Below are 1,153,433 nucleotides of genomic sequence, written 5' to 3' on the forward strand. Positions count from 1 at the left end.
ATTCCAGGAGAACACACGATCAGAGTAGATAAAAGTATGACACCGGTCATACATCCATGCAGAAAAGTTCCGTTTGCTCTTCAAAAGCAACTGAAGGCAGAGTTGGACAGGATGGAAAGCCTGAACGTGATTCAGAAGATAGATGAGCCAACTGAATGGGTGAGTTCCCTCGTCGTTGTGGACAAAAAGAATGGAAAGCTCAGAATTTGCCTGGATCCAAGAGATCTAAACAGAGCAATAAAGAGAGAGCACTTCAAGCTTCCTACACATGAGGAAATCATGGCACAGTTTGCAAATGCAAAATATTTCAGCAAGTTAGATGCATCATCAGGATTTTGGCAGATGAAGCTGGACGAAGCAAGTTCAAGACTGTGCATGTTCAAAAGTCCATTTGGCAGATACAGATTCCTAAGGTTACCATTTGGCATTGCCTCAGCTCCTGAAGTGTATCACAAGACTATCCATATGATCTATGAGCACCTGGAGGGAGTTGATACATCAATGGATGACATCATAGTATGGGGAACCACGAGAACTGAGCATGACGAGAGACTGAAAAAAGTGCTGGAAGCAACAAGGAAAACAAACCTGAAGCTGAATAGAGAGAAATGCCAGCTCGGGGTGACAGAACTGACATTCGTGGGAGATATCCTTAGCGGTGAGGGCATCAGACCAGATCCCAGAAAGGTGTCCGCCATTGAGAATATGCCAAAGCCACAATGCAAAAAGGACGTGCAGAGGTTTAATGGAATGATCAACTACATGGGGAAATTCATATCCAACCTCTCAGAAAAGATGGCGCCACTGAGAAGACTAACTGAAAAGAACATAGAATGGGAATGGAATCATGAGCATGAGAAGTCATGGAGCGATCTAAAGAAACTGCTCACAGAGAAACCAGTTCTGAGGTTTTATGACCCAGCGAGACCCATCAAGATATCATCAGATGCATCACAGAGTGGGCTCGGTGCCGTTCTTCTGCAAAAATATGACTACTGGCAACCTATTGTATATGCATCGCGCTCAATGACAGATGCGGAGACGCGATATGCTCAAATTGAAAAGGAGCTGCTCAGCATCACATACACCTGTGAAAGATTTCACCAGTTTGTGGCAGGACAAGCAATCAGTGTAGAGACTGACCATAAGCCCTTGATTACATTGTTCCAAAAGCCACTAAATAGCTGTCCGCTTAGAATACAAAGAATGATGATCAGGCTGCAACGCTATACACTGAATGTTGCGTACACACCGGGTAAACTGATGTATACAGCAGACACGTTGTCCAGAGCTGTTGACCCAAGTGAGCCCGCAAACACCACAATGGATGAAAAAGTGAACGCCTACGTGGACATGATCACAAGTGCACTGCCCATAGCAGATGCAAAAATGGAGCTCATAAAGACTGAGACAAACAACGATGAAACAATGAGATGGCTGAGGAAAAGCATCTTGGATGGATGGCCCAACATGAAGCAAGACTGCTCACCTGACATGGCAGAGTACTGGAACTGCAGGGCGGAACTATCAGTGGTCGAAGACATCATCTACAAAGGAAGTAAAATAGTTATCCCAAAGAGTCTGAGAAAAGAGATGTTAAAAAAGATCCATGGAGGACATCTGGGAATCGAAAAGTGTAAGAAAAGAGCACGAGAGGTGATGTACTGGCCACGAATCAACCAAGATGTGACAAATGAGGTGTCAAACTGCACAATATGCCTGAAATATCGAGCAAGCAATCCGGTAGAACCACTAAAGCCACACCCAGCGCCAGACAGACCTTACCAGAAGGTAGGCGCTGACCTATTCGTATGTCAAGGGAAGGACTATCTTGTCGTCACAAACTATTACTCCCTGTATCCAGAGGTTTGTAGACTGTACACCACCACTGCAGATGCTGTGATAACATGTATGAAAGCCATATTCTCCAGACATGGCGTGGCAAGCGAGGTCTTCACAGACAATGGACCCCAGTTTTACAATGCAAGTTTCCGACACTTTGCCAAAGAGTGGGACTTTGTCCACACAACGTCAAGTCCTCACTTTCCACAGTCCAATGGTCTAGTGGAAAAATCGGTCCAGACAGTGAAAAGACTGATGTACAAGGCAAAAGACAGTGGAACTGACTTCTACCAGAGCATGCTTGTATACCGCACAACGCCGCTCGAGTGTGGTATGTCACCAGCCCAACTCCTGATGGGACGTCGGCTAAGGTCAAACCTACCCATCCCGGAGAACCTCCTGAAAACAAAAGAGGGGGAGAAAGTGAGGAAGTTCAAAGAACAACAGAAAGAAAAGCAAAAGTACTACTATGACAGAGGAACACAAAACCTACCTGAACTCCACACTGGTGACCAAGTAAGGTTCAAAGGCAAAAGAAACACATGGACTCAGAAGGGAACTGTCCTGAGTGAAGTTCAACCAAGATCATACACCATTCAGACAGATGAGGGTGCTGTTCTGAGAAGAAATCGTCGAGATCTTCTCATGGGACCAGCCATAGCAGGTCAAGAGACTGATACTGTTGAACAACCTGATCACACAGCTGAGAACCAATCATCTGAGGCAACAACTCAGATTCAAGGACAATCAATCAGAAAATCCTCAAGACACGTGAAGCCTTCTGAGAGACGCATTGAGCAAATTTAAGGACTATTGTTATAGAAGGAAGTAATGTTATCTTATTCTTTCTTCAAGTTCTAGTGTATTGACATATTTCATGTGAACACACAAAGCAAGGTTAAAAAACCTTGATCATGATAATGATAATGTAAGTTCATTAAGTGTTACAGTTAAAATGCAGATTAATACAAAGAAAACATGTTGTTAGTTAAAAGTAAAATACTTTTGTTTTAAGAAAAGGAGATGTAATGATATCAGCAAATAGAGATGGTATTTGCCTGTTCGATTATGATGCCTTAATAGCATGTTTGCATGTATTGATTGCTTGTGCCTGACCAGCAGAGGGCATGTGACTGAGAGAAGCAAGGCAGTTGGTTTAGTTTCAGTTTCGTTCTAGATGCATCACTAGCATCGTGTCTCCTGTAAATGCTGTATAAAGAGTTGAACAAGCTTTAGATTAAAAGTCATTCTCTTTCATAAATGTCTCGTCATTGAACCCACAAAGAAATCAATACAGTGGTCACTGCCGGTACTGCAGTCTGAGACCTGTTATTCCCTTAAAGGTACATACACAACAAAAACCATAGTGGTTCTTTGTCAGGGCCACCTGAAAAATGTGTAAGATTGGGGCCACACGGGAGAGGGAAAAAGAGGAGTTAGTGGAACAGTTAAAAAAGGTAGGTGCCAAGTGTGCCGCTGTAATGAAGACAAGGTCGGTGCATAGTGGAAGGAATGATAGTGAGGAGATTGATTGGGATGGTTCAGAAAGAGAAACCTAAAGTTTTACCGACATGGAAGTTATTAACGTCTGTGCTGAAACAAATAAAACACGATTGCCGAGTGAAAGGAACCTTAAAAAATGCTGGGATCTCAGGTTTGTGTGAAAGTGTGTGATTAAAGTGTGAAAGTTTTCCTGACTATGGATGTTTAAGAAGTTACAGTATTCCGTTTGTCTGAAAGCCTGTCCTTAAAAAAAAGTCTGTTGTGTGTTTTAGCTCCACCCACTCTTTTGTACAGAGAGCGAAAAGCTGTTTAACCCTTTGAAGACTTGTCTTGAAGGATGGACCAGCGTGTGTTGTTTTAAGTTTGTTAATTGTTTTACAAAATATAAGCTTCAGTCTTGAAGTCACAGTTGCCAATGTGCCTGGAAGAAAATGAATTTGAATGTTTACAAGGCATGGGTAATTGTTTCTTTGTTAATGTGGCTACGGTTTCTTTCTTTTCCAAGTAATACTGGTTAGTTTAAAAAAATTGATCTGGATTGGATTGGAGTTATGAGGTTAATTAAACTATTAGAACCAGACTTTCACTGTGGCCACGGTGAAATTCTGGTTGGTGTAAATTTGTGTAGACCGTATGGAATAAGATATTTAATGGTCTGAAACCAGACTTTAAAATATTTACAGTCTTGGATATAGTGAACAGGTTCTGGTCCATACCATTGGCAGAGGAATCACAAGGGAAATTCGCCTTTACTGTCAGGGATAGATAGTATACATGGACCAGGGTCCCACAGGGGTTCCACAATAGTCCAAATATATTCCACCGTGTACCGAGTCAAGCCTTAGACCTATCAAAGTACCAGAGTGCCCTACTCCAATATGTCGATGACATAATGATTGGCATCAGAGGATGCCAAAGGACACATGGGAGCATTACTAGCCACCCTCCAGACACTTAAGAAAGCTGGCTTTAAATTGAACCCAAAAAGGCACAGGTTGGACTGTCCAAAGTATCTTGGACACAAAATTAGCCAGGGGTATAAGGCACTCCCGCAGGAACAAAAGGCAGCCATAAAAGACATGTCAAGGCCAGTGACCGTCCAGGGAGTGAGGAAAGTGTTGGGACTATTTAAATACTGCAGGAATTTTATATCAGACTTTGCAAGGAAAGCAGAGCCGATTCAACGGTTATTTAAAGGGGGGAGACCAGCTACTGATAAGATAGAATGGGAGACGGAGCAGGAGGAAGCATATAGGGCCCTTAAACAGGAATTAATAACAGCCGCTGCCCTAGGATTATCAGATCCCACTCGACCCTTCCACCTATATTGTGATTTAGATCATGAGAGTGATTCAGCCGTGATAATGCAAGATCACGGAGGGGAACAGAGACCCGTTGCCTATTACTCTGCAATAAAAGACCCAGTAGCAAAGGCGATGCCACGATATGTGGCTGCAATAGATTGCGCCACCGCGAGTAAGCGAACCAATAGTGATGATGGGAACAGTAATTTTGCATACTTAACATACATTAGTGGAACTACTCAACACAGGAAAATTGTGGACTATATCGGATAGCAGGAAGGCTAAATGGGAAGCTATTATTACTCCCCAGGGATGTCACTATGATAATACAAAAACATACCGGGGTTAATCCAGCCACGGGCATATTAACAGAAGGAGAAGAGCACAGTTGTCAGATGAAAATGGAGGAAGAAATAGGTCGTGGAATAAAGGAAGACCCACTAGAAAATCCCGATATGATAATCTATGTACAGGAAACTTTCTGGTATCCAGCACGGACGGGACCAACGTGGTGCCGGTTCAGCAACAATTCCGGATAACCGAACGCAATAGTAAAAGATACGGACCTTGGAGCTCCGTATAAAGCAACAAACCCTGTTGCTTAGCAACAGCTTCAGAACAACGTCCACAAGTTGCAAGCGTCTCTGTAGCTTAGCAACAGCTGCAGCCAAACCCTTGCCTTCCTCCATTTGTTGCTGTGCAAGTAATAAAAGTTATAAAAGTTACCTGAAACCGACTCCCGAATTTTGCCGGTAAACCGACATTTCCGGTTATTTAGGGGCCAGTTAATCGAAAGTTTCCTGTAGATGGATCCCGAAAGTATATCAACGGAGAACCCAGAACAGAGTGGGCAGTAGTAAATCAAAAAGGAAAGACCCTGTTAAAAGGAGCCCTTTATGGGGATAAGTCAGCAGAGGTAGAAGAACTAGTGGCTTTAATAAAAGCGTTGGAAATAGCAAAAAACAAATGGATAAATATTTATACCGACAGCCATTATGCCTTCGGAGTGGTGCATGATTATATGACACGATGGGCCAGAAGGGGGTACATGACCTCTACGGGAGAGGTAGTAAAACATGAAAAACTAATAGAAAGGTTAGTTAAGACTGCACAGGCACCTTTAGAGGCAACGGTAATTAAAATAAAAGCCCACACAAAGATAGAGGATATGGACTCACAGGAACCCCAGGACCAGGCCCCTATAGGGAATAGGTATGCAGATCTAGCCGCAAAACTAGCTGTGGAAGAAATGCAACCAGAGGACGTGTTCAAAAATGAAATAAATATGGTCATGACAGTCAGTGGGGTACAGGAAGTGAATATACTGGAGGTACCAGAAAATACTAGTAAAGAGGAAGAGAGATGGAGACAAGCGGGCGCTGGACTACAGGATGGAATTTGGAAATGGGGCCCCCGTAACCAGGTTGTGGCACCGGAATGTTGCAGACAACAACTGATGGCGCTATACCATGGTGTAACACATACTGGCAGAAGTAACATGTTGCGCCTACTGACACAGTACTGGTGGTGGCCAAAGATGGGTCGGGAAGTAGCGAAATATTGCCACTGCTGCATAATATGCGCTAAGAATAATGTAGGACAGAGATGTAGAGTTAGAGTAGCAAACCAACCCAGACCCTGGGAAAACTTACAAATTTACTTTACCGGCCCCTTAGCGCAGGAAGAAATATTGCCTGGTAATAATTGACCAATTTACCAGGTGGGTGGAAGCCATTGCCACCCGAGAGTGCTCTGCAAAAACAGTTGCACTAATATTGGCTATTGAGGTTATACCCCGTTGGGGAGTAAGAACATAAGAACATAAGAAATAGGAGCAGGAGTAGGCCAATCAGCCCCTCGAGCCTGCTCCACCATTCAATAAGATCATGGCTGATCTGATCCTAACCTCAAATCTTCTATCACTCTCCATCCCACCCGAACCCATGTGATCTCCCAGGAGAGGCGAAAAACCAGATTAAAAACCCAATGGCCAATTTGGGAGAAAAAAATCTGGGAAATTCCTCTCCGACCCATCTAGACGATCGAAACTCTTCCAGGAGATCACTCTGTCCCTATATTTTCCACAGTACAGTACCTCTGCAAATTGACTCAGACAACGGCACTCATTTCACCGGCAAAATAATGAGAGAAACTTGTAAGCTGTTAAACGTAACACAAAAATACCACATACCATATCACCCCCAGAGCTTGGTGATGGTAGAAAGAATGAATGGGACACTGAAAAATGCGCTTATTCTTTTTGCAAACCCTTGCACCTCCATTGATCACGTGTATATATAAGTGCATGTTGAAAGAGTTAAAAGGGCTAAAATAAGGGAATTTAGGAACCGAGCATATGTCCAATGTACATGTCCCATAGGGAAGTATGGTGGAATGTGGCCAAATGGTCATACTGTCAGCTGCTACCTGAATAATGTGCACAAACCGTCAGCTAATAATTGAATAATATGGTCAAACTGTCAGTTGCTACTTGAATAATGTGCATAAACCATTAGCTATGAATTGAGGAATGTGGTAAAGATAACATATGGGGCCACAGGACTATGTAACGGTCAAAATGTGCACACGGGTCGCAAGAATTTGCACCCGAAATCAACTGTATGATGTAAGCCATGACTTAGAACAAAAAACTGTATAAAAGGCAGGGGATCTTAGTGATCGGAGAGCATTCATCCCAGCATGAGTGTCTCCCCTGTCGACTTGTAAATAAAGTTGCTTTACTGAACAAAGCTCCGGACTTCGAGTGATTGATTGGGAATAAGGTGGCCGTCGAACCTTTATATCAGAGGGTCCATCTCGGGGAGAAGAAGCTCTCCCGGTTTACCCTTACAACTTGGCGTAGTCGGCAGGATCTACCGGACAGGCTGAGTAGAGACATTGGGCTAGATTTTTGTGGAGCCGTCAGGTCGGGTTTCAGGCGTGTGTAGGGGGGGGGGGGGGGGAAATCCCGAATTTGGGGGTCCCGACACCATCCTGCCCAAAACCCCACCCCACGTAAGTTTCAGGGGTGGCGGGTACCCGCCCTGCACTGGGACCTGCCGAAACCAGGCGGGAAGGGATTAGTGCCAATTAACTGCCTGTAGTTAACAGGCAGTTTTTAGCCGAATCCCTATTTTGAGGGGTTTTGTGTGGGTTGCCCGACGGCTCCAAACCACGCCAGGTTAGAGCAGACGGGCCGTCGGGTTGAAGGAGTTGGAGGGGTCACGATGTCGGTGCTCAGGTGAGTGATGGGTGCATGAGTGTAAAGGTAAGTGTGTTTGGTGTGTCTAAAGTGTGTAAAGAACTTTGACTTACCTTCACAGCCTTTCTTCCTGTAGCCGTCGGGAGCCCATCACTCACACGGAACTCAAAGCTGAATGGCTGCAATCTGTCAAAAGTGACAGCCTGCAGCTTTGAGTGCTGGTAAGAGTTCTAACTGAGTCTGTGCAGAATGACTCATGGTAGAACTCAGACTGTCAGTGTTTCACAGCTTCAAACATCTGTGAAACGCTGATATTTCATCTGTCAGAAACTCTTGACAGATGAAATTGCAGTCTGTGACATCACCTGTTGCCAGGTGGCCCTTAATTGGCCTGCTGGGCAGGCTCAACAAGGTCAATCAAGGGAAAATCGCGCGGATTGGCCGGACGTCGAAGTAGGCGGGTCAAAAACCCGAAAGTTGTAGTCCCGCCTTCTTCCCGACAGGTTCGGGAAAATCTACCCAATTGTCTCCTCGTATCGAAGCCCAGGACCAGAGAGCCAACGAATCTAGGCGGTGTCCAGATACGTAAGTAAAGCAACTTGGGTGCATGCTAGGACATTGTAGAAATGAAAATGTCTGAATAAGTTGAGGAGCTCGAGTTACATAGGATTGGATATAGGGAAAATCCAATCTAGGCGGAGTTAAAACCGCGTAAGCAGGGAAAGGTCCCTGAAGGTCTGGGGGCATCCTGGAGGTAACAGGTCCAGGGGAGTCCCGGAGGTAACAGGTCCGGGGAGTCCCGGGTGTCCGGGGGAGTCCCGGAGGTAACAAACGAGGGGGGAACTAGCAAATCCACCCTAAAAGGATGGCGAACAAAAAGGACGGCAAAAGATCTAAACGCCCGGAGTAGTTTGTATGCGATAGTATCGGATAACGGAAATTCCGATAGGGACGGGGTAAAAAGACCCCGGGGAAGTGAGGAAACCTCACAGAAATTCCCGAGCGGCTACAAAATGACCGGGAAAAAATCGATGGACAGACAGGACAGTGTAACGTAACTTGCCGTAAGAATTTGTGCGTGATAAGTATGAGAAAGTTAAGGAAAAGATAGTAAAAAAAAAAAGGGATATGATGACAAGTTAATAAAAAGAATGGGAAAGGAAGGTGGGATCCTGAATGGGTTCCCGACCGACAGAAAGAATGGTGGAGTAAGGAGAGCAAGAATGAGGAGAAAACCGTAGTGGTTCGTTGTCAGGGCCACCTGAAAAATGTGTAAGATTGGGGCCACACGGGAGAGGGAAAAAGAGGAGTTAGTGGAACAGTTAAAAAGGTAGGCGCCAAGTGTGCCGCTGTATTGAAGACAAGGTCAATGCATAGTGGAAGGAATGATAGTGAGGAGATTGATTGGGATGGTTCAGAAAGAGAAGCCTAAAGTTTTACCGACATGGAAGTTATTAACGTCTGTGCTGAAACAAATGAAACATGATTGCTGAGTGAAGGGAACCTTAAAAAATGCTGGGATCTCAGTTAGTGTGAAAGTGTGTGTTAGAGTGTGAAAGTTTTCCTGACTATGGATGTTTAAGATGTTACAGTATTCCGTTTGTCTGAAAGTCATTCCTTAAAAAAAAATGCCTGTTGGGTGTTTTAGCTCCACCCACTCTTTTGTACAGAGAGCTAAAAGCTGTTTAACCCTTTGAAGACTTGTCTTGAAGGATGGACAAGCATGTGTTGTTTTAAGTTTGTTAATTGTTTTACAAAAGATAAGCTTCAGCCTTGAAGTCAGTTGCCAATATGCCTGGAAGAAAATGAATTTGAATGTTTACAAGGCATGGGTAATTGTTTCTTTGTTAATGTGGCTATAGTTTCTTTCTTTTCCAAGTGATACTGGTCAGTTTAAAAAAAAAAATTTTTTGATCTGGATTGAATGGGAGTTATTGAGGTTAATTAACCTATTAAAACCAGACTTTCATTGTGGCCATGGTGAAATTCTGTTTGGTGTAAATTTGTGTAGACCGTATTGAATAAGATGTTTAATGGTCTGAAACCAGACTTTAAAATATTTACAGTCTTGGATATAGCGAACAGGTTCTGGTCCATACCATTGGCAGAGGAATCACAAGGGAAATTCACCTTTACTGTCAGGGATAGACAGTATACATGGACCAGGGTCCCGCAGGGGTTCCATAATATTCCAAATATATTCCACCATGTACTGAGTCAAGCCTTAGATGAGTTAGACCTATTAAAGTACCAGAGCGCCCTATGTTGATGACATAATGGCCCAGAACTTGGTGTCGGGGGCTTGCCGTGCGTGCAAGCCCCCGATCTGCACTCACCCTGCGCGCTGACATCGGAAGCCCGGGCCTGCTTGCATTTCCTGTCACAGGCCCGGTTCAGATGTCAGCGCGCAGTGCTTACCTGATCCAACGGCGTAGTTAGTGCGATGTGCCGGCTGGGATCAGGTGAGCACTGTACAACCAATCAGGGGAGGGGAAGGTTCATTCATGAGTTTGAGAGTAAGAACTGTCAAACTCATGAAAACTACGGGGGCCCAAAACACTATTTAAACTTTAAATAAAAATTTAAAAAACATCCCAATCATTAAATTAAGTATAAATAAGTTTTAAAAAATTTAAACAATAATTTTTTTTTTGAAAAAAATAAATTTTTAATAAAAAGGGTCTAAAACGAAACTTACCTTATTGTAGATTCTTTAAAATAATAAACCTATGGAAAAAAAATTCTAAATTACACTAAATCACCACTTACCTGTAAAAATAAATAATTACGTGTGCTTTTTACAAGCGTAAAGACCGGAGGCCTTTAGACATGCGCAAATCCCCCAAAACAGAGGAAATCCAAGACGCACGTGCTGCCCCCTACAGCGCACGTGCTAGCCTCTTCACCTCTTGGGTTAGAGGAGAGGAAATGCCGGTTTTCAGCGCATGCGCTGTGCATGCTGAAAACCGGCATTTCCTCCAGCCAGACGCTTGAGTACCCCTTCTGTACTCACGCGTTTGGGGAGGAATTTCTGCCCCATTGATTGCATCAAAGGATGCCAAAGGACACATGGGAGCATTACTAGCCACCCTCCAGACACTTAAGAAAGCTGGCTTTAAATTGAACCCAAAAAGGCACAGGTTGGACTGTCCGAAGTAAAGTATCTATGGCACGAAATTAACCAGGGGTATAAGGCATTCCCACAGGAACATAAAAGACATGCCAAGGCCAGTGACCGTCTGGGGAGTGAGGAAAGTGTTGGGACTATTTAATTACTGCAGGAATTTTATATCAGACTTTGCAGGGAAAGCAGAGCCGATTCAACGGTTAGTTAAAGCGGGGAGACCCACCACTGATAAGATAGAATGGGAGACGGAGCAGGAGGAAGCATATAGGGCCCTTAAACAGGAATTAATAACAGCCCCTGCCCTAGGATTATCAGATCCCACTCGACCCTTCCACCTATATTGTGATTTAGATCATGAGAGTGATTCAGCCGCGGTCATGCAAGATCATGGAGGGGAATAGAGACCCGTTGCGTATTATTCTGCAAAAAAAAGACCCAGTAGCGAAGGCGATGCCACAATGTGTGACTGCAATAGATTGCGCCACCTGGGCGGTGCGAGTAAGCGAACCAATAGTGATGATGGGAAAGGTAATTTTGCATACGCAACATACATTAGTGGAACTACTCAATGCAGGAAAATTGCAGACTATATCGGTGTGGTAAACCACTTGTCGTTCACTATCGTTACACTATGTTTTCCACTGTTATATCGTTACACTATGGTTATCACTGTTACACTGTTGTATCACTACATGAGGTCGCCTCTTGTCACGCTGTTATACCTGGGCTGACCACTGCTGACTCCGCCCATGGCTCCACCTACCTGCCCAGGTATAAAGGTGGTCGACTGGCTGGTATTCCTCCTTGTTGGATCCGATCACCCACGAGGGTGGGCTCTGTTATTTAGCCAATAAAAACCTATAGTTACTTTCTTAACTCGTCGCTTTTCATTGGATGAATTGATAGGTATATCAATTTTATTGGCTAAATTTTAAAATGTCTACCGAACCGTCAGACCAGTCAGACGCCCAGCTACAACAGCCACAGCAGCCGGCCTGGCTGCAAGCCCTCCGACCGCCGTACCTGGATCTAAACCCACAGGCAGCAAACTCAGCCCTCGACTTCAAACACTGGCTGAGCTGCTTCGAATCCTACCTGGAAGAATCCGGCGTACCTCAGAGATCCAAACTAAGAGTTCTGACCGCCCAAGCGAGCCCTAAAGTATTCGCACTCATCCAGGACATTACTACATACGATGCCGCCATCAACCTGCTGAAACAGCAGTACCGGAGCCCGGTAAATTCCATGTATGCCAGACATCTCCTAAGATCCCGCCAGCAACAGCCAGGAGAGTCTGTAGATGAATTTTTACGGGCGCTACAAACACTCGGCAGGGACTGTGACTTTAAAGCGGTAACGGCTGCAGAAAATACCGAAGATAATATCCGCGATTCCTTCGTGAAAGGCCTGCGGTCTGACTACTCACGGCAAAGACTGCTTGAATCTAAGGACCTCGACCTGAACACAGCTGCAGCCCTCGCTCGCTCCCTGGAAGTGGCCCATTCAAGGTACTGTACTGCGCGACCCTGGGACTCGGGCCCGACCCCGGCCGCAATACCCCTCGCAACGCCGCCCCTGGGACCTACCTCAGCGTCGGCGTCCCGGACCCGATCGGGACCGCCACCCCCGGTACCGGCCGCGACATCGGAGCCCCGCGATCGGGCCGCCGGCTGCTTCTTCTGTGGCCAGGCGAAACACCCGAGGTCGCGCTGCCCGGCAAGAAACGTGACTTGTTCCAGCTGCCAGAAGAAAGGCCACTTCGCTAAGGCCTGCAGAGGGAGAGCCACAGACCCTAGCAGTGCCTCATGCGAGTTGTGGGGGCGGCCATCTTTAATCAAGGCGGCCACAGATGCCAGCATCCCCTCGTGTGAATCGTGCAGGCGGCCACCTTTGATCAAGGCCACCGACACCAGCAGTGCCTCATGTGAGTTGTGGGGGCAGCCATCTTCTCCGCCATTTTATCCAACCTCGTGGGGGCCGTCATTTTGCCCACCACACTCAATCGCCACCTCGCCTCCAGACCCGACCACCGCTTCGCCCGCAGACTACAGCAGCTCGCTCAGCCATATACTAGCCTCCGTCACACTGGACCAAGCTCGCCCGCATCACCTGTCCAAGTCCATGATGGACATCGGAGTAAACGGCCACGCCACGACCTGCCTGTTCGACAGCGGAAGCACGGAGAGTTTCATCCACCCAGACACGGTGAGCCACTACTCCCTCACTGTCCGGCCAACGCGCAACCGGATCTCGATGGCATCGAGGTCCCATTCTACAGACATCAGCGGCTACTGTGTTGTGACCCTGTCGGTTAGGGGCACGGAGTATAAACATTTTAAACTCCTCGTCCTGCCCCAGCTCTGCGCTGCTGTCCTACTAGGGCTGGACTTCCAATCCCACCTTCAAAGTGTCACTTTGGCATACGGTGGACCCCTCCCCCCACTCACAGTCGACAACCAGCAGCTTTGAAACTGCCCACCGCGTAACACCTGCGGCCTTTCCACCCTCAAGTTCCCGCCCCCTTCCCTGTTCGCTAACCTCACCCCCGACTGTAAACCCATCGCTACCAAGAGCAGGCGGTACAGCGCCGGAGACAGAGCTTTCATTAGCTCTGAGGTACAGCGTCTCCTGAAGGAGGGCATCATTGAGGGGAGCTCCAGCCCCTGGCATGCCCAGGTCGTAGTCGTTAAGACCGGCAATAAAAACCGCCTGGTCATCGACTACAGCCAAACCATAAACCGGTACACCCAGCTGGACGCATACCCACTTCCTCGCATATCTGATATGGTCAATCAGATTGCACATTACCGAGTATTCTCTACCATCGACCTTAAGTCGGCCTACCACCAACTCCCTATCTGCCTCGAGGACCGCCAGTGTACCGCCTTCGAGGCGAATGGCCGCCTCTACCACTTCCTTAGGGTTCCCTTCGGCGTCACCAACGGGGTTTCGGTCTTCCAAAGGGAGATGGACCGGATGGTTGACCAGAACGGGCTGCACGCCACGTTCCCCTATCTAGATAACGTCACCATCTGCGGCCGCGACCGGCAGGACCATGATGTCAATCTGGAAAGATTCCTCCGTACGGCCCAACGGCTGAACCTCACCTACAATAAGGAGAAATGCATGTTTAACACCTCGCGCCTTGCCATCCTCGGCTGCGTAGTAGAGAACGGAGTCATCGGCCCCGACCCCGAAAGAATGCGCCCCCTCATGGAGTTACCCCTCCCCCACTGTCCAAAGGCGCTGAAGAGAACCCTGGGGCTCTTCGCCTACTATGCCCAATGGGTGCCCAATTACGCGGACAAAGCCAGACCCCTCATGAAGTCCACCTCCTTCCCCCTTACGGCGGAAGCGTGCGCAGCCTTCTCCCTCATTAAGGGAGACATTGCTAAGGCCACAATGCACGCGGTGGATGAGTCCATCCCGTTCCAAGTGGAGAGCGATGCATCCGACTTCGCCCTAGCCGCAACCCTTAACCAGGAGGGGAGACCGGTGGCCTTCTTCTCAAGGACCCTCCAGGGCCCTGAGATCCGACACTCTTCGGTCGAGAAGGAGGCCCAGGCGATTGTGGAGGCTGTACGACGCTGGAGGCACTACCTGGCAGGCAAACGATTTACCCTCCTCACCGACCAGCGTTCGGTCGCTTTTATGTTTAATAACAAGCTGAGGGGCAAAATCAAGAACAAGAAGATCTTGAGGTGGAGAATCGAGCTTTCCACCTATGATTATGACATCTTGTACCGGCCTGGTAAACTGAATGAACCCCCAGATGCCCTATCACGAAGTACATGCGCCAACACGCAAATTGATAGACTGCAGACCCTCCACAACGACCTCTGCCACCCCGGGGTCACCAGACTTTACCACTTCATTAAGGCCCGCAACCTGCCATACTCCATCGAGGAGGTCAGGACCATGACCAGGAACTGCCAAACCTGTGCCGAATGCAAACCGCATTTCTTTAGGCCGGACAGAGCAAGCCTGAACAAGGCCACCCGCCCCTTCGAGCGCTTGAGCATCGATTTTAAGGGGCCCCTCCCGTCCTCTGACCGTAATGTGTACTTCCTCAACATTATTGATGAGTACTCCCGTTTCCCCTTTGCCTTCCCCTGCCCAGACATGACCAGTACCACGGTCATCAAATGCCTGAACGACCTCTTCGCCTTGTTCGGGTTCCCAAACTATATACATAGCGACCGGGGCTCCTCCTTCATGAGCGAGGAACTTCGCCAGTTCCTACTAGCGAGAGGTATTGCTGCAAGCAGGACCACCAGCTACAACCCCCGAGGGAACGGCCAGGTGGAAAGAGAGAACGCGACTGTATGGAAGGCCGTCCTCTTAGCCTTAAAGTCTAAGGGTCTCCCAACCTCTCGCTGGCAGGAAGTCCTCCCGGCAGCGCTGCACTCCATCCGGTCACTGCTTTGCACTGCCATTAACGCCACCCCCCATGAATGAATGTTTGTTTTCCGCAGGAAGTCGACTACGGGAACCACGCTATCAACCTGGCTGACCTCTCCGGGGCCCGTCTTGCTGCGAAAGCACGTGAGGGCCCATAAAACGGACCCCCGGGTCGAGAGGGTGGACCTCCTGCACGCCAACCCCCAGTACGCCTATGTGGCGTACCCAGACGGGCGGGAGGACACAGTCTCTTTACGAGACCTCCCACCCTCGGGCATTCCTGAGACACCACCGCTACCCCCCCCCAAACCACCCCCCCTAATCCAGCCCAGGTAGACGGCATGCCGGAACCCCACGAGCCTTCGCCGACCACGCAGACACCAGCAACAACACCGAATACTGCAACACCGCCGCCGCTGCTGCAACGATCGGAAAGGCTTACGAGGCCTCCGGACAGACTGACATACCCGAACTAGTAATACACTTCACCCCGCCGGACTCAAATCTAAACAAGGGGTGAATGTGGTAAACCACTTTTATCGTTCACTATCGTTACACTATGTTTTCCACTGTTATATCGTTACACTATGGTTATCACTGTTACACTGTTGTATCACTACATGAGGTCGCCTCTTGTCACGCTGTTATACCTGGGCTGACCACTGCTGACTCCGCCCATGGCTCCACCTACCTGCCCAGGTATAAAGGTGGTCGACTGGCTGGTATTCCTCCTTGTTGGATCCGATCACCCACGAGGGTGGGCTCTGTTATTTAGCCAATAAAAACCTATAGTTACTTTCTTAACTCGTCGCTTTTCATTGGATGAATTGATAGGTATATCAATCGGATAGCAGGAAAGCTAAATGGGAAGCTATATTACTCCCCAGGGATGGAACTGTGATAATACAAAAACATACTGGGGTTAATCCAGCCACAGGCATATTAACAGGAGAAGAGCACAGTTGTCAGATGAAAATGGAGGAAGAAATAGGTAGTGGAGTAAAGGAAGACCCACGAGAAAATCCCGATATGATAATCTAGGTAGATGGATCCTGAAAGTATATCAACGGAGAACCCAGAACAGGGTGGGCAGCAGTAAATCAAGAAGGAAAGACCCTGTTAAAAGGAGCCCTTTATGGGGATAAGTCAGTACAGATAGCGGAACTTGTGGCTTTAATAAAAGCATTGGAAATAGCAAGAAACAAACGGATAAATGTTTATACTGACAGCCGTTATGCCTTCGGAGTGGTGCATGATTTTATGACACTATGGGCCAGAAGGGGGTACATGACCTCTACGGGAGAGGTAGTAAAACAAGGAAAACTAATAGCAAGGTTAGTTAAGGCTGCACAAGCACCTTTAGAGGCAGCGGTAATTAAAATAAAAGCCCACACAAAGATAGAGGATATGGACTCACAGGAACCCCAGGACCAGGCCCCTATAGGGAATAGGTATGTAGATCTAGCCGCCAAACTAGCTGCGGAAGAAATGCAACCAGAGGACGCGTTCAAAAGAAAATAAATATAGTCATGACAGTCAGTGGGGTACAGGAATATACTGGAGGTACAAGAAAAAGTAGTAAAGAGGAAAAGGAGAGATGGAAACAAGCTGGCGCCCGACCGCAAGATGGAATTTGGAAATGGGGACCACGAAACCAGCTGGTGGCACCGGAATGTTGTAGGCAACAACTGATGGCGCTGTACCATGGTCTAAAACATACTGGCAGAAGTAACATGTTGCACCTACTGACACAGTACTGGTGGTGGCCAAAGATGGGTTGGGAAGTAGCGAAATATTGCCACCGCTGTATAATATGTGCTAAGAATAATGTAGGACAGAGATGTAGAGTTAGAGTAGCAAACCAACCCAGGCCCCAAGGAAAACCTACAAATTGACTTTACCGGCCACTTAGCGCAGGACTGGGGGAAGAAATATTGCCTGGTAATAATTGACCAATTTACCAGGTGGGAGGAAGCCTTTGCCACCCGAGATTGCTCTGCAAAAACAGTTGCACTAATATTGGCTACTGAGGTTATACCCCATTGGTGAGTGCCTCTGCAAATTGACTCAAATAATGAGAGACACTTGTAAGCTGTTACACGTAACACAAAAATACCACATACCATATCACCCCAGAGCTCAGCGATGGTAGAAAGAATGAATAGGACACTGAAAAACGCGCTGACAAAAGCCATCCAAGAAACAGGGAAGGGATGGTCGGAATTATTACCCAGCATACTAATGAGGCTGCGAGCCATCCCAGGACGAACGACCGGACTGACCCCCTATGAATTAATGACAGGACGAGCTATGAGACTACCATAGGATTTGGCTGAAGGGGTGGTAGAACCAGGACCAGTACAAGATAGATTAAGGCGATACTTAGTACAACTAAATCAGGAGGTACAAGCACTAAATAAAGAAGTAAGGAATCAACAACAGATTAAAGATCTTTAAAGGCAGAATGCTGGACTTAAACCAGACGAGTTGGCCAGAATATGTCAACAAGTAATGACACAAGTTATCGGAAGAAAGGGAATGGAACCCCGTTGGATGGGGCCATATACTGTATTAATGACAAGTGATATGTGTGTTTGTCTACAGGAACTGACGGGTATGCGATGGAAGCACTGGACCCAGGTGAAACCATTTAACACTAAAGACCCCCATTCTACCCTCTCCTCTAGGGGAAAGAGCTCGGAAGACAACCAAACCTCTGTTTAAATTACAGATAAACATGGATCCAGTGAGATGGATTATCATAACTACTCTGATGACAACACTTATAAGCCTAAATAATGGGCTGAAAGAAATGGACTGCAAGTTAAGATCCCCTAGTGGAGACTCCACGAGAAACTTCATTATATCACAAAGTTACAAGTGTGACAAACAAGGAAAAGGATGTTGCAGGTGTAACGGTATCTGGGTGAACTTGGATCAACCATGCGGACCCTGTAGAATGACAGATACCAGCAATATGGTAAGATGTAATAGACACTGGCAGGTGTTGGGTCAAGTAGGGGGAGGATATGTCCTGAGCTGCATGGACGATATCATAAGATGGACTATTGTACATGCCGTTACAACACCTCAGCCAACAACAACAAGGATCACACCACAAGGAGTAACCCTAGAACCAACAACACCCCCAATCACAACAACACCTGAAGAACGAAGGTGTCCGAAATTGACGCCTGGGCCTGAAAATGGACTGGTGTTATTTACCGAGGGAGAACAATTGTATGATAATGTGAGACACAAAATTGTACCGGTACTAATGAACTTAACCATACTACAATGGCCGGGATATTGTGAAAGATTTACTAAAACTAGAGAGTTGTATGCATATATGATAAGGAATGTAATTAACCAAGCTGCTGATGCAACAGGGGCTACTAGTTTCAGGGGACGTGCTGCATTCCACCAAAGAATTAAGAGGGGCTTAGGAAATGATGCACTCACGGGAATAAATATGGGGACGTCATTCATTAATGCCCTAGATATACAAGGAGTCCAGAGTAGTGTGGAACAATTACAAAGGGTAATACAACAGATTTTAGAGAAAGAAACTGGTTTGGTTCAACAAGAATCAAAGTTGGGAGAACATACGACAAGAAAATTACTCGAGGGAATCAAAGTTATAGAAGACAATGCTAGCACTATCAACAAACTAAACCATAGAGATGAGGAACAGGCAAAAGATGGGGTAGGGAGAGGCTTGTGTCATGCCTATGGCCAATGGACCACCGGACAGTTAAAACATAATCTGGCACAGATACAATGAGGTGAGGTACCAGACTGGATTAACAGCACACAGCTCTGTGACCTGAGCCAGAATCCAGGCCCTCTGAGTGCTTGTACTCTCAAGGGGATGACCAGAGTATATCCAGTGATACAAAAATGCAAAGCAGAAATGACAGCAATGATAGGCATGGTACTCATGATACCAGTGGTGAGACGAGACACGACTCCATACCCACAGTACCAGGTAACAAACATAGGCATAGTGAGGGGTGAGACATACCTCCGATACTATCCAATTGATACCTATGCCATCAGGAAGAATGGTACTATAAGAGGAGTCTCCCTAAACAGATGCCATGGGAAAGGTACGCTTACGATATGCCCACATCCGATAGGAGAAGGCCCTAAGGATGAGTGCGGCTATAATAAGACAGAGGGGTGCATGTTGGAATGATCACAACTTGATCACCATCACACCCGCTCGGGATATAGAGGCAGAAGGGAGTATTGTATAGCCACCACAGAGACCGAGTGCCAATATAGTAACCTTGTATGTGTAATCACAATGCCTAATTTCAGCTTCACACCAAAGATCCCTGTGACAATTGGACACACCAGATTGGTGTATGTACACTCAAGGGAGGAAATGAAACTAAATGTGCCAGATAGTTTAAGGGGCAAATTGGTCAATTATGAAGATCCGGTGGGGGCGCCGATACCCCGCCTGCAAGAGATAAAAGAGGGCTTAAGTAAAATGGTGAAACAATACGTAATGTTGCAAAGGAACCTTGGGGAACTAGAAAGGGACACAGAAGTAGAACTACAGGAAGTCCCATGGTATGAGAAGCTATGGGATTGGGGGATGAATGTCAACATCCATCCATGGATCCGCATCACTTCTCATATACTAGTTATAGTACAATTGGATTTGGGAATAGGAATGGGAATAGCAGCAGGTGCCGCCTGTAAAAAACGTAGAAAACAAAAAAAGAAATGGAAGAAATGTACATGACCTTGATAAAGTAGTGATGTATGCTGTTCGGTGGTAATTGTTACAGAAACCTCCTGGGCAGATTCCCATCGAGCAGACGGACTATTACTACGAACGAGCGAAGGCTTGGGAGAAAGACCTGCTTAACGGATGTATAGTACGAATAACATTAATTCTTATAACCTATGTATTTGGGTGGGTAACATGTTGATGGAAAGGATGTAGGGGGCATAGAAAACAGGACAATATGATTATATAAACTAGGTGACCCAATGGGTTGGATTTGATCACCACCCCGGCAGGACACCATAATAGGAAAAAAAATTAATTGGGTTGGTCAATGATTAAAAGGGGTTAATCAGGACCAAAAGGGGGGACTGAAAGGGTTAAAAGAGCTAAGATGAGGGGATTAAGGAACAGAGCATATATCCAACCATATAAGGAATTGGTATGAACAATGTCCAGAAGGAAAGTCTGGTGTAGTCGTGGCCAAAGTGCACAAACCGTGGATCACTAACTGAGGAATGTATTGAGAGATAACGTATGGGGTCACAAGACCAATGCACACAGGTCACAAGAATTTGCACCCGAAGCCAACTGTATGATGAAAGAAATGTATATGTGTAATGTACCTAATTGCAAACAGTAACCATGACTCAGAACAAAACCTGTATATAAGGCAGGAGATGTTCAACGATCGGGGAGCATTCATCCCAGGATGAGTGTCTTCCCCTGTCGGCTTGTAAATAAAGTTGCTTTACTGAACGAACCTCCGGACTCCGAGTGATTGATTGGGAATAAGGCGGACATCGACCCTTTATATCAGAGGGTCCGAATCGGGGAGAAGCTCTCCCAGTTTACCCTTACAGATGCAAAACTAAATAGTAAGGGAGATAGAAATGGAAACATTTCCCGTGGCAAATTGTGGTGATTTTATGGTGCGGGCTGTTTCAGAAATCAAGCCCATCTGCAAAAAAATCCCAAAGTGATGCCTCAAGCCCTATTAAGCGCTTTGGGACGTCCTGAGGTTGTTAAGATGCCATTTTTTTCTCCTTTCATTAAATTAAAAAATGTCAAACACAATGTGCTGCAAAAATCAGCCAGTAGTAGCTTTATCTGTAAGCAATCATGCTAAAATGGAGTTACGTGCATGTAGAAAATAAGGCTTATGTGGTGGGGTAACGTTGAAAAATGAAACCATTTTAATTTTGACAATATTTTCTATAGGCTGACAGGTTATCTCTGAACTGATATCAAGGCCACAGGGTTAAGATGAGTTTCATACTTGCACCCTCAAGAATTTCTTTAAATAATTCATTATACAATGAATAGACAAAGTTGAAAAGTTTCAAAATGTCTGAAATCATGTTTAATGAAATGCGCATGTTTACTGGGTGAACACTTCTCTGTCAGTACCTTTGATGTTACTTCACCAGGCTTCTCGTTGAAGAGTAGCGTTAGCATGCAATAAATTTAAGGAGTATCTGCTGAGCCAGAACATTTGCCTTCTCAGCAAAAGTGTATGGGTTTGAGTCCCAGACTCGGCCTTCACTTGAATTTTAAACTCATTTGGGTGAGCGTCAGGTTTTCTTAGCAATAGAACTAGACAGAAACAAGTCTCCCCGTGTGAGTATACTTCCGATGCTGGCCAATCATGGAGCATCACTGATAGTACCACACGGAAATCCGTGGCTCCGACCATTCCATGTTTCTGGCCAAAGGAGGATCTGCAATTACATATGGTCTGCCAGAACATGAAAATAGGAAACCGCTGCCATAACTTTTTTTTATAATAGCTCTTACAAGGCAAGAACTCATGAAATTTAGGGATGTAATTTTGTCACGTAGGTCAAAGGCTCTGTGCACTGCTATGAAACTCACTCAATAAATTTTTATTTAATTTACAGGTAGCATCCTGAACTTTCCTTTTGCCACCACAAATTTACTCAGAGCTGTACAAGGCCAGGTCAATCCCAGGCCCAATTTTCTACAAGCGCTTCCCTCCCCCCACAAATCTGGATCGTGTTCCATACTTGTTACAGCTGCAGAGGAATCTCGTGTCATCTTCTAACATGAAGTTCCTCCAACCTCTGCCTTTGCTCGATTCTTTGGCTGATTTGCAGGGTAATTCCAGCTCAACTTTTGTAATGGGCTGCCTATTTGAGGAGGCTTACTCACCATTGTACATTCTGTCATTGCCATTTGTTCAGCTGCCTCCCGAGATGAAATCTCTCAAAGGCATAATTTCCTTCTGGCGTTTGGAACTAAATTGTACACATCTTTCCTGTTGGTGCTTTTAAACAGAAGGACACACATAATGCATAATATATTGGACAATGGGCCTTGGAGACAGAGAGCTGCAGCAGGCTGGTGAAAAGTCATATTTCTCCCTTGCAATTCTGAGAATACTAGCCCAAGGCAAAATTACATCCCCATTACTGACTCAGCCTTTAAGTAGAAAAAAAAGAGTGGAATATAACAGCAACACCGCAACCAAAAAAAGTTCCTAAAAAAAAATTGCACAGATAAGGCTGAGAATCATCAGCACAGTTGTTTGCCTTGGGGAATAAGTACTGTCAGCGAAAGAGTTAAACATCACTCAGACAACATCTGTGGTAGGAAGTAGACCAGTTTCGGGCATAATTAGAATATGAATTGAATATTTCCATCAACAAAAGGGCATGTCTGGCCTAGTGGCCTGAAAACAAAAGCAGCAGCAATGTAGGGGAAAAGGGGTCAGTCAGAAACAATGGGACCGTTCAGGATGACTACAAGATGAAGATTTGTTCTGATAGACTGAGACAACTTGTTTTCACAGTACTAGAATTCACTTGTAATTTTAAAAAGAACTCTGAATTGAGAAGAAAGCAGGTGTTGTACATGTACTGGAAATACTATAAGTGACAACAATCCCAATAATATCAATTTTATTTTAAACTTTAAAGGCATTGTGCTGATATACATTCTATTTTCTTTTATATAAGTAACTCTGTTAAGTATTTGCAAATTCATTTACAACACACCTTTTTTTTTTACTATATATTTTAATGGATTTTGGACGCCATTCACTATTTGTAATTATTATGCTCCAGTGAAGATATCTGCTAACATATAAACTGGTTGCTGTACTAAGTTTTAAGTGAGTATTTAATTGGTCTGATCATTTAAACACACATCTCAACTACTGTTGCGATATGCTTATAATACTTTTTAAAAACTGTTTAAATAGAATGCATTTTAATATGCAATTTTCAAAATCTTAATTTCTATAAAACAAGTATGGGTGTTCTCGTTTTGTTATTGCACAATGTGGATGTGAACAAACTCCCACTGCAGGAAAGCTAACTGTGCAATAACTACATGATATTAAAACAACCCATACTGAATCAATGTATTTTGTATGTGACTTAAGAAATCACATTTAATACAGTCTTACTACTTAACAGATGTCAGTCTTTTGTTATAGGCAGCGACAAAATAAGAATGCTGTATTCATTTTTTTTCCTGAAAATATGCATATAAAGTACATACAAGTGCATAATTAGAAAATATTTTTGCTCAAGAAAAATACTTCTTTTAGGGCAAAATGTAAAAGTAAAATAAATCCTCCCAAAAGAAAAGAGAGAGAAAAGAAGGACTATTTTGCCACAGTTGATATACTGGGTGTGTTCAGCCTTTGGTTTTTTCGGTAACATTCCATGGCCTCAAAGCAGAGTTATTTTGAGTTTACTTGTGTAAAGCACACACACTAACTTACAAACAGAAAACAGAAAAGAATCAGAAGAGTAACATGCCAAATTGGGATCCCAAGCTTTCTTTCTCTTTTTTTTTGCAAAACAAATACAAAATTTGTTGAAATAAATTTCGCAACACCGTGGACAAAGTCCATCTACTTGCAATTCTAGGTCAGTTAGTGGGAATATAAAAGTTAAGAGTTTCTTAAGGGTCAGCAGAGTGTTCAACTCTGTACAGTCTCAGACACAACGTTTTCATGATTCCTTTGGATCTCCTCTTCCCAGCCCTTACAGATCATTGTCTGCCCTACAGTTTCGAGCTGCTCCGATACCCAAGGGCTGGTGGAAAAATAATCTTCAAACTTCAGTTCTTTGGCACCCTGGGATCATGCAAATGTCACATTTCCATTGTGACGGGAACGTGACCTCTCCAAAGTAACACGCATGTTTTCTGTGACAGGAGAAATAAAAGGTTTTGATTTAGTTGGCAAGTCTTTCAAAGAAAGCGGCAAAATACAAAAGTAAACAACATGAAACATAAAATTAATATGTAAATAGAAATAGCAAGAATAGCATATACAAATCACATTGAAGCTGAAATGCATTTGAGTGTCTGTAATAAATTGCTTTTCAGATCATATGAGCAAGGTGATAAAAGCAGAAGAATGCACAGACACATTCCCTTGGACGTTTATGAAGCAGAAATCCCGACTAAAATTGTCTACACATTGAGAATCTATCTAGGTGAACGTGAAGTGCACTTCAGATACCTTTGGGGATTGAATCACAGAGTGGTAAAAATGCACAGTGACTGTTAAAAGCAAAAGAAGCTGAGCAAATAAGATTGAAATGGTAAAAATGCAAGGCAAGGTCTGCTGGCTCTCTTTCATGGAGAATGTGTGTGATAGACAACATCATGTCATCAGTGACCCATTAAAATGAACTCTTTCACTGCCAGCGCTACTGGGGATTTAATATTATACAGTGGTTTCTATTGAGGGCATCCTTCCAGGCTGCAAAAGTGATTGATACTGTCTTGCCTGCCTGAAGCCAAGAAGTAAAAGCATTATTGTAACAAACATATCATTTCTGTAACCTAAGGCTAAGTATTTTAGAGCTAATTCACCAAGATTGTAGTAGTTCTATTAGACTCCATTGAGTTATGGTCATGTAACTATATAAGAATACAAGATATAGTAGCCCCTCACTGGAATAATCTGATGTACGACTACTGATATAAAGTGCATTGTTTATGACGGTGTCATTAATAAAGGAAGCACATAAAATAACCTCTCTAAAAGATGCCCCTTGTTATCCTTTCTGGAAGACTGATGCATGGTCAGCAAGTACCATGTGTAAATCAGAAGGCCTTTTGTTCTGCAGTCGCTGGATATTTCTCACTCAGGAACTCGGATAGCACTGCTCCTCAGTGAGTTTGTGCAGTGAAAAAAAAGCTTGTTGGAAATAGTGAAACGAATTTTAGGACCACAGCCATTTCCAGCAATTATGCATTAGGAATGATGTGACTATTATAGTACAGGCTTGACAGATAGCCCTGAAACAAGATCCTATAAATCTGTATAACCATACAACCAAAAACACAACTGATTTATCGTAAATTAATAAAAGAAACTCTGGATAAAATAGCACCCAGATTTGACAACTTCAAGGAAAATTAACCAAATAAAAATTGATGCAATGCAACGCTGTGAAAATAAACAAATTCTTAGCACAATTTTCATGCCCGAGACCTTAGCTTGGAAGATTAATACAGAATGTATGTTAAAAAGGTACACAATATAGCTATCTATAGTAACTTGCCTAATTACATTTCTATTTGGTACTGACCACAAACAACCCCATTTTGTAAACTGTAGAGCACATGAGGATGCAGGGAGTGGTGTCGTGGATCACTATATGTGCAATAGTGTGGTAGAATGCAGGTTTGTTGCCCTGCCCTTCTGAATTTCCAAACTCAGCTGTAAAAAGGTACCAAATAGAAGCCAGTCCCATGAAAGATGGGCAACTGCATCAGAACCTTTTACTGCATGCTCATTCTAGGGTGCAGGTGTGTGTCCCAAGGAGGGGAAGAAAGAGGATACAAGCCCTCATGACAATGGGCAACAATGTTGTATACATAAAAACTACAGATTACATGCAATTATATATATGCAACAAAATACTTAATAAAATGATTAGAAATGGAGTTATTAAACAGTTTACAATTTGTTCTGCACCAGTATTTTAGAGGATAGAAGTAACAACTAGAAGTGTTTATGCAGTAGATTTGTGGACAAGAGATTTTGCCATATTACCTTTTTAGCACAGGATCGAAACACACTTAGAGAACTGATGTTTAGTCAAATTTACAAATAACTTACTTACAATACTGAAGTAAGGTGGTTACAAAGCAAAGAAAATGGATGTTAAGCAGTAGGGAACTGTGGAATTCATGAGCAGGTAAGAGCCGACAACTCAAGTGTTAAAACATGAGAGAGTTATGAGCTTTCTTCAGGAGTGGAATAGATTCCACGCTCAGTAATTTCACTGTATAGTATCCTATTTATACAACATATATTATATGTAATATCAAAAATTTAAAGACTGAAGTATGCTGGAACATGTAATTATTTTTTCTTACACCACAGTTCTATATGATAATGACACTTCAACACACGGTTGAAGTGTTGCGTAAGATCCGTAAAAGGGCAGACTGAGCAAAACTACAGCATCATCAAATGATGAACTACCCAGGAATCTGACATTGACTCCAGCTTTTCAGTGAATCAAGAGACTTGCATGTAACCTGTAGAGTGAAAAACAGATTAGTCTTGGGTACTGATAAGCTGGGAGTGGCAGAGTGCTGGGGACTCTGTTAGTGATTCTGGGACCATTTCAGACTGTGGTTCTATCAGACTGAGGCAAGCTTTCTCGCTAGTCTACAGAAATTGTATTCAAAATGTATTTTTTTTAAAAATAGACTTTTCCTCAGGGAACCAGCAATAAGGGATCACCTCATTTAACTGTTCAACAGATTACTGTGTTGATGCAATATTAATTATTTTAAGGCTAATTTCAAGATTTAATTTTTACCTAGTTTTACTGTAAATTTATTGATTTTTTCTCTCTCAAGTGCTCAATGTATTCGCATGTTTTTGGTGGTTAAGACTTTAAAATAAAACTCTTTTCAAGTTATTGTTCTTCCTCTCCCTTTTCTCCCGCAGATGTTCTGAGGCCAGTGGCTAGGCGAGTGAAAGCAGCTCAGGCAGTTCATCCTTCCGTCTTCCAGGGAAGCACCTGGAAACCACTCGACCAATGTTCCCCCTAATTTTTTTTTGGGGTGCATGGTCCCGTTATTGGGCTGCGCAGTTCATTCAAAGTTGCAAGTGTGCGTGAAATTTCACATTTGAAAAGCTGGTCCTGGGCTGCGCGAGACCGGCAGACAGCTGCGCGGCCATGTGGCTTAGAGGGAGCGTTACACTCAACATGGCTGAGATCAGGAATTCAGTGTGTGTGGGATTACACTAAAAGCCTATGTGCCAACAGTTCATAGAGAAGCAAACTAATTGTCTGCATTATAACTTGTTGCATTTTATTCTTAAGAGAAAAAAATACTTCAGTATACTTATATACACATGCACAACATTAGATACGTAGGGGAAAAAAGTCTAGTCATCCCATGCAACTCACTCTGTCATCTAGGCCTTTTTTACTTAATCTTTCTGCCCCAAAGCCATATTCCTCTACTTTCTGCAGAATGAGGAATTGATTCAATTCCCTCTTTAATGCTTCAATTCAGTCAACATCCACTGCACTGGCTGACCATCTATTTCACAAATTAATGACTCAAAACATAGAAAGGTTATTTCTTATGCTAAGCTTAGTTTACATAACCAAACAAAGGGCCCATTCACAAACCCTTTTGTATAAACATCAACATCTTGTGCAAGTAAAAATAAACCCCCATAAATAATGTTTTCATCAGCAATACACAATGGCCCATAAGTTGTGGTCAGCGGCAAAGCAAAGGCGTTCGCTGCTGGCCTCACAGTAAGCTTCCCACAAAGATCTCGCGATGTCTATGGCGAGAAGTTCGGCTTTTCCGACGTACAGTTGAAATCAGCATAGTTTAGTGGGAATCCCTGCTGCGATGTCAACAAGCTGTCAATGCAGAATTCTCACAGACCGAGAACCAGGAAGTCAGTAAGCTCGATAGCAAAATACTGCAGATGTTGGAAATCCGAAATAACAACAGAAAATGCTGGAAAAACTCAGCAAGTCAGGCAACATCCGTGGAGAGAAATTTGAGTTGACGTTTCGGGTTTGACCCTTCTTCAAAACTGGAGAGAAAAGGAACTAGATCGAAGGCAGGGCTGCGATCGGACAAAAGAATAAAAGAACCAAAAGAAGTAAAAGAGATTAGAAGCTAGACGAGATGGTAATAGGCTGTGATTAGGTGTAAAGTGTACTGGCAGGGCAAAAGATAGCTGCCAGGTGTGAGAGAGAGTCAGTAAGCTCCTTTGATTCTAACTTTTAAAAAAATGTTATAGAGCAAAACAAAGATTGGGGCTCTCACATGGAGAAAAAGGTAAACCTAAACTAAAGATGAACAAACTTTTTATAAAAATACATTTAAAAAAGTTTGTTAAAAATTTTAATTTTTATTAAAATTGATAAATTTGACACTGTGCAAAATCAAAATTCGTTTTTCAGAGCCATAATGTTTGTTTAGCAGTCAATATGCTGTTAAAACCCCAGTTACACCTAATCCAAAATGGTCTATCATTTTTAAAGGGGTATTTAAGAGCGATATTACTGCAGAAAAACCCAAGTTTTCATCAGATTCCCTGACTGTACAAATTACACTGATTGACAGCTTGGGGGTGGGGGGGGGCACATTGCAGCCAGTGTCGCAGCAGTGAATGACTGACTGCAACTTCAGGATTTTCGCGCTAGGATGTGCATGCGCTACATCCTGAAGTTGCGGTCAGTTTCAAAGGGGTAATAACAGCAAATGCTGTTCGTTCGCTGTCATTACCCACCCCAAATTCCGGGCCAACGTGAACGTGGCAAACATTTAACATTGCATGCCCAAATATTTGACCAGGGCCTCTACTATAAATGGCGAAAACAGAACCTCTCTTCAGGTGACTCTGGGCACAAGGTTAATTCTTCAACTAGTTCCAGACGTATAATCATTGTATCTGTTGTCTTAGATACAGCGCCCTCAGCCATATTAAAATGCTAAAAATTAGAAAAAGGAAAGCAGGAGAAAGGGCAATAGTCTTCAAGTCTGCTACAATCTAGTTAATAATCACATTACTCAGTTTTGCTCGAAGCCCAGGAACACTAACATGGATGACAGCAAAATTCAGGAGCTGTTTGAATTAAAGTGCTGTGTCACATCTTTGTTAAACATAGTTAACACATGCAAAGATTTCACTTTTAAATGTGCTCTACCAGCTTTAAATGAATTGAGCCATTACTTAAAGACTTAGGTTCCTCAATGTGGATTTTATAGCACACTTACAGGGCTCCCACATTATTGCTATATGAAAGATTTATGAAAGGCTGTCACACCCGAAGGTTGTCAGGCACTACTGAAATGTTCATGACATTGGGCATCAAGAAGGAGAGAATATTTATTGTCTTCTTAAAATTGTAATCTGATTTTACCAGATTTTCAGTACATTTCACAACAGCTTTCACAGTGATGTGACTTTCTATCATTTAGTAGTGAATTCCTGCAAGCTTCGCCGATGCATGTATGATTCAGATTTGACTCTGCTTTTTGCAAGGGCGTCAAAACAGAACTACTTGGGATATTTAAAAGGACCATCAAAAAGCTGCTTCAACTACTTTTTGTATTAAAGGGAGTCATACCCGAATGAATTTGTACCGCCTTGTATCAGAAGGCTCCAATATGCCGTAATTGATTATATGCTTTTAACAAGATCAAGATGCAGCTTTGTAAGGTCAAACCACCTATATTCTCAGCGAGTATGGATGTTCTCAGAGAATCTAACAGCTCCTGACACATGCTTCTGTTTGTTAATTTATCAGTACTGTGGCCCTGCGGCCTTTGTGTAAAAATCACGGCTCTTAATACTGAGACAGCATCATAATCCTTTGCTTTATAGGGGTAACTTTGAGTCCACACCACAGATGGAAAGCCATGCCCATGGCTGTGTACATTGGAAGTTTGGGTGCCCACTCTCCATGCTTTTCTTACCACTAACGTAGCGGCATGGAATTGTAAAGTTATTCAATAGATGTCTGTTTCCCCAATCATTTTCTTGGGAAACAAAACTTTTTTACTTATGTAACCAAACCAGCCACCAAGTTTAGTACCATGTCTTATCTGTAAAAGACCGTCAATGTGTAATTGTTTTCTTTCAAGTGTTTAAATGGGGATTATTTTGTGTTTTTGAAAGTTTTTTTTCTCCTTTCATCTATACCACTCCGTATCCTTCCTTAAACAGAATTCCAGGCTTGTCCGGGATGTAGATGTTCCCATAACCACTGTCAGAGCCAGTCTCCAAAAAGTAAATATGATGTGTGTCTCAAGCACGGCAAGACACTTAATACCAACTTTTATCTCCAACTGAAATGGAATACCTCGTTCCTGTGAACTCCTCCACCTAATGGCCTGGGTGACAGCTGGCTAAATTCACCCAACTGAGGCAAGTCTACTTGAGTGGCAGATTCACTCGCAACCTTCTTGTTGGGAAATGATAAAGACTGCCAAGCTAAATTATTTTTTATTTACTGTTGCATCCTGAAGTCATAGTGTTTGACAAGATCCAAAAACAAATGTTGACAGTTTGGGCCTGTTTTCATTATAACAGAGATACCAAAAAGTCACATTACTGGTGTAAGTTTGTTTTTTGTAACCCTGATTCTCTTAATAGACATCTCATTTAGTAGGATTCAACGCTAGTGGATGCCCATATACCCAAGATGCTTGGAATGCTTAGATGCACTTGCTTGATTGATAGACATGCATTGGGTGGCCTGGAATACAGCTTTTCTTTAACCCAGTGAGCACAAGAGAACTTTGGATTGCTGATGGGAGTAGTATGATTCTAGTCTCTATTGCAGTCTCGTAGTTATGGTGCATTATTCCTATAGATAATAGACCAGTTTCAGAGACAGAAAGGTTGAGGGTAAGTCATATCAACTGACAGTATTCCCCAAATATCCCAATTATGATATGGACATGGGAGTAATTGTAACCTAACTCGCCCGGTGAGGAAGCGATGGGATGGGACCGGTTAAAATTAACCCCATATATTCAATCGCTGGGAAATGGATAAGATTGCATGAAAGGCACCAGGGGCATGATAGAAATGTAAAGAGGAGATTTGGAAATAGAATCACTGAGTGAAGAGAAGGTACAGTAGCATGAAGTGGACAGGAAAAGAAAGTAACAAGATAATTCTACTGTCTCTTATTGTTCCTATTGAATTAAATTTCAAGGCTAAAACAGTGTCATTGTGCAACTTAGGGTACATACCATAACCCCAATGTTGCTGTGAAATGAAACTGATTTTTAACTCCAAGATGTAAATAGGAAAAAATGCAGTTAGATAATGATGTCTCTGATTATGAATTTTGGCATGCAAGGCAGATATTAAGAGCTGTAAAACTTATTGTGTCTCAGCCTGAAAGGCATGGGCTAGTTCGCATTGACATTGAGCCCAACTTTTCGCATCTTGGGCTTAATCTGATTCCAGCAATTAAAAACAACAGAATTTGCCAATCAGTTCCTCTAATACCACACAGTTGTTCACCTTCACTCCTTACTTCAACCAGTTATGTATTTAGTGTTGTTTCATAATATGTTCCTGAGACTACATATTTATTCTAACCATTATTCAAACCCTTTTAGAAGCATGTTTTTAAATTTCAACGCTGGCCACCTCAAAGCAAGAATTATAGATCTCAGTGCCACTCAAATAGTGATTTAGATGCCAGGGAAGCATGCTCGAGATAGCCAGAATCGCTTCTCATTTTGCCTGGACAAAAGGGATCACCAGTGCTACACAGAAGCGGCACTGACTTATAGCCAGAAAAATTCCTGTCAAAGCTCTAAACAGCGCAGATGGAATTTGGTGTCCATTTGAGAAGTTCCTCCATGAACATGATCATTTAAGCCTAAAGATGCTCTCTTTATAATGGCAACAGATGCAAAATTAAAGATCCCAGTGAAAATGCAGTGACAGTGATTCTGGCTTTTTTCCCCCCAGTCATTCAAACAAACTTTTGTTGAATTCATCACCACATCCCTAAGAAGTGCAAGGGCACGAGCATCTTGGTTGCACACTGTGTAGCAGTTTACTTCGATCTTCTTACTCGAGAAGAAATCACTGCTTTCAGATAAAAAGGGAGTTTATATTTCAAACAAAATTCTCTCCTCCCAGGCTGACAACTTTACCGTTGAATCAAAGGTGTTGCAAGAATAGCACTCTCAAAAATAGGGGTCAACATCCTCATGGCCACAAAGAAGCTTTCTGTCGACATTGAAGAGCTGCCTTGGTATTATTATATAACATCATGTGATGAAATATATTCCATTCATCACTGCCTGTTTTCTGTGTCTTCTAACTGCCTGCTTTCTGTGTCTTTTCCCTTCCCCCAGTCCTCATGTATTATGCATTGGAATGTGCTGGAACTGGTTGTGTGCAGGGCTCCGCCCATACCTGGCTCCTTTGTAATCTAACTTCAGTCCGGCATCAGCCTCCTGAAGGTAGACATCTCTCTATTTTACGTGTTATGTTCTGAGTTAATAAAAGCCTTACTTTTGTTCTGCTAACTTCGAGTCTCGGAATAATTGAGGCACATCAATTTTATTAACTCAATTTTCAACACTATGGATCAACTCCTGAAACCCGAACGTTTGGATTTGGATCAACATGCTCCGGACGCATCAGCACGCTTCGGACACTGGTTTGACTGTATGGAATTCTTCCTGGACAATTCCGCAGCCGTCAAAGACGCTACGGACACTGCGAAGATGAGACTCGGAATGCTACGGAATTGGGTAAGCCACCGGGTTTACCCCCTCATCCAAGACGCCGATACGTACCTGGCCGCCTGCAACACCTTAAAGGCGCATTACCAGCAGCCTACGAATGAGGTGTATGCTAGGCATCTACTCGCTACTCGCGCACAGCGACCTGGGGAATCGGTGGAGGAGTTCCTAAGCATCCTGAAAAAGCTTGGCAAGGACTGTAAGTGCCGAGATGTAAAAGCCGCAGTGTACACCGACGAGCTTGTTCGCGATGCCTTTATCACAGGCCTCAGCTCCTCTCACATCCGGCAAAGACTGCTGGAAAAAACGGGGTTGGACCTGAAACAGGCTGCGGACACCGCGCGGTCCCTGGAGATGGCCCAGAGAAACTCGGACGCCTACTCTTCAGCCCACGCCGCCACGTGTGCGCCGAGGGCGCCGCCATCTTGGAAGGCATCTTCCCCGCCCGGCAGCCCGACACCGGCGGGGCCCAGCTCTCCCCCCAGAAGCCCTACGACAGCCGCGACGCGTCAAGGACCCAACTGCTACTTCTGCGGGCAGCCAAAGCACACCAGAAACCTGTGCCCGGCGAAAGGCACCACCTGCTTTAAGTGCGGTAAGAAGGGGCACTTCGGGAAGGTGTGCAGAGGGAACCCCGCCGGAAAACCAACCGCCGGAAAACCCGCCACCGCCGCGTGTGCGCCGTGGGAGCGGCCATCTTGGACGCCATCTTGCCCGACCTCGTGGGGTCCGCCATCTTATGAGCAGACAGCGTGGACGCCATCTTGTCTCGATCAGGGCCCTACAGTGGCATCGGTCACAGTGGACCAGACCAGGCCGCATCCGCTATCCAAATCAATGGTGGACATCGAGGTAAACGGGTGCCGGGTTAAATGCTTAATTGACAGTGGAAGCACGGAGAGTTTTATCCACCCTGAACTGGCACAACAACTCTCCCTAAAGGTGGTCCCTGCTCAGGGTACCATCTCTATGGCCGATAAAACCCAGACATCGACCAGTCTGGGTTACTGCACGGTACAATTGTGCGTTAACGGAACTGTGTATGATAATTTTAAAGTATTAATCATGAAGAATCTATGTGCGAGCGTGATCTTGGGTTTGGATTTCCAGTGCAACCACCAAAGCATCACGCTCAAGTACGGTGGGTCCCAGCCGCCCCTCACAGTGTGCGGTCTGGCTACCCTGAAGGTAAAGCCGCCTTCGCTATTCGCGAACCTTACCCCTAACTGCCGACCAATAGCGACCAAAAGCAGGAGGTACAGCTGGGAGGACAGGCGGTTTATCGCGACCGAGGTAGACAGGCTCCTGAAAGAGCGCATTATTGAACACAGCAACAGCCCGTGGCGCGCCCAAGTGGTAGTGGTAAGGGGTAGCGAGAAGAAACGGATGGTGATCGACTATAGTCAAACGATCAACAGGTACACCCTACTAGACGCCTACCCGCTACCCCGCATATCAGAAATGGTGAACCAAATCGCCCAATACCGGGTGTTCTCCACCATCGACCTCAAGTCAGCGTACCACCAGCTCCCTATCAGACCAGAGGACCGCCCGTACACCGCCTTCGAGGCGAACGGACGCCTCTACCAATTCCTCAGAGTCCCCTTTGGGGTGACGAACGGGGTCTCGGTCTTTCAGAGGGAGATGGATCGCATGGTCGATGACCACCACTTGCAGGCAACCTTCCCCTACCTCGACAACGTCACCATCTGCGGTCACAACCAGCAGGATCACGACTCGAACCTCGAGAGGTTCCTGAAAACCGCACAAAAACTCAACCTCACCTATAACGAGGACAAGTGCGTTTTCAACACCACGCGCCTCTGCATACTGGGCAGCGTGGTGGAGAATGGGGAAATCGGACCAGACCCCGACCGATTGCGCCCCCTACGGGAGCTGCCCCTGCCCAACACTCCCAAAGCCCTGAAAAGGTGCCTGGGGTTATTTTCTTACTATTCCCAATGGGTCCCCAACTACTCCGACAAAGCCCGCCCCCTCTTGAAAGCATCCTCTTTTCCGCTCTCTGCTGAGGCCCACGCCGCCTTCAAAAGCATTAAGCAGGATATTGAGCAGGCCACGCTACAGGCAGTGGACGAGAACACTCCATTTCAAGTGGAAAGTGATGCGTCCGACTTCGCCTTGGCGGCCACCCTCAACCAGGCGGGGCGGCCCGTAGCTTTCTTCTCGAGGACCCTCCAAGGCCCCGAGATCAGACACTCCTCCGTGGAAAAGGAGGCCCAAGCCATCGTGGAGGCAGTGCGCCACTGGCGCCACTACCTAGCCGGCAAACGCTTCACCCTACTTACCGACCAGCGATCGGTAGCGTTTATGTTCAACAATAAACAGAGGGGGAAGATTAAAAATGATAAGATTCTTAGGTGGCGGATCGAGCTCTCCACTTTCGAGTACGACATCATTTACCGGCCAGGGGCCCTTAACGAATCCCCTGACGCCCTCTCACGAGGGATGTGTGCCAGCGCCACCGAGGATCGGCTACAGACCCTCCACAACGACCTCTGCCACCCAGGGGTCACGCGGCTGTTCCACTTCATAAAGTCCCGTAACTTACCCTACTCGATTGAGGAAGTTCGGTCTCTGACCAGGAACTGCCGCACTTGCGCTGAGTGCAAGCCTCGGTTCTACCGCCCAGATAGAGCCCACTTAATCAAAGCTACACGGCCCTTCGAGCGGCTCAGCTTAGATTTCAAGGGCCCCCTCCCGTCCGTCGACCGCAATGTTTACTTCCTGAACATTGTGGACGAATACTCCCGTTTCCCATTCGCCTTCCCCTGCCCAGACATGACCAGCGCCACGGTCATTAAATGCCTCAACAGCCTGTTCTGCCTGTTCGGTATGCCGAGCTATATCCACACGGATAGGGGGGCGTCCTTCATGAGTGAAGAGCTACGCCAGTACATGCTGTCCAAGGGGATCGCCACGAGCCGTACCACCAGCTACAACCCCCGGGGTAACGGCCAGGTGGAGCGAGAGAACGGGACAGTGTGGAAAGCAGTCACTCTAGCTCTAAGGACCAAGGGCCTCCCTATCTCCCGCTGGCAGGAAGTCCTCTCGGATGTGCTCCATTCGATACGGTCGCTATTGTGTACGGCCACTAATACCACGCCTCATGAACGAATGTTTGTCTTTCCCCGGAAATCCACCTCGGGCGTATCCATGCCGTCATGGCTCTCCACCCCAGGTCCGGTACTCGTGCGAAGGCATGTGAGGGGCCACAAGACGGACCCTCTCGTGGAGCCAGTACACCTACTCCACGCCAACCCCCAATACGCATATGTCCGGCACGCCGACGGAAGGGAGGACACCGTGTCCATAAAAGACGTCGCCCCAGCCGGCATCAACAACAACCACGGCAATAGCAGCGACGACGATCACAGCAACCCTTACCCACCCACTATTCTTTCATCACCCCCGGAAGAACATCGACCAACGGCACCCCCACCAACTACCCCTTCAACAACCCCGGCGGCACCCCCGGCAGAGACCCAGGAGGCTACCGGGGACACCCAGCCGACACCCGCGGCACCACAACAGCCACGTCGGTCGCAGAGGACTATCAAACCCCCGAACAGACTAAATCTATAGAAGGGGTGAATGTGATGAAATATATTCCATTCATCACTGCCTGTTTTCTGTGTCTTCTAACTGCCTGCTTTCTGTGTCTTTTCCCTTCCCCCAGTCCTCATGTATTATGCATTGGAATGTGCTGGAACTGGTTGTGTGCAGGGCTCCGCCCATACCTGGCTCCTTTGTAATCTAACTTCAGTCCGGCATCAGCCTCCTGAAGGTAGACATCTCTCTATTTTACGTGTTATGTTCTGAGTTAATAAAAGCCTTACTTTTGTTCTGCTAACTTCGAGTCTCGGAATAATTGAGGCACATCACATCAAGATGCTGCTTTCAGAAGATTTAGTTGAATAGAAGAACATGTCTGCAGCTAATCTCGGAGTACAATGAAATGGAGGAGCTGTTGTCAATGAAAGATGCAAAACGGAGTCAGTGTTTTAATGATTAGGGTTACAAACAGCACAGGGGGATGTGGTAGATAGAATGGAATAAGAGCGTCCAATCCACCTCAACCATCCAGTTTGCACCCTTTTCTTTCTGTTCCTCTCAAGTTCGAGACTCAAGCAAAGTGGTCAACCTTCTTGTGAGAGTCCAAAAGCTTTTTGACTATCGAGACATTATAAACAAATCAAGACCGATCCTTTTGTAAAATCAAATTTAAATGCATTAACACCTGACATGGTGTTGCAAGAAAAGTGACCTAAAAGTGCTTTGTAAACCACACTGCTGAATACTGGGAAAACCAAAAGGGTTCATACTATAATTCTGGGAAAACGGACCAAAGATTTTTAGAAAGACAAAACAAAAGACTTGTTGACCTGGCAAGTAGTGGCTGTTGTCAGGTGAATCCAGACTTATCAGGGTTATCAATATGAACAGCTCATGTTGTCTGAGTAGATAAGAAATACTTACAAGTGTCCCTAACATGGCCATTTTTAGCATCCAACAATCAGCATCTTCTTCATACTGCTAATTACAATCTGATCATTAATAGTTCTGATAAAAGGCTCCAAGAGACCAGGTAGGCCTCACAGCATCGGCGGGAATTTCAGCGGCAGCAGCGGGGCTATAAAAGGCTCCAAGAGACCAGGTAGGCCTCACAGCGTCGGCGGGAATTTTCAGCGGCTGCAGCGGGGCTATAAAAGGCTCCAAGAGACCAGGTAGGCCTCACAGCGTCAGCGGGAAACTCAGCGGCTGCAGTGGGGCTATAAAAGGCTCCAAGAGACCAGGTAGGCCTCACAGCGTCGGCGGGAAACTCAGCGGCTGCAGTGGGGCTATAAAAGGCTCCAAGAGACCAGGTAGGCCTCACAGCGTCGGCGGGAAACTCAGCAGCAGCAGCGGGGCTATAAAAGGCTCCAGAGACCAGGTAGGTTTACTAATCTCCAATCTCACAGAGAGGGAGAGAAGCAAAAAGTAATCGAAGTGTGACGTCACCAGAAAGCAGGTAAGTGATTGGTTGGTGTTGTGTATTTTGAATGTGTATTAGAATTGTTCCACATGGGATACCGTGAAGAAGCACATTGTAAATAAAATGGCCGTTAACTAAACTCTCCAGCCCGGAGTCCTTCTTAATTGTTATATAGGCAAGGGTATAAAACCCCTTGAGACACAACAAAACTGGCGACGAGGACGACGGACTTGTGCATCACTTTGCACTGGAATCGGCGATGTTTAAAGTAAGAAGTTCCTGTCTTTTCTTAATGGCGCGCCCGCAGTTTAGTGCTGAGGCAATCACCTCATAAAGGTGGCGGTTCGTGTGTTACACAAATAAGAAGGGGGAGAGTAACGATACAGTGAAACGAAGTGGAGGAAAAGGACTGTAAAAATAAAGAGAGGAAAAGGACAGTAAAGAAAAAAAAAATAACAAAATGGCTATGCTAACCGGAGCGTTTGGACCATTTGATGAAACGGCGGAGCAACGCTTATATAGAGCGTTTCGGATTTTTCGTGACTGCAAATGGCATTAAAGATGACATGAAAGTGGCGACGTTCTTCAGTGTGATCGGAGCAAAAACATTTGGCTTGTTACGGAGTTTGATGCACCCGGATAAGCCCGGCGCTAAGACATATGATCAGATTGTGGAAGTTTTGGAAACACATTTCGCACCCAAGCCGCTGCTGATTGCCGAGAGGTTCAGGTTTCACAAACGAAACAAAGGGGAGGGCGAGTCCATAGCCGAATATGTTGCAGTGCTAAAGAAGCTAACTGAGCATTGTGAGTTTGGTGAAACTCTAAATGACACTGTCCCTGATAGGTTTGTGTGTGGATTAAGATGTGAAGCAACACAGAAGCACTTGCTCACGACTGACAAACTGACGCTTAAATCAGCAGTGGAGCTCGCTGTGTCTATGGAGTTAGCAGCTAAAGATGCACAGCTGTTGGGGGCTGCAACAAGAGTGCACAGGGTAGCAGCTACACCGGATAAGCATGCAAGGGGTGCCAGAGAGTGTTACAGATGTGGAAGGTCAGGTCATCAGCCATCTGACTGCTGGTGTAAAGACCTGACCTGTCGGAAATGTGAAAAGAAAGGACACATTGAACGTGTGTGTAAAGGACAAAGCAAACAATCCTACACAGAGACACACAAAAACAAACAAGGAAACACATCCAACTGGCATTCTAAAAAGAAAAACCTACACATGGTGAAACAAGAACAGGAAGACAGTGACACAGACTCTGATGGGGAGCTGAATCTCCATGTGTTAACGGTGAATGGAGGCTCATCAGGCTATGGAGTCACTCCACTACTAGAGGGAATACCGGTCAAAATGGAGCTGGATACGGGGGCCGCTGTCTCCTTGATTTCAGAGAAGCTATTCAAAGAAAAACTGAACCACCTATCACTGACGCCGGCCAAGCTCATCTTAAAAACCTACACTGGGGAAACAGTCCCAATGCTGGGTAAGACGGAGGTCAAGGTGGAGCTTAATGGACAAACCGTGATGCTGCCAGTTTACGTGGTCAAGGGTGACTATCCATCCCTGATGGGCAGGCCATGGTTGGAGAAAATTCATCTGGATTGGAAAAAAGTGAATGCGGTGTCAGTCGAAGAGGCGGGGCTAGTGGCAGTGTTGACGAAGCATGCGGCTGTCTTTGACGGAGATTGGGGAGCATGAAGGGGATTACGGTCAAACTCAAGGTGAAGCCTGACAGCCAGCCACGATGCCTGAAGGCCAGGAACGTTCCCTACGCCCTCAAACCAAAGGTGGAGGATGACCTGGAGCGTCTGGTCAAGATAGGGGTCCTGGTGCCGGTTTCGCACAGTGAGTGGGCCACGCCTGTGGTACCAGTGATGAAGAGCGACGGCGCGGTTCGCTTATGTGGAGATTTCAAAGTAACAGTGAATCCTGTGCTCTCAGCTGAACAGTACCCCCTCCCCATCAGACGATCTTTTCGCGGGTCCAGCAGGCGGTCAGAAGTTTAGCAAGATTGATCTATGCCAAGCCTACTTGCAGATACATGTAGAAGAGGACTCACAGAAGTACCTCACCATCACCACCCACAAGGGCCTCTACAGGTACTGCCGCCTACCCTTTGGTATAACGTCAACACCAGCATTGTTTCAGCGGGCTATGGACCAGATCTTAAGCGGCATTCCAGGGGTACAATGTTATCTCGACGATATCCTTGTCACAGGAAAGGACGACAACGAGCATCTGCAGAACCTGACGAAGACACTGGGAAAACTTGAAGAATATGGCTTACGCGTTCGCAAGGACAAATGCGAATTTTTCAAGCCATCAGTGGAGTACCTAGGCCATGTCATCGACGTGGACGACCTACACACAGCACCGTCGAAAGTGAAAGCCATTGCCGATGCTCCTGCACCTACAAATGTCGGCCAGCTGCGGTCATTCTTAGGTCTCCTGAACTATTACGGAAAGTTTATTCCACAGCTGGCATCACTGTTGAAGCCATTACATGAGTTGCTGTGTCAGGGCAAGGCCTGGGCGTGGACGAAGGAGTGCGAAGCAGCATTCAAGAAAGCCAAAGCAGCTTTGACTGACCCCAGAGTGTTGACGCACTTTGACCTGTCGTTGCAGATTCAGCTGGCCTGTGACGCGTCGCCTTATGGCGTCGGCGCGGTCGTGTCTCACATCTTTCCCTCAGGCGAAGAGAAGCCGATTGCATTCGCGTCAAGGTCCCTGAGCAAGGCGGAGGTGAAATACCCACAGATCGAAAAAGAGGCTTTGGGCATCATCTTTGGAATCAAAAAGTTCCATCACTACTTGTTCGGAGGAAATTCACCTTGCTGACGGATCATCGTCCTCCGACATCGATCTTTGGTCCACACACAGGAATACCCTCCCTGGCAGCGTGCAGGATGCAGCGCTGGGCGCTGATGTTAAGCGCTCACAATTACAACATCAAATACTGGAGGTCAGCAGCACATGGCAATGCGGACGGATTGTCAAGACTTCTGCTGCCTGTGCCCTCTGAAGGCTGCGAGCAGAAGATTTTCTACTTTGACATGGTGAGCAATACTCCTGTCATGGCCCGGCAGGTCAAGAAAGAGACCAGAGTGGACCCTACGCTATCCAAGGTGCTGGATTGGGTGATGCGAGGAGATGGATCACGGGTGTCAGACGCACCAACTGAGCTCCTACCTTACCTGTCAAGAGGGAAGGAGTTGTCTGTCACGTCAGGATGCCTCCTTTGGAGCATGCGAGTGATCATACCACCAAAGCTGCGGAAAGATGTCCTCAACGAGCTGCACTCAGGACATTGTGGTATTGTCCGGATGAAGGAGCTGGCACGAAGCTACTTCTGGTGGCCCGGTCTGAATCATGAAATTGAAGTTGAAGTGAAATCATGCCCATCATGCGAGACAACCAGGGATACGCCAAGAGCAGCGCCACTGCATCCATGGGAATGGCCGGCGACGCCGTGGCAACGGATCCATCTGGACTTCGCGGGACCAGTGGAAGGAGCGATGTTCCTGGTCACGGTGGACTCCCATTCCAAATGGCCGGAGGTTGCAGTAATGTCCACTACCACTACTGAGAAAACCATCGAGACTCAGAGAGATGTTCGGGCGATTTGGTCTGCCGGAGCAGATCGTTACCGACAATGGAACACAGTTCACATCCCAGGAGATGGATGAGTTCCTCAAGAGCAATGGAATCCAGCACACGTTCTCCGCACCTTATCATCCATCCACAAATGGATTGGCGGAGAGATTTGTCAGAACGCTGAAACGCGCGTTGAAAGCGGCAAGAAGTGATGCTCCTCTAAAGCAGCGCCTGAATGCTTTCTTGCCGAAATACCGAAACACGCCTCATGCTACGACTGGAGCATCTCCTGCTTACCTACTCATGGGAAGGCAGCTACGGACATGCCTTGACCTGCTGAGGCCAACGTCCACAGAAGCAGTGGTGCATGCCAATCAGCAGGATCAAGTCAGCAGACAAATTCAGAGGTCCAAAAAACGACACTTTGTGGCGGGGGGCAAAGTCCTCGCACGTAACTACACCACCCCGGAGCGGTGAGTCCCGGCTACGGTCATTCAAAAGACGGGCCCCGTTTCATACCGAGTCCGCACCGGAGACGACCAAACATGGAGACGGCATGTAGACCAGTTACTGCCAAGACAGTCGCCACAGGTAACCCAAGAAACAGAGGATCAAGGACCTGCTGGGGGCTCCAGCAGGGACTGGTCGTCCGACCCTGAGACAGTGGCACCATCCACTCTTGTGCCATCAAGGGAGGAAGCCATGCCTGCAGGGTCACGGGAGAGCCAGCCAGGGCCTGCTCGAGACTAGGCGTTACCCGCAAAGAGAAAGGCAGCCTCCAGAACGCCTTAGTTACAGTTAGTGCTAACCTGTGTGCATGGGGCAGAATAATCCCCAGGGTTAGCGGAATGTAGAGGCAGTCTACTCTCTCTTCCAAAGTTATAGTCATTTTCAGTTATTCTGTTTTGTGGACATTCTATTTTAAGGGGGAGGAAATATGTTGTGTATTTTGAATGTGTATTAGAATTGTCCCACATGGGATACCGTCGTGGTGATTTGCAATGCACTATGGGAAATGTAGTGCATCGAGTGAAGAAGCACATTGTAAATAAAATGGCCATTAACTAAACTCTCCACCCCAGAGTCCTTCTTAATTGTTGTATAGGTAAGGGTATAAAACCCCTTGAGACACAACAGTTGGTGAGTATTTCTCTCTTTTTAAACTTTAACTCTGTGGTTTATAGTTTCTATAAGCTATCTGTGGTGTAGCGGGGACTGTTTGTAAACCAGGATCCTTAAATATATCATTTAACTGTTGTGAAATTGGTGGGATTGATTTGATTTAATTTAATTGCAATTATCTAAAGGGAAAGTCATGGCAGGACAGCCCGGTGCCGTGATATGCTCCTCCTGCGCTGTGGGAACTCAGGGACACAGGAAGTGTCCCTGACAACCATGTGTGCAGGAAGTGTGTCCAGCTGCAGCTACTGGCAGACCGCATTGCGGCGCTGGAGCTGCGATTGGATTCATACTGGACCATTCGCACTGCTGAGGACGTCGTGAATAGCACGTTTGATCAGTTGGTCACACCGCAGGCAAAGGTTGGACAGGCAGAAAGGGAATGGGTGACCAACAGACAGAGTACTAGGCACAGGCAGGTAGTGCAGGGGTCCCCTGTGGACATCCCCCTCTCAAACAGATACACAACTTTGAGTACTGTTGGGGAGGATGGCTTATCAGCAGCAGCAGCCAACTTCCTGGCACCAGGGGTGGTTCTGCTGCACAGGACGGGAGGAAAAAGAGGGGCAGAGCTATAGTAATAGGGGATTCTATTGTAAGGGGAATAGATAGGCGTTTCTGCGGCCGCAAATGAGACTCCAGGATGGTGTGTTGCCTCCCTGGTGCAAGGGTCAAGGATGTCTCAGAGCGGCTGCAGAACATTTTGGAAGGGGAGGGTGAACAACCAGTTGTCGTGGCGCATATAGGTACCAACGATATAGGTAAAAAACGGGATGAGGTCCTAAAAGCTGAATACAGGGAGTTAGGAGGTAAATTAAAAAATAGGACCTCAAAGGCAGTAATCTCAGGATTGCTACCAGTGCCACGTGCTAGTCAGAGTAGAAATAGAAGGATATTTCAGATGAATACGTGGCTAGAGGAATGGGTGAGGGGGAGGGATTCAAATTCCTGGGACATTGGAACCGGTTCTGGGGGAGGTGGGACCAGTTCAAACCAGACGGTTGGTTTGCACCTGGGCAGGGTCAGGGCCGATGTCCTAGGGGAAGGGTTTGCTAGTGCTCTGGGGGAGGGTTTAAACTAAAATGGCAGGGGGTTGGGAACCTGAGCAGAGGGACAGAGGAAAGGGTAACAAAGATAAAAGAAAAAGATAGGAAGGAGAAAAACAAAAGTGGCAGTCAGAGAAATCAACAGTTTAAATCAAACATGGCCACAGTAAATAATAATTCTAATAGGTCTAAGAGTGTTAAAAAAACAAGCCTGAAGGCTTTGTGTCTTAATGCGAGGAGCATTCGTAATAAGATGGATGAATTAGCTGCACAAATAGAGGTAAACGATTATGATTTGATTGGGATTACGGAAACATGGCTCCAGGGTGGCCAAGGCTGGGAACTCAACATCCAGGGGTATTCAATATTCAGGATAGGCAAAAAGGAAAGGGAGGTGGGGTAGCATTACTGGTTAAAGAAGGGATTAACACAATTGTAAAGAAGGATATTAGCTCTGATGATGTGGAATCTGTATGGGTAGAACTGGGAAATACCATGGGGCAGAAAACATTAGTGGGAGTGGTATGTAGACCTCCAAACAGTAATGCGGAGGTTGGGGATGGCATTAAAAGGGAAGTTAGAGAAGCGTGCAATAAGGGCACAGCAGTCATCATGGGTGACTTTAATCTACATAATAAATTGGGCTAACCAAATTAGTAACAATATTGTGGAGGAGGAATTCCTGGAGTGTTTACGGGATGGTTTCCTGGACCAATATGTCGAGGAACCAACCAGAGATCAGGCCATCTTAGACTGGGTATTATGTAACGAGAAAGGATTAATTAACAATCTTGTTGTACGAGGCCCCTTGGGTCAGACCGATCATAATATGATAGAATTCTTCATTAAGATGGAGAATGAAGTTGTTGACTCAGAGACTAGGGTCCTGAATTTAAATAAAGGAAACTACAATGGTCTGAGGCGCGCGTTGGGTAGGATTGATTGGGGAATGTCACTCAAAGGGTTGACGGTGGATAGGCAATGGCAAACATTCAAAGATGGCATGGATGAACTACAGAATTTGTTCATCCCAGTTTGGCATAAAAATAAAACAAAAAAGGTGACTCAACCGTGGCTAACAAGGGAAATTAGGGATAGCATAAGATCCAAGGAGAGGACATATAAATTGGCCAGAAAAAGCAATAATCCTGAGGATTGAGAGCAGTTTAGGATTCAACAAAGGAGGACAAAGGAATTAATTAAGAAGGGGAAAATAGAATATGAGAGTAAGCTTGCAGGGAACATAAAAACTGACTGTAAAAGCTTTTATAGATATGTGGAGAAAAAGATTGGTGAAGTCAAGCGTAGGTCCCTTGCAGTCAGAATCAAGGGAATTCATAATGGGGAACAAAGAAATGGCTGACCAATTAAATATATATTTTGGTTCTGTCTTCACAAAGGAGAACACAAATAACCTCCCAGAGATGTCGGGGAACATAGGGTCTGATGAAAGGGAGGAACTGAAAGAAATCAGTTTTTGTAGGGAAATGGTGTTAAGGAAATTGATGGGATTGAAGGCCGATAAATCCCCAGGGCCTGATAATCTACATCCTAGGGTACTTAAGGAAGTGGCCCTAGAAATAGTAGATGCATTGCTGATCATCTTCCAACATTCGATGGAATCTGGAACAGTACCCATGGATTGGAGGGTAGCTAATGTTACCACACTATTCAAAAAAGGTGGTAGAGAGAAAACGGGGAATTACAGACCGGTAAGCCTGACATCGGTAGTGGGGAAAATCCTAGAGTCCATTATAAAAGATGTAATAGCAGAGCACTTGGAAAACAGTGACCGGATCGGACAAAGTCAACATGGATTTACAAAGGGTAAATCATGCTTGACTAATCTACTGGAATTTTTGAGGATGTAACTGGTAAAATAGATAAGGGAGAACCAGTGGATGTGGTGTATTTGGACTTTCAGAAGGCTTTCGATAAGGTCCCGCATAAGAGATTAGCGTGTAAAATTAAGGCACATGGGATTGGGGGCAAGGTACTGACTTGGATAGAGAACTGGTTGGCAGACAGAAAGCAAAGAGTTGGAATAAACGGGTCTTTTTCCGAGTGGCAGGCAGTGACTAGTGGGGTACCGCAAGGATCGGTCCTTGGACCCCAGCTATTCCCAATATATATTAATGATGATCCAGACAAGGGAACTAGATGTAATATCTCCAAAGTTGCAGACGACACAAAGCTGGGTGGGCGTGTGTGCTGTGAGGAGGATGCCGTGAAACTCCAGGATGATTTGGACAGGTTGGGTGATTGGGCAGAAGCATGGCAGATGCAATATAACGTGGATTAATGTGAGGTTATCCACTTTGGTAGCAAAAACAGGAAGGCAGGTTATTATCTGAAAGGCAATAGATTGGGAGAAGGGGAAGTGCAACGAGACCTGGGTGTCCTTGTGCACCAGTCGCTGAAAGTAAGCGTGCAGGTGCAGCAGGTGGTTAAGGCGGCAAATGGTATGTTGGCCTTCGTAGTGAGAGGGTTTGAGTACAGGAACAAGGATGTCTTGCTGCAGTTGTACAGGGCCTTGGTGAGACCACACCTTGAGTATTGTGTGCAGTTTTGGTCGCCTTATCTGAGGAAGGATGTTCTTGCCATGGAAGGAGTTCAGCGAAGATTCACCAGGCTGATGGCAGGAATGGCGTATGAGGAGAGATTGGATTGATTGGGCTTGTACTCGCTGGAGTTTAGAAGAATGAGAGTGGATCTCATCGAAACTTATAAAATTCTAACAGGACTCGACAGACTAGATGCTGGAAGGATGTTGCCGATGGTCGGGGAGTCCAGAACCAGGGGTCACAGTCTAAGGATAAGGGGTAGGCCATTTAGGACAGAAATTAGGAGGAATTTCTTCACCCAGAGAGTGGTGAACCTGTGGAATTCTCTACCACAGAAGGCAGTAGAGGCCAATTCATTAAATATATTCAAGAAGGAGTTGGATATATTTCTCAAGGCTAAAGGGATCAAGGGGTATGGGAAGAAAGCAGGGACCGGGTACTGAATTTGGATGATCAGCCATGATCGCATTGAATGGCGGAGCAGGCTTGAGGGGCCGAATGGCCTACTCCTGCTCCTATCTTCTATGTTTCTATATGCATTTATTTGAAGCAAATGGCACCTCAAAGCGAATCTATGCGATAAGAGTAGATCACCTTGGTTGGTTAAGTAATGATATTGGTGGAAAATGGATTTTATTTCATTAAATTAAAAGGTATACTCAAACCAGAAGATTTTGAAAGGGGGCAGGTGGCTTCAGAAGTTGTAAGAGTTGAAGAAGTACGTCTTCTAAGCCAAAAAAGAGGCAAAAGAGAAAGTTGAAAGGTTAAGATTAAGTGTTTAATCTGACAAAAGTAACTTTTAAACGGTATTAAACTGTTAGGTAACAGTTCCACTATGAGAAGAAAATTACCACCAAAGAAAGAAGGCAATGATCACAGGTGATGATTCACCTCAGGTGGAAATGAGGGATTAACAAACAAGTACAAGGTTGTCCATTGTACAGTAATGGTTTAAACTCTCGTTAGTCAATAATGATATCTACTCAAATCCCTATTATCATTCTTAATGCTCACTATTGTGGTGATGTTAACTGTTGCATCAGAGATAGATTAATAAATTACAGCGGTATTACTTCTTGAACTTGTGTCTGACTTCATCTTTGACGGCTCTAGCAACTGGTCTGGTCTGTGTAACTGTTAATATACTTCAGACTGGGTAATGTAAGGCTGTTCAAAAGCAACATGTTATGCATCTGTAGAGCCTAGATGCATATCTGATCTAGTCTGTATACATAACAAAAAGGAAAAAGTTGGGGACAATACCTCTTAACATAGTTAGATATTGTAAGAAATAGCTGTTAGATTCAAAGATGAGTTTTAATTCTTAGAACAGGGACTGACAACAGGCAAGCAGAAAAAGATAGCATAAATGCCAGCAAGGTCGAATATCAAGCATTAAAAGACAAACAGAAATGATAAGGGAATGGTGAAGTGCAAGGAAACAGGGAGGATAGCACCTGCAAGATAACAAGGAGCCACGAAGCCATAAAATGCCCTTGAAGAAACTTGACAAAACATTCCTCAGAAAGATAAGAGGGAGGCCTTGTACAATAGGATGGGGATCAAATTGTGTGTTTCTGTTGATTAAATGTGCTTGCCACCAGGCGGCTGCTGCCCCGCGGGCAAGATGCCTTGCAGGTCGCCGCAGACCATTTGTACATCTTAAAGGGGCATGTTATATTTAGCTGCTAGATCGGTTTGTACCTTCTCTACTTTTTATAATTTTTCTACCTTTTTTACCTGAATGTATTTTTCTGAGGGGAGCTCCTCCCCCTTTTAAGATGCACTAATTCATTTAAGATCATGAAATCAACTAACCTGTTGAAACCAGGCTTTTACTGTGACCACAGTAAAATCCTGGTTGGTGTAAATTTGTGCAGAGCCACTGATCCGGACAGTGGCAAAACACAGCAATGATTGATTATATTTTTAAGCTGACTTTATTTTTATGATTCAATTTTTGAAAGAATCAAAGGGGGGAGTGTTAGGGAATATATATATATATATTTTAATAACATAGATTTTAATATGATTAAACTAATGACTGAAAGTGCTGATTATGCTTAAACTGAGAACAAGACCACGTGTAAGACTGCTTGCTGGAGAGAACAAAGGGATGGTGTGATGTATCAGATCCAATCACAGCGTGGTAACGTCACATCAGCTGATTTAGCTTAACTTTAGAACAAAGGAATGAGTGATGTACCAGAAATCCAATCAGTGTGATGTCAGGTCGGCAGATTTAGCTGAACCAACCATAGCTCTGCATGCATGCTGCTGAGCCAATGGTAATAAAGGGGGCGGGTACATTTGCTGTGATCTGATGCTGTATAAGAACCAGCCATTTTGAACATGCTTGTTAGTAGAACAAAGGAAAGTCAAACATGCAAGTCAGTGCTGCAATAAATCGACTATTTAAAATCTACCACAGGACTCAAAATCTTTTATTTTAGTGCGTTGACCTCAGATTAGTGTGGTCCACTGAAATTAACAGATCTAACAATTATGTTCTGAGATATTCCATACGGATGAGATTTATTCTACCATCTACACGGCGATCTTTTCAAATAATCACCAACAGTAATACCCAGCCCATTACCTGGGTAACCTGGGCAACTGAATTACATTAAATCAGGGTATTAACTAAACCAAAAGTTGCCCCTAACTGGCAAGTGGAAAAAGTTCCTTTATCTAGTTCCTGCTACTTTTTTTAGTTAATGAGTGGAAAAAAACACAGAAGACTGAACAGACACAGAATTATAATTTTATTTCCCTGGGATGTAGTATAGCAACACTTTTAGTCCCTTTCTTCAATTTATACTTGTAGCTAACAAAATCAGAAGCGTGTTCAGGTGCTTGTACAATCAAGTCTTAATTCCGAAATAAGTGAAAAAAGAATATTAAAAATTGGACATGCACGTCACAGACTGCCCAAAATCCTGATCAGATACTCGAATCAGTAATTAATGAGGTGCTTAGAACAGACAATAGAACTGCATCAGAAATCCAAATACTCTACTAAAGCTGAAGGACAATGAACAGAATTGTTTATCGGCACAACAGTATGTCAAAGATAAATCTTTATTTCTATGCCATTTAGAATAGTAGACTGGGCTCTTGGATAATGGCCCAGAAATTCGGTTCTCCACGGATGAGTACGCACGGGGTACTTACCTGTAGGCCGAATGGAAGTGCCGGTTTTCTGCATGCACTGCGCATGCGCGGGAAACCGGCACTTCCGATCCTCTGAACGAAGAGGTTCAGAGGTCGAACGAGTGCACGGGAGAGGCTACACGTGCGCTTTGAACTTAGTTTTTTTTGCAGGTTTTCCCGGGATCGTAAGCCTGCAGTATTTAGAAATGTAAAAAGCAGGCGTAAGGCCTGCTTTTTACAAGGTAAGTGGTCAATTAATTAAAATTAAAACATTTTTTCCACAGGTTTATTATTTTTAAATACTTTAAAGCAAGGTAAGTTTATTTTTAGCCCCGTTAGAATATAAAATTATTTTTTTCAAAAATTTAAATTATTGTTTAAAGTAGTTATTTAATGAATTTCTGGGCCAATGACTATACAGGAAACAGCTGGAGATGCCATTGGTCACTTGTCAGGAACGTACAGATTTAGATTTTTTTTTAGGCAAATCTTTTCAAACCCGAGTAGACCAAACTACAGGAAATCACAAGTTGATTACACAGGAGCACCACTTAAAAATATTGCTAGATACCTCACTGTGCAGGTGTAATCTGTAACACACGGGCTGCGATTTCGCTGACTGGGGTCAGTGTCGCGGTCCCAGCCCGCTGCCGACTGCAGCCCGCACTCGCCAAGTGATTTTACGTTAATAAGGCTTGTTAAGCCCGCCCTGCAAGGTTCCCGGCCAATTAAAATGAAGCATGTCTGATGACGTCATTTGATGATGAGTCATCAGCTGGTTTCCTTAAAGGGGCAATGTCCAAATTGATTTTGACAGTTCTGCTGTCAGTGTTCTACAGCATTGAGGTGCTGCAAACACTGACAAGCATGGCACAAAGGTACTTGGCTGCACTCATGCTCTCCCATGACACCCTCCATATGATTATGGAGGGAGTCACAGCACACAGGGAGATTCTCTTCCCTTCCCATTGGTGGAAGAGACCTCCCCAGGAGATCAACGCAGCCTGGTTGCACATTGCAAAGAGGGCACAAGCAGGGATGTGGTCAGGAGGATCAGGTAGCAGTGGCGCAAACCTTTCAATGATTTGAGTAGATCACAAAACGTTACTGCCTAACCACACTCAACCTCATCCTGCTGTGCCACTCATAACATCCACATCACACTGCCTTCCCTACCCTACTCCTGCACATCCTTACTCACACCAACTTACCTTGCACCTCCACCCATCCCTCTCAATCTACATTATCACTTCCCCATTTCACTAGCCACCCCTCACACTCATCCAATGAACAACACACAAAGATAGGCACTTGGGTGTTTTAGCCAATATTCATGTGAAGTTTCTGTTAATGTGCTGTCAAGCATTGAAATATATATTTTCAACAATTTACCTTATTGGACAGATCTGTGCTCACCTTTGGAAGTGTCTTAGTGAGTTCCAGTGAATGTTGAGACACAAATTCCACCCATCACTGCCCAAATCATGACGAGTGTGAAAGGAATGGCTTGGACATTGTAGGGATGCTTTATGATGCTGGTGTGGGGTGGTGTCAACCTGGCGCATCATGTGGCAGCCAGGGTGTACAGCGTCAAGTGAAGTAAATCTGGCCATGGTGAGGTCATCCCTAGCAGCAATGCGGTCGGGTGCTGATGCCCGCTGTCTTGTGCAGCATCAGATGCTTGCGGAGAAGGTTGGTGGTGTTGTTGTTGGTGGTGCTGCTGGTGTGGGGGCTGATCGTGGTGGGATTCTAAGGACCAAGGTGAAAGAGTATAAAGGGCACCCATGCTGATGGAATAGATGGCAGGTTAAGTAGAGATAAGAGAAGTGATCTGTCAATGCCGCTTTGGATACTGTTGAGGGGGATGACTCACCAGGGGAAGGCAACAGCAGCCAACTTCCTGGCACTGGGGGTGCTCCTGCTGCCCAGGAAGGGGGGAAAAAGAGTGGGAGAGCAATAGTGGTAGGGGATTCTATAGTAAGGGGAACAGATAGGCGTTTCTGTGGCCGTAGACGTGAATCCAGGATGGTTTGTTGCCTCCCTGATGCCAGGGTCAAGGATATCACTGAGCAGCTGCAGGGCATTCTGGAGGGGGAGGGTGAACAGCCAGAGGTCGTGGTCCACATTGGTACCAACGACATAGGTAAAAAGAGGGATGAGGTCCTGCAGCAAGAATTTAGGGAGCTAGGTGAAGGATTAAAGAGCAGGACCTCAAAGGTTGTAATCTCTGGATTACTCCCAGTGCCACGTGCTAGTGAGTATAGGAATGGGAAGATAGAACAGATGAATGCGTGGCTAAAGGGATGGTGCAGGAGGGAGGGCTTTAGTTTCCTGGATCACTGGGTCTGCTTCTGGGAAAGGTGGGACTTGTACAAGTCGGACGGTTTACACCTGAACCAGAGGGGAACCAATATCCTTGCGGGGAGGTTTGCTAGCACTGCTGGGGGGGGTTTAAACTAACTTGGCAGGGGGATGGGGTACAGAGTGGAGCTATAGCAGGGGGTGATTTACAGCCAAATACAGAGAAAAAAACAAGGCAGAGCAAATATGCGAAGGCAAAAGGGAATATGGCAGGGCTAAAAGGCATTTATTTTAATGCAAGGAGTCTTGCAAATAAGGTGGACGAACTGAAGTTGTTGTTGAACACATGGGAGTACGATATTGTTGCTATCACGGAGACATGGTTGAGGGAGGGTCAGGACTGGCAGCTCAATATTCCGGGGTATAGAATCTTCAGGCGAGACAGAGGGGGGTGTAAAAGGGGAGGGGGTGTTGCAATATTAATTAAGGAGTCAACTACTGCTGTAAGGAGGGATGATATATTAGCGGGTTCCTCTAATGAGGCCATATGGGTAGAACTTAAAAACAAAAAGGGGGCAAGCACTTTGCTGGGAGTGTACTATAGGCCCCCAAACAGTCAGGGGGAGATAGAGGAACAGATATGTAGGCAAATCTCAGAAAAGTGCGAAAATAATAGGGTAATAATAGTGGGGGATTTCAACTTCCCCAATATAAATTGGGATAGTTAGAGTGTGAAAGGCTTAGAGGGTGCAGAATTCTTAAAGTGCATCCAGGAGAGCTTTTTGAGCCAACATGTAGAAAGTTCTACAAGAGAGGGGGCGATACTGGACCTAATTCTGGGGAATGTAGCCGGGCAAGTGGTGGAAGTGTCAGTAGGAGAGCATTTTGGCGACAGTGACTATAATTCGGTGAGATTTAAGGTGGTCATGGAAAAAGACAAAGACGGCCCGGAAATAAGAGTTCTAAATTGTGGGAAGGCCGATTTTAATATGATAAGGCAGGATCTGGCCAAAGTGGACTGGGAGCAGCTACTTATAGGAAAATCCACATCAAGACAGTGGGAGACTTTCAGAAGGAAAATAGAGAGAGTACAACGCCAACATGTTCCTGTAAAGGTCAAGGGTGGGACCAACAAGCAAAGGGAACCTTGGATGACAAGGGATATACAAAAATGCATTAGAAATAAAAGGGGGGCTTTTGGCAGTTACAAAAGACTAAAGACGGAAGAAGCCCTAGAGGAGTATAAAAAGTGCAGGGGCATACTTAAAAAAGAAATTAGGAGGGCGAGGAGGGGCCATGAAATAACACTGGCGAGCAAAATAAAGGAAAATCCTAAGATGTTTTATAAGTATATTAAGGGCAAGAGGATAACCAGGGAAAGGGTAGGGCCCATTAGGGACCAAAGTGGCAATCTGTGTGTAGAGCCAGATGATGTAGGCTGGGTTTTAAATGAATTTTTTGCATCTGTGTTCACTATGGAGAGAGACGATGCAGACATAGAAATCGGGCAAGGGGACTGTGACATACTTGAACATATTAGCATCGAGAGGGAGGAGGTGCTAGCGGTTTTAGCAGGCCAAAAAGTGGATAAATCCCCAGGCCCGGACGAGATGTATCCCAGGCTGCTGTGGGAGGCAAAGGAGGAGATTGCAGGGGCTCTGACACAAATTTTCAGAACCTCTCTGGCCACAGGGGATGTACCAGAGGACTGGAGAACAGCTAATGTAGTACCATTATACAAGAAGGGTAGCAGGGATAAACCAGGGAATTACAGGCCAGTGAGCCCAACATCTGTGGTAGGGAAATTATTGGAAAAAATTCTGAGGGACAAAATTAGTCTCCACTTGGAGAGGCAAGGATTAATCGGGGATAGTCAGCATGGCTTTGTCAAGGGTAAATCATGTCTGACAAATCTGATTGAATTTTTCGAGGGGGTGACTAGGGGGGTGGATGAGGGAAATGCTGTGGATGTGGTTTACATGGACTTCAGTAAAGCTTTTGACAAAGTCCCGCATAGGAGACTGGTCAAGAAGGTAAGAGCCCATGGGATCCAGGGTGCCTTGGCGCGTTGGATCCTAAACTGGCTGAGTGGCAGGAGGCAGAGGGTGATGGTCGAAGGATGCTTTTGTGACTGGAAGCCTGTGTCCAGTGGGGTACCTCAGGGATCGGTGCTGGGTCCCTTGTTGTTTGTGATCTACATAAATGATTTGGATGAGAATGTAAAAGGTATGATCAGTAAGTTCGCAGATGACACGAAAATTGGTGGGGTGGTAAATTGCGAGGAGGAAAGCCTCAGGCTACAGGACGATATAAACGGGTTGGTCAGATGGGCGGAAAAGTGGCAAATGGAATTTAACCCTGAAAAGTGCGAGGTGATGCATTTTGGACGGACAAATAAGGCAAGGGAATACACAATGAGTGGTAGGACCCTAGGAAGTACAGAGGGTCAGAGGGACCTTGGTGTACATGTACATAGATCCCTGAAGGCAGCGGAACAGGTAGATAAGGTGGTTAAAAAGGCATATGGGATACTTGCCTTCATTAGCCGAGGCATAGAATATAAGAGCAGGGAGGTTATGATGGAGCTGTACAAAACGCTGGTGAGGCCACAGCTGGAGTACTGTGTGCAGTTCTGGTCGCCTCACTATAGGAAGGATGTGATTGCTTTGGAGAGGGTGCAGAGAAGATTCACCAGGATGTTACCTGGGATGGAGTGCCTCAGCTATGAAGAAAGATTAACAGGCTGGGGTTGTTTTCCTTGGAGCAAAGAAGGCTGGGGGGGGACCTGATTGAGGTGTACAAAATGATGAGGGGCATAGATAGGGTAGATAAAGAGGAACTTTTCCCCTTAGTAGGGGGGTCAATAACAAGGGGGCATAGATTCAGGGTAAGGGGCAGGAGATTTAGAGGGGATTTGAGGAGGAACTTTTTCACCCAGAGGGTGGTTGGAATCTGGAACTCACTGCCTGAAAGGGGGGTAGAGGCAGGAACCCTCACAACATTCAAGAAGCATTTGGATGAGCACTTGAAATGCCATTGCATACAAGGCTATGGACCAAATGCTGGAAAATGGGATTAGACAGGACAGGGATGGATGGGTGGCGCGGACACGATGGGCCGAAGGGCCTCTTTCTGTGCTGTAAAACTCTATGACTCTATGGTGAGAGAGTAATGATGTCAGAGACTTGTGTAAAGACTTGCAGCATGGTGAATCTGCAGCATCAGGTGATTGTGGAGAAGGTTGGTATTGCTGTTAGTGTGCCTGGTGATGTAGCTATTGGGGCTGATCATGGAGGGATTCAGAGGGCCAGGTGAGATTTTTTCAAGGGCACTGATGTTGCTGGAATAGATGGCAGGTGAGGTTGAGATGACAGAAGCGATCTGTCAATGGTGAGAGAGCTTGCTCCAAGGACGTGACAGTGGATAGAGAGTTTACTCCAAACACTTCCAAACTGCATACAGCTCAAAAGTGTCTTCCAAGTCCTGAAGGCTCAAGCTTCTGATGCTGGCAAGTGAACAGCTGTGAAATGGTAGCTTTCAGACCACTTTTGCAGCTGTCACCTATTCACAGCAAAGGGGAGACATAGAGAACCCGACCCACTTACCTGACGTGATCTCTGAACGATGTGAACCTTGTTAAAAAAGTGGGAAAATCGAAATAGGCTGGCAAAATAGTTAACAAGCGTTTAACAAGCAGTTAACTATCTTAAATGCCGCCCCCGACACTTTGGAAACTTACATGGAGGCAGGTTTGGCGCGGGCTCCCAAACCGCTGTCAATCATTTCGATTTTGACAGTGGACCTGCCTCCGAACCCGCCCTCTGAGCACCAGCAAAATCGCAGCCATGTTTGCATATACATGCTGCTCTACATTTTTTGAGTACAAATATTTTAGTAAAGCATATTGTTCTCACTAGGTTATGATTGAGACATTCTCTGAGCTCAGAGGCAGAATTGAATTTTTATGCTGTATAACTATTCTCTTGGCCTGAAACATTAAATACAGTTCCATTGTGCTCATGGAGGAAACTCTACCCGATTATGTTTTTGAAATAAATGCGATCCAAGGGTACAGCAAGACAAACACTGATTCCGATTTTCAGGCTGTAGTGATAAGTTACTGTCCCTTGGGGTATGAAAGTAACCATGAGAGTAAAATTTTAATAGCTTTAGGCATGGTAACATTTGCTTAAGTCAACAGTTTACTACTAAAGTCCTTGGCACAGTCAATATTTGAATACCACTGTGCACAATAGAGAAAATCTCCCAGAGTCATTCAGTTCTTAACAGAGTCTTATTCACCTCGCAATAAGTTTTGGCTTGCTGTCATCTACCAAGTTCAAACAAGGTTTCAAATTATTTTAAAAACAGAAATTGATGATCAACAACAACAACTTGTATTGTATCATCAAATTTGATTTATTTTTAGAAAGACATCCCAAATGGAGGAGGAGGCTCCATTAATATCCCCATCCTCAATGATGGTGGAGCCCAGCACGTGAGTGCAAAAGACAAGGCTGAAGTGTTTGCAACCATCTTCAGCCAGAGGTCCCCACCATCACAGGAGCCAGTCTTCAGCCAATTCGATTCACCCCACGTGATATCAAGAAACGGCTGAGCGCACTGGATGCAGCAAAGGCTATGGGCCCCGACAACATCCCGGCTGTCGTGCTGAAGACTTGTGCTCCAGAACTAGCTGCGCCTCTAGCCAAGCTGTTCCAGTACAGCTACAACATTGGCATCTATCCGACAATGTGGAAAACTGCCCAGGTATGTCCTGTCCACAAAAAGCAGGACAAATCCAATCTGGCCAATTACCGCCCATCAGTCTACTCTCAATCATCAGCAAAGTGATGGAAGGTGTCATCATCAGTGCTATCAAGTGGCACTTACTCACCAATAACCTGCTCACTGATGCCCAATTTGGGTTGTGCCAAGACCACGGATCCCAACCTCATTGCAGCCTTGGTCCAAACATGAACAAAGGAGCTGAATTCCAGAGGTGAAGTGAGAGTGACTGCCCTTGACATCAAGGCAGCATTTGACCGAGTCTGGCATCAAGGAGCCCTAGTAAAACTGAAGTCAATGGGAATCGGAGGGAAAACGCTCCACTGGCTGGAGTCATACCTAGCACAAAGGAAGATGGTTGTGGTGGTTGAAGGTCAATCATCACAGCCCCAGGACATCGCTGCAGAAGTTCTTCAGGGCAGTGTCCTCGGCCCAACCATCTTCAACTGTTTCATTAATGAACCTTCCCTCCAACATAAGGTCAGAAATGGGGATGTTCGCTGGTGACTGGACAGTGTTCAGCGCCATTCACAACTCCTCAGATAATGAGGCAGTCCATGCCCGCATGCAACAAAACATGGACGATGTTCAGGCTTGGGCTGATAAGTGGCAGGTAACATTCGCGCCACACAAGTGCCAGGCAATGACTATCTCCAACAAGTGAGAGTCTAACCACCACCCCTTGACATTCAATGGCATTACCATCGCCGAATCCCCCACCATCAACATCCTGGGGGGTCACCATTGACCAGAAACTTAACTGGACCAGCCACATAAATACTGTGGCAACAAGAGCAGGTCAGAGGCTAGGTAATCTGCTGCGAGTGTCTCACCTCCTGACTCCCAAAAGCTTTTCCACCATCTACAAGGGACAATTAAGGAGTGTGATGGAATACTCTCCACTTGCCTGGATGAGTGCAGCTCCAGCAATACTCAAGAAGCTCGACACCATCCAGGACAAAGCAGCCCGCTTGATTGGCAACCCATCCACCACCTTAAACATTCACTCCCTCCACCACCGGCGTACTGTGGCTGCAGTGTGTACCATCTACAAAATGTAGTGCAGCAACTCACCAAGGCTTCTTCGGGCGGCACCTCCCAAACCCGCGACCTCTTCCACCTAGAAGGACAAGGCCAGCAGGCGCATGGGAACATCACCACCTGCAAGTTCCCCTCCAAGTCACACACCATCCTGACTTAGAAGTATATCGCTGATCCTTCATCGTCGCTGGGTAAAAATCCTGGAACTCCCTACCCAACAGCACTGTGGGAGTACCTTCACCACACGAACTGCAACGGTTCAAGACCACCTTCTCGAGGGCAATTAGGGATGGGCAATAAATGCTGTCCTTGCCAGCGACGCCCACATCCCATAATTTTTTTTTAAACTTCCCTTCCCATCATATTAGGTACACTGACTGCCACCTTGTTTGAGTCTTGGTCAATGGCATTCACTAATAATGTCAACTTCAGAATCTGATGCTAATTTTATGACTTCTTTTTTGAATCTAAATTTCCACTGTTGTTGCAATGGAAATTTATATTTATGAGTGAGTTACTTTTACAGAGTTAAATTGGAAAATGAAAAAGAAAATGCCCCAAATGTATGCTCCTGCAATATGAAATTTTAGAAATTAATTATGCTTTGGGGAAAGGTAGAAAAAAAACAACCAGAAACAGAATACATTCCAGAACCCTTTTGGGCCTATACACAGATGTTCAAATTCATAGCATATGCACTCTGCATGGGTTGGTGGATAAAATTGAAAGTACCAACTTGTGTGTTACTGGTTTAATTATGGCAGTGAATTAAATGCCCCAACATTTTTTAATATGTTATTCTATTACTGAATATTGCAAGTCACTTCTTTATTAATTTTTTTTTAAGTCTGCTAAACAATGTGGCTTAAGTACCAGTCAAACTTTTAGTGCTTTTACCAGACATGCAACAGTGAGAGCAGCAGAACATCTAATAAGCCAGTGGTTTACAATCAGATGTCACGTGCCGAATATTAATCCTTTGGCTCCAAGCTTCTCAAAAACTTCTTCAGTGCGAAGAGCATTGGAACTTCTTAATTAATTCAAGTAGAATTTTGCTTCCTACTTGGTCAGTATGTAACACTGGCCGAGAATGCTCGAGTTTATTTAATTTGGGGAGAATTAATGCTTTAATGTGAAGGATCCAGTCCCACTAAGAACCAACAAAACTTAACAGCAGATAGATCTCAATTTCTGGCTGATAGATCTGAATGTCAAGCAATACTGAACATAAATCAGTAACCATCAGGCTGTGAAGCTAGTAGCTTAATGGCTATATTCTTGGAGTCACCATTAATTTCTGCTTTTAAGGTAGATTATACCAATCAGTACTGATCACCCAAAATTCCAGGAACATCTGGTTTTCCCAGGTTGTCCTTCTAAAGGGGAGGCATGATTCGGTTTGGTGCTATTTAAAATTGAATCATCAATTTTGGTGAAGTTACGGCAAATAATTTGCCAGATAGAAGGATTTATGAAAAATCTTTAAAAAAATACCATAGTTGAAAGTAAATCATTTTTAATTTGGACAGGTTGAGGTACTGTGGATGCATGCTAGCCCCTGACCCATTTAGTGAACTTAACCTAGAAAATACTTTTATATTAATAGCACAACACTTAACAAGTTTGTATAACATTCCTGTCTGCTGTTTTAACAGGGGTATCAACTTACTTATTTTAAATGGGATAATGCCTCTCTTAATATTGCAGACAGAGGAATGTCATTTAAAATGTCACAGCAACACTACTAATTCCTAGGTTTATAGTTCTCATATATGGTATAGAAACAGACACAGCAACCTCACTATGTCTGTTATTGGAGCGGACAATTGATTTCGGGTTGCACAAGTACAACCATTTAGAAATTTTTAAATAGAAAATGGTATCATGAGATACTGATAAGATAAGGTTACACTTCAAACAGAGTCACATCTGAAACAATAATCCTTGTATCATTGCTTTTGCCAATATCTTAAAGCAAGTATAGCAAGAAATTATTACTTTGGATTTTTCTTTATCGCATTTTTAAAAAAATCAGTCAGAATGGTTATTGCAATTTGCAAGTTTTTAGTTTTGTGGTGGAGCCATCATTATGGGAGCCATGTCACGCCATATGCTGCTTGCATTGGGCAATCTTACAACAGTAAAACCACAAATGGAATTTTAGATCTGTAGTTATTGTTCACAGATTCTGTTACAATACAATTCAATGGGGACCTGGTGGTTGCCACTGGCGAGTGATACTTATATCCAATTGGTTGCTAACATGGGTTTTACGGCAACAATGTAGGTATACAGAATTTTAAAAAAGTTTCTTTCTCATTTTGCTACCTTTTCTGCCCTTCATTTGTGTTTTTTATTTAAGCTAGCTTACATTTGTTCACACTATCAAACCATTCCACAGCAGACCAGCAGGTTTCAAAAGTAATTATGCATATCTGTTGGCAGCTTGCATCAACTTGAAACCCTAAAATACCTTGACAACACTCCTTCTCTTAACTGATTACCTGAAAGTGTGTTTCCACTCAGGGCTATAAAATGAATTGTGATTGTGAAATTCTACAAGGAGTATGGGAATGCTAAATACCTGTGCGAAAGCAAAGTTAGCAAGATGACCGTTTTTTCAAAGGAATGAAGCTGACATTGCAGAGGTCCCCTTGCCCCATGCATCTTTTCACTAATGATATGTAACGGCCGTGAGCCTGCAATAAGCATGTATGTGTCCAGTCAGATTCCCATCATTTTGCAAAGCTGGGCTGAGTTCCTCAAAAACAGAGTCACAGGAGACCAGAACCTGCTGAGGCTTGAAGGCATTGTTTGACATCAGCCTTCACTTCACACTTAAAATGAAAATACTGGATTTGACACAACATACACCAAGTCATAAGAGAAACCTTTTCGCTCACCTCTCAAAAAAAAATCCCTGACAGGAGTCAATACCAATCCTAAGATGCAGCCACAAAATCATCAAAAACTTGAAATGTAAGTCTGATGGGTTTTTTTTAGATATTCTTTAAAATATTTTATTAAACAGCGTGGAGAGTGCATTCTACAGAGGGAAATTTATTTATATTTCTGTACAACCCATGTTAGCACATGCCGTTTTAAATAAGAGAGATTTAAAAGCAGTCCAGGTGGACTCATCCTGCATACAACACAAAGGAGTTAATTCAAAATGAGAAAAGGCACCAGTATATTGTTTCAAGGAATCATTTTACTTCACTGCTGTTAGAGTGCTGGTTCCTTTATGTATTTCTGCTAAGTGCAAGTGTGTTTAATTTATTCAATCAAAAATTCAGATTCAGTTTCCTGCTTTCTGTTGGTAGGATAGTTTAAATCCAAAATACTACTTCAAGAAATAAAGGTAAAGTTGAACTGAAACAAGTGAAGAAAACGCTTTGTTCGCAGAAAAAAAACAGAACCACTGTCTCTGTTCCTCGTGTCCTATTGGTACAAACTAGTCAACAAAACAAAAATTGACTTGACTCTTGCATAAAAGGACATTGCTTGATCTCAAACAGCTTTTTGCTTTTTAATCAGGTCATGTCAATGCCAACAGACGTATACAATAGCAAATAATGCGTCACTAGCTTAATGTCCAAAAGCCCCTTGAGGAGTGAATGATTAGTAGAGAATTGCAAACTTTAAAGTACACTGGTTGCTCACTGTGGTGTATGTAACCTGTGCCACCTTAAGAGACTACCTTAAGAGATGGACTACTTTCTCTTGGCTACAGTAAATTGTAGTACCGGTGGTGACCACACCGGTATATAAACTCTGTGTAGTAATTTGCTAAGCAGTTCAGCCCTGACCTTCGATTAGTAAAGACCTGTTTAAGTTATTCTTGTTGTCTGTGTCCAGTGATTTAGAATAAGCATATCTGGGACACTCAGACTCAACAGTGGCGACGAGTCCGATCTTACCCTGTGGCAGTTTTGCATCCAAGGCAGCTTCGTCCTCAGAACGGGCGTCGAGAAGAGGCATCCGCCCTCATCAGCCTGCTGAGCACCGCATCGCACGGGAGGCATCGAGAACCCGGGTTGAAATTACTGACCACGAAGTCCTCCATCAGCGACAGGCAGTGATCATCCTTCTACCACGGTGGTGGGTAAGCCGATCTAGCGACACGGGCAGAAAGTCGGCCGCGTTGTCAGTGGAGAAGGGGAGGGAAGCCGGAGGAAAAAGGGCGGAGAACTCGACCGCAGCCGGTGTAAAGGGCCGGGCTGCAATCGGGGCCGAGAGGCGCAGCGACAAGGGCAGCGTTAATGCCACGAGAACCGCGGAGAACTCGACTGCAGCCGGTGTAAAGGGCCGGGCTGCAATCGGGGCTGAGAGGCGCAGCAACAAGGGAAGCGTTAATGCCCACGAGAACCGCGGGGGAACAAAAGCAGCGTCGGGGAAATTAAGAACCGCTGGGAGGCGAGAACGGCAACAGCGCGGTAATCGCCATTGTAGCCAGCGGGGGAAGAAGACCAGCGCGGGAAGCCGCCATTGTAGTCGGCGGGGGAAGAAGACAAGCGCGGGAAAAGCCGCCAAGCGCGGGAAGCCGCCATTTTGGGAAAATAAAATATTTAAAGAAACTCTCAAGGATGCCTAAACACGGTAACATCACTGCTTTTGATAGCGATGTTGAAGATTGGGCCACGTATGTAGAACGCATTGGAGTTTGTTGTACAGCAAATGAGGTACCAGATGATAAGAAAGCAATAGCCTTATTAAACTCAATGGGTGCGAAGACGTACGGGTTATTGAGGCACCTTGTAACACCAGATAAACCGGCGGATCAGACTTTCGCGAATATTGTTACTATCCTGCAAGAACATTTAAACCCCACGCCGCTGCTGATAGCGGAACGATTTAAATTTTACAGAAGAACGCAGCTGAAAGAGGAAAGCAACGCTGAATTCTTAATTGAACTGCGCAAGCTATCAAAGTACTGTCAGTTTGGTACAGGACTAGCAGACGCTCTGAGAGATAAATTCGTGTGTGGATTACTAAAAGAAGGAACTCAAAAGCGACTGCTAGAGGAAAAGGACCTTACGCTTGATAAAGCTGTCACCATTGCAGCATCGCACGAGGCCGCAGCAAGAGGCACCGCGGAAATGCAGCTAAGGTCATCGGAACTCAGCACCAATCGAATGGCATTGGGTGCAGTAAAGTGTTATCGTTGCGGAAGGACAACGCACGATCAGAACCAGTGCTGGTTCAAAAATCAGGAATGCAGAAAATGTGGCAGGCTAGGTCACATAGCTAAAGTATGCCGGTCAGGAAAGAAGACCAGCAACAAAAAGTCACCGCAGGAAAAGTGCAAAAAGGTACACAAGGTGACAGAGAACAGTTCGGATGAACAGAAGACGGATTCAGACTCCAGCAGTAAGGAACTGGGTTGTCTAAGAATACATAATGTGGGTAACACAGCAGACCACCAAAATTTCTGGGTCACACTTCAGATAGCAGGAGTCCAAGTGAAGATGGAATTGGACACTGGATCGGCATTGACGGTCATGAATAAGCAAGATTACAAAAGGTTATTTCCACACATTCCCCTAAGGGATACGGAGATTGTATTGAAAACATACACGGGGCAAAGAGTATACCCCATCGGAAAGATAAAGGTAAAGGTGGTCCACAAGGGTAAAGAAAGCCGAGGAATGGACTTATATGTGTTACCTGAGGGAGGTCCACCACTACTGGGACGGGAATGGATCAGGAGAATAAATATGGACTGGCATTCCTTAAAAGCACTAACTGTAGATTCCGGTAAAAAGGACGATGTCAAACCTAAACGACTGTCCAGAATATTGGACGATGCTAAAGAGGTGTTCCAGCAGGGACTGGGAACACTGAAAGGAATTACGGCAAACATCAAGGTTGAAGAACATGCAAACCCGAAATTTTTCAAAGCTAGACCGGTACCTTATGCGATACGACCTGCTGTGGAAGCTGAGCTGGAGGGACTAGAACGTTCCGGAGTACTGTCAAAGGTGGACTGCAGTGAATGGGCTATGCCCATTGTTCCAGTCATGAAGCGTTCATCGAGTAACAAGCCGGGGGAACCGGGGAAGGTTCGCATCTGTGGCGATTTCAAGATCACTGTTAATCTGGTACTTCACACGGTGCAATATCCGCTTCCACGGATTGAGGATATCTTCGCTTCGTTGTCTGGCGGGAAACACTTCACCAAGATAGACCTGGCGCAGGCGTACTTACAGATGGAAGTTGATGAAGCATCACGCCAGTATCTCACGATCAACATGCATAAGGGCTTATATCGGTATAATAGACTGGTTTTTGGAGTGGCATCGGCTCCAGCGATTTGGCAAAGGGCCATGGAGCAGGTATTACAGGGAATTCCAGGCACACAATGCTACCTGGACGACATTCTGATTACAGGAGATGATGATGAGGAACACCTTACAAATTTGGAACAGGTGCTCACCAGATTGAAAGAATATGGACTTCGAGTTAATCGCCAGAAATGTGAGTTCTTTCAGAAGCAAATCTCGTACTGTGGTCACGTCATTGACCAGGAGGGGCTTCACAAGTCACCTGACAAGATCAAAGCTGTTGTGAAGGCTCCCGCTCCGGAAAATGTATCCCAGTTGAGGTCGTTCCTAGGGTTGATTAACTATTACCATAAGTTTCTGCCAAATTTATCCACGGTGCTACACCCGCTGAACGCTCTTTTGCAGAAGGGAGTGCCATGGAAGTGGAGCGAGGACTGTAAGCGGGCCTTTCACAAAAGCAAGGCATTGATCACCTCTAAGGAAGTGTTGGCTCACTTTAACCCAACGCTGCCTATTCGTTTAGCTTGTGATGCTTCTCCATATGGTATTGGGGCAGTGCTCTCACATAAGTTGCCAAATGGCTTGGAAAGACCAGTCGCGTTCGCATCCAGATCATTGACCTCCGCTGAGCGCAACTATGCTCAGATAGATAGGGAGGCTCTCAGCCTTGTGTGGGGAGTAAAAATTTTTAATCATTACCTGCAAGGGCAAAAGTTTACGCTGCTGACAGATCACCAGCCGTTGGTTTCCATTTTTAACCCTAAGAAGGGTGTTTCGGTGATGACAGCGCAGAGGCTCCAGAGATGGTCCCTTTTCCTAGGGGCACATCAATATCAGATCGAATTCAAATGTACAAAGCAACATGGTAATGCTGATGGGCTGTCGCGCCTGCCACTACCGACAGCGGAAGAGGCACCGACAGTTGACCCTGTTGAGTTATTTCACTCGACCATCATCGAATGTTTACCAGTCACCAATGCAAGTATTGAGAGAGAAACCAGGAACGACCAGACACTGTCTCAGGTCTACGAATTGACAGTGAAGGGATGGCCAGCTCATGGTGAACCACTGTTACCGGCATTCTCAGCCAGACGAGAACAGCTGTCCGTCTGTCAAGGAACATTGATGTATGGAACAAGGGTGATTATTCCTCCTAAATTAAGGGAGAGAGTTCTAAAGGAACTGCATGAAGGTCATCTGGGGGCAGTCCAGATGAAAAGCCTTGCTAGGGCTTATGTGTGGTGGCCAGGTATCGACCAACAAATAGAGGATCTGACTAAAAGCTACTCAGGGTGCCAAAAAGTTCAAAATGCACCTCCAATTGCACCGCTGCATCCATGGGAATGGCCTTCAACCCCATGGCAACGTGTACATATTGACTTCGCAGGTCCATTCATGGACTCCATGTTTTTAATTGCGGTAGACGCACATTCTAAATGGCCAGAAGTGATTAAGATGGCGACCACTACCTCGGAAAAGACGATCGCAGTTCTAAGAACGATATTCGCAAGAAATGGATTGCCAGAACAAATATGTTCAGACAACGGACCGCAGTTCGTGTCAGAAGAATTCCAGAAATTCATGAAGAAGAATGGGGTGAAACATTATACCTCTGCCCCATATCATCCGGCTACAAATGGGTTGGCCGAGAGATTTGTACAAACGTTCAAAAAGGCGATAAAGGCCATGAGCGAAGACCAGATTCCACTACAACACAAGGTGGACAATTTCCTAATGGCATATCGAAACGCCACTCATGCAGTGACAAATCAAAGCCCTGCCATGATGTTCCATAACAGGAGGTTGCGGTCCAGGTTGGACTTGTTGAAACCAAATGTGCGGAGGGAAGTCGAAAACAAACAGTTCCAGCATATAAATAACAAGACCACTCGGAGTTTCGAAATAGGACAACCAGTGTTAGCCCGGGACTATAAGAATGAGAAATGGCAATCTGGAACAATTCGTGCCAGACAAGGACCCCTGATGTACACGGTGGATATTGGTGAAAACGTAATACGACGTCATGCTGACCAACTTGTAGAATCGAGAACAAGGGTCGAACCCATGACTACGACAGAGACACCAGTGGAAGAAGTTAGTGAACCTGAAGCATCTACCTCAGACGCCAATGTACCTGATGATGTCCAATCCATAAGAGATCAACTAGATGAGTCACCCCAGCAACGAGAATCAGAGACCCCTGAAAGGCGTTATCCAACTCGGATCAGGAGGCCTCCTCAGAGACTGAATCTTTGAACAGTTTTGCATGAAGTTGTATATATGTTATCCATGTTATGTTTAAATTGGGATGTACACTGTTAAGCTAAAAAGGGAGGAATTGTGGTGTATGTAACCTGTACCACCTTAAGAGACTACCTTAAGAGATGGACTACTTTCTCTTGGCTACTGTAAATTGTAGTACTGGTGGTGACCACACCGGTATATAAACTCTGTGTAGTAATTTGCTAAGCAGTTCAGCCCTGACCTTCGATTAGTAAAGACCTGTTTAAGTTATTCTTGTTGTCTGTGTCCAGTGATTTAGAATAAGCATATCTGGGACACTCAGACTCAACACTCACAACATGGAATATGTAGCTTCCACCTCATCCATCAGAAATACACAGAACCCAAGGGGACACTTGCTGTTCATAAAGGATTGAAGAGTAAATGAAAAATCTCTACATTATTTATAATTACATAAGGATTTCTGTTCTCATGCCCTCAAAAATCTAGATTTCAATGTTGAAGTTGAAGCCAAATAACCGACTGTGATCACCAGTATGTAACTTCCTCAACAAATCCCCTGATCATAGATAGTACAATTGAGCATGATGCACCCTCATCTGTACACTGCCAAGCATCGGACAGATCAGCAGATCTTTACATTTTTTGTCTAAAATGAAACTGAACCTGAACTGGGTCATTTCTATTTTATGGTATCAATATATTGGGTGATAGGTCAGTATAAAATGGTGATGTACTTCAAAAAAAAAAAAAAATCCTCACTTGCATACTTATAAGATTGTAATTATGAAATTTGAATATGATAAAATCTCATGCCATCTTTGCACAGGCATATTGTCAATGTAATGGTGGTGGAGTAATAGTAATAGAGGACAGGCAATCCACACAACTTAATATACAACAAAATTCAGGACAGAGTGCAATGTATCCAAGTTTGCTGACGATACAGAGCTAGGTGGGAAAGTAAGGCAAGGTGGATGCAAAGAGGTTGCAAAGGGATATAGACAGGTTAACTGATTGAGTAAGAAGGGAACGATAGCGTAGTGGTAATGTCACTGGGCTAGTAATCCAGAGGTGAGGTAAGAGTGACTGCCCTTGACATCAAGGCAGCATTTGACCGAGTGTGGCATGAAGGAGCCCTAGCAAAACTGAAGTCAATGGGAATCGGGGGGGGCGGTGGTGCAAACTGTCCACTGCTGGAGTCATAACTAGTACAAAGGAAGATGGTTGTGGCGATTGAAGGTCAATCATCACAGCCCCAGGACATCGCTGCAGAAGTTCCTCAGGGCAGTGTCCTAGGCCCAACCATCTTCAGCTGCTTCATCAATGACCTTCCCTCCAACATAAGGTCAGAAATGGGGATGTTCGCTGATGACTGCACAGTGTTCAGTGCCATTCACAACTCCTCAGATAATGAAGCAGTCCATGCCCGCATGCAACAAAACCTGGACAACGTTCAGGCCTGGGCTGATAAGTGGCAGATAACATTCGCACCACACAAGTGCCAGGCAATGACTATCTCCAACAAGCGTGAGTCTAACCACCACCCCTTGACATTCACTGGCATTACCATTGCCAAATCACCCACCATCAACATCCTGGGGCGTCACCATTGACCAGAAACTTAACTGGACCAGCCACATAAATACTGTGGCAACAAGAGCAGGTCAGAGGCTAGGTATTCTGTGGCGAGTGTCTCACCTCCTGACTCCCCAAAGCCTTTCTACCATCTACAAGGCATAAATAAGGAGTGTGATGGAATACTCTCCACTTGCCTGGATGAGTGCAGCTCCAACAACAGTCAAGAAGCTCGGCACCATACAGGGCAAAGCAGCCCGCTTGATTGGCACCCCATCTACCACCTTAAACATTCACTCCCTCCACCACCGGCGTACCGTGGCTGCAGTGTATACCATTTACAAGATGCACTGCAGCAACTCACCAAGGCTTCTTCGGCAGCACCTCTCAAACCCGCGACCTCTTCCACCTAGAAGGACAAGGGCAGCAGGCACATGGAACAACACCATCTCTAAGTGACACACCATTCTGACTCAGGAGTATATTGACGATCCTTCATCGTCGCTGGGTCAAAATCTTTGAACTCCCTACCCAACAGCACTGTGGGAGTACCTTCACCATACGCACTGCAGCGGTTCAAGAAGGTGGCTCACCACCACCTTCTTAAGGGCAATTAGGGATGGGCAATAAATGCTGGCCTTGCCAGCGACGCCCACATCCCATGAACAAATAAAAAAGGTGGCAGATGGAGTATAATGTGGGGAAATGTGAAATTATCCACTTTGTTAGCAAGAATGGAAAAGAAAAAAATATTTTTCAGAAGGTGAAAAGACTAGTAAATGTTATGCAGAGGGATTTGGGGATCTTTATACATGAGTTACAGAAAGTTAGCATGCAGGTACAGCAAGCAAGCATGCAGGTACAGCAAGCAATTAGGAAGGCAAATGGTATGTTAGTCTTTATTGCAAAGAGATTGGAGTACAAGAGTAAGGAAGTCTTACTACAATTATATAGGGCTGTGGTGAGACCATACTGTGCAAAGTTTTGGTCTCCTTATCTGAGGAAGGATATACTTGCCTTAGAGGTGGTACAACAAAGGTTCACTAGATTGATTCCTGGGATGAGAGGGTTGTCCTATGAGGAGAGATTGAGTAGATTGGGCCTATACTCTGGAGTTTAGAAGAATGAGAGGTGATCTCATTGAAACATACAAGATTCTGAAGGGGATCGACAGGGTCGATGCTGAGAGGTTGTTTCTCCTGGCTGGAGTGTGTAGAACTAGAAGGCATAGTCTCAGGATAAGGTGTCATGCATTTAAGACTGAAATGAGGAGGAATTTCTTCACTCAGAGGGTTGTGAATCTTTGGAATTCTCTACTCCAAAGGGCTGTGGATGCTGAACCGTTGAGGATATTCAAAGCGGAGATAGATTTTTGGACTCTAGGGGAATTAAGGGATATGGAGTTCGGGGGGGGGGGAGGTGGCGAAAATTTAAGTTGAGGTCAAAGATCAGCCATGATCTTATTGAATGGCAGAGCAGGCTTGAGGGGCCTTTTGGCCTACTCCTGCTCCCATTCTTAAAGTCTCTGAAATTATGTAACTCTTTTCTGACATTGATAAATCATCTTTCATTCAACAGCCTCTTATGTTAGTGTTAAATATTATATAATGCAACTTAAAAAAAACACTGCAGGATAACGTTTGCAAAGTTTGAAAAGTTAGGAAAGAGAAGTCCATTGACTTGTGCATCTCTTAATAGACAGGACATTTGTCCCCAGAGGGGAATATGTAATCATATTTATGCATGATAAAATGCATAATAATTATCTCTCTTGATAATCAATTTTGTCAATTCTTTCCCATAATATGCTTTGCACATTTTCTCTAACAACTTTGCAACACCCAATGCATAGCCTTTAGCTCATTTAGTGTCATTATAGATGCCTTCCTGGCTTCCCCCACAGCATTTTTCTGCCTCTCATATTTGACTCTCCACCTTGTCTTTAGTTTTTGATGACGTTATAAGGCTTCAATGCTTGGTATATTCTGAGTTAGCTCTCAAGTAGGGCAGCAGGAGAGGTATTGGCTTCAGTGTCAGTTGAGGGGGTGAGGGAGGGGGCGGAGTGAGAGAGTAAACAAAATATAAAATTCAATTACTGTTCTCACTCTAGATCACTATCCAGTGATCCCAGTTGAAAAATGCATACGAGAGTGTGCTGGTAAGGACAGGAGATTGCATTCAGCTGTGACTCCTCCACAGTAGAATAGTTTGCCAAAACATACTATCTGGGCTCATATGTGAAGAGGTACTGGATGGCTACTGATACCTGTAGCACTGCACTTAAGCAATAATCGTTATTTTGAGGGAGGAAGGAAACTTTAAAAAGAGTTAAAGATGTTTCCAATCTCAATTACTCTGCAGCACAATCAGCAGTCTCTTGTGGCACCATCTGGCAGAGGGAAAATGTGGAATATGAGCAGATGAATTCTAGACAATGGACTGGAGAAAAGTACTTTATTTTTCTTTTTGGTGTTAATTTTACTTTTCTCACTCATTAACCCCAGCAGGCTTCATTCTTTGACTCAGGAACAGGTAGCTGCTATCTACCCTTTGCTACTCTTTAAATGGCCACAAGGCGTGTAAAAGTGCTCAGGGCTAATCTTGACTTCCAAATTTCTTTCGAGCTTAGAAGAACCTCCCTCTTGTTGACATTTTGGACACAAATTGCTATTTCAACATGTGTGAACTGCCATAACAATGGTTTCCAAGGCACAGCACATTAGACACTAACCATCTCAATTTATCCCAATGTTACTGGTTCTCATGGCAAAACTGACAAAAACGGCTGATATTACACACAATACAGTCGAGCTTTAAGCTACAGAGATAGTGGAAGTTTAGTTATAGATACAGCTATCTTAAATAGGTCAATACATGCAAGAGAGATAGGACATCGGAGGTGTCTTACAGGAAGAGAAAGGGAACAGAACTTCGATTTAATGAATCTTGAGCTACAAAAATCCAGGTAGTTCATCCGATTAGGAGACCAGAACAGAAAATAAAGCACTAGGTTATGCCTACAGTCATAAATTATTTCATGCAGAGAAGATGGAGATGATCAAATACGCCACAGAAAACAACGTGCCTGTGCTAGTTTTGAGCTGTATCTCATTGAGCTAACCTACACTTATATAGAATGAATACTGCATAGAATGAATGCTGTACTCTAACACTATTCATTTCTTCAAATAACTGCTGCATCACGAGTTGCCAATGGCCTCTGCTCCAAAACACCAATAGCCTTATACATGTACAGTCTCTAGAATCACAGCTCCAAAATGAGAGAGAGATTCTGATTGATTGCCACGCAAAAATAGTCACACTTGCATGAGTGGTGTACTTTTCTCCTGTAAGATCCTTGTTGCAGGAAAGGCTGAGAAAAAGTCCAGCAACACATACATCAAAGAACTCAATGCAGATTCCAAACATTAGACCTTTTAATCTGAGCGACATATTCCTAAACTGCTATATTTTTCCTTTTTAAGGATAGAAAAAGTTGCATTTCAATTTATTACGTTAAGTATCAAAAAGCTTCAGGGAATGACACTGATTCGATTATTAGAGGGAAAATAATTTGAATGTAATACAAAAGATTAAAAATTCAATTTGCCCTTCTCCTTCATATGAAGTACATACATTTTTTGGCAACCAATTTAAAAAGGTATACATAATAGTTTATTGCAATGTCCTTCTGCAACTTAAATCCATTTAGAATGGTAGATTAATAATTCCTTTTGACAGAAAATCAACATTTAATGAACAACTGCCACCCTTGAGGAATAACTAGTTATATATAGTATCATTTCCCTGAAATTCTAAAAGCTCCTGTCCAGACAACTCCTGGAAGATTACAGGAGACATCAACACTACCCACCAATGGTACCACATTTCACAAAATGCAAAACAAATAGTTTGTAAGCTTCCCTAAATACAGATTAAAATATGATAAAATACATATGATATTGGTGCTTCCATCTGTTACAGTGTAATGCCATTTGGCGGTCAAATCAAAACTGAAAATACACCTCGTCATTACTGTCACATATAAATTGGCCTATCATGAATCATTTTCAACATTTATAAAAGGCCTTAACAATCTGTATGCATTGAGGGTGCAGTTATTCTGCAACTTCAGCATTGGTGTGAAGTGATTTTGGCTTTGTATGGACTCTAAACTTGTGCAGTGTAAATCTGGCATTAAGGCCTGACCTGCCTCTGGAACAAAGCGAAGTACGAAGCCCTCCACCAGGGAGGCTCATCCCGCTTCACTCTGATGTCAAGTCAGGCCCCAAACATGGATTCATAACTGAGATATCAAGTCAATGCTCTCAGCAATTGAATATGAGCAAAACAATAGACAAAGTGAAACAGAGCTGCTTGTGTGCAAACCAAAGATATGAGTGAATTAAAAAATTAAACAAGTGCAAGAACTTAGTTTTAAAAGCACTTTGAACAAGGTCAGAAAAATAAGTGAATATGGAAAATACTCATTGTGCCATAAAAATATCTGCCAACACTAATATTTCCTGAGTTTTATATATTCTTTAAAAGCTTGAGCAATCATCAAACTCATAAAATGTTGTGTTTTGAGGGAATTATTCAGTTATAAGTCCACATATTTACATATATAGAACCATACAATGATACAACACAAAGAGGCCATTCTGCGTATCGTGTCTGTGCTGGCTCTTTGAAAAAGCAATCCAATTATAGGAAACTTTCGATTTACCGGCACCTAAATAACCGGAAATCTCAGTTAACCGGCAAAATTCAGGAGTAGGTTCAGGTAAGTTTTACTTCATATTGTACTTGCCTTCCTAGATCTGTTGCTGTGCAAGGGTGCGGCTGCAGCTGTTGCTAAGCTACAGAGACGCTTGGAACTTGTGGCTATTGTTCTGCACTTGTTGCTAAGCAACAGGGTTTGTTGCTTTATACGGAGCTGTCAGCTCTCCGTATCTTTTACTATAGCTTTCGGTTATCCGGAATTTTTGATGAACCGGCACCATGTCGGTCCAGTCGGTGCCGGATAAAAAAAAGTTTCCTGTAGTCCCACTCCCCTGCTGTATCCCCATGGCCCTGCAATTTTTTCCACTTGTATTTATCCAATTCCCTTTTGAAAATTATTGAATCTGCATCCTCCACCCTTTCAGGCAGTGCATTCCAGATCATAACTTGCTGCGTGATTTTTTTCCCCTTCATGTTGCCTCTGGTTATTTTGCCAGTTACCTTTAATCTGTGTCCTCTGATTACCCCACCACCAATGTGGCCTGTAGTTGCCGGGTTTATCCCTCTCCCTTTTTTTTTAAACAGGGGTGTAACATTTGTAATCCTCCAGTCCTCTGGCACTATTCCCATATCCAAGGAGGATTGGAAGATTGTGGCCAGAGCTTCCATAATTTCCACCCTTACTTCCCTCAGTAACCTAGGTGGCATCCCAACCGGACTGGGTGGCTTTTCTACTTTGAGCACTGCTAACCTTTAAAGTACCTCCTCTTTATCTATTTTTATCCTATCCAATTTCTCTACTACCCCCTCCTTTACTGTGACATTGGTAGCAACCTCCTCTTTAATGAAGACAGCTGCAAAGTACTCATTTAGAAATTCAGCCATGTCCTATGCCTCAACAAGATCCTCTCCTTTTTGGCCTCACCTTTCCTTTGACTCCCCTTTACCAATTAGGTGTTTATCTAACATGACAATTACTTTTTCTAGTTGATCCATTAGGTTATTTTTATCATTGAAGGATTACAGATACCGAAAATGGATAGTATTCTAAAAAAGGGACCACAGGGGGAGGTCACCTGATCTGATCACTGAACACATCACCAATCACTTCTTCGTCCATGTAACATATCTCAATAAAATTGTCAATTTAAGCTCTCTAAGGGTGCACTGGTGCAAAGCACTTGCATTTTGCATTGGTATTGACTTGGATAGAGAACTGGTTGGCAGACAGAAAGCAAAGAGTTGGAATAAATGGGTCGTTTTCCAAGTGGCAGGCAGTGACTAGTGGGGTACCGCAAGGACCGGTCCTAGGACCCCAGCTGTTCACAATATATATTAATGATCTGGACGAGGGAATTGGATGTAGTATCTCCAAATTTGCAGACGACACAAAGCTGGGTGGGCGTGTGTGCTGTGAGGAGGATGTCGTGAAACTCCAGTACGATTTGGACAGTTTGAGTGATTGGGCAGAAACATGGCAAATGCACGATAATGTGGATAAATGTGAGGTTATCCACTTTGGTGGCAAAAACAGGAAGGCAGATTATTATTTGAATGGCAATAGATTGGGAGAAGGGGAAGTGCAAAGAGACCTGGGTGTTCTTGTGCACCAGTCGCTGAAGGTAAGCATGCAGGTGCAGCAGGCGGCTAAGCAGGCAAATGGTATGTTGGCCTTCATAGCAAGAGGGTTCGAGTACAGGAACAAGGATGTCTTGCTGCAGTTGTACAGGGCCTTGGTGGGGCTGCACCTTGAGTATTGTGTGCAGTTTTGGTCGCCTTATCTGAGGAAGGATGTTCTTGCCATGGAAGGAGTGCAGAGAAGATTCACCAGACTGATACCTGGGATGGCAGGAATGACGTATGAGGAGAGATTGGGTCGATTGGGCTTGTACTCACTGGAGTTTAGAAGATTGAGAGGGGATCTCATCGAAACCTATAACATTCTGTCAGGCCTGGACAGACTAGATGCAGGAAGGATGTTCCCGATGGCCGGGGAGTCCAGAACTAGGGGTCATCGTCTAAGGATAAGGGGTAAGCCATTTAGGACTGAGATGAGGAGGAATTTCTTCACCCAGAGAATGGTGAACCTGTGGCATTCTCTGCCACAGAAGGCAGTGGAGGCTAATTCATTAAATATATTCAAGAAGGAGCTGGATATATTTCTTAAGGCTAAAGGGATATGGGGAGAAGGCAGGGACAGGGTACTGAATTTGGATGATCAGCCATGATCTCATTGAATGGCGGAGCAGGCTCGAGGGGCCGAATGGCCTACTCCTGCTCCTATCTTCTATGTTTCTATGGTGGCTACAGTTAAGAATCTAGAGTCAGAGTCTGACTTGACATCAGAGTGAATCAGAGTGAGACTCCACTGAAGAGGGTGTCTTGCCAAAGACAGGTAATGCCTTAATGCCAGACTTACAGTACACAAGTTTAGCATTCGTGCAAAGCCAAAATAATTTCACACCAATGCAGAATGCATATAGACTCTATCAATCTGAAATAGAGCAGTTTCACTCAGTCTTCAATATCATTTCAGCTCTACTTCAACTTTCACTAGCACTGTTTTTATTTTATTGATATAGTAAGATATTTGTCCATATGAGTGACACAAATATGCACATTTCCTGTCCATCACATTTCCTAGTCTCGCTTTTCTGATACAAAATAAATGGGTTATCATCGGCTGTAAAGTAATGCCAATTGGACAATTTAGCCGCCTGCAGCAGCGGCAATGTGGACCTGGGAGCCGCGGCAAGGCGGCGGCGGTATAAAGTGAGCCCGTGGCGCAGGTAGGCCACACAGCACCAGCAGCAGCGTCAGCAGTGCGGACCAGGGAGGAGGCGAGGTGGCGTTGGTATAAAGTGAGCCCGAGGCGCAGGTAGGCCCCACAGCAGCAGCAGCAGTACCAACTCAGCACCGTCAGAATTTTCAAAGAGTGACGTCAGAAGTCAAAAGTGACGTCGGCACAAGGGGAGGGAGCTGACTGAGGCCAGTGTCGGGAGTGGAACGAGCGGCGGTACAAGACTTACCAATCTCACATTCCAGCGGCGGCGTTCTGGAGCCACATCACGATGCAAAAAGTGACGCGGGCAAGAGGAAGCAGCTGATTGGGTGAGTACGGCCGGGTGAGTATTTATGCTACTCTATAGTTTGACAGTTAAGATTAATAGTTTATAAAATTTAGAAGGTCTTAATTTTTGTGGTTATAGTTTCCAAGGTCTGTGTTGTGTATCTGGGAGTGCTAGTAACCAAGGGCCCTTGAGTATATCATTTAATTGTAGTGTAATTAGTGGTATTGATTTGATTTAAATTAATTAAAGGGTAAGTCATGGCAGGACAGCTCGGCCCCGTGGCATGCTCCTCCTGCGCAATGTGGAAAATCAGGGACACTTCGGGGTCGATTTTCCCGAAGCTGTCGGGAAGAAGGCGGGACTACAACTTTCGGGTTTTAGACCCGCCTACATCAACGTCCGGCCAATCCGCGCGATTTTCCCTTGATTGACCTTGTTGAGCCCACCCAGCGGGCTCAGCAGGCCAATTAAGGGCCACCCGGCAACAGGTGACGTCACAGACTGCAATTTCATCCGTCAAGAGTTCTTGACAGATGAAATATCAGTGTTTCACAGCTGTTTGAAGCTGCCAAACACTGACAGTCTGAGTTCTAACATGAGTCCTTCTGCACAGACTCAGTTAGAACTCACAGCAGCACTCAAAGCTGAAGGCTGTCACTTTTCACAGATCGCAGCCATTCAGCTTTAAGTGCCGGCTGAGTGATGCGCTCCCGATGCCTACAGGAAGAAAGGCTGTTAAGGTAAGTACAGGTAAGTAAAAGTTCTTTACACACTTTAGACACACCAAACACACTTAACTTTGCACTCAAGCACCCATCACTCACCTGAACACCAACATCGCGACCCCTCCAATTCCATCAACCCGATGGCCCGCCTGCTCTAACCTGGCGTGGTTTGGAGCCGTCGGGAATCCCACACGACACCCCTCAAAATAGGGATTAGGTGAAAAACTGCCCGTTAACTACCTGTTAACAGGCAGTTAATTGGCACTAATCCCTTCCTGCCTAGGGTCGGCAGGTCCCAGTGTGGGGCGGGAACCCGCCGCCTATGAAACTTGCGTGGAGCGGGCTTTTGGGTGGGATGGTGTCGGGACCCCCAAATTTGGGATTTCCCCCCACACACACACATCTGAAACCCCGCCTGACGGCGCCAGAAAAGTCAACCCCTTCCTGTGTCCCTGATGACCATGTGTGCGGGAAGTGTAACCAGCTGCAGCTACTGACAGACCGCATTGTGGCGCTGGATGTGCGAATGGATACATACTGGAGTACTTGCAATGCTGAGGACATCGTGGATAGCACGTTTAGGGAGTTGGTCACACCGCAGGTAAAGGCTGCAAAGGCAGGAAGGGACTGGGTGACCACCAGGCAGAGTAGTAGGCGCAGGCAGGTAGTGCAGGGGTCCCCTGTGGCCATCCCCCTCTCAAACAGATATATACCGCTTTGGATATTGTTGGGGAGGATGGCTTATCGGGGGAAGGCAGCAGCAACCAACTTCCTGGCACCATGGGTGGTTCTGCTCCACAGGACAGGAGGAAAAAGTCTGGGAGAGCTATAGCTTTAAGGGATTCTATTGTAAGGGGAATAGATAGGCGTTTCTGCGGTCGCAGACGAGACTCCAGGATGGTATGTTGCCTCCCTGGTGCAAGGGTCAAGGATGTCTTGGGGCGGTTGCAGGGCATTCTGGAGGGGGAGGGTGAACAACCAGTTGTCGTGGTGCATATAGGTACCAACGATATAGGTAAAAAATGGGATGAGGTTCTAAAAGCTGAATATAGGGAGTTAGGAGGTAAATTAAAAAATAGGACCTCAAAAGGTGGTAATCTCAGGATTGCTACCAGTGCCATGTGCTAGTCAGAGTAGAAATAGAAGGATATTTCAGATGAATACATGGCTAGAGGGCTACAGCAAATAATAATTCTAAAAGGACTATGAGTGTTAAAAATACAAGCCTGAAGGCTTTGTGTCTTAATGCGAGGAGCATTCGTAATAAGGTGGATGAATTAGCTGCACAAATAGATGTAAACGGATATGATGTAATTGGAATTACGGAGACATGGCTCCAGGGTGACCAAGGCTGGGAATTCAACATCCAGGGGTATTCAATATTCAGGAAGGACAGGCAAAAGGGAAAAGACGGTCTGGTAGCATTGCTGGTTAAAGAGGAGATTAACACAATAGTAAGGAAGGATATTAGCTCTGATGATGTGGAATCTGTATGGGTAGAGCTGAAAAATACCAAGGGGCAGAAAACGTTAGTGGGAGTTGTATACAGACCCCCAAACAGTAATGCTGAGGTTGGGATGGCATTAAACAGGAAATTAGAGACGCGTGCAATAAGGACACAGCAGTTATCATGGGCGACTTTAATCTACATATAGATTGGGCTAACCAAATTAGTAACAATGCTGTGGAGGAGGAATTCCTAGAGTGTATACGGGATGGTTTCCCGGACCAATATGTCGAGGAACCAACTAGAGATCAGGCCATCTTAGACTGGGTATTATGTAATGAAAAAGGATAAATTAGCAATGTTGTTGTGCGAGGTCCCTTGGGGAGGAGCGATCATAATATGATCGAATTCTTCATTGAGATGGAGAGTGAAGTACTTAACTCAGAGACTAGGGTCCTGAATTTAAATAAAGGAAACTACGATGGTATGAGGCGCAAGTTGGCTAGGATGGATTGGGGAACGTGACTTCAAGGGTTGATGGTGGATAGGCAATGGCAAACATTTAAAGATCGCATGGATGAACTACAGAAGTTGTTCATCCCTATTTGGCATAAAAATAAAACAAAAAAGGTGACTCAACTGTGGCTAACAGGGAAATTAGGGATAGCATAAGATCCAAGGAGAGGACATATAAATTGGCCAGAAAAAGCAGCAAAACTGAGGACTGGGAGCAGTTTAGGATTCAGCAAAGGAGGACAAAGGGATTAATTAAGAGGGGGAAAATAGAATATGAGAGTAAGCTTTCAGGGAACAAAAACTGACTGTAAAAGCTTCTATAGATATGTGAAGAGAAAAAGATTGGTGAAGTCAAGCGTAGGTCCCTTGCAGTCAGAATCAGGGGAATTTATAATGGGGAACAAAGAAATGGCTGACCAATTAAATACATACTTTGGTTCTGTCTTCATAAAGGAGGACACAAATAAACTCCCAGAGATTTCGGGGAACATAGGGTCTAATGAGAGGGAGGAACTAAAAGAAATCAGTATTTGTAGGGAAATGGTGTTAGGGAAATTGACGGGATTGAAGGCCGATAAATCCCCAGGGCCTGATAATCTACATCCTAGGGTACTAAAGGAAGTGGCCCTAGAAATAGTAGATGCATTGCTGGTCATCTTCCAATCCAAAATTCTATAGACTCTGGAATAGTTCCCATGGATTGGAGGGTAGCTAATGTAACCCCACTATTTAAAAAAGGTGGTAGAGAGAAAACGGGGAATTATAGACTGGTAAGCCTGACATCGGTAGTGGGGAAAATGCTAGAGTCCATTATAAAAGATGTAATAGCAGAGCACTTGGAAAACAGTGACAGGATCGGACAAAGTCAACATGGATTTACAAAAGGTAAATCATGCTTGACTAATCTACTGGAATTTTTTGAGGATGTAACTGGTAGAATAGATAAGGGAGAACCAGTGGATGTGGCATATTTGGACTTTCATAAGTCTTTCGATAAGGTCCCGCATAAGAGATTGGCGTGCAAAGTTAAAGCACATGGGATTGGGGGTGAGGTACTGACTTGGATAGAGAACTGGTTGGCAGACAGGAAGCAAAGAGTTGGAATAAACAGGTCTTTTTCCGAGTGGCAGGCAGTGACTAGTGGGGTACCGCAGGGATCGGTGCTAGGACCCCAGCTATTCACAATATATATAAATGATATAGACGAGGGAACTAGATGTAATATCTCCAAGTTTGCAGATGACACAAACCTGGGTGGGCGTGTGTGCTGTGAGGAGGATGCTGAGAAACTCCAGTATGATTTGGACAGGTTGGGTGATTGGGCAGATACAGTATAATGTGGATAAATGCGAGGTTTGGTGGCAAAAACAGGAAGGCAGATTATTATCTGAATGGCAATAGGTTGGGAAAAGCGGAAGTGCGACGAGACCTGGGTGTCCTTGTGCACCAGTCGCTGAAGGTAAAACCGCATGCAGGTGCAGCAGGCGGTTAAGAAGGCAAATGGTATGTTGGCCTTCATAGCGAGAAGATTCGAGTACAGGAGTAAGGATGTCTTGCTGCAGTTGTACAGGGCCTTAGTGAGACCACACCTGGAGTATTGTGTGCAGTTTTGGTCGCCTTATCTGAGGAAGGATGTTCTTGCCATGGAGGGAGTGCAGCGAAGATTCACCAGACTGATACCTGGGATGGCAGGAATGACGTATGAAGAGAGATTGAGTCGATTAGGCTTATATTCGCTAGAGTTTAGAAGAATGAGGGGGGATCTCATTGAAACTTATAAAATTCTAACAGGACTAGACAGACTAGATGCAGAAAAGATGTTCCCAATGGCGGGGGAGTCCAGAACCAGGGGTCACAGTCTAAGGATAAGCCATTTAGGACAGAGATGAGGAGGAATTTCTTCACCCAGAGAGTGGTGAACCTGTGGAATTCTCTACCAAGAAGGAGTTAGATATATTTCTTAAGGTTAAAGGGATCAAGGGATATGGGGAGAAAGCAAGGATAGGGTACTGAATTTGGATGATCAGCCATGATCTCATTAAATGGCGGAACAGGCTCAAGGGGCCGAATGGCCTACTCCTGCTCCTATCGTCTATGTTTCCCGACATTAATGTTTTTAATTGAAACCCAGACTTGACTTGATATTTTTGCTGAGAGCACCGACTCTGTAGCTGAAGGTAGTTCCTGCTGTGATCTGAACTTGTGCACAATTTCCCTGCAGGCATCAGTTGCATTTTATCAGCTGAAATGAAAGAATTATTCCCTGTAACCGCTTTTGCTGATTGCAAATAAAAATAAATCTTATTGAAGAAGCCATAAAACTGGGCAGAACATGAGTTAAAATCCAAGTGGTACACTAACCGCTCATTCCCCACTCTGTGGCTATTTTTACGCTGCTGTTTCCTTGAGCGGTTGAGGCACCTCCCTGACTCAGGCGGGAGCCTCATAAATATATCCAAATTGGACTCCTTTCAAAATTACGCAATTTTAACTGCTTATCAGAGCATCCGCCACAGGATTGCTCCTTCAGGCCCCATAGAGAATGTTCAGACTGCCCGCCTGGTGGTTTTTGAGCCACCTGGTCTTCATAGGTCCAAAGCCCGTGAGCTGCCTCATGAGCCTATTTCGGGTGGGCAGCTGGCCAGTGAAACGTCAGTGAGGGCTGGCCACTACAGCTCTCGGGCAAGCAACCCACGCATCCCGCCAGCTTCCCACCCTGGAGTTAAAATTCCCCCTATAGAATGGAATCCGCATAGTTATTTACAGAGCCGTGATATTTATTTATTTAAGAAAAGCAGCATTTTTCCCAGAGCCAATATAATCTATTTGCAAACTGGCAGACCCCAAGACCCTCCTAACACAATCAGATCCTTGCTTTTGCCCTCTCACGCAAATGACTGACTCCAAGTGTCCATTGTGAGCCAATCACATATTCTGCCTCCATGTTCTGCCAAACCGCTGGTTCCCCTTCCAGATTGATACCAAGCCATGGAGCATTCCCCACCTCCCCTTTTTGCTGTCAAAACACAGCACCCCTGCCAAACTTCAGGACCCCAACCTGGTGTTGTCAAATCCTAGGATAATGTTCCCACTACCATAAACCTCATGACACACTACCATCAATCCTGTACATCTTGCAGACCATCATACATTGTATACAATAGCAAAATACTGCAGATGCTGGAAATCTGAAATAAAAACAGAAAATGATGGCAATACTCAGCAGGTCAGGCAGCATCTGTAGAGAGAGAAACAGAGTTAACGTTTCAGGTCAATGACCTTTCGTCCAAAGGGCATTGACCTGAAACATTAACGCTGTTTCTCTCTCCACAGATGCTGCCTGATCTGCTGAGTATTTCTAGCATCTTCTGTTTTTCTATCATACATTGTGTCTTCAGCTCCAAAAAAGGTACGAGATAAAAATTCATTACTGCATATAGATAAATGAATATATAAAATAAGTACCACTCATTTATGAATACCAGAAAACCAAAGGCTGCTAATTTATAGGTTTCACAGAAAAATGAAGAGTTGAGGAATTCAATCTTCAAATCACCAATAAAAATCTCAGATGACCACGTAATAAAAACAGAATTTGTCTGCCAGTCAACGTAAATCAGTGGTTGTGTTATATGGCAAAACACCTCTATATATATCTATATATATATATCTATCTCTATCTATATATATCTATATATATATATAAAAATATATATATATATATATATATATATATATATATATATATATATATAAACGGATACTTCTGTCTGTCTGTCCTTCTGTCTGTCCTCGGGTGTGCGTCTGTCCGGCTATGCGCTCGAAAGTTATACCGCGTACCTACGCGCGCGTTACCTCCAAAGAAAGCTTATGGTTCCGGGACGGTCGTAAGCGTATTTACTTTTCGGTCGGACGAAAATTGTTCGCGCCTTATGCAAAAAACCTTCAAAATTAAACTCATTATCTGCTAGCATTGATTGATGTCAAGGTTCCACCAATCCTGTGCCGTCACGATTGACCAATCCTACAGTACGGTCCCCTGATGGTTGGCCAATCTGTGTGTGTGTGTGTGTGTGGGCGGGACTAATCGTTTTCATCTCGGGGATCTGGCAGCCATTGTTTCAGTGCCATGATGACTTCAGCTTCCAGCTCAAACTACTTTGAAAGTTAGTATCTCTTTTTAAAAATAACATAAGATTTACCAAAAACGTTTTATAAGTACTTTCACTTTCATCTTTCAAGGTATTAAGTGTGTGTGTGTGGGCGGGACTAGTCGTTTTCATCTCAGGGATCTGCCAGCCATTCTTTCACTGCTTGCAGCTCAAACTACTCTCCTTATCCAGCTTTGAAAAAGTTAGTTTCTCTTTTAAAAATAACATAAGATTTCCCAAAAACGTTTTATAAGTACTTTCACTTTCATCTTTCAAGGTATTAAAAGGTAGAAATCTTGCCCGGCAGCAGATTCACAAAGGGACACAGACAGGGCCCCAAAGCCTGGCACTCGATTTAAACCACCCGCCCCAAAACAGCCCTGGCAAAGCCGGGCTCCCCCCAGCTAGTATAATTATAAAACAGTACTTCTTCTGACTCTCCGTGAGCGAGACCATAGGACATCTGCTACTATAAAAATAGAAGTTTTCAGATATGTCTGTCAGAAATGCAAATTACAATTTTCATTTTATTGATATATATAAATCACACATAGACGCATGTTTCCTGTTCATCAGATTTCCACAACACAGCACCCCACCACGCTGCTGCCAAAATCCAGGACTCAGTTAACTCACAGTTAAAAATTAAGCATTAAAAAAATAAGCATGTCTGACCTCTAATCGACTTAGGAATTTTCCAAAAACAATCAGCCTCTAACTGACCTTAGGACGTCACCAATATTTGATTTTTTGATCTTAATGGTGCACACCAGGTGACGTACAACTAAACCTGGCAACAGGGTAATATTACCCGCTACACATATAATGTTCCTGTCCTTACAAAATAGCATATCTTCCAACTTAATGTGAGCAACACCATGGGCTCACATCCATCCATACACCATCTACTAGAATATTGCAAGTTATTTAGGGTTTTTGGCTTTTGGATTAACTGATAAAACCCCACTAAATGCAAAATTCTGACATCAGTGTATACGTTGTTGAAAATGATAAAATACTGAACATTATAGAAAAAAAAATTAACAGCATATTTTCGCCAAGAGTGCCCCAGAAGTCCGCCATTCCATTAAAAATAATCTTGCTGGTACAAAAATATTGCAGAAAGCTGTAAGTTAATTTTGGAGTACAGGTAATATCCATAAACCACTCAGACTTCGTTCTCGTGGGCTACGAGATCAAATGAACTCCTGCAGCAAAGCACATTCTTATTGATCATCCCCAACCATCTCATACTCTAGGCAGACACTGAGGTAAATTGCATAAAAAAAACATGCTGAAATGCTCTGTATCTGAAGGTAACAGCCAAATTAGGAGCACTTAATGCTAAAACAATAGTCATTAGGGGGTACGGTAGCATAATGGTTAGGTTACGGGACTAGTAACTTGAGCCTATACCAGAGAATGAGAGTTCAAATCCCATCATAGCATTTGAGTTCAGTTTTTTATTTAAATCTGGAAATTAAAAATAAAGCTGGTACCAGTAAAAACCAATCAGTTCACTGATGTCCTTTAGTGAAGGAAACCTCCCATTCTTACCCGGTCTGAACTATATGTGACTCCTGTCCCACTACGAATGTGGTCAACTCTTAACTGCCCTCTGAAGTGGCCTAGCAGGCATCTAAAAAGAAAAAGAATCAAACTCGACGAACCACTCGTCTGCGACCTAGGCATCAAATCAGGACATGACGAAGGTACACCCATCATAGTCGACTGGCAAGGTCCTCTTCACTAACATCTAGGGATTGGTACCAAATTTGAGAGAGCTGTCCCACAAACCAGACAAGCAACAGCCTAACACAGTTATACTCTCAGAATCGTACATATCAGCCAATATTCCAGAGTCCTCCATCACCATCCCTGGATATATCCTGTCCCACTGGCAAGACAGACTCACCAGAGGTGGGAGAACAGTGGCAGACAGTTGAATTGGCAGGCGGGAGGGAGTGTAGGGTGAAAATGGCCCTGGGAGTTCTCAACATTGCATCAGGACCTAGGAAGATAAATGGCTTCAGGTCAAATAAGTGCAAGGAAACCACCTGCTGATTACTACCTACTGCCCTTCCTGAGCTGATGTATCAGTACACCTCCATGTTGAACACCAGTTGGAGGAAGCATTGGGGGTAGCAAGGCCATAGAACTTTGCCTAGTGAACATTAGAGGGCAGAAGACAGAGGAGCTTCATGTGAGGCTCCTGCTGCAAGATGCACAGCAAGGAGAAAAGAGATAGATTATAAGGATATAGAGACAGAGGTCGAGCTGAGAGGTAACATCCTATCAGGGGCAATGTCTGAAACCACCGAGTAGAGGTAACTAAACGAGTCACGAGTCTCCCATGTCCATAAGTTGCAGAGCAAAGAGGAAGAAGTTCTCAGGCCTCAGGGTAAATGTCAAGATAAAGTTACCCAGAATGTGCCTACTCAAACTATATGGCTATTGGATGCATGGTACAATAAGTTTATTCTCAACCCAGTGCAGCCTTACTAACACAGCGTGCAGTGCACTTAGGCTACCATTCAGCTCTTTTATATGTGCACATGCATGCCAATATTGCCACAGGGCAGGCATTGCGGTGCAGAAATATGGTTCTAATGCTGCACATAAATCTTACAATTTGTGCCCCATAAACATGCTGCCAATACAAGCTGTTTATGTGCTACATTTTGTTGGACCCACACAAGATGGCACTTTGATTTGGTGGATACAGTCTCTGCTCTTCCAATTTCAAATATGTGCAGTTTTATATCTGCTTACAGGAAAAGGCTACATATAATAAGACACGTGTGAAGGCATATCGGAGAGAGGCCTCTAAACTACCAGCTCCTGTCTTGATTAGAGAATATTGGCCTTCAAATCAAAAGGCTGAAGGCAATTGGAGTGGGACATGGAGCTCAAAGGCTTTCCCAAAGCTCAGGACTAATATTCTTTTCTTATTTATCTTCCTTCGTCTACTCACTCAATCAGTAATATACAAGCACACAGTGAACAGTAGCAGCACAGCACACAATATATTGGCATGTCATCTCTGCTTGAAGGGATTCTTTGCTGTTACCATTCTAACATACTTTCCCCTTTGGTTTCTAGAGATCTCCGAAGCTGACAGCAAACAAGCCAGCATCTCACAACAGCCCATCACTCACTTCACCTGACATAGGCACCAGCTTAAGTCCAACAACAGCAACAACAACAACAACTGTCATTTAAATTGTGTCTTTAACACAGAAAAAACATTTCAAAATGCTTCACAGAGGTGTGATCAGACAAGAATGGACACTGGGCCAAGGAGATATTAGATGGGGTGCTCAAAAACTTAGTAAAAGAGGTGGATTTTAAGGAAGGTCTTGAAAGAGGGGAGGGAAGGGAAGTGGCGAGGCAGAGGGATTTAAGGAGAGAATTCCACAGCATGGCACCTAGATGATTAAAATCACGTCTGCCAATGGTGGGCCGAAGGGTCAGGTGCAAAAAAGGCCAGTTGAAGAAACGGAGTTTGGGGGAGGTTGTATGGCTGGAGAAACTTGGGCCACGGCTTGGGAGAGTGGTACAGAATGAGCATTTTAAAAGCGAGGCGAGAGGTGGAACAAGGTAAGGTGCTCTCACCCGTATTCACCGACGCTGCTTGTCCGGTCAACTCCTATGGTACCTCCACACCTAACTGGAAGACTTGCCCTTATATTCTTGTGGTTTTCTCTGCTCTCCTCCATGAAAGTAACATCATTACCATTTTTTCTTTTGTTTTTAAAAACATTTGCCACTTGGGGAAATACACATTTAGTTGTGTACAGTATTTACTATTAAAAGGAACCATTTTGTTAGCTACAGACAAACCTGAACCAGTAGGTGATAATACATGATCCAAATTTGGTCATTTTTTGTTTGTATGGAGTTATGCAGCTGGACAATAATAACTCCATGATGTAATCACTGGTATGGGGAATACCATGCAAATACTTTCCATATTTTTATGAATGCGTCATCAGGAAGAGCGAGAAAGACTACTCATCTCTCTTTCACTGATCCCAGCAAAAAAAGTTATTTATTTGCTAAGCAACTAGTTTAAATTTCTACGTCTAACTCATTAGTTCAAAGTTAAAAAAAATTCTGATCACTTCAACGCCATGCGTTATTTTTATCTTCCTATCATGAGTTATCAAGGTTGCTTACCATGAATCATCATTGATCTCACCTTTCCATGCACTATCCTCCATTAATATCATTGGTCTAGAGATAGAATGAGATAAACTGATTATTTGCTCCAGTAGGGTAGAAAATTTATCATAGAGTATTTATACCACAACTAGAACCACTTCCCTCAATTACAACTGTCACAAGTTCACTTTTTGGTGGGGCGGGGTGTGGTTAGCATATGGCCACATTTATGATAAACTTAATGGAATTGAAGGGACAAGAATACAATTTTTTTCTGTATAGACACAACAAATTTGAAAACATATTCAAATTCCTTTGTCTTGCATGAAGCCATTGGACTAAATATGCTCACTAGATGGATGACTTGTCCTTGAAACAGCCCCTCGGAACTAACACATTACCCTTGCTAAGGGATATTTCAAGATGCTACCTGGGGAAAGGTGAGACACATTATGCAAAGGGAATAATTAGAGCAATCCCTGTGCTTGAATTCTCCTAATGTTTGAAAGGAATATTTTTATTTTGAACAGAACTGCCCCCATAACTACTGTGGAATCAGAATATACAAGTAGGAACAAAGGTATTTATGGAATAAACTGGGTCATGTAACATTTCATCAATGGATAACCTCTACTCATAAAATTTGGGTGGAAAAACACCAATCGCAGTAAAAATAGTTTTTTCTACTGGTACATGAGAAGTTACACTATTTTTCCTGGATTGCGATATGGAAAGCTCCTTTATAAGGCTTTACAATAGATCAGCAAGTTTCTTGAGCAGTAGCTGAGTTATACAAATCTACAAGTTCCACATTTGCTCCCAGGTCTGTACCGAGTTTGCTAATTTCAGTATGGGTAATGGCAGTGGCACTATAACTTGCCTTAGTGTTAGAGAGTGGGCAATCAATCAGTCACGATTCTCACTTCTGATCATTATCCAGCAACTCTTGCTGGTAGTACAGTGTGTGGACATTGTAGGAGGGTGGTTTTGGACACAGTTGTGATACTTTCCTTGCTCAAAAAGCTTGTCAACACTCATAGTTAGACCATTATTCTATTTATAACTTATCTAGCCACTCTAAATTGTGAAGTTATATCACACGGCAGTAATACATTCGCTGTAGATACATATACAGTACTTTTAAAATGTGGAGTATTAGTCATGAACACATAATTCATTCTACTCCTGAAGAAGATGCCCATCTTTCTTGTGTGTCAAATAAAGTAGCTATGGCACTGCATCCTCCATATCACATGGTTATAGTGCTCGACCATTGCTGCATGCTAAAGTAGGCACTGAAAATATAGTACGGAATTACAAAGCAAAACAATCAGGCACATATTTGTTTTGTAAATATTTGTTTTCAGAAACATCTGCTACTAATTCAGTTTGAAGTGTCATCAAACTTATCACACAAACTGTTTCTCTTCAGAAGAGAATGCACCGAAGAGCCATATCGTCAAACAAAAGTTAAAAATCAATTATACATTTGTTATGCATTTTAGCAAAATGTGCTACAACAGCTCCAAATATTATTACTGCAGAAAAAGGTTTTAAAATAGTTTTTCTTGAGACACATATTTCATTACTGACAACAGACATGTGAAAATGATTAGATGAGTAAGAGAGAGTCAGGTTTTCAATGAACATTTTGAGGACCGAAGTAGTATTTCAGTGCAGAAAGAAATGAGCGTTTTTCTGTTTATTACCAAAAATATCATGCAACAGAAAATGTGACTGCTGCCTTGTATAAACATATAAAGAATAAAAGGGTAGTCAAAGGAAGGGTGGGGCTGATTAGGGGGCAAAAAGGAGATCTTCTTGGGTAGGCAGAGGGCATGGCTGAGGTACTAAATGAGTACTTTGCATCTGTCTTCACAAAAGAAAAGGGTGCGACCAATGTAATAACAAAGGAGGTAGTTGTGGAGAAATTGGACAGGATAAAAATAGATAAAGTGCAGGTAGTTACAAGGTTGGCAGCCATCAAAGTAGAAAAGTCAGCTGGTCCAGATGGGATGCATCCTAGGTTGCTGAGGGAAGTAAGGGTGAAAAATGCAGAGGCTCTGGCCACAATCTGCCAATCCTCCTTAGATATATGAGTGTGGTGCCAGTGGACTGGAAAATTACAAATGTTACACCCCTGTTCAGAAAGCGATAAACCCGGCAACTACAGACCAGTCAGCTCGATAGCGGACGTGGGAAACTTTTATACAATAATCCAGGACAAAACTAATTATCACTTGACAAAATATGGGCGGATAAATGAAAGCCAGCACAGATTTGTTAAAGGCAAATTGTGTTTGACTAACTTGATTGAGTTCTTTGATGAAGTAACAGAGAGGATTGATGAAGGTAGTGCAGTTGATATGTATATGGACTTTCAAAAGGCGTTTGATAAAGTACTTGTTAAAGGGGCAGCGGCTGCAAGGATACAAAACTGGCTAAGGGACAGAAAGCAGAAAAGTTTTTCAGACTGGAGGGAAGTACACAGTGGTGTCCCTTAGGGGTCGGTATTATGACCCCCTGCTCTTTTTTATACACATTGGTGACCTGGACTTTGGTATACAGGGCATAATTTCAAAGTTTGAAGATGTTATGAAACTCAGAAATGTAGTAAACAGTGAGGAGGAGAGTAACAGACGTCAGGACGACACAGACAGATTGGTAAAATGGGAAGTTGCCTGGCAGATGAAATTTAATGCAGGGAAGTGTAAGTGATTCATTTTAGTAGGAATAATGAGGAGAGGTAATATAAACTAAATGGTACAATTTTAAAAGGGGTGCAGGAACAGAGAAAATCTTTGAAGGTGGCAGGACAATTTGAGAAGACTGTTAAAAAGGGATCCATGGCTTTATAAATAGAGGCATAGAGTACAAAAACAAGGAAGTTATGCTAACCTTAATAAAACACTGGTTAGGTCCCAGCTGGAGTACTGTGGCCAATTCTGGTCACCACAATTTAGGAAGGATGTCAAGGCCTTAGAGAGGGTGCAGAGGAGATTTACTAAAATGGTATCAAAGATGCGGGACTTTAGTTATGTGGAGAGGCTGGCGAAGCTGGGTTTGTTCTCCTTGGAGCAGAGACGGTTAAGGGGAGATTTGATAGAGGTGTTCAAAATCACAAAGGGATTTGACAGAGTAAACGTTTCCAGTGGCAGAAGGGTCGATAAATGCTTGAAGTGGAAAAATTTGCAGGGCTATGGGGAAACAGCAGGAGAGAGGGACTAATTGGATAGCTCCTTCAAAGAGCTGGCATAGGCATGATGGGCCGAATGGCCTCCTGTGCTGTATCATTCTATGTATGTAGGCATAGGTTCAGATGTATACAGCCACTCAAAGAATGGAGCCTTATGCTTCAATCTGAATCAATTCCCATCAAATGTTCTTATAAGTCTTCATAAAAAGTCATTTTTTTTCTTGCATGTCCTCGAGCCCAATTTAAATACAGTAATGTACCCTTTTGAGCAACAACAAAGTTACAAACCTTTGTTGACTGGTGCTTTGACAACTCAAAAAGGCAATCAATAGCCAGAGTCAAAATCACGATAAAAAGATCTTGTTGTAAGTATCTTCTTTAAAAAGTACTTCATTAACTAGCTGATGAACTTTTCTTTGATCAGTACTGGGAGGACAGTACTAGATCTTTTTGCTCCTGTAAGATTTCAAATGTAAGATACAAACAAATGCCAGGAGTTTCCTTGGGGTTTCTCCCATGCTGTTAACGTAACTTTGGTGGCCGTTTGGCAGAAACTTTGGATATACAGGAAACTCTTTGGTATCCGGCACCGACGTGTTGCCAGTTGATCAAAAATTCCGGATGACAGAGAGAGTTATCTACTGAGGCTATTTTTAACAAAGAAAAATTTTAAAAAATCAATAAACGTGCAGTATACAGTAACTGGGTACTCACCTACAGAATGTTGTGTTAAATGGATAGTGGAAGATGCTTGATTAAGTACAGTACTGTCAGTTGAGGGTAATGCAATGCAATGACTACTAGCAGCATGGGAGACACACAGTACCCCTGTAAAGTCGTGGATCAGAAGAGACTACCGGCAGCGCAGGAGAGTCAGACTCCTGTTACAGGGGTATTGAGGTGTTCCAACTTCAGACAGCACCAAGAAGCCGAGAAGTGGCAGTTTGGACTAACTCGGCCACCGCGGGAGACTCAGACTCGGCAACATTGCTGGTTATTGAGGTGTTGTTTTCGGAGTGAGAATTTTGCCGGTTAATAGAGAATTCCAGATATTTAGGTGCTGTTTAAATGAGAGTTTCCTGTACATACAAACAGGCTTTCTGCTAATCTTTCACCAATGTTAGTGGCAGCTTGGGAGAACTCCGGAGAAAATTCCCGGTAAAACAAATTTTGGTGCAGTAAAATGCTCTTATCTATTAGTTTTATTTACTGTGCATATTGCAAAACTTCATTCCGGATATGGCGTCGTTAATCTGGTGGGTTAGTTATATGTTACTTGCACCCTAAAAGCTTCAAATTATAATTTTGGCACGTTAATGTTCAAAAGTCGTGAAAACAGCAATGGCTGCTGGGTGGTTAAGAAAATGTCTGCACGTATGTGAATGCGTGACTGAGTGCATTCAGATTCCTCTTCCTCTCACTACTCAGCTTCTCTCTGTCCTCAGGTTGGGTCCTGGTTACAGATTCAGGCTGCATTTGGGCAGCAACTGCAGAAGCTACGCTACAAGTGGAGTGTGAATGCGTGCTAAGTGCGCAGCAAAGAGCTGCTAATTTGGGTGTGTGTTCCATACCAAAGAGTAGTGCAGTTATAACTAATAATGTAAGAGTCTGGCTCTCAGTACTTCACAAACTTTTCTGTAGGTATTTTCTAGAGAAGCAACCATAAAAGAAAAAAAGACTTGCCTTTATATAGCGCCTTCCATGACCACCAGACGTCCCAAAGCACTTTACAGCCAATGAAGTACTTTTTGAAGTGTAATCACTGTTGTAATGTAGGAAACGCGGCAGCCAATTTGTGCACAGCAAGCTCCCACAAACATCAATGTGATAATGACCAGGTAATCTGTTTTAGTGATGTTGATTGTGGGATAAATATAACTCACCTGTTCTTCTTCAAAATAGTAGCAGCCACAGGATCTTTTACGTCCACCTAAGAGAACGGTTTAACATCTCATCCGAAAGACGGCACCTCCGACTGTGCAGCACTCCCTCAGCACTGCACTGGAGTGTCAGCCTAGATTTTTGTGCTCAGGTCTCTGGAGTGGAACTTGAACCCACAACCTTCTGACTCAGAGGCGAGTGTGCAACCCACTGAGCCACCGCTGAAACTAAATTGCGTTAGTGTTCGATAATGTACAAACAGATTTACACATCATAGTCCAGGTTTAATCAAATAGCAAAATATTCCAAACTACATGGACATGAAAGAAAAAAAATCTGTTTTCTTTTCCACAATTATTATTTTGACTATATAGAAAATGTTCATATTTTCATGACATGAGCTGGAGGGCCATAATTCATTTGATGTTCTTTGTACTTTAAAATATTCAAAAACTTCTTTAAAATATCTTTCAGTATTCCTGCAGACAGATAAGTTATAAAAAAGCTACCTAATTTGCCGCATTATGCTTCAATGATCAGAATGGTTGCTCTGACCTTTTTTATTAAGTGATGCAGATGCACTTTCCCTACTATAAAAGCCAAGTGGCTGTAATAAATCCCATAAAACTTTACAAGATTAAACTCTTCAACATGGGCAAGGAAGAATGCGGATTCTCACTGCCTACCCCCACCCCCCCCCCCAATACTTACTTGTGCAATTGAAATACCGTAATACAAAGCATATCTTTTAAATCCTCTTAGGTATACAACACAACTTGGGATTATATTAAGAACTATGAAGTGGTTTGCATTTTCTAGTTTACTATGAGAGGACTATTTATAAATCCCCCCAACCCCCACATTGTTCTATGATAATTGCTGTTAATAATATTCATGATGATTAATTATAAAGGACAGTTTTGAAAATCACAATCTGAACAACTGCAGTTATGATGCAGCTTAAAAACATAATTAGTTCTCCCAGGGTTTATCAATACACTCCAGTATTGTACAGAACTGGCCCAATGTCCCTTTGCAACCTTATTTGTTTCTAAGGTGCTTTTTTTGTTTAACAAGCCTAATATACTTAATTTTACACATAATTACTGACCATGAAAAACATACCACCTTGAGCTTAAGATTTTAAAATGTAGGCTCATATTTACCAAGAAAAAAATCTCAGGCTCTAAAATGCTACAGAAAAGTACTTGGTGTTTTGAAACCTTTTAAAAACAAGATAAATAAAAAAGTATCACTCGTTTTACAATACTCCAGCTGAGGCAGGTAAACCTATCTTTTGTGTACGCAACATGGTTCCTCAAATCATACTCTTTCCTTGGCTGTATAAGGACCGCACCATGGGGACAAGCAAGATAATGACGCAATTTTATTAATGGCACAAACCTTCAATTTAGTTTTCAAAGTCCTGGTGAGGACTAAGAACATTCATAGATCAGTTATACCTGATTCCACTTGTCCCCCCGCACCCTCACCCCGCCCACAATCTATCTGTATCATCGATCATACACCCAAAGATCAACCTCTAGAAAGCTCACATAATGAAAAAAATTCTGAAAAGATATAAAGATGGTGTGCCCAAGTTATCATCTGAGGTGACAGTTTGCTTCAACTTGGCCACTAGCTCATTTAGATTTCTGTAAAAGAGAGTAAGCAATTAAACAGAGACAAATGTTGTGTACTTAAGAGTACGGTGGTTGACCAAAAGGTGAGTATACCTGTATAAATTATACGTTGATATGTTTACAATTCAAACATTATCCAGTGACAGAAGATGGTCCACAGAGGACATAACTGAATATTTTAGGTTTTCTGTCAAAACACAGGACATCAGTACAATAACAATTTACAAGACAAGATCAGCAAACGTGACAGCTGCGATGAAGAGGTCACATGTTTCTGAACTTCCTCTTTATCTCTTCAATGAACCTACACTAGACCCGTTGAGTTATTCATATAAGCAGGAAACATTGAGGTGAATATGAGCATGCAGTCAGAATAGGGGGTGGGGTGTTATAGAGAAGGTTCTTTATTGTACTGTGGTATCTGACACACATCTTACAAGGAAGCTCTAGTCTGTCAGACAATATATTGCCTTTCACTATAATTTATTGTTTTTTGAAACATCAATTCAACTTTCAAAGGCTAAAAAAAATTCAAAGCCTCTTTAAAAGCAGGCACTTTTGTTCACTAACAAAGAACTTGCAAAAGGTACTCCACTGGATAGAGTCCGTTAAGAATCAGATTAATTCCACAGCATACTTCTTTTATACACCTGCCAGTTCAAAATGTACCCTGCATTATGTCCCTGTGAATACCCATTTTTCTCTGGCTGCCGCTTTATGGTCAGTCTTGTAGTTCATCCGGCAACTAAAAAGCATGTTTTCTGGAAGAAACTGGGCCACATGCCTCGGAGGAGAAGGCTTGCATTATTTCATTCCCACCTTTTCTTCTTTTTTGGCATCTCGGAGGCTTTCTATGCCCAGAAGTGCTTCAGTCAGACTGGACCATCAAATCAATTATCACAGCAGTCTGCTTTCCAAATATGAATAGCAATGAATGACAAAGGCTAGGGTAACTTTCAGCTTAGATTTATCAGCAGTCGGGCATCTTTTGTTTCATCGGAGTTTGTCGGAGCCCAGCAATTCATCTGAAACTCGCACTCCCTGCTGCATCTGCTGTGTTAGAACCCCAAGTAAAATAGTTTAAAAGAGAGCTTTACCTTGCTAAGTCGATATGAATGCACAAAAAAGCATTAGTGCTATAAAAGCTTTTAGGCTACTGATTTTTGAAAGCTTCTGGCAAAGCATATTTATTAACCATGTCTTTAACCGAGCTTTGAGTAGCTATTATCAGGGATAATTTAAAAGAACAATAACATAGAAAAGGACAAAAGATGACTCTGAAAATAATACCCTTTGACTTAATAAGAAAACTGCTAACATACTCAGGATCAGAGCTGCACACTGAAGCTTCTACATAGTAGCATAGTGATCAATGAAAGGTGTCAGTCATCAATTCCCTATTTATTATTGGTATTTATACTAAATTCACCAATTGCGACAGCATTTTAAAGCTGTAGCATTTTTTCTTGGTTGCCTAACTAGGCTGACTTTTAGAACCATCAAATCAGTACTAACAAACATATCTCATTATAATACGCCCTGTATGTGGTTAGCACATTTATATATATAATAAAAATGTCAAGATGCGAGACAAGAGACTTCTGGCATAATTTTAAAATGCAACTGTCATCTCTTAAAGAAATGCAAAGGAAAACACTTGCACCATTAAAAGGAAGATCAGATGACATTCAGCCACACTAATAAAAAGGAAAAACACATTCCGCATGGAAATGAAACTCATCTGCAAAGCTAACAAAACAGGGTAGTCAGTTTATCAAGTAAATTTTGTCTCCATCTGTATTTGACAGATATATTCTGCTACCGAGGCCTGCAAGAAGGGTCTACGTCTTTGGGTCGCCCAATCTTGTTTCATTTAATTTCATAGAACTAAGTGATTCCCCCTGCGAAATAGAAGACAAGGAGATGACACGTGTGGAAAATGGCTGCCATACTAGACAACAATTAGATTAGAATACACACGCAGCCACTTTACCTCTGAAATGCACAGTCTATTATCGGAGTAAAACATTTTCTTCCCGTCAATGGACACCCATTACACTTCTGTAATAGTCCTTCCTGTTACACGAATGAAACTAGATGGGACAAATCTTGTAGCCATAGCATAACAGTCACAAATGTAAAATATGAATTCCAGTGGGAAGAAAATGTCAATACTATACTATACATATTGAAATGTGTGTTAGATTGTGTTTAACAACATGTCATAGCTCTGTACCATCCTGTCTCAGCCATCACTTAGTCTCTGTACATCATAAAATGACTCAAGGTCTATCAGAACTACATGAATTACAGCAAGTCTATTATCCAAAATAATACATACAGGGAGTTTTATAACCTGATAAAACAGTACATTACTTTTCAGCAAAACCTCTCACGGTCATTTGGTAAGATTACAATCATGGTTGATCATAATCTTGTAACCCCCCAATTCTCTTTTTATGATCCTGTAATGAATATCGCAGCACAACTCAATGAGCTAAGATGTTAAATTATCAATTGTAGGCATGGTTTGTCTCATTTCTAGAAAGAATCTCAAGCTTCACATACAAATAGGATGGAGACTAAATGCAGCTTTGCCAGTGTCACCCACATCCCCAAAACACATAAATAATAGGAGAAGTTTCAAAGAAAAGGACGGAGGTGGCTTAAAGCTCTGGTACCAATGGTGGGGTGAAGGGAGGGTGGGGTGCACATAGGCTAGGGAAGCAGCCTGGACATTGAAAATGGGGAGACTTCATTTTAATTTTTTCGATCAGCCCCCAGGGGACAAAGGATGGTGGAAAATGCCAGATGGTAGCCTGGTGCTGGAGTTTTCAGCAGTGTGGGGCAGGTGGGCACCCGAGATGCAGCTATAGTATGTGTGGTGTGGGAACCTGCCAGCCCTATGCAAATGAAGTGGCTTCCCACTGACTGAACTCTGGTGGGCTGATACTGGCGAGCACCAATGGGTGCATCTCTCTGGTGTTACTGCCGGGATCGTGGTCTGCACACTTTCAGGAATCAGATTTATAATAATGTTCCCTTATCTTCTCTTGGTGTGATTGGGTGGGGGGGGGGGGGTCAAAGAGAGAAGGAAGGGGAAGAGACTAGAGGCAGGAAGAGAGAAAGAAGGGGGCAAGAGAGGATAAAGGGAAAGGAGGGAGAAAGACGGGCAAGAAAAATGAGAGAGAAATTCTTGACTGCTGGCACAAACAAATGACTATGGAGACTGATGAGACACAGGCTATGGTAGATTTTTCATTTCTAATTAAAGGACTCATTAGTTACTAAGACAGCTGCTTCATCAAAACAAAAACTTGCAGTAAAATACTGCCTTTACAGTACAAAAATGTCTCAAGGCACTTTACAAAAGGGGTATCAGAAACAGAAGTTAGGAGGAGGTAACTGAAGGCGCCGAATAGGTAGATTTTGATGAGGCTTTTGAAATTGAGAGACATGTGATAGGGCACAGACGAATGGAAAAAATGAATTCCATAGAGTAGGGGTATAGTGACTGTGGAGCAGAGAGACAGACATTCATCAGAGTTAGAAGAGCAGAGCATATGAGCTGGAACATAGCATTGAAAGGTTGCATCGGTAGGATGGAGTAAAGCCATGTAAAAGGATAAGAATTTCAAAATTAATGCATTGAGTGACAGGGTGTCAGTCGACGATGGCAAGATCAGGGGTGATAGGTGAGTGGATCTTAGTTGGGGGCACAATTCCAAATGAGGTGGATTTTGTGCAAAGGACTTGCATTTATATAGTGCCTCAGAATGAATGAATTGCTTGACGTACACACACTGTGTTTCTGCAATTTTGGCCAATTAGGCCACAGAAAGGTCATGCAAACAGCAAATGAATGACCAGTCAATTTGTGGTTGTTGTTTTTTTTTTTTTTTTTTTTTTTTTGAGGGTGTTGATTGAGGGATGAATGTTAGCCAGAGGTCTAGGAGGACTCCCTGCTCTTCTCAAATAGTGCCATGGGACTTTTATCTCCACCTCAACGTTTAGATAGAGCTTCGGTTTAACATCTCATTTGAAAGTACTGCATTCAAGTGTCACCCTCGATTATATACTCAAGTGCTGGAGTGGGCTTTGAATCCACAACCTTCGGACTCAGGGGCAACAATGTTGCTAATTGAGTCAAACTGACACAATAAGAAAAAAAGACTTGCATTTATATAGTGCCTTTCACGACCACCGGATGTTTCAAAGCGCTTTTTTTTGACGTGTAGTCACTGTTGTAATGCAGGAAACACGGCAGCTAATTTGCACACAGCAAGCTCCCACAATCAGCAATGTGATAATGACCAGAGAATCTGTTTTTGTTATGTTCATTGAGGGATAAATATTGGCCAGGGCACCGGGGATAACTCCCCTCCTCTTCTTCGAAATAGTGCCATGGGATCTTTTACGTCCACCTGAGGGAGCAGACGGGGCCTCGGTTTAACGTCTCATCTGAAAGACGGCATCTTCGACAGTGCAGCACTGGACTGTCGGCCTAGATTTTTGTGCTCAATCTTCTGACTCAGAGGCAAGAGTGTTACCCACTGAGCCACAGCTGACACTAATGTACTATGATGTAGGAAGAAACTTGGGAGGTGAGCACTATGACAGTTCCAGCAGAGCAGGGGCTAAGGATACAGGCAGGCCACATTATGGAGGTGCAAATAGATGTACTTAATGATGTGCTGGATGTAGTGTTTGAAGGTGTGCATCATCAGGGTCAGCTTGAATAAGCAGCCAAGAAGAGGGATGAACTTGGGAGCTAAGGTGCAACATTTCTGGTAGAGTGTGAACAGCATGGCTTTAATCTTTGTAATGTTGAGCTGGAGAATGTTATGTCTCAGCTACGATTTCAGACAGGCAATTATAGAACACTGCAACAGTTCAGGAGTAAAGGATGATGGTTTTGCTATCGTAAAGGATGATGGTTGATGGGCAAAGCTTGGTGTTGTTGCCCACATATGAAAGCTGACCCCATGCTTATGGATAATGTTGCCAAGTGACAACATTGAGGTAACAAATAGGAGAGGCCCAGCATGGAACCTTGGTACACATAGAAGGGATGACTGTGGGGGCGTGAAAAGACAAGTCATTGTAGGAGATGCACTGACAATATTATGGAGGGTAGGAATGAAAGAGCGATGTCATGCAGTTGGGCCAAAATAAACCCATAGAAGAGACCCAATAGAGGGAGATGGAGTATCTGACCATATCAAAGAGAGGTTCAGAAGAGATAACATGCCATGGTTCAAGTTGCACTGAATGGCATTGGTGGCTTTGGCCAAGGAAGTCTCCGTGCTGTGGGTAGGATGGAAACTGGTCAGCAGGGATTCAAACATGGGTGGCAGGAGTAGGGTGACGATAACATATTTGAGTATCTAGAGAGAATAGAGAGGTTGGAGACTTAGAAGGTACAGATAGTTTTAAAAAGGGCTGTTAAGGAAAGGAATGGTGACAATAGTTTTGACAGAGGGGGTAAAACAATGCCAGAGGAGATAAAGCAGTTGAAAATTAGAGTGAGCATTGGACCAAGGAAGCATAGTTGAATGATCAGGTGTTGAGTCAAAACAGTCGTCAATGCAGTAGCCTCACTTTTAGAGCTTAAGAAAAGTACAAGCTCTTCACATTTGATTTCAGGGGTGAGGATGGAAGACATAATTTCTCTGCATCTACCCTATCAAATTATATTATTTTAAACACCTTGAATAGATCATCCCTCAAACTTCTATGTCGTACCCCTTGCAAAGCCAATATAGCTTTCCCAAGGCTTGGTGTCTAAAACTGAATGCAGTACTCCAGATGTGGTCTGACCAAGGCTCTATACAACTGAAGCATCACTTCCTCACTTTCGAATTCCAACCCCCTTGAGATAAAGGCCAACATTCCATTAGCACTTTTGGCCAGGCTGTTTCTCGAAGAGCTGAATTGTGTTCAGCACCCATACAACCAGGTGTGGGGGTAGGAGCATGCTTTTGGGTGGAGTCAACAGTTGGCGGAACAAAGAATAATTGCAGAAACTGAGCAGTGTCTTAGCCTGGGAGGCACAGATGAGCGCAATGGCAATGGAGCCGTCGCTTCAGAAGGAAGTTAGACTTGGAAGAATCGGGAAGTTGATGCTGAGGCAGTATGAAGGAAATATATTTGGGGGAAGGAAGGGGTTAAGCTAATATAGTTTGCCTTTGTTGATGCAGCGGAGAGGGGATGGTAGCTCACTAACTACAAATGCAGTTTGTGGAAAAAGAACTCTAGTAGGGTGCCATTTTGAAACTTGCTTCAACAGCAGCTACAGTGCTGGTGTTATTTGCCATGTAATTTACAAAGTGAAGCTTCTTTCTCTTTGCTGCCGGATAGAGTGTCTCACCCATTCATCCACATCAGTTCTGTCTCACTAGGAAAAAAGGTTGCAACCACGATGACTATTCGCACATCTCAAACCATACAAATGTTAAGTGAGAGTAAAGCGAGTTATTTTTAAGAATAAATGGCTTCGAAAGTGTATGATACAAACAAAAAAAACCCCACTGAATTTATCAATAGAAGCAGCATAACCAACTGGGCGAAAAGAGCATTCTGCTCAATTAAATCTTATTATTCCAACTTTGAGCTTGAAAAGATAACGTAAAACACTTAAGATACACCTCGGGTAATAAAAATACTTGATCATCTTTTCCCTCTTCATACACCAAACAGAAAAAAGTAAAAGGACAAGACAGAATCCTAAGCAGCAAGATGACTGACGATTTCGGTAACAATCCAAAAACAGTCCCCTGCCTGAGGTGATCAGCCTTTGCACGATAATACTTATACTACACCAAGCACAGCCATTACACTTTGCAACTATTGTTCAGCAACCTGCCCCTAGAAATCACTGATCATTGAAATGTTCTCCAAACTCCATTATGTGAGAGCCTCATTAGATTTCCACTTGCTTTATAGCAATTGATTCCCTCACCTTGACAGCTAACTCCACAAATTCATGCACTCTATTTGGTACGGTTACGTGACTAACCTCCCCTAGAACCACATCTCAATCGGGAGCAATCTGATAGCCATATATATTTGAATGGGGAGGAGAATGGAACTAAGTGTACAGCTTTTTCAGAAAGCCAACAAAGGCATAATGTGCTACATAGCCTCATTCTGCCCTGTAATATTCTGAATCAGTTACCATTTCCTATCAACAATGTTCCACAAGAGAGCAAGACCACACTATATGAATCAAACATCCACAAGTGCATTTCCAAACCTATCTGATACAGCATTAATGGATAAGTGGTCTTTTGCTGAAGCAATCCCAGATTTGTGCCACGACGTGCCATCGCACCAATGTCATATATGCTAAATTAGTTTATTGTTAGCTCTACAGAAAAGGCTCCTTAAGGAAACACCCCTGGAAGTATAGTCATAAGGATAGTAGGTTTGCCAGATGTTTCAACTACACTCTGGTGCATGGGTACGATCACTTGATGATTATGGTACTGGACCAACAACCCAATGGTCATGAGCTCAAATCCCACCCAAACTTAAACTTAAATCGTAATCGAAGGGTGGGATTCACAAGGATATTCCTGTGGAGGTATGCACTGGGCATGGTTGAGGTACTAAATGAGTAACTTTGCATCTGTCTTCATTAAAAAAAAAAAGAGGATGCTGCCAATGTCACAGTAAAGGAGGTGGTAGTAGAGAAATTAGATAGGATAAAAATAAAGAGGAGGCACTTAAAAGGTTGGCAGCACTCAAGTCAAAAAGTCTCTCGGTTCGGGTGGGATACATCCTAGATTGCTGAGGGAATTAAGGGTGGAAATTGATTCAGTTCTTTGAGGAAGTAACGGAGAGGATTGATGAGGGTAGTGCGGTTGATATTGTATATATGGACTTTCAAAAGGCATTTGATTAAATAAACTTGTTGGCAAAATTGAAGCCCATGGGATTAAAGAGGCAGTGGTTGCGTGGATGTGAAATTGGCTACGGGACAGAAAGCAGAGAGTATTGGTGGATGGTTGTTCTTCAGACTGGAGGGAAGTATACAGTGGTGTCCCCCAGAGGTCGGTATTGGAACCACTGCACCTTTTGATATATATTAATGACCTGGACTTGTGTATGCACAGTATAATTTCAAAGTTTGCAGATGACACGAAACTTGGAAATGTAGTAAACAATGAGGAAGATAGTAACAAACTTCAGCAGGACATAGACAGACTGGTGAAATGGGCAGACACATGGAAGATGACATTTAATGCAGAGAAGTGTGAAGGGATTCATTTTGATAGGAAGAATGAGAAGAGGCAATACAAACTAAATGGTACAATTTGAAAGGGGGTGCAAGTACACAAATCTTTGAAGGTGGCAGGACGAGTTGAGAAGGCTGTTAAAAAGGCATATGGGGCCTTGGCTTTATAAATAAAGGCATAGAGTACAAAAGCAAGGAAGTTATGCTAAACATTTATAAAACACTGGTTTGGCTCCCGCTGAAGTATTGTGACCAATTCTTGGCACCACACGGTTAGCAAGGACGTTAAGGCCTTGGAGAGGGTGCAGAAGAGATTTACTAGAATAGTACCAGAGATGCGAGACTTCAGTTATGTGGAGAGACTAGAGAAGCTGGGCTTGTTCTCCTTAGAGCAGAGAAGGTTAAGGGGAGATCTGATAGGGATGTTCAAAATCACAAAGGGCTTTGATAGAGTAAATAAAGAGAAACTGTTTCCAGTGGCAGAAGAGATGGTAACCAGAGGACACAGATTTAAGGTAATTGACAAAAGAACCAGAGGCGACATGTGGAAACATATTTTTATGCAACGAGTTATGATGATCTGGAATGCACTGCCTGAAAGGGTGAAGGAAGCAGATTCATTAATAACTTTCAAAAGGGAATTGGATAAAAACTTGAAGGGGAAAATTCTGCAGGGCTATAGGGAACGAGCAGGGGAGTGGAACTAATTGGATAGCTCTACCAAAGAGCCAGCACAGGCACGATGGGCCAAACAAGCTCCTTCTGTGCTGTATGATTCTATGATCCCTGTGAATAAGACAAACAAGTGAGATTACAGGAGAGTAAAGAACAAGGAACTCAGTATGTTTAAAAAAGAAAATAGTATAATTCAGATATTGTTGCCGATATTAGTGTACAACTACTGAACAAATTCTTGCAGCATTACCGTGTCTCTATTTTAATGGAAACATTAAAATAATGGTCAGAGAAATGTCTTAAGAATGCACCAAGTACTCAGTTACTTCCAGGAATATATGCAAGAAACAACTGCTTGCTTCAGTTGTATATTACATGTTTATAGCACAATCTTAGATTAAAAGCAGTTTGAGATTCACTACTATAACATCTTGGATGCATTGCAGAGAAAATAATATTTGGGAATGCTTACAAGGCCAAAGGGTTCAGATGACATTGGGAACTGCAAGCACAACAATGGAGTCATTTATAATTGGCATCTGAACCCTGAGGTGAGATAACAGTATTGATATAGTTTCAGGATATCTTTTTTCAATACATGCCCAGCAATATTATTGGTTGGTTTTATTTTGTTTTTAGTTAGGTTTTCTTTGTTACAGTAGCTTTCAGTGGAGGTTACAACAGCCAGTGAATTCTGTACTGCTGATGCATGATGATAACTGTACTGCAGCATTAATAGCTTTGACGTAATCACTCGTAATGAAAATGATTTCCAATGATGTTCAGCAAACAGATGTTCACCCACTGCACATAAAATTTAATTGTTTCTGTAATGCAGATGTAAACTGGGAAATGAATCTGTATTTAGTTTGTGCTAGAAAAACAGAAGAAATGTTTCTAATGACTTAACAGCATGCTGCTTTCTGATGAAACGATTCTTTCTAAAATACTTCACTTCAGGTTAAAGACCAATGTTGTCGGATCCTGGTCAGTTGCATAATATAAACTCTTAAATCTCAGAGCTCTAGAAGTAGAGCACCGTGTTCAGGGCTGGAATTTTATGTCTGCCACCGGTATTTGATTTTATTTGATGACACCCCATAAAACAAATGTAAGAAGTCACACAACACCAGGTTATAGTCCAACAGCTTTATTTGACGTCACAAGCTTTCGGAGCGCTGCTCCTTCGTCAGGTGAAGTGGAGAGATGCATAAAGACACAGCTTATATAGTCAGAGAATAATGTCAGATCTTTACAGGTAATCTTTCTAGCTGCCATTTATCACACCTCAGCAGAGAGATAATCACAGCAATCAAAGGTGTGAATGGTGTCCAAACAGGTCAGTCAGGAAAACATTACATCAAAGAACAATGAGGTGGGGTCACAAGGGGTCAAATGTTGCAGATGCTGGGGTCTGTGTGAAGAACAAAAAACAGACAAAAAACATTTTTTTTGCTGGAAATCACAGCCAAGGACATTCAGCCTCCGATCTTCGGGTAAGCATTCTCCAAGGCGGCCTTCGAGACACACGACAACGCAAAATCATCGAGCAGAAACTGATAGCCAAGTTCCGCACCCATGAGGACGGCCTGAACCGGGATCTTGGGTTCATGTCACGCTACATGTAACCCCACCTGACGTAGGGTCATCCAGACTCGAGTCGTTGTTGGCTTGTTCTCTCTACACAGATGCGGCCGGACCTGCTGTGATTTCCAGCAAAAAAAATGTTTTTTGTCTGTTTTTTTGTTCTTCACACAGACCCCAGCATCTGCAACATTTGACCCCTTGTGACCCCACCTCATTGTTCTTTGATGTAATGTTTTCCTGACTGACCTGTTTGGACACCATTCACACCTTTGATTGCTGTGATTATCTCTCTGCCGAGGTGTGATAAATGGCAGTTAGAAAGATTACCTGTAAAGATCTGACATTATTCTCTGACTATATAAGCTGTGTCTTTATGCATCTCTCCACTTCACCTGACGAAGGAGCAGCGCTCCGAAAGCTTGTGACTTCAAATAAAGCTGTTGGACTATAACCTGGTGTTGTGTGACTTCTTACATTTGTCCACCCCAGTCCAACTCCGGCATCTCCACACCACCCCATAAAACAGTTTGACTGGTTCCTGCCAATGTCGCTGGCTGGAGTGTTTTTCAACTGTGAAACACCCTCCTTGAAGATGGGAAACAATTTCCTCACACACACAAAGCATGTCTCATAATAGCCAACATGGAGTGGCACTAATAGTGCTCAAGAAGGAGTTCTCAGCTAGACCATCTAAACAGTTCAGATGAACAATTTAGAGGCAAGGCTAGAGAAGGGGAGGAGACTATGAAGTGTTTTAAATAAAATATGCATATATACGGCATATATGGTAGAAATCAACTAGACAGTAATTCAGTAGAATAGTTCTTAAGTCATAAAGCATGAGAGATGCTCAAAGTGTTACAATGAAAAATACTACCTGCAATTATATTGGGTAAATATGTTTCAAGTACTTCATGCAATGAATTACTTTTTGAAATGCAGTGACTGCTGTTATGTAGACAAACTTAGAAATGTCAGCAAAGCTGTGAAGCTGATTTACTCCCTTAGATATGTTATTCTTGATATTGTATACTATATATTCTTTTGTACTTTTCTTACAATTATTCACTGAGCACAGCAAATGAGGCATAACAAAGCTGAAAAGATATTAGACAAGAGTAATATAGGACCTGAAGGTAAATGGCACTACACAACTGAATGACTGCTATGACAGCAGCACCAGTTCTATTTTCAAAACAGATCAGGAAGTGTACTACACACTGTGTAACATTACTTTTTCAGAGCAATGCAAAGCTCTCTCATATCTCTACAGTGATAACACAACAAACATGATTTCCCAGCATTCAACAATATGCAACATATAAATTCAAGGCTTGCACTGATTGTACCTCAATCCTCCTTCTGTTGCTCTAATGCAGCATTGCTGGGGAACCAAGTAGTGTTAGTGAAAGGTTAATGCAGTCGGGTCCCAGTGTGGGACCATTTTCCTCCACCTTTTTTAGTGAATGGAGTCCCTCACTGTTTCCTCCGACTGACAGTGCACAGATGCTGACCTAATGAACCTTTCAAGCTTAGAGCTGATGCACCTCCCCAGATAAGCGATGAGCTGAAGTCTAACCCTCTGTACCCTCTCTCGGATCCCTTGTGTGCTGACTACTATGCCAAGGTCTGAGAAACCACTGTAAACATTTTATGAAGAACTGTCTCTGCAGAAATGTTGTCAAATTGATTTCTTTTCCATCAATTTGCTTCCTTTAAAGAAGTTCACATAGAATTTTTTTCCTGTTCCAACCACAGATACGAACTTTAGTAGGTAGGTGGGGCATAGAAACATAGAAGATAGGATTCTATTCTTACTTTTCTTCCCCCCTCCCCAATATTTTCTCTTTTCTATGTACGGCTCCGGTCCACCGCAATATCAGGCGGGCATAGCCGGACCCTGGTCCGGTGGGTCCGTGGGCAGGGGGGTCCTAACGGGAAGCTTCTCCTGACTCCATAAAGATACAGTACAACTTACCTTTGCAGTACTGCTCCAAAATGGGAAACAAAGTTCTGTGCATTGCAAAGGACCCTGATTTGCATATTAAAAGGGTCTCCCGCTTAACTGAGGCGGGCGCTCTGGCTACCCAATGGTAGGCCTGGGGAAGATTGTGGCGGCCACGGCGATGGTGGGAACAGGGTGGTAAGTCATTCCCCACCATTTTGTGGTGCACTGTTGTCCACCATGCAGGAGGCCTCAAAATCTTCCCCATAGACTGATTTGCCTTCTGAACAATTCACCACTTTTTAGGAAGCACTTACCTACCACACTGTGGCCAAGATCAAGAATTTGTCACATGGGAAATCACATCTTCCCGTTTGATAATAATACATGTGCCACCTGACTAACCTGCTTCATTTTATATCCCGGTTTGATTTCACATTGCTAAACTTGAATGGTTTCTCAAAATCTTTTTATTTAAGTTCCTGACAATCAATAAAATGACTCAATGCCTTTCAAGTACATTTAACTGTTTCATAACTGAACTAGCTTTGCAACCAAGAATTTTCCCCATCCTGCAGAGAACAATCTGTGGAACAGTTTCAATCTTTTCCCCATCTATTTTTCATTTCTATCACGTGTAATACTTTGTCACGTCTATGACACATTTAGAAGCCAATTCCGATTGAATCACTCCAGCAGTAACCCAAACTGAATTTCAGTGGAATACTGTGTCTGTTTGCTGGTTACCATAAAATGCTTTACAAAGAGTGATATGCCTTGCTGCATTTTATTTTAAATGATGGTATACCACATCCTCAACTGCACATCTAACCCGACTGGCCCCACCTCCGTCTAGATGAAGGGGAATGACAGACATGACAGAGAGTTTATTGCTTCTATCATTGTCCCATGACAGCCTGTGAAACAGGTCAGACTCACAGGCAGGCAGCACCATGCAGCTGATGTCTGTTCAGTTCACTTTCAATTAAAACAGTAACCCGGACAGGAGAGCAGCTCTGTTACTGTTTGAAAACAATTCAAATAATAACCACAGCAATATATACTATTTTTAAATTACTGAATTTAAATTAGCACGTCAGGGGTGGTGCAATCGCAATACAGGCAATCCACACAAAAGATTACTGATCAAGATAAGAAATCACGGGATTGGGGGTAATATACTGGCATGGGTGGAAAATTGGCTATCTAACAGAAAACAAAGAGTTGGGATAAATGGTTCGTTCTCGGGCTGGCAATCAGTAACTAGTGGTGTTCCGCAGGGGTCAGTGCTGGGACCCCAACTCTTTACAATCTATATTAACGGTTTGGAGGAAGGGACCGAGTGCAACATATCCAAGTTTGCCGACGATACAAAGATGGGAGGGAAAGTAGTGAGTGAGGAGGACATAAAAAACCTGCAAAAGGACATAGACAGGCTAAGTGGGTGGGCAGAGATTTGGCAGATGGAATATAATATTGGAAAGTGTGAGGTTATGCACTTTGGCAGAAAAATCAAAGAGCAAGTTATTATCTAAATGGAGAGAAACTGCAAAGTGCTACAGTACAAAGGGATCTGGGGGTCCTGGTGCATGAAACACAAAAAGTTAGTACGCAGGTGATCAGGAAGGCCAATGGAATCTTGGCTTTTATTGCAAGGGGGATGGAGTATAAAAACAGGGAAGTCTTGCTGCAGTTATACAGGGTATTGGTGAGGCCACACCTGGAATACTGTGTGCAGTTTTGGTTTCCATATTTAAGAAAAGATATACTTGCTCTCGAGGCGGTTCAGAGAAGGTTCACTCGGTTGATTCCGGAGATGAGGGGATTGACGTATGAGGAAAGGTTGAGTAGGTTGGGCCTCTACTCATTGGAGTTCAGAAGAATGAGAGGCGATCTTATCGAAACATAAGATTGTGAGGGGGCTTGATCGGGTGGATGCGGTGAGGATGTTTCCACTGATGGGTGAGAATAGAACTAGGGGGCATAATCTTAGAATAAGGGGCTGCCCTTTCAAAACTGAGATGAGGAGAAACTTCTTCACTCAGAGGGTAGTAAATCTATGGAATTTGCTACCCCAGAGAGCTGTGGAAGCTGCAACATTAAATAAATTTAAAACGGAGATAGACAGTTTCCTAGCAGATAAGGGAATTAGGGGTTACGGGGAGAGGGCAGGGAAGTGGACGCGAGTCTAGATTCGGATCAGCCATGATCCTATTGAATGGCGGAGCAGGCCCGAGGGGCCGTATGGCCTACTCCTGCTCCTCCTACTTATGTTCTTATGACGATAAGACAACAGCAATGAGTAAAGACCATTTGACCCATCACGACTGTTCCTTCTAGACTTCTATTAGCAATGAAGAAATATTGCGTTTTGTACCTGTGCATGAGATTTTCCAAATTAAAACCGGTTTGTTTTTTAAAAATTCTAATTGAACATTATAAAGATGTATTTTCTCTCACGCACACACAAAAGGAAAGAAAAATGAATTGCTGGAGGTCCTATGAAAGATATTTTCTAAACGGAGCTTCATTTCCCATTCAGCAGCACAGCTACATTCACTGCTGGCAATCTGACAGGAAGTGGAACAATTTTCACATTTATTAATATAACACATTTCATTTTATCCCATAATTTCCTATCAACTGACATAAGGATTAAAGGATAAAACTTTCAAACAAAACAGGAGGAGGAAAATGTTTAGAAAACTAATCTGTTTAATTCTTACAATGAAAGAGTAAAACTTAAATTGGATAATCCTTAACATTTCCCCATTGCTTACATCTTCTAAGCAAATTCACAAGATTGCTTTTGGAAATGGCAAGTATTTTCCTCTTCAACATTATGCAAAATTTACTTGGATAACAGAAAGATTGGAGGAGAAGGTGAAAATGCACAATCTTTGCCTCTATGTGCACATGTTGTACGTGGTGTTTGCTCCATTTTCTTGCAGAATTAATCAGTAAATCTATTTTCAAGGTGGGTTCATCGCTGTCACAAAGCTCTGTACATTAGCTCCATAGTTTTCTCCTCCTCTGCATTGTGTGTTCTCTGAACATTTGCACAGCATTTGTTTTAATGGGGAAAAACATCTGAGGCTGCTTGAAGGCTCTGCTTGGAACATTTGGGTAGGTTTCAAGCAGCAACAGGCTCAGTATGGGAATCTGTGCTTAAAGACTGAGTGGAACTGTGCCGTTTACACAGCTGCTTCTCAGTGGAGGCCCCCTTCATGGGATTTGTTTTTATTGTTTCTGTTTGTGCATGTTTACATTCATCTGAGTATGTGCAAACAAAATATTTTTATTCTATGTGGTAGATGGAACAAAGCAGCGATGGCTGAACAAAGCAGAAAAAGTCATAGATGTGGTGACTGTTTATACTGCATTGCTTCAGTTGGCCCAGTGTCACATTCCGGGAAGGAAGGAACTTGGTCTGATTTATAGTAAAACTGTTACATTCAAGTTAAATCCAGCTCTCGGGCTGAAATTACCACAGCAACCAGAGGATTGGTGGGTGAGGGAGGGGTGACGGCATTAAAGCTAGATGGACCAGCTTGTGGAATGCTGCTACTCACGCACCACTTCAAACTAAGACAATGCAGTAGATTTTAACTTGGGTCACCCGGTAGTGGACAAAAATGGCTCAGCACTCAGTTTAATTAAAAATGTCCCAGTAAAGGATCCCCTTGGAATGAGTGACCATAACATGGTTGAATTCCATATTCAATTAGAGGGTGAGAAGGTTGGATCTCAAACAAGCGTGCTGAGCTTGAATAAAGGAGACTATGAAGGTATGAGAGCGGAATTGATTAGAGTGGACTGGGAAAATAGATTAAAGGGTAAGACGGTACATGATCAGTGGTGTACATTTAATGAGTTGTTTTACAACTTCCAAAAAATATATATTCCACTGAGGAAAAAAGGGTGTAAAAGAAAAGATAGCCATCCGTGGCTAAGTAAAGTAATTAAGGATAGTATCCGACTAAAAACAAGGGCATATAAGGTAGCCAAATCTAATGGGAGGATAGAAGATTGGGAAGTCTTTAAAAGAACGCAAAAAATAACTAAAAGATTGATTAAGAAAGGGAAGATAGATTATGAAAGTAAATTAGCAAAAAATATAAAAACAGATAGCAAAAGTTTCTATAGTTATATAAAAAGAAAAAGGGTGGCTAAAGTAAATGTTGGTCCCTTAGAGGATGAGACCGGGAAATTAATGGTGGGAAACATGGAGATGGCAAAAACGCTGAACAATTATTTTGTATCAGTCTTTACGGTAGAGGACACTAAGAATATCCCAACACTGGACAAACAGGGGGCTCTGGGGGGGGGGGGGAAGGAGCTAAATACGATTAAAATCACTAAGGAAGTGGTACTTGGTAAAATAATGGGACTCAAGGCGGATAAATCCCCTGGACCTGATGGCTTGCATCCTAGGGTCTTGAGGGAAGTGGCAGTAGGGATTGTGGATGCATTGGTAATAATTTTCCAAAACTCCCTGGACTCGGCAAAGGTCCCGGCAGATTGGAAAACTGCTAATGTAACACCCTTATTTAAAAAGTGTAGTAGGCAGAAGGCTGGAAACTATAGACCTGTTAGCCTAACATCTGTGGTTGGTAAAATGTTAGAGTCCATTGTTAAGGAGACAGTAACGGGACATTTGGATAAACATAATTTAATAGGACAAACTCAGCATGGTTTCATGAAGGGGAAGTCATGTTTGACAAATTTGCTTGAGTTCTTTGAGGAAATAACATACAGGGTGGATAAAGGGGAACCAGTGGACATAGTGTATTTAGACTTCCAAAAGGCATTTGACAAGGTGCCACACAAAAGATTATTGCTCAAGATAAAAAATCACGGGATTGGGGGTAATATTCTGGCGTGGGTGGAGGATTGGCTCTCTAACAGAAAGCAGAGAGTTGGGATAAATGGTTCATTCTCAGACTAGCAACCAGTAACTAGTGGTGTTCCGCAGGGGTCAGTGCTGGGTCCCCAACTCTTTACAATCTATATTAACGATTTGGAGGAGGGGACCGAGTGTAACATATCAAAGTTTGCAGATGATACAAAGATGGGATGGAAAGTAGTGAGTGAGGAGGGCATAAAAAACCTGCAAAGGGACATAGACAGGCTAAGTAAGTGGGCAGAGATTTGGCAGATGGAATACAATACTGGAAAGTGTGAGGTTATGCACTTTGGCAGGAAAAATCATAGAGCAAGTTATTATCTTAATGGCAAGAAACTGGAAAGTACTGTAGTACAAAGGGATCTGGGGGTCCTGGTGCACAAAACTCAAAAAGTTAGTATGCAGGTGCAGCAAGTGATCAAGAAGGCCAATGGAATGTTGGCTTTTATTGCTAGGGGGATAGAATATAAAAACAGGGAGGTATTGCTGCAGTTGTACAAGGTATTGGTGAGACCGCACCTGGAATACTGCATACAGTTTTGGCGTCCATACTTAAAAGACATACTTGCTCTTGAGTCAGTACAAAGAAGGTTCACTCGGTTAATCCCGGGGATGAGGGGGTGGTCATATGAGGAGAGGTTGAGTAGATTGGACTCTATTGGAGTTCAGAAGAATGAGAGGCGATCTTATTGAAACATATAAGATTGTGAAGGGGCTTGATCGGGTGGATGCGGTGAGGATGTTCCCAACGATGAGTGAAACTAGAACTAGGGGGCATAATCTTAGAATAAGGGGCTGCTCTTTCAAAACTGAGATGAGGAGAAACTTCTTCACTCAGAGGGTGGTAGGTTTGTGGAATTTGCTGCCCCAGAAAGCTGTGGAAGCTACATCATTAAATAAATTTAAAACAGAAATAGATAGTTTCCTAGAAGTAAAGGGAATTAAGGGTTACGGGGAGCGGGCAGGAAATTGGACATGAGTCTAGGTTCGGAATGGTCATGGCCCTGTGGGTAGTGGAGTGGGCCCAGGGGCCGTGTAGCCTGGTTCTGCTCCTACTGTGTTCTAATTCTGTGTTAGATTTCAGGAGATGGTTTTATTCCTGTTCCTGGCTGGGGTGGAGATCGCCTTTACAGAAGGTAAGTACTGTAGAAAATATAGGGACAGAGTGATCTCCTGGATGAGTTTCGATCGCCTAGATGGGTCGGAGAGGAATTTCCCAGATTTTTTTCTCCCAAATTGGCCATTGGGTTTTTTATCTGGTTTTTCGCCTCTCCCGGGAGATCACATGGGTTCGGGTGGATGGAGAGTGATAGAAGATTTGAGGTTAGGATCAGATCAGCCATGATCTTATTGAATGGTGGAGCAGGCTCGAGGGGTCGATTGGCCTACTCCTACTTCTTATGTTCTTATGTTTACACCAGTGCGCTGGCCTCTGCCATCATCAAAGAAACATTCCACTGGACAGCCAGAGCTCCCGCCAATCTCAGGCGGTAGGCCCTTTCAACGTGTAACTCAATGTCCTATGTGACGCACACAGGTTCTCAACTGCAACTTTGACAGACAACTGGGTGGAGCAGTTTTACGAAGCCGTAGAGTAGCAGAGGTACCAAAAAGTCAAATTTCAAATTATTTTTGTGGGGCCAGGTGGTGGTGGTGGTCTCCACAGGAATAATGCGGGCCGCTGACACCTCGCATCCCACCCCTCGGACCTACCTTGCTGCTATAGCTGGGTTAGCCTCTGGGCCACTCAAAATTGTGTCAGGCTGGTACCATTGAGCTTCAGCATAGCAATGGGGCCTTGACTTCAAAATGCACTGGGCCTCGCGCCGGTAGGATAAGCTGGCTGATGCCCCTGTCGGTGGGTTGCCTGATAATTGAAATCTACCCCAAGAAAGAGTCAATCGATTCATCCCAGACTCGCTGGGGAAGATTTTCGTCTTTAGCACTCAGGCACCGAAGCAGAATGCAGAAAGAAAAATCTGGATGGGAGGATCGCACACTCTTTACAGTATCTGCCTGACTCCTTCCTTGTGTTTCAATGGATGGAAAATTGGGTGGGTTTCTCCCTGCCAGATTTTCCTGCTGAGGCAATGGTTGGCATCCTGGCGATGAAGACTAAAATCTACCCCATTATATCAAGATGGTCTCATTTATTTTGAGAATAGGGAGCCCATTACCTGGGGTGGGGAGGGAAAAGAGAGAGTGGTAGTGAGTTGAATTTGGCAGCCATTCTGGTCAATCTCTGGACAGGGAGAGGGTCAGAGGTCAGCTGTTAATTTACTATCCAGGACGAAGGACAGAACAAAGACCAACTGGGTCAATCAATTGGGATGGTCTGCTTAGAGAAAAGTAAGAAAGGCCTCAGCAGTTTATTGTTAGGTTAGCACTGACTGACCTCCTGATAGTCTTGGTTTGTTTCAAAGCCAAGATAAACTAAAAGCAATATTTAGCCCATTAATTGGAACAGGGCTACGTGGTTTCTTTCTTTTCTTCTTCACAAGGTGGGATTTGAGGTTAAGTGAAGTAAATGAGTTTTGATTAGAACAGCTACTCTGTACGTTCAACTTGTGGTTTGTAAGATAAAGTAGTTTTGATGAATAGCACCTGGCCTATTCTCATTAAAATATCGTCAGTCCACCTATTGAAAAGGATGGAGATGCACATGTGAGGACGCCACAATATCTGCCCGTAATTTCCAATGCCTACGGGTGTGCTGAAAACCGGCATTTCCGATCGGTTAAGAATGCTCGACAGATCGGATGCCTGCCCTGGAGAAGAGCCTCTGCGGGTGGAGAGTTCCGCTTTCTGCAGAAACTCCACCCGCTGAAAACCCTTAAAAATCTTACGCCTGGTAAAAGCAAACGTAAGGCCTGCTTTTACCAGCATATAAGAGTTCAAAAAAAAGTTTTTAAAAAAATTTCCCCGCTCATTTATAATTTTAAAACACTTCTAAAAAAAAAAGGTAAGTTTATTTTTAGCCCTGTAAAAAAAACGTTATTTTTTCAAAAAATTAAATTGTTTAAAATATTTAATTTAATGTAATTTTAACTCATTTTAAAAACGAGATGTTTTTAAAAAGTTATTTAATGCTGTAGTGTCTTTTTTCAGTGATCCCCATTCATACTTTCGACAGGTCTACCTGTCAAAAGAATGAAGGGGGGTTCCCTTCTCCCATTGGCTCACCTGGCCCACGTGATCCCAGGGACGCTTGTGAACCGCCTGCGCCCCTGGGATACCTGGGCCTCTGCGCGCATGTGCACCAGGAGGCGCCCAGGAGCGGAAGAGTCCAGACCTCGGGAGCCCTCAGGTAAGGGCGTAGATTTCTTTCCCGATAGGAGGCATCTGCACGCAGGAAGCCTCCTATCAGAAATTACGGGCCATCCAGTTCAGATCACAAGGGGATTACACTATTGCATGATTAGACACTCTCACATGCCTGAACAAATGATGCAGGGACTGCATACAGGAGTGACTGGCGCTGCCCGCTCAACCTGAGAGAATATCCTAAGGCAGATGTGGAATCTTTAACACCCAGCATGGATATCCCTACCCCATCCTCCAGAGGTAGCTTTACAGTTTGAACAATTTGAAGCACAAAAGTCAGTGCTGTTACAGGAGAAATAAAAGGCTAGATTTGGCTGCACATCGAGTCTGTTCTTATGTGGGGAAGGGGAAGCCTTTCAGAGAGTCGATGAAGATGTCTCAACTTTAATTGGTTTGTTTTTGGATATGAACAAAGGTGCAGTGTAATCCCATAAAAAATGACTTCTATGGTAAAACTTAATTTAGCAAAATATAGGAAAAAATGAATTGCAGAGGTCTTTTCATGATTAGAGTATCTTCTCTCAGTTTTTCTAATTTCTTTTGTCCTCTCCCATTAACTTGGGGCTAGGAATGAGCATCTTTGTTGGGGGAGGGGAGAGAAGGGGAATAATCACTGAAACATTATTTGCAATGTAGGAAATGAAGCTCAATTTCAGATATTTTCCTCATATGTCATGCAAAAGCCACTGCTTTGAAAACACATTTTGAATGTTACAGATTTCTGGCAAGATTTGTATCTTAACATGAAAGCAGGAGATGACTTGTGCTGGCAAATGTGCTGAAGCAGCCACTGTATCGTTCAGCCACTGAAACTGTCAGAACCAGCGGGGGCCTGAAGCATCCATTAGTGGTCGGCATCATCTGAAAGAAGCAGCCAGCGTTGTCTGGATTCCAAATGATCTAACAGCCAAAAAGGACAGAGACCTCAGGCTCTGAAGCATCAATTATTGGTTCTCAATATCCACAGAAGGAATCAACCAGAAATAACCACCACACAAAATGACCAGGATTACTTCAGGCCTAAGTATCTATTAGAAGGCAGTGGCATCTTGAATGCTCATTGAGGGGAAATGATCAGTACTGCCTAAAAGATTGCAAAATTTATGCCCTGGAGCCAATACCTGGGAATCTGCTAATATTTTTCAGGGACTGGAACATACAAAAAAAAGAGAAGCTACACACACGTCCTGGGCTCTAGAATCTTAGTTACACCTGGAATGCCATCCTGGGATTGTGGACTTGGATTAAACTGAATTTTTGGCAGACTGCGCCATGCCTTAAATGGAAGCTTTCACTTTGAATGTCAGACCAAAACAATGTACCAGACCCACAGGCCCAAGCCATTTCATTCCCGTTTGGTAGTCAGGTCTTCTTCGCCAACAAAAACAAGCTTACTTATCACTCAAATAGTATACAACAGTACAAAATACATTGAAAACATTCCAGGATTCTCTCGCTGGGACAGGATGAAATTGTATTACAAAGCATTAAGTTATCATATTAGATTTGTTTCACCATTGAACTGAGTTGGGCGAGAATAAAACTGAATTTTTAGATTTGGAATCTAAAATGATTTGTGATAGTAATAGATGAGATCTTATCTGGTTCTGACTATAATTCATACATATGAAAAACCTTTTTAATGTTATTTTACACTCTATGTTTCTTAAACTGAATAATTTAAGTCTATTGAAGCAAGAGTTTTTAATATCATATTTAAAACATACAAATAAAAATGTATCCAATATTGTCTAAACCCTGTGGCATTTAAATAAACAGTAGATGAAAGAATAATTTGACTGCATTAAGGATCACCATAGGGACATAATTTAATATAGAAGTCTGAATATAAGCAATTTTAAAGCCACTTTGGCGGGTGTACAGCCAACAACAGGATTAGGAAAGTAAGTTTCTGCTTATTTATCACTTAGATATGTAACTGTTGTTATAAAACTTCTGTCCTTATATTAGAATGTGGGTATTTGCACCTCCATTTTAAAGCGACATGAAATTGGCAAATCATATCATAGCATTTCAAAACACTGTAAACTGACACCTGAAAGCTTTCCCTATGTATAGGAGTGTTATTAACATGTTTCAAAATCTAGACAGCTACCAGCACGAACATCATTCCCCTGTGTGCACATGAATTGTCACACAAAACCATGCATGTATATGAAAACAAATAGGCTCAATTAATATTTTCTGCAATTACGATATGTCCGTGTTGAACTTAAATGCAATTGGTGTTCTTATACGATTACAATAATTTATACCAATGCTGTAATATGAAATATTCTATCTAATGCTTCAGTGCCAACTTGGCTCAGTTGGTTAGCACACTCATGTGAGTCAGAAGACCATGGATTCATGCCCTAATCTAAAGGGGGGATTTTAACTCTCTTCACCTGGCGGAAAACCAGGCAGAACGGGTGTTAAAAATCGAGCGGCTTTTTTTCCCGCTCAGTTACAATCCTGAAGGCTCCGATGGAAAATATTCTTCGACGTATTTGACAGAGAAAATACATGTAGATAAGTTTAATAGTTTTCTTGTAAATGTCATAATTTGTGTTTTAATTATGCTACAAACCTGATTTCCAGTACAACACATTGGAGCTGGTGAAAGTGCAAGGTGGCAACCAAAAGATTTCCATAAAATAGTGTGTGCAACATGACTGGTTGGTCTTTTCCTTCTCTTATTGGTAGATCACCAATTTAAGAATGATGAAATTTTGTCTAAACCATTTTCGTGACTATGAAGGCAGTTGTCAGAAACACATAATAATTTCTATTGTGTTTTTGAGTAACTTTTAAAAATAATTATAAAGTAGATGTCTTTGCCACTTGCCGTGTGTAAAAGTGTATGATATGCATTAAGAACTTATAAGTCACCCATTGTTCCTCTTTAAAATTTCTTTGAAAACTATTTTGATGTAGCAATTTTTGGGATCAGCAGTTTATAATTTTTAACCTACAAATAAATATAAGGTGTACTTTGCTGGAAGCATGATTTTTCCAGTCATGTGGCTCTGTATTGGTTCCCAGTCCAAAGACATGGCATGTTTTAAAATAAATTGAGCCACTTCAGAATGTAGGCAGCACCTCCACACCAATGACATCATCACATTCGCCTCGAGGGAAGAAGAGTCAACATGGTAGATCTTTTTCTTGCGAGAAAATTGTTGTTTTTAAAAAATATATATATTTCTAGTACTTTTCATAAGCACATTGGGGAAGTACCTTGAACAAAAAGTTCTACTCTCCTCTCAACCAACCTGCCTATTTAAAAAAAATGTTTTCTTCCTCAAATTATACATGACTATATTATTCAGTCATATTGTATTGTAGACGTATATACAGGGCAATGGTCTATAATGTCAGATCACTACACATACATTCTAGTAGTCAGCTGTGGCTCAGTGGGTAGCACTCTCAACTCTGAGTCAGAAGGTTGCGGGTTCAAGTTCCACTCCAGAGATTTGAGGACAAAATTTAGGGGGACACTTCTGTGCAGTACTGAGGGAGTGCTGCACTGCCGGAGGTGCCGTCTTTTGGACGAGACGTTAAACCGAAGCCCCGAATGCCCCCTCAGGTGGATGTAACAGGTCCCACGGTATTATTTTGAAGATGAGCAGGGGAGTTCTCCCAGTGTCCTGCTCCAATATTTATCCTTCAACCAACACCACTTAAAAACAGATTATCTAGTCATTATCACATTGCTGTTTGTGGGAGCTTGCTGTGCGCAAATTGGCTGCTGCATTTCCTACATTACAACAGTGACTACACTTAAAAATACTTGATTGGCTGCAACGCGCTTTAGGATGTCCCGAGGTCGTGGAAGGTGCTATATAAATGTGAGTCTTTCTTTTCAATAATTGTTATATATTATACACAAAATTATTGCTGATGTCATTTGAAGGCAAGAGGAATTTCCTCATGGTGCTTAAATTATAAATGTTTAAATAACTGAGAATCACCAATTATTACCAATAAACTGCATGTACAGAACCCTTCTTATTGATGTGCCACTTAGAGAAACTCCTCACAGAGTGCAACTACACCAAGGCCTGTACCAACTTTGGCAATTCTTAATTTCCACAGCAAACTGGTCTGCTTTGCAGTTTGATTCATTTTGAAATAAAATGTCCTCCTTCAGTTCAGTCTTTTAAGAATTCCTTGTCTTTTAACCCAATGGGGTAAAACAATTATGTTTTCTTTTTCAATGGAACAGTTGCTGTCACTGCAAATGAGAATGCTATGACTATGGTAGAATGATCCCTGATGCTTGATGGATAACATGTACTAGCTAGAGAATATTGTAAGGGTACACAACAGCCCTACTTCAACTTGTTTATAGGAGATGAACAACTGAGCTAAAGATTTTGAGGACTTGGTGACGTAAGAAAACTACTGGGCACTTGGTCTGAGTATTAAACAAGGCTTTAATCAACTGTTTCACAACATGGAGGTCTAGTTGTCCTTCACTAATTCCTGTTTACAAAATGTCCTGAGCAAGCTGGGCCCGTGCCCGAGTATTTGTACTCTCCCTGGACAGCGCCACCAGCAGGCCGCTCAGTATTATTCCATAAGTCATTTCTACATGAATGGCAAGATTCAAGTCACTTGCTAAGAGTCAGCGCTTTCAAGAAATGAGGAGAGAAAATTGGAAGAAAAAAACTAAAACCGATCTTTCTGAACAGTAAGCAACTTCAAGAAGTTGATATAATACTCCCATTTCTGTCAGGATCAAATGGTGTTGAGCGACTTGGCGATTCAGATACTTTCAGTGTACTTCGAGACGTGAATCTGACCAATTTTAAGTGTAAAACCTAATGATGAAGGAAGATCCTGATGAAACATAGGTATGGCTTGTCTAAGGTTCTAAGCAAATAATAGAAATAACAGCACTTCATATAGCACCTTATTGCACTCAAACAATTAAAAAATGCTTCATACACAATTAGTTACTTTTTAACTGCAGCATCTATTGTATGAACAAGTACAGCAGCCGTTTTTTATTTAAACACAGCAACATCCCACAAACAGCCATGGGTCTATGACAAGTTAAGATGTTACTTTGTAGCATTGATTGAAGGATACCAGAGGAACCATCTTTGAACATGATCTTTAATGCACCTCTGAATCAACAAAACAGGCAGATGGTTTAGCATCTCATCCAGGTACTGCTGGAATCTCATTCAATACCCACTTGTGAAACAAGAATGAAGATTAGTGCAACCAGAGGGGCTTCATAAGAACATGAGTATTTCTGATCACAAAAAATTGCTGGTAAGCTAACGTTGCAAAGGATGATATATATCTGAAAACAAGTCTGCAGCAGTGATCACCTTCGGGCGATGATCTTCAAAACTGTTGAAAATGGGCTAAAACAAAACCAAGTCCTCAAGTCAGGAATAGATGGAGTTTCAGTAAATTAGATGAGAAAACCAAACATCTAATGGAAAACAAAGAAATCTGGTGATGAAATTCTTAGAAGACATATAAATAAGAGCATCTCCTCCCACTAGAGTTACTGACAAACTAAAGGGAAGTCATTTGAATTGTGAGTGTTTTCCATTGATTAAATTTGACAAATAGTCTGCAAGCTTTTTCTGATCAGATTTGAAACATGTATAAAAGATGTAATAGCAGAGCACTTGGTAAGCAGTGACAGGATCGGACAAAGTCAACATGGATTTACAAAAGGTAAATCATGCTTGACTAATCTACTGGAATTTTTTGAGGATGTAACTGGTAAAATAGATAAGGGAGAACCAGTGGATGTGGTGTATTTGGACTTTCAGAAGGCTTTCGATAAGGTCCTGCATAAGAGATTAGCGTGCAAAATTAAGGCACATGGGATTGGGGGCAAGGTATTGACTTGGATAGAGAACTGGTTGGCAGACAGAAAGCAAAGAGTTGGAATAAACGGGTCGTTTTCCGAGTGGCAGGCAGTGACTAGTGGGGTACCGCAAGGATCGGTCCTAGGACCCCAGCTGTTCACAATATATTAAATGATCTGGACGAGGGAATTGGATGTATTATCTCCAAATTTGCAGACAACGCAAAGCTGGGTGGGAGGGAGGGTAAGCTGTGAGGAGGATGTCGTGAAACTCCAGTACGATTTGGACAGATTGGGTGATTGGGCAGAAACATGGCAAATGCACTATAATGTGGATAAATCTGAGGTTATCCACTTTGGTGGCAAAAACAGGAAGGCAGATTATTTGAATGGCAATAGATTGGGAGAAGGGGAAGTGCAAAGAGACCTAGGTGTTCTTGTGCACCAGTCGCTGAAGGTAAGCATGCAGGTGCAGCAGGCGGTTAAGAAGGCAAATGGTATGTTGGCCTTCGTAGCAAGAGGGTTCGAGTACAAGAACAAGGGTGTCTTGCTACAGTTGTACAGGGCCTTGGTGAGACTGCTCCTTGAGTATTGTGTGCAGTTTTGGTAGCCTTACCTGAGGAAGGACGTTCTTGCCATGGAAGGAGTGCAGCGAAGATTCACCAGGCTGATACCTGGGATGGCAGGAATGACGTATGAGGAGAGATTGTGTCGATTGGGCTTATACTCACTGGAGTTTAGAAGATTGAGAGGGGATCTCATTGAAACCTATAAAATTCTGTCAGGCCTGGACAGACTAGATGCAGGAAGGATGTTTATGATGGCCGGGGAGTCCAGAACCAGGGGTCATAGTCTAAGGATAAGGGGTAAGCCATTTAGGACTGAAATGAGGAGGAATTTCTTCACCCAGAGAGTGGTGAACCTGTGGAATTCTCTGCCACAGAGGGTGGTGGAGGCCAGTTCATTAAATATATTCAAAAAAGAGTTGGATATATTTCTTAAGGCTAAAGGGATCCAGGGATATGGGGAGAAGGCAGGGACAGGGTACTGAATTTGGATGATCAGCCATGATCTCATTGAATGGCGGAGCAGGCTCGAAGGGCCGAATGGCCTACTCCTGCTCCTATCTTCTATATTTCTATGTAACCTCAGACATGAATACCCTTAATTTTAATGACCTTTATGATGAAATCAAATGGATCATCTTGAATTTATCAACGTGATCCTTGACTCTATCTATATCAGCCGTGAATACACTCAATGACACAGCATCCACAACTCTGAGTGAAGAAATTCCTCATCTCGGTCTTAAATGGCTGACCCCTTATCCTGAGACTATGCCCCCTAGTTCTGGACACTTCAGCCAGGGGAAAGAACCACTCAGCATCTACCCTGTCAATCCCCTTCAGAATCTTGTATGTTTGAATGAGATCACCTCTCATTCTTCGAAACTCGAGAGTACAGGCCCATTCAACACAATCTCTCATCATAGGACAGCCCTCTCATCCAAGGAATCAATCTAGTGAACCTTCGTTACACCGCCTCCAAGGCAAGTATATCCTTCCTTAGTTAAGGAGACCAAAACTGTGCGCAGTACTCCAGGTATGGTCTCACCAAGGCCTTGTACAATTGTAGCAAGACTTCCTTACTCTTATACTCCAATCCCCTTGCAATAAAGGCCATTGCTTGCTAGCTTTCTGTGTTTCTTGCACGAGGACACCCAAATCTCTCTGAACACCAACATTTGAAAGTTTCTCAGCATTTAAAAAATATTCTGTTTTTCTATTCTTCCTACCAAAGTGAATAACCTCACATTTCCCGACATTATATTCCATCTGCCACCTTACTGACCACTCACTTAGTCTATCTATATCCTTTTGCAGACTCTTTGGCCAGAATTTTGCCGGCGCTTAGGGGGCGGGACATCCAGCAAAATTGCAAAGATTGACAGTGGGTCGGAAACCCGCTGTCAACCCGCCTCCAATCAATCTTCCCAAGTGTCGGGTCCCCGATTTGCACATGGACCCGACACCTAGCGGTGGAAAGAGGATTATAGCTACTTAACTGCTTGTTAACAGGTTTTTTCCAATTTGGACACTTCTACTGCGGGTTCCCCGACATCCGGACACCACGCCAGGTGAGTGTGGCGTGCTGTGGGTCTACTGTAATGTTTGTGCATTGATGACAGCTGCAGAAGTGGTGTGAAGGAGCCAATGGTGCACTGGTGAGTTTCAGAGGAAGACAATGTTGGGAAATTTATTTTTAATGCATTTAGACTTTTCTGTAGGTAACAAGTTTTGAATTGTATGTGTAGGCCCACCTCATTGGGAGAACCTCTCTCACCAGTGACAGATCACTTCTGTAACCTCACCTGCAGCTGCCATCTGTTCTAGCCTAAGGAGGGAGTCACTGGAGAGCCTGGGTGTAAGGGCTCACCTGTGAACAGTGATTGTCAGTGTTTGAAGCATCTCAATGCTGTCAAACACTGAAAAAACTGTCAAAAAAAATTGTGCATGGTCCCTTTAAGAAAACCGGCAGATGACGCGTCATCAAATGACATCATCTGACACTGGCTTCCTCTTAATTGGCCGGCAAGCCCGCAGGGCGGGCTTAACAAGGCCAATTCACGTAAAATCACGTCAGTGGGCTGGATGTACTTGGGGGCGGGACTGGAACCTGGAAGGCAGCTGACCTGCTCCCAAGCTGCCTCGAAGCATAAAATCGCAGCCTTTGTGTTCTCCTCACAGCTTATTGTCCCACCTGGCTTTGTATCGTCAGCAAACTTGAATACATTACACTTGGTCCCTTCATCTAGGTCATTAATATAGATTGTAAATTGCTGAGGCCCCAACACTGATCCTTGCGGCACCCCACTAGTTACAGCCTGCCAACCTGAAAAAGATCCGTTTATACCTACTCTCCGTTTTCTGTCCGTTAACCAATCCTCTATCCAAGCTACTATATTACCCCCAACCCCATGAGCCCTAATCTTGCGTGACAAACTTTTATGTGGCACCTTATCGAATGCCTTTTGGAAATCCATTGGTTCCCCTTTATCTACCCTGCTAATTTCATCCTCAAAAGACTCTAATAAATTTGTCAAACATGATTTCCCTTTCATAAAACCATGTTGATTCGGCCTAATCATATCATGATTTTCTAAGTGCCCTGAAACCACTTCCTTAACAATGGATTCCAGCATTTTCCCCGACAGGATTGGGCGGTGGTGGGAGAGAGGCAAGCAGCCAACCCACTACCAGGAGGCGGACCATCCATTTAAATATTATGATGAGGCTGGCATGCCTCATGGACATCCATCATTACACATTGAACTCTGGCTGGTCGGGTTTCCCCGAGACTCGGAATCTGCCAGTTAAAGGGAAGCGAGGACTGCTGGATCCAGGAGGTAAGTGCCTTTCCACATACCTCCTGGATCCAGCATCCCTGCCTCACCTACCGCCGCCCCCCCCCACCCCCGCGATCGGACACCCACCCACACAAAGCGACCCCCCAGGCTTCCTATCGCCCCCCCCTCCCCCCAGGCCTCCGATCACCCCACCCCCTTCCAGGCCTCAGATTCCACTCCCCCCACCACCTTCCAGGACTCAGATTCCACTCCCCCCACCACCTTCCAGGACTCAGATTCCACCCCCCCCACCCCCTTCCAGGCCTCAGATTCCACCCCACCCCCCACCCCCTTCCAGGCCTCAGATTCCACCCCACCCCCCACCCCCTTCCAGGCCTCAGATTCCACCCCACCCCCCACCCCCTTCCAGGCCTCAGATTCCACCCCACCCCCCACCCCCTTCCAGGCCTCAGATTCCACCCCACCCCCCACCCCCTTCCAGGCCTCAGATTCCACCCCCCTCCCACCCCCTTCCAGGCCTCAGATTCCACCCCTCCCCCCAACCCCCATCCAGGCCGCCGACACCACCCCCACCCACACCTCCGATCCCCCTCCCCCACCCCTCAGGCCTGATGAAGGTTTTGAAATCAATGTGCTAAACAAGCATTGAAGGTTGATAAGGGCAGGGATGATTGGAGAGACATTTTGTGCAGGATGGGATGCATATGGCAGAATTCTGGATGAGGTAGAGATCAGGAGACGGGAAGAAGGGCATGGAAAATGAGTCTGGAGGTGACTAAGACTACGGCCACGATTTTACGAACCCCGGTGGGTCTGTGGTGCGTGATGACGGTGGCAGGTGCCGACCCCGCTGCTGGCTCCAGCCCGGCTTCGGAAATTAATTTCCTTTGATTGGGCTTGTTAAGCCCGCCCAGTGTTTTTCCTGGCCAATAAGAGGAAGTGACGTAATTTGATGTTATGTCATTAGCCAGTTTCCTTAAAGTTACCAAGACCAACTTTCTTTTGACATTGGTGCTGTCAGTGTTCTACAGCAGTGAGGTGCTGCAAACACTGACCAGCACTGCACAGAGGCAGAGGACAGCGCCCAGGCTCTCCCATGACTCACTCTGTTGTGTCTGTGTATAATAAGACACAGACTGCAGGAGAAACGGTACAACAGGTGTTTACTCAACGTGGCTCACAGTGGAACTGCCTGTACAGATTACTACTCGGTGCTATATACATTTGTGGTCACTGCCGGTACTACAGTATACATGAGCTGTAAAAAGTAGTTCCCCCCTTAAAGGTATATACATTACAATTCCTCCCCTTTTAGATTAACAGTACCATAACACTCATTTAACAATTAAATATCAAACTAATTACAATTAACACTTTAAACATGCAACATTAGCTGAAAATAGTCTATTTATATATTCGGTCTTTGGGGAGGCTTCCTGATCCTTTCTGGATAGCGTCTTTCCCGAGTGTCTTGCTCTTGGTGCGGAGGCGATTCTGGCCCCCTGTCGTCGGTTGGTTCATCAGCTTCCGATGCTACTGTTTCTGGGGTAGATGCGACCTGTACGTCGGGTTCATCACCAGGTACATATGGGCGAGGCATGGGGTTGACTTGTTCCTGTGACTCTAGGATCTGGTCAGCATGGCGTCTCACGATGCTCTCCCCAACATCCACTGTGTACATTAGTGGGCCCTGCCGTGTGCATATCGTTCCTGGCTGCCATTTTTCTGTTCGGTAGTCGCGGGCCAAGGCTGGTTGCCCTACATTGAAGCTCCTTGTTGGCTTCTCATGGATGTGCTGGAATTGCTTACTCTCAACATCTCTTCGTGCGTTTGGTCTGAGCAAATCCAGGCGAGATGTTAACCTTCAGTTAAAGAACATCATGGCCGGGGCCTGGTTGGTGACTGCATGTGTCGCATTCCGGTAGGCGAACAGGAAATTGTCCACCTTGTGCTGCAGTGGAATGTTGTCATTGTACATAGCCTTTATTGCCTTCTTAAAGGTTTGTACGAACCTCTCAGCCAATCCATTTGTGGCTGGATGATACGGGGCGGATGTGTAATGCCTTACCCCATTCTTTTTCAAGAACCTCCGGAACTTTTCGGACACAAACTGTGGTCCGTTGTCGGAGCAAATCTGTTCTGGCAAGCCATTCCTGGCAAAAATGGTCCGTAGGACTGCAATAGTTTTCTCCGTGGTGGTGGAGGACATTTTGATGACCTCAGGCCATTTCGAGTGCGCATCCACGGCTATTAAGAACATTGAGTCCATGAATGGACCAGCAAAATCAATATGCACCCGTTGCCATGGAGATGAGGGCCACTCCCATGGGTGTAGAGGGGCCTGTGGTGGTGCATTTTGGACTCTCTGGCATCCTGAGCAGCTCTTGGTCAGGTCCTCGATTTGTTTATCGATTCCCGGCCACCACACATAAGCCCTGGCTAGGCTTTTCATTTTTACCCCTCCCAGATGACCCTCATGAAGCTCATTGAGCACTCTATCCCTTAACTTGGGTGGAATCACCACTCGGGGTCCACACATCACTGTCCCCTGGCATACTGACAGCTGTTCTCTTCTGGATGAGAATGCTGGCAACAGTGAGTCGCCATGTGCTGGCCATCCCTTCACCGTCAAATCATATACCCGAGACAGTGTCGGGTCATTTCGGGTTTCCTTTTCGATACAAGCGTTAGTTACCGGTAGGTATTCAACTATAGTCGAATGGAATATTTCGACAGGATCCACTGCTGGTGCTTCCTCCGCAGTAGGCAGTGGCAGGTGTGATAGCCCATCAGCATTTCCATGCTGTTTCGTGCCCTTATATTCAATCTCATAGTGGTGCGCCCCTAGAAAAAGTGACCATCTTTGTAGTCGTTGCGCAGTCATCACCGGAACACCCTTCTTCGGATTAAAAATGGAGACAAGAGGCTGGTGATCAGTCAGCAAGGTGAATTTCTGCCCGTGCAGATAGTGATTGAACTTTTTCACTCCCCACACTAGGCTGAGGGCCTCCCTGTCAATCTGGGCGCAGTTACGCTCGGCTGAGGTTAGTGATCGTGACGCAAAGGCTATTGGCCTCTCTGAGCCGTCCGAGAATTTGTGCGACAGCACCGCTCCAATGCCGTAGGGTGATGCATCACATGCCAACCGAATTGGTAATGCCGGTTTGTAATGGGCCAATACCTCTTTCGATGTGATTAGTGTTTTGCTCTTCTGGAAAGCTCGTCTACATTCGTCACTCCACTTCCATGGCACCCCAGTTTGCAGTAGGGTGTTCAGTGGGTGTAGTATTGTAGACAAATTTGGCAAGAACTTATGGTAGTAGTTTACCAGCCCGAAGAACGACCTCAGTTGTGACACATTTTCCGGTGCTGGAGCCTTGACTACTGCCTCAATCTTCTCTGGGGACTTATGTAACCCCTCTTTATCGATAACGTGGCCACAATACGAGATCTGTTTTCTAAAAAACTCGCATTTGGGGCGGTTAGCTCGGAGCCCATATTCCTGCAATCTAGTGAGCACCTGCTCCAGGTTGGCAAGGTGATCATTGTCATTTTCGCCCGTGACCAGGATGTCGTCCAAATAACACTGGGTCCCTGGGATCCCTTGCAGGACTTGTTCCATTGCCCTCTGCCAAATAGACGGAGCTGATGCTGCCCCGAATACCATCCGGTTGTATTGGTAGAGACCTTTATGGGTGTTGATTGTGAGTTATTTTTTTGATGCTTCTTCTACCTCCATTTGCAGATACGCCTGGGCCAGATCAATGTTAGTTAAGCGTTTCCCTCCAGATAGCGAGGCAGAAATATCTTCAATCCACGGAAGTGGATATTGTACGGTGTGAAGGACCGGGTTCACTGTTACCTTAAAGTCCCCACAGATGCGAACCTTCCTTGGTTCCCCAGGCGTGCTGCTCAATGACTTTTTCATCACAGGGACGATGGGTGTAGCCCACTCGCTCCAGTCTACCTTGGACAGTACACCTGAACGTTCCAGACTCTTCAGCTCTGCTTCGATGGCTGGGCGGATCGCATAAGGTACCGGTCTGGCCTTAAAAAATTTTGGGCTTGCGTTTTCTTCAATTTTAATCATCGCTGTCATGCCTTTTAGTGTTCCGAGTCCTTGCTGGAACACTTCTTTCGCATCAGTTAGGATCTTTGACAGTCGCCCAGGTGTGATGTCGTCATCCTTTTTGTCAGCCACAGTCAGTGCCTGTATGGAATGCCAATCCAGTTGTATTTTCCGGATCCATTCACGTCCCAGTAATGGTGGTCCTCCATCTTGCAATACATACAGGTCTAGTTTTGGTGTTTCCTTACCGTTATATATAACGGTCACCCTTATTTTTCCTTTGGGGTAGACTTTTTGCCCCGTGTACGTCTTCAAAATAATTTTTGTCTCTCTCAAGGGTATGTGAGAGAATAGCCGCTCGTAGTCCAGTCGGTTTATGACTGTTAGGGCTGATCCTGTGTCCAAATCCATCTTTACCTGGACTCCTGCTATCTTGAGAGTGACCCAAATGGTTCGGTGATCCTCCGTTGTGATCACATTATGTAGTTTCAGAAAACTCAGTTCCCTGCTTTCGGAGTCGTTATCACTCTTTTGTTCGTCTGAACTATTCTCCGTCATCTTATGTACCTTCTTGTACTTTTCTTTGGTAGGTTTCTTATTGCTGGTTTTCTTTCCCGACCTGCAGACTCGTGCTGTGTGTCCTACTTTTCCACACTGTCTGCACACTTTGTCTTTGAACCAGGAATCATTCTGGTCGTGTGTTGTTCTGCCGCAGCGATAGCACTTCTCTGTTCCATATGACATTTCGTTTGTGCCATATTCTTGCGGTCTCTGTTGTATCTCTGCAGCGCCCCGTGCTGCTGCTTCATATGATACCGCAATGCTGAAAGCCTTTTCCAGCGTAAGGTCCTTTTCAGATAAAAGCAGTTTCTGGGTTCCTTCACTTTGAAGCCCACACACAAACTTGTCCCTTAAGGTATCTGCCAGTCCCGCTCCAAACTGGCAGTGTTTCGATAGTTTGCGCAGTTCTGTTAAATAATCAGCATTGCTGTCATCCTTATGCTGGTTCCGTTTGTGAAACTTGAATCTTTCTGCTATCAGCAGCGGTGTGGGATTTAAATGTTCCTGTAGTATCGTTACTATGTCTTCAAAACTCTTTTCCATTGGCTTCATTGGGGTTACTAGATTTTGTAATAAACCATACGTCTTTTGCACCCATTAAATTTAACAATACCGACGCTTTCTTGTCATCTGACACCTCATTTGCCTTGCAGTACACCTCTATTCGTTCGACATATGTAGTCCAATCTTCGACTTCATTGTCAAATGCGGTGATACTGCCACTCTTCGGCATTTTGGGTGTGGTTTAAAATGGTGTCTCCCAATGGCTTAAAATGGCGTCTCCCGCGCTTTCCTTCCTCCCCCGCTGCTGCCAACGCCGCTCTCGGCGGCAATGGTGGCGCCTCGCGGGTTTCTGCGCGTCTCTCTCTCCCTCTCTTCGACGCTGCTCGGCCCCTGAACACCGGCTGCTCTCTGCTCTCCGCTCTCTCTCCACCCACCCACCCCCCCCCCCCCCCCCCGTCGACGCTGCTCGGCCCTTTGCTGTGCCGCTCGGTCGGGCTCTAGCCCGCCGCTGTCCGGGAAGGGTCTGCGCACTACCTGTTGCCAGCCCGTTTCACTGGACCGCCTCGACTGGAAAGCCAAGCCTGGCTCTCGACAGCCTCCCCCGCAATTCTCGAGTCTCTGCTGGATGACTGGGCGGTTGCCCGTGGTCGACGCCCGAGTCTCTGGCCTTGACCTCCAATCCACTGATCTCCAGGAACGAATCCCCGGGAGGTGATGCAGAGTTGCAGGTAGGTTCGAACTTGCCTTGTCGCCAATGTTGTGTCTGTGTATAATAAGACACAGACTGCAGGAGAAACGGTACAACAGGTGTTTACTCAACGTGGCTCACAGTGGAACTGCCTGTATAGATTACTACTCAGTGCTATATACAGGTGTGGTCACTGCCGGTACTACAGTATACATGAGCTGTAAAAAGTAGTTCCCCCCTTAAAGGTATATACATTACACACTCCACATGCTTATGGAGGGAGTCACAGCACGCAGGGAGGTCCTCTTCCCTTCCCATGGGCGGGAGAGACCTCCCCAGGAGATCAGCACAGCCTGGTAGCACGTTGCGGAGGAGGGCACAAGCAGGAATGTGGTTAGGACGACCTGGGTGCAGTACCGCAAACCTTTCAATGATCTCAGTAGACCACAAAATGTTAGTACAAAGCCACACTCAACCTCATCCTGCTGTGCCTCTCATCACATCACATAAGAATATAAGAAATAGGAGCAGGAGTAGGCCATTCGAGCCTGCTTCGCCATTCAATGAGATCATGGCTGATCTTCTGCCTCAACTCCATTCACCAGCCCTATCGCCATATCCCTTGATGCCCTTACTAGTCAGAAATCTATCGACTCCTGTTTTGAATATACCCAATGACCAAGGCTCCACAGCCCTCTGAGGTACAGAATTCCAAAGATTCACCACCTTCTGTGTGAAGAAATTTCTTCTCATCTCAGTCCTGAATGGCCTACCCTTTATCTGGAGGCTGTGGCCCCTGGTTCCAGACTCCCTAGCTGAGGGAAACATTCTCCCAGCATTCATCCCATCAAGCCCTGTAATAATTTTGTATGCTTCAATGAGATACCCTCTCATTCTTCTGAATTCAAGAGAATACAGGCCTAATTTACTCAATCTCTCCTCATACGACAGTCCCGGCATCCTAGGAATCAATCTCGTGAACCTTTGTTGCACTCCCTCTATGGCAACTATATCCTTCCTTAGGTAAGGAGACTAAAACTGCACACAGTACTCCAGGTGTGGCCTCACCAAGGCCCTATTAAATTGGAGTAAGACATCTTTACTCCTGTACTCAAATCCTCTTGTAATGAAGGCCAGCATACCATTTGCCTTCCTAATGGCTTGCTGCACCTGCACATTCACTTTCAGTGACTCATGTAGAAGGACACCCAGGTCACTTTGAGCATCTGCATTCCCCAATCTTTCACCATTTAGGAAATACTCTGCCTTTCTGTTTTTTCTACCAAAGTGGATAACTTCACAATTATCTACATTATATTCCATTTCCATGTTCTCGCCCACTCACTGAGCGTGCCGAGATCCCCTTGAAGCCTCTTCACATCCTCTTCGCAGCTGACACTGCCACCTAGCTTTGTATCATCAGCAAATTTAGAAATGTTGCATTTAGTCCCCTCATCCAAATCATTGATATAGATTGTGAATAGTTGGGGCCCAAGCACCGATCCTTGCGGTACCCCTCTAGTCACAGCCTGCCATCCTGAAAAAGACCTGTTTATCCCTACTCTTTGTTTTCTGTCTGTTAACCAATTCTCAATCCATGCTAGTATATTACCCTCAATTCCATGTGCCCTAATTTTGTTCACCAACCTCTTGTGTGGGACCTTATTGAAGGCCTTCTGAAAATCCAGATACACCACATCTACCGGTTCCCTTTGTCTACTCCACTAGTTACACCCTCAAAGAACTCCAAAAGGTTTGTCAAACAGGATTTCCCTTTCATAAATCCATGTTGACTCTGCTCAATCTTACTATTAGTTTCTAAGTACCCAGTTATTGCATCCTTTATAATAGATTCCAGCATTTTCCCAACTACTGATGTGAGGCTAACAGGTTACTGTAGTTCCCCGTTTTCTCTCTCCCTCCTTTCTTAAATAGCAGGGTTACATTTGCTATCCTCCAATCTGCAGGAACTATTCCAGAATCTATAGAGTTTTGGAAAATGACAACCAATGCGTCCACTATTCCAATGGCCACCTCTTTCAAAACCTTAGGGTGTAGGTCATCCGGTCCTTGGGATTTATCGACTTTTAGTCCCATTAATGTTGCTGGTACTGTTTTTTTTACTAATAATAATTTCTTTAAGTTCCTCATTCTCGTCACACCCTTGGTTTTCTCCTATTTCTGGAAGGCTTTTTGGGTCTTCCTCCGTGAAGGCAGAAACAAGTATTTATTTAATTCCTCTGCCATTTCCTCATTCCCCATTATAAATTCTCCCATCTCTGACTGTAAAGGTCCTACATTTACCTTCACCAGTCTTGTCCTTTTCACATACCTATAGAAGCTTTTACAATCCGTTTTTATATTTTTCGCTAGTTTGTGCTCATATTCCATTTTCCCTTTCTTTATCAATTTCTTGGTCCCGCTTTGCTGATTTCTAAAAAGATCCCAATCCTCAGGCTGACTGCTTTTTCTGGCAACTTTATAAGCTTCCTCCTTTGACTTAATACTAGCTTTAATTTCTTTTGTTATCCATGGTTGGATCACTTTTCCTTTTGGGTTTTTATACCCTAGAGGAATATATGTTTGTTGCAAATTATGCATTATTTCCTTGAATGTTAGCCATTGTATGTCCACCTTTTACCTTTTATTGTAGTCTCCCAATCTACCATGGCCAACTTGTCCCTCATACCCTTGTAGTTTCCTCGGTTTAGATTGAAGACCTTAGTTTCAGATTGGACTACATCACTCTCAAACTTAATGTAAAGTTCAATCATATTATGGTCACTTGTCCCTAAAGGCCCCTTTACCACAAGATTATTGATTAGCCCTTTCTCATTACACAGTACCAGATCCAGAATAGCCTGTTCCCTGGTTGGTTCCTCCACATACTGATCCAGGAAACCATCTTGCATGTATTCCAAGAATTCGTCCTCCACACCATTAGTGGTAATTTGATTTGCCCAGTCAATATGTAGATTAAAGTCCCCTATGATTACCATTTTGCCCTTGTTACATGCACTTCTAATCTCTTGATTAATACTGTGCCCTACATTACCATTACTGTTTGGTGGCCTATACACAACTCCCACCAATGTTTTCCACCCTTTGCTGTTTCTTAGCTCCACCCAAACTGATTCCAGTTCTACATCACGATCTGCCAAGATCTTTTATCTCTACCGTACCGATCTCATCCCTTATTAACAGCGCTACGCCACCTCCTTTTCCTTTTTGTCTGTCCTTCCAAAATGTTGAGTACCCTGGAACATTCAGTTCCCAGCTTTGGTTACCCAGCAACCATGTCTCTGTAATGGCAATTACATCATACCCATTTACTTCTATTAGTGCCATTAATTCATCCACCTTGTTGCGAATGCTACGTGCATTTAGATAAAGTGCCTTCAACTTTGCCTGTTTAATATTTTTCTGCACTTTGACGCTCTTTACTGTTGGCCTTGGTTTCTGCTCCCTACTAGTTTTCCTGACTACTTTTCTAACTTGCACTTCCAGCTTTGTTTCTCTCCGTTCTGGGCCCACACTTAGGTTCCCAGCCCCCTGACAAACTAATTTAAATCCTTCCCAACAGCACTAGCAAACCCCCGTGAGGATGTTGGTCCCGTGTCTGCCGAGGTGTAACCCGTCCAGCTTGTACAAGTCCCACCTTCCCCAGAATCGGTCCCAATGCCTCAGGAATTTAAATCACTCTGCTTTCCTTATGCTACTCCTGCACATCCTTACTCACACCAACTTACCTTGCACCTCCACCCATCCCTCTCTATCTACATTACCACATCTCCATCTCACTAGCCATCCCTCACCCTCATCCTACCAACTAACAACACACAAGGGAAGGCACTTGGGTTTTTTATGCAATGTTCATGTAAAGTTTCTGTTTATGTGCTGTCAAACACTGAAACCTTTATTTTCAACACTTTGTGTTCTTGGACAGATTTGTGTGCACCTTTGGAAGTGGCTTAGTGAGTTGCAGTGAATGGTGAGACATAACGGTACTCCCCACAATATGGTGAGTGTGAAAGGAATGGCTTGGACATGGTAGAGATGCTTTATGATGTTGGTGAGGGGTGGTGCCAACCTGGCGCATCATGTGGCAGCCAGGGTGTACAGCATCAAGTGAAGTAAATCTGGCCATGGTAAGGACATCCCTGGCAGCAATGTGGTCAGGTGCTGATGCCCTCTGTCTTGTGCAGCATCAGATGATTGCGGAGAAAGTTGGTGGTGCTGCCGGTGTGCCTGGTGCTGCTGGTGTTGGGGCTGATCGTGGTGGGATTCTGAGGACCAAGGTGAAAGAGTATAAAGGGCACCCATGCTGATGGAATAGATGGCAGGTGAAGTAGAGATGACAGAAGTGATCTGTCAATGGTGGGAGAGGTAATGAGGTCAGACTGGATGGAGACTTGAGTAAAGACTTGCAGCATTGTGAATCTGTTGCAGAAATGCAGTGAGGAAGAGTTTGTGGCTGAGGGAAGATATCTTTGTAAGGTGGGAGCTTTTACTGTACATTTGAAGTGGTCAACTCAAATGCAGAAGGTAAGCTGAAAATCATTCTGAAGTGGCTCTAAACAAGCCACTAATTACCTGAATTGGGTCCCCCACTGTGAACCCGCCGCTGCCTGTCGGGTCTGCCCAGTGCTGACAGACCCGACATTTGGTAAAGCTGCGTGGTGGCGGGTTCACAGCAGGGTCCCTACTCACCGGGGGGGGAAAAAACACTTGCCCACCTGACCAGTCACCGATTGTGCCCGCTAACCCTCAGCAAAATCCAGCCGATAGTTTCAGTGGTATTGGGGATACGGTAAAGGCAGAAACAGATAATAATTTGGGAGGTTTGGTAGGCAGTTTTAGTTATGCACCAGATGTGGCAATTGAAGCTCAGCCTGGGATCTAGCATGACATTGAGTTTGTGCACCCTTGGGTTTCATTTCAGCAGCCATACATGCAAGGAAATGGAATCGGGTCTAGGGTGCAATGTTTTTGGTGATCAAACAGGGTGACTTCTGTCTTGCCAATGCTGAGCTGTGTAAAGTTCCGGTTCATTCGTAATAGGCAATTGGCAAATACAATTGTGGAATCAACAGTTGGGGTGAGAGCCAGGTTCGATTTGTGTACATATGAAAGCTGACCCCATACTTGCAGATAATGTTTCTGGGGGGAGGGAGTAAGTACTGTATATAGATGAGGAATTGGAAAATGCCAACAACGGCACTTTGAGACACACCAAAGGTGACCGTGCTAGCACTTTTACTTTCCAACAGCATTACAAAGACATCAGGCTATGTCTTCTTGGAAGTCAACTTAATATAAAAATGACAGATTGCAAATCATCTCAGATATGTACACTTTGAAGATTTTTAAAATCTTCCCAGAACAACATACTTATTTTCATTATCTATGGACACCTCACTACAGCCCATCACAGTCATCTTCTGCTAATCACTTATTTCAACATATACAAATTTGTGATTCACTAACAGACTGTAGTGGTGACAGCAGGCTCAAAAGCTGTAGCATTAGCTCTTAAAATGACTCATAAATTAGGAGTAAGGTATTCCCTTTGGCACTGGGTGACATTGGGATGGAGGCATGCAGAGTCCAGATTTGAAAAGCCGGTCTTTTAAAAGTCTTCCAAAATCCAGCCCAAAGCATTACAACAAATAAACAATTTTTTCCCTTTTAAAATTCAAATAAGCAGTATAAGCAGCAGTATTACTTTAGTTTACAAGGGAGTCTATTTCTTGAAACTGTTAATTGTTAATATCTCTGGATTTCAATCTCCTGATATATTGGCCCAGAAATTCGGGTTGGGGGCTTCCCGTGGGTGCAAGCCCCCGACCTGCACTTACCTAGCTCGCCGGCCATTGAGCTGTGGGCCCGCGGGGACTTCCGATCCGGGGCCTGGTCCAGCTGCCGGCGCGCAGTGCTTGCGTATCACAGGGGCGCAGTTAGTTCGATGCGTCCCCATGGATCACGTGGGCCATGGAGAGCCAATCGGAGCAGGGAATGCTCCATTCATAAGTCTGACAGGAAGTGCTGTCAAACTTAGAAATACTACGGGCCCCTTCTTCTTACAAAACACCACTAAATCTTCAAATAAATTTTTTTTAAATCACATTTTTTCTAAACTATAAATTACATGAAATAACTATTTTAAACAATAATTTAAATTTTGAAAAAATAATTTTATTTTCTAACAGGGCTAAAAATAAACTTACCTTGCTTTAAAGTATTTAAAAATAATAAACCTGTGGAAAAAATGTTTTAATTTTAATTAATTCACCACATACCTTGTAAAAAGCAGGCCTTACGCCTGCTTTTTAAATGTCTAAATTCTGCAGACTTACCTTCCCGGGAAAACCTGCAAAAAAAAACGAAGCTTGATGTGCACGCGCTGCCACCCCCGCGCACGCGTTCGACCTCTGAACCCCTGCTTTCAGGGGAATGGAAGTGCCGGTTTCCCGCGCATGCGCAGTGCATGCAGGAAACCAGCACTTCCATTGGGCTTACGGGTGAGTACCCCGTGCGTACTCACCCGTGGAGTCCCGAATTTCTGGGCCAATAGATAAATGTTGCTTAGAACATGAATTTGGCTATCTACTTAAACTCTTGTTTTCCATCCATCAACAATGTTTTGTTTACTTTGCGGTTATGTTGAAGTTATTAATGAAAATAAGACTTTTTAAAAAATTCATGCAATGCTGTTTTAGGAAGAATAAAACGCTTTTTTATTCCATTTGTGCACACGCACACAAACATACATATTACATCTGCACGCACTTCCTTATTCCCTAACTTCTGATATTATAAATTCCTATGTCAACAATATAATGGAAACTGCCTATGTAAACTTGTTGGGCTGTAATTACATGCTCCTCCCAGTGCAGACTCTCCAGTGCCACCAGTGGTCGTGTCAACATTTGCCTGCACTACCTGTTATACCTGCAGGGGTTGCTGTGATGAACATATATAATGTTAAAATACCCATCACACAACGTAAGCTCCCAACCCAGCACTGGAACTGTGCAGGAATGCATTTGCCCTTAGAAAAGAGTATTCAGGTAAGTGAAATGTATTGACTCTTTGAAATGATCTAATTGCAATTTGATTTATCGTATTTAAATTATTTTCTTAACTGTAGCATTAATGTTAAAGCTACTCTTCAGCCTATTGGAGTCCTCACACATTCCGGCCTCACGGCAAACCCTCCCTCCAGCTCCCACACTCACCCATTCTATGGTTTCCTCCCCCTCCCAACACCTGCAAAAAATTTTTTTCCCTCACCTCTTCCACGGCAACAGTAGAGCACTATGTCAAAGTGGCAAGTTTCCTTGCTGCACTCATTAGTGCCACAGCTATTTCACTGCTTGTGTCTCATCCTAACCTGTACTGACCCCTGGTCCCCTCCACCCACACAGAAAATCATATACTACCCATTTCCCCTTCCGGCTATCCATTGAACCCACTATCATTCTCCGCCGCTGCAAATTTCCTCCTTAGAAGGACTAGGGTTGCGAAGGGGTGGAAAGTTTCCGGTTAGTTTCCGGAAATTTTCCACGGGAAGTTTAGCAAGGGAATTTTGCCCAAAAAAGCACATGCTAGCACAATATTGTTTTTTTTTTTTATATTTCTTTCATTTTTTTCCCCCCACAGGTCCTTTCTTAAAATTACTAACAGAGATGGAATCTTAATTATTAAGGAATTTCTTAATCAATATATGTTTATCTTCTTACTTGGCTTGTTTTAATAATTACAAGTTTTGTGTGTGACTGTGAACAAATGTGTCCTAATTGGTTGGATGAGAGATTAGCTCCCTCTATTAGTGATGTAGCATCGTGCGTGCACAGGTCATGCTTCCATCACATGGAGCAGCAGGAAAAATTTACTCACTCTGTTGCAATCGTGCTGATCGACCGCAGTTCGACACAGAGACAAATGTCCTTTATTTCTCTGCATAGAACAATGCCACGTTTACCATCGGATGTGTGGAAGCATTTTACCCCAGGCATTAAAGATGGAAAGACTGTACAAAGCCATATGTAAAGAATGCCACAAAGATGCAGCAGCATTTATCCAAATGCAACAACTTCACTCAAAGCTCACAGCAGTCCGCCCAGAGTTCCTCTGCTTCCATTCAAGAAGATGATGGTTCACATTCAGCATCAGGCTCCTTATCATCAGCAACTCCTGGCCCACTTGGAAGGTTCTTTGATACAATGGATAACCATAGCCAGAAGAATGCAGATGAATGTTTTGCTCAAGCTGTATATGCAACAGGCTCGCCCCTCATGCTCACAGCCAATGTGTACTGGAAGAGATTTTTCAATGTTATTCGCCCTGCATACTGTCCTCCCACCAGATATGCTTTGTCTACTTATTTGCTGGAGGCTGAGTATAACAGAGTCCAAGGAAAGCTCAAAGAAACGATAACGATGGCAGACTGTGTTGCAGTGATCTCAGATGGGTGGTCAAATGTACGAGGGGAGGGCATCATAAACTACATCGTATCCACTCCTCTCCCAGTGTTCTTCAAGAGCACAGATACGAAGGACAACAGACATGCAGGCACATACATTGCTGATGAGCTGAAAGCGGTCATCAACGATCTTGGATCACAAAAGGTCTTTGCAGTAGTTACTAACAATGCTGCGAATATGAAGGCTGCTTGGGCTCAAGTGGAGGAGGCTTACCCTCATATTACGTCTATTGGGTGCGCAGCTCATGGGCTCAACCTGCTCCTCAAGGACATCATGGGTTTGAGAGCCATGGAAACACTGTACAAGAGAGCCAAGCAAGTTGTTAAGTATGTCAGGGGAAAACAGGTAGTTGCAGCAACCTACAACTCCAAGCAAACGACAAAGAACAAGAACACCACACTGAAGCTGCCCAGCAACACTAGATGGGGTGGTGTTGTCATAATGTACAACAGCCTTCTGGAGGATAAGGAGTCGCTGCAAGAAATGGCAATATCCCAGTCTGGGGATATGGAAACCACCATCAAGAAAATACTGCTGGATGATGTGTTTTGGGGGAGAGTGGTTAGCAGCCTTAACATAGAAACATAGAAGATAGGAGCAGGAGTAGGCCATTCGGCCCTTCGAGCCTGCTCCGCCATTCAACGAGATCATGGCTGATCATCCAAACCCTAGCACCCGGTCCCTACACCGACAGCCATCCCACCCAAGCCCTATCCCCGTAACCCCATGTATTTAATCCCCCCCGAACACTAAGGGCCAATTAAAAAAAAAATTTTTTTTTATCATGGCCAATCAACCTAACCCGCACATCTTTGGACTGTGGGAGGAAACCGGAGCACCCGGAGGAAACCCACGCAAACACGGGGAGAATGTGCAAACTCCACACAGACAGTCACCCGAGGCCAGATTTGAACCCGGGTCCCTGGCGCTGTGAGGCAACAGTGCTAACCACTATGCCACCGTGTCTACTCTCACCAGTAGCATCTGCAATTGCTCAGATTGAAGATGACGCTGTCTTGTCAGATGTTCTCAGGCTTTTTGCTGATTTAAAAGAACAAATCAGCATTGCCCTACCCATATCCCTGCTGCTCAAAGCAGAGGAGAAGGCAATTGTTCAATTCATACAGACGCATCAAGAATTTTGTGTCAAGTCGATTCATGCTACAGCATACATGCTGGATCCAAAGCATGTTGGGAGACCAATACTTTCCGGAGAACAGATCAACAGTGCTTACAGTGTGATTTCTACCCTCTCATGCCACCTCAATCTGGACATGGGCAAAGTTCTGGGAAGTCTGGCAAAGTTCTCTACCAAGCAAGGTCTTTGGAATGGGGACGGGATATGGGAATCATGCAAGCATATCAGTGCACATACCTTGTGGAAGGGACTTTGTGCATCTGAGGCCCTGTCACCCATTGCATCGGTGATACTCCAAATCCCACCTTCATCAGCGGCCTCTGAACGAAACTGGTCACTTTTTGGGAATGCGCATGCAAAGGTGCGCAACAGGCTGACTAACAAGAGAGTGGAGAAACTGGTGGCTATCCAGGCGAACCTACAACTTATTGAGCCAGATACAGAAGCGTTCACCACACAGCTAGACAGTGACTCAAAGGAGGAAATGGACACATCAGAGCCAGAGAATCAGGAGGAGCAATGATGAGTAGAAGACTCAAAGGGACAAAATAAGGACAAATTACAGGCTAAATAAGCTGACGCTCTTTTTATTTTATTTTAGATGGGTCTTTTTTGTGGGGGTTCAATAAAGTTCAAAATTATAACCTAAATAAAGTATTGAAAGCCTGTTTTTATTTGTATGGAACAGTATGTCTATTTTGACGACAAAGATAATATAAGGGTCAGAGACAAAAACCATCAGTGTGCAAAAAAACTCAAAATTCCCATGGAAAGTTTCCTCTTTTAAAAATTCCCAGAATTTTGCAACCCTATAGAGGACCAACCTAGATCACCACCATCACCTCTGCATAATATGAGTAACATTAGTTTCAACACTGCTTACATTCAAGCAACCTCCACCCCTTTACTGAGGGACTTCCAGGGCTTCACACACCACTGCCAACTCCTATGTTCAGTTCCTCACAAACAATCCCTCTACATGTGAGATTTTCAGGGTCTCCTATTTTCCCCCTCCCCCACCAAGAGATTTTCAAGGCCTTGCAACACCCCCACTGAGACACTCTCAGGGTCCCAATGACCCCATCATCCCCTCAAGAGAATTTTTCCCCTCACATCCTCCATTCCTTTCTCTGTCTCCCCCATTTACATCCAGCTCCACCTGCCTCCCTTTGACTATCCGCTCCTCACACCCCTCTCATCTCCCCTTCCCTTCTCTACCTCTCTCTTCCCTCTAGGTGCAAGATGTTTAATAAATATATATATATATTTTTTTTTTATTTGTTTATGGGATCAAGGCGTCGCTGGCAATGCCAACATTTATTGCCCACCCCTAGTTGCCCTTGAGAAGGTGGTGGTGAGCCGTCTGCTTGAACCGCTGCAGTCCGTGTGGTGGTGGTACTCCAACAGTGCTGTTAGGTAGGGAGTTCCAGGATTTTGACCCAGCGACGATGAAGGATCGGCGATATACTTCTAAGTCAGGATGGTGTGTGACTTGGAGGGGAACTTGGAGGCGGTGGTGTTCCCATGCGCCTGCTGCCCTTCTAGGTGGAAGAGGTCATGGGTTTGGGAGGTGCTGCCGAAGAAGCCTTGGCGAGTTGCTGCAGTGCAGCTTGTAGATGGTACACACTGCAGCCACGGTACGCCGGTGGTGGAGGGAGTGAATGTTTAAGGTGGTGGATGGGGTGCCAAACAAGCGGGCTGCTTTGTCCTGGATGGTGTCGAGCTTCTTGAGTGTTGTTGGAGCTGCACTCATCCAGGCAAGTGGAGAGTATTCCATCACACTCCTTACTTGTGCCTTGTAGATGGTGGAAAGGCTTTGGGGAGTCAGGAGGTGAGGCACTCGCCGCAGAATACCTAGCCTCTGACCTGCTCTTGTTGCCACAGTATTTATGTGGCTGGTCCAGTTCAGTTTCTGGTTAATGGTGACCCCCAGGATGTTGATAGTGGGGGATTCGGCGATGGTAATGTCATTGAATGTCAAGGGGAGGTGGTTAGACTCTCGCTTGTTGGAGATAGTCATTGCCTGGCACTTCTGTGGTGCGAATGTTACCTGCCACTTATCAGCCCAAGCCTAAAGGTCATCCTTACTTAGAAGTATATCGCTGATCCTTCATCGTCGCTGGGTCAAAATCCTGGAACTCCCTACCTAACAGCACTGTTGGAGTACCACCACCACACGGACTGCAGCGATTCAAGCAGACGGCTCACCACCACCTTCTCAAGGGCAACTAGGGGTGGACAATAAATGCTGGCATTGCCAGCGACGCCTTGATTCCATAAACAAATAAAAAACATATATATATATATTAAACATCTTTCATGCGGGCATGGACTGCTTCATTATCTGTGGAGTTGTGAATGGCGCTGAACACTGTGCAGTCAATATATACTTATTACAGAACAAGTACTGGCTTTTCTTCCCAACTACAAGTGCAACAGGTATGTTTGGAATATTCTTTGAGTCATAATTTAAACATCAACAAATCTGATATATTCTATATATATATATCTTAGTTTTTAAATCTTGCTTTAAAAAAATTCCCACGGAGATCCACTTAGAATGCTCTTCTACTCTAATGCATTACATGTGTATAAACATAATTAGCCCAAGCTTGTTTCTCCCAAAATGCTTTTGTTAATATAAAAAGTAGAACATCCTTTAAAGCATGTCTTTGTAGACAGAAAAGTAGAATATATTATTCAGAATTCCCTATGTTGTCTCATGTTACTGCATTGGAATAGCCCATCAGCTACAGCTGAAGCACCCATTAATGATGTTCTCATTATCTACCCTGCATACATGCATTTTTTTAACCCATAAATAGAAGCAGAAAATATTTTATGCATGGGTTCAGTAGCGTTGTGAATTGGACACAGAAAATAAAGCAAACATATAGTACTAGTAACTCATTAGTGTTCCTATCTCCATGATAACTTCAACCACCTCACCTTCAGTAAATTGAGATACAGAGAATGGTGTTTTTTTGGTCCATGCACTTTGCAGAATCTTGATATATTGCAAGGCAATGTCATAATACTGGAGCTCTGGTCAGTCACACTTTGCTTACTGCCAGCAAAATTGGTTTTACAATGCCCAGTTTTTCCAGCCACAAGGGATATCAATCGCTGTGAATTAGGACTATGTCCAATACCCACCAATACATTTTACACTCATGAAGTCAAATGAATTGTGGCAGATTTCAAGACAGCTGCACAAAGAATTCAAATTAAGAAAGTGGAACTTTCAAAAAAGCTGAAGCTTGTTTTACAATACTAGGGTTTTTTTCTTACAAAATATCTGCAAGGGTGGCACACTGTTAATGATATTGTAACTAGCTCTAGCAACTTAATCAAGAAACACAAATGAATTTAATTGGTTCATGAAAATTATGCCTGGGGTCTCAGGGCACTATGGTGCAACTTGATGCTACACACATCCTGATACCTGGGAAATTAGTCCAAAAAATGAAATTGAAAGCGGAGTTAATATTCCGTTACAGCATTCCAGAGATGAACCTATTAAAAGCAATAATAACATACACATCCTCAAAGCTGCTGTGCCCCTACGGCAAAAAAAGCAGATAAGACATAATACCAAAGATGTATTTCTGAAGCACGAAGGAAAGGAAAAGCCCAGACTCCATTAGGAAAGTTTGGACTAGGTACAATGCTTGACATTTTGAGCTTAATGCCAAGGCACTGGTAGAGGTAGCAGCTGGGTGTGAAATTAATACAGCAGCGCGGAGAGACCTAAAAGAGATTTCCTAAGAACTAGCATTAAAGGAAAATTGCCACCATCAAATTGTCCTCCACTAGCCTTCTGCCTCAGGCCCAAAATAAAAGTTATAGCCAATTATCTGTCTAGAGCATCTTAAGGAGCTTTAAACTGGACTAAAAAGTGAGATAAAAGAGGGAAGGAAAGTAGAAGCACTTGAATTTTTTTTCCTTTACCCTTGTCAACAGGCCATCGGGATGTTTGACTAGCTGGACCTTGTTCACCTGCAACAATCAGGAAGCAAGCTATCAAAAACCGACTTTAATTGAATGACAGATGAATTTACATTGAAGGAACCCTTTGTAGTGTGAAAACTGCCAGTGCATAAATTAACAGATGAGTCATAATGATCTGTTCAGCAACTGGGAATATCTAGGTTGACTCAATAATACCCAATTTAAATGATTGAACTTTTTAAAAAGATAAACATAGGCAAGCGCATCTGAATAGGTTAGATCAGCATTATCTAACCAGTAAAAAAACACATTTACTTTCCTAGCATTCTCAATGGCATAATTTTAAATGCTTTTTGTACTCCCAAGTATATTGAAAGGTGATTAATAACAAACATTTATGTGTTATTTATAAAACATATGTAAAAAAGAAGTCTGTACTCATTATTGCTTAAACTATTAAAAACTTGCATTACATTTAATTGAGGTTTTGTCAACAAATACATTTTCATTTGCAGGATAGATGTAATTGCATTGGATTATCCAAATAATACTTGAAATGCTAATAGATCATTAATATCTATGTAGAATATCTGCATACATTTTTAAATAAGTCTAGACTTATGTACCCACAAGTTTTAAAGATTATATGCAGAAGTAATAACATTAATAATGCAATTAAAGAATGTTATCAGGAATATTTTTGTAGAATTTAAAACTTGGCTTTTTTTGTCAAATTTTTCTTTGTCGAATTCAATTATTAAAGAAGGGTGCGATGCTGTTGATTTTATACATTGACCTTCCAGTGACTTTCATTAAGTCTGTGTTAGAATCAAAGTGGTTCACCTGATGTATGTTTGTCATGAGGAAAAGCCACTTTAATTTTTCTTCTTTGACCATTCTTAGGGTCTGCCACTTAAATGACTACTGGCACAGGCCGTCTATATTTTTCCTTTACTGGCAAATGCATATAATTCTTTTAAGTAATCCTGAAATGTGTCCCTTAGGCTAGTGAGAACACACCTGGGGAAATGAGCAATGCACGCTTTGCCTTACTTTCTGTAGCTGCACATCACTTAGAGTTTGTGACTTACCAAGATTTCTTGGTGTGCGCTTCCTGCGATCCCTGAATGCAGCACCTGACTGCAAGGCCTCCAGCAGGCTATCCATCACTCCTGTTTCATTACCCTCTACAGAAGTGAAACAAGAAAATTACTTCAGTTTTGCATTATAAAATTACATTATTTGTCAAGAATATTTCAGTCTATATACTCCCAAAATCAAAGAGTTAATAATGGTAGTTTAAGACCAAGACTGTTACATCATACGTCAGATCGCAAGATGGGATGTGCAAATTTGAAACATAAAGCAAGAGTCAAAAATATTATTCCATGACAGCTGCTATAACACTAAGGGGTGAAATTGGGTGCCTTTGCGCCTCTCGTTAGTGCCCCCAGGGCGCAAATGGTGGGAGTTTTGCGGTGGCGCTAAGACATGGCACCTCGATCTCTTTCTCCGGGAAATTGTGACGTCATCGCCATGCGCATCGCCCTGGATCCAAAATTGACTTCCGCCCCCTGCAGAAGCGCTGGTTGAAAACACCGACAGCTGCAAGAGGCGTGCATCGGGCAGCCGGCCGCTTCGGGGGCGATGACTAAAGGCAAGGTGGCTGAGGTAAATGGAAAAAAAAACGTAGCTTTCCTGTTCTAGTTTTTTCCGCAGGTTCCTGCCTGCGATCGATCAGCCCGGCACTCTGCTCGAGTGCCAGGCTGATCGCGTGGGATCGTGGCTGCCTTGATGGCCCAGGTAGGTACTTTTTATATTGCAGAACCTGCAGCGATGGCCCTTCCCTTTAAAGGAGTGAAGGAGCCTTTGAACCTGGCAGCACTGCACGGCCCAGTGGGCAGCGCGGCTGAAGTCGCCGCACCGCTCTCCGATGTTAGCGCCCTAAGAAGGAAGTGGAGCACTTGATTTAGCGCTTCACTTCCCTCTTGGGGCGCTAGAATTAGCTCCCCAAAATGGTCGATACAGAATTATCCCCCCTAAGTTTAACATAAATCCAAGATTCACTTCAATGTGTATGGCTATGAAAAAAAATCAAACCACAATTTTAGATGTCAACAAATCAGCACTTCAACAAACTCAATGAAGAAAAACATTATCAATCAGAAAAATCAAATGTTACTGGTACCAAATGCTCAGATGTGTACACTTTTTTCATATAAAGTGTATGAAACATTCCATTTATACTCTGTTCTTCCATTTACTTTGACTCTCTTCCTATCATAATAGAAATCCATGCACAAATATTGTTCAGTTTGTAAAATAGACAAATTGTGAACAGACTTAAATGTCATAGGAAGGCTTGAAATGTTATTCCGATAGCAAAATACTGCAGATGTTGGAAATCCGAAACAACAACAGAAAATGCTGGAAAAACTCAGCAGGTCAGGCAACATCCGTGGAGAGAAATTTGAGTTGATGTTTCGGGTCGAACCCTTCTTCCAAACAGTTTTACATTATAAAAAAACGAAAAGATTTTACCTTCCCAAGCCACCATAAAAATAGACTGCCACTTATCTACAAAAATATCAACTTTACTTGATATGTAAAGTAATACTGTACATGTTCATTTAAAATATAAAGAAAAAAGCTAACAGGACACATGATATTCTGGTCACCTAGAAATAAAGGAGACATTTAAGCAGGTCATGAGGAAACAGGTTTAAACCAGTAAAAGGTAAATTTAAGACTGATGTCAGGAAGTACTTCTTCAAACAAAGAGTAATCAACATTTGTGAGAAAAAGTAGTGGAGGCAAAAACCCTAGAATCATTTAAGAAACTATTTTGATGCTAAAATGGGCAGATTTGTAGGGTCTTCCTGGATGGATGAATTAAGATGGGCTGAATGGCCATCTTCATCTGTAATTATTGTGTGTAAAAGGGTTCCTTCTCATTTATAAAGAACTAGGCTGTGATGGTAAATAATCTTACTTCAATCTCTTCTACAGAAGTGTGGATCTTTTCTTATTTCTGAAGTAGCACTTAGAATGAGATTGGAAAGATGATTTTATTCCCCTCACAGTCCATTCCCTGATTGATTTTGGAAGTAGGTTTCCTTTAGGTAAAATGTCTTCCAATATTTCATCTCTCTGCATCAGAGGAGGTGGCCACTTGAAGAACACTCCAGTTCCAAAAGCAAATCCACATCACCTGAATAAACCTAAACAATAATGTTTGGCCAAAAAATGACTTCAGGTAGCAGTTTTATGGCTTGATTGTAATGAGAGAGAAAATATTCACTCCAGATTTGGCCATACTGAAGGTGCCAATTTAAGCACTTTTCCTTCCAAAGGATCCATGGCCCAGAAATTTGGGTCGGAGGCTTCCCGCGGGTGCAAGCCTCCGACCTGCACTTACCTAGCGTGCCGGCCGTTGAGCTGTGGGCCCGCGTGGGATTCCGATCCTGGGCCTCCTCCAACTGCCGGCGCGCAGTACTTGCGTATCCCAGGGGCGCAGTTAGTTCGAAGCGTCCCCTGGGATCACGTGGGCCATGGAGAGCCAATGGTAGCAGGGAAATGCCCATTCATAAAATTGACAGGAAGAGCTGTCAAAACTATAAATACTATAAGCCCCAAAACATAACTAAAACTTCAAATAAATATAAGAAAAATCACATTTTTTAAATAACTATAAATTACCTAATAACTTTTTTAAACAACAATTTAAATTTTTTTTAAAATTAATTACATTTACTAACGGGGCTAAAAATAAACTTACCTTTCTTTAAAGTATTTAAAAATAATAAACCTGTGGAAAAATTGTTTTAATTTTAATTAATTCACCACTTACCTTGTTAAAAGCAGGCCTTGCGCCTGCTTTTTAAAAGTGTAACTGCTGGAGACTTACCCTCCCGGAGAAACCTGGAAAAAAACCGTAAGTTCCAGGCACACGCGCTGCCTCTCCGGCGTACGCATTCGACCTCTGAACCCCTTCCTTTAAGGGAACGGAAGTTCCGGTTTCCTGCGCATACACAGTGCATGCACGAAACCGGCACTTTCGTTGGGCCTACGGGTAAGTACCCAGCGCGTACTCACCCGTGGAGACCCGAACTTCTGGGCCATTTCATCCAAGTGAAAATACACTTCTTGGAACGTTGCTGATCCAGTACAACTTTGCAATATAAAAGCAGCTTGCCTGAAGCATGGTGTTACTTGGTCTGATCAGAATAAATAAATAATGATGAAAACACAAATAAAAAATGTCTCATCATCTGATTTATGCAATACGTGGCGGGGCTGGGGTTGTTGTGGAAATGCTTTAAGTATCAACATGTTCTTAATGGGGACAACTCAAAAGCAGCCAGGATGACCATCTTCTAAACTAAAAAGCATTCTCATGTCTGATTGAGAACCAGACATAGCAGAATTGAAGGTGCTCAATACCTTTGTGACATTACAATACTACTATTTTACTTCAGTTACGTGGATAGGCTAGAGAAGCTGGGGTTGTTCTCCTTAGAGCAGAGAAGGTTGAGAGGAGATTTGATAGAGGTATTCAAAATCATGAGGGGTCTAAACAGAGTAGATAGAGAGAAACTGTTCCCATTGGCAGGAGTCGAGAATCAGAGGACATAAATTTAAGGTGATTGGCAAAAGAACCAAAGGCGACAAAAGAAAAAACTTTTTTATGCAGCGAGTGGTTAGGATCTGGAACACACTGCCTGAAAGGGTGGTGGAAAAAAAAATTGAAGGGCTATGGGGAAAGGGTGGGGGAGTGAGACTAGCTGCAGTGCTCTTTCAGAGAGCCGCATGGGCTCGACAGGCCGAATGGCCTTCTTCTGTGCTGTAACCATTCTATGATTCTACTAAAGCATGAAAGGGAATTGAATGCCTGATTGTCTTCAGACTGAAAATGTGGCCAAAAGTGATAGATCCCAGTGCCATTTGAGGAAAATCCATTTCTTTGTACCAATTGCTACATGAATACCACTTTTATTATAGATAGAAGATTGAAGTACACTACAGAAATGAAGACAACTTCATTTACTCCTGAATCTAAATCTTGATACCCAGGCACTTTCATAAAATACTCATGCTTTCAACTGGTAAGGATCTGATTGATTCAATTAAAGAGATCTGGCATTGGAAAACCTAGTAATTAGCTTCTAGGACAGCAGCAGGTCCAGTTATCAAAGTTTGAGGAAGAAGTGCTAGGAGGACTTTGATTACTTTATGATCAAAGTCTTGATTCCCATAAATTTTCATTAAGTAATTATGCTTTGAACGGCTTTCATATATCCTTCTGGATAAGACAATCTGCAGAACAAGATTCCCCAACTCCCCAAAATTCCTAAATAAACTCAATGACCTGCTAATAGAGGTGGCCAACATTACTACGATACCGTATTTCTAATGGATAATCCCAATCAATGATGGTTCGTATTCATGCTCCTCGCGCTGCTTTATCAACTAGCAAAAATTGTCCACATTTGTTGCCAAATCTACCAGCAGCTTCTGGGCTACCTTCGGACAGAAAGGTGTCAGTCCATAAAGCAGGTGCAGAAATGATCAAAGCGCTGCTTTTGATCTTGAAAAATATACAGCTGCTTTGCCTGTATTCGGGCATTCACTCATGCAGAACAGCCTCCAATATGGGAAATAAGTGAACATTCTGGTGTGTATGATGCATCCTTGGCATCTCTTTCATCTTCCGTAACTTGTGCCCCTTTATTGTAATGCAAAATACAAGCCCAGCTGCCAAGCTGTTGTTTTTCTCTGCATATTCCACAACTTAGTTTAAATTCAAGATTGTATAAAGAACACCTTATGCGCTTACCCTCCCCAATTAAAGCTGTTACTACTTATCACTTACCACTTACATGAGTCCAATATAGAATAGCAGTCTTAGTTTGAACCCTTAAAAATTGATGTAAATTTCTGATCTTATACACAATAGTTCAAGGGATCCCAATAGAGGATTTCTTTGATGCAAAGCAACAAGAGATCTTCCATTAAGTTCAGAGATTACCTTCTAAGAAAAAAACGGCAGGACCAATGGACATGGTTAAGAAAACTATGGAGGGGTATGGATTACAGTATAATCTCCTTTGTATCTTTCAATACAAATGGAAGTATGGCTCTGAAAGTATATTTTTCAATTGACTGTACCAAAGAAAATGCCACATGTTCGAACACAATTGTTTCTTGGGAATTGGACTATCTGAGCAGTTGCATTTAAATTACCAGTCAACAGACAGTTCTGTCTCCTTTGAATTTGATGACTGTTCATCTATATTCACATTTTGTATTCTCACTCTGTGGTATGTGTGTTTGCTTATCCTCCACTTGAACACCCAAAGGAAAGTGATCTCCCACTGCATAGCAAAAGACCATCTATCTCCATCCACATAAAAATGATGAATCAGTAGTGATGTTATCAGGACTAACATAACTTGAATTAAGAACCAGTTCCAGGAAGCGTTTATGAAATTAGGTTGTTTGTTGCACCATCTAACTTGCATATAGGTATGCTGCCTCGAATAACAGGGAAGCAATGAAGGTGACACTAGTCGAGGAAACCTCGCAACTCCAGAGGTATGATGCAACATACCTGGTACCCATCAGTTTGGTGGGATTGTGCGGCAAAAGGTGCTAAAAACAGAAGCACCAAGTGCTATTAAGATGGAAGCTAAATGACGATGTTTGACTTGCTTTGGCATGAGATCAATGCTGAACAGGCCAATAATCTCAGAAGCTCATCAGGTCAGTAGGCATGTTCGCACACCTTAAAGCATTTGACACAAACAACCTATTACATTTGACCCATTGTTAAAAAAACAATGAATGATCAACGGACAAAAAAGATTCTTGTTTTGAGCTTAATCTATGTAGAAATGAAGCAGAAACCAATTATGCAAAGAAGTTATTCAAAAAGATAATAAGAATGAATCAACCTTGACTGAAAATAATTGCAAGAAATGGTTGAACTGCAAAGTGGGATAAGTGAAATGCATAACAGAAAATGCTGGCAATACTCAGCAGGCCAGGCAGCATCCGTGGAGAGAGAAACAGAGTTAACGTTTCAGGTCTGGGACCCTTGAAACATTAACTCTGTTTCTCTCTTCACGGATGCTGCCTGGCCTGCTGAGTATTTCCAGCATTTTCTGTTGTTATTTCAGATTTCCAGTATCTGCAGTATTTTGCTATTGTATAAGTGAAATGCATGTAGTGTGAACAGGTATCCATTGTAAAAAACAACAAAGTCTCAATGATCATATGGGTGTTCACAATGGAACCTTAAACTGCCACTTGTTATCTACAAGTTTTCACTCACATTCTGTGACAGTGAAACAAACACTAGTGTTGCAGTATCAATGTCAAAAGTAGCTTTATTAGTTTACCAACTCTAAGCTACCAAAATAAAGACTTAGAATCCATCATTTAAAATAAACCATTGTGAACACCTTAATTCTGTTCACCGTGTTATCCCTTTCCCTCCCATATTCTCGTTTCCCATCGTTAATTTTTTAATTGAATTTTACTTGATCATTTCCATATTTTATTTCTCTAAAACACTAACTGCCAAACCCTTTAGTTACCCTTTTCTTTTTCTTTTCATCTGGCTCCTACCTTACAATTTAAAGATGAGAGGAACTTTTTCCAAAACATTCTGACAGTCCAAAAATTGACTGTACATGTTTTTTTTAAGCAACCTGAAAGCCAGAAGAATGCAGATTAAGATGGCTGCATCTGTCAATCTCTGATGCATTTTTCTGCATCAAAACTAGAAGGGTTTGTTGACAAATGAATGTACTCATCAAAAATTAAAACAGAAAATGCTGGGAATACTCAGCAGGTCAGGCAGCATCTGTGGAGAGAGAAACAGAGTTAACGTTTCAGGTCGATGACCCTTCGTCAGAACTAGAAAAAGCTGGAAATGGAACAGCAAGTGTCGGGGTAGGGAAAGGGGGGAGGGGAGGAAAGTACAAAAGGGAAGGCCTGTGATAGAATGGAAGGCAGAAGGTGGAATTTAAATTCAATTCAATTTAATTTTGGAATTAAATGTTAGTCTTAGTAATGGCGACCATTGTCGATTGTTGCAAAAACCCATCTGGCTCACTAATGTCCTTTAGGGAAGGAAATCTGCCATCCTTACCTGGTCTGGCCTACATGTGACTCCAGACCCACAGCAAAATGTGGTTGACTCTTAATGCCCTCTGAAATGGCCTAGCAAGCCACTCAGTTGTAAACAACCGCTACGAAAAACAATAAGAATAAAACCGGACGGACCACCCGGCATCGACCTCGGCACCGGAAACGACAACGACAAACCCAGCCCTGTCGACCCTGCAAAGTCCTCCTTACCAACATCTGGGGGCTTGTGCCAAAATTGGGAGAGCTGTCCCACAGACTAGTCAAGCAACAGCCTGACATAGTCATAATTACCGAATCATACCCGAATCATACCTTACAACCAATGTCCCAGACACCACCATCACCATCCCTGGGTATGTCCTGTCCCACCGGCAGGACAGACCCACCAGAGGTGGTGGTACCGTGGTATACAGTCAGGAGGGAGTAGCCCTGGGAGTCCTCAACATTGACTCAGGACCCCATGAGGTCTCATGGCATCAAGTCAAACATGGTCAAGGAAACCTCCTGCTAATTACCACCTACCGCCCTCCCTCAGCTGATGAATCAGTACTCCTTCATGTTGAACACCACTTGGAAGAAGCACTGAGAGTAGCAAGGGCACAAAATGTCCTCTGGGTGGGGGACTTCAATGTCCATCACCAAGAGTGGCTCGGTAGCACCACAACTGACTGAGCTGGCCGAGTCCTAAAGGACATAGCTGCCAGGCTGGGTCTGCGACAGGTGGTGAGGGAACCAACAAGAGGAAAAAACCTACTTGATCTTGTCCTCACCAATCTACCTGTTGCAGATGCATCTGTCCATGACAGCATTGGTGGAAGTGACCACCGCACAGTCCTTGTGGAGACGAAGTCCCGTCTTCATGTTGAGGATACCCTCCACCGTGTTGTGTGGCACTACCACCGTGCTAAATGGGACAGATTTCGAAAAGATCTGGCAACTCAAAACTGGGCATCCATGAGGCGCTGTGGGCCATCAGCAGCAGCAGAATTGTATTCAACCACAATCTGTAACCTCATGGCCCGGCATATCCCTCACTCTACCATTACCATCAAGCTGGGAGATCAACCCTGGTTTAACGAAGAGTGCAGGGGAGCATGCCGGGAACAGCACCAGGCATACCGAAAAATGAGGTGTCAACCTGGTGAGGCTACAACACAGGACTACTTGCATGCCAAACAACGGAAGCAACATGCGATAGACAGAGCTAAGCGATCTCACAACCATCGGATCAAATCAAAGCTCTGCAGTCCTGCCACATCCAGTCGTGAGTGGTGGTGGACAATTAAACAGTTAACAGGAGGAGGAGGCTCCAAAAATATCCCCATCCTCAATGATAGTGGAGCCCAGCACGTGAGTGCAAAAGACAAGGCTGAAGCATTTGCAACTATCTTCAGCCAGAAGTGCCGAGTGGATGATCCATCTCGGCCTCCTCCCGAGGTCCCCAGCATCACAGATGCCAGTCTTCAGCCCATTCAATTCACTCCACGTGATGTCAAGAAACGGCTGAAGACACTGGATACTGCAAAGGCTATGGGCCCTGACAACATTCCGGCAACAGTACTGAAGACTTGTGCTCCAGAACTAGCTGCGCCCCTAGCCAAGCTGTTCCAGTACAGCTACAACACTGGCATCTACCCGGCAATGTGGAAAATTGCCCAAGTATGTCCTGTCTACAAAAAGCAGGACAAATCCAACCCGGCCAATTACCGTCCCATCAGTCTACTCTCAATCATCAGCAAAGTGATGGAAGGTGTCGTCGACAGTGCTATCAAGCAGCACTTACTCAGCAATAACCTGCTAACTGACGCCCAGTTTGGGTTCCGCCAGGGCCACTCAGCTCCTGACCTCATTACAGCCTTGGTCCAAACATGGACAAAAGAGTTGAACTCAAGAAGTGAGGTGAGAGTGGCTGCCCTTGACATCAAGGCAGCATTTGATCGAGTGTGGCATCAAGGAGCCCTAGCAAAACTGAAGTCAATGGGAATCAAAGGGAAAACTCTCCATTGGTTGGAATCATACCTAGCACAAAGGAAGTTGGCTGTGGTTGTTGGAGGTCATTCATCTCAATCACATGACATCACTGCAGGAGTTCCTCAGGGCAGTGTCCTAGGCCCAACCATCTTCAGCTGTTTCATCAATGACCTTCCCTCCATCATAAGGTCAGAAGTGGGGATGTTCGCTGATGATTGCACACTGTTCAGCACCATTCGAGACTCGTCAGATACTGACGCAGTCCGTGTCCATATACAGCAAGACCTGGACAACATTCAGACTTGGGCTGACAAGTGGCAAGTAACATTCGCACCACACAAGTGCCAGGCAATGACTATCTCCAACAAGCGAGACTCTAACCATCTCCCCTTGACATTCAATGGCATTACCATCGCTGAATCCCCCACTATCAACATCCTGGGGGTTACCATTGATCAGAAACTGAACTGGACCAGCCATATAAATACTGTGGCTACAAGAGCAGGCCAGAGGCTGGGAATTCTGTGGCGAGTGTCTCACCTCCCGACTCCCCAAAGCCTTTCCACCATCTACAAGGCACAAGTCAGGAGTGTGATGGAATACTCTCCACTTGCCTGGATGAGTGCAGCTCCAACAACACTCAAGAAGCTCGACACCATTCAGGATAAAGCAGCCCGCTTGATTGGCACTCCATCCACCACCTTCAACATTCACTCCCTCCACCACCGGCGCACTGTGGCTGCAGTGTGTACCATCTACAAGATGCACTGCAGCAACTTGCCAAAGCTCCTTCAACAGCACCTTCCAAACCCGCGACCTCTACCACTTAGAAGGACAAGGGCAGCAGACGCATGGGAACATCACCACCTACAAGTTCCCCTCCAAGCCACACACCATCCTGACTTGGACCTGTATCGCCGTTCCTTCACTGTTGCTGGGCCAAAATCCTGGAACTCCCTTCCTAACAGCATTGTGGGTGTACCTACACCATATGGACTGCAGCGGTTCAAGAAGGCGGCTCACCACCATCTTCTCAAGGGCAATTAGGGATGGGCACTAAATGCAGGCCTAGCCAGTGACGCCCACATCCCATCAATGAATAAAAAAAAAGACAAAAGGGATGATGGTGCAAGGCAAAAGGAGATGCTAATGGGACAAGTTTTAAAAAAGGTGGCTCTAGATGAAGTGTAAACGGCGATGGCAGAAAAACAGACAGTTGCCATGCGAGAGAGAAAAAAAAATGAAAAAAGATAGGGGCAGAGGTTATGGTCTGAAATTGTTGAACTCAATGTTGAGTCCGGAAGGCTGTAAAGTGCCTAATCGAAAGATACTCATCAGCTGGCTAGTGAGGAGCATACGGAGATGAGGAGACTTGTCCTTGGCTTGCCAAGGGTTAAAGCTGCTGCACTTCATTTTCTCCCTCCTCGGGGAAGAGCAGAGAGCACGGAGAGAAATCCTTTAAAAAGATGACAGCATATATTCTGCAAATGGGAAGATGTACGCAGGATGATTTTTTAATGGAAGGAAGCCAGGGACAATTGTGTGTCTAGGTTATGCATACCAGCAAAATTATTAGGACAAATATTGAGAGTGGGCTTTCTATTCATGACAAATGGCAAGATGCAAAATCTGCAAAAAAAAAAAAAATAACCTGTTAGTTCAGGTGCGTTGACACAGCAAATTTAATGCTAAAATTGGTGTGTAAACATGGAGTCAGAGCAACCACCTGGCTATTAATGGCACCAGGAACGTCAAGGTGAAATTTCTAATAGCTAGGAGTTTCAAAGAGGAATCCCTCACTGAATTGTAAATGTGGTTTTCACAAATACAAGGAACTTCACAGTGATTTTCAATGTGTGCTGTCACCGGTTGTTAGCTGCTAATTCAGTCATGTAAACTTCAACAAGTTTGAACAATTTTTCTATTAAAAAGTTGTGCACCTTAGTTTGAAAGCTTTTCGCAATAGCTATTATAAAATACAATAATTTGCTTCCCAGTAGCTGATACTTTTTCAGTTTAAATTTACAAAACCTTTTTGTGCCCAATTTCAACCCACAAAATAGCACTGTGCGTCAGTACTTATCAAATACAATCCACTGTTATTAACCTAAGAACTGCAAATGATGTTCAAACGATTCATTTTATACTGCTAAATTATCATGGATGAAAACATTAAAAAGATAAGGCAATTTTGTCTACTCAATGCAGACAGTAGATAAGCAGACTTGAGACCGTTGCTTGTAAACTGCATTTTTTTATTTGAAATTTTACTAATTTAAAAACATACTATTGAATACAGTTGCAAAAAGATAAAGAAAATATGTGAATCTTCACCTCTAATTGTTATTCTGCCCTCTCTCTGTTTTGCTGTCAGTTCTGATCAAGGGTTCCACCTGAAATGCTCACTTACTTTTTCTATTTCCGATGATGACTAACCTGCTGTATATTTCCAACATTTAATATTTTATACCTAAACAATGCAAATGTTCGATACATTATGCAGTAAAGTTATTGGCAATGAGCAATTTAGTAGCTAGCTTTAAGAACATAAGAATTAGGAGGAGTAGTAGGGCATACGGCCCCTTGAGCCTGCCACTCAACCTCTCCGGCCCAGAAAGGGAACTGAAACTGTGGAGTCTCATTCCTACAGATAGTAAATTGTTAGATTTTGAAAATTTACATTTTTTAATTTATTTTTTCTTATTTTTCATTTCAGTCTTTTCTCTCTTAATTCAATCTTTATTCCCCTTTCTTTATTCCCATTTCTGTACCTGATTTGACTCTAGTTCACCCTATTTCCTTCTCCGTCATTCCTGTTTCTTTCTCAACCCTTAAATCTCATAGGATAAGGAGATAGACTGTTGGCCCCGTCGTTCAATAAGGTTCCAGATGCCCTGTTAACCTTGCACTTCTGCGCCATTATCGGCTCGTATTTCCAGGAGCTTGCAGGGCAAAAACATTGAGCTGAAGGGCGAGAGAAAAAGTCTAACTAACGGCATACCACGAAATACCCCGCTCCAGCAAAATCTGGGCCATTATTTCGTAGTTTTTCTTTTTGTACTGCAATGAGGATTGTGACCAAGTTGAAATCAACTGTCAGGTACAAATGTAAGAAGCACATGTCTGCTATAAGAACACAAGAATTAGGAACAGCAGTAGGCAATTCAGCCCCTCGAGCCTGCTCCGCCATTCAATACAATCATTGTTGATCTTAAACCTCAACTCCACTTTCCCGCCGATCCCCATAATCCCTTGATTCCCCTAGAGTCCGAAACTCTATCTATCTCAGCCATGAATACACTCAACGACACAGCACCCGCAACCCTGAGTGAAGAAATTCCTCCTCATCTCAGTCTTAAATGGCTGACCCCTTATCCTGAGACTATGTCCCCTAGTTCTAGGCTCTCCAGTCAGGGGAAACAACCTCTCAGCATCTACCCTGTCAATCCCCTTCAGAATCTTGTATGTTTCAATGAGATCATCTCTCATTCTTCTAAACTCCAGAGCATATAGGCCCAATCTCTCCCCACGGGACAAACATCTCATCCCAGGGATCAATCTAGAGAATCTTCATTGCACCGCCTCTAGGGCAAGTATATCCTTCCTTAAATAAGGAGACCAAAACTGTGCGCAGTACTCCAGGTGTGGTCTCACCAAGACCCTGTACAATTGTAATAAGACTTCCTTGCTCTTGTACTCCAACCCCCTTGCAATAAAGGCCAACATGCCATTTGCCTTCTTAATTGTTTGATGTACGTGGATGCTAATTCTCTGGGTTTCCTGTAAGAGGACACCTATATCGCTCTGAACACCAACATTTAATGCATTATCGGGTCCTGTTCTCATCTGCCAAAATTGCTCACTATTCCAGAATAATTCTGGAATGCAAAGATAAACTCTGGCTTCTATTCTTCACTGCTAACCATCTTCTTAAATCCCTCTCCCCTGTCTCCTCCACCCTCACCTCCAACAACAAATGTGAGGAGCTCATGGACAACTTTATTTCTAAGATTGAAATCATCCGTTCTGTTGCCTCTGCCACTTCCCTTCCTTCCCTATGTCCACCAGGCCAAACTTCCTCTAAAGTTCCCCCCTGCCCTAGCCCTGAACTCACATTTTTCTCCAGTTTCTCTCTGATCTCCCCTCATGACCTCTCCGTGCTCATCTTGTCCATGAGACCCACTTTCTGCTCCCTCGACCCTATTCCCACCAAACTGCTGGCCACCCAGCTCCCTTTTCTGGCTCCAATGTTAGCTGACACTGTTAACGGTTCTCTCTCCTCTGGTACTGCCCCCCTTTCCCTCAAATCTGCCGTCCTCACATCTCTCCTCAAAAAAACAACCCTTGACCCATCCGTCCTTGCAAACTACCGTCCCATCTCCAACTTCCCTTTCCTCGCCAAAGTTCTTGAACATGCTGTCGCCTCCCAAATCTGTGACCATCTTTCCTGCAACTCCATGTTTGAATCCCTCCAATCAGGTTTCCGCGCCAGTACTGAAATGGCTCTCATCAAAGTCACAAATGATATCCTTTGTGACTGTGACAAAGGTAAACTATCCCTCCTTGTCCTTCTTGACTTGTCTACAGCCTTTGACATGGTTGACCCACTCCATCCTTCCCCAACGCCTCTCCACCGTCGTCCAGCTGGGTGGGACTGCACTTACCTGGTTCCATTCTTATCTATCTAATCTAAGCCAGAGAATCACTTGCAATGGCTTCTCTTTCCGCTCCCGCATCGTTACCTCTGGCGTCCCCCAAGGATCGATCCTTGACCCCCTCCTATTTCTTATCTACATGCTGCCACTTGGCGACACCATCCAAAACACGTCAGTTTCCATATGTACGCTGACGACACCCAGCTCTTCCTCACCACCACTTCTCTTGACCCCTCCATTATCTCTAAATTGTCAGACTGCTTGTCCCGACATCCAGTTCTGGATGAGCAGAAATTTTCTCCATTTAAATATTGGGAAGCCCGAAGCTATTGTTTTCGGTCCCCGCCACAAACGCCGTTCCCTAGCCACTGACTCCATCTCTCTCCCTAACACTGTTCGCAATCTTGGTGTCATATTTGACCCCGAAAGGGGATTCCGGCCACCTATCCGTGGCATAACTAAGATCACCTATTTCCATCTCCGTAATGTCACTCGTCTCCGCCCTTGCCTCAGCTGAAACCCTCATCCATGCCTTTGTTACCTCTAGACTTGACTATTCCAACGCACACCTGGCTGGCCTCCCACATTCTACCCTACGGAAACTTGAGGTCATCCAAAACTCGGTTACCCGTGTCCTAACTCGCACCAAGTCCCGCTCATCTATCACCCCTGCGCTCGCTAACCCACATTGGCTCCTGGTTAAGCAACGTCTCGATTTCAAAATTCTCATCCTTGTTTTCAAATCCCTGCATGGCCTCGCCCCACCCTATCTCTGTAATCTCCTCCAGCCCCACAACCATCCCCCATGCACCCCGCCCACCACCCCCCCCCCCCCCCCCGCCCGAGATATCTGCGCGCCTCTAATTCTGCCCTCTTGAGCATCCCTGATTATAATCGCTCAACCATTGGTGGCCGTGCCTTATGTTGCCTAGGCCCTAAGCTCTGGAATACCCTGCCTAAACCTCTCTGCCTCTCTCCCTCCTTTAAGACACTCCTTAAAACCTCTCTTTGATCAAGCTTTTGGTCATCTGCCCTACTTTCTCCTTATTATGTGGCTCGGTGTCAAATTTTGTATCTTATAATACGCCTTGGGACGTTTTACTATGTTAAAGTGCTATATAAATACAAGTTGTTGTTGTGTTTCCTGTACGAGGACACCTAAATCTCTGAACAACATTTAATATTTTCTCATCATTTAAAAAATATTCTGTTTTTCTATTTTTCCTACCAAAGTGAATAACCTCACAGTTCCTCACATTATATTCCATCTGCCACCTTACTGCCCACTCACTTACCCTATCTATATGTCTTTGCAGGCTCTTTGTGTCCTTCTCGCAGTTTACTTTCCGACCTAGCTTTGTATCGTCAGCAAACTTGGATACATTACACTCGGTCCCTTCATCTAAGTCATTGGCCCAGTAATTCCTGTCACAACGCGTGAGTACGGACAGGGTACTCACGCGTGTGCCAGGAGGAATTGCCGGTTTTCAGCATGCACAGCGCATGCGCCGAAAACCGGCATTTCCTGTCCTCTGACCCAAGGGGTTAAGAGGCTGAACGCATGCGCGGTATTGGGCAGCGCGTGCGACTTGGATTTCCTGTATTTTTACAGATTTGCGCATGTGTAAAGGCCTCCGGTTTTTACGCATTGAAAAACCACACGTAAGTACTTAGTTTTACAGGTAAGTGGTCTTATAGTACAATTTAGAATTATTTTTTTCCACAGGTTTATTATTTTTAAAGAATCTACTGTAAGGTAAGTTTAGTTTTAGACCCTATTTTTAAAAAAATTATTTTTTTCAAAAATTTGATTGTTTAAAATAGTTTTTTAAAGTTATTCATAGTTAATTTAATTATTGGGATGCTTTTTAAAATTTTATTTAAAGTTTAAGTAGTGTTTTGGGGTGCCGTACTTTTCATGAGTTTGACAGTCTTTACTATCAAACTTATGAATGAAGTTTCCCCTCCCCTGATTGGCTGAACAGTGCTCACCTGATCCCAGCCGGCACATCGCACTAACTACGCCGCTGGGTCAGGTTAGCACAGCGCGCCGACATCAGAACCGGGCCACTGACAGGAAATCCACTACGGGCCAGGTTTCAGATGTCGGCGCGCCGGGTAAGTGCACATCGGGGGCTTGCACGCGCGGCAAGCCCCCGACACCAAGTTCTGGGCCAATAATGTAGATTGTAAATAGCTGAGGCGCAAGCACTGATCCTTGCAGCACACCACTAGTTACACAGCCTGTCAACCTGAAAATGACCCGTTCATTCCTACTCTCTGTTTTCTATCTGTTAGCCAATCCTCTATCCATGCAAATAGATCATCCCCAACCCCGTGAGTCCTTATCTTGCGTAACAACCTTTTATGTGGCACCTTAACGAATGCCTATTGGAAATCCAAATATACTACATCCACTGGTTCCCCTTTAACTACCCTGCTAGTTACATCCTCAAAAAACTTCAATAAATTTGTTAAAGATGATTTCCCTTTCATAAAACCATGCTGACTCTGCCTAATCATATTAGGATTTTCTAAGTGCCCTGTTACCATTTCCTTAATAATAGATTGCAGCATTTTCCTGACGACTGATGTCAGGCTAACTGGTCTGTATTTCCCTGTTTTCTCTCTCCCTCCTTTCTTGAATAGCGGGGTTACATTTGCTACCTTCCAATCCGCTGGGACCATTCTAGAATCTAGGGAATTTTGGAAGATCACAACCAATGCATCCACTAAGTCTGCAGCCACCTCTTTTAGAACTCGAGGATGTAGGCCATCAGGTCCAGGGGATGTGTCTGCTTTTAGTCCTATTAGTTTCTCAAGTACTTTTTCTCCACTGATATTAATTACTTTAAGTTCCTCACTCTCATTAGCCTCTTGGTTCCCCACTATTTTTGGTATGCTTTTTGTATCTTCTACTGTGAAGACAGATACAAAATATTTGTTTAAAGTCTCTGCCATTTTCTTATTTGCCATTATAATGTCTCCTGTCTCAGCCTCGAAGGGACCAATGCTTACTTTTTCTACTCTCTTCCTTTTTACATACTTGTAGAAGCTCTTACAATCTGTTTTTATATTTCTTGCTAGTTTACTCTCACATTCTATTTTTTCCCTTTTTATCATTTTTTGGTCATCCTTTGCTGGTTTCTAAAGCTCTCCTAATCCTCAGGCTTACGAGTATACTTCGCAACATTATAAGCCTCTTCTTTTCACCTAATATTATCCTTAACTTCTTTAGTCAGCCACGGATGGATCACTTTTCCATGGAGTTTTTATGCCTCAAGGGAATGTATATTCGCTGAGAATTATGATTTTTTTAAATGTTTGCCATTGCCTATCTACTGCCATATCTTTTAATTTAATTTCCCAATCTACCCCAACCAACTTGCCCCTCATATCTCCGCAATTGGCTTTGTTTAAATTTAAGATAATAGTTTTGGACTTAACCACATCACTCTCAAACTTAATATAAAATGCTGTCATATTATGATCACTCTTTCCCAGAGGATCCTTTACTATAAGATTACTAATTAACCCTGCCTCGTTACACAATACCAGATCTAAAATAGCCTGTTTCTGGTTGGTTCCATGACGTATTGTTCTAGGAAACTGTCTCGAATGCATTCTGTGAACTCATCCTCCAGACTACCTTTGCCAATTTGATTTGCCCAGTCTATATGAAGATTAAAGTCCCCCACAATTATTGCATTACCTTTGTTACAAGCTCCTATTATTTCTTGATTAATACTCTGTCAAATGGTATAGCTACTGTTAGGGGGCCTATAAACTACTCCCACCTTGGTATTTCTACTGCCCCTTGTTATTTCTTATCTCCACCCATAGTGATTCTACATCCTGATCTTCTGAGCCTCTCTCACTACTGTCCTTATGTCATCCTTTATCAGGGCTAAACCCCGCCACCCCAACCCACCTTTTCCATTCCGCCCGTCTGCATGTTCAAAATGTTTGTGGTGGGGGGAAGGGTACAAAATCATATCAAAGTATTGTTTTCCTAAATGGCCCGGAATTTGGCAGCGTTCGCCGTCGTTACACCTCTGAAACTGATCACATCTTGAGGATTTAACACATGTGCATTTAAACGCAGAAATCCTGAAGTTGCGGCCAGTCATTCACTGCTCCAATAAAGGCTGCGCTGTGGTAGCACACCCCCTCCCCCCACCCACCCCCAACATAGCAGGCAATCAGTGAAATGGACGAAAATTTAGACTTTTCCATAGTAATATCACTGTTAAATATCCCATCAAAAGTTAGTCTCTATTTTCTCTCCACGGATGTTGCCTGGCCTGCTGAGTTTTTCCAGCATTTTCTGTTGTTATTTCGGATTTCCAGTATCTGCAGTATTTTGCTATCGTACCATTAAAAGTTAAGTCTTGTTGGAATAGGTGTAACTGGGGTCTTAACAGCATATTGATGGGTAAACAAACATCTGGCCCTGAAAAACTAATTTTATATTTGTGCAACGTCAAATATCTCCTTTATGATAAAAGCTACAATTTTTTTTAAACTTAAAAACATTTAAAAAAAATTTGTTCATGATATTTCAGCTGGTTGATGTCACTGCAGCATCGCCATAGGAATCCCCATGACAGAATGCTGCAGTCAATTGAACGTCGAAAAAAGCAAACTTTTCGCCACAAAGATCGCAAAATCTCAGTGGGCAGCGGCAACACTTTTGCATTGCCACCGACCGCAAATTACGGGCACCTTTTGCACCTTTATCTTGTTTTTCAATGCTGCTGACAATTGATAAATATGTCATTAAAATCCACATATGGCTAAACAGAGGAAGCACAACTATTTATCAAAAATTTATTTCTGCTACTGTGAGCAGCAGAATGGATAGAAATAAATTGTTTTACAGTTCTGACTGACTGATAAGGCAGGATTGTATATGTTAGATAATTGAGGTGACAGGACAAAATTAAAGTGGATTGCAAAATAGAAAATACAAATTAACTTGCAGTAGCAAGTTAGATAAGATTACTGAATAGAAATTGTACCATGTAACTCCCTGCTATTGAAAAGTATTTAAAAAATACTTTAAATTAGAAACGTATACTCAAAAGACACCATTAACGTAATCCAACATAAAATGCTGTTGTGTTTCATTCCATTTTTAAAAGAGTTTTTTTTTTTTTTTAAAAAGGAGATTGTCAGTATAATTTTTTTTAATGAGATTTGCAACTATAACATACAATTGATATTCAGAATTAATGCTCCTGAGAGTCTGCTTTCTTTTTGTTTTACTGTATAATACATCTGAGATTGTTTAATTAACTAATAATGAATGAGAAGATGCGCATAACTGGTGATGATCACAGTAAGAACTAGTTTGGACAAAGTACATACACTCCAAAGTCTCCAACTCAGAATGGTTGAAAACAAAGTTGTTGTTTGTTAACTGGAACTCTTCCAAAACTGCTTCTTTTTATAAAACAGTACATAAGACTATGGAAACTAGCCACACCTGACTTGAAAAGCGTAACAGCGATACGCAATAATTAAAAATGAACGTTTTCTGAGCTTTCATTTATGATCCCTCAGCAATTATGTTTAGCTCATACCAATTTTTTTTTTAAACCATGGAAGCCATATTAGAATAGCCCTGTGCCGAATAGGCCACGTTTCCAATGTAAATTCTATATAACTTTATAATATTTGTTGAGGGAGTTCTTAATTTTCGAGTCCATATAGCTGAGACTCCATCAGATGCTGTTCAACTGCAAGGCATTAGTTGAGCAGCCCTTTGTGTACGAAAGAGTTGACAACTCCCTGAACAAATGTTAACATTTTTATAAATTGGCTCATTTACAAAAAAAATCCTTTCCTTCAAAGCACAGCAATTTAAGAATGTATAAATTATCCTTACCACCAACTCCATCTGTAACCTAACCCAGTGAAATGCAAAAAAAAGACAACCATTTTGAACCTATAGTTGATGTGACATCATCTGTAAGTTGATTATTAACGTAAAATGTGCAACCAATGACAATCAAGCTGCGTGTTCCCTTTGTTTTGGCTCTCAGACATGCTTCGCACACTGGCAACTGCTGCTATTTGACCAAGAAAGTAAAATGCTGATTTGAAGGAAGAAAAAGTGCACAACAATATCAGTCAGCTTCTGTAGGGAGAAAAATGGATTAACATTGAGTGTAGACCCTTGATCGGAACATGTAACTTCGGTTTCAAATGCTGGTGGGTCTACTGTGAATTCCCAGGATTTTCAGTTTTGCAGCACGCGCAGTTTTATTTTCTTTTTAATTTGCACTGGATTTGAAATGAGCACAAATCTGTTGCTATATTATGACATCTTAGACTGTGAAAAAATCATGCAAAGCATTATCTGCAATACAAACCACCAAAATCATAACTTTATTAACATATACTAGCAGGGGAGCCCCGCGTTGCGAGGGCTTTTTTTGGGGCTGGTCGATGTGTGGGTCGGGAGCCTGGGACTGGATTTGGGTTGCCAGCAGTTTCCAGGGCTTTTTTGGGCCTGGTGGATGTGTGGGCCAGAAGCCTGGGACTGGATTTGGGCTGTTGGCAGTTGGAGAAGCCTAGGCCCGTTTTGCACTGTTTTTTAAGCTAAACATTTCTAGCTTTTAATACCTTGAAAGATGAAAGTTAAAGTACTTATAAAACATTTTTGGTAAATCTTTTTTTTAAAAAAAAGAAACTGACCTGGATTACGAAAGTTTTGAGCTGCCCTGGCTGCTGTATAATGGCTCACAGATCCCTGAGATGAAAACGATTAGTCCCGCCCACACACACACCGATTGGTCAACCATCAGGTGACTGAACTGTAGGATTGGTGAATCATCACGGCACAGGATTGGTCGACCTTGATGTCAGTCAATGCTAATGAGTGGAATTTTGAAGGTTTTTTGTATAATGTGCGAACAATTTTTGTCCGACCGAAAAGTAAATATGCTTATGACCGTTCTGGAATCGTAAGCTTTCTTTGGATGTAACGCACGTGTAGGTACGCTCTATAATTTTAGAGTGTATAGCCGGACAGACAGACAGACGGAAGGACAGACAGAGAGATCGATCCTATAGAGATAGATAGATAGATAGATAGATAGATTACTTAGTATTAGGTATGGTGTGGAGATGCCGGAGTTGGACTGGGGTGGACAAATGTAAGAAGTCACACAACACCAGGTTATAGTCCAACAGCTTTATTTGAAATCACAAGCTTTCGGAGCGCTGCTCCTTCGTCAGGTGAAGTATTAGGTAGGAAAGGATCATAACATATAGCCCTCAAAAGAACTGCCTGGCATACACTTCAGAGCCTTTAAAAAAGTTACATTATTATAGGATATATATTATGTTCAGAGTAACAGCAGTCAAGTCTTAAAATTTTTAGTAACCCTTAGTTAGCCTGCCAAGCTGAACCAACTAGCAATCAATAAGGGGTCTGTCAAAATGTAATTACAATCACATAAGTATCTTGACAGACTAAGAGAGGGGAACCCTCCACCATGCACAATTACAGTCAAAATTCACTTAAGTATGTCACATGGAACAATAACACTACCAGAATTCAAGCCTAGAACTAACATTTACTAAATGTTACTTCAGAAATGTCTGTTAAAATTCATTTTCCACCAAGCATATTATGGCAGAGCAGGTGGTTGAGTCCTTAAACCACTGGCCTTTAGGTTTGACATTCACTGAGGCAGATGGGACGAAATCTCCAATGCCTGCTAGCTCTAAAGCTCATATATTCAATGAGTTTTGCTGGTCGCAAACCAATTTCTCAAGAGCCTAAGGTGCAAAATCTCCTCAATTTGGCAATAACTTGCATTTGTACAATGCCTCTTACATCCCAAGGCACTTCACATATGAGAGAACAAACAGAGTGGTAGCAACATTAGGATAGCTGACTGAATGTGGCTTTTAAAGGCAGGGTGAGAAGTGTCGAGATAAGGAGGTTTAAGAGAGAAATTCCATAGAGTTGGACCTAGGCAGCTAAAAGTTCTTCCATCAAGTGAGAAACGTCAGTGGGAAAAGGGGTTGCACAAGGTAGGTCAGAGTTGGAGGATTGAGGGTCATGGGCTGTCATGCAGAGTTGATAGAGGCTGCAGAGGTAAGGTGACTCAAGGCCATGAAGGGTTGTGAATTCATTGGGGTCAATTTTCATACAGCTGTCGGGAAGGAGGCGGGACTACAACTTTCAGGTTTTAGTCCCGCCTACATTGATGTCCGGCCAATACACGCGATTTTTCCTTGATTAACCTTGTTGAGCCTACCCAGCGGACTCAGCAGGCCAATTAAGGGCCACCCGTCAACAGGTGACATCACAGACTGAAATTTCATCTGTCAAGACCGTGGCTAACAAGGGAAATTAGGAATAGCATAAGATCCAAGGAGACGACATATAAATTGGCCAGAAAAAGCAATAATCCTGAGGATTGGGAGCAGTTTAGGATTCAACAAAGGAGGACAAAGGGATTAATTAAGAAAGGGAAAATAGAATATGAGAGTAAGCTATCAGGGAACATAAAAACTGACTGTAAAAGCTTTTATAGATATGTGAAGAGAAAAAGATTGGTGAAGTCAAGCGTAAGTCCATTACAGTCAGAATCAGGGGAATTTATAATGGGAAATAAAGAAATGGCAGACCAACTAAATTCATACTTTGGTTCTGTCTTCACAAAGGAGGACACAAATAACCTCCCAGAGATGCCGGGGAACATAGGGCCTGATGAAAGGGTGGAACTGAAAGAAATCAGTATTTGTAGGGAAATGGTGTTAGGAAAATTGATGGGACTAAAGGCCGATAAATCCCCAGGGCCTGATAATCTACATCCTAGGGTACTTAAGGAAGTGGCCCTACAAATAGTAGATGCATTGCTGGTCATCTTCCAGAACTCGATAGACTCTGGAACAGTACCCATGGATTGGAGGGTAGCTAATGTTACCCCACTATTCAAAAAAGGTGGTCGAGAAAAAGCGGGGAATTATAGACCGGTAAGCCTGACATCGGTAGTGGGGAAAATGCTAGAATCTATTATAAAAGATGTAATAGCAGAGCACTTGGTAAGCAGTGACAGGATCGGACAGTCAACATGGATTTACAAAAGGTAAATCATGCTTGACTAATCTACTGGAATTTTTTGAGGATGTAACTGGTAAAATAGATAAGGGAGAACCAGTGGATGTGGTGTATTTGGACTTTCAGAAGGCTTTCGATAAGGTCCCACATAAGAGATTAGCGTGCAAAATTAAGGCACATGGGATTGGGGGCAAGGTATTGACTTGGATAGAGAACTGGTTGGCGGACAGAAAGCAAAGAGTTGGAATAAACGGGTCGTTTTCCGAGTGGCAGGCAGTGACTAGTGGGGTACCGCAAGGATCGGTCCTAGGACCCCAGCTGTTCACAATATATATTAATGATCTGTACGAGGGAATTGGATGTATTATCTCCAAATTTGCAGACGACATAAAGCTGGGTGGGAGGGTAAGCTGTGAGGAGAATGTCGTGAAACTCCAGTACGATTTGGACAGATTGGGTGATTGGGCAGAAACATGGCAAATGCACTATAATGTGGATAAATGTGAGGTTATCCACTTTGGTGGCAAAAACAGGAAGGCAGATTATTATTTGAATGGCAATATATTGGGAGAAGGGGAAGTGCAGAGAGACCTGGGTGTTCTTGTGCACCAGTCGTTGAAGGTAAGCATGCAGGTGCAGCAGGCGGTTAAGAAGGCAAATGGTATGTTGGCCTTCGTAGCAAGAGGGTTCGAGTACAGGAACAAGGATGTCTTGCTACAGTTGTACAGGGCCTTGGTGAGATCGCACCTTGAGTATTGTGTGCAGTTTTGGTCGCCTTACCTGAGGAAGGACGTTCTTGCCATGGAAGGAGTGCAGCGAAGATTCACCAGGCTGATACCTGGGATGGCAGGAATGACGTATGAGGAGAGATTGTGTCGATTGGGCTTATACTCACTGGAGTTTAGAAGATTGAGAGGGGATCTCATCGAGCTTATAAAATTCTGTCAGGCCTGGACAGACTAGATGCAGGAAGGATGTTTCTGATGGCCGGGGAGTCCAGAACCAGGGGTCATAGTCTAAGGATAAGGGGTAAGCCATTTAGGACTGAAATGAGGAGGAATTTCTTCACCCAGAGAGTGGTGAACCTGTGGAATTCTCTGCCACAGAGGGCGGTGGAGGCCAGTTCATTAAATATATTCAAAAAAGAGTTGGATATATTTCTTAAGGCTAAAGGGATCAAGGGATATGGGGAGAAGGCAGGGACAGGGTACTAAATTTGGATGATCAGCCATGATCTCATTGAATGGCGGAGCAGGCTCGAAGGGCCGAATGGCCTACTCCTGCTCCTATCTTCTATGTTTCTATGACAGATGAAATATCAGTGTTTCACAGCTGTTTGAAGCTGTCAAACACTGACGGTCTGACTTCTAACCCGAGTCCTTCTATGCAGATCAGTTAGAACTCTCACCGGCACTAAAAGCTGAAGGCTGTTACTTTTGACAGATTGCAGCCATTCAGCTTTCAGTGCCGGCTGAGTGATGGACTCCTGACGCCTACAGGAAGAAAGGCTGTTAAAGGTAAGTACAGGTAATTTAAACTTCTTTACAAACTTTAAACACACCAAACACACTTACCTTTGCACTCATGCACCCATCACTCACCTGAACACCAACATCGCGACCCCTCCAAGTCCTTCAACCTGATGGCCTGCCTGCTCTAACCTGGCGTGGTTTGGAGCCGTCAGGAATCCCACACGACACCCCTCAAAATAGGGATTAGGCTAAAAACTGCCTGTTAACTACCTCTTAACAGGCAGTTAATTGGCACTAATCCCTTCCCGCCTCGGGTCGGCGGGTTCCAGTGCGGGGCGGGTACCCGCCTCCTCTGAAACTTACGTGGAGGCGGGTTTTGGGCAGGATGGTGTCGGGACCCCCGAATTCAGGATTTTTGCCCCCCCGCCCGCCTAAAAGCCCACTTCACGGCACACTGAAAATCTAGGCCATTGTGTTAACAGCCAGGGAGCCAATGGAGGTCAATGAGGATAGGGTGAGTGGGATTTAGTGCGGCAGTTTAGGACACGTGTTTGTACAGAGAGGAGCTTGGGGGACTGCTGAAGAGAACGTAAGAGAAGTCAAGTGTTTAGATAACTAAAATGTAGGTAAGGATTTCAACGATGATAGAGGTGATGGAGGCGGATGATGATTTGGAGGTGGAATCATTCAATCTTAGAGTGCACGGGTATGAAGTTTTAGACAGAGATTAATAAAATAGCTTTGGTTTTCCAATATTTAACTGGAGAAAGTTATGGCTCATCCATGACTATGTCAAATAGGCAATCTGAAATAACAGAGCTGGTCATAAAACATTTAGGATTGATGTTGGTAAGGTAAAGCTAAATGTCTTCAGCATGCAAATGCCCATAAAGAAAGACTTGCATTTATATAGCGCCTTTCACGGCCACCGGATGTCCCCAAGTGCTTTACAGCCAAGGAAATACTTTTTGAAGTGTAGTCACTTATCCATGTTTGTGGATAATGTGGTAAACCACTGTTTGTATTCCTGTTTGTCCTGTTTGTATTCCACTGTGTACATGCCTGGACATGCCTCGGCTGACTCCTCCCACAGGTCCTAGTATAAAGGTGACTGCTCCCCAGCCCTTAGTATCATGGACCGGTCGACCACGCGAGGCAGACCTCCATTCTGTTGTTAATAAAAGCCTTTAGTTACTCTTCTAACTCTCAGTCTTTTATGAGTAATTGATAGCGCATCAATTTTATTAACAACATTTTTATAATGGAGAAGATCCTCACACCAGCATGCCTGGACTTAGATCATCGGGAGGCGGACTCATCCACCAAGTTTACTCACTGGCTTAAGTGTTTCGAAAAATTCCTGACCGCCTCCGAAGCAATCAAATCGGACGAGGACAAACTGGATGTCCTGACCTCCAAAGTGAACCACCGAGTGTACTCGGTCATCCAAGACGCGACCTCGTACGCGGACGCTATCAAGCTCCTCAAGGACCAGTACACGCGCCCAGTGAACGAAGTGTACGCCAGGCACCTCCTGGGGAGTCGTAAACAACAACCTGGGGAATCGACCGTGGAATACCTTCAGGCACTGTCTGTGCTTGGCCGGGCCTGTGGTTGTAAGGATGTAAAGGCCGCCGTGTACACAGAGGAACTTATCCGGGACGCCTTTGTAGCGGGCCACAGATCCAATTACACCCGACAGCGACTGTTGGAGCAGAGTAACCTCGACCTCAACAAGGCCTCTGAACTCGCACTATCGTTGGATGCAGCCTACCAGGGCATGGATGCCTACTCCTCTGCACCGTGGACGCCGCGGGGAATGACAGCCTGGGACACGGTAGGACCGCCTCATAGCGCCGTGCCACCCCAGCCACACCCCAACAACGGCCCAACTACCGCAGCAGTGTCCCAAGGCCAGACAGCAGTGCCCCAAGGCCAGAAATGCTACTTCTGTGGCCAGGCAAAACACCCCAGAGCGCGCTGCCCGGCGAAAAACGCGATCTGCTCGGGCTGCGGGAAGAAGGGACACTACGCTAGCGTCTGCAGGGCCAAAGCCACCCCGAACCCCAGCAGCGCCGCGTGTGGGCCATGCGGGCCGCCATCTTGGACCTCCCCGGCCATGTGCGAATCACCGGTACAGCAGCCATTTTGGACGCCTCCAGCCACATGGGGATCATGGACGCCGCCATCTTGGACGACAGCCGGGACGCAGCAGGCCCCCGACACCGCCTCATCTGATACCCGCAGCGACACACCGACCCCTACGCTGGCATCCGTTACACTGGACCAAGCGAGACCGCACCAACTGGCCAGTTCCACAATGGACATTAAGGTAAATGGTCACGATACAATCTGCCTTTTTGACTCTGGGAGCACGGAGAGCTTCATCCACCCCGACACGGTGCGGCGTTGCTCTCTCCCAGTCCTGCCTGCGCAACAGCGGATTTCTATGGCCTCCGAGTCCCAGTCGGCGGACATCGGCGGCTACTGCGTGGTGACACTCGTAGTAGACGGGACCGTGTACGATCATTTTAAACTTCTGGTCCTGCCTGACCTCTGCGCTGCCGTCCTGCTGGGGTTAGATTTTCAGTGCCACCTTAAAAGTGTTACGATGGCGTACGGTGGACCCCTACCCCCACTCACAGTCCGCAGCCAGCAGCTTCCAAATTGCCCGCCGCGCACCAGGTGCAACCTCTCCACACTCAGAGTCACCCCCCCCCAACTGTTTGCTAACCTCACCCCCGACTGTAAGCCCATCGCCACAAAGAGCAGGCGATACAGTGCCGGGGACAGGGTTTTCATTAAAACCGAAGTGGAGCGGCTCCTGAAAGAAGGGATTATTGAGGGCAGCACCAGCCCCTGGCGAGCCCAGGTTGTGGTCGTTAAGACCGGCGAGAAGCAGCGCCTGGTCATCGACTACAGCCAGACAATAAATCGCTACACCCTGCTGGACGCCTACCCACTCCCCCGTATAGCTGATATGGTCAACCAGATCGCGCAGTACCGCGTCTTCTCGACCATTGACCTGAAATCAGCGTACCACCAGCTCCCCATCTGCCCTGAGGACCGCCAGTACACTGCCTTTGAGGCAAACGGCCGCCTCTATCACTTCCTTAGGGTTCCCTTTGGCGTCACCAACGGGGTCTCCGTCTTCCAAAGGGAGATGGACCGGATGGTAGATCAAAATGCGTTGCAGGCCACTTTCCCATATCTGGACAATGTGACCATCTGCGGCCGTGACTTGCAGGACCATGACGCAAACCTCGAAAAATTCCTCCGCACCGCCCAACTCCTAAACCTGACATATAACAAGGAGAAGTGCATATTCCGCACAAACCGCCTCGCCATCCTTGGCTGTGTTGTGGAACACGGAGTCATCGGCCCCGACCCCGACCGGATGCGTCCCCTTATGGAACTTCCACTGCCCCACTGCCTCAAGGCCCTGAAGAGGTGCCTAGGGTTTTTCTCCTATTACGCCCAGTGGGTCCCCTACTATGCGGACAAGGCCCGTCCGCTGATCAAGTCCACCTCTTTTCCCTTGACGGCAGAGGCCCGCTTAGCCTTCCACCGTATCAAGGAGGACATTGCCAAAGCCACCATGCACGCAGTGGACGAATCCATCCCCTTCCAGGTGGAAAGCGACGCGTCTGACTTTGCCCTGGCCGCTACCCTCAATCAGGCGGGGAGACCCGTGGCCTTCTTTTCACGAACCCTCCAAGGCCCGGAGACCAGACACTCCGCTGTTGAGAAGGAGGCCCAGGCGATTGTGGAGGCTGTGCGTCATTGGAGGCACTACCTGGCCGGAAAACGATTTACCCTGCTCACTGACCAGCGTTCAGTTGCTTTTATGTTTAACAACAAGCAGAGGGGCAAAATCAAAAATGACAAGATCTTGAGGTGGAGAATCGAACTTTCCACCTACAACTACGAGATCTTGTACCGGCCCGGGAAGCTAAATGAACCCCCGGATGCGCTATCGCGTGGCACCTGCGCCAGCGCGCAGATCGATAGACTGCGGGCCCTCCACAATGACCTCTGCCACCCGGGGGTCACCAGGTTCTTCCACTTCATCAAGGCCCGCAACCTGCCTTACTCTATTGAGGAGGTCAGGACCATGACCAGGAACTGCCAAGTCTGCGCTGAGTGCAAACCGCACTTTTATAGACCAGACAGGGCCCACCTGATAAAAGCCACTCGCCCCTTCGAGCGCCTGAGCGTCGATTTTAAAGGGCCTCTCCCCTCCTCCGACCGCAATGTGTACTTCCTCAATATTATTGATGAGTACTCCCGTTTCCCGTTCGCCTTCCCCTGCCCGGACATGACCAGTGCCACGGTCATTAAATGTCTGAACAACCTCTTCACCCTGTTCGGCTTCCCCAGCTATATCCATAGCGACCGGGGCTCATCGTTTATGAGTGACGAACTCCGTCAGTACCTGCTAACTAGGGGTATTGCCACAAGCAGGACCACCAGTTACAACCCCCGGGGGAACGGACAGGTGGAAAGAGAAAATGCGACAGTTTGGAAGGCCGTCCTGCTAGCCTTAAAGTCTAGGGGCCTTCCAACCTCCCGCTGGCAGGATGTGCTCCCCGATGCGCTCCACTCTATTCGGTCACTGCTCTGCACTGCCACTAACGCCACCCCTCATGAGAAAATGTTTGTCTTCCCAAGGAAGTCCACATCGGGGACATCGCTACCGCCATGGCTGACGTCCCCAGGGCCGGTCCTACTGAGAAGACACGTGAGGACCCATAAAACGGACCCCCTGGTCGAGAGGGTCGACCTCCTCCACGCCAACCCCCAGTATGCTTACATCGCATACCCGGACGGGCGGGAGGACACAGTCTCCATAAGAGACCTTGCACCCTCGGGGGCCGCAGTAACCCACTACCCACTACCACCCCACCCCACGATCCGATATCCAGCCCCAGCAGACGGCAGGCCTGGGCCCCGCGACCCGCTCGACATCTACGAGGACGACACGCCTGTGCCACAGCCTACGCTGGACTCGACGCCGGAAACTTCACTACCCCTGCCGTCGCCACGCAGATCACAGCGGCAGACAAGACCTCCGGAGAGACTCCAATACACTAACTTTTAATACACTTCACCCCGCCGGACTCAATTTTAAACAAGGGGTGAATGTGGTAAACCACTGTTTGTATTCCTGTTTGTCCTGTTTGTATTCCACTGTGTACATGCCTGGACATGCCTCGGCTGACTCCTCCCACAGGTCCTAGTATAAAGGTGACTGCTCCCCAGCCCTTAGTATCATGGACCGGTCGACCACGCGAGGCAGACCTCCATTCTGTTGTTAATAAAAGCCTTTAGTTACTCTTCTAACTCTCAGTCTTTTATGAGTAATTGATAGCGCATCAGATAATATCTCCCCAGAGGCAGCATGCAGCAGAATAGGATGGAACTTTGGGGTACTCTGAAGGTATGGGACAAGGAAGAAAAGCCATTGCTAGAGATGTGCTGAGTGACAACAATGCACTCAAGGATCTTGAAGAGAAAAAGGTTAGGGATGCGATTTTAGTTGGAATCGATGGAGGGTGGGCTTCTTTTAGAGGTTTTCAAAACGAGGTGATGCCAGAGCAAATGTAGCCATGTATGATATTAACAGGTACTGAGGTAAGGAGAAGATTCAGGTATATTCAGCATTCAAGTATCATATATTCAATCATGGTAAGTGCTCCAGGAAAGTGCTCTTTTGAAATTAGGGTAAAGGAACATTGGTGCACAGCTGAGGGAACTTGATTTTGGTTCTAATCAACCTGAACAGTTGGTAGCACGCACACCCGAGTCAGAAGGTTGTTGATTCAAGTCCGATTCCAGAGATGAACACAAAATCTAGGTTGACACTTCAGTGCAGTACTGAAGGAGTGCTGCACTATTGGAGGTGCCATCTCTCGAATGAGACTGAGGCTCTGTCTGCCCTCTCAGGTGGACGTAAAAGATCCCATAGCACTATTTTGAAGAGGAGCAGGGGCGCTCTCCCTGGTGTCCTGGCCAATGTTCAGCCCTCAACCAACATCACAAACAGATTATCTGGTCATAAGTACATTCGCTGTTTGTGGGGCATTGCTGTGCACAAATTGGCTGCTGCGTTTCCTACATTACAACAGAGCCTAAACTTCCACCCCTCCCCACCTCCACCATCACTCACCTACCAACAACCTGGACCAAACACGAGGCACACCTCCCATTCCTAGATTCACCTTACCCTTTTGGAGGAGACAGTGTTGGCCATTCTTGGCAGAGACATGGTTGAGCCCTTGGCCAGTGGCGGGGCTGAAAGAATACTAGATGCTGGTATCCTCATACATTATCCTCCTTCTCACATCCCACTTCCCCCTTATCCCACAGTATCTTCTGATTTATAGGGTGCGCATGGTGTAAGCATGCACCTCTTGCTTACCTGCCCTCCCCTCATTACAACTCTACCCTTGTGCCTTCCTCATTTCACACACCCAAGAAATCCAGTCTGCCCAACCAGTGGTTGAGCAAGAAGAGGGAGAGGAGAGTGAAAGAAGAAGAAGAAGAAGAAACAGTCACTCGATTTGACATTTCCAGCCACCAGAACCTCGAGGTCATCTTGCAAGGCCATCTGCAGTCTCCCCCACTGAAAGTCAGCAGCCTTCCACCAGCCATGCGGCAGCCACTGGGGTAGCACTGCGTGACATCAGTCAGATAGGTAAAGGCACACACAAGATACTCACTAAGGGAATGCATAAGGGTGATGAGTTGATTTCTTGATGTTATATTGGAGGGATAGATGTATAAAGTTGGACTGGAAAGTTTGCTTTGTGGTGACCTTTACTTCAGCATTGTGGCCAAGAGGACACTGTGATGGTCAGTAACAGAGGGAAGGTAAGGTGTGGGACAAATGTTGACTGGGAAATTGGGGTTATGGTCACTGGTATCATAGGCGGATCATTCCATCCCGGCCAGAAAGGGGCTGTCTGGGTTGCATCCTTCCTCCTCCCTCTGCGAGCAGATGCTGGAAATCTGAAATAAAAGCAGAAAATGCTGGAAAGACTCAGCAGGTCAGGCAGCATCTCGACCTGAGACGTGAACTCTGTTTCTCTTTCCACGGATGCTGCCTGACCTACTGAGCATTTCAAGCATTTTCTGTCTGCTCAGATGCCTTCCTTTGCCATCCGAAGCCTTGCAAGTGTCCAGCAGCACTCCATGCACACTTTAAAATTTTTTAACATCTACTGCACTAAGCCACTACAACAATAGAAAAAAAAATTCCAAAAGCTTAATCCAAACTTACCTGAAAGAGGCAAGTGTCCCTTTAAGAAGCGCTGACAGTGTCTCTGCAGGGCTGCTTCATGCATGCTTTTCTGAGCGTGCTTAGGACCCGGTGGTAAATACAGCAAAAAGGCTGAAGTTTGCAGATGTGGCGTCAAGTCGGTGTGTGACATCACGCTCTGCTCATTTACATTTTTGGGGCCAGCACTGCCAATGGCAGCGCTATGGCCCTTACCAAAATGGTGGCATCCGTGTCCCGCACTGGAGGCGGGCAGAAGTGAGGCGGCCACCACTTTTTTCTCCAGAACGGGCCTTAACGGCCAACGAAAACTGCAAATTTCTAGGCCATGGAGTTTGAAACAGATGGTATTACTTTCCACAATAGTGCATCACAGCTTAATTTACTCTATTATTAAATTTTATGTATTTATAGTCAATTAGTCCACCTATATATATTTTTTTACAAATATGTTTCCTTTCACCAACGACTCAGAATGTAATCTTCTGCCAAAATAGCTTTTATAACTGCACACAAGGAAGTGTCTGGAGATAGAGGTAAGAGCGACTCTCCTTCCTCTTTATCCCTTAAAATATCATCTGATTTCTTTAGATACCCCCGTAATGGCAAATCAGATTGGGAGTTGCTGTATGGGAAACTGCAGGTGTGGATGCATTCCAGGGCAAAACACGACAAGCACCAAACTGACACAGCTGTTCCAGAGAAGCAGGCTGAGACAGAAACATGATCAAAATAATTGCGATGTGAATAATATTAACAAGTAATAACAGACATTGGAACCGCATCTGAATAAACAGCCTACAGATTTTTCATAATGTCGATAGTCAGTGTCATTTTGCACTTATAGCAACTACCCAATTGGATCATTTTTTTTTTTAAAGTAATCAAAAATGGTTGCTTGCACAGCACAACATTAAACCAGTTATAAGAAAACCAATAAACCCAACTACTACAAGGACTCCAGGAGTTTGAAATCAATTTGCTTTTCTTCGGTTGGTACTATTTCCTCTACTATTAGCAAAATGTAATGAGGATGCAAAAGCAATTAAAGTTTAAATATAATCTAAATTGTCTTTTTTTTAAAATATGCTGTCCAATACAGTTTCCTGTGGAACTGCACTCTGAATAATCGACCCTGTCAACTCTGATACTCAACTTTACGCCATGAAATAAATAACATGGCGACTTGAAGACTTATCTTTAACCAGGTTTACACTCCTGCTGTAAATTGTGATTTGCTCCAACCTCACAGGCGTTTCAATTCAAAATGCGGCACTTAAAGAACACAAATAAATTTACTGCAATATTGGAGTTCAGTAACAACTTCCATCTTCTGGTGCCAGTTTGAATTCAACTATGAAACAAATGGCTTTGAATCAGACCAAAAGAGCCAAGATTCAAATCCCCACTGGTCTCCTGTTTCACTGGATGTGCAACGACACAAGTTAGACAGGTAATCTCATACTATCCAGCACATTGTTGTGCAGAGCAGATGTGGCTTTAAATGCTCATTTTTAATTATATGCAATGCGATTAGTGATAATTACTTTCTGACACAAAAGAACAAGTTGATTGTGAAGCAAACCTATTACTGTACTACTTTTCCCCCCCAGAAAATAAGCAGGCACAATTGCAAAGTTAAATGAAAGAGAAGGCACTTCTGCGGAAGTATAACAGTAAAACATTGGCCCAGAAATTCGGGTCTCCACGGGTGAGTACGCACGGGGTACTCACCCGTAGGCCCAATGGAAGTGCCGGTTTCCTGCATGCACTGCGCATGCGCGGGAAACCGGCACTTCCGTTCCCCTGAAAGAAGGGGTTCAGAGTTCGAACGCGTGCGCGGGAGAGGCTGCGCGTGTGCATCGAACTTACATTTTTTTTTGCAGGTTTTCCCGGGAGGGTAAGTCTCCAGAAGTTACACATTTAAAAAGCAGGCGTAAGGCCTGCTTTTTACAAGGTAAGTGGTGAATTAATTAAAATTTAAAAAAAACTTCCACAGGTTTATTATTTTTAAATACTTTAAAGCAAGGTAAGTTTATTTTTAGCCCAGTTAGAAAATTTTTAAAAAATTTCAAAAATTTAAATTGTTTAAAATAGTTATTTCATGTAATTTATAGTTTATTTAAAAAATGTGATTTAAAAAAAAATATTTGAAGATTTAGTGATGTTTTGGGGCCGTAGTATTTATAAGTTTTGACAGCTCTTCCCGTCAAACTTATGAATGGAGCATTCCCCGCATCGAACTAACTGCGCCCCTGGGATGCGCAAGCACTGCGCGCCGGCAGCTGGACCAGGTCCCGGATCGGAATTCCATGGGGGCCCACAGCTCAACGGCCGGCGTGCAAGCTAAGAGCAGGTCGGGGGCTTACACCCATGGGAAGCCCCCGACCCGAATTTCTGGGCCATTGTTTAAAGGGCAGTTATACATTAGATCACCATCATTCTAGTTTAATCTGCAAGAAGATAAATGGTCTTGTTCTGAAAGGAAAAGGCTGGACTATATGTTCTGACAGGCCATCATCACCACCATGCTAGCAGAAAGCACAAATTAGTGAGACTCTGTCTCCTATACATTTTAAATGGAACTGGAGCTTGTTTTAAATGACATTAATGGTTATTTGTAGCTTGGTTTTTGCTACATAGACTCCAGTCGCTTTATACATCAATAATGTCTGGAGCAAAACTTTAATAAGAAACATGAGTAATGATCAGAAACATACCTCTTTGAAGAGCGCCGTGACAGACTACGCTTTAGAAACTAGGACTCATACACAAGGACATGGAGACATCATTGCACACCGGGAAAAGTACTCAAACAGCTCTGAAAAGACTTTTAAGTAAACCTTTCAGAGTACTTTAACAGCAAAATTCTTGTTTTGCTACTAAGATTTACTACTGTGAAAATAAAAACTGGTAAAAACGGCCAGTATTAAAGAAAAGGAAGCTCACTGATTAATACGAGTCCAACCAAGTGAATCTGGAATTGGAAGAAAATACAATATTTTTGTTTCACCATGGCTACAACTAAATGTTTGGATTAATTTGAACTTCAAGTTAGTAGTGCCTCAAATATGTGCATCTTAAGTTTGACAGCTGTGGCATTTGAAACAAAATTGGTAACTGTTTAACCAATGGCTCAAAGGAGAATTGATTCCAAAAATTACAAAATAACTTCAACTTGACTAAAGCAGGTGGGTGTTGCCACCGTTTTGAATTCTGTGCTGAATGGATGCATCACCACATGAAATCACCTTTCCACTAGAATACTACTAAAGCAATGGGTGCCATCATCACAAGGTTAGAACCCTCCTCTCCCCGCACGTTTACTCAGAATCACCAACAACAGGGCACTTAACACCTTCCCACTAGAATAACTGAGATCAGACCAGTGTCTTTTTATCATTAAACTGTACAGCTCCTCCTCCTCCTATCATACTACTATTCAAATATACGGTCATGTCATTGCTGATGTATTCTTATTTGAACATATCTGTTTTACTAACTTAAAACTCAAAAGTAAAGGCCAAGGATCCTTTTCTGGCTAGTTGACGAAGCAAGTTGCTGATCTGCAAATACCAGTAATGGCTGACGTATGATTCTTGGCCGATTCTGAGTTAGCCAATCTCATCTAGGGCCTGGACTACACTTCCTCCCACCCCACTTCCTGTAAGGACTCTATTCCATTCTCCCAGTTTCTCCATCTCTGCCGCATCTGTTCTGACTATGCCACCTTCCATACAAGTGCTTCCGCTATGTCTTCCTTTTTCCTCAACCGAGGATTCCCCTCTACCGTGGTCGACATGGCCTCGACCGTGTCCGTTCCATTTCCCACAATTCTGCTCTCACCCCTTCCCCATCCTCCCAGAATCATGATAGGGTTCCCCTTGTCCTCACCTTTCACCCCACCAGCCTCTGCATTCAACAGATCATCCTCCGCCATTTCCGCCACCTCCAGCGTGATCCCACCACCAAGCACATCTTTCCCTCCCCTCCCCTTTCAGCATTCTGAAGGGGCTACTCCGTCCGCGACACCCTGGTACACTCCTCAATCACCTCCAACAGTCCCTCCCCTTCCCACGGCACCTTCCCGGGCAAGCGCAAGAGATGCAACACCTGCCCTTTTACCTCTTCCTTTCCCACTGTCCAGGGCCCCAAACACTTCTTCCAGGTGAAACAGCGATTTACTTGTACTTCTTGCAATTTAGCATACTGTATTCGCTGCTCACAATGTGGTCTCCTCCACATTGGGTAGACCAAACACAGATTGGGTGCTCGCTTTGGGAGCACCTCCATTTAGTCCGGGTGACCCCGAGCTTCCGGTCGCCTGTCACTTTAATTCTCCACTCCACTCCCACTCTGACCTCTGTCTCTTACACTGTTCCACTGAAGCTCAACGTAAGCTCGAAGAACAGCACCTCATCTTTCGATTAGGCACTTTACAGCCTTCTGGACCCAACATAGAGTTCAACAATTTCAGACTATAACCTCTGCCCCTACTTTTTCAGGCGGCAGCTGTTGATGATTCTGCCATCCCCATTTGCAACATTTAACCACTCCTGCCTTCCACCCTATCACAGACCGTCCCTTTCGTTCTTTCCTCCCCTCCCCCTTTCCCTGCCTCTGCACCTGCTTAAAACCTGTTCCATCTCTAACTGTTTCCAGTTCTGACAAAGGGTCAGACCTGAAACGTTAACTCTGTTTCTCTCTCCACAGATGCTGCCTGACCTGCTGAGTATTTCCAGCATTTTCTGTTTTTATGTCATCTAGGGCAGGCTGAGGGCGGTAGTAAAACTGGCATAAGCACCCCTCAGTTAAAGCTAACTTGTTTCTGCCCCTGATTTCTATCCTGTGGCTTCTCCTGTTGAAGCAAACACTAGGCTTGGTTGGAATACACCCTGCAGTGAAATAGGCTCATGACAGCAACAACTAATATTTATATAGTGCTGTTAATGTAAAGAATGTTCCACGTTTCAAGTCTTGGCAACTAAGGGTGGATTAAGGAGAGGGGATGCACAGAAAGCCAGAGACAGAAGAACCAAGTGTTCTGGAGGCTAGAGGTGATTGCAAGGCCATGGGGAGATTTATGGCTGAGAATTGAATGCTTTTGGGGATGGGGATCCAATGTAGATCAATGAGAATGGGGATGATGGGCAAGGGGACTCAATGTGGGGCAGCAGGATGAGTAGGAATAAATTACTATAGTCACATTTACAAACAGATGTAATTTGTGACTCTGGCTAGGACACTCACTATTGATACTCATACATGAATAATAATGGCCTCCTGGGTAAAATATCAACCAGTGCCTACTGCCTGTAGATCCTTATTCAAGCACGCAGTCAACATCCTCAGGCGAGGGGAAAGGGGAGAAACTATTGGAGAAAACTGACAAGGAAAAAAGTTCTTCTGTAGTTACAATAGTTTAAAATGTATTAAAGGATGAATCTCATATTCTTTAAGCTTCAAAATGGAAACAAACTCAAAATTCAAATTTCAACCACTCTTGGTCATTATGATTAAACTGTTTGAACAGAAGATTAATATCTCACAAAAATGTTTACAAATGACTATGACCTCAATCGTGCCAGATTGCAAGTTCCATGACCGAGAGGGATTAGTATTCCAAGACCATAGCCAATTTTTTGTAACAACAGAACTGTGTGTGTAAGAGAGATGAAGTTAACTTAAAAGAGGGAGAAAGGAAAAGGATTAGTTGTTATTCTTTGAGCTCTGCCTTGTCTGTATATATGGATCTACCATGAGGCAATCTGCATTAAAACAGCTTCTAGACCTTTCACGTGATAGAGTTTTTCTTGCACTGTAAACCCACGCAGCGCTACACCTCCTTACTCTTGTTTCAAACAGTGATATGCTAATTACATATTCAGTCTTGCTGTTATACTTGAAATAACATTCCAGTGCAAGCAACAACAAATTACATTTCAATAGCACCTTCAATATAGAAAAAACAAGCAAGGTGCTTTACAGGGGCATAAGCAGAAGACAAACGTTAATCCAAGGAAGAGGTGTTAGGAGGGATGATCAAAAGTTTGGTCGAAGAAGTGGAATGGTTTTAAAGAAGGTCTTAAAGGAGGAGAGAGGTGGGAGGGAAGTCCAGAGCATAGGACCTAGGCACCTGAAGGTGTGGCTGCCAATGATGGGTCAAATGGAACGGGGGATGCACAAGAGGCCAGAGTTGAAGGAATGCAGAGTTCTCAGAGGGTTACAGAGATAGGAAGGGGCAAGGCTAGTAAAGGCTTGAGGTGCTGGGGTACAGGGAGCCAATGTAGGTCATCAATGACAAGGGTGAAGGACGAGTGGGACATGATGCGGGATTGGGGTTGCCAACCCTCCCGGGTTGTCCGGGAGTCTCCAGGTAGTCATGTTTGCTCTCCCGGGAGAAATGGACTTTGTGGCACATGCCTTCTTCGCTGGTGTAAACACAGCAAGAACACCTGCCATATAAACACCCTTAATGAAATCTCCCCCTTCTCTCCATTTTGGTTCTGTGTACACCTTTGGCTTAAAAGTTGTGGGCCATTGCTCAGTGCCTCGTGTACCCAGACTCTCCATTCTCACCTTATAGTAAGATGAATCTTCATCCCACTCCCGATGTGCCCCCTCTAACTGTTCATTATTTAGTTACTGATGTGAAAATGCACTAAACAACAACAGAGAAGATTGATCCAAACTGGAAATTACCGAAAACCGGCAGTGTTCAGGTTCTGTGCATATTGACAGTCATCAGCTCCTTCTCAGCAACTTAGAGCCTAAAGCCCTGGAACAATTTTAAGAGGTGGTTAGATTGTGTGAGGGGGATGGAAAGTGGCTTTGGGAGGGTGAGCTAGACAGGGCGAATGTGCTCCTTCAGCTTTGTGTATTGGAAAAGAGATTAGTTCCCAATGAGTTAATTCAATGAACACAGAACTGGACTGTGTACCATTATAGAGAGCTGTGACTGGGGCTTTATTCCCACCCATTACAACAGTTTGACAGAATGGAGGAAGCCCGATTTAAAGCTAACTATAAAACAGCGCTGGGAATTTCTTAAGGGAAATACAGAATAATCGGGACAATAAGGGGAGAGACGAGTATTTTTCTTGGTCATAAACAAACTCTGTTAGTGAAAGAAAGGCAAGGCATGCAATTTATTTCTGGCTGGAAAAGAGGCCCCGTAAAGTATTCACCATGGACAATTTTTCAGGTTTTCTTATTCTTCCGTATAAAGGTATCCACGGTGGGCTGTGGGAGTCAGCGAATTGAATTAGGTTTGGTTTTATTTATTATTTTTATAACTTGCTGTATATTGAACAAAGTCATAAAATTGCACAAAAACTTTGGATAGATGTTACTTATATTTGAGGAAGCTTTTGTCGAATCAGTGGAAGTTACTTGGTGTTTCTAATTGTGGTCGATACTGTAGAAACATCACGGGAGTAATTTTTATTTATACATTAATTATCCTTCAATCTTTCTATTCTTTTGTGTTCTTGCTTTGATTTATAAATTATGCTGCAATTCATTTCACTGAAATCTCTGTATTCTAAAAAGCAAAAAGATTGAAATATTGTATTTGGCCCTTGGTAAAAGGAAGACAGACAGAAAGACTTGCATTTATATAGCGCCTTTCGCAACCACCGGACGTCTCAAAGCGCTTTACAGCCTATGAAGTACTTTTTGAAGTGGAGTCACTGTTGTAATGTGGGAAATGCAGCAGCCAATTTGCACATAGCAAGCTCCCACAAACAGCAATGTGATGATGACCAGATAATCTGTTTTTTTTGTTATGTAGGTTGAGGGATAAATATTGGCCAGGACACCAGGGAGAACTCCCCTGCTCTTCTTCGAAATAATGCCATGGGATCTTTTACATCCAACTGAGAGCAGACGGGGCCTCGGTTTAACGTCTCAATCGAAAGACAATCAACTACGGTAAATTCATTAGCATTTTCAAACAGTGGGCAGATGTCACATGATCAAACCTCCAAGATATGTCTAATCAGAGTTGGCAACCCTGTGCGGGTTAGGATACAGGTAGCAGAGCTTTGAATGAACTGAAGTTCAAGGAGGATGCAAGATGGGAGGCCGGCCAGGAGAGCATTGGAATAGTCGAGTCTGGAGGTGACAAGCGCATGGATGAGGATTTCAGCAGCAGATCGGCTTAGGATGAGGCAGGTTGGCGACAATATATATAACCTCAGCAACAGCTTGGTTGCAGTTTCTTAGTTTCCTCCGAAACTTTAAGTACCACTGCACATGTGCAGGCAGGCATCTGTGATGAGGCAGAGTGGCTACCAGTTGTGAAGGATTCTGAAGTGTTCAGTGTGACCACTCCATTGCACCAAGTAACACACTGAAATTCTACTCAGCACCATGAGTCTATTGGCCTAAGCAGGCTTGGACTTTGCCAGTAAGTAGACTGGCTGGAGTTAATTCCTCTTGCATTGCATCCAGTTGTTGCACTGCACTCAGCACATCAGATCTTGACCTGAAGCGTTAAAGCATTATCAGGAAACTATCATACGAGTTGTCATGCCAAGCTGTTACGCTACCAGTTTGGTGCCAGATCTATACTTTTACAGACATAACCATTATCAAGTCGATGGTAAATTCACCGACTAGCTTAAATGAAAGTCCTATTTTTCAGGTGTCCTATAAATGCTACCAGATTAACCAGGCGGCCTATTTACTGATAGAACAATGGATATAAACTGTTGAGATTCTCTCACGGATTACGTTGAGCGCTTTATTTTTCAAATTAGTCAGCTCTCGCAGCCATGTAGTGGAGGACAGTCAAAAACCAAACTTTATCATAGCTAAATAAAGAATTAGCATTCAATATGAATTGCAGCAGAAACTACGAGAAGCCATTGAAATTTAATACAGAGATAACTTAGTTATTAATAACAAGGATGGATTTATCATTATTGATGTCTGGCTACCTCTAATTGGAATTAGGCAATACCTTGAGGGTTTTTATTATTAACTTGTAACACATTATACCCATTACTGTTTCAGTAGCCTTGCATTTGCTGATATTATACAGCTTACCTCAGTAAAACGTAATCACTTCCAAAGCTGTGGGGGTGGGCTAACAGAGTTTTACTTTTTATCCTTATTTTACCATTTTGTCTTTTATTCCCTTTATCAATAATATATGCAACCAGTGCATAACCTGTTTTATTGCGTCTATCAAACAATAATTTCGACTGAGAAATCATTGAAAATAAAATAAAAAATTATCCGCATCTGTAAATTCAGTCCGTAAGGGTGACCCTGAGCTTCCGGTCGCCTGTCACTTTAATTCTCCGCTCCGCTCCCACTCTGACCTCTCCGTCCTCGGCCTCTTACACTGTTCAAATGAAGCTCAATGTAAGCTCGAGGAACAGAATCTCATCTTTTGATTAGGCACTTTACAGCCTTCTGGACTAAACATAGAGTTCAACAATTTCAGACCATAACCTTTGCCCCTATCATTTTTTTCTCTCTCTCACATAGCAGCTGTTGATGATTCTGCCATTGCAATTTACACTTCATCTAGGAGTCATCTTTTGTTTCTTAACTTGTCCCATTACCATTTCCTTTTGTCTTGCACCATCATCCCTTTTGTCTCTTAATCTCTCCTGCTTTCCATCCCATCACAGACCTTCCCTTTTGTTCTTTCCTCCCCTCCCCCCTTTCCCTGCCCCGACACTTGCTTAAAAACCGGTTACATCTCCAACTTTTTCCAGTTCTGATGAAGGGTCATCGACCTGAAACGTTAACTCTGTTTCTCTCTCGACAGATGCTGCCTGACCTGCTGAGTATTTCCAGCATTTTCTGTTATTTGTGTAAATTCCTTTGCCTGCCTCGCCCCTCCCTATCTTTGCAACCTTCTCCTGCCATGCAACCCTCTGAGAATCCAACATTCCTCCAACCCTGACAGCTTGTGCACCCCTCCATTCCCTTCACTGCACTGCACCATCGATGTCAGTGCCTTCAGCCATCCAGGCCTTAAGTTCTGAATTCCCTCCTTAAACCTCTGACTCTTCACCTCCCTCACCCCCTTTAACATTTCCCTTAAAACCCACTTCTTTCATCTATTAGTCACCCCTCGTATTATCTCCTTTGGCTTGGCATCAATTTTTTGTCTGATTGCACTTCTGCGGCGTGCCTGAGGATATTTTTTATGTTAAAGATGCTCTATAAATGTAAGTAGTTGTTGTTATCTTTGAGGGACACAGAATGAATAAAGGGAGCATGCCAGGGTGTTGGCAAGGCTGTGGGCAGAAACAGTCCTGTGAAGAATGCATTATTGTCATCAGACTGAATGACAATTCTACCCCAACTAATAATAGTGGTAAAGCAAGGAAATTAGCCAGGCCTTAATGAGGTAGGTTCTAGACTTTCAGCAACATTTTCTTAAATGCAGCATTACTGTAACAAATGTCCAGCACATTATTATATAGCACTGTGTAAATTACATGATATTACTGAAGAACAGTAAGTACCAAGGTCAGGGATCTATGTCAGCAAAAAATGAAAACTTCATTTGAACCTTTTATTGGGACACAACAGAATTGTTGCAATAGATACTGCAGAATTTATTTTCTAAGAACTTAACTCTAAATAGTACTAAACAAAGAATATATGTCCTAGTTTGTAATCTTGTAACGGATTCTCGTATCATTTTCATAAGAACACAAGAACGTATGAAATAGGAGCAGGAGTCGGCCATTTGGCCCTTCGAGCCTGCTCCGCCATTCAATACAATCATGGCTGATCTTCTACCTCATCTCCACTTTCCTCAAATCCCCATATCTCTTGATTCCCCCCTTAATATTCAAAAATCTATCGTTCTCTGTCTTGAATATAGTCAACGCCCAAGCCTCCACAGCCCTCTGGGGTAGAGAATTCCAAAGATTCACCACCCTCTGAGTGAAGAAATTTCTCCTCATCTCAGTCCTAAATGGCCGACCCCTTATCCTGAGACTGTGACCCCTGGTTCCACCTGGTGAAACCCTTTGTTGTGGGGTGATAGGATATGGGTTCTTCACAATGAGACAGGCATTAATCACAGATGGGATTACCCAATAAAGAAAGTGCTGAAGCAGAAAAGAAGGTCGTTTGTTGAAAATAAAAAAGGAATAGGGCAACAGTTACTGCGCATAACATTTAAAGACTTGCTATTTGGTATAGGTAGCTATAAAAATAAGTATTTTTACGCCTTAATTTATAAATAAGGCTGTTTTATTCCAGATCCTCCCTTTATTCCAATTTTGCTTGAAAGCCTTTTAAGATTTTCTACCTCTGGAAAAACGAATGTGCTTGCTGCAATAATACGACCAATTTGGCCAACATTAATAGTTTCGTGAGGGAGGAATCGTATAGCTATCAAGGATATGAAGTGACTGGTCACCTCTCACTAGGTGCTTATTCAATAACACGCTTCATTTAAAAATCCTACTGGATTTCAATGCACCACAGTAAAGTATATTTTTATACCATTAGCAATGTATTTTGAACTATAAGGCCTGAATTAACAAACTGTTTTCAATTTTAGTTATCTGACATCTTCATCTTATTCTGCATTGATTACAGAAGACTACTGCTTTATTGTTTTCATAGTGTTTATGCCTGTAAACCTTTTCCAATTGGTAAAATTGTGGTATCGATCATTCTACGATGGACTGCAGTAAAACAAGTTTTTAAAAAAGTTTTTCTGCTCTCATTACGCTGATGAAATTGCACAGAGATATTTTTGGGGGGAAATATTTTTCATCTCTCAAATGTGCTACCGCAGAAATTTGAATATATTTCTTACAAAACTTGAACAAGTGTTTTAATTGTATTGAACAAAAATAAAATTCTCTGGAGGAGCTGCCAGTATGGATCTGAAGTTCTCCCGTCATATACAGACAACTACTTCCTCAAAGCAAGCTTTAATTAGAACACTTAATAGTGAAGGGAAATCGGAATGCAAAATGAGAAATAAAATTAGCTTAACAATACAATATATGAATGATAGTATTAACTGCTATGCCAGACTAAAGTGATTTCTGGTTTTTTATGTGGCAAGTAGTTTTTAATTAAACATCCCACAACTCCTCTCCTTGCGCCATTAATCCCGTGCTCAATACTGCAGCCTCACTCCCTTATTTACTGCTTGGCCATGATCCATTTTGCGGTAGGAAATGCCGTTATTAAAACAAGACCAACAACAGTATAAAGCACTGAAACGGCAAGGTCTGGACAAAGCATAGTTTCAAATCTGTTGCTGACTATGCTTTTATGCTGGAAACATGCCATGATGGCAAGGTGCACCAAGAAACAGCAAAACGTACTCGCCCAATGGTTCTATGGATACGTCCACCACACTACATTGAGTCATCCTAAGGCAAAAAGGTCCTATTCCGCACTAAATTAACTGATCTCAGCCCACGCTGTGGTGAAGGTATTCAAATAGGAATCGGCATCCCTGGGGAAAAGTCAAATTCAGCCATAGTTCTAGCTTCTGATAATTCTCCAGTGAAAAGTGGGCATGTGGTACACAAGCAGATTTAAATAATTACCTATATACGGCAAAATAGCGGAACCAACACTGGGGCTTACACATGAAGAATCCCCAATTGGGAAAGGTACCAGAGGGCTACCAGGATTTGTAGAATTCCTGCAGCAGTGAGTCAAGGAGAAACACCAGCACAAATTCAAGTAAAAAAGGAAAGGAATTTGTTGCAACTAAAGTCGAGAGAAACCACAAATCAATTAAATTGAACTGCACGGGATTGTGTGTGAACTGCACGGGATTGTGTGTGAACTGCATGGGATTATGCGAGAATGACACTAGCTTTATTAAAATGATGTAGAATATAATCTCTGCACGCTCAGACTTTGTTATGCTGAAATTTCTTTGATCAGTGTATTTAGTAGTTACTTGCACTCCAGTTGCAGTGCACAATTTCATTAGAATTTGTCATGGTTCATGCTGCTTTTATTTACAAATACAGATGGAATTTAAAAGATCAAAATGTCCAAGTACAGAATGCATTTGAGTATTTGAGTAGAAGAGAAATATCTTTGGGGCATTTGGCACAAACTATGTCTGATTAATAACTATACATTATTTAAATAACCTCCTCAATATTTTGCTTGAAGCAATATTGCCAGTTTTGTGCAGTGGATAGAAGACACATGGAGTCTGGTACTCATTTCTTCATGGTTTGTGATTCCTGCCGACTGGTGTTAGGAAAACAATAAGTCAAGTAGAATTTCACAATGAGAAACAATGATTGGGTATGCTGTTTTCACAATTTTCTGTCAATGATTTGTTGCAGCAAGACATTCTGTGACAAACCCCACAAACTTCTACATTTACTATGTATAGCGTGATTTGATGCCCAAATAGTCCAATTTTTTCAGGAAAAAGACCGAAAAAAATGCCCATTTCTGGTGAGTGGTTCCCAATCCATCTGCTGCTGCTCCCCACTGACCTCTGCACCATATTGTAACAGAAAATTTGCGCAGGGCCAGTAAGTGCACACATCTCAGGAGTCCGAGTTGCAGTAACAATGCCACAGGGCTGGGAAGAGAGAATGAGCACAGCACTGGCATGCTTAATGCACACGGTTAGCGGCTGAGTTGGTAGGAACAGCAGGGGAGGGAAATTCCAGCATTTAGAGTGAATCAGATATACGGAGATCTGGCCTAAGTGACACCTGCAACTTCTGGTAGTTTCTGCCTCAACTAATCACTTGCACTAATCATAATTTTTATTATTAATGCCAAAGGCTTACCTTTGTTCATATCAATCAAATGTTTCTTCTTCTGCTGCCGTTCCAACTTCTCGCGCTCTGCTTTCTCTTTAGCCAGCTTTGCTCTCTTTATCTTTTCTTCTGTCTCCCTCTTCTTAATGTTTTCCTTCAGTGCTTCCTTTTTTTCCAGAAACAGATAACAGAAATTTGTGTCACTAATACATTTGAAACAGACAACAGCACGATCATATCACCATCATTTTAAGATATATGGATGGCCAGTAGTAACCATGTGCTGACAGTGGTGATGGTAACAATGCAGCGTCTCTGGGAGGGGCATAGATGTCAGGGATACCCTGGGAGGTGGCTGTACCATCTCGCGGTTGTGAATTCCTAGTTATGGATGGAACAATTGCACCACAACTGCGCCATTTAACCACACTGGCTCTTGATTTTCCCAATAAAAGACTTATAGATATCATCGAGAAGCACGCTGCAGAAGACTAACTGGGACATTTTCTACCTAATCTAAACTTACAGCTCTAAAGCACCAACATTTACCCAAACTGAATGACATCTCACCCTGCCCTGAAATTTATACTTCAGACATCAGATATTTAAATGAATTCAGTATGAACCTTCTGCTTTGCTGCTTCAGCCAATTCAAAGGTCAATTGGTAGGAGGTATTACATCAAACTGCAATCAAAGTAATAACTATCACTGTTTTATATCTGAACACTTCATATGTGTGATGTGTAGATTTGCAACAAATGAAAACTGGCACCTATAGTATAAATAGGTCTTCAAATCAGCTGCAGAAAAACAGTAACAAACACCCCCACCCAAATTTTAAAGCATTGTGAACATGGATCTTGCACTCCAAAGTAATTACAGGCAACTACTTAAAATGTATTGAGAAGATGCATCATATCTAGATGAGGTGTTACCTCCCCATGCTATTCAGTGCAAAAAGTTGTCAGAACAGAGGGGGAGGGTTAATAAACAACTGGTGGAACTGGAAGGTGCTGGAATATAGAAGACACACTGCAGAACAGTGAATACCAAGAGATGACTGAAAAATATTCCAGTAATTAAAGTTAGGTTTATGTAATTCAGCAATGTTTAACAATTAAATAATTATATAATTTCCATATAGAAACTACTCAATCCTTGTTCAAAACTCCAGTGTAGTCAATGTAAAATATGAAAGCTAAAACATATCTAAGTGACTTTTAAAGAAAAAAATCCAAAACAAAGTGACTGTAGAATTTCTAAAAAAATGAGTTAGGTGACAACCTTGGGTATAAAATAGCAACATGATAGTTTGACAACTGTAGAGTAGCAATGGGCATGAGAGTGGTTACTTTCACTCAATGCTGCACTTACCTTTAAGTGTTGGTACTGAGAGGTAGACAAAGTAAGGCTGTTCCCTCCAAAGGTTCCAGACCCACTTGGAGAGGCAATGCCTCCAGTGGAAACAGGACCCCTGACATCACTACTGGAGACAGAGACCAACATCTTTTCTGGCCAATTAGCTCAGTTAATATGTTTAGGCCAGTGGTGCGCCTTTTATCTTACCCACTGGGGCAGGTGTGGTAGCCAGAAGTAAAGTCCTGAACTGTGACTTGAAAATTTCATGTGCACAAGCTTATCTCTACATAGTTGTTGTTCTGTTGAGATAGGTTCTGTTTTCCCATAATAAACAGGGAAAACTCCACAGCACAGATCAGGGATTATACCTGGAACCTTTCTGCTCTATATGGCTCAAGAACCACAACGAACTTTACATCAGGGGTTGATTTCTTTCTGGTATTGAGAAAGCCATCTCCCTACACTGCTCTCTCCTCCTTTATTATTTACAGATTGCTGCTGCTCTCCATGAGGGAGGTGTGGGAGTGAGGGCCAGGAATGAACAAAGTTAAAGCTGTGGGATCCATAAGGACCTTCTAACGTACAATTGGCCAAATTCATCAGATGTGTTAGAGCAAGAGGCTCTAGTAAGGACTTTTTTTTGCGTCAAACAGTATCAAAAATTATGTGTCGCACAGACACTGCAAAGGCTGTAGGTACCATGACAGAAATTAGAACAAAGTGTCAATTAGCTACATGTCAATGAAAATACTTATATAACAAAATTGAGAAAAACAGTATACAAGGCCCAAACTTACCCTTCATTTCCACCCCCCCCCCCCCAACAAAGTGCACAGATGGAACACACTTGTACTCTCTAAAATGGAGTTTACAGTTGTTTTCAACTCTGAGCTGACCAGTGCATTTACTGAAGTAGGAGTGGAGATACAAGATTACCAAATCCAGCATAATAGAGGTTTATGCTGTTGGAGATTATTGTATTATTTATAGAGATTTATTATTAATGTAGAGTCATATGGCTCTGGGGTGCCCGCAGCTCGCCAGTACTATCCAAATGGGGCAAGGCGGCCCACTGCTCTGGTCCTGCTGCTGCCCTCATTATGTGTTTGCATCGAGTGCTGCATCAGGATTGCACCCCAATTCAGGCGTGATCTAATTTCTAGGCCCTTGTGTCTGATCTGGGATATAAACTGCATCAATCATGGTTTGTAGTGTCAGCCATGGCTCAGTTGGTAGCACCCTCGCCTGTATGTCAGAAAGTTGAGAGTTCAAGTCCCACTCCAGAGACTTGAGCACAAAAATCTAGGCCGACACTCCAGTGCAGTACTGAGGGAGTGCTGCGCTGTTGGAGGTGCTGTCTTTCAGATGAGACATTAAACCGAGGCCCCTTCTGCCCTCTCAGGTGGACAGAAAAGATCCCACAGCATTATTTCGAAGGAGGGCAGGGAAGTTTTCTCCAGTGTCCTGGCCAGTATTTATCCCTCAATTAACATAACACAAAATAGATTATCTGGTCATCATCATATTGCTGTTTGTGGGACCTTGCTGTGCGCAAATTGTCTGTGACGTTTCCTACATTACAACAGTGACTACACTTCAAAAGTACTTCATTGGCTGTAAAACGCTATGGAACGTCCCAAGATTGCGAAAGGCGCTATATAAACACAAGTCTTTCTTTTTCTTTATTAATATTCAACTTTTCTTGGGATATAATTGAAATTTATGAATATTTTGTCTTTTCTCTTACCATGAACAGGTAAAGCTTTATTTAGTAGATTTTATACACTAATTAATCGTTTGCATATACCACAGTAACATGGGAACAAAAGATCTTTAAAGAACAAAAAGAATCCATTAGGCCCAACAGGCCTCATTCTTTTTGCTTGATCAATCCCATCTTCTCACAGTATCCATCATTCCTTTCACCTTGCAGAAAGGTAGCTAATTGACTACTGAAACAATTGGTCCTGTTGTCTTCAATGGGCTTTCTTTGTATCTTATTGGGTGAAAGATTCTTGCCAACTTCATTACTCCTAGTTTTTAAACTTCTCTCTCTTGGCATTTGAACAATTTACAAGTTGCCTCGACCAATTTTGTCAATTCTCTTCAGAAGCTTGAGAACTTCAAAACTGTTCTATTGAAATAACCTTTTATCCAAAGAAACAAGCTATACTTTCCTTAACCTTCCTTGTATGACTGAATAATCTTTGTTTTTCACCTTTGTAGCCCATCAAACCTTCCTCTGATCAGGTGACCAGCACTTCAAACAGCACGGCAGCTGGGGTCTCAATAGTACATCATGTAATAGAAACTTTGTTGAGGCTAGAAATGACTGTTGGTGACATTAATGGATGAACCCTTGACGTGTTCGTATGACATTTCTCTGTCGGCTGTTTTTATAGAAATATGAATCCTTTTATTTCAATTTTAGTTTTTATTCTATTTTCTACCAATTAAACTTAATTCCTTTTATTAACTGCAGTAAAGGACTGGGCTAATTATTTCAGAGGTTAGCCTACTATAACCCTATAATGCCTTGGTGATCAATGTACTCTAGGAATTTTCCAGTTAATATTTAATTCCCTCAGTTTGGTTTTCTTATTCAAACTCCTTCGACACCTATATTTCCATTTCTGGACACCTGCTCCGTATGCTCCAATATTGATATAGGAAAGACTAAATTTTCTCTCTCATTATTTCTCCACATTCCCTCCTAAGCGCCTTTCCTTGCAGATTATGGGGAAAACAATTTGAATCTAGGTTTAAAAGTTTAAGAGTTATTCGAGTCTTCAGACAAACTGAAAACCCGTAGGCCTCTCAAACACGGAGGGTTCAAATAATGGTAGAAAACACAGGTGAGTTTGACATTGTTGAGATGCTGGGTTCAGTCACTGGGGTGTACTGGAAGCATAGAGAGGTATAATACGACTGGTTGCCATCAGTTCTGTAAAAGCTGCAAATCACTAGTTCAGAATCAAGTAGGTTTTTTTTGAGATACTGTCGCTATTCAAGTGGAAACTCAGGACACATCAGAGCTTTGTCCTACATATGGAAATAAAATGGGGCTACATTAGATATGTTATAAAGTAGCGTTTGGGAGCTAAGCAAAGAAAATGAAGCAGTATTATGACAAGGGCTGACCTGCAGCTTTCATTAAATTAAGACAATAATGCAAATACCATAAATATTAGTAACCTAATGCTTTAATTAATATCTACACATTTCCACATAATGTGCTAAAATGTTTCAATTGTAGACAGTTCAATTGTCAACAATGGCATTTAAAGTATTTTAAGAACAAAAACCATGCAAGTGTAATGTCTGAGACTTTTATATATGGAAGAGCAATTACTAATGTAGAATGGGGAGAAGGAGGAGAGCTGTATGTGGTGGTTCAGCTGAAAAATACTAGTTTTATAAACATAAGGCTCCCAGGTAAAACGACCTCTTAAAATTAGCCGTGTAGGCGTAAAGGACAGTCTTTTTCAATTACGGTTTCTTTGCTGTTCTCTCATAATAAGCAGATGCTTATTCCCAAGCATGACCAACCTGCTTGACACGTATCAGCAGCAGGTCAGCTGTGCGGTTAATTTAAAGAGCTGAGGCAAACGGTCTTGGTGAGCAACAAAATCATTGCTAGCCCATGAAGGAAACTAGTTATTGTTCTAAAAATCTTGGTTGTAAATGATAATCAAATTAATTGATTTAAATGCTAAGCAACTTTAGGGTTTAAGTGGTAAACTACAGCTGAGATTTAAATACCATACTCCTCATGCTAACCTTTAGTCCACTGATCAAATGGACTCAAACAATTAAAATGGTGCAAGGATTGACCATCTGAAAGTTGCAATGGCACTTCTGCATTAAAAATGTAACATGGTTCCTATGCCAGATCCACCAATCAGTTCACACTATAATTATGGATGAGGAAGGTTATTTGGCCCATCTTAGTCATCCATCCAGAATTACCTTAAAATCCCACCACTGCAGTATCCAATTAATTCTTCAATAATTCAAAGGTTTTCTACTCCACTACCCTATCCAGGAGTCCATTCCATATATTGATCACTCTTTGTATGAAGAAGAATTTACCAATATCAGTTCTAAATTTGTCTTTTTAAAAAATTTTCTTGAGATGTGGGCAACACTGGTAAAGCAGCATTTATTGTCCATTTCTAGTCACCCTAAAAGCACCTTTCAAGGTTATTTTCTGATGTTAGTCCAAAAATTACCAGTTTTATCGAATGATGGAATTTGAATTTATGACCTCTGGGTTGCCACTTGCCAGTCCAATACCAGAACCATTAGACTACCATACCCTTTCAGTAGTTGAAAGCTGTGGCCTTACTGTCCTACTCTTGCAGTTCAATTTAAAGTAATTTTCTAGATTTATCTTTTCCATTTGATTTTAAGATCATCTCTCCAATATCTCCTTTCAAGACAGAAAAGTCCAAAATACTCCATTCTTTCCCCATAAATCATATTGGCTGATCATTGCACTATATGGTTGATCATAACTTCCTATGACTTATATTCTGCTGTTTTGGCAATATGGTTCAACATCCAATTGGCTTTGTGGATTGCTGCTCTGCACTGGTTGAAAATGTTGAGCATAGCATTTATTAAGACTCCTAGGCCTAGAAATTGGGGTGAGGCGCCAAACTGGCGGCAATTTTGCCTGAGCGCAGATTTTTGCGCAGCGTTCGGAGCAGTAGCGATCGTCAGATATTCAGCCTTAGTGCCCCTAGAGGGAGACGGGGCGCGGCTCGAGGCGCTCCGCGTCCCTCTTAGGGCGCTGAAAGTGAATTTCGCAGCGCAACGTGCCGCAGCGCCACACGCTGCGGTACTGCAGGCCTTCCTCCCATTGTTAAGGGGGAAGGGCCTGCAGCAGCGCGAACCTCGATCACGAGTGCCGGCAAAAGAGCCCGGCGCCGTGGAAAAGTGCCGGGCTCTTGGGAAACAGCCGGCAATGCCGCGGGGGGGGGGGGGGGGGGGGGGGGATCTGGAGGCCGGGGACGGAGGTGCTGGCAGGCAGCCGCCAAAAAAAACGGCCGCCCCACATCTCCACCTTAACTTGCGCCTCTGCCGGCGCAGCACAACAGGCTAACACCGCCATTAGCGCCCCTGCTGAATATCGCGGGAGGCGCAGCCAGTGGCGCTACAGCCACTGGCTGCCTCTTTAGGCACTAACAGGTGGCGCTACTCACCCAATTTCTCCCCCTGGTTCATTTTCGACTTCATTCTTAACTATTTCACTACCATTCATGGAGTACAACCGCTACCTATTTTCCTTCCCATATGCAGTACATAACATTTGCCTGTTTTAACTTCCATCTGCGATTGTTCTGCCCACTTACATATTTTATCCAGGTCATTCTGTAATTTCTGAGCTGCCTGCACAGATTCTGCTGATCCTCCTAGTTTGGTATCATCGGCACACTTCACCAGTTTGCATTTGTTTTGAGTCCAAGTCACTGATGTAAGTTAGAAACTGTTGTGGTCCCAATTCTGAACCCTGGGGCAAAGAAGCTGCTTGAACAAATACCTGATGCTTTCTAGCATTCAACCAATTTGTTGTCCATATCCATATTTTTACCCTTAATCTCCAGTTTAGAGCTTTGCAAATGTCCTTGGAAGTCTAATGCAAAACATTACAGGGTTTACCATAGTTCTCTTAGGATGTCATGCCCTCAAAGAAGTCAAAACAGATTGGCAGGTGGGATTTTTCCCGAATGAATTCATGTTGATTGCTAATTGCTAAATTAATGTGCAGATACTCTTCAAATTTACAACTGATAATTCCACATGGGCTTGAAATTAGACTGATGGTTCTGTAGATGCCTATGTATGATTTGTCACCCTTTTTGAATATTGTGAGCAGGTTGGTCTGGTTACAAACTACTGATATCGCCTCAGTGTCCAATAACTTCTTCATAATGATTGCCAATGCATCACAAATTTCCTTCCTAGTCTCCACTTACACTCAGAAATACCATTAATACTCGTTTTTGAGTCCTTTTAGCCGAAGACTTCCATCTCATTTATTACATTTTGCCTGGGTCAACTGTTTGGGAGGGCATTATGATCACTTCTTTACTTATGACTACTTGAAGAGGAGGTAATCCTTCATAATGCTTAATGTCTTGTGCTTATCCTCTGTTACAAGCCTGTTTCACCCACCCGTGTTTGCTGACCACATTGGCTCCCAGTCCAGCAATGCCTCAAATTTAAAATTATCCTCGTGTTCAAATCCCTCCATGGCCTCACCTCTCCCTAACGCTGTAACCTCCTCCACAGCTCTACAAACTGCGTTCGTTCAATTCTGGCCTCTTATGCATCCCTGATTTCCTTCGCCTCTCCATTGGCGGCTATGCCTTCAGCTGCCTCGACCCTAAGCTTTAAAATTTGCTTTCTATACCTCAACTTCTTCACCTCTCTCTCCTCCTTCAAGATGCTTCTTAAAACCTACCTCTTTGAATAAGCTTTTGGTCACCTGTCCTAATATCTCTGTGGCTCGGTGTCAAATTTTGTTTGATAACACTCCTGTGAAGCGCTTTGGGAAGTTTTACTACGTTATAGGTGCTATATAAGTGCAAGTTGTTGTTTTATGGTCTCACCTCTTCCCTTGCACTTTTACTGCTGAAGTACTGAAAAAACTTCCTGTTATGCTTTGTATCTACAGCTATGCTTTCTCTCAGTCTCAGTTTGCTGCTCTTAATATCCTGCAACATGATTTTGCATGTTCTTATATTCATCCCAATGTACCCCTTTCCGCTGTAGGATTTTGTGAGGTAATTTTATTCTTCATTTTAAATTTGGGGTCAAGCCTGTTTTGTTTGAGCTTGCTGGTATTAGGTGTGCATCATGCATGCTCAACATTATGCTATTAAAGATGTCCTTCTTGTTCTCTACTGATGTGTTGTTGAAAGTCTTTCCCAATCAAATTGCTTAAAATGAGCCCTTTTAAAGATGTACACATGGATCCTAGTTTTTGGTATTTTTGAGTCCCAGGTCATGTTGAACTTAATCATTATGTGGTTACTGTCCCTCAACAGTGTCACAAATTCCATTGTCTGCGTCATTTACAAATACCAGGCTAAAATGAGCATTACCTTTCATGGCTTCTTCCGATTCACGGTCCTACATTACATTTACCAACTCTAGTTCTAAACCACTTGGGTTTTCCCAATGTGTATTAGAGTGATTGAAGTCATCCATTAAGAAAGCGTTCTAGTTTACACAAACCCTATCTCTTCATAGAGCAAACTGTCATTGGGATAATGCTGGAATCCAATATTAAGGAAGTAATAGCAGGACATTTAGAAAATCATAATAAAACCATGTTGACTCTGCTTGATTGTATGAAAGGGAAATCGTGTTTGACAAATTTACTAGAGCTCTTTGAGGATGTAACAAGCAGGGTGGTTAAAATGGAACCAGCAGATGTAGGAAAATCAACGCTGGAGCAATGAAAGACCCTGCTAAGAAAGCCCTATTCAGCCTGTGCCTCAACCAACCTGACGACTCCCAGTGATTCAGAGACACAGAGTGTCCACAGCGCCTGGTCTGCACTCAAGGCCTCCATAGTCAGCACCTGCGAAGAGACACTCGGTCACTCGACCAGGAAACACCAAGACTTGTTTGACGAGAACGACCAGGAGATCCAGGAGCTAATAAGCCGCAAGCGCAAGGCATTCCTGAACTGGAAACAGCAACAGAATGCGAGAGCAAGAAAGCAGCTCTACAGACACCTGAAGGCCGAGGTCCAACAAAAAACTTGTGACCTAAAGAACAGATGGTGGGTGGAGAAAGCGCAGGAGATCCAGCAGCTAGCTGACAACCACGACGTGTGTGGATTCTTTAATGCGGTCAAGACCACCTACGGCCCAAGCACCCAAGGTCCTACCCCACTGCGGGCCAAGAACAGAGAGGTACTCATCAAGGACAGAGAGGCAGTCAGTACCTGCTGGAAGGAGCACTTCGAAGATCTCCTTAACCGAGACTCTGTCTTTGATGCGTGTGTCCTCAACGCCATCACGCAGCATGCTATCCCGCCACCACCTCAGCACAACCCCAGCCCGGCAGGAGGTCGAAAAGGCCATCCGACAACTGAAGAACAAGGCCTCAGGAGCAGATGGAATCCCCGCCGAGACGCTAAAACATGGCAGAGAAGCACTATTAACACGAATACTTGAACTCATTTCTCTTATTTGGAAGGAGGAGAGCATTCCAGAGGATCTCAGAGACGCCGTAATCGTGACCATCTTCAAGAAAGGTGACAAGTCCGATTGCGGTAATTACAGAGGAATCTCCCTGCTGTCTGCCACAGGGAAAGTCATCGCAAGAATCCTCCTCAGTCGCCTTCTCCCAGTGGCTGAAGAGCTCCTCCCAGAGTCACAATGCGGATTCCACCCACTAAGGGGCACAATGGACATGATCTTCACTGCGCGTCAACTACAAGAGAAATGCAAGGAACAGCACATGGCCTTCTTTGACCTCACAAAGGCCTTTGACACTGTCAACCATGAGGGATTATGGAGTAACCTCCTCAAATTCAGCTGCCTCAAAAGTTTGTCACCATCCACCGCCTGCTTCACGATGACATGCAAGCCGTGATCCTGACCAACGGATCCACCCCAGACCCAATTCACATACGGACTGGGGTCAAGCAAGGCTGCGTCATCGCACCAACGCTCTTCTCGATCTTCCTGGCTGCAATGCTCCATCTCACCCTCAGTAAGCTCTCCGCTGGAATGGAGCTAATCTACAGAACAAACGGTAAACTGTTCAACCTCCGTCGCCTCCAGTCCAGATCCAAGGTCATTCCATCCTCTGTCATTGAATTACAGTATGCAGACGACGCTTGCGTCTGCACACACTCTGAGGTTGAACTCCAAATCATCATCAACACCTTCACCGAAGCGTACGAGAGCATGGGCCTTACACTAAACATCCGTAAGACAAAGGTCCTCTACCAACCTGCCCCTGCCACATAGTACTGCTCCCCGATTATCAAAATTCATGGCGAGGCCTTGGACAACGTGGACCACTTTCCATACCTCGGGAGCCTAATGTCAACAAGGGCAGACGTCGATGACAAAGTCCAACACCGCCTTCAGTGTGCCAGTGCAGCCTTTGATCGTCTGAGGAAGAGAGTGTTTGAAGACCAGGACCTCAAACCCAGCACGAAGCTCATGGTCTACAGAGCAGCAGTGATACCTGCCCTCCTGTAAGCTTCAGAGACATGGGCCATGTACAGCAGGCACCTCAAAGCACTGGAGAGGTACCACCAACGCTGCCTCCGCAAGATCCTGCAAATCCAAAGTCAGTGTTCTTGCTCAGGCCAACATCCCCAGCATCGAAGCTTTGACCACGCTCGATCAGCTCTGATGGATGACCCACATCGCCCGCATGTCCGATAAGAGACTCCCAAAACAAGTGCTCTACTCGGAGCTCCGACATGGCAAGGGAGCCCCGGGTGGGCAGAGGAAACGCATCAAGGACACCCTCAAAGCCTCCTTGAAAAAGGGCAACATCCCCCACCGACACCTGGGAATCCCTGGCCCAAGACCGCACAAAGTGGAGAAGCGGCGTCCAGGAAGGTGTCGAACACCTCAAGTGGGAGCAAGCGGAAGCCAAGTGCAAACAGCGGAAGGAGTGCACGTCAACCCAAGCACGCCACCCACCCGCCCCATCAACCACCGTCTGCCCCACCTGTGACAGAGACTGTAGGTCCCACATTGGACTCATCAGTCACCTGAGAACTCATTTTTAGTGTGGAAGTAAGTCATCCTCGGTTCCAAGGGATTGCCTAAGAAGGAGGAGATGTGGTGTATTTGGATTTCCAGAAGGCATTCGATAAGGTGCCACATAAAAGGTTACTGCACAAGATAAGAGCTCATGGGGTTGGGGGTAATATATTAGCATGGATAGAGGATTGGCTAACTGACAGAAAACAGAGAGTCGGGATAAATGGGTCATTTTCAGGTTGGCAAACTGTAACTAGTGGGGTGCCACAGGGATCAGTGCTGGGGCCTGAACTATTTATAATTTATATTAATGACTTGGATGAAGGGACCGAGTGTACTGTAGCCAAATTTGCTGATGATACAAAGATAGGTGGGAAAGCAAGTTGTGAGGAGTACACAAAGAGTCTGCAAAGGGATAGAGGTTAAGTGAGTGGGCAAAAATTTGGCAGATGGAGTATAATGTGGGACAATGTGATGTTATCTACTTTGGTAGGAAGAATAAAAAAAACAAAATATTATTTAAATGGAGAGACACTACAGAATGCTGTGGTACAAAGGGATCTGGGTGTCCACGTACATGAAACACAAAAAGTTAGCATGCTGATACAGCAACTAATTAGGAAGGCAAATGGAATTTTGACCTTTATTGCAAGGAGGATGAAGTAGGTAAGTCTTGCTGCAACTGGTCTTCTTATTTAAGGAAGGATATACTTGCATTGGAGGCAGTTCAGAGAACTGGGTTGATTCGTGAGTTGAAGGGATTGTCTTATGAGGAAAGGTTGAGCAAATACTCAATGGAGTTTAGAAGAATGAGAGGTGATCTTATTGAAACATAGGATTCTGAGAGGGCTTGACAGGGTAGATGCAGGGAGGATGTTTCCCCTCGTGGGGGAATCTAGAACTAGGGCGCATAGTTTCAGAATAAGGGGTCGCCCATTTAAAACGGAGATGAGGAGGAATTTCTTCTCTCAAGAGGGTCATGAATCTTTGGAATTCTCTACCCCAGAGAGCTGTGGAGGCGGAGTCATTGAATATATTCAAGGCAGAGATAGACAGATTTTTGAAAAACAGGGGATTCAAGGGGTATGGGGAGCGGGCAGGAAAGTGGAGGCCAAGATCAGATCAGCCATGATCTTATTGAACGGCAGAGCAGGCTCGAGGGGCCGAATGGCCTACTCCTGCTCCTATTTCTTATGTTCTTATGTCTTCCAAGTGTTAGCTTGGATTGTTTCACATTAGAGATATCTAATTCATTGTGGAGCTTTCTACAGCTTCATTTACCTCCTAAGGTGTTCTTCACATGTCTGTCTACACCACCCCTTTTCCTAATCTCCAGTTCATGTAGGTTTTTAAAAAAAAATTTAAATTCATTCATGGGATGTGAGCATCGCTGGCAAGGCTGGCATTTATTGCCCATCCCTGAATTGCCCTCGAGAAGGTGATGGTGAACCACCTTCTTGAACTGCAGAGGGCAGTTAAGAGTCAACCACATTGCTTTGGGTCTGGAGTCACATATAGGCCAGACTGGGTAAGGATGGCAGATTTCCTTCCCTGAAGGACATTAGTGAACCAGATGGGTTTTTACGACAATCCGGTACTTTCATGGTCACCATTACTGATACTAGTTTTTAATTCCAGATTAATTTAATTAATTGAATTTAAATTCCCCAGCTGACTGTGGTGGCATTTGAACTCACATCTCCGGATCAGTAACATAACCACTATGCTGTCGGACCCTGCAACAGTGACTACACTTCACTTTAAAAGCATTTGATTGGCTGCAAAACACTTTGGGGCATCCTGAGGTAATGAGAGGTACTACATGAATGGAACTTCTCTTTAATTTCTATGTATGTTCAACCATGTCTGGAACTATGGACAGTTGTTTTATTCAGCCTCCAAGCATCAAGGAAGGGATAAGGGGATAGATCATGAATAAATCATCTGCACAGTGTTTTTTAATGTTAGTTAAAGGTACAAAAAAGTATTAGCCCTCCTATGAAGAGGTAAAGCATTTTTTTAAAATGATTACAGGAAGATACACTTAGGATAGGGCTGGCTGGCATTAAGAACAGCAGTGACTTCTGTGTTCAGAAGGAGGAGGAAGGAAGGAGGTGTGATGCAATCAACTGGAATGACAACAACAACTTGTATTTATATATCGCCTTTAGAAGACAGACAGACTTGCATCTATATAGCACCTTTCACGAGCACCGGACGTCTCAAAGCGCTTTACAGCCAATGAAGTACTTTTTGAAGTGGAGTCACTGTTGTAATGTGGGAAAAGTAGTAAAACGTCCCAAGGCGCTTCACAGGAGTATCATATGACAAAAAATTGACGCTGAGCCACAAGGAGAAATTAGGGCAGGCGACAAAAAGCTTGGTAAAAGAGGTAGATTTTAAGGAGCGTCTTGTGGTAAACCACTGTTATTGCATATTGTTACCTCTGGTTGGCGCTGTGTACCAATGCATGCCTCAGCTGGCTCCGCCCACATGACCAGGTATAAAGGTGGGTGTTTCGGTTACCCACTTCCTTCTTGGAACCAGTCGTCCACGAGAGGCATGCTCTGTTCTTTAGTTAATAAAAGCCTTTTCATTACCTTCCTAATTCATCGCCTTTTATGGAGTAATTGATAAGCGTATCAATTTTATTAACTAAAAGTAAAATGGCGACACCGGAGCAGCAACAACAACAACAGCAGGCGTTGCTGCGAGCCCTCAGACCAGCATGCCTGGACCTCGACCCTCAAGCAGCGGGTTCATTGACCAATTTCGAACACTGGCTGAGCTGTTTTGAATCCTTCCTAGAAGCCTCCGCTGTGACATCGGAGGAGAACAAACTAAAAGTTTTGACCGCCCAGGTGAGCCCTCAAGTATATACACTCATCCGGGACGCTGCTACGTACACGGCGGCCCTCGAACTACTAAAAGGGCAATACACGCGCCCAGTGAACACGATTTACGCCAGACACCTCTTGGGATCCCGCAGGCAGCAACCGGGGGAATCGGTAGAGGCATTTTTACGGGCGTTACAGACACTCTGCAGGGACTGCGACTGTAAGGAGGTAACGGCTGCGAGGCACGCGGAGGGACTTACCTGTGATGCCTTCGTTAGGGGCCTCCAGTCCGACTACTCCCGGCAGAGACTGCTCGAAAGCAAGGAGCTCGACCTGAAGACGGCCGTAGCCCTTGCGCTCTCGTTAGATGCGGCCCACCGAAACCTCGAAGCATACTCACGTAACGGCGCCGCGCCATGGCCATCGCCGCGCCATGGCCATCGCGACCTTGGGACATGGGACCGCCGCCCCCGGTACCAACTGCTGCAGCGATGTCCCGAAATCAACTGGGACCGCCGCCCCCGGTACCAACTGCAGCGATGCCCCGTAACCAGGCCCAAAAATGCTATTTCTGTGGCCAGTTAAAACACCCTAGAGCGCACTGCCCGGCTAAGACCGCTACCTGCTCGGGCTGCGGGAAGAAAGGCCATTACGCCAATGCCTGCAGGGGGAAACCCGCGAACGCCAGCAGCGCCGCGTGTGAACCGTGGGGGCAGCCATCTTATCCACCATTTTGTGCACCTCCGGCCGCATGGCCGCCGCCATTTTGTCCGCCGCAGTCAACCGCCATTTCGTCTCCGGACTCGACCACCGTCTCGTCGGACGACCATATCGACTCACTAAGCCATACACTGGCCTCCGTTACGCTGGATCAAGCCCTGCCTCATCATCTGCCCAGGTCCATGATGGACATCACGGTAAACGGCCGCGCCACCACTTGCCTATTTGACAGCGGGAGCACAGAGAGTTTTATTCACCCCGACACGGTACGTAGCCACTCCCTCACGGTCCTGCCAACGCGCCATCGGATTTCTATGGCGTCTAAGTCCCATTCAATGGACGTCGGCGGCTACTGTGTGGTGACCCTTTCGGTTAGGGGCACAGAATATAAAAATTTTAAACTTCTAGTCCTGCCCCGTCTTTGCGCTGCCGTGCTGCTAGGGTTGGATTTTCAGTGCCACCTTAAAAGTGTCACATTAGCATACGGTGGACCCCTCCCCCCACTCAGTGTCTGCAACCAACACCTTTTAAATCGCCCACCGCACACCACTTGCAGCCTTTCCACACTCAAAGTCCCCCCCCCCCCCCCCTTGTTCGCTAACCTCACCCACGACTGTAAACCCATCGCTACCAAGAGCAGGCGGTACAGCGCCGGGGACAGAGCTTTTATTAGCTCTGAGGTGGAGCGGCTCTTGAAGGAGGGCATTATCGAAGGGAGCACCAGCCCCTGGCGAGCCCAGGTTGTAGTCGTTAAAACCACCGATAAACGCCGCCTGGTCATTGACTACAGCCAAACCATAAACCGGTACACTCAGCTGGACGCATACCCCCTTCCTCGCATATCTGATATGGTCAATCAGATTGCGCAATACAAAGTATTCTCCACCATTGACCTTAAGTCAGCATACCACCAACTCCCCATCCGCCATGAGGACCGCCAGTATACTGCCTTCGAGGCGAACGGCCGCCTCTACCACTTCCTTAGGGTTCCCTTCGGCGTCACCAACGGGGTTTCGGTCTTCCAAAGGGAGATGGACCGGATGGTTGACCAGAACGCGCTGCAGGCCACCTTTCCCTACCTGGATAACGTCACCACCTGTGGCCACGACCAGCAGGACCATGACGTTAATCTAGAAAAATTCCTCCGTACGGCCCAACGGCTGAACCTAACGTACAATAAGGAGAAATGTATGTTTCGCACCAAGCGCCTTGCCATTCTCGGCTACGTAGTGGAGAACGGAGTCATCGGGCCCGACCCCGACAGAATGCGCCCCCTTATGGAGCTCCCCCTCCCCCACTGCCAAAAAGCACTGAAGAGATGCCTGGGGTTTTTCTCTTACTATGCCCAGTGGGTGCCCCACTATGCGGACAAAGCCAGACCCCTCATCAAATCCACCTCCTTCCCCCTGACACCAGAGGCGTGTGCAGCCTTCACTCTTATCAAGAGCGATATTGCGAAGGCCACAATGCACGCAGTGGATGAGTCCATCCCCTTCCAAGTGGAGAGCGATGCATCCGACTTCGCCCTAGCTGCAACCCTTAACCAGGCGGGGAGACCCGTGGCCTTTTTCTCAAGGACCCTCCAGGGCCCCGAGACTCGACACTCCTCTGTCGAAAAGGAGGCCCAAGCTATTGTGGAAGCGGTGCGTCACTGGAGGCATTACCTGGCCGGAAAACGGTTTACCCTTCTCACTGACCAGCGTTCAGTTGCTTTTATGTTTAATAATAAGCAGAGGGGCAAAATCAAGAACGACAAGATCTTGAGGTGGAGAATCGAACACTCCACCTACAATTACGATATCTTGTACCGGCCCGGGAAACTCAATGAGCCCCCAGATGCCCTATCATGTGGTACATGCGCCAACGCGCAGGTTGATAGACTGCAGTCCCTCCACAATGACCTCTGCCACCCGGGGGTCACCAGGTTCTTCCATTTTATCAAATCCCGTAACCTGCCCTACTCCATCGAGGAGGTCAGGACCATGACCAGGAACTGCCAAATCTGTGCCGAGTGCAAACCGCATTTTTATAGGCCAGACAGAGCAAGCCTGATCAAGGCCACTCGCCCCTTCGAGTCGATTTTAAAGGGCCCCTCCTCTCCTCTGACCGCAACGTGTACTTCCTCAACATAATTGAGGAGTACTCCCGTTTCCCGTTTGCCATCCCTTGCCCAGACATGACCAGTACCACGGTCATCAAATGTCTGAATGACCTCTTCGCCTTGTTCGGGTTCCCTAGCTATATACATAGCGACAGGGGCTCATCTTTCATGAGCGACGAACTCCGGCAGTACCTGCTCGCGAGAGGCATTGCTACGAGTAGGACCACCAGCTACAACCCCCGGGGGAACGGCCAGGTGGAGAGAGAGAACGCGACGGTTTGGAAGGCCGTCCTCTTAGCCTTAAAATCTAAGGGCCTTCCGACCTCTCGCTGGCAGGAGGTCCTCCCTGCGGCGCTCCACTCCATCCGGTCACTGCTTTGTACTGCCACTAATGCCACCCCTCATGAGCAAATGTTCGTTTTCCCCAGGAAGTCCACATCGGGAACCTCGCTACCGACATGGCTGACTTCTCCTGGGCCCGTCCTACTGCGGAGGCACGTGAGGACCCATAAAACGGACCCCCTGGTCGAGAGGGTGAACCTCCTACACGCCAACCCCCAGTATGCCTACGTGGCATACCCAGACGGGCGGGAGGACACGGTCTCCATACGAGACCTCGCACCCTCGGGTGCCCCTGAACTACCACCGTTATCCCCCACCACCCCTCCCAACCCAACCCCTGTAGACGGCATGCCGGAGCCCCAGGACCCTTCGTTGACCACCCAGACACCAGATTCGACGTTGGATACTGCACCACCGCCGCCGCCACCACGACAATCAGGACGTCAGACAAGGCCTCCTGATAGACTTACCTACACGAACTTGTAGTACACTTCACCCCGCCGGACTCAATTTTAAACAAGGGGTGAATTTGGTAAACCACTGTTATTGCATATTGTTACCTCTGGTTGGCGCTGTGTACCAATGCATGCCTCAGCTGGCTCCGCCCACATGACCAGGTATAAAGGTGGGTGTTTCGGTTACCCACTTCCTTCTTGGAACCAGTCGTCCACGAGAGGCATGCTCTGTTCTTTAGTTAATAAAAGCCTTTTCATTAGCTTCCTAATTCATCGCCTTTTATGGAGTAATTGATAAGCATATCACGTCTTAAAGGAGGAAAGCGAGGTAGAGAGGCGGAGGGGTTTAGGCAGGGAATTCCAAAGTTTAGGGCCTAGGCAAATGGTTGAGCGATTATAATCATGGATGCTCAAGAGGGCAGAATTAGAGGAGCGCAGTTATCTCGGGATGGGGGGGTTGTGGGGCTGGAGGAGATTACAGAGAAAGGGAGGGGCGAGGCCATGGAGGGATTTGAAAACAAGGATGAGAATTTTGAAATCAAGGCATTGCTTAACCGGGAGCCAATGTAGGTCAGCGAGCACAGGGGTGATGGGTGAACGGGACTTGGTGCGAGTAGGACAAGGGCAGCCGAGTTTTGGATGACCTCAAGTTTCCGTAGAGTAGAATGTGGAAGGCCAGCCAGGAGTGCATTGGAATCGTCAAGTCTACAGGTAACAAAGGCATGGATGAGGGTTTCAGCAGTGGATGAGCTGAGGCAAGGGAGGAGACGGGCAATGTTACGGAGGTGGAAATAGGCGGATATGTGGTTGGAAGCTCAACTATCACACCAAGGTTGCGAACAGAAATAACAACAGAAAATGCTGGAAAAACTCAGGTCAGGCAACATCCGTGGAGAGAAATTTGAGTTGACGTTTCGGGTCAAAACCCTTCTTCAAAACTGGAAAGAAAAGAAAATAGATCGAAGGCAAGGCTGCGATCGAACAAGAGACAATAAAAGGTATTCGAAGCCAGATGAGATGGTAATAGGCCCGTGGAGACAAAAGGCAGCTGAGATTAGGTGTGAAGTGTACTGGCAGGTAAGAGACAGCTGCCAGGTGAGAGAGAGAAACAAAAGGAAAGGAGGGGGGGGTGGTGGAAAAGGAGGACCCAAAACAAAGGGGTGGAAAAAATAAGTAAAATAGTAATAGGGGCCGAGGTTATGATCTGAAATTGTTGAACTCGACATTGAGTCCGGAAGGCTGCAAAGTGCCTAGTCGGAAGATGAGTTGCTGTCCCTCGAGTTTACGTTGAGCTTCCGTGGAACAATACAAGAGGCCAAGGACGGTGAGGTCCGAGTGGGAATGGAGCGGTGAATTAAAATGACAGGCAACCGGAAGCTCGGGGTCACCCTTACGGACTGAACGGAGGTGTTCCACAAAGCGGTCACCCAATCTGCGTTGCGAACAGTGTGGTTCAGCCTCAGACAGGTGTTGGGGAGAGAGTTGGAGTTAGTGGCTTGGGAATGGAGTTTGTGGCGTGGACCAAAAACAATGGCTTTGGTCATCTCAATATTTAATTGGAGAAAATTCTGCTCATCCAGAATTGGATGTCAGACTAGCAGCCTGACAATTTAGAGACCATGGAGGGGTCGCGAGAAGTGGTGGTGAGGTAGAACTGGGTGTCGTCAGCTTACATGTGGAAACTGATGCTGTGTTTTTGGATGATGTCGCCCGAGAAATAGCAGGGGGGCCAAGGATAGATCTTTGGGCGCACCAGAGGTAACGATGCGGGAGCGAGAAGAGAAGCCATTGCAGGTGATTCTCTGGCTACGATTAGATAGAATGGAACTCGGCGAGTGCAGTCCCACCCAGCTGGACGACAGTGGAGAGGTGTTGGCGAAGGATGGTTGGGTCAACCGTGTCAAAGGCTGTAGACAAGTCAAGGACGTCAAGGAAGGATAGTTTACCTTTGTCACGGTCACAAAGGATGTCATTTGCGACTTTGATGAGAGCCATTTCGGTACTGTAGCAGGGGTGGAAACCTGATTGGAGGGATTCAAACATGGAGTTGCGGGAAAGATGGGCATGGATTTGGGAGGCAACAACACGTTCAAGGACTCTGAAGAGGGAAGGGAAGTTGGAGATGGGGCGGTAGTTTGCAAGGACGGAGGGGGTCAAGGATCAGGTAGTCCTCAGAGCGGCGGCTGACCTGTGAGGAGCGAGGCGGCGGAGTGAGGTTAAAAGCGGCGGCGAGGCACAGGTAGGCTTACCAATCTCAGAGCTCCGAGGGAGAGAAGTAAAAAGTAATCAGAGTGTGATGTCACCAGAAAGCAGGTAAGTGATTGGTTGGTGAGTATGTGTCTCTTTTTTAAACTTAAACTCTGTGGTTTATAGTTTCTAAGCTCTCTGTGGTGTAGCGGGGACTGTTGGTAAACCAGGGCCCTTAAGTATATCATTTAACTGTAGTGTAATTGGTGGGATTGATTTGATTTAATTTAATTTGAATTAATTAAAGGGTAAGTCAGGGCAGGAGAGCTCGGCCCCGTGGTATGCTCCTCCAGCACTATGTGGGAACTCAGGGACACCTCTTGTGTCCCGGACGACCATGTGTGCAGGAAGTATATCCAGCTGCAGCTACTGGCAGACCGCATAGCGGCGCTGGAGCTGCGATTGGATACATACAGGACCATTCGCGATGCTGAGGACGTCGTGGATATCACGTTTAATCAGTTGGTCACACCGCAGGTAAAGGTTGCACAGGCAGAAAGGGAATGGGTGACCAACAGGCAGAGTAGTAGGCGCAGGCAGGTAGTGCAGGAGTCCCCTGTGGACATCCCCCTCTCAAACAGATATACCACTTTGAATACTGTTGAGGGGGGTGGCTCATCAGGGGAAAGCAGCAGCAGCCAACTTCCTGGCACCAGGGGAGGTTCTGCTGCACAGGACAGGAGGAAAAAGATGGGTAGAGCTATAGTAATAGGGGATTCTATTGTAAGGGGAATAGATAGGCGTTTCTGCGGCCGCAAACAAGACTCCAGGATGGTGTGTTGCCTCCCTGGTGCAAGGGTCAAGGATGTCTCAGAGCGGCTGCAGAACATTTTGGAAGGGGAGGGTGAACAGCCAGTTGTCGTGGTGCATATAGGTCCAACGATATAGGTAAAAAACAGGATGAGGTCCCAAAAGCTGAATATAGGGAGTTAGGAGGTAAATTAAAAAATAGGACCTCAAAAGGTAGTAATCTCAGGATTGCTACCAGTGCCACGTGCTAGTCAGAGTAGAAATAGAAGGATATTTCAGATGAATACGTGGCTAGAGGAATGGTACAAGGGAGAGGGATTCAAATTCCTGGGACATTGGAACCGGTTCTGGGGGAGGTGGGACCAGTACAAACCGGACGGTTTGCACCTGGGCAGGGCCGGGACCGATGTCTTAGGGGGAGTGTTTGCTAGTGCTCTGGGGGAGGGTTTAAACTAAAATGGCAGGGGGTTGGGAACCTGAGCAGGGAGACAGAGGAAAGGGAAACCAGGATAAAAGCAAAAGATAGGAAGGAGAAAAACAAAAGTGGCAGTCAGAGAAATCAACGGTTTAAATCAAACATGGCCACAGTAAATAATAATTCTAAAAGGTCCAAGAGAGTTTAAAAAAACAAGCCTGAAGGCTTTGTGTCTTAATGCGAGGAGCATTCGTAATAAGGTGGATGAATTAGCTGCGCAAAGAGGTAAACGAATATGATTTGACTGGGATTATGGAAACATGGCTCTAGGGTGGCCAAGGCTGGGAACTCAACATCCAGGGGTATTCAATATTCAGGAAAGATACGCAAAAAGGAAAAGGCGGTGGGGTAGCATTACTGGTTAAAGAGGGGATTAACACAATTGTAAGGAAGGATATTAGCTCTGATGATGTGGAATCTGTATGGGTAGAACTGAGAAATACCAAGGGGCAGAAAACGTTAGTGGGAGTGGTATATAGACCGCCAAACAGTAATGCGGAGGTTGGGGATGGCATTAAAAGGGAAATTAGAGAAGCGTGCAATAAGGGCACAGCAGTCATCATGGGTGACTTTAATCTACATATACATTGGGCTAACCAAATTAGTAACAATACTGTGGAGGAGGAATTCCTGGAGTGTATACGGGATGGTTTCCTGGACCAATATGTCGAGGAACCAACTAGAGATCAGGCTATCTTAGACTGGGTATTATGTAATGAGAAAGGATTAATTAGCAATCTTGTTGTACGAGGCCCCTTGGGTCGGAGCGATCATAATATGATCGAATTGTTCATTAAGATGGAGAGTGAAGTAATTGACTCAGAGACTAGGGTACTGAATTTAAATAAAGGAAACTACGATGGTATGAGGCGCGAGTTGGGTAGGATTGATTGGGGAATGTCACTCAAAGGGTTGACGGTGGATAGACAATGGCAAACATTCAAAGACCGCATGGATGAACTACAGAATTTGTTCATCCCAGTTTGGCATAAGAATAAAACAAAAAAGGTGACTCAACCGTGACTAACAAGGGAAATTAGATATAGCATAAGATCAAAGGAGAGGGCATATAAATTGGCCTGAAACAGCAGTAAACCTGACGATTGGGAGCAGTTTAGGATTCAAAAAGGACAAAGGGATTAATTAAGAAGGGGAAAATAGAGTATGAGAGTAAGCTTGCAGGGAACATAAAAACTGACTGTAAAAGCTTTTATAGATGTGTGAACAGAAAAAGGATTGGCGAAGTCAAGCATAGGTCCCTTGCAGTCAGAATCAGGGGAAATAATAATGGGGAACAAAGAAATGGCAACCAATTAAATACATATTTTGGTTCTGTCTTCACAAAGGAGGACACAAATAACCTCCTGGAGTTGTCGGGAACATAGGGTCTGATGAAAGGGAGGAACTGAAAGAAATCAGTATTTGTAGCGAAATGGCGTTAGGGAAATTGACGGGCTTGAAGGCCGATAAATCCCCAGGGCCTGATAATCTACATCCTAGGGTACTTAAGGAAGTGGCCCTAGAAATAGTAGATGCATTGCTGATCATCTTCCAACATTCAATAGAATCTGGAACTTTACCCATGGATTGGAGGGTAGCTAATGTTACCCCAATATTCAAAAAAGGTGGTAGAGAGAAAACGGGGAATTACAGACCGGTAAGCCTGACATCGGTAGTGGGGAAAATCCTAGAGTCCATTATAAAAGATGTAATAGTAGAGCACTTGGAAAACAGTGACAGGATCGGACAAAGTCAACATGGATTTACAAAAGGTAAATCGTGCTTGACTAATCTACTGGAATTTTTTGAGGATGTAACTGGTAAAATAGATAAGGGAGAACCAGTGAATGTGGTGTATTTGGACTTTCAAAAGGCTTTCGATAAAGTCCCGCATAAGAGATTAGCGTGTAAAGTTAAGGCACATGGGATTGGGGGCAAGGTATTGACTTGGATAGAGAACTGGTTGGCAGACAGAACGCAAAGAGTTGGAATAAACAGGTCTTTTTCCGAGTGGCAGGCAGTGACTTGGAGCCCAGCTATTCACAATATATATTAATGATGATCTAGACGAGGGAACTAGATGTTGTATCTCCAAGTTTGCAGACGACACAAAGCTGGGTGGGCGTGTGTGCTGTGAGGAGGATGCCGAGAAACTCCAGTATGATTTGGACAGGTTGGGTGATTGGGCAGAAGCATGGCAGATGCAAAATAACGTGGATAAATGCGAGGTTATCCACTTTGGCGTCAAAAACAGGAAGGCAGATTATTATCTGAATGGCAATAGATTGAGAGAAGGGGAAGTGCAACGAGACCTGGGTGTCCTTGTGCACCAATCGCTGAAGGTAAGCATGCAGGTGCAGCAGGCGGTTAAGAAGGCAAATGGTATGTTGGCCTTCGTAGTGAGAGGGTTTGAGTACAGGAACAAGGATGTCTTGCTGCAGTTGTACAAGGCCTTGGTGAGACCACACCTTGAGTATTGTGTGCAGTTTTCATCGCCTTATCTTAGGATGGATGTTCTTGCCATGGAGGGAGTGCAGCGAAGATTCACCAGGCTGATACCTGGGATGGCAGGAATGACGTATGAGGAGAGATTGTGTCGATTGGGCTTATACTCGCTGGAGTTTAGAAGAATGAGAGGGGATCTTATTGAAACTTATAAAATTCTGACAGGACTGGACAGACTAGATGCAGGAAGGATGTTCCCGATGGTCGGGGAGTTCAAAACCAGGGGGCACAGTCTAAGGATAAGGGGTAAGCCATTTAGGACAGAGATGAGTTATTTCTTCACCCACAGAGTGGTGAACCTGTGGAATTCTCTACCACAGAAGGCAGTAGAGGCCAATTCATTAAATATATTCAAGAAGGAGTTGGATATATTTCTTAAGGCTAAAGGGATCAAGGGATATGGGGAGAAAGCAGGGACAGGGTACTGAATTTGGATGATCAGCCATGATCTCATTGAATGGCGGAGCAGGCTCGAGAGGTCGAATGGCCTACTGCTGCTCCTATCTTCTATGTTTCTATGGGTTTTTTTTTTTTTTTTTTTTTTTTTTTTTTTTTTTTTTGAGGAGAGGGATGATGGCGACAGATTTGAGGGAGAGGGGAGAGTACCTGAGGAGAGAGAACTGTTAACAGTGTCAGCTAACATGGGGGCCAGAAAAGGATGTTGGGTTGTCAGCAGTTTGGTGGGAATAGGTTCGAGGGAGCAGGAAGTGGGTCTCATGTACAAGATGAGCGCGGAGAGGTTATGAGGGGAGACTGGAGAGAAACTGGAGAAAGATGTGAGTTCAGGGCAAGGTGGAACCTTAGAGGAAGGGCAAGGGGAAGGAAGGGAAGTGGCAGAGGCAGCTGAACGGATCATCTCAATCTTAGAGACAAAGAAGTCCATGAGCTCCTCACACTTTGTGTCGGAGGTGAGGATGTAGGAGACAGGGGAGAGGGGTTTAAGAAGACGGTTAGCAGTGGAGAATAGAAGCTGGGGTTTATCTTTGCATTCCAGAATGATTCTGGAATAGTGAGAAATTTTGGAAGACAAGAGTAGGACCCAATAATGCATAGAAGCAAAAGAGAATGAATAAAAGCAAATTCCGTATTTTGAAATAAATGAAAAACAAAATTAGAAAATCTGAAGTCCCGCAAGATTAAAATAAAGGAAAATGAGTACACTTCCTGCAGAGGGTGCTTAAATTAAATGAAAATGTGTGTATTTGTAAAGTTTAAAATCTTTCAGTACTTTAGGAGTTATTTTGGGATGAACAAAAACAAAGCTTAAATACCAAAGCAGTTTGAAAAATAAATTTACCCACAATTAATATTAACCCCGCAGGGTTTGGGGAAGAGAGAGAGAGAGAAAAAAGGGGACTGCATTCATTTGTAGCACAGTTGTTAGGAATGCACTTTGGTTGTACTCAGTCTGATATTCATCTTTGGTTACCTTGCTCTATTTCACGAGGTAGCCTTTTCAATGAGCAATGTTCGCTCTTCCACCACCACTTCCAGCTGTCCTTTCCCTAACACCTACCCTCACAGGATCGCAAACTCTCTTTTCATGTGAGGTAGTGATTTACATGTACTTCCTCTACTTTAGAATACTGTTTGCTGCTTGGTATATCTTTGCTCATAGAAAAGGCTACACTGGCTCACGGTTAAGCAACACCTCTATTTTAAAATTCTCATCCTTGTTTTCAGATTGCTCCATGGCCTTGCCCCTCCCTATCTCTGTAATCTCCTCCGAGCTATCTGGGTTCCTCCAATTCTGATCTCTTGCACATCCTCGCTTTTAATTGCTCCACCATTGGTGGCTGTGCCTTCAGCTGCCAAGGCCCTAAGCTCTGGAATTCCCTCCCTAAACCTTTCTGCCACTCTACCTCTCTTTCCTCCTTTAAGATGCTTCTTAAAATCTACCTCTTTGACCAAGCTTTTGGTCACCTGCCCTAATATCTCCTTATGTGGCTCAGTGTCAACTTTTGTTTGATAATGCTCCTGTGAAGCGCCTTGGGATGTTTTACTACCTTAAAGGCGCTATATAAATACAAGCTGTTGTTGCTGCCGCCTCTACACTGGAGACTGAACGCAGATTTGTTGGCTGTTTTGCTCAGCACCTTCATTGTGTTTGCAGGTGTGACCCTGAGCTTATTCAGTTTTCATAAGGAGGCCTTGTTTTCATGAACAAGGCCAGTTGGCCCATCAAGCGTAAAAGTAAAAGCAACAAATAGGATTGGTTAATGGCATAATTGCATGCACCAAAATGAAATATTTGGACATGGTGACTGAAAGTAAATCGAACATATCTTTAATTCCAAACTGCACAAACCTTTACATTAATATTATTCCATCACTAGTCCTAACCCATAACTGAAATGTTAGTAACAGTCAAAATAAGGTATTTAGTAGTGATGCATTCTAGGGAGTGTATCTGTGGATAACTAATCAGAAGATTCACATTGTTTCTTTTTTGTCCTCAGTTTTATGTATCATGTATAATTGGTTTTGTTTTTAAAAGCACACCTGTTTAATTAAATTGAAACATCCACTCCAAATGCAAAATTGTCTCTGAATCGTGATGAAAAGCAAAGCAGAACTAACAATTCTCAGCCAATCTCTTTAGATTGATTCTTCAGTTCTGAATCACACCTCTTCCACTGTACTGACTTGGACCACTCTCAAAAATATTTGCTCTTTTCAACTCCCCTCTGTTCTTGTCTTGACTAAATGATTTAGTTACATTCACAGACTGTGACTGCAAAGCATTACTCTCTTACCCCACCCAATTAGTCTCCACCCGCCGCCCCCCAGAAACAGGATGTTAATTGAGCATTTGAAAAAACATTCAGGGCTTCTTTATGTTGAATCAGAAAATTCTGGCATTTGAAAAATGCACAGTATTCTTGTATTGGCAATCTTGGAACCAGTAAATAAAGTATGCAAGCAGAAAGTTTTATTTCAACACTTCCTGCATACAAATTACTGGTACACATGCTATTAAATTACAACCAGTAAGTTTTTGCAGGCAAAAAATAGTAAACGCAGCAGCAACAACTGGGATTGGTTAATGGCGTAATTGCTTGCACCAAAATGAAATATTTGGATGTGGTAACTGTGAAAGTAAATCTAACATATATCTTTAATTCTGAACTGCACAAACATTAATGTTATTCCATCACTAGTCCTAACGCATCACTCGTCCTAACCCATTAAGTGAAATGTTAGGAGCAGTCAAAATAACATTCAGCAGTGATGCATTCTAGGGAATAACATCTTATCGCATATCTTGAAGCACAAGGTTCAGGGACAAAAGCAGCAAATGCTGGAAATACACAAGTCAGGTGAGCAACTGTGGAGAAAAAAAAAGACAGTTTAACATTTCAGGCAGGGCCCTTCTTCAGAACTGAAAACCGAAAGCCTCTTCCCAGTGCTTGCATTGAGCTTGGTCAATGTTCAGACCAGAAGGTTGCAGAGTGACCACGAGAAAGACAGAACTAGACAAACAGAGGGGGAGAAAGAGAAAAACACCAGATACTTCAAGCACAGGGAGGAAGCTAATGGATTGAACGACCCCCAGCCGGCTTAAACGAAAAGCGGGGGATTGTTAGAGAATATAAAATATCAGCTCAATCACAAAAGAGAAAGAGTCTTTCAAGAAATTAAAGGTATAAAAAATGTGCAAGAGAGAATGAGGCTTACCGACAGAAAAAAGACAAGAAAATGAGGGAATTGAATAGGTCTGTAGCTACGAGTCTGAAATTAAAACAGAAAATGCTGGCAAATCAGTGGTTCTGCCAGTCCTGAAAAGACAAAATGCAGGCCAAAAATCAAGGGCGCAGACTTCTCTGCCACCATTGTGTTCTGACGAAGTGCAAATATCAACCCACCTCCTCCCCCTGGACATAAACAGATGCATCTCACATCATCAGCTCCTCCTGTAAAGAAAACAGAGGATATAATAAAGGTATTAGCGTAACAGTGTCTTGGGTGTTCTAGAGGTGTCAGAGTGAGAAAGAGACGAGGAATTGAAGTGGTGAACCACAGGGAACTCGAGACAGAATTGGAGGCGCTTGGCAAAGCAAAAGACTAATCTGCATTTTTGTAGAGGAAAGCACACCATGAACAGCAAACTAGATTAGAGGATGCATATATAAATCACTACCTCACATGGAAAGAATGTTTGGGACCCGGCTCAGAAGGTGCTAGGGAAAGGGCAGCTTAAGTTAGGGTGGCAGGAAGAGTGAATAAAGTTCTATCCCACAACATCAGACCTTAGCTATAGCTTCCATTTTCTTTACATGAGGAGATGCTGGTGATGTGGTGTAGGTCTGTTGGTGTATGGGAGAAGGGGAAGTAGGTTGAGGTTTGGGGTGGAGACAGCTGATTAAAAAATAGTGCAGGTGGGGGAAGTCTATATCTTTGCTGTTGGCCTTTTCACTAACCTTCAGAATTAATGGCTTACTGTGTTGTGCCATCAGGGGGTACCAGTAGCATAGTGGTTATGTTACTAGGCTGGTAATCCAGAGGCCTGCACTAATGATCCGGAGACATAAGTTCAAATCCCACCACGGCAGCTGGGGAATTTAAATTCAATTAAATAAACCTGCAACATCAGTAATGGCGACCACAAAACTACCGGATTGTCGTAAAAACCCATCTGGTTCACTAATATCCTTCAGGGAAGGAAATCTGCCATCCTTACCTGGTCTGGCCTATATGTGACTCCAGACCCACAGCAAAGTGGTTGACTCTTAACTGCCCTCTGAAATGGCCTGGCAAGCCACTCAGTTGTATGAGGTGGTTTACCATCACCTTCTCGAGGGCAATTAGGGATGGGCAATAAATGCTGGTCTTGAATAAATGGAAAAAAAAATTCTGCTTTAATTTCAGACTTTGTTTCAATTTCCCCCAAATTCTCACCTTTTCCTGTGGAGGTCTCACTTCCTTAAATTGAACATTTATTTGATTCTTCAATGACTAACTTCTTCCGTGCTTCTTTCTGTTGCCTAACTGGAGACGATATTTTACCTCATCTGACAATCTCTTGCTTCTCTTTTACGTAGCATGCAAGTCATTCAACCCATTACCTTCATCCCTGTGCTAGAGTACAGGAAACTCTCGATTTACCGGCACCTAAATAACCAGAAATCTGTTAACCTGCAAAATTCAGGAGTAAATTCTGGATCTGTGGCCCTGTAACCGGGATTCCTGCACCTGTTGCATAGCAATAGGGACGCCTGGATCTTGTGGCCGGGGTTCCTGCACCTGTTGCATAGCAACAGGGACGCCTGGATCTGTGGCTCTCGTACCTTTTACAATACCTCTCTCTAATCCGGACTTTTTGATAAACCGGCACCACGCCGGTCCCGTCGGTGCTGGATAAAAAAGAGTTTCCTGTATCTTGTTTTTTTTCCTACTTTTCACTTTCCATCCATCATTTTTGTTCTGCCTTATCCCTGGGCACTTCGAAATCCTATGGTCTGAACAGTGACCAAGCTTAACGTAACCTTCAGATAGTGGTTTTCAGTTTTCACTACTTAAGGCCCAGGCAGCTGAAGGCACGGGCACCAAGGGTGGGGCAAAGTGAGTGGGGGCTGTGTGATGGGACTGATACAGCATTGGTAGGCGGGTGTAAAGACAGTGTGACATGTTTACATAGGCAGTTTCCATTATAAATATGGATGTCAGAAAAGCTGACAACCAGATGTAAGATTTTGTAAACAGGAAGTGCAGATATAAGATTTTTAATATAAATATACACATTAAAGGACACTCATTTTACTATTTTCACAGAATGTTGGAATTCAAAATGCACCAAAAGAAAATCCCAGAATATAATTTAATAAAAATGGAATGCTCATTTGGTCACTGTAAAACAGTGGCACTGATTTTATTATGGCATAAACACCCCTATTATTATAGAGCAGTGCATCATCTAACTCACCGTGACCAATACCAGGAGGGAATGTGCTAAAATACAGAGATATTAAAAAAGATCTTCTGTAGCTTTGCTCACACCAACACACATCAATTTTCAGCTTCAGTATTTGAAAAGGTGCAGCCTTCCCTAGAGAAGGCCTATTTCATGGAGAAAAGCAAACCCAAAGATATAGAAAGGTTGTGATTTATGTGTATACGACTAAGTACTAGGATTGTAGATGCAGGACAAGTCCACTCAGTAAACTCATCACAACTGGGATTTGTGCCCCAGTGACTGCTTTTAATAAGTTAAATAGGGGAGATCAAATCGGATAATAGGAGTCATTTTGCTAAATGCACTTTGAGTAGTAGTCGTTGATCAAACAGAATCTGAAACCATTCCACCAATCAGGGGCAGAGGTATATTTTCAATTTAAAAGTTGCACTTCAAAGCTATAAACAGCAGCATTTCAAGCAATCTCTAAACATCACAGATAGTTTCCATCTCAAGTTTAGGTCCCAAAAGAGACAGTAGAGGGATTTGGGAAATTTTTATATTTATGATTTGAGAGCTTATGCTGTGATACTCAAATCCAAATCTGGAGATCCAAGATATATCCAAAATGTGAGTGAAAAGGGTGCTCTGAATCTCTCATATTCAAGCACATAGATGAGTTTTATTCATGGCACATGGGGAGCAATAAAATCAATGGAATCATTTGCATTCTATTCCTCTACTTTTAGTATAGGATACACAAGTAGGCTAGTAGTCGTGTTTCTTCCCGGTTCTACTACCCAGAGTAGTTTGAAATCTGCAGTTTCACAAGGACAAACAAAACTTTGGGTTTGGATTGGGGACATATAGAAGAGTTTCTTTGGATGTTGAAATAGTAACAGATATCTTGCCAAATTATACAGGCTTGGTTCCAAACCCTGGACGGTTTAGAACTGGAAACTGGAACAACAGCAGACGGTGACATTATTGGGATTTAATCTGAAGCCAAGAGGCAGAAATATCAAGATCAAGGGGCCCAAGTGTTACATACTGTAACTAGGCATCCTAGTAATAAAAACAGAAATCAAATATGCTTGCTGAATTGCAGTTTCCACAATCTTATGCAAAGTTTTTTTGTTCCACATAAATTATATTGGCCTCATCAAAATCTCCTGGATAGATACATCAAATCATTTCGAAGAGGTATGGGAGGTGGCAGAATGTTCATTTTAATTACACTTAACTTCCATACTAATAAAATATGAAGAGAAGATGAAACAATGTTTTCTCAGAATTTAGGCCAGTGAATGTTGAAGCCACACAAATAATTAAAGGGTAAGGAAAGCTGAGGGGAATACTTCTTGATCAAAGTATCACCCCTATATATAAATAAATAATACTTTTTTTCCCAGAAGTTTCAGTAGAAACATTAAATCCTGAGCAGCATGGAGACCCTAGAGCAAGGTTTTCCCCTCCCTGATAGGCTGCTCTGGTTATGACACTGGAGTATTGAATTCAGCAATAAAACTGGTGTTTTAATCAAATGTCAAACACATTTGTGTTATACATGTTATTTTATTCTATGGAACGAGTTGAGTGCTTTAAACGAGAAGTGATACAACTAGAATTTTCTTCCCCTTTATGTATTTAGTGCCTTTAGGGACCATTTAAGTGGGCACAGTAATGGATTTTCTTGAAGGGATAAAGACAAGTGTAAATTTTCACAGTCCAAGCTTGTGTCTGCCTTTCCTGTGACTCTGCTCCCAAAGTGGCTATTAATGTTCACTATAGTGAATCCATATATATTTACAATATATTCCACAAATCTGTAAGTCTCGGTGCTAATTGCTGGCATTTGTTTCACAATTTCAACTGTTTTATTGAGTTTTTGGGCCAGATTAGCTGAGAGAAAGCTTGATACTAGCATGAAAGAGGATGCACCTTTGAGAAGTAGGAAAAGGTTAATAAGCTTTTGACAAACCTTTAATATTTCAAGTTAGAATATTAAATAAGAAATGATTTAACAGTCATGTAAAGGGTTAGATTTAGTTGACCTCTCCCTTAGGCTCTCATAACTCACTCATGTCTGCAACATTCATGAATTATAGGTCCTCAACACTGATCCATAATGGGCTTTTACTAGCATTATACGCTATTTCTTTTAACTCAGTTGTAATGGGGCATACAAAGGGCTATAATTGCAACACAGTACAGCTTAGAGTTTTAAAGCATCAAAGCTAAACTGTTCCACTAGTTCTGTTATTTGTGCACTTGACTGCAGCGTAAAGAATAAAAAAAAGTTTTTTAAAAATGCCGTGTCAGCATGGCTCCTTTCCTGGTTATTTCATTTTTCCTGTTAGTTAACTGCCAGAAGAAAAAAAAAACTGCTGGCAATTTTTTAATGCAGATTTCTTCAGCGTTGAAGCAAATTTCAAATGCTGTTTAAAAAGCTTTGTTGTTTGCAGTGATTCTTTTTCTTCTTATAAATACATTTTACTGGCTACACTAAAGAAATGTATTATAAAGAAAACATTTTTGTCCTGAGGGGACTTGCATATGAAATACAATGCATTCAGAATCCATTAGGTTGAATGACAAGGACTTCAACTTTTTACAAAAAATAATCAATGTCATAAGCAAGACAAACTTTTGTTATGCGAAAATCAAAAGTTTTTGGAGAATTTCTGAAATAGCATTAGTCCCTATTGGTTTCGTGTTATCAATCATAAATGATTTTAACACAAAATGCACCTTTACAGTAGTCCATATAAATAAATTATTGCAAGAAGAAAGAAATGTCAAATGCAACTGAAAGGCTGATCCTCCACAACTGAGCTTTGCAGCCAATGCTTTGAGTGGATAGATGTCAACTGGTAGCGCAGAAGCAGAGGCCTGAGTTTCTGCTCGATTGTGCTGATTTTATCGTCACAATTGCCCCGATATCGGCGTAACTGGCGCAAAAGATCGTGGAATTTTGAGTGCAAATTGCGTTCAGTGCAACTCAAGTATGTGATCTTTTGCGCTAGTTTAAAAAAAAAATTGCGCTGGAAGCCAGCCCCGCCCACAAAACTGGCCACGGCCCCAGGGTGAATTAATTACCATTGGGAGTTTCTGCTAATTGCGCTCATTTGCAGGCCTTCAAGGAGGCTCCAATAATTAAGCTGGATCTTTTGGACGCAAGGACACTAATAGGTACGTTTTGAAAGGATTTGAATGAAATTTTCAAAATTTTTTTACTAGGGAACTGATTACTGTACCCCAATCTAACTAGAAAATAGTTTTGTATATTCTTTTACAAAGTCATTTTCAGTAATTTAAAATTGGATTACTGAGGTGGCGGATTGACACTGACTTAAAATGTTTATTTTTTGTGAAAAACCCACTGTCAGCTGTATTAATGAAACTTTACCAAGTTACCGCTCAAATACATCAAGTAATATTTTTAAAGCAAAATTTAAAAAATACATTTTCAAAAGCTGCCCAATTGCGCTGGTTCATGGCAGACTTTGCGTTTGCCAATATGCAAATACAGAAAATCAGGAAAAAAATGATGTTCAAAACGGGCGCAATTTGTGCCGTAATCACCGATGGCATCCAAAGTGGAAACTCTACCCTAGTACGTACAATGAGTTTAAAGTAGTGGACAGGGGAATGTCTATAGATGTTATTTATATGGACTTGCAGAAGGCATTCAATAAAGTCCCTCAGAAGAAACTTAGCTAAAGTTGAAGCTCATGGAATTGAGGGCAAATTATTGACCTGGTTAGAAAATTGGCTCCGTGGCAGGAGACAGAGAGTAGGGATAATGGGCAGGTACTCTAATTGGCAGGATATGACTAGCGGCATCGCACAGGGATCTGTGTTGGGGCCACAACTATTCACTGCATTTATTAATGACTTAGATGATGGGATAGAGAGCCACATATACAAGTTTGCCGGTGACACAATGATAGGCGGCATTGTAAGCAGTGTAGATGGAAGCATAAAATTACAAAGGGGGGGGAGGAGCTAAACACGATCAAAATCACTAAGGAAGTGGTACTCGGTAAAATAATGGGACTCAAGGCGGATAAATCACCTGGACCTGATGGCTTACATCCTAGGGTCTTGAGGGAAGTGGCGGTAGGGATAGTGGATGCATTGGTAATAATTTTCCAAAACTCCCTGGACTCAGCAAAGGTCCCGGCAGACTGGAAAACTGCTAATGTATTGCCCTTATTTAAAAAGGGCAGTAGACAGAAGGCTGGAAACTATAGACCGGTTAGCCTAACATCTGTGGTAGGTAAAATTTTGGAGTCCATTATTAAGGAGACAGTAACAGGACATTTGGATAATCATAATTTAATAGGACAAAGTCAGCGTGGTTTTATGAAGGGGAAGTCATGTTTGACAAATTTGCTGGAGTTCTTTGAGGAAGTAACGTATAGGGTGGATAAAGGGGAACCAGTGGACGTAGTGTATTTAGACTTCCAAAAGGCATTTGACAAGGTGCCACACAAAAGATTATTGCTCAAGATAAAAAATCACGGGATTGGGGGTAATATTCTGGCATGGATAGAGGATTGGCTATCTAACAGAAGGCAGAGAGTTGGGATAAATGGTTCATTCTCAGACTGGCAATCAGTAACTAGTGGTGTTCCGCAGGGGTCAGTGCTGGGTCCCCAACTCTTTACAATCTATATTAACGATTTGGAGGAGGGGACCGAGTATAACATATCAAAGTTTGCAGATGATACTAAATGGGAGGGAAAGTAGTGAGTGAGGAGGACATAAAAAACCTGCAAGGGGACATCGACAGGCTAAGTAAGTGGGCAGAGATTTGGCAGATGGAATACAATACTGGAAAGTGTGAAGTTATGCACTTTGGCAGGAAAAATCGTAGAGCAAGTTATTATCTTAATGGCAAGAAACTGGAAAGTACTGAAGTACAAAGGGATCTGGGGGTCCTGGTGCACGAAACTCAAAAGGTTAGTATGCAGGTGCAGCAAGTGATTAAGAAGGCCAATGGAATGTTGGCTTTCATTGCTAGGGGGATAGAATATAAAAATAGGGAGGTATTGCTTCAGTTGTACAAGGTATTGGTGAGACCGCACCTGGAATACTGCGTACAGTTTTGGTGTCCATACTTAAGAAAGGACATACTTGCTCTCGAGTCAGTACAAAGAAGGTTCACTCGGTTAATCCCGGGGATGAGGGGATGGACATATGAGGAGAGGTTGAGTAGATTGGGACTCTACTCATTGGAGTTCAGAAGAATGAGAGGCGATCTTATTGAAACATATAAGATTGTGAAGGGGTTGGATCGGGTGGATGCGGGGAAGATGTTCCCGATGATGGGTGAAACTAGAACTAGGGGGCATAGTCTTAGAATAAGGGGCTGCTCTTTCAAAACTGAGATGAGGAGGAACTACTTCACTCAGAGGGTGGTAGGTCCATGGAATATGCTGCCCCAAAAAGCTGTAGAAGCTACATCATTACATAAATTTAAAACAGAAATAGACAGTTTCCTAGAAGTAAAGGGAATTAAGGGTTACGGGGAGCGGGCAGGAATTTGGACATGAGTCTGGGTTCGGATCGGTCATGGCCCTGTGGGTAGCGGAGCGGGCCCAGGGGCTGTGTAGCCTGATCCTGCTCCTATTTTGTGTGTCTAATTCTGTTAGATTCAGGAGATGGTTCTGTGATAGTGGATTGGCGGTTAGGATCAGATCAGCCATGATCTTATTGAATGGCGGAGCAGGCTCGAGGGGCCGATTGGCCTAATCCTGCTCCTATTTCTTATGTTCTTATGTAATAGATTAAGTGAATAGGCATAACTGTGGCAAATGGATTTAAATATAGGCAAGTGTAAGGTCGTCCACTTTGAAGCTAAAAAGGATAGCTCAGAATACTTTCTAAATGGTGAAAAGCTAGAAGCAGTAAAGGTGCAAAGAGTCTCAGGGGTCCATGTATATAGATCATTAAAATGACATGGACAGGTACAAAAAATAATCAAAAAGGCCAATGGAATGCCGGCCTTTATATCTAGAGGACTAGAATACAAGGGGTAGAAGTCATGCTACAGATATACAAAGCCCTGGTTAGACCACACCTGGAGTACTGTGTTCAGTTCTGGGCATCACACTGTAGGAAGGATATACAGTACTGGCTTTGGAGGGAGTGCAGCGCAGATTTACTAGAATGATACCTGGACTTCAAGGGTTAAATTACACAAACTAGAGTTGTATTCCCTGTAATTTAGAAGATTTAGGGGCGGTTTGATTGAGGTTTTCAAGATATTAAGAGGAACGGATAGGGTAGATAGAGAGAAACTATTTCCACTGGTTGGGGAATCTCGGACTAGGGGACATAGCCTAAAAATTAGAGCCAGGCCTTTTAGGAGTGAAGTTAGGAAACGCTTCTACATGCAAAGGGTGGTAGAAGTTTGGAACTCTCTTCCGCAAACAGCAGTTGATGCTGGGTCAATTGTTAATTTTCAATCAGAGATTGATAGATTTCTGTTAACCAAAGGTATTAAGGGATATGGGGCAAAGTAGGGTATATGGAGTTAGGTCGCAGATCAGGCATGATCTCATTGAATGGCGGAATAGGCTCGAGGGGCTAAATGGCCTACTCCTGTTCCTATGTTCCTTTGCAGCTAATTGATTATGTACACAAACTAGTGATACTATTTTGTATTTTAAAGTCATTGAAAGTACAAGATGATTGTAACACCTGATCACAATGTATTCTGCAATAAAAACCTTTGACATCAGAAATTATTTCTGCTTAATAAATTTCCATCAACTTAGATGGGTTCTTTTTTCATTGCTCATGAGCTTCTGTGAAGAGTAATTTCTGTCCATTAACAGTATTATTCAGTATGAACAAATGTATCTAACATGTTGGTAACGACTCCAACCAATATTACCAGAGATAACGCTGCCAAAATGGGCGAGCTAAACAAAATTAAAAAAGCAACTACAATCCAGCTGTTCAGAGGCCCCACATACCATGAGCCAGAATATTCCACAAGGAAAGCTTTTGGGATATTAATACCTTTTATGCTGTGCCTTTGAACGGCACTTGTCAGTGCAACACCTCCGGCATTTGTGTAGTAGTGTAAGAACAGCATAATTATACTTCCAGAAAGAGTAAGGGAAAGAAGATTGGCAGAGTTTTGCACATGTGCACTCAAAACCCTTCAATCTGCATCAGTTTTCTATTGACTGAGAAGAGCTCAATACTATGACCTCTTTTCAATCCCTAGCAAACTGACCAGCAGTGCAAGATGAAGAGCAAATTAAAAAAAGGAATTTTACAAAAAGTCAATAAAAAGTTGGCTGCACACCAGCTGCAGGGTGCAAATCAACAATGCAAGATCATTGCTTGGACGTAGTCCTGCTTACATTAATGTGGGTTGGCACTAGCAGCATTATACTAGGTCAACAGTGCAACAAAAGTCTCAGCGTGGCACCATCACAAAACTATAGTGAAATTGTATATTAAGAGTGTATAATAATGACTCCCTTCAGTCAAATCAATGACTTCCCTCCACTTCAAGAGTAAAGGAGGCAGCAACCTCCAATTCATAATGCTAACAAATTTAAATTTACTGATCATTTTCGTTAAACTTCTTGGTTTTTGGTTTACAGCTGGGGTCTGTAGCAATCTAGTACATGGAAACTAAACTTGCTCCTCCCCTCTCTCTTCCCATTTTCTCCAGAAGAGAGTGAATAATGTAGGACATGGCTTCATAGGCACTAGCAGCTCACTGGTATCTTCCCAAGTAGCCATTCTTCATCTGCCACCTAGATAATGAGTGATGTGGACTACCTGAAGTTGTGGGTGAGGAATCACAACTAACACTTAGAGATGTGATCTTTCAAGCCAGGATGGGAAAAGGGTGGGTGGGGGGTGGGGAAATCAAGTTAATGTAATATGAGCAGGAGACACCGAGTACATTTGTAGCACCCCTATAGCTGTGTTGGGCTGTCCTAGACTGTGTGGCTCAGTACCACACTATGTGGTGCACTCATCCAGAGTAAACTGGGTTTCTTCAAAATAACCACCAAACAGACAATCCACACAATCACTTCAACATAAAACATAATACTCAATTAAAATGTGATGGCTTCATGGTATTTTTTCTTCTTATTTCCCAAATTGAACAATGCAACTGTAAGTAATATAGAAGCCATGGAAGTACATCCAATATGAATATCTGGAATTCCTATAAACCTGGATCAATTGAGGCCAATTTTTGTTTGTCGGTGTATAACCAGGGGGCGTAGCAGAATTAGTGGCTGCCCACTTGAAGTAGAGTGTACCCGGTCGGATTTCTGGGTTTAGTCGATCAATGTGGGCAAATTGCAGGCACAAATAGTGCAGAGGTTGGGCAGGTCGCTCAACTTTTAAAACAAGGTTGGTTTGTCAGCATGCAAGATTGCTGGATACACTGGATAGTGTGCTTAAGAACTTTCAGCACATTTGGCGAGTGTGGAGAATTCCCCAATCCCCACAAGTTAGGGTTCTGATGCATGTTAATCAATCTGATGCATGGTAATCAAATTCTGCAGCCCACCATCGAGCACATGGTTATACCAGGATCATCTACAACAGAGCTGCCTAGGACAGTCTATAACAGCAGTAATTCTCTCTCAGGAATAAATAGATTTATGTTTTTCAAGGACTTAACCATACTGCTTATTGGCCTTTTCTCTTTTAATTATGTACAGTAGAATTTAATTAAAATGTAACTTTTTGAAGACATTATACTATGTATTGTTTTCAACCCAGCTCATTAAGTACTTCATTACAACAAATGCAGATGACACGAAAATTGGTGGGGTGGTAAATTGCGAGGAGGAAAGCCTCAGGCTACAGGACGATATAAACGGGTTGGTCAGATGGGCGGAAAAGTGGCAAATGGAATTTAACCCTGAAAAGTGCGAGGTGATGCATTTTGGACGGACAAATAAGGCAAGGGAATACACAATGAGTGGTAGGACCCTAGGAAGTACAGAGGGTCAGAGGGACCTTGGTGTACATGTACATAGATCCCTGAAGGCAGCGGAACAGGTAGATAAGGTGGTTAAAAAGGCATATGGGATACTTGCCTTCATTAGCCGAGGCATAGAATATAAGAGCAGGGAGGTTATGATGGAGCTGTACAAAACGCTGGTGAGGCCACAGCTGGAGTACTGTGTGCAGTTCTGGTCACCTCACTATAGGAAGGATGTGATTGCTTTGGAGAGGGTGCAGAGAAGATTCACCAGGATGTTACCTGGGATGGAGCGCCTCAGCTATGAAGACTAAACAGGCTGGGGTTGTTTTCCTTGGAGCAAAGAAGGCTGAGGGGGGACCTGATTGAGGTGTACAAAATGATGAGGGGCATAGATAGGGTAGACAAAGAGGAACTTTTCCCCTTAGTAGGGGGGTCAATAACAAGGGGGCATAGATTCAGGGTAAGGGGCAGGAGATTTAGAGGGGATTTGAGGAGGAACTTTTTCACCCAGAGGGTGGTTGGAATGTGGAACTCAATGCCTAAAAGGGTAGTAGAGGCAGGAACCCTCACAACATTCAAGAAGCATTTGGATGAGCACTTGAAATGCCATTGCATACAAGGCTATGGACCAAATGCTGGAAAATGGGATTAGACTGGACAGGGATGGATGGGCGGCGCAGACACGATGGGCCGAAGGGCCTCTTTCTGTGCTGTAAAACACTATGACTCTATGACTCTAATTGTATTGAATAATCTTTCATTGTCACTGCAGTGGAATGTTATCAGTAATCAATAGGACCAACAAGCATGGAAATATTGCTTTCTCAAGACCATGTCAATACAGAATGTTAAAGTCTCGCGTAGTGTTACTTTCACATTTTGAATCACCTTTGCATTTTGCTGAACATGAACATGTTTTGTCACATCTAAAAGTATTTGTAAGATTTTAACTGTGAATAATTTAAACAATTATGAAAATAAAGTGCACAATTAAATTAGTCAGAGGTTCAAATTAATCTCTGTTCCTCATGGAGACCGTGGGATAATGTTATCTTTTAATCGCTGGGCGAAAAACAAGCGATAGTGAATCCGCAGCCAGTTTTATACTTCGCCTGATTTTCTTATCTATCATGTAAATGAGGACCAAGGTGATTAATAATACTTACGTTTAAATAGCATCTTATTACATGTAAACATAAAGTACTTTGCACAATAAATTACTTTTGAAGTGGAACGACTGTATAAAAAAGAAAAAGTAGGCCCTAAATGTAAAACTGACTTTAAGGTGGGCTTTGAATCTTTGCAGAGCAGAACTACATTTTTTTTCCAGTTTGCCTGTGCCAATCCTCTTTAGGTCTTTTCAAAAACCCTTTGAGATAAGTTAAAAAAGACAAAGCCTCCATTCAGGATAATAAAAGTTAACGTTTTATAGTCCTATATATTCAGTTTCATACATATATTAAAAAGGTGTGAAATAAATTCCATCTTTGAAGTGGTGCAAGATGCTCTCTTGGATTGTAGTACTCACCAGGAACATGGACCTGAAATTTTTGAGATCAGTGAAGAAGTCATCTATGCTGACAGCTTTGGGATCAAAGACAAAATATTCCCCCAGTCCTTTGTACAACTTCATCATATTTCCGTGCATGTTGGAAAGTTTTTCATACTGTTCTCTCGCGTGCTTGGCAAAGCTGTGAAGTCTGGTTAAGGAATTTATTACTTAAATACATATAACTGTCCATTCTAAACTAAAAAGACAACTTTAGTTGATTATCACCTTCTCATGAATCATGCTATTTTGACAATTCCCAGAGGAACAAAAATATCCTCCCAATTTGATCTTTTCGATCAGCAGAAAATGATTTCCTATTAAAACAAATCGCCATTTGCTCTGTTATTTCATTCATAGCAGCACAGTGACACTGCAACTTTTTACCAGCCATGTTTCTTCTGGTTGCTGTGAATTCTGGGTTATCTGTGCTCATCTCATTTTTCAAATAATATTTTATTTATTTTATTCAAACAATGTTAGGAAACGAACATGAAGTTACAGAAAGGATGATTAGAAAGGGGGTGCAGCGCAGATTCACCAGAATTATATCAGGGTGAAAAGATTAAATTAACATGGCTTATATTCCCTTGATTAGAAGAGGGAGTATGAAAGAAAACTGGCAAAAAAAACCACAAAAGGCAATAAAAAGATTTTCTATAAGCATATTAGTAGTAAAAGCATAATCAGATACGTGTCGGGCCACTAAGATGAAAAAACAACAGTGAGGCATTGACAGAAACATTAAATAAGCACACTGCCTCAACTTTCACAGAGGAAGTGGATATTGCAATTGTAGAAGCACCAGTGGTGGGTATAAAATAAATGGTGGAGGTTTTATTCAGAGAGATGACCCTAAAGAGGATACTCAAATGTAAAGATAGTTAGAAAGCAGAGGTTTCACCCTCAGGGCAGATTCTACATCTAAATTGTATAAAAAGTGACCAGCTTCCAAATTCTTGTTTTTTCTCTCTATTTCTGTATAAGTAACAAGTGGTGGTTTAGAGAAGTCTCTGATTATTATAGAGTTTCTTGAATGAACCAGTTGCAATAACAAGTTGGCTTGCAAATATTCTGACACTTAATATGATCCCCAAAATAGTGTTTTCAAGTTCACCTTTTGTGGAGATTTCCTGATTATGAGGTTAACTACCTTATAGCCTTCATGTTGCCATCACCAATTCACGTGCAGTGTGACCACTGCGTAATGATATCCTCGTGAGAAGGTATCGTGAATGTTTATTTTGGGAGAGGGGTAATGGAAGGCAAGTCACTTGAGACACAGATTTTGGCTAACAATAAATCAACAGTTTGTACTGCACTACCCCAAATTGTTTCTAACATAACATCTACTCAACTATGTGGTGTTCTTTTGCAACAGGCCCAATTCCGGCTTAGCAACATTACATCTCAAAAATGTCTCAAAGCACTTCACATACAATAAATTATTTGGAAATGCTGGTACTGTTGTTTTGCAGGCATTTTGTGCACAGCAAAGTCCTGCAAACAACGAAGAGATGGATGAACAGTTCATCTTTTTATTTTGGCGATGCTGGTTGAGGAAGGAATGTTGGCTAGGACAGCAGGAGAAATTCTTGATCTTCAACACATGAACACCTGAACCTATTGAAACAGGCTGACAAAGCTGTAGTTTAATGTCTTATCTGAAAGATGGTGCCTCTGACATTCCAACTCTCCACCACTACTGCACTAGGGTGTCAGGCTAAATTACACAAGTCCTGGAGTCTTGAACTCACCACTTTCTGACTCAGAGATGAGTGATACCAACTGAGTCAAACTGACACATCAGTGAGCTTACAAGGTGGTAAAGCAGAGGTTGGTGCAGGTCCCTAAACGTTTTTTAAAATTCATTCTCTAAATGCAGGTGTTGCTGGAAAGGCCAGCATTTATTGTCCATCCCAATTGCTCAGGAGGTGGTGATGGTGAGCTTTCTTCTTGAACTCTGCAGTCCAAACGGCAAAGGTACTCCCACAATGCTGTTAAGTAGGGAGTTCCAGAATTTTTACACAACAATGAAAGAACAGCGATATACAGTATATCCAAGTCAGGATGGTGAGAGACTTGGAGGGGAACCTAAAGGTGATGATGTTCCAATGCACCTGCTGTCTGTCCTTCTAGGCAGTGGAGGTCACAGGTTTGGAAGTGCTATTAATAATTCCTATGTCAATTCATCACTATCTACATCCCTCACACCTGCATGAACAATAACTTCTCCCACCTAGTTCCCTTGGACATAAACAGGGATGGGGATGGGTTAGAGAGGATTTGATAATTAATTTCTTTTAAATTGAAGACATACACCTCACATCGATCATCCAATCCATGTAAAGTGGCTGTTTTAAGCTAGAGTATTTACACAAGCATGCAAGTGTTTGGTTGACATTGGCACCCAGGACAATATATAACTTGAAATATATAGTCATTCTGAATGCATAATTACAAACAAGGTTCCACAGAAGCAAATACCACTTTGTTACCTCATTTATCTCTGTGTGCATTGTCTCTACATTTTTTCATGAGTATAATAAAATGGATACAAAACATAGAAACGTGACAAAATCTGTTTTTTTTTTTTATTTTTTAAAAACAGTAAAAGGTTATGATTGTCTTCCATCAAATAATAGAATTTGCAGAGTTTAAATTAACTTCTACAAGAGGTACAATACAGTATAGAAAACATAAAAGTGAGATTTATCATATTGTTGTTGGCTTGTTTTTTTCATTGTTTGCATAATGATCCCTTTAGAGAACTGCTTCAGATAGAAGCTGGTTTGTAATATGGTGGGGTTTCTAGGGATCTGGACTTTGATACATGTACATTGTTAGGTGGGACTCCACAACACCAGCACCATCACCAACACAGAAATAACTCTATGCATTTGTAATTGCTGGAAAGTTGCATTCAGAGACTGCAGTGGGCCTGCATGGGCAGTTGAACGCTCAGACCTCATCTGGGCAGAAACAATGGTGGCATGCACTACCTCGTGCAACCTTTTACGTTTTCAACCAATGACACTGGTGTCCCTGGGGAGCACACTTTTAAAGATGATCTGCTACTCTTCCAGCAGCAATAGCTGTGCCACATAGTTTGCATTTACAGTAATTGGGATTGCCATCATAATAGAACAGGTGTTTAACAGGGGAGGGAAGGGACACAACTATCAAAAGTTGAAGGGTATAACATATATATGCAGAACTTTTGAAAGTTGGGCTATTAAAATATAAGAAAAGCTAGTGTGCAAACAGTGGAATTCAGTCCGATATGGTCGTTGTTCATGTTCGGCGGTGAGTACTTGCAGTGGCATTTTATTGTGCTCTAGAATGCTGTGGATCAATAGTCATCACAATGCACATGAAGTCATCAGTTGGATATTAGTTGTAGGAGACAATGCACTGATGGACTGTGGCCTTGGTGCCAAGGTCTGTTTAGCTGGATTTTATTTTAGCTGGTGATTAGATCCCAATAGGCATGGTAATCAGTGGCTCACATTCTTGGTTGCAGAGAGAGCGCGTGTGGGTGTCCGCGCTTTGTTTTATGAACCAGCTGTGCAGTTTGAACAATTTTTTTTGTTATATGTGCTGCTGACAGTTGAGAACATTTAGTGGCAATTGTCCAAAGGCAGTTACTATAGTTACAGCCCGTAGGCATTTTTTTTCCATGTTTTAATTGACAGCAGATTGAAGGAAAGTAGTGTTGGTCAGGTTGTTCCCACGTGTAGAAAAAAGACTTGCATTTATATACGTAGCGCCTTTCACGACCACCGGACGTCTCAAAGCGCTTTACAGCTAATGAAGTACATTTTGAAGTGTAGGCACTGTTGTAATGTAGGAAACACGGCAGCCAATTTGCACACAGCAAGCTCCCACAAACAGCAATGTGATAATGACCAGATAATCTGTTTTTGTTATGTTGATTGAGGGATAAATATTGGCCAGGACACCGGGAATAACTCCTCTGCTCGTCTTCGAAATAGTGCCATGGGATCTTTCACATCCACCTGCGAGAGCAGATGGGGCCTCGGTTTAACATCTCATCTGAAGGACGGCACCTCCAACAGTGCAGCACTCCCTCAGCACTACACTGGAGTGTCAGCCTAGCTTTATGTGTGCAAGTCCCTGGAGTGGGACTATAACCCACAACCTGCTAACTCAGAGGCAAGAGTGCTACCCACTGAGCCACAGCTGACATTTGTAAATTATTTTTCAAACAACCAAGTATCACATATTCTGTGGGCTGCAAACCACGCATAAAATATATCAATTGTGCTAATGTAACCAAATGATATACAAACTTGTTTAGGTACAAAATTGTTTTGTTTTTTTTTACAAAAAAAGTGAAGGATTTTAAGACTGATTAAATTATAGAACCACTTCAAGCATTTCTGTAATTCCCAAGGCTGCTGTTTCAGTGGTATCCACCCTGTTTATATTGTGGGGCGCCTTCTATAACACTGGAGCAACAGGCACGAGGAGGCTTCAGACAGCAAGTGGCTTTCTATTTTGGCAGCTGACTTTCCCCGATAGTTGGGTAAAATCTATACAGGCTAGCAATTGGAAGAAATACATTAATGGCTTCCGTGGGCCAACTAAGTGCTTCATCATCTGACAAAAGATGGTGGCTTGCACCTCTACAGATACTGGAGCTTCTAGAGGCAGCAATGCTGCCAATAAAATTGGTCTGTTGTATTCAGCAGCACAAATTATGTAAATGTAGATATTAGTGACATTTATATAGTGTCAGGCAAGTTTCTCCAGTAGTCAACTGAATTCAAAACAATTACAGGTGCCACTATATCCCTTAATGGCTGAGGATGGTCCAAACAGGCTCAGCAATAGCAAAACCGCTTTACTGACTTTTCCCAAGTGGCTGGGAGCATTTTAGCCATGTTTTTTTGGCTGTCTTAGGTGGCACATGACTTAATGTTTATGCTGCTATCAGAAGTACTACGTTGTTTATATTTGCAGCTTGCCACCTGCTTTAGAAGTTGCAAACTGCAAGAAAGCGAGTCTTGTATTTATATAGCACCTCATCACATCTCTCAGGAAATCTCAAAGTGCTGCAAATACAATGAATTATTTTGAAATGTAGTAACTATTAGGTTAAACAGCAAGATTCAACAAACAGCAATAAGATGAATCACCAGTGGCAGCATACTTACTACAGGGAATTGAGCACATAATCCAGGCTGACACTCCAGTGCAGTACTGAGGAAGATCCCACAACACTATTCTGATGAAGTGCAGGGGAGTTCTCTCCAGTGTCCTGGCTAATATTTATCCCTCAACCAACATCACTAAAACAGAGTATCTGGTCATTATCACATTGCTGTTTGTGGGACCATGCTGTGAGCAAATTGGTTGCCACGTTTCCTACATTACAATACACTTCAAAGTACTTTATTGGCTGTAAAGCGCTTTGAGATGTCCCGAGGTTGTGAAATGTGTTCTTTAAATGCAAGTACTTCTTTCTTTTTTTTTGGTGGCGTTGGCTGAGGTAGAACTATTAGCCCGAACACTAAGAGAACATCACTGAATAGTGCCATGGGATTTTCAATGTCCACCTGCACCATCAGAACAGAGAGATTTGGTCTCAGCATAATAGCTCTTCTGAAGGCAGGCACCTCCCTTACCAGCACACACTCAGCAAATACATGCTCTAGTCCGGTGTTAGGCTTGAACCCATAACCTTTTGACACAGATGAGAGTGCCATCAACTGGTCATTCATTTAAAAATAGATAAATATAAATGGGCTGCTAGTTTTACTGGAGTGGATATAGAGGGCTGGAAATTGGTATGCGTTGGACCCATTTTTCGGGTGTAAAATGGTTGCAACATTGACAAATTTAGCAGTTGGACAGCCCACCTCAAAATTATGTGCATTTGGGTCACTGCTAAATTTGTCAGACCCGATTTATAGGCAGCCACCTAAAACAGGTATTAGGCCCCATGCGTATATTAATTAGGGGCCTAATGCCTTTGAGGAACCACTCTGGAAAATGTATTTATCATAGAACAGCACAGCACAGAAGGCGGCCATTCGGCCCACTGACTGTGCCGGCTCTTTTGAAGAGCAATTCAGTTAGTCCCACTCGCCTGCTCTTTCACCATATTCTTGCAACTTGCAATTTTTTCTCCAAGTATTAATCCAATTCTCTTTTGAAGGCTACTACTGAATCTGTATCCAGTACCCTATCAGGCAGTGCATTCCAAATCCTAACCACTCGTGTAAAAAAGTTTTTCCTCATGCCGCCTCTGGTTCTTTTGCCAATTACCTTAAATCTGTGCTCTCTCGTTATTATCCCTTCAGTCATTGAAAACAGTTTCTCTTTATTTACTCTATCTAAATCCTTCATGATTTTAAATACCTCTATCAAATCTCTTCATCTTCTCTGCTCCAAGGAGAACAACCTCAGCTTCTCTAGTCTATCCACGTAACTGTAATCCCTCATTCCTGGAACCATTCTAGTAAATGTCTTCTGTACCCTCTCCAAAGCCATCACGTTCTTCCTAAAGTGTGGTGCCCAGAATTGGACACAATACTCCAGCTGGGGCCAGAGTAGTGTTTATGATGAGCCGAGCAAATACCGTGGCCTGCCCCAGTCAGAATTCTTCAGCGGCCTCTGCGGCTGCCAATGAAAGGCAAGTGTCTTTTTATTTTAAATTTTAAAAGTAACTTTCCTGTGGAGCCATCCTCGACTTCAGTGTTTGCGATCGCCCCCCCTCCCATTGCCCAGTCTAAACCCCTCCCAAGACTTATCTTCAGGCCACTGTCAGTGAGGCAAGCGGCCCAACATTTGGCATCTTTGAATCGCAAATCGCCAGTGGAGGTGCGACAGGCGCCGGCCGCTCGCGCATAAAATGTTAACGAGGCCAGAGGCTCAATTTCGGGCCGGCCACGGGCCCCTCGGTTGGGGCGTGCGCTGACTGCGCAGCAATGTCTGGGGCCCAAAACCAACCTAGAAAAATTTGTCCCTCAAGCGTGTTTAATGGAATTTGCAATCTTTGCAAAACTGATGCCCCAGTGGTTCACCTTTCCGGATAAGCAATAATGTATGCATAGAAGGACATGGCCCTGATAAGAAGGAACAAAGATTGAACAAAGTTTGTTAAAATGTTCATTACAAAATCTTTTAATTGCTAATTACATTGGTTAGTACTTCTTTACCCTATTCACCCCTGTTCGTTCCATTTAATTATAAAAATTATTTCAGCTAATCAAGTGAAGTAAGTAATCGGAGCATGCAGAACTCTCCTTTTCTTCCACAAAAGCAAAATACTGCGGATGCTGGAAATCTGAAATAAAAACAGAAAATGCTGGGAATACTCAGCAGGTCAGGCAGCATCTGTGGAGAGAGAAACAGAGTTAACGTTTCAGGTCGCTGACCCTTCGTCAGAACTGGAAAAAGCTGGAGATGGAACAGGATTTTAAGCAAGTGCAGGGGCAGGGAAAGGGAGGAAAGAACAAAAGGGAAGGCCTGTGATAGGATGGAAGGCAGGAGAGATTAAGAGACAAAAGGGGTGATGGTGCAAGGCAAAAGGAGCCATCTTTTGTTTCTTAACTTGTCCCATTACTATCTCCTTTTGCCTTGCACCATCACCACCACTAGGGAGCTGCAGACCTGTTCAAAAGCCTCTGCTAATGCTGCAACTGGCTGCAAGATGATGCATCAGCATGGGTCGGAGCCACATGCTAGCTAATTTTACTTCCAGTAAGGAAACATTTTGATTAACTTAGTATCCATTTAGATTGCAAGCTCCAAGACCATAACGTGCCCTAAAAGGAAACCACACAATCAAACCTGGGCCTTGCCACATAATGGAGCAAAATACTTGTGTGCCAAGATCTTGTATGAATCTGCTGTCCTGAAAGAGTTGAAGAAGTTATGCCCGAATTGTTAACCTATTTTCCCTTTCAGATGCTGATTGATTTGCTGTGCATTTCCAGCACTTTGCATTTTTACTTAACGTTCCCAACATTTGTGTTTTGTTTTAAACCAACACTCTGTGTGAATTTTATAAGTATCAGAATCAGTGCAACTTCTAGCTTATTTGTGATTAGAGTTCAAATATCACTGCCAAGGAATGATATTCGATGCTATAAGGGGAGAAGGCTACGCATAAGCAAAAGCTTGAACTGGTTTCTCATGATTGTATTAGATCATACAGAATTCTGAATATTTAAACCTTTCATTGAACCCAATCTGAACAATGTCTTTTCTTTGGTTAAACTGGGTGTCTGACACGCATGGAAACTCAACACCCAGCTTAAGAGTATCTAAACCGAATGATTGCGCAATACATGCAAAGAAAGAATTTGCACTTATATTGCACCTTTCATGATCTCATGATGTCCCTAAGCACTTCATAGCCGATGAAGTACTTCTGAAGTGCTGTTGTAATGTAGGGTAATGCGGCAGCCAATTTGCGCACAGCAAGAAGTCCCACAAACAATGAGATAAATAACCAGATAATCTGTTTGTGATGTTGGTTGAGGGGCAGATGTAGGTCAGGTCACTGGTAAAACTCCCATGCTCTTCTTGGAGTAGTGTCATGGGATCTTTTGCATTCACCAAGAGGGCAGATAGGGTCGCAGTTTAATATCTCATCTGAAAGACGGCACTCCCTACGAATTGTGTTGAAATGTCAATCTGAAAACTTAAGTTTCCATTTGTTCAGTATGGTGTGTGCACACTCTCCTTTACTGACACATCCCACTTATATAACCCAAAGAACAAAGTGCAGGTTGTCAACAGCCAAGGGGTAAGGATCCCCACCAACATGTAGGGATACTATTAGGTAGTACTACTTGTTCAAACCGCGCATACGATCTGTATAGACTTCTTGCGGTTTGTCCATCTTGGACATCAGCTTGCACCCTAACCTGGGGCTGAATAGGTAGAATCTCATCCCCCAGTGACAGACATACCCTTTCAGGTTCCATCAATGAACCAGGCTGGGTGGTCAACAATCAACTGTACCTTGGTTTACAGTTGACTAGCCCAGCTATCAACTACTGAGTTTGCCACAGAGGATTCACTCAGTTCAAATCTTCCATCACCAAACAGGACATTTTGGAACATAGGAAGATAAGAACAGGAATAGGCCATTCATCCTCTTGAACCTGTTGTTCCATTCAATTAGACCATGACTAATTTATATCAACTCTATTTACCCACCTTTGTCCCGTCTCGAGTGATAGCCTTACCTAACAAAATCTATCGATCTCAGTCTATAAAATGTCAACTGACCCAGCATCCAGAACCTATTGGGGGAGTGTATTTCAGATTTCCATTATGCTTTGTGTGGAAAAGGTGCTTCTTGATTTTACTCCTAAATAGCTTAAGCTTTTTAAATTTTATGCCCCCTTGTTCTGAATTTCCCCACCAGAGGAAATCGTTTTTCTGAATCTAACCTATCGAATCCTTAATTATTTTCAATACCTCAATCATATCACCCCTCAACATTCTTAACTCAAGGATATACAAACTAAGTTAAAACAATCTGTCTTCATAATTTATCCCTTTAAGCCCTGGTATCGTTCTGGTCAATCTGTGCTGCATCCCTTCCAAGGCCAATATATCTTTCCCGAGGTTTGCTGCCCAAAACTGAACACAATACACCAGATGGGGTCTGACCAAGTCTCCGCACAATGGAAGTATCACTTGCTCACTTTTGAATTAAAACCTCCTTGAGGTAATGGCCAACACACCATTAACCTTTTTGATTACTTTTTGTACCTGTGCACTTGCTTTTAGTGATGCGTACATAGATACCTAATTCCCATTTGCACCTCCAGTACTCCTCGTCTGTCACCATTAAGGAAATATTTGGATCTGAGTAAGACAAATCAGAAGTGGATGACCTCACACTTCTCCACACTGAACTCCAACTGTCATAGCTTTGCCTACTCGTGTAATTTGCGCATGTCCCTTTGTAACTTCCTGCTCCCATCCATACAACTTACGGTGCCTCCTAATTTAGCGTAATCTGAAAACTTGGATATACAACTCTACATTCCTTCATCCAAGTAGATTTCTGGGGAACAGCATTTGTCACTTCCTACCAATCAGAGAATGATACTCTGTCTCCTGCCTCCCAACCAATTACTGACACATGTCACAAGGCTACCTCCAATTCCATGCACTCTCATTTTTGCTACTCTCTTGTGCAGAATGTTATCAAAATGCCTTCTGGAAGTCAACTTGACCCAGTTCAAATAAATTCACAAATCAGGAGAGCCAAGTTCAGTTGGTTTCTCAAACTCACCTGAACTACAAAATTAAGTTACATCATCTTGCTCACTTTCTAACACTTGATGTGAGATCATCATAATTAAATGAAAACATTGACAGCTAACAATGAGCTGAAATTACACCAAAGACTGTGAAAAACTACTCTGACGTTTGTCACTACAGAATATTACTGTCACAAGGTTCATAAGAGGGTATAATCAGGGAATTATTTTACAGATCTAAAGCAAAATTACGTGGGAATTAAAAGCTTTATACAGATTATAAGAGAGTTACTTTGCTATTGGGAAGTAAAATTAGAGTGTCATTTGAGACTACAGTACTTATTATATAAACATTATTTTGACATAAAATGGAAAATTGCTCCAATTACAGTGTAATTAAAATATTTTAAGGTTGTATTGTGTAATGCTGAAGACTTGTTTGAGCAACAGAAAGTCTACATACAGATCTGTATTTGTAAAATATATTATCAGCACTTCAATTTAAAAATAACTGAATTCTAGCTTCTTGTCAACACAGTCTAATCGCTTACAATTTAGAAGAAACTTGCATTCATATAGTGCCTTATCACGTGTTCTGGACATCCCAATCCAATACAATCGGGAGGATCCAATCCAATAGTCAGCTTGGGATGTCCAGAACATGTGATAAGGCACTATGGGCAAGAAATTTGGTATCGATCGTTTGGGGTGCGAAATTTTGAAAGCTGGAAAAATTAGCGCCAGGTGCTAATCATTTTCAGCTTTCAGTAAATTCAGTGTTAGCGCTCCAGGAAGGAAGTGGAGCGCAAAACGAAGCAGGGGGGGCCGGTAGAGGTGTAGCGCTGCACAATGACCACTGCTGCGCTGCCGGGATCCGAGGGCTCCTTCCCTCCTTTAAAGGGAAGGGCCATTGTTGCAGGCTCTGCATCTGAACGATCGCCCTCGTCGCTGACAGCAGCTGGAATCCTCGATGATCAGCCCCAAGTACTCTAACAGAGTGCAGGGCTGATCAAATGCACCATTTAAAAATTTTCAAAATGCACCCTAAAGCAAACACGTTTCTACTGAAGACCAGCGGCCTTACCTTTAATTAGTGCTCCCGAAGCGCCTGGCCTCCCGAACAACGCCTCCTGCAACTGTCAGTGTTATTGCCCGGCGATGCTGCAGGGGGCGGAACCGAATTTCGGGTCCGGGGCACTATGCAGCCGGATGACGTCACGATCTCCGGGCGCAGGAAAGCGTGGTGCTAGGGGTTACCGCTGCCGCAAACCACCAGGTGAATTTCGCGGGCGGCAGCAACATTGCCACGCTCAGGTTGTAAGTTGTTAGCGCCTCGTTATCGCCCCCCCCCCGGAGGCGTTAACCAACCGAATTTCTCCCCCACATGAATGCAAGTTTCTTTTAAATTGTAGGCGATTGGAGGCTAGATAAGCATATGAGGGAGAAGGAAATAGAGGGTTATGCTGATAGATTTAGATGAGGAAAGACGGGAGAAGGCTCAAGTGGAGCATAAATGTTGGCATAGACTGGTTGGGCCGAATAGCCTGTTTCTGTGCTGTATATCCTATGTAAATCTGTTTCTGGTGTATTAATTGAGGGACAAATGTTGGCCAAGACACCGGGAGAATTTCCCATCTATTCTTCAAATAGCTGCAATGGGACTTTTTATTTCTGTCTTAACACACAGACGGGAACTCGGTTTAATATCTCATTCAAAAGATGGCATCTCTGACAATGCAGTAGTCCCTCAACAGTGCACTGAAGTGTCAGCCTAGATTATGTGATCAAGACTTGGAACAGGACTTAAACCCCAAGAAGGCCAATGGAATGTTGGCTTTTATTGCTAGGGGGATAGAATATAAAAACAGGGAGGTATTGCTGCAGTTATACAAGGTATTGGTGAGACCGCACCTGGAATACTGCATACAGTTTTGGTGTCCATACTTAAGAAAAGACATACTTGCTCTCGAGTCAGTACAAAGAAGGTTCACTCGGTTAATCCCGGGGATGAGGGGGTGGTCATATGAGGCGAGGTTGAGTAGATTGGGACTCTACTCATTGGCGTTCAGAAGAATGAGAGGCGATCTTATTGAAACATAAAAGATTGTGAAGGGGCTTGATCGGGTGGATGCGGTGAGGATGTTCCCAATGATGGGTGAAACTAGAACTAGGGGGCATAATCTTAAAATAAGGGGCTGCTCTTTCAAAACTGAGATGAGGAGAAACTTCTTCACTCAGAGGGTGGTAGGTTTGTGGAATTTGCTGCCCCAGAAAGCTGTGGAAACTACATCATTAAATAAATTTAAAACCGAAATAGATAGTTTCCTAGAAGTAAAGGGAATTAAGGGTTACGGGGAGCGGGCAGGAAATTGGACATGAGTCTAGGTTCGAATGGTCATGGCCCTGTGGGTAGTGGAGTGGGCCCAGGGGCCGTGTAGCCTTGCTCTGCTCCTACTGTGTTCTAATTCTGTGTTAGATTTCAGGAGATGGTTTTATTCCTGTTCCTGGCTGGGGTGGAGATCGCCTTTACAGAAGGTAAGTACTGTAGAAAATATAGGGACAGAGTGATCTCCTGGAAGAGTTTCAATCGCCTAGATGGGTCGGAGAGGAATTTCCCAGATTTTCTCTCCCAAAATTGGCCATTGGGTTTTTTGCCTGTCCTGGGAGATCACATGGGTTTGGGTGGGATGGAGACTGATAGAAGATTTGAGGTTAGGATCAGATCAGCCATGATCTTATTGAATGGTGGAGCAGGCTCGAGGGGCCGATTGGCCTACTCCTGCTCCTATTTCTTATGTTATGTTCTGAGTCAGAGGCAAACCGACACTTACACATTACAAATAGCAAACAAAAACTTTTAATTGTCTCTATTTCAATTCCACTCTCATGTCAAAGTGTAGTGTTCTATCCAGCTGTGGTAATTATTCAAAAACACTGTATATATTAAATAATTGTGACCAAAAGGGAGACACAGTAATGGATTTCAAATTTGATGTAAACTTAGAAAGAAATTCTGCAAAAACAGTTGGCACATAGTTTGTATCCAAGTGTCTTGGCATTTCCTTGGACAGTAAGTTTGGTACGAGGAATGTACTTAATTCAAACTCCGTCCCCTAGGCTACTGTTAAATTATTAATTTTGCATCATGAAAAGTGGTTTTTAAATGCACATCAATGTAAAAGTAGTTGTACAACTTGGGAGTCAGGATGACAGTGTGACTCAAACATACTAAAACTGAAGTCCCCCTAGTGGTGAATCCCATATTACTTAGGCTTTGTACAGGTAGACTACCCTTTATCCGGACTTCCGAAAACCGAAACCCTCTAAAAACCGAAGGTTTTTTCGGTCAGCGTAAGTCGTGCGCACGACATGACCAGAGTGGCGCACGACTTACAGGCCTAGCTGGATAAGGGATAGTGTAGCATTTTTCCGCACTTCTGAAAACCGAAATCGCTCAGCGTAAGTGTACCAGCCTTTATCCGCACATCCGAAACCAGAAAACCTCTGAAAGCCGAAAGTGGCGCAAAGCATGACCCGACGCTGCCGGATAAGGGATAGTGTATCCTTTATCCGCACTCCCGAAAACCGAATTACCTCTGAAAACCGAAGTGTTTTCGCGCACCTTCCGAAATCCGAAATTTTCCTAAAACCGAAACACGGCTGGTCCCGAGGTTTTCGGATAAAGGATAGTCTACCTGTATAACTCAATTTCATACCTCCTGAAGGCTTTTAAAATATGCTTTAGAATCTTTTTACTGTGAGGAGAAAGTTGACACTCCGAGCATAATATTAAAAATGACTTGTTAATATTCATATATAAAGCACTCTCCTGGCTGGAGAGATTGCAATGCAGAGTAATGTATATCTGGCCACAAAACTGGTGTCACATTTCAAGATTCTGACTACTTCACTGTTAAGCGATCTTGGTATGATCTAAATTAACGTGTAACTCTCAAGTTAAACTTTGCTCTCAAGAGGTAATGTTCAAAGGAGAGTCACATGATAGGAATGCAGATTAGAATTCAGATGAAACATCTTTTCAGAATGCTTGAAACAATTCAGGGTCATTAAAAAAAATCCCAGTAAACGTTCACACATTAGGGATGTAATGTCCTATTAATTTGCTAACAGCAGAAAATAGTTTTTAGAGCCCCACCTACAAAGGATATACGGCACAGAAACAGGCCATTCGGCCCAACCAGTCCATGCCGGCATTTATGCTCCACACGAGCCTCCTCCTGTCTTTCCCCATCTACATCTATCATAATGCTCTATTCCCTTTTCTCTCATATGCTTGTCTAGCCTCCCCTTAAATGCATCCATACTATTCGCTTCAACCACTCCCTGTGGTAGCGAGTTCCACATTCTCACCACTCTTTGGGTAAAGAAGTTTATTCTGAATTCCCCACTGGGTTTCTTGGTGACTATCTTATATTGATGGCCTCTAGTTATGCTCTTCCCCACAAGTGGAAACATTCTCTCTGTATCCACCCTATCAAAATTTCTCATAATTTTAAAGACCTCTATTAGGTCAGCTACTAGATACCTAGTAGTATATGGTTTAACTGGCATCCCGACTGGCCAACCCCTCAACAGGGAGAGGGGCAGAGGTCATGGTTCTTGTCCAAATAGAAAAAAAGAACAGGGTAACAATATGGTATGGGGACCTGGCAAGGGAGCGCTTTCACATCTTGAAATAGAGCTGCCTTAACCCAGAGGAAGCCTTGGTTAGACAAAGTATGTATTGGCACAATAAGTGATACTGAAATTAAGTCAAAGAGTTGCTGTAATTGTTAATCCATTTGTTCACACAATTGTAAAATAAACAAGTTGGTTGATTCACATTTGACTTTTCCTCAATAAAGTGTTAATCAGTCCATCTTTCGAAAGATTGGAGACGTGCACGTGGAGGCACATGCGAGATAATGGTATCCAGCTTGTACAAGGGATTTCATTATTATAAGCATCCTGGGTCACATGGTACGATTAGATCTTGGGCAGCAAAGATGAACTCCTGATCGTAAGGGACATGGGATCCACTTATGGGGGAGATCCTTTACACTGAATCCGACTGAATATCTAGAGCAGACCGGAATTTTTTTTTAACACTTGTCTCTCCCAGTTGTGCATCATACTATATACTGTACTGTTCTCCTATAAGTATTTGAATCCATCAACAGCCCAGACTGTCTGTCAGCAAGTCAAGTTTTTTTCAAAATAATTTTGCCTCAATTCTAATGGGCACATGATCAATTCTAAACAATAAAACAATTTAGAATTGTATAGCAATCTAACAACTACATTTCGTTGCTAGGGGTCAGACCTGAGCAAATGTGAATATTCAAGGCGGCGGCTAAAAGTGCTTTTGAGAAGGTAATTTTTAAGGAGGCTTTTGAAGGTGGGATGAGAAGTCTCAAGGTAGTAGATGCCTGAAGGCTCTTCCAATGACAGTATAGCAGGCTGGCGGGGGGGGGGGGGGGGGGGGGGAGGAGGAGGAGGAGAAGAAGAGAAAGAGAGATGCACAGTAGACAAGAGTTAGAAATGTAAAACTGCAGGGCAGAGGTAGGATGGGGAAAGTCAGTGCAGGAAATTATAGACAAGAATGTTGACATTTATTCACAGAGGTAGACAAAGCTAATAGAGGTCAACAAGGATGTGGGTGGCAGGTAAGTGGAACAGGAAGTAGGCAGCAGAGGTTTGGATAAATTGAAATTTACATATAGTGCTGTTCAGGAGGCTGGGATGGAGGATACATGGAACAAATTGAATCTGGACATGACAAAGGAATGGATGAGCATTCAGCAATGAAGGGAGGGGGGGGGAAGGGATGATGTAGTAGCAAAAACAGGTAATATATCAGGGACATGCAGATTAAAGCTCAGTTCAGGGTCGAAGATAGTGATGTGGCAGAACAATTTTAGCTTGAGGGGTATCCAGGAAGGGGATGGGACATGGACTAACGAGCAGTTTCTGGTAAGAGATTATGCAGTATTACTTAAAACTGCAACCGACTCAGTAGATGCTAACTTCTTTCAGTTTAAATTGGATTGTTAATGGCATTAGGTATGTAAAAGGTTGAAAGGACCAATAATTATGTTTTCATCTTTTCTCTCCCCCAATTTTACTAATTAACATTTAAAGTCCTAATTAGAATAACATTGGAAGGCCCACAAACAATTGTAATTATTACTTAATTATAGATTAATATGCAATGTGCATATCATGATTAACTTTGTATATGTCAACTAAAAGATCCCAAGAATAATGAGATTGGAAGTTATGATCCTTTGAGGGTAATTAAGCAAGATTCTAGTTAGATGAAAAAACAAACATCAAAAAACAATGGCGTCTAGGTAAATCAAATATTTATAGGCTGGGAACTTATCACTGCTCATTGCATACAGTTTTTTTTCTTCTAAATTATGCAGGAAAGAGCTGAAAGTGATTTTAATGGAGCCAGTCAACTTCCAATACATTATAATTCAATTGAAAAAAAATCTGCTATTCAAATTCTAAACTCATTGCAGGCCAGTTTGTAAGCAGAGATCCACTGTCAGTCATACTGACTGGAGGAACATGTGACCGAGACGACATCTTACAATTTGAACTAGACCATTTAGGAGTGAAATCAGGAATCACTTTTTCATACGAAGAGTAATAGAAATCTGGAACACTTCCCCCCCACCCCCCCCAAAAAGGCTGTAGATGCTGGGTCAATTGATATTTTCAAGTCTGAGATTAACAGATTTTTCTATTAGGTACTTTACAGCTGTCCAGACTCAACATGGAGTTCAACAATTTCAGATCATAACCGCTGCCCCAATTTTTTCGGATGGCAGTTGTTACTGATATTCCCATTTACACCTGCTCTAGACTTGTCCCATTACCATCTCTTTTCGCCTTGCACCATCATCCCTTTTGTCATTTAATCTCTTCTACCTTCCACACTATCGCAGACCTTCCCTTTTGTTCTTTCGTTCCCTCCCCTTTTCCTGCCTCTGTACTTGCTTAAAACCCATTACATCTCTAAACTTTGAGTTCTGACCTGAAATGTTAACTCGGTTTCCCTCTCCAAAGATGCTGCCTGACCGGCTGAGTATTTCCAGCATTTTCTGTTTTCATTTCAGATTTGCAGCATCCGCAGTATTTGGCTTTTCAATAGATTTTGTTAGCTAAGGCGATCAAGGGATTACGGAGCAAAGGTAGGAAAATGGAGTTGAGGTACAGAGCAGCCACAATTTAATTTAATGGCAGAACCGGTGCGAGGGGTTGAATGGCCTACTCCTGTTCCTATAAGTTATCCTGGTGATTGAATCTCATGTGCAAAACAGCACATAAGAACATAAGAAATAGGAGCAGGAGTAGGCCCTTCGAGCCTGCTCTGCCATTCAATGAGATCATGGCTGATCTTCTGCCTCAACTCCATTCACCGGCCCTATCGCCATATCCCTTGATGCCCTTACCAGTCAGAAATCTATCGGCTTCTGTTTTGAATATACCCAATGACCAAGCCTCCACAGCCCTCTGGGGTACAGAATTCCAAAGATTCACCACCCTCTGTGTAAAGAAATTTCTCTTCATCTCAGTCCTGAATGGCCTACACTTTATCTTGAGGCTGTGGCCCCTGGTTCTAGACTCCCCAGCTAAGGGAAACATTCTCCCAGCATCCATCCCATCAAGCCCTGTAATAATTTTGTATGCTTCAATGAGATTCCCCTCTCATTCTTCTGAATTCAAGAGAATATAGGCCTAGTTTACTCAATCTCTTCTCATACGGCAGTCCCACCATCCCAGGAATCGATTTCATGAACCTTCGTTGCACTCCCTCTATGGCAAGTATATCATTCCTTAGGTAAGGAGACCAAAATTGTACACAGTACTCCAGGTGTGGTCTCACCAAGGCCCTATATAATTGGAGTAAGACTTCTTTACTCCTGTACTCAAATCCTCTTGTAATGAAGGCCAGCATACTATTTGACTTCCTAATGGCTTGCTGCACCTGCACATTCACTTTGTGACTCATGTACAAGGACGCCCAGGTCCCTTTGAGCATCTGCATTCCCCAATCTTTCACCATTTAGGAAATACTCTGCCTTTCTGTTTTTTCTACCAAAGTGGATAACTTCACATTTATTCACATTATATTCCATCTGCCATGTTCTCGCCCACTCACTGAGCCTGTCGAGATCCCCTTGAAGCCTCTTCACATTCTCTTCGCAGCCGACACTGCCACCTAGCTTTGTATCATTAGCAAATTTGGACGTTACATTTAGTCCCCTCATCCAAATCATTGATACAGATTGTGAATAGCTGGGGCCCAAGCACCGATTCTTACGGTACCCCACTAGTCACAGCCTGCCATCCTGAAAAAGACCCGTTTATCCCTACTCTTTGTTTTCTGTCTGTTAACCAATTCTCAATCTATGCTAGTATATTACCACCAATTCCATGTGCCCTAATTTTGTTCACCAACCTCGTGTGTGAGACCTTATCGAAGGCCTTCTGAAAATCCAGATACACATCTACTGGCTCCCCTTTGTCTACTCCACTAGTTACATCCTCAAAGAACTCCAATAGGTTTGTCAAACAGGATTTCCCTTTCATAAATCCATGCTGACTCTGCCCAATCTTACTATTACTTTCTAAGTGCCCAGTTATTGCATCCTTTATAATAGATTCCAGCATTTTCCCAGCTACTGATGTGAGGCTAATAGGTTTGTAGTTCCCCGTTTTCTCTCTTCCCTCCTTTCTTAAATAGCGGGGTTACTTTTGCTATCCTCCAATCTGCAGAAACCGTTCCAGAATCTATAGAATTTTGGAAGATGACAACCAATGCGTCCACTATTCCAATGGCCACCTCTTTCAAAACCTTAGGATGTAGGTCATCCGGTCTTTGGGATTTGTCGACTTTTAATCCCATTAATTTTGCTAGTACTGTTTTTTTTACTAATAATTTGTTTAAGTTCCTCATTCTCGTCACATCCTTGGTTTTCTTGTATTTCTGCGAGGTTTTTTATGTCTTCCTCCGGGAAGATAGAAACAAAGGGGGAGAAATTGGGTGAGTAGCGCCACCTGTTAGCGCCTAAAGAGGCAGGCAGTGGCTGTAGCGCCACTGGCTGCGCCTCCCGCGATAGTCAGGAGGGGCGCTAATGGTGGCGTTAGCCTGTTGCGCTGCGCCGCCACCGATGATGTCATCGGTGTGCGCAGTGCCCCATTCGCGATATTTGGTAGCGAACGCCGCAGTTGCGCCGTTCGCTACCCGCGCCTGGTTCACGGGGCCTTACTGTGCCGGCAGCGGCGCAAGTTAAGGTGGAGGTGCGGGGCGGCCACTTTTTCGGCGGCCGCCTGCCAGCACCTCCGTCCCCGGCCTCCTAACCACCGCCCCCCGCGGCATTGCCGGCTGTTTCCCCGAGAGCCCGGCACTTCTCCTTGGTGCTGGGCTCATTTGCCGGCACTCACGAGCGGGGATCGCGCTGTTGCAGGCACCTCCCCCTCAACAGTGGGAGGAAGGCCTGCAGCGTGCCGTGCGGCGCTGCGGCACGTTGCGCTGCGATAATCAGTTTCAGCGCCCTAAGAGGGACGCGGAGTGCCTCGAGCCTCGCCCCGTGTCCCTCGAGGGGCACTGAAACTGAATTTCTGGCGATCGGTATTACTCAGATCGCTGCGCTAAATCCTGCGCTCAGGCGACTTTTGCACCCCAACCCAATTTCTAGGCCATAGTATTTATTTAATTTCTCTGCCATTTCCTCATTCCCCATTATAAATTCTCCCGTGTCTGACTGTAAAGGACCTACATTTACCTTTGCCAGTCTTTTCCTTTTCACATACCTATAGAAGCTTTTACAATCTGTTTTCATATTTTTCGCCAGTTTGTGCTCATATTCCATGTTCCCTTTCTTTATCAATTTCTTGGTCCCCCTTTGCTGATTTGTAAAAAGATCCCAATCCTCAGGCTGACCGCTTTTTCTGGCAAACAAGATCCGGATAAGAAACCTACTATTTTTGGAGAGTATGGGGTCCAGAAGATTTAGAAAGTGAACTTTGTTCCAACAATATAATTTTTCTCAGATAAAAAAAAAAGACTTGCATTTATATAGTGCCTTTCACAACCACTGGACGTCTCAAAGCGCTTTACAGCCAATGAAGTACTTTTGGAGTGTAGTCACTGTTGTAACGTGGGAAACACGGCAGCCAATTTGTGCACAGCAAGCTCCCACAAACAGCAATGTGAAAATGACCAGATAACCTGTTTTTGCTTTGTTGGCGGAGGGAGAAATATTGGCCAGGGCACCAGGAATAACTCCCCATCTCTTCTTCGAAATACTGCCATGGGATCTTTTACGTCCACATGAGAAAGCAGACAGGGCCTCGGTTTTACGTCTCATCTGAAAGATGGCACCTCCAACAGTAACAGCACTCCCTCCGCACTGCACTGGAATGTCAGCCTGGCTTTATATGCTCAAGTCCCTGGAGTGGGACTTGAACCCACAACCTCTGACTCAGAGGCGAGTGTGCTACCAACTGAGCTGCAGCTGACTCTGTTATATTAGAGGATATTGTCAGATTTTGTCCACTGATATCTGTTATATCAGTGGATATCACAGATATTATCAGTGGACAAAACTGTAGGCTGCTGGATGGTGAAAATGCACACATACTATCCATATAGCGTAACCCTCAAGTGGGGGCCAGGAAACTGGGATGCAAACTGCTTGATACAGCTTTCAAACAATTAGGTCCCAACATCGCCCCCCCCCCCTCCACCCCGCTATATTCCTGCATGTCAGTCATCTTTCCTAACTAGCCTGAATCCCCTTTCATATCCTTAGTTACCTCCCAGTACTCTCAGCTGATTCATGTGTTTTTGTTCCTGCCTTAAACCATTTCATGATTATTTTTCTGCTTCTCGAAATTAATGGACAGACAGTCATGGGCTGGGAATGTGCAATTTTCCACTATCTGTTCCCTACCTGCGCAAGGGGTACAGCAGCAGAAAATATATCCTTAATGCACCATTAGTAATATGTTTGCTGAACTAAACAGTCCTTAATACACATGCATTTCCATAACCAAACAAGAATCACCTCACAAAACATTAAAGATTCAGTTTATGAAGCTTACAGATTGTGAAAAAAATCTTCTAGCCTCAAAAGTGGTTGAGCAAAGATATTTTAAAAACTGAATATAAAACCTAAATAAGGAAGCAAATTACTTAAAAATTGAATGCACTTGATAAACATTCTCTGTTCTTTTCTAGCCCATCAAAGACAAACATTCTGCTCATTACAGGCGTTGTGTAAGCTGTTGAGGATAGAAAATGGCTTTTGTTGATAAATTATCACTTGCTTGAATTAAAGCTCAAGAACTCAATCTCCAGTTTCTTTCGAAGTTTTTTGGAAAAAGCAAAAAAACTCTACTTCTCAAAGGATAAGGGCACACATCTTTTTACTCTTGCAATCTGTACATCAGCAGGAGTTGGATGTCGAGAAATTCTGCAAACTGCACATGCTTAGATATGATTGGAAGCTTTCCCTAACTGTTGAGGGTTTGAAACATTCATTCAAAACCAGACAAGCTTTCATTTAAAATGAAATGTTGATGCATGCCTATGCGGTTTTAACATGATAAATGTTGGCATTTATCATCTATTATAATCCTTGGCCCAACCATCTTCAGCTGCTTCATCAATGACCTTCCCGACATCATAAGGTCAGAAGTGGAGATATTCACTGATGATCGCAGTGTTCAGTTCCATTTGCAATTATTCAGATAATGAAAAAGTCTGTGCCCACAAGCAGCAAGGCGTGGACAACATTCAGGCTTGGGCTGATAAGTGACAGGTAACATTCGCACCACACAAGTGCCGGGCAATGACTATCTCCAACAAGCGAGAGTCTAGCCACCGATGGTGCCGCCATTCAACGGCATTACTATCACCAAATCCCCCACCATCAACATCCTGGGGTCACCATTGACCAGAAACTTAACTGGACCAGCCACATAAATACTGTGGCAACAAGAGCAGGTCAGAGGCTAGGTATCCTGCGGCGAGTGTCTCACCTCCCGACTCCCCAAAGCCTTTCCATCATCTACAAAGGCACAAGTAAGGAGTGTGATGAAATACTCTCCACTCGCCTGGATGAGTGCAGCTCCAACAACACTCAAGAAGTTCGACACCATCCAGGACAAGGCAGCTCGCTTGATTGACACTCCATCCACCACTTTAAGCATTCACTTCCTCCACCACCAGCGCACCGTGGTTGCAGTGTGTACCATCTACAAGATGCACTACAGCAACTCGCCAATGCTTCTTTGACAGCACCTCCCAAACCCGCAACTTCTACCACCTAGAAAGACAAAGGCAGCAGGCGCATGGGGGACACCAGCACCTTCAAGATCCCCTCCAAGTTGCACACCATCCTGACTTGGAAATATATCGCTGTCCCTTCATCATTGCTGGGTCAAAATCCTGGAACTCCCTCCCTAACAGCACTGTGGGAGTACCTTCACCACACGGACTGCAGGGGTTCAAGAAAGCATCTCACCACCACCTTTTCAAGAGGCGGGCAATAAATAAATTGCCAGTGACGCCCACATCCCGTGAATGAATATAAAAAATTGTTCCTAAATGGTTTTCCATTACAAATGTGACTCAAAATTAGGACATAAGAAATAAGGTATGTGCACAGGAAGTGTGCATCATATGCAAAACTTTTACAAACATATGTCTATTATTTTCTGCTCATGGACTATTAATGGACAGAAAATCAAACTTTTAATATAATGAGGTGGTAGATCATTACAAGTATAACCATTCTTCTCCTCTTGATCCTTTGGTCCTTAGGTAGACTGGAATCAAAAATTGGTAGGCAAAACTATAATTGAACAATTAAAGTTGAGATGGTTCGGGTACAGACACACATTTCCCATGAGGGGGAAAGGAAGGGCATCCAAAGCTTGAACTCCCTGGATGACTAAAGATAGAGAGATTAAAATGAAACAGAAAAAAGATTATGTATGGTTCATAATACAGTAGAGAACCAAGCGGAATACAGAAAGTACAGAGCAGATCTAAAAAAGGGAGTAAGAGGGGCAAAGAAAAGTATATGAAAATAGATTAGCAGCTAACATAAAAGGGAACCCAAAAACCTTTATAAACATAACTTGTCAAAGGGTAGTCAAGGGAAGGGTGGAGCCTATTAGAGACCAAAAAGGAAATATTCTTGTGGAGGTAGAGTGCATGGTTGAGGTACTAAATGATCTGGCTTCACTAGAGAAGAGGATGCTGCCAATGTAGCAGTAAAGTAGGAGGTTGTAGCGATATTGGAGAGGATAAAAATAGCCAACTTAACGTCTGTGGTGGGGAAACTTTGAGACAATAATCTGGGACAAAATTAATAGGCTCTTGGAAAAGTATGGGCTAATAAATGAAAGTTAGCATGAATTTGTTAAAGTTTTCAGATGATACAAAAATTGGCCGTGTGATTGATAGTGAGGAAGAAACTGTAGACTGCAGGAAGATATCAATGGACTGGTCAGGTAGGCAGAAAAGTGGCAAATGGAATTCAATCCGGAGAAGTGTGAGGTAATGCATTTTGGGAGGGCTAACAAGGCAAGGGAATACACAATAAATGGTAGGACACTGAGAAGTGTAGAGAAACAGAGGGACCTTGGAGTGCATGTCCACAGATCCCTGAAGGTAGCAGGACAGGTAGATAAGGTGGTTAAGAAGGCATACGAGATACTTTCCTTTATTAGCTGAGGCATAGAATATAACAGCAGGGAGGTTATGCTAGAACTGTATAAAACACTAGTTAGGCCACAGCTAGAGTACTGCGTACAGTTTCTGGTCACCACATTCCAGGAAAGATGTGATTGCACTAGAGAGGGCACAGAAGAGATTTATAAGGATGCTGCCATGTCTGGAGAATTTTGGCTATGAGGAAAGATTGGATCAACTGGGGTTGTTTTCTTTGGATCAGAGGAGGCTGAGGGGAGATTTAATTGAGGTGTATAAAATTATGAGGGGCCTAGATAGAGTGGATAGGAAGGATCTATTTCCCTTAGCAGAGAGATCAATAACCTAGGGCATAGATTTAAAGTAGTTTGTGGAAGGATTAGAGGGGCGTTGAGGAGAAATCTTTTCACCCAGAGGATGGTGGGGTCTGGAACTCACTGCCTGAAAGGGTGGTAGAGGCAGACACCCTAATCATATTTAAGTAGTACTTGGATATGCACTTGAAATATCATGGCCTACAGGGCTACGGACCGAGAGCTGAAAAGTGGGATTAGGCTGGATAGCTTTTTTTCAGCCAATATAGACATGGGCCGAATGGCCTCCTTCTGTGCCATAAATTTTTATGATTATAAGATTGCATGGCCCTCAATTTTCCTGATATGTACATAAATTTTTTTGCCAAAGATCTAACATCTTTGAAGTGTAACATAATAGCTAAGAAACTATATTTCTTCATTGAACATTAAATATAAGAGCACTGCACATAAGAGTACTGTCAATTAGTTAATCTCTCAGTGATGATTTTTGGATAGTTGCAGGATTTGAAATCTGTGGTTTAATTATATTATTCCTACAATGTCTGTTATTTATATTTTTAAAGCAGCAAAACGTTCTAAATATATCAAAAAGTGTTGATTTGGATGCTGTGCTCTGAAAAGTAATGGCAAGGGTTGATGTCTCCCTAAAGGATTAAAAGGTGAAAAGCATCAAACAGATGGCAATCCTATGCAACATTTATTGCAGTGATTTAGTGGAAATCCAAGTGTTTTGTCCAATTAGAATCCCTAAATAGCATTTTTATTTGGACTGGAAATCATTTGTAGCAGATTTGTGTGCAATGAATGCATCTTAAATGGTAAAAAAAAATGCTATAGACAATAAAAATTGTTACCTGGGTTCCCCAATGGCTCAGTGGGTAAAAGTCATCTATTGTGTGGTACTGAGCCATAAACTCTCAGGTTCCATGCTGTTTTGTGTATTGCATTTCTGGCATAACAAATGATCTAAAAGGACTTGAAATAGGTCATTGCCACTTATCACTATACAGTGGCCCCACTGGAAAGCATATGTATGTTAACACTGATATTGTCATGGTCCATCCCCCCTCAACGTGGTAGAATAGCCGGTCAAAATTCTCACTAACTTGGCTCACAGAAGATGATTGACTCCTTGACTGTGGAACTGGATGGCTGTCAGTGCTCATTTAACTATGCTTGATCATTATTCACCATTAGTTTGGATCTTTTTTCCCTGCTTGCAATATACTTTGTAGTATTTTGTAGATTTATGTTTTTCATACAGCTTATTAGGAACTTGACATGAGATTGCACCCCTTGTATGGTCCCAGGACATCCCAATGCACTGAACAGCCAATAAAAAAAGAACTTTTGCAGCATAGTCACTGTTGTAATGTAGGCAAATACATCAGCCAATCTGAGCATGGCAAGGTCCCACAAACAGAAATGAGACAAATGACTAGATAATCTGGTTCCGTAATGTTGGTCGAGGGAGAAATGTTGGCCAGGACACTTGGAGAACTCCCCTGCTCCTCTTTGAAAAGTATCATGGGATCTTTTGGATTCACTTGAACGGGCAGACGGGGCCTCGGTTTAATATCGCATCCAAAATACGATACCTTTACCAGTGCAGTAGTCCCTCAGTACTGCACTGAAATATTAACCTAGATTACATGCTCAAGTCTCTGGAATGAGGATTGAACCGATAAACTTCTAACTCAGAAGCAAGAATGCTACGACTAAGCTAAGGCTGACATTTTATCTTATATTATCATATATACCTCACTCTACGGCTTCTCCTTTCAAGACTGGAAAGTTCAAGCTTCATTATGTAATTAATTCTAGAATTTAGATAGGGCATCTGTCTCATGTCCTTCCTTACGGATACTTGGGAGGAAAATTAAAAAGTGCTTGTGAATTTCAGGCCCCAGGTCAATGACTGGCTCTTGCAGTTTGTTTTTAAAAAAAGGTAGTTTGCTGCTGAATCCTCTGCATGTTGCTCATGATAAGTCAGAGGATGTAAGGACAGGGATGTTACACCATGGGAAATATCATATTCTTCTGCTAAAGTATAGCTTAAGAGTTTCTCTTTAGCGGTCAAATTCTACCTTTATTTCCTCCTTCTTCCATCCTCAAGTGTGACACAGAAGTTTCTATTAAACAATGTGTGCCAGAGATCTGAAATGTGCTGAGCAGGAGGTGCATGCATATGTAAATGTTTTATAATATTAGTGGTGGGTATTCCGTAACATTGCTCATAGTGAATCGGCAGATATGCTATTTTATTAAATATAACATACAATATATTAGCAGGGTCACTGATTTAGACTGACTGAATAAGTAAGATTGCATTTTTATTAAGATTATATTTTTATTAAGAGTATTAGAAGAATGTTAGTGACATTTTACTAGGGAAAGTGGGAGTTATTCCATTGGATGGACTCCACTTAAATCGGGCTGGGAACAGTGTCCTGGCGAATCGAATAACTAGGGCAGTAGATAAGGCTTTAAACTAATAAGAAGGGAGAGAGAGTTCAGATAAAGGTAAATTTATAAGTCTGAAAAGAAAAATCAAAGCTGTAGAGCAGAGTAGCAATTTGAGTAAAATCAAGCAGATTGTGTCAGGAGGGGACAGAGTTTAACAACGGTAATAGGGCATTAGCAACTAAGGCCACATTAAGGAAAAATGGTAAAAAGTTAAAATTAAAGACGTTATATCTAAATGCACAAAGCATTTGTAACAAGATAAATGAATTAATGGCACAAATAGAGATAAATGGATTTGATCTAGTAGCCATTATTGAGACGTGGTTGCAGGGTGACCAAGGTTGGGAACTAAATATTCTAGGGTACTTGACTTTTAGAAAAGATAGTTAAAATGGAAAAGGAGATAGGGTAGCCCTGATAATAAAGGATGGGATAAAGGCAGTCTGTACAGTAGAAGACACAAAGAACATACTGACAATTGTCAGGAACCAAGGGTCTAATGAGAGTGAGGAACTTAAAGTAATTAATATTAGTAAAGAAAAAGTACTGGAGAAATGAATGGGACTAAAAGACAATAGATCCCCTGGACCCGATGGCCGACATCTTAGGGTTTTAAAAGAGGTAGCTACAGAGATAGTGGACACATTGGTTTTGATCTTCCAGAATTTTCTAGATTCTAGAATGGTCCCCGTAAATTGCAAGATAGAAAATGTAACACCGCTGTTCAAGAAATGAGGGAGAGACAAAACAGAAACTATAGGCTAGTTAGCCTGACATCAGGAGGAGGGAAAATGCTAGAATCTATTATTAAGGACGTGGTAACAGGGCACTTGGAAAATCACAATATGATTAGGCAGAGTCAACATGGTTTTATGAAAAGGAAATTTTGTTTGACAAATCTATTAAGAGTTTTTTGAGGGTGTAACTGGCAGGGTAGATAAGGGGGGAAACCAGTGGATGTACTATATTTGGATTTTCAGAAGGCATTTGATAAGGTGCCACACAAGAGGTTGTTACACAAAATTAGGGCTCAAAGAATTGGGGTAATATATTAGAATGGATTGAGCATTGGTTAACGGACAGAAAACAGATTTGGAATGAACAGGTCATTTTTGGGATGGCACGGTGTAACTAGTGGGGTGCCACAAGGATCAGTGCTTGGGCCTCAGCTATTCACAATCTGAATCAATGACTCAGATGAGGGGATGGAGTGTAATGCATCCAAGTTTGCAGATGCTACAAAGCTAGGTTGGAAAGTAAATGGTGAGGAGGAGGCAGAGAGGTTGCAGAGGGATATAGACCGGTTAAGTGATTGGGCAAGAAAGTGGCAGATGGAGTATAATGTGGAGAAGTGTGAAGTTATCCACTTTGGTAGGAAGAATGGAAAAGCAGAATTTTTATTTTTTTTAATTTTTTTTAAAAAAGGTGAGACTAGCAAATGTTGGTATTCAGAGTGATTTGGGAGTCCTTGTACACGAATTACAGAACGTTAACATGCAGGTAACAGCAAGCAATTAGGAAGGAAAATAGTATTTTAGCCTTTATTGCAAGGGGGTTGGAGTATAAGAGTAAAGAAGTCTTGCTGCAATTATATAGGGCTTTGGTGAGACCACACTTAGGAGACCAAAACTGTACACAGTACTCCAAGGAAGGATAAACAGTACTTGCCTTAGAGGGGGTACAACAAAGGTTCACTGGATTGATTCCTGGGAATGAGAGGGCTGTCCTATGAGGATAGATTAAATAGAATGGGCCTATATTCTCTGGCGTTTAGAAGAATGAGCGGTGATCTCATTGAAACATAAGATTCCTACAGGGCTCGACAGGGTAGATACTGAGAGGTTGTTTTCCCCTGGCTGGAGAGTCTAGAACTAGAGGTCATAGTCTCAGGATAAGAGGTCAGCCATGTATGATTGAGATGAGGAGAAATTTCTTCATTCAGAGGGTTGTGAATCTTTGGAATTCTCTACCCCAGAGGGCTGTGGATGCTCAGTCGTTGAGTATCTTTAAGACTGAGATCAAGAGAGTTTTGGGCACTAAGGGAATCACGGGATATGGGGATAGGGCGGGAAAGTGGAGTTGTAAATATATATCATTTATCTGTAGTGTAATTGGTGGGATTGATTTGTTTAATTTAATTTCAATTAATTAAAGGGTAAGTCATGGCAGGACAGCCCAGTGCCGTGGTATGCTCCCCCTGCGCTATGTGGGAACTCAGGGACACTTCCTCTGTCCCTGACAACCATGTGTGCAGGAAGTGTGTCCAGCTGCAGCTACTGGCAGACCGCATTGCGGTGCTGGAGCAGCGATTGGATACATACTGGACCATTCGTGATGCTGAGGACGTCGTGAATAGCACGTTTAATCAGTTGGTCACACCGCAGATAAAGGTGGCACAGGCAGAAAGGGAACGGGTGACCAACAGGCAGAGTAGTATGCGCAGGCAGGTAGTGCAGGGGTCCCCTGTGGCCATCCCCCTCAAACAGATATACCGCTTTGGATACTGATGGGGAGGATGGCTTACCAGGGGAAGGCAGCAGCAGCCAACTTCCTGGTACCAGGGGTGGCTCTGCTGCACAGGACGGGAGGAAAAAGAGGGGGAGAGCTAAAGTAATAGGGGATTCTATTGTAAGGGGAATAGATAGGCGTTTCTGCGGCCGCAAACGAGACTCCAGGATGGTGTGTTGCCTCCCTGGTGCAAGGGTCAAGGATGTCTCGGAGCGGCTGCAGGGCATTCTGGAGGGGGAGGGTGTACAGCCAGTTGTCGTGGTGCATATAGGTACCAATGATATAGGTAAAAACCGGGATGAGGTCCTAAAAGCTGAATATAGGGAGTTAGGAGGTAAATTTAAAAATAGGACCTCAAAGGTAGTAATCTCAGGATTGCTACCAGTGCCACGTGCTAGTCAGAGTAGAAATAGAAGGTTTTTTCAGATGAATACGTGGCTAGAGGAATGGGTGAGGGGGAAGGATTCAAATTCCTGGCACATTGGAACCGGTTCTGGGGGAGGTGGGATCGGTTCTGGGGGAGGTGGGACCAGTACAAAACGGACGGTTTGCACCTGGGCAGGGCCGGGACCGATGTCCTAGGGGGAGTGTTTGCTAATGCTCTGGGGGAGGGTTTAAACTAAAATGGCAGGGGGTTGGGAACCTGAGCAGGGAAACAGAGGAAAGGAAACAAGGATAAAAAGCAAAAGATAGGAGGGAGAAAAACAAAAGTGGCAGTCAGAGAAATCAACGGTTTAAATCAAACGTGGCCACAGTAAATAATAATTCTAATAGGTCTAAGAGCGTTAAAAAAACAAACCTGAAGGCTTTGTGTCTTAATACAAGGAGCATTTGTAATAAGGTGGATGAATTGGCTGCGCAAATGGAGGTAAGCGAATATGATTTGGTTGGGATTACGGAAACATGGCTCAAGGATGGCCAAGGCTGGGAACTCAACATCCAGGGGTATTCGATATTCAGCAAAGATAGGCACAAAGGAAAGGGAGGTGGGGTAGCATTACTGGTTAAAGAAGGGATTAACACAATTGTAAGGAAGGATATTAGCTCTGATGATGTGGAATCTGAATGGGTAGAATTGAGAAATACCAAGGGGCAGAAAACGTTAGTGGGAGTGGTATATAGACCTCCAAACAGTAAGGCGGAGGTCGGGGATAGCTTTAAAAGGGAAATGAAAGCGTGCAATAAGGGCACAGCAGTCATCATGGGTGACTTTAATCTACATATAGATTGGGCTAACCAAATTAGTAACAATACTGTGGAAGAGGAATTCCTGGAGTGTTTACGGGATGGTTTCCTGGACCAATATGTCGAGGAACCAACCATAGATCAGGCCATCTTAGACAGGGTATTATGCAACGAGAAAGGATTAATTAGCAATCTTGTTGTACGAGGCCCCTTGGGTTGGAGCGATCATAATATGATCGAATTCTTCATTAAGATGGAGAATGAAGTAGTTGACTCAGAGACTAGGGTCCTCAATTTAAATAAAGGAAACTACGATGGTCTGAGGCGCAAGTTGGGTAGGATTGATTGGGGAATGTTACTCAAAGGGTTGACGGTGGCTAGGCAATGGCAAACATTCAAAGACCGCATGGATGAACTACAGAATTTGTTCATCCCAGTTTGGCATAAAAATAAAACAAAAAAGGTGACTCAACCGTGGCTAACAAGGGAAATTAGGGATAGCATAAGATCCAAGGAGAGGACATATAAATTGGCCAGAAAAAGCAATAATCCTGAGGATTGAAAGCAGTTTAGGATTCAACAAAGGAGGACAAAGGGATTAATTAAGGGGAAAATAGAATATGTGAGTAAGCTTGCAGGGAACATAAAAACTGACTGTAAAATCTTTTATAGATATGTGAAGAGAAAAAGATTGGTGAAGTCAAGCGTAGGTCCCTTGCAGACAGAATCAGGGGACTTTATAATGGGGAACAAAGAAATGGCAGACCAACTAAACATATATTTTGGTTCCATCTTCACAAAGGAGGACACAAATAACCTCCCAGAGATGCCGGGGAACATAGGGTCTGATGAAAGGGAGGAACTGAAAAAAGTCAGTATTTGTAGGGAAATGGTGTTCGGGAAATTGATGGGATTGAAGGCCGATAAATCCCCAGGGCCTGATAATCTACATCCTAGGGTACTTAAGGAAGTGGCCGTCAAAATTGTAGATGCATTGCTGATCATCTTCCAACATTCGATGGAATCTGGAACAGTACCCATGGATTGGAGGGTAGCTAATGTTACCCCACTATTCAAAAAAGGTGGTAGAGAGAAAATGGGGAATTACAGACCGGTAAGCCTGACATCGGTAGTGGGGAAAATGCTAGAGTCCATTATTAAAGATGTAATAGCAGAGCACTTGGAAAACAGTGACAGGATCGGACAAAGTCAACATGGATTCACAAAAGGTAAATCGTGCTTGACTAATCTACTGGAATTTTTTGAGGATGTAACTGGTAAAATAGATAAGGGAGAACCAGCGGATGTGGTGTATCTGGACTTTCAGAAGGCCTTCGATAAGGTACCGCATAAGAGATTAGCGTGTAAAGTTAAGGCACATGGGATTGGGGGCAAGGTATTGACTTGGATAGACAACTGGTTGGCAGACAGAAAACAAAGAGTTGGAATAAACGGGTCTTTTTCCGAGTGACAGGCAGTGACTAGTGGGGTACCGCAGGGATCGGTCCTTGGACCCCAGCTATTCACAATATATATTAATGATCTGGACAAGGGAACTAGATGTAATATCTCCAAGTTTGCAGACGACACAAAGCTGGGTGGGCGTGTGTGCTGTGAGGAGGATGCAGAGAAACTCCAGTATGATTGGGACAGGTTGGGTGATTGGGCAGAAGCATGGCAGATGCAATATAACGTGGATAAATGTGAGGTTATCCACTTTGGTGTCAAAAACAGGAAGGCAGATTATCTGAATGGCAATAGATTGGGAGAAGGGGAAGTGCAACGAGACCTGGGCGTCCTTGTGCACCAGTCACTGAAAGTAAGCAAGCAGGTGCAGCAGGCGGTTAAGGCGGCAAATGGTATGTTGGCCTTCATAGCGAGAGGGTTTGAGTACAGGAAGAAGGATGTCTTGCTGCAGTTGTACAGGGCCTTGGTGAGACCACATCTTGAGTATTGTGTGCAGTTTTGGTCACCTTATCTGAGGAAGGATGTTCTTGCCATAGAAGGAGTTCAGCGAAGATTCACCAGGCTGATGCCTGGGATGGCAGGAATGACGTATGAGGAGAGATTGGGTCGATTGGGCTTGTACTCACTGGAGTTTAGAAGAATGAGAGTGGATCTCATCGAAACTTATAAAATTCTAACAGGACTAGACAGACTAGATGCTGGAAGGATGTTCCCGATGGTCGGGGAGTCCAGAACCAGGGGTCACAGTCTAAGGATAAGGGGTAAGCCATTTAGGACAGAGATGAGGAGGAATTTCTTCAGCCAGAGAGTGGTGAACCTGTGGAATTCTCTGCCAAAGAAGGCAGTAGAGGCCAATTCATTAAATATATTCAAGAAGGAGTTGGATATATTTCTTAAGGCTAAAGGGATCAAGGGATATGGAGAGAAGACAGGAACAGGGTACTGAATTTGGATGATCAGCCATGATCTTATTGAATGGTGGAGCAGGCTCGAGGGGCCGAATGGCCTACTTCTGCTCCTATCTTCTATGTTTCTATGTAAAAGTTCAGCTATGATCTGTGGGCCATATGGCCTACTCTTGTTCCTATTTCTTAAGTTCTTATTTGCTGGTTTAACATATGATTATGCACATATTTGCAAAGAAACTGTAAGTCAATGGTGGCAGGGTGGACATCCACTGTGGGAGGCTTTGCTGGGTGGGGGATTACTAGAAGGAAAATACCAGGGTATTAACAGTGGGTGAGGGGTTGTGGGACACCACTGATAAAAGTATGGCAAGGGAGGTTACCTTGGGCAATTTGGCAATAGAAAGTAGGGGGTAGGGAAAATGCGCGGGTGTTTGCTGAGGGTTGTTGCGGGAGTAGTGAGAGGAGACAGGAGGGAGTGTTGAGAAGCCATAGAAGGGATTGGAAAAATATAGGAGTGCTTGTGATAGGCGAGAGTGTTGGTCGTGGGGATGAGAGCATGAGCAAGAGTACGGGAGAGAAGGGGTGAAGGAGAATTAATTCCAGTCACTCCCAGAAGTATGAAAAGGATTTCCCCAGCAATGGCTTACAGAAAGCTATACGAGTTAAAATAGGTACTGCTGAGTATGCATTTTAAATAATACAGGTTCCCCTACCAATGAGCTAGGTACACCTCTTTTAATTAAAACACAGTCATTGAATGATTAAAAAGCTCTGCTGCTCACTATTATGAATCTCTCTTGGGTAATCTTGACCCCACCAGGAACTGGCTTCAAGTTTTTGAGGTGCTTTTAAAATTGCAGTAAGGAATTTAAAAGCCCAGTTCTTAAAGAACTTCAAGCTGGTTCCTGGTAGCAGCCAGGATACTAAATGTCCCTTCCCACTGATACTGGCCCCAATCTTACAGTTTTGAAAATGGAGCTGGAAGGTCTGAGGGGTGAATATACAACAGGGTCACCGACCACAGAGATCAAGCTTGGAGGATTCAATTATAAGTGAGTAAAATAAATGTAGTTAAGTTTAATTGTGACAGAAAAATGTGAAAAGCAGTTGTGATGGAAATGGGCATGACAGGAAAGCATTACAGGAATTAAAAGTGTTACATTTCCAAGCAGTGCATGCTATACTCAAGACTTAATATATTGTAATAAATAAATATTGCAATGCATTATAGATAGATAAATATACAGATTATAAGCAGTCCATTTTGGAGAAACTGGGCTGTAGCAGGATCGTAGAATGTTTCAAGTCAACTGATTAGAAATTCATGAAACCTAAAATAAATCCCCAAGTAAAGCATAACTGCATGACCATTTTGAAATAGTCTACTCTGGGGCAACAAAAAGCAGTTAAGGTCAATTGTGGGGATGCCCTGAGATAGTAAAGTAGCTGCAAGAAAGAGTTTATTCCCTACAATGGCCATAAAGTTCAAGTTAGGAAAAGATAGTGGCTCATTATTGTTGTATTAGGTCCCAATATACCTCATTAGGAATGAAGAAAAAGAATCTGTTCTCTGAGCAATTTAATGAGATTCTTAGAAGGGCTAGGAAAGTGACTAGAATATTACAAGATATCAATGCCAGAATAGAGAATGAAAGCTATGTTTGTGGCTTGATAATCAAGGAATGTGGTAAAGGCATCAATCAATGACAACGGTAAAAATTGATTCAACATTTAAGGTTGAAATTAATGAGAGACGTTCATCAGAATGAAAAAAGAAATAAACATATTCACAAATTTAACAGGAAGAGAGAAACAATGACCTTGTGTAAGTTATAGACTAAATCATTAGAACCAGGCGCTGTAAAGAATGCAAAAATCATCTTACCAATGGGCTCAAAATAGGAATGGAGTTAACCTTTACACCATGAAAACATAGGTTGGGTTTTTTAATTGTCCAAGAATAGTGGTGATTTAAAGCATTATTAAATAAAAATAAAAGAAATTATGGACTGGCAAAACTACGAAAGAACCTGAATGAGCAGGAAATGATGTAGAGAGAGAATTTTACATTTAGAAAACACAGTATAGTTGTACAAGGAACAAAGAACAAAATGGAACAGGTATCAAAATCAAAGAAAATATTTGGGGTAAATCGCACAGTCGTCAAAATGCAGCAGCAAGCACAGAAAAAGTGTGAAGAAAAAAGAAGCAGGAGGATGATTTTGTAAATAACTTAAGATATGTTTTCAGGATAATAATTCTTTCCAGGCTACTTAGGATGCTGTGAAGTCAACAGCAACCACAGCAGGGGTTATTGAGGAGAAAAGAGGGAGTTGGATTCTTGAAAGAGCAAAGGTAGTGGACTGAATCTACAGATTATTTTAAGCAGCTTTTAAATTCAGATAAAGAAAATGTAAGTTGTTTGACATACAGATTAAACCAGAATTTTTTGTTTTATTTGTTCATGGGATGTGGGCATCGCTGGCAAGGCCAGCATTTATTGCCCATCCCTAATTGCCCTTGAGAAGGTGGTGGTGAGCCGCCTTCTTGAGCCGTTGCAGTCCGTGTGGTGATGGTACTCCCACAGTGCTGTTAGGTAGGGAGTTCCAGGATTTTGACCCAGCGACGATGAAGGATCGGCGATATACTTCTAAGTCAGGATGGTGTGTGATTTGGAGGGGAATTTGGAGGTGGTGGTGTTCCCATGCGCCTGCTGCTCTTGTCCTTCTAGGTGAAAGAGGTCGCGGGTTTGGGAGGTGCTGCCGAAGAAGCCTTGGCAAGCTGCTGCAGTGCATCCATCTTGTAGAAGGTACACACTGCAGCCACGGTGCACCGGTGGTGGAGGAAGTGAATGTTTAAGGTGGTGGATGGGTTGCCAATCAAGTGGACTGCATTGTCCTGGATGGTGTCAAGCTTTTTGAGTGTTGTTGAAGCTGCACTCATCCAGGCAAGTGGAGAGTATACCATCACACTCCTTACTTGTGCCTTGTAGATGGTGGAAGGGGAGTCAGGAAGTGAGACACTCACCGCAGAACACTTAGCCTCTGACCTGCTCTTGTTGCCACAGTATTTGTGTGTCTGGTACAGTTAAGTGTCTGGTCAATGGTGACCCCCCAGGATATTGATGTTTGGGGATTCGGCGATGGTAATGCCGTTGAATGTCAAGGGGCGGTGGTTAGACTCTCGCTTGTTGGAGATAGTCATTGCCTGGCACTTGTGTGGCGCGAATGTTACCTGCCACTTATCAGCCCAAGCCTGAACGTTGTCCAGGTCTTGTTGCACATGGGCATGGACTGCTTCATTATCTGAGGAGTTGTGAATGGCGCGGAACACTGCAGTCATCAGCGAACATCCCCATTTCTGACCTTATGTTGGAGGGAAGGTCATTGATGAAGCAGCTGAAGATGGTTGGGCCTAGGACACTGCCCTGAGGAACTCCTGCAGCGATGTCCTGGGGCTGTGATGATTGACCTTCAACCACCACAACCATCTTCCTTTGTGCTAGGTATGACTCCAGCCAGTGGAGAGTTTCCCCCCCCCCCACCCCGATTCCCATTGACTTCAGTTTTACTAGGGCTCCTTGATGCCAAACTCGGTCAAATGCTGCCTTGATGTCAAGGGCAGTTACTCTCACCTCACCTCTGGAATTCAGCTCCTTTGTCCATGTTTGGACCAAGGCTGTAATGAGGTCAGGAGCAGAGTGGTCGTGGCGGAACCCAAACTGGGCATCAGTGAGCAGGTTATTGGTGAGTAAGTGCTGCTTGATAGCACTGTCAATTATATACTGTACTTCTGAGAAAACACATTGGGAAATATGGGGCAGATGTTCCAAAAATAATTAACCAAATCTTAGGTTTCACTTTACATCTGATATTAATGATTTCATTGCACAGGCAACACTTGTAAAAAAAAAACAAAAAAAAACCCCAAAAAACAAAATTCAGGATAAAGATTGGCAGTAAGTGCAACCATTAAACAAATAATGATTGAAATATTCAGGCTATGATGCAGGTAGTGCCCCAATTCAGCTGTGTTACAAAGTAGAGTGGCACAGGTTTGTGCTTACCAGTATTCACATGGATGGTTTCAAATCTGGACTGTGCAGCCATTTTACCAAGGGGGTTTGGGGGAATTATTGTCTAGTGCTATCCCGGAGGAAGAGAAATTTCAGAAAAAAAACATAAAATGCGAAGGAAAAAAGTAACCTGAAAGTGAGTCACCCAAGGCTACTTTTACACACCACTGAAAGCATTTTTGTATTGATGCTAATGGAGCTCGGAGAGCAGAGCTGAATTGAAGACATCCAAACTCTGAGCGCCACTCTTTGTTTTTTTGAAATTTACTAATGTACTGCCAGTGCCTTTGGGACTCATGTTTTCCAACAAATAAAATGGCCGCTCTTGGGATCCATTGCAAGTGAAATGCTTTGGGAGTGCTTCGGAGATGTAATAAAGCATTATATAAATTCAATTCTATCATGAAAATTTGGGTCATGAAAATCGGTGAAACAGGGCCTGCATTATCACGTGTTTTCTGCAGCAGTACAGCACTCCTGTTGCCAATAGCACATCACCTATATAAAAGCACCTTCAGTCGACAACTTACTAGCTGTATTACCACAGTCCTGGGACCCAATAGCTTGCATGTTTTCAGCATGGAGGTGTGCTTTTATTTTGGGGGTGGGGGGGGGGGGGGGGAGAAGAGAACAGCATTACATCCAAAGAAAGCAGGAGCAAATAACAGAAAAGAGTTTCTTTGTCAATCGAAGCATCAAAGTAAGCACTGTAATCAACATCAGACCTCATTCTCATGTTGGAAGTTGGGGAGAACAGAGGCAGTGATACAATGGGCTGGAAGGAGAAGAGAAACCAGCAGCAAAAGCAATGAGGTGGAGACTTAGAGGCAAGATTAGGAATGTGGAAAATGAGAGGCCAGTGGTTGGGCAAGATATGGAAAGCCTATTGTCATAAATCGCAACTTCTACAAGAAGTAACTCAGGAAGTACTACTGAACGGCCAGCTGAGGGCGCCACCCAGGGAGTATAAATACTCGGGCGTGGGCTCAACTTGGCCAGAGACAGTCTGGAAACAGGAAGCTAGTGACCACTAACTAGACCTCCATGTTTTGTTACAAGTCTATTAAAGCCTTGCTTTATGTACAACCAAGTGCGTAGTGAGTCTTTATTACGTCACTTATTTTGGTAAAAGTATGCTTTTAAAAAGTTAGTAACCAGGGGAGCTTCAAAAATGCACATTATAAACTTAATATATAAATTGCTATTTGTGAAAAGTGCATTTTAAATGGCATGGGAACAAAATTTACTGCATTAACATTGTTATGCAAAAAAAAAGCTTCCTAAAAATTGTTATAAATTTTCAATTCCTTAAATACCATCTGAAACATCTGCCTAGAACATAGGAACAGGCATAGGCCATTCAGCCCCTCAAGCCTGTTCCACCATTCAATGAGATCATGGCTGATCTGTACCTTACCTCCATCCACTGCCTTGGCTCCATATCCTTTTATACCCTTGTCTAGCAAAAATCTATCGCTCTCAGATTTAAAATGATTAATTGAGCTAGCATCTATTGCTTTTTATGGGAGAGAATTCCACACTTGTATCATCCTTTGCGTGAAGAAGTGTTTCCTAACTTCTATCCCTAATGTCCTGGCTCTGATTTTAAGGTTATGTCCCCTTGTCCTAGAATCCCCAAACAGCAGAAAAAGTTTCTCCCTATCTATCCGTTTCAAAATCCTAAAAGCCTCATCAAATCACCCCTTAACCGTCTATATTCCAGGGAATACAAGCCTAGTTTATGCAATCTCTCTTTATAATCTAACCCTTAGAGCCCTGGTAACACTCTTGTTGGATCCAGCTCGAAACTATAAAGATCCAGACAACCATGCATTTCTAACATAATTTGGAGTGCTCAAATAGTGTCACACTATGTGTCAATTAGAATATGTTAAACCCTCTGTCATTATGCCTAACCTTAATGAGTGGAAGTAAAAGATAATTTTTTTAAATAATAACTTTTCAACCAAGCCTAATAACAAGTTGCATTCGAGTAAACCTTAATTAGCTTATCAGTGCACATCACAAACAATTTTTCTCTTTTAATGAAACGAAATGTGAAAATGCGACACAGCAGGTCGGCATCTGTAATGAGAAAAGACAGGTTATGATGTTTTACATGTGTTCTGTTCATCAGTTCTGTTGAAGGGTACATGCTCAAAACATCAGAACTTGTCTTATCTCGACAGATACTAACTGACCTGCTGTGTATCCCAGTGTTTACTGTTTTTATTTCAGATTTCCTTTTTATTTCAAGTCTTTCAATGGACTGAAATAACCAAATAATTTGCAACATCAATCATGCGTGATGCGCAGTAGTAAACCAACTGAGATTTAGGCTCTATTCCAGACATGTACTAGCAAAGATGCACATTTTATATCCACTATGCTTAACTTTGAAAATATGAAAACTCAAGTCGGGTTGAATGACAATCTCATCTGACAAATGTTCAGCATGAAACATCGTTCCTGTGGTGTGCATCAGGTGAGAAACAGTATCTCAATTGTTTCATGTATAACATACAGAAAGGACACTATAAACTGTTGGCATAAATACACAACTGAGTTTGTTGTCTGAAAACCTATTCAGGCGCAGAAAAAAAAACTTAAGACATATAGTATGTGCAAGCTACTAAATCATACTCCAGAGCCAGTTAACAATGCCAGGTAAAACTAAAATTGAGTTTTGTGTCAAAATATTAGTTAGTGTCAGGCTCACACATCGTGAACACATTTGTGCAAAGCTGCTAAAAGAGAGACAAAATCTGATTGTTAAATTTATCCTCACTAGCTGGTACAATGTTAAAACAACCCAATTAATTTGAAGCTGACCTACTTTGCTGTATTTGAGTGGAGTGCTTCCTGAATTTCCTCAACAATAGCGATAAAGTACAATCTAACATAAATGCCTAAAGCAGTTACTAGTCCAGGAATCCGTAGTTGAATCGGAGAAATTGGTTGTTGTGTCCTTCATTCGAAACCAATTTAAAAAAAAGTTCATTTGAATAAGCTATCAATTTCTCTCCTTATGAAGGCTCTATGACACGGAGGAATTCCTTACTCCTGGTAGCTCCAATTTGAAGCTCAAGAAATCACTGTCTATATTACAGTTAAACTGTGATGTAAAGCTTTACCAATAGTCAAAAACAAGATTTTTTAAAAATTCATTAAAAAAATAAAGCTTTCCCAATCAACAGTTATCTGGTTCCTGATCTTTGACAATGGTCGAAAATACATTCTTGTAGTTTTGGAACCTTGGTTCTAGAACTGTGAACAATGCTTACTGAATGAGAATGTAAAACAGGGGGATGGGAACCTAAGTATAGAGTCACTAGGGAGGGAAGAAAAACTGGAATTGGAAAACAAAAACGTAGAAAGTAAATTGGAAGGACAGAGGAATCAAGGGCTAGATAGTAGTCAACAAGGAGGTTTGCCTGTAATAATAAATGGTATATACTTCAATGCAAGGAGTATAGCGAAGGCAGATGAGCTGAGGGCACAGGTAGATACAAGGGACTATGATATTATAACTATTAGAGACGTGGCTGAAAGAGGGGCAGGTATGGCAGCTCAACATTCCTGGTTACAGGATTTTCAGACGGGATAGAGAAGGAGGCAAGAAGGGGGAGGGTTCGCGGTATTGATTAAAGAAACTATTACAGCTGTGAGGAGGGATGATATGTTGGAGGGATCATCAAACGAGGCCATATGGGTCGAATTGAAAAACAAAAGGGGGGGGGGGGGAAATCACACTGCTGGGAGTGTACTACAGACCCCCAAACAGTGAGAGGGAGGTAGAAGAACAAATATGCAGACAAATTTCGGAGAAGTGCAAAAACTATAGGGCAGTAATAGTAGGGGATTTCAACCACCCCAATATTAACTGGGATAACATTAGTGTGAAGGGTATAGAAGGTTCGGAATTCCTAAAATGCATCCAGGAGAACTTTATTAGCCAGTATGTAGCAAGCTCAACAAGGGAGGGGGCGGTTCTGGACTTAGTTTTTGGGAATGAAGCTGGGCAGTTGGAAGGCGTATCAGTGGGGGAGCATTTTGGTGCTAGTGACCATAATTCTGTTAGATTTAAGGTAGTTATGGATAAGGACAAGGATAGACCAGGAATTAAAATTCTAAATTGGGGAAAAGCCAATTTTGCTAATCTCAGGGGGTTTAGCCATTGTGGACTGGAAACAGCTACTTGAATGTAAATCAGTGTCAGAGCAGTGGGAGGCATTCAAGGAGGAGATCCAGAGGGTTCAGACCAAACATGTACCCTTAAAGAAAAAAAGTGGGACTAACAAATCTAGAGCCCCCTGGATGTCTAGAGACACACAGGGTAGCATAAAGAAAAAAAGGGAGGCGTATGACAGATACCGAGGGCTAAATACTCCAGAATCTTTATAGAGGAGTACAGAAAGTGCAGGGGTGCAATTAAAAAGGATATTAGGAAAGCAAAGAGAGAGCATGAAAAATTCTTGGCAAGTAAAATCCAAAGATGTTTTATAAATATATTAAGAGTAAGAAGATAACTAAAGAAAGGGTAGGGCCTATTAGACATCATGAGGGTAATGTGTGTGTGTGTGTGTGTGTGTGTGTGTGGAGGTGGGAGACGTCGGTAGGGTTCTTAATGAATACTTTGCGTCTGTTTTCACAGAGAGGGGCGAAGCAGACATTGCTATCGGGGGGGGGGGGGGAGGTGTGTGAAATATTAGATGAAATAAAGAGAGAGGGGAAGTATTAAGGGGTTTAACAGTTTTAAAAGTGGATCGATCCCCAGGCCCGGATGAAATGCATCTCAGGCTGTTAAGCGCAGCAAAAGAGGAAATAGCAGAGGCCCTGACCATCATTTTTCAATCCTCTCTGGCTTCAGGTGTGGTGCCGGAGGACTGCTAATGTGGTACCCTTGTTTAAAAAGGGAGAAAAGGATAGACCGAGCAATTACAGGCCAGTATGCCTAACCTCGGTGGTGGGAAAATTATTGGAAAGAATTTTGAAGGACAGGATAAATCTTCATTTAGGAAGAAACGGATTAATCAAGGATAGTCAGCATGGATTTGTTAAGGGAAAGTCGTGTCTGACAAACTTGATTATAGAAACATCGAAGATAGGAGCAGGAGTAGGCCATTCGGCCCCTCGAGCCCACTCCGCCATTTAATGAGATCATGGCTGATCATCTAAATTCAGTACTCTGTCCCTGCTTTCTCCCCATATTCCTCGACTCCTTTAGCCTCAAGAAATATATCCAACTCCTTCTTGAATATATTTAATGAATTGGCCTCAACTGCCCTGTGTGGCAGAGAATTCCACAGGTTCAGCACTCTCTGGGTGAAGAAATTCCTCCTCATCTCAGTCCTAAATGGCTTACCCCTTATCCTTAGACTGTGACCCCTGGTTCTGGACTCCCCTGCCATCGGGAACATCCTTCCTGCATCTAGTCTGTCTAGTCCTGTTAGAATTTTATAAGTTTCCATGAGATCCCCCCTCATTCTTCTAAACTCTAGCAAATATAAGCCTAATCGACCCAATCTCTCCTCATACGTCATTCCTGCCATCCCAGGTATCAGCCTGGTGAACCTTCGCCGCACTCCCTCCATGGCAAGAATATCCTTCCTCAGATAAGGCGACCAAAACTGCACACAATACTCCAGGTGCAGTCTCACCAAGGCCCTGTACAACTGCAGCAAGAGATCCTTGCTCATGTACTCGAATCCTCTCGCTATGAAGGCCAACATACCCCCATTTGCCTTCTTAACCGCCTGCTGCAACTGCATGCACTAGAGAGGGTAGAGGAGATTTACAAGGATGTTGCCAGGAGTAAGGAATCTTAGCTATGAGGAAAGACTGGATAGGCTGGGTCTGTTTTTCTTGCAACTGCATGCTTACCTTCAGCGACTGGTGCACAAGGACACCCAGGTCTCGTTGCACTTCCCCTTTTCCCAATCTATTGCCGTTCAGATAATAATGTCTTCCTGTTTTTGCCACCAAAGTGGATAACCTCGCATTTATCCACATTATACTGCATTTGCCATGCATCTGCCCAATCACCCAACCTGTCCAAATCATACTGGAGTTTCTCTGCATCCTCCTCACAGTACACACGCCCACCCAGCTTTGTGTCGTCTGCAAACTTGGAAATATTACATCTAGTTCCCGCGTCTAGATCATTAATATATATTGTGAATAGCTGGGGTCCTAGCTAGTACCTCACTAGTCACTGCCTGCCACTCGGAAAAAAACTCTTTGCTTCCTGTCTGCCAACTAGTTCTCTATCCAAGACAATACCTTACCCCCAATCCCATATGCTTTAACATAGAAAATAGGAGGAGTAGGCCATTCGGCCCTTCGAGCCTGCTCCACCATTCAATGAGATCATGGCTGATCATCCAAATTCAGTACCCCTGTCCCTGCCTTCTCCCCATATCCCTTGATCCCTTTAGCCTTAAGAAATATATCCAACTCTTTTTTGAATATATTTAATGAACTGGCCTCCACCTCCCTCTGTGGCAGAGAATTCCACAGGTTCACCACTCTCTGGGTGAAGAAATTCCTCCTCATTTCAGTCCTAAATGGCTTACCCCTTATCCTTAGACTATGACCCCTGGTTCTGGACTCCCCGGCCATCAGAAACATCCTTCCTGCATCTAGTCTGTCCAGGCCTGACAGAATTTTATAGGTTTCGATGAGATCCCCTCTCAATCTTCTAAACTCCAGTGAGTATAAGCCCAATCGACACAATCTCTCCTCATACGTCATTCCTGCCATCCCAGGTATCAGCCTGGTGAATCTTCGCTGTACTCCTTCCATGGCAAGAACGTCCTTCCTCAGGTAAGGCGACCAAAACTGCACACAATTCTCAAGGTGCGGTCTCACCAAGGCCCTGTACAACTGTAGCAAGACATCCTTGTTCTTGTACTCGAACCCTCTTGCTACGAAGGCCAACATACCATTTGCCTTCTTAACCGCCTGCTGCACCTGCATGCTTACCTTCAGCGACTGGTGCACAAGAACACCCAGGTCTCTTTGCACTTCCCCTTCTCCCAATCTATTGCCATTCAAATAATAATCTGCCTTCCTGTTTTTGCCACCAAAGTGGTTAACCTCACATTTATCCACATTATAGTGCATTTGCCATGTTTCTGCCCAATCACCCAATCTGTCCAAATCGTACTGGAGTTTCATGACATCCTCCTCACAGCTTACCCTCCCACCCAGCTTTGTGTCGTCTGCAAATTTGGAAATAATACATCCAATTCCCTCGTCCAGATCATTAATATATATTGTGAACAGCTGGTGTCCTAGGACCGATCCTTGCGGTACCCCACTAGTCACTGCCTGCCACTCGGAAAACGACCCGTTTATTCCAACTCTTAGCTTTCTGTCCGCCAACCAGTTCTCTATCCAAGTCAATACCTTGCCCCCAATCCCATGTGCCTTAATTTTGCACGCTAATCTCTTATGTGGGACCTTATCGAAAGCCTTCTGAAAGTCCAAATACACCACATCCACTGGTTCTCCCTTATCTATTTTACCAGTTACATCCTCAAAAAATTCCAGTAGATTAGTCAAGCATGATTTACCTTTTGTAAATCCATGTTGACTTTGTCCGATCCTGTCACTGCTTACCAAGTGCTCTGCTATTACATCTTTTATAATAGATTCTAGCATTTTCCCCACTACTGATGTCAGGCTTACCGGTCTATAATTCCCCGCTTTTTCTCGACCACCTTTTTTGAATAGTGGGGTAACATTAGCTACCCTCCAATCCATGGGTACTGTTCCAGAGTCTATCGAGTTCTGGAAGATGACCAGCAATGCATCTACTATTTGTAGGGCCACTTCCTTAAGTACCCTAGGATGTAGATTATCAGGCCCTGGGGATTTATCGGCCTTCAGTCCCATCAATTTTCCTAACACCATTTCCCTACAAATACTGATTTCTTTCAGTTCCACCCTTTCATCAGGCCCTATGTTCCCCGGCATCTCTGGGAGGTTATTTGTGTCCTCCTTTGCTCCCTTGTGAAGACAGAACCAAAGTATGTATTTAGTTGGTCTGCCATTTCCTTGTTTCCCATTATAAATTCCCCTGATTCTGACTGTAAGGGACCTACGCTTGACTTCACCAATCTTTTTCTCTTCACATATCTATAAAAGCTTTTACAGTCAGTTTTTATGTTCCCTGCAAGCTTACTCTCATATTCTATTTTCCCTTTCTTAATTAATCCCTTTGTCCTCCTTTGTTGAATCCTAAACTGCTCCCAATCCTCAGGATTATTGCTTTTTCTGGCCAATTTATATGTCGTCTCCTTGGATCTTATGCTATCCCTTAATTTCCCTTGTTAGCCACGGTTGAGTCACCTTTTTTGTTTTATTTTTTATGCCAAACTGGGATGAACAAATTCTGTAGCTCATCCATTCGGTCTTTGCATGTTTGCCATTGCCTATCCACTGTCAACCCTTTGAGTGCCATTCCCCAATCAATCCTACCCAACTCGCTCCTCAGACCATCGTAGTTTCCTTTATTTAAATTGAGGACCCTAGTCTCTGAGTCAACTACTTCATTCTCCATCTTAATGAAGAATTCGATCATATTATGATCGCTCAGACCCAAGGGGCCTCGTACAACAAGATTGCTAATTAATCCTTTCTCGTTACATAATACCCAGTCTAAGATGGCCTGATCTCTGGTTGGTTCCTCGACATATTGGTCCAGGAAACCATCCCGTAAACACTCCAGGAATTCCTCCTGCACAGTATTGTTACTAATTTGGTTGGCCCAATCTATATGTAGATTAAAGTCACCCATGATGACTGCTGTGCCCTTATTGCACGCTTCTTTAATTTCCCTTTTAATGCCATCCCCAACCTCCGCCTTACTGTTGGGAGGTCTATATACCACTCCCACTAATGTTTTTTCCCCCCTTAGTATTTCTCAATTCTACCCATACAGATTCCACATCATCAGAGCTAATATCCTTCATTACTTTACACGCTAATCTCTTATGCGGGACCTTATCGAAAGCCTTCTGAAAGTCCAAATACACCACATCCACTGGTTCTCCCTTATCTATTCTACCACTTACATCCTCAAAAAATTCCAGTAGATTAGTCAAGCATGACGTACCTTTTGTAAATCCATGTTGACTTTGTCCGATCCTGTCACTGCTTTCCAAGTGCTCTGCTATTACATCTTTTATAATGGAGTCTAGCATTTTCCCCACTATCGATGTCAGGCTTACCAGTCTATAATTCCCCATTTTTTCTCTACAACCCTTTTTAAATAGTGGGGTTACATTAGCTATCCTCCAATCCATGGGAACTGTTCCAGAGATTGAATTTTTTGAGGAGATAACAAGGAGGGTAGTGCATTTGATGTAGTGTACGTGGACTTTAGCAAGGCTTTTGATAAGGTTCCACATGGCAGACTGGTCACGAAGTTAAAAGCCCATGGGATCCAGGGCAAAGTATTAAGTTGGATTCAAAACTGGCTCGGAGACAGGAAGCAGAGCGTAATAGTTGATGGGTGTTTTTGTGACTGGAAGGCTGTTTCCAGTGGGGTTCCGAAGGGCTCAGTACTTGGTCCCTTGCTTTTTGTGGTATATATCAACGATCTAGACTTGAATATAGGGGCTATGATTAAGAAGTTTGCAGATGATACTAAAATCGGCTGTGTGGTTGATACTGAAGAAGAAAGCTGTAGATTGCAGGAAGATATCAATAAATTGGTCAGGTGGGCAGAACAGTGGCAAATGGAATTCAATCCGGAGAAGTGTGAGGTAATGCATTTGGAGGGCTAACAAGGAAAGGGAATACACATTAAATGGTAGGACACTGAGTAGTGTAGAGGAACAAAGGGACCTTGGAGTGCATGTCCACAGATCCCTGAAGGTAGCAGGCCAGGTAGATAAGGTGGTTAAGGTGGCATAAGGTATGCTTGCCTTTATTAGCCGTGGCATATGTTTCAACTGTATAGAACACTTGTTAGGCCTCAGCTAGAGCACTGCGTGCAGTTCTGGTCACCACATTACAGGAAAGATGTGATTGCAATAGAGAGGGTAGAGGAGATTTACAAGGATGTTGCCAGGAGTAGAGAATCTTAGCTATGAGGAAAGACTGGATAGGCTGGGTCTGTTTTTCTTGGAACAGAGGAGGCTGAGGGGAGACCTTATTAAAGTGTATAAAATTAGGAGGGGCATAGATAAAGTGGATAGAAAGGACACATTTCCCTTAGCAGAGGGGTCAAAAACCAGGGGGCACAGATTTAAAGTAATTGGTGGAAGGTTTAGAGGGGATTTGAGGGGAAATTTCTTCACCCAGAGGGTTGTGGAGGTCTGGAACTCTCTGCCTGAAAGGGTGGTAGAGGCAGGAACCCTAACCACATTTAAAAAGTACTTGGATGTGCACTTGGGATGCTTAACCTGAAGGGCTGCGGACCAAGGGCTGGGAAGTGGGATTAGGCTGGATAGCTCTTTGTTGGCCTGCGCGGACACGATGGGCTGAAATGGCCCCCTTCCGTGCTGTAAATTTCTATGATTCTATGAAAAGATGCATACAATTATATTCTGATATTTACTCCACAATACAACCTCTCTTCTGACTGAAGAAAATTAAATGAGAATTTATTGTAATAAGATGCATAAGGCAACAAACTCTGGGGCAAATAATTATTTAAATTCCAAAATGTATGCATAAATTGGTTGATTTCTTAGCTAGTAAAAAATAAAACTGAATTTAAACTTACCTTTATAAACAAAAAGATCCATTTAAACAAATCATTGCAATGTAGTATCACAAAATTCAGTATTTTTCATGCTCATCTTAAGACAAATGACAACTTCATAACTTTCATGTGAAGACAGAATTATCCTGCAGTGATCTAATTCCTTAAAAAAAAAACCTGCAATAAAGAGGGCAATAAATTGGTTTCTGTTAAATATGGTGTCCAATCAATAATCTGATTAATTGTGTCGCTCGCCTGTAGTAACTGAGTTCCGCCATTTCTGTGCTGCAATTTGTTTGAGGTGAGCAGTCCATTTTATTCTGTGACATGCCTTCGGGTGTCATAGTGATATTTTACTCACCAAAGGAATATGTGTCTAAAATGCTGGATAACCTCTATTTATGGGTATGCAGGGGAATGGTAGCTTTAATTATCAAATTCACACAGCAATGTATCCTGCTGCTCTCTGCTGAGAATGATTTATGCTCTGACATCTCCTGTATATTTTCTGAAATAGTGATGCTGTTCCAGTACATGTTCAGATCACTCTCCATGCAATTCCATAACAATGTAATTTTTGTGCCATCAAAAACCAAACAATTCCACCAGAAATGATTAAAATACAAAGCTGAGCTGTCCATACGAGAGACTGAATGCTGCAGCACAATAATGCACATGCTTTCCTGAGGACTTATTGGGATTTAAGCACTTGAAAATTGTGATAAAAGGTTCTCCAGTCATAATCATTTAAATTGATTTTCAGCACAGGGTACGTGCTGCAGTGGAGTTCAGGTTCTCACATTTATTGTCACGGTTCAACTCTCAGATTGTGTCAATTTATTAAAATGCTGCCTTCAAGTTCATTTAGAGGTCATCAAAAGCTACACTGGAATTAAATGTATTTTAAGATAAAAGGTAGAATGCAAGGGATAATGTTTGTGGAGCCCCAGGTTTTCAGAAATGTTTCTTACTGCAAGTGAAATCACACGATTCCAAGATTCTCAATTCAGAATACACTTAAAAAAAAGCAAACAGCATCTCAAGATCCTCCCTGCCTACTTGTTAATTCATGTTACTCAAGAGTTCCATCTTTTCCCTATTTTTGTTTGTGCTAACAAGCAAACATATATCTGGCAGCTGATTTTTCAACTCAACATATTTTATTTCCTCTCTGACTTCTCCAATTTTCTCCCCTCTCCTACTGATGGCATTGACTCCACGTGAGCCCCGCCACCCCGCCGATTCCTCAGCCCAAGTGGCCAGTATTCATCTGTGAGCCTTGACACTGACTGGCTATCTGACTGTGGAGTATATCACAGCTGGGCCCAATCCTGTCCACATATTTGCATTTCCAGCAGGGTCTACTATACAACGATCAGGAACAGGAACTCTGGACATTTTCCTTTCCCTTACCAGGGGCACTGAAGCCAACTTTAGCACGCCTGCTATCAAACCCAACTGAGATCAGCTAAATTAGCAGAGAGTGGGCATTGAACCTGGGCCCTTCCTGGCTCACCAACAGAGACTCTACCTCTGTGACTTCACTTCAGATACATATTTAGATTGGGACAACTTGAACACATTTCTTAAATATCTTTGCTCTTCCTTGCTCTTTCATCCCATCAACATAATTTCTCACCTTCGAAGGAATCTGGTCAAGATAAGTGCGCCAGTTTCTTTGCAGCTACTGGTGAGATAAGTGACTTTTTGGGGATAAACTTCACCTCAGCTACTTAAAAACTTTCAGAATGATCCCCAATAACCCCAGTGATAGAGTGCTAGATTCCTAATTGAAAGATCACCTCAGTCTTCACCATCATTGCTACAGGCCTGCCACCATAGGTGAGCTTCATTGCTTCTTAGCTGTACATGTAGCCTAATTTTGTTATTTTCTGAAATTCACGTGAACAGTGGTTATTAGACAGTGAACAGGAGCAGGTTCTTTCTATTAATATATAATTTCGAGGTGCCTCTTGCCAGGTAGCATCTTCTTCAGCCCTGGGTTTAATCGTGGGCCGTGGGGGACACTGAGGCTTCTTTACTCCACAGTGGATATGTGAAGAGAAAAAGATTGAGGAAGTCAAGCGTAGGTCCCTTGCAGTCAGAATCAGGGGACTTTATAATGGGGAACAAAGAAATGGCTGACCAATTAAATACATACTTTGGTTCTGTCTTCACAAAGGAGGACACAAATAACCTCCCAGAGATTTCAGGGAACATAGGGTCTAATAAGAGGGAGGAATTGAATGAAATCAGTATTTGTAGGGAAATGGTGTTAGGGAAATTGATGGGATTGAAGGCCGATAAATCCCCAGGGCCTGGTAATCTACCTCCTAGGGTACTTAAGGAAGTGGCCCCAGAAATAGTAGATGCATTGCTGGTCATCTTCCAAAATTCTATAGACTCTGGAATAGTTCCCATGGATTGGAGGATAGTTAATGTTACACCACTATTTAAAAAAGGTGGGAGAGAAAACGGGGAATTATAGACCGGTAAGCATGACACCGGTAGTGGGGAAAATGCTCGAGTCCATTATAAAAGATGTAATAGCAGAGCACTTGGAAAACAGTGACAGGATCGGACAAAGTCAACATGGATTTACAAAAGGTAAATCATGCTCGACTAATCTACTGGAATTTTTTGAGGATGTAACTGGTAGAATAGATAAGGGAGAACCAGTGGATGTGGTGTATTTGGACATTCAGAAGGCTTCTGATAAGGTCCCGCATAAGAGATTGGCGTGCAAAGTTAAGGCACATGGGATTGGGGGTAAGGTACTGACTTGGATAGAGAACTGGTTGGCAGACAGGAAGCAAAGAGTTGGAATAAACGGCTCTTTTTCCCAGTGGCAGGCAGTGACTAGTGGGGTACCGCAGGGATCGGTGCTTGGACCCCAGCTATTCACTATATTAATGATCTAGACGAGGGAACTAGATGTAATATCGCCAAGTTTGCAGGTGACGCAAAGCTGGGTGGGCGTGTATGCTGTGAGGAGGATGCACAGAAACTCCAGTATGATTTGGACAGGTTGGGTGATTGGGTAGATGCAGTATAATGTGGATAAATGCGAGGTTATCCACTTCGGTGGCAAAAACAGGAAGACAGATTATCTGAACGGCAATAGATTGGGAAAAGGGGAAGTGCAACGAGACCTGGGTGTCCTTGTGCACCAGTCACTGAAGGTAAGCATGCAGGTGCAGCAGGCGGTTAAAGAAGGCAAATGGTATGTTGGCTTTCGTAGCGAGAGGATTAGAGTACAGGAACAAGGATGTCTTGCTGCAGTTGTACAGGGCCTTGGTGAGACCACACCTTGAGTATTGTGTGCAGTTTTGGTCGCCTTATCTGAGGAAGGATGTTCTTGCCATGGAGGGAGTGCAGCGAAGATTCACCAGACTGATACTTGGGATGACAGGAATGACGCATGAGGAGAGATTGGGTTGATTGGGCTTATACTTGCTGGAGTTTAGAAGAACGAGAGGGAATCTCATTGAAACTTATAAAATTCTAACAGGACCAGACAGACTAGATGCAGGAAGGATGTTCCCGATGGCGGGGGAGTCCTGAACCAGGGGGGTTACAGTCTAAGGATAAGGGGTAAGCCATTTAGGACAGAGATGAGGAGGAATTTCTTCACCCAGAGAGTAGTGAACCTGTGGAATTCTCTGCCACACAGGGCAGTTGAGGCCAATTCATTAAATATATTCAAGAAGGAGTTAGATATATTTCTTAAGGCTAAAGGGATCAAGGAATATGGGGAGAAAGCAGGGACAGGGTACTGAATTTGGATGATCAGCCATGATTTCATTAAATGGGGGAGCAGGCTCGAGGGGCCAAATGGCCTACTCCTGCTCCTATCTTTTATGTTTCTAGTGGTCGAGTTGTGGGTTTAGGGTCAGTGCCATTTTTGCACAGCATGAACCCCATTATCCTAAAGTTTGGCTGTTAATTGGGTACTTTTCCTCTATGAGCCGTGGCTCAGTTGGCAGCACTCTCACTTCTGAGTCAGAAGGCTGTGGGTTCAAGTCCCACTCCAGAGACTTGAGCACATAATCCAGGCGGATACTCCAAAGCCAGGGCTGAGGGAATGCTGCACTGTCGGAGGTGCCGTCTTTCGGAAGAGATGTTAAGCCAAGGCGGCATCTGCCTGTTCAGGTGGACATAAAAAACACTATTTTGAAGATGATATGGGGAGGTTTCCCCGGTGTCCTGGCAATATTTATCCTTCAACCGTCATCACTAAAACAGGTTATCTGGTCATTACCACACTGCTGTTTGTGGGGTCCTGCTGTGCGCAAATTGGGTGCCATGTTTCCCACATTACAACAGTGACTACACTTCAAACAGTACTTCATTGGCTGCAAAGCACTTTTGGATGTCCTGAGGTTGTGAAAGGTGCTGTATAAATGCAATTTCTCTCTTTCTTTCTTTTATTAATGTTCACATCTCTCGCACAGGCAAAATGTATGCGTCAACTGCTGTATCGACTGAAATCCACCAAGTCAGTGCAGACCAGGAATTAAACTTGGAACCTCTTCACATGTATGGCTGAGCACGAGATTGGATTGTGTAATTACCCACTAAACCATGGGGGAAAGGGGGGAGAGAAGGGTCAAGTTCCTTGATCACCTTTGTTTTTTTTAATAAATGGCATTCACCTTCGCTGTTTTATATTAGCACCATTTAATTTAGATTCTGAGTGAGCAGCATTTGTAAGGCAGGTCCCTGGCACTTAGTGCTAAATCTGGCTTGCTTATCTTGACAGTCAACTTATGGACTGTTTTTTTTATGCAACACTCCCCAGAACCTAAATTAAAAGTGTAAAAACAGCTTTTATTTTATTGTTTTATCTTGCTAAATGAGATCTTCATAACATATACATAAAAATAATCCTAATCTTGTCAGGTTTAGCTGGTAAATCTTTGTGATGTAAGCTCTTGAATGTAAATGTAACATTTCACAATATTGGACACACTAATCCGGACATATTTATTAATAGCTGAAACTTTGGGCTGGATGAACTAGCAGGAGCTGAATAACTGTTCTGAATTACTTACACCAGCAGTAAACATTTAAGGCATTTTTACATTTGGTGCTTCTGTACTTCAGGTCACCAGAGATCCGCTTTGACATTTCTGCAGTCGGCTCTCTTACCCCAACAGCAGAATCATAGACACAAATTTTTGAGAGTCCATGATGCATTTAGGGTAAGGGAGCCAGGGTTTTCCACATTATGGCGTGTATCTGAGAGAGAGAGCAGGTTTCCTGTCAGTTGCATTGATATAGTGTAAAAGTGCCTTATAACTGCCACTCTAGGCCTTTATACCGTCATTTGTTTAGGTCAGATTCTGGTAGAACAGCATCTGTGAGCCAACTCCCTGTAGTTACATGACTAAATATAGCTTGTTTATCTCTGCAGCAGAATTGTAGAGTTAGTTTGTTGCGGGTCTACGACTCATATTGTGCACTCGTGCTGCTGGCTCCTAATGCACAGGTCTCATGCAGCCGGCAGCAATCCCAATGTTAACTTGCTGGAATCGCTAAGGTCATCAGATGGGAACACTGGTTTCCTGGAATCTGGCGTAAACAGGCCTGTATTAAAACCTGCTGCTGAGTCATCCACGGGATCCTTTGGCTGCTTTTACATTGTGATTAGTTGGTGGTTGAGGCACAGGATCCCAACACACGTGTCGTGCAGCTCACGACAACCCCAGAGTAAACTTGCTGGAGGTGCTAATACTGCCCAACCAGGAATATTCTGGTTGAACAATAAAAGGTTTTTCTGGTTGCCAGCCTTGCTGAGCCCTGATGATTTACCTTTGGTTTACAGCCAGCTGCGGGAGACCTGCGCAAGGGATGGTGCTGATATGGTCCTAGCACAATACAAATGTAGCTGCACTGTCAGATGGGTTGTAGTTTTGTAAAGTAGATTTCGATTGTTCTAAATGACTGATCTCTACCAATGGTGATCAGTATGACAAGATTCCGCTGTGTATAAATATTAGACTTTTCAAATTATAACCCAGAGACATGTAATGCCTCAAAAAGGATATGGACATTTTCTCCACGAACTTATCATGCTCATCTTGTGTTTCAGGAAACTTCTTGATGTCACTTTCAAGTCGCTGAATTTGCCGCTCCATAGCATCCAAACTGCTCTTCAGGTTTTGATCTGAAACTGAAGACAGCAACAGATTCTAATGAGAAAACGACTGCAGTTGAGAACATTTCTAAAATTTATGACAATGCCTTCATCTATTACAGGCAGTTTTGAACGGAACAGAGTGGTTCTATAATGTACTCGGTCATCTTTCCAATCACTAGTTATAAAATCGTTGACATTTAAAGAGTACGTAAAAATATTAAAAAGCTGACATCACATATTAGGGAGATGTCATAATTCCATTCAATCAGCTGTTGGCACTTCTTCATTTCCATTTAAATGAAATTAAGAGTCTAATACGCCATTTAGCAAAAGAATTTAAGTGCAGTATAACAGTTGAAGTTAAATCCTCAAAATCTGGTACAGTGCTCCCTCAATATGGAAACAGACTTTCAGATCCCTGAAATTTGAGGTTCTTTTGTTGTCTATGAATAACCAAGTCAAAAAAAATTAAACACAATTATCCCGATGAAAAAGCACAATATATCTATAATGTATTAAAAAATCTAAGTGCACTTCCTGTCAATGTTTTCCTTTATAAATTTCTATGTCCATACTTATAATGACAAATGCCCATGTAAACTTGTTAAGCTGTAATTACACCCTCCTGCCAGTGGTAGTATTGTAGCACCTCAGTTTTTCATCTCAGTGCCTCATCTATATTGCAAATAAATATGCTCGTATGCTTCAACCAACTCTACTCTGCTTTCGAAATTGCCATAATGTTTGCTATTTAACTTTAAATAGTAATATAGAAGCTCGAAGTATTATGCAAAAATGAGGACACAAACTTCAAAATGGGCACTGAATTACATTTGCACGTTCTGGTCCAATTATCCCCCAGTCTCTAAATCCGCTTCACCTCAAGAATGGGCTTGGCCTCAATTCCCCATGTGCAATACCAGGGCGATTGACTAGTGCATATTTAAAGTTGGGTCCAGTGCATACATCATATTTCAGATGGTTTATATAATCTTCAGATGATGTCACATCTTCCCAAGGGGAGAAACCAAGCAGCTGCCAAGCTAGAGAAATTAATCAAGATCAATTAATCTTGAATTAACATGGCCTTAAAAGGGACAGACGAGGGTAGCAGGTAAACATAAATATGTTCCAGAACCCAGACAACGCGAGCTATGCCATAGGTGATCAGCTAGTACACCAATAAAGACAAAGCTAGGAACATGCAGTAGCACTGCAATAATTCCTTCCATTGTTTTCTATTTTTCCACAATCTTTGGCTTTTATACAAGTAACCAGTTTAAGTTTCCACTTGGGCATGGAACAAAATAAGGTAGAAACCACAATATGAAAAAAATTGTACTTGTATAGCATGATATCTTTGAAAGGTCTCATGTGCATCACATGCAATGAATTACTTTGCAGTGTAGTGACTGTTACTAACAGCGGTGGCCCTTGATCTGAAGTCAATAACAAAGAGTTAGGTTCTACATTAGAGTCATAAATGTAGAAAGCACAGGACAGGCAGAGACACAAGACATTAGAAAGACATGAAATGTACTCGTGCTATCTGCAGCAAAGTTTGAATTGCTTTTTTCTTTTGCATAAACATCAGATTGGATCTTTGACCAAACTGAATTGGTTCATACTTTCAACAAAAAGCAAAATACTGATACTGGAAATTTGAAAAACAGAAAGTGCTGGAAACACTCAGCAGGTCAAGCAGTATCTCTGGAGAGACAAACAGTGTTAACATTTGAAGTGTTTGGACACTTCGTCAGAACTGGAAGACATTACAGGTTGAACAAAATTTAAATTGGAACAGGACAAGAGGGGGGAGGTACACATACAGGAAAAAAAAACAGTATGACCTGTACATGATTCAGTGGAAAACAGGAGATGGTTAAATGGCAGAAACGATAAGACAACAGGAGGCATAATGAGAGAAGTCAAACACAGCAGAGCAGGCTCCAGTGGCCCAGGAGCCTGGTAGAAAGAAAAAAGCAGGTTGACACCAAGGGTGCAGATCACACCACCAGCGTGATGTTTCAACAGAGGATCCCCAACCTAACCAGAAATGCTGGTATACTCATTCCACATTGCCACCACTTCCAGCTTGAGTAAAAAAAGAGCTATAGTTAAGGTCTGAAGTTGCTAAAGTCAATTATTAAAGTCAGAGGGCTGCAAAGTGCCTAATATAAAAGATAAAGTGCTGTTTCTCAAAGCTGGGTGGCTGTTCTAAAAACCCAGAAGTTGGTCACCAATTTAGTACAGCATTGTGTTTCGTGTATATTTTTCACATACATAGATTGATGAACGAGGTTGATAGTAGAACAGTGCTAGCTTCTGGATCAATAATTTAATTCAAAATGACAGATGCCTCTGGAGGATTCCACCCCTTGTAGATGTATAAATTCTAGTCACAACACTTTTCATTGTTTTGTTTGAAATCATGAGCCACAGCTTGCTGTGTCTTAGCCTGCTGTGCAATGTAAAAGATGCAGGTGCATGCTTGTGATTCTGCACACAAGTTAGTTCCTGATCATGGTCATGTTGTCTAGGGGAAGTGCTAACTGGAGATAGGAACAGAAGTAGGCCATTCAGTCCTTGGAACCTGTTCTGCTATTCAGTTAGATCATGGCTGATCTGTACCTCAACTCCATTTACCTGGTTTTGCTCCATATCTCTGGATACCCTTACCCAACAAAGATCTACTGATATAGGAATGAAGCACTTCCCAAAAGAGAGGAAAAAATAAGGAGTACAGGCATTGAAAGAAACCCAAATCAATCCATCTCCTCCTAGCTGACCATTCAAAAATAACCTACGAGCAACACATCTGCTTAACCTCTTGATCAGGGAAAAATCTCATGACTTTTTGTAGGGTGGGAGCCAAGAGAGAACAAGAAGGAGCTAGATAAAAATTAACTGATGAATGCATTATTACAAGGCTGTATCAAATGTTTAACAGTGCCTAAGAACATACAACATTCTGAAAACAAGTGTGAGAAAAGATCATCAGCCCATCAAGCCCACCCTATCCAGTAAACAGTACAACATAAGAAATAGGAGCAGGAGTAAGCCATTCAGCCCTTCTAGCCTGCTGCGCAACTGAAGATCATGGCTGATCTTCTACCTCAACTCCACCTTCCTGCACTTTCCCCATATCCCTTGATTCCTTGAATATCCAAAATTATTTCGATCTCTGTCTTGAATATACTCAATGACAGAGCATCCACATCACTCTGGGGTAGAGAATTCCAAAGATTCACAACCCTGAGTGAAGAAATGTCTCATCTCAGTCCTAAATGGCTGACCCCTTATTCTGAGACTGTAACCCCTTAGTTCTAGACTTCCCAGCCAGTGGAAACATTCTCTCAGCATCTACCCGGTCAAGCCCCTTAAGAATTTCAATGAGATCACCTCTCATTCTTCTAAATTCTAGGGAAATACTTCCTAGTCTCCTCAATTCTCCTCATAGGACAATCCCCATCCCCATCCCAGGAATCAATCTAGTTTCTTTTCTTTCCAGTTTTGAAGAAGGGTCCAACCCGAAACGTCAACTCAAATTTCTCTCCACGGATGTTGCCTGACCTGCTGAGTTTTTCCAGCATTTTCTGTTGTTATTTCGGATTTCCAACATCTGCAGTATTTTGCTATCATACTGGTGACCCTTTGTTGCACTCTCTCTAAGGCAAGTATATTCCTTAGGTAAGGAGACCAAAACTGTACACAGTACTCCAGGTGTGGTCTCCAAGGCCCCATATAAATGCAGTAATACTTCTTTACTCTTATATTTCAAACCCCTTGCAATAAAGGCTAACATATCATTTGCATTCCGATTGCCTGCATGTTAACTTTCAGTGATTTGTGTACAAGGACACCTCGGTCCCTCTGAAAACCAACATTTCTATTCCTACCAAAGTGGATAACTTCACGTTTCCACATTATATTCCATCTGCCATGTTCTTGCCCCCTCACTTAACCTGTCTATAACCTTTTGTAGCCTCTTTGCTTCCTCCTCACAACTTACTTTCCCATCTAGCTTTGTATTGTCAGCAAACTTGGATGCATTACACTCCATCCCCTCATCTAAGGCATTGATATAGATTGTAAATAGTTGAGGTCCAAGCACTGAACCTTGTGGTACCCCACTAGTTACAGCCTGCCAACCTGAAAATGACCCGTTAACCAATCCTCAATCCATGCGAATATATTACCCCCAATCCCGTGAGCCCTAATTTTGTGCAATAACCTCTTGTGCGGCCCGTTATCAAATGCCTTCTGAAAATCCAAATACACCACATCCACTGGTTCCCCCTTAGCTAGCCTGTTCACTCACCCTCAGCCAATGCTATCCTGGAGAACCAAGACAGCAGAGGATAAACACTATAGCCAATCTCAAAGAAACTCTGGGAAATTTCTCACCACCTGACATTTAGTGAAAATTTTTTTATTTGGAACAATAGATTGACTCAAGCTGCTATGCCCATAATGAATGTATTTTAAAAGGCTGCGATTGCACAAAACTTGGAATATACTGTACCTGCATTATCGTTTTCACAAAGACCAAAGTTACAATTTGTCCCCTCAGGCCAAAATTCAATTTATCAATTTCCTCAGGTCATTTATCCAATTTTTCTTTTCTCTGGTGGTCTGAATTATCCATGGCTGACTTCTGATACGGCTGCTTTAAACCAGCTGTCAAGTGGTGCTTTAACATTTCTACAGACCAAACGTACTACTCTGTGGGGAGGTGCATGACCACCACCCTTGAAAATCTCCACAAGGTCATGCCTGAAATTGGCAACTAAGCAGAATTTGCTTCTAGGACTTTCTTGGCACATTAGGAAGGTTTTACCCAATGCTGTCCTGATGGCTCAGCGAATAGTGAGCAGATGGAATGACTAGGAAGGTCTGAACTCTGATGGTTTGTCTGTTTCTTCGTAAACTAATTTTCAGTTGGGCAGGGGTAAGGGTGCTGAATCTGTCTCGGCATTTGGGTTAGGGTGGAAATTGAAGAGTTTCTGCTGCTGATTGTTATCCAATGACCCCTGCTGGAAATATGTACGTGTGGGCAGCAGGTGAGGGCAGAATCATGCTTGACTACGATGCCTCATGGTTGATTAGCCTGCTGGTATCACCACCCAGAATGTATTATATAGTGCCGTATCACATTCTCAGGATGCCCCAAAATGCTTCATGTATAATCATTTATTTTTGAAACAGACAACACAGTTAAAGTTCACACCTGAATAATGAGCATTTGAGTAATGGGTTCAAGGATGACTGGTATGCAGGAAACTGCATCCCAGCAAGGAGTCAATGTCTTAAGGAGAGAAGAGGAGAAAACTGTCAAGGGAGGAAAAATCAGAAAAGATTTTTTCCTAAAATGGAAGGCAAGTCTGCGAAGTATTTCTAATCAAAATATTTCTCCTTGCTTGCTCTTAAACATGAATACAAAAATATATTAAACCTTACATGAAACATCCTTGGTTAATTGCATCCTCAGAGGTTGACATTTCGAGTCTCTGTTTTTCTTCAGTGTTGTTCTGGTGATAGAGGTTAGAAAGAGCGACTGCATGTATCATGGAGTGGGTGCATTGACTTTAATGAAAGCTGGTGCACCGTGTCATCCTGGGGCCAATCTGAGGTTGCCTTGTTCGAAGAAAAAAATTAGATGGGCATGCAAGCACACTGAACTGATAAGTGATTATTTTCTGATGGCCATAGATTAGCCCACAGGCTGCTCTGAAGCGGAAGCTCTCAGTGAAGTCAATGGAGCACGTTGCTGGACTGCACCACCAGATTGGGTGCAGACAAAATCAAAAGTCTGAAATGTTGGCCGTACGAGGATATTTAATGCACTATAAATGGCTATAGGTATATGTTCTGTATGAAATGCTGATCAAGTACTTAAACTAAAATGGCAGGGGGTTGGGAACCTGAGCGGGGAGACACAGGAAAGGGAAACAAGGATAAAAACAAAAGACAGGAAGGAGAAAAACAAAAGTGGCAGACAGAGAAATCAAGGGTTTAAATCAATCATGGCCACATGAAATAATAATTCTAAAAGATCTAAGCGTTAAAAAAACAAGCCTGAAGGCTTTGTGTCTTAATGCGAGGAGCATTCGTAATAAGGTGGATGAATTAGCTGCGCAAATAGAGGTAAATATATGATTGGGATTACGGAAACATGGCTCCAGGGTGGCCAAGGCTGGGAACTCAACATCCAGGGGTATTCAATATTCAGGAAAGATAGGCAAAAAGGAAAAGGAGGTGGGGTAGCATTGCTGGTTAAAGAGGGGATTAACACAATTGTAAGGAAGGATATTAGCTTATGCTTGACTAATCTACTGGAATTTTTTGAGGATGTAACTGGTAAAATAGATAAGGGAGAACCAGTGGATGTGGTGTATTTGGACTTTCAGAAGGCTTTCGATAAGGTCCCACATGAGAGATTAGCGTGCAAAATTAAGGCACATGGGATTGGGGGCAAGGTATTGACTTGGATAGAGAACTGGTTGGCGGACAGAAAGCAAAAAGTTGGAATAAATGGGTCGTTTTCCGAGTGGCAGGCAGTGACTAGTGGGGTAACGCAAGGATCGGTCCTAGGACCCCAGCTGTTCACAATATATATTAATGATCTGGACGAGGGAATTGGATGTAATATCTCCAAATTTGCAGACAACACAAAGCTGGGTGGGAGGGTAAGCTGTGAGGAGGATGTCGTGAAACTCCAGTACGATTTGGACAGGTTGGGTGATTGGGCAGAAACATGGCAAATGCACTATAATGTGGATAAATGTGAGGTTATCCACTTTGGTGGCAAAAACAGGAAGGCAGATTATTATTTGAATGGCAATAGATTGGGAGAAGGGGAAGTGCAAAGAGACCTGGGTGTTCTTGTGCACCAGTCGCTGAAGGTAAGCATGCAGGTACAGCAGGCGGTTAAGGCGGCAAATGGTATGTTGGCCTTCGTAGCAAGAGGGTTCGAGTACAGGAACAAGGATGTCTTGCTACAGTTGTACAGGGCCTTGGTGAGACCGCACCTTGAGTATTGTGTGCAGTTTTGGTCGCCTTACCTAAGGAAGGACGTTCTTGCCATGGAAGGAGTGCAGCGAAGATTCACCAGGCTGATACCTGGGATGGCAGGAATGACGTAAGAGGAGAGATTGTGTCGATTGGGCTTATACTCACTGGAGTTTAGAAGATTGAGAGGGGATCTCATCGAAACCGATAAAATTCTGTCAGGCCTGGACAGACTAGATGCAGGAAGGATGTTTCTGATGGCCGGGGAGTCCAGAACCAGGGGTCATAGTCTAAGGGTAAGGGGTAAGCCATTTAGGACTGAAATGAGGAGGAATTTCTTCACCCAGAGAGTGGTGAACCTGTGGAATTCTCTGCCACAGAGGGCAGTGGAGGCCAGTTCATTAAATATATTCAAGAAAGAGTTGGATATATTTTTTAAGACTAAAAGGATATGGGGAGAAGGCAGGGACAGGGTACTGAATTTGGATGATCAGCCATGATCTCATTGAAGGGCAGAGCAGGCTTGAAGGGCCGAATGGCCTACTCCTACTCCTATCTTCTATGTTTCTCTGATGATGAGGAATCTGTATGGGTAGAACTGAGAAATACCAAGGGGCAGAAAACGCTAGTGGGAGTGGTATAAAGACCTCCAAACAGTAATGCGGAGGTTGGGACGGCATTAAAAGGGAAATTAGAGAAGCGTGCAATAAGGGCACAGCAGTTATCATGGGTGACTTTAATCTACATATAGACTGGGCTAACCAAATTAGTAACAATACTGTGGAGGAGGAATTCCTGGAGTGTATACGGGATGGTTTCTTGGACCAATATGTTTCTTGGACCAATATTCCCAGGCCATCTTAGACTGGGTATTATTTAATGAGAAAGGATTAATTAGCAATCTTGTTGTGCGAGGCCCCTTTGGTCAGAGCGATAATATGATAGAATTCTTCATTAAGATGGAGAGTGAAGTAGTTGACTCAGAGACTAGGGTCCTGAATTTAAATAAAGGAAACTACGATGGTATGAGGCGCGAGTTGTGTAGGATTGATTGGGGAATGTCACTCAAAGGGTTGACGGTGGATAGGCAATGGCAAACATTCAAAGATCGCATGGATGAACTACAGAATTTGTTCATCCCAGTTTGGCATAAAAATAAAACAAAAAAGGTGACTCGACCGTGGCTAACAAGGGAAATTAGGGATAGCATAAGATCCAAGGAGAGGACATATAAATTGGCCAGAAAAAGCAGTAAACCTGAGGATTGGGAGCAGTTTAGGATTCAACAAAGGAGGACAAAGGGATTAATTAAGAGGGGGAAAATAGAGTATGAGAGTAAGCTTGCATGGAACATAAAAACTGACTGTAAAAGCTTTTATAGAGATGTGAAGAGAAAAAGATTGGTGAAGTCAAGCGTAGGTCCCTTGCAGTCAGAATCAGGGGAATTTATAATGGGGAACAAAGAAATGGTGGACCAATTAAATGCATATTTTGGTTCTGTCTTCACAAAGGAGGACACAAATAACCTCCCAGAGATGTCGGGGAACATAGGGTCTAATGAAAGGGAGGAACTGATAGAAATCAGAATTTGTAGGGAAATGGCGTTAGGGAAATTGATGGGCTTGAGGGCCGATAAATCCCCAGGGCCTGATAATCTACATCCTAGGGTACTTAAGGAAGTGGCCCTAGAAATAGTAGATGCATTGCTGGTCATCTTCCAAAATTCTATAGACTCGAACAGTACCCATGGATTGGCGGGTAGCTAATGTTACACCACTGTTCAAAAAGGGTGGTAGAGAGAAAACGGGGAATTACAGACCGGTAAGCCTGACATCGGTCGTGGGGAAAATGCTAGAGTCCATTATAAAAGATGTAATAGCAGAGCACTTAGAAAAGTGACCGGATTGGACCAAGTTAACATGGATTTACAAAAGGTAAATCGTGCTTGACTAATCTACTGGAATTTTTTGAGAATGTAACTGGTAAAATAGATAAGGGAGAACCAGTGGATGTGGTGTATTTGGGCTTTCAAAAGGCTTTCGATAAGGTCCCGCATAAGAGATTAGCGTGTAAAGTTAAGGCACATGGCATTGGGGGCAAGGTATTGACTTGGATAAAGAACTGGTTGGCAGACAGAAAGCAAAGAGTTGGAATAAACAGCTCTTTTGCTGAGGGGCAGGCAGTGACTAGTGGGGTACTGCAGGGATCGGTCCTTGGACCCCAGCTATTCACAAGGACGAGGGAACTAGATGTAATATCTCCAAGTTTGCAGATGACACAAAGCTGGGTGGGCATGTGTGCTGTGAGGAGGATGCTGAGAAACTCCAGTATGATTTGGACAGGTTGGGTGATTGGGCAGAAGCATGGCAGATGCAATATAACGTGGATAAATACGAGGTTATCCACTTTGGTGTCAAAAACAAGGCGGCAGATTATTATCTGAATGGTAATAGATTGGGAGAAGGGGAAGTGCAACGAGACCTGGGCGTCCTTGTGCACCAGTCGCTGAAAGTAAGCAAGCAGCTGCAACAGGCGGTTAAGAAGGCAAATGGTATGTTGGCCTTCGTAGCGAGAGGGTTTGAGTACAGGAACAAGGATGTCTTGCTGCAGTTGTACAGGGCCTTGGTGAGACCACATCTTGAGTATTGTGTGCAGTTTTGGTCGCCTTATCTGAGGAGGGATGTTTTTGCCATGGAAGGAGTGCAGTGAAGATTCACCAGGCTGATACCTGGGATGGCAGGAATGACGTATGAGGAGAGATTGGGTCGATTGGGCTTGTACTCGCTGGAGTTTAGAAGAATGAGAAGGGAGCTCATTGAAACGTATAAAATTCTGACAGGACTAGACAGACTAGATGCAGGAAGGATGTTCCTGCTGGTCGGGGAGTCCAGAACCAGGGGTCACAGTCTAAGGAGAAGGGGTAAGCCATTTAGGACAGAGATGAGGAGGAATTTCTTCACCCAGAGAGTGGTGAACCTGTGGAATTCTCTACCAAAGAAGGCAGTAGAGGCCAATTCATTAAATATATTCAAGGAGGAGTTAGATATATTTTTTAAGGCTAAAGGGATCAAGGGCTATGGAGAGAAGGCAGGAACAGGGTACTGAATTTGGATGATCAGCCATGATCTCATTGAATGGCAGAGCAGGCTCGAGGGGCCGAATAGCCTACTCCTGCTCCTATCTTGTGTGTTTCTATGTAACTCTCCTGCCAGGTCTAATGGGTTGAGGATGGTGGGAGCGGGGAAAAGGTTCAATAAGATAGATTCTGCCGGGTAAAGAAGTCAACCCATTTTTCTGTCCTTATCTGATGATATTCAACATTTGAGAATAACTTAATAATGGCCTGGAGTTTTGGTCTGGATGACAGTGAACTGGCAGCGTTACTGTCATTCCGCTTTTGAAATTGACCGTAACGTCGGGATTTGGCGCAGAGTTATTCACAGTTCCGACACAGGCTGCACTGTGCCCCCCAACCCCCACCGCCACAGAGCCGGCAATCAGTTTAATTACTCAAATCAGGGAAACTGACAAAAATTTCAGCTCTTCCACAGTAATTACACTGTTAAATTCCCCACTAAAGGTTAGACCCAAAGGGATTAGGTATAACTGGGGTTTTAACAGCGTATTGACTGCTAAACAAAGGTTATGGACCTGAAAAACTAATTTTAATTTTGTGCAGTGAAGATTTTAATAAAAATTAAATTTAAAAAATTATTTTTTTTTAGTTTGTCCATCTTCATTTAAGGTTTGCCTTTTGAGAGTGCCCCATCTTTGTTTTGCTCTTGTTAACAATTTTAAAAAGTTAAAATTTTAAGAGCTTACTCACTTCCTTGTTTGCTGTCTGAGTATTCTGCATTTTGATTGGCTGCTTACACAGATTATTGACGTCACAGCAGCTCGCACAAGGGGATCCCCACTATACTCCGTTGATTTGAAGTGAACGTCAGAAAACCCAAAGTTATCGACACAGAGATCGCAAGATCTTTATGCAAAACCTATCGGGCCAGCAGCGAATGCTTTTGCTTCACCGCTGACCGCAAATTCCGGGCCATGGTAATGTTTATTTGCTTCCGTATCTCTGGTAGAGTAATCTGCATCAGAAATCTTTATCACTATTCTGAGTGACAAGTACAGTACAATTAAGATTTGTGCAGTAGCTGGGAGGACTTCTAATTAAAATGATTTGCCATTATTGTCCCTTCTATGGCCTGAACAGGATTTATGTCAATAATTAATTATTAGCTTTATTAAAAATGTCATCTGGTAAACAAAGTGACATGCACTGAAGTTTTGTGTAGCGGGGTGGGGGGAGGATAAGGTCCATATTCCTGAAATTGACAGTGCCTGACAATGTTAAAGGAGGAGAATTCCATGCAGCCAAAACTTAAAATTTCATGGTTTAATAGACCTGTTATTAGAGACAATGCAAAATGCAGACATCTATTCTTTATTCGACTTCCAATGAGCTCATTAGGGGACCTGCAGCACACTTTAAACAAATTCAGGGAAAGTGATGCTCATAGATCACAGATCTTCGCTTGAATACTGATTTCTCTCAGCCCTTACCTCCAACATAAGGATGGTATTAGAACTCAAACAGTTACACCTGACCTTCATTACTAATGTATACTGTGAATCAATTAGTGCCCGAGAAAGCATCCTTTATAAATGAACGTCTGTACGATAGTCATTCACAGTACTACTGTGAATGCAAAGAATGACGAAGAATTTAACTGAGGTGTCGGCCTGTTTCAGTAAATAGAGAATCCTGCACCTTCTGGAGTGCCATACGTGATTTATCTAATGTTGGGGATTATGTTAGAACTCACGAGTGATGTAGTGAATTAGTTATTAACTATTCCCCAAGCGATAGTTAAATCCCATATCACACTTCCACGATGCCGCCTTCTTATGGCGTGATTATTTTTTGAAATACTAACATTTCTTGATTTTGTTGTGTGTTTACTGCAGTGGGGTATTAAAGAATGGCAGCACGTACTTCTGAAGCTTGGGGACTGAGATGCTGCCATTCCTCAATATGTTATTGCAGAAATTACTCAAAAGTGAGTAAATTAAAAAAAAGCGCTAAAATATCCGCCTTCATTTCACAACCTTTCTTAACATCTCATAGAAAGAGTTATATACCAATCAAGCTATAATGCCACACGATTTGAAGTCCACTGGAATAAGCACATCGGCACAGAGTAACTTTCTGCCTCCATCTATCAACTGAAGGGGCTGCGTTGCTCCTATCCGATCTTAAAGAAATAACTAATACAAAAGCAAAATACTGTGGTTATTGGAAACAAAAGATGGGTCAACACGGAGTTCAACAATTTCAGATCATAACCACTGCCCCCATTTTCCCAGACACCAGCTGTTGGTAATGGATCTGTGTTCCCATCTGCACCTCCTCGACACCCATCTTGTGTTTCTTTACTTGTTCCATTCGCATCTCCTTTAGTCATTTAATCTCTCCTGTCTTCACCTTATCACAGACCTTTCCTTTTGTTCTTTCCTCCCCTTTCCCTGCTTCTGTACTTGTTTAAAACCTGTTAACCACACTGTTCGCAACCTTGGTGTCATATTTGACCCTGAAATTAGTTTCCGACCACATATCCGTAGCATAACAAAGACCGCCTATTTCCACCTCCGTAACATCGCCCGTCTCCGCCCTTGCCTCAGCTCATCCGCCGCTGAAACCCTCATCCATGCCTTTGTTACCTCTAGACTTGACTATTCCAATGCACTCCTGGCTGGCTTCCCACATTCCACCCTACGTAAACTTGAGGCCATCCAAAATTCGGCTGCCCATGTCCTAACTCGCACCAATCCCGTTCGCCCATCACCCCTGTGCTCGCTGACCTATATTGGATCACGGTTAAGCAGCGTCTCGATTTCAAAATTCTCATCCTGGTTTTCAAATCCCGCCATGGCCTCGCCCCTTCCTATCTCTATAATCTCCTTCAGCCCCACCACCCACCCCCCCCCCCCCCCGGAGATATCTGCGCTCCTTTAATTCTGCCGTCTTGAACATCCCCGATTGTAATCACTCAACCTTTGGTGGCCGTGCTTTCTGTTGCCTAGGCCCTAAGCTCTGGAATTCCCTGCCTAAACCGGTCTGCCTCGCTACCTCTCTTTCCTCCTTTAAGACGCTCCTTAAAACCTACCTCTTTGAGCAAGCTTTTGGTCACCTGCCTTAATTTATCCTTATGTGGATCGGTATCAATTTTTTTGTCTTAAAATACTCCTGTGCAGCGCCTTGGGATGTTTTACTACGTTAAAGGCGCTATATAAATACAAGTTGTTGTTGATGTCGTTACATCTCTAATTTTTTCCAGTTCGGATGAAAGATCATCGACCTGAAATGTTACCTTTGTTTCTCTCTCCATGGATGCTGCCTGACCTGCTGAGTATTTCCAGCATTTTCTATTTTTAATTGAAGAAAAAACCTTGGACTGCTTGTTTTGTCTAATAATTAGTGATTGTTTTGGTCTATACACTGTTCTATTGGATGTCAGGGTGATTTGTCATGTTCTATATACGGTTTGAAAAAGGGAAATATATATATATATTCCATTGTCGAAATATTATCACCCACTATATAGGGTTGAAAAATACTATTGTTCTGGCCTTATGGACCATTTTATATGCAGATAGCACCCTCTGGTGGTGGTTATGTGTTAGCAGTGTTTGTGTGGGAGGAGGGGTCATTTGACCTTTCTTCCTGTGTGACCCAGGAAGTAGAATCCCAGGAAGTGGAATTCCAGGAAGAACCTGACTTGAGTAATGGAGAATTCCATGAGGGATTTGTAATCCAATGTAATCTGATCTTCTATGTTAGGCCAAGCGCAATATCTGAGTATCTTTGTTTGTTAGCATAATAGCAACGTTGTCAGAGTAGTATTTTGATAACACTATGTTTATAAAAGGTTAATATTTGATAGTTACAGAAGTGAGTCCAAATGTTAGTTATATAATTAGTCTATTCTACTGTTGTAAATATGTTTATATCTTATGTAATATCGAATGTATAGTACTCAGTTTATGTACAAAACATACTTTGTCTTTGTTTACAGTTTCACAAATTTGTTCAAGTAAAGCTTCAAAACAGCAAACGGCTTCACGAGGAATTATTTTGAATAAGTGTTTAACTTGCTGGATAACTAGATAGGAGCACGTCTAGCAAGGCCAGTACAACTATGTGGCTAATGCCTGTAACAAAGAATGTCAGTAAAGAACAACAAAAATAATACTTGTCACCTAATGTTTTTATTTTTAGCAAAAGCAACAGTAAAATATTTTGCACGCTACTTGTAACAATAAAAGGAGTGATGGGAACACACTATTCAACTCCAGTTTGGCGCGACAAAATTATGCAACTCCAGAAATTCCACCAAGTATTACTTTTATGAACCACAACTTTTTGGTGGAGCAGGAAATATACCAGCAGTCACACTTTTTTGGCAACCATTTCTGCCCTCTTACTGCTGAGACTAACAACCCTGCACTAAAAGTGAGGTAGCATTACCAGTAGGAAGGTGAAATCCCAAGCAATAAATCAGGTACAATAAAGGTTCTTTTTTTAACATCACTGCCCCATTAAATAATAATCTCAGATGCCACAGTACTGTTTTCATTAGACAGTTTACAACTGTGAGACAGAACTGCTTTCAAAGCATCACAATGTAGCTTTGCGAAAGGATGCACTCGTATGCTCAGCTGCACCTGTTACTGGTTAAAAATAATTCACAATGAGAAGTGATTGACTGAATTTCTATGTCCTTATGGTTGTGGACAATCAAGCATGTCACTTACTGGTGTGAGATGCTGATTTCAAACACCAAAAGCCTCCCTCAGAATCAAATGTTTTCATCAAACTGAATGCACAGCCTCTGGGGAAGTACGCATTCTATTGTTTGGCAACTCACCATCTCAGTCTAAAGCAACAAAATGGATTTTCCCTCCCGTGGAGGATTAAAAATCGGCACACCACAGGAAAGCATATGGCCTCAGGGTGATTTTTTTTAACTGAGATTTATGATGTTTATTACATCACTTACAGGCAATTCACTTTAGGTTTAACAGCGTAGTTTCTCGACTCCTTTTGACTATACAGAGCTGCTTGGTGACACCTCTCAATTCTCTAATGAGTAGGGCCTTCCCAAATACATCAGCCAATCTCTCTCAAACTTTTATTTCTTATGCCATTATGGTTTTTGTGTTTTGCTACTAACGTCAGATTACTGAATAACAGATGCTTGAGCTTTGTGTTGGAACAGGCATAGTTATCACAGTGAGTACTAAAGTACAATGTCAACATTTATCCAAACAAATTCCAACATTATTTTCCATTGGCAAGGCGGTAACAATTTGAAATAATACTGTTCTTCAGTTTCTTAAAAAAAAACTTTCTATTTTTCAATGTTATAAAACTGGGCAAGTGAAATCTCAATCTCTGCTGTGTTGCTGGGCAAGGCACAGCCCAGTCGCTTGCTACAGAAAGTAATAGATTGGAGTCAATGATCCTTTCTAGTGGCCGCCTATAGGTGAAGATTATTCTGAGGAAGGCTGTTACTCTCAGACACAGAAGGTAAGCTCTTTCAGTAAAACCAGAAGTCGGAGGGAAATATAAGGTTGATAATATAAGGGGGGGGGGGGGGTTTAGGGGATTAAAAAATTAAGCTTTTCATTTATTTATAAATAGTGAATACAAAAATACCAACACACACCAACAGGACACAGTCTTTTAATCCACAGCATCAAAATTTTGTACTTTTAAGAATATATTTTAATTGGATTTCAATTTCATGTACTTCCAAACTGTACATAATTAATTGGTGAAACTAATGTAAGTCAAATTTGATCTCTTTTTAATTTGAAAAACATCCATAAAATATAAAATTAAATACCCATTAAAAGTGTAGCCGACCTTTCTTTGTACATTTATTTTTTATATAGCTGTGAAGAGGAAACGTCTCTATTCAGAAAGTTGCAAAGAACATTCAGTACTCCAAGGTTGCATTACATTGTTACTGCAAATGACCTTCACAAATGTTATGCTCACTTTAACATACTGGGAATCTAAGTGCAACTTAAATGGGAGCATATCATTCATAATTCAACAATTCATTATATAGTGAAATAAATATTGTTGAAAAATGTTAAGTGGCAAGCTGAAATTCACAAGCAGCATTCAGTGAGCGTGAATTGTCTACCAAGAATGTCCCTGGAACAGATGGCAAAATACAGGACTGTAGTGTTTACAGGTAAACAGTTCTTTCCCATCCAGCTGTTACTCTGCCTATGCTCAATAGACTGTTACTGAACTCTTAACAAAGAATGCTAGTTTCTTGCATAAACAATGGCCATTTTAAAGAACATGTATAATAATGATGTGTTGCAGCTTTTACATTTCATTTCTGCTTTTTTTTACTTTCTGGGTTTTACTTGAGGGGTGATTCACTGCCTCATTCCCAATGTTAGCGCCCCAGTCACAAGAGAGATTTTGTACATAAATTACCAGGCTTGGTCTGAGCATTCCTGTGTTTATAACATTCTGATATGCAATTCCAACTTGCTAGTGAGAAGATTGAATTCTTGGCAAAAGCCACACCGGCTGAGTTTAAATCCTTTACTTTTTCATCATTCAAGCTCGAGTCCTCTCAATCTGCGATATCCCCAAACGTTCATGCAAACATCAAGGAGAGTGCTAAATGGTAGTGGAACGTTACATTTTAGAGGGCAGCAACATTAGCACAATACGTCTTGCCCTTCTAGAAGGGAGCAATAATTGACCTTTCCAGATAGGCAAAAGCTAAAGCTTATGAAGTAATTCAAGCTCTATACTGACGTGCCTCGATGGATTCAGCAGTAGGCATAACAGTTGCAGGCATATTCTATAGATTTTCATGTAATGGAAACTATGTTTAAAGAACCTATACAACATGCCAGCAACAAATGATCCCCGAACACTATACTGAAAATTAATTTTAAATATAGGAAAATTTAACTTAAACCTAATGTGATTAACTGTTGAAAAAGTATAAAGATTAAGCCATCAACTCTGTAACTTTAGCTTTTTTTATATATAGGAAACCTGAAAGCAACCTAGTTTGCATGTGTACAGCGTCTGTAGGGGACATATAGAACATCATAATTCAATATCCCTCTTCAGGAAGATGATGGACAATGTTGCTAGGATTTAATTCTCCAATTAAATATTGGGAAGACCGAAGCCATGGTCTTTGGTCCCCAACACAAGCTCCATTCAAGTGCCATTGCCTCCATCTCCCTTCCTGGCCACTTTCTGAGGCTGAACCACTGTTCACAACTTTGGCGTCCGGTGTGACCCAGAGTTAATCTCCCGACCTCATATCCTACTCCTCACCAAGACCGCCGACTTCCACCTCCGTATTAATTGCTCACCTTCGCCCTTGCCTCAGCTCATCTGTTACTGAAACCCTCATCCATGGTTTTGTTAACTCCAAATTCGACTATTCCAACACTCTCCTGGCTGGCCTCCCACCCTCCGGAAATTTCAGTTCATCCAAAACTCTTTTGCCCGCATCCTTACCTGCACCAAGTTCCATTCACCCATCAACCCCTGTGTTCACTGACCTATATTGGCTCCTGATCCAGCAATGCATCAAATTTAAAATTCTCATCCTGGTGTTCAAATTGCCCCTCGCATCTCTGTTACCTCCTCCCGCCCTACAACCCTCCGAGATCCCAGCGCTCCTCAAATTCTGGCCTCATGTGCATCCCCGATTTCCTTCGCCCTTCCACTGGCAGCCATGCCTTCAGCTGCCTAAGCCCCATGCTTGAGAATTCCCTCCCTTAAACCTCTCTAACTCTCTCTCCTCCTTAAAACCTATCGCTTTGACCAAGCTTTTGGTCACTTGCCCTACTATCTCCTTCCTTGGCTTGGTGTCAAATTTTGTCTGATAATGCTCCTGTCCTTGGGACATTTTACTGTGTTAAAGGTGCTATATAAATTCAAGTTGTTGTTGATAAAATTCAGCTTCATTAAAATTTTAGCAACTTTGAGTTCTATTTATTAACTTGATAACAGCTAAGACCTTGGTGTCTTCAAAAAAAATTAAATGCAAAAGAATGCGAAGGTAATTAAGTTTCAGCAATTCTAATCATACAAAACACAAGAAGCTGACTGATTAAAGTCAGTCATGCTCAATGCTCGTGGGATTTTACAAAGAATGTTATCATGAGCAAAATATCTCATCATTTGAATGGCAAAATTTATGCATGCCATATTTTACTTCAACTTATTTAGAGAGAGAGCTTGGATTTAAAGTGCTTCAGAGGAAATGAATCAGTTTTTTTTGCCAAGCAGACTTTAGGCGTAAAATATTTAAACACATACAACTCTAGTCTGTTAGCTTTTTTCTTTGATCTCTGGGAAAAGTGTTACTTTTCACTGCTCACTACTAATTTAAGAAGCCTTCCAGGCATTCTGTTTTACTTCTTCATTTTGAACACCTTTCTCTCACTGCCTTATTTCACATAAGGTATATCTCCCCATAGACAAAGACTAATTTGATCTCACGATCAAAGCAGAATGGCTTATCACAGATGCTGGCAGCATGTACCAAAACGTTGTATGTGGCAAGCTTATCTATAACTTTTTTTTTTATACAGAGGGGCCTGTAGTCTTATCTGGATCCTTCTGGGTGCCATGGTCACTCCACTGAGAATCAACTTTGTGGAGTTACTAAAGCACCTGGCAAAGAACCAGCCTCATCAAAGGACAACAGAAACCTCCACAATCTGTCCTTTCCCGCTTGGCACATGGGGAGAGGGGGGAAGGGGGCGGAGGGGAGGAAACAAAACAGAACAAGGCAATTAGAAAGAACACAAAATGCTGGTGTCTTTACTTGCTTCACTATTGAACAACACAACCGATTGAAAGGTTACTGCCCAGAACAAAATGGGATTCCAATAATAATTTATTGATGGTCAGGATTGGAAGTAATTTTTTTTTTAAATTGAAGGTTTCTGGAAGCAATATAATTACTAAACATACTGGTAGCAGAAGGGGGGAGGAAGATGAATGGGCTGACAATGTGCGTTAGCATGCTTAGCTACAGACCTGAGAGATAGCTAGGGTCTAGGAACAAACCGGTCACGACAGGAGGAAAGCTGCAGAGGGAATAAACCCAAGACTGCTCAATAAGAGACAGCACTTCCTACGAGAAGCTGCCCAGGAAGGAATAAGTTTCCACCCAAGAAATGATGCCTTAGGAAATGAATCACTGAGGATAAATGTAACAGAGAAGCAGATGATGTACCTTACACAATGCATACTAATATTGAAAAATGAAATAACACTGAATTGCACCAACCTAGTGAACTATACAACTGCAGTTTTGGAAGTAGTCAGCTGCTGTTACACTGGTCTTAGAGGGGTGCTAACAGTGCCACTCATTTACATAGGACTCATGCACCTGGCAGCAACACCAATGTAAAGTTTCCATATTTGCTCAGACCAGCTGGCAAGAGTTCTGACGAAAGGTCATCGACCTGAAACGTTAACTCTGTTTCTCTCTTCACAGATGCTGCCTGACCTGCTGAGTATCTCCAACATTTTCTGTTTTTATTTCAGATTTCCAGCATCTACAGTATTTTCTTTTTGTATTGGCAAGAAAACCAATTTGTTTTTATGTCAGATCTTTCCGGCAGACGGTCTTAGCGAATTGGCAAGTTTACACTGGCGATCCTGCTAGGTGCCAGAGACCAGTGCATCAGAGACTGGGTGGTGCAAGGATTCTCCCGAGGCTAGTGTAAAAGCACCATAGAGGTGCACAATGTGGTGAGGGGAAACTACGGCAAGTACATTGCTCGTAGCTCTAATCAACTTAAACTGTGCAAATCTAAAATCCAAGGACAGGGAGGGAAAGTCTGGTCCTCCACATGCAAGGGCAGAATGCTAGTGTATATACAAATACAGAAGAGGATTCCTGAAAGATGGTTTCCCACTGCCACTAAGAATGGGTTTGATGATATACGTTTCTACAAATACAAGCAAAGAAAAACTCAGCTAAACAAGGCAGACAATTCAGCTGCCAGTTATCATAGCTAATGACTATGTGGTGTATTCCAAGGACAACTATAACAATAAGGAGGAATATAAACCAGAAAGTACTGAGGTGGACAGTGCAGCAAAAGCATCCTGACCACCAGACAAAGTAATATAAACAAGGTCAGGAATAATTCATAATGTTACAATGTGTGGACTGCATAAAATTTACACAAATGAACATAAATCTAGGGCTATTCCTTGAGATAACTATTAGGCACAATCATTGCAAAAAAAATCTCATTCATCACAAAAAGGAGCAGGAAGCAGACCTTCAAATACAGCTGCAGGTCTTGCTCAATTTCAACAATACTGCAATGTGGTTGAAGAAAAGGTGAAGGAGTAACAAGCAATTGCAGACATGATTTATTCTTCATTAAACACATCAGGTAGGGAATACAACTCGTTTCGTCTTAGGCCGAAGGCAGAACATTTAGAACTGCGTACACTCCTTCCAAATACTACCTCACCCAGTGGCAGTACGGTTGTAGGAGACTCTGGGTGGGGACATGATGCGCCCTGGAAACACTTGTATTTTCTACTACTATTTTTAGTGCATTCTGGTTAATTTTCAACACACTTTTTTACTTTGCAATTAATAGATTTTTAATCTAAGTAAGGCAACATAAGCGGCATTTGGGTTTATCCATATTCAGCATCCAGAACACCAATTTACCAAAAGCCACCTCATCAGTCACTCTCCCCTTCACAGAAGCACTCCCCACTCCCATTCAGAGGCACTTTCCCAAGACTGCTCAATAAGAGACAGCACTTCCTACGAGAAGCTGCCCAAGAAGGAATAAGGTTTCAGCTTCACCCAAGAAATGATGCCTTAGGAAATGAATCACTGAGGATAATAGGCGCATTCCCCTCTGATGTAGACAGACAGTTACATTGTAATTCCCCATCCTGCAGTTTACAGAGGTACTCGTCTTCTCCAATTCGTAAAAGGCTTTCTATCTTCTTGCAATGACATAGACAGGCATGTGGTGTACAGAAATACGTACACTTTTCATTTTTTGGGCAACAAATGAGTTATATTTATGATTTATGAAGTGACTTGTGCTAGGAATTCCCATTTGCAGCAAAGTCATAATCATAATAATCATAATCAACTTTATTGTTAGTGCACAAGTGCAGTACAACGAAATGTAGGCTTGCGGCTCCCGAGAGTGTACATTTAGATTAAGACATTTAAACATTCAACATTCATTTGGCTTGTAATACATTAACATAAACATAATAAAGTGCATTGGCAGATGTGCAGTCTTTAGAGTTTATTTGTGGAGTTCAGTAGGATGACAGCCCTGGGAAAGAAGCTGTTCCTAAATCTGGTCGTTCGGGTGCGAATGCATCTGTAGCGTCTCCCAGATGGCAGGAGGGTGAACAGACTGTGGCTGGGGTGGGTAGGGTCTTTGATGATGGTCCGTGACCTCCGTAAACGGCGTTTCTAGTATATGTGCTCTATGGTCGGTAGCCGGGTGCCGGTAATGCGTTGGGCGGTTTTGACTACCCGCTGCAGGGCTTTCCGGTCATAGTAGCTACAGCTGCCATACCATACTGTGATAGTGTTTGTCAGGATGCTCTCTATTGTGCAGCGGTAAAAGTTAGAGAGGATCAGGGTTGACAGGTTACATCCCTTCAGCCTCCTTAGGAAATATAGGCGCTGCTGGGCCTTCTTCACCAGAGAGGAGGTATTGAGGGACCAGGAGAGGTCTTCCGTGATGTGGACTCCGAGGAACTTAAAGCTGTCCACCCTTTCCACCACAGCCCCATGGATGTGGATGAGGGGTGTGACTTCCGCTTTTAGACTTCCTGAAGTCCACAATGATTTCTTTGGTTTTCTTGATGTTAAGGGCCAGGTTGTTATTGGCGTACCACTTCACGAGATGCTGGACCTCCTCCCTGTAGGCTGACTCATCGTTGTTGGTGATCTGGCCTACCATCCGCAAACTTGGTGTTGGAACCATGAACAGCCACACAGTCGTGGGTGAAGAGGGAGAGGAGGTGTGGTTACCTAATTTGACAGACTGGGGTCTGTTTGTTAGGAAGTCCAGGATCCAGTTGCAGAGGGAAGTGTTCAGGCCAAGAGTGTGGAGTTTGGTGGCCAGCTTGTTGGGGACGATAGTGTTGAATGCTGAGCTGTAGCCTATGAACAGCATTCTGATATAGGTCTCTTTACCATCTAAGTGATTCAGTGCAGAGTGTAGAGCAGTTGTGATTGCATCCTCCGTTGATCTGTTTGCACGATAGGCAAACTGGTGTTGGTCAAGAGAGGCGGGAACACTGGCTTTTATGTGAGCCAGGACCAGTCTCTCGAAACACTTCATTATGATGGGTGTGAGTGTGACAGGTCGATAGTCGTTCAGACACGTCACAGCTGTTTGCTTTGGCACAGGAATAATGGTAGCGGTCTTGAAGCATTAGGGACTACTGCCTGGGCCAATGACAGATTGAAGATGGTGGTGAAGACATCAGCCAGCTGATCAGCACATTCCTTGAGTACCCGTCCAGGGATGCTATCAGGTCCAGCAGCCTTACGTGTGTTCACTCCGCGTAGAACACCCCTTACGTCGGAGGTCGACAGAGTGAGCACCTGCTCTTCCGGGGGTGGCAAGGCTTTGGTAGCCGGCTCCCTGTTGTCCCCGTCAAAGCGAGCGTAGAAGTTGTTCAGCTCCTCCGGAAGGGAGGCATCGCTAAACGGGGGGCTGGTGTTTTTAACTCTTGTAGTCAGTGATGGACTGGATGCCTTGCCACATGCGCCGGGGGTCCGAGTTGTTGTGGAAATGATCCTCTATCCGCAGTGTCTGTTTCCTTTTGGCAGTCCTGATGCCCTTTTTTAGGTTGGTCCTAGCTGTACTGTAAGCCGCCGCGTCACCAGATTTAAATGCTGCGTCGCGTGCTTTCAACAGCGAGCGGACCTCCCCGTTCATCCAGGGTTTCTGGTTGGGGTATGTCCTGATATTTTTATGGGTCTTGGAATGAAGTAACAGCACAACACAGTACAAAAAAAAGGAACATAGCGCTCCATTCACTAGTTCCATCCCACTTTCAAAACATACACCTCCGAAGACACACGTACGGAAATAAACCCGAAAACCCAGTCTGTCCACAACAGCAACTTCCCCCCCCACCCCCGCCGCTCAAAATCCAGGCTGCTCACAACTGCCGCCCCCGCTCAAAACCTACAGGGTGCCCACAACAGGCTCCTCTAGCTCAAATCTAACTATGTGCCCACAATGACCCCACTCCCTCAAAACCCAAGGTAATATAAACAGGACATTAATAGAGGGATAAACTGTTCAAATCATAGGTTTCCAAACTAGGATCCTTGGACCCCAGGGTGTACACAGCTCATCAGATTTTTGCATTTTTCTGTACTTGTTGAATTATCAGCATGTGTTCCTTGTTGCTGTATAGTAATAATAAAAACATTCTGCAAATAGAAGTATGGTTTTATTTTGTGTGACTGTCACTGCCATTGGGAAGGTAAGAGAGAAGATCCTCAAGGAGTATGTCAGTATTTTTGGTGGCTCCCACACATAGAATTAACGTTGACAAAGTAAGCATCTCCTGTTTTAGTCCAATAGCAGCATTAAAACAATACCTTTCAGCCACAGTTTACTTTTAGTTACAGCATTTCAAATAGCTCACCTCTGCTGAGCTTTAGCCTCTATGCCAGTGCTCTGTGGTAACATTCTTACTTCTGTGAGTTCAAGCCCCATTCCAGAAGCTAAGCCCATAATCTAGACCGACACTTCAGAACATTAGAGTGCGCACTGCTTGGTCATAGACTAAATCAATGACTGCCTGTCCCGGGCATTTATTGCCCATTACTAGTTGCACTGGGGACTTCTACTTGATCCGTTGCAATTCTTGTACTGATGGTGCTTCCATACCGGTTTTGGTAGGGAATTCTAGACATCTGACCGAGCGACGATGAAGGAACGGCACTTTATGTCCAAGTCAGGGTGGTATGCGACTTGGAGGAAAACTTGGAGGGGATGGGTTGATGACCTTCCTGCTCGTCTTTATCTGTGCTCGAGGTTGCAGTAGAGGTAGATGCTGTTGAAGTAACCATGGCAAGTTGCTGCAGTGCATCCTCTATATTGTACAGCCACATTGCACTATTGATGCAGGAGATAGATATTGGCCTAGAAATTCAGTTGGGCGCGCCAGCCGTTAGCGCCTTAGGGGGAGTAGATCTCGAGCGCTAGGCGCTTATCGCCCGGGCGCAGCGCGATCTGCGCCTCTCCCCAACTTCAGGACACATTTAGCGCCGGCGCAAAGTCTTAGCGCGCGCCCTGCTGCGCGCGCAGATCATGACGTCATTTAATAGTGCAACGTCCTTTGTGCACCCCAAACCGGAACTTCACTCGCGCCGGCCCATTGTGCGCCGGGCGTCCCGAGCGACTGTGAAGTGGAACGGTACACAGGCCAGCCGGGCCGGGGGGAGCACTAATTAAAGGGCACTTACCCAGCAGTATAAAGGCCAGCCATTTTGCAGCATTCACTCTTGTGCAACGGTTTTTTGGACAGAGGCCAAGGAGGAGAGTTTACTGGTTTGGACCAACACTTGGACAGGTATTTTTGGCTCAGGCCAGAGCTTACCAATTATCTTAGCCTTCATTCAGAGCTCAGTGTTTGCCAGCATATAATGGGGGCTGCATTGGGTGGCAACGCAGAATTTTAGCCTTATGCCAGAAGGGCTTACAGACGCCGTGAGAGAGTGGCAGCCCTGGCTAGACGCAGAGGGGGCAACAGGCGTCACCAACTGAGGCCTTACCCACGCAGGGTATACCGCCAGCAGACCTCCTATCTGACCATGTCTGCCGCGATGTGTGTTAGGAGGCTGCGATTCCGAAGGGAGGTGGTTACAGACATCTGCCGGCTGCTTCAGAGAGATCTGCAGCCACAGCTGATGCGCAGGACGTCTCTGTCGGTGGCAGTGAAGGTGACGGTGGCTCTCAACTTCTATGCCTCCGGCTCCTTCCAATCCGCTACTGGGGACATCGCTAACATCTCCCAGTTCGCTGTGCATTGCTGCATCCGCCAGGTGACCGAAGCCCTTTTCAGAAGGAGACATCAATTCATCTCCTTCCCCATGACCCTGGACAAGCAGCAGCAGCGTGCAGTGGGGTTTGCAAGAATAGCGGGCTTCCCCATGGTGCAGGGCGCCATTGACTGCACGCATGTGGCTTTGCGGGCACCTCTTGAGCATGCCGAGGATTACCGCAACCGGAAGGGCTACCATTCCCTCAATGTACAGCTGGTGTGTGACCACGGGCAGCGCATCCTAGCTGTCAATGCCCGCTTTCCAGGCAGCAACCACGATGCCTTTATCCTGCGACAGACAACTGTGGCTGACATGTTCCAGGCACAGCCTCCCCCAAGAGGATGGCTTATCGGGGACAAAGGCTATCCTTTGTGTACCTGGCTCATGACCCCGCTCCGCGCGCCCACGACCCCTGCTGAAGAGGCATACAACGAGAGCCATCAAGCGACGAGGAACCTCATATAACAAACAATCGGCGTGCTCAAGCAACGGTTCCGCTGTCTCGACCGCTCCGGGGGAGCCCTCCAGTATTCGCAGGATCGAGTCTCCCAATTCGTCGTCGTTTGCTGCATGCTGCACAACCTGGCTATCTGCAGGACTCAGGCACTGCCACCTGACGTTGGACCACCACCTCAGGAGGAGGAGCATGAGGACGACGAGGACGAGGAGTACCAGCCCAGGAGGGACGCACAAGGTCCAAGGGCCGCCCGTCGTCGGCTTATTGAACGTCACTTCTAGGCCCCGTCAGGGAATGGCTTGTGCCAATGATAGAACATGATTGCAGCCGCTCCGCAAGCCCTCAGCTGGTTAAGGCAACAAACACTTCAAAGATCAAACATGAACAATGTGAATAAATAAAATGCTTTATTGTACAAACTCTGGGCCCTTCCCACATGAAAACCAAAAACAGAGGAAACCCCCAAAAAACACTCAAACACATTACTCGCTCCCACAACCTGGGGAGGATTAACAAAATAGGGCAACTAAAATGGCCGTCATTCTCGGCCTTCGTCCAAAACAAACATCACATCATCGGCCTTCAAAAAACAAACATCCAATTCTCGGCCTCAAGAAACAAACACAAATGGCCACACATTCGACTACTTGGCCCGCTAGGGCGATGCCTTGGCCATCTTTGGGTGGCCCCTGCCCGCCCTGCTGCTCCGCCTCAAAGTAAGGCCATTGGCTGCTGCAAGGCTGGGGGCAGGCTCCTGAGGGGCACATGTCGTGACGGCAGATGCCCTTGGGGGTCGGCCTAGTCGAGGTCTGGGCGTCGAGCGGCCGGCTGTTGATTGCTGCAGCTGTGGCTGGCCAGCATCAGTCGCTGCAGCAGCTCCTGGCAGCTCCACTGGGGGAGTGGCAGTGGCGGCTGGAGGAATGGCGGCAAGCTGGCGGATGGCAGGTGCTCGCTGGTCGCCTGAGACACTGGCACTCGCCTGGGCCAGCACTGCAGCATGCGCACCAATCTGCCGAGAGACAGACCGATGTGCTGCTGCAGCGCGCCGGGTGCCCTGGCGATGCCTGGCTGACACAGCGAGTGTGGCAGCAGTGAGTGCCCGTGTTGACCTGTTCACTGCCCGCAGCAGAGCAGCCAGTGACTGGACGGCACCACTAATCACCTGGCCAGTCGCTGAAAGATCTGCCCGGTATTCCGCCCGACTGGTGGCCTCTAAGGGCCCGAACTCGGCCACACTCCGAGAGAGGGAATCGATGGACTCAGGCAACCATGCCACTGCCGCCATGAGCTCCGTGTGCCGGCGCTCCGAGTCCGCGGACAAGTCTTCGAGGTGTTCCATCTCCTCGGCGAAGAGCATCTCCTGACTGGAGGCCGGACTCTCCCTCTGGGGAGAAGGCCGCCGAGCTGGCCGACCCTTCTTGCGTTGCTGGAGGCCGCTGGGCCCAGCAATTGGGCTCCCCTCCGACGCATCCCCCCTCTGGGGAGAAGGCCGCCGAGCTTCCACCCCCCTCCCGCCTTTCTGCAGCACGCAGGTCCCAGGAGCTCCCCTCCCCTTCGACACTTCCGCCACGCTGCCCTCCAGGGAAGACGTGTCCCCTACATTGGCCTGGGTGGCCGCGGCTGAGGGTTCCCCTGATGGGCCGCCTTCCTCTTGCTCCTCCTTCTGCTCCTCCTCGGAGGGTCTGTCACTGGCAAGTTGAGGGACCTCCTCTTGACCATCTGAAAGCAGGAAGGCACAAGAGTAGCTTTAGAGTGAGGAGAGGGAGTCAGTGCGGGATGCATGAGTGGTGGCATTCAGCGCATTGGTCGGACAGTGGCAAAGGATGTAGATCTGATGCGCAAGTGGGACGAGAGAGGTGCAAAAGGTGATGTCCTTACCATTGCTTCCCAGAACAGGGTCGGCATCTCCACATGCAACGGGCCCAATCACCCGGCCACCCATGAGGCGCTCCACGCGATGTTGCAGGTCGGTGAGTGGCTGGATATGGGGTCGTCCTCCCCCAGTCGCAGTCCGGCTCTTGCGATTATTCGCCAGCTTGGCCTGCAAGAGAAAGGACGGCCTCTTAAGTACAGTGTGTCGCCGTGATCTTGTGTGCACTGCCTCCCATGGTGGAATAGCCTGGCCAGTGTGTCGCCATGATCTGGTGTGCACTGCCTCCCATGGTGGAATAGCTTGGCCAGTGTGTTCAGTGCAGAATGTGCAATTGATGCTCATGCCTGTGCCATAGCTGCTGGATGAAGGCTGGCCATTAGAGCGTTCAGGTCCCTTTGCCCATAATGTGAGGTGCACATGCAAGGATGAGGAGGTCATTGGGAAGGGTACTCACCCTGACAATGCGTGTGAGGTCATTTAACTTTTTGCGGCATTGGGCACCGGTCCTGGGGACGTCGCTGTTGGCTGACAGCTTGCTGGCGACATGCCTCCAGGCTCTCCTGTAGACGCGGACCGTTGCCTTCTTGCCATTGTCCGGGTACAAAACATGGCGCCTCTTCTCCACAGCAGCAAGCAGCACACTCAGATCACGCTCTGAGAAGCGCTGCGCACGTTCACGGGCCTTCTCCATGTCTTCAGGCGCTATTTGGGTCCAGCAGCAGTGTTCAGGCCTAGCTGGAGGGCTCCACTATCCAGGGCGTGGCAGCAGACACAGTCGACCCTTCCCCCTTAAGAGCTGGCCGGCGCCAGGGTGTCTGCTGTCAGTCACGAGATGGCCGCACCTGCGCTGCGCCCGGCCTCGGCGCTATCGATCACCACCTCCGGCTTAGCGCCCAAAGAGAGGCTTCCAACAGCAGTTTTAGCGCTCGCCCGAACTAGTAGGGCGAAGCTAATGAATATCGGAGAAGTGGCCTAGATTTGGCGGCGGCCGCAAACTTTAGCGGATGCCCCACTTTAGCGCCCCAAAAGTGGCGGCAATGAATTTCTAGGCCATTAAGTCCACAGGTAGGAACATAGATCAAGTAAAATGCTGTGTCCTAGATGTTCATCCAGGTGAATGGTGAGCATTCCATCGCACTCCTGACTTGAGCCTTGTAGATGGTAGAGAGGCTTTGAGAGCTCATATGAGTCAGCCATTGCAGAGTATCCAGCCTCTGCTCTTGTGGTCATGATATTGATGTGGCTAGTCCAGGTCAGCTGCTGGTCAACAGTGACTCCCAAGATATTGATGGTGCTGTATTTAGCGATGGTGGTGCTGTTGAAGGCTAGGGCGAGATAACTGGGCTTTCTCTTCAAGGTGGTCATTATCTGGCACTTACGTGGTGCAAAAGTTACCTGCCACTTGTCAGCTCAAGCCAGAATGTTACCCATCCCACTGCAAGTTGATATGGGCTGTTTGATTATTGGAGGAGTTGTGAATGGAGCTAAACGCTATGGAATCATCAGCCAACAACCTACTCCTTACTTTATGGTGGAGGAAAAATCATTGAGGGAGCAGTTAAGTTGGTTGGGTCAAGGGTACATCCAGAAGGAACTTGTGCAGCGATACACTTGGGCTGTGATGATTAGCCAACCACAACCATGGACTAAACTTGGGAATATCAGTAACTACTGCAGCAGAAAATGGTATACTGAACTCATCAATTCAGAATATGTGCAGATGAAAATCTGGTACATTGGGAAGAAACACATCAATTTCCAGAATGTTGAAATCCCAGATGCATAATACACATTAATTGGTTTGTCACGTTCAACAGTTAGAGATGACATCTACACAGAACAGACTGCTGCAAGGAATTAACAGATGCTCAGTGAGAGATTGCTCTGTAAATTGTTCAAGATCCTATCAGTGGCAGAGGTCATTAGTAGCTGCAGTGTGGTCTGTTGTTCTTTTCCTTCAGTGAAAGATATTCAGCAGCCTACACCGGAAGATGCAAGCACTGCTTATAATATATCTAGATGAATGATTTGATAGTGATAAGCTTTCCCTGAGGTCCTTTTTATAAGCATGATAAGGCATTTTTTGAGGATGTAACTGGTAAAATAGATGTGGTATATTTGGACTTTCAAAAGGCTTTCGATAAGGTCCGCATAAGAGATTAGCGTGTAAAGTTAAGGCACATGGGATTGGCGGCAAGGTATTGACTTGGATAGAGAACTGGTTGGCAGACAGAAAGCAAACAATTGGAATAAACGGGTCTTTTTCCAAGTGGCAGGCAGTGACTAGTGGGGTACCGCAGGGATCGGTCCTTGGACCCCAGCTATTCTCAATGGGCCAGAAATTCGTGACCAAATGCGTGAGTATGGTCTGGGTACTCACGTATCTGGCCGTTGGAAATGCCGGCGTTCAGCATGCACAGCGCATGCGGGGAACGCCGGCATTTCCAGTCCTCGGAACGAAGGGGTTCATAGGCACAGCGCGTGCGACTGCACAGGCAGCGCTTGCGCAGTGAACTTCGTCGATTTCATTCATGGATTCAGTGAGGGCAAGTCCTTACAAGTTACACTTGAAAAAAGCATGTGTAAAGTTGTTCCAAGGCTGCGGAGGAAGATATATTTTATCGTGGAGCTTCTGAAAGGCAATATTTTTGTTTGGGAAAGGGAGGGAAGTTATTTTAAGAAATTTTAAGTAAGTTTTAAAGTTTAAATTTTTTTTTTTTTTTTTTTAAAAACGGGTTTTCAGAACGGTAGGTAGAAGGAGCAATTGTGGCTGTGTGAATTGAATGTGAAAATGAGTGTTCTAAAATGAGTAATGTAACATTTCCAGCACTTTTAAGAAACTTTTCATCAGTAATAAGTAATTATGTATGTATGTCCGCATATATTCCTTTACGTATATGTATGTAGGTTTTATATTCCTTTACTTATGTGTATGAATGTATGTTTTTAATTATGATTTTCCAATAAGTTACTTTCTCTGAAAGTCATAATTAAATAATACATTCATACACATAAGTAAAGGAATATATACATAACACGCAAAGGAATATATACAGACATACATACTTTCAGAAGCTCCACGATAAGAAATATCTTCCTCCGCAGCCTCTGGAGCAACTGTACCCATGCTTTTTTCATGTGTAAGTTGTAAGGACTTGACCTCACTGAAAGCATGAATGAAAGCGGCGAATTTTACTGCGCACGCGCTGCCTGTGCAGTCGCACGCGTTCTGCCTCTGAACCCCTTCGTTCAGAGGACAGGAAATGCCGGTTTTCCCCACATGCACTGTGCATGCTGAAAACCGGCATTTCCTCCGGCCAGACGCGCAAGTACCCCGACCGTACTCGCGCATTTGGAAGGGAATTACTGGGCCAACATTTTACGTCAATAAAATGAAAAATTTAACAATTGCACGATTTGCCCCCTCGCATCTGCAACTGAGGGTCCAAGGAGGTGCATTGCGCAAGAGGTCATCGTCGTACGTATCCTCACACTGTTCCCTTTTGGGAACTGTATGAAGTGGTGGAAGGATTTATGGCCGTGATTAACGCTCATTCCGTGACCGTAACCATCTTTGAACCAGCCATTAGGGTGGTTAGTCCTATGGCGTGAGGGTTTTACGGGCTCCCACAACCCATCTGACGGGGGGGGGGGCCACCCACACCCACAAGTATCCCGCTGGATGTCCACCCAGAATTTATAGTTGGAGCTTCGACTCCACTTGCCGGGACTGTCTGGAGTGGGGTTCGAAACCCTACTCCTTCTGGCCCAGCGGCGGGGATGCTTACTGCTCCGCAAAAGGCCCACTCCGCACAAAAGGTGACACCCATACGTTTCCTGCGCCTTTTCCCTCCCCGTGACTGGAGCCCTATGCTGCCACTTGAAAGACCAAGCTATCATCTGCCCTTTTTGCGGCGCCTTTGACTTCTCATTACCAATGATGAGCAGGCGCTGCGCCTCCACCTCCTTGAGGAGATTGCTGAGGTCATCATCAGTTCAATTGTGAGTTCTTTTAATGCCGTGAATTGTGCTCATTCCAGCCATTTCACGTTGCTAATCGGATTGGGCCTTTGGCATAGCGGTAGGATCCCCGCCGCTGGGCCAGATCAGGGTAGGGTTTCGAACCCCGCTCCAGACAGTCCCGGCAAGTGGAGTCGGAGCTCCGGCTCTAAATTCTGGGTTGACATCCAGTGGGATATTTGCGTCCGTGGGTGTGGGTGGCCCCCCCTCCTTGTATAGCTTGTGGGAGCCCGTAAAACCCTCCCGCCATAGGACTAACCGCCCTAATGGCTGGTTCAAAGATGGTTACGGTCACAGAATGAGCGTTAATCATGGCCATAAATCCTTCCACCACTTCATACAGTTCCCCAAAGGGAACAGTGTGAAGACACGTATGACGACGACATTGCTAAATAAATAAATGGAATTAAAAAAAATCTTTTAGGGCTTTTAAAAGTCTTTAAATTGCTTTAATTCTGTTTAAAACTACTTCAGATTCTTCAAAATAATGTAAACGTTTTTAAAAGTTTATAAAAGTTACGAAAAGCTTCAAAAAACTTCCAAAAACCTATTTAAACTGCTGCTTTGCATGTAAAAATGCTTAGCAGCTTGGCAGAAACATTGGGGGCGTGTCCTGTTAAACTGAGACCTCAAGGGGCGTGTCTCAGTTGCACAGCGCGCTCCAGGCTTCGCGCTGGCTGCACTCCTGGGCGGCGTGACGTCAAACGCTGCCCGGGATTCTTCAGATTCAAAATGGAATTCCAGGCGTCCCTGGAGGTGATCGGCAGGCGCGTCGGGCAAGCCCCGTTCACGAATTTCTGGCCCAATATATATTAATGATCTAGATGAGGGAACTAGATGTAATATTTCCAGGTTTGCAGACAACACAAAGCTGGGTGGGCGTGTGTGCTGTGAGGAGGATGCCGAGAAACTCCAGTATGATTTGGACAGGTTGGGTGATTGGGCAGAAGCATGGCAGATGCAAAATAACGTGGATAAATGCGAGGTTATCCACTTTGGTGTCAAAAACAGGAAGGCAGATTATTATCTGAATGGCAATAGATTGGGAGAAGGGGAAGTGCAACGAGATCTGGGTGTCCTTGTGCACCAGTCGCTGAAGGTAAACATGCAGGTGCAGCAGGTGGTTAAGAAGGCAAATGGTATGTTGGCCTTCGTAGCGAGGGTTCGAGTACAGGAACAAGGATGTCTTGCTGCAGTTGTACAAGGCCTTGGCGAGACCACACCTTGAGTATTGTGTGCAGTTTTGGTCGCCTTATCTGAGGAAGGATGTTCTTGCCATGGAGGGAGTGCAGCGAAGATTCACCAGGCTGATACCTGGGATGGCAGGAATGACGTATGAGGAGAGATTGGGTCGATTGGGCTTATACTCGTTGGAGTTTAGAAGAATGAGAGGGGATCTCATTGAAACTTATAAAATTCTGACAGGACTGGACAGACTAGATGCAAGAAGGATGTTCCCGATGGTCGGGGAGTCCAGAACCAGGGGTCACAGTCTAAAGATAAGGGGTAAGCCATTTAGGACAGAGATGAGGAGGAATTTCTTCACCCAGAGAGTGGTGAACCTGTGGAATTCTCTACCACAGAAGGCAGTAGAGGCCAATTCATTAAATATATTCAAGAAGGAGTTGGATATATTTCTTAAGGCTAAAGGGATCAAGGGATATGGGGAGCAAGCAGGGACAGGGTACTGAATTTGGATGATCAGCCATGATCTCATTGAATGGCAGAGCAGGCTCGAGGGGGCCGAATGGCCTACTCCTGCTCCTATCTTCTATGTTTCTATGGCACAACTTTGATGCATCAGATTTAATAAAAAGGATAATGCCTCAAGGTGATCAGGAGGAGTGATCAAGGGGTATGGTAAATACAGTGTCTTAATGCAAAGAATTGATGAATAAAGGGTCTGCACAATAGATGATAATTAAATAGGTAGCCTTAGAGCAGGTTCAGTGGAAATCTGCAGGAATTATGCATATTCTGCAAAATATAATAAAACATACAAGTCCTAAGCTTTTAAATAAAAAAAATAATCTGCTTCAAAACTCAGACTTACTGCTTTGGAGTTGCGCCTAACTCCATCTTGCTGTCAATGCTGCCCTGAAAATTATCACCATTGGACTACAGCACAATGCCACACCATTTCTCACTTCACAAAATGGCTATTTTAGCTACAGACCTTGGCCCAGTAATTCGGGTCCCAACGCGTGAGTACGGACGGGGTACTCACGCGTGGGCCCGTTGGAAGTGCCGGATTTCAGCATGCACAGCGCATGCGCGGAAAACCGGCATTTCCTCCCCTCTGAACCAAGGGGTTAAGAGGCGGTTTGCGTACGACGTTTCAGGCAGCGCGTATGCGTTGAACTTCATTTTTTTTTGACAGGTTTGTACGTGCGTGAAGGCCTCCACTTTTTACGAATGAAAAAAGCAGACGTAAGGACTTAGTTTTAAAAAGGTAAGTGGTCCAATAATTAAAAGTTAGAAATTTTTTTCCACAGGTTTATTATTTTTTAAAGAATTTACAGTAAGGTAAGCGTATTTTTGGACCCGATTTCTTGAAAAAAAAATTTTTGCAGAAATTTGAATAATTGTTTAAAATAGTTTTTTACAGTTGTTATTAATAGTTCATTTAATTAGTGGGATTTTTAAAAACTTTTATTTGAAGTTTAAGTACTGTTTTGGGCGCCCGGAGTTTTCATGAGTTTGACAGGTCTCATGTCTAACTCATGAATGGACTTTTGCAAACTCCCATTGGTTGCCCAGTGCTCACGTGATCCCAGCCGGCTCATCGCACTAAGTACGCCGCTGGATCACACACGCACAGCGCGTCGGGAGCTGAACCGGGCCACAGACCGGAAATCCACGCAGGCCCAGTCTTCAAATGTCAGCGCGACATGTAAGTGTAGGTCGGGGGCTTGCACCCGCGGGAAGCCTCCGACCTGAATTTCTGGGCTCTTATGTTACTGCTGATATCACTGTTAACCAGGCAAAATGTCTGTCAATTCAAAAAATTTGTAAATGTTGTCGTTCAAAAAATTTCTGCTTATTTCAAATTTTGCCCACTACTGTACTTTAAAGCTGCAATTATTCCACAGCTCCAAGGTTGAGACCGATATCTAGTTAGTGAAATGCAAGGCAGGTACACTCAACTGAACTCTCGACTCTGCATGATCTCTAGCCAGGGAATATGGTTGGTGCCACCCTGAAAAAGTGTTTAGATTGTAACGTTAAAGAAGGTATTTTTACATTTACAGTGCAAAGAACAACAGAGGCACAACACTCAACAACACTCTTGAATGAAAGGAATCATTCCACAATCCCAATGGAATCGGTGACCCACCTTTCCATGGGTTTTGTGAGCTACCATTGTGTAATGTATGTACCTTTAAGGGGAGAACTACTTTTTACAGCTCCTGTGTACTGTAGTACCGGCAGTGACCACACCTGTATATAAACTGAGTAGTGATTTGTATAGTTAGTTCTAGAGTAACCCTCATTCAGTAAACACCTGTTGATCGTTCCCTGCAGTCTCTTGTCTAATTATTGAAGGACATAACATCAAGATACACGGATCTAACATTGGCGACGAGCAGATTCAAACCTACCTGCAACTCTGCATCACCTCCCAAGGATTCGCTCCTGGAGAACAGTGGAAGGCGGCCGAGTCCAGAAGCACGGGCGTCGACCACGGGAAACCCCCCCAGTCATCCAGTGGAGATTTGAGCATCGCAGGGGAGGCTCTCGAGAGCCAGGCTTGGCTTTCCAGTCATGGTGGTCCAGCGAAACGGGCTGGCAACAGGTACTGCGCAGACCCTTCCCGGACAGCGGCGGCTAGAGCCGACCGACGGCACAGAAAAAGGCCGAGCAGCATCGACGGGGGAGAGAGGGTAGAGCGCAGCCGGTGTTCAGGACCGAGCGGCGTCAACGGGGGAGAGAGGCGAGAGAGAGCAGAGCACAGCCGGTGTTCAAGGGCCGAGCAGCGTCAGCGGGGAAGAAAGGAAAGCGCGGGAGACGCCATTTTAAGCCGCAGCGGGGAAGAAAGGAAAGCGCGGGAGACGCCATTTTAAGCCGGTCTAACCACACCCAAAAATGCCGAAGACTGGCAGTATCACAGCGTTCGACAATGAAGTCGAAGATTGGACGACATCTGTCGAACGCATAGAAGTATACTGCAAGGCGAATGAAGTGCCAGATGACAAGAAAGCGCTGGTATTGCTGAATTCAATGGGTGCAAAAACGTATGGCTTACTACGAAACCTAGCAACCCCAGAGAAGCCAGTAGAAAAGGATTTTGAAAACAGTGTCAATCCTACAGGATCACTTAAACCCCACACTGCTGCCGATAGCAGAAAGATTTAAGTTTCACAAAAGGAACCAGCATAAAGATGAAAGCAATGCTGAGTATTTAACGGAACTGCGCAAGCTATCGAAACACTGCCAGTTTGGAACGGGACTAGCAGATACTTTAAGGGACAAGTTTGTGTGTGGGCTTCAAGGTGAAGGAACCCAGAAAAGGCTTCTATCAGAAAAGGAACTTACGCTGGACAAAGCTTTCAGCATGGCAGTATCACAGGAAGCAGCAGCACGGGGCGTGGCAGAGATACAACGGAGACCGCAAGAATATGGCACAAATGAAATGTCATATGGAACAGTGAAGTGCTATCGCTGCGGCAGAACAACACACGACCATAATGATTGCTGGTTCAAGGACAAAGTGTGCAGACAGTGTAGAAAAGTAGGACACATAGCAAGAGTCTGCAGGTCGGGAAAGAAAACCAGCAGCAAGAAATCTCCACAGGAGAAGTACAAGAAGGTACATAAGGTGACGGAGAGTAGTTCAGACGAACAGAAAAGTGATACAGGCTCAGGAAGCAAGGAGCTGGGTTGGCTGAAACTACATAATGTGATCAAAACAGAGGATCACCAAACTATCTGGGTCACGCTCAAGATAGCAGGAGTCCAAGTGAAAATGGAATTGGACACAGGATCAGCCCCAACAGTCATAAACCGAAGGGACTACAAGCGGCTATTCTCACATATACCCTTGAGATATACAAAGATTGTCTTGAAGACGTACACGGGGCAAAAAGTCTACCCCAAAGGAAAAATAAGGGTGAATGTTATATATAACGGCAAGGAAACACCAAAAATGGACCTATATGTATTGCCAAATGGAGGACCACCACTACTAGGATGTGAATGGATCCGGAAGATACAGCTAGATTGGCATTCCATACAAGCACTGACTGTAGATGCCAAAAAGGAGGACGACGTCACACCTGGACGACTGTCAAAAATGCTAACTGACGCACAAGAAGTGTTCCAGCAGGGACTCGGAACACTAAAAGGCATAACGGCGACGATCAAAATAGAGGAAAATGCAAGCCCAAAGTTTTTTCAGGCCAGACCGGTACCTTATGCGATCCGCCCAGCCGTCGAAGCAGAGCTGGAAGGTTTGGAACGTTCAGGAGTACTGTCCAAAGTGGACTGGAGCGAGTGGGCTACACCCATCGTTCCTGTAATGAAGAGGTCGTTGAGTAATACGCCTGGGGAACCAAAGAAGGTTCGCATCTGTGGGGACTTTAAGGCAACAGTGAGCCCAGTCCTTCACACTGTACAATATCCGCTTCCGCGGATTGAAGATATTTTCGCCTCGCTATCTAGAGGGAAACGCTTCACTAAGATTGATCTGGCCCAGGCGTCCCTGCAAATGGAGGTAGAAGAAGCCTCGAAACAGTGCCTCACGATCAACACTCATAAAGGTCTCTACCAATACAACAGGCTGGTGTTCGGGGTAGCATCAGCTCCGGCTATTTGGCAAAGGGCAATGGAACAAGTCCTGCAAGGGATTCCAGGGACCCAGTGTCATTTGGACGACATCCTGGTCACGGGCGAAAATGACAGTGATCACCTCGCCAACCTGGAGCAGGTGCTCACTAGATTGAAGGAATATGGGCTCCGAGCTAATCGCCACAAATGCGAGTTTTTCCAGAAGCAGATCCGTATTGTGGCCACGTTATTGATAAAGCGGGGTTACATAAGTCCCCTGAAAAGATTGAGGCAGTAGTCAAGGCTCCAGCACCGGAAAATGTGTCACAACTGAGGTCGTTCCTCGGGCTGGTGAACTACTACCATAAGTTCTTGCCGAATTTGTCTACCGTACTACACCCACTGAACACCCTACTGCAAACGGGGGTACCATGGAAGTGGAGTGACGAATGTAAACGAGCTTTCCAGAAGAGCAAAGCATTGATCACATCAAAAGAGGTGTTGGCTCATTTCAACCCAGCACTACCAATTCGGTTGGCGTGTGATGCATCACCCTATGGCATTGGAGCGGTGCTGTCACACAAATTCCCGGACGGCTCGGAGAGGCCAGTAGCCTTTGCGTCTCGGTCACTAACCTCAGCCGAGCGTAACTACGCCCCGATTGACAGGGAGGCCCTCAGCCTAGTGTGGGGAGTGAAAAAGTTCAATCACTATCTGCACGGGCAGAAGTTCACCTTGCTGACTGACCACCAACCACTTGTCTCCATCTTTGATCCAAGGAAGGGCGTTCCGGTGATGACTGCGCAACGGCTACAAAGATGGTCCCTTTTTCTAGGGGCGAACCAATATGAAATCGAGTATAAGGGCACGAAACAGCAAGGAAACGCTGATGGGCTATCACGCCTGCCACTGCCTACTGCAGAGGAAGCACCAGCAGTGGATCCTGTCGAAATATTTCATTCGACTATATTTGAATGCTTGCCAGTAACTAACGCTGGTATAGAGAAGGAGACCCGAAATGACCCGACACTGTCTCGGGTATATGATTTGACAGTGAAGGGATGGCCAGCACATGGCGACTCACTGTTGCCAGCATTCTCATCCATAAAAGAGAACAGCTGTCAGTATGCCAGGGGACCTTGATGTGTGGATCCCGAGTGGTAATTCCACCCAAGTTAAGGGAGAGTGCGCTCAATGAGCTTCACGAAGGTCATCTGGGAGGGGTGAAAATGAAAAGCCTTGCTAGGGCTTGTGTGGTGGCCGGGGATCGATCAGCAAATCGAGGACCTGACAAAGAGCTGCTCAGGATGCCAGAAAGTCCAAAATGCACCACCACATGCCCCTCTACACCCATGGGAGTGGCCCTCCTCTCCATGGCAACGGGTGCATATTGATTTTGCTGGTCCATTCATGGACTCTGTTTTTAATAGCCGTGGATGCGCACTCGAAATGGCCTGAGGTGATCAAAATGTCCTCCACCACCATGGAGAAAACTATTGCAGTCCTACGGACCATTTTTGCCAGGAACGGCTTGCCAGAGCAGATTTGCTCTGATAACGGACCATAGTTTGTGTCCGAAGAGTTTCGAAGATTTATGAAAAGGAATGGGGTAAGGCATTACACATCCGCCCCGTATCATCCAGCCACAAATGGATTGGCTGAGAGGTTTGTACAAACCTTTAAAAAAGCAGTAAAGACCATGTGCGATGACGACATTCCACTGCAGCATAAGGTGGATAATTTCCTGTTAGCCTACAGAAATGCGACACATGCAGTCACCAACCAGGCCCCGGCATAATGTTCTTTAGCCGAAGGTTGAGATCTCGTCTGGATTTGCTCAGACCAAATGTACGAAGAGATGTTGAGAGTAAGCAATTCCAGCACATCAATGAGAAGCCGACAAGGAGCTTCAATGTAGGGCAACCAGTCTTGGCCCGCGACTACCGAACAGAGAAATGGCAACCAGGAACGATATGCACACGGCAGGGGCCACTAATGTACACAGTGGATGTTGGGGAGAACATTGTGAGACGCCATGCTGACCAGATCCTAGAGTCACAGGAACGAGTCAACCCCATGTCTCGCCCATACGTACCTGGTGATGAACCCGACGTACAGGTAGCATCTACCCCAGAAACAGTAGCATCGGAAGCGGATGAACCAACCGACGACGGGGGGGGGGGGGGCAGAATCGCCTCCGCACCAAGAGCAAGACACTCGGGAAAGGCGCTATCCAGAAAGGATCAGGAAGCCTCCCCAAAGACTGAATTTATAAATAGACTATTTTCAGTTAATGTTGCATGTTAAAAGTGTTAATTGTAATTAGTTTGATATTTAATTGTTAAATGAGTGTTATGGTACTGTTAATCTAAAAGGGGAGGAATTGTAATGTATATACCTTTATAAGGGGAGAACTACTTTTTACAGCTCCTGTATACTGTAGTACCGGCAGTGACCACACCTGTATATAAACCCTGAGTAGTGATTTGTACAGTTAGTTCTGGAGTAACCCTCATTCAGTAAACACCTGTTGATCGTTCCCTGCAGCCTCTTGTCTAATTATTGAAGGACATATCATCAAGATACACAGATCTAACACATTGGATTTTTTGTCCCTTGTATTTGCCTTGTGAACGTGGAAAGCCAGTTCCATTGCACGCTCCATGAGGCACAGTTAGGGTTGCAAAATTCCTGGAATTTTTTTAAAAGAGTAAACTTTCCATGGGAATTTTCAGGAATTTAGAGTTTTTTTGCACACTGATGGTTTTTGTCTCTGACCCTTATATTATCTTTGTCATCAAAATAAACATACTGTTACATACAAATAAAAACAGGCTTGCAAAACTTTATTTAGGTTATAATGTTGAACTTTATTGAACCCCCACAAAAAATACCCATCTAAAATAAAATAAAATGAGCGTCAGCTTATTTAGCCTGTAATTTGTCCTTATTTTGTCCCTTTGAGTCTTCTACTCATCATTGCTCCTCCTGATTCTCTGACTCTGGCTCTGACGTGTCCATTTCCTCCTCTGTGTCAGTGTCTAGCTGTGTGGTGGACACTTCTGTATCTGGCTCAATAAGTTGTAGGTTCGCCCGGATAGCCACCAGTTTCTCCACTTTCGTTAGTCAGCCTGTTGCGCACCTTTGTATGCATATTCCCAAAAAGTGACCAGTTTCGTTCAGAGGCCACTGATGAAGGTGGGATTTGGAGTATCATCGATGCAATGGGTGACAGGGCCTCAGATGCACAAAGTCCCTTCCACCAGGTATGTGCACTGATATGCTTGCATGATTCCCATATCCTGTCCCCATTCCAAAGACCTTGCTTGGTAGAGAACTTTGCCCACATCCAGATTGAGATGGTGTGAGAGGGTAGAAATCACACTGTAAGCGCTGTTGATCTGTTCTCCAGAAAGTATTGGTCTCCCAACATGCTTTGGGTCCAGCATGTATGCTGCAGCATGAATCGGCTTGACACAAAATTCTTGATGCGTCTGTATAAATTGAACAATTGCCTTCTCCTCTGCTTTGAGCAGCAAGGATGTGGGTAGGGCAATGCTGATTTGTTCTTTTAAATCAGCAAAAAGCCTGAGAACATCTGATAAGACAGCGTCCGCTCCTTCAATCTGAGCAATTGCAGATGCTACTGGTGAGAGTAGTTTAAGGCTGCTAACCACTCTCCCAAAACACATCATCCAGCAGTATTTTCTTGATGGTGGTTTCCATATCCCCAGACTGGGATATTGCCATTTCCTGCAGTGACTCCTTACCCTCCAGAAGGCTGTTGTACATTATGACAATGCCACCCCATCTAGTGTTGCTGGGCAGCTTCAGTGTGGTGTTCTTGTTCTTTGTCATTTGCTTGGAGTTGTCGGTTGCTGCAACTACCTGTTCTCCCCTGACATACTTAACTTGCTTGGCTCTCTTGTACAGTGTTTCCATGGTTCTCAAACCCATGATGTCCTTGAGGAGCAGGTTGAGCCCATGAGCTGCGCACCCAATAGACGTAATATGAGGGTAGGCCTCCTTCACTTGAGCCCAAGCAGCCTTCATATTCGCAGCATTGTCAGTAACTGCTGCAAAGACCTTTTGTGATCCAAGATCGTTGATGACGGCTTTCAGCTCATCAGCAATGAATGTGCCTGCATGTCTGTTGTCCTTCGTATCTGTGCTCTTGAAGAACACTGGGAGAGGAGTGGAGACGATGTAGTTTATGATGCCCTCCCCTCGTACATTTGACCACCCATCTGAGATAACTGCAACACAGTCTGCCATCGCTATCGTTTCTTTGAGCTTTCCTTGGACTCTGTTATACTCAGCCTCCAGCAAATAAGTAGACAAAGCATGTCTGGTGGGAGGACAATATGCAGGGCAAATAACATTGAAAAATCTCTTCCAGTACACATTGGCTGTGAGCATGAGGGGCGAGCCTGTCGCATATACAGCTCAAGCAAGGCACTAAGCTGCATTCTTCTGGCTATGGTTATCCATTGTATCAAAGAACCTTCCAAGTGGGCCAGGAGTTGCTGATGATAAGGAGCCTGATGCTGAATGTGAACCATCATCTTCTTGAATGGAAGCAGAGGAACTCTGGGCGGACTGCTGTGAGCTTTGAGTGAAGTTGTTGCATTTGGATAAATGCTGCTGCATCTTTGTGGCATTCTTTACATATGGCTTTGTACAGTGTTTGCACATGTACACAGTCTTTCCATCTTTAATGCCTGGGGTAAAATGCTTCTTCACATCCGATGGTAAACGTGGCATTGTTCTATGCAGAGAAATAAAGGACATTTGTCTCTGTGTCGGACTGCGGTCGATCAGCACGATTGCAACAGGGTGAGTAAATTTTTCCTGATGCTCCATGTGATGGAAGCATGACCTGTGCACGCTAATAGAGGGAGCTCATCCACTCATCCAACCAATGACACATTTGTTCACAGTCACACACAAAACTTATAATTATTAAAACAAGCCAAGTAAGATAAACATATATTGATTAAGAAATTCCTTAATAATTAAGATTCCATCTCTGTTAGTAATTTTAAGAGAGGACCTGTGGAAAAAAAATCAACAAAATAAAAAAAGCCCAAAAAACAATATTATGCTAGCATGTGCTTTTTTGGGCAAAATTCCCAAGCTAAACTTCCCGTGGAAAATTTCCAGAAATTTTCCACCCCTTTGCAACCCTAGGCACAGTTGCACGCTATTAAGTTTGTGCAGCCATGAAAATTATGAACAGATGCATATTTCCATTTAGAAACAAGACTGCATTGGACTTACAAGAGCAGTAGCAGATTAGTTCCTTCTTTAAAAAGTAAAACTTCTTTTCACTGCTTTTCCACTTCCACCCTATCCTCATCAGTCTCCGATTTGCAGGTTTCATTGGCATCAGTCAATTTCCTACCCAGCTACAACATTGTAAAACATGGTAGACTGTCTCAGATGCACAGAAACTAAGTTAGAGGGCATACAAGTTTAATGTGGTGTCATGTGCTGCAGTTAAATTTATATAGTACTTTTTAATAAATGTCAGGATTGCTCGATCTGGCAGTCTTGCATATGCTATCAGCTGGAGCCTAAGTGAGCCATGGAAGACAACCCTATGAGTGCCCCCAGGATTTTTCCCTACAAGATAGTAAGCGTGTAGCGTGCACTCAGCTATCCATTTGACTATCTGCTACTTTGGGTCCTTGCATCAACGCATGATTCGTGAAACTGCTTAAATTGCTGTGTGTAAAAGATGCAAAACTACAATCCTAGATAGTGTAAACAGCAATCAATTCCGAACCAGGTAGCAATGGACAAAAGGATGGAACAATTTAATGATACAAAAGAAACTGAAACACTTTAGGAAAAAGTCCAAATAGGGTCTTAAGGACTACCCTGTCAGACTGTCAAATCAAATACGGCTGATCTACAATAAAGGTTTTCAGTTCACTAACTTTGCGAATTGAAACTAATGCTAACGAAGCGCATGGAAAAATATTCCAGCCCAAAAGCAACAGCAGATATTTCACCCCACATCCACGGATTGCAATTTAGACAAAACTTCATGTATGTTGAAACATTTCTTACAAGTGGTTCATAATCTTTCAGTATCTACATTTTGCATACAATGTTTTCTAACTCAGTAAACCCAGCTGGAAGATGTTGAAATATCCAGGAGATGATACAAAAGACAGCTCCCAATCTCTTCCCAGAGAAAGAAAATTAAGGAAAGTCTGTGGCCATCATGACAAACTTATCTTTATTGCTGCAGCGAGTAAAATTTTGCAGCTATTTCATGTCAGTTTTGCTTTTAAAGTCATTAATAAAATTACATGTGGATACTGTAAGAATGTGTACTGAGCAACAAAGCACCGTATGCAAAACAAAACCTGAAAAGTTATTAATCACATGGTTTGCTGTAGGTTTGGTCTAAATTCATGTTCATTGAGTGTGGGTGAAATATCTGCTGTTCGGGAAGAAATTTTTCCATGGATCTTGAAAATATTGAATTGGGTGCTTTAAACCCATGTACAGTCCTCAAGGCCCAAAAGTTAGTTTGTCATTAATAGTAATTAAAATACTGTTTGTTGAGTAGCCTTGTGGCAACACATACAACTCTTGTCTCATGCCCACTATGGTCATAAATCGGAGTTCTTCTATAAGTCATCAAGCAACCTTCCGAGTGTACGAATGCAGAGTCTTGGCAGTCTCAAGTTAATCCTGGTTGTGGACAAACAGATATTTGGCAGAGCCTGCCTTCCTGCAGCCAAATAATAAACTGATAATGTAACAATGCTGATAAAAGAGTTTGTACTTTTCCTAACCTGCTCAAGAGGTTCCGGGCAACACAGGAAGAACGTAAACAAGGATACAAATATGTAGTAACAAAAACCTCTAGGAAAAAAGGAAAATGTATTGCCTTGTCTGAGTTATGTAGGTATGGTTTTTTTGTTACTGTTTGCCACTTTATGCAAAGATCTCAGTGCTGATAAATGGGACACTGTTTAACCAAGTTTTACTTGTGTGTTCTTGACACATTCTGTAGTGCTTTTGCCGCTACTCATGTTTCTGCATCCTTGTGCTTTCATCAAGTTCATTATTCTGGAATGTACGGTAAGTACTATTATCACATTGAGCATTTTGATCCAAAAGCTATCTTATGAAGCAAATCACTACAGGGTATTAATATATCCGACGTGTGAATAGGTGGTGGAATGGTTTGTGCCCTCGGAGAGTCAAAATTCCATTTCAGTTTTTTGTCTGTATAAAAGATCCTAGTTCTAAACCATGACGTATTCTGTGCCTAATAGATGTTTTTCTAGGGCACAGTGTGCTCTGTACTGAAAAGCAGCTCACAAAACCATGATTTCAATGTAATTACAATCATGTTTCCAATCTTGAGACTTTTAGCATAGCTATTAGGCTCTTCTGAAAGGATACAGAAGTTTGTAATAGCATTATTGTAACAATGAGAGCACTGAAATGTATAGAAGTAAAAATACACTAAAAATAAAGCTTAAATATGAATCAGGTGTACTGTTTTCCCTCTTCCTTTAAGATAGCATGTTAATTTTCAAAGAAAAATAGTCTAAGGAATAAAATAAACCCACTCTAAAATGTCCTGCAGGGAAAAAATAAAATGTACTTAGCCTCCATATATTTTACAGTCTAGCATTATAGCCTGTGGAAGTGGCCACTTGGTGGATCCAGCACTTACTCGGAATGTGAACCTTATAGTCAAGGTATGAAATCATTGATCATCTAGCTTACAGACCCACCTTCTTCCCAGGAATCAGTGTGCAACCATATTTAACAATTTACTGTTTTAATATTTCTCATTAAATTGTCATATAATAGTGGTGAAGTGGAGTGTAATTGTGCCATGCCATGATAATTGAGGCTCAAATTCAATTCTCTGTCACTGGGCTCCTGATTTTATCCATGCTACTGTGGTGAAATGATAAGCAGAAGTCAGGCATTTATCAACAGGGAAGGAGGTATAATTCAGAGGGAAAGCTGTCCTTAGGCAACATATGTGCACATCCAAGTCATTAACTGAGATCACTATTGGCAGACCAGAGATTAGGTTGCTCACCCTCCGGTAACAGCCAGTGCATTGATGTGCTGGGGGGAGGGAAGGCGGGTGTAAAGAGAGCTTGCCCTCAAATTGTTCAATAAAACTAATTTTGTTTAATAAATAAAATATCTCTACTTTGGTAAAAACTCACAGGTTTAATGAAGATTGAACCACACATCTTGCTGCACCAGAGCAAAATGAAATGGTCAAACTAAATATTCCTTTGTTATCTACATATCAAACAGTAAAAGGATGTCTGAAACTTAAACAGCTGGGCTCTGACTACCTATCGAAAATCCTTCCTTCAGTACTGCTTAACAATCTGTCAAATTACAATTTTAAATGATTTATGATGAAAATGGTGTGAATATTCATAAGAATTTATTTAATTATACATCCTGCAAGTCAATGAGAGTGAATTAGCTACCTTTATACTAAAAAAATTAACACACACTATAAATAGTTATACATATGTTGCTAAATCTTTTTATGTCACTGCAGACTCATGTAAACTCAGTCTGCAGTATGTGCACTGAGCAAAAGTATTCCATTGCAAATGATTCTCTGCAGGTAAAACACACGATATTCATAAGTAGGAGTTGAATGAGGGGTCATATTCCAAAATGGCAAACTGTGGTTGCATTGCACATTTTCAGCCATTGTTGTGGGATGGTGCCACTCTATTTGCATCTTATTTTAGTGCATTCCTTACACATAACCTTAGCTCGGTTTTCTTCGAAAACTAAACAGAATTGCCACAAACCGACTCAACTATTTACGGGTGGGAACTAACTATCTAGGAGATGACCTCTAGAAGAACAAACAAAAATATCTTTCTTCTTCATGGGATCATAACCGAAGTAGCAGAGACGGTTGATGAAGGTAGTGCAGTAGATGTTGTATATGTGGAATGTCAAAAGTACCACATAACTAACTTATTCAGAAAATAGAAGCACATGGTGTTAAAGGGACAGTGGTAACTTGGGTAGGTAATTGGTTAAGGGATAGGAGGCAGAAATGAGTGGTGAATGGATGTTTTTCTGTCTGGAGAGGAATATGCAGTGGGGTCCCACAGGGGTCAGTATTAGGATCATTGCATTTCTTGTTATATACAGATGACCCGGGCTTGGATATAGGGAGTACAATTTCGAAGTTGCAGATGATACAAAACTTGGCAACATACAGTAGTAAATAGTGAGCAGAATAGTAGCAGATTTCAGGAGGACACAGACAGACTGGTGAAATGGGAAGACACATGCCAGATACAATGTATTACAGTTAAGCGTGTAGTGATGGGAGAAACAACAGACAGACAGTATAATCTAAATGGTACTATCTTGAAGGGGGTGCAAGAGCAGAGGGATCTGGGGGTGCATATTCACAAATCTTTGAAGGTGGCAGAGCAAGTTGATAAGCTGGTTAAGAAAGCATATGGGATACTTGGCTATGTAAACAGGGGCACTGAATACAAAAACAAGGAAGTCATGCTAAACCTTTACAGAACACTGGTTAGGCCTCAGCTGGAGGAGTACTGTGTACAATTCTGGGCACCATTTTTTAGGAAGAATGTCAAGGCCTTGGAGAGAGTACAGAGGAGGTTTACTAGGGTGATACCAAGGATGAGGGACTTCAGTTACGAGGAGAGATTGGAGAATCTGAGATTGTTCTTCCTGGAGCAAAGGGGGGGGGGGGGGGGGGACCTAATAGAGGTATTCAAAATTATGAGTGGTTTTGACAGAGCAAGTAGGGAGAAATTGTTAACTCTGGCAAGTGCAAGTGCATTGGTAACCAGAGGTCATAGATTTAAAATAATTGACAAAAGAATTAGAGGGGAAGGGAGGAAAAATGTCTTCGAGGGTTAAGATCTGGAACGTACTACCCGAAAGGATGGTGAAATCAGATTCCATAGGAACTTTCAAAAGGCAATTCAACATGTACTTGCAGAGGACTAATTTGCAAGGTAATGGGAAAACACTGGGGTGTGGGACTAAATTGGAGAGCTCTTTCAAAGAGCTGGCACTGGCACCACAGGCTGAATGGCCTCCTTCTGTGCTGTAAGATTCTATGATTCCAAGACTCATGCCCTGAATGTCAAAGAATCAAAGTTGGCCTTAGAAGAGAAAGATGATTTTTTTTTTAAATGCATAAAATATTTAACTCTCAACTCAAGAAACAATCTTCCAAACAGCAAATTCTACTTGGTACATAAATCCAAGTGGTAGTGTTTGGCTGTTCCAAGTAGCAGCCTTACAGATGCTTCTCAAAATAACAGATTTAACATCAGCCCAAAATATAGCCAATGCACTAGTTAAATGGATTTTAAGTTCTCAAATGCAGTTTCTTTGACAGATGACAATAGCGGCAAATATATTCTTGTAGCCAATTTGCAACTTCTTGTTGGAGATTGTGTAAAATGCATACAAAACCATTACCTGTCTGTCTGTGCAAAGAGATTTTATTTCCAGCTACATAAAAGTTTAAGCTCCAGATAAAGAAAGTGATATTCAATATGCATAACATAAAGAGGATAAAGTAATCTCGAGTGAAAGATGGAATTTAGAGATATTGTTATGGATAATGATGCAGTTTTAAGGCAGTATAATCATGTTAAATAAATTAAGGTCACAAATACTACTTGCTTTAAAAAAAGACTATCAAGGTGGAAAACTTCTGAGAAATTAAAAATTATGTAGGACAAAATTTGAACAAAAAGCTAAAATCTAATCCACAAGAAGTCAATCCAATTATCAACTAAATCATCACAAACAGAAAAGTAAACCCAATTTAGAAGTTATACTGTACAGTTTGAGCAATGAACAATTTAACACAGCATGAATTTCACCTCTCAATTTTGACAACAGAACTGCAACAATGCTGCTTTAACTTTGAATAGTTGCTGTTGAAAGCTAACTTTTGCAGTCCATACAATAAGATAGCACTCATAAGCTTTTAAAGTCTGTGCCTTCAGAAGGTATTGATATAGGTCGCTGCTAGTAAATGGCCATGTGGAAGGCCAAAGCTGTGATGTTGCAATTCTGTACAGAAACACCCAAATGAAAAGTGACAGTGGGCAGACAGCTGTGGGAGCTGGCATAGCACACCACTCTCCTCCAACCTCTCTCCTCCGTAGTCCAGCTGAATAGGACTGCCCTCGCTTGGTTCAACTCTTACTCATCAGATTGTAGTCCCAATCTCCAGCAATGGCTTCTCTTTCTGCTCCCGCATTGTTAGCTCTCGAGTTCCCCAAGTATCTGTCCTTGGCTCTCTCCTCTTCCTCATCTACCTGCTACGCATCAGCGACAACATCCAAAGTTAGATTCCACATATACACTGACCACACCGAGATTTACCTTTCCACAGCCTCTCTCGACTCCTTCACTGCCTCATTTTATCAGCCTGCTTGGCCGACATCCAGTCCTGGATAAGTTGCAATTTATTCCAGTTAAACATTGGGAACACCAAAGCCATTGTCTTTGGCCCCCGTCTCCGATTCCACCCCCTTACTCGGCCACGGTCTCCGGTTGATCCAACTGTTTGCAACCTCGGCATCCTATGCGACTCCAAGCTGAGCTTCTGATCCCATATTCTTTCCATCACAAAGGCTGCTTACCTGCGTGACATCACTGCCTCAGCTCATCTGCTTCTGAAACCCTCGTCCATTTTCTGTCACCTCCAGACTCTATTATTGCAATGCTCTCCTGGCCGGCCTCCCATCCTCGGTGCACGTATCCTAACTCCATAAGCAAGTCCCAATCACCCATCACTCCTGTGCTTGCTGACCTACACTGGCTCTCGGTCCCCCAACACCTCCAATTTAAAATTCTCACCAACGTGTTCAAATCCCTTCGTGTCCTCACCTCTCCCTATCTCTGTAACCTCCTCCAGCCCTACAATCCTCCGAGAACAGTGCGTTCCTCTAATTCTGGCCTCTTTTGCATAGCGCACTCCCATGGCAGCGTGCCTTCAGCTGCCTAGGGCCTAAACGCCTGAATCCCTCCCTAAACCCTTCTGCCTCTCCACCTCTCTCCCCTCCTTTATGACCTTCCTTAAAACCTACCTATTTGACAAAGATTTTAAGTCACACTAGCTAATATCTCCTTCCTTGGCTCGATATTTGTCTGATTACACTTCTGTGAAGTGGCTTGGGATGTTTTCTACATTAAAGGTGCTTTATAAATGCAAGTAGTAGCTGTTGTTCTAGGAGACTACACAATGGCAAAGGTTTGCAGCAATTATAGCCAGCCTTTTTGTGATGACTGACTGCAATTTGGAAAATAATACATAAACATAAGCAGATGACAGAAACTGAGGTATGTAATAATTGAATATATCTTGCTCCTGCACGCTAACTTAAGCCTCAGAAATATATCTTCAGTAAATCATCCCACGCTTCCCTTCTCTGATTTGCTTACAAGCTTCTGTCTTAATTATTCAAACACATCTCTTTTGTGGTCATTGAATTCTTTCTCTAATTTGTTTCTTAATATTTTTCCACTAACTTTGACAAATTTTTTGTACCTCTTTCACTAAATTATTGCTAATTAGTTAACTTATTACTTATTACAAATTCCCCCAGTTTGTTTTTAACTTCTTTCAAAGCACTGACACAAGATTAAATACTTTGTTATTAAACAAACATTACTTCAGGCAACCTGACCTGTCAAATTTGTTTCGTCAAATATAAGCTATCCAGCTGCAAATAACTTGCCTGCGTACTGTTATTTTTCTATTAACTTGAACCCTAATATTTTTCATAACTGATGAAACAAAATGAATATACGGCTAATAAAAACTGTCTTAAGAATTCAAATACCAAGTATTGTCTGACCATCACATGGGGGGGAAAAAAAACTTCGACCCACTTTTGTAATACTTCACTAAGCATTTCATTCAACAATGAAGGACAGTTAAAACACTACCTTGCCTTGTGGTATTTTATTGTACTTGATAATGTTAACTCTAAAGTGAAGTACTTCGTAGGGTTTCCAAAAGCACTATTTTGTGGTTTAGACAATAAGAGAGAACTTGCATTGATATTGAGCCTTTCACAACTTCATGATGTCCCGAAGCACTTTACAGCCAATAAAGTATTTTTTTGAAGCGCAGTCACTGTTGTAATGTTGGGAAATTCAGCTGCTAAAATTGCACAGCAAGGTAACGCAACAGATAATTAAAAAAAAAAAGTGATGTTAGTTGAGGGCCAGGACACTGGGCTTCTTCAAATAGTGCCGTGGGATCTTTTATGTCGACATAAGGGGGCAGGTTTAATGTCTCATGTGAAAGGTGGCACCTCCAACAGTGCAGCACTCCCTTAGTACTGAACAGTGTCCGCCAAGATTATGTGCTCAAGTCTTTGGACTGGGATTGAACCCACAACCTTCTGACTCTAAAGCGAGAGTGCTACCACTGAGCCAAGACTGACAGCTTGGCAATGATTGGCAAGATGTGCTGCAAAGTAACTCCAGTGCACAAAGGCTCCTGCTTGATCATGTTTATTCAATAAAGTCAAGAAGTATGGTTCCCAGTGCTCCCAGAGCCCAAAGGATTTGGGGCAGATTTTAAATACAGATGATGTCAACAAAAGTTCAAGTTTGTAACAAACCATTGAAACTGCAACAAAGCCAAGGATTAAAAGCCTTATGGTGGCTGCTTATGAGGAAGAGCATCTAAGTATGCCCTCAGAGGAGTGCGCTTACAGAGGAAAGTTCACAGGTCTGGTATCGCAACATGATATCAGAGGCACCAAACATATTTGATATGATGCTGTTCATGTAATTTTTCCTTGCTGCCTGGCCTTAATCCATAGGGAGGATTATTTTACAAGGATGAGAACACTTGCCTCAAAATTTTTGAAAGTAGATCTTACACGCATAAGATTTATACGATAGAATACACATGGTTTGTAAATGATGATTTTTAATATTTACCTTTAGGTTTGCTTATCAAAATGAACACATGAAAGATAAACAAGGGCCTGCATCAGTGGTCAAGAGCTTAAGGAAAAAGTATCTGCCATGTATGAATTAAATCAATAATCATTTTACATCATGTTAGTTGCCTAACCTTGCAGTTTCATTTAATTTAATCGTCCAACATTAACATTAAAAATTCACTCCATGCGACACGGAAGATAATTTCTAGAAAAACCGCTAATGTTGCCTTGTTAAAGGCAAATCATGTTCAACTAACTTGATCGAGTTTTTTGATGAGGTAACAGAGAGGGTTGACGTAGTGTACATGGACTTCCAAAAGGCGTTTGATAAAGTACCACATAATAAACCTGCCAGCAAAGTTGAAGCCCATGGAATAAAAGGGATAGTGGCAGCACGGATACAAAATTGACTAAGCGACAGGAAACAGAGAGTAGTGGTGAACGGCTGTTTTTCAGACTGGAGGAAGATATGGACTGGTTGGACCGAATGGCCTGTTTCTGTGCCATATATCCTATGTATACAGTGGTGTTCCCCAAGGGGTCGGTACTCGGACCACTGCTTTTCTTCGATATATATTAATGACTTGGATGTGGGTATACAGGGCACAATTTCAAAATTTGCAGATGACACAAAACTTGGAAGTATAGTGAACAGTGAGGAGGTTAATGATAGACTCCAAGACAGACAGACAGGCTGGTGAAATGGGTGGACACGTGGCAGATGGAATTTAACGCAGAAAAGTGAAAAGTGATACATTTTGGTAGGAAGAATGTGGAGGGGCAATATAAACTAAAGGGTGCAATCCTAAAGGGGGTGCATGAACCGAGAAACCTGGGGTATACATGCACAAATCGTTGAAGGTGACAGGGCAGGTTGAGAAAGCAGTTAAAAAAGCATATGGGATCCTGGGCTTCATAAGTAGAGGCATAGAGTACAAAAGCAAGGAAGTTATGAAGACAGACAGACTTGTATTTATATAGCGCCTTTCACGACCACCGGACATCTCAAAGCGCTTTACAGCCAATGAAGTACTTTTAGAATGTCAGCCTAGATTTTTGTGTTCAAGTCCCTGGAGTGGGACTTGAACCAACAGCCTTCTGACTCAGAAGCAAGAGTGCTACCCACTGAGCCAAGCTGACACTGTTTATAAAACACTTTAAAAACACTTTATACTGAACCTTTATAAAACACTGATTCGGCCTCAACTGGAGTATTGTGTCCAATTCTGGGCACCGCACTTTAGGAAGGATGTGAAGGCCTGAGAGAAGGTGCAGTAAAGATTTACAAGAATGATTCCAGGGATGAGGGACTTCAGTTACGTGGATAGACTGGAGAAGCTGGGGTTGTTCTCCTTGGAGCAGAGAAGGTTGAGAGGAGATTTGATAGAGGTGTTCAAAATTATGAGGGGTCTAGACAGAGTTGACAGAGAGAAACTGTTCCCATTGGCGAAAGGATCAAGAACCAAAGGTCACAGATTTAAGGTGATTGGCATAAGAACCAAAGGCGACAGGAGGAAAACCTTTTTTTTTTTTACACAGCAAGTGGTTATGATCTGGAATGCACTGCCTGAAAAGGAGGTGGAGGCAGACTCAATCGTGGCCTTCAAAAGGGAGTTAGATAAGTACCTGAAGGAAAAAAATTGCAGGGCTATGGGGAAAGGGCAGGGGAGTGGGACTAGCTCAATTGCTCTTGGAGAGCCGGCACGGGCTCGACGGGCCGAATGGCCTCCTTCTGTGTTGTAACCATTCTATGATTCTAAAGAATGGTTGCACATAAATGACAGAAGGTCTAAGAACAGCTAGTCACGAACTGAAGTTAGATTCTTAGAAGTATTTTTTTAACAATAATGAACCTGTCAGCATAAATCACTGGATTCAATGATTGCAAGTTTTGTTTTGACAAACAGGGATAACAGATTGTAGTGGGAGTAGAGTTTAGTGAGAGATTTGAAAATTAATCTGTAGCAACTATACTTCAAATGCAAAGTGAACATCTATAGTACTTTTGTCAGCAAATGGATTTTATTTCTGCATTTGTGTAACATGACTTTATTTTTGACAAAAATGTAGAAGGTTCAAACTAACAAAATGGGCCTGCATGAAACAGCCCATAGTGCTGTTGACTTCTCTTGCGCTTTCTCCACAAACTTCTTTTTAAACTTATGCTCAATGGTAGAGTCAGCTTCCATAGGCAAACACACACCTTCTGTGAACCAGAACCAGGGCTCGAGCAGGTGACACAGATGGGGAGGGGCGTGGCCATGGAGGAATTTGAACACAAGGATGAGAATTTTAAAACTGAGGCCTTTGGTGGACTGGGAGTGTCAGCGAGCAAAGGTGATGGGTGAGTGGGACTTGATGCGAGTTAGAATTCGAGCAGTAGAGTTTTGGCTGAGCTAAAGTTTATGGAGGGTGGGAGCGGGGAGGTCAGCCAGGAGAGCGTTGGAATTGTCGAGTCTGGAGTTAGCAAAAGCATCGATGAGAGTTTATTTGTATAGTTTATGAAGTAACATTAAACATGAGCAAAAGCAAGAACAAAAACCAAGTTAAATTAGATTACAATACTTTACTAGAGTATCTGTTTCACAATAATAAAAGATTCTGGGGGAAGAATTCGGTTTTTTGGGGTGTTAATGTCGCCGGGGTGCTAAGCAAGAAGTGGAGCGCTATGGGAAGCGCTCCACCTCCTTCTTGGGGCGCTACAACTGAATATCGCGGCGCTACGTGCAACAGTGCCACGCGCCGCGGCATTGGAGGCCTCCCTCCCCTGATTAAAGGGGAGGGGCCTAGCAGTGCGCACACTGGGGCCCTGCTAGACCAGCAGGGAGTGGGCTGCCGTGTAAACAGATCGGCACTCAAGGGGAGTGCCAGGCTGAGCCATCAATGCCGGCACCCCGAAGAAAAAAGGGGAAGGCCTAACAGCTGCCCTTGGGTATTAAAGCCATTTTATTCAAAATGGCCACCTAACACCTGCCCTTTAAGTAGCGCGGTGGCAGCAAAAACGTCATCCTTGTAATGTATGTACCTTTAAGGGGAGAACTACTTTTTACAGCTCCTGTATACTGTAGTACCGGCAGTGACCACACCTGTATATAAACCGAGTAGTGATCTGTATAGTTAGTTCTAGAGTAACCCTCATTCAGTAAACACCTGTTGAATCGTTCCTGCAGTCTTTTGTCTGATTATTGAAGGACACAACATTCAGATACACGGATCTAACATTGGCGACGTGGCAGATTCGAACCTACCTGCAACTCTGCAGATTCGCTCCTGGAGAACAGTGGAAGGAGGTCGAGTCCAGAAGCACGGGCGTCGACCACGGGCAACCACCCAGTCATCCAGCGGGGTTTTGAGCATCGCAGGGGAGGCTGTCGAGAGCCAGGCTTGACTTTCCAGTCACGGTGGTCCAGCGAAACGGGCTGGCAACAGGTACTGCGCAGACCCTTCCCGGACAGCGGCGGCTAGAGCCGACCGAATGGCACAGAAAAAGGCTGAGCAGCGTCGACGGGGGAGAGAGAGCAGAGCACACAGAGCGCAGCCGGTGTTCAAGGGCCGAGCAGCGTCAACAGGGGAGAGAGGTGCGCAGGAAAACGCGAGGCGCTGCCATTGCCACGAGGACTGCAGAGAGCGGCATTGGCCGCAGCGCACGAAACCCACAGGGCGTCGCCATTTGCCACGAGGACCGCCGAGAGCGGCGTTGGCAGCAGCGTGGGAGACGCCATTTTAAGCCGCAGCGGGGAAGAAAGGAAAGCGCGGGAGACGCCATTTTAAGCCGCAGCGGGGAAGAAAGGAAAGCGCGGGAGACGCCATTTTAAGCCAGTCTAACCACACCCAAAAATGCCGAAGAGTGGCAGTATCACAGCGTTCGACAATGAAGTCGAAGATTGGACGACATATGTCGAACGCAAAGAAGTATACTGCAAGGCGAATGAAGTGCCAGATGACAAGAAAGCGCTGGTATTGTTGAATTCAATGGGTGCAAAAACGTATGGCTTACTACGAAACCTAGTAACCCCAGAGAAGCCAGTAGAAAAGGATTTTGAAAACAGTGTCAATCCTACAGGACCACTGAAACCCCACACCGCTGCTGATAGCAGAAAGATTTAAGTTTCACAAAAGGAACCAGCATAAAGATGAAAGTAATGCTGAGTATTTAACGGAACTGCGCAAGCTATCGAAACACTGCCAGTTTGGAACGGGACTAGCAGATACTTTAAGGGACAAGTTTGTGTGTGGGCTTCAAAGTGAAGGAACCCAGAAACGGCTTCTATCAGAACAGGATTTTACGCTGGACAAGGCTTTCAGCATTGCAGTATCACACGAAGCAGCAGCACGGGGCGCGGCAGAGATACAACGGAGACCGCAAGAATATGGCACAAATGAAATGTCATACGGAACAGTGAAGTGCTATCGCTGCGGCAAAACAACACACGACCATAATGATTGCTGGTTCAAGGAAAAAGTGTGCAGACAGTGTGGAAAAGTAGGACACATACCAAGAGTCTGCAGGTCAGGAAAGAAAACCAGCAGCAAGAAATCTCCACAGAAGTGCAAGAAGGTACATAAGGTGACGGAGAGTAGTTCAGACGAACAGAAAAGTGATACAGGCTCAGGAAGCAAGGAGCTGGGTTGGCTGAAACTACATAATGTGATCAAAACGGAGGATCACCAAACTATCTGGGTCACGCTCAAGATAGTAGGAGTCCAAGTGAAAATGGAATTGGACACAGGATCAGCCCCAACAGTCATAAACCGAAGGGACTACAAGCGGCTATTCTCACATATACCCTTGAGAGATACAAAGATTGTCTTGAAGACGCACACGGGGCAAAAAGTCTACCCCAAAGGAAAAATAAGGGTGAACGTTATATATAACAGCAAGGAAACACCAAAAATGGACCTATATATATTGCCAGATGGAGGGCCACCACTACTAGGACGTGAATGGATCCGGAAGATACAGCTAGATTGGCATTCCATACAAGCACCGACTGTAGATGCCAAAAAGGATGACAACGTCACACCTGGACGACTGTCAAAAATGCTAACTGACGCACAAGAAGTGTTCCAGCAGGGACTCGGAAGACTAAAAGGCATAACAGCGACGATCAAAATAGAGGAAAATGCAAGCCCAAAGTTTTTTCAGGCCAGACCGGTACCTTATGCGATCCGCCCAGCCGTCGAAGCAGAGCTGGAAGGTTTGGAACGTTCAGGAGTACTGTCCAAAGTGGACTGGAGCGAGTGGGCTACACCCATCGTTCCTGTAATGAAGAGGTCGTTGAGTAATACGCCTGGGGAACCAAAGAAGGTTCGCATCTGTGGGGACTTTAAGGCAACAGTGAGCCCAGTCCCTCACACTGTACAATATCCGCTTCCGCGGATTGAAGATATTTTCGCCTCGCTATCTGGAGGGAAACGCTTCACTAAGATTGATCTGGCCCAGGCGTCCCTGCAAATGGAGGTAGAAGAAGCCTCGAAACAGTGCCTCACGATCAACACTCATAAAGGTCTCTACCAATACAACAGGCTGGTGTTCGGGGTAGCATCAGCTCCGGCTATTTGGCAAAGGGCAATGGAACAAGTCCTGCAAGGGATTCCAGGGACCCAGTGTCATTTGGACGACATCCTGGTCACGGGCGAAAATGACAGTGATCACCTCGCCAACCTGGAGCAGGTGCTCACTAGATTGAAGGAATATGGGCTCCGAGCTAATCGCCACAAATGCGAGTTTTTCCAGAAGCAGATCCGTATTGTGGCCACGTTATTGATAAAGCGGGGTTACATAAGTCCCCTGAAAAGATTGAGGCAGTAGTCAAGGCTCCAGCACCGGAAAATGTGTCACAACTGAGGTCGTTCCTCGGGCTGGTGAACTACTACCATAAGTTCTTGCTGAATTTGTCTACCGTACTACACCCACTGAACACCCTACTGCAAACGGGGGTACCATGGAAGTGGAGTGACGAATGTAAACGAGCTTTCCAGAAGAGCAAAGCATTGATCACATCAAAAGAGGTGTTGGCTCATTTCAACCCAGCACTACCAATTCGGTTGGCGTGTGATGCATCACCCTATGGCATTGGAGCGGTGCTGTCACACAAATTCCCGGACGGCTCGGAGAGGCCAGTAGCCTTTGCGTCTCGGTCACTAACCTCAGCCGAGCGTAACTACGCCCCGATTGACAGGGAGGCCCTCAGCCTAGTGTGGGGAGTGAAAAAGTTCAATCACTATCTGCACGGGCAGAAGTTCACCTTGCTGACTGACCACCAACCACTTGTCTCCATCTTTAATCCAAGGAAGGGCGTTCCGGTGATGACTGCGCAACGGCTACAAAGATGGTCCCTTTTTCTAGGGGCGCACCAATATGAAATCGAGTATAAGGGCACGAAACAGCAAGGAAACGCTGATGGGCTATCACGCCCGTCACTGGCTACTGCGGAGGAAGCACCAGCAGTGGATCCTGTCGAAATATTTCATTCGACTATAATTGAATGCTTGCCAGTAACTAACGCTGGTGTAGAGAAGGAGACCCGAAATGACCCGACACTGTCTCGGGTATATGATTTGACGGTGAAGGGATGGCCAGCACATGGCGACTCACTGTTGCCAGCATTCTCATCCAGAAGAGAACAGCTGTCAGTATGCCAGGGGACCTTGATGTGTGGATCCCGAGTGGTAATTCCACCCAAGTTAAGGGAGAGAGTGCTCAATGAGCTTCACGAAGGTCATCTGGGAGGGTTGAAAATGAAAAGCCTTGCTAGGGCTTATGTGAGTTGGCCGGGGATCGATCAGCAAATCAAGGACCTAACCAAGAGCTGCTCAGGATGCCAGAAGGTCCAAAATGCACCACCACATGCCCCTCTACACCCATGGGAGTGGCCCTCATCTCCATGGCAACGGGTGCATATTGATTTTGCTGGTGCATTCATGGACTCAATGTTCTTAATAGCAGTGGATGTGCACTCAAAATGGCCTGAGATGATCAAAATGTCCTCCACCACCACGGAGAAAACTATTGCAGTCCTACGGACCATTTTTGCCAGGAACGGCTTGCCAGAACAGATTTGCTCCGACAAAGGAAACCCGAAATGACCCGACACTGTCTCGGGTATATGATTTGACGGTGAAGGGATGGCCAGCACATGGCGACTCACTGTTGCCAGCATTCTCGACAAGGAGAGAACAGCTGTCAGTGTGCCGGGGGACCTTGATGTGTGGATCCCGAGTGGTAATTCCACCCAAGTTAAGGGATAGAGTGCTCAATGAGCTTCATGAGGGTCATCTGGGAGGGGTAAAAATGAAAAGCCTAGCCAGGACTTGTGTGGTGGCCGGGAATCGATAAACAAATCGAGGACCTGACCAAGAGCTGCTCAGGATGCCAGAAAGTCCAAAATGCACCACCACAGGCCCCTCTACACCCATGGGAGTGGCCCTCATCTCCATGGCAACGGGCGCATCTTGATTTTGCTGGTCCATTCATAGACTCGATGTTTTTAATAGCCGTGGATGCGCACTCGAAATGGCCTGAGGTCATCAAAATGTCCTCCACCACCACGAAGAAAACTATTGCAGTCCTACGGACCATTTTTGCCAGGAATGGCTTGCCAGAACAGATTTGCTCCGACAACGGACCACAGTTTGTGTCCAAAGAGTTCCGGAGGTTCTTGAAAAAGAATGGGGTAAGGCATTACACATCTGCCCCGTATCATCCAGCCACAAATGGATTGGCTGAGAGGTTTGTACAAACCTTTAAGAAGGCAATAAAGGCTATGTACAATGACAACATTCCGCTGCAGCACAAGGTGGACAATTTCCTGTTCGCCTACCGGAATGCAACACATGCAGTCACCAACCAGGCCCCAGCCATGATGTTCTTTAACCAAAGGTTAAGATCTCGCCTGGATTTGCTCAGACCAAACGTGCGAAGAGATGTTGAAAGTAAGCAATTCCAGCACATCCATGAGAAGCCAACAAGGAGTTTCAATGTAGGGCAACCAGTCTTGGCCCGCGACTACCGAACAGAAAAATGGCAGCCAGGAACGATATGCACACGGCAGGGCCCACTAATGTACACAGTGGACGTTGGGGAGAGCATCGTGAGACGCCATGCTGACCAGATCCTAGAGTCACAGGAACAAGTTGACCCCATGCCTCGCCCATACGTACCTGGTGATGAACCAGACGTACCAATAGCATCTACCCCAGAAACAGTAGCATTGGAAGCTGATGAACCAACCGACGACAGGGGGCCAGAATCGCTTCCGCACCAAGAGCAAGACACTCGGGAAAAGCGCTATCAAGAAAGGATCAGGAAGCCTCCCCAAAGATTGAATTTATAAATAGACTATTTTCAGCTAATGTTGCATGTTAAAAGTGTTAATTGTAATTAGTTTGATATTTAATTTTTAAATGAGTGTTATGGTACTGTTAATCTAAAAGGGGAGGAATTGTAATGTATGTACCTTTAAGGGGAGAATTACTTTTTACAGCTCCTGTATACTGTAGTACCGGCAGTGACCACACCTGTATATAAACCCTGAGTCGGGATCTGTAGAGTTAGTTCTAGAGTAACCCTCATTCAGTAAACACCTGTTGAATCGTTCCTGCAGTCTTTTGTCTGATTATTGAAGGACACAACATTCAGATACACGGATCTAACAATCCTGACCCTGTCGGGACATATTGGCCCAGAAATTCGGGTCGGGGGCTTCCCGCGAGTGGAAGGCCCCGACCTGCACGTACCTTGTGCGCCGGCAGTTGAGCTATAGGGCCCCATGGAATTCCGATCCGGGGCCTGGCCCAGCTGCCGGCGCGCAATGCTTGTGTATCCCAGGGGCGCAGTTAGTTCGACGCGTCCCCTGGGATCACATGGGCCACGGGCAGCCAATCGGAGCAGGGAATGCTCCATTCATAAGTCTTGACAGGAAGTGCTGTCAAGACTTATAAATACTACGGCCCCAAAATAGCAGTAAACCTTTAAATAATTTTTTTTTTTTTTTTTAAATCACATTTTTTAAATAAACTATAAATTACATGAAATAACTATTTTAAACAATAATTTAAATTTTTGGAAAAAATAATTTTATATTCTAGCGGGGCTGAAAATAAACTTACCTTGCCTTAAAGTATTTAAAAATAATAAAACTATGGAAAAAATGTTTTAATTTTAATTAATTGACCACTTACCTTGTAAAAAGCAGGCCTTACGCCTGCTTTTTACATTTCTAAATTCTAAAGACGTACCCTCCTGGAGAAACCTGTAAAAAAGACATAAGTTCAAAGCGCACGCGCAGACTCCCCCACGCACGCGTTCGACCTCTGAACCCCTTTGTTCAGAGGAATGGAAGTGCCGGTTTCCCGCGCATGCGCAGTGCATGCAGGAAACCGGCACTTCCATTGGGCCCACGCGGGAGGAGCCCGTGCGTACTCACCCGTGGAGACCCGAATTTCTGGGCCATTGTCCGACGATTAAGTCAGGGGGCGCAACCCAATTTGTGGCTGGGCCGGGGCGCGAGCACATCGCCGCCAGCGCAGCACCGCACTAACGACTACCACCGCCGCTAACCTCCTGCTGAATTTCGTGGGAGGCATTAGCGGCACCGCGCCCGTGGATTTGCAACCCGTTAGCGCCCCCAAATCAACCCAATTTCCCGGCCCCCCCCCCCGCCGTATCTTGGCAGTTCTTTTCTATGAGCCTGGACAAGGTGCCCATAATTGAAAGTGTATGCAAGGCTGATTCCCCATGAAGTCCAGAAAGTCTCCTGGCCATTTAGCAGTACATTGTGAAGGGAGTGAAAGAACCTAGACTGCCAACCTGACTATATGGCCCTGTTTGTTTTGAAGTCAAACTATACAAAAAGATAAAAAAGGTACCTTCACAATTAAAACTGTCAATCAAGAGATTTCAAAGCCTCAAAATCATAGACTGCAGGAATAGGACATTAACAGGCGTTTGATTAAGCTTTTAAACAATATCATCCTGGAGAGAAAGATGTGAATAGCAGGCTGTTTATTCCGTTTCTGATTAGTTACTACATCAGACAACCTAGCCTTGTTGATGTAGACGGCCTGTCTTTGTCATCATCTTTTAAATAGGATAAGAAAGCTTCTATTTCTCAGTTAATTCCATTTTAATGCATATGCCCTCAAATGTAATTAGAAACACCATAGAAGAAACAAACCCAAAGTTACACTATTTTGATTATTCACAGATCAGGAGATGTTGTGGTACTAACCTAGATGACAGGATGCATACTTCATACTTTACCTCAGAGAAACACAGACACCTCTTCTAACAGCAGTCACAGAAGAAAAGTTTAAAGTTGTTACAACACTGGCAAGCCATATAACCCAAGAAATAAATGATGTAGAGATTCTTATGATCTACAGGCTAGTCAGGTTGAAATATCATTTAGAGGTTCACATGCATATTTATTATATATTAAAATTGCTGAATGGGTTGAAACATACCATTTTGAATGCATTGCAATTGCCTGTCAGGCTCTGTCCATGAAAAAAACATTGTAAAAAGGCCATGTACTGGCAGCACCAGTTATGGCTGTAGGTGGTGCTGTAAATAGCCACTTTCCATTAAAAAAAGACAATATTACAAACCAATTTTTGTGAACCATCCTGCAATTCCAGCCACTGCCTGCCTAGCGGCTGTGCTGCAGCCCATCACTTGTAGCTTATTTCAGGTTGTCCAAATAACCTGCAGCCCTCCTGGCCTCAATCTCAGAAAGCCTGGCAATCCATTCCAGCAACGGTAAATGCACAATGGTAGAAAACCCAACCCCCTTAGCCCAACTTCTCATCTGGGACACTGAAAGTAGTACGAATGAATATCTCTCACCAATTCTCCTGACAGAAAGGCAAGCTCCTTCCCCTCACTGAGACAGAAATCTGGGCCTGTATTTCATCACTGATGTCCACACCAACCCCCTTTCCCTCCACCCAACTCACCAAGAAAAAAATAGTACAGTAATGGAATGAAAACTGGAGTTCGCTACAAGCCCTCACTAATCAGAAGAAAATCCGAGCTGTGCCTCCCAACTTGAGATAGCTTCCCAGCCTTCACTCCTGCCCCTCCATCCTCCTTCCCTCACCCTCATATGTTCTCCCCTTCCCACTCCAATCTGCCTCCTCCCCCACGTGAGTTTAATTTTCCCATTGCCCTTTAACCCTGCTTGACTCGAATACTGTTGTTAAAAGTGCAAAAATATTTCGCAGATCGTACACGTTGCCACACTTTTTTGGCAAAGGGTTATATAACTCAATTGTAATAACGACTTCAGCATTGACAATGCCCATTTGCTAATGCCATGCATCTGTTAATTAGTGGTGTCAGAAAGAAAGAGGTTGTTCGAACGCTGACCATTACTAGTTGGCCATTTTCTCATCAGATCCAGCAAGTTAAAATGCCCTCGTAACGTGCTGGTTCTTGACGTACGAGCGGAGCTTGCAGGTTTTGTTTGGAAACAAGCTGCAAAAACCAGACACTTGGATAGATTGGGAACAACTGAATACTGTTCAGAGACAAGGCCGGTATGTACGTAAGGAGACCCCGACTTATTGGGTTTAATTATAGGGCTATAGCTGTTGATTGAGGGATAAATGTTGGCCAGGAAACCAGGTGAACTCCCTTGCTCTTCAAATAGTGCCATGGGTTCTTTTACATCCACCTAAGCAGGCAGATATCTTTAACATCTCAACCAAAGGACTGCACCTCTGACAATGCAGCACATCACTAAAGTGTCATCCTAGATTATGTGGTCAAGTACAAAAGCAAAATACTGTGGATGGTCGAGATCTGAAATAATAACAGAAAACACTGGAAATTCTCAGCAGGTCAGGCAGCATCTGTGGAGAGAGAAACAGAGGTAACATTTCAAGTCGATGACCTTTCCAACATTAACTCTGTTTCTCTCTTCACAGATGCTGTCTGACTAGCTGAGTATTTCCAGCATTTTCTGTTTTTATTTATGTAGTCAAGTCTTGAGTGGAGCTTGAACCTGCCATTTAGTACCACTCTATCATTTTAGCTTTGTCATTTTTCAACACAAACGTGTGTACTCGCACGAGGGCAATTTCCCCCTCGCATTAACCAGATAGATGTTTTGTTCTGCAGTGCCCTTTAATAAAAGGAGATTGCATGCCAAAAGAACAAAACTATGCATCATTTTGCTAATTCTCATTTTATTACTACTAGAGTCTCTGATGAAAATTACATTCATTTGTTGGTTTTGTCAGTCCTGCAAATTTTGTTTCAAATTCCAATAGTCAGCAACAAATTGTATTTGTGGTTGGTTGTTGCGCATGTAACCCTTTGTTGCAAAATATTTTGCTACAAGTATGATTAAAGTAACCATGAAACTACATGCAATATTCACTAATGGAGGATTGGCCTATACCCATTTAAGATGAGTAACTATCATTTAATATTTCACATTTCAATGTTACTATTTCATAACATCCTGGTCATCCAATTTCAATATGAAGAATTAAGTAAAAGTTTCTATCAATATGTAATATCTAGTAAAATACACATCACATGTCAATCTGGCAGTCACTCAATATTGTGTAAGTAATGAATACATAAAATAATGTTCTTGACTTTATACTGTGTCAGCAGCATTCAAGACATTGTGGAGCTGTTTTGGTTACATTTATCCTCTATTAAAAAAAGTGTCCATTTTCACTCAGCAAGCAGCCATGGACCATTTCTCTAATGACTTTTCTTCACCAAATGTGTCTCAATTAAAAGGGCGCACAGTAGTAGATATGACGAGGCTACAGCCTGGTCCTACTGACCTTCAATTGACTGCGTATGGAAATACATCTGATTTATCCCCAGAAACATCAACAGATCAATTTCAACAAATTATTCAGAGATGTAAATTTGTGACTAAAGGCTGATAATGCATACAAGGACACAGTGATCAAACACTCCTTGGGATACAATGCTTTACATGTTGCTGGAGTCTGGGGGCTGGGAAAGAGAAAGAGTGTTTGTGGAGGGCAGCAGGCCAGGGTTACGTTGTGAATATGGATAACTGTGCTCGTGTTTTTCTCAAGTACCTTCGAGAATAAGGAAACATTTATGCAGAACTTTCCCTCAGGAAACTAAATGGGTGTATGTGTTCTGTGGAACTAACAGGTTTGATTAACTTTTCTTGGTTTTTTGTTGCTCTTCTGTATATATTGAGGAACTGAGGCTCCACATCAGTTGCAACTTCATACAATTAGCAAATATTTTGATTGTTAAAAAAAAAAAAATAATAATCCAAAGGACAAGGGATGTAGATTCCTATGTGCCTTAAGCAATGGATATGGCTTGAACCTACAGTTGCTTTTTCGTGGAAAAATGAACACAAAATATCATCCGATCTGGAGCAAAATATGTACTTCTGGTCTTCTGAATCTCCTACTGTAAGTCAATGGCAGCACATGAGGCAGTCTGTTCTAAACATTCTCCAGACAGGGAAGAGTTTAAAATGTTCATTATTCTATCTTAATGAAACACCAGTTTGGTGCTGTAATAAGTTTATTATACAGCAACACATTGATCCTCTATTAAAAAGCTGTTATATCACATGCAATAAATCATCACTGTGCAGAGTGTATAACATTGCACAGGGTTTTGTACACAAAGTCTTTAAGTTATTCTGCATTTTCTAAAGTGCTCCATCAGTAACAAGAGAAATAAATCCCAAAGTATTTGGACAATCAAATGTCTGGAGTTGTTCCTGTTGGTCTCGACAACAGCCTGGGCATGGATTCAACCCAGGAATGGCACTGTTGCAGTGGGATTCAGTTCCACTCCTCTTGAATCATTTGCTACCATTGCTATTGGGATTCCAGGCAGTCAGTCAGACATGATTGCAGTACTGGGTTTAAATCTGAAAACTGGAGTCACCATTTTGGCACACTAATCCGTTGCTTTTTGAAGTTGTTTTCTGATAGTTACAGGAAACTTTGAGTTATCCGGAGGCGAACCGTCCGGCAAGCTTGAGCCACCGGTAAAAATCAGGAGCCGTTTTTTATTCTTTTCGTTTCTTTGCTTTTTTTGAACAGTTAAGCTCTGTAAGGTCTGTAGCTAAGCAACAGCTTCAGCTAGAGACGCTACAGAGACGCTTGCCGACTGTTTAGAGGCTCAGGGTTTGTTGATTCATACGGAGATGAAAATCTCCGTATGTTTCAACATTAACTCTGGAGTGTCCGGCAGTTTTGAGGGAACGGCAGCAGCTCGGTCCCGTCGGTGCCGGATAGCACAAAGTTTCCTGTATATTGGATTTGGGTCACCATCATTTTGGATTGCGTCCTGACTTCCATCTTACCAAATACTAACACATCGTTCAACTTTAAAAAAAAAAAAAAAAAAAACTGGTTAATTAACCTGATGTGTTGTAGGTATTTTGACACATTGGGGTAGAGTTTCCGATTGGCAGCACAATTTGCCCAAAATTGGCCAAACCAGTGCAAAAGTGTGCGGCATTTCAAGCACAAGTTACGTTCAGCGCAAATCTGAGTTTCCGTGATCTTTTGCGCTGGTTTATAAAACATCACGATGAAAGCCGGCCCCGCCCACAAAATTGGCCACATCCCCAGATCGAATTATTCACCGTGGCTAGTTTCCACTAATTGCACCCATTTGCAGGCCTTGGAGGAGGCTCTTAAAATTAATCTTTTTGGTTTAGGGAAAAGGCATTAATAGCTACCTTTTGAATATAAAAAAATATTTAATTTTCAAAGAAACTGATGACCCAATGAAACTAGTAAATGATGCTGTACAGTTTTTTTAAAGTCCTTTTCAATTATTTAAAATCGGGTTACTCACAGGTGGTGGACGAGACACTTGGATTAAAAATGCTTATTTTTTGTGATAAACCCATTTTCAGCTGTACTAATAAAACTGCACCAGGTTACCACTCTTAAATATATCAAGGAATATCTTTTAATGCAAGAAAAAAAAAAATAATGATGTTCTAAAACACTGTCTGATTGTGCTGGTTCATGGCTGATTTTACGTTGTGATTATGAAAATGAGTTTGAGCGAAAACTTGAACCATAACTTCATTTTGGAAAACGAGTGCAATTTGCGTCTGGATTGCCGACTGCGCCAAAAGCAGAAACTATATCCCATTATGTTCAAAACAATTTGCTTACTATTGCTGTGTGGTTTCCTGTGTGTCATCCAACAGATTGTGTGCGCAGATGTTTTCCCACTGTTTGAGCTTGGAAATCATCTACATACCTTTCTTCCAAGTCCTTTGTTACCCGATTGCTATTAAGCATGTCTTCATTTCGACTAAACAATTTATCAATTGATCAGCGATGTTGCTGGGTTGACACAGAACTGTACAGATATCAGCCCCGAAAATTTATGGCTCTTCTGGTGGACAGGCCAGAATCGAGTGTGGGACTTGGATAGCAAGTTTTACAGTGCAGTTTTCCAAATGGGCTTATGGGGCATAACATAAGAACATAAGAATTAGGAGAAGTAGGCCATATGGCCCCTTGAGCCTGCTCCGCCATTCAATAAGATCATGGCTGATCTTCGACCTCAACTCCACTTTCCCGCCCAATCCTTTCATCCCTTAATTCCCCTAGAGTCCAAAAATCTATCTATCGCAGCCTTGAATATACTCAATGATTCAACATCCACAGTCCTTTGAGGTAGAGAATTCCAAAGATTCATAACCCTCAGTGAAGAAATTCCTCATCTCAGTCTTAAATGGCCAACCCCTTTTCCCGAGACTATGTCCCTTAGTTTTAGACTCTCCAGCTAGGGGAAACAATCTCTCAGCATCTACGCTGTCAATCCCCCTCAGAATCTTGTATGTTTCAATGAGATCACCTCTCATTCTTCTAAACTCCAGAGCATATAGGCCCATTCTACACAATCTCTCATCATAGAACAACTCTCCATCCAACTCAAAGAAGGCCATAAATGTAAGACGGGGCATGGACCCCCGACATTGGGAGTTTCCACTTCCTCAGCTCACCGACGAGATGCACCTCGCCACAAACTGGTGGAAGTGAGGTCCACTTGGGGGTCCGGGGGGGGGGGGAAAGAGAGTGGGTGGAATCATGGCTTGTACCATTCCATCCAGAAAAAAATATAAAACTATTAAAGCAGCCTTCTTACAAATGGGAATTGGCAAACTTCGCCAGGATATCTGGCATGCCAACTTCGTGTTGCCTGCTCATTATAATGATTGCTGTGTGCAGCCAGCGCTAATCACGCTGTTCATTGACTGCGTGCATCAGCAGGGGGCCCAATATTGTTACTTGCTAGCACTACTTAAAGCTAACCTCCACCTCTTAAAGTGGAGGTGCATTGTGGTTGCTGGAGGAGCTGAGATCATTGGAAACAGTGCTTTGCAACAATCAACAATGGCTGACCATGAGAGAGCACATGCACCAAGACTTTCTGACGCTGTACTGGAGGTCTTGGTGTTGGAGGTGGAAAGGAGGGGTGATGTCCTGTATCTGCAGGGGGGGCAGGAAGCCTTCCTGACACACGATGAGAAGGTAGTGAGAACAGATAGCTGCGGAGGTTTAGCCCCAAGGACCTGGATGCAGTGCCGCAAGAAGTTCAATGACCTCACACGAGTGGTCATGGTCAGTGAATGCATCTTCAAATGCCATATCCAACCAACTGCACCACTAGCCTCAGCCAGTGCTCAATTCACCACACCCCCATCACTCACCTACCAACAATCTGTAACAATCAGGACTCGTACCTAACATTCATGAGCTTTACCTCACCCTCACACACTTGGCACTGTTGCAAGCCTCACACCCACATCTCAGCACATTCCCAGTTATTCAATCATGGCAGCCACATCACCCAAACAGATTGCATGACACTCACTGACACACTTCCCTCTCTCTTGCAGAAGGTGGTGCACAACTGGAGGCAGCAGGAACTAACCAGAGGGGGAGAGGTGGAACTGCATGTTCTAACCTCCATGGAGGAGACGGTGCTGGCCATTATGGGAAGGGCTATTGCTGAGGCAGTGGCCAGAGGCGGAGCTGAATCCATTGAAGATGACAGTATCCTCAAACCTAATCCTCCTCCTCACATCCCACTTTGTCCTCATCCCAATCTCTTCTAACTTACAAGCAGCAGATGGTGTAAGCATGCACTTGCTTTCTCCTCTCCCCTCACCACAACCTTACCCATGCCCCTTTTTCCTTTCAGATACCCAGGAATTGCAACCTGCCCAGGCAGTGGAGGAAGAGCAAGAAGACAGTGATGATGATGACACACCTTCACTTGATTTCACACTCAAAGCCACCAGCTCAAATCCCGACACTGCTTGTATCTTAGAGGCATGGAGGTGGGATTTGCAGTGGAGACACACCGGCCACGAGTGCATTGCAGCCAGGTAGGGGGCAAAGATAGCGCAGGTGCCAACTCATCGGAGGGCAAATTCACACACTAGTTCTGCTGCAGAGGACTTTGATGGGCCAGGCTACAGAAAGCTGCTGGGTATGCACAATGAAAATGCTTTGTGCATTGGGAAGCCTGCCAGAAAGCCTGCGCTCAATAGCAAGGACCATGGAGGCATCCTGCATTAATTTGGCACAGGGTTTTGCAGAGCTGGGAGCACATCCTTTCCAGCATGGAACTGGTGGCCAACTCCATCAACACCCGTGTGAAACTAACCACAATGCAGCGTCTGATGGCCAATGTCTCCACTTCCATTGCAGCACAAGCAGCTTCCACCAAAAGTATGAGTGCTGCAGTGGAAGCTCAGACTGCTGCCCTGCAAGCTCAGACTGCTGCCATCACAGCTGTGGATACCTGTGTTCAAAGGTGCTTGCAGGGTGTCACAGCAATCCAGCATTCTGTCGTCTAACAGATTACTAGGATTGCTTTGGCACCACCCCGGAGGAGTGGCAGTGGCTCCATGGAGCACGAACCTGCTGTCCTCGCTCAAGATGACAGCAATTGTGCTCCCACCCATGCCAATCCGCCAGTGCCCTTGCTGTTGCCCGTCAGCCAGCCGGCCCAGACTGCTGCCGCCCATGCCGAGACGGTGCAGTCTGAAGTCGGGCCTTCTAGGCCCAGAGCTGCTCGAGGTCATCCTCCAAGGCCACCTGCAGTCTCCTCCACTGCAACTCCCCAGCCTTCCGCCAGCAACGCTGCAGCCACTCGGGTAGAACTTTGCAGGAGCACTAGGACAGGCAAAGGCACACAGAAGACAGGCACTAAGGAAACGCACAAGGGTGATAAGTTTAATTTTGTATGCGATATGTCATGCTTTGATTTATAAATTTGGTTTGGAATGTGCATTGTGTGTTGACTTTTATTTTTGCATTGTGGCCAAGAGGACGATGTGATGGTCAGTGACAAAGGGAAGGTAAAGAGTGTGGGACTGTTGGTGAATAGGGAATTGGGGTTGAGGTTACTGGTATCGCACTTGAATTAGTTCTTCACGTACAGCCCGGGCAGAAAGGGGCTGTCTATTTGCAGCCTCCCTTCCTCTTCTGTCTGCTCCTCAGCTTCTCGCCTGCTAAGGTGGTGGCAAGGGCTGTTGCCTCATGATGGCAAGGTTGTGCAGCATGCAGCAAGACCATCACAAATCTTGAGACCAGCTCTGCCGAGTACTGCAGGGCTTCTCCAGAACAGTCCAGGCAGCAGAATCGCTACTTCAGCCACCAATGGTCTGCTCTATCGGATTTCTTGTGGCAGCATGGCTCTCATTGCATGCATGTTGCGCATATGTGCATGGGTTGTGAACCGGAATCATGAGCCATGACATCAGCAGATAGCCCTTGTTGCCTAGTAGCCACCCTTTGGCTAGCCATGGTGGCTGAAAAACAGCTGGCACAGCGGACTGCCACAGCATGATCGTAACTTGACTGTTGCCAGGATACTGAGCTCTGACCTGCATGATGTGCTGCCTATGGTCACACACCAGCTGGACGTTCAGGGAGTGGAATCCCTTTCGGTTCCGGTAGATGGCAGAGTTCACGAGGTGCACGCAAAGCAATGTGCGTGCAGTCAATAGCACCCTGCACCACGGAAAAGCCTGCAATCCTTGAAAACCTTTGTACATGCTCCACCGGCTTCTCTCTGGCAAGAGGGAATAAAATGAAGTTCTCTCTCTTTGCGTAGAGAGCCTCAGTGACCTCCCTTATGCAACAGTGCACTGCAAACGGTGATATTGCTAATATCTCCAGTACCAGCCTGGAATGAGCCAGTCGCATAAAAGCTCATCGCATTGGTCACCTTCACAGCCATTGGCAATGTGGTCCTTGCCCTGTTCTGAGGTTGGAGTTGTGGCTGCAGCAGTTGGCAGAGTTCAGTGACGACCTTCTTAGTGAAGCGCAGACTTCTCAAACATTGGTCGTCGCTGAGGTTCAGATAGGAGAACTGCTCCCTGAAAACCCTGGGTGAATATGGAGCCCTGCTGAGAGATCTTCTCACCCTCCTGCTCCTCCCTTTTCCAGCAGCTTGTCCTGCTTTGCTTGGCCTCTGCTCATTCTCCCAGTCACATCTGATTCCAAGAGGAAGGTCTCCTAGGGCACCCATGTCTGAGAGATCCTTCGTGTTTCTTAATGCGTGTTCAGCTGTGCGAAGTTAAGAGAGGGCGTCAGCTAGAACGTGGAGCTCCAAAACGGCAGCACTAGTATCAAATGACGTCATGATCTGCCTGCTCTGCATACTTCCAGCAGATGTTAAATGTGGTTTTGCTAACTACCTTACCAAGATGGCGCCTAGCACATTTTGGGTCAGAAATATGTGCGTGCGCCATTTTGGAACCCTGGGGTCTCAGAGCTCAAAAAACAGGCGTTACTGAGCCCAATTTCGCCCCCCTGGTCTCTCTAGCATGGCAGATGCCATACATGCTCTCCTAGTGGCACATGTGTCTACCACTGCAATACGAAGTAGATAATCTGTCCCTGATCCTGGGACAGATTCTCCTCCTACTTCTATATTTCTAAGTGACTTAGACTTGCATGTGGCTTGCACCTCTACTTGGCTCTTCCAGATAAAACATGAATACATATACACATAAAAATATAATTTGGCTGTAATTCATCTTGAATTATTTAAATCAAGTCCAGAAGCTATTATTTGCTGAGGCAGTTCTTCAATCGAGAATAACTGACAGAATACTTGCATTCTTACTAACTGTTAACTGTCTTGATCAAAACAGTTGTGCATGCCATATTCAAAATTCCAGTTAGGATCTGCCCTGAAAATGTATGACTCTTCTGGTGAAAGGGCCAGAATTCAAACTACAGTAGTTGACCAGAACTGGTATAATTGAAATTTATCAAAGGTTACCTTAATTTGATGACTCAAAAGTACAATTTAGGTACAATTGAAGGTTATTATGAGATAAACCTTCTTACACAAATACTGCTACTTCTAATCTTTATTACCATGCGTAAAGACTCGAGTAAACAAAACACCTCATGCAATATTCAGTAACTGAAAAGGAAACCCCACCATTCCCCCTTCAATCCCAAGTACTGTACACACACACATACCACTATAGCTCTTAAGTGTGACACATCACAAACACACGGGGCACCTTGGAAATCAAACTCTACCACATCCTACACAACGTACTGAATTCATTACCACAAAAGAGCAAGCTACCAACTCCTTTAGCATCTTTCTGCTACAGAAAAGTAAGACTGAATACCAATCTTAGGTAGCTGTCTATTATTACTCAAATAGCAGACGTTCACAGAATCCAATTTTCAATTTCCAGGTGTATAGTACTGGTGTACGGAATCTGGCCTCATCAATTACAAAACTGTTTAGAAAATATTGTAAGTAATTCTAAAATGCAGTCAAAATTAGATTCTATTACTTGCAGATAGTAAAAGTTCAAATACCAGTGATGCTTTATAAATGCTTTTATAACTAAGCACTAAAGTTCCTAGTTCTAAGGACCAAAGTAACAACACAAGATTAAGGGATAGAGCAAGTCGTGATTACCGATGACTGTGGCCAGCATATTTGTTCCAAATTCTAGTACCAAATTTCTCTCTTTTATTGGCCTCCTGGCTCCCATGAAGATTCTCTGAGATAATCAAAGTTTCACGTAATTTTACTGTTACTTCATTGAATTTAATAATGAGCATTTGGAACAGTGATCGCCTCATCTGCTTGCAAAGCCTTACTGTCTCAGTAGTAGCACTCTCACCTGAATCAGAAAGTTGTGGCTTCAAGCCCCACTTCCAGACCGACACTTACAGTACAGGTTTGAATAACTGCTGCGTTGTTAGAAGTGCAACCTTCATCAGTGTCCTGACAACATGCACGCTTCCACTAACACCACCACCCAAACGAATTAACTGGTAATTCATCTCAGTGCTATTTAAGCGAATTTTGTCTACACAAATTAGCTGTTGTGTTTGCCTGCAAAACAAGTGACTAATTTCAAAAGTAATTCATTGGACATGAAGTGCATTGGGACATCTCGAGGATGTGAAAGCTGCTTATACAAATGCAGGTTTTCTTTATTGCGAAGTTATCACCTGGCTAATTCAACTGTGAATGAACTGTGGCATGAATAACAGGCAAGATTTCTGACTTTGCAACAGATGTTTAGAACATAGTAGTTTACAGTCAGTTATTTATAGCTCTGAGATACTGCCAAATTTTGGTACCCTAATTATTGAAACAAAAGTGGCATGGAACTTAACCATGACTTATTTTTTAATAAATTTATTAAACAAGAATTATATATTTTTAAGGTATATATTTTTCCAACTTTAGGTGCTTTACAAGTGTGTAGTCGATAGCTTCTCACTGAAGACATACTGGCAATTATGATCAGAATCAGCTGAAAAAAAATTAAATTAAAAAGTGACCAATCATCTGTGCATTATAAATCAATGACATAACAGATTGCAGGTTTATGGAAAACAAGCTATTCATGTCACAGCCACCATAACTCCCTTGTGCCTGCTCACTTATGAGTTAAGTGTCTACATCAATAGATAGTTTGCTTTCCATATATCCAGTGCCCTATTGTATTCTCTTTTTATAGTGCTGAAATCTTTTCATGAACCAAACTAAGTGGACTCCTTCATGCATCACGTGAAGGAACAATGAAATAGAATTCCCTGGGCAGGGTCTCCTTAATCACCATTTTTAGGAAGAAAGTCCCAAAGACCAAGTAATATTTGCAAGGCAGTTTCCTCTTTCTTTGGCTAATCAAGTTGAAATAATGATCAAGGCTGGGGTTCCCGCTAGGTTGCACTGTGTTTTTCAGCGTGTGGCCCGAAATTGGCCAAACCAGCACAAAAGACTGCAGAATTTCAAGCGCAAATTACATCCAGTGCAAATTGAGTTTCTGTGATATTTCGCTAGGTTACAAAGCATCGTGCTGGAAGCTGGCCATGCCCCAGGTGGAATTAATCACCTTTGTGAGTTTCCAATGATTGCATCCGTTTGTGGGCTTTCGAGGAGGCTCTTAAAATTAAGCTATATCTTTTGGGCATAAGGACACCAATAGGCACATTTTAAAAGCTATTAAATATATATTTGTTTTTTAATTTACTAAGAAACTGGCTACTGTACACCAATATAACTCGCAAATGGTTATTTTTTTTAAGTCATTTTCAGTTATTTAAAATTGGGTTACTCACAGTTGGTGGACTAGACACACTTTAAAAATGTTTACTTTTTGTGATAAACCCATTTTCAGCTGTATTCATCAAACTGCACCAAGTTACCTTTCAAATATATGAAGGTACATTTTTCAAAGCAAATTTTTTTTTTAAATTATGTTCTGAAATGCTGCCTGATTGAGCTAGTTCATGGTAGATTTTACGCTTGAGATTATGCAAATGAGCGAATGGAAACTTGAAAAGAAAAAAACTCTCAAAACTAGCGCAATTTTGGGCACAATGTGTGCCTGGATCGCTGATTGCTCTGAAAACAGGAACTCTACCCCTATGTGTTTAATTTCTCTTATGTGAAAAAATAAAACTTTGATCCAAAGTATGTCATGGTCTACATTTAGATATGATAGTCTCTTTATGTGCACCTGACTATTTCTGGTAGATTTCTTTATTGTATGGCACAGCTAGCCTGGACTTTAAATGTTTCTGACATATATTCTAGAATATCTTTTGAGTGTGAATTAATTACATCAGAATTTAGACATTGAGTGCGAAATGTTGATGAAATCACTACTCAAATTCTTTTACTAATGATGACATAATTCCCCATGCACAGCATATAGTTCCATATCATATTTAGTGAGAATTACAGTATTAATAAGCCAGAGAGAAATATTGCTGGAGGCCAACGTATTAGATTCTCCATGCAAAATGTCAGACCGACTCCAATCTTCATTTTCATAAATTATCTGCCTGCGTCACTGGCCACAGAACCGAGAGATTCAACATACAAATATTTTGACCCGAAATGCAGAAAGTAATTCATACGAGGGCAGCCCTGAATTGATGAAAACATTGCAAGTTTAATTAAGCGACAAATGCATTATGTACTAATGTGAGAGGCAATAAACGTCGCCTATGCTGGATAAATGATGAGTCCTCAGATGAAGGCATTTATAGAGCAGCAGATTTTTATGTTGAGCAGAGTATGGAACAATGTAGTGATACTACACCTTTTCTACAATACAGAAATATTGTCTTGATTAAAAACAGACACTAAACTGAAAAATTAATATTCAATGTTCCAATTAAATAACTACTCCATAAACATTATTGAAAATATAAGTCCGACATGTTGCGCCACTGACAAATAGGAAGGAGTCAGTTTACTATTTAAGAATTCCCATGCGGGGCGTGCTCACTTTCATCAGATGACTCTCTAGCTTTCTACGCAATTGGTTTTCATTATAAGTAGGAGAAAATCTAAACTCTTCTGGTTGCAAGGAAAATCTCTTCCAGGTGAAACAGCCGGTTATGATGAATTAAAAATAAAGTTAAAAAAATCTAGACCAGTGACTGAGCACATTACATAAGCAATTGACTGTAGTAGAAGGATCAAGTGCTCTCCTTGCTTTTGATTCCTAGGAAACACAAGTTTGCATGGTTCACTAATGTCCTTTATGGAAGGAAATCTGCCGTCATTACCTGGTCTGGCCTATATGTGATCCAGACCCACAGCAATGAGGTTGACTCTTAATTGCCCTCTAAAATGACCTAGCAAGTCACTCAGCTGTAACTAACCGCTACGAAACATAATCAGAATGAAACCAGACGGACCACCAGGCATCGACCTCAGCACTGGCTACGGACACGGCAACGGCACACCCAGCCCAGTCGACCCGGCAAAGTCCTCCTCACCAATATCTGGGGACTTGTGCCAAAATTGGGGCAGCTGTCCCACAGACTAGTCAAGCAACAGCCTGACACAGTCATACTCACAGAATCATACACTTCAGCCAATGTCCCAAACTCCTCCATCACCATCCCTGGATATGTCCTGTCCCACCGGCAGGACAGACCCACCAGGGGTGGCGGCACAGTGGTATACGGTCGGGAAGGAGTGGCCCTGGGAGTCCTCAACATTGAATCCGGACCCCATGAAGTCTCATGGCTTCAGGTCAAGCATGGGCAAGGAAACCTCTTGCTGATTACCACCTACCATCCTCCCTCAGCTGATGAATCAGTACTCCTCCATGTTGAACATGACTTGGAAGAAGCACTGAGAGTAACAAGGGCACAGAATGTACTCTGGGTGGGGGACTTCAATGTCCATCACCAAGAGTGGCTCGGTAGCACCACTACTAACCAAGCTGGCCAAGTCCTCAAGGACATAACTGCCAGTCTGGGCCTGCGACAGGTGGTGAGGGAACCAACACGAGGGAAAAAATCTACTTGACCTAGTCCTCATCAATCTACCTGTCGCAGATGCATTGGTAGCAGTGACCACCGCACAGTCATTGTGAAGACGAAGTCCTGTCTTCACACTGAGGACACCCTCCATTGTGTTGTGTGGCACTACCATCGTGCTAAATGGGATAGATTCAGAACAGATCTAGCTCAAAACTGGGCATCCATGAGGCGCTGTGGGCCAGCAGCAGCAGAATTGTATTCCACCACAATCTGTAACCTCATGGCCCGGCATATCCCTCACTCTACCATTACCACTAAGCCAGGGGACCAACCCTGGTTCAATAAAGAGTGTAGAAAGAGCATGCCAGGAGCAGCACCAATCGTACCTAAAAATGAGGTGCCAACCTGGGGAAGCTGCAACACAGGACTACATGCATGCTAAAAACCGGAAGCAGCATGCTATAGGCAGGGCTAAGCGATCCCACAATCAACAGATCAAATCAAAGCTCTGCAGTCCTGCCACATCTAGTCGTGAATGGTGGTGGACCATTAAACAACTAACGGGAGGAGGAGACTTTATGAATATACCCATCCGCAATGATGGTGGAGCCCAGCACGTGAGTGCAAAAGACAAGGCTGAAGCGTTTGCAACCATCTTCAGCCAGAAGTGCCGAGTGGATGATCCATATTGGCCTACTCTCGAGGTCCCCGCCATCACAGAAGCCAGTCTTCAGCCAATTCGATTCACTCCACGTGATATCAAGAAACGCCTGAGCGCACTGGATACAGCAAAGGCTATGGGCCCCGACAACATCCCGGCTGTCTTGCTGAAGACTTGCACTCCAGAACTAGCCACACCTCTAGCCAAGCTGTTCCAGTACAGCTACAACACTGGCATCTATCAGACAATGTGGAAAACTGCCCAGGTATGTCCTGTCCACAAAAAACAGGATGAATCCAATTCGACCAATTACCGCCCAATCAGTCTACTCTCAATCATGAACAAAGTAATGGAAGGTGTCATCGACAGTCCTATCAAGCGGCACTTACTCACCAATAACCTGCTCACTGATGCCCAGTTTGGGTTCCGCCAAGACCACTCGGCTCCCGACCTCATTACAGCCTTGGTCCAAACATGGACAAAGGAGCTGAATTCCAGAGGTGAGGCGAGAGTGACTGCCCTTCAAATCAAGGCAGCATTTGACCAAGTGTGGCATCAAGGAGCCCAAGTAAAATTGAAGTCAATGGGAATCAGGGGGAAAATGCTCCACTGGCTGGAGTCATACCTAACACAAAGGAAGATGGTTGTGGTGGTTGGAGGTTAATCATCACAGCCCCAGGACATCACTGCAGGAGTTCCTCAGGGCAGTGTCCTAGGCCCAACCATCTTCAGCTGCTTCATCAATTACCTTCCCTCTAACATAAGCTCAGAAATGGGGATGCTCGCTGATGACTGCACATGATCTAGACGAGGGAACTAGATGTAATATCTCCAAGTTTGCAGACGACAGAAAGCTGGGTGGGCGTGTGTGCTGTGAGGAGGATGCAGAGAAACACCAGTATGATTTGGACAGGTTGGGTGATTGGGCAGATGCAGTATAATGTGGATAAATGCGAGGTTATCCACTTTGGTGGCAAAAACAGGAAGACAGATTATCTGAACGGCAATAGATTGGGAAAAGGGGAAGTGCAATGAGATCTGGGTGTCTTTGTGCACCAGTCGCTGAAGGTAATCATGCAGGTGCAGCAGACGGTTAAGAAGGCAAATGGTATGTTGGCCTTCATAGCGAGAGGATTCGAGTACAGGAGCAAGGATGTCTTGCTGCAGTTTACAGGGCCTTGGTGAGACCACACCTTGAGTATTGTGTGCAGTTTTGGTTGCCTTATCTGAGGAAGGATGTTTTTGCCATGGAGGGAGTGCAGCGAAGATTCACCAGACTGATACCTGGGATGACAAGAATGACGTATGAAGAGAGATTGGGTCGATTAGGCTTATATTCGCCAGAGTTTAGAAGAATGAGAGGGGCTCATTGAAACGTATAAAATTCTAACAGGACTAGACAGACTAGATGCAGGAAGGATGTTCCTGATGGTCGGGGAGTCCAGAACCAGGGGTCACAGTCTAAGGATAAGGGGTAAGCCACTTAGGACTGAGATGAGGAGGAATTTCTTCACCCAAAGAGTGGTGAACCTGTGGAATTCTCTACCACAGAAGGCAGTTGCGGCTAATTCATTAGATATATTCAAGAAGGACAGAGATATATTTTTTTAAAGGGATCCAGGGGCAGGGTACTGAATTTGGATGATCAGCCATGATCTCATTAAATGGCGGAACAGGCTCGAGGGGCCGAATGGCCTACTACTGCTCCTATCTTCTATGTTTCTATGTTCAGTGCCATTCACAACTCCTCAGATAATAAAGCAGTCCCTAAGCAGTTCCCCCCGATTCCCATTGACTTCAGTTTTACTTGGCCTCCTTGATGCCACACTCGGTCAAATGCTGCCTTGATGTAAAGGTCAGTCACGCTCACCTCACCTCTGGAATTCAGCTCCTTTGTCCATGTTTGGACCAAGGCTGTAATGAGGTCGGGAGCCAAGTGGTCCTGGCGGAACCCAAACTGGGCATCAGTGAGCAGGCTATTGGTGAGTAAGTGCTGCTTGATAGCACTGTGGATGACACCTTCCATCACTTTGCTGATGATTGAGAGTAGACTGATGGGGCGGTAATTGGCCAGGTTGGATTTTTCCTGCTTTTTGTGGACAGGACATACCTGGGCAGTTTTCCACACCTGATTCTATTTCCATCCAATATCAACACACTCTGTCTCTCTCTTTTAGTAATCACTAGGCCATTTGTATACACCTGCAGCTGAAGTTTGAAAGCTAAGCTCAGATCAGTGATCTTTTGGTCCATATTGGTTGGTATTGTATTGGGCCGTACTTCACCGACTAAACCATCAGAAGAACTAAAAGAAATTTCAGCTACACTGGCTGTCAAAAGCATGCAGCGCTACAAAGATGGCCATCAGGCCCAGGATATGCAGATAGCACTGTGCTCTATTCCTGATTCCCACCTGTATTGCAGAGCACTCCACCTTGGTTGTGGTAAAGTCATTCAGCAGAAGAGATCAGATTTGCTCCTGTTTGGAACTGAGCGGTTTTAAAGGATGGGTCTGGTGTCGGGTAAAACTGAGATATTTTACAGTTCATCACAAAGTCCTAATTCTCTGAAACAGGCAGAAACTATTTCACTCCATCCTCTAGGGTCTCTCTTGAATGTGGTCATACTAGCCAAACCCAGATATGCGATGATATGCAAGCCCTTTTGCCACAATATGGTCATCACTATAGAAAAGCACTTGCCAAATTATCTGGCTGCTGAGCTCAGGTTGGACACCGCCACTTTATGCCTTATAGTTGACCCTAGTGATGTTAAACAATAGGTAGTTCCTGTGGGGGTTTCTCAGATTCTTATTGGATGTATTCATCTTTCAAGTGAATTCTGGCTGGCCACACTCCCAGCTCAATGTATGAATTATTTGGAGAAGACTAGCTTAAACTCCTTCTGCAAAATGATGGTATTTAGCACCCCGATGTCTATAACACACTGAATTTCTCATGTAATTTGGGAGATTATTGTAATAGGAGCAGAACCCACCAGCATGATCTTGGTCTTTCTTTCAACGGTACAGAAAGTAAAGGTTCCAGTAACATGTTTCATGTTTATCAGTTGTTTGACTGCTGGAGAAATAAATCCTGTCGTGGGGAAAAAGGGAAGAGGAGTCCTGAAATGGAAGGCTTTTATTTGAATCTGATTCCTCCAGGAGTTGCTTGGTTGATGTGTTAACTTGCACATTGATGATGAATGGTAGTCTAATTCCAAGACTAAAGCATGGCTGGTGTGGGTGTTATTGTGGATCAGACCATTCGAGAGGAAAAGCAATTATTTCAGGCAAAGGCAAAGGCCACTCTGGTGAAGAGAAAACTTCCCTGAATACCAGTCAGAAATGAGTCCTGGCATTTGAAATTGAAGGCGAGGCAAAGTTTATTAGCAATGCTGGAGGTAGACAAACCAATGTAGAACACAGCTCGCCTGGTGCATCCTTGACGCAAGAATTTTCTGACTGGTTCTTGCTTATCCGGTGACCTGAGGACTGATGGTTACTTCACTCCTCTGGATCCAGAGGTCTTCCAGAGTCAAGTGGTGTGTGCTTGGGCATTCTCGAGGGCAGGATCCCTTTCCTGGGACAAAGCTGATCAAGGGAAAAACTCTCCATTGGTTGGAATCATACCTAGCACAAAGGAAGTTGGCTGTGGTTGTTGGAGGTCATTCATCTCAATCACATGACATCACTGCAGGAGTTCCTCAGGGCAGTGTCCTAGGCCCAACCATCTTCAGCTGTTTCATCAATGACCTTCCCTCCATCATAAGGTCAGAAGTGGGGATGTTCGCTGATGATTGCACACTGTTCAGCACCATTCGAGACTCGTCAGATACTGACGCAGTCCATGTCCATATGCAGCAAGACCTGGACAACATTCAGACTTGGGCTGACAAGTGGCAAGTAACATTCGCACCACATAAGTGCCAGGCAATGACCATCTCCAACAAGCGAGACTCTAACCATCTCCCCTTGACATTCAATGGCATTACCATCACTGAATCCCCCACTATCAACATCCTGGGGGTTACCATTGATCAGAAACTGAACTGGACCAGCCATATAAATACTGTGGCTACAAGAGCAGGCCAGAGGCTGGGAATTCTGCAGTGAGTGTCTCACCTCCTGACTCCCCAAAGCCTTTCCACCATCTACAAGGCACAAGTCAGAAGTGTGATGGAATACTCTCCACTTGCCTGGATGAGTGCAGCTCCAACAACACTCAAGAAGCTCGACACCATCCAGGATAAAGCAGCCCACTTGATTGGCACTCCAGCCACCACCTTCAACATTCACTCCCTCCACCACCGGCGCACTGTGGCTGCAGTGTGTACCATCTACAAGATGCACTGCAGCAACTCGCCAAAGCTCCTTCAACAGCACCTTCCAAACCCGCGACCTCTACCACTTAGAAGGACAAGGGCAGCAGATGCATGGGAACATCACCACCTACAAGTGCCCCTCCAAGCCACACACCATCCTGACTTGGACCTGTATCACCAATCCTTCACTATCACTGGGCCAAAATCCTGGAACTACCTTCCTAACAGCATTGTGGGTGTACCTACACCATATGGACTGCAGCGGTTCAAGAAGGCGGCTCACCACCATCTTCTCAAGGGCAATTAGGGATGGGCACTAAATGCAGGCCTAGCCAGCGACGCCCACATCCCATCAATGAATTAAAAAAAAAGGTGAATCCCTTGAATCTGGAACAGGCTTCACAAGTTGCAAAATCATGCAATGACTGTAGGCAATGAAATCATGGATGTCTGTGGCTGGGAATGACTAGTGGTGGTCTTTGCAGATATTGAAGCTAGCTAATAGCATTGACGATCAGTTGTGGATCAGGGTTTGATTCATCAGTAAAAGTCAGAAGAGACCTCAATTCATAGAAACATAGACATAGAAGGTAGGAGCAGGAGTAAGCCATTCGGCCCCTTGAGCCTGTTCCGCCATTCAATGAGATCATGGCTGATCATCCAAACTCAGTACCCTGTCCCTGCCTTCTCCCCATATCCCTTGATCCCTTTAGCCTTTAGATATATATCTAACTCCTCCTTGAATATATTTAATGAATTGGCCTCAACTGCCTTCTGTGGTAGAGAATTCCACAGGTTCACCACTCTCTGGGTGAAAAAATTCCTCATCTCTGTCCTAAATGGCCTACCCCTTATCCTTAGACTGTGACCCCTGGTTCCGGACTCCCCGCAATCGGGAACATCCTTCCTGCATCTAGTCTGTCTAGTCCGGTTAGAATTTTATAAGTCTCAATGAGATCCCCTCTCATTCTTCTAAACTCCAGCGAGTATAAGCCCAATCGACCCAATCGCTCCTCATACGTCATTCCTGCCATCCCAGGTATCAGTCTGGTGAATCTTCGCTGCACTCCCTCCATGGCAAGAACATCCTTCCTCAGATAAGGCGACCAAAACTGCACACAATACTCCAGGTGTGGTCTCACCAAGGCCCTGTACAACTGCAGCAAGACATCCTTGTCCCTGTACTTGAACCCTCTTGCTACGAAGGCCAACATACCATTTGTCGTCTTAACCGCCTGCTGCACCTGCATGCTTACCTTCAGCGACTGGTGCACAAGGACACCCAGATCTCGTTGCACTTCCCCTTTTCTCAATCTATTGCCGTTCATATAATAATCTGTCTTCCTGTTTTTGCCACCAAAGTGAATAACCTCGCATTTATCCACATTATATTGCATCTGCCATGCATCTGCCCAATCACCCAACCTGTCCAAATCACACTGGAGTTTCTCAGCATCCTCCTCACAGCACACACGCCCACCCAGCTTTATGTCATCTGCAAACTTGGAGATATTACATCTAGTTCCCTCGTCTAGATCATTAATATATATTGTGAATAGCTGGGGTCCTAGGACCAGGACACGAGTGAACCAGATGGGCTTTTACGACAGTCCGTTAGTTTCATGGTCACCATTACTGATACTAGCTTTTTATTCCAGATTTATATAATTAACTGAATTTAAATTCCCAGCTGCTGTGGTGGGATTTGAACTCATTTCTCCAGATCATTAGTCCAGACCTCTGGATTGCTAGTCCAGTAACATAACCACCATGCTACCGTATATTCAATAGGATACTGGTCAGCAATTGAATACATCTATACTGAATTAATTTTTTTTTAAATATCAGAAAGAGACTGAATAGCTGGAAACAATACCAATAAATGGAGTAAAGTTTCTCTGCCATAGTTAACCGAAAACCAATTAGTGCTCGAGACAGGTGATATAAAAGCCGAAGGGGTACTTCGAAGTTCATGTGACCCTTCGTGCTCAATTTTTCTGCTGGGGCACTGTCCCTGGTAATTTCCTCCATGGGATGATAGCCACTACTTTAATGTGCGCACAGAAAGTGTTTTATTAAATGCACTGCCTTACAAATAGAGTTCAATCGATGGAGAAAGAAAATGCTCTAACTGGGTAATTATTTTAAATAGACAAGTAAGTTCACGTCAAAAAATGACAACATTTTTTGATCAGAAGATGTGAAAATCATACATCATGACATAAATATCCACTGGTAGACAATGTAACAGTGGCAAATCTTAACTGAGGCTGAAGATCAGATGAATTTATTTTCTCACAGGGTAGTGGATATGTGGAATAGACTTTCAGCAAAAGCATGTATTGCTGGGCTAATTGAGAGTAGAACTGAAGGCCATAAGTATACACAGAGATACTTTATGAAACAAAATGTTATGTTGGCACAACCATGGATGAGGCCTGAAGGCAAGGAGACCTGAAATTGTGAGCCCCCACTGAGCAAGAATAATAATTTTTAAATAAACATGGGTTTTTAATTGCTTTGACATAAACTACTCCCACCCTCATGATTATGATATAAGGACAGCTAGCTCTTTGGTCATAGACAGAGGAAAGGGGTCATTGGCGTGGGAGTAGGCTTGTGTGGAGTATAGACACCAACATAGACCAACTGGGCTGAATGGCCTGTTTCTGTGCTGTAGATTTTAGGTAGCTCTATGTAATTCCATGAATGAGTTTTTGGCAAATACTATCAAAATTGTACTTTGTTCCGTAACACTGGTTTTATATTACAAGGTATGCCCACAAAAGATAAAATTATGAGGCCAACTCAGTGTACAGGATTTAAAAATACATGTATATGAATTTCAACTAGATTTTTCTGGCTTTTTGGAAACAACAATTTAAGTCAATTATTCGGTTTGTTAATTTTTATAGCAAAATTTAAAAATAGCTGCTGTTTTTGCAGGATGAATTTGGCAATGCATGGTCCAATTTTGCAGTGAAAATCATTAAGAAATTATGAGTGGAGGACAGGCTATAAATATTTCCAGGATATGTAAGCTAGCACTCCTTCAGAGTAATTTCAAATTAGGTCTTCCATACTATTTTTATTTGATGGATTCAGAATGGAATTTTTGTCTTGTATTAGAAATATTTTCCACTCTGGTTCAGCAATAATCCATTCCAATGTTCTCTTGAGTGCTGACCGAGACAACTCCTGCAGTTCATTTAATTTACATATCAAATTATATGTGAACAGCACATTGGCTCATTTGTATTTTCATTAGAGCAAAATACTCCATAAAAAACATGAAATAATAGTTAAGACGCCAAGGCAAAATCCTTATGGTAAACATAAAACCTGAGTCTACGAGTTAGACCTGCTGATTATAGAATTTGCTTATGTTACAAAGCTGTGTGACCAGCTGACAAATTCAAAGTAGATGAAAAGCACTCCAAAAGTGAACAGGCTGAAGGAATAGTAAATGGATTTGAACGCAGATAAATGTTTGATAATACCACCCACACTTACCACAGGTGGCCGCCTATATCGGGCAAATAGAGCCAGATCTGCCAAAGAGTCAATTACAAAAGCACCGCCGAAAACATATTATGTATGCTGGCTATTTTGGGCAGTACTTCACACCTGGTTAACGCAGTGTACAGTACTTACCGATGTGCGATGTTCAGTTTCGATTCCTGACGAGAATTCCAGGAAGCATCAATGCCAACATGTGTCTCTCTCATGATTTTCTCTTTGCTGGCAGACTAGCATTTTATTGTTGCCGTTTTTCTAGGTTAGTACCGGAACGGAATGGAAGCTAGATCTGACATCAATCCATATTTTAGTGACCAGTAGAGTCTGCAGAGTTCACAGCACTGGAGGTTGGTTTTACCATCCACCACTTATCGCGGGTAAATCATGTTAACACCAACGTGCTCGCTTGAAGTGTGCGGATTGTACTCTTGACTGTTTACTGGGTAAACGTACCATGTGGTGCGGCATTAAGCCATATAGAAGAGAAAGTCTCAGGTTTAATCCCTGGTCTGTGCTGAGTTAGCTGATCTCAACCAGGGCAATAGTTTATGTGCTACAATTGACCCCAGTGCCTCTGAGCTAGATGGAGATGCAGGTGAGGAGGCAAGAATTAGCCATGCGTGCTGCTCCTGATTACTATCCCTCACTGGACAGTGTGCATGTGTGGACAGCCGGTAAGGACAGAAGCATGCTTGCCTGTGATGCCCTCACACAGTCAAATAGATTGCCAACACTCACCGTCCAAACTTACACATAAAGAACACTGTGGACCTACTGTCCAAGAGCTGGCACCTTTATGAAAGAAAAGTGAAGAAAATTGACAAAAAGGAAATTAAAGTAAGGTGATGTATTTTTGGAATAGGGACAGCAATTAGGAAAGGCAGAAAATAAGTTGTGTGTGATTGTTGATCATTTACAAATCTTCCAGGTACAATGTATACAATACCAAAAATTTAAGCAAAATCTAATATTGTATTGATTATTATTGAGGTTACAGATCAAACACTGTGCGCAGTAGTAAATACTTAACTTCAAAAGAATAGAACGTTCAGAGGAGAATGATTCCAAATTTAGGGCTTCAAATTATGAAGAAATTTGTACAGAAAGGAAGACGTGCATTTATATAGCACCTTTCACGACCACTGGACATCCAAAAGCTCTTTACAGTCAATTAAGTACTTTTTGAAGTGTAGTCACTATTGTAATGCAGGAAACGCGGCAGCGAATTTGCGCACAGCAAGATCGCACAAAAAGCAATGTGATAATGACCAGATAATCTGTTTTAGCGATGTTGAATGAGGGATAAATATTGGCTAGGACACCAGGGATAACTCCCCTGCTCCTCTTCAAAATAGTGCCATAGGATCTTTTACGTCCATCTGAAAGAGCAGACGTGGTCTCGGTTTCACGTCTCATCAAAAGACGGCACCTCTGACAGTGCAGCACTCCCTCAGTATGCATTGGAGTGTCAACCTAGTCTCTGGAGTGGGACTTCACAACCTTTTGACTTAGAGGTGAGGGTGCTACCAACTGAGCTAAATTGCTCGTTTTTGGAGAAAACATAGACCTGATTTGAAATGTTGAACAGCTTAGATGATGTAAGACGACACATTTAAAATTCACAATCCTAATATGAGACCAGACACAAAACATGTGTGTCTGATTACTAAATTACTGGAATAGAAATAGTGACCATATTTAAAGTAAAAACCTTTACAGTCACTAACTTAAGCAATCACTTGCTTATGAATTCTGAGCACCTGACTTTTGAGAGTTGATTCACACTTCCCAATTTATACTTGTATGACGGCATAATCCAGGGATGTAACAATAGCGTCCCCTTATGATCCAGTTCAGATCCTCATGTATTTTTTCAATCTCTCCGAAGGCTGAGAGTGAATACTCTGGTGCGAATACAGAGGTGCAACTTGACAGACTATGTTAAGCTGTTTTATTCCCATGTAGAGTTATGACTGGATTTGTTTATTTTCATGAATATAACTTGTCTTCATGCAAGAACATAAAAATAATGAATACGCTACACAACCCCCTCAGTGGATCATCTTAAACAGATCGACTCCTCAGCATGCTGACATTTTGAGCCTGCTTTTTGCCTTACGAGCATCTCAGGTGAAAAAGCTAGGCTGCCTTTTAGGTGTCTATGTCTCATCTTATTCTGCACTTCACAGACAGAGATCAAAGGATTTTCCAACACAATAGGTGAGAGATGTTTTCCAATTACCTAGACATGCTAACAAATAATATTGTTCAGTCTCAAGGTAAAACAACTTTCATTTAGCATATTAATCATCCTTCACCTGATTGTCCTTAATTGTTAAACTTCCCAGTATTAAAATTAACTTTTCAAATCCTCTCTGGAAAAATGTGGCCAAGGAATCCTGATGTGTGACAGCGGTCTTCGGATAGATTAGAAAAAAAGCATACACCTTGATTTTCAAATTGGAGTCCAAATTGACCTGTAGCTTTTCCATTGAAATATGACAGAAATTACATGGGGTTATGAGAAGAAACAGTTGTATCCCCTTATTTATGATGGTTCTTTGACACTTTGAGTATAGAACAAAATGCATTTTACAGTAGTACCTGTTTCGCACGCAGCTTTGGGGTTGGGGGGGGGGGGGGGGGGTTGGAAGAGAACTACTGGAGTCACAGCCTAAATTTACATTGATCATATAGATTTGACCTTATTAGTAATGTAAATGAAAATTCCATGTCGTATAGTATCCATTTATGCAAAAGTGTTCTGCATTTTCCACTTCCTTCGGGATGAGTTGTTCAGTGAACTAGAGAGAACAACGAATAACTCACTGAATTTTGATTAGGCTGTTTGAGAAAATTAGTACACACTATTATAATTGTCTCCATAAAAGCTGAAGAAGATATTATTGCTCTGCAACCATTTAATTAACACTTCATTTGTTACTGTCTTAGTAAATAGTTGTGTGCAACTTTTGCTAATTTTTTTAAGGTAAAAAAACACTCCATCAAATTTCTAAATTATGTGCTACAATTCCTAACATAAAAAAATGCAGAGGACTAGATTTAAATTTGCTAACTAAAAATTAAAGCTTACACACTTTTCCATACTGGAAAATAAGCCCAAGTTTCACAATATAAAGTTGCTTTACTTACTTACTTACTTAATGAGAAAATTAGTACTGAAATAAGCTAGCTCTTGTGCGATTAAGGATGCAGTTTATCATCATTTTCATTGAGGTCCCTGGTCCTCCGAAGACCCCATATGGCAATGCTGTTATTGCAGTTGTAGTAAGTGTGAGCTACAACAAATCACATAGTGGGTAGTGAACCAGTTTGACTGCAGCATATAACAGCTTAATGGTATTTTGAGGGGAATGAGTGGTTTCCAGGCTGCAGCAAATGATGTGGCAATGTCAGTAAGTAATGAATGATTTTATGCCATCTTGAGTATTCCTAAAGGATTGCATATCTGCATGCTAATTCACTGAAACTGATCTTTTGGAATATCAAACGTCCTAAACTCAGCCAGTGTTCCTGAACTCCAGGTTGCCCAAGACTAACTTCAATTACGGAATTGCTTCAGGAGTGCAGAACACCAATGCATAGATGTTGGTTACGTTGTAAGATCCAATATCACCCCATCTCACTTTCTCTCTCCTATAGGCTGGCTCGTTTCTCAATTTAGATTAGACACATAGCTCTGATATTACAAAAGCTACGTGTCTAATCGACCTCCTTCCCAAGATCCACAAACAGGACTGCCCTGGTAGACCCATCGTTTCAGCCTGTTCTTGCCCCACGGAACTGATCTCTTCCTATCTCGACTCTTTTTTCTCTTCTTGTCCAGTCTCTTCCCACCTACATCTGCGACTCTTCCGACATCCTCCGCCACTTTAACAGTTTCCTGGCCTTAACCTTCTCCTTTTCACCATGGATGTCCAATCCCCCTACACCTCTATCCCCCAACCAGGACAGCCTGAGGCGCTCCACTTCTTCCTTGAACAGAGGCCCAACCGGTCCCCATCTACCACCACCCTCCTCCGCCTGGCTGAACTTGTTCGCACATTGAACAACTTCTCCTTTAACTTGACTCACTTCCTCCAAATTAAAGGTGTTGCTAAGGGAACCCGCATGGGTCCTAGCTATGCCTGCCTTTTCGTGGGATACGTGGAACATTCTTTGTTCCAATCCTACTCAGGTCCCCTCCCTCACCTCTTTTACTGGTGCATTGATGACTGCATCAGTGCCATTTCCTGCTCTCATCCTGAACTAGGAAATTTCATTCACTTTGCTTCCAATTTCCACCCTTCCCTCACCTTCACATGGTCCATATCCAACTCTTCCCTTCCTCGACTTCTCGGTCACCGTTTTTGGGGATAGGCTATCGACAAACATCCACTCTAAGCCCGCTGACTCCCACAGCTACCTGGAGTACAATTCCCCGCACCCAGCTTCCTGTAAGGACTCTATTCCATTCTCCCAGTTTCTCTGTCGCATCTGTTCTTACAACGCCACCTTCCATACTAGTGCTTCCCATATGTCTTCCTTTTTCCTCAACCGAGGATTCCCCTCTACTGTGGTTGACATGGCCCTCGACCATGTCCGTTCCATTTCCCGCACTTCTGCTCTCACCCCTTCCCCCTCCCTCCCAGAACCACAATAGGGTTCCCCTTGTCCTCAACTTTCACTCCACCAGCCTCCACATTCAACGGATCATCCTCTGCCATTTCCGCCACCTCCAGCATGAACCCACCACCAAACACATCTTCCCCTCCCCTTTCAGCATTTCAAAGGGACCAATCACCCCCAACAGCCGCTCCCCTTCCCATGCAAGCGCAGGAGATGCAACACCTGGCCTTCTATCTCCTCCTTTCGCACCGTCCAGGGCCCCAAACACTCCTTCCAGGTGAAACAGCAATTTACTTGTACTTCTTGCAATTTAGTATACTGTATTCGCTGCTCACTACGTGGTTTCTTTTGCACTGGGGAGACTAAACAGATTGGGTGACCGCTTTGCGGAACACCTCCGTTCAGTCCGTAAGTGTGACCCCGAGCTTCCGGTCGCCTGTTACTTTAATTCTCTGCTCCACTCCCACTCTGTCCTCGGCCTCTTACACGGTTCCAACAAAGCTCAACATAAGCTCGAGGAACAGCACCTCATCTTTCGATTAGGCACTTTACAGCCTTCTGAACTCAACATAGAGTTCAACAATTTCAGACCATAACCTTTACCCCTATTTTTTCCACGTCAGCTGTTGATGTTTCTGATAGTCTCATTTACACCTCTTCTTGACTCATCTTTTGTTTCTTTACTTGTCCCATTACCATCTCCTTTTGCTTTGTACTATCATCCTTTTTGCCATTTAATCTTTCCTGCCTTCCACCCCATCATATCTTCTCTTTTGTTCATTCCTCCCCTCCCACCTTTCCCTGCCTCTGCACCTGCTTAAAATCTGTTACATCTCTAACTTTTTCCCAGTTCTGACAAAAGGTCATCAACATGAAACGTTAACTTTGTTTCTCTCTCCACAGATGCTGCCTGACCTGCTGAGTTTTTCCAGCATTTTTTGTTTCTAGCTCTGATATTAACCTAACTCGCCCAGTGAGACCAGGGCGGGTTAACTGAATTACACAGAATATATAGCACAGAAACAGGCCATTTGGCCAAACCATAGAGTCATAGAGTAATACAGCACGGATAGAGGCCCTTCGGCCCATCGTGTCCGCGCCGGCCATCAAGCCCTGCCTAATCTAATCCCATATTCCAGCATTTGGCCCGTAGCCTTGTATGCTATGGCATTTCAAGTGCACATCCAAATGCTTCTTAAATGTTGTGAGGGTTTCTGCCTCCACAACCCTTTCAGGCAGTGAGTTCCAGACTCCAACCACCCTCTGGGTGAAAAAGTTCTTTCTCAAATCCCCTCTAAACCTCCCGCCCTTTACCTTGAATTTATGCCCCCTAGTTATTGACCCCTCTACTAAGGGAAAAAGCTCCTCAGCATCCATCCTATCTATGCCCCTCATAATTTTGTACACCTCAATCATGTCCCCCCTCAGCCTCCTCTGCTCCAAGGAAAACAAACCCAATCTGCCCAGTCTCTCTTCATAGCTGAAGCGCTCCAGCCCTGGTAACATCCTGGTGAACCTCCTCTGCACCCTCTCTAACGCGATCACATCCTTCCTGTAGTGTGGCGACCAGAACTGCACACAGTATTCCAGCTGTGGCCTAACCAGTGTTTTATGCAGCTCCATCATAACCTCCTTGCTCTTATATTCAATGCCTCGGCTAATGAAGGCAAGTATCCCATATGCCTTTTTTACCACCTTATCCACCTGTTCCGCCGCCTTCAGGGATCTGTGTACTTGCACGCCCAGATCCCTCTGACCCTCCGTCTTGCCTAGGGTCTTTCCATTCATTGTGTATTCCTTTGCCTTGTTAGTCCCCCCAAAGTGCATCACCTCGCACTTTTCCGGGTTAAATTCCATTTGCCACTGTTCCGCCCATCTGACCAACCCATCTATATCGTCCTGCAGACTGAGGCTACCCTCCTCGCTATTTACCACCCTACCAATTTTTGTATCATCCGCGAACTTACTGATCATACCCTTTACATTCATATCCAAGTCATTAATGTAGACCACAAACAGCAAGGGACCCAGCACCGATCCCTGTGGTACCCCACTGGCCACAGGCTTCCAGTCACAAAAACAACCTTCGACCATCACCCTCTGCCACTAAGCCAGTTTTGTATCCAATGTGCCAAGGCACCCTGGATTCCATGGGCTCTTACCTTCTTGACCAGTCTCCTGTGCGGGACTTTATCGAAGGCCTTACTGAAATCCATGTCTACCACATCCACTGCGTCCACCACAACCAGTCTATGCCAGTGTTTATACTCCACTCGAGCTGTCTCCCATCCTTCCTCATCTAAATCTATCAGCATAACCCTCTATTCCCTTCTCCCTCATATACTTATCAAGCTTCCCCTTAAATGCATCCCTACTATTCGTCTCAACCACTCCCTGTGGTAGCAAGTTCCACATTCTGACCACTCTGAGTAGAGAAGTTTCTTCTGAATTCCCTATTGGATTTCTTGGTGACTATCTTATATTGATGGCCTCTAGTTTTGCTCTTCCCCACAAATGGAAAACCTCTCTCTGTCTACTCAATCAAAACCTTTCATAATCTTAAATCCCTCCATTAGGTCACCCCTCAGCCTTCTCTTTTCAAGAGAAAAGAGACCAAGCCTGTTCATCCTTTCTTGATATGTAGAACCTCGCAGTTCTTGGATCATCTTTGTAAATCTGTTTTGCATCCTTTCCAGCGCCTCTATATCCTTTGTATAATAATATGGCGACCAGAACTGTTCACAGTACTCCAAGTGTGGTCTAACCAAGGTTCGATACAAGATTAGCATAACCTCTCTACTTTTCAATTCTATCCCTCTCGAAATAAACCAGAGTGCTTGGTTTTCTTTTTTTTTAATGTCCTTATTAACCTGTGTCACTACTTTTAGTGATTTGTGTAGTTGTACTCCCAGATTCCTTTGTTCCTCTACCCCAGTTAGATTCTTGTAGTCCTCCTCAGTATTGACTATCCCCCCTCAATTTGGTGTCATTCACAAATTTAGAAATTGTGTTTTTGTTTCCAAAGTCTAAATCACTAATACAAATTGTGAACAACGGTGGTCTCAGCACTGAACCTTGAGACCCACTTCCCACCTTCTACCACACTGAATAACTACCCTTTACCCCTACTCTCTGCTTTCTGTCTTGCAGCCAGCTAGCTATCCATTCTGCTACTTGTCCCCTAACTCCACTTGCTCAGACCTTATTTATTAGTCTATTATGCAGCACCTTGCCCAAGGCTTTTTGGAAATCTAGATAAATCACATCTACTGCATTACCCTCGTCTATTCTCTCTTACCTCTTCAAAGAATTCAAAGAGGAGGTTGGTCACGCAAGACTTTCCCTTTTGAAATTCATACTGACTATTCATTATTATATTTTTGGTTTCTATGTGTTTTTCTATTTTCTTCTTTAGTCGGGATTCCATTACCTTTCCTACCACCGATATTAAGCTGACTGGTCCATAGTTCCCTGGACATGTTCTATCTGCCTTCTTAAATACAAGTATAATGTTAGCTATCTGCCAGTCCTCTGGCACTATACCTTTTTCTAACAAATTAAATATATGTAATAGTGCCTCTGCTATTTCTTCTCTAGATTCTTTTAAAATCAGTTTGGAAAATCAGTGGAACATCTGTTTTAAACGCCGCCCGATTTCTGCTCCATTGATTTTAATGGAGTGTAAAATCGGGCACATGTAAAACACACAACTGACCTGAATCCGGCCAGCCAAGTTAGGTTAAAATCAGGCCGTGTGTTCACCAGTTGAAGAAAATGACGTTTTTTTAAAAATAAAGTGCACTTCTGAGATTTTCTTCAGTTGGACCCTGTATGACACCCAAGGCAAGTTAGATAAATCTGGTTTGCATGAGGTGGGGTGCTCCACAGGATGGAGAGAGAGAGAGAGAGAGAGAGAAAAAGAGAGAGAGAGAGAAAGAGAGAGGGAGGATACAGGGTCAATGGTCATGCCTTCTCTTACTATCTACACGGAAACAGTTTATCATGTAAAAAAAAGTGTTCAGAGCCAACAGTTGCATGGATGTCACATTTGAAAGTGAATCTGACATTTTCAATACTAAACAGGGAATCAATCAGGGTTGCAGGAGTAATGTCTCAACAGCAGAGTGTACTGAATGATTGAGTCAAGCAAGCAACACAACAGTAGCAGTATGCAGTAATGCAAAATATAAATACTTCTATAAAATGGTAACAGTTGGAAATATGATTAAAGAAATCTAAAAGGTGTACATCATTGGGAACATCTTATACAATATCCGCACGATCTGTTTGATAAGACCACTGAGGGATAATGCTTGTGGGTTACATTAACTAATTATATTCTTAAAGCAGAAAATGCTTGTCAAATTTTGTTCTTAAAAGTAATAGAAAAGTTTAAGGTGAAGACTTTTTATTACAGTGCTCCCCAAAGGCTATGTAAAAAAAAGATTTTTCTTTAAAAGCAACCTTTTTGTCACATTGAGCCCCAAATAAAGATCTACCATTACATATCTGCTTCCTTTCATGGCTGCTCTGGTGAAATGACTGAGGCGGCTCAATTAATTACACCCCAGAGTAACTCTTTCATTGTAATGGAAGCCACATAGGCTGACTGGTCAAGAGCTGGCCTGTGGATGCCTGTACTAAGGAGAATACGCTTCTAGCAACGTATGCAGAGTACGTAGCGGGTAGCAAGTTTCTTTGAAGTCAGGCAGCTCAGGACTAGCTCCAAATTAAAATAAATGGAGATACTCACCTTTAATCCCAGCACTAGGGCAGGCCTTAAGGGAAGGAGACCTGAAATAGTGGGTCCCCATTGTGCAGAAATAAAAGTTTTAAAATAAACATGGATTTTAAAATGCTTTGAAAAAAAACGACTCCCACCCTCATGATGATGATATAATCACAACTAGCTCTTTGGTCATAGACATACCTTTGCTTGCGCTTTCTGTGTGGCTAATTTCATCAGTGAATTTCAAGATGTCTGGATATTCCTCTTCAGTAATCTCTGCTAAAAAGTGCATCAGTGTTGCCTTCTGGTCGACTGACTTGGTGTCTTTAAGCTGCATGAGTAAATGTAAAAATGTTTAGAAAGCAACATAGAATAATTGTTAAAACAATAAAGTATTTTTAACCTTTATTTGTAATGTTTTCTTATTTCCAATTTGATTTTATTTTGCTCCCCCCCCCCGCCCCCCACCTTTACCACCCGTGTGTCAATACATCATTCTAGGCAGAGTATTGGCAGGCAATCTATTTCTGGGCTCTGCCAATGCAACTCTTCAGCATGTGTGAGACACAGCATGAGGTTACTCGCCCTCTGATTTCATCTCCTTTGGAAAAGCACCAGAGACTGCTCTGCACCACCTTCAAAAGGTATAACTGAGTTTGGATGCTGTCCACACACTGAATCTTACATACACATTGACAGCTTACAATTCCATGCCCTAATGCTTTGGAGCACCCATGTGTTGTTCCATCCAACATCAAATCAACTGTGTTCATTCTACAGAAAATGGTAATGATACATTTCATATCAAACATAGCTGCTAAACCTTTTACCCTTACAAAGATGCATGTTCAATGTTGCAATTGATGATAAAGAAATATTCATATTATTTTCTTCCAATGTTCTCCCTTTACCACATAGTGGTTGGGGTACAGCTCCACAACCACAGGCTCAGCTCCAATATCTTGCCCAAGCGGCCACATTTTATGTATGAGCCTGTACACGAAGGGAAACAAACAATTGTAGCAGTGCCACCCCAACTCTAGCCAAGTTGAGTTAAGTTAGCTCTGACCAGAGATCAACCTTAGGCTTTTTCTGGTGTGAGTGGCTCAGTAGCATACAATATATAGTACTAGCTGGAGTGCCCGGCGGTGCTGAGGGAACTCAAGAACCCTGTGGCATGCTTATAAAACGTTTTTTTGAACTGTTGGGATTGAAGAACTCTTCCTAAGCACCCAGGAGTGATATTATATTATTCACAAAGTTTCAGTGTATGAGTTGAATAGGGAAATAAAAGATTCTATCTGAGGCATTTAGAGGTCAGTTTAGAAATCAACAGTGAACATTTATTCCAATAATGTAGAACAATAGAACATTTGACAATATGCTGGAGTTACAACCAAAGACTGAGTGAATACTCCCTCTGGTAAAGGTTTGCAAACCCAATAGGGTTGGTATTGTACAGAGTGATTTTGTAATCAATAAATGTATTCAACATTACACTGTTATATGTGTAATCTTGTAGTAGGTATGCAGCCTCTCAGATCTTGAAGAGTGCTGTTGAGTGCTTCAAGTGCCCTCTTGTGGGCCTTTGTACACTCATCCCACACAATGGGTTTAGACTTTTGAAGCAGCTCAGTAGCAGCAGTTCCTTTGGTAATGTGACACACTGGGTGTTGTTGTCTTGTCAGATCCAGAGGGAGAGAAAAGGTTGAGTGGACAGTGCGGCCTCCTTGGAGAAGAGCTGCAGCGATTCCTGATGAGGCAACAGCCAGTGCAATGAATCTCTTAGAGTGAAGGGTGGCCACAAAGAGATTTCGTAGCCTTTTGGGGGAGTAAGACAGAGCAGCTTCTGTCATCATTGCATGCCAATGAATGTCATCCTGAATGAGTCCTCTCCTGCGGCAAGCTTTTATAAAGGAGGCACAGAGATGGCCAATGAGAGTTTTGAGGTGATTAAATGATGTTGGGCCAGCAACCTCATGGAGGAGTAGACGAAGGTGAAAGCACTCTGCGTTATTGGAGAGCCCGTTGATAGACAACATTTTCTGTTTTTCCTGAGGGTGTTAAAATAAACAGATTCCTTGACGCACCAACTCTTGAACATGCCACGTACAACTGGCCATGTGAAAAACAGGGCGTGAGTAAGTTGATGCCAGCAACCTTCAAAGTCTGCCCTTGTGCCTTGTTGATTGACATTGCAAAATAAATTGTCACAGGAAACTGTTGCCTTTTGAATTGAAATGGCAAGTCAGTTGGTATCATTGGAATTCGAGGAATGAGAACATCCTCCCCTCTGGCGCAGCCTGAGATGATGGTAGCCTCAATGAGAGTTGGCATGAGCTTTTTGACTGCCAGTCTGGTTCCATTGCACAACTTTGGTGGAGATATGTTTTTTAGGAGCATGATTGGGGTGCCTTCCTTCAGTACCAGTTTGTGAGGAGGCGTTCCTGAAGGCTGCAATGAGTTGAGGAACTCAGTGGGGTAATGCACCGCATCAGCACTGTCACAAACAGTATCAACACTTTTATAAATTTGCTCTTGGCCAGGGAGTTTTTGAAGAAGCAGCATGTTTATGTTATTGACAGTATCATTCCTGGGTGCAAGTATTGAACGTTCACACAGCCAGTTGGGATCTTTCAAGTGAGAGGAGGTCTGGATACACCTTAGAGATCAACTCATCAACTGTTCTGACTTGACTGGCAAAGCCTGGAGGAATTGTGATTTGACCACTGCTGTCAATTGGCAACTTTCCTTCTCCCAATTGTAGCAAAAGTTGCACAAAGGATTCTGTCATCTCGTCACCATGCATAAGAACACACATGTTTGTGGTCAAATGGACTGTTTGCACATCTGGCCACAGATGGGATGCCTTGAGACATGCATTGAGTTCATCTGCTGGAGTTCCTCTGAGGACAACTGGCAGGATTTGGCGGAAATCACCTGCCAGCAACAGGGTGATGCCACCCATCAGCCTATTGTTGCCTCTCAGATCTTGAAGAGTTCTGTTGAGTGCTTCAAGTGCCCTCTTGTGGACCATTGTACACTCATCCCACACAATGAGTCTACACTTTTGAAGCAACTCAGCAGCACCAGTTCCTTTGCTAATGTTACACACTGGGTGTTCTTGTGTTGTCAGAACCAGAGGGAGAGCAAAGGTTGAGTGGGCAGTGCGACCTCCTTGGAGAAGAGTTGCAGCGATTCCTGAGGAGGCAACAGCCAGTGCAATGCATCCCTCAGAGCGAACCATGGCCAGCAAAAGAATGATCAGGAATGTCTTTCCTATTCCACCAGGTGCATCGAGGAAGGTAATGCCACCTGCATTGTTTTCCACCATATCCACAACCAACCTGTATGTCTCTTTCTGGTCTGGAACCAATTTCGGTTCAGTGACGGTGACAAAGGTGGTCAGTTCCTCAACATTGTAGGTGGTTTCCCTAAGGACCTCTCTGCTGAGACCTGGAGAATCAATCCTATTGGGAGATGGAAGGTTCAACTGAGTCACAGACTTGCCAGCCAATGCCAAAGTCTTGTCCTCCAAAAGGATCAATACCTGATTGAACATTGCATCAGTGAAGTTCAGCTCCATGGTGGGGTTGGCTGTCCTGAGTTGGTGTAAGATGTCTTCTGTGAGGCTGTCTTTGTGATCTTCCCACAACTGCATCGGGTTGGAAGGGCTGCAGAGGGCCAATATAATGGCAAAGAGATTTCGTAGCCTATTGGTGGAGTAAGACAGAGCAGCTTTTGTCATCGTTGCATGCCAATGAATGTCATCCTCAATGAGTCCTCTCCTGCGGCAAGCTTCTTGAAAGGAGTCACAGAGATGGCCAGTGACAGTCTTGAGGTCATTAAAAGATGTAGGGCCAGCAACGTCATGGAGGAGTAGACGAAGGTGAAAGCACTCAGTGTTGTATGGATGGACCGTGTAGACTCTGCCAAGTGCATCTGATGAGTACACTCCTGTATGATCAGGAACTTCCTTCTGACCGGGTCCAGGGCGCCGAGCCTGCCATGTCTTGTTTGGCTGCCAGGTGTAGTACTTGGGCACCTGATGATACAGAAGTGTCTTGGCAAAGTCATTCATTTGGCACAACTCAAAGAATGCTGTAAGTTTTGTCCTTGGAGGTTCCTCGGCACGTTGGCTGGCATGTCCTGGTCGGAATAAAACCCTTTCTCCATTTTTCAAGTGAACATCCAATTTAGTGACAGTGGGGTAAAGCTTGTGGATGTCAAATTCAAAAGTTCGCCAGGCTGCCTCATTGCTGCAGATGTAACGGCCCATCAGATGTGTGGTGATCTCATCATTTTTATTCTGCTCTCCAGCCCGTTGAAGATCAAAGACAGCTTGGTCACTGCCCTTATGGATGTACTTGCACACATATTTGATAGACTTAACTGAGTGGCAGTACTCCACATTGATGTGACATTTGAAGAGCCTGGATAGGAGTGGACAATAAGGAACAATCCAACGGTTGTCAACTTCCAATGTCTGTCTTTGCTGTCTTGTCTGATTTAACTGACCAGGTTGACCAGAGTCGCTAGATTGCTGATTCCACCTTCGTATTTCAGTGCAGAAACCTCCACTCTCTTTGCCCCTTCTCTTGTACAAAGGATAGCCATCATCCCCATGCTGAGTTTCTTCGCGGAGTGGCTTTGGGTAGCCTTTTGTACAGGCATTCTTTTTCATGCAGGGAGAAGAAGGGCTGTGTCGCCCACAAGGACCATGAATCATATTCTTTACAACAACATCAAAGAGGATTGGATCCATGTCCTTATCGGGTAGCTCTGCAGAGATGAAGGAATCAACTTGATTGGGGTGAATCTTTGCCTGAAGCCAGAGTAAAAGATGAACATGAGGAAGTCCTCTCTTCTGCCACTCAATGCTGTACATGTAGCAATGGTGTGCACTAAAAAGTCTGCCCACAGTCAGGAGTTTGATCAATTTTTTAACTTTGGAGGTTGAAGGCCTATGCTATGAGGTCATGCCTTTCAGTACCAGCTTTGGGTGGGAACTCCTGCCATTGGGGATTGCAAGTCATGGTGAAGGAGGTCAGGTCGTCCATAGTTTCTGACATAGGTCATGGCATCTTGCATGTGCTCATGCATGTACCTAGGACCTCCAACAAAGGTGGATGGCAGGATGACCATTTGACCAATGTCCTCAGTGTTGCCATCATTGGCCACAGCATCTCGCAAGTGTATGTAGTCTGTGACTCTCAACTGATTTTGGTTATGCCGGAACCAATTAAGCCGCTCTCCTTCCATTTTTGCATACATGTCAGTGAGGAACTGGTGAAGAAGTCCTCCACACTGAAGCAGGTGGTTTGAACCAGTTTGTCGTTCGATCAGCCTATATGCATAGAATTCCATGGCAGATACCATCTTTTGTCTTTGGGCTGTAGATGGCACACCAGTTTTGGGATCAACATGTGGGATCTTGTTATAGGCATCGTATCCATCTTCTCCATGGCAAAACAAAAGCGGGTATTGCAGAGGATCATATGACCGGTGAAGCTCAGAAATTCTTTTGAGTGGACCACCTCTCAGATGCAAGACAATGTCCCGTTGTTCAAATTCTTGGCCCAATATGACAATGGCAACTTCATTGGTGGTCGGAGCATTGAAGCGTCGCTCATGTTCACCTGCAGGAGTCTTGTCAGCTTTGATGACAGCTTTGAGGTCTTCATTTGTAGTTTTTTCGATGGCTGAGAGGGGGCGGGAGGGGGCAGGAGAGAGGGGGGGGCAGAGAGAGGGGGGGCAGAGAGAGGGGGGGGAGAGAGAGGGGGGGGAGAGAGAGGGGGGGGAGAGAGAGGGGGGGAGAGAGAGGGGGAGAGAGAGAGGGGGAGAGAGAGAGGGGGGAGAGAGAGGGGGGGGAGAGAGGGGGGGGGAGAGAGAGGGGGAGGGAGGGGGCAGAGAGGGGGAGAGAGAGAGGGCGAGGCAGGAGAGAGAGAGAGAGAGGGTGAGGCAGGGGGGAGAGAGGGTGAGGCGGGGGGAGAGAGAGGGGAGGGAGAGGGAGAGAGAGTGGCAGAGGGGAGGGGAGGAGGGAGTGGGGAGGGGAGGGGGAGGGGGGAGAGGGGAGGGGAGAAGGGGGTAGAGGGGGGAGGGAAGGGGGTAGAGGGGGGAGGGAAGGGGGTAGAGGGGGGAGGGAGGGAGGTAGAGGGGGGAGGGAGGGAGGGAGGGGGGAGAGGGGAGGGGGGGGAGGAGAGACAGAGGGAAGGAGAGAGGGGGCGAGTGGCCCGCGGCCGCAAATGGAGCCAAGCCTCGGGAACGGGCGTGAGCCGGCTTGAGGCTGAGAGAGATGGCCGGGCCCGGTTGCCGGGCTAACCCTTCCCCCCTTCCCGCCCACTCGAGCCCCCACCCTCCGCCCTCCCGAGTCCCGGCCCCCGCCCGAGCCAGCTTCAAGACCGCCGTTTGCAGCTGGGTCTGCGCTGGAGCCAAGCCCCGGGAACGGGCGTGAGCCGGCTTGAGGCTGAGAGGGGGGGCCGGGCCCGGTTGCCGGGGTAACCCTTCCCCCCCTCCCGAGCCCCGCCCCCTGCCCTCCCGAGCCGGCTACAAGACCGCCGATTGCGGCTGGGCCTGCGCGCCGCGCGGGGAAGAGAGAGACGCCGCCACTCATCAGCGCCTCAGAGCCGGCCGGTGCGCGACCTAGCGCGTGAGGCCCAGCCTGACTCAGGTCGCACTCCGGGCCGACGTTGACGGGTGCGCTGACTCCCGCCCCGCCCGCCTTTACTAAGATGGCGGCGATGGCTACGCTCGCCTCAGTCCCGCGCCGCCAGCCTTTAGAAAGATGGCGGCGATCGCGGGCCGCTTGTTGAGTGGGACGGGAGGTGCCTAGCTCGGGCATGGCTGGGCAACAGAAGCCCAGGCTTCAAGGCCTGCAAAAACGGTGAAAGGCAGGAAAATTATAGAGGTTAGAGAAAAGATTTACAAATTAATTCACTTTTTTTTTTAAAACAATGTGTTTTAAAAGCAACTTTTTTTTTTTGCTGGAAATCTAGATTTGAAAAGAAACACGCAGAAAGTGGGGAAAAGAAATGAAGAGTTTGGAATCAAGATGGCGGCCACTCACCTCAGCTCAGAAGGATTAGGCCCACCCACACACGCACCTATTGGTCAACCATCAGGTCACTAAACTGTCGGATTGGTGAATCATCACGTCACTCAACTCTAGGATAGCCCGCCCGCACACGCAATGAACCCGCCCCCGTGACGCAGCGATTGGTCAACCGTCAGGTCGCTCGACTGTACGATTGGTCAACCTTCACGTCACTCAATGCTAATGAGCGGATAATGAGCGGAATTTTGAACGTTTTTTGGATACTGTCGGCACAATTTTTGTCTCACCAAAAAGTAAATACACTTATGACCATTCCGGAATCGTAAGCTTTCTTTTGATGTAACACATGTGTAGGTACGCTCTATAACTTCAGACAGACGGAAGGACAGACAGAAGAGCAATTTTATATATAGATAGATATAGAGATAGATAGATAGATAGATAAATTCAGTTATCTATTAAGGGAGCTCTGTCAGCAACATTCATTTTAGTGGGTCTAATTTACAGTGCATGTTCAACAAAATAATGTTGCAAAGTAGCAGTCATTAAATCCCATGTCTACTTGTTTGTAATATCTTGTGTTTATTAATTAGTGTGTACATGTTAACTACATGTGTGTTTGAGTAACAATGGTTTATTTCTCCATTGGAACTATTTTGATTGATGATATCTCACTCGTTTTCGCTTACCGTATCCTCAGCGGTTTCCAAAATGCATCCTAGTCACTATTGTCATTAGTCCTCTCACCCTGATCGAGATGCTTTGAGGTCAATAATGCAATAGTGATAGGGGATTCAATAGTTAGGGGAAGAGATAGGCATTTCTGCGGCCGCAGATGTGACTCCGGGATGTTATGTTGCCTTTCTGGTGCCAGGGTCAAGGATGTCACTGAGTGGTGGTTGCGATAGTGGTTAAGGAAACAATTACAGTTGTGAGGAGGGATATGTTAGAAGGATCATCAAATGAGGCCATATGAGTTGAACTGAACACAAAAGGGGCAATCACACTGCTGGGAGTGCACTACAGATCCCCCAAGCAGTCAGAGGGAGATAGAAGAGCAAATATATAGGCACATTTGTGAGAAGTGCAAAAACAACAGGGCAGTAATAGTAGAGGATTTCAACTGCACTAATATTAACTGGGATAGAATTAGTGTAAAAGGAATAGAAGGTTCAGAATTCTTAAAATGCATTCAGGAGAACTTTTTAGCCAGTACGCAACAAGCCCAACAAGAGAGGGGGCAGTTGTGGACTTTGTTTTAGGGAATGAAGCTGGGTAGGTGGAAGGGGCATCAGTGGGAGAGCATTTTGGTGGTAGTGATCATAATTCAATTAGATTTAGCGTAGTTATGGAAAAGAACAAATATAGACCAGGTGTTAAAGTTCTTGATTGGGGAAAGGCCAATTTTACTAAGGCGAGATGTGATTTAGCAAAAGTGGACTGGACACAGCTACTTGAAGGTAAAGCAGTGTCAGAACAGTGGGTGGCATTCAAGGAGGAGATAGAGAGGACCAAAGAGCAAATAGGTTCCCACAAAGAAAAAGGGTGGGACTCCCAAATCTAGAGCCTGCTGGATGTCAAGGAGCATACAGAGTAGGATAAGGAAAAAAAGGGAAGCTTTTGTCAGATACCAAGAGTTCAATACTACAGAAAGCCCAGAGGAACATAGAAAGTGCAGGGGTGAAATTTAAAAGGAATGTAGGAAAGCAAAGAATCACAGAATGATACAGCACAGGAGGCCATTCGGCCCATCGTGCCTCTTTGAAAGATCTATCTAATTAGTCCCACTCCCCCGCTCTTTCCCCATAGCCCTGTAATTTTTTTCTTTTGAAGGAATTATCCAATTCTCTTTTGAATGTTACTATTGAATCTGCTTCTGCCACCCTTTCAGGCAGTGCATTCCAGATCACAGCAACTCGCTGTGTAAAAAATATTTCCTCATGTCGCCTCTGGTTCTTTTGCAAATCACCTTAAATCTGTGACCTTTCTGCCACTGGAAACAGTTTCTCCTTATTTACTCTATCAAAACGGTTCATGAGTTTGAACACCTCTATTAAATTTCCTTTTAACCTTCTCTGCTCTAGGGAGAACAACCCCAGCTTCTCCAGATAACTGAAGTCCCTTATCCCTGGTACCATTCCAGTAAATCTCTCTGCACCCTCTCCAAGGGGGAGGGGGGGGGGGGTGAGGGGTGGGTCTGGAACGTACTGCCTGAAAGGGTGGTAGAAACAGAAACCCTCATCACATTTAAGTAGTACTTGGATATGTACTTGAAGTGCCGTAAACTGCAAGGCTATGCACCAAGAGCTGGAAAGTGGGATTAGGCTGGATAGCTCTTTTTTGACCGGCACAGACACAATGGACTGAATTACCTCCTTCTGTGCCGTAAATTTCTATGATTCTATGAACTTTTCTCTCTCCTCCCTTTTATACCACACTTGCCCCTTTCAATGGATTTCTTATTTTGTAAAGCTGTAGTTTCATTGCCAAATTCTCTTTCATTCCCTTTTGGATCCCACTGACTACTACTTCTTCCAATCGAAGCTCTCCTTCAGCCTCGAATTCGGTTTCTGACCTACTTTTATTCCCCTACTGAGTTTCTTGGTCCCACTTTCTCTCTGAGAAGCAAAACATTATCAGAATCCAACCCACATTGAAATCTGGCATCAGCATTGCTTTGGCATCATATTTTGTGACCTATCTTTACACTACAAATTACGTCCGAATTAATGAAAGAATTATCAATTAAGAATGACTAAACAGACTGACTGGAACGGTTACATTTGCAATAAACAGTTATGCAATACAATACATCAACTAAACAGCTCAATGATCACTTGCAGTTAATTAGCTGTGCATCCTAATATCCGATTATTTGGTTAACTACCAAGCTCGGTTATTAAGCTTCTGTCTGTAACTGCTTACAACAATAAGCTGTATTATATCCGTCGACTTACAAAATGTACTGGATTGTTCCAAGGAAAAATAAATGCCAAGTCTGAATTCAAAGAACTCAGGAAAATTCAAAATACAGCATTCTTTTAGTAACTTTACTTCTGCCAAGATTCTGCCCATGACAATGTAGTTTCCAACACCATAAAAATTCAACTGTCAATTGAGCATTGAAATTGGCATCACTAAATACCAGCAACTGCAACAAAAGCCCAAACTTTGTATTGAATGAGGTCTTCATGTTTGACTCACATTTCAGTTCTAGCTTACATTACCTTGTATTTATCCACATTGAAACTGTTTTGTCACTTGTTGCCCATCTATTGTGAAAGCCAACATCTCCCTTAAATTTGCCATCTGACCACCCAACTTGGAATCACATGAACATTTTACAACATTATTATATACCCAAACACCCACCTTTGTATCACCAAACAATAATGCAAACAGCAAGTAATCCAGAGCAGATCTTTTCAGAACTCTAGTCACTTTTTCTAGTTCCTGTTATCTTCTGCTTTCCGTGAGCAACAGAATTTCAATCCAGCTATAGATCTAGCTATTAGCTCCGTTATGTAACCTTATCCAATGCCTTCTGAAAATCTAAATAAACTTCTTGGTAGATTTTATGAATTTATGCTCCTGCTGCAGAGCTTTGCGAGCTGGGAGTGTCTCTCAGGAATTGGGTTGCAGAGGTCAGCAAGTTCCACAGGGTTTGTCATTCACTAAAATGAACGGATGAAAAATCCATCGTGGCCCACTAATCATCACACCCAGTGTCCCAAAAGCAATTCTGCTGCGTGAAGATCAGTGCTAGGAGTGGGGAATTTGTAAAATCTATCCCTATATGCACAGGATAATTCTCTTCAACTACTTTTATTGTCTTTTCAAGTGATCTCTGCTTCTATAACCATACTGATTATTCCTCAAGATTTCTGTTGTCTTTGAGTGAACATTCAGAGCATCCTTGACTAATTTTCATTATGAATCCCAGTCCTCAGTACATCCCCCTCTCTCTCTATATGTCTTGGGACATTTTACTACGTTAAAGGTGCTATATAAATACAGGTTGTGGTGGTGTTGTTGAGTAAGGGTGCTTAAAAATAACCAAAAGACGAAACCGTATTATTAAAATATATATTATATATAAATATATTTTAAATCATACGGTTTAGTCTTTTGGTTATTTTTAAGCACCCTTATTCAACAACACCACCACAACCTGTATTTATATAGCACCTTTAACGTAGTAAAATGTCCCAAGATGCTTAACAGGAGTATTAAGAGACAAAAAAATTGACACTGAGCCACATAAGGAGAAATTAGGGCAGGTGACCAAAAGCTTGATCAAAGAGCTAGGTTTTAAGAAGCACTCTTAAAGGAGGAAAGAGAGGTAAGCGAGACAGAGAGGTTTAAGGCAGGGAATTTCAGAGATTAAGGCCTAGGCAACAGAAGGCACAGCCACCAATGGTTGAGTGATTATAATCAGGGATGCTCAAGAGGGCAGAATTAGAGGAGCGCATATATCTTGGGGGAGGGGGGTGTGGGGCTGGAGGAGAATACAGAGATAGGGTGGGGTGAGGCCATGGAGTGATTTGAAAATAAGGATGAGAATTTTGAAATCGAAGCTTAACCAAGAGCCAATGTAGGTCAGCGAACATAGGGTTGATGGGTGAACGGGACTTGGTGCGAGTTAGGACAGGGGCAGCCGAGTTTTGCATGACCTCAAGTTTCCGTAGGGTAGAATGTGGGAGGCCAGCCATGACTGCGTTGGAATAGTCTAGTCTAGAGGTAACAAAGGCATGGATGAGGGTTTCAGCAGCGGATGAGCTGAGGCAAAGGCAGAGACGGGCAATGTTACGGAGGTGGAAATAGGCAGTCTTAGTTATGCCACGGATGTGTGGTCAGAAGCTCATTTCAGGGTCAAATATAACACCAAGGTTGTGAACAGTCTGGTTCAGCCTCAGACAGATGGATGGAGTCAGTAGCTAGGGAACAGAGTTTGTGGCGGGGACCGAAAACAATGGCTTCGGACTGTCCAATATTCAATTGGAGAAAATTTCTGCTCATCCAGAACTGGATGTCAGACAAGCAGTCTGACAATTTAGAGACCGTGGAGGGGTTGAGGGAAGTGGTGGTGAGGTAGAGCTGGGTGTCGTCAGCGTACATGTGGAAACTAAAGTTTTCGGATGATGTCACCAAGGGGCAGCATGTAGATGAGAAATAGGAGGGGGGGCCCCCCCAAGGATAGATCTTTGGGGGACACCAGAGGTAACGATGAGGGAGCGAGAAGAGAAGCCGTTGCAGGTGATTCTCTGGTGACGATTAGATGGATAAGAATGGAGGCATTGGAGAAGGATGGAGTGGTCAACCATGTCAAAGGCTGCAGACAAGTCAAGGTGGACGAGGGGGGATACTTTTACCTTTGTCACAGTCACAAAGGATGCCATTTGTGACTTTGATGAGAGCCGTTTCGTTACTGTGACGGGGCAGAAACCTGATTGCAGGGACTCAAACATGGAGTTGCGAGAAAGATGGGCACGGATTTGGGAGGTGACAACACGTTCAAGGACTTGAGAGGAAAGGGAGGTTGGAGATGGGGCAGTAGTTTGCAAGGACGGAGAGGTCAAGGGCTGTTTTTTTTTTTTTTTGAGAGGGGTGATGATGGCAGATCTGAAGGAGAGGGGGACAGTACCTAAGGAGAGAGAACTGGTAACAATGTCAGCTAACACTGGAACCAGAAAATGAAATTGGGTGGTCAGCAGTTTGGTGGGAATAGGGTCGAAGGAGCAGTAAGTGGGTCTCATGGACAAGATGAGCGCGAAGAGGTCATAGAAACATAGAAGATAGGAGCAGGAGTAGGCCATTCGGCTCTTCGAGCCTGCTCCGCCATTCAATGAGTTCATGGCTGATCATCCAAATTCAGTACCCTATCCCTGCCTTCTCCCCATATCCCTTGATCCCTTTAGCCTCAAGAAATATATCCAACTCTTTCTTGATTATATTTAATGAACTGGCCTCCACCGCCCTCTGTGGCAGAGAATTCCACAGGTTCACCACTCTCTGGGTGAAGAAATTCCTCCTCATTTCAGTCCTAAATGGCTTACCCCTTATCCTTAGACTATGACCCCTGGTTCTGGACTCCCCGGCCATCAGAAACATCCTTCCTGCATCTAGTCTGTCCAGACCTGACAGAATTTTATAGGTTTCAATGAGATCCCCTCTCAATCTTCTAAACTCCAGTGAGTATAAGCCCAATCGACACAATCTCTCCTCATACATCATTCCTGCCATCCCAGGTATCAGCCTGGTGAATCTTCGCTGCACTCCCTCCATGGCAAGAACGTCCTTCCTCAGGTAAGGTGACCAAAACTGCACACAATACTCAAGGTGCGGTCTCACCAAGGCCCTGTACAACTGTAGCAAGACATCCTTGTTCCTGTACTCGAACCCTCTTGCTACGAAGGCCAACATACCATTTGCCTTCTTAACCACCTGCTGCACCTGCATGCTTACCTTCAGCGACTGGTGCACAATAACACCCAGGTCTCTTTGGACTTCCCCTTCTCCCAATCTATTGCCATTCAAATAATAATCTGCGTTCCTGTTTTTGCCACCAAAGTGGATAACCTCACATTTATCCACATTATAGTGCATTTGCCATGTTTCTGCCCAATCACCCAACCTGTCCAAATCGTACTGAAGTTTCACGACATCCTCCTCACAGCTTACCCTCCCACCCAGCTTTGTGTCATCTGCAAATTTGGAGATTTTACATCCAATTCCCTTGTCCAGATCATTAATATATATTGTGAACAGCTGGGGTCCTAGGACCGATTCTTGCGGTACCCCACTAGTCACTGCCTGCCACTCGGAAAACGACCCGTTTATTCCAACTCTTTTGCTTTCTGTCCGCCAACCAGTTCTCTATCCAAGTCAATACCTTGCCCCCAATCCCATGTGCCTTAATTTTGCACGCTAATCTCTTATGTGGGACCTTATCGAAAGCCTTCTGAAAGTCCAAATACACCACATCCACTGGTTCTCCCTTATCTATTTTACCAGTTACATCCTCAACAAATTCCAGTAGATTAGTCAAGCATGATTTACCTTTTGTAAATCCATGTTGACTTTGTCCGATCCTGTCACTGCTTTCCAAGTGCTCTGCTATTACATCTTTTATAATGGACTCTAGCATTTTCCCCACTACCGATGTCAGGCTTACCGGTCTATAATTCCCTGCTTTTTCTCTACCACCTTTTTTGAATAGTGGGGTAACATTAGCTACCCTCCAATCCATGGGTACCGTTCCAGAGTCTATCGAGTTCTGGAAGATGACCAGCAATGCATCTACTATCTCTAGGGCCACTTCCTTAAGTACCCTGGGATGTAGACCATCAGGCCCTGGGGATTTATCGGCCTTCAGTCCCATCAATTTTCCTAACACCATTTCCCTACAAATACTGATTTCTTTCAGTTCCTCCCTTTCATCAGACCCTATGTTCCCTGGCATCTCTGGGAGGTTATTTGTGTCCTCCTTTGTGAAGACAGAACCAAAGTATGTATTTAGTTGGTCTGCCATTTCCTTGTTTCCCATTATAAATTCCCCTGATTCTGACTGTAAGGGACCTACGCTTGACTTCACCAATCTTTTTCTCTTCACATATCTATAAAAGCTTTTACAGTCAGTTTTTATGTTCCCTGCTAGCTTACTCTCATTCTATTTTCCCTTTCTAATGAATCCCTTTGTCCTCCTTTGTTGACTCCTAAACTGCTCCCAATCCTCAGGATTATTGCTTTTTCTAGCCAATTTATATGTCCTCTCCTTGGATCTTATACTATCCCTAATTTCCCTTGTAAGCCACGGTCGAGTCACCTTTTTTGTTTTATTTTTATGCCAAACTGGAATGAGCAAATTCTGTAACTCATCCATTCGGTCTTTGAATGTTTGCCATTGCCTATCCACCGTCAACCCTTTGAGTGCCATTCCCCAATCAATCCTACCCAACTCACTCCTCAGACCATCTTAGTTTCCTTTATTTAACTTGAGGACCCTTGTCTCCGAGTCAACTACTTCATTCTCCATCTTAATGAAGAATTTGATCATATTATGATCGCTCCGACCCAAGGGGTCCTCGTACAACAAGATTGCTAATTAATCCTTTCTCGTTACATAATACCCAGTCTAAGATGGCCTGATCTCTGGTTGGTTCCTCGACATATTGGTCCAGGAAGCCATCCCGTAAACACTCCAGGAATTCCTCCTCCACAGTATTGTTACTAATTTGGTTGGCCCAATCAAATTGTAGATTAAAGTCACCCATGATATCTGCTGTGCCCTTATTGCACGCTTCTTTAATTTCCCTTTTAATGCCATCCCCAACCTCCGTCTTACTGTTTGGAGGTCTATAAACCACTCCCACTAATGTTTTTTTCCCCCTTAGTATTTCTCAATTCTACCCATACAGATTCCACATCATCAGAGCTAATATCCTTCATTACAATTGTATTAATCCCTTCTTTAACCAGTAATGCTACCCCACCTCCCTTTCCTTTTTGCCTATCTTTCCTGAATATCGAATACCACTGGATGTTGAGTTCCCAGTCTTGGCCATCCTTGAGCCACGTTTCCGTAATCCCAACCAAATCATATTCGTTTACCTCTATTTGCGCAGCCAATTCGTCCACCTTATTACAAATGCTCCTCGCATTAAGACACAAAGCCTTCAGGCTTGTTTTTTTAACACTCTTAGACCTATTAGAATTATTATTTACTGTGGCCACGTTTGATTTAAACCGTTGATTTCTCTGACCGCCACTTTTGTTTATCTCCTTCCTATCTTTTGCTTTTATCCTGGTTTCCCTTTCCTCTGTCTCCCTGCTCAGGCTCCCAACCCCCTGCCATTTTAGTTTAAACCCCCCCGAACAATGCTAGCAAACCTCCCCGCAAGGATATTTGTCCCGCTCTGGTTCAGGTGCAACCCGTCCGACTTGTACAAGTCCCACCTTCCCCAGAAGCAGGCCCAGTGATCCAGGAAACTAAAGCCCTCCCTCCTGCACCAACTCTTTAGCCACGCATTCATCTGCTCTATCCTCCTATTCCTATACTCACTAGCACGTGGCACCGGGAGTAATCCAGAGATTACAACCTTTGAGGTCCTACTCTTTAATCTGCTACCTAGCTCCCTAAATTCTTGCTGCAGGACCTCATCCCTCTTCCTACCTATGTCGTTGGTCCCAATGAGGGGAGATTGGATAGAAACTGGAGAAAGATGTAAGCTTAGGGCTAGGGCAGGGGGGACCCTTAGAGGAAGTTTGGCCCGGTGGGCTAGGGAAAGGAAGGGAAGTGGCAGAAGCAGAGGCAGCTGAACTGATGGTATCAATCTTAGAGACAAAGAAGTCCATGAGCTCCTCACACTTGTTGTCAGAGGTGAGGGTGGAGGTGACAGGGGAGAGGGGTTTAAGACGGTTAGCAGTGGAGAACAGTAGCTTACAATCCAGAATGATTCTGGAATAGTGAGCAATTCAGCTGAGTTTATTTTCTCACTGGGATATATTTTCTCCACCCTAGGCATTTTGCCAGGCCTGCACACCCACTCAAGCTTCCCATTTTCAGGAAGTAATCCCTTCATCCCAGACCCACTGAAACAGTCCCCTCCCTTCCAGAGATCCTTCGCTCGGCCTCTAGGCTCTGCTTTCTACTCCCATACATTGCTATTGTGGCTGACAGCGTAGTGGAACATATTCTCAAGTATACGGAGTACACCCAGTTTTTGGTTTTTGAAGGTTAAGAGGTTCAACATGGTGTGTTATATTTAGTTGTCATTAATATATCTTTCACACTATGTTTAAACCTCATTTAGACTTTATCCTATGATCGTAATACACTTTGTATAGTCCACATTCATAAATAGTTTCCATTACCATTACATACTGCATCCTCATTCGTATGTATTTCATATCTTCACATCAGTTATTAAAGGACGGGTAAGAAATCCCCATCACACTAAAATATGGATAATTGAGTAGCTTAATGCATTATGACATTTATTTACCTGCTATTTGAATGGTGGGATTATAAACAGGTTGACGGCTGCAGTAAAATAGCCAAATAGAAGACTATCACATAAATGTATTATTCGATCATCTGTTAATATAGTCAAATCATTTCTCGGCTCAAAAGGTTTATTGAGATAAGCAAGTCAAGAAACAAGTATTATTTGCTAATAACAGTTTACCACTATTATAGTTGCTTTTTCTTCACTTAGTGGTGTATATTCTTAAGAGTATGCATGTTGTTAGTCCATACAGAAGACCGCTTTTGATTATTGGGGCCGGCTGACAAATTTCTCCTGCCTGACTTATGTTCAGGGGCATTAATAAAGAGTACAAAGCACTCCTCCCCCACACCACACCCTGAAAAATAAACTGCAGCCAAAATTGAGATGAGGTTTAAGGGACCCTTAAGAAATGTGAAGTTATCATTTTGGTAGGAAAATTAGAAAAGCAGAATATTTTTTAAATGGTGAGAGACTAGGAAATGTGGGGACCTTGGGTGTCCTAGTACATGAATCACAGAAAGTTAACATGCAGGTACAGCAAGCAATTAGGAAAGCAAATAGTATCTTAGCCTTTATTACAAAAGGATTGGAGTATAAGGGTAAATAAGTCTTACTGCAACTATATAGGGCCTTGGTAAGGCCACACCTGGAGTACTGTGTACAGTTTTGGTCTCCTCACCAAAGGAAGGATATACTTGCCTTAGAGGGAGTGCAACAAAGGTTCACCAGACTGATTCCTGGGATGGGGGGTGGGGCGGGATTGTCCTATGAGGAGAGATTGAGTAGACGGGGCCTATACCCTAGAGTTTAGAAGAATGAGACGTGATCTCATTGAAACAGATAAAATTCTTAAAGAGCTTGACAGGGTAGATGCTGGGAGGATATTTCCCCTGGCTGGGGTCACAGTCTCAGAATAATAGGTCAGCCATTTAGGACCGAGATGAGGAGAAATTTCTTCACTCAAAGGGTTGTGAATCTTTGGAATTCTCCACCCAGAGAGCTGTGGATTCACAATCATTGAGCAGATGCAAGACAAGGAGCAATAGATTTTTGGATACTAAGGGAATCAAGGGCTATGGGGATTGTGCAGGAAAATGGAGTTGAGGTAGAAGATCAGTCAGAATCTTATTGAATGGCGGGGCAGGCTCGAAGAGCTGAATGGCCTACTCCTGCTCCTATTTCTTATGTTCACCCTCAATAACAAGGTGGTGTTGTATAAGAACTATAAGTGTTCTGGAGGGGGAGGGTGAACAGCCTTTTGTTGTGGTGCATATAGGTACCAACAATATAGGTAAAAAATGGGATGAGGTCCTAAAAGCTGAATATAGGGAGTTAGGAGATAAATTTTAAAAAATAGGACCTCAAAGGTAGTAATCTCAGGATTGCTACCAGTGCCACGTGCTAGTCAGAGTAGAAATAGAAGGATATTTCAGATGAATACGTGGCTAGAATAATGGTGCAAGGGGGAAGGATTCAAATTCCTGGGACATTGGAACCGGTTCTGGGGGAGGTGGGACCAGTACAAACTGGATGGTTTGCACCTGGGCGGGACCGATGTCCTAGGGGGAGTGTTTGCTAGTGCTGTTGGGGAGGGTTTAAACTAAAATGGCAGGGGGTTGGGAACCTGCGCAGGGAGACAGAGGAAAGGGAAGCAAGGATAGAAGCAAAAGACCGGAAGGAGAAAAGCAAAAGTGGAAGTCAGAGAAATCAAGGGTGTAAATCAAACATGGCCGCAGTAAACAATAATTCTAAAAGGTCTAAGTGTTAAAAAAAAACAAGCCTGAAGGCTGTGTGTCTTAATGCGAGGAGCATTTGTAATAAGGTGGATGAATTAGCTGCGCAAATAGATGTAAACGGATATATATGATTGGGATTACGGAGACATGGCTCCAGGGTGACCAAGGCTGGGAACTCAACATCCAGGGGTATTCAATATTCAGGAAAGATAGGCAAAAAGGAAAAGGCGGAGGGATAGCATTGCTGGTTAAAGAGGAGATTAACACAATAGTAAGGAAGGATATTAGCTCTGATGATGTGGAATCTGTATGGGTAGAGCTGAGAAATACCAAGGGGCAGAAAACGTTAGTGGGAGTTGTATACAGATCCCCAAACAGTAATGCTGAGGTTGGGGATGGCATTAAACGGGAAATTAGAGAGATGCGTGCAATAAGGGCACAGCAGTTATCATGGGTGACTTTAATCTACATATAGACGGGTCTAAACAAATTAGTAACAATACTGTGGAAGAGGAATTCCTAGAGTATACGGGATGGTTTCCTGGACCAATATGTCGAGGAACCAACTACAGATCAGGCCATCTTAGACTGGGTATGTAATGAAAAAGGATTAATTAGCAATCTTCTTGTGCTAGGCCCGTTGGGGAGGAGTGATCATAATATGACAGAATTCTTCATTAAGATGGAGAGTGAAGTAGTTGATTCAGAGACTTGGGTACTGAATTTAAATAAAGGAAACTGCGATGGTATGAGGCGCAAGTTGGCTAGGATGGATTGGAGAATGTTACTTAAAGGGTTGACGGTGAATAGGCAATGGCAAACATTTAAAGATCGCATGGATGAACGACAGAATTTGTTCATCCCTGTTTGGCATAAAAATGAAACAAAAAAGGTGACTCAACCGTGGCTAACAAGGGAAATTAGGGATAGCATAAGATCCAAGGAGGACATATAAATTGGCCAAAAAAGCAGCAAACCTGAGGATTGGGAGCAGTTTAGGATTCAGCAAAGGAGGACAAAGGGATTAATTAAGAGGGGGAAAATAGAGTATGAGAGTAAACTTGCAGGGAACATAAAAACTGACTGTAAAAGCTTTTATAGATATGTGAAGAGAAAAAAGATTGGCAAAGTCAAGCGTAGGTCCCTTGCAGTCAGAATCAGGGGAATTTATAATGGGGAACAAAGACATGGCAGACCAATTAAATATATACTTTGGTTCTGTCTTCACAAAGGAGGACACCAATAAACTCCCAGAGATGTCGGGGAATATAGGGTCTTATGAGAGGGAGGAACTGAATGAAAGCAGTATTTGTAGGGAAATTGACGGGATTGAAGGCCGATAAATCCCCAGGGCCTGATAATCTGCATCCAAGGGTACGTAAGGAAGTGGCCCTAGAAATAGTAGATGCATTGCTGGTTATCTTCCAAAATTCTATAGACTCTGGAACAGTTCTCATGGATTGGAGGGTAGCTAATGTAACCCCACTATTTAAAAAAGGTGGTAGAGAAAAAATGGGGAATTATAGACCGGTAAGCCTGACATTGGTAGTGGGGAAAATGCCAGAGTCCGTTATCAAAGATGTAATAGCAGAGCACTTGGAAAACAGTGACAGGATTGGACAAAGTCAACATGGATTGACAAAAGGTAAATCATGCTTGACGAATCTACTGGAATTTTTTGAGGATGTAACTGGTAGAATAGATAAGGGAGAACCAGTGGATGTGGTGTATTTGGACTTTCAGAAGGCTTTCGATAAGGTCCTGCATAAGAGACTAGCGTGCAAAGTTAAAGCACATGGGATTGGCGGTAAGGTACTGACATGGATAGAAAACTGGTTGGCAGACAGGAAGCAAAGAGTTGGAATAAACGGGTCTTTTTCCGAGTGGATGGCAGTGCCTATTGGGGTACCGCAGGAATCGGTGCTAGGTCCCCAGCTATTCACATATATATATAAAAATGATCTAGACGAGGGAACTAGATGTAATATCTCCAAGTTTGCAGACGACACAAAGCTGGGTGGGCGTGTGTGCTGTGAGGAGGATGCAGAGAAACCCCAGTACGATTTGGACAGGTTGGGTGATTATACTGCATCTGTCATGCATTTGCCCAATGTGGATAAATGCGAGGTTATCCACTTTGGTGGCAAAAACAGGAAGGCAGATTATCTGAATGGTAATAAATGGTAATAGATTGGGAAAAGGGGAAGTGCAACGAGACCTCAGTGTCCTTGTGCACCAGTCGCTGAAGGTAAGCATGCAGGTGCAGCAGACGATTAAGGCGGCAAATGGTATGCTGGCCTTCATAGCGAGAGGTTTCGAGTACAGGAGCAGGGATGTCTTGCTGCAGTTGTACAGGGCCTTGGTGAGACCACACCTTGAGTATTGTGTTCAGTTTTGGTTGCCTTACCTGAGGAAGGATGTTCTTGCCATGGAGGGAGTGGAGCAAAGATTCACCAGGCTGATACCTGGGATGGCAGGAATGATACATGGAGAGATTGGATCGATTCGGCTTATATTCACTAGAGTTTAAAAGAATGAGAGGGGATCTCATTGAAACTTATAACATTCTAACAGGACCAGACAGACTAGATGCAGGAAGGATGTTCCCGATGGCGGGGGAGTCCAGAACCAGGGGTCATAGTCTAAAAATAAGGGGTAAGCTATTTAGGACTGAGATGAGGAGGAATTTCTTCACCCAGAGAGAGGTGAACCTGTGGAATTCTCTACCACAGAAGACAGTTGAGGCCAATTCATTAAATATATTCAAGAAGGAGTTAGATATATTTCTTAAGGCTAAGGGGATGAAGGGATATGGGGAGAAAGCAGGGACAGGGTACTGAATTTGGATGATCAGCCATGATCGCATTGAATGGCGGAGCAGGCTCGAGGGGCCGAATGGCCTACTTCTGCTCCTATCTTCTATGTTTCTGTTTTCTATGTTTCAGCCATTAATTACAACTTCTGTGGACTGAATGGCATTGTAGTGTATGTGCCTTTAAGAGCCCCTGTGTACTGTAATGCCGGTAATGGCCATTCGGGCTATATAAGCCTGTATATTGTATTGTATCAGTTAGTTCACCTCCAAACTTTGTTCAGTAAACACCTGTGAAACTAACTCCTGCCTTCAGTGTCTCTATTAACACACGGATACAACAGTGGCGACGAGTTGGAAACGGACTTACCTGCAATTCGGCTGCACCTCAAGGACATCGATTCCTCAGACGTCCAAAGTCGAAGAAAAGCAAGAAAAAAAAACTGTGGTTTCACCAGCTAGCCGAGCTGGTGACAGGTACTGCAATAATCCTTCCTGGGCGGCGGGCTGGGGCTCCATCGGCTGGCTCTGCAGCGAGGCCAAGCAGCGAAGGCGGAGGCAAGCAGAAACAGACGGGGGGGGGGTGGGGGGGAGCACTCGGGAGACAACCGGGGCTGCAAAGCAGGTCGGCGTTCGGACCTAGCAGAGGGGGGGAAAAGTCCCAGAGAGTCCGGCGGGAACGAGTCTCCAACTGTAAATAATTTTTTTTTTAAAAACACGGAAAACAGCGTTGTCAGCAGCAGCAGCGGCGGGAAAGCGCCATATTTTTTCTGCAGGAAAGAAAGGAAAGCGCGGGAAGCGCCATTTTTTTTCCAGGATGCCTAAGGCTGGCAATATTGATGCTTTTGATAAAGATATAGAGGATTGGACCACATATGTGGAAAGAGTGGAGGTATATTGCACAGCAAATGGCATAGAAAATGATAAAAAGGCATCAGTACTTCTAAATCTAATGGGCGCAAAGACATACGGTCTGTTACGAAACTTAATCACTCCAGCCAAACCAAAGGACAAGAATTTTAAGGAGATTGTTGATACCCTACAGGAGCACTTAAACCCAACACCGCTGCTGATAGCGGAACGATTCAAATTCTTCAAGAGGAATCAGCACAAGAATGAAAGTAATGCTGATTACCTCACCGAATTAAGAAAGCTATCAAAGCACTGCCAATTCGGGGCAGGACTGGCAGATTCTCTTCGAGACAAATTCGTCTGCGGTCTCCTAAGTGAAGGAACACAGAAAAGGCTGCTTTCTGAGAAAGATTTGACACTGGACAAGGCTTTCAGTATGGCTGTATCATACGAAGCAGCCGCAAGAGGAGCTGCAGAGATACAGCAAAAGACACAGGACTTTGGCACCCATGAAATGACACAGGGTTTCGAGAGATGTTATCGCTGCGGCAGATCCACCCATGACCAGAGGGACCGCTGGTTCAAGGACAAAGCATGCAGGCAATGTGGAAAGATTGGACACATTGCGCAAAGATTGGACACATTGCGCGGGTATGCCGATCTGGACAAAAAAAAATCCACGGACATGAAAAAAAATCAATAAGGAAAAGTACAGAAAGGTACAAATGATGACGGACAGTAGCTCCAAAGACCAGAAGAGCGATAGCGACTCCGGAAACAAGAGACTAAGCTGTCTCAAATTACATAATGTAATTGCCAAAGAAGATTACCAGACTATTTGGGTTACCCTCACGATAGCAGGGTCCCCAGTTAAAATGGAGCTAGATACAGGATCAGCTCTGACCGTCATAAATCGACGGGATTACGAGCGGCTATTTCCGCATATACCTTTAAAAGACACATCCATTATCTTGAAAACATATACGGGGCAGAAAGTATACCCCAAAAGGAAAAATAAGGGTGCCTGTTGTATACAACGGCAAGGAAATACAGAAGTTGTATTTATACGTTCTACAAGATGGTGGTCCACTGCTGTTGGGACGTGAATGGATCAGGAAAATACGTTTAGACTGGCACTCCATTCAGGCACTGACGGTGACCAGTAAGGAAAAAAATGATGATGACATCATACCTGAACGATTAAAAGACATCTTGGCCAAGAGAAACTAGGAACCTTGAAAGGCATCACCGCCTCAATAAAAGTGGAAGATGCAGCAATTCCTCCCCTTCTAGCTAACTAGTACATCATATTTTAAGTAATTATTAATTACATGTTATATGCAAAATAATATACATTGCTGTATTAATTAATTATAAGTTAGTCTCTCAGGAGGCTTCCTGACTCGGTCCGGAGAACGCCTCGGGGGTGTAGTAGTTTCTGGTGGTGTAGTAGGTTCTTCTGGCAAGGCTGATTCGGCTTGAAGGCCAGTGTCGGGTTCATCGGGCTCCAGTATCACCGGATCGGAGGTAGATATGGGTATCTCTACTTCATCGTTAGATGTATAGAGTGGTGGTGTAGGTTGTCCCTTTTCGGATGACTTGATGATTTGACAGCATGGCGCCTTATTATGCTGTCTCCGATGTCCACGGTATACATCAGTGGTCCTAATCGTGTGCAGATAGTTCCAGGCTGCCATTTCTCGGTACGGTAGTCCGGGGCCAAAACCGGTTGGCCTATCTGGAAGGCCCTAGTTGGCCTTTCATTCATGTCCTGAAACTGCCGGTTCTCCACGTCCCTTCGGATGTTGGGCTTGACCAAATCCAGCCGGCATCTTAGGTTTCTATTGTAGAACATCATGGCGGGAGTTTGGTTAGTAACCATATGCGTTGCATTCCTATATGCAAATAAGAAGTTATCCACCTTGTGCTGAAGTTTTATGTCTTCATTACCCATGGCCTTCTTGAAGGTCTGGACAAACCTTTCAGCCAATCCATTGGTGGCGGAATGGTATGGGGCGGACGTGTAGTGCTTTACCCCATTGTTCTTTAAGAACTTTCTGAATTCTTCGGACACAAATTGCGGTCCATTATCAGAACATATCTGCTCCGGCAGCCCATTCCTGGCAAATATAGTCCTTAATACTGTGATGGTTTTTTCCGTGGTGGTGGAGGACATCTTTATTACCTCCGGCCACTTGGAGTGTGCATCAACTGCGATTAAGAACATGGAATCCATAAATGGACCAGCAAAGTCGATGTGCACCCTTTGCCAGGGAGATGAGGGCCACTCCCATGGATGTAGAGGGGCCTGTGGCGGAGCATTTTGGACCTTCTGGCATCCTAGGCAGCTCTTGGTCATGTCTTCGATGTCTCCATCGATACCTGGCCACCATACAAACGCCCTAGCTAGGTTCTTAATTTTCACTCCACCCAGATGCCCCTCGTGAAGCTCCTTTAGCACTTTATCCTGGAGTTTGGGTGGAATCACCACTCTGGATCCACACATCAAGGTTCCTCGGCACACTGACAGCTGTTCTCTTCTTTGCGAGAATGCTGGCAACAGTGGTTCGCCATGTGCCGGCCATCCCTTCACTGTTAAACCGTAGACCCGTGAGAGAGTAGGGTCATTTCTAGTCTCCCTTTCAATGGCAGAATTTGTCACTGGTAGACATTCCACTATGGTAGAGTGGAATATCTCTACTGGGTCTACTGTAGGTGCCTCTTCTATCGTTGGCAACGGTAGGCGTGATAAACCGTCAGCATTCCCATGCTGTTTTGACCCTTTGTATTCAATGTTGTATTGGTGTGCCCCTAGAAAAAGGGACCACCTCTGTAGTCTTTGTGCCGTCATAATGGGGACACCTTTTTTAGGGTTGAATATGGAGATGAGGGGTTGATGGTCAGTCAGCAAGGTAAATTTTTGTCCGTGTAGGCAATGGTTGAATTTCTTCACTCCCCATACCAGGCTGAGTGCTTCCCTGTCTATCTGGGCATAGTTACGCTCAGCTGAGTTAATGAGCGTGACGCAAAAGCTATCGGCCGTTCCGAGCCATCAGGGAATCTATGGGACAATACCGCTCCTATGCCGTAGGGGGATGCATCGCACGCCAGTCTGATTGGTAGTGATGGGTTGTAATGAGCCAAAATTTTCTCGGATGTGATTAAGTCTTTACATTTATGGAAGGCACGTTTACAGTCTTCGTTCCATTTCCAAATCACTCCTGTCTGTAGAAGATCATTAAGAGGGTGTAGAATAGTTGATAAGTTCGGTAAAAATTTATGATAGTAATTTATTAATCCCAGGAATGACCTTAATTGTGAAACATTTTCAGGTGCTGGGGCTTTTATAACTGCTTCAATTTTTTGAGGTGACTTATGCAACCCTTCCTTATTAATTATGTGGCCACAATATGATATCTGATTTTGGAAAAATTCACACTTGGGGCGATTCGCTCGTAGGCCTCGTTCTTTCAGCCTCGTGAGCACCTGCTCCAAATTGGCAAGGTGCTCGTTGTCGTTTTCTCCTGTTATAAGGATGTCGTCTAGGTAGCATTGAGTCCCCGGAATCCCTTGCAGGACTTGCTCCATAGCTCTTTGCCAGATAGCTGGAGCTGATGCTATTCCAAAAACCAGTCGATTGTACTGGTACAGGCCTTTGTGTGTGTTTATTGTGAGATACTTTTTAGAGGTCTCCTCAACCTCCATCTGTAGATATGCCTGTGCCAAGTCAATTTTTGTGAAACGTTTCCCTCCGGATAGGGAGGCGAAAATATCTTCTATCCTCTGTACCGTGTGAAGGACCGGGTTTACAGTCACCTTAAAGTCCCCACAGATGCGAATTTTTTTCTGTTCCTCAGAGTTATTTTTCAATGTTTTTTTCATGACTGGAACGATGGGTGTTGCCCATTCGCTCCAATCTGTTTTGGATAATACGCCTGCCTTTTCCAAATTCTTCAGCTCTGCCTCGACTGCCGGACGTATTGCGTATGGCACCGGTCTTGCCTTAAAAATTTTTGGAATTGCTGTATCTTCCACTTTTATTGAGGCGGTGATGCCTTTCAAGGTTCCTAGTTTCTCTTGAAACACTTCTTTGGCGTTGGCCAAGATGTCTTTTAATCGTTCAGGTATGATGTCATCATTGTTTTTTGCCTTACTGGTCACCGTCAGTGCCTGAATGGAGTGCCAGTCTAAATGTATCTTCCTTATCCATTCACGTCCCAACAACGGTGGACCACCATCTTGTAGAATGTATAAATACAACTTTTGTATTTCTTTGCCGTTGTATACCACAGGCACCCTTATTTTTCCTTTGGGGTAGACTTTCTGCCCCGTATATGTTTTTAAGATAATGGATGTGTCTTTTAGAGGTATATGCGAAAATAGCCTCTCGTAATCTCGTCGATTTATTACGGTTAGAGCTGATCCTGTATCTAGCTCCATTTTAACTGGGGACCCTGCTATTGTGAGGGTAACCCAAATGGTTTGGTAATCCTCTTTGGCAAGTACATTATGTAATTTGAGACAGCTTAGTCTCTTGTTTCCGGAGTCGCTATCGCTATTCTGGTCTTCGGAGCTATTGTCCGTCATCATTTGTACCTTCCTGTACTTTTCTTTATTGACTTTTTGTTTTCGGTCAGTGGATTTATTTTGTCCAGATTGGCATACCCGTGCAATGTGTCCAATCTTACCACATTGCCTGCATGCTTTGCCCTTGAACCAGCAGTCCCTCTGGTTATGGGTGGATCTGCCGCAGCGATTACATCTTCCGAACTCCTGTGTCATTTTATGGGTGCCGAAGTCCTGTGTCTCTTGTTGTATCTCTGCAGCTCCTTTTGCTGCTGCTTCGTATGATACAGCCATACTGAAAGCTTTGTCCAATGTTAAATCTTTTTCAGAAAGCAGTCTTTTTTGCGTTCCTTCACTTAAGAGACCGCAAACAAATTTGTCTCGAAGATAATCCGATAGTCCTGCTCCGAATTGGCAGTACTTTGATAGCTTTCTTAATTCGGTTAGGTAATCAGCGTTACTTTCATTCTTGTGTTGATTTCTCTTGAAGAACTTGAATCGTTCCGCTATCAGCAGCGGTGTTGGGTTTAAATGCTCCTGCAGGGTATCAATAATTTCTTTAAAAGTCTTGTCCTTTGGTTTGGCTGGAGTGATTAAATTACGTAACAGCCCGTATGTCTTCGCGCCCATTAAGTTCAGAAGTACTGAAGCTTTTTTTTCATCTGTTATTCCATTTGCAGTGCAATAAACCTCTACTCTTTCCACGTATGTGGTCCAATCTTCTATTTCACCATCAAAAGCCTCAATATTACCAGATTTAGGCATTTCAGAAAAGATATGGCGCTTCCCGCGCTTTTTTTCTTCTCTGTAGCAACGATATGGTGCTTCCCGCGCTTTCCCGCCGCTGCTACCGATAGCAACGCTGTTTTACTGTGTTTTCCGTTTATTCACTGTTGGAGACTCGTTCCCGACGGAGGTCTAAACGCTGACCTGCTTGCCGCGCCGGCCGTCTCTCGAGTGCACCCTCCCAGTCCGTTATTGCTTGCCTCCGATTTCGCTGCCTGTCTCAGCTGTAGAGCCCGCCGCTGGAGCTCCAGCCTGACGCCCAGGAAGGATTAGCGCAGTACCTGTCACCAGCTTGGCCAGCTGGTGAAACCACAGTTTCTCTTACTTCCTTGAGTCTTCTGGACGCTGGAGGAATCGATGTCCTTGAGGTGCTGCCAAATTGCAGGTAAGTCCGTTTCCACTTCGTCGCTACTGTAGTGTCCGTGTGTAGATAAAGACACTGAAGACAGGAGTTGGTTCATAGGTATTTACTAAGCAAGTCTGGGGGGGGGGGGGGTTTTAAAGGATATACACAATACACAGGCTTATATAGCCCAAGTGGCAATTACCGGCATTACGCACACCTGGGGCTCTTAAAGGCACATACACCACAATTGCTCTTAAAGGCACATACACCACAGCCAGCACATGGCGAACCACTGTTGCCAGCATTCTCGCAAAGAAGAGAACAGCCGTCAGTGCGCTGAGGAACCTTGATTTGTGGATCCAGAGTGGTGATTCCACCCAAACTCCAGGATAAAGTGCTAAAGGAGCTTCACGAGGGGCATCTGGGTGGAGTGAAAATGAAGAACCTAGCCAGGGCGTTTGTATGGTGGCCAGGTATCGATGGAGACATCGAAGAAATGACCAAGAGCTGTCTAGGATGCCAGAAGGTCCAAAATGCTCCACCACAAGCCCCTCTACATCCATGGGAGTGGCCCTCATCTCCATGGCAAAGGGTACACATCGACTTTGCTGGTCCATTTATGGACTCAATGTTCTTAATCGCGGTTGATGCACACTCCAAGTGGCCGGAAGTAATAAAGATGTCCTCCACCAGCACGGAAAAAACCATCACAGTATTAAGGACCATATTTGCCAGGAATGGGCTGCCTGAATAGATCTGTTCTGATAATGGACCGCAATTTGTGTCCGAATAATTCAGGAAGTTCTTAAAAAACAATGGGGTTAAGCACTGCACGTCCGCCCCATACCATCCCGCCACCAATGGATTGGCTGAAAGGTTTGTCCAGACCTTCAAGGCGGCCATAAAGGCCATGGGCAATGAAGACATAAAACTTCAGCATACGGTAGATAACTTCTTGTTTGCATACAGGAATGCAACACATATGGTTACAAACCAAACTCCCGCCATGATGTTCTTCAATAGAAGCCTAAGATGCCGGCTGGATTTGATCAAGCCAAACATCAGAAGGGACGTGGAGAACCGGCAATTTCAAGGCATGAATGAAAGGCCAACTAGAACCTTCCAGATAGGTCAACAAGTTTTGGCCCGGGATTACCGTACCGAGAAATGGCAGCCTGGAACTATTTGCACACGACTAGGACCGCTGATGTACACCGTGGACATTGGAGAAAGCATAATAAGGCGCCATGCTGACCAAATCATAGAGTCATCCGAAAAGGGACAACCTACACCACAACTCTATACGCCTGATGAAGTAGAGATACCCATAGTATCTACCTCCGATCCGGTGATACTGGAACCAGATGAACCCGACACTGGCATTCAAGCCGAATCAGCCTTGCCAAAAGAACCTACTACACCACCAGAAACTACTACACCACCGAGGCGTTATCCGGACCGAGTCAGGAAGCCTCCAGAGAGACTGACTTATAATTGATTAACTGCAGCAATGTGTAGATTATTGTTCTTGTAACATGTAATTAATGATTACTTAAAATGTGATGTACTGGTTGGCTAAAAAGGGGAGGAATTGTAGTGTATGTGCCTTTAAGAGCCCCTGTGTACTGTAATGCCGGTAATGGCCACTCGGGCTATATAAGCTTGTATATTGTGTTGTATCAGTTAGTTCACCTCCAGACTTTGTTCAGTAAACACCTGTGAAACTAACTCCTGCCTTCAGTGTCTCTATTAACACACGGATACAACAGGTGTCATCTGTGAGAAGCAGGCATGATGAAGGGTAACTTGACTATCCCAGTTCGCTAGCCTGTGTGTAGAAGTTTAAAAATGTCACTTGAAGCTAGAGAACAAAATAGACCAGTCCATTCCATGTCCACGAAGACTCCCTACACATGAATATCTCTAAACTACCTCTCTCATAAGCCACATAGATCAGTACAAATGAGAGAGGCCGATTGGTTTAACTAGCTTATGTTTCCCTGAAACAATCCATCATCACACTATCCGAATGTCTCTTAAATGTAGGCCAGTGTAGTGACCTTTTCTTTGCATTCCTTCAGCATTAGTGCAACTGAAAAATGCAAAGACAGGTCTTGATAAGAAACACAAAATTCCGCTTCAGATTTTTTCTTGGTCACTGAAGTAAACCTGCAAGGAGATGCAACTGTTCCAATTTGGATTTACTCTGCTCGAGGTTCAGGTGATTTCCTCCCATCCAAATGATGGTGGGAAGCACAATAAAAAAGCAGAACATGTAAAATACACTCATATTCTGTTACAAAACAAATGCGGCATTTCTCTTCCAGGATTGGAAAGAGGGAAAAAAATTAAGATAACATTTAAAGAAACACCAACAATAATTACAAAATAAATTCCAAAACAGAACAAATTAATAAACTAGAAGATGCGTCAAAAACTGGAAAAATCCATGACTTTTTTTTTTAAATGGTGGGTTTTTGTTTTGGAGATGATTATTTCATTTCAAAGCCCTGAGGTTACCAAAGGTATTTTTTTTTAAGAACCCTCAAAGGATCCTTGGTTCCTTTTGTTTGATTTTATTAAACTGACTCACTCAATCATAAAAAGCTACCATAAAACACAATCTTATTCTAAGTTTAATCGCTATTTAGCTAGTAAGCAATTACAGCTTAACATACAAAAAAAATCAATATTTACATCTGTAATGGCGGTTTTTCCTGATAAATAGTCCTGTACATCAAGAGGTTTTTCAATCACTCAACACCTAGATCTATGATCACTTACAATTTATTGGCTGTAATCCATAGTAATTTCTGTTTTCAATCAAGCTGCCCACAATCTTTCCACCCACTAGTATAAGAAGGTCTGTCATTGAGATAAATGGCAAAAAAGTCCACAACATGAATTCTATTATTGATATAAGATCACCTGCAACATTACGAAGAGCAGAAGGATTTGTCAGTGATCTATAAATAAGTGTTTATCAATCTATCATAGGAACCAAGTAACTTTTTCTCAATCACAATGGCTTATTATTCAATAATTAATTTAATTACAACTCATTTCCGCCCCCCCTCCTCCTCTCCTGATGGCAGTACTTTATGCTGGAGTATGGTTTCATACATGCTGACATATCCTCTTTTATCTCACTCAAATACCCATTTTTCATGTGTGCTTAGACACAAGTGCTGACAGGCTATTCAATTGTTGGACAGCATCACAGCTGAGCCCAATTATGTCCTCAACTAATTTCTGCAAATGTTAAGTTTCACACATGATGAGGAGTGGAAAACCAGGCTGATTTTTTTTTCTCCTTCCTAGTTTAGGAATGGCAAGGTCAACTTTAGTGCCCCCATTGCTGCTCCGACTGAAACCAGCTAAATTAACACAAGCCAGAATTGAATCTACAGCTCTCCCGATCTGCCACATATGAGGAGTATTTACTCTGAGCCTTTTGAGAGAATGCAAGCTCCTGCTACAACATGTCAACCAATTCTTTCTAATAGTATAATTGGAAGAGGATTGTCAGAAAAGAAGTTCAAATCCTGAATAATTCAACTGGAGTTGAAGATGAGGAGTTAACATGCTAAGTGACTACTTCTTGGAAGTTTTTAAATAAAATAAATAAATAAAAAGGAAGAAAGGATCAGAAAAGATGGAATGAAAAGAAAGAAAGAAAATGAAAGGAAGCTGCCCACAATCTTTCTACCCACAAGTGTAGGCATTTCTGACATTAGGATAATTACTAATAAAAAGAGTCCTTAACATTGTTGTAATGTAGGAAATGCAGCAGGCAAATTTCACACGGCACACAGAAAGCTCCCACAAACATTTTTATCAGACCGGCCAGAAAGACCAGGTGGAATTGAATAGCAAATGTTGGGTGCCCCCCCTTGAAAGAGACAAGTCAAGTGAGCCAGAAACCTGCAGATAGATCCATCCATAGATAATTACACTGCTTTGTGAGGTAACCATGCAATTATTTACAAAGTTGACTTTACTCCAAGATGTTGAAGAACAGTTTGAATTGATTCTAGAACAAGTTTCTGGTAATGTTTCACAGAAAAATTATTGCTGAAACTCCTACATTAATTCTCCACTTCATTTTCTGACAAACCTGGACAGATTAAATGATTACACAGGCTGAAACAGGTGAGGCTTGTCCCATTTCTTTAACATCTTATCGGAGGTCACCAGTGTTTATAGACCAACATTTTGAGAAGATGCTAGCAGATTGAGCCAGCCTCTACCCAGTGGGCATGTGTCATAATTCCAAAGCCATTTGTGACGTTTGATTTTTCTTATTGATTACAGAAGATTAAATTACGTGACTGTTAAAGACAAAGATCTGATGCTTCAAGTTGAGACTCTGTATTAAAAGCCAAATATATCTGAACACTGCACCTGGCTGCTGGAACTGCCAGAGAGCAGGTCCATGATAGCATTTCCATTTGCGCATGAAAAGTTATGAATCATTCTATGAGTATTACAAAAATGATACCACATTCTTTTCTAATCTTCTCTTTTTCCTTTCTTTACTTTATTTTGTTTAAAAACTTCCAAGAAGTAGTCACTTAGCATGTTCACTCCTCATCTTCAACTCCAGTTGAATTATTCAAAATTACTATATGGGCCTATGTAGGCCAAAACTATAAGGAATTGGACAAATGGCTTTTGATGTCAGAACTACAAAGACCTGAGCATGTAATCTAGGCTGACTCTTCCAAGTGAAGTAGTGAGGGAGTGCTACATTGTCAGAGGTGCTGTCCTTTGGATGTTAAACCAAGGCCTCACCTGCTTTCTGAGCTGCACGTACAAGATTCCCTGGCATGATATGAAGAAAAGAGCTGATAAACCTACATTTCTCCTCTTTGGAGAAGTTTGGTAGGGACTCATGGCCCGATTATGATCATTGGATTATCCAATAGAGGGTCAGTGGCTTCTACAAGGCACACCTTATAACAGTGTTGGAAGATAAGCAGCAGCTCGCAAAAGACAATTTGAGTTTGGCACATGCCGCTCAAAATATGACAACAGAAGATGGCCAATTTGCTTCACCAAAGTCATAACCTTGTGTCTCACCTTCTAATGCACAGTTCACAGTACCACCAGTGAGTGTGAGTGACAGAATCTTTTGCAGATGAATCTGAAGAAGCAGAATGAACCGATTCAGAGTTTACACTGAGCACTGCGTGGCATATCACAGAATTGGGGTCATGAATCAAGAGTATTTCTGGCTTTGGATCAAACGCAATTGATTGATTACACTGATGATTTGGCTACTTTGTCCTCACATCCATCCATGTAGCTCAGTTCCTATATCAATTGTGATTATTGTTAATCTTTAGGGTTACTCAAGAGGAGAGCCAGGTGGTAGAAAAATACATTCCCTATTAAAAGGCTGAAGATCCAAAAATAACTAACATAAGCGCCTGGGAATTGTTTATAATTGTAGGACTATGCTGAGCACTGTAAGCATAATTATATACATCCTGATCATTTTTTGACAGGATTACATGAGGATTTGCTGTGTTGTATATCGACAGCACATCTGAAATTGAAGGGGCGGGGTGGGGGGGGGGGGGTGATGTAACCATCATGAAGGGGATTGAGCTGTGGGGAAATTGAATTGTAGCTCTCCTTCACTCCTGCGAAAGGGATGGGGAAAGTTGTGTAAATAAGGCAAGACTCGAAAGGCTCCGAGGGAAATGACAAGAATGGCAAAGTACTGTTGTGTTCTGACTTGAAGCACAAATACTATTATTAAACACCCACTATTCAAATTGCAATTCTGTCTGGAGTTCATTCAGGGGAAATTGAAGACAAGGTTATCTGGCACTGTGCATAAGTGTGAAGACCAAGCGCAACCTATTGAAGTATAGAAACACTGCAATTGTGCTGGTTATTTGCAAAAAAAATAAATCTGCTTTATAATTACTTTGTCAGCTTTGGCTCAGTGGCTGCATTCTCACCGGAGTCAGAAGGTTGTGAGATTAAGCTCCACTGCAGGACTTGAGTACAGACTCTAGACTGGCTCTTCACAGTGAGGGAGTGCTGCACTGTCAGAGGTGCTCGCTTTTGGATGAGAGTTTAAGCCGAGGACCCGTCTGCCCTCTCAGCTGCGCCTAAAAGATTTCCTGGTGCTGTTTATTCCCAATCAACCACTTCAAAAACAAATTAATTGGTCATTAATCTCACTGCTTTGGTGGGAGCTTGCTGTGCACAAATTAGCTGCTGCATTCGCATAAAAAAACAATGACAATACTAATTGATTGGTAGAATGCTTTGGGACTACCTGCGGATGTGAAAGACATGATATAAATGTAAGTTCTATCTTCCCATTTATTATTGAAAGCTAATTTAAACTAAAAGTGCCACTTCTGGATCTGTGCAGTAGTCCAATGCTCTCCTGGCTGGGCTCCCACCTGCCACCCTCCATGAACTTGAGCTCATTCAAAACGCTGAAGCCGGTATCCTAACTCGCATGGTCCTGTTCTCCCATCACCCCTATACTCGTTGGCCAACATTGGCTTCCGGTCCAGCAACATCTCAAATTTAAGGTTCTCATTCTTGTGTTCAAATCCCTCCATGGCCTTGCCCTTCCCAAGCTCTGTTACCTCCTCCAGCCCTACAACCCTCCGAGATATCTGCGCTCCTCCAATTCTGGCCTCTTGTGCATCCCCGATTTCCTTCGCCACACCATTGGCAGCCTTTCCTTCAGCTGTCTGGACCCCAAGCTCTGCAATTCCCTCATGAAACCTCTCTGCCTCTCACTCCTCCTTTAAGATGCTCCTTAAAACTGATCTCTTTGACCAAGCTTTTGGTCACTAATATCGCCTTATGTGGCTTAGTGTCAAATTTTATTTCCTGTGAAGCTTCTTTGAACGTTTTGCTACCTAAAGACACCATATAATTGTATATTGTTGTTGTTGTCGTCTACTGCTCCCAAGCTAGTGTGCTCTGCTTAGAGACAGGACAGACCCAGACTGAGTGTTAGGACGAGCTGTCCCTGCGCAGACAAAGACGACTTACATTTATATAGCGCCTTTCACAACCACCGGACATCTCAAAGCGCTTTACAGCCAATGAAGTACTTTTGAAGTGTAGTCATTGTTGTAATGTGGGAAACACAGCAGCCAATTTGCACACAGCAAGCTCCCACAAACAGCAATGTGATAATGACCAGATAATCTGTTTTAGTGATGTTGATTGATGGATAAATATTGGCCAGGACACCAGGGATAACTTCGATGCTCTTCTTCGAAATAATGCCATGGGATCTTTTAAGTCCACCTGAGAGAGCAGACGGGGCCTCAGTTTAACGTCTCATCCGAAAGATGGCACCTCTGACAGTGCAGCACTCTCCTGTCTCCTCCACCCTCACCTCCGATAACAAGTGTAAGGAGCTCATGGACTTTTTTGTCTCTAAGATTGATACCATGCGTTTAGCTGTTTCTGCCACTTCCCTTCCTTCCCCTAGCCCACTTGGCCAAACTTCCTCTAAGGTTCCTTCCTGCCCTAGCCCTGAACTCACATCTTTCTCCAGTTTCTCTCCAATCTCCCCTCATGACCTCTCTGCACTCATCTTGTCCATGAGACCCACTTCCTGCTCCCTCGACCCTATTCCCACAAAACTGCTGACCACCCAACTTCCTTTCCTGGCTCCCATGTTAGCTGATATTATTAACGGTTCTCTATCCTCAGGTACTGTCCCCCTCTCAAAAAACCAACCCTTGATCCCTCCGTCCTAGCAAACTACTGCCCCATCTCCAACCTCCCTTTCCTCTCCAAAGTCCTTGAACGTGTTGTCGCCTCCCAAATCCATGCCCATCTTTCCCGCAATTCAATGTTTGAATCCCTCCAATCAAGTTTCCGCCCTTGACACAGTACCGAAACGGCTTTCATCAAAGTCACAAATGACATCCTTTCTGACTGTGACAAAGGTAAACTATCCCTCCTTGTCCTTCTTGACTTGTCTGCAGCCTTTGACACAGTTGACCACTCCATCCTTTTCCAACACCTCTCCACCATCGTCCAGCTGGGTGGGACTGCACTCACCTGGTTCCATTCTTATCTATCTAATCGTAGCCAGAGAATTACCTGCAACGGCTTCTCTTCCCACTCTCGCATCACGACCTCTGGTGTTCCCCAAAGATCTATACTTGGCCCCCTCCTATTTCTCATCTACACGTTGCCCCTTGGCGACATCATCCGAAAACACCGTCAGTTTCCACATGTACGCTGACGACACCCAGCTCTACCTCACTACCACTTCTCTCGACCCCTCCACGGTCTCCAAATTGTCAGACTGCTTGTCCGACATACAGTTCTGGATGAGCAAAAATTTTCTCCAATTAAATATTGGGAAGACCGAAGCCATTGTTTTCGGTCCCCGCCACAAACTCCGATCCCTAGCCACTGACTCCATCCCTCTCCCTAACATCTGTCTGAGGCTGAACCACACTGTTCGCAACCTTGGTGTCATATTTGACCCTGAAATGAGCTTCCGATACATATCCGCAGCATAACAAAGGCCGCCTATTTCCACCTCCGTAACATGACCCATCTCCGCCCTTGCCTCAACTCATCCGCTGCTGAAACACTCATCCATTCCTTGGTTACCTCTAGACTTAACTGTTCCAACGCACTCCTAGCTGGCCTCCCACATTCCACCCTACGTAAACTTGAGGTCATCCAAAGCTCGGCTGCCTGTGTCCTAACTCGCACCAAGTCCCATTCGCCCATCTCCCCTGTGCTCGCTGACCTACATTGGCTCCCGGTTAAGCAGCGCCATGATTTCAAAATTCTCATCCTTGTTTTCAAATCCCTCCATGGCTTCGCCTCTTCCTATCTCTGTAACCTCATTCAGCCCCCGCCCGCCCCCCCGAGATATCTGCGCTCCTCTAATTCTGCCCTCTTGCGCATCCCTGATTATAATCGCTGAAACATTGGTGCCGAGGCTAAGCTCTGGAATTCCCTGCCTAAACCTGTTTTACTACATTAAAGGCGCTATATATTAATACAAGTTGTTGTTGTTGAAGCGTCAGCCGAGTGTGCTAAAGTCCCTGGAGTGGGACTTGAACCCACAACTTTCGGACTCAGAGGCGAGCGTGCTACCCACTGAGCAAATTTTAAGCAGAATTTTCCTGTGCGCACAGGAACCGTGATAATGGGTATCTCTGGATATTAAAATGCTATCCATGTACAATTTTTAAGAGTTGCTAAACACACTACATAGTCCAATCATATAGGGATCACTAATTCCAGAAGATATTACAATTTGTTAAAAATGTACAGTACCAATTCCTCTAGTTTTATTGTGAAATTAGACTGTGAAATTGTCAAGAAGATGACATCACTGGACACAGTGCCATGTTTCCATGCACCATTTTGGGCACCTACATGGCAGTGACACTGGAGCAATGGTATTGTGGACCATACGAGGATACCTTTTAAGAACATAAATAGGAGGCCATTCGGCCCCTCGAGCTGCTCTGCCATTCAATAAAACCATGGCTAATCTTCTACCTCAACTCCACTGTCCTGCACCATCCCCATATCCCTTAATAGCCAAAAATCTATCGATCTCTGTCTTGAATATACTCAACAACCGAGTCTCCACAGCCCTCTGGGGTGTAGAATTCCAAAGATTCACCACCCTCTGAGTCCTACCCAGGTTCCCTCCCTCACCTCTTTTTCCGATACATTGATGATTGTATCGGTACCGATTCCTGATCCTGCCCCGAACTGGAAAATTTCATCAAATTTGCTTCCCACTTCTACCCTTCCCTCGCCTCCACATGGTCCATGTCCAACTCTTCCCTTCCTCGATTTCTCTATCGGGGAATAGGCTGTCAACCAATATCTACTATAAGCTCACCGACTCTCCGCTACCTTGACTACACTTCCTCCCACCCCACTTCCTGCAAGTACTCTGTTCCATTCTCCCAGTTTCTCAGTCACATCTGTTTCGATGATGCCACATGCCATACCAGGGCTTCCGACATGTCTTCCTTTTTCCTCAACCGAGGATTCCCCTCTACTATCGTTGACAGGGCCCTCGACCGTGTCCTTCTCATTTCCCGCACTTCCGCTCTCACCCCTTCCCCTCACTCCCAGAACCACGATATGGTTCCCCTTGTCCTCATCTCCCACTCCACACTCAAAGGATCATTCTCCGCCATTACCAAACACATCTTCCCCTCCCCCTTCAGCATTCCGAAGGGACCGTTCCCTTCGCGACACCCTGATCCACTCTTCAATCACCTCCAACACAGCCTCACCTTCCCACAGCACCTTTTGTCGAATATCGATGAGGCAGGTACATTTCAACTAGTTGACATTGCATAGTTTTGTAATGTTCTTGAAATGCATTATGAGGCTAGTTTTGTGGGACTGAATATGATCACATGGTTTGCACATGCTAACATAACATACAGCTATTCTACCTGTGCAAATATAAGAGAGTAAAACACTTTTTTCACTAAGATGCTTACCTTTCAACGAATTCTGAATTATCAAATTCGCAACAAAAATACATGCACACAACCAATGACTAATTCAAAAATCAACACTAGATTAAAATTAATTGATAAAGTCTTCTATTTCCCCCACATATTTGATCTGTATATTTATTGATTACTTCTTTTTAAGTTTATTTTTCTCCCCATTTCTCCTGAAGAAGCCAATGCTACTGCAATACAATTCCATGGGTGCAGACAGACATCGCGTAACTTAATAAAGATGCCATGCTGCATGCCTGAGTCTAGACAAGGAGTGTGAGCGGATGTCAAAATCAAGCCTGATCCTATTTTCCCAGTTCCCATACATGCATACTTTCAAGGAGGGTAAACAGATTAACATAGGAACAGGAGCAAGAAACTTGGTTGATATTTCCTTTCCCTGGCCCAGGGTATTGACATCCGTGGTCAATCTCTTCAATGGGTAATTGTATTGGCTTTTGAGCTAATAGTTTTGCTTCTGAAGCCAACTTCAGCCCAGCTTAAATCAGGTATCTGAACACAAACTAGGGAATAAATCCATTTCTGAATACCTGCATCTCTTTCGGCATTTTTACTCTGCTGTTGAGGCATCAGATCAGCACACAAGCGGAGAACTGAGATCCCCAATTGCAGCTCTCTGCTGCCTCTGTGCACCTCTAGTCTCTTATTTGAGTAGCTAATAGCAAGGGACACTAGATTTGGGATCTCTTGCTTTGCTGTCAGTGACAGGAGTATTACGCTCTTGCCATCTATAACAGATGTAAAAGTACATTTACACTAGAAAACAAATATTTACACTTGCAACAACATGATTTGACTTTGATGCTAATGGCTTTGAACGAGTCAAAGCAGGAGCCAATAACAAGGATGAAAAGCAGCCAAATGCAAGATTTAACTACAAAACAAAGTTAAATCATCAGAGTAACAGATATTTACCCATTGACAAAACATTCCGAGTACAAGGGACCCAAAATATGTTGTTGTAGAAGTAATAGTACCTTAAATGAACAAATAATGGCCAAAACAGATGTAAACAAAATATTAAAAAAAAACTGCTAATGACACAAGAGAAACTGCAATTTATGATGTAATTCCCAAATAAACAACAACTTGTATTTATATAGCGACTTTAATGTAATAAAATATCCGAAGGCGCTTCACAGGAGTGTTAAAACTAAAAAAATTTTTTTAACACTGTGGCGGAGCCACTGAATGACTCTGGGCAACTGTACATAATTCCCTTTAACGATGTTCTAACACCAGCCTAAACCTGTACCATTGTGTTAGATATTATTTTGTTTTGTATATAGTGTTTGTATGCACAGGGCGTGGCCCCTTTAAGAGCGCGGGAAAACGCGATGACGTCACGTCGCAAACCACGTGACTGCCCAGGCAGTCCTCGTGGAATCTCCATCTTGTTAAGACCTGTTTTCGTGGTTCTCCTGTATCGATCTCAAACTGTTTGAACTCGTTTAGTCTTACATTAAAGACCTGTTTGATTGATCTCCTGAGTTGACCTTAGTTATTAGTTAGGAATTCGTCAATTCCTACATTGGTGACCCGGTTTTTTGTGAACGTTTTTCACAAAAAGGACACAGCATGGAGGCCAACGCCGTTTCGCTGAAGCTACCGCAGTTCTGGGAGCAGCAAGCGACCTCGTGGTTCATTCAGGTCGAGGCCCAATTCGTCCTGAGGGACATCGCTGCGGATCAGACCAAATATCTCTGTGGTCTCCGCACTCGACAGCTCTACCGCCTCGCGGATCGTCAGCCTCGAGAACCCTCCAACAGAGCGCAAGTATGAAACCCTCAAGGCGCGGTTGCTGCAAGTTTTCGGGCTCACTAAAGTGGAGTGCGCCCGTCGATTGCTCGCTATGCCCGGGCTCGGGGACTCCAAGCCTTCGGAGTTAATGAGCCAAATGCTCACACTCCTTGGCTCTGAACCGGAATGCTTCCTATTCCGTGAAATATTCCTCAGCCAGCTACCGGAACAGGTGCAAGCCGCCCTGGCCAGATACGAAGTTGAGGACTGCGCAGCACTCGCAGCAGACAAAATTTTTGCGGTTACTCAGCAGGACTGCGCCGCCACGAGGCGCCCATCCCCCACAGACGCCGCCCCAGCTCGTCAGCCTGCTGGGCTGTGTTTCTACCACGCGCAGTTTGGCGCGAAAGCGAGACGTTGCCACCCTCCCTGCAGCTTCCCCCCCCAAAAAACTACGACCACCGAGGAACGGGTCTAACGGGCGCCCCGCGGCGGCAATCAGCAATGCGGGCAAGTTGCTGTTTATCACCGATACTCTCTCCGGTCGTCGTTTTCTGTGCGACACCGGGGCGCAGTGCAGCATATTACCCGTGTCCGCCCTCGATGTTCAGACCGGGATTCACGGCCTCGCCCTTGAAGTGGCCAATGGTGGAGTAATTCGGACCTTCGGCAGACGGCGCGTGCAGTTGTGTTTCGGGGGCCAACATTTTTACTGGGAGTTTGTGACGGCCAAGGTTTTGCAACCCATTCTCGGCGCAGATTTCCTGTGCGCCAACAGCCTCCTGGTTGACGTGAGGAACCGGTGGTTGATCAATGCGGCAACTTTTCATTCTATCCCTTGCTACTGCAGTAACACTACGTCGCGCACCGTCGCCTGTGCTTTTCCGGCTCCGGATGAGTTCGCTCGCCTGCTCGGATAATTCCCCGACCTGACAAGGCTCACGTTCTCCTCCACAGCCACGAAACATGGTGTGGAACACCACATCACCACCAACGGCCCCCCGGTCTACGCGGGGGCCCGGCGCCTGGAACCTGGCGGTCGCAAAAGCAGAGTTCGCGACCATGGAACGGTATGGGATTATTCGCCAGTCGAATAGTCCCTGGTCTTCACCCCTCCACATCATACCGAAGCCTGGTGGCGGATGGCGGCCATGTGGCGATTATCGACGCCACCACTCCTGATCGGTACCCGATCCCCCACATCCAGGATTTCTCCGCCCATTTGGCAGAAAACACTGTCTTCTCAAAAGTCGACCTCGTCCGGGGCTACCACCAGGTCCCCGTTCATCCCCAAGGCGTCCAGAAGACTGCAGTCATCACCCCATTCGGCCTTTGAGTTTTTAAGAATGCCGTTTGGGTTAAACAACGCCGCCCAGGCTTTCCAACGCCTGATGGACTCCGTGCTGCGGGACCTCAAGTTCCTCTTCGTCTACCTGGACGATATTCTCATTGCCAGTCCTACTAAGGAAGAACATACCTGTCACCTATGCACCCTTTTTCGACGTCTCAGCCAACACGGCCTGATTATCAACCCGGCCAAGTGTCCGTTTGGCCTGCAACAAATTGATTTCCTGGGGCATCGCATCACTTCAGAGGGAGCGGTTCCTTTACAAGCGAAGGTAGAGGCGGGGACGTCCTTTCCACGCCCGCAAACCATTAAGGCCCTGCAGGAATTCCTAGGCATGGTAAATTTTTACCACCGTTTCGTGCCTAAGGCAGCACTACTCATGCAGCCCCTGTACGAGGCCCTCAAGGGCAAGACTGGCAAAGATACGGTAGACTGGACGGTCGACATGGCCTGGGCGTTCGCCGACACCAAGAGCGCCTTGGCCAATGTGACTGTGCTGGCGCACCCGCTGCCAGGAGCCACCATCGCCCTCACCACTGACGCGTCAGACTACGCAATCGGCGCCGTGCAAGAGCAGTGGGTGACCGGGACGTGGCAGCAGTTGGCATTCTTCAGCCGTCAACTACGGCGGAACGAGAGAGCGTATAGCACGTTCGACCGGGAGTTGCTCACTCTTTTTCTGGCCATCTGCCATTTTCGCTTCCTCCTGGAAGGACGTCCCTTCACCGCCTTCGTGGACCATAAGCCGCTCACCTTCGCCATGGTCAAGACCGCCGAACCGTGGTCACCCGACAGCAACGTCAACTGACCTACAATATCAGAGTTCACCACGGATATACAGCATGTGGCCGGTAAGGACAACCTGGTGGCCGACTGCCTCTCCCGCGCGACCGTCAATACGGTTCATTTAGGCATCGATTACGCCCTCATGGCAGCTGATCAAGCCTCGGACCCAGAAGTCCAGGCCTACAGAACACCCGTCACTGGCCTCCAGTTGGCCGACGTCAAGTTCCATGCGGCAGGTACCACGCTCTTGTGTGACGTCTCCGTACGGGACCCTCGCCCTGTCGTACCGGCCGTCTGGCGCTGCAACGTGTTCGACGCCATACATGGGTTGTCACACCCAGGAATGAAGGCCTCTCAGAAGCTGATGTCAGCGAAATTCGTATGGCACGGCATGCACAAGGATGTCCGCGACTGGACCAACACCTGCGTGGTCTGCCAAAAAGCCAAAGTACAGCGTCACATCAAAGCTCCGTTGGCCACCTTCAGAGTTCCGGAGCGATGGTTTGACCATGTCAATATGGACCTGGTGGGTCCACTCCCACCCTCCCATGGTTTTTCACACATCCTGACCATGGTTGACCGCACCACCAGATGGCCAGAGGCGGTTCCCCTATCGTCCACTACTTCGGCGGATGTGGCCAGGGTATTCATTTCCACCTGGGTCGCCCGTTTCGGAGTGCCCGCTGATATTTCTTCAGACAGGGGACCACAGTTTTCCTCTGAACTCTGGAATGCAGTGGCCCAAGGACTCGGTGTCAAATTACACCGCACCACAGCCTACCACCCACAGGCGAATGGTCTCTGTGAACGTTTCCACCGGTCACTGAATGCCACCCTGAGGGCCAGCCTCAAGGACGCTGGATGGGCAGACAAGCTACCGTGGGTCCTGTTGGGCCTTCGCATGGCCCCCAAAGACCTTCACTCTTCATCCGCGGAGCTGGTGTACGGTCAACCACTGCGAGTCCCAGGGGATTTCCTACCAGAATCGACGAAGCCGTGGTCCGCGTCTGACCAGCTTACTAGTCACCAAGAAGCGGCCAGATGTTTCGCACCGGTGCCCACTTCGCACCACGGGCTGCAGAGTTCGCACGTTCCAACGGAGCTTCACAAGGCAGAATACGTCTTTATTCGCCACGATGCTCATAGGGATCCACTCAAGGCCCCATATAAGGCCCCATATATTGGTCCCTTCCGCGTGTTGGAGGCAGGGGACAAAACCTTCAAGGTAGATGTCGGTGGTAAACCGGACCACATTTCAGTCGATTGATTAAAGCCGGCACATCTGGACCTCGACCGCCCCGTCGAGACAGCACAACCGCTGAGACGAGGTCGGCCACCCATCGCCATTACGGCAGACCAAGCGCAACCGCCCGCCAGACGCCTCCACCTCAGGAGTACAGGAGTCGTTCAGACAGGCTCATCAGACCCCCTCGCCGTTTGACTTTGTCCGTTAAAGCGAATTCTGGGGGGACGCATGTGGCGGAGCCACTGAATGATTCTGGGCAACTGTACATAATTCCCTTTAACGATGTTCTAACACCAGCCTAAGCCTGTACCATTGTGTTAGACATTACTTTGTTTTGTATATAGTGTTTGTATGCATGGGGCGTGGCCCCTTTAAGAGCGCAGGAAAACGCGGGCAAACGCGATGACGTCACGTCGCAAACCACGTGACTGCCCAGGCAGTCCTCGTGGAATCTCCATCTTGTCAAGACCTGTTTTTGTGGCTCTCCTGTATCGATCTCATCAAACTGTTTGAACTCATTTAGTCTTACATTAAAGACCTGTTTGATTGATCTCCTGAGTCGACCTCAGTTATTAGTTAGGAATTCGTCAATTCCTACAACACCAAGCCATATAAGATGTTAGGGCAGATTGGTCAAAGAGGTAGGTTTTAAGGAACGTCTTAAAGGGGGAAAGAGAGGTAGAGGCGCGGAGAGGTTTAGGCAGGGAATTCCAGAGCTTAGGGCCTAGGATACAGAAGGAATGGCCACCAATGGTTCAGCGATTATAATCAGGGATGCTCAAGAGGGCAGAATTAGAGGAGCGCAGATATCTCAGGGGGTTGTGGGGCTGAAGGAGATTACAGAGATAGGAAGGGGCGAAGCCATGGAGGGATTCGAAAACAAGGATGAGAATTTTGAAATCAAGGCGCTGCTTAACCGGGAGCCAATGTAGGTCAGCGAGCACAGGAGTGATGGGCGAACGGGACTTGGTGCGAGTTAGGACACAGGCAGCCGAGTTTTGGATGACCTCAAGTTTACCTAGGGTAGCATGTGGGAGGCCAGCCAGGAGTGCGTTGGAATAGTCAAGTCTAGAGGTAACAAAGGCATGGATGAGGGTTTCAGCAGCGGATGAGTTGAGGCAAAGGCGGAGATGGGCAATGTTACAGAGGTGCAAATAGGCGGTCTTTGTTATGCTGCGGATGTGTGGTCGGAAGCTTCTTTCAGGGTCAAATATGATACCAAGGTTGCAAACAGTGTGGATCAGCCTCAGACAGATGTTCGGGAGAGGGATGGAGTCAGTGGCTAGGGAACGGAGTTCGTGGCGGGGACCAAAAACAATGGCTTCGGTCTTCCTAATATTTAATTGGAGAACATTTTTGGTCATCCAGAACTGTGTCTCCGACAAGCAGTTTGACAATTTAGAGACCGTGGAGGGGTCGCAAGAAGAGGTAGTGAGGCAGAGCTGGGTGTCGTCAGCGTACATGTGGAAACTGATGCTGTGTTTTCAGATGATGTCGCCAAGGGGCAACGTGTAGATGAGAAATAGGAGGGGGGCCAAGGATAGATCCTTGGGGGACACCAGAGGTGACGATGCGGGAGCGGGAAGAAAAGCCGTTGCAGTTGATTCTCTGGGTACGATTAGATGGATAAGAATGGAACCAGGCGAGTGTAGTCCCACCCAGCTGGATGACGGTGGAGAGGCGTTGGAGAAGGATGGAGTGGTCAACCGTGTCAAAGGCTGCAGACAAGTCAAGAAGGACAAGGTGGAACAGTTTACCTTTGTCATTCAGAAAGGATGTCATTTGTGACTTTGATGTGAGTCGTTTCGGTAGTGTGGCATGGGCGGAAACCTGTTTGGAGGGATTCAAACATGGATTTGCAGGAAAGCTGGGCACGGATTTGGGAGGCGACAACCCGTTCACAGACTTGAGAGGTAAGGGAGGTTGGAGATTGGGCGGTAGTTTGCAAGGACGGAGGGGTCAAGGGTTGGTTTTTTGAGAGGGGCGATGACAGCAGATTTGAGGCAGAGGAGGACAGTACTCAAGGAGAGAGAACCGTTAACAATGTCAGCTAACATGGGGGCCAGAAAAGGAAGTTGGCTGGCCAGCAGTTTGATGGGAATAGGGTCGAGGGAGCAGGAGGTGGGTCTCCTGGACAAGATGAGCGCAGTGAGGTTATGAGGGGCGATCAGAGAGAAACTGGTGAAAGATGTGAATTCAGGGCTAGGGCAGCGGGGAACCTTAGAGGAAGTTTGGCCCAGAAGGCTAGGGGAAGAAAGGGAAGTGGCAGAGGCAGTTGAACGGAAGGCACCTAAACGGAACAGGAGCATTTGAAAAGCACTTTGAGTGCACAAGGCCACACGAAGAGGGAGACTTCCGGGAACAGAGGACAGGAGATAATAGGCTTGGGAAAGATGACACTGTCCAGCAGTGATCTGAACTCAAATTCCAAAATCCATGCTGTTCCAGTGAAAGGAAAAAAGTTTGACAAACATGCATGATCAGACCCAAAGTCATAGCTTCTGACATTGAATAATTGATTTTATACCCATAGTAGTGTACCTTTCCATCATAATTAATCATAAATAACAAAGTAAACCCATAATATTTCATCATTAAAATGGCATTATTAAGCAGTGCCAATGCAATGAGACACAGAGCAGTTTTTCAACTATAATTTTTCACAATTTAGGATTTCACTCGATTCCGGGTGGTTTGGAGGGGAGGCTGGCCACTTCTAGGAAAAGAGGGAAGAATCATAGACCGGATTGTCACAGACTGCTCAAGCATCTCTTGGTGGTCAGTTCAAAAGCAGCATTGGCAATAGTCTGCCCACCTGTCTACTCAGGAACTGTATGTGACAGCAAGGAGGAGTGTGAAAATACATAGTCATTTACCCTGAAATGGGAACAGTGCATCTACTTTTCAAGCAATAAGACAACAGATCCTTACCTTGCAGAGATAGCTGATGTTGAAGCCAAACGTTTGTGCATTTCTGGATCCTGCATTCATGTAGTTTCCCACAAGAAGGACCAACTCCAAAATTTTACTGAAGTTTTCACTCTTCTTCACCTCCTCACAAGCGATTGTTACATTCATTATGTCTGGTTTGATGTTGTTCAAATACTCTTCAAACTGAAGTTTGAAGAGAATATTGTTCAGTCGTGGTCTTAACAACTTTACGGTGCTCATCTGCAAAAACAAGGTGGCAAATTCATGCTCGTTTCAAACCGATTCATAACAAGAAAAAAAAATTAAATAAGGAACAAGTCACTTCATATCACACATGACTTTATTTCATTCATGTTAATCCAGCAACCCTTTTTTATAGAAAATGTGGTGAGTAACATGATCTCAAATGGGGCAGTAATGGTGGTAGTCTTGGTTTCTGCACATGGGGGAGAGGAAGGAAGTGGTGGGAAAGGGAAAATTGGTCAGGATTCCGATTCCCAATCACTGCTGGAAAGTAGATATAAAGTTAAAGTTAGTGTTGGATCAGACACAGCTGCGATGCCCCACATCATCAAATTGTCTTCTGGCACTTAATGTCTCAGGTGAGACATGAAAAACAGCCACTTTGGTGAGGTACCAGATTTCTGATGTCACCTGTGGAAAAAGGCCCAGTATGAGTCAGCACCTTCCAAGTTGGAGGAGAAAATAGAAAAGAAAACTGGAATGAAAAAAATTAGATTTCTTTTCGAATTTCATCAAGCAGAAGTTGGTTTTCCAGATTATCAAAGCAGTTTCTAGATTTTCAGAACATAACTTAGTAATTTGTGCGCTGTGTTGTCAGATAATTAAGTGGTATGAAACGTGTATTATTTGGTCCTGATGGCTTATCAGGATTTACTTCAGGAACATATTCAGTGAAGCAGTATCTGAATATCTCCAATAATAGTAACCAATTGGGCTTACTACAACCAACTTAGTGACCAGAAGTAGCCAGGCCACAGGACAACTTGTATCTCCACTTCCTGGATAAGCTGACCATCACTGGGCACTTGTAAAGTAAGATTTACTTTTGTGTGTGTTTCTGGCTCTGTCATGTTAGTTTCAAGCAGTGCCACATCTGTAGCATGAGTTGAGTTTTACATTGAAAATGTAGTATTAATTAAATGAGCTCCAAGTCTAGACTTAATGCAGTCTCGAAATGGTTGTGCATGCAGTAAAAAAAAGACTTAAAGGCTTGCAATTTTATAGCGCCTTTCACGACCAACCAAAGTGCTTTACAGCCAATGAAGTACTTTTTGGAGTGTAGTCACTGTTGTAATGTAGGAAACGCGGCAGCTAATTTGCGCACAAGCTCCCACAAACAGCAATGTGATAGTGACCAGCTACTGTAATCGGTTTGTTATGTTGATTGAGGGAAAAATATTAGCCAGGACACCGGGGATAACTCCCCTGCTCTTCTTCGAAATAGTGCCATGGGATCTTTTACGTCCACCTGAGAGAGCAGACGGGGCCTCGGTTTAAAGTTTCATCCAAAAGACAGCATCTCTGACACTGCACTGGAGCGTCAACCTAGCTTTATGTGCTCAAGTCCCTGGAGGGGGGACTTGAACCCACAACCTTCTGATTCAGAGGCGAGGGTGCTACCCACTGAGCCACAGTAAATGCATCAAAAGAAAAATCACAGAATGCCATAGGCACAACCTGAAGCAATGCTTGCAGAACAGAGAGTGGGGAATAAAAAGTTAAACTGCTTACTAAGAGTTACTTTTTTCCCCCAATGTCCCCATGATTTTCTTCTTCTACTACACCCATTCCAGGCTACATGAAGCAGCAGCATTCAGATACTGCACCGGGAGATTAATCTTTACATATAACCTTGGACAGTGTCAGCATAGGGTTCCCAGCAGGAGTCTAGAGGAATGGGTGATTGGTCTCCCAAGTGCTGCTGCTGCCAACTCAGGAGAAACGGTCATTTTATGCGCAGTACCCTGGCTGTCATGGCTTGCAACCAAACCGCATTGTCTGAGCCCTGCTGAACCCCGGCTATTTGGAACACACCACTTTATTGTTGGTTGAGAGGATTACAGCATTGGGGCCAATGAAAATTGCCTAGAAACTCGGTGAGTCCTGAGAGCGCAACTGGGCGAGGAAGAGGGAGAGAGATCCACAAACTGTGGGGAGGGGGGAGGAGAAGAGTCAGGCAGCTTTGGTGCTTCTCTCTGAGGACTCAGCCTTATCGGGAGGTCTGGGAGTCAGTGAATTGAATTAGGTTTGCTTTTGACGTTATTTAATATTTTTATAACTTGCTGTGTATTGTAAAAAGTCATAACATGTATGAAAACTTTAGTTAGAAGTTAATTGTATCGATGATATTTTTGCTGAATCAGTAGTATTTATTGTACTTGGTGTTTTTCATTGCGGTTGATACTGTAGAAATAATGCAGAAGTAGTTTTTATTTAAGCATTACTTATCCTTAAATCTTTCTTTTTCTGTTCTTTGATTTATAAATTATGTAATTCATCTCACGATAAAACAAAGTCAAATATTTTATTCGGGGCTTGGTGATGCTGAGACACTCAACTAAGGTAAGTGCTGCAACATTTGCAAACAGTAGGAAAATGTCATGTGATCAAAGATCATGTGATCGAGCATCACATGAGCAATGTCATGTGATTGAATGCCATGAGATTTGTCACAATTAAATCTCCAGGAAGAAGTCAAACCAGAGTTGGCAACCCTTTAACAACAGGTTATGTGACTACGGAAGCCTGTACAACTGAGTCCAAAAACCACTCTCACCAGAGGTCAGCACATATACACTTCCAGTAGAAGTTGCTCCACAGCCATGAGGACTGGCAACTTGGGTCAATTTTGTTGCCCATTCAGCACGGACAAGGGATAAAACCTGAGACAACACCTTACCGTGCATGCACCCGTTGAACCACCAGGGATCAGCTTCAACATTTTCTCTTTCATCTTATAGTGAGAATGAAGTGGGAGATTATCTACAGACACTGCCGCATAAAGAGCTTCAACTTCATAAAGAACTGCACAGCTATCTTACTCAGGTGATTTTCCATCACCCCCCTCAATCTGGAATGCAGTCTTCATGCCCTCTCTTTTCTCAAAGCTTGCAGCCTACTGGGGGTGGAAACTGGGGAGGCACCTAGTTACAGCAGGTCTACGCCCCATTTGTCCTGCACTGTTAATTTCCTTCGGCAGAGGCGGTGGCCACAGATGTCAAAAGGAGGCAGGAGTGGCATGATAATGTCAACTGCTGGAATTCTTGCCATTTAGGCCTCTGGTGCCCCCAATGTGCTGGTATCTTTACAGCAGCTAATCACAAAGCTATTGGCTAGTATAAAGGGACCAACTTTCCTGGAAAATGGTTCATTTGTCTGTGCTGCAGTCACCTTCGGCCCGACTTGTTTCAGCAGCCGACCAATGATGGCAATTCCTGCCAATCCCCCCTCCAACCTCATGGGCACTCCAGCTGTGCTAATACTGGCATGGGTGCCCGTCCACTTTATTTTATTTGGCTAACCCTGGAAATTATGATGGAGTCAAGTTCTTTACTTGCCAGAGAGTAAAGTCTGCTCCATCATTATGGAGGCGGAGCTGGACCATGAATTTTTGACAAGATGAGGGAATTTTGAGAATCCAAGTAACAATGGGAGCAGCTAAGCAGCTTCAAGCAACACCAAATCAAAGAGAACCCAGGGTACAGGGCAAATATTTCAGATGTGGAATTTGAACTTCTTACAGGAGAATAATGAGGTCCATACCTACAGTTCACAATCCAACAACTTTCCTGATTTGTTCAACCTCCACGTACACATAGCAAAGTACTACAGGACATAGCAATAGCACTCTGAAGACCTAAACTTTGCACTGTAATTCCGAAGTGTCTGTCAACCTGAGCGGTCAGGTCAAAACAGTAACGCTTTGTGAAATCACACACGATGCAATTTCAAATGGAAAAGCATCGCTGGATGATTTTCTCCTCCTCCTCTGCTCCCAGATGATGGCACTTCCTAATTATGTGTGAAAGTTGAATAGCAGAGGAAGAATATTAAGTCAACAAACTTCAGCTGTGCAAAAGACTATAACTGTAATTAAAAAGGCTCCAGAGAGCCAAGTAAGCAACTTACTCAACAATTACAGCATTTTTGTAGTTTTTCAAAATAATGCATAAAAAGACCACAGTAATTGAAATTAAAGCTGAATATGAAGCATTAAAAAAAATGAAAACCTTGAGCTAAGTTCTGACAAAGGGTCACACCAAACATTAATCAATTTTCTCCAATGTTGATGCACCTATGCATTATATAAAAATAAATCGGAAAAGAGTTGTATACCTTTTTTCCAAACTCTCAAAATATCGAGTTTTACTAACAAGAGCCTTTGATTAACGTAATATTTTTGAAAAAATTCCTGCAATTCATCTGAAATAAATTCAAATGCGAGTAATATTTACACCAAGTTTGCAAACATTTAAATTTGTTTTTAATAATGTATGTAGTGAAGAAGCATTTTACTTGTTAATTATATTTAACTTTAAGATTCCAATGAATTTCAATTTCTCCACTTTAACGGACATCAGCCACATTTATCAAATAATATTTAAATTTAGTATTAGGTAGTTGTCCATCAAAATAAAGTTCAACCACCTTCACTTTTCGATTTGGTTCACCATTTATTAAAAATGTTGCCTTGTCAACTTTGGCAAGTTTGCAATTTCCCTGAAGACCTGAATAGACTCTTTCCACTTCACTGCAAATTACTTCAGTGAACAATGGGCTTATCAATTCAAGGACCTGCCAGTAAAACCAAGAAATGACTGTACTGATGCACTTAAAAAATAACCACAATCTACACAATGAAGCAGTGCATCTATGCATTTCTTACATTTATAACAATTATTGACTGAACATTTATCTTAATTCACATATCAATTTCCCTAAGCTACAAATAAAACCATCAAGAATAAAAAGCCTAATCTCTCAATACACCTTGCAAAACATGATCCCAACCTTTTGGAAAGTGGCACACATTTGGCCGAGAGACAGCGATAGATTTTACACATCTTTTCAAAACATTCATATTATGATTGATCAAAATAGTACTGGGAGCAATAATATGGTTTTCACTTTGTTGCAGCACTAAAAGTGGATTGTCAGTTAGTTTCTTTCTTGTAAGCAATCCCCAGGTGATGAAGGAGGCATATCAAAGTGATAGTATTGTTCAACCATTTTGCCCTTTTAAAAGTCAAGCACGGTGGCTACTCTGATGGCTCAGCTGCTAAAAACAGTGAGTAGCTGAGCCGTACAGACCAGGAACTCCCCAGGTTTGACCCCAGGCATATAATGGGCAAGATGATATCAGGTGGGGTGTGGGTGGAGAAGAAACAGGCTGGAGGTGCTAAAACTGACCTCAGTGCTCCTGGGTTAGCGAGAGGAAAAACTGCTCGGGCTCCTGCAACTGATCATCATCCAGAAACCCTTCTAGAAGTGCTGGTACATCGAGCAAGAGTGAGGATAGGTTCAGCCTTGGCAATGAGGCTCCAACTGTTGAATACCTTGTCGACACTCGCTGTCTAGATTTAGTGATCATTTAGTCGAAGTAGCAGAGTGGCTTCCACTCACGGAATCTTACAACAAGCAGTCAATGTCTCCAGGAGAGGAGAAAGGAAACAGAAAAAATTAACTAACGGGAAAAAGTGTGGCACCACAGGAGCAGAGTGTGTAAAGGCACTACTGAATGCGATACTGAACCATACAGACCAGACAGGGTTCAAGTTTGTTCCCTGGTCTCTGTTCAGTCAGGTGATCTTAGGTGGGGCAGGTGTAGGGTTCCACAGTTGTTCTTGGTGCTATTTGTCTCGTGCAGTGGGGGGGGGGGGGGGGGGGGGCGGAAGATGAAAGTCCCCACCTCTGATTTTGTATTTGTGTAGATGCTTAGTGAGGACAGGATCCAGCTGGGCTGAGCTGCATGGTCAAATAGTCTCAAATCATTCATTCTCTGAGCCCATACCTGGTAAAAGATGAATCATACTCAGCACGAACCAGCACTTCAGGATATGTTGATAGGAGAGAGAGGAAAAGGGGGGGGGGGGGAAGGCAAGTATGATGACCGTTCCATCTTTTTTTTTTATAAAACAGAATCATGAATAAATATGATGGCTGCTATTGTATCTGTAGGATTAATGACATTATTTTGACTAACTTCAAGGAATCGGCAGTCCAATTCCACCAACATGCAACTCAATTTAAAATGAGCATATGGTAGTGACTTTGGTTACACCAAGTGCACACAAGCCAACTAGAAAACTGGAAGAAGCTGACACAGCCCAGTAACACTGACAACTTAAAAACAACCTTGAACTTAGACTTATGGAATGTTACTCTGAAAGTGCAGTGGGACACCAACTTATTACTTCAGCTGCAGGTGTAACCAACATTTTCATACTTGTATAGCAGGAGAAATAATATATGAAAGCCTGAAGAGGAATGCAAGTGTTATTTTCTAAGGAGGCCTGTGGGCATGAACCCCAGAAAATGCTGATTTTCTGCACGCTTGATTTGGTGAATTTCCTGGCATTTTGAAGTTCAGCAGGGGAAGACCGAGATTGAAGGTAGTGTAAATAGTTACCCACATAGAACCAACCTGTTGTTATCTTAACAGTTAAAACTGGCAGCAGATTTGTACCATCAATGTAGCAACCTTGTTCTCTTCTGACTTATTAAAAAGCACTTATGTGCCAAGTTTCAAGCTGTCGGGTATAAACCTGAGCCATTTCAAAGGTGCCCGCAGTTGCATAAACAGGAGGGGCCCTGAAAGGGAAGAGTCACTCACTTGTACAGTGCTTCCTTTGCTATTACGAAAGCTGTCAGACCAATGCATTAAAACTGAACTGCAGTGGCTCATGCAGTGACCTCTAGAGTGCAGAAACTTTGAATCTCTGTTTATTTTTATCTGCAAAAGTATATAAGTGGACATTGGGTCCAAAGTGTTGATCGTCTGATATAAATGCCAACTGTCATGTTTTGAGTGCGCAGTATCCTGGAACTAGCCCACATCCTGTCAATCATTCTCCCCCCCCCCCCCCCCCACTTGTCTTGATCTCTATATCGCCTGGCCTTTTTTCTCTTGGTCATCTCCTTAGAAGAGCTTATTGTCCTCAAACGTCTCTTCCACTCACTTTCCAGTTATCTCAGCCACCAAGAGGAAACAGGATAGTTTGTTCAGTACTAATTTATGTAACTTTTTCCTGACACTGTGCATATTGTACCTGCACCCATGAAAAATCCCAGAATCCCACAACATATTGTGATGCATTCAACAGTCTACATCCTTATTGCCCATTTAAATGAAAGAAGCTATGCAAATCAGAGTGGAAGAGTCCATCGCTTAGACTGCTGGAATTCTGGTAGATTCTACAAAACACTGACTCAGCTCAGCAGAAAATTGTGACCTTCCGAATGTCACTGTGCCCCTTTAAATAGCAGCTCCACTCACCTGTGTGAGTTCCCTCCACAATTGGATAATTTCATTAAAGCTGAGCCACTGTGACAATCTCAGTGAAGTGTGGGGAAATCTGAATCCTGCTGAATGCTACAAGCACAACCATAAGTAGACAGTAGACCCGAAAAAAAGATGGTTCGCATGTAAGCAGGATGCATTTGGGAAGTATAATCACTGAAGTTAAAATTAAATTTCTATGTTTTAATTTTGGATACAGATTTCAATACATGCATTATAGACTGTTGTAACTTTAATAATAAAATGAACACATTACAGGGAGTTTCGTTTTTTGATAGTTTTGAAAACCACATATTTGAAGACAATGGCCCGGATATTCCAATCCCTACGGGTGGGTTCGAGCTGTGTACCCACCTGTAGAGACATCGGAAATGCCGGTTTTAGGCATGCACAGCGCATGCGCTGAAAACCGGTATTTCTGATCTGTCAAAAATGCTCGACAGATCGGATGTCTGCCCTAGAGAAGGGCCTCTGCGGGCGGTTAGTTCCACTTTCTGGAGCCCCTCCGCCCGCAGAAAACCTTTAGAATTCTTACGCCTGGTAAAAGCAGGTGCAAGGCCTGCTTTTACCAGGATAAGAGTTGAAAAAAGTAAAAAAACATTTTTTATTTTTAGCCCCGTAAAAATCTTTAATTACTTTTTCAAAAAATAAAATTTTTGTTTAAAATATTTAATTTACTGTAATTTCAACTAATTTTAAAAATGTGATTAAAAAACAATGTATTTAATGTTTTGAAGTGTTTTTGGGGTGATCTCCATTCATATATTTGACAGGTCTATCTGTCAAGTGTATGAAGCGAGATTCCCTTCTTTGATTGGCTCCCCATGGCCCATGTGATCCCAGGGACGCTTGCAAACCGCATGCGCCCCTGGGATTCGTAGGCCCTGCGCAATTGGCGTTCAAGATGCCCAGCATCAGAACTATACGCACCTCGGGAGCCCTCAGCTAAGTGCGTAGCTTTTTTCCAGATTGGAGGCTTCCGCACGCGGGAAGTCTCCGATCGGAAAATACGGTCCAATAACATTTCTATCACAGTTACATTATTGTTACTTGAAGACGACGATTACTTTGAAACTTCTATACAATTTTTGACTGAACTGGCCCCCTTATCAAAAGTGCATTAGGTGAGGAACTGTCTTCTCCAACCACAGCTGCAAAGAATTCCATTTCTTTCCGATTTAGAGCAATGGAGCCAAGGGCAGCACGTGCAGTAAACGTGTATTTTACTTCACGGTGTGCCTACTCTTGTCTTGTTCAGTGCATTTACTGACAAATTCTGCGAGGAGGAAAGGGGAAAAAGTACAGCACAGAAAATGGAGAACACATGTACTTAAGTTGAAGCTAATTTCCACATAGATACTAAATTAGATGAAAATTAGAACAAAAATACCAGAGGGGAAGATTACATGAAGAGAACAGGGAAACAATAAGATGATGTTGAGGGAAAAAGGAAATAAAGATCTAAAATGGAGATAATCAGTACGAGTGTCATGATATGGCCATGCCACTTTCAAAATACATCCTGCAGACCTGCATTAAATATTATTTTTCATCCAGAGATTAGTAAGCCAGTGCAATGTATTTATCACACTATACATTGCAACAGACCTATAAACCACATTTTAACATTGAACAGGTTTAATATCTTTAATCTTTCACTCTGCAAGAAGAATGAAAAGCACAGCCTACGATGTATACAACGCTGCAAGGTATGTAGAGATAGTCGAAGAAAAAAAAATCAATACACTATTGAAATGCATTCACCTTTCCTTGTTCTGCATCAGCAATATATTCTCTAGTGTCTTTTCTGATCCTACTTACCACCACTCCAAACTGCTCTGGTTCACATAGGTTATCATATTCATCCTTAAACTGGGATAATGTATTGAGCTCCTTCTGCTCTGGTAAATACCTCACCAAGTTCTGTAAATGTAAAAACAGAAAGGGAAAAACACATATTTATAACCGTTTGACATAATTGTTTTGGATCTTGAAGAAAGAATCGTCAGGGCTAGAGCAAAGTGCATTTCTGACTTCTAAACAGTGACAATTGTCATACAGGGTATGGATTCAGAAGCACGACAAAGTATCTCAGATCTGACACCAACTTTTGTGGAAGATGTTCTGCTTTTCCTCAGAGCTGAGAGTGCCACACTTCAGTATTCTGTATTTCTTGCTACTAGGACTACGTTTAGTATTTACTTAATTTGCAGCACGTTTAGTATAAATACCGACAGACATCATTTACAGATTATTTCGAAGTTTATGTACTCACCCACCTAGGAAACCAAGTATACCAAGAGACAGTTTTCAAAACCGGCAACTAGGAGAAAATAGTCACTGCCTTTTCCTACCTATCCCTCTCTCCCTTCACCCAGAACCCAAAAAGCAGTTCTACCAACTGCTTGCACTGGTTACTGGATGAATACCTGCTTAAAATAAAATCTGAAGTTAAGAAAGGAGAAACCAAAACTAGATGCAAAATGCTGATCAATCACAATTCCCGATTGTCGGAGCTGACTATGGGAGGACATGAGCAGTTGAGGAAGTTGCAAAAATGTTACCCAGTTATGTGGATTCTGAAGTGATGACTGTAAAAGTCGCTTCGCCAGGTGGTAAAGGATAGAAGACTAGTATTTAGTTGTTTACAAGCCTTTATTCACAGACACACATATTGTGCATCCCTTAGATAAGCTTGAAACCCTTCCCCAGGCTACTCCCATTTATACATGAGATCAAGAGAGTCCCCAATTAAATCCCACCACCTGCATACAATTAATAATAAATTCTGATACTGTGGCGGTACCACCGGTTGTACCGTACATAAAGACACATAATTCCCTTTAACTTACCTTACTGTATGTTTAACTTACCTTTGGGGGCCGTTGCCCTTTTAACTTACCTGTTGGGGCCGTTGCCCCTTTAAGATGCACCCGACCGTGTTGACGTCACGTCACGTACGATGTGACGTGCGTGCGGCGGCCACCGGCCCGACTCAGCCTTCCATGACGGCCGCCAGCACAGCCCGGCCTACCGCGACTTCGGCCTCAACGGCCGGCCGACGGGAGCGACGCAATCTCCCGCTCCCACGGCAAGCACCGGCACAGCCCGGCCTCAACGGCCAGCCTCTATGCCGGGGAGGTTCACTGACATCACGACGCGATCACATGACGCCCAAAGCGCGGGAACACACAGCAGAGTGTGATGATGTCATCACGCTCCCCACAGGACTGCGAACTCAGTCCTCGTGGAGTCCCCGCTGGGACAAGACCTATACCACGATGCTCCTACAGTCAGCCATCTTACCTGATGTAATTAGTCTGTTCCTGTAAATAAACAACTTGTTAATAGTTCGTCGAAGTCAAACTCTCTTATTTAGTGGCGATCTACACGAACCGCTACATTGGTGACCCAACGACGTGAGTACGGGAGTTCATCAATTCCTACACTACAATTGGTGAACCCGTATCCGTGAACGATTTTCACGGTAGCAATGCGTAGCCTGACCCTCGTCTTCACAGAGGTACAGCACGCCCAACGGCAACCGTCGACCACCAACGCTACATCGGTGACCCAACGACGTGAGTACGGGAGCTCATCAATTCCAACGCTACAATTGGTGAACCCGTATCCGTGAATGATTTTCACGGTAGCAACGCGCACCTGAACCTCGTCTTCCCACAAGACGACCAACGCACAACCGACGAACAACCACGGAACAGCAACCGCCTCACTCCGCCAAAGGCGACCCCGTCTTTGTGAACGTATTCGCAAGGTAAGCGCAGCCTGGAGCAGATCCCGTTTGACACGGACAAACCTCAACCGGACCCCGTTCGTTTTTTTTTGTGAGCAATTTTCACAAAAGAAGCACGCCATGGAAGCACCAGCCGTTTTGCTGTCGCTACCGCAATCCAGGGAGCCACAGTCTCCCTCGTGCTTTATACCGGTAGAAGCCCCGTTCAATGAGAACATCGATGTGGCGCCGACCACGCACTTGCTCACGGTCCCCGTACTCGTCTTTCCTACCGCCACACGGATCGTCCGCCTCTACGTCCACAGCGACAGCAAGTATAAATCTCTCCAAGCGCAGGGTACAGCATGTTCGGGCCCACAAAATCGGAGCGCGCCCTGCGGGGATACCACGAGGACTCACCCCTGCAAAACAAGAGGACGCACTCCTCGCGCACGAGGACCCATCCCTCACGAACCACGAGAACCCATCCCTCATGAACACCGACGACTCCTTCCCCGCCGACGACGCACCAGCCCTTCAGCCTGCTGGTTGTGTTACCTACTACACGATTCGGCATGAACAAAAGGCGTGCCGCCCTCCCGGCTGTTTTCTCCTAAATCTACAACTGTTAGAAGTGTTGCCGCCCTCCAGGCAGAGTTAACCCCTCCTGAAAGCAACAACAACCTGGACCATTGCCGCCCTTTCTCCAGTTTTCCCTTTAACAAACGCAAACGTCTACTGAAGCTGCACACATCGAGGACGGGTCCAACGGGCATCCTGCGGCCGCGATCAGCCACGTGAAAGTTGCTAGCCTCACCGATCACAGGTTAACGCAGTAACTCTTCACCCTCTGTTGTGTTAACATCGTAGCACTATGGCACGCACCGTTCTGCGTGTTCCAGCCTCCTGAAGGTTTCGCTCACCTGTCGGCGAGTTCACTCACCTCGCCTGTCAAGTCCTTCTGGAACGTTCGTTTGGCATTCCTGCAGAGTTTGTTATAACAAGGACTTGTTCCAACATCAACAGAGTCATCGCCCGCGTCCGCCCAACCTGCCCGTCACTCTGACAAGGCCTGCTGTTTCGCACGTCTCCACGGTCCTTCGCCTGATGGATACACTTTATTCACCACGACGCACGTACGGATCCCCTCACGAGCAGCATCTTCGGAACTCGCTCACCAAGCCGAGACAGCACGACCGCCGAGACCACCAGCGTCGGACCATCTCATCCTTGGACTTTCGTTAAAGCGAATTCTGGGGGGGCCCATGTGGCGGTACCACCGGTTGTACTTTACATAAAGACACATAATTCCCTTTAACTTACCTTACTGTATGTTTAACTTACCTTTGGGGGCCGTTGCCCTTTTAACTTACCCGTTGGGGCCGTTGCCCCTTTAAGATGCACCCTAACGTGTTGACGTCACGTCACGTACGACGTGATGTGCGTGCGGCGGCCGCCGGCCCGACTCAGCCTTCCATGACGGCCGCCAGCACAGCCCGGCCTACCGCGACTTCGGCCTCAACAGCAGCGACGCAATCTCCCACTCCCACGGCAAGCACCGGCACAGCCCGGCCTCGCGACCTCGGCCTCAACGGCCAGCCTCTATGCCGGGGAGATGCACTGATGTCACGATGCGATCACGTGACGCCCAAAGCACAGGAACACACAGCAGAGCGTGATGACGTCATCACGGTCCCCACAGGACTGCGAACTCAGTCCTCGTGGAGTCCCCGCTGGGACAAGACCTATACCACGATGCTCCTACAGTCAGCCATCTTACCTGCCATCTTACCTGATGTAATTAGTTTGTTCCTGTAAATAAACAATTTGTTAATAGTTCAAAGTCAAACTCTCTTTAGTGGCGATCTACACGAACCGCTACAATACACCACTTAAGTACAATTAACAGAGTCCCCTCTTTAAAAAAAAAACTTTATATATATTACAAACATTTCAAATTAAAGACTTCATCCTCTGTGCAAAGTATCACATTGTGAGACAACCCTTCTCCAGGATCTTGAACAATTTCTGTGTACATGCAGTTCTTTTCGCAAAACCATCCGATATTTGATGGCTTGAATCTACCCCTTTAATTTTAGAGATTTCCTTTTTCTCCAGCATTTCTTTCAAGCCAGCAAGTTCAATCTGCAACCTTTTCTCACTCACATTTTTCGTAGTGTACATTATCCCAAAATGAACGATTGTCTACAGAACAACCAATGGGTCTACTATTTTCCGTACTCCCATTGTACAGGGTGTCACAAGATATTTGCCAATTAGAATCCCATATCCACTGCCTCCACAAGAGAGAGTGTTTCAGCAGCCAGAGTACTTTTCGCAACCCTTTTTATTTTCTTAGATTCCCAAGCTAAAAGACAACATTTCCAATTCTCACCCATAAGAAACACTATGAAATCAACTGTACTAGAATACCCATCAGGAAGGTTAGCATGTGAAGCATCGCTAAAGATAATTAGCTTCATGTTAAAGAGTCATAATGGCACAGAAAACCGCCATTTGGCCCATCGAGTCCGTGCCAGCTCTCTGTAAAGCAATCCAGTCAGTTCCATTCCCCCGCTCTATTCCCATAGCCATGCAAGTTTATTTCCCTAAAGTGCCTGTCCAGTCTCCCCTTGAAAACATCGAGTGTCTCCACTTCCATCGGCAGTGAGTTCCAGGTCCTCGTCACTCGCTGCGTAAAAAAGTTTTTCCTCACGTCCCCCCTGTATCTTTTGCCCAAAACCTTAAATCCATGTCCCCTAGTCCTTGTACCATCAACTAGTGGGAACAGCCTTTCCCCGTCTAGCCTATCCAAACGAGTCATAATCTTGTACACCTCTATCAAATCACCCCTCAACCTCCTTTGCTCTATTGGAAACAAAGCCAGCTTCTCCAACCTGTCCTTGTAGTGAAGATCCCCCATCCCTGGAACCATTCTGGTAAATCTCCTCTGCACCCTCTCAAGGGCCTTCACTTCCTTCCTAAAGTGTGGTGACCAGAACTGGACACAATTCTCCAGTTGTGGCTTAACCAGTCCTTTATAAAGGTTCAGCATAACTTCTCTACTTTTGTACTCAATACTTCTATTTATGAAGCCCAAGGTCCCATATGCTTTGCTAACCACTCTCTCAATATGTCCTGCCACCTTCAGGGACCTTTGCACATAAGTTCCCAGGTCCCTCGGTCCCTGTATACTCTTTAAAACTGTGCCATTAAGTGCATATTGCCTCTCCCTGTTCCTTCTGCCAAAACGCAGCACCTCTCACTTCTCTGTATTAAATTCCATCTGCCACTTGTCTGCCCATTCTGCTAGCCTTTCTATGTCTTGTTGCAGTCGGTTTGAATCATCCTCACTGTTTGCTACATCCCCAAGTTTGGAGTCATTGGCAAATTTAGAAATTCTACTCTGTATTCCAATATCCAGGTCATATTATATCAAAAAAAGCAGTGGCCCCAGCACTGACCCTTGGGGAACACTACTGTCTACCATCCTCCAGTCTGAAAAACAGCCATTTACACAACTCGCTGTTTTCAGTCAAGTCAATTCCTTATCCAAACTTCCACTGACCCACCTATTCCATGAGCCTCAATTTTGTTAAACAGCCTTCTATGTGGTACTTTGTCAAACGCCTTCCTAAAATCCATGTAGACAACATCCATTTCATTCCCTTCATCAATCCTCCCCGTTACTTCATCAAAAAATTCAATTAGATTAGTCAAACACGATCTGCCTTTTACAAATCCGTGTTGGCTCTCCTTAATTAGCTTAAACCTCTCCAAGTGCCTGTTAAATTTTTCCTTGATTATTGTTTCTAAAATTTTACCCACCACTGATGTTAAACTGACCGGCCTACGACAGTTACTGGGATTGTCCTTACACCCGTTCTTGAACAATTATGTCACATTTGCCACTTGCCAATCCTCAGGCACCTCCCCCGCATCTAGGGAAGATTGGAAAATTATGGCAAGCCCTTCCGCTATCTCCTCCCCCAATTCCTTTAGCAACCTGGGATGCAAGCCATCTGGACCAGGCGACTTGTCCACACTAAACATACCCAGCCTTTCTAGTACATCCTGGCTATCAATTTTCACCCCTTCCATTGCTTCTACAGTTTCCACTTCTACCGATATTTTGTCAGCATCCACCTCCTTAGTAAACACTAATACAAGGTATTCATTGAGTATTCTAGCCTTACCCTGCGCCTCTAAACATATATTACCTTCTTTGTCCCCAATAGGCCCCACCCCACCTCTCAGTACCCGCTTACTGCTTACATGCTGGTAGAAGATTTTTGGGTTCCCTTTCCATGTTATGTTCTTTGAGTCATGGAAGGTTTACTCAAAAGCATAGCTATCTCACTGGAGACTACATCTGTACTGATAAAATGGCTTACTCTAGCTATTTTACATGGAATTACCACTCTTGAGTGACCTCAAGATGTTGTCATCTCCAAACCTAAAGCTCCTAGTACTTTTATATTCCTTCACCTTGCGTTGATCATCACTATTTAATGAATCAAGATAACATTTTAACTAATCTACCCTGCATGCCGTTGAAGTACAAGCACTAATACCGCACAATTAAAGGAGTCCACGACTAACACGTTCATCACAGGGTTAAAACACCTTGCGATCAGTATAATCTGTTCATAGTCCTCATTATCTTCTTCATCTTCCTCAGTGCTACTTTCTGCATGGGTCATCTCAAAGACCCGGCATCTTCATTCTGGGCAATTTGCCACATAATGGTACTTCAGGAGTCACACCTGAAACATCTACTGACTTTTCCTTGGGCATTCATGGAATTCATTCGCTCATGCTCTGTTTTTTCCTTCCTCTAACACAGATTGTTTACCATGAGGGCAAGTATTTTTTTAAATTTTAGAGCCAATGGATCCATTGCTTTTAGGGGGTAGGTGATGGGAAGAATCTCCTGATTGGCGTCTGTGAATATTCAAGGAATGGGAGAAGGGAGTTACAGGAAACTCTTTTTTTATCCAGCACAGACGGGACCGGCGTGGTGCCGGTTGATCAAAAAATCCGGATTACAGAGAGGTATACTTACCAAGGTACGAGAGCCCTGTACACGGCCACAGGTGCAGGAGCCCCGGTTACATGGCACTTGCGCAGGAGTCCCGGTTACACGGCCACAGGTGCAGGAACCCCGGTTACACGGCCACAGATCCTGGAACCCCGGTTACATGGCCACTAATATATAGTAAAACTTGCCTGAACCTACTCCTGAATTTTGCCGGTTAAGAGAGATTTCCGGATATTTAGGTGCCGGTTAAAAGAGAGGTTCCTGTATCTATTTGCCTGTGGATACCCTTCCATTTTCATCATCATTCTGTCTGTCCTTAATCCATTCATTCCATTGACGCCTATATCTGGAATATTTCGAAACCTGGTGACCATGGAATCGTCTATTTGGTGTCACCGCGGAATGCCTCATTTGTTCCATAAAAGCTGAAGGGAATGACTATGTTCTCAGGAATTTTTTTTAAGGCACAAGACATCTGATCCAACAAAGTCTCCTTTTCCAAAAACTGGATGCCAGTTAGGACCAGTTGCCAGTCCATATGAGACACATTAGCACAACGTAGTAACTTAAATGCAAGTTCCGATCCAGGGATTCCCAAATTGAACTTTGCCAACCTTCTGTACAATTTGTTCAAGTCCATGATATACTCTTCTATTGAATGCCAGGCCATTTTCCGAAATATATCAAAATCTGACCAGGCCTCATAGGCACTTAACAGGTCATCTTTCTTGTAAATTTATCCAGGAATTCTATTAGAATGTCACGACCTTAATCATTTTTCAACAGTGTTAAATCTGTCTCAAAAAATACCTTGCTTCTGATTTTACTTCATTCAGGAAGTGACAACACCAAGACCATGCCTTGTATTCTCTTTGGTAGAGTAGTAACCTGTGTCCACATATCAACCTCATACTTCCAACGTTCATATGGTTCAAACTCAGAACATCGGAGGGTAGTCGTACCTCGATAATTTAAACTTACTTTCTTCCATCTTCCACAACGGCCGCTAGGTTTTCAAGTTTTATGAGCCCCAAAAAAATACTAGTTTTCAACCTCCACCTTTAGGCAACTATTCTCTGCTACCATGTAAAAGTCAGATAGCCAGGTGGTGAAGGATAGAGTACTAGTCTTTAGTTGCTTACAAGCCTTTATTTACATAGACATACATTACATACTGTGTATCTCGTAGATAAGCTTGCAACCCTTCCGCAGCCTACACCCATTTATATAGGTTGCGTTTATTTCCAACACCAGATCTCTGATTGGTCACTTTGAAGGCAACACCTGATTTCTGATTGGACCCCTTGGAGGACAAGACACACCAAACAGTTTCTCTGGAATGTGTAATTAGATCCTGCCTGCCTAAGTAATCAATTAGTTTGCAAAGTGTAATTTGAGCCATTCTGACTGCCTTGCTCCAGACAGAAGAGCTCACATAGAACAGACAGGGCTCACCCTCACAGGTTAAGACCTTCTCCCACCCCCCCAAATAAGTTCCTGCCCTCCCCCAACCTAACTTTCCTCACACCAGCTTCTGACCTTTTCCCTCCCCAACAAGTTCCTGACCTCTCCCCTCCCCACCTGCCCAAGTTCCTGACCACCCCCCAAGTTTCTGACCACCTCCCCGCCACCCGAGTTCCTGACTTCCCCCCCGTTTAAGTTCCTCCCCACCGCACCAAGTTCCTGACCTCCTCCCCCGTCCAAGTTCCTGACCACCTCCTCCCTACCCCCCACCACCCCCGGGGTTCCTGACCTTCTCCCCTGCCCAAATTCCTCCTCCCCAGGTTCCTGTCTTTCTCCCCCCTGCCCAAGTTCCACCCCCAAGGTTCCTGACCTTCTCCCCCTGCCAAGTTCCTCCCCACCACCCTGGGTTCATGACCTTTCTCCCCCTCCACCTGAGTTCCTGACCTCCCCCCACACCAAGTTCCTGACCTTCTCCCCCGTCCAAGTTCCTGACCACCTTCTCCCCGCACCCCTGGGTTCCTGACCTTCTCCCCTGCCCAAGTTCCTCCCCCCCCCCCCCAACCCCCCCAGATTCCTGACCACCTCCCTCCGCCCAAGTTCCTCCCCACCACCCTGGGTTCATGACCTTCTACCCACCCCCCACCTCCATAGATGGGGCATTGTATGGGTCACAGATTGTTAACAGGTTTATTGGGTATGAAGTGAAAAGTGACAGTGTCATGACTTCCGGATTTCATCCAGTCCAATGATGTCACTTGCCACACATGCACTGAGCTTTCCGAGAAATCAACCAGGTCTAGGGGAAGGAGAGGGAGAACATGGTGCGGGTGTAATGGTGGTGGGGCTGGAAGAACGTGATCCATCTTACCATCTGGATCACATTCTCGCTCTCATCCCCCCACCTTTAGACCTGGATCGCGTTCTTCCCCACCCCCACTGTGCTCTCCATTCTCTTCACCTACGCCACCGCCTCCTCCTCAATCCTCTCTCTTCCCCCTCCGATATTCTCTTTCTTTCTCCCCTTCAATCCCCCCCGGCCCCCCTCTCGATCCTCTCTTGCCCCCCACCGCCCTCCCAAACCCGGCCACCAAGGGATCCAGTGATCTTCTCGTTACGGAGCCAAGTGTGGCCCACGACGCAGGCCGCATCTGTGGGGTACTGCGCATGTGTGGTCTCAGCAAACTGTGCGCATGCACAGAAAGGGATCGGGTGTGCATGGGCGGCTCTGGGATACCGCGCACATGCACAGAAGGCCGTGCAGGTAATCACTCCGATTTATATATGTGAGCAAGAGAATCCCCAATTAAATCCCACCACTTGCATACAATTAACACTCAATTCTTATACACCACTTAAGTACAATTAACAATGACTGCATGTCCCTTGAATGATTAGGGCTGTAATGATCCTGTCTCAGGTGAATATCTGATGTGGGTTTAGGCCAATTGGGATTCTTTGCAGATTTGAAGTGTTCAAAATGTTTAGGCCAGAATTTTACCGGCACTGAGAGGACGGGATTGGAGGGGGGTCAGCTGCGAAATCTGAAATGATTGAAAGCGGGTCAGGACCCCGCTGTCAACCCGCCTACACACTAGTCTCCCAGGTGTCGGGTCTGTCAGCGCTGAACAGACCCGACACCAAGCGGCGGGGGAGGCAATTGGCATTATTAAATGCATTGTTAACAGCCAATTAAGTATTATTTTAAGATTACCTTTAGATTTTTAGAGTTCGCCAACGGCTTCACCGCTGCTCAGGGATCACGTCAGGTAAGGAGCTTGGGTGTTGTATCAGCATGGGATGATTTACTAACTTGACAGCTGCAAATGGTCTATAAAAGCTCCCAATTCATAGGCCTTCACTTTCCAAGGTTAGAAGCTGTTGCTTACTGCATTTGGAAGACAGTTTGAACTTTCTGCAGCTAGCAAGTGTTTGGAGCAAACTCTCTATCCAGTGTCACCTCATTGGAACAACTTCTCTCACCACTGACAGATCGCTTAGGTCATCTCAACCTCACCTGCCATCTATTCCATGCCCTTGAAAAAAATCTCACCTTGGTCCTCAGAATTCCACCACGATCAGCCCCAGCACCAGGCACACCAGCAATCTCCGCAATCAACTGATGCTGCACAGGACAGAAGGCATCAGCACCCAACCACATTGCTGCCCGGGACGCCAGGGACGGCCTCACCATGGCCACATTTACTTCATTTGATGCTGTACAACTTGGCTGCTACATGATGCGCCAGGTTGGCACTACCCCATACCAACACCATAAAGCATCCCTACAATGCCCAAGTCATTCCTTTCACACTCATCACCATTGCACAGGGCAAAAGGCAATGAATTTTAAGTCCCAGTGGTACCCGTCACTCAAACTTCCTTGCTGCAGTTCGGCGAGTTTCATTAGTTCTTAGGTTGGCTGGTAGATGGAGAACTACATAGTACTGAGGCCTTCCATCTTGAAGGAGGAAGTGTGAGCTTTATCCCCATTAATTAGTTCTACTGATAGTAGCAATCACAGAATCAGTAATCATAAAGAAGGTTGCAATATAAGCCCACCCATCCTTCCAGCCACAAGAGAATACAAGAAACTAGGGGGTGGGGGGTTAGAAAAAGTTGATTGACCTACAAAATGTCAAAGGCCAATATTTTACAGCTTATTTTAATTTACATCATCTAACTTTTCCCTGTGTTTTGCTGTCAAAATATCAATTGTATTGTCAAGTTATATTTAGAACAGGCAGACCTTTTCTGTAAACATTGTACATGCCCTGCATTTTTCATTCTGGACTACTGTTAAATAAAGACTTCAGTGACTAATATTTGGTTCAAAGATATGCACTACACAATCTCTTACTATTTTGTTTCCAGAGCAATATTATTAAAAATGAGGTCTCTAACATTTTAAGTTAAGAAAAAAATTATAGCTCCAGTAGGCACAGCCTATGGATCCGTTTGCTCTAAAGTTTAAAAAAAAACTTTCCTTCACGATAAACAATCTGCGCGTTAGAGGAATGAAAAAACAGAGCTTGCAGTGAAGGTCACCTTGTGATTATGTAGAGGTTTGCAGAGACAGATTCATGCGATGAAAGTGTGACAATTTAAAGGGAATGTGTTGCTAGAGTGATTTTCCTCCAGATATTTTCCTAATTTTTATATGTATAAGAAGGGATACGGTGATGTTTTATGGCTGCATTTCTATCATTAAAGGAATAGAAATGAGGCCAATATTTTAAATGAATTACTGAAATGTAGTGTAAAGAATGTAGTATATTTTTGGATTCATCTGCTCAAGAGAAAGAGTTTTCAAAACATATTATGATATTTAACCGATTCAAGACATTTATGATTAAATGGAAACCATTTTTCAACATACAGGAAACTTTGTGCTATCCGGCACCCACAGGACCGAGCTGCTGCCGTTGCCTGAAAACTGCCGTACTCTCCAGAGTTAAAGTTGAGAGATACGGAGATTCTTATCTCCGTATTTGACAACAAACACTGTTGCTTAGCAACAGCTTCTAAACACTCGGGTGTGGCCCTAAAGCTCTGTAGCTGAAGCTGTTGCTATAGCTACAGACCTTGCACAGCTTGACTGTTCAAACAAAGCAAAAAACAAACAAAAAGAATAAAAAAGGGCTGCTGATTTTTGCCGGTGGCTCCAGATTGCCGGATAGCTCACCTCCGGATAGCACAAAGTTTCCTGTAATCTGTATATATACATCATCCACAACACTGTCAGTGTTCTGCAAATGGTAGAACATAAGTTACTGGGTGTAGTCTTTTTTAATTAATTATCATTTGCAAGTAGAATTGAATCACCATAATTGATGCAATAGAAAAACATTGAGAAACTGAAAATATAATAAAGTGTGATAAGTACAGATTCCACAAAGGAAGGTTGTGCTTGACCAATCTTATTGAATTCATTGAAGAAGTAACAGAAAGGGTAGATAAGGGTAATGCAGTAAACGTAATATATTTGGATTTCTATAAAGCCGTCGATAAGGTACTGCACAGTAGACTCATAACTAAGGTCAGAACATGTGGAGCCAGGGGACAAGCAGCAGAATGGATAGCAAACTGGCTATAAAACAGAAAACAGAGAGTAGGGGTTAAAGGTAGTTACTCAGATTGGCAAATGGTGGGAAGTGGTGTTCCACAAGGATTGGTGCTGGGACCACTGTCGTTCACCATTTACATAAACGGTTTGGACTTCGAAATTGGAAGTACAGTTTCAAAATTTGCAGATGACAGCAAATTTGGGGGGGGGGGGGGAGTGGGAGTAGCTAATACAGGAGAGGACTGCGACAAAATACAGGAAGACGGTTAACAGACTTGCAGAATGGGCATGTAATTGGCAAATGAACTTCAATGTAGATAAGTATGAGGTAGTACATTTTGGTAGGAAGAATAAGGAGGCCTCATACTCCTTGGAAAATATGGCCCAGATATTTACAGGGAGGGAGTGGGGGTGGGACAGTTTTGCTTTCTAGCCAGGCCAGATTAATATTCTTTTGTCTCAGTTTCCCGGCCGCAGCCAGCCAGATGAAGGGGATGGCTGGCTGTCGGGTGGGTAGGCTTACGACACCAGGCCACAGTTGAGAAGTGGAGAGGAGGGGCTGGAAAGGCCGGGGGGGGGGGGGGGGGCAGAGGAGAGCTCGGAGGGGAGTTCGCGACACAGGTTAATAAGTCCAATAAAAAAGAAAACACACTGAGGTTCATTTCTAGAGGGATAGAATTGAAAAATTATGTAAATTATAGAACCTTGGTTAGACCACACTTGAAGTACCGTGTACAGTTCTGGTCTCCACATATACAAAGGATACAGAGGCACTGGGGAAGGTGCCACAATGATTTGCTAGAATGATACCAGAACTGAGAGGTTATACCTATCAGGATAGATTGAACAGGTTGGGGCTCTTTTCTCTAGAAAAAAAGACTGAGGGATGAGATGATAGAGGTCTTTAAGATTATGAAAGCATTTGACAGGGTAGACATGGAGAAGATGTTTCCACTTGCAGATGAGACCAGAACTAGGGGCTATGAATATAAGATATTCACTAATAAATCTAATAGGGAATTCAGGAGAAACTTCTTTACCCAGAGAGTGGAACTCACAACCACTAAGAGTAATTGGGGTGAGTAGCAAAGATACATTTATGGGGAAGCTAGAAAGGAATAGAAAGTTATGCTGATAGGATTAGATGAAGAGGAGCGAGAGGAGGCTCAGGTGGAGCATAAACACTAGCATAGACCAGTTGAGCCAAATGGCCTGTTTCTGTGCTGTAAATACTTTGTAACTTTGTAATAAAAACAAAAAAACTTGCATTTATATAGTGCCTTTCACGACCACTGGACGTCCCAAAGCGCTTCACAGCCAATGAAGTACGTTTGAAGTGAAGTCACTGTTGCATTGTAAGAAATGCGGCAGCCAATTTGGGCACAGCAAGCTCCCACAAACAGCAATGTGATAATGATCAGATAATCTGTTCTAGATGTTGACTGAGGGATAAATATTGGCTAGGACAACGAGAACTCCCCATCTCTTCTACGAAATAGTGCAATAGGATCTGTTACGTCCACCTGAGAGTGTACACGGGGCCTCAGTTTAACGTCTCATCTGAAAGACGGCACCTCCAACTGTGCAGCACTCCCTCAGTACTGCACTGGAGTGTCAGCCTAGATTTTTGTGCTCAAGTCTCTGGATTGGGACTTGAATCCACAAACCTTCTGCCTCAGGGGGCGAGAGTGCTACCAACTGAGCTACACCTGACATAATTGAGCAATAAGCTAAACTTAACTCCAAAAAAAATTTACGATTTCTAAAGTTGAGTTGCAGTTTTTAAGCTGAAGGGAAGACCTATTGTAATTTGCATAATTACATGTGTCATGAGTGACAGTGACGGCACTTTGAATGTAATTCATCAGTGGTAAAGCACGTTGACAGGTACAACTTATCTTTGCATAATGACAAAGATAATGATATAAAACGAAGAACATGCTATGATACCACATTTCAGTGGGTCACCCTACTTGACTTAAGCAAGATGTCTTCTAACCATTCCACCAGTATTTCTCATCCTCCTTAAAGCTTTATCAGCTCTCTGTTTAAATGCCTATCTGTCCTCACAGCATTCCTGTTTCAACCCGCCTGTCTGTGTCTCTCTTTTTATCTCTCTCTTCACAAACAGATGTGGATCAAAGGACTTTTCAGCACAATGGGTGCGAGATGTTTTTCGATTACACAGTCAAGCTAACCAATTTGCTTAGTGTCTCTGGGGAAAACAAATTCCATTTAGTAAATTAACCGCTTTTCGCCTAGGTGCTTTTTTTTTACAAAAACTTGAGAATACATGCACTTTGCTTAAAACAAACACAAAAGTAACTTGTTTTCAAATCTTATCTGTGGAAAATGGTCAAAAATCCTGAAACATGCATGATGGCTCTTTATTTCTTTCAGGGCGCCACTGCTTATTTCTGCCTCTTTCAAAGGTCTAGTAGTCCACTATCTGTGCTCTTTGGTTGGTGGCCAATTTCCTTCCTCTACAAGTGCTCCTTGGTTAGTGGCTCCTATCCACTCTAAGCAATCACTTAGTGGCCAACGTCCTTCCCACCCGTGGCAGCCATAATGCTGCAGGAAATAGAAGCATTGGCTTCTGCAAAATGGGAGGAGAAATGGCTGTCCCACCACTAACATCATTATTCAAGTTACATTTATTTATGCTTCAAGTGCAGCGGGCAATACAAACAGGAGTGGAGGTAAGAAAGGGGGAGAGAAAAAACTGGGAAAAAAGAGATGGACGGAGAGAGATACCATCCAAGACAAAGCAGCCCACATGATTGGCACCCCATCCACCATCTTAAACATTCGCTCCCTCCACCACCGGCGTATCGTGGCTGCAGTGTGTACCATCTACAACTGCAGCAACTCCCCAAGGCTTCTTCGGCAGCACCTCCCAAACCCACGACTTCTACCACCTAGAAGACAAGGGTAGCAGGCGCATGCGAACACCAACACCTCCAAGTTCCCCTCCAAGTCACACACCATCCTGACTTGGAAATATATCGCCGTTCCTTCATCGTCGCCGAGTCAAAAATCCTGGAACTCCCTCCTTACCAGCACTCTGGGAGTACCTTCACCACACAGACTGCAGCGGTTCAAGAAGGTGGCTCAGCACCACCTTCTCAAGGGCAACTAGGGATGGGCAATAAATGCTGGCCTTGCCAGCGACGCCCACATCCTACAAACGAATTTTTAAAAATCAAGAGAATGACTGATGAACAAAGAGATGAATGAAGGATAAAGAACACGACAGAAACATACACGGAGAGAGAGAGAGAACAGGAGTAAAGAACAGAATAGGGAGGGAGGGACAGACAGACAGATAAATGAGGAATCGATCACTGAGTTTATCTAGTCTGGTTTACATCAAATCTAAAACCTCTCATGGTTCCTTCCATTCCTCTATCTCTTATAGTGGATTCTCCTTCTATAAGCACATCACCTACACCACCTCTCTCCTCCCTGGCATCTGTATGGAGCCAGCTTCCATATGCATGCTAATATCACTGCTTGCTTAGACTGACTCCTTTAGAACATTAACACTGTTGTCCTGTTTGACCCGGAGCCTAGCTTCAAATCCCACAAGTCTATTGCCAAGATTGTTTACTTGCATCTGTATAACATCATCTACCTATGCTCCAGCATCCTCACCACGCTGGAATGTCACTCCAGATTAGATTTCTTTCAATCCGCTCCTGGCTGAATCCAGAACTGCTCCTTACACAAACTCCAACTCATGCAGAACTCCACAGTCTATCCCAGCCGTTCAGTACACTTGCTCTTGCCCACAGACTTTCTATGGGCTGCACTGTAACTTGCTGTGATTACAAATCCATTTTGGCACAGTGCCCTCTACAGGGATCTGGGACCTATGTGAACAGGGCAAGCAACTGTGTATCTCCTTAACCAATCAGATTGAAGAATCCTTACTGAAGCGCACAGAGTCTAAATTAGGAAGTGTAAGTTAGAATATTTAATTCACTGTCAAATCATGTACAGAAAGCGAAAGAGAGGGAAAGAAAGATGGGATTGAGAGAGTTAAGAGACTGAAAGAAAAAGCCAAAATAAAAATTATTTTAATTGTTTATTTTTTTTTTTTTTAAATCTGCAACAATAACTCAAATTTGAAGGAATAACACTTGTAAAAGCTAATTTTTAGTGCCAGAGAGGTTGTTTGGCAATAATCATGCCTTTAAAAATCCACTTACACTTGGGCAAGCATTAACTTTTCTGGCAAGTTTAGCGGGAAAGTACCGCAACTTCATACATCAGTTTCAATGGCGAGTCTCTGGGCGCGATACTGCTCTAGCGAAGCTTCTGGAAGAGCAGGGCAACCTGGACAGCAACTTCCTGATTTGCACATGTGCTTGATTGCAGAAGTTACTGTCCGATTTACTCTTCATAATGGTGAGTGCGATAGCCTTACCGTTATTTCTACCGCAAAGTCCAGGCCAATATACTATGCTTAAGTGATATATATTTGGCTGGAGCCCTTGGGCACGGGCCCTGCAGGTCCTTGCATGAATCCACCCATGATTGGTGATGGCAGGGCAGAAGAAAGTAAATGGAAGTGGTGGTAGAAGACCAATGGAAGCGGAGCGTAGAAATGAGAGAGAAAGGGAATGAATGAATAGGATAGAAACAGAAGTGGCGGAAGAAAGTGGAGGAAGAGGAAGAGTAGAAGCAGACGGGAAAAGGAAGAGGAGGCAGATGCGAGAAAAACTGAGGAGGATGAAGAGACAGACAGATGGAGAAGCTATTGAGTCTTTTAGGTAACATCCTTTGTTTGGTTTGCTTCTCATTCCATGTGCTTTAAATCTATTTCCACATTTCACCCGTTACCAGGATACAAAGGGATTTCCAGGTATTTTCTTGTTTTGGTCCAATAACTAGCCCAAATTGTCTGGTTCATATTTTCTGCCTTGCTCTCTCTCGTGGGAAGTCAATAAACCTTCTCTTTTGGAGAGTCACCTGATTAACCTTTTATTTTCCATAATTTATATTGCCTTTGCATTGGACAAACATCGACGTACAGGGTTTTCCTTGTGTTTCTTTTAAAAACTAGGATTGGTTTCAAAAATAATTTAATTTATAATTTTTGAAAATCCTGATAGGCAACATATTGATAAAACAATTTGTTACTCATTTCGCTTTTAAATATATCAACAATAAGGAACTCAAATCACTGACTCTCAGTCCTGTAATAATCTCACTGAAAAGAATTCTTCAGACAGGGTCAAAGAACTCATAAACCTTTGAGGGAAACGATAGTGTGTTTCTGGCACAGTGCTTGTGTGTGTGTTTATAACACAGTGTACAGATCTCCCCATTGTGTCACAATGAATTCACATTACATTCTGTGAAATGTACTTGCAAAAGAGACAGATAAGTTGAGAAACCTGAAGCAAAGCAAGATGTCATGTTTCCCGCTGACCAGAATTTTCTTTAAACCTTACCTGAATCATGGACTCACTAATCTTCTCCTCATCCACTTCTAAAATGATATATTTGATTTCTTCATAAGGTATGCGATATGAACCCAGAAAGATTGCTAAACGAAACAATAAGTGTATTGTCACTTCAACAAGATTGCATTTCCGATTTATATGGCAATATATTTACAAAATGTGGTTATTGCTGAAATGGTCAGCATATAAAATCAAATAAAACCTGAAAATGCGAGAAATATCAGCTGTCAGCAGCTGAAATTGCTGTGGTGGGAATTTCCAGCATTTCCAGGATTCATTTCAAATTTTCAACATATACAATTTTTTTCCTTTTTATCTTAATATCAAGTGATTCTGGTCTACATCTGTATTGACGAAAGCAATGCTTACATTAGACACCAAGCAACATGGCTGTACCTAAAATGAATAGCATATAAAGTACTTACACAAATTTTGAGCTGTTTTAGCGTCCAGAATCTTCAGTTCTTTCACTTTTTTCTTGGCAGGAACAGTTTTTTTCTCCTCAGTTTGAACATCAGCCCTTTTTGCTACAATAAAAAAAAAGTTATTGACTTGTACTTTAACAAATTATAGACAAGCTGTTCAAATATTTAGCAGTAGTTCTTTTTAGACCTTTGAGAGAAGTTGCATACAAAATCATCTGACTAAAAAATAAGCGGCTCCACAATATTTGAGGAAGCTGCATCGTTGTGTATCAGTGGGACAAAACAGTTTATTATCTATATATGTAGAGAATGTCGCTCAGCACAGTACTAAAACAAGTTGTTACTTTATCTAAATTCTTTGAAACTCACAAGGGAACTATGGTGAAGGGTAGGCATACTGGTCAAGAAAATCACATGCTATACACAAAAATAAATAGATGCGTCATAGGTGGGCCAAACAAACAACAACTAGGCAGTTATTTCCTGTTCTTAATCCAACAAAAGCTCATGGAGAAACTACGTTGAATAGAGGAAGTTCTATTTGGGGCAGTTAGTTTTCCATGGTTTAAGATAGTTTTCATCTAATTATTAGAGCTGTTTCAACTGCTGCAATGCAATTTATTTTACAATGCAAAATGGGCTGAAAGCCCAGGTGTGCATTCTAAGTGAATACATGCTCTATTCCATGAGAAACCTTTTTTTAATGTACAGGAGACTTTGGTTTATCCGGAGGTTGTATGTCTGATGTCCAGAAACCTCGATCTACCAGCAGAAATCAGGAGCCGTTCTGTTAGGTTGTTTTTCTTCTCGTGGCTTTTTTTTTTCCAACAGTCAGGCTTTGGAAAGTCTCTCTGAAGCTGTTGCTAAGCTACAGAGACGCTTCCAAGGTACGGGCCGACTGTTTGAAGCTGTTGCTAAGCAACAGTGTTTGTTGTCAGATACGGAGATGAAAATCTCCGTATGCTTCAACATTAACTTTGTATGTCCGGCAGTTTTGATTGATCGGCAACAGCTCGGTCCCGTCGGTGCCGGATATAGCAAAGTTTCCTGTATAACTCAAATTTTTCTTTGCATATTATATTGAGTATTTTGCATTGAAAAATGGGCTCTCAATGCGAACATAATTCCTGTTTTCAATTTTTCTTTTTAGAAAAACTATGTCTTAAATGCAACAATGTACGTTTTCAAGATTCATGAACACTTGAAAATAATGTAGCATAATGCATCGGGAATGGAATTTACATTGTGTAAAAGTTAGGACTGTATGGGTTGATAGCAGATGAAATTTTTAAAATGGAGATGCATCAAGTTATTATACACTCGAGATGAGCTTCCGACCACAGATCTGTCTCATCACTAAGACCATCTATTTCCAACTCCGTGACATCGCCCGACTCCGCCCCTGCCTCAGCTGCTCATCTGCTGCTGAAACCCTCATCCATGCCTCTGTTACCTCTAGACTTGATGATTCCAACGCACTCCTAGCCGGATTCCCGCGTTCTAATCTCCGTAAACTTAGGTCATCCAAAACTCTGCTGCCCATGTCCTAACTCGCACCAAGTCCTGTTCACCCATCACCCCTCTGCTCGCGGACCTACATTGATTCTCATCCTTGTTTTCAAATCCCTCAATGGCCTCACCCCCTTCCTTCTCTGTAATCTCCTCCAGCCCGGCAACCCTCCAAGATATCTGCGCTCCTCCAATTCCGGCCTCTTGAGCATCCCCAATTTTAATCGGTCTACCATTGGCGGCCGTGCCTTCAGCTGCCCAGGCCTTAAGCTCTGATATTCCCTCCCTAAACCTCTCCGCCTCTCTATCCTCCTTTAAGACGCTGCTTAAAACCTAACTCTTTGACCAAGCTTTTGGTCATCTGCCCTAATATCTACTTACGTGGCTTGGTATCAAATTTTGTTTATAACACTCCTGTGAAGCGCCTTGGATCATTTTACTACATTAAAAGTGCTATATAAATACGTTGTTGTTGTATATCCTGATAATAACAATACCATACAGTGCTCTAACAAGAAGATGGGCACGCATTTTGAAACTGAATGCGAACTGCAATCTATGAAATGAATCTCAACACTAAAATATAGTTTTTTTTTCAAATAATGTTTCATTACACAGGATACTGTCTAAAGCTCAAAAATAATGATTCAAAAACGTATGCTCTCTCATCTCTGTGGATCACGTGGGTCGGCCCAACCAATAAAAGGCAATCCCCATTCATACTTATGGGAATTCCGTACGTACGGAACTCCCATAAGTATGAATGGGGATCACTTAAAAAAATACATGAACACATGAAATAAATTTTTTTAAATTACATTTAAAATTAAAATTCCATTTAATTAAATATTCTAAACAAAAATGTAATTTTTTGGGAAAAAAATGTTTTAATGGAGCTAAAAATAAATTCACCTTATTGGGCAGGGTTTTTAATGTATAAATGAGCGATAAAACTTTATTTTTCTATTTTTTTTTTTTAAAAACACTTATGCTGGTAAAAGCAGGCATTACACCTGCTTTTACCAGGCCTAGGAATTTCACGGGCTTTCTGCAGGCGGAAGTTGTGCAAATAGCGCAACTCTGCACCCGCAGAGGCCCATCTCCTGGGTATGCGGAATCTTCTTGACAGATCGCAAGTTCCGGGTTTTAGCGCGTGTGCTTCGCATGCCTAAACCTGGAACTTGCGCGGCCCCTACGGGCGCGTACACACCCGTAGGGGTCGCAAAATACGACCCAATATGTTTCAATTAGATCACCTCTCATTCTTCTAAACTCTAAGGAATATAGGTCTAGTTTACTCAATCTCTCCTCATAGGGCAATCCCCGCATCCCAGGAACCAGTCTAGCTGCACTCCCTCGAAGGCAAGTATGTCTTTCCTTAGGTAAGGAGACCAAAACTGTACACAGTACTCCAGGTGTGGCCTCACCAATACCCTGTATAATTGTAGCAAGACTTCTTTACTCTTATACTCTAATCCCTTTGCAACAAAAACTAACATACCATTTGCTTTCCTAATTGCTTACTGTACCTGCATGTTAACTTTGTGATTCATGTACAAGGACACCCAGGTCCCTGTGAGTGCAAACATTTCCCAGTCTCTCTCCATTCAAAAAATATTCTGCTTTTTTGTTTTTCCTACCAATGTGGATAACTTCACATTTCCCCACATTGTATTCCATTTGCCATGTTCTAGGCCACTCAGTCAACCTGTCTATATCTCTCTGCAGCCTCTTTGCGTCCTCCTCACAGCTTACTTTCCCACCTAACTTTGTATCATCAGCAAACTTGGATATGTTACACTCAGCCCCTTCATCTAAGTCACCATTCATCTTTCATCCACCTGAACAGGCAGATTAAACCTCAGTTTACTATTTCATCTGACAGACAGCACCTCTAATAATACAGTATTCCCTCAGTACTACATTGAAGTATCAGCCTAGAATATGCACATATGTTCTGAAATTGGGCCCACAACCTTCTAACTCAAGAGACAAGTGTTAACTCTTGAACTAAACCAACACTTGAGATACGATCAGGTACACTCCGACGACTATCATGTTATCAAACACAGGGATATAGAAATCACCTGTAATATGCAAATTAACCTACAAAGAACAGTTGGCCAATTCTTTCACTCCTGCATTAAGAACAGAAACTAACATTTGCTGCTGCTATCGTCATCGCCTGCATCAATTGCTCTATACAACATTCCATGCAAGATATCAAATATATATTACCAGTGTAATATAAGGTGCTATTATATATAACATATACACCAGTGGATGTTGCTTGGCAATTATCAGGGTCAGTTGGAAAAAATGCTGTTCTACAATATCAGAAGCATTATATAATAAGTTGGTTTTATTTATGTGCATATTAATTATCTCCAGCAGCATTGCGCAAGGATAAAAAAATAAAATTGTCTCCAGTCTTTCCGCAGTTGTGTTTCTTTGTGTCTCACTCCAGTTCTTTGTCTCCTTTGCTTTACCTTTCTGTTTGTCTTCCATTTTTTTCTCTCTCTCTCTCTCTCTCTGTATGCCTTTCATACACTTCCTTTCATCATTATATCTGTAATTCTCCATTCATCTAACTCTTATTCTCACTCTAAGTCTCTGCTTTCCTTTTATGGCTTCTTTCTATATTTCTCTCTCTTCCCGAATGCCTCGGACATATTGCTCAACTGTTTTACTCAACTGGATATCTTTCACCATGTGCAGAGTTTGAATTGGAAGTTCAAGCCTACAATGTAAATGGCCAGTCTTCCTGTCGATCATAAAAAATCTGCGAGCCAACCTTGCAGTGTAACTTTGGTGAAAATCCTGGGAAAACTACATGATTTGTGGAAATTCTATCCCCTGGTGTTCTGTTCGCACCTTCAAAATGTGTTGAATACCTCAAAAAAAAAGGTAATTGGAATCCAGAATTGTTTTTAAAATTAACAGCAAGACTGATCATCGACAAAACAGCCTGCTTACAAGTTCCTTCTCCCCAGTTTGAGCAGAAGGTGGCAGTTACATTCTTGGAATTGTAGCCCACCGAACTGACATGCTCAAAGTGATACTGGTGTTTTCTGGGAGGTATGGGGATGGGTAGCTAGGTCCCAACACACAGACGAGGACATGGTGGATGGCTGCATTGGAGAGCAGAAGGGGACGAGGTAAGCCATGAAGCGTAGGTTCAGGACAACTGAAAAGTTAGTATAAGGGAAATTATACATACTTTACACATTAAAACTAACTCCCTATAAGCACAAGCACTGTGTGCCACATGTTAAACTTTTAATATATTGAAAAATTATATAATTCCAGCAGATTTCCAATGATGTTGCCCCAGATAATTTGGTAAAGTGCTGCACCACTATGTTTGGAAGTTACAGGAAGTATGTGCTGTAATCAAGATTTAATATTAAGAAGAAAGGAAAGTAAAAAATAAGAAACCTGGAAAGGAGGCATCTAAGAGGTGATCTTATATATAAATATTTAAGATAGCAAAGGGAATGGAAAAGGTCAACCTAGAATATTTCTTCAAGTTAAATTGAGAGAGTTGAACAAGGGGACACAGGTTCCCACAAAATGTGAAACAGACTTCCGGGAAGAGGTGAAAACCCTGGACTCTTTTCAGATACAACTGAATGTCGAATTGGGGTTGGGAACTTTAGGATTTGGCTGGATGGATGAATTAAGATGGGATGAATTAAGATGGGATGAATAGCCTTCATCATCAGCAACTTTCTTGTGATTGGGAAGGAAAGGGAAAAGGCAGTATTGATTTTCAGAAGAGGCTAGCAGACAACAAAAAAAATTAAATGAATTATAAATTGGAGTGAGCAGCTAGCGGCTGCAATTGCATCATGCTTATTTATTTCTTTATTTTATTTCAGGTGAAGAAGGGCGGCCAGTGAGGAAAAGATTCATTTTTAAGATGGAATACTAAAGGTTGACTTTATTGATTTTCTGGAAAGGGCAGCAGAAGAAATTTAAAAAAAAAAACAAATATTTAGCAATTGAGATGAGCAGTCAGCAGCTGCGTAGATTAATTTATTTATAGGTTAGTGGTAGTGAGGGAAATCTTCATTCTGAAAGTCTGGCAGTATAAATCCACACAAGGATCAATTACAAAAAGACAAGCATGAATTATGAACCACAATGAGCAGCCAGCAGCTTCAATGATGCCATGGCCTCAGCTCATCTGCTGCTGAAACCCTCATCCATGCCTTTATTACCTCTAAACTTGACTATTCCAGTGCTCTCCTGGCCAGCCTCCCACTTTGCACCCTCCATAAACTTGAGCTCACTCAAAACTGCTGCCCATATCCTAACTTTTTTTAAAATTCATTGATGGGATGTGGGCGTCACTGGCTAGGCCTGCATTTAGTGCCCATCCCTAATTGTCCTTGAGAAGATGGTGGTGAGCCGCCCTCTTGAACCGCTGCAGTCCATATGGTGTAGGCACACCCACAATGCTGTTAGGAAGGGAGTTCCAGGATTTTGGCCCAGCGACAGTGAAGGAACAGCGATACAGGTCCAAGTCAGGATGGTGTGTGGCTTGGAGGGGAACTTGTAGGTGGTGATGTTCCCATGCGTCTGCTGCCCTTGTCCTTCTAAGTGGTAGAGGTCGCGGATTTGGAAGGTGCTATTGAAGGAGCTTTGGCGAGTTGCTGCAGTGCATCTTGTAGATGGTAGACACTGCAGCCACAGTGCGCCGGTGGTGGAGGGAGTGAATGTTGAAGGTGGTGGATGGAGTGCCAATCAAGCGGGCTGCTTTATCCTGAATGGTGTCGAGCTTCTTGAGTGTTGTTGGAGCTGCACTCATCCAGGCAAGTGGAGAGTATTCCATCACACTCCTGACTTGTGCCTTGTAGATGGTGGAAAGGCTTTGGGGAGTCAGGAGGTGAGACACTCGCCACAGAATTCCCAGCCTCTGGCCTGCTCTTGTAGCCACAGTATTTATATGGCTGGTCCAGTTCAGTTTCTGATCAATGGTAACCCCCAGGATGTTGATAGTGGGGGATTCAGCAATGGTAATGCCATTGAATGTCAAGGGGAGATGGTTAGAGTCTCGCTTGTTGGAGATGGTCATTGCCTGGCACCAAGTCCCGTTCAGCCATCTCCCCTGTACTCACTGAGCTGCACTGGCTCCCGGTCCAGCAACACCTCAATTTTAAAATTTTCATTCTGGTTTCCAAATCCATCAGTGGCCTCGCCTCTCCCTATCGCAGTACCCTTCTCCAGCCCTACAACACTCCAAGATCTCTACAGTCCTCCAATTCTGGCCTCTTGCAGATCCTCGATTACCTTTGGTCCACTATTGTGGCCGTGCCTTCAGCTGCCGAGGCCCTAAGCTCTGGAATTCCCTCCTTAAACCTCGCCACCCCTCAACCTGTTTCTCCTCCTTCATACGCTCCTTAAAACCTACCTCGGTCACTTGTCCTAATATCTCATGTGGCTCGGTGTCAAATTTTGTTTGATATTGGCTCCTGTGAAGCACCTTTGGATATTTTACTACATTAAAGGCGCTACATAAATGCAAGTTGTTGTTAAGTGGTTACTTAGTTATTTGTGGGTCGGCAGCAGTGGGAGAAAATTTCATTTTTAGCAGAGAATAAAATAGGACAGCCAGAAAAGTAAAAAATTAAATCAATTATATACAAAGGTGTAACCATCGAAAATACCATCAACTTGTTGCATTGAAGAAACAAGCTCAGGGCTTCGAGTGAAGGCAGGAGGTCGGAAGGGTAGCAGTGCTACTTAGCGATTGGTGGACTGACAGAACAATGGTAAAGCAGGTGTGATGGTACCCATGAAAAGTAACAAAGTAGGCATTACTGAGCAACAGTGACACAAACAAGGCAGAATGGTGGCAAAATCGTGGCATAGGAAGTAAGGTGACATAAGAAGTGCATATAGTCGCAAGAATTTTCGTATTTTACAGACACTCACGACCTTGACACGTACTTACTGTAAAACATTTGCAAAATAAAGTTCAAGGAAAGGGAATAGAGCGCGCTGGCTTATATCAGGTACAATTTACCTAGTTGCTGCAGCTATAATTTGAACAGATAAACATTCTGTAAATGCGCAACTAGAGCAGGCAGTCTATCTTTATAAAGAATTACTGTGCAATTACCCATTCAAGGCACGTTTTGCAATACTTCTGAGAGTTCCTAGTCTCCAAAGCTATCACACGTATCTTCACAATGATTGAAATACACACAACAAAAAGGGAGGCTGGTGAAAGGCAAGCTTTAATCTTAAATCAAGGGCAGACACATCTTTGCAGCACTTCAGTGCTAATCATGAAACTATTCTTTGGATTCTTAGAACTTTCACAGGTCCACTGTTCCACAACACTGATGACTACACCTCCTGCGACTCATCCCAAAGCATATTTTGTCTTAGTCTGAGGTAGCAATCTCAAAGCAAAAGTTTTTAACAAACTTTAGCTATAATATGTTACTTAGGTTCAGCACAGCAGTTAATTTAAAAATTGTCTGCCTCTTGCACCTTCTAGTTCAGATCATACTTCATTAAAGATAAGAGTCATAATCCATTACAACATCTTTCACACTGGTCAACTTTAAATACCACTTACTGATACATTTCAATATCTGTCGCGTCTATAGGCTTTGAAATACATGTGTTACTAAACAGAACAATTTTAGATCAGCTCAGAGAATTAAAACACAATGAGGAAAATATGTAATTGGCAAGGGTCGTGCACTTGTCAGTCCGACGGAGAGAGGGAGAGGAAAAAAAAGTGAGTAAAAGAATATGCATGCATGAATGAATGAATGAGGGAATATGGAAGTCACAGACACACACAGTTCTCAATATTTAGATTTGCACGTAAAGACTGACCAGTTGGCAAGGCATTAGAGAGCTGCTGACACCATGGCACTGGAACCCACAGAGTCACCTTCAGGAATTAAGAAAACATTTTTTTTTTGGGGGGGGGGGGGGGGGGGGGAAAAGAGAAGAGCAGGCAGTAATATAATCAAAGGCATCAATTTTAAATGTAATATTAATTCATATTTATCTGTAGAAAAGTACAACATAACTGCATGGAGATAATCTACAGAATGTCACATAAGGGTGAACAAAAGACAAAACACTGCAGAGCTAGAATCTGAAACAAAAACAGAAAATGCTGGTATCACTTCATCGATGAAGGGTCCGCAGCTGAAACCTCAACTTGTCTGCTCTCTCCATAGATGCTGCTTAACCTGCTGAGTTTCCAGCACTTTCGGTTTTTGTTTCATCTCACAAAATGATTCCATCAAAGAAAGTTCAAATTAGAAATTTGATTTTAATGCAATTAAAGTCTCAATGTAATTCATCAGGAGACAAGGACCCAACATTCCTATGCCTAGTGCCTGAGGGCAAAGAATTATTACATTGGGTCTATGCCATCTTTACCTTGCCCTGGCATTTCCAGAGCTTGTACCAAGGGGCATGCAGAGCAATGTCTGGGACTGTAATGCTTTTAAGCCCAGAGTTGACATGGTAATGAGCTGGGAGGGACTGTTTCGAGCTCTCGCGCTTCAATATTCTCTACTAACATTCAAGTGGCACCCATTTCCAGGGAAGCCCCAAGAAGCCAGCAGTGGGCGTTGAACCTGACCCCCATTCAATCAGAGGGTCTGAGGTGTCAAAGCAGCAAGTCAAAGTCAGCCAACACACTAAATGGCCGAATTTTTCCTCAGGGACCCAGCTGATATTTGTGCCTGGAGGCCTTCTGCTTGTTGTTCCCCAAAATCAGCCAGAAGGCCCAAAGCCAGGATCACAACTGCGTTCCCGTTTCCATCCTAATTCCAATCGCAAGGCTCTACACCAGGGGTGCAACGGGGTCATACTGATGATCTGCCAACCAGTCTAAGTCTTTTTCGATCATCTGCAACCAAACTAGCAATGGGGCTCCATTGCAGAATTAAAACCCAAGGAATATTGGGGCATACAATAAGACAAAACAAAGGAATCCTTGCATTATCAGAGTTACAGCACATTTTTCTGACAATCTCCTTCCCTCCTCCTCTTAAGGCAGTGATTTGAGCTGGGGTACAACTCCACAGATATGTCAGAATTCACACACTGAGCGCATCGGTGTTTGCCTATTTTTTAATTTTGTTGTTGCTTTTCAGAACTATTACTGTGGTAATTTAGGTGCTAATGGTTTTAATAGCAACAAAATTGTTGCATGAATTGATTCTCCCAGTAGCCGTTTTTATTTCATTCATATTTACATAATTATCTTATTCTTCAGTTGATTATTACAAGCACAAAATGACATACCACATTATTAAAAGCATGAACAATGAGATGAATTCTCAAATCCCAGTTACCACATTCCACAGCTGTAATTTGGTATTTAGTTCAAACAGCCAGAATTTTTTGTCAACAGACCACAACAGAGTGTAGCTATATTACAAAAGTGCAGGAGTCTGGGCTTAATCACTTTCCCAACTCATTCATGCATTTTGAAGAAATAATCAATTTCATCAAACAAAAAATTATTTAAAAAAAAACTATGGGGGCTAATTTTAACTTTAGATGATAATGTAAAACAGGCCATATCGGATCTTCCACCCATTATACACTTTTCCTCATTTTCCTTCGCTTTGAAGTCAATTTCAGCTCATCAGTAAGAAAGCAAAAAAAGAGTTTGAAAAATTTCATTAAGTAGCATGGGAGTGGTTGAGGCATAGACCACTGTATCTTTAAGGGAACACTGGATAAATATTTGAAACAGAGGAAGATATAGGGCAACGGAGAGGCATTGGGGCAGAAAGATTAGGTTTGGATTGCCCTAATGAAAAGCCTGTACTGACAGAATGGGCTGAATGACCTCCTTCAGTGCTGTAAATTTTTATGGTTCTATGGATATAACTCAGGAACACTTAGGTAATTTGTAGCCCCTAGCACCACTTTAGCTGAGAGTAACTAACTGCAGCACAGAACATGGATTTAAATTGCAGTAATTGTTGTCCGTATGGCTCAGCTATGCATGGATAAACTCTTAAGCCAGTGGAGGAGCTGTGAACCACTTATGTCACTGAAGCAACATCACCTTTTACAGTTTAGAATAGAGCTCGGTTTCCAAACACACCAATTTTTGAGATGAACCCAGTTAAGAGAGGGATACTTAAGTTTGTGAAGCATTTTAACTCATAACTAACAGATATAGATTTGGAGCATAGATGAGACCCCTGATATGTCTGGGCCTGAGCGGGTGGGATCACACAGTGCACCTTGGGGAGGGGGGGTTGGAATTTGTGACGCGACCCTGTTCTGCCAGATGTGCATCACTTTTCTTGACTAGGCGAAATTCCGATGGGAGAGGGACAAGTGCTTGTTGTGCCCGTTCATACTTCTAAATGCCAGAAGAGGCTGGGGCACTGGCTGGATGATGTCACCTGCTGGAAATCTGGCAGTTCCTCTGCCTCTTTTACACCATGGAAAGTATGCAAGCAGCATTGTGGCAGAAATGGGGTGTACAATGCTATTTTCCCAATAGCAGTCAATCCCAATGCAATTGATTGCCAACAGAGAAGCGGTATCTTTAATATTGTCACATTTTTGAAAGCTTCAGAATTGTCACTAGCCTCAACCCTCACTGTGGATCAGCAAGAAGCTGCCCTGATATTCTTATCCGCTCTCCCCACACACATACATCATGGGGCAGATGACAAATGTACACACTGAATAATGCAGGCAATCACCCCCTTTATGCAAATTACCTCAGTACTGAAACGGCACTTATCAAAGTCATAAATGACATCCTATGTGGCTGTGACCATGGTAAGCTTTCCCTCCTCATCCTTCTCTACCTGTCTGCAGCCTTTGATGCAGTTGACCACATCATCCCTCTCCTCTGTTGTTCAGCTGGGTGGGACTGCACTCATCTGGTTCTATTCTTATCTATCCAGTTGTAGCTGGATAATCACCTGAAATGGCTTCTCTTCCTGCTAGGTTACCTCTGAAGTCCCCCAAGGATCTATCCTTGGCCCCCTCCTATTTCTCAACTACACGCTGCCCCTCGGCACCATCATCCAGAAACGCAATGTCAGGTTCTACATGTACGCTGATGACACCCAGCTCTACTTCACCTCCACCTCTCTCGACCCCTCCACTGTCTCAAAGCTGTCAGACTGCTTGTCCGACATCCAGTACTGGAAAGCAGAAATTTCCTCCAACTAAATATTAAGACCACCAAAGCCATTATCTTCGGTCTCCGCCACAAACTCCGTTCCCGACTCTAACCCTGTCCCTGGAAACTGTGAAGCTGAACCATACTGTTCGCAACCTTGGTGTTGTATTTAACCCGGAGATGAGCTTCCGACTGCACACCCGTTCCATTACCAAGAGCGCCTACTTCCACCTCCGTAACATCACTTGACTACGCCCCTGCCTCAGCTCATCTGCTGCTGAAACCCTCATCCATGCCTTTGTTACCTCTTGACTTAACTATTCCAATGCTCTCCTGGCCAGCTTCCCACATTCCAACCTGCATAAAAACTTGAGCTCATCCAAAACTCTGCTTGCCCATATCCTAACTTGCACCAAGTCAATTCACCCATCACACCTGTGCTCGCTGACCGACATTGGCTCCCAGACCGGCAACGCCTTGATTAAAAGTTTTTTATCCTCGTTTTCAAATCCCTCCATGGCCTAGCCTCTCCCTAACTCTGTAACCTCCTCTAGCCCTACAACCTTCCGAGATATCTGCATTCCTCCAATTCTGACATCTTGTTCATCCCTGATTTTCTTTGTTCCACCATTGGCAAATGTGCCTTCAGCTGCCTAAGCTCCAGGCTCTGGAATTCCCTCCCTAAACTGCTCCACCTCTCTACCTCTCTCTTCCTTTAAGGCGCTCCTTAAAACCTACCTCTTTGACAAAGATTTTGGTCACCTGCCCCAATATCTCCTAATGTGGCTCCATGTCAAACTTTGTTTGATAATGCTCCTGTGAAGCTCTTTGGGCCGTTTTACTACATTAAAGCCGCTATATAAATGCACGTTCTTGTCGTTGTACCCCATCCCTGGGATCTGGGATGGATCACCACTGGGGCAGATATGTAGCCGGAAGTCCTGTCCTGCCACACTTCTGGTAGCAGAATTTGGCAGAGGAATTCTGGGCTTGTGATGTTTAGCTGCGAACATGGCATGTTCCTTCAATGCTATTGCTCAATTACTCCCTGCAGGGAAGTGGTCAAAATAGATCCAAAGTCAATTAGAAAATAGATTGATAGTTGATTGGTTCCCCTCCTTAGGGAGAGGCCAAGTTATCTTAAAGTCAGAAAATGGCTCTCTCTCATATATAGTGCGTGTTTGGATCGCTCAAAGACAGATAAAGTAATGGTGGCAAGACAAATGGGCTCCTGACTTTTATATATCGGGGCACTGAATATAAAGCAGGGAAGTGATGCTGAATTTGTACAAGGCATCTGTTAGCCTATGGTTGGAGTAGTGTGTTTTTTGACACCCCATCATTGTACAGGTTATTAGAGCTATGAAAGGACATAGAAGATTCATCAGAATGATACCACGACACAGAGGTTGTAGTCATGAAGGAGTGCTTGAAAAATAGGGGCTTTCTTCACTTGAACAGATAATATTGGGCAGAGAATCTAATGGAGGTTTTCAAGTTTATAAAAGGACATCAAGATAAATAGTGAAAAGCTTGTTTCTAATGGTTAACCAATCGGTAAACAGGGGGTCATAAACTCAGGATTATCACGCGAAGAACAAAGTGGGAAGTTAGAAGAGTTTTATTTTTATTTTTTATTTTTATTTTTTTAAACAAGAGGGTTATTGGAACATTGCAGACGACTCGAGGCAGATACTATAACATAATTTGAAAGAGAATTGTATAAATATTTGAAAAATATAAGCCGATATGCAGAAAGGACAATAGCTGTAGATGAAGAGCAAACACCAGCACAGGCACCATGTCCTCCTGTGTAGATTCTATAATTCTAAGTTAGTGTTCACTGAAAGATAACATACAAGTAGTATGGAATGAGTAAAGACCATTCAGCCCATCAGGTTCACTCCTTCCACATGGACAGCCCTTTACAAATATGTTTTGTTCCAATGAGAGAATCTGAAACTATCAAGGCATTTGTGTATTTGTTTTGTGGTCTTTTTGTAAAGAAAATAGCACAGCTCCAAGAGTCAGTGATTACTCATATGTAGATACGTTATATATCTTGCCTGTTGTCTTAATTAAATTACATGCTGTATCTTAATGTACATGTAATCACTATATGTACATTAAGATACAGCAGATTTTGATATGCTAAAATGGTTTGTGTAATCTTTGAAATCAAGTTTTGGCCTGGATTTTGCTGCGCTAATAACAGCGAGGCTGTCAGCGCTCGCCGTTATTACAGGGTAAAACTGACAGGAACTTCTGGCGTCTGCACATGCGCAGTTAAATGCGGAAATTTGGAAGTTGCTGTCAGTGATACCCTGCTCCTCCACAGGCTGCACTGTTATAGTATTTGCAGATTGAATCTGCACAGAGATCACTGTCATGACCTGAACTTGGGCTAATTACCCACTATTCTCACTTTAAAAATGGCAGAAAATGTTAGGGCTTGTTCAATCAGGGGTACCTGAATCTTTAATGGCACAATAAGTGCTAATTACTGCTGAACAACCTCTCTGGCCCTGAAAAGTTAATTTGATAAGTGTGGAGTCAAATTCCCTCCACATGCATGCTAAAAAGCGGAAGCAGCAGACTGTAGGTAGAGCTAAGCGATCCCACAACCAACGGATCAGATCAAAGCTCTGTGATCCTGCCACATCCAATCGTGAATGGTGGTGGACAATTAAACAACTAACAGGAGGAGGAGGCTCCATGAACATCCCCATCCTCAATGATGGTGGAGCCCAGCACACGAGTGCAAAAGACGAGGTTGAAATTGTTGCAACCATCTTCAGCCAGAAGTGCAAGTGGATGATCCATCCCGGCCTCCTCTCAAGGTCCCCGCCATCACAGAAGTCAGTCTTCAGCCAATTTGATTCACTCCACGTGATATCAAGAAATGGCTGAGCGCACTGGATACAGCAAAGGCCATGGGCCCCAACAACATCCTAGCTGTCATGCTGAAGACTTGTGCTCCAGAACTAGCTGCGCGCCTAGCCAACCTGTTCTAGTACAGCTACAACACTGGCCTCTACCCGAAACAGTGTAAAATTGCACAGATATGTCCTTTCCACAAAATGCAGGACAAATCCAATCTGGCCAATTACCGCCCCATCAGCCTACTCTCAATCATCAGCAAAGTGATGGAAGGTGTCGTCGACAGTGCTATTAAGCGGCATTTACTCACCAATAACCTGCTCATCGATGCTCAGTTTGGGTTCCGCCAAGACCACGCGGCTCCAGACCTCATTACAGCCTTGGCCCAAAACAGCTGAAATCTAGAGGGGAGGCGAGAGTGACTGCCCTTGACATCAAGGCAACATTTGACAGAGTGTGGCATCAAGGAGCCTTAGTAAAATTGAAGTCAATGGGAATCGGGGAAAACTCTCTACTGACTGGAGCCATACCTAGCACAAAAGAAAAAGGTTCTGGTTGTTGAAGGCTAATCATCTCAGCCCCATAGCTGCAGGAATTCCTCAGGGCAGTGTCCTAGGCTCAACCATCTTCAGCTGCTTCATCATAAGGTCAAAAGTGGGGATGTTCGCTGATGATTGCACAGTGTTCAGTGCCATTCGCAACTCCTCAGACAATGAAAAAAAAGGTGCTGTAGCTGGCGACAGGATCGCTACGCAAGAGGGGAGGGGGGGAAAATATGAACTAGGCTTCCTGTTCCTGATCATGACCTGATCTCTGATGGTGAGCTATAAAATGCAAGAGTGTGGACATCAGGTGGAGACACAATTGGTATCAGATGTGATGGTTGAATAGGAACTAAGTCAGGTTCCTGGTGCTAGTGTCCTTTGAATTATATCACAGCAGGTGAGTTGGAGAGAAAACAGAAAAAGGATAAAACATTACCTGAAAATAAACATTTTTTAAATCATCCATTACTTGTCAAGTGTTATTGGTACTGTTGAAATAATGATTAGATTAAATTTTGTAATGGCCTATATATTTCCATCCCCTCATTTCCAATACTGTTTAAAAAATACACAACAAAAAGGACTTGCCACACAGAACTAGACAATTATGCCTCCAAGAACTAGTTAAGGCTCAGTTCCAAGACTAGTTTTACGTCTTCAAAAAAACAATTCTCTTCCTTCACACTTTCGCCACCTTTTCTTTGGTTCCCAAGTTATTTCAGGCCCCTGGATTTGGCCATCTCTGCAGAAGCATGTATGTATGCACAACAATCAGGTCTCTGTATTTTGTCCAGTTCTGACGAAGGGTCTTCGACCTGAAACGTTAACTCAGTTTCTCTCTCCATGGATGCTGCCCTGGCCTGCTGAGTTTTTCCAGCATTTTCTGTTGTTATTTCAGATTTCCAGCATCCGCAGTATTTTGCTATCGTAGTTATATAGAACCTTGGTTAGACCACACTTGTACTACTGTGAACAGTCTCGTCTCCATATTATAAAAAGGGTACTGGAGAAAGTGCAACAAAAATTTACTAGAATGATACTAGAACTGAGGTGTTATACCCATCAGGAAAGATTGAACAGGCTGGGGCTCTTTTCGCTAGAAAAAAGATTGAGGGGTGACCTGATAGAGGTCTTTAAGTTTATGAAAGGGTTTGATAGGGTAGACATAAAGAAGGTGTTTCCACTTGCAGGAGAGACCAGAACTAGAGGCCATAAATATAAGGTAGTCACCAATAAATTCAGGAGAAACTTCTTTACCCAGAGTGGTTAGAATGTGGAACGTGTTACCACAAGGAGTAGTTGAGGCAATTAGCACAGATGCATTTAAGGGAAGCTCGATAAGCACATAAGAAAAGAATAGGATATGTTGATAGGGTTAGAAGGAGTAGGGTAGGAGGCTTGTGTGGAGCATAAACATCGGCATGGACCTATTGGGCCAAATGGCCTGTAAATACTTTGTAAAGTGGGGAGGGCACAAGTTGCTAGCTTGTGAAATGAAAATAGGATGAAGAAAATATACTTATTGATTCCTTGCTATCAGGTTAAAAAATACGTATCTATCTATTCAACATAAAATTAAGAAAAGAAACAAACTAAAACAATGGGGAAAAAATCAACAGTTTCTTCTTTGTATTGTTTAGATTTGTTTTCCTTTGACTTTCTCCAGAGAATTAGCCAACTAACCAATTTAGTAAACATGGCAATGAGATGCGCACTCAAATCTAATTCCAGCTTCCCAAAAGTACTTCAAGCAAAGTGAAGTGTATAGAGCACAGAATTAGTTCATGCTAAGCCTTCAAATGTTATAATTGCAATGGAATTAAAATTGCATCAGGAAGTCCAGGCAGCACAGCATTTTTTAGTCACGTCTTATAGGCTGAGTGACATGTGGCTGTTCATACAGAGAAATTATTAGTTATTTAAAGCTAGCTGTGTAGTCTGATATGCAAAATAAATGCCAGCAAAATTCTCGCTCAGATGTACAGTAATGGTGTACTGGTTTCAGCTGAAGGCCTGCCCAAGTGTACAAAACACCAACCACAACATTTATTACAGCATTGGGTTATAAACTTAAAATATTGATCTTTACAAACCACAGTTAAAGTGCAGCACATATTATACGTATTATTTAGTATTTTTTGAATTAAGACTAAAAAAACTCAATAACCTCTGATTTGGCAGGATGCAAATTGCTATAATATGATTTTAAGAATACTTATACTAACTCACAATGTATTAAAATAAATCATTAATCCTTTGAAGTGCCTTTGAATCCTTGGAATCATAGAAAGTTACGGCACAGAAGGAGGCTATTCGGCCCATCATGTCTGTGCCAAAAATGATTGAGGATTTTCTTTTACATTCATTACTTTTGAAATTATATTTTACTTCAAAATATCTTCTGTGTTTCCTTCCCCTCTAACTCTGCACTGTTTCCTGACTGGTGCAGTGGGTGAAGCAATACACTCGCAAGATTTTGTCACCAACAAGAAGGCCCAAAAGGTCCAACGGTTTCTCTGCTAACCTGCCCATTGGTTTTCTCTCCTTCCTCCCATCATGCATAGTGAAGCACCACTTCTGTGCTCCTCTCCCTCGCCTTCTATGGGATAAAGCTGCAGCTGATAACTCACTGCACTGGGGGCTAACAGGAACAACTCGAAGATAAAAGCAGAAAGTCTGTATTGTGCCTATCGAAAATTAATATTTTTAAGAAACTATGATTATCCAGATTAATAGAGGCTGTTTCTTTTCAAAATTTAAATGAAGTAGCAGAGGCAAATCTTTCCACAACTATAGAAAACATTTTCTTGATCAGAGATTAATTTAAGATAAAAGCATTTTTGATCCTAGGTGTGACAGAGGATAGTGCACTTAGGAAAAAAAAATGAAGATTGCAAGATGTCAGCACCTGAACAAACATTTAAGTAAGTTATACCCTAGTACTTCAGACTTCTAGCGCCATTGGATTTTTAAAAAGATCCACTTGAGTCATCTACAGCTGTTGAGCCCTTATAAGTTACATTTTAATCTGAGAAATATGAAAATTATGCCCTTTATCCATGTCAAAATAGTTTTGATATTCCACTGAAAATCTTAACTGCAAAAGGAGAAGTATCCTTAAAGTATGACCATGCCCACAGTTCATTTCAGGAGGAAGACCTGTGCAACACAAGCTGGTGTTACATATATACAAGAGACGAAAAGGCATTACTTTGGCACAGTTTATTGGAGTGTGTGTGTCAAACTACCAAAGGCTTTCTACTTGAGAAAATGAGTTTGCTGAAAGCTCTTGAAGACAGTATCACCTTGTCCATGTAATACTGCCTAGTTCTGCAAATACAATTTAAATGTTAATGAATATTAATGATTTCAGCCTCAGAGTCTGGTCTGGTGTACTAGATTTCCAAATTCAAACGGATAGAAGATGCAAGTAAATTCCAGTGTGCAGTGCTACTGCAAAATAAGGTCATTGTTAACCATGGGCAACCTGTATTGGAATGGCACAGCTTGCTTACGGCATGAATGGTACAATCATCGAAAGGCAAATCGTGCATAAAAGCAGATATGTATGCCCAACCAATGTACTTCTTTTTCAATTGATCTGTCAACACCTAACCCAGAGGTACTTTCCAGTATATTTTCATTATTTACGTAAAAGTAATCAATGAGATTATCTTTCGGGAATCAGTGAAATAAGGAGTGGGGCCCGAGGATTTAAGAAGGGCTAGCATAACACCAATTTACAAAATTTAGCAGAAAGAACTACAAGCTAGTAAACTCAACATCTGTAATAGATAAATATTTGGAGTGCATCTTGAAGAAGAAAAATAATGAAGCTCCTTGGCAAATATAGAATAAATAAAAAGCCAGCATGGCTTTATGAGGAAGGTCAGAGTTCTCTGAAGTAGTGACAATCTTAGTGGACAGGGCAAACTCAGTAAATATTACCTATTCAAGACTTCAACAAAGCATTTGCCATGGTGTCATGCAACAACAACGACTTGCATTTATACAGCACCTTTAACATAGTAAAGATCTATCCTTGGGCCCCCTCCTATTTCTCATCTACATGCTGCCCCTCAGCGACATCATCCGAAAACACAGCGGCAATTTCCACATATACTCTGACGACACCCAGCTCCACCTCACCACCACCTCTCTCAACCACTCCACTGTCTCTAAATTGTCTAACTGCTCATCCGACATCCAGTACTGGATGAGCAGAAATTTCCTCCACTAAATATTGGGAAGACGGAAGCCATTGTCTTTGGTCCCTGCCACAAACTCCGTTCCCGAGCCACTAACTCCATCCCTCTCCCTGGCAAGTGTCTGAGCTTGAACCAGACTGGTGTTGTATTTGACCATGAGATGAGCTTCCAACCACATATCCACGACATCACTAAGACTGCCCATTTCCACCTCCATAACATCGCCCTCTAGACGTTTTACTATGTTAAAGGTGCTATATGATTACAAGTTTTTCTTGTAAATCGTCCCACGGTGCTTCGCAGGATCTTTATCAAACAAAATTTGACACCGAGCCACATAAGGAGATATCAGGACAGATGACCAAAAGCTTCGTCAGAGAGGTAGGTTTTAAGGAACATCTTAGAGAGGCAGAGAGGGCATTCCAGAGCTTAAGGCCTAGGCAGTAGAAGGCACGGCCTCCAATGGTGGAGTGATTAAAATCGGGGATGCGCAAGAGGCCAGAATTGGGGGAACACATCTCTCGGAGGATTGTGGGGCTGGAGGAGGTTACAGGGATAGGGAGGAGCGAGGCCATGGAGGGATTTGAAAAACCAAGGATGAGAATTTTAAAATCGAGGCAGTCGGACTGAGAGCCAATATAGGCCAGTGAGCACAGGGGTGATTGGTGAATGGGACGGTACGATTTAGGATACAGGTAGCAGAGTTTTGGATGAGCTAAAGTTTACAGAAGGTGCAAGGTAGAAGGGGGGCCAGGACAGCATTGAAATATTCGAGTTTAGAGGTAACAAAGGTACGGATGAGGGTTACAGCAGCAGGTGAGCGGAGGCCATTGCACCATTGAAGCTGCTGGCTGCTTGTTGTGGTTCATGATGGGCGATGCTACAGGTGTTTCATCCACAACACTGGGACACTGGGAGGCCTTGAATGGGAGTGGTTTGAGGGGAATGAGATTCTGAAGATGATCATAAATTGGCTGAATCAGTGGAAACAAATGGTAGCTGTACAAGGAGAAGAATCAGCATGGAAGGAGATTACTAGTGGGATATTTCAGGGATCAGTGCTCAGGCCATAATGGTTTGCAACATACATTAATGACTTGAAAGTGGAGAAAGAAACAAAGTTAAGTTTGCTGATGATACCAAACTGAGGGGAGCAAATAAAGAAGCACACTGCAAACACTCACCAAACCTATTTGCCAGCACCTCCCAGCTCTGCACCTCTACCACCGAGAAGGACAAGAGCAGTAACACCATCACCTTCAAGTCACCCACCATCCTGACCTGGACATACCACCATCCTTATTCAAGGTAAACCTGTTAATTAAGCTACAACATTTTCCTCCATCTCTTATTTTGCTTTTCGCTTTAGGGCAATTATGATGAGATGTGCAATGTTGGCTCGTGACTGGAACTTGGATCATATTTGCACTCGAGTTTTCTTTTAATAAAATTATAACAGCCAAATGCACACGCACTCAGATATCAATGGCTCAGGAAACAGCAATAATGTGGTTCCACAAAACAGGGAAGATACAAAAAAGGGATGAGATATTGGCCCGGATTTTGCTCTTTGGCGAAGGAACAGCTTTTGCCTAGAGACTTTTCGTGGGCTTGTCAGCATAGATTTCTATTAATCCGCCATCAGATCCAGTGCCGCGCCCTCTACAGGGCATCTGTGAGCAGGACAAGTGACAGCGAGGCTATTCAACCAATCAGATTGAAGAATGCGCACTGAGAGACAGACTGCAAACCAGGAAGTAAAAAGTAGGAAGTATAAATTACATTGAAATAACTGTACAGGAAGTGAAATAAAGATTGGGACAGATAGGATTAAGGGAGAGAGATGAAAGAGAAAAACTAAAAAAAAAATTAAATTATTTTTTTTTAAATCAGCAACATCACTTTTCTTCTGAGGGAATGAGACTCCACATTTGTAAAATTCATTTTCAGGGCCAGAGAGGTTGTGCAGTAGTTATTATTATGCCATTAAAAACTTCCTTACTCCTGATTGAACAAGTCCTAACTTTTTCAGCCATTTTTTTTTTTTTTTTTTTTTTTTTTTTTATAAAAGAACAGTGGGAAATTAGCCCAAGTTCAGGCCATGACAATGATCTCTGTGCAGATTCCATCTGCAAAGACTGCAACACCACAGCCTGTGGAGGAGCAGGGTATCACTGACAGCAACTTCTGGATTTCTGTGTTTAACTGCGCATGTGCAGACGCCAGAAGTTGTCAGATTTTCCCTGTAATAACAGCGAGCACCGTAAGCCTCGCACTTATTATTGCAGCAAATCAGGGCCATTATCCTCCAGAGTAGCCAGTGGTTTTTAAACACACCTCCATCATTTCAAACAGCATACAAATCAGAAGAGAAAGAAATCACCAAATGTAGGTGGATACAGAACTGCAATCTTCAGTTAACCTTGCTAGTAGCAGTATAGGTAACGCCAGTGCTCAAAAATATCCCTCATCACATCCCATCTGAGGTACCACAATGATGTTTCGTCTAACAGCCTACAAACCTTGTTTGTTCAAAATATGTGTGGGGGATTCTGCATTGGGGTTGTACCATTGGATCTTAAAAGCATCTATGCTCAGTGCTTGCTTTGCCAATTTCTACTTCCTGATATTTTTGAAATGTTTATGCTCTAGTTTGCTGCTCATTGACTCAACACACGAGTTGAATTACTCACGTATTGTTTCTACTTGTCTATTAACTAATTTGAATAGGACTATATTATGTAAAACATAGCTAGTGAATTTAGTACCAAACCGGAGATTTTATACACACGTAATAAAACCTGTGAAGTTAATGTTGGATTAGCACGAATAAAAGCAAGAAATGATCCAGGCATCAGCAAAAATATAGCTGCATGGCCAACAGGCAATGTGGCAATTTGTCCACGAGAGATACTGAAGCTAAGCTGTCATGTGCATCTTTTGCTACCTCAAGTCCAAAATCTGCTTACTGGTTAGTAGCTTAACTTACTCACCTATGAGGTGTCAAAACCATGAAAATTAAATAAAGGCTCATGTATCTGGTGTTAAGGTGAAAAGGACATCACCATATCGTTTCTATCCATTTTTCCACATCATTTTTAAAATAATATGGAAATCATAACAAGTTTTACAAACCAAATAACTCATGGTGTGAAAGGATTTTTACTTCTACACAAAGTTATCAGAATTCAATGAGGACTTTGCCATTCTTACATTATAGTAGAAGAACATCTAGAAACCAAAAATATAATGAATAGTCAGCATGGGTTTCAAAAGGGAAAGTCTTGCTTGACCAACCTTATTGAATTTTTTGAAGAGGTAACAGACAGAATAGACAATGGTAATGCAGTATATGAAATTTATCTGAATTTTCAAAAGGCCTTTGATAAGGTACCCCATAATAGACTGATGAACAAGGTCAGAGAATGCAGAGTCAGGGGACAAGTAACAGAATGGATTGCTGGCTGGCTTCAGGACAGAAAGCAGAGAGTCGGAGTAATGGGTACCTATTCAGTGGCAGGTGGTAGTGTTCCACAAGGATCAGTGCTGGGATCACTGCTGTTCACAATTTACATTAAAAATTTAGACTTCGGAATCAAAAACACAATTTCTAAATTTGCGGATGACACCAATTTTTTTTTTTGGGGGGGGGGGGGGGGGGATAGTCAATACTGAGGAGGACTGCAACAAATTACAGGAAGACATTAATAAACTTGCAGAATGGGCATATAATTGGCAAATGAAGTGCAACACAGATAAATGTGAGGTATTACATTTTGGTAGGAAGAATAGAGAGGTCTCATCACTTGGAGGGTGGGAGTCTGGGGGGGGGTAGAGGAACAAAGGGATCTCAGGGTACAAATACACAAATCAAAAAGTTATGACAGGTTAGCAAGGCACTAGGTTTTATTTCTAGAGGGATAGAATTGAAAAGTAGGGAAGTTATGCTAAACCTGTATATAACCTTGGTTAGACCACATTTAGAGTACTGCATACAGTTGTGGTCACCATATTATAAAAAGGATAAAGAGGCACTGGAGAGCGTGCAGAGAAGATTTACAAGGATGATACCAGAAATGCGAGGGTATACATATCAGGAAAGGATGAACAGGCTGGGTCTCTTTTCTCTTGAAAATAGTTTTTTTTTTTTAAATTATGAAAGGTTTTAATAGAGTAGATACAGAGAGAATGTTTCCACTTGTGGGGAAGAGCATAACTAGAGGCCATCAATATACGATAGTCACCAAGAAATCCAATAGGGAATTCAGAAGAAACTTCTTCACCCAAAGAGTGGTGAGAATGTGGAACTCGTTACCACAGGGAGTGGTTGAAGTGAAAAGCATTGATGCAATTTAAGGGGAGACTGGACAAGCATGAGGGAAAAGGGAATAGAGGGTTATGCTGATAGATTTAGAGGAGGAAAGACGTGAGGATGCTCATGTGGAGCATAAACGCCAGCATGGGCTTGTTGGGCCGAATGGCCTGTTTCTGTGCCAGTCATCCTATGTAATGTAATCCTATGTACCATTACTTGTAGGAATAGAAATCTAATCTCCATCAAGTACCCGAATGTGAAGGCTGCGAATAGAGTTCTCATTTTTGCTTCCTGTGCACAACAAAATGTCCTAAAAAGAGACAACATAAGGAGACAAACCTCTGTCCCTTAGTATTCTGCAGCCAGTGTCCATGTTCTCTACTGCCAGGGGTCTTTGCTTATGCGCCAAAAAAGCCATTTAATTCTAAAAAAAAATCTCTAGCAACAGTGCTAATGTATTTACCCTCTGGTTACAAGAGTGACCTCTACTGTTTTGTAACACTATTAGTTCAAGAACCCTGAAGACACTGTTTCTACCTTATACCAGGTATCATTTCTATAATTTGTCTCAATGTAAAATAGACATGATAATTGAAAACGTGTATTTTCAAGCAATTTTACTTGAACATAAACTGACATTATTTATTAGGAATTAACCATGGCAGTAACTGACCTATTCATATAAATGCAATATTCTACACAGTGCTGTACCAGAGTTAGGAGACCTAGAAAGAGTGCAATTATTTCATATGGTCCCTCAACAATGGAGAACCATTTGAAATGTGTTGCTATGATAGAATATGGCTTATCAGAGTCATGTAGTGAGGGGTACAGTATATCCTTCATCACTGCAGTTTTAAATCACTATATCCAGGTCCTTTCAGAACTAATGGACATGTGCAAGAAATTAGTGTTTCAGGGCTATTTGTGATTCTGATTTTTTCCATAAATACCTCTGTGGTTAAGTGTTATTTTTAAACTGCATTCTTAATATTGTAACATTTATCACTTGAAGGAGGGGATGATTTGTGGGAAAAGATGACAGTCCCCTTTTTGAGCATCCCCTATCCCAGGCATGTCATGCAACAACTCCATTCTGACAGCTTCAACTTGGATGTTGGCATTCAACTTTTGAAAAATAAATGTAACTTTTCTGTTTTGAGGGTCTTACGATGTAAGATTTCCTACTTCTCTCATGATCATTATGGACGAAGGCAGCCATTCGGCCAATCTTAATGCACAATGCCATAAAGTAAGTCAGACAGACAGACCATTTGGACAGCAGGGGTATCAGAACCAACCCTGATTCTGTCTTACCTGATGTCCTGCCTTCATACATGTATATGTCTCGCATGGGTCACTGGATAGCAATAAAACAAGACCTTGGCTGATATTCTGTTCCCGGAGATCATTGTAGTTTCGGATAAGACATTAAACCGAGGCCACATCTGCTCTCTTGGGTGGAAGTAAAAGATCCCCATGGCACTATTTCAAAGAAGAGCTGGGGAGATATCCCCAGTGTCCTGGCCAATATGTATCCCTCAATCAACATCACTGAAACAAATTATCTGGTTATCACATTGCTGTTTGCGGGAGCTTGCTGCGCGCAAATTGGCTGCTGTATTTCCTACATTACAAGTGACTATACTTCAAAAAGTACTTCATTGGCTGTAAAGCGTGTTGGGACGTCCGGCATAAATGCAAGTCTTTATTTCTTCCAGAATGGCTCTACAGTCGTCTTATTGTTGTATCTAGTTGTTCCTTAAATTATTTCAGAACTTTTGCCTCTACTATATCCGAGAGTACAAGTATTGATCGCTGTGTGTGTGTGTGTGTGTGTGAAGAGGAACCCCTTGATATCACTCCTAGTTTTACCTTTTACTAGTTTGAAACTTATTCCCATGTCCTACTCTCGCATTTGCAAGTCCAAGAAACTTTTATATAACTAGCATTGCTAGCCAGTTGAAACATTTTATTTACTGATCTTAACCTCCTAACAAACAACTTTAATTTCCATAATAAATGCAGGTGCTAATTGCAACACCAACAGTGCCACAACTAATACTTATATTTGGGTGCAAGCTTATGTTCATTTGAGGTTTTTTCAGGGATGAAAAGAGGGAGAGGCAGGCCTAGATGACATCCCAAATCTCCTTTGGATCTTACAGGAAATGATCTTCAATTGATTTGAAAGAAACCATTATAATTCACAGATTTTACATCGTACTCCAACCAAAACAAACTTTTTAAAATGTGCCATGTTCCTAAAACATTACTTGTGCATTTTCTTAAAAATAAAAAAAATCCAAATTATTATACAGGTATCAGCTTTCTAATTCAGCAGAACAAATGCATGTTAAAATTTGGGTCAAATTTAAATTCTTGATGCAAAATTTTCGGCAGCAAAGTAACCTGGCCGCAGCCATCTCACGTACCTCTTGCTGCTCTTTTTTCGATGAAATTTACACTGGAAATTATGCCTTGTGGATAAGTTTTTTTTTAAAGAGTAAAAAGTGGTGGGGAGGGAAGGGAATGAAAAATCTGTGCCAACACACTAACACATGCAAAGTTTTCTTTGTCCAAACATCTCTGTTTCTAATGTTTGTTCTTTTTTGAGCTAACCCAAAAGGAGGCACAAAGGTTAGAAGCTGATAAAACTAAAGGGAAACTGGCAGCAGGGAGAGCACCATGCATCGTTATCATCATTGATGGTAAAAATGTCCACAGAATAAACAAGGTGATTTTTAAGAGCAATTAAATTCAACTGCACAGAGCTACATGCCAAACGACGTTATGGGCAACTTGTGCTACAGATTGTTTTAGAAAGTGTAAACAAGATGGTTGATATTACTGTTGAGCCACCAAAAACTTTAAGAACTTAGGAAAAAACAAACAATCTACAGGAAACTCTCGATTTACCGGCACCTAAAATAACCGGAAATCTCTATTAACTGGCAAAATTCAGGAATAGGTTCAGGTAAGTTTTACTTCATATTAGTGGCCGTTCCTGGATCTGTGGCCGTGTAACCGGGGTTCCTGCACCTGTTGCTATGCAACAGGGACGCCTGGATCTGTGGCCATGTACGGGGCTCTCGTACCTTTTACTATACCTCTCTGTAATCCGGACTTTTTGATAAACCAGCACCACGCCGGTCCTGTCGGTGCCGGATAAAAAAGAGTTTCCTGTACATCTCGATTTTTCATTGGAAATGTTAGATTTCATACTACAATTCCTAGTAAAGAAATGAGCACAAATCTGCTCAATACCATGTAAGATGGAATAGGTTTGCAAGTGCTTCAAAAATAGTACAATTAACTACCGTTGAACTATCACTACATATTGGTTGTCTTTTGTCTCCTTAGTAAGAAGAACTTTGAAAGATGACAGCAGGGTGGGTAATGAGGAGCTGTAGCGATATGACTTCCATTCTAGTGTTCAGACCTATCAAATTTCAAGCATCTTACAGCACATGGTGCAATTCAAAAAGTGTATAGCAACATCTTTCATCATCTTTAAGCTCCAGCTATAAAAATGTTTGCAACCGTACTTTTGAGTATAAATCTGTCAAAACCATACAATAATGAAACTCTCCTTAGTGGCACTGCAGCGTAAAGTATATTTTTTTAAACTGTGCTTCCACCCATGACAATTAGAGCCCGAATCTGTAACATTGGATTGTAATGCGTGTTTCTCAAGCCCTCATTAGATGAAAAACATGGGAACTTACGACCAAATTAAAAAATGAGGCACTCACTGGAGGATCAATTTCAACATTCAGTTCAAAAGCCCTTGGTAGATAGATAGATGTATTATCTCCCTCTGCAGATACTTAATTTTAAAATAAAGGCTGTATGTAAGATGAAGGTCAATTTTTAAAAATTATTTGAATCCCCAATGTAAGCCAACAGAGGCAGCTCAAGAACTCACTACTATTTTTGATCTGTTGAATTTAATCCAATTCTTACTCATTCCTTCAGCCAAGTGAATTGTTTTATTAAAACGATCAACTGCATAATTAACATTTGAACAACTAAATTTTGTTTCAATTTATGTCATAGAATCACAAAATAATACAGCACAGGAGGAGGCCATTCGGCCCATCAAGTCTGCACTGGCTCTTTCGAAGAGCAATCCGGTTAGTCCCACTCCCCTGCTCTTTCCCCATATCCCTGCAATTTTTTTCTCCTTCAAGTATTTATCCAATTCCATTTTGAAGGCTACTGTCGAATCTATATCCACCACCCTATCAGGCAGTACATTCCAAATCCTAACCACTCGTTGCGTAAAAAAGTTTTTCTCATGTCGTCTCTGGTTCTTTTGCCAATCCCCTTAAATCTGTACCCTCTTATTATCGACTCTTCAGCCATTGGAAACAGTTTCTCTTTATTTACCAAGCACCAAGAGAAAGCCCACCAGCTCCACGGTACAAATCAGGAGTGTGGTGCAGTACTCTCCACTTGCCTGGATGGGTGTAGCTGCAACAACACGCAAGAAGCTCAAGACCATCCAGGACAAAGCAATTTGCTTGGTCGGCATCCCATCCACCAGACTAAACATCCACTCCCTCCACCACCAGCAGATTGTGGCTGCAGTGTGTACCATGTACAGGATGCACTGCAGCAAGTTACCAAGGTTTCTGCAACAGCACCTCCCAAACCTGCGACCTCTACCACCTACAAAGATAAGGGTAGCAGGTGCATTAGAACACCATCACCTCCAAGTTGTCTTCCAAGTCACACACAATCCACACTTGGACATTTTGTCGCTGGGTCAAAATTTTGGAACTCCCCACCTAACCTTCACCACACACACACACAGAGACAGGAATGGTTCAAGAAAATGGTCCACCACCACCTTCTCAAGAACAACTAGGGATGGGCAATAAATGCTGGCTTTGCCAGCGATGCCCACATTCCAAGAATTAATTATTTTTAAAAACTAGTCTTATACCACCAGCTGCAAGCTAAATGTAAAAACTGCCATGACTCACCAACACCAGCATGTTGAAAGATCTGCTGAGAGAGCTTGGAAAAGCTGTAAGCTCTAGTGCATTATAATGTCTTACTTATGGGCATGGCAGAGCAAATATACAGCTACACCAAGCAACTCTGCTTGGACATATTTCTGGAGGCCAAACTTTATGACATTGTGTACTTGGATGTCCAAAAAGCATTTCATAGAATCATACAAACTTATAGCACAGAAGAGGAGGCCATTCAGCCGTCATACTTGTGCTGGCTCTTTGAAAGAGCAGTCATGCTTCGTCCCACCCCCCCGCTTTTTGTCTGTAACCCTGCAAGTTCCTCATCCTCAAGCACTTGTCCAACTCCTTTTTAAAATTATTTATGGAATCAGCTTCCACCATCATTTCAGGTAGAATGTTCCAGATCCCAACAACTCAGTGGAAAAAATTATCCTCATCTCCCCTGTAGATCTATTGCCAATAATTTTGAATTTATGACCTCTAGTTATTGACCCACTCGTCAGAGGGAATAATTTTTCTCTATCAAAATCGCTCATCATCTTGAAAACCTCCAATAGGTCACCTCTTAACCTTCTCTCTTCCAAGGAGAACAGTCCTAACTTTTCCAACCTCTCCTCATAACTGAAGTCCCTCATCTCTATCATCATCCTGGTAAACTTCCTTTACATCTTTCCTGAAGTGTGGTGCCCAGAATTGTCCACAATGCTGCAGCTGAGGCCTAACCAGTGATTTATAAAGTTCTAGCATGATCTCTTTGTTTTTATACTCTATTCCTCTCTATTTATAAAGCCAAATAACCCATATGCTTTTTTAACCACCATATCAACTTGTCCTGCCACCTTTAAGGATGTGTGTACAGGTACACCAAGGTCTCTCTGCTCATCTAGAGTTTTCAAAATCGTGCTATTTATTGTATACCGTCTTTCTATATTAGTCCTCCCAAAGTGCATCACTTCACACTTCTCCGCATTGAACTCCATCTGCCATGCTTCTGCCCATTTCACCATCCTGTCTATATCATCTTGAAGCCTATAACTATCCTCATCATTATCTACTCCTTTGCCAAGTTTCGTATCTTCTGCAAACTTTATAATGCTGCTCCCTACACCCGAGTCTAGGTCGTTTATAAGAATTGGAGTAACGGACCCAAAACTGACCCTTGGGGAACATCACTGCAAACCACCTCCCAGTCTGAAAAACATCCATCCATCCACCATCCTTTGCTTCCTGTCACTGAGTCACTTTCCCCTTAATTCCATGGGCTTCCATCTTTTTAATAAGCCTCCTGTGTGGCACTTTGTTAACTGTCTTCTGAAAATCCATATATACGCATCTGCTGCACTACCTGGATCAACATTCTCTGTTACCTCATCAAGAAACAGATGCAAATGGGGGTAAAGAAAATCACAAAATTAAAAAAGACACAAATTCTGTGCACTACTCAATAATTGAAATCGCAATGTAGGGAAAGAGACACTATTTAACAATGTCAACCAGAAACTGTAAATAGATCCATCACAGCACAAATGGCTACAATGGCCCGGATTTTGCGTTAAGAGTAACAGTGAGGCTCTCAGTGCTCACTGTTATTAGGGAGTAGATCAGACAGCAATTTCTGGAGTCCGCTCATGTGCAGTTAAACACGGAAATCCAGAAGTTGCTGTCAGATTTGCCCTGCTCCTCCACAAGCTTCGCCAAAACAGTACCTCGCCAATCAATTCAGCATTGTAATCCATGCAAGGGTGTTAAGTTACTGTACTTACCCACTAAACATGCCGGAAAATGTTAGGGCTGGTGAATTCTGGTGTAAGTGAATTTTTAACAGCGTGATTAGTCTTAATTACTGCTAAATAACCTGTCTGGCACTGAAAATTACCTTTTACAAGCGTGGAGTCTCATTCCTTCAGAATTTAATTACTGTATTGTTGGAGATTTTGAAAAACTTTTTTTTTTTTTTTTAACTTTTTCTTTGTCTCTTATCTCTCTCTCAATCCTATCTTTCTTTCCCTCTCTATTTTGCTTTCTGTACATGATTTTATACTAATTTATACTTTTTGGTTTAGACTCTGAGGATTCTTCAATTTGATTGGTTGAGGAGATGTGCTGTTGCTTGCCCTGCTTGCACACGCCACAGATCCCCTGTAGAGGGCACCACGCTGGAAATGATCGCCAGGAACCGTAAGTTGCTGCTCAATAGTCCACGGAAAGTCTGTGGGCAGCTGTCAGTTTGATGAATGGCGGGCGCCGTTCCTTCGCCGCTAACTGCAAAATCTAGGCCACTGTCGTGTGAGGTGACCAGGCAATTACTTGGGGAGATTACTTTACTCCTGGATGTTGAAGAACAGCTTGAATTAATTTCACAACAAGTTTGTGACAATGTTTCAACAAAAAAATATTTACTGACACTTCTACATAAATTCTCCACTTTGTTTTCTTACAAACCTGGACAGATTAATATGATTACACAGGGGAGGCTGTCCTCATTTCTTTAACCCCTGATCACTGGTGAAGAAAGTGTTGGTAGACCAACATAGTAAAGAGATGCTAGTAGATTGCTACCCCACCCAGACAGTTATGCAAAGAGAACTGCATCTCTATATTCCTACCTCCTATAATCTACATTATTTCCCAAAGTTCAAAACAGTGACAGACCAAGCAGGTTCACGACAGCCCCGTCACTGTATTGGACTAATAAATATATGGCATTAACTAGGTTGAGGTTCACTCTTCATAACTTTTAAACCAGTTTAAAAAAGTAAGTCCTAAAATTTATTTCTTGAATTATGATCTGCCACTACTTCTAATCTTCAATCTCATTAAAATGACAATCATTTCTGTTACTAATCACAGCTGAATTTCACAATGGCTTATGGTTTAATTTTTCCAAGAAGATGAGATAATAAAGGAACAGAAAAGTAGAGTTGATGATATGGAAGTTCTACTCCCAATGTCCAAATAGATAGATCATTGTTCAGTGTCGTGCAGAGCTATATAGACCAGAAGCCCTCAGGTTTGATGCCAGTCTGTGCTGAGTTAGCTGAACTCGAGCACGGATGAAGGTTGGTACTTCTGGTCGAGGGAGGGGGGGAAAAAAAACTCAGGGTTCATGGCTATCCAGCAACTCTTGCTGGAAAGTGAATATGTATGATTGTATGAACACTCCCTTAATATTCTTACTAGATCCAGGATGCAGTCTAATTATAGAAGGGCAAAACGTAGCAATCTTGCATGACAGGAAGTTAGTGCTAAATCATTTCACTAGAGTGGTTTAGATTTGTAATTCCTATGGGGAGATCCTGATCTTAGCTTGCCTATTAAGGAGAGGGTTTGTGTGCTTCGGTGTTTCCCTAGTACTAGTGGCAAACTGCAAAAGCAACAGACAAATAATAAGCCAGACATCTGGGAAACAAACAATGGTCCTCTGGCTATAAGAACATAAGAATTAGGAGCAGGAGTAGGCTATATGGCCCTTCAAACCTGCTCCGCCATTCAATAAGATCATGGCTAATCTTTGATCTCAACTCCACTTTCCCGCCCGATACCCATATCCCTCGATTCCAAAAATCTATTTATCTCTGTCTTGAATATACTCAATGACTCAGCATCCACAGCCCTTTGGAGTAGAGAATTCCAAAGATTCCTCCTCATCTCAGTCTTAAATGGCCGACCCCTCATCCCGAGACACTGACCCCTAGTTCTAGACTCTCCAACCAGGGGAAACAACCTCTCAGCATCTACCCTGTTCAGTATCTTGGATGTTACAATGAGATCACCTCTCATTCTTCTAAACGCCAGAGAGTATAGGCCCAATCTGCTCAATCTCTCCTCATGGGACAACCCTCTCATCCCAGGAATCAATCTAGTGAACCTTTGTTGCACACCCTCTAAGGCAAGTATATCCTTCCTCAGGTACAAAGACCAAAATTGTACACAGTACTCCAGATGCGGTCTCACTAAAGCCCTGTATAATTGTAGTAAGACCTCCTTACTCCTGTACTCCAACCCCCTTGCAATAAAGGCCAACATGCCATTTGTATTCCTAATTGCTTGATGTACCTGCATACTAACTGTGTGTTTCTTGTACAAGGACACCTACATCTCACTGAGCACCAACATTTAATAGTTTCTCACCATTTAAAAAATATTCTGTTTTTCTATTCTTCCTTCTAAAGTGACTAACCTTATATTTCCTCACATTATACTCCATCTGCCACCTTACTGCCCACTCACTTAACCTGTCGATATCCCTTTGCAGGCTTTTTGTGTCCTCCACACAGTTTACTTTCCCACCTAGTTTTATATCGTCAGCAAACTCGGATACACTGCACTAGTCCCTTCATCCAAGTCATTAATATAGATTGTAAATAGCTGAGGCTATTATCCTTTAAAGTAACCGCTGACAGAGAACACAATTTTAGGGCTCTTAGATCTGCATAAAGTACTTGAGTTTAGTTTTCATAGGTTAAGGCATCAGGAAAATCCTGACAGTTGCTACTTCTTTAGCAGAGCCCCATTACTTAGAAGAGTGAGAGCAACCATAAAGATTCTGAACACTTTCTAGTTTTGCAAGTGAAGTTTCATGAATATGTCCATTGAAGTTTATTTACATGCAAGAGCACTGCTAATACATTTGAACTTTATCTATAGCTACAGGACTCCTTATATTTAACCATTCTTGAAGACACACGTCCTGCTTCACCAGAATATTAAGTGATCAACTCAGGATTGATGAGTGCTAAAGAACCACAGTGTCCTTGCTTTGTAAGATGAGTGGGCGATTCAGTTGTACTCACTCACTGAAAATACATCTTTTCTTTTCACCAACAGCTCAAAATATCCTATTATATACGTACAACATTTCCCATTTGCGATCTAACTTTCTCACTCTTTTCCTTTAATACAGGAACATCACTTGAAGAGTAGTGTATTTTCACAGTATCTCAATTTATGCGGTGTTGAAAAAAATTTCAGATAATATCAGCATCTTTTATCTATTACCATAAAGCTCACTAATAACCACTCCATAATGTAAAAGTTCAGAGATGAAAATAAGCCTAAATATACGTGTATGCTTCATACTAATTAGTCCCTGCACATGTAGCCACTTCCCTTGTGCACTCAGTACATGTGTCCCCATTACAGAATTGCTCATTAAATCTGCTATAGTTCATTTCAACACTGTATAATGGAGATTGAACTAGGTATTTGTAAATCAAAGCCTGTCCCGTTTCCCTAGTGGATATGTTTACAAAATCCTACACACACCAGTGCAGGTTCTAGTTTTAAAAAAACATTTGAAATCCTGGTTACAGCAAATAAGTGACTCAAAACACCTTCAACCACCAATCCCTTACAAAAAGCCAGCAGTGTCAGCTTAACAGATCATTAAAACTGCATTAAACGAGAATGTTACCCTATTTTTTTTTTTTTAATGTCAACTTCAATCATTTATTCATGAAGAAAATCACCTGCCAAGTGTTCTGAACCATATACAAAAAGTTTGTTAATTCTGAATCATGTCAAAAAAATGTGAGCTCCACATTCCCCACTGCACTTTTTTTTAACCATCCTACAAATTTCAGGTCATATTGTACACTCCCACGCGTTGTTGATAAACATAAAACCGTACAGTGTGGGCTTCCCAATGGCTCAATGAGTTTATCCAGAGAGAGGCTGGGCCATACTGAAAACAACGGCATCAAATGTTATCTTTGATCTGTGCTGAGTGGACTGATCTTAATGGGGCAGTGTTCGAGGTGCAATTGTAGTATGCTCTTTGTTTAGTAAAGGGACAAACTACCAAGGTCTATCTCGTGACCAATTTGGAAATGCATAGACTGTGTGTGAGGACAGAATCCGGTTTGGCTGTAGTGTCCCCAAATAATTGAATAGATAACATTCACCGTCGTGGCTCGCACATGAAAATAGTTAAATAACTGCAGAGCACCTGGTCCCTATAGGAACTGTAACCCAGCACAGAATCAATGCTTTGAGATTGGGGGGGGGGGAGAAGAGAATTGGCGAGAAGTAAACGTAAGAAGTGACTTTAATTTTGATGCGGTGAACTTTGTTTTAACATTGGGAGCTATTGGTTGGTCATTATTCAAAATGTTAGCACCCAACTCACTTGATGGATCAGTTGGTAAATGTACTATCCATCCAGCCTGACAGGCCAGGATGATCTCAAGTTCCATCACTGGTTTGTGCTGAGCTAACTGATTTCAGTTACTACATTTGGTGCCAGTTCCGCTGGACAGCCAGTTCTCATGAAACCATTTCCTAGCATGAGACTGTGCTTTCATGCCTCTCCCCAGTTTTATAGCCTGTCAACACTCATTGTTAAGGTTTACACATGAATAATGGCCACTAGATCAACAGACCTGTGAAACAGTACCCCAGTATGCTGTCAGCAACTTCAATAGAGTGAAGGCAAAGAAAACGGACGAGAAGGAAGAGAGGCAATATTAATGCTTCAAGAGGTAACTGGTACTGTCCAGCCTTTTTCTAAACACCTCTTTTATGCTGAAGACAGTTTCCACAGGGAATTACATATATTATTAACTCTGTTAAATTGAGTTAACCCAAGATTAATGTAGTAAATTTATTATTGGAGAATGCTAGGATGCCCACTACAAATTGAACAGTGGGAACATTTGTACTGCTAGAATCATAGAATTTTGCCGTACAGAAGGAGGCCATTCAGCCAGTCGTGCCTGTGGTGGCTCTTTGAAAGAGCTGTCAAATTTAGTCCCACACCCCAGCTTTTTCTCCATAACCCTGCAAATTAGTCCTCTTCAAGTACATGTCCAATTGCCTTTTGAAAGTTGCTATGGTGTCTGATTCCACCGCCCTCTCGGGTAGTGCATTCCAGATCTTAACAACGCTCATTGGGAAGAAATTTGTCCTAATTTCCCCTGTAATTCTTTTGCCAATTATTTTAAATCTATGACTTCCGGTTACATAGACTAGACTCATATTTAAATTTATTTACAAATAAAATGAGTGACAGAAGCAAAGACATAGGCATGATACTATTCAACACAATCAGCTATTTACAGTACATACAACTGAGCTAACTGCTTAAGAGTCCATTGTTTGTCTAGCTTCTTCTGGCAAACTCCTGGAAAGTTTGTCTGGTGGTAGATACACTATAGAACTTTACAACTCTATCCATAACAGCATGACAAACAGAAACTAATGAGCACTAGGTTATAATTTTTTCCACTGAAATTCAAGGAGTTTCTTTGAAAGGTCAGGCAAACAAAAGGTTAGCCATCTTCACACCCAAGCAAACAATGGGATAATATTTTTTGGGAGGTTACTGCCACAAGACACACGCATTACAAATAACATTCCTGTGTCTACCTCACCACCTCTCATAACCCCTTCACTGTCTGCAATCTGTCAGACTGCTTGTCCAACACCCAATACTGGATGAGCAGAAATTTCCTCCAACTAAATATTGGGAAGACCAAAGCCATTGTCTTCGTTCCCTGCCACAAACTCCGTTCCCTAGCCACCGACTCCATCCCTCTCCCTGGCAATTGTCTGAGGCTGAACCAGACCATTTGCAACTCTGGTGTCGTATTTGACACAGAGATCAGATCAGCTTCCAACCACATATACACACCAAGACCGCCTACTAACATTGCCCAACTCCGCCCCTGCATTTGCTTATCTGCTGCTGAAACTCTCATCCATTCCTTTGTTACCTCTACACTTGGCTATTCCAATGCTCTCTTGGCCAGCCTCCCATCTTCAACCCTACATAAACTTGAGCTCATCCAAAACTCTGCTGCCGTATCCTAACTCGCACAAAGTCCCGTTCACCCCTCACCCGTGCTTGCTGACCTACATTGGCTCACGGTCCTGCAATGCCTCAATTTTAAAATTCTCATTCTTGTTTTAAAATTCGTCCATGGCCACGCCGCACCCCATCTCGGTATCCTCCTCCAGCTTACAACCTTGAGATCTCTGTGCTCCTCCAATTCTGGCCTCTTGCACATCCCCAATTTTAATTGCTCCACCATTGGCAGTCTTGCCTTCAGCTGCCTAGGCCCCAAGCTCTGGAATTACCTCCCTAAGCCTCACCACCTATCTATCCTCCTTTAAGACCCCCCTTAAAACCTACCACTTTCACCATGCTTTTGGTCATTTGTCCGAATATCTCCTTAGTTGTCTCGATGTCAAATTTTGTTTATAACGCTCCTGTGAAGCGCCTTGGGACATTTTACTATGTTAAAGGCGCTTCATAAATGCAAGTTTTTGCCGTCAGAGATGCTGAATATAGAATAAGCAATTAAAGTACCCTTTCCCCCTTTAAAGAGAGCCTTTAACTTGATTAATTCTTGATCAAAGATTCCTCTTCTGATCCTTTTCAAACTGTCTGAAAAGCCAATTCAATATAGCACTTGGAATCCATTTTTGAACTTGCTCGACATCACTTTTAACGGAGAAGATATTTATGCCAACAGTTCTTTTCTGGTCACAGTTTCTGGCATTGCAGTTTTATTTTAACATTGGTGAAAAGAATGATGGTTTACAGTGATATTTTTTAACTAAAGAAATGAAAAGATTGCACATTTAAGCCTTAATGGGTCAGATATCCAGAGTATTGGGTACTGTGCCAAACCGTTTCACTAGCCACTACAAGAGGCTGAGTCTCATAGCTGTCCTGCTGGCAAAAGCCTGATTTCCATTTGTGGCGCTGTTAATGTTATGTTGTGGTGCAGCCTCTGGAGCCACCTGCAGAAACCACCTTTTAAAAGGTGCTGCGTACAATATCTAAAGGCAGCAGCACCACTGCCTTACTCAGTGCACAATTAAATGTTTCTACTCATAAGCAAACAATTGAAATTTGTTAATTTCTAATTTCTCTTCAAAAATAGAGTTACAGAATGTACAGCAGGAGGAGGCTATTTGATCTGTCATGCCCGGCTTTCACATTCTGTATTTCCATAAAATACAAAATCCCATTTGCCTTTTGTAGCATTTTCTACTTACATTCCCACATTTAAAGATATATTTATCTGCAACCTTTAGATTTCTCTGTTCCTCCACTCCTTCAGGTAATATATTTTCCCTTTTAATTAGAAACCTCTGGGCATCATTAAGGTGAATCCTATTTAGCTGATAATTTAAAATCTATTGTGTTTAAATTGCACATAAGCTTCTCCAAACTAACTGTTTTCTCCCAGAACTTTTATTAAACTGTGCCAAGCTTCCATGGTTTGCCTGGGTTGTAATACAGTATGTATAAAATGGCATATGTAGACACATTAAGAAATTTACACAATTCTATGCAGCTGGCAGCGCTGCAGTGATGAGATTGAGATTCTTTTCACTGCAGGAAACTTGTGTTGAGCAAACAATTTTTGTAAAGAGCTCATTGGGCATTGGATGTGGACAAGGCTTTGGCAGTATGAGGTCCTCTGTAGCTCCCAGTTTTGCATGTTTCTCACTTCTAGCAGAAAGTAGATCCCCACAATGTATGCAACGTGACACCCTACAACAGGCACGTGGGCAAAGCAGATGTGGGGGACTCTGCCAATTTTGGGAAATAAAGCACAGAACGCTGCAAGGCTCCAGGAGATGTGGTGGTGTTTTCGAAGATCCCATTCCATTCGACCCTTCCTCTCCTTCATAGCCACAGGTCAATCAATCCCACTGGTTTTGAATAATAAGGCTTCACCATTTGACTACTTTTCTCAATGTTCTGAAGCAAGAAGGTTGATACTGCAATAATCTTACACTATCACATTAAATTACTAAAATATGGTGTGCAAAGCAAGCCTTCCTAAGATATAGGAAAGTTAGATTAGTACACAATATTATACTTCATTCCATATTAATACATCAACCATTCATCAGTTATTTCTTTGTTACACTTCACCCGCCAACATGTAGATTGCAAGGATTCCCAGTATGTCAGAAAGGTAATTCTTTGAAAAGTTATATTACAGAGTCAGTTAGCTTCAGAGAGATTTCAATCCCAGTGGATATAAACAATCACGTCACTATTTAAAGAGCAAGAAGTTCTCCCAGTGTTGTGGTCAACATATGACCTTTAACAAACACCAAAATACGGATTAACTGTCATTCATTCATTTGCTGTGTGCAGATTGGTTGTTACTTTTCCCTACATAAGTGACTGATTTCAAAAGTAATCAGCAAAGTACTGTACTGCATATGTTGGAAATATGGAACAAAAGGGCAAATGCTGTTTTGAAGTAGGGGTCATACTCAAAATGTTAACTTGTCTATGCTGTCCACGAATGCTGACTGACCAGCTGTGTGTTTCCAGCATTTTCTCTTCTTGTTTCAAAAGTAATCTATTGGTTATAAAACACTTTAGGTCATACTGAGGACATGATAAGTTGCTACATATTTTTTCTTCCCTTTCTTTCTACTTAGCAAATGTATTACTTGCTGAACTTCAATTGTTGAAAATCATTCTCAATTTCTGGCATAGTTAACTTACATACTACAGCTTTTGCAATTCTGCTCCCGATTTCGAAGAAAATTGCACTCAGCCAAATCTAGCAATTTGTAAGCAAACTATAAGCAATGGTCATCCAAAGATGGCATTTTTACAGTGTGTCTGAGGAAGTGTCTGTATACAAAGAGTGCAGTATTCATGCTAACACAAGGTCCAGATGTAACCTGATAAAGACCAACAGCAGATAAGCTGGGCCAATGTTTACAAGTGTCCGTCCCTTGTTGGTGGCTTTGGTTTACTTAAGCGTCACTGGAATGCACCCTTTATGCGGCCCCTTTGTGTGAGGATGAATGGAATGGCTACTGAAGCTCTGGAAAAGAAAGGCCTCACATGGTCCCTGAATAGAAGCAGGTGCTATCAGAGACTACTGTTTGCACAGCGACTCCCATGACAAAAAATTTGCACAAAACAACACACAAATAAATCCCGTGCCACATACTCAGTGGTCTCACAGACAATAGTCCAGCTGCATTTTATCCACATGTGTCATTCTTAAGGTCACACCAGTTTGACTGCCATTCTCTTTCAATACTCCAATGTAATTTATGAAGCATGAATCGCAGCACTGTGATTTTAGGGTTAAATTTGTTTTACTTGAACATGCAACTGTCTCTTTTTATAGCAATATAGTTCTTCCAGTTAGCTGCATCTACTGCTGAAATGCCATTAGTGACTAGAATACAAAAACTTAACAGTATTTCTTCATTGTTTATCACTTTATATCTTCTTTTTGAAGAGAAATATTGATTGCACCAACAACTAACATGGAGTTTCCTGCACCTTAAAGCGTAAAAGCCACAGCTGATGGGAATGCAGTGATATGAAATGTTCTCAAAAGTATATTTTACAGACAATTTGTCATTGTCACAATCAAGGCTTTTCTTGCCTTTCTAAATGTGTTCTTTTAGCAATTGTACTTTTATTAAGATTGAAGAAAGGTTCCCATGCAACCTAACTTAGACATTTAAAATCAACAGAGAAGCAGCTTTGCAACTTTGAACCAAAACGAACTGTACGTAGGATTTTTTTAATTATGAGCTATACTATAGTTACGTTGAGTCTATACAAAACAAAGTCAAGGAGCTATTACAATACAGGTCTGCAACCGACAGCCGAGCTTCACTGGCATGTAATTATAAAAGGAGTTCCACAAGGACGTTGCTCTGCTTAAACAGGAACTTCAAAAATAGTCAATCAAGAAGTGCCTTCATATTATACAAGTTTTTACCTCTCGGTAATGGAAACCTCCAGTTCAAACACAACACTGAACTATCAATGAAATCACTGAATCAACTTATTGATTCTAATGAGCAAAACAAAAACACACAAAAAACATCTTAGATTGCACTCTTGTTCAACAAAATATAAATGGGTATCTGATGCTTGGTTATTTCTGGTTAGCACAACCTAGTCGCAAAATTTCTGGCCGTTGCTAATGCAACAATGAATGGCAGTCTATAATTATTCCAGAAGACTGCAAGCACAGAGCAAGTGAATGCCATTGGGAAAACAGCAAATTTAAAAATCGTCTCATTTCTTTAAACAAAAACATCCCATTAGTGAGGTGGGCGCCCGAGTTTTTCTACAATGGCACAGGTACCTGACCAAAATATGCAAATTCTCCTGGCTCTGAGATTTCAGATGGGGTCAAGGATGCATCCATAAAGTTGGCCATTAACTGGGCAGGTGGAGGAAAATTTTGGATCAGAATTCATCATCACATTGTGTATCTGCTCATCTTTTGTATACACCCAAATTCCACTAGAAGTGGTCTTACATCTGTTTCTCCCTCTTCCCACATGGCTGTCACCAGAACAGGCAGGACGGGAGGGGGGGGGGGGGGGGGAATGATATTTTCCACTGTAATGCCTGCCAATTCGGCCACTGTAGGCCCCAACGCCAAGTACATCTGCATGATGCGAGCTTACACATCATACAAGGATCAGATCCTAGTGGAAGTGGAGCCTATAAGTGTCTGAAATGCTTCTTACCTAACATCAATCAAGCACAGAGCAAGTGAATGCCATTGGGAAAACAGCAGATTTAAAAATCATCTCATTTCATTTTTTTAAAATCACATTAATGAGGTGGGCGCCCGAGTTTTTCTACAATGGCACAGGTGCCTGACCAAAATATGCAAATTCTCCTGGCTCTGAGATTTCAGATGGGGTCAAGGATGCATCCATGAAGTTGGCCGATGTCTGCTCCGCCCCCGGGTGGCTGCCCCAGGAATTTCCAGGCTTCTAACTGATGATGCCGCCGCCACCAGAAATGAGAGTGGAAAATGGTGAGCATTTAATTTCTTGTTCCATAAAATTGTGTTATTGCTGTTCGTATGTTCACAAAACCATTTCATTTTCTTAAGTTACATGTAAGTTGCTGATTAACAATGAAAAATTAACCACTGGGGCCTTATTACAATTTATAAAATTCATTTCCACAGTACTAATAGGTTGTCAGCGCCAGACAATCAACTATGACATGATGCATTCTTCTGGAATAATTATAGACTACCATTCATCAGCAATTATAAACCTAAACAGTAAACCTAGTACCATCATGGTTTATAACTTGGCCTTAATGCCAAAATGAAAGGATTAAAGCTGTCTTTTAGTATTGATTTTTTGTCAAGCACTGCATATAGATAGAATTAAACTCCTTTAAAAAGATATACACGTGTTTATCAGCTTTTAGTTGTGCTATATCAAAAAGAAAAAAAATTCATGCCACTGAAACAAAAGCAACCCTGAAAACCCATGAGCAAAATTCTTCGGGATCCTCAGTTCTAAAGACTCAGAATTTTAATTGCGTTAAGTTATGAGGCATTCAGCTTTTATTCTGCTCTAACTCATTCGAAAATGGCTCTTCAATAAACATGACCACACACCAACAAAAGCCTTCTTCAAACAATCAGCTAAATCTGCTAAGAGAACTGGCCATTTGAAACCCACAGACAAGCATACAAGGCACAATCTGTTCCAGACTGAGTGTGTACTTTAGAATATCCATATGAGCCACAGGAGAATGCTCAATTATAACAGATTAAAAAATAAAATTTACATTACACAACCATTTTACACATTGCTCAGGCCCCCGAGATATGGAATTTATCTGGCACACAGCTATGAATCAGGCCACTGACTACAAAATTCAATGACAAGTTCCAGGCACGGAAAACTTTTAATCATCTATAATACATGGGCTCAAAAAAATAGTGTGTCCAGCATCAGAAACCAGTATTATAGTCAGAACATGTGCATCAGAGCACAGTGTAGAAACCGAGCACAAATTAGTACAAAGTATATAAGGCTTTAAAAAACATTTTTTTTTTGGTGGGGGATGAGATAGATTTTTTGATTACTGTTAAAGAGGAGCGTAACTGCCAAGAGCCAACTTCAATAAATCCTGCAATTTATTTCAATTTTACACATAACTCTATACTGGACTTGTTCAGTCAATCCTCTGAGGCAGCCTGCTGGAAGTTGTGCACCATTCAGTTCCAACCTTGACAAGACAATTCCGTTTTTGTAAAGTAAGGCCAACCATGTGCAAATTGGGGTTTGCTATCTTTTCTCTTCAACATCTATACGGGTAATTCTCCAGGGTGTCTTTCTACCTCCAAATCTGCCATGCAAGAGTAGCACGAGAGACAGTTCCCATTCATTTGGCAGACATACCCAAACGAAGGTAAACAGTGCTGCCAAACACACATTCCACACGGAGTAGATAGAAATGATATGATCTGGAGGCAATTCTAAAATGCTGCAATTTAGCGAGACCCAAGGAATTAGTCACAGAGAGCTCACCTGAAATACCACTAACCTGCAAAACAGGTTTTCTGTTACGTTCTACGCTTTACTGCCCAAGAGCAGAGTTGGGATTACTATAGTATCATTTCCAAACAATGTGACAGGTTGTCTCAGCTCAACTTAATTGGTAACTGTTAGCCCAATAATTTGGCCATCAGTTCTGATGTAGGGTACATACCTAAGTCATCATAACCTGTCCTTTTCTCTTTAGAGATGCTGACTGATGGCTGTGTTACTTCCAGTATTTTTGGATATTTATTTCATATTTCCAACATTTGTAGCTTATGCTTTTTATTCTTCCAGAATGGTGTTTAGAGTTCTGCAAAATAGCTGCATGCAACCTTCCTATCTGTGATAAAGTAAATGGAGCAGCAGAAACTCAGAAAATACTCAAATTATATTCTTATTGCTGCTGATCCTTATGACAAAGTGCTGAGTCAATGGAAACGAAAATCGAGAGGGATGTTCAATGGGCAACTAATCTGTTATCGGCCGTGTTACACCATCAACAAAGTCAAAATTACCCCCAGTTACTACATCACCACCATAACTGAAGTGTGGCAATACCAAAGAACGGAATGTCACTCCTTACCAATATCCGCAAGAGCTTTTCTCATACTTTTGTATGCTGAAGACATAAATTACATTTATGATCATCTTAGGTGCTGAGCCAAGATGAGACATTTCTCCACAGGCTGGCATGAAGCAAACTGAAAAAGGAGTCTAAAGGTCCAGCAGCAGGTCAGTCAGCATCACCCTCTCACGAAGGACTGAATGTGAGATCAGGGAGAAAATAATTTGTATAATGAAAAGGGATGGGAAAGAGGAAATTCCACATTGCGATTTGTAAAATTCAGCACTTGAAGTGCCTAAGAAAACATTCACAGATGGCAAATAGCAAATGTGCATTTTGAAATAGCAAAAATTTAAAGGGTCAAAGATAACAGAGAATCAAACATGTTGCCCATGTCGCGGGCTTTCTTTCAGAGGCCAGTGTCGGGAGGAGCAGAGCGCGGCGGTACAATGAGTACTTAAACGCACTTTTGCGGGCTTTTTTTTCCCCAAGAGGCTTACCAATCTCGCAGATCGGCGGCGTTCCGGAGCCATGTCACGATTCAAAAAGTGACGCGGGCAAGAGGAAGCAGCTGACTGGGTGAATATTTATACTGCTCTATAGTTTGACAGTTAAGATTAATAGTTAATAACGGTCTTAATTTTTGTGGTTATAGTTTTTAAGGTCTCTTGTGTATCGGGGAGTGCTAGTAACCAAGGGTCCTTGAGTATATCATTTAATTGTAGTGTAATTAGTGGTATTGAATTGATTTAAATTTAAAGGGTAAGTCATTGCAGGACAGCTCGGCCCCGTGGCATGCTCCTCCTGCGCTATGTGGGAAATCAGGGACACTTCCTGTGTCCCTGACGACCACGTGTGCGGAAAGTGTATCCAGCTGCAGCTACTGACAGACCGCATTGCGGCGCTGGAGCTGCGAATGGATACATACTGGAGCATTCGCGATGCTGAGGACATCGTGAATAGCACGTTTAGGGAGTTGGTCACACCGCAGGTAAAGGCTGCACAGTCAGGAAGGGAATGGGTGACCACCAGGCAGAGTAGTAGGCACAGGCAGGTAGTGCAGGGGTGCCCTGTGACCATCCCCCTCTCAAACAGATATACCACTTTGGATATTGTTGAGGGAGATGGCCTATCGGGGGAAGGCAGCAGCCAACTTCCTGGCACCATGGGTGGTTCTGCTGCACAGGATGGGAGGGAAGAGAGTGGGAGAGCTATAGTGATAGGGGATTCTATTGTAAGGGGGATAGATAGGCGTTTCTGCGGCCGCAAACAAGACTCTAGGATTGTATATTGCCTCCCTGGTGCAAGGGTCAAGGATGTCTCGGGGCGGCTGCAGGGCATTCTGGAGGGGGGAGGGTGAACAACCAGTTATCGTGGTGCATATAGGTACCAACGATATAGGTAAAAAATGGGATGAGGTCCTAACAGCTGAATATAGGGAGTTAGGAGGTAAAGTAAAAAATAAGACCTCAGGATTGCTACCAGTGCCACGTGCTAGTCAGAATAGAAATAGAAGGATAGTTCAGATGAGTATGTGGCTAGAGGAATGGTGCAGGGGGGAGGGATTCAAATTCCTGGGACATTGGAACCGGTTCTGGGGGAGGTGGGACCAGTACAAACTGGACGGTTTGCACCTGGGCGGGACCGGGACAGATGTCCTAGGGGGAGTATTTGCTAGTGCTGTTGGGGGGGGGGGTTTAAACTAAAATGGCAGGGGGTTGAGAACCTGTGCAGGGAGACAGAGGAAAGGGAAGCAAGGATAGAAACAAAAGACAGGAAGGAGAAAAGCAAAAGTGGAAGGCAGAGAAATCAAGGGTGTAAATCAAACAGTGCTACAGTAAATCATAATTCCAAAAGGACTAAGTGTTAAAAAAAAATCTTGAAGGCTTCGTGTCTTAATGCAAGGAGCATTCGTAATAAGGTGGATGAATTAGCTGCGCAAATAGATGTAAATGGATATGATGTAATTGGAATTACAGAGACGTGGCTCCAGGGTAACCAAGGCTGGGAGTTCAACATCCAGGGGTATTCAATATTCAGGAAGGTAAGGCAAAAAGGAAAAGGAGGTGGGGTAGCATTGCTGGTTAAAGAGGAGATTAACACAACAGTAAGGAAGGATATTAGCTCTGATGATGTGGAATCTGTATGGGTAGAGCTGAGAAATACCAAGGGGCAGAAAACGTTAGTGGGAGTTGTATACAGACCCCCAAACAGTAATGCTGAGGTTGGAGATGGCATTAAACGGGCAATTAGAGACGTGTGCAATAAGGGCACTGCAGTTATCATGGGTGACTTTAATATACATATAGATTGGGCTAACCAAATTAGTAGCAATACTGTGGAGGAGGAATTCCTAGAGCATATACGGGATGGTTTCCTGGACCAATATGTCGAGGAACCAACTAGAGATCAGGCCATCTTAGATTGGGTATTATGTAATGAGAAAGAATTAATTAGCAATGTTGTTGTGCGAGGCCCCTTGGGGAAGACCTATCATAATATGATCGAATTCTTCATTAAGATGGAGAGTGAAGTAGTTGACTCAGAGACTAGGGTCCTGAATTTAAATAAAGGAAACTACGATGGTATGAGGCGAGAGTTGGCTAGGATGGATTGGGGAACGTTACTTAAAAGGGTTGACGGTGGATAGGCAATGGCAAACATTTAAAGATCGCATGGATGAACTACAGAATTTGTTCATCCCTGTTTGGCATAAAAATAAAACAAAAAAGGTGACTCAACCGTGGCTAACAAGGGAAATTAGGGATAGCATAAGATCCAAGGAGAGGACATATAAATTGGCCAGAAAAAGCAGCAAATCTGAGGATTGGGAGCAGTTTAGGATTCAGCAAAGGAGGACAAAGGGATTAATTAAGAGGGGGGAAATAGAATGAGGGTAAGCTTGCAGGGAACATAAAAACTGACTGTAAAAGCTTCTATAGATATGTGAAGAGAAAAAGATTGGTGATGTCAAGCGTAGGTCCCTTGCAGTCAGAATCAGGGGAATTTATATTGGGGAACAAAGAAATGGCAGACCAATTAAATGCATACTTTGGTTCTGTCTTCACAAAGGAGGGCACAAATAACTCCCAGAGATGTTGGGGAACATAGAGTCTAATGAGGGGGAGGAATTGAATGAAATCAGTATTTGTAGGGAAATTGACGGCATTGAAGGCCGATAAATCCCCAGGGCCTGATAATCTACATCCTAGGGTACTTAAGGAAGTGGCCCTAGAAACAGTAGATGCATTGCTGGTCATCTTCCAAAATTCTATAGACTCTGGAATAGTTCCCATGGATTGGAGGGTAGCTAATGTAACGCCACTATTTAAAAAAGGTGGTAGAGATAAAATGGGGAATTATAGACCGGTAAGCCTAACGTCGGTAGTGGGGAAAATGCTAGAGTCCATTATAAAAGATGTAATAGCAGAGCACTTGGAAAACAGTGACAGGATTGGACAAAGTCAACATGGATTTACAAAAGGATTTACAAAATGATTGACTAATCTACTGGAATTTTTTGAGGATGTAACTGGTAGAATAGATAAGGGAGAACCAGTGGATGTGGTATAGTTGGACTTTCAGAAGGCTTTCAATAAGGTCCCACATAAGAGATTGGCTTGCAAAGCTAAAGCACATGGGATTGGGGGTAAGGTACTGACTTGGATAGAGAACCGGTTGGCAGACAGGAAGCAAAGAGTTGGAATAAACGGGTCTTTTTCCGAGTGGCAGGCAGCGACTAGTGGGGTACCGCAGGGATCGGTGCTAGGACCCCAGCTATTCACAATATATATTAATGATCTAGACGAGGGAACTAGATGTAATATCTCCAAGTTTGCAGATGACACAAAGCTGGGTGGGTGTGTGTGCTGTGAGGAGGATTCAGAGAAACTCCAGTACGATTTGGACAGGTTGGGCGATTGGGCAGATGCATGGCAGATGTAGTATAATGTGGATAAATGCGAGGTTATCCACTTTGGTGGCAGGAACAGGAAGAAAGATTATCTGAACGGCAATAGATTGGGAAAAGGGGAAGTGCAACGAGACCTGGGTGTCCTTGTGCACCAGTCGCTGAAGGTAAGCATGCAGGTGCAGCAGGCAGTTAAGGCAGCAAATAGTATGCTGGCCTTCATAGCGAGAGGTTTCGAGTACAGGAGCAAGGATGTCTTGCTGCAGTTGTACAGGGCCTTCGTGAGACCACACCTTGAGTATTGTGTGCAGTTTTGGTCGCCTTATCTGAGGAAGGATGTTCTTGCCATGGAGAGAGTGCAGCGAAGATTCACCAGACTGATACCTGGGATGGCAGGAATGACATATGGAGAGAGATTGGGTCGATTAGGCTTATATTCGCTAGAGTTTAGAAGAATGAGAGGGGATCTCATTGAAACTTATAAAATTCTAACAGGACTAGACAGACTAGATGCAGGAAGGATGTTCCCGATGGCGGGGGAGTCCAGAACCAGAGGTCACAGTCTAAGGATAAGGGGTAAGCCATTTAGGACTGAGATGAGGAGGAATTTCTTCACCCAGAGAGTGGTGAACCTGTGGAATTCTCTACCACAGAAGGCAGTTGAGGCCAACTTATTGAATATATTCAAGAAGGAGTTAGATATATTTCTTAAGGCTAAGGGGATCAAGGGATATGGGGAGAAAGCAGGGACAGGGTGAAATGGGAGGAAGATTATCTAAGTAGATGTGTAATTGTCTTGGAACTGTTATGACAACCAGTAAAATAGCTGGCTATATGTGGCTTTTACGAACATTAAAGGGCAAGATATTAAGCCTCAAAATCTTATTTCAATCAATAGTGACAAATAATGCTTGATCTCCTTAGTGCGAAGATGTGACAGTTGTCCCAATTTCTACTACAGTTCAAGATATCTACAAAGGAAGAGATATTTTATTAAGAGCTGTGCCTGAATAAACTCAGATGGTTTCATATTTAATAGTGTTTTGATCATCATTTCTTAATCCTTGGAGTGCAGTATTTCATTTACAATATTAAATATGTGCTGAAGCTTCCTATGAAAAGATTGTATGTAGATTCCTAGAGTGAATTTTACAACCAGGCTGCCAGGAGAAAGTACCAAGTGGAGACCAGGCAGGCAGTTACCCACTGGGAGAGTGGCTGTGCAAGGAGAAAAGAAATCCTTGTAAAACAAGGTGTCTAACTATCTATAGTTTTAATACTTCTTGTTGTCACTGGTAGGTGGTGCTGTGAAGTGAGTTGCAATATATATATGGTTTAACAGTCAACAATACATCAATGTTTTATAAGGATCAGAGGTAATCTACTGTATATTATTAAAACGTCCTGTACTTTACCTTACTTCCTCAGTCATGCTTTTATAATAGGAAATCTGTAAGTCAACATGTCACAATTGCACATGCTTGCAGAGCATGTTAAGCAATTATACATCCCCAGCCTGTGATTTTCTGTCCATTCATTTTAAGAAGCAAAAGGTTTATGCAGAACCTGAGGGCACAAAAGGACTGGATGACTGACAGGAACATGGTGGGGTGGGGGCGGGAGAATGGTTCTGAACAATCCGATGACCATTTGGGTCCAATTCCCCATGGCCCACCCCTTATCCTTCCCCTACAGTACTGTCAGATCCCAGCAGCTACCGATACTATCAAATTCTCCCCAACCCCCACCCAAACCCAGTCCTGCTGGATCCCAAAACCACCCAAACACTTGAACCACCCACTCCCACATCTCAGGACTCCCTCTCAGTAGTCACAAACCCATAGACTGCATTCCCAGTGCTTCATGATCCCAGAACTAACTGCAATGTGCCAAAACCTTGAGATCTTCCTGCTTAATCCTCCCACTCCCCGTAATCCCAAATCCTGCCCATTGTTTCAAAAGTGTTCCTCTCCAGTGTTTCCAAACCCTGGACTCCATCCTAGTACAGGTAGACTATCCTTTATCCGAAAACCTCGGGACCAGCCGTGTTTCGGTTTTCTTAAGGTATTTTATAAGACTGGGAAATTTGTCGGGGGTGGGGTCGGCGGTGGGCGGGCGGGGGTCCGCGGGGGGGGGGGGTTGGCGGGGGGTCGTCGGCGGGGGTCGGGGTCGTGCGCACGACTTACGCTGAACAAAAAAACCTTTGGTTTTTAGAGGGTTTCGGTTTTCGGAAGTTCGGATAAAAGGTAGTCTACCTGTACTACCAGACCCCAGGGACACCACCAATGCTGATAAGTCAGTATGCTCATTCACATTACTTGGTATAACCCTGTAATTTGAAAACCTTCAACTCTGAGTAATGCCATGGAGATGTGTTAATAGATACAAATCTCTAAAATTGGAGGAACGCATAGAATAGACCTAATGAACGTTTTTCCTTTTATAGAATTATCTGGAAAAAAAACCCCAAAAGAACGAGTTTTTAACTGGTACAAAAGATGCAACCAATGGCATGCTGGGTGAAAACACTTTTATGGCTTAAACCGAACTGACGAGCAAGATGCAATCTGTTAGCTATTTCAGCTCAAGATGCATGGGTGTTACAATTAGCCTCACCATTCCCAAACTAAGAAAGTAAAATAGAAACAACTAAGGGTTTTTGCTCCCAACTTGATCTGTTGATAGTGGGCCGGAGCAGAGATGAGCTTTGTTGTGATGGGCCAGTCAAATAACTTACCAACACTCACTAAATGATTTTACATGGACCTCAGAGGAATGTTTGCTCCACTGATTCCTGAGGTTGTGTAAACCCAGCACCAACCACAATGGCACTTGCCAGATTCCCCAAGAGCAGCCTATGGGAAAACCTGTTCCATTTTAGTGACTACAGTAAGTTTACATCCTATGTACGATAGAGAGGTGTCTGGGGCACCAGCTTAAGGCCAATGTAAAAGCAGCTATCATCTTTCATGTAGAATGGCCACTTGAGGGAGGTACCAGAAGACTACTAGTGCCCCATCACTTAATGAGAAAAGAGACTTAATGAACAACGTTTTCACCCAGAGGGTGGTTGAAATCTGGAACTCACTGCCTGAAAGGGTGGTAGAGGCAGGAACCCTCGCAACATTCAAGAAGCATTTAGATGAGCACTTGAAACACCATAGCATACAAGGCTACGGCCCAAGTGCTGGAAAATGGGGTTAGAATAGACAAGGCTTGATGGCCGGCGCAGACATGATGGGCCTCTTTCTGTGCTGTATAACTATGACTGAGAAAATCGTAAAGAAAACAAGACAAAAATGGTACAAAAATGGAAAGTATTCCAGGAGTCTTTCATTTCCCTGCATACCTAAAAATTACTAACTTTTTAAAATAATCCCAGTACGAACATATTCTCTCATCCAAATTCCCAAAAGTAATAGCGTGGCAAAAAAACACTTTTCTAATTAGTGAACAGAAATGGTTTGTCAATATAGGCTATATTCAGTCATTAAAGGAACTGCAAACATCTCAATGCGTTTTAAAAAGACATTTGGAAGATAAATACCATTTCCTCAGTGCAAACACAGAACAGTCTTGATAGTACTAACCAGTCACCTTTATGAATGACACAAAGATTATTTGGCTGCTAGCACCAGCTTCGTGGTTCGCAGCTGAAACTAAATGTCAGCTGAAATCCTACATTTTACTGACAAACAGGCCGTAGCAATATCTTTGACCTTCACTGGACAGTTTGAAGTCTGCTAGCATGTCATTACCTGTCAACAATCCTCCCCCCCACTAAACTATACTGACATTGTACACAGACACATAACACTTACTGACACAAATAATAATTTCTGCTATTTTGATTGGTCCAACTGCTTCAATTGAAACTGGAGGATCAAAAACGTACTTGTCTAAATCTATCCTATTATTGTGGCATCTTAATACAAGCAACTGAAAAATCAAATGGGATTAATTCTTAACTTGAAATTACATTGTTAAATGAAAATTATTTGACATGTTAATGTCAAGTCAGCATGTATCTCAAAGTCAAAACAATTTGGCTGTTCAAATGTGTAATCTCACCTTTTATCATTTTGTTTGGTCAATAGTTTTAACACTAATTGCTGAAAGTGAATGAGGAATTTTTACTCGGAAAATAACTCAACTCTAGAAACATAAAATGCTAGAAACACACAGATCAGTCAGCATCTATTCAGAGGGGGGAAAAGGTCAAGAGTTTTAGCAAGGTCAGATCTGATGAAAGGGTTCAGCCCAAAATCTTGACCTGTCTTTTCTCTCGACAAATGCACTGTGTATTTCCAGCATTTGCTGTTTTTTGCTTTTTATTTCAACAGTAGAAATATGGACCTACTGTGAGGATAGAGCCAGTTTTAGCAATAACAAATGCAAGGAACAAATGTCCTGCAACCGGAGTTACAGAAATTACAAATGTAAAAGTTCTTATCACATGCCTTGGTTATGCTCATGGCAGCAGCCAGTGTCCCAATCTGTGCATCATTCAGAGGCTTTATTTCTGGTGAAACTGTCCCAATCACTTTCTTATGCCAAACTGTATAAACTTGGAATGCTTCTAAGTTACAAACTGCAAGGAAACTGTACAGTGTTTTCACAGATTCAGCTCCTGCCAACTGTAAGTGAAGTATAACTGACCAACCCCTGACCGCTCCCCCCGCCCTCAACCTTGATGCTGTCAAGATGATTCTGCTTGTATTGAAATCCCCCTTTGCAAAAAAGTGTGTCAGACAAATTAAACTGTATGGTGAAGTGGTCTGCAGAGTGTCCTTTCAGTTCTAAACAATGTATTCAATTCCAGCCAAGACTGATGGAAAGACATCTTCCATCTGCTGTCAGGTCTGATGTGAAATAAGTTTGAGCAGTCTCAACCTCGTTCTCTGTCCACAGCACAAAATTAGCCCAAATTAAGTACTAACCAGCAATCTCATTCAGAGAAAGCAGTAAGAATGTCTGATGTCAGAAGTGGGGGAAAAAAGTCAGTCACTGCTGGGGGGTCATCCTCAAGTTGAGCCAGAGCAAAGGGATTACTCTGCAGCTGGTTGAGCTCATGAGGACACGGCACGACAAAGCTGTCAAAGTGCTCTGCTCCTTAGCTTTGACAGTCTTCACCTTGTTGACCATAAATTTCTATTTAAACAAAAGCAAGTTATCTATATGGAAGCTCCATGATTTTGTATAAGCACTCAATAATTGCAGACTTGTCCATTAGGGATTAGAAGGTGGAAAAAAGTGAACTGCATGGGTGTAACATGCATTTACAATTTCCGATGCGATTTTTGAACCGGCTTGTTGTTTTTTAAGTGACTAATTATATTTTTCATCAAATACTGAAGCCACACAGCATGCAATAATGTGTTATTTACAAATTTAGTTGGAAGTTGTTTGAAACTGGCTAATTTTCAAACTGTGTGGAATTTTGCCTAAAGCAGTGTATGTTGAAACTTGAATGAGCACCCCAGATGTCACACTGATTTTTTATTTGCCCCCCCCCCTTGTGATTTTGTTTCCAGAGCCATTCTCAAAACAAGTGAGATCATGCATTTCACAGGCTACCTGCCCTAGGGACAAGATCAATTTCCTCAGTTTACTTCTACCATTAAGTTTGAGTTATTTCAACTGCGACCAGTCGTCTTCCCTAAACATAAAACAATTCTGAATCAAATATGCACAGGCTTAGGTTTCATTACATCTCTTGTGCTTTTCAATTTCTGCAGACCATTTTTACCAATTGGCAGATCTTCAGACAAGTCAATTTAAATAGAGCTAATTAAATACTATTAATAACTGCTCATTGCCATCTTCTTCTCCATACCTCTGACTTGCAATTCTCACATGTTCATTTGCCCTGCAGTCAGTATGTTTAATATAAAATTAACTACAAAGTGAGCACACTTGATAGCAGGAAAAATAAGTATTGACTGAAGTTCAGCCAAAATGTAACTGTTTGAGTGCTGAACGATTTCAGCATTTCTTTTTATTTTATCCCTCCAATTTCTCCTCATCTTTCTTGAAAGCACTAGCTTATGTTGGGATATTACCATTTCTTATGCGTTAGCCTAAGCAGTGAGCATTGGTAGGACATTTGACTGTGTTGACTGTGATCGAGGGAAGGGTGGAGGGGGTGGGCACAGCTGGGCTGGATCATATCCGCACCAGAGACCCAGAGATATGCACCTTCTACCAGGAATCGCTGGAGCCCAATCAGCAATGGGAACCCTAGCTGAATTATTGTTCCCAATCACAGGGGTACGGAGCTCCATTGTGGCACCCCTTGCCAGTGCCCTAGCTAAGAATGACTAACTCAGTCCAGACCAGGGATAAAACTTCCTGGTCAATGTGGTTCACTTCCACACTGAGCACTTACCACCATTAAGGAAGCCAGTCTTTTTAAAAAAATATTTAAGAATAGCTGGAAGTTTTAGCTTCTGCAGTGGCTCAGTGAGTTAATGGGCCACATGGTTTGGTACTGTAATTCTGAACTGAGCTATACAATGCTAAGTTCAACAACAGTAACTTGTATTTATATAGCGCCTTTAACATAGGAAAATATCCCAAGGCACTTCACAGGAGCGTTATCAAACAAAATTTGACACCGAGCCACATAAGGAGCAATTAGTGCAGATGAAGTAGGTTTTAAGGAGCATCTTCAAGAAGGAAAGCGAGGTAAGGTCCTTGGCAGTTGAAGGCACGGCCGCCAATGGTAGACCGATTAAAATCAGGGATGCTCAAGAGGCCAAAATTGGATGTGTGTAGATATCTGAGGGTTGCAGGGCTGGAGAAGATTACAGAGATAATCCAGCAAATGATGTGTTGTTGCAAATCCAAAACTAACTTATTGCACTATTTGAGATGATTATGTTGGCAATGATATTATCCATGCCTAGATTGAAGCAGTGAAATAAAAGACTTCTTAATAATACACCAAATTGTGTCCTGTTTAGTCCTCCGTATCCTTGAGGTGAGTCGAGTTAAATGCTACTTCAATCAATGTATCGTCTTGCTTCTGATAGCCCTATCAATCATTCCCCAAAGAACCAGACTTGTCCACTGAAACTAAAAAAATAAATCTAGAAATACTTGAATATACCAATTCAACAGTTTGAGCCTCCATACAAGACCATCAAAAGTTTTAAATAGGATCAGAGAGGGCACCAAAAGCAAAATGTGTAAAAGTAAGATTTGCACAAGTTACTGAGGCAAAGTACCCAAGAAGTTCTTCAGAAAGTGTGGCTAAATTATTGAGGTAAAGTCCAGAATGACAGTCTGCCTTAGAGAGTTTTATTTGTATTCACTAAACAGAAAGCTTCTGTTATCCATCACTATCAAACCCAATGCAAAACAATAAAAAAAGTGAATCAGGCACATCTTAGAATCAAGGAACTTTCATCAGAAAGGGAGGCCCTTTTTACTCCAGTGTCTGCGTCAACTCCACATCAGAGCTATACACTCCAAACTCTTTCCACATACCCTTTTTTTTGTTCCTTCAAATATTTATCTAATTCTCCCTTAATTGTTATGATTGGCTCAACTTCAGTAGCCAATTATAGCAATGCATATTCTAAACATTTTGCATTGAGGGAACATATTTCTAACCTTCCCTTTTAAGCTTCTAATACTACATCAAAATTTATGCCCCTTTATTACAAATTCACTGACCTATGGAAATAATCTTGCACTATTTATCACCTCAAACCAAATTACCATTTGGGGTCTCTTCAACTTCACTATTTCTGCTCCAGTGAATACAGCCCTAGTTTTTCCAAATCCACATCACCAGATCTTCGCATCCCCAGTATTATCTGAGTACATCTACACTGCAACTGTCTCATTTCAATATTCCTTCTACAATAGGTTGTCAAAATTGCACAGTACTCCAACTGTGGCCTAAACATCACCTCTTTGTGTTTATTTGCCTGTGTATACAACCCAGAATCATATTTGCCCTTTTTATAACTTTTTCCATCAGCAACCCTGCTAAAGATCCCCAAGCAACAAGCCTTTGACCCTCCATGACATCTCTGTAGCGGCTAAGGGACATGTGAACCAGTTGTTTTTTTACGACAATCCAACAGCTTCATCGTCACTTTTACCAACATTTTATTCCAGATTTATTTACTCTCTTTTTAAACTAAATTTAAATTCACAAACTGCCATGTTGAGATCTGAATTCACGTTCACTGGATTATTAATCCAGGCCTCTGGATTACTAGTCCAGTAACATAAACACTACACTACTGTACCCTATGGTACTGCAAACAGTGCTGCTGTGATTCAATTATGTTTGTAAGGTTCAGTTGGTCATCCTGTAAACTGGCTGCATTGTGGAGGCCCACGATTTCATTCAGGGGTAGATTAACCATTGTGCACGTGATACAGTAACGCAACTCCAAAATTAATAAATGCATGCCTGCATGAGGATGCCATGACATCACCACAAAAGAACGTTGCTGTCACTGGGACAGTGTGTTTTGGGGCCCCAGGAAGGCCCAATGAAAGAACGGGATTAACTTTATTTTGATGTTGCCGCCGGCTGCTCGAGATCCATGCCACATGAGCAGATTGCCAAACAGCAATATAAAAGTAGCTCAAGTATTTACGATTATCCCTTATTATAGTCTCCAGTAGTTTTCCTACTAATGTCAAGCTAACTGATCCATAATTAACTCAATTATCATTTACCCTTTTTTTTTTGAATAGTGGCATAATATTCACCACTCTCCAGCCCTCTAATGCAATTCCTGTTTCCAAAAAATTTTGGTAAAATTAGATGGTTATGCCCACTGTCACTTCATGACTAACTTCCCTTTGTATTCTTGAATATTATGACGAATATACACAAAAGTTGGCCAATATCCACAATTCCTAAGCATGCAAACAATGTGCCTTTTTTGGATAAGATGCTGGAGAATTAAATGCCCGGAGGAAATTCCAAGCTCCCTAACCTTGCAATTAAAGATGTTACAAACTCAACCTCCTTGCTCCGTTGTCAGCAGAGGCCCACATCCAATAACATTTTCTGCTGCTGTTATTAGCATAGTATAACACTAGAAGCCACGTAGAAGAATTGCTGATTCGTATGATTGAAAAGATACAAAATCCTTCCAGCTGTGATTAACTTGGTCCAGAACAACCAACAGAAGACATAAAAGGAAAGAAATAGGCAGGCAAGTGTGAATTTGCCTGGGGCAAAGTTGATCTGTTTTTACTGCTTCCGAATGCTAACATCAAGGCTGCAATGAAACTGGATAACTGAAGAGGTTTGACAGTTCATGGCAAAAATTAACACTCTTATGACACAAAAGCCATTTAATATTGAAGCAGATAGTTTCTACAAATTCAGGTTTGGAAAACAGCTAAATTTTTCATGTGTACATCAAGGAGGAAGAACCACACTAGAACATATTAGCACAACCAGGTAGCTTGTCATTAACCTCAAAATGCAGTCATTCCTCATCAATAATCCCTGGATTAATCCAAATATTTGTTTCTAAATTACAGATCTTAAACCGATTGTAAAATAGTATAAAAAGACAAAATTCTGCATTACACAGAAGTATTTTTTTTTATATAAAGAAAAGCAGTAAATGAATGTGCCTTTTATATACCAACAACCATAATTGTGACGCACACATTTTGTGTCACTTTGTATGACGGGGTTACCTCCGACAGGAAAAGCACCACTGGAGACAACCCATTGCTGTTGGAGACACAAAAGCCATCCTTAAGTGGATGTTTTACTGGTGCATCTTGACTGAAAGTGATACCAGCAACCACAGGCATTATTTGGCTTAGGATCCACTATTTTGGCTATGGTCTCACGTACAGCCTATCTGGACAAGCCAGCAATACATTTCACCAATGCTGGCCTATACAAACCTTTTGACAAAAGGAAGGTTCCTACCAAACTGGTAAAGTTGCTCTAGCCCTGAATCTGCACCTCTGTAGTTTCTCTCGTCTTTACTCAAGTCCTCCGAGCTCATCTCGTACACGAGACCCACCTCTTGCGCCCTTGACCCCATTCCTGCCAAACTGACCACCAACTTCCCTTCCTGGCCACATTGTAAATGGATCCCCTTTCCTCAGTGCACTGACCCTTGACTTTTAAAACCACCATCATCACCCTGCTTCTGGAAAAACCCACCCACAGCTCATTGCAAACTCTCGCCAATGTCCCAAATTCGTGCCAATCCTTCTGCAGCTCTGTTTGAATCTGTTTTCAGGTTTCTATCCCTACAACACCGAAACTGCTCTAACGAGTTACAAATGGCATCCTCTGTGACCATGATGCATTATCCCTTCTCGGCCTTCATTACAAGAGGATTTGAATACAAGAGTAAAGAAGGCTAGCTCCAATTATATAGGGCCTTGGTGAGACCACACCTGGAGTACTGTGTACAATTTTGGTCTCCTTACCTAAGGAATGATATACTTGCCATAGAGGGAGTGCAACGAAGGTTCATGAGATTGATTCCTGGGATGGCGGGACTGTCGTATGAGAAGAGATTGAGTAAACTAGGCCTGTATTCTCTTGAATTCAGAAGAATAAGAAGGGATCTCATTGAAGCATACAAAATTATTACAGGGCTTGATAGGGTGGATGCTGGGAGAATGTTTCCCTTGGCTGGGGAGTCTAGAACCAGGGGCCACAGCCTCACGATAAAGGGTAGGCCATTCAGGACTGAGATGAGAAGAAATGTCTTCACATAGAGGGTGGTGAATCTTTGGAATTCTCTACCCCAGAGAGCTGTGGAGGCTCAGTCATTGGGTATATTCAAAACAGAAGTCGATAGATTTCTTACTAGTAAGGGCATCAAGGGATATGGCGATAAGGCCAGTCAATGGAATTGAGGCAGAAGATCAGCCATGATCTCATTGAATGGCGGAGCAGGCTCGAAGGGCCTACTCCTATTCCTATTTCTTATGTTCTTATGACTGTACACCTCTGAGGGGCGCCGTAGGATTTTTTTTTGTTACATATGCTACATACATGTAACAAACCATATTTGTAGAAAATAAATTCAGCTTAGCTTTCTTTAATGCTTAATTAATTTATCCCTTTTACAAGTTGACCCTTCAGCTACAAACTTGTACTATTTTACCAGTTCTAATGTTTTTTTATTGAGAAGATCAGATGAATTGAGTTGTATTGTTTTTGTCATTTTCTCTGCATTTCCAAACATTTACTAAACTACCCGGACAACATTATTTTTAACACTGCTCGGATTATAATTCATATGCTGTCAGCAGAAGATCCATCTTGGTGGGCGCCACTGTCTTAATCATGGAGCTGATTATTCGCAGCACATTGGACAAAATGGTCTCCATGTTCTGAACCCAATACATGTTTTATCTGGATTCCTCCATGCTCTGCGCCATTGTGCACAAGCTCTCTGGCAGGTTACCCAGAGCACCTAGTATTTCCTCATGCATGTCCATCCGCCTTCTTCAGTAGACTGGGCCCTCTTAGTCAGCATCAAGTTTTCTGCAACAGAGTTAGTCTGTGATCATGTCCTCTGGCAAGCCGACAGCTGTGGAGTCCTATCACCCTGCCCTAGCTCCTGCACACTTGTACCCAGGTGATTCGTCACGTGAAGACCCCTTCTCTAACCTAGTCTCCCAAGATGGTGCGTACTGGGGTCAGATCGAGTGACTCTGCATCTTCAGGAAGGCTGGCATCATCATTTTCTTGAAGTGGTAATGAATAAAAACCTGCACAGTCCATGACAATGGAAGAGGTGCTAAAGGCAATCTTAAAAATTAACATTAGCTCTTAGGATTATGAGCCTTTTTTAAACTCAATTAGTGTGAGATGTTAAATTATTTAGAGACATGGGTGTGAATTTTTAAAATTCAGATTAAAATCAGTTATTTTCATCAAGTATGGTATTTTGTTAAACTTAGAGGTGGGGTGTCATTTGGTGAGAAAATGTCGATTAATTAATCTTTTCATTTGAGTGCATATTCAGAATTCTACTTGTGTGCCTCAAAAATAAACACCTGAATTTTGAATTTGAGAGAAACAAATTATTACACTGCATGAAGGAAACATGCATGTAATTTAAACATCTACAAAACAGGATATCACTGCTCGCTCCTGTATGCAGCAAAACTAAATCTACTCACATTCTAAAAGTCTCTGAGCTCCCAACTTGAGTAATGTACAGTCAAGTTCTCATATCATATAAACAAAGTACCTTTACAGCTGGAAGTATGTTATGCCAGTCTGACAACTAGGTACACACACTGCATTGGGTTAAATCTACCAGGAGGGTACAAAAGAGCTGCCCAAAGCAGATAAACCAGAACAAAAAAATTATGGTATCGTCAACACAGAAGAATGGGAGACATTCTACTGTGCAGCTGGTGAAATAACTAACATTTGAAAGTCAAAACAGATGTTGTATTCCTTAACATTGTTTCAAAAATATAGCTGTTTGTATGATAATATCTTCTTACTATGCATGTTATGAATGCCCGCTGCTGGAAAAAAAAGCAAACAGTTCAACGAGTGGAAATGCAAAATGCCTTGGGACATTTTTTCAACATTAAGGTGCTATACACAATGCAAGTTGATGTTATAAAATTCACTCAGTTCACAATACTTTAGTGTATGTGCTTTAAGTCAGAACTACTTTTTACAGCTCCTGTATACTGTAGTGCTGGCAGTAACCACACCGGTATATAAGCTGTGCGCATGCCTCTGTACCCCAGTCTAGAGATGACCCTCCTCCAGTGAAGACCTGTTATTTGTTTATGTACAGCATCCGTGTAATTATTTATCCACTGAACCACGGATCTAACAGTGGCGACGAGTGTTGATGCTAATCTACCTGCAACATAAAAAAAGTGTCGAGTCCAGGAACACGGGTGTCGACCGCGAGCAACCGCCCAGCAGTCAGGCAGAGATCCAACTTCGCTGGGGAGGCTGTGGAGAGCCGGGCTTGGTTCCCCAGCCACAACGAACAGTAAGAGACCGACGACAGGTCCAGAGCAGACCCTTCTCGAGCAGCGGCGGCTGGAGCCAACCGACGTCAGAGAGAGAGAGCCGGGCAGCGTCGACAGGGTAAGAAAGAGGGTGAAGAGAGCAGGGCGCCGCCGGGGGTTGATCACCGAGCGGCGTCGAGGAAAAACACTGCAAACCGGAGAGAGGGTAAGAAACAGCCGGGTTCTAGACTGAGCGGCATCGACAAATATCAAGAGAAGAACGCGCAGAGCACAGCCAGGGATCACGGGCTGATCAGGGTCCACGGGGCGAAGCAAGGGGAGACGGCATTGAGCCGCGGAGAAGCAGGGAGAGCGCGGGAGGCACCTTTGAGCCGCGGAGAAGCAGGGAGAGCGCGGGAGGCGCCATTGAGCCGCGGAGAAGAGCACGGGAGACGCCATTTTACAAAGCCGCAGCGGAGAAGACAGGCGCGCGCGGGAAGGAAGGAAAGCGCGGGAGACGCCATTTTGTGCCAGCGGAGAAGGGGAAGCGCGGGAGGCGCCATTGGGGATAGTTAACGCACAACCAAGGATGCCGAAGAGTGGCAGTATCTCTACGTTCGACAATGAAGTCGAAGATTGGGCGACATATGTGGAACGTATTGAGGTGTACTGCAGGGCGAATGAAGTGCCAGATGCTAATAAAGCACTGGTTCTGTTAAATTCCATGGGTGCAAAAACTTATGGGTTACTGCGAAATCTAATAACCCCAGAGAAGCCGGTAAACAAGAATTTTGAAAGCATAGTAGAAATCCTACAGGACCACTTAAACCCCACACCGCTGCTGATAGCACAACGATTTAAGTTCCATAAAAGGAACCAACACAAAGATGAAAGCAATGCTGAGTACCGAACGGAACTGCGCAAGCTATCGAAACACTGCCAGTTTGGAGCGGGACTAGCAGACACATTAAGGGACAAGTTTGTGTGTGGGCTACAAAGTGAAGGAACCCAGAAACGGCTTCTATCAGAAAAGGACCTTACGCTGGACAAAGCTTTCAATATGGCAGTATCACACGAAGCAGCCGCAAGGGGCGCTGCAGAGATACAAAGGAGACCGCAAGAATACAGCACCAACGAAATGACCTATGGAACAGGGAAGTGCTATCGCTGCGGCAGAACAACACATGACCAGAAAGATTGTTGGTTCAAACACCAAGTGTGCAGACAGTGTGGGAAAGCAGGACACATAGCAAGAGTCTGCAGGTCTGGGAAGAAAACCAACAGTAAGAAATCTCCACAGGAGAAGTACAAAAAGGTACACCAGGTGATGGACAATGGTTCAGACGAACAGAAAAGTGACAGACTCCGGAAGCAAGGAGCTGGGTTGTTTGAAACTACATAATGTAACCGAAATGGAGGATCACCAGACTATCTGGGTTACACTCAAGATAGACGGAGTCCAAGTGGAAATGGAATTGGACACAGGGTCAGCTTCAACAGTCATAAATCAAAGAGTGTGGAGATGCCGGAGTTGGACTGGGGTGGACAAATGTAAGAAGTCACACAACACCAGGTTATAGTCCAATAGCTTTATTTGAAATCACAAGCTTTCGGAGCGCTGCTCCTTCTTCAGGTGAAGTGGAGAAATGCATAAAGACACAGCTTATATAGTCAGTGAATCATGTCAGATGTTTACAGGTAACCTTTCCAACTGCCATTTACCACACCTCGGCAGAGAGATAATCACAGCAGTCAAAGGTGTGAATGGTGTCCAAACAGGTCAGTCAGGGAAACATTACATCAAAGAACAATGAGGTGGGGTCACAAGGGGTCAAATATTGCAGATGCTGGGGTCTGTATGAAAAACAAAAAAAGACAAAAAACATTTTTTTTGACTGGAAATCACATGCCCCGGAGCATGGTATATCGGCGAGACCATGCAGACACTGCGACAACGGATGAATGGACACCGCGCAACAATCGCCAGGCAGGAGTGTTCCCTCCCAGTCGGGGAACACTTCAGCAGTCAAGGACATTCAGCCTCCGATCTTCGGGTAAGCATTCTCCAAGGCGGCCTTCGAGACACACAACGCAAAATCGTCGAGCAGAAACTGATAGCCAAGTTCCGCACCCATGAGGACGGCCTCAACAGAGATCTTGGGTTCATGTCACGCTACATGTAACCCCACCTGACGCAGGGTCATCCAGACTCGAGTCGACATTGGCTTGTTCTCTCTACACAGATGCGGCCGGACCTGCTGTGATTTCCAGCCAAAAAAAATGTTTTTTGTCTGTTTTTTTGTTTTTCACACAGACCCCAGCATCTGCAATATTTGACCCCTTGTGACCCCACCTCATTGTTCTTTGATGTAATGTTTCCCTGACTGACCTGTTTGGACACCATTCACACCTTTGACTGCTGTGATTATCTCTCTGCCGAGGTGTGGTAAATGGCAGTTGGAAAGGTTACCTGTAAACATCTGACATGATTCACTGACTATATAAGCTGTGTCTTTATGCATTTCTCCACTTCACCTGAAGAAGGAGCAGCGCTCCGAAAGCTTGTGATTTCAAATAAAGCTGTTGGACTATAACCTGGTGTTGTGTGACTTCTTACATAAATCAAAGAGACTACAAGCGGCTATTTTCACACATACCCTTGAAAGCTACAGAGATTGTCTTGAAGACGTATACGGGGCAAAAAGTCTACCCCAAAGGAAAAATAAGGGTGAAAGTGACATATAAAGGTCAGGAAATACCTAAAATGGGTATATATGTATTGCCAAATGGAGGACCACCACTGCTAGGACGTGAATGGATCCGGAAGATACATTTAGATTGGCATTCCATACAGGCACTGAAGGTGGAGGCCAAAAAGGATGACGTGTCACACCTGGACGACTGTCAAAAATGCTAACTGACGCAAAAGAAGTGTTCCAGGAGGGACTAGGAACACTAAAAGGAATAACAACAACAATTAAAATAGAGGATAATGCAAGCCCAAAGTTTCTGAAGGCCAGACTAGTGCCTTATACGATCAGACCAGCGGTTCAAGCAGAGCTGGAAGGGTTGGAAGGTTCAGGAGTACTGTCCAAAGTGGACTGGAGCGAGTGGGCTACACCCATCGTTCCTGTAATGAAGAGATCACTGAGTAATACGCCTGGGGAACCAAAAAAGGTCCGCATCTCTGGGGATTTTAAGGTGACAGTGAACCCAGTCCTTCACACGGTGCAATATCCGCTTCCACGAATTGAGGATATTTTCGCTTCGCTATCTGGTGGTAAACGCTTCACTAAAATTGATCTAGCCCAGGCGTACTTGCAAGTGGAGGTAGAAGCAGCTTCAAAACATTACCTTACGATCAACACCCATAAAGGTCTCTATCAATACAACCGGCTGGTGTTTGTAGTAGTCTCGGCTCCGGCTATCTGGCAAAGGGCGATGGATCAGGTTCTGCAAGGGATTCCAGGGACCCAGTGTTATTTGGACGACATCTTGGTCACGGGCGAAAATGACGGTGATCACCTTGCTAACTTGGAGAAGGTGCTCGCCAGATTAAAGGAATATGGGCTACGAGTTAATCGCCACCAGTGCGAGTTTTTCCAGAAACAGATCTCGTATTGCGGCCATGTCATCGATGAAGAGGGGATACATAAGTCCCCTGACAAGATTGAGGCAGTAGTCAAGGCTCCAGCACCGGAAAATGTGTCACAACTGAGGTCATTCCTCGGGCTGGTAAACTATTACCACAAGTTCTTACCAAATTTGTCTACGGTATTACACCCGCTGAACACCCCACGGCAAACAGGGGTACCATGGAAGTGGGATGACGAACGTAGACGAGCTTTCCAGAAGTGTAAAGAATTGATCACATCAAAAGAGGTGTTGGCCCATTTCAACCCAGCACTACCAATTAGTTTGGCATGTGATGCATCATCCTACGGCATTGGAGCAGTGCTGTCGCACAAATTCCCTACGGGTTGGAGAGGCCAGTAGCCTTTGCGTCTCGGTCACTAACCTCAGCCGAGCACAACTACGCCCAGATCGCCTCAGCCTAGTATGGGGAGTAAAAAAATTCAACCATTATCTACATGGGCAGAAGTTCACCTTGCTGACTGACCACCAACCACTTGTCTCCATCTTTAATCCTAAGAAGGGCGTGCCAGTAATGACTGCACAGCGGTTACAAAGATGGTCCCTGTTTCTAGGGGCGAATCAATATGAAATAGAATATAAAGGCACGAAACAGCATGGGAACGCTGATGGGCTATCGTGCCTGCCACTGCCTGCGGTGGAGGAAGCACCAGCAGTGGACCCTATCGAGATATTTTATTCGTCGATAATTGAACGATTGCCAGTAACGAACGCGGATATAGAGAAGGAGACCCGCAATGATCCGACGCTGTCTCGGGTATATGATTTGACGGTGAGGGGATGGCCAACACATGGCGACTCACTGTTGCCAGCATTCTCATCCAGAAGAAAACAGCTGTCAGTATGCCAGGGGACAGTGATGTGTGGATCCAGAGTGGTGACCTAACTAAGAGCTGCTTAGGATGCCAGAAGGTCCAAAATGCACCACCACATGCCCCTCTACACCCATGGGAGTGGCCCTCCTCTCCATGGCAACAGGTGCACATTGATTTCGCTGGTCCATTCATGGACTCAATGTTCTTAATAGCAGTGGATGCTCATTCAAAGTGGCCTGAGATGATGTCTTCAACCACTACAGAGAAAACGATTGCAGTCCTACGGACCATATTTGCCAGAAACGGTTTGCCAGAGCAGATCTGCTCTGATAATGGACCACAGTTTATGTCCGACGAGTTCCAAAAATTCATGAAAAGGAATGGGGTAACGCATTACACATCCGCCCCGTATCATCCAGCCACCAATGGATTGGCTGAGAGGTTCGTACAAACCTTTAAGAAGGCGATAAAGGCCATGTGCGACGAGGAAATTCCACTACAGCATAAGATGGACAATTTCTTATTAGCCTACCGAAACGCGACACATGCAGTTACCAACCAGACCCCGGCCATGATGTTCTTTAACCGAAGGTTGAGATCTCCTCTGGACTTGCTCAGACCAAATGTGCGAAGAAATGTTCAGGACAAACAATTCCAGCACATCAACGAGAAGCCGACAAGGAGCTTCAATGTAGGGCAACCAGTCTTGGCCCGTGACTATCGAACAGAGAAGTGGCAACCCGGAACGATATGTACAAGGCAGGGGCCATTAATGTACACAGTGGATGTCGGGGAGAACATTGCGAGACGCCACGTCGATCAGATCTTAGCGTCACAGGAAGGCGTCAACCCCATGTCTCGAGTACCTGGGGATGAACCCGACATACCGGTAGCATCTACTTTAGACCCAGTAGCAGTGGAACCCGATGAACTACCCGATGAAAAGGGGTCAGAATCGCCTCTGCACCAAGAACAAGAACCTCCGGAAAGGTGCTATCCCAAAAGGGTCAGGAAGCCGCCCCAAAGACTGAATCTATAAATTGACTTTTGTTATTGAATGTACATGTAAAAATGTAATTGTTATTTGAATATTAAGGGGGTATTATTAATCTTAAAAGGGAGGAATTGTAGTGTATGTGCTTTAAGTCAGAACTACTTTTTACAGCTCCTGTATACTGTAATTACCGACAGTAACCACACCGGTATATAAGCTGTGCGCATGCCTCTGTACCCCAGTCTAGAGATGACCCTCCTCCAGTAAAGACCTGTTATTTGTTTATGTACAGCATCCGTGTAATTATTTATCCACTGAACCACGGATCTAACAAATACCATACACAAAATTAAAAGGGAATTATTCAGACAATGGTTATTATTGCCAAACCGTCTTCATTAGGATCTGAACAATTATTTATTTATTTTTAAAACTGAAAAAGAGAGTTTAGTGGGACTGAGTCCCTGCCTCGATTTTAACTGCGTGCCGGGCTGGTTTCCGCTGGGCGGGCAGGTTTAAAATCCAGTCTGCAATGTTTCCTTTGCAAAAAAAAAATGGCTCTTGCCTCAATATGATTCTACTTTTGCCTAATACTCTTTTGCAAGCACTTGAGAGATTTACCCAGTGATCGGGTATCAAGCTTCTGCTTTTATTTTCTGCTCTTCAAAATCCCAAATAAAATGGCCAAACAATCTGGCTAAATTAAAAAGACCAGAAGCCCACCAACACAAAACACTCAAACCCAGGAATACATTAAAACAGGCAGATTGTGTAATAATTCTAATAGAAGGGAGAGAAACAATGGTCTTCCTGATTGTTAATGCCCCTTGTATGTACTGAGCCCAGACGTAATAAGACTCACTACGCACTTGGATTGAGCATAAAGCAAGGCTTTAATCAACTTGTTTCAGAACATGGAGGTCTAGTTGTACTTCACGAATTCCTTGTCTTACAAAATGTCCCTGTAAAGCTGGGGCTGACGCCCGAGTATTCATACTCCTTGGACGGCGCCACCAGCTGGCCATCCAGCGTTATTTCACGAGTAGTTTCTTGATGAATGATGAGATTTATAACATTCTTCCTGCCTAAAAGATTTGGAATTCCGATGACTTCCGCTTAGCGGGTCAGGCAGACCACAAATAGCCACAGTCTCTTAGATTTTTGTTTATGGCTAGAAGGCACGTCTCCCCGGACCGTGTCTTGGTCCCTGGGCCGCTTGATCCATACCGGTGGGTCGACAGGGCCAATGTTGCTCTGATCGACCAGAGGGAGGCTGGGGAGATCGTGACTCTGGGTGCGGGTCTCCACAGGCGCAGAACTGGCTTCATCCTGTTGGATAGTGAGGGATTGACCGGCGTCCTGGCCTCGGGTGGCCGTCCCACGGGGAGCGCTCGGCTCCCCGAGTGGATCCGGTGGGGCAGCTGGCAGATCTCTCGATGCCCCAGGTAGGGCGTTATCTTTGGGGAAGCGCAGAGTGTCGGCATCATCCCCTTTGGGTCCCTCTATTGGTTGGGTCCGTGGAACCGGCCGGACAGGGAGCCAGGTCCTGGAGCGAAACGGTGGACTCCCGGCCATCAGGTTACCGCACGTGCGGTTGACGTCTGAGTTCTACCTCGTCGACGAGAGGATCGGTTTTAGATGATCGGACGAATCTTCGGAGCAGCACGGGGCCGGGAGCTGCCAACCATGACGGTAGAGACGTCCCATGGGTGGAGCGACGGTGGAAGCTGAAGAATCTGTTGAGGTGTGACATTGGTAGATGTAGAAAGGAGAGACCTGATGGAATGCAACACGTTAGGGAGCATAGTTTCCCCACTGCTGGTCTGGTAGGTTGTATGACCTCAGCGCAAGACAAACAGCGTTCCAAATGATAGCGTTGTATCTCTCAACCTGTCAGTTACCGATGGGATCGAACGGTGTCGTTTTACTTGTGGCGATTCCCCATTGGGAGAGCTAACTTTTGAGTTCGCTTGACATGAAGGAGGGACCCCGATCAGAGTGGATGAAATTGGCTGTACCACAAAAGGGAAAAGACTTGATCAAGGCATTTGATCACTGTGGAAGTAAGCATATTGGGACAGGGGAAAGCAAAGGGAAAGCGTGAATATTCATCCACCAGTCAGTAAGTTGGTCTTTCACGTTGAGGAAGGCAATGGCCCTTTAAATTCAATGCGGAGTCGGTTTTAATTCCGCACAAATTCTACAGGAGGAGCACGTTCTTTTCACATCTTCCGTAGAAAATGGGAGATTTTTAGATTGCACAAAGTGCAACATACGGGTAACGCCAGGATGGCATAAGTCGTATGAAGAGCCAGAGTTGAAGTTGACATAGAAGAGCAGAATGCCCACGTGAGGGTATCCGGGGCCACATTCTGTTTGGCGGGTCGATAATGTATGGTGTATCCAAAGGCGGCCAATTCCATCCTCCAGAGTTGTATTTTGTTATTCTTGATCTTGGTGCGTTTCCGGTTATCCAGCATAAAGGCCACGGAGCGCTGATCGGTTACAAGTGTGAAATGGTGACGAGCGAGAAAATGACTCCATTTACGTACAGCTTCGATGATGGCCGTAGCCTCCTTCTCGACAGGAGGATAATGGAGCTCGCTACCCTGCAAAGTTCTGGATAGAAATGGAACGGGTCGACCACCTTGATTCAAGGTAGCAGAGATCGCGACATCCGATGCATCACACTCGACCACGAAAGGAAGATTTTCATCAATGGAACGAAGCGTGGCTTTTTCCAGTTGTCGCTTGAGGAGGTTGAAAGCTGAAATAGCCGTTGCCTCTAATGGAAATGACTTTGCGTGAAGCAGGGGCTGGATCTTGTCGAAGTGGGGTATCCATTTTGCATAATAGGCGAACATGCCGAGTGCCCGACGAAGAGAGCCGAGATTCGTAGGGGGAGGAAATTCCTTAAGCGGACGAAGTCGCTCCGGATCCGGTTTGATGACACCGTTGCCCACCAAGTAGCCGAGGATGTTGACTGATGGTACTGATTTCACAGATTTGGACTCATTTAAGGTTAAGTTGCGACGACGGAGAACGTTAAGAAATTTCTGGAGGTTGGCACCATGCTCCTTCTGGTCATGACCAGCAATGGTGATATTATCCAGATATGGAAAAGTGTCCATTAAGTTCTCCTGTTTGACTAGGCTATCCATTGCCCATTGAAAGACGGCCACCCCATTGGTGACCCCAAATGGAAGGTGACAAAACTGGTAAAGCCGACCATTGGCCTCAAAGGCCGTATACTTCTTGTCAGAGTCCTTTAACGTCACTTGATGATGTGCGCTCTTTAAATCAAAAGTTGAAAATACCTTGTAGTTGGCAAGGTTATTGACCATGTCATCGATGTGTGGTAGTGGGTGGGCATCCAGGTCGGTATACTGGTTAATAGTTTGCGAGTAATCGATGCAAAGACGTTTCTTGTGTTGCTTCAGAGGATTTTTAACAACGACGACTTGAGCCCGCCAGGAAGATGAACATGGCTCAATGATACCATCAGCTAGAAGGCGAGAGATATGTGTCTCGATAAAGGATCGATCATCTTGGCTGAAATGTCGTGATTTAGTGACTATGGGCTTACATCGGGGGGGAAAGATTGGCAAACAAGGAGGGCTCGTCGAGCGAAGCCGCCGAAAGCGCACAGAACGGTACTTTGGAAATAGTAAGTTCCGGCTTTGACCCTCCAAACTCAAAAGTGAGTCTTTTGCGTTGTTTCTGGAAATCCTGTCCCAGGAGCACATCACTGCATAGGTTCTTGAGCACCCCGAGCCGGGTGGATAAATAAGTGCGGCCATTGAGAAGAAGGTTGACAAGACAAAAGCCAGAAGAATTAGTGGTCAGTGTCGTCAGAGCAATTGCAATTTCCCTGTCCGAGGGGTAAATACGCAGTTTTAACTTACTGACAGCCCGCTCACTAATGAAGCTGTCAGAGCTGCATGAGTCAATTAGTGCACTCAAAATGTGTCCATTTACCGAAACCTTCATGGCTGCATGGGACAGACTTTGGGGAAAAACAGCTGTGATGGGAGGGGCAGTTTTACCCTTGACAGCTGTACCCTTAGTAGTGGCTTTTGGGGGGAGGAGCAGTTTTATAGATAGCAGCTGCAAAACTAACAGGAGCTCTCGACCGGTATACCTTAGAAAAGTGGCCTTTCTTACTAACAGCGGCTCTTGACTGGCATACCTTAGAAAAGTGACCTTACTGCAATGATTGCAGGTCGCGTTATGAGCAGGACAAAATTTCCTATAATGGAATGCACCTCCACAGAAGAAACACTTCCTTCCAGATTGCCAAGGTGCCGCTAGGGCGGGGTCGTCATCAGTGTAGGTTTCTAGGGTAGGGTTGTCATCAGCCGGGTTGGAGTCGTCATCAGTGAGGGCTTCCGCCCGAGGCCTATCAAAAGAGTCACTAAAAGTGATAGCAGCAGCCCGTGCACGTGGTGAAAGATAGGTGTCTGCATTCCTCTTTGCTAAGTCCAGAGAACATGCCTGGTCATAGGCAGCCTGTAACTTGAGGGTTTTATTCTCCAACAGACGCTGACATATGAAGGGAGAGGCAATCCCATTAATAAAGGAATCATGAATCAACTCCTCTTGGTACTGCTCAGCTGTAACAGCTTTAAGGTTACAATCCTTGCTGAGCCTGCGAAGTTTCTGAAGGAATTAGTCAAGTGATTCCCCGGGTTGTTGTCGAGTTGTGGCCAGTAGATGCCGAGCAAAAATTTCATTTGGGGACTTGACATGTAGCTGCTGTTGTATTTGGATAGCGGCGCCATAGTCTACACAGTCTTCGATATAATCAAACACATGAGGGGATACATAATTAGCAAGTATCTCTAATTTATCAGGAACATTTTCACCACACACCCTGAGGAAGTTGCTGAAGGTACGATACCAGTGTTTCCATACCTTAGCAGCTGTAAGTGAATTCGGGTCCAGGTCGAGACGGGCGGGTCGGAGTAGTTTCTCCATGATGGATCGATTACTTGTCCGAGTTCCCTTCTACGGTTCGAGTCGTAGCTGGCTGTTCCCGAAATCACCCAAAGCATGGAGTCGATATCAAGTTGATTAAATTGACGTAATAAAACTCACTACGCACTTTGTTTGAGCATAAAGCAAGGCTTTAATCAACCTGTTTCAGAACATGTAGGTCTAGTTGTACTTCACTAGTTCCTTGTCTTACAAAATGTCCCCGACAAGCTGGGGCCGACGCCCGAGTATTTATACTCCTTGGACGGCGCCACCAGCTGGCTGTCCAGCGTTACTTCACGAGTAGTTTCTTGATGAATGATGAGATTTATAACATGCATTACTTACTAATGATGGTGATTCGTAAAATTTATATTAACATATGGTGTGTTTTGTGCTTTTTTTGAAGGGTAGAATTTACATTAGATAAATTTAAAGATGCTATACTGGATATTTCGATCCTGATAACACACTCTCGTCTTACCCATAAACATTGTCCATGTCACTGCAAAAAATAACACATTGGTCACTAGACCAACAGAACAATCTATTCAAATGGGATAATCCTTCCCTATAGTCCCTAAACATTCAGTTTGTCAATTACAAATAAGCACCTACTGAATGAATGGGTGGGAAAAAGACAACAAGTGCAATTCCCAACAGCTTTAACAAAGCTAAGAACCAAAAACAAAAATTCCGTAGATAAGTAAAATGTCTTTCTTCCATGAAACCAGCCTGTGAACAGGTTCATACCAACATTATATTATCTTTCTGGGAGTATTGTAGCAATTTAAGGGTGTAGAATTTTGTTTACAAAATCAAGAATTTGCTTTCGTGCTAAGTTGGGAACAGAGAGGACATTTGCAGAATATTACATTTGTATCACTGCTAAGTAGTAAAGCTATTTAGTAATGCAGAAATACATGATGTTTCAATCCCCATTAGCATTGGTGCAGAATTTATGCAGCAGGTAGCAGAGGGGGCCACAGACAGGAAAATCACCATTAATGCTACCACACGCTTAATGTTTTCATTGCTGCACAACTTTGCCTGACAGCACTGATGCCACCACCTCGAGATAGCACTGAGGTAGTTCTGCACTGCCATCCACATAGGTCAGGCAGAAAGCATCATAGAAACATAGAAGATAGGAGCAGGAGTAGGCCATTCGGCCCCTCGAGCCTGCTCCGCCATTCAATGCGATCATGGCTCATCATCCAAATTCAGTACCCTGTCCCTGCTTTCTCCCCATATCCCTTGATCCCTTTAGCCTTAAGAAATATATCCAACTCCTTCTTGAATATATTTAATGAATTGGCCTCTACTGCCTTCTGTGGTAGAGAATTCCACAGGTTCACCACTCTCTGGGTGAAGAAATTCCTCCTCATCTCTGTCCAAAATGGCTTACCCCTTATCCTTAGACCCCTGGTTCTGGGCTCCCCGACCATCGGGAACATCCTTCCTGCATCTAGTCCTGTTAGAATTTTATAAGTTTCAATGAGATCCCCTCTCATTCTTCTAAACTCCAGCGAGTATAAACCCAATTGACCCAATCTCTCCTCATATCTCATTCCTGCCACCCTGCCTTCAATAAAAGAGGAATGCTTTTCATGCCATTTTAACCAATTTCAGGAGCATTCTTGACAGCAGTGTTTATTTGGACGAGAGATGGGATGAGGGAGAAAACATCCTTAATTTCATACTGTAGTTTGCTCCATTCGACTTATAGTTCTAGTTAAAAAAAGATGACTTTACGGAAATATGGAACTGCTCCAGTTATACTGTAGGTACAATCGCCTCGATTTTGCGATAGGAATAACGGTGAGGCTATCAGCACTCACCGTTGTTATGGACAGAAACTTCCATTCTGCACTTGTGCAGTTAAACGTTGGAAGTTGCGGTCAGATTTACCCTGCTCCTTCACAAGCTTCGCTAGACCGGTACCTCGCTGAGGGATTCGGCATTCGGCTGTACTTACCCAGTAGTTACCCACTAAACATGTCAGAAATGTTGGAGCTTGTTCATTCAGGTGCAAATGAATTTTTTACAGCATGATAAGTCTTAATTACTGCCAAATAACCCCTCTGGCAATGAAAATTTAATTTTACAAGTGTGGAGTCTCATTCCTTCAGATTTTAATTACTGTTAAAGATTTTTTTTTAAATTAATTTTAAAATATTTTTTCTGGTCTCATCTATTTCTCTCTCACTTAATCCCATCTTTCTTTCCCTCACTTTATTTCGCTTTCTGTACACGATTTTACATTGAATTAAATATTTTAATTCATACTTCCTGGTTTAAATTCTGCGGCCGCGATTTTATTAATGGAGGCGGGTTGAGTGTGGGCCCGCTCTCGGCAGCTTTCGGACTCGCTCCCGGATGCCGCCGCCCAGCAGTTACGATTTTACATTGATTGGCCTCGTTATGGCCGACATGCAGGTCCCTCCAGGCAACTAGTTGGAGCATGTCAGATTCTCGCCTCTGATGACGCATTGTTTGAGTAAAAATTTAAAGGGGCCATGTCCCCTTTGCAAAAGCATTAGGTTTTTTCTCTCAAAGGTGCTGGCTGCTGCAGGAATGGCAGCCTCAAAAACTAAGGCTGCACCCAGGTTCAATGAGGGCTCCCTCCATGCTCTTGTGGAGGGAGTTAGAGGATGTCAGGAGGTTCTCATCCCTCGAAACGCAAGGAGGCCTCTCGGCAAACCAAGGCAGCAAATTGTTGAGGAGGTGAGTTCGAGGTCTGTGTGCAGACGCATATGGGTTAAGTGTCGAAAAAGGTTTAATGATCTGCTGAGATCACCTAAAGTGTGGCCTCTGTGTTCTGGGAAATGGAAGTTCAAGAGTGAGGGCTTAGGGAGAATTCTATTTAGAATGTTGGTGGTGGCACTGAGCACAAGCCACCGTTTATTGGACAAATGATGCCTGGGGTTTTGAGAATGTCAGACTTATATTTATCTCCATGTGCCAGCCACCTGTGATTGAAGCGTAAGCTTATGTGAATCTGGCATGGATGAGTGCATCCATTGCTTGACGGCCAGCAATGTGGTCACCTGCTGCTGGATTGGCCATATCCGGCCTTGCAAGGCGTCGCTCCTCGTCCTCCGAGGAGGCTGTGTGCCGAGCCACTTGTTCATCCGGCAGCACTAAGCCACGCTGCTGTGCAATGTTGTGAAGGGCACAACAGACCATGACGATTCTGGACACCCTGGCTGGTGCATACTGCAAGGCTCCCCCAGATCTGTCTAGGCATCTGAAGTGCATTTTGAGCAAGCCAATGGTTTGCTCAATGATGCTTCTGGTGGATATGTGACTCACATTGTACCGCTCCTCAGCATCGTTTGATGGCCTCCTCATCGGTGTCATAAGCCACTTTTTCAGGGGATAGCCCTTGTGGCCAAGAAGCCATCCAGAAAATTGGTTTGGTGGATGGAAGAGCTGAGGCACAGTAGACTGGTGCAGGATGAAGGAGTCATGGCAACTGCCAGGGTACTTTGCGCAAACATGCATGATGATCTTCCTGTAGTTACACACCAGCTGGACGTTCAGGGAGTGGAATCCCTTGCGGTTGACAAATACAGCTGGGTTGTGATAAGGGGCACTAATAGCTACATGTGCAGTCTATGACCCCCTGCACCATTGGCAAGCCTGCCATATTGGCACAGCCAACCGCATGCACCGTCACACTTAGGCCATCCGTGGAGAAGTGGATGTCATTGTGTGCCTTTGCAAAGAGGGCATCGGTGACCTGTGTGATGCAGGTGTGTGCAGCCGACCGGGAGATGCCGCTGATGTCTAACTGATCCCTGGAAGGAGCCCGAAGCAAAGATGTTGAGTGCGGTGGTGACTTTGGCAGCCACTGGTGTCCACACGCTCCTCTAGGCTCCAGGTGTTGGTGCAGCATTGCGCAGATGTCAGCGACTACGTCTCTCCAAAGTCTCCACCTCCTTTGGCACTGCTGCTCAGTCATGCCGAGGAAGCTGATCCTCTGCCTGTAAACCCTGTGTTGGGGGTATCTCCTGCGGCAAGGGGCAGCCCTACACTGAGGCCTTGTGCAGCATCAGGTGGGTGAGGAAGACGTTGGCGCTCCTGCCGTAGCTGCTCTTCCTGAGTTGGACAACCAGGATGAGGGGATATAAATGGTTCCCATCCCATTGCTATAGATTTCATTTGAGGCAAGAAGCTTGCAAGTACACAGTCGAAGTGGCCTGAAATTATTCCAATCAGGTCACACTGCAGATGGGTGTCAGCTTGAACAGTCATAAGGTCTGTAGATTTGCAAAATCTTATCCCAAACCTCCAACAACAAAGTTGCTCCATTTGAGTGTCAGCCATGTTACAGGAGCGCTTTTAAAGTTCTGCACCAATGACTACAAATCATGTCCTCCAGCAACTCGACTCCTTGCAGCTGACATGTTTCTGACAAGACAGGAAACAGGAGCCAGAAGCACGAAAATGGGAAACCACCATAAAAATAGGATTAGCAAGGCAGTTAACAGGCTGTTAACTGCCTTAACTACCTGTCCCACCGGTTCCAGTCGGGTCAGTTTGGGAACGGCTGACCTGACACTCAAAAATCGTGTGGAGGCGGGTTGGCAGTCTGAAGTCATTTTTTCCAATTTTCGCTGCCCACCCACCTCCAAAGGGCTATTAAAATCGAGCCCTGCATTCTCAGTGAAGATTCTTCAATCTGACTGGTTGAAGAGACACGCTGTTGCTTTCCCTGTTCACAAACGCTGCAGATCCCTTGTAGAAGGCGCCATGCTGAAAAGGATCTCAATACTCTAAGTTGCCACTCAAAAGCCCACGTAAAGTCTGTGGGCAGCTGTCAGCATGATGAACTGCGAGCGCCGTTTCTTCGACGCCTACCGCAAAATCCAGGCCAATGTTGGAACATCAATCTAACATGACAGCAACATGGGGTATGGTAGTTATGATACTGGACTAGTTACCCAGAGATTGCGTGTTCAAATACCACCACGCCAAGTTGTGAAACTGAATTCAATAAATATAGTAATGTGTGGGCTGGTACCACAAAGACCATGAAAGCTGCCGCACTGTTGTAAAAACACAACTAGTTCACTTCCGTCCTTCTGTAATTCACAATAATTGCAGTGCCTTCCATTTTTCCCGTAATGATGGTTCAGTTTGCTCTTGACATTTAACATTTCATCAGCACTCAGAAGCTGGTGAGCAGAGCTCCATGTGTGTGCTCAAAAAATCAAATAGCACTCTACCTTTTCTCAGTTGACCGCAATGCAAGTGGGCAATATGACTGCAGTTGTCTGCTTGCTATTACACACTTGACGGCACAGCACCAGAAACCTAGAGGGGGGGGGTGGTAACAGGAGGGTATAGTATAAAATTTATTATAACATTACTACATGCTGCACAGCCAAGTGAAATCAATTCTGAGTGATATCTATTTGCATTATTAACTGAAATGCAATTAAAATTTTGTCCCATTTTTGTGTCTTTTACTAAATTTACTGTCAGGAGAAATTACCAAGTTCTAGCAGGAGTCAGCACAAGTAGGTACCCTCACTGATTATATCCCCTCCAAGCACAGGGCGCGGAGGCCAATTTGAGCACACCTATTGCGGAGATCCACGCAGGGCACGGATTGAACCTGGAACTCTTGACTTTACAGCTCATGACATCATATATTTTGTGTTGACCCTCTGAGATTCTAGCTTCATTTAACTTCAGGAAAAAGACCCAACAGAAGGAAATGTTAAATTTGCCCATTTTCTTCTACACAATTTTCCCAACACCATCTCAGCTGAAAGTGAGCGCTCTGAGGCCTCTGCTAGTAAACTACTGTTGCCAGCCACAATGCAAGGGCAGGGTGACTGTCTCTCCAACAGTCCTTCTCAGTGTGGAGAAGTGCCTGCCCTCCACTTGATTCCTCCTCACAATGGCATGGCTGAGATCAGACACATCTGTCACATATCAAGTACATGAATCCATCCTTAACGTCCTTTAGCAAAACTTTAAGATTCTAATAATTATGATCAAATAGTCAAAGGTTTTTTTCCACTGGATGGTGAGACATGACGGGGTGCAAATTTAAGATAATCACAAAAAGAATTAAAGGGGAGGTTCGAAAACACTTCTTTAGAGTATGGTTAGAATGTGGAATTCTCAGCTAGAAACCATTGCTGAAGCAAAGTCTATGAATGCTTGTTAAAGGGAATTAGATAGCGTGAAAAAGAATGTTGTGGAATATTGGAAGCCAGCAGGAGAGCTGGATTAAACTAAATAGCTTGTGTGGGGGAAAGCACCAGCACAGGCTTGATGGTCGGTTTCTGTGCTGTAACATTCTCTGATTCTATGAAAATGCATTATCCCCTTGTGCAGCACAAGGGCTATAAAACACTTGCGAGTCCAAGGGTCAATTTGGTCATGACTGGGATCAGTTAAGTTATAAATAAAATGCAATTGCATTTTATGTCTTTGAAACTAAGTCTGGCTCTCATACTTTCTAGAGCCAATTGAGGTCATGCAGCTTTAAAGGCAATGTCTGTTCAGGCACAAATTCATTACTGATGCACGCAACTGTATTTGTTGATGGGTACTCTGGTATAATTAGTTCCCACAGAAATATATTTGTCACGCATAATCAAAAACAAAAAGCAGCAACAATTTATTAGAGGGATTTTTTTTTTTTTTTTTTTTTAAAGTGATTAATGTTCGATATCACAGAAAATAGTGGCAACTGTGTTCAGTCAGTAAAATGTAGACTTGCTCTGACCCAGATATTTTGATTTAAATCTGCTTATGTTTTAAGCACTTCATACAATACAATTATAACTACAAGCAAAGATGAAGTCCCATCATAAAAAATATTGTACCAAGCACAGCAGATTGCAAATAAGCAACAAATATGCTTCTTTACCTGTTCCGAGTAGCAGAGAAAAGAAAAAAAAAGTTCAGCTATCTCCCAAACCAGTACTAATTACTTACATCTTCAATGCAACTGGTGTCTCACAGCCTTCACTAACAAAATATGCAATTTATGTAAAGTAAGATTTTTTAATTCAAGAAAGCCAAGATTCTGTTTTTAAACATTGTGAGAGGCATTTTGTGGCAGTAAAAAGCAAATAAGGGAACAAATGGGTCAGTAAAGAGAACATAGGGTCTGATGAAAGGGTGGAACTGAAAGAAATCAGTATTTGTAGGGAAATGGTGTTAGGAAAATTGATGGGACTAAAGGCCGATAAATCCCCAGGGCCTGATAATCTACATCCCAGGGTACTTAAGGAAGTGGCCCTAGAAATAGTAGATGCATTGCTGGTCATCTTCCAGAACTCGATAGACTCTGGAACAGTACCCATGGATTGGAGGGTAGCTAATGTTACCCCACTATTCAAAAAAGGTGGTAGAGAAAAGGCGGGGAATTATAGACCGGTAAGCTTGACATCGGTAGTGGGGAAAATGCTAGAGTCCATTATAAAAGATGTAATAGCAGAGCACTTGGAAAGCAGTGACTGGATCGGACAAAGTCAACATGGATTTAAAGAAGGTAAATCATGCTTGACTAATCTACTGGAATTTTTTGAGGATGTAACTGGTAAAATAGATAAGGGAGAACCAGTGGATGTGGTGTATTTGGACTTTCAGAAGGCTTTCGATAAGGTCCCGCATAAGAGATTATCGTGCAAAATTAAGGCACATGGGACTGGGGGCAAGGTATTGACTTGGATAGAGAACTGGTTGGCGGACAGAAAGCAAAGAGTTGGAATAAACGGGTCGTTTTCCGAGTGGCAGGCAGTGACTAGTGGGGTACCGCAAGGATCGGTCCTAGGACCCCAGCTGTTCACAATATATATTAATGATCTGGACGAGGGAATTGGATGTAATATCTTCAAATTTGCAGACGACACAAAGCTGGGGGGGGGGAGGGTATGCTGTGAGGAGGATGTCGTGAAACTCCAGCACGATTTGGACAGGTTGGGTGATTGGGCAGAAACATGGCAAATGCACTATAATGTGGATAAATGTGAGGTTATCCACTTTGGTGGCAAAAATAGGAAGGCAGATTATTTGAATGGTAATAGATTGGGAGAAGGGGAAGTGCAGAGAGACCTGGGTGTTCTTGTGCACCAGTCGCTGAAGGTAAGCATGCAGGTGCAGCAGGCGGTTAAGGCGGCAAATGGTATGTTGGCCTTCGTAGCAAGAGGGTTCGAGTACAAGAACAAGGATGTCTTGCTGCAGTTGTACAGGGCCTTGGTGAGGCCGCACCTTGAGTACTGTGTGCAGTTTTGGTTGCCTTACCTGAGGAAGGACGTTCTTGCCATGGAAGGAGTGCAGCGAAGATTCACCAGGCTGATACCTGGGATGGCAGGAATGACGTATGAGGAGAGATTGTGTCGATTGGGCTTATACTCACTGGAGTTTAGAAGATTGAGAGGGGATCTCATCGAAACCTATAAAATTCTGTCAGGCCTGGACAGACTAGATGCAGGAAGGATGTTTCTGATGGCCGGGGAGTCCAGAACCAGGGGTCATAGTCTAAGGATAAGGGGTAAGCCATTTAGGACTGAAATGAGGAGGAATTTCTTCACCCAGAGAGTGGTGAACCTGTGGAATTCTCTGCCACAGAGGGCGGTGGAGGCCAGTTCATTAAGTATATTCAAGAAAGAGTTGGATATATTTCTTAAGGCTAAAGGGATCAAGGGATATGGGGAGAAGGCAGGGACCGGGTACTGAATTTGGATGATCAGCCATGATCACATTGAATGGCGGAGCAGGCTCGAAGGGCCGAATGGCCTACTCCTGCTCCTATCTTCTATGTATCTGTATGTATCTATGTAAGACAACATTTTGAGAATAGCTTTACATCAGATATCCAAGAGCTCTATGCAATCCTTCTCTGCCATGTTACGTTCGGATTTATTTGCTTATGTAACCATCTTCAGTGAATAAGGAAAACACTATTTAAATGTATTTATTTTTCAGGGACCAATTAAGAAATGCTCTTCACTACCACCAAACAAATTTGTCTAACCCTTTCCAGATCTTTCCAGCAGAAATGTGAATCCCTACTGCACTCCACCGCCCCTCCTCCATGTTTTTCAGCAGTATAACTTTTGATTTACTGTTCGCAGTACCACAGAAGATCTGCCAGTATTACACGACAGTACATTGTGCATGACACTGCAGAATGCGTTTGTCATGACATAACAGGATATTCTCCAACTTACTACGAGCAACACCAAGCAGATCCATTACTATATTAATAAAAAGTGAATGCAAGACTAAAAGTTAATTTTGTGGTTTATGATTGCCGTTTGAACCTCTCAATCTTTGCTCTCATGCGGTCATCTGAACCCCAAGGGCAAATGACTCACTCTCAACCAACCATAACTATGTATTCCTCACACAGCTGTTAAGTGGCACATGAACTGTTATGCATCCATCCATTTCACTCTCCATTCCCTTGTATGTGAGTTATACTGCTGCAGTTCTATAAAATTTTATACATGTATACTTCTTGAGGGAGTTTCTTAATGCACTGATACACAACAAAATTTGCTTTTTGCCTTAGTTCATATCTATAATGCACGGTGACCTCTCCCTCCAATTCCGAATGAATTTCCACAAAGGAGAAATAATACAGAATCCCAATTCAGGGCTTTTAAATCAAAATTATTCACTTGAACTGCTTCCCTGGTCCATGCAAAGGTTAGAATGGTTTGGTGCACTTCATGATCTGATTTATTAATTGGATAGCTAAATATTTTCTGCATGCTCTTTAGCCTTTAGATTACTGGAATAGCAGTTTGCAGTACTCAGTTGGTTAATGCACCACTTGGTTTGGTATAGGTAGACTATCCTTTATCCGAAAACCTCGGGACCAGCCGTGTTTCGGTTTTCGGAAAATTTCGGATTTCGGAAGGTATTTTATAAGACTGGGAAATTTGTCGGGGGTGGGGGTCGGGGTCGGCGGGGGGGTCGGGGTCGTGCGCACGACTTACGCTGAACGAAAACACTTTCGGTTTTCAGAGGATTTCGGTTTTCGGAAGTGCGGAAAAAGGATGCACTATCCCTTATCCGAAAGGGTGGGGGGGGGGGGTCGGGGGTCGGGGGGATAAAATATCATCGGACAGACCGCTGCAGCTATCGGACGGGCCGCTGTATTGTTGGGTTCGCTCTCCCGGTATACCTCCTTCACACTGCCCGGCTCGGCCTGCAATCTCCTACCCAGGAGGGAACTCAGTGACCCTCTGCCCTGCTCAGCGTAAGTCGTGCGCCACTCTGGTCATGTCGTGCGCACGACTTACGCTGAACGAAAAAACCTTCAGTTTTTAGAGGGTTTCGGTTTTCGGAAGTTCGGATAAAGGGTAGTCTACCTGTACTGACAGAGGCAAATGACAAAGGTCTGAAGTTTGACCCCTGGACTGCTGGTTAGCTGAACAAAGCAGTAAGAGATGCATTATGGATGATATATAACTGCACTAAATATATGAAAGGGGTCATAATTTTCATGCACTTTTATAGCAGCAACAGCTATCACTTTGAATAACTTTTGAATTTTAAAAATAATGGCTACTGATATTATCTGAATGCATTACAGATATCACAGCTTGTAATGAATCAGTTAAATTGAACACGTTTATTTACATTTTAAAACAAAACCCATTTCAAAGTAACTCCTAGGGTGATAGTTCTCACCTTAGAAATGTAATTAACTGATGTATTACATCACTTTTAATCTCAAATCTCACTGCAATCATACATCTGCAATTTGCAATATTATGAAACCAAGAATTGCAGATTTCTTCAGCTAAGGATCTGATAAAATAAAGAATACAATTCCAAACAAGTGTATTTTTTTTGTCCTTGTATATCTGACATGTCCCAGCACATTTATTCTATACCTTGTAAAATCTTTAGCAGCTATAGCTTATTTGTATTACGTATGTTTGCACTTTTTATTAGCAGACAAGCAGAAACACAATTTCACATCATATACAAACAGCAGAAATCTGAAACTTGGAAGAGAATTGTTGATTTTCTGAAGGAAGTGGCTGCAGGTGGCTGCATGAGCACCACTACATCCAATACCTCAAGTGGTCATTTTTCATGTTTATTTGCACCACACTGGTGGACTAGTCAACAACTGGGGCCTACTTGACATATACACAAGCACACCTTCAACAGGGGTACTTGGATCGTGCACATGAATGGGAACTTAGGTTAACTGTACTCCTCTCTAGGCAAGAAATGAGAACACCTGAAGTATCCCCACCACTTCCGTAACTGAGATTGGCTAACTCAACAATGATGGGGATCAAACTTGACTTCTGTGGATGACTATCACAATGGCTAATTCATTTACTCTTGAAGCCAACAGGAGAATGTGCAGCATATTTTCTCATCTAGAGGAAAAACCTACAGGTCCCAGTAGATACCCAAGTTGAGCATTGAAGAAGAATCTACAAGGTACCCTGTTGGTTTTCAGGCAGACTATTGAAGAAAAAAATCATGGCTACCATATTCTCCACATACATATATTCATACAGACACACACAACTGATCAGGTGCAGAATGCATTACTGAGCCATGAACAACATGCCCTAGGACCTATTTGTACACGCCTCTAAAAAAGCAAAAGCTAGAAAACAGGAGTGCAATGTGAGGTGCTGCCGCTACATCATTTCAGGGACCGGAATCCGGAGGGCTCTCAGTCTCAGGTGCATCCAAAAACATGTCCTTCTCTGCACAATGTCCAACACATTGTGGCCTTTGGCTACTTAGCATAGTTGGTCTGGTGTCCTCATCACTGTGCTGTCTTGGCTCTCACACAAGTTAGGGGCCATGCGTTTCACTTCCCACAACAATCCAGTCCTTGCCACTAACTGGTTGTCTTTATTAGCTCCTAACAAAAGAGATCTGGGAAATTTGCTGCCACCATATTTTTTTAACCCATGAAACCACCATCAAAGATTGACACAATGCACTTTGAAACATAGTAACTGGGCACATAAGTACAGTCGACAACCATGCCATCTAAATAGAAGTTAGTGCTGGATTTTGAGTTCTTTTCTTGGTTGTTGGGGGATGGGTGGAGGAAAGAGAATAGTGAAAGTACTCCTGTTTGGCCATTTTTTTCCTTCACATCAACTGTAGAATACACTAAATGATAGTCTGATAACATTAAATACTCTGGGGTAATACAGCTAGACCAACACAAAATTCAGATCGTGTTGCAAATGCCTTTTTATTAATTGAAATAGATCCCATTTTTATTGGCCTAAAGACTACAATTCACACATTTTTCAAAACTAAAAAAATTAATGCCTCAACACCTCAAGATAAAAAATACAAAATATTTATTTTAAATGTATGACCTAGACATTATCATCATTTTAAATATACATTTCAAGTGTACATGCATGAACTCACTCATCCTGGTTACTAAAGCTGGAACATTTACTCGTTAACTAAGGAGGATATTCAATTTCACTACTCATTCCCAAGCAACATCTTTAAATTTGTCACCATCAGGCATTCATTTTACAATTCTAGTTCTTGACTAAATTTGAGTTCTGTGTCGAACTTGTGTTAGTTAAAATAACCACCTCTAGAAATCTGTTGTCTGTGGGGGAAAAAAATTAAATCCCATCACTGATGTTAACAGCTTATGATTATCTTGCTTATCCAAGTGTGGGCAAAAGGTTCAACTGAAAGCAGAATAGTGGGATTAGTTTTACATTGTTCTAGTAAAGCGCCTAAACAGACATTATCAGTCGAATGGCCTCATTCTGTGCTGTAAACGGTTATAGTTCAGTGACCTAATTCTTCATCAGTAATCACACAATCCGAATGTTTCTCCCAGTGTGAATAAAGATTAAGCTGATAAAAAAGACAGACTTGAAAGACTTGCATTTATATAGCACCTTTCACAACCACCGGACATCTCAATGCGCTTTACAGCCAATGAAGTACTTTTGAAGTGGAGTCACTGTTGTAATGTGGGAAACGCGGCAGCCAATTTGCACACAGCAAGGTCCCACAAACAGCAATGTAATAATGCCCAGATAATTTTTTGTTATGTTGGTTGAGGGATAAATATTGGCCAGGACACCAGGGATAACTCCCCTGCTCTTCTTCAAAATAGTGCTATGGCATCTTTTACGTCCACCTGAGAGCGCAGGCGGGGCCTCGGTTTAACGTCTCATCCGAAAGACGGCACCTCCGACACTGCAGCACTCCCTCAGCACTGCACTGGAATGTCAGCCTAGCTTTATGTGCTCAAGTCCCTGGAGTGAGACTTGAACCCACAACCTTCTGACTCAGAGGCGAGTGTGCTACCAACTGAGCCACAGCTGATACTACAATGGCGATGTTTGCAGAGTTATACAAATGGCTCTTTTGTAGAACAAGTTTCCATAAACACAGAATATGGACACATTTAACTTCACTCAGATACAGGATTCCACAAATGCAGAGGAAAGCTTAAAGCCATACTGCTACGTAGCTGGTACATTTAGAATGTACAGGAAACTTTATGCTATCCGGCACCGACGGGACCGAGCTGTTGCCGTTCCCTCAAAACTGCCGGACACTCCAGCTCTAATGTTGAAGCATACAGAGGTTTTCATCTCTGTATCTGACAACAAACACAACAGCTTCTAAACAGTCGGCTGCAGCTGCAAGCATCTCTAGCTGAAGCTGTTGCTATAGCTACAGACCTTGCGGTGCCTGACTGGGAAAAAAAAAGCAACGAAAAGAAAAAAAAAACGGCTCCTGATTTTTGCCGGTGGCTCGAGCTTGCCGGACATTTAGCCTCCGGAAAACAAAGTTTCCTATAACTGGGAGAGGTGTTATTTTTTCTAAAGCGGCTTAGACTAAATTTTCTTCTGTTGAAAAAGCTTCTTTCTGCAACAACAGTCATCATCTATGAATTTGGTGGAAACCAATCACGTCAAAGATTTATCAATATGGTATGAAATGCCAACTTGATTTTGGGAGGAGATTAGGTGCTAAAAGGAGGAATCTATTCAATACATACAATTTTATGCCAGCCATGTAAAAATGAAGATATGCTTCATGAAATATTCTGAATGAGTAAAGTGCTGTTGAGATCAAATGATATGATTTATTCATTTGAAATCATAAATATCACCAACAGTTATCAAATATTAGACCAAGCCACACTAGAATCTGGGATGAGTATACCCGCTACTAGAAAATATAATACTTAGGGACATAGATATCATAGAAAGCAACAGCACAGAAACTGGCCATTTTGTTCATCAAGTTTGTGCTGGTGTTTTTCTCCATGAGCCACCTACTTAAATCCAACTTAGCTACAAATCTTCCTAGTTCCTTTAATATTATCCTTTTTCTATCAATTATCCAATTCCTTTTTTGTCAGGATTTATGGACTCAGTTTCAAACATAGTTTGTTGCCATAAAAACAGAAAATGCTGGAGAAACTCAGCAGGTCAGGCAGCATCTGTGAAGAGAGAAACGGAGTTAACGTTTCAGGTCGATGACCTTTCGTCAGAACTGGAAAAAAGCAGGAAATGGAACAGATTTTTAAGCAAGTGTAGAGGCTGGGAAAGGCGGGAGGGGATGAAAGAACAAAAATGAAGGTCTGTGATACGACAGAAAGCGGAAGAGGTTAAGAGGCATTAAGAGATATTCAAGGCAAAAGGAGATGGTAATGGGACAGGTTAAGAAACAAAGGATGGCTCTAGATGAAGGCTCTCCACAAACAGGACTGCCCTGGTAGACCCATCGTTTAGCCTGTTCTTGCCCCACGGAACATATCTCTTCCTATCTCGACTCTTTTTTCTCCCCTTGTCCAGTCTCTTCCCACCGACAGCCGGGACTCTTCCGACGCCCTCCGCCACTTTAACAGTTTCCAGTTCCCAACCGCCTCCTTTTCACTATGGACGTACAATCGCTCTACACCTCTATCCTCCACCAGGATGGCCTGAGGGCACTCTGCTTCTTCCTTGAACAGAGGCCCAACCAGTCCCCATCCACCACCACCTGGCTGAACTTGTTCTCACATTGAACAACTTCTCCTTTGACTCCACTCACTTCCTCCAAATCAAAGGTGTTGCTATGGGAACCTGCATGGGTCCTAGCTATGCCTGCCTTTTTGTGGGATATGTGGAACACTCTTTGTTCCCGTCCTACTCAGGTCCCCTCCCTCACCTCTTTTTTCCGGTACATTGATGACTATCGGTGCCGTTTCGTGCTCTCGCCCTGAACTAGATAATTTCATTCACTTTGCTTCCAATTTCCACCCTTCCCTCACATTCACATGGTCATTCTCCGACTCTTCCCTTCCCTTCCTCGACTTCTCCGTCTCCATCTCTGGGGATAGGTTATTGACCAACATTCACTACAAGCCCACTGACTCCCACAGCTACCTGGACTACACTTCCTCCCACCCCGCCTCCTGCAAGGACTCTATTCCATTCTCCCAGTTTCTCCGTCTCCGCCACATCTGCTCTAACGATGCCACCTTCCATACCAGTGCTTCTGACATGTCTTCCTTTTTCCTCAACCGAGGATTCCCCTCTACAGCAGTTGACACAGCCCTTGACTGTGTCCGTTCTATCTCTCGTACTTCTGCCCTCACCCCTGCCCCTCCCTCCCAGAACCACAAGAGTTCCCCTTGTCTTCACCTTTCACCCCACAAGCCTCCACATTCAACGGATCATCCTCTGCCATTTCCGCCACCTCCAATGTGATCCCACCACCAAACGCATCTTCCCCTCACCTCCCTTTTCAGCATTCCGTAGGGACCGCTCCAGCCGCGACACCCTAATCCACTCCTCTATCACCCCCAACACCCCTTCCCGTGCAAGCGCAGGAGATGCAACACATGCCCTTATTCATCCCCCTTTCCCACTATCCATGGCCCCAAACACCCATTCCAGGTGAAACAGCGATTTACTTGTACTTCTTGCAATTTAGTATACTGTATTTGCTGCTCACGATGTGGTCTCCTCTACACTGGGGAGACCAAACGCAGATTGGGTGACCGATTTGCAGAACACCTCCGTTCAGTCCGTAGGGGGGACCTCGAGCTTCCGGTCGCCTGTCATTTTAATTCGCCGCTCCACTCCCACTCAGACCTCACCGTCCTCGGCCTCTTGCATTGTTCCAATGAAGCTCAGTGTAAGCTCGAGGAACAGCACCTCATCTTTCGATTAGGCACTGTACAGCCTTCCGGACTCAACATCGAGTTCAACAATTTCAGATCATAACCTCGGCTCCTATCATATCATATATATATATATTTTTTTAATCCACACTGTCTGTCTTTTGTTCTTCGCTCCCACATGGCAACTATCTTTCATTCTGCCAGCGCAATTCACACTTCATCTAGGGCCATCCTTTGTTGCTTAACCTGTCCCATTACCATCTCCTTTTGCCTTGAATATCTCTTAATGTCTTAACCTCTTCCACTTTCTATCCTATCACAGACCTTCCCTTTTGTTCTTTCATCCCCTCCCCCCTTTCCCAGCCTCTACACTTGCTTAAAAATCTGTTCCATTTCCTGCTTTTTTCCAGTTCTGACAAAAGGTCATCACCCTGAAATGTTAACTCTGTTTCTCTCTTCACAGATGCTGCCTGACCTGCTGAGTTTCTCCAGCATTTTCTGTTTTTATTTCAGATTTCCAGCATCTGCAGTAGTTTCTTTTTGTATGGTTTGTTGCCATGTATTCTGCATTCTAGCCATCCTTTACATCATTTTTTTGGTAACCTGAACAGAGGTGTAGAGATGCTAAAGACAAATACAGCAAGGCAACCAGTGAATTTCGTAGGAGCCTAACGTTTGAAGAAATCTCTCAAAATGATGAAATGTTTACAAGCTCTGCTCAAGTTACCAAGAAAACACTAAAATCCAAGATGGTAACTGTCAACTTGAACCTCCCCAGACAACCCAATTTCAAGAAAATTTGCGAAAGCTCACCTCAATGCAGAAAACTATTTTGGTTATAAGCAACTGTAAATAGATGGTGGCAGGGTAAATCACAATATGAATTTAAGTGAGGTAAAGGGACATATTTTCACATTGTACCATGTCAGCTTTTTTTTTTAATGGTATTGTACAAAGGTAAAAAAGGTTTAAAATCTTTTTGACATCATAGTTTTATAAGGAATTCATGCTATAATACAGATTACATAGCACTTGCAGACACATGCATTGAGCATCTTCTACCTTCTGCACAATGCAGAGTTGTGGTCATTCTTAGTCCTAATGAGAATTCATGGGGCACAGAAAGGTAATTATTAGCACTTTGAAGAGTTAATGGCAGGTATCTGCAAGAGTTGAAGGGGATGCTGGGATCTACCCATTCAGTGGTCAGCCCTAGGGTCACTCCAGCTGTAGGCGAATTTGGGGTCTCCAAGAAGAGGGTTCATATTTCCTGGCATTATCCAAATTGCACACACAGCCCATGCAGAACTTGGAAGTTGCCAAATGTCCCATTGTGCATTTGGTTGCGCCACAGCAGGTGACTGCATCTTCTTGTTACCAAAAGTAACATCTGTGCACGTCTTCAAGTTGTGGGGTTACTTGCTATACATACAGCAGGCCAAATATGCATGATAGTAAATCTAATGGTATGATGAGATCATTTGTACCCCTGCTAGCCTTCAGAAACTCCATCCAAAAAGGCGTTTGTGGCCACAGTTCCATTAGCTCTCATTTGTCAGGGTTGTGTGGAATTTTGTGTTTGTGCAGGTGAAGTATATATGGTGAAGGAGTCTGAGCTGGCCTTTCTAATTCTGCAGCAGGTAGCGATAGAGGGAGTCGGTCTCGAAGCATTCTTCCCCGAGAATGGAAGGGTAAGCTCACAATCCCAGGAGCTGTTTAAGTTTTGTGTCATTGGCACTGAACAGGGCAGTATTGAGCAAAGGTGGAAATGTGCCTATAGGTCAGCTCTATCTTACAGACATCCAGTGCTAATGGGGTCACTTGGATTTTACAGCAGGGTTGCAAAGGAAAGGTCAGATCTGAAAGCAGCAAAAGTAACTATTATACGTAGATTAAATGTAATTTGTTAATATAAATTTTTATAAACTGCATTAAAGAATTTTAGTCACAATTTAAAAAACAATCTCTCCCCTCCACCCCCTTTCTCCTGAAGGCACTGACTCATTCAGGAGGTACGACAGCACAGTCAAAAGTCACCCCCAAGTATCTCACCCAAATAGCCATTACCCTCGTGCAAGTCTTCTCAGTAAAGGTGAATGGATAGTGATCAGGATTTACGTGGCTGATTTTACTTCCCCAAGCCTAATAATGAAGCCAATCGTAATAGAAACATAGAAGATAGGAGGAGTAGGCCATTCGGCCCCTCAAGCCCGCTCCACCATTTAATGAGATCATGGCTGATCATCCAAATTCAGTACCCTGTCCCTGCTTTCTCCTCGTATCCCTGATCCCTTTAGCCTCAATAAATATATCCAGCTCCTTCTTGAATATATTTAATGAATTGGCCTCAACTGCCTTGTGTGGCAGAGAATTCCACAGGTTCACCACTCTCTGGGTGAAGAAATTCCTTCTCATCTCAGTCCTAAATGGCTTACCCCTTATCCTTAGACCCCTGGTTCTGGACTCCCCCGCCATCGGGAACATCCTTCCTGCATCTAGTCTGTCTAGTCCTGTTAGAATTTTATATGTTTCAATGAGATCCCCTCTCATTCTTCTAAACTCTAGCGAATATAAGCCTAATCGACCCAATCTCTCCTCATACGTCATTCCTGCCATCCCAGGTATCAGTCTGGTGAATCTTCGCTGCACTCTCCATGGCAAGAACAGCTTTCCTCAGATAAGGCGACCAAAACTGCACACAATACTCAAGGTGTGGTCTCACCAAGGCCCTGTACAACTGCAGCAAGACATCCTTGCTCCTGTACTCGAATCCTCTCGCTATGAAGGCCAACATACCATTTGCCTTCTTAACCGCCTGTTGCACCTGCATGCTTACCTTCAGCGACTGGTGTACAAGGACACCCAAGTCTCGTTGCACTTCCCTTTTCCCAATCTATTGCCGTTCAGATAATAATCTGCCTTCCTGTTTTTGCCACCAAAGTGGATAACCTTGCATTTATCCACATTATACTGCATCTGCCATGCATCTGTCCAATCACCCAACCTATCCAAATCGTACTGGAGTTTCTCTGCATCCTCCTCACAGCACACACGCCCACCCAGCTTTGTGTCGTCTGCAAACTTGGAGATATTACATCTAGTTCCCTTGTCTAGATCATTTATATATATTGTGAATAGCTGGGGTCCTAGCACTGATCCCTGCGGTACCCCACTAGTCACTGCTTGCCACTCGGAAAAAGGTCAGTTTATTCCAACTCTTTGCTTCCGGTCTGCCAACCAGTTCTCTATCCAAGATAGTACCTTACCCCCAATCCCATGTGCTTTAACTTTACACACTAATCTCTTATGCGGGACCTTATCGAAAGCCTTCTGAAAGTCCAAATGCACCACATCCACTGGTTCTCCCTTATCTATTCTACCAGTTACATCCTCAAAAAATTCCAGTAGGTTAGTCAAGCATGATTTACCTTTTCTAAATTCATGTTGACTTTGTCGGATCCTGTCACTGTTTTCCAAGTGCTCTGCTATTACATCTTTTATAATGGACTCTAGCATTTTCCCCACTACCGATGTCAGGCTTACATGTCCATAATTCCCCATTTTTTCTCTACTGCCCTTTTTAAATAGTGTGGTTACATTAGCTAGCCTCCAATCCATGGGAACTGTTCCAGAGTCTATAGAATTTTGGAAGATGACCAGCAATACATCTACTATTTCTGGGGCCACTTCCTTAAGTACCCTAGGATGTAGATTATCAGGTCCTGGAGATTTATCGGCCTTCAATCCCGTCAATTTCCCGAACACTATTTCCCTACAAATACTGATTTCATTCAATTCCTCCCTCTCATTAGACCCTATGTTCCCCGACATCTCTGGGAGGTTATTTGTGTCCTCCTTTGTGAAGACAGAACCAAAGTATGCATTTAATTGGTCAGCCATTTCTTTGTTCCCCATTATAAATTCCCCTGATTCTGACTGCAAGGGACCTACGCTTGACTTCACCAATCTTTTTCTCTTCACATATCTATAGAAGCTTTTACAGTCAGTTTTTATGTTCCCTGTAAGCTTACTCTATTGTCCCATTTGCCACCCTGACAGAGATCAGCTAACTGACTGAGTAGGAATCTAACCTGCAACCCCTTCATCTGAATAACTTTGTTACACATCACCATCACTAGCTAAGCCATCGGGATAGCAAAATATTTAAAAACTATTGCAGTTTACTCACAGTTGGATAGAAACAGCAGTACTTAACTTCATAAATTGCCTCTGGTAAAGCAATAGAGGATAACCGATAATGCACTGCGTTTTGACTTCTCTTAGTACAAGTAAACTGACCAGAAAAGCTTCTCAGCATTTATGGTTTGTAGGGTTGATTTTGAATATCACTATGCTCCCTTTTTTCTCTGCCATTTATCATAGAGCAAAATGATTCACCTACCCACACATCATTTTTGTAACAAGAATGTTGAACTGATCATGCATTTTCCATAACTTCAACAATCAATGGTAGAGTTATTACAACTGCATTAAGATGCATGTGCTTGTTATGCTCTGAAGGCTGCACCAGTAGTATTATCTACTGTTTGATGACCAATTTAACCAAATAAATAAAATGGCCCCAAAGGCTGCCTGTTAGTTGCGTGGCAGCTATTACATAAGTGAGTGAGTGTGTAAGTTCTGTTCACAAGATCAGTCACTGGCTTGCTTTATTGCCTGAAGAAATAAACATACCACATTCAAAAGGATAAACATGAATAGCTTAATATTCTGATATTAAATATTTCAGTTACCTGCTAAAGAATAAATGGCAGCACAATCTAATGACTCTCCCCTCCGCTGTTTTTCCAAATGGACATGTCCAAGTTTTAGAAATATAGAATCTGTCTGGCTGTATGAGGCAGTTACTCTTAGGTGTACATTGGTATTTAGCAGTAAATATATTGACTAAAATTAAATAAACCAGACTGCTTTCAATCAATAAGAGGTCAGTCCCACATGTATGTCTATGACATGACTTTGCTTGAAAGCTTTGTGGCACTCGACAATGCTTCAGAGCAAGAAAGGAGGAGTACTCACCATGATGTGCATACTGGGCCATTACCGAATATCCTGACACAGAATTCAAAAATATGTGCATGACTGTAGCACTTAATTACTGAAATAATGAGACACATCATTTGCCCATTTTATATATAAATGAAAGGAACCTTCAGTTCAGTGCAAATGATGTCCTCATTAAAAGGACTAAACTTATTTTAAAGCTTAGAAAATGTGATTATAAACAAAGATCAATTTTATACAAATTGCCAAAAAAAATTGAAAAACAGCGAAGTGGTTATACACTTTTCAAATAAACATTGACATTAGGATCAATACAATCATTAATCTGACCTTGACACCTGCAGTTCTACATCACCCAACAAGGCTGAAAAGTTCTTCATCAAATCTAACCTACAGGGCTACAGACCAAGAGCTGGGAAGTGGGATTAGGCTGGATAGCTCTTTGTTGGCTGGCGCGGACACGATGGGCCAAAATGGTCTCTTTCCATGCTGTAACTTTCTATGATTCTAAATCTTTCCTGCTCCACTAATTCTTCCTTTTATAACATATAACTTTCACAGGGTAAATGAGAAAAACTAGCTTCAATTGGTAAGTGGAATTGTACCATTTACAGGATTTTTGCTACTGTTTACTGGAATCCATTTGTGCAAAGTTTGGGACTCCTTCTGAACTTCCAAATCAGCACTCAGTAATTTCTCTTCTGTAATCCAAAACAATTAAGTTTCCTCATTTCTTTCTGTTGAATTTAATGATTAGCCAGAAGTACTGCTAAACTTTTCTTCCAATTGTCCTGACTTTTGTTACATTTATTTCCCCCCTTCCTCTGATTCGTACTGTAGTATGGTTCCATCAACACCAACAGCTCTTCAGCAATTCACTGGAGTGCCCATTCTTCATGAGAGAACCCGTACAGAAAGTCAGGAAGCTACTCAACAATGGGGGAAGTAAGGCAGCATCACGTGAGCCAGACTGTGTTCTCCCCTGACATTCACACATGCACACTTTCCAGCAAAAGCCACATTATAGCTATTAGTGGGAACCCCAGCTAATTTCCTTCCTTACTTCAGGCAGAGAGCACAATTGTCATGCCACTTCTGCCACACTGGCTGAGATCAGCTAACTCAACACAGACTGGAAATCAATCCTTTAGTCTGCATGGTTCGGTTCCATCCTGGAAGTGCACTTATTGAATGAGCCATGACAGTTTATGATCTACAGTAGCCTTGCCATATCATGAAGCTGGCAACACAGCATCCAGAATAATCAGCTCCTTTCCCCCTCATCTCTTGCTCTACGAATGAACCGACAGGTCGTCACCCGGAACAAACTGGCAACCTGCCTTACTTACAGTAAAAAGTTAAAGTAGTAGTACTGCTTACCTATCACCACCATAGATGAAACTGCTGCATAAAATGTTGTTTTAGCTACACTTAAGAATACATAATAAAAACTACCATGACTTAAACATTCAATGCCCCAATGAAGTACTGAACTAGGTAAAATTATTGCATTAAATTACATCTAAAGTTATAAGGAACATGGACAATACATATAAACGGCCAGTCTACTGTCAAAGAGAATGATCCAGGCTGCAGAACACAGAATCATAGTCCAGGCTTCAGCAACTTGTGCAAATTTTTAGTCAGTAGTAATTTTCACCACACATCATTCTGTAACGTTCAGTTTTCCTTTCTAGTTCTGTTTTCTACACCGACTCCATCCTTCTCCCTGGCAACTGTCTGAGGCTGAACCACACTGTTAGCAACTTTGGTGTCATATCTGACCCCAAGATGAGCTTCCAACTGCAGATCCACACCATCACAAAGATTGCCTATTCCTACCTCCGTAACCTCGCCCGACTCTGCCCTTGCCACAGCTCATCTGTTGCTGAAACCCTCATCCATGCCTTTATTACCTCTAGACTTGACTATTCCTGGTCGGCCTCCCATCTTCCACCCTCCATAAACTTAAGCTCATCCAAAACTCTGCTGCCCGTGTCCTAACTCGCAGCAAGTCCCGTTCACCCATCACCCCTATGTACACTGACCTACATTGGCTCCCGTTTAAGGAACACCTCTATTTTAAAATTCTCATCCAGGTTTTCAAATCCTTCCATAGCCTCACCTTTCCCCATCTCCAATCTCCTCCAGCCCTACAACCCTCAGATATCTGTGCTCCATTGTTGGCTGTGCCTTCAGCCGGAATTCCTTCCCTAAACCTCTCCGCCTCTCTACCGCTCTTTCCTCCTTTAAGACGCTCCTTAAAACCTAACTCTGACCAAACTTCTGTTCATCTGCACAAATACTTCCTTATACGGCTCAATATCAAATTTTGTTTGATAACGCTCCTGTGAAGTGCCTAGCGACATTTTACTACATTAAAAGGTGCTATTGTGGCGCTTCCACCGGGTATCCCTTACACATATAATGTATATAATTCACTTTAACCTAACTGTACGTGTATTACTTACCTGTTTGGGCCATTGTCCCTTTAACTTACCTGTGGGGGCCGTTGCCCCTTTAAGACGCGCCCTAGCGCGCTGACGTCACGTCACGCATTGCGTGGCGTATGTGCGGCAGCCGCCGGCCCGACTCGGCTTTCGAGGGCGGCCGCCGGCACAGCCCGGCCTACCGCGACTTCGGCCGCCAGACATAAGCGACGCGATCCCCCGCTCAGCCTACAGCTCCCGCTACCGCGGTCGCGACTTCGGCCAGCCTACGCACCGGGTGAACGCGCAGACATATCGGCGCGGGTCACGTGACCGCCCCAAGCGCGGGCCAACGCGCTAACGTCAGGACGCGGTCACGTGACACCCGAAGAGCGGGGAAACGCGACCGAGCGTGATGACGTCATCACGCTCTCCCGAGGACTACGGACTCAGTCCTCGTGGAGTCCCCGTCGGGGTAAGACCTATCTCGCATTGCTCCTGTGTAAAGCCAGCTTACCTGTTGTATTTCGTCAGTTCCAGTTAATAAACAACTTAGTGATTATTCATCTGAACTCGAACTAAATTATTTAGTAGGCATTCGTCCCGAGAGGTCAACACGAATACCTACACTATTCAAATTTAAGTTGCTGTTGTTCTTCAAACAAAGTTCTCTCCTACAATGGCTAATTTTGGAGTTTCTTTGTAGATTCTTTACTCTCAATGGTTTAACAATGGTTCCTGTAACTAGATGTTGGTTGCTATGATGAGCAAGCTGTACTTACTCCATGCCCTGAGATACATACCCAACAGCTTAAAAAAAATCTCATTTGGAGTGCAATACTATCAAATTCTCAGAGTTGTAGACTATGGGAACTAATAGCCTTATCAGTAAAAAAACACTAATATGAAGCACAACAGCAGACTAATATTTAAAGCATTAGTATGTAAATGGGGCAATTATCCTTTAAGTCTGGCTTCTAATTCAGTTGAAGAGATTCAGTTAAATAAGGAACAAAGTTTTTGTTGCCTTATTTAAATCTCTGTTCATCCTCGCACATGCCTTGTTCTCACAAACTTCTGCCAGATCAAACCACGTTAGACAAGACGCTTTAGCTATTTCAAACTCCCTTTTTTTAACACTTCAGTTAACTCTAAGATTCAAATAAACTCAGCAATACGGAATTGAAATATCTAATAAAATGGATATCACAACTATAATTAATTACCAAAACATGAACAATTTGCATGCCTGAATCATACACACACAAGTCTTTATAATAGAGCATACGAGTTGTTTTATTTTAAATCAAAGGAACAATGCTTCCTTTTTCCTCAATGTGAATTTCTCCTCTGCACGGTTGACGGGGCCCTCGACCGTGTCCATCATATTTCCCGCACTTCTGCCCTCACCCCTACCCCTCCTTCCTAGAACCACGATAGGTTTCCCCTTGTCCTCACCTTCCATCCCATCATCCTCCACATTCAATGGATCATCCTCTGATATTTCTGCCACCTCCAGCACGATGCCACCACCAAACTCATCGTCCCCTGCCCTCCTCTCCCCTTTCAGCATTCTAAACGGACCGTTCCCTTCCAGGACACCCTGGTCTGCTCATCAGTTGCCCCCTTATCAGTGACCCCAAACACCTGTTCCCTTTCCCACAGCACCTTCCCATGCAAGCGCAGAAGAAGCAACACCTGCCCTTTTACCACCTCCGCTAACACTCCTTCCAGATGAAACGATTTACAAGTACTTCTTTCAATTTAGTATACTGTCCGCTGCTCACAATGCGGTCTCCTCTACATTGGGGAAACCAAATGCAGAATGGTTGATCGCTTTGCTTAACACCTCTGTTCAGTCTGCAAGTATGACCCTGAGCTTACGGTTGTTTGCCATTTTAATTCTCCACCCCACTCCCACTCCGACTTCTGTGTCCTTGGCCTCCTACACTGTTCCAATGAAGCACAATGGAAGCTCAAGGAATAGCACCTCATCTTCTGATTAGGCGCTATACAATCTTCTGGACTCAACATAGAGTTCAACAAGTTCAGATCACAAGCGCTGCTCTCATTTTTTTTGGATAACAGGTGCTGGGAATGAATCTGCTGCTGTCATTTACAGCTCCTCTAGACCCATCTTTTGTTTCTTTACTTGTCACATTACCACCCTCTTTTGCCTTGCACCATCATTCCTTTTACATAGGATTACATAGGATATACAGCACAGATACAGGCCATTTGGGCCAACCAGTCCATGTCGGCATTTCTGCTCCACTCAAGCCTCCTCCCGTCTCTCATCATCTAAATCCATCAGCGTAACCCTCTATTCCCTTTCTCACCACTCTTTGGGTAAAGTTGTTTCTTCTGAATTCCCTATTGGATTTCTTGGTGACTATCTTATATTGATGGCCTCTAATTATGCTCTTCCCCACAAGTATAAACATTCTCTCTGTATCCACTATCAAAACCTTTCATAATTTTAAAGACCTCTAATAGGTCACCCCTCAGCCTTCTTTTTTCCAAAGAGACCCAGCCTGTTCATCCTTTCCTGATATGTATACCCTCGCATTTCTGGTATCATCCTTCTGCACCCTCTCCAGTGCCTCTATATCCTTTTTATAATATGGCGACCACAACTGTATGCAGTACGCTAAATGTGGTCTAACCAAGGTTCTACACAGGTTTAGCATAACTTCCCTACTTTTCAATTCTACCCCTCTAGAAATAAACCCTTGCTAACCGATCATAACTTTGTGATGTGTATTTGTACTCCGAGATCCCTTTGTTCCTCTACCCCACCTAGATTCCCACCCTCCAAGTGATAAGTGACCTCCCTATTCTTCCTGCCAAAATGTAATACCTCACATTTATCAGTGTTGAACTTCATTTGCCAATTATTTGCCCATTCTGCAAGTTTATTGATGTCCTCCTGTAAGTTGTTGCAGTCCTCCTCAGTATTGACCATCACCCCCAATTTGGTGTCATTCGCAAATTTAGAAATTGTGTTTTTGATTCCCAAGTCTAAATCGTTAATGCAAATTGTGAACAGCAGTGGTCCCAGCACTGATCCTTTCGGAACACCACTACTGCCACTGTGAATAGCTACCCTTTACTCCCACTCGCTGCTTTCTGTCTTGAAGCCAGCTTGCAATCCATTCTGCTACTTGTCCCAACTCCGCATTCTCTGACCTTATTCATCAGTCTATTATGGGGTACCTTGTCAAAGGCCTTTTGAAAATCTAGATAAATTACATCTACTGCATTACCCTCGTCTACTCTGTTACTGCTTCAAAAATTCAATAAGGTTGGTCAAGCAAGATTTTCCCTTTTGAAATCCATGCTGACTATTCATTATTGCACTTTTCGTTTCTCAAAGTTCTTTTTTCTCTATTTAGTAGTGATTCCATTATTTTTCCCATCACCGATGTTAAGCTGACTGGTCTATAATTCCCTGGACATGTTCTATCCCCCCTTCTTAAATATAGGTATTATTACGTAAGCTATCCGCCAGTTCTCTGACACTACACCTTTTTATAACGAATTATTAAATGTGTAGTAATGCCTCTGATATTGACATGAATCAGTCACTCATGAAAGAAAGACTTATGAAATAACACTGAGCGGCCTACGGGTGGCGCTGTCCAGGGAGAGTATAAATACTCGGGCACGGGCCCAGTTTGTGCAGGACATTAACAGAAACTAGTGAAGGACACAACTAGACCTCCATGTTGTAAAACAGTTGATTAAAGCTTTGTTTAATGCTTAAACCAAGTGCCTAGTAGTTTTCTTATGTCAGATATTTCTTCCCTAGATTCTTTTAAAATGCAGTGATGCAATCCATCCGGACCAGGGGTTTTATCCTCTTTGAGTTTGATTAGTTTATTTAATATATCCCCTTTCTAAAAAATTTTAAATGCACTCATCTCATCGTCCAATGTCATGTCCACCTGTTCGATCTTCCTGGTAAATACCGAAGCGAAATAATGATTTAATATTTCTGCCATCTCCCTATTGTTATCTCTGGTATTGTCCTGTCAATCCCTAATGACCCTATTCCCATCCCAACCTTCCTTTTTTTTTTTTAATTGATATACCTGTAAAATATTTTACTATTTTGTCATTTGATCACTCCTGCCATCCACCCTATCACAGACCATCCCTTTTGTTCTTTCCTCCCCTTTCCCTGCCTCTGTACTTGCTTAAAAACTATTACACCTCTAACATTTTCCAGTTCTGATGAAAGGTCACCGACGTTAACTGTTTCTCTCCACAGAGGCTGAGTCATAGAGTTATACAGCACAGAAAGAGGCCCTTCATGTCCGTGCCGGCCATCAAGCCCTATCTATTCTAATCCCATTTTCCAGCACTTGGCCCGTAGCCTTGTATGCTATAGCGTTTCAAGTGCTCATGTAAATGCTTCTTGAATGTTGTGAGGGTTCCTGCCTCTACCACCCTTTCAGGCAGTGAGTTCCAGATTCCAACCACCCTCTGGGTGAAAAAGTTTTTCCTCAAATCCCCTCTAAACTTCCTGCCCCTTACCTTGAAACTATGCCCCCTGGTTATTGACCCCTCTACGAAGGGGAAATTCCTTTCTATCTACCCTATCTATGCCCCTCATAATTTTGTACACCTCAATCAAGTCCCTCCTCAGCCTTCTCTGCTCTAAGGAAATCAACCCCAGCCTGTCCAGTCTCTCTTCATAGCTGAAGCCCTCCAGCCCAGGTAACATCCTGGTGAATCTCCTCTGCATCCTATCCAATGCAATCACATCCTTCCTATAGTGTGGGGACCAGAACTGCACACAGTATTCCAGCTGTGGCCTAACTAACTAGCTCCATCATAACCTCCCTGCTCTTATATTCTATGCCTTGGCTAATGAAGGCAAGTATCCCATATGCCTTTTTAACCACCTTATCTACCTGTCCTGCTGTCTTCAGGGATCTATGTACAGGAAACTTTGTGCTATCCGGCACCGACGGGACCGAGCTGATGCCGTTCCCTCAAAACTGCCGGACACTCCAGCGCTAATGTTGAAACATACGGAGATTTTCAGCTCCGTGTGAATCAACAAACCCTGTTGCTTAGCAATAGCTTCTAAACAGTCGGCAAGCGTCTCTGTAGCGTCTCTAGCTGAAGCTGTTGCTTAGCTACAGACTTTGCAGAGCTTGACTGTTAAGAAAAAAGCAATGAAAAGAAAAAAAACGGCTCCTGATTTTTGCCGATGGCTCGAGCTTGCCGGACATTTAGCCTCCAGATAACACAAAGTTTCCTGTACATGCACACCAAGGTCCCTCTGATTCTCTGTCCTTCCTATGATCCTACCATTCATTGTGTATTCCCTTGCTTTGTTTGTCCTTCCAAAATGCATCACCTCACAAGTTTCAGGGTTAAATTCCATTTGCCACTGTTCTGCCCATCTCACCATCCCGTCTATATCGTCCTGTAGCCTGAGGCTTCCCTCCTCGCTATTTACCACTCCACCAATTTTCCTGTCATCTGCGAACTTACTGATCGGACCTCCTACATTCATATCTAAATCATTAATGTACGCTACAAACAGCAAAGGACCCAGCACTGATCCCTGCAGTACACCACTGGACACAGGCTTCCAGTCACAAAAACAAGCTTCGACCATCACCCTCTGCCTCCTGCCACTCAGCCAATTTTGGATCCAATGTGCCAAATTGCCCTGGATCCCATGGGCTCTTACCTTCTTGACCAGTCTCCCATGCGGGACTTGGTCAAAAGCCTTACTGAAGTCCATGTAGACTACATCAACTGCACTACCCTCATCCACACACCTAGTCACCCCCTCGAAAAATTCAATCAAAGTGGTCAGACATGATCTTCCCCTGACAAAGCCATGCTGACTATCCCTGATTAATCCTTGCCTCTCCAAGTGGAGGCTAATTCTGTCCCTCAGAATTTTTTGCAATAATTTCCCTACCACTGATGTTAGGCTCACTGGCCTGTAATTCCCTGGTTTATCCCTACTACCCTTCTTGAACAATGGTACTACGTTAGCTGTTCTCCAGTCCTCTGGCACCTCCCCTGTGGCCAGAGAGGTTCTGAAAATTTGTGTCAGAGCCCTTGCAATCTCCAGGCTGCCTGACCTGCTGAGTATTTTCAGCATCTTCTGCTTTTTATGCTGCTAATTAAGCCAACTGAACAAACCAATTAGATTTTTTGATCAAAGACTCAATCTAATCTTTTTGTAAAATGAAAAGCAATTAAACTTAGTTATAAACAACCAAACACTTAATTTTTTTCAGGTGAAGGAGGGTTGGAGCTGCTGCAGTTACACGATACTTTTGAGTTTGAAGGAATGAGCAAACAGATTTAAAAGAAAACATTCTAAATATACTTTTCCTACTGTATTAATACTTTGGGAATTGCCAGTCAGATGCTGCTATTACAAATATCAGGTGTGTCTTAAATATTGCCTCAAATACAGCAGAGTGTCTTGCTTGCAGTTGGCAGACAAGCATTAAAGGGAGACAAGGCCTGATTGATTTTCCAGTAGAGGTGATCAAGAGTAGATATTCAGCACATACTCATTGCTGGACACAAAATGAGTCATGTAAGCTATAAAAGGTGTTGATGTTTATTGAAATCTCTAAACTAACTTTCATTCTCTACAGTGGTTAAGCTCAGATGCTTGATCTAAATCTTAATCTAGATTACCCAACTCTGCTGTTAAGTGAATTTAACCACTTGAGAGTTACACTCACTTTCTGGTAGCACTTTTAACGTTAATTTCACAAAAATCCTCCCAAGGAGACATGGTCAGAAATCTCAAAACACAAGTCACATTTGACAACTTTATTATACTTGTTATTGTCCTTAGTGAATTGCCTGACCGACAAGTATGGCTTCTTGTTAATGATTTTACTCAACCATGTGAGGTTGCAAATACATCTGAGAATCAGGCTATATATAGAAAGGTCAGAGGAGAAGTGGAAAAAGAAAATAAGAGGGGCAAAGAGAGGGTATGAGGATGGAATGGCAGCCAACATAAAAAGGTAATTCAAGTCTTCTATAGGCATATAAATAGTAAAAGCGTAGTAAGAGGAAGGGTAGGGCCAATTAGGGACCAAAAAGGAGACCTATGCATGGAGGCAGAGGGTATGGCTGAGGTACTAAATGAGTACTTTGCATCTGTCTTCACCAAGGAAGAGGATGCTGCCATAAACATAGTAAAGGAGGTGGTAGTGGAGATACTTGACAGGATAAAAACTGATAGAGGGGGTATTAGAAATACTGGCTGTACTTAAAGTAGAAAAATCACCAGGAGCGGATGGGATGCATCCTAGGAGGCTGAGGGAATTGAGGGAGGAAATCGTGGCAGTACTGGCCATAATATTCCAATCCTCCTTAGATACAGGGGTGGTGCCAGAGGACTGCAGAATTGCAAATGTTACACCATTGTTCAAAAAAGGGTGTAAAGATAAACCCAGCAACTACAGGCCAGTCAGTTTGACCTCGGTAGTGGGGAAGCTTTTAGAAACAGTAATCAGGGACAAAATTAAGAGTCATTTGGACAAGTGTAGATTAATTAAGGAAAGCCAGCATGGATTTGTTAAAAGCAAATCGCATTTAACTAACTTGATTGAGTTCTTTGATGAGGTAACAGACGGTTGATGAGGGTAATGCAGTTGATGTAGTGTACATGGATTTCCAAAAGGCATTTGACAAAGCACCACATAATAGGCTTGCCAGCAAAAAGTTGAAGCCCATGGAATAAAAGGGACAGAGTCAGCACGGATACGGAATTGGCTAAGTGACAGGAAACAGAGTAGTGGTGAACGGTTGTTTTTTTGGACTGGAGGAAGGTATACAGTGGTGTTCCCCAGGGGTCGGTTCTAGGACCATTGCTTTTTTTGATATATATTCATAACTTGGACGTGGGTGTATAGGGCACAATTTCAAAATTTGCAGATGGCACAAAACTTGGAAGTATAGTGAACAGTGAGGAGGAGAGTGATGGACCTTCAGGAAGACTGAGACAGGCTGGTGAAATGGGCAGACACGTGGCAGAAGAGTGTGAAGTGATACATTTCGGTAGAAAGAGGAGAGGACATATAAACTAAATGGTACAATCCTGAAAGGGGTGCACTAACAGAGAGACCTGGGGGTATGTGTGCACAAATCGTTGAAAGGTGGATTTTAGGCAGGTTGAGAAAGCAGTTAAAAAGGCTTATAGGATCCTGGGCTTCATAAATAGGGGTATAGAGTACAAAAGTGTGGAGATTATGATGAAACTCTGTAAAATACTGGTTTGGCCCCAACTGGAGTACTGTGTCCAATTCTGGGCACCAAACTTTAGGAAGGATATGAAGGCCTCAGAGAAGGTGCAGAAAAGATTCACGAGAATGATTCCAGGAATGAGGAACTTCAGTTACGTTGATAGACTGGAGAAGCTGGGTCTGTTCTCCTTGGAGCAGAGAAGATTGAGAGGAGATGTGATAGAGGTGTTCAAAATCATGAGGGGTCTGGACAGAGTAGATAGAGGGAAACTGTTCCCATTGGCAGGAGGGTCGAGAACCAGAGGACACAGATTTAAGGTGATTGGCAGAAGAACCAAAGGCGACACAAGAAAAAACTTTTTTACGCAGCAAGTGGTTAAGATATTGAATGCACTGTCTGAAAGGGTGGTGGAGGCAGATTCAATCACGGCTTTCAAAAGGGAGTTGGATAAGTAGCTGAAGGAAAGAAATTTGCAGGGCTACGGGGAAAGGGCAGGGGAGCGGGACTAGGTGAAGTGCTCTTGCAGAGAGCCGGCTCGGGCTCGACAGGCTGAAGGGCCTCCTTCTATGCTGTAACCGTTCTATGATTCTATATTCCAATCAAGATATAGCAGATAACACAACATTTTTGAACCTATACCAGCAGCTTGTAAACTAGAATGTGCCAGAAAATGTATCACTTTCATTAGCAAAATATTATGTTGCCCCCAATTCAGTGAGATGCACCAGAAAAACCACACCCATACATGTTAGAATTGAGCCGTACCACTCTCCTAATAACATGCATGAGCCTTTCAAATGCTGTAGCATTTCCTTCATTATAGGTGTTTTAAATTCAATATAATTGCCAATCATATTGTTCAAACTATAAAGAGTATTGTTAATACTTGAAGGGTTGTACCAACCTATAGATTTCTTCTTTCGCAGCAGGGTATAGATTAAAATATGTACCTATTGCAAAATATTCAAGCAGCATTTTAATGGAATGCATTAAAAGGGGTCGAGTTTCTGCTTTGGGTGCAATCGGCGATTCCTTCGCAACTTGCGCCCGTTTTGAAAAGTGTTTGCCCCTCCCCCCACGAGTTTCCACTCACTCATTCGCATATCGCCAAACGCAAAATCAGCCATTAATGAGCGCAATCGGCCAGCTTTTTAAAATACAATTTAAAAAATTTGCTTTAAAAAATTCCAATATATTTCAGTGCTAACTTGGTAAAGTTTGATTAATACAGCTGAAAATGGGTTTATCACAAAAAAAGCATTTTAAATCATTGTCAGTCCACCACCTGTGAGTAACCCGATTTTAAATGACTGAAAATGATTTTTTTTTTTTTTAAATATACAAAACTATTTTTGAGTTAGATTAGGGTAGGTAGTTCCTTAATAAATTTTTAAAAAATAATTCAAAACCTTTCAAAATGTACCTATTAGTGTTCTTGTGCCCAAACGATCCAGCTTAATTTTTGGAGCCTCCTTGAAGGCCTTCAAATGAGCACAATTAGCGGAAACTCCCAATGGTGATTAATTCACCCTGGGGGCATGGCCAGTTTTGTGGGAAGGGCCTGCTTCTAGCACGATGTTTTTAAAACTAGCGCAAAAGATCATGGAAACTTGAGCTTGAGTTGCGCTCAACGCAATTTACAGTTAAAATGCCACGATCTTTTGCGCTGGTTACGCCAATAACGGGGTAATTACGCCAAAAAAGCGTAATCAAGCGGAAATTGTTAAGTGTTCATTTGTTGTCTTTACGGGGATCATTTTGCACATGGACAACATAATGCTGACACACAAATATGATACTAATGAAAGGGGCCATAATTGTTTGGTAAAAACAGCGGGCTGGATTTTCCGATCGGAGGTTTCCTGCGGGCGGATGCCTCCGATCGGGAAAAATCTACGCACTTACCTGCTGGTTCCATAGGTCCCGAGACTTCCGATCCTGGGTCTCTGCTCTACGAAATGCGCAGTAGCCCAGGTATCCCAGGGGCGCATGCGGTTCGCAAGCGTCCCTGGGATCACGTGGGCCATGGGAACAAATCAAAGAAGGGAACAATCCCCCTTCACACTTTTGACGCACAGATCTGTCAAAAGTAGGAATGGGGATCACTTGAAAAAGTTAAACATTAAATCATTTTTTAAAAATCACATACTTAAAATTAATTAAAATTACATTAAATTAAATATTAAACAAAAATGTAATTTTTTGAAAATTTTTTACGGGGCTAAAAATAAGTTACCTTTTTAAACGTATTTTTAAGTTATAAATGAGTGAAAAGAAATGTATTTTTTAAAAACTCATGCTGGTAAAAGCAGGCTTTACGCTTTTACCAGGCGTAAGATATTTAAAGGTTTTCAGTAGGTGGAAGTTGTGCAGAAAGCGGAACTCTGTCCGCAGAGGCCCTTCTCCCGGGCAGGCGGGGGATCAGTCAACCTTGACAGATTGCAAGTACCGGCTTTTAGCGCATGCGCTTCGCATGCCTGAAACCGGCACTATCGATGCGCCTACGGGTGTACACACCTCGTACACACCCGTGGGGATCGGAAAATCCGGCCCAGCATGTTTTTTCTGCAACCCAGATCATCTTGTCTTAACTTTTAAATAAACTGTTTTAATTTCTACAATTGCACTCTGCATTCCATGTGAACTCAAAGAATAAAAAATATGGTGAGCATGATGGTGAAAGGAAACCTGCACAAAAGTACTTTATCTCTAAATACTATGACAAGCGCAAGAACGAGTTTGGTTTCAATAATAAAGCAGATTCCCATTGTCACTTGCAGCTTGGTCACCCATAATAATGGAAACATCCATAACGTAAGTGGTTTGGCTTAACCACATTTCATGTACTTCACTCCAAACAGTTAACATATTTTGTAATTGGTGCTACTTCAATTGAAAGGTGATCTTCGTCTCACTGCGACATTTGAAAGGAACTACAAACGCATGCCTCTAACTGCTGTAAGAGGAAAATTAGCTTATGGTCAGGAAGTCATAAAGGAAGATACAAAAAGGGGATTGATTGAAAATTGGTGACTAGAAATGTATATAAAATAATTTTCTCTATAAAATGAATGCATGGACAGAAATCGAAGAATGGATGAACTGTCATGAGTAGAAACAATTAAGAGAGTATCTAAGAGATTACTGGGTATGTTTTTTCGCTTGTGGGTAAACCATGAAAGTCACAACTTGTGGAGCCACAATTCAGCAAAAAAAAGTAAAATTGTAAGCAGAAAGTAGCAACTGCATTGAAAAAGAGCAATCATTCCACATCAAAACAGAGAAAATCAAGAGAGGTAAGCAACAGCACATTGGCATCAGTGCTCATGATTCAGCGGCACACCAGACAATGAGAATTGCTGAGAATCGCTTCAACAAAAGTCAATGACCTCTTCAATTCGTTGTGTTTCCTGAATAGCATCAAGATCAGCCAATTCAAAAATTATGAGAATTAGCTCCTGCACAACAGCATAATGCACTTGCTATACAAATTACAAATGTTATGAGTATGAGTTTATGGTAGAAAAATAATGTATGGCAAGCTGGAATAAATCCAGTGCTGAAGTGATTATATACAGGAAACTTTGTGCTATCTGGAGGTGAGTTATCCGGCAATCTGGAGCCACCGGCAAAAATCAGCAGCCGTTTTTTATTCTTTTTGTTAGTTTTTTTTGCTTTGTTTGAACAGTCAAGCTGTGCAAGGTCTGTAGCAATAGCAACAGCTTCAGCTACAGAGCTTTAGGGCCACACCCGAGTGTTTAGAAGCTGTTGCTAAGCAACAGTGTTTGTTGTCAAATACGGAGATAAGAATCTCCGTATCTCTCAACATTAACTCTGGAGAGTACGGCAGTTTTGAGGCAACGGCAGCAGCTCGGTCCCGTGGGTGCCAGATAGCACAAAGTTTCCTGTAGTAGTCAAACTGGCTAATATGAGGTATTGTAGTAAAGAGTGTTTCAGGTTCAGTTGCTGCAACGTTGTGTAATGGTATCAAATTTGAATAAATCAGTTAAAATGTAAACTAAAACTTATGAATAAATCTTGAAATTGTACCAGTCTGGCTGCATTCACTACCATTACCAGGTGAAATACATGTTCAGGCAGATTTGCTTCCAAATGATACTTTTAACATTTTGTAAACAGAAAGGAAACAGTATCTAGTATTTCAAAAACAAATCCTGCAGAATTTAAAAGAGCAACTAACTATTAGGTATGTCTCAAATTTAATCGGAGCTTTTTAATATCTCAGTGACAAATATCAGTCAGGTATTTTTGGCATACCCACAGTAACATAGCACCAAATTAATTAATTGCAACAGAAAAACATACTTCTAATGAGTCAAGAGTCTTCACATCAAACCACCAAAGGACTGAGGGATAGGCAAGCTTGTATTTCTAACAAAATTTGAGAACACAAACCTGGAAACAGTGCGTACAATACATGCTTAATTTTACTTGGTAGCATTACTAAGGGACTTGGGCCTAGAAATTCGGTTGTTTGCGCCAGCGATTAGCGCCTAAAGAGCCCAAGATTTGGAGCATTACCCAATGTTCGGGCGGGCGCAATGAAGATAGCGACACCTCCCATATGGCATATCCATTTAGTGCCAGCGCTAACTCTTAGCGCACGCCTGCGTGCGCAGGCAGTTCATGACGTCATTTCAGTGTGCAACGCCTTTTTGGTGCCCCGACCGGATATTTGGTAGCGCCCGGAACCTTTCCGCCTGGCGCTATTCGTGACAGTTGGATGGAACGTTCCCAAGCCCTTCTCAGAGTCGGGGGGCACTATTTAAAGGGGACAGCTCTAATATAAAAGCTGCAGCCACTTGGCCTGTTCATTCTGTTCGTTGCTGGAGAGAGTTGGTGAACTACTGTTGCACACTATCTTTTGGATTTAGCCTTCGAAGACTTGGGACCTGCAGGCCTGTCTGGAGCAGTTGGAGCACTAGACATTACTGCATGTTGCCCGTCTGGCATAGCGATGGGAGCTGCTTTGGAGGAGAACGTCCTCATGGCCGGACACTTGGAAGGGGCACAGAGACGGCGGGAGAGGGGGCCGGGATTGGCCAGAAGGAGGGGGGGGGCAATGGAGGTCGCCCAATCCGACGATACGCTGCGAGGGTTTTCAGGCAGCAGGTGTCATACCTTACCATGTCCAAGGAGCAGTGTCTGCGAAGGCTCAGATTCGGTAAGGAGGTTGTGACTGAGCTGTGCCACCTGCTTGCTGAGGATCTGCAGCCGCGTCTACGGTGCAGGACCTCTCTGTCGGTTGCCGTCAAAGTGACTGTTGCCCTGAACTTTTACGCAAGCGGATCCTTTCAGTCAGCCACTGGGGACATCGCAAACATAACACAATTTGCAGTGCATTGTTGCATCCGGCAAGTGACAGCTGCCCTCTATAGAAGGAGGCATCAATTAATCACCTTCCCTGTGACCCCGGAGAAGCAGGCGGAGTGTGCACAGGGCTTCGCTGCTATTGCGGACTTCCCCATGGTGCAGGGGGCCATTGATTGCACACACGTGGCTTTGCGGGCGCCATTGCAGAATCCGGAGGAGTTCCAGAACCGCAAGGGGTTCCACTCCCTCAATGTCCAGCTGGTCTGTGACCACCGCCAGATGATCATGGCAGTCAACGCACAATTCCCAGGGAGCAGCCACGATGCGTTCATCCTGCGGCAGACCTCAGTTTCTGACCTTTTTGAGGGCCCGGCTCACCCACGAGGCTGGCTTCTGGGCGACAAGGGCCATCCTCTCTGCCCATGGCTCATGACCCCACTCCGTTTGCCCGCCACCCCGGCAGAAGAGCTTTACAACAGCAGCCATCAGGCGACCAGGAACATTGTGGAGCACACTATTGGTGTGCTCAAACAGCGTTTCCGCTGTCTAGACCATTCGGGGGGAGCCCTGTAGTACTCGCCGTAGCAAGTGGGTTGCATCGTCATCGTCTGCTGCATGCTCCACAACTTGGCCATTCGACGAACCCAGCCAATGCCAGCCGACCCTCAAGGTCCAGCAGAGCAGGCGGACGAGGAGGAGGAGGAGGAAGAGGAGCATGCGGACGAGGAGGAAGATGGGAGGGCTCCTGAAACTGGAAGGGCCGTCCGTCAGAGGCTCATAAGGACTCGGTTCTAGGCCCCTCTGACGGAATGATGGGTGTCATTCATCCTGCGCACTTCGGATCGTACAAAGCCTATGAAGGCCACCATGAGTGTAAATAGTTACGAGTACCATTGTAAATAAAACATTTTCTTTATTGTCAAAAAAGTGCTTCCTTCCAGCATAACAATGTCATGTCAACAGAAACAATAACTAACAAAATAACAGTGAACTCTCTGGCAAAGCTGCAAAACTAAACAAACCATCACAAACAATCACAACAGGTGAGGGCGTCCTTGAATTTGGAGGAAGAAACGTCTCAGCAACTCCCTCTACTGCTGGCCCCTTGATGGAGACAGACTTCTCTTTCACGGTCGGCCCCTTCCCTCCCTGCTGCTCCTACGTAATTGAACCCCAGTGGCGACGTCAAGGCTGGGGGACGCCTGCTGACTGTCTGGAATCGCAGAAGCCCCTGAGGGACGGCCTGGACGACCTCTGGGCTTGGAGGGTGCGGAGGCTGGCTGCTTGATCTGGGCATGGCTGGAAGCAGTGTGCACTGCAGGTGGTGGCAGCTGCACTGCAGACGTTCCAGCGGTGGCATGAGCAATGGTCACCTGCCGAAGAGAGGACACCTGCACCATGGTCGGACGACACGCTGGCTCTCTGAGGGGACCAGTTCGGCTCAGCCGCCACAATCGACTGCTCCACTGATTCCTGGCCTCGTGTGGTACTGGAAGGGCCAGATAGGGTGGCAGCAGTGAGAGTTCGCGTTGCCTCAATCTGGGTGTGGACGAGGCCAGCAAGTGACTGCATGGCAGCAGTGAGGACCTGTGTGGCAGGTGCCAGTGCGTCGGAGAAGCCCTGGACAGTTCTTTCCATTGCTTCGGACAAGGCCGGAGCAGTCCGTTCCACTGCCTCGGACAAGCCCTGGACAGACCTTTCCAGGGATTGTCCGAAGCTCTGAACAGTCCTTTCCATAGCGGCCTCGAAGCCCTGGACAGTCCTCTCCATTGCTGCCCTGAAGCCTTGGACAGTCCTCTCCATTGCAGCGCCAAAGTCCAGCACACTCTTTGCCAGTGTTTCTATCGACTGAGGCATCCTCCCCACTGCAGCTATAAGCTCAGTGTGCCTGAGCCGGGCCTGGGTGCTCATTTCAGCCAGACTCCACACCTCCTCTGCACTCTGTGCAGCAGTCATCGTTCCCTGCCTTACCCTCCGGGGAGCCAGTGGCCGAACTTGCCTACCCCCCTCGCGTTGCTGCAGGCCGCTTGTTCCGGCAACTGGCTCATCAGAGCCACCCACCCCCCCCCCTCCCCTCCAGGGAACCACTATCCCCAGTCTGCAGATGTGAAGGCTCCCCTGAGGCTGGAACGGATGGTCCAGCTTCCTCCTGATCCTCGCCTCCGGAGGCATTGGCACTGGCAGCTTCAGGGCCCGGATCCCGAGCTGGTGATGCAGCATCTGAAAGCAGGGAGGTGGAAGAGTGGCTTTAGCAAAAGGACAGGTTGGCAGCAAGGCATGCCAGATTGCAGCAAGGCTATGACATGGCTCCACAGTGAGAAAGCATGCTGGCGGGGGGACCAAGTGGAAGGAGACAGCTGTAAAAGGTGAGAACCTTACCATCGCTGTCGACAATGGGGTCAGCAGCTGCAGTGGTAACAGGACCACTCAGACGTCCTCCAAGAATCTGGTGCACTCTCTCCTCGAGATCCGAGAGAGTGACCACTTGTGGAGGTCCTCCACCGGTTCGAAGCTGGTCTTTGCGATTCTTCGCCAGCTTGGACTGCAGGGGAAAGAAGGGGAAGTTATGTTACATGATGCCGAGTGATCATCTCATGCCCCCCATGGTGGAAGAGCCCTTACATGATGCCCTGAGTGATCATCTCATGCCCCCCATGGTGGAAGAGCCCTTACATGATGCCCTGAGTCAAATGTGCATGTGTGTGCCCAGAAAGGGCCATGGGTGCTTGCTGACACATGGCCATTGGGGCATCGTGCACCCTGTAGCCATAAAGTCAGGTGCAGATGGAGGGATTCAGAAGTTTGAATAAACACCACTCACCCTCACGACCCAAGTGAGGTCGTTGAATTTCTTCCTGCACTGTACAGGGCTCCTGGTCACCATGCTGCTGGAGTTGACCCTCTGAGAAACATCCCTCCAAGCTCGGCGGTATTCCTTTTGATTCGGCCTCCGTCCATTGTCTTGGTACAGAACATCTCGACGGCGCTCCACTGCGGCCACCAATTGCTCCAGAGCCTCATTGCTGAAGCGCTCTGCTCTCTGTCTCACCTTCTCCATCTGGTCCAAGGTTTTTGCGCCAGAGAAGGGCCTGCGCCGATTCGGAGGCCTACAAGGTGCTGAGTGTGGAAGCTGAGGCTGACTGACCCACCCCTTTAAGAGCCGGCCAGCACCTGGAAGTCTCGTGGTTTTTGGTCATTGAGAGCACCTGTGCTGCGCCCGTCCGCGCCGATATTGGGTTGCGCCAGAAGTTTTGCGCCTTAGGAGTCCCGTGCAACGTCTGAAGTCACGCCTCAATCACCTTTGGGGGCGATGCAACCCAATATCGCGCCAGGCAGCGATAAGTTGCATCTGGCTATAAACTTTGCGCAGCGCCAGTTCTAACGCCTCAAGCGGGGCTATACCCAATTTGTAGGCCTTGGTCTTTTTCCCACAAAAATCAATTCAACTTTTAAGACCAGAGACAAAACTGCAGGTAAACAAGATCAGCAATGTCAGAGTTTGCTTTGAAAAAGCTGTGAATCATGAAGTACATGCAGAAACAAGTATTGTACTAAAACAGAATTAATCTTTTGAATACTAAGTTGCAATAGTACTATTAAAAAGATTTTTCCCCCTCTCTCTCAATTCTTCTTGGTTAGGTCAGACTAGTTTACAAGCATCTGAGGTCTAGCTATCCTCAACCTTGGTCATCCTGCTAGGATGTGCATTTTCTTCTTCCCTGTATCTCATCAAAGGTGCCAGTTTTCATCCGTGAACACAGATTTTGAGTTATCAGCAGGCCATTTGATTGTGGATAGAGCATCACAGATGAGAACAATTCACCTCACCCCCACCTGATATCCAAGTGTGTACTTTCCAGCAGAGCCCACTGAATAGCCATCAGGAACAGGAACTATTACTGATTCTGTTGCTCTCCTCCAATGTCCACAGGCCGAGTGGAGCAGCCAGCTACTGCTCCAGCTGACATCAACTTACAGCACATAGCGGGGACTGAGCCTCAATTTTATAGACAGTCATACGCAGGGTATATACCTATTAAAATATCAAAGAAACTCTAGGAAGCATATTTGATCAGCCCCCCAAGAAAAATCAAACCGAGAGACAAACCTGTACCCTAAGGAAAAAGTCAGTGTGTGAATGTTCAAACTCAAGTTCTGATTTGGGACTCGTTTCGTCTAGTAGTTCATGGGTATCCCCAGACTCTGAAGTTTTTCTTTCTAAAATACATTTTAAAAATTGGTAAACCAACTAAAAGAAATAATTTGCATGGCCACCAAAAAGAAATCTATTTTGTTTTCCCGCTGCATAACAGATTCAGAATAAAATTAGACCCGTTGCCAAAGGTATTGAACGACCCATTTTTCCTGGCGGTCTCACCCACTAAAAAGATTAGATGTCACAACTGGGTAGGCCGTGCAGTCAGATGGCATGTATAACGGAGATAAACACCTTTCATAGAAATTGGAAGTATTTAAGCAGTTCAGATAAGAAATGGCAGATGGATTTTAATGCAGATAAATGTACTATTTTACTTCCTACATAGTTGGTGGCACAATTAACAAGCTTCCCTTTATAGGGAGTTTTTCCTGCTTATTTGTGGAACAGAAATATGTACATGATAGTAACACGTGCCAGGAACTTGAGGCAGCCATGAAGAAACATTTAAATTAATAATTGGGGTGGGGGGGCCCAGGAAAAATAAACTGAGTCTGATCGAAGAGCAGTAGGTGGCACAGCAGGTACTGACTGTTAGTAATGCAAGATGCTAGTCTTGAAGCTTTTGTGAAAGTCAGTAAAGACAATTTAGTAAGAATATCAGAAAATGGCTACCCCAGAGGATAATAATAAATAAACTATACATGGGTAAGGTATGTTCAGGGAATAGACAGGATAGGAGGTGGTGTAGCCCTAAGCTTTTGTTCATATGTGAGGCGGAAAGTGACAAAATATGAAAATAGCAAGGTTACTTTATTACATAAAGAAATAGGGGCAGGAGTAGGACATTCGGCCCCACGAGCCTGCTCCGCCATTCAATAAAATCATATCTGATCTTATACCTCAGCTCCACTGTCCTCATATCCCTCGATTCCCTTAATATCCAAAAATCTATCGATCTCTGTCTTGAATATACCCAATGATTGAGCCTCCACAGCCCTCTGGGGTAGAGAATTCCAAAGATTCACCACCCTGTGCGTGAAGAAATTTCTCCTAATCTCAGTCCTGAATGGCCAACCCCTTATTCTGAGACTGTGACCCCTGGTTCTAGACTCTCCAGCCAGGGGAAACATCATCCCTGCATCTATCCTGTCAAGCCCTGTAAGATTTTTGTATGTTTCAATGAGATCACCTCTCATTCTTCTAAACTTTAGAGAATACAGGCCTAGTCTACTCAATCTCTCCTCATAGGACAATCCCCCCATCCCAGGAATCAGTCTGGTGAACCTTTGTTGCACTCCCTCTATGGCAAGTTTATCCTTCCTAAGGTAGAGACCAAAACTGTACACAATACTCCAGGTGTGGTCTCACCAGGGCCCTATATAATTGCAGTGAGACGTCTTTACTCTTATACTCAAATCCTCCTGCAATAAAGGCCAACATACCATTTGCTTTCTTAATTGCTTGCTGTACCTACATGTTAACTTTCAGTGATTTGTGTACAAGGACACCCAGGTCCCTCTGAACACCAACATTTCCCAATCTCACCATTAAAAAAATACTCTGCTTTTCTATTTTTCCTGCCACAGTGGATAACTTCATATTTCTCCACATTATATTCCGTTTGCCATGTTCTTGCCCACTCACTTAGCCTGTCTATATCTCCTTAAATCCTCTTTGCATCTTCCTCACGACTTACATTCCCACCTAGCTTTGTATAATCAGCAAACTTGGATATATTAAATTTGGCCCCCTCATTGATATAGATTGTGAACAGCTGAGGCCCAAGCACTGATCCTTGCGGTACCCCACTAGTTATAGCCTGCCAACCCGAAAATGACCTGTTTATTCCTACTCTCAGTTAAGTTTCTAGTCAATGGTGGCCCCCAGGATGATGATGGTGGAGGATTCGGTGATGGTAATGCCGTTGAATGTCAAGGGGCGGTGGTTAAACTCTCGCTTGTTGGAGATAGTCATTGCCTGGCACTTAAGTGGCAGGTAACATTCACACCACACATCAGCCTAAGCCTGAATGTCGCCCAGGTCTGCTGCATGCGTGCATGGACTGCTTCATTATCTGAGGAGTTGCGAACAGCACTGAACACTGTGCAGTCATCAGCAAACATCCCCATTTCTGACCTTATGTTGGAGGGAAGGTCATTGATGAAGCAGCTGAAGATGGTTGGGCCTAGGACACTGCCCTGAGGAACTCCTGCAGCGATGTCCTGGGGCTGTGATGATTGACCTCCAATCAGCACAACCATCTTCCTTTGCATCCTCCTCACAACTTACATTCCCACCTAGCTTTGTATCATCAGCAAACTTGGATATATTACATTTGGTCCCCTCATTCAAATCATTGATATAGATTGTGAACAGCTGAGGCCCAAGCACTGATCCTTGCGGTACCCCATTAGTTACAGCCTGCCAACCCGAAAATGACCCATTTATTCCTACTCTCTGTTTTCTGTCCATTAACCAATCCTCAATCCATGCTAGTATATTACCCCCAATCCCATGAGCCCTAATTTTGTTTAATAACCTCATGTGGCACCTTATCAAATGACTTTTGAAAATCCAAATACACCACATCCACTGGTTCCCCCCTTAGCTATTCTGCTAGCTACAACCTCAAAAAAAACTCAAACAAATTTGTCAAACATGATTTCCCTTTCATATATCCATGCTGACTCTGCCCAATCCTATTATTATTTTCTAAGTGCCCTGATACCACGTCCTTAATAATAGATTCTAACATTTTCCCTAATACTGATGTCAGGCGAACTGGTTTGTAGCTCCCCGTTTTCTCTCTCTCTCCTTTCTTAAATAGTGGGGTTACACTTGCTACCTTCCAATCCACGGGAGCTGTTCTAGAATCGATGAAATTTTGGAAGATGACAACCAATGCATCCGTTATCTCTATAGCCACCTCTTTCAAAACCCTAAGATGTAGGCCATCAGGTCCAGGGGATTTATCGGCTTTCAGTCCTATTAATTTCTCCAGGGCTATTTTTTACTTACACTAATTTCTTTCAGTTCTTCATTCTCGCTAGAGAACTTCACCCAACCAAATATAAGCTATAAATGCCCAAGTTGAGCATTATAGGACGCAGCACATATCTTGACTTAGTAACAGTACGTGACCCAGATAATAGACGGGAAATGGAGGTTATGGCACTCTTGTAGGCCAATAAATGATCATGTATGAGATGATTTGCGATTCAGCAAATGGCAAAGACCAGCTGCCTGGTATAAAATAAATTAAAAAGGCCAACTTCAAGGAAATGATGGAAGAACCCAAACAAATTGCTAAACAGCTTTTCAGTTGTATACAAGTTGGAAATCTTTAAATATATAATGCTGCAAATGCAAGATAAATGTATACATAGTAGTACGCATAAATTCAGCATGTATATAACCATAAATGGATAAACAGATGCGAAATAAAGAGAACAATGCATGTAAATCATACAGGGAAAAAGGCGAGGAAATCTACAGCAATAAACATAGGAACGTACAAAAATACATGTTAAAAAGGGTGATCAAAGAGTGACATGAAACAGATTAGCAAGACATTATTTTGTTATTACAACAGTAAGAGAGAAGGCAGAGAAAAGGAAGAATGCTAAAAGATTTAACTGAGGACGAGGACAAGATGCTAAATGATTACTTCCTCCAGGTGTTAACAAAGATAGATACGAGAAATAAAAACGTTAACTCTGTTTCTCTCTTCACAGATGCTGCCTGACCTGCTGAGTATCTCCAACAATTTCTGTTTTTATTTCAGATTTCCAGCATCTGCAGTGTTTTCTTTTTGTATTAGATACGAGAAACATAGCCTCCCAAATAACCAGGTAGAATTCATGATTTTGACATAAATAAGATTAAGTCCTGGACAAGCCAAAACAGCACAAAACAAATAACTTCCCAGAAATTGACAGTATTTATCCTTCAATACTAAGACAGACAAGGAATAAGATTTATGAGGTGCTGACATTCATCACAAGGGAGTCAAACAGTGGGGAAATTCTAGTAGATTAGAAGGCGGCTATTTTCCAAAAGGGTAACAGACTCAAACAACTACAAAACTATTTGTCTCAAATAAATACCTGTTAAAATAATGCAATCAGTTATCAGGAGTTAACCTAAGAACTAGCTGTATGACAATTTTGTAAATAGCAGCCAACGTGGATTTAGAAGCAATTCAGAATATCCAGTTTGGTGAAACTCATTTTTTTGTGTATATTGGGGGGGGGGGGGGGGGGGAAGGGGGGGAATGATATGCTAAGAGAAACATGGAAAGTCCTACAATTTATTGTTCCTCAAATCCCAAAAAGCATTTGAACAAGTTCCCTATGAAAGGTCATTACTTAAGTTTAAAATGGTCAAGATTCAGGATAACTTGAAGGACAAGTAGTCATAATCTTCTGTTCATTACAATTAATTGCTTCCCGCCTCTCTCCCCATCCCGCACCCTCCATTTTCACCTCGAATTATAATGATGAATTTCCACATGGGGTTCTCCTGCCATAACTTCGAGGGGGGGAGGGGGGGCAAAGAGAGGGCGAGACGATCGGCAGTATCCCTAGGGAAGTACTGTAGCATTATTGGCTGTTTATGCCAATTCTCTTTTGACTCCTCCATCCCCACTCTCATGTAACCACCCCACCCCAGTTCAATATCACTGAACACTGTTGCTTTACCCCATCTCTCCAGCCTCCAGAGTCCTATTTCCTTCAAAAAGCCCTCTTCTTTGACACTGCCAAACCTCTAACTTGCTACTTCTTTTAAAAACACCAACACACCCTTCTTAAAAAGCCTACCTTCAGTACTTATATTTTCACAAGCTACCACTCTCTCTCTAACCTCCAAGCTCCTTGAATGTTTCATTGCACTCAACTATGAGCTCAGCATTCCCTGTTCTTATCCTTCTAATTTGGTTTCCAATCAGTCCATGGCACCACAACGACCCTGGCCAAAGTCACCAATGAACCTGGTGCCAACTTTATCAACTTCCCTTACTGACTCCTTAGCTTGAACTCAGTGGTGCATATTTTTCAACCCTGACCTGAGCATCCTACCCCAATTCCAGGTAGTCATCAAGATGGGTTTCTTGCAGCATTAGATCATTACCTACCCCTCAACTATCTATTGCTCCACTCTGTTGAGAATCTATACTTCAGAATTAATTTCCAATCTCAGAAACAATCAAATACACACATGAATTGTTGACCGGTCTGGCTGTCATTTGTGGAGGGTAGCCTGTCAGGGTTGAATAGTGAAGCTAGATAGGTATATGAGTTTGCTCATTACTTCAAGGATCAAAAATTATTTACATGGAAATTTCCTTCAGGAGATTGAATAGATGGTACAGTCCACGGCAGGATAGACTATACATGGTCTGTGGAAGGGATGGGGCTGATGCCCAGAATGAGCTTTTTTCACTCCATGCTCTCATATCCTTGTTCAGCAACGATGGCAAAGCCTGAAGTTAACATGTATTCTGTATGATGTCAAATTATCAAAGAGATGGTGTCGCAGGAGTCTTCGTCAGTGTATGGTGCCTAATACACATGCACAGAAGCTGAAGCAATCAGTAAAAATATAAAACTTTCAAATATGCACTCATTAAAAGTCAATATTTTCATAATATTTCCTGTGAGCTTAAGCTACACAGTCTGAAGCTATGTCACTTAATCTTCTAATTACCCCAGCAACACACTACAGTGTTAAGTATACAACCACGATGGAAGAAGTAAATTTATAATCACATAAATATGGGCTTACATGAACTGCATCACAGGGGAGCACAGCTTGAGATGCTCTACTTCCAAGTTAAATATGACCAGTGCTGTAAGAATAAGAGCTTTGGAATCCATTTGAAACAGCTGGTATGAAGAGCACAAGTCAGGCTGATGGACAGCATATCAATATTGGTAACATCACAGTGCTAAATGAGGTTTTCTCCCTTGATCTCTACTGGTTGTATAACCGTACTCATGTTTTGTCAAGATGAGGAGAGAAGTGAATGAAAGGGGCAAATGTTTTTGTTACTGCACTGAGAAGTGGTCGCTGCCACAACATGTGGAACAGTGCCGCGTTCCACTAATGCTTCTGCCACTCCTGTACTTGGTCAAGATATCACAGCACCTGTGGAACCATAGCCCAGCAAGGAGACAACACCTTCAGGAGAGGAAAAGGTGGGGGGGGGAAAGGGGCATGGGAAAGGGAATTGGTGTTGGGAGAGAAAAAAAGGGATGTTCAAATAGAGAGAGGGGTCTTCCCAGAGACAAAAGGAAATACTTAACTTATAACTTTTATGCTGCCTTGCTCCTTAGCAGAATAACTCGAACACTCATCATATTTGGTCCAATCCAATACGAAAACCCATTCTCTTACCTAGCTTTCGTGCTTGTAGGATTGATGATTGATAATGGAGTACTGAATGATAAATCAAGTCCTGCTCAAGATCTCCAGTATAGTGACTTGCCGCTGAGTAATTTTAAAGGTCTGATGTTTGTTACATAAGTGCTACAGATATCAACCTCATATCCAGAGGAAGATCAGTGGAGTTAGTGTGGTAGAGTTGCATAAATGAAGGACATAGGTCATTACCTGAACCTCAAAATGTTTCCAAGCAAACCTTCGAGATTTTATTTTGTACTTGCCATTTACTTCACATTGGTTTAAGTATTATGACGTGCTATTTGTTGCTTAAAATGTACTTCTGTTGCTAGAGAGAGCATTGTACTGCAAGAACAAGTGATGCCTTAATGCAGACCTCAGGCACTTTCTTATACTCTATTTATAGTTATGTTCTGGGCACTGAGAATTGATGACACCTCAATTTCTGGTAACAGAGGTCCATGCTCTCAAACTTCATAAATGTACAGCGCATCAAGGTCCATAGGGCTCACTGGGGAGCCAAAGCCAATAACAAATGTGAAAATAAAGGTCTTTTGTGGTCATTCAAAAGGGGCAGTAAATGGGAAATCCAGTTTGCACTGTTTATAGTGTAAGATTTAGCGACAGGGAACCAGACAGTCGAAAGATTGGCAGCCTTAATTATCTTCTCAAGTGAGTTATGGAGCCGCAGATTCTATCAAACTGTAGTGTACAAAGTCAAAAACAGTTGCTAGTCGGTTTCTTTGGGGCAGGCTAATTTGTAGCCAATTTCTACACTATAGATTTAAACATGGTGTATAATGGAACTTCACAAATTAGATTCCATTGATATGACATTTTTTTTCCATTAAAGCTACTTTCGTAGATAAATATATTACAACTGCCCACAGAAGTTTTGTGGGCTTTTGCGTGGCAACTTACGGTAATTAGAGATCCATTTCAGCACGTCGCCCTCTACAGGAGATCTGTGGCATGTAAGAGCAGGGAAAACAAAAGCGTGGCTCTTCAACCAATCAAATTGAAGAATCCTTACTGAGACACGCAGAGTCTAAACCAGGAAGTGTAATTTAGAATATTCAATGTAAAATCATGTACAGAAAGCAAAATAAAGAGAGGGAAAGAAAGATGGGATTGAGAGATGAGAGACAAAGTAAATTTTTTAAATAATTAAAATGTGAAGGCATTTTCAGTGCCAGAGAGGTTGTTTGGTAATAATTAAGACTTATCACACCATTAAAAATTCACTTACACTTGAATGGACAAGCCCTAACTTTCTCTGGCGTGTTTAGTATCTAGTGGGCAAGTACCACAACTTCACACCCTTCATGTACTTTAATGCCGAATCTCTCAGCGCAGTACCAGTGCAGTGAAGCTTGTAGAGGAGCAGGGTAACTCAAACAGCAACTTCCTGGTTTCAGCGTTTAACTGCGCATATGCGGACATCGGACAGTGTTCCGATTTACTCCTTAATAAGGGTGAGCATTGATAGCTTCACTGTTATTCTTACCACAGCATCCAGGTAATTTTTTCTAATTTAAAATAAGGTACAAAGATGCATGAATTAAAACAAATATTCTTTTTGTGCTGCGCCATTGATAACATTAATCCTATTTTTTTCTCTAGTAGAAATCTACGTTTACATTCCATCATGCCCATCAGATTACACTGCCTTAAACCTGCCAATAGCATTGCGTCATTAAGACAGCAACATGCTGCAATTTGAATTATCGTCCTCCTTTTAATATAAAAAAAAATGGATTTTAAATACTGGCTGGGTTAGTTACAATTGCTTTCATAAAGGTTGCCAGGCGAATCTCAAAATGATAGAAGATCAGCTTCCACCTCATCATAAATAAATTTTCAACCCAAGAGTCAAGAACTAATGTAGGCAACTTTCAAACTCAAGTTACATTCAGCGATTATGTACATCAAACCAAAGTCATCCAACATGTAGATTTCTAGACTCAATTGATTATTTCATTTGAAAGAAATATTTTTCTCATTATAGTGGAAAGCTACTACGGCAACATTGTGCAGTTCAAGTTTGTTGTCTGAATGTATATCTGTCCACTGTGTATACCTAAGCCCTGTAACACTCTCCTTCACTTGAAATATTACAAATGCATATTTCAAGATTTATCATATTCAAAGCAAAAAGGACTGTGATGTATATATTTTAAGTGATTATTCCTTTAACCTTGCATTTGCAAATATTTTAAGATCACGCAGCTAACGTTTCAAATGCAGAGCATCCTGAAGCTGAACTTGCTTCAGGCAGAAGCAATATTTCAAATATATTCTAAATATTATTTGCATTGTAGGTATAATTGGTTGCAGTAATAAAGAGTGTTACCTTTTGTTTGCATGGCAAAACTAAGCATTAGTTTCGAAAATAGATCTGGACTCTCAAACTTTTCCTCTTTGGCTTTGATCCAAAAACATGTCTGTGTCATATCCTGGGGTCCAATCTGGAATTAAGATATAAAATTAATTGATCTTTTTGATAATCTTAAATCTTTATCATAACTGCAACAATGAATCACCATCCAAGAACAAATTATAACCAAGTAGTGCAAGTCATTAACACTTAAATTAGTTTTTTCGTTTCAGGCAATTGTCTGCTAACCTTTTGGGACTGCACGCAAATGAAACATTAATGTTCCCCTTTTTACCATATTGCACAAATGGACGTGATTCTGCTTAATTGAAAAAACAATTAGCATGTTCAAAACAAGAGTTTCTGTTAAGAAAATTACATTTTCTCTTGCCATTCATTAATTTGAAATGGATTATTACATTTAAGAAAAACTTTTCAGTTATTAAGTTTGAAAAGAGACAACTACTACTGTTAGCAAAGTACAGTACCATAAACTATTGCTGCATTAAATACTCGTACCAATACTGCCTTTCTCAATGTACAAGGCACCAGTAAGCAATGCGCTGTCCGCATCTTTAAATGGCTTAGATGTTAAATCACAGCATACTCTGGTAGACTGTGAATTTAAAGTACAAGGTCATCAAATACTGTACATTCAAGAAAACAGTTCTCCCTCTGGATGTGTACATGCTGAGTTTTACCAAAACTTACCGTTTGATTAATTTTCACTAGCTCCTAATGTGAGGGCATCAAATCTACACAGTTCAGGGAGTACGTTTTACTTTCTTTTCTTTTTTTCTCCCTCTGCACACACTTGATGTATACTCAGTCATATAGCGTAAAAGTAAAAATTCTAGAAAATCCAGTAATCCTATATAATAAAAACAGAATTCTACTCTGCTACCATAAGCCAGTGGGCCTAATTATAAATGAATAGAACTGCACAATGCAATCCCTGAAACACCAGTAAAAATCTCTGTCGCATATAATAAAAATGGATTTTGACTAACGTAAAAGTGGCTCTCAATATTTACGAAATTTCATGGTGACCTTTTGTTCTACATTGAGAAATATATTTTCCTGCCTAGTAATCTATATAAATAAGTCTTTAATCCAGCAAGTGTCTGTTCCACATTCAAATAGTACATCAACTTGCACCTGGGCGGCTCAAATATCATATTCCTAAAAAAGCAAATCATTACAGAACAGGTAGGGAAATCACCAATGAACAAGCAGGTATAAAAAAAATGTACCAATCAAGCAGCCACTCAATATACATTTTGAAAATGATTTCACTTACTGCCTCTGTTTTGTCAGTAACTAAAGGGCATGGTACCAAAGACAAGGTTTCCAACATAATTTGAAAAAATCATTAAAAAAATTAAACAATTCTGCACAAGATCGCTCACTAAAATTGCAATGCATGGAACTGGAGGCAACCTTGTGGGATGGATTGTTGAGATTGGTTGGGAGACAGGAGACAGAGTTGGAACAAACAGGACATTCTTGGATTGCTAGTGAAATTGATGTCTCCCAGGGATCAATGCAGGACGTCCAGCTTTTCACTCACAAATAAAATGACCTCAATTTGGATACAGAGGAATATTTGCAGATGATACTGAACTACGATGTGTACTGAATTGTGAAGGGAGTAGAAATTGGAGAAAGTGCAGTGATGATTCATCTGGGATGAAGGGACTTAGTTATAATAAGTGAATTGATTGAAGTGCTCATAATAATGAAGAGAATTGACAAGTTAGATGAGGAATGAGTCTATCCTCTAGATGAGGAATCTAAAATATAAGAACGTAATCTTCAAATTCAACCTAAGTATATTACAAGCAAATCAGAAAAAAATGCTTTTCATACAAAGGATTGAGACTATGTGGTATACACAAGCACTGAAGACAATAGATGGAGAATCAATTAAGTGCTTCAAACGGAAATTAATATTTACTCGGCAAATAAGGGTATTCAAGGAACACAGGAACAGGTGCAGGCCATTTATCCCCTCGAGCCTGTTCCGCCATTCAATTAGATCATGGCTGATCTGTGACCTAACTCCATCTTTGGAGATAAAGACCTAGAGAAAGGGCAGATAATTGGTACGAGAAAGAAGAACTTTAAAGTGCTCGTCACAACTCCAGGACACCCCAAAGCACTTTACAGCCAATGAATTACTTTTGAAGCCCAATTACTGTTGTAATATAGGAAGCATGGCAGCCAATTTTGCACACAGCAAGCTCCCACAAACAGCAATTAAAAAAATTACCAGTTTGTTTGTTTTAGGTATTAGTTGAGGGATAAATGTTGGCCAGGACACTGGGAGAACTCTCCTGCTCTTTGAAAAGTACCATGGTATCTTATACGTCCATTTAAGAGGGCAGGCGAGGTGTCGATTTAATGTCTCATCCGAAAATCGGCATCTCTGACAATGCAGAACTCCCTCAGCACTGCTTTGAGTGTCAGCCTAGATTATGCAGTCAGATCTGGAGTGGGTAGCGATGCCATGGCTAACAAAATGGTAGAGCAAACTCAATGGCCCAAATGCCTGTTGCTGTGTATTTTCTCACGATTAACTCATAATATGGAAAATAAAAAAACATAACTGAGCTTTCAGGAATAAAAGCAGTATTTTGCACCAGGTAGCCAGCTTCTAGATTTTGAATTTTGAGGGGAAAAAGGAAGAGGTAGATTTTCACTTTCACTGCATAGCGAAAAGCTAACAGTAGCGGATTGGCTGACCATTGAACACCCTGCCGGATTTTTTTCCCCACTGTCTTCAATGGAAAGGAAAATCAGGCAGGGTGTATAATGGTTGGCCAATCCACTACCACCAGTTTTCCAGCCAGTGGTGAAAGTAAAAATCTACTCCAAAATGTTTGTATACATAGATACATAGAAGATAGGAGCAGGAGTAGGCCATTCGGCCCTTCGTGCCTGCTCCGCCATTCGATGAGATCATGGCTGATCCTTTAATTCAGTATCCCGTCCCCGCCTTCTCTCCGTAACCCTTAACCCCTTTTGCCCGTAGAAATATATCTAATTCCCTCTTAAATATATTTAATGAGCTGGCGTACACTGCCCTCTGTGGCAATGAGTTCCACAGGTTCACCACTCTCTGAGTGAAGAAATTCCCCCTCATCTCTGTCCTAAATGGTTTAGCCCTTATCCTTAAATTATGTCCTCTAGTTCTGTTCTCACCCGCCAAGGGAAACATTCCTTCTGCATCCAGTCTGTCTAGACCTGTCAGAATTTTATACACTTCTATGAGGTCCCCTCTCAATCTTCTAAACTCCAGTGTGTACATCCCTAAACTACATAGTCTCTCCTCATAGGTCATTCCCGCCATTCCTGGTATCAGCCTGGTGAATCGCCGCTGCACCCCCTCCATGGCAAGAACATCCTTCCTCAGATGAGGCGACCAAAACTGTACACAGTACTCGAGGTGTGGTCTCACCAGTGCCCTGTACAGCTGCAGCAAGGTATCCCTGTTCCTGTATTCTAACCCTTTTGCTATGAAGGCCAGCATACCGTTTGCCTTCTTGACCGCCTGTTGCACCTGCATGCTCGCCTTCAGTGACTGGTGTACAAGAACACCCAGGTCTCTCTGTACTTCCCCCTCTCCCAATCTATTGCCATTTAAATAATAATTTGCCCTCCCGTTCCTGCACCCAAGGTGGATAACTTCGCACTTGTCCACATTATAGTGCATCTGCCATTTATCCGCCCAATCGCCCAGTCTGTCCAAATCGCTCTGGAGCTTCCTGGTCTCTTCCTCTGAGCCCACCCCCCCTCCTAGTTTAGTGTCGTCTGCAAATTTGGAAATGCTGCATCCGACTCCCTGATCCAGGTCATTAATGTAAATTGTGAACAGCTGGGGGCCCAGGACAGATCCCTGTGGTACCCCACTTGTTACTGCCTGCCATTCAGAAAATGAGCCGTTTATTCCAACTCTCTGTTTTCTATCTGACAGCCAGTTCCCTATCCACGCCAAAACTTTCCCCTTTATCCCATGAGCCTCAATTTTCCATGCTAATCTTTTATGTGGGACCTTATCGAAGGCCTTTTGGAAGTCCAGGTACACCACATCTACTGGCTCTCCCCCATCTATTCTACCAGTTACTCCCTCAAAAAATTCCAATAGATTAGTCAAGCACGATTTACCCTTTGTAAATCCATGTTGACTCTGTCCTATCCTGTCCCCATTTGCTAAGTGCTCCGCTATTTCATCCTTAATGATGGACTCCAGCATTTTGCCCACAACTGATGTAAGGCTTACAGGTCTGTAATTACCTGCTTTTTCCCTACCCCCCTTTTTGAATAGTGGGGTAACGTTAGCTACCCTCCAATCCATCGGCACTGTTCCCGAGTCTAATGAATTCTGAAAAATCATCCTTAGTGCATCCGCTATCTCTAGGGCCACCTCCTTCAGTACCCTAGGATGCATGTTATCAGGCCCTGGGGATTTGTCCACCTTCAATCCCTTTAGCTTCCTTAACACCATATCCTTAGAGATATTGATTTGCGTCACATGATTCCTTACATGTGACTAGCTCCACTTCATATCTCTCAACATCTAAACTTTTAAGTTTCAAAGGCTATATGGTAAAACATATGTTCTTGGGAATCTATAAGAAAATTTAAGAATAAAATAATCGATGTGTTGAATCTTTGAACCTTCATTTTCACCTTGAATCATGTACCATCCTCACGTACATTAAATTCTACATATATGCAAATCAACTACAAAACTATTGAAAAAGTACAGATTTATTGACAACATAGACCTTTACTAATTAAGTTGTGAAGATTACTACAGGTATATTTCCTCAGTTAACTGAATCATTTTTTGGAAACAAACTTAGAAATTATATTTGCCAAAAGCCACGTTTTAGCAGCTCAGCAAAATGTTCGTGAATAGTGATCATATGCATTAGTACAGCCATTCTTTAATACCCTATTTTTGACAGATAATTTTGTTGGTCTTGATCTGCATCACAAATAAAAATCCATTTCATTGTCTATCACATATGCACTGTTATTCACTTTTATTTTACTGTAATGCAGAAGATGGTCAAAATGAAGCTATTGATGACAAATTTTAGTGAAATCCACTGCAAAATACTTGTTATATTCCCTATTCTTTGTCATTTAAAAATACACAATTAAAACTGCAGTAATATTGTATAATTTTGTGTCTCAAATAATGATCTAGAATTTGAATAATGTACAAGAAAATATACAATGTTATTAGAAATGTTCTCTGAATAAACTGTTCTACAGTAGCATGTTTAATTAAAGAATATAACCAAAGTCCTCAGAGGGCTGAGATCTTTTGGTTTACAGTATTTAAAAAAGGTCATTACATATTTTATGCTGCTTTACTCCCTTAGGCGCAGGCTAAGCACTCATTTACTTTTCCTAAATCTCTTACTTTGCCCTTATCAGTGAGCTCCTGTAACTGTCAGATAAATTGCTACATATTATTATACCCTCTAGCCCTATTTTTGAGTGTAGCTAGCAAGAAAACAGCCATATATTTATTTCACCTTTTGCTGGTTAACCTTTTCATTTGCAGAACCAAATCTCCGTGAATAAAGTCAGAAAGCAAAAGAACATGTTTGTCTCATCACACATTTTGTTTTACATCTGCAATGTGAAAAAATGAACTCTACTGATCAGTCCCACCCGTGTACTATAAGCTGGGTTCATGTACTATAAAGCTGGGTTATGGTTGACAGTACAACAATGTCATTTACAGGACACTACTTGGCAGAATCTTAAATATTGAGGAAACATCAAAGCATTTGAAGTACTAGAACATTTTAAAATCCTCATAGCTTGGGAAAATAATTTGCCAATACTTTGACATAGCTTGACGTTTCCAGAATACATATTTTGACAGAGGCTGGAATTACAATCTGACTGTGAAGTGCAGTGTACTTGCATTTGCTGTCAGTTAAAATTTGCTATATAGTCTCATTTTTTCCATCCACATTTAAAAGTTATTCATGCAAAAATAAATATGTATTTTGGCCAAATGGAAAATGGTTACACAATATGCTGAGATGACTACTAATTTTCCAATTATTCACTTTCTGATTCGTATTTTAATTTCACAAACAGCAAATTGGAAATACATTTTTTGCAGACCAGCTTTAGAAAAGAAACTGGAGTCTCAATGTATTTGACAAACTTCACAGCCAATTCACCACAACGAAAAAAGGCATCTCAGCAGTACTGAAATGTTGATGAGTAGCTATATTATTAAATGGATCCAATGTACAATTTCAAATCATCATTGTAATTGCTTGCCATATACTTGGCTTAAAATTCTGACAAGGAAATCTCTACAAAATGTCTGCCATCTTCAGCTACACTATAGAAATTCAACCTTTTCTTTCAACAACTGCCATTTGTTGTATTGGGCTTCTAATCCGAGCTGAGGGTGCAAGTAAATGACAGCCATTTCTTCCAAGATGGGGGAGAAAACATTGAAGGAATAGTCACTCTAAGCCATCTCTTGGCAAGCAACTAAGAAAGGCATTGGCAGACATCTGGAAGACAGAATGTTGAACGAGAGAGAGTGAGAGAGAGATATAAATAGATAAATATGGAGAAAGATGTTCAGCTAGCCCATGGTGCAAACTCTCATGTGCTGGCTGCTCGGAGAGCTGATCTTGCCATTATTTTCCCCAACAGGAGTCTGGCATGTGAAATGCTTGGCCACAGAAATTGGCCTGCAACACTTGGCTGGAGAGCATAAAATCCTGTTAAAGGGCTGCAGCTCATCATTAGAGAGGAAGCTGTCATTTGAGCGGAAAAGTGGGTTTTATGATCAGCACACCTGCTGTATGAGGCGTCGCAAAATTATTAACCTTGCAGAATCCCGCTGGCAGTCCTCATCTTATCTGAAATTGATGTAGTTACTAAATTGTGAACCAACACATGGTGATTGTATTTTTACCACACAACGTACATTCTAAATTCTAAATTATTCTTGCTGCAGGAAACTTTGGTTTATCCGGAGATTGTATGTCTGGAAACCTCAATCTAACGGCAGAAATCAGCAGCCGTTTTGGTTAGGTTTTTTTTCTTCTCCTAGCATTTAAAAATTTTTTTTTTTTTAAATAACAGTCAGGCTCTGGAAAGCGTCTCTGTAGCTTAGCAACAGCTTCAGAGACGCTTCCGGTACGGGCCGAGTGTTTACAAGCTGTTGCTAAGCAACAGTGTTTGTTGTCAGATACGGAGATGAAAACTTCCGTATCCTTCAACATTAGCGCTGGTCTATCCGGAAGTTTTGATAGATCGGCAGCAGCTCGGTCCCGTCGGTGCCGGATATCGCGAAGTTTCCTGTATTTAGAATTTACCACCTTCCTATTGTGCTCCCATTGTAGTGTAGGAGTACAATAAAAAAAACAACTACTGTTCTGGCAGCAGGGCCAATATTGGTGCCTTGGGAAGCAGATTGACCCAAACAATAAACTTATGCTACGACTGTCAGACTCTAGACATTCCAAAACATTACAGAACTGGCAAGTAATCCTCAGGGTAAAAGCTTAATACAACACCCTGAACTGCAGTCAGTAACCTTATACTATTCTATGTCTCTATAACAGAACAGACTGCTCTATTACTTTCACAAGGCCACTTATAGGTCTAAAAGATTAAAAGAATAATTCCTCTAACAGTTTCCTGCACACCATGCGCCATTTCCAAAGTTGTGCAATTCACCAAGTCTATGGTTAGGTTACCTAATGTGAGAAAAAAATCAAGAAAGTCAGGCACCTTTAAAGTTAGTGATTAGGTTATGTCTGAAAAGGTGACCTGCAAGGGTTGCTCCTGTGGGTGTAGTACAGTATGTTGTTTTGCCAAAAGGCAGCATCTTCATCTCCCAGAGTCTTTGGGAAAACAACAAGTGGAGGCAAGAAATATTCTCAGGAGGGATCAACAGAGAGAAAAGAAAAATTATGGACAGATCATTACATGCTGCTCACAGATGTATTTTTCAAACAATCCACTGTCATTTCACATTCACTTAAGTATACAATTCAAAATGTCAAAAAACATTATTCAACACATGCATGAAAAACAGTCCTGAAAATTCCAATAATCTGAAGACCTATTACTGAGAAGTATATATAATTTTATATGGATTCAAAGTTCAAAAAATAAAATTCCAAATTCGTTAACTTAGATCATAGAAACTGCCAGTTTAGTGGGGAGTCGACATAAACATAACTTACAATGAAGAAAGGCAGTTCTATGTTTATGGTGCAATCACAGTCTTCACAATTGGCACTTTTAAAAATAGGTGGCTTATATTTCATCCAATCTGTAATAGCTATACAATGTGCTGTTGCAAATTGTCCCAAGATTTCACTGATATTTAATAATAAACTGAAGAAAATACAATATAAAATATAACATTCACTCCTGTAAAATGACAAATAATGCTACACAGTATTTAAAAAAAGTCATTAAAAAGGTGGCATGTTGAAATATTTTCCAGATAGCATTCATATTTTCAGATGCACAACAGAATACTAAATAATGGACCATCTTGGAGTGGCTAATGATCTGAAATTTTGCTAAGATTGACATTTATTTTTCATTGCATGAAAAGTGCAGTGGTTATTTACCAAATATAGTGGATACATAACTTTTCAGTATCAGGTTCTGTCTTGATAAATCTGTTGCAATGTCAGACTCATAAACCAGCTCAAACGCAACTACTTCTTAGGCAGTCCCTCGGAACCGAGGATGTCTTGCTTCCACATTAAAAATGAGTTCGCAGGTGACTGATGAGTCCAATGCGGGACCTACAGTCTCTGTCAGAGGTGCGGCAGACGGTGGTTGAAGGGGCGGGTGGGTGAGGTGCTTGGGTTGACGTGCGCTCCTTGCACTTGGCTTCCGCTTGCCCTCGGCGAAGAGACTCGAGGTGTTCGGCGCCTTCCCAGATACTTCTCCTCCACTTTGTGCAGTCTTGGGCCAGGGATTCCCAGGTGTCGATGGGGAGGTTACACTTTTTCAAGGAGGCTTTGAGGGTGTCCTTGAAGCGTTTCCTCTGCCCACCTGGGGCTCTCTTGCCATGTCGGAGCTCAGAGTAGAGCGCTTGTTTTGGGAGTTTCGTATCGGGTATGCGGACAAGGTGACCAGTCCATTGGAGCTGATTGAGCGTGGTCAAAGCTTCGATGCTGGGGATGTTGGCCTGAGCAAGAACACGGACGGTGGTGCGTCTATCCTGCCAATGGATTTGCAGGATCTTGCAGAGGCAGTGTTGGTGGTACCTCTCCAGTGCTTTGAGGTGCCTGCTGTACATGGTCCATGTCTCTGAGGCATACAGCAGGGCGGGTATCACTGCTGCTCTGTAGACCATGAGCTTAGTGCCGAGCTTGAGGTCCTGGTCTTCAAACACACTCTTCCTCAGGCGACTGAAGGCTGGACTGGCACACTGAAGGCGGTGTTGGACTTAGTCGTCGACGTCTGCCCTTGTTGACAGTAGGCTCCCGAGGTATGGAAAGTGATCCACATTATCAAAGTCCACGACAAGGGCTTGGACAATCGGGGGGGGGGGGGGGGGGGGGCGCAGTACTGTGTGGCAGGGGCAAGTTGGTAGAGGACCTTTGTCTTACAGATGTTTAGTGTAAAGCCTATGCTCTCGAATGCTTCCGTGAAGGTGTTGACAATGGTTTGGAGTCCGACCTCCAAGTGAGCGCAGACGCAAGCGTTGTTTGCATACTGTAATTCGATGACCGAGCATGGGACGACCCTGGATCTGGACTGGAGGTTGAACAGTTTCCCGTTTGATCTGTAAATTAGCTCCACTCCAGCGGGGAGCTTACGGAGAGTCAAATTGCATTGAGGCAAGGAAGATCGAGAAAAGCGTTGGTGCGATGACACAGCCTTGCTTGACCCCGGTTCGTACCGGAATTGGGTCTGTGGTGGAACCGGTCAGGATCACAGCTTGCATGTCGTCGTGAAGCAGGCGGAATATGGTGACAAACTTTTGAGGGCAGCCGAATTTGAGGAGGACACTCCATAATCCCTCACGGTTGACAGTGTCGAAGGCCTTTGTGAGATCAAAGAAGGCCATGTACAGTGGTTGGTGCTGTTCCCTGCATTTCTCTCGTAATTGACGTGCGGTGAAGATCATGTCCATTGTGCCTCTTAGTGGGCGGAATCCGCATTGCGACTCTGGGAGGAGCTCTTCGGCCACTGGGAGGAGGCGATTGAGGAGGATTCTTGCGATGACTTTCCCTGTGGCAGACAGCAGGGAAACTCCTCTGTAATTACCACAATCGGACTTGTCACCATTCTTGAAGATGGTCACAATTATGACGTCTCCGAGATCCCCTGGCATGCTCTCCTCCTTCCAGATAAGAGAAATGAGTTCATAAATTCGCAGCAGTCGTGCTTCTCCGCTATGCTTTAGTGCCTCGGCGGGGATTCCATCTGCTCCTGAGGCCTTGTTGTTCTTCAGTTGTCAGATGGCCTACTCAACCTCATGCCGGGCTGGGGTTGTGCTGAGATGATGGCGGATATCATGCTGTGGGATGGAGTTGAGGACACTCGCGTCGTAGACAGAGTCGCGGTTAAGGAGATCTTTGAAGTGCTCCTTCCAGCGGGCACTGACTGCCTCTCTGTCCTCGATGAGTACCTCTCCGTTCTTGGCCTGCAGTGGGGTAGGGCCTTGGGTGCTTGGGCCGTAGATGGTCTTGACTGCGCTAAAGAATCCACGCACGTCGTGGTTGTCGGCTAGCTGCTGGGTCTCCTGCGCTTTCTCCACCCACTATCTGTTCTTTAGGTCCCGAGTTTTTTGTTGGATCTCGGCCTTCAGGCTTCTGTAAAGCTGCTTTCCTTCTCTCGAGTTCTGTTGCTGTTACTATTACTATGCAAGTACAGATGACTGGTGTCAATTGTGCATGATTGTGCTACCAGTTCCACAGAGGAGATAATTCACCTAACCTTCAGTAGTACTTTTAGTTCACTGTTTAAAAAAAAGACACTAGCCCGAAATTTGCGGTCGGGATGACAGCGAAATGGCAGCATTCGCCATCATTCCGCCTTAGAAACTGACATCAACTTAGAGATTTGGCATTCCCAAAGTTGCGGTCAGTCACTGAGCACTGCCCCCACCAAACACTGCTGGCAATCTGTGGAATCAGCCAAATCATTGAAACTGGTGAAAACTTCAGCTCTTCCGCAGTAAGTACGCTGTTAAATTCCCCACTAAAGGTTAGACCCAAAAGGATTAGGTGTAACTGGGGTTTTACCAGCGTTATTACTGCTAAACAAATGTTTAGGGTGTGGCGGTACCACCGGGTGTCCCTTACTTATAATACATAATTCCCTTTAACTTAACTATGTATATATTGCTTACCTGTTCGGGCCGTTGCCCCTTTAAGAACACGTACTAACGCACTGACGTCACGTCGCGTGTCATGTGACTCACCTAGATGCGAGCCGGCCCAGCTCGGCCTTCCACTTCTGCGACGGCCGCCGGCACAGCTTGGCCTCCCGCTCCTGCGGTGGCCGCCGGCCCGGTTCGGCCTCCCGCTCCCGCGACTTCGGCCGCAACGGCCAGCTAGTGTGCCAGGTAGACGTGTTGACGTCACGACGCGGGTCACATGACCGGCCAAGCGCGCTGACGTCGCGACGCGGTCACGTGACCACACAAGCGCGGGAAAACGTGGCCGAGCGTGATGGCGTCATCACGCAATCCAAAGGACTGCGGACTCCGTCCTCGTGGCGTCCCCGCTGGGTTAAGACCTACCTACTGGCTCTCCTGCATCCATCTATATTGTCGCTGTATTTCATCTGTTTCCTGCATTAAAGAACTTCTTGATTGTTCTCCTGAAGTCGAACTCGATTATTTAGTAGGCATTCGTCCAATACCTACTTAGGTGAACCCGAATACCTACAAGGGCCTGGAAAACTCATTTTAATTTTGTGGTCTGAAATCTGTCCCTTGTAATAAAAATTGAAGTTTAAGAAACTTTTCAAAAAGAATTTAATTTTTTTTCAAGTTTGCCCATCTTTATTTCACGTTTGCCTTTTCCCCATGCAAGAGCCCCAATTTTGCGCTCTCTAACTATTTAAAAAAGTTAGAATTTTAAGAGCTTACTCACTTCCTTGTTCGTTGTGCGAGAATTCTGCCTTTTGATTGGCTGCTTAGACAGCCTGTTGACGTCACAGCAGTTTGAACAAGGGGATCCCCATTAACTTCCGTTGATTGAATTGAAGGCCGGAAAACCCAAAGTCCTTGATACAGGGATTGAGAGATCCTTGTGCGAAACATACTTCGGGGCCAGCAGCGAACACCTTCGCTTCACTGCTGACCGCAAATTCCAGGCCACCGCTTCTTCATGGATGTGACCAAATTAACCTTCAAACGTCTAGGCTGGAGACCACCCCTAGGAGCTGGTTTTGAACCCAAGAATTTATTTTCAAAACTGTTCTCAACCTGGACGGAGAGTTGAGAGACAGAGGAAAATAGGTAAGTACAATGTTTAAAACTTTAAAGGGGTAGACTAGGTAGAAAAGGTGATATTAAGGAACAAAAGTAAAAGTGAAGATAATAAAAAGTGAAAGGCAGAGAGGGGCAAAGGAAAGCAGAAGTGCTTTTATTTTTAAGTTGTATTATTTTTGTTCCTCGCCAATCTTCTTTCTTGAAGGCACTGATTCATGCTAGGGTGTGGTCCAATGGGAGAGAATTCCAAAGCTTAGGGCCTAGGCAGCTGAAAGCACGGCTGCCAATGGTAGAGCAATGAAAATCAGGGATGTGCAAGAGGTCAGAATTGGAGGTCAGAATTGGAGCAGCAGAGAGATCTCGACGATCATAGGGCTGGAGGAGGTTAAATAGATAGGGAGGGGCGAGGCCATAGTGGGATTTGAAAACAAGGATGGAAGTTTTAAAATCGAGGCGTTGCCAAACCGGGAGCTAAAATAGGTCTGCAAGCACAGGGGTGATGGGTGAACGGGACTTGGTGCAAGTCAGGATATGGGCAGCAGAGTTTTGGTTGAGCTCAAGTTTACGGAGGATGCTGGGGTGGCCGGCCAGGAGAGCACTGGAATAGTTGAGTATAAAAGGTAACAAAGGCATGGATGAATGTTTCAGCAGATGTGCTGAAGCAGGAGTGGAGATGGGTGATGTTACGAGATGGAACTAGGCGGTGTTGGTGATGGAGTGGATATGGGGTCGGACGTTCATCTCAGGGTCAAATTGGACGTCAATGTTGTGAGCAGTCTGGTTCCGCCTCAGACAGTGGCCAGGGAGAAGGATGGAGTCAGTGGCTCGGGAACAGACAATGGCTTCGGTCTTGCAATATTTAGTTGAAGGAGATTGCTGCTCATGACGGGCAAGTAGCATGACAAATCTGAGACAGTGGAGGGGTCAAGAGAGTTGGTGATGAGGTAGAGCTAGTCCAACAAAAAACTCGCGACCTAAAGAACAGATAGTGGGTGGAGAAAGCGCAGGAGATCCAGCAGCTAGCCGACAACCACGACGTGCGTGGATTCTTTAGCGCAGTCAAGACCATCTACGGCCCAAGCACCCAAGGCCCTTCCCCACTGCGAGCCAAGAACGGAGAGGTACTCATCAAGGACAGGGAAGCAGTCAGTGCCCGCTGGAAGGAGCACTTCGAAGAACTCCTTAACCACGACTCTGTCTTCGACACGAATGTCCTCAACTCCATCCCACAGCATGCTACCCGCCACCATCTCAGCACAACCCCAGCCCGGCATGAGGTTGAAAAGGCCATCCGACAACTGAACAACAACAAGGCCTCAGGAGCAGATGGAAACACCGCCGAGGCACTAAAGCATGGCGGAGAAGCACTACTGGCGCAAATTCATGAACTCATTTCTCTTATCTGGAAGGAGGAGAGCATGCCAGGGGATCTCGGAGACGCCGTAATTGTGACCATCTTCAAGAAAGGTGACAAGTCCGATTGCGGTAATTACAGAGGAGTTTCCCTGCTATCTGCCACAGGGAAAGTCATCGCAAGAATCCTCCTCAATCGCCTTCTCCCAGTGGCCGAAGAGCTCCTCCCAGAGTCGCAATGCGGATTCCGCCCACTAAGGGGCACAATGAACATGATCTTCACTGCACGTCAATTGCAAGAGAAATGCAGGGAACAGCACCAACCACTGTACATGGCCTTCTTTGATCTCACAAAGGCCTTCGACACTGTCAACCGTGGGGGATTATGGAGTGTCCTCCTCAAATTCGGCTGCCCTCAAAATGTTGTCACTATCCTCCGCCTGCTTCACGATGACATGCAAGCCGTGATCGATACCAAAGGTTCCACCACAGACCCAATTCACGAATGAACCAGGGTCAAGCAAGGCTGTGTCATCGCACCAACGCTCTTCTCAATCTTCCTTGCTGCAATGCTCCATCTCACCCTCAGTAAGCGCTCACTCGGAACTCCAAACCATCGTAAACACCTTCACCGAAGCACACGAGAGCATGGGCCTTACACTAAACATCCTTAAGACAAAGGTCCTCTACCAACCTGCCCCCGCCACACAGTGCTGCCCCCCGATTATCAAAATCCACAACAAGGCCTTGGACAACGTGGACCACTTTCCATACCTCGGGAGCCTACGGTCAACAAGGGCAGACGACGAAGTCCAACAACGCCTTCAGTGTGCCAGTCCAGCCTTCGGTCGCCTGAGGAAGAGTGTGTTTGAAGACCAGGACCTCAAACCCGGCACTAAGCTCATGGTCTACAGAGCAGCAGTGATACCTGCCCTGCTGTATGCCTCAGAGACATGGACCATGTACAGCAGGCACCTCAAAGCACTGGAGAGGTACCACCAACACTGCCTCTGCAAGATCCTGCAAATCCATTGGCAGGATAGGCGAACCAACGTCAGTGTTCTTGCTCAGGCCAACATCCCCAGCATCGAAGCTCTGACCACGCTCAATCAGCTCCGATGGACGGGTCACATTGTCCGCATGCCCGATACGAGACTCCCAAAACAAACGCCCTACTCGGAGCTCCGGCACGGCAAGAAAGCCCCAGGTGGGCAGAGGAAACGCTTCAAGGACACCCTCAAAGCCTCCTTGAAAAAGTGCAACATCCCCACCGACACCTGGGAATCCCTGGCCCAAGACCGCACAAAGTGGAGGAGAAGCATCCGGGAAGGCGCCGAACACCTCGAGTCTCTTCGCCGGGAGCAAGCGGAAGCCAAGCACAAGCAGCGCAAGGAGTGCACGTCAACCCAAGCACCCCACCCACCCGCCCCTTCAACCACCGTCTGCCCCACCTGTGACAGAGACTGTAGGTCCCGCATTGGACTAATCAGCCACCTGCGAGCTCATTTTTAATGTGGAAGCAAGTCATCCTCAGTTCCGAGGGACTGCCTAAGAAGAGGAGAAGGGCTGGGTGTCGTCAGTGTACTTATGGAACCTGATGTGTTTTTGGATGGTGTTGTCAAAGGGCAGCATGTAGATGAGAAATAGGAGGGGGCCAAGCATTGATCCTTGGGCAATTCCAGAGGTAATGGTGCAGGAGTGGGAAAAGAATCCATTACAGATGATTGCTTCTATATCGGATGAGTATCACAGCAGCCGCACTACTCCTAATACAATAGCAAAATACTACGTATGCTGGAAATCTGAAACAACAGAAAATGCTGGAAACACTCAGCAGGTCAGGCGGCATTGTGGAGAGAGAAACAGAGATAACGTTTCAGGTCAATGACCTTTCGTCAGAACTTGGTCACTACTCCCAATATCTGGAGAGCTTTATTACTGTACTTTGTTTGTTTCAGTGTCAGTTTTTGAATTTAATTCATTTATAAAAAAGGCAGCTAAGGGTTCCCTGAATTAACCAGAACCTGTCAGAAATTTGAGGGGTCTTGCTCTTGTGTGAAAACCATTAAACCTGCCTTCAAGATATTGACCATGTCAACTGGTACCTAGACCATGAAAATAAAGAGTAAAATCTCCATGTAAGATTGATTTGTATAAAAATATATATATCCCAGACAGTGATTCCAAGATGCCATTCAGATTGTTACATTTTTGTGTGTTTACTCTAGATATTTTCCTTGGGTTCTGTGTCACTGACCATTCCCATGAGCAAACTTCACATCTTCTACAAACTTAGAGTGTCCCAGCATCCAGACAAATATAGTGAACCTCAGGAGATGGAGAGAACTCGTCACCAGCTTACCAGAATATATTATGCATTGCCACATGATTTTACTCGACTTCAATGGGTGGAAGAGTGAATACTCTTATCAGATCATGTCTTAGGCTATAAACTACAAGACAGATTTATTAAACGTTAAACAGGGAAATGATTAATACTCAGTACAGTGCACCTGCAGTAATTACAAGCTTTATTATTCTTCTCAAAATGATAAAAATAACAAAGACTCTTCTCGTGTGCTATCTTTCAACGTAAAGCCAATCCTTTAAACATGGTCGCTTACTCCTTACATGGTTATCTGCAACCACAAAGTCTCTGATTAGCTTTGTAAAAACTGACAGCCTCAGCCTGATCGCTTGGTGCAATGCAGCGTAAAATATAAGTCCAAAATCCTTTGAATATAGACCAGAACAAATGTTATTAAAAACTGTATTTTTCATAACTACACTCAAGTTTTTCAGGTTTCCAAATACTGTACCAAGAACGTATGCTGGAAAAGGTAATCTCTGGCAAGTGCTGAAGCTCAATGCTTCTAAGACATCCGTATTTATCCAAACAGCTACCAGAGACACTGCTGGACAAGATGACTAACTTAATTCTTAATACATTAACATGCTACTCTACCTTTTGTTATCATGCATACAGCCTACAGATACGCATCAGTGTCTCCGACATATCAGGCCACATTCCCTCCAGCTTGATGAATCAGCTAACAGTATTTAAAGGTCTATGTGTACTGTGATCAGCAAAAAGAGTCAAATACATAATTCACGATAAACAAAAATGCTTCATTTTGTCACAATCTTAGGCTTTTTTGAGGAAATTACATCTGAAATTGACAAGGGCTTTTTGATCAAGTACCACACGGGCCAGAATTTTGCCGACACGCAGAGGGCGGGTTCGGAGGCGGGTCCACTGTCAAAATAAAAGATTGACAGCGGGGCGCTATCCCACTCTGAACCTGCCTCCTTCGGAGTTTCCCTAGTGCCAGCTCTGCCTGTGCTTTGCAGACCTGGCACTAAGCGACGAGTCAGGCAATTCAGATAGTTAAGAGTGTGTTTAAAACAATTTCATCAGCATTTTACCAGGTACAAACCATTTCCCCAAGTTTCACGTTGCTCGGGGATCATGCCAAGTAAGTGTGTCACGTTTTAAACTCTCCATTTCTGTGAATAGGTGACAGCTGCAAAAGTGGTATAAAACCTACCATTTCACAGCTGGTCACTTTCCAATGTTAGAAGCTGGAGCCTTCAGGATTTGGAATATACTTTTCAGCTTTATGCAGGTTGGAAGTGTTTGGAGTAAGCTCTCTATCCACTGTCACTTCCTTGGAGCAACCTTTCTCACCATTGACAGATCGCTTCTGTCATCTCAACTTCAGCTGCCAGCTATTCCATCAGCATTGGTGCCCTTGAAAAAGTTGGTGGGAGCAAGGATGTGCAGGAGTAGGGTAGGGAAGGCAGAGTGATGGGGTTGTGATGAGTGGCACAGGAGGATGAGGTTGAGTGATAGACTGTGATCATTGAAAGGTTTGCATCACTGCAGCCAGGTCCTCCTGAAAACATCCCTGCTTGTGCCCTCCTGTGCAATGTGCACCCAGGCTGCGTTGGTCTCCTGGGGAGGTGTCTTCTGCCCATTGGAAGGGAAGAAAACCTCCGTGTGTGCTGTGACTCCCTCCATAAGTATATGGAGGGAGTAATGGGAGAGCCTGGGTGCAGCCGTGCACCTTGGTGCAGTGCTTGTCAGTGTTTGCAGCACCTCAAGGCTGCAGAACACTGACAGCACAACCGTCAAAATGATTGTGGACATCGTCCCTTTAAGGAAACCGGCTGATGACGCGTCATCAAATTACATCATCAGACCCGCTTCCTATTTAATTGGCCGGGAACCTTGCAGGGCGGGCTTAATAAGCCCCATCAACAGAATATCTTGTTGGTGGCCGGGATCGACACAGATGCGGAGTCCCCATATGCCACGGATGTCACCCCGGACCTACCAGGGTTGGAAAAAGCCAAGGTCATTTACTAAGAGTAAAACATAGATGAGTATTCTTAACTGGCTAAAGGGAGGAAGCAGAGATTAGCAATGGGGTGGAGGGGGGAACTGAGTGAGATATCCCAGGTGTACTTGCTGAGAGTCTTCCTGCTACTGGAGTACATAAATGACCAGAAATTGCAATGTTAATGGAAGATGGTTACATTTGCAGATAAAACGCTAACAAAGACTGTGATTGCTCTTACAAAGAGAGATCGACAATGTTTGCAACTTGGCTGATCAATGCAGAAAGATAGTACATATTGGAAGTAAGAACAGGATGTATATTTCCTCCCTGGGTGGGATAGAATAAGACCAGCGGAAAGTTCAGAGGATCCTATGGAAATTGGGTCACGACTGATTCACCACATCTAAACAGTGTGAGGCAGCAGTTAAAGCAACTAAGATGCTGGTTCATATTGGCAAATCAGTAGTGCTCAAATCCTCAGAGGTAAAGCTGAAGCTGTACAGTGCCCTGTTTAGGTCACACCTAGAGTACTACATACAGTTCTGGACACAACATAAGTGGGCCATCCAGGCCCAGGAGGGCAGTGCCGATGAGGTACAATGAAGCTGATCCCTGGTGTTAGAGACAAGGGCAATGAATGATGCCTTGTAAGGTAGGGTTTGTCAGCCTTGAGAAAAGACATCTCAGAGGGGAACTTGTAGGAGGTAAGAAAAATATTTATCAGAACAAAGGAAGTAAACCCTCATATCTTCAGATATGCCAGGGCAGTAGGATAAAAGAGCAAAGATTCATGGTTGATAGGAAATTGAAGATAGACACCTGAAATATTTCTTTGCTGAGAGGATGACAACAGCTAAAACAGGTTGCCAGGAAGGCGGGTTGAGGCTAGTATACAGTACTTAATAATTTGTTTAAGAAACAGCTAGATGCCAGAATGGGATTATAGTAAAGTTGATATTCAAAAAGGATGAGATCAAATTAGCAGAAGTGTTTTCTTCACCTGAAACTATATTCTGATTTTGTGATCTAACATTACATTCTGAAAAGGAAATGTGTCTCAATGCCCTTGATGAGATTGCTGCCTTGTAACCACTGTCAGGACTTCATAATTCTACTTGAGTTCCATATAAAAACATAAGAATTAGGATTAGGAGTAGGCCATACAGCCCCTCAAGCCTACTCTGCCATTCAATGGGCCGGATTTTCTGATTGGAGGCTTCCTGCGTGCGGATGCCACCGATCGGAAAAAATCTACACACTTACCTGCTGGCTCCGTAGGTCCCGATACTTCAGATCCTGGGCCTCTCCTGGTCTGTGCGCGCAGAGGCCCAGGTATCCCAGGGGCACATGCGGTTCGCAAGCACCCCTGGGATCACATGGGCCATGGGGAAACAAAGAAGGGAATCCCCATTCACACTTTTGACAAGCGTCTCTGCAGAGACGCTTGTCAAAAGTATGAATGGGGGGATCACATTTAAAAAGTTAAATAAATAAAAATAAAATATGTATTTAAAATTAGTTAAAATTACATTAAATTAAAATATTTTAAACAAAAATTAAATTTTTTGAAAAAATTAAAGTTTTTTACAGGGCTAAAAATAAACTTGGCTTTTTAAAAATGTATTTAAATTATAAATGAGGGGAAAAATTGTATTTAATTTTTTATTTTTTTATTTTAAACTCTTATGCTAGTAAAAGCAGGCCTTACCAAGGCTTTTACCAAGCGTAAGATATTTAAAGGTTTTCAGCGGGTGGAAGTTGTGCAGAAAGCGCAACTCTCTGCCTGCTGAGTCCCTTCCCCCGGGATCTGTTAAGAGGATTCTTGACAGGTCGCAAGTGCCGGGTTTTAGCACATGCGCTTCGCATGCCTGAAACCGGCACTTGAGGCCCCACGAGTGCGCACACACCTCGTACACACCCGTGGGGGTCAGAAAATCCGGCCCAATAAGATCATGGTTGATCTTCGACCTCAACTCCACTTTCCCCGCCCTATCGCCATATCCCTCAATTCCCCATGAGTCCAAAAACATCTCTCTCAGCCTTGAATATACACAATGACTCAGCATCCACAACCCTTTGGGGTAGAGAATTCCAAAGATTCACAACCGAGTGAACAAACTCCTCATCTGAGTCTTAAATGGCCTACCCCTTATCCTGAATCTATGCCCCGAGTCCGAGACTCCTCAGCCAGAGGAAACAACCTCTCAGCATCTACCCAGTCCATCCCCCTCAGAATCTTACATGTTTATAAACTTGATGTCCAATATGTTTTTAAAAATGTACATTACACAAGTTTTCTTTGTCAAGATTTTGTAGTGAAAAACAAAAATTCTGATGTCGTCACCACTGGGATGAGAAAAAAATCAAAAAAATGTTAAGAGTAGGTAACCTAAGAAAACTACTTGGCACTTGGTCTGAGTATTAAACAAGGCTTTAATCAACTGTTTTTCAACATGGAGATCTAGTTGTGTCCTTCACTAGTTCCTGTTAAAGAATGTCCTCAGCAAGCTGCCCCAAGCCTGAGTATTTATACTCTCCCTGGACAGCGCCACCAGCAGGCCACCCAGTATTATTTCATAAGTCATTTCCCACGAATGACAAGATTCATGTCATTCTTCCCACCTGTAAGATTGGAAGTCCGGCGGCTTCCTTCGACCGAATTAAATCGGACTTAGAATAGGCGCAGTTGTTTGGATCTCCATTGGAGGCCGGAAGGCATGTCTCCTCGGACCGTGCTTCGGTCCCTGGGTCGCTTGGTTCGTACCGGCGGGCCTGCAGAGTCCATGTCGCCTTGATCGACCGGAGGGGGACTGGGGAGATCGTGGCTCCGGGTGCGGGCTCCCACCGGCGCAGAGCTGGCTTTACCTGGCTCAGTAGTCGGTGACTGACCGGTGTCCTGGATTCGGGTGGCCATCCCACGGGGAGCGCGCTGTTTCCAGGGTTGATCCGGCGGAATAGCTGGCAGTTCCCTTGACGTCCCGGGTAGGGTGTCATCCTCAGAGGAGCGCAAGGTATCGGTGTCATTAATATGGATCCCACTGTCGATTCGGTCCATGGGACCAGTTGGGCAGGGAGCCAGATCCCGAAGTGACACTGTGGATTCCCGGCCATCAGGGTACAGCATGTGCACGTACGTGGGATTGACATCCATCAGTTCCACTTCGTCGACGAGGGGATCACTCTGAGGATCGGACGAATCTTTGGAGCAGCACGGGGCCAGGAGCTGCCAACCACGATGGTAGGGACGTCCCATGAGTGGAGCGATGCTGGAACCCGAAGAATCGTTCGTGAGGAGTAGCGTTGGTGGATGTAGAAAGAAGAGACCTGGTGGAATGCAACGCGTCAGGGAGCATAGTTTCCCACTGCTGGTCTGATAGGTTGTGTGTCAGTGCAAGACGAACACCGTTCCAAACGATGGCATTGTATCTCTCAACCTGTCAGTTTCCAATAGGATGATACGGTGTTGTTTTACTTGTGGCGATTCCCCGTTGGGAAAGATAACTTTTGAGTTTGCTTGACATGAAGGAGGGACCCCGATCAGAGTGGATGAAAATGGCCATACCGCAAAGGGAAAAGACCTGATTGAGGCATGTGATCACTGTGGGTGGAAGTAAGCAAATTGAGACAGGGGAAGCAAAGGGAAAGCGTGAATATTCGTCCACCATAGTTAGCAAGTAGGTGTTTTGCATTGAGGCAGGCAATGGCCCTTTAAAGTCAATGCTGAGTCGCTGCACAGGCTGTGTAGCGTGTATGAGCGAGCTATCCGACGGATGGAAGAATTGCGGTTTTAATTTTGCGCAAATTCTACAAGTGGAGCATGTTAGAGTCATAGAGTAATACAGCACGGATAGAGGCCCTTCAGCCCATCGTGTCCGCGCCGGCCATCAAGCCCTGCCTAATCTAATCCCATATTCCAGCCTTTGGCCCGTAGCCTTGTATGCTATGGCATTTCAAGTGCACATCCAAATGCTTCTTAAATGTTGAGGGTTTCTGCCTCCACAACCCTTTCAGGCAGTGAGTTCCAGACTCCAACCACCCTCTGGGTGAAAAAGTTCTCTCTCAAATCCCCTCTAAACCTCCCGCCCTTTACCTTGAATCTATGCCCCCTAGTTATTGACCCCTCTACTAAGGGAAAAAGCTCCTCAGCATCCATCCTATCTATGCCCCTCATAATTTTGTACACCTCAATCATGTCCCCCCTCAGCCTCCTCTGCTCCAAGGAAAACAAACCCAATCTGCCCAGTCTCTCTTCATAGCTGAAGCGCTCCAGCCCTGGTAACATCCTGGTGAACCTCCTCTGCACCCTCTCTAATGCGATCACATCCTTCCTGTAGTGTGGCGACCAGAACTGCACACAGTATTCCAGCTGTGGCCTAACCAGTGTTTTATACAGCTCCATCATAACCTCCTTGCTCTTATATTCAATGCCTCGGCTAATGAAGGCAAGTATCCCATATGCCTTTTTTACCACCTTATCCACCTGTTCCGCCGCCTTCAGGGATCTGTGTACTTGCACGCCCAGATCCCTCTGACCCTCCGTCTTGCCTAGGGTCTTTCCATTCATTGTGTATTCCTTTGCCTTGTTAGTCCCCCCAAAGTGCATCACCTCGCACTTTTCCGGGTTAAATTCCATTTGCCACTGCTCCGCCCATCTGATCAACCCATCTATATCGTCCTGCAGACTGAGGCTACCCTCCTCGCTATTTACCACCCTACCAATTTTTGTATCATCCGCGAACTTACTGATCATACCCTTTACATTCATATCCAAGTCATTAATGTAGACCACAAACAGCAAGGGACCCAGCACCGATCCCTGTGGTACCCCACTGGCCACAGGCTTCCAGTCACAAAAACAACCTTCGACCATCACCCTCTGCCTTCTGCCACTAAGCCAGTTTTGTATCCAATGTGCCAAGGCACATGTTCTTTTCACGTCTTCCGTAGAAAATGGGAGATTTTTTAGATCGCACAAAGTGCAACATACGGATAACGCCAGGATGGCACAAGTCAGTATGAAGATCCGTAGGAGTTGAAGTTGACTTGGAAGAGCAGAATGCACGCGTGAGGGTATCTGGGGCCATACTCTCTTTGCCGGGTCGATAATGTATGGTGTAGCCAAAGGCGGCCAATTCCATCCTCCAGAGCTGTGTTTTGTTATTCTTGACCTTAGTGCGTTTCCGGTTATCCAGCATAAAAGCCACAGAGCGCTGATCAGTTATGAGCGTGAAATGGCGACAAGCGAGAAAATGACTCCATTTACGTACTGCTTCGATGATAGCTGTAGCCTCCTTCGACAGGAGGATAACGGAGCTCGGTACCCTGCAAAGTTCTGGACAGAAATGCAATGATTTGACCGCCTTGATTCAAGGTAGCCGAGATCGCCACCTCCGATGCATCGCACTCGACCACGAAAGGGAGATTTTCATCGATGGAATGAAGTGTGGCTTTTTCCAGTTGTTGCTTGAGGAGGGCGAAAGCTGAAATAGCCATGGCGTCCAACGGAAATGACTTCGCGTGAAGCAGGGGCTGGATCTTGTCGGAAAAGTGGGGTATCCACTTCGCATAATAGGCAACCATGCCGAGGGCCCGACAGAGAGCAGAGATTCGTAGGGGGAGGGAGCTCCTGAAGCGGACGAAGTCGCTCCGGATCCGGTTTGATAACACCATTGCCCACCCAGTAGCCAAGGAAGTTGACTGATAGTACTGATTTCACAGATTTGGACTCATTTAAAGTTAAGTTGCGACGACAGAGAACGTCAAGAAATTTCTGGAGGTTGGCATCATGCTCCTTCTGGTCATGACCAGCAATGGTGATATTATCCAGATGTGAAAAAGTGTCAATTAAGTTCTCCTGCTTGACTAGGCTGTCCATTGTAAGACGGCCACCCCATTGGTGACCCCAAATGGAAGGCGACAAAACTGGTAAAGCCGACCATTGGCCTCAAAAGCCATATACTTTTTGTCCTTTAACTGTACTTGATGGTATGCCCTCTAAGTCAAAAGTTGAAAATACCCTGTAGTTGGCAAGGTTATTGACCATGTCATCGATGCGTGGTAGTGGATAGGCATCCAGGTCGGTATACTGGTTAATAGTTTGCGAGTAATTGATGCAAAGACGTTTCTTGTGTTGCTTCAGAGGATTTTTGACAACGACGACTTGAGCCCGCCAGGAAGATGAACATGGCTCAATGATACCGTCAGCTAGAAGGCGAGAGATTTCTGCCTCGATAAAGGATAGATCATCTTGGCTGAAACGTCGTGATTTAGTGACTATGGGCTTACATCGGGGGGAAAGATTGGCAAAAAAGGAGGGCTCGTCGAGCGAAGCCGCCGAAAGCGCACAAAACAGTACTCTGGAAATAGTAAGCTCTGGCTTTGGCCCTCCAAACTCGAACGTGAGTCTTTTGTGTTGTTTCTGGAAATCCTGTCCCAGGAGCACATCACTGCATAGGTTTTTGAGCACCCCGAGCCAGGTGGAAAAATAAGTGCGGCCATTGAGAATAAGGTCGACAAGACGAAAGCCGGAAGAGTTGGTGGTCAGTGTCGTCAGAGCCATTGCAATTTCCCTGTCCGAGGGGTAAATACGCAGTTTTAACTTACTGACAGCCCACTCTCTGATGAAGCTGTCAGAGCTGCATGAGTCAATTAATGCACTCAAAATGTGTCCATTTACCGAAACCCTCGTGGCTGCATGGGACAGGCTTTGGGGAAAAACAGCTGTAACACTAGTAGTGGCTCTTGGGGGAAGAGCAGTTTTATAGATAGCAGCTGTAACACTAATAGAGGCTCTTGACCGGCATACTTTAGAAAAGTGACATTTCTTACTGCAATGATTGCAGGTTGCATTACAAGCAGGACAAAATTTCCTATAATGGAATGCACCTCCACAGAAGAAACACTTACTTTTAGATTGCCAAGATGCCACTAGGGTAGGGTCGTCATCAGTGAGGGCTTCCGCCTGAGGCTTACCGGGGGAGTCACTAAAAGTGATATCAGCAGTTCGTGCATATGGTAAAAAAATAGGCATCTGAATTTTTTTGAGCTATGTCCAGAGAATATGCCTGGTTATAGGCAGCTTGTAACCCGAGGGTTTTATTTTCCAACGTATGAGGGAAGAAGCAATCCCGTTAATAAAAAAGAGTCACGAATTAATTCCTCCTGGTACTGCTCAGCTGAGACAGTTTTGAGGTTACAATCTTTGCTGAGCTTGTGAAGCTCTTGAAGGAATTCGTCAAGTGATACCCCGGGTTGTTGTCGAGTTGTGGCCAGCAGATGCGAGCAAAAATTTTGTTTGGGGCCTTAACATATAGTTGCTGTAGTGTTTGGATAGTGGAGTCATAGTCTACACAGTCTTCGATATAGTCAAACACATGAGGGGATACATAATTGGCAAGCATTCTTAACTTATTAGGAACATTCTCACCACACTCCGAGAAAGTTGCTGAAGGTATGATACCAGTGTTTCCATACCTTAGCAACTGTAAGTGAATTCGGGTCCAGGTCGAGATGGGCGGGTCTGAGTAGTTTCTCCATGATGGATTGATTACTACGTCCAAGTTCCCTTCTACAGTTTGAATCGTAGCTGTCTGTTTCCAAATCACTCAGAGCGTGGAGCGGGTTGCAGTTGATTAAATTGACGCAAGATAACTACTGGGCACTTGGTTTGAGTATTAAACAAGGCTTTAATCAACTGTTTTTCAACATGGAGATCTAGTTGTGTCCTTCACTAGTTCCTGTTAAAGAATGTCCTCAGCAAGCTGCCCCAAGCCCGAGTATTTATACTCTCCCTGGACAGCGCCACCAGCAGGCCACCCAGTATTATTTCATAAGTCATTTCCCATGAATGACAAGATTCATGTCAGTAGGTATGATTTTAAAATCCATCCGAGACCATATTAAGGAGCTGTTTAATCCTTGAACTTATTTAGCAAGTCAGCAAAAGACAAAGCAATTCAATGCAACAACACAAAATACAGTACGCGCTTTTAAAATACAACCAGCTAACTCAAGTTGGATTTTTAAAATCCATCCAACAGAAGTGCGAAGCAAAAATTAAACACATTCAGATTGAAACTCCCTTAATTTATGTAGCACCAAATATAATAAAGTGCTGATCTATTTGACTGGGCAGTATGAACACAACAAATTAACACACATTTGAGGCTTTTGTATCTCAACTCCTTTTAAATCATTGATTTCACTTGGCTCGATTGCAAATAGCATTGATGGATATTTCACCGCTTCATCCAATATAAAGATTTTCCAAGGTCCAAGCAGGTTTCTAGAATGTATCTGAAGTAGTCACGCAACAATATTAGGCCTACAAGACAGTTGTAGTCAAAATAAATATGAATTCTTTATTGCTTCTTCCAGTTTGGTTATGTGGGGGCAGTGAAGGAACCATCTACAATAACAGCAAGTTCCCAAAAGGCTATGGCATAATCTTCCCATTCTAATTCAACAGCAAACAACTTGCATTTATATTTCACCTTTAACAGAGGAAAAAATTGTCCCAAGGTGCTGCACAGAAAAATACAGACATGGAAAATTATCCTGTAAACTTGCTGAAATGTGCTCCAAATGGAATGTTAGCTTAAAAGTGTTAAAGCAACATGGAGTCAGTAGTGGAACGGAATACTGGGAAATGGCTGTGAAAGTTGGCTGATCAAACAGTGAGGCTGTTAACTAACAAAAGGTTCTCACAGCTAATCAATCCTTAAAGTCTTCCAAGTTAAAAACTATAAAGTTTGTGTATACAAACAAGACATTCCTTAGCAGTGTTAGAAAGCCATTTAGAAGAGGCACAAACCCAGAGAAAAGCACTTTCATAAAGATGTCACATTCTCCCACATTCGTGTGGGACCCTTGAGAAGTAGAAAATGGTTAGGTAAGAGGGGTTATAAAATGGAGTCAGACAGTCTGAGGAAATCCAAGCTTCACTCGCGTAGATTTCGCAGAAAACATACTGACTAAAATGATTGAACACACACGGCATTCAGATTGGTCAGTTGAATGTTAAAAGCTTCTGCTTTGAAATTAAGGTATAAAAAATTAGGCACTTTGCATCCCTCCAGTTAGTTTTAGAGTAGCAGTCTTTCTTTATCTCTTGTATTCTCTTAGTTTCTCTTTGTAGTTAGATGATTCTCAGTCTTCTTCTGTAAGTAGTCTATACCTAGCAGGTATATAAAAGGTACCTTTAAAAATACAAGGTACTCTTCAGGACACAAGTCATAGGTTCTAGAAGTTAAAATGCAAGTCTACAGCACCCGGTTACAGGCATAGATAAGTGTGTCACTGAACTGTGCAAGTGTTCAGATCAAGGAAGGTGATGGAAAGGTGAGTTGACAGATAGACATTCATACGCAAGTAAGCTCAGCCAGAACTAAAAATTCAAATGGAACAGATAACCCCGCCACCAAAGGGGTTCAGGAACTCAACACTCCAGGAGCAAACTCCTGTTTCCCAGAGAAGGAAGGAGATGCACTCAACCACACTGCTCAAAGACGAGGCCATAAAAGCTCTGGAAATATGGCTAATCAGCAGTATCTAGACATTAATCTATCCAATAGACTGGTTACCTAATGTTGCTAACTTCTCAGGATGTAACCCCACTTTAACCTCACCATTTCTAGTAGTCTCAGACACTGAGCTCTAATTTAATACACAGCGTCCCATTAATGCTGAATTACAATGATACACTGATGTACTGTTACTCATTTTGTTAAATAACTGTCCATTAATTATGTTATTCAAACTGCTAAATGACCCTGACTGCATCTACGCATATCTATTAATTGCTCATATATTCAATATTTGACTTGAAGTTATGATCTCCTAGTCAAGATATAGTTGTTAGTGCATGAATTGTTGTCTGACTTCGTCTTTCATGATTTGGCAAGAAAAGGGTAATTCATACACTCAGTAGCGTGTGGGTATCCCAACTGAGGGTAGGTAAGGTGAACGCAAATTCAATCTGAACTGGGCGACGTAAAATGGTGCCGCAAGCCAACTCGAGTATCATTCACTCCTAGACCTAAACTGTGTGGCATAAACCCCAGATGGTTCCTTAGTGAGGTTTTAAACAAAGAGGTTAAGGATTTGTCTGGTTTCTGAGAATTATAGAATGATACAGCACAGCAAAAGGCCATTGCGCCTGTGCCGCCACTTCGTTAGAGCTATTCAATTAATCCCACTCCCCTGCCCCAAAGTATTTGACACATAATTTGTCAGGATACCGAAACCTAGTGTTCTTACTGAACAAAAGGAGGAGGAGAAATTAAAAGATGCGAATAAAAGCTTGGTCAAAGAGATGGATTTTTAAAAGATGCTTAAAGGAGGAAACAGGCGGAGAGAGAAGAGTTTAGTGAAGGAATTCCAAAGCATGGTGCCTAGGCATATGAAAGTAAAGCCGCCAATTGAGAAGCAAACATGCTGGAAAGTGAGAGTTTTTCATTATTTAGAACAATTTCTTCCCCTACACTTGGAGCACTTAAGTAACATATCTAGTCTGCTTTGAGCTTTGTGCAGTGTAATTTTGAGCACAGTTGTTTTGAGAGAAATGCTACCTGAAACAGGTTACTTGTTTAGCATCAAAAAGCAAAAGCATCCATGACAGTATTTGACACAAGAAGAAATACAATTTCATCTGACAAATGCTTACCTTAGACCAGTTAGCTCTTCGCATTGCAGTTTCTGGATTGTATTGTTTTTTAGGCTGTAGTCCATGTGGCAATGGTGCAGGAGCTTCAGAACGAAGGGGTGCACCTCCAAAGGGTGGTGGAGGAGGCACGCCCCCAAAGGGTGGTGGTGGTGGTATCCCGGTTCCACCAGGAAGTGGTGGAGGAGGTGGTGGTCCACAACCTGGAAGGGGGGGTGGAGGAGGGGGGGGTGGAGGTGGAGGAGGAGGAGGCGGGGCTGGAATTCCACTAGGGGGAGGAGCGGGTACACTCGAAGCCACAGGTGCTGCTTTCCTCTGTAAAAATAATTAAAGAACATATTTACCATCCAGAAACTGCAATGTAAAAACACGTAAAAACTCATGAAAATAAGATGTGCAACTAAAACACTAAAGATCATAGCTCACTTCAATGACTGAGAAACAAATATAGGATGAACACACACACCAGGGCCAATTATCTATGCAATCACTCAAAATTCATGCAAAAATATTGCATTAATATATTTTAAACATTACATATACACCAGCAGAGTGACAGTCAGTTGTGCGTGGATGATGATAGAAGTTACTGTCTATTTTGTGTCTGTTTTTAATGGAATCTTAAAGGAATATACCAAGTGTCAAAAATCATACTTGAGAACAGTACCCATTAATTCAATGTTCCTTATGTAACTATTTATCCGATTTATTCATTTTAGTTTTCAATGCACTATAGCTTGCTTGTTCAATAGGAACAAACTACCTCCTGAGCTCACTTTGGACTGACAGTACTTTGCACTTACATGAAAGTACTGATCGCCAAGTCCCCACTCCTCTTACTTCAGCCCTGAATTTAAGTAAGTTTATAGTGCTTTGCCAATGGCCCAAGAAGCCTCTTCGGTGAGTAGGTGAATCACAGACTAGGAATTCCCAAGATTTGATCCCCAGTCTGTGCTGAGGTTGCTCATTTCAGACAGATGGCAATAGGGACATTATAATTGGTCTCAGTACCTCCTTATGGCATGGGATAATCAGCCAGAGTTCCAGATCCCAAATCATTACCCTGTAGCCTCTACTGGAAATGCACATGGACTTTGAAGGTCAGAACTGGGCTCAGCTGCAATGGCTGGACTGTGGGTGAGAATAAGATTGTGCTCAACTGTGATGACCCCGGCAGTTGAGTAGCATACCGATACTCACTTCCCAGCCAAGCATTGACTTTTATGAGAAGTTAAAATAATTGACTCCCCAATGGTAAGATAACATTGTTAAAAAAAAAGATATTAACCAACTCAGTTGTGAGGAGAGGAATCCAGTAATTCCAAATCATTCCTATCCTTTCAGCTAACAAGAGTGTGCAGAAAATGTAATTGTTCACAGATTTAGATGCAAGAAATGGATGTTATTACTAGTTAATGATCAAAAGTAAAAATTAGTTTAAAGTAACAATTGCTTTTCAACTGGATTTTCTCATAAGGCAACACTAGAGAATGTCATTGTGGGTACTTAAGCGTGGAATGGTGTTTCTTCTATGACTCCGGCAAACTCAGTAATGATATTGTTCTTGCCGTCATTTATGTCTGACTTTGTCTTTCTAGATTCCACTTCAAGGCAAATGAAAAAAACATTCCATGACACCTGATGGTTCTTCGGGTAGTTGCATTCAAAATTAGAGCCCAAGGGTGTAGAAAGCTGATGCACTATTTAGCACTTTTCAAATTGCTCCCTTGATCTAAAAGATGTCAATTCATCTACATTCATGTGTATTCCTCACTTGCTTTCACAGTGTATGTTTTATTTAAACTATGTTACTTCTCATCAAGTGCAAGAGGGAAGATTTTAGTTAAAGGCAACCAAATACAATGTGGAGGGTTTTTAAAATTAATTTTTTGAAGAATTTCCCTTGTGCATTGAAGTTTGAAAGATTGCGTGTGTCAGTTCAGGTACCATGCATTTGATAAGTATTACAAACCATGTCCAGACATTGATTGATTGTAGCCGAGGTCAACACTGGAGCAAGTCAATCTTGCATTGCAGGTTTTAGAGGTATTCTGCTGGTAACACGTATTACCAAGAGTGTTCATTTATGCTCCTGATTAACATAATAAACCCCCAAGCAAGTATTTCTATTGCAAACCAGCAACAGTACTTTTAATCAAAGATAGACAAGCCAAAAGCAAAAGATTATGTACCTGTATATTCTGTGTGACTGTTGAATTGTCAGAAATGTAGCTTCAGTCTGGGAGAACACTGAATACCAACTTATAATGCAGGAAATGTTAAGATATCAGGAATAAGGAACCCTAAACCTCGATAAAGCATTAAAAAAATCCACTAAAACAGGCAAAGGCTCTAGTTTTACAACCACATATCTAATCAACTGATGTTTAGTTCAAAGCACAGGGACTATTTCATTAGAATTTAATCATTCAGGCACTGGTTTAATACGATATAAATTAGCGATTCTTGTCTCGCCCACAAAACGACTGTCATTACAAGTTATTTCCTCCATTAGACATATTTGTACTTGTTCTTTTCCTGCACACAATATCCCACAGAGCTATCTAGATATTATCAGCAAAGGAAAAATATTATAACACACATACACATCTCTTTTAAAGCATGTGCATGTTTCGCTATGCTCAGTGGGGTAAATTTGTTACTCAAAAAAACACAAGCAAGAGTACGAGAAAATACTTCACTAGCAATTAAATATAAAATGTACTGCTCAAAATTGCAGTTGTCACAAAGTTAATGAGGCCACCCAGATGGTTCTTGGCAAGTCTGCAAAAGATCTTTTCTCTCGCCCCCTTCATTCTCATCTCTCTCTTCTCCTTTACTTGCATCAGGAACATAGAAACATAAGGAACAGGAGTAGGCCATTCAGCCCCTCAAGTCTGCTCTGCCATTCAATTAGATCCTGGCTGATCTGCACTTCAACGCCATTTACACGCCTTTGCCCCACATCCCTCGATACCCTTACCTGATAAAAATCTATCTATTTCAGTCCTGAAAGCTGAGCTTCAGATTTCTATTACTCTGTGTGTGAAAGATTGCTTCCTGATTTCACTCCTGAATGGACGAGTTCTAATTTTAAGATTCTGCCCCCTCGTTATTGATTCCCACCAGAGGAAATAGTTACTCCATATCTACCCTATCAAATCAATTTAACATTTTAAACACCTCTATCTTCTATAGTCAAGGGAATACAAGCCAAGTTTATGCAACCTGTCCTCATAATTTAACCCTCTACGCCACAGTATCATTCTGATGAATTTGCACTGCATCCCTCCAATGCCAGTATATCCTTCCCGAGGTGTGGTGCCCAAAACTGAACTCAGTACTGCAGGTGGGGTCTGATCAAGGCTCCATACAGCTGGACCCGAACGCTCCAGACTCTCCAGCTCTGCTTCGACGGCTGGGCGGATCGCATACGGTACCGGTCTAGCCTTAAAAAAAAATTTGGATTTGCGTTATCTTCAATTTTTATCGTTGCCGTTACGCCTTTTAGAGTCCCAAGTCCTTGCTGGAACACCTCTTTCGCGTCAGTTAGAATTTTTGACAGTCGTCCAGGTGTGGCGTCGTCATCCTTTTTGTCAGCCACAGCTAGCGCCTGAATGGAATGCCAATCCAATTGTATTTTTCGGATCCAGTCACGTCCCAATAATGGTGGTCCTCCATCTTGTAGTATATATACAGTTCCTGTGTTTCCTTGCCGTTGTATTTAACGGGCACCCTTATTTTTCCTCTGGGGTAGACTTTTTGCCCCGTATATGTCTTCAAGACAATGGACGTATCCTTCAAGGGAATGTGTGAGAATAGCCGCTCGTAGTCTCGTCGATTCATGACTGTTAGGGCTGATCCTGTGTCCAATTCCATCTTTACTTGGGACCCTGCTATCATGAGGGTGACCCAAATGGTTCGGTGATCCTCCTTTGCGATCACGTTGTGTAACTTTAGACAACTTAGTCTCCTGCTCCCGGAGTCATTATCACTCTTCTGAACTACTGTCCGTCATCTTTTGTACTTTCTTGTATTTTTCCTTAGTAATTCTTTTAGTGTTGGTTTTCTTTCCCGACCTGCAGACTCGTGCTATGTGTCCCACTTTTCCACATTGCCTGCATACTTTGTCCTTAGCCCAGCAATCCTTCTGGTCATGGGTTGTTCTGCCGCAGCGATAGCACTTTTCTGCTCCATATGCTATTTCATTGGTGCTATATTCTTGCGGTTTCTGTTGTATTTCCGCAGCTCCCCGTGCTGCTGCTTCGTAGGATACTGCAACGCTGAAAGCCTTTTCTAGTGTAAGGTCCTTTTCCAAAAGTAGTCGTTTCTGGGTTCCTTCACTCTGGAGCCCGCAGACAAACTTATCCCTTAAGGTATCTGCCAGTCCTGCTCCGAACTGGCAGTGTTTCGATAACTTGCGTAGTTCCGTAAGATAGTCAGCATTACTCTCGTCTTTGTGCTGGTTTCGTTTATGGAACTTGAATCTTTCTGCTATCAGCAGCGGTGTAGGGTTTAGATGTTCTTGCAAGATGTTGACAATCTCTTCAAAGATTTTCTCCATTGGTTTAGCTGGGGTAATTAAATTCCGCAATAGGCCGTACGTTCTCGCGCCCATCAAATTCAATAATACCGACACCTTTTCAGCGGCCACCTCATTTGCCTTGCAGTACACTTCAATTCTTTCCACATACGTGGTCCAGTCTTCTATTTCGTTATCGAAAGCAGGGATGCTGCCACTCTTTGGCATCTTGGGTGGTTTAAAATGGCGCCTCCCGCGCTTTTCCTTCTTCCCCAATGGATTAAAATGGCGCCTCCCGCGCTTTTCCTTCTTCCCCCTGCTGCTCCTAGCGTTCGAACAGGTAATGGCGGCGCCCCGCGCGTCTCTTTTCCTTCCCCCTTTTATTTTTTTTCCAACGCTGCCCGACTCTTGAGCACCGGCGCTCCACCCTCTCTCTCTCTCTCTCTCTCTTTTTCTTCCCGACGACGCTGCTCGGCCCCCTTACAGAGCCGCTCGATCGAGCTCTAGCCCACCGCAGTCCGGGAAGGGTCAGCGCACTACCTGCTACCAGCCTGATTTGCTGGGACACCTTGACTGGAGAACCAGGCCCAGCTCTCCACAGCTTCCCCTGCGATTTTCTGAACTCCAATGGATCACTGGGCGGTTGCCCATGGTCGACGCCCGTTGCTCTGGCTTCAACCTCCAAGAAGCTTCTTTTCAGGGATGGATCCCCGTGAGGTGATGCAGTACTGCAGGTGAGTTTGAACCTGCTCGTCGCCACTGTAGTGTCCGCGTATCAATAACACACGGACTGCAGGAGAACGGTAATAAGAGGTGTTTACTGAACAGAGGGTATGCTGGAACTGAAAGTACAGAAGCCTGCTACGGCTTTATATACAAGTGTGGTCACTGCTGGTACTACAGTATAAAAGCAGTTCTCTCTTAAAGGTACATACACAACACTTTGTATTTCAGCCTCCTTGAGATAAAGGCCGACATTCCATTAGCCTTTTCGATTGCTTTTTGTTCCTGTCTGGTAAGCTTTTAATGATTTGTAAACTGGTACTCCCAAATCTCTGCTCCTCTACATTTCCTAGATTCTCATCATTTAGAAAACATGCAAGTGATTTCAGTGTAATAATGAGGAATTCCGAGAGCGCTCTGCTGTGACTTCAACAAGCTGTCTAAGCAGCCAATCACAATGCAGAATTCCCACAGACGGAACCAGGAAGTGAAGAAGCTGCTTTTATTCTAACTTTTTAAAAATGTTAGAGAGCAAAACAAAGATGGGGGCTCTCACATGGGGAAAAGGTAAACTTGAAATAAATATGAACAAACTTTTTAAAAATGTATTTTTTTTTTTTTAAAAGTTTCTTAAAAATTGTAATTTATCATAATGGAGAAATTTGACAGTCCACAAAATTGTTTTTAACAGCCAGAACATTTGTTTCACAATCAATATGCTGTTAAAACCCCAATTACATCTAATCCAACAAGGCCTAACTTTTAACTGGGTATTAAACAGCGATATTACAGCAGAAAAGCCCAAGTTTTTGCCAGTTTCATTGATTACAGTGATTGCTGGCTATGTTTTTTTTTGGGGGGGGGCACAGCGCAGCCGGTGTCGGAGCAGTGAATGACTGACCGCAAATTCAGGATTTCCGCATTAGGATGCGCAAGCACTGCATCCTGAAGTTGCAGTCAGTTTCAAAGGGGTAATAAAACTGTCAGTTTGCCGTTATTACCCACCAAAAATTTTAGCCCATTATGTCTCATTTTCAATTCCCCTACTAAAGGAAAATGTACTTCATATCTACCTTGTTAATTCCCTTTGTTATTTTAAACACCTCGATCACATCATGTCTTATCCTTCTTATCTCGAGTACTATAACCCAAGTTGACCACTCATGCATCAAAACGCAGTGCCTTCATCATCCTGGTGAATTGTCGTTGAACTTTCTCCAAGGCCAAAATATCCTTTCCAAGATGGGCCACCAAATAATGTCTGACCAACAGTCCGTACAATTGCAGTAGTACTTCCTTCCATTCATATATCCTGTATTGAAGCCCAACCACTCTTTAGCTTTTAATGATTTATATACCTAGGCTCCTAAATCTCTTTCTTCATCTGAGCCCACCTGTTTGTTTCCCCATTTAGATGATACTTCCACTTGGCATTGTTAGGCTCAATGTGTACTAGTTCACACTGAAACTGCATCTGCCACTGTTTTATCCACTTGTTTAATTGAAGCATTTTTGCAATTTTTTTCCTCTGCTTCACAATACCTCCTACCCCAATATTATCTATATACTTGATGTACTCCCCTCTTTCCCAAATCCAGGTTATTTATTTATATATATTTTTTTACTGCACATCAGATGTCTTTCATATTCAAAATTTTGGCCTTCAACCAGTTTCCTATCCATGCCACAATTTTAGCAATCCAGTGTACTGAATCACCTCAAATGCCCTCTGAAAATCCATGTGTACAATATCCATCAATGCCCCTCAGCAATTCCATCAAAAACACTTTGGTTAATTAGACATGACCTCCCCTTCATTCACCTTTCCTGTACCACTGGCGTTGTATCTTCTTCCACTGTGAAGATGAAGCAAAGTATTCCTGTAATACTTACACCCTGCCCTTATTCTCTATCATCATACATAAACCTTTTAATGGACCTACCTCCTCTTTTACCACTCCTTTATGTACTTACTAACCAACCTTTGCTAATTCCCATGATACCATCTGCTGATTTTTATCCTTTTTTTGTTGCATTCTTTATTATGCTGATCTTTTGTTGCTTTGTACAATCTTCCCAGTCCTCATTCTTGCACTGTCCCTTTTGCTTATATAAGCCTGCTCCTTTTTGTTTATTACTGGTCCAAGCCATCCTTATAGACCAAGATTGTATCACTCCAGAAATATCCTTTGCCTTTCAACAGTACATTTATTTTACAATCCACCTTCCTGAATGGTTTGCCAATTAATAATTTCTCCCGCCTATTCCAATCAATGTCTTCCTTTTCCCTTGAAAGTTCTCACTTTAAATCCAAAACCAAAGTCTGTGACCCGCCTTTCTCCGATACATCCAAATCCAATACACCCTGCTGCACCCGAGGTTCCTCAGGCACTGCTCCTCCACTATTCACAGGAAGTGAACATGCCCACTCTGCTGGGTATGGTTCCTGCTAAGAATGTGATCCCGAGTTGCCCTCTCCACGGGCCATTACACCATGCTCCCTGACAAAAAAAACCATGTAGTTTGTACTTCTATCAGTGCTGTCGTAATACTTTGTGATTTTCCTACTTAAAAATCTCACGAACACCTGGCACTTTTCAGTTTTTGGTTTGACTGTGGAATGCTGCACAAGTTCTTCATTCACACCTTTAAGCAAAACTCAGCTTTTTTCCTCACTTTTTGCTACTGTTCATGAATCAGTTTTTGGACAGTTGTAAATGGACAGAATAGCACTAAATATAGATTTAGAGTTTGTTTGGACTTTGTCAACATCCCAACATTTTCTGCTCAGAGCTGTTTTGTCCCTCAAGTTGAGGAAGTCAAGAATTTAGTCTGCATATTAATTTCATCATTCCATTTTGCATAGCAGCACCGGAGGTAAATAAAAGCGTCAGCGAGGCTCGAGAGGCCCCATAGCGGACCCGATTGGAGCGAGGCAGCACCGGAGGTAAAAAGAAGCGGCAGCGAGGCTCGAGAGGCGTACCAGTCTCCGAGCTCAGAGGGAGGGAAGTAAAAAGTAATCAAAGTGTGACGTCACCAGGAAGCAGGTAAGTGATTGGTTGGTGAGTATTTCTCTCTTTATAAACTTCAACTCTGTGGTTTATAGTTTAAGGTCTCTGTGGTGTAGCGGGGACTGTTGGTAAACCAGGCCCCTTAAGTGTATCATTTAACTGTAGTGTAATTGGTGGGATTGATTTGATTTAATTTAATTTAATTTCAATTAATTAAAGGGTAAGTCATGGCAGGAGAGTTCGTCCTCGTGGCATGCTCCTCCTGCGCTATGTGGGAACTCGGGGACACTTCTTGTGTCCCTGACAACCATGTGTGCGGGAAGCGTATCCAGCTGCAGCTACTGGCAGACCGCACTGCGGCGCTGGAGCTGCGATTGGATTCATACTGGACCATTCGCAATGCTGAGGAATTCATGAATAACACATTTGAGCAGTTGGTCACACCGCAGGCAAAGGTTGGACAGGCAGAAAGGGAAGGGGTGACCAACAGACATAGTAGGCGGCGCAGGCAGGTAGTGCAGGGGTCCCCTGTGGACATCCCCCTCAAACAGATATACCGCTTTCGATACTGAGGGGGGGGGGGGTGGCTTATCAGAGGAAGGCAGTAGCAGCCAACTTCCTGGCACCAGGGGTGGCTCTGCTGCACAGGACGGGAGGAAAAAGAGCACGAGAGCTTTCGTAATAGGGGATTCTATTGTAAGGGGAATAGATAGGCGTTTCTGCGGCCGTCAAACGAGACTCCAGGATGGTGTGTTGCCTTCCTGGTGCAAGGGTCAAGGATGTCTCAGAGCGGCTGCAGAACATTTTGGAAGGGGAGGGTGAACAGCCAGTTGTCGTGGTGCATAAAGGCACTAACGATATAGGTAAAAAACGGGATGAGGTCCTAAAAGCTGAATATAGGGAGTTAGGAGGTAAATTAAAAAATAGGACCTCAAAGGTAGTAATCTCAGGATTGCTACCAGTGCCACGTGCCAGTCAGAGTAGAAATAGAAGGATATTTCAGCTGAATACGTGGCTAGAGGAATGGTGCAGGGGGGAGGGATTCAAATTCCTGGGATCTGGGGGAGGTGGAACCAGTTCAAACCGGACGGTTTGCACCTGGGCAGGGCTGGGACCGATGTCCTAGAGGGAGTGTTTGCTAGTGCTATGGGGGAGGGTTTAAACTAAAATGGCAGGGGGTTGGGAACCTGAACAGGGGGACAGAGGAAAGGGAAACAAGGATAAAAGCAAAAGATAGGAAGGAGAAAAACAAAAGTGGCAGTCAGAGAAATTAACGGTTTAAAATCAAACATGGCCACAGTAAATAATAATTCTAATAGGTCTAAGAGCGTTAAAAAAAACAAGCCTGAAGACTTTGTCTCTTAATGCAAGGAGCATTCGGAGTAAGGTGGATGAATTAGCTGCACAAATAGAGGTAAACGAATATGATTTGATTGGGATTACGGAAACATGGCTCCAGGGTGGCCAAAGCTGGGAACTCAACATCCAGGGGTATTCAATATTCAGGAAAGATAGGCAAAAAGGAAAGGGAGGTGCGGTAGCATTGCTGGTTAAAGAAGGGATAAACACAATTGTAAGGAAGGATATTAGCTCTGATGTGGAATCTGTATGGGTAGAACTGAGAAATACCAAGGGGCAGAAAACGTTAGCGGGAGTGGTATATAGACCTCCCAACAGTAATGCGGAGGTTGGGGATGGCATTAAAAGGGAAATTAAAGAAGCGTGCAATAAGGGCACAGCAGTCATCATGGGTGACTTTAATCTACATATAGATTGGGCTAACCAAATTAGTAACAATACTGTGGAGGAGGAATTCCTGGAGTGTTTACGGGATGGTTTCCTGGACCAATATGTCGAGGAACCAACCAGAGATCAAGCAATCTTAGACTGGGTATTATGTAATGAGAAAGAATTAATTAGCAACCTTGTTGTACGAGGCGCCTTGGGTCAGAGCGATCATAATATGATAGAATTCTTCAGTAAGATGGAGAATGAAGCAGTTGACTCAGAGACAAGGGTCCTGAATTTAAATAAAGGAAACTATGATGGTCTGAGGCGCGAGTTGGGTAGGATTGATTGGGGAATGTCACTCAAAGGGTTGGCAATGGCAAGCATTCAAAGACTGCATGGATGAACTACAAAAATTGTTCATCCCAGTTTGGCATAAAAATAAAACAAAAAAGGTGACTCAACCGTGGCTAACAAGGGAAATTAGGGATAGCATAAGATCCAAGGAGAGAACATATAAATTGGCCAGAAAAAGCAGTAAACCTGAGGATTGGGAGCAGTTTAGGATTCAACAAAGGAGGACAAAGGGATTAATTAAGAAGGGGAAAATAGAATATGAGAGTAAGCTTTCAGGGAACATAAAAACTGATTGTAAAAGCTTTTATAGATATGTGAAGAGAAAAAGATTGGTGAAGTCAAACGTAGGTCCCTTGCAGTCAGAATCAGGGGAATTTATAATGGGTAACAAAGAAATGGCAGACCAATTAAATATGTATTTTGGTTCTGTCTTCACAAAGGAGGACACAAATAACCTCCCAGAGATGTCGGGGAACATAGGGTCTGATGAAGGGGAGGAACTGAAAGAAATCAGTATTTGTGAGGAAATGGTGTTAAGGAAATTGATGGGACTGAAGGCCGATAAATCCCCAGGGATGATAATCTACATCCTAGGGTATTTAAGGAAGTGGCCCTAGAAACAGTAGATGCATTGCTGATCATCTTCCAACATTCGATGGAATCTGGAACAGTACCCATGGATTGGAGGGTAGCTAATGTTACCCCACTATTCAAAAAAGGTGGTAGGGAGAAAATGGGGAATTACAGACCGGTAAGCCTGACATCGGTAGTGGGGAAAATGCTAGAGTCCATTATAAGGGATGTAATAGCTGAGCACTTGGAAAACAGTGACAGGATCGGACAAAGTCAACATGGATTTACAAAAGGTAAATCGTGCTTGACTAATTGCTGGAATTTTTTGAGGATGTATCTGGTAAAATAGATAAGGGAGAACCAGTGGATGTTGTATATTTGGACTTTCAGAAGGCTTTCGATAAGGTCCCACATAAGAGGTTAGCGTGTAAAGTTAAGGCACATGGGATTGGGGGCAAGGTATTGACTTGGATAGAAAACTGGTTGGCAGACAGAAAGCCAAGAGTTGGAATAAACGGGTCTTTTTCCGAGTGGCAGGCAGTGACTAGTGGGGTACCGCAGGGATCGGTCTTTGGACCCCAGCTATTCACTATATATATTAATGATGATCTAGACGAGGGAGCTAGATGTAATATCTCCAAATTTGCAGACGACACAAAGCTGTGTGGGCGTGTGTGCTATGAGGAGGATGCCGAGAAACTCCAGGGTGATTTGGACGGGTTGGGTGATTGGGCAGAAGCATGGCAGATGCAATATAACGTGGATAAATGTGAGGTCATCCACTTTGGTGGCAAAAACAGGAAGACAGATAATCTGAATGGTAATAGATTGGGAGAAAGGGAAGTGCAACGAGACCTGGGTGTCCTTGTGCACCACTCGCTGAAGGTAAGCATGCAGGTGCAGCAGGCGGTTAAGGTGGCAAATGGTGTGTTGGCCTTCGTAGCGAGAGGGTTTGAGTACAGGAACAAGGATGTCTTGCTGCAGTTGTACAGGGCCTTGGTGAGACCACACCTTGAGTATTGTGTGCAGTTTTGGTCGCCTTATCTGAGGAAGGATGTTCTTGCCATTGAAGGAGTTCAGTGACGATTCACCAGGCTGATACCTGGGATGGCAGGAATGACGTATGAGGAGAGATTGGGTCGATTGGGCTTGTACTCGCTGGAGTTTAGAAGAATGAGAGGGGATCTCATTGAAACTTATAAAATTCTGACAGGACTGGACAGACTAGATGCAGGAAGGATGTTCCCGATGGTCGGGGAGTCCAGAACCAGGGGTCACAGTCTAAGGATAAAGGGTGTGCCATTTAGGACAGAGATGAGGAGGAATTTCTTCACCCAGAGAGTGGTGAACCTGTGGAATTCTCTACCACAGAAGGCAGTAGAGGCCAATTCATTAAATATATTCAAGGAGGAGTTGGATATATTTCTTAAGGCTAAAGGGATCAAGAGGTATGGGGAGAAAGCTGAATTTGGATGATCAGCCATGATCACATTGAATGGCAGAGCAGGCTCGAGGGGCCGAATGGCCTACTCCTGCTCCTATCTTCTATGTTTCTATGTTAATTCAAATCACGGTCACCGTAACATACATTGTATAAAAAAACTTACTATATGGTCGCCTAAAAACCAGTGGAATTTATTATAAAATCTGATCTTGCTGGTAATTTTCCACTATTCTCACATGGCTTTCTAATCATTGCTTGCTGAAATTGGACAAAAAGCATATTTCATTCATTACCTCTGCTTCTAGCTGATGGACTTTTGTTTCAAGCTCTTTTATTTTTTCATCTTTCTTCTGATTTTCAGCCTGAGCCTCCTGTCGAGCTGTAAATTCTTCATCAAACTGAAACAAATACATCAATGAAGCCTTCCAGATATGCTCAGTTTAATCAATATATACATAAGTACACATAGTAATCACTTATTAAAGGAGACAGTTTCCCTTATTTTACTTTATCCACCCTAAGCAACACTTGTAGCAGTCGCTTATTATCCTTATTTCTATTCAACTGTCAGTTTTGTCATGCAAAATTCCCCAACAAATAACTCTCTCCATTAGCAACTGGATGTTTGTGGAACATAATTCTTGACTAGAAGGAAGTAGGATCAAAATATATTGTGATGCAGAAATAAGTATGCTAAGCATCTGACACTACTACTACAACAAAGGTTTGAAAACATCAACTTCACTTTCAGTGAAGGTCAGCCAACAAGGCTTTGAACAGAGATATTATCATTTTGGCTTTGCAAATAATGTAACCATTTATAGTCACAAGGACATTTTGTACACTCTACAAAGCTAACAAATCAGCTAATTAAATTGTACAGCGAACATGGTAAGCGTTTCCACTTAACAGTGCACCAAATAATGTGATCAGACATGAGAATTTACAAAGCTAAAATGGGGCTCCAACAGCAATTTAAAAATTGTACACAAATAAAAATTAGGAGAAACTTAAAAGCACAGCTCCACAGTTTCCTTTTATCCTTCTTCCACGTCACAATATTGTCCCAAACTAGAATATTGAGACATAAGACTCTTCAACTGAATAGGGACAAAAAGTTTATTTAAAGACAGAGTGCAACTACTCGAGGAACTATACCAGTTATGCTCACTGTATTGAAATCATGATTCGTCACACTATTGTCCACTCTGGCTCATTCTTCACCAGGACATCAAAACTGTGGAAACTTTTTACCTCCTCAATTCTACAATCAACATGCTTTTAAAACTAAAAACTGGTGCCACTCAATCACTACTCGAAAGAGTAACATAGTAATGATGAATTTATGCAAAACATTGGTAAAAGTTTGGCCCTGAATTTCCGATCGGAGGCTTCATGCATGCGGATGCCTCCTATCGGGAAAAATCTACGCACTTACCTGCTGGCTCCGTAGGTCCAGATACTTCCGATCCTGGGCCTCTCCGGGTCTGTGCACGCAGAGGCCCAGGTATCCCAGGGGCGCATGCAGTTTGCAAGCGTCCCTGGGATAACGTGGATCACGGGGAACCAAAGAAGGGAATCCCCCTTCACGCTTTTGACAGGTCTCTACGTACAGATCTGTCAAAAGTATGAATGGGGATCACTTAAAGTTAAACATTAAATACATTTTCTAAAAAGATCCCAATCCTCAGGCTGATTGCTTTTTCTGGCAACTTTATAAGCTTCCTCCTTTGACTTACTACTAGCTTTAAGTTCTTTTGTTAGCCATGGTTGGATCACTTTTCCTTTTTTTTAACATTTATTTACATTCAATTAAATATTTTAAACAAAAATGTAATTTTTTGAAAAAATAATTCAAGTTTTTTACCTTTTTCAAAAGTAGTTTTAAATTATAAATGAGTGAAAAACATTTTTTTTTAAACTCTTATGCTGGTACCAGGCATAAGATTTTAAGATTTTCAGCAGGCAGAGGTCGTGCAGTAAACCGAACTCTCTGCCCGCGGGGGCCTTTCTCCCGGGCAGGCGAATGATCCGTCAAGAGATTTCTTGACAGATCGGAAGTGCCGGGTTTTAGTGTATGTGCTTCGCATGCCTGAAACCGGCACTTGCGAGGCCCCTACGAGTGCATACACACCTCGTACATACCCATGGGGGTCGGAATATCCAGCCCACTGTGTCAGTTCTGGGTGCCTCATTACCTAAAGGATGTTGGCAGGGATAGGAAACAAGAGTTATAAGAAGAAACTTGAGCTACTGGAACTATTTCCACTGGAACAGAGAATGTTAAGAGGAGATTTAACAGAGGTTTTTAAATTTATGAATGGTTTTCATAGTGCGAATGGGGAAATAGAACTTCCTCTGGTTGGGGAGTCAGTGATGAGGGGTCATCAATTTCAAATCATCACTAAAGAGAATGAGGAGAGGAATTAGGTGACATTTCTTTACACAGAGGCTTATTGGAGCATGAAATGCTTTCCCACAGGGAGTGGTTAAGGCAGAGATAATTGCACCGTTTAAGGGAAAGTTGGATAAATGTTTGAAGCAGAGAAAGGTATGGGGAGAGAAAGGCAGTGGGATTAATTTTTCATTACTTTAGCAAAGAGTTGGCATTGACAGAATAGATCTAAAGGCCTCCTATAGTGCAAGGCCTCCTATAGTGCTAAGTTTCTGTGCTTCTATTTCTTGATTTATTATGTATATTTCCTACCCTTCAACTTTGGTGGTGGCCTGGCCTCTCAATAATAAATTTAAAAATCCTACTAAAAAACTTGAGAGTTCTAATTAAACTCATCATTCACGTTATTTGCAGAATTGTGTTTCGCCATGCTTGGATTCAGTCTTGCAACCAAGATTGCTCCTAAGTACCTTAACTACCAGGCAACATTCAATTAGTATTTTTCTACAATAAATAGATATAAAACATATATCTGAAGGTGGTTATGGCAATAGAGCAGGGAATACAATTAAATGGATAGCTCTTTCAGGATGTTAACGCAGGTTCGATGGGCCAAATGGCTTCCTCCTGTGCTGATAAATCCTATGATTCTAAAATACTTTGGGAAAACAGTACAACTGAGTGGAAAGCCATTACACCTACAATTTAACAATACAATAGAAAATACAAAGGAGTATCAAGTTAAATGATGTTAAGTAGTTTCACAAAAGTGAGATATAGACAGGTTGACTGAGTGGCCAAGAACATGGCAAATGGAATATAACTTGGGGAAGTGTGAAGTTATGCACTTTGGTAGGAAAAACAAAAAATTAAAATATTTTTTGAATGGTGAGAGACTGGGATATGTTTGCACACAGAGGGAACGGGGTGTCCTTGTACATGAATCACAGAAAGTTAACATGCAGGTACAGCAAGCAATTAGGAAAGCAAATGGTATATTAGCTTTTGTTACAAAGGGATTAGAGTATAAGAGTAAAGAAGTCTTACTACAATTATACAGGGCATTGGTGAGGCCACACCTGGAGTACCGTACACAGTTCTGGTCTCCTTACCCAAGACAGACTTGCCTTAGAGGGATTGCAGCGAAGGTTCACTAGACCGATTCCTGGGATGAGGGGATTGCCCTATGAGGAGAGATTGAGTAGACTAAGCCTATATTCCCTAGAATTTAGAGAGGTGATCTCATTGAAACATAGAAAATTCTTAAGGGGCCTGGCAGGGTTAATGCTGAGAAAATATTTCCCATGGCTGAGGGTTCTAGAACACAGGTCACAGTCACATAATAAGAAGTAGGCCATTTAGGACTGAGATGATGAGAAATTTCTTCACCCAAAGAATTCAGAATCTTTGGAATTCTCTACCCCAGAGAGCTGTGGATGTTCAGTCGTGAGTATAATCAAGATAGAGGTAGATACATTTTTGGGAATTAAGGGATATGGAGATAGTGCGGGAAGGTGGAGTTAAGGTAGATGATCTGCCATGATCTTGTTGAATGGCGGAGCAGGCTTGGAGGGCCAAGTGGCCTACTCCTGCTCCTATTTCTTATGTTCTTATCCTAGTATCTTTCTATAGTCCAGAGGCTATTCATCTCAACTTGAAGACATCCTGGTTTGTGTTCAGTGACACTCAGGTCGAGAGATGTGCAATGCTGCTGTATGTCACATGGTATAGATATCGGCCAGAGTATAGAAACATAGAAGATAGGAGCAGGCCATTCGGTCCCTCGAGCCGGCTCCGCCATTCAATGAGATCATGGCTGATCATCCAAACTCCGTACCCTGTCCCTGCCTTCTCCCCATATCCCTTGATCCCTTTAGCCTTCTTGAATATATTTAATGAATTGGCCTCAACTGCCTTCTGTGGTAGCGAATTCCACAGGTTCACCACACTCGGTGAAGAAATTCCTCCTCACCTCTGTCCTAAATGGCTTACCCCTTATCTTTAGACTGTGACCCCTAGTTCTGGACTCCCCCGCCATCGGGAACATCCTTCCTGCATCTAGTCTGTCTAGTCCTGTTAGAATTTTATAAGTTTCAATGAGATCTCCTCTCATTCTTCTAAACTCCAGCGAGTATAAGCCCAATCGACCCAATCTCTCCTCATACGTCATTCCTGCCATCCCAGGCATCAGTCTGGTGAATCTTCGCTGCACTCCCTCCATGGCAAGAACATCCTTCCTCAGATAAGGCGACCAAAACTGCACACAATACTCAAGGTGTGGTCTCACCAAGGCCCTGTACAACTGCAGCAAGACATCCTTGTTCCTGTACTCAAACCCTCTCGCTATGAAGGCCAACACACCATTTGCCTTCTTAATCGCCTGCTGCACCTGCATGCTTACCTTCAGCGACTGGTGCACAAGGACACCCAGGTCTCGTTGCACTTCCCCTTTTCCCAATCTATTGCTGTTCAGATAATAATCCGCCTTCCTGTTTTTGCCACCAAAGTGCATAACCTCGCATTTATCCACATTATACTGCATCTGCCCAATCACCCAACCTGTCCAAATCATACTGGAGTTTCTCTGCATCCTCCTCACAGCACACACGCCCACCCAGCTTTGTGTCGTCTGCAAACTTGGAGATATTACATCTAGTTCCCTCGTCTAGATCATTAATATATATTGTGAATAGTTGGGGTCCTAGGACCAATCCCTGCGGTACCCGACTAGTCACTGCCTGCCACTCGGAAAAGGACTTGTTTATTCCAACTCTGCTTCCTGTCTGTCAACCAGTTCTCTATCCAAGTGTCAGTACCTTGCCCCCAATCCCATGTGCCTTAACTTTACACGCTAATCTCTTATGCGGGACCTTATCGAAAACCTCCCGAAAGTCCAAATACACCACATCCACTGGTTTGCCCTTATCTATTCTACCAGTTCCATCCTCAAAACATTCTAGTAGATTAGTCAAGCACGATTTACCTTTTGTAAATCCATGTTGACTTTGTCCGATCCTGTCACTGTTTTCCAAGTGCTCTGCTATTACATCTTTTATAATGGACTCTAGCATTTTCCCCACTACAGATGTCAGGCTTACCAGTCTATAATTCCCCGTTTTCTCTTCACATATCGTGAAGTTGAAAGAATCCCCCCCCCCCCGCCTCATCACCTCTTCCTCCCTCATGCCACCCCGCACCTCCCCATATAATGCACTGTTTCTTCAATGACCATGTTTGTAAATTTTAGTTCAAATTGTTTTTTGTGGACTTACCTTTTTGGAAAATTCCAATGCCGTCTGTTTGCTTTCTTCTACTTTCGCTTTGTCAACACATTGATCTGTCAAGATATACCAATTGATTATGTGCTCCTAGTTTCATTGCGGCTCACAATAAGAAACTATATTGAAGCTGAACTCCACTACAATAGACAATATTCCTTTTGACAGGTAATATTTGTGCTAAATCAAAGTTATTTATAAACCTTCAGAACACACCATCTGACAAATACAACAATCCGCATTTCTGCATTCAAGTGGCATTATATTATCAGAGCTTTTAAAAAAAACTTATCATGGTATGACAAAACTCAACATGAAAAGAGAACACAGTACAGGAAACTGTGTGTTATCCGGAGGCGAACTGTCCGGCAAGCTCGAGCCACCGGCAAAAATCAGGAGCCGTTTTTTATTCTTTTCGTTTCTTTTCTTTGCTTTTTTTGAACAGTCAAGCTCTGCAACGTCTGTAGCTAAGCAACAGCTTCAGAGACACTTGCCGACTGTTTAGAGGCTGTGCAGGTTTTGTTCATCTCCGTATGTCTCAACATTAGCTCTGGAGTGTACGGCAGTTTTGAGGGAACGGCAGCAGCTCGGTCCCGGATAGCACAAAGTTTCCTGTATTATGGAATAAAAGAATGAAATTTTGTCCTGAAAATTTGCAGTCTCCAATGTCTTTACTGTGGTATTAACTGTCATTGAGCTGTGTAAATAACTTGCAGGAATTCTACCTGCTATTGATGGGCATATCTACACAAAAGGGAAAAGATGGAGGCCTAAAAATTCCCTACCTTAGCGCCACTTGTTTGCGCCACTATCCTGGCGAAAAATGGCAGCTGCCACTCTAACGCCCATCTCTGGAGCGGAACTCAGCAGCCGCCATTTTGGTGAAGGCCGGCAGCGCTGGTCCTGGAAATGCAAATGGGATGAGAGTGACGTCAGTCGGCGTGCAACGCTGACTTAACGTCATGCTCTGCAAACTTCGACCTTAGCACGGAGTTCAGCGCTGGGTCCCAAGTTTGCGGTCAGCATTTCTTAAAGGGACACACATCTTTCAGGCAAGTTTGCATTAAGCTTTTGGACTGGATTTTTTTTTATTGAAGTAGTGGCTTAGTGCAATACATGCTAAAAGTTTTTGAAGTGTGCAGGGAGTGCTGCTGGACACTTGCAGGGCCTCAGATGGTAAAAGGCAGCCTCTGAGAAGATAGAAAATGCTGGAACTACTCAATAGGTCAGGCAGCATCCGTGGAGAGAGAAAGAGAAAGAGAGTTCATGTCTCAGGTCGAGATGCTGCCTGACCTGCTGAGTATTTCCAGTATTTTATGCTTTTATTTCAGATTTACAGCATCCGCTCACAGAGGGAAGAGGAAGACGCAGGAGGAAGGATGCAGGCCAAACAGCCCCTTTCTGGCCGAGATATCTGGGGTGCAATGATCTGCCTGCAGTACCAGTGACCACAACCCCAATTCCCCTTTCAACATTTGTCCCACACCTTAACTTCTCTGTTACTGACCATCACAGCATCCTCTTGGCCACAATGCTGAAATAAAAGCCACCACAAAGCAAACTTTCCAATCCAACTTTATACATCTATCCATCCAATATGACATCAAGAAATCAACTCATCACCCTTATGCATTCCCTTAGTGACTGTCTTGTGTGTGCCTTTACCTATCCTACTGATGTCACGCAGAGCTACCCCAGTGGCTGCAGCATGGCTGGTGGAAGGCTGCTGACTTTCAGTGGCGGACAATGCAAATAGCCTTACTGGTTGACCTTGAGTAGCTACTGGCTGGGAAGTGTCAAATCCGAGTGATGGTGTTGTTTCTTCTTCTTCACTCTCCTTTCCCTCTTCTTGGTCAACCACTGACTGGGCAGACTGCATTTCTTGGGTGTGTGAAATGAGGAAAGCATAAGGGTAGAGTTGTAGTGAGGGGAGGGCAGGAAAGCAAGAAGTGCATGCGAGAAGGATAACGTATGAGGGTACCAGCATCTTGCATCCTTTCAGCTCTGCTGCTGGCCAAGGGCTCAGCCATGCTCCTGCCAAAAATGGCCAGCACACTCAGGCGAGGGGGTGAGGTGAAGCTAGGAATGGGAAGTCTGCCTCATGTTTGGTACAGATTGTTGGTAGGTGAGCGATTGGGGGGGGGGGGGGGGGGGGGGAAAGAGGCAGAGTCATGCATTGAGCAGTGTGTGAGGCTGGTGGTGCAGTTGGTAGGAGATGGCTTTTGAAGATGCATTCACTGACCATGACCAGTGGTCTCAGGTCATGAAGCTTACTTGGGCACAGGGGCCAGGTCGTGGGGGCGACACTGCTGGCAGTGACGGCCTTGGTGATCTGTTTCCACATCCTTCTTTCTGGAGGGCCTCCTGGCCCCTGTGAGTAGAGGACCTCTCTTGCACTGCTGACTCCCTGCACAAAGCTGGAGTGCTGCGTGCAAGACCATGGGTGCTCTTTGCTGAGACATTGGTTTTAGTGCTGAAGCACTTTTCTCAATTTTTTAAGGTGCGGAAGGCAATTCAGCTTTAAGAGCTGAAGACTTCCATTTGCGAATTCTTTTTAATGTTAATTTTTTTTCCAGAAGGCAGTTGGGCTGTAAGGGCTAAAAACTGCCTATTTTTACATGATTTTTAAAAAAAAATTCACTTCAGAAGGCAGTTCCCCTTTAAGAGACTGAACTGCTTTCTGAAATGACAACCTTGCTTTAACAGAAGGCTGTTGTTGCTGTAATGACGCTACAGCCACGCAACACTGGGGCCTCCTGGCGGAACGAACGCCACCAGAACGGCATTGCACGTTAAGTTTAGTGCTGGGCTAATGTTAATTAGGCACCATAGCCAATTTACCGGTCCTGCCAGCCCCACCATTTCAGCAGCCGTTAACACACAGCCCACGGTGGCACTGGCAGGTTTTTAGCAGTATCAAATTTTTAGCCGGGAATCTTAAGCTATGTTATGTAGTGCACAAAAAAAGGCAACTCATCATCCAAATTTTGAGAATTTCACATTTGGCTAAGCAATTTGCAAGCTTGTAGCTTAACAAAATTGAACTTAGTTAATGCAAGCATCTTTCAACCAATTTCATAATCTGTTCAGAACTTCTGCATTAACCCTTCTTTTGCTCCATGCAGATTCAAATACAGTATTTTTGAAAGCTTTTCAGGTTCTTAACATTCTGCACTTCCCTGCATTATTTGAATGCTAGTTGGATTAAACCAGCACTCGCTCAATATGGTATTTGGATGCATGTGACAGACAGCAGTTAAGCAAGAAAGATTACAAGTTCCAACCTATTTGGTGTTAGATCCGTGATTCTGAGGGTATGCTGTTATTAAATAACCACACGGATGCTGTAACTGAACAATAAACAGGTATTTACTGGAGGAGGGTAGTCTCAAGACTGGGGGTACAGAGGCATGCGCAAAGCTTATATACAGGTGTGGTCACTGCCGGTACTACAGTATACAGGGGCTGTAAAAGTAGTTCTGTCTTAAAGGCACATACACTACATTTGGATTGGATTTTTAGCGAACAATTATGCACAACTGCCCAACTGAGTAAAGAATATAAAGTTGCTTCATATATGGTTTTGTTATTGCACAAACAGCAGCAGTCATCTGCTCGTGGGGATCAGATTAGTCCAAATATATGCGGCATTGCTCTACCATGGCCATATTAAATTAAGTATTTTTCTGTTGATTAAAATGTTTACTTAGTTAACAGATGCACTTTATTAACAAGTATATCATACTATTTTATAATAGTGTTTGGAACTTCCAGGAAATCACTGCAGAGATACAATGCAATAGAAAACCTGAGTACATTGAAATCTTCAAAAGAATTGTTGACGCAGCTGAACAATTTTAATCAAAGGTTGATTGAATATTCAAACATACCTATAAGATGACTAAATTCTACGTCTAATCGTTTACGGTATCCAAAATCAGGATCTGCTCCATTTCGATGCAATACTATCTGGGAGATACATTCTTCAATTATCTTGTAATACTGGGGTCTAGAAGTATAAAAATAAAAATTCAAATGATTTTCAAACAGTCCTATTCAGAAGTGGCACACTACAAAAACACCATTAAAGATCTTATATTAAATTCAAAAGTTTATTTAATAAACTGAGCGTAAGGAGCTCAGCATGCCAAGTCATATTCAACCTGTGAAGTTTTCACAAAATACCCTGCCCAAGATCTATACACGTGCTATTATAAAGCCAAAAGCTACATTAGAAAAACCAAACTGTAATCTACTCACAAATGATGTCAAAAATAGACCAGATATTGAATACATCTTAAGAGCAGTGGAATACAAGAAATCTAGCAGAAAGAGATAGAGGATCATTTCCATGATTAAGGATAAATTAATAACTGGCAAGAGTTGAAGTCCCCATTAGGTTTGAAGGTCTTTCTCTATTGCATCAGAAACATTATACACACCAATTTTCAGGCTAAATCTGTGTATACACCCATATAGCCCATTTCAAAACCTTAAATAGGAACTTTGCCCTCCCATTATTCTTTTTTATATGTGTGCATGCACTGGGGAAAGGGATGGAGTGGTTCTTTCCATTAAACATAGAACTTATGGAAAGCAACAGAACACTTCTATAAATTAAGTTTATCTTGCATGCAAAGCGACAAGTGAGTTTTGCAAGATCTTATTCACAAGTAGTATAAATTTCATATCACACTGTTCGTATAAAAACATCTGAATTCAAACCAGTTTTAAAATTATTTTGAAGTTTCTTAGAAATATCACAAGACCACTTTTTGATGTCGTAAGACATGCACAGTGTTACCACACCAATTATAAACAATGGTGAAAATAGAGAATATTCGTTATACTTCACAAGTGTAAATGTACTCAGTTATTTCTGTACATACTGTACCTGGTGTCCAAATCAAGAGTATGGTGGTTTAGACAAAAAGAAACTAGAATACTATTAATGCACACTGCACACAATCTAGTTGTTGGGATATTCCCTGCTCAAGGTCTTACTCACAAGTCGGATAAACCCAATAATTTTGCTTCAATGTACCTTTAAAGTTTACTTTAAATAACAAAAAATATGTTCACCCATATTGAACACATGAGGATAAATGGAGATACAAATATAGGATTTACCAGAAACTTGTAATAATGAGTTGTCTTCTCCCAACCCTCCCTCCCCCTTCACACTGTATTAGCCAGGGAGAGTTTCAGTTGTACATCTTTAAGCCAGTCATGACCCAAATAACTAGAACTCTATCAAACATAATTCCAATTTTACATAGATTTAAGAGTCATACAAAATCACTAGATCTTTAGATTTCTTCACATATACATGATATTTCATGCAACACATATTTTAGAAAGATATTTCATAATTACTCCCCTCTTAAATGATAGCCTTTATTCTATTTGTGGAAGTAGGTACACAAAAAACACTTTTTATAAAAGGAACTGTATGAGGAAAATAAGTTGATTTCTCAAGTTCTCCGATTTAACTTCACAATCTATTTTCCATGCAACATGTGCTACAACTTGATGAAGCAGCATTTGTAGCATCTTTCCTTTGATGTTGCTTAATTCAGTCCACGTTGAAGAAATCAATCATGTACTATCACTTAAACAAATTGAATGTATTCTAAAAGCATCTTCTGAACTATTAATAATTTGCACTTCAAAAATTGGACATTTCATCAATTTGCTCGCATTACTGCTGTAACCATGCTTATTGTTTGGTTCTTGTCATGACACTTGATTGGCATTCAAAATAACAAAGACTTTACTCTAAGTGACCTCTCACCTGATAAAATAATCATTCCTGATAAGCAGTAGGTGTTGCAGCATTGAGAGAAAATAATTCTCTGCAGCAGTGTCCTTCACCATATTAGATAGCAGATGGTATACTTCATTCATGTCGGTGCAAATGAAGTTAAGAATAAAAAGCTAATAAGGTGCTACATTATGTTTGACACAAATATAAGCATTTATCATTTCCATTATAAAGCATTTGAAAATAATTATTTGAGTAATACTTCAAATTGATTTTCCTATCAAAAATGTACAGAATTTCACATTTAAAAGTGTAAAACTTGAGACTATTTTCTAATACCGATTTCTGTCTGCTCAAACCTCAATATATTTATACCATTGTGGCGTTCTATTTGACCTCGAGCTGAACTTTCGACCATATATCCGCTTCATCGCCAAGTTCCACCTTCATAATAGCGCCCGCCTCGGCCTCTGCAATCCTCATCCTTGCCTTTTTTGCCTCTTGACTCAACTATTCCAATACTCTCCTGGCCGGCCGCCTACTTTGCATCCCCCATAAACTTGTGCTCATCCAAAACTCTGCTGCCCATATCCAGCTCACGCCAAGTCCCGTTCAGCCATCACTCTCTGCTCAGGGAGCAACACCTGGTCTGGCAACACCTTGACTTTAAAAATTCTCATCCTTGTCTTCAAATCCCTCCACGGCCTCATCCCTCCCTATCTCTGTAACCTTCCCCAGCTCTACACCCCTCCAAGATCTCTGCACTACTCCAATTCTGGCCTCGAGCATCCATAATTTTAAATCGCTCCATCATTGGCGCCCGTGCCTTCAGTTGCCTAGGCCCTAAACTTTGGAATTCCTTCCTTAAACCTCTTGGCCTCTCTACCTCACCCTCCTCCTTTAGGATGCTCCTTAAAACCTACCTCTTCGACCAGGCTTTTGGTCATTTTTCCTATTATCTCCTTGTGTCAAATTATGTAACGCTCCTGTCAAGAACCGTGGGACGTTTTACTACGGTAAAGGCGCTATATAAATGGAAGTTGTTACAATGCATATTTTGCAATAAACTATTGGAATAAACTTTCAGGAAATAAAGAGAGCTGTTTCAGTTTATAAAGTCAATCATTATTTCAGAAGAAGAGAACAGATTTATTCTCACCCAGTTTGTTTTTTAAGCTTTAAACACTGTAAGCTTATTGTGGTTGAACCGCAAGGTAGTTGGATATATTTAACATCTGGAAAAAGAGAAGTGTTTCAGTGGAGAGAGAAGAGCTAAAGCATAGAGAGATCGTTACACAAATGATGCACCAACAGGAGCAAAGAAGCAGCGCACTTAAAAAAAATTTACAAACAAATAAATGAATGAACAGTTAAGCAAAAGAAAAAAGTGAACCACAGGTTATATTGGATGTTTGATACAGATTAGAGAGGCTGAGCTTGTGATGCATGCATAACATGTGAACCATGATCAAAGTCAAGATTTCTTGAGAAATAATATAAATGAATTCTGACCGTGTTGATAAATTAACTAGTTACTTCTGTCTGATCTCAGATCTTCCTTGAGAGTTAATTTAATATGGCCTCTTTTTCTGCCCAGAGAACTAAGAAAAAATAATTTTCCATTAATCAAGTGTTTGCACCAGATAGTTAGAAATTTTCTGTAATGGATAATGTAGCTGTACTAAGTTCCTGCTGTACTCACTCACTTTTACATGTGCAACTAAAAATAAGTTACTGAAAGACAAATCATTCCATAATTAAATACAAAAATACCCGGATTGCATCAGTACATCATGCTGGGGAGAACTTCAGGGAATATTTGATGGATGGCTTTGTTCATTAAATAGAACTTGTTATTAAAAAAATACAACTAAGAGACTACTGCTCACCAAAAGATGGGGTTGACAGGTATATTACTGCAATCACTTTAATTAGATCAAAAATACAAACACACTTCTCTCATATTTAAAAGTGTAATAAAAAAGCACTCATTCCACATTTAATGAGCTTGCAATGAAATAATATGCAGTGTCATTACTTTAACGCAACACTGCTTTTCTACTATAATATTAGCATAAAAAAATTAAACCACATAAAAACCATGATTTGATAAGGATATTCCATCTCAGATCGGATGTCTTCTAGTCGATGTGAAATTTCAATGAAGTCTTCTTCTTTGTTTTCATCAAACACTTTTAATTGAATATCTAGTTCTTCATTTTCTTTCTCTTTCAGTTCCTAATAAATCCAAAACACACCAATATAAACTTATAAACATTGTATGTCACCTGAAGAGAAAGAAAATGGGGCCAGGGCAGGTTATTGCACTAAAGACACATTAGTGAATTATTTGTTTCTGTTCACAATGCTACACAGTTGCATTCTAATTGCAATAAGTTTTTTTTTAATCTCTCCTCCCATTATATTATTTAATACCAAGAGGGGAATGAACTTGTGCAGTTAAAGCCAAAACAACACTGCATTAAAAGTTTTCTTTCAATACACTTCCATTACAGCTTCAAGTGCAGTAATTCCCCCAGAACCAATATTCATGACTATGCTATCACCACTCAAACAAGAGCACTTACACTAAGAATAGGCAACTACAAGGTGTTACTTCCCTTCAGATAGGACACCATGCCATCTGTGGAGAAAGTGAACTCATTCCATAGAAAATGGAACACATTTCTAAGCAACATGAATGATGGACCATGCTAATATGAAGCTTGATTCTGGACTTGACAGATGCTTCCACATTCTTTCTCGATCTTCCCAACTAATAGCCCTCACCAACAGCCTCTTACAATTGTGTTCTTTTGTGATGCAAGGTAGATTTGATCCAAATCATTAATAATGTGCAAGACTTAATATACAATGGAAAATCAAATAATGGCTTTTCATGTACTACGATGTGCACTGTAATAATTGCACAAAGTGTGTTAAATGCTGTCTCACCTAAAAACTAAAAAGTCATTATAAGTGTATTCTCCTTCTCCCACTTCCCTGCCAAAATGGATGGTATTTCTGGAATGCTCATCAGAAAGTTTGAGTAGTGTCACTTAAAGAAATGTTTATACCAAGTTATGGTGTTTGCGATGGTTTATGAATAAATTTGGGAAAAAAGGCTAAATTTACCATTCCCCAGAAAACTTTCCCCCAGCCCTTCTGTGAGATGAGACTTTTGTCAGTACAGTTCAATTTTATTGTAATCATCACAAGCCATGATGTAGCCTTGTAACCCCACTGTTAGTATTTCAAACATCTTCAGTTAGTTCTTCAGCACCTGAGATTACATATAGTTTGGTTATACGCTCACATTGCTAAATCAAATTTACAACTCCGTAATGGTAAATTAGTGGTAAATTATTCCATGGCATTTAAAAAAGTTATAAAAGAATGGACTCTTAATTCTTCTTACAGGAAGTATCTTTTTCAATCCACAACGCAAGAATTCATTTCTCAAGTGTATCCTGAAATCCAGATCATCTGGCGATGTGACCAGAGCATTAATTAACTGCATACAGGCGACCTAAAGAAAAATATAAACACTCAAAGTTAACTTGATGAACTAATTCAAGCAATATTACCAATACCAAGATCTCTTCACGATGTCAAGGGAGTTTATCATTCCAAAGAATAAAAGATGGAAATATCAGTCATGTTTCTCTGCTCAGTCCCTCATTTCATTTTAGATTTTAAATACAGCCATCATTTATTTTCATATGAAAAATCTACTGCAGTGTTAAAAACAGGTGTATCTGTGCAATATCCCAATTCTAGCAGAATATTGGTAAAGTAAGAGTGATGGAAATGCAAATCACACCATTTCTTCCACGGGTTGGAACTGGAAGTAGCAAACAACTATCATAACTCACAAGCTAGGTTTAAAAATATGGAAAAAACTGAACTGTTAAAGGATAAGTGAAGGACGGTGCTATAAATAGCACTGTAGTGAACTTTAATGGATATGCACAGTCCAAAGAGAATGCACATAATAATTAATGGCATGGATATAAATGAGCAGTAATTAGTTGTACAGCAATTGAGCGGAAGTAGTAAAAGCTCATTTAAGACAGTATTACTTACATATGAATTGTAATAGACCAGCATATCTACAAATTACAAGTAGGAAAAGATTAAAAGGGCGACTTGCGTTTATGGATAGATATGGCAGGGAATACTATAACAGACCAGAACCAACATTAATCAAGCCAAAGACAAGATCATTATAACTCCTATATGGTCCTTAAGAGATACATTTCTTACCAACTTTCTGAAAGGTTATTTCCTCCCCTAACTGCTTATAACATTCAAAGAATTTGAGTAAATCCCCAACTCACTGAATCTTGTTTCTCTAAATAACCAACCCAGAGTTTTTTTTAATTTTGGTGCAACACTACCAGAGTCCTAAAAGAATCAATGAGGGTAATTTTAACCTAACTCGCCAGGCAGGAAGCCCATGGGTTTGGATGGAACATTTGTTTTACACCCCGCCCAATATTACATTCCATTGACTTCAATGGAGAATATAATCGGGCGGGGTGTAAAACCAGCGTTGAACCCGATCTCATCAGTTTCCCGACGGACGGGTTAGGTTAAAATGACCCCCAATGATTTCTTAAATTAAAAGAACAGTAGCTTGGCGGGGAATGATTGTGAAGATTTGCCCAGAATTATTTTTACAACTCCATCCTTGATGCAGATATTGGCCTGTATATTCCGATGCCTACGGGTGTGTACACACCCATAGAACATTGGAAATGCCGGTTTCAGGCATGCGAAGCGCATGCGCTGAAAATTGGCATTTCCGATCTGTCAAGAATCCTCTCCTTCTCCTATTGGCTGGCCTGACCCACGTGATCCCAGGGACGCTTGCGAACTGCCTGCGCCCCTGGGATACCTGGGCTCTGCGCATTTCGACTGTGGAGAGGTCCAGCATCGGAAGTGTCCGGACCTTGGGAGCCTTCAGGTAAGTTCGTAGATTTTTTCCAATAGGAGGCATCCGCACGCAGGAAGCCTCCCATCGGAAATTACGGGCCATTGTGAAAGAATAATTTAAAAATCTCCTACGTCATAGGAGATACTGTATTCATATTTTATCCCCCAATTTTATGCAGGTCTTGTCACACCTGTATCCATCCAGTATTGGATTGTTTGACTATCAGAAAAGATTTTCATATGTCAAGTTGCGAGTTTTTTCTATGCAGCAACTCTCAAACATTCTCATAACGGACGTCAACTGAGTAGTTCCTACCAAGCGGAGAGACCTTATGCATTAAGTCTCTATAAGCTCAGAATAGAAAAAGAAAAAACTAAAACTAGGAACATCTTGAACAAGGTAGGATATATTTAAAACTATGATAGACTACTTAGTGTACTGACCTACAATTTAATCAAAAAATGATAACCCCTCACCAATCAGCAAGATGCACATATAGATTTAAATGAGTTAAATATATTCTGTTAAAACATTTATTTTATTTTTTTTTACATAGAATTTACAACACAGAAACAGGCCATTCAGCCCAACCAGTCATCTTGTTTATGGTCGACATCAGCCGCCTCCCACCCTACTTCATCTAACTTTATCTACATATCCTTCTAATCCTTTCTCCCTTATGTATTTATCTAGCTTCCTCTTAAAGGCATCTATGCTATTTGCATCAGCTACTCCATGTGGTAGCAAGTTCCACATTCTAACCACTCTCTAAAGGTAAAGAAGTTTCTCCTGAATTCTTTATTTGATTTATTAGTGACTATCTTGTACCGAATTTTGCGTTAAGAATAATGGTGAGGCTATCAGTGCTCACAGTTATTATGGAGTAATACGGACAGCAACCAGTTCGGTGTTGCAATAGATAGGGCATCGGACTTCTAGTTAATGGTTGAAAAGTCATTCAAAGGTTATGGGTTCAAGTCCCACCAGAATTGTTAGTTAGGACAGGGCTTGCTTGTGAAATTTTACTGCGTTCAGTTATGGTCACCACATTACAAGAAAGATGTGATTGCACTAGAGAGGATATTTACGAGGATGTTGCCGGGACTGGAGAATTTTAGCTATGAGGAAAGATTGGATGGGCTGCGGTTGTTTTCTTTGAAACAAAGGGGGCTGAAGGAGATGGTGCATAAAATTATGAGAAGCTTAGATAGAGTGGATAGGAAGGACCTATTTCCCTTAGCAGAGAGGTCAACAACCAGGGGACATAGATTTAAAGTAACTGGTAGAAAGATTAGAGGGGACTTGGAGAACTTTTTTCACCCATCACTTTTAATGATGTGAATGTGTACCCCTAGGCCCCTTTGCTCCTCTACCCCATTTAGGCTCTTATTCCTCCTACCAGGAGGCAACATCTCACACTTAGCTATATTGAAATTCATTTGCAATTTACACACCTATTCTGCAAGTTTATTGATGTCCATTCTTGTATTTTGTCGCAATCCTCCTCAGTATTAACTACACCCCCCAATTTAGTGTCATCCACAAATTTGGAAATTGTACTTCTGATTCCAGAGTCCAAATCATTTATGTAAATGGTGAACAGCAGTGGTCCCAGCACCGATCCCTGTGGCACACCACTTCCCCACCTACCACTAGTCTGAGTAACTGCCTTTAACCCATTTTAACGTTGCAGGTCAATGACCCTTCGTCAGAACTGGAAAAAGCTGGAGATGGAACAGGTTTTTAAGCAAGTGCAGGGGCAGGGAAAGGGAGGAGGGGAGGAAAGAACAAAAGGGAAGGTCAGCGATAGGATGGAAGGCAGGAGAGATTAAGAGACATTGAGATTAAGAGATAGTGCAAGGCAAAAGAAGATGGCAATGGGACAAGTTAAGAAACAAAAGATGGCTCTAGATGAAGTGTAAATGGCACTGGCAGAATGAAAGACAGCTGCCATGTGGGAGAGAAAAAAGTAAAAATAAATGGGGAAAAAAAAGGATAGGGGCAGAGGTTATGGTCTGAAATTGTTGAACTCTATGTTGAGTCTGGAAGGCTGTAAAGTGCCTAATCGAAAGATGAGTTGCTGTTCCCAGAGCTTAATTGGAACAGTGTAAGAGGCCGAGGATGGTGAGGTCTGAGTGGGAGTGGAGCGGAGAATTAAAGTGACAGGTGACCGGAAGCTCGGGGTCACCCTTAAGGACTGAATGGAGGTGTTCCGCAAAGTGGTCACCCAATCATTGCGGAACACCTCCGTTCAGTCCGGAATAATTCAATAAGATTGGTCAAGCAGGACCTTCCCTGATGTATTTCTATTTGAAAAACAAAAGATGCAACAACTAGAATCTAATTTTTTTTAAACAAAATTAACTATTCTTTTAAACTTACATAGCTTAGTGTAACTACACTTTAATACAAATAATGCTGGTCCAAAAACTGGCATTTTGCTGTCTCACACACATCTTGACCTAAAACAATGTGTTTACAGATGGGCTTTCTTAAATGCAAATTTTGCCATGAGAACTACAGAAATAAATCAATATCCTAATCAAAATACTTTAGGCCATCAGGTATATATTAAAACTTACTCTAATTTTATCACGATACTTTGGCTACATGGAGTTATTTGCATTTGAACCACAGTAAAGTCCTGAAACAACTCAAAAAATGGGAAAAAGGCTTTTTTTTCCTCTCCATAAGCTATGTGGCGAGACATAAATTTAAGTATTTGAAATTACCATATTTTTAACATGTTTTTGCACCTGTCTTTTTCAAATCTATAGACACAAGAGCCTAGAAATTACAGCTGGTGATATAAGTGGATGAACTTGATACATTTATATAGCATTCTTCTGTCCACTACTTCAATGCAGACATTATCTCTTATTTTATAGCTGTTGGTAACAACTTTTAAATGAGTTAATTAAAATAGTAGAGGAATGACATACTAGCAGCTTAGGTGTTCAATTGTGATCACTAATGGTAAGTTTTTGTCTCATATCTTTAATATGTGGGATTATTTGAACTCAGGAGCAATCAATAATAGATTACAACACTTTAGTGACAGACAGCACAGATATCACTTACTGATCATCTTATCTAGTACACTAACATTTTCTAACATAACTTCAAAACATATCCATCAGGTTCTTTATGATTAGTGTTTTCTATTAATTCTGCCCAACTATTTATTTATATTTCTAGAACATTAGTATTCAAAGGATCACTATCTTGAAACATTCCACAAGAACAGTGTGAGATCATATTTTCAAACTTCTCAGAAGTTTCTTTGCACAATGATTTATAGCACTAGGTCAAGAATCTTGCTTAGCTCATAGCACACCATTTTAAAAATCATGGCTATGCCAGTATATGTAGAAACTGTTAAGGGAGAGTTGCGACCAACAGCTATAAACCAGCTCGAAGGGGCACGTCCAGTTATTTTTCCAGTGTTTTTGGATGCTTTTGTCCACAGATTAACAAGAGTGCACTAAGTGTCAGAAAGCCTTTAAATAGATTGCTTGGGAGTAGGTTGGAATTGTTCTAACATTAGCACAAACAAGTCAGGAGTGATGTGACGAGAAGCGAGAGACTGCAGGATGTGTTTATTCATGTGAAAAGCTCAGAATGCCAACTATATTTCAAAAATTGTTCATCACAAAATTGTTTTGTGGTACTTCATGTTTGGATAATGGTCTTGTGGTGGTTAGTAACAATACATAATGTAAAAAAATCAGTTATATTTGCATCTGCATGTGGAAGATCAATGTGGGCCCAAAGTATCATTAGGTATCACTGAAATTTTATTCCAGCGATATAAAAAGTTGGCAAAAAAGATGCAATTCTGAGTGAAATAAATCTTTGCAGTCATCAGTTCAGCACAATTTAAAGTAAAAATGGTTCTGACCTTTTCATTGATGCTACTGCTTTGTTCATGGTATTTAGGCTTCTATGGAAGCATCTTAACATGACATTTTCTGGAGAGGGACTGGTATATGGTGCATTTTATTTTATTAAGTCAGTGAATTTTCTCATTCAATATTTCACACGTAATACTTTTAACAAAAAAAGTGAAAACGCATACAATAGTTTAAATTTAACTGCAACATGTTCTAATGTACAAGAAAAAAATGAATCTGTTTTTCAATTTTCTCAAGTCATTTGAAGGAAATGCAACATGCTGCAGTTTGGTTCAACATGCATTGACAGTCACTGGTAACCTAGACGAAATGTTATTTCATGCAAGCCCAGATGATGAGTTTCAGCAATCTATTGCATCATGGGGATGGGAGCTTAATATCTGAGCTACAACCTGTCCTCAACTGATGTACACATATGCACTTGCCATCGGCATTTACTGGACAATGACTGCAATGGAAGCCTCATTTCTTTTCTCTCTCTCCCTTGCCTAGAAGCAGATACACAAGAACATAAGAATTAGGAGCAGGAGTAGGCCACACGGCCCCTCGAGTCTGCTCCGCCATTCAATATCATGGCTGATCTTCGACCTCAACTCCACTTTCCCGCCCGATCTCCATATCCCTCGTTTTCCCCTGGAGTCCAAAAATCTATCTATCTATCTCAGCCTTGAATATACTCAATGACTCAGCATCTACAACCCTTTGGGGTAGAGAATTCAAGAAATTCCTCCTCATCTCAGTCTTAAATGGCTGACCCCTTAGCCTGAGACTATGCCCCAGTTCTAGACTCTCCAGCCAAGGGAAACAATCTCCCAGCATCTACCCTGTCAATCCCCCTCAGAATCTTATATGTTTCAATAAGATCACCTTTCATTCTTCTAAACTCAAAAGTACAGGCCCAATCTACTCTCTCTCTCCTCATAGGACAACCCTCATACCAGGAATCAAGCTAGTGAACCTTTGTTGCACCGCCTCGAAGGCAAGTATGTCCTTCCTGAGGTAAGGAGACCAAAACTGTGCACAGTACTCCAGGTGTGGTCTCACCAAAGCCCTGTATAACTGTAACAAGACTTCCTTACTCTTGTACTCCAACCCCCTTGCAATAAGGGCCAACACATCTGCCTTTCTAATTGCTTGCTATACCTGCATGCTAACTCTGTTTCCTGTACGAGGACACCTACATTTCTCTGAACAACATTTAATAGTTTCTCACCATTTTAAAAAGTTTTTCTATACTTCCCGTCAATTTGAATGAGCTCACATTTCCCCGCATCATACTCCATCTGTCACCTTATTGCCCACTCATTTTATCCTGTCCATATCCCTTTGCAGGCTCTTTGTGTCCTCCTCACTGTCTTGTTTTGTACACTTTGTACAAAAATAATAAATTGCAGGACAACGGAATATACAGTTTAAACTCTTTAATGAAGCATCAGGTCTGTGCTTACTCTCAACAGTATAGCCCCGTGTGGCCAAGATGGAGTCAGGACCCCTGGGTCTTCTAAACATAGCAATCCTTACAGATGCCTGCAGGCCAATGACAACTCAGCATGTGAATATAATAGGTATTCCTTACCGATGCCTGCGGGCCAATGACAATTCAACATGCAAATGTTACACTCACAACCTACTTTCCCACCTAGCTTTGTGTCGTCAACTTGGATACATTACACTCGGTCCCTTCATCCAAGTCATTAATATAGATTGCAAATAGCTGAGGCCCAAGCACTGATCCTTGCGGCACCCCACTAGTTACAGCCTGCCAACCGGAAAATGACCCGTTCATTCCTACTCTTTGTTTTCTGTCCATTAACCAATCCTCTATGCATGCTAATACATTACCCCTTATCTTGCGTAACAACATTTTATGAGGCAACTTATCGAATGTCTTTTGGAAATCCAAATTTACTACATCCACTGGTTTCCCTTTATCTACCCTGCTAGTTACATCCTCAAAAAATCTCTAATAAATTTGTCAAACTCGATTTCCCTTTCATAAAACCATGTTGACTCTGCCTACCCGGTTAGCACTTCCTTAATAATGAATTCTAGCATTTTCCTGACGACTGATGTCAGGCTAACTGGCCTATAGTTCCCCGTTTTCTCTCTCCCTTCTTTCTTGAAAAGCAGGGTTACATTTGCTACCTTCCAAACCGCTGGGACCGTTCTGGAATCCAGGGAATTTGAGGATCACAAACAACGCATCCACTATTTCTGCAGCCACCTTTTTTTTAAGAAGTCAAGGATGTAGGCCATCAGGTCCAGGGGATGTGTCTGCTTTTAGTCCCATTAGTTTCTCAAGTACTTTTTCTCTACTGATCTTAATTACTTTAAGTTCCTCACTCTTATTAGCCCCTTGGTTCTCCACTATTTTTGGTATGCTTTTTGCATCTTCGATTGTGAAGATAGATACAAAATATTTGTTTCAAGTCCCTGCCATTTCCTTATTCCCCATTATAATTTCTCTTGTCTCAGCCTCTAAGGGACCAACACTACTCTTGCTACTCTCTTCCTTTTAGCCCCCTACACTCTTGACAGGCGAGATCAGCTAACTCAGTATAAACCAATCAAAACTGGGACCTTCCTGATTTGTATGACTCAGTGCCACACAAAAACTGCATATTAATCCTTTATTAGATAAATATATTCTACCAATAGTTCACATTGTAAGAATCTGTTAGTAAATAAATCCAATACCACATCAGTTCAATATAATTATTTTCACTACCAATGGAAAGGATAAAAAATTCTCTCAAGAACTCTAACTGGGTCACTTTGTTCCCTGTTGTGCCCTACTCTCAAATATTGAAGCAATACAGTAACCTCTATTACAAACCAACTTCAGAGCAAACTCCCCATAAATGTTCATTATAGTCAATGAAAGAGTTGAAATCTGACCACCACCACTTTGGCACCCATGAGTTAATAAGCTTCGACTGTATATATTGTTAAGAAGTTATAAAAAGCAAAGTGTTTATTGTTCCATATTAAGATTATTCTGCACATTATTTCTTCTCTGTAGGGGGTGTGTTAGCTGAAATTTACTGCCATTTGAAATAAACATGCTGATGTTCCACAGTGATTTTTTTTTGTGTTAACAAATGGGAATTTAAAGCGGCAAGCTGTATCATAGCATGATCTTGTAAACAAAGTAGTTAGAGCAAAAACTATGAAGTGCAGAGTTAGTAATGAAAATTGGGCTAAAAATAAATTAATATCCAATATTATGGGACTGCAAAACTGGAGCCAACAGCAAAATCTTACAGTAATATGTCACATTTCTGAACTAAAAGTCTTACTCCAACAGTAAAATTGTAGGACAATAAAACCCTGAGATTACTCAAAAATGTTGCAAAATGGTTGTAAAAGGATCATTTTTGTACAGGTTAGCTTTTGTTGCGATACTGACCAACCAATCAACTGCCTGCAACTCATCAGTTATTGCACACTTTCTGTGCTCATTTGGCTCTGCATTCAAAAAACTAGAGGTTGGCTGCATGAATCTGGTGTATATAAAACATCTATAATATATTCCAAATCTTATGCCTATGCACCCTTGCTTTCTAAATTCTTATGTAGACTTCTCAATGTATTATACCCTCTCGCCAGCGGCGGTGATGGTGTCTAATTTTTGCATCTCCCAGCTCTTCAGCATGCACTACAGAGAAACTCCTATGCTCCAAATGACTGCTTCACTGCTTCCCAAATTGTCACAGGTTTTGCTATGTCACTATGAATAATAATATAAACTTCAAAGTATTATATAAAAACAAAGACAGAATATGACTTTAAAATGGGGACTGAATTCTGGTTGCGCACCCTGCCTTTTAAACCTTCTCCACTTGGTCTCGACTCCCCATATGCAACGTCACGGGAGATAAACTAGTATATCTTAAGAATACATGGAACATTTATTTCCACTTTATTCTGCTTCCATGGACCAAATTCATTGAGTTGAAACATCCTATAAAGAGAAAGGAAGAAAATCAATTGTATATGAGAGCGAGCGAGTGAGAGATTGAGTGCGCGTGTGTGTTACATGTGATACTTAGATAACATGTAAACATTATTGTCACTGTATCCAATGAGATATGCTAAAAATACTTTTCCCAAGGACAACTGCAGCTAATTGGACTCATAAGGAAGAGCCATGTAGCACAACTTAATCATGCCTGAAGCAACTGAAAATTATTTAAACTTCCACACTCATAAGTTAAGCTTTGAGTTTCACTGTACACTCTGGGGCATTTGTTTCATGTATGTATAATGGATGAGATGTTACTCACCACCAGGATCAGTGCCAGGTGTGGTAAGTTGCACTCTTCCCAAGCACTGGAAAATGCCTGCAGAAATCTCCAGCTGGTTTAGAACAAAGTTTAATTGAACAGCTGTGCATCTTAATTGATTTATGAAAATGTATACAGGTAAAAAAATGTCAAAGATGCTGATGCACATTAGTTGGCTACAAGGGGTCACTGGGGGAAATCCTGCTATAAATAAGTTAATTGCAAATTCTAAAAGAAAAGTATTATGCAATCATTCGTTTTTGAAAAAAATGATGCAATAAGCAGACAATTTAAATTGTATTAATTATTTTTGTTGAGCTCTGAAATGTCAGTTAGGTTCAAACACAAGAGCTCTTTTTCATCCTCTTGTTCAGGCAGCTTCCAGCCTTCTACATCAATTAACCAAAAACAACTGTCAAGTGATGTGCCTCAATAATTCCGAGACTCGAAGGTAGCAGAACAAAACAAGGCTTTTATTAACTTAGAACGAAACACGTAAGCGAGAGAGATGTCGTCCTTCTGGAGATTGGGGCTAGACTGAAGCTAGCTTACAAACGGGGCCAGGTATGGGCGGAGCCCTACACACAGCACATTCCAGTACACAATACAATGAGGTCTGGGGGGGAAGGGAAATGACACTGAAACCGATCTCAGTCACAGGCAGTGATGAATGGAAATATTTCATCACATTCACCCCTTCTATAGATTTAGTCTGTTCGGGGGTTTGATAGTCCTCTGCGACCGACGTGGCTGTGGCGGTGCCGCGGGTGTCGGCTGGGTGTCCCCGGTAGCCTCCTGGGTCTCTGCCGGGGGTGCCGCCAGGGTTGTTGAAGGGGTAGTTGGTGGGGGTGCCGTTGGTCGGTGTTCTTCCGGGGGTGATGAAAGAGTAGTGGGTGGGTAAGAGTTGCTGTGATCGTCGTTGCCGCTATTGCCGTGGTTGTTGTCGATGCCGGCTGGGGCGACGTCTTTTATGGACACGGTGTCCTCCCTTCCGTCGGCGTGCCGGACATATGCGTATTGGGGGTTGGCGTGGAGTAGGTGTACTGGCTCCACGAGAGGGTCCGTCTTGTGGCCCCTCACATGCCTTCGCACGAGTACCGGACCTGGGGTGGAGAGCCATGACGGCATGGATACGCCCGAGGTGGATTTCCGGGGAAAGACAAACATTCGTTCATGAGGCGTGGTATTAGTGGCCGTACACAATAGCGACCGTATCGAATGGAGCACATCCGAGAGGACTTCCTGCCAGCGGGAGATAGGGAGGCCCTTGGTCCTTAGAGCTAGAGTGACTGCTTTCCATACTGTCCCGTTCTCTCGCTCCACTTGGCCGTTACCCCGGGGGTTGTAGCTGGTGGTACGGCTCGTGGCGATCCCCCTGGGCAGCATGTACTGGCGTAGCTCTTCACTCATGAAGGACGCCCCCCTATCCGTATGGATGTAGCTCGGCATACCGAACAGGCTGTTGAGGCATTTAATGACCGTGGCGCTGGTCATGTCTGGGCAGGGGAAGGCGAATGGGAACCGGGAGTATTCGTCCACAATGTTCAGGAAGTAAACATTGCGGTCAACGGACGGGAGGGGGCCCTTGAAATCTAAGCTGAGCCGCTCAAAGGGCCGTGTAGCTTTGATTAAGTGGGCTCTATCTGGGCGGTAGAACCGAGGCTTGCACTCAGCGCAAGTGCGGCAGTTCCTGGTCAGGGACCGAACTTCCTCAATCGAGTAGGGTAAGTTACGGGACTTTATGAAGTGGAACAGCTGCGTGACCCCTGGGTGGCAGAGGTCGTTGTGGAGGGTCTGTAGCCGATCCCCGGTGGCGCTGGCACACATCCCTCGTGAGAGGGCGTCAGGGGATTCGTTAAGGGCCCCTGGCCGGTAAATGATGTCGTACTCGAAGGTGGAGAGCTCGATCCGCCGCCTAAGAATCTTATCATTTTTAATCTTCCCCCTCTGTTTATTGTTGAACATAAACGCTACCGACCGCTGGTCGGTAAGTAGGGTGAAGCGTTTGCCGGCTAGGTAGTGGCGCCAGTGGCGCACTGCCTCCACGATGGCTTGGGCCTCCTTTTCCACGGAGGAGTGTCTGATCTCGGGCCCTTGGAGGGTCCTCGAGAAGAAAGCTACGGGCCGCCCCGCCTGGTCGAGGGTGGCTGCCAAGGCGAAGTCAGACGCATCACTTTCCACTTGAAATGGAGTGTTCTCGTCCACTGCCTGTAGCGTGGCCCGCTCAATATCCTGCTTAATGCTTTTGAAGGCGGCGTGGGCCTCAGCAGAGAGCGGGAAAGAGGATGCTTTCAAGAGGGGGCGGGCTTTGTCGGAGTAGTTGGGGACCCATTGGGAATAATAAGAAAATAACCCCAGGCATCTTTTCAGGGCTTTGGGAGTGTTGGGCAGGGACAGCTCCCGTAGGGGGCGCAATCGGTCGGGGTCTGGTCCGATTTCCCCATTCTCCACCACGCTGCCTAGTATGCAGAGGCGCGTGGTGTTGTAAACGCACTTGTCCTCGTTGTAGGTGAGGTTGAGTTTTTGTGCGGTTTTCAGGAACCTCTCGAGGTTCGAGTCGTGATCCTGCTGGTTGTGACCGCAGATGGTGACGTTGTCGAGGTAGGGGAAGGTTGCCTGCAAGTGGTGGTCATCGACCATGCGGTCCATCTCCCTCTGGAAGACCGAGACCCCATTCGTCACCCCAAAGGGGACTCTGAGGAATTGGTAGAGGCGTCCGTTCGCCTCGAAGGCGGTGTACGGGCGGTCCTCTGGTCTGATAGGGAGCTGGTGGTACGCTGACTTGAGGTCGATGGTGGAGAACACCCGGTATTGGGCGATTTGGTTCACCATTTCTGATATGCGGGGTAGCGGGTAGGCGTCTAGTAGGGTGTACCTGTTGATCGTTTGACTATAGTCGATCACCATCCGTTTCTTCTCGCTACCCCTTACCACTACCACTTGGGCGCGCCACGGGCTGTTGCTGCGTTCAATAATGCGCTCTTTCAGGAGCCTGTCTACCTCGGTCGCGATAAACCGCCTGTCCTCCCAGCTGTACCTCCTGCTTTTGGTCGCTATTGGCCGGCATTTAGGGGTAAGGTTCGCAAATAGCGAAGGCGGCTTTACCTTCAGGGTAGCCAGACCGCACACTGTGAGGGGCGGCTGGGACCCACCGTACTTGAGCGTGATGCTTTGGTGGTTGCACTGGAAATCCAGGCCCAAGATCACGCTCGCACATAGGTTCTTCATGATTAATACTTTAAAATTATCATATACAGTTCCGTTAATGCACAATTGTACTGTGCAGTAACCCAGAATGGTCGATGTCTGGGTTTTGTCAGCCATAGAGATGGTACCCTGAGTAGGGACCACCTTTAGGGAGAGTTGTTGTGCCAGTTCTGGGTGGATAAAGCTCTCCGTGCTTCCACTGTCAATTAAGCATTTAACCCGGCACCCGTTTACCTCGATGTCCACCATTGATCTGGATAGCGGGTGCGGCCTGGTCTGGTCCACTGTGACCGATGCCACTGTAGGGCCCTGATCGATACAAGATGGCGTCCACGCTATCTGCTCACAAGATGGCGGACCCCACGAGGTCGGGCAAGATGGCGTCCAAGATGGCCGCTCCCACGGCGCACACGCGGCGGTGGCGGGTTTTCCGGCGGGGTTCCCTCTGCACAACTTCCCGAAGTGCCCCTTCTTACCGCACTTAAAGCAGGTGGTGCCTTTCGCCGGGCACAGGTTTCTGGTGTGCTTTGGCTGCCCGCAGAAGTAGTAGTTGGGTCCCTGACGCGTCGCGGCTGTCGTAGGGCTTCTGGGGGGAGAGCGGGGCCCAGCCAGTGTCGGGCTGTCGGGCGGGGAAGATGCCTTCCAAGATGGCGGCGCCCTCGGTGCACACGTGGCGGCGTGGACGGCGCGGGCTGAAGAGTAGGCGTCCGAGTTTCTCTGGGCCACATCCAGGGATCGCGTGGTGTCCGCAGCCTATTTCAGGTCCAACCCCGTTTTTTCCAGCAGTCTTTGCCGGATGCAAGTGGAGCTGAGGCCTGTGATGAAGGCATCGCGAACAAGCTCGTCAGTGTACACCGCGGCTTTTACATCTCGGCACTTGCAGTCTTTGCCAAGCATTTTCAGGGTGCTTAGGAACTCCTCCACCGATTCCCCAGGTCGCTGTGCGCGGGTGGCGAGCAGGTGCCTAGCATACACCTCATTCGTAGACTGCTGGTAATGCGCCTTTAAGATGTCGCAGGCGGCCAGGTACGTCTCGGCGTCTTGGATGAGGGGGTAAACCCGGTGGCTTACCCAATTCCGCAGAATTCCGAGTCTCATCCTTGCAGCGTCCGTAGCGTCTTTGATGGCTGCGGAATTGTCCAGGAAGAATTCCATACACTCAAACCAGTGTCCGAAGCATGCTGATGCGTCTGGAGCATGTTGATCCAAATCCAAACGTTCGGGTTTCAGGAGTTGATCCATAGTGTTGAAAAAATAAGTTAATAAAATTGATGTGCCTCAATAATTCCGAGACTCGAAGGTAGCAGAACAAAACAAGGCTTTTATTAACTTAGAACGAAACACGTAAGCGAGAGAGATGTCGTCCTTCTGGAGATTGGGGCTAGACTGAAGCTAGCTTACAAACGGGGCCAGGTATGGGCGGAGCCCTACACACAGCACATTCCAGTATACAATACAGCACATTCCAGTACACAATACAATGAGGTCTGGGGGAAGGGAAATGACACTGAAACCGATCTCAGTCACAGGCAGTGATGAATGGAAATATTTCATCACATCAAGCACCTGAACTATCAATCTGCCCATCTAAATGGCTCAGAATAGAAAGCTAGATGGCTGACAACAGCAAGAGAGTGATCCAAGGAAAACAGTTTAGCTACATCAGAGGTAAGTGGAATGTTCAAGATAAGAAAGTTCCTTCAAGAGGTGGGTTGAGTAGAAATATTATGGAGGCTCATGAAATGGCTGAATTTTGCAATTAATTTTTTACATAAATATTCACAACAGGTGGCTGTGGTCCAAATCCAGATCCTGATCCAGTCAAACTGACTCAAAAATCTATAGTACATATAGGACAATTAAGCAGGTATCACAAACAAACTTAATTAAATAAAATTCCTATTAAGCACCTGAACTAGATTGGGAAACATACTAGAATCCTGAGAAAAAAAGCAGGCATGGGTTTAGTTTATTCAGTATTAGAAAACCTTCTTAAATGGATTGATTGAATTTGAGCAAAGCAAATTTTATCTCAACATTCAAAAAGAATGAGAAATGTACCTCAATTATAGTCCAGTGGGAAAAACACCATAAAGAGTAAGCAGCATGGAGTCAGAAGCAAAATATTTTGCCTCATAAATCTGAGTTTTTTGAGATGACAAACTAAATCAGTTGACAAAAATCATCTCATGGGTCCAAATTACTTGGGTTTTCAGATGGCATTTCATAATGTTCTGTTTATGATCTTTTCAAAGAAGTTTAAAACTCATGGAGCTTAATGACAATTCAGCTAGCTCATTGAAACTGGCTTGGCAATAGAAGGCAGGCACTGATGCACTGGGCAGATGCATGGCAAATGCAGTATAATGTGGACAAATGCGAGGTTATCCACTTCGGTGGCAAAAACAGGAAGACAGATTATCTGAACGGCAATAGATTGGGAAAAGGGGAAGTGCAACAAGACCTGGGTGTCCTTGTGCTAGAGTCACTGAAGATAAGCATGCAGGTGCAGCAGGCGGTTAAGAAGGCAAATGGTATGTTGGCCTTCATAGTGAGAGGATTCGAGTACAGGAGCAAGGACATCTTGCTGCAGTTGTACAGGGCCTTGGTGAGACCACACCTGGAGTATTGTGTGCAGTTTTGGTCACCTTATCTGAGGAAGAATGTTCTTGCCATGGAGGGAGTGCAGCGAAGATTCACCAGACTGATACCGGAGATGGCAGGAATGACATGAGGAGAGATTGGGTTGTTTAGGCTTATATTTGCTAGAGTTTAGAAGAATGAGAGGGGATCTCATTGAAACTTATAAAATTCTGGCAGGACTGGGCAGACTAGATGCAGGAAGGATGTTCCCGATGGCAGGGGAGTCCAGAACCAGGGGTCACAGTCTAAGGATAAGGGATCAGCCATTTAGGACTGAGATGAGGAGGAATTTCTTCACCCAGAGAGTGGTGAACCTGTAGAATTCTCCATCACACAAGGCAGTTGAGGCCAATTCATTAAATATATTCAAGAAGGAGTTAGATATATTTCTTAAGGCTAAAGGGATCAAGGGATATGGGGAGAAAGCAGGGACAGGGTACTGAATTTGGATGATCAGCCATGATCTCATTGAATGGCGGAACAGGCTCGAGGGGCCAAATGGCCTACTCCTGCTCCTAGCTTCTATGTTTCTAAATGGGAAAAAGTGTGTCTGGGAACAAAAGTGACAGTTCTGCAGAGGTCCATTATGGGTCCCCTGCTGTTAACACTTCATAAATGGCAGGGGTGGGTGCTTTCCGTAATACTACAAAATCTATTCATGATGCAAAGCAATATGGCTAGCTGACTAGTACTGTATAAGGGAGATTTGATAGCACTCAAAGGGATCCAGATCATTTAAATATACAGGGTAAGGAACAGCAGATGGACTTTAATTTGGATAAATGTTAAGTAACTCACTTTGGAACATGAAACATGCATATACAACAAATGGATATTCATCATCATGAGGAAAAGGGTTTGGGCGTGATTATTGACCATTCATTGGAAATGTCTTGCCATCTGAAGCTCATTAGCCAAGGTCATCAAGTGCTGAAATCTCTCAAAGGCATTTAATTATAAGTTAAAACAAGGTATTCAATTTTCAAAATTTTGAGTAGCCACATTCAAAATATCATGTGCAAATTGGCATCATACTTCCAAAAAACACTGATGCTCTGTGGGTCAAAGAGTGATCAGAATGATTTCAGGACTTAAAGCTCTAAGTGATAGAGCGGCACGCACGACTGTACTTCTTGTCACTGCAGAAAGGAAGAGAGAGTATGAGGGATAAGAAAATTATTGAACTTGGACTAGGATCACAAAACTAGAAGATACAGGAGTGCCAAATTAACGAGCCTAAAATATAGAATAAAATCCCAAGTTATGCACTAATGTCTTAAAATAAAAACGAAATAAATATCCAGTTTGAAAATTAGAATAATAATAGACAAACATTAAAAAATTTCACAGAACATGATGGTTCCTATGCTGCTAAGATGATGGATGAATCAGCTTTGGAATTGGTCAGAGTTGGTAAGTGCGGGTTGTAAGATTAGATTAGTATCCTGGAGTTGTGATCAATGGATCTTAGATGGCCCGGAAGAAATTTCAGAGTTTTATATTTTGAGATGTTACTTCTGATTCATCCCTAACTCAATGTGGTTAGCTAGATATCATGACAGAGAAAACTGAACCTAGGCTGTGGAATCAAACGACTTGAAAGGTGGTGAAATGCTCCTTTCTAGTTATACACTTGTTTTGCATTCTCTCTCAACAGTATCATGACTCAAGCTCCTAAAATACTTTAAAACTCAAGACACATGAAAAAGCAGATATATACCAAAACTGCAGTTTTTTGCCAGAAGAGAATTCTGATGAGCAATTCATCTGAACAGGTAAATGAAGTTTGTTCAAAGAAAAGATGGATGCAAGTCTTCAATACTACTATAAAGTCTTTCATTAACATATCTTCGAACAAAATGGACTCTGGACAGCATTAACATATAAATAACCTGCCACACTAAAACAAACTCATCAAGCTTGTGAATAGGTTGTGTGACAATAATATTATACATGGTGAGCATTTACCTTTAAACATATTGGCCCGTATTTTCCGATGCCTACGGGTGTGTACACACCCATAGGGACCTCGCAAGTGCCGGTTTCAGGCATGCGAAGCGCATGTGCTGCAGCACCTCTAATCTGTCAAGAATCCTCTTGACAGATCGGACGCCTGCCCTGGAGAAGGGCCTCTGCGGGTGGAGAGTTCCACTTTCTGCAGAACCTCCGCCCACTGAAATCCCTTAAAAATCTTACGCCTGGTAAAAGCAGGCGTAAGACCTGCTTTTACCAGCATAAGAGTTTAAAAAAGAAAAAAATAATTTTTTTCCCCCCACTCATTTATAATTTAAAAAATACTTTAAAAAGGTAAATTTATTTTTAGCCCGGTAAAACACTTACTTTTTTTCCAAAAATTACATTTGTTTCAAATATTTAATTTAATGTAATTTTAAAAACTTTTTAAAAAAAATGTATTTAATATTTTGATGTGTTTTTGGAGTGATCTCCATTCATACTTTTGACAGGTCTAAGCTGTCAAAAGTATGAAGGGGGATTCCTTTCTCCCATTGGTTTCCCATGGCCCACGTGATCCCATGGACACTTGCGAACCGCATTGGCCCCTGGGATACGTGGGCCCTGCGCATTTCGTTGTGGAGAGGCCCAGGAGCGGAAATGTCCGCACCTCCGGAGCCCTCAGGTAAGGGCGTAGATTTTTTCCGGATCGGAGGCCTCCGTACGCAGGAAGCCTCTGATCAGAAAATACGGGCCATTACATTTTATAGCCTGGTATTTTCAAAATGGAAGAACCGGTGATGAAAAGTCTTCAGAATTCACCCACAGATTCTTTCAAATCTTACTGTAAGACCTTTTCCATTCTCTTTCCTTAAGAACACACTATTCCCCATCCAAAGGCAATACGACATGGACATGATTTGTTTACATGCTTTTGCCAATGCCACTCTTAAATCAGATACTCATAGGCAGGGCCACTATTTTACAGTTGCCAAATAAGACAAATTCCATTTCCGTTCTGAGATTCCAGATTTTTATTGGCATTTTGAGGATTGTATTCCATGATGGGTGTTCATTTTTCCTTTCAAAAATCACAAATTAGCAGTTTTGTTCATAGTTGCATTACATTAATATAACTTGCTAATTCATCTAATTGTCATCTAATTGTCTCTTCTCCCAAGCATCCCACCACATTTCAGGTCATTGTGCAGTGAAGCACTCAAGATCAAAATTCCTTATTATTGAAAAAATGAACCTTGTAGGTTCTTTATCAGTCACTGAATATTAAACACGCTCCACTCACAACTGAAGTTTGGCCATGTTGAACAATGACCTGGGGAAGCCATGGGGTGGGAAACTGAAGAGTGACCTGTTTTTTGAAACATTGCCAGGAACCAGTGCTTGGCAATGCGAACCCAAGTGGCATTCTTGTACACCATCCAATGAGTCCTATGTATGCACTCACATGAAACCCAACAAAAATTGCTTCAGCCCCTAAACAGCCAGAGTGGATGGCTGAGTCAAAGCATGCTTTGTGGAAGAGGTTCATATTTGAACATTGAAGATAACACAATAAGATGGATGATCTTTCTTCTTCATTCAGCTCCCGCCACATTCCGTGCACTAAAATTTCAAAAGCCCCAGGAATGTGGGGACAAAAAAGACCTCAGCTGCCAACATACATCTACAAATGGAATCATCATCTATAGATGCGGAGCCCGAGCACTCGACATTATCTGTCGTAAGTTTTCAAGATCCCCAAACAGCAGCTGTGGAATGGGTGCAAGGACAGTTTACTGGGTCACTAGGTTTCCTAACAGAAAGGTGGTAGCAATTAGAATGGATGCTATTTTGCAATCCCTTGCTCCTGCAGGTGTATCGGGGACGGTTGTTGTGCGATGTGGTGTTTGAGGAGAGGCTGCTGATTACTGCGGAGAAACCTAGCAACATGGTTTTATTAAAGCAGAGACTAGAACCTGATGGTGGCTTCGTGCACTGGTGCCACAATCTTGCTCCAGCAACGGTCACACAACCAAGGGAAATCTTAACTTCCAACCGTTGCCACGCTCCAGGAGCGCAAGATTGTGGAGAAGGGATGGATCCCGTCGTTCTTCTCCGAAATAGCGGGAAGACCAGTTGCTTCCCGAGGGATCGGCTGGAGGGCTTTTTACGGTATTTGTTAAGGGGTGTTTGTGGGGCATTGAGGGTCAAACGAGGGTTGTTGCTCCTTTCTGGAGGGCAATACAATCATTGGCTCGACTCGTTGCTATTCGAGCTGAATTGTAGGCTGTATTTAACTGGCCGGCACAGGCATGATGCCTGTGCCTGCTTCTGTGCTAAATCATTCTATGGTTCTCTGGAAACTGGCTTCTGCTGGGGTTTAAAACCATACGAGAACCCTTAACTGTCATGTCTGACAAAGTGATTTGGTACATTCTGTATAAACGGCCAAAACTCGACAATTAACTGAACAGTGGAAGCCCAGATTTGCATTCAAATTTGTGAGGAGGCAGAAAAAACAATAATTTCCTGACCCAGATGGAAATAAGAAATTATCTTTGGCAGGAAACCAAGTATGGATAAAGAGCAACTCAATCAGGATGCCAAATTAAGCATCATTGATCAATGACCAGTATAATTTAGGCACCAGAGGAAAAGCTATCTAAACTTGCTGGCAAATCCCTAACAACCTGCTATTTATGAATAACAAAACAATGATCCTTGGTGGAGAAAACTGAATTGGAGCAGACATATACAGATAGCAAGTAGGAGCAGGGTGTTACGTGGGTTGGTTTACTTCAATGTCAAATATACCACTATAGGTATCACCCACCACGTGGTTTCCCCAAAACTTTGAGCAGCTGAGCCCCACTCCAGTGTCGAGAATACAGAAGAAAAAAAGCTCAGGGCTTTACAAAGGCTGCTATTTATACTCTAGCTAGCAAAGGCCAAACAGGTATCAGAGCAGTCTTTTCAAGACAGTCCTGCTTGTGATAGTTATGAAATCAGGCTGGTGGTGTAGTACTGTATTGTCAGCACTGACACACACAAATAATATTTCAAGTGAATCACCAGGGACAAAGTGCATAATGATGGTATAAGACCATGTTCACTTCTTTTTGATGTTAATTCAATGAAGACAGACTACACTGTGCAATAAATATTCACCTGCAGCTGAAGCGCCTCATGATTGTCTAGTCCTTCTACAATGGGTGCAAATCGTTCTCTGTTATTCTGCTCTGCGGCTGTGGTTATAGCTTCCAAGATTTTATCAAGGCTAAAGAATTATAGAAAAAAGTCTTAATAGCATGTTCATAAAACTACTTTCCATTTTAATTCTTCTCTAACCACCAGACACACTCAAAGTAAATACATATATGGTACACTGCTACATTCAAACTGCGTTTATGCCGATTTAGAAAACCTGCTTCACATTGAAACAATCATTCTTACATGAAATGGGTCATTTAAATTAGTAAAAGTACTGCTATGGCTGCCACTCAGTAGGCAAAAACAGTACAATACTGTATGACAGCAAAATATAATGTATAGCATGTTGGGAAATTATTTTGAATTTATTAAATACATTTCAAAATAACTATCTGCAAACATATTTCTAAAATTCTCCATTACAGGTTACAAATTCTATTTAGAAAATTGTTATTTTTGTCAAATTATATTATTTTCACCTTCTGGAGAATCAAATTACATAAATACACCTATTTCTCTCCGTGACTCAAGCTTGTATTTTCCGTGACAAAATTCTGTTAACTTGAATTGAAAAACAGAACACAGAAATTCATCACTAATTATAGAACAAAAAATATCTATTGAAAGCTATTTCAAGTGAAATGATATCCATTGAGAGGTTTGTTTCAGATATTAAATCCATTTCTAATAATAACACACAAGTCAATGACAATAGAATCAAAGCAAGTTTATATAACTTTTGTTTTTGAGAGCTCAGCAATTTAGTGAAGTCTTCCATGCTTTCCCTCCCCTCCTCTCCCGACCACTTGCCAGGATGCAGCACAATAAACAACAAATAAAGTACTTGAGTACAACTGAGATTTCATTAAAAAAGCACTGAACTGTTTATCACAGAATAACAGTACATGCATGGGTTATAGTAAATCTAAATATATCTAACTTACATATTTTCTTCTCCAACAATACAAATTGCAGAGAGAATTTTGACAATTTCTATCATCATGTTTGTTTGTTTTGGGTCAATTGCTCTTGCCAATAACAACAGGCTCCTTTCATCACCTAGTATTCTTTGCAACCCAAACTAAATGGAAGACAAAAAGAAAGCAGATTATAGGTTAGATGATTTTGATGAAGTGATATTATGGTGTTTCATTCAAAGTCTAATCATAATATTCACATGGGGAACTTTAACTCAAGGTGACCAGAGATGACAATACAGGCACAAGATTTTCATGGGCCACTGAACTCAAAAAGCTATTTATCATTAGGTCCTACAGTTCCGCCCAAACAAATTTGTTGAAACTTGTACAATTATAATGTTGTAACACCTTGTAAATTTTGTATCTGCCAACAGATTCAATCAAGTACAGTCTCAAAACACATGTTGTCAAGTTAAGTTATCCTGCAATCTCAATTATTGCCAGATCTGACTTGATTAGTAAAAAATACCATTCCCTCTCCGTGGCCAAATTTTATTACTCCAGTTTTATTATATACAACAAGGTTCGCTCCACTTCCTCTTCTCCATTATAAATTGCCTCCTCATTGTTGTTACCGCCAGCTACACAGTTGCATCTCTCTCTTCTAGTCCTTCGCCTGGCTGCCCACAGCACTCAGACTGCCCTTATCTAAGCCACCAACCTCCTGTGCAACTGTGATCATAGCTCACCGTCACTGTCCATCCTTCTCTAATTCTTGACTGCTTTAAACACTGTTGATCAATCTATTCTCCGATACCATCTCATCTGTACAGTCTCTCTCTATGGCACAGCAGTCTCATGGTTCTACTTATATCTGTCTCAACATAGTCCTCAAGAGGTTTCTCCTCCCATGCCCCACAGTCACCTCCAGTTTGCCCCAGAGCTCCATCCTTGATACCCCTTGGCAAATCAACTTCATGGACCAGCTTCCACAAGCACACTGATGAAATCCAAATATGTCCCTCTGCTGCCACACTGACTCCATGAGCATAGCTATAATTTCTAACTGCATGTCCTACATCAAGTAGGATAATTTAAAATGTCATTCTGCTCGAAGTCAGCAAAGCTGAAGAAATCCATTTTAACTTCACCAAGCAATTACTTGGATGGCCTGTGGCTCAAAGCCCATCAACACGCTCAGGCTAAATGCAGTGATATCTTGCTCACATCCAATACATCAGCAACACTGCATTCATCATCTCTGGAACCTACCTCTTTCCATCATTGCTAAAGTCCTAAACTGAGCCTAAGGATTCTCCCAGCTTTCACCCTGCACATACTTCAGCTAATCTAGAAAACCATGTCCTGTTCCTCTTCCATACACAGTCTCACAAACCTCTCATCCTAGTTCACAGGCTTAGTGTTCCAATGAATCAACTTTAAGATGCCAGTCTTCAAATCCCCACCCCATGCCCGCATTTAAGTAATATTTTTTGTATGGTCCTACTGCACTCTCTGCTACTTTGACTCCAAATCACTGCTTGTGCCCCACTTCCACCCTTCCATGATCCAAGGCCAACATTCACTTTCAGGATGTTTTTCTGTATGGCACTGGAGAACATTTAACTTTTCTTGAAAGTGCATGGATTATTAAAAATGTTAGGCTTACACAGTACATAACAGATGTAGAAATATCAGTAGAAACACTTTCATAATATATTTTTTTAAGTTGCAAAATTCAAATATTGGAACCTGTGATGTGTTCCATCATTCATAATATCAGGCTGAAGTAACAACCAAACTTTGATCAGCATTAGATTTAAACCAGTACTTGGCTTCTCTAGCAGGCTTCTTGTAACCTCTTATGCAATGGGGAAGTGAATTTTTATATTGGATATATAACAGTTTTTATTAGAGAGCAATGAATGACAGTGACTGGTTCAACAGGTAAAATTCTGAATTCTGAAATAGAATTATGTCCTGTACATGCCATTTTGATGCAATGTGTCTTGAAACATAAAGGTCTTACCTTGTTGTTCATAAATGCTTTCAGACATTGGATAAGCTTATGCTGATTTCTTTTATCAATCATTTCTTGTCTGGGTAAAACAAACACGAGAATAGATTATATCTTCTTCAAACAACAGTTGTACTTGCTTTGTTAAAACTTGAATGAAATACATGTTTTGATGAACTGCAATAATTTGTTTTAAAACTTGGGATGGTTAGACAAAATATTCACTTTGAACCATCATGCTAACTTAAATAATACCAGTTGATCTCCCGGGTTATTGAGCACATGGAGTCAAGACTAAGGGCAGTATTCATATCCAGCGGGATTAAAGGGCAGGGATAAAGGGAATAACTATTTTGGAAAGGAGTACAAAAATGTTTATTATGGCTGTATGAGGAGAATTGCACTGAATGACAAGCCACCCAGAGCACAACGTACATAAAATCTGAATACCCAAAAGTATTTAAGTGTCTTGGTGCATGTTTTTTTTTGCCAACTCTTTTCCACCTCATCGTGTCCTCAAACTGAAACAGTTGGTTACGACTTACTGTTTTTTGTCCAACAGCTTCTCCAAAGCATCAAGCATGAGACCAAGTCCTTCATGACCAAAGTTATTAACCCAGCTGAAAAAAAGAATGTATTCATTATATTTATGTTGCTTAAAAATACACAAAAGGGGAAGGAAATGGAACATTGTTACAAAATATAATCAATGATCCATAAATACATATGCTGGAAAATTCTGCAAACTGCACATGCTCAGACTTCATAGGTTAGGGTTGGTCACTCCCTTCAACTGTTCTTCAGAAAAAAATATCCAATCTGATGCCAAGATTTTGAGAGAGACTGAGCCTGGAGTTAAAAATGTTAATGACTATATTTAAAGACACAAAAATAATTCTATTGATGAATTTTATGAAGAAATGTGTCGCTATTTTTGTTTCACCTTATTTTGGAAATTACAGATTTCAGATACTGAGGAAAAAATGGCAGATGAACAGACTTGGAAATTATCTTCTGAGCAATTTGATTGTTTCATTTTCTTCTTTCTTTTATTCAGAGCTTCTTTTTTCTGGTCTTTCAAATCGGTAGTTTCCATTAAATCATTTCTCATTAGTAGTTTTCTTACTATCAAATTAGCGAAGAATTAGTTGAATCCAAACCAACTGTTGATTTTCCTGATCCCTGCAAATGATCAATTTTACAACTTAAGACTTTTTCCTCATGTGGAAAGCTTGGCAGAAACTGTGTTCCCTAGGAATTGAGACTTCCATTCTTTACCTTCTGCCACACTTAGTCCAGCTCAAGTTTTAATTAACCTGATTGAAGTAAATGCTTTTGGGAGAATATGCAGGATGCCCAAGTTTCCAGTCAACTCTGACAGCAAAACTATGCCATTAGACCACTTTACAGAGGCTATACAATTGTTTAGACTTATTCACAATTTCAAAAAATGACTCATTAGAAGCAAAAAAAAGACAGGAAAAATACTGAAGAGCACAACATTTAGATAATTGGAATCACTCCACAATAATTTATCACAAAGCTGCCTTTTTAGAGTTTTGTTTAATTCTACAGCTAAAAGCTTTCAGTTATACCTTGGCACACATCTTTAAGTCTCCAAATGTAGCTTTTGGGATGAAACGTTGTACATCAAATGAGTGGGGCTAAGCACCCATGGAGTCGTCCCCAAAACTAAAACCCACCAGCCACATCTGGGATCTTTATTTTGCGAAACCTCTAATGTAAAGCCATTTCCTTTGAAGTCAAACAACCAAAATGTTAACAGTCATAGAAACATAGAAGATAGGAGCAGGAGTAGGCCATTCGGCCCCTCGAGCCTGTTCTGCCATTTAATGAGATCATGGCTGATCATTCAAATTCAGTACCCTGTCCCTGCTTTCTCCCCATATCCCTTGATCCCTTTAGCCTTAAGAAATATATCTAACTCCTTCTGTGGTAGAGAATTCCACAGGTTCACCTCTCTCTGGGTGAAGAAATTCCTCCTCAACTCAGTCCTAAATGGCTTATCCCTTATCCTTAGAATGTGACCCCTGGTTCTGGACTCCCCGCCATCGGGAACATCCTTCCTGCATTTAGTCTGTCTAGTCCTGTTAGAATTTTATAAGTTTCAATGAGATCCCCTCTCATTCTTCTAAACTCTAGCGAATACAAGTCCAATCGACCCAATCTCTCTTCATACGTCATTCCTGCCATGCCAGGTATCAGTCTGGCGAATCTTCGCTGCACTCCCTCCATGGCAAGAACATCCTTCCTCAGATAAGGCGACCAAAACTGCACACAATACTCCAGGTGTGGTCTCACCAAGGCCCTGTACAACTGCAGCAAGACATCCTTACTCCTGTACTCGAATCTTCTCGCTATGAAGGCCAACATACCATTTGCCTTCTTAACCGTCTGCTGCACCTGAATGCTTACCTTCAGCGACTGGTGCACAAGGACACCCAGGTCTCGTTGCACTTCCCCTTTTCCCAATCTATTGCTGTTCAGATAATAATCTGCCTTCCTATTTTTGCCACCAAAGTGGATAACCTCGCATTTATCCACATTATACTGCATCTCCCATGCATCTGCCCAATCACCCAAACTGTCCAAATCATACTGGAGTTTCTCTGCATCCTCCTCACAGCACAAACATCCACCCAGCTTTGTGTCGTCTGCAAACTTGGAGATATTACATCTAGTTCCCTCGTCTAGATCATTAATATATATTGTGACTAGCTGGGGTCCTAGCACCGATCCCTGTGGTACCCCACTAGTCACTGCCTGCCACTTGGAAAAAGACCTGTTTATTCCAACTCTTTGCTTCCTGTCTGCTAACCAGTTCTCTATCCAAGTCAGTACCTTACCCCCAATCCCATGTGCCATAATTTTACACGCTAATCTCTTATGCGGGACCTTATCGAAAGCCTTTTGAAAATCCAAATACACCACATCCACTGGTTCTCCCTTATCTATTCTACCATTTACATCCTCAAAAAATTCCAGTGGATTGGTCAAGCATGATTTACCTTTTGTAAATCCATGTTAACTTTGTCCGATCCCGTCAGTTTTCCAAGTGCTCTGCTATTACATCTTTTAATAATGGACTCTAGCATCTTCCCCACGACCGGTGTCAGGCTTATCGATTTATAATTCCCCGTTTTCTCTCTACCACCTTTTTTAAAATAGTGGGGTTACATTAGCTACCCTCCAATCCATGGGGACTGTTTGAGTCTATAGAATTTTGGAAGATGACCAGCAATGCATCTACTATTTCTCAGGCTACTTCCTTAAGTACCCTATGATGTAGATTATCAGGCCCTGGGGATTTATCAGCCTTCAATCCCGTCAATTTCCCTAACACCATTTCCCTACAAATACTGATTTCATTCAGTTCCTTCCTCCCTCTCATTAGACCCTATGTTCCCCGACATCTCTGGGAGGTTATTTGTGTCCTCCTTTGTGAATACAGAACCAAAGTATGTATTTAATTGGTCTGCCATTTCTTTGTTCCTCATTATAAATTCTCCCGATTCGGACGGCAAGGGACCTACGCTTGACTTCACCAATCTTTTTCTCTTCACATATCTATACAGTCAGTTTTTATGTTCCGTGCAAGCTTACTCTCATGCTCTATTTTCCCCCTCTTAATTAAACCCTTTGTCCTCCTTTGCTGAATCCTAAACTGCTCCCAATCCTCAGGTTTACTGCTTTTTCTGGCCAATTTATATGTCCTCTCCTTGGATCTTATGCTAAACAGGGATGAACAAACAATCCCTGTATGTCTTCATACTATGACTTGTAATGGGATAACAACCTCAAACAGTTGTGTTTTCAGCAGACATTTTTCTGTCGCTATATTGTCACACAAGTCCACAATTATAAATCATGGTCTAGAAATATGATTGCGCTGGGATGAGCACTGCCCAGGCGGTAACTAAAGGCTGGTCCCTCATGATGGCGACGTTGTGGAACATGCAGCAGACGACAAATCTGGATACCCGCTTAGGGGTATACTGCAAAGCTGTCCCTGAGCATGCTAATTGTTTACACGATCACATTTCTCGCAGCGGCATGGCTTTCGTTATAGGCCTGCTCTGCAGCTGTGGACAATCTATTGCCTGGAGTAATGTGCCACGTCCAAAGGGTATAATCCTCTTCGCCCAATAGCCAGCCTGTAACTTGACGGCCAAAAGTGACGATACCTTGTTTTATAAATATATTAAGAGTAAGAGGATAACTAAAGAAAGGGTAGAGCCTATTAGAGATCATGAGGGTAATGCGTGTGTGGAGGTGGGAGATGTCAGTAGGGTTCTTAATGAAGACTTTGCGTCTGTTTTCACAAAGGAGAGGGGCGAAGCAGACATTGTTATCGGGGGGGGGGGGGGGCGGCAGGAGTGGAAGTATTAAGGGATTTAGCAGCTTTAAAAGTGGATAAATCCCCAGGCCCGGATAAAATGTATCCCAGGCTGTTAAGTGAAGCAAAAGAGGAAATAGCAGAGGCACTGACCATCATTTTTCAATCCTCTCTGGCTTCAGGGTGTGGTGCCGGAGGACTGGAGGACTGCTAATGTGGTACCCTTGTTTAAAAAGGGAGAAAAGGATAGACTGATTAATTACAGGCCAGTCAGCCTAACCTCGGTCATGGGAAAATTATTGGAAAGAATTCTGAAGGATAGGATAAATTTTCATTTTGAAAGACAGGGATTAATCAAGGATAGTCAGCACAGATTTGTTAAGGGAAGGTCGTGTCTGACAAACTTGATTGAATTTTTTGAGGAGGTAACAAGGAGGGTAGATGAGGGTAGTGCGTTTGATGTAGCGTATACGGACTTTAGCAAGGCTTTTGATAAGGTTCCACATGGCAGACTGGTCACGAAGTTAAAAGCCCATGGGATCCAGGGCAAAGTGTCAAGTTGGATTCAAAACTGGCTCGGAGACAGGAAGCAGAGGGTGTTTGTGACTGGAAGGTGGTTTCCAGGGGGGTTCCACAGGGCTCAGTTCTAGGTCCCTTGCTTTTTGTGGTATATATCAACGATCTAGACTTGAATACAGGGGTATGATTAAGAAGTTTGCAACTGATACTAAAATCGGCTGTGTGGTTGATGCTGAAGGAGGAAGCTGTAGACTGCAAGAAGATATCAATAAATTGGTCAGGTGGGCAGAACAGTGGCAAATGGAATTCAATCCAGAGAAATGTGAGATAATGCATTTGGGGAGGGCTAACAAGGAAAGGGAATACACATTAAATGGTAGGACACTGAGTAGTGTAGAGGAACAAAGGGACCTTGGTGTGTATGTCCACAGATCCCTGAAGGTAGCAGGCCAGGTAGATAAGGTGGTTAAGAAGGCATACGGAATGCTTGCCTTTATTAGCCATGGCATAGAATACAAGAGCAGGGTGGGTTATGCTTCAAATGTATAAAACACCAGCTAGGCCTCAGCTAGAGTACTGCGTGCAGTTCTGGTCACAATACAGGAAAGATGTGATTGCACTAGAGAGGGTACAGAGGAGATTTACAAGGATGTTGCCGGGAGTAGAGAATCTTAGCTATGGAGGAAAGACTGGGTCTGTTTTCCTTGGAACAGAGGAGGTGGAGGGGAGGCCTTATTAAGGTGTATAAAATTATGAGGGGCATAGATAAAGTGGATAGAAAGGGGCCTATTTCCCTTAGCAGAGGGGTCAAATACCATGGGGCACAGATTTAAAGTAATTGGTGGAAGGTTTAGAGGGGATTTGAGGGGAAATTTCTTCACCCAGATGGGTTGTGGGGGTCTGGAACTCTGCCTGAAAGAGTGGTAGAGGCAGGAACCCTAACCACATTTAAAAAGTACTTGGATGTGCACTTGGGATGCTCTAACATGCAGGGCTACAGACCAAGAGCTGGGTAGTGGGATTAGGCTGAATAGCTCTTTGTTGGCCAGCGCAGAGACAATGGGCCGAAATGGCCTCCTTCTATGCTATAACTTTCTATGATTCTAGAACCCTGGCATGGCCTGACTATGATCATATATACAATCCTGACAATAGATAAATTAATTTTTCCTCCAATTTTCTTCCCTGCCAAGATGTTAGCTAAAGTTGGCAATCAGTTCCACAAGCGCTGTCTGTCCTCCAGGACCTCTTTCAAAATAGCCATTGTACAAGTGTGAGGCTAGACAGCAAGTGTTGTCAGGCTATTCCATCAGAGGTCTTCGCAGGCAAGCCCATTCCAGTCATGACTCAACATCCACCCACACAAGCTTTCCAGCACAGCAATCAGGAGTGCGAACCATGGCTAATTTTTCCTAGATGAATGGCACTGAGGCCAACTGTAGAACCCCAAATGGTGCCCTAGCCGAGACCCTGAAAACCCAGATCAGGACCTCGAGGTCTGTATTGTTCAGTGCCATATGATACAATATAATTATCCTTCTTCTTAGGCAGTCCCTCAAAACAGAGAATGACTTGCTTCCACATTAAAAATGAGTTCGCAGGTGACCGATTAGTCCAATGCGGGACCTACAGTCTCTGTCACAGGTGGGGCAGACGGTGGTTGAAGGGGCAGGTGGGTAGGGTGCTTGGGTTGACGTGCACTCCTTGCGCTTGGCTTCCGCTTGCTCCCGGCAAAGAGACTCGAGGTGTTCGGCACCTTCCCAGATGCTTCTCCTCCACTTTGTGCGGTCTTGGGCCAGGGATTCTCAGGTGTCGGTGGGGAGGTTACACTTTGTCAAGGCGGCTTTGAGGGTGTCCTTGAAGCGTTTCTTCTGCCCACCTGGGGCTCTCTTGCCGTGTCGGAGCTCAGAGTAGAGCGCTTGTTTTGGGAGTCTCATATCGGGCATGCGGACAATGTGACCCGTCCATCGGAGCTGATCGAGCGTGGTCAAAGCTTCGATGCTGGGGATGTTAGCCTGAGCAAGAACAGACGTTGGTGCACCTATCCTGCCAATGGATTTGCAGGATCTTGCGGAGGCAGCGTTGGTGGTACCTCTCCAGTGCTTTGAGGTGCCTGCTGTACATGATCCATGTCTCTGAGGCACACAGCAGGGCGGGTATCACTGCTGCTCTGTAGACCACGAGCTTAGTGCCGAGTTTGAGGTACTGGTCTTCAAACACTCTCTTCCTCGGGCGACCGAAGGCTGCACTGGCACACTGAAGGTGGTGTTGGACTTCGTCGTCGACGCCTGCCCTTGTTGACAGTAGGCTCCAGAGGTATGGAACGTGGTCCACGTTGTCCAAGGCCTTGTTGTGGATTTTAATAATCGGGGGGGGGGGGGGGGGGGGTGGCAGTACTGTGTGGCGGGGGCAGGTTGGTAGAGGACCTTTGTCTTACGGATGTTTAAAGGCCCATGCTCTCATGCTTCGGTGAAGGTGTTGACGATGGTTTGGAGTTCGACTTCCGAGTGAGCGCAGACGCAAGCGTCGTCTGCATACTGTAATTCGATGACAGAGGATGGGACGACCTTGGATCTGGACTGGAGGTGACGGAGGTTGAACAGTTTCCCGTTTGTTCGGTAAATTAGCTCCACTCCAGTGGGGAGCTTACCGAGGGTGAGATGGAGCATTGCAGCAAGGAAGATCGAAAAGAGCATTGGTGCGATGACACAGCCTTGCTTGACCCCAGTTCGTACGTGAATTGGGTCGGTGGTGGAGCCGTTGGTCAGGATTACGGCTTGCATGTCGTCATGAAGCAGGCAGAGGGTAATGACAAACTTTTGAGGGCAGCCGAATTTGAGGAGGACACTCCATAATCCCTCACGGTTGACAGTGTCGAAGGCCTTTGTGAGATCAAAGGCGGCCATGTACAGTGGTTGGTGCCGTTCCCTGCATTTCTCTTGTAATTGACATGCGGTGAAGATCATGTCCATTGTGCGCCTTAGTGGGCGGAATCCGCATTGCGGCTCTGGGAGGAGCTCTTCGGCCACTGGGAGGTGGTGATTGAGGAGGATTCTTGCGATGACTTTCCCTGTGGCAGACAGCAGGGAAACTCCTCTGTAATTACCACAATTGGACTTGTCACCTTTCTTGAAGATGGTCACAATTACAGTGTCTGAGATCCCCTGGCATGCTATCCTCCTTCCAGATAAGAGAAATGAGTTCATGAATTCACGCCAGTAGTGCTTCTCTGCTATGCTTTAGTGCCTCGGCGGTGTTTCCATCTGCTCCCGAGGCCGCCTTGTTCTTCAGTTGTCGGATGGCCTTTTCAACCTCATGCCGGGCTGGGGTTGTGCTGAGATGGTGGCGGGTAGCATGCTGTGGGATAGAGTGGAGGACATTCGTGTCGAAGACAGAGTCGTGGTTAAGGAGATCTTCGACGTGCTCCTTCCAGCAGGCACTGACTGCCTCTCTGTCCTTGATGAGTACCTCTCCATTCTTGGCCTGCAGTGGGGAAGGGCCTTGGGCGGTAGATGGTCTTGACTGCGCTAAAGAATCCACGCACGTCGTGGTTGTCGGCTAGCTGCTGGATCTCCTGCGCTTTCTCCACCCACCATCTGTTCTTTAGGTCGCGAGTTTTGTGTTGGACCTCGGCCTTTAGGCTTCTGTAGAGCTGCTTTCTTGCTCTCGAGTTCTGTTGCTGTTTCCAGATCAGGAATGCCTTGCGCTTGCGGCTTATTAGCTCCTGGTCATTCTTGTCGAACCAGTCTTGGTGTTTGCTGGTCGAGTGGCCGAGTGTCTCTTCACAGGTGCTGATTATGGAGGCCTTGAGTGCAGACCAGACGCTGTGTCTCTGCATCACTGGGAGTCGTCAGGTTGTTTGTGAGGCGCAGGCTGAATAGGGCTTTCTTCGCGGGGTCTTTAAGTGCTCCAGCGTTAATTTTCCTGCGGCATCGTTTCTGTTGCCGCCGCTGTTTTGGGGCTACATTGATGGAGATGACAGAGCGGATTAGGCGGTGGTCTGTCCAGCAGTCATCAGTTCCTGTCATGGCGCGGGTAATACAGACGTCCTTGCGGGCCCTCACTCGGACGATGACGTAGTCCAGCAGATGCCAGTGCTTGGAATCCGCTATGCTACTAGCTCGCAATACATTTATATATTGATGCAAATTACTGTATTATCTTACTAATTAGATTTACCTCGAATAAATGTCTGCCTTACGCTTGAAAAGATGATCCATTGATAGGTATCCTCTAAAATTACAAGCTATAAACATAACATAACTAGGAGCAGTAGCAGGCCATTTGGCCCTTCGAGCCTACTCCGCCATTCAACAAGATTATGGCTGATCATCTACCTCAACTCCACCTTCCCGCACTATCCACATATCCTTTAATTCCCAAAAATTTATCGACCTGTCTTGCACATACTCAATGACTGAGCATCCACAGCTCTCTGGGGTAGAGCATTCCAACGCTTCGCAACCCTTTGAGTGAAGAAATTTCACCTCATCTCAATCCTAAATGGCCTACCCCGTATTCTGAGACTGTTCTCCGAATTCTAGATTCCCCAACCAGGGCAAAACATTTTCCTGGCATTAACCCGGTCAAGCCCCTTAAGAATTTTCTATGTTTCAATGAGATCACCTCTCATTCTTCTGAACTCTAAGGAATATAGGCCTAGTTTACCCAATCTCTCCTCATAGTGCGATCCCCTCATCCCAGGAACCATCCCCTCATCCCAGGAACCAGTCAAGCGAACATTTGCTGCACTCCCTCTAAGGCAAGTATGTCTTAGGTAAGGAGACCAGAACAGTACACAGTACTCCAGGTATGGCCTCACCAATGCCCTGTATAATTGTAGTAAGACTTCTTTACTCTTATACTCTCATCCCTTTGTAACAAAAGCTAACATACCATTTGCTTTCCTAATTGCTTGCTGTACCTGCATGTTAACTTTCTGTGATTCATGTACAAGGACACCCAGGTCCCCAAGTGCAAACATTTCCCTGTCTCACCATTCAAAAAATATTCTGCTTTTTTGTTTTTCCTGCCGAAGCAGCTAACTTCACACTTCCCCATTGTATTCCATTTGCCATGTCAACCTGTCTATATCTCTCTGCAGTCTCTTTGCATCCTCCTCACAACTCCCCTTGGAATGAGTGACCATAACATGGTTGAGTTCCATATTCAATTAGAGAGTGAGAAGGTTGGATCTCAAACAAGCGTGCTGAGCTTGAATAAAGGAGACTATGAAGGTATGAGAGCGGAATTAATTAGAGTGGACTGGGAAAATAGATTAAAGGGTAAGACGGTACATGACCAGTGGTGTACATTTAAGGAGTTATTTTACAACTTCCAAAAAAAATATATTCCACTGAGGAAAAAAGGGTGTAAAAGAAAAGATAGCCATCCGTGGCTAAGTAAAGTAATTAAGGATAGTATCCGACTAAAAACAAGGGCATATAAGGTAGCCAAATCTAGTGGGAGGATGGAAGATTGGGAAGTCTTTAAAAGACAGCAAAAAATAACTAAAAGATTGATTAAGAAAGGGAAGATAGATTATGAAAGTAAATTAGCAAAAAATATAAAAACAGACAGTAAAAGTTTCTATAGTTATATAAAAAGAAAAAGGGTGGCTAAAGTAAATGTTGGTCCCTTAGAGGATGAGACCGGGAAATTAATGGTGGGAAACATGGAGATGGCAAAAACACTGAACAATTATTTTGTATCAGTCTTTACAGTAGAGGACACTAAGAATATCCCAACACTGGACAAACAGGGGGCTCTAGGGGGGGAGGAACTAAATACGATTAAAATCACTAAGGAAGTGGTACTTGGTAAAATAATGGGACTCAAGGCGGATAAATCCCCTGGACCTGATGGCTTGCATCCCAGGGTCTTGAGGGAAGTAGCGGTAGGGATTGTGGATGCATTGGTAATAATTTTCCAAAACTCACTGGACTCAGCAAAGGTCCCAGCAGATTGGAAAACTGCTAATGTAACACCCTTATTTAAAAAGGGTAGTAGGCAGAAGGCTGGAAACTATAGACCTGTTAGCCTAACATCTGTGGTTGGTAAAATGTTAGAGTCCATTATTAAGGAGACAGTAACGGGACATTTGGATAAACATAATTTAATAGGGCAAACTCAGCATGGTTTCATGAAGGGGAAGTCATGTTTAACAAATTTGCTTGAGTTTTTTGAGGAAGTAACATACAGGGTGGATAAAGGGGAACCAGTGGACGTAGTGTATTTAGACTTCCAAAAGGCATTTGACAAGGTGCCACACAAAAGATTATTGCTCAAGATAAAAAATCACGGGATTGGGGGTAATATTCTGGCGTGGGTGGAGGATTGGCTCTCTAACAGAAAGCAGAGAGTTGGGATAAATGGTTCGTTCTCAGATTGGCAACCAGTAACTAGTGGTGTTCCGCAGGGGTCAGTGCTGGGTCCCCAACTCTTTACAATCTATATTAACGATTTGGAGGAGGGGACCGAGTGTAACATATCAAAGTTTGCAGATGATACAAAGATGGGAGGGAAAGTAGTGAGTGAGGAGGACATAAAAAACCTGCAAAGGGACATAGACAGGCTAAGTAAGTGGGCAGAGATTTGGCAGATGGAATACAATACTGGAAAGTGTGAGGTTATGCACTTTGGCAGGAAAAATCATAGAGCAAGTTATTATCTTAATGGCAAGAAACTGGAAAGTACTGTAGTACAAAGGGATCTGGGGGTCCTGGTGCACGAAACTCAAAAAGTTAGTATGCAGGTGCAGCAAGTGATTAAGAAGGCCAATGGAATGTTGGCTTTTATTGCTAGGGGGTTGGAATATAAAAACAGGGAGGTATTGCTGCAGTTGTGCAAGGTATTGGTGAGGCCGCACCTGGAATACTGCATACAGTTTTGGTGTCCATACTTAAGAAAAGACATACTTGCTCTCGAGTCAGTACAAAGAAGGTTCACTCGGTTAATCCCGGGGATGAGGGGGTGGTCATATGAGGAGAGGTTGAGTAGATTGGGACTCTACTCATTGGAGTTCAGAAGAATGAGAGGCGATCTTATTGAAACATATAAGATTGTGAAGGGGCTTGATCGGGTGGATGCGGTGAGGATGTTCCCAATGATGGGTGAAACTAGAACTAGGGGGCATAATCTTAAAATAAGGGGCTGCTCATTCAAAACTGAGATGAGGAGAAACTTCTTCACTCAGAGGGTGGTAGGTTTGTGGAATTTGCTGCCCCAGAAAGCTGTGGAAGCTACATCATTAAATAAATTTAAAACAGAAATAGATAGTTTCCTAGAAGTAAAGGGAATAAAGGGTTACGGGGAGCAGGCAGGAAATTGGACATGAGTCTGGGTTCGGAATGGTCATGGCCCTGTGGGTAGTGGAGCGGGCCCAGGGGCCGTGTAGCCTTGTTCTGCTCCTACTGTGTTCTAATTCTGTTAGATTTCAGGAGATGGTTTTATTCCTGTTCCTGGCTGGGGTGGAGATCGCCTTTACAGAAGGTAAGTACTGTAGAAAATATAGGGACAGAGTGATCTCCTGGAAGAATTTCGATCGCCTAGATGGGTCGGAGAGGAATTTCCCAGATTTTTTTCTCCCAAATTGGCCATTGGGTCTTTATCTGGTTTTTCGCCTCTCCCGGGAGATCACATGGGTTCGGGTGGATGCAGAGTGATAGAAGATTTGAGGTTAGGATCAGATCAGCCATGATCTTATTGAATGGTGGAGCAGGCTCGAGGGGCCGATTGGCCTACTCCTGCTCCTATTTCTTATGTTCTTATGTTCTTATGTAACTTACTTTCCCACCTAACTTTGTATCATCAGCAAACTTGGATACGTTACACTCAGTCCCTTCATCAAAGTCATTAATATAGAATAAACCTGTATTATATTCTGTTATCCTTATGTCCCTCACTTCAAATGTAGAATCCAAATGATTGTAGTCAAATGAAGTTAGTTGAACTAACAAAATACCCATTACAATTACTCATACTGTAAATCTCCATATTTTAAGAATGCAATGCTTCAGACATGTTCATTTAAAAGGTTACACAATGCAGAATATCTCAAGTCTGAGACAAGCTGCAAGAGATTTGGTTCTTGAGTAACAAAAACCAGGTCAATCCATATATTTCAATTGACCTCAGCAGTTCACATTTCTTGTTAAATTACATACTTTTTGTTTAGTACTCCAACATATGCAAGGAACCAAAATTAATGTGTTGACTTGTGCAGTATTTCAGACACTGCCAAAGTACATCCTAGTAGGGGCACATTATAATCAAGGTTAAGTAAATCCTTTTACACAAATTTTACCTCTGCTGCTTTGTAATAGACTTCATTTCTGCCTCATTTAAAAAAAACTGCTGAAAAAAGATACCCATAGGTCAATCATCATTACTCCCTCTCCATCCTGAAACTTTCTCTGTTTTAATCTTCTGTATACATTTAAAGTCATTTATGAGATGCTGTGCAAGTGGTTAAACACCTTACACAGCTTTTCATAAAATCCCTGACATCACTTCAAGTGCTGCACACAGAAAACAACATTTGATCAAAAATCCCTCCGACAGAGTAAACAGAGCATCCTATTGAACTACAGAAATAACGGTTCATAGCATTTTCACAAAGAGCACAATGTCAGAGAGGAAGTTATTTATCAAATTGGGTGAAAAATCCAATAGTGAAAGGCTGCAATAAAAATACTCCTGATTGTTGCACCATAGACAGACTGCAAGTTTAGCAAGTTACTGCACAAAAATTACCGAACAAGTTTCCCCCCCCCCCCCCCCCCCCCCCATAGGCGCCACTCAGCCCTTTGGGTCTGCTCTGTCATTCAAGCAGATCATGACTGATCTGAACCTCAACTCCAATTTCCAGCCTTTGCTCCGTATCCCTTGAAACCCTTGCCTAACAAAAATCCATATCTCAGTCTTGAAAGCTCCTATTGACCCAGCAGCCACAGCCTTTTGGGGGGAGTGTTCCAAATTTCTACTACCCTTTGTGTGTAAAAAAATACTTGCTGATTTCCTCCTGAATGGCCTAGCTCTTATTAAGATTATGTCCCCATGTTTGAGTCCCACACCAAGGAAATAGTTTCTCCATATTAAACCATTTTAACAATTTAAACACCTCGATCACCCCTCCATCTCCTATACTCAAGGGAATACAAGCCAATTTTGTGCAGCCTGTCCTCATACTTTAACCCTGTAAGCCCTGGTATCATTCTGGTGAATTTGCTCTGTAATTCTTCCAAGGCTAATATAGCCTTCCTGAGGTACTGTGGCCAAACGCAGCACTCCAGATGGGGTCTGACCAAGGCTCTCTACAACTGAATGACATAATGGACACTTTTCCCCAGAAATAGGTTTAATAACTGCCATTTCCTGACCAGAACAATCAAGACTCATTTGGTGGAATGTGAACCTCATCTGTGCTGGATTGCGGAGGACCACCCAAAGCGAACCTTCTGTTGATTTCCTCTGAGTGGTGCAATGCAGAGCTCATCAAAAGACCAAAACTAAACATCTATGTAATTATTATTAAAAAATGAGCATCACAGACAAATCACAGAAATCACAGAAACCCCACAGTGCAGATAGCGGCCATTTCGGCCCATCGAGCCTGCACCGACACATATCCCACCTGATCCCCGTAACCCCTACACCAACACCAATCCCACCCTATCCTCGTAACCCCACGTATTTAATCCCCCTAACACTAAGGGTCAATTTATGAGTGCATGTGTATGTCTGTTTGAAAGTAATATCATGGAATCTGTTATCTTCAAGCAATCAGAAGGAATGAGACAAAAACTGTTAAAAGGTTTGAGAATTTTTACAAATTTCTTAGAGGTTTCTATCCCACAAAAATATCCATATTGATTTGCCCCTTTGTTTCTATAATTTGACATTTCCCTCCCCCAAGAATTAGGAAAGCTCAAACTCAAACATAAATCTAAAATTGGGATGGGGTTAAGGATTTGATGATGAAATGCTCAGAGACAATGGGGAAAACACAATGCAGCAGGTATAGACAGAAAACAAAAGATACCATGGTAAAAAGACAAACCAAAATCGGTAAGGAAAATTTACATATATTTAGATTATATATGTAAATGAACAATAAAGAGGAAGAAAACAAGCAAGCAGGTGTCAATTGGAAAGAAAAACCTTGCATGTATAATAGCTCCTTTCACGACCTCAGGACGCTCCAAAGTACTTTCCAGCCAATAAGTATTTTTGAAGTGTAGTCACTGTTGTAGCATAGGAAAAGTGGCAGCCAATGTGCATACAGCAAGCTCCCACAAACAGCAATGAGATAATGACCAGATAATCTGCTTTTCAGTGGCGTTGGTTGAGAGATAAATATTGGTCAGGACACCGTAAGAAATACCCTGCTCTTATTTGAAATAGTGCCGTGGGATCTGTTGCGTCCACCCGAGAGGACAGACGGCGGCCTCAGCTTAACATCTCATCTGAAAGACAGTCCAGCGCAATCCTGAGGGGGCACTGGACTATCAGTTTAGATGTTGTGCTCATGTCTCTGGGGTGGAGCTTGAATCCACAACCTAGTGACTGAGATGTGAGAGTGCTACCACTGAGCCAAGGTTGATGCATGTGAATTTGGTCAATTTAAGCTTTAACAGAACAGCTTTTTTGCTGTTTGTCAAATGGTGGAGAGGAGATAGAAGCACGTAAAATGATCAACACTTTATATTGCAACGCTGGAAGTTTTGTGTGTCATCACGTGCAAAAACATCACCAAAGTCAGTATGTACACCATTCAAACAGAAACAACAACTTTTATTTATATAGCACCTTTAACGTAGTAAAACAAATTTAACATCGAGCCACATAAGGAGAAATTAGGGCAGGTGACCAAAAGCTTGGTTAAAGAGGTAGGTTTTAAGGAGCGTCTTAAGGGAGGAAAGAGGTAGAGAGACAGAGAGGTTTAGGTAGGGAATTCTAGAGCTTAGGGCCTAAGCAACAGAAGTCACGGCCACCAATGATTGAATGATTATAACCAGGGATGCCCAAGAGGCCAAAATTTGAGGAGCGCAGATATCCCGGGGGGCGGGTTGGTTGTGGGGCTGAAGGAGATTAGAGATAGGGAGGGTCGAGGCCATGGAGGGATTTGAAAACAAGGATGAGAATGCTGAAAGGCCATCACCTGGATCTATCACTGTGAAAATGTAATCAGATTTCCTTCAACTTTCCTGAAATCAATTTATTATCTCCAACTTATCATTCAAAGCTAGGAAAGCTACAGGTCGAAACCTACACCAGTTATTCAGCCCATCGTGCCTGTGCCAGCTCTCTATCCAATTAGTCTCACTCCCCCGCTCTTTCATGTATATATTCAATTCCCTTTGGAAAGTTACTTCGGAACCTGCTTTCACCACCACCGCATGCAATACATTCCAGATCATCATAAACTTGCTGCATAAAAAAATCTCATCTTCCCTCTAATTCGTTTGCCAATTATCTTAAATCTGTGTCCTCTGGTTACTGACCCACCCATCAGTGAAAACAGTTTATCCTTATATACTCCATCAAAACCCTTCATAATTATGAACACTTCTATTGAATCTCGCCGTAACCTTTTCTGTTCCAAGGAGAACAGTCCAAGCTTCTCTGGTCTTTCACATAACTGAAGTCCCTCATCCCTGGTATCCTTCTGGTAAATCTCCTCTGCACCCCCTCCAAGGTCTTGACATCCTTCCTAAAGTGTAGTGCCTAGAATTGGACACAGTACTCCAGCTGAGGCCTAACCAGTGCTTTATAAAGGTTTAGCATACCATCCTTGCTTTTGTACTCTACACCTCTATTTATAAAGTCAAGGATCCCATATGCTTTAACAATTTGTCTTTCTACCCTCAAAGATATATGTTTTTAAACCACCAGCTTTCTCTATTCCTGCACCCCCTTTAAAATTGTACCATTTAGTTTATAATCCCTCTGCTAATGTTCCTCCCAAAATGCAATACTTTACATTTCTTCTTATCGTACAATATACTATTGAGAGCCCATCTTTCTCAAAATAAAGCTCAGTGATGGATTCAACATACACACATCACTTTAAACAAGCAACCTATTTACAATTTGCAAACTATTTCCTTACATTTAAAAAACTAGAACACTAACTAGAATTATGGTTATAAAAACTAGGTGCAGGTAAGTGCAAGAACAACTGACACCTTGGTGATGTGCATGAACACTGGAATTTTTTTTTAAAAACAAGAAAGCTTAGACATTTATCACTGTTGAAAAGAGCTGTGCATTTTCATTTTGGCCTAATTTGTGCCCTAATTAGACTACAGTTTTGCGATAAATTTACACCACCAAATGTAACTTTTTATGCCTCCACTAAGAATCCTTTAAAGTACAAGTCTGGCAATGAAGCAGCAGCTCAATAGAAACAATGCACCAGAGGCCAATCATAAAGCAAATTTATACTCAACTGAACAACATCTGTGAAACCAACACAAATTGCAAATCCTATTCTGATCATTGCGTACTTTGGGTTGAGAGAATACGTTCCAGTGTGTTGATCTACAATTTGTACGGCACAACTAGAGGCTGGGCATAGTGGGCATTAGAGTTTCCTCTGAAACTCTGTCACAACAACACAAGCACAGAAGCAACATTGATGCACCACATTGTGTTCGTGCACATGCACAGCTGTGCTCTTAATTTCCAAATAAAGGCAGAGCATCTGATCAGGTGCGTGGTTCTGTCAGTATTATCTAGTCAGTGCAACTGAGGGATTATCATTCAGTGAATGTCACTTAGGCCTGCAAATTAAAAGAACAAATTACTGAACTCAAAATTGTCAGTATCAGAATGAATTTTTGCAAGCGTTTTCAATTTGTGATTTCCCCACTCTCCAAAAAGATAATTCACGATTGGGTATGGCGCCATTGGTAGAAGCCCTTACCCAAGTGGCTATTATTTATATATGCAGTGTATGTACCTTTAAGGGGAGAACTACTTTTTACAGCTCCTGTATACTGTAGTACCGGCAGTGACCACACCTGTATATAAACCCCGAGTAGGGATCTGTACTGTAAGTTTTAGAGTAACCCTCATCCAGTAAACACCGTTGATTGTTCCTCTGCAGTCTCTGTCTATTTATTGAAGGACACCATACATCAAGATTCACGGATTTAACAATATGCATGAACCTTGATAGCACAAACTCGGTTATTTGACTGCATATTTGAGCCCAAATCTGTCCTCACACAGCTACTTGCGACTTTTGAAGGGGGGTCACTGGATAGCAATCCAAGTATGAACCGTGCGTGATTATTTTGCCTCGTTAGCCCAGAAGTGCCAAAGCCAACAGGCACACCTAGCTGACATCAGAGCTAGATTCAGAGATGTTCTGGATGTGTACGGTTTAATACTATGCCAGACAGTGCATTTCCCCAAGAAGCAGGAACAAAAATGTTTTTTTTTTTTTTTTTTTTTTAAATTCGTTCATGGGGTATGGGCATCATTAGCAAGGCCAGTATTTATTTCCCATCCCCAATTGCCCTCGAGAAGATGGCGGTGAGCCGATTCTTGAACTGCCACAGTCGTGAGGTGAAAGTGCTCCCAACAGAGCGGTTAGGTCAGGAGTTCCATGATTTGATCCAGCGACGATGAAGGAACGGTGATATACTTCTAAGTCAGCATAGTATGTGACTTGGAGCGGAACTTACAAGTGATGGTGTTCCCATGCGCCTGCTGCCCTTGTCCTTCTAGGTGGAAGAGGTCACGGGTTTGGGAGGTGCTGTTGAAGAAGCCTTGGCGAGTTGCTGCAGTGCATCTTGTAGAGGGTACACACTGCAGCCACAGTACACCGGTGGTGGAGGGAGTGAATGTTTAAGGTGGTGGATGCGGTGCCAATCAAGCAGGCTGCTTTGTCCTGGATGGTGTCAAGATTCGAGTGTTGTTGGAGCTGCACTCATCCAGGCACATGGAGAGTATTCCATTACACTCCTGACATGTGCCTTATATATGATGGAAAGGCTTTGGGGAGACAGGGGACGAGATACTTACCGCAGAATACTCAGCCTCTGGCCTGCTTTTGTAGCCACAGTATTTATGTGGCAGGTTCAGTTAATGTGGAAAATTGCCCAGGTATATCCTGTTCACAAAAAGCTGGATAAATCCAATCCAGCCAATTACCACCCCATCAGTCTCCTCTCAATCATCAGCAAAGTGATGGAAGGTGTTGTCAACAGTGCTATTAAGCGGCACCTACTCACCAATAACCTGCTCACTGATGCTCAGTTTGGGTTCCACCAGGACCACTCACCTCCAGACCTCATTACAGCCTTGGTCCAAACATGGATAAGAGAGCTGTATTCCAGAGGTGAGGTGAGAGTGACTGCCCTGGACATCAAGGCAGCATTTGACCGAGTGTGGCATCAAGGACCCTGACTAAAATTGAAGTCAACATGAATCAGGGAGGAAAGCTCTCCACTGACTGGAGACGTACCTAGCACAAAGGAAGGTGGTTGTGGTTGTTGGATATCTCTGTAGGAGTTCCTCAGGGCGGTGTCCGAGGCCCAATCATCTTCAGCTGCTTCATCAATGACCCTCCCTCCATCATAAGGCCAGAAGTGGGGATGTTCACTGATGATTGCAGAGAGTTCAGTTCCATTCGCAACTCCTCAGATAATGAAGCCGTCTGTGCCCGCATACAGCAAGACCTGGACGACATTCAGGCTTGGGCTTCAGGCAAGTAACATTCGCGCCACACAAGTGCCAGGCAATGACTATCTCCAACAAGCGAGCGTCTAGCCACCGCCTCTCAACATTCAACGGCATTACCATTGCGAAATCACCCACCATCAACATCCTGGGGTCACCACTGACCAGAAACTTAACTGGACCAGCCACATAAATACTGTGGCGACAAGAGCAGGTCAGAGGCTGGGTATTCTGCGGCGAGTGTCTCATCTCCTGACACCTCAAAGCCTTTCCACCATCCACAAGGCATAAGTCAGGAGTGTGATGGAATACTCTCCACTTACCTGGGTGAGCGCAGCTTCAACAACACTCACGAAGCTCGACACCATCAAGGACAAAGCAGCCTACTTGATTGGCACCCAATACACCACCTTAAACATTCACTCTCTCCACCACCGGTGCACCATGGCTGCAGCATGTACCATCTACAAGATGCACTGCAGCAATTCGCCAAGGCTTCTTCGACAGCAACTCCCAAACCCGCAACCTCTACCTCCTAGAAGGGAAAGGGCAGCAGGCGCATGGGAACACAACTTGCAAGTTCCCCTCCAAGTCACACACCATCCTGACTTGGAAATATATTGCTGTTCCTTCATCATCACTGGGTCAACTCCTGGAACTCCCTCCCTTACAGCACTGTAGGAGTACCTTCACCACACAGACTGCAGCGGTTCAAGGCGGCAGCTCATCACCACCTTCTCTGGGGCAATTAGGTTAGGCAATAAATGCTGGCCTTGCCAGCGAAGCCCACATCCCATGAATGAATAAAAAGTTCAGTACAATCCTAAACTACATCAATCAGCAGACCTGACAAGGATGGTCATTTTGTGTCCAAGTATACCTACTGCCACATTAAAGTGATGCAACTAGGCTATCAGTCCTCTACAACATTGTAACTGGAGCAGCAGAGTTGTTTCTGCTCAAGTCAGATTGCTAGGTTAATGCAAGTAACATAGGAGCTGCTGTAGATCCCTCTCCACATTCTGTATCAATCCAAAATGTTCACATAGAATACCAGATTTAGGGGGTTTCACACCCCTTCACGTGTCTGTAGAATTCCTCTGACTCAAAGACAGCATCAACAATTTAAATGCAGAGTGAACTACTATTACTTCAACCATGTAGCGGTTATCTGAACTTCAAGGTAAAAATATAGCCTTGTAGGACTTGTTTTATAAAAAAATCTGAAATTTGTGAGGGTGATTTTATTGAATGGGAAAGTGGGGTTGATGTAAAAGTTCAGCCATGACCTTATTAAATGGCAGAGCAGGCTTGAGGTTCCTACTTCTTATATTCTTATGATAAAGGCATTATAAAAATGCAAGTTAACGTAGTAAAACACCCCAAGGTGCTTAACAAGAGCGTAATCGGACAACAACGGACACCAAGCCAAAAAAGGATACATTAGGGCAGGTGGCTAAAAGCTTGGTCAAAGAGGTAGATTTTAAAGAGCATCTTAAAGGAGGAGAGGTGGAGAGAATGAGGGGTTGAGGGAGGGATTTCCAGAGCTTAGGGCTTAGACAGCCTGAAGGCACAAGGTACCAATGGTGGGTGGAAGGAAGAAGGGGATACAAAAGAGGCCAGAGTTGGAGGAACACAGGGATCTCAAAGGGTGGTAGGGCTGGTGGAGGTTACAGAGATAGGATGGGGCGAGGCCAATGGGGGGATTTTAACACGAGTATGAGAATTTTTTTTTCAAAATGAAGCTTTGGTGGACCGGGAGCCAATAAAGGTCAGCAAGCACAGGAGTAATGGTGATATAATAGATAGCTGAGCTTTGGATACGGCCAAATTTATGGAGGGCGGTCGCTGGGAGCATTGGAATAGTTGATTTAAAATAGATATATTCAGCAGAACTTATTTACTCTAAGGGCAATAAATGTTTGGAGTAATTTTCCAGAGAAGGCAGTAGCATTAAGAACATTTAAAATACAGCTAGGTACTAGGCTGGAAGTTGGCGTGTTACAGGATTGAATTATCATCATCCAATGCCCATATTTCAAGCTTCCTTGACTCATCATAGGCATGCAGCAAAGCCATGCAAATTGATGAGGGGCAAGCCTGTTGCAGAATACCACAAAACCGTATTCGCTGGTGGAAAACAAACTGATTCAATGGCACATGCCCTAGCACTTGTAGAATGTGGCAGCTTACTCCATCGACCAATAACCTTCTGATATTACCACGTGCTAAGCCTCTGGTTTCCCCAAAAGCCATTAAGCTAGACTTTGCTCCTACAATAAGTGAAGGATACGTAAATGAACAACAATTTCTAATTAAAGTTATTATATATTTATTATCCAGGAACAAGAGGGTCTCGTTCTTTTATTTTGTAGCCAATATATGGATATTGCTTCAAAGATTATACTTGTATAAGCAAGGTACTGCACGTGGAATGTAACTGATGGAATGGATTGAGCATTCCTTGTCGCTGGCACTCATCTTTTTTGCTTCATTTAAAAAACACTCCAGCTGTCCATCCAGTTTGATTTTTGTTCCATTTGCAGACTGATCTATGAAAGCATCAGAGGTTTAAAATTCCACAGCACCATAGCAACTGATAACGTAACAGGAGGAGATCTAACTCTTAACAGGGAACCAGCACCAAACTTATTCCTTCTCTCCTCTCAAATCAAAATAGTTAAAAAAATTCCACCAGTTAAAGCATTCTGCATATATTTACTTAAGCCACCTGAGCAGCCAGTCTCTCTTTTCCTTAAGAATTATGGATGAACAATGCAAGTAGAGACGCAGGTTTCCTGCATAGAAAGTCCCATTGTCATGACCTTTCTCTCTTTAAAAATGCAGATATCCCAAAGAAGATTTTACATAGAATGAAAAGTCTGTATACATTGACACATAATTTTGAGTATAAAAGCAAGTATGTCTGCAATGTGGTGGCCCAGAAATCAATTTGGAAAATGTTTAACTTTTCAACAATACTTTAAAACTAAGTACAGCACCTTAGCAATCATTTCATTCTAGACAAATACCTCTAAAAACAAAGACTTGAAAGATTTACATTTATGTAACGCCTTTCATGAACTCAGGGTGTCCCAAAGCGCTTTACAGCCAATTAAGTGTAGTCACTGTTGTAATGTAGGAAACGTGGCAGCCAATTTGCACACAGCAAGGTCCCATAAAACAGCAATGTTGGTCGAGAGATAAATGTTGGCTAGAACACTGGGGAGAACTGCCCTGCTCTTCTTCAAAATAGTGCCATGGGATCTTTTACGTCCACTTGAGAGAACAGACGGGGCCTCGGTTTAACGTCTCATCCAAAAGACGGCACCTCCAACAGTGCAGCATTCCCTCAGTACTGCACTGGAGTGTTAGCCTAGATTTCATACTCTAGTCTTTGGAATGGGACTTGAACCTACAACCTCCTGACTCAGAGGCAAGATTGCTACCAACTGAGCCATTGCGAACACAAAAAATGTAAAATAAATTGCTGTGTTATTATGCGGGATAGCAGGAAAATTAGCAATCAGAATTTAAAATATTTCATTTTACAGCACGATTTTGTTACCCACGTACAATGCTAAAAATGATACTCTAAAATGATAGTTGATTTTTTTTTATTTCTACAGTGGGTAGTTTTCCTCGGGTACAGCATCACAGACCACTCCCGCAAACAAGCCCTTGGTCCCTACATCCCAGAGTGCACCTTTACATTGGTTCTCTGTTTATCTAGATATTGGACCATGAGTTGAACAGAAAACGTGCGTCAACTTACTGGATGTACCATGTACTATCATGTGGTTTTCTTAACTTTGGAAAGGTGGGAAAAAAAGAGAATGGACAAAAGCAAAATATTGTGGTTGCTGGAAATCTGAAATAAACACAGAAAATGCAAGAAATACTTAGTAGGTCAAGCAGCATCTGTGGAGAGAGAAAGAAAGTTCATGTTTCAGGTTGTTAACCTTTCATCAGAACTCCAGAGTATGGATTAGGCTATAAATTACTCAACGTGTTTATTGAACAATAAACAGATAAATGAAATACAACAAGTAGTAATAGATTTTCAGTAATTACATATTAACTATACCTCAAGGTACAGGAAACAACAAAATCACATCTCCTGCATTAACACTCAATATGAAACACATTCTCTTATGTGGTGGTTTGCCAGCCAGTCACCAGACAGCTCCTAACTAGGATGGGTTAAAAATGACTCCTGAACCAGATAAAAGCTGCTGAATATAAGCCCACATCAGACAGCTGTCAACCAGATAGCTACCATCAAATAAACTACAGTGCCAAGAATCACAACCCATCAAGTCAACCTTTGATTCCTGGGACAAGAGGGATTTAAAATGATGTTTTCTCACACAACTACAGCTGACAGTAGGATTCAAATATATTTTCCAGCTTGCGCTTCAATTGAATACCTTGACCCCTGCTTGGGAAACAAAATATTTTGCCCCATCTGATTGGTAGTGGAAACAATCCAATTGATAACTACTGGTAGCCACATTTTGATGGATCAGTAAAGCAGATGCAGAGGTCTATTTTAAACAAGTACAGGTAGACTATCCTTTATCCGAACTTCCGAAAACCTCTAAAAAACGAAAGTTTTTTCGTTCAGCGTAAGTCGTGCGCACGACATGACCAGAGTGGCGCACGACTTACGCTGAGCAGGGCAGAGGGTCACAGAGTTCCCTCCTGGGTAGGAGATTGCAGGCCGAGCCGGGCAGTGAGAGAGGTGTACCGGGAGAGTGAACCCAACAATACAGCGGCCGGTCCGATAGCTGCAGCAGCCCAGCCAATATTCTTTTCTCCCCCTGACCCAACCCGCAGCCCGTCCGATATTCTTTTCTCCACCCCCCCCCGACCTGACCTCTGACCCTTCCGACCCGTCCGATATTCTTTTCTCCCCCCCCCCCCCCCCCCCCGGACCCCGACCCCCTCGCCCCCGACTGAACCGCGGCCCGTCCAATATTCTTTTCTCCCCCCCCCCCCCGACCCCGACCCCCTCGCCCCCGACTGAACCGCGGCCCGTCCGATATTCTTTTCTCCCCCCCCCCCCCCCCCCCCGACCCCGACCCCCTCGCCCCCGACTGAACCGCGGCCCGTCCAATATTCTTTTCTCCCCCCCCCCCCCCCCCCCCGACCCCGACCCCCTCGCCCCCGACTGAACCGCGGCCCGTCCGATATTCTTTTCTCCCCCACCCCCCCCCCGGACCCCGACCCCCTCGCCCCCGACTGAACCGCGGCCCGTCCGATATTCTTTTCTCCCCCCCCCGGACCCCGACCCCCTCGCCCCCGACTGAACCGCGGCCCGTCCGATATTCTTTTCTCCCCCCCCCCCCCGACCTGATTTGTGGGCCAGCTTAGTAGGAGTCAGCCAATATCCGGCTTTCCAGAGAAGCAGGAAGGGGAATGAGACACGGAACAGTCGCAAGAGGTAGCCTGAACTTTTAAAATTTATATTAAATACAAAATTCCCAGTCTTATAATAATACCTTCTGAAATCCGAAACTCAGCTGGTCCCAAGGCTTTCGGATAAGGGATAGTGTACCTGTATGTATCTTTGAAATCTACATCAGGCAATTATCTGACTCGAGGTCTGCCGTGCATCAAAAGGCTTGCACCATTTTCTTTAGATAAACTTTCATGTGACGAGCAAGATAAAAGGCCATGACATAATCCACCACGAACAAAAGCTCTTCATTTTAGTCACATATATGAATACAAGTATGCACACCAACTGCTGAAACAGTTATGGACCTGTGTTACACTATCCATAAAAGTATTTACTAAGAGGCTAATCATTTAAATTATTAAATTAAAATCCTCTAATATTACATCACCAAAGGAAAAAACACAATGCTGAAAATGGGGGGGGGGGGGGGGGGGGGGGGGGAGAAAAATGTTCAAAATACGTAGCACGCTGGTCAGCATCTGCAAACAGTAAAGACAGGATAATGTTTTGATTGCAACACCCTTCCTCAGAACTGAAAAAAATAAAGCCCTTTTCTAGGAAGAAAAAAAAAGGTGAAGGCACAACAAATAAGTGCATAAGAAATAGGAGCTGGAGTAGGCCATTTGGCCCTTTGAGCCTGCTCCACCATTCAACAAGATCATGGCTGATCTTCTACCTCAACTCCACCTTCCCCATATCTCTTAATTCCCTTCGTTCCCAAAAATTTATCGACCTCTGTCTTGAACATACTCAACGACTGAGCATCCACAGCTCTCTGGGGTGGAGAATTCCAAAGATTCACAACCCTGAGTGAAGAAATTTCTCCTCATATCGGTCCTAAATGGCTGACCCCTTATTCTGAGACTGTGACCCCGTGTTCTAGATTTCCCAGCCAGGGGAAACATTTTCTCAGCATTAAGCCAGTCAAGCCCCTGAAGAATTTTATATTATTCAATTAGATCACCTTTCAAGGAGACCAGAACTGAACACAGTACTCCAGATGTGGCCTCACCAAAGCCCTGTACAATTGTAGTAAGACTTCTTTACTCTTGTAAAGAAGTGAATTGTAACATTGTAATAAAAGCTAACATACCATTTGCTTTCCTAATTGCTTGCTGTACTGGCATGTTAACTTTGTGATTCATGTACAAGGACACACAGGTCCCTCTGAATGCAAACATTTCCCAGTCACCATTGAAAAAATATTTTGCTTTTTTGTTTTTCCTACCAAAGTGGATAACTTCACACTTCCCCACATTGTATTCAATTTGCCATGTTCTTGCCCACTCAGTCAACCTGCCTATATCTCTCTGCAGCCTCTGTGTTCTTCTCACCTAACTTTGTATCAGCAGCAAACTTGGATACATTACACTCAGTCCCTTCATCCAAGTCATTAATAGATTGTAAATAGCTGAGGCCCAAGCACTGATCCCTCGCGGTACCCCACTAGTTACAGCCTGCCAAGTTGAAAAACTCCCATTTATTCCTACTCTGTTTTCTATCCATTAACCAATCCTCAATCCATACTAATATATTACCCCCAATCCCATGAGTCTTAATTTTGTGTAATAAGCTCTTGTGCTTATTACACAATCGAATGCTTTTTGAAAATCCAAATGCACTACATCCACTGGTTCCTCCTTATCCATTCTACTAGTTACATCTTCAAAAAACCCGAACAGATTTGTCAAACACTATTTCCCTTTCATAAAACCATGTTAACTCTGCCTTTTCAAATTACGATTTTCTAAGTGCCCTGTTACCACGTCCCTAATAGATTCTAGCATTTTGCCTACTGCTGATGTCAGGCTAACTGGCCTATAGTTCACCATTTTTTTCTCTTCTTCCTTTCTTAAATAGCAGGGTTATGTTTGCTACCTTCCAATCCTTGGGGACTGTTCTAGAATCTAGGGAATTCTGGAAGATTAATACCAGTGCATCCACGATCTTTGCAGCTACCTCTTTCCGCTCAACGGAACCCTGTGCGAGAACCTCTCTGGATACGTCGAGGGCACCCTGAAACCCATCGTACAGGGAACCCCCAGCTTCTGTCGCGACACTACAGACTTCTTACAGAAACTCAGCACCCACGGACCAGTTGAACCAGGAACACTCCTCGCCACGATGGACGTCTCGGCACTCTACACCAGTACCCCCCATGATGACGGCATCACTGCGACAGCCTCAGTACTCAACACCAACAGCCAATCTCCAGACGCCATCCTACAACTCATCCGCTTCATCCTTGACCACAATGTCTTCACCTTCGACAACCAGTTCTTTACCCAAACACACGGAACAGCCATGGGGACCAAATTCACACCCAATACGCCAACATCTTCATGCACAAGTTCGAGCAAGACTTCTTCGCTGCACAGGACCTCCAACCAACGCTATACACCAGATACATCAACGACATTTTCTTCCTATGGGCCCACGGCGAAGAATCACTGAAAAGACTACACAATAACATCAACAAGTTCCATCCCACCATCAAACTCACCATGGACTACTCCTCAGAATCGGTCTCATTCTTGGACACACAAATCTCCATCAAAGACAGATACCTCAGCACTTCACTCTACCGCAAGCCCACGGACAACCTCAGGATGCTCCACTTCTCCAGCTTCCACCCTAACCACGTTAAAGAAGCCATCCCCTATGGACAAGCCCTGCGAATACACAGGATCTGCTCAGGCGAGGAGGAACGCGATGGACACCTACAGACGCTGAAAGACGCCCTCGTATGACGCTCGACTCGTCGATCGACAGTTCCGACGGGCCACAGCAAAAAATCGCATAGACCTCCTCAGAAGACAAACACGGGACACAACCAACAGAGTACCCTTCGTCGTCCAGTACTTCCCCGGAGCGGAGAAATTACGCCATGTTCTTCGCAGCCTTCAACGTGTCATCGATGACGAACACCTCGCTAAGGCCATCCCCACGCCTCACTACTCGCCTTCAAACAACCGCCTAACCTCAAACAGACCATCGTTCGCAGCAAATTACCCAGCTTTCAGGAGAACAGCGACCATGACACCACACAACCCTGCCAAGGCAACCTCTGCAAGACATGCCAGATCGTCAACACAGATACCATCATCACACGTGAGGACACCACCCACCGGGTACATGGTACATACTCATGTGACTCGGCCAACGTTGTCTACCTCATACGTTGCAGGAAAGGATGCCCCGGAGCATGGTACATCGGCGAGACCATGCAGGCACTGCGACAACGGATGAACAGACACCGCACAACAATCGCCAGGCAGGAGTGTTCCCTCCCAGTCGGGGAACACTTCAGCAGTCAAGGACATTCAGCCTCCGATCTTCGGGTAAGCATTCTCCAAGGCGGCCTTCAAGACACACGACAACGCAAAATCGTAGAGCAGAAACTGATAGCCAAGTTCCGCACTCATGAGGACAGCCTCAACCGGGATCTTGGGTTCATGTCACGCTACATGTAACCCCACCTGACGTAGGGTCATCCAGACTCGAGTCGTCATTGGCTTGTTCTCTCTACACAGATGCGGCCGGACCTGCTGTGATTTCCAGCAAAGAAAATGTTTTTTTTGTCTGTTTTTTGTTTTTCATACAGACCCAAGCATCTGCAACATTTTACCCCTTGTGACCCCACCTCATTGTTCTTTGATGTAATGTTTTCCTGACTAACCTGTTTGGACACCATTCACACCTTTGATTGCTGTGATTATCTCTCTGCCGAGGTGTGATAAATGGCAGTTAGAAAGATTACCTGTAATCATCTGGCATTATTCTCTGACTATATAATCTGTGTCTATAGGCATCTCTCCACTTCACCTGACGAAGGAGCATCGCTCCGAAAGCTTGTGATTTCAAATAAAACTGTTGGACTATAACCTGGTGTTGTGTGACTTCTTACCTCTTTTAAAACTCTAGGATGCAAGTTATCAGGTCCAGGGGATTTGTCGCCACTTAGTCACATGAATTTCTCCAGTACTATATCTTTACTTATTCTGATTTCTTTAAGTTACTCATTCTCTCGAGACCCTTGGTTCCCCATTATTTCTGGGATGTTTTTTTGTGTCTTCTACCGTGAAAACAGCTACAAAGTACTTGTTTAATGTCTCTGCCTTATTGCCCATTATAATTTCTCCTGTCTTTGCCTCTAATATCAGAGAGAATGACCTACAAACTGCTTAAAGTGAAGCAGGCACCCAGTTGATGGCACAAATCATCATCTTAGTCAGCCATTAGAAAAGAACATGTAAATACTGTAGCTGAGATGGTTTGAAGTGTCAGAAAGGTTCATACAAGAATAAAAGGCAAGGCAGGAGAAATCAGAGACAATATGGAGATCCAAAATGAAAACAAGAATTGCTGGAAACACAGGTCTACGGGTTCTGAAATAAAGGGGGGAAAATAGGCTAATAGCCCAGGTTGAGAACACTACTACAATAACCGTTTTGTAACAAAGATCTACACCGCAAGTGTCAACCTCTCTCCCCTTCCGCAGCATGCGACACCAAACATCCTCAGCTGAGAAGAATGACATATAGTTAAGGTTGGAAAGCCAAATTTGAAACTAACCCCTCCAGTATGAAAGAAGTCATCAAATTCATTTTATTCAGTACTGAGATCTCGAGATGGTAGGTTTGAAGTAAAATGGGAACAAGAGCCTGCAAGCACTGTATTGTACATGACATATTGTCTTATATAGTAACCCCTAACACTGCGTGAGCAGCCATATAACATGATTAATACAGCAGGGTGCACATCGTCATCATGTTGATTCCAATAAATGTATTTTTCGACAAACATTCTTTCAGAATTGCACTCAAGAGTAAAATATTTCCTTATCAAAAATTAAGGTCCACTATGTATAGATTGAGCCTACAATGGTGATCAACACTCCTCCCTCAACCAACACCACCAAAAACAGTTCCTCTGATCATGGGAGCTCATCAATGTGCGATCTTGCTACGCACAAAATGGCTGCCACATTTGCCAACCTAAGTCGCTGCACGTCAAAGTAATTCATTTTCTGTGCAATGTTTGAGTCTTCTCAGGTACAAGGAACTATAAGCACAAGTTTTTTTTTTAAGTTAAATCTCTGATTCCACTTTCTCTGAATTCCAAATTTCCTTACTTGCACAGCAAAGCTCTAGATGATTACAGGAAGCCCAGACAGTTAGAACAAATGCCGCGACTAGCGATGCTTTTTGACTACTAAGCGGCACTGTATCAAATCCAATTTCAAGTTTCTACTTCTAGATAAATTCTAGACAAGTTCTAGATTCTTGACTTGCCACCTGAAAGAGATAGAATATATTCTATTGGCCTGTATAAACTCAGTTTAGCTAAAAAGACAGAAGTTAGAAAACAAAGGCAATCAAGTACCTTTTGAAATGAATTGTAAATAATTATACACTAAATATTTGATAAGTTATCAAATATAGATTTTCAGTATAATTTCAGAATTTATGAAACCCAGGAAAGTGTTTAGAAGGAAAGTACTGAACTGTTAGCAATAGGAGTTAATTTGCAGAAGCCTTTCAAATATTTCTTGGAATGTATTCAAGCTTTTGGTCCTGTGCACCCTGCTGTATTAATCATGTTGTTACATGGCTGCTCATGCAGTGTTAGGGGTTACTATATAAGGCAATATGTCATGTACAATACAGTGCGTGCAGGCTTGTGTTCCCATTTTACTTTAAACTTACCATCTCGAGAGATCTCAGTGTTGAATAAAATGAATTTGATGACAATTGCAGAGAATTTGAAGTTTTAGAACAAAATCTCTATCAGATTTAAAAAGGACCTTTCAGTATTAAGGGATGGAAGATGCACAACCAGAACCTATATGCATGAAGGTACCAAAGATGCTTAATTTGTCAGCTGGAGTGGTATAGTTGGTAGAAACAGAATGTGTGCTTGTGCACTTCACTTACAAGTGGTTACTAATAAATCTGTCGACTAATTGTCATCATAGAATTATGCAAGCCACAGGGCTTTGCTAATACATTATGCGTGCTCAGGGGCTCTAAACAGTACAGGGACTGCCTCCTCCAGACAGCAAGAAATTTGTAGCAGACAGGATTGGAGCTGCATGTGCTGCTGCAGTAGAATGGATTTATGTGATCTAATATTCATTTCTTTGTTGCTCCACATGTCTGAATTTGATTCGAAAAGCTCAAACTCATTCAGGCTCGATTCTGAATTTTTCTGGCATCAAGTGTATGCTTACGACACATCACGAGAAAATAAGGAGCCTCAACATTCATAGAATCATAGAAATTTACACCACAGAAGGAGGCCATTTCGGTCCATGTCAGCCAACAAAGCTATCCAGCCTAATCCCACTTCCCAGCGCTTGGTCCGTAGCCCTGAAGGTTACAGCACTTCAAGTGCACATCCAAGCACTTTTTAAATGTGGCAAGGGATTCTGCCTCTACCACCCTTCCAGACCCCCACCACACTCAGTGAAGAAATTTCCCCGCAAATCTCCTCTAAACCTCCTACCAATTACTTTAAATCTATGCCCCCTGGTTTTTGACCCCTCTGCTAAGGGAAATAGGTCCTTCCTATCCACTCTATCTAGGCTCCTCAATTTTATACACCTCAATAAGGTCTCCCCTCAGCCTCCTCTATTCCAAAGAAAGCAAACCCAGCCTACCCAATCTTCCCTCATAGCTAAAAATTCTCCAGTCCAAGCAACATCCTCGTAAATCTCCTCCGTACCCTCTCTAGTGCAATCACATCTTTCCTGTAATGTGAGGACCAGAATTGTACGCAGTACTCCAGCTGTGGCCTAACTAGTGTTTGATACAGTTTAAGCATAACCTCCCTGTGCTCTTGTATTCTATGCCTCAGTTAATAAAGGCAAGTATTCCATATGCCTTCTTAACCACCTTATCTACCTGGCCTGCTACCTTCAGGGATCTGTGGACCTGCATTTCAAGGTCCCTTTGCTCCTCTACATTTCAGTGTCCTACCATTTAATGTGTATTCCCTTTCCATGTTAGCCCTCCCCAAATGCATTACCTCACACTTCTCCAGGTTGAATTCTATTTGCCACTGTTCTGCCCACCTGACCAGTTCATTGATATCTTCCTGCAGTCTACAGCTTTCTTCTTCAGTATCAACCACACAGCCGACTTTAGTATCATCTGCAAACTTATTTGTCATGCCCCCTACATTCAAGCCCAAATCACTGATATATACCACAAAAAGCAAGGGACCTAGTACTGAGCCCTGTGGAACCCCACTGGAAACAGCCTTCCAGTCACAAAAGAACCCATCAACCATTACACTTTGCGTCCTGCCTCAGCCAATTTTGGATCCAACCTGCATCTTTACATAGATACATAGAACATAGGAGCAGGAGTAGGCCATTTGGCCCCTCGAACCTGCTCCGCCATTCAATGAGATCATGGCTGATCATCCAAATTCAGTACCCTGTCCCTGCTTTCTCCCCATATCCCTTGATCCCTTTAGCCTTAAGAAATATATTTAATCCGTCTTGAATATATTTAATGCATTGTCCTCTACTGCCTTCTGTGGTAGAGAATTCCACAGGTTCACCACTCTCTGGGTGAAGAAATTCCTCCTCATCTCTGTCCTAAATGGCTTACCCCCTATCCTTAGACTGTGACCCCTGGTTCTGGACTCCCCGGCCATCGGGAACATCCTTCCTGCATCTAGTCCTGTTAGAATTTTATAAGTTTCAATGAGATCCCCTCATTCTTCTAAACTCCAGCGAGTATAAGCCCAATCGACCCAATCTCTCCTCATACGTCATTCCTGCCATCCCACGTATCAGCCTGGTGAATCTTCGCTGCAATCCCTCCATGGCAAGAACATCCTTCCTCAGATAAGGCGACCAAAACTGCACACAATACTCATGGTGTGGTCTCACCAAGGCCCTGTACAACTGCAGCAAGACATCCTTGTTCCTGTACTCGAACCCTCTCGCTACGAAGGCCAACATACCATTTGCCTTCTTAACCGCCTGCTGCACCTGCATGCTTACCTTCAGCGACTGGTGCACAAGGACACCCAGGTCTCGTTGCACTTCCCCTTCTCCCAATCAATTGCTATTTAAATAATCATCTGCCTTCCTGTTTTTGACACCAAAGTAGATAACCTCGCATTTATCCACGTTATATTGCATCTGCCATGCTTCTGCCCAATCACCCAACCTGTCCAAATCATACTGGAGTTTCTCAGCATCCTCCTCACAGCACACACGCCCACCCATCTTTGTGTCGTCTGCAAACTTGGAAATATTACATCTAGTTCCCTCATCTCGATCATTTATATATACTGTGAATAGCTGGGGTCCTAGGACCGATCCCTGCGGTACCCCACAAATCACTGCCTGCCACTCGGAAAAAGACCCGTTTATTCCAACTCTTTGCTTTCTGCCTGCCAACCAGTTCTCTATCCAAGTCAATACCTTGCCCCCAATCCCATGTGCCTTGACTTTACACGCTAATCTCTTATGCGGGACCTTAGCGAAAGCCTTCTGAAAGTCCAAATACACCACATCCACTGGTTCTCCCTTATCTATTTTACCAGTTACATCCTCAAAAAATTCCAGTGGATTAGTCAAGCACGATTTCTCTTTTACAAATCCATGTTGACTTTGTCCGATCCGGTCACTGTTTTCCAAGTGCTCTGCTATTACATCTTTTATAAATGGACTCTAGCATTTTCCCCACTACCGATGTCAGGCTTACTGGTCTATAATTCCCCGTTTTCTCTTTACCACCGGTTTTGAATCGTGGGGTAACATTAGCTACCCTCCAATCCATGGGTACTGTTCCAGAGTCTATAGAATTTTGGAAGATGACCAGCAATGCATCTACTATTTCTAGGGCCACTTCCTTAAGTACCCTAGGATGAAGATCATCAGGCCCTGGGGATTCATCAGCCTTCAATCCCGTCAATTTCCCCAACACCATTTCCCTACAAATACTGATTTCTTTCAGTTCCTCCCTCTCATTAGACCCTATGTTCCCCGACATCTCGGAGGTTATTTGTGTCCTCCTTCGTGAAGACAGAACCAAAGTATGTATTTAATTGGTCTGCCATTTCTTTGTTCCACATTATAAATTCCCCTGATTCTGACTGCAAGGGACCTACGCTTGACTTCACAATCTTTTTCTCTTCACATATCTATAAGAACTTTTAGTCAATTTTTAATGTTCTCTGCAAGCTTACACTCACACTCTATTTTCCCCTTCTTAATTAATCCCTTTGTCCTCCTTTGTTGAATACTAAACAGCTCCCAATCCTCAGGTTTACTGCTTTTTCTGGCCAATTTATATGTCTTCTCCTTGGATCTTATGCTATCCCTAATTTCCCTCGTTAGCCACAGTTGAGTCACCTTTTTTGTTTTATTTTTATGCCAAACTATGATGAACAAATTCTGTAGTTCATCCATGCGATCTTTGAATGTTTGCCATTGCCTATCCACCGTCAACCCTTTGAGTGACATTCCCCAATCAATCCTACCCAACTCGCGCCTCATACCATCGTAGTTTCCTTTATTTAAATTCAGGACCCTAGTCGCTGAGTCAACTACTTCACTCTCCATCTTAAATGAAGAATTCTATCATATTAGGATCGCTCCGAACCAAGAGGCCTCGCACAACAAGATTGCTAATTAATCCTCTCATTACATAATACCCAGTCTAAGGTGGCGTGATCTCTAGTTAGTTCCTCAACATTAGTCCAGGAAACCATCCCGTATACACTCCAGGAATTCCTCCTCCACAGTATTGTTACTAATTTGGTTAGCCCAATCTATACGTAGATTAAAGTCCCCCATGATAACTGCTGTGCCCTTATTGCACGCTTCTCTAATTTCCCTTTTAATTGCCATCCCCGACCTCTGCATTACTGTTTGGAGGTCTATATACCACTCCCACTAACGTTTTCTGCACCTTGGTATTTCTCAGTTCTACCCATACAGTTTCCACATCATCAGAGCTAATATCCTTTCTTACAATTGTGTTAATCCCCTCTTTAACCAGCAATGCTACCCCACCTCCTTTTCGCCTATCTTTCCTGAATATTGAATACCCCTGGATGTTGAGTTCCCAGCCGTGGCCACCCTGGAGCCATGTCTCCGTAATCCCAATCATATCATATATTCGTTTACCTCTATTTGCACAGCTAATTCATCCACCTTATTACGAATGCTTCTCGCATTAAGACACAAAGCCTTCAGGCTTGTTTTTTTAACGCTCTTAGACCTTTTAGAATTATTATTTACTGTGGCCATGTTTGATTTAAACCCTTGATTTCTCTGACTGCCACCTTTGTTTTTCTCCTTCCTGTCTTTTGCTTCTATCCTTGTTTCCCTTTCCTCTGCCTCCCTGCTCAGGTTCCCAACCCCCTGCCATTTTAGTTTAAACCCTCCCCCAGAGCACTAGCAAACACTCCCCCAAGTACATCGGTCCCGGTCCGGCCCAGGTGAAAACCGTCCGGTTTGTACTGGTCCCACCTCCCCCAGAACCGGGTCCAATGTCCCAGGAATTTGAATCCCTCCCCCTTGCACCATTCCTCTAGCCACGTATTCATCTGAAATATCCTTCTATTTCATCTTTGACTAGCACGTGGCACTGGTAGCAATCCTGAGATTACTACCTTTGAGCTCCTAGTTTTTAATTTACCTCCTCTCTATATTCAGCTTTTAGGACCTCATCCCATTTTTTACCTATATGCACCACAACAACTGGCTGTTCACCCACCCCTTCCAAAATGTTCTGCAGCCGCTTTGAGACATCCTTGACCCTTGCACCAGGGAGGCAACACACCATCCTGGAGTCTTGTTTGCAGCCGCAGAAACGCCTATCTATTCCCCTTACAATAGAATCCCCTATTATAGCTCTACCCCTCTTTTTCCTCCCATCCTGTGCAGCAGAACCACCCCTGGTGCCAGGAAGTTGGCTGCTGCTGCCTTCCCCTGGTAAGCCAGCCCCCCCAACAGTATCCAAAGTGGTATATCTGTTTGAGGGGGGTATGGCCACAGGGGACCCCTGCACTACCTGCCTGCGCCTACTACTCTGCCTGGTGGTCATCCATTCCCTTTCTGCCTGTGCAACCTTTACCTGCGGTGTGACCAACTGATTAAACGCGATATCCATGACATCCTCAGCCTCGCGAATGCTCCAGTATGTATCCATTCGCAGCTCCAGCGCCGCAATGCGGTCTGCCAGTAGCTGCAGCTGGATGCACTTCCTGCACACATGGTCATCAGGGACACAGGAAGTGTCCCTGATTTCTCACATAGCGCAGGAGGAGCATACCACGGGGCCGTGCTCTCCTGCCATGACTTACCCTTAAATTAATTCAATTTAAATTTATTCAAATCAATACCACCTATTACACTATTGTGTCTTTGTCCTGGATCCCATGGGCTTTTACTTCTGTGACCAGTCTGCCATGTGGGACCTTGTCAAAAGACTTGCTAAAATGCATAAAGACTACATTAAACGCACTACCCTCATTGACCCTCTTTGTTACCGCCTAAAAAAATTCAATTAAGTTTGTCAGACACGACCTTCCCTTAACAAAGCCGTGCCGACTGTCCTTGATTAATCAGTGTCTTTCTAAATGAAGATTTATCCTGTCCCTCAGAATTCTTTCCAATAATTTTCCCATCACCGAGGTTAGGCTGACTGGCCTGTAATTACTCGGTCTATCCTTTTCTCCCTTTTTAAACAAAGGTACAACGTTAGCAGTCCTCCAGCACCACACCTGTAGCCAGAGAGGATTGGAAAATGATGGTCAGAGCCTCTGCCATTTCCTTTTTTGCTACTCTTAACAGCCTGTGATACATTTCATCCGGGCCTGGGGATTTATCCACTTTCAAAGCTGCCAAGCCCCTTAATACTTCCTCTCTCACTATGTTCATTTCATCTAATATTTCACACCCCTCCTCCCTGATTGCAATGTCTGCATTGCCCCTCTCGTGAAAACAGACACAAAGTATTCATTAAGAACCCACGTTTTCCACCTCCACACACACACATTACCTTTATGGTCTCTAATAGGCCCTACTCTTTCTTTAGTTATCCTCTTGCTCTTAATGTATTTATAAAACATCTTTGGGTTTTCCTTGATGTTACTTGCCAAAATGTTTTCATACTCTCTCTTTGCTTTCCTAATTTCCTTTTTAATTGCACTCCTGCACTTTCCATACTCCTCTAGAGTTTCTGCAGTATTTAGCCCTCGGTATGTGTCATAAGCCTTCCTTTTTTCTTTATCCTACCCTGTATGTACCTCGATATCCAGGGGGCTCTAGATTCGTTAGTCCCACCCTTTTTCTTTAAGGGAACATACTTGCTCTGAACCCTCCGGATCTCCTCCTTGAATGCCTCCAACTGCTTTGACACTGATTTACCTTCAAGTAGCCGTTTCCAATCCACTTTAGCTAAATCCCATCTCAGCTTAGCAAAATTGGCTTTTCCCCAATTTAGAACTTTTATTCCTGGTCTATCTGTGTCCTTTTCCATAACTACCCTAAATCTAACTGAATTATGATCACTTGCACCAAAATGATCGCTCACTGATACCCCTTTCCACCTGCCCAGCTTCATTCCCTAAAATGAAGTCCATAACCACCCCCTCCCTTGTTGGGCTCGTTACATACTGGCTAAAAATGTTCTCATGAATGCATTTTAGGAATTATGCACCCTCTATACCATTCACACTAATTTTATCCCAGTTAATATTAGGGTAGTTGAAATCCCCTATTACTGCCCTATAGATTTTGCACTTCTCAGAAATTTGCCTACATACTTGCTCTTCTATCTTCCTCTTACTCTTACTGTTTGGGGGTCTATAGTACACTCCCAGCAGTGTGATCGTCCCTTTTTTGTTCTTCAGTTCAACCCATATGGCCTCATTTGATGATTCTTCCAAGATATTATCCCTCCTCACAGCTGTAATTGTTTTTAATCAATACTGCAACCCCCCCCCTCCTTTTTTATCCCCCTCTCTATCCCGTCTGAAAACTCTGTAACCAGGAATGTTGAGCTGCCATACCTGCCCTTCTTTCAGCCATGTCTCAGTAATAGCTATATCATACTCCCAAGTGTCTATTTGTGCCCTCATCTCATCTGCCTTATTCCCTATACTCCTTGCATTGAAGTATATACCATTTAGCATGGCCAAACTCCCTTGTTTTCTATTTTCTAGCCCTCGTTTCCTCTGTCTTCCAAATTCACTTTCTACTTTTTTGCTTTCCAATTTCAGCTTTGCTTCTCTTCCTTCTGAATCTATTCTCAGGTTCTCATCCCCCTGCCAAGCTAGTTTAAACCCTCCCCAACAGCACTAGCAGACTCCATGAGGATATTGGTCCTGGCTCTGTTGAGGTGTAACCCGTCTAACTTGAAAAGGTCCCACCCTCCCCCAGAAACGGTGCCAATGCCTCAGGAATTTAAAGCACCCCCACCTGCACCATCTCTCCAGCCACGCATTCATCTGCTCTATCCTCCTATTTCTGTACTCACTAGCACATGGCACCGGGAGTAATCCGGAGGTTACTACCTTTGAGGTCCTGCTTTTTAATCTCTTTCCCAGCTCCCTAAGCTCTGCCTGCAGGACCTCATCCCTCTTTCTACCTATGTCATTGGTACCAATATGGACCATGGCCTCTGGCTGTTCACGATCTCACCCTAGAATGCCTTGCAGCCGCTCAGTGACATCCTTGACCCTGGCACCAGGGATGCAACATACCATCCTGGAGTCACGTCTGTAGCCACAGAAACGCCCGTCTGCTCCCCTAACCATCGTATCACCTACCACTATTGCTCTTCCACTCTTCTTCCTCCCCCCTGTGCAGCTGAGCCACCCGTGGTGCCGTGGACTTGGCTCTGGCTGCACACCCCAGAGTAACCACTGCCCTCACCAGTACTCAGAACAGAATACTGGTCGGAGAGCGAGATGCACTCCGGGGACTCCTGCACTACTTGCCTGGTTCTCCTCTTCTGTCTACCTCTCTGCCTGCACACTCTTAAGCTGTGGGGCAGCCACCTCTAGAAACATGCTATCCACGAAGGTCTCAGCCTCGCGGATACACCGCAGCGGCTCCAGCTGCCGCTCAAGCTCCGAAACACTGACCTCGAGCTGCCGTAGCAGGTGACACTTCCTGCACATGTGGTCGTCCAGGCTACACGAAGCGTCCAGGACTTCCCACATGGCACAGGATGATTCATCTGTGAATAGCCATCACATGTTACCAACTAATTATGTTGCTTTGTTTTACCGCTACATTAATTTATGAAGAAAATTGTGATTTTCATGACTAGTTATAAAATAGACAAATGAGCACTTGCATTGCAAACTTTGGCCATTCCAATCTTCAATACTTATTCTTCAAATGTAATTTATTGGATGTGATGCCCTTTAGGACATCCTGAGAACATGAAAGATACTATCTAAATGCAAGTTCCTGCATTACTCAGATGATTATGCTTTACACCACCACAAAATTAAATCTGAAAGATGAATCTACATACTATCAGAACAACTGCACTTAAAAATTCCAAATGATGTTTTTAAGTTTCATTAAAACATCTATTGACATGGAACATTTTTTGTGCTCATCAAAGCGAAGAATGTTCATGCTGGAGAATGGAACTCCTGCCATTTCAGGCACCGTGTGTCAGCATGAAACCACTCACACATCAGACATAGCAGAGCGAGATGCCAAGTCACGCTCCTCTATTCTGGCCCAACAACATGCCTCCGCCCCAACAGCTCAAAAAAGGTAGCAAAGAAGCAGAAATGATTGGCGTTGGACATTTACAAATACTGCACATCATTTCAAACAGAGCAGTGTATAGCTGTTAATATCATTCATACCTCCATGCGAACATTAATCCACTGGCAACTGTGTCCTAATCTTCCTGCAAATTCTGAATCATCTCAGCTAATCATCTCAAAGTTCTTGCACCCATCCATTACCTCTAGGGCTGGGAAATAGGATTAAATGGGAGAGTTCGTTCAGGGATTGGATGCAGGAAAGATGGCTGAATGGCAAATTTATAACCATTTTGTGCACACTCGAAATAATTTCAACAGGAAAATAAAATCAGTGAGCCAATTCTATCTGTATTTGAAACCCAACAATGAAGCTTCCCTTTTTAAATCATTGAGAACAATCACGTGGGCATAATAAAAATTTGTAGGCTGGAGATCCTAGTTAAGGGAATATGATTGGCTGGCAGCGCCAAAGGTTTAAAAAAAATGCAACCCAACTCTATCTGAAATTATCAACTGACTGAGCGCATTGTACTCTTCTGGCAGACTGAACGTCAATATCACTACAAAAATACAAATTCCAGGTCCTTAGATCAGATACCAGAAGTGTTCCTTGCAATAAAGCATTCAAGACTATCTTGGTTATGGCTAAAAATTATCAGCCCTACTGTAGTACAGGTACTTAGATATTGAAAAAAAAAAATCACACTGCAGCAGTTTTGAGATGGCGCTGAAAGGACCAACAATATTATCATCACACTCCAGTGTATAGTGTAATTAATTCACTGCTGGTATGATTTCACTCTTCGAAAAATGCTGCGAGTTATGGTCAGTTTCTTGTCATCATTTTAAGTGCATTTGGGAATATGTTTGTTTATTTAAATCAGGTTAGTGCCCCCATAGTTATGCTGGAGCTATGCAATTTGCATTGAGATAAAGCTATTTGCCAATTTGTACTGGACTCAAAGTCACTCGAGGTTTGAATTATTTAATTTTTCAAGCACTTTTTACACTTTGTTACTGTACACAAACACTTTGCTAACGATAAAGCAAACCTCAACACGTTCAGGTTTTCTACACCTTGTAGTCAAAATTAATATTTAAGATGCAATTATTTTATTCAGGAATTAAAAGAACCACCTGTTCATACAAAAAAACTAAAGCACAACAAAATACTTACTTGTTATTTCTGATTCACATGCTGAAGTTCATACTTCATTGGACATAATCAGCAGAATTGTTTCAGAGATCAGTTTAGCTACAACTTATTGAAAGCAGTAATTTGATGAGTTATGGAAAGTGTATAAAAGGGACTGGATACCATAGTGCATTTACTTCAAACACCAGATTGGCCACCTAAAGGAAAACTGCAGTTTGCGCTCCACAACCAAATCCTGCAACTACTTTGGGATCATCCTCGAGGATTGTGAGAAATAGGAATTCTATCAATTCAGATCTTCTTGTAAATCAAGCCCAGACAAAAAGGTACCACAATCTCTTTTGCACAATGGTATTCCTATTGGAATTGTAACCTATATCATTATATTCTTGGATGGATGCATCCATCCACTTCAGTTGCCAGTAAGCAAGAGGCCTAGAGCCTACTGAGGAAGAACGTTTTGTTCCCAACTACCAGAAATGCCATCGCCAGCGCATTCAGACAACCACACTGGAAGCATGAAGGGCAAAGATACCCATTTGTTCTCAGAGTAGACAAAGACGCAAACACAAACGGATATAAGATGAAGGAAGAAGATTTACAGTTGAAGTTGTCAGCCAATGGCATCAGCAATTCTTGGTTGTGGGGTTTCTTTCTCTCTGTACAGGAGGCAAGGGGCAACACATTACAGGTAATACACCTGACTAAAGTCTAAGTCCGATGGCCTCAAGGAAGGCTAAGAATTTTTACATGATAATAACTCTCAAAGAACTGTCAGATAACAGTAGTTATTTATAAATACTGAATATCTGAAAGAGGTCTCTCTTGGGCTACAATGTTACAAACTTGCATCTTTCAATACACAATTCTGAATTTCAAAATTCAGATGAGAAGCAAAACAAATGAACTGTCAAAACATGGAAAATAGGAGATGTTTCTTCCCATGAAATATGTGGCATTATCCTCAATTATTCCAAAATTAGTGTCACGTTTAAGAGGTATATATAAAATTCCCAAGCAACAATATTTTCTGTTCATTAAAAACTGCAAGTGACCAGCTGCCTCTTAAGTGTTAAGAGCCTCAAAGACTGTTGATAAGTCCAGATTGAAATGAAGTACTGTCTACAAAGAAAGAAAAGTTTCCTCATGAGAAGACTTCTCAAATATGGTTCTTTCATACTGCTTTGAGAAGTCTGTTTCTGAGCAGAGTGAGGGGAGTTGGGAAACAAACAAATGGAGACAATTTCACCTTATGGCTGGCAATACATGAAATATACTGTTTTACCAACAGGAACAAGGGAACTGCTCCAATAAATTCCTGCATCAAAACATGGCCAAGAAAGAAAATAAGAGTGCTTCTACCAGAAGATCTGATTCTCTGCAACATCTAAATGCAAAAGGTTGTCAGGTTTGCGTCAGAAGTAAATCTGACATGTAAACTTCAGAATCAGTTTGGAAAACCATTGGGATGCATAAACATCGAATAGCAAAAAAGCCTCAGAAATAGCCAGGGATACACAAACTAGCTAATATAAATAATTATGTCCTGATGTAATGACTAGCTGAATATGGACAATGGCGACATCATCCAAAAACACAGCGTCAGTTTCCACATGTACGCTGACGACACCCAGCTCTACCTCACTACCACTTCTCTTGACCCCTCCACGGTCTCCAAATTGTCAGACTGCTTGTCCGACATCCAGTTCTGGATGAGCAGAAATTTTCTCCAATTAAATACTGCAAAGACTGAAGCCATTGTTTTCGGTCCCCGCCACAAACTCTGTTCCCTAGCCACTGACTCCATCCCTCTCCCTAGCATCTGTCTGAGGCTGAACCAGACTGTTTGCAACCTTGGTGTCATATCTGACCACATATCCGCAGCATCATAAAGACCGCCTATTTCCACCTCTAACATCGCCCGTCTCTGCCCTTGCCTCAGCTCATCCACTGCTGAAACCCTCATCCATGCCTTTGTTACCTTTAGACTTGACTATTCCAACACACTCCTGGTTGGCCTCCCACATTCTACCACATGTAAACTTGAAGTTATCCAAAACGTGCCCGTGTCCTAACTCGCACCAAGTCCCGTTCACCCATCACCCCTGTGCTCGCTGGCCTACATTGGCTCCCAGTTAAGCAACGCCTCGATTTCAAAATTCTTATCCTTGTTTTCAAATCTATACAAGTTGCTGCTGCTATTTTATTCAGCCATTCAACCTGCTCAGCAAGTGAAATAATCCGGAAGGTTTGTTTGCTGGAAAAATAAATCAAAGTCTCAGCATGAAACAGCAACATTAACTTCAAAAAGAGAATTGTGCTTCTCAAGGTTGATTATTGCTTGTTGAAGAGCAATGATTCTGATGTGTACATATAGGCACAGGTATGTACCTAGACCATGAAACTTCCGTTAAAATGGTCAATGGTTAATACAGAAGGTGGGTGCAAGTCCATAGCAACAATAGGAATAGGAGCAGACCATGCAGCCCCTCGAGTCTGCTCTGCCATTCAATTAGATCATGGTTGATCTGTACTTCAACTACATTTACCCGCCTTCGCTCCATATCCCTCAATACCCCTATCTAACAAAAATCAATCTTGGACTTAAAAGCTCCAATTGTCCCAGCATCCACAGCCTTTCGGGGATGAAAATTCCAGATTTCTACTACCCTTTGTGTGAAAAAGTCTTTCCTGATTTTCTCCTAAATGGCCTAGTTCTAATTTTAAGATTATATCCCCTTGTTCGTGATTCTCCACCAGAGGAAATAATTTCTCTATATCTACCCTATCGAATCCTTTTAACATTTTAGACACCTCAATCAGGTCACCCCTCAATCTTCTATACTCAAGAGAATACAATCCAAGTTTATGCAACCTGTCTTCACAATTTAACACTCGAAGCAGTAATGCTGCAGCACTGGTATACCAATACACTGCGACACACAGTAGGAAACTGGTTTGAACTGGTTATTTCCCACATGATAAACACAGCTCTATTGCAGTACCAAAGATGAAGGCAATTGCTCACTACTTGCCATGTTTAAAACAAGTACAAGCTACTCCAACAAAGTTTTCTGACAAAAAGGCATACAATATTTTTTACATTTTAAAAGGTTTCTTTTAGCTGCTTTGTACTATTTGTTTCCTGATCAAACTGCTAAGTAAACACATACTGGAACCGAAATAAACTCAATTATTTTAATTATTTTTTTTGGGGGGGGGGGGGGCGGGGGTTAGTATTCAGTATAACAGAGTAAAAGAAAATACATACTAAAAATTGGTTTTGAAAATGTCAGCAAGATTTCAGAATGATTGTGCTCAACCCATTATCGTTTATTCATTTACCCCAATCTTCCAAATTAAATAATAACAATGTAAATTAAATGAAAAATGCCCTCAAATAATGTTTGGGTCAGCAATGGGGAATTAAATAGTTTGAATTTAATATGTAAAGGTGGTACGGGAAAAGTGATCGATATAATATGTTCTACAGCATTTATATTTTAAATGTTAAACTATGAACATAGGAAACTGTGAATTAGAACTGCAAAAAACAGAACAGTAGCATAGGATTTTACAATGCTCAGGCCTCTCATTATAAGTTGAGTTTTACTGTAAAATTGAGTTTTAGATGGTGTATTAATTTACTAGTTGATTTTGTTCATTCTATTGTTTGAAAAAAAAAACCATGAAATTAAAAGCCACTAAAACATAGTTCCCGACTCAGTGAATGCAATTTTTGAATCAGCCACAACAACATTTGCAATAACCCCCAATATCTAATTATTTTACTTCCCTAGCCTATGGAGTTACCCGAGTTCCATTTGACACCTCTTTATAGGGAAGATCAGAAACATGGGGGGAGAAATTCAGTATCGCCCCGTTTGGGGAGCAATTATCGGCCGGGCGCAAAGTTTAGCGCCTGGCGTTAATTATCGCCTCCAACTGCAAACTTGGCTTCTATCGCCCCTGGAGGTGATTGGAGCGCTAAATCAGGCGCTACACACCTCTCAAGGCGCTAACGCCAAGGAACGAGGCGCTACCTCAAGAGCGCTGGCGAAGCTCATGTGATGTCAGTCAGCAATGGAACACAGACACACTGGCGCCGGCCAGTTCTTAAAGGGGAGGGTCGATCTTGCTCTCCATCCACACCCTGCTCATTGCAGCCTGGAGAGACCTGTACATCAAATCTGTTGGAAAGAACAATGGAGGCCCAGGGAAAGAGCTGAGTGCAGCCCCCATAGTCTCTTTTAAATTGATGCAAGGAAGATCAAATCAAAATGAACCTGCAAAGTGCTGCTCAGTACCCAAAACTCCTCAGCACAGCTTTGAATATCTCCTGCAGTCTCTCTCTCTCAGAATGCGTGGCGGAAAAATTTCACCGACAAAAAAAGACAGGAAGCTGTCGCCTTTAAATAGCACTCCCCCAGTCCCTTCCTGACTGCAAAAGGCTCCCCTCAACCCGTCATTGCTAGTGGCAGGCGGTAAGACAGGGGGTGCTACTCAATATCCGGTCCGGGGCATTGCACGCTCGACTGATGTCATGATCTGCAGACACAGGAGAGCGTGGCGTTAGTGTTTAGCGCCACCGCAAAATGTCTAGTCAATTTCATGAGCGGTACAAACATCGCCGCCCACGGGCGCTAGTTGCTTTGCGCTCCATTAGCGCCCTCTTAAGGCGCTAACAGGAGGCACAAACCAACTGAATTTTTCCCCCATGCTCTTTTGGACAATCACAGCAGCAGTACACCAGCATGCTTCTGCCCTTTGACAGTACATTCAGTAGTTGATGTACTATACCACTGAACGTGAGGCGTTCATAAAAAAAACCCACAAAAAATGAAATAGAACTTTGTTACTTTTTCTTTTAAATTTACTCACCCTCAAACACAGGTAGTAAAATAACTCAATTACAAAGTATGTTGTTAAGCTAACATTTTCAATAAATCAAAGTCTTTGTATCTGGCACACATCCATAGAATGTAGGAAAACATTCTTAATTACTGAAAGTTGGTAAGTCACCTGGTCCAGATGGAATGCATCCTAGGTTACTGAAAGAAGTAAAGGTCGAAAAAGCAGAGGCATTGGTCACAATCTTTCAATCCTCATTGGATACAGGAGTAGTACCACTATTCAAGAAAGGGGAGAGGGATAAACCAGGAAACTACAGACCAGTCAGTCTAACATCAGTGGTGGGGAATAACAACAGAAAATGCTGGAAAAACTCAGGTCAGGCAACATCCGTGGACAGAAATTTGAGTTGACGTTTCGGGTCGAACCCTTCTTCAAAACTGGAAAGAAAGGATAGATCGGAGGCAGGGCTGCGATCGGACAAAAGAATAAAAGAAACAAAAGAAGTAAAAAAGAGACAATAAAAGGTGTTAGAAGCTAACCATTATCAGGGACAAAATAAACTTGCATTTGGAAAGGTGTGGATTAACAAGGAGAACCAGCATGGATTGTTAAATGCAAATCATGTCTGACTAACTTGACTGAATTCTTTGATGAGGTAACAGAGAAGGTTGATCAAGGTAGTGCAGATGATGTATATATGGACTTTTGGAAGGCATTCGACGAAGTGCCGTGCAGGAGGCTTATCAAGAAGATGGAGCCCATGGAATTAAGGGGAAAGTGACGGTATGGATGCAAAATTGGCTCAGTGACAGGAATCAGAGGGTGGTGGCGGATGGGTGTTTTTCAGACGAGGAGGTGGTTTGCAGTGGTGTTCCCCAAGGGTCAGTTCTGGGTCCATTACGCTTTGTAATTTTTTATAAATGACCCAGACTTGGGTGTAGGGAGCAGCATTATAAAGTTTTCAGAGGATATGAAACTTTGCAAACTAGTACATAGTGATGAGGATAGTTAAAGGCTTCAGGATGACAGACAGAATGGTGAAATGGGCAGAAGCATGGCAGATGGAGTTCAATATGGAGAAGTGTGGGAGGACTAAACCGGAAAGACAGTATACTATAAATGGCACAATTTTGAAAAGTGTAGGTAAGCAAAGAGACCTTGGGGTCCATATACACAAATCCTTAAAGGTGGCAGGGCAAGTTGATAAGGTGGTTAAAAAAGCAAATGGGCTACTTGGATTTATAAATAGAGGAATAGAATATAAAAACAAATAGATCATGCTGGAGCTTTAGAAATCACTGGTTAGGCCTCAGCTGGAGTACTGCGGATAATTCTGGGCACCACACTTCAGGAAAGATTTAAAAGCCTTAGAAAGGATACAGAGGAAGTTTACCAGGATGTTACCAGGGGTGAGGGTCTTCAGTTATGAGGAGAGGTTAGAAAGATTAGGACTGTTCTCCTTGGAACAGAGAAGGTTAAGAGGTGACCTAATAGAGGTTTTCAAGATGATGAAGCTTTTGATAGAGTAGAGAGAGAAAAACTATTCCCTCTGGCAAGTGGGTCAATGACTAGAGATCACTGATTCAAAATCATTAGCAAAAGATCTAGAGGGGAGATGAGGAGAATTTTTTTTCAAACCGGAGAGTTGTCAAGATCTGGAACGCTCTACCTGAAAGTGTGGTGGAAGCGGATTCCATAAATAATTTTAAAGGGACAAATACTTGAGGATGAGGAACTTACAGGGTTACAGACAAAAAGCGGGGATGTGGGATGAAGCACAACTGCTCTTTCAAAGAGTCAGCACAGTCACGGTGGGCCAAAGGGCATCCTTCTGTGTTGCAAGTTTCTATGATTCTAGGGTTGTATCCATAAGGCGTGCAAGCATGCTCATCGGTACAATCAAAAAACACTTAGGGGGAGAAATTGGGTATCTTTCCGCCACCCGTTATCGCCTCCGGGGGGGCAATAACGGGCGCTAGCTACTTGTCGTCCGGGCACAGCGAGAATATCGCTTCCCGCTAAATACGGTGGGAGGTTTGTGGCTGTGGTATGGCATTGCGCCCCAAACTCCTTTACCCGGCGATCATGACGTCATTGCCGTGTGCATCGCCCCGGACCAGAACTTCGGTTTCGTCCCCTGCAGCATCACCAGGCGACAACACCGGCAGCTGCAGGAGGCAGTCATCTACAGGCCGGGCACTTCAGGGGCGATATGTACAGGCGAGGTAGGGAAGAAAATGCTCATTTTCTGCGTTTTTTCTCCCAGCACTAATCAGCACTATTCATTGCAGTGCATCGGGCCGGATTGCAGCTGTCGTCGGGGACCAGGTAAGTTTTCCCCTTGCAGAGCCAGCAGCGATGGCCCTTCCCTTTAAGGGAGGGAAGGAGCCTTCCAATGCGACAGCGCTGCACGGCCTACTGTGCAGCGCTGCACACCTACCGCCTCGCCTGCTGCGCTCCAGAAAGGCAGTGGAGTGCTTGATTTAGCGCTCCACTTCCTTCCTGGAGCGCAAAACCGATTTAAAAAAAAAAAATTGAGTAACATTAGCGCCTGGAGCTAATGGGGCTATAATAAATTTCTCCCCCTTAAATCCTTAACTTCGCCCTTTGACCAGTTCTATCCAACTCCTGTCAGTAGCTATATTGATACTTCACCCATACCCATTATAGAAACAAAGTAGGAGCAAGAGTACGCCATTCGGCCCCTCGAGCCTGTTCCGTCATTTAATGAGATCATGGCTGATCATCCAAATTCAGTACCCTGTCCCTGCTTTCTCCCCATATCCCTTTAGCCTCAAGAAATATATCTAACTCATTCTTGAATATATTTAAATAAGTTGGCCTCAACTGCCTTCTGTGGTAAAGAATTCCACAGGTTCACCACTCTCTGGGTGAAGAAATTCCTCCTCATCTCAGTCCTAAATGGCTTACCCCTTATCCTCAGACTATGACCCCTGGTTCTGGACTCCCCGGCCATCGGGAACATCCTTCCTGTGTCTAGTCCTGTTAGAATTTTATAAGTTTCAATGAGATCCCCTCTCATTCTTCTAAACTCTAGCGAATATAAGCCCAATCGACCCAATCTCTCTTCATACGTCATTCCTGCCATCCCAGGCATGTCTGGTGAATCTTCACTGCAAGAACATCCTTCTTCAGATAAGGCGATCAAAACTGCACACAATACTCAAGGTGTGGTCTCACCAAGGCCCTGTACAACTGCAGCAAGACATCCTTGCTCCTGTACTCGAATCCTCTCGCTATGAAGGCCAACATACCATTTGCCTTCTTAACCGCCTGCTGCACCTGCATGCTTACCTTCAGCGACTGGTGCACAAGGACACCCAGGTCTTGTTGCACTTCCCCATCTCCCAATCTATTGTCGTTCAGATAATAATCTGCCTTCCTGTTTTTGCCACCAAAGTGGATAACCTTGCATTTATCCACATTATACTGCATCTGCTATGCATCTGCCCAATCACCCAACCTGTCCAAATCATACTGGAGTTTTGCCGCATCCTCCTCACAGCACACATGCCACCCAGCTTTGTGTCATCTGCAAACTTGGAGATATTACATCTAGTTCCCTCGTCTAGATCATTAATATATATTGTGAATAACTGTGGTCCTAGCACCAATCCCTGCGGTACCACACTAGTCACTGCCTGCCACTTGGAAAAAGACCCGTTTATTCCAACTCTTTGCTTCCTGTCTGCCAACCAGTTCTCTATCCAAGTCAATACCTTACCCCTACTAATAAAAACTTATGAAACTCAATGGGCTGAATTTTGCCAGTGCTCAGAGGGTGGGTTTGGAGGCAGGTCTGCTGTCAAAATAGCAAAGATTGACAGCGGGTAGGAAACCTGCTGTCAACCCGCCTCCACGCGAGTCTCCCAGGTGTCGGGTATGTCTATGCAGCGGCGGAGGAGACAATTTAGATTAAATGGCTTGTTAACAGCCAATTTAATGTTACTTTGAGCCTACCTTGTCATTTTACGTGCTCCTCCACGAGTTACCCGCTGCTCAGGGAACACGTCAGCTCACCCTGGCATGAGTTGAGTCCGCTTTGATTTATCCGATAACAGCTGCAGAAGTGGTATAAAGGATACCATGTTGCAGCTGTTCAGTTTCAGAGCTCAGAAACTGTTGGTTACTGCATTTGTAAGACAGATTTCTTTAGCTTGCAAGTGTTTAGAGCCAACTCTATATCCAGTGACGCCTCATTGGAACAACCTCTCTCACCATTGACAGATCGCTTCTGTCATCTCAATTTCAGCTGCCATCTATTCCAGCAACATCAGTGCTCTTGAAAAAAAATCACACCTTGGTCCTCTGAATCCTTCCACAATCAGCCCCAACACCATCACCACCAGGCACACCAACAAACACCACCACCACCAGGCACACCAACAAACACCACCAACCTTCTCCGCCATCACCTGACGCTGCACAGGACATCAGCACCTAACAACATTGCTGCCCGGGAGGCCAGCGATGGCATCACCATGGCCAGATTTACTTTACTTGACGCTGTACACCCTGGCTGCCACATGATGCGCCAGGTTGACTCCATCCCACACCAGCACCATAAAGCATCCCTATAATGTCCAAGCCATTCCTTTCACAATAGTGGGGGAAGGGAGAGTTGTCTCACTGGAACTCACTAAGACACTTCTCAAGGTGCGCACAGATCAGTCCAATACAGTGAAGTCTTGAAAATATAGATTTCAATGTTTGACAACACATCAACAGAAACTTCACATGAACATTGGGTAAACCACTCAAGTGCCTACCCTAGTGTGTTGTTAGTTGGTATGCTGGGGTCATGGTAGAAGCGTTCACGTCGCGGCCCTGTTTCAACCAATTCTACCACCACCACGCACAGCAAGTAGTGTATACATCGATTTCGTACCGCTAATTTGATCAAGTACCAACATCATGCCTGAAGACGGAAGTAGTCGTCGATGTCAGAAACACGGGTCTTTTTCAAGACCGGCATTGACTGTTATATCTGCTAATGTTGAAGGGTTCTCTATAGCTAAACAAAACATCCTCGCTACATTATGCAATGAGTTGGAGTGTGATGTCCTCTGCCTGCAGGAGACACACAGAGGAAGTGAGAACAACCGCCCAAAAATACCAGGACTGGTCCTGGCTATTGAAAGACCTCATTGACAATATGGCAGTGCTGTATTTGTTAGAGCTGGTTCAGTTGTAGAAGCCACTTCTAAAACAGAGGAGGACAACATCGAAATTCTAACCATAGAGCTGAGCAAAGTAGTAGTGATCTCAGTGTACAAGCCACCTGTCACAGATTTCAGCTTCTCTAACCCTGTACCCAACCTGCACAATAAACCACAGATCATTAGAGACTTTAATAGCCACAGTACCCAATGGGGGTACAAGGAGACTAACAACGATGGAGAAGCAGTCGAAGAATGAATGGACACTAACCAGCTTAGTCTCATCCACGATCCTAAATTGCCAGCCTCCTTCCACAGTGCCCATTGGAAGTGTAGCTATAATCCAGATCTTGCCATTGCCAGCAACGACATCGCTGGCCTCTGCAAGAAGCTTGTCACAGACCCAATACCACAGACACAACACCGTCCTATTGGCATCCAGGTAAATGCAGCAGTGTTACCAACCGTCGTACCATTCAAAAGGCGCTTCAACTTCAAGAAGGCCGATTGGAACGGTTTTACACGAGCACTTGACCGCAAAGTTAAACGCATTAAACTACTACCTGAGCACTACAACCTCTTTGCAAAAGCTGTGCAAAAAACAGCTAGAAGGAAGATCCCCCGGTCTCACCAAGGAGAATGCTGAACTCTACTGGGAGTATGCCTCAATGTTTGAATCTGACCCCTTCTCAGAGGAAACAATATCTACCAGTGAGAGGGTGATGTTAAGTATCTCTCAAGAACGTCAAAACACCTGGAACACCTTGATAGAGACAACAGATCTTACAAAAAACAGCAAGAAGGTATGGTCTCTCATACACAAACTTGGAGGTGATCCCAAGAAAGCTGCCCAACATCCAAATGTGTCTGCTAACCAAGTTGCACACCAGTTGCTCCTAAATGGAACAATCAACAACCAACCAAAAGCACAACTAGATAGGAAGAAGTACAGCGATGATCCTGGTTTCACTAGACCATTCACCATGGAAGAGCTGGAAACTGGTATATCTAGTCTAAAACACGGGAAAGCAATTGGTCTTGACAACATAGCAACGGAGCAGATAAAGCATTTTGGACAGAAAGCAAAGAAATGGCTCCTACAATTGTTCAACCACTGTCTGGCAACACACAAGCTACCTAATATCTGGCAGAAGGCACATGTAATAGCACGATTAAAGCCATGATCCACTGAGATCATTGAAAGGTTTGCGCCACTGATGCCAGGGACTCCTGACGACATCCCTGCTTGTGTCCTCCTGTGCAATGTGTAACCAGACTGCGCTGATCTCCTGTGGAGGTCGCTTCCGCCCATGGGAAGGGAAGAGAATCTCCCTGCGTGCTGTGACTCCCTTCATAAGCATATGGAGGGAGTCATGGGAGAGCCTGGGTGCAGCCATGCATCTTTGTGCAGTGCTAGTCAGTGTTTGCAGCACCTCAATGCTGTAGAACACTGACAGCAGAAATGTCAAAATTAATGTGGCCGTGGTCCCTTTCAGGAAACTGGCCGATGTCATCAGACCTGCTTCCTGTTAATTGGCCAGGAACCCCGCAGGGAGGACTTAACAAGGCCCATCAAGGGAAAATCATTTTCAGAGAGCGGCTACAGACAGGAGCAGGACCAGAACCTGCCAACCAGCTCTCCCGCCGCCACAGGGAAAATCCTGCCCAATATTTCTGCGAACAGATGAATCAAATATCAATAAAGTGTTGAACTCCAAGTTACAATGTAATCACCATCTTCTGCTTTACGAGCCTCTCTCATCCTGGCCTTAATTTTCCCTTTTTTTTAGTTCCAAGATCTCCTTGGCTTCAATATAGCATTTCTTATCCCTTATTGCCTTTTGGAGTTCTCCATCTGCACACAACCTTTGCCTCTCTGCACATGCTGAATCTCAGTTCTGCTCCCCCCATGCAAGCCTCTGCACAGAACACAGAAACTTGATTTCACAATAGCCTCAAAAACCTGCTCCACTCCATACATGACAAACCTGGCAGACATTTGGAGACAGGGCCGTCTGCAATCTACTCAATTATCGTTGCATTAAAAGTGGTAATGGACCACAAATAGATATCACGTCACCTCATTAGTGACCTGCAAAGCAAAATAGTCTCTTCGTATTTTCCCAAGGACTAGGAGAGGAGGAAAGTAAAACTTAAGCGGTTTCTTACAGAATCATTACAAAATAAGAGTTAGTAAACACTGAATCGCGTGACATTTCTCTTTCGACTGATACTGGTGGTCTTAAAAGAATTCAGTGTCTTTCTTTGCTCTTCATTAATAGCTTCTAAACTACCAAGCGTGGTGGACTGTTCTCTTCCCTGCGTCTTCCTACGCTACCTTTCTCTGTAGTTAACAGCCCATCCAGCAAAAAGAAAACTTTGTGACTGATTAATCTTCAACCTCAAATTATAAAATTGGTGACTATACATTTTTTCCTGTATTACTTGAATGATATATATAGGTAACTGAAAGATTTCAAACTGACCCAAGTTAAATAGGAAAATATGAAATGGTCTTTCCTCAAGATCACCAGGTGTAAACAGGATTACACTGCCTGCGAGAAAGTAGACTAGATCATAGAAACATAGGCTAGATCATAGAACAGGCCCTTCAAGCCTGTTCCGCCATTCAATGAGATCATGGCTGATCCTCTATCTCAATACCATATTCCCGCTCTCTCCCCATACCCCTTGATGCCTTGTGTCTAGATCATTTGATCAGGTGATTATATAGGGGCTGGTGATACTTTAGCTCCAACATTTAGCAGCTCCTGGATATGAAATGCCTGGACAAAATGTGAACATTTGCCTATCAAGTGCTTCCAACACTCTGTTCAGTTTGTGATGTGTCTTGATTGACATTACTGCATGTCTCACCAGTTCAGTCATTCACTCAGATTTATCATATGGTCAGGACATTGTGGTGAGAAGGATCGCAGTGAGCATAAAGCAGTGTACTTATCTAAAAAACTCAAATGTGAAGGACTGGAACCTTGAAACGACTTGTGCATCAAGCTCAGAAAAGAGTGTATTGTGGCAGTGAAAATTAAGTACTTTATCACTAGTTTACTCTGATTTAGCTTGTTTGCGAGTATATTGCTTTCCAGTAAAAAAACTCATAATTTAGCTTGAACTTGCTCACTGGCCTGAAGCTCTAATCAGTGTAAGGATGTCCGCTAAATCCGAGCCCCCACTCCAAACACATTTTCCTAAGTGTTCCGTTCATTGGCTTCACTAGGTAATCTAATAACTTTCATTAAACAGAGCTCAAAATAAGTAAAGCCCAATGTCTAATACACCTCTACATTTATGCAACTAGTTCCTCCATTCAGACTGCCAACTCAAACATTCTTTTGCTTTGCTACTACCATATGAAAGAAGATCAAATGTCAATAACCAAGTCAGATATCCAGGCTAAAGCGTGTAACAGCGTGGATATCTTGCTGGCTGCCTGCGAATTTCCTCGGAGGGCAGTGCTCAATGATGTGCTCCAGGGCCTGATCAGGAGCTCCACAGTCGCATGATGGGAATAGTTTAAATCTTCCATCTATGGAGAAGGTGACAGCATCTACCATGACCAGTTCTGAGGCAGTTGATGGTTGTCCACTGTTTGCGAGGAAGGTTGGATCCTTCAGGGATTGCTGAAGGGCTTCGGCGATGGTCCAAAATGGCCTTCTAGATTTGAGATGGCTCGGTGGTTGGTTGTTCAAGTCGGCCTGGATCGGCATGTATTTGCTGGTGTAGCGGTTATATTCGCTGGAGACTGCATATTCGCGGCGTAGGTGTGGTGGTGCGATGTTTGCAAGTACGGGCAGCTAAGGTGTTGGCGTCGATAAAAGCATACTGGTGATTATTCTCATAGTAGAATTCAGTTGACATCAACGGATTTGACATGCAGACTTGATAGCCATGCCGGAGAGCAGTACTCCGCTGTAGAGTACACCAGGGCGAGTGCTGCCATATGGAGGGTTTGAGCGTCTGCTCCCTATGTGGATCTGGCGAGTTTCTGCATCAAGTTGACCCTATTCTTTAGTTTCTTCCCAAGGTTCTGGAGATGCTGTCTATATGACAGGGTGCAATCAAGCGTGACTCCTAAATAAGAGGGCTTTTGGCATGGTTTACCTCTGCACCGCAAAAGGAGACTTTCAGAGCTCAGTTTGCTTGATGGGTGTTGAGGTTGAAACGACTGCAATACTTCAATACATGTTAAAAAAAAACTGAAGCTAACCCCTCAGCCATCTGGGCTCCAGACCGAGCTCCTGTGCTTGTAAACACAAAATTGAATTCTGGATACAAGTTCACAGTACACCAGTCTCTTACTTTATATTAGTTTGCCTTTATGCACCAGTTTGCTGCTTCTCCTTTTTGCATTTCCAATTCTTTTCTATTTCACCTTCCTATTCTTTCTCAAGCACCTGGAGGTGAATCTGTTTAACCTCCTTTCTCACTGCAAACAATTTAAATTGGTTTTGCAAGAGTTGGTACGACTTCTAAACTGTACCATTGCAATTGTTTGTATTTGTGTATCTTCCCTTCCTTGTAAATAATTTATATTCCTTCCATCACTCCTGACTTTGCTGATGGATCAACTGTGTCAGTACACTTCCAGGATGGGAAAACTAGCAGTCAACTGTTAAAACATTCATTCCCCTCACTATATCCTTTATTTTGTTTATACAAAATTGCATCAATTGTTGAAGATGCAAACTACCAATTGTTTTTAGAATGATTTAATAGATAAAATACAACTTCAGAAATGCAGTTCAGATTTTTGAGCATAATAATCGTATCTTAGTTTTGTTAATTACACTAATTATCATGTTTCTACGTAAATCTCCTTAAAAGGAGTCACCTGATGTCATCAAAGCTCTGTATAAAGAAGGGACAAATCTGGGCCAGAGGCCATTCCACAATGTAATCAGATGTCTATGTCATGAAAACAATGGTAGATGAGCTTCATCAACATACAATCCTGATGGTCAGATGGTAATTTACTTAGCTGTCTATAGTGCCAGGCTGTCTCAATTGTGCCATGCCTTTCTTCAATCTCGCACAAGCTTATTATAATATGGTCAGAACTTTGATTTAAAATTGAGCTCTATACCCAAGCTCCACTTACCTAACAGGATTGCTGGTCAAAGAAACTCTCAGTGATTCTAGGCAGTTAAGAAGTTTATCATCAGTAATTCCTGAACGTAACTCATGAACATATTCTTGGGATGACAGAGTACTTTCATGCTTGCTGTTCTTCAGTCCACCCTGCAACAACAAAGAAACAGTTACTCACCAAGCACACAGAAACTATATACCTATTTATTGCAGACTTCCATGGTCCATATATAAAAGTTTACAATCTGGTTATTTAAATGTTGTAGACTACTTCAGAATAGTTGTTGCTTGAGTTGCTCCATAACAGGCTATCTACCGGATTACCAAATACACTTAGGTGTTTAGATTTTTTTAAAGATAGATCCACTATACATATTCATAATATCAACATTTATTGCCAGACTATAAAATAGAATGTTACAATAATTTCAATAATGGAGGCTTATTGCCAAACACATTTAGTTTTAAATAAATATACAAAAGCACAATTGTTTAAATTTAAAATTCAAAATATTTGTCTGAAAGCTCTCACTTCTATGCAGTTTCTTGTATCATTTCTATTATGGGGATCACTTCTAATGAAACATAGTGCTGCAATATATATTTGTAGTTATGTAACCAAAATTCTTGTTTAAACTTATCAGAATCATTACTTGCAACATTAATAAGTCATAAACCTATATTACAAGTTGTGGGCTTGTGTGGATGCTGTAACATGCCATCAACTAATCAGATTACAGAACCAGCAACCTCTGTCCTGTCAACAAACAACAAGTATTTATATAGCGCCTATAACGTAGTAAAACATCCCAAGGTGCTTCACAGGAGTGTTATAAATCAAAAATTGACATCACATTCCAGAGCCACATTTGTAGTGTAATTTTAATAGTTTAGTCACATTTGACGAAAAAAAAATCTTTTTTCTTTTTCATCCTGTCCCCCACAAAAGAAAAAGGGAGATTGATCTACATTGTTGAGCTGTGAGGATGCAGCGAAACCTTACACCAAATCTGACAAACATAGAAGATAGGAGCAGGAGTAGGCCATTCGGCCCCTCGAGCCGGCTCCGCCATTCAATGAGATCATGGCTGATCATCCAAATTCACTACCATGTCCCTGCCTTCTCCCCATATCCCTTGATCCCTTTAGCCTTAAGAAATATGCGATCTAATATTCATTTCTTTGTTGCTCCACATGTCTGAATTTGATTCGAAAAGCTCAAACTCATTCGGGCTTGATTCTGAATTTTTCTGGCATCAAGTGTATGCTTACGACACATCACGAGAAAATAAGGAGCCTCAACATTCATAGAATCATAGAAACTTACACCACAGAAGGAGGCCATTTCGGTCCATGTCAGCCAACAAAGCTATCCAGCCTAATCCCACTTCCCAGCGCTTGGTCCGTAGCCCTGAAGGTTACAGCACTTCAAGTGCACATCCAAGCACTTTTTAAATGTGGCAAGGGATTCTGCCTCTACCACCCTTCCAGACCCCCACCACACTCAGTGAAGAAATTTCCCCGCAAATCTCCTCTAAACCTCCTACCAATTACTTTAAATCTATGCCCCCTGGTTTTTGACCCCTCTGCTAAGGGAAATAGGTCCTTCCTATCCACTCTATCTAGGCTCCTCAATTTTATACACCTCAATAAGGTCTCCCCTCAGCCTCCTCTATTCCAAAGAAAGCAAACCCAGCCTATCCAATCTTCCCTCATAGCTAAGATTCTCCAGTCCAAGCAACATCCTCGTATATCTCCTCCGTACCCTCTCTAGTGCAATCACATCTTTCCTGTAATGTGAGGACCAGAATTGTACGCAGTACTCCAGCTGTGGCCTAACTAGTGTTTGATACAGTTTAAGCATAACCTCCCTGTGCTCTTGTATTCTATGCCTCAGTTAATAAAGGCAAGTATTCCATATGCCTTCTTAACCACCTTATCTACCTGGCCTGCTACTTCAGGGATCTGTGGACCTGCATTCCAAGGTCCCTTTGCTCCTCTGCACTTCAGTGTCCTACCATTTAATGTGTATTCCCTTTCCTTGTTAGCCCTCCCCAAATGCATTACCTCACACTTCCTCAGATTGAATTCTATTTGCCACTGTTCTGCCCACCTGACCAGTTCATTGATACCTTCCTGCAGTCTACAACTTTCTTCTTCAGTATCAACCACACAGCCGATTTTAGTATCATCTGCAAACTTCTTTATCACACCCCCTACATTCAAGTCTAAATCACTGATATATAGCACAAAAAGCAAGGGACCTAGTACTGAGCCCTGCGGAACCCCACTGGAAACAGCCTTCCAGTCACAAAAGAACCCATCAACCATTACACTTTGCGTCCTGCCTCAGCCAATTTTGGATCCAACCTGCATCTTTACATAGATACATAGAACATAGGAGCAGGAGTAGGCCATTCGGCCCCTCGAACCTGCTCCGCCATTCAATGAGATCATGGCTGATCATCCAAATTCAGTACCCTGTCCCTGCTTTCTCCCCATATCCCTTTAGCCTTAAGAAATATATCTAAATCCGTCTTGAATATATTTAATGAATTGGCCTCCACTGCCTTCTGTGATAGAGAATTCCACAGGTTCACCACTCTCTGGGCGAAGAAATTCCTCCTCATCTCAGTCCTAAATGGCTTACCCCCTATCCTTAGACTGTGACCCCAGGTTCTGGACTCCCCGGCCATCGGGAACATCCTTCCTGCATCTAGTCCTGTTAGAATTTTATAAGTTTCAATGAGATCCCCTCATTCTTCTAAACTCCAGCGAGTATAAACCCAATCGACCCAATCTCTCTTCATATGTCATTCCTGCCATCCCAGGTATCAGCCTGGTGAATCTTCGCTGCACTCCCTCCATGGCAAGAACATCCTTCCTCAGATAAGGCGACCAAAACTGCACACAATACTCCAGGTGTGGTCTCACCAAGGCCCTGTACAACTGCAGCAAGACATCCTTGTTCTTGTACTCGAACCCTCTCGCTACGAAGACCAACATACCATTTGCCTTCTTAACCGCCTGCTGCACCTGAATGCTTACCTTCAGCGATTGGTGCACAAGGACGCCCAGGTCTCGTTGCACTTCCCCTTCTCCCAATCTATTGCCGTTCAGATAATAATCTGCCTTCCTGTTTTTGCCACCAAAGTGGATAACCTCACATTTATCCACATTATACTGCATCTGCCATGCTTCTGCCCAATCACTCAACCTGTCCAAATCATACTGGAGTTTCTCGGCATCCTCCTCACAGCACACACGCCCACCCAGCTTTGTGTTGTCTGCAAACTTGGAGATATTACATCTAGTTCCCTCGTCTAGATCATTTATATATATTGTGAATAGCTGGGGTCCTAGGACCGATCCCTGCGGCACCCAACTAGTCACTGCCTGCCACTCGGAAAAAGACCCGTTTATTCCAACTCTTTGCTTCCTGTCTGCCAACCAGTTCTTTATCCAAGTCAGTACCTTGCCCCGAATCCCATGTGCCTTAAATTTACACGCTAATCTCTTATGCGGGACCTTATCGAAAGCCTTCTGAAAGTCCAAATACACCACATCCACTGGTTCTCCCTTATCTATTCTACCAGTTACATCCTCAAAAAATTCCAGTAGATTAGTCAAGCACGATTTACCTTTTGTAAATCCATGTTGACTTTGTCCGATCCTGTCACTGTTTTCCAAGTGCTCTGCTATTACATCTTTTATAATGGATTCTAGCATTTTCCCCACTACCGATGTCAGGCTTACCTGTCTATAATTCCCTGTTTTCTCTCTACCACCTTTTTTGAATAGTGGGGTAACATTAGCTACCCTCCAATCCATGGGAACTGTTCAAGTTTATAGAATTTTGGAAGATGACCAGCAATGCATCTACTATTTCTAGGGCCACTTCCTTAAGTACCCTAGGATGTAGGTCATCAGGCCCTGGGGATTCATCGGCCTTCAATCCCGTCAATTTCCCCAACACCATTTCCCTACAAATACTGATTTCTTTCAGTTCCTCCCTCTCATTACACCCATGTTCCCCAACATCTCTGGGAGGTTATTTGTGTCCTCCTTTGTGAAGACAGAACCAAAAAGTATGTATTTGTCTGCCATTTCTTTGTTCCCCATTATAAATTCCCCTGATTCTGACGGCAAGGGATCTACGCTTGACTTCACCAATCTTTTTCTCTTCACATATCTATAAAAGCTTTTACAGTCAGTTTTGAAGTTCCCTGCAAGCTTACTCTCATACTCTATTTTCCCCCTCTTAACTAATCCCTTTGTCCTCCTTTGCTGAATCCTAAACTGCTCCCAATCCTCAGGTTTACTGCTTTTTCTGGCCAATTTATGTCTTCTCCTTGGATCTTATGCTATCCCTAATTTCCCTCGTTAGCCACGGTTGAGTCACCTTTTTTGATTTATTTTTATGCCAAACTGGGATGAACAAATTCTGTAGTTCATCCATGCGATCTTTGAATGTTTGCCATTGCCTGTCCACCGTCAACCCTTTGAGTAACATTCCCCAATCAATCCTACCCAACTCACGCCTCATACCATCATAGTTTCCTTTATTTAAATTCAGGACCCTAGTCTCTGAGTCAACTACTTCACTCTCCATCTTAAATGAAGAATTCTATCATATTGTGAACGCTCCAACCCAAGTGGCCTCGCAAAACAAGATTGCTAATTAATCCTCTCATTACATAATACCCAGTCTAAGGTGGCCTGATCGCTAGTTGGTTCCTCAACATATTGGCCCAGGAAACCATCTCGTATACACTCCAGGAATTCCTCCTCCACAGTATTGTTACTAATTTGGTTAGCCTAATCTATATGTAGATTAAAAAAAGTCACCCATGATAACTGCTGTGCCCTTATTGCACGCGTTTCTAATTTCTCATTTAATGCCATCCCCAAACTTCGCATTACTGTTTGGCGGTCTGTATACCACTCCCACTAACATTTTCTGCCCCTTGGTATTTCTCAGTTCTACCCATACAGATTCCACATCATCAGAGCTAATATCCTTCCTTTCAATTGTGTTAATCATATGTCCGTTGACCTCTATTTGCACAGCTAATTCATCCACCTTATTACGAATGCTCCTCGCATTAAGACACAAGGCCTTCAGGCTTGTTTTTTTTTTTTTTTTTTAACACTCTTACACCTTTTAGAATTATTATTTACTGTGGCCATGTTTGATTTAAACCCTTGATTTCTCTGACTGCCACCTTTTTTTCTCCTTCCTTTCTTTTGCTTCTATCCTTGTTTCCTTTTCCTCTGTCTCCCTGCTCAGGTTCCCAACCCCCTGCCATTTTAGTTTAAACCATCCCCCAGAGCACTAGCAAACACTCCCCCTAGGACATCGGTCCCGGTCCTGCCCAGGTGCAAACTGTCTGGTTTGTTCTGGTCCCACCTCCCCCAGAACCGGTTCCAATGTCCCAGGAATTTGAATCCCTCCCCCTTGCACCATTTCCTCTAGCCACGTATTCATCTGAAATATCCTTCTATTTCTACTCTGAATAGCACGTGGCACTGGTAGCAATCCTGAGATTACTACCTTTGAGGTCCTATTTTTTAATTTACCTCCTAACTCCCTATATTCAGCTTTTAGGACCTCATCCTGTTTTTTACCCATATCGTTGGTACCTATATGCACCACGACAACTGGCTGTTCACCCTCCCCTTCCAAAATGTTCTGCAGCCACCCTTGACACTTGCACCAGGGAGGCAACATACCATCCTGGAGTCTCGTTTGCGGCCGCAGAAACGCCTATCTATTCCCCTTACAATAGAATCCCCTATTACTATAGTTCTCCCACTCTTTTTCCTCCCATCCTGTGCAGAACTACCCACAGTGCCAGGAAGTTGGCTGCTGCTGCCTTCCTCCGATAAGCCATCTCCCTCACCAATATCCAAAGCGGTATATCTGTTTGAGAGGGGGATAGCCACAGGGGACCCCTGCACTACCTGCCTGCGCCTACTACTCTGCCTGGTGGTCACCCATTCTCTTCCTGCCTGTGCAGCCTTTAACTGCGGTGTGACCAACTCCCTAAATGTGTTATCCACGACATCCTCACATCGCAAATGCTCCAGTATGTATCCAGTCGCAGCTCCAGCGCCGCAATGCGGTCTGTCAGTAGCAGCAGCTGGATACACTTCCCGCACACATGGTCGTCCGGGACCACAAACTGTACAAAATTTCAACTGCAGTAAACATTTCAAACATAAATATGGAATCCCAGACTTGTAAATGATTTCTCCAGAAAAGTGATATGTTAAACAGAACAAATAATGTTACAATGGATTGATAAGCAATTTCAGCAGATTGTGGAGTGCAATTGCTTTAGTGAAATGCTAGCCTTTTTTTGTGTTATGTAATATGCTTTAATGTAGAACATGTACTTTTTATCGAGACCCTTCTCCAGGGCAGGCGGAAGATCTGTCAAGAGGATCCTTGACAGATCGGAAATGCCAGTTTTCAGCGCATGCGCTTCGCGTGCCTGAAACCGGTACTTGAGGCCCCTACGGATGTGTACACAGCTCGTACGCACCTGTAGGGATCGGAAAATATGGGCCCATATCTGTAAATACTTTACAAGTTTGTTCTCTCTCACATATTAGGTTTTCTCACACCATTTGTCATTCTGTAGCCCTGAAAGCAGAAAGCCACACAATTGCAAGCTGCTGCAAATACCAGTCTGTTGCAGGCAACTAGGAGATGCATAACTACAACTTGGAATGGGAAAGTATCTCATCAGAGTTCAGAATCTCCCAACCACGCAATTCAGATCAGGAGGTTCATGCTTCGTCACACTAAGAGTCCAGCATAAGTGAGATACGTTAAATGTTACCTCACTTATAAAAACAAGTTAATCTAGCAAGCATATGTCCAAATTCACAGAGGATACCAAACTGAGGGGGACAAATGAATCACAAAAGGCAGCCCATAAACTACAAAAGTAGAGACACAAAATATGTAAGAATAGCAGATGAAATGTAATCCGTAAAAATTACCACACATAAGATGATTTTATAAAAGAACACAAAGTACTTCACCAATGGCGTCCAAATAGCCAAGAATGAAGTTGAAAGAGATCTTGGGAGTTTTAGTAGACTCGGTGCTCAACATGTCTAATAATTTAACAACAGCAATCAGCCAGGCAAACGGAATGGCTCAGCTATATGCCAAACCAGTAGGCTACAAACCAGAGGATGTAGTGCTGAACCTGGGCAGTGCCCTAGTCAGACCATGACTTGAATACAGTGTCCAGTTCTGATCATCACAGTGTGAACATCTCCCTGTGTCTTGGAGGTGGGAAAGGACGAACGGAACTTGGGAATTTCAACTGTGAGAGGGTGAAAAACTCAGAAGAATCAATAGAAGGGCACAAGATAGTAAACGGTATAATAAAAAGGTAAATCTGTAACAGTACTTCAACTAAACCACAGCAGTAACAAGGGGCACAGGTTCAAACTAGTGAAAGGTAAATTTAGGACTGATATCAGGAGGTTCTTGTTCACAAAAAGATGATCAAAATGTCAAATGGATCTGCTGGTAGGTTAGTAGAGGCACAAAACCTTTAAATAATGTAAGAAACAGTTCAATGGTACCACTGCATGGTTTATCCTCTGTGGATGTGATAAGGAGGGCTAAATGACCCTGCTCATCCAGATCTATCTTGTGATATAGTGCCCTTCACATAGAACAAACTCCTAAAATATATTACAGGAGTACACTGCTGAGTCGGAGATATGAAGTAATTGGGGACGGGGGGGGGGGGGGGGGGGGGGGCAAAGTCAGAGGAGCAAAAGATGCAAGTCGGACACACTGCTGGAGAAGACTATTTGAGATAAGATACAGCGAGAACAAAAAGGGGATTTGAAAAAGAGGGCAAGAACCTTGGAAGTTGGTATACTGGGAAGTGGTTTACAGTAATGTTCCCAAAGGGTCAATTTTGGGTCCATTACTCGTTGCAATTGTTATGAATGACCTAGACTCGGGTGTAGGGAGCAGCATTATAAAGTTTGCAGAAACTTGGCAATGGAGTAGATAGTGATGAGGATAGTTGTAGACTTCAGGATGATGGACAGTTTGGTAAAGTGAGCAGAAGCATGGCAGATGCAGTTCAGTGTGGTGAAGTGATGCACTTTGGGAGGACTAATACAGTGAGACAGTATATACTAGAAATGATTTTGGAGAGTGTAGCTGAGCAGAGAGACCGTGGTGTCCATATACACAAATCCTTAAAAGGTGGCAGGGCAAGTTGATAAGGTGTTTAAACAAGCATATGGGTTACTTGGGTTTGTAAATAAAGGGAGAGTGTATAAAAGCAAAGTGATCATGCTAGAATTTTATAAGTCACTGGTTAGGCCACAGCTGGAGTACTGTGGACAATTCTGGGCACCACACTTCCAGAAAGATGTAAAGGCCTTAGAAAGGGCACAGAGAAGGTTTACCAGGATGCTACCAGAAATGAGGGACTTCAGTTATGAGAAGAGGTTGGAAAAGTTAGGAATGTTCTCCTTGGAACAGACAAGGTTAAGAGGTGACCTAATAAAGGTTTTCAAGATGATGAGAGGTTTTAATAGAGGAAAATTATTCCCTCTGGTGAGCGAGTCAATAACAAACGGTCATGGATTGATAATCATTGGCAAAAGATCTAGAGGGGAGATAAGGAGAATTTTTTTCCACTCAGTTGTTGGGATCTGGAACGCTCTACCCAAAATGGTGGTGGAAGCTGATGGCACAAATAATTTTTAAAAAGTGAGTTCGACAGGTACTTGAGGATGAGGAACTTACAGGATTACAGACAAAAAGCGAGGATGTGGGAAGAAGGATTACTGCTCTTCCAAGAGTCAGCACAGACACAACAGGCTGAATGGCCTCCTTCTGTGCTATAAGTTTTTATGATTCTATGAATAAGAAGCCAGTGGATTTTGGCAATAATAAATTGATTGTGTGGAACTTTGGGAGGGGGAGAACATGGGCCATTAATTGAGAGATAGGAGAGCAGTCTAGTAAGGAGAGTACTTGATAAGTCAATTGTTGAGGTAAAGATGATGTAGTTTAAGGTTTTAGCAGAAAGAGGGAAGGAGTGGCACAACTGGGTAAGGATATGGAGCTAGAAAAATGTAGTTAAATGATTAGTTGGATATGGGAAAAGGAGGATAACTCAGCAGCAAATATTATACCAAGGTTACATACCACCTGGTTAACTCTGAGCAATCAGGCAGGGAGATTGATGGAACTGGAAGCACAGGCAAGCAGGGACCTGTGTGAACAGAAGAGGATTGCTTGGGATTTGCTCAAGAACCTTTGGTTTATTTAGGGCTTAATGTCAGACAAGAAGCTAAATGGGCTGACAAAAGCCTTGGGATTAATGCTGTTAGCAGAGAAGTGCCCTGACTCTGTGCATACAGATGCTGTCATCAAGGGGGCATCATGTAGATGGTAAACAAGGGACCAAGGATACAGCCCTGTGACCATGTATTACAGGAGACTAAGATATTTGAAGAGTTGCAATGGCTGTATCAGGACAGATGGGAATGAGCAAGGATCAGTGCTTGGGCCTCAGCTATTCACAAACTACATCAATGATTTGGATAAGGGGACCAAATGTAATATATCCAAGTTTGCTGATGATACACAGCTGGGCGGGAATGTAAGTTGTGAGGAGGATGCAAGGAGGCTTCAAGTGGATATAGACAGGCTAAGTGAGTGGGCAAGAACATGGCAAATGGAATATAATGTGGAGAAATGTGACGTTATCCACTTGGTAGGAAAAATAGAAAAGCAGAGTATTTTTTAAATGGAGAGAGATTGGGAAATGTTGGTGTTCAGAGGGACCTGGGTGTCCTTGTACACGAATCACTGAAAGTTAACATGCAGGTACAGCAATTAGGAAAGCAAATGGTATGTTGGCCTTTATTACAAGAGGATTTGAGTATAAGAGTAAAGACATCTTGCTGCAATTATATAGGGCCCTGGTGAGACCACACCTGGAGTATTGTGTATAGTTTTGGTCTCCTTACCTAAGGAAGGATACACTTGCCATAGAGGGAATGCAATGAAGATTCACGAGACTGATTCCTGGGATGGGGGGGCTGTCCTATGAGGAGAGATTGAGTAGGCTAGGCCTATATTCTCTAGAGCTTAGAAGAATGAGAGGTGATCTCATTGAAACAGAGATTTCTTACAGGGCTTGACAGGGTAGATGCTGGGAGGATGTTTTCCCTGGTTGAAGAGTCTAGAACCAGGGGTCACAGTCTCAGAATAAGGGGTCGGCCATTTAGTACTGAGATGAGGAGAAATTTCTTCACTCGGAGGGTAGTGAATCTTTGGAATTCTCTACCCCAGAGGGCTGAGATGGCTTAGTCGTTGAGTGTATTCAAGATAAAGATCGATAGATTTTTGAATATTAAGGGAATCAAGGGATTTGGGGATAGTGCAGGAAAGTGGAGATGAGGTCAAAGATCATTGAATGGCGGAGCAGGCTTGAAGGGCCAAATGGTTTACTCCTGCTCCTATTTCTTATGTTATGAACCAGGAGAGAGTAGTGCAGTCGAGATATAACAAAGCAACAATGGAGGAGAATTGAGTGGTTGACTGTTAAAGGTGAGGATGGGAGGGGCAGAGCAGTGGGAAGAGGAGAAGTACGACTTATGCAGGTTGCACACAGTTGGGTCCTCGAAAATTTGGGGCCATTATCTAGAAACAGTGGTAACTCTGGTTTCTCCACAATACACGAGCAAATGCTCTCACCTCAAATGTACCTGAACTGTGAAAATAAGAGGGCTCTTTTTAAACATCTAAATGACAATGCTGATTACTTTAGAAAATTTATCTCACACAGAAAAATAGCATGCATGAACACTTGAAAGAATTATTTCTAAATATCACTAAAGCATCATACTGCTTTTCCTTTACAAAAGACTCAACTTTTTTTTTTTGGGGGGGGGGGGGGGGGGGGGGAAGAGAATTAAATCCAATATTGAACCTTCCACATTAGGATAGCAGGTATATCTTGTGACAACCCCTCAGAGAAAAAAAATGACTTTCCACTTGGTTAGTCCCTCCATTCAGTAACTCTTGGCACAGCCACAAAGTGGAAGTGCCATTGAGAGTCACAAAGGAGTTCTGGGGCCATCTGTCCTACCAACCAACTGAAGGAATTATGCATGAAGGTGAGCAGCTCTGATTGAGGAGAAACAACCCAAGAATAGGTAACAGACAATTTAATATAAAACTAAGAGAAAGAGAAACAAATATAAAACCCGTTTCCTTTCACTCATTTAAAGTTCCATTATGTAAAAATATGCATGTTTCATTGTTAATAGAGATGTGATGCAATGCACAACTGATAATTATTGAAAGCCATTGATGGTTTAAGTTATATGCAGTAATACATGCATGGACACAACATCGCCAGACATCAAGCTCAATACACTTTACAAGGTCCCTTTTTATAATTATATCAATTGATCAAACTTTCAAACTTCCACTGTTAGCATTTTATTGCAACAAGCAGGAACATTTAATACCAGTGAGTGTGTAAGTTATACACAGACTTCAATCACAGGCTAATTAATTCAAGTATCAGCCTTGGCTCAGTGATAGCACTTTCGCCAGAGTCCAGAGACGTGGGTTCATGCCCCACTCGAGACTTGAGCGCATAATCTTGCTGATACTTCAGTGCAGTACTGAGCAAGTGCTGCACCGTTGGAAATGCCGTCATTCAGATGAGATGTTAAACTGAGACCCCATCTGCCCTCTCCGGTGGATGTAAAGGATCCCATGGCACTAGTCGAAGAGGAGCAAGGACATTCTCAGTGTGTCCTGGGCAATATTTATCCCTCAACCAACATCACTAAGAGAGAGTTTATCTGGTCATTTATCTCATTGCTGTTTGTGACACCTTGCTCTGTCTAAATTGTCTGCTGCGTTTCGTACAGTGAGTACACTTCAAAAGCGTGGCTGTAAAGGGTACTATATAAAATGCAGTTCTTTCTAATGTAAATGCTCTGAAAGCTCCTTGGAATTAGTGGCAGAATCGAATCATTTGTGCTTGGGTATCATCTACTACTTTGTACCTCATGATTTTAGGTCAGAATTGATCCTTACTTACCCTGCTGAATAAACCCAAACACCTTTTGCAAGGTACATTTGGAGGTATGTTTTTTCTGTGTAAAAATTTAAGAAAATCCCTTTTATTAAACTATGAACTATCTCAGTTTAATAAAAAAAACTTAAACTTTACATAAAGGTCTTGAAAATGTACTTTCGAAAATGAGTATGAAAAATAGAATAAACAGCCTCTAATGTACTACTTGCAAATGAACTGTGGAGTGGGAAGGGTTTTAGTGTTCCTTGCCTGGCTTTACACAATGAGAGTTGTAAATACATAGGAAACTCGCAAACATTCTATTAAACAGTCAGGTGGACACTAACCAATTGTTTCATGTCAAATGTAGAAAAACCACTGTTTATTTCAAAAAATGTTCTGCTGTTAGATTGTGGTTATATTTACAGTATATCCAAGAAAGATATGCTCATTCAAACACCATAGTCAGTTCATTGCCTCTGTCATTCAGAGTTTGTGAACCAAGGCCAAATCCCAGAACTACAGATTCCTCTCACACACCTGGCAACAAACACTGCCATCTACTGTACCACACAGTGGTGTCAGGAGATGAAAGGGAGACCTGACACTAAAATTAAGTGTTAATATCACCGCTCATGTAATTGCCATCATATATCAGCTCTCTTAGGGGTACCATTCCAAGGCAGGAAGCTCCAGGATCACTCAAAGAATTTTTCAATCAATCTAACTGGGCTTACTAAAAACATTTGCAGAACATCCCATTCCATAGGCACCACAAAGGGGGCAACCTTAATTGTTACATTCACTGAAAATCTCCAAAGTTATCCTTAACAGAATACCAGATCAGACAAAAAACTATCAAGCAAGCAGGCTACAGTAAAATAAATGTGTCATTTAATCGCAGATTACGTGACACATTTAAAGACAAATAGTTAGGTGCTGTTGCTAAACTTTAAGACACAAAGCAAATATTTTTGCAACACTGAACTGAGTAGACATTATGGAAGGGAATTTCCACAGGCTCCTCAATCTCCATTACTTCAGCAGAATATTGGTGGCAACCCTTGAGAAACAAATTAACGGCTGTTTACGCTGCTTATACCGGATTTCCTCTCATCTTTCATTTAAGTTACGGTAGGAGATCAGGAGGACCACCGCAGAAATTCCGAGCATATATTTGTCAGGTGTCCAACCAAATGCATCACTCCGAGATCTTTGAAGTTAAGTTTTTCAAGTTATAAAATCAGTTCTGCCATTAATATAACTTCAATATTACAAAGCAGAAAAACACAATTGATCCTAATCAAGGCTCCCTTGTTAAATTTATATATGTGAATTGAGAAATACTCCATAGGTTCCATACAATTCTTTAATTTTACTTCAGGTTATTTAACATTGCAAAAAAAAATCAACTGTTACTAACCACATCTTCTGTTCATTTTAAAAGCTGCAAATGGCTACGTATCCAAAGTTGCAACAAATCCAAATGAAATTCATTGTTGCCCCACATCTATTTTCCTCCTTTTTCTCTCCTCCTCTCCTGAGGTTCTTGCTGGGTTGCCAGAAGCTGTTCGGCAGCTGCTCCAAGTGGCCATTACATGCTTCAGTCCAGAGCAGTGTTGTCCAATAGAAATTGCTGACTTACTACAAGTGTGACGACAGTAACACTTCGCCACATACACTAATTTTAGTGGAGACCCCTTACATACACTCACACAATACAAGTAAATTTACTTCACGTATGTATTTATTAACATCTACCACCATTCAGTAACCAAGGAAGGAAAGCAGAAACGACAATCAAAAAACACTTGCACACTCTACTTTTAGTCTTACCATTTTACCAAGAAACCCCCAAAAAGGTTGATGTACACGTGCATACAGCGTGTGAATGGCATTACAGTACCGAGATCACATACCTACAACAGTATCTAATACTCTCTTTATATTTACAAATCAGAAATTCAATTAGTCGCATCTGGATCCCAATTAGCCATGTATTATACAACACTGGTCTAGACAAGTGTTGGCAGGCTGTTCAAAATAGTGGGGGGGGGGGGGGGCTTCATAGCATCATAGAAATTTACAGCACAGAAGGAGGCCATTCAGCCCATCATGTCTGTGCTGGCCGAAAGAGAGCTATCCAGCCTAATCCCACTTTCCAGCTCTTGGTCCGTAGCCCCGTAGGTTACGGCACTTCAAGTGCATATCCAAATACTTTTTAAATATGAAGGTTTCTGCTCTACCACCCTTTCAGGCAGCGAGTTCCAGACCCCCACCAGCCTCTGGGTGAAAAACATTTCTCAATGTCCCTCTAATCCTTCTACCAATTACTTTAAATCTATGCCCCCTGGTTATTGACCTCTCTGCTAAGGGAACTATGCCCTTCCTATCCACTCTATCTAGGCCCCTCATAATTTTATGCACCTCAATTAAGTCTCCCCTCAGCCTCCTTTGTTCCAAAGAAAACCACCCCAATCCAATCTTTCCTAATTGCTAAAATTCTCCAGTCCTCGTATATCTCCTCTGTACCCTCTCTAGTGCAATCACATCTTTCCTATAATGTGGTGACCAGAACGGTATGCAGTACTCTAGCAGTGGCCCAACTAGTGGTTTATACAGTTCTAGCAGAACCTCCCTGCTCTTATATTCTATGCCTCGGCTAATTAAAGAAAGTATCCCGTATGCCTTCTTAACCACCTTATCGACCTGTCCTGCTAGCTTCAGGGATCTGTGGACATGCACTCCAATGTCTCGGTTCCTCTACACTTCAGTATCCTACCATTTATTGCATATTCCCTTGCCTTGTTGGCCCTCCCTAAATGCATTACCTCACATTTCTCTGGATTGCATTCCATTTGCCACTTTTCTTCGCCCCAGACCATCGATATCTTCCTGCAGTCTATAGCTTTCCTCACTATCAACTACACGGCCAATTTTTGTATCATCTGCAAACTTCTTAATCATGCACCCAACATTGAAGTCTAAATTAAAGTCCTCTAATTCTGCCCTCTTGAGCATCCCTGATTATAATCACTCAACCTTTGGTGCTGTGCCTTCTGTTGCCTAGACCCTAAGCTCTGGAATTCCCTGCCTAAACCGCTCTCCCTCACGACCTCTCTTTCCTCTAAGACGCTCCTTAAAACCTACCTCTGACCAAGCTTTTGGTCACCTGCCCTAATTTATCCTTTATGTGGCTCGGTGTCAAATGTTTTATCTTAAAATACTCCTGTGCAGCACCGAGACATTTTACTACATTAAAGGCGCTATATAAATAGTAGTTGTTGTTGTAAATCACTGATATATACCACAAAAAAAGCAAGGGGCCTAGTACCGAGTCCTGTGGAACCCCACTGGAAACAGCCTTCCAGTCACAAAAACACCCATCAACCATTACCCTTTGCTTTCTGCCACTGAGCCAATTTTGGATCCAACTTGCCACTTTCCCTTGGATCCTATGGGCTTTTACTTTTCTGACCAGCCTACCATGTGGAACCTTGTCAAAAGCCTTGTTAAAATCCATTTAGACTACATCAAATGCCCTCCTGGTTAACTCCTCAAAAAATTCAATCAAGTTAGTCAGACACGACCTTCCCTTAACAAATCCATGCCATCCTTAATTAATCTGTGCCTTTCTAAATGACGATTAATACTGTCCCTCAGAACTTTTTCCAATAATTTGCCCACCACCGAGGTTAGGCTGACTAGCCTGTAATTACTCAGTCTATTCCTTTCTCCCTTTTTAAATAATGGCACAACGTTAGCAGTCCTCCGGTACCACACCTGTAGCCAGAGAGGATTGGAAAATGATGGTCAGAGCCGCTGCTATTTCCTCCCTTGCTTCTTTCAACAGCCTGGGATACATTTCATCCAGGCCTGGTGATTTATCTAGTTTCAAAGATGCTAAGCCCCTCAATACTTCCCGTCTCACTATGGCTGGTTGATACGACTCAGTGCTACATCCAGAAGTAGCTTTACCCATTAGGCCATTGGGGGAGTTCCAGAAGAAATTTATATGTACGGCACAGTTTGAAACATTTTAACTAAAGTTTATTTAATGTGGCAGTTATGCTATCCTTGGATGTACTGACTGAATTCCAGTCATTATCAAGTTCTTTTCAATATCTATAGCACTCAAGTGTCTGAAATGAAACACAAATGTTAACATCCTCAATTTCCACATGCACAGAGAAAACAGCCACGTATTCATCAATTCTTCTGTCTGTTAAAATCTATCCCTGTAAACTATCAAGCAGTCCAAAAGGAATTCAGGTAACTTTAACGACTCAGGCAATGACTGGGAAGACTGCCTAGATTTATGGTGCGATTCAGTTACAAGACATGCCTGCTGTAACATTCCAATGTATATGTATTGAAACGTCTGTAATATGGAAAACTGGCTTACAGTAGAAAGTAAACATTCCATCCTTGATACCATGTCATCTGCACCACTCACCCATCTCGTTAAAGGAGACACTGAATATCTCGCTTCAATGCAAAATTACTGGCAAGTTTAGTCACACAATCCATTTATCAAATATTAACAGATGAAGATTACAAATAAATTAGATTAGATTGGATGAGCCAGTAGATTATTAATACAAGATAAAGGCTGAAATCCAAGTTGGAATTGGGGGCCTTGATCATAATACAATAAAGGCCCATTCCAACATAACTTAATTTGGAATATACATTACAAACTCAGTTTTGGATCTGTAAAGAGTTTCATAGCATGATTGTAAACTAGAAGACTGTAGAACAACTTGAGCATTGGTCATTGGTCTGCAATAATCATGTGATTGATATCACGTGGGTTACATGGAGCAGTCAGAGCAAGGAAACTTGTCTCACAAAAACCACACAAGACTGCTAGAAGTTCCCTGCTGCCTGACCAATTTTCACTATCTCAACATCACATTAGCACTACTTCCGTTGATACCTAGTCATCCCTCTCAATTTGCTAGACTCAAACCAGAGGCCCAGTCTCTGCCTTAGCCTGCAATCTGCATTCCAGCCTTCTGGCTTCACAACAAACCTAAGTATTTGTCTGTGACCCAGCCACAGCATAGCTTTCAACCTGGAGACTCCCTTCGTTGACTACCATCCCCACAAGTGGCCATGCAAGACCCAGCCTCAGTTTTGCCATGCACTGTCTGCCACCCCTACACTGACCAAAAGGTCTTTTTCCAAGGCCCCGTTCACCCCGAAGTCTCCTTCCACACATTAGCCCAAGCTGGTTTTAACCCTTTATTTCCCTACCTTCCCATAAGGAACCATCAACCCCATATTTAATGCAGGGCTTGCCAATATACCCAAAAAATATTGTAAAGTTCCATGAAGTTATAATCAGTCATTTGCACTGGTTTTGGGGAGGGGGGGGGGGAAGGAAGGAGGAGGACTCTCTCCTCCACCCGCACACCACCCCCCCCCCCCACTAATAGTGACACCCCCACCCCCAAAGTCTTATACGTGAGTATCCTGCAATTCCGCTTGCTTTGAGGTTCTCTTCAAATGATGATCAGATTTTCAGGTGCAATAGGAAACAGTAATTCTTCTCGTGTTTCACTTTTTTTTTTTTTTTTTTTTTTTTTGAGTGTTTTATTTTAATTTATCCTCACCGAGACCGGCTCTGTATTTTGTTTGAATGCATTTTTATGGCATCAGTACAAGTAATATTAAAAATTTTAAAGCTTCACTGGTTGCAGGTTCTTAAACATGCTGTGTCTAATGTGCATGAATGGAGGTTAAATGAGCTGAAGTTTAATTTTCATACTTAAAGAATACATGGCTTGAGTTCAGTGTTTTTCTTGGGTCCCAATTGTTTCCGCTGATTTCCGCTAATTCACGCCCATTTACACATTCGGGCGTGTTCTAACGAGATTGACAGGAAATATGAGCGTAACATTGGCGGAATGGGCGCACTTTCAGGTCTAACTTTGTCAACGAAAGAAATTCCAGGCCTGTATCATCTATTTGTGGATTGTGTACACATCTCATGCTCATGTATTCTAATTATTATATGATCAGCAGAGACACATGCACTGATTTGTGATTCGCTTAGACTTCTTTCTGTATCTGTAGTACTCGAGAGGATCTGAGGAGTGCACTATTTACTTATGCACTCTTAATCCATTAAAACCTTCACAATTACAGGAAACTCTCGATTTACTGGCACCTCTGTTAACCGGCAAAATTCAGGAGTAGGTTCAGGTAAGTTTTACTTTATATTAGTGGCTGTTCCTGGATCTGTGGCCGTGTAACCGGGGTTCCTGCACCTGTTGCTATGCAACAGGGACGCCTGGATCTGTGGCCGGGGTTCCTGCACCTGTTGCCATGCAACAGGGATGCCTGGATCTGTGGCCGCGTACGGGGCTCTCGTACCTTTTACTATACCTCTCTGTAATCCGGACTTTTTGATAAACCGGCACCACGCCGGTCCTGGATAAAAAAGTTTCCTGTATAACAAAAAATATTTCCATACATACAAATTCATAAGCGCATATCACCAATTATATCTGCCATAATCATGATTCTGTAAATGATAGCATATTTTACAGCTAGAACAGGTAACGCTCAAGATTTCCACTACAACTTGTGAAGAACATAATTTTCAGTCGTTTGATGGAGTCAATATAAATGCTTAATATATGTCTAACATACTGGGTGTTGCGTTGGATGATGATCCCATGGTCTACCACACTGGTACAAATGAGATACCACAGTAACATTCTTATATAAATTTCTGGTCAAAAATACTTAACTTCCATACATACAATTTCATAAGTGCCCATCACTTAACCCAATGACCAAAGAAAAGGGTTAAACTGACAAGTCCAATGTTGCATACATTGCTATGTACACAAGAATGTGAAGAGGCAACCTCTCTTTGCAAATCAACACTGCAGCATCACAGCACAACAGAAATGAAGGATGCCTCTTCTGCCTCCATGAAGAGTTTTTACCGAATATTTTTCCTTGGAAAAAGGCCCATTTCATTCAGTGTTAAAGCAGAATGAGGGACAAAACCTACAGTTAAAAGGTTCTGAAATTTCCTAAGCAGTTATCATTATTAGTATACAGTATAGTATACAGTATATTTACAACAGAGTGTAATTCTCAGATTCCTGCAAGTTACACTATAAAAATAATTAGAAAACATTAATATTTTGCAGTATATAAAAGATGTTTTATATAGTGACTTTTTTGATCAAATATTTATAAAACGAAATAAAACTGACAAAGGGACTTTTTACAGGACACTCAAGGACAAGGTTCTGTGCAGAATTCTACAATTTTCCTACTTATTTAGCACGCGCACACGTGATAGCTCTTTTCCACATATTTTCAATTTACAAAATATTTTCTGTGCAGTTTAAGGTTTTTGCACATATTAATATTTACCAGAAATTTAATTGGGCATAGGAAAGAGAAAATAGCAATAGAGCATCGATCATAAAAGGGCAGAATAAGAGATTAGAATAATGGATTAAGGAGCAGATATGTCTTACAATATCTAGAAACCTGCCATAAATCTGGTAGCAGAAAGAAAGATCTTGCATTGATAGCCATCAAGCAACAAAAGTAAAATGTAAAACAAAACTTTAATTTGGTTTTCTCAAGTAAAAATTAAAAAGCAGTGTTGAACATACATATGGGGCAGGAGGACCATTATAGTGTCAACACTGGAGTCCCAACTCAGAGCATCCAAAGTTGCAATTTCACTGTCTCCATCAAAAGTACAGCCACATACAGAAATAATAGTTACACTAGAATTAAAAACCCTAATTTGCAAGGAATACTGATAATGCAGCAGCTATAGACCAATGAAAAAATGATAATGGATGATCTTATTTATTTTCTTGCTTTAAGAATAACCTGCTTTTTGAAGACCAGATTAAAATATTTTTTTTTTTATTCATTCACGGGATGTGGGCATTCATTCACGAGATGTAGGCATCGCTGGCAAAGCCAGTATTTATTGCCCGTCCCTAATTGCCCTCGAGAAGGTGGTGGTGAGCCACCTTCTTGATAACCGAGTGACTTGCTAGGCCATTTCAGAGGCCAGTTAAGAATCAATCACATTGCTATGGATCTGAAGTCACATATAGGCCAGACCAGGTAAGGACGGCAGGTTTCATTCCCTAAAGGACATTAAGTGAACCAGATGGGTTTTTACGACAATCCGATAGTTCACGTCTCTGGATCATTAGTCCAGGCCTCTAGATTACTAGTCCAGTAACAAACACGATGCCACCATTCCCTCCAAAAATTGGCAAGTTCAAGGAATGACTTGTTGCTCAGTATGATTTCTGGCTAATACACAGCACCCTCGTTTTCTTAGTCAGCTCACAAATCCGACAAGATTTTTTCAGTGTGCCATTTTGGGCATCAACAAGGGCACTACAATTAACTTCAGTGGCCCCAGATTAGAGCGGAAAGTATGCCAGGATTCCTACTTCTTATTGCTAACCAGGTACTTCTTGTGGAGGTGTGTATGTGGAGGGAGGAAGGGAGAGACAGGATCAGTCTTAAATGTGATGACTTTCCCAACCACTTACCCGTGATCATATAACCTCATGGCCTCAGGAGAGAGAGAGAGCGGGAGAGTGAGACTAATTGGACTGCTCTTTGAAAGAACCTGCGCAGACGTGATAGGCTGAATGACCTCCTTATGTGCTGTACCATTCTATGATTCATGTTTATTTCAAAGTCAACATCTTATTTCAACAGTGTACTCAACAACAAAAAAAATCTGCCGCTTCTGCCTTCTCCCCAAGATTCACAGTCATCTATTATCTGGGACTCCATTTTCTTTTTGTCCATTTTCCACCCACCTACATCCACGATTCTTCCAATGTCCTGCATTGCTTTGTCAATGGTAGGTCCTCAACTCCCCCCAAACCACCATTCCTCACTTCTTCATTCATCTTCTTCTAGCTCTCAGTTTCTTCAAGTAGCATCCGACCAGTCAGTCTCCACCAGACACCACCTTCCATTTCGAAGGCAAAACTTGTTTGCACTCAACTTTCATTACCTCCATTTAGTTTTCGGAGATCAAGTGTCACTAGACAATCAACATAGTTCGAGCTATGCTCATCTTTTTGCAGGATACATGGAACATTTCGTGTTTTAAGCCTACTCGGGTCTATTTTCTGATCTGTTCCTCAGTTACATCAATTGTGTTTGTGCTACATCCTGCGCTCAATCCAATCTAAAACAACTGACATTTCTGGCCATCCCTCACTTTTAATTAGTTCATCTCTGACCCTCAACCCCTTTGCTGGGCTTCTTTCCCTCCATCTGACATGAGTTATTACAACCACATAGATTCCCACAATTACCTGGTTATGGCTCTTCACCCCTTCATGCAAAGCCTCCATTCTTTCCCTGTTTCGCCAGCTCATCTGCCTTGAGGATTTCATTGAAATACACATTCCTCCCATTGCTTGTGGCATTTATTTACTTATAAATTTTGCCACTAAGTATCAGCACATAATGGGTACTGGTACTTAAAATGAAATGGACATTGATGTCTAGAAATTTGCCTTGCTGTTGAGTTCTTCACCCATATTCATGCATGATTTTCATGAAGTTAGGCAAACAAACAAACCAATGTGGCACAGCACAGCAAAATGTGAATTATATTTTTAAAATTTTTAAATAATGGGTGAATTCAGTGAAATTACCAATAAACAATGTATGATCAAGTATTTATATTTTCTAATCGAGCAAAAATGTGTAATAACTCAGTGATTGCATTCTAAATATGAATGACCGGCTGTTGTAACTATAAATCAAAAAATATGCTGCGCGTTGGTTAGTACGTGGCAACAATACAGAATTTGAATTTCACTGCACGATAATTCAAGCACATGAACACCTAAGCATGTAATCACAGTAACTGTTATATTTTTATATTTGGAAAATAGAAAATAGCATACAATTTTAATGTAATAGAAATATTAACATTTTGGTGAATTTTCCTTTTATTCAAATACCAACTGAAGATGTAATCTTACATTTAAAAAGTTACTAAACACCAATAAAGTGCCCAAACTGAATGCTCCAACAAGAACAAATAGCATTTTCTCTCAAAAAGGAAAGCTTCCTCTCTTCATCCTTACTTTAAGGTAAAAAAATGCTGACATTTAATTTTAATGCAAGTCCGAAAGATTTTAAGCAATCTCCTCAAATATACAGGAAACTTTGAGCTATCCGGAAGTTGAATGTCCGGCAACTTTGATCTAACGGCAGAAATCAGCAGCCGTTTTGGTTAGGTGTTTTTTTTTCTCCTAGCATTCTTTTCACAGGCAGGCTCTGGAAAGCGTCTTTGCCGCTTAGCAACAGCTTCAGAGACGCTTCCAAGCTACTGGGCCGAGTGTTTACAAGCTGTTGCTGAGCAACAGTGTTTGCGGTCAGATACTGCGATGAAAAGCTCCTATCTGATAACATTGACGCTGGTCTATCCGGAGCTTTTAAAAAAACGGCAGTAGCTCGGTCCCATGGGTGCCGGATAGCACAAAGTTTCCTGTACCCAGAGCCGTTTAAAAAAAATCTATTTATTTTGTAATTAAGTAACACTGTATAAAACAAAAAACATCCAAGGTAGATTCAGTTTTTTTTGGTTAAAAACCTACCAGGCATTTTCTTCCCATTCACAGTTAGATGAGAATAGGAATTTTAAATGGACAGAAACAACCGTAATAGGATAACTGCAATTTTTTTTTTAGCAATTTTTAAAATAAACTTTTGTAAAGCACTGAGCATCGTAACTTTTTTTTTTAAAGTTCATTTTTGTTGATTGAGCATTGCTTTCTTAAAATGATTGTCAATAATAATGAGAACTTTACACACTATGCCAATAACACAAGTAAGCTATTAAGTAGCAGAATTATGTTCCAGAATTTAGAAACTGGTGAGTATGTAGAGACGACTGCCACAAATGATGCCCAAAGACTACATTCCTTTGAAAGATGGACAAGCAGCAAAATGGAGTCAAGTGAAAGGCAATAAGCAGAAGGACTTTGTGGGATACAATATAGTAGGTCACTCAATTTTCAGGTTTCATGATCGAGGCCTGAAAATGTCAGCTCTTTATTACTGTGCTATTCACTAAGCTGAAGAGTATACCATAAGAAAGTGATTGACATTTGTAGATAATGCTTAGAAAACAAAGGAAACACAGCATGAAAACATTAAAATTGACTCTTGCCCGCAAGCAGTGGAATCATGTATAACCCCGCTAAAATGAAGACCATTTAAAGTGCTCTTCATTTTACCAAGATGTTTTCTGTCACAATTGAGAGAAACTTGAAAGGAAAAAGTAAGTAATTTAGCTTGAAGCAAATGTTGTCCAGTCAACTGCAGTTTGGGAGCATGAAGGGCATTGACTGCACAGTTGTGAAGCTGCAGATTTCTTGGAAGCATTTTCCCAATAAATGTATTGAATTTCTTAATGCACCAAGAAGTGCACTTGATGTATTGGGTTATTACTGCAGTCCAAATCAAAATCTTGCTTGGGCATTCTGACCCAATTAAAACTCACTGCATCATCAATTGAAACTCATCGCTTGCATTAAACACACCAAACAATCTTGTTGACAGATTGCGAGTCTGGTCAGTGCAAGTTGCCATGTCATCATCATCATCTTCCTTGTCAATAGTGTACTGTCAGAGTACTTTAAACAGCGCGGGGGCTGAGAGCCAGAGTGGCAGAGTACTTTAAACAGCGCGGGAGTGGAGAGTCAGGGCAGCAGAGTACTATAAAAAGAGTGGGAGCTCAGAGCCAGAGCACTTTAAGCAGCAGGAGCGGAGAGCGGCAGTCTGAGTGAGCGGACTACCTGCGAGGGAGACAGTCGGCAAGCGACACAACAAAGGAGTGACGTCAGAATTCAAAGGTGACGCTGGCACAAGGGAGCGGAGAGGTGAGTATTTGTGGTAAGTTTTTTTTAAGTTCTGTTTGAGTATATTTCTGCTAAGTCGCTCACAGCCTATCTAAGAGGGAAGTGCAGATTGGTGGGTAGCTGTTGAGTGTTTCTTGTTAAGTTTTAAGTTTATTTCTACTAAATTACCTCCATAGTCTGGTAAATAGAGGCATGGCAGGGCAACTCAATCCCGTGATTTGCACATCCTGTGCCATGTGGGAAATCCTGAACGCTTCTTGCAGCCTGGACAACCACGTGTGCAGGAAGTGTCGCCAACTGCAGCAACTCGAGCTCCGTGTTTTGGAGCTTGAGCGGCAGTTGGAGTCATTACAGTGCATCCGCGAGGCTGAGAAATACTTGGAAAGCACATTTCTAGAAGTGATCACCCCGCAGCTTCAGAATGTGCAGGCAGAGAGGGAATGGGTGACCACCAGACAGAGGAGGAGGACCAGGCCGGTAGGGCAGAAATTCCCAGAGTGCATCTCGCTCGCTAACCAGTTTACAGTTCTGGAAACTGGTGGGGGTGATGGTTCTTCTGGGGAGAGCAGCCAGAGCCAAGGCCACGGCACCACAGGTGGCTCATCTGCACAGAGGGGGAGGAAGAAGTGTGGAAGAGCAAGTGATAGGGGGTTCATTGGTATGGGGAACAGATAGGCATTTCTGTGGATGCAGGCATGACTCCAGCATGGTATGTTGCCTCCCTGGTGCCAGGGTCAAAGATGTCACTGAGCGGTTGCAGGACACTGAGGGGGGAGGGTGAACAGCCAGAGGTCGTTGTCCATATCAGTACCAACGACATAGGCAGAAAGAGGGATGAGGTCCTGCAGGCAGACTATAGGGAACTAAAAGAGATTAAAAAGCAGGACCTCAAAAGGTAGTAATCTCCGGATTACTCCCAGTGCCACGTGCTAGTGAGTACAGGAATAGGAGGATAGAACAGACGAATGCGTGGCTGGAGAGATGGTGCAGGAGGGAGAGTTTTAGATTCCTGAGGCATTAGGACCGTTTCTGGGGAAGGTGGGGCCTGTACAAGCCGGACAGGTTACACCTCAATAGAGCCGGGCCCAATACTCTCACGGGGAGGTTTGCTAGTGCTGTTGGGGAGGGTTTAAACTAACTTGGCAGGGGGATGGGCACCAGCATATAGGAGAAGAGTGGAATAAGGTGCATACAAGAGTGATTGTGTTGTATAATACTAGAGGCAGTAGTAGTACAATATTAGATAGGAGCAGACCAAGAAAATCTATGAAAAATTCAAAAATGGGTTTAGAATGCATGTACGTAAACGCACAAAGAATGGTGAGTAAGGTTGGTGAGCTACAAGCACAATTAGCCATGTGGCAATATGATGTTGTGGCAATAACAGAAACGTGGCTTAAAAAGTATGTGGACTGGGCACTTAATATTCAAGGGTACAAGGTGCTCAGAAAAGATAGGGAAGGGAAAAAGGGAGGTGGGGTGGCAGTGCTGATTAAGAAAGACATTGTAGTGTTGGAAAGGGAGGATGATCTCGAGGGGACAAGGACAGAATCTATTTGGTTAGAGTTGAGGAGCAAAAAGGGTATGATCACACTATTGGGGGTATTCTACAGGCCTCCAAATAGTGAGAGGGAGGTAGAGGAGCAAATCTGCAGGGAAATTGCAGAGATATGCAAGAGCGATACAGTGGTGATACTAGGGAACTTTAATTACCCAAATATCGATTGGGATAATGCTAGGGTAAAGGGAAAGGAGGAGGAGGAATTTCTGAAATGTGTTCAGGAGAATTTCCTTGACCAGTATGTTCTTGGCCCAACTAGGAAGGAGGCATTGCTGGATCTGGTGCTGGGGAATGAGGTGGACCAGGTCGACCAAGTGTCTGTGGGAGAACACTTGGGTACGAGTGATCAACGTATCATAAGATTTAGATTAGCAATGGAGAGGAGCAAGGGACAATCTAGAGTGGAACTTCTAAACTGGAATAGGGCAAAGGATCTAGCCAGGGTAAAATGGAACTAAAGACAGACAGGAAAAACTAACGGAACAATGGGTGATCTTTAAGGGGGGGGGGGGGGGGGGGGAATGTTCCAAGTACAGGCTAAGTACATTCCAACAAGAGGGAGGGTAACGGAACCAAAGCGAGGGCTCCTTGGATGACGAGGGAGATAGAGATGATGATAAAACAAAAAAAAGAAGAGGGTGTATGATGCATGTCAGGTGAATTCTTCAAGGGAGAACCAGACCAAATACAATGAGTTGAGAGGGGAAGTGATGAAGAAAATAGGATTGGCAAAGAGAGAATGAGAGCAGAATGGTGGTTAACATAAAAGGGAACCCAAAAATCTTCTACCAGCATGTAGAGGCCCATTAGGGACAAAGGAGGTAATATATGCTTAGAGGCACAGGGCAAGTCTTCAATACTCAATGAGTACATTGTATTGGTGTTTACTAAGGAGGTGGATGCCAACAAAATATCGGTAGAAGTGGAAAAGGTAGAAGCAATGGAAGGGGTAAAAATTGATGGGACAAGATGTACTAGAAAGGCTGGGGATGCTTAGTGTAGACAAGTCACCTTGTCCAGATGGCTTGCATCCCAGGTTGCAAAGGGAATTGGGGGAGGAGATAGCGGAAGGGCTTGCCATAATTTTCCAATCTTCTCTAGATGCGGGGAGGTGCCCGAGGATTGGAAAGCAGCAAATGTGACACCATTGTTCAAGAAAGGGTGCAAGGACAATCCTAGTAACTACAGGCCTGTCAGTTTAATATCAGTGGTGGGTAAAGTTTTAGAAACAATAATCAAGGAAAAAATTAATGGGCACCTGGAGAGGTTTAAGCAAATTAAGGAGAGCCAACAGATTTGTAAAAGGCAGATCTTGTTTGACTAATCTAATTGAATTTTTTGATGAAGTAACAGGGAGGATTGATGAAGGAAAAGCAATGGATATTGTCTACCTGGATTTTCAGAAGGCGTTTGACAAAGTGCCACATGGAAGGCTGGTTAACAAAATTGAGGCTCATGGAATAGGTGGGTCAGTGGCAGCTTGGATAAGGAATTGGCTTAAGGACAGAAAACAGCGAGTTGTGGTAAATGGCTGTTTTTCAGACTGGAGGATGGTAGACAGTGGTGTTCCCCAGGGGTCAGTGCTGGGTCCACTGGGTTTTTTTGATCTGTAAATGACCTGGATATTGGAATACAGAGTAGAATTTCTAAATTTGCCGGTGACACTAAACTTAGGGGTGTGGCAAACAGTAAAGATGATACCAATCAACTGCAACAGGACATAGAAAGGCTAGCAGAATGGGCAGATGGAATTTAATATAGAGAAGTGCGAGGTGATGCATTTTGGCAGAAGGAACAGGGATAGGCAATATACACTTAATGGCACAGTTTTAAAGAGTGTGCAGGGACAGAGGGACCTGGGAGTTTATGTGCATAGGTCCCTGAAGGTGGCAGGACATATGAGAGTGGTTAGCAAAGCATATGGGATCTTGAGCTTCATAAATAGAGGTACTAAGTACAAAAGTAGAGAAGTGATGCTGAACCTTTATAAAGTGCTGGTTAGGCCACAACTGGAGTATTGCGTCCAGTTCTGGTCACCACACTTTAGGAAGGATGTGAAGGCCCTAGAGAGGATGCAGAGGAGATTTTCCAGAATGGTTCCGGGGATCTTAGCTACAAGGATAGGTTGGAGAAGCGGGATTTGTTTTCATTAGAGCAAAGGAGGTGGAGGGGATGATTTGATAGAGGTGTACAAGATTATGACGGATTTGGATATGCTAGACGGGGAAAGGCTGTTCCCACTAGTTGATGGTACAAGGACTAGGACACAGGTTTAAGGTTTTGGGCAAGAGATACAGGGGGTTGTGAGGGAAAACTTTTTTACGCAGCGAGTGGTGACGACCTGGAATTTGCTGCCGACGGAAGTGGTGGAAGCGGAGACACTCCATGTTTTCAAGGGGAGACTGGATAGGTACTTAAGGGAAATAAAATTGCAGGGCTACGGGGATAGAGCAGGGGAATGGGACTGACTGGATTGCTCTACAGAGAGCAGGCACGGCGGACTCGATGGGCCGAATGGCCTCCTTCTGTCATGACTCTTATGTCCGTCATCTTTCATAGCTGGGGTTGTACCACAGGGAAATTTTTACAAATAGAAACTGCTGGGGAAAAAACCCTCCATTGTTGCCCAAAGGCAGAGGTTCCTAAATTGGGATGCATGTCCAGGTTATCAAGGGGGCATGAGGTGGATGGGCTGTTGATGAACGAGAGCCACGCATAACCAGAGGAGGTGTATTAACGGCACAGTTTCAATCCCTGCCGATTTCTGGAAGTGGACAATAGACCTCTCAGAGCTGCTTCTGGTGCATAGTAACCGATTACTGTTGTACCAGAAGCAGCTCTGATAGATCAAATCACCGCTTCTACATATCGGCGGGGATACAAACATCCCACGTTGTGCTAGGACAGCCACAATGCATTTCCTCTGGTTATGCGAGGCTCCGTTAGTTAAAGTGAAAGAAATTTCTGTGGCATCGCCTGATTGCTGCATGAAAGTAGAGATATTTGAAGCAGTTGACTATTTGAGGCACACAATTCCTGCATGACTGAAGGCAGGGTGAGCATTTTGCACTTCTCAACATTGTTCACCAGTTTTTGAATCGGATTAAACTCTGTTATATCTTCGCAGAGATTACAAAACACCATTAGCAAAACCACGGAGGGGCATGAATTGGACACGAGTTTGAGAGGGGGCAGAAGGCTCAGTTAAAAAAAAAAAGAGCTTGGGAGCCTCTGCTCCAAGGCAAAGTAGGGCTTACTGAAGCGGACAACTTGTACCTGACTTAGTCATGTTATAATGTCCCTTACATGATTTCTTCCCAGCAGAACTTGATTCCAGTGTTGGATTACTCCAATCGTGCAGGAATGATGGGATATGTAGATCATTCAAGGGGTGCAAAGGAGGGCTAGTAGCTTGATTGCAAAACTGAACTGACAGAGATAAGAGAGGTTGGCTACCTGCGACTTTTGTCCATTGAAAAGACTAAAGGGTGATTAGATAAAGGTATTTAAGGTTATGAAGGGGTTTGTAGAATTTAAACCCTGATATTTTTTTCTGCCATAAACAAGGCTCTAGAACAAGGGGTCATTGTTTCAAATTAAGGATGACTAAAGAAAGAGTGAAATTCAGGTATTTGTTTCAGTAAAAGTGAAATAATTATTTGGAATGGACCACCAACAAGAATTGTGGAATTAGAAAATATGACAAGAGTTCTAACAGGGACTAGATACTGTCAGCAAATAAGATTCAGGTTCATTGGATTTATAAATGCATCAGGGAAATTGTGGAGATTTGTATGGGTTGGGTAGATGGACCAATGGTCTACTTTATGATCTGATGTTTTTTTTTCCCCATCCATTGATTCAGTGACATTAAAATCCCTGGAAAATGCATGACTGTGCACGATAACACAGCTGGAAGTGAGTTCCAACCATAAAACTCACTGCTGACAATGTATGCTCTAAAGAATTACTTTTTGACTATTAGATTAAGCCAACATAGAATGTACATGGACAAAGCATGGTGAAAAACATGAAGCAGCTGGTGAAGTTTAACCTGAAGACGTGCAGGTAAATTGGTACTTGGTATTGACGTTTTTAGTTCAGCAGTGGATTATTGTTAAATATTCAATACAGATTGAAAATGATTTTAACAAAGGTTCTACATTTTCAAAACTAACATGGTGTAGAGCTTAAAATTTAATGTGCAGTGTTATTTTACTTGTCATCATAAGAATTCATGACTGATTCCTTCATTTTGTCAGCTGGTATCCAATAAAACATTACTCGCAGTTCTCAATTTTAAAAATCCTCATCCTTGTTTTCGAATCCCTCCATGGCCTTGCCCCTCCATATCTCTGTAACCTCCTTCAGGCACAAGTAAGGAATGTGATGGAATACTCTCCACTTGCCTGGATGAGTGCAGCTCCAACAACACTCAAGAAGCTCGACACCATCCAGGACAAAGCAGCCCGCTTGATTGGCACCCCATCCACAAGCTTAAACATTCACTCCCTCCACCACCAGCGTACCGTGGCTGCAGTGTGTACCATCTACAAGATGCACTGCAGCAACTCGCCAAGGCTTTTCAGCAGCACCTCCAAAACCCGCGACCTCTTCCACCTACAAGGACAAGGGCAGCAGGCGCATGGGTACACCACCACCTGCAAGTTCCCCTCCAAGTCTCACACCATCCTGACTTAGAAGTAGATTGCCGATCCTTCATCGTCGCTGGGTCAAAATCCCGACACTCCCTACCAAACAGCACTGTGGGAGTACATTCACCACACGCACTGCAGCGGTTCACCACCACCTTCTCAAAGGCAACTAGGGATGGGCAATAAATGCTGGCCTTGCCAGCGACGCCCAGATCCCATAAACGAATAAAAAAAAGCCCTACAAGCCTTTGAGGTCTCTACACTCCTCCAATTCTGGCCTCTTGCATATCCCCGATTTTAATCGCTCCACCATTGGCGACCGTGCTTTCAGCTGCCTCGGCCCTCCGCTCTGGCATTCCCCCTATAAACCTCTCTACCTCTCTCTTAAACCAAGTTTTTGGCTGCTGTCCTGATAACTTTTTCTGTAGCTTGGTAACAAAATGTTTTTATCGATATCGCTCTTGTTAAGCACCTCGAGACGTTTTGCTATGTTTAATGCACTATGTAAGTTTGTTATTCTGATGTTAACAGTATTAGAAGCCTATTATGCGGTGTTTAATGGTTTTTGTCTCGTTAATGGTAACACAAATGATTAATTGCAGCAGGGATTTGCCCAGACCCCATTTGGTTTTGTATTGTACTTCTCAAACTCTAAGGACTAACTGACTTTGATTTTTCCAGTTGTCTGGGACTTCACCCTGCCTAATGTGAGCGAATTCTAGTCTATATTTGGTATGGCTCCTTTGTAAAGTAAATCCCAGATTACAAGCACTTTAGGACTTAGTCACTGCCTAATGACTATACTGGAGAGTGTGGCACTCGCCAATTTCCTACCATTTGACAAACGTTCCTTGCCAAATGTTTGTATGATTAAAGAACAATATGGTAACATTATACTGCTGCAAAAAAAAAAGTACTTAACAGAGGGACCATTACTAAGTGACTCCAGGGCTTTTATTAATCATTTATTATTTTTACAGCCCACTCCACTTAACAGATAATTATGACAGACACTTACATTTCAATAGCATTCCATTTTAGGCAAACCCAATCTGGTCTGCTTTTAAACTAGTTTGTCTCCTTCCCCCTGCTAAAAAAATCTTTAATGCAAGGTGACACTGCATTGAATCCTGCAACCTACTCCATCAATCATTTGTTGCTGAGCCACAGGGTAAAAGTTTCACAACCCGTTAGTTACTTTTCATTATAAAGTGAGAATTAAATTGATGCATTAGTTTACTTCAGTAGCTGAGGTATTCTTTAAGATTGAAGCAATGTATTGGCTACAACCACTTAAGAGGAAATACACCTCCATATAAATGTACCAACTTTTGGATCAATAGACATGCAAAGGTGAAGACTGAAATTGTTATTAAGACTTCCTCTTCATTTACAAGTGTTTAAACAAGAATTACATATTTCCCCCATCAAAATTGCCTGTGATTCTGCCTTTGGAAACTTCATAACAATGTTCAATGTCATCTGGTTGCTCAGCTAAAGCTCAGATCTGAGAAAAGGAAAAGGAACAACTGAACTTCGCCCAAGTCCAAACAATTGTAAGAACCCAGGAATAAGAGAGGAGATGGTTCACAAGATAAAAAGTAATTATGAGTTGGATTGGATTTGAAAATCGAACAATCATTGAAACTAATAATCAAGGTCAGTGTTAAACCATTATCACCATCTATACTTTCAGTTTGACATGCACGTTATGAGAATCTACCAATTCAACACATTGGCAGTAAGTTTAAAGCATAGTTCAGAATATACTATAAATATAAAACAAACTTCCACTGGTGATTGCTGAGAAAGCTGTACAAGTGAAACCAAGTACTTAACATTGATCTTCAAATTTCACTATTGTTCAGTGGTACCGCCTCACAACTCATTGTCTTTTCTAGGTTCAAACACCTGTTTCTCACACAAGTGCAAATTAATCTTCAGCAATATACTTTCCAAGTACTGAGCATGTCAGTTGGAAGACCAGTGACCAGGCATCATAGGGTTGTTTTGAAGGTCAAAGGCAAGTTGTAAAATAATAAAAAAGCAAAAGGACAAGAAAAGGCCAGCCTGTTGAAGCTCATCCCCCTTATGACAACATACTTGTTTATCTTTGCAAGACCAATACTATAATAGTTAGCCTTTTAAGAACACAGCCATCAGAACAAATCAGCTGCCAATTAGTGGTACCATATTCATCTGTTAATGTTTGTTTTAGTTTGATGCACTGCCTGCTATTTTTATTGGAAAATCATTTGCAAGAAAAAAATTCTACAATTAACCTTTTTGTGAAAGTGCTTTCATGCTAAGAGTTATTAACTATAACAATTCCACAGATAACAAGTGTGAACTTCTCTAATTCTACGTTGTGCCTGTTATTTTCAATCTGCACAATAAGACCACCATTTTTTTTTTTTTTAACACCATCATCCGTTCAGCTGCCAGCTGCCTCCCTTCCCCTAGCCCACCAGGCCAAACTTCCCCTAATGTTCTCTGCTGCCCTAGCCCTGAACTTGCATCCTTCTCTAGATTTGATCCCATCTCCTGCCTTGCTCTCACCGATCTCATCTTGTTCATGAGACAAACCTCCTGCGCCCTTGACCCTATTCCGACCAAACTGTTGACCATCCAACTTCCCTTCCTGGCCCCCATGTTAACTGATAGTTAACCATTTCCTCTCCTCAGGTACTGTACCCCTCCCGTTCAAATCTGCCATTATCACCCTTCTCCTCAAAAAAAAACTCTTGACTCCCCTTGCACACTACCTCCCCATCTCCAACCTCCCTTTCCTCTCCAAAGTCCTTGAACATGTTGTCACCTCCCAAATCCGTGCCCATCTTTCCCGCAATTCCATGTTTAAATCCCTCCAGTCAGGTTTGCACCCCCACTACAGTACGGAGACATCTCTTATTAAAGTCACAAATGACATTCTATGTGACTGTGGCGAACTATCCCTCCTCATCCTTCTCGACCGATCTGCAGCCTTCAACACAGTTGACCACACCATCCTCCTCCAAAGCTTCTCCTCTGTTGTCCAGCTGGGTGGAACTGCCCTTGCCTGGCTCCATTCTTATCTATCAAATCATAGCCAGAGAATCACCTGCAATGGCTTCCCTTCCCACTCCGTTACCTCGGGAGTCCCCCAAGGATCTATCTCTGTCCCCTTCTATTTCTCATCTACACGCTGCCCCTCAGTGATATCATCCAAAAACACGTCATCAGGTTCCACATGAATGCCAATGACACTCAGCTCTATCTCACCACATCTTTTTTTCCCCTCCACTGTCTGATTTGTCACACAGCTTGTCCGAAATCCAATACCGGATGAGCAGAAATTTCCTCCAACTAAATATTGTGAAGACTGAAGCCACTGTCTTTGGTCGCTGCCACTAATTCCGTTCTCTGCCCACCGTTTCCATCCCTGGCAACTGTCTGAAACTGAGCCAGACCATTCGCAACCTTGATGTGTTTCACCCAGAAATCAGCTTCCGACCACATATCCGTTCCATCACCAAAAATTCCTACTTCCACCTCCATAACATCGCCAGACTCCGACCATGCCTCATCTCGTCTGCTGCTGAAACCCTCACCCATGCCTTTGTTACCTCTAGACTGGACTATTCCAATACTCTCCTGGGTGGTCTCCCATCTTCCACCCTACATAAACTTGTGCTCATCCAAAATTCCGCTGCTCGTATCTTAACTCACACCAGGACTTGTTCACTCATCAGCCCAGTGCTTGCTGACCTACACTAGCTCCCGGTTGGACAACGCCTCAATTTTGAAATCCTTATCCTGGTTTTCAAATCCCTCACATGGCCTCGCCCCTCTCTAGCGCTGTAACCTCCTCCAGCCCTACAAGGCTTTAAAATCTCTGCACTCCTCCAATTCTGGCTTCTCGTGCAACCCGATTTTAATCACTCCACCATTGGCAACCATGCTTTCAGATGCCTTGGCCCCAAGCTCTGGAATTCCTTCCCTAAACCTCGCAGCCTCTCGACCTCCCTGTCCTCCTTTAAGATGCTGTTAGATCCGTGTGTTAATGGAGACACGGAATGCAGGAGTTGATTTAACAAGCGTTTACTGAACAAAGTCTGGAGGTGAACTAACAACACAAGACGCTACACAGGCTTATATACCCGAGTGGTCACTACTGGTACTACAGCATACAGGGGCTTCAAAAACATAGTTCCTCTTAAAAGGTACATACACCACAATTCCTCCCCTTTTAGATAAATAGTACATAACATTTTAAGTAATCATTAAATAACATTTTTACCATAATAATATACACATTTGCTGAAGTTAATCAATTACAAATTCAGTCTCTCTGGAGGCTTCCTGACTCGGTCCGGATAACTGTAGTAGGTTCTTTTGGCAAGGTCGATTCGGCTTCAATGCTAGTGTCGGGTTTATCTGGTTCCAGTATCACCGGATCGGAGGTAGATACTATGGGTATCTCTGCTTCATCATTAGGCGTAGAGTTGTGGTGTAGGTTGTCCTTTTTCGGCTGACTATGATCTGGTCAGCATGGCGCCTTATTATGCTTTCTCCAATGTCCACGGTATACATCAGTGGTCCTAGTCGTGTGCAAATAGTTCCAGGCTGCGATTTCTCGGTACGGTAGTCCCGGGCCAAAACTGGTTGACCTATCTGGAAGGTTCTAGTTGGCCTTTCATTCATGCTTTGAAATTGCCGGTTCTCTACGTCCCTTCTGACGTTTGGCTTGACCAAATCCAGCCGGCATCTTAGTCTTCTATTGAAAAACATCATGGCGGGGGTTTGGTTTGTAACCACGTGTTACATTCCTGTACGCAAACAAGAAGTTATCTACCTTATGCTGTAGATTTATGTCTTCATTACCCATGGCCTTTATGGCCTTCTTAAAGGTCTGGACAAACCTTTCAGCCAATCCATTGGTGGCAGGATGGCATGGGGCGGACGTGTAGTGCTTAACCCCATTGTTTTTTGTTTTTTTGTTTTTTTAAGAACTTCCTGAATTCTTCGGATACAAATTGCGGTCCATTATCAGAACAGATCTGTTCAGGCAGCCCATTCCTGGCAAATGTGGTCCTTAATACTGTGATGGTTTTTTCCGTGGTGGTGGAGGACATCTTTATTACCTCCAGCCACTTGGAGTGTGCATCAACCGTGATTAAGAACATTGAGTCCATAAATGGACCAGCAAAGTCGATGTGCACCCTTTGCCAGGGAGATGAGGGCCACTCCCATGGATGTAGAGGAGCTTGTGGTGGGGCGTTTTGGACCTTCTGGCATCCTAGACAGCCCTTGGTCATTTCTTCGATGTCTCCATCGATACCTGGCCACCATACAAACGCCCTGGCTAGGTTCTTCATTTTCACTCCACCCAGATGCCCCTCGTGAAGCTCCTTTAGCACTTTATCCTGGAGTTTGGGTGGAATCACCACTCTGGATCCACACATCAAGGTTCCTCGGCACGGACAGCTGTTCTCTTCTTTGCGAGAATGCTGGCAACAGTGGTTCGCCATGTGCTGGCCATCCCTTCACCGTTAAATCGTAGACTCGAGAGAGAGAGAGAGAGAGAGAGAGAGAGAGAGAGAGAGAGAGAGAGAGAGAGAGAGAGAGAGAGAGAGTCGGGTCATTTCGCGTTTCCTTTTCAATGGTAGAATTTGTCACCGGTAGACATTCGACTATGATCGAGTGGAATATCTCCACTGGGTTCACTGTAGGCGCCTCTTCCACCATTGGCAACGGTAGGCGCGATAAACCGTCAGCATTCCCATGCTGTTTTGATCCTTTGTATTCTATGTCATATTGGTGTGCCCCTAGGAAAAGGGACCACCTCTGTAGCCTTTGCGCTGTCATAATGGGAACGCACTTTTTAGGGTTGAATATGGAGACGAGGGGTTGATGGTCAGTCAACAAGGTAAACTTTTGTCCGTGTAGGTAATGGTTGAATTTCTTCACCCCCCACACCAGGCTGAGTGCCTCCTGTCGATCTGGGCATAGTTACGCTCAGCTGAGTTCAATGAGCGTGACGCAAAAGCTATTGGCCGCTCCGAGCCATCAGGGAATCTATGCGATAATACCGCTCCCACGCCGTAAGGGGATGCATCGCACGCCAGTCTGATTGGCAGTGATGGGTTGTAATGAGCCAACACTTCCCTGGACGTGATCAAGCCTTTGCATTTATGGAAGGCGCGTTTACAGTCTTCGCTCCATTTCCAAGCTACTCCCGTTTGTAGCAGTGCGTTAAGCGGGTGCAGAACCGTCGACAAGTTTGGTAAAAATTTATGATAGTAATTTACTAATCCCAGGAACGACCTTAATTGTGAGACATTTTCAGGCACTGGGGCTTTTATGACCGCTTCAATTTTTTCAGGTGACTTATGCAACCCTTCTTCATTAATGACATGGCCACAGTATGATATTTGTTTCTGGAAAAATTCGCATTTGGGGCGATTTGCTCGTAGGCCCCGTTCTCTCAGCCTCGTGAGCACCTGCTCCAAGTTGGCAAGGTGCTCGTTGTCGTTTTCTCCTGTTAGAAGGATGTCGTCTAGGTAGCATCGAGTCCCCGGAATCCCTTGCAGGACTTGCTCCATAGCTCTTTGCCAGATAGCCGGAGCTGATGCCACTCCGAAAACCAGTCGATTGTACTGGTACAGGCCTTTGTGTGTGTTTATCGTGAGATACTTTTTAAGAGGCCTCCTTAACCTCCATCTGTAGATATGCCTGTGCTAAGTCAATTTTGGTGAAACGTTTCCCTCCGGATAGTGAGGCAAAAATATCTTCTATCCTCGGAAGAGGATACTGTACCGTGTGAAGGACCGGGTTTACAGTCACCTTGAAGTCCCCACAGATGCGAACTTTTCTCTGTTCAGATTTATCATTATTCAACGTTTTCATCATGACCGGGACGATGGGTGTTGCCCACTCGCTCCAATCTATCTTGGATAACATGCCTGCTTTTTCCAAATTCTCCAGCTGTGCCTCGACGGCTGGACGAATTGCGTATGGCACCGGCCTTGCCTTAAAAAACTTGGGAATTGCCGCATCTTCCACTTTTATTGAGGCGGTGGCGCCTTTCAGGGTTCCTAGTTCCTGTTGAAACACTTCTTTGGCGTTAGCCAAGATTTCTTTTAATCGTCCAGCTATGACGTCATCGGTTTTTTTCTTACTGGTCACCGTCAGTGCCTGAATGGAGTGCCAGTCTAAACGTATCTTTCTGATCCATTCACGTCCCAACAACGGTGGACCACCATCTTGCAGAATGTATAAATAAAACTTCTGTATTTCCTTGCCGTTGTGTACAACAGGCACCTTTATTTTCCCTCTGGGGTATACTTTCTACCCCGTATATGTTTTCAAGATAATGGATGTGTCTTTCAAAAGGTATATGCGGAAATAGCCACTCGTAATCCCGTCGACTTATGACGGTCAGAGCTGATCCTGTATCTAGCTCCATTTTGACTGGGGACCCCGCTATCGTGAGGGTAACCCAAATGGTCTGGTAATCATCTTTGGCAATTACATTATGTAATTTGAGACAGCTTAGTCTCTTGTTTCCGGAGTCGCTATCGCTCTTCTGGTCTTCGGAGCTACTGTCCGTCATCATTTGTACCTTTCTGTACTTTTCCTTATTGACCTTTTTACTGTCAGCGGATTTCTTTCCAGATCTGCATACACGTGCAATGTGTCCCATCTTTCCGCATTGCCTGCATGCTTTGTCCTTGAACCAGCGGTCCTTCTGGTCATGGGTGGATCTGCCGCAGCGATAACATCTCTCGAAACCCCGTCTCATTTCATGGGTGCCGAAGTCCTGTGGCTTTTGCTGTATCTCTGCAGCTCCTCTTGCTGCTGCTTCGTATGATACAGCCACACAAAGCCTTGTCCAGTGTCAAATCTTTCTCAGAAAGTAGTCTTTTCTGTGTTCCTTCGCTTAGGAGACCGCAGACGAATTTGTCTCGTAGAGAATCTGCCAGTCCTGCCCCGAATTGGCAGTGCTTTGACAGCTTTCGTAATTCGGTGAGGTAATCAGCGTTACTTTCATTCTTGTGCTGATTCCTCCTGAAGAATTTGAATCGTTCCGCTATCAGCAGCGGTGTTGGGTTTAAGTGCTCCTGTAAGGTATCAACAATCTCCTTAAAACTCTTGTCCATCAGTTTGGCTGGAGTGATCAAGTTTCGTAACAGCCCGTATGTCCTTGCGCCCATCAGATTTAGAAGTACCGATGCCTTTTTATCATCCGCTACTTCATTCGCTTTGCAATATACCTCCACTCTTTCCACATATGTGGTCCAATCTTCGATATCACTATCAAAAGCAGTAATATTGCCAGTCTTCGGCATCTTGAAAATCTAAAATGGCGCTTCCCGCGCTTTTCTTTCTTCCCCGAGTTAAGATGGCGCCTCCCGGGCTTTCCCGCCGCTGCCGCTGCTGTTCTCCGCGGTTCCCGTTGCGACCTGCAGCTTTTCGCGGTATTTCTATTTTTTTTATATATCGCTTCAATAGTTTCTCCGTTACTTGGAGAACCGTTCCCGTCGTGGAGCGGACCCTCTGGGACTTTCCCCTCCCTCTGCTCGGTCCGAACGCCGACCTGCTTTGCAGCACCGGCCGCGCCGAGTGCTCCACCCTCTCCCTCTCTTTGCTTCTGCTTCCCGACTCGCTGCCCGGCCCCGTTGCAGAGCCACCCGATCGAGCTCTAGCCCGCCGCAGCCCAGGAAGGATCAGTGCACTACCTGCCACCAGCCCGTTTAGCTGGGGAAACCACAGACTGGAGACCAAGCCTGGCCCTCGTTTTCGAGTTATTCTTTTTTTCTTGCTTCTGGCTTCGACTTTCGTCTGAGGAATCGATCCCCTTGAGGTGCTGCCGAATTGCAGGTAAGTTCATTTCTAACTCGTCGCCACTGTTAGATCCGTGTGTTAATGGAGACACTGAATGCAGGAGTTGATTTAACAAGTGTTTACTGAACAAAGTCTGGAGGTGAACTAACAACACAAGACGCTACACAGGCTTATATACCCGAGTGGTCACTACCGGTACTACAGCATACAGGGGCTTCAAAAACATAGTTCCTCTTAAAAGGTACATACACCACAGATGCTCCTTAAAACCGCTCTCTTTGACCAAGCTTTTGGTTGCTGTCCTAATATCTCGTTCTGTGGCTCGGTGACAAAACTGTTTTTATTGATAATGCCCTTGTTAAGTGTCTTGGAAAGTTTTGCTATGTTAAAGGTGCTATATAAATGAAAGTTGTTATTGTTGTTGCACAAATTTAATAGCACTGCACATTCACATCTCCTGGAGATTGATCCACTGCCTTGAGAAAACATGATACAGAAAACATATCAGCTCACCATCACATCAATCACTACAAATGAAGCTGAACAACTACAGAGGGCAGTTTAACGGAGCATTCCCAGGGATTTCCTAAAATCATATAGCAATATTAAAGATAAGGGCAAGTTAATTCTTTTGTACTAGTTGATCGCTTGTGGCAATGCTCAAAGAATGTAAACAAATTCGCCTCTCGCTTCCAACAATTCTCTTACATTCGTTCCTACTATCTTTGTCATTCTGTATTTGCTTCTCTCCACGTTTAAATCTCTCCCATCTGGTTTCGGCCCATCACAGCACTGAAACGGCCCTAATCAAGGGAAACAAATAACATCCTCTATGATCATGGTACATTATGCATCCTCATATTCCTCGACCTCACTGCAGCCTTTGACAGTCAACCACACCATCCACCTCCAAGACCTCACTGCCATTATCCAGCTCAGTGGTACTTGTCCTCGTTTGGTTTCATTCTTAGCTATCCAATCGTAGTCAGAGCATTCCTACCAATGGCTCATCTTCCTGCCCCTGTATGGTTACCTCTGGAGCCCCATAAGCGTCTATCCTTTGCCCCTCCTCTTCATACTATCCCCTTCATGACATCATCCACAGACATGGGACAGTTTTCACAGGTACTAAAGTAACACCCAGCTCTACCTCTCCACCGCTTCGGTGATGTCAGGCTGTTTGTCCAACATTCGGTCTTGGAAGAGCTGAAAATTCCTCCTGTTGAACATTGGGAAGACCAAAGCCATCATCTTCAGTCCTGCCACAAATTCCGTATCCTCCCAGGACACTGTCTCAGGCTGAACCAGATGATTTTCAACCTTGATCCAGACCGGAGCTTCTAACCCCACATGCTCTCCATCACAAAGACCACCTGTTTCCACCTCTGACATAACCCGCCTCCACCCAGACTTCAGCCGATTTTCTACTGAAACATTCATTCATGTCTGTGTTACTTCCAGACCAGAGTATTACAATGCCTTCCTAGGTAGCCTCCCATCTTCTACCCTTTGTAAACTTCAACTCATCTAAAACTCTGCCGCCCGCATCCTATCCTGCACCAAATCCCAGTTACCCCTCATCCTAGACCTCACTGACCTACATTGATTTCTGGTCCCCCAACACTGCCAAAATAAAATTCTTATCTTAATGTTAAAAACCCTTCATGGCCTCACCCTTCATTATTTCTGTGACCGTCACTAGCCCTAACCATCACCCTGTCAGAAATTTCTTGCTCCAACTCTGACCTCTAATACTTTCCTCTCTCCCTTTGCCCTGCCAATGAAGGCCGTGCCTTCAGCCATCTCTGCCTCATGCTGGGAATTCCCTGCCAAAACTCTCCCCCCCACTTCATCTCCTGCCAAAAGACCTTCCTTAAACCCTTTAACCAACCTTTTGGTCACACATCCTAGTATCTAATTTGGTTTGCCACCCATTTTTCTAAGATTATATCTTTGTGAATCACCATACAATGTTTTTCAATGTTAAAGATGCAATATAAATGTAAGTTGTTATTGTTCAGATTCACTCTTGTTTCCCCCCAATCTCTTCATATATCTGATTCTTCTTCCTCACACTTAGAATCTTCAATTTACTTTGTCTCTGGTCTCTTCTCTAAGGCTCTTGCATGTTGTTATAAATGTATTCAATATTTAACTTTTTTTAAAGCAAAATACTGGCCAATACTAGGATCAGGTGTGCCGAGGCTGTCACGAGATGGCGGAACATGCACAGGTGAAGAAGTGGGGAACCTGGGGGCTCAGGACTGAGTTGAAGTTAGGGAAGTTGGAACCTGTGAGTACTACACGAGATGGGACTGTGCCCTGGAAGCGAGAGTGTGTAGAAGGTGGGGCCTGAAATCACTGCAGACGTAAGGAAGTTTTTAATTCCCAAATGGCATGTAAAGAGTAGTTTTCAATAAAACTGCAATAATGTTCTTTCCTTTTTAGATTAAAACAAAATTCATGTTTGTACTTATTACAGAATCATAAATCCTGGAAAATGCATCAAATAATTTGTCAGAAGACAACATTTTCTTGTGCGGGGTAGAAGGGAGGGGAGAAAAAGACATACCCAGACCTCCCTATAAAATAAATCTTGCGCCTTCAACACTTGCATCCTCCAAGCTTTTACATACTAATTCTGCCCCATTCAATGAGTGAAGGAAAGTTTAAGTTGAAGCGTACGTCCCTCTGCACTTTGTATAATAACTTTGTTCCACACATGATTAGCTTATATTTAAGGCAGTTTAGGAGTTTTCAGCTTATTTGAGTTGATGTCAGTTTACTTGAAGCAACTGATCAACTTTTGCTAGTTTTCTAGATTGGCGTACATGAAGCAGTTATCTTCTGCTGTGCTGGATGAGAGGCATTACTGAACCAGTGAGGGTGTTGCACTCTTGTGCATCACTGAATGAACCCCTGGATTAATGCTGCGTAACTCAAGGACAGTACACTATAATTACATTAACACTGAAATAAATATATTCACACCTGTCAACTTGTGTTTTACAAAAAGAACTTACAGGAGTGTACAAAGATTGTTGGCATGAATATTGGTATAGCAGTTGTACATTCTTTAGCATCAAGACAAAATTGTGTGCACTACCTTTTCTGCTTTCAACAAAAATTCAAGCAGTGTACAATAATGGGAAAATGTTCAAAGCAATCAGAAGAAATGCAAAAAGAGAAATTTATCATTCACACAACTGATTTTTTCAAGACAAAACAGCTTTCCATTTCCTTCCAATGATTTTGACAGTTATAATGGGAAAATAGATCATAAATCACGAAGGTCATTGAGGAAGTCACAGACCATTTATTACTAATGCATCTCTACCAGTGCTTTTGTAAGACACTGAAGCTCAATTATCATAACACACTACAGATTTCATAAACATAATAACCATACGTATCTAAGCCATCCCTTCAGGAATCCTCAATTTCTTTTAACACTAGTTGCAGGTATTTACTGGCTATTCAAGAAATCATGGGGAACCTAAACACTCTGTTGCTCAGACATAGGTTTTTAAATGTTCAATAAACTATGTCATAGTCTATGTTGCTTTTCACAAGAAAGATTTATAAGTGACTATACAACCCCGGAAAAAAAATGCAAAATCTCCTTGTCATCAGCACCAACACTGAGGTCGACGTTCCTTCACCACCGCCACCCCGCACCGCCCCACCTCAAAAAAGGGGAAAGTTGAACAGATCAAGTAATTTTAGTGCCACTAATGCTCACTGCAGGTCAAATATATGCAACCTGATGACACAGAAAAATCATCTATAAACATGCTGCACAACAGTAACAGGGCAGAATACCTCCTTAGCATTTCCCACACATGGATTTCTTAATTCACAGCCAGGCAAATTTGATGAGGCTGATGCGTGCAGTCCCACTAAAATATATATATGCAATCTAATTACGTGTGCATCTATCACACATCCATCACACTTTGCTACAGATGCAAAACATTCATAAAATAATAAAGGCATTTCATCATGGGCTCGGACCTGGAGCCTGAAATTTACAAGCAGCTACAATGACCTGGGAGTCCTACATGTAGTACTTGAGCAGTGACCTTAAAAGCCACAAGCCAGGTTGCACTGTGGTCTAGACCACCCAAGAGCAACACAACAGGAGATCGCCTTAATAATGCTCTTCGGACAACCATCAGAGAGCCATTTCAAAAAGTATTTGGAAAGAGGTACGAGGAAAAAAGGCTGCCTATGTATTGCATATTATTCTTGGTCTGCAGCTTTGTTTTGTCATTTGTAAATTTTACACGTAGGAATGTTTAGTATTCTGTTCGTTCAAGCACCATACTATATTTGGTTCTTAAATGTGAGATTTTTCAGATTGAAGTCTTTGTGCTAATTTACCTTGTCAGGTGTTTGGCTCCATTCCTGCATAAACACTGCATAAGCATAGCATATCAAATTAATCTAAATTGATAAACTGTTGTACTTCTCTACAATTAACATTTCTCCCATTCCAAACAGAAATACATAACCACTTCAGTTAGTGTAGTTTGGAATGAAAACCCTATAGAAATAGATTCCATTGTAGCAGCTCCATATTAGGTTCCATCTACAGTACTACAATGACATCTTAATCCACAGGTTTTCAATTTGCAACAGAATGAACTATGAGTTTAGATTTGAATTAACAAGGCCATAGAAAAGCAAACCAAGCACTCAGGTTTATTTCTAGAGGGATAGACTTGAAAATTAGCGAAGTTGTGCTAAACTTGTGTAGAGCCTTAGCTAGACCACACTTGGAGTATTGTGTACAGTTCCGGTCGCCATATTACAAAAAGGATATAAAGGCACAGGAGAGGGTGCAAAAGAGACTTATAAGGATGATACAGGTTGAGCGTCCAAAATCCGGAGTTCCAAAATCCAGACTGTTCCGGAATCCGGATTTTGGATGCTCAACCTGTACTTCAAAAAGCCATTAACTTTTGTTGTCTTTTTTTGAAAAATCCTATGAAAAATGCGAGTGATGCAATAAAACTTCAGTGTTGTGTTTTATCCTTAATCTGCACAGCGCCACCAAGTGTTTCCGCCAGGCTGCGGCCACAGCACTACGCCGCCCTGGTGGCCTAGTGTGGGCCATTGGATGCTCTGCAGAGCTCGCAGCGTCCCTCCCCTTTAACAGAAGGCATGGGGCGGAGAAACGAGTCAGTGCTACGCGGAGCGGCCCAGGCATTTCCGGACTCGGAACGTGTTTCTGATGTCCGAAGTCCGGAAACGCCCGAGCCCAGGTTGCGATATTTCCGGACTTCAGAAACACGTTCTGAAGTCCGGAAAAACACGAAAACCGGCTCGGCCTCGGTCCCTAGATTCAGGATGCTCAACCTGTACCAGAACTACGAGGTTATACCCATCAGGAAAGGATGAACAGGCTGGGTCTCTTTTCTCTTGAAAAGAAACGGGTGACCTAACAGAGGTCTCGAAAATTATGAAAGGTTTTGATAGAGTAGACAGAGAGAGAGTGTTTCCACTTGTCGGAAAGAACAAAACTTGAGGCCATCAATACAAGATAGTCACCAAGAAATCAAATAAGGAATTCCGAAGAAACAAAACTTATTTACCCAGAGAGTGGAACTCGATACCACAGGGATTAGTTGAGGCAAATAGTATAGATGCATTTAAGAGGACGCTGGATAAGCATATGAGGGAGCAGGAATTGAGAGCTATGCTGATAAAATTAGATGAGAAAGGAGAGGAGGCTCGAGTGGAACATAAATGCCAGCATTGACTGGTTGGGCCAAATGGCCTGTTTGTGCTGTATATGCTACATAATTCTATGTAAAAATGTGACAAAATAATCAACTGGAGGAATGTTACTATTCAAGCCGCTCTCACTACCCCATCCCATCCTCCAAAAAAGATACACAGCAGAGACTTCCTTCAGTGTTAGACTTACAGTACCAAGTACCTGATGCATGCAAGTCTGCACACAAATCTGAAATGAAAAACAAATACAATTCTAATGCTGAAAGTGCAGTCGTTTCAACACTAAAAACTAGCTCACCCAAGAACTTACTAGATCAACAACTACAAATCTGTAAAAGTCTTTAGCTTTTCTTCCCTTTTATCCAAAACTGGATCTAAGGTAGCAAAGGAATTTTATTCTCCCTTTGCGTAACTATAATTTTTGCACTTAAATGTTTCCAGGGAGGACAGCAGCATTGTGGTCGTTACTGATCAGTAACCCAGAGCTCTGGAGTAATAATCTGGAGTTCAAATCACATGGCAGTTTGAGAATCTGAAATCAATTTAAAACAAATCTGGAAATAAAAAGTGACTATGAAGCCATTGGATTATCATAAAAACCCAACTGGTTCACTAATGTCCATTAGGGAAAGATACCTGCTGCCCTTCCCTAGTCTGACCTGTGTGTGACGTCAGTCCCATACCAACATCGTTCACTCTAAAGTGCCCTCTGAAATGGTTTTGCAAGCCAATCAGTTGCATCAAATTGCCCTTTCCTTGAGGGATACAGTTTGGTCAACCACAGCTGAAGGCACAGGCTAGTCAGAGCTAAATAACACAAAAGGGGGCATTGCTGGCCTCACGCCTCTTTTTCCAGATTCACTGACTAAAGTGGTGCCCACTAAACAAGGCACTGGGACCAATCTCTGAACCCCTGGCAGCCAGAGGGTCCATGCAAGTCTCTCAGGCAGACCAAAGACTTAAAGTGAGGACTTTTACATTTTGCCCCAACCCAAAAGATGTTTAAGTTAAGTCTAGATGCCAACTGGCAGCGAGAACCTCAGAGGACGATCATGCAGCTGCAAGCCCGAGAGATCTACAGCTGCAAATCATTTGCCTACCCTTTTGGTTAGCTCTAGGCCCTGCATATAAAATGGCCCAGGACAGGAAATCCCAGCATACCTGGGACTGGACAGAAGCAACACAGAGTGTGCTGCTCTTGTCTCGTGCTGGGATGGTGGAATTGGCCCTGTGCATTGGTTGAAAGTTGTAATTTCAGAGAAATTAAGTGAGGTAATGGGTTAGACACTGGCTTTTCACCTCTGAAATATGGATTCAAGTGCAGCCCAGACTGAGGGGATAAAATCTCTTCACTGCTAGCTGCAAGGATCCTCTGTGAAATTAAGTTGAATAGTCTCAATTCAGTTTCTTGTGAAGCCCACAGCACAAAACCGTCCCAATTCAACACTAACTGACAACCTCACTCAAAAGGTCACAAGAGAGCTGGTATGGGAAATGGAAAAAATGTCACATTGATGACCTATGATGTAGGGATGCTCTTCTGCGCTGTGCTACACCTACCTGATCTGGAGTGCTCCATGCTGACAGAGTGCCTGAAATGGAGGTTACATCCCCAAGCACCAACCTCCCTTACCTTCATGGAGTCAAAAATTTACATTCATATTTAGATAAAAATTGAAGTTTCAACCTGATTTCACAACTTTAACCATTTTTCCATAGAACAGATTTGGAAAAAAGTTACATTTAAGGGTTGTATTTTAAAGCAAAGTGTATTCACGCAAGTTTAAAGAAAAGGCACCAAGAGAAAAGGCTATTAAAAGTGCCGAGTTTCTACAAAGACTAAATAATAAGCAATTTGTTAGATTAAACAAGTTATCTCCACTGTGCTGGGAGGTCCCTGATCCTGGGCTCTTAGCTGAGGTTGCCTGGCATATACAGCATCCTCCCCGGCTTGTGAACAGGGGGAGATAAAAGATCAGGACAGAGATCCGGACAGAGACAGGCCAGCAGTCAGATAAAGACAAGACTGCAGGTCTTTAAACAGAGATCTGAGGGCAAAGTTTCACCAGGCTCAAATGGAGAATGAAAGAGTAGTTGGGAGTTATTTTGTTCAAGTAAAGCAAGGTGACCCTCTGATGTGGGGAAGTGTAGCATGTCTTCATGAAATAATAAAACAAATAATGAACAAGTTGCACTGATAGAATTAGGTGAGTCTCATCATACAGGAAACTTTGTGCTATCTGGCACCGACGGGACCGAGCTGTTGCCGTCCCATCAAAAGTGCCGGACAAACCAGCGCTAATGTTGAAACATAGGGAGATTTTGAGCTCCGTATCTGGCAACAAACCCTGTTGCAACAGCTTCTAAACAGTCGGCCGTACCTTGCAAGCGTCTCTGTAGCTTAGCAGCAGCTTCAGCGAGACCTTGCAGAGCCTGACTGGTGAAAAAAAAGCAACGAAAAGAAAAAAAACCTAACGAAACGGCTCCTGATTTTTGCCGGTGGCTCGAGCATTCCGGACAGTTAACCTCCGGATAAACCAAAGTTTCCTGTACATGCATGTTTACTTGTGGTGAAATAAAAACAGCTTAACGATTTGTATCTGGCATATTCTTACCAGGCATTTTCTCAATCCTTGAAAAAGATGGAAAAGGCACATTGGGAGATCAGAAGGGGGTATTTTTGTTACAGCTGGGTTGCAGCAACATGCCACTGCATATTGTCTACTCAGGCACAAAGGCCATGGAAATCCCTTATGGAAGCAACCGACTCATCCATACAGGCAGCAATACAAACATTGCAATACTCTCCTGTATGAAGAAAAAAGTTATGCGGAAAGGGCAGGGCAAATAACACAAAGTGAAAAGCTGTCAGAAAACCAGCACATGCTTGAAGGGCTGAATGTCCTCCTTCAGTGCCATTAAATTATATGGGTATGTAAGCAAGCTGTGTGCTCAACCAGCTTGCAACCAAAAACAAAACTGGTAACCAGCAGTAGGCTGCTCATGCCTATATTTTTTGGCATGCTGCTTTTATGTATTTGTTCAATATTGCTTCCAAACAGAAGTAAAACTACAATGGGGTAGAGTTTCCACTTCGGGTGCAATTGGGAAATTGCACCCAAAATGCGTTTGAATTTGTGCTGGTTAGGCTACAGCTCAAGTTTCTGCTAAAATTAATTTGCATAATCACAAATGCAAAATCTCCATGAACCAGCCCAATCGGGCAGTGTAATAGAATGTAATTGTTTTACTCTTTCCATTAAAAAGTCTTCCTTGCTGTATTTAAGTGTGATAACCTGGTGCAGTTTTATTAATACAGCTGAAAATGGGTTTATCAGCAAAAATACACCTTTTTAATGAGGGTGTCCAGTCCTCCAACTGAGTAATCTGATTAAAGTCCTTTTCAGTGTTTTCAAAAAACCCAATACTGAATCATTTAATAGTTTCACTGGAGTGCACTAGTCAGTTTCTTAGCAAATTAAATATTTTTTGTTATGAAAAAATATTTAAAACGTGTCTACTGGTGCCTGTGCGAGTAAGAAAACAAGCATCATTTGAAGAGCCCTCACATCAAGTGCAAGTATACGGAATCTTGCAATTTCGACCTGGGGGGGGGGGGGGGGGGGTGGCCAGTTTTGCGGGCGGGGCGGCCTGTTGTGAGCAGGGCCTGATCCAGATGAATTGAATCTTGAACCAGCGTAAAAGATCGCGGAAAACATGAGGCAAGTGGTTTTGGGCGTAACTCACTAACATTTAAAATTCCCCGATCTTTTGCGTTGGTTCAGCCGATTCGGCCCAGATTGCACTGCTATAACTAGCATAAACTCAACCCCAATGTCAATTCTTCAACATTTTTTGCAAAGCGACCCTTTATGCACTTAAGAACAAGTTGAGTCAAAGATGGGATGTGCTGCTACCTACAATCTCAAAATGCTTTTTTTTTTTCCTTTCAAAGTTTACTGTCAAGACAGGCCAAACTTGAATTCTTCTGCCGTATACATTTAACCGTTATTGTAACACAATACATGTATAATGGAAATGGCTTTCTGCAACCAAAGAAAGCAGATATCACAGAAATCACAGAAACCCCACAGTGCAGATAGAGGCCATTTCGGCCCATCGAGCCTGCACCGACACATATCCCACCCGATCCCCGTAACCCCTACACCAACACATATCCCACCCTATCCCCATAACCCCACGTATTTAATCCCCCTAACACTAAGGGTCAATTTTTTATCATAGCCAATCAACCTAACCTGCACATCTTTGGACTGTGGGAGGAAACCGGAGCACCCGGAGGAAACCCACGCAAACACGGGGAGAATGTGCAAACTCCACACAGACAGTCGCCCGAGGCCGGATTCGAACCCGGGTCCCTGGCGCTGTGAGGCAACAGTGCTAACCACTATGCCACCGTGCTGCCCACTAAACTAGGCACACAAGAATAAAGAAAAGAAAAATACCAGAGGGCATGAAGAGTACAATGTCATCATTGTAACAGTGCTGAAGGGAAAATATGCCCACTACTGATTTTAATTTTTTTTTCGTATTTGTTTATTTTAGTTTGAATTTTATTATTTTTTTAAAATGAAAATTGAACAAATTCTCTTGTGCTCAGAATATGCTTTCAAAATCTCACATTCTGTCTTAAAATCTACAATAACATTTTCTGCCGAGAATATGATAGTAAATAATCACTGAAAAGGAAGGAATCGTATGATATTTAATTTGCACCATTTTCAGACAAATGAAAGATTTATTTTTGATGTTCTGAAAATGCTGATTTTCCAAGGACTACAACCTTATTGGTAACTATGGAAGAATAACATTTTGTAATATAACAAGATTTTACCTGAAACTCAATTCTTGAGTTGAAATGACCTCTGTTTAAAATAAACAGATTTACGCCAAATTTATGCAGAATATGACCTGAGCCATGTCATCATAAATTCCTTGCGCCTTTGCTCACAAAAACATGGATTGATCGATCTCTATCCACATGACTGCACTAGCAATTTTATCTGGGAGTGTTTCCCACCCGTCTTTCTTTAAAATTTCTACCCTCCCCCGAAAGATATCATTACTGACAGAGAGGATTGCTAGATTAATCCATCGCAGAACTCTGCTGCTCGAGTTGCACGTGTGGCATGGTTCACTCACCCGATACTCCCTGGCCATGTGAGCAACCCTCACCTACACTAGTATCCAAGAACTCAAAACCTGCATCCAAACATACGGAGGTGTAGGATGCAATGCAACTAGGCTTCTCTGTTTAATTTGTATACAAGGTTAAATTTTCCTGGATATCACAATGTTGTGACAAAGGACAAAAAACAAAATTAGTTTCATAATTAAACACATTTACAAATACCTGTAGCAGTAAAATGCTGAACTTTGAACAGAAAAATCAAAAATCAACATTTCCATACATTGTTCTTAGTCCATCACTAAAATTAACCATTGATTCTATTCTCTGAAACTTACTCAATTTCAGAAGTAATCCCATACACGGATAATTTGCCCTGTCTGTTTCCCAATGTAGCACCAGCAATTTTCATTTGGATCAGTCAGCAATCTACAGTTTCATGATGTAAACTGATGCAAGCAAAGCCCGTAATCAAGTTTGACTTTTTAGAAATCTCCATCAACAGCTACTACTTAAGATTCTCTTACTTCATGCTAGGTTTCTCCACTGCCGTCCAGAAAGTGTTGACCCTTTGCTGGGGTACAGTTCCACAAGTATCAGGTGCTTTCCGGTACCTCACCCACATGCCAATACTTGGTGTGCTGAATCCAAATCGTACAATTCTAACCTGTAATGACTTGCACATTTTAAACCACACACATTTTATTCCTTGCACATTTTACCTGCAGATAAAAAGTGTGCCTGGTGTGAAATACGTGAGGATTATCAAGCCCCATTCATTCCTGATCTCCAATTACCTGACTTTGCAGATGGCATCAGCCCCGTTTAGCAGTGAAGTATGCTAGGCAATTCATGAGCTTCAAATCAATGGGAATTAGAAGGGATTTAGACGACCACATATCGATGCACCAAATATTGCTCGTCTGCTTGGCAGCTGAAGTGTGCCATGTGGGAAATGCAAGGGGATAATGCAAGCCTTTTGATCTCAGTTCCTTAAATCAATTCTTTCTGCCAGAAGTTGTCAGGCCAGCCTCAGAAGGCCCGATACTCGGCTTAGCCCCTGTGCTTTAAACACTAAGTGCTGGGATTTACCACTGTAATTTCCTAACAGCATCATTGCATTTTTCCCCCCATTTAAAATTAGAGATGTATCGGTAGTTTGATTATTCTGTCAAGGGTCCAGTTTATGCTACTGAATCCGAATACAGCTGGCAGCTGTATCTGTCAGGCAACAAGCAGTGCTGCACCTATTAGCACTGTGCGCAAGCATACGAGGAGATACAATGCTGTAAATTTAATTTGAAACTGCTAAGTTTGAACGTTTGTGTGTGTTTAGGCTCTGTTCACCATACTAGAATATAAATTTAGTACTATTATACTAGTATGATTTTTAAAAAAGTGCTTCAGCTGTCTATTACTTAATACCTAGCTGCCTCACATGGCTGGTAAAAAAAATTAGGTGTTAAGTGGCAACCTTTAGTGTAATCAGTTGAGCAACCGATGGCTCCGAGACTGAGTGCAGTAAACTTTACGACGTCAGAGTTTTCTAAACAAAAGCCATTAGTTTAGCATCTGTTTTTATATTAAGATCTCCCAAACACTGGACAAACAGGCCACAAAATTTGTATACTCATGCCACCAAAGTTAGCTTTGATGAATCTCAGGGGTCCCAAAAACTGTCAGCAGTTTACTAAAATGAAAGTTCCCAAAGAATGCAGGGAAGGGATGACAATTTGAGTCTTTACTTCATGGGTCTGAAAACTGAAGTAAATTCCAATTCCAACAAAAAAGTACACAAGCTTAACCAGGTTGTGGATTTTTAGAATTAAAATTTAAAGGAACAATGGTTTCAGACCTTTTTTAAAAATGCAATGTTTGTTGTGAGGATATTCGATATTTAGGAACGACAGGCAAAAAGGAAAAGGAGGTGGGGGTGACCCTTTTTTTAAAATGATGAAATCAGGGCAACAGTGAGAAAGGATATTGGCTCAGAAAATCAAGATGCAGAATCAGTCTGGGTGGAGCTAAGAAGCACCAAGGGGCAGAAAACATTGGTGGGAGTTGTCTATAGGCCTCCAAACAGTAGCAGTAATGTAGGGAACGGCATCAAACAGGAAATTAGAGTTGCAAGTAACAAGGGTACTACAGTAATCATGGGAGACTTTAATCTACATATAGACTGGCCAAGCCAAATTAGCAATAATACTGTGGAGGATGAAATCCTGCAGTGTACACAAGATGCTTTTTTAGACCAGTATGTTGAGGAGCCAACTAGGGAACAGGCTATCCTAGATTGGGTATTGTGCAATGAGAAGGGGTTAATAAGAACATAAGAAATAGGAGCAGGAGTAGGCCAATCGGCCCCTCGAGCCTGCTCCGCCATTCAATAAGATCATGGCTGATCTGATCCTAACCGCCAATCCACTATCACAGAACCATCTCCTGAATCTAACAGAATTAGACACACGAAATAGGAGCAGGATCAGGCTACACGGCCCCTGGGCCCGCTCCGCTACCCACAGGGCCATGACCGATCCGAACCTAGGCTCATGTCCAAATTCCTGCCCGCTCCCTGTAACCCTTAATTCCCTTTACTTCTTGGAAACTGTCTATTTCTGTTTTAAATTTATGTAATGATGTAGCTTCTACAGCTTTTTGGGGCAGCATATTCCATGGACCTACCACCCTCCTGAGTGAAGTAGTTCCTCCTCATCTGAGTTTTGAAAGAGCAGCCCCTTATTCTAAGACTATGCCCCCTAGTTCTAGTTTCACCCATCATCGGGAACATCCTCCCCGCATCCACCCGATCCAACCCCTTCACAATCTTATATCTTTCAATAAGATCACCTCTCATTCTTCTGAACTCCAATGAGTAGAGTCCCAATCTACTCAACCTCTCCTCATATGTCCATCCCCTCATCCCCGGGATTAACCGAGTGAACCTTCTTGTTCCACGGGGTCCTTTAGGGAAGAGTGACCATAACATGATGGAATTCTTCATTAAGATGCAAAGTGAAGAAGTTCAATCCGAAACTAGGGTCCTAAATCTAAACAAAGGAAACTACAATGGTATGAGGAATGAGTTGGCTATGATAGATTGGGGAGCTTCATTAAAAGGCACGACAGTGGATAAGCAATGTAGAGTCATAGATAGAGTCAAAGAGTTATACAGCACAAAAAGAGGCCCTTTCGCCAATCCTGTCTGCGCCGGCCATCAAGCCCTACATATTCTAATACTGTACCATTTTCCAGCACTTGGTCCGTAGCCTTGTATGCTATGGCATTTCAAGTGCTCATCTAAATGCTTCTTGAATGTTGTGCGGGTTCCTGCCTCCACCACCCTTTCAGGCAGTGGCCTGTCCAGTCTCTCTTCATAGCTGAAATGCTCCAGCCCAGGTAACATCCTGGTGAATCTCCTCTGCACCCGCTCTAATGCAATCACATCCTTCCTATAGTGTGGCGACCAGAACTGCACACAGTATTGCAGCTGTGGTCTAACTAGCGTTTTGTACAGCTCCATCAGAACCTCCCTGCTCTTATATTCTGTGCCTCGGCTAATGAAGGCAAGTATCCCATATGCCTTCTTAACCACCTTATCTACCTGTCCTGCTGCCTTCAGGGATCTATGTACATGCACACCAAGGTCCCTCTGATCCTCCCTAGAGTCCTACCATTCATTGTGTATTCCCTTGCCTTGTTAGCCCTCCCAAAATGCATCACCTCACACTTTTCAGGGTTAAATTCCATTTGCCACTGCTCTGCCCATCTGACCAACCCGTCTATATCGTCATGTAGCCTGAGGCTTCCCTCCTCGCTATTTACCACTCCACCAACATTCGTGTCATCTGCGAACTTACTGATCGGACCTCCTACATTCATATCTAAATCATTAATGTACACGACAAACAGCAAGGGACCCAGCACCGATCCCTGTGGTACACCACTGGACACAGGCTTCCAGTCACAAAAACAACCTTCGACCATCACCCTCTGCCTCCTGCCACTAAGCCAATTTTGGATCCAATGTGCCAAATTGCCCTGGACCCCAGGGGTTCTTACCTTCTTGACCAGTCTCCCATGCGGGACTGTGCCAAAAGCCTTACTGAAGTCCATGTAGACTACATCAACTGCACTACCCTCATCCACACACCTACTGACCCCCTCAAAAAATTCAATCAAATTGGTTAGACATGATCTCCCCCTGACAAAGCCATGCTGACTATCCTTGATTAATCCTTGCCTCTGCAAGTGGAGACTAATTCTGTCCCTCAGAATTTTTTCCAACAATTTCCCTACCACTGATATTAGGCTCACTGGCCTGTAATTCCCTGGTTTATCCCTACTACCCTTCTTGAATAATGGTACTACATTAGCTGTCCTCCAGTCCTCTGGCACCTCCCCTGTGGCCAGAGAGGTTCTGAAAATGTGTGTCAGAGCCCCTGCAATCTCCTCCCTTGCCTCACAAAGCAGCCTGGGATACATCTCCTCTGGCCCTATCCACTTTTAAGCCCGCTAAAACTGCTAGTACCTCCTCCCTCTCAATACTGATTTGTTCAAGTATATCACAATCTCCCTGCCTGATTTCTATGCCTACATCATCCTTCTCCATATTGAACACAGATGCAAAATATTCATTTAAAACCTCACCTACATCTTCCGGCTCTACACACATTGCCACTTTGGTCCCTAATGGGCCCTACTCTTTCCCTAGTTATCCTCTTGCCCTTAATATACTTATAAAACACCTTGGGATTTTCCTTTATTTTGCCCGCCAGTGTTTTTTCATGCCCCCTCTTCGCTCTCCTAATTTCTTTAAGTACCCCCCTGCACTTTCGATACTCCGCTAGGGTTTCCACTGGCTAACATTTAAGGAACGAATGCATGAATTGCAACAGTTATACATTCCTTTCTGCTGCAAAAACACAAAAGGAAAAGCAGCCCAACCATGGCTAACAAAAGAAATTAAGGATAGTATTAGATCCAAAGAGGAGTCATATAAAGTTACCAGAAAAAGTAGCAAGCCTCAGGATTGGGAGCAGTTTAGAGTTCAGCAAAAAAGGACCAAGAGATTGATTAAGAAGGGAAAGACGGAGTATGAGTGTATGAGAGTAAACTTGCAAGGAACATAAAAGCGGATTGTAAAAGCTTCTACAAGTATGTAAAAAGAAAAAGATTAGTGAAGACAAATGTAGGTCCCTTACAAACAGAAACGGGAGAATTTATAATGGGGAACAAGGAAATGGCAGAGCAATTAAGCAGATACTTTGGTTCTGTCTTCACGGAAGAGGACACAAATAACTTCCCAGAAATGCGAGGGAACCGAGGGTCTAGTGAGAAGGAGGAATTGAAGGAAATTAGTATTAATAAAAAAGTGCTGGAGGAAATTAATGGGACTGAAAGCTGATAAATCCCCAGGGCCTACTAATCTGCCTCCGAGTACTAAAAGAGGTAGCCATGGAAATAGTGGATGCATTGGTTGTCATCTTCCAAAATTCTATAGGTTATGGAACAGTTCTTGCGGATTGGAGGGTGGCAAATGTAACCCCACTATTTAAAAAAGAGGGGGGAGGGAAAACAGGGAACTACAGACTGGTTAGCCTAACATCAGTAGTAGGGAAAATGCTACAGTCTATTATAAAGGATGTGATAACAGGACACTTAGAAAATATCAACGTGATTAGACAAAGTCAACATGGATTTATGAAAGGGAAATCGTGTTTGACAAACCTACTGGAGTTTTTTGAGGATGTAACTGAGGATAAGGGAGAACCAGTGGATGTGGTGTATTTGGATTTTCAGAAGGCCTTTGATAAAGTCCCACGTAAAAGGTTAGTGTGCAAAATTAAAGCACATGGGATTGGGGGTAATATACTGGCATGGATAGAAAATTGGTTAACAGACAGGAAACAGAGTAGCAGCAATAAATGGGTCTTTTTCAGGGTGGCAGGCGGTGACTAGTGGGGTCCCGCAGGGATCAGTGCCGACGACACAAAACTAGGTGTGATTGAGAGTTGTGAGGAGGATGCAAAGAGGCTTCAAGGCGATTTAGACAAGTTGAGTGAGTGGGCAAATACATGGCAGATGCAGTATAATGTGGATAAATGTGAAGTTATCCACTTCGGTAGGAAAAACAGAAAGGCAGAGTATTATTTAAATGGTGATAGATTGGGAAATGCTGATGTACAAAGGGACCTGGGTGTCCTTGTACACCAGTCACTGAAGGCAAACATGCAGGTGCAGCAAGCAGTTAGGAAGGCAAATGGTATGTTGGCCTTCACTGCAAGAGGATTTGAGTACAGGAGCAAGGATGTCTTACTACAGTTATACAGGGCCTTGGTGAGACCACACCTGGAGTACTGTGCGCAGTTTTGGTCTCCTTACCAAAGAAAGGATATACTTGCCATAGAGGGAGTGCAGCAAAGGCTCACCAGACTGTTTCCTGAGATGGCAGGACTGTCGTATGAGGAGAGATTGGGTCGACTAGGCCTGTATCATTGAAACGTATAAAATTCTGATAGGGCTGGACAGACTGGATGCAGGAAGGATGTTTCCCCTGGCTGTGGGGTCTAGAATGAGGGGTCAGTGTCTCAGGATACGGGGTAGGACATTTAGGACTGAGATGAGGAGAAATGTCACTCAGAGGGTGGTGAACCTGTGGAATTTTCTACCCCAGAAGGCTGTGGAGACCAAGTCACTAATATATTTAAGAAGGAGATAGATAGATTTCTAGACGCAAAGGCATCAAGGGGTATGGGGAGAGAGTGAGAATATGGTATTGAGATAGAGGATCAGCCATGATCATATTGAATGGCGGAGCAGGCTTGAAGGGCCGAATGGCCTACTCTTGCTCCTATTTTACTATGCAACCTGGTTTAATTTTCAATATTGCATTCACTTTCAAAAAAAGTATACAAAACAAAAAACAATTAACTCCAATAGTCTGTCACTCAGAAGTTTGTCTACAATGCCCAAGTAATTCCTTAGCAAGACATTAAGCTGCATCTGTTCATTTATATGGGGAGCCCCCTACAGCCCTCGTTGTTAGGTGGTCATGTGTTGAGCAGTGTTGCACACTTCTCCAGAGCAGCAAATTAGAATTGGAATACCCCTGTCTGAAACAAACAAATGAAAGTTAGGTGAGATTGTGCTCAACAGAGATGCCCCCAAAATCAAGTAGCATGCCAATACTTGATGCCCACAAACGCACATGAAGATAAGTGAATCGGGATTTGGTTCCATGGGTTACTGTACGTATTCAGCATCTCACCCAGAACTAGAGTCTGTTTCTGGAAGGGTGGAGTAAAGGGAAAAAAACACAATTAAGATGTTTTTTTTTTTTTTTTTTAAAGTGAGCCAGTTCAACATGCAACTAACATAAAACACTTGCTACATTGCCCCAAATCTCCAGGTAACTTAATTTGGCTAACATGTCAATTTTTTTCAGCAACATGAACTGCAGTGTTTTCTGGTTCGAGTAGTTGACATTTGCTTATTTGCTGAATCCTATTCTTAAGAATGCATATTATATTAACTATGCGCATTTCAGTACATGGATGTCAGAATGAGAGGAGAGAATGTGCTGTGCATTGCAAGATTTAAAAGTTGTTTCTCAACCAGTAGCATTTTATCAATCCCCCAAAGTGCTGTGTAAACCAGAATTGCATTCAAGTATTCACTGTTAGCCTGGAGTTTACAAGAAAATGCAGACTCTATACATCAGCCCATCATGCTCATCACATTCTTGTACTACCTAACTGGAATTTTGAGTTTTAAAATTATGTTTTCTGCTTTAATATCCACTTGTAAGATTCTGCTATACCATCAGAGCTACATGGAAGCTTTTCTTGATATTTTACCTCAAAACACACATTAATAGCAAGTTCTGGAAGATATTTTTGCTATCAAAATGTCACAACCCCAACTTACAACAAATTCTCAGTGCACCAAAGTTTTAAAAAGTGCAAAGATAGTGGACAAAATGTAAAAAGCTAGGAAATTAATGAGCAGAACTCTACAAATATTGAGAAACACCTCCAGGTTTGAACCTCTCCTCCTTTAAGGCCCTACTTAAAACCCATCTCTTTGATCAAGCTTTTGATTATCCGGTCTACTATGTCTTGGCATTCATTGTTGTTTGGTTACACTTCTGTGAATGCATTGGGAAATTTTTCTACATTAAAAAGGTGTTAAATAAATGCAAGTAATTATTAAGAAATACCTGGGAAGATGTCCAAAATTAAAATATTTGATTTGATTATACACAAGAGGTGGCTAAAGTTTTTTTTTTTTAAATATAAATTCAGCTTCCTCTGTGGATCTATGCACAGAGTACAGGTAGACTACCTTTTATCCGAACTTCCGAAAACCGAAACCCTCGAAAAACCGAAGGTTTTTTCGTTCAGCGTAAGTCGTGCGCACGACCCCGACCCCCGCGCCGACCCCCCGCCGACCCCCACACCCGACCCACCCCCGACAAATTTCCCAGTCTTATAAATTACCTTCCGAAATCCGAAATTTTCCGAAAACCGAAACACGGCTGGTCCCGAGGTTTTCGGATAAAGGATAGTCTACCTGTACTACAATAATGACATATACAGACGAGGACGGTCCCAGGCTCAATTTGTGCCAGGCTAGCTGAGTTCAGGCCATAAAGTTTAGGGCCACTACAATTGGCCTCACTGCCAAAGGAGGCTAGGGAGAAAAAAAAACTTCACTCTCATCCAATGGCTCCCAATAGAAAGAACATGCACATCCAATAAGAGCAAGATCAAGCTTGCCTGGGATGCATACTGGTCTTAATCTACAATATGTGCTGTTTTGCACATGGTAACCCAGAACCTGGAGTAGGCATCAGAATGAGAGATCAGTTGTTCAAACAGCAGAAATGCAAAGATATGAATGCTGGGGAACGCAGAGGGCTGATGTGTTCAATGCAAGCTGCACCTCTGGCAAATTGCTGCGAGACAAATGAAAATCTCACATCTAATGTTACATTTATACTACAAAATTGCTTTAAGTTAAACCATTCTGTAGTATCCTTGGCTCCTGGTACTTTGTTTATGCCATGAGACACATTTCATCACACCAGCAGCAATTACTCTTCCACAATCCACCCTACAATGCCTTGCCAATACTTCAATTAGCTGTGTACATCTCTAATGCCAACCATTATTTTAAATACTCTCGAAACTTTCTTGACGTGCTCCATCCAGATCATCTGGCTCTGTTCCCAGTGTTTTCATTGTGCCTCCAGATCCATTTTAAGAGTAATTGGAGCGGCCAGTATAGCTCCACGCCGCCTGCTCACCTTGCTCCAAGAATAGCACCATGGTACCGATACCAACAGTGTGACCGCACAAATTGTGCCATTATTTTGCAGCAGTGAAGCTTATTTTCAAGAACATAGAGGCACACTTTTCAATGGATCATTTCAAAAATATGTTGTTGTACCATCAGAACAGAGATGTTGTATTAGTTTACCAGTAACAATTAAACACCGTGCAAGAGTTAAAGTTCTGTGTGCAACTGATACAAGAACCTAACTTTGTCCCTTGTGGGGTCAGTTTCCTTATGTAAGCTGATGTCACCCAGCTCTACTAGTCAACCTCCTCCCTCGATTCCACAACAGCCCTGTGTTGCCATATTGCCTGTCTGACATCAGATCATGGATGAGCCACAGGTTCTTCCTACACTTCAAGCAGACATATTCAGCCCTGCCAAAATTATATCCTCACCACAGACTCCATCTCCCTGCTCAAATGCTCACTCAAGCTGAACCAGGCAGTTTCAAAACTGTGCCCTGTTATACACCACTTATTCTGTCCACCAAGACTGTTTACTTCCACCTTTGCTACGTCACCTGCTACACCTTATCTCACTCCCAAAACAACTGACACTCTAATCCACTTCCAAAATTCTTTACTGTCCTCATCACTAGCCTCCCCAGCTCCAGGCACCACAAACTTGGAATTCAACTTACCAAATTCAAAATCTTCATCCTTATCTTCTTCTCTCTTAGGCAGTCCTCGGAACGGAGGATGACTTGCTTCCACACTAAAAATGAGTTCTCAGGTGACTGATGAGTCCAATGTGGGACCTACAGTCTCTCTCACAGGTGGGGCAGACAGTAGTTGAAGGGGCGGGTGGGTGGGGTGCCATGCACTCCTTCCACTGTTTGCGCTTGGCTTCCGCTTGCTCCCGGCGAAGAGACTCGAAGTGTTTGGTGCCTTCCCGGATGCTTCTCCTCCACTTTGAGCGGTGTTGGGCCAGGGATTCCCAGGTGTCAGAGGGGATGTTGCACTTTTTCCAAGGAGGCTTTGAGCATGTCCTTGAAGCGGTTCCTCTGCCCACATGGGGCTCTCCTGCCGCGTCGGAGCTCCGAGTAGAGCGCTTGTTTTGGGGGTCTCGTATCTGGCATGCAAACGATGGGGCCCGTCCATCAGAGCTAATCGTGCGTGGTCAAAGCTTCGATGCTGGGTATGTTGGCCTGAGCGAGAACACAGGCGTTGGTGCGCCTATCCTGCCAATGGATTGGCAGGATCTTGCGTAGGCAGCGTTGGTGGTACCTCTCCAGTGCCTGCTGTACGTGGTCCATGTCTCTGAAGCGTACAGGAGGGCGGGAATCACTACAGCTCTGTAGACCATGAGCTTGGTGCCGGGTTTGAGGTCCTGATCTTCAAACACTCTCTTCCTCAGGTGATCGAAGGCTGCACTGGCACACTGAAGGTGGTGTTGGACTCCCTCATCGATGCCTGCCCTTGTTGACAGTAGGCTCCCAAGGAATGGGAAGTGGTCCACGTTGTTCAAGGCCTTGTCATGGATTTTGATAATCGGGGGGGGGGGGGGGGGGGGGGGGGGGTAGTACTGTCTGGCAGGGGCCGGTCGGTAGAGGACCTTTGTCTTACAGATATTTAGTGTAAGGCCCATGTTCTCGTACGCTTCGGTGAAGGTGTTGACGATGGTTTGGAGTTCGGCCTCAAGAGTGTGCGCAGACACAAGTGTCGTCTGCATACTGTAATTCGATGACAAAGGATGGGATGACCTTGGATCTGGACTGGAGGCGACGGAGGTAGAACAGTTCCCCGTTTGTTCTGTAGATTAGTTCCACTCCAGTGGGGAGCTTACTGAGGGTGAGATGGAGCATTGCAGCAAGGAAGATCGAGAAGAGCATTGGGTGCGATGACACAGCCTTGCTTGACCCCGGTCCGTACATGAATTGGGTCTGTGGTGGATCCGTTGGTCAGGGTCACGGCTTGCATGTCGTCGTGATGCAGGCGGAAGATGGTGACAAACTTTTGAGTCTCGTCCTCGCTGTCCCTCCAGTCCCTGCTCCTGGGCCTCGACCTCACTCCTGGGCCTCGACCTTATCTACAAACCCCTCAATAACCTCACCCCACCCTACCTCTGACCTCCACACCTGTGCCCTACTCCAAGCCACCTTCAGTACTTGCTCTAGCCTCTGTTTCGACATTGTTGGCAGAGCTTTCAGCTGTCTAACTCTTACTCTCTGGAACGCCCTCCCTAAACCTATCCACCTCACTTCCTCTTTTGCCACCTTTAAACACCTGAAAACCTAGCTATTCAACTGCAGATTTGGCCATTTCTCCAAACAACCACACTGAAGGTCAGTATCCATTTTTACAAGCCCTGAAGCACTTTGGGATTTTATTTTGCATTAAAAGACGCTATATAAATGCAAATTTATTGTTAAGTTCAGTTTTCCCACAGAAAACCAATCAATAAGACTTCAATCTTAACATTAACCAGTTTTCTAGGCTTTTTAGTCTGGTTTCCATTACTTCCGCAATTTCTGCAGTGAAGATAATTTGAACTTTCTACAAAGTGGTTTATTCACACCTTGATTGAGTGTAGATTCCGATTCAGAGCTCCAGCTCAATACTGAGTTGACACTCAGCGGGATACTTGTGTCCATAAAACCCTTACACTCTACAGGATTAACCACTGTATCGGTTGGTACAAAGATGGAAGGAGTGTTCATATGGTGGCCATTCAATCACCCTTCAAATTCTTACTCTTCTTTAGGACAAGAGTGTGAAGTGGTGTCTGAAGATACGAAGATAACGGATTTTAAATGTCAAAAAACTTGCGCGCAACACTGTCAGCCAAAGCAACTGCAGTAAAGGGAAGTGGTGATTGATAACTAATTTACCAAGTTTATCTGTCCATTGAAGACGTTCATATTTGCAGTGAGAATGAACTAACTGTAATAATCTAATTCACTCAAAGCATGTCAGTTAACTTGACTACTTAGAAAATAAGAAATAGGAGCTGGAGTAGGTCATTTGCCCTTCGAGCCTGCTCTGCCATTCAACAAGATCATGGCTGATCGTCGACCTCAACTCCACCTTCCCGCACTATCCCAATGTCCCTTAATTTCCGTAGTTCCAAAAAAAGTTTCGACCTCGGTCTTGAATATACGCACAACTGAGCATTCTCAGCTCTCTGGGGTAGAGAATTCCAAAGATTCACAACCCTTTGAATGAAGAAATTTCTCATCTCAATCCTAAATGGCCTACCCCTTATTCTGAGACTCTGACCCAATGTTCTAGATTCCCCAGCCACGGGAAACATTTTCTCAGCATTAATCCCATCAAGCCATTTAAGAATTTTATATGTTCAATTAGATCGCCTCATTCTTCTAAACTCGAGGGAATATAGGCCTAGTCTACGCTCAGAGGGCAATCCCCTCATCCCAGGAACCAGTTTAGTGAACCTTTGTTGCACTCCCTCTAAGGCAAGTATGTCTTTCCTTAGGTAAGGAGACCAGAACTGTACACAGTACTCCAGGTGTGGCCTCACCAATGCCCTGTATAATTGTAGTAAGCCTTCTTTACTTTTATACTCTAATCCCTTTGTAACAAAAGCTGACATACCATTTGCTTTCCTAATTGCTTGTTGTACCTGCATATACAAGGACACGCAGGATCTTCTGAATGCAAACATTTCCCAGTCTCACCATTCAAAAAATATTCTGCTTTTTTGTTTTTCCTACCAAAGTGGATAACTTCACACTTCCCCACATTGTATTCCATTTGCCATGTCCTTGCCCACTCAGTCAACCTGTCTAAATCTTCTGCAGCCTCATTGCATCCTCCTCACATTACTTTCCCACCTAACTTTGTATCATCAGCAAACTCGGATACGTTACACTCAGTCCCTTCATCTAAGTCATTAATATAGATTGTAAATAGCTGAGGCCGTTGCGGTACCCCGCTAGTTACAGCCTACCAAACCGAAAATGTCCCGTTTATTCCTACTCTGTTTTCTGTCCATTAACTAATCCCCAATCCCATGAGTCCTAATTTTGTGTAATAACCTCGTGTGGCACCTTAGAAAGTTTTTTGAAAATCCAAATACACGACATCCACTGGTTCACCCTTATACGTCCTACTAGTTACATCTTCAAAAAACACAGATTTGTCAAACACAATTTCCCTTTCATAAAACCATGTTGACTCTGCCTAATCATATCACAATTTTCTAAGTGCCCTGTGTGGTAAACCACTGTTATACCTGCCTGTGTGGGTGTTTGTATTCCACTGTGTACATGTCTGTACATGCCTCGGCTGACTCCTCCCACGAGTCCAGGTATAAAGGTGACTGCTCCACAGTCCCTCTGTATTCTGGACCGGTCGACCACTCGAGGCACACCTTCATTCTCTTGTTAATAAAAGCCTGTTAGTTACTCGCTTAACCTCAGTCTTTTGAGTAATTGATAGCGCATCAATTTTATTAACAAGGTTTTTTTTATAATGGAGAAGATCCTCACACCAGCATGCCTGGACTTAGACCATCGGGAGGCGGACGCATCCACCAAGTTTGCTCACTGGCTTAGGTGCTTTGAAAGATTCCTGATCGCCTCCGCTGCAACGGTCAAATCGGATGAGGACAAACTGGATGTCCTGACCTCCAAAGTGAACCACCGAGCGTACTCGGTCATCCAGGACGCGACCTCGTACACGGCTGCTCTCAAGCTCAAGGACCAGTACACGCGCCCAGTGAACGAGGTGTACGCCAGGCACCTCCTGGGGAGTCGTAAACAACAACCTGGGGAATCGACCGAGGAATACCTTCAGGCACTGTCTGTGCTTGGCCGGGCCTGTGGTTGTAAGGGTGTAAATGCCGCCGTGTACACAGAGGAACTTATCCGGGACGCTTTTGTAGCGGGCCACAGGTCCAATTACACCAGACAGCGACTGTTGGAGCAGAGTGACCTCGACCTCAACAAGGCCTCTGAACTCGCACTATCATTGGACGCAGCCTACCGGGGCATGGATGCCTACTCCTCTGCACCGTGGATGCCGCGGGGAACGACAGCCTGGGACACGGTAGGGCCGTCTCATAGCGCCGTGCCACCCCAGCAACGGCCCAACTACCGCAGCAGTGTCCCAAGGCCAGAAATGCTACTTCTGTGGCCAGGCCAAACACCCCAGAGCGCGCTGCCCGGCGAAAAATGCGATCTGCTCGGGCTGCGGGAAGAAGGGACACTACGCCAGCGTCTGCAGGGCCAAAGCCACCCCGAACCCCAGCAGCGCCACGTGTGGGCCGCCATCTTGGGCCTCCCCAGCCATGTGCGAACTACCGGAACAGCAGCCATTTTGGACGCCTCCAGCCACATGGGGATCATGGACGCCGCCATCTTGGACGCCAGCCGGGACGCAGCAGGCCCCCAACACCGCCTCATCGGATACCCGCAGCGACACACCGACCCCTACGCTGGCCTCTGTTACGCTGGACCAAGCGAGACCGCACCAACTGGCCCGGTCCACAATGGACATTAAGGTAAATGGTCACGAAACAACCTGCCTTTTTGACTCTGGGAGCACGGAGAGCTTCATCCACCCCAACACGGTGCGGCGTTGCTCTCTCCCAGTCCTGCCTGCGCACCAGCGGATTTCTATGGCCTCCGAGTCCCAGTCGGCGGACATTGGCGGCTACTGCGTGGTGACACTCTTGGTAGACGGGACTGTGTACGATCATTTTAAACTTCTGGTCCTGCCCCACCTCTGCGCTGCCGTTCTACTGGGGTTAGATTTTCAGTGCCACCTTAAAAGTGTTACGATGGCGTACGGTGGACCCCTCCCCCCACTCACAGTCCGCAGCCAGCAGCTTCCAAATTGCCCGCCGCGCACCAGGTGCAACCTCTCCACACTCAAGAGTCACCCCCCACTGTTTGCTAACCTCAACCCCGACTGTAAGCCCATCGCCACAAAGAGCAGGCGATACAGTGCCGGGGACAGGGTTTTCATTAAAACCGAAGTGGAGCGGCTCCTGAAGGAGGGGATTATTGAGGGCAGCACCAGCCCCTGGCGAGCCCAGGTTGTGGTCGTTAAGACCGGCGAGCAGCGGTGCCTGGTCATCGACTACAGCCAGACAATAAATCGCTACACCCTGCTGGACGCTTACCCACTCCCCCGCATAGCTGATATGGTCAACCAGATCGCGCAGTACCGCGTCTTCTTGACCACTGACCTGAAATCAGCGTACCACCAGCTCCCTATCCGCCCTGAGGACCGCCAGTATACTGCCTTTGAGGCAAACGGCCGCCTCTATCACTTCCTTAGGGTTCCCTTTGGCGTCACCAACGGGGTCTCCGTCTTCCAAAGGGAGATGGACCGGATGGTCGATCAAAATGCGTTGCAGGCCACTTTCCCATATCTGGACAATGTGACCATCTGCGGCCATGACTTGCAGGACCATGACGCAAACCTCGAAAAAATCCTCTGCACCGCCCAACTCCTGAACCTGACGTATAACAAGGAGAAGTGCATATTCCGCACAACCCGCCTCGCCATGCTTGGCTGTGTTGTGGAACACGGAGTCATCGGTCCCGACCCCGACCGGATGCTTCCCTTTATGGAACTCCCACTGCCCCAAGGCCCTGAAGAGGTGCCTAGGGTTTTTCTCCTATTACGCCCAGTGGGTCCCCTACTATGCGGACAAGGCCCTTCCGCTGATCAAGTCCACCTCTTTTCCCTTGACGGCAGAGGCCCGCTTAGCCTTCCACCGTATCAAGACATTGCCAAAGCCACCATGCACGCAGTGGACGAATCCATCCCCTTCCAGGTGGAAAGCGACGCGTCCAACTTTGCCCTGGCCGCTACCCTTAATCAGGCGGGGAGACCCGTGGCCTTCTTTTCACGAACCCTCCAGGGCCCGGAGACCAGACACTCCGCTGTTGAGAAGGAGGCCCAGGCTATTGTGGAGGCTGTGCGTCATTGGAGGCACTACCTGGCCGGAAAACGATTTACCCTGCTCACTGACCAGCGTTCAGTTGCTTTTATGTTTAACAACAAGCAGAGGGGCAAAATCAAAAACGACACGATTTTGAGGTGGAGAATTGAACTTTCCACCTACAATTACGAGATCTTGTACCGGCCCGGGAAGCTCAATGAACCCCCGGATGCTTTATCGCGTGGCACCTGCGCCAGCGCGCAGATCGATAGACTGCGGGCCCTCCACAATGACCTCTGCCACCCGGGGGTCACCAGGTTCTTCCACTTCATCAAGGCCCGCAACCTGCCTTACTCCATTGAGGAGGTCAGGACCATGACCAGGAACTGCCAAGTCTGCGCTGAGTGCAAACCGCACTTATATAGACCAGACAGGGCTCACCTGATAAAAGCCACTCACCCCTTCGAGCGCCTGAGCGTTGATTTTAAAGGGCCTCTCCCCTCCTCCGAACGCAATGTGTACTTCCTCAACATTATTGATGAGTACTCCCGTTTCCCGTTCGCCATCCCCTGCCCGGACATGACCAGTGCCACAGTCATTAAATGTCTGAACAACCTCTTCACCCTGTTCGGTTTCCCCAGCTATATCCATAGCGACCGGGGCTCATCGTTTATGAGCGACGAACTCCGCCAGTACCTGCGCGCTAGGGGTATTGCCACAAGCAGGACCACCAGTTACAACCCCCGGGGGAACGGACAGGTGGAAAGAGAGAATGCGACAGTTTGGAAGGCCGCCCTGCTAGCCTTAAAGTCTAGGGGCCTTCCGACCTCCCGCTGGCAGGAGGTACTCCCCGATGCGCTCCACTCTATTCGGTCACTGCTCTGCACTGCCACTAACGCCACCCCTCATGAGAAAATGTTTGTCTTCCCAAGGAAGTCCACATCGGGGACATCGCTACCGCCATGGCTGATGTCCCCAGGGCCGGTCCTACTGAGAAGACACGCGAGGACCCATAAAACGGACCCCCTGGTCGAGAGGGTCGACCTCCTCCACGCCAACCCCCAGTATGCTTACATTGCGTACCCGGACGGGCGGGAGGACACAGTCTCCATACGAGACCTCGCATCCTCGGGGGCCCCAGTAACGCACTACCCACTACCACCCCCCCGCCCCCCACGATCCAATATCCAACCCCAGCAGACGGCACGCCTGGGTCCCGCGACCCGCTCGACACACACGAGGACTACACACCAGTGCCCCAGCCTACGCGGGACTCGACGCCGGAAGCTTCACTACCCGCCGTCGCCACGTCGATCACAGCGGCAGACAAGACCTCCGGAGAGACTCCAATGCACAAACTTTTAATACACTTCACCCCCGCCGGACTCATTTTTAAACAAGGGGTGAATGTGGTAAACCACTGTTATACCTGCCTGTGTGGGTGTTTGTATTCCACTGTGTACATGTCTGTACATGCCTCGGCTGACTCCTCCCACGAGTCCAGGTATAAAGGTGACTGCTCCACAGTCCCTCTGCATTCTGGACTGGTCGACCACTCGAGATACACCTTCATTCTCTTGTTAATAAAAGCCGGTTAGTTACTCGCTTAACCTCAGTCTTTTGAGTAATTGATAGCGCATCACCCTGTTACCACGTCCCTAATAGATTCTAGCATTTTGCCTACTACGGATGTCAGGCTAACTGGCCTATAGTTTCCTGTTTTTCCCCTCTTCCTTTCTGAAATAGCAGGGTTATGTTTGTTACCTTCCAATCCTTGGGGACTGCTCTAGAATCTAGGGAATTTTGGAAGATGAATACCAATGCATCCACTATGTCTGCAGCTACCTCTTAAAACCCTAGGATGCAGGTCGTCAAGTCCAGGGGATTTCTCGCCACTTAGTCCCATTAATTTCTGCAGTACTGTGTCTTTACTTATACTTATTTCTTTAAGTTCCTCATTCTCTCCAGACCCTGGGTTCCCCACTATTTCCGGAATATTTTTTGTGTCTTCTACCGTGAAGACAGATGCAAAGAATTTGTTTAATGTCTCTGCCATTTCCTTATTGCCCATTATAATTTCTCCTGTGTCTGCCTCTAATGGGCCCACGTTTACTTAAACTAATCTCTTCCTATTTACATATCTATAGAAACATTTAGAATCTGTTTTTGTTTCTTTTAAAAAAAAAATTGTTCTTGGGATGTGGGCGTCGCTGGCAAGTCCAGCATTTATTGCCCATCCCTAGCTATCCTCGAGAAGGTGGTGGTGAGCCGCCTTCTTGAACCGCTGCAGTCCACGTGACGAAGGTACTCCCACAGTGCTGTTAGGGAGTTCCAGGATTTTGATCCAGCGACGACAAAGGAACGGCTATATACTTCCAAGTCAGGATGGTGTGCGACTTCGAAGGAAACATAGAAGATAGGAGCAGGAGTAGGCCATTCGGCCCTTCGAGCCTGCTCCGCCATTCAATGAGATCATGGCTGATCATCCAAATTCAATACCCTGTCCCTGCCTTCTCCCCATATCCCTTGATCCCTTTAGCCTTAAGAAATATATCCAACTCTTTTTTGAATATATTTAATGGACTGGCCTCCACCGCCCTCTGTGGCAGAGAATTCCACAGGTTCACCACTCTCTGGGAGAATAAATTCCTCCTCCTTTCAGTCCTAAATGGCTTACCCCTTATCCTTAGACTATGACCCCTGCTTCTGGACTCCCCAGCCATCATAAACATCCTTCCTGCATCTAGTCTGTCCAGGCCTGACAGAATTTTATAAGTTTCGATGAGATCCCCTCTCAATCTTCTAAACTCCAGTGAGAATAAGCCCAATCGACACAATCTCTCTTCATACGTCATTCCTGCCATCCCAGGTATCAGCCTGGTGAATCTTCGCTGCACTCCTTCCATGGCAAGAACGTCCTTACTCAGGTAAGGCGACCAAAACTGCACACAATACTCAAGGTGCGATCTCACCAAGGCCCTGTACAACTGTAGCAAGACATCCTTGTTCCTGTACTCGAACCCTCTTGCTACGAGGGCCAACATACCATTTGCCTTCTTAACCGCCTGCTGCACCTGCATGCTTACCTTCAGCGATTGGTGCACAACACCACCCAGGTCTCTTTGCACTTCCCCTTCTCCCAATCTATTGCCATTCAAATAATAATCTGCCTTCCTGTTTTTGCCACCAAAGTGGATAACCTCACATTTATCCACATTATAGTGCATTTGCCATGTTTCTGCCCAATCAACCAATCTGTCCAAATCGTACTGGAGTTTCACGACATCCTCCTCACAGCTTACCCTCCCACCCAGCTTTGTGTCGTCTGCAAATTTGGAGGTATTACATCCAATTCCCTCGTCCAGATCATTAATATATATTGTGAACAGCTGGGGTCCTAGGACCGATCCTTGCGGTACTCCACTAGTCACTGCCTGCCACTCGGAAAACGACCCATTTATTCCAACTCTTTGCTTTCTGTCCGCCAACCAGTTCTCTATCCAAGTCAATACCTTGCCCCCAATCCCATGTGCCTTAATTTTGCACGCTAATCTCTCATGCGGGACCTTATCGAAAGCCTTCTGAAAGTCCAAATACACCACATCCACTGGTTCTCCCTTATCTATTTTACCAGTTACATCCTCAAAAAATTCCAGTAGATTAGTCAAGCATGATTTACCTTTTGTAAATCCATGTTGACTTTGTCCAGCAATGCATCTACTATTTCCAGGGCCACTTCCTTAAGTACCCTGGGATGTAGATTATCAGGCCCTGGGGATTTATCGGCCTTCAGTCCCATCAATTTTCCTAACACCATTTCCCTACAAATACTGATTTCTTTCCGTTCCACCCTTTCATCAGGCCCCATGTTCCCCGGCATCTCTGGGAGCTTATTTGTGTCCTCCTTTGTGAAGACAGAACCAAAGTATGAATTTAGTTGGTCTGCCATTTCTCTGTTTCCCATTATAAATTCCCCTGATTCTGACTGTAAGGGACCTACGCTTGACTTCACCAATCTTTTTCTCTTCACATATCTATAAAAGCTTTTACAGTCAGTTTTTATGTTCCCTGAAAGCTTACTCTCATATTCTATTTTCCATTTGTCCTCCTTTGTTGAATCCTAAACTGCTCCCAATCCTCAGGATTATTGCTTTTTCTGGCCAATTTATATGTCATCTCCTTGGATCTTATGCTATCCCTAATTTCCCTCGTTAGCCACGGTTGAGTCACCTTTTTTGTTTTATTTTTATGCCAAACTGGGATGAACAAATTCTGTAGCTCATCCATTCGGTCTTTGAATGTTTGCCATTGCCTATCCACCGTCAACCCTTTGAGTGCCATTCCCCAATCAATCCTACCCAACTCGTTCCTCAGACCATCGTAGTTTCCTTTATTTAAATTGAGGACCCTAGTCTCTGAGTCAACTACTTCATTCTCCATCTTAATGAAGAATTCGATCATATTATGATCGCTCAGACCCAAGGGGCCTCGGACAACAAGATTGCTAATTAATCCTTTCTCGTTACATAATACCCAGTCTAAGATGGCCTGATCGCTGGTTGGTTCCTCGACATATTGGTCCAGGAAACCATCCCGTAAACACTCCAGGAATTCCTCCTCCACAGTATTGTTACTAATTTGGTTGGCCCAATCTATATGTAGATTAAAGTCACCCATGATGACTGCTGTGCCCTTATTGCACGCTTCTTTAATATCCCTTTTAATGCCATCCCCAACCTCCGCCTTACTGTTGGGAGGTCTATATACCACTCCCACTAATGTTTTTTTCCCCTTAGTATTTCTCAATTCTACCCATACAGATTCCACATCATCAGAGCTAATATCCTTCATTACAATTGTATTAATCCCTTTAACCAGTAATGCTACCCCACCTCCCTTTCCTTTTTGCCTATCTTTCCTGAATATCGAATACCCCTGGATGTTGAGTTCCCAGTCTTGGCCATCCTTGAGCCACGCTTCCGTAATCCCAACCAAATCATATTCGTTTACCTCTATTTGCGCAGCCAATTCGTCCACCTTATTACAAATGCATTAAGACACAAAGCCTTCAGGCGTGTTTTTTTAACGCACTTAGACCTATTAGAATTATTATTTACTGTGGCCATGTTTGATTTAAACCGTTGATTTCTCTGACTCCCACTTTTGTTTTTCTCCTTCCTATCTTTTGCTTTTATCCCTGTTTCCCTTTCCTCTGTCTCCCTGCTCAGGTTCCCAACCCCCTGCCATTTTAGTTTAAACACCCCCGAACAGTGCTAGCAAACCTCCCCGCAAAACGTGATGGTGGTGCTGTTCCCATTCGCCTGCTGCCATTGTCCTTCTAGGTGGTAGAGGTCGCGGGTTTGGGAGGTGCTGCCGAAGAAGCCTTGGCGAGTTGCTGCAGTGCAGCTTGTAGATGGCACACATTGCAGCCACGGTACGCCGGTGGTGGAGGGAGTGAATGTTTAAGGTGGTGGATGAGGTGCCAATCAAGCGGGCTGCTTTGTCCTGGATGGTGTCGAGCTTCTTGAGCGTTGTTGGAGCTGCACTCATCCAGGCAAGTGGAGGGTATTCCATCACACTCCTTACTTGTGCCTTGTAGGTGGTGGAAGGCTTTGGGGAGTCGGGAGGTGAGACACTCGCCACAGAATACCTAGCCTCTGACCTGCTCTTATTGCCACAGTATAACATAAGAACATAAGAAATAGAAGCAGGAGTAGGCCAATCGGCCCCTCGAGCCTGCTCCGCCATTCAATAAGATCATGGCTGACCTGATCCTAACCGCCAATCCACTATCACAGAACCATCTCCTGAATCTAACAGAAATAGACACACGAAATAGGAGCAGGAGCAGGCTACACGGCCCCTGGGCCCGCTCCCCACAGGGCCATGACCGATCCGAACCTAGACTCATGTCCAAATTCCTGCCCGCTCCCCTTAACCCTTAATTCCCTTTACTTCTAGGAAACAGTCTATTTCTGTTTTAAATTTATGTAATGATGTAGCTTCTACAGCTTTTTGGGGCAGCATATTCCATGGACCTACCACCCTCCTGAGTGAAGTAGTTCCTCCTCATCTGAGTTTTGAAAGAGCAGCCCCTTATTCTAAGACTATGCCCCCTAGTTCTAGTTTCACCCATCATCGGGAACATCCTCCCCGCATCCACCCGATCCAACCCCTTCACAATCTTATATCTTTCAATAAGATCACCTCTCATTCTTCTGAACTCCAATGAGTAGAGTCCCAATCTACTCAACCTCTCCTCATATGTCCATCCCCTCATCCCCGGGATTAACCGAGTGAACCTTCTTTGTACTGACTCGAGAGCAAGTATGTCTTTTCTTAAGTATGGACACCAAAACTGTACGCAGTATTCCAGATGCGGTCTCACCAATACCTTGTACAACTGAAGCAATACCTCCCTATTTTTATATTCTATCCCCCTAGCAATGAAAGCCAACATTCCATTGGCCTTCTTAATCACTTGCTGCACCTGCATACTAACCTTTTGAGTTTCGTGCACCAGGACCCCCAGATCCCTTTGTACTTTAGTACTTTCCAGTTTCTTGCCATTAAGATAATAACTTGCTCTACGATTTTTCCTGCCAAAGTGCATAACCTCACACTTTCCAGTATTGTATTCCATCTGCCAAATCTCTGCCCACTTACTTAGCCTGTCTATGTCCCCTTGCAGGTTTTTTATGTCCTCCTCACTCACTACTTTCCCTCCCATCTTAGTATCATCTGCAAACTTTGATATGTTACACTCGGTCCCCTCCTCCAAATCGTTAATATAGATTGTAAAGAGTTGGGGACCCAGCACTGACCCCTGCGGAACACCACTAGTTACTGATTGCCAGTCTGAGAATGAACCATTTATCCCAACTCTCTGCCTTCTGTTAGATAGCCAATCCTCTATCCATGCCAGAATATTATCCCCAATCCTGTGATTTTTTATCTTAAGCAATAATCTTTTGTGTGGCACCTTGTCAAATGCCTTTTGGAAGTCTAAATACACTCCGTCCACTGGTTCCCCTTTATCCACCCTATATGTCACTTCCTCAAAGAACTCCAGCAAATTTGTCAAACATGACTTCCCCTTCATAAAAGCATGCTGACTTTGTTCTATTAAATTATGATTATCCAAATGTCCTGTTACTGTCTCCTTAATAATGGACTCCAAAATTTTACCTACCACAGATGTTAGGCTAACCGGTCTATAGTTTCCAGCCTTCTGTCTACTGCCCTTTTTAAATAAGGGTGTTACATTAGCAGTTTTCCAGTCTGCCGGGACCTTTGCCGAGTCCAGGGAGTTTTGGAAAGTTATTACCAATGCATCCACAATCCCTACCGCCACTTCCCTCAAGACCCTAGGATGTAAGCCATCAGGTCCAGGTGATTTATCCGCCTTGAGTCCCATTATTTTACCGAGTACCACTTCCTTAGTGACTTTGATCGTGTTTAGCTCCTCCCCCCCCTTTATGCCCTGTTTGTCCAGTGTTGGGATATTCTTAGTGTCCTCTACTGTGAAGACTGAGACAAAATATTCAGTGTTTTTGCCATCTCCATATTTCCCAGCATTAATTTCCCGGTCTCATCCTCTAAGGGACCAACATTTACTTTAGCCACCCTTTTTCTTTTTATATAACTATAAAAACTCTTACTATCTGTTTTTATATTTTTTGCTAATTTACTTTCATAATCTATCTTCCCTTTCTTAATAAATCTTTTTGTTATTTTTTGCTGTCTTATAAAGTTTTCCCAACCCTCTATCCTCCCACTAGATTTGGCTACCTTATATGCCCTTGTTTTTAGTCGAATACTATCCTTAATTTCTTTACTTAGCCACAGATGGCTGTCTTTTCTTTTACACCCTTTTCTTCTCAGTGGAATATTTTTTTTTTGGAAGTTGTAAAATAACTCCTTAAATGTACACCACTGATCATGTATCGTCTTACCCTTTAATCTATTTTCCCAATCCACTCTACTCAATTCTGCTCTCATACCTTCATAGTCTCCTTTATTCAAGCTTAGCACGCTTGTTTGAGATCCAACCTTCTCACCCTCTAATTGAATATGGAATTCAACCATGTTATGGTCACTCATTCCAAGGGGATCCTTTACTAGGACATTTTTAATCAATCCTGTCTCGTTACATAGGACCAGATCTAAGGTTGCTTGCCCCCTGGTTGGTTCAGTTACATACTGCTCAAGAAACCCATCCCTAATACACTCAATGAACTCATCCTCAAGGCAGCCCTGCCCAATTTGATTTGTCCAATTAATGTGATAGTTAAAATCCCCCATAATTATAGATGTTCCCTTATTACAAGCCTCAACTATTTCCTGATTGATACTCCGTCCAACAGAGTTGCCACTGTTTGGAGGCCTATAGACTACGCCCACTAGTGTTTTTTTCCCCTTATTATTCCTTACCTCCACCCAAACCGTTTCATTATCCTGATCTTTTGACCCAATATCATTTCTCTGTATTACAGTGATTCCTTCCTTTATTAACATAGCCACCCCACCTCCCCTTCCTTCCTGCCTGTCCTTCCTGATCGTTAAATAACCTGGTATGTTTAATTCCCAGGCATTGTCACCCTGCAGCCATGTTTCTGTAATGGCCACAAGATCATACCCATATGTAGTTATTTGTGCCATTAACTCGTCTATTTTGTTACGAATGCTACGTGCATTGAGATAGAGAACTTTCAAATGTGTTTTGTGACACTTAGTTCCTGCTTTTGCTCTTTTTATTACTTTACCTTTTACTCCATACCTTCTGCCCCTTCCTGACACGCTCTGGTTTTTAATTTCCCCACTGCTATCTAAGTCTATGACCTTCTCTGTTGTCATTTTTATTATTTGCTCTCTAGGAACCTCCCCCCCACTAGTTAGTTTAAAGCCCTCTCTACAGCCCTAGTTATATGATCCGCCAGGACTCTAGTCCCAGCACTGGCCAAGTGAAGCCCGTCCCAACGGAACAGCTCCCTCCTGCCCCAGTACTGGTGCCAGTGTCCCAGGAAGCAAAACCCATTTCTCCCACACCAGTCTTTGAGCCACGCATTTAACTCTCTAATTTTATTTGTCCTAGCCAAATTCGCTCATGGCTCAGGTAAATTACCCTTGTGGTTCTGCTTTTTAATTTGGCCCCTAGCTGCTCAAACTCCCTCAGCAGAACCTCCTTCCTTGTCCTATCTATGTCGTTGATACCAACATGGACCACGACAACTGGATCCTCCCCCTCCCACTCCAAGTTTCTCTCCAGTCCAGAGGAGATGTCCTTAACCCTGGCACCGGGCAGGCAACACAGCCTTCGGGACTCTCGCTCTCGCTGCAAAGAACTCTATCTATCCCCCCAACGATACTATCCCCTACCACTACAACATTTCTTTTAACTACCCCCACTTGAATGGCCCCCTGCTCCACGGTGCTGTGGCCAGGTTGCTCATCCTCCCCGCAGTCCCTGTTCCCATCCTCACAGGGAGTAAGAGCCTCAAACCTGTTGGACAAGTGCAAGGGCTGCGGCTCCTCCAACACTACCTCCTGGATCCCCGTACCTGTCTGCCTTCTAGTCACACCATCCTGACCCTGGCCACGGACTACATCTGAATTAATTAATCTAATTGGTGTGAATACCTCGTGATACACAGAGTCCAGGTAACTCTCCCCCTCCCTGATGTGTCTCAGTGTTTGAAGCTCGGACTCCAGCTCTTCAACACGGAGCCGGAATTCCTCGAGCAGCCAACACTTACTGCAAATGTGATCACCGTGAGCATCAATGGTGTCCACGAGCTCCCACATATTGCAGCAGCAACACATCGCCTGATCTCCCATTCTATGTAATTAATTAAATTTATTATTCTTAAATACCCTCTGCCCCGATTTTAGATGGTGAATATCACACCTTAGAAACTATAAACCAAAGAGATTTAAGCTTAAAAAGGGAGAAATACTTACCAACCAATCACTTACCCGCTTTCTGGTGACGTCGCACTTGGATTACTTTTTACCTCTCTCCTTCCCTCCGAGTCCCGAGTTCGGAGACTGGTAGGCCTTACCTGGTCTCTGGGGCCTTTTATAGCCCCGCTCTGCCGCTCGAGATTCCCGCCGACGCTGTGAGGCCTTACCTGGTCTCTGGGGCCTTTTATAGCCCCGCTCTGCCGCTCGAGATTCCCGCCGACGCTGTGAGGCCTTACTTGGTCTCTGGGGCCTTTTATAGCCCCGCTCTGCCGCTCGAGATTCCCGCCGATGCTGTGAGGCCTTACTTGGTCTCTGGGGCCTTTTATAGCCCCGCTCTGCCGCTCGAGATTCCCGCCGACGCTGTGAGGCCTTACCTGGTCTCTGGGGCCATGTGTGTGGCTGGTCCAGTTAAGTATCGGGTGAATGGTGACCCCCAGGATGTTGATGGTGGGGGATTCGGCAATGGTAATTCTGTTGAATGTCAAGGGGCGGCAGTTAGACTCTCGCTTGTTGGAGACAGTCTTTGCCTGGCACGAATTTAACCTGACAATCAGTCCAAGCCTGAATGTCGTCCAGGTCTTGTTGCACGCGGGCATGAACTGCTTCATTATCCAAGGAGTTGCGAATGGCAATGAACATCACCATTTCTGACCTTATGTTGGAGGGAAGGTCATTGATGAAGCAGCTGAAGATGGTTGGGCTTAGGACACTGCCCTGAGGAACTCCTGCAGTGATGTCCTGGGGCTGTGATGATTGACCTTCAACCCCCACAACCATCTTCCTTTGTGCTAGGTATGACTCCAGCCAGTGGAGCGTTTTCCCCCCCCCCGATTCCCATTGACTTCAGTTTTATTCGGGCTCCTTAATGCCAGACTCGGTCAAATGCTGCCTTGATGTCAAGGGCAGTCACTCTCACCTCACCTCTGGAATTCAGCTCCTTGTCCATGTTTGGACCAAGGCTGTAATGAGGCCTGGAGCCGAGTGATCCCAGCGGAACCCAAACTGCGTATCAGTGAGCAGGTTATTGGTGAGTAAGTGATGCTTGATGGCACTGTCGACGACATCTTCCATCACTTTGCTGATCATTGAGTGCAGACTGATGGCGTGGTGATTCGCCGGGTTGGATTTGTCCTGCTTCGCCAGGTTGGATTTGTCCTGCTTTTTGTGGACAGGACATACCTGGGCAGTTTTCCACGTTGTCGGATAGATGCCAGTGTTGTAGCTGCACTGGAACAGCTTGGCTAGAGGCACGGCTAGTTCTGGAGCACAATAGCCGGGATGTTGTCGGGGCCCATAGCCTTTGCTGTATCCAGTGCACTCAGCCGTTTCTTGATATCACGTGGAGTGAATCGAATTGGCTGAAGACTGGCTTGTGTGACGGTGGGGACCTCAGGAGCAGGCTTCTTGTTAATTTACTCATTCTTTTTTCTCTTTCCTTATCAATTTCTAGGTCCTCCTTCGGCTGTATTCTAAAATCCTCCCAATCCTCAGCTTTATTTATTTTTTTGGCAACATTATAAGAACATAAGTAAGAGCAGGAGTAGGCCATACGGTCCCTCGAGCCTGCACTGCCATTCAATAAGATCATGGCTGATCATCGACCTCAACTCCACTTTCCCACCCGATCTACATATCCCTTGATTCCCCTAGAGTCCAAAAACCTATCTATCGCAGCCTTGAATATACTCAAAGACTCAGCATTCACAGCCCTCTGGGGTAGAGAATTCCAAAGATTCACAACCCTCTCTGAGTGAAGAAATTCCTCCTCATCTCAGTCTTAAATGGCCTACCCCTCATCCTGAGACTATGCCCCCTAATTCTAGACACCCCAGTCAGGGGAAACAACCTCTCAGCATCTACCCCGTCAATCCCCCGCAGAATTTTGTATGAACCTCTCATTCTTGTAAACTCCAAAGAGTATATGCCCATTCTACACAATCTCTCATCATAGGACAGCCCTCTCATCCCAGGAATCAATATAGTGAACCTTTGTTGCACCACCTCCAAGGCAAGTATATCCTTCCTTGGATAAGGAGACCAAAACTGTGCACAGTACTCCAGGTGTGGTCTCACCAAGGCCCTGTACAATTGTAGCAAGACTTCCTTACCCTTATTCTCCAACCCCCTTGCAATAAAGGCCAACATGTCATTTGCCTTCCTTATTGCTTGCTGTACCTGCATGCTAGCTTTGTGTGTTTCTTGCACGAGGACACCCAAATCTCTCTGAACAGCAACATTTGAAAGTTTCTTACCATTTAAAAATATTCTGTTTTTCTATTCTTCCTACCAAAGTTAATAACCTCACATTTCCCTACATTATACTCCATCTGCCACCTTACTGACCACTCACTTAGTCAATCTATATCCCTTTGCAGACTCTGTTCTCCTCACAGCTTACTGTCCCACCTAGCTTTGTATTATCAGCAAACCTGGATACATTACACTCGGTCCCTTCATCTAGGTCATTAATATAGATTGTAAATAACTGAGGCCCCAACAGTGATCCTTGCAGCACCCCACTAGTTACAGCCTACCAACCTGAAAAAGATCAGTTTATCCCAACTCGCCGTTTTCTGTCCGTTAACCAATCCTCTATCTATGCTAGTATATTACCCCCAACCCCATTATAAGCCTCTTCCTTTGATCTAATACGATCTAATTTCTCATTAGCCATGATTGGACCACGTTTCCTGTGGGGTTGTGTCTTAAAGGAATGTATATTTGTTGTAAATTATGTATTAATTTTTTTTAAATGCTAACCATTGCTGGTCTCCCATCATATCTTTTAATGTAGTTTTGCAATCTATCTTAGCCAACTCATCCCTCGTACCGACGTAGTTTGCTTTGTTTAGATTTAAGACCCTAGTTTCGGGCTTAACTGAATCATTTTCAAACTCAATGCAAAATTCTAATCATATGGTCACTCTTCCCTAAAGGCCCCTTTACGACAAGGTTATTAACCCTTTCTCATTGCACAATACCAGATCTAAAATAGCCTGTTCCCTAGTTGGTTCCTCAACATGCTGATCTAGAAAACTATCTTTTATACATTCCATGAAGTCATCCCCCACACTATTACTGCAAATTTGGTTTGCCAATCTATATGTAGATTGAAGTCCCCCATGATTACTGTATTACCCTTGTTACATGCACCTCTAATCTCCTGATTTATTCTCTGCCCTACATTACAACTACTGTTTGGGGGCCGATAACAACTCCCACCAATGTTTTCTTCCCTTTGCTGTTTCTTAGCTTCACCCAAACTGATTCTGCTTCGTGATTTTCTGAGCGAAGATCCTTTCTCTCTACTGTCTTTATCCCATCCGTTATCAGGGCTACCCCTCCTCCTTTTCCATTTTGCCTATCTCTTCTAAAAGTTAAGTATCCTGGAATATTTAGTTCCCAACCTTGGTCACTTTGCAACCACGTCTCCATTATGGCTATTAGATCAAACCTGTTAATTTCTATCTGCGCTATTAATTCATCTATTTTGTTGCGAATGCTTCACGCACTCAGATATAGTGCCTTTAGCTTTGACTTTTTTCTGTTTTTCCCTGATGTCACCTTAGTCACTGATGCCCTATTACCTTTGTTACTCTCCCTGTCCCCCTCTGCTTATTTTTTACCCAAAACTCGACTCTAGAGCCTTGACATTTCTCTTGCTGCTTTTAAAATGTACTCTTTCCTGAATCCCCCCCGCCCCCATCAGTTTAAAGCCCTGTCTACTACCCTAGTTATTCGATTCGCCAGGACACTGCTTCCAGCTTGGTTTAAGTGGAGCTCGTCCCAACGGAACAGCTCCCTCTTTCCCCAGTACTGGTGCCAGTGGCCCTCAAAGCTAAACTCCTGCCTCCCACACCACTCTTTCAGTCATGCATCTAACCTTCTAATCTGCTTATCCCTATGCCAATCGGCACGTGGCTCAGATAATAATCCAGAGATAATTAACTTTGAGGCTCTGCTTTTTAATTTGGACCCCAACTCCTCAAACTTGCTCAGCAGAACCACATTCCTAGTTCTACCTGTGTCGTTGGTTCCTATGTGAACCACGACAACTGGATCCTCCACTTCCCACTCCAAGTTCTTCTCCAGCCGCGAAGAGATGTCTTTAACCCTGGTACTGGGCAGGCAACACAACCTTCGGAACTCCTGGTCGCGGCTGCAGACAACAGTATCTATCCCCCTACTTAATTCCTTACCAGAGCAAATTTCTTGTCTACACCCACACAGGTCAAACATGGGCAAGGAAACCTCCTGCTGATTACCACCTGCAATCCTCCCTCAACTGATGGAAGAAGCACAGAGGATAGCAAGGGCAAAGAACATACTCTGGATGGAGGACTTCAATGTCCATCACCAAGAGTGGCTCAGTGGCACCACTACTGACCGAGCTGGCCGAGTCCTGAAGGACACAGCTGCCAGACTGGGCCTGCAGCAGGTGGTGAGAGAACCAACGAGGGGAAAAACCTATTTGACCTCGGCCTCACCAATCTACCTGTCGCAGATTTATCTGTCCATGACAGTATTGGAGCAGTGACCACCGCACAGTCCTTGTGGAGACGAAGTCCCATCTTCACACTGAGGACACCCTCCATCGTGTAACATGGCACTACCACTGTGCCAAATAGGATAGATTCAGAACAGATCTAGGAGCTCAAAACTGGGCATTCATGAAGGCCTGTGGGCAATCAGCAGCAGTGGAATTCTACTCCACCACAATCTGTAACCTCCTGGTTCGACATATCCCTCACTCAACAAGTACCATCAAGCCAGGGGACCAACCCTGGTTCAATGAGGAGTATAGAAGAGCATGCCAGGAGCAGCTCCAGGTATACCTTAAAAAAATGGAGGTGCCAACCTGGTGAAGCTACACCACATAACTACATACATGCTAAACAGCGTGTTATCGACAGAGCTAAGCGATCCAACAACCAGCGGATCAGATCAAAGCTCTGCAGTCTTGCCACATCCAGTCGTGAATGGTGGTGGTCAATTAAACAATTAACGGGAGGAGGCCGCTCCATGAACTTGCGCATCCTCAATGATATCAGAACCCATCACGTGAGTGCAAAAGACAAGGCTGAAGCGTTTGCAACCATTTTTAGCCAGAAGTGCAGAGTTCTTGATTCATCTCAGCCTCCTCCCAAGGTCCCCACCATCACAGAAGCCAGTCTCCAGCCAATTCGATTCACTCCACGTGATAGCACGAAATGGCTGAGTACACTGGATACAGCAAAGGCTATGGCCCCAACAACATCCTGGCTGTCGCGCTTAAGACTTGTGCTCCAGAACTAGCTGCGCCTCTAGCCAAGCTGTTCCAGTGCAGCTACAGCACTGGCAGCTACCCGACAATGTAGAAAACTGCCCAGGTATGTCCTGTCTACAAAAAGCAGGACAAATCCAATCCAGCCAATTACCGCCCCATCAGTCTACTCACAATCATCAGCAAAGTGATGGAAGGCGTTGTCGACAGTGCGATCAAGTTGCATTTACTCACCAATAACCTGTTCACTGATGCTCAGTTTGAGTTCCACCAGGACCACTGGGCCTCATCACATCGTTAGTCCAAACATGGACAAGAGAGCGGTATTCCAGGGATGAGGTGAGAGTGACTGCCAATTGACATCAAGGCAGCGTTTGACAGAGTGTAGCATCAAGGAGCCCTACTAAAACTGAATTCAATGGGAATCAAGGGGAAAACTCTCACTGGCTGGTGTCATACCTAGCACAAAGGAAGTTGGTTGTAGTTGTTAAAGGCCAATCATCTCAGCCCCAGGACATCACTGCAGGAGATCCTCAGGGCAGTGTCCTAAGCCCAACCATCTTCTGCTGCTTCATCAATGACCTTCCCTCCATCATAAGGTCAGAAGTGGGGATATTTACTGATGCTTACACAGTTCAGTTCCATTCGCAACTCCTCAGATAATGAAGCAGTCTGTGCCTGCATGCAGCAAGACGGACAACATTCAGGCTTGGGCTGATGAGTGGCAAGTAACATTCGCGCCACACTGTTTCTTGTGCAATCTAAAATCAAAGAGGACTAACATTGAACAATTTTGAGCATCAATGAATGTATGAAACGATCATGGAGAATATTCCATCACACTCCTGACTTGTGCCTTGTAGATGGTGGAAAGGCTTGGGGAGTCAGGGGGGTGAGTCACTCGCCACAGAATACCCAGCCTCTGGCCTGCTCTTGTAGCCACAATGTGTGTGTGGCTGGTCCAGTTAAGTTTCTGGTCAATGGTGAGCCCCCCCAGGATGTTGATAGTGGGGGATTTGGCGATGGTAATCCCATTGAATGTCAAGGCGAGGTGGCTGGACTCTCTCTTGCTGGCCATTGCCTGGCACGAATGTTACTTGCCACTGATCAGCCCGAGCCTGAATGTTGTCCAGGTCTTTCTGCATGCAAGCACAGACTACTTCATTATCTGAGCCGTTGTGAATGGAGCTGAACACCAGGGATAGCTCCCCTGCTCTTCTTCAAAGTAGTGCCATGGGATCTTTTACGTCCACCTGAGGGGGCAGACAGGGCTTCAGTTTAACGTTTCATCCGAAAGACGGCACCTCCAACAGTGTCAGCCGAGATTTTGTGCTCAAGTCTCTGGAGTGGGACTTGAACCCACAACCTTCTGACTCAGCGAGAGTGCTACCAACTGAGCCATGGCTGACACTATCTCAGGGTCCTATAGAGAGTCTGAACTACACAACTAATGAACTCGATGAAAATCACCCTTATGCCAAAATGTACCTTATACCTCAACAACACAGATACATGGCTTATCTATAGAGTTGCACAACATTATCTGAGCAGCACAACTCTCCCTAGGCACACAGGACACACTGCAGCAGCATCTCAATGTTCTGTTAATGGAAACATTGATGTCGAATACGAGTTGTGAAGCTTTACTTACCAATTTATATACCAATTATTATGTAGAACCATATCCCAGATAAAAATGTCCAATAGTAATTTGTACACAGAAGTTCAAATTGAGCTCATGTTGCTAAGGCAAATTTGTGTCATACCTGTTGATATTGCTGTACAATTTCTCCCAAGTTTTCCTATGATCCGAGCAACAAAAAAGCAGATTTTCAAGGCATTTGTTCCCGTTACAGTTGCACCATGCTTGAATGTCATCTTGCATACTAAAAGTGGAAACAGTCAGGGTAGCAGCAGTCATGTTTAGTGTCAGCAGTGGCTCAGTTGGTAGCACTCTCACCTGATTCAGAGCCCACAATCTAGGCTGACTCTCCCAGTACAGTATTGAGAAAGTGCTGCACCATCAGAGGTGCCGTCTTTCGGATGAGACATTAAACAGTCTGCCCTCTCAGGTGTACATAAAAGATCCCATTGTACTATTTCGAAGAGGAGCAGGGGAGTTCTCCCCCGTGTCCTGGCCAACATTTATTCCTCAACCAACATGACTAAAAATCAGATTATCTGACCATTAGCACATTGCTGTTTGTGGGGCCTTACTGTGCACAAATTGGCTGCCGCATTTGCTACATTACAACAGTGACTATACTTCAAAAGTCCTTCATTGGCTGTACATCGTTGTGGGACATCCCGAGGTCGTGAAAAGCGCTACAGGAATGCAAGTCTTTCTTACTTTGAGGATGCATAATTCAAGTTGAGCCTGATCCACCCATTTTTTCCCCCCCATGTGTTTCTGATCTGACTTGCATCTCTCAACAAGGACAAAGATTTGCTTGACAAGTCACAATTTTCATAGTTTCGTAAACAGAATGGATAGTAGATTCAAACTAAATTCTGCATCAATCAGATCTACATCAAATGAGGTTTTAGAGCAAGTCGCATAGTAGGTTTCACCAGTAACCTTTCAGCTTTAAAACCCTCATTTAGATCAGAAAGCCATCTCGGGTAGATCTTATTCCAATGCGAATTTGGAAGTTTGGCAATTTAAACTACCAGCAGCACAAACAGGACATTAAATTGATTCCACCTCCTCCTGCAACTACTTTGTGTCTTTATATTTGTGTCTACTACACAGTATGTAACATTCAGACACATTTTTTCAGTAAATATTATTGGTACCCACCAGAATAGCTTTACCTGAACTGGATGCAAAAAGTGGGGAATAATTCATTCCAGAACTGACATCTCTCACCTTACTAAGTACCTGAATTGAAAATATTGAAATAAAGATGCCTTACTTACCCTTTTTGCCGGTCATCTAGGAAACAAACCATTTCTGAGAAATTATTCATCGGTATCCTAATTGAAAAAGGAACTACTGGCTTTCTAGCTTAGCCAAAAGCCATTAGCTGTCAGGCTTACTATAATTAGAAACCTTGCTGTTTAATGGTAGAAGAACAGTTTTGCCATCTGTAGAGTACTTTCATGCTGTAGTTCAAATAGGAGATATCTGATCAGAACCATAGAAAAATATAAAATACTAAAGGAAAAAATACATTTGTTCACAAGAGATCAAAAGGCTAAATTTTTATTTTCAACTGCCTAGCAGTTATCTTTCAGGAGGATTGAGTTATGATATATTTGCATGATAACTGTAGATTAGCAGTAGTATTTCAATAAATATCTTCAGAAATGCTTCTATCATCATTTTGGAGAGCTCATTCAATAGGACAAGCAATATATGTGCCCATTCCATCGCGAAAGCCTAAAGCCTTCAAGGCTAGATGTTAATCAAGTAATGTATTCTCTTTAAAATTTATGACCTGGGCAGGACCGGGACCGATGTCCTCGGGGGGAGTGTTTGCTAGTGCTGTTGGGGAGGGTTTAAACTAAAATGGCAGGGGGTTGGGAACCTGTGTAAGGAGACAGGGGAAAGGGAAACAAGGTTAGAAGCAAAAGACAGGAAGGAGAAAAGCAAAAGTGGAAGTCAGAGAAATCAAGGGTGCAAATCAATCAGGGCCACAGTAAATAATAATAATTCTAAAAGGACTAAGTGTTAAAAAAACAAGCCTGAAGGCTTTGTGTCTTAATGCAAGGAGCATTCATAATAAGGTGGATGAATTAGCTGCGCAAATAGATGTAAACGGATATGATATAATTGAGATTACGGAGGCATAGCTCCAGGGTGACCAAGGCTAGGAATTCAACATCCAGGGGTATTCAATATTCAGGAAGGACAGGCAAAAAGGAAAAGGAGGCAGGGTAGCGTTGCTGGTTAAAGAGGTTAACACAATAGTGAGGAAGGATATTAGCTCTGATGATGTGGAATCTGTATGGGTAGAGCTGAGAAATGCCATGGGGCAGAAAACATTAGTGGGAGTGGTATACAGACCTCCAAACAGTAATGCGGAGGTTGGGGATGGCATTACACAGAAAATTAGAGACGTGTGCAATAAGGGCACAGCAGTTATCATGGGTGACTTTAATCTACATATAGATTGTGCTAACTAATTTAGTAACAATACTGTGGAGGAGGAATTCCTAGAGTGTATACGGGATGGTTTCCTGGACCAATGCGTCGAGGAACCAACCAGAGATCAGGCCATCTTAGACTGGGTATTATGCAATGAGAAAGGATTAATTAGCAATCCTGTTGAGGCCCCTTGGGGAGGAGCAATCATAATATGAGAGAATTCTTCATTAAGATGGAGAGTGAAGTAGTTGACTCAGAGACTAGGGTCCTGAATTTAAAGAAAGGAAACTACGATGGTATGAGGCGCGAGTTGGCTAGGATGGATTGGGGAACCTTACTTAAAGGGTTGACAGCGGATAGGCAATGGCAAACATTTAAAGATCGCATGGATGAACTACAGAATTTGTTTATCCCTGTTTGGCATAAAAATAAAACCAAAAAGGTGACTCAACCGTGGCTAACAAGGGAAATTAGGGATAACATAAGATCCAAAGAGAGGACATATAAATTGGACAGAAAAAGCAGCAAACCTGAGGATTGGGAGCAGTTTAGGATTCAGCAAAGGAGGACAAAGGGATTAATTAAGAGGGGGAAAATAGAGTATGAGAGTAAGCTTGCAGGGAACATAAAAACTGACTGTAAAAGCTTCTATAGATATGTGAAGAGAAAAAGATTGGTGAAGTCAAGCGTAGGTCCCTTGCAGTCAGAATCAGGGGAATTTATAATAGGGAACAAAGAAATAGCAGGCCAATTAAATACATACTTTAGTTAAGTCTTCACAAAGGAGGACACATAACCTCCCAGAGATGTCGGGGAACCTAGGGTCCAATGAGAGGGAGGAACTGAATGAAATCAGTTATGTATTTGGACTTTCAGAAGGCTTTCGATAAGGTCCCGCATAAGAGATTAGCATGCAAAGTTCAAGCACACAGGATTGGGGGCAAGGTACTGACTTGGATAGAGAACTGATTGGCAGACAGGAAGCAAAGAGTTGGAATAAACGGGTCTTTTTCCGAGTGGCAGGCAGTGACTAGTGGGGTAACGCAGGGATCAGTGCTAGGACCCCAGCTATTCACAATATATATTAATGATCTAGGTGAGGGAACTAGATGTAATATCTCCAAGTTTGCAGATGACACAAAGCTGGGTGGGTGTGTGCTGTGAGGAGGATGCAGAGAAACTCCAGTTTGGACAGGTTGGGTGATTGGGCAGATGCGGTGTAGTGTGGATAAATGCAAGGTTATCCACTTGTGGCAGAAACAGGAAGGCAGATTATCTGAACGGCAATAGATTGGGAAAAGGGAAAGTGCAATGAGACCTGGGTGTCCTTGTGCACCAGTCGTTGAAGGTAAGCGTGCAGCAGGCAGCAAATGGTATGTTGGCCTTCATAGCGAGAGGATTCGAGTACAGGAGCAAGAATGTCTTGCTGCAGTTGTACAGGGCCTTGGTGAGACCACACCTTGAGTATTGTGCACAGTTTTGGTCGCCTTATCTGAGGAAGGATGTTCTTGCCATGGAGGGAGTGCAGCGAAGATTCACCAGACTGATACCTCGGATGGCAGGAATGACGTATGGAGAGAGATTGGGTCGATTAGGCTTATATTCGTTAGAGTTTAGAAGAATGAGAGGGGATCTCGTTGAAACTTATAAAATTCTAACAGGACTAGACAGACTAGATGCAGGAAGGATGTTCCTGATGGCGGGGGAGTCCAGAACCAGGGGTCACAGTCTAAGGATAAGGGGGTAAGCCATTTAGGACTGAGATGAGGAGGAATTTCTTCACCCAGAGAGTGGTGAACCTGTGGAATTCTCTGCCACACAAGGCAGTTGAGGCCAATTCATTAAATACATTCAAGAATGAGTTAGATATATTTCTTGAGGCTAAAGGGATCAAGGGATATGGGGAGAAAGCAGGGACAGGGTACTGAATTTGGATGATCAGTCATGATCTCATTAAATGGAGGTGCAGGCTCGAGGGGCTGAATGGCCTACTCCTGCTCCTACCTTCCATGTTTCTAGGACAAGTTGGGTATTTATGTTGGCCCTTAGCTCCTTTTGCAGCATACAAGACCTATAGATGTAGGACCTCCCAATGGCATTTGACATTCTGGTGTTTCACATGTAAATACCTGAACAACTATATTCTGGTTTGATTCCCAACCCCTCTCCCCGCCAGTTGCTTTTCTGCTGGGTTGTTCAATCCCTGGGACAGAACAGCAGCAAACCTCAATGTGTGTTATTTTGTTGGGATGCTTTTCCTCAATGAATACCAGAGCATTTCAGTACTGCTTCAAATGTACTGATGAGCTTTCCATGTGAATCTTTATAACAATTATTCTTTCTGCCAAATGCATAGTCCATAGGACAGTGAATGATAGCTTTATCAGGATGCATGTTACTTATATCTCAAGCGAGACAGATTGAGGGTTGAAGACAACCCCAAATTGATCATGCAGGAAACTGTCTTCCAGAATTCTATTATCTCTTCTTTCATCACAGATCTAAATTATTTGCATCTTCAGTGGTCTATGCTGTGTGCAGTGCCAATTTTGCGAGGGTATCCAATGAAGTCAATGGGGGTCAAAGGGAAAACCCTCCAATGGCTGGAGTTATGCTGAACACAAATGAAAATAGTTGTGGTTGTCAAAGGCTAATTGGTCACAGCCCCTGGACACACTGCAAGAGCTCCTCAGAGAAGCGTGCTTGGCCAAACCATCTTCAGCTGCTGCATCAATGACCTTCCTTCTGTCCTAAGGTCAGGAGTGGGGCTGTTCGCTGATGATTCCAGTGTTCCACTCCACTCACAATCCTCTGATAATGAAGCAGCACATGCCAGCCTACAACAGGAACTGGTTAACATTCAGACTTGGGCTACCAAGTCGCATATAACAGTCACACCACAGAAAATAAAATCCAGCCACCGCCACTTGATCTTCAATGGCACCACCATTATAGATTTCCCCACTATCAACATCATGGGGGTCACCATTGACCAGAAGCTGAACTGGACCAGCCATATCAACACCATGTTTAGAACAGCAGGACCGAAGTTAGGTACTCTGCGATGAGTGGCTCACCTCCTGGCCCCTCAAAGCCTCGTTACCATCTACAAGATGCAAATCAGGAATATTCACCATTCACCTAGAGGGGTGCAGCTGCAACAACACTCAAGAAAGCTCGACAATACAGGACAGAGCAATTTGCTTGATTGTTGCTGCTGCTACTGGACTTGACAGCCATCCCCTTGAGCACCAGCACACTGAGTGCAGTATGTAGGATGCACTGCAGCAACTAATCAAGATTACTTAGAGCACCTCTCTTCCCTTCGACCTCTACTATCAAGAACAATATTGAGCCTGAATTTGCAGTCAGAGGCTTCCCGCAGGCAGATGCCTATAGCCGGCAAAAAATCTACGAACCTACTTGATGGCCCTGGATCCACGGAGACTCGCACACCTGAGCCTCTAAGCATAGACATGAGTAGCAGCCCTCGTATCCCGGGACACATGAGGCTCGCAAGCGCCCCTGGGATCACGTGAGCTGGCCCAACAAATGAAAGAAGGGGATCCCCATTCATTCTTATGGGGATTCTGTATGTAAGAATTTCACAGGCATTCGCTGGGAAGAAGTTGGACAAATAGCCCAACTCTGCCCGCGGATGCCCTTTTCCTGGGGATGCGGATTATCTGTCAAGAAGATTCTTGACAGATCGCAAGTGTGCTGCCGTTACGGGAGGGGGCTGCAAAATACGGGCCAATGTTGTGGATGCCTTTAGGTCCTCCTCCCAAGTCTCTCACTATCCTGACTTGGGTGTATATTGTTGATCCTTCGTCAACACTGGGTTAGAGCCCAGGAATAGTCTCGAATGATATCGGGGCTTAAAGGGTTAAACTATGAAGGCAGGTTACATAAACGTGGGGTAGGTTATGGGGTGATCGAATTGAGGTATTTAAAATGATTATCTACTCTATCGCGTATTATTTTGAAGAGAAGCTATTTCCTCTGGTGGGGGATTCTAGAACAAGGGGGCAAATCTTAAAATTAAGAGGCTATCCAGGAGTGAAATCAGGAAAGTGTAGTAGAAATGTGGAATTCGCTCCCCCTAAAAGGCTGTGGATGTTGGGTCAATTGAAATGTTCACGACGGAGATCGACAGATTTTTTAATAGGTAAGGTTATCAAGGGACATGGATCAAAGGCAGGTAAGTGGAGTTGAGGTACAAATCAGCCATCATTTAACTGAATGGCAGAACAGGCTCGAGGGGCTGAATGGCCTACTCCTGTTCCTATGTAAAGAACTAAATCATATACTGTTCAAATCTGGTCATGTTAAAAAGATGCAGGAGATGTGTTGTATCTTCACCATTTCCTGCTGGCAAGATATTAAGATATAAAAATGTTTTCCACAATTTAAGATCGTGCTACTGAACTAAAACCACATTTTTGTGACGTACTTGTATTATACGCAAATAATATATTCAAGCACGTAGGACATAAGTGGTGCAATAAATGCTGCAGAAGGCATCTTTTTCACTTGTCTGTACTCAATACTCATTGCAGTATACTGTATATGGGATATATTTTATACAAATTAGTATTACCCAAGTTCCAATGGGGAGGCAACAGAGCAACTTGTGTACCAAACCCACTATTAAGTACTTCCAATTATAAATTCGACCCAGGTGCAAATGTGCAAGAGAATATGTACAACATTTAGGATAAAACTGCTAGATTTACAAATTGCATTCAGATTTGTGACAAAATCCAACAGTGTCAGATGGTTACAAATTGCATAAAACTGAAAGAGTTAATAATAAATGTCAATGAAACTATCAGTTTGAGTTGCAAGCTTCTGGCACAGAATTATTCTACCGATACATTCTTGAGCAAGTGGCTCCAAGAATAGATTTGCTGGTATGAGAGTTTAACGTGCACTGCCTGGGGTCACATGCTATCCAAATACATAATGGTAGGCAGGAACTAATTCTACATGGAAGAATGGAATATACTGCACATATGGCAAGCTGGCTGCTGTTACTAGATGGGTGCCTCTGTTCAAAGACTGCAGTTTAGATTTAATTTGAACTTTCGTCAGCTTCATTTTGAAAACTATGTTTGTGTTCATCAACCTGTAAAAGATACTTCAGAAAATATTTAATGGTAAGCCAAATGAGGAAAATACTCTTAAAACTTCACCTGCACAGGATCATTTAAAGTAATCTATGTTTCGCTCCACTGTTCTTCCCTCGGAGATCTCCTGAAAGCACCCATTCATGCTGGGTTCTGCAGCTGCGGGCAGCTCTTCAGTGCCTCACCCAACTAACCACTTTTCACATGTCAGCCTTAGCAATAGGTACCAGCATTCTATTCAACATCCAGGAAGAAAAACTCCTCTACAAACCAATGCCCACACGTTGCAATAGAAGTCACTTACTGATACTCAGAGGTATGAACCCTCACAGATATTTCTCATCAGGAGTCCAGAAACTGGTTCCTGATTAAGATCAGTTAACTCAGCACAGACCAGGAATAGAATCTTGTCTGCATGGATCAGTACATCATCAGGTGATATTTTACCTATTGAGCCATCAGAGCATTTTAAAAACTAAAATTTGGTGTCATTAAATTGAGCTTGAATTTTTGCGTACCCGATTAGATTGTCGCTACTGAAGTTGTCAGACCTGTATCTCCAATAAATGGCTGCTTTAAATGTTAGCAATGCATTTGACAATGATAACCCAGATTTGTGTGGTGCTGCTGTCTCTAGCACCTTAAGGTGTATTTTTCCCTGCAAGATACAGACACAGTAATACCAGGGGCAAATATTAGTACAGTACTGCAGTTCCACATACCAAGTTTTTCTGGCTGCAATTTTTTGCTTACTGACAAATAAATTCACAATTCAAAACTTTTAAAAAGTACATGTGTATTACAGTTATCTTTTGCTGTGTGATCTATCCCACCATGTGAATGGGTTGGATTCCATAGCACCAGGTGTTACAGCAAAAAAAAACTTCTATTTGAAGGAGGTTTTCAACATAAAAGAGCATTCAGAAAACTGGGGGAAGAATTCCACTATTTGCCACTTAAAGCAAAATGGTAAACCCTTGTAAGAGGATGCCTTTATGATTTTCCTACAAATAGCAAACAGTGAAAATGTTCACCATAACTAGTTCTATATACTAACATTCATTAATCTATTTTGAAAGCATTCGATTCATATTCCACTTATCTCAATTCAACTTATGAGCTATGAAAACCTTCCATCCCTCCTCCAAACCGACCAACAGTGCACCTGAGGGTTTCCTGGAAACTGAAACGTTCACATTGCATACCTCTTGCATGATCTCCACCATTCCTTGCACACAGCAAGGTCCCACAAATAGCAAACAAGATACATGACCATTTACTCAACTTGGTGGTGTAGTTTGTGGGATGAATGTCAGCCAGGACAACAGCAGAATTCCTGTTCTTATAGAATCATAGAAAGTTACAGCACGGAAGGAGGCCATTTCGGCCCATCGTGTCCGTGCCGGCCAACAAAGCCATCCAGCCTAATCCCACATCCCAGCTCTTGGTCCGTAGCCCTGCAGGTTAGAGCATCCCAAGTGCACATCCAAATACTTTTTAAAATGTGGTTAGGGTTCCTGCCTCTACCACTCTTTCAAAGCCCATATACATTACATCAAACCCCTTACCCTCATCTACCCTCCTTGTTACCTCCTCAAAAAATTCCATCAAGTTTGTCAGACACGACCTTCCCTTAACAAATCCGTGCTGACTATCCTTGATTAATCCGTGTCTTTCTAAATGAAGATTTATCCTATCCTTCAGAATTCTTTCCACTAATTTTCCCACCACTGAGGTTAGGCTGACTGGCCTGTAATTACTCGGTCTATCCCTTCTTCAAATTGTGCCAGTGTATTTTTTTTTACATCCATCTGAACAGAGAGAGAGCATTTCACCAGAAGACAGCACTTCTGACAATGCAGTACTCTATCAATATTACACTGGAGATTATGCATGACCTTCTGGCTTGCAGGTGAGAACACTAACTGATCCAAACTGAAGTCATAGCAATCATATTGAATTGCATAACTCACTAGAACTAGGAAGAAACTATTTGCTAAAATTCTAAATAGCACCATTTCTGCTATTTTGAATTATCCACTATTATCTCTTTTCACTGCCCCTCCCCCGCAAAAAATAACCACACACACAAAAGGGTAATCATCCTGAAAATATTCTTGCAATTTCAGTATATCTGATACAAAGCTTAAAATAACACAAGTATTGTAAGGATTTTTATCATTTATTTGCAATTCATATACGAGTCAAATATTTAATAAAATGTTTGCCTGCAACACTCAGGACTGTACACCATATCAGATAATGAATGTTACCTGCAAAATTCAACAATGTTCAGACAGTAATCAGTGAAAAGATATACCACATCATTTAAGTGGTAATAGGGCTCATTTGACATTCAAAATCTATGAATAAGTACCAGAATAGTAATACTTAACATAAAAGTACTTGCTGAAAACAATTAGACATTATAAAGTCTGTACAATACTCAATAAGTGTTAATTATCCCTGGTCTCCATGTGTCTCTTTGAACAACCATTCCTAAAACTACTGGGATGGATCGCTTATCAGTCACCTGAATTTTATTTAATATTAGAAGGCATTTGTTGAAAATCCTTAATTCCCTTAATTGCTGTAACTGATGAGTTCCATTTCCTCCACCACTCTGAGGAAATCTATCCTGTCCTTTGTTCAAGTTTTTCTATTCAAAAATCAGCAAGGATTTTGACCACAGAGATTGTATCGCTCAAATCCTTCGCACGCTATTAAATCCCTTGCTAATAAATGTAATTTTGATCCTATTTCAGTAATTATTTGTTGGCAGTCACTTGGGCAAGGACATTATTTAAACAACATTAAAAACAAATCAAGAATGCATTTAATGTAATGTGGTTGTAATTCAACTTGAAATGCAAATAAATAATGACCCTGAATTCGCGGTCGGTATGCCGGGGTACTCCGAGTACGCCGTCGTGCCACCTTTGAAATTGACCGCAAGTTCGGGATTTCCATGCGCTAAATCCCAAACTTACAATCTGTCAAGATCCGACTGCGCATCGGCTTCGCTGCACGGTTCATCTATCCATTCAAATGAACGTGCTGGCGAAAGGGTGGGCTAATTGCCTACCTACTGCGCATCAATTACCCTGAAAATGTTTACGTCTGGTGCAAACAGGCGCAGGGGGATGATAACATTGTATTCGTTTACACTACAGTGAGCCACTGGTTCGTGTCTGAGCAGATACAAACTTTGAAAGACACTTTAATTTGTTCAAGTTTGAAAACGGGGCCTTTTTGTGTCACCATCTTTGCTGCCCAAAAGCCTGTTGTAATTTTGGTTTCATTCCCAACTTTTATTTACATAGGATTTAATTCACTTTCATGATTTCCTCATGTTATCAGACATTTAAACTCTCGATATTAGATTAGTTAAATTAATCAAAAGTTAGTTAGTCTCAGAGGAAACAAATTCGATAGAACTATAAGACTAATAATAGGCTTGTGCATTGTAATCTTGGTTTGTGTATTAAATACTATTGTAATGATCGTAATTTATTAATAAAATAGCATTTCTGGCTGCTAAATTATTTAAAATGTGTTGTGGGCAGATCAGCAATCTCCTCTGTTTCCTGATTGGCTTAAGAGTCAGGAAGTGAAAGGAGCACCACCCCATGTGATCCCAGATTCGCATACGCATAACAGTGCGCTCCTGGGATCTGTGGGCAATTAGGCAGCGCTTGAAAGCAACTTTTCGAAGGGGGGTTGCACGAGCTAAGTGCGGATTTTATTTGGATAATCCACCCTGGTCGTTCCCCTTGATACAGCCCTCATGGTCATTCCTTTAAGTCCAAAGGACGCAATTGTTAATTATTGTGCACAACTGTTTCAGCCATTCATCGCCAGATCTGGCTAGACCACAACACTAGACCACAACAAGCACTATTGGGCCCAGCTCTACTCTGCCTAAACTGGCCACTTCCAGGATTAAGAGTTTTAAACTCTGGAATTCCCTCCCTAAACCTCTCACTCACCTCCTTTAATACACTCCTAAAAAACCTCTTATTTGGTCACCTGTCCTAATGTCTCATTCTTTGTCTGGGTGTCAATTTTGTGTTTATTACGCTTCTGTGAACTACAGGATGTTTAACTACATTAAAGGCACTATATAAATTCAAGCTGCTGTTGTAGTGGTAGAATATGGAAAGAGTTACTTAGGTAAACCTATAAATTAATAGCATATAAGTGGGTCCAAAAGGCAAGTAAAACTTTCTAGAGAGAGATTATATGGAGATACAAAGCGAAGGTATGGGGTGTTAGATCATCCAAATGGGGGCAGGGAGGGGAGCGTGTACCAAAATGCTGCTTTCTAGTCTTATATTAACCATATATTGACAAAAAAATACATTAGAAAGGCCACCAATAGGAGAAGGTTCTAACAGAAAAAATGTTATGGTCCAATTAGAGCTAGAACAAATGCACAGTACTTGAGCACTTCTTGATATTACATATTTAAACAAGACAAGGGAAATATCACTTATAAACTCAACTGGTCAGAAGTTAATCAAGCAGAAAACATCCTCAAAGCAGAGAGCAAGGCATGGATCACATATACAATGTTAAAAAATATGTATTTGTTTTTGAAAATATTCCATGAATAAAATAAACCTATAATACTATCCTGTGCCAATTTGAATATATAGCTCTAAGCCTTGGGCTTTCACAGCCAATTTAAACAGGAAGATGGAAGAAGTTGAAATAAAAGTCCTCAGTTTAATACACTGGCCAGATAGCCACCGAAGATTGATTTAGGGAAGATTAGATCAATGGCATCTATATTTGACCAAACTGACATTGGCATGTCAAGGTATCTTGGGCCTGCAAAATGAATAAGATACCTCACATAAGCCGAGCACAGGAGATGTTACCACAGGAAAAAGTGTTTTTCTCCTCCCAAAATTAATCCTAGGAAAATGCCATTAAGGCCTTGATCAAATAAAATCCTAAGAAATCAAGGATTCATTTACTAACGGAACATAGGGAGCAGCCCAACTGAAGCAGAGTCCAACACTGATGTCACTGAGTTAACCATTATAAATTCTACACAAACAGCATAAATTTCAAGTTCCACTGCCTCAGTGTAAATTCTTCGCTCCAAATTTGCATACATGAATAAAAATCATCAAATATTGCACATTTCTTCAAAATTCTACTAATTATTTCAAAGGAATTTTACAAAACAACTGTTAGATGTGTGATCTAACAAATGACAAGCTATGTTTCAATGAATAATCCACAATTTACAATTAGAACATGCAGTAGAGGATAAATCAGAAGTTTTTAATAAAGATCTACCTCACATCTGCATGTTTTTGCAATTTTTAACCATCTGTTTATCACTACCATTTCACTTGCCTAAATCGTCATTTATTCAAATTCCTTTAAAATTACTGCATCACAATTATACAGTAAAAGAGAATGCAATTATGCCACTCTGATCTAATTAGGTGAGTCTGCTCTTCCTGACGGTTGTCAATTTATAAATACTGGAATTTTTAAACTGAAAGTTTAACAGCAGCATATGTATTTCTGCGTTAAAATGCAAATGATACAGTGCTATGAAATTCCAAAATGTCAGCTTGCACAAGGAGAATGGCGTATATATTTTTTATTTATCCTATAGGTCAGAGTTGCCAAATACATTAGCCACTTGCCACATGTGATAATTGGGAATTCAGATGTGGGTAATTGCATTTCAGATTAGTAAACTTAAAAAAAATGAATAAACACTGTTGTTGGGCATGTGATCTCAATACACATATTCATATGCATGTGTACTTCAACCTTTGTTGGTAAAATACAAAGGCGAAAAACAATGTGCGAGTATTTTTGGATTGAGTGCTTTGTTTCCTTAGTTACTGAATGGTGGTAGATATTTGTTAAGTAAATATACACACATGAAGTAGCTGGGTAGATAAGGGGGAACCTGTGGATGTGGTATATTTGAATTTTCAAAAGGCATTTGTTAAGGTGTCATACAAGAGGTTGTTACACAAGATTATGACTCATGGGATTGGGAGTAATATATTAGGCATGGGTTGAAAATTGGTTAATGGACAGAAAACAGAGTAGGAATAAACAGGTCATTTTCAGGTTGGCAAGTTGTGGGGTCCCGCAAGAATCTGTGCTTGGGCCTCAGTTATTTACAATCTATATCAATGACTTGGATGAGGGGACCGAGTGCAATGTATCCAGGTTTACTGACAATACACAAGTTAGGTGGAAAAGTAAGCTGCGAGGAGGAAACAAAGAGGATGCAAAGGGATATTGACAGGTTAAATGATTGAGCAAGGCGGCAGCAGATGCAGTATAATGTGGGGAAATGTGTAATTATACACTTTGGTCAGAAGAAAAGCAGAATATTTTAAAAGGCGAGTCTGGTAAATGTTCAGAGGGATCGGAATATCCTTGTACACGAATCACAGAAAGGTAACATGCAGGTACAGCAAGCAATTAGGAAAGCAAATGGTATGTTAGCCTTTATTGCAAGGGGGTTAGAGAATAAAAGTAAGGAAGTCTTGCTGCAAAGTACATAGGGTTTTGTCGAGACCATACCTGGAGTACTGTGTACAGTTTTGGTCTCCTTACCTAAGGAAGGACATGCTTGTTTTAGAGGGGGTGCAACAAAGTTTCACTAGATTTGATTCCCGAGATGAGGGGGTTGTCCTATGAGGAGAGGTTGAGCCAATATCTCTGGCGTTTAGAAAAATGAGAGGAGATCTCATTGAAACATAAGATTCGTAGAGGGCTTGACAGAGTAGATGCTGATTCACCTGGCTGGAGTCTAGAACTAGGGGGCATAGTTTCAGGATAAGGGTTCAACCATTTGAGATGAGAAGTTTCTTCACTCAGAGGGTTGTGAATCTTTGGAATTTTACGCAAAGTATTTCAAGATTTGCTGATTTTTTTTAAAAACAGGATGTAAAACAAAGAAAAAAAAGTCAACAAGGTTCTTGGAAAATAAGCAAACGTACAATTAAAAGCACCTTGTGTTTCTAATTGAATTCCAGTTTTGTTATTTCACAAAATTGTGCAAATGCCATTTCAAATGGAGTGAAGTGAAAATTAGATACACTACCCATAGAGGTAAATTATGCACATTAACACATGCATGTGATGCTGTAATGTGATTCAATGCCAGACAATTAAGCAGTTGTGTGATTTCCCTCCGTCACATTGCTAACACAACTTTGTTCTGGCTTTCCCTCCTCAGTTCTTTATGGAAATGAAAACAGACAACAGAAAATTTTACACATGAAGTTATCTCTTCAGAGCAAAGTCACAATAGAGAATGAAGGGTACCACTACATTTCTGAAGGATGGACTTCAACAAATATGGAAGATGATGACAAAAGAAAACCAGGATTACCTTACTTTCTTCATTTGTTTATCCTCCCAAGAGCAAGCACAATTATACCAAAGCAGAAGAAATGAAAGTAGGCAACTCACTGAACGTTGAGGCTAATTTGGAGCATTGAGGCACCAAACATATTCCCTCCTAAGCAGACCCAAACACACAGTAGCCATTGCAAAAAAAAAGCAGAGACTGTTCCATGTTGCTGCTTCACAAATGAAATCCAGAGAAACCAATTTAACATTCTTCAGCGAAGTGTCCACTGCAAGTATACAATGAGATTCGATTCTGTCGAGCAGTTCAGGACCAGTAAATTTGTAACAATGAATTATGTTCTACTACCCATCCCACAATGCACTCTTTGGAGATGCGCACAATCTACTGAATGAATTAACCTTTTCCTGTCAATTAGCACAGAAGCTGGACAACAAAGTTATAAACTAACTGTTTATTAACCGTAAAAATCAGTTAGCAGCACTTAATGAGCATGCAACTAATTTGTAGATAGGGTTAATTGACAAAATAAGTAACAGGTTACTCAGGCAGATCAGTTACGTTACAGTAACTCAGCATTAACTGCTTGGTGATTACAAATTTACAGCTGAAGTCAGTGTCTGAGATTGATATAATTGGTGGGATTAATTTAGAATTACATTCCTTAGATAGTTGACAATTTAACAGCATTAGATAGCCAGTCTATTTAATAGATTAAGAGAGTCTATATGCTAGCGGTTAGCAATGTTTCCGGAACGTATACAACCTCGTCCTTATGAGCTGATGCGGATGAGTTGGTTGTCTCGTCTTCCTCTGGGAGGATGCCATTAGCCTTCCGAGTGATGAACCTTTATCTGTAGAGGTACTATTCATTCTTCCTGGATCCTCTGTTCCTGGGTAGTATCACATTCTGCACCGTCAGCTATACCTGGACAAGCTAGCTTAAATCTCACCTCTCTTGATCTAGGGGAACTTTACATCTAAGTGACACACATATCTCCCTGCATCTGGCTGGTATAGCCATACAATCTTAACTGCTGTAACCTTTCTCCCACTCTCTCTGTTGAGGATGCACATTTTGATTGAGAACTGAGACTTGACAGTCAAAAACACTACCTTATATACAGTGTCCTTAATTTCCAAAGCAACAGCCCCAATTATATTGACCAATCTGAGTGATACGTGTTAGAAGGGTTCAGCCCTTCTGGTGCCAATCATCTCTCACAGCCCTGTTGGTACCATTGATGAACTCCCAATCAATGAAGCACCAGCACCCGAACATTTCAGGTCATTCCTTTACTCTCACTAGCTTCACATCTTTGCTAACAAAGGGCCTCACACAGATTCAGACAAGGCAGTACATATTTATTCCGCCTCAACTAGCTATCTCCTGGCCTGTGGTCTTGATGGCTTGTCCTCAATCCTTGAAACAGTAGGTTTTGTTTGTCTATCGATTCCTTTTTCAGGACATATTTTCGGCAATTCTTAAAGCATTTCCCCCACACTGCCAAAGCCTACATTAAGACCAGCAGGGCGCTCTTGAAGCCAGACCCAAAGCTAATGTCATTCTCTCAAAACCATTGGGGGAGGATTTCATATAACTGCTGTTAACAGTATTTAATGAACACTGAGCGCCATTCCAACCAGAGTCCTGTGGACATTAACTTGGAGCAACACTCCAGAAGCTGCACTTAGCAAGGAGAGTGTATTTATGGATGCGTTTTCCAGAGACTGCAGCTGCTTAAACAGGGAGTACAATTTTCCAAATCAGAAAATATAATTGCTGTAGGAAAATTTATTAAAAAAAGCATATGTTTTGCCAAAACCTGCCTCTCCTCTGTCCTTTCCCCAGTACTGTACTTTGTAGACTTTCTAAAAACTCACCTACTGGTATTCATGCTTTAAAAATGACCCCTCCTTTTCTTTTAATTGTCTAGGCTAATTTGAGGTAGAATGAAGTATTAGACACTTGGGGAGAACAGACTTAGGAAGTGTAGTACTATTATTGACCGTTAAGATGTAGAAGGTGCAGTGAGATTAGTACTTTCCTTTTTAAAGAGGACGAGAAAAATAATTGAGCACAGAATGCATATGTAACATCTATGAGCACAGCGCTGGACTCCATTCCCAGCAATTTGAAAGCCTGATACAAGTTTGAATATCAATTTCAGACCGATTGTCTTCATTTGCTCCACAGTTAAGCCGCTGAATTTAAAACTGCCTGGTAGCACTCCGAGAGAAAAGAAACCACCAATGGGACTGATCCAGCAGACTATGGAGCATTATGGACAGTAACCATAACCAAATACTTAAATAAGATTATTCCACCATGCCTTGGTCAAAAGAGAAAAAATGGAGTCACAGAATTGAGGGAAGCAGTGTGAAGCAGACAAGAATATAATGGAGATCTCAAAGACAACTGGTTGCTTCAACTACTTTATACATTTAGGTATTGGTTTTCAAATCTAGATCAAACTGGCTGGATGCGAGTCTCTGTCTGTTGGATGAAAAAGTTTCAGGTGAAGTAAGCTTAAGCCACTTTAACCCAGTTCCGAGTCGGCACATACCCACAAAAGAAAACAGCGATTATTTTGGTAATTTCAGAGAAGCTAGAAGAAAGCTAGTAGGGTTGCAAAGGGGTGGAAAATTTCCGGTAAATTTCAATTAAATTTCCGGAAATTTTCCACGGGAAGTTTAGCTTGGGAATTTTGCCCAAAAAAGCACATGCTAGCATAATATTGTTTTTTTTGTATTTCTTTCTTTTTTTTCCCCCCACAGGTCCTCTCTTAAAATTACTAACAGAGATGGAATCTTAATTATTAAGGAATTTCTTAATCAATATATGTTTATCTTCTTACTTGGCTTGTTTTAATAATTACAAGTTTTGTGTGTGACTGTGAACAAATGTGTCCTGATTGGTTGGATGAGTGGATGAGCGATTAGCTCCCTCTATTTGTAATATTTGCATATCGAATTGTGATTGGCCTGCAGGCATCTGTAAGACTGCTATAGTTTTTTTAAGATCCAGGTTAGGGGTCCTGAGGGAAGTCATTTTGTTTTCTGCTGATGTTGTGATGATGCATTAAGTAAATCAGACTTTATACCAAATAAACCAGTTACTTGTTGAACTCTGTTGTCCTTCAATTTAAAATATACAAAATAATACACTATTGGTGATGTAGCGTCGTGTGTGTACAGGTCATGCTTCCATCACATGGAGCATCAGCAAAAATGTACTCACCCTGTTGCAATCGTGCTGATCGACCGCAGTTCGACACAGATGAATGCCCTTTATTTCTCTGCATAGAACAATGCCACGTTTACCGTCGGATGTGTGGAAGCATTTTACCCCAGGCATTAAAGATGGAAAGGCTGTGTACATGTGCAAACACTGTAGAAAGCCATATGTAAAGAATGCCACAAAGATGCAGCAGCATTTATCCAACGATCTTGGATCACAAAAGGCCTTTGCAGTAGTTACTGACAATGCTGCGAATATGAAGGCTGCTTGGGCTCAAGTGGAGGAGGCCTACCCTCATATTACGTCTATTGGGTGCGCAGCTCATGGGCTTAACCTGCTCCTCAAGGACATCATGGGTTTGAGAACCATGGAAGCACTGTACAAGAGAGCCAAGCAAGTTGTTAAAGTATGTCAGGGGAAAACAGGTAGTTGCAGCAACCTACAACTCCAAGCAAACGACAAAGAACAAGAACACCACACTGAAGCTGCCCAACAACACTAGATGGGGTGGTGTTGTCATAATGTACAACAGCCTTCTGGAGGGTAAGGAGTCGCTGCAAGAAATGGCAATATCCCAGTCTGGGGATATGGAAACCACCATCAAGAAAATACTGCTGGATGATGTGTTTTGGGAGAGAGTGGTTAGCAGCCTTAAACTACTCTCACCAGTAGCATCTGCAATTGCTCAGATTGAAGGAGATGACGCTGTCTTGTCAGATGTTCTCAGGCTTTTTACTGATTTAAAAGAACAAATCAGCATTGCCCTACCCACATCCCTGCTGCTCAAAGCAGAGGAGAAGGCAATTGTTCAATTCATACAGACGCGTCAAGCCGATTCATGCTGCAGCATACATGCTGGACCCAAAGCATGTTGGGAGACCAATACTTTCTGGAGAACAGATCAACAGCGCTTAGTGTGATTTCTACCCTCTCACACCATCTCAATCTGGATGTGGGCAAAGTTCTGGGAAGTCTGGCAAAGTTCTCTACCAAGCAAGGTCTTTGGAATGGGGATGGGATATGGGAATCATGCAAGCATATCAGTGCACATACCTGGTGGAAGGGACTTTGTGCATCTGAGGCCCTGTCACCTATTGCATCGGTGATACTCCAAATCCCACCTTCATCAGTGGCCTCTGAACGAAACTGGTCACTTTTTGGGAATATGCATACAAAGGTGCGCAACAGGCTGACTAACGAAAGTGGAGAAACTGGTGGCTATCCGGGCGAACCTACAACTTATTGAGCCAGATACAGAAGTGTCCACCACACAGCTAGACACTGACAGAGGAGGAAATGGACACGTCAGAGCCAGAGTCAGAGAATCAGGAGGAGCAATGATGAGTAGAAGACTCAAAGGGACAAAATAAGGACAAATTACAGGCTAAATAAGCTGACGCTCTTTTTATTTTATTTTAGATGGGTCTTTTTTGTGGGGGTTCAATAAAGTTCAAAATTATAACCTAAATAAAGTTTTGAAAGCCTGTTTTTATTTGTATGGAACAGTATGTCTATTTTGACGACAAAGATAATATAAGGGTCAGAGACAAAAACCATCAGTGTGCAAAAAAACTCAAAATTCCCATGGAAAGTTTCCTCTTAAAAATTCCCAGAATTTTGCAACCCTAAAAGCTAGTGTAAAAAATGGAAATGCCATACCGTTGCAGTACAGGGTGCCCTCCCGAGATTGATACTAATGCACGCAGTGGGACAAAGTAAAAGGAATATTTGATCTGAATCAATCTGTATTATACCAGTCAAGGGAATATGCTTGATATTGCACTGGTTATCTGAAATTCACCAGTAAGGTGTTTTAAAAAGTAGAAAGTTCAGAAATATCAAGGTCTAATCGGAGAAAGAGAGCCTAAAGGTTAAGAATTGATAAGAGTTCATTAAAAATTACTTCGGCTGAATAAAGAAAGACTTGCACTGATATAACACCTTTCACGACCACCAGACATCCCAAAGTGCTTTACAGGCGATGAAGTACTTTTGAAGTGTTATCACTGTTGTAATGTAGGAAACGCAGCAGCCAATTTGCACACAGCAAGCTCCCACAAACAGCAATATGATAATGACCTGATAATCTGTTTTAGTGATGTTGATTGAGGGATAAATATTGGCCAGGACACCGGGAATAACTCCCCTGCTCTTGGAAATAGTGCCATGGGCTCTTTTACGTCCACCAGAGAGTGCAGATGGGGCCTCGGTTTAACGTCTCGTCCAAAAGACGGCACCTCCGACAGTACAGCACTCCCTCAGTACTGCACTGGAGTGTCAGCCTCGATTTTTATGCTCAAGTCTCTGGAGTGGGACTTGAACTCACAACCTTCGGTCTGAGGCAAGGGTGCTACCAACTGAGCCACAGCATATCCTGTTTTAAAAAGTCCTCTATAAAAAAATTAAAAAAGACAGAACTTTAAAAAAGACAAACTTCACAAAAAATCTCTTGCCCCAAGTACATTAAAAAAGTCAAAGTTTAAGTTCCAAAATCCAATAAACTAATATATGGTTCAGGTAGAGGTAGTTAGTTATTGACAGTTGGCATTGCTTAAATGGTAAGAAATGCATTTTATGTCACTGCAAATATTAACTCTGGAAATTAAGATACACTGCAATATTAACCTTGAAGAGCAATTAGATGTGAATTTTGAAGTGTTTCAGCTTTAAGCTGCTCAAATTCAATTCTAGCAAATTCTCTGAACCTTGACATTCTTTTAAGGTACAAATCAATAATCAAAAAGCAATTACTGTACATTGCAGAAATCAGTCCCTCTTACAAGCCAATTAAAATAACTTTGCAGCAATGTAGGAGAAAATTAGAAAAGGCATCAATTTTTTTGCATGTGCTTTTTAAAGCAAAATATTCTTGGCCAGTTTATTTTCTATAGAGTAACAGTTTAGCAGCTGATTCGGTCTCTCATATAAAACGCATATTACATTTCCAATAACAATGCTGCTGTTAAAAGTGTAGTTTATGTACTAATTGCTGACCTTAACCCTCCAAACATACTGTGTAGTGCAGTAAAAACCCATCAACAAATATTTACACAGCCATGCACAGAATACATCTGCAAAGCAGCAAAATATTTGTTGCATTTACAAGAAATGTTGTTTCCTCGGTCCTACATATCTATCTACATATTTCAAACACCAAGTACAGGAAATTTTCGATTTACCGGCACCTAAATAACCAGAAATCTCGGTTAACCGGCAAAATTCAGCAGTAGGTTCAGGTAAATTTTACTTCATATTGTACTTGCCTTCCTCGATCTGTTGCTGTGCAAGGGTGTGGCTGCAGCTGTTGCTAAGCTACAGAGACGCTTGGAACTTGTGGCCATTGTTCTGCACCTGTTGCTAAGCAACAGGGTTTGTTGCTTTATACGGAGCTTTCAGCTCTCCGTATCTTTTACTATAGCTTTTGGTTATCCGGAATTTTTGATGAACCAGCACCACGTCGGTCCCGGATAAAAAAAAGTTTCCTGTAAGTGTTTAATGATTGTAGCTGGCAAAAAACTCAAGTCAGTTTGAACTTCACCACCTTTTCTTCACACTGAACAGCAACACCATGCTTGTTCTAAGCTGATCAAATAACTTGCCCCAATTAAGATGTAGCAACAATTTTGCCAGTCACTGTAGGCAAACCAATCAATTTCTAATTAGAAAATGGTGCACTCATCTACACAATGCCACCACAACTAAACACAAATGGCTACTTCAATCTGATTTTAGTACAGTATCTTAATCACTCACAAATCTGTTTACATTGCAAGTAACTTTACATTCAGCAACTGAAACACAATTACATAGAAATTACAAAACGGAAACAGGCCACTGAGCCCAACAAGTCTGTGGTGGTCTTTATCCACCACACGAGCGCTAGTGCTAATTCCCATGTACCACTTGTTAAATCCGTGTATCTTAAAGTATGGTGTCCTTCAATAAAATAGACAGACTGCAGAGGAACAATCAACAGGTGTTTACTGGGTGAGGGTTACTCTAAAACTAACAGTACCGATCACTACTCAGGGTTTATATACAGGTGTGGTCACTGCTGGTACTACAGTATACAGGAGCTGTAAAAAGTAGTTCTCCCCTTAAAGGTACATACACTACAATTCCTCCCCTTTTAGATTAACAGTACCATAACATTCATTTAACAATTAACACTTAACATGCAACATTAACTGAAAATAGTCCATTTAGAAATTCAGTCTTTGGGGCGGCTTCCTGATCCTTTCTGCATAGCGCCTTTCCTGAGTGTCTTGCTCTTGGTGCGGAGGCAATTCTGGCCCCATCGTCGGTTGGTTCATCAGCTTCCGATGCTACTGTTTCGGGGGTAGATGTTACCTGTATGTCGGGTTCATCACCAGGTACACGAGACCTGGGGTTGACTCGTTCCTGTGACTCTAGGATCTGGTCGCCATGGCGTCTCACAATGTTCTCCCCAACATCCACTGTGTACATTAGTGGCCCCTGCCGTGTGCATATTGTTCCTGGTTGCCATTTCTCTGTTCGGTAGTCGCGGGCCAAGACTGGTTGCCCTACATTGAAGCTCCTTGTCGGCTTCTCATTGATGTGCTGGAATTGCTTATTCTCAACATCTCTTCGCACATTTGGTCTGAGCAAATCCAGACGACATCTCAACCTTCGGTTAAAGAACATCATGGCCGGGGTCTGGTTGGTGACTGCACGTGTCGCATTTCTGTAGGCTAACAGGAAATTGTCCACCTTATGCTGCAGTGGAATGTCGTCATCGCACATGGCCCTTACTGCCTTTTTAAAGGTTTGTACGAACCTCTCAGCCAATCCATTTGTGGCTGGATGATACGGGGTGGATGTGTAATGTCTTACCCCATTCCTTTTCATAAATTTCCGAAATTCTTCGGGCACAAACTGTGGTCCGTTATCAGAGCAAATCTGCTCTGGCAAGCCGTTCCTGGCAAATATGGTCCATAGGACTGCAATCATTTTCTCCGTGGTGGTGGAGGACATTTTGATCACCTCAGGCCATTTCGAGTGCACATCCACGGCTATCAAAAACATTGAGTCCATGAATGGACCAGCAAAATCAATATGCACCCGTTGCCATGGAGAGGAGGGCCACTCCCATGGGTGTAGAGGGGCATGTGGTGGTGCATTTTGGACCTGCTGGCATCCTGAGCAGCTCTTTGTCATGTCCTCGATTTGCTGATCGATCCCCGGCCACCACACAAGCCCTAGCAAGGCTTTTCATTTTCACACCTCCCAGATGGCCTTTGTGAAGCTCATTGAGCACTCTCTCCCTTACCTTGGGTGGAATTACCACTCCGGATCCACACATCAAGGTCCCCTGGCATACTGACAGCTGTTCTCTTCTGGATGAGAATGCTGGCAAGTGAGTCGCCATGTGTTGGCCATCCCTTCACCGTCAAGTCATATACCCGAGACAGTGTCGGGTCATTTCGGGTCTCCTTCTCTATATCCGCATTAGTTACTGGCAAGCGTTCAATTATAGTCGAATAAAATATTTCAACAGGGTCCACTGCTGGTGCTTCCTCCGCCGTAGACAGTGGCAGGCGTGATAGCCCATCAGCGTTTCCATGCTGTTTCGTGCCCTTATACTCGATTTCATATTGGTGCGCCCCTAGAAAAAGGAACCATCTTTGTAGCCGTTGTGCAGTCATCACCGGAACGCCCTTCTTTGGATTAAAGATGGAGACAAGTGGTTGGTGGTCGGTCAGCAAGGTGAACTTCTGCCCGTGCAGATAGTGGTTGAACTTTTTCACTCCCCACACAAGGCCGAGGGCCTCCCTGTCAATCTGGGCGCAGTTACGCTCGGCTGAGGTTAGTGACCGAGACGCAAAGGCTACTGGCCTCTCCAAGCCGTCCGGGAATTTGTGCGACAGCACCGCTCCAATGCCATAGGGTGATGCATCACATGCCAACCGAATTGGTAGTGCTGGGTTGAAATGAGCCAACACCTCTTTTGATGTGATCAATTCTTTGCACTTCTGGAAAGCTCGTTTACATTCGTCATTCCACTTCCATGGTACCCCCGTTTGCAGTAGGGTGTTCAGTGGGTGTAGTACTGTTGACAAATTCGGCAAGAACTTATGGTAGTAGTTCACCAGCCCGAGGAACGACCTCAGTTGTGACACATTTTCCGGTGCTGGAGCCTTGACTACTGCCTCAATCTTTTCAGGGGACTTATGTAACCCCATCAATAACGTGGCCACAATACGAGATCTGCTTCTGGAAAAACTCGCATTTGTGGCGATTAGCTCGTAGCCCATATTCCGTCAATCTACTGAGCACCTGCTCCAGGTTGGCGAGGTGATCACTGTCATTTTCGCCCGTGACCAGGATGTCGTCCAAATAACACTGGGTCCCTGGAATTCCTCGCAGGACTTGATCCATTGCCCTTTGCCAAATAGCCGGAGCTGATGCTACCCCGAACACCAGCCGGTTGTATTGGTAGAGACCTTTATGAGTGTTGATCGTGAGGTACTGTTTCGAGGCTTCTTCTACCTCCATTTGCAGGTACGCCTGGGCCAGATCAATCTTAGTGAAGCGTTTCCCTCCAGATAGCGAGGCGAAAATATCTTCAATCCGCAGAAGCGGATATGGTACAGTGTGAAGGACTGGGTTCACTGTCACCTTAAAAGTCCCCACAGATGCGAACCTTCTTTGGTTCCCCAGGCGTATTACTCAACGACCTCTTCATTACAGGAACGATGGGTGTAGCCCTCTTGCTCCAGTCCACTTTGGACAGTACTCCTGAACGTTCCAAACCTTCCAGCTCTGCTTCGACGGCTGGGCGGATTGCATAAGGTACCGGTCTGGCCTTAAAAAACTTTGGGCTTGCATTTTCCTCTATTTTGATCGTCACTGTTATACCTTTCAGTGTTCAGAGTCCCGCCTGGAACACTTCTTGTGCATCAGTTAGCATTTTTGACAGTCGTCCAGGTGTGACATTGTCATCCTTTTTGGCATCTAGTCAGTGCTTGTATGGAATGCCAATCTAGCTGTATCTTCCGGATCCATTCACGTCCTAGTAGTGGTGGTCCTCCATCTGGCAATACATGTCAATTTTTGGTGTTTTTTTTGCCGTTATATATACCGTTCACCCTTATTTTTCCTTTGGGGTAGACTTTTTGCCCCATGTACGTCTTCAAGACAATCTCTATCTCTCAAGGGTATATGTGAGAATAACCGCTTGTAGTCCCTTCGCTTTATGACTGTTAGGGCTGATCCGGTGTCCAATTCTATTTTCACTTGGACTCCTGCTATCTTGAGCGTGACCCAGATAGTTTGGTGATCCTCCGTTTTGATCACATTATGTAGTTTCAGACAACCCAGCCCCTTGCTTCCAGAGTCTGTATCACTCTTCTGTTCGTCTGAACTACTCTCCGTCACCTTATGTACCTTCTTGTACTTCTCCTGTGGAGATTTCTTGCTGCTGGTTTTCTTTCCCGACCTGCAGACTCTTGCTATGTGTCCTACTTTTTCACACTGTCTGCACACTTTGTCCTTGAACCAGCAATCATTATGGTCGTGTATATTTCTGCCGCAGCAGTAGCACTTCACTGTTCCGTATGACATTTCATTTGTGCCATATTCTTGCGATCTCCGTTGTATCTCTGCAGCGCCCCGTGCGGCTGCTTCGTGTGATACTGCCATGCTGAAAGCCTTGTCCAGCGTAAGATCCTTTTCTAATAGAAGCCGTTTCTGGGTTCCTTCACTTTGAAGCCCACACACAAACTTGTCCCTTAAAGTATCTGCTAGTCCCGTCCCAAACTGGCAGTGTTTCGATAGCTTGCGCAGTTCCGTTAAATACTCAGCATTACTTTCATCTTTATGCTGGTTCCTTTTGTGAAACTTAAATCTTTCTGCTATCAGCAGCGGTGTGCAGTTTAAGTGGTCCTGTAGGATTGCCACTATGTTTTCAAAACCCTTTTCTACTGGCTTCTCTGGGGTTACTAGGTTTCGCAGTAAGCCATACGTTTTTGCACCCATTGAATTCAACAATACCAGCGCTTTATCATCTGGCACTTCATTCGCCTTGCAGTACACCTCTATGCGTTCGACATATGTCGCCCAATCTTCGACTTCATTGTCGAACGCTGTGACACTGCCACTCTTCGGCATCCCTGGGTGTGGTCAGACTGGCTCAAAAATGGCGTCTCCCGTGCTCTCCCTTCTTCTCCGCTGCGGCTCAGATGGCGTCTCCCGCGCTTTCCTTTCTTCCCACGCTCTCCTTCTCCGCGGACTCTGCTCGGCCCTTGGATACTGGCTGCGCTCTGCGCGTTTTCCCGCGCGCCTCTCTCGTTGACGCCGCTCGGTCCTGAACTCCGGCTGTGCCCTGTGCGCTTTACCCTCTCTCTTTTCCCATCGACGCCGCTCGGTCTTCAACCTCGGCTGCGCCCTGTGCGCTTTACCCTCTCTCTTACCCCGTCGACGCTGCTTGGCCTTTTCTGCGCCGTTGGTCGGCTCCAGCCGCCGCTGTCCGGGAAGGGTCTGCGCCGTACCTGTCGCCAGCCCGTTGCGCTGGATCGTCGTGACTGGAGAACCAAGCCCAGCTCTCAACAGCCTCCTCTGCGATGCTCAAGTCTTCTTAGATGGTCGACGTCCGCACTTCTGGACTCGGCCTTCTTCTTGCACTGTTCTCCAGGAGCGAATCCCTGGGAGGTGATGCAGAGCTGCAGGTAGGTTCGAATCGACTCGTCGCCAATGTTAAATCCATGTATCTTAAGGTATGGTGTCCTTCAATAAATAGACAGAGACTGCAGAGGAACAATCAACAGGTGTTTACTGGGTGAGGGTTACTCTAAAACTAACTGTACAGATCCCTACTCAGGGTTTATATACAGGTGTGGTCACTGCCGGTACTACAGTATACAGGAGCTGTAAAAAGTAGTTCTCCCCTTAAAGGTACATACACTACACCACTGTTCCCATATCCCTTAATGACCCTTTCCTTCAAATCACCTATCTAACCTATCCTTAAAGATAACATGGTCTCTGCTTCACTAACTATGGTAGTACATTTCACAATCCTCTGTACAAAAAGTTTCTTCTGCTGTCTGTCATAAATCATCACTAATCCGATATCCCGGTCTCCTTGTTCTAGACCCTTCAACCACAGGAAACAGTTTGTTTCCATCTGCTCCACACCATCCCTTCATAATTTTAAACATGTCAAATTAGACCAGAGGAGATTAATGGGCAATGAAAACAGCATTCATTTTCAAGTCTTTCATCGTCTTTGTATTTCCCCACACCAGACAACATTCTCGTGAATCTGCACTGTACCCTCTCCGTGGCCTTTAGTGTGCAGTCCAACATTACACATCGTATGACCATAATTGGAATGCTAAGGTTGTATACAGATTCACCAATTACTTAAATATTCTATACTTCTTGCCATAAAACCCAGTATTCCATTAGCTGCCGTCATGGCTTTATCTACTTGAGGTGCTGCCTTGTGTCTTGTGAACTTGAACCCCCTCTGCTCTTGCACATCATCCAGCTTCCCCCAAAGTATAAATTATTACCAGCCAATTCTGAATTTCACCTGCTCATTCTGCCATTTTATTGATATCCCTTTGGCCCTCAGGATTATTTACTCGGCCTCCTATTTCAGTACATCAGCAAATGGCAGGGCAGGTGATGTGTTGCCACTGCAGGATGTGGGAGCTCCTGGACGCCAGTGTGATCCAGGGCGAACACGTCTGTGGCAAGTGTCTGTGGCTCGAGGAGCTTCGGCTCAGAGTTGATGAGCTGCAGGCCTAGCTGCGGACACTGCAATGCATCAGGGAGGGGGAAAGTTACCTGGACACTTTATTCCAGCAGGCAGTCACACCCCTTAGGATAGGGTCTTCTGATTTGGTCAGTGCTCAGGGACAGGAGAATGTGACTGCGAGTGAGGCAGGTATGGGGACCCAGGAGGTGGAGGAGCCTGTCTTTGCAATTGTCCAACAGGTTTGAGATTTTGCAGCCTGTATGGATGAAAGTGGTGGCTGCAGGGTGGATGAGCAAACTGGCCATGGCACCGAGGTACTGGAAGCCATTCAAGCAGAGGGAGTTAATAGGAATGTAGTGGTAATAGGGGACAGCATAGTCAGGGGGATAGATCGTTTTCTGCGGCCAAGAGAGTCCAGACGGCTGTGTTGCCTGCCCAGTGCCAGGGTTCGGGACATCTGCTCTGGAGGGGAAACGAGCCAGTGGTTGTGGTCCACGTAGGTACCAATGACATAGGTAGAACTAGGAAAGAGGTTCTGCTGAGGGAATATGAGCAGCTAGGAGCTAAATTAAAAATTAGAACCTCAAGGGTAATAATGTCTGCATTATTACCTGAGCCACGAGCAAATTGGCAGAGGGTAAATAAAATTAGAGATATGAATGCGTGGCTCAAAGACTGGTGTGGGAGAAATGGGTTTAGATTCCTGGGGCACTGGCACCAGTACTGGGGAAAGTGGGATCTGTATCGTTGGGACGGTCTTCACCTGAACTGTGCTGGGACTAGTGTTCTGGCGAGTGATATAACTAGGCCGGTAGAGGTGGCTTTAAACTAAATAGTGGGGGGCAAGGGATCAAATTTGGGAAGATGTGGTAAATCAAAGAATAGAGACAAGGCAAGAGAGAAAGGTATTAATATGGAAAATGATAAACAGACCGTGACAGGAAGGGATAGAGAATACAAATCTGAGTGTAAATCAACAGATGAGGTTAGAGGTTACAAAAATAAAAAAGGACAAAACTAAAGGCTCTGCATCTGAATGCACGTAGCATTCGAAACAAATCAAATGAACTGATAGTTATTTCTATTTGCGCTAAGTATGATCTGATAGCCATTACAGAAACATGGCTGTAGGATGACAGATTGGGACCTGAATATTGAAGGGTACATGACATTTAGGAAGGATAGGAAGCTAGGAAAAGGTGGAGGGCTGACTCTGTTAATTAATGATGGTATTAGCAAAATAGAGGATGACCCAAGTTCAGGAAACCAGGATGTGGAAGTGGTTTGGGTAAAGATGAAAAATGATAAAGGCAAGAAGTCACTTGTGGGAGTGGTGTACAGGCCCCCTAACAGTAACTGCACAGTAGGATGGAGTATAAAGGAAGAAATAATGGGAGCTTGTCAGAAAGGTTAGGCAATAATCATGGGGATTTTAATCTACATATAGACTGGAAAAATCAGATGGGCAAAGGTAGCCTAGATGAGGAGTTCATAAATGTTTTCAGGATAGTTTCTTAGAACAGCACGTTCTGGAGCCAACCAGAAAGCAGGCTATACTAGACCTGGTACTGTGCAACGAGATAGGATTAATTAATGACCTCATAGTGAAGGCGCCCCTAGGTAGCAGCGATCATAATTTTACATTCAGTTTGAGAGAGAGTAGAGTGGGTCCAAGACTAGTATTTTAAAAACTTAAGGGCAATTATGAGGGCATGAAAGCAGAGCTAGCTAAAGTGAACCAGAGTTGCAGTGGCAGACATTTAAGGGGATATTTCAGAATACACAGAATATATACATTCCAACAAGAAAGAAAAATTCCAAGGGGAGGACCCACCACCCGTGGTTAACTAAAAAAGTTAAAGATAGTATCAAACTTAAAGAAAAAGCATATAATTGCACAAAGATGGGTGGCAGGTCAGAAGATTGGACAGAATATAAAAAACAGCAAAGAATGAGTAAAAGATTAATGAGAAAAATATTAAGAGTATGAGAGAAAGCTAGCTAGAAATATAAAGAGTTTCTATAGATATTTTAAAGAGAGTTAAAGTGAGCATTGGTCCTATAAAAAGTGAGTCTGGGGAATTAATAATGGAAAATAAGGAGATGGCAGTTGAATTGAACAGGTATTTTGCATCGGTCTTCACTATAGAGGATACAAGTAACATCCCAGAAATAGCTGTAAATCAGGAAATGGAAGTGAGGAAGGAATTCAAGAAAATTAAAATCACCAGGGAAGTGGTACTGAGCAAATTGTTGGAGCTGCAGGCTGACAAGTCCCCGGGTCCTGATGGACTTCATTCTAGGGTCTTAAAAGAAGTGGCTAGAGATCTAGTAAGATAGCAAAATACTGGAAATCCGAAATAACAGAAAATGCTGGAAAAACTCAGCAGGCCAGGCAACATCCGTGGAGAGAAATTAAGAGTCGACGTTTTGGGTGAACCCTTTTTCAAAACTGGAAAGGAAATTATTTCCTTTCCAGTTTTGAAAAAGGGTTCACCCGAAACGTCAACTATTAATTTCTCTCCACGGATGTTGCCTGGCCTGCTGAGTTTTTCCAGCATTTTCTGTTATTATTTTGGCTAGCGATCTAGTTGATGCGTGGGTTTTTAAAATTTTCCAAAATTTCCTAGATTCGGGGAAGGTTATATTGGATTGGAAAATAGCAAATGTAACTCCTTTATTCAAAAAGGGAGGGAGAGAGAAAGCAGTAAACTACAGGCCAGTTAGCTTAACATCTGTCATAGGGAAGATGTTAGAAGCGATTATTAAATACGTTATAGCAGGGCACTTAGAAAATTTCAAGGTAATCAGGCAGAGTCAACATGGTTTTGTGAAAGGGAAATCATGTTTAACCAATTTATTGGAGTTCTTTGAGGAAGTAACGTGCTGTGGATAAAGGGGAACCGGTGGATGTACTGTACTTAGATTTCCAGAAGGCATGCGATAAGGTGCCACATCAAAGGTTATTGCAGAAAATAAAAGCTCATGGTGTAGGGGGTAACATATTGGCATGGGTAGAAGATTGGCTAGCTAACAGGAAACAGTAGGCGTAAACAGGTCATTTTCTGGTTGGCAAGATGTAACGAGTGGCGTGCCACAGGGATCAGTGCTGGGGCCTCAACTTTTTACAATTTATATAAATGACTTGAATAAGGGACCGAAGGTATGGTTGCTAAATTTGCTGATGACACAAAGATAGGTAGGAAAGTAAATTGTGAAGAGGACATAAGGAGGCTACAAAGGGATATAGATAGGTTAAGTGAGTGGGCAAAGATCTGACAAATGGAGTATAATGTGGGAAAATGTTAAAATGTCCATTTGGCAGGAAGAATAAAAAAGCATATTATCTAAATGGTGAGAGATTGCAGAGCTCTGAGACGCAGAGGGATCTGGGTGTCCTAGTGCATGAATCGCAAAAGGTTAGTATGCAGGTACAGCAAGTAATTAGAAAAGCTAATAGAATGTTATCATTTATTGCGAGGGGAATTGAATACAAAAGTAGGAAGGTTATGCTTCAGTTATACAGGGCACTGGTGAGACTATATCTGGAGTACTATGTACAGTATTGGTCTCCTTATTTAAGGAAGGATGTAAATGCGTTGGAAGCAGTTCAGAGAAGGTTTACTAGACTAATAACTGGAATGGGCGGGTTGTCTTATGAAGAAAGATTGGACAGGCTAGGCTTGTATCCGCTGGAGTTTAGAAGAGTAAGAGGTGACTTGATTGAAGCATACAAGATCCCGAGGGGTCTTGACAGGGTGGATGTGGAGAGGATGTTTCCTCTTGTGGGAGAATCTAGAACTAGGATTCACTGTTTAAAAATAAGGGGTCGCCCATTTAAGACAGATGAGGAGAAATGTTTTCCTCAGAGGGTCATGAGTCTTTGGAACTCTCTTCCTCAGAGGGCGGTGGAAGCAGTCTTTGAATATTTTTAAGACAGAGGTAGATAGATTCTTGATAAGCAAGGGGGTGAAAGGTTATCAGGGTAGGCAGGAATGTGGCTTAATCAGGTCAGCCATGATCTTATTGAATGGCGGAGCAGGTTCGAGGGGCCTACACTTGCTCCTAATTCGTATGTATGTTCGTATGTAAATTTGGGCCTCACTCTCTGGCTCTATATCCAAAACCATTGATATACACAGTGTACAGAAGCAGTACCAGCGTAGAACTGCCAACGAACATTGTAGGACGTTAACTGCACTAGTAATGACAACACAATTATAATTTGTGTTAAGTTTGTGAAACTCTTAATTTGAATTAGTATTGTTTCAGTGGTGCCATCCTCGAGGTGAGGCGGGGGGGGGGGGGGCGGGGGGGATAACTCACTGGTCTTAACATATTGAAACAACTACACTCATCAAAAGTGCCTGTTCTGAAACAATTCTACAAACAACATAGATCTACGTACAATACACTGGCTCAGCTATTTATAGGGAGACAGGGAGGGTGTTGGGGGGCGGGGGGGGGGGGGGAGCAGTAGCGAAGGGGAAACCGGCCAAGACCAGTGACAAAAGTCCTGCCGAATTTAACGGGACCATGTTATAATTTTTTTCTTCCGTTTCCCACCTGGCAGCCAGCCAAATTGACAGGCTGGCCTGCTGCCAGGTGTGAAAACCCTTGGGAATGGTCCCCGGCAATCGTGATCATGATGCAGGCTACAGATCAGGGGGTTTTTTTTTGGGGGGGGGGGGGGGGGGCGGTAAGAGAGAAAAAGAGGGGAAGAGGTGTAACCAATTGCAGCAGGGGCTAAAGAGAAGCCATGATCAACAGAAGGGAGGCAGAGGGCTTCCTTGAGGGGCCGAAGGGAGCACACCTGCTCTTCCTGGTTCACATAGGAAGCACTTACCTACTGGAGCCGGCAGCTCCCACCAGCATTTCCCGAGCCATAAAAAACACAGCCGGCAGCAGTTAAATTTAAATCAGACTCCCTATTTAACGCCCCCCCCCTCTCCCCACCACCTCCTGATCTTTGTCTGCCAGTCGTGGGAGGGTTAATATCGATGCCACAGGGCTGGATTTTACTTGGAGACGAGTTGGGGGCGAGACTGCTGCCTTCTGAGTTCTAGTCCCACCCCCAGCGACGTCAGACGCTATTTTCCCGATTGGCCTTAAGCACGCCCTGCAGGTTTGCTGGCCAATTAAGGGAAAGCCGGTGTCAGATGACGTCAGTTGATGACGCTTCATCTGCCGGTTTTCTTAAAAAGGCACGAGTCATAATTTTTTGACAGATGATTTGACAGTGTTTAACAGCATTAAGGTGCTGTCAAACACTGACAATCACTGTACAAAGGTGAGCCCTTGCACCAGGCTCTCCAATGACACTCTCCTTAGGGTGAAACAGATTGCAGTTGCAAGTGAGGATACAGAAGCGATGTCACTTCTCCCATTGAGGTGAGGCCACACAAACACTTCAAAGCTTGTCACCTGCAGAAAAATCTAAACACATTAAAAATGACTTTTCCAACATTTCCTTGCCTCTGATGCTCACCAGTGTCCCATTGCATCCTTCACACCACTTCTGCAGCTGTCATCTGCACCCCAACAGTACAACAGACCCACAGTACGCCTCACTTACCCTGGCGGGGTTCCCAGGCATCGGGAAGCCCACAGAAGTCTAAAATTTGGAAAAAGCCTCTTAACTACTTGTTAACAGGCAATTAAGTGGCTATAATCCTCTCCCTGTCGCTAGGAGTCGGGTCCCTGCGCATATCGGGGACCCGACTCCCGGGAAGATTGGTTGGAGGCAGGTTGGGAGCGGGTTCGGGACCCGCTCCAATTCTTTGACTTTCCCAGCAAATTCAGTTCACACATCTGAAATTTACTCCTCCTGATTATGAATGTAGAAATGATTAAAAGAGATGAAAAACAATTGCCAACTAAATAAAACCAATTTGAAGCTATGGGATTTATTGAAAAATCTGGCCTGTACCACAATCTTTTTTTTTTGGAGTAGGAAGGGGAGGAGGGGAAGGGAAGAAGGTACAGAATCATCATATCTAATCGTATTCCTGAATGTGTTATTGAATCAACTTTACTGGTATTACTCAGCCAGATGGCAAAAAAGTGAGGGACCAAGCTGCATTATTATTATTTATTAATAGTTTTGAAGCTATTCATTCCTCATTAATTATATATTTAATAAGGAGGGAATCAGTGCATCCTTCCTCACATGCCGGCTGCAGTGACAAATGTATTCAACAGTTTGTTAACACCCACATTAAAAACAAGTCTTGAAAGGGTGCTCAGTTTTACTCAATTCTAAAAACTGCTCATTTGGAGTACTGGTCAAGCTACAATATTAGCAATAACAATGAGACAAAGCTTCTCATGATGAATTTTATTGTTTCCACTTATAAGAAAAGTGATCAGCATATACTTCATGTGCAACACATTGGTGCACTCATGTACGCTATTCCAATGCTCGCCAGGCCGGCTTATTTGAGGACTGTCCATATAGCCGCAATTTTACTTACCTGGGCGATGTCGGTGGCGGGTCCCGACCCCGTTGCTGGCTCCATCCCTCTGTGAAATGACTTTCCCTTGATGGGGCTCGTTAAGCCCGTCCAGCACGTTACCCGGCCCAATTAGAGGAAGCAGGTCTGGTGACGTCATTTCATGACGCGTCATCAGCCGGCTTCTTTAAAAGGGACCATGTCCAACTTTGTTTTGACATTTGTGCCGTCAGTGTTCTACAGCACTGAAGTGCTGCAAACACCGACGAGCACTGCACGGCGTTTCCCGACCCGGTCAAAAATATCAAATTTCCCACCTGACCTGCCACCAATACCACCCGCTGATCACCCCACCCCCCCCGGAAAATTCCAGCCTAAGTGTCTGTTTATTTTGGAGTGTCGGTTTGTACAGGTTTCACTGTATTCACTTCAGAGATAGATACACAGTAAGAACGAACTAGCACTTATATAGCACCTTTCATGACCTCAGGACATCCCAAAGTGCTTTACAGCCAATAGGGCGCGGATAAATAAAATGCTGAGAAATTAACGAAGCAACAAAGTAATTTGCAGCATGCAAGAAGTCGATGCAAACCAAATTACTTACAAGATTAGCCCTTTAACCTACAATCTATCGTAGCTTTCCTTGAGAAAACAACAATCTCTGCTTTAGTTCAAAAGCAACGTTTAAAATCTATATCACACTGGTAATCACATCTCTACATGGTTTAAACAAAAATGGCTGGGGTACTGGGTAATACATCAGGTAGTACAAGATACCTTTGCCTGTAGGATAGGGGGTAAAATAAAATTCAGTCTAATGAGAATCATGTCTCCAGTCTCTGCCCATGGCAAGAGCCCTATGTGAAAGATTGAGCACTCTCAACCCATTACTGCAGGATACAACCCCACAGCAAAAAATTGCCTACAGACAGATAAAGATTGGCAATCTCCCTCAGAAAGGTCACACAGATGGCTTGTGAGAGAAATGGAAAAAATATTTTGCCAGAAAATCAATAATTAATAAAATTCCTAGCAGTGATTTCATTTTTACCACTAGACCAAGTGGCTTAGCATTTGCATATAGAGATACTATTCAAATCCAGATCCAATAGCTGGTGGGGTTCAGTAATCTGTTTAAATGAAAATTAAAGCCAAGTACAAAATTCAATAAAACTGCAGAGAACCAAGTTTCGAGGGATGAAGTGAGTTAGATACTGGGATGAAACCTCCCGTATCTATTGCCTTTAAGTATTCTGTTAATTGATTTGAGCAGCTTTAACCCAATTCCTAGAGGTCATCAGCCATAGGGCAAAACTATTCCAATTCAGCACTAATTGGCACCTTCACTCAGAAGAAATAAGAATTGTTGGCAACGAAAATGGAAAAAACTATACTGACAGTTCGGAGAGTTATGGCACGTTGCTTGGGCAGAATAAAGGGACGCTGCAGACAAACTTACACACAACCTGGCAGTACTTGATGCAGACACTGAACAACAGAGGTGGAAAAAGTGTTCCATGTCAATAGTTCAGACTTTATTACAGAACTGAAAGAGCCACAGAACCAAGGTAGTGTCTCCATCTACTGATGCATACTGCAGTATTGCATCCTGAGCCAATCTAATGAACAATTCGGATTTATCCAATATTCCGTTAAGGCACTCGGAGGATGGGTGTAATGCCATCTGAAGCCTCACTTTAACTAGCCTATATAAATATGTACAGCAGGACTGTGCCAGTACTTGCAGTAACTATTTTTCTCTTACACAATCATGTTAAAATTAAACAGTAGTGTGGGGTGTGGATGAAGAGTACTTGCAGTACCAAGTTTAACAAGCACACAAAATTTCTCACATGATTCAGGTGGCAGCCAAGAACAAAGACTTGAACAAAATCAGAACAGAAGATCAAAACTTACCATAATGTATTTCTACAACCGTTTGTAATATTACATTTATGTCCAATAGTCTAACCATTAGTTTATGTACAATCTAATGAAGAATTTCAAAGCCACCTATCAATCCCAGGACTCGAGGATGGCCCCAGTACAAATATAGCAGAAAGTACAGATCAAATTTAAAACAAATCAACTCTAATTTTCTATAATTATATACATATTTATACAATAAATATGAACAAAATATAACACATTGCATTGTTCTCCAAATTAATTGGTATCGGTGCACAACTAAAGCTTAGAAAATGTTGGCACTCCTAGCATCAACAACTCAAAACAGCAGCATTTAAGCTTATATTTTTTTTATATAAAAAGAGTTCACAGAAATCACAGAAACCCCACAATGCAGATAGAGGCCATTTCGGCCCATCGAGCCTGCACCGACACATATCCCACCCGATCCCTGTAACCCCTACACCAACACATATCCCACCCTATCCCCGTAACCCCACGTATTTAATCCCCCTAACACTAAGGGTCAATTTATCATAGCCAATCAACCTAACCCGCTCATCTTTGGACTGTGGGAGGAAACCGGAGCACCCGGAGGAAACCCACGCAAACACGGGGAGAATGTGCAAACTCCACACAGACACCCGAGGCTGGACAATTGCACTACTCGTTAAACAATTGCACTACTCAGAAATTTGAGGTCAACAATTTACAAATTCTTTTACTGTTTTTCAATTACAACATTTTACTGAGCCACCTAGAAATGTTTTATGAGAATAAGAGTAGACCAATGATCCAGTATATTATCAAATCAAATCTCTCTCACTGAATGATTCCTGAATTTGCAAATACTAGCATTGCTACTGAAATTACAGAAAAAGAACTAGCATTAGGATCCAGCAGTAAAGAGCACCCCTCCACCCCTAAAGTTTTGGCCACATTTTCACAGGTTATTACATTAACAAAAATATTAACTGGTGCTTTTGAAGATATTTTTGTAGTTAACAGACTGATGAGAAATGTGATCACAGTGCACAAGTGCAGGCTTTCTGTGACTAATACATCATCAGGCTCAGTAGATTAATTCAGCATTGACTAAATTACATTTCAGTACAAGGGCACCTGCCTGAATTGTATTTCATATGCCACTGATTATTATAACTTGCGGCATTTGTCAGTGGTTATTAAACAAATTTCAGCACAATATTGTATAAATTGTCTGGTAGAGTGGAGAACTTTCCTCAGCTGAAGTGGATTCTTCGTTGACCAGTAAAAGTAGTCTAAATCCATAACAATGTGGATAAACATAAGAAATTGCCTTGTACTATTCTCAAATTGCAGTGCAAAAAAAATTCCAGTAGCAAAAAAAAAAAATTAGTTTAATTATTTTGGGTACCTGATCTGCAGCAATCCAATTATAAATAGAGAGCTCGGTCAAATATAAATCACTGTTTTAAGTACGGTCTTAAATGATTTATATGTCCAGGGTACACTTCTGGGCTCAAAGGAATTTTTTAAGGAAACAACATCTGAGCACGCACAGTGGCATATTTTATGGAGAATTAGACATTTGCTGCTTGTACTTATGATTTGAACTGCACAGGAAGGCAATATATTCTGCAAATAAAACATTCTGCTCTCAATTTTCAGGATATACTTTCTGTTCCATTCAGATGTTTCTTCTTAAAAGATTCACTGGAATATCATAGTTATAGCATGAATTTAAGAGACAAATTAGCACAAATACTAATACTCAATCCAGAATTAAAAATCTCCCATGCCATCAACCACGCGTGTCACAATGCCATCTCGATATGGTCCCAAACACCTCAGAGTAAATAGAAATATATTTGCAAAAATCTTATCCTTTTGCATACACTACAATGAAAAGCTTCCAATAAACTCAATGGATTTTCAAAAACAGAGGAAATTACAGCTCTAGTAACAAATTTGAAACCTGTTATAAGATTTTTTTTTTAATATCCAAGGAGTATCATAGCAAAATACTTTCTTCAACCATTAACTGCAGACGTTATTGTACAGATGGTACAAGTAATTAAGATTAAAGGAATATATTTTTACAGGAAGAAATAAAAAGGAGTCCAAAAAATATTGCGTAGTAATTCAAACTGTAATCGTGTCACTGCCATGCTTGTTAATGTGCAGATTTGTAGTTTGCTACTAATGAACCACACCAAATCTAATGTATATTGTAGTCTATTAAATCTTGGTCTTACTACCACAATACAGCAGAGAACAAAATAATCCAGTGGTTTTCTGTTCAAATAATTCAACAGTCCATATATTCAGACGTTACAGGCACAGTTTCATTCGCACATCTAACTCAATGAGGACAAGGTTACTAAAATTTACAACATTTGTGTCCAGTGCACTATAAATATGTGCAGAATTATTTGAAACCATTTGTTAAAACTTCTTTGGAGTTCATGGAGTCACACAAAAATTGTTCACATGATACATCAAAAGTGCTAAAAAAAAAAAAAAAATTTCAAGCCCAGCCAATTCACAAAATGTGGAGAGAAGCTGTGTCAGTAAAGGTTAAACTCTATTATGGCAGATAATGGAACATCCTCTCTCATTCGTTTGAACTTCCATACACAGAGAATACCAAAATAGTGTAAAAGCTGTTGGTGGGATCAGAGAACTTGCTACTTCAGGGCAGCTAGGAACAAAGCAGCATGGGAAACGAGTGGTTGAGACAATACTTAGTAAAAATATGCATACTGCTCAAAGTCATGTCACTGTTGATGGATAATGGGTGGAGACTGCAATAAACCAGTATGGAAGGGTTAATCAGGGCAGCAGCAGAAATCTAATACCGATGACGAAAGGTCATCGACCTGAAACGTTCACTCTCTCTCTCCACAGATGCTACCTGACCTGCTGAATATTTTCAGCATTTTGTTTTTATAGCAGAAATCTGACTTCATTGATGAGGGAATCTACTAATTTAGCTTTGTTTTAAATAAGTATAAATGTTAACTTTTATTGGTTGAACATGATAATGGCCCGGATTTGCTGCAATAATAACGGTGAGGTTATCAGCGCTCGCCGTTATTACAAGGTAAATCTGATAGCAACTTCTGGCATCCGCACATGCGCAGTTAAACGTGGAAATTCAGAAGTTGCTGTCAGCGATACCCTGTTCCTCCACAGGGTGCACTGTTGCAGTCCTCACCAATAGGCTCGGCACTGAAATCACTGTAGTAACGTGAACTTAGGGTAATTCCCCACTAGTTCCACACTAAAGACGGCTAAAAAGTTACGGCAAGTGCATTCAGAAGTAAGAGTTTTTAACGGCGTAATAAGTGATAATTACTGAACAATCTCTCTGGCCCTGAAAAATTAATTTTACAAGTATGAAGTCACAGTCTCTCAGAAGAAAATTAATGTAGCAGATTTTTTTTAAATTTTTTTTTAACTTTTTCTGTCTCTCTTATCTCTCTCCCTTAATTCCATCTGCATTTTCCAAACTTTATTTTGTTTCCAGTACATGATTTAAATGTAATTTATATTTCCCTTTTTTTTTTTACTTCCTGGTTTACAGTCTGCATGTCTCATTGAGGATACTTCAATCTGATTGGTTGAAGAGCCTCACTGTTGTTTTCCCTATTCAGAGACCACAGATCCCCTGGAGATGGCGTCGCACTGAAACAGAAGATGGATTAGGGGAAATCCTGTCTGATAAGCCCATAAACATTCTCTGGGCAACTGTATTCAAGTTGAACGACGAAAGTAGTTTCTTCGCCGCCGAGAGAAATATCCAGGCCACAAAGTCTTAAACTAATCAGTGCCTAATTACTGTCTTGCAGCTGAAAGTCAAAAAATGGTTTAAACAGCTGTTTTTTTGAATGAATGAACAAGGAAATGGAATCTGTGGTTAGATGATGACAAAAATGTTGAGGTCAGAAAAACCAGGTGGAGTATGTCTTTGTAATGAAATATTGCATGACAGTATGAGACAGGCAAGACTTGGAGGTTGAGCGGTTCCGAAGAATGAAAAGTTACCAGACTTATGGTTAGCAGATTCACATGGTTTAAAAAAAACAATTGACTACAGGAATGTGCTGTGCGATAGGGTAACTGGTACTTACTGATACAAATTGCAAGGATACCTTAATTCAGATAATGAAAACCATTTCCCCTTGGGGAGAAGCGATCATAATATGACAGAATTCTTCATTAAGATGGAGAGTGAAGTAGTTGATTCAGAGACTTGGGTACTGAATTTAAATAAAGGAAACTACGATGGTATGAGGAGGCTGAATAAATGAGTGAAAACATATCAGGGTTTCTTCAAAGATTACAGCAGGTAAGACTAAATGGTTCTGAAGGATGTTATTTAAAAGAAAATACTTGAAATATTATTTTTGCAAAAGGTTTCAGTCGCTTTTCAATTGCATCAATAGTAAACAGTGAGAAAGGTGCCATAGAAAAGAAATGATACCTTCACACAGCTTTATCATATTCTAGGTGCATTCCTGTTTTTAAAACAGATGGAGAACTTGTTTATTCAAAAACACCAGTTAATTTGAATTGAAATAGAACTCGGTTATCTGTGAAGGCTCTAAAAGTTCGGTACACTGTGCAGTATTCTTCTTAGTCAAGTAACTCCGAATAATGATCGTTTGTTTGGAAAGCATGAGTGTTTGGATAAATCTTGAGTTATATTGACACTAAAACTCTATAATCTACTGCTATAAGAATAAATGAAACTAATCAGCAGTACTCACCGAGACTTTGCTTCCAGTTATCTGAATGCAGTGGTTAGTGCAGTATAAATTAATATTGTTGGGAGAGGCAAAACAAAAAAGCAACATTATTAGTGAGCTCAGCTTTTCATCGCTAAATCATAATGTAGTTTAGTTACAGTATTAGTAATACATTTTTAGCTTTGAACAGTGTTGATTTCCATGCAGAACTGAACAATCTATTTACAAAAATATTAAAAATATGAAAAGGATTTTATTTTCACTTTCAGCAGGTTTCGCAGTAAAATGGTACCAATTTTCACACATACACAAGGCCAATTGTGATATTTAAATTTACCTCCTGGCACAACAAAACAAGTACTTTAACAGAGCCTAAATATCAAAAATGCTCATTTTGTATGTGCTCCCATTTTCATATACCAAATGCATAATTCATGTCCCATCTTTCACTGAACTCCAACTAGAATTAGCAATTTTATATCATTTCACCAATAAAATTTTAAAATAATGTAACCACAGCCAAAAACTGCCTATTAGATCATTAAGCTGCTGCATTTTTACAAATTACACTCATCTCGCATTGTTTTTGGGTTATCAACTGTTGTGTCCACCAGCCCCAAAACCGAGTACCTCAAAACTAGTGCAGCTCATCAGTATGGCCATGAAAGATTGATTCAGAAAATGCTGAACAGAAAAAGTAGAGCATCTCCCCAAACTGCCATCATCTTCAATTTTAGTGGCTTCCTCTGCCCTGATAAATAAAAACTGCAATAATTTTTGCTTTGCTGTTGCTAATTATGTCAATATTTTTTCTTATATGCTGGCACTGCAATTGTATTATTGTTTCTGTAGTTTTACACTACGAACAAGAACAGCATTAGTTTATCCTTTTTGCTGTTCATCATTCCTAGTCTGACCTTGCAGATAGATGTTTGTTGGTACCAACTCTTTTTAGCTAGTTTCAAGTATACTTATTGAAGATTTTAAATGTGATGTGCAAGTCAAAAAAAGCCCAAGTTATGTGAAAGTGCACTTGCTGCCTGCAAATGTTTAGCAAACCTGGTCTAATATCTAGTGACATTATGAGACTTGCATATTATAACCATATTTTTACTAGCAGTAAACCCCCTATTTCCAGAGGAAATCAGACTGGCAATAATTTATCTCAAAGAAATGAGGACTATGCGAGCCACATGCTCATATCTAACAGCTCACCAAGCTCTGGGATTGATCCCATGTGGTGCCTATATTTTCAAAGGCCAATAAGTCACACCTGAGAAACGATTGGCCCATTAGTTTAATTTTAGTATGAGGGAAGTTGCTAGAAGGGATCAATAATAAGTGAGTGAATCGGTTATTAGGGAATCTGAGCATGGCTTCTGAGGAAAAAAAATCTTCTCACCAACTTGATTTAAATTTGAGTAAGTTACAAAATTGGTGCATAATGGAAGCTCAGCTGACATTGCGCATCCAGACTTTCAAAATGCCTTCTCAAAAGCGCTGTACACAAGGCTCGTAAATAAGGTGGAGTCTTGTGGGATTGGCGAACAGATAGTGGGTTGGATAAGGAACTGGTTAAAAGGGATATTAGCAATATTATTTTATCCCAACTGATATCTGGTACTAAGAGATATATTTTCCCCCATTTACTAAGTTTTTAAGCCAAAAAGACTACTTTAAAAGGAGAGAGCATCCAGTGGGCACAGTCACCATCATATGGATGGTATCTCATATCTACTTACCAAGTACTATCAGTCCCAATGATTACACTCACACTGGTACAATGTGTGTCATGACAGTGCAATGCTCTCAAGAGTAAGCACACTGCGAGGTCTTCAGCTGTTGCACTGGAACTCGCATTACTCCACCTTAGTTAAGTTGCAGTTAAGGTGGCACAGCCAGAGTGGTAACTCATCATTTTCCTGCTGCATTAGTGCCATAATCTAAAAGTTTGAGACGGCATTAAAACTCCACTTCATCATGAATGAAGACTAAATGTACAACGTAGTTATAATGTAAAATTATAATTGCATTGTACAATGCAATGAACAACAGCACTCCTCTACATTCGATCAACTGTGCTACTCCCAATAAACAAACACTTAAAAATGCTGGCAGCTTGGTGACCTTTTACTGCAAAACCTGCTCAATTGTATTAAATGTTATAATTAGGAATAGAAAGAGCAATACAGATCTGTTTTACATATAAATTCAAAATGTAAGACTGTTCCTCAGCATACAATTGTGCATTTTTTTGATTGCACTGTCCTCTGGTTTTCAATCAAATACATTATATTCTCAGTCGCTTAATTCAAATTATTTAACGATACAAATATTTTTAGCACGAAATTCCCACTTAGCTGTCTGTGCTTTTTACATGCTTAATTACAAATTTTGGACGAAGCCAGCTTCTTCAATTATTAGGATTAGACTGTACTGTTTATATAATTCAGCCAATGGATTTCAGAGTAACCAGTTACCTCTATTCTGCATCCATAAAATAACTGGAAATCAAAGCAACAAAAAAAAAGTGCAATTTCAAGTTTGAGATCTCGACAATCTCAATATAATTCAAATTATGGTGCACTCCCAGCCTTTGGCATCAAACTGTTAAATTTAAATCCAAAGCATATAGATTTTTTTCCGGCCACACTGCCTATTCGTCACCTTATTGATGCATCACAGCAAAGCCAATCAAGGGCTGATCACTTATTCTGTGGCACACCAGACTGAGCTATGCTAATTCTTCAAAAATGCTGCAAAAAACAGGTTATCACGAGTGTGTGACTGGTAGCACCCAATCCAGTTATGGTTGCATTGTACATGTGACTTGTCACATCAAATCCAATTGAAATTTACTTTTATATTTCCTGAAGCACATCAGACACATCATCTACTCTGCCCAGTTTAGCTGCAGAAATTCTTATTCATGGTGTTTTTGGCTCGAGACTAGAGTGGGATTCACTTAACTTTTACAGCTGGAAGCAACAATAAAGTGTTTTACCCAAATGAGAACAAAGAGCCACTCTGTCAGCATGCTCTACTTCCGGAAAATCCAAGACAGATTACCTAATTGCCTGGGTTTGCTGAAGGCATGCAATAGCATTTCAAAGCATCAGTGGCAAGGACATATCCAGCACAAAGAAATCTGAAGATTGATACCATACCAAGCTTCCTACATTGGTGCATTTTTATCCAGATGAGTTGTGTTTTTTTTGAAAACTCTGACAAGTTTGGTATGTTGTATCAACTCCTGCCAAACAGAAGACTTGAATTCAAGAGAAATAAAAATGTTACGTTCAGAGAAGAAGAAAATAGTACCTTATATTACTGGCATGCACCAGAACAGGTGGCAAGAAGAGGTCGCTAAAGTGCACTGGAATCTGCAGAACCACAATGCTTCAATAATGTAAGCATGCTCCCAATGACATATACAAAAGCAACAAATATACTAGGATGACAGCACAACTTTTCAGAGTGGGTCTTGGAATTCGACAGGCACACGAGATAGCAGCGTAAAGTTAACCCAAATGTGGATAATTTTTTCGCTCACCAGAGACATTCAGCATGTTAAAGCAACCAAGATATCGGCTTGCTCCAATAATGAAAACTATAATCAACCCATAAATCAAAAAAAGAAAAAAAAGAAAAAATCTGTAAGCATTTTGAAAACATGGAGGTCGTCACAAATCTATGTTTTGTCAAGCTAATGAACAGGATGGTTAATTAACTACAGTATTCAGATTTCTATAACTACTAAGGTTAAGTGCAGCTGGATTTTAGTATCATTAGCAATGAAATGAGAATGCCTCATTGTTTAAAGAAATTAATCTTAGGGTTACTTAATAATTAAGGCAGAGGATAAATATGTATTGATGGAGGTGACTAACAAATGACTCACCTATTGCTTATGCTTCTATTCAAATAAAGTGTGTAGAAAGTATTCTCGAGACTTGCATTTCTAAACATTCCATCACATGCTTTGGCTCTGACACATTAAGCAAATTCTGATCTTTTAAGCTTAAATAGTCAGTTTGAGCAGTTATAAACTTAATGTCAGTACATATTTTTTAATTGGGTATTAATGTTCAAATGCTACAACTATGTTAGGAACTAAAACTGTACAATTTATGACATCTTACTGCTCCGACTTTCTAAGTGTCAAATCCAACCTTTAGTAATCATGTTGATGCCTTTCAGAGAAGGACTGATCACCTTGTAGAATGTCACAATGCATTGTTTGACTGGTTAGATACCCAAAGGCTGAAAGAAAACCTAGAATATTTTTTTGCTTTAAAAAAAATCAAAGCTATTTTTTAAAAATTATAACTTCAGTATATTTCTCCATTCTGTATTGCTTCTTTCTAATCAACAGCGCTTCAGAAATGACCTTCAAGGCAATTACCTTTTGAATCACGAAGAACATTTTTAAAAGCAATTCAAAATCTCAATATTGAACCTTGAACTAGCCTGACTTTCTTATATAGCACCAGTGTAAAATGCACAAACAGTTTCGATCCTCCTCCACAAATATAATCATCACCCATTCCAAAGAACATACTCTACCAACAGCTACATGCAAGGGTCTGCAACCCATTGGAAACTAGAAGCTAACAATTTGCCTCTGCCAGGGCACGTATCACCACAAAGAGACAGCCAAGGTATTTCAAAAGTGTTATTCAACAAAGGCAAATAGTTAATCTGACAAACTGCACAGCAATAAACAAATATTCCTGTCCTGTGTGCAGTGATGTGGATTGACTGGCAATATTCACCACAGGCAAGGAATGCTTTGGAGCATTTTAGGCAGTAGCATCAATTTTGCATTGATAGGATAGCCAGCTTAGAAAAGATCAAGAGTGTTATCTTTTACTGAAATATTTTGAACAGCTAAAGCATGAGGCAGGTCCAAGTGAAAAGGAACTTTCAAAGTTAATTCTGAATCAAAGGAGGTATTTAAAAATTCTACAGAAGCACACAATTACATTTATCCGACTACACTAGCCTCCAGCCTGCCTGCTGTCTTAGTTTTTGGATTTTTGTTGTGTACTTGTCTGCTTCTGTGGTTCATTGAGGTGATGCTAGTATATGTGGCATTTCTGTATCTGCAAAATCTTTGCAAATCCTGTTCATCCATTATAGTATAAGCATTTTAACCAAATAATCGGTGATTGAAGTAACAATCCGTAAAAGCAAAAAATCCCAGGAATGCTTTCGTACTTCAAAAATCTCAATTTGTAAAGTGGCTTTAATATGTACAACTCTAACAAGTCAAAAAACAACAATGTTCAAATATTTCTCATTCTAGTTTAATTGAAACAGACACCCATGAATGCTGTATATAAAAGCGAATGGATATATTTCAGTTTAGTAAATCACCATCAGGTTCCTCACCTGCCTCCCACACCGAACCCCAGGTTTTAGATGTTTGGAAAAATATGTATATCAAGTATTTACTGCAACATAAACCGTGGCTCCTGAGGCATATCTGGGTACCCTGCTCCAGTAAAGTAATGCAAAACAAAAATAAAATAAAATCAGAGTATCAAAGCGAAACCTCATGCATGGTATGACTGTTCATGCTTACAGCAATTTCAGTTATCACATGAAACATATCTCTGCCCTTGGACACCAAGAACAAATTTTAAAAGGTTTTTTTTTGCTCTAGCAATGCTGCCATACTGTGTGTTCAGGAAAATTTGACATATAGCTCTGCTTGTTCAAAAAAAAAATTAAAGATTGTAAGCAGATGTTATTCAATTTTGTTTTCAGATAGTGGTAACTCTGGATAATACCACATTATTCTTCATGAATTTTGCATTACTCAATTCAAACTACTAAAATCATGTCACAGTTGATGGACATATGAACAATAAACTCAGTCCTGCAGGTTACTAAGCAGACATTTTCAATAATAGGAATATTTCTTGGGGGAAACACTCAGGTCCAATTCTCTCAAACATTCCACATTGACTTGCTGCGAATTATGATTAGCTCTTATGTTAACCCTTAAAAATAACTATGAAAATGAATGACAAGTAAAATTACATTTGACATATGTCAAAGGGTGAACAACTGTAATTGGCCTATGCAGGTTACTCCCAGCACGAAACACACCACCCAAGCTTTAAAAATCATATAGATTACCCCAGGGCAGTATATGCAGGAAGTACTAATGGTTTATAGTAATAAAAGCGTCATGTTTTAGATTAAAGTATTTTGTGTGATGTGTGCCAAATCCTCATGAACAATTTATCCACAGTAGAAGGCATTTTAAAACCACATTATTAAGCAGCAACTTTAAGCAATGAAAAAGGGAACATTTAAGCAGCAATCATGGATTACAGTTTAGCAAAAGCAGAAAGCAGATCACTAAGCTTATTATGTATATCTGACTGTCTGAGAAATGGCATTTACTGCGCTCTTAAAAATGGTAATTTATTTTAAAAGGACCATACCGATTTGGCAGTTGCAGAGATGTATTGAACCACCATTTCTCTCTTTGTCGTCAGATCTTTTCCTCGGAGTGGAACCTTACGATCCTCATTCAGATTCATGTCTTCCTGTTGACAAACAATTGAGGGACGCTATTAATTAAGCAATTAATATTCAATAAACACAATATCTGACTCGAAGAATCTTAAACCATTCCCATCAATGTAAAGGCAAAAAATAAACAATCGACTAATTATAAATATACATTTCACCTTGAAAATGATGCGTCACACTACTAGCAGTCTCCGAGTCCAAACAAATAAATTAGCTGCAACAATGTCTGTTTCAACATATGTTTGGAAGACCAACCATTTTCCTTAGATCAATATTTGCATTTCAGCCTGAAGTATAATGCATCTGTGACACTCAGACTGAAACATCAACCAGAACCAAAATAAGAGATGACGTACCCGTTATTTCAAATTGAACTGCCACAGCCTTAAAGTTCCTTTTGGAGAGTTGGACTTGAAATCTTGAGTTAGCCAATATTTCAGCTTGACTGCTTTCTGGGGTTCAGTTTCACAAGTTTTGAAACAGACCATTAGATGATATGCCTCATTCTAAGCATTCCAAACTGGAAAGCCAACAGATTGTCTCACTATAACTAACATCTTTATAATTAGAGCTGCTGAGTGCAATAGTTTTTTTTAAAAAGACTATGGACCCGATATTTATGGAGCAGCGGCGCGTGTCAGCGGAGCGGACGAGGAGATGGCGGGGCGGCCTGGAGTTCAGGCTTGTTGGGAAGACCATGAGTAGGAAGCACTCCTGCACCTCTTGGCCAGAAGCAGTGCCGAAAAAGCACTTATCTGCTGGATCTGGCAGTTCCCACCTCCCTTCAGCTGCTGGGTTTCCCCAAGTCCTGGGACCATAACATAAGGAATAGGAGTGGGAGTAGGCCTTTTGGCCCTTCGAGCCTGCTCCACCATTCAACATCATGGCTGATCTTCTACCGCAACTCCGCCTTCCAGCACTATCCACATATCCCTTAGTTCCCAAAAATCTACCAACCTCTGTCTTGAATATACTCAACGACTGAGCATCCACAGCTCTCTGCGGTAGAGAATTCCAAAGATTCACAACACAGTGAAGAAATTTCTCATCTCAGTCCTAAATGGCCTACCCCTTATTCTGTGACTGCGATCTCGTGTTCTAGATTCCCCAGCCAGGGGAAACATTTTCTCAGCATTAACCTGGTCAAGCCCCTTAAAAATTTTATATGTTTCAATGAGATCATCTCTCATTCTTCTAAACTCTAGGGAATATAAGCTTAGTCTACTCAATCTCTCCTCATGAACCAATCTAGTGAACCTGCGCTGCATTCCCTTCTAAGGCAAGTATGTCTTTCCTTAGGTAAGGAGACCAGAATTGTACACAGTACTCCGGGTGTGACCTCACCAATGCCCTGTATAATTGTAGTAAGACTTCTTTGCTCTTATACTCTAATCCCTTTGTGACAAAAGCTAACATACCATTTGCTTTCCTAGTTGCTTGCTGTACTTGCATGTAAACTGTGAGATTCATGTACAGGAAACTCTATTATCCAGCACCAACGGGACCGGCGTGGTGCCGGTTTATCAAAAAGTCCTGATTACAGAGAGATATAGTTAAAAGGTACAAGAGCTCCGTACACAGCAACAAATCCAGGCTTTCCTGTTGCTTAGCAACAAGTGCACGAACCCCAGTTACACAGCCACAGATCCAGGAACTGCCACTAATATGAAGTAAAACTTACTTGAACCTACTCCTGAATTTTGCCGGTTAAGAGATTTCTGGTTATTTAGGTGCCGGTTAAAAGAGAGTTTCCTGTACATGGACACCCAGGTCCCCCTAAATGCAAACATTTCCCAGTCTCACCATTCAAAAAATGTTCTGCTTTTTTGTTTTTCTACCAAAGTGGGTAACTTCACAAAGCTGGCCCACAGCCATTAAATTTAAATGGCAACCAAAATGAGGCATGCAGCCACATTAACATACTAAAATCACTGACCCGCCTATCCAGAGCAGGCTACTCGAACGACCCCAAACTCTACTTCTGTTAAACTAGACGTAGGCGTGTTCACACCAGGTTTTACTTTTTTATCATTTAACCCCCCGCTGACCCTCTCCTGCCCATCGTGGGGGGAGTTAAAATTCCCCCTCATAACCCCAAACAAAAGAAATTCAACAGTTTTATGCAGAAATAATGGGGACTATGTGAAATCAAAATTTCCAAAAAGTTTAATCTGTTCTTTCCACTGCCCAACGATCTAATATGCCACCTTTGCAAAATATAGTATTTTGTAGTCGAAAGAAAAAGGGTTCACACAGGGAAGAGCAGAAAGGTTATAGAGGTAAAATAGTCACATAGCAAACAATGCTATTTTTAAAAACAGAACCCTAATCAAAAAAGTTACATAGTTGCAAAACTAACATTAAATAACAATTTAGGGTCCAACCTTTACGGCAACAGTCACGAGACACAAAATTAAGCATTTTTAATCTATTTGTAGCTTGGTAGTGGCTCGACTAAATCAGTCAAAATACAAAACCATTAAAATACACAGCTGTCTTCAGAATCCCATCTCCAGCCTAACGTGATAAAATGCTGCAGGGACTACTGGTTGGTTGGTCATTGAGCAGATAGCTTGAGGGAGCAGACAAGCCATACAACAAACACAAGAAACTGTGATTTGTTAATTTGTGCATATGACAGACAGCAACTTCTGAATTTATTTATTCAAATCCACAAAACACTGGCAATGGTTTTGGGGTGATTTAACATGCACTGTTCAAATGAGTCAGTCAGAGGCTGGGTAGATCAGTTAGCAGCTCCTGTAGTCGGCGGGATAATAAGGAAACTCATTATGTAATTACAGTTTGGCATAGAGATTATGCAATGTTGCATTTTTCTTCTGAGGAGCTACAATAGTTTAACATCCACTGTAAATATATATTTTACTAGCTGGAGTGCCCGGCGGTGCCAAGGCTTTTTTGAGGGCATGTTATGAAAAAAGTAGAAATAATATATTATATATATATATATAAAAAAATGAGTTTGTCTCTCTGTGTGGGAAGGAGAGAGAAAGAAACATAGAAGATAGGAGCAGGAGTAGGCCATTCGAGCCTGCTCAGCCATTCAATGAGATCATGGCTGATCATCCAATTTCAGTACCCTGTCCCTGCCTTCTCCCCATATCCCTTGATCCCTTTAGCCTCAAGAAATATATCCAACTCTTTCTTGAATATATTTAATGAACTGGCCTCCACCAGTGGCAGAGAATTCCACAGGTTCACCACTCTCTGGGTGAAGAAATTTCTCCTCATTTCAGTCCTAAATGGCTTACCCCTTATCCTTAGACTATGACCCCTGGTTCTGGACTCCCCGGCCATCAGAAACATCCTTCCTGCATCTAGTCTGTCCAGACCTGACAGAATTTTATAGGTTTCGATGAGATCCCCGCTCAATCTTCTAAACTCCAGTGAGTATAAGCCCAATCAACACAATCTCTCCTCATACGTCATTCCTGCCATCCCAGGTATCAGCCTGGTGAATCTTCGCTGCACTCCTCCATGGCAAGAACGTCCTTCCTCAGGTATGGTGACCAAAACTGCACACAATACTCAAGGTGCGGCCTCACCAAGGCCCTGTACAACTGTAGCAAGACATCCTTGTTCCTGTACTCGAACCCTCTTGCTACGAAGACCAACATACCATTTGCCTTCTTAACCGCCTGCTGCACCTGCATGCTTACCTTCAGCGACTGGTGCACAATAACACCCAGGTCTCTTTGCACTTCCCCTTCTCCCAATCTATTGCCATTCAAATAATAATCTGCCTTCCTGTTTTTGCCAAAGTGGATAACCTCACATTTATCCACATTATAGTGCATTTGCCATGTCTCTGCCCAATCACCCAACCTGTCCAAATTGTACTGGAGTTTCACGACATCCTCCTCACAGCTTACCCTCCCACCCAGCTTTGTGTTGTCTGCACATTTGGAGATATTACATCCAATTCCCTCGTCCAGATCATTAATATATATTGTGAACTGCTGGGGTCCTAGGACCGATCCTTGCGGTACCCCACTAGTCACTGCCTGCCACTCGGAAAACGACCCGTTTATTCCAATTCTTTGCTTTCTGTCCGCCAACCAGTTCTCTATCCAAGTCAATACCTTGCCCCCAATCCCATGTGCCTTAATTTTGCACGCTAATCTCTTATGCAGGACCTCATCGACAGCCTTCTGAAAGTCCAAATACACCAAATCCACTGGTTCTCCCTTATCTATTTTACCAGTTACATCCTCAAAAAATTCCAGTAGATTAGTCAAGCATGATTTACCTTTTGTAAATCCATGTTGACTTTGTCCGATCCTGTCACTGCTTTCCAAGTGCTCTGCTATTACATCTTTTATAATAGACTCTAACATTTTCCCCACTACCGATGTCAGGCTTACCAGTCTATAATTCCCTGGGGGAGAGAGAGAGAGGGGTGGGGAGAGTGAGTGAGTGAGTGAGTGAGTGAGGTGTGTGAGTGTGCGCGCGACTGGGGGGGGGGGGGGGGGGGGGGGGGGGAGGAGAGAGAGAGAGAGAGAGAGAGAGAGAGAGAGAGAGAGAGAGCGCGCGCGACTGGGGGGAAGAGAGAGAGAGCGCGCGACTGGGGGGAAGAGAGAGAGAGAGAGAGAGAGAGAGAGCGCGACTGGGGGGGGAAGAGAGAGAGAGAGCACGCGACTGGGGGGGAAGAGAGAGAGAGAGAGAGAGAGAGAGAGAGAGAGAGAGAGCGAGCGACTGGGGGGAAGAGAGAGAGAGAGAGAGAGAGAGAGAGAGAGAGAGAGAGAGAGAGAAATTTTGAGCTTCAGGCCCGGCCAGTCTGTAATGGCCGCCACTCACCTGAATAACGGCAGTTTGAAGGATTAGGCCCTGCCCACAAACGCCATGAAACTCCCCCCCGTGACGCAGTGCACGGATTGGTCAACCTTCACGTCACTCAATGCTAATGAGCGGATTTCCCCCGTATGATTGGCCAACCGCTAATTAGCAGAATTTTGAACGTTTGTCTACTATCCGAACAATTTTTGTCTGACCAAAAAGTAAATATGCCTAGGACATCCTCCTAATCATAACCTTTCTTTTGATATAACATATGTGTAGGTACGCTCTATAACTTTTGAGTGATGCCCAGACAGACAGACACCACTATCCTTTTATATTTTTAATAACTAGCTAAAGTGCCCGGCGGTGCCGAGGGTCTTTTGAGGGCATGTTGTTGTTGGGAGAGGGGGGGGCCGGGCGAGCGCGGGGGGGGGAGAAGGAGAGAGAGAGAGAGAGAGAGAGAGAGAGAGAGAGAGAGAGATTGGGAATGTAGAGAGAGATTGTGAGTGTGAGAGAGAGATTGGGAGTGAGGGAGAGAGACTGGGCCACTGCAGCTGCTCACCTGATGGCTTTGGGTCGGGCTCTGGGGCGGGGCTGTTGACGCCGCGGGGAGGTTTTGTGCGCGGCAGCTCCTGGCACGGCCCGCAACTCAAGGCCCAGGCATCCCGGGCTGCTAAGCCGCGCCCAGCGCCGGCACAGCCACTCGAAATGGCCGTCAAAGTAGGCGAGCCTCCGGGCGAAGGGCAGGGGATCACTTCATTTCCTACTGTTGCTAAATACAATTTAAAACTCAAATAAATTGTTATTTTCCTTAGTTCCCTAACACACGAAGTGTGGAAAACAAATCGTGAAGCATCAAGATGGCGGCCACTCACCTCGGTTCAGAATGATAAGGCCCGCCCACACACGCACCGATTGGTCACCCTTCAGGTCACTGAACTGTAGGATTGGTCAATCGTCAAGTCACTCAACACAACTGTAGGATGGCTCACCCGCACGCGCAATGAACCCGCCCCCGTGACGCAGCAATTGGTCAACCGTCGGTCAACTGTCAGGTCACTCGACTGCACGATTGGTCAACCTTCACATCACTCAATGCTAATGAGCAAATGAGCGGAACTTTTCCCATTTAATGAGCGGAATTTTGAACGTTTTTTGGATACGGTGGGCACGATTTTTGTCTGACGGAAAAGTAAATACGCCTATGACCGGTCCGTAATCGTAAGCTTTCTTTTGATGTGACTCGCGTGTAGGTACGCTCTATAACTTTTGAACAGACAGACGTCTTATATATATATATTTATGTATGAAGTTAGATTTAAGATTTATTTTTTACTCATGTATTGCTGCATTAAATGTGTCAGTTAATGCCTATAGAAAAGTCCGTCTTTAGTGTACGAAAGCAAAATACTGCTGATGCTGGAAATCTGAAATAAAAACAGAAAATGCTGGAATTACTGCAGCTTCTGTGGAGAGAGAAATAAAGTTAACGTTTCAGGTCGGTGACCTTTCATCAGAACTCGAAGTTAGAGATGTATATATATATAATAAAGGAATCTGTCTGTCTGTCCTTCTGTCCTCGGGTGTGCGTCTGTCCGGCTATGCGCTCGAAAGTTATACCGCGTACCTACGCGCGCGTTACCTCCGAAGAAAGCTTACGCTTCCGGGACGCTGGTAAGCGTATTTACTTTTCGGTCGGATGAAAATTGTTCGCGCCTTATGCAAAAAACCTTCAAAATTAAACTCATTATCTGCTAGCACTGATTGACTGACGTCAAGGTTCGACCAATCCTGTGCCTTCACGATTGACCAATCCTACTAGGAGTGTGAGTGTGAGTGTGTGTCTAATCGTTTTCATCTCAGGGATCTGGCAGCCATTGTTTCAGTGCCATGACTTCAGCTTCCAGCTCAAACTACTTTGAAAGTTAGTATCTCTTTTAAAAATAACATAAGATTTACCAAAAACGTTTTATAAGTACTTTCACTTTCATCTTTCAAGGTATTAAAAAAGGTAGAAATCTTGCCCAGCAGCAGATTCACAAAGGGACACAGACAGGGCCCTAAAGCCTGGGACTCGATTTAAAATGTTGCCCGGCCCCAGATTCACAAAGGGACACAGACAGGGCCCCAAAGCCTGGCACTCGATTTAAACCACCCGCCCCAAAACAGCCCTGGCAAAGCCGGGCTCCCCCAGCTAGTCAGGTATTAAGCAAGTACAGAGGCAGGGAAAGAGGGAGGGGTGGAGAGAGGAAAGAACAAAAGGGAAGGTCTGTGATAGGGTGGAATGCAGGAGTGATTAAATTCCCATGGTGAGGCTACACCGAGTGCTCTGTACAGTTCTGATCAACATAACAAAGGGGCTGGCCATCCAGGAGCTGCCCCACATTATCAGAGAGAAGAACTATTCGGAACAGGATGTCGTAAAAGGAAAATTAGAGGTGCAGAAGGTAATTAACTAGGTAGAAAAAGTAAACCCCAACACAATTATTTCAGATGCATGATGGCAGCAGGACAAAATGGTTCAGGCAATGAAAAGCAAATTTCAAACAGACATCAGAAAGTACTTTTAAAAAAGTGACAGCATCAGCTGGAACTGGCTGCCAGGATGAATGATTGAGGCTTGGACATTGGACTCGGAGCACAAAAATGCTGTCAGTGTTGGAACAAATCCCCACCCCACCAAAAAAAAGTGGCTTAAAAGAAGCTCCCATGACATTTTACGAACATACTAAAAGGTCCTTGATTTGCAAAATTAGTGTGCACTAATCACCATATTACACTGCAGCTTGTATAATACTGTACATCACCTTTAACATTCAGAATTTCTTCAAAAACTCCAATGTCAAACAAATCTGGTAAAACACAGCTGCATTTTCACTGTGACCTTTGCATGACAGCTGGATTACAATCCTCAAGGCTATACAGTTACCAGGCAGAAGAGCACCATAATAGCAGCCAGGAGACTAGATAATAACTGTGCTTTTTATATATTTGTATTTAGTAGCAAGAACCAAGGCTCATTCTTCATTTTCTTTAAAAGAATTTGTTTTGCAGCATAACTGTATATGGTACCATCAAAAGAGAGACATGATAAACTGCTGCTTGCGAATTATAAAAACTCTTGTATCTAGGGCAGCCATAAACTTGGCTATGGCAAAGCAGACCAAAAAAAGCCTACCACATCTCAAGATTCAAAATATTCTCCATGAACAGAACCCAACGCTGAAGTGCTACTATTGATGTCCTGAAAGGCGCTGTATATCAGGTGTCAGCCTTGGCTCAGTGGTAGCACTCTCAATTCTGAGTCAGGTGGTCATGGGTTCTAGCCTACTTTAAAGACTTAAGCACATAAGCTAGGCTGACACTCCAGTAAAGGGAATGCTGCACTGTTGGAGATGCTGCCTTTTGGATAAGATGCTAAACACCCGTCTGTCATTTCAGATGTGCATAAAAGATCCAATGGCACTACTGAAAGAGCAGGGGAGTTCACCTGGTATATGACCAAGATAATATGGAAATATTATGGGAACATGTAGTTTAACTGAACACGAGGAAGCTAGCTAGCAGTTCCAGGTCTCTACTTGACATTTTATCTCGATTAAAATAATTTTTTCGACAATCAAGAACCAAAATGAAATGAACCAAAGTGAAGTATCATTTTTGAAATGTGAATTTATGAAATGGATCAGTTGGAAAATTATGAAGGTTAGATAAGTTACAGTGAAAAGGCTGGACTTTATTTCTTAACTGCACAAGTAAATTATATAAACTGTTCTTCAAACATATGAACAATGTTCCCCCTAAGGTTCGCACCAATCGGGAGATAAGAACATAAGAAATAGGAGCTGGAATAGGCCACTTGGTCCCTCGAGCCTGCTCCACCATTCAATATCATGACAGATCTTGGGCTCAAAGCCACTTCCCCGCCCACTCCCCATAACCCTTCATTCCCTTATCTTGCAAAAATTTGTCTATCTCCACCTTAAATGTATTTAATGACCCAGCCTCCATAGCTCTCTGGGGCAGAGAATTCCACAGATTTACGACCCTCTGAGAAGGAATTCCTCCTCATCTCAGCTCTAAAAGGATGACCCTTTATTCTAAAACTGTGCCCCCACATTCTAGATTTCCCAAGGGTAAACAGCCTCTCTGCATCTACCTTGTCGAGCCCCCTCAGTATCTTATATGTTTCAATAAGATCACCTCTCATTCTTCTAAATTCCAATGAGTATAGCCCCAGCCTGCTCAACCTTTCCTCATAAGTCAATCCCCTCATCTCTGGAATTAACCTAGTGAATCGTCTCTGAACTGCCTCCAGTGCAAGTATATACTTCCTTAAATAAGACGACCAAAACTGTCCCTTCATCCAAGTCATTAATGTAGATTGTAAATAGTTGGGGCCCCAGCACTGATCCCTGTGGCACCCCACTAGTTACCGTTTGCCAACCGGAAAATGATCCATTTATCCCGACTCTCTGCTTTCTGTTAGTTAGCCAATTCTCTATCCATGCCAATATATTACCCCCAATTCAGTGAGCTTTTATCTTATGCAGTAACCTTTTATGTGGTACTTTATCGAATGCCTTCTGAAAATCCAAATACAACACATCCACTGGCTCACCTTTGTCCACCCTGCTTGTTGCCGCCTCAAAAGAACTCCAGCAAGTTTGTTAAACATGATTTCCCTTTCATAAAACCATGCTGACTCTGCTTGACTGCATTATGATTTTCCATTATGATTGCTGCTGCTTCCTTAATGAAGGACTCCAGCATTTTCCCAATGACAGATGTTAGGCTAACTGGTCTATAGTTTCCTGCTTTCTGTCTCCCTCCTTTCATAAATAAGGGTGTTACATTTGCGGTTTTCCAATCCGCTGGGACCTCTCCAGAGTCCAGGGAATTTTGGTATATTGCAACCAATGCATCCACTATCTCTGCAACCACTTCTTTTAAGACCCTGGGATTTAGGTCAGCTGGTCCAGGGGACTTGTCATCTTTTAGTCCCATTATTTTACCAAGTACTATTTCCTTAGTGATAGTGATTGTCTTTAGTTCCCCCGTCCCTGTGGCCCCTTGATTATCCATTATTGGGATGCTGTTAGTGTCTTCTACCGTGAAGACAGATACAAAATATTTGTTCAGAGTCTCTGCCATTTCCCCGTTCCTCATTATTAATTCTCCAGTCTCATCCTCTAAGGGACCAACGTTTACTTTAGCTACCCTCTTCCTTTTTACATGCACCTGTAGAAGCTCTTACTATCTGTTTTAATGTTTCTTGCCAGTTTACTCTCAATTCATCATCTCTATTTTTTTTGTCATCTTTTGCTGGTTTTTAAAAATTTCCCAATCTTCTGGTCTCCCAACAATCTTGGCAACATTGTATGCCTTCGTTTTCAATTTGATACCATCCTTTACTTCCTTAGTTAGCCACGGATGATGCTCCCTTCTCTTAAAATCCTTCTTTCTCACTGGAATATATTTTTGTTGAGAGTTATGAAATATCTTCTTAAATGTCCGCCACGGCATTTCAACTGTCTTACCAGCGGCTGCCGCTGGAAGATATCGCGCATGTGCGGCCAATTTGAAGGGACCGTGCACAAAAAAAATTAGAGGGAACATTATATATAAATAAAAATATAAATAAAACCCGGTGCTATTTACAAACCCTTATATTTTCAAAGAGTTCAAAGATTTGATACTCTAACTTGAATGAGATTATCTAAAGGCTGATTGATACTGTAATCAAAGTTGAGCACAACAAAGCCTTTATTGAAATCTAGGGACCCCTTAGAATGACATTAGCAACAACCTAATCAAATGCTCACACTTGTCAAACAAAACACATTGAAGATGTGCCGCCTGCAAATCTATTCACATCACAATATAAAATTAATCTACCAGTTACCCACCAGTCCCTACAATAATGTCCATCTACAATAATGGGCACGGTCACATGTGAAATATATGCAAATATCTAATTATTTGCTGTTAGTTTATATATCCCTTCTCTTGGAATCTCATTATCCAATGGCAACACATTTATAAAATTCTAGATCACTTGGTGCTTAAGAAGTGCGTTGAGAAGCAAGTGTGATATTATCAGGAAATAGACATGGCTTTTAATACATGATTTGTACATATCCTGTAGCGTCGCTCATGATAACTCGGAGGGACTCTGAGCTTTGTCCGTGTACGAGTAGAGCCAAAGAAAATGTAGGAGGTGGCAGGGGAGCAAGGCCCAATATTGACAGAAATTGAGGCCAAAGAGGTGCTTGGAAAAGAAAGCAGAGTAAGTGGCAGCTGGATGGGTGATGGGACCTAAATGGCACAGGAACTAGTGGAAGAGGCAGGAGATGCCAGGGAGATTTCTTAACTGTGGGGAGCATGGCCTTGCAAAGGAAAGACAGTCTGGCAGAGTGACTGAATACAACAAACAGATGCAGTAACAGAGGGGGAGGGGAGTGCAAGGGTAGAATTTTTTTTAAGGCAATTACAAATATTTCCCAATCAGAAGTGAAAATAGGTAGTAAAAGTAAATGGCAAAAGGCCAGAGTAGCTCATGCTACAGCGCTACCTAGTGGTTGGAAGCCTACATCTACAGTGCAACAAGCAGCTGTTCACACAAGAATTACCATTCTAAAGTTTTATGCTGCAATTTTACATTGTAAATATTGACATAAAAGCACTCAAAAATCAAGATATGGACAGGAATTTCATGCCATATGAAAAACTTTAATAGGCAGATTTTAGTATGAACTGCACCAATGGGCATTTGGATCCATAGTCTAACCAGCTTTTCAAAAGTACCGATTTATTTGTATGTGTGTGTGTGTTTGAGCAACCTTGTACTTGCATGCTGTGTACTAACGCAATACAATACAAAATAAAAACCTGTATTTATCAAACTTGAAGTCCTCAACATTAAGCTACACATACCTAGCTAATCAAGACAAAATAGCAACCTTCAAAATCCTCTAATTATGTTTGGGGAAGTGTGAGTTAGGGTAAGTGGGGTGTTAGGTGCTCTTTTCAAACTTTAACTCTGTGGGTTGTAGTTAATAAGACCTTTCTGGTGCAGAGTGACTGTTGGTAAACCATTTAACTGGTGAAACTAGATGGATTGATTTAATTTAAATCCAATTAATTAAAGGGGATACTAGCATCTAAAATCGGGCAGAGGGTGTCCATAACTAACAATAAAAAATTTAATTAATTACATAGAATGGAGCAGGTGATGTGTTACTGTTGCGAGATGTGGGAGCCGGTGAACCCCATTGAGGCTCACGGTGATTACGTCTGTGACAAGTGTCTGCTGCTACAGGAACTCCAGCTCCGTGTTGATGAGCTGGAGTCTGAGCTTCAGACACTGCGACACATCAGGGAGGGGGAGAAGTACCTGGACTCTGTATCAGGAGGTGGTCACACCTATGAAGTTAAGTAATTCAGATGTAGCCCATGGTCAGGGACAGGACGGTGTGACTACGAGTGAGGCAGGTACGGGGATCCAGGAGGTAGAGCTGGAGGAGCCACAGCCCTTGCTCTTGTCCAACAGGTTCGAGGTTCTTACTCCGTGGGGACAGGAGCAGGGACTGCAGGGAGGATGAGCAACCTGGCCACAGCACAGTGGAACGGGGGGCCACTCAAGAGGAGGGAGTAAATAGAAATGTTGTAGTGGTAGGGGATAGTATTATTAGGGGGATAGATAGAGTTCTCTGCAGCCGAGAGAGAGAGTCCCGAAGGCTGTGTTGCCTACCCGGTGCCATGGTTAAGGACATCTCCTCTGGGCTGGAAAGAAACTTGCAGTAGGAGGGGGTGGATCCAGTTGTCGTGGTCCATGTTGGTACAAACGACGTAGATAGGACTAGGAAGCCGGTTCTGTTAAAGGAGTGTGAGCAGCTAGGGGTCAAATTAAAAAACAGAACCTCAAGGGTAATAATCTCTGGATTATTACCTGAGCCACGAGCGAATTTAGCTAGGACAAATAAAATTAGAGAGTTAAATGCGTGGCTCAAAGTCTGGTGTGGGAAGAAATGGGTTTTGCTTCCTGGGACACTGGCACCAGTACTGGGGCAGGAGGGAGCTGTTCCGTTGGGACGGGCTTCACTCGGCCAGTGCTGGGACTAGAGTCCTGGCGGATCATATAACTAGGGCTGTAGAGAGGGCTTTAAACTAGTTGGGGGGGGGGGGGGGGGGGAGGTTCCTAGAGAGCAAATAATAAAAATGACAACAGAGGAGGTCATAGACTTAGGTAGCAGTGGGAAAATTAAAAACCAGAGCGTGTCAGGAAGGGGCAGAAGGTATGGAGTAAAAGGTAAAGTAATAAAAAGGGCAAAAGCAGGAACTAAGTGTCACAAAACATATTTGAAAGTTCTCTACCTGAATGCACGTAGCATTCGTAACAAAATAGACGAGTTAATGGCACAAAGATGTGCGGGTTAGGTTGATTGGCTATGATAAATTGACCCTTAGTGCTAGGGGGATTAAATACGTGGGGTTACGGGGATAGGGTGGGATATGTGTTGGTGTAGGGGTTATGGGGATCGGGTGGGATGTGTCTCGGTGCAGGCTCGATGGGCCGAAATGGCCTCTATCTGCACTGTGGGGTTTCTGTGATTCTGTGAAATAACTACATATGGGTATGATCTTGTGGCCATTACAGAAACATGGCTGCAGGGTGACAATGCCTGGGAATTAAACATACCAGGTTATTTAACGATCAGGAAGGACAGGCAGGAAGGAAGGGGAGGTGGGTTGGCTATGTTAATAAAGGAAGGAATCACTATAATACAGAGAAATGATATTGGGTCAAAAGATCAGGATAATGAAATAGTTTGGGTGGAGGTAAGGAATAATAAGGGGAAAAAAACACTAGTGGGCATAGTCTATAGGCCTCCGAACAGTTGCAACTCTGTTGGACGGAGTATCAATCAGGAAATAGTTGAGGCTTGTAATAAGGGAACATCTATAATTATGGGGGATTTTAACTATCATATTAATTGGACAAATCAAATTGGGCAGGGCTGCCTTAAGGATGAGTTCATTGAGTGTATTAGGGATGGGTTTCTTGAGCAGTATGTAACTGAACCGACCAGGGGGCAAGCAACCTTAGATCTGGTCCTGTGTAACGAGACAGGATTAATTAAAAATGTCCTAGTAAAGGATCCCCTTGGAATGAGTGACCATAACATGGTTGAATTCCATATTCAATTAGAGGGCGAGAAGGTTGGATCTCAAACAAGCGTGCTAAGCTTGAATAAAGGAGACTGAAGGCATGAGAGCAGAATTGAGTAGAGTGGATTGGGAAAATAGATTAAAAGGGTAAGACGATACATGATCAGTGGTGTACATTTAAGGAGTTATTTTACAACTTCCAAAAAAATATATATTCCACTGAGAAGAAAAGGGTGTAAAAGAAAAGACAACCATCCGTGGCTAAGTAAAGAAATTAAGGATAGTATTCGACTAAAAACAAGGGCATATAAGGTAGCCAAATCTAGTGGGAGGATAGAGGATTGGGAAAACTTTAAAAGACAGCAAAAAATAACAAAAAGATTGATTAAGAAAGGGAAGATAGATTATGAAAGTAAATTAGCAAAAAATATAAAAACAGATAGTAAGAGTTTTTATAGTTATATAAAAAGAAAAAGGGTAGCTAAAGTAAATGTTGGTCCCTTAGGATGAGACCGGGAAATTAATGGTGGGAAATATGGAGATGGCAAAAACACTGAATGAATATTTTGTCTCGGTCTTTACAGTAGAGGACACTAAGAATATCCCAACACTGGACAAACAGGGGGGGGGGGGGGGAAGGGAGGAGCTAAACACGATCAAAATCACTAAGGAAGTGGTACTCGGTAAAATAATGGGACTCAAGGCGGATAAATCACCTGGACCTGATGGCTTACATCCTAGGGTCTTGAGGGAAGTGGCGGTAGGGATTGTGGATGCATTGGTAATAATTTCCCAAAACTCCCTGGACTCGGCAAAGGTCCCGGCAGACTGGAAAACTGCTAATGTAACACCCTTATTTAAAAAGGGCAGTAGACAGAAGGCTGGAAACTATAGCCTAACATCTGTGGTAGGTAAAATTTTGGAGTCCATTATTAAGGAGACAGTAACAGGACATTTGGATAATCATAATTTAATAGAACAAAGTCAGCATGCTTTTATGAAGGGGAAGTCATGTTTGACAAATTTGCTGGAGTTCTTTGAGGAAGTGACATATAGGGTGGATAAAGGGGAACCAGTGGACGTAGTGTATTTAGACTTCCAAAAGGCATTTAACAAGGTGCCACACAAAAGATTGCTTAAGATAAAAAATCACAGGATTGGGGGTAATATTCTGGCATGGATAGAGGATTGGCTATCTAACAGAAGGCAGAGAGTTGGGATAAATGGTTCATTCTCAGACTGGCAATCAGTAACTAGTGGTGTTCCGCAGGGGTCAGTGCTGGGTCCCCAACTCTTTACAATCTATATTAACGATTTGGAGGAGGGGACCGAGTGTAACATATCAAAGTTTGCAGATGATACTAAGATGGGAGGGAAAGTAGTGAGGGAGGAGGACATAAAAAACCTGCAAGGGGACATCGACAGGCTAAGTAAGTGGGCAGAGATTTGGCAGATGGAATACAATACTGGAAAGTGTGAGGTTATGCACTTTGGCAGGAAAAACCGTAGAGCAAGTTATTATCTTAATGGCAAGAAACTGGAAAGTACTGAAGTACAAAAGGGATCTGGGGGTCCTGGTGCACGAAACTCAAAAGGTTAGTATGCAGGTGCAGCAAGTGATTAAGGCGGCCAATGGAATGTTGGCTTTCATTGCTAGGGGGATAGAATATAAAAATAGGGAGGTACAGGTAGACTACCCTTTATCCGGACTTCCGAAAACCGAAACCCTCTAAAAACCGAAGGTTTTTTCGTTCAGCGTAAGTCGTGCGTACAAACGAAAAAACCTTCGGTTTTTAGAGGGTTCCAGTTTTGGAAGTTCGGATAAAGGGTAAGTCGTGCGCACGACCCCCCGCCGACCCAGACAACCGCCGACCCCGCCAGCCCCGACAACCGCCGACCCCCCCGCGGACCCCGCCGGCCCCGACCCCGACAACCGCCGACCCCCCCGCGGACCCGACAACCGCCGACCCCGACAACCGCCGACCCCCCCGCGGACCCCGACAACCGCCGACCCCCCCAGCCCCGACAACCACCGACCCCGACTGACTTACGCTGAGCGTCAGCGTAAGTCGTGCGCACGACCCCCCGCCGACCCCCCTTCCGAAATCCGAAATTCTCCTTTATCCGAAACTCGGCTGGTCCCGAGGTTTTCGGATAAAGGATAGTCTACCTGTATTGCTTCAGTTGTACAAGGTATTGGTGAGACCGCACCTGGAATACTGCGTACAGTTTTGGTGTCCATACTTAAGAAAGGACATACTTGCTCTCGAGTCAGTACAAAGAAGGTTCACTCGGTTAATCCCGGGGATGAGGGGATGGACATATGAGGAGAGGTTGAGTAGATTGGGACTCTACTCATTGGAGTTCAGAAGAATGAGAGGCGATCTTATTGAAACATAAGATTGTGAAGGGGTTGGATCGGGTGGATGCGGGGAAGATGTTCCCGATGATGGGTGAAACTAGAACTAGGGGGCAGAGTCTTAGAATAAGGGGCTGGTCTTTCAAAACTCAGATGAGGAGGAACTACTTCACTCAGGAGGGTGGTAGGTCCATGGAATATGCTGCCCCAAAAAGCTGAAGAAGCTACATCATTACATAAATTTAAAACAGAAATAGACAGTTTCCTAGAAGTAAAGGGAATTAAGGGTTACGGGGAGCGGGCAGGAATTTGGACGAGTCTAGGTTCGGATCGGTCATGGCCCTGTGGGTAGCGGAGCGGGCCCAGGGGCCGTGTAGCCTGATCCTGCTCCTATTTTGTGTGTCTAATTCTGTTAGATTCAGGAGATGGTTCTGTGATAGTGGATTGGCGGTTAGGATCAGATCAGCCATGATCTTATTGAATGGCGGAGCAGGCTCGAGGGGCCGATTGGCCTACTCCTGCTCCTATTTCTTATGTTCTTATGTTATGTTTCAGTGAAGACACAACAGACATGTATCTTGTGGCCTGCATTATCCAAATGTTTTGTGCTCAGCTTTGACAGACATCTCCAAAACCAATAGCTTGAGCTGGTTTCAACCCAATTTATTTGATGTATGAGAGGTAATATAGCCTCAACACTTTAAAACAAAAAAAGCTATCACTTCTTGTCGTCACAGTGGCCAGTGCTGTGTTTAAATTAAATGGATACGACTATGGCAGAACTTGCCACTAGAGGGCATTCAGATTCAATGCATTTCTCATTCAAATTTCATAACATGGCACAACCATCTGTAAACCATAAGCTTAATCTCTAAATGTTACATCTGCTGCAGTACAAACTTATACAATGCATCTTAGCGGAGTAAAGTGCCAACCGTAACTGCAGCCGTAATTCAACATATTACCATCACGGTACCTCCTGTGGCAAAATGTCTTGGGAGAAACTTGACTCGACAACCCTGCCCTATGTCAAACGTTAATATTTCTACAATACAGCAACAGGGCATGACTTTGTTTGTACAACATGACATTGTGGGACTTTCTTACAGTGGGAATATATTGGATAAAAGATGTTTGATGGTTAGCTTCAAGGTTAATTCAATTGAACAGCTTAGATGAGACCACTCAAGCAAGGCTGGAGCAGTTTATGTGCATCAGCAGAAGCCACAAGATTATAGTGCAAGTTTAAAATCATTTTCTATTATTGTCAGCTCTTCACAAGCCTTTTGAGCATTCCTTTACAGTAATGGGTAGACCAAAAATGAGGGGAAATGCGACATAGATGAAGGGATATTGAAAAGATAGTTAGAATTAAAGCACTAAAAGATTAGGTTCTGAAGGCTTAAAATGACATACGAGTGGCTTTGTTCTCCAGCAACCAGTTATCAAAAACAAATTAGACTGCATGTTAAAGAATAATGAATAGATGGTAGTTACAAGACTATAATTTACAATAAACAAAGATTGGAGCCAAGATCCTAAATGACAATATTTTGGCAAGTTGCAGATTACAGCCTATAATACACAAATTTACCATTTTTCATAAACTTTGAAGTACATGCATCTTGCACCAGGATTGCAAACCTGCAAAATAGTTGGGGCTTTTACAATGAATTGGACAGAGTCTCAATATTCTGAAGTAACTCAGGTAGGTGCTATAGATAGGTTTGCTTCTATGCTTTTTCCAATTTGGTTTCTCCAGTAGTCCATCAGTCTCATCACGTGCACCCACATTTCTATTTTCCAAAATCACAACATAATTTCCCATGTCTCGAATTCCTCCATTTTTTTGAACCATGCTAATTTGATTATTCTTTAAGTTACTGTTCTTCAATGTTTACCAGCTATGGAGTCACATATAAGCCAGACCAGGTAATGCAGATGGGTTTTCTTCCATACTAATTGAACTAGTTAGATTTTTACAGCAATCGTACAGCTTCATGATCACTTGCATTGATACCAGCTTTTTAATTGCTCAGTTTCCTCGCTTCCAACCAATTCAATTTTAATCCAATTTGCTACGCTTCCCCTAATTCCATATCCCTTAATCTTCTCCAATGGAGTACCTTGTCAAAGTCTTTCTGAAAGGCACGGCACACTGCATTTCCCTCATCCACCATCTGTCACTCAGATCATTTTTCTCAGATTTGAACGGTGGGTTTTCTCTGAAGAACAAACTGCTCCTCACAATGATCAAGCTGTTAAGTATTAAACTGGAGGCAACTACAGGAAACTTTTGATTTACCGGCACCTAAATAACCAGAAATCTCAGTTAACCGGCAAAATTCAGGAGTAGGTTCAAGTAAGTTTTATTACTTGTCTTCCTCGATCTGTTGCTGTGCAAGGGTGTGGCTGCAGCTGTTGCTAAGCTACAGAGGCACTTGGAACTTGTGGCCATTGTTCTGAACCCGTTGCTAAGCAACAGGGTTTGTTGCTTTATACGGAGCTCTCAGCTCCGTATCTTTTACTATAGCTTTCGGTTATCCGGAATTTTTGATGAACCGGCACTACGTCGGTCCCGTCGGTGCCGGATTTTAAAAAAAGTTTCCTGTACCTTCCTTCGAAAATGTCTTCCAATGCAAATATGAAAGTCCCCATTTAACAAGTAATCTTGTAATAAAATTAATTTCTGAATACTGGCAACATCACAGTGGAAACTGGTTAGGGCAGATGATTGCTGGAAATGTTGACTTTTGTTACTTATAACGAGTTTTGTAAATGGTACCAACCTCCCCCTTGACACCAAAATGAAGAACTCAGTCTCTTAACAAAAGTCAATTTTAAATTCACGTTATTCTATCTATCTGCAGTCACGTCAAAATTGATGAATGAAATAAATTCTCCTGTTTGAGGTATGCCAGAATTCTGCAGTTATCACACTGCCATTTGGGATCAAATATTCAGTTCAGAGGCCCTTGGTTTATTGTAGCCCTCAAGTGCACATACACAAAACAGGAAAATACAGCAGTCAAAATTATACAAGTCAAAAGTGCTGTCAGTTAATTCTGGCCTTCAGTGTTCTGTTTTGACTCAAGGCTTGATCTTTCAGTGAGCTTGCTACTGCTGGTTTCAGCACTCATTTAGCACCCTTCCCTTTTGAATTGAATGGTCTTAGGTTAGTTTTCAGTACCTAATTTTGACTAGTCTCACTGGACATCTTGTAGTCAATGCTCCTTGATTAGAAAATGAGCTAAAAGAAAAAAAACCCGCGCATTTATATTGTACCTTTCACATGTCAGGATGTCTCAAAGCACTTCACAGCCACTGAAGTGCAGTCACTGTTGTAATGCAAGGAAATACAGCAATTCACGCAGCGCCAGATTTCATAAACAGCACATAAATTACCAGATAATCTGTTCTTTTATACACGGTCACAGTACAATCTATGCATCATGTTACCATTTCTAAATTGGACAGCTAATGAACTGACACAGTGGTGTTAATACATTAATTTCCAAGTGCCATGAAGTTGGAATGGACACAGGTTAGCATCCCACTCTGCTCAATTCCTGTATGAAGTCTGGTTACAGGGAGGTTAGAATGGAGCTGTACAAAACACTAGTTAGGCCACAGCTGGAATACTGTGTGCAGTTCTGGTCGCCACACTATAGGAAGGATGTGATTGCATTGGAGAAAGTGCCGAGGAGATTCACCAGGATGTTACCTGGGCTGGCGCGCTTCAGCTATGGAGAGAGACTGGGCAGGCTGGGGTTGTTTTCCTTAGAGCAGAGAAGGTTGAGGGGGGACCTGATTGAGGTGTACAAAATTATGAGGGGCATAGATAGGGTAGATAGAAAGGAACTTTTCCCCTTAGTAGAGGGGTCAATAACCAGGGCGCATAGTTTCAAGATAAGGGGCAGGAGGTTTAGAGGGAATTTGAGGAAAAACTTTTTCACCCAGAGGGTGGTTGGAATCTGGAACTCACTGCCTGAAAGGGTGGTAGAGGCAGGAACTCTCTCAACATTCAAGAAGCATTTAGACAAGCACTTGAAACTCCATAGCATACAAGGCTACGGACTAAGTGCTGGAAAATGGGATTAGAATAGACAGGGCTTGATGGCCGGCGTGGACACGATGAGCCGAAGAGCCTCTTTCTGTGTTGTATAACTGACGGTGGAGCTGTTTTGGAGGGGAGCCTGAGAGGCAGAGGGAAAGTCACTCTTGGGCAGGCTGCTGTACATTAGCAGCTGCATGGGAGCAAGCCATGTCTCCACTCTCTGTTACGGAAGTGGCAGGGCCGAAGGGGATAGAAACACAGTAAGGAGGTAGAAGCTTAACCAAACTCAAACCTAAATATAACGGGCTGGATTTTGATGTGAAAATAATTGAGGCCAACAGCGCTCACTGTTATTCATGCTCAAATCGGACAGCAATTTCCAGCGCGCGCACATCCACAGTTAAATGCAAAAATCTGGAAGTTGCTGTCAAGAGATGCACTGCCCCTCCGTAAGCTGTGCAAAAACGGCATCTCACGGTCTGGCTCCCCATTCAAATGCATTGAATGCCGTGAAGTTCCTGTACTGACTTCATAGATACAACTAAATGCGCTACAAAAAGTTAGGGCTTATCCATTCCAGTCTAAAGTACCCTTTTAGCATCTTAATTACTGCCAAACAACCTCCAACACTGAAAATTTACTTTTTACAAGTGTGGAGTCTCATTCCAACAGCTTTTAATTATTGTTGGAGATGTTTTTTTAATTTAACTTTTGTTTTAACTTTCGGTCTCTTTTATATCTCTCGCTCTTAATCCAATCTTCCTTTCCTTCTCTCTATTTCTCTTTCTGTACCTGATTTGACGCTGAATTCACTATTCTAACTTAAACTTCCGGGTTCACACACTGCGCTGCTCATTAACGATTCTTCAATTTGATTGGTTAAAGGGATACACAGTTGCTTGCCATGTTCACACAGCTCCCAGATGCCCTGTAGAGGGCACTGCTTGGTTGTTCAGCTGACAGCAACTTGCCCTGTAAAATCCCACAGAAAACCTATGGGCAAGTGCAAGTCTAACAAACGGCTGGCACAGCTCGTTTGCCGCTCACAGCAAAATCCGGCCCAATAGCTTTTATATCGAATGTCAGTGCACATCACCTTATTTGTCTTTGGAGCGGCTTTTAATATTCTATATTTGTATCTATAAATTTGTTATCTTCAAGTGGGTCAATTTTACAATTGTAGTCCTTTGATATCCTGTTGAATGATTCAACAAGTCTCACCTTCATTTTGAAGGCTATTGTGGATTTTTTTTTCCTTTTATCCAGCTGATGGGGTGTTTTGTTATCTATTGACAGTATACATTTTCAGCTCCAATTTAGCTTGCGATGTCTGGAATACTTTTTCTTCATTGCAAACTGTCCTAAACCTCCCCAAGGTTGCTGCACTCCAACCAAATATCAGGGAATTTTGAGCTTTAGAACTTGCCAATCTTATTGGCTTTCATGCTGTAACAGGTTAGGTGCACTAAGAGATGCTAATTAGCCTGCTGAGTCATCCCTGTAATGTCTACCATTAGAACCATGAGCTGTTGGAGGGTAGGAACATGCACCTTATTCTTACAGTATCCTGGCATTAAACAGTTTTTTGGAAACTATGACTGAGTGAAGGTAGCAAAAGCAATTGTGGGATATAGCAACAGCAAATTTAAAGAATAATGGGAGAAAAATTCAGTATCGCCCCATTTGGGGCGCGATTATCGGCTGGGCGCAAAGTTTAGCACCTGACGCTAATTATCGCTTACGAATGCAAACTTGACTTTTATCACCCCTGGAGGTGATTGGAGTGCTAAATCAGGCGCTGCACACCTGTCTTAAGGCACAAAAGCCAAGGAGCGAGGCGCTAACAGAGCACGGGCGCAGCACAAGTGATGTCAGTTAGTGATTGAACACAGACACACTGGCGCTGGCCAGTTCTTAAAGGGGAGGGTCGATCTTGCTCTCCAGCCACAACCTGCTCATTGGAGCCTTGAATCTCAGCCTGGAGAGACCCGTGACAACATTTTCCAGCCAAGGACTATGGAGAGGGTGAGAGAACGAGCTCAGCACTTCAGCGAGCGGGCCTTGGAGGCTCTGGTTGGCGCGGTGGAGCACAGAAGATCTATACTTTACCCTGAGAGTGGCAGGAGACCATTGCCGCGCGACTACAGAAGAGTGTGGCGGGAGGTAGCTCAGCACGTCTCCTCCAGGAGCATGGTGCCCAGGACCCATACTCAATGTCGCAAAAAGTTCAATGACCTCACTATGGCCAGAGGGTCTTAAAACCCCAATGCCCAACACTCATCCAACATCTATGGCCCTCTCATGAAACATACACGCACATTCCACGCTTTGCATACAGTAAGGGCTATTCAATTATGGGAGGCACATCAGGCAAGACCATGGCTGTATATTTACTCAGACGCCATCCTTTTTCTTGCAGGCCAAGCTATCTCATAATAGGAGACAGCAGCAACGGATGGGTGGAGGGCGGCCTCAGCTGCAACCCCTCGGCGATCTTGTGGCGCGCATCCACAGGATTGTGGCAAGCCAGGTGATTGGTCCAGTTGCCCCTGGAGAGGCCAACCCCGTTCGGGACAGCAATGGTAAAGTCATCAACCTTTTTCTCCTCTTTCATTCCACTTGTCCCTCAACACCAGCTTTTGACACTTTCAATCCAACTTACTAAATCGCTGCACTCCTTCCTCCCTTACTGCCCCCCCCCTGTCTTCACGCTAATTAGCACTCTTGTACCTCCCTGCTTTCAGATGGTGATTCACCAGCTGAGGAGTCAGGCCCTGAAGCTGACAGTGGGAGTGAAGCTGCAGGCGAGAAGGAAGAGGAAGCCAGAGCATCAGCGCCACCCTCTCCCGAGGAAGCCCATTCCCACACTGGGAACACGTCTTCCCTGGAGGGGAGCAGGGGGGGGGGGGGGGGGGGGGGGAGGTGGGGGGGAAGGGTCTGACAAGGGTGAAGCTCCAGGGCCCAGCGGGCTGCAGCAAGGCGATGGAGGTAGGGAAGCTTGGGGGCCTTCTCCCTGGAGGGAGAGTAGGCCAGCGAGTCCTGCTGCACTGGATGCAGAGGAGGAGCAGCTCATCGCTGAAATGAACACCCAGGCGGTGGACATGCACATTCAGCTCACGGGTGCAGTGGGAAGGGTGCCCGAATGCATTGATGCACTGGCAAGGAGTGTGGAGTAATTTGCTGTAGCACAGGTGGATGCCACGCTAAAGCTTAGGGCTGCAATTCAGTCACTAGCTGCCGTGATCCCATCTCAGACAGCTCTCCTGCAGACTCAGATTGAGGCCACGCAAGCACTGACCGCTGTCATTGTCGCTGGTTCGGACACACCTCCCCGGGGCTCTCACTGCGCCGCAGCAGGCCAGCAATCGGTGCTCCAGCAGATTGCTCCGGATGCTGATGTGCTGCCCCTTGGGATTGCCAGTGTCGGTCGAGCAGGGAGTTGCTGTCCCCTCTCAAGATGACAGCATTCCTGCTGCCACCACTGTCACTTCCCCATTGCACTTGCCACTGTCTGTAGCCCAGACTGCTGCTGCCCATGCAGAGTTGGTGCAGTCTGCAGCTGGGCCCTCCAGGCCCAGAGCTGGTCGAGGCCGTCCTTCAAGGGCATCTGCAGTCTCAGGTTCTGACAATCAGCAGCCTTCCACCAGCCTTGCTGCAGCCACTGGGGCCCCATTACAGAGGAGCAGTAGGGTGGGAAGGGGGGGGGGGGGGGGGGGTGGTGAAGTGCGCAAGGGAAGATCACCCTCGAAGGGCAAAAAGTAGGAGGTGTGACGAAATGTTGGTCAATATTTTATTAAAGGACGAGGTTCGTGTTCAAACTTTTGTTTAGTATTTTGGACATTATCTCCAGGTTGTGAGAACCAGCTATGTTAATGAATGATTTTTTGTGTTTGTTTCTATTAGTTTGGCATGAAGAAATGACTGAGTTTGTAAAATAAAAAAGGTTTTGTATACAAAATTGTACAGGTTTGGCCTTTGGAATCATTGCTGCCTTGGCCGGCTTAGGGGTTGCAGGTTGGTTTCATTCATGTTGCTCTCCATGGCAGAAGCCAGTTTCCTCAGTAGGGGCCGAGAAGCGGCTTGCTATTAGCCGTTGACGGACGGCCCTTGCTGTCTCAACATTGTGGGCCTCCCTCCCGCCTTGGTGCTGCTGATGATCATCCTTCTCTTCCTCCTCCTCTTCCGGTGGTGCTCCAAGGCCTGGTGGCATTGGCTGGGTCCTGAGGATTGCAAGGTTATGCAGCACACAATTATGAAGAGGGAGACTCGCTCAGGCAAGTACTGCAGGGCTCCTCCCGAGTGGTCCAGACAGCGGAACCGTTGCTCGAGTATGCTGATCATCTGCTCAACGAGATGGCTCTTGTATCGCAGCTCAGCAGGGGTTACGGAGCGGTGTCATCAGCCAAGGGCACAGTGGATATCCCTGGTCCCCGAGGAGCCAACCACTTGGCTGACGCGTTGCCTGAAAAAGTTCTGGCACAGCAGTCTGGCGCAGGATGAAAGCGAGTATTAGCTGTCTGTGGTCACAGACCAACTGGACATTTAAGGAGTGGAACCCCTTGCGGTTGCGGAAAACCTCTGCATTCTCATGCGGTGCACGCAATGCCACATGCGTGGTCAATGGCGCCCTGCACCATGAGAAAGCCTGCTATCCTCGCAAAGCCCAATGCGCGTTCATGCTGTTTGGCCCGGGTCATCGGGAAAGAAATGTACTGGCGTCGCCTTTTACAGAGGACATGTGACCTCCCGATACAGCAATGGACCGCGAACTGGGAGATATTGGCGATGTCCCCAGTAGCTGCTTGAAAGGAGCCGGTGACATAAAAGTTCAGAGCCACTGTGACCTTCACTGCCACCGACAGAGACGTCCTGGTCCTCAGTAGAGGCTGCAGATCTGGCTGCAGCAGGTGGCAGAGCTCAGTGACCACCTCCTTGCTGAATTGCAGCCTGCACAAACACTGCTCCTCAGACAAATGAATGTAGGAGAATTGTTGCCGAAATACCCTAGGAGGGCAAGGTCTCCTGCACAGAGGCCTGTTGGCTGACCTCCTCCATCTGTTCATGATTGCCACACTCTGCGTCTCTGTTGCCTCCGATTCTGCAGGCGCAGGACGACGCCCCGAATCAGTGCAGCCCCCATAGTCTCTTGGTAATCGAAGTAATGAAGGTCAAATCCAAAAGTACCTGCAAAGTGACACTCAGTAGCCAAAACTACTTTACACAGCGTTGACTCTATGCAGAAGTCTCTCCTCGTCTGTCAGAATGAGTGGTGCAAAAATGTCTATCACAGAAAAAGCCAGGAAGAGGCCGCCTTTAAATAGCGCTCCCCAGCCCCTCACTGACTGGGAAACGTTCCAATCTCCCTGTCGTTGCTTGCGCCAGGCGGAAAGGAGGGGGGCACCACTCAATATCTGGTTGGAATAAACGGGTCTTTTTCCGAGTGGAAGGCAGTGACTAGTGGGGTACCGCAGGGATCGGTGCTAGGACCCCAGTTATTCACAATATATATTAATGATCTGGACGAGGGAACTAGGTGCAATATCTCCAAGTTTGCAGACGACACAAAGCTGGGTGGCCGTGTGTGCTGTGAGGAGGATGCAGAAAAACTCCAGTACGATTTGGACAAAGTTGGGCGACTGGGCAGATGCAGTATTATTTGGATAAATGCGAGGTTATCCACATTGGTGGCAAAAACAGGAAGGCAGATCATCTGAACAGCAATACATTGGGAAAAGGGGAAGTGCAACGAGACCTGGTGTCCTTGTGCACCAGTCGCTGAAGGTAAGCATGCAGGTGCAGCAGGCGGTTAAGGCGGCAAATGGTATGCTGGCCTTCATAGCGAGATGATGTCTTGCTGCAGTTGTACAGGGCCTTGGTGAGACCACACCTTGAGTATTGTGTGCAGTTTTGGTCACCTTACCTGAGGAAGGATGTTCTTGCCATGGAGGGAGTGCAGCGAAGATTCACCAGACTGATACCTGGGATGGCACGAATGAGGTATGAAGAGAGATTGGGTCGATTAGGCTTATATGCGCTAGAGAGGGGATCTCATTGAAACTTATAAAATTCTAACAGGACTAGACAGACTAGATGCAGGAAGGCTGTTCCTGATGGCAGGGGAGTCCAGAACCAGGGCTCACAGTCTAAGGATAAGGGGTAAGCCATTTAGGACTGAGATGAGGAGGAATTTCTTCACCCAGAGAGTGGTGAACCTGTGGAATTCTCTACCACAGAAGACAGTTGAGGCCCAGAAATTCAGGTCCCAACACGTGAGTGCGCACGGGGTACTCACGCGTGGACCCGATGGAAGTGCCGGTTTCTTGCATGCGCGGGAAACCGGCACTTCCGATCCTCTGAACGAAGGGGTTCAGAGGTCAAACGCGTTTGCGCGGAAGTCTGCGCGTGCGCTTTGAACTTACTTCTTTTTTTTTTTTTTTATACGCAGGTTTTCCGTGAGGGTAAGTCTTTAGATTTTAGAAATGTAAAAACCAGGCATAAGGACTGCATTTTAAAAAGGTAAGTGGTCAATTAATTAAAATTAAAACATTTTTTCCACAGGTTTATTATTTTTAAATACTTTAAAGCAAGGTAAGTTTATTTTTAGCCCCTTTTTTTATTTTAAAAAATTTCAAAAATTTAAATTATTGTTTAAAATAGTTATAATATAATTTATAGTTTATTTAAAAAGTGTGATTTAAAAAAAAAATATTTGAAGGTTAACTACTGTTTTGGGCTCTCAGCATTCATACGTTTTGACAGGTCTGTCAATCTTATGAATGGGCTTTTCCCTCCTCCGATTGGCTGCCCATGGCTCACGTGATCCCAGGGAACGCATCGCACTAACTACGCCCCTGGGACACGCAAACACAGCACGCCGGCCTCTGGGCCAGGTCCCGGAGAGGAATTCCACGCAGGCCCAGAGCTCAACTGCCGGCGCGCTAGGTAAGTGCAGGTCGGGGGCTTGCACCCGCGGGAAGCCCCGAACCGAATTTCTGGGCCATTCAAGAAGGAGTTAGATATATTTCTTAAGGCTAAGGGGATCAAGGGATATGGGGAGAAAGCAGGGACAGGGTACTGAATTTGGATGATCAGCCATGATCGCATTGAATGGCGGAGCAGGCTCAAGGGGCCAAATGGCCTACTCCTGCTCCTATCTTCAATGTTTCTATGGTCCGGGGCGCCACAAGGGCATTGCACGCTCGACTGACGTCAAGATATGCGGGCGCAGGAGATCGGGGCGGTAGTGTTTAGCGCCGCCGCAAAATGTCTGGTCAATTTCTCGAGCCGCAGACATCGCCACGCCCGGGAGCTAGATCCTTTGCGCTCCATTAGCTCCCTCAAGGCGCTAACGGGAGGCGCAAACCAACCGAATTTTTCCCCCAAAGACTTCTCTCTTCCTTGGACTAAATACCTTAGAATCACTTATTTAACACAAAATCCTCCATTTGCTGCGAATCCAAATTCCAAGATTATGGGGTAAACTTCCGCGGGCACTCTCTTGCTCGCCCACCGTAACTTCGGGAGAAGAACTGCGGAAACTGCAGAAAACAGTGTAAATATTATTTGTCTAGGGTTTTCTGCTCTCCTGCCGAATTCACAACAGATGAGCGGAAGAAACCCTGTGGGATATTCACCCCCTCAGACCGTGAGAAAAAAATGTCCTTCTCTTTTATAGCAAAAAAAACTTGATTTTTTCAAAACTATCTTTTCTTTCCAGTTTTGAAGAAGGGTTCCACCCGTAACGTCAACTCAAATTTCTGTCCACGGATGTTGCCTGACCTGCTGAGTTTTTCCAGCATTTTCTGTTGTTATTTTGACCAAGTATAAAGCATCATCCCCATGTATGTGACGACTTTTATTAATTATTTAAAGCAAATAATGGCCCACGGTCAAACTATGGCCCGTATTTCCGGTGCTTACTGGTGCACACTCGCCCGCAAGTTCCGTGTTTTGGCGTATAAAGCATGTATCCCAAGGCAGAAGGTAGGCGCGGATTTTATTTGCGGATCGGAAGCATTTACCCGGGGGAAGCCTCCGACTGCAAATTCAGGCCCATTATATTTTGCTAACCGTTATATATCAGCGCAATGTTTTTATATAATTTTAAGCTACATGGCATTTGTAGTCAAATCAGAAAAACTTAACCAGAAGCACTAAATAAGATGAAACAACACAATAACATTAAAATGCAAAAAAAACTTTTCTTGGAACTGATTGATATGCGGGTGCAAAGGCTTAGCTTAACATGGCATTTAAATACAACCCAAATACAGTACCAAAGGGTTTTGTATCACCTAGTTTTCATTACTCAAGTTCAAAAATATTTATCATCAATGCATATGTTGAAAGCTGCTCAATTACTTAAGGAATTGAAGTGTTGAATACCTTGCTGTCTATTTCTGTTTATAATACAAAAAGGGGAACAAATTGTTTGTTACATTTTACTGCAGCCCAATCCCTGCAACATTACTAAATATTTACAGGAGGCTGCAAAGACTATTTAGTCTGATTTTGGCAACATTTTATTTATTTAGAACATTTCTTTAAAACAGATAGTTTAATATACAAGGGTCAATTGCTGTTCTCCAAATGGATCACAACCACCTATGAAGAAATGTTTTATTTTTGACCAGTTGATTAATGATATGTACCCACATGGCATTAATGTCCACCTGAACCCCGAGCACAGGAATATGTGGCCATAATCTTACCATTCATCTGAAGAGCAACGCTTTTGACAATGAAGCACTCTGTCAGTACTGACATTGAGGTGCCAGTCTAGTTTATGTGCGCCAGTCCTGGGGTGGGCATGAACCCATATCCTTCTGACTCAAAGGGAAGTGCTACCAACTGAACCATGGTCATTCTCTATTCCATTTGCAAAAATACTGTGATGTATGTGCCTTTAAGAGCCCGTGTACTGTAATGCCACTCGGGCTATATAAGCCTGTATAGTGTCTTGTATCTTTTAGTTCACCTCCAGGCTTTGTTCAGTAAACACCTGTGAAACCAACTCCTGCATTCCGTGTCTCCATTAACACACGGATATAACAGTGGCGACGAATTGGAAACCGACTTGCCTGCAATTCGGCAGCACCTCAAGGAGATCAATTCCTCAGACGAAGGTCAAAGAAAAAAAAAGAAAAAACTCTGGTTTCACCAGCTAGCCGGGCTGGTGGCAGGTACTGCAATAATCTTTCCTGGGCGGCGGGCTGGGGCTCGATCGGTTGGCTCTGCAGCGGGCCCGAGCAGCGAAGGCGGAGGCAAACAGAGACGGGTGGTGGAGCACTCGGGAGACGGCCAGCGCTGCAAAGCAGGTCGGCGTTCGGACCAAGCAGAGGGAGGGAAAAGTCCCAGAGAGTCCTGCAGGAACGAGTCTCCAACTATTAAAAATATCTGTATAAATAAAAACCGCAGAGAACAGCGTTGTCAGCAGCGGCAGGCGCCATTTTTTTCTCTGCAGGGAAGAAAGGAAAGCGCGGGAGGTGCCATTTTTTTTTCAGGATGCCTAAGACTGGCAATATTACTGCTTTCGATAGTGATGTAGAGGATTGGACGACATGTGGAAAGAGTGGAGGTATATTGCACAGCGAATGAAATAGAGAATGATAAAAAGGCATCGGTACTTCTAAATCTAATGGGCGCAAGGACATACGGGCTGTTACGAAACTTAATCACTCCAGCCAAACCGATGGACAAGAATTTTAAAGAGATTGTTGATACCCTACAGGAGCACTTAAGCCCAACACCGCTGCTGATAGTGGAACGATTCAAATTCTTCAGGAGGAATCAGCACAAGAATGAAAGTAACGCTGATTACCTCACCGAATTAAGAAAGCGGTCAAAGCACTGCCAATTCGGGGCAGGACTGGCAGATTCGCTTCGAGACAAATTTGTCTGCAGTCTCCTAAGTGAAGGAACACAGAAAAGGCTACTTTCTGAGAAAGATTTAACACTGGACAAGGCTTTCAGTGTGGCTGTATCATACAAAGCAGCAGCAAGAGGAGCTGCAGAGATACAGCAAAAGCCACAGGACTTCGGCACCCATGAAATGACACGGGGTTGAGAGAGATGTTATCGCTGCGGCAGATCCACCCATGACCAGAGGGACTGCTGGTTCAAGGACAAAGCATGCAGGCAATGCGGAAAGATGGGACACATTGAACGTGTATGCCGATCTGGAAACAAAAAATCCACTGACAGAAAAAAAAAAAATCAATAAGGAAAAGTACAGAAAGGTACAAATGATGACGGACAGTAGCTCCGAAGACCAGAAGAGTGATAGCGACTCCGGAAACAAGAGACTAAGCTGTCTCAAATTACATAATGTAATTGCCAAAGAAGATTACCAGACCATTTGGGTTACCCTCACGATAGCGGGGTCCCCAGTTAAAATGGAGCTAGATACAGGATCAGCTCTGACCGTCATAAGTCGACGGGATTACGAGCGGCTATTTCCGCATATACCTTTGAAAGACACATCCATTATCTTGAAAACATATACGGGGCAGAGAGTATACCCCAGAGGGAAAATAAGGGTGCCTGTTGTATACAACGGCAAGGAAATACAGAAGTTGTATTTATACGTTCTGCAAGATGGTGGCCCACCGCTGTTGGGACGTGAATGGATCAGGAAGATACGTTTAGACTGGCACTCCATTCAGGCACTGACGGTGACCAGTAAGAAAATAAATGATGACGTCATACCTGAACGATTAAAAGACATCTTGGCCAACGCCAAAGAAGTGTTTCAACAGGAACTAGGAACCTTGAAAGGCGTCACCGCCTCAATAAAAGTGGAAGATGCGGCAATTCCCAAGTTTTTTAAGGCAAGGCCGGTGCCATACGCAATTCGTCCAGCAGTCGAGGTAGAGCTGGAGAATTTGGAAAAGGCAGGCGTGTTATCCAAGATAGATTGGAGCGAGTGGGCAACACCCATCGTCCCGATCATGAAGAAAACGTTGAATAATGATAATGCTGAAAGAGAAAAATTTGCATCTGTGGGGACTTCAAGGTGACTGTAAACCCGGTCCTTCACACGGTACAGTATCCTCTTCCGAGGATAGAAGATATTTTCGCCTCACTATCCGGAGGGAAACGTTTCACCAAAATTGACTTGGCACAGGCATATCTACAGATGGAGGTTGAGGAGGCCTCTAAAAACTATCTCACGATAAACACACACAAAGGCCTGTACCAGTACAATCGACTGGTTTTCGGAGTAGCATCAGCTCCAGCTATCAGGCAGAGAGCTATGGAGCAAGTCCTGCAAGGGATTCCGGGGACTCAATGCTACCTAGACGACATCCTTGTAACAGGAGAAAACAACAACGAGCACCTTGCCAATTTGGAGCAGGTGCTCACTAGGCTGAGAGAACGGGGCCTACGAGCAAATCGCCCCAAGTGCGAATTTTTCCAGAAACAAATATCATATTGTGGCCACATAATTAACGAAGGGGGGTTGCATAAATCACCTGAAAAAATTGAAGCGGTCATAAAAGCCCCTGCACCTGAAAATGTCTCACAATTAAGGTCGTCCCTGGGATTGATAAATTACTATCATAAATTTTTACCGAACTTGTCAACTGTTCTGCACCCTCTTAATGAACTGCTACAAACAGGAGTAAATTGGAAATGGAGCGAAGACTGTAAACGTGCCTTCCATAAATGCAAAGGCTTGATCACGTCCAAGGAAGTTTTGGCTCATTACAACCCATCACTGCCAATCAGACTGGCGTGCGATGCATCCCCTTACGGCGTAGGAGCGGTATTATCACAGAGATTCCCTGATGGCTCAGAGCGGCCGATCGCTTTCGCGTCACGCTCATTGAACTCAGCTGAGCGTAACTATGCCCAGATAGACAGGGAAGCACTCAGCCTGGTATGGGGAGTGAAGAAATTCAACCATTACCTACACGGACAAAAATTTACCTTGTTCACTGACCATCAACCCCTCGTCTCCATATTCAACCCTAAAATGGGCGCTCCCATTATGACAGCGCAAAGGCTACAGAGGTGGTCCCTTTTCCTAGGGGCACACCAATATGACATAGAATACAAAGGATCAAAACAGCATGGAAATGCTGACGGTTTATCGCGTCTACCGTTGCCAACGGTAGAAGAGGCACCTACAGTTGACCCAGTGGAGATGTTCCACTCAACCATAGTGGAATGTCTACCAGTAACAAATTCTACCATTGAAAAAGAAACGAGAAATGACCAGACTCTCTCACGAGTCTACGATTTAATGGTGAAGGGATGGCCAGCACATGGCGAACCACTGTTGCCAGCATTCTCGCAAAGAAGAGAACAGCTGTCAGTGTGCCGAGGAACCTTGATGTGTGGATCCAGAGTGGTGATTCCACCCAAACTCCAGGATAAAGTGCTAAAGGAGCTCCACGAGGGGCATCTGGGTGGAGTGAAAATGAAGAACCTAGCCAGAGCATTTGTGTGGTGGCCAGGTATCGATGGAGACATCGAAGAAATGACCAAGGGCTGTCTAGGATGCCAGAAGGTCCAAAACGCCCCACCACAAGCCCCTCTACATCCATGGGAGTGGCCCTCATCTCCATGGCAAAGGGTACACATCGACTTTGCTGGTCCATTTATGGACTCAATGTTCTTAATCGCGGTTGATGCACACTCAAAGTGGCCGGAGGTAATAAAGATGTCCTCCACCACCACGGAAAAAAACATCACATTATTAAGGACCATATTTGCCAGGAATGGGCTGCCTGAACAGATCTGTTGATAATGGACTGCAATTTGTGTCCGAAGAATTCAGGAAGTTCTTAAAAAACAATGGGGTTAAGCACTACACGTCCGCCCCATACCATCCCGCCACCAATGGATTGGCTGAAAGGTTTGTCCAGACCTTCAAGAAGGCCATAAAGGCCATGGGTAATGAAGACATAAATCTACAGCATAAGGTAGATAACTTCTTGTTTGCATACAGGAATGCAACACATGTGGTTACAAACCAAACTCCCGCCATGATGTTCTTCAATAGAAGCCTAAGATGCCGGCTGGATTTGATCAAGCCAAACGTCAGAAGGGACGTGGAGAACCGGCAATTTCAAGGCATGAATGAAAGGCCAACTAGAACCTTCCAGATAGGTCAACAAGTTTTGGCCCGGGACTACCATACCGAGAAATGGCAGCCTGGAACTATTTGCACACGACTAGGACTGCTGATGTATACCGTGGACATTGGAGAAAGCATAATAAGGCGCCATGCTGACCAGATGATAGAGTCATCTGAAAAGGGACAACCTACACCACAACTCTATACGCCTAATGATGAAGCAGAGATACCCATAGTATCTACCTCCGATCTGGTGATACTGGAACCAGATGAACCCGACACTGGCATTCAAGCCGAATCGACCTTGCCAAAAGAACCTACAGCACCGAGGCGTTATCCGGACCGAGTCAGGAAGCCTCCAGAGAGACTGACTTATAATTGATTAACTGCAGCAAATGTGTAGATTATTGTTCTTGTAAACATGTTAATTAATGATTGCTTAAAATGTTATGTACTGGTTGTCTAAAAGGGGAGGAATTGTGGTGTATGTGGCTTTAAGAGCCCCTGTGTACTGTAATGCCGGTAGTGGCCACTCGGGCTATATAAGCCTGTATTAGTGTCTTGTATCTTTTAGTTCACCTTCAGACTTTGTTCAGTAAACACCTGTTAAACCTACTCCTGCATTCCGTGTCTCCATTAACACACGGATACAACAAATACATTCACCACTTTTGGTGTATGTATGAAATAGGAAATGGAAGGAATTTTACATTAAAAAAAATGCAAATATAAAGACAATACAAACTGTATTAACTATAAAATTTTAAATACGGGGAGAACTATGTGGCAGAATGGGTTAGAAGATAAGAACACCTTCCTTTTATTCCTGGATCAAGGGTTTGAATCCTGTCCAGAATGACGAGATGAAAGTCCTCTCTGTGAGGGTCCTACATGAAATCAGCTAAGCAGACCTTACAAAGAAACAAATTTGTCACCGACTAGATATCAGTGAAGAACGGCGGGCATGAGAAATGGAAAGTATTGCATTCGTACCACAAGAGTAGCTCTTCTGAGTACAGGCTCCAGGCACATTGATGGGCCATAGTAGTGGGTACTTCACTCCATATCTAGTTCACACTATATTTGATTTGATTGTGCCTGACTACTGGAAAAGTGTACAGCATTAAGATACCTTAATTTGCTGACCATCAAAATTCAACAAAATATGGTCAACTGTGCATGATACACTTCAGTTCCAAGCTAGGTGCTTCATTTTGTGCTTATGACAAAAATGCTTAAGAAACTCAATATATGAAGTAATTTTTGCAAATGGAAAGGAGAGCTAGTAACCACAGCCCAGTTAATCCACTGAGTGCAATTATAATTATGCAAGTAAGACATTGGTGTGAAGAATTAAATGTCAGTTTAAAAAAAGATGTCCTCCTCCTGTTTAAAAAAAAAAAAAATCACGACTTTAAAGTTCAAATTTTTTTTCATTTTAACCAACAGAGCACTATTAGTCATTAGGTTTAGGGATTTTCTAATGCTGTTTAAGTCATTTTTTTGTGGCACGTTTAACAAAATTTTCCTACTGAAGCAGTATGGCGTTGTTGCAAAAATGTCTCCAAGTAGCCAGCTTAAAATAATCAATTACAAACAAATGGCATTTTAGAATGACTTGAGTGAATAATCTTGATGCAGGAAACAAGAGCACAGCAACTTACTGAGAAATGGGCAATCTTTCTATGTCAAATCATTGAAAAAAATTTGCAATATTCCTTTATCAGAATTTTTTTTCTTTTTTAAGATTACTGGGTATTGTGATAAGTTTTAAAATGCACCCTTACTCTCTGATGTCTGCGTGTACATGAAACATTATCTGTCACACGTGACAAAAACCACAGCAGGCAGGTAAGTCACCTTTATCTAGGTGGACCATCGAACAAGTTCACCCAGGTGTTAGATATAGTTAATACTGATAACTGGGCTGCAATGAGGTAAAACTAGCCATTTGGAATTGCTGATGAGCCATGGGATGGCCATCACTTCCTGTACGCATTGCTTTGTTTTACAGGAGAGCCCATCAGTTAAGCTGTATACCTTGAAAACCCATCTTGTACTATTTTCAATGAGCTTAACAGCAGCATAATGGTTCATTGTCCACCCTGGGTATTCTACTTCCCAGATTACTTTGTACAGGTCACATTTCAGTTCATGGGAAGAGTGGGCTTGCCTGTGGAAGCAGTCCACTGTCCTAAGTGCAATAAAAAGTATCCCAAGTCAATACACACAGCAATGCATTTCTATGTTGTGCTAACTTTACCGAGCTGATGACAGCAGCCCAACTTCATCTGCAGTGCAGTAAGATAAATGGGGTGATACTTCTACCTTCAAAAGCTCTACAACCCACAGGATAGGAAAACAGGACCAGGAGTGGGCCATTTAGCCCCTCGAGCCTGTAACACCATTCAATGAGATCATGGCTGATCTGCGATCTAACTCCATATCCCTTAATACCTCTGGTTAACAAAAATATCTCATTTAAAATTAACAACTGACCTAGCATCAATTTCCGTTCCAAACTTCTACCACACTGTGTAAGTGTTTCATAACTTCACTCCTGAATGGTCTGGCTAACTTTTACATTATGTCCCCTAGTCCTAGACTCCCCAACCAACGAAAATAGTTTCTCTCTCTCTCTCTCTCTAGCCTCAGTTCCCATTAATATCTTGAAAACTTCGATCAAATCACCCCTTAACCTTCTAAATTTCAGGCAATACAACCTTAGTTTGTGTAATTACAACCCTCGTTTATGTAATGGTTTTTAACAGGCATCTCGATGAAACATAATCGCTTCCATCCCCAGCATTAATATAAATGTTGTTGGATGCAGAAATGTTTCCCGATTGGCACAGGCAGACTGAGCCCTCAGCCAACAGCCAGTCAGTAAAATTGATTTTAACTTGTACGGAGTTTGTCTGACAATTCGGAAAGTTGTGGCAACTATAAAGAACTCCCAGATCCCAGCTGAAAGAAATGACCATCTGCAAACACAGGTCTTCTGTTGTACCTGTTGGTGCAGAATCCACCTGCATTATATAAATAGAACTAACCCTGCTGCATTGAGACCATAACACAAACAAAGCAGACCCTGCTGCATAGGGAAGTAAAGGTGGAAATTGCAGAGGTACTGGCCATAATCTTCCAATCCTCCTTAGATACGGGGGTGGTGCCAGAGGACTGGAGAATTGCAAATGTTACACCCTTGTTCAAAGAAAGGGCCGGATGAAATGTATCCCAGGCTGTTAAGCGAAGCAAAAGAGGAAATAGCAGAGGCCCTGACCATTTTTCAATCATCTCTGGCTTCAGGTGTGGTGCCGGAGGACTGGAGGACTGCTAATGTGGTACACTTGTTTAAAAAGGGAGAAAAGGATAGACCTGGTCATTACAGGCCAGTCAGCCTAACCTCGGTGATGGGAAAATTATTGGAAAGAATTCTGTAGGACAGGATAATACTTCCATTTAGAAAAACACAGGTTAATCAAGGATAGTCAGCACGGATTTGTTAAGGGAAGGTCGTGTCTGACAAACTTGATTGAATTTTTTGAGGTGGTAACAAGGAGGGGTAGAGGAGGGTAGGGCGTTTGATGTAGTGTATATGGACTTTAGCAAGGCTATTGATAAGGTTCCACATGGCAGACTGGACACAAAGTTAAAAGCATGGGATCCAGGGCAAAGTGTCAAGTTGGATTCAAAACTGGCTCGGAGACAGGAAGCAGAGGGTAATGTTTGATGGGTGTTTTTGTGATTGGAAGGTGGTTTCCAGCGGGGTTCCACAGGGCTCAGTGCTAGGTCCCTTGCTTTTTGTAGTATATATCTGATGTGCCTCAATAACCCCGAGATTCGATGTTGGCAGAACAAAACAAGGCTTTTATTAACTTAGAAGATAACACGCAGTGGAGAGAGGTATCTTCCATCTGGAGCTCTGCAGTACTGGATATGAGGCCAGACTGAGCTGGCTTACAGAGGCCAGGTATGGGCGGAGCCCTACACACAACACATTCCATACATTCCAATATACAATACAATGGCGAGGAGAAACCTGAAACCAACCACAGTCACAGGCAATACAATGGTGAGGGGAAACCTGAAACCAACCACAGTCACAGGCAGTGATGAATGGAATATTTCATCACAATATCAATGATCTTGACTTGAATATAGGGGGTATGATTAAGAATTTTGCAGATGATACTAAAATTGGCTGTGTGGTTGATACTGAAGAAGGAAGCTGCAGATTGCAGGAAGATATCAATAAATTGGTCAGGTGGGCAGAACAGTGGCAAATGGAAATCAATCTGGAGAAGGATGAGGTAATGCATCCTGGGAGGGCTAACAAGCAAAGGGAATACACATTAAATTGTAGGACACTGAGTAGTGTAGAGGAACAAAGGGACCTTGGAGTGCATGTCCACAGATCCCTGAAGGTAGCAGGCCAAGTAGATAAGGTGGTTAAGAAGGTATAAGGAATGCTTGCCTTTATTAGCTGTGGCATAGAATACAGTAACAGCGGGGTTATGTTTCAACTGTATAAAACACTAGTTAGGCCTCAGCTAGAGTACTGCGTGCAGTTCTGGTCACCACATTACATGAAAGATGTGATTGCACTAGAGAGGGCACAGAGGAGATTTACAAGGATGTTGCCGGGAGTAGAGAATCTTAGCTATGAGGATAGACTGGGTCGGTTTTCCTTGGAACAGAGGAGGCTGAGGGGGGGACCTTATTGAGGTGTATAAAATTATGAGAGGCATAGATAAAGTGGATAGAAAGGACCTATTTTCCTTAGCAGAGGGGTCAAAAACCAGGGGGCACAGATTTAAAGTAATTGGGGGGAAAGGTTTAGAGGGGATTTGAGGGGAAACTTCTTCACCGAGGGTTGCGGGGGTCTGGAACTCGCTACCTGAAAGAATGGTAGAGGCAGGAACCCTAACCACATTTATAAAGTACTTGGATGTGCACTTGGGATGCTGTAACCTGCAGGGCTACGGACCAAGAGCTGGGAAGTGGGATTAGGCTGGAGAGCTTTGTTGGCCAGCGCGGGCACAAGGGGCCAAAATGGCCTCCTTCCATGCTGTAACTTTCTACGATTCTCCTTCCGTGCTGTAACTTTATGATTCTATGAAAGGATGCAAGGATAAACCCAGCAACTGCAGGCCAGTCAGTTTAACCTCAGTGGTGGGGAAGCTTTTAGAAGTGATAATCCAGGACAAAATTAAGTGTCACTTGAACAAATGCAAATTAATTAAGGAAAGCCAGCAGAATTTTTTTAAAGGCAAATGGTGTTTAACTAACTTGATTGAGTTTTTTTGATGAGGTAACACAGGGGATTATTGAGGGCAATGCAGTGGAGGTGGTGTACATGGATTTCCAAAAAGGTGTTTGATAAAGTGCCATATAATTGACTTGCCAGCAAAGTTGAAGTCCATGAAATAAAAAGGGACAGTGGTGGTTTTTTAAAATTCATTTATGGGATGTGGGCGTCACTGGCAAGGCCAGCATTTATCGCCCATCCCTAATTGCCCTAGAGAAGGTGGTAGTGAGCTGCCTTCTTGAACCGCTGCAGTTCGTGTGGTGATAGTACTCCCACAGTGCTGTTAGCTAAGGAGTTCCAGGATTTTGCCCCAGCGATGATGAAGGTTCGGCGATATACTTCTAAGTCAGGATGGTGTGTGACTTGGAGGTGGTGATGTTCTCATGCGCCTGCTGCCCTTGTTCCTCCAGGTGGAAGAGGTTGCAGGTTTGGGAGGTGCTGCCAAAGAAGCCTTGGCGAGTTTCTGCAGTGCATCTTGTAGATGGTACACACTGTAGCCATGATACGCCGGTGGTGGAGGGAGTGAATGTTTAAGGTGGTAGATGGGGTGCCAATCAAGCGGGCGGCTTTGTCCTGGATGCTGTCGAGCTTCTTGAGTGTTGTTGTAGCTGCACTCATCCAGGCAAGTGGAGAGTATTCCATCACACTCCTTACTTGTGCCTTGTAGATGGTAGAAAGGCTTTAGGGAGTCAGGAGGTGAGACACTCGCCGCAGAATACCTAGCCTCTGATCTGCTCTTGTTGCCACAGTATTTATGTGGCTGGTCCAGTTAAGTTTCTGGTCAATGGTGACCCCCCAGGATGTTGTTGGTGGGGGATTCGGCAATGGTAATGTCATTGAATGTCATGGGGCGCCGATTAGACTCTCGCTTGTTGGAGAGATAGTCATTACCTGGCACTTGTGGCGTAAATTTAACCTGCCACTTATCAGCCCAAGCCTGAACGTCGTGTTGCATGCAGGCATGGACTGCTTCATTATCTGAGGCGTTGTGAATGGCACTTAACACTGTGCTGTCATCAGTGAACATCCTCATTTCTGACCTTATGTTGGAGGGAAGGTCATTGATGAAGCAGCTGAAGATGGTTGGGCCTAGGACACTGCCCTGAGGAACTCCTGCAGTGATGTCCTGGGGCTGTGATGATTGAGCTCCAACCATCTTCCTTTGGGCTAGGTATGACTCTAGCCAGTGGAGGGTTTACCCCGCCCCACCCCCCCCTGCCGATTCCCATTGACTTCAGTTTTACTAGGGCTCCTTGATGCCACACTTGGTCAAATGCTGCCTTGATGTCAAAGGCAGTCACTCTCGCCTCGCTTCTGGAATTCAGCTCTTTTGTCCATGTTTGGACCAAGGCTGTAATGAGGTCGGGAGCCGTGTGGTCTTGGCGGAACCCAAACTGAGCATCAGTGAGCAGGTGATCAGTGGCAGCATGGATACGAAATTGGCTAAGTGACAGGAAATATGGAGTAGTGGTGAATGGTTGTTTTCGGACTGGAAGAAGGTGGTGTTCCCCAATGGGTCGGTACTAGGACCACTGCTTTTCTTGCTATACATTCATGACTTGGGACGTGAGAGGAGATTCGATAGAAGTGTTCAAAATCATGAGGGGTCTAGACAGTAGAGAGAGAGAAACTGTTCCCATTGGAGGAAGGGTCGAGAACCAGGGGACACAGATTTAAGACGATTGGCACAAGAACCAAAGGCAACATGAGGGAAAACTTTTTTTTATGCAACGAATGGTTATGATCTGGAATATATTGCCTGAAAGGGTGGTGGAGGCAGATTCAATCGTGGCTTTCAATAGGGAACTGGTTAAGTACCTGCAGGGCTATGGGGAAAGGGTGGGGGAGTGGGACTAGCTGAAGTGCTCTTGCAGAGAGCCAGCATAGTCTCAACGGGCCAAAATGGCCTCCTTCGGTGCTATAACCATTCTATGATTCTATGACCATAATATAAACAGAATTGCATTGAGACCAAGAGCAATGTCCGAAGGCACTTTTTCAAAATGGTGCTGCAATACAAAATCAGTTTGTAAACAAAAATTTTGGTCGCTAATTACTGCATCCAAGAACATACTGGCCCAGAATTCGCTGAAAAAATAAACGCTTGTGAATGACACACGTATTAATGTGCAAATCAGCCAGCGACATGTGGCAAGGAAGGGATATCCCGTGAATTATGAATTGCCACAAGTTGCTGGATGATTTGTGCCGCTCTGCTATTCGCCTCTTGAAAACAGCATTTCGCCCTTCACCTCCCGAGTTTCATGAAGTTGCTGCATTTGCATATTAATTGCCTATTAAACACACCATAGAAAGTTAAGTCTAATAATTAATAGCGCAAGTACCCTTTTAACAATGTGATAGTTATTAATAACTGCCAATCAACCTCTCTGGCCCAGAAAGTAAACAATTAAAAGTGTAGAGTCTCACTCATGTATGTAGTGAAAAATTGTTGATTTAATAAAAGTCAAATATTAAATTTTTACATTGTTTTCTTACTTTTCCTCGGTCTCTTTTTCTCTTAATCCAATCTTTCTCTCTCTTTACTTCTCCATCTGCAACTGATTTGACATTGAATTAACCCACTCTAATTCAGCTTCCTTCTCAGTCCTTTGTTTATTTCTCAATCCATAAATCTCATTGGTGAAAGAGATACACTGTTGGTCCCATCATTCACCAGGGTCCCAGATGCCCTCACAGCGCACCATCAGCTCGCACTTCCAGGGCAAAACATTTTTGAGCTGAAGGGTTAAGGAACAAGTCTAACAGGGCATGCTGGGAGATGTCCCGCTCCAGCAAATTCTGGCCCATTCTGCCTGCAACAGACAAATGTCAGTTACAGTAGAAACAAATTCATCAGTTACACAGACAATTAATTGCTGAACATTTACCTTGGCCAAGACGACAATTATAACTGGAAAACAATTCATTAATCTTGGGTTAAATATGGCATTTTCACTGCAGCTCCTGTAACTTGTCAATCATCCTTTCAAAACCACAGGTTGTAAAGTGTCAAGCACCATGGATAAGTTGAACAAAACATCAATCTCACTCAGGGTTCAACTCTTAAGTTTAATGCTATGCTGTCAGAACAATATTGTAATTCAACAGAGACAGACAACACAATTAGCATTTTAAAGCAGAAACCAAAAGTACTCTACAAAATACTAACTAGATGTTGTAAGATAACAATTAGGAACCTTTCAGAAAACATGCACAGAAACTATACATTATCATTTGCAATGGAAGCTGAAATATTTACAATTACTGTGCTTTACCTGAAATCTAGCATGATGAAGCAACTACATGCTTGGTTATTGATTCTGATCAAAAGTAGACAGGGAGCTCTTGAATGATTTATTGCTTGCTAAAGTAGTAAACCTAGCAGAAGAGTTGCATTTCAAAAGTAACAGCTAAAGCAAAAGAATTTTGAAAAAAATGCAGAAAATGTTAAGTCTCTAGAGAGCTAGCAAAAAACCAAGTTACATCTCGATGACAACACTAGCTACTTAACCAGTAAAATCAGTCAAATTTGTTTTTAATGTCTGCTATTTCACTTGTCAGTGGATAGTCAGTTAACTTAATCCCCTTCCACTGAAACATGTTATACATTTCCATCAAAATACCTTGTCCAGTTTACCACAACACTCCTTCCAACAATAATTATATGATCTGTGGCATGTTTTACCTGCAAACCTCATGCATGTTTTGTGCTGATGTTTCAACATCTTTATATACATAATAATCAGAGCCAACTTTAGCATCCTAAACAACCTGAAGCTGTGGGACCCCCATTCTGCTGGCTGAAGTAAAATCCAATGTCAAGAAAACAACCCAGAGAGAGCTGCAAATCCAGTGAGAATCTGATCCTTCTCTGAATGACTGAAATTCTCACCTCAAGTGAGTTGCCATAATTTAGATAACTGTGCATACTGACTTCTTTAAAAAAAATCTCTCGTGGCATTGCTTATGGATAGACTGGGGTCTGGTGCAGTGTTGTCCAATACATTAGCCACTAGCTAACATATGGCTAATTGGGATCCAGACATGATCATTTCTGAATAGTAAATAAAAACTGAGTAATAGACACAGTTGTTGGGAATGTGATCTCCGTACTCATATTTGCACGTGTACTTTAACCTATTTATGCATTTGTTAGTAAAATGTCAAGACGAAAAGCAGAGTATGCTATGCTATTGTTTTTTGATTGTTATAAGTTCTTTACTTCTTTGGTTAGGGAATGGTGGTAGATGTTTGTTAAGTAAATATACACGTGTGATGTACATTTACTTGTATTGTGCGAGTGCAAGGTTTTTTTTACTAAAATTAGTGTATGTGGCTAAAATGGTGAAGCTGCAGCCACATCTGTAGCTCGTCAGCAATTTCTATTGGACAACACTGGTCTAGAGGATGATTGTAACTGCCAACCTTTAGAGTCACTGCTCAGGTGCTCTCTTTGGAGAAGTGATCTAAATAGGCCCTGAAGTAAATTCAGAGGTAAATTATTGTTGCTGTCTGGATTGGCTGCTACTCCTTGTTACCTGAAGAACCAGCCCATGTTACCAAGTCAGGAAAAAAAAAAAACAGGAAATAATTGAGCTTTTCTTCTTTGTATTTTGTTTATAAATATTACCAATTCCTGGTTTCTTATGTCTAAAAATGAATCTATGTTAAACCTCCCTGGTTCTGTTCACCCCACCCAAAAAAACCTGCCAGAGATTCTCTTTTTTTGTTATTCACCCTTAAGGTACAGGATTGTGGTAAAGCAAGATGAACATCTGTAGCTAAGAAATAGTCCTTCAAATATTTGATTTTACAACAGATAAAATACTCATGAGACATTTATTCCTCCAATTTGTTCAAAAGAATGTTTTCCTTCAAACTACTAGTTATTGAAACTAATCCAAGTTTAATGGATGTGAATGCTGTTAGCGTGAATTCAGTGTGCTCACACAATAGAAGCCTCTGAATGCCAAGACCCCAGTGACAAACGAAGTGTTCCAATTATCAGATTTTTCCTTGTTAAGCAAATACTATTAAAGGTATGTATACTGATCCAATTGGCACTGCAGTAGCAGTTTTGTAACAGGAACCAGCCTGTGGAGTGTAAAACATTCTCCTTATCCAAATGTTCTTATAAGCTAACAGTGGATTGTGTGGGGAAGAAATTAGTGCTAGTGTAAATGTTTCTTTTCAAATAAACATTCCTATTATCCAAATTTTCATTACTTGCCATGTTCTGACATGCATATGATGTGCCCAAGAACTGAAGTTATTAATCTCAATGTATACCTACTTTTTAAAGGTGGTAGGAAGATGCAAGAACAGTCACTGAGTTCCTTCAGGAGGTTCTGCAAATTGTATTCCATACACTAGCTAAACTTCATTTATGAAAATCCTACTCATCAGTTAGATACAGCACTTTGTATACGAATCAAACCATGGCTATTACTTTTCTTTCCTTCTCAGAAGCTAGGTAATAGACCGTTTCTCCCTTCCCAAGAAAAAAATAGCCATAGACACCTGATAATATTTGCTTACATGTGAATGGGGACTGGCAGAAAGGGACCAACTACACCACTCCTTTGTACAATCTGGAGACTTTTAGCATCTTTCAGAATGCGATCAAAATCTTGCAGTACAGTTCAGATAAATCTCAAAATACAGCAGTGAAGTAACAGATGTTGTCCAAAAAATGCCTGGATCTGCTGAAGTACCAGCTGACTCTCGTAAATGTGGTAGACAGAAGTGCCATGTCCCAAGAGCATTAACCCACAGCAAGGTTCAAAGATTATACAGCATCACAGAAGTATGTAGAACGGAAGAGGGTCATTTAGCTGGTCTTGTCTGTGCCAGCTCATTATTACAGCAATACAAAATGAATCCCATTTCTTTGCTTTCTCTCCCTAAGTCCATATCTTTCCGCCATTAATCCTAACCTTTTGTTTACTGTCCATAAAGTACATTTCTATCGAGGCTGCTATATTTCCTCAAACTATACACCAGACTTTTTGCACTGAGCCTCCATATCAAACACCTTCTGAAAATCCATTTACACTATATATGACATCTACTGCATTTCCTCTACCTACATAATGGAAGCCCTTAAAAAAAGCTATTACATTTGTCAAACACGATTTGTCTTTAACAAATCTGTGATGGCCATTCTTGATTTTCTCATGCATCTCTAAATTTCATCTTGAATTACGGATCTACATTTTCTTTAACTGGTCTAAATTTACCAGGTTTATCCTTCTCTCCCTTCTTGAAAACAAGTGTTGCTCTAGCTACCCTCCAAGTCCCATAACTAAGGAGGATTGTATATTGTGGTCAGAGTCTCGGCTGCTCTCTCTGACTTGTTTCAACAGCCCAGGATACATAACATTAGTACCTGGTGACGTAACCACCGCGAGTTCTGCTAATTTTTTCAGAACCAATTCTATCTCTACACCTATCTTTACTAATTTTTCCCCACATCCCCGTGTGGTACATCCACATTCTCATTTCTGCAATCATTGGTGACAACCTAGTCTATTGGATTTTGAATTTTAGAGTCAGAGTTATACAGCACAGAGGCCCTCGGCCAATCGTGTCCGAGCTGGCCATCAAGCCCTATCTATTCTAATCCCATTTTCCAGCACTTGGTCCGTAGCCTTGTATGCTATGGCATTTCAAGCGCTCATCTAAATGCTTCTTGAATGTTGAAGGTTCCTGCCTCTGCCACCCTTTCAGGCAGTTTTTCCTCAAATCCCCTCTAAACCTCTTGCCCCTTATCTTGAAACTATGCCCTCTGGTTATTGACCCCTCTACTAAGGGGAAAAAGTTCCTTTCTATCCACCCTATCTATGCCCCTCATAATTTTGTACACCTCAATCAGGTCCCCCCTCAGCCTTCTCTGCTCTAAGGAAAACAACCCCAGCCTGTCCAGTCTCTCTTCATAGCTGAAGCCCTCCAGCCCAGGTAACATCCTGGTGAATCTCCTCTGCACCCTCTCCAATGCAATCACATCCTTTCTATAGTGTGGCAACCAGAACTGCAGAGTATTCCAGCTGTGGCCTAACTAGCATTTTGTACAGCTCCATCATAACCTCCCTGCTCTTATATTCTATGCCTCGGCTAATGAAGGCAAGTATCCCATATGCCTTTTTAACCACCTTATCTACCTGTCCTGCTGCCTTCAGGGATCTATGTACATGCACACCAAGGTCCCGCTGATCCTCTGTCCTTCCTAGGGTCCTACCATTCATTATGTATTCCCTTGCCTTGTTAGTCCTCCCAAAATGCATCACCTCACACTTTTCAGGGTTAAATCCCATTTGCCACTGTTCTGCCCATCTAACGAACCCGTCTATATCGTCCTGTAGCCTGAGGCTTCCCTCCTCGCTATTTACCACTCCACCAATTTTCGTGTCATCTGTGAACTTACTGATCATACCTCCTACATGCATATCTAAATCATTAATGTACACTACAAACAGCAAAGGACCCAGCACCGATCCCTGCGGTACACCACTGGACACAGGCCTCCAGTCACAAAAACAATCTTCAACCATCACCCTCTGCCTCCTGCCACTAAGCCAATTTTGGATCCAATGTGCCAAATTGCCCTGGGCTCTTACCTTCTTGACCAATCTCCCATGTGGGACTTTGTCAAAAGCCTTACTGAAGTCCATGTAGACTACATCAACTGCACTACCCTCATCCACACCTAGTCACCCCCTCGAAAAATTCAATCAAATTGGTTAGACATGATCTTTTTTCCAATAATTTCCCTACCACTGATGTTGGGCTCACTGGCCTGTAATTCCCTAGTTTATCCCTACTACCCTTCTTGAATAATGGTACAACGTTAGCTGTCCTCCAGTCCTCTGGTACCTCCCCTGTGGTCAGAGAGGTTCTGAAAATTTCTGTCAGAGCCACTGCAATCTCCTCCCTTGCCTCACACAGAAGCCTGGGATACATCTCGTCAGGGCCTGGGGATTTATCCACTTTTAAGCCCGCTGAAACCAGTAGTACCTCCTGCCTCTCAATACTAATTTGTTCACAATCCCCCTCTGCCTGATTTCTATGCCTACATCGTCCTTCTCCATAGTGAACACAGATGCAAAGTATTCATTTAAAACCTCACCTACATCATCTGGTTCTACACACAGATTGCCACTTTGGTCCCTAATGGGCCCTACTCTTTCCCTGGTTATCCTCTTACCCTTAATATACTTCTAAAACACCTTGGGATTTTCCTTTATTTTGCCCGCCAGTGTTTTTTCATGCACCCTCTTCGCTCTCCTAATTTCTTTTTTTAAGTACCCCCATGCACTTTCTATACTCTTCTAGGGCTTCCACTGTTTTTAATCCTTTGCATCTGCCAAAAACCTCCCTTTTTTTCCTAATCCATTCTTGTATATCCCTTGACATCCAGTGTTCCCTGGGTTTGTTGGTCCCACCCTTGACCTTTACGGGAACATGTTGCTGTTGTACTCTATTTCCTTTCTGAAAGACTCCCACTGCTCTGATGTGGATTTTCCTACAAGTAGCCGATCCCAGTCCACTTTGGCCAGATCCTGCCATATCACATTAAAATCGGCCTTCCCCCAATTTAGAACCTTTATTTCCGGTCCATCTTTGTCCTTTTCCATGACTACCTTAAATCTCACCAAATTATGGTCACTGTCACCAAAATGCTCTCCTACTGACACTTCCACCACTTGCCCAGCTATATTCCCTAGAATTAGGTCCAGTACCACCCCCTCTTGTAGGACTTTCTACATGCTGGCTCAAAAAGCTCTCCTGGATGCACTTTAAGAATTCCGCACCCTCTAAGCCGTTCACACTTTGACTATCCCAATTAATATTGGGGAAGTTGAAATCCCCTATTATTATGCTGTTATTTCTACACTTTTGAGATTTGACTACATATCGGTTCCTCTATCTCCCCCTGACTGTTTGGGGGCCTATAGTACACTCCCAGCAAAGTGCTTGCCCCCTTTTTGTTTTTAAGTTCTACCCATATGGCCTCATTAGAGGAACCTGCTAAGATATCATCCATCCTTACAGCAGTAATTGACTCCCTGATTAATATTCTGACACCCCCTCCTCTTTTACACCTCCCTCTGTCTCGCCTGGAGATTCTATACCCCGGAATATTAAGCTGCCAGTCCTGCCCCTCCCTCAACCATGTCTCTGTGATAGCAACAATATCATACTCCCATGTAATAAAAACAGAAAATGCTGGAGACACTCAGCAGGTCAGGTAGCACCTGTGAAGAGAGAAACAGAATTAACGTTTCAAGTCGATGACCTTTTGTCAGAACTGGAAATAAGCAGGAAGTGGAACAGATTTTAAAGCAAGTTTCGGGGCTGGGAAATGGGGGAGGGGATGAAAGAACAAAAGGGAAGGTCTGTGATAGGATAAAAGGCAGGAGAATTAAAAGAGACATTGAGAGATATTCAAGGCAAAAGGAGATGGTAATGGGACAGGTTAAGAAACAAACACAGCTTCCACTCACCTCCCCTTTCAGCATTCCGTAGGGACTGCTCCCTCCGCGACACCCTAGTCCACTCCTCTATCACCCCCAGCACCCCTTCCCCTGGCACCTTCCCATGCAAGCACAGGAGATGCAACACATGCCCTTATACCTCACCCCTTCCCAATATCCAGGGCCCCAAACACCCCTTCCAAGTGAAACAGCGATTTACTTGTACTTCTTGCAATTTAGTATACTGTATTCACTGCTCACGATTGGTCTCCCCAATGCAGAGGAGACCACAACGCAGATTGGGTGACCGTTTTGCGGAACACCTCCATTCAATCCGTAAGGGGGACCCCGAGCTTCCGGTCGCCTGTCACTTTAATTCTTCGCACCACTCCCACTCAGACCTCACCGTCCTCAGCCTCTTGCATTGTTTCACGGAAGCTTAGCGTAAGCTCGAGGAACAGCACCTCATCTTTCGATTAGGCACTTTACAGCCCTGTGGACTCAACAGAGTTCAACAATTTCAGATCATACCCTCGGCCCCTATCATATATATATTTTTTATCCACACTTTGTGCCTTTTCTTCTTCTCTCCCATATGGCAGCGGTCTTTCATTCTGCCAGCGCAAGTCACACTTCATCTAGAGCCATCCTTTGATTCTTAACCTGTCCCATTACCATCTCCTTTTGCCTTGAATATCTCTTAATGTCTCTTTAATTCTCCTGCCTTTTATCCCATCACAGACCTTCCCTTTTGTTCTTTCATCCCCTTCCCCATTTCCCAGCCCCTAAACGTGCTTTGAAATCTGTTCCATTTCCTGCTTTTTTCCAGTTCTGACGAAAGGTCATCGACCTGAAACGTTAACGGTTTCTCTCTTCGCAGATTCTGCCTGACCTGCTGTGTCTCCAGCATTTTCTGTTTTTATTTCAGATTTCCAGCATCTGCAGTATTTTCTTTTCATACTCCCATGTGTTCATCAACACCTTCAATTCATCTGCCTTACTCGCAAGACACCTTGCATTAAAATAAATGCAATCCAGCCTTGCCATACTCCCTTGTGCCGTTACGTATTTGCTCTGTCTTCCAGGCCGACTTGTTTTTTCCTCTATATTTGGCTGTGCATCACCCCCTACTGTAGCTCCACTCCGAATCCCATCCCTCTGCCAAGTTAGTTTAAACCCCACCCCCTAACAGTACTAGCAAACCTCCCCGCAAGGATGTTGGTCCTGTTCCGGTTCAGGTGCAACCCGTCTGACTTGTACAGGTCCCACCTTCCCCAGAAGCAGACCCAGCGATCCAGGAAACTAAAGCCCTCCCTCCTGCACCAACTCTTTAGCCACACGTTCATCTGCTCTATCCTCCTATTCCTATGCTCACTAGCACGTGGCACTGGGAGTAATCGAGATTACAACCTTTGAGGTCCTGCTTTTTGATCTGCTATCCAGCTCCCTAAATCTTGTTGCAGGACCCATGTCGTTGGTACCAATGTGAACCACGACCTCTGACTGTTTTGAATTTTCATATTTGCAAATTAATTCCCAAAATGAAAAGCAAGTATTTAGTACACTAAAATGCATATGCAGAGGGACAATTAGATTATCTACCTTTGTTATCATCTTGATTCTATGAATGCAAAATTATTTGCACACCTCTGGATAAATTCAACCACCAGCCAGGAATATCAGTGGGCTCTTACTCTTCTGATGAGTTTAGTACTCAGGCATGATGCGAATATTATCTTTCCCAATCCACTGCACATAGTCCCCACCCACTGAGCAGTCATCAGTTCTTTTAAATGGCAGATGATGTACCTGATTGGTAGAACAGTAAAGATAGCAGTGTTCAAAGCTGTGGAAGCAACATGTTTTTTTAAAATTCCTAATTGCCCGAGAAGGTGGTGGTGAGCCACCTTCTTGAACCGCTGCAGTCAATGTGAAGGTACTCCAACAGTGCTGTTAGGTAGGGAGTTCCAGGATTTTGATCCAGCAGCAATGAAAAAATGGCAATATATTTCCAAATCAGGATGCGGAGACTTGGCGAGCTGGTGGTGTTCCTATGTGCCTGTTGCCCTTGTCCTTCTAGGTGGTAGAGGTCGCAGGTTTGGGAGGTGCTGTTGAAGAAGCCTTGGCAAGATGTGTGGACAATAAAGTGTATTCAAAGAATAAGATCATAGAATTTGACAATCTGTTTGATAATCTTTCTTACTGCATTTATAGATCTTCCAAAAATGACAGCAGTGCTAAATAAATGGGGATGATCCAACGAAGATTACTTATGAGAACTAATATGTCAACATTAATAGAATGCAGGCCAGAATGTTCAGTGTGCATACTCGGAGTTCTACAGGGTGAAACTTGACTCAATTCACAATGACTACAGCTGAAGTGCAACGAGTTTTCATTTTATCCTATGATCAGTCATCAAAGATATGAATCCCTTAACAGACAACAATGGTGATCACCAAAGCAGTAACTGTCCACATTTGCACACAGTTAGATCTATTGGTACTATACTTCAAAACTTTTAAGACAGTTATATGGAGAAATCTGTTATCTCCAATCACCAAAGGCACAAGGAACTTCAGTGCCAATCTCTCTTGGGAAAGGCAAAATGTTGAGAATTCTCAATAAAAGCCTTCAGATGAGATCGAACTAGAGTGCCAAAAATACAGTTCCCAATCTGAAGCGCACCAACTCAAATTTATAAAATGTTAAGCATTCAATTCTAAATTTCCAAAAGAATCATAAACAGAAGTACCCTTAAGTCTGCCTTGTTTCTTCAAATCAGACAAATGGAACCATTGTGCAGATGCAATTTGCAGATCTATTACTGAACATACAAAAGGGCTAAATTCAAAGAAATGCCTAAATAACCGAAGCAAATGGATTGGAGGAGAATACATAACTCAGTAAAAGACAAGTGAAACACCTTTAAAGGAACAAGGCTGAGCATGTGGGAAAACATATTTCTAAAATCAGCAAATTCAGGATGAACAAGAATTATCTTAAACGGATTAATAAATTGAGAGCAATGAAAAACAAAAATTAGCTCTCTAAATCCAACAAGGGAAGGGATTCAGCAGAATGAATACAAGACCATGCAGAAACATGTGAAGAGCGATTGAAAGGGTGGAGAGACCTAGACAAAATACAAATCTGCAGAGGCAAAACAGAATAAAAGTTCTTTCTGTACTACAGTAGTAAGAGGGTAGGTAAGAGATGAGGCAAAAACCATAAGAGATATAAACAGGGTCAAAACGAAGGGTGATCACAAAATAGTAAATATTATGAACAATTACCTCTTCCAAGTATTCACGAGGGAAGACATGAGCATCTATCTCCCCTCAAACAGAAGAATTTTAAATTAAATTGCAAGATTTAAAACAATAAAAGGGAAATTTAAGATTGATATCATCAGGAAGTTCTTCACAGAAAAAGTGATAAACATGTGGAATGGGTTTCCAGAAATAGAGGTGGTGCAAAATATTGGAATAATTCAAGAAACTATTAGATACTGAAATCAGATGGGGAACTCTAGGGTCTTTCTGGACGGATGAGTGAAAATGGGCTGAATGGCCTTCCTCATCCATAATGATCTTGTGAATTCATATACAGAAAACTTTTTGGTATCCGGCACCTATGGGACCGGGATGGTGCCGGTTGATTAAAAATTCCAGATAACGGAGGTGTATACCGGCCACAGGTGCTGGGGCCCCGGCTACACGGCCACAGGTGCTGGAGCCCCGGCTACACGGCCACAGGTGCTGGAGCCATGGTTACATGGCCACAAATATACAGTAAAACTTACCTTTGGGTTCCTGAACCTACTCCTGAATTTTGCCCGTTAGAGAATTCCAGATAATTAGATGCCATTTAAACGAGAGTTTACTGTATATAGGGCCTGAAATTACAGTGGTTTTGATGGCGTATGCTGTCGGAAGCCTTCCAAAAGGCCCCACAAGTTCTGGGTTTCCGCATGCACTGCACATGCGTGAAAACCCGGAACTTGCAATGTCAAGTTTCACATCGACAGATCCTTCGCATCCATTGCAAAAACACTTCGCTGGTGCGGAGTTGCCCAACTACTGCTCAGCAAATGCTCACAAAACCCTTACGCCTGATAAAAATAGGCATAAGGCCTTCTTTTACCAGCGTAAGGGTTAAAATAAAGGTTAAAATAAAAACATTTAAATTAAAACATACACATACATTTAAAATTAGTTTAGGTAAATTTAGGCCCATTTAAAATGCTTAAATTTATTTTTCACAAAATTAAATTTATTTTAAATGCTTAAAGGGTCCTTTAATTAATTTTGAACATGAGAACATTTATTTCTATTTAAGTTGTGTGAATTCTTATTTATTTGGGGATTTCTAATATGCTTATGTGGATTCCGTACATAAACGGAATCTCCCTATGCCTCATAGGAATCCCTCTTTTTGATTGGTTCACCGGGCCCATTTGATCTCAGACACTTGCAAACTGCACGCGCCCCTGGGATCTGTGGGCCTTTACGCAGGCATACGCCTGCAGGCCTGAGAAGGGAGCTCTCTGTAGCTGTGGAGCCAGGAGGCAAGTATGAGAATATTCCACGGTTCGGAGGTGCACTCAGGAGGTACGCCTCCGACCACAAATTCAGTGCCATATTTTGTTAAGCCTCTGCACAAACACTTGCATAAGAGTTTCTGCACAATTTCTGCCCAGACAGCAGCTTAATCCTGCTGCTGCAATTGTTCTAAATTGATCGGCCCTTGGTACCAATGACCAGCTGACAATGGAAGCCACACAGGTGTGTCCTGCTCTGCTGCAGTAATTAGTTAATTGATGACACCAGTGACCAGCATTAAATTGAAGCCAATTAAAAAGAAAGATCAAGAGCATTAAATCAGTCAATTGATCTCCCCTGTTTAAAAAGTTGAATGGCAGCTCATTTTCTGGCAATGCCACTCCTCTCTGCAATGCTGTGCCAGTCACAAATTCATTACGATTGATTAGGCTGCTTTATTGTGCTGATTCAAGGGAGGTTTTACGTTCGGGCTTATGATAAGTTTGCGCAGGAACTTCAGCGTAACTTCACCTTGGCAAAATCGGCAGTGTCCAGCACTTTCTGCCGATTGCACCTAGGGAAAACTCCACGTCTTAGCCTCAAACAGAACTCTACTACAGATATATAGTAACTGATTTTGAATTTGAAAGCATTCAATTATTTTAGTAGTTGTATTCCTGAAGAATCTACTACTTGTTTTGAGCAGCAACAATGTTATATCATCCAAGTAATTGCAATGGAAATGTTAGACTGCCTACAGTACACATGAACTTCTCAATTTTGTAATGGATGGCCATTAGAGAGATGGTTCGGGTAGTCTAGGTCCATTCCCACAAGGGGGAAAGGGAGGGCAACCAAAGCCAGAGCTCCCTGGATGACAAAGGAGAGAGTAGGATGAAGCAGAAAAAAGGGGACATACGACAGATATCAGCTTGATTATACAAGGGAGAATCAGGCTGAATGCAAGTAGAGAAGTGAAAAAGGAAAGAGGGGCAAAGAGACAGTATATGACAATAGATTGGCAGCTAACATAAAAGGGAATCCAAAGGTCTTCTATAAACATATTAACAGTAAAAGGGTTCAGAGGAGCGGTGAGGCCGATTAGGGACCAAATGGAGATCTGTTGGCGGAGGCAGAAGGCATGGCTGAGGTACTAAATGAGTACTTTGCATTGGTGTTTACCAAGGAAGAGGACTTTGCCAAAGCTATGGTAAACAAGGAGGTTGCTGAGATACTGGATGAGCTAAAAATAGATAAAGGAGGTACTAGAAAGACTGGCATTCCTTAAAGTGAATAAGTCACCCGGTCCAGATGGGATGCATCCTAGGTTGCTAAGGGAAGGAAGGGTAGAAATTGCAGAGGTTATGGCCACAATCTTCCTTAGATGCAGAGGTGGTGCCAAAGGACTGCAGGATTGCAAATTTTAAACCCTTGTTCAAAAAAGGAGAGAAGGATAAACCTGGCAATTACAGGTCAGTCAGGTGGCAAAGCTTTTAGAAACAATAATCCGGGAGAAAATTAATAGCCACTTGGACAAGCATCGACAAATAAAAGGAAAGCCAGCATGGATTTGTTAAGGGCAAATCATGTTTGACTAACTTGATTGAGTTAAAAGGGGCAGCATGGACAAAAAAAATTGGCTCAGGGATAGAAAACAGAGCTGTGGTGAATGGCTGTTTTTCGGACTGGAGTGAGGTATACAGTGGAGTTACCCAAGGTTCTGTACTAGCACCACTGCTGTTTATTATATACATTAAATTAATGACTTGGACTTGGGGTACAGGGCACAATTTTGAAATTTGCAGATGACACAAAACTTGGAAGTATAAACAGCGAGAAAGATAGTAATAGATTTCAAGAGGACATCGACAGGCTGGTGGAATGGGCAGACATGCAGATAAAATTAAATGCAGAAAAGTGTGAGGCGATACATTTTGGTAGGACGAATGAGGAGAGACAATACATGCTAAATGGTACAATTTTCAAGGGGGTGCAAGAAGAGAGAGACCTGGGGGTGTTCGTGCACAAATCTCTGAAGGTGTCAGGAAAAGGTTAACAAAGCAGTTAACAAAGCATATGGGATGCTGGACTTTATAAATAGAGGCAGAGTACAAAAGCCAGGAATTTACACTAAACCTATATAAAACACTATTTCAGCCCCAGCTGGAGTATTGTGCCCAATTCTGAGCACTATGCTTTAGGAAGGGCCACGCTTTGGAGAAGGTACAGAAGAGATTGCCATTTTAATTCTCTGTACCACTACCACTCTGTCCTCAGTTTCCTACACTGTTCCAATGAAGCTCCATGGATGCTCAAGGAACAACACCTCATCTTTCGATTCGGCACTTTACAACCTTCCAGACTCAACATCGAGTTCAACAATTTCAGATCATAACCACTGCTCCCATTTTTTTCCAGACAGCAGATGCTGGTAATCATTCAAGCTGCTGCCATTTCAGTTCCTTTCGACCCATCTTTTGTTTCTTTGCTTGTCCCATTACCACCCCTTTCTGCGTTGCCCCATCATTCCTTTTTTCATTTAATCACTTCTGCAGTCCACTCTATGACAGGCGTTCCCTTTTGTTCTTTCGAGGTCCTTTAGAGGTTTTCAAAATCAAATCTGCCAAAACCCCTAAATGGTAATTGCCAATTTAACTAATAAAGTAACCTACTTGACATGCCATTCAGAGCAGTAAACAGCAAATGCAAATAAAGAAAGAAAGGTTAGGACTGGGTGGAGTCCAAGAAAGATCATACTATATGTAAGCTATGGAACTTCCTTATCATATCATAATCATCAAGAAATTGGAGTGATTAATACGTGGTTTCATTTTAAGGTCCGGTGCTTCCGAGACAATATCTTGTATTGGTGTCTACAGCAATATCTACAGCAAAGGTGTAGACATTACTTAAAGTTTTGGTCCCTGAGGCAACTTAGAATCACGCCATGATGTGACAATGGCTCGAGTGAAAGGGGCTTTGACTTCACCTGGCAATTCTTGACTTGTCAAACTGGTAACATACATTTAGAACGCAAGAATATAATTAGGAGCAGGAGTAGGCCATACGGCCCCTCGAGCCTACTCCACCATTCAATAAGATCATGGCTGATCTTTGACCTCAACTCCACTTTCCCACCCATTCTCCATATCCCTTGATTCCCCTAGAGTCCAAAAATCTATCTATCCGAGCCTTGAATATGCTCAACGACTCAGCATCCACAGCCCTTTGGGGGGTAGAGAATTACAAAGATTCACAACCCCGAGTGATGAAATTCCTCCTCAGCTCAGTATTAAATGGCCGACCCCTTATCCTGAGACTATGCCCCCTAGTTCTAGACTCCCCAACCAGGGAGAACTACCTCAGCACTTACCCTGTCAATCCCCCTCAGAATTTTATAGGTTTCAACGAGATCATCTCTCATTCTTCTAAACTTGAGAGTATTGGCCCAATCTACTCAATCTCTCCTCATAAAACAACCCTCTAATCCCAGGAATCAATTTAGTGAACCTTTATTGCACCGCCGCCAAGGCATGTATATTGGTCTAACTGGCCTGTAGTTCCCTGTTTTCTCTCTCCTCTCCTTTCTTGAATAGCAGGATTACATTTGCTACCTTCCAATCTGCTGGGACCATTCTAGAATCTAGGGAATTTTGGAAGATCACAACCAATGCATCTACTATCTCTGCAGTCACCTCTTTTAGAACCCTAGTATGTAGGCCATCAGGTCCAGGGGATTTGGCGGCTTTTAGTCCCATTAATTTGTTCTTTTTCTTTACTGATATTAATTACTTTAAGTTCTTCGCTCTCATTAGCCCCTTGGTTCCCCACTATTTTTGGTATGCTTTTTATGTCTTCTACAAAGAAGACAGAATACAAAATATGTTTAAAGTCTCTGCCATTTCCTTATTCCCCATTATAATTTCGCCTGTCTCAGCCTCTAAAGGATCAACAGTAGCAGTGTAGCCTAAGATTTATTTTACGAAAGCACAAATTTAGATCAATTATTTTGCAAGAACATTGAAATGTTGATGGCTCCTCCTTCACGCTTTCCTTCGACATAAAAAAAGTCTTGGGAGAAAATAAGTTCTACCCTTTAATAAAATTATACAACATAATGAAAATATTCTGCAGGACTTGCTAGGTGAACCACAAATACCCACATTCACTAACAAAGGAACTGTAGAGTTTTTTTTTTTTTTTTTTAAATACTGACCCCCTGCTACATTTTGCATGGTAAGAAACATTGTGTAGCGCACTACAGCATCATACAGTAATTTTCTCTAGAAACAGGGCTACGCACAAAGCTACTAGTAATATTACAGTTTGTTCATTTGGAGTTAGAAATGTCTGAAAACATTTGGACAGTGAAGTCTTAGAGAAATTATGCTATTTTTCTTTTAATAAAAAAAAAAAAGTACTTACCATCATTTTTTCAAAGAGATCTAAAATCTCTTTCTCAGAAAGATTCATGAAACATTCCTCAAACACTGGCTGTGCTAGTGGCAAATCGCACATTGCCACTTGGGAATCAGTAGGGTGCTGTATGTGAGGTTTCTCTTTTTTCGTAGTGGACTTTCGAAAACTGGTTAATCTGTCACGCTGTCAAAATAAAATAAATTATATTAAAATCGTCATTCCACATATAGCTTCCTATATTTATACTTTTATTTAAAGCATTCTATTGTGAACACATCTTTTACAAAAGCATGCACATTTCCAGTGACTTTGTATGTGAATACCACATGCTTCATTTGCTGGCAAAGCACCATAATTATAGTAGTGTATCAAATTAAAGGCTACACCTTACCTTTAAAATGCCCATATGCAGAAGAATTATAGCAGGCAAATCTGGTTTTCAACTTACTAGGCAGTTTATATACAAACATCTTAAAGATCACTGATATACATAGTCATAGCTTGTTACAAAAAAAAACTTTACCCTTGTTCTAGATAAGGTTCCTTTTAACTCAAAAAAAAAGGATCAACAATGCGAATCTTCAATAAAGAATTTCCACTCTGCGAGCTTGTTATAATGCGCTTTGACTGCAGACTGAACTGTAGGCATTAAAGTACTATGTTGACGGATATATTAATGTCAGTTGCTCAAAGGATTTATACTATATGTAGTTTAATGAACCAAATTTGAGGAAGTCATTTCACAGTACAGTGGTACTTCAACACACAATGTCATACAGCGGTACGATGTAGTTACGTGCCTCTGCAAACCACATCACAAGTTCCTGAACGCCGTCTGCTGTTGGAAGAGATGCTGAGCAGAGGCTTAACTTTTCAGGCAAGTCACCCTAAGCCAATCTCATGCACCGTGCAGTTAAGAGTCTCATTAATACAAGCCTCAAAATAGGTAGGTTGCCTGCCTGTTCTTTCAATAGTGGTCATGGGGAAACCAAATGATAGGGAGAAAAGCATACTTCAAAATCGGTTAAAAATGAAATTTACAATATTTAGCTAGTTTAAAACTCTTTGATCATGGTTCAAAAAGGTAATTCTTAACAGCAAAGTCATCATAATCATGCAATTATGGAAGATTTACCTATGCTGTGTAAAGACAGTAAAACATTCAACAAAATTCTTCATGAGTTTAAAGTGCCTTGTGTCAGTTGTTAGCTTGGCATGCATAGTTAGAACATACATAATGCAAGTAAGTTAGGAAAATCTCATTACGTGTATGGATGCTTTTAACTGGCTTGATCATGATCGGTCTTGTTGAGTGCCTAAAGGTTGAGTTGCTGGCCATTAATTCAGTTTAATGTAAAATATCTTCTTGGGCATGAGGAACACACACCAGGAAAATCCATTAATTATGGAATATGCTTGTATCATGCACAATATAGCAATGCAATCTCAAAAGAATATCTTACAAGCCCATTTTCAAGTTACCTCATGTAGGCTTAAATCTGATTCATTGGTTTAGAATTCTGATTAATAAAATAATGATCACCAGGAACAAGCAATCCATTTATTACCATATTAAAAATGAATTTGGAATCTGCATAGTAGTTAACATGAAAGAACTTGCATAATTTATTGATCCGCAAGAATATTCTAATTGTTGCCAAGAATGGTAAGGGACTCCCGGAGTGTTTAACACAACACACTTGAATTTACCTACTCAGTCCCAGTGCAGCAGTGACCAAGTTATCTCTGCAAAGTTTCTCTGCACTAAATTTGAAAAAACTTGATGTATTTTGTACATCAGATTGAATTGTAATCGTGATAAACCTGCTGATAAGAGCTCACTAACTGCAATCACTTATTTAAATTCCTTGGAAAGGTAAAACTCAAATATGCTTATCCTAAGTCATGATGGGCTTTACCATTTCACCTACTTTCTTCTTCCAGAGACCAGGCAGTGGAATCTTATCTTCCAAAACTTAATTTAACCAACTCAGTCTAGTTTTTTTTCCCCCTGAGGTTTATGGTTTTTCTCATCCTGTTCTTACAGGCATAACTTTATTCTTTACATTATATATGGTCATAAACTTCAAGAAAGGAGTCCTATTTTAACTTCCAATCCCATAGATTTTAAAAACACGAGAAGCAAAATTGAAGAAATGTATTAAATGCTCTCATTAGTACTAGGTTATTCTGAAGCAGAACAACTAATGCCCATTTCTACAAATATTGAGAAGGGATGTTAAGAACTACAATTTTTAGCATGCATGATTTAGTGATTTAGGCACACATACAGCAGTAGATTCCAGAATAGGCTTACCACATCATCCGCCAAAGTTTTTATGTTAAGGTTCTGTAGAAGGCAGAGAAGAAAAAGAGAAAAACACATCACCCACAGCTGCAAAATATACCCAACCACCATATCAAACTTTTAAAGCAGTGGATCAGTGTACTTAGAGAGTCCTGGGAGTCCAGAGCTAGAATATCCAAAACCAAAAAATGTTAAGTTGTGGCTGACATTTTGAGACCCAGATTTTTGTTGCACTATACTTCGGACTCCCAACCTGGATTGAAACTGTTTCAGACTATGTTGTGTGCAGTTAACAAAGCTGAACCAACATTTTTTCCCCCCCCAAGAAAATTCCAGTAATATTGCTCACTCGGCATTGCTGAAATGTATCTTAAGTGGGAAAAATACATTCAAAGACTTTAATTAGCTCCCACTTCATGAAGGGAAATGTTCGATCAGAACTATACATAGTTCAAAAATAACAAAACACTGGAAAAACTCAGCAGGCCAGGCAGCATACATGGAGAGAGAAACAGAGTTAACGTTACAGGTCGAAGACCTTTCCTCAGCCTGCTGAGTTTTTCCAGCGTTTTCTGTTGTTATTTCAGATTTCCAGCATCCGCAGTATTTTGCTATTATACACAGTTCAACCTGCATATGCAAATTAATACTCCATCAAAAGTGCGACTTCACCTCATACATCATTCCTTTTGGAGTTTTGCACCAAATAGCTTGTTAGACAGGAGGGTCTTCCTCACACTCCACCCACTCCCCCCCTAGTCCTATCCAGAGGCACACAGCTCAGTTTCTAATTGTAGATGGGAGCACAAAGGCCAATTTTATCATATGGGCAAGCTCCAAAGTACACCAGATCAGTTAAAGAAAGGAAGGATGAAGGAACGCTGGGTGTTTATGGAGGTATAAAGTAATTTACAGGAAAGTACATCATTTGACTCTCATTTAGTTGTTGATCTAATACAAGTTAAAAACCAGCTTGGAGCACTGCAGCATTAATTTTTAAAATAATTTTGAATAATCAATGCCAGACGGACATAGTCAAAGCATCAAGTCACTCCAAATAGCTAACATGCAGGTGGGATTCACACAAGAATTGCCCAAGTACAGTATAATAGCTATTACACAGCAATAGAGTTAGGATGTCACATCCTATGGAGCTGTAATCATAATCCAAAGATTTATATAAAATCAGTTTCTGTTATATCCATGTATCTTAATGTTGTGTCCTTCAATAATCAGACAACAGACTGCAGGGAATGAACAGGTGTTTACTGAATGAGGGTTACTCTAGAACTAATTATACAGATCACTACTCAGGGTTTATATACAGGAGTGGTCACTGCCGGTACTACAGAATACAGGAGCTGTAAAAAGTAGTTCTCTCCCTTAAGGTATATATACACATTACATTACATTACAATTCCTCCCCTTTTTAGATTAACAGTACCATAACACTCATTTAACAATTAACATTTTTAATATACAATGTTATATGAAAATAGTCCATTCATATATTCAGTCTCTGGGGAGGCTTCCTGATTCTTTCTGGATAACACCTTTCCCGAGTGTCTCGCTCTTGGTGCGGAGGCGATTCTAGCACCCTGTCGTCAGTTGATTCATCAGCTTCCAATGCTATTGTTTCTGAGGTAGATGCGACCTGTACGTCTGGTTCCTCACCAGGTACGTATGGCCGAGACATGGGGTTGACTCGTTCCTGTGACTCTAGGATCTGGTCAGCATGGCGTCTCACAATGTTCTCCCCAACATCCACTGTGTACATTAGTGGCCCCTGCTGTGTGCATATCGTTCCTGGTTGCCATTTCTCTGTTCAGTAGTCGCGGGCCAAGACTGGTTGCCCTACATTGAAGCTCCTTGTCGGCTTCTCATGGATGTGCTGGAATTGCTTACTCTCAACATCTCTTCGTACATTTGGTCTGAGCAAATCCAGACGAGATCTCAACCTTCGGTTAAAGAACATCGTGGCCGGGGCCTGGTTGGTGACTGCATGTGTCGCATTTCTGTAGGCCAACAGGAAATTGTCCACCTTATGCTGCAGTGGAATGTCGTCATCGCACATGGCCTTTACTGCTTTTTTAAAGGTTTGTACGAACCTCTCGGCCAATCCATTTGTGGCTGGATGATACGGGGCGGATGTGTAATGCCTTACCCCATTCCTTTTCATAAATCTTCGAAACTCTTCGGACACAAACTGTGGTCCGTTATCAGGGCAAATCTGCTCTGGCAAGCCGTTCCTGGCAAAAATGGTCCGTAGGACTGCAATAGTTTTCTCCGTGGTGGTGGAGGACATTTTTGATCACCTCAGGCCATTGAGTGCGCATCCACGGCTATTAAAAACATGGAGTCCATGAATGGACCAGCAAAATCAATATGCACCCGTTGCCATGGAGATGAGGGCCACGCCCATGGGTGTAGAGGGGCATGTGGTGGTGCATTTTGGACCTTCTGACATCCTGAGCAGCTCTTAGTCAGGTCCTTGATTTGCTGATCGATCCCCGGCCACCACACAAGCCCTAGCAAGGCTTTTCATTTTCACCCCTCCCAGATGACCTTCGTGAAGCTCATTGAGCACTCTCGCCCTTAACTTGGGTGGAATTACCACTCGGAATCCACACATCAAGGTCCCCTGGCATACTGACAGCTGTTCTCTTCTGGATGAGAATGCTGGCAAAAGTGAGTCGCCATGTGCTGGCCATCCCTTCACCGTCAAATCATATACCCGAGACAGTGTCGGGTCATTTCGGGTCTCCTCTATCAGCGTTAGTTACTGGCAAGCATTCAATTATAGTCGAATGAAATATTTCGACAGGATCCACTGCTGGTGCTTCCTCCACAGTAGGCAGTGGCAGGCGTGATAGCCCATCAGCGTTTCCATGCTGTTTCGTGCCCTTACATTCGATTTCATATTGGTGCGCCCCAAGAAAAAGGGTCCATCTTTGTAGCCGTTGCGCAGTCATCACCGGAACACCCTTCTTTGGATTAAAGATGGAGACAAGTGGTTGGTGGTCAGTCAGCAAGGTGAACTTCTGCCCGTGCAGATAGTGATTGAACTTTTTCACTCCCCACACTAGGCTGAGGGCCTCCCTGTCAATCTGGGCGTAGTTACGCTCGGCTGAGGTTAGTGACCGAGACGCAAAGGCTACTGGCCTCTCCAAGCCGTCCGGGAATTTGTGCGATAGCACCGCTCCAATGCCATAGGGTGATGCATCACACGCCAACCGAATTGGTAGTGCTGGGTTGAAATGAGCCAACACCTCTTTTGATGTGATCAATGCTTTGCTCTTCTGGAAAGCTCGTTTACATTAGTCACTCCACTTCCATGGTACCCCCGTTTGCAGTAGGGTGTTCAGTGGGTGTAGTACGGTAGACAAATTCAGCAAGAACTTATGGTAGTAGTTCACCAGCCCGAGGAACGACCTCAGTTGCGACACATTTTCCGGTGCTGGAGCCTTGACTACTGCCTCAATCTTTTCAAGGGACTTATGTAACCCCTCATCAATAACGTGGCCACAATAAGTGATCTGCTTCTGGAAAAACTCGCATTTGTGGCGATTAGCTCGGAGCCCATATTCCTTCAATCTAGTGAGCACCTGCTCCAGGTTGGCGAGATGATCACTGTCATTTTCGCCAGTGACCAGGATGTCGTCCAAATAACACTGGGTCCCTGGAATCCCTTGCAGGACTTGTTCCATTGCCCTTTGCCAAATAGCCGGAGCTGATGCTACCCCGAACACCAGCCGGTTGTATTGGTAGAGACCTTTATGAGTGTTGATCGTGAGGTACTGTTTCGAGGCTTCTTCTACCTCCATTTGCAGGTACGCCTGGGCCAGATCAATCTTAGTGAAGCGTTTCCCTCCAGATAGCGAGGCGAAAATATCTTCAATCTGCGGAAGCGGATATTGTACAGTGTGAAGGACTGGGTTCACTGTCACCTTAAAGTCCCCACAGATGCGAACCTTCCTTGGTTCAACGACCTCTTCATTACAGGGACGATGGGTGTAGCCCACTCGCTCCAGTCCACTTTGGACAGTACTCCTGAACATTCCAAACCTTCCAGCTCTGCTTCGACGGCTGGGCGGATCGCATAAGGTCTGGCCTTAAAAAAAAAAAAAAAAAAAACTTTGGGCTTGCATTTTCCTCTATTTTGATCATCGCTGTTGTGCCTTTTTGTGTTCCGAGTCCCTGCTGGAACACTTCTTGTGAGTCAGTTAGCATTTTTGACAGTTGTCCGGGTGTGACGTCGTCATCCTTTTTGGCGTCTACAGTCAGTGCTTGTATGGAATGCCAATCTAGCTGTATCTTCTGGATCCATTCATGTCCTACTAGTGGTGGTCCTCCATCTGGCAATACATATTAGGTCCATTTTTGGTGTTTCCTTGCCGTTATATATAACGTTCATCCTTATTTTTCCTTTGGGGTAGACTTTTTGCCCCGTGTACGTCTTCAAGACAATCTTTGTATCTCTCAATGGGTATATGTGAGAATAGCCGCTTGTAGTCCCTTCGGTTTATGACTGTTAGAGCTGATCCTGTGTCCAATTCCATTTTCACTTGGACTCCTGCTATCTTGAGCGTGACCCAGATAGTTTGGTGATCCTCCGTTTTGATTACATTATGTAGTTTCAGACAACCCAGCTCCTTGCTTCCGGAGTCTGTATCACTCTTCTGTTCGTCTGAACTACTCTCCGTCACCTTATGTACCTTCTTGTACTTCTCCTGTGGAGATTTCTTGCTGCTGGTTTTCTTTCCCGACCTGCAGACTCTTGCTATGTGTCCTACTTTTCCACACTGTCTGCACACTTTGTCCTTGAACCAGCAATCATTATGGTCGTGTGTTGTTCTGCCGCAGCGATAGCACTTCACTGTTCCATATGACATTTCATTTGTGCCATATTCTTGCGGTCTCCGTTGTATCTCTGCAGCACCCCGTGCTGCTGCTTCGTGTGATACTGCAATGCTGAAAGCCTTGTCCAGCGTAAGATCCTGTTCTGATAGAAGCCGTTTCTGGGTTCCTTCACTTTGAAGCCCACACAAACTTGTCCCTTAAAGTATCTGCTAGTCCCGTTCCAAACTGGCAGTGTTTCGATAGCTTGCGCAGTTCTGTTACATACTCAGCATTACTTTCATCTTTATGCTGGTTCCTTTTGTGAAACTTAAATCTTTCTGCTATCGGCAGCGGTTTCAGTGGTCCTGTAGGATTGACACTATGTTTTCAAAATCCTTTTCTACTGGCTTCTCTGGGGTTACTAGGTTTCGTAGTAAGCCATACGTTTTTGCACCCATTGAATTCAACAATACCAGCGCTTTCTTGTCATCTGGCACTTCATTCGCCTTGCAGTATACTTCTATGCGTTCGACAGATGTCGTCCAATCTTCGACTTCATTGTCGACCGCTGTGATACTGCCACTCTTCGGCATTTTTGGGTGTGGTTAGACTGGCTTAAAATGGCGTCTCCCGCGCTTTCCTTTCTTCCCTGCTGCGGCTTAAAATGGCGTCTCCCGCGCTGCTGTCAACGCCGCTCTCTGCGGTCCTCGTGGCAAATGGCGACACCCTGTGGGTTTCGTGCACTGCTGCCAATGCCACTCTCTGCGGACCTCGTGGCAATGGCAGCGCCTCACGTTTTCCTGCGCACCTCTCTCCCCCGTTGACGCTGCTCGGCCCTTGAACACCGGCTTCTCTCTCTTTCTGTCGACGCTGGTCGGCCTTTTTCTGTGCCGCTCGGTCGGCTCGAGCCGCCGCTGTCCAGGAATGGTCTGCGCAGTACCTGTTGCCAGCCCATTTGGCTGGACCACCGTGACTGGAAAGCCAAGCCTGGCTCTCGACAGCCTCCCCTGCGATGCTCAAATCTCCGCTGGATGACTGGGCGGTTGCCCGTGGTCGACGCCCGTGCTTCTGGACTCGACCTCCTTCCACTGTTCTCCAGGAGCGAATCCCTGGGAGGTGATGGAGTTCCAGGTAGGTTCGAATCTGCGTCGTCGCCAATGTTATATCCGTGTATCTTAATGTTGTGTCCTTCAATAATCAGACAACAGACTGCAGGGAACGATCAACCTGTGTTTACTGAATGAGGGTTACTCTGGAACTAAGTGCACAGATCACTACTCAGGGTTTATATACAGGTGTGGTCACTGCCGGTACTACAGTATACAGGAGCTGTAAAAAGTAGTTCTCTCCCTTAAGGTATATATACACATTAGTTTCTACGTGTTATCACAAGCTTTTAAAGGAGGAAGCCTTTTGAGATATTACCAAGTATCCACCATTCTGTTAACTCTCATTGGCCTACTCAATGGTCAAACTCTCAAGTGAAAGCTCGAAAAGCATCACTTCCATTCAAGACAACAGATCATGACTCTCTGGGATCTGAACTTTAATTGATGCTCAGAGTGACGAGGTTTGTAAGATGCTTTTCCTCAACTATTAAAAGTACTGCCAAGTTCACTATCTCCTCGACTCAGATCTTTAAATGATCCTTAATACGAGGAGAAATTGTGCAAAAGGTGTGAACAACATAACTGTCCCAACTCCTGCAAGAATAAACATCAGTAAATTTTTAAGGGCACAACTAATGATAGACAAAGAAGACTGTGAAAGATAAAGCTAGAACTTTGTATTGGTATCTGCTAATGTGTCCTGAGCGGAGGGCATTAATATCACTGAGAAGCCAGTGGGAAAACTGATGGTTTTGTGATCGGAAATAAAAACAGAAAATGCTGGAAATACTCAGCACATTAGGCAGCATCTGTGGAGAGAGAAACAGAGTTAACGTTTCAGGTCAATGACCTTTCATCAGAACATTGTTTTTATTTCAGATTTCCAGCATCCACAGTATTTTGCTTTTTTAATGCAGCATCTAACCTTGCCATATCTGACTTGTACTGATTGATATGAACACGGAGTGATGACAACAAACTTGTACTTATATAGTGCCTTTAATGCTGAAATAAGTCCCAAGTAGGAAAAAAGGTATGCACTCGAAGTCCAAGTAAGCTGGGGCAGCATCACTAGAATATATTAACACCTGATGAACTGTAATATTGGATGCTTCCTCAGAAGCACCCACACTATGCAATACTTTCAGTTGCACTGCATGAAGGAAGGTATGCTAAGTTGATCAAGAGTCAGCATTACCAGATTTAACCACAGCTATCACCCTCTGAAGCAGCTTGGGATGTTTTGCAGTAGCAAAGGAGAAGCCAAACAAACATTGATGGTGAACAAGCAATTTCTGCAGTTAATGCGTCTGGTGCAGCAAAATACTTAACAAGGATAAATGCTGAATTATTGCATTCTTAAAGCAGTTGGACAAGTACTTCAAATGTATATACTGTCAAAAGAGAAAAATCAACCAGGGATGCAATAGTAATCCTTACTCTACTCCGTAAAAAGCAATCTTCAACTCCATTTCTTTACTTTTGTATTTTTCTATTTAATTGCACAAGGTTTTTCATTTAATTTTTCTAACTATTTTATCATAACTTCTCCAGTGTTTATTTTGCTTTGCATTATTTAACTCTATTTTACTGTCCCGGCGATCTGACCAATAAGTAGGTTGCTGGTGCCATTTCTACTCCCGTTGTATATAGATTGCAATCTTTAATATGATTTTAAGTTATAATCATTGATATGCAGAAATACCATTTCCTGAATTGATTTAAGATTTCAAGTTACATCTTCTTTACCAGATTGCTTGCAATTATTGCAGATAGTGACAGAGACAAAGAAGTTTCCTTTGTCAGCTTGGCTCAGTTGATGGCACACTCACCTCCAAGTCAGAAAGCTGCAAGTTCAAGATCTACTCCATAATCTAAGCGAACACTCCTGTGCGGTACTGAGGGAGATGCTATATTATCAGAAGTGCTCCATTTCAGCTGAGACATTAAACCAAACTCCTGCCTTGAAATCCCTCCATGGCCTGACCCCACCCGGTCTCTGCAATTTCTGCCAGTCTTAAATTGTGTCCCACATCCTTTGGTCCCGACTGGCTTTTTCAGCATTAACCTCTTCTCTTCATCCCACAATTGTTGGCAAAGTCTTTAGCTGGCTCAGTGCCACTGTATGGAACCCCCTTCCTAAACCTCTCCAACTCTCTATCTCTCCACCTTCAAAAACCTTCTCAAAGACCATCTTTTCAACCAAGCTTTCAGTCAGTCCTAAGATCTCCCTCCACATCTCAGCATCTATTCCTGCTTCACTTTTTCTCTCACCTCTGAAGTATCTTGGTACATTTCTGACATTAAAAGCTGTTATGTAAACACTAGTTTAGCAACAGCTAATGACCTAGACACATCTTACATAGAATATACAGCTTAGAAAAAGGCCATTCAGCCCAATTCCTGTGTTGATCTTTATACTCCACACAAATCTCCTCTTGCAATGTGTATATACCTTAAGGGAGAGAACTACTTTTTACAGCTCCTGTATACTGTAGTACCGGCAGTGACCACACTTGTATATAAACCCTGAGTAGGGATCTGTACAGTTAGTTCTAGAGTAACCCTCATTCAGTAAACACCTGTTGAATCGTTCCCTGCAGTCTGTTGTCTGATTATTGAAGGACACAACATTAAGATACACGGACATAACATTGGCGACGACGCAGATTCGAACCTACCTGCAACTCTGCATCACCTCCCAGGGATTCGCTCCTGGAGAACAGTGGAAGAAGGTCGAGTCCAGAAGCACAGGCGTCGACCACGGGCAACCGCCCAGTCATCCAGCGGAGATTTGAGCATCGCAGGGGAGGCTGTCGAGAGCCAGGCTTGGCTTTCCAGTCACGGTGGTCCAGCGAAACGGGCTGGCCACAGGTACTGCGCAGACCCTTCCCAGACGGCTGCGGGCTAGAGCCCGACCGAGCGGCACAGAAAAAGGCCGAGCAGCGTCGACGGGGGTGAGAGGGCAGAGCGCAGCCGGTGTTCAGGACCGAGCGGCGTCAACGGGGGGGGGAGAGACGAGAGAGAGCAGAGCGCAGCCGGTGGTCAAGAGCCGAGCAACGTCAACGGGGGAGAGGCGCGCACAGGAAAACGCGAGGCGCTGCCATTGCCACGAGGACCGCAGAGAGCGGCGTTGGCAGCAGCGCAGGAGCAGTGCACGAAACCCACAGGGCGTCGCCATTTGCCACGAGGACCGCCGAGAGCGGCGTTGGCAGCAGCGTGGGAGACGCCATTTTAAGTCGCAGCAGGGAAAAAAGGAAAGCGTAGGAGACGCCATTTTAAGCCAGTCTAACCACACCCAAAAATGCCGAAAAGTGACAGTATCACAGCGTTCGACAATGAAGTCGAAGATTGGACGACATATGTCGAACGCATAGAAGTATACTGCAAGGCGAATGAAGTGCCAGATGACAAGAACGCGCTGGTATTGTTGAATTCAATGGGTGCAAAAACGTATGGCTTACTACGAAACCTAGTAAACCCAGAGAAGCCAGTAGAAAAGGATTTTGAAAACAGTGTCAATCCTACAGGACCACTGAAACCCCACACCGCTGCTGATAGCAGAAAGATTTAAGTTTCACAAAAGGAACCAGCATAAAGATGAAAGTAATGCTGAGTATTTAACGGAACTGCGCAAGCTATCGAAACACTGCCAGTTTGGAACGGGACTAGCAGATACTTTAAGGGACATGTTTGTGTGTGGGCTTCAAAATTGTGGTGTATGTGCCTTTAAGAGCCCCTGTGTACTGTAATGCCGGTAATGGCCACTCGGGCTATATAAGCCTGTATAGTGTCTTGTATGTTAGTTCACCTCCAGACTTTGTTCAGTAAACACCTGTGAAACCAACTCCTGCATTCCGTGTCTCCATTAACACACGGATACAACAAAAGTGAAAGAACCCAGAAACGGCTTCGATCAGAAAAGGATCTTACGTTGGACAAGGCTTTCAGTATTGTAGTATCACACGAAGCAGCAGCACGGGGCGCTGCAGAGATACAACGGAGACCACAAGAATATGGCACAAATGAAATGTCATACGGAACAGTGAAGTGCTATCACTGCGGCAGAACAACACACGACCATAATGATTGCTGGTTCAAGGACAAAGTGTGCAGACAGTGTAGAAAAGTAGGACACATAGCAAGAGTCTGCAGGTCGGGAAAGAAAACCAGCAGCAAGAAATCTCCACAGGAGAAGTACAAGAAGGTACATAAGGTGACGGAGAGTAGTTCAGACGAACAGAAGAGTGATACAGACTCCGGAAGCAAGGAGCTGGGTTGTCTGAAACTACATAATGTAATCAAAATGGAGGATCACCAAACTATCTGGGTCACGCTCAAGATAGCAGGAGTCCAAGTGAAAATGGAATTGGACACAAGATCAGCCCTAACAGTCATAAACCGAAGGGACTACAAGCGGTTATTCACATATACCCATTGAGAGATACAAAGATTGTCTTGAAGACGTACACGGGGCAAAAAGTCTACTTCAAAAGAAAAATAAGGGTGAACGTTATATATAACGGCAAGGAAACACCAAAAATGGACCTAATATGTATTGCCAGATGGAGGACCACCACTACTAGGACGTGAATGGATCCAGAAGATACAGCTAGATTGGCATTCCATACAGGCACTGACTGTGGCTGACAAAAAGGATGACGACGTCACACCTGGGTGACTGTCAAAGATCCTAACTGACGCGAAAGAAGTGTTCCAGCAAGGACTCGGAACACTAAAAGGCATGACAGCGATGATTAAAATTGAAGAAAACGCAAGCCCAAAATTTTTTAAGGTACCTTATGCGATCCGCCCAGCCGTCGAAGCAGAGCTGGAAAGTCTGGAACGTTCAGGTGTACTGTCCAAGGTAGACTGGAGTGAGTGGGCTACACCCATCGTCCCGGTGATGAAAAAGTCGTTGAGCAGCACGCCTGGGGAACCAAGGAAGGTTCGCATCTGTGGGGGCTTGAAGGTAACAGTGAACCCGGTCCTTCACACCGTACAATATCCACTTCCGCGGATTGAAGATATTTTCGCCTCGCTATCTGGAGGGAAACGCTTCACTAAGATTGATCTGGCCCAGGCGTATCTGCAAATGGAGGTAGAAGCATCAAAAAAATACCTCACAATCAACACCCATAAAGGTCTCTACCAATACAACCGGCTGGTATTCGGGGTAGCATCAGCTCCGGCTATTTGACAGAGGGCAATGGATCAAGTCCTGCAAGGGATTCCAGGAACCCAGTGTTATTTGGACGACATCCTGTTCACGGGCGAAAATGACAGTGATCACCTTGCCAACCTGGAGCAGGTGCTCACTAGATTGCAGGAATATGGGCTCCGAGCTAACCACCCCAAATGCGAGTTTTTTTAGAAAACAGATCTCGTATTGTGGCCACGTTATCGATAAAGAGGGGCTACACAAGTCCCCAAAGAAGATTGAGGCAGTAGTCAAGGCTCCAGCACCGGAAAATGTGTCACAACTGAGGTCGTTCCTCGGGCTGGTAAGCTACTACCATAAGTTCTTGCCAAATTTGTCTACAATACTACACCCACTGAACACCCTACTGCAAACTGGGGTGCCATGGAAGTGGAGTGACGAATGTAGACCAGCTTTCCAGAAGAGCAAAACACTAATCACATCGAAAGAGGTATTGGCCCATTACAACCCAGCATTACCAATTCGGTTGGCATGTGATGCATCACCCTATGGCATTGGAGCGGTGCGGTCGCACAAATTCCCAGACGGGTTGGAGAGGCCAGTAGCCTTTGCGTCTCGGTCACTAACCTCAGCCGAGCGTAACTACGCCCAGATTGACGGAGGCCCTCAGCCTAGTGTGGGGAGTGAAAAAGTTCAATCACTATCTGCACGAGCAGAAGTTCACCTTGCTGACTGACCACCAACCACTTGTCTCCATCTTTAATCCAAAGAAGGGCGTTCCAGTGATGACTGCGCAACGACTACAAAGATGGTCCCTTTTTTCTAGGGGCGCACCAATATGAAATCGAGTATAAGGGCACGCAACAGCATGGAAGCGCTGATGGGCTATCACGCCTGCCACTGCCTACTGCGGAGGAAGCACCAGCAGTGGATCCTGTCGAAATATTTCATTCGACTATAATTGAATGCTTGCCACTAACTAACGCTGGCATAGAGAAGCAGACCCGAAATGACCCGACACTGTCTCAGGTTTGTGATTTGACGGTGAAGGGATGGCCAGCACATGGCGACTCACTGTTGCCAGCATTCTCATCCAGAAGAGAACAGCTGTCAGTATGCCAGGGGACCTTGATGTGTGGATCCCGAGGGGTAATTGCACCCGAGTTAAGGGAGAGAGTGCTCAATGAGGTTCACGAAAGTCATCTGGGAGGGGTGAAAATGAAAAGCCTTGCTAGGGCTTACGTGTGGGCTGGCCGGGGATCGATCAGCAAATCGAGGACCTGACAAAGAGCTGCTCAGGATGCCAGCAGGTCCAAAATGCACCACATGCCCCTCTACACCCATGGGAGTGGCCCTCATCTCCATGGCAACGGGTGCATATTGATTTTGCTGGTCCATTCATGGACTCCATGTTTTTAATAGCCGTGGATGCGCACTCGAAATGGCCTGAGGTGATCAAAATATCCTCCACCACCACGGAGAAAACTATTGCAGTCCTACGGACCATTTTTGTCAGGAACGGCTTGCCAGAGCAGATTTGCTCTGATAACGGACCACAGTTTTGTGTCCGAAGAGTTTCGAAGATTTATGAAAAGGAATGGGGTAAGGCATTACACATCCGCCCCGTATCATCCAGCCACAAATGGATTGGCTGAGAGGTTCGTACAAACCTTTAAAAAAGCAGTAAAGGCCATGTGCGATGACGACATTCCACTGCAGCATAAGGTGGACAATTTCCTGTTGGCCTACAGAAATGCGACACATGCAGTCACCAACCAGGCCCCGGCCACGATGTTCTTTAACCGAAGGTTGAGATCTCGTCTGGATTTGCTCAGACCAAATGTACGAAGAGATGTTGAGAGTAAGCAATTCCAGCACATCCATGAGAAGCCGACAAGGAGCTTCAATGTAGGGCAACCAGTCTTGGCCCGCGACTACTGAACAGAGAAATGGCAACCAGGAACGATATGCACACAGCAGGGGCCACTAATGTACACAGTGGATGTTGGGGAGAACATTGTGAGACGCCATGCTGACCAGATCCTAGAGTCACAGGAACGAGTCAACCCCATGTCTCGGCCATACGTACCTGGTGAGGAACCAGACGTACAGGTCGCATCTACCTCAGAAACAATAGCATTGGAAGCTGATGAATCAACTGACGACAGGGTGCTAGAATCGCCTCCGCACCAAGAGCGAGACACTCGGGAAAGGTGTTATCCAGAAAGAATCAGGAAGCCTCCCCAGAGACTGAATATATGAATGGACTATTTTCATATAACATTGTATATTAAAAATGTTAATTGTTAAATGAGTGTTATGGTACTGTTAATCTAAAAAGGGGAGGAATTGTAATGTAATGTGTATATATACACCTTAAGGGAGAGAACTACTTTTTACAGCTCCTGTATACTGTAGTACCGGCAGTGACCACACTTGTATATAAACCCCGAGTAGGGATCTGTAGAGTTAGTTCTAGAGTAACCCTCATTCAGTAAACACCTGTTGAATCGTTCCCTGCAGTCTGTTGTCTGATTATTGAAGGACACAACATTAAGATACACGGACCTAACACGTCTCATTCCATATACCTCATCTCAGCCTTTCAGCATAACTTTCTATTCCCTTTTCTTTCATTTACTCATCTAGGTTTCCTTTTGAAAACATAAGCTATTTGCCTCAACCACTTCCTGTGGGAGCGAGTTCCACATTCCAACCACTGAGTAAAGAAATGTATCCTCATTTCCTTATTGGATTTATTAGTAACTATCTGGTATTTATAGCCCCTAGTTTTAGATTCGCCCACAAGTGGAAACATTCTCTCCACATCTACCCTGTTTAACCCATTTATAATTTTAAAGACCTCTATCAGGTCACATTGAAGTCTTCTCTTTTCTGAAGAAAAAAGCCCCAATCTGTTCACTCTTTCCCAATAGCTGTAATTTCAGTTGCGCGTCCCAAATCCGGAGTTCCAGAATCCAGACGATTGATGGCAGGGGTCCGGAATCCATAAAATGTTCCGGAATCCGGACACCCTGAGGGAGGCTTACCAAAAACTGGAAATAGCGCAACCTGGGCCCAGGCATTTCCGGACTCGGCACGTGTTTCTGATGTCCGAAGTCTGGAAATATCGCAACCTGGCCTCGGGTGTTTCTGGACTTCGGACATCAGAAACACGTTCCGAATCCGAAAAAACCTGCTCGGCCTCGGTCCAGAGGTTGCCGGATTTGGGACGCTCAACCTGTACCATCCTGGTGAATCTTTTTTGCACTTTCACCAATGCTTCCATGTCCTTTTTATAGTATGGAGAGCAGAACTGTACTCCAAGTGCAGCCTGACCAGGTTCCTATACAAATTTAACAACTTCCACATTTGAATTCTATACCCATGGAAATAAATCCCAGTGCTTTAACATTTTTAATTGCTTTTCTGACCTGTGATGCTGCTTTTAATGATTTATTCACCTGTATCCCTAGATCCCTTTGCTCTTTTACCCTGTTCAGTTTCTCATTTCTAAGGTGTAGGTGATATTTCTATTATTCCTACCAAAGTGCATCACCTCACACTTATCTAAGTTAACGTTCATTTTTCACTTAACTGCCCCGTCTGCAAGTTTTCTAATGTCTTCTTGAATTATTTTGCATTCTGCCTCAATGTTAGCTATACCCCCAGTTTGGCATCATCTGCAAATTTTGATTGAGTTACTTGTTCCCAAGTCCGAATCATTAAAAGTAAATTATGAACAATGGTTCCAGCATAGATCCTTGTGGAACACCACTTTCTACCTTCCTCCAATTTGAATAACTACCCTTTACCCCAACTTTTGCTTTTTTTTTTTAAAAAGCCAATTTGCTGTCCATTCAGCTATTTGTCCCGACTCTGCAAATTTTGAGAGTTACTTGTTCTTAAGCCTAAATCATTAATGTAAATGTCACAAGACAGTTCACTGATAATTTAGTATGTGACCAGCAACAGCATGTCTAAATTCAGCTAGTCAGCATTTTGAATGGTCATTTTTTTTAAAAACATATGGGTCGGAAATTCAATGCATGAAATTCGTCAATTTTAGTTTCTCAACCTATGAGAAACAAGCTGCTGGACATAAGCCATAACTGCATACAGAAAATGTCTCTGCACTCCTTACAAGTATTTACTGCTTTCTGTTCCTTTCCCCCACCTTCACTTCAAAATAAAAATAGTTTCTTTACAAGAAATGTAATTTTACTCAAAACAATTTTGCAGTGGCACCTTAATTGCAATGCAGGCATCATTACAGACAGATTATGCTTATTTGCTCATCAATTATGAACAAAAAGTATCTGCACACGAGCCATCACATTTCCAATGGTTTTTACAAGGTGCTTTTTGAGAGAGGTAATGTGATGTCTCCTGCATCTGCTATTGAGCATGCTTATGAAAATGTTATGGTTAGAGTGTATGGTGTGGCAATTTTCGAACTTCCAATTATTGAACTGCAACACAAAGGAACTATACGAAACACTGTCTCAGAATTTGTAATAGCTGCAAATAATCTGGTAATAAAAGATTAAGCTTCAAATTTTACCCTAGTTCAGGTATTGCAAAATAAGGTTAGAATTAATTTTAGCATTTGAACGATTTAACACATCATATGGTGTTTCTGAAAGTATTTGCGAAACATTATTGAGGCTTAAGACTGGATTGACCTGTGGTAGAACAAATTGCATATTTAAACTACAGTCCCCACCAGCAGTCACTTATTTCAGCCAAAAGGTGATAACATTTGCATTAACATCAATTTCAAAGTTGCCGGTTATAGCGTCTTAGACACTCCTTTTATTTCGTCCAGAAACAGCTCTGCTTACACACTAGTTCACACCTCGTAAAAGCAAAGAGAGGACTATCACTTTCCAGTGAACTTGTCCCTACAGTCCATCAGCTGTAATAAATGGCCCGGATTTGAAAGCTATCTTGTAAATATAGACCTCTGATAACAGAGGTATTTATTACATTTCAGTTACAACTGCTTGAAAGCACTTTAATCCCTTAGATTGGACACAGGACGAGAGAAAGTGGTGTCCAAATTTACAGATGATACTAAAATAGGAGGTATAGTAAATAATTCTGAGGATCAAAGGAAACTGCAAAGGGTAATTGCTAAGATGATGCAATTGACAAAAAGTTAACAATTGGAAGTCACTATCAATAAATGTGAAGTGTACATTTTGGTGAAAATGAATAGAAGTAATGGGGCAGTAATTCCTCCCCAAACGCGTGAGTACGGAAGGGGTACTCATGCGTCTGGCCGGAGGAAATGCCGGTTTTCAGCATGCACAGCGCATGCGCTGAAAACCGGCATTTCCTCTCCTCTAATCCAAGAGGTGAAGAGGCTAGCGCGTGCGCTGTAGGGGGCAGCGCATGCGTCTTGGATTTCCTCTGTTTTGGGGGATTTGCACATGTCTAAAGGCCTCCGGTCTTTACGCTTGTAAAAAGCACACGTAAGTATTATTTTTTTATTTTTTTTAATAAAAACAGGTAAGTGGTGTTTTAGTGTAATTTAGAATTTTTTCCCCCCCCACAGGTTTATTATTTTAAAGAATCTACAATAAGGTAAGTTTAGTTTTAGACCCTTTTTTTAAGAAATTAATTTTTTTCAAAAAAAAATTGTTTAAATTATTTTATTTTTTTTTAAACTTATTTATACTTAATTTAATGATTGGGATGTTTTTTAAATTTTTATTTAAAGTTTAAATAGTGTTTTGGGCCCCCATAGTTTTCATGAGTTTGACAGTTCTTACTCTCAAACTCATGAATGAACCTTCCCCTCCCCTGATTGGTTGTACAGTGCTCACCTGATCCCAGCCGGCACATCGCACTAACTACGCCGCTGGATCAGGTAAGCACTGCGCGCTGACATCTGAACCGGGCCTGCGACAGGAAATGCAAGCAGGCCCGAGCTTCAGATGTCAGCGCGCAGGGTGAGTGCAGATCAGGGGCTTGCATGCGCGGCAAGCCCCCGACACCAAGTTCTGGGCCAATATACTTTGAATGAGGGACAACTGGATGATATAGCAGAGAAGAACTATTTGGGGTTCAGGTCCACAAGGACCTAAGGGGTGATTGATAGAGGTGTTTAAAATGATGTGGCCCGTACGGGTGCATACGAGGTGTGTACACACCCGTAAGGGCCACGTACGTTCGGGATATTTCACACGCGACATGAATGCACAAAAACCCAGAACTTGCGATGTCAAGAATCTTCGACAGATCATCCGCATCCCCGGGAAAAGGGCATCCCAGGGCAGACAACTTCTGCCCAGCGAATGCCCGTGAAATTCTTACGCCTGCTTTTACCAGTGTTAGTTTAAATGGACATAAAAATAAATGTTTTTCAATCATTTAAACACCTACGCAATAAGGTGTTATTTTTAGCCCATTTAAATTTATTTTTCAATAAATGATTTGTTTTTAATATTTAAAATGGCATTTTAATTACTTTTAAATATAATTTTTTATTTATTTGACGTGTACATGTATTTTATGGGGTATTCTCATTTATGCTTATGGGGAATTCCGTACATACGGATTCCCCATAGCATGAATGGGGATCCCCTTTCATTCATTGGGCCAGCTTGCGAACTGCATGCGCCCCGGGATACATGGGCCTCTACGCGTGTCTACGTGTAGAGGCCCAGGAGCGGGAGTCGCTGTGGATCCAGGACCATCAGGTAGGTTCAAAGATTTTTTGCCGGTCAGAGGCATCTGCGGGAAGTTTCCAACTGCAAATTCAGGCCCATACTGTTTCCAATGAAGGATGACTCTAGAATAAGGGGATATAGATACAAAATTAAATGCAAGAGATTTAGGACAGAGAGCAGGAGAAACATTTCTTACACACAAGTTTGTGAAGCTGCCGAATGCATTACTGGAGATGGTGATTGTGATGAGTTCTTTCTCTGATTACCATCCACAATACAGAGCTTACTACGTGGTCAAGAATAAACTCTGGCCATTTAGCCTACATATATGTGGAGAGTTGGATTCAGAAATGATGGTCCCAGCAGTTCAAAGGTCTGTCAACATTCACTGTTTGTGCTCATACTTGGATGGCAAATTGGCCAAGACACCAAAGGGTGTGGCATCATAAGTGACAAAATTACATGCAAAAGTTCTAATGGAATATATAGGAAGTCAAAAAGGTAGAGTTAAGAGTATCCACAGGTATAAAGTTTGAACCTACATTGCTGATTTTCCCTAAAGAGCAGCATCACATGGATATTAGAACACTTGGGAAGGGATTGTACTTCTCTATCACAATTTAAAATTACTGAAGTATAGAAGCATTTTAAATCACGCCCATCACTCTGGCATTAAATCAATAACTCATGAGCAGCTCCATGTATTCAAGCCGATACAAACATCAATCTTGGAAAAAAATGGTTTCTAAATAGATTTTTCTAGTACTCCGTAAAATCCAATACTTAAATCTTAAAACTAAGTAACTCTTCACAATCAGAAAATATTCTACAAATTAAACTATAAAATAATGCATCGTCTGACTTTAAAAATATTAAGATTTACTAGTAAGCTAGCTTTCCTTGCCAGCTGTGTACCCTTCAGATTATTCCAGGACACACCAAGAGAAGAAGCTGGAACAATGAAAAGGCACGCTGTCCTTTGTCTCTGGAATCCGTGTTTGAATCTAGCCCAGTTTATGGACTGAAAGTCTCTTTTCTCTGCCAGGTGTAAGTGTTCCATTTGAAATTAAGTTGGGCACAGGCACACGATACAAAACCATAATCAAATGCAAACTGGCACTAAATTGACAAATTCACAAACAGGCCATGATACTGACAAGAAAAAAAAGCACTGCTGCATTAGCTGTTCTGCTTAGGTCCAGTAGTATTTGATACAGATACTGGGTACAACAAATACAAAATAGGTTTAATGCTTAGCACAAAAATCTCAGTGAAAATTTAATTTGTTATAAAAATACCACTAATTATTATACTGTCTCCAGAATGTTAAAAAGCTGAAACACCTCAATTTGTACTTCTGCATATTTCAGGAGAAAATAATTTATGCTTTTGAAACAGCTACAACTCATTGAGCACACCTCTTTTGGTCAAGAATGCCTAATTTTATCCTGAATGCATATAATAGCAGATTCATCAAGTGCGTAAATTGACAATAATCTATCTACACAAAAATAATCTACTTAAACCAGATGTTATTCTGCAAGCCCCAGTGTCAACAAAGACTTTCCATAACATGGTCAGAACAGGCAAGATCAAACAATCTGCAAGCAACAGAAAATTTGATTCAGATCCAATCGACCAGTGGAAACTGTGCAAAGTAATAAATTACAGCTGCAGTATCCAGCATCTGCCACTAGAAGCCACTAAACTATTATATAGCCTACCAATAACCTGCAGAAGCACACATTCAATTCCACAGCACAGTATTAAGCAGATTGGGCATTTAATCTCAGTATTTCAAAATTTTGGCATTAACAGATGCTGGATCAGTGTGCCATACAACTTAAATATAAAATTTTATTTATTTGATGTGTACATGTATTTTTAGGGGTATTCCCATTTATGCTTATGGGGATTCCATACATATGGAATCCCCATAGCATGAATGGGGATCCTCTTCTTCCATTCGTTGGGCCAGCTTGCGAACTGCATGCGCCCCTGGGATACATGGGCCTCTACGCGTGTCTACGTGTAGAGACTCAGGAGCGTGAGTCGCCGTGGATCCAGGACCATCAGGTTGGTTCATAAATTTTTTAGCCGGTCAGAGGCATCTGCCCGCGGGAAGCTTCCAACCGCAAATTCAGGCCCATACTGTTTCCAATGAAGGAGGACTCTAGAATAAAAGGGGATATAGATACAAGATTAAACTCGATTAGCAATATTTAAAAGCAATCAAATCTACGTAACTTTTTGTATTGAAGTTTTATTCTCCTTGTAGTTTAGCGAGTAATTCCAAACATAGGTCAACTGCTACAGAAAGTGACAACTTTCTTTAGGAACTGCAAATTTAAACAAGTCCATCTTCAAACCCTTCTTGTCTTCTCTATCTACCACCCAATCTTAACCTCGCCACGGTCTTTAAATGCATTATTTACATAAATCGGTGGTCACCTCTCCCACAATTCCTTCTTCAAACTCCTTCAGTTTGGTTTTAGGCCTGGTTCAAATACTACCAGATTGATAATGGTACCATAAACCAGTGTACTAAACACAGTTAGCAGCACTGTAATGCTGGTCAGTAGGACTTTTGCAGGTATTTGATTTATTTCAGACAAAAACCATTCTAGCTGTCTGCAAGCAAAAGTTGTCAAAATGGCCAGCACAAAAAACCTGCATCAAAAGCCCCAAGAAAGGAACAATGGGTCAGGCACTGCGATGAAAACCTCCTCCTCCCTCTGGTCCAGTGAGGATTAGATAACGAACCTTCCAACTGTCATGGCATGTATTATGATTCACAAGGCAATATTCCAACTCAATAGATTTACTCACAGAAGAAAAACTGTTGGCAATCAATTCTTACCATCCATGAGCTGCTGAAAAACGTCTCTCCCTCTGCTTCACTTAAAAATGGAGGCTAGTGACTGGCAAATAAAAGAGTCAGCGAAGCCCAGAAGATTTCCTGCAACACTCACTGAAAAACTAGTCACTCCAAGCTAATGTCATTCCCTTCCAGCTTATTTCCTCTGAACAGCATTCCACTAGGGTGATACACAAGATAATTGCTTCACAACCTATAATGACTAAAAGGTACAAAATAGATCTTCACTCCAAATATTAACAGAAATTAAAACAGCAGCTTAAATTCCATGAGTTCTAATGACCAGAATTACTGTGTGAAGTACACAGCTTTTGGTGGACAAGTTCTTTGCAACATGAACCATCTGGTGTATTTAAACCACACCGAAAACCAAACTGAACGGATTTGAAAAGGAAATTGTGTGCGAGGTGAACAGAGCTGCGTGACGATGACACGGTGAAGGGCCAGAGAGAGAGAAAAGGGAATTTAGCAAAGAGGTGGAGAAAGTGAAAAGGGATGGAGGTGGGCCTTTTGAGGAGGCATAAATAGGAGTACACAGTAGTAGGGAAAATAAGCAACAGCTGTGTAAAGATATCGGATATGACAGCAAGCATTGTAACAAAAAGAATATTAAAGGAAATCTTAATTTTGGAAGCATGTTAGTTAACATTTTTATTTTCCCTCACAATATAAAAGCTGGGGCAATGGAATTATTAAATTTGCTAAGTTATATTGGGCCAGAAATTAGGATCGGGTGCTTGCCGCGCGTGCAAGCCCCCGATGTGCACTCACCCAGCGCGCCGACATCTGAAGCCTGGGCCTGCTTGGAATTCCTGTCACTGGCCCGGTTCAGACGTCGGCGCGATGTGCTTGCCTGATCCAGCGGCGTAGTTAGTGCGATGTGCCGGCTGGGATCAGGTGAGCACTGTGCAGCCAATCAGGGGAGGGGAAACTTCATTCATGAGTTTGACAGTAAGAACTGTCAAACTCTGAAAAGTACGGGCACCCAAAAGACTAGTTTAACTTTAAATAAAAATGTTTTAAAAATCCCAATAATTAAATAAACTATAAATAACTTTAAAAAACTATTTTAAACAATTAATAAAATTTTTGAAAAAAATAATTGTTTAATAAATCGGGTCTAAAAATAAACTTACCTTACTGTAAAGTCCTTAAAAACAATGAAGCTGTGGAAAAAATGTAATAATTTTAAAGAATCCAGTCCTTACACCTTTTTATATGTGTATAAAATGTTCAGGCCCTTGCACATGGGCAAACCTGTCAAAAAGGAGGAAGTTCAACGCGTGCGCGCAGAGTCCTGCGCGCACGCGTTGGACCTCTGAAACCCTTGGAGGAAATGCCGGTTTCCCGCGCATGCGCTGTGCATGCTGAAATCCGGCACTTCCAACGGGCCCACGCGTGAGTACACCGTCTGTACTCGCGCGTTGGGACCGGAATTACTGGCCCAATATATTGAAAAAAACCACAGGAAAAGGATCCTATGGAATAGACAAAACAAAACACAGATTTTCATTTAATGCGTAAGCTGCTGAAAATCAAGTTCAAACCCATAGATGGGTTAATTGAAACATGAAATCCTCCTCCAGAGACCCGTGCAAAATGTTAGCGGGCAAGCAGTTGAATTCTATGAGCTCTGCTACTCTGCATTGTACAATGTTACCTATTTCTATTTAGCCGTGACAAAAGGATTTGTGGACAGTGTGTGGAAGATGTACTGTTCTGGCCATTTTAAAAATGCAACATTTTCCAAGGCTCAGCTAATGTGATCAAAGGAACAAAGTGATTAGTAGCTTTCATGCACATTTGCTACTTCATTGGTATGATCCTACATGGTCAGTTGTGGTTTGTTGGTGTTTCATGAAAATTACATTCGAGGCAATCAAGTGGAGGCGAGATAATGTGAGGTGCAACACTCCGAAGTGTGACAGATGTGCACCAAATACAATGGCCCAGAAATTCGGGTCTCCACGGGTGAGTATGCACGGGGTACTCACCCGTAAGCCCGATGGAAGTGCCGGTTTCCTGCATGCACTGCGCATGCGCGGGAAATCGGCACTTCCGTTCCTCTGAAAGCAGGGCTTCAGAGGTCGCATGCGTGCACGGGGTAGGCTGTGCGTGCGCATCAAACTTAGGTTTTTCCGTGAGGGTAAGTCTCCAGAATTTAGAAATGTAAAAAGCAGGCGTAAGGCCTGTTTTTTTTTTAACAAGTGGTGAGTTAATTAAAAATTAAAACATTTTTTCCCCACAGGTTTATTATTTTTAATACTTTAAAGCAAGGTAAGTTTATTTTTAGCCCCGTTAGAATATAAAATTATTTTTTCCAAAAATTTAAATTATTGTTTAAAATAGTTATTTATAGTTTATTTAAAAAATGTGATTTAAAAACATTTTTTTTTGAAGGTTTAGTGCTATTTTGGGGCCATAGTATTTATAAGTCTTGACAGCACTTCCTGTCAAGACTTATGAATGGAGCATTCCCTACTCCAATTGGCTGCCCATGGCCCACGTGATCCCAGGGGACGCTTCGAACTAACTGCGCCCCTGGGATACGCAAGCACTGTGCACCGGCAGCTGGGCCAGACCCCAGATTGGAATTCCACGGGGCCCTACAGCTCAACTGCCGGCGCGCAAGGTAAGTGCAGATCGGGGGCTTGCACCAGCGGGAAGCCCCCGACCCGAATTTCTGGGCCAATGCAAACTTTTTTAGCACCAATTTTGTGATGTTGCATACTCATGGCAATAGCCCAGGATACACTGAATCAGTCAGCGACATTTAAAGGAAACATGCTCACCCTTAGGAGGGAAGAAAGGTTTGTTTGCATATTTTCTCGCAGAAGCATAGTTGGAATGAGCAGCAAGAGCTAAAACGCCCCTTTTCAGTGATGAAGACCGAATACACTGCAGTGCAGAAAGAGAGGGTGGTTTTTTTGGGATACAGAGCCTCCTTTCTGCAAAAGCAGCATCACAAGATGCTTGGAAGGAAGTGGCAGAGCAGGTCAAGTCAAATCAGTCTCAGATCCACCAGATCTAAAAGCAAATGAGGAAAAAATTTCAGGCATTCCCAGAAGGGACAAGATAATTAGACTCTCCTTTACACACTTTCTACATGTTTCTCCATGTGGCACACAGGATTTGACACTCTTACCCATCAGAGATACAGAATGAGAAGAGGGTGCTCTTTCCATGCAACTGAAGGCACAGGACATTTGCAATGGAGCACTCCAATCTCTCTCTCACTTAGTAATAACTCGTTCTGTTCAGCGCCACTGTCTCTCAAACATCACAGCATGATTGATTTACCATTTCTCCTGCAGCCAGCGCCAGCTCACTGCTAATAACTTCTATTTATATAGTGACTTTAATGTAGTAAGACGACCCAAGGCACTTCACAGGAGCATCAAACAAATTTGACACCGAGCCACATAAGGAGATATATGGGTAGATGACCAAAAGCTTGGTCAGAGGTAGATTTTAAGGAGCGTCGTAAAGGAGGTGAGAGAGGTAGAGAGGCAGAGGGGTTTAGGTAGGGAATTCCAGAGCTTAGGGCCTTGGCAGCTGAAGGCACAGCCACCAACAGTGAAGCGATTAAAATCAGGGATGCACAAGAGGCTAGAATTGGAGGAGCACAGATATCAGAGTGTTGGAGGAGATTAGAGATAGGGAGGAATGATTTATTACCAAGGATGAGAATTTTAAAATCGGGTGTTGCTCACCAGGAGCCAATGTAGGTCAGCGAGCACAGGGGTGATGGGTGAACGGGACTTGGTGCGAGTTAGGATACGGGCAGCTGAGTTTTGGATGAGCTCAAGTTTATGGAGGGTGAAAGATGAGAGTCCAACCAGGAGCGAGTTGAAATAATCATGTCTAGAAGTATCAAAGGCATGGATATGGGTTTCAGCAGCAGATGAGCTGAGACAAGGGCGGTGTCTGGCGATGTTACGGATGTGAGAGTAGGCAGTCTTTGTGATGGCACGGATTAGGTCAGCTCAGCTCTGCTCTGGGTCAAATACAACTCCAATGTTACAAACAGGCTGGTTCAGCCTCAGACAGTTGCCAGGGAGAGGGATGAGTCGGTGGCTAGGGAACAGAGCTTGTGGCAGGGACAATGGCTTTGGTGTTCAATATTTATTTGTAGGAAATTTCTGTTCATCCAGTACTGGATGTTGGACAAGCAGTCTGACAATTCAGAGACAGTGGCGGAGTCGAGAGAGGTGGTGGTGAGGTAGAGCTAGGTGTTGTCTGCGTACAGATGGAACCAGATGTGTTTTTGGATGATGTCACCGAGGGGCAGCATGTAGATGAAAAATAAGAGGGGGCCAAGCATAGATCCTTGGGGTCTCCAGGGGGTCATGTTGCAGGAGTGGGAAGAGAAGCCATTGCAGGTGATTATCTGGCTACGACTGCATGCTCAATTTTGAATTCAAAAATTATGCAGTAGGCAGTAAACAATAATGATTTTGTACACTTTACTGTACATCAGCACCCTGCCCAATTTGTCTAGGCAACAAGATAGCTTAAGCATCCTGATAATGTGCTCCAGTGACGGCATGGATCTCATACCCGTGCTTTGTTGCGGTGTGCAGTTTTATAATTTTGTTAAAAGGCACTGTGGAATGCTGCAAAATTAAGATATCATATTCAGAAAATGCACAACAAGCAATGCGCAGGATGACATTGTTGTGGTGGGAAACATGTGTACATTCATGGAGTGGTACGCCTTCCTGTTGATAAACAGAAGTTAAGAATAGAGAAAGGAAGTTGGAGACAGAGACAAAGAGCAAAAGGAAAGTGACGACACACAAGAGACCACATCTTTTAAACTAGCCAAGTGCAACATTCTAATAGAGAGACAGACAGCACTTGGATTTATATAGTGTGTTTCATGTAATAAATGGACTTCAGAAATTTTAAAAGAGAGGCCTAACACCAAACCACAAAGAAAGCAATTAGGCAAGGTGACCAGAAGCTTGGTTGAACAGATGGGTTTAGGGAAGGTTTTTGAAGCAAGAGAAAGAAAAGAAAAAGAGAGGGATTTTGGGCGAGTGGGACAGATTATGGGCAGCTGCATTTGACAAGCTGGAGTCTATAGAGGGCGAAGAATGGAAGGCTAAAAATGGAGGCATTGGAATTAAGCAGTCTAGAGATGACAAAAGTATGGAAAAGCATTTCAGTGATTGAGAGAAAGGCAGGTAAAATTGTGCAAGTAAACATGTGGCGACAGATAGGAAAGTGAGTTTAAAGCTCAATTTAGGGTTAAACAGGATGCCACAGTTTCACGCGGTTCAATCTGAGCAAGTGGCCAGGAACGAGGATAGAATCAGTAGCAAGTTGTTAGATCAGTGTATCTTGATGTTGTGTGTCCTTCAATAACTAGACACGAGACTGCAGGGAACAATCAACAGGTATTTACTGGATGAGGGTTACTCTAAAACTAAACGTACAGATCCCTACTCAGGGTTTATATACACATGTGGTCACTGCTGGTACTATACAGTATACAGGAGCTGTAAAAAGTAGTTCTCCCCTTAAAAAAAGGTACATACACTACAATTCCTCCCCTTTTAGATTGACAGTACCATAACATTCATTTAACAATTAACACTTTTAACATGCACATTAACTGAAAATAGTCCATTTATAAATTCATTCTTTGGGGCGGCTTCCTGATCCTTTCTGGATAGCGCCTTTCCTGAGTCTCTTGTTCTTGGTGCGGAGGCCCCCTGTCGTCAGTTGGTTCATCAACTTCCGATGCTGCTGTTTCTGGGGTAGATGCTACCTGTATGTCGGGTTCATCACCAGGTACGCGAGACATGGGGTTGACTCGTTCCTGTGACTCGAGGATCTGGTCGACATGGCGTAGAAACATAAGATAGGAGCAGGAGTAGGCCATTCGGCCCTTCGAGCCTGCTCCGCCATTCAATGAGATCATGGCTGATCATCCAAATTCAGTACCCTGTCCCTGCCTTCTCCCCATATCCCTTTAGCCTTAAGAAATATATCCAACTCTTTTTTGAATATACTTAATGAACTGGCCTCCACCGCCCTCTGTGGCAGACAATTCCACAGGTTCACCACTCTCTGGGTGAAGAAATTCCTCCTCATTTCAGTCCTAAATGGCTTACCCCTTATCCTTAGACTATGACCCCTGGTTCTGGACTCCCCGGCCATCAGAAACATCCTTCCTGCATCTAGTCTGTCCAGGCCTGACAGAATTTTATAGGTTTCGATGAGATCCCCTCTCAATCTTCTAAACTCCAGTGAGTACAAGCCCAATCGACACAATCTCTCCTCATACGTCATTCCTGCCATCCCAGGTATCAGCCTGGTGAATCTTCGCTGCACTCCTTCCATGGCAAGAACGTCCTTCCTCAGGTAAGGCGACCAAAACTGCACACAATACTCAAGGTGCGGTCTCACCAAGGCCCTGTACAACTGTAGCAAGACATCCTTGTTCCTGTACTCGAACCCTCTTGCTACGAAGGCCAACATACCATTTGCCTTCTTAACCGCCTGCTGCACCTGCATGCTTACCTTCAGCGACTGGTGCACAAGAACACCCAGGTCTCTTTGCACTTCCCCTTCTCCCAATCTATTGCCATTCAAATAATAATCTGCCTTCCTGTTTTTGCCACCAAAGTGGATAACCTCACATTTATCCACATTATAGTGCATTTGCCATGTTTCTGCCCAATCACCCAACCTGTCCAAATCGTACTGGAGTTTCACGACACCCTCCTCACAGCATACCCTCCCACCCAGCTTTGTGTCTTCTGCAAATTTGGAGATTTTACATCCAATTCCCTCGTCCAGATCATTAATATATATTGTGAACAGCTGGGGTCCTAGGACCGATCCTTGCGGTACCCCACTAGTCACTGCCTGCCACTCGGAAAACGACCCGTTTATTCCAACTCTTTGCTTTCTGCCCGCCAACCAGTTCTCTATCCAAGTCAATACCTTGCCCCCAATCCCATGTGCCTTAATTTTGCACGCTAATCTCTTATGCGGGACCTTATCGAAAGCCTTCTGAAAGTCCAAATACACCACATCCACTGGTTTTCCCTTATCTATTTTACCAGTTACATCCTCAAAAAATTCCAGTAGATTAGTCAAGCATGATTTACCTTTTGTAAATCCATGTTGACTTTGTCCGATCCAGTCACTGCTTTCCAAGTGCTCTGCTATTACATCTTTTCTAATGGACTCTAGCATTTCCCCCACTACCGATGTCAAGCTTACCGGTCTATAATTCCCCGCCTTTCCTCTACCACCTTTTTTGAATAGTGGGGTAACATTAGCTACCCTCCAATCCATGGGTACTGTTCCAGAGTCTATCGAGTTCTGGAAGATGACCAGCAATGCATCTACTATTTCTAGGGCCACTTCCTTAAGTACCCTGGGATGTAGATTATCAGGCCCTGGGGATTTATCGGCCTTCAGTCCCATCAATTTCCCTAACACCATTTCCCTACAAATACTGATTTCTTTCAGTTCCATCCTTTCATCAGACCCTATGTTCCCCAGCATCTCTGGGAGGTTATTTGTGTCCTCCTTTGTGAAAACAGAACCAAAATATGTATTTAGTTGGTCTGCCATTTCTTTGTTCCCCATTATAAATTCCCCCGATTCTGACTGCAAGGGACCTACGCTTGACTTCACCAATCTTTTTCTCTTCACATATCTATAAAAGCTTTTACAGTCAGTTTTTATGTTCCCTGCAAGCTTACTCTCATTCTATTTTCCCTTTCTTAATTAATCCCTTTGTCCTCCTTTGTTGAATCCTAAACTGCTCCCAATCCTCAGGATTATTGCTTTTTCTGGCCAATTTATATGCCCTCTCCTTGGACCTTATGCTATCCCTAATTTCCCTTGTTAGCCACGGTTGGGTCACCTTTTTTGTTTTATTTTTATGCCAAACTGGGATGAACAAATTCTGTAGTTCATCCATTCGGTCTTTGAATGTTTCCTTTTGCCTACCCACTATCAACCCTTTGAGTGACATTCCCCAATCAATACTACCCAACTCGCTCCTCAGACCATCGTAGTCTCCTTTATTTAAATTGAGGACCCTTGTCTCGGAGTCAACTACTTAATTCTCCATCTTAAATGAAGAATTCGATCATATGATCGCTCCGACCCACAATGTTCTCCCCAACATCCACTGTGTACATTAGTGGCCCCTGCCGTGTGCATATCCTTCCTGGTTGCCATTTCTCTGTTCGGTAGTCGCGGGCCAAGACTGGTTCCCCTACATTAAAGCTCCTGGTCGGCTTCTCATTGATGTGCTGGAATTGCTTATTCGCAACATCTCTTCGTACATTTGGTCTGAGCAAATCCAGACGCGATCTCAACCTTCGGTTAAAAATCATGGCCGGGGTCTGGTTGGTGACTGCATGTGTCGTATTTCTGTAGGTCAACAGGAAATTTTCCACCTTATGCTGCAGTGGCATGTCGTCATCGCACATGGCCTTTACTGCCTTTTTAAAGGTTTGTACGAACCTCTCAGCCAATCCATTTGTGGCTGGATGATACGGGGCGGATGTGTAATGCCTTAGCCCATTCCTTTTCATGAATCTTCGAAACTCTTCGGACACAAACGGTGGTCCGTTATCAGAGCAAATCTGCTCTGGCAAGCCGTTCCTGGCAAATATGGTCCGTAGGACTGCAATAGTTTTCTCCGTGGTGGTGGACGACATTTTGATCACCTCAGGCCATTTCGAGTGCGCATCCACGGCGAGTCCATGAATGGACCAGCAAAATCAATATGCACCTGTTGCCATGGAGATGAGGGCCACTCCCATGGTTGTAGAGGGGCCTGTGGTGGTGCATTTTGGACCTTCTGGCATCCTGAACAGCTTTTTGTCAGGTCCTCAATTTGCTGATCGATCCCCAGCCACCACACAAGCCCTAGCAAGGCTTTTCATTTTCACCCCTCCCAGATGGCCTTCGTGAAGCTCATTGAGCACTCTCTCCCTTACCTTGGGTGGAATTACCACTCGAGATCCACACATCAAGGTCCCCTGGCATACTGACAGCTGTTCTCTTCTGGATGAGAATGCTGGCAACAGTGAGTCGCCATGTGTTGGCCATCCCTTCATCGTCAAGTCATATACCCGAGACAGTGTCGGGTCTCCTTCTCTATCAGCGTTAGTTACTGGCAAGCGTTCAATTATAGTCGAATAAATATTTCGACAGGGTCCACTGCTGGTGCTTCCTCCGCAGTAGGCAGTGGCAGGCGTGATAGCCCATCAGCGTTTCCATGCTGTTTTGTGCCCTTATACTCGATTTCATATTGGTTCGCTCCTAGAAAAAGGGACCATCTTTGTAGCCGTTGCGCAGTCATCACCGGAACACCCTTCTTTGGATTAAAGATGGAGACAAGTGGTTGGTGGTCAGTCAGCAAGGTGAACTTCTGCCCGTGCAGATAGTGATTGAACTTTTTCACTCCCCACACTAGGCTGAGGGCCTCCCTGTCAATCTGGGCGTAGTTACGCTCGGCTGAGGTTAGTGACCGAGACGCAAAGGCTACCGGCCTCTCCAAGCCGTCCGGGAACTTGTGCGACAGCACCGCTCCAATGCCATAGGGTGATGTATCACACGCCAACCGAATTGGTAGCGCTGGGTTGAAATGAGCCAACACCTCTTTTGATGTGATCAATTCTTTGCACTTCTGGAAAGCTCATTTACATTCGTCATTCCACTTCCATGATAGCCCCGTTTGCAGTAGGGTGTTCAGTGGGTGTAGTACTGTAGGCAAATTCGGCAAGAACTTATGGTCGTAGTTCACCAGCCCGAGGAACGACCTCAGTTGTGACACATTTTCCGGTGCTGGAGCCTTGACTACTGCCTCAATCTTTTCAGGGGACTTATGTAACCCCTCTATCAATAACGTGGCCACAATACGAGATCTGCTTCTGCAAAAACTCGCATTTGTGGCGATTTGCTCGTAGCCCATATTCCTTCAATCTAGTGAGCACCTGCTCCAGGTTGGCGAGGTGATCACTGTCATTTTTGCCCGTGACCAGGATGTCGTCCAAATAACACTGGGTCCCTGGAATCCCTTGCAGGACTTGATCCATTGCCCTTTGCCAAATAGCCGGAGCCGATGCTACCCCGAACACCAGCCAGTTGTATTGGTAGAGACCTTTGTGAGTGTTGATCATGAGTTATTGTTTCGAGGCTTCTTCTACCTCCATTTGCAGGTACGCCTGGGCCAGATCAATCTTAGTGAAGTGTTTTCCTCCAGATAGCGAGGCGAAAATATCTTCAATCCGCGGAAGCGGATATTGTACCGTGTGAAGGACTGGGTTCACTCTCACCTTAAAGTCCCCACAGATGCGAACCTTCTTTGGTTCCCCAGGCGTATTACTCAACGACCTCTTCATTACAGGAACGATGGGTGTAGCCCACTCGCTCCAGTCCACTTTGGACAGAACTCCTGAACGTTCCAAACCTTCCAGCTCTGCCTCGACGGCTGGGCGGATCGCATAAGGCACCGGTCTGGCCTTAAAAAAACTTTAGCCTTGCATTTTCCTCTATTTTAATCGTCGCTGTTATGCCTTTTAGTGTTCCGAGTCCCTCCTGGAACACTTCGTGCGTCAGTTAGCATTTTTGCCAGACGTCCAGGTGTGACGTTGTCATCCTTTTCGGCCTCTACCATCAGTGCCTGTATGGAATGCCAATCTAATTGTATCTTCCGGATCCATTCACGTCCTAGTAGTGGTGGTCCTCCATCTGGCAATACATATAGGTCCATTTTTGGTTTTTCCTGGCCTTTGTATATCACGTTCACCCTTATTTTTCCTTTGGGGTAGACTTTTTGCCCCGTATACGTCTTCAGGACAATCTTTGTACCTCTCAAGGGTACATGTGAGAATAGCCGCTTGTCGTCCCTTCGGTTTATGACTGTTAGGGCTGATCCTGTGTCCAATTCCATTTTCACTTGGACTCCGTCTATCTTGAGCGTGACCCAGATAGTCTGGTGATCCTCCATTTTGATTACATTATGTAGTTTCAGGCAACCCAGCTCCTTGCTTCCGGAGTCTGTATCACTTTTGTTCGTCTGAACTACTCTCCGTCACCTTATGTACCTTTTTGTACTTCTCCTGTGGAGATTTCTTGCTGCTGGTTTTCTTCCCCGACCTGCAGACTCTTGCTATGTGTCCGGCTTTTCCACACTGTCTGCACACTTGGTCCTTGAACCAACAATCCTTCTGGTCGTGTGTTGTTCTGCCGCAGCGATAACACTTCCCTGCTCCATATATTTCATTTGTGCCATATTCTTGCGGTCTCCGTTGTATCTCTGCAGCGCCCCGTGCGGCTGCTTCGTGTGATACTGCCATGCTGAAAGCCTTGTCCAGCGTAAGATCCTTTTCTGATGGAACCCAGAAACGGCTTCTTTCACTTTGAAGCCCACACACAAACTTGTCCCTTGAAGTATCTGCTAGTCCCGTTCCAAACTGGCAGTGTTTCGATAGCTTGCGCAGTTCCGTTAAATACTCAGCATTACTTTCATCTTTATGCTGGTTCCTTTTGTGAAACTTAAACCCCACACCGCTGCTGATAGCAGAAAGATTTAAGTGGTCCTGTAGGATTGCCACTATGTTTTCGAAATCCTTATCCACTGGCTTCTCTGGGGTTATTAGGTTTCGCAGTAAGCCATATGTTTTTGCACCAATGGAATTCAACAAAACCAGTGCTTTCCTGGCATCTGGCACTTCATTCGCCTTGCAGTACACCTCAATGCGTTCCACATATGTCGCCCAATCTTCGACTTCATTGTCGAACGCTGTGACACTGCCACTCTTCAGCATCCCTGGGTGTGGTTATACTGGCTAAAATGGCGTCTCCCGCGTTCTCCCTTCTTCTCCGCTGGCTCAAAGCGGCGTCTCCTGCGCTTCCTTTTCTTCCCGCGCTCGCCCTTCTCCGCTGCGCCTTCAAAAATGGCATCTCCCGCGTTCTCCCTTCTTCTCCGCGGCTCAAATGGGGTCTCCCGCTCTTCCTTTCTTCCCCCGCGGACGCTGCTCAGCCCTTGAGCCCTGGCTGCGCTCTGCGCGTTTTCCTGTGCGCCTCTCTCTTTGCCGCCGCTCGGTCCTGAACCCCGGCTGTGCTTTACCCTCTCTCTCTTTTTGTTTTCCGTCGACGCCGCTCGGTCTTCAACCCCCGGCTGCACCCTGTGCGCTTTACCCTCTTTCTTACCCCGTCGACGCTGTTCGGCCTTTTCTGTGCCGTCGGTCGGCTCCAGCCGCCGTTGCCCGGGAAGGGTCTGCGCTGTACCGTTGTGGCTGGAGAACCAAGCCCAGCTCTCAACAGCCTCCCCTGCGATGCTCACTCTCTGCCGGATGACTGGGCGGTTGCTCGTGGTCGACGCCCGTGCTTCTGGCCTCGACTTTCTTCCACTGTCCTCCAGGAGCGAATCCTTGGGAGGAAATGCAGAGTTGCAGGTAGGTTCAAATCGGCCTCGTCGCCACTATTAAATCCGTGAATCTTAAGGTATGGTGTTCTTCAATAAATAGATGGAGACTGCAGATCAACAATCAACAGGTGTTTACTGGATGAGGGTAGTCTAAAAACTAAGTGCAGATGCCTGCTCAGGGCTTATATACAGGTGTGGTCACTGCCAGTACTACAGTATACAGGAGCTGTAAAAGTAGTTCTCTCTTAAAAGGTACATACACTACAGGATCATGTGGGCCAGGTGAACCAAAGAAGGGGATCCCCTTCACACTTTTGACAGGTCCGTACGCACGGACCTGTCAAAAGTATGAATGGGGATCACATTTAAAAACAGTTAAACATTAAATACATTTTTTTTTTTTTTTTTATATAAAAAGGATCACATTTAAAATTTGTTAAAATTACATTAAATATTTTTAAACAAAAATTAAAAAAATTGAAGTTTTTTTTTTATATAAACGGGGCTAAAAATAAACTTACTATTTTTAAAAGCATTTTTAAATTATGAGTGAAAACATTTTTTTTTTTTAAACTCTTATGCTGGTAAAAGCAGACCTTACGCTGCTTTTACCAGGTGCAACATTTTTAAAGGTTTTCAGTGGGTGGAAGTTGTGCAGAAAGTGGAACTCTGTCCGCGGGGGCCTTTCTCCCAGGCAGGCAGAGGATCTGTCAAGAGGATGCTTGACAGATCACAAGTGCCAGGTTTAAGCGCATGCGCTTCGCATGCCTAAACCAGGAACTTGTGCGTACCCGTGGGGGACGGAAAATCAGGCCCAATACCTCAAAACCAATAGGAGATGCCCTAGAAACAGCATTCCATCCAACGCGAGCAGTACAACAACTTGTTTTTATATAGCGCCTTTAACGTAGTAAAACATCCCAAGGCACTTCACAGGAGCGTTATAAACAAAATTTGACACCGAGCCACTTGGTCAAAGAGGTAGGTTTTAAGGAGCATCTTAAAGGGGGGGGGGGGGGGGGGGGAAAAGAGGTTTATCGAGGGAATTCCTGAGCTTAAAGCCTTGGCAGCTGAAAGCACAGCCACCAATGGTGGAGCGATTAAAAATCGGGGATACTCAAGAAGCCAGAATTAGAGCACAGATATCTCGGAGGGTTGTGGGGCTGGAGGAGATTAGAGATAGGGAGAGGCGAGGTCACGGAGGGATTTGAAAACAAGGACAAGAATTTTAAAATCGAGTAACAATGTAAAGTGTTTTTTATAGTATCGCATTTGATCAAGTGAACCCCAAGATACAGGGAAGAGTTTTCAACCAAACTAAATATTTTTCTGTTTCAATATGTTAAGAGTTTATCATGTCAGAAGCAGGACTTTCCTGAAAAGCTTCACTGAACTGCATCCACATGTAACTTTTGATACACCACTTCAGTGAAACTTCACAAAAGGGGACATTTTCTAAATGGTTTTCGAATCTCAGCACTACAAAATGAGTGCAGCCATCGGTGCTCTGTCTGGCTATGGGGACGGTCAAGGGTGATTAAACTGTTTTAGTTATCAAAGAAACTCTGCCAATGGTTAACCTATTACAATTATGTTAATCTGCCAAGTCTGGCAAAAGTGAAAATAACTTTTAAAGCCAATTTTCAGCCAATGAAAACTTACTTCCCTAAATTTTGCACTTCTAAAATGATCAGTGGAAACCAGGAGAAAACATTTATTTATTTTATTTCTAAAATCATGATCAAACAACACAACCAAATCATGGTCAATCGCTACCAAATATCTGAAATCACAACTATTCAATATAACTCAGTAAAGGAAAAGTTCACAAATAACTTCTGTTTTTTTTTTACTGCGTACATTAAACTCATTTATTTTTACTTGGTCAAAACATGTGAAAAACACAGAGGACTTCTTCAAATGCAAAACGGAAGCTTATTTTCCATCCCACAAAAAATGCAATTCACAGGTCATGACCCAGCACTTTTTGGACAAACTTACCATCTTTAAAAAAAATTATAATCTGCAAGGTTTTCCCTGCCAATTTTCTTCATTGGCCCAGAAATTCGGGTCAGGGGCTTCCCGCGGGTGTAAGCCCCCGACCTGCACTTAGCTTGCGCGCCGGCCGTTGAGCTCTGGGCTCCCGTGGAATTCCGCTCCGGAGCCTGGCCGAGCTGCCGGCGCGCAGTGCTTGCATATCCCAGGGGCGCAATTAGTGCGATGCGTCCCCTGGGATCACGTGGGCCATGGGCAGCCAATCGGAGGAGGGAAAAGCCCATTCATAAGATTGGCAGGAAGAGCTGTCAAAACTTAAGTACTACGGGCCCCAAAATAGCAGTAAACCTTCAAATAAATTTTAAAAACATCACACTTTTTAAATAAACTATAAATTACATTAAGTAACTATTTTAAATCATTTAAATTTGAAAATAATTTTATATTCTAACAGGGCTAAAAATAAACTTACCTTGCTTTAAAGTATTTAAAAATAATAAACCTGTGGAAAAAGTTTTAATTTTAATTAATTGACCACTTACCTTGTAAAAAATAGGCCTTACGCTTGCTTTTTAAATGTGTAAATCCTGCAGGCTTACGATCCCAGGAAAACCTGCAAAAAAAACCTAAGTTTGATGCGCACGCGCAGCCTCTCCTGCGCGCGCGTTCGACCTCTGAACCCCTTCGTTCAGAGGAACGGAAGTGCATGCAGAAAACCGGCACTTCCATTTGGCCTACGGGTGAGTACCCCGTGCGTACTCACCCGTGGAGACCCGAATTTCTGGGCCATTATATTTCCCAAAGGCACTGACTCCTTGAAGCAATACAATTACAAGGGTGCCGATCTCCTTGGAGTACCTCACCCAAGCTGCCATTTCTAATGGGTGCACCTAGAACGTTAATGGCCAGCAACTTGTGGCGAAGTACAGATACGCTGAATTGCGAATCACCACAAGTTGCTGGACGATTTACGCCGCTCCATTAGTTTCACAAAAACAGAACCGCCGTGATTTTCATGAAGTTGCTGCATTTGCACATTAATTCCCCATTAAATTTGCATCAAAGTCAAGTCTAGTAATTAACAGCCTAAGTACCCTTATAACAATGTGATAATTGTTAATGACTGACTGCCAAACAATCTCTCTTGCCCAGAAAGTTAACAATTATAAGCGTGGGGTCTCAATTCCTTCAGGTTGCGAATTGTTTTAGGAGATTTAAAAAGTCAAATAAATATTTTTTCTTACTTTTCCTTTCTCTTTTTCTCTTAATCCAATGTTTCTTTTCCTCTGCTTATTTTCTTTCTGTAACCGATTTGACACTGAATTCACCCACTCTAATTCACCCACCTTCTCAGTCCTTCCTCTGTTTATTTCTCAATCCTTCAATCTTATTGGTTGAGATACACCATTGCCCCGTTGTTCACCACGATCCCAGATGCCCTGTTGCCCTCGCTGCAGTTATCAGCTTGCACTTGCAGTAACTTTGTGGGCAAAAATGTTAAACCTAAACATGCACAAACAAGTCTAACCAACAGGACTTTCCACAAGATGCTCCACCCCAAAAAGATCCGGCACATGCTGGAAGGAAGGGGGTGCTGGGGTGCACATCTCGTGAAAAAAATTCTAAATAAGTTTAAGGCTTCTGCCAGGTATATTAAAGTGTTTCACTGGTTCATGGATAATAAATGTTTTCCTTACTAACTGCAGCTACATAAATAAAATATTTGTCTAAACAATGATGGCTTTTGCATTCTCAGTATTAACAAAACAAAAACAAAAAAAACAGGTGTTATAATCATCTCTCCATCACATGAAAAATAGCTTAATAGTTTTCCTGTGAAATCTTACCTCACCCCTATAGAAAATTCTAAAATTCATCCTCCAGCTTCTATCAAATCCTGTGGAACGTAAACTCAAATTGTGTCCAAAGAAAGGCACAGTTCCAATTGTACTGAGAGTCATACTGATCTATGCTGAGAAATTCTCCACACTGCATGCACCCAGACTGCAGCATCCTGGTAATTGCAGACAGATGCAATTGGTTTTCTTCAGCTGGCAATTATATCTCTGGGGAAAATATCAACTCTAATCCCAAGCTTTTGAAAGTGACTGAGGCTTCTTGAAGTTGACACATTTAATAAAGGTACTCAAAGACACCAAATCATTTCCGAGGCAAGCTTAATCATGTTACTGTGCAATTTTGAATTTTTGTGTTCGAAATCTAAGCCCCAAATATTGAAGTTGGAGAAAAAAAGGTTAAAAGTTGTGTTTTTATATAAGCGCTTTGAGCAATTTAATTTGTTCAGCTTTTTTTTTTTTTTTTAAAGTCACATAATTGTGATTTGACTTGTATGAATATGAAATTTAAGCCAATCAACTGCAAGAAATGTTCAGACAATGTATTCACAGGCACAAAGAGGATGGGGAATTCAAGTTATTAACTACATAAATCAGTGTTAACTCTTTTCAACATCATCGCACACCTCTATGACAGTGAACACAGTAAGAATATAATTGCAAACAAAAAATACATCTGATGTTTAATAGACATTTATTCAGCTTGATGAAAATATAACTAGTTAAGGAGTCAAGTTTCTATTTATGCTGCACAGGTGTGTAGGGGAGGGAATTGTGGGGGCTAAATTGGGTAGCACCTGAAAATGGGCAATGAGATCCCGATGAATCTGTGCCCATTGATTGAAATTGTACTAAATTTGGATGATCAGCCACGATCTCATTAAATGGCGGAACAGGCGCTCCTGCTCCTATCTTTTATGTTTCTATGTTAAATGCAGACAGCACAATTTATTAGCATATAGTAGATGCTGACCTTTTCTTTTACTCAACTTCTACTGTCTTATCAAGAAAACTTTCGCCACATCATTCAACATTCTCACTTTTTTTGTTGAATCTCCCAACACCATTTCAGAGAACCATCAGAAATTCTGTAATCCCAGTTTCTTCAGTTTGCTTAACCCTGTACCTGATGCATTTATTAAGGCATCGAATTCTGCTCTGGTTCATTAGCATAGACATTTGACATTAGTGCAAATAACAGCAATTTTCTATCTTCGACATATAAAAGTAATCATGTTTGACCTTTTCGCAAGTCTGAGAATTAAAAAATTATCTGCCACTACAATAATAACCCATTAAATATCAGTCCAAGCATAAATGCTTGCTCCATACATAGTTACCAGAGTAAATGTTAATTGGTAATCAGTGACAGCAGAATAGTATGATTACAATTGTCAGTTGTTCAGTCGTCTAAACAGTAACCTTTAGGCGTATTTACGTTTCGGCCGGACCAAAAACCGCGCCCGCGGTATCCGAAAACGTTCAGTGTTCCGCTCATTAGCATCTCATTAGCGACTGTGTGACGTCGAGGTCGACCAATCGTACGGCGGGTTCCTGGCACGTGCCGTCCTACAGTTTGAGTGTCGAGTGACTCGACGATTGACCAATCCTACGCTTCGGTGACCTGACCGGCTCGACCAATCAGTGCGTGTGTGGGGGGGCGGGGGCCTTATCCTTCTGAACCGAGGTGAGTGGCCGCCATCTTGATTTTTTCACGATTTTTTTCCCCACCCACACTTTGTGTGTTAGAGAACTAAGGTAAATATTTTAATGATGTGTTAGGGAATTAAATAACAATTTATTTGTGTTTTAAATTGTGTTAGCAAATGCGCACGCGGTGGGCGGGGCAGTTGGCTCCTCGTTCGAGACCAGGCCTGCGTCCGACCCGAGGGGCCACTTAGTTAACCGGCAGCCGAGCCCTGCCTCCCTATTCACATCTACCGTCCTTCTTGCATGGGCCTACCGAGCGACTCCTACTCCCTCCTCCTCTTTTGCTGCTCTCTATTTATTTAATCTCCTCTACTCGGCGAAAGATGAGTTTAAAAAAAGAGGCCGCCAGTTGCGCGGCCGCCTTGACGACGGCACGCATTCGCACGGCCCCCCGTTACCCCGGCAACGGGGCACGCCGGCGGTCTTGAAACCACGCATGCGCACGGCCCGCCACCCCGTGACGCCAGCACGCATGAGTTTAAAAAAAAGCCGGCAGTTGCGCAGCCGCCTTGACGCCGGCACGCATGCGCACGGCCCCCGTGACGCCAGCACACAGCCTCGGGAGATCGCGGGGAGCTGAGCCTCGGGAAATCGCGGGGGGGGGGGGAAAAAGAGAGAGGGAAAGAGAGCCTCGGGAAATCGCGGGGGGGGGGGGGGGGGGGGGGAGGGGGGGGGGGGGGGGAGGGAGAAAGAGAGAGCGCCTCGGGAAATCGCGGGGGGGGGCCACTTCTCTGTTCCCCCCCCACCCCCCAAGTCTCTCTCTGTCCCCCCCCCATCTCTCTCTGTTTTCTCCCCCCCCCAGTCTCTCTCTGTTCTCCCCCCCCCCCCCGTCTCTCTCTGTTCTCCCCCCCCGTCTCTCTCTGTTTTTCCCCCCCCCAGTCTCTCTGTTTTTCCCCCCCCCCCAGTCTCTCTCTGTTCTCCCCCCCCCCCCCCCCCCCAAAGTCTCTCTCTGCCCCCCCCCACCCCCCACGTCGCTCTCTCTCTCTCTCTCTTCCAACAACAACATGCCCTCGAAAAAGCCTCGGCAACGCCGGGCTCACCCCAGCTAGTAGTTTATAAAAGAACATCTTGTTCAATTCTAGCGTGGGAAATGACATTAGATTTAAATGGTCTTAGTGTAGATTGTTCATGCCAAAGATCACAATAGTAGATACAAAGGCCTTGCATAAGCATCCGCTGCTCTGCAATTTTAAAAAAAAGATACATTTGTCTTCAGCACCCCAAACTAGACAGGGTGGGGAATGGGGGCAGGAGGGTAGTATTAGCCAGAGTTCCTGATAACTTCCCAGCAGCTTCTGCGGACATTCAGTGACAAGTTCTGGTTTGGCTATGACCCATCCCATGGTTACTATTTCTAGTTCACATAATGACAAATTCAGAAGCTCAAAAAAAGTGTCAAATTTGCAGATGATACTAAATTAAGGGCGGCAATTAAATCTGAACAAGGAGCTCGAACTTCAAATCAGCCGCATAAAATATGCAAATGGACGTATTAAATGAAATTTAATATGGACAAGTGTAAAGTACTGCACAGAAGAAATATGATTGATCTAAGTACTCATGAACAATGTTGAAATAGCTATGGATAAAGTTAAGAGAGATCTTGGCCTTTCGAGAAGACGCGATGCAACACATCTGATGTTAAAGCAGCAGCTATCGAAAGGGCGAGTAGAATGCTGAACTTGCTAGCTGTAACAGTACAGGACAAAAGTCAGAGGAAGGAGGAAGTCATGCTCAGATTACACCACACCTGGGGTACTGTGTCCAACGCAGACATTTACAGCCATGAATAATCCCTACCATCAGAAATGAAGTACAAGCGAAAATTTGGGTTTTCAGTCTGGAGATCACCTTGCTATCTTCTTTCAAGTATAGAAGATAGCAAATGGTATAGAAAATATGTCATTTCAAACTAAACCATAAGAATATAGGACAATGGTACAACTGCAAAAAAGTTAAAAAAATAAACTTAAGACTGACATCAGGAAGTTCCTCTTCACATAATTATGAGCACATAGAATGGACTTTGCAGTAGGGTCGTGCAGGTGAAAACATTGGCATCATTTTGGAAACATTTGGATGCTGCAATAGGCGACTGTAGGGGTTTTCTGGACGGATGACCCAAGATGGGTCACATTTCTTTCACCTATCGCCATGTTCTGATACTCATTGCATAAGCTCTCACATGAAGAATGGCAACTTAGGCAAACTATGATGGGGCTGCTAATACCCGTGGAATCATACGCCAGCTTTAGTCGGCACTTTAAGGAAAGATAGTTAAAACGGGGAATTCGTTTGAGATCACCACAATTTCCTGATGTATACAACTAGCAAATTGTTGATTTTTATCAGTATGAAGATCCTGGTGGATGCCCACTTCAGCTTCCACATAACACTGTAAACTGAAGTACTGACAGACAGACGGGGGGCCATTAAAGACACATCCAGATAATATCTGTCGCTGATGCAGAATGAAAAAAAGAATCATCTCCAGATAGATCCAAGCCATAGCATGCAGTGCAGGTTACTCAAAGCTATACATTGCTACCTACTGAAACTTATTTAAGTCAGAACGTAGCCGGAGTCTTCACCAGACTTGGTTGATTCATTCTAAAAGGTAAGTTGGTTCTTAATTTGCCCAGTATCTTGGATCCTTAAAAACAAATGAAATTGATTCAATTTGATAAAAGCAGAAGTTCAATCTACATATGCTGCTGAAGATAGCCAAGCATTAATACAATAGCTCCTTCACTTGAGATTTATGGAGAGGGAGGAAAATCCAGAATCACAGACTAAGAATTAAAATCTCCTCTGTTAACTGAGTGCAAGGGTTCTATTTGAAATGAACTTGGCAGCTAGTGGACTTGGCCACAAAATTGTCCCAACTGATGATGTCACTCAGACCAGCGTAAGGATGGCACGTGGGCACAGGAAACAGAAAAAGTTCCACATCGATGCAGCAGGTGCTCTTTTCAGGTTGCGGCTGAGGCCTATACTTGGCAGAGCAGAAGGAGATTTATTCCCCCTGCAGTTGTGCTAAACTTGACTTGAGTAGTTTATACTGACATTTGTTGCCTGAAATGAAAGGAAGGAGAAAATTGCATGTAAAGCAATCTTTCACATCAGGACGTTCTTATGCACTTTACAACGAATTGATTACCTTTGATGTAGATTTACTGTTACGTAGGCAAGTGCAGCATCCAAGGTTACATTGAGTCTACAACACAGAAACAAGCCATTTGGCCCATGCTAGTGTTTATGCACCACACGAGCCTCTTCATCTAACCCCATCAGCATTTCTTTCTTATCCTTTCTCCCTCACGTGCTCATTGAGCTTCACCATAAATGCATCTATGCTATCTGCCTCAACTACTCCTTGTGGTAGCACGTTCAATATTCTTACCACTCTTTAGGTAAAGAAGTTTCGCTCCAGATCCCTATTGGATTTATTGTGACGATCTTATATTGATTACCTCTAGTTTTGGACTCCGCCACAAGTGGAAACATTTTATCTACGTCTACCCTATCAAACCCCTTCATTACAGGAAACTTTGGTTTATCCGGGAGGTTAACTGTCCGGAATGCTCGAGCCACCGCAAAAATCAGGAGCCGTTTTGTTAGGTTTGTTTGCTTTTCGTTGCTTTTTTTTTTCCACCAGTCAGGCTCTGCAAGGTCTCGCTGAACCTGTTGCTAAGCTACAGAGATGCTTGCAAGGTACGGCGACTATTTAGATGCTGTTAGGGTTTGTTGCCAGATACGGAGCTCAAAAATCTCCGTATGTTTCAACATTAGCGCTGGTTTGTCCGGCAGTTTTGATGGGACGGCAACAGCTCAGTCCCGTCGGTGCCAGATAGCACAAAGTTCCTGTATCTTAAAGACCTCTATCAGGTTACCCTTCAGCCTTCTCTTTTCTAGAGAAAAGAGCCCCAGCCTGTTTAGTCTTTCCCACTAAGTATATCCTCTCAGTTGTGGTATCATCCTTGTGAATCTTTTTGCTCGGTTTGCAATGCCTCTATATCCTTTTTATAACATGGAGACCAGAAGTGAACACATTACTCCAAGTGTGGGCTAACCAAGGTTCAATACAAGTTTAACATAACCGCTCTGCTTTTCAATTCTGTTCCTCTAGAAATAAATAAATAGCTTGGTTTGCTGTTTTTACGGCCTGTGTCGCTACTTTGTGATGTGTATCTGTACCCCTAGATCCCTTTGCTCCTCTACCTCATTCAGATAATTATCCAAGCAGTATGTGGCCTCATTCTTCCGAACAAAATGCACCACCTCACATCTATATTGAAATTCATTTGTCAATTACACGCCCATTCAGCAAATTTATTAATGTCTTCCTGTATTTTGTCGCATTCTTCCTTTGCATTAACTACAAGATATGACAAAGAGCAAATGAATGACCAGATGATCTGTTTCTGGTGGTGTTGGTTGAGGCAGGGTTGTTGTCCAAGACACCAGAAGAACTTTATTCTTCTTTGAATAATGGTACAATTTTTTTTACACCCATCTAATTAGGCAGATGTCATCTCATCCAAAAGATGGCACCTCCGACAATGCAGTATTCCCTCAGTACTGCATTGAAGTGTCATTGTAGATTATGTACTCAAGTCTTTAGTGGGGCGAGGACCCACAATAAGAATACACTACCCTAATTCAAGTTGGCAAAGTGATCCATTCCCTAGCTGACTTCACCTGAAGGACAGGATAAATCTTCATTTAGAAAGACAGGGATTAACCAAGGATAGCCAGCACAGATTTGTTAAGGGAAGGTCGTGTCTGACAAACTTGATTGAATTTTGAGAGGAGGCAACAAGGAGCGTAGATGAGGGTCGTGCATTTGATGTATCCAGGGCAAAGTGTCAAGTTGGATTCAAAACTGGCTCAGACAGGAAGCAGAGGGCAATGGTTAATGGGTGTTTTTGTGACTGGAAAGGCTGTTTCCAGTGGGGTTCCGCAGGGCTCAGTACTGGGTCCCTTGCTTTTTGTGGTAGATATCAACGATCTAGACTTGAATATAGGGGCTATGATTAAGAAGTTTGCAGATGATACAAAATCGGCTGTGTGGTTGATACTGAAGAAGGAAGCTATAGACTGCAGGAAGATATCAATAACTTGGTCAGGTGGGCAGAACAGTGGCAAATGGAAATCAATCCAGAGAAGTGTGAGGTAATGCATTTGGGGAGGGTTAACAAGGAAATGGAATACACATTAAATGGCAGGACACAGTAGTGTAGAGGAACAAAGGGACCTTGGAGTGCATATCCACAAATCCCTGAAGGTAGCAGGCCAGGTAGATAAGGTGGTTAAGACGACATACGAAATGCTTGCCTTTATTAGCCGTGGCATAGAATACAAGAACAGGGGGGTTATGCTTCAACTATATAAAACACTAGTTAGGCCTCAGCTAGAGTACTGCGTGCAGTTCTGGTCACCACATTACAGGAAAAATGTGATTGCACTAGAGAGGGTACAGAGGAGATTTACAAGGATGTTGCTGGGAGTAGAGAATCTTAGCTATGAGGAAAGACTGGATAAGCTGGGTCTGTTTTCCTTAGAACAGAGGAGGCTGAGGGGAGACCTTATTGAGATGTATAAAATTATGAGGGGGATAAAGTGGATAGAAAGGACCTATTTCCCTTAGCAAAGGGGTCAAAAACCAGGGGGCACATATTTAAAGTAATTGGTGGAAGGTTTAGAGGGGATTTGAAGGGAAATTTCTTCACCCAGAGGGTTGTGGGGGTCTGGAACTCACTGCCTGAAAGGGTGGTAGAGGCAGGAACCCTAACCACATGTAAAAAGTACTTGGATGTGCACTTGGGATGCTCTAACCTGCAGGGCTACGGACCAAGAGCTGGGAAGTGGGATTAGGCGGGATAGTTCTTTGTTGGCCGGCACGGACACGATGGGCCAAAATGGCCTCCTACTGTGCTGTAACTTTCTATGATTCTATGAGCACAGAATTTTTTTTAATGGTTTTGTAAATGAAAAAAAAAAATCTAGAATTTACAAATTTCTTGATTCAGGTAAAACTGCAAAAGCACCTTGAGCAACAATCTGAGATGCACCCATAATGACACTCGATCAGATAAAATGAAACTGATTGCCTGAAATTCATTCACCCACTGTTAAATTTCAGAGACATATGTAGATGTTCTTTCAGGCTGGGCTTCGCTGACCAGTTCCACAAGTGGATCTTACATCCCCTTACTGCCCAATATCTAGCTAAGCAATAGTGTGACCCAGGCAGTCACAACACAGACCACTTGTTAAATGTACTAGATCCTATGATCTTGCATATATAGCCATGTGTATTTTCCTGCCTTGCCAGAAGGTGGACTGAAAGCACTCGTGAGATTATAAACTAACAACCTGGTTGGTTTTAGATTAAACCTATTAAAGAACAGAATAGTTTTCACATTGGGATTCAAGCTATTCCCATCACTCCTCGTATTAATAAATAATAAAATATGCAACTCCATCACTACTGTAGGCTAAACTCACTCACAAGTTGGGTATCTCTCAGCTAACCAACATCTGAATTCCTCTGTTACAGGCGGCACGTGTTCACACTTAGGCCTCAAGTCTCTTGGTCTTCCTGACTGACAAAAAAAAAATGTTTCTTGCTGTTTCAGACTGCCTCACTAAAGGGAAAGAGGGGAAAACCAAGACTGTTCTCTGGCCCCTCCCTCTCCAAGAGCTTCATCTGTCTGTTGAAGCAGAGATTCCACTGCGATGTCTCCAGTGTGAGAACCCAGACTATATATTTGGTGGCAAACTATCCTGATTTGAATCGAACTCTATGCAAAACTCTTATATGCCCACATGTTTTGCCATGTAAACTCACACCAGAGGAAGAGGACGAGAGTCTTGCACTGGCACAATCATACGACTGAAGAACGGAGAAAACCACTGTGAAATCAATGCTCAATGCAGAATATAGCAAAGCTGCACTGGAACAGTGGCCCATGAAAGTGCAGTCTATTTTGGCTGACTGAGACAAAGGTGGGTAAATGGAGTTGAGGTACAGATCAGCCATGATCTAACTGAATGGCAGCCTCGAGAAACTGAATGGCCTACTCCTATTCTTAAGCTCGCACAAATTGTGCTTCTCCCAAGGGCTTGTATGCCTCACACACTGGATAAATATCCATGGAAATAAGTACTTGGGAAGTTCAGTACATTCATTCAATCCCCAGTTGAAGACCATCCAATATTGGTACTTTACACAGAAAAAAACACCATTTTAGCAAGCTACAACTTAATATCCACAAGTCCCACTGAGCCAGGTGAAGAGTCAGATGAGACAGAGAGATGACAGTTGCAGCTATTTATTACTGTAAACAGCTGAGCTGTACGTGGATTACTGAAACTCAATAAAAAAAAAAAAAGCCAGTTTAGCACTGTTTGTATACAATATTTGAAAAAGATTTATTAGATTGAGGGGTAAAGCATTTTTTATACCGAGATTGCTGCAGTATCTACATTCTTCCAAAAGTTGACCGGTCTTGCTGCAGCAATTGGTAACAAACGAGACATCAAAAATAATCCGTTTGGATACATCAAGCTTCTGGATTGAAACTGAGCAATTATGTACAGCACTAAAGAAACCAACATGTCATTAGAAAGGAGGGACAATATATTATAAAAACAAATCAGTGATATAAATTTCAAATCATACTGTGGTTTTAAAAAGGACGTAATTATACAAAACAGGATTCCAGGTTCAGTGCTCCTGTGCAATAATCCACTGTATCAATAGTGCAGTGAGTCATTCAGTGCATCATATTGCTGCATATTCAAATGATGTAATTTCCTGAAGTAGTTTATCCCAGTTTCCTGTGAAAGATGGTTTGTTCCATGCCAAAGTTCACAATCAATGATAGCCTCAAGCTTTTTTTAAAATCCTGCCAGCTATAATAAATTGGTATTAGAAATGAAACCTTTCAGTTTCCCAGCATGACTCCAGTAAGTAAGGGTATAAAAATCAAGCAGCAAGCTATTCCATCTGCTCCCCATGGTCTGCCGTGGGTGTTGAACACGTCTACCCAAGTAAAGTGAGCACATTCCAATGAAAAGGTTCATGACTGGAAAAATCAGTATTACATACTTCTCGCCATCAACACCATATCGAACCCACTTCTAACAACTGTTTTTTGTTGTTAATTTTAATGTTTACATGTTAGTTATGTTGTAAATGGTAATCGTTACCTACATAGTTAGCTGACTGAAGAAACAGGATGGTGGCCTAAACAATTTTCAAAGCACAGTGTGTGTTCGGGCCAAGTGGACCAGCAGGATTATTGTGGACTGCTCTAGCAAAGAGCCAGCAGACATAATGGGTCACATGGCCTTTTTCCTGTATTGTAAACTGATACGATTCTAAACTAACTATATAATTACGATAAAAATCGTACCATATGAACACAAAGGCCCAGAAATTCCGTTCGCAGGCCTCCCGTGGGCGGAAGGCTGCGGTCTGGAAAAATCTGCGCCAAGACCGGAGGGCTCCCAGGAGGCGCAGAGTTCCGTTGCTGGGCCTCCCCAAACTGCCAGTGTGCAGGGCACACGTATCCCAGAGGTGCAGGCAGTTCGCAGCGTCCCTGGGATCACGTGCACCATGGGGAGCCAATCAAAGGGAATCTCCATTCATACATTTGACAGGAAGACCTGTCAAATATATGAAGAGATCACCCCCAAAACATAGTAAAACTTCAAATAAATTTTTTTAAAAACATTTTTAAAAATGACTGTAAATTACATAAATTTTAAATGAAAATTTAAATTTTTGAAAAAAATTAGTTTTTAACAGGGCTAAAAATAAATTTACCTTTCTTTAAACTATTTTTAAATGATAAATCAGTGGAAATGTTTTTCTTCTCAACTCTTATCCTGGTAAATGCGCCTGCTTTTACCAGGCACAAGAATTGTAAGTGTTTTCTGTGGGCGGAGGGTCTCCAGAAAACAGAACTCTCCAGAGACCCTGCTCCAGCGCAGCCGGAGGATCTGTCAAAAGCTTTCTTGACAGATCAGAAATTCCGGTTTCCAGCACATGCCTGAAACCGGCATTTCCAATGTCCCTACAGGCGAGTACACAGCGCGTACCCACCCGTAGGGACCAGAATATCCGGCCCAAACTGTTACACAGATCAATTCTAAATTACAGAAAATTAAGCTGGGCTAGTTTTAGAAGTTTAACCAATTCCACTTGAAAGATAGAAGGCTAAATTGAATAAATTTAAGCAAACAAAGCAATCATAGAATGGTTACAGCACGGAAGGCGGCCATTTGGCCCGTCGAGCCCATGCAGGCTCTCAGCTGGTCCCACTCCCCTGCCCTTCCCCCGTAGCCGTGCAAATTTTTTTCCATTCAGATACTTATCCAACTCCCTTTCGAAAGGTCGAGTCTGCCTCCACCACCCTTTCAGGCAGTGCATTCCAGATCTTAATCACTCGCTGTGTAAAAAAGGTTTTTCTTACATCGCCTTTGGTTCTTTAGCCAATCACCTTAAATCTGCGTCCTCTGGTTCTCAACCCTTCTGCCAATGGGAACAGCTTCTCTCTATCTACCCTGTCCAGACCCCTCCTGATTTTGAACACCATCAAACCTCCTCTCAATCTTCTCTGCTCTAAGGAGAACAGCCCCAGCTTCTCCAGTATATCAACATAACTGAAGCCCCTCATCCCTGGAATCATTTTCGTAAATCTTTTCTGCACCTTCTCTAAGACCTTCACATCCTTCCCAAGTGTGGTGCCCATAATTGGACACAGTACTCCAGTTGGGGCTGAACCAGTTTTTTTTAATTTTTTATTATAAATACAGGTTCATCATAATTTTCCCACTTTTGTACTCTATACCTCTATTTATGAAGCCCAGGATCCTGTAAGCCTTTTTAATTGCTTTCTAAACCTGCCCTGCCACCTTCAATGATTTGTAGACTTACACCTCCAGGTCTCTCTGTTCGTGCACATAGAAGCCAGGAGCAGGAGTGGGCCATTCGGCCCCTCGAGCCTGTTCCGCCATTTAATGAGATCATGGCTGATCATCCAAATTCAGTACCCGGTCTCTGCTTTCTCCCCATATCCCTTGATCCCTTTAGCCTTAAGAAATATATCCAACCCCTCCTTGAATATATTTAATGAATTGGCCTCTACTGGCTTCTTTGGTAGAGAATTCCACAGGCTCACCACTCTCTGGGTGAAGAAATTCCTCCTCATCTCTGTCCTAAATGGCTTACCCCTTATCCTTAGACTGTGACCCCTGGTTCTGGACTCCCCGACCATCAGGAACATCCTTCCAGCATCTAATCTGTCCAGTCCTGTTAGAATTTTATAAGTTTCGATGAGATCCCCTCTCATTCTTCTAAATTCCAGCGAGTACAAGCCCAATCAACCCAATCTCTCCTCGTACGTCATTCCTGCCATCCCAGGTATCAACCTGGTGAATCTTCACTGCACTCCTTCCATGGCAAGAACATCCTTCCTCAGATAAGGTGACCAAAACTGCACACAATACTCAAGGTGTGGTCTCACCAAGGCCCTGTACAACTGCAGCAAGACATCCTTGTTCCTGTACTCAAACCCTCTCTCTACGAAGGCCAACATACCATTTGCCTTCTTAACCGCCTGCTGCACCTGCATGCTTACTTTCAGCGACTGGTGCACAAGGACGCCCAGGTCTCGTTGCACTTCCCCTTCTCCCAATCTATTGCCATTCAAATAATACTCTGCCTTCCTGTTTTTGACACCAAAGTGGATAACCTCACATTTATCCACATTATATTGCATCTGCCATACTTCTGCCCAATCACCCAACCTGTCCAAATCATACTGGGGTTTCTCGGCATCCTCCTCACAGCACACACGCCCACCCAGCTTTGTCTCGTCTGCAAACTTGGAGATATTACATCTAGTTTCCTCGTCCAAATCATCATTAATATATATTGTGAAAATAGCTGGGGTCCTAGGACCGATCCCTGCGGTACCCCACTAGTCACTGCCTGCCACTGGGAAAAAGAGCCGTTTATTCCAACTCTTTGCTTTCTGTCTGCCAACCAGTTCTCTATCCAAGTCAACACCTTGCCCCCAATCCCATGTGCCTTAATTTTACACGCTAATCTCTTATGCGGGACCTTATCGACAGCCTTTTGACAATCCAAATACACCACATCCACTGGTTCTCTCTCATCTATTTTACCAGTTACATCCTCAAAAAATTCCAGTAGATTAGTCAAGCACGATTTACCCTTTGTAAATCCATGTTGACTTTGTCCGATCTGGTCACTTTTTTCCAAGTGCTCTGCTATTACATCCTTTATAATGGACTCTAGCATTTTCCCCACTACCGATGTCAGGCTTACCGGTCTGTAATTCCCCGTTTTCTCTCTACCACCCTTTTTGAACAGTGCGGTAACATTAGCTACCCTCCAATCCATGGGTACTGTTCCAGTCTATCGAATTTTGGAAGAAAGTGGGAATGTACCTGAACTATTTCCTCTTTAAAGACAGCCCATTGTTCCATTACAGTTTTGCCTGCCAATCTTTGATTCTAGTTTACCCGGGCCAGATCCGTTCTCATCCCACTGAAATTGGCCTTTCCCAGTTAAACATTTTTACTCTAGATTGCTCCCTGTCCTTTTCCATAGCTAATCTAAACCTTGTGGTACTATGATTACTGTTCCCTAAATGTTCACCTACTGACACTTGCTCCACTTGACCTACCTCATTCCCCAGACCAGATCCAGCAATGGCTCCTCCCTCGTCAGGCTGGAAACATACTGATCAAGAAAGTTCTCCTGAACACACTTAATAAATTCTTCCCCCTCTCTGCCCTATCTGACATACAATATATGCATTTTGATATTCATAACAAGGTATCTTTTACAAAAGCTGCAATGGTCAGATAAGCTGCTCTCGCCAAGAAACTCAGTTTACTCCGCAGTACATGATCATTTTCTAGTTTCTTTTCTGACTTAATTGCTATCTTCAAGACTGGCTCTTTCATGATTAATGTATTATAAGATAAAGTTAAAACAACATCCACTGGCATCTAAAGTGAACTGGCTCATGTATGGCACAGATGATGGTTCAGGCTTCTCTCCCAAACAATGCAAGTTTATGAATGGGAACACAAAAGCAAAATACTGTGGATGCTGGAAATCTGAAATAAACAGAAAATGCTGGAAATACTCAGGTCAGGCAGCATCTGTGAAGAGAGAAACAGAGTTAACGTTTCAGGTCAATGACCTTTCGTCGGAACTGGAAAAAGTTAGAGATGTAACAGACCTCTCCTACTCCATTTCTGGGGATAGGCCATTGACAAACATCTACTATAAGCCCAGACTCCCACAGCTACCTGGACTACGCTTCCTCCCACCCCCTTCCCGTAAGGACTCTATTCCATTCTCTCAGTTTCTCCGTCTCCTTCACATCTGTTCTGACAATGCCACTTTCCATACTAGTGCTTCCCATGTCTTCCTTTTTCCCTCAACCGAGGATTCCCCTCTACCGTGGTTGATATGGCCCTCGACCGTGTCCGTTCCATTTCCCGCACTTCTGCTCTCACCCAGAACCACGATAGGGTTCCCCTTGTCCTCGCCTTTCACCCCACCAGCCTTCACATTCAATGGATCATTCTCCGCCATTTCCGCCACCACCAGCGTGATCCCACCACCAAACATCTTCCCCTCCCCTTTAGCATTCCAAAGGGAGCGCTCCCTCCGCAACATCCTGGTCCACTCCTCAATCACCCCCAACACCCCTCCCCTTCCCACGGCACCTTCCCGTGCAAATGCAGGACATAAGAACATAAGAAATGAGGAGGAGTAGCCCATACGGCCCCTCAACCTCAACTCCACTTTCCCGCCTGATCTCCATATCCCTCGATTCCACTGGAGTCCAAAAATCTATCCATCTCAGCCTTGAATATACTCAAAGCATTCACAGCCCTCTGGGGCAGAGAATTCCAAAGATTCACAACCCTCAGTGAAGAAATTCCTCCTCATCTCAGTTTTAAATGGCCTACCCCTTATCCTGAGACAATGCCCCCTAATTCTAGACACTCCAGCCAAGGGAAACAACCTCTCAGCATCTACCCAGTCAATCCCCTTCAGAATCTTGCATGTTTCAATGAGATCACCTCTCATTCTTCTAAACTCCAGAGTATAGGCCCATTCTACACAATCTCTCCTCATAGGACAGCCCTCTCATCCCAGGAATCAACCCACTCAATCCAGGAATCAAAATAGTGAACCTTTGTTGCACCACCTCCAAGGCAAGTATATCCTTCCTTAGATAGGGAGACCAAAACTGTGCACAGTACTCCAGGTGTGGTCTCACCAAGGCCCTGTATAATTGTAGCAAGACTTCCTTACTCTTATACTCCAACCCCCTTATAATAAAGGCCAACATGCCATTTGCCTTCCTTATTACTTGCTGTACCTGCAGCTAGCTTTGTGTATCTTGCACAAGGACACCCAAATCTCTTTGAACACCAACATTTGAAAGTTTGCCACCATTTAAAAAACTTTTTCTATTCTTCCTGCCAAAGTGAATAACCTCACATTTCCCTACATTATACTCCATCTGCCACCTTACTGACCACTCACTTAGTCTATCTACATCCCTTTGCAGACTCTGTTCTCCTCACAGCTTACTGTCCCACTTAGCTTTGTATCATCAGCAAACTTGGATACCTTGTACTCGGTCCCTTCATCTAGGTCATTAATATAGACTGTAAATAGCTGAGGCCCCAACACCGATCCTTGCGGCACCCCACTAGTTACAGCCTGCCAACCTGAAAAAGATCCGTTTATCCCTACTCTGTTTTCTGTCCGTTAACCAATCCTTGATCCATGCTACTATATTGCCCCCAACCTCATGAGCCCTAATCTTGTGTAATAACGTTTTATGTGGCACCTTATCAAATGCCTTTTGGAAATCCAAATATACTACATCCACTGGTTCCCCTTTATCTACCCTGCTAGTTACAACCTCAAAAAACGAATACATTTGTCAAACCCTTTCATAACATGATTAGGCACAGTCAACATGGTTATGATTTTCTAAGTGCCCTGATACCATTTCCTTAACAATGGATTCCAGCATTTTCCCCTGATGTCAGGCTAACTGGCCTGTAGTTCCCGGTTTTCTCTCCCTCCTTTCTTGAATAGTGGTGTTACATTTGCGACCTTCCAATCCGCTGGGACCATTCTAGAATCTAAGGAATTTTGGAAGATCAAAACCAATGCATCCACTATCTCTTCAGCCACCTCTTTTAGAACCCGAGGATGTAGGCCATCAGGTCCAGGGGATTTGTCGGCTTTTAGTCCCATTAGCTTCTCGTGCAACATCTGCCCTTTTACCTCCTCCCTTCCCATTGCCCAGGGCCCCAAACACTTCTTCCAGGTGAAACAGCAATTTACTTGTACTTCTTGCAATTTAGACTAGTGTTAAGCTGCTCACGATGCGGTCTCCTCTGCATTGGAGAGACCAAACGCAGACTGGGTGACCACTTTGCAGAACACCTTCATTCAGTCCGCAAGCGTAACCCCAAGCTTCCGGTCGCCTGTCACTTTCATTCTCTGCTCCACTCCCGCTGTTGACCTCGGCCTCTTGTACTGTTAAAACAAAGCTGAACATAAGCTCAAGGAACAGCACCTCATCTTTCTATTAGGCACTTTACAGTCTTCTGGACTCAACACAGAGTTCAACAATTTCAGACCCGAACCTCTACCCCAATTTTTTCCAGGTGTCAGCTGTTGATTCTGGTATGCCCATTTACAACTCTTCTAGACCAATCTTTTGTTTCTTTACTTGTCCCATTACCATCTCCTTTGGCTTTGTATAATCATACCTTTTGACATTTGCTCACTCCTGCCTTTCAACCTATCGCAGACCTTCCCTTTTGTTCTTTCCTCCCCTCCCACCGCCTTTCTCTGCCGCTGCTTAAAATCCGTTACATCTCCAACTTTTTCCAGTTCTGACGAAAGGTTATCGACCTGAATCGTTAACTCTGTTTCTCTCAGAGGCTGCCTGATCTGCTGAGTATTTCCAGCATTTTCTGTTTTTATTTTTGAATGGGAATATTGTATACACAACTGGTCTGTATGATCACCGAAACAGTGTTGATTAACAATTCAGAAGATGCAGTCCTGCTCAAGAAGTCAATTATGAAATGAGCAAATGAAGAGAAGCTGCTTTGCAAGCCACTTATAAAAGTGGACAATGCTACCAATAGCAGCACTGAATGATATTTTGAACTAGATCAATGCCGAGTTTATTAAACCTTGTAAGCAATTCTCAACAGGAATGTCAGTGGCAAATGAGGTGATGAATGTGTCCCCCGCCCCACCCCCTCAAACCTCAACAGAAAATGTCATAAACCCACTGAAATGGAAGAGATTCAACAAGCTAACTTGCAGCTCTTGCTTGGGAAGTTGCACATACGGGATGACTTCCCAAAAGTGTTTTGACAAACTAATTGATTTAAATTTACTGTTGATGCCAAGTTTCCCAAGTGATAAACTGAAGTTAGGTAACTGGAACCATGACTGCAACCTTCATTACCCTCATACATGAGGGGAATCTGGACTTATTATACTGCAACAACTGCAGGAGAATACTTCAATACGACAAAGGTGCTAATCAAAATTTGTCAGGAGGCTGGAATGGGAGATCTTTATTTGGTGCACATAGACTAAATGATATAAAAGATATTAAAAATATTTGCCTGGTGTTTTAATAGCGTAGCAATGAACTGTTTTCTTGAAAGCAAGATTTGTTCACATACATGTGATTGTTGTAATCATGTAACTTACTTAGAATTACATAGACTGTACAGCACAGAAACAAGCAATTAGGTCCAACAGGTCCATGCAAGTGTATATGCTCCACAGGAGCCTCATCCCACCAGTCTTCAATCTAATCTTATTCTCCCTTGTGTGTTTATCCAGCTTCTCTTTAAAGGCATCTATGTTATTCACCTCAACTACTCCTTGTGGTAGCAAGTTCCACATTCTAACCACTCACCGGGTAAAGAAGTTTACAAATTAGAAATGCAGTGCATAATTTCTTAATATGCTAAATAAAATATGTACGACCCACGTGAACTAAATTAAAGGAAATAGGCCAATGTAAAAAAAAACAGGAAACAGTGGATTACTGCTGCTAATTATCAAGAATGTTCTTTTAAGATTCTGAAGTATTAAGAGTTTAACTGAAACATAAAAACAAGGCTGGGAAAACTCAAACATTGACTTTACACAGAAGTAAAGGTTTCGCTGTTCTGACTAGGTCAAACCAAAAGGAAGATAATTCGATTCAGACAATAACCGTTCACTTGTCCGCCACTGCCAACTGGAAGCAGCACAGGTGAACATTTGGCAGTTTAATAGCCAAGATTTACCAGCCATTTAATGATAGGAAGTTAAAATACAAAATCTAAACAATTTTGCAATAATGTTAATAACCTTTCAGCCGCACTTCAAAAAAAAATTCACTTTTGATCATATAATCTTATATATATCCACAAGCAAGAGTTGTAATTTTCAGTCTATTATTAATTAGATCTACAATATTATAAACCATTTTTCTATTTATTTGGAACATACTTTTGGAAAACTTTTTCAGAATACTTGTGTAAAAATAATTTGCTTTTAGCATTCTGTAACATTTATAAGCATAAATGAGTTAACTGTTAAGTACCATTATATTGCACTGTGGTTTTGTGGCATGCCCAAAATTACAAATCAGGTCATCAAGTGGCAAATCCTATTTTGTTGGCACTGCCTTAATTTCTGACAATTGTTCTTAAATTAGTGCTTGGGCATTCCTCACGAACACAGAAAATAAGCGCTCTTCCATAGGTGAACTTTTGTACATTATCTAAAAAGCTTAGGAAATAATAGGACAATTGCCAAGTGCAGCCTTTCACTGACCACAACTGGAATTTCATCACTCTTCATCCATTTTAATGCAGGAAGCACACCAACTATTAATAACACAAAGGACATTCAAGAAGCACATTTCCTAATGCTCTAATTGGGAAATCTATTTTTCTAATGTGATGCAGCCACACAAAAGGGTGACATCTACCCAGAGCCAACATACTGTTAACAGACTGACCCTTCAAAATACATGGTGGAGTATTTAACATGAAAGAGCCCCACAGAATAATTTGTGGCACTATCGTTCACTTCCATTACTCCCAACATCGTACATTCTAAATCTTGGTGAAACTGTCCAAAGAAACACTGAACAGAGAACATATTGGGCAGCATGGTGACGAAGCCATTTTTTTAAAAACACATACTCGCTAATGTCAAACTCAAAGACCTGAATTCAAAGCATATTTGCTCTTTCTGAACTGAATTTGAAATGTTTAAGTGAAGAACACATTGCAACTTAATGTTATGAAACTTTAATTACAAAAAGTTCCAGATGTATACCTAAAATGTAATTTTAACAAAAATTGAATTTTCAATCAATTTACTTAGTGTGCAAGTGTTGGAACATTTGGTGTACATAGATGTTACCTCAAAAATCATTGTAATGCTGCTTACTGAGGAGATATCCCCTCTATGTCCATGAAATAAAAATACCTAAAAGTTAGTCAGTCTCACTTGAAGAAATAACTTGAATTCACAGCGATGCATCAGTGTGTTTCTGTCTCAAAGTTAGATTTATAAGGTTTTAAAGCAGCAAACACCTGAATGGTCAATTGCCAACACCAAGCAAAATGGAAAATACAGCAGCTGTGGAAGTAAAGAAAAAGTATACAGCAAATGTATGTACAGGTATTAAATATGTACAACAAATGCTTAGCAGGTGTTGTATTCCACATTTTATTTTTAAATATTTCCAGCCTATAAACAGATTCTTAGAGGAACTGTATGGGCCGTATTTTGCGGCCATCACGGTGTGTAGAAACCTGGCACTTGCTATTGGTCAAGAATTCTCTTGACAGATCCTCCGCATCCCTAGGAGAAGGGCCTCTGCAGGTGGAGAGTTGCGCTTTTAGCACAACTTCCACGCGCTGAATGCCTGTCAAATTCTTATGCTGGTCAAAGCAGGTAAGAGATTTAAAAAAATAGAAAAATAAAATGTTATCACTCATTTATAAATTAAGATACTTCAAAAAGGCAAGTTTATTTTTAGCCTTGTAAAAACATTTAATTTTTTCCCCAAAAATTTAATTTTTGGTTTAAAATATTTAATTAAATGGCATTTTAATTAATTTTAAATAAGCAGTTAAAAAAATTTAATGTGCTGGTGTATTTTTTGTGTGATCCCCATTCATCCGTTTGATAGTTCTGTACGTACAGCGAAGGGATAATTACTAGTCCTAGCCCTTTTCGGGTTACCCCAGATCAGGCGTATTCCCCAGACGTTCACCTTCAACTAAAGTTAAAGATAGCCGAATTCTATAAGACGCTTAATTGGGTCTAAAGGTTCAGACTATCTCTCCCTAAAGGAAAGGAACGACGTGAAGATGTTACCATCCTCCGGATAGCACTTTTAATAAGTTTAACTAGACTGTAACCTTCCGGATATTAGGAAGGTCCGGAAACCCCCCCCCCCAGAATTCTGCAACTCCTTACAAAAGAGTGTACAGAAATTGAGTTTGCTAGTTTGATACAGAAATACTAATTGAGACTATTTTAAAAATAGATAATTTATTTAAGAGCCGACATACAGTTAACAGCTTGTGAGTCAATCGCAACTTTAACAGTTCAAAAACAAATAGGTTACATTTCTTATCCTGAGATTCTTATTCTCAAATCTTAACCTTGTTACATTTTTAATTTCTTATTCTTAATTCTAATCCAGAATATCCACCAAAATCAAATGAAAGTACCTCTGATCCCCGAGACTCAAAGAATTAAAAACTTAGAGATGCCTCTGAAGAGAGAATCGCTTTGCCCCTTTCCAACGACTTCTGACTTTCCATTTGAAAAGCTCTATTTTTGTTCCTTTTTTTTTAAAAAGTGGTTTATCCTTTGAAGTTTTCTGTTGGTGTAAGCTAATTATCTCTAGTCATCTTCCTGTTGACTTTTCTCTATACTTACTGCCAATTCAACTGTTAGCTTGCAGACTTCTGTCTGTTGTTTAGGTGTTCCAAAAATCATAAAACACAATATGACAGTAGTACTTATTTGATGCCATTCTTATCGAAGGTCTTACAATCAGTTAAGCTAATATTAAGAATTGAATGGAACAGACTTCGAGTCTAACTGTTCCAAGTTCAATACAAAAACCATGTGATTGCTTGGTGTCATCTATTGAAATCATATCTTCAAAGCGTTCTGTTGGTATCATATTTACAAGATGTAAATTAAAGACACTTCAACTAGGGTGTTTGTTTTCCTAGCCATCTTAGTTGGTTATATTATAATCATGTTTCCTGTTTTTCCAAGTTTAACATAAAAACTATTTGGCCAGCAGGTGTTTCTTTTACTTGATGTCATCTTTTCAAAGGCACATGCCTCTTAATGTTTCTGTTTAATGTGTTCATTTATAACACTTTTCTTGGGTCATTCCATTGTGTTTCTCCCAAACTCGAGACCTTCTGGAAGCGCCAAACTGCTATTTCAATAGGGCCATGGTTTTAGTATTTTTAACCAATTCCCATTTCAAAAGCTTGGGGTGTCAAACCATCCCATCTCAGATGCCTGTTTGCACAGCTTGCGTCGTTGAGACTTTAGATTTTTAAACCCAGTATATCATGTTTTAATATCCGAAATCTGTTCATATGATTGTGTATTTTTCTGAAATATGGCTTATTCCTTCACAACAGAACTGTCAAAAGTATGAATGGGGATTCCATTCTTTTGTTGGGCCAGCCCATGTGATCCCAGGAGTGCCTACAAACCGCTTGCGCCCTTGGGATAGAAACATAGAAGATAGGAGCAGGAGTAGGCCATTCAGCCCCTTGAGCCTGCTCTGCCATTCAATGAGATCATGGCTGATCATCCAAATTCAGTACCCTGTCCCTGCTTTCTCCCCATATCCCTTGATCCCCTTAGCCTGAAGAACTATATCTAACTCCTTCTTGAATATATTTAATGAATTGACCTCAACTGCCTTTTGTGGTAGAGAATTCCACAGGTTCACCACTCTCTGGGTGAAGAAACTCCTCATCTGTCCTAAATGGCTTACCCCTTATCTTTAGACTGTGACCCCTGGTTCTGGACTCACCCGCCATCGGGAACATCCTTCCTGCATCTGGTCTGTCTAGTCCTATTAGAATTTTATAAGTTTCGATGAGATCCCCTCTCATTCTTCTAAACTCCAGCGAGTATAAGCCCAATCGACCCAATCTCTCCTCAGAGCCGTGGGACTCTGCCTGCTTGGACCCGGAGAGGCCCAGGATCGCAAGCCTCTGTACCTCCCCGGCCACCAGGTACTTTCATAGACATTTTGTAGGTCGGAGACAGCCGCCCGCGGGAAGCCTCCGATCGCAAATGTTGGCCCATTATTGTATTATCACTGCTCTAACCCTCAAACGAGGCTACAGTATTTCTTGCATTGGTCAGAAAGCATATTTGACTGCATGGCAATGGACCAAGTTTGCTTCTATGGTTCCCCAAGACATTCTAGGTCTCCAATAAGCTGTCTAAGCAAGTATTAAAAGAACCAAGCCTTTACTACCACTTAGTTCTGTTGCAATTTTTTGTAGAGCCTAGAAAGCAGATTCCAGGTCATGCATGCATCATGGGTGTCAAGATGATGAGGCACATGATCAAAAATGCACAAGGCAGGTTTGGAATCTGTTCAAATGCCCAGAGCAAGTAGAAGATCCTGTTCTGGAGCACAACTGTAAATTGCTTCTGACACATTACCTTCTGCTCTAAACCTGAACGCCAGCAAGCCTGTGGACATACACTTCTTTTACTATTTTTATGTTGCTGTGAAATAGAAACTGTTCTACAAGGATACAAAAGTGATTGTAACTTAATTAAAAGCCTACATGAGGATGCAATACAACTTCTAATATCACTACAAAGCAGCTTACACTTCACACCAACATTAACACAGTACAAGTCTCGAGAACCATAGGCCAACCTGACTCCAGAGAGAAGTGGCAAGAGATTTCTTGTAGTCTCACACCACTTGCGTTTGACACAGCATGAAGCATCAGACCAAGTTTAAAAAGTGCCCAAGACCAATGCTCCCTCTAAATTTTTTTTGACCCGTACGGCCATTCAAAATTCTGCGCCTGCATTATTTTTCTATTGAAAAGCCGGCTCAGTGGGACTTCCAGAGCACTTAAAGGGAACATTGCCCAAGACCTCATTACTTTTTAAACATAACTGGAGCTAATTTAAGTGAAACGTTAGTGCACCCACTGCCACCCATGCCAACAACAACTATTTATATAGCACCTTTAACATAGTAAAATGTCCCAAGGCGCTTCACAGGAGTATTATAAAACAAAATTTGACACAGCCACATAAGTAGATATTAGGGCAGAGACGTAGGTTTTAAGGAGCGTCTTAAAGGATGAGAGGGGCGGACAGGTTTAGGGAGGGAATTTCAGAGCTTAGGGCCTAGGCACCTGAAGGCACAGCCACCAAATGGTTCAGCGATTTAAATTGGGGATGCTCAAGAGGCCAGAATTAAAGGAGCGCAGATATCTCGGAGAGTTGCAGGACTGGAGGAAATTAGAGATAGGGAGGGGCGAGGCCATGGAGAGATTTGAAAACAAAGGATGAGAATTTTTAAATTGAGACGTTGCTTAACCGTTGCCAATGTAGGTCAGCGAGCACAGGGGTGATGGGTGAATGGGACTTGGGGAGAGTTAGGACACGGGCAGCAGAATTTTGGATGACTTAAAGCTTAGGGAGGGTAGAACGTGGGAGACCAGCCAGGAGCGAATTGGAATAGTCAAGTCTACAGGTAACAAAAGGCATGGATGAGGGTTTCCTCAGCAGATGAACTGTGCGGAGTAGAGTTGAGCAATGTTACAGAGGTGAAAGTAGGCGGTCTTAGTGATGGCACGGATGTAGTCGGAAGCTCATCTCAGGGTCAAATATGATACCAAGGTTGCGAACAGTCTGGTTCAACCTCAGACATTTAAATTTTATCTGCTGGGAGAGAAGTTCTGCACATGTGTGGTTGCACAGAATTCTATCCCGCGTTCCAGACAGACTACAAGAGGGTACTGTCTGGCAGAAACCAATATTAAACCCACTAGTTTTACATTGAGCTGCAGTATAAATGTGGTATTACTAGTTCTGTGCCACACTGAGTTTACATGATAAATTGTACAACAGATGACGCCCATTTGTGAAGCTTGGTAATACATTTTGTACTGCACCTGAGCACATCACACAAAACTAATCCACTGAACCGTGGGCAAAAAGCATTTAAATATTACATAGATTTAATTTTTTCTGCAAATTCTGCTGGCAGAAAAATGTCTTGTCTACTTAGTAATGAGAACCATTGTTCAAGAAAGACAACTTCTATACTCTGATTTTTTTTTTTTTTTAAATAAGAAATATTTTCAATAAACATCAGAAACTTAGCCAATGAACATAGACAAGACAGAGTGCCAAAACTTGAAATTTGGTATTCAGTCCAAAATTTCTGGAATTCCTCCCATTCATGGAGTTGAACTTTTTTGGTCTACAACACAGAATGCCAGAAGAGGCAGTGTTAGAGCACCCATGTCAATAGTGAAACTTACATTACATTGCAGCATTCATTTCAATGGATGAGCAAAAAAGTGTGCGCATCCATTCATTTATATATACACCCCATAGATTTGACAGATGATAACTGAAGTCTGATCTCAATTTTCTGCATTATGTTCAAATCAATCAGACAACGGAAATCACAAAAAAAAACTGCATCTGTCATAGGCCACTATTTTTGCCTAATAAAAAGTCTCATGCAAAAAATGTTGAGATCCATTTTACTGCCCTAGCAATCTGAGTCATCTGTGGAATGGCGAGTGTACAAAGATGAATCGGTACAGAACTGACATGTTACAATACAGAATATAGAACACAGAAGTGATAACAAAAATCATACAGCACAGGAGGAGACCATTCAGCCCATCGTGCCTGCTCTTTGAGAGAGCTATCCAGTAAGTCCCACTCCCCTGCTCTTTCTCCATAGCCCTGCATAAGTACTCATTTACCTGTCATTTTGGCAGGCCCTCAGTTGCACAAATCCCAATATCCCAAACCAGGAACCAAGACATTTTATTTAAAACATTAAAATAGCAAGTGGAATAATTTTCACAAAAACTTATACTTCTATCCCACATACAGTAATTGTAAGACTGAGTTTTTTTTTTATACTCAACACCTAGTCCCAATATGAACTATTTAGTAATCACATTGTTGGATGAGTAACGATGTTTTGCCACAGAAAGTTGATTTGTAAACAATTGTCTGGAATTTCTAATATTCAAACCTAGGAGTTAATTTTGACTTGGCTGAAATTTTAATAGTTAATTTAAAAAGTTGGTGCCAAGATATTTGGCATCTGCAATTACTGAGCATTCTAAATAGGCAACAACTGATAAACACTAGCGTGGTTGAGAAAACTGGTGAATTAAACAAGTCCTGAATCAACAACAGTAAAAGGCTCAACTAGCTAAAATTCAGTATGTGAAAATCTTTTTAAAAATCCATCATAGGATGAGAACACTGCCGAGTATAGTAACCACTTTGTTTCTTCAAGTACACTAAAATCGAGTCACAGCTCGTACTCAAGAAAAGACTGCTTCTGTTAGTCTTGCTTATTTCCTTGGAAGGTCAATTGTATAAAAACTGAACAAAAGGATACCTTGCATGGTTTAATCGCAAAGTTCACAACTGGCATCTCTGGAATTCAGGGTTGCAAGACTAAGCCATATTAAGAGCAGTAACACATATATATATATATAATATATATATATATTTATTTTTAAAAACAGGACACAGAGCAATCCAGATGCAACACATGAATGCCCAGAAGGATGTCAGTGTGAAGATAAGTACCTCACTTAAAGACCACAATAGTTGCAATGGAATACACTACAACTAGATGCGGCCAAGTGTAGGTTTTTGCTAATAACTACTAAATCATTGATGCTAATGGATAACAGACCAAACGAGAGCATTTCACCTCTTTTTCCTCCAATGCCTGGCCTGAGAGGTTTAAACTTGGAATGCAGACTCCCATCCAAAAAGTTTTTCACCAGTCAACCAATCCTAACCAGTTTAGTAAGTATGGACTTGAAAGAAGGTAGCTTTAAAAGCAGCGCTATGTATTGAAATCAACATGTTTACATTTGGTATCAGTGATTTGTCAGTGTAAATTACTAATTCTTATGAAGGCTGAACATATACAGCAGTTATACACAAGCCCAAGCAATAGGTGTGTAAGTTCATTTGAAGTAAGCTGAAACTACACAGCAAAATACAAGCAGCCCACTTTGAAACACCATCTGATTCCATCTTCCCATTTTTTAGTAACACACGATCTTCACCGTGCGTCAAATATAAGAGAAATGCAGGGAACCGCACCAACCGCTGTACATGGCCTTCTTTGACCTCACAAAGGCCTTTGACACCGTCAACCGTGAGGGATTATGGAGTGTCCTCCTCAAATTCAGCTGCCCCCAAAAGTTTGTCACCATCCTCCGCCTGCTTCACAACGACATGCAAGCCGTGATCCTGACCAACAGTTCCACCACAGACCCAATTCACGTACAGACCGGGGTCAAGCAAGGCTGTGTCATCGCACCAACGCTCTTCTCGATCTTCTCGATCTTCCTTGCTGCAATGCTCCCTCTCACCCTTAGTAAGCTCCCCGCTGGAGTGGAGCTAATCTACAGAACAAACAGGAAACTGTTCAACCTCCGTCGCCTCCAGTCCAGATCCAAGGTTGTCCCATCCTCGGTCATCGAATTACAGTATGCAGACGACGCTTGTGTCTGCGCTCACTCGGAGGTCGAACTCCAAACCATCGTCAACACCTTCACCGAAGCGTATGAGAGCATGGGCCTTACACTAAACATCTGTAAGACAAAGGTCCTCTACCAACCTGCCCCCACCACACAGTACTGCCCCCCGATTATCAAAATCCACGACAAGGCCTTGGACAACGTGGACCACTTTCCATACCTCGGGAGCCTACTGTCAACAACGGCAGACGTCGATGACGAAGTCCAACACGGCCTTCAGTGTGCCAGTGCAGCCTTCGGTCGACTGAGGAAGAGAGTGTTTGAAGATCAGGACCTCAAACCCAGCACCAAGTTCATGGTCTACAGAGCAGTAGTGATACCGGCCCTCATGGACCACGTACAACAGGCATCTCAAAGCACTGGAGAGGTGCCATCAACGCTGCCTCCGCAAGATCCTGCAAATCCATTGGCAGGATAGGCGCACCAACATCAGTGTTCTCGCTCAGGCCAACATCCCCAGCATCGAAGCTCTGACCACACTCGATCAGCTCCGATGGACGGACCACATCGCCCGCATGCCCGATACAAGACTTCCAAAACAAGCGCTCTACTCGGAGCTCTGACATGGCAAGAGAGCCCCAGGTGGACAGAAGAAACGCTTCAAGGACACCTCAAAGCCTCCTTGAAAAAATGCAACATCCCCACCGACACCTGGGAATCCCTGGCCCAAGACCGCACAAAGTGGAGGAGAAGCATCCGAGAAGGCGCCGAACACCTCGAGTCTCTTCGCCGGGAGCAAGCGGAAGCCAAGCGCAGGCAGCGCAAGTCAATCCAAGCACCCCACCCACCCTCCCCATCAACCACCATCTGCCCCACCTGTGACAGAGACTGTAGGTCCTGCATTGGACTCATCAGTCACCTGAGAACTAATTTTTAGTGTGGAAGCAAGTCATCCTCAGTTCCGAGGGACTGCCTGAGAGAGAAGATATTTTTAGTAACACAATGTACTCCACATGGGGAGGAAAGTGCAGGAAACATGTGCCTAATTGTTAGTTTCAGTGCTTCTAAAAATTACACATTTACATTTAAAATTATCAGCAGCTGGTTACTTAATGATAATTACTGAAAGTGATTGTGAATATTTCTTACAACACTGAAATCAGATCTATCTGCCACTTTAGTGCTTCAACAGCTGATTCTCAACACATATGCAAGAAAGTGTCATAACCACTTTCCCCTAAATAGACATCACCATGTTAAACAATCACATCCACAGACTTGCTAACTAAAAAGTTTTTACACGACATATTTCAGTTTTTCTTAAAGCACCAAGACCAACAACAGGGTACATCAATTGAGAAAACTCCCCATTTCTAGTCCTTTCTTTCAACTATAATTGCAGATTATTCAATCTAACCACCTAGAGAAATTGGCCTGTTGCCGGACTGACAAGAAATGTTCCAGGCTCCATGTATTCCGAGGTTTAGAATCAAATCATTGCAATCTGGGACACAGGTTCATTTCCCCTCTCCCCAGACACGTTTTTAAAATGGGTGCTGTACACTGGAAGTACAGTATACTAAAATGTCAAAAGTAAATGCAGACTTTCTTCAGGGAACAAATTCAAAGTGGGCGTTTCCTTCTCCATATAACATAGAAAATTTACAATCAGATTTTTTTGTGATTTGTTTTTAAAAATTACAAAGTGTAAACGTATACTTTACCAACGAACAATTTTTAGTCCAACATACACCTACAAGGGAGAGATTGAAATGTACAATTTAAGGCACAAAGTGCAACCTGTTGCTCACTGGTTTGGCAACGTGTGCATCAGGAAACACCATGTGCAACTGATTAGCAAACCACTGCGAAATGCATTTCAATGCAAATAATAGTTAAAACAAACTGAAGGTTTAAAAGTGTTCGGAAGTGCAACAGATATCACTGGGTGTACTCGACATGCACCAAAAGGCCCTACAACTGCATATGCTGTTAACTAATCCCAAGACAAAAATTAACTGTTTCAACAAGGGGAGGGGTGGGAAGTAACTGAAGCCCCTGTGGACAGCCAGCTGTGTCGGCAGCACTCACCAGCTTGGGTTTGTTTCTCGGGTCCTCTTCGGGAGGTTTCTTCTTTGAGGAAGACCTGTCGGATTTGTCCTTGCTGCGGGGCGGCGATTCGCTTCCTGTCGGCGGCTGCTGCCCGTCCATGTTCACCGGTTTAGAGAGAAAGATAGAAAGGAGCCAGGTGTCCGCCCCGGGGAGGAGGCAGGGAGGGAGTTGTCTATGGGTGTTTGTGCTAGGCTGCAGCGGCCCGGCCGAACATTTCACTCACCGACCGTCCTCGCTCAGCTCAGCCCAACCCAAGCCAACGCTTCTCTCCCCCTCACCACTTCAATTGTCTTTTTTTTAACGATCACTTATTGACGCTCCTGGAAAACACAACGATTTTTTTTTCCAATCAGCAGTTGGCCAAGCCCTAAGTTCAGCGCCCTCTGCCCATAACCCGGAGTGGCGCCACCTCCTCCTCGTCCTTATCCCTCTGTAAATATTTTCTCGCTCTCGCCCCCTTCACACCCACCGTCGCTTCCTCCGGCTGGCAACGCACGCCAGGCCACCCCCCCCCCGTTCAGCGTGCTGGCGTCCACTCACGCACGTTTCGCACTCTCTTCCCATTGGCTGACTGCCGTGTCAATCACCGCCGCACGCCCGCCCACCCTGGCTGCGCTCCAGCCAATGGTCCCGTCACCGGGTTCCGTTGGGCTGACATCACGGTAGAAGGGAAGGAGTGCGACACGTGCATCCCGGGCTGAGTTACTGGGCGGGGAAAAGAGATAAGGTCCCTCTTCTGAGGAGCGCCAGCCCTTCACACACCAATGCAAAATAAACTACCCCAGTGTGGTGTATGTAACCTGTTCCACCTTAAGAGAACTACCTTAAGAGATGTACTACTTTCTCTTGGCTGCTGTATACTGTAATACCGGTGGTGACCACACCGGTATATAAACGTTGTGTAGTGATTTGCTGGGCAGTTCAGCCCTGACCTCCGAATACTAAAGACCTGTTAAAGTTATTCTTGTTGTCTGTGTCCAGTGATTTATAATAAGAATAACTGGGACACACAGACTCAACAGTGGCGACGAGTCCGATCTTACCCTGCGGCAGTTTTACATCCAAGGCAGCTTCGTCCTCAGAACGGGCGTCGAGAAGAGGCATCCGCCCTCATCATCCTGCTGAGCACCACATCGCACGGGAGGCATCGAGAACCCGGGTTAAAAAGAAAAATTCTGACCACGGAGCCCTCCATCAGCGACAGGCAGTGATCATCCCTTCTACCACGGTGGTGGGTAAGCCGATCAGCGACATGAGCAGAAAGTCGGCCGCGTTGGCTGTGGAGTAGGGGAGGGAAAATGGAGGAAACAGGGCGGAGAACTCGACCGCGGCCGGTGAAAAGGGCCGGGCTGCAATCGGGGCCGAGAGGCGCAGCGACTGGGGCAGCGTTAAGGCCACGAGAACCGCAGAGAACTCAACCGCAGCCGGTGTAAAGGACCGGCCTGCAAGCGGGGCTGAGAGGCGCAACAGCAGGGGAAGCGTGAATGCCCACGGGACCCGCGGGGGAGCAAAAAGCAGTGTCGGGGAATTGAGAACCGCTGGGGAGGCAAGAACGGCAGCAGCACGGCAATCGCCATTGCAGCCAGCGGGGGAAGAAGGCAAACGCGGGAAGCCGCCATTGTAGTCGGCGGGGGAAGAAGACGAGTGCGGGAAAAACCGCCAAGCGCGGGAAGCTGCCATTTTAGTAGGCGGGAGAAGAAGACAAGCACGGGAAGCCGCCATTTTGGGAAAATAAAATAGTTAAAGAAAATCTCAAGGATGCCTAAACACGGTAACATCACTGCTTTTGATAGTGATGTTGAAGATTGGACCACGTATGTAGAACGCATTGGAGTTTATTGTACAGCAAATGAAGTACCAGATGATAAGAAAGCAATAACATTATTAAACTCAATGGGGGCGAAGACGTATGGGTTATTAAAGCATCTGATAACACCAGATAAACCGGTGGATCAGACTTTCGCGAAAATTGTTATGATCCTGCAAGAACATTTAAACCCCACGCCGCTGATGATAGCGGAACGATTTAAATTTTACAGCAGAACGCAGCTGAAAGAGGAAAGCAATGCTGAATTCTTAATTGAACTGCGTAAGCTATCAAAGTACTGTCAGTTTGGTACAGGACTAGCAGATGCTCTGAGAGATAAATTCGTGTGTGGATTATTAAAAGAAGGAACACAAAAGCGTCTGCTAGAAGAAAAGGACCATACGCTTGAGAAAGCTGTCACCATTGCAGCATCGCACGAGGCCGCAGCAAGAGGCACCGCGGAAATGCAACTAAGGTCATCGGAACTCAGCACCAATCAAATGGCATTGGGTGCAGTAAAGTGTTATCGTTGCTGAAGGACAACGCACGATCAGAATCAGTGCTGGTTCAAAAATCAGGAATGCAGAAAATGTGGCAGGCTCAGTCACATAGCTAAAGTATGCCGGTCAGGTAAGAAGACCAGCAGCAAAAAGTCACCGCAGGAAAAGTGCAAAAAGGTACACAAGGTGACAGAGAACAGTTCGGATGAACAGAAGATGGATTCAGACTCCAGCAGTAAGGAACTGGGTTGTCTAAGAATACATAATGTGGGTAACACAGCAGACCACCAAACTATCTGGGTCACACTTCAGATAGCAGGAGTCCAAGTGAAGATGGAATTGGACACTGGATCGGCATTGACGGTCATGAATAAGCAAGATTACAAAAGGTTATTTCCACACATTCCCTTAAGGGATACGGAGATTGTTTTGAAAACATATACGGGGCAAAGAGTATACCCCATTGGAAAGATAAAGGTAAAGGTGGTCCACAAGGATAAAGAAAGCCGAGGAATGGACTTATATGTGTTGCCTGAGGGAGGTCCACCATTACTGGGACGGGAATGGATCAGGAGAATATATATGGACTGGCATTCCTTAAAAGCACTAACTGTAGATTCCAGCAAAAAGGAAGATGTCAAACCTAAACGACTGTCCAGAATATTGGACGATGCTAAAGAGGTGTTCCAGCAGGGACTGGGAACACTGAAAGGAATTACGGCAAACATCAAAGTTGAAGAACATGCAAATCCAAAATTTTTCAAAGCCAGACCGGTAACTTATGCGATACGACCTGCTGTGGAAGCTGAGCTGGAAGGACTAGAACGGTCCAGAGTACTGTCAAAGGTAGACTGGAGTGAATGGGCCACGCCCATTGTTCCCGTCATGAAGCGTTCATCGAGCAACAAGCCGGGGGAACCGGGGAAGGTTCGCATCTGTGGAGATTTCAAGATCACTGTTAATCCGGTGCTTCACATGGTGCAATATCCGCTTCCGCGGATTGAGGATATCTTCGCTTCGTTGTCTGGCGGGAAACACTTCACCAAGATAGACCTGGCGCAGGCGTACTTACAGATGGAAGTTGAGGAAGAGTCACGCCAGTACTCACGATCAACATGCATAGAGGCTTGTATCGGTATAATAGACTGGTTTTTGGAGTGGCATCGGCTCCAGCAATTTGGCAGAGGGCCATGGAGCAGGTATTACAGGGAATTCCAGGCACACAATGTTACCTGGACGATATTCTGATTACAGGAGATGATGATGAGGAACATCTTGCAAATTTGGAACTGGTGCTCACCAGATTGAAAGAATATGGACTTTGAGTTAATCGCCAGAAATGTGAGTTCTTTCAGAAGCGGATCTCGTACTGTGGTCATGTCATTGACCAGGAGGGGCTTCATAAGTCTCCTGACAAGATCGAAGCTGTTGTGAAGGCTCCCGCTCCGGATAATGTATCCCAGTTGAGGTCATTCCAAGGGTTGATTAACTATTACCATAAGTTTCTGCCAAATTTATCCACGGTGCTGCACCCGCTGAACGCTCTTTTGCAGAAGGGAGTACCATGGAAGTGGAGCAAGGACTGTAAGAGGGCCTTTCGCAAAAGCAAGGCATTGATCACCTCAGAGGAAGTGTTGGCTCACTTCAACCCAACGCTGCCTATTCGTTTGGCTTGTGATGCTTTTCCATATGGTATTGGGGCAGTACTCTCACACAAGTTGCCAAATGGCTTGGAGAGGCCAGTCGCATTCGCATCCAGATCATTGACCTCCGCTGAGCGCAACTATGCTCAGATAGATAGGGAGGCTCTCAGCCTTGTGTGGGGAGTAAAGAAGTTTAATCATTACCTGCAGGGCCAAAAGTTTACGCTACTGACAGACCACCAGCCGTTGGTATCCATTTTTAACCCTAAGAAGGGTGTTTCGGTGATGACAGCACAGAGGCTCCAGAGATGGTCCCTTTTCCTAGGGGCACATCAATATCAGATTGAATTCAAAGGTACAAAGCAGCATGGTAATGCTGATGGGCTGTCGCGCCTGCCACTACCTATAGCGGAGGAGGCACCGACGGTTGACCCTGTTGAGTTATTTCACTCGACCATCATCGAATGTTTACCAGTCACCAATGCAAGTATTGAAAGAGAAACCAGGAATGACCCGACACTGTCCCGGGTCTACGAATTGACAGTGAAGGGATGGCCAGCACATGGTGATCCACTGTTACCGGCATTCTCAGCAAGACGAGAACAGCTGTCCGTCTGTCAAGGAACATTGATGTATGGAACAAGGGTGATTATTCCTCCTAAGTTAAGAGAGAGAGTTCTAAAGGAACTGCATGAAGGTCATCTGGGGGGAGTCAAGATGAAAAGCCTTGCTAGGGCTTGTGTGGTGGCCGGGTATCGACCAACAGATAGAGGATCTGACGAAAAGCTGCTCAGGGTGCCAAAAAGTTCAAAATGCACCTCCGATTGCACCGCTGCATCCATGGGAATGGCCTTCAACCCCATGGCGATGTGTACATATTGACTTTGCTGGTCCATTCATGGACTCCATGTTTTTAATTGCGGTGGACGCACGTTCTAAATGGCCAGAAGTGATTAAGATGACTAGCACTACCTCGGAAAAGACGATCGTGGTGCTGAGAACGATATTTGCAAGAAATGGATTGCCAGAACAAATATGTTCAGACAACGGACCGCAGTTCATGTCAGAAGAATTCCAGAAATTCATGAAGAAGAATGGGGTGAAACATTATACCTCTGCCCCATATCATCCGGCTACAAACGGGTTGGCCGAGAGATTTGTACAAACGTTCAAAAAAAGCAATAAAGGCCATGAGCGAAGATCAGATTCCACTACAACACAAGGTGGACAATTTCCTACTGGCATATCGAAACGCCACTCATGCAGTGACAAACCAAAGCCCTGCCATGATGTTCTATAACAGGAGGTTGCGGTCCAGGTTGGACTTGTTAAAACCAAATGTGCGGAGGGAAGTCGAAAACAAACAGTTCCAGCATATAAATAACAAGACCACTCGGAGTTTCGAAATAGGACAACCAGTGTTAGCCCGGGACTATAAAAATGAGAAATGGCAATCTGGAACAATTCGGGCCAGACAAGGACCCCTGATGTACACGGTAGATATGGGTGAAAATGTAATACGACGTCATGCTGACCAACTGGTAGAATCGAGAACAAGGGTCGAACCCATGGTTACGGCAGAGACAACCGTGGAAGAAGTTAGTGAACCTGAAGCATCTACCTCAGAAGTGAATGTACCTGATGATGATGTCCAATCCATAAGAGATCAACTAGATGAGTCACCCCAGCAACGAGAATCAGAGACCCCTGAAAGGCGTTATCCAACTCGGATCAGGAGGCCTCCTCAGAGACTGAATCTTTGAACTGTTTTGCATGAAGTTGTATATATATATATATATATGTTATTATGTTATGTTAAATGGGGATATACACTGTTAAGCTAAAAAGGGAGGATTGTGGTGTATGTAACCTGTTCCACCTTAAGAGAACTACCTTAAGAGATGTACTACTTTCTCTTGGCTGCTGTATACTGTAATACCGGTGGTGACCACACCGGTATATAAATGTTGTGTAGTGATTTGCTGGGCAGTTCAGCCCTGACCTCTGAATAGTAAAGACCTGTTAAAGTTATTCTTGTTGTCTGTGTCCAGTGGTTTATAATAAGCATAACTGGGACACACAGACTCAACACCCAGGTTCTTGGGAAGGAAATTCAATAGTACTGTTGAAAAGGGATTTGGAAATATACTTGAAAAGGAGAAAATTGCAGGGCCATGGGGAAAAAGCAGGGGAGTGGGACTAATTGGATAGCTCTTTCAAAAGAGCCAGCACAGACACAATGGGCCGAATGGCCTCCTGTCTCTGTAACCTCCTCCAGCCCCACAACCCCTGAGATATCTGCACTCCTCTAATTCTGCCCTCTTGAGCATCCCTGATTATAATCACTCAACCATTGGTGGCCATGCCTTCAGTTGTTTAGGCCCTAAGCTCTAGAATTCCCTCCCTAAACCTCTCCACCTCTCTACCTCTCTTTCCTCCTTTAAGACGCTCCTTGAAACCTACCTCTTTGGCCAAGCTTTTGGTCATCTGCCCTAATTTCTCCGTATGTGGCTCAGTGTCAAATTTGCATCTTACAATACTCCTGTGAAGTAACTTGAGATGTTTTACGATGTTAAAGGTGCTATATAAATACAAGTTGTTGTATGATTCTTTTACTCTTATGTTCACCAGACATATCTGCAACATCAATATATACAACATCTACTGCACTGGGAATACATCAGACAAGCTGTAACCAGGCAATTAGTTTGGCCAGTGCCTCAGGGTCATAGGACCATTTGAAAATAAAGAGCCCTGTGTGAAATTTCAATTCACAAATGCTCAAGCGTTCAAGAGAAGGAAGCATCAGTTAGAAGAAAGCTTAAGCCCAAATTTGGTATCCTAAGGGAAATTTGGATGCAAATGCCCAGCAACACACAATGCAAGAAACTAGAGAAAGTTGGGTCATGAAAAGCTGGCATGGCCACGACATGAACACACGTGGAGCTCGATGTCAAACAAACGTCAACAGTCTAAGATATTACCTTTGTGCAAACTTATGCTATTTAAAATCATAGATCTGATATATTGAACATTTCCGAGACACCACAGCCAAATCAATTACTGATGGAAGATAGATCTTGATTCAAGAACCAATCCCTCTCAACATCAAGTCTGTCAGCCAGCTGGGGTTGGGTTGAGAATCCAACCTGACAATTGGGAGACAAAGCTTTTCCTGTTGGGGAATAAGATAGGCTGGTTGGTTTTGAGGACACTAAGGATTACCAGAATCACCTTCAGCACCTATGCTTGAATTTTCTGAAGAACAAAGTATTACAAAGTATTTACAGCACAGAAACAGGCCATTCATCCAAACAAGTCCATGCCTCCTCCTACCCCTCTTCATCTAACCCCATCAGCATATCAAACATATGTGTTCAAAGCAAATTGAGAAAATCCATACAAAAACATGTCTCTACATGAAAGACATTTTCCTCATAGGGTGATTGGCCATCTTACTCCTCTGGTTCTTTTCTTACTGGACTTTCCCCCTCACTCAATCTGGTGCTGCATAGAGCTGCTACTCATCTACTACTGCTTACCCTTGGCACTCACTGATAACCCTTGTCCCTCTCCCCTCTTTCCAGGCCCATCACAAGTCCTAGGCTGTAGAATTCGCAAAATTGAACATTGTCCTATAAGGGTCTATTGGCAGAAAAGGCCTTAACTTTTAAAGACTGTTTTAAAAGAAGCCCAGAAAAAGGGACACACAAAATGGCCACCAGACCCCGTGACCAGCTTTTGGGACACTTTAAAAATGGTTCCTGCAGTCCCCAGACAGCTTTTGTGGATTCAGCCCACAGTAGGTTCTGGAAGGCAGTTTCAGGGAAAACGAAACCAGACAGAGCCCCATACATATAGATTGGATGCAGATCCGATCAGATCGACCTGTAGATAAAGGCCATCAAAATGTTTACCCAGACAAAGGGAAACAGTTTCATATTCATAGGGGGAACATCAAGCACTGTTTTAAGACATCAGAAGGACATTAAAGACAATACAGGGTTGTCCCAGACCAGAGATGGCAGTTACTGGCCATCCCGAAGATACTTTAAAAAACAAAGACTACCCCGCTGTGCTACAAGCCCGCCAAAAGTTAAACAAAGACTAACCTTGATTTGGCGGGAGATAAGGGCTTCTTTGAGAAGTATAACTGGAGTCCCGGGGTAGCCATCGGGAGCTTTTTGAGCTAGCTTGCCTTTTCGAGAGCCGTGGAGGAACGTCGATCCAGAGACCAGCCAAGAAGGTAATTCGAGTCTGCGTCCCACCCCGGGGTAACCATCGGGAGATCATCGACAAACCCCGGGCCGTTGACGAGACAAAGGACAGTAGCCCTCCAGAAGAAACCTATCTGAAAATGGTAAACCAGCTGGGCTCTGTGAAGAAACCTATCTAACCATGGTCAAACAGTTGGTCTCCGTCCACGCCGACGTCCAGGCCTGCCAGCATCCAGCCTGTCCGTGACCTTCACCTCGAGGAGGAAGAGAGAGTGTCACAGCCCGCAGCATTGACCACGTGGAGACAGGACGCCTGAGAGGATCAAAACGCAGACCTTTCAAAATCTTATACTTTCTCATTGGATTGGTGAGCATGTTTCTGGCCCCTCATAATCTGATCTAGTTAGGTTTAGGGGGTGGGCATTTTGGGTATTTTAACAATGAGTTGTTGTCCCTCGATGTTCCGTGTGTTTCCCCATTCCGTGATGACTTTTGTAAGGTATAACATGCCTGTATATATGTTGGTTAGTCCTGTATCATGATTTGTTTTTCCCTCCCATGTACCTTATTGGCTTACATTCAATTTGTTCCTTTATGCAATAAAATTTCATTTCGTTTTCATTAAACCTGATCTATAGAGTATTCTCTGTATTGTAGTTCCTGCCTCAAAGTCCAGTGTATAGAACCTAAGGGGCGAGTGGGTCGAACCACTCAAGGTTTTTACTGTGCAAGAGAGAGAAGCCTCTAGAGAGAGAAACCTCTGTGATCGAAAACCCCGTACAAGTGTAAGGGGGGGGGGGCATCTTTTAACTGATTGAAGGTAATTTACCTGGTCAGGCAGCTTTGCCTGCACTCTGACCAATTTCCAATAAACCAATTTTCAAACAGCGGTTTCGAATCACTACCCCACCTTCCAGTTCTGACAAGAGGACTTATAATTAATGATATATTAAAACGAACAAGTGGTTTTGATGTGAGAAAGTCAAACTTTTATTAAACTAAAGAAACTATAATCAAATATTAAACCATACCACACGAGCACAGTAATTACAGTAAAATTGCTTAAATGGGGGAAAACAGACGGCAAAAATGAGGGGTAAGTAGCTACAACGTTCATTAAACAATCTTAGCAATATCCCCTTAAATTACCATCCCTTAACTCCTTACTAGGTTGCTTTGCTGAGGAGTCAGAAACTCTGCTCACATGTGGTCCAGCGAAGTGAGAGAGAGAGAGAGAGAGAGGCTCACCTGTGATCCCAGGAAGTAAAAAGAGTGATAGCTTCTCAGCAGCTATCTTATATACCTTGTGAGCCCCCTCCCCCCTCTGCTGTTTGCCTGTCTGGAAAATTCGCACCCAAAAGGTTCCAATTCACAAGAGAAAAGCTGTGATTGGCTAACTCAAAGTGGTTGGACTGGGTTAGAGTCTGCACTGTGGGGCCGAAATGATCCCGCCCACATCCGGAGTTCACCTGGGCTAAAACAAAAGAGAATGCAACAGCCCTATTGTCCAGTGCTGGGTGATTTAAAAACCCATTCATTGCTTAAACTGTAGCCTTTCAAAAGTCCATTCCAGGGTTTTAGTCTCTCATTGTGTGTCTGAGTAGTTCTGAATGGCTGTGTCAACATAGCAGTTTCAAATCGATTGTCTTGCCAATTCTCCAGTGGGCTAATCTCTTATGTAAATAAACAACTTCAAGTGCTTCTGAAGGAAACCTCCCTTTGATTGGCAGGTCTGACTCACAGCCCCTGTATCCGCCCACTTTTTCACACAGACAACATTACAAGCTGTACAGGCTTCCCAAACCCCACGGTTCTTGGCCAATGCTTTCTGTGGCCATTTTAAAACCTTTTGTGATTGCCCAAACTCCAGGGAACGATATTATTAATAAAGTACTGTCTTCGGATGTGTGAATATTTTCCACAGAGCTCCACGACTCCTGTGTTGTCCATGTTCTTTCCATCTCCAAACAGTCTTTTGCGGTTCTGGCACATTTTTAAAACATTGTGGACAAGTCCCATCACCCAATTCTTCGTCCACGATGTGGACCAATATTTTCAAATCTTCAGGGAAAATAGGGGAAATTTTGCAACCCCTACACAAGGCTTAGCCACAACAGAAGAAGAAAAGGACAGTACTCCAAAGATGTACTGTGATTTGCTGTCACCCATTGCAAGCACCAGCTCAGAATACTGTAGAGAGTCAATTAGAGGTGTCTGTACTAGGTGAAACATTAAGTGCAAGGGAGCAGGAACAAAGGCAGGGGGAAAGGATGGCCCAGGGACCAGTTATGTAGAGGGGAAGCTTGTGTCCTAGCCCTGACCATGTACAGCAGGCACCTCAAAGCACTGGAGAGGTACCACCAATGCTGCCTCCGCAAGATCCTGCAAATCCATTGGCAGGATAGGCGCACTAACGTCAGTGTTCTCGCTCAGGCCAACTTCCCCAGCATCGAAGCTTTGACCACACTCGATCAGCTCCGATGGACGGGTCACATCGTCCGCATGCCCGACACGAGACTCCCAAACCAAGCGCTCTACTCGGAGCTCCGACACAGCAAGAGAGCCCCAGGTGGGCAGAGGAAACGCTTCAAGGACACCCTCAAAGCCTCCTTGAAAAAGCACAACATCCCCACTGACACCTGGGAATCCCTGGCCCAAGACCGCACAAAGTGGAGGAGAAGCATCCGGGAAGGCGCCGAACACCTCGAGTCTCTACGCCGGGAGCAAGCGGAAGCCAAGCACAAGGAGCGCATGTCAACCCAAGCACCCCACCCACCCGCCCCTTCAACCACCATCTGCCCCACCTGTGACAGAGACTGTAGGTCCTGCATTGGACTCATCAGTCACCTGAGAACTCATTTTTAATGTGGAAGCAAGTCATCCTCAGTTCCGAGGGACTGCCTATGAGAAAGAGAGAGGGTACAGTTCAAGACTTCCAGCCAATAGATGATAGCTGCACACTAGCAACTACTCAATGTATTGGACTGCCTGCTATAGAGCTTCCACACCACAACGGGCAGCCTAGATGACTAAATCGCACCTGACTCCAAATATCAACGGGCACAATTCCAGCAGATGTTGGGCAAGCAAGGACACCACACAAAATTCCAAGACCTCATGCCCATATTACCAGCTGAAATAGGTGAGTACAAACAGAAAATCTCCACCATCATCTGCTTCTGTCCTGGGCCTTTTCTTCAACTGAATCGAAAACGCTCCTGTGAAGAGCCTTGGGAAGTTTTACTACGTTAAAGGTGCTATATAAATATAAGTTGTTGTTGAATCTGACTTGACCCGTGAAGGTACCATAACGAGAAAGAAATACGCAAATAATATACTACACCATAAATAAAAATGTTTCACTTTTGCCGTACTCCCCTTCACTATACTTGGTGCTACGATATGCAAACCTTAATAGAGCCTTATGCAAAAGTCCTTCAGTCTCAAGTCCATCTGCTTGGACTGCCTGGTGATACCAGATTTACACCTTGTACATATGCTTTTACTAACTTCTGAAGGACCAAATATACTCCTGTTATGGAGTAATGGGCCAAATATACCACTGTTGTGGAGCGATGGTTCCTGTACCTATGGTCTATCTTAGGCACAACTGAGACCTGCTGATCTACTTTATACCATAGTTCCTAGGAGGTGATCCACGATGATGGGGCATCACAATTCTCCAGGCGGCCTTTTGGGAAGCTAAATCCTTAGTTCAGGGACTTCTGGAGTCAACACTTTGTAGTCTGTGATATCTTGGCATTAAAATCACTGAATTAAACGCACTGGCCCGGAATTTGTGGTCGGGATGACGATGAACTGACAGCATTCGCCATCATCCCGCCTTTGAATCGGACTGCAACTTCGGGATTTGGCGCATGCGCAGGTGCATTGACAGCTCTGAAACAGGCAATCTGTGTAATCCGCCAAATCATTGAAACTGACGAAAACTTCAGCTCTTCCGTAGTAAGTACAACAACAACTTGTATTTATATAGTGCCTTTAGCGTAGTAAAACGTCCCAAGGCGCTTCACAGGAGCATTATAAGACAAAAAATTGACAGTGAGCTGCATAAGAAATTAAGGCAGATGACCAAAAACTTGGTCAAAGAGGTAAGTTTTAAGGAGTGTCTTAAAGGAAGAAAGCGAGGTAGCAAGGTGGAGAGGTTTAGGCAGGGAATTCCAGAGCTTAGGGCCTTGGCAGCTGAAGGCACGGCCACTAATGGTTGAGCGATCATAATCAGGGATGCTCAAAACGGCAGAATTAGAGGAGCAGAATTATCTTGAGGGGTTGTGGGACTGGAGGAGATTACAGAGATCGGGAGGGGTGAGGCCATGAAGGGATTTGAAAACAAGGATGAGAATTTTGAAATCGAGGCGTTGCTTAACCAGGAGCCAATGCAGGTCAACGAGCACAGGGGTGATGGGTGAATGGGACTTGGTCTGAGTTAGGACACAGGCAGCCAAGTTTTGGATGAACTCAAGTTTATGTAGGGTAGAATGTGAGAGGCCAGCCAGGAGTGCATTGGAATAGTCAAGAATAACAAAGGCATGGATGAGTGTTTCAGCTGCAGATGAGTTGAGGCAGGGGCGGAGACGGGCAATGTTACGGAGGTGGAAATAGGCGGTCTTAGTTATGCCATGGATATGTGGTCGGAAGCTCATTTCAGGGTCAAATATGACACCAAGGTTGCAAACAGTCTGGTTCAGCCTCAGACAGATGCTAGGGAGAGGGATGGAGTCGGTGGCGAGGGAAGAGAGTTTGTAGTGGAGCCCAAAGACAATGGCACTGTTAAATTCCTCATTAAAAGTTAGACCCAGAGGGATTAGGTGTAATTGGGGTTTTAACAGCATATTGATTGCTAAACAAGCATTAAGGGCCTAGAAAACTAATTTTAATTTTGTGCAGTGTGAAATTTGTCTATTTTAATAAAAATAATTTTTTTTAAGAAACTTTTCAAAACAAAATTTAAAATGTATTTTAAAGTTTGTCCATCTTTATTTCAGGTTTGTCTTTTCAAGTTAGTTTTAAGAGCTTACTCACTTCCTTGTTCGCTATCTGTGAGAATTCTGCCTTTTGATTGGCTGCTTAGACAGCCTGTTGACGTCACAGCAGTTCGAACAAGGGTATCCCCACTACAGTCCGTTGATTTGAATTGAAGGTCAGAAAACCCAAAGTTCTCGACACAGGGATTGCGAGGTCCTTGTCGGAACATACTTCCGGGCCAGCAGCGAATGCCTTCACTTCACTGCTGACTGCAAATTCGGGCCATTGTTTAATGCTGCAAAATAGGATCAGTGAAGTCTCTGAGTCCTCCTCATCCAACAGGTCAGAACATGACTTCCAAATGTCCATCTGGAGACTGCAGGATTGGTTGCTTAAATCTAAAAATAACCCTTGCTGAGCTGCTTAGCTTTTAGAAGATTCCAAATTACCCTGATTAGACTTGGCTCCCACACGAGAAACTAGTTTCTCAATGAGAGAGATGAGAGCATCAAACTTAAGTGACATGACTTCTTGTCACACTGGTGGATGTGGAAGGTTAATAGATGATAAGGTGAAACCAGAAGAGGAGTTTCATTGAAAAGTGTGTCCTCCTTTAGTTGAAGTGGTTGTCCAGATGTGATATGTTGCTCAACCCCATTTCGCCCAGCATACTTGTGGCAGGGGAACATAATATTGAATTTGGTGAAGGCAGTCTTGGTGGTGCGGTGAGAAAATGACAGACAAAATTTGCACTCCATTCTGTTATGCTTGACTGTAAGGCAATGAAAGTATTTATCATGCCCATTCATTAAGGAAAAAGTACATGGGCAGTTACTACAATGTTTGAAGTTGTTTCAGGCAATTTTCCTTGAAGAATTAAGGTGGTTCCTAATCTGAAGAAATTTTAATTTAATAACACGCAATAAACTACAAAGAACTGGCAAAAATAAAAAAGAATCAGAGAAAGTTTTGAAGTAATCCACATACAAATGTCAGACATCAAATTCCTGAAAGGTATGTGCTAAGGGTACGTCGTACCCAGGACTGGGCTTCCCTGATATAGGGCTGGATTTTCCACTCGGAGGCAGGATGGTGGCAGGTTCGCTGTTCTGCGGGTTCCGATCCCGCTCCCGGTTGCAGAGCCCTCCATTAATGATTTTCCCGAGATTGGCCTCATTGAGACCGACATGCGCGCTAGCCGGCCCAATCGGTGGGTGCGGGTCGGCTGCTCGCGCTTGATGATGCGCTAGGAACCTGGATATTTAAGGGGGCCATGTCCCCTTTGATTCTCACTTGCTTTCTTCTGCTTCCGAATGCTGGTTGCTGCAGGCATGGCAGCTCAACGGTTCAAGGCTGCCCCCCGTTTTGATGATGACTCCCTCCATGCTATTGTGGAGGGAGTAAGAGCATGAAAGGAGGTCCTCTTCCCCTCCGATGGATGGAGGAAGCCTCCTCAGCACACAAAGACAGCCTGGCTGCAAATTGCTGAGGAAGTCAGTGCAAGGTCGGTGTGTACAGGCACCTGGGTGCAGTGTCGAAAAAGGTTAATGATCTGATGTGCTCAGCAAAAGTGAGTATAACATCACACTTTCCTTCAATCTGCTTCCCATCTCTTCTCATCCCCATCACTCTGCATTGGCAACCTACTCCTGCACATCCCAACTGACCCTAACATCCCTTGCACCCTCGCCCATCCCTCTCTCTCTATGTACAGAATCACTTCACCATCCTACTATGCACCCCTCACACTCAATCTCACTGTTATGCAATGACAACAACTAACAACGCACAGGGAGGGACCTTGATATTGGCACCTCACTCCATCTTTGTCTCCCTCTAAACATCTATGTTATCCATTCTTTACACTCACTCCATCAATCTCGCTGAAACTCCACTTGTGTCCCTCATTGCAGAAAAAGAGAGCCCACAATAAGAGGGAGAGGGGGAGGACAGGAGGAGGCCCACCATCCGTGTCACATCTAATGAACACTGAGGAGGCAGCTCTGGAGATCGTCGGAGGTGCAGAGGAGCTGGAAGTGGGAGACAGAGAGACGAGCGCAGTACAGCAAGCTGGTGACAGAATTGATTTGTAACCCTGTGGTTTTGCTTTCATGAGTGACTGAAGTGGCATCTGATGCTCATAGAAATTGAGTTCTGATCATCTGCACAATGGGATGTGTCTGCTACCTAAATATCACATGTCTAACTCATGCCTTTACTCCCCCACTGGACCATCGAGAGCCCCCCCTCCCCACTGTCCATGAGGAGGAACCGGAGGACTTCTCAGAGGAACCTGCAGCCTCTGAGGGAGCAGCGTCAGCAGAAATGAGCGCACCCAGCACCAGCGCAGACGCACATGTAGGTGCTGCCATGGAAAGGATGGCAACCTCCATGGAGGACATAAATCGCCAGACACAGCAGAACATGGCAACACTTCTGAATAGATAGTCATCTATGGAGGATAGATGGGCATCTATTGAGGAGAGAAACCAGAGATTCATAGACGTCCTTGTTATGAGGAATGTCAGCACCTCAGTGGGTAGTTTGCGATATAGATTAGTGTTGTCACCTGGTATATCACAGCTCACAAGTGAGCATGAGCAGATGGAGGAGACAGGGATGCTCCTAGCTCTGCTCAGCTGCAAGTAGACGCTGTGCCTCTGGGGCCATCCAGAAAGAGAGCGGTGCTGGAACTTCAGGAACAAGTGCAGGAGGCTCTGACTGGGTTTGCAACCATGGTAACTGCAAGTGTGCATAGAATGGAGGAGTCCATCTCAAACATGAGCAATGCCGTTGTGCACGCAATGGCGAATGTAGGTGCTGCCATGGAAAGGATGGCAACCTCCATGGAGGACATAAATCGCCAGACACAGCAGAACATGGTAACACTTCTGAATAGATGGTCATCTATGGAGGATAGATGGGCATCTATTGAGGAGAGAAACCAGAGATTCATAGACGTCCTTGTTATGAGGAATGTCAGCACAGAAATCGGTCCTCATGGCCCCACTGATGTGCGGCAAGGTGCTCTCCAGCTACTTGCTAGCAGTGAAGTGCAGGTGACCCATGAGAGGGATGGTGATGGTCAACAAGGAAGTGGGGGCTTCTCTTCAAGCGCTCACACTCCCATGCCACTGCGGAGCCCTCGGTCAGAGCCCCAGATGCCTCACCCAACTGAGATGGCCATCTCTGCCCCTGCACAGCTGCAGGAGGAGCAGACTTTTGCGGAGCCCTCCAAGGCTTCCAAACCCAGAGGACGACCGCCAAAGGCGTCTAAGCAGGCGCAGCAGGGAAGTGAGCATGCTGCCTCTACATCTGCTGAAGCCACAGGGGAAGCACCACGTAGAAGCATGCTTAAAAGAAAGCTAACACAAATAGTCACAAGGGTAGTCACTTGGATGATTTCATATTATACCAATTTACGTTTGTGATCTTTATTTCTAGTGCATTAAAGTAATGCGATGTCAATGATTCAATGCATTGCCCTATGTGTGCTCAGAATTCGAAGTGGCACAGTGAGGGGTGAGGGTGCCTTTCATCTGCAGTGATGGTGGGGAGAGTGATAGGAATGCACAGTTCATTGTACAGATGCTGTATGTTGTGGAAGGGAGGTCCTGCCAACCCTCATGTGCATGTGCTATCCACATGTATGTGCAAAGTAAAGTTACGCAAATCTGGCATGGATTAGTCCATCCCTTGCCTCACGGCCAGCACTGAGCTCGCATGCTGGTAGCACTGGGACAGCCGCCTCCACCAGGTGTTCCTCATCTGCAGCCTCATTTGGCTTTTCCTCCTCTGAGGAGGAGGAGGCTGTGCGCTTTGCTACTTTTTCTTCAGGTAGCGGTAAGCCACGCTGCAGTGCGATGTTGTGCAGGGCACAGCAGGCCACGATGATTCTGGACACCCTGGCCAGTGCATAATGTAGGGCTCCACCAGATCTGTCCAGGCATCTGAAGCACATTTTGAGCAAGCCTATGGTTTGCTCTATGATGCTTCTGGTGGATATGTGACTCACATTGTAATGCTTCTCAGCTTCGCTTGATGGCCTCCTTATCGGTGTCATTAGCCACGTCTTCAGGGGATAGCCCTTGTCTCCAAGTAGCCATCTGGAAAGTTGGGTTGGTGGATTGAAGAGCTGAGGCACAGTAGACTGCCGCAAGATGTACGAGTCATGGCAGCTGCCAGGGAACTTTGTGCACATATGCATAATGTTCTTCCTGTGGTTACACACCAGCTGCACATTAAGGGAGTGGAAGCCCTTGTGGTTCACAAATACAGCTGGGTTGTGATGGGGTGCCCTGATGGCCGCATGTGTGCAATCGATGACACCCTGCACCCTTGGGAAGCCTGCCATATTGGCAAACCCAACCGCCCGCGTGGTAACACTTGCTTCAGAAGTTGAGAAGTGGATTTAATTGGCCGACTTGCCAAACAGGACATCGGTAACCTGCGTTATGCATCTGTGTGCGGCCAACTGGCCGATGCCACTGATGTCTGCTGATCCCTGGAAGGACCCTGACGCAAAGAAGTTGAGGGCGGTGGTGACTTTGACAGCCACTGGTAAGGAGTGGCCACCCGCTCCTCTGGGCTCCAGGTGTTGGTGCAGCATTGTGCAGATGTCAGCGACTACCTCTCGTGAAAGTCTCAGCCACCTTTGGCACTGCTGCTCACTCATGTTGAGGAAGCTCATTCTCTGCCTGTAAACCCTGTGTTGGGGGTATTTCCTGTGGCGCGGTGCAGCTCTGCGCTGACGGCCTCTGCTCTGTGCAGCATTAGGTGGCTCAGGAGAAGGTTGGCGCTGTTGTTGTCGGTGCTGCTGGTGTGCCTGGTCCTGCTGCTGTCGCGGCTGCTCGTCCTCTGAATCTGAGGACCAGGATGAGAGAGCATAAATGGTTCCCGTTCTGCTGGTAAAAATGTCACTTGAGAATGAAATGTTATAAGCACTCAGTCAAAGTGGAGAGAGGTTATTCCAAGGAGGTCACAGTGCATATAGATCTCACAACACACACTTACAACCTCAATACACCTGAAAAATGTCTTCCAAATCCTGCAATCAGAAATTTCTGATTTTTGAAATTGAACCAATGTGGCAGGTTAGCTTTAATGCTGCACTTGCAGCTGTGAACTATTCAGCTTGTTGGAACACCCAACACAATCAGCTGTCGTGTTTCTGGAACGCCGTGGAACACGCTGAAAATGTGGCAAAATTGAAAAGCCCTCTCAAAATAGCATTAAACAGGTAAGTTAACTACCTTAACTGCCTCTCCCGCCGCTTTGTATCGGGTCTGATCAGGAGTCGTAGACATGACACTTTGGAAAGTCATGTAGAGGCGGGTTCGTGGCGGGTTCGCAACCCGCCATCAATCATTTTGGATTTAAATCCTGACCCGCCTCCAAACCCGCCCTATGAGTGCCAGCAAAATCGCGGCCATAGAGTGGGACTGCAGAAAGAGAACAGGTCACGTGGGGGACATCTCTGATGCCACAGCGCTAATGACACCTTTAGGGAGGTTATTTCTCATGATTATTTTTCTCCAGGAATGTGACCAGTTGCTGGTTTATTCCAATGGATCCTGGAGGAAGCATGCTGAAGAAGAATGCTGAAGAAGAATGTTGTTGCTCAGTTATGCAGTACTGTAGGTGTTTGAACAAATACTTGAGTTGGGCCTTGGCAGCAAAAATCATTCATCTACAGTCAATGTAGCTTCTCCACTGTCTCTCATGGTCACCATTATTTAATTACAGGAATCCCGCCCCAACCGCGGTTTTCCCAAATGCGGATTTCACGTATACACGGTTACCTCTCTACGAAAATTTTTGCCAACCGCGGCAGTGAATTTTGCGTATACGCAGTTTGCCAAACACGAGACTGCATTCATCCGCGCCGCTCTTTTCAGCATAATAACACCGTGGTCTCGCTCCACTCGTGGATATACTGTACCTGTACTGTGTGTGTGTGAACGTTTAGCCCTTAATCATGGCCCCTAAGTTTAATCTCAGTGGTAAAGGTGAATCAATAGTGAAAAAGGCAAGGAATGTACTAACCTTAGATAGGAAATTAGATGTCGTTAATAGACTTGCCCGTGGTGAATGTACAGCGTCAGTTGGCTGACTAATGGGGGTTAACGAGTCCACTATTAGAACCATAAAAAAAAGTGAGGTGTCGATAAGAGCTAGTATTGCGGGTGGCTCTTCAAAAAGTGCTAAAGTGTAGTTTATGCCACGGGACCATAAGCTTGAAAAATTTGAGAAGGCACTTAATATCTGGTTGGAAGACCAGAACCAGAAAAAAGCGAATGTTAATTCCGCATGGGTATGTAAGAAGGCCCTTAGTATCTACAAGCATCTTACTGTGTGACATGAATCTTGTCATTCATGTGGCAATGACTTATGAAGTAATACTGGGCGGCCTGCTGGCGGCGCTGTCCAGCGAGAGTATAAATACTCGGGCATGGGCCCAGCTTGCTCAGGACATTCTTTAACAGGAACTAGTGAAGGACACAACTAGATCTCCATGTTGAAAAACAGTTGATTAAAGCCTTGTTTAATACTCAGACCAAGTGCCTAGTAGTTTTCTTATGTCACCGTGGCTGCCAGGGAAAGTGTAGCTGACATAAAGTTTCAAGTGAGTAAGGGCTGGTTGGAAAATTTTAAGAAGATGTTCGCCTTGACTAACCTCAAGGTTGTGGGGGAATCAGCCTCAGCCGATCACAAAGCTGCTGCCAAGTTCCCGAAGGAGCTGAAGAAGTTAATCGCCGAGAAGGGTTACCTGCCGGAGCAGGTATTTAATGCGGATGAGACTGGTCTGTTCTGGAAGTGGATGCCTTCCTGAACTTTCATCGCGAAGGCTGAGAAACAGGCTTCAGGATTCAAGGTGGCTAAGGATAGGGTGACCCTTCTCCTTTGTGCTAACGTCGAGGGAGACTGTTTAGTGAAGCCGATGCTGCTCTACCGCTCTCTTAATCTCCGCGCTCTGAAGGGCAAAAACAAAAATTATCTACCTGCCTTTTGGCATTCTAACCGCAAGGTGTGGGTTACTGCTGCAGTCTTCATGGACTGGTTTCATAACTGTTTTGTGCATGACGTGGAGCGGTACCTTGCGAGAGAAAATCTGGCCTTCAAGGTCCTACTCATCCTCGACAATGCCCCCAGCCACCCGCCGGCACTCCAATTCACCCACCCTAATATTGAAGTCGTCTTCCTGCCTCCCAACACGACATCATTCCTTCAACCCATGGACCAAGGTGTGATAGCCACCTTCAAGGCATACTACATACGACGCAGCTTTGACCACATGATGGAGGCTATGGAGGATGATGCAACACTGACGGTGAAAACTTGCTGGAAGGATTACACCATCGCTGACTGCATCACCAACATAAAAGAATCGATGGATGAACTGAAGAGGACGACAATCAACGCCTGCTGGGGTAAACTTTGGAAGGAGGCAGTGAATGACTTCCGAGGCTTCCCTACAGATGACGATGAAGTTGATCGTATTGTGAAGGTTGCGCGACGTTTGAGAGGCGAGGGGCTGGCCGACATAGAGCCTGTTGACATCGAGGAGCTCCTTGAGTTGCACACTGAGGAGATGGCGGAGGAGGACCTTGATGAGCTGATACAGCATTCTAGTGAGGCAGAGGGCAAGGACGAAGATGAGGATATGGTGGAGAAGTCAAAGATGACGAGTGCCAACCTTAGCAAGGCAATGCTCCTTGCTACTAATCTCTCAGCCCTCTTTATGGAGATTGACCCATTCTTGGAGCGTAGTTTAAAATTCAAGCAAGGTTTGGAGGATTTAATGAGACCATACAAGCAGATCCAGAAAGATATTCAGAAAAAAATGAGTCAACCATCCATCGCAGAATTCTTTAAGAAACCACCCAGTTGATCTTTTTTATTATGTTATTTGAACATTTATTGTTTTTGTTAGGTTATTGTGTATTTTATTTGTGTTTAATAAAAGAACAAGCGACTTACACAGGCTCTGAAGAGTTTAAATGTGGAGGTGGGGTGGCTATGTTAATAAAGGAAGGAATCACTATAATACAGAGAAATGATATTGGGTCAAAGGAGCAGGATAGTGAAACAGTTTGGGTGGAGATAAGGAATAATAAGGGGAAAAAAACACTAGTGGGTGTAGTCTATAGGCCTCCGAACAGTTGCAACTCTGTTGGACGGAGTATTAATCAGGAAATAGATGAGGCTTGTAATAAGGGAACAGCTATAATTATGGGGGATTTTAATTATCATATTAACTGGACAAATCAAATTGGGCAGAGCAGCCTTGAGGATGAGTTCATTGAGTATATTAGGGGTGGGTTTCTTGAGCAGTGTGTAACTGAACCGACCAGGGGGCAAGCAACCTTAGATTTGGTCCTGTGTAATGAGACAGGATTAATTAAAAATGTCCTAGTAAAGGATCCTCTTGGAATGAGTGACCATAACATGGTTGAGTTCCATATTCAATTAGAGGGTGAGAAGGTTGGCTCTCAAACAAGCGTGCTGAGCTTGAATAAAGGAGACTATGAAGGTATGAGAGCGGAATTAATTAGAGTGGACTGGGAAAATAGATTAAAGGGTAAGACGGTACATGACCAGTGGTGTACATTTAGGGAGTTATTTTACAACTTCCAAAAAAAATATATTCCACTGAGAAAAAAGGGTGTAAAAGAAAAGATAGCCATCCGTGGCTAAGTAAAGTAATTAAGGATAGTATCCGACTAAAAACAAGGGCATATAAGGTAGCCAAATCTAGTGGGAGGATGGAAGATTGGGAAGTCTTTAAAAGACAGCAAAAAATAACTAAAAGATTGATTAAGAAAGGGAAGATAGATTATGAAAGTAAATTAGCAAAAAATATAAAAACAGACAGTAAAAGTTTCTATAGTTATATAAAAAGAAAAAGGGTGGCTAAAGTAAATGTTGGTCCCTTAGAGGATGAGACCGGGAAATTAATGGTGGGAAACATGGAGATGGCAAAAACGCTGAACAATTATTTTGTATCAGTCTTTACAGTAGAGGACACTAAGAATATCCCAACACTGGACAAACAGGGGGCTCTAGGGGGGGAGGAACTAAATACAATTAAAATCACTAAGGAAGTGGTACTTGGTAAAATAATGGGACTCAAGGCGGATAAATCCCCTGGACCTGATGGCTTGCATCCTAGGGTCTTGAGGGAAGTAGCGGTAGGGATTGTGGATGCATTGGTAATAATTTTCCAAAACTCACTGGACTCAGCAAAGGTCCCGGCAGATTGGAAAACTGCTAATGTAACACCCTTATTTAAAAAGGGTAGTAGGCAGAAGGCTGGAAACTATAGACCTGTTAGCCTAACATCTGTGGTTGGTAAAATGTTAGAGTCCATTATTAAGGAGACAGTAACGGGACATTTGGATAAACATAATTTAATAGGACAAACTCAGCATGGTTTCATGAAGGGGAAGTCATGTTTGACAAATTTGCTTGAGTTTTTTGAGGAAGTAACATACAGGGTCGATAAAGGGGAACCAGTGGACGTAGTGTATTTAGACTTCCAAAAGGCATTTGACAAGGTGCCACACAAAAGATTATTGCTCAAGATAAAAAATCACGGGATTGGGGGTAATATTCTGGCGTGGGTGGAGGATTGGCTCTCTAACAGAAAGCAGAGAGTTGGGATAAATGGTTCGTTCTCAGATTGGCAACCAGTAACTAGTGATGTTCCGCAGGGGTCAGTGCTGGGTCCCCAACTCTTTACAATCTATATTAACGATTTGGAGGAGGGGACCGAGTGTAACATATCAAAGTTTGCAGATGATACAAAGATGGGACGGAAAGTAGTGAGTGAGGAGGACATAAAAAACCTGCAAAGGGACATAGACAGGCTAAGTAAGTGGGCAGAGATTTGGCAGATGGAATACAATACTGGAAAGTGTGAGGTTATGCACTTTGGCAGGAAAAATCATAGAGCAAGTTATTATCTTAATGGCAAGAAACTGGAAAGTACTGTAGTACAAAGGGATCTGGGGGTCCTGGTGCACGAAACTCAAAAAGTTAGTATGCAGGTGCAGCAAGTGATTAAGAAGGCCAATGGAATGTTGGCTTTTATTGCTAGGGGGATGGAATATAAAAACAGGGAGGTATTGCTGCAGTTGTACAAGGTATTGGTGAGACCGCACCTGGAATACTGCGTACAGTTTTGGTGTCCATACTTAAGAAAAGACATACTTGCTCTCGAGTCAGTACAAAGAAGGTTCACTCGGTTAATCCCGGGGATGAGGGGGTGGTCATATGAGGAGAGGTTGAGTAGATTGGGACTCTACTCATTGGAGTTCAGAAGAATGAGAGGCGATCTTATTGAAACATATAAGATTGTGAAGGGGCTTGATCGGGTGGATGCGGTGAGGATGTTCCCAATGATGGGTGAAACTAGAACTAGGGGGCATAATCTTAAAATAAGGGGCTGCTCATTCAAAACTGAGATGAGGAGAAACTTCTTCACTCAGAGGGTGGTAGGTTTGTGGAATTTGCTGCCCCAGAAAGCTGTGGAAGCTACATCATTAAATAAATTTAAAACAGAAATAGATAGTTTCCTAGAAGTAAAGGGAATTAAGGGTTACGGGGAGCGGGCAGGAAATTGGACATGAGTCTCGGTTCGGAATGGTCATGGCCCTGTGGGTAGTGGAGTGGGCCCAGGGGCCGTGTAGCCTTGTTCTGCTTCTACTGTGTTCTAATTCTGTGTTAGATTTCAGGAGATGGTTTTATTCCTGTTCCTGGCTGGGGTGGAGATCGCCTTTACAGAAGGTAAGTACTGTAGAAAATATAGGGACAGAGTGATCTCCTGGAAGAATTTCGATCGCCTAGATGGGTCGGAGAGGAATTTCCCAGATTTTTTTCTCCCAAATTGGCCATTGGGTCTTTATCTGGTTTTTCGCCTCTCCCGGGAGATCACATGGGTTCGGGTGGATGCAGAGTGATAGAAGATTTGAGGTTAGGATCAGATCAGCCATGATCTTATTGAATGGTGGAGCAGGCTCGAGGGGCCGATTGGCCTACTCCTGCTCCTATTTCTTATGTAACCCCATTTTTCCCATAGGGCCTTGTATTTGCCAACCGCAGTTTTACCAAGCACAGGGGTTTTCAGGGACGTATCCCCTGCGGTTGGGGAGGGATCCCTGTACTTTATTTAAAGTGCATTATTCAAATCACGTTCTTTTTTGATAAGTAAAATAAGTAATAAGTTGATCGCTAGTTTGTCTTCCTTTTCTACTCTTGTTAGCATTTTGGTGCTCATCTTTGTCAATTTTTTTTAGTTCGAGAATATCTATTTTTGTGAAATATTTCAGTTATTTTGCTTTTCATAGTTAGTTATTTTGGTAGTTACCATAGTTCTCCTTCGTGGCTTTTCCTCTTCCATCCCTTTATTTTGCCTAGTTGATTTTTAACTTGTGTTGTGCGTTTGTTAAGAGAGCCCAACTCCCATGCATCTGAGTGTCATGTAATATTGCATCCTGTCTCACACTCATACTCATATGGGGTCTGATCTCATTCTTGTTGGTGTGTAGCGGGATCACAGCAATACCACTCCACTTGCTGAAACGTGACAATGTACTGAGCTATGTTTTGCAGCTGTGTAACTAATTAAACATCAAACTCATTAAAAATAAATCCCTTTGGTCTGCCCTGGTTTCAAACTTGAATCTGTTGCATCCCTGTGAAGATTATTTGGCTGTCGGAACTAGATGAAAAATGAAAATGAAAATGTTCTTACCTATCACTACTGCCAGTTAGTTTCGGACAACATGCTGACTTGCTAATAAACTACAGTTCAATGGCTAAGGGGCATACCAAAAAATATATTACGAGGCCTGACCTCAGTAGGGGGAAAAAAATTTAGGCTGGTGCTCAACTTTTACTTGGTTGCTAAACCCCCTCCTATTTTTCCTGGGTAAAGAAGGATTTGGAAAGTATTGGTAGGTTCAGAAGTGTCCTTCAATTGTGCATGAGTTGTTTCCACTGGAGCACTACCATGTAAAGATCTAGCAGGAATACTGCATCCTGCAGGTTCTATCATCAGCATCAAGTGGACTGTGATGTGTAGGAATTATTTATGACTTTCACACCTCCCACATTAGGTGTTAGAGTGGGTTTGGACCTGAATCCACCTTAACAGAAAACCACAGATACACTGGACTGGATTTTCCCGGGTCCCACCTGCACGGTGCGAGGGGACCCGGGAGTCAGCGGGAAACCCAGAAGGTGGGGTTTCCCGGCACGCGGTGTGTAACTCCACAGCATGCATGCAGCGTTTGGGGCGGGTACCCCGCCCGGAAGTCAGCCTGATTGAGAGGCTGGCTTCCAGTCGTGCGGGGAACTTGGAGAAGGAGGCCGCAGCTAAGTGCTGGGCCCAGGATGGTGAGGGTGGGGGCCCAAGCTCGAGGGCGGCTCCGATCCCCCAGAGGGGGGTCTGATGGGAGTCGCATTCCTGAGGGGGGGGTCCTGATCCCCGACCCCGAGGCCATACCGCGATCCCGGTGGGGGGGTCCGATCCCTAGGGGGCCGGATCCCCGACCCAAGGGAGGGTCAGTCTGCTAGTGAGGGAGTTTGGGAGGCCGGGAGGAAGCACTCGTGCTCCTCCCGGCCCACAAGGATTGCTCCCTGAGGCTGAGGGCGCCTCGTTGCAGCCACTGAGAATCCTGAGCCCTGGGATTCCCAGGCCGCCTGCCATAAAACCTGCAAAGCAGGTTAAAGTAGAAGCTTCAGGCCTCATTATAAAGTTTAAATTGCCAACTCACCTCTCAGCAGTAGGCTGGCAGCCCGCCAACCAGTCCCACCTGAGTGAAAGGTGAAAGTGGGCGGGTTGGAGGCGGGTTCACATTTTTTCAACTTTCCCTCCCCTCCACGCCTCTAACCCACCTGCTCTTACCTCAGAAAATTCTGGCCATTATCTCTCACAGAGATCTTTGATTTAACCACTGACAGATGGATTAAATAAGAGCCCAACTGTAATGTTATCTTATATCGTAGTATTAAGAGGCTTACGAGTAGATATCATTGAGTACTCTTTATTAGGTCTTGAGTCAGTGCCAGCTTGTGTAGTACTGCCGCATAGCCAAGATGGCTTCCTATTTATCCGACTGTCGTCAAGCAGCTGTCTTTACTACAGCTACCGTCAAGCAGCTGTCTTTACTACAGCTACAGTTATCTGTACAGCTTTCCCCCTCAACGATGACATAAACAGTAAACACCATAACATAACATAACACATAGAACACATATTAACAACATATAAAAACAGTCAGTGCAACTACTATTAATTACTATTAACAACATGTAAAAACTGTCAGTGTAACTATACCTTGCAATAACTGCTGGTACATATAAACACTACCCACACCCAGAAGTCCATTAGCTGTTTACAGTCTTTCCCTTGTCTACAGGTCGAGTCTAACGACAGGCTTTCTGGTGCGCTGTGACCTGCGTAGCTGAGTGGGTATTTGCTGGGCCAACCCAGTTGTGTCCATTAAGTTCATGTCTGTACCACACGGATCCCTTGTCTCATTGTCACCCCTGTGTACTTCATCACTTTGTGGCATTGCCCTCGTCTCCTCGTCACTCTGTCGGGTTTCCATCATCAGCTCATCCTCTCTGTCCTCCTGCGGCTGATAGGTCTCGGTGGTTTTCAGTAGGTGCCTCCTGTTTCTGCGATACACATTGTCATTTTCTGTCATGACACTGTATGACCTGGGGGCAACCTGTTGTAGAACGGTGGCTCTTTGATTCCATGACCCAGGCCCTTCAATGCGAACTACATCCTTCTCCTGTAGAGGCACTAGTGCAGTGGCTGTGCAGTCATGGAGCGTTTTTTGTTTCCGCTGAAGTTTCCGGGCCTAGTCTGCCCATACCTCATCTCTGTGATCAGGTGTGACATGCCTGGGAAGTCGAGTACAGATTTTGCGACCCAGTAAGAGCTCTGCTGGAGACTTGCCAATTTCCAGTGGGGCTGCCCTGTACGACATCATGGCCAGATATGGGTCAGTGTTGCTGTGTGCTGCTTTCTTTAATAGTCTTTTCACAATCTGCACCCCCTTCTCCGCTTTTCCATTGGCTTGAGGGTGGAGCGGGCTGGAGGTTACATGCTTAAACTCATACTCTGTAGCAAACGACTGAAACTCATGACTGGCATAGGGAGAGCCATTATCAGAGACCAGAGTTAGAGGGATGCCCTGCCTGGAAAAGATTGACTTCAGGTGAGTTATCACAGCTCTTGACGTGGTGCTGGGTAGGAGAGCAATCTCAGGATAATTAGAGTAATAATCAATAACTAACAAATAGTCTTTTCCTTCGTAGTGAAAAATATCAGTTCCTACCTTTTCCCAAGGTTGTGATGGGAGCTCTGTGGTAATGAGGGGCTCTTTTGTTTGCTTGTAATGATACTCCTGACATGTAGCACACTCACTGATCATCTGGTCAATATCAGAGTTCATGTTTGGCCAGTAGAGTGCCTCACGTGCTCTCCTTTTTGACTTTTCCACACCCAGGTGCCCTTCATGTATCCTGTTAAGCATTTCTCGGCACATAGAGATGGGCACTACAATCCTGTCACACTTAAGCAGTAGTCCATTGACCATAGAAAGCTCAGACTGAATATGATGATATTGTTTACATAACCCTTTCTTCCAACCCTCTTGAAGATTTCTCATCACTTTCCTCAGAACAGGGTCCTTTGATGTCCCTGTGGCTATCTTTGATAGTTGTTCCTGTGAGGCGGGCAATGCTGCATAGACCATATCCACATGAAGGTCCACATCCTCTTCTGTTTCACTGTTTTGTGTGGCACGAGGTGCAGCCCTGGATAATGTATCTGCAATGAACATTTGTGTCCCTGGCACATATGTGAGCTCAAAATCGTAACATTGTAGTCTCATCATTAGGCGCTGTATCCGTGATGACATGTCACACAGATTCTTTTTTGCGATCCCTAGCAGTGGCTTATGGTCAGTTTCTAGGATAACCTTGGGAAGTCCACAGACGTAGGTATGAAATTTTTCACACCCAAATGCCAAGCCCAGGCACTCCTCTATTTGCGCATACCAGCACTCTGTAGCCGTCATGGAGCGTGACGCATATGCCACTGGTCGCCATTCTCCTTCATCTTCCTGTAGAAGGACAGCCCCTAATCCATCCTTAGAGGCATCTGTGGACACTTTTGTCCTCTTTTCAGGGCAGAAGAACTTCAGTAGGGGTTCACTTGCTAGAATGTGTAGCAGCCCCTTCCATTCATTCTCATGTTCATGTCCCCATTGGAACTCTGTCTCTTGGTGCAGCAGTTTTCTCAAGTGAGCGGTTTTCACTGCCAGATTTGGAATGAATTTCCTGAGGTAATTAACCATGCCAAGGGCCCGCTGAACCCCTTTCTTGTCCTTCGGTTTTTACATGTCATGTATGGCCTTTACCTTTGACTTGTCTGGCTGAATCCCTTCTGCAGAAATCTTGTCCCCGAGGAATGTGATTTCATTGACGCTGAACTGACATTTGTCTTTATTTAGTTTGAGTCCATACTGCTGTATCCTCTGAAGTGTTTTTTCCAGTCTGGTGTCGTGCTCTCCCTGAGTGGAGCCCCATACTACCAGATCATCCACGTACACCCGCACTCCCTCCAGGCCCTCGATGATTTGCTCCATTGCTCTGTGGAAGATTTCTGGGGCGGAGCTAATGCCGAAGGGCAGGCGCTGGTAAGAGTATCGACCAAACGGGGTGTTAAAGGTGCACAGCTTAGTACTCTCCATCAAGTTTCAGCTGCCAGAATCCATCTTGGAGAAGAATTTTGCTCCTGTCATTTCGCTAACTATTTCCTCTCTCTTTGGGATTTCATAGTGCTCTCTTTTTATATTAGCGTTAAGGTCCTTGAAATCCATGCAGACACGCAATTTATCAGTCTTTTTTGAATTGACGCAAACCATGGAATTTACCCAGTCAGTCAGTTCCTCAGTCTTCTTTATGACACCTAGTCCCTCCATGCGGTCTAGCTCTTTCCGCAGTTTCTCATGGAGGGCCACCGGAACTCTCCTGGGTGCGTGAATCACAGGTTGTGCGTCATCTCTCAGTTTGATGGAGTATGTAAAGGGCAGTGCTACGAAACCCTGAAATACATCCGCGTACTTGTGTGTTATAGCATCATGCTTTATATTTGTACTGTCTTGGGGGGCACTCTGCACACAGTTCAGTTCATTAATAGTATAGACTCGTTTTACCAAGCCCAAATCCACACATGCCTTATCCCCCAACAGTGACTCATGTCCTTCAGGCACTATAACAAACGTCAATGGGTGAATGCGATTTTTTACCTTAACATTCAGCCTACACGTTCCTTTTGTTTCAATACTTTGTCCATTGTATGCCTTCAAAGCCACTGTCTTGTTCAGTATTTTTGGTCTCACTTTGAGATTCCGTGCATCACTCCAGCTTATGAGGTTTGCCTTAGCACCTGTATCTAGCTTGAAGGGAACAATGGTGCCATTTACCAGCAAGGGGGCTATCCAAACTTCAGTCTTTTACGGAATGTACTTCCTTTTCCATATCTTTACCCTGTTTTAAGTCATTTTGCACCATTCCAACATACAAAGTCTCCGATTCCGTGTCTTCAGTCTCAATAGCATGCACTGTCTTTTTACCTTCGGTTTTCTCTTCCCAAAAGCACATTTTAGCAAAGTGATTCCTGCCTTTACATTTTGCGCAGTTCTTCCCATAAGCCGGACACTGTCTTGCCACGTGTCTATTGCCGCACCGTCTGCAATTGTATGGCGTCATAGTCCTGAACTCTGTGCGCCCTCTTGTGTCCCTTCTGTATACTACATCCACTGGTAGGTTGTCCAGTCCCAGCGCTCTCATGCCCGTTGCTGTAGTTCTCCCATCGAATTTTTGCGTGTGCATGGCTGAGAGTTCACTAGCATGACATTTTTACTGCAGCATCCAAAGTTAAGTCATTGTCCCAAAGCATTCTCTCCCTCACCTTCTTGTCAAGTATTCCGAAAACGACCTGATCGCGTATCATCGATTCCTTCAAGTCTCCAAAGTTACATGTTTGTGCTTTTGTTTTTAAGTCCGTCAGAAAAACATCAAAGGATTCTCCTTGCTTTTGTCCGCAGGAGCGAAAAACAAATCCCTCGAACGTTTCATTCTTTTTAGGTGTGCAGTATTTATCGAACAAATCTATCACCTTGTCCAGATCATTTTTGTCACCTTCAGCTGCAAACATAAATGTATTATACAGCTTGATTGTCTGCGAGCCAGCCACTGTTAGCAACAAAGCTACCTTACGTGTTCCAGAGCTAGTCATGGCGTTGATCGCTGTGAGGTAGAGAAGAAAGCGTTGTTTGAATTCGCGCCAATTTCCGTCCAGATTTCCTTCAAGTTGCAGGCAAGTCGGTGGTTTTATCCCTTCCATTGTTGTGGTATGCCCGTATCATGCATTCTTTAAATCCTGGTACCATGTAATGTTATCTTATATCGTGGTATTAAGAGGCTTATGAGTAGATATCGTTGAGTACTCTTTATTAGGCCTTGAGTCAGTGCCAGCTTGTGTAGTACTGCCGTATGGCCAAGATGGCTTCCTATTTATCCGACTGCCGTCAAGCAGCTGTCTTTACTACAGCTACCGTCAAGCAGCTGTCTTTACTACAGCTACAGTTATCTGTACACCAACTTAACCTGTCCTGGAGTCTTCAAGTGCCCGGTGGCCAAACTGACGATCACGTGAAGTCTGTTGAAATCTTTAGACACATTGGGCTCGATTTTGCCAGGCCCGAGGAGGCAGGATTGGAGGTGTGTGAGGTGTTAAAATCGCAAAAACTGGCGGGCGGGCCCAATCCTGCCTCCATCCCGCCTTCGAGCAATTCTCCCACATGCGAGTTTTCTGACCCCGTCTCTATCCCGCCTAAGAGGCGGGATAGGCCCTTAAGGCCCTTAACAACCAGTTAATTGCCTCTATAATCCCATTTTGAGAGGCCTTTCTGATTTTAACAGTTTTCCCACATGCTGCACACCTCCTCTGAAACACGCCAGTGAATCCTGACGGCAGCACAAGTGGATTGCTCACTAACAGCTGCAGCTCCACCATTATAAAGGAGTTTTCACCAATCATCATTTGCAGGCGGCAGAACTTTGTTGTCTCGGGTCTGGGGGAACTTTTAACAGGCCTACTCATTGTTGTGGAAGTTTGGAGCCTGACACCCATCTCCAGTGTGACCTCCTGGGAAACCCCTCTCTCCACCTTGAATGAGCGCTTCCTCAACTGAGGTATATATCAGAAGAATGAGAACCATTTATTTCCTTTCCTCCTGGACATCAGATTCAGATGAAGACCAGCCGCGGCAGCAGCAGAACCCTGAACAATAGCAACACCAACTGCAGGAGCAACAGCAGGAGCTCCAAGCTGCTGCTCACCCACCTGAAGCTGCACAGGCCAGAAGGTGCCAGCGCATGGAAGCCCGTCGGTGCAGGAGATAACCACCAAACAGGGTCTACAGACAGAGGATCAACTACCTCAACATGACTGAGCAGCAGTGCCAAAGGAGGCTCAGACTTTTGCGAGAGGTAGTGGGTGCCATCTGCGCAATGGTGCAGCAAGACCTGGAGCCCAGAGGAGCAGGTAGACACCCCTTATCAGTGGCTGTCAAAGTCACCACCGCATTCAACTTTTTTGCATCAGCGGTGTCCCCCAGGCGGCCGCACACACTTGCATCACACAGGTAACCGATGCCCTCTTTGCCATCGCGCACAATCACACCCATTTCTCCAAGGATCAAGCCAGTGTAACTGCGCGTGCGGTTGGGTTTGACAATCTGGCAGGCTTTCCAAGGGTGCAGGACGTTGTTGACTGCGCACATGTGGCCCTTAAGACACCCCATCGCAATCCAGGTATTTTTGTCAACCGCAAGGGCTTCTACTCCCTCAATGTACAGCTGGTGTGTGACCACAAGAAGGACATTTTGCATGTTTGTGCCAAGTACCCTGGCAGTTGCCATCACTCCTTCATCCTGCTCCAGTCTAGTGTGCCTCCGCTATTCAGTCTGCCAGACCAACTTAACGGATGGCTACTTGGAGACAAGGGCTATCCCCTGAAGACATGGCTAATGACACCATTGAGGAGCCCATCCAACGAAGCTGAGGAGCGCTACAACTCGAGCCACACTTCCACCAGATCTATAATCGAGCAAACCATTGGCTTGCTGAAGATGCGCTTCAGATGCCTGGATAGACCAGGTGGTGCCCTGCAGTACTCAGCAGCCAGAGTCTCCAGAATCGTGCACTTCACAACATGGCACAGCATCGTGGCTTGCAGATGCCTGAGGAACAAGTGGCTCATCACATAGTCTCCTCAGATGAAGAGGAGGAGGAGGAGGAGAGTGACAATGACCAGCTTGCAGAGGCGCATCATCCAGCGCCAGCAGCATGCGAACACATTGCTGCCCGGAATGCAGGGCATGCACTCATCTTGGCCAGATTTGCTTAGCCTAGCCAATCAAGCACTTTTGCCTCGCAGCTTCTTACCAGAGCATCGACAATGGCCAAGAACCTGCGGTTCCTACCACTCTGACCACCATACTGACAATTGCAAGTCATTCTAAGCCCTCAATGTGGAAGCCCCATTAACAATATGTCACACGCCACAACTGCAACAGTTGACATCAGAATTTTTAATCACAATAACCAACTGATGGCTTTTCAACATTAAACGTAACATTTCACCCAAGTGACTACCCTTGTGACCAGTTGTGCATTATCTTCCTCTTACGCGTGCTCCTACATGGTGCTTCCCCTGTGGCTTCAGCAGATGTGGAGGCCCCTTGCTCACTTTCTTGCTGCTCCTGTCTCGACACCTTTGGCGAGTGTCCTCTGGGGTTGCGAACCTGTGAGGGCTTGGCAACAGTCTGCTTGTGATTGTCTCACTCTTTCCAAGGCAATTTATTCGTGTGTCCAAATTGATGTATTCCTATATATGCAAATTAAACCAATTTTTTTGCATTTGATTGAATGATATTAAATCTATGATACTTCACGCAACTTTCATGTATTACTAGTTAAATGTTCATTTGTTATCTCAAGCAGGAGGCTAGCAAAGTGAACCAATCACATCTTCGAAAAATAATTTCTAAATCCTTTCGTTTTTCAGTTTAACTCAGTAAATGAAATTTTTAATCTCCAAAATAAGTTTTCAAAAAAATAAAAACAAACAGTCATTATGTCACAGCATGAGTACATTTATCTGTAAATTGTCTTTTGTATATTGTAATACTTTTGCTAAAGTTTTTATTTTATAATTTTCTTTTTGCAGTTTTTCAGCACTGCCAGTGGAGGGGGGTTGGTGGTGCATAGAATCATAGGGGGAAAATTCGGTATCGACCACTTTGGGGCACTAACATCGTCCGGGCGCAAACTTCAGCGCCCGGACCATTAAATTCAGTTTTAGCGCCCCTAAAGAGAAGTGTAGCGCTACACACTCCTCTTAGAGCGCTACCGCAGAGCGCTACTCAAGTTCCGGCGCTGTCAATTTCCTTGTATTCAGACAGACTGGCGCCTTCCAGTTCTTAAAGGGGTGGGTCAATCATGCTGCACAGCCTCATTCTGATCATTGCTGCTTGTGACCTGGGCCTGCAAGGAGCTGCAAGCCGTCAACCACAAATTTCATGGTTGGTCAGAGGCCCAGGGAGAGAGCTCGCCAGTTCAGTGACCAGGCATTGGAGGCTTCGGTTGTGGCTGTGGAACGCCGACGGGCAGTGCTCTTCCCGGACACTGGCAGGAGGCCATTGCTGCAGGAGTTCAGAAGGATGTGGAGGGAGGTGGCCCGGTACGCCTCGGCCAGAAGCGTGGTCCACAGAACTCCCATCCAGTGCCGCAAGAAGTTCAACGACTTCACTCAGGTGGTCAGGGTGAGCTCGTGCTTCAAAAACTTCTACATCCCACCATCTCAACCTCACTCTGTGCACAGACGGTATAAACCACCATATCCCCAACATTCACCCACCAATTATGCCATCTACTAAAACTCACATCCACATCTCACACCTTGCGTACATTAATGGCTATTCAACTATGGTAGGCACATCTGTCAAACACATGGCTGCACACTCACTCACACGCTGTCCTTTTTCTTGCAGGCCAAGCTTGCTCATAAAATGAGGGAGCAGCAATGCATGGGAGGAGGTCAGGCGGAGCTGCACCCCCTTACACAGCTGGAATGCACAGCGTCATTGCGGCCCAGGTCATGGGCGCTGTGGCAGTCGGAGAGGTCAACCTCCTTGGGGACAACAATGGTACATTCATCACCTTTCCCTCTTCTCTCATACCACACCCCCCTCACAAAACAAACCCTTCCCATTTTCCATCTAACTATACTGTTTCCATTCCTTGCTCCCTTCCTGCCCCCCTCCCCTGATGTTAAGCCCACTCTTGTGCCTTAATGCTTTCAGATAATCAGCCACCATCTGACCAGCCTGGCCCTCAGCCTCCCAGTGGCAGCGATACGGGAGAGGAGGAGGAACACCAAGCCAGAGCCTCACTGCCTGTGTCTCCCAAGGGCTAGACATCTGATAATGGGGCCACACAGTCGCTGGAGGGGAGCAGAGGAAATGGCTCTGATGTGGGTGAATCTCCGGGACCCAGCGGACTGCAGCAATGCCATGGGGAAAGGGAAGCTCGGGGGCCATCTCCCCAGAGGGTGAGTGCGCACAAGAGTTCTGCTGCACAGGACTCGGATGAGAATCACGATGTCAAGGCGATGACCACACAAGCGATGAGCATGCACACTGAGCTCATGGGTGCCCGAGAGCATGGATGCACTGGCTAGGAGCGTGGAGGAGTCCGTCTCCATCATTGCTCTCATCTCTGCGCAAACCTTCAAACCCATCGTTGGCACTTTGCAGAGGATGGTTGACTCGCAGAGAGACTGTGGGGACCCACACCTCATGCCGTGTGTCATGGGTGAGGTGGCAGCAGCTATTGTAGCACAGGCTGTGGCAACGCAATGGCTTAGTGTTGTAATGGAGTCAGTGGTTGGTGGCATCCAATCTCAGACAGCTCTCATTGCTCAGATTGATGCCACGCAAGCGCTGACTGCTGCCATGCGGAGGGTAGCTAGGTGGTGAATGGATAACCCTTGTCTCCAAGCAGCTAGCCACGAGCTTCATGTGGTGGGTGGAACAGTGCTGGGACACCAGGCTGTCGCAGGATGAATGCATCGTGGCTGCTGCCAGGATAGCGGGCATTTATGGCGAGGATGCACTGTTTTGTCGCACACCAACTGCACGTTCAGAGAGTGGTAGCCTTTGCGGTTGTGGAACACCTTTGCATTGTTATGAGGTGCCCGGAATGCCACGTGGGTGCAGTCAATGGCGCCCTGAACCATGGGGAAGCCCGCTATCCTTGCAAAGCCACATGAGTGTTCATACTGTTTGTCTATGGTCATGGGGAATGAGATGTACTCCCTTCTTCTGTACAGAGCATCTGTGACCTCCAGGATGCAGTAATGGACAGCGAACTGTGAAATGTTTGCAATATCCCCTGTTGAAGCTTGGAAGGAGCCGCTGGCAGAGAAATTGAGAGCCACTGTGAGCTTCCCTGCCACTGAAAGACATCCTGAGCTGAGGCTGGAGCTCTGGTTGCAGGAGGTAGCAGAGCTCTGTGACCACCTCCTTGCTAAAGCGGAGCCTTCTAAGGCACTGCTCCTCTGACAGATGAATGTAGGAGAACTGCTCCCAGAATATCCTGGGAGGGTAAGGTCTCCTATTGAGAGCCCTGTGGTCCTCCTCTCTCTGGTCACATTTTCCAATCTTTCTCTCCGCCTCCGCTGCCTCCGACGGTGAAGCTGGAGGGCGAGGCCCCATGACAGTACAGCCCCCCATTAAGTGTTGGAAATGTTGCAGTATCAGAAGTAAGACAAACGAACCTGATAAATTTTTGTCAGGAGCAAAACTCCTTCGAGCAGGAAAAGCTCAAATGGGTCAAAACGCCTGTCTGCTTCTGTCAAAGTGACAAGGCAGCATTGTTTGCCGACCAAAAAAAAGGAAGTGCGCGCCTTTAAATATCGCTCCTGCAGCTCCCAGCCAACTGCAAACTGCCTCCTCTACCTCTCGTTCCTAACGGCAGGCGCTGAGGCAGGGGGTGAAAATTAATTTCTGGTCTGGTGCGCTACCGGGGCGATGCGTGGCTGGATGACGCCCGGGCGGTAAGCCATTAGCGCCCCATTAGTGCCCCCGGAGGTGCTAACGGGAGGCGCTAACCAACCGAATTTCTCCCCCATAGAATCTTGCAGCACAGAAGGAGGCCATTCGGCCCAACGTGCCTGTGTCGGCTCTTTGAAAGAGCTCTCCAATTTAAGCCCACACCCCAGCTCTTTCCCCATAACCCTGCTGGTTATTCCTCTTCAAGTACATGTCCAATTGCCTTTTAAAAGTTCCTATGGAATCTGAGTCCACCATCCTTTCAAGTAGTGCATTCCAGATCTTAACAACCCTCTGTGAAAAATTTCTTGTCACTTCTCCTCTAGCTCTTTTGCCAAATATTGTAAATCTATGGCCTTTGGTTACCGACCCACTTGCCAGAGGAAACAGTATCCCCCTAATTGCTCTATCAAAACCCCTCATAATTTTGAATACCTCTATTATGTCTCCCCTTAACCTTCTCTGCTCTAAGGAGAACAATCCCAGCTTCTCCAATCTCTCTATATAACTGAAGTCCCTCATCCCCGGTATTATCCTGGTAAGCCTTCTCTGTACCCACTCTAACACCTTGACACCCTTTCTAAAGTGTGGTGCCCAGAATTGTACACAATACTCCAACTGGGGCCTAACCAATGATTTGTAAAGGTTTAGCATGACTTCCTTGTTTTTGTATTCAATGCCCCTATTTACAAAGCCAAGTATCCCATACACTTTCTGAACTGCCTTATCAACTTGCCCTGCCACCTTCAAAGATTTGTGAATATGCACCCACCCCCCCCCCCAGGTCTCTCTGCTCCTGCAGCCCCTCAAAACAGTACCAGTTAGTTTATACTGCCTCCGCATGTTGCATCCTCCAAAATGCATCACTTCATACTTACCCGCATTAAATTGCATCTGCCATGTGTCTGTCCATTTCACCAGTCTGTCTATGTGCTCCTGAAGTCTATTACTATCCTGTTCACTATTTACTACATTGCCAAGTTTTGTATCATCTGCAAACTTTGAAATTTACTCCCATATCCAAGTCCAGGTCATTTATATACAACAAGAAACGCAATGGTCTGAATACCGACCTCAGGGAGACCCCACTGCATACTTCTCTCCAGTCAGAAAAACATCCGTTCACCACTACTTCTGCCTCCTATCCCTTCACCAATTACATACCCTAGTTATCACCGTCCCTTTTATACCATGTGCTTCTATTTTCCGAATAAGTCTGTTATGTGGTATTTTATCAAGCGTCTTTTGAAAGTCCATATATACAACATCTACTGCACTACCTTTATAAACCCTCTCAATTACTTCATCAAAGAACTCAATCAGGTTAGTCAGGCACGATTTGCCTTTAACAAATCCGTGCTGGCTGTCCTTTATTAACCCCTACTTCTCCAAGTGAGAATGAATTTTGTCCTTGACAATGGCCTCTAGCAGTTTTTCCACCACTGACATTAGACTGATTTGCCTGTAGTTACCAAATTTATTGTTCTCCACTTTTTTGAAGAGGGGTGTACCATTTGAAATCCTCCAGTCCTCTGGCACCACTCCTATATCCAAGGAGGATTCAAAGATCGTGCAACCTAGGATGCATCCCATACAAAAGCAAAATACTGCAGATGCTGGAAATCTGAAATAAAAACAAAAAATGCTAGAAATACTCAGCAGGTCAGGCAGCATCTGTGGAGAGAGAAACAGAGTTAACGTTTCAGGTCGATGACCTGATGAAGGGTCATCAACCTGAAACGTTAACTCTGTTTCTCTCTCCACAGATGCTGCCTGACCTGCTGAGTATTTACAGCATTTTCTGTTTTTATTTAGGATGCATCCCATCTGGATCGGGTGACTTGTTAACGTTGAGTGATGCCAACCTATTTAGTACCTCTTTTCTATCTATTTTTATCCTATCCAATAACTTTACTCCCCCCAACTCTGCCGCAACATTAACTCCATCCTTTTCTTTTGTGAAGACAGATGCAAAGTACTCAGTCATGCCCTCTGACCCCACAAGAAGATTTCCTTTTGTGTCCCTAATCAGCCCACCATTCCTTTAACTATCCTTTCACTTTTTCTATGTTTATAAAAGGTTTCTGGGTTCCCTTTTGTGTTACCTGCGAATCTTTTCTCATACTCTCTCTTTGCCCTTCTTACATCCTTTTTCAATTTCCCCCTGCACTCTGCATTCTGCTTGGCTTTCTACTGTATTCTGTACCTGACATTTGTCATAAACCTGCATTTTTCTCTTTTATTTTAACTTCTATTTCCTTTGTCATCTAGGGAGGTCTAGCTTTGGATACCCCATCTTTCCTCCTTATGCTTGCTTTGTACCTGAAATATCGCCTCCCCGAAGGCCTGCCATTGCTCATTTATTCTTTTCCAGGCCAATCTTTGTTTCCAGTCCACCTGTGCTAGATCTCTTCTCAAATCACTCAAATTATAGAAAATTGTTGACAGAACAAAGACAGGAGCCATTTTGGGGCTTGAAGCTGACAATAATTGTGTCTTTTTTAATTAAAAAAAAATGGAAACATTGTTACTTTTCAGGTAATTTTTGATATTTATCCAATGTTGCAATATTGGATGCATACCCGAATGTGAGTGAATAGGCACAGAACCTTTGATATTGTGTTGTTCAGGTTGGAAGAATACTGCAATAAGCTCAGTGGAAATGCAATGAGCCCTTTCATGTTTGTCTAGTCAGGGAATAATGGAAGAATAATCATTCTGTCAGACTGTGCAGCTCAGGTTACAACCGACCAATTAGGTTTATTAAAAGTCAACATTAAACGGTAACAGAAGATCAACACAGCAGATTCCAGTAGATTACATTTAGTTTACAATTCCTTGATTCATAAAATAATGTGGCACTTCACGAACTCTCCAAATTATGCAAACCTGAACCAGCATCTATAAGATTAAAAACCTTATAGATGCTGGTTCTTTCACGTGATCACTTTTACATTGATGGAACAAAAAGAAGCATTGACCTGGCAAAAAGTTGCCAAATATATTTCTTGCCCGGGCATAGAGCTGTCAGTTAACTCTTTCCTCCACCAACACGCTATGGGATATATTCTGCTGAGAACCAAATATTTAAGTTTAGATCTTCCATGCATTTGAGATTACCACCCGTTAAACAAAAGATGCATTGACAACTGTCTGGACCAAGTGAACATCAACAGCCATTGATCATGTCTGATGACACCTGCTTATTCTAACAGCTAACCTTTCAGAACCATTGTCTGTACGGTTTGTATCCAGTCCCTGAAGGGGGTATGTGCTAACTACATGGCCAGTAATACCACCTGACTCCCACAGACTAATCAATTTCTGAAAAATAACAAGAGGATTCAGAACACTCAATGCTTTTTTGCATTAAAGATATAGGCCCAGAAATTCGGGTCCCCACGCGTGAGTATGCGCTGAGTACTCACGCGTAGGCCCAGCGAAAGTGCCGGTTTTGTGCATGCACTGCGCATGAGCGGGAAACTGGAACTTCCATTCCCTTGAAAGAAGGGGTTCAGAGATGGAACGCGTGCGCCGGAGAGGCAGCGCGTGCGCATTGAACTTACGTTTTTTTTCCAGGTTTCTCCGGGAGGGTAAGTCTCCAGGAGTTACATATGTAAAAAGCAGGCGCAAGGCCTGCTTTTAACAAGGTAAGTGGTGAATTAATTAAAATTAAAACATTTTTTCCACAGGTTTATTATTTTTAAACACTTTAAAGAAAGGTAAGTTTATTTTTAGCCCTGTTAGAAAATGTAATTAATTTTTTCAAAAATTTAAATTATTGTTTAAAATAGTTATTTTATGTAATTTATAGTTATTTTAAAAATGTGATTTAAAAAAAATTTTATTTGAAGTTTTAGTGATGTTTTGGGGCTTATAGTATTTATAGTTTTGACAGCTCTTCCTGTCAATTTTATGAATGGGCATTCCCAACTACCATTGGCTCTCCATGTCCCATGTAATCCCAGGGGACGCATCGAACTAACTGCGCCCCTGGGATACACAAGCACTGCGTGCCAGCAGTTGGAGGAGGCCCAGGATCGGAATCCCACGTGGGCCCACAGCACAACGGCCGGCACGCTAGGTAAGTGCAGGTCGGAGGCTTGCACCCGCGGGAAGCCTCCGACTCGAATTTCTGGGCCATAATATTAGATGTAACTTGATCTAATGATATATTAAAACATTAAATATTTCTGAATATATTCAATTATAAATAGAAGTAGAATGCAAGTCTAAATGTATACAGTTACATATATATGCAATTGTAAGTAAAAATGTATAAAATATTTATAATTCTCATGGGATCTAGAGCATAGTTGTGATGCTTAGCTGCTAACCTGTTCTGTCTCTTTAAGGTCACACTCAGGTACTTCATGCTAGTGCGGACCAATCACCAATATTACAGGCATATCGACCCATCATCAAGGCTGTGGGCACATCATATGCTGACTACAATCAAACATCTTAAGAAAGAACTTACATTTATATAGCGCCTTTCACAACCTCAGGAGATCCAAAAGCGCTTTACAGCCAATTGAGTATTTCTGAAGCATAAGCCGTGAATTTGTTGACCTCGGCAGGTCCGTGGCAGGCGATGTCGGTGGTGGGTCCTGACCCCGCTGCTGTCTCCATCCCGGCCTCTGAAATGAATTTCCCTTGATGGGGCTTGTTAAGCCTGCCCAGTGCATTTGCCAGCCAATTAGAGGAAGCGGGTCTGGTGACGTCATTTGATAACGTATCATCAGCCGGTTTCCTTAAAGGGACCATGGCTAACTGTATTTTGACATTTGTGCTGTCAGTGTTCGACAACATTGAGGTGCTGCAAACACTGACAATCACTGCACAGAGGTGCAGGGCTAAACCCAGGCTCTCCCATGACTTCCTCTGTAGTGTATGTGCCTTTAAGTCAGAACTACTTTTACAGCTCCTGTATACTGTAGTACTGGCAGTAACCACACTGGTATATAAGCTTTGCGCATGCCTTTGTACCCCCAGTCGTGAGACTACTCTCCTCCAGTAAAGACCTGTTTATTGTTGATGTACAGCATTCGTGTGATTATTTTATAACAGCATATCTTCTGAATCACGGATCCAACAGTGGCGACAAGTGTCGATTTGAATCTACCTGCAACATAATTTTTTTTTTTTTTAAATAGTCGAGGCCAGGAACACGGGCGTCGACCACGAGCAACTGCCCAGCTGTCAGGCAGAGATTGAACTTCACAGGGGAGGCTGTGGAGAGCCGGGCTTGGTTCCCCAGCCACGACGAGCAGCAAGAGACCGACGACAGGTCCAGTGCAGACTCTTCCCGAGCAGCGGCGGCTGGAGCCGACCGACGGCGGAGAGAAAGCCGAGCAGCGTCGACGGGGTAAGACAAAGGGTGAAGAGCGCAGGGCGCAGCCGGGGGTTGAACACCGAGCGGCGTCGAGAAAAAGAAAACAAACCGGAGAGAGAGAGGGTAGAGCACAGCCAGGGCTCACTGGCTGAACAGGGTCCGCGGGGCGAAGAAAGGGGAGCGCGGGAGATGCCATTGAGCCACGGAGAAGAAGGAAGAGCACGGGAGACGCCATTGAGCCGCGGAGAAGAAGGAAGAGCACGGGAGATGCAATTTTTAGAAGCCGCAGCGGAGAAGAAGGGCGAGCGCGGGAAGGAAGGAAAACGCGGGAGATGCCATTTTGTGCCAGCAGAGAAGAAGGGGAAGCGCGGGAGGCGCCATTTTTGACAGTTAACTCACACCCAAGGATGCCGAAGAGTGGCAGTATCTCTACATTCGACAATGAAGTCGAAGATTGGGCGACATATGTGGAATGTATTGAAGTGCCAGATGCTAATAAAGCACTGGTTCTGTTAAATTCCATGGGTGCAAAAACTTATGGGCTACTGCGAAATCTAATAACCCCAGAGAAGCCGGTAAACAAGAATTTTGAAAGCATAGTAGAAATCCTACAGGACCACTTAAACCCCACACCGCTGGTGATAGCAGAAAGATTTAAGTTCCATAAAAGGAACCAACACAAAGACGAAAGCAATGCTGAGTACCTAACGGAACTGCGCAAGCTATCGAAACACTGCCAGTTTGGAGCGGGACTAGCAGATACGTTAAGGGACAAGTTTGTGTGTGGGCTACAGAGTGAAGGAACCCAGAAATGGCTTCTGTCGGAAAAGGATCTTACGCTGGACAAAGCTTTCAGTATGGCAGTGTCACATGAAGCAGCCGCAAGGGGCACTGCAGAGATACAACGGAGACCGCAAGAATATGGCATCAATGAAATGTCCTATGGAACAGGGAAGTGCTATCGCTGCGGCAGAACAACACATGACCAGAAAGATTGTTGGTTCAAGGACCAAGTGTGCAGACAGTGTGGGAAAGCAGGACAGATAGCAAGAGTCTGCAGGTCTGGGAAGAAAACCAACAGTAAGAAATCTCCACAGGAGAAGTACAAAAAGGTACACCAGGTGATGGACAGTGGTTCAGATGAACAGAAAAGTGACACAGACTCCGGAAGCAAGGAGCTGGGTTGTCTGAAACTACATAAGGTAACCGAAATGGAGGGGCACCAGACTATCTGGGTTACACTCAAGATAGACGGAGTCCAAGTGAAAATGGAATTGGACACAGGGTCAGCTCTAACAGTCATAAATCAAAGAGACTACAAGCGGTTATTTTCACACATACCCTTGAAAGCTACAGAGATTGTCTTGAAGACGTATACGGGGCAAAAAGTCTACCCCAAAGGAAAAATAAGGGTGAAAGTGACATATAAAGGCCAGGAAATACCTAAAATTGATATACATGTATTGCCAGATGGAGGACCACCACTGCTAGGACGTGAATAGATCCGGAAGATACAATTAGATTGGCATTCCATACAGGCACTGAAGGTGGAGGCCAAAAAGGATGACGACGTCACACCTGGACGACTGTCAAAAATGCTAACCGACGCAAAAGCAGTGTTCCAGGAAGGGCTCGGAACACTAAAAGAAATAACAGCAACGATTAAAATAGAGGAAAATGCAAGCCCAAAGTTTCTGAAGGCCAGACCAGTGCCTTATGCGATCAGACCAGCTGTTGAAGCAGAGCTGGAAGGGTTGGAACGTTCAGGAGTACTGTCCAAAGTGGACTGGAGCGAGTGGGCTACACCCATCGTTCCTGTAATGAAGAGGTCGTTGAGTAATACGCCTGGGGAACCAAAGAAGGTCCGCATCTGTGGGGATTTTAAGGTGACAGTGAACCCAGTCCTTCACACGGTACAATATTCGCTTCCACGAATTGAGGATATTTTTGCCTCGCTATCTGGAGGTAAACGCTTCACCAAAATTGATCTAGCCCAGGCGTACTTGCAAATGGAGGTAGAAGAAGCTTCGAAACAATACCTTACGATCAACACTCATAAAGGTCTCTACCAATACAACCGGCTGGTGTTTGGAGTAGCCTCGGCTCCGGCTATCTAGCAAAGGGCAATGGATCAGGTCCTGCAAGGGATTCCAGGGACCCAGTGTTATTTGGACGACATCTTGGTCACGGGCAAAAATGACGGTGATCACCTCGCCAACTTGGAGAAGGTGCTCACCAGATTAAAGGACTATGGGCTATGAGCTAATCGCCACAAGTGCGAGTTTTTCCAGAAGCAGATCTCGTATTGTGGCCACATCATCGATGAAGAGGGGTTACATAAGTCCCCTGACAAGATTGAGGCAGTAGTCAAGGCTCCAGCACCGGAAAATGTGTCACAACTGAGGTCGTTCCTCGGGCTGGTAAACTACTACCACAAGTTCTTACCAAATTTGTCTACGGTATTACACCCACTGAACACCCTACTGCAAACAGGGGTACCATGGAAATGGGATGACGAACGTAGACGAGCTTTCCAGAAGTGTAAGGAATTGATCACATCAAAAGAGGTGTTGGCCCATTTCAACCCAGCATTACCAATTCGTTTGGCATGTGATGCATCACCCTGTGGTATTGGAGTGGTGCTGTAGCACAAATTCCCAGACGGGTTGGAGAGGCCAGTAGCCTTTGCGCATCGGTCACTAACCTCGGCCGAGCGCAACTACGCCCAGATTGACAGGGAGGCCCTCAGCCTAGTATGGGAGTAAAAAAATTCAACCACTATCTGCATGGGCAGAAGTTCACCTTGCTGACTGACCACCAACCACTTGTCTCCATCTTTAATCCTAAGAAGGGCGTTCCAGTGATGACTGCACAGCGGTTACAAAGATGGTCCCTGTTTCTAGGGGCAAATCAATATGAAATAGAATATAAAGGCACGAAACAGCATGGGAACACTGATGGGCTATCGCGCCTGCCACTGCCTACTGTGGAGGAAGCACCAGCAGTGGACCCTAGCGAGATATTTTATTCGTCAATAATTGAACGATTGCCAGTAACAAACGCGGATATAGAGAAGGAGACCCGAAATGATCCGACGCTGTCGCGGGTATATGAATTGACGGTGAGGGGATGGCCAGCACATGGCGACTCACTGTTGCCAGCATTCTCATCCAGAAGAGAACAGCTGTCAGTATGCCAGGGGACAGTGATGTGTGGATCCAGAGTGGTGATTCCATCCAAGTTAAGGGAGAGAGTGCTAAAGGAGCTACATGAAGGTCATCTGGGGGGAGTGAAAATGAAAAGCCTTGCTAGGGCTTATGTGTGGTGGCCGGGAATCGATCAACAAATCGAAGACCTAACTAAGAGCTGCTTAGGATGCCAGAAGGTCCAAAATGCACCACCACATGCCCCTCTACACCCATGGGAGTGGCCCTCCTCTCCATGGCAATGGGTGCATATTGATTTCATTGGTCCATTCATGGACTCAATGTTCTTAATAGCAGTGGATGCTCTTTCAAAGTGGCCTGAGGTGATAAAAATGTCTTCAACCACTACAGAGAAAACGATTGCAGTCCTACGGACCATATTTGCCAGAAACGGTTTGCCAGAGTAGATTTGCTCTGATAATGGACCACAGTTTGTGTCCGACGAGTTCCAAAAATTTATGAGAAGGAATGGGGTAAGGCATTACACATCCGCCCCGAATCATCCAGCCACAAATGGATTTGCTGAGAGGTTCGTACAAACCTTTAAGAAGGTGATAAAGGCCATGTGCGACGATGAAATTCCACTACAGCATAAGATGGGCAATTTCTTATTATCCTACCGAAACGCGACACATGCAGTTACCAACCAGACCCCGGCCATGATGTTCTTTAACCGAAGGTTGAGATCTCGTCTGGACTTGCTCAGACCAAATGTGCGAAGAAATGTTGAGGACAAACAATTCCAGCACATCAATGAGAAGCCGACAAGGAGCTTCAATGTAGGGCAACCAGTCTTGGCCCGTGACTACCGAACAGAGAAATGGCAACCCGGAACGATATGCACAAGGCAGGGGCCATTAATGTACACAGTGGATGTCGGGAAGAACATTGTGAGACGCCACGTCGATCAGATCTTAGCGTCACAGGAACGCGTCAAACCCATGTCTCGAGTATCTGAGGATGAACCCGACATACCGGTAGCATCTACTTCAGACCCAGTAGCAGTGGAACCCAATGAACTACCCGATGAAAATGAGTCAGAATCGCCTCTGCACCAAGAACAAGAACCTGCGGAAAGGCGCTATCCTGAAAGGGTCAGGAAGCTGCCCCAAAGACTGAGGCCTAGAAATTCAGTAAGGCCTCGCCAGCTCGGTTGCGCCCAAAAGTTAGCGCTGCGCGCGGAGCCAGTTGCGACCGTCAGAAATTCAGTTTTTGCGCCCCAAGTCGGAACCGGGCACTATTCCAGGGTGTGCCCGCCCTCGCTTGGGGCGCTGAAACTGAATTTCAGCGCTGTAGGTGCCGCTGCGCCACCCGCTGCGGAGCGGCAGGCTGCGGTACTGCAGGCCTCCTCCTTCCCTTAAGGGTGAGGTGCCTGCAACGGGGAGATCGCCGCTTGATAGTGCCGGCAAATGAGCCCGGCACCACGGTGAAGTGCCGGGCTCACGGAAAGCAGCCGGCAATGCCTCGGGGGGGGGTGGAGGAGGCCGGGGAAGGAGGTGCGGGCAGGCGGCCGCCGAAAAAGCGGCCGGCCGCACCTCCGCCTTAACTCGCGCCACTAAGGCTGCAGGACGGCCACGGTTGCAGAACGTTGTTTGCGGCCGATGCGGAAGAGGCGGCCGCAACTAAATATGGGGGTCGGGCCGGTATCGGGGCGGAACCGGGGCACTGCGCACACCGATGACGTCATCGGTGCTGGCGCAGTGCTACCGGCTACCGCCGCCATTACCGCTGCGCTGAATATCAGCGCAAACTCTTCTATTGGCGCAGAAGCCCTCTTTGGGCGGTAACTGGGCGCAAAGCTGGCGGGGCCTTACTGAATTTCTAGCCCTGAATCTATAAATGGACTTTTGTTGTTTACTGTAGATGTTAAGAATTTTAATTGTTATTTGTATATTAGGGGTACTACTAATCTAAAAGGGGAGGAATTGTAGTGTATGTGCCTTTAAGTCAGAACTACTTTTACAGCTCCTGTATACTGTAGTACCGGCAGTAACCACACCGGTATATAAGCTTTGCGCATGCCTCTGTACCCCCAGTCATGAGACTACTCTCCTCCAGTAAAGACCTGTTTATTTTTGATGTACAGCATTTGTGTGATTATTTTATAACAGCATATCCTCTGAATCACGGATCCAACATCCTCCGTATGCTTATGGAGGGAGTTACAGCAAACAGGGAGGTCCTCTTCCCGTCCAATGGGCAGACGGGACCTCCCCAGCAGATCAACACAACCTGGTTGCACATTGCAGAGGAGGACACAAACAGGGATATCATTGGGAGGGCCTGGGTGCAGTGATGCAAACGTTTCAATGATCTCAGTAGATCACAAAACATCAGTACAAAGCCACACTCAATCTCATCCTGCTGTGTCTGTCATCACATTCCCATCACTCTGCCTTCCCTACCCTACTCCTGCACATCCTTACTCACACCAACTTACGTTGCACCTCCACCCATCCCTCTCTATCTACATTATCACATCCCATCTCACTTGCCACCCCTCACACACGCCCTCATCCTAATGCAATCATACCAACTAACAACACACAAGGGTAGGCACTTGGGTGTTTTATGCAATGTTCATGTAAAGTTTCTGTTAATGTGGTGTCAAACATTGAAATCTTTATTTTCAACACTTTGGCCTAGAAATTCGGTTGGTAGCGCCAGCGATTAGCGCCTAAAGAGCCCGAGAATTGGGGCGTTACCCAATGTTCGGGCGGGCGCAGTGAATATTGCGCCACCTCCCATATTGAGCATTGTTTTAATGCCGGCGCTAACTCTTTGCGCGCGCCCGCGGGTGCAGGCAGATCATGATGTCATTTCAGTGTGCAACGCCTTTTTGGCGCCCCGGACCGGATATTCGGTGGCGCCCGGAACCTTTGCACCTAGCGCTGTTAGTGACAGTTCAATGGAATGCTACCAGGCCCTTCTCGTAGTCGGGGGGCGCTATTTAAAGGGGACAGCTCTAGTATAAAAGCTGCAGCCACTTGGCCTGTTCATTGTGACCGTTGCTGGAGAGAGTTGGTGAGCTACTGTGGAGCAGATTTTTTGGACTTTAGTCTTAGAATACTTGGGACCTTCAAACCTGTCCGGAGCAGCTGGAGCGCTACACCTAACAGCGTTTGAACCGACTGGCATCGGAATGGGAGCTGCTTTGGATGGCAACGTCCTCATGGCCGGACACTGTGAAGGGGCAGAGAGACGGCGGGAGAGAGGGCCGGGATTGGCCAGAAGGAGGAGGGGCAATGGAGGTCGGCCAATCCGAGGGTACGCTGCGAGGGTATTCAGGCAGCAGGTCTCATACCTTGCAATGTCAGAGAAGCAGTGTGTGCGAAGGCTCCGATTCGGGAAGGAGGTTGTAACTGAGCTGTGCCACCTGCTTGCTCTGATCTGCAGCCGCGTCTACGGTGCAGGACCTCTCTGTCGGTGTCCGTTAAAGTGACTGTTGCCCTCAATTTCTATGCCACCGGATCCTTTCAGGCAGCTACTGGGGACATTGCGAATATCTCTGTTTGCAGTCCATTGCTGCATCCGGCAAGTTACAGCTGCCCTTTATAGATGAAGGCGTCAATTCATCAACCTCCCTCTGAGCCTGGAGAAGCAGGCGGAGCGCGCGCAGGGCTTCGCTGCTATTGTGGACTTCCCCATGGTGCAGGGGGCGATTGATTGCACACACGTGGCTTTGCGGGCGCCATTGCTCAATCCTGAGGACTTCTGCAACCGCAAGGGGTTCCACTCCCTCAATGTGCAGCTGGTCTGTGACCACTGCCAAATGATCATGGCAGTCAACGCCCAATTCCCAGGGAACAGCCACGATGCCTTCATCCTGCGGCAGACCTCAGTTTGTGACCTTTTTGAGGGGCTGGCTCGCCCACGAGGCTGGCTTCTTGGGGACAAGGGCTATCCTCTCTGCCCATGGCTCATGACACCACTCCGTTTGGCCGCCACCCCAGCAGAAGAGCTGTACAACAGCAGCCATCAGGCGACCAGGAACATTGTCGAGCACACTATTGGTGTGCTCAAACAGCGTTTCCGCTGTCTGGACCATTCGGGGGGAGCCCTGCAGTACTCGCCGGAGCAAGTGGGTCACATCTTTGTCGTCTGCTGCATGCTCCACAACTTGGCGATTCGACACACCCAGCCAATGCCAGCTGTCCCTCAAGGTCCAGCAGAGCAGGCGGACGAGGAGGAGGAGGAGGAGGACGAGCAGGCGGACGAGGAGGAGGAGGAGGAGGAGCATGCGGACGAGGAGGAGGAGGAGGAGGAGGAGGAGGAAGATGGGAGGGCTCCTGCAAGTGGAAGGGCCATCCGTCAGAGGCTCATCAGGACTCGGTTCCAGGCCCCTCTGGCGGAATGATGGGTGTCATTCGTCCTGCGCACTTCAGATCTTTGAAAGGCTCTGAAGGCCAGCATGACTGTAAATAGTTACGTGTACCATTGCAAATTAAAACTTTTCTTTATTGTCACAAAAGTCCTTCCAGCATAACAACGCCATGTCAACAGAAACCATAACTAACAAAATAACAGTTAACTCTTCGGCAAAGCCGCAAAACTAAACAAACCATTTCCAACAATCACAACAGGTGAGGGAGTCCTTCAATTTGGCCAAAGAAATGTCTCTGCACCTCCCTCTACTGCTGGCCCCTTGATGGAGAACGACTTCTCTTTCGCGGTCGGCCCCTTCCCTCCCTGCTGCTCCTACGTAATTGAACCCCAGTGGCGGGGTCAAGGCTGGGGGATGCCTGCTGACTGTGTGGAAGCGCAGAAGCCCCTGAGGGACGGCCTGGCCAACCTCTGGTCTTGGAGGGTGCGGATGCAGGCTGCTTGATCTGAGCATGGCTGGAAGCAGTGTGCCCTGCAGGTGGTGGCAGCTGCACTGCAGACGTACCAGCGGTGGCATGAGCAATGGTCACCTGCCGAGAGAGGACACCTGTGTTAGATCCGTGATTCTTTAAATAGGATGTTTCCCAAGAACTACACGGAGGCTGTAACTTAACAATCAACAGGTGTTTACTGGGGTAGAGTAGTCTCAAGACTGGGAGTACAGAGGCAGGCTCAAGGCTTATATACAGGTGTGGTCACTGCCGGTACTACAGTATACAGGAGCTGTAAAAGTAGTCCTCTCTTAAAGGTACATACACTACAATTCCTCCCCTTTTAGATTAGCAGTACCCATAATATGCAAATAACAATTAACACTTTAACATGCACATTAAACAGAAATAGTCCATTTATAGATTCAGTCTTTGGGGCGGCTTCCTGATCCTTTCTGGATAGCGCCTTTCCTGAGGTTCTTGTTCTTGGTGCGGAGGCGATTCTGGCCCCTTTTCATCGGTTTCCACTGCTACTGTTTCTGAGGTAGATGCTACCGGTATGTCGGGTTCATCCCCAGGTACGCGAGACATGGGGTTGACTCGTTCCTGTGACGCTAAGATCTGGTCGATGTGGTGTCTCACAATATTCCCCCCGACATCCACTGTGTACATTAATGGCCCCTGCCGTGTGCATATCGTTCCGGGTTGCCATTTCTCTGTTCGGTATTCACGGGCCAAGACTGGCTGTCCTACATTGCAGCTCCTTGTCGGCTTCTCATTGATGTGCTGGAATTGTTTATCCTCAACATTTCTTCGCACATTTGGTCTGAGCAAATCCAGACGAGATCTCAACCTTCGGTTAAAGAACATCATGGCCAGGGTCTGGTTGGTAACTGCATGTGTCGCATTTCTGTAGGCTAACAGGAAATTGTCCACCTTATGCTGTAGTGGAATTTCATCATCGCACATGGCCTTTATCGCCTTTTTAAAGGTTTGTACGAACCTCTCAGCCAATCCATTTGTGGCTGGATGATACGGGGCGCATGTGTAATGCCTTACCCCATTCCTTTTCATAAATCTTCAAAACTCTTCGGACACAAACTGTGGTCCGTTATCAGAGCAAATCTGCTCTGGCAAGCCGTTCCTAGCAAATATGGTTCGTAGGACTGCAATAGTTTTCTCCGTGGTGGTGGAGGACATTTTGATCACCTCAGGCCATTTTGAGTGCGCATCCACGGCTATTAAAAACATGGAGTCCATGAATGGACCAGCAAAATCAATATGCACCTGTTGCCATGGAGATGAGGGCCACTCCCATGGGTGTAGAGGGGCATGTGGTGGTGCATTTTGGACCTTCTGGCATCCTGAGCAGCTCTTAGTTAGGTCCTCGATTTGTTGATCACTCCCCGGCCACCACACATAAGCCCTAGCAAGGCTTTTCATTTTCACCCCTCCCAGATGACCTTCGTGAAGCTCATTTAGCACTCTCTCCCTTAACTTGGGTGGAATTAACACTCGGGATCCACACATCACTGTCCTCTGGCATACTGACAGCTGTTCTCTTCTGGATAAGAATGCTGGCAACAGTGAGTCGCCATGTGTTGGCCATCCCCTCACCGTCAAATCATATACCCGAGACAGTGTCGGATCATTGCGGGTCTCCTTCTCTATATCCACGTTAGTTACTGGCAATCGTTCAATTATTGATGAATAAAATATCTCGATAGGGTCCACTGCTGGTGCTTCCTCCACAGTAGGCAGTGGCAAGCGTGATAGCCCATCAGCGTTTCCATGCTGTTTCGTGCCTTTATATTCTATTTCATTTCATATTGGTTCGCCCCTAGAAAAAGGGACCATCTTTGTAACCGTTGTGCAGTCATCACCGGAACGCCCTTCTTTGGATTAAAGATGGAGACAAGTGGTTGGTGGTCAGTCAGCAAGGTGAACTTCTGCCCATGCAGATAGTGGTTGAATGTTTTTACTCCCCATACTCGGCTAAGGGCCTCTCTGTCGATCTGGGCGTAGTTGCGCTCAGCTGAGGTTAGTGACCGAGACGCAAAGGCTACTGGCCTCTCCAACCCGTCTGGGAATTTGTGCGACAGCACCACTCCAATGCCATAGGGTGATGCATCACATGCCAACTGGATTGGTAGTGCTGGGTTAAAATGGGCCAACACCTCTTTTGATGTGATCTAATCTTTGCACTTCTGGAAAGCTCGTTTACATTCGTCATTCCACTTCCATAGTACCCCAGTTTGCAGTAGGCTATTCAGTGGGTGTACTACTCTAGACAAATTTGGTAAGAAGATATGGTATTAGTTTACGAGCCCGAGGAACGACCGCAGTTGTGACACATTTTCCGGTGCTGGAGCCTTGACTACTGCCACAATCTTGTCAGGGAACTTATGTAACCCCTCTTCATCAATAATGTGGCCACAATACGAGATCTGTTTCTGGAAAAACTCGCACTTGTGGCGATTAGCTCGTAGCCCATATTCCTTTAATCTAGTGAGCACCTTCTCCAGGTTGGCGAGGTGATCACTGTCATTTTCGCCCGTGATCAGGATGTCGTCCAAATAACACTGGGTCCCTGGAATCCCTTGCAGGGCTTGATCCATTGCCCTTTACCAAATAGCCGGAGCTGATGCTACCCCGAACACCAGCCGATTGTATTGATAGAGACCTTTATGAGTGTTGATTGTGAGGTATTGTTTTGAGGCTTCTTCTACCTCCATTTGCAAGTACGCCTGGGCCAGATCAATTTTGGTGAAGCATTTACCTCCAGATAGCGAGGCGAAAATATCCTCAATCCGTGGAAGCGGATATTGTACCATGTGAAGGACTGGGTTCACTGTCACCTTAAAATCCCCACAGATGCAGACCTTCTTTGGTTCCCCAGGCGTATTACTCAATGACCTCTTCATTACAGGGACGATGGGTGTAGCCCACTCGCTCCAGTCTACTTTGGACAGTACTCCTGAACGTTCCAACCCTTCCAGCTCTGCTTCCACGGCTGGTCGGATCGCATAAGGCTGGTCTTAAAAAACTTTGGACTTGCATTTTCCTCTATTTTAATCGTTGCTGTTATGCCTTTTAGTGTTCCGAGTCCCTCCTGGAACACTTCTTGTGCGTCAGTTAGCATTTTTGACAGTCGTCCAGGTGTGATGTCGTCATCCTTTTTGTCTCAACCTTCAGTGCCTGTATGGAATGCCAATCTAATTGTATCTTCCGGATCCATTCACGTCCTAGTAGTGGTGGTCCTCCATCTGGCAATACATATAGGTCCATTTTAGGTATTTCCTGGCCTTTGTATATCACTTTCACCCTTATTTTTCCTTTGGGGTAGACTTTTTGCCCCGTGTATGTCTTCAAGACAATCTCTGTAGCTTTCAAGGGTATATGTGAAAATAACCGCTTGTAGTCCCTTTGGTTTATGACTGTTAGGGCTGATCCAGTGTCCAATTCCATTTTCACTTGGACTCCGTCTATCTTGAGTGTGACCCAGATAGTCTGGTGATCCTCCATTTTGGTTAACTTATGTAGTTTCAGAAAACCCAGCTCCTTGCTTCCGGAGTCTGTATCACTTCCCTGTTCGTCTGAACTACTGTCCATCACCTTATGTACCTTTTTGTACTTCTCCTGTGGAGATTTCTTGCTGTTGGTTTTCTTCCCTGACCTGCAGACTCTTGCTATGTGGCCTGTTTTCCACACTGTCTGCACACTTGGTCCTTGGACCAACAATCCTTCTGGTCGTGTGTTGTTCTGCCGCAGCGATAACACTTCCCTGCTCCATATGACATTTCATTGGTGCCATATTCTTGCGGTCTCCGTTGTATATCTGCAGCGCCCCGTGCGGCTGCTTCGTGTGATACTGCCATGCTGAAAGCCTTGTCCAGCGTAAGATCCTTTTCTGATAGAAGCCGTTTCTGGGTTCCTTCACTTTGAAGCCCACACACAAACTTGTCCCTTAACGTATCTGATAGTCTCACTCCAAACTGGCAGTGTTTCGATAGCTTGCGCAGTTCCGTTAAGTACTCAGCATTACTTTCGTCTTTATGCTGGTTCCTTTTGTGGAACTTAAATCTTTCTGCTATCAGCAGCGGTGTGGGGTTTAAGTGGTCCTGTAGGATTTCTACTATGCTTTCGAAATTCTTATCCACGGGCTTCTCTGGGGTTATCAGGTTTCGCAGTAAGCCATAAGCTTTTGCACCCATGGAATTTAACAAAACTAGTGCTTTCCTAGCATCTGGCACTTCATTCGCCCTGCAGTACACCTCAATGTGTTCCACATATGTCGCCCAATCTTCGACTTCATTGTCGAACACAGTGATACTGCCACTCCTCGCCAACCCTGGGTGTGATTTAACTGTCTAAAATGGCGTCTCCCGCGCTCTCCCTTCTTCTCCGCTGGCACAAAATGGTGTCTCCTGTGCTTTCCTTCCTTCCCGCACCTGCCCTTCTTCTCCGGTGCGGCTTCTAAAAAAAAATGGCGTCTCCCGCGCTCTCCCTTCTTCTCCGCAGCTCAATGGCATCTCCCACGCTCTCCCTTCTTCTCCCCGCGGACGCGGTTCAGCCCTTGAGCCCTGGCTGTGCTCTACGCGTTCTCCTGTGCGCCTTTCCCGTTGCCGTCGCTCGGTCCTGATCGCGGCTGCTGCTTTACCCTCTCTCTCTGTTTGTTTTTCCTCGACGCCGCTCGGTTTTGAACCCCCGGCCGTGCCCTGTGCGCTTCACCCTCTCTCTTACCCCATCGACGCTGCTTGGCTTTTCTACGCCGTCGGTCGGCTCCAGCCGCTGCTGTCCGGGAAGGGTGTGCGCTGTACCTGTTGCCAGTCTGTTGCTGGATCATCGTGGCTGGGGAACCAAGCCCGGCTATCAACAGCCTCTCCTGCGATGTTTACTCTCTGCCGGATGACTGGGCGGTTGCTCGTGGTCGACGCCCGTGCTTCTGGCCTCGACTTTCTTCCACCGCCCTCCCGGAGCGAATCCTTGAAGGGAAATGCAGAGTTGCAGGCAGATTCGAATCAACCTCGTCGCCACTGTTAGATCCGTGATTCTTAAAGTAGGATGTTTCCCAAGAACTACACGGAGGCTGTAACTTAACAATCAACAGGTGTATACTGGAGTAGAGTAGTCTCAAGACTGGGGGTACAGAGGCAGGCTCAAGGCTTATATACAGGTGTGGTCACTGACGTTACTACAGTATACAGGAGCTGTAAAAGTAGTTCTCTCTTAAAGGTACCTACACTACAACCTGCACCATGGTCGGATGACACACTGGCTCTCTGAGGGGACCGGTTCGGCTCAACCGCCACAATCGCCTGCTCTACTGATTCCTGGCCTTGTATGGAACTGGAAGGGCCCGGGGTGATCCTAGCTGATGCAGATAGGGTGGCTGCAGTGAGATTTCGCGTTGCCTCAATCTGGGTGTGGACGAGGCCAGCAAGTGACTGCGTGGCAGCAGTGAGGACCTGTGTGGCAGGTGCCAGTGCTTCGGAGAAGCCCTGGACAGTTCTTTCCAATTCTTTGGACAAGGCCGGAGCAGTCCGTTCCACTGCCTCGGACAAGCCCCGGACAGACCTTTCCAGGGATTGTCCGAGGCTCTGAACAGTCCTTTCCATTGCAGCCTCGAAGCCCTGGACAGTCCTCTCCATAGCAGCCTCGAAGCCCTGGACAGTCCTCTCCATTGCTGCCCCGAAGCCCTGGACAGTCCTCTCCATTGCTGCTCCAAAGTCCAACACACTCTTTGCCAGTGTTTCTATCGACTGAGGCATCCTCCCCACTGCAGCCATCAGCTCAGTGTGCCTGAGCCAGGCCTGGGTGCTCATTTCAGCAAGGCTACGCACCTCCTCTGCACTCTGTGCAGCAGTCATCACTCCTTGCCTTGCCCTCCGGGGAGCCGGTGGCCGAACTTGCCTACCCCACCGCGCTGCTGCATGCCGCTTGTTCCGGCAACTGGCTCATCAGCAGAGCCCCACCCCCCTCCCCTCCAGGGAACTACTATCCCCAGTCTGCAGATGTGTACGCTCCCCTGAAGTTGGAACGGATGCTCCGGCTTCCTCCTGATCCTCGCCTCCGGAGGCAGTGGCACTGGCTGTGACGGTGCCAGTCAGTTCCTTCTCTAGCCTCTAGATGGCACCTTCACTTGTTTGGCTCTAGCCCTTTGTTAATTGTTCCTAGCCTCCTGTGTTAATTCTTAACGGCCTGTTAGCTGTTCATGGGTTGCACCTGGTTTTCTTGGTATATAAGTTCTGTGGTTGCTTCCTTCCTTGCTCAGTCCTAACTGGGTAACTGGGGACTAGCCTTTGCTCTGTGGCTCCTGGCTTTGACTAGCTGGGTGCCATGGTTCTCTCAAGTTCTGTATTTAAGATGTAACTAACTCTGTGTTCTTGTTGTTCTTAGTCTTGATAAGGTGCTGGCTGGACTAGCGTGTTGCCATGCTGGCGCTTGTCTTGAGCTTTGTATTGAGAAGCCTGTTACCCCTGCGGCAGCCCCTCGTGATAGCTTGTCTCGAGTCTCGTCTCGGCAAGCTGGTTGCACTTGTGGTAAGCTTATCCCAGCTCAGTATGGACAAGTATGTTGCCTCATGGAAGCTGTCCTGAGTTCCTATTCTTGACTAGCCGTTTTGTAACTTGTCTCGAGTTCTATGTATATTGTTCTTCTCTCGAGTTCTATGTATGATGTGGTGTTCCTGTCTCGAGTTCTTACGTATGCTGTTGTGTTCCTTGTATGAATCTAGTTATGTGTGAATCTAGTTAAGTAATGAATAAAGTACTGTTCCTTAAGATTGTATACCTGCCTCTAGCCTGGTTTCTGCACTTGGGTCCAGAACCTACTTTGCCCGGAGAGCACGGCCCCGTATCTACACGGCCCCGTGGCTCCCCAACCCTTACACTGGCAGCTTCAGGACGCAGATCCCGAGTTGGTGATGCAGCATCTGAAAGCAGGGAGGTGGAAGAGTGGCTTTAGCAAAAGGTCAGGTTGGCGGCAAGGCTCTGACATGGCTGCACACTGAGAAAGCATGCTGGCGGGGGGACCAAGTTGAAGGAGACAGCTGAAAAAGGTGAGAGCCTTACCCTCGCTGTCGAGAAGGGGGTCGGCAGCTGCAGTGGTAACAGGACCACTCAGACGTCCTCCAAGAATCTGGTGCACTCTCTCCTCGAGATCTGTGAGAGTGACCACTTGTGGAGGTCCGCCACCGGTTCGACGCTGGTCCTTTCGGATCGTCGCCAGCTTGGACTGCAGGGGAAAGAAGGGGAAGCTCTGTTACATGATGCCTTGAGAGATCATCTCATGCCCCCCATGGTGCAAGAGCCCTTACATGATGCCTTGAGAGAGCATCTCATGCCCCCCATGGTGCAAGAGCCCTTACATGATGCCTTGAGAGATCATCTCATGCCCCTCATGGTGCAAGAGCCCTTACATGATGCCTTGAGAGAGCATCTCATGCCCCCCATGGTGCAAGAGCCCTTACATGATGCCTTGAGTCAAATGTGCATGTGTGTGCCCAGAAAGGGCCATGGGTGCTTGCTGACAGATGGCCATTGGGGCATCATGGCAAGAGGGTGCGCGAAGTCAGGTGCAGATGGAGGGAATCAGAAGTTTGCATAAACAACACTCACCCTAATGACCCGAGTGAGGTCGTTGAATTCCTTTCTGCACTGAACAGGGCTCCTGGTCGCCATGCTGCTGGAGTTGACCCTCTGAGAAACATCCCTCCAAGCTCGGCGGTAATCCTTTTGATTCAGCCTCCTGCCATTGTCAGGATATAGAACATCTCGACGGCGCTCCACTGCGGACACCAACTCCTCCAGAGCCTCAGTGCTGAAGCGCTCTGCTCTCTGTCTCACCTTCTCCATCCTGACCAAGTTTTTTGCGCCAGAGAAGGAAGAGCGCCAATTCAGAGGCCTACAGGGCGTTGAGTGTGGAAGCTGAGGCTGACTGACCCACCCCTTTAAGAGCCGGCCGGCGCCTGGAAGTCTTGTGGTTATCGGTAATTGAGATCACCTGCGCTGCGCCCGTCCGCGCCGATATTGGGTAGCGCCGGAAGTTTTGCACCTTAGGAGGCCCGTGCAACGTCTGAATTCACGCCTCAATCACCTTTGGGGGCGATGCGACCCAATATCGTGCCAGGCAGCGATAAGTTTCGTCTGGCTATAAACTTTGCGCAGCGCCAGTTCTAACGCCTCAAGCGGGGCTATACCCAATTTCTAGGCCTTTGTGTTCTTGGACAGATTTCTTTGCACCTTTGGAAGTGACTTAGTGAGTTGCAGTGAATGGTGAGACATAACGATACCCCCTGCAATCACCATGAGTGTGAAAGGAATGGCTTGGACATTGTAGGGATGCTTTATGATGTTGGTGTGGGGTGGTGCCAACCTGGCGCATCATGTGGAAGCCAGGGTGTACAGCATCAAGTGAAGTAAATCTGGCCATGGTAAGGCCATCCCTGGCCTCCCAGGCAGCAATGTGGTTGGGTGCTGATGCCCTGTGTCTTGTGCAGCATCAGTTGATTGCGGAGAAGGTTGGTGTTGTTGTTGGTGCTGCTGGTGTGCCTGGTGCTGTTGGTGTTGGGGCTCATCATGGTGGGATTCTGAGGACTAAGGTGAGAGAGTATAAAGGGCACCCATGCTGATGGAATAGATGGTAGGTGACGTAGAGATGACAGAAGCGATTTGTCAATGGTGAGAGGTAATGAGGTCAGACTGGATGGAGACGTGTAAAGACTTGTAGCATACTGAATCTGTGGCAGAAATGCATTGAGGAAGAGCTTGTGGCTGAGGGAAGATATCTCTGTAAGGTGGGAGCTTTTACTTGACATTTGAAGCTGTCAACTCAACAGCTGATTCAATGGCCACTGAACTCCCGCCTCAGCTTAACAGATGTGATCCCCGAGCAGTGAGGACCCCATGGGCAAGCACATAAAATCAAAAGGTGAGCTCAAATGTATTCTTAATCATCTCTAAACAAGGTCATAATGACCTGAATTGGGTCCCCCACTGCTGCATGTTGGGTCTGCTCAGCGCTGACAGACCCGACATCGGGAAAGGCGCGTGGCGTTGAGTTCACAGCGGGGTCCTGACCCACTAGGGAAAAAAACCACTTTCCCACCTGAACCGCCACTGATTGTGCTCGCTGACCCCCCCACAAAATCCAGCCCACAGTCCCTGTTGTACTGTAGGACAAGTTTTACGGACACAAAGCTTTTAATATAATATAGATATATGGGTAATAGTTATTGACCTGTTGATAATACTGGCTGTGAAAGCCATCGTCTCCTAATATTGGCAACTGTTTGTGACAATTCTTCACCAAATTGTATTTATTGTTTTGCTCCAAGGATATGATAAAAGTACCAACAGACCATTTACAATGATTATAATGAAAACGAAAATATCTGTTAGTTCTGAAAGGATTAAAGTGAGTGCTCCCAATGCATTTATTCTACCAGTGGCTTATATAGACTTTAAAAACAATGCAAGCTATTTAGGTCATGCTGTTAATCCTTTGTTTACATGCATATCAATGTGAATAGAAAAAAAATGTTTGGCATTTGACAGAAACCACAACCTTCTTTATTGCTGTCTTAGGTGAAGTAAGATATTATGCACAAACTACAACAGTTGTATAGCCTATAGGCTTCACAATACTGATGGACTGGTCAGTGTTGCTCTTTGCTGGACTCAGCTGGTAGCACTCTTGCGTCTGAGTTAGAAGGTTGGGGATTGAAACTTTATTCCCGGACTTTAGTACACATCCCAGGCTGTCACACTAGTCTAATACTTGTAGCATTGTTGAATGTGTGGTCCTCCAGACGAGACATTAAACTGAAGCCCATTTAACTGTTCAAGCATTAAAGATTTCAACAACAACAACAACTTCTATTTATATAGCGCCTTTAACGTAGTAAAATGTCCCAAGGCACTTCACAGGTGTATTATAAGATAAAAAAATTGACACCGAGCCACTTAAGGAGATATTAGGGCAGATGACCAAAAGCTTAGTCAAAGAGGTAGGTTTTAAGGAGCGTCCTAAAGGAGGAAAGAGAGGTAGAGAGGCGGAGAGGTTTAGGCAGGGAATTGCAGTGATAGGGCCTAGATAGCTGAAGGCACGGCCACCAATGGTTGAGCGATTATAATCAGGGATGCGCAAAAGGGCAGAATTAGAGGAGCGCAGGTATCTCGGGGGGTTGTGGGGTTGAAGGAGATTACAGAGATAGGGAGGGGCAAGGCCCTGAAGGGATTTGAAAACAAGGATGTGAATTTTGAAATCGAGGCGTTGCTTAACTGGGAGCCAATGTAGGTCAGTGAGCACAGGGGTGATGGATGAACAGGACTTGGTGCGAGTTAGGACATAGGCTGCCAAGTTTTGCATGACCTCAAGTTTATGTACAGTAGAACGTGTGAGTCCTGCCAAGAGTGCATTGGAATAGACAAGTCTAGAGGTAACAAAGGCATGGATGAGGGTTTCAGCAGCAGATGAGCTGAGGCGGGGCGGAGATGGGCAATGTTACAGAAGTGGAAATAGGCAGTGACGTAAGAAAACTTGGTCTGAGTATTAAACAAGGCTTTAATCAACTGTTTCACAACATGGAGGTCTAGTTGTCCTTCACTAGTTCCTGTTTACAAAATGTCCTGAGCAAGCTGGGCCCATGCCTGAGAATTTATACTCTCCCTGGACAGCGCCACCAGCAGGCCGCTCAGTATTATTCCATAAGTCATTTCTACATGAATGGCAAGGTTCATGTCATTTTTCCCACCTGAGGGATTGGAAGTCCGGCAACTTCCTTCTAGTAAATTAGTCGGACTATGAATAGCCGCAGTCGTTTGGATCTCCACTTGTGGCAGGAAGGCATGTCTCCTCGGACCGTGTCTTGGTCCCTGAGTCGCTTGGTTCGTACCGGCGGGCTGGCAGGCCCCGTGTCGGCTTGATCGACCTGAAGGGGACTGGGGAGATCGTGACTCCGGGTGCGGGTCCCAACAGGCGCAGAGCTGGCTTCATCCTGCTCAGTAGCCGGTGATTAACCAGCGTCCTGGCTTCGGGTGGCCATGCTGCGGGGAGTGCTCTGTTCCCCAAGTTGATCCAGCGGAGTAGCTGGCAGATCCCTTGATGTCCCGAATAGGGCGTCATCCTCGGAGGAGCGCAGAGTATCGGCGTCGTTGATACGGATCCTTCTATCGATTAGGTCCGTGGGACTAGTTGGAATGGGAGCCAGATCCCGAAGTGAAACTGTAGACTCCCAGCCATCAGGGTACCGCACGTATGCGTATGTAGGATTGACGTCCGTTAGTTCCACCTCATCAACGAGGGGATCACTCTTGGAGGATTGGACGAATCTTCGTGAGGAGTAACATTGGTGGATGTAGAAAGAAGAGACCTGATGGAATGCAACGCGTCAGGGAGCATAGTTTCCCACTGCTGGTCTGGTAGATTGTGTGACCTCAGTGCAAGACGAACAGCGTTCCAAATGATAGCGTTGTATCTCTCAACCTGTCCGTTTCCAATAGGATGATATGGTGTCATTTTACTTGTGGTGATTCCCCGTTGGGAAAGATAACTTTTGAGTTCGCTTGAAATGAAGGAGGGACCCCGATCAGAGTGGATGAAATTGGCCATACCGCAAAGGGAAAAGACCTGATTGAGGCATTTGATCACTGTGGAAGTAAGCATATTGGGACAGGGGAAAGCAAAGGGAAAGCGTAAATATTCGTCCACCATAGTAAGCAAGTAGGTGTTTTGCGTTGAGGAAGGCAATGGCCCTTTAAGGTCAATACTGAGTCGCTGCATAGTCTGTGTAGTGTGTATGAGCAAGCCATCCGACAGGCAGAAGAATTGCGGTTTTAATTCCGCGCAAATTCTACAAGTGGAGCATGTTCTTTTCATGTCTTCCATAGAAAATGGGAGATTTTTAGATTATGGGTAACGCCTGGATGGCATAAGTCAGTATGAAGATCAGCAAGAGTCGAAGTTGACATGGAAGAGCAGAATGCACGCGTGAGGGTATCCGGGGCCACATTCTCTTTGCCGGGTCGATGATGTATGGTGTAGCCAAAGGTGGCCAATTCCATCCTCCAGAGCTGTATTTTGTTATTCTTGATCTTAGTGCATTTCCGGTTATCCAGCATAAAGGCCACGGAGCACTGATCGATTATAAGTGTGAAATGGTGACGAGCGAGAAAATGGCTCCATTTACGTACTACTTCGATGATAGCCGTAGCCTCCTTCTCAACAGGAGGATAATGGAGATCGCTACCCTGCAAAGTTCTGGACAGAAATGCAACGGGTCGACCACCTTGATTCAAGGTAGCCGAGATCGCCACCTCCGATGCATCGCACTCGACCACAAAAGGGAGATTTTCATCGATGGAATGAAGCGTGGCTTTTTCCAGTTGTTGCTTGAGGAGGTTGAAAGCTGAAATAGCCATTGCCTCCAATGGAAATGACTTCGTGTGAAGCAGGGGTTGGATCTTGTCGGAAAAATGGGGTATCCACTTCGCATAATAGGCGAACATGCTGAGGGCCCGACGAAGAGAGCTGAGATTTGTAGGAGGAGGGAGCTCCTGAAGCAGACGAAGTCGCTCCAGATCCGGTTTGATGACACCATTGCCCACCCAGTAGCCAAGGGTGTTGACTGATGGTACTGATTTCATAGATTTGGACTCATTTAAGATTAAGTTGCGACGACGGAAAACGTCAAGAAATTTCTGGAGGTTGGCATCATGCTCCTTCTGGTCATGACCAGCAATGGTGATATTATCCAGATATGGAAAGGTGTCCGTTAAGTTGTCCTGTTTGACTAGGCTATCCATTGCCCGTTGAAAGACGGCCATGGAAGGCGACAAAACTGGTAAAGTCGACCATTGGCCTCAAAGGCCGTATACTTTTTGTCAGAGTCCTTTACGGGACTTGGTGGTATGCACTCTTTAAGTCAAAAGTTGAAAATACCTTGTAGTTGGCAAGGTTATTGACCATGTCATCGATGCGTGGTAGTGGGTAGGCATCCAGGTCGGTATACTGGTTAATAGTTTGTGAGTAATCGATGCAAAGACGTTTCTTGTGTTGCTTCAGAGGATTTTTAACAACGGCGACTTGAGCCCGCCAGGAAGATGAACAGGGCTCAATGATACCGTCAGCTAGAAGGCGAGAGATCTCTGCCTTGATAAAGGATAGATCATCTTGGCTGAAACGTTGTGATTTAGTGACTATGGGCTTACATCGGGGGGAAAGATTGGCAAACAAGGAGGGCTCGTCGAGCGAAGCCAGCGAAAGCGCACAAAATGGTACTTTGGAAATAGTAAGCTCCGGCTTTGACCCTCCAAACTCGAAAGTGAGTCTTTTGTGTTGTTTCTGGAAATCCTGTCCCAGGAGCACATCACTGCATAGGTTTTTGAGCACCCTGAGCCGGGTGGAGAAATAAGTGTGGCCATTGAGAATAAGGTCGACAAGACAAAAGCCGGAAGGGTTGGTGGTCAGTGTCATCAGAGCCATTGCAATTTCCCTGTCTGAGCGGGATATACGCCGTTTTAACTTACTGACAGCCTGCTCACTGATGAAGCTGTCAGAGCTGCAGGAGTCGATTAGTGCACTCAAAATGTGTCCATTTACCGAAACCTTCGTTGCTGCATGGGGACAGGCCTTCAGGAAAAACAGCTGTGATGGGAGGAGGGGCAATTTTACCCTTGACAGCTTAGTAGTGGCTCTTGCGGGAGGAGCAGTTTTATAGATTGCAGCTGTAACATTAGTAGTGGCTCTTGGGGGAGGAGCAGTTTTATAGATAGCAGCTGTAACATTAGTAGTGGCTCTTGGGGGAGGAGCAGTTTTATAGATAGCAGCTGCAACATTAGTAGTGGCTCTTGACTAGTATACCTTCGAAAAGTGACCTTTCTTACTAACAGAGGCTCTTGACTGGCATACCTTAGAAAAGTGACCCTTCTTACTGCAATGATTGCAGATTGCATTACGGGCAGGACAAAATTTCCTATAGTGGAATGCACCTCCACAGAAGAAACACTTCCTTCTAGATTGCCAAGATGCCACTAGGGCAGGGTCGTCATCACTGAGGGCTTCTGCCCGAGGCCCATCGAAGGAGTCACCAAAAGTGATAGCAGCAGTCCGTGCATGTGGTAAATGATAGGCATCTGCATTTTTCTTGCTAAGTCCAGAGAACATGCCTGGCCATAGGCAGCTTGTAACTCGAGGGTTTTATTCTCCAACAGATGCTGGCGTATGAAGGGAGACGCAATTCTGTTAATAAAGGAATCATGAATTAACTCATTCTGGTACTGCTCAGCCGAGACAGCTTTGAGGTTACAATCCTTGCTGAGCTTGCGAAGCTTTTGAAGGAATTCATCAAATGATACCCCGGGTTGTTGTCGAGTTGTGGCCAGTAGATGCCGAGCGAAAATTTTGTTTGGGGCCTTAACATATAGTTGCTGTAGTATTTGGATAGCGGAGTCATAGTCTACACAGTCTTCGATATAGTCAAACACATGAGGGGATACATAATTGGCAAGTATCTCTAACTTATCAGGAACATTCTCACCACACACCCTGAGGAAGTTGCTGAAGGTACGATACCAGTGTTTCCATACCTTGGCAGTTGTAGGTGAATTCGGGTCCAGGTCAAGATGGGCGGGTCGGAGTAGTTTTTCCACAATGGATTGATTACTATCTCTGGTTCCCTTCTACCGTTTGAGTCATAGCCGTCGGTTCCCAAAACCACTCAGAGCGAGGAGCAGGTCCAGTTAACATAAAAACATAAGAAATAGGAGCAGGAGTAGGCCAATCGGCCCCTCGAGCCTGCTCCACCATTCAATAAGATCATGGCTGATCTGATCCTAACCTCAAATCTTCTATCACTCTCCATCCCACCTGAACCCATGTGATCTCCCGGGAGAGGCGAAAAACCAGATAAAAAACCCAATGGCCAATTTGGGAGAAAAAATCTGGGAAATTCCTCTCCGACCCATCTAGGTGATCGAAATTCTTCCAGGAGACCACTCTGTCCCTATATTTTCTACAGTACTTACCGTCTGTAAAGGTGATCTCCACCCCAGCCAGGAACAGGAATAAAACCATCTCCTGAAATCTAACACAGAATTAGAACACAAGAAGTAGGAGCAGAACCAGGCTACACGGCTCCTGGGCCCGCTCCACTACCCACAGGGCCATGACCATTCCAAACCTAGACTCGTGTCCAATTTCCTGCCTGCTCCCTGTAACCCTTAATTCCCTTTACTTCTAGGAAACTATCTATTTCTGTTTTAAATTTATTTAATGATGTAGCTTCCACAGCTTTCTGGGGCAGCAAATTCCACAAACCTACCACCCTCTGAGTGAAGAAGTTTCTCCTCATCTCAGTTTTGAAAGAGCAGCCCCTTATTCTAAGATTATGCCCCCTAGTTCTAGTTTCACCCATCATTGGGAACATCCTCACCGCATCCACCCGATCAAGCCCCTTCACAATCTTATATGTTTCAATAAGATCACCTCTCATTCTTCTGAACTCCAATAGAGTCCAATCTACTCAACCTCTCCTCATATGACCACCCCCTCATCCCCGGGATTAACCGAGTGAACCTTCTTTGTACTGACTCGAGAGCAAGTATGTCTTTTCTTAAGTATGGACACCAAAACTGTATGCAGTATTCCAGGTGCGGTCTCACCAATACCTTGTATAACTGCAGCAATACCTCCCTGTTTTTATATTCTACCCCCCTAGCAATAAAAGCCAACATTCCATTGGCCTTCTTGATCACTTGCTGCACCTGCATACTAACTTTTTGAGTTTCGTGCACCAGGGCCCCCAGATCCCTTTGTACTACAGTACTTTCCAGTTTCTTGCCATTAAGATAATAACTTGCTCTATGATTTTTCCTGCCAAAGTGCATAACCTCACACTTTCCAGTATTGTATTCCATCTGCCAAATCTCTGCCCAGTTGATTAAATTGACGTAACAAAACTACTAGGCACTTGGTCTGAGTGTTAAACAAGACTTTAATCAACGGTTTCACAACATGGAGGTCTAGTTGTCCTTCACTAGTTCCTGTTTACAAAATGTCCTGAGCAAGCTGGGCCCATGCCTGAGTATTTATACTCTCCCTGGACAGCGCCACCAGCAGGCCGCTCAGTATTATTGCAGAATTAATTTCTACATGAATGGCAAGATTCATGTCAGGCGGTCTTTGTTCTGCCACGGATACGTGGTCCGAAGCTCATTTCAGGGTCAAATATGACACCAAAGCTGCGAACAGTGTGGGTCAGCCTCAGACAGATGTTAGGGAGAGCGATGGAGTCAGTGGCTAGGGAACGGAGTTTGTGGCAGGAGCCGAAAACAATGGCTTCATTCTTCCCAATATTTAATTAGAGAAAATCCCTGCTCATCCAGTACTGGATGTTGGACAAGAAGTCTGACAAATTAGAGATGGTGGCGGGGTCGAGAGAAGTGGTGGTGAGATAGAGCTGGATGTTGTCAGCGTACATGTGGAGGTTTAGGCAGGGAATTGCAGTGATAGGGCCTAGACAGCTGAAGGCACGGCCACCAATGGTTGAGCGATTATAATCAGAGATGCTCAAAAGGGCAGAATTAGAGGAGCGCAGGTATCTCGGGTGGTTGTGGGGTTGGAGGAGATTACAGAGATTAGGGAGCTCAGACGTTTTGACATTGATATCGCCGCCCTAAGTGAGACCTGGCGGGCAGGGGAAGGCCAGCTCAAGGAGCAAGGTGGTGGCTACACCTTCTTCTGGAAAGGCAAACCTGAAGAAGAAAGCTTCGCCATAAAAAATGAACTAGTTGTGTAGGGGGTGGTGGTGGGTGTGGCATGTGCGCCCAGTCAGTTATGCTCCTGACTGTTTTGTGAGCGGTTCGAATCGCTCCCACGCTCCTGGGTTCTAGACACCGGACTTAGGTACAGGCAGCGATACAGAAAACTCGAGTAGACAGGTGGTTTGGATGCAAGCAAAAACCAAGATTTTATTGAACAGGAAAAATTAATACAATCTTAAAAGAAATTACCGCTATGGCATTACAGGCAAATACACTTATACAGGGAATGGGGAACACACGGCACATCGAGGGAAAACAAGTATCTTAACAATCCTCTTATCCTTATCCCACCCCCTATACCTAACTAGATTAAGCTATGAGGGATCAGAATCTGTGCTCACCAATCCAAAATCAAAGCCAACTGTTGAAAGGAAAAGCGGGTTTTGAGGTTTTGCTCTCTGTCCTCTTAGGTACCCCGTCGCCACGTGGCTTTTAGGAGTGTGGTGCTGGAGCTGCTGCTGTGACACACCTTCTTTTCCTCCGCTATCGTCGTCGTCTCGTCCCGATGAGTTCTCCTCTTCTTCTCCCTAGGGCGCTTGGTTTAAATTATCGATACATTTTTCGCTGCCCTGCTCTGCCCTTATCGAGTTATTATCATCTTCTTCATCTCGTCTCATCTCATCGGACTACTATACGAGTCCTGGGCTACCTGCTCAACTTCGTCTCGCCCCTTTCTGCGGCCTGGGTGTCCTGGATGGCTGTAGAATTGGACCTCGCTCCCCTTCCTAGCAGTTGGTATGGTGTCTCTGGCTACTGAAAATCTGCTCCGGGGAGAGAACCTGCCACGAGGCCAGGGCACGAGTACGAGCGGCAGCCCAAGAGGCCGGAGCCACGAGAGCAGGGTCAAGGGCAAGAGCAAGCGCACCCCAACAACAACAACAACCACCACAGCCACCGAACACACCAACAACACCCAGATTGCCACCCGGGGCCTTCAGTTATACCTTTTCGAAAATCCTTATCTTCGTGCCAAATCAGGTTAATTCTTTGTCTTAAATTTGGCGGGCTATTTTAAACAATGGTAGCAATATATACTGACGGTTGTTAGATGGCCAGTAATCGCATCTACCGGCCCGATAATTGAATTGCATTGTCCTGAAAGTTCTTTGATGGGCTTGTCCAGCCTCGATGGCTGTGTTAATCTGTTTCCGATTATGTATGCAGACTGTTTGATGGCTTTAACTATAGGCCTCACTGAATTTAGATCTGTTGACAATTCGGCCTAATACATAATTCAAAGTTCTGTCTGGGTCCAAAACACAAATGCTTCTCTTCACAGAAAGCCTGCAGCCTTAGTTTCGATTTCTCCCAAGCTATCTGCGCTGCAGAATCCATTTTGGAATCCCACAGGCTTTCCGCCACGAGGCACGGACGCCATCTTGTGTACCCTTTTTAATTTAAAATGTCCATGCAGGGTCCCTTTTATTAATAATAACCTTCGGGGAGATGCAGAAATTTTGCAAATCTTGCAGTTGGGCGTCTCAGAGACTCTCCTAGTGGTATAAATGAGCGCCTCATGACTCTTCGGCTCACCTTAGCCCAGAGCCAGTGCGCTATGGTCATCAGTGCATACGCCCCAACACTGGAAGCCACAGACGAGATAAAAGAGGAATTCTACTCCAGCCTCGAACAATCCCTGTCCCGAGTCCCAACGGGCGACAAGCTGATCCTCCTTGGCGACTTAAACGCAAGAGTTGGAAAGGACACAGACCTCTGGGGAGGTGTGATCTGCAGAGAGGGGGTAGGGAAAGCCAACTCCAACGGTATCCTCCTCCTGTCGAAATGCTTAGAACATGGCCTTGGCATAACCAACACCTTGTTCTGTCAGAGAGACAAGTACCCTCATGGCAGCACCCTCGCTCCAAGCACTGGCATCTGCTGGACGACGTCATTGTCCGAGCGCGGGACCGCAAGGACATCCGCATCACCCGTGCCATGACAGGAGCCGACGACTGCTGGACAGACCACCGCCTAATCTGTTCTGTCATCTCCATCAATGTAGCCCCAAAACAGCGGCGGCAACAGAAACAATGCTGCAGGAAAATCAACGCTGGAGCACTCAAAGACCCCTCTAAGAAAGCTCTATTTAGCCTGCGCCTCACAAACAACCTGACGACTCCCAGTGATGCAGAGACACAGGCGCCGATTTTCGGCTTGTGTGGGAAATGGTCGGGTTTCCCCGAATGTGGGGTTTCTGACACACATAAAAAAGTGTCAGCCAGCTCCACGCAATTTTCCCTCAAGTGGCCAATTAATTCCCAGCATGTGGGAAGCCTTGCTAATTGTCCAATTCGAGTCAAAAATCCCCACAGTGTGATGTCATCATTCGTGGTGCTTTCAAAGTGTCCAGCAAGCTTCTCCACCTCTGCAGGCATCTCAACCACTCTTGCACAATGGCAGAGGAGCCTGCACCAGCTGCTGCCAGCGGCAGAGGCCGAGCTGCCTTCAAATTCGACGAGGCTTCACTGCAGGCATTATTAGATGGGGTTAGGGCCCACAGGGAGGTCCTCTTCCCTAGGTCAGGGAGGAAGAGGCCTCCCACTGAGACCAATGCTGCATGGATGCAGGTGTCAGCAGATGCCAACTTGCTGGGAGTCACCAGAAGAACCTTGGCATTACATCTCTAACTCCTTCCTTAACTCCCCCACAGTACCATCCAGAGCCCCCATCCTCACTGTGGAGGAGGAAGAGGCTGTGCAGCCAGACTACTCAGTGGAAGCTCCAACCTCTGAGAGCGCAGCGTCAGCAGAAGTAAGCGCTCCCAGCACCAGCGCAGACACTCACACCTCGGGGGGACCTTCGGGACATAAAGTAGTGTTGTCACCTGGTGTTTCACAGCTCACAAGTGAGCCTCAGCAGATTCTGGAGACAGGGACAGCAGTGGAGAGTCCTTGTCGGAGGGCGCAGGACTCTGCCAGCTCAGCTCATCTGCGCTGCATGTCGACCCTCTGCCTCTGGGTCCATCCGCAAGAGAAGAGGTGATGGATCTCCATGCACAGATGCAGGAGTCTCTGGCAGGTTTTGTCTCCAGGGTCGCTGCGAGTGTGGAGCGAATGGAGGAGTCCATAGCGACCATGAGCAGAGTCTTTGTGGAGTCATTGGCGCATGAACGCATCACCATGGAAAGGTTGGCAACCACCATGGAGAAGATAACTCGCCAGGGTACGGAAAACATGGTGAGTGCTCATAAGAGAATGACATCTCTTGAGGAGAGTTGGCCATCTGTTGAACAGGGAAACCAGATCTTCATGGAAGTCCTTCTGAGTAGGACTGCCAGTGCAGAAACGGGTCCCCATGGCCCCCTAAAGCGCAGCAAGGTGCTCTCAAGCCATTTCCAAGCGCTGGCCCCTTCTGGCCTGTGCAGCTTCAGGTGAGTGAGCAGCAGCCTGGTGCTCCTGGTGCTCATCCTGCTGTTCCTGGTTCTGCTGCTGCCGCCTCTGCTGCTAGAGATCCTCGAATGGCAAGAAGGGAAGGAAAAAAAGGCGTCCCATGCTTCTCGTAGATGCCTCTGCTGAGGAAGCGCTGAGTGAGGATGGCGAGAGGGGCTTCCCAGGAGATTGCATTGGAGAAGTGTGTGAGGCTCCAACCTTCCACAGCTGTGCCCAAGCCTGAAGAAGTAGCCCCAAACCTGCAACAACAAGGTCCTTCAACATACAAGTGCTGTCCCTTTAAATCGCAGCTTCTCCGATTGACCTGCAGCTGACCGCTAGCAAGCCGGCAAGCTTCACGCCAGGTCTCATCAGCGGGGTTCCCCGCAGGCGTGTTTTGCATGGGGAACCCCTGAAAGTCGCAAGGGCAGCCTAAAATCAGCTTAAACAAGGTGATAATTGATCATTACTGTTCCGACGGCCAGTCCCGCCAGCAGCGGGCGGGACTGAAGCGGGTCGGAGAGAAACGGCTGTCCGAAAGTCGGACGGGGCGGGGAATCAGGTGTGGGGGGGGGTCTCGACCCGCTTTTTCGGTGATTTTCGGCCTCCGGCCGCATGAAAAGCCGCCCAACGGCTGCCAGAAAATTGACCCCTCAGAGTGTCCACAGCGCCTGGTCGGTATTCAAGGCCTCCATAATCAGCACCTGTGAAGAGATGCTCGGTCACTTGACCTGGAAACACCAAGACTGGTTCGACGAGAACGACCAGGAGATCCAGGAGCTAATAAGCTGCAAGCGCAAGGCATTCCTGATCTGGAAACAGCAACAGAACTCGAGAGCAAGAAAGCGGCTCCACAGACGCCTGAAGGCCGAGGTCCAACAAAAAACTCGCAACCTACAGAACAGATGGTGAGTGGAGAAAGCGCAGGAGATCCAGCAGCTAGCCGACAACCACTACGTGCGAGGAATCTTTAGCGCAGTCAAGACCATCTATGGCCCAAGCACCCAAGGCCCTACCCCACTGCGGACCAAGAACGGAGAGGTACTCATCAAGGACAGAGAGGCTGGAAGGAGCACTTCGAAGATCTCCTTAACCGAGACTCTGTCTTTGATGCGAGTGTCCTCAACTCCATCCCACAGCATGCTACCCACCACCATCTCAGTACAACCCCACCCCAGCATGAGGTTGAAAAGGCCATCCGACAACTGAAGAACAACAAAGCCTCAGGAGCAGATGGAATCCCCGCCGAGGCACTAAAGCATGGCGGAGAAGCACTACTGGTGCGAATTCATGAACTCATTTCTCTTATTTGGACGGAGGAGAGTGTCATGAATCTCATCATGACTCATGAAGTAAAACTCGGCGGCCAGCTGGTGGCGCCGTCCAAGGAGTATAAATACTTAGGCGTGGGCCCAGCTTGATCAGGATGTTTCTGTAACCAGGAACTAGTGATTGTAACTAGAAATCTCATGGTTTTGAAACAGTTGATTAAAGCCTTGTTTTATACTCAAACCAAGTGCTCAGTAGTCTTTTTACATCAGAGAGCATGCCAGGGGATCTCAGAGATGCCGTAATTGTGACCATCTTCAAGAAAGGTGACAAGTCCGATTGCGGTAATTACAGAGGAGTTTCCCTGCTGTCTGCCACAGGGAAAGTCATCGCAAGAATCTTCCTCAATCACCTTCTCCCAGTGGCTGAAGAGCTCCTCCCAGTGTCGCAATGCAGATTCCGCCCACTAAGGGGCACAATGGACATGATCTTCACCGCACGTCAATTACAAGAGAAATGCAGGGAACAGCACCAACCACTGTACATGGCCTTCTTTGCTCTCACAAAGGCCTTCGATAATGTCAACCGCGAGGGATTATGGAGTGTCCTCCTCAAATTCGGCTGCCCTCAAAAGTTTGTCACCATCCTCCGCCTGCTTCACGATGACATGCAAGCTGTGATCCTGACCAACGGTTCCACCACAGACCCAATTCACGTACAAACCAGGGTCAAGCAAAGCTGTGTCATCGCACCAACGCTCTTCTCGATCTTCCTTGCTGCAATGCTTCATCTCACCCTCAGTAAGCTCCCCACTGGAGTGGAGCTAATTTACAGAACAAATGGGAAATTGTTCAACCTTCATCGCCTCCAGTCCAGATCCAAGGTCATCCCATCCTCTGTTGTCGAATTACAGTATGCAGACGACGCTTGCGTCTGCGCTCACTCGGAGGTCGAACTCCAAACCATCGTCAACACCTTCACCGAAGCGTACGAGAGCATGGGCCTTACACTAAACATCCGTAAGACAAAGGTCCTCTACCAACCTGCCCCTGCCACACAGTACTGCCCCCTGATTATCAAAATCCACGACAAGGCCTTGGACAACGTGGACCACTTTCCAAACCTTGGGAGCCTACTGTCAACAAGGGCAGACGTCGATGATGAAGTCCAACACCGCCTTCAGTGTGCCAGTGCAGCTTTCGGTCGCCTGAGGAAGAGAGTGTTTGAAGACCAGGAGCACAAACCCGGCACTGAACTCATTGTCTACAGAGCAGCACTGATACCCGCCCTGCTTTATGCCTCAGAGACATGGACCATGTACAACAGGCACCTCAAAGCACTGGAGAGGTACCACCAATGCTGCCTCCGCAAGATCCTGCAAATCCATTGGCAGGAGAGGCGCACCAACATCAGTGTTCTCGCTCAGGCCAGCATCGAAGCTTTGACCATGCTCGATCAGCTCTGATGGACGGGTCACATTGTCCGCATGCCCGATACGAGGCTCCCAAAACAAGCGCCCTACTCGGAGCTCCGGCATGGCAAGAGAGCCCCAGGTGGGCAGAGGAAATGCTTCAAGGACACCCTCAAAGCCTCCTTGAAAAGGTACAACATCCCCACTGACACCTGGGAATCCCTGGCCCAAGACAGCACAAAGTGGAGGAGAAGCATCCGGGAAGGCGCTGAACACCTCGAGTCTCTTCGCTGGGAGCAAGCGGAAGCCAAGCGCAGGCAACGCAAGGAGCGCACGTCAACCCAAGGACCCCACCCACCCGCCACTTCAACCACCTTCTGCCCCACCTGTGACAGAGACTGTAGGTCCCGCATTGGACTCATCAGTCAACTGCAAACTCATTTTTAACGTGGAAGCAAGTCATCCTCGGTTCCGAGGGACTGCCTAAGAAGGAAGAAGGAACCGACGCTGTGTTTTCGGATGATGTTGAGAGGAGGGTCGAGAACCAGAGGACAGCATATTGGCAGAAGAACTAAAGGTGACATGAGGAAGAACTTTTTTACGCAGCGAGTGGTTAGGACCTGGAATGTACTGTCTGAAAGGGTGGTGGTAACAGATTCAATTGGGCTTTCAAAAGGAAATTGGGTAAGTACCTGAAGGAAAAAATTTGCAGTGGTACGGGGAAAGGGCGGGGAAGTGGGACTAGCTGAAGTGCTCTTGCAGAGAGCCGGCACAGGCTCAACGGGCCGAATGACCTCCTTCTGTGCTGTAACCATTTAAAAAAATGTCACCAAGGGGCAGCATGTAGATGAGAAATAGGAGAGGGCCAAGGATAGATCCTTTGGGTATGACAGAGGTAAAGATGCAGGAGCAGGAATAGAAGCCATTGCTGGTGATTCTCTGGCTATGATTAGATAGATAAGAATGGAACCAGGCACGTGCAGGCCCACCCAGATGGACGACGGTGGAGAGGCATTGGAGTAGAATGGAGTTGTCAATTGTGTCAAAGGCTGCAGACAAGTTGAGAAGGACGAGGAGGGATAGTTTACCTTTGTCACAGTCACAAAGGATGTCATTTGTGACATTGATGAGAGCCATTTCGGTACTGTGGCGGGGCGGAAGCCTTATTGGAGGGATTCAAACATGGAGTTGCGGGAAAGATGGGCATGGATTTGGGAGGTGACAACTTGTTCAAGGACTTTGGAGAGGAAAGGGAGGTTGGAGATGGGGTGATAGTTTGCAAGGGCGGAGGGGTGAAGTGTTAGAGAGAGGGGTGATGATGGCAGATTTGAGGGAGAGGGGGACAATAGCTGAGGAGAGAGAAACGTTAACAATATCAGCTAACATGGGAGCCAGAAAAGGAAGTTGGGTGGTCAGTAGTTTGATGGAAATAGGGTCGAGGGAGCAGGAGGTGGGTCTCATGGACAAGATGAGTGCGGAGAGGTCATTTGGGGAGATCGGAGAGAAACTGGAGAAAGATGTGAGTTCAGGGCTAGGGCAGGGGGGATCTTTAGAGAAAGTTTGGCCCGGTGGGCTAGGGGAAGGAAGGGAAGTGGCAGAGGCAGCTGAACAAATGGTCTCAATCTTAGAGACAAAGAAGTCCATGAGCTCTTCACACTTGTTTTTGGAGGTGAGAGTGGAGGAGACAGGGGAGAGGGATTTAAGAAGACGGCTAGCAGTAGAGAATAGAAGCTGGGGTTTATCTTTGCATTCCCAAATGATTCTGGAATAGTGAGCAATTTTGGCAGACGAGAGCAGGACCCGATAATGCTTTATGTGGTCCAGCCAGATCTGGCGGTGAATGGCTAAACCAGTCGTCCACAGTGGCTCAGAAATTAGGTTCGGGGGCTTGCCGCGTGTGCAAGCCCCCGATGTGCACTCACCCGGCGCGCCGACATCTGAAGCCTGGGCCTGCTTGGAATTCCTGTCACTGGCCTGGTTCAGATGTCGGCGCGATGTGCTTACCTGATTCAGCGGCGTAGTTAGTGCGATGTGCCAGCTGGGATCAGGTGAGCACTGTGCAGCCAATCAGGGGAGGGGAAACTTCATTCATGAGTTTGATAGTAAGAACTGTCAAACTCATGACAAGTACGGGCACCCAAAAGACGAGTTTAACTTTAAATTAAAAAAAATCCCAATAATTAAATAAACTATAAATAACTTTAAAAAACTATTTTAAACAATTAATCAAATTTTTGAAAAAAATAATTTAAAAAAAAATCCGGTCTAAAACTGCACTTACCTTACTGTAAAGTCCTTAAAAACAATAAAGCTGTGGAAAAAATGTTATAATTTTAAGTGATAGACCACTTACCTTAAAGAATGAAGTCCTTACGTCTCCTTTTTACATTCGTAAAAAGGAGAGGCCATTACACACGCGCAAACTTGTGGAAAAAAAGGAATTTCAGCGCGCATGCGCTGACTCCTGTGCGCAGGCGTTCGTCCTCTGAACCCCTTGGTTCAGAGGACAGGAAATGCCGGTTTTCTGCGCCTGCTCTGTGCATGCTGAAAACCGGCACTTCCATCGGGCCCATGCTTGAGTACCCCGTCCGTACTCACGCGTTGGGCCCGGAATTACTGGGCCAGTATCTGTTCCAGTCTGAGTCCCTTGGACTTAAGGGAGCGAAGGTGAGGGCCGTAACAGGGGAAACAGCCAGGGTGAGAGAGGGTTATTATTCAAAGAAGAATAGAGTTCTGCTGAATACCCAGCCAATATTCCTTTACCAACAAAACCAAAAAAAACCCCAGATTAACTGGTTGTTCATCTTACTGAAGATCAAGTGATCTTGCTGTGGGCAAAATGGCTGCTACATTTTTCTACATAAGTCACTGTTACATAAATGTAAGTCTTTCTTTTAGTATTTTAGGCACTACTTTAAAGCAATCCCTTTAGGGCTGGTTGATAATTATCCCTTTTACAACTATGTAGAGTGCAAACTATAAAAAGCATGGTTTCAAATGTCTACAGTGTGCTTTTGGGAAGCAGAAAGGATGCAAATGAAACTCTACTTTTATGAAAATTATATTTATGGAGTCCATATTACTTTATTGATTCTGTAATATTTTAAATGCACTAATAATTATTTGTGTTCTCCAAACGCTAATCCTCAATTCTTGAACACTGCTAACAACAGAAAGGTGGAGCAATAACATTCCCCACATACAAAAGCACCATGATGGAAAAACACAACCAAAGGAAGTGCACTGTGATTATTTCCATGGTGTCCTGGTCCCTCTGCGCATGTGCCCCCATTTGTTACTGCGCATGCGCACTCGATCCGGTCGTACATGTGCACTCGATCCGGTCAAGCATGCGTAGTACCAAATGGTGCAGTGGCTGCGGCCTGTACCAGCAGGCTTTCCTCAGCTCTGTGCGGAGAAGCTGAGGGGATCAATGGGGTGGAAGGGAGTAGGGAGGGGATTGAAGAGGCGGAGAGAGAGGAGAGGGGACCGAAGGGGGGAGAGAGGAGAGGGGATCAAAGGGGGGAGGGAGGAGAGGGAATCGATTGGGGGAAAGGGAGGGAGGAGCGGGGATCGGAGGAGGGGAGGAGAGGGGATCGAAGGTAGGGAGAGAGGAGAGGGGATCGAAGGGGGGGAGGGAGGAGAGGGGATCGAAGGGGAAGTGAGAGGAGAGGGGATCGAAGGGGGGAGGGAGGGAGGAGAGGGGATCAAAGAGGTGGAGAGGGGATAGAAGGGGGGTGGGAGGAGAGGGGATCGAAGGGGGGAGGGAGGAGGCGGGATTGAACGGGGGAGGGAGGAGAGGGGATCGAAGGGAGGAGAGGGGTTTGAGGGGGGAGGGAGGAGAGGGGATGGAAGGAGGGAGGGAGGAGAGAGGATTGAAGGGGGGAGATGGGAACAAAGGGGGGAGGGAGGAGAGGGGATCAAAGGAAGGAGGGGATCAAAGTGGGGGATGGAGGAGAGGGGATCGAAGGGGGAAGGGAGGAGAGGAGATCGAAGGGGGGAGGGAGGAGGGGGGATCGAAGGGGGGGAGGGAGGAGAGGGGATCGAAGGGGGGGAGGGAGGAGAGGGGATCGAGGGGGGGAGGGAGGAGAGGGGATCGAAGGGGGGAGGGAGGAGAGGGGATCGAAGGGGGGGAGGGAGGAGAGGGGATCGAAGGGGGGAGGGAGGAGAGGGGATCAAAGGGGGGAGGGGAGGAGAGGGGATCGAAGGGGGAGGGAGGAGAGGGGATCGAAGGGGGGAGGGAGGAGAGCGGATCGAAGGGAGGAGGGGATCAAAGCGGGGCGGGGAGGAGATGGGATTGAAGGGGGGAGGGGATCGAAGGGGGAGGGAGGAGAGGGGATCGAAGGGGGGAGGGAGGAGGGGGGATCGAAGGGAGGAGGGATCAAAGTGGGGAGGGGAGGAAACGGGATCGAAGGGGGGAGGGGATCGAAGGGGGGAGGGAGGAGAGGGGATCGAAGGGGGAGGGAGGAGAGGGGATCGAAGGGGGAGGGAGGAGGGGATTGAAGGGGGGAGGGAGGAGAGGGGATCGAAGGGGGAGGACAAGAGGGGATCGAAGGGGGGACAGAGGAGATGGGCTCAAAGGGGGGAGGGAGGAGAGGGGATCGAGGGGGAGGGAGGAGAGGGGATCGAGGGGGAGGGAGGAGAGGGGATCGAAGGGGGGAGGGAGGAGAGGGGATCGAAGGGGGGAGGGAGGAGAGGGGATCGAAGGGGGGAGGGGATCAAAGGGGGGAGGGGAGGAAACGGGATCGAAGGGGGGAGGGAGGAGAGGGGATCGAAGGGGGGAGGGAGGATGGGATCGAAGGGGGGAGGTAGGAGAGGGGATTGAGGGGGGAGGGAGGAGAGGGGATCGAAGGGTGGGAGAGAGGATCGAAGGGGGAGAGGGGATCCAAGTGGGGGAGAGGAGCTCGGAGAGAGAGGAGATCGGAGAGCCTGGAAAGGAGCTCGCAAGGGGAGAGAGGAGCTCAGAGAGCAGGGAGAATGCCAGGAACTTGAGGGGAGAAGGTCAGGAGATCAGCAGGGGGGAAGGTCAGGGACTCAGGGAGAGAAGGTCAGGAACTTGTTGCGGGAGAGCACGTGTAGGATTCGCAAAATTGGATTTTATATTAATAAGGATCAAATGGCAGAAGAGGCCATGTTTTTAAAGACTGTTTTAAAAGAAGCCCAGAAAAAGGGGCATACAAAATGACCGCCATACCATGTGATCATGGTTCCTGCGCAACCTCAGACAGTTTTGTGGTTTTGAGTAAGTTCTGGAAGCCGTTCCTGAGAGAACAAAACCAGACCCACAGGTATGCATATGGATTAGATGCAGATCCACTCAAGATCGGCTTGGAGACAGGGGCCATCTATCCTAAATGTTGACCCAGACGAAAGAGGACAATATCTATTCATGAGGACAACACCAAGGGCTTGCTAACAGGATCAGCACGAAATTAAAAACGATGAAAGCCATTTCCAACCAGAGATGGGCCTGTTACCAGCCGCTTAAAATGATTTAAAATATAATAACTGCCCCGCTGTGCTCAAAGCCCGCCAAAGTTAAAACAAAGACTAACCTGATTTTGGGCGGGAAGTGAGACCTCGGGAAGAAAGGTATAATTGAAGAGACCTTTCAGCAGTTGAAGCACGTAGCGCAGCACCCCGGACGCGCAGCTTGAGGAGGAAGAAACAGCTTGGAAGAAGACGCTGGAGGAATCTTGAATAGGCAAGCTTGAACAGTCACAAGGAGAGTCGAGCTGAAAGACTGCTTACAGGTGGCAGTCGGACAGTCGTTGCAGCCCCAGCAGCCTGTCCAGCTTTTGAGCTGGACAAAGAGGAGCTGGCTTGGGGAAAGATCAGTGGACTCTGCTCCACTGTTGGAGAAATCAGAAGGACAATTTTGACTGTATAAAGAGTCATTTCGGAACCAGCGTCCCGCCCTGGGGAAGACCATCGGGAGATCATCGACCATCCCCGGGCCGTAGCTGAAGGTAGAAGGGGCCACACCAGCCCAAGGCTCCTCTAACCAGGGTCGAGCCGACGATCCTCGACCTCGCCGACATCCAGGCCTGCCGGTGTCCAGCCGCCCCCGACCCCCACCTCAGGAGAGAGGTGTGGCGCAGCCCGCAGGGGCTCCACGATCCACGTGGAGACGAAACGCCTGAAAGGACTAAACACAGACTCGTTTTCAAAACCTTGCACTTCCTAGTGGGATTGGTGAGCATGTTTCTGGCCCTTCACAACCAGATCTAGATAGGTTTAATAAGGGGGTGGATTTAAGGGTACAATTAACATGAGTTGTTGTCCCTCGATGTTCCGTGTGTTTCCTTATTTCATGATGATCTTTGTAGAGTATTAGATGCCTGTATTTGCTTTAGTTAGTACTGTGTCATTATGATTTGTTTGTGTGTTTTTCCCTCCCATGTATTCCCTCATCTGCTTGCATTTGATTTGATATTTTTCCTTATGCAATAAAATTTCATTTTGTTTCATCAAACTTGGTCTACACGAGTTTTCTCTACATTGTAGTTCCTGCGCCTAAGTCCAGAGTACAGAATCTAAGGGGCGAGTGGGTCCAACCACTCAAGGTTTACTGTGCAAGAGAGAGAGGCCTCTAGAGAGAGAAACCTCTGGGAAACCTCTCGAGGATGAAACCCCTTACAGAAAATGGCGACCGCGGCAGGACTCTGGCAGCAGGATTGCAATGTAGTAGATCCAAGTTTGAATGGTCGAAATGCAATGGATGAGGGGATAGCGGATTATGTCTTTGGCAAGGTAAATCTCACTAAACAGTGGATTTCCGATCTCTTGCTGGATGTGCGTCCGGTGGACGCAGCCATCAGGTGGACAGAGAGCAAAGAGCATGAGAAGTCAGTGGAAAAGGCAGTGCGGCTGATGTGTTACAAGAAGCAGGTCCAGATCTTGGACCGGGTCGTTGCAGCAGAGGCAGCCAAGATCACAACCCAGGCAGCAGAGATAGAGGAAAAGGCCATGGGTGGGGAAAAACTCATCAGAGCGCTTCACGCGCTGAATCAGGAACGCCAAGTGGTAGCTAGTCAACATCAGGCTAGGATAGAGTACCTGGAGTGCCAGGTTACTCAGGCAAAGATTAACGAAACGAGGATACGGGAGAAATGCATCCGCCTCGCACAACAGCTAAGAGCGCAGGAGGAGAGAGTAGTGGAGGTTAAGGCAGCTTTCAAGCTAGCCCTCGAGCACGGGTTTGAGAGCACAGACCACGGCCCCTGCCAAAAGACCATAGAGGACCAAAGAGCAGCCCTGGTTAAGGCAAGAGGCATGGTGTGTCTCGTCAGCCCGAAAGCCAGTCACATGGACTTTTTAAAGGAATCTAAACGGCCGATTCCAGCTGAGGTAATTGTGGTACCAGCCACCGAGCCCTCAGCTCCGCCGAACTATTGTGAGACTTGGTCGGAAAAGGAGGGGGTAGCGAAAGAGGAGGTAGCCGAGGTGGAGTGTGTGGAAGAACCACTGGTCGAAAAGCCGGGACCGGCACCAATGTGTCCCGCTCGGCACCAGAGGTTCGGTCCCAACGCTGCTGATGGCAGTGTCGGACCCCACCAGAACCAGCTCGCGGTGCCCTACGCTGGCCCGCAATTAAGGTCCATGGTGAGCCACCTCACACGACTCACAGTAAAGGGAGATCCCTCGATTCATTTCAGAGAGATAGAGGAAACGGCAGCCATTAACGACTGCGATGAACAGGAACAGGTCAAACTGTTGCTTTTCTCCCTGGATCCCACGATCCTTCAGTGCCTCTCAGAGGATGGCAAGAGGGGACGGAAAGGGTATATGGATCTCAGGGAGGAAGTTTTAGAGGTAATGGGAGTGGACGACGGTAGTCCGTTCGACCGTGTGGAAGGGACCGTGCAGCTATCTGGAGAACCCCCACGGGTTTTCGCAGAAAGGCTGTGGCCAGTGTATCAACGCAGCTGTCCGGGTATGCCTGAACGGGCTTTAATGAACAACGAACAGCGGGTTCATTGGCTCCGTTGCTTGGTTACCAACAGCTTGCCAGAGATACGGGCCCTAGCCAGATCATGGTTTGATCCCCAAGGTCCCGGTGTCACGGAAGAAACGGTGCTCCGTCAGTTAAATGTGGCGTATAAGAATTGCAGAGGTCAGGAAACACCACCCCAGAAGGGAAAGGCAAAACCCGCAGCCCCAAGCAAGCAGGAGTGGCGTCAGGAGGGGAATCGTCCTGTCCAAGCCAAGCTCAATTGCTATGGGTGTGGGAAGGATGGACATTGGCGCAAGGACTGTAGAAATCCGTGGAAGGATAATAAAGGGAGATTTCCCGCAGCCCAAGCCCAAGCCCAGACCGCTGCCCCAGCACCAGCCCAAACCCAAGCCGTAGCTCCTGCCCCAGCGCAAGGAGCTGGTGCGGTTATGAACCCCGCTGCGATTGAATCGATTTTAGAGACAATGCGGTCTCTGATGATTTCGCAGGGGAAAGTAGCCGTCACCACCGGTCTTGTCGCTCCCGAAACCCTGACCGCTGTACCCAAATGACTAGAGCCGGCGCAGCCCATTTACTTGTGTGCGCTACGATATATATGGAGGCGACCCCTCATGGAGATGGAAGTGCAGGAGGTAAAAGGGACCTATTTGTTGGATACGGGGGCATCGTGCACCGTGGTCCACACAGATAACCCCGCCACCTCGCCTCTGTCCACCGGGGTTCCATATATTCTGTTGGGTTACACAGGCAAGGAACAGGCTGGCGCACATTCCATTCCCCCCTCCATTCATTTAGGACCACTCCGCACCAAGTGGAGGTGTATACTGATGAAGTGGGAGGTGGAGAATGGGAAAGGGATCCTCGGGTCCGATTTCTTGGTCGAACACGGGATCCTCGTGGACCTAAGAAATCATTGTCTTTGGGGAGCGGGTAAGGGTGAGCCGGGCAAGGTAGTCGTCATCCCAGGGGAAGGAGAAAGAGGGACCCTGTGTACCGTGAAGCCAAAAGAGGGCTACGACCTCGAGCTCATGGTCGCGGGTGTCCCACAAGATTTACAGGCATTCGTGTGCGACCACATAGCGACGTTTGCCACTCACAAGCACGATTGCGGGAGGGTCACTGGGTTTGAGGTCAGAGTAGACGGGGACCCCATGGCCCGACCCCAAAAACAGTATAACTTCCCCCGGGAAGCGGAGCCCGACATGGAGATAGCAATATCTTCACTGGTGCAGCAGGGCATGTTGAGACCGATAGCCACCCATGTGAACTCTCCGTTATGGCTGGTAAAGAAGCCGGATGATTCCTGGAGAGCCACGGTGGACTACAGAGTCCTCAATAGCAACATCCCCGCCTGCGCGCCGACAGTAGCAGCAGTTGCCGACCTGATAGGAAGTATTCCAGCCTCCGCGACCACGTTCACGGTGCTAGATATTTCTAATGGGTTTTGGTCCATCCCTTTATGGAGGGAGGATCAGTACAAGTTTGCCTTTACATTTAAAGGGCAACAGTACACCTGGAACTGCTTGCCACAGGGTTTCCTCAACAGCCCCAGCATTTTTCATCAATGCATGGCAGGGAGTTTAAAAGAGTTCAGCCAGCCCCATCAGCTAGTGCAGTATGTGGACGACCTGCTCCTGTTCACAGACTCAAGAGAGGAGCATGGCCCACTATTGGCCGAGTTATTGGAGCAGTTAGGTAAAAAGGGTTTTAAGGTAAACCCAAAGAAGGCACGGATCAGCCAGCCGGAGGTGAAATTCCTGGGTCTGACCATTCGCGCCGGTGAGAGAGCCATAGATAAGGCAAGGCGGGAGTCGGTGCAAAATCTACCGATCCCCAACACCGTAACGGGTGTGAGGTCCTTTCTGGGATTGATCGGGTACTGCAGAGACTTTATCGAGACTATGCAGCCACAGCAGCCCCGCTGCTCCGACTCCTATACAAGGGAGTGGAGTGGTCCTGGGATGAGGGTTGCCAGGCAGCATTTGAGAAACTCAAAAGAGACTTGCAGACCGCGCCAGCCCTGGGGGCCATAGATGGGGGAGAAGAGTTTTTCCTGGAGGTAGCAGCTAGTGGGGATAGCTTGAGCGCTGTGCTGCTTCAAGAGCGACACGGCAAGCTGAGACCGGTGGTCTATTCCTCCAGGGTGCTCACTGATGTGGAAAGGAGCTTTTCCAATTGCGAGCGGCATCTCCTAGCCACGCATTGGGCTGTGAAATGATCTCTGATCTTCACAGGCACCTCTCCCATCACTCTCCTCACCCATCACACACCTACGCGAATGCTTCTAGATGGAAGGATTAAGGACGGGATGGTAAGCAGTGCACGCATTGCGCACTGGACCCTCCTCCTTTCACAGATGGAGCTGAAGGTGAAGGGTCTCTGCGAGCCCAAACTCGTGGCTAACATGGTATATCCCGGGACAGCCCATCGGTGTTCCGTAGAAGGGGTATGGGAAGTGAACGTAGGTTTACGGGCCGGGATACATCCCACGGGCCGCAAGATCTACGTAGACAGTTCCAGCACGGTATCAGCTGGCGAACGACTCACAGGGTGTGGAGTTTATGACCCCGCGGCAAGCATTGCCCTGGCGATTAAACTCCCCAGCACCATGAGCGCACACCAGGCTGAACTGGCTGCGGTAGTATACGTCGTTACACATCCCGAGATCTTCCCCACCCCATACACGATTTGCTCGGACAGCATGTTCACATGCAACTCGTGTACGGAGTACCTAGCCATCTGGTCCCGCCGCGGATATACCTCTGCGGACGGGCGACCCTTAACCGTGAAGCCCCTGTTGGAAAAGATCTTAGCTGCAGTGGGAGAGAAAGGGGAAGTTTTTATCCACAAGGTAAAGGCCCATTCCACCACGGAACCCCGCGGCGAGGGTAATCAGCAAGCGGATACGCTGGCCAGGGAGGGTGCCCGCACCGGTACCTTTTGGAATCCCTATGGGTCCAAACCCGTGGCAGTGATCCGAGGCAAGGATGGGGCTCAGGGAACCACAGGGGTAACACTGCCCCCCGACCTCAAGACCGTCCAAACCCTAGACCCCGCCCTAAAAACAGTCCTCAAGGCCATCATTGAGGGCAAAGAAGTAGAGGGTCTATACGGTACAGCAGCCCTCTCCATCAAGGAAGGCATGCTGTTCCGAGAGGAACAGTGGGTTGTGCCGCAACAACACCGGAGGGAATTCCTTCAACTGGCCCACGAGGGTCCAGGAGCAGGACACCCCGGGCCTGAGGTCACCTGGCAACGGGTGGAACAGGCGGGGTGGTGGCCGGGACTTCGGGACGACGTCCGCGAGTTCTGCGCCAATTGCCTAGTGTGCGCTGCGAATAACCCAGACCCCCAGAAAAGGAAGGTGCCCATGGGGCATGTCAGGAGGGTAGAGGGACCATGGCAGTCGATACAGGTCGACTACATCCGGCCCCTGCCCACCGCCCAGGGAGGCTATAAGTACTGCCTTGTCCTGGTGGATGTGTTCACCAAGTGGGTGGAAGCCTTCCCATGCTGAACAGCCACGGCACTTAGTACTGCCAGGATCTTGGTCCGGGAGGTGTTCTCGCGGTGGGGACTACCACGATTTGTGGAGTCTGACCAAGGGGCTCATTTCACTGGCCACGTGATGCAGGACACCCTCATGCTTTTGGGCATTGAAGGGAAGTGGCACGTAACCCACAACCCGCAGTCATCTGGGATTGTGGAGCGCATGAACCGCACCTTAAAGGAAAAGCTGAGGAAGGACACGAGGGACTCGCCCCAGAAATGGGTGGAGGCCTTGCCTCTAGTCCTCATGGGGATCCAGGCTAGCCAGTCTAAAAGTACGGGGTACTCCCCGCACGAATTAATGACTGGAAGAGTCATGCGAACCCCCACCCATGTACTAGCCCCGGTGCTCACTGAGGGGCAGCTCCAAGAGGTGAATCAGGACAAGTTTGACCGAAACCTTTTTGAGCGCCTGAAACAGATCTATGGGCAAGCGGCTGGGAACATGGGGAGGCAGCATCAGGGCAACCGATTGCTGCTTGAACCCCGAAAGACAATCGAGTGGGAAGTTGGAGATCAGGTCATGGTGAGAAACTATGCCCGAGTAGGGAGTTTAGAACCACTGTACATGGGGCCCTACAGCATTGTAGACAAGGCCAGCCCCATGGTATACGCAGTGAAGTTGCCCCGGTGCACTAAATGGTTTCACATCAATCATTGCAAACTGTTTAAGCCGGGTGCAAAAAAATCAGCAACCGAAGCCAGGTCTGAGGATAAAGATCCTCAGCCTGAGGCGCGCGATGAGTCACAGACCACACAAGCTGACGTTGTAGCCTGCTTGGAAGGAGAAGAGGTCCCGCCCACCTGGGGGGAGGTTTCTCCGACGGCCTGGGACTCAGACGAGGAGGGACCCGAACAACAAGGGTCCCGCCCTCGATACGATTCTGGAAGAGGTGGAGTTGGAGGACGGAGATCCCGCCCTCGACTCGAGCGTGGGGGAGGTAGAAATTGGGGGCAGAGATTCTCCACCTGTAGGGACAGGTGAGGAGGAGCCGTCTGCCACAGGCCCAATTCCCAAAGGGGCAGAGCCTGAGGGGAGGGAGCCGAAGCCCACAGTCATGGAAGAGCCACGGGCTGTGAGGGCTGAAGTCCCACCCGAAGGTCCACTCGCCAAGGGAGCCTGCCCAAATCCCAAAGGGGCGGAGCCTGAGGGAAGGGAGCCGAAGCCTACAGTCGTGGAAGAGCCACGGGCTGTGAGAGCTAAGCTCCCACCCGAAGGTCCACTCGCTAAGGGAGCCACGCCCAAAGTACCTTTTCGCAGGTCGACTGGAACGCCTCAGCCTGTAAAACCTTGGCCCGAGTCCCCCACTCCCAGCAAACGCCGACTTCAGAAATCCATGAAAAAACACAGTCCCCGTTTAACAGCAAAAGGCTGCAGGGAACCAGAACCACAGGTCACTGCAGCCCCGCCACAGGGAGCGGCGAGCTGCAGTCCAGAGCCACCGGTCACTGCAACCCCGCCACAGGGAGCGGCAAGCTGCAGTCCGATCAGGGATTAGGCAAGCCGCCTGGGGACGGGCGGCACTGTACATAAGTTTAGTTTAAGTTTAAGTTTAAGGTGTGTAAATATTAAAATGATTAGAGTTTAAGTAGTTTTAAATCTGCCCAGTATGTGTGTTGTTTTGGATCGAGGTCGATGCCGTCACCTAAGCCAGAATCTCTCGGGAGCCTGGCTGTATTGTTTGATTTATTGCAGGAACCAGAAGAAAGATGAGAGGGATCCTCGTCGTGATCGCGATGGCTGGATGGAGCTGGGCCTATCGGGGCCGCACCAAGGACTCCACCGTTTATGGGTGCTCTGGAAATAGAGGCCCCTTCGCGACTGATGGAACCGGCTCACGGGACGCTGAAGAGACTGCGGCCTACTTCCATGAAGGGAGATGGCCAGGCTGGCTGGGGTCGAACTCCTCTGAATACTCCAGCCAGACGGGGTTTGCATACAGAGAAACGTCTCTGATGTGCCCCAGGGTGCGGATCATTGCACCCCGGATAAGCATCACCGTGGGCAAGAAGATCTGCCTTGTTTGCAACGGCCACGTCCCCTTGGATTGATGGTGGTGGCTGCGCAAGTTGAGCAGCACCATGAAGAACTCAACTGTGGACTGGGAAAGATTGGGTAATAACACCCATCGGACAATAACGGGAACACACGGGGGGTTGAGTGTCTGTTGGGACAAATGGTGGGAACCAGATGAGGGGATCTACATCTGTATGTGGGGTTCAGAACGCGCTTGCCCCACAGGCGTCTCCATCTTTTTCCAAAGACAGTGGCAGGATGCTGGACAAGGAATGAGGTGGGACGTCAGCTCACGGGCGTGCGGAGTCCCATACTCACAGATCCCAGTAAACGCCACGGAGCTCATCACCCGACCCCGTAAGCCCCTGCCCACAGTTCCAGTAGCTAAAGCCCTCAAGGAAGGGTGCCCCACCACGACAAAGGGACCCGGGAACGGATTGGTATTGGTACCCACAGATCAGGTACTGTACCAAGGGGTCCACTACGCGGTGGCTTCGGTGATTTTAAACCTCACCGAGGTAAGATTGCCAACGTGGTGCCCCAGGGAAACGGAGCAATTATACCAGGTCCTGTTAACAAACATGTTTCAACAGTTTTACGAATTCGACTTTGCCGATGTCGACAGAGCCGAATTGTACACCACACCACATGAGGTCTTGGACAGAGTAGGGAGACAAAGAAGGGGTGCAGTAAATGATATTTTCACAGCTTTTAACACAGGAACTTCCGTCATCAACACCCTGGATGACGTGGAGCTGCAAACCCAGATTAATGGTTTAAAAACACAGTTGAGAAAAATACTGACTGATGAGAATAAGGTAGTGGGTTCTGAGTTACACGAGGACCAGGCCATGACACTACACTTAAAAGAGATAATAGCAGAGCTGGAGAAACACGCCAGAGCGGTAAATGCCCTCATTAGGGAGGATCGGAATGCGTCCGATCAGGCTGCGCAGAACGAAGCTTGTGTGCTGTACGGGGCGTGGTTTCTGGGTGAGGGCCACAGTAATCTGGAGGATTTAAAGCAAGGCTTAGTCCCCTCCTGGATTAGCAACAAGCACCTCGCAGCCCTCCACCATTTTGAGAATACATTGAGCCCGTGCCAGCTCAGACTAGCTTCAGAGGCCTACCCAGTCCCAGTGGACTGTGGACGGTCTAATCACACCATTATGGGTATAGTGGTAAGAATGCCGGCGATGGGAAAGACAGCCAAACCCGCCCCGGTATACAGGGTGGAGAACATTGGAGTCATTCAGGGGGGTGCGCACATTCGCTACACGGGTGTCACACCTTACGTCATTCAATGGGAGCATGCAATGACGGGTACCGACCTCTCGGGGTGCCGGAGCCGGGGAGCACACATCATCCTGTGTCCCCAGCACTTGAATGCCCATTTAAAGCCACAGTGCGGGTTCAGAACTGCTGGCGCGAAACCTATAAATTGCACCATGGAGGCACTGGCACAAGGCCATGTGCCCCCACAGGTGGCATATACAGGAGGTGGGACATACTGTGTCACCACTGCAGCGCCCCACTACCAGCATGGACAGCACGGTTGGTGTCCGGTAAGTGACAGCAGCTTCTGTTTCAAGCCCAGGGCAGAAATTCAAGTGGCCCAAGAGCGAATTGTCCCCATTCCTGAACCTTCCACCATTCACATCACTGTGAGAAAGAATTTCACGGATTTGTAGTGATTCGTTGCACATTTTGGATATATCATTCCCCCTCTCCCTGAACACTTCACCAAGATATTAAAAGCCGTTGTTGTTTCACAGAAACACTTCTACACACTGGAGCAGAAAACTTTAGAGATAGGGGCAGACATATTGGATATAGTGACCCCACTGTGGTGGGACCTGTTCACAAATATAGAAGTCCCTTCCTGGATTAGGATAGCCTCCCACATTCTTGTAGTGTGCCAGGTTGTCATTGTAGTGTATTTGTTGTTTGTACACTGTGAAAAGGTCAAACATTCGCAAAGGTATGAGAATAGAGGGGAATGGAGGGAGCATTATGTGCGGGTAGAAGAAGAGGCACCCGTTTAGATTTATGATGCCTTGTATAAAGTTAAAGTTTTCCTCCCTCCTCTGTATTATTTTTGATGTGTATTCATGTGTTTTGGGGATTTTCGTATGTATTTCATTTTATTATTGAAGTTTATTAGATGTGATTATTATTTGATAATGTGTATGTACTAGGTGATGTAGGGGTATAAGGACCCCCTCCACACCTGGAAATAAGTTATAAGATTTTAACTCCAAGGTATTGCCATCTATAGATGCTTAATGTACACTAGATTTTTCTGAAAGGGGAAATGCATGTGTCGTGGGGTCATAGATAGGTAAATACTGGGGATGGTTAGATTGTGGAAAGTCAGAAAATTTTGCTCACGCAGAATTATGATACTTCAAGCAAGTTACAGTATCATCAAGGGGGAGTGTAGGATTCGCAAAATTGGATTTTATATTAATAAGGATCAAATGGCAGAAGAGGCCATGTTTTTAAAGACTGTTTTAAAAGAAGCCCAGAAAAAGGGGCATACAAAATGGCCGCTATACCATGTAATCATGGTTCCTGCGCAACCTCAGACAGTTTTGTGGATTCAACCCACAGTAAGTTCTGGAAGCCGTTCCTGAGAGAACGAAACCAGACCCACAGGTATGCATATGGATTAGATGCAGATCCACTCAAGATCGGCTTGGAGACAGGGGCCATCTAAATGTTGACCCAGACGAAAGAGGACAATATCTATTCATGAGGACAACACCAAGGGCTCGCTAACAGGATCAGCATGAAATTAAAAACAATGAAAGCCATTTCCAACCAGAGATGGGCCTGTTACCAGCCGCTTAAAATGATTTTAAATATAATAACTGCCCCGCTGTGCTCAAAGCCCGCCAAAGTTAAAACAAAGACTAACCTGATTTTGGGCGGGAAGTGAGGCCTCGGGAAGAAAGGTATAATTGAAGAGACCTTTCAGCAGTTGAAGCACGGAGCGCAGCACCCTGGACACGCAGCTTGAGGAGGAAGAAACAGCTTGGAAGAAGACGCCGGAGGAAGCTTGAATTGGCAAGCTTGAACAGTCACAAGGAGAGTCGAGCTGAAAGATAGTTTACAGGTGGCAGTCGGACAGTCGTTGCAGCCCCAGCAGCCTGTCCAGCTTTTGAGCTGGACAAAGGGGAGCTGGCTTGGGGAAAGATCAGCGGACTCTGCTCCACCGTTGGAGAAACCAGAAGGACAATTCTGACTGTATAAAGAGTCATTTCGGAACCAGCGTCCCGCCCCGGGGAAGACCATCGGGAGGGAGATCATCGACCATCCCCGGGCCGTAGCTGAAGGTAGAAGGGGCCACACCAGCCCAAGGCTCCTCTAACCAGGGTCGAGCCGACGATCCTCGACCTCGCCGACATCCAGGCCTGCCGGTGTCCAGCCGTCCCCGACCCCCACCTCAGGAGAGAGGTGTGGCGCAGCCCGCAGGGGCTCCACGATCCACGTGGAGACGAAACACCTGAAAGGACCAAACACAGACTCGTTTTCAAAACCTTGCACTTCCTAGTGGGATTGGTGAGCATGTTTCTGGCCCTTCACAATCAGATCTAGATAGGTTTAATAAGGGGGTGGATTTAAGGGTACAATTAACATGAGTTGTTGTCCCTCGATGTTCCGTGTGTTTCCTTATTTCATGATGATCTTTGTAGAGTATAAGATGCCTGTATTTGCTTTAGTTAGTACTGTGTCGTTATGATTTGTTTGTGTGTTTTTCCCTCCCATGTATTCCCTCATCTGCTTGCATTTGATTTGATATTGTTCCTTATGCAATAAAATTTCATTTTGCTTTATCAAACTTGGTCTACAGGAGTTTTCTCTACATTCTAGTTCCTGCGCCAAAGTCCAGAGTACAGAATCTAAGGGGCGAGTGGGTCGAACCACTCAAGGTTTACTGTGCAAGAGAGAGAGGCCTCTAGAGAGAGAAACCTCTGGGAAACCTCTCGAGGACGAAACCCCTTACACACGGTGAGAGCAGTGGGGAGGGGGGAAGATCGTGATCCAGGTCTAAAGGGGAGGGGGAATGAGAGGGAGAAGGTGATCCAGATGGGAAGATAGGTCACGTTCTCCCGCCCTCTGTTCGGCCTGAATAACATTCTTCCACCCCCACCACCTTTACACCAGCACCACGTTCTCCCTCTCCTCCACCCCCACCCCACCTCCAGAGCACAGCGGTTCAAGAAGGCAGCTCACTATTACCCTCTCAAGGGCAACTAGGGATGGGCAATAAATTAATTAATTTAAAAAATGGCTGTCACAATGAATGGATCAAATTGCACATGGCAAAGATCTTGATTACTCTCTAGCAGGCAGGATCAAATTACACATTCCAGGCAAACTGTTGGGTGTATCTTGCCCTCCAACGGGACCAATCAGAAATCTGGTCTTGTCCTGCAAGGGGACTAATCAGATATTTGGTGTTACAAATAGACATGACCAAGGAAGTGTCCTTCTCGACCTGTCTGCAGCCTTTGACATGGTTGACCACACCATCCTCCTCCAATGCCTCTCCACCATCATCCAGCTGGGTGGGACTACACTCACCTGGCTCCATTCTTACCAGTCGTAGCCAGAGAATCACTTGCAATGGTTTCTCTTTACACTCCCCCACCGTTACCCCTGGTGTCCCCCAAGGATCTATCCTTGGCCCTCCTATTTCTCATCTCCATGCTGCTCCTTGGCGAGATCATCTGAAAACACACTGTCAGTTTCCACATGTACGCTGATAACACCCAGCTCTACCTCACCACCACCTCTCTCGACCCCAACACTGTCTGTAAATTGTCAAACTGCTTATGCGAAATCCAGTACTGGATGAGCAGAAATTTTCTCCAACTAAATATTGGGAAGACCAAAGCCATTGTCTTCGGTCCTGTTGCAACCGACTCCATCCCTCTCCCTGGCAACTGTCTGCAGCTGAACCAGACTGTTCGCAACCTTGGTGTCGTATTTAACCCCAAGGTGAGCTACTGACCATAAACTGCGCCATCATTAAGACTGACTATTTCCACCTCCGTAACATCGCCTGACTCTGCCCCTGAATCAGCTCATCCGCTGCTGAAACCCTCACCGATGCCTTTGTTTCTTCTACACTTGACGATTCCAATGTTCTCCTGGTTGGCCTCTCACGTTCTTCCCTCCATAAACTTGAGGTCATCCAAATCCCTATGGCCCATGTCGTAACTCACACCAAGCCCCATTCACTGACCCTACAAGCAATGTTCCGTGTAATTTGTTTTTGGTTGCGCGGCCCCTTTAAGTGGCTGCGCAGTCCATTCAGATGTTCGCGCGTGCACGGTTCTTCCAATTGAAAAGCGACCTCTGCGGGAGCTCCAGATCGCTGCACGGCCACATTGCCTACAACCCCCCGAGATCTCTGCGTTCCGCCAATTCTGGCCTCTTGAGCATCCCTGATTTTAATTGCTCCCTCATTAGCGGCCGTGCCTTCAGCTTCCGGTGATATGCAAATGAATTTGGGCGAAAATTCAATTCAGAAAATGAGTGCAATTTTCAGCGCAATTTGCGCCCAGATTGCTGATTGCGCTGAAAGCGGAAACTCCTCCCCAATGTACGTTTCCTTAAATCTGAACCACTGTTTGCAGCAATATAGTAGTTTGTCTCAGCAACAGCATGTTGGAGGCAAAAATTCTGGAATCATTCAAGAAACTTTGATGGGGGACCATAGTTTTTTTGTTAAGTTAAGCTTCTCGCAGCTGAGGTTGTATTTCCTTGGACCTGGACAAGGTAGAGGGACCCACCAGCCACAGAGGTCTGGTGTTGGCACCTCAAAACCTTGAAAACAGCTTCAGGAAGTGTTCTGAGGTCTCAAGGTCTTTTTTAAAATGCTGTTCACAATGGCGCCAACCAGCAGCATAATAAAGTTGTGTTTACGTATCACATTATAATGTCGGGTGGCCACGCTGGCTCTGCCATTAATCTATTAACTTGATAGCAATCTAGTTCAGGAAACCTGGCTGATTTTTCCCATCCTTAGACCAGCTACTAGGGCCAATTGTATCACCTCCACTGCTACCTCAGCTCAGAGCAGAGATTGAACTTGGGACCTTCCTGGTCTCTATGGTGCAGTGCGACACAATGTGGTGAGGTAGATTTCCCACTTACTGGGCTGGGTGTAAACTAACACAGCGGATCAGCTGCCAATTATAGAAGTCATCTGATTTTTACATCTATTGATTTCAATGGATCTACAACAGCAATTTTATGCCAAGGCCACTGTTTAGAACATGCAGACAATGCTAAGATGACATTTCTTAGGTAAAATATCAATTTAATCTACTTATCAGCTGCAGAATTTTTGAATAAAACATTGTTTCAATGTCAAAAGGCAGGTCATGATTTTGTTGTAATCGTCTACAATTCTTCTCCCTCCTATTTTCCCTTTGCCATCATGCATCACCTGTGGCTGAGACGAGAGTTGGCGCAATCCCTCCCAAGCGTCTGCCGATGCCATGATGTACCAAGTGACATACAGGAGTGACACAGCAATAACTGTCTCCAATTATTTTCTCCTCCGGTCCATAGTCAGTGCTATAAGGCAACCTTGTGTCTCACAGTTTCTCTTTCCAGTGCTTAAGAACATAAGAAATAGGAGCAAGAGTAGGCCATTTGGCCCTTCGAGCCTGCTCCGCCATTCAATAAGATCATGGCTGATCTTCTATTTGAAGGGATTGTTACTAGTCCTAGCCCCTTTAGGGCTACCCCAGATCCGGTGTATTCCCCAGACATTCACTTTCAACTAAAGTTAGAGGTATCCGAATCCTAAAGACGCTTAATTGGGTCTAAAGGTCCAGACTATCTCTCCCTAAAGGAAATGAACAACCTGAAGATGTTACCGTACTCCAGATAGCGCTTTTAATAAGTTTAGCTAGACTGTAACGTTCCAGATATTATGAGGGTCCGGAAACTCCCCCAGAATTCTGCAACTCCTCACCAAAGAGTGCACAGAGATTGAGTTTGCGAGTTTGATACAGAAGTATTATGTGAGACAATACTAAAAAGATATAGATTTATTAAAGAACTGACAGGTAATTTACAGTTGGTGTTACAATCGCAACATTAACAGTTCCAAATACAAAAAGCTTACAATTCTTATTATCAGAGATCCTTATTCTCAAATCTTAACTTCGTTACATTTTTACATTTCTTAGTCTTACTGCAGGATATCCATCAAAATCAAATACAATACCGTTGATCCCTGAGACTCAAAGAGTTGTAGACTTCAAGAGCTTGCCTCTGAAGCCGAGAATCACTTTGCCCCTTTAAGCAAATCTATCTTCCCATTTGAAAGTTCAATTTTTATACCCTTTCTCAGTGGTATTTCCTTTGAAGTTTTCTGCTGATGTAAGCTAATTATTTCTAGTTATTTTTCTGCTAGCCCCTGCTATTCTTAGTTAGATCAGCTTGTAGCATTAAGAATTATGTCTCTACCCTTAGGTGTTCAAAGCTTATCATAAAAAATGGTATGGAGCAGGTGCATCTATTTGATGTCATTCTTACCAAAGTCTTCTATTTGTGTCTTTTTATGACGTGTAAATTAAAAACACCTCAACCGGGTGCACCATTGTCTTCTTAGTTACCTCAACTGGTTGCAACACAGACTCATATCTCCTAGGTGTTCAAAGTTCAACACAAAAACAATGTGATGGCTGGTGCCTCCCCCACTTGATATCATTCCCATGAAGGCATATGTTTCTTAATTTTCTGTGTTTGTTTCCGAAGTGTAATTATAACACCTTAACAGGGTATACCATTGGGTTCTGTCCAAGGCTTCAGACTTTCAGGAACCTCCAACCTCCTGTTTCAATAAGGCTATTGATTCAGTGTCAACAACTTATCTTATCTCAATAGCTTGTGACGTAATAAAACTCACTACGCACTTGGTTTGAGCATAAAGCAAGGCTTTAATCAACTTGTTTCAGAACATGGAGGTCTAGTTGTACTTCACTAGTTCCTTGTCTTTCAAAATGTCCCTGGCAAGCTGGGGCCGACACCCGAGTATTTATACTCCTTGGACGGCACCACCAGCTGGCCATCCAGCATTATTTCAGGAGTAGTTTCTTGAATTATGAGGTTTATAACAGCTTTTATGCTGTTTACAGCTTCTCCATTGTTAGGTTTTTAGATTTTCAAGCCCAGTTTGTCATGTTACAAAGGCCAGAATATTTCATAGAATGGTGTATTTTTCTGAATATGGCTTATTCCTTCACTCCCGCCTCTTGACCAAAAAATGAACTGGAGCATCAAGACAGAGTTTGGTGAATGTTACTAATAAAGTTACAATAACACATTAATTTCATGAGATTCACAATTATGTGATACATGAAAATTCCTTTTAAGTCATCCTAGGACAATGTTTTGTCTTATTTTAAGTTGAACCCAATTTAAAAGGATGATAGGTACATAGTCATGCAATTAGCAAAACAACATGTAATTAGAATGTCCAATTGGCAGATGTACGTTCTGTAGAGGTAAGTTATTCATACAAGTCAAGGAGATGTCATTTGGAACTAGCTGAAGCTTGACACGCTGTTCCTTCGATCCGATGTGTGGACAGATTTTTGTTTTCATAAAGGCCTTGCCAGGCGCTCAATTGATTCCTTCTTCATCTGCGGTGTTTTCCTCCATCGCTGAAGTAACTCCTTGATCTTTCCTTGTTTCAATTGTTGCTTTTCATGAATCCAATTCCTGAGGTGTTGCCAAGCATCATGTGGAGGAGTCGGCGACACCATCTGACTGACCGTCGTCAGTAATTCGATCGCATCCATTTCCTGTGTCGTACTCCAAGCTGGGTCTTGAAAGACAGTGTATGACTGCACCTTGTATTGTTCCTCCATTTTGGTATCCCGCAGGACAACTTTTGAGATTGTCTATGGAGACAGTTTTAAGAATATGCTTGCCATTAAGCTGATTAATATATATTTTAACTGTTCTTTTGTTAATAACAGAATGTATTTGAACAGGTTTTTTCCACTTCGGCCTTAAACCAGGTTTTTGCTCGAACTTCTTTTCCTGTACCCATTTGTGGTAAACCACTGTTGTTAGTATTGTTGTACTTGTCTGTGCATGCCTCAGCTGACTCCGCCCCTGGCTCCACCCTCATGGCTGGGTATAAAGGTCGCTGCTCAGAAGCCTCCGGCCCTTTTGGATACCAGGCAACCCCAAGAGGCATGCTCTGTTCTTTGGTAATAAAAGCCTGTTTATTACTTACTCAATCTCCAGTCTTTTGTAGCAATTGATAGTGCATCAATTTTATTACCAAAGTTAAATGTTGGCTGCGGATGCTGATCAACCGATGGCGCAAAACGCTGAGCAGCAGGCGCTGCTGCGAGCCCTCAGACCAACATGCCTGGACCTAGACCCCCAAGAAGCGGGTTCGTCGACTAAATTCGCACAATGGCTGCGTTGCTTTGAGGCGTATCTGGAAGCCTCGACCGTGACTCTTGATGAAAATAAACTGAAAATCCTGGCCTCGAAGGTGAGCCACCAAGTCTATACTTTAATCCAAGATGCGACGACCTACGCGGCGGCTATCGACCTACTGAAAGGGCAGTATGCACGCCCGGTTAATACGGTCTATGCCAGGCACCTTTTAAGATCTCGCAGACAGCAGCCCGGGGAATCGGTGGAAGCCTTCCTACGGGCACTGCGGGTACTCGGACGCGGCTGCGACTGCAAGGAAGTATCGGCCGCGGCACATGCGGAGGGACTGATACGAGACGCTTTCGTTGCGGGTCTAAGGTCCGACTACTCCCGGCAGAGGCTGCTGGAGAAGGGTGAAATAGACCTGACAAAGGCAGTGTCCCTCGCGCTCTCGCTCGACGCGGCCCACAGAAATATGGACGCTTTCTCCCCTCATCGCCCCGCGCCGTGGACGCCGCAATCTTGGGCCATGGGACCGCCACCTCCAACTGCTGCAGCGATGTCCAAGGCACAAAAATGCTATTTTTGTGGCCAAGCTAAACACCCTAGAGCACGCTGCCCCGCGAAGAATGCTACCTGCTCCGGCTGCGGGAAGAAAGGTCACTACGTTAGCGCCTGCAAAGGGAAGACCGCTAACGCCAGCAGCGCTGCGTGCGAACCGTGGGCGCAGCCATCTTGTCCGCCATCTTGGGCTCCCCCAGCCGCGTGGGGACCGTGGGCGCCGCCATTTTGTCCGCCATCTTGGACGCCTCCGACTTTGGTTACGGGGGACCCGGACTCCACCACCGCCTCATCGGACGACCGCATCGACACGCTTGAACATACGCTGGCTTCCGTGACGCTGGATCAATCTCTCCCGCATCAACTGTCCAGGTCCATGATGGACATTACGGTAAACGGCTGCGCCACTACCTGCCTTTTTGACAGCGGGAGCACGGAGAGTTTTATACACCCCGACACGGTGCGCAGTTACTCTCTCCCGGTCCTGCCGACGCGTCATCGCATCTCTATGGCTTCCAAAGCCCAGTCAGCGGACGTCGGTGGCTACTGTATGGTGACTCTTTCAGTGCGGGGTACTGAATACAAAAATTTTAAACTTCTGGTCCTGCCCCATCTCTGCGCTGCCGTCCTACTGGGGTTGGATTTTCAGTGCCACCTTAAGAGTGTCACTTTAGCGTATGGTGGACCCCTCCCCCCTCTCACAGTCTGCAGCCAGCAGTTTTTAAATCGCCCGCCGCGCGCCATTTGCAGCCTCTCCACCCTTAAAGTCTCCCCCCCCTCCTTGTTCGCTAACCTCACCCGCGACTGTAAGCCCATCGCTACCAAAAGTAGGCGTTACAGTGCCGGGGATAGGGGTTTCATTAAATCCGAGGTAGCGAGACTCCTGAAGGAAGGGATTATCGAGAGCAGCAATAGCCCATGGCGAGCACAAGTGGTGGTGGTGAAGGCTGGCGGCAAACAGCGCCTAGTTATTGACTACAGCCAGACGATCAACCGCTACACCCAGCTGGATGCATATCCACTCCCCCGCATATCTGACATGGTCAATCAAATAGCACAATACCGGGTGTTCTCGACGATTGATCTGAAGTCGGCATACCACCAGCTCCCCATCAGGGCTGAGGACCGCCAGTACACAGCTTTTGAAGCTGACGGTCGGCTCTATCACTTTCTCAGAGTTCCCTTCGGCGTCACCAACGGAGTTTCTGTCTTCCAACGGGAGATGGACCGGATGGTTGACCAGAACGCGCTCCAGGCCACTTTCCCATATCTAGACAACGTCACCATCTGCGGCCACGACCAGCAGGACCACGACGTTAATCTAGAGCAATTCCTCCGGACGGCCCAGCGGCTGAATCTCACATACAACAAAGACAAATGTATGTTTCGTACTACGCGCCTTGCTATTCTTGGCTGCGTAGTGGATAACGGAGTCATCGGCCCAGACCCCGATAGAATGCGCCCCCTTATGGAGCTCCCCCTCCCCCACTGCCAGAAAGCACTGAAGAGATGCCTGGGGTTTTTCTCTTACTATGCGCAGTGGGTGCCCAACTATGCGGATAAAGCCCGACCCCTCATCAAGTCCGCCTCCTTCCCCCTGACAGCAGAGGCCTGTGCAGCCTTCACTCTCATAAAAGGAGACATTGCGAAGGCCACAATGCACGCTGTGGATGAGTCCCTTCCTTTTCAAGTGGAGAGCGACGCATCCGACTTTGCCCTAGCTGCAACCCTTAACCAGGCGGGGAGACCCGTGGCCTTTTTCTCAAGGACCCTCCAGGGCCCCGAGATTCGACACTCCTCTGTCGAAAAGGAGGCCCAGGCCATTGTGGAAGCCGTGCGACATTGGCGGCATTACCTGGCCGGAAAACGATTTACCCTGCTCACTGACCAGCGTTCAGTGGCTTTTATGTTTCATAATAAGCAGCGGGGCAAAATCAAGAATGACAAGATCTTAAGGTGGAGAATCGAACTCTCCACCTACAATTACGATATCTTGTACCGGCCCGGGAAACTCAATGAGCCCCCAGATGCCCTATCACGTGGTACGTGCGCCAACGCGCAGGTTGATAGGCTACAGACCCTCCACAATGACCTCTGCCACCCGGGGGTCACCAGGTTCTTCCATTTTATCAAATCCCGTAACCTGCCCTACTCCATCGAGGAGGTCAGGACCATGACCAGGAACTGCCAGATCTGTGCCGAGTGCAAGCCGCATTTTTATAGGCCAGACAGAGCGAGCCTGATCAAAGCCACGCGCCCCTTCGAGCGGCTGAGCATCGATTTTAAAGGGCCCCTCCCCTCCTCTGACCGCAATGTGTACTTCCTCAATATAATTGATGAGTACTCCCGTTTCCCGTTTGCCATCCCTTGCTCGGACATGACCAGTACCACGGTCATTAAATGTCTGAATGACCTCTTCGCCTTGTTCGGTTTCCCTAGCTATATCCATAGCGACAGGGGCTCATCTTTTATGAGCGACGAACTTCGGCAGTACCTGCTCGCGAGAGGCATTGCTACAAGCAGGACCACCAGCTACAACCCCCGGGGTAACGGCCAGGTGGAAAGGGAGAATGCGACAGTCTGGAAGGCAGTCCTTTTAAACTTAAAATCTAAGGGCCTTCCGACCTCCCGCTGGCAGGAGGTCCTCCCTGCGGCGCTCCATTCCATTCGGTCGCTGCTCTGTACACCCACCAATGCCACTCCTCACGAGAGAATGTTCTCCTTCCCCAGGAAGTCCACGTCGGGGATTTCGCTACCAACATGGCTGACTTCTCCAGGTCCCGTCCTACTGCGGAAGCACGTGAGGACCCATAAGGCGGACCCCCTGGTCGAGAGGGTGAGCCTCCTCCACGCTAACCCGCAGTATGCTTACGTGGTGTACCCGGACGGGCGGGAGGACACAGTCTCCATTCGAGACCTCGCACCTGCAGGTGCTCCTGAAACACCCTCTTCGCCACCCACCGCTACTCCTGCCTACCCCCAGGACACAGTCCCCGCACGAGACCTCGCACCTTCGGGTGCCTCTGAGAGACCACCATCGCTACCTCCCATTACCCATGCTCTGACCCCTGTAGACGGCATGCAGCAGCCCCAGGGTCCGCCACCTGCTACTCCTCCTCTGAACGAGACACCGGGTTCAACGTTGGATGCTGCACCATCACCGCCGCTGCTGCGACGCTCAGGACGGCTTACAAGGCCTCCTGATAGACTTCAGTACACGAATTTTTAGTGCACTTCACCCCGCCGGACTCAATTCTAAACAAGGGGTGAATGTGGTAAACCACTGTTGTTAGTATTGTTGTACTTGTCTGTGCATGCCTCAGCTGACTCCGCCCCTGGCTCCACCCTCATGGCTGGGTATAAAGGTCGCTGCTCAGAAGCCTCCGGCCCTTTTGGATACCAGGCAACCCCAAGAGGCATGCTCTGTTCTTTGGTAATAAAAGCCTGTTTATTACTTACTCAATCTCCAGTCTTTTGTAGCAATTGATAGTGCATCACCATTCTCCTACTAGGTGTTGCCATGCTTTATTTTTCAATTTTTTCTGCCCATTTGCCTCCCTCATCCTCTGATCAATTTGATGAATCTCCTTTGTTACTTCTTTTTTTAAATCTAACTGTCACTGTTGGGTCAAGGACTCAGAGAGTGTAGAGGCAATAAAAGAACTATGGGTAAGCGGTGTATGCATCTCAACCCCATACATCAGATAATATGGAGTTTTAGGGGACACGGGCCTAGAAATTCGGTTGGTTGCGCCAGCGATTAGTGCCTAAAGAGCCCGAGATTTGGGGCGTTACCCAATTTTCGGACGTGCGCAGTGATCCTAACGCATCCTGCCATATTGAGTAGCCTGTTAGCGCCGGTGCTAAGTCTTTGCGCCCGCTCGCGGGTGCAGCCAGATAATGACGTCATTTCATTGTGCAACGTCTTTTTGGCGCCCCATACCGGAAATTCAGTGGCGCCCCCCTCCGTTCCGCCTGGCGCTATTAGTGGCAGTTGGATGGAACGTTACCAGGTCCTTCTCGGACTCGGGGCGCTCTTTAAAGGGGACAGCACTAGTATAAAAGCGGCAGCCATTTGGCCTGGCCATACTGCTCGCTGCTGGAGAGAGTTGCAGACCTTCAGTTACACAGACTTGTTCTTATTGAGCCAGAGGAGCCTTGGGACCTTCAGCCCTGTCCAGAACAGTTGGACCGGAAAGCTGACTGCGTTTTACTCGTCGGCCAGAATAATGGGAGCTGCTTTGGAGGGGAACGTCATCCTGGCTGAACAACTGGCAAGGGCACAGAGACGGAGGGAGAGAGGGCCAGGATTGGCCAGAAGGAGGAGGGCCAATGGACGTCGCCAAATCCGACCATACGCTGCCAGAGTTTTCAGGCAGCAGGTCTCCTACCTTACCATGTCGGAGGAGCAGTGTCTGCGAAGGCTCAGATTTGGTAAGGATGTTGTCACTGAGTTGTGCCACCTGCTTGCTGGGGATCTGCAGCCGTGGATACGGTGCAGGACCTCTCTGTCGGTGGCTGTGAAAGTCACTGTTGCGCTCAACTTTTACGCCAGCGGATCGTTTCAGGCAGCAGCTGGGGACATATCAAATATCTCTCAATTTGCGGTGCATTGCTGCATCCGGCAAGTGACAGCTGCCCTCTACAAAAGGAGGTGTGATTTAATCACCTTCCCTGTGACCCTGGAGAAGCAGGGGGAGCGCGCACAGGGCTTCGCGGCTATTGCGGACTTCCCCATGGTGCAGGGGGCCATTGATTGCACACACGTGGCTTTGCGGGCGCCATTACAGAATCCGGAGGAGTTCCATAACCGAAAGGGGTTCCACTCCCTTAATGTGCAGCTGGTCTGTGATCACCGGCAGATGATCATGGCGGTGAACGCACAATTCCCTGGCAGCAGCCATGATGCGTTCATCCTGCGGCAGACCTCAGTGGCTGACCTTTTTGAGGCCCCGGCTCACCCACGAGGCTGGCTTCTGGGTGACAAGGGCTATCCTCTCTGCCCATGGCTCATGACCCCGCTCCGTTTGCCCAGCATCCCGGCAGAAGAGCATTACAATAACAGCCATCAGGCCACCAGGAACATTGTGGAGCACACAATTGGTGTGCTGAAGCAGCGTTTCCATTGTCTAGACCATTCGGTGGGGGGCCCTACAGTACTCGCCGGAGCATGTGGCGCGCATCGTTGTTGTCTGCTGCATGCTCCACAACCTGGCCATTCGACGCACCCAGCCAATGCCAGCCGACCCTCAAGGTCCAGCAGAGCAGGCGGACGAGGAGGAGGAGGAGGTTGAGGAGGAGGAGGAGGAGCATGCGGGCGAGGAGGATCAGGAGGAGGAGGAGGAGGAGGAAGATGGAAGGGCCGTTCGTCAGAGGCTCATAAGGACTCGGTTCTAGGCCCCTTGGACGGAATGGTGGCTGTGAATCGAACAGCGCCCTCTGGTTCGCTGTAAGCCTATGAAGGCCTCGATGATTGTAAATAGTGTACAGCTCGATTGTAAATAAAAAGTTTTCTTTATTTTCAAACAAGTGCTTCCTTCCAGCATGACAACGTAATGGTAACAGAAATCATAACTAACAAACTAACAGATAACTGTCTGACAACCCGGTGAAACTAACCAAACCATAACAAACAAACACAGCAGGTGTGGACGGCCTTAAATCCGGAAAAAGAGACGTCTTAGCACCTCCCTCTACTGGTGACTCCTTGATGGAGACCGACTCCTCTTATGAGGTCGGCCCCTTCCCTCCCTGCAGCTCCTCCGTAATTGGACCCCAGTGGCTGCGTCAAGGCTGGGGGACGCCTGCTGAGTGTCTGGAAGCGCTGAAGCCCCTGAGGGACGGCCTGGACGACCTCTGGGCTTGGAGGTCCCGCAAGCAGGCTGCTCCAACTGGGCATGTCTGCTAGCAGTCTGCCACGCAGGTGGTGGCAGCTGCTCTGCTGACGTGCCAGCAGTGGCATCAGGACTGCTCACATGCAGAGAGAGGACACCTGCACCATGGTCGGCCGAAACACTAGCACTCTGATGGGGCCGCACAGGATCATACGCCACAATCGACTGTTCCACAGATTCATGGCCTGCTGTGGTGCTGCAAGGGCCTGGGGTGATCCTGCCTGATGCAGCTAGGGTGGCAGCAGTGAGTGTTCGCGTGGCCTCAATTTGCGTGTGGACGAGGCCAGCAAGTGACTGCGTGGCAGCAGTGAGGACCTGCGTGGCAGGTGCCAGTGCTTCAGAAAAGCCATGGACAGTCCTTTCCACTGCTTTGGACAAGGCCGGAACAGTCCTTTCCACTGCCTCGGACAAGGCCTGGACAGACCTTTCCACTGCCTCGGACACGGCCTGGACAGACCTTTCCACTGCCTCGGACAAGCCCTGGACAGACCTTTCCACTGCATCGGACAAGCCCTGGACAGACGTTTCCACTGCCTCGGGCAAGCCCTGGACAGACCTTTCCACTGCATCGGACAAGCCCTGGACAGACCTTTCCACGGCCTCGGACAAGGCCTGGACAGACCTTTCCACGGCCTCGGACAAGCCCTGGACAGACCTTTCCACTGCATCGGACAAGCCCTGGACAGACCTTTCCACGGCCTCGGACAAGCCCTGGACAGACCTTTCCACTGCATCGGACAAGCCCTGGACAGACGTTTCCACTGCCTCGGGCAAGCCCTGGACAGACCTTTCCACTGCATCGGACAAGCCCTGGACAGACGTTTCCACTGCCTCGGACAAGCCCTGGACAGACCTTTCCACGGCCTCGGACAAGCCCTGGACAGACCTTTCCATTGCTGGGCCGAAAGCCCTGGACAAACCTTTCCATTGCTGGACCGAAGCCCTGGACAGTCCTTTCCAATGCTGCCCCAAAGTCCAGCACACTCTTTGCCAGTGTGTCGATCGACTCAGGCATCCTCCCCACTGCAGCCATCAGCTCAGTGTGCCTGAGCCTGGCCTGGGCGCTCATCTCGGCAAGGCTACGCACCTCCTCTGCACTCTGTGCAGCAGTCACGGTGGCCTGCCTCGCCCTCCGGGGAGACGGCCCCCGAGCATCCCTACCCCCCACGCGTTGCTGCAGGCCGCTGGTTCCTGCAACTGGCTCCTCATCAGAGACCCCCCTCCCCTCAAGGGAACTACTATCCCCAGTCTCCAGATGCGGTGGCTCCCCTGAGGCTGTCACGGATGGTCCGGCTTCCTCCTGGTCGTCGCCTCCGGAGGCACTGGCACCGGCAGCTTGAGGGGCCGGCTCCCGAGCTGGTGATGCAGCATCTGAAAGCAGGGAGGTTGAAGAGTGGCTTTAGCAAAAGGACAGTTTGGCAGCAAGGGATGCAACAGTACGGCAATGCTATGACATGGCTCCACATTGAGAAAGCACGCTGGCGGGGGAAACAACTTGAAGGTGACAGCTGTAATAGTAGAGAACCTTACCATCGCTGTGGACAATGGGGTCGGCAGCTGCAGTGGCGACAGGACCACTCAGATGTCCTCCCACAATCTGTTGGACTCTCTCCTCGAGATCCGTCAGAGGCTCCAGTTGAGGACGGCCTCCTCTGGTGCGAAGCTGCTCCTTGCGGTTTCTCGCCAGCTTGGCCTGCAGGGCAAAGGATGGGAAGTGACGTTACATGATGCCCTGAATGATGATCTCATGCCCCCCATGGTGGAACAGCCCTTACATGATGCCCTGGGTTATCATCTCATGCCCCTCATGGTGGACCAGCCCTTACATGATGCCCTGAGTCAAATGTGCATGTGTGTGACCAGAAAGGGCCATGGGTGCTTGCTGACAGATGGCCAGTGGGGCATAGCACACCCTGTAGCCATAAAGTCAGGTGCTAATGGAGGGATGCATAAGTTTACATTAACTCCACTCACCCTCACGACCCAAGTGAAGTCGTTGAATTTCTTCCTGCACTGCACAGGGCTCCTGGTCGCCATGCTGCTGGAGTTGACCCTCCGAGAAACATCCCTCCAAGCTCATCGGTAGTCCTTATGATTAGGCCTCCTGCCATTGTCGGGGTAGAGGACATCTCGCCGGTGCTCCACCGCGGCCACCAATTCCTCCAGAGACCCATTGGTGAAGCGCTCTCATCTCTGCTCTCTGCCTCACCCTCTCCATATGCTCCAAGTTTTTTGCGCCAGAGAAGGGCCTGCGCTGATTTGCAGGCCTACAAGGCGCAGAGTGTGGATGCTGGAGCTGCCTGACCCACCCCTTTAAGAGCTGGCCGGCGCCTGGAAGTCTCGTGGTCATGGGTAATTGAGAGCACCTGCGCTGCAGCTGGACTCCCTGATATTGGGTTGCGCCGGCATGTTAGTGCCTTAGGTGCCCCGTGTAACGCCTGAACTCGCGCCTCAATCACCTTTGGGGCGCTGCAACCCAATATCGCACGAGGTGTCGATAAGTTGCGTCTGGCTATAAAATTTGCGCTCCGCCAATTCTAACGCCCCAAGCGGGGCTATACCCAATTTCTAGGCCACTGTCCCTGATGCAGATGCGGGCACATTATTAAGTGATAGCTGCACCTCCGGAATGACAGTGGTCCACTTATTTCCCCTGATTCTCAACAGTTTGAACAATAGCTTTTTTACTCCCTGGTTTTTACGTTCCACCAGCCCCGCTGATTGCAGATGACATGGCGTGCTGTGCTCTAACCCAATCCCCCTTTGTTCGCAGTAGTCTTTGAAGACCTTGGAGACAAAGGCTCTGCCTTGATCGGAGTGTAAGATTTTGGGTGCACCAGCTACAGTAATTATGTCAGTAATAGCATTGGCGAGTGCGTTTTCCAAAACAGCTTTTGTGGGACCAGCCAGCTGAAGGAAGTGCATCCATCTGCACAAACAAGAACATTTCTGTATCCTAAAGATGGGGGAAGTGGTCCAATAAAGTCAATAAAGAATTTTCCCATTGGCTCATCAGCTTTCACAGGAGCCAATGGTAGTGGCTTAATTAGTGATGACTTATTGGTTAAATTGCATGGCTCACAATTTGCCACGTATGTTTTACAGGCCTTAAGCATGCCTGGCCACCAATATAAGGGGGTCAATTTGCAGAATGTTGTTCTGGCACCACAATGTGCTTGATCTATGCCCTTGTGAGCTTCTTTTACAAGCTGCTCTCGTTTGTGTCCCGGGGGTACTTCTCGGTTTCCCTTGGGCAACTTAACTAGCACAATACCCGTAGGGGTTTCCAAGTAAAAGTACTTTGGTGGATATCCTGGTGGATTCTCTTTTGTTGGGCCTAATAGCTGAATCAGTTCCTCATCCTGATTAGCTGCCCGTTCTGCCCTAGTGATTACACTAACATTGGCAGGCCCCTCTCGAGGGGGTGTCATGCAGACCGAACGTTTCGCTTGTTCGTCTGCAAGGCTGTTTCCTTTTGAGTGTACTGTCCCAGTGGTATGCCCATTTACATGACTCACCTGACAATTCTGTTTCTCCATTCTCGAATGGAGAATGTCGTCCCACAATGACTTACGTTTTATGGGTTTACCCTTATGATTGGCAAGATTTGTTTGTTCCCAGAAAACTAGATCTTGGTTATATCCTCTTTTACAGTAGTCACTATCCATGCAGATTAGTGTGGGTTTAATAGGGTCTGCCTTTTCGAAAGCATACCGTAATGCTGCGGCTTCAGCATATTGCGCTGTCTTATGGCCAAGGTGTATGGACAGTAATCCTTCTGGATAAGAAGAATAGGAATCTCGAAAAGTCACGACTACTATCCCCATCCCAGCTGAGGATTGTTGGGATGTCCCTTTTTTAATCGTCATTGAAGATCCATCACAGTAAATGACTTGATGATATTCTGTAAGCAGTCTCATAGGTATTTGTCTGATTCCCTCCTCCGTATCATCATCCTCCATGATGGGGAGATGCTCTAAGTCCATTTCCGGGGAGAGGAATTTAAAAATGAGTGTAGGATCATTCAAGAACGATGCCCATTTATCATATCAGATCTGGGTGGCTCTTTTTTCATCAGAGGCCATCCTCAATACTGACCTTAAATCGGGAATCTCAGTTTAGATGGTAATGGGGTATTTCCCTTGAAGGGTTCGTGCCTTGATGAGGTCCAGAAAATCTACCTCTTCCCTAACTAGTTGACTCTTTTTTATGTTGATTAAGTACCCAGCAGTTGTAAGTCTGGATAAAACACTATCAACGGCTTTCAAGTGCTCTTGGAGATTGTCATGTGACAGATATATATCGTCCACATGTGAATTGACGTTAGGTAGGTCTTTTAAAAGGTCAATGATGTGGGTTGAAAAGAGAACAGGACTGTTTTGAAATCCCTGGGGCAATTTGGTCCAGCAATACTGATAACCATCGGGTCCAGTCATCGCTGTTTTTGACCAATCAGCTTTTTCGATTGGATGTGACCAGAAGCTGTTTGCTAGATCAATGCAAGATTTATATTTTTCCCTCGTGATTCCAGAGAGAAGGGCTGTGGAATTTTGCTGTTGTGCAGTATGTGGGGCCATTACCTTATTTAAGGCTGTATAATCGACCACTAATCTCCACCTCCCATCTGGTTTAGCAACACCAAACAATGGTGAATTAGTTCTAGATACTATTTTGATTAAGACACCTTGTTCTGTTAGTTCGTTGAGCATTGTTAGGAGATCTATTTTTCCTTTGTGGTCTTGAATAGGCCACTGTTTTTTAGGTTTGTGCCAGCCAGCATCAAGTGGGTGGGGTTTGATGTCTATCTTTCCACGTTGATTTGGATGGCGTTGTAGATAAGAGTAGTATCTATTAATGAGTTGCTTGAGGAGGTCTTTGCCTCCCCCCTCTAGGCAAGTTCGATCAAGCTGTGTCCGAACATGTTTTTCCCTGTCATCCTGGTCCATGGATGCTTCTACAGGTCTGGTTGAGATTTTAAGGTAATGTTTCATGTCTGGTTGTCCTATAATGAGGGAACAGGCCAATTGTGGTACCAGTCCTACATCGAGGGTCACTGTGTTTCCATATATAGTAATAGGTATTTTGTAAAAATTAATTATTTTGGTTTTGTCTTGTGTGAATCTCCCTAATGATTTTTTACAAATTGGGCTCCCCAAATCTGTCCACTTAGTTTTTATAATTGCAGGATCTATTACAGTGTAATCAGCTCCCTTATCAAATAGGGCCTTCACTTGTGTGTTTGTGAGCAAGGTTGCCAGGGCATAGGGGAATTCAAGAGGCCTCGGCTGGGTGCCAGGCCTTCAATCCTGGGATTATTCATCCTCAGGACCCTGAGTTTCATTTGCTGCTTTGACTTTAATTATTTTAACTGATTTTTGTTCCTCCCTTTTGTGGTATCATGTTTTCCAAATCTCTTAGGGGGTTTGTCGGGCCGTTTATTATCTTGACGATCCTCCTGTTGGGGTGGATGTTGGTTCTGCCGGGAATCTTTTTGATCCCCATTTCAGTTTTCCTGGTATCCTCCCATGGCTCTCTGATAGTTTTGGCCAGTGTAAAAGCTGTCCCCATAGGGAGTCCACTGTCCTTCGCTTTCCTTTCGAGGTCTAGCCACTCGTCTATCCCATTTTTCCAGGGAGAAATCTTTCTCGTATTGTGGGTGAGTTGGGGGTGTAAACCTTCTGGAATACCCACCTGGGGGTCCCGAGCCATGCGTTTGTGTCTGGGCAGGGTGGACTTGAGACTTGGGTCTATACAGTCCTTGTTTCTGAGTACCAAAGCTACCTTCTCCGGTTTTTTTATCCCTAATTTCTGATCTCATTATAGGTTTAGTTTGGGGTAGACCTAAGAGGTCATGATTTAATTGGATAATGCAATTGACATTATCCATCTTTGTTGGTTATCTCGATAATCATTTAGGGCACCCTCACAGGCAAGTTTGAGGGCTGTATTTTGGTATCCTGTGTAAGTACATTGCCTAATCTGTAGGCAGCTACCAGCTCTTTAGTTGTGGCTGTATTAGTGAGTATTTCCTTGATGGAACCCATTACATGCCCTCCCTGAGTTGCCGTGAGAACATAGGCGTATATTTGATCCCAGTTGTTACACTGGTTTAATGGGGGAATTAAGTCTGAACTTAGTATCATTTGTAGTAGTTGCCTCAGGTGTTGGGCATTCCAATCTTTACAACAGGTCTCCAATTTATCAAGGTTAGTTAGAATCCAGCAGCTTTTTTCCTGGCTGGTGTTTCCCGGCCTACCACACATTGTGTAGATAGAGCTCAGGTTTACTTGACCTAGGGGCGCAGTGTGTGGTTGCTGGGGTTGGCTTACTGGACCAGCAATCCTTGTGCCTCCAGCATTTAGATAAGATTGAGCTAGTGCCTGTCGACATTGATTATAATGGATTCTAAGCTCTCTATAGTTTTCTCGAAGATTCTGGTCATTTATTTCATCATGAGCTTGCCACCTTAACTGGAATCCATGGTCCCCAGAAGCATAGGCTGCTCCGAGTCCTACTATTCGGCTATGGTTGCCACCACCTTGTTGGGCACCATTCATTAGGCCTCCCAATTGTGCGCGTGTGCACCTTATCATTAAGGAATTAATGGATTTGGAGTATTTGTTTGGTTATCCCACTGGATATTCTGTATCCCCTGGTTCTGGGGATCAACATCAATCGTGCCATGAGTTCTAATGGCTCCGTCGGCATCGAAGCCTTCTATTTCAAAAATTATCACTTGGTTTTGTGGAGGTACAGGGATAGGATTATTTCCCCTAATAAAGCAATCATTTGAATTTCCTAATAAAAAGACTTGGCCAATTCCGACAGGGTTTGCCATTTCGTTAGCACCTAACCTCGGTTAGGGTTTAATATGAACTTTATAAGAAATTTCTAGACCTCAATTGTATATTGAGGGAGTTCTGATTTAAGTTCTACAAGGCCTGATCAGGGACTTGTCGTCTCTAGAGACTTAAATCTGGGTCTTATTACCACTGTCAGTAAAACATTCTTTCTATACTTAACAATCTACAAGATGGATATAGATATAAATATAAGTATAGGTTCTGTATTAACTCATTAACACAGACGTTGGGTGCCAACTGAAGGGATTATTACTAGTTCTAGCCCCTTTAGGGCTTCCCCAGATCAGGCGTATTCCCCAGACATTCACTTTCAACTAAAGTTAGAGGTAGCCGAATCCTAAAGACGCTTAATTGGGTCTAAAGGTCCAAACTAACTCTCCCTAAAGGAAAGGAACAACTGAAGATGTTCCCATCCTCCAGATAGCACTTTTAATAAGTTTAGCTAGACTGTAACATTCCAGATATTATGAGGGTCTGGAAAACTCTCCCCATAATTCTGCAACTACTCACCAAAGAGTGTACAGAGATTGAGTTCATGAGTTTGATACAGAAGTACTATGTGAGACAATTCTAAAAATATATAGATTTATTAAAGAACCGACATGTAATTTACAGTTGGTGTTTCAGTCGCAACATTAACAGTTCCAAATACAAAAAGCTTACAATTCTTATTATCAGAGATCCTTATTCTCAAATCTTAACTTTGTTACATTTTTACATTTCTTAAACTTATTCCAGATATCCACCAAAATCAAATATAATACCATTGATCCCCGAGACTCAAAGAGTTGTAGACTTACAGAGCTTGCCTCTGAAGCCGAGAATCGCTTTGCCCCTTTAAGCAAATCTATCTTCCCATTTGAAAGTTCAATTTTTATACCCATTCTCGTTGGTATTTCCTTTGAAGTTTTCTGCTGATGTAAGCTAATTATCTCTAGTCATTTTTCTGCTGGCCCCTGATATTCCTACAGTTAGATCTGCTTGTAACATTAAGAATTATGTCTCTACCCTTAGGTGTTCAAAGCTTATCATAAAAAACTGTGTGGAGCATGTGCATCTATTTGATGTCATTCTTACCAAAGTCTTCTATTTGTGTCTTTTTACGACGTGTAAATTAAAAACACTTCAACCGGGTGCACTATTGTCTTTTTAGTTACCGCAACACAGACTCGTGTCTCCTAGGTTTTCCAAGTTCAACACAAAAACAATGTCATGGCTGGTGCCTCCCCCACTTGATGCCATTCCCATGAAAGCATATGTTTCTTAATTTTCTGTGTTTGTTTCCGAAGTGTAATTATAACACCTTAACAGGGTATACCATTGGGTTCTGTCCAAGGCTTCAGACTTTCAGGAACCTCCAACCTCCTGTTTCAATAAGGCTATTGATTCAGTGTCAACAACTTATCTTATCTCAATAGCTTGTATGCTGTTTACAGCTTCTCCATTGTTAGGTTTTTAGATTCTCAAGCCCAGTTTGTCATGTTACAAAGGCCAGAATATTTCATAGAATGGTGTATTTTTCTGAATATGTCTTATTCCTTCACACACTTTCCTGCACTATCCCCATATCCCTTGATTCCCTTAATATTAAAAAATCTATTGCTCTCTGTCTTGAATATACTTAATGACTGATCCTCCACAGCCCTCTGGGGTAGAGAATTCCAAAGATTCACCACCCTCTGAGTGAAGTAATTTCTCCTCATCTGAGTCCTAAATGGCCGACCCCTTATTCTGAGACTGTGGCCCCTGGCTCGAGACTCCCCAGCCCGGGGAAACATCCTCCCTGCATCTACTCTGTCAAGCCCTGTAAGAATTTTTTATGTTTCAATGAGGTCACCTCTCATTCTTCTAAACTCTAGGGAATATAGGCCTAGTCTACTCAATCTCTCCTCATAGGACAATCCCCCTATAGCAGTCTATGGCAAGTGTATCCTTCCTTAGGTAAGGAGACCAAAACTGTACACAATACTCCAGGTGCGGTCTCACCAGGGCCCTACATAATTGCAGTAAAATGTCTTTACTCTTATACTTAAATCCTCCTGCAATAAAGGCCAACATACCATTTGCTTTCCTAATTGCTTGCTGTGTGTCATGATTTCCAATTTGTCATGTCTTTATTATTAACAGCAGCATGCTTGTAGACATTGGCTTGTCTTGTACCAAATAATTGATTAAAATAATGGTTGGATCGTGTCCAGTTTCCATTTATGCCATAATTGTTATCATCACTCAGTAAACCATAAATAATGTAAGCACTGCAACTGGTTTACTTAAAAATATGCTGAAGTATCCATCTAGAACTGCATCATAATCAATCGTAATTTATCCATGGCACTGATTACTGTAGTAGGTTAGCATCCAATTCTGTCGATTATGTGTGTGGTTCAAAAAAAAATCTTTCCACGCTCTGTAAACTCTAAGAATCGTGCATGAAATATGTTTGGGCAGTCTCAGGCTGCTTTCTATTGTGTGTGAGCCCACAGCGGTAAGACTGCATCAGCTTGTAAATGTCTCTCAAGAGAAGTTGTAAGGATGACTGGTGTGAGCATAGGAAAAATTAACTCATGCAGTAGCGGGGTGCTCGTGTTCAGTGGACGTGAAGCCACATTTTAGTCAAAATTGGGGTAGGTAGAGGAAAGTGGAGGAATGAATTTTGGCAAGCAGAGAGCAGCTCTTGCTTGTGTTCACATTAACGGGACAAGTTGGCCATGTGGATTGGCTGCATATCGTTTAGTTACGTGCACCAAAGCTCCCTGAAGTCATGGAAACTGACGGGCTATCAGTCTTGATAATGAATCTGTGAAGCATTTGAAATTTTACATTCTACTTCAGTGATATGAGCAATTTCAATGGGAAAATGAAATGTAGCAGGCATCAGCGAAAGGCAAGAATCATGAAGGATGCCCTCTGTGTTCTTGTAATGAAAAGGAAATAGGATATCCTTAGTGGGCACAGGGAAACCCACAACAATGTAACAGCAACTGCAGGCGTGGGATCAGATGCTGTGCCCACTACTCATAGCTCTAGGCAGGAAGTGCAAAAGGAGAAACATGGTTTGAAGAAAAGCACTAAGGTAGACAGAGTCACGGTTATGTTTATGCGTTGCAGGGGTCATAAGGGTGGGTTTAAAAGGCTTAATTTTGAATTTTGTTATGATCAGGAATGTACTGTCTGAAGGGGTGGTAGAAATAGGTTCAATAGTAACTTTCAACAGGGAATTGGATATATACTTGAAAAGGAAAGATTTGCAGGGCTATGGGAAAAGAGAGGGGGAGTGGGACTAATTGGATAACTCTTTAAAAGCTTATCAGGGCTAAGAGTCCTACGCTCATTTAAATGACACAGCAGGAGCCACTATACATTATTCTCATGTAAAACTACTCCAGAAATGCCTGCTTTATTTGCATATTCTCTCGTTACAGGATAATCTGGTATTTAGCAGAAGAAAGCAATCAGTAGCTGGAAGTAGACCCCCCACGATACATGTAACAACCATCTTTGATAAATCAATTGTGGATGTCATTAGGCAAGACTTCACAGGGTGTAAGTAATGCCCACATTTGTACTTCTTTGTGCTCTGAGAAACACATACTCTCATCTGATCGAAACATCGATACCTTCACCATGGATGCACACTAATTGTGATTCACTGCTGCAGGAAGAAAATGCTGGCAGTCCGAAGGTCATATAGATAGTATGCATGTGAACACCTAAGAGCACTTCCTTCACGGTGCCTTCAGAAGAAGTGGAGCCAGACATTGGGTGAAACTGTAGTCAGCAGTCAACAGTGCAACCGGTGTCATCGCCAACTGAAGCAATCACAATTCAGTCACACTCACCAAGAAGAACATACACAGTGACCTAGAGATAGGATCACAGGGTGTTGTATGGAGCATGGGTGGGGAAGGGACAGGGAGAGAGGCTCAGGGAGGGTCAGCCATTACGGGAAGCAGGTCCTACATTGCCACAGTCTGTTCAGTGGTGCTGAGGAATTCAGACACAATTATGCATTTAAAAAAAAGGAGGATCCTGCTTCAATCAAATGGATTTCTGTGCTTTAAAAGGTGACATGACCCATGTGGCATGAACAAGCACATGGGTGCTATTGTGGCAAAACCACCAATGGACTCCTGTACAAATGCATAACTGTCTTTAACCCAATGTTACAGCGTCTATGTTTGTTTGCTGAGTGTAAATAAGCTTTCTGTAAAAGTCCTGAAACAACGCGATGACGTCATCACGTTGGTCACGTGATGCCCCGAACGGCGGGAAACGTGGTGACGTCATGACGTCAGAGAGTGGGAGGTCCCTTGGTCAGACCTCGTGTAACAAGCTGCTGTAAAGACCTGTTTGCTGTTGCTCCTGCATGCTTTTGTTTTGTTCGTTTGTTTAATTAAATTCAGTTGATTTATTGAACTGACTCGACCTCAGTGCTTCAGTTAGGGATCGGTGGATTCCTACATTGGTGACCCCGAAGCTTCGCGGACAATTTTTGCGGAGGAAAGCTCGAGACCAAGATGGATGTGAATGCAGCGAGTTTGAAGCTCTCTCAATTTTGGGAACAACAGGCAGCCTCCTGGTTCGTGCAAGCGGAGGCTCAGTTCCAACTTCGGAACATCGTGCTGGATCAGACCCGTTATCTTTACGTGGCCTCCGCACTGGACAGCTCGACGGCTTCCCGAATCATCAGCCTGTTGGAGACCCCGCCCGTGGATAACGAGTATGAAACGCTTAAGGCGTGCCTTATGCAAATATTCGGTCTCACGAAGGCGGAGTGCGCGCGACGCTTGCTCGCACTCCCTGGGTTAGGCAACGCTAAACCTTCCGAGTTGATGAGCCAAATGCTCACACTCCTCGGGTCTGAGCCGCAGTGTTTTCTGTTTCGGGAACTGTTCCTGAGCCAGCTCCCCGAGCAGGTGCAAGCAGCCCTCGCCAGGTCGGAGGCTACGGACGGTGTAGCGCTCGCGGCCGAAGCTGACACAATTCACGCGGTGATGCAGCAGTACTGTGCCACCTCGAAGCGTCCCGCCTCGAAGAACCCCGCCTCGGCGTCTCCACAGACCGGCCTCTGCTACTACCATGCCCGTTTCGGTCCGAAAGCCAGATACTGCCGACCCCCATGTAGTTTTGTGCCACCGGCACCGAGAAAGCAGCAAAGCCGATTGCGCGAACGGATGAGAGACCCCGAGGTCGGTTTCGCGTCCACGATGACAGTTGGTGATTCCGGGAATATCGGAGTCGCGCCGACAGGATTGTCCGACCTCCTCTGCAATTGACTTTTGCGATTAAAGACACTTCTGGGGGGTCGCATGTGGCAAAACCACCAATGGACTCCTGTACAAATGCATAACTGTCTTTAACCCAATGTTACAGCGTCTATGTTTGTTTGCTGAGTGTAAATAAGCTTTCTGTAAAAGTCCTGAAACAACGCGATGACGTCATCATGTTGGTCACGTGATGCCCTGAATGGCGGGAAACGTGATGACGTCATGACGTCAGAGAGTAGGAGGTCCCTTGGTCAGACCTCGTGTAACAAGCTGCTGTAACGACCTGTTTGCTGTTGCTCCTGCATGCTTTTGTTTTGTTCACTTGTTTAATTAAATTCGGTTGATTTATTGAACTGACTCGACCTCAGTGCTTCAGTTAGGGATCGGTGGATTCCTACACTTGTGTATCTGGCCTGCACACTGCCATTAACACTGTTGCATCATAAGTGTAAACTGCAGTATAAGTTATGTGCACAAGTATAATTAGAGCAGAAGAGGCTTTTCTCTCACTGATGCTGTCCTGCTATTGCAGACCACAATGCAAGATATGATAGTTAACAGTTTTAATGCAAATGGAGCAAGATTGCAGATATGTATTACAGAGAGATTGGGGGAATCTCATGGCAGTACATTTCTCCATACTTGCACAGAGCACCAGTTGCCATGAGGTCACACTTGTATCGGTTTGCATGTGGGTTCAATGACGACACATTCATGAAAGAGAATGTCTTATAATCTAAAGTTTGTTCAACTCAGTTAACAGCATTACAGGAGACACCATCTTAGAGATCCATCTAAAACGAAACTAAAACTAAACTGCTTGTCTCTCACATGCCCTCTGCTGGTCAGGCATAAATAATCAATCAGGCAAATATGCTGGTAAGGCATAAATAATCAAACAGGCAAATACCATCACTATTTGCTGATATCATTACATCTCCCTTTCTTAAAACAAAAGTATTTTACTTTTATCTAACAACATGTTTTCTTTGTATTACTCTGCATTTTAACTGTAACACTTAATGAACTTACATTATCATTATCATGATCAAGGTTTTTTAACCTTGTTTTGTATGTTCACATGAAATATGTAAATACCTAGAACTTGAAGAAAGAATAAGATAACATTACTTCCTTCTATAACAAGAGTCCTTAAATTTGCTCAATGAGTCTCTCAGGAGGCTTCACGCGTCTTGAGGATTTTCTGATTGATTGTCCTTGAATCTGAGTTGTTGCCTCAGATGATGATTTCTCAGCTGTGTGATCAGGTTGTTCAACAGTATCAGTCTTTTGACCTGCTGTGTGATCAGGTTGTTCAACAGTATCAGTCTTTTGACCTGCTGTGGCTGGTCCCATGAGAAGATCCCAACGATTTCTTCGCAGAACAGCACCCTCATCTGTCTGAATGGTGTATGATCTTGTTTGGACTTCACTCAGGACAGTTCCCTTCTGAGTCCATATGTTTGTTTTGTCTTTGAACCTTACTTGGTCACCAGTGTGGAGTTCAGGTAGGTTTTGTGTTCCTCTGTCATAGTAGTACTTTTGCTTTTCTTTCTGTTGTTCTTTGAACTTCCTCACTTTCTCCCCCTCTTTTGTTTTCAGGAGGTTCTCCGGGATGGGTAGGTTTGACCTTAGCAGACGTCCCATAAGGAGTTGGGCTGGTGACATACCACACTCGAGCGGCGTTGTGCGGTATACAAGCATGCTCTGGTAGAAGTCAGTTCCACTGTCTTTTGCCTTGTACATCAGTCTTTTCACTGTCTGGACCGATTTTTCCACTAGACCATTGGACTGTGGAAAGTGAGGACTTGACGTTGTGTGGACAAAGTCCCACTCTTTGGCAAAGTGTCGGAAACTTGCATTGCAAAACTGGGGTCCGTTGTTTGTGAAGACCTCGCTTGCCACGCCATGTCTGGAGAATATGGCTTTCATACATGTTATCACAGCATCTACAGTGGTGGTGTACAGTCTACAAACCTCTGGATACAGGGAGTAATAGTCTGTGACTACAAGATAGTCCTTCCCTTGACATACGAATAAGTCAGCGCCTACCTTCTGGTAAGGTCTGTCTGGCGCTGGGTGTGGCTTTAGTGGTTCTACCGGATTGCTTGCTCGATATTTCAGGCATATTGTGCAGTTTGACACCTCATTTGTCACATCTTGGTTGATTCGTGGCCAGTACATCACCTCTCGTGCTCTTTTCTTACACTTTTCGATTCCCTGATGTCCTCCATGGATCCTTTTTAGCATCTCTTTTCTCAGACTCTTTGGGATAACTATTTTACTTCCTTTGTAGATGATGTCTTCGACCACTGATAGTTCCGCCCTGCAGTTCCAGTACTCTGCCATGTCAGGTGAGCAGTCTTGCTTCATATTGGGCCATCCATCCAAGATGCTTTTCCTCAGTCGTCTCATTGTTTCATCTTTGTTTGTCTCAGTCTTTATGAGCTCCATTTTTGCATCTGCTATGGGCAGTGCACTTGTGATCATGGCCACGTAGGCGTTCACTTTTTCATCCATTTTGGTGTTTGCGGGCTCACTTGGGTCAACAGCTCTGGACAATGTGTCTGCTGTATACATCAGCTTACCAGGTGTGTACGCAACATTCAGTGTATAGCGTTGCAGCCTGATCATCATTCTTTGTATTCTAAGCGGACACCCATTTAGTGGCTTTTGGAACAATGCAATCAAGGGCTTATGGTCAGTCTCTACACTGATTGCTTGTCCTGACACAAACTGGTGAAATCTTTCACAGGCGTATGTGATGCTGAGCAGCTCCTTTTCTATTTGAGCATATCGCGTCTCCGCATCTGTCATCGAGCGCGATGCATATGCAATCGGTTGCCAGTAGTCATATTTTTGCAGAAGAACGGCACCGAGCCCACTCTGTGATGCATCTGATGATATCTTGATGGGTCTTGCTGGGTCATAAATCCTCAGAACTGGTTCCTCTGTGAGCAGTTTCTTTAGATCGCTCCATGACTTCTCATGCTCATGATTCCATTCCCATTCTATGTTCTTTTCAGTTAGTTTTCTCAGTGGTGCCATCTTTTCTGAGAGGTTGGATATGAATTTACCCATGTAGTTGATCATTCCATTAAACCTCTGCACGTCCTTTTTGCATTGTGGCTTTGGCATATTCTCAATGGCGGACACCTTTCTGGGATCTGGTCTGATGCCCTCACTGCTAAGGATATCTCCCACAAATGTCAGTTCTGTCACCCCGAACTGGCATTTCTCTCTATTGAGCTTCAGGTTTGTTTTCCTTGTTGCTTCCAGCACTTTTTTCAGTCTCTCGTCATGCTCAGTTCTCGTGGTTCCCCATACTATGGTGTCATCCATTGATGTATCAACTCCCTCCAGGTGCTCATAGATCATATGAATTGTTTTGTGAAACACTTCAGGAGCTGAGGCAATGCCAAATGGTAACCTTAGGAATCTGTATCTGCCAAATGGACTGTTGAACGTGCACAGTCTTGAACTTGCCTCATCCAGTTTCATCTGCCAAAATCCTGATGATGCATCTAACTTGCTGCAATACGTTGCATTTGCAAATTGTGACATGATTTCCTCACGTGTAGGAAGTTTGAAGTGCTCTCTCTTTATTGCTCTGTTTAGATCTCTTGGATCCAGGCAAATTCTGAGCTTTCCATTCTTTTTGTCCACAACGACGAGGGAACTCACCCACTCAGTTGGCTCATCTATCTTCTGAATCACGTTCAGGTTTTCCATCCTGTCCAACTCTGCCTTCAGTTGCTTTTGAAGAGCAAACGAAACTTTTCTGCATGGATGTATGACCGTTGGCATACTTTTATCTACTCTGATCGTGTGTTCTCCTGGAAGGCAGCCTAGACCCAGAAATAGGTCATTGTACTCTTTCATGAGTTCATCATAGACTGTCTCTCCTTCGCTTTCCACAACGAGGACTCTCTTTACCAGGTTCAGTCTCTCACAGGCTATTAAACCTAATGTGGCTTGCACATCCTTTGGCACCACGATTAATGCTAGCGTGTGCTCTCTGTCCTTGTGTGTCACTTTGACAATGCATTTTCCTTTCACTGGTATATCAGTATCTGAGTATCCTGTCACTTTCACTTTTATTCCATGTATCTTTGGTCTGGGTCTAATTTTCTTAAAATCAGTCTCTGATATCACATTAACTTGTGCTCCAGTATCCAATTTAAATGGAATGTGTATGTCATTCACTTTTAGTGTCAACATCCAGTCTCTTTTTTCTTTTTTGTTTTCAGACACACATCCACATAGAACTCCTCTATCTCACTTTCATCTACTGCATGGACCTTGTTTTGTTGCGCTTGGTTCTTACAGCAACGGGCATAATGGTTGTTTTTGTTGCAACTATTGCATGTTTTACCATATGCTGGACACTTTTTTGGTGGGTGCTGTGTACCGCATCGACTACATGACTTTCGATTGCCCCTTTCATTTTTGTTCGCTGGCCACACCTCTTTTTTCACATTGGCGCTCTTTTTGTTAAACGGTTTGTGTCCGTTCTTTCTCACTGCATCCACGTTGCAGCTACTGTCACTGAACAGCTCCTTTGCCTGCAACTTCACAGTCTCTGTAGCCCTACACAGTGCTATGGCTTTTCCCAGGTCTAGATCCTGCTCTCTTAGCAGTCTTTCCCTTAGACCATTATCTGGAATACCACACACCAGTCTGTCTTTTATCAGCGAGTCTGTCAGTCCCCCAAATTCACACGTTTTGCTTCTGTTTCTCAGTTCAGTCACATACTGATCAATAGTCTCTCCCGTTTTCTGTACACATGTGAAAAATCTGTGCCTCTCAAACGTCACGTTACGTTTAGGTATGCAGTAGGCCTCAAACTGTTCCATTATTTTATATAACTTCATTTTGTCTCCATCAGCAGCAAATGTGAAGTTATTATACACCTCCAGCGCTTCATCACCCACGACATGTAAGAACACTGACGCTTTCATTTTATCACTTTTCTCGTCAGCTCCGATTGCAGCTAAATACAACTCCAAACGTTGTTTGAATCTCCTCCAATTTTCAGCCACATTTCCTGTCAACTGAAGCTTTGCCGGTGGGTGTAAACCTTCCATTTTTTCACTTCGTTAGCTATTCTCCAATGGTAAGTAACGATGTTCTCTTTTGGCTTGCTAATATGTGGAGAGCTGATTTAACTTCAGATTTTTCCTCTTCATCTCTTTCAATCACTTCTGACACCATGTGTTGATTTGTATGTGGGTTCAATGACGACACATTCATGAAAGAGAATGTCTTATAATCTAAAGTTTGTTCAACTCAGTTAACAGCATTACAGGAGACACCATCTTAGAGATCCATCTAAAACGAAACTAAAACGAAACTACTTGTCTCTCACATGCCCTCTGCTGGTCAGGATTAATAATCAATCAGGCAAATATGCTGGTAAGGCATAAATAATCAAACAGGCAAATACCATCACTATTTACTGATATCATTACAAGACTTTCAACAGTAGCATCACAAAATGTTTTTAACCTTTGCTGTGTTGATGTTGACTTCAATTTCCTGAAAACTGCTTTGAATCATCATAAATAATGGCCCAAAACTTCCTGTGGCAGGGCAACAAAACACACCCACTGTTAGTTAGACTTGCCCTTGCCCGTTTAATATCGACAATAATTTGCGGTAAAAATGCGAGCTGATAACGTCGAAGTGAGGGAAATTGGGCATCTGGGATCTGAGTGAACAGGGCAACAACTGTATATCTGAGCTGTTGGTATTCAAAGGGATTTGGGTGTCGTTGTACATGAATCACAGAGAGTTAACATGCAGGTACAGCAAGCAATTAGAAAAGCAAATGGTATGTTAGCCTTTATTGCAAGGGGGTTGGAGTGTAAGAATAACAGGAGTCTTCCTGCAATTATATCGAGTTTTGGTGAGACCACACCTGGAGTGCTGTGTACAGTTTTGCTCTACTTACCTAGGATTTCCTGGGGTTTGGAATTAATGAGCAATTAGATGCCAAGAAATGCTCAGCTATTTGTTGGCATTAGATTTAAGCCTCTCATGCAGTTTCTTCAAAAAACAGTGACCCGTATTTTTGACCCAAGACATACAGATCTCACAGCAAAAAGATAAACAAGTTCGGACAAAAATAACACCCTACAGAAACTGGCTAACTCCAGCTGGAGTAATGATTCAACACTGCACAATATTGCTCTTTCTCTGAGTTATTCAATGGCCAAATAATACACTCCTGTCTGGGGCAGGTTTTGATTATGCCAGAAAGCTTGATGCAGAACTGAAGGAGCCTATTGGCACATTGGTGACTGTTTACAATCCACTTCAATATCTGACCTCTGTGCACGCGATGGTATTGTCCCACCAATAGTTTGCAGCTGAATTAATAGTGAGTGCTAAAACAACAAAAGCCTTGCCACTCTCTTTTTCGTCAGGATCAATCCTTTGATCAATCCAATACTTAAGTTTGGAATTCACAGAGGTAATTTTCCCAGCTCTGGGGAGGCGGGTATGGAGGTGGGACTGCCGGGAAAATGGCAGAAACTGGGAGCAGGTACCGAACCTGCCCCCAACCCGCCTCCGTGCCATTTTCCCAGGAGGCGGGTCCCTGACTCGTGCTGGGACCCATCTCCTCGAGGCGGGAAGGGGATTACGGCCATTTAACTGTCTGCTAACAGGTAGTTAACAGGCAGTTAAGAGGATTATTCCCATTTTTCCAACAGAAGTGTGCGCTTCCCGACGTCGGGAAACCCTGCCAGGGTCAGCGAGGCGAGCATTGGGTCTACGGGGGTGAGAGGGGTCGAAAAGTGCGATGTGGAAGTGAGTGATGGGCGCAAGTGTGGAGAGGTAAGTATGTGAGGTAAGTGAAAAGTCTTAGAAAAAGTTTCCTTACCTTTGTTTCTTCCTGCAGGCAAATTTTTGACAGATGAAACGTCATACGCTGACGTTCTCTGTCACCAGCTTTCCCTTAATTGGCCTGCTAAACCCGCTGGGGTCAATCAAGGGAAAATAGCATGGGTTGGCTGGACGTCATTGGGGGTGGGACTGAAACCAGTCCTGCCCCCAACGCGCCCCCATTGAGAAAATCTAGCCCACAGTTTCAGTGAGTGGTACACCAGTCAACTATTGTACCAAGACATAGAACACAGATAATAGCAATGGAAATCCAACTGACTGAAGAGTTGGTTATGATTGAAAACTACCAAAGAAACAATGGCAAACTTGGTAAACCCTGAGCCATGCAACATCAGCAATGACAAAAACTGCAGGTAACCTGGTCAAATAGGCTTCCAGAAGAACGATTGGTAGATGTGGCTCACACCAAACTTTGAAATATTGTATGAGAATTTAAACAACTGCTTTTCTGCACTGATGAAGACCTGACAACTAATAGTATGACCACTCTTTAATGGTTGGACCAAGCTATAAGGTAAACAAGCTATAAGTAACATAGAAAAAGGTAAACTTTTTGAGGGCCCACACCGTAAACACAGCCTTGCATACAACTGGCACACACTGGAAAATCACAGGCACCAACATAGGAACAGGAGTAGGCCATTCAGCTCCTTGAGCCTGTTCCACCATTTAATTAGATAATGGCTGATATGTACCTCAACTCGATTTACTCGAGGCAATGATTGGGGTGGCGGCAGGGGGAAATGTGACTGTGACGATCAGCGGGGAGGGGGGGAAACAAGTTTGCAATTGGAGGGCGGGGTGGGGGGCGGGTGAGCATTGGCCAGCACAAGCCCATATTTCTAATGTGGGGTTGGTAGGAGCATTCCTGCTCCATATTCAGTTGAGTACTTTTAACAAACTTACCTTTTTGGTGGCGGCCTGCAGCGAACCCCTTAAGGATGATCTGTTTTGCTGAATACAGCTGGCGTCGGCTGCCTCAGGGCAAACCAATTTTGCAGTGGGAGGCCTCAAACAGGCTTTAGGCCCATATGCAAATGGTTAACACCTGTTTCAGTCGCGGGCCCGGGATGCCTATTTTATTGCCTACACCAATATGGATGGTGGCACACTTCCGGCTCGTAATGAGTTCACTTCTGCCCACTATATTGGGAGGATTAGACGCCCATTTAGCGCCTGAAAAATGGGTGCGGCACCATTGAATATATAGGCCTGTGCATGCATTGCCTTTATCAGCACAAAGAGCTGGATTGCTCTCTGTTGTCTATAATGGGGCATAAGCATCAGCCAAAAACCTCAGGATGTTAGTTAATGTATTGGCATGTTTAAAGTTACTTCTAATTTAGCTAAATATTATGGTTCAGTGACAGTTACGTAGAAATTTGACATAAATCAGTTTTTGGCTACAGAGGATACTGTATCATGAGGTATTTCTGTAGCCAGACTGATAATTTTATCAAAGCCTGCAAGATAAACCATCAAAGCCTGCAAGATAAACCCTTCCTTTGATTCAATGGGCCTCATAATCTCTTTCACAAATCGATATGACAGGCTGACCACATATCTCTTAATAACACACCACTGCCATTTTTTGCCTTACCATCACTGCAATTTACAGATGATATAGGACACATGTAATTCTTTGAAACTTAATGGGCCTGATCAAAAATCCTTCTTGTTTCACAACCTACTCATAGAACAATGATTAATGCAGTACCTGTATTAAAATACTGGACTAAAAGCTCAATGACGCTTCGCCCGTGTGCCCGTTTTACAGGCGCAAAATGGGCGCCAAAGTGACCAATATGGCGGGGGCATGTTCGCGGACATTCTGAGCCGGGGTGTGCTGCTCATCATATTGGTATTGGCATCAAAAGAGGCATCCAGGGCCCGCACCTGAAACAGGCATTAGTGCCTCTGCATGTGGAAATGATGTGTTTAAAAAATACTCAACTGAATGTGGAGCTGAGAGATGCAGGAGTGCTCTTGCTGTCTGCACATCAAATCCACAGGCCGTTGCCGGCCCCCACTTGCCCCCGCTCCCGGTTGCCAGCTCGTCCTCCCGTTCCCGAACGATGGCGCCCCCCCACTGCCCCCAATCACCGGCGCACGCACCCTCACCCCACCCCACCCACCCCCACCGCCCACAATCACCGGCGCGCACACCCTCACCCCACCCTACCCACTACCCCCCTATCACTGGCACAAGGCCACCATCCCCTCATCACCGGCTCATCCCTACCCCCCGATCGATGGCTTGCCCCACCTCCCCCCTCGGGTTTCCCCTCAGGTCCTGCTAGACCTGATTCGCATTTTCGGACTCCGTTTCCCGGCCACAGCCAGCCAGATTGAGAGGCTGTCTGGCTGTCGGGGGTTAAGCCTTTGGCACGAGGCTGCAGCCAATAAGTGAAGATGAGGGAGGGAGAGATCGGGGGTCTTGGGGGGAACATCGAATGAGCGCCATAGAGAAAGGGGGTCAGTGGGGAGGATATCGGGTGGGGAGGGGCGGGTGGTGCCAGAGAGATCGGGGAGAGGGAAGCAGATCACTGGGAGCCAGAGAGATTGGGGGAGGAGGGGTGAAGATCACAAGGGACGAGAGAGATCTGGGGAGGAGGGGAGGAGATTGCGGGCCATGGAGGACATCCGATCACTGGGGAGATTAACCGGTTTGCTTGGTGGGCCGGGGGGAAGCACTCCTGTTCCTCTTGGCCCACAAGCAGTGCTGGAAAAGCAGTTACCTGCTCCATGCAGCGGTCCTCGCCTCCCTTTAGGTGCCGAGTTTCCTGGCGGGCCCGGCCAGCCAGTATTAAAGCTGGAACAGAGAAAAAATCAGAGGCACACAGCCTGATTAAAATATTTGGATGAGCGACCCGCCTCCTGGGAGCGGGTTGGTCACCCGCCCCAGTCCCGCCTCTGTTAAAACCGGAAGTGGGCGGGTTCAAGGTGGGTTGGGTTCGGGTTTCATACTTTTTACATTTTTACTTCCCACCCGACCCAAACCCACCCATTTTTGGAGGTTAAAATTCCCCTCATTGGGTCTGATGACACATTAGAGGTGAAGTTCATCTCTCCCTAATTTTAGCAATAGGAGATGTGAACGCATGGTGGACACCACTTTATAGGGCTAAATTTAGCAAATGCAGGGTAATTTCCTACTTTGTATTAATACACCGACTCAGTCTACCATGCCACAATGGAACATGGGGTCAAATCCATAATTTCCCAAGGATTTCCCAAACCCACTACATCTGGCCAGGAAAGAGGCAGAGTGCGTCTGCAGGGATTGGAAACGGGAGAGTATGTCATGTTGCGCTGCCCTTGCACCCCACCCAGTGGCTAGAAATTGTATTGTGGTCTGATATGTGCGCTGCACTGGGACTTTAGACTTCGGCGGGAGCCTATAGCGTGTGATGTCGGATCGGCCGCACTTTAGACTCCACCAGATTTTCAATGGAAAGGAAATATCGGGAGGGGTATATAACAAGCAGCCGATCCAATAGCGCCCATTTTATATTCCTGTCATAGGAACATAATAACAGGAGTAGGCCATTCAGCCCTGCGAGCCTGTTCCGCCATTCAATGAGATCATGGCTGATCTGCGACCTAACTCCACATATCCGCCTTTGGCCCCATATCCCTTAATACCTTTGGTTAACAAAAAGCTATCAATCTCAGATTTAAAATTAATAATTGATCTAGCATTAATTGCTGTTTGCGGAAGAGAGTTCCAAACTTCTACCACCCTTTGTGTGTAGAAGTGTTTCCTAATTTCACTCCTGAAAGGCCTGGTTCTAATTTTTAGACAATATCCCCTAGTCCTAGAATCTCCAACCAGCGGAAATAGTTTCTCTCTATCTACCCTATCTGTTCCCTTAATATCTTTACCACTTCGATCAGATCACCCCTTAACCATCTAAATTTTAGGGAATACAACCCTAATTTGTGTAATCTCTCCTCATAGCTTAACCCTTGAAGTCCGGGCATCATTCTAGTAAAATACGATAGCAAAATACTGCAGATGCTGGAAATCCGAAATAACAACAGAAAATGCTAGAAAAACTCAGCAGGCCAGGCAACATCCGTGGAGAGAAATTAGAGTCAACGTTTCGGGTCCAACCCTTTTTCAAAACTGGAAAGGAAATGAAATAGATCGAAAGGCAGGGCTGGGACAGAACAAAAGAAGTGAAGGGACATTAAGAGGTATTCAAAACGAGATGAGATGGTGATAGGACTAGCGGAGACAAAAGACGGCTCAGATTAGGTGTGAAATGTTCTGGCAGAATGAGAGACAGCTGCTATGTGGGAGAGAGAAAAAAGGAAAGGGGGGGGGAGGGAAAAACCTACTTTGCACTCCCTCCAAGGCCAATATATCCTTCCTAAGGTGTGGTGCCCAGAACTGCTCACAGTACTCCAGGTGTGGTCTAACCAGGGTTTTGTACAGCTGCAGCATAACTTCTACCCTCTTGTACTCTAGTCCTCTAGATATAAAGGCCAACATTCCATTAGCTTTTTTGATTATTTTCTGTACCTGTTTGTAATACCCACTGGAAATGTTATGTACGCTAAGTATGGTTATCAATCTTTAACTTAGACACTGTATTATCATTGTTATAAATCCCTGGGTTAAAGTTGCCCATGTGAAGGTACGGCAAGAACTTTTAAGGACACAATGTGACTAAGAGCATACTTTCCATAATTCTGCACCAGTATCAACTGTTGCAGACAGTGAGGCTGCGCAGTCTCCAGGCAGAAACCCCAGGAGGAAGGGGTGGAGTCAGGTTTTTCGAGCGGGAAGAAAGGAGCGACTGGAAGAGAAGAGGGCAGGAGCTCTGAAAAGAGGGCTCAGGAGGCAAATGGCTGCCGCATCCCGTCCCAGGCTTCCAAACTCGGCCGCCGCCCTTCATATTAGTAGCTCTGCATCCAGAACTCAAAGTGGGATTCAGTGATCGTGAAGAGAATTCAACGAAGGGGTTCGGAGTCGTAAGTCTTGCAGACATTATACATACCATGAGCTCTAACTTAAGCGCGCCAACGAAAGAGTGCACTCGAATTTGGACACAGGGACAGATTCTCCTTTGAATCCATATAAATGGAGAATGTATGTTTATTATGTCTAGATTCATTCTAATGTATGCAAATGTCTAATTTAGGTCATTGACCCGTAATCTTCTTATACTGTCTGACATTAAAACTATAAAGTAAGATAATTAGAATTAAGCCATTGTAGTAGTGATCTCCTTACTGGACTATAGAATACTGTCTACAACAGAGACCACATCTCACATATATCTAGAGAACCGTGAAGGGGTTACATGTTCATGACATTTTAATGATCGATGTACCTGGACCCCCAAGTCTCTTTGGACCTCCACTGTTTTTAGCCTTTCACCATTTAGAAAGTACCCTCTTCTATCATTTTTAGGTCCAAAGTAGATGACCTCATATTTGCCTACATTGAAACCCATCTGCCATTCTGTTTTGCTCATTCACTTAATATGTCGATATTAGTTTGTAATTTTATGCTTTCATCAACACTGCCTACAATGCCGCCTATCTTTGTGTCATTGGCAAATTTGGATATATGACTATCTTTGCTATCATCTAAGTCGTTAATAAATACTGTGAATAGTTGAGGCCCCAACACAGGTCCCTGCGGGACACCACTAGTCACATCCTGCCAATTTGGTTACCTACCCATTATCCCTACTGCCTCCTGTCACTCAGCCAATTTCTTAACCAGATCAATAATTTGCCCTCAATTCTGTGGGCTTCTATCTTAGTTAGCAGTCTCTTATGCGAGGCTTTATCAAATGCCTTCTGGAAGTCCATATAAATAACATCCATAGACATTCCACTACTTTAGTCACCTCCTCAAAAAATTCAATCAGGTTTGTCAGGCATGACCTACATTTCATAAATCCATTAGGCAGTCTGCAGCCTTCCGGTCTCAATATCGAGTTCAACAATTTCAGATCATAACCTCGGCCCCTATTTCATTTTCACTTATATTTTTCCACTCCTTTCCTTTCCCCCCCCCACTTTCCTTTTGTTTCTCTCTCACACCTGGCAGCTATCTTTTGCCCTGCCAGTACACTTTACACCTAATCACAGCCTATTACCATCTCGTCTAGCTTCTAATCTCTTTTACTTCTTTTGGTTCTTTAATTCTTTTGTCCGATCACAGCCCTGCCTTCGATCTAGTTCCTTTTCTCTCCAGTTTTGAAGAAGGGTCAAACCCGAAACGTCAACTCAAATTTCTCTCCACGGATGTTGCCTGACTTGCTGAGTTTTTCCAGCATTTTCTGTTGTTATTTCATAAATCCATGCTGGCTCTCTCTGATCAACTGACACTTTTCAAGGTGTTCAGTCAACCTATCCTTAATTATAGACTCTAGCAATTTCCCAACAATGGATGTTCGGCTAACTGGTCTATACTTCCCTGGTTTCCCTCTCTCGCCATTCTTAAATAGCGGAGTGACATAAGCAATTTTCCAATCTAAAGGAACGGTTCCTGAACCGAGAGTGTTAAATCCGGGTATCTTAATGTAGTGTGTCCTTCAATCAATAGACAGAGACTGCAGAGGAAGAATCAAAGGTGTTTATTGGATGAGGGTCACTCCAAAAACTAACAGTACAGATCCCGACTCAGGGTTTATATACAGGTGTGGTCACTGCCGGTACTATAGTATACAGGAGCTGTAAAAAGTAGTTCTCCCCTTAAAGGTACATACACTACAATTCCTCCCCTTTTAGATTAACAGTACCATAACATTCATTTAACAATTAACACTTTTAACATGCAACATTAACTCGCTGCCATGGAGATGAGGGCCACTCCCATGGGTGTAGAGGGGCATGTGGTGGTGCATTTTGGACCTTCTGGCATCCTGAGCAGCTCTTTGTCAGGTCCTCGATTTGCTGATCGATCCCCGGCCACCACACATAATCTCCAGCAAGGCTTTTCATTTTCACCCCTCCCAGATAGCCTTCGTGAAGCTCATTGAGCACTCTCTCCCTTAACTTGGGTGGAATTACCACTCGGGATCCACACATCAAGGTCCCCTGGCATACTGACAGCTGTTCTCTTCTGGATGAGAATGCTGGCAACAGTGAGTCGCCATGTGTTGGCCATCCCTTCACCGTCAAGTCATATACCCGAGACAGTGTCGGGTCATTTCGGGTCTCCTTCTCTATATCCGCGTTAGTTACTGGCAAGCGTTCAATTATAGTCGAATAAAATATTTCGACAGGGTCCACTGCTGGTGCTTCCTCCGCAGTAGGCAGTGGCAGGCGTGATAGCCCATCAGCGTTTCCATGCTGTTTCGTGCCCTTATACTCTATTTCATATTGGTTCGCCCCTAGAAAAAGGGACCATCTTTGTAGCCGTTGCGCAGTCATCACCGGAACGCCCTTCTTTGGATTAAAGATGGAGACAAGTGGTTGGTGGTCAGTCAGCAAGGTGAACTTCTGCCCGTGCAGATAGTGATTGAACTTTTTCACTCCCCATACTAGGCTGAGGGCCTCCCTGTCAATCTGGGTGTAGTTACGCTCGGCTGAGGTTAGTGACCGAGACGCAAAGCTACTGGCCTCTCCAACCCGTCCGGGAATTTATGTGGCAGCACCGCTCCAATACCATAGGGTGATGCATCACATGCCAACCGAATTGGTAGTGCTGGGTTGAAATGAGCCAACACCTCTTTTGATGTGATCAATTCTTTGCACTTCTGGAAAGCTCGTTTACATTCATCATTCCACTTCCATGGTACCCCCGTTTGCAGTAGGGTGTTCAGTGGGTGTAGTACTGTGGACAAATTCGGCAAGAACTTATGGTAGTAGTTCACCAGCCCGAGGAACGACCTCAGTTGTGACACATTTTCCGGTGCTGGAGCCTTGACTACTGCCTTAATCTTCTTTGGGGACTTATGTAACCCCTCTTCATCAATAACGTGGCCACAATACGAGATCTGCTTCTGGAAAAACTCGCATTTGTGGCGATTAGCTCGGAGCCCATATTCCTTCAATCTAGTGAGCACCTGCTCCAGGTTGGCAAGGTGATCACTGTCATTTTCGCCCGTGACCAGGATGTCGTCCAAATAACACTGGGTCCCTGGAATCCCTTGCAGGACTTGATCCATTGCCCTTTGCCAAATAGCCGGAGCTGATGCTACCCCGAACACCAGCCGGTTGTATTGGTGGAGACCTTTATGAGTGTTGATCGTGAGGTACTGTTTCGAGGCTTCTTCTACCTCCATTTGCATGTACGCCTGGGCCAGATCAATCTTAGTGAAGTGTTTTCCTCCAGATAGCGAGGCGAAAATATCTTCAATCCGCGGAAGCGGATATTGTACCGTGTGAAGGACTGGGTTCACTCTCACCTTAAAGTCCCCACAGATGCGAACCTTCTTTGGTTCCCCAGGCGTATTACTCAACGACCTCTTCATTACAGGAATGATGGGTGTAGCCCACTCGCTCCAGTCCACTGTGGACAGTACTCCAGAACGTTCCAAACCTTCCAGCTCTGCTTCGACGGCTGGGCGGATCGCATAAGGCACCGGTCTGGCCTTAAAAAACTTTGGGCTTGCATTTTCCTCTATTTTGATCATCGCTGTTATGCCTTTTAGTGTTCTGGGTCCCTCCTGGAACACTTCTTGTGCGTCAGTTAGCATTTTTGACAGTCGTCCAGGTGTGACGTCGTCATCCTTTTTGGCGTCTACAGTCAGTGCTTGTATGGAATGCCAAGCTAGCTGTATCTTCCGGATCCATTCACGTCCTAGTAGTGGTGGTCCTCCATCTGGCAATACATATAGGTCCATTTTTGGTATTTCCTTGCCGTTATATATAACGTTCACCCTTATTTTTCCTTTGGGGTAGACTTTTTGCCCCGTGTACGTCTTCAAGACAATCTCTGTATCTCTCAAGGGTATATGTGAGAATAGCTGCTTGTAGTCCCTTCGGTTTATGACTGTTAGGGTTGATCCTGTGTCCAATTCCATTTTCACTTGGACTCCGTCTATCTTGAGCGTGACCCAGATAGTTTGGTGATCATCCATTTTGATTACATTATGTAGTTTCAGACAACCCAGCTCCTTGCTTCCGGAGTCTGCATCACTTTTCTGTTCATCTGAACTACTCTCCGTCACCTTATGTACCTTTTTGTACTTCTCCTGTGGAGATTTCTTGCTGCTGGTTTTCTTTCCCGACCTGCAGACTCTTGCTATGTGTCCTACTTTTCCACACTGTCTGCACACTTGGTCCTTGAACCAACAATCCTTATGGTCGTGTGTTGTTCTGCCGCAGCGATAACACTTCACTGCTCCATATGATATTTCATTTGTGCCATATTCTTGCGGTCTCCGTTGTATCTCTGCAGCGCCCCATGCGGCTGCTTCGTGTGATACTGCCATGCTGAAAGCCTTGTCCAGCGTAAGTTTCTTTTCTGATAGAAGCCATTTCTGGGTTCCTTCACTTTGAAGCCCACACACAAACTTGTCCCTTAAAGTATCTGCTAGTCCCATTCCAAATTGGCAGTGTTTCGATAGCTTGCGCAGTTCCGTTAAATACTGAGCATTACTTTCGCCTTTATGCTGGTTCCTTCTATGAAACTTAAATCTTTCTGCTATCAGCAGTGGTGTGGGGTTTAAGTGGTCCTGTAGGATTGCCACTATGCTTTCAAAATCCTTTTCCACTGGCTTCTCTGGGGTTACTAGGTTTCGCAGTAAGCCATACTTTTTTGCACCCATGGAATTCGGCAATACCAGTGCTTTCCTGGCATCTGGCACTTCATTCGCCTTGCAGTACACTTCTATGCGTTCCACATATGTCGCCCAATCTTCGACTTCATTGTCGAATGCTGTGACACTGCCACTCTTCGGCATCCCTGGGTGTGGTTAGACTGGCTAAAAATGGCGTCTCCCATGCTTTCCTTTCTTCTCCGCTGCGGCTCAAATGGCGTCTCCCGCGCTTCCCTTTCTTCCTCTGCGGACGCTGCTCAGCCCTTGAACACCAGCCGCGCTCTGCGCGTTTTCCTGCGTGCCTCTCTCGTTGACGCCGCTCGGTCCTGAACCCCGGCTGTGCCCCGTGTGCTCTACCCTCTCTCTTTTTTTTTCTCCGTCGACGCCACTCGGTCTTCAACCCCGGCTGCGCTTTCTCCTCTCTCTTACACCGTCGACGCTGCTCGGCCTTCCCCTGTGCCATCGGTCGGCTCCAGCCACCGCCGTCCCGGAAGGGTCTGCGCCGTACCTGCTGCCAGCCCGTCTCGCTGGAGTCTCCGCTGGATGGTTGACGCCCTTGCCCCTGGAATCGGCCTTCTTCTACAGAGTTGCAGGAAGGTTCGAATCGACTCGTCGCCAATGTTAAATCCGGGTATCTTAATGTAGTGTGTCCTTCAATCAATAGACAGAGACTGCAGAGGAAGAATCAAAGGTGTTTACTGGATGAGGGTCACTCCAAAAGCTAACAGTACAGATCCCTACTCAGGGTTTATATACAGGTGTGGTCACTGCCGGTACTACAGTATACAGGAGCTGTAAAAAGTAGTTCTTTCCTTAAAAGGTACATACACTACAGAGAGAACTTTGGAAGATTATAGTTAGGGCATCTGCATGTGCTCACCTACTTCCTTTAAAATCCTGGGATGGAAACCATCTGGTCCTGGGGATTTGTCACTCTTTAGTGCCATTATTTTCTTCATTGCTATTATTTTACTTACGTTAATTTTATTGAGTCCCTGTCCCTGATCCAATATCAGTTCCCTTGGGTTTTCTGGCATGCTCTCCTCTTCCTCTACTGTAAATACTGACGCAAAGTAATTATTCAACCTGTCCACCATTTCCTTATTATCATTGCCAGTATCACCGCTTTCATTTTTTAAGGGGACAACATTGCTCCTGACTACCCTCTTTTTCCTGATATCATTTAAAGAATTCTTTGTGTTGATTTTGATATCCCTTGCAAGTTTCTTTTCACACTCCCTTTTTGTAGCTCTTACTATCTGTTTTGTGACCCTTTGCTGTTCTTTGTATCTTAGTTGGGAATATGAAATGCAAGTACAGTATAAAGCATCGAAATTGATTCTCAAGTCTCTGCACATTATATATGTGTGTGATACATAAGCATACATCTCAGTCAATTGCTTGTGGTGTACACTAAGAATCAAGGCCAAATGTAGTCTTTAGGTGAAATGGGATTAGAGGGTGGGAATGACTGGATCAGGCTTTACAGATATAGGGGCTGAGATTGTCCATTACTTTGTGTTGGTTTTAACAGCACAATTTACCTGAAATCTGCCAAGCCAGCGTAAAAGATCGCAGAATTTTCAGCGCCAGTAATGGCGAGCACAAATCAAGTTTGCGTAATCTTTAAGCTGGTTTAAAAACACCGCACTGAAAGACAGCACCACCCACAAAACTGGCCACCCCCCCAGATCGAATTAATGATTGTGGCGAGTTTCCGCCAATGGTGCCCTTTTGCAACCGTACGAGCAGGCTCTTCAAATTGAGTTTTTGTTTTTGCACAAATACACTGATAGGCATGTTTTAAAAGATTTTAATATTCAAAAATATTTGATTTACTAAGAAATTGACGAGTGTAGACCAATGAAACTAGTAAATGGTTCTGTATAGTTTTTCTAAGTCATTTGCAGTGATTTAAAATCAGGTTACTCACAGGTGGTGGACGAGACGCTCTGATTAAAAAGGCGTAATGTTTGTGAAAATCCCATTTTCAACTGTATTACTAAAACTGCACCAGTTTACCACTCTTAAATATATCAAGGAATTTTTTAAAATGCAAGGAAAAAATGAACAATTACATTCTATTACGCTGTACGGTTGCGCTGGCCCAAGGAAGATTTTACATTTGTGATTATGCAAATGAGTTTGAGTGGAACCTTGAAGCATAACTTTACTTCAGAAAACCAGCACAATTTCAAGCGCAATTTGTGCCCAGGTTGCCAATTGTGCCCAAAGCGGAAAATCTACCCCAGGATTTTAAATAAAATATTAAAAGCTATACAATACTCAGTCCCCATTCAAAGTCACACAATTTATCCTTATTTTTATAGAATACTTTGATTTGATATTATTATTTATAATTAAATAGCAAAACATCTAGCTATTTGGGAAGCAGAGAAGTGAAACGGTAACTCTGTTTGTCTCTCCACAGGTGCTGCCTGAGTACTTCCAGCATTTTCTTTTTTTATTATTAGCTATTTGGGAAGCAGAGAAGTAGATTAGTTGGGGCCAGGGGAGCTTGTCTGCAGTACAGGATTAGGAACGAGGAGACACAGTGCCACCACGGACAGGGCGGGTATTTACATTGTCACACATTTACACAGGCAACTCCATTATAATGTGGACATAAGAATTTAAGAGGAAAGTCAACATTAAAATGTGACAACCGGAAGTAAGGTTTTGTGGGCTGGAATTGCTTGCAGATGTAAGATTTTTAAGATAGTATATAGGAAACTGTGATTTTGATACCCGAGTTGAGTGGTTTGACTTGGTTCTCCATGGTGGTATAAATGCATTTAATAATACATTTATTCCAGAATAGCACACTGACCACCACAGAGAGCCAAGTGGGAGCCACCCAATTAGGATTAAAAAAACATTAACACATTGGTACGATACAGCTTTACCAAACAGAAATAATTAGGCAGTAGCTACGGTGAATGTTTTAAGCACCTGTTAATTTATGATAGTACACAACTTGGGTATTTAAGTTATTATTTTTGATGGAAAATACCCAAGTAGAAGTTCTCCAGTTGACTGACAACAGGTAGCCTCACATATGACTAGATTGTCCTTTAGCTGTCCCATAGGAATTGCAAATCCTCCACTGTGAGGTTGTTGTCTCCATGTATGGGAGCTGCTTAATGCAGTGAAGCAATGTAATTTCGTTTGCTCAACCTAGTTTTTGGCCAGCTGGGTACATAACATGTAGATTTTGAAATTAAATACTGCAGCAGTTGACATGAAGAGCATTTAGATCAAATTGAGAAACATGGGAAATTTCTGATAATCCTTTTTCTAAAAGGGTCCAGTAGGAAATCAAAAAGCAATTGCTTAAATATAAGTGGAAAGTGATTATCCCCAGATGGGCTACAAAAGTTGCTCTAAGTGCACTCTACTGATGAGTCTGATATGAATAGCATTTTTCACTTGTAGAAGAGATGTTCGATACTGAATGTTAGCTTCAAATATTAGATTACCCAAAGATCTCACATAATAGCAAATGAAAAAATTAAGAGAAAATAGCCTAGGAATTATTGTTCGCAGAACGAATGGATGAAGACAATGGGCGCGAATTTGGGCTTGGTAGTGTCTATTGTTTGGGCGCTAGGGGTGCCATTTGGGGACCAAAATGGCGACTGAAGCTTGTGCGCACAATCCTGCCGTGAATCGCGCGGGACACCATATTAGTGAAGGCGTTAGCGCCCTCACAACTGACGTCAGCTGGAAGTATGCAGAGTAGGCTGATCATAACGTCAATCCGAGTGCAAAGCTGATATGACACCAGCGCTGCCATTTTGGAGCTCAATGCTCCAGCTGATGCCCTCTCAACCTCGCATGGTTGAACATACATTAAGCAGCAGGAAGGATGCCCCACTAGTGCTTTTTAAAGGGATCATCAACTACTTAAAGGTTAGTTGCTGGTTGATTTCTTCTGGCTTTTGGTATGGTTCCACAAGTGTTTGGTGCTTTCTATAGTTGTTTCAAGTTGCAAAAGTCTACAGGGAGTGGTGTAGCACGTGCTGAAGGACTTTATCCTCAAGGCTTCTGCACAAACCAGTTGCTGCCACATATAGGTGTACTAGTAGCCTTTCCACTTGGAATAGAACATGACTGGGAAAATAAGCAGAGGCCACGCAGAGCAGGACAGGCTGCTAGAAGAGGGACGAGGAGAAGGAGCAAGAGGAAGAGGAGGAAGAAGAAGAGGAGGAAGAGGAAGGCAGGTGGCAACCTAGACAGCCCCTTTCTGCCTGGGCTGTACATGAAGAACTACTTTGAGCGTGATACCAGTAACAGGAACCCCAATTCCCCATTCCCCAACAGTTCCACGCTCCTTACATTCCCTCTGTCACTGACCAGCACATTGTCGTCTTGGCCACAATGCCAAAATAAAAACCACCACAAAATAAACATTCCAAACCAAATTTATTAATGAAACCCTGCCATATTGCATACAAACTTAAACTAATCACCCTTGTGCATTCCCGCAGTTCCTGTCTTCCATGTGCCTTTGCCTGTCCTAGTGTTCCGACAAAGTGCTACCCCAGTGGCTGCAGCATGAGTGGTGGAAGGCTGCTGACTTTCAGTGGGAGAGACTGCTAATGGCCTGGCAGGACGACTTCAAGCAGCTCTGGGCCAAGAAAGCCTGGCTTCAGACTGCACCATCTTGGCATGGGCGACAGCAGTCTGGGCTGGCTGGCTGACAGGCAACAGCAAGGGCACTGGCAGAGTGGCTAGGGTGGGAGCACAAATGCTGTCATCCTGAGAGAGGATAGCAGGTTCTTACTCCATGGAGGCACTGCCACTCCCCCGGGGCAGGGTCTCAGCAATCCTAGTAATCTGTTGGAGGACAGATTGCTGGACTGCTGTGACACCCTATTGAATAGACTAGGCCTATATTCTCTAGAGTTTAGAAGAATGAGAGGTGATCTCATTGAAACATACAAAATTCTTACAGGGCTTGATAGGGTAGATGCAGGGAGGATGTTTCCCCTGGCTGGGGAGTCTAGAATCAGGGGTCACAGTCTCAAAATAAGGGGTCGACCATTTAGGACTGAGATGAGGAGAAATTTCTTCACTCAGAAGGTGGTGAATCTTTGGAGGGCTGTGGAAGCTCAGTTGTTGAGTATATTCAAGACAGAGATCGATAGGTTTTTGGATATTAAGGGAATCAAGGGATATGGGGATAGTGCAGGAAAGTGGAGTTGAGGTAGAAGATCGGCCATGATCTTATTGAATGGTGGAGCAGGCTCAAGGGGCCAAATGGCCTACTCCTGCTCCTATTTCTTATGTTCTTATGAACACTGGTATCCGCAGCCATGATGGCAGCAGTCTAAGCTTGCATGGCAGCAAGCTAACCCTGCAGGCCTTCAGTATGAGCTTCCACTGCAGCACTCTGACTTCTGGTGGAAACTGCTTGTGCTGCAATGGAAGCTGAAACATCGGCCATCAGATGCTGTACCATGGTTGGGTCCACAAGTGTGCTCATGGAGTTGGCCACCACTTTCATGCTGGAAAGAATGAGCTCCAAGCTCTGCGCAAAGCCCTGTGCCAAGTTGGTGCCGGACTCCTCCATATTCCTTGACATTGAACGCAGGCTTTCTGGCAGGCTTCCCAATGCACCAAGCATTTCATTGTGCATACCCTTCAGCCTTCTTCTGTAGCCTGCCCCATCGAAGTGCTCATCTGAGTCCACTGCAGCAGAACTCGTGTGCGACCTCGCCCTCCGGCGATCTGGCAACTGCGCTATCCTTGCCCCCTGTCCTTGCTGCAGTCCACTCGAGCCCAGTGTCTTACCATGCGCAGATCCCGCCTCTACTCTAGCCTCTAAATTACACGCAGTGTCAGTATCTGAGCTGGTGGTTGCGAGTGTGAAATCGAGTGATGGTGTGTCTTCATCATCACTGACTTCTTGCTGTCCCTCCAATGCCAGGCCAGGTTGCGCTTCTTCGGTATCTGAAAGGAGAAAGGTTCAAGGGTAAGGTTGTGGTGAAGGGAGGGGGGAATGCTTACACCATCTGCAGCTTGTAAGTCAGAAGAGATTGTGGGATGAGGACGAAGTGGGATGTGAGAAGGAGGATTAGGTATGAGGATACCATCATCTTCAATGGATTCAGCCCCACCGCTGGCCACAGCCTCAGCAATTGTCATTCCAATAATGGCCAGCACCATCCCCTCCATGTGGGTTAGGACATGGAGGCGCGCCTGTCCCCATGCGGTTAGCCCTTGCTGCCTCCGGTTGTGCGTCACCTTGTCCTGCAAAAGAGAGAGACGTGTTTCAGTGAGTGTCATGCAATCGGTTTAGGTGATATGGCTGTCATGGTTGAATAGCTGGCAGTGTGTGCAAGCTGTGAGATGTGGGTGTGAAGCTTGCAAAAGTGCAAAGTGTGGGTACGGTGGAAGCACATGACTGTTAGGTATGAGTCCTGATTGATGAGAGATTGTTGGTAGGTGAGAGATGGGGGTGTGGTGAATTGCGGAGTGCCTGAGGCTAGTGGTGCAATTGGTAGGATATGGCATTTGAAAATGCATTCACTGACCCTGACCACTCGTGTGAGGTCATTGAACTTCTTGCGGCTCTGAATCCAGGTCCTCGGGGCTAGACTCCTGGCATTGACCTCCATGGCTATCTGCTCCCAATGGCTTTTGAGCATGTGTCTGGAAGGCCTCCTTTCCATCTCCTCCACCAAGGCAGTGCCTGAAAATCTTGGAGCCCACTCTCTTCCATGTTTTGCCATTTTCCATTGTTTCCCAGGCCAGTTTCACTTCTTCCATGACTGCCAGTACCTGCTGCAGCCACGACGCACCCCCCCTTTAAGTGTTGCAGGCTAGCTTAAGCAGTGCAGACTAGCTTGAAGTGTTAGGAAGTTACAATTTTGGACCCCCTGTTGATGCGTGCAATCATCAAGCATACTAATGAGCAGGCAGCATGACTTTGGCATCCTGCCTGCATTTTAATAAACGGGCACGGATTAATCGCACATCGCGATTCTCATGTCCATTTTCGGGGGCTATACAATTTAGCCCCCCAATGTGTTCTTATCACATTCCTTTGCTTTTTGTTTCCATGTCGGATTTAACCTGCTTCTTTTAAATGGTTTAGCATCTCTGGTAAGATAACAAAGGAATGTGGTGTGAATGCCTTAATCTTCATCTGCTAGTTTCTAGGTTAATATTTCTTGAAAACTATTGAGACATTACTTCAAAAAAAAATCAGAAAAAGTATATATTTATACCACTCACAGAGAAATGGAGGGGTTCATTGCCAAATTGGGCTGACAGAGGACATGTTCTACTCATGCTGGATTGTATTGGAAAATTACCCCAGGGACTATACATTTCTTTTGTTATTGAACTTGTGCCTTGTTTGATTAATTTATTCAGTAATAGGGATTCATTTCCAACTTGGTCTCTAAAATTGCCTCAGTTAATACTCTGAATAACCTAATTTAATTATTTGGCAACGAGCTAGTTCAAATGTCTATCGACCGCACACATGTGGCCATCAGGGCACCCCATCATCACCCAGGATATTTTGTCAACAGTAAGGACTTCCACTCCCTCAATGTGCAGCTGGTCTGCAACCATAGGAAGATCATCATGCATGTGTGCACCAAATTCCCTGGCAGCTGCCATGACTGTTTTGTTCTGCGCTGGTCCACCCTCCCTCAGCTCTTCGCTCCTCCAAGCAGACTTTCCAGCTGGCTGCTTGGGGACAAGGGCTGTCCACTGAAAACATGGTTCATGACACCTGTGAGGAGGCCAAGTACTGAGGCTGAGGAGAGATATAGTGAAAGCCACATTTCCACCAGATGTGTCATAGAGCAGAAAATAGGTATGCTGAAAAAGTGCTTCAGATGCCTTGACAGATCTGGAGGAGCCCTTCAGTACGCACGAGCCAGGGTCTCCAGAATCATTGTGGTCTGCTGTGCTCTGCACAACATAGTGCAGCAGTGAGGATTAGCACTGCATGAGGAGCAAGACTTTGAATGCACAGCCTCTGAGGAGGAGGAGGAAGAGGAGGAGGAAGAAGCGCATCAGCTGGAAGACGGGAAGGAGGAGCAGGAGGAACCCGTGTTCCATTTCCCACCAGCACCCAAGCATATTGCTGCCCGGGAGGCCAGGGATGGCCTCATCATGGCCAGATTTACTTAACTTCACGCATTACACCCATATGGCTGCCACATGCTGCGCCATGTTTGCACCACACCACAGCAACACCATAAAGGATCCCTACAATGACCAAGCCATTCCTTTCACACTGACCACCATTGCTGGAGGTAACGTTATGTCTCACCATTCACTCCAACTCACTAAGCCACTTCCAAAGTTGCACACAAATTTGTCCATGACTGGAAAGTGGTGAAAATAAATATTTTTCTGAGCGACATCACAGTAACGGAAACTTTACAGAAACATTTATTAAAACACCCAAGTGGTTACTCTTGTGCATCTACTTATGTTTCATCTTTCTCTTACGTGTGCTTCTACGAAGTGCTACCCCTGTGGCTTCAGCAAAGGTAGAGGCAGCCTGCTCACTTTCCTGCTACGACTGCGTAGACACTTTTGGCGGACATCCTCTGGGTTTTGGCCCCACCAAAGTCTGCTCCTCCTGCGACTGTGCAGGGGCAGACTTGGCCATCGTGATCCGAGGAGCCATCTGGGGCTCTGACTGGGGGCGATGGGGGGTGGGGGAGGGGGACAACTGGGGAGAAGAGTGAGCGCTTTGAAAGCGGCCTTCACTTCCATGTCCCTTCTCACCATCATCCCTCTTACAAGCTCCTCTGCTAGCAAGGAGCTGGAGAGCAGCTTGCTGCACTGCAATGGGGCCATGAGGACCTATGTCTATGTTGACATCCTTCCTAGAGAGGAGGTCTATGAGCATCTGCCATTTATTCTCCATCGATAGCCATCTGTTTTCCATAGATAGCATGTGCTCCTGTGAGTGGTGCATTAGCTGCTCCATGCAGATTCCATGGAAGAGCCTACAGTCACCATCGCCTGCGACACGGTGGTGCTCATGTTGGAGATGGACTCCTCTATTCTCCTCACATTTGCAGACATTGCGGTCGCGAAACCTGTCAGAGCGTCCTGCACTTCTTCCTGCACCTCCAGGATTGCCCTCTTTCTGGATGGCCTCCGCTGAGCAGAGCTGGGAGTGTCCTGCACCCTCCGGTGAAGACTCTCCACTGCTGTCCCTGTCTCCACCATCTGCTCTCACTCACAAATGGTATGCTGGCCTTCATTACAAGAGGATTTAAGTACAGGAGTAAAGAAGTCTTACTCCAATTATACAGGGCCTTGGTGAGACCAAACCTGGAGTACTGTGTACAATTTTGGTCTCCTTACCTAAGGAAGGATATACTTGCCATAGAGGGAGTGCAACAAAGGTTCACGAGATTGATTCCTGGGATGGCAGGACTGTCGTATGAGAAGAGATTGAGTAAACTAGGCCTGTATTCTCTTGAATTCAGAAGACTGAGAGGGGATCTCATTGAAGCATACAAAATTATTACAGGGCTTGATAGGATGGATGCTGGGAGAATGTTTTCCTTGGCTGGTGATTCTAGAACCAGGGGCCACAGCCTCAAGATAAAGGGTAGGCCATTCAGGACTGAGATGAGAAGAAAATTCTTCACCCAGAGGGTGGTGAATCTTTGGAATTCTCTACCCCAGAGGGCTGTGGAGGCTCAGTCATTGGGTATATTCAAAACAGAAGTCGATAGATTTCTGACTAGTAAGGGCATCAAGGGATATGGCGATTGGGCCGGTGAATGGAGTTGAGGCAGAAGATCAGCCATGATCTCATTGAATGGCGGAGCAGGCTCGAAGGGCCGAATGGCCTAATCCTGCTCCTATTTCATATGTTCTTATGAGACACCAGATGACAACACTACTCTATCTCGTGTGGCACCCACCGAGATGTGCGTATCTGCGCTGGTGCTGGGTGCGCTTAAGTATGGTGACGCTGCGCCCTCAGAGGCAAGAATAAATGGCAGATGCTCATAGACCTCCTCTCCAGGAAGGATGTCAACATAGACATAGGTCCTCATGGCCCCACTGCTGTGCAGCAAGGTGCTCTCCAGCTCCTTGCTAGCAGGGAAGTGCGGGTGGCTCATGAGAGGGATGACGGTGAGAGGGGACATGGAAGTGGGGGCCTCTGTCAAAGCACTCACTCTTCTCCCCAGTTGTCGTTCCCCCCCACCACCCCCCCCCTTTGCCCCCAGTCAGAGTTGTCTTTCTCTTCCTCCTGAACTGTTGGGGGGGGAGGGGGGTGCACTTGATGGACTTGTGGGAGAGTAAAGAGATGAGTTAGATATGTCATATAAAGAATGGGTACAGATACTATTTTGCACATGATGAACATTCAGTGGCTGCTGACATCTGTTCCCATATGAGTGACTGCTGTATGCCATGTGGCTGTATGCGATGTAATTCTGTCACCAGGTTGCTGAGATGTCTCTCCATCTCCCACCTCCCGCTGCTTTGCAACTCCAGACAGTTCAAATGCAAACTTCTCTGCTGCAGTTAAGATGGCCAATGATGGAGGGCCACCTCCAGTTCTCTCCCTCTTCCTCTTATTGTGGGCTCTCTTTTCCTGCAAGGAGGGAAAGAAGAGAAGCTTGAGTGAGAGTGATGGAATGAGTGTAGGGAATGGATGGGTTACATCTTTAGAGGGCAACTATAATGGAGTGGAGTGGCAATGCCAAGTGGCTTCTTTGTGTGTTGTTAGTTGATATGATTGCATTAGGATGAGGGTGAGTGTGAGGTGTGGTTAGTCAGATTGGATGTGATAATGTAGATAGAGAGAGAGGGATGGGTGGACGTGCAAGGTATGTTGGTGTAAGTAAGGATGTGCAGGAGCAGAGTTGGGAAGGTAGACTGATGCGGATGTGATGAGAGGCACAGCAGGATGAAGTTGACTGTGGCTTTGCACTCACCTTTCCTGATATAATGAGATCATTGAAATGTTAACGGCACTGCACCCAGGTCCTCGTGACAACATCCCCGCTGTTGACTTCCTCTGCTATTTGGAGCCAGGCTCCTTTGGTCTGGTGGGGAGGTCTCTTCCACCCATTGGAAGGGAAGAGGACCTCCATGCGTGTTGTCACTCCCCCCACAAGCAGATGGATGGAGTCAACTGAGAACCTGGGTGCAGCCCTCTGTCGCTGTGCAGTTATGTTTGCCACTCTTTCCAACACTCCAGTGCTCCAGTGCAGTACCTGCACTATCCTAGATGAACTTTCAAATGCAATGAGGCCGTGGCTCCTTTAAGTATCCCGGCTGAAGACACGGCATCGATGACGTCATCTTACCCGCACCATTTAATAGGGCAGAGCTGCCTTAATGGGTGCCATTAAGGGAAAGTCGATCTCAGGAGCGGGATGGAATGAAGAACGGTATCACGACCCGCCATGGCGACCACCCGCACCCGACCCGCCCAGGTACAGAAAATTCCGGCCTATGATGCGGCAGGGAGGCTTTTCTGGGATTTGAGTTAAGGCACATTATTGGAGAACTTTACTTTGCATCTGTTATTATTATATCTTACCTGGAGGTACTTGATATTTTAGATTTCCCATTACATAAGAACATAAGAAATAGGATCAGGAGTAGGCCATTCGGACCATCGAGCCTGCTCCACCATTCAATGAGATCATGGCTGATCTTTTACCTCAACTCCACCTTCCCGCACTATCCCCATATCCCTAGATTCCTTCAGTATCCAACAATCTATCGATATTCGTCTTAAATATATGCAACAACTGAGCATCCACAGCCCTCTGGGGCAGAGAATTCCAAAGATTCACAACCCTTTGAGTGAAGAAATTTCTCCTCATCTCGGTCCTAAATGGCCGACCCCTTATTCTGAGACTTTGACCCCGTGTTCTAGACTCCCCAGCCAGGGGAAACAGCCTCCTAGCATCTACCCTATCGAGCCCTGTAAGAATTTTATATGTTTCAATGAGATCACCTCTCATTCTTCTAAACTCTAGGGAATATAGGCCTAGTCTACTCAATCTCTCCTCATAGGACAATCCTCTCATCCCAGGAATCAGTCTCATGAACCTTCGTTGCACTCCCTCCAAGGCAACTATATCCTTCCTTAGGTAAGGAGACAAAAACTGTACACAATACTCCAGGTGTGGTCTCACCAAAGCCCTATATAATTGCAGCAAGCCTTCCTTACTCATGCACTCCAACCCCCTTACAATACAGGCTAACATACCATTTGTCTTCCTTATTGCTTGCTGTACCTGCATGTTAACTTTCCGTGATTTGTATACAAGGACACCCAGGTCCCTCTGAATACCAACATTTCCCAGTCTCTCACCAATTAAAAATTATTCTGCTTTTCTATTTTTCCTACCAAAGTGGATAACTTCACACTTCTCCACATTATGTTCCATCTGCCATGTTCTTGCCCACTCACTTAACCTGTATATATCCCTTTGCAGCCTCTTTGCGTCCTCCTCACAGCTTACTTCCCCATCTAAATTTGTATCATCAGCAAACTTGGAAACATTACACTTGGTCCCCTCATCTAAGTCATTGATATAGATTGTAAATAGCTGAGGCCCAAGCACTGATCCTTGCGGTACCCCACTAGTTACAGCTTGCCAACCCGTAAATAACCTATTTACTCCTACTCTCTGTTTTCTGTTTGTTAACCAATCCTCAGTCCATGCTAATACATTACCCCAATCCCATGAGCCCTAATTTTGTGTACTAACCTCTTGTGTAGCACCTATCAAATGCTTTTTGAAAATCCAAATACACTACATCCAGTGGTTCCCTTTTATCTACCCTGCTAGTTACAATGTCAAAAAACTTTATAACATATTTGTCAAACATGATTTCCCTTTCATTACTCTGTGTTACTCTGCCCAATCATATTATGATTTTCTAAATACCCTGTTACCACATCCCCAATAATAGATCTTCCTTTTTACATATCTATAGATGCTTTTACAATCTGTTTTTATGTCTCTTGCTAGTTTACTCTCATACTCTCCTTTATCAATTTCTTGGTCATCCTTTGCTTAATTCTAAAATCTTCCCAATCCTCAAGCTTACTACTCTTTCTGGCAAAATTATAAGCCTTTTCCTTTAATTTAATTCTATCTTTAACTTCTCTTATTAGCCGCAGATGGACTACTAATCCAGTGGGGCTTTTATTCCTTAAGGGAATGAATGTTTGTTGTGAATTATGAATTAAGTCTTTAAATGTTTGCCATTGCTTATCTATCATCATATCTTTTAATCTAGTTTCCCAATCTACCTTAGCCAACTTGCCCCTCATACCTACGTGGTTTGCTTTGCTCAGATTTAAGATCCTAGTTTTGGATTTAACTAAATCACTCTCAAACTCAATATAAGTTCTAACATGTTATGATCACTCTTCCCCAGAGGCTCCTTTACTACAAGGTTATTAATTAACTCTTTTTCATTGCACAATACTCAATCTAAAATAAATGTTCCCTAGTTGGTTCCTCGACATGCTGATCTAGAAAACTATCTTGAATACATTCCATGAACTCGTCCTCCACACTATTACTCCAGATTTGGTTTGTCTAGTGTATATGAAGATTAAAGTCACCCATGATTACTGTATTACCCTTATTACATGCACCTCTAAATTCTTGATTTGTACTCTGCCCGACACTACAACTACTGTTAGGGGGCCTATTACGTACTCTCACCAGTGTTTTCTGCTCCTTGTTGTTTGTTAGCTCCACCCAAACTGATTCTAGATCTTGGTTTTCCGAGCTAAGATCCTTTCTCTCTATTGTCTTTATCCTATCCTATAATATCGGTGCTACCCCTATCTCTTCTAAAAGTCAAATATCCTGGAATATTTAGTTCCCTACCTTGGTCACTCTGCAATCACATCTCTCTAATGGCTATTAGATCAAACCCATTTATTTCTAGCTGTGCTATTACTTCATCTATTTTGCTGCGAATGCTTTACGCATTCAGATATACTGCCTTCAGCTTTAACTTCTTTTTATTTTTGTCTGCTGTCACCTTAGTCTCTAATGTCCTATTACTTTTGTTAAGCTCACTGTCCCTTCCTGACCCACTCTGCTTATTTTTACCCAAATCGCTACTCTGCTCTACAGCCTAGGCATTTCTCTTACTGCTTTTGAATTTACCCTTTCCTGAAATCTACCCCCCCCCCCACACCCTGCCCTTGATAAGAATTAAATAATTAAACAAATATTTGGGGGAGCAGTGAGGCTGTTAGCTGAACTGTAGCTAATGGCCAATCTGGTGGAATTTTCAGTGCACTTGTTTGTGAAACTGAAAAAACTCAACGAGCTTCCACCCAAATGACAAAATCCTTTTCAGCTGAATTAAACAAATGGTTCTGCAATTCATTGAAACAAATGAATTTTATCATAAAGTGGAAAAAGTATACTAAATTGTCAAAAAGCTATATATTTTCTCACCCAGCATCACTATCTCCGCTGCCTTTATGACCTGTGGGGAAATGTGAGTTATGGACACTGAATCCATGATTCAGTGATTCCAAAAGTTCAAAACTAAAATCATCTACTTTAAAGTATTCCAAATTATTATGCGACTCCACAGTAATTAACTTATCAATCCATCATAAAATGGAGGACAGCTGCCCGCTCCCTAAACTTCAAAATAACTTGCACACTGCCAGCACCTGTCTGCTGAAAGAATTGACTCGACTGGCCTTCAAACACAATTATATAAAAAAATGTCCAAATAGTTTCTAATATGAGTCAAATGTTCTTATCTCTTCACTGTCTCCCTGCATGACAGAACTGGTCCTGAACTCTTCACTGTTCTGTAAGTATGGAAGAGCATCTCAAGCCTTCATCATCAAAATAGAAGTTAGATCCACTGACTTATGTGAACCTGTATTAAAATGTTTAATATGCATTGCTATTTACCATGAAATGCATTGCTTTTATACACTGTTGCTTAGAAGCATGCTGTGGACAATCAGCTATTTCTTTTTTTTAATAGATGAATTCTGCTCAGGGTCCTTATCAGTTCCTTGCAGCAATGCGAGCACTTTGTTTCTCCCTTCACTGATAAGCTTGCAGTTTTCAAACAATATGCAACCTAGAAGTGGTGGGAAGTCAACACTCTCTGATTTGGACAGCAGGAAAATTTCACTTGAATTGATTTCTTCAGCCCTTAAAAGTCCTTTGTATTATAAATTTTGCTTTATTGCTGCATCAGAGGTTTCAGGGGTCCAGCAGCCCTACAAGGGCTAGCAAAGGAAGTAAACAAGTTTAAAGTTGGCAGGAGATTCTGAACAAATTGTCTCTTGAGCTTTCTGGAACTTACTGATGTCATAAGCCAAAATATTAGCCAACCTTTTGAGAATTTGAATAAATATCGCCAGCCCCTCAATCTTCTCCTGTCTTCAGCTGAAGGCTGTATCATTAAAGTGATGCATTTTGGGATGAAAAATGAGTGAGAGGCAATACAAGTTAAATGTTACAATTTTAAAGGGAGCGCAGGAACAGAGAGACCAGGAGGTGTATGTACACAAGTCTTTGAAGGTGTTGTAACAAGTTGATAAGGCTGTTAAAAAAGCATTCAGGATCCATGGCTTTATAAATAGAAGCTTAGGGGGCGATTTTATCAGCCCTGGGGAAGTGGGTTTGGAGGAAGGACTGCTGGGGAAATGGCAGAATCTGGGGACGGGTACCCATCCCGCCCCCAACCTGCCTCCGTGCCATCTTCCCAGGAGGCGGGTACCCGACCCATGCCGGGTCCTGCCTCCTTGAGGCGGGAAGGGGATTACAGCCACTTATCTACCTGTTAACAGGTAGTTAACAGGCAGTTAAGAGGATTATCCCCATTTTTCCAACAGAGGTGCGGGCTTCCCGACGTCGGGAAACCCCACCAGGGTCAGCGAGGCGAGCAGTGGGTCTGCGGGGGTGAGAGGGGTCAAAAAGTGCATTGTGGAGGTGAGTGATGGGTGCAAATGTGGAGAGGTAAGGATGTGAGGTGAGTGAAAAGTGTTTGAAAAAGTTTCCTTATCTTTGTTTCTTCCTGCAGGTTTCAATCGTTGGGGATCCGGAGGCTCCGGCATCTCCACAGCAGAGATGACAGAATGGCTGCTGCATTCTCCGATGCAACAGCCATCTGCTTTCTGCTCAGAAAATAGGTTTGGTGAGTCTTGAGCACAAGAACCACAGAACCGCAGAAACCCCACAATGCAGATAGAGGCCATTTCGGCCCATCGAGACTGCACCGACACATATCCCACCCGATCCCTGTAACCCCTACACCAACACACATCCCACCCTATCCCCACGTATTTAATCCCCCTAACACTAAGGGTCAATTTTTAATTTTTTTTTATATCATAGCCAATCAACCTAACCCGCACATCTTTGGACTGTGGGAGGAAACCGGAGCACCCGGAGAAAACCCACGCAAACACGGGGAGAATGTGCAAACTCCACACAGACAGTCACCCGAGGCCGGATTCGAACCCGGGTCCCTGGCGCTGTGAGGCAACAGTGTTAACCACTATGCAACAGAGAATGGCAGTGTTTGACAGCTTCTCAAAGCTATCAAACAATGACAATTCATCTGTCAAAAATTTTTGACAGATGAAACACCATACGCTGATGTTCTCTGTCACCAGCTTTCCCTTAATTGGCCTGCTAAGCCCGCTGGGTGGGCTTAACAAGGTCAATCAAGGGAAAATAGCGTGTGTTGGCCGGACGTTGATGGAGGCGGGACTAAAACCCGACAAGCAGCAGTTCAGCCTCCAATACACCCCCATTGGCAAAATCACCCCCTTAGAGTGTAAAAGCAAGGAAGTTATACTAACTCTTTATAAATCACTGGTTAGGCCTCAGTTGGAGTATTGTGTCCAAATCTGGGCACCACACTTTAGGAAGGATGTCAAGACCTTGGAAAGGGGCCAAGGAGATTTACTAGAATGATACCAGGGATGAAGGACTTCAGTTATGTGGAGTGAGTAGAGAAGCTGGGAATGTTCTCATTAGAGCTGAGAAGGTTACAGGGAGATTTAATAGAGGAGTTCAAAATTATGAGGGATTTTGATATCAGATAGGGAGAAATTGTTTCCATTGGCAGGGGTTTCGGTAACCAGAGGACACAGAAATAAGAATATTGTCAAAAGAACCGGGGGGAGAAGAGGAAATTTTTTTTTTGTGCAGTGAGATAAGATCTGGAATGCACTGCCTGAAAGGGTGGTCATGGTGTGGAGATGCCGGAGTTGGACTGGGGTGGACAAATGTAAGAAGTCACACAACACCAGGTTATAGTCCAACAGTTTTATTTGAAATCACAAGCTTTCGGAGCGCTGCTCCTTCGTCACTTCACCTGACGAAGGAGCAGTGCTCCGAAAGCTTGTGATTTCAAATAAAACTGTTGGACTATAACCTGGTGTTGTGTGACTTCTTACATTTGAAAGGGTGGTGGAAGGAGATTGAATAGTAACTTTTAAATGAATTGCACATATAATTGAAAAGAAAATATTTGCAGGGCTATGGGGAAAGAGCAGGGGAGTGGGACTAAATGGATAACTCCTTCAAAGATCCGGGACAGATACAATGGGCTGAATGGCCTCCTTCTGTGCTGTATGATTCTATGAACTCCTCCCCCCACTTGCTGCCGCCACCTTAGTACAGGCCGGGTGGAGTACACCCAAAGTGCCCACTCTGACATGACTTCTAACCTGTCTAGAGTTTCAAGTTCAAATCATTGACAATATCCAGCCAAGAAGTGGGCCTGCTCCCAAAATTGAGGGTTGAAATCGGTTGTGAGAGGCCTGCAGCAATGGCCGCTGGCTGTAAAACCTTCTGGCTACTGTAAATAAATGGCAGCCAGAAGGTCTGCTTCCTCAAGCATCCATTGGAGACATGAAGAAAGCTTTACCTTTTGAAGACTCTATGCACTTGCTGCCTGCTAAAGAAATTAAAATAAAAAAGTCTCTTTCACGACCTCAGGATGTCACAAATTACTTCACAGCCAATGAAATACTTTTGAAATGTAATCAGTGTTGTAATTTGGGAAACAGGGCAGCTAATTTGTGCACAGCAATATCCCATAATGAGATAAGTGACCAGATAATCTTTTTTCTAATATTCGTTCATGGGATGTGGGCATCGTTGGCAAGTCCAGCATTTATTGCCCATCCCTAATTGCCCTTGAGAAGGTGGTGGTGAACCTCCATCTTGAACCGCTGCAATCCGTGTGGTGAAAGTACTCCCACAGTGCTGTTAGGTAGGGAGTTCCAGGAATTTTGACCCAGCGTGATGAAGGATCGGCGATATATTTCCAAGTCAGGGTGTTGGGTGACTTGGAGGGGAATTTGGAGGTGGTGGTGTTCCCATGTGCCTGCTGCCCTTGTCCTTCTAGGTGGCAGAGGTCACATGTTTGGAAGGTGCTGCTGAAGAAGCCTTGGCGAGTTGCTGCAGTGCATCTTGTAGATGGTAAACATTGCAGCTACAGTATGCTGGTGGTGGAGGGAGTGAATGTTTAAGGTGGTGGATGGGCTGCCAATCAAGCAGGCTGCTTTGTCTTGGATGGTGTCATGCTTCTTGAGTGTTGTTGGAGCTGCACTTATCCAGGCAAGTGGAGAGTATTCCATCACACTCCTTACTTGTGCCTTGTAGATGGTGGAAAGGCTTTGGGGAGTCAGGAGGTGAGACACTCACCACAGAATACCCAGCCTCTGATCTGCTCTTGTTGCCACAGTATTAACATGGCTGGTCCAGTTAAGTTTCTGGTCAATGGTGACCCCCAGGATATTGATGTTTGGGGATTCGGCGATGGTAATGCCGTTGAATGTCAAGGGGCGGTGGTTAGACTCTCACTTGTTGGAGATAGTCATTGCCTGTCACTTGTGTGGTGTGAATGTTACCTGCCACTTATCAGCCCAAGCCTGAAAGTCATCCATGTCTTACTGCATGCGGGCATGGACTGCTTCATTATCTGAGGTGTTGCGAATGGCACTGTACACTGTGCAGTCATCAGTGAACACCCCCACTCCTGACCTTATGATGGAGGGAAGGACATTGATGAAGCAGCTGAAGATTGTTGGGCCTAGGACACGGCCCTGCGGAACTCCTGCAGCGAAGTCCTGGGGCTGTGATGATTGACCTCCAACCACCACAACCGTATTCCTTTGCGTTAGGTACGACTCCAGCCAGTGGAGAGTTTTCCCCCCCGATTTCCATTGACTTCAGTTTTATTAGGGCTCCTTGATGCCACACTTAGTCAAATGCTGCCTTGATGTCAAGGGCAGTAACTCTCACCTCACCTCTGGAATTCAGCTCTTTTGTCCATGTTTGGACTAATGCTGTAATGAGGTCTGGAGCCGAGTGGTCCTGGCGGAACCCAAACTGGGCTTCAGTGAGCAGGTTATTGGTGAGTAAGTGATGCTTGATAGCACTGTCGACGACACCTTCCATCACTTTGCTGATGATTGAGAGGAGACTGATGGGGTGGTAATTGGCCGGATTGGATTTGTCCTGCTTTTTGTGGACAGGACATACCTGGGCAGTTTTCCACATTGTCGGATAGATGCCAGTGTTATAGCTGTACTGGAACAGCTTGGTTAGAGGCATGTCTAATTCTGGAGCACAAGTCTTCAGCACGACAGCCGGGATGTTGGCGGGGCCCACAGCCTTTGCTGTATCCAGTGCGCTCAGCCGTTTCTTGATATCACATGGAGTGAATTGAATTGGCTGAAGACTGGCTTCTGTGGTGGTGGAGACCTCAGGAGGAGGCCGATATGAATCAACCACTGGGCACTTCTGGCTGCAGATGGTTGCAAATGCTTCAGCTTTGTCTTTTGCACTCACGTGCTAGGCTCCACCATCATTGAGGATGGAGATATTCATGGAGCCTCCTCCTCCCGTTAGTTGCTTAATGGTCCACCACCATTCATGATTGGATGTGGTAGGACTGCAGAGTTTTGATCTGATTCATTGATTGTGGGATTGCTTAGGAGAGGACTATCAGGCTCGTGATTCTTACTGGTAACTCAATGAAGTGTCTATTCTTCATGCAGTGAGTGTCAACAAGTTATTGGCCCAGATATTCTGATCTCTACGGGTGGCCTAGTGGTTAGCACTGTTGTTTCACAGCGCCAGGGACCCGGGTTCAAATCCGGCCTCGGGTGACTGTCTGTGTGGAGTTTGCACATTCTCCCCGTGTTTGCGTGGGTTTTCTCCGGGTGCTCCGGTTTCTTCCCACAGTCCAAAGATGTGTGGGTTAGGTTGATTGGCCATGATAAAATTGGCCCTTAGTGTTAGGGGGGGATTAAATACATGGGGTTACGGGGATAGGGCTTGGGTGGGATGGCTGTCGGTGTAGGGACCGGGTGCTAGGGTTTGGATGATCAGCCATGATCTTGTTGAATGGCGGAGCAGGCTTGAAGGGCCGAATGGCCTACTCCTGCTCCTATCTTCTATGTTTCCATGTATGGGCTGTGTACCCACCCGTAGGGACATCGGAAATGCTGGTTTCAGGTATGAACAGTGCATGTGCTAAAAACCGGCATTTCCGATCTGTCAAGAATGCTCTTGACAGATCCTCCAGCTGCCCTGGAGAAGGGCCTCTGCGGGCGGATAGTTCCACTTTTGGAGACCCTCCGCCTGCAGAAAACCCCTACAGGCCTGCTTTTACCAGGATAAGAGTTGAAAAAAGTTTTAAAACTTTTTTTCACTGATTTATCTTTTAAAAATACTTTTAAAAAAAGGTAAGTTTATTTTTAGCCCTGTAAAAAACTTTAATTATTTTTTTCAAAAAAATTAATTTTTGTTCAAAATACTTAATTTATTGTAATTTCAAGTCATTTTAAAAATGTGATAAAAAAATGTATTTGAAGTTTTACTATGTTTTTTCATTGATCTCCATTCCTATATGTATGAATGTAAGAAATCACACAACACCAGGTTATAGTCCAACAGCTTTATTTGAAATCACAAGCTTTCGGAACCTGGTGTTGTGTGATTTCTTACATTTGTCCACCCCAGTCCAACTCCGGCATCTCCACACCATATATGTATGAAGGGAGATTTCCTTCTGTGATTGGCTCCCCATGGCCCACGGGATCCCAGGGACGCTGAAAACTACATGCGCCCCTGGGGTACGTGGGCCCTGCGCACTTCAAGTTTGGTGAGGTCCAGGAGCGGAAGCGTGTGCATCCCGGGAGCCCTCAGGTAAGGGTGCAGATTTTCCAGATCGCAGTCCTCCGCCCGCGGGAGGCCTGCGATCAGAAACTACGGGCCACTATAATGTGCAGGGCATCACAGCATTGCCCAATGTTCAACCAGACACATATTGCAGTAGGGGGCAGCAGATAGCAATCAGGAAAAAATGGCCATTAACCCCAACCCCGTCACCCCCCACCCCTAGTCTGGGATACCAGGGGTAATTTTACACAATGGAAAGGAAAATCAGGCAGGGTGTATAACAGGCTTCTGATCTGCCAATTTTCCACCTGCTCCCAAAGTGAAAATTACTCCCATTTATAGTGGCACCAAAACTGCCTTGGATGGGATCAGCAAACTGAGCACAAAGATCAAACCTGGGACCTTCCTGACCTTGGTTTAGATCAGGAGTGCATTTTCCCACCGGACCACTCTGGTCACCTTGAGGAAAGCTTTCAATAAACGCTTATCCTTCAACTGGTATAAAGCAGTTGGATCTTCCAGGAATCAACAATCAAAAATGCTCAAGTGTTTGCTGCTTCTTATCCCAATCCTCTGACAGAAATTTTGAAAATGTATTTTAAAGAAGATGAGTAGGATTATAGGAATGAAGTGGAATTATCGGAGATTTATTTATGAGCATGTAATGAAATCCCTTGAAAGCCATGATGCTGAATCATTGTTACGTTGGTGTACAAAATCATGGTGCTGTGATTTTTCTTAAAGCTTTTAACACCTTTATGCGTTGGATACTGCTCTCTACAGATGTATGGGGACATTTTCCTTTTCGCAGTCATTAGGGCCACCTGGAACCTGAATGCTGCCTAAGAGGAAAGTGGGACCGAGCTCCATTGCATCAAGTCTCTGTCCCCACTATGATACAACGGGATTTTATTAGCATTCCCAGATGGGAAGAGATGGACCTGTACCAGGTGTAGGCGCAGGCTCAGTGTACCCATTCAAATGAGGTGGGAGAGGGCGTTACTTTTGAAGTGCAGTCGCTGTTGTAATGTATGAACGATGAAGAGGATAATCAGATCATTTATCTTTTATCCTACGCCCAGGATGATCTTAAGGCCTCAGGGCCTTCTGGCTGCTGCAGAAGACCAACAGCCAGAAGGCCCCGCTGCTATAGCCAGGAGCGAGCTACGGACCATGAGAGGCCTGCAGCTGAGCTTCTGCTTCCACGTTTAGATCCCAGCGCAAGGCTCTGTCAGTGGTTGGGCCTGTGCTGGGAGTTTGCTGGCCCATGCAAACGGGCCAAGACAGGAAACTTGGCGGCCTCTCTCCTGTTACAGGCACAGCACACCTCAGGGACACTGCACCTTTCAGGTGCCAAGCTCATAGAGTCATAGGGCTGGATTTTGTGAATGGAGGCGAGTTGGAGGTGGGACTGCTGCTTGTCATGTCAGTGTCCCACCTCCATCCTCGCCTGGCCATTCAGAGGGATTTTCCCCTGATTGAGCTTGTTAAGCCCGCCCTGCAGGCTCAGCAAGCCAATTAGGGAAGAAGTCACTGACAGATCACGTCAACGGCAGACGTGCTATCTGTCAAGACTTCTTGAAAGAAGAAATGATAGTGTTTGACAGCTCTGTGAAGCTGTCAAACACTGACATTCTCTTTAGTTTGATGAGTATTTGTGGTGAGGACTCAACAAACATTGAAAGTAAGTAAATTTCAGATGTCTGATGGATCGGAGGGTCCATCAGCCATTACCTGAAATTGACAAGGTGGATGTCTGCTCTCCTGATCCAGTGCGGCTAAAGGCTATAGAAGGAAAAAAAGGTAAGTGAACACTTTTTTAAACTAATTACTCACCTTGCATACTTACTGTTATGTATTGTGTGTTCTATTGTGTGTTCTCCTCCCACCTGTGGTGGCGCTGTCACAGGAGATAAATGGTTGGGTGTTCTCTGTTATGTTTAGCTCTCTTTGTTCGGAACTTGCCAGAACTTCCTTTCCTTCCAATAAAGCACTTCATGTTTGAATCTCTGAGTTCTGAGTCCTAAATTGTGTCTAGGTAGAAAGGTACCGACACAACAAGTGGCAACGAGGAGCGGATGAATCTGTGTACGTTACGGGTGCAGTGAGTAAACAGAAAATTTAATTTGAAACGTGAGATGGCTACTATATTAGGAAACATCAGTGATTTTGATGAAAATGTGGAGCAATGGAGTACTTTTACAGAACGTTTTGACTATTTTGTATTGGCGAATGCGGTGGCAAATGAAAAGGTCGTGCCTACCTTTTTGAGTGTAATCGGGCCGAAGACATTCAATTTACTTCGCAGCCTCGTGCAACCAGATAAGCCAGGGACTAAAACATATAAGCAACTAGTGGAAATTCTTGGAGCACATTTTTCACCAAAACCTCTGGTTATGGCTGAGAGATTTAGATTTCACAAATGGAATCAAGAGGAGGGGGAATCAGTGACGATGTTTATTGCTGCTTTAAAAAGGTTGTCGGAACACTGCCAGTTCAAGGAGGTGCTGAATGACACCATTAGAGACAGACTTGTGTGTGGTCTGCAAAATGCAGCCACACAGAAGCGCCTTCTTACTAAGGACAACCTTACTCTTGAAAAGGCCATTGAAGTTAGTGTCTCCATGGAGATGGCGGAAAAGGAGGCTCACCAGTTGAGTTCAACAGGGAGAGTTCACAAGGTGTCGTCTGAGCCTAAAGGTGCGCGGAACGGCACATGTTACCGTTGTGGGAAAACGGGCCATCGTGTTAATGACTGCTGGTGTACGGAGCTGGAATGCCAAAATTGTGGCAAAAAGGGTCACATTGAACGCGCCTGTAGAGGTAAAAAAAGAACAGACAGAGCTGGGAAGCATGGAAGCAAAATGTCTGTATTTGGACAAGAGAGGAAAAAGAGTGTTCATTCAGTGCAGTATGATGGAACAAGCAAAACAGAGGGGAGCGACACCTCTGAGGAGGAAGAGATGCACATACTGATGGTTGCAGGTGATTTAAATGGCTACTGGGTGTCACCACTGGTGGAGGGACAATCAGTGCGGATGGAGGTGGACACAGGCGCGGCTGTGTCCCTTGTTTCAGACACTGTCTACAACAAAATGCTAAAGCATCTTACCCTTCAGCCAACAAACATTGTGCTAAAGATGTATACCGGTGAACCTGTGGCCATGAGAGGCGTCATTGAGGTGGCAGTTAAATTGAACGGACAGACTGCAAAACTGCCACTATATGTGGTAAAGGGAAATTACCCATCGCTACTAGGACGTGCGTGGCTAGAGAAAATCACGCTGGACTGGCCTGCAGTCCGCATGATGTCAAAAGAGGAGTCAGGTCTGACTGCAGTGTTAAACAAACATGCAGAACTCTTCAATGGGGAACTTGGGAGCATGAAAAAGATCAGCGTGAGACTGGACATTAAACCTGACAGCAAGCCGAAGTTTCACAAACCCCGACCTGTACCCTATGCAATTAGGCCAAAAGTTGAGGCTAACTTGGAGGCCTTAGTCGAGAATGGAGTCCTGGAGCCTGTGAGCGTGAGCAAATGGGCCACACCCATTGTTCCTGTCCTGAAAAAGGATGGATCTGTTTGAGTCTGCGGGGATTTTATGACTATTAACCCGGTGCTGTCTGCGGAGCAGTACCCTCTTCCCCTCATTGATGATCTTTTTACGGGCCTGGCCGGAGGGCAAAAGTTCAGCAAAATAGACTTATGCCAGGCTTATCTACAAATGCATGTCGATGACAAATCAAAGGAGCTGCTGACAATTGTGACACACAAGGGGCTATACAGGTACTGCCGCCTTCCGTTTGGAATTACGTCGGCCCCTGCTCTATTCCAAAGGGCAATGGATCAGATTTTGAGTGGGCTGCCAGGAGTCCAGTGCTACCTGGACGACATCCTTGTCACTGGGACAAATGAGGAGGATCATCTTCTGAACTTGGATGCGACACTACAACGACTGAAAGAGTACGGACTCAGAGTTCGTAAAGACAAATGTGAATTCTTTCAGTCTTCAGTTGAGTACCTGGGGCATGTGATTGACGCTACTGGCCTGCATAAGGCGCCGTCAAAGGTCAAGGCGATCATGGAGGCCCCAACACCCCAGAATGTGAGCCAGTTACGTTCATTTCTGGGGCTACTTAACTACTATGGGAAGTTTATTCCAGACTTAGCAACATTGCTGAAGCCATTACATCAGTTGCTATGTCAAGGCAAAACATGGAAATGGACTGAACTGTGCAACGAAGCTTTCGCCCAAGCAAAGAAAGCATTGCTGAAATCGGAGGTCCTGACACACTTCGACCCAAAGCTACCCGTGCAGCTAGCATGTGATGCATCACCATATGGTGTGGGAGCAGTCATATCCCACATCATGCCTTCGGGTGAAGAGAAACCTATCGCCTTCGCATCACGCACCTTGAACAAGGCCGAGAGTAACTATGCGCAGATCGAGCGCGAGGCCTTGGGAATCGTTTTTGGAATTCGAAAATTTCATCAGTGCCTGTTTGGGAGAAGGTTCACACTCCTGACGGACCACCGTCCATTGACTTCAATCTTCGGGCCCCACATCGGAATTCCATCTCTCACTGCAAGCAGGATGCAAAGGTGGGCTTTACTGTTGTCAGGACACACATATGACATCAAATATCGCAAATCAGACTTGCACGGCAACGCAGACAGTCTCTCGAGGCTACCCTTGCCTGTTACTCCCCCAGAGCCTCGTCAGATAGACATCTTCTACTTTAGACAAGTGGAGGGAGCACCTGTCACTGCAGTTCAGGTGCGAAGGTACACCCGCAATGATCCAGTCCTGTCTGAGGTAATGGACGATGTCATTCGAGGAAGAGCTATAGGAGATTTTCCTAGTTTGAAACCTTACGTTTCAAAAAGAAATGAGCTCTCCGTCCAGGCAGGTTGTCTTCTTTGGGGACGCCGTGTCATCATTCCGCCACCTCTGAGGGAACCTATACTGCAACAACTTCATACAGGCCACAGTGGGATGGTTCGGATGAAGGAAATGGCAAGAAGCTACTTCTGGTGGTCAGGTCTCGATGGGAATATTGAGGAGAAAGCCAAAACATGTTCCCCATGTCAAAGGGTCCGGAATGTTCCACAGCTGGCAACCCTACACCCCTGGGATTGGCCTGCAGAAGTGTGGCAGCGAGTACATGTGGACTTCGCCGGTCCTTTCGAAGGGAAGATGTTTATGGTGGTTGTGGACGCTCGTAGCAAGTGGCCGGAGGTCGCTGTGATGAGGTCTACCACGGTAGAGAAAACAATTGAGAAACTTGGTGAGATGTTCAGCCGTTATGGCTCACCGGAACAACTCGTAAGTGACAACGGTCCACAATTTGTATCATAGGAGTTTGCAACCTTCCTGCATGTGAATGGTGTCCAACACATCAGGTCTGCGCCCTATCATCCCTCTACTAACGGCCAGGCAGAAAGGTTTGTGCAAACTTTGAAGCACGCCTTGAAGGCATCGCAAGGTCAGGGCTCAACCCACCAACGTCTGAACAGCTTCCTGTTGTCCTACAGGAATGAGCCGCATGCCACAACCAAAACTTCCCCCGCTTCGCTCATGATGAAGAGGCAGTTGTGGACAAGTTTTGACTTACTCAAACCTCCAAGGGCAGAACAGGTTGTCCATTGTCAACAACAAGCTCAAGTTGAAAAGAGAGAGAAAAGAGCCAAGGAGAGACGGTTTCACCCTGGAGAGCACGTCCTAGCTCGAAACTACAACACTGGACCAAAATGGGTTCCTGCTACGGTGATCGCGCAGACGGGCCCTGTGTCTTACACGGTTGAGACTGCTGAGGACGTCGTTTGGAGAAGACACACAGATCAACTGTTGCTAGGAGCAGAGACAGCCACAGAGGCTCCAATGGCTGGTTGGCCTGAACTGTTTCCGGATGATACCGCAAACCAGCATCCTTTGCCACAGTGCTCTTCTCCAACACAGGAAGTCAAAGAGACTGTTCCACCTGTGCAAACTCCTTACTTTCGACTGACACAGGCACCTTCTCCATCCAGGCCTGTGTCAATGCCTACTGCTGTGGAAGCCAGCGATGACCGCCGGTATCCTGTCAGAGAGCGGCGGCCTCCAAGACGCTTGGATCTGTAGGATTAGTGGCTTACCCACAAGACTGGGGCAGAATAAACCCCAGGGTAAAGTCAGGGTTTGAGGCAGTCTACCTCTACCCTAGGTTCATTGAGTGCATTGAAAGTACCTTACCTGTTGAGGAATAATGTGGACCTTCCATTTAAGAGGGGAGGAAATGTTATGTATTGTGTGTTCTATTGTGTGTTCTCCTCCCACCTGTGGTGGTGCTGTCACAGGAGGTAAATGGTTGGGTGTTCTCTGTTAAGTTTAGCTCTCTTTGTTCGGAACGTGCCAGAACTTCCTTTCCTTCCAATAAAGCACTTCATGTTTGAATCTCTGAGTTCTGAGTCCTAAATTGTGTTTAGGTAGAAAGGTACCGACACAACACTTACCACTCCACACTTGCACCCATCACTCACCTCTACACCTTACTTCCAGGTGCCTCTGACCACCGCAGACCTCCTCCACGTCTCCTCCAACCCAGCGGGGTTCTCCGAGGTCGGGAAGCCTTCACCTGTGAAGGTAAAATGGTACTAATCCTTTTTTTCTGCCTGCTAACTACCTGTTAAGGCGGGACAGGGGTGGATTTGCCATCCACCCCCACTTTCTCCAATTTTATGGGCTGTCCCGCCTCCATGCCCACCTCCTCGGGGCTTGGAAAATCCAGCTCATAGAGTCATAGAGTCATAATGGCACAGAAGGAGGTCATTCAGCCCATCAAGTCCGTGCCGGCTCTCTGTACAGCAATCCAGTCAGTCCCATTCCCCCGCCCTATCCCCGTAGCCCTGCAAGTTTATTTCCCTCAAGTGCCTATCCAGTCTCCCCTTGAAAACATTGAGTGTGTCCGCTTCCACCACTTCTGTCGGCAGCAAATTCCAGGTCATCACCACTTGCTGCGTAAAAAAGTTTTTCCTCACATCCCCCCTGTATCTCTTGCCCAAAACCTTAAATCTGTGTCCCCTAGTCCTTGTATCATCAACTAATGGGAATAGCCTTTCTCCGTCTAGTCTATCCAAACCCGTCATAAACTTGTACACCTCTATCAAATCACCCCTCAACCTCCTTTGCTCTAATGAAAACAAATCCAGCTTCTCCAACCTGTCCTTGTAGCTAAGATCCCCCATCTCTGGAACCATTCTGGTAAAACTCCTCTGCACACTCTCAAGGGCCTTCACATCCTTCCGAAAGTGTGGTGATCAGAACTGGACGCAATACTCCAGTTGTGGACTAACCAGCGCTTTATAAAGGTTAAGCATAACTTCTCTACTTTTGTACTCAATACCTCTATTTATGAAGCCCAAGATCCCATATGCTTTGCTAACCACTCTCTCATTATGTCCTGCCACCTTCAGGGACCTAGGCACATTAACTCCCAGGTCCTTCTGTCCCTGCACACTCTTTAAAACTGTGTCATTAAGTGTATATTGCCTCTCCCTATTCCTTCTGCCAAAATGCATCACCTCACACTTCACTGTATTAAATTCCATCTGCCACTTGTCTGCCCATTCTGCTAGCCTTTCTATGTCCTGTTGCAGTTGATTGGTATCATCATCACTGTTTGCCACACCCCCAAGTTTGGTGTCATCAGCAAATTTAGAAATTCTACTCTGTATTCCAATATCCAGGTCATTTATATATATCAAAAAAGGCAGTGGTCCCAGCACTGACCCCTGGGGAACACCACTGTCTACCATCCTCCAGTCTGAAAACTGCCATTTACCACAACTCGCTATTTTCTGTCCTTAAACCAATTCCTTATCCAAGCTGCCACTGACCCACCTATTCCATGAGACTCAATTTTATTAACCAGCCTTCTATGTGGTACTTTGTCAAATGCTTTCCGAAAATCCATGTGGACAACATCCATTGCATTCCCTTCATCAATCCTCTCTGTTACTTCATCAAAAAATTCAATGAGATTAGTCAAACACGATCTGCCTTTTACAAATCCGTGTTTGTTCTCCTTAATTAGCTTAAACCTCTCCAAGTGCCCATTATGTTTTTCCTTGATTATTGTTTCTAAAACTTTACCCACCACTGATGTTAAACTGACTGGCCTGTAGTTAGTAGGATTGTCCTTACACCCTTTCTTGAACAATGGTGTCACATTTGCCACTTTCCAATCCTCAGGCACCTCCCCCGCATCTAGGGAAGATTGGAAAATTATAGCAAGCGCTTCTGCTATCTCCTCCCCCAATTCCCTAAGCAAACTGGGATGTAAGCCATCTGGACCAGGCGACTTGTCCACTCTAAGCATACCCAGCCTTTCTCGTACATCCTGTCTATCAATTTTCACCCCTTCCATTGCTTCTACCTTTTCCACTTGTACCGATATTTTGTCAGCATCCACCTCCTTAGTAAACACCGATACAAAGTACTCATTGAGTATTCTAGCCTTACCCTGCGCCTCTAAGCATATATCACCTTCTTTGTCCCTAATAGGCCCCACCCCGCCTCTTACTACTTGCTTACTGTTTACATGCCCAAAGAGGAAAACCTACTCTGTCATTTCGAGGTTTTTTTCCCCCAATTTCAAAAGGGAATTGATGTGTACCAAAATGTGATAGAAAAGCACCAGCTTTATCATCTTTCTTTGTTATTATTCAGTACTGTGGTAGGAAGCTACTCCTTGGTTTCGAAGGCTGGTTAATATATTCATAAGTTAGCAGTCTAAATTTTGATTAAGCCCATTATCTCCTGTTCTTAAAGTCAATAGATTCAAGGGGAATGTGGTTAATTGCTCTGACAGAATTAAAAAAAAAATAAGGCGAAATGCAGCCTCAAGTCACAGCAGACCAAACGATGCTCAGATCAGAAGAAGAATGAATTCTGGGTGATTACAGGGTTTGCAGTTTCTGTTGAAATTATGTTATAGGAATCACGTTTTTTGTCTGCAATCTTCCGCAATTAAATTTTTTCTCTTTTTCGGGAAATGACTAGCGTTGAAAGCAGCAGTGTTATTAGGAATTTCAAGTTTACAGTCAAACTAATACTTGCATACAAATGGTACCCTTGCAAGATAGCAGTGCAATGGCTCCCGTGAGTAAGTACAATTAGGCTGCTTCTGAGTTGCAGTCTTCAAAAGGTAGGTTCTTTCAGAAACTTGTATCACTTAGCCTGTTGTGAGCTGCAAGCACTATTCTCCCTCCCCAGGCAGAGAAAATACTCACATAGTTAGAGATTGGATTGTGCCCAATACTTAATCTCCCTGGGGACACAGGCCACATTGCTAAATTTAACAACTATTTTCCAGAAGTATTTTTCCCAGCCTATTTGTTTGTCTGTAAACTTCCTAGAAAAGGGGCCCTGGAAAGGACTTCTGTGCTTACTTTACAAACAATAACAAATCGAGTTCAGTTCCTTACAATCTTTTCTAACCATCACAAACCAAAGGAAAAAAACCCCAATATTTTAAAGGGTGGTTTTCATATTGTTGTACACAAAACTAGGACAAATTTACAATGTTGGATTGAACTAACTGAAGACTGCATAAAAAACAATGGAAGACAGACAATATGCTTAAAGGCAATTGAACGTTTTTGAAAATAATTAAGATTATGCTGTTTGATATGAGATAATGGAACCAGTTTTGGTGTCCATTCTTGGAACTAATGAGAGGAGAGCATGGCAGGATTAACACCCACCAGACACTATAAACATTGATGTTTCTGGATTTGTAAAGGGTATGTCATGCCTGATGAACCTGATTACATTTTTTGAAGAGGTGACCAGAGAAGCGGACAGGGGAATGTATATGGATGTTATTTATAATGACTTCCAGAAGGCATTCGATAAAGTCCCTCATAAGAGACTGTTAGCTCAAGTTGAAGCTCATGGGATTGAGGCAAATTATTGACTTGGTTAGGAAATTGACAGAGCGGCAGGAGACAGAGAGCAGGGATTATTGGCAGGCACTCTAATTGGCAGGATGTGACTAGGGATGTCCCACAGGGATATGTGTTGGGGCCTCAACTATTCATTGTATTTATTAATGACAAGTTTGCCGATGTCACAATGATAGGCAGCATTCTAAGCAGTGTAGAATCATTGAATCATCGACATTTACGGCATAGAAGGAGGCCATTCGACACATCAGCTGCAAATTTAATTCTGGAGGCGGGATGGGGGTGGGTCAGCTGCTTTCTGAGTTCTGGTCCTGCCCCCAGCTGCCTCCGCTCTGCGGACGTGATTTTCCCTTGATTGGCCTTGTTAAACCCGCCCTGCGGGCTTACTAGCCAATTAACAGGAAATGGGTCTGATGACGTCATTTGATGATGCGTCATCTGCCGGTTTCCTTAAAGGCACCATGCACAATTTTATTTTGACAGTTGATCTGTCAATGTTTGACAGCATTGAGGTGCTGCAAACACTGACAATCACTGCACAAAGGTGAACACTTGCACCCAGGGTCTCCAATGACTCCTTCCATATGCTTATGGAGGGAGTCACAGCACGCAGGGAGGTTCTCTTCCCTTCCAAGGATGGAAGAGACCTCTCCAGGAACCTCCACCCAACCCTCTCTATCTACTTTATCACTTCCCCATCTCACGAACCATTTTTCACACTCACCCTCATCCTACTGTAAGCATACCAACTAACAACGCACAAGGGTGGGCACTTGAGAGGTTTGGCCAATGTCCATGTGACGTTTCTGGTAATGTGTTGTCATACCGTGTAATATCTTTTTCCAAAAGTGACCCTTATTGGACAGACCTGAGCGCACATTGAAAAGTGTCTTACTGAGTTCCAGTGATTGTTCAGTCATAACCCCACCCCCCCACTATAGTGATGTGTGTGCATGGAATGGCTTGTACATTAAAGGGATGCTTCATGGTGCTGGTGTGGGATGGCGTCAACCTGGCGCATCATGTAGCAGCCAGGGCTTACAGCATCAAGTGCAGAAAATCTGGCCATGGTGATGCCATTACTGGCTTCCTGGCCAGCAATTTTTTCAGAGGCTGATGCCCTGTGTCCAGTGCAGCGTCAGGTGGGTGAGGAGGAGATTGGTGCTCCTGGTGCTGGTGCTACTGTTGTGGCTGGTTGTGGTGCTGCTGCGCCTTCTCTTCCTCTGAATCTGATAACCAGGATGAGAGGATGTAAATGGTTCCCATCCCATTGCTATAGATTTCAGTTGAGGCAAGAAGCTTGCAAGCGCACAGTCAAAGTGGCCTGAAATTATTCCATTCAGGTAATACTGCAGATGGGCATCAGCTTGAACTGTCACAAGGTCAATAGATTTGCAAAATCTTATCCCAAACCTCCAACAACAAACTTGTTGCATTTGAATGTCAGCCATGTTGCAGGAGCGCTTTTAAAGTGCTGCACCAATGACTACAAATCATGTCCTCGAGAAACTCGTCTCCTTGCAGCTGGCATGTTTCTGACAAGACGAGAAACAGGAGCCAGAAGCACGAAAATGGGAAACCACTATAAAAATAGGATTAGCAAGGCAGTTAACAGGCTCTTAACTGCCTTAACTACCTGTCTCACCGGTTCCCGTCAGGTCAGTTTGGGAGCGGCTGACCCGACACTCACGAAAATCGCGTGGGGGCGGGATGGAGGTGGGATGACAGTCTGAAGCCCCTCCTCAGGGCTATTAAAATCGAGCCCATCATGTCTGTGCCGGCTGAAAAAGAGCTATCCAGCCTAATCCCACTTACCAGCTCTTGGTCCATAGCATTGTAGATTACGGCACTTCAAGTGCACATCCAAGTACTTTTTAAATGTGATGAGCGTTTCTGCCTCTATCACCCTTTCAGGCAGCGAGTTCCAGACCTCCATCACCCACTGAGTGAAAACAAAATCTCCTCAACTCCCCTCTAATCCTTCTACCCATTACTTTAAATCTGTACCCCCTGCTTATTGACCTCTCTGCTAGGGAAAATAGATCCTTCCTATCCACTCTATCTAGGCCCCTCATAAATTTATACATCTCAATCATGTCTCTCCTCAGCCTCCTCTGTTCCAAAGAAAACAACCCCAGCCTATCCAATCTTTCCTCATAGATAAAATTCTCCAGTCCTGCAACATTCTTGTAAATCTACTGCATACCCTTTCCAGTGCAATAACATCTTTCCTGTAATGTGGTGACAGAACTGTACACAGTACTTTAGCTGTGGCCTAACCATGTACAGGAAACTTTCGATTAACCGGCCCCTAAATAACCGGAAATGTCGGTTAACCGGCAAAATTCAGGAGTCGGTTTCAGCTAACTTTTATAACTTTTATTACTTGCACAGCAACAAATTGAGGAAGGCAAGGGTTTAGCTGCAGCTGCTGCTAAGCTACAGAGACGCTTGCAACTTGTGGACGTTGTTCTGAAGCACAGGGTTTGTTGCTTCATATGGAGCTCTAAGGTCCGTATCTTTCACTATAGCGTTCGGTTATCCAGAATTGTTGCTGAACCGGCACCACGTCGGTCCCGTCCGTGCCGGATACCAGAAAGTTTTCTGTAGATGGAAGCATTAAATTACAAAGAGACATTAATAGATTAAGTGAATGGGCAAAACTGTGGCAAATGGATTTCAGTGTAGGCAATTATGAGGTCATCCACTTTAGACCTAAAAAGGATAGATCAGAGTCTTCTCTAAATGGTGAAAAGCTAGAAAGACTGCAGGTCCAAAGAGACTTAGGGGTCCATGTACATAGATTATTAAAATGTCATAGACAGGTATAGAAAATAATCAAAAAGACAAATGGAATGCTGGCCTTTATATCTAGAGGACTAGAAAACAAGGGGGTAGAAGTTATGTTACAGCTATACAAAGCCTTAGTTAGACCACACCTGGAGTACTCTGTTCAGTACTGGACACCACACCTTAGGAAGGATATATTGGCATGGAGGGAGTGCAGTGTAGAATTATCAGAATGATACCTAGACTCCAAGGGTTAAATTACGAGGCAAGATTACACAAACTACGGTTGTATTCCCTGGAATTTAGACGGTTAACAGGTGATTTGTTTGAAGTTTTCAAGATATGAAGGGGAACTGATTGGGTTGATCGAGAGAAACTATTTCCGCTGGTTGGAGAGTCTAGGACTAGGGGACATAGCCTACAAATTAGAGCCAGACCTTTCAGGAGTGAAGTTAGGAAACACTTCTACACGCAAAGGGTGGTAGAAGTTTAGAACGCACTTCCACAAATGGCAATTGATGCTAGGTCAACTGTCAATTTTAAATCTGAGATTGATAGATTTTTATTAATCAAAGGTATTAAGGGATATGGGCCAAAGGCAGGTATATGGAGTTAGGTCACAGATCAGCCATGATCTCATTGAATGGCGGAACAAGCTCGAGGGGCTGAATGGCCTACTCCTGTTCCTCTGTTCCTATTTGGCTCAAATTGCCATATTGGGGGTGAGCTGCAGGCATGGTGCACAGCTGAGATTGGCAGTTTGACTATGGGAGAAGATCTGTGTAAGATCCGCAAAATTAATATTGTCAGATAAGGGTCCTTTGGCCGAAGAGGCCTTTACTTTTTAAAGACTGTTTTGAAAAGAAGCCCAGAAAAGGGACACACAAAATGGCCACCAGACCCCGTGACTAGCTTTTTGGACACCTTAAAATGGTTCCTGCAGTCCCCAGACAGCCTTTGTGGATTCAGCCCACAGTATGTTCTGGAAGGCTGTTTCGGAGAAAACGAAACCAGACACTGCCACATACATATGGATTGGATGCAGATCCAGTCAGATCGGCCTGTAGATAAAGGCCATCTAAATGTTTACCCAGACAAAGGGAAACAGTTTTATATTCATAAGGGGAGCATCAAAGACCCATTAAAGACATCAAGAAGACATTCAAAACAATACAAGGTCATTCCAGACCAGAGATGGCCATCACCGGCCATCCCAAAAGCAGTTTAAATATAATAACTACCCCGTTGTGATACAAGCCCGCCAAAAGTTAAACAAAGACTAACCTGCATTTGGCGGGAGATAAAGGCTTCTCTTTAGAAGTATATTTGGAATCCTGGGGTAGCCATCGAGAGCGATCAGCGAGACGCACTTTGAGCTTGTCCTTTTGAGAACCGTGGAGGAACGTCGATCCAGAGACCAAGAAGGTGATTCGAGTCTGCGTCCCGCCCCAGGGTAACCATCGGGAGATCATCGACAAACCCCGGGCCGTTGATGAGACAAAGGACAGCAGCCCTACAGAAGAAATCTAGCTGAAAATGGTAATCAGCTAGACTCCACGAAGAAGACCTCTCCAACCATGGTCAAACAGGTGGTCGCCGTCCCCGCCGACGTCCAGGCCTGCCAGTGTCCAGCCTGTCCGTGACTTTCACCTCGAGGAAGAAGAGAGAGTGTCGCAGCCCGCAGCGCTGACAACGTGGAGACAGGATGCCTGAAAGGATCAAAATGCAGACCTGTTTCAAAACTCTATACTTTCCAACTGGATTGGTGAGCATGTTTCTGGCCCCTCACAATCTGATCTAGCTAGGCTTAGGGGGTGGGCATTTTAGGGGTAATGAATTGTTGTCCCTCGTTGTTCCGTGTGTTTCCCCATTTCATGATGACTGTTGTAAAGTATAATATGCCTGTATCTATCTCAGTTAGTAATGTATTATGAGTTTGTTTTTCCCTCCCATGTACCCTTTTATTGACTTGCATTTGATTTGTTTTACTCTATGCAATAAAATTTCATTTCGTTTCCATTAAACCTGGCCTATTGAGTATTCTCTACATTGTAGTTCCTGCATCCAAGTCCAGTGTCTAGAACCTAAGGGGCGAGTGGGTTGAACCACTCAAGGTTTTACTGTGCAAGAGAGAGAGGCCTCTAGAGAGAGAAACCTTTGCGATCTGAGAACCCCTTACATCTGAAAGACCTGCAGCAGCTTAAAGGGTATTCAACTTTTTCTGGCTGAATGGCCAACAACTTTCAAGAGCTTTGCTGATATGTCTTCCAGGAGCCAAGGGAGTAATAAGGTGCTTCACTTTTCTGACAGGGCTGTGTAAATCTTACTCTGTCCTGTTTCTTGTAAAGGGCCACTGTGTCCCATAGTGAGTTGAGCAAGATGCTTGTCAGGAGGTAGCAGCATTGTTCCAAGGACCTGGCTGCGATTGAATGATCTCAACAGGTGTGCCATCACATCTCTCATTGTTTCAACTGTAAAAGGCAGGATCAGTGCCCTTGGTATCATGCAGTCTGACTGTCCATTATGTTGCCGTACCTATCTTTTGCTTTCTGCCACACCCTAAAATGCTGCTGCTGTGACAATCCTTTCCAGCTACTATACCAATATGAAACTTGTTCTTGTAATCATTTACTCTATGGTTAGCAATCTAATATAAAGCTAAGGCTGAATGGTTCTCTTGCCAGTATCAATTATTTATCTCCTGTTCCTTTTCTTTCAGGAGAAGACTGCCCTTAAGAAGAAGGAGAGAATCCACACAGGAAGAGACCCCGTGGAACTGAAAATCGGAAGCCAGTAAAAATGGGCAGGCATCAGACAGAATTTATCCGCACCTACTTCTCTGTTCCCTATATCTGTATCTAGGGCATAATGGAGACTAAAACAGTCTTAATATCTATGTTAAAATAAGATGCAGTAAATGTAAATGCTTTATACCTGAGGACCTTTGAAGCCAGTTTTTATTGTCTATTTAAAAATTCTATTGTGGGAGATTCAGGTTTACTTTTAGCATAATAAGTGGAAGAAAATCAGTGGAAAAATAGAGTTTCCGCTTTGGGTGCCATCGGCGATTCTGGCGCAAACTGTGCCCAAAATTACGCTTGTTTTGAAAAGTATTTTCCTCCCCCCGAGTTTCCACACAAACTCCTTTGCATATCACCAAACGCAAAATCTGCCATGAACCAGCACAATCAGGCAGCATTTTAAAATGTTATTTCAAAAAAATGTTGCTTTAAAAAATATTTGTTGATATTTAAGATTGGTAACTTGGTAAAGTTAGATTAATACAGCTGAAAATGGGTTTATCACCAAAAAATAAGCATTTTAAATCACAATGTCAACCCACCACCTGTGAGTAACCCGATCTTAAATTATTGAAAGTGACTCTTAAAAAATATACAAAACTATTTTCCAGTTAGATTGGGGTCATTTCTTTAATAAATAAAAAAAATCATACAAAACCTTTCAAAACGTACCTGTAAGTGTCCTTGTGCCCAAAAGATCCAATTAAATCATGGCCTCTTAGGCCTACCCCAAACTAAACCTAAAATGAGATCAGAAACTAGGGATAAAAAAAACAGAGAAGGTACCTTTGGTACTCAGAAAGAAGGACTATATAGACTCAAGTCTCAAGTCCACCCTGCCCAGACACAAACTTGTGGCTCGGGACCCCCAATAGAGTATTCCAAAAGGTTTACACCCCCAGCTCGCCCACAATATGAGACAGATTTCTCCTTAGAAAGATGGGATAGACGAGGGGCTAGACCTCGAAAGGAAAGCGAAGGACAGTGGACTCCCTATGGGGACAGCTTTTACACTGGCCAAAACTATCAAAGAGCCTTGGGAGGGTACCGAGAAAACTGAAATTGGGATCAAAAAGATTCCTGGCAGAACCAACATTCACCTCAACAGGAGGAACGTCAAGAAAGTAAACGGTCCGATAAACCCCATCAAGGATCTGGAAAACATGAAATCCCCAAGAGGGAGGAACTAAAATCAGTTAAAATAATTAAAGATAAAGCAGCAAATGAAGCTCAGGATCCTGAGGATGAACAATCCCAGGATTGAAGGCCTGGCACCCAGCCAAGGCCTCTTGAATTCTCCTATGCCTTGGCAACCTTGCCCACAAACACACAACCTTGCCCACAAACGAACACAGCTTGATTAAACTTGCCGAGAAGGGGGAGGTAAAGACCTCCTTGAGAAATTAATTAATAAATACTATCCTTATCTACAACGCCATCCAAATCAATGTGGAAAGGTAGAGCATCTCCCCATCATGGAGGATGGTGATACGGAGGAGGGAATCAGACAAATACCTATGAGACCACTTACAGAATATCATCAAGTTATTTACTGTGATGGATCATCAATGACGATTAAAAAAGAGACATCCCAACAATCCTCAGCTGGGATGGGGATAGTAGTAGGGACTTTTCGAGAATCCTATTCTTTTTATCCAGAAGAATTACTGTCTATACCCCTTGGCCATAAGACAGCGCAATATGCTGAAGCCGCAGCATTACGGTATGTTTTAAAGAAAGCAGACATTATTAAACCCACACAATGGGAAGATATTCTCCGTTCGAGAATGGAGAAAAAGAATTGTCAGGTGATTCATGTAAATGGGCATACCACTGGGATAGTACACTCAAAAGGAAACAGCCTTGCAGACGAACAAGCGAAACGTTCAGTCTGCATGACACCCCCTCGAGAGGGGCCTGCCAATGTTAGTGTAATCACTAGGGCAGAATGGGCAGCTAATCAGGATGAGGAACTGATTCAGCTATTAGACCCAATAACAGAGAATCCACCAGAATGTCCACCACTTTTACTTGGAAAACCCTATGGGTATTGTACTAGTTAAGTTGCCCAAGGGAAACCGAGAAGTAGCCCCGAGCCACAAACGAGAACAACTTGTAAGGGCATAAGTCAATCACATTGTAGTGCCAGAATAACATTCTGCAAATTGACCCCCTTATATTGGTGGCCAGGCATGCTTAAAGCCTGTAAAACATACGGGGCAAATTGTGAGCCATGCCTATGACTACCAATAAGTCATCACTAAATTAAGCCACCACCATTGGCTCCTGTGAAAGCTGATGAGCCAATAGGAAAATTCTTGATTGACTTTATTGGACCACTTCCCCCATCTTTGGGATATAGACATTTTCTCGTTTGTGTAGATGGATGCACTTCCTTCTGCTGGCTGGTCCTCACAAAAACTATTTCGGAAAACGCACTCGCCAATGCTATTACTGACATAATTACTGTAGCTGGTGCACCCAAAATCTTACACTCCGATTAAGGCGGAGCCTTTGTATCTAAGGTCTTCAAAGACTACTGCGAACAAAGGGGGATTGAGTTAGAGCACAGCACGCCACGTCATCCGCAATCAGCGGGGCTGGTGGAATGTAAAAATCGGGAAGTAATAAAGTTATTGGTCAAACTGTTGAGACTCAGGGGAAATAAGTGGACCACCACCATTCCGAAAGTACAGCTATCACTCAATAATGTGCCCACATCTGCATCAGGTACAGTGCCCCCTAGAAAACGCCATATTACCTGATGTATGGGGTTGAAATGCATACACCGCTTACCCATAGTTCTTTTATTGCCTCTACACACTCTGAGTCCTTGACCCAACAGCGATAGTTAGATTAAAAAAAAAAGAAGTAACAGAGGAGATTCAGCGAATTGATCAGAGGATAAGGGAAGCAAATAGGCAGAAAAAATTGACAAATAAAGTATGGCAACCCATAGTAGGAGAATGGGTACAGGAAAAGAAGTTCGAGCAGAAACCTGGTTTAAGACTGAAATGGAAAAAACCTGTTCAAATACATTGTTATTAAAGAAAGAACAGTTGAAATACATATTAACCAGCCGAATGGCAAGCATATTTTTAAAACTGTCTCCATAGACAATATCAAAAGATGTCCTGCGGGATACCGAAAAGAAGGAACAATACAAGGTGCAGTCGTACCCAGCTTGGAGTACGACACAGGAAATGGATGCGATCAAATTACTGACGATGGTCAGTTAGAAGGTGTCGCCGGCTCTTCTACATGTTGCTTGGCAACGCATCAGGAATTGGAGTTGCGAAAAGCAACAACCGAAACAAGGAAAGATCAACGAGTTACTTCAGCAAAGGAGGAAGACACCGTGGATAAAGAAGGAATCAACTGAGTGCCTGGCAGGGCCTTTATGAAAACACATATCTGTACACATGCTGGATCGAAGGAACAGCGTGTCAAGCTTCAACTAGTTTCAACTGATGTCTCCTTGACTCGTATGAATAACTCACCTCTATGGAACGTACATCTGCCGATTGGACATTCTAAGTACATGTTGTTTCGCTCACAGCATGACTATGTACTTATCATCCTTTTAAATTGTGTACAATTTAAAATAAGACAAAACACTGTCCTAGGATGACTTAAAAGGAATTTTCATGTAGCGCATGATTGTGCATCTCGTGAAATTAATATGCTATTATAACCTAATGAGTATCATTGACCAAACTCTGCCCTGATGTTATGAGCTCATCTTTTGGTCAAGAAGGGGGTGTGACGGAATAAGCCATATTCCAAGAGATACACCATAATATGAACAGATTTCTGACAGTAATAATACATGATATACTGGGTTTAAAAACCTAAAGCCTTGGCGACACAAGCTGTGTCAAAACAGGCTTCTGAGATGGGATGGTTTGATAACACAAGCTGTAAACACCACAAGCTTTTGAAATGGGAATTGGTTAAATATGCTAAAACAATGGCCCTAGTGAAAAAGCAAAGGCTTGCTTTCAAAAGGTCTGCGGTTTGGGAGAAACACAATGGAATGACCCAAGTAAAGTGTTAAGAACTAACACGGGAAACAGAAACACAGAATATTAAAAAACCATGTGCCTTTGTAAAAGTAACATCAAATAAGACAGGAAACACGATTGCAAATATGCAACCAATTGAGATAGCTAGAAAACAAGCAACCACCCTAGTTGAAGTGTCTTTAATTTACATGTAGTAAATATAATACCTGCAGAACACTTTGAAGATATGACTTCAATAGATGCACCAAGCAATTACATTGATTTTGTATTGAACTTGGAACACCACAGATTCACAACGTCTGTGGTTATAACCAGTTAAGCCAATATTAAGAATTGAATGAAAGACCTTCGATAAGAATGACATCAAATAAATACTACAGTCATATTGTTTTATGATAACTATTGAACACCTAAAGGTAGAGACAGAAGTCTGAGAGTTGGCAGCTGAAATGGCAGAAAGAATAGAAAGAATTCAACAGAGAGAATGAATAAGATAATTAGCTTACATCAGCAGAAAACTTCAAAGAATAAACCACTAAAAAGAGTATAAAAGATAGGATTTTCAAATGGGAAAACAGAAGTCGCTGGAAATGGGCAAGCGATTCTCGGCTTCAGAACCACCCTGTAAGCCTACAACTTTGTGTCTCAGGTAATCAAGCTATTTGATTTTGGTGGATATTCTGGATTAAGAATAAGTAGAAATGTGGAAATGTAACAAAGTTAAGATTTGAGAATAAGGATCTCTGATAAGAAATGTAAGCTATTTGTATTTTGAATTGTTAATGTTGCGATTAAATCAACAGCTGTTAACTAAATGTCAGCTCTTAAATAAAACTATATGGGGGATAAATTCGGTATCGCCCCATTTGGGCCGCCATTATTGGCGGTGCGCAAAGTTTAGTGCCTGGCACTAATTATCGCCTCCAACAGCAAACTTGGCTTTTATCGCCCCTGGAGGTGATTGGAGTGCTAAATCAGGCGCTACACACCTCTCTTAAGGCGCTAACCCCGAGGAGCGAGGCGCTACCTCAGAGCGCTGGTGAAGCCCATGTGATGTCTGCCAGCATTGGAACACAGACACATTGGTGCTGGCTAGTTCTTAAAGGGGAGGGTCGATCTTGCACTCCATCCACACCCTGCTCATTGCAGCCTTGAATCTCGGCCTGGAGAGACCTGTACATCAAATCTGCTGGAAAGAACAATGGAGTGGCCCAGGGAAAGAGCTCAGGGTGCAACCCCCATAGTCCCTTCTAAATCGATGCAAGGAAGATCAAATCAAATCAACCTGTAAAGTGCTGCTCAGTACTCAAAACTCCTTTACACAGCGTTGAATCTCTCCAGAAGTCTCTCTCTCTCTCAGAATGCGTGGTGCAAAAATGTCACCGACAAAAAAAGGCAGGAAGCGATCGCCATTAAATAGCGCTCCCCAATCCCTTTCTGACAGCATAATGCTCCCCTCAACCTGTCGTTGCTTGCGGCAGGCGGTAAGGCAGGGGGCGCCACTCAATTTCTGGTCTGGGGCGTTAACGGGGCATTGTGCACTCGACTGACGTCACAATCTGCCGGCGCAGGAGATCGTGCCGGTAGTGTTTAGCGCTGCTGCAAAATGTCTGGTCAATTTCGCGAGAGACGCAGATATTGCCGCGCCCGGGCGCTAGTTGCTTTGCGCCCCACTTGGCACCCTCTTAAGGCACTAACAGGAGGCATAGCCAACTGAATTTTTCCCTCTATATTTTTAGAATTGTCTCCCAGAGTATTTCTGTATCAATCTCGCAAACCCAATTTCTGTACACGCTTTTGTAAGGAGTTGCAGAATTCTGGGGGATATTCCGGACCCTCATAATATCCGGAAGGTTACAGTCTAGTTAAACTTATTAAAAGTGCTAACCAGAGGACGGTAACATCTTCAGTCATTCCTTTTCTTTAGGGAGAGATAGCCTGAACCATTAGACCCATTTAAGCGTCTTATAGAATTCGGCTATCTCTAACTTTAGTTGAAGGTGAATGTCTGGGGAATACACCTGATCTGGGGTAGCCGAAAAAGGGCTAGGACTTGTAATTATCCCTTCAGCTAAAGTAAATGTTAATCCCTTAGAGGATGAGACTGGGTAATTAATAATGGGGAACGGGGAAATGGCAGAGACTCTGAACAAATATTTTGTGTCTGTCTTCACGGTAGAAGACACTAACAACATGCCAATAATAGATAATCAAGGGGCCACAGGGAGGGGGGAACTAAAGACAATCACTATCACTAAGGAAATAGTACAGTACTTGGTAAAATAATGGGACTAAAAGATGACAAGTCCCCTGGACCAGGTGGCCTGCATCCCAGGGTCTTAAAAGAAGTGGCTGCAGAGATAGTGGATGCATTGGTTGCAATATACCAAAATTCCCTGGACTTTGGAGAGGTCCCAGCGGATTGGAAAACTGCAAATGTAACACCCCTATTTAAGAAAGGAGGGAGACAGAAAGCAGGAAACTATAGACCAGTTAGCCTAACATCTGTCGTTGGGAAAATGCTGGAGTCCTTCATTAAGGAAGCAGTAGCAGGGCATTTGGAAAATCATAATGCAGTCAGGCAGAGTCAGCATGGTTTTATGAAAGGGAAATCGTGTTTAACAAATTTGCTGGAGTTCTTTGAGGAGGTAACGAGCAGGGTGGACAAAGGTGAACCAGTGGATGTGGTGTATTTGGATTTCCAGAAGGCATTTGATAAGGTGTCACATAAAAGGTTACTACACAAGATAATAGCTCACGGAATTGGGGGTAATATATTAGCATGGATAGAGAATTGGCTAACTAACAGAAAGCAGAGAGTCGGGATAAATGGGTAATTTTCCGGTTGGCAAACGGTAACTAGTGGGGTGCCACAGGGATCGGTGCTGGGGCCTCAACTATTTACAATCTACATTAATGACTTGGATGAAGGGACCAAGTGTAATGTAGCCAAGTTTGCAGATGATACAAAGATGGGTGGGAAAGCAAGTTTTACAGAGGACTCAAAGAACGTGCAAAGGGATATAGACAGTCTAAGTGAGTGGGCAAGCATTTGGCAAATGGAGTATAATGTGGGAAAGTGCGAGGTTATACACTTTGGCAGGAAAAATAAAACAGCAAATTATTATTTAAATGGAGAGAGATTACAAAATGGTACAGTTCAGAGGGACCTGGGGGTCCTTGTGCATGGAACACAGAAAGTTAGCATGCAGGTATAGCAAGTTATCAAAAAGGCAAATGAAATGTTGGCCTTTATTTCAAAGGGGTTGGAGAATAAAAGCAGGGAAGTCCTGCTACAACTGTACAGGGTATTGGTGAGGCCACACCTTGAGTACTGCGTACAGTTTTGGTCTCCTTATTTAAGGAAGGATATACTTGCTTTGGAGGCAGTTCAGAGACAATTCACGAGATTAATTCCAGAGATGAGGGGGTTGACTTATGAGGAAAGGTTGAGCACACTGGGCCTATACTCATTGGAATTTAGAAGAATGAGAGGCGATCTTATTGAAACATATAAGATACTGAGGGGGCTCGACAAGGTAGATGCAGAGAGGATGTTTCCCCTCGTGGAGAAATCTAGAACGCGGGGGCGCAGTTTTAGAATAAAGGGTCGCCCTTTTAGAACTGAGATGAGGAGGAATTTCTTCTCTCAGAGGGTGGTAAATCTGTGGAATTCTCTGCCCCAGAGAGCCGTGGAGGCTGGGTCATTAAATATCAGCCATGATCTCATTGAATGGCGGAGCAGGCTCGAGGGGTCGAATGGCCTACTCCTGCTCCTATCTTCTATGTTTTACATTTAAGGTGGAGATAGACAGATTTTTGCAAGATAAGGGAGTGAAGGGTTATGGGGAGCAGGCAGGGAATTCGGCTTTGAGCCCAAGATCAGCCATGATCTTATTGAATGGTGGAGCAGGCTCGAGGGGCCAAGTGGCCTATTCCTGCTCCTATTTCTTATGTTCTTATGTTCTTAACTTACCCAAGTTGATTTCATCTTCAGAATTTGATGCTGAAAGTGGGTCCCAGGATACACGCGCATCGTGCTGGTGATGCCATTGTGCACAATGTCATCATGCCGTCATCCCCATCGCAACGCATGTGCATCTTGCAATCTACAATTGCAGGAGCATTCAGCTTTTGAAATGTAAAAATTTGACAAAAATTGGTTTCCATGAGCTGCCAACCAGACGAATCTGGGAATTTATTGATGGAAATTGTAAAAGTCATTTTAAAGGTCTCTGATTACACCAGTGTGTTAGAAATAGCACACAGAGGAAATTAAATCTCCCATTGTATTTCAAACTAGTTAAGCATCAGCGATGTGAGCAGAAGATAATACACATAAGCAATCTCAGAATTACTACTAAAATGTGACCAGGGAGGGAAATAAACCCAGAAAATAAAAGACACATAACTTGCTGAGAACATTGCACAGAAACTCTGGACTCCCTCCTCCAATAATCAACAATCCAGCAAAACTACAGGGACCTAAAATGCCATCTTGGGTACCAGTGCGCAAAAGTGGCCATTGGAAGAATTTTAAAATTCTTAGGCCGCGAAATTGCCGGTGCTCAGAAGGCGGGTTTGGAAGCGGGTCAGGAGTAAAGATCCAAATGATTGACAGCGGGCTGCTAACCCGCCGTCATCCCGCCTCCATGCAACTTTGCAAAGTGTTGGGTCTGCGAGGCCCGATCAGACCCGACACCAAACAGCGGGAGAGGCACTTAAAGCAGTTAACAGCTTGTTAACTGCCTAGATTATCCCTTTTTAACTGGCTCTTCCCATTTTAAGACATTTTCAGCGTGCTGCCCGACGTGCGACAAACACGCCAGCTGATTGTGCCCGGTTCAGCAAGTAGGTGAATTGTTGACAGCTGCTCCTGCAGCATAAAAGTGGAGGAGCAACATGGCTGACTTTGAGATGACAGAACTTTGTGCTTTAAGATTTTGGAACACATTTTGCACGTCTATTGAGCTTGTGAATGTTTAAGCTCAGATCCATATGCACTGTGACCTCCTTGGAATGCCCTCTCTCCACATTGAGTGAGCACGTATAACATCTATTCCTCAACTGAGATATATATCAACGGGATGGGAACCATTTCTACCCTCTCATCCTGGTCCTCAGGATCGGAGGAAGAGCAACCACGGCAGCAGCAGAACCGGGCACAATAGCAGCAGCAACAACAGGAGTGACAAGCTTCTCCTCATCCACCTGATGCTGCACAGGGCAGAGGCCGTCAGCACAGGGCTGCACCTCACCGCAGGAGATACCCCCAACACAGGGTTTACAGGCCGAGGATGAGCTTTCTCAACATGAGTGAGCAGCACTGCCAAAGGAGGCTGAGACTGTCGCGAGAGGTAGTCGCTGACATCTGCACAATGCTGCACCAACACCTGGAGCCCAGAGGAGCGGGTGGCCACTCCTTACCAGTGGCTGTTAAAGTCTCCACCGCACTCAACTCCTTTGCGTCAGGGTCCTTCCAGGGATCATCAGCAGACATCAGCGGCATCTCCCAGTCGGCCGCACACACTTGCATCATACAAGTTACCGATGCCCTCTTTGCAAAGGCGCACAAATACACCCACTTCTCCATGGATGAAGCAAGTGTAACTGCGCGTGTGGTTGGCTTTGTAAATAAAGCGGGCTTCCCAAGGGTGCAGGGCGTCGTAGACTGCATACATGTGGCCATTAGGGCACCCCATCACAACCCAGCTCTATTTGTTAACCGCAAGGGCTTCCACTCCCTTAATGCCCAGCTGGTGTGTAACCACAGGAAGAACATTATGCATGTTTGCACCAAGTTCCCTGGCAGTTGCCATGACTTGTTCATCCTGCACCAGTCTACTGTGCCTCAGCTCTTCAATCTGCCAACCCAACTTTTCAGATGGCTACTTGGAGACAAGGGCTATCCCCTGAAAAAGTGGCTCATGACACCGATGAGGAGGCCATCAAATGAGGCTGAGGAGTGGTACAATGTGAGCCACATTTCCACCAGAAGCGTCATAGAGCAAACCATTGGCTTGCTCAAAATGCAATTCAGATGCCTTTACAGACCTGGTGGAGCTCTACAGTAAGCACCAGCCAGGGTTCCAGAATCATTGTCGTCTGCTGTGCCCTGCACAACATCGCACAGCAGCAAGGCTTAGCGCTGCCTGAGGAACAAGTGGCTCAGCGCACAGCCTCATTGGAAGAGGAGGAGGAGGAGGCGGCAGATGAGGGACGCCTTGTGGGGGCAGATGTGCCAATTCCACCAGCATGCAAGCACATTGCTGGCTGTGAGACAAGGGATGCACTTATCCATGCCAGATTTGCGTAATGTGAAATATCAACCACATATGGCTGGCACATGGAAATGATTGTCCGGCCGACCTTCTTAACATACCATACAGCATCTGTGCAATAAACTGTGGTTTTCTATTACTCTCACCACCATCATTATAGATGAAAGGTGCCATGACCCCTCACTGTGGTACTTCCATTTCTGAGCACACATAGGCCAACTCTTTGAATGTTTGCCATCGCTTTTCTTTAATACATTTATAATAACGATGACAAACGTTTGTATCAGATGAAAACACCCAAGTGACTACCCTTGTGACTATTTGTGTGCTAACTTTCTCTTACGTGTGCTTCTATGTGGTGCTTCCCCTGTGGCTTCAGCAGATGTAGAGGCACCTTGCTCACTTCTATGCTGCGCCTGCTTTGACGACATTGGCGGGTGTCCTCTGGGTTTGGGAGCCTGGGGGGGCTCCACAACAGTCTGTTCCTCCTGCGGCTGTGCAGCTGCTGAGACGGCCATCTCAGTTGGGTGAGGAATCTGGGGCTCTGACCGAGGGCTCCGCTGTGGCATGGGAGTGTGAGCGCTTGGATAGGAGCCCACACTTCCTGGTTGTCGACCATCAACATCCCTCTCATGGATCACCTGCACTTCACTGGTAGCAAGTGGTTGGAGAGCAACTTGCTGCACATCAGTGGGGCAATGAGGACCCGTCTCTACTGACAATCCTCATAATGGGGACGTTCATGTACCTCTGGTTCCTCTCCTCAATAGATGTCCATCTATCCTCCATATCAGACCATCTATTTAGAAGAGTCACCATGCTCATTTGAATCTTTCGATTTACGTCATCCATGGAGGTTGCCATCCTTTCCATGGCAGCACCTACATTCGGCATTGAGTGCACCACCACATTGCTCATGTTTGAGATGGACTCCTCCATTCTCTCCACACTCACAGTTACCCTGGAGGCAAAACCTGTCAGAGACTCCTGCACTTGTTCCTGAAGTTCCAGTACCGCTCTCTTTCTGGATATCCCCTGTAATGTATATACCTTTAAGGGGAACTATCTTTTACAGCTCATGTATACTGCAGTACCGGCAGTGACCAAACCTGTATATAGCACTGAGTAGTAATCTGTACAGCTCAGTTCCCGTGTGAGCCACGTTGAGTAAACACCTGTTGTGCCGTTTCTCCTGCAGTCTGTGTCTTATTATACACGGACACCACATTGGTGACAAGGCAAGTTCGAACCTACCTGCAACTCTGCATCACCTCCCGGGGATTCGTTCCTGGAGATCAGTGGATTGGAGGTCAAGGCCAGAGACTCGGGCGTCGACCACGGGCAACCGCCCAGTCATCCAGCAGAGACTCGAGAATTGCGGGGGAGGCTGTCGAGAGCCAGGCTTGGCTTTCCAGTCGAGGTGGTCCAGCGAAACGATCTGGCAACAGGTAGTGCGCAGACCCTTCCCGCACAGCAAAGGGCCGAGCAGCGTCGACGGGGGAGAGAGAGAGAGGGCAGAGCGCACAGGGCGCAGCCGGTGTTCAGGGGCCGAGCAGCGTCGGAGAGAGGGAGAGAGAGACGCGCAGAAACCCACGAGGCGCCGCCATTGCCACGAGGACTGCTGAGAGCGGCGTTGGCAGCAGCAGGGGAGGAAGGAAAGCGCGGGAGACACCATTTTAAGACATTGGGAGACGCCATTTTAAACCACACGCAAAATGCCGAAGAGTGGCAGTATCACCGCATTTGACAATGAAGTCGAAGATTGGACTACATATGTCGAACGAATAGAGGTGTATTGCAAGGCAAATGAGGTGTCAGATGACAAGAAAGCGTCGGTATTGTTAAATTTAATGGGTGCAAAGACGTATGGTTTATTACAAAATCTAGTAACCCCAACGAAGTCAATGGAAAAGAGTTTTGAAGACATAGTAACGATACTACAGGAACATTTAAACCCCACACCGCTGCTGATAGCAGAAAGATTCAAGTTTCACAAACGGAACCAGCATAAGGATGAAAGCAATGCTGATTATTTAACAGAACTGCACAAACTATCGAAACACTGCCAGTTTGGAGCGGGACTGGCAGATACCTTAAGGGACAAGTTTGTGTGTGGGCTTCAAAGTGAAGGAACCCAGAAACGGCTTTTATCTGAAAAGGACCTTACGCTGGAAAAGGCTTTCAGCATTGCGGTATCATATGAAGCAGCAGCACGGGGCGCTGCAGAGATACAACAGAGACCGCAAGAATATGGCACAAACGAAATGTCATATGGAACAGAGAAGTGCTATCGCTGCGGCAGAACAACACACGACCAGAATGATTGCTGGTTCAAAGACAAAGTGTGCAGACAGTGTGGAAAAGTAGGACACATAGCACGAGTCTGCAGGTCGGGAAAGAAAACCAGCAATAAGAAACCGACCAAAGGGAAGTACAAGAAGGTACATAAGATAACGGAGAATAGTTCAGACGAACAAAAGAGTGATAACGACTCCGAAAGCAGGGAACTGAGTTGTCTGAAACTACATAATGTGATCACAACGGAGGATCACCGAACCATTTGGGTCACTCTCAAGATAGCAGGAGTCCAGGTAAAGATGGAATCGGACACAGGATCAGCCCTAACAGTCAAAAACCGACGGGACTACGAGCGGCTATTCTCACACATACCCTTGAGAGACACAAAAATTATTTTGAAGATGCACACGGGGCAAAAAGTCTACCCCAAAGGAAAAATAAGGGTGACCGTTATATATAACGGTAAGGAAACACCAAAACTAGACCTGTATGTATTGCAAGATGGAGGACCACCATCACTGGGACGTGAATGGATCCGGAAAATACAACTGGATTGGCATTCCATACAGGCACTGACTGTGGCTGACAAAAAGGATGACGACGTCACACCTGGGCGACTGTCAAAGATCCTAACTGACGCGAAAGAAGTGTTCCAGCAAGGACTCGGAACACTAAAAGGCATGACAGCGACTGGAGAGTCTGGAACTTTCAGGTGTACTGTCCAAGGTAGACTGGAGCGAGTGGGCTACACCCATCATCCCTGAGATGAAAAAGTCGTTGAGCAGCACGCCTGGGGAACCAAGGAAGGTTCGCATCTGTGGGGACTTTAAGGTAACAGTGAACCCGATCCTTCACACCATACAATATCCACTTCCGCAGATTGAAGATATTTTCGCCTCGCTATCTGGAGGGAAACCCTTCACTAAGATTGATCTGGCCCAGGCGTATCTGCAAATGGAGGTAGAAGAAGCATCAAAAAAATACCTCACAATCAACACCCATAAAGGTTTCTACCAATACAACCGGCTGGTATTCGGGGTAGCATCAGCTCCGGCTATTTGGCAGAGGGCAATGGAACAAGTCCTGCAAGGGATCCCAGGGACCCAGTGTTATTTGGACGACATCCTGGTCAAGGGCGAAAATGACAGTGATCATCCTGCCAACCTGGAGCAGGTGCTCACTAGATTGCAGGAATATGGGCTCCGAGCTAACCGCCCTAAATGCAAGTTTTTTAGAAAACAGATCTCATATTGTGGCCACGTTATCGATAAAGAGGGGTTACATAAGTCCCCAGAGAAGATTGAGGCAGTAGTCAAAGCTCCAGCACCGGAAAATGTGTCACAACTGAGGTCGTTCCTCGGGCTGGTGAACTACTACCATAAGTTCTTGCCAAATTTGTCTACAATACTACACCCACTGAACACCCTACTGCAAATTGGGGTGCCATGGAAGTGGAGTGACGAATGTAGACGAGCTTTCCAGAAGAGCAAAACACTAATCACATCGAAAGAGGTATTGGCCCATTACAACCCGGCATTACCAATTCGGTTGGCATGTGATGCGTCACCCTACGGCATTGGAGCGGTGTTGTCACACAAATTCTCGGACGGCTCAGAGAGGCCAATAGCCTTTGCGTCACGATCACTAACCTCAGCTGAGCGTAACTACGCCCAGATTGACAGGGAGGCCCTCAGCCTAGTGTGGGGAGTGAAAAAGTTCAATCACTAGCTGCATGGGCAGAAATTCACCTTGCTGACTGATCACCAGCCTCTTGTCTCCATTTTTAATCCGAAGAATGGCGTTCCGGTGATGACTGCGCAACGACTACAAAGATGCTCACTTTTTCTAGGGGCGCACCACTATGAGATTGAATATAAGGGCACAAAACAGCATGGAAATGCTGATGGGCTATCACGCCTGCCACTGCCTACTGCGGAGGAAGCACCAGCAGTGGATCCTGTCGAAATATTCCATTCAACTATAGTTGAATACCTACCGGTAACTAACGCTTGTATCGAAAAGGAAACCCGAAATGACCCGACACTGTCTCGGGTATATTATTTGACGGTGAAGGTGTGGTCAGCACATGGCGACTCACTGTTGGCAGCATTCTCGACAAGGAGAGAACAGCTGTCAGTGTGCCGGGGGACCTTGATGTGTGGATCCCGAGTGGTAATTCCACCCAAGTTAAGGGATAGAGTGCTCAATGAGCTTCATGAGGGTCATCTGGGAGGGGTAAAAATGAAAAGCCTAGCCAGGGCTTATGTGTGGTGGCCGGGAATCGATAAACAAATCGAGGACCTGACCAAGAGCTGCTCAGGATGCCAGAAAGTCCAAAATGCACCACCACAGGCCCCTCTACACCCATGGAAGTGGCCCTCATCTCCATGGCAATGGGTGCATATTGATTTTGCTGGTCCATTCATGGACTCAATGTTTTTAATAGCCGTGGATGCGCACTCGAAATGGCCTGAGGTCATCAAAATGTTCTCCACCACCACGGAGAAAACTATTGCAGTCCTATGGACCATTTTTGCCAGGAGTGGCTTGCCAGAACAGATTTGCTCCGACAACGGACCACAGTTTGTGTCCGAAGAGTTCCAGAGGTTCTTGAAAAAGAATGGGGTAAGGCATTCCACATCTGCCCCGTATCATCCAGCCACAAATGGATTGGCTGAGAGGTTCGTACAAACCTTTAAGAAGGCAATAAAGGCTATGTAGAATGACAACATTCCGCTGCAGCACAAGGTGGAGAATTTCCTGTTCGCCTACCGGAATGCGACACATGCAGTCACTAACCAGGCCCCAGCCATGATGTTCTTTAACCGAAGGTTAAGATCTCGCCTGGATTTGCTCAGACCAAACGTACGAAGAGATGTTGAGAGTAAGCAATTCCAGCACATCCATGAGAAGCCAACAAGGAGCTTCAATGTAGGGCAACCAGTCTTGGCCCGCGACTACCGAACAGAAAAATGGCAGCCAGGAACGATATGCACACGGCAGGGCCCACTAATGTACACAGTGGACGTTGGGGAGAGCATCGTGAGACGCCATGCTGACCAGGTCCTAGAGTCACAGGAACAAGTCAACCCCATGCCTCGCCCATACGTACCTGGTGATGAACCCGATGTACATGTCGCATCTACCCCAGAAACAGTAGCATCGGAAGCTGATGAACCAACCGACGACAGGGGGCCAGAATCGCCTTCGCACCAAGAGCAAGACACTCGGGAAAGGCACTATCCAGAAAAGATCAGGAAGCCTCCCCAAAGACTGAATATATAAAAAGACTATTTTCAGCTAATGTTGCATGTTAAAAGTGTTAATTGTAATTAGTTTGATATTTAATTGTTAAATGAGTGTTATGGTGCTGTTAATCTAAAAGGGGAGGAATTGTAATGTATATACCTGTAAGGGGAACTATCTTTTACAGCTCATGTATACTGCAGTACCGGCAGTGACCACACCTGTATGTAACACTGAGTAGTCATCTGTACAGATCAGCTCCCGTGTGAGCCATGTTGAGTAAACATCTGTTGTGCCGTTTCTCCTGCAGTCTGTGTCTTATTATACACGGACACCACAGCCCCAGAGGCACAGTGTCTTCATGCAGCTGAGCTGAGCTAGGAGAGTCCTGCGACCTCCGACGAGGACTCTCCACTGCTGTTGCTGTCTCCACCATCTGCTGATGCTCACTTGTGAGCTGTGAAACACCAGGTGACAACACTACTTTGTCGCGAATGACCCACCGAGTTGTGTATCTCTGCGCTGGTGCTGGGTGCACTGAGTTCTGGTGACGCTGCTCCCTCAGAGGCTGCAGGTTCCTCTGAGGAGTCGTCTGGCTCTTCTTCCTTTACAGCGGGGAGGGGAACTCTCAATGGTCCTGTGGGGGCGTAAAGGCATGAGCTAGATATGTGATATTTAGGTGCGAGAAACATCCTATTGTGCAGATACCTTCAAACTGCTTCCATCTGTTCTCATCACCAGCACTCTGCGTTGTCAACCTACACATCAGATGCCATATCAGGCACTCATGAAATCTAACTGAGAGGGTTGCAAATCTATTCTGTCACCAGCTTGCTCTAGTGTGCCCGTCTCTCCGTCCCCCACTTCCAGCTCCTCTGCACCTCCGATGATGTCCTGAGCACCCTTGTTAAAGTGGCCAGGGATGGTGGGCCTCCTCCTGCCCTTACTCTTTCCCTCTTACTGTGGGCTCTCTTTTCCTGAAATGAGGGACACATGTGGAGTTTCAGCGAGAATGTTGGAGTGAGTGTAAAGAATACATAACATTGAAGCTTAGAGGGAGACAAAGATGGAGTGAGGTGTCAAAACCAAGGTGCCTCCCTGTGCCATGTTAGTTGTCATTGCATAACAGTGAGAGCGAGTGTGAGGGGTGCATAGTAGGACGGTGAAGTGATTCTGTACATAGAGAGAGGGGGATAGGTAAGGGTACAAGGGAAGTAAGGGTAAGGTGGGATGTGCAGGATTAGGTTGACAATGCAGAGTGCTGGTGATGAGAACAGATGGGAAGCATGTTGAAGGTAAGTGTGATGTTATACTCACTTTTGCTGAGCGGAGCAGATCATTGAACCTTTCCTTACACTGCACCCAGGTGCGTGAGCACAAGGGCCTCGCGCTTACCTCCTCAGCAATTTGCAGCCAGGCTGCTTTTGTCTGCTGAGGAGGCTTCCTCTGACCATTGAGAGGGAACACAACCTCCCTGCAACCTCTTACTCCCTCCACAAGAGCTTGGAGGGAGTCCTCATCAAATCGAGGAGAGCCTTCAATCTTGCAGCAGTCATTTTCAGAGGACCCATTTTCAGGAGCAGCATAAATCAAATGAAATGCTGAAGCCACATGGGCCCCTTAATAGCTCCTGAATGGAAGACGTCAGCTGAGGCAAGCAGCAGACCCGCACCCACCGATTGGGCCGGGTAGCACGCACGGCAGGCTCAATAAGCCCAGCTGAAGCCAGCAGCCAGACCGGAAACCACCAACCACTCAACACGACTCCAACCCGCCTTCACTGGGAAAATCGCGGCCTAACCTTTTGAAGATTGAAGACTGCCAGTTTCTTTTCTAGACCATCCTCCAAAGCCCTATCCTTTGCTGAATCTGATTTCTATCTACAACAAATACCATTCATTTTGTTATTTCCACCACCGTAGTACCACCAGCTTTAAGAAAATATAAACTAAGCATTGTTTCCTTCTGATTGTATCTATTCAGTCATGAAAGGATCGACTCTTTGGCAGCTGTGTGTCTCAGAGGCTTATTTATGATTTGTAATGAATGCTTTGGCTTTGGTTTTCACAAATTGTCTTAATAACAAATGTTATGTCTTCTAGCGCTTGTAGTGCTTTGTAAAGACGACTCTGGACTCGGTAGTTTGTAATTATAACTGCTGTTTTATTTGTGTTGTAATGGCTGCCTGCCGCATGGTGCGGGGTGATATTTCCAAGTCCTGTGTGGCGCCTGTGCACTACTTTCCCAGCATCGTAGTGCTGCTACACTTGATTTGAGTGTTAGTACACTTGTACAATGTAATCCCAACATAACTGTGTAACATCCCTCTTTCCCAACAAAACTAATTACATCAATTTTCTATTTTACAATGTTTCCAGTTGAATAACGTTAACAAAATACAGAACGTGAGCTTTCTTTGCTCAATTTATATACAGATATTTGTCCATGTTGTTTTACTGTTCTGTGCGAATTATAATTGCCTTTATAATTATTCGCGATACCGCTCAGGTGGTTGTCTGTTACTCCTCCATCTTGTGGACTTGGCTGTAGCTATTCCTTTCTGCGGTGTTTTGGTGTGTTCTTTTCTTGTTGCCGGTGCTGTCGTGTTTGGCTCTGGAGAGTGCATGTTTGCAGTTGTTGTATTTGAGGTGTTTGTTTCTGGCGTAATATTGTTTTCCGTGTCTGGTACCCTAACTGCTGCTAATGTTGTCCGCTGTTTGACAGCTTCAGGTGAGGGTCTGATATGGATCCTGTTTCGCCTGTATTGGTTTCCAGGTTCTGTCTCTACCAAGTAAGATCTTGGAGTATCAGCTTTTCCAATAACCTTGGCTGGACTCCATGTTCTCAACAACGGATCTTGTATATGCACTGATTGCCCATTTAGCAGCTCCGGTAGTGGTTTTGCATGCTTGTTATAGTGTGTGCTCCCCGTAGCTTGTGTTTCCATCAGCTTCTGCCGAACGTCCTCTTGGTCCTGGGGAGGATATTGTTATGTCTGACATCTGGTAATAGGTACTCGATTGCCTTGGCCTGAGCACGCTGTGATCATTGTATTGTGTGTATAGGTATTCGATTGCTTGTGCCTGGAAGTGTGTGTGTGTGGCAGCCATATTAAAAGCAGCATGAACTGAACTCACTGACGGTCTCTGGATTATCTTTGCAAACGCAATATTTGGCGACAAGGATGGCTGAAATCTCTCGTCTACCACCTCCTCCCTTCCTTGCACTACCAGGTGAGCCCCCGATCCCATGGGTTCACTGGTTACAGTCCTTTGAAACCTATCTCATTGCTCTTGGACTAGAAACTGTGAGTACAGCTCGGAAAAAGGCACTGTTATCCCATTGCTTGGGAGTGGAGGGCCAGCGTGTTCTTGGGACATTATGCACAGCAGACTCAATCCAAACATATGATGAGGCTGTGGCTCTGTTAAGCACACTCTTCTCTGCCCCACAAAATGCCCTCCTGCGGCGATTCATTTTTAGACAGCGTCACCAACTCCTCGGCGAGTCAGTGCATCAATACGTGGCTAATTTGAGGGGGTTAGCTAGCTCGTGCAAGTTCGGTACATTACAAGATGAGATGGTGCGTGATCAACTAATAGAGCACACAAACAACGTGAGAGTGCGTGAAAGACTGTTACTCGAGTCCGACGATCTGTCGTTGTCACAGGCAGTCAACATTGCCTTTCAAGTGAAGTCTGCAGCCGAATGTGCAGCGAAACTAGCACACACACCCAGTGACAGCGCCCTCGGCCCCGACAACTCTGACACGGTAATGCACGCGCGATGGCAGCAACGTGCGCTACCGCGGCAACAGTGTGGAAACTGCAGATCTCGTTCACATGCTACCAGAGCGCAGAATTGCCCCGCGCGCGGCCAAGCCTGTCGCAATTGTGGAAAACAAAATCACTTTGCCAAGGTCTGCCGCTCTGCCCCGGTTGCTACAAATGAACACTCTCAGTCGTCAAGCACTATAATCCACAACGTGAGCTCTGGGCCAGTAGTGGCTTTCAAATCATGCACAATTAACCTGAATGATGTGTGCATCCCGCTGTGCCAGCATCTCACTGCTGAATGTGGACACATTCAAACACTTTATCAGCTCCCTGCCACTCTCTGCGCCCTCCACTACCCTTTGCGGGTATGGTAATTCAAAAATTGGACTAGTGGGCTCAGTCAACCTCACAGTACGCTATGGAACAAAAGTTTTGCCAGATTTTTGTTTTCATGTGGCACGCCAAGGAGCTAACCTGATGGGACTGGATCTTTTCACTGACCTGGGTTTTTCTCTCTTGGACACCGGCGGGTCTGCGATTCTGCACGTCGCCTCACCGTGGCGCCAAACATGGCCAGCACTCTTCGAGGGTCTGGGCTGCCTGACTGCCTTCACCCACCAGCCCATGGTTGACTCCACCGTTACCCCTGTCATTCAGCCACTGCGCCGCATCCCGCTTGCTCTCCGTGACGGGGTCACAGCTGAACTAAAGCAGCTACTGGAAGCCGGCATCATCGAACCAGTTGATGCCTCCCCATGGGTCTCCAACCTGGTGGTCGCAACGAAAAAGTCAGGTGGTCTACGCGTCTGTGTCGATCGTCAAGCAGTGAATAAGGCCGTAATCCCTGACAAGTATCCACTGCCCACGTCAGAGGAACTCACAGCGCAGTTCTGTGGTTCCATCCTGTTCTCGAAACTGGACCTTCGACAGGGCTATCTACAGGTTCCCCTCCACCCCAGCAGCAGGGACCTCACTGCTTTTGTGACACATGCTGGCGTCTTTCGGTACACCAGGATGCCATTTGGACTTAGCTCTGCACCCAGCTGCTTCCAAAAGGTGATGGCCTCTGTGCTCGCGGGCATTCCTGGGGTGGCCATCTACCTGGATGACATCGTCGTGCATGGACCCTCGACCTGCACTCACGATGAACGCCTTCACGGAGTTTTCACAGCTCTAGCAAAACACAAGCTCACACTGAATGGCGAAAAGTGTGTCTTTGCTGTTTCAGAGATCGAATTTGTGGGGTTTCGGTTGTCAGCTGACGGTATATCCCCACTCCAGTCAAACGTGGATGCCATTCACAGCATCCCAGAACCCAGCTCTGCAGCACAGGTTGCCTCCTTCCTTGGCATGACTGGGTACTACCTGAAGTTTTTGCCCCAGTACTCAGCCACCACAGCCCCACTGCGCCAGCTCCTGTGAAAGGATGAGCTCTGGGTCTGGTCACAAGCCTGTACGGAAGCTGTTCGCCTCCTCAAATCGCAGCTCACGTCGCCTCCAGTGTTGGCTCACTTTAACGTCGCCAGCCCCACCCTCGTCACCTGCGACGCGTCCGCTGCAGCTGCGGGGGCGGTGTTATCGCAGATACAGAATGGAGTGGAGAAACCAATCGCCTTTGCCTCCCGAGCCCTTAGCCCCGCCGAACAGAAGTACTCAGTAGGCGAGCGTGAGGCGCTGGCGTGCGCCTGGGCATGTGAGCGGTGGCACCTGTACACGTATGGCCGTGCCTTCACCCTGCGAACCGATCACCAGGCTCTCACTGCCCTGCTGTCGACATCTGGCATGGGCCACAGACCACTGCGTCTACACCGCTGGTCTGACCGCCTCCGCCAATACAATTTCAGTCTCCAGTTCACACCAGGACGTGACAATGTTGTTGCACATCTGCTCTCCCGCACTGTCTCTGCCCCAGCCCCACTCGTCAGGTCTGAACAAGTGGAACAGGATATCGTCCAGATGCTGCACATGCCTCTCCAAACCACAGTCTCTCTCCAGGAGCTCAAAGAGGCCTCTGAACAGGATCCGGCCCTCTCCCAGCTGTGCACCTTCATCAGAGATGGCTGGCCTCGCAAGGTGCCTGAGGAACTGTCTGCCTACTCCAGAGTTAAAGAGGAGCTCTCCTGCTGGAATGACTCCTGTGTGGCACGTGGGCTCTGCACTGTGGTCCCAAGTGCCCTTTGTGCGCGTGTTTTATCCATGGCGCACGAGGGCCACTTGGGCATAGTGAAGCTCAAACAACGATGCCGAGACCTAGTGTGGTGGCCGGGTATCGACAGGGAAATCGAGGCCCTGGTCAAGGACTGTGCAGCCTGCCTTGTAAGTGGCAAGACTGGCCACCAAGCTCACCCACCCCTGCAACCCCTTGCCTGGCCCTCTCAGCCCTGGGAACACCTGCAGCTGGACGTCTGCGGGGAGATCCATGGTGTCCCCCACCATCAACGGTTCCTAGTGGTGACCTATGACCTGCACTCAAAATGGCCAGAGGTCACTGCCGTGGGCTCCGTCTCCTCTCGGGTCATCATTGATATCCTTGAGTCCCTCTTCTCCCGTTGGGGGCATCCAAAGGCCATCACCACAGACAATGGCCCCCAAATGGTCTCTTTGGAACTCTCCTCTTACCTTGAGAGCAAGGGCATCCGTCACATTCGCACAGCGTACTACCACCCCGAGTCAAATGGGGAGGTGGAGCGTTTTAACCAGACTCTGAAAAATGGCCTCAGAGCACACCTATCCCAGGGGTGTGCGTTTGACAAGGCCCTCCTCCACACACTGCTGCACTACAGAGCCCCCCAGCATTCCACTACAAGGGTCTCACCCACATCCCTCATGCTAGGCCGTGAGCTCATGCTGCCCCTTGGCAGGCTCTGCCCCTCGCTAGCTCAGAGCCCTGCTCCACCGGCTCAAGCCACAGTCGCTAGACAGCAGGAGAAGATGAAACTCCACTTCGGCCAGTCGAAGAGGGCCAAGG

The 1,153,433-nt window shown here is 44.1% G+C and overlaps 1 protein-coding gene and 1 long non-coding RNA gene across 6 annotated transcripts; one reads left to right on the top strand and one right to left on the bottom strand.

Moving 5' to 3' along the window:
• Positions 1-23,024: 23,024 nt before the first annotated feature.
• On the bottom strand, positions 23,025-963,865 carry diaph2 (diaphanous-related formin 2). Of its 5 annotated transcripts, XM_085995985.1 has the most exons (29): positions 963,352-963,865; positions 897,724-897,756; positions 895,413-895,589; positions 838,095-838,199; positions 831,658-831,678; positions 707,650-707,789; positions 652,089-652,163; positions 651,556-651,625; positions 649,551-649,687; positions 648,565-648,673; positions 627,873-627,983; positions 626,574-626,692; positions 624,485-624,601; positions 622,581-622,699; positions 618,685-618,749; positions 613,311-613,415; positions 600,663-600,974; positions 571,805-571,919; positions 450,962-451,063; positions 450,525-450,619; positions 432,586-432,687; positions 423,222-423,461; positions 376,687-376,816; positions 282,467-282,592; positions 228,760-228,923; positions 188,845-188,980; positions 143,551-143,646; positions 142,460-142,507; positions 23,025-24,299 (listed from the first exon to the last, which is right to left on the bottom strand). In XM_085995985.1, the coding sequence occupies exons 1-29, from the start codon at positions 963,469-963,471 to the stop codon at positions 24,235-24,237; spliced, it is 3,354 nt and encodes a 1,117-aa protein (XP_085852111.1). In that variant the 5' UTR covers positions 963,472-963,865; the 3' UTR covers positions 23,025-24,234. The 5 variants fall into 5 exon arrangements, with proteins under 5 accessions (XP_085852111.1, XP_085852126.1, XP_085852119.1 ...); XM_085996000.1 differs by lacking the exon at positions 897,724-897,756; XM_085995993.1 differs by lacking the exon at positions 831,658-831,678.
• Positions 733,738-750,969, top strand: LOC147125003 (uncharacterized). The gene is made up of 3 exons (XR_015079404.1): positions 733,738-737,269; positions 739,351-739,515; positions 748,850-750,969. It is a non-coding gene; the product is annotated as an uncharacterized LOC147125003 (long non-coding RNA).
• Positions 963,866-1,153,433: the final 189,568 nt, after the last annotated feature.

Source organism: Somniosus microcephalus, chromosome 1 (genome assembly GCF_052327205.1).
Source record: "Somniosus microcephalus isolate GS21.2 chromosome 1, FLI_Smic_1.0, whole genome shotgun sequence".
Taxonomy (NCBI): Eukaryota; Metazoa; Chordata; class Chondrichthyes; order Squaliformes; family Somniosidae; genus Somniosus; species Somniosus microcephalus.

Coding starts and splice junctions, on each gene's coding strand:
- diaph2 (XM_085995985.1), bottom strand. CDS start 963,471: ATGGACGGGCAGCAGCCGCCGACAGGAAGCGAATCGCCGCCCCGCAGC. Junction 897,757..963,351: donor CGAGAAACAAACCCAAGCTG/GTGAGTGCTGCC, acceptor TGCCTTCTACAG/AACCTTAACATAAAAACTTT. Junction 24,300..142,459: donor CCGATGGCCTGTTGACAAGG/GTAAAGGAAAAA, acceptor CTCCTGTCACAG/AAAACATGCGTGTTACTTTG.